Source organism: Panthera tigris, chromosome B1 (assembly GCF_018350195.1).
Source record: "Panthera tigris isolate Pti1 chromosome B1, P.tigris_Pti1_mat1.1, whole genome shotgun sequence".
Classification (NCBI taxonomy): Eukaryota; Metazoa; Chordata; class Mammalia; order Carnivora; family Felidae; genus Panthera; species Panthera tigris.
The window spans coordinates 49,620,905-50,596,079 of NC_056663.1; the positions used below are offsets into that span (position 1 = coordinate 49,620,905).

The window sequence follows — 975,175 nt, forward strand, 5'->3', positions numbered from 1 at the left end:
CAGCTGGAAGTCCCCTTTTGTGTTTCTTTTCTGAATTCCAACTGTTTATAAGGATTGATATTTATGACTTCATCCTTTCCTAGAGGTCTTCCAAAGAACAAAAGGAGAATTTGCATTTTTTAATATGTTTATTTATTTTTGAGAGAGAGACAGAGCATGAGCAGGGAGGGGCCGAGAGAGAGGGAAACACAGAATCCGAAGCAGGCTCCAGGTTCTGAGCTGTCAGCACAGAGCCCAACACCAGGCTAGAACTCACAAATGGTGAGATCACGACCCGAGCTGAAGTCGGATGCTTAACTGACTGAGCCATCCAGGCACCTCTTGAATGTTTTTTAATTACACAAAACTTATTTTAGCTTGAAATCACCATATGAACCGTTTTATCGAAGGGCAATGTGTCTAAGATGCAATGTGGGATCTTAATGATCTTATTTTTTCCTATATCTTCAAGCATGTTACTGTTCCATTACCTGGAATTATTGTTACTCATCATCCCTCATCACTACTCATCAACTGTCCCCAACTATACTAAAAAATGATAATAATTATAGCTTTTAGGTGGAAGAATGATGGAATTGTCTGGAAAGATGAACCAGTAGTGAAGAAATCACTATCTTTCGGTTTTCCTATCGCTAAAAGAAATATATCATCTCTCAAGGGGCATAACAGATAACAGAAGGCGGGACATGCCGTCTTTGTAGTCTGCATTCAGCCTTCATTGGAAACAAATGACAATTCAGAATTTTTCATTTTCTACTCTTAAAGGCAAAGAAAAGAAAATGAATGGGAGAAGATATCTCAAATTATTAGACAACCAGAAGATGACATGAAAAGAGACAGACAACAGCACACTAGACCCAATTAATACGGTAAAATGTATCCCATAAGTGAAATCTCAGACAGTGAGTCCTCAAATGACACTATTCTCGTGATTTTTCTCAAATTTAAGAATCAACATATGAATAATGTGCTTTTAAGGACAAAAAGGGAAGATGGCATTTTCTTCTAGTTAGTCAGTCAAAGGAAGAACTTCTTCATGCAATAGGTTGTGACAGAACCTGGCTTATCCCATTTTGCTAAAAAGACATGTGACACCATTGTTTCGTTTTTGACGGTGTTTGTGCCTCAAAACTTACTTGATACAAAGACGTTTGCCTTGTTTGGATTCTTATTAAAATTATAATCAAGTTGTTTTTCACTCTCCCTTTATTTTCACTTCTGTATTCACAAAATGACTTAAAATATAAAAGATCAATAAATAAACCATTGAGCCTTCCTGATGGTGACTATTTTTTTTTGTGTCCTGAGAGTTCAGGTCCAGCTGGAGCTCCACCTACCTTCTAGAACCTTCCCTCATGTTCCAGCCCACCCTGAATTTTCCTTCCAGAATTACCATCCCAAAACCCTTCTCCATACCAGGGGTTAAATGTGAGTTATATATTTGCTTCACTTCTTACCTTAACCAAATCATAAAGCTCTTTAGGGCAAGCTTATTTAGTCAGCAAACATTTGAGCACTGTGACTGGTGCTGTAGCAGCCCATACGGACATAACAGTAGGCAAATTAGACATCATCCTTGCCTTTATGGCACGTACTTCAGCTGCGGCAGTGCCCAAATGCAATCAAAGGAGAGTGCAGTGAAAAAAAGTCATAGCTTCAGTGTGAGACAGCCCTAGATTTGAATTCTGCTATCACTACTTCGTATTTGCAGGAACTTAGGAAAGTTTCTTTGCCTCTCGGAACCGTGTTCTCTTTGTCTGAAAGGTGGAGGTCCTATTGCCTTCCTTGAATGGGTGCGCATTGGCTTGTGCGGGCTACCATAACAAAATACCACAGACTGGATGCCTTAAAAAGAAAATTCCATTCTGGATGAAGAGGTACAAACTTCCAGTTACAAACTAAATGAGTCACAGAGATGAACGGTACAACGTAGCAAATATAGTCAATAACCCGGTAACAACGCTGCACGGTGACTTTGCTTATCTTGGTGAGCGCTGAGTGTTGCACAGAATTGTTGAATGAATATGTTGTACTCCTGAAACTAGTATTACACTGTATGTTAATTACACTTCAGTTAAAAAGAGGGTGGAGTATCTAATTATTATTAAAGTCTTTTGGCTCCCAGGTCAAATTTTTTTTTTTTTTACAAAATTCTTACAAGTTGAAATAACATAGCATGGTTGTTACAGCATCTATTCGTTAGACATTCTTATGACACTTTTTCACATTGGGTCCAGCTAACCTGCACTTATTTCTTTATATGAGTCCTTCTGTGTGTGTCTCTCCTCGCTCCCAAGCAAGAGTATAAAGTCCTGAACAATGGGAATCATACCTTCTGTTCATTTGCTACATTAATGAATTTAACACTGCATACAGTCAGTGCTTAATAAATGATATATCCTTGCACATGCCTAATGTAGCGGTGAAAACATAATAGGTACTTAGGACGTACTTGGTGATTGACTGTATAAGGACACCAGGTTGTTTTCACATACAAGGTTACAAGGAATGGGAGATACCCACATTTGGGGTCTGAAGAATGGATTCAAGCCTGGACTCTGCCACTTACTAGTATGTGACCTTAAGCATGTTACTTAACCTGACACTCCTTTCCATGTGTGTAAAATGAGAACAATAGTATCTAGTTTGCATGATTGTTTTTAGGTCTAAATGAGATGATGTCTGTGAAATCAGCTATCCTGGAATGTAGTGGAGGGATCAGTAAACATTAGCTGAATTTCTGAGAGTCTTTCTGAATGTGGATCTCTAGAGGTGAGGAGCCCAAATAAAACTGCTGTGTTCCCACCAGTATTTTCAAACAGGTGAAACTTGGTTCAAGTGAACATCAGAAGTAGATTTAAAGTGGAAAGATGTGATAGAGATGTCCCAAAAGGGTAACGTGAAAAAATCTTGGTTTAGTCACTGGTCCTAGTCTTGGTGTCTTGGAATATTAAAACTTCCAGATTTTTCCAGCACCCACAGGCATCCCCATTCCCACCAGACACACACACACACTAACACACTCACACACAGGTAGGAAGGTTTGTTCTGTGGGGCCCTTACCCCCTACCCTACCCCTCTCCATAGTCACTGGGGTCAAAGGTGAGGGGTAACAGATTCATGTTAAGCCATTTAGATTCTCTCTTTTTGTTGATTCCAGATATGGGGCAAGGAACTGCAAGATAATTCTGGAACATATTGTGCCAGAAAACACAGTGTTCAAAGATTAATAGCATCGGCTCAGGACACAAAAGCCAACTTGAAGCACTCTCACTGGCCAAATTTGGGAGCAATCTGAGTATCAAAAAAGAAAAATTACAGTAAGTGTTTCTAATACTTTGAGGTTGAGTTTTTTTTTAAGATATACATTCTATAGCTCCCCTAAAGATGAGGTTGGGGGCAGGGGCAGGGGATGGAGAAAACTCTTCTTTACAAAAATGCCACTTAAAAATAAAGAAGGAATGATAGAAAATTATTATTTTGCAAACTCCAAAATACTAATTGATTCAGGCAAAGTTCATTAAAAATATTAGATAAATTTATAGGGAAACAATCTCAAAGTTATCACCCACAGATTTCTTACTGATTAGAAAGTCAAAATGTATCATTACAATGGAAAGACTTTGTAGTTACTATATTAACTAAGTAATCAAACTTAATATCACTAGGAGTTATCCCCTGATGTGATGAAATGAGCAGTACACAACATCACCTAGATAATTGATTCACCAAAAAATATATTTCATCTTAACCTAATAATGAAGAAACACCAGTCAAATCCAGAAGGAAGGACATTCTATATGACAACTGGCCAGAATGTTTCAAAACAGTCAATATCAAGAGGGGTGCCTTGTTGGCTCAGTCAGTTGAGCATCTGATTCTTGATTTCAGCTCAGCACATGATCTCACAGTCATGAGATCAAGCCCTGCATCAGGCTCCACACTGGTGTGGAGCCTGCTTAAAGTCCTCTCCCTCCCTCCCTCTCTGCCCCTCCCCCACTGTGTATACTCACACTCTTTCAAAAAATTTAAAAAAAGAAAGAAAGAAACGCAAAAGAAAGGCAGGATGACTGTTACAGATTTTTAAATGACCAAAGATATGCAATATAAAAATTTTGATTGGATCCTTGATAAAAAAATTATAAAGGAAAATGTGGGACACTTGGGAAATTTTAAATATATACTGGACCTTAAAATTTTCTTAGGGGCACCTGGGTGGCTCAGCCAGTTAAGTGTCCGACTTCGGCTCAGGTCATGATCTGGGTTTGAGCCCAGTGTTGGGCTCTGTGCTGACAGCTCAGAACCTGGAGCCTGCTTTGGATTCTGTGTCTCCCCCTCTCTGCCTTTCCCCTGCTCATGCTCTGTCTCTCTCTCTCTCCCTCTCTCAATAATAAATAAATGTTAAAAACAATTTTTAAAAATTTCTTAATGTTTATTTATTTTTGAGAGAGAGAGAGATAAAGAGAGACAGAGCACAAGCGGGGGAGGTGCAGAGAAAGAGGGAGACACAGAATCTGAAGCAGGCTCCAGGCTCTGAGCTGTCAACACAGAGCTGGATGCAGGGTTCAAACTCCCGAACGGCGAGGTCATGATCTGATCCGAAATCAGATGCTTAACTGACTGAACCACCCAGGTGTCCACTATATACTGGACATTAGATGATATTGTTGAATTGTGGTTAATTTTCTTAGGTGCAATAAGGGTATAGTTGTTCAAAAGACATCTCTACCTTAGGAGATCATGCTGAAGGATTCAAGTATCATGACTTTCAAATAGTTGAGCAAAAAAACCAATGTGTGAGTGTGTATGGGGAGAGAGAAGGCACATGAACATGGAAAAAAAAAAAACATGTTAACAATTGATGAATTTCATGAAAGGTTTATTGTTCTGTTCTTTCAACTTTTCTACGGGTTTGAAATTTTTAATTCTAATAAAATCCAGCTTATCAATTCTTTCTTTCATGGACTGTTCTTTTGGTAGCATTTCTGAGATGTCATCTCCATACTCAAGGTCATCTAAGTTCTCTCCCATGTTATTTCTTGGAGTTTTATAGTTTTGTGTTTTACATTTGGGTCTACGATGGATTTTTGAGTTAATTTTTGTAAAGGGTGTAAGGTCTATGTCTACATGTATTTTTTTTACATGCGGATGTCAAGTTGTTCTAGCACCATTTGTTGAAAAGACTATCTTTGTTCCATTGTATTCCCTTTGCTTCTTTGTCAAAGATCAGTTGACTATATCTCTGTGGGTTTCCAGATTTTTTTATGCTTTCATTTTTATGCTTGGGGGGGGGGTATAGTCTATTTTTTTTGTTACAATGAGCACACATTGCTTACAGAGTCAGAAAAATAACTATTTTCATTTTGGGGGGAAAACACCATTTTCTATTCCATAAATTGTCTTTCCATCTCTGGAAATGGTGGAGACAATTATTTGTGTGATGAAATATTCATTTAGCAAATATTTCAGTATGAGAGAATACTGAGTTGCTTGCAAAGACTCCGGATATATCTTGAACATCTTCTCATCTAAACTTAAGTGTTTTCTCCCTATTTTACCGCATAAATATTACAGCAACACATGAAACAAAATTCTGAAAAGAAGGAAAAATCACCATGTCAATGATTTCTCTCTTTCCTGTTTCCCACCAATCTATATCCATATCATTTACCCAGCTGTAATCATGTAAAGCCTTCCTTTACTGCTTTCTTCTGAATCTTCTGTTCATTAATTTAAAATCCCCTGCAATCCATTCATGTTTGGCAGATATACTGCTCTGTGTTAATCCTAAATGCATTTTTCAAGCTTCAAGGGCTACGGTGTGCTGCAGCCGGGATCCTGTCTCATTGTCATCTGTGTGCCCAGCTCCTAGCACAGTGCCTGCCCACCGAGGAGGCCCTCGGTCTGTGTTTGCTGAATGAATTAACCGGAATATGTAGTTATGCTGGCGGGGAGGGGATGGTCGGTGTGCGTTTAGACTGTGCACACACACGAAGCCATGGAATGCAAATAAGAATGTTTCCACCCCACCCCTGAGCCCTGGCTCAGAGCCCTCTGGTGCCTTTTGTCTCCAAGCAGCAAGGAATCCAAGCAGAAAATTCACTATTAATGCTTCAATAAAACGTTCAGGTCCTGGATGCAGCCCCACGGAGGCGGCGTGGCAGCCTGGAACACAGATGTGCTACCTCGGGGGGGAGTCCCATTCTCATTTAGTCTTATCTGTCATTAGGATAGAAGCCTGAACTCCTGCGGCCTAGGACTAGATAACTCTTCCACATTGGTGGGCAACGGGACAAAAAAAAGGCAGAGCCAATGTTTGGCAAGCACCAGTTCGTTGCTGAAAAAGTTCCTCTCCTGGCGGTCTGCTCTCAGTTTTGTTATTATGTGACACAAGAGGTTAATCACCTAGCTTTCCCTCGGAGAAACAATTTCATTATCCTAACCAGCCAAGTGGCTTTGGATTTTTTTTTTCTTTTAGGCGCTGTGCTCTTATGATTCAACAAGACAAATTTTGCAAGTAACTCTAATGGCACCAGCTCATGTGGGTGCTGGTAAAAAGCTCTTTTATTGTAATGATCGTAGACAGAGCCGGAAGTACCAGCTGTATGTTTGTGTGTGGCCAGTAGAGACCCAGGGTGGGCAGAGGATATGCAGGAGGGAGAAGGTTACAACAAGGTTCTTAGGAAATATCTTTTAATTAAAGCAGAAAAAAATTGGACTTGGAGATCCGTTATTTTACTTTGCAAACGACTGAAACAATTTTCTTTCTCAAAAAAAAAAAATCTTTATTTTTATATTTTCCCCTTCCAGAACCATGAAATGGCTCTAGGAAGGTAGTCATCTTGCATGAACAACAACACAATTTTGTGAAATGTCATTCTACGATTTACGCCAGCCACTTTTTGAACAGAGGGAGGAAGAAGGGGTCCTTCTTTGCTAGGCACAGGTTCAGACTGTCCCTGGCTGTTAGGGCTCTGATCGTGATGGTGAAGAGAGGTGGGAGTTGGTCTAGAAACTGGAAATGTCAAGAGGTTAGGAGATTTTCATGTGACATTATTTGCTGAAAAAATAGGAAGCTTTCAGGGCAGTTGCTTGACTATTTGTCTATTTCTTGTGGGAGTTTGAGGCTTCAGTCATCCAAACAGAACCAGCCACAGAGACTGATGAACACCTACACAGGTAGATACTCTCCTGCTTTCTCCAATCAATAAGTACTTAGTGTCAGTCCTAGCTTCACACTCCCAAAAGACCTCCTTGAACATTTCACCCCTTGTGCAGAAATCTTCAGTCTCTTCTGATTGCCAACGTACCAATTACTGAGGCCACCATTCAAGACCTTCTATTTCTCATGCAGACCGAATGTCCAGCCCCTTCTACCACTCTCTTCTGCAAAGGCTCCTCTGTTTCAGTTCACCTGTCCTGTCCACTCTCTCCTACATCCTCCCATCTCTACTTATCCAGATACCACCCATCTTTCAAGTCCCAGCTCAAATCTTCCCTTTTGGCCAAGCCTTTCCTACCATCCCAGCCAGAGGGGAATTCATCACCCTTAAATCCCCACCCATCCTGTGCTAACAGTGTAACGGCCTTATGCAGTTCACCCTTGAATGATACAGATTTGAACTGTGCAGGCCCACTCATACATGGGTCCACTTACACATGGACTTTCTACAGTACAGTACCATAAACATATTTTTCTCTTCTTTATGATTTTCTTAAAAACATTTCCTTTTTCTATAGCTTACTTTACTGAAAAGAATACTGTATGTAATACATGTAACAAATAAAATACATGTTGTTTATACTATCAGTAAGCCTTCTGGTCAACAATAGGCTATTAGTTTTGAGGAAGTCAAAATTACACATGTATTTTCTTTTATTCTTTAAAAAAAAATTTTAATGTTTATTTATTTTTGAGAGAGAGACAGAGCACAAGCAGGAGAGGGGCAGAGAGAGAGGGAGACAGAATCTGAAGCAGGCTCTAGGCTCCGAGCAGTCCACACAGAGCCCAACGCAGGGCTTGAACTCATGAATCACGAGATCATGACCTGAGCCAAAGTCGAGTGGATGTTCAACCGCCTGAGCCACCCAGGCACCCCTCCATGTATTTTCCTTTCCATGGTTGGGGGGGGTGGGGGGGGAGGCGGAGGGGGTGGTTGGCACCCCAGCCACCACATTGTTCAAGGGTCAACTGTACATCCCTTTTTAGCTCTTGCAGTTTATCTTCCAAGCTAGACTGTGAGCTCTTTGAGTGCTGGGATTTTTATTATATTTCATTCACTCTCTTGCCTATTAATATGTTCCTTGTGCATATCAACAAATAGTTGTTGTTCAACACATGCATGTGGGATTGGTTGACTTTGGTGTGCTTGGCTCTGTGCTCACTGGAGAGAAATAGGAGAGAATACAAATTGCTTCCCTCTGGTGGTTTACAGTCTTCCTGGCCAGGCAAGATATCAACCCCCACGACCACCCCACAGAGAACAGCAGGGGCACACTATCCAATGCAAACTGCAAATCTGAATACAAAACACTGTCCAGAAAAGTGCTATGGAAGTTCAGGAAAGGAAAAGGCCAATTTTTAATTAGTTATAAGAGGTAGTGTTACTTGAGATGGTCTTAAGGGATAATCGGTGTGTTTTCTATCTGTGAGGTAGCTCAGAGTTTTCAAAGCCCCTTCATTTACATTAACTGTATAAATTTTACACCACCACTGTTAGGTATTACTATGTCCCTTTTTAAAGAATAAGAGTAGAAGGTCTGGGGCACCTGGGTGGCTCAGTCAGTTGAGTGTCCAACTTCGGCTCAGGTCATGATCTCACGGCTCATGAGTTCGAGCCCCGTGTCGGGCTCTGTGCTGACAGCTCAGAGCCTGGAGCCTGCTTCGGATTCTGTGTCTCCCTCTCACTGCTCCTCTCCCGCTTGCACTCTCTCTCTCTCTCAAAACTAAATAAATGTTAAAAAATTTTTTTAAAAATGTATAAGAGTACAAGGTCCTAAAAGCAGGTGTGACTTGGCCAAAGTCACATGGCAGGAAAAGGGCTGAGACTCCAACCTGGGTCTTTAGAGTTCAAGTCCAATGGGCTCTGTAGTGCACCTCCACTATCTTCCAACCCTATCACTCTTTGCCTTTAAATTGGAATTTTGGAGCAAGGGATTGAAGAAATCTGAAAATGCTGCTTAGAAAATATTCTGCAAGCTGCTGTATATAGGCGAGATTGAAGAAAGATGGAGAGCTGGAGCTCTAACAAATGGCAATAAAGATGAAATGATTACATTCGATAACACCCTGGGTACAGGGTGTGGAAAGAGCAAGAAGGAAGTCCGTTCAAGACAAATTTCCTGCCCAGATTTCTCAGTGTCAGTCCAGTACGGAAGTGTTGGACCCCATTCTAGGGGGTTGAGAGGGGTGATACCTGTAGGTGGCCAGCAGCTTCCTAATTCTGGGGTCAGAGCAAGGCTTGAATGATAGAAGGCTCCCAAGAAACCTGCGAAGAAAAGCACTTCTGAAATACTGAAGAGCATCATCCCATATTGTAGGCCCTTTTGAACAATAGGTGTTTGGTGGCCTTGGAACGTGATTTCTCGGACGATGTCTCGTCATCATTGGCATATGGTTAATAAATTGGTTGTTATTCCTACAGTTAATAGTAATACCGAGTTGTAGTGAAATCATATTGCTAATCCTGAAGTTATTAGAGGGCTGAAAGAGCTCCTGTGAGTGGTCATGGACTCAGGTTAACTACGTGATATGCATGGGTTTGGTGGGTCATTAAGTACTGTTGTGTAAGTATAGGCTCACTAACAAGGTGAAGATATAAGCTTGAATAAGGGCTACAGCAAATTCAAGGACTGTTAGTAAGACAAGAATGATGAAGGTGATCAGAGTGACAGAGGTGCTAATACTTATTAAGGCTAAAGTAGCCCCTCCAATTAGATGGGGCCTGCAGTGATGTTGGCTATTAGTCGTACGGCTGAGGCTATTGGTTGGATGGAGAGGCTAATAGTTTCAATAATTACAAGCATAGGAATTAAAGGAAGAGGCATTCCCTGGGGTAAGAAGTGAGCTAAGGATGCTTTTGTTTTATAACGGAATCCAGTAACTACAGTACCGGCTCATAGAGGGATGGCCATCCCTAGGTTTATTGATAATTGAGTGGTAGGGGTGAATGAATGTGGTAATAGGCCTAGCAGATGTGGGCAGGAGTTAGTTAAGGGGGCTATGACAATATCCTTGTGGGCATCAATGTGACATCTGGAGATCTTGAAGGTATTGGAAATATGGCATCCAAAGCTCAAGGGGAGATGTGGACAGGAGCGGGACCTAAGAGTCCCCACAAGGGGTGGAGCTGTGGAAGAAAATGAGCTTGCACACAAAACTCATGCCTAATCTGACAGAGAAACAAGCTGGAGAGGGGTTTGTGTCTACAATGTGGAACATGCACTTATTTATAGGGAGTAATGAAATATTAGGATATCGGAGCCACCCCCTGGCATTCAGATACTGACCCCACAGAGAAAAACCGCACCATCCTACAAACTTCTCAGGAACCATGATCTGAAGTGCCCAAAGTGGCTAGATGCCTTCTTACTCTGAGCATGGCATGTCTGAAGTTGCTCTGTTCTGCACATTCCAAGTTTCAGGATACACCTCCCAGTGGTGCTGAGACTCTTAAGACATAGCCATGAAAACTGCATGGATGGGGGCACCTGGGTGGCTCAGTCGGTTGAGCGTCTGACTTCAGCTCAGGTCATGATCTTGGGCTCTGTGAGTTCGAGCCCCGCGTCGAGCCAGACTCTGTGCTGACAGCTCAGAGCCTGAAGCCTGCTTCAGATTCTGTGTCTCCCTCTCTCTCTCTGCCCCTCCCCTGCTCATGCTCTGTCTCTCTCTGTCTCAAAAATGAATAAACATTACCAAAACAAAAAAAATTTTTTTTTAATTTTTCAACGTTTTTTATTTATTTTTGGGACAGAGAGAGACAGAGCATGAACGGGGGAGGGGCAGAGAGAGAGGGAGACACAGAATCGGAAACAGGCTCCAGGCTCCGAGCCATCAGCCCAGAGCCTGACGCGGGGCTCGAACTCACAGACCGCGAGATCGTGACCTGGCTGAAGTCGGACGCTTAACCGACTGCGCCACCCAGGCGCCCCCCCAAAAAAAATTTTTTTAAATGCATGGATGTTCCAGGAACACTGTGATATGTCAAAGCGGGATGTACATTATCAGCTTGGTGTCTGGGGATACCAGTGCCCGAGCCTGGGGGCCAGAGGGTAGAAAAAATCCACTGTGCACACTAGTCACCCACTAACACATAGTGATCTTTAGTTCCCTTTCTGGAACTATTATCTAATGGCACAGTATCATTTCCCTCCTGTTATAGGCTGAACTGGGTTCTCCCCACCAAGAAAAATTCATATGCTGAAGTCCTAACCCCCAACACTTCAGAATGTGACTGTATTTGGAGACAGGGCCTCTACAGAAACGATTATGGATAAATAAGGCCATTAGGTGAGCCCTAATCCAATATGGCTGGTGTTCTTATAAGAAGAGGAGATTATGGGGTGCCTGGGTGGCTCAGTTGGTTAAGCATCCAACTTCAGCTCAGATCATGATATCACAGTTTGTGAGTTCAAGCCCCACATCAGGCTCTGTGCTGACAGCTCAGAGCCTGGAGTCTGCTTCAGATTCTGTGTCTCCCTCTCCCTCTGCTCCTCCCCCGCTTGTGCTCTCTCTCTTTCTCCCTCTCAAAAATAAGCATTTAAATAAAAAATATAATAAAAAGAGGAGATTAGGACACAGACACACAGAGGGACGATCATGTGAGGACACAGGGAGAAAATGGCCTCTCCTGCAAGCCAAGGAGAGAGGCCTCAAGAGACACCAACCCTGCGACACCTTGATTTTAGATTTCCAGCCTCCAGAACTGTGAGAAAATAAGTGCCTGTTGCTGAAGACCCCCAGTCCGTGGTACTTTGCTATGGTGGCCGGAGCAGACTAATGTCCCCGCAGTCCTCATACTCACCCACATTGAAGCCCTGCTGTCACTTTTCTCCTACTCAGATCCTGCTGTCGATCATCTGCATCTCAACATTTCACTCAAAACAGAAGATAGACATCATGCCCTCTCTCCCTTCTCTCTTGAACTTCTCTTTAACCTCTAGTCTGATGTACAATTAGCACCTTACTGTGTGCTTTCTAATTCTTTTTTTTTTTTTTAATGTTCATTTATTTTTGAGAAAGAGACAGAGCATGAGCACGGGAGGGGCAGAGAGATTGAGAGACACAGAATCTGAAGCAGGTTCCAGGCTCTGAGCTGTCAGCACAGAGTCTGACGCAGGGCTCGAACTCACGAGCTGCGAGAGAGATCATGACCTAAGTCGAAGTCGGATACTAAACGATACTCAATTGACTGAGCCACCCAGGCGCCCCTTTCTAATTCTTAAGTTGTCTGAGACACTATAGTATACCCTGTCCGAGCCACCATTCATTATCATATGTCTTGTCCGCCAGGCCAGCTTCTTGAGGCAGACACCTGTGTCCAGGTCCTTCTTGTTCTCACATCGCCTAGCATAGCACTCGAATAGATACTCTGAGTAGTCAAACTTACACTTGTAAAGGTCAAACTGGTTGTTTGCCTTAAAATTATATTTGACTAGATCTTCATTTAAAACCCATCTCTGGGGCGCCTGGGTGGCTCAGTCGGTTGAGCATCCGACTTCAGCTCAAGTCACGATCTCGCGGTCCGTGAGTTCGAGCCCCGCGTCAGGCTCTGGGCTGATGGCTCAGAGCCTGGAGCCTGCTTCCGATTCTGTGTCTCCCTCTCTCTCTGCCCCTCCCCCATTCATGCTCTGTCTCTCTCTGTCTCAAAAATAAATAAACATTTAAAAAAAATTTAATAAATAAATAAATAAAACCCATCTCTTACTGATCACTAAAATTCAAGTTTCCCTCAATTGCTCAAAAATCCATTCATTGTTGGAAGCAAGGTTGTAGAGAAACATGGGTTTGTTTTAAAATTTTGTCCAAAGCAACATTTTTCTACATATGTCTCCTAAGGGGGGGAAAAAAACCAAGAGCAAAAATAAACTACTGGGAATACGCGCAATGGAGGAAATTATCAACAAATGAAAATATAACCTAATATATGAGAAAAGATACTTGCAAATGACACATCCAATAAGGGGGTAATATCCAAAGTATGTGAAGAACTTACACGACTCAACAACAACAAAAAAACAAATAATCCAAATAAAAATGGACAGAGAACCTGAATAGACACTTTTCTAAAGAAGACATCCAGACGGCCAACAGACACATGAAAAGATGGTCAGCATCACTAATAATCAGGGAGATGCCAATCAAAACCACAATGAGATGACACCTTACATTTACCAGATGGCTAGAATCAAAAAGATAAGAAATAGCAAATGCTGGTGAGGATGTGAAGAAAAAGAAACCCACATGCACTGTTGGTGAGAATGTGAATTGGTGCAACAACTGTGGAAAACAGTATGGAGTTTCCTCAAAAAGTAAAAATAGAACTACTCTATGATCCAGTAAATTCCACTACTGGGCATTTACCCAAAGAAAACAAAAACACTAATTCAAAAATATATATGCACCCTTATGTTTGTTGCAGCATTATTTACCATAACCAAGATTTGGAAGCAACGCAAGTGTTGGGTTAGATAGATGGATGGAGAAAGAAGAGGTGGGATTTATATATGCTGGAATATTACTCAGCCAAAAAAAAAAAAAAGAATGAGATCTTGCCATTTGCAACAGCATGGGTGGACCTAGAGGGTATTATGCCAAGTGAAATAAGCCAGAGAAAGACAAATACTATATGATTTTACTTATATGTGGAATCTAAAAAAACAAATGAAGGGGCACCCGGGTGGTTCAGTCAGTTGAGCTTCTGACTCTTAATTTCAGCTCAGGTTATGATCCCAAGTTTTGTGAGATCAAACCCCACATCAGGCTCCATGCTGAACATGAAGCCTGCTTAAGCTTCTCTCTCTCTCTTTCTCTCTCTTCCCCTCTCCCCCGCTTGCAGGTTCTCTCTCTCAAATAAAAAAGTAATAAAAAAATAAAAAACAAGTGAATAAACTAACAAACAAAAAGCAGAAACAGACCTATAAATACAGGGAACAAACTGGTGGTTGCCAGAGAGGAAGAGGGTACAGGGTTGGGCAAGATGGGTGAAGGGGAGTGGGAGATACAGGCTCCCAGTTATGGAATGAATAAGCCACAGGGATGAAAAGTACAGCAGAGGGAATATAATCAGTGGTATCATAATAGTATTATATGGTGACTGATGGTAGCTAAACCTGTGGTGAGCACAGCATAACGGACATGTTGAATCACTATGTTGTACACCTGAAACTAATGTAACATTGAGTGTCAACTGTACTTTAAAAAAAAAAAAAAAGGAAAAAGGAAAACAGACTTAATACTTTAAAGTTCTCTGTTGATAAGATAAAAACAGACAGGGAGGCAAACCATAAGAGACTCTTAAATACAGAGAACAAACTGAGGGTTGCTACATGTAGGGGAGGGGTAGGGGGTGGGGAGGTTAAATGGGCGATGGGCATTAAGAGGGCACTTGTTGGGATGAGCACTGGGTGTTGTACGTAAGTGATGAATCACTGGGCTCTATTCCTGAAACCAATATTGCACTGTATGTTTGCTAACTTGGATTTAAATAATATTTTAAAAATAAGTGAAGATAAAAATGAATAAAAATAAAGTTCTCTGTTGCAACAAGCAGGGATGTTTTTCTCTAAAAAATAAACAAATAAATAAATATAATAAAAGTCTGTTTGTGTTCCAATTGGAGGTGTTTTAAAATGTGAAGAGGGTTCGCCCTCTTTGGAAATAAGAAGCAGCTTTTCCAGCTGGGACCCTGCTAGTGTGGTTACTAAGGAGACCAATTGGCTGTAGGTGCTGTAATTAATCAGTAAACTCTGAGCAGCCAAAAACCTGATGGTGAGAGGCTCTTTACGTTGAGAGGGGAAAATTGCTGGGTGGGTGGAGGTTCCAGGAGTTCACTGTGGGAGCCTAGCTATGGCTGCCTTCTTCCCCTTATACTCTCTTTACTGAAATTTTCTGGTGGCGGTTTTAAAAGCTTCTAACGGCTGCCTCAAAACTTACCCATCTGAACAGAATGGAGTCTAATTCTTGCAGCCCCTTTGACTTGGGTGTCTCTATTGCAAGAGGACGGCAAGATGGTACAAGTAGAAGTGAACGGCCGTTGCCTCGTAATTGCTAGAGATAGGCTGTGTGACCTTTCCTCACCAATGATTTTAATAAATGTACACTGTCAGAAAAGCAGAGGACAGCGTATTCTTCAATGACCAGTTATCACACCTAAGGGAAGGCTATGGACCGGAAGGTGCCATGATTCAGGGGCAAAGTGCCCAGGAGAAAGTCTTTATGTGATTGTGAGTATACCCAATTTGCACCCTTTCTAATCTTCTCTGGCTTTTGGTTCTTATACCCCCCACAGAACAATGGTTGTAAAGTCCTGTCCTAGATTCATTCCTGCCCTTCCCCTCCGTGCATTATAGGAGACGACCCTATCAGAATATGTAGCTTCATTCAACCCAAAGAGAACTTCTGGGTCATTTGGCTCAACTCTTTCATTTGCTATGAGGCGAGAAGAGTTCAAAGAAGCTGTGACTTCTCACTGTTGTGCTTTCTTTCCCTCAACTGCATGGGAAGAAAAGCACTTGGCTACCAAACACCCTGGGAATGACCAGGTGCTCAAAGGCAGGTATATCATTCAAGATGATTTTCTTACTGTATGTGACAGAAAATCCAAATAAGTGGCTTAAACAAAACATGGTAGATTAGAGTTATCAATGGCTCCAGTGAATAGCCTCTGTAGAGCCACCCCCTTTGCCCTATGACTTTGTAGTTTCCACCCAACCTGGCTCTGGACTGGCCTTGAGTCACTGCCTTGAGCCAGTAAATGCAGCAAAAGCAGTGGAGTGCCAGCTCTGAGCTTAGGTCTCAAGTGATACTACGTGCATCTGCTGGTTTCCTTGCTTGATTATACTTGCTTGGGCTTGCACCTCAACCTTGCTATGAAACTATGCCAGACCAGCCTGTTGAAGGGATCCGAAAGACACATGAAGGATAAGACAAATGGAGGAGAACCAAGGTGCCCGCAGTTAACAGCAGCCAACTTCCTGAAGCCAACACACAACTGACTGCAGATTCATGAGGAAGCCAAACTGAGATCAAAAGAATCACCCTGCCGAAAATGGCCAGTTTGCAGTATCACGAGCCACATAAAGGATTTGTTTAAGCCTCTCACTTTGGTGTGGCTTGTTATGCAGCAATAGCTAACTGAACTCTGACTGATACTTAAAATAAAAATCTCAGGTTTTTCTCTTGAAAAAAAAAAAAAAAGTTGAGGTTGGAAATCCAGGATGGATATGGCATCTCCATAGTCATCAGGGACCCAGAATTCTTCTGTCTTTTATGCATCACCATCTTTAGTTCATGGCTTTCATCCTCAAAGTTGTCTCATGACCCAAGATAGCTACTAGAGTTCCAGCCATCACATTTGTGTTCCAGGCAGAAAGGAAGGAGAGCAAAGAAGACGCTTTGTCTAGTTGAATTGGCCCCCTTTAAAAGATTTCCTGGAAGCCCCACCCAATGACTAGCAACTTGATTCTCATTGGCTACCTTTAGCTTTGAAGAAGGCTGGGTAGCAGAGCACATTGCCACCTAGAATACAATCAAGGTTACTGTTTAGTAAGAAAGAACAGAGGAATGAGTATCAGGAAGGCAACCAGGAATATCTGCCCCATTATGTGCGAAATCAAACTCCATGCCTACATTCCAACATACATCAGGATGCAAAACTGACCACATATCATGCTAATTGTTCAGAGTTCAGAGTGGTGGCTTTGACCTGTAATAACAACAAAGTGTAAGTTTCAGGCACTAGAGATCTAAAATTAGGGTATGTTGGTCTCCTGGACCCTTTTGCTATGAATACAGATGGAAGGGAAGTTGTCTTCTTAGAACTTGTTGATCTTAACTTGGCGCAGGTGCTTCCTCGCTTGCTTTCTATTTTTTTTATTGAGATGTAATTTACATAACATGAAATTCACTGTTTTAAAGGACATAATTCCGTGGTTTTCAGTATATCCACAATGTTGTGCAACCATCAGCACTATCTAATTCCAGAACGTTTCAATCACCCACCCCCTAAAAAAAAACCATGCCATTAGCAGTCAAAGCAGATGCTTTCTTTCATCCTTCCCCACCGTTCTTAGGTCCATGAGAGAGCCAGATTTGCCACTCTCGAGGCAAATAGAGGGTGCTTGAACTTCTTGAATGACATAGCCTCATGTCTTGGGATTCTGGAATATTTTTGCATCTTCTCAGGAGAGCCAAGGAGGAAGTCATGGTGCAATTCGCCTAGGGCCAAAGAAAGGAGGGATCCCCAAGAATGCTGCAGATTTAAACATGGCCTGCCTGGGCTGACCATGATCTGCCTTCCCCGTGGGAAGGGAAGGAGGCTCCACACTGAGTGGCGGGGGCATCTCCAACAGCTTCTGAGACTCCAAGGCACTCGGGGGCAACGCCCTAAGGTACAGCAGCAGCTCTGAAAGTACTCTGTTGTGACACTAGCTGTTGACAGGGAATTGTCAGATTCAGTTGGTCTTATTTAACGTGAAGAGGACGAAGGGGGTGCAGCACTCATTTATTAAAGGTCTCCTATGTTCCAAATAGAAACAGAATCTCGTTTTTCTACTCACAGTCACCCTCGGCAGTAGCATACCCATTTTACAGAGGAAGGACCTGAGGTTCTCAAAGAGAAGTAACTTGCTCTGACAGAAGCCAGAATCTCAGACACTTCACTCTGAGTTGAAAGGCTCAGCATTTTACATTGTGCCAGGCTGCGGGCACCTGCAAAATGCCTCCTGACTTGACCCATCGCAGGTAGAACCACTCCCTGGAGTGGCCTTATAGTTGCCGCCCGTGGGGCATTTGCAGTAAAGGGGGCTTGGCTTAGCCCAGCTCTGGGCTTCCCTGTGCCGGTGGGAGCTTCGTGTGAGATTCCCCCTCCTTCTGCCCGCTTCCTACTCTTTACTCCTTGTGCAAAAGGGTTGTTCAAGGAGACTCCAGGATTGGGGTCTGCCTCGTCACTGTCACCAGGAGTCTTTTTTTCTGACTTGCCAGAGCTCCCCATCAGCCCTCGCCGTGCCTCTGGAAGCAAAGGGAAGGCAGCTGTGGGATCCTGGCTGAACAGAGTCCAGGTAAAGCAGGCTTGAGAATGGATGGATGGTGGGGGGGAGGCTGGGGTGTCACAGGTCTGAGCACAGAGCCAAGGGGGCGGGGAGCAGCCAGGGAGGATTGTAGGTTCTGCTATTCGCTTGATTAAGGGGGTCAGCGTGTGTATGTGTCATCGAGGTGGGCAGGGAAGGGGAGGGCTGAGCGGGTGGGGGGAGGATATATATATGCTGGTGTGGCTGATACGGCGGAACCGAGCCTCACATCCGAAGGAGCCAGGCTACTGACAGCTCTCAGGTAGGCAACTGCATGCGAACCCCAGCCCCAAGACAAACAGCTGGGAGCCCGGGGCTCTCTCCTCACCCTCTCTTTGTCCAGGGTGGATGCCGCTGGCCTCCTGGGGAATTATTTCTTCGTTCGTCTTAGTTTCAGTGCTCAGATGGGGGGTAGGAGGGGAGGGCTGAGGTTTTTATCCTGAAGAGACGCAGAAGAAGAAAGAGCTGAACTTGGAAATGAGAAAAGTTTTGATTCCCCAGATGCGGCCCCTACTGAGAAAAGGTGGATGCAGGAGTGGGATTAGGGGAGGAGCAGGCACTGGGGCAGGGGACTTGCCTTTCAGGGCATCCTTGTGAGTGATTTTTCTCTGTGGCTGACTTCCTTTCTTTCCTTTCCCTCGTAGTGTATTCAGGCTGGTTTTCAACATACCACTGAACTTGATTTGGGTTTGAGTTTTTCTGTCCTGAGGGAACCCTTCTCCCTTATGCACTGAATAGAAATTGCTAGTAATGATGTGGGGAAAAGTGGGACCCGGGGCGCCGTGCTCGACCAGTACAGTGCTGAACAGGGCCACTGTGTGTGAATCCCAAGTAGATTTCTGCAGGGATGACCTTGGACTCCCAGACCCTGAATTATGTGGCGGTTTCTTCTCTTTCTTTGCATGTTTCTCCTCCTGCCCACCTCTCCCACTAAAAGGTCTCTGAGGGTCCTGATGAATATAACATTCAGAAGTCATCCAAACTCTTGCTCTTTCTCAGCCTCCTTTCTGTCTCCTTTGTGCACCTCTCTCTCTCTCTCTCCCCCTGCCCCATGTGTGTCTCCTTCCCCTCCCTTCAGTACCCCTCCCCCCCATCTCACTCTGAACATGGGCAAGTTCTGGGGGAATTTCAAGTAAAGCAGGATGATTCGGGAAATTGACTATTTAAAGCAAGCTGCTTTGGACTTGAATACCCTGATCCTGGGCTTAAACATCTGTGTTTCGCTTCCTCGAGCAGCCCATAATTGCCCCAATTATAACCAATAACATTGTTCGGCAGACTAACAAAAGATGAGCTTTGCATGGCATTTGCCAGCAAGCCTAAACCAGAGTTTTCAACATAGAAGGGGGAAAGTAACTGCCTGGCTTCTTATCAAAACCTCCCAAAGAAATTGCTGCTTTCTCATTGCCTGTGGGTGGTTGCTCCTTTTTCGCATTTATAAAGTATGGCAGGGAAATATTCAATATACTTCCACTGATGCTGTGATACCTTTAACAGAAAAGATTAGTGTTCCTTTGGGCTTGCTGAGTCCTCTGCAGGCGAGGGTGCCTGCAAAGACTGTCTTCAACCACCGCCCTAGTAAAAGAAGCAGTTTCCACCGTTCTGCATGCTGCCGTTCGAGGGCACTGTGGCCCATCCTGGGGCTGTTTTGGGGGTGCAGCTCTGTTCTCCATGGGGCACGAGCCCCTGCTTTATCAGCTGAAGGCTGAGGGTACTCCAGGATTTAGAGGATGCAGGAGATTTTGCATTGTCAATGAAGGGAGTAATTGCAGGATTAGGCTCAAACCCGTGCTCTCTGGAGCCTATGACAGGAGCTGTCACAAAGCTATTCTGTATTCAATCAATCAGGTATTTATCATCTACACTCCACCAGGCAGGGAAGTGCATGGCGGGGGCCGGTGGATTCAACAGAGGCGACAATAACAGCCTTTTCCATGCGTACAATGATTTACATCTTCACGCTTTCACACCCATTATCCCCAGCAACAGCCCTGTGAGGTAGTGTCATTATCTCCTTGTTGCAGTTGAAGAAATTGAAGCTGAGAGGCTAAATAATGTGTTCAGGACTGAACTGGACTGAGCCCTGTGAGGACTGAGTCCAGCCCACCTGGCTTCTGCACGCCACCCCCTCAGGGCCCAGGGTGCTTACCAACTAATGGGGGGGGGGGCAGTGGGGGGGAAGGGGACAAACAATTAGAAGACAATGCAAGGCTGGCTGTAATTAAGTCCTAAATTGCACGGTCCAGACAGCAAGTGCTGGAGGGATTTGGAAGAAGGAACACATGCTCCAGAGATTCCAGGGGCAGGCAAAGAGGTAAAATTTGGATGGGTCAAGGGCTTTGGAGAGGGAGGTGGCAGCCAGGACAAAGGCACAGAAGGAGGGCAAAAGAATTCATTTTTATTGAAACCTACTATGTGCCAGGCAGTGAGCTAAACTTCTCTACGTGCTTATTCCTTGCTGATAAACCCCACGTTCCCTATACACAGTAGGGATGTGAGGTTTAGGGTGAGTGTGCTATGTTTTCGTCAGCATGGTTCAGTGCGCCCCACTCCATAGCCCCACTGCTCCCAAAGCCCATGATGGAAACTTGCAATCTACCCATCACCCCACATCTGGAGCTACATCCTTGGGAGGGGGTGGGCCCTTCTCAGAAAACGGAGTCATCATGACAGCATCTTGCAGTGGCTTGAATGGCTGAGAATTCATTAAGCACACTGGATTTTTCTAAACACTTTTATTTAAATGCCTATAGGTGCTCCCACTGTCTAACATGAAGGTTTCCCACTAACCACAAACCGTGAGATTTGGGGCGCATCAAATTTGGGGGCAAGCTGATTTTTTCTGGGCATTTCCCTAGATAGGCTACTATCACATTCAGTCTTGACTTTCTGTGATCCTGTGGTTTTGCAAATATTGGCTGCTGCCTCAGCATTGCAGAAACAAGTTTTGCCAGCTCTGAAGGGCCTGGCTTGGCAGGTGAAGTGCAAAGCTTGCTTCCAAGGAGTCCAAGTCCCAGTGAAAATATCAGTGAATCACCACACAGCGAAGGCTCAGAGCCAACCTCCCCTCTTTCCCCAACCCCGCACGCCCCATTCATCATTTCATTCATTCAGCCAAGAAACATGTGATGATCCTGACAGACGCTGAGTAGTGCTAAATGCGGGAGGAAGACTGTCAAACTGTCCTCTGCCTCCTTGGAACCCACATCCATGTAGCTGAATGCTAACGAGTGTAGGCTAATGGTCTGCAAAAGGAGCATGGATGCCCAGCAACCCACTGGGCTTTGGGATATTAAATCCTTATTTTTTATGCTATTGCTCTTACTTTGCACTGTACTGGGTTTTATAATGTATAGAACTTATAAGTAAGTTGGGAATGTGTGCTCAAAATGGATTGCTGGAGGTACAAAGTTAAAGAAGTTTGAAGATGATAGGTCTAGATTCATAGCTCTTTTGCTTATTTGTATTTTCGAATCTTTTTGAAAGACCATTAAGTGATTTTGTTATAAAAGTACATAAAAGCCTTTTAAAAATCCATTTACATTATTTTGACAGTGTATGTGGAACCGTGGGCAATTCAAAGTTACGGGAGATCAAATTTAAGAGCGATACCTTTCCAAGGGCATCTGGGTAGCTCAGTCGATTGAGCTGGACAACTCTTGATGTCTGCTCAGATCTTGATCTCAAGGTTGTGAGTTCGAGCCCTGCATTGGGCTTCAAGCAGGGTGTGGAGACTGCTTAAAAAAAAAAAAAAAAAAGGTGTTACCTTTCTAACTTTGTGGCAGCTTTGACAGGAAATGTGTCTGTTGCCCTGCCCCAGGTCCTCTCCTGAGCCCCAGCTGTGTCCACCTCTGTCCCGTGCTGCCCCGAAGCCACTGCCTCATGAAACCCTCATCTTTCCTCCCTGTTCCCTCCTTCCTTCTTGCTTCCTCTTACCAGGAGAGCACAAATATCTGGGTATTTATAAAATAAAAAATATTAACCTTCTAACCCAATTGCCTCTTTCTAGAGAAGGGGAAACTGAGGCCCACAGAAAGAAAAGGTCTTGCTCAAGATCCCACAGGTAACTACAAAGTAGAAGTTGGAGCCCAGGCCTCTTGCTTCAAGGCACAGGGCTCTCATTCATTGTTCACCAGCACCAGGCACACTTGGTCTCTGTAGGACGGGGGACTTGCTTTGCTCTCCACCTCCTCTATGCTCACTGCCTCCTTCCAGGTGGAAGCTTAGAGCAGAAGAAGGACCTTTTGGGATGTAAGTGCATTAGTCAGAGGAGGAAAAGACATTACAGACGCCTTCCTCAGCAATAGCTGGTAAACAAGCAAAATCTCAGTGTAAGAGTCCTGTCTGCAATGGGTCAAAGAAATGGGGGGTGTAGAAGATAAACCCTGTGCCTGTAGGCAATGAAAAATTCTTCTACGAAGGGGAGGCAACAATAAGGATGTCACAATCAGAGAGGGGAAGCCTAGGGTTCAGGTCCTTAGAAAGAATTCACTTACATGGAGACAGACAGCTGCAGAGATCAACGAATAGCCTAGTGAGAGCATGAGCTTGGAAATCAGAGGGGCTTGAGGCTCACCTCTGCTGCTCCAAGTTACTTCTCTTCTTCCAGTCTCAGTTTTCTCAGCTGTAAAATGGGGATAATAGCACTTATTCCATAGGATGGATGCTTACAAAGCAATTAGGACAGCACCTGGCACATCGTATTATGAATATAATAGTGATGGGATTACTGTTAAATACAAAGAGAGACTATTCCAGTGAGATTCCGCCAGAATCTGCCAACCTTTCTGAAGCAGAATCAGAATATAGAATTTATGGTTTCCCAGAACACACAATTTGATGTTCAAACACCTGAGGTTAAGCCCTGGCTCTGCTATTTATAAGCTGGATAATCTTTGGCAAGTTGCTTAACCCCTATGAACTTATGTGCCTCTCAAAAAGAGGTATATTATTTTCTTTAATTTTTTTCATGTTTATTTATTTTGAGAGAGAGTCAGAGCACGAGCAGGGGAGGGGCAGAGAGAGAGACACACACAGAATCCGAAGCAGGCTCCAGGCTCTGAGCTGTCAGCACAGAGCCCATCACGGGGCTCAAACTCACGAACTGCGAGATCATGCCCTGAGCCGAAGTCTGCTTAACCGATTGAGCCACCCAGGGGCCCCAAAAAGAAGTATACTATTAACCCTAGATGATAAGGTTTTATATGAATATGAAAAGCATTCGTTACCTGTAGAAGAGCAGTATCTTCACGCACAGTTGATGAGAACAACATCTACACATATGTGCCTCTATCAGGAGGCCCCTCCTCCCTTCTCCACTAAAAGCTCCAAAATTACAGGCTTTCTCATAGGTCACGAGATAAAACTCAATTAACTTTTCGCTTCATACGTAATCCTCCAAACAGATAAGCAACTAATTATATTGCCCTTGGAAGGAAGATTACATGCAAATAGATTAAGGCTAACACACAGTGGTATTTTGTCTTCATAAACCGTGAGGCACAATTAAATTTAGGAGGTGTCACTACTGAAATAAAAGGTAATTAAACATTTCTTTATTCAATAAGAGATGTCCAGATTATAGTATCACCACATGGACGTGTTAGCCTGAGCGTGGGTCGCCAAGTGAAATACAAGTAAATACAGGTAAAATTCCAACATATTCCGGGCAGTTTTATCTTACTGACTGTCAGTACTGTGCAATAAATGACAACCACCTGTCATGATCCCCACTGTGCAGGTGAGAAGACAAACACTCTCGGAGGTAAGATAATTTGCCCAGAGTTGCACAAAGAGTAAAGATGAAATATAAATATAACCCATGAATTAACTAATTCCTCACCCTCATTTTATTTTTTTTTATTTTTTTATTTTTTTATTTGAGAGAGAGAGAGAGAGCATGCACACGTGCGTGGGGGAGGGGCAGCGAGAGAGCATCCCAGGCAGGCTCCATGCTCACATGGTGCTTGATGTGGGGCTTGATCTCATCACCCTGGAATCATGACTTGAGCTGAAATCGAAAAGTCGGACGCTCAACCAACCGAGCCACTCGGGAGCCCCACTTGCCTTCGTTGTAATTGACATGAACTTGTACACAGAGCTACAAAAAAAAGCATGTAGATGTTGTTGAGATTTCTGACAAATGAAAAACTTCTACTGAGTTTTTAATACAGTTCAAAATCTAACTTAACCTAGAATGCAATTGTACTAGGTGTTGTGAGGAGTATGCCAAAGGGTACAAAATATGGTCCCCTTTGTAAGGATTAATTAGATTTACTTTGAGCTTTCACTTACATTGATGTCACTGAAATATCACAACCAGGATAGGCCTGAGATGGGCATATGTGGTCGGACCCATTTTAAGGATTCTTTGAATTGGAGGGAATAAATAGCTTTGTGTGTGGACGGTTTTTGCATAACAGGTGGAGTCACTTTTTCAAAATGAGGAGTGGGAAGGACACAGAGGGTAGGGTGGTTGGAGACTGGAAGAGTGACGTATCAGGGACCAGCCGGAGGGCCAAGCTAATGCCAAGTAAATTCGACAAGGTTTGCCAAGTGCCAAACCAAGGACAGCTCATATTTTACATGCAGGGAGGCTCTCAAACACATTTTACACGTTAAATGTCCCAGGAGCTCATCTTCTTTCTTCACCTCACCCTAAAAACCCATTTACCCGGAATTTGAGATAACAAACATCAATCAATCCACCAGGCATTTCCTGAATGTACAAGTAGCCGCAGTTAATGAGGTTCATGAAAAACCTCAGCTGGAGAGCATTTCATTAACATCTGTCACAACTTATCAGCTCAGCCTATGCAAACATTATGTATTGCAATTGTGTATTGGGAAGGAAACAGTCCCTTTTCTCCTAGCCTTCCCTTTCCTCTGTGACGTACAGGCACTGCCATCACGTGGCCATAGAGGGCACAGCCATGCCATTCTGGACAAGTTCTACACAAATGTCCCTTTAAGTAGAATGACTCAAGTGTAGTAGATTAAGAAATGTAAAGGCAAGTCTCAAGTTAAACAAAAGACATATGCAAGCAGTCCTCAAAAGAGTCTGTAAGTGTGATGAGCTTCTGTGGCTGGCGTACCAACACCTATTTAACCTGCAAATTTACCATACGACACTATTCCAACCATGCCCTCACAGCCATTTGTAACCAGTCTTCTGCCACAGCAGGCATGGGGTTCCAGATTAGGATGGCATCTTGCCTTGCTCTGGAACAACATGGTTCCCACCCCTCCCCGTCTTGAACTGAACAATTAGCTAATGGACATGTTGTCAGTTACACGGGTCCCGAAGTGGCTCCTGTGCCATTAGTGGGGCCGATGCTCCTAGACACTCCTCAACTCTATGGTAACTAAGAACAAAAAGTGTCCCTAAAAGTCTCCACTGTCACTTATCAGACTTTCTGAGCACCTCTTAGGTGCCTGTTCACCCTGTGCTGGGTGCTGGAAATACAGAGAACCATAGAACATGGTTTCCACCCTTTAGGAAGTCACAGTCCAGTGGGAGAAATAAATACCTAAGTCGAAGTTTACAGTATAATGTCATAAGTGCCATGTGAGAGACAATGATAGTGTTATAAAGTGAAGGCTATGTACTGGGGCTCTTTCTTTCTTTCTTTTCCTTCTTTTTTTTTTTTTTTTTAAGTAGGCTTCATGCCCAGCACGGAGCCCATCATGGGGCCTGAACTCATGACCATGAGATCAAGACCTGAGCTGAGATCAAGAGTCAGACACTTAACCAACTGAGCCACCCAGGTGCCCCTGGGTATAGTTCTGGTTATGTGCCAGGTGCTATTTTAACTGCTTACAAACATCAACACATTCATCATCATATGAGATAGGTACTATTATTGTCCAGTTTTTACAGATGAGGAACTGAGAGGTTGAGTTGCAGGTATGGAATCTGAACCCAGTCACTCTGCAATGATGAGCAGGTAAGAAAATCACAACTCTATCACACAGGTCTGTTGTGCCTGTTTGACAGGCCCCTGAGGCTCTGTGCCTTCCCACTGTGATATGTTTCACGATGCCATAGAAGCAGAGGAGATTCATCTAACTCAGACCAGGGGTTAGAGATGGCTTTCCAGAGGGGATAACTCTTGAGATGTGTCAGAAGTATGAGGTGGAGACAACTAGTCTGTGCAGAAAGAAGATCATTTGCCAAGATACAAATGCATTAAGGACAGGATAGAATTGGGAGCTATACATGATTCGCTAGGACCGGAAGAGACAGCAGGGTGAATGATAGGAGAGAACGCTACAAAAAGCAGGCAGGAGGAATACTAAGTCCCATTGGAGGTTACAGATTTATTTTAAGTATGAAGTGATGGCATCAGATGTGGACATGGCTTGGTGGGAGGCCAGATCATTAGGTGGACTAATTAGGGGTCATCACAATAACCAAGGCAATAAGTCTCAATTACAGCACTGGCCCTTGAGATAGAGAAGAAAAATGCGTATGATATGTTTATTTGTATAGGTGTTTGTCTTCATTGTTCATTAGCCCTGGACATCCCATCACCTGTAGGATAAAGCCCAAACCCTTTTGATGGCAAACAAGACCTGGTTCCATCTGGACCGAACCTCTCTTTTTAGCAGGGAGCTTCGCTCAGGGAGTGTGGGCAGGTGGCCCCAGTACATCGGCCTGTTTGCCTCACAGGCTGTGAGCCTGACTCTGCCTCTCCAAAGGCTATTTCTCGGGCCGCTCAGATGCCCTCTTCTTTGTCCTCTTGGAAAACTGTCATTCATTCAAAACCCATCTCAAATGTCACCTCTTTGACTTAACAAACACTAGGATGCCTGGGGGGCTCAGTTGGTTAAGTGTCCCACTGCGGCTTAGGTCATGATCTTATGGTTCATGAGTTCGAGCCCTGCATCAGGCTCTGTGCTGACAGCTCGAAGCCTGGATCCTGCTTCGGATTCTGTGTCTCCCTCTCTCCCTGCCCCTCCCTTGCTCACACTCTGTCTCTCTCTCTCTCAAAAATAAAGAAACATTAACAAAATAAAAAACAAAACACTGATTGAGCATCTTTTAGTGGACATCCTCTTGGTAGGAGATGCTTGGATGACACACAAGAAGGGCTGGGGGAGTCTCCCAATATGGCCATTGGGTGAATTCAACTGCAGGATCCCCTTCCTTCTCTTATTGACCCTCTCCATTCCACATCCATCTTCTCCCAGGGCTTCCCGGACTTTAGCATGTGTATGGATCCCCTGAAGATCTTGCTAAAAAGGCAGATCAAATTCAGTGGTTCTGGGTTCCTGCCTGAAATTCTGCATTTCTAGCAAGACCCCAGCTGATGTTGATGCTGGACTGCAGACTGCATTTGAGTAGCAAGGCTTATACATTTTCTTAGTTTTGTCTGATGAAAAAGCAATCAAGGCGATAATTTTTATTTCTCTACGCTGGACTCTGTTGAGGTAAAATTTACATATAGGGAAATGCACACAGGTTTTGGCAAATGTATACCCCCCCCCCCTGCGACCTATACCTCAATCAAGAACATTCACAACATTGCCAGAAAGTTCCTTTGTTCCCTTTCCATTTAATCTTCCAAATACAGATGTTTCTACAGGGACCCAAAATGATGCAGTCTAAGGAAATAGCTTTTTGATTCAGGAGGCTTGCTCACAGGATAAATTTAAAGAGGAACAGGAAAAACCGCACATCTTTCAGGCCATCCTACATAAAAATTATACACTACTGGTCCAACTAATAATAATTTGAGCTATTATCTTAGTGTCTTTGTTCATTTTTCAATAAATAACTCCACATACCTGGTCCTGTGTTTTGGATGGCCTCGCAGGGTGGACATACTGGCCCTGTGCTCAGGAAGCAAGCTCACCTCTCGCAGGGGAAACAGACAAGGAATCTGGGAGCTTCCTGGAAGAGCAAATTCTGGGATGTGGGGCTTTCCTGGCTGAGGCAGGGAAGGCTGGGGAGGAGGAGACAAAGGACACGAGTCATCCATGAACCTCACTGCACATGTCTCACTCATGCACGGCACTTTGCCAAACCTCCTTACAGATCTCATCTCTTCGCAATGGCCCTATGACGAGACAGGTAGCACTATCCCCCTTTTACAGACATGAAAACTGAAGCTTGGAGAGGTTGTCTTACAGCCACAAGTTAGTAAGTTGCAAAGTGAGGTCTGTATGCCCCTGGAAGTGCTTGTGCACGTCGAGGCCAGCTAGGTGGCAGGAATCACAGGGGTGCTCCGCCTAGGATCCCAGACACTCACCCCTGCATGAACGGTAGGCCTGGCTGGCAGGAGCAAGCCTCTTGTATCCTTGACAACCCGCTCCCTCCTGGGAGGCGAATCTTGGGCCTGGCGCCGTCCCCTCTGGTGGCATCCCCTGTGTGAGACCCCCCCAGAAAGGCTGTTCTAATTGCGGCGCACCCTCACTTTTTTAGTATTTTAGCCCCCTGCTTCCTGCTCCTGCACCATGAAAATCCTGCTTTGTGACCTCCTGCTGCTCAGCCTCTTCTCCAGCGTGTCCAGCAGCTGCCAGAAGGACTGTCTGACCTGCAGAGAGAAGCTCCGCCCAGCTCTTGACAGCTTCAACCTTGAGGTAGGCCATGGAACGCCCTCCGTCTTCTTCTCCCTCCTTCCTCCAACCCAGAGTGAGAAATTAAGGCCTTGCCCAGGGGGCATGTGACTCACCTGGTGCCACGTGGTGGATAGGAAACAGATGCTGACTTTAGCATCTTCTAAATGCAAACTCTGTCATCTTTCCCCTTTTCCACTTCAAATAAAGACCTGCCTGTGCTGCCATTTTGTTCCCATTATTAAATAATGCATACTCATTTTAGAGAATTTGGCAAATTCAGAGAAGTGTAACAGAAGAACGTTACTTTAATCCCACCTGTCAGAGAAAGAGTCCTGGTTTTTCACTTGCTACATTATACCAGGATACTTTCCTCATGTTATTAAACATGATTTTAAGTTCTTTCTTTCTAGGAATACAGTATAATTTGTTTAACTATTCCCCTCCTGTTTAACATGTACGTTGCCCTCCATTTTTGATATTATAGATAATTCTACAGTGAATACCCAAATGCTCTCTTATATTTTAAATTTTGTTTATATTTTAAATTTTGTTTTGGTTTTTGGTTTTCCTAGGTTTTTTTTTTAATGTTTTATTTATTTGTGAGAGAGAGAGAGAGAGAGAGAGAGAGAGAGAGACAGTGCAAGAGGGGGAGGGGCAGAGAGAGAGGGAGACATGGAATCCGAAGCAGGCTCCAGGCATTGAGTTGTCAGCACAGAGCCCGATGCGGGGTTCAAACTCACAAGCCATGAGATCATGACCGGAGCCGAAGTTGAACACTTAACCGACTGAGCCACCCAGGAGCCCCTATATTTTAAATTTTTAATTTGAGGTTCTAATCTGGCATTAAATTTCTTTTCCTTAAATAAACTTTCTCAACTGCTTTCATGTCAGCCTAAAGAGTTATTCCTCTATTAAATCCAATATAACTCAATCATTTTTTCTTTGTAGTCAAACTTCTTTCAAAAGATGTCATAATTCAAACTCCTCAACCGTTAAAAACAACCAAAAGTAACTACTGCTCCTTAAGGCGAGTGTACAAATATAGAACACATATTTACATTGGGCTAGCTCACTAATGATGAGCAGACACAGGCCCTACAGACCCAAACAGCAAGCTCTTCCCTCGCCTGCTCGGTGGGTTTCTACAGCATCATGAAGAGCATCCCCAGATGACCCATCCAAAGTTGGCCCGTCCTCATTCATCCATTTTGGTTTTCTGTATGCTGAGCACAGGGCCAGGCCAAAGGGTCCAGGAAGCAGATGGATGGAGTCTGCAACCAGTGGGAGAGAAGATCCCACAATCCCTTCAAGAGGGCTTAACTACTGGATGCTGGGGAAGCACAGACAGTGGATCCCAACCCAGACTAGAAGGACAGACGGGACTCTTGAAGGAACTGAAGTCTCTAAGGAAACCTAAAGAATGGGAGCGAAGAGGCAGAGAGAGGGTCCCAGGTGATAGAGAGAGTGGGGAATACACGTTCAAATGCCTGTGCCAGAGGGAAGTGGCATTTACGGAACTGAGAAAAGCTGAGTTTGGCTGGAACACAGAAGGCCCACAGGCTTTTTCCGTGCAGCCCAGAGAGGCTTAAAAGCTCATCTAAAAAAACACTCTGCCCTAGTCTTAGTAAGGAGAGCGGCCAACTTGGTTTACATGTAAACCAATGATGAGTTGATTAAGCAATAATCTGATCATCTCCACACTGCTAAATTCTCCATCTGCAGCCTAGACAAGACTGAAAATTATGCACAATGCTGGAATCTCTAGCTTTCATGGCAATGCTTTGTTTTCCCCCATCAAAGAAAGCATTAGGACTTGAAAAGATATCTGTACACCCAGAGAGTAATCTACACTTGCAGCCCTCACCCCTTTGGGCTGCATCACTTCTTATCTGCTCTCTCAGAGGTCTGGAGCCAATTTGCAGGTTTCCTCCTCCCTGTCCTCTCCCAGTCAACTCGGTGAATTCGCCTGGTTCTCTTCCCCATTCCGATTCATTTTTTATTACCTCCTGGTGGGTTCCTGTTCCCCTCCCCACCCTCTAAACCTAAGTGATCAAGATTCAGGAAATCTTTCCTCCCCATACTCTCTCCTTCTGAGATGCCATCCCTGGACCCCAGGCCTTCAGCTCTCCCCAGGCTGTAGGGGACTCCCAAAGGTACATGCCTCACCTCCTCTCTGCTGGGCTCAATCACTTTTCATAGTTCCTGGGAAATCCCACTTTCCCTTCCCGGCCTTGCTAAGGCTTCAGGAACTTGCCCCACCATCTCGCACATGCCTCTCCCTTCATCTTCATCCAATACCCCTACTTCAAAACTCAGATTAAATTTCACCTGTGAGAACACTGTGCTGATTCTCCACCTGCCCCCAAGAGAGCCAGCCCCTCACTCCTTTGTCTTCTGACAGTTATCCGTATCTGCTACTCTCTCACCATAATGTGTGAGCTTCCTCTTCTGATTGTCCTGGGTATCCCTAGCATGCAGCACTGAGTGTGGCACAGAGCAGTACTCAATAAACATGTCCCATGGAAACTGTAAAATTGCGAGACCCTTAGTCTCCTAATAGGTCCATCCACTGCAGACGCTGCCACGTTTTCACATTGGTGCCTTTCAAAGCCATTAAAGAATTTGTTTTCATTCCTCCATAGCATGTTAAATCTCTGGGGTCCTGAAAACGCTGTTAGATACTTCTTTGAAACAAGTTAAAATATGGCCAGTTACAGCCTCATGGTTGAGGGATAAATGCTTCAAAGTGCCTGCTGACCTTCAGAGGACCTGACGGCTGCCTGGCTGTTTTGCCTCTAGTTTGTATTCACTTTTAACCTATTTTCAGATGTTTGATGAAATGCCTAGAATGTTGGCAACCACACCTTATTTCCAAATCTTGCAACCTTTTTCCACTCTGTGAATTATGGGGGGTGGGGGGAACTTAGATATCTCAGCAAGGGTCACCTTCCCAATCCCTCCACTAAGTTATGTATTACTGAGCGATTCCTAGGACCCCCTAAGTTCTTGGTTTTATCAAGAAGTTCTGCATTTCTCATTCCAGGTCAATGGTCCAAGTATGGCTGGCTTTTTGTTAGACTATAATTTTGGTCAGTAAATGACTCATACACTCAAACCCACTGCAATATCTTGGGCTCCTTCCACCTAATTATGAATGGCACTTACCCCCTCAGCTAAAGTAGAAAAAACAAGATTCGCTGAGTTGTTTTAGAGACAAAGGAGAAAGTAACCCTCAAGGTCTGGGGAAATTTATCTAAAACTCCCTGGAACTTGATTAATAGCAAAAGAAACTAACTTCTCGTAGTGCTTTGTATCTTCATTACACAAAAACTCTTCCTAGTTAATTTGCAGTTAAGAGTTCCTAGCATGTTTTTCTTTTGCACTATTCATCTGCTTGCCAATTCGTGTTAGCCCTCAGATATTCTAGAACAACCTCCTAAAACAAATAGCTCCCAAATGTCTCTTGGTCAGAGGCGATTTGATTCTTTAGTGGCAAACGCTTAACAATATCAATGAGCTTCCTCGTTTCCTTCCAGTGGGCTCATGTGCCTATTTCCCTAATGTTTGATCTCAGATGTCCAAATGGCCCTTTGCTCAGTTTCCCCACAAACCCAGCTTTACAGATCAATTTGGCACCAGTCTGAAACTTTCCAGATGCTCATCCACACTCTGGCTTAATATAGAAATGTCATCAGTGTGGGCTGAGAAAATGTGTCCAGCTCACTTAAGAGGCCATTATCCAATCTCTGGAAAGAGGCTGGTGGGTCCCTTAGACCAGAGTGTTAGGCATTAAGCTCATATGCCCATCTGGCGCCACAAATGCTGTTGTGAATTTGGATCCTCCACATTTGCCCCAAACCTTCTCCTAAATCAAGAGTTGAGATGATTTTGTTAGTACCTAATGCATCTAACAGTATGTTGAGTCTCTGTACAACCTATGCATCTGGTTTGATCATAGAATTGCATTTTCTCTGATTGACACACAATCTAATTACCATCTGGGCTTAGCAACCCAGGGGCTCATAGAAGATCTAATAGCCTCTAGGTTTAACAACCTCCACCTGTTCTTGTAAACTGAAGGCACAGAACAGTTCAACAAGCATTTGGGGCTCCTATACTGTGAGGATTGGACCAAGTCCGCTCAAAGTCCTTGTTGGTGCCAAAATTTGACACTTCTGCAGGTTTTCCCAATACTATTCATGCTTTCCCTTTTATCCTGGAAGGTAGGATTCCTCAGAATCACCACTGTGGACATTTTAAGTTGGTTATTATTTGTCATGTGGGGCTGTCCTGTAGGATGTCTACTAGCATCCCTGACCTCTACTCATGGGATAGCAGTAGCATCTCCCCCACCCCCACCCACCTTATGACAACCAAAAATGTCTCCAGATATTGCCAAATAGCTCCTGGGAACAAAATTGTCCCCAGAGACACCCACTGCTATACAGTAATAACCCAATAGGATTTTGATCTGAAAGAACATCCTACAAATTGGTTCTACCTAGTTTTATTCAAAATATTTCAGGAGCAGGCTAAATACAGACCCCAGTAACCCTTTCTCTGAAGGAGACTCTGACCACTTCCATGATGACACCTTCCTCAGAACAAGTTCCAAAGCAGGATTTCTCACAGTCCAGCCTCCAAATCACCTGAGTGTTTGTTAAAAACGCAGATTCTTGGGCCCCACCCTTGGCTTACTAATCAGTGTCTCCAGGGGTGTAGTTTAAGAATTTACATTCTAGGGGCACCTGGATGGCTTAGTTGGTTAAGTGTCCGACTCCAGTTCAGGTCATGATGTTGTAGTTCATGAGTTGGGCTCAGGTCATGACTTTGTGGTTCACAAGTTCGAGCACCACATCGGACTCTGTGCTGACAGCTCAGATCCGGGAGCCTGCCTTGGATTCTGTGTCTCCTTCTCTCTCTCTGTCCCTCCCCTGGTCACACTCTGTCTCTCTCTCTCTTTCAAAAATAAATAAAAACATGAAAAAAAAAGATTTTGGATTCTAGCAAACCAGTAGCAATTCTTAAAGAACACTCAAGTTTGCAGGGACCATTGTTTTAAACTCTGCTATCCCCACCAATGGAAGTTGTCTATCATTCTTTCATACCCAGTGACATTGTGGGTGTGAAAAAGTTGGCACTGATGATATTCGTTCTGTCAGCATCTCTGAGGAAAATCTAAATGGCAAAGACATGCTCAGAAAGCCCACGACTTGTGTATCAACAGGGACCCCTGTCACCACCTATGGCTAGCAGGGGGCCGTGGGGGAGGGCTTGGCAAAGGATGCACCTTGGAAACTTTATCAGTGAAGAGGAGTGGCACTCCCACTGGATACTGTCTCTTTCCCCACTCTGACCCAACAGAAAGTGAGTAATTTTCCCATTAGAACGTTACCTTTGGTCTCACAAGATCCTTACTCTTGCATTAATTTCCACCAATTTGTATTGCAAGCACACAGAGCTCCTGGGTTGGAACTCAAGACATTTGGTTTCTTGTTCAGGTGATACGTTGTCTAACAGTATAGTTTTGGACACATTACCGAACCTCATCATAACATGCAAACATGGACTACGTCAGTGGTTTCCAAACCCAGGCAGATATCAGAATTACCTGAGCTTTGTAAAAGTTAAGTTTTTTTTTAATGTTTATTTATTTTTGATAGAGAGAGACACACAGAGTGTGAGTGGGGGAGGGGCAGAGAGAGAGGGAGACACAGAATCTGAAGCAGGCTCCAGGCTCTGAGCTGTCAGCACAGAGCCCGACGTGGGGCTCGAACTCACGGACCGTGAGATCATGACCTGAGCCAAAGTCGGACACTCAACCGACTGAGCCACCCAGGCACCCCTGTAAAAGTTAAGTTTTAAATGCCAGTGCTATTCCTCAGGAATTTAACTGGCTTTTGAATTCTGTCTTTTTTTAAAGTTGAGATGATTTGGGGGTGCCTAGGAGGCTGTCGGTTGGGCATCCAACTTCAGCTCAGGTCAGGATCTTGCAGTTCATGAGTTTGAGCCCTGCGTAGGGCTCTGTCCTGACAGAGCACAACTCAGAGCCTGGAGCCTGCTTCAGATTCTGTGTCTCCCTCTCTCTCTCCCTCCCCCTCCCCCCCTCTCAAAAATAAACATTTAAAAAATATTTTTAAAGTTGAGATGATTTCGATTCACACCCAGACCAAGCAGAAGGGCAGACTTAGGGTAGTGAAAGTCTATTGGATGATTAAAAGTAATACTGGATGATTAAATCCACCTGCTAGTAAGAGAGACCTAAAGTAACAGTGGCTCAAATAAGACAGAGATTTGATTCCCTATGCAGAAGTTGGCAGGTGGACAATACAGGGTTGGTATTGTGTAGCTCCTCCACATCACCCATGTCCCAGGCTCCTTCCCTTTCTGCTTTATCTGTATATGGCTGCCACCCTCACATGGCTTCCATACCCTGAGTCACCTCATGGCTTCAAGATGGCCAGTGGAGCACCAGCCAAAATGTCCACATTCTAAGCAGGAGGCTGGAAGAAGGGGAAGAAGAAGATTAAAAAAGGATGCTTTTCTCAGATAAGTCAGCCCCCTACTTTCCTCAGAAGCCTCACTTGGTCACTGTCGTTTATATGTCATTGGCCACCTCTGGCTACAAAGGAGACTGAGAAACATACATGTGGCCTTGGGGAGGACAAGTGTCCTGTTAGTAAAGGTATCCTATGTGCATTGGCAGTCTCTGCCCCAGAAGGGAAGGTAGGCTTCATTCTTTACAAATTGTGTTTTAAGTGCTAGTCAGACACTTTGGTGGAGATACCAGACAGGGATCAGAGAAGTGTCTGGAGTTCGATAGATATCAGATGCTGGACATATAAACCTGGGATGCCCTAGATGAAATGACCATGATCACAGAAATGAACAGTCACCAAGAGGTAGATTATAAAGAGAGATGAGAAGAAAGAATCTTAAAGATAGAACACAGGAGGAAGGTGCATAGTCTGAGAGGTGAGTGCAATGTCAGAGAATTTGGGGGAGGGTGTGGTGCACATTGCCAAATGCTGCAAAGTCAGAGAGAATGAGGGCTAATTGGATCTGGTGACCAGAATTCACTGGTGGTCCTGAAGAAGGCAGTTAGTGGAAGATGAGGGTGGGAAGCAGATTTCAAGGACATGAGAAAAAAATTGAAGATGCTGAGATAGAAGCATGAGTGCAGACCACACCTTGGAGAAGCCTGGTGAGGACAAAAGAGAGTCAGGGTCAGGGGTGGCAAGGGGTTGCGAGAGAAGTAGGATTGGAGGAGACATTTTCTAGGGTTTGGTGGAATGGCTGTAAGGTCTGTGATATAGCTGCATGCACATCTCACTCTTCGGTTAGGGGTCAGGTTGGAAACCTTGCTCGTATTGGCATCTGTGCCTCTCTGAACACCGGGGCGAGGGTTTTGCTCCCCAGATAGGGGGTACTGGGCACATACACCAGTCTTCTGATGTCCTGCAGCTGTCCAAAGAGAAGCTGCAGTGGGATTTTCACAGAGAAGCATTCGAGGTGAAGCCAAAACAGCAAACAATAAGAAAAATTGGAGGTAGACGCTTCCAGAAGACCCAATCAGAGACAGGAATGTGGGAGGCAAGGCCAAGGCCAGGATCAGTTAGGAGGAACGTGGAAACAGCATGGTCAAGCTGTTGGTCTAGAGTAGAAGTGGGAGATGCCTGGAGAGACAGAGCAGTGCCCGAAGTTCCCAGGGGCCTGGCAAGTCTAAAAGATTGCATCTGATGGCCCCTCTTCCCCACCTGGAACCCAACTGCCCAACCTACCTACATCCCAAAGGGTCTTGACCCTCATTCTCTAGAGCTGATGCACAGATAGTATAATTAGAGTATGTGGGCTAAAAAATGAACAACACCAGGGTTCGTCTTAACACAGTGTCCTTAAAATAGCCTTGCAGATTTCAGCACATGCTTTGACATCCCCAATTTCTTAAGCCAATCCGACCTCTCTCAAGCCAAAAAGAGAACAAAATAAAATTCTTCTTTGTGGGTGCCATGAGTTGTGTTTGGCTTCAAAAACTCAACGAGGGCTCTGTGTGTAGTTTGGGGCACTCATTCTGCATTAACTTTCTGTGTCACCTGGGACAAATTAATCTCACCTCTTTGAGTCCCAGGTTTCTTCCTTTGTGACATGATGGAGCTTGGCCAGATTGTTTTCTGTTTCTTTATAACTTGGAAATTCTCTGAACCAAAGTAACTACTGAATGGTGACTTAATAAAGAGATGCTTCTGAAGCATTTGTATTGGTATCGATGTAAATTTTGTATACAATAAAAGACTACTGGCACACCTGGGTGGCTCAGTCAGTTAAGCGTCCGACTTCGGCTCAGGTCATGATCTCACAGTTCATGAGTTTGAGTCCCACATCGGGCTTTGTGCTGACAGTGCAGAACCTGGAGCCTGCTTAGGATTTTCCCTCTCTCTCTCTCTCTCTCTCTCTCTCTCCTCTCTCTCTCTCTCTCTCTCTGCCTCCCACTCATGCTGTCTCTCAAAAATGAATAAACATTAAAAAAAAGAAAAAGACTATTTCTTTGGACTAATATAATAGGCATTCCTGGTCCTCCTCCCTTCTCCCACCTCTGTCTTTGCAGGTGTGCATCCTTGAGTGTGAAGGGAAGGTCTTCAGCAGCCCTCTCTGGACTCCATGCACCAAGGTCATGGCCAGGGGCTCCTGGCAGCTCAGCCCTGCTGACCCAGAGCACGTGGCAGCTGCCCTTTACCAGCCAAGCACCTCCTCCGAGATACAACTGAAGCGAATGCCTCGCATCAGGAGCCTAATCCAAGCCCAGAAAGGGACAGAGCCCGGCATGGATGAGACTGGAGAAATGGAGCAGAAGCAGCTGCAAAAGAGGTTTGGGGGCTTCACCGGGGCCCGGAAGTCGGCCCGGAAGTTGGCCAACCAGAAGCGGTTCAGTGAGTTCATGAGGCAGTACCTGGTCCTGAGCTTGCAGTCCAGCCAGCGCCGGCGCACTCTGCATCAGAATGGTAATGTGTAGCCGGAAGGGGAGCCCCTCCCAGCTGCACCATCCACTTCAACCCATGAGTGAGTTGGGCACGAATGAGCTGGGGGCCAAAGGAAACCTTATATACCCAACTGTCTTAGCCTTCCTCCTGGGCCTGGAAGCACATTAGCCCCCAGCCACATACACACACCCTACACCACCTCAAGGTGTTCAGCCTCTGGGAGGCAGGGGAAGTCAATTCACCTCCCTGCCTCCTACCCACCCTTTCTCTAGGGAGCAAAGATTTTCCTGGGATTACTCCTTAAGGCTGACCACTGCCATTTAGAGATTGGTTACCATGGGGATAATAGTAGCATGTTAAGATAACTAATTCCTCTATAGCTCTCCAGCAGCTCAGTTACTATGGGGACAGTTAAGTGGACCAATCCTCCTATCCGGTTGCCATAACAACCATTCAATTCACCTTTCCTCAGAGACTATCTCTAAGAACCAATAGCTAGACCTACCTTTAGCTATCTGCTGCCTGATTTCTGTGGCTGTGCTGTTGCTATTTCACCTTCAGAGACAGCTTAGCTATCTCCTCCTCTACCCCCTGTATCTCAAGGTGCCTGGATTCCACAGAAAGCACTACACTTTCCCACTCTCCCCCATCAAGGAGTTCTTGTTAGGACCAGGAGTTACACTTTCTGCTTTTCTTTCTTCCACTTGTCATCTGTCCATACTGCCACCTTGCCAGAGATGGACTGATTTGTTGATGTCAATGGCATCATTACTGAGCAAGCCTTTGAGGATTTGGCCCAACTGACCCAGTAGTTTTAGAACAGAGACTAAGAGATCATCATCTTTCCTCACTTTCTTCCCAGAGGCCATTTTTGTTTTATTTTGTTTGTTTGCCTGCTTTTATTCCTCTCTCCGTCCTGGCCATTACTCCCATGGGAATGCTTATACGGATACTAAAATACATATCAGATAATAAACATCAAAAACCCTAGTTTATTGCCCAGTCATTACAAACTCCACTTTCCTCAGCCCATCAACCTGTACATAACTTTGAATAGCATAGGAAACTAGCACAGTGGAATTTTCCAAAAATCTAAGAAAATCCCACCCATCAAGCATATGTGCCTTAATTCATATTTGGGATTCTGATTATCTTCAGAGCCTCATACCTCTTCTCTAACAGTCTAGAAACTTACCCTAATGGAAAGAATTAACCAGTTGGTCAAAAACATTCCCCAAACATTACCCAAGTGGGGGGGTCTTCCCTGACTCAGAAGCATAAAACAAAAAAAAATGTCTATATGTGCTGTTTTGTTTTGCTTCCCGTATGTCAAAGGTAGGCAGATCATTAATAATCTTGATTCAAATGGGGCGCCTGGGTGGCTCAGTCGGTTAAGCGTCCAACTTGAGTTCAGGTCGTGATCTCACGGTTTCTGAGTTAGAGCCCCATGTTGGGCTCTGTACTGACAGCTCAGAGCCTGGAGCCTGCTTCAGATTCTGTGTCTCCCTCTCTCTCTCCCCTTCTCCCATTCCTTCTCTGTCTCTCAAAAGTAAATAAATGTTAATAATCTTCATTCAAAGTATATTAATACAAATGTTAATCTTTGGCACACACACTTCAGCATGGAGGCAGCCCACATAGCTCCTTGCAGGTAATCTGGTTTGCAACAGGCCCATTGCCAAATACAGACATATGTATTAAGTTGTGAGGAGAAGCCTGCCCTGTATATTTTAGCAGAATGACTAATTTCCGAAGGCCCTGAATTAACCCACGCCATTTTTGAAGTCATACTCTTGGATCCTTAACCAACACCCTATTTCTTCCTAAGCCATATTTGCACATTACCTAACTCAGTATATCCTTCAGAAGTGGCATGGATTGAATTCTTTCAAATCTCAGACATTTATTCTTCTTTAAAGTGGCTCTTAAGGGACACTGAGGCTCTTGTCTAATTTTGAACCACAACCGTTTTCTTTACCTAAAGACAGTTTAAAATCAATTACATTAGCAGGAATCAATTTATTTAAAAACAGAACAAAAAGAAATGATTTCAGCCCCTATTCAGGCAACTGATTTTCCTAATTTTCTATTAAGCTTCCCACTGAGAGGCACTGAAACATAACTGGCAACTAGCCTCTGTCTGCTGCTTTGCTCAAGATACGAAGTTCTTGATGGAACCATTGGAAACGTTAACCAGTTCATGTTGGGTATTATTGATTGCTCTCCTTCCTCTTACTGTAATGATCTCTGAATTTCCTTTTTGCACACATTCATGGTAGCTGAGTTCCAATATGGATACGTACTTATGAGTCCACAACAGGCAGCTTAAACCTTGTCTTCACTCACCTACACGTAGCCCAGCCAACCCTACACATGCCTGAGATTTCTCCATCTTGGGAGATCCTGTTGCCAGGGCTGTTCTGGACTTCTGAGATATCCAATACTAATCTATACTTAGAAGGTTAGAGGAAGTAGGGCCACCTAACAGCGAAATGGGATAAAGAGCCCTATTTAGAATGCGTAATGATGTGTTAGGAAAGAGGGACATGGCGGTCCAGTCCTAGACAGAACTGTGAAAAGGGGTATCTACTTACCATCATTTTCCCTGTCCCCACACTATGTCTTATGCCCCCATCCCCTAACCGTTGTAGACAGTGGAAAGTGAGCAGATTCATTCATGGTGAGGAATTAGTGAAACTTGGTTTAAAGAGCCATAAATGAGAACACTATTTAGCCTCAAGAAATGAATTAATTACTACATATGGATTCCAAATACTAGGGATAAGAGAGCTGTTTCTGGGCATGGGGCCTATGTTATGCCTTTCAAGTCCCAGCCCACAGACCTCCTCTTTATTCCGTGAGTCCTACCGGTAGACTCAAGGTGTATAGAAGTTAGGGAACCCTACTTGCTGTTTTAGTGGCTATTTATTCCATTGACAAGCTTTTTATTGCCTCCCTTCTATTGCTCAGTCACCAGGACAAATAGGATTGAAAGGTCAGGAAAACTACTGAGTTTGCCATTTTAATCATTTCTGTCTCCCCAGGTGTCCGGGTGATCCCCAAAACAGCATGTCTCCAGCCCCAGACCTGCCGGCTGGGAATCGGGATTCCTTCTTCCCCAAGACACTGAGGCAAGCTTTGCCTCCAGGTCTCCACCCCAGGGTGGAGACTCTCCCAGTCTGTCTTTCCCTTCCCACTCCCCCACCCCACCCCCATGGCATGTTTCATGATAATCTTGTTGCTACATCAGAGTGTATTTTTGTAATTCCTCCAGCTAACATATTGACAGCCCCATCTTTCCTTCTCACTTCCCTCTTTCCTCTTCCAGGGGTGGGTCAAAGGAACAGGAAATCAAACCCGGGGTTTTGACTTGTCACTGCCATAACTTGTTTGTAAAAGAGCTGTTCTTTCTGGCTGATTGTTTTAAACAGATATTTCTCCATTAAACTTCTACTCAGCAAACAGTTAATAAGTTGGTTGGCTGTATGTCCATCTGAGGAGTCTGAGAAGCCCAGACTCCAAACACACCATCAGCGCTGCCTCTCTTGGGAAGGAGAAGCAAAAAGCACATGGCTCTGCTTTATATAAAGCACGACAGGCAAGAACACGGAGCATAAACACTCCGATTGCACTGCATCTCCAGCAAGTGCATGAATGGATGAGTGGGGAGGGGAGAGGCAGGGTGCTCAGAACCTCCGGGTGCCTGTCAACATCACCACTGGGGCGGGTTGCTGGTGGAGACACAGAATCCACCCCCAGTTTCTGACTCAGAAGGAATTTGCATTTTTAACAAGTTCCAAGTGATGCAGATCTTGCTGTTTTGAGACCACTGGATTAAGACATGAGGAAAAGGGCAGAGCCTAGATGAACTCGCTGATGTCATGTTTATCTCCAATTTAACACGAAACATGTCAAGGTGTAACTGTCAGGCGAAGAAACATATGGTGCACCCAGACAGGGCAATTGAGGAGACTCAAGTGTCTAGAGTGTATACTGGATGATGGGAAATCAGTCAGGAGGGTAAGGAGCTCTGCTGGGGAACTGGAGAGCCCTGCTGAGCTCTCAGTAGGGAACCTTAGCCATTCAGACACTGCAGGAAGGGCTAGGTGATGCAATCCCCCAATTTCTCTGTCCTCCAGCCCTTCAAACCCCAGTCTGTCACCTGTGGGTCAAACCCAACTAGAAGCTGGAAAGTTAGGGAGTCTGTGCATGCAGCCATAAAGGTGAGCCTGGGAAGTACAAATTGAGAATATGTAGCCCAGAGTCACAAGTGATGTAGAGGAGCTTGGGCAAACGGCAGTGAAGCAATGGATTCTACTGGGAATTTTCTTGGGAGGCAGGGGACAAGGGAAAACGGGGCAAAAGAAGCCCTGTGCTCTACCACGAGGTAAGGAAAATGGCCATCCCCATACCAGCTTTACATGCTGCTGGGCTTGAGTGATGTAATCCAGCCCCTGGGTCTAGGGGCACACCACTCTCACCATCAGGGCCTTTTAGGGGTCTCCAGATCCTGCTCCCAGAGACGCCTATGGTCCCGGAAGCTAAAATTGCTTAAAGCAGCCCCAGTGCACAAGGATGGGAGTTTGCTCTCTGCTTCCCACGTAGGCCAGCTTTTAACTAGCCATTTGGGCCATCACAGTACATGGAATCAAAGAACTTGGGGAGTGTCCCGTATTGTTCCCTGAAGTCAGAACCCATCCCATAAGCAGAAGAGGACTTATTTTTTCCTAAATCATTTGCCAACTCCTCAACCAACTCAGGGATATAGCCAAGAACACGCTCCCCACTGTCAATACAAGCAGTATATAAAATGGTTCCTACCTGGATTACAATCTTAGTGCCGTTATTTCACAGTTTATGACCTGGGGTAAGTTATTTGACTTCTGTGCTTCCCTCTTCTCATCTGTAAAATGGGAATAGTAGTAGTAACTCTCTCATTGGATTATTTAGGTCAGCACTTGGTTATTCATGTATGCACTTGGCCTGGTCCTTGGTCCCTATCGTTATTATAAGCTAATGAATGAATGAATGAATGAATGTGTACGCTTTGCCCACATGCCACCATTTGTTTAACACCAAGAACAACAGTAATCTTATCCTTTGTAGGGGGAAGGGGTAGAGGGACAGGCACACATTAAATCAGACAATGTACCATTTTATTCCTTATAAAATATATTTCATATTGTTGCTGTAAAAACATTACATTTCACATTTTTTTAAAAAAATTTTTAACAGTAAAAATAATACTTGGAAGACAGCTGGGGGAAAAGGCGCCAATAAGACAAATTCACAGATGGGATTTATCTCCCTCTTCTCTCTCTCCTTTTTTCCTTTGTTTTTTTTTTTCTTTTCTTTTTTTTTTTTTTTCTTTCTTTTTTTTTTTTTTTCTTTTTGGCCCCTGGTAAAGTCAGAACCTGGGAGGTCCAGAAAGTAACAGGACAGATTTCTTCAAACAAATCAGAGTTTCCACATCCAAATTAATAATGTCCTCCAAGGAGTCAAGCTATAGGCTTAGAATCACAATGTGGCTATCACTCAAAACGCTCTCTGAAATTACAAACCTGCTTTCACAGCCAGCTTAAGAACCACATAAATCCAAGCTATTTTCCTCACTGGTCCATCCATGAGCTTTGCGCCTGTGATCTTACTTGACCACAGACATCATTCACCAGACTCCGCACTGAATGAGCATAGGTACAGATTTAGTATCATTAAGGCTATTTCAAGCAGGCACCACAGACTCCAAAGGTAAATTCCAAGAAATACTTTGAATAGGGTCAACATCCCTGGAATAAATGGGTTTCCCAACATCACTTCTTTCAAAAATCAGTCCTGTTAGTTTCAAATGCACTCCTGTGGCACCTGACCTATCAGATTCTGCTGCCCAGGTGGGCTGGGAAGCAGGGAGAGACACAAAGATGTAGAGAACAGGCAAAATTGCTGATCAGTTCACAAGCCACCCCCACCCTCCGAGAACAAACGGGGCAACCCCAAGGACAGACCACATGTCAAGAACACAACAGCCACAAGATGGAGCGAGAGGGCAGAGGCTAGAGGAGGCCATCACCATGGAAAAGGAGAGAGGAGCACATACAGATAGGGGAAAGCTGCACCAAAATAAAACATTAAAAAAAAAAAAAAAAAGCCACCTCAGTTTTTAAACTGTTTCATCCATTTCTTGTTTCTCCTCTTCCTTTTCTGCCCTGTGTACCAAGGACATGAGAAGCCTACCTCACTTAGTGGAAGTCTTGCTGTCCAGTTATATCGACACGGTCCAAACTGAGGGGGAAAATGAAAACAGCTTTTCTGAAGACAAGACTCAACAAGAGCCTGATTAAGAGAGGGGAGGATGCTGCTGGGCAGAGTCCTTACGTCTCAGAAGCTCCCTCCCCTCACCAAGAAGATCTGAAGATGAACGAGGGAAGTGAGCAGTCAGGACAATCCACAACCTGCCATCAGCTTTTAATTCTCAGGGTGGCAGAAGAGACAGGAAGAAGGACACTGGGCCACCTCTTGCTGGCCTGGTTTCTAGCTTTAGGGACAGATTCCACATTTTTTTTTACTAAGTTATAAAAATATACCCCATTACCACCAAAGACACCTATGAATGAGTGTCTTTCCCTCCATCACCAAACCCGGGTCACTATCACCCTTCACAACACCATGCTTCTAAGGTTGGCGGGTTTTCTAATACTCTGTCACAGATTGACAAGCACCTGCACAAGTCCCACATGCAGTGGCCAAAGGATCCTCAGTAGGCCAGTATCTCCACCTGGGAGTAAGAGAGGATGGCCTGGTTACAGCCAGGGGACGGACGCTGCTGCCCAGCCCCAGGATAGGTGGTCTGGTGGGATTCTCGAGCCCCCGACTTCAGGGATATAAGTGCAGTACTGGGACCGCAGACAGTTGGGCACCGAGTGGCCATGCTCATGCCGGCCTGACAAACTCCCAAACAAGTCAGGCTTAAAAGAAAGGGGAGCCCCAAAACAAAACATGCCCTCCCTTGAGGTCTCAGCTTGTCTTTCATCCAAGAAATGGATGAAACAGTTTAATTAAGCACTGATCGGCAGGGCCCCAAGCTCCCCGTCCACATCTCCCTCATCAACAAGAATAGTTTTGCATATTTACTTCCCAAGCAATGCAATCCAGGCTGCTCTCAGTTCTTCAGGCCTCCAGAAACGAGGGCTAAAGCACTAGGAGCTGCTAACCCAACCCCTCCTCCAGAGAGTTCTTCAGAGTTAACTTTCCCCCTCCCACCTGCAGGCAAGAAATGGTGCTCAGCAGATACCTCCGAGAAGGTCACACCACATCAAATTGACCCTCCCATCTCAGGAACTGGACCAACACTGATAAAATTCCAGAGACCTCCTGCACTGATGGCAGAGTCCTGTCCTATCACATTCTCCCAGGCCCTCTGACCCAACCTAAAAATTGGGAACCTGCCAACTCACGCTCCAACATGGGGGCAAGCTGCCACTTACCTTTCTCTCTCCTTTTTTTATTTTTCTCTCCATCCCCTACGCCAGCCCCAACTGCAGCCTTCGGAGGGAATGGGAAAATCCCAAGTAAAGCCAGAGACAAAGAGGAACCTGCACAGGGGTGGGGGTGGGGTCTCTCACCCAAATGAAAGGGAACTTGAATCAGATAAAAGGCTTCTGAATACACTGGGAAAAGAAAACAAAGTGTTTTAAAGGTGTCACCTCCACAACTGGAGGGAGGAACATCAAGAGGGAGTTTATTCACTCAGGTAACAGCAGAGGGCTTTCACGAACACTAAAACCCTCCAATGTTTCCTCAAGGAACAGAGGAAAGAATGATCAAGGTAGTGTTTAACTGCCACATTTCAAAAAGTGAATTCGTATAGCCTTTTGGCTCAGCTATTTGGGGACAGTCTTTAAAAACCTATTAGTCTGGGCTTTAAGAAGAAGCCATACAATACTTGTTGGGATGCAACCCAACTTCAGAGAGAACCCAGATTCAAACAGTTGTCATCAAGAAAGGGTTTTCCTTTTACTTCCATAGAAGCTGCTCGGTGAGGACAGGCTCTCCCTTCTCCTGGATTCGGGTGGAGAAGAGGGGCTGGCTGCACCTTAAAAAGTGCACAGATACCCCCACTATCCCCCCACCAACCACAGCAGGTCCTGCTCTCGGAGTCATCAGCCAGAAACTTTTTTTTCTTTCTTTTTTTTTTTTTTTTTAAGAAAAGTAAATTCATCTTGCTCACAGTCCCTTCTGGAAGAGTTGAGAAAGCAAAGAATTCACCAACTCAGCAGGAAAACAGAATGAGCTGTTCCTTCTTTTGATACATGCAAACTAATCCCCTAGACAGAGACGTGGGAAAGAGAGGGTAATTAATTCTTTGGTCTCTGGTTCACTGCAGAATACCCTTGGTCAGTTTCGGCTCTCTCCTATTTTAGGGGTATGGGGGAATATTTTCCTTTCTTCTTTTAAAAACTCAAATGTTCCCAAAAGGGAGGGGGGAAATGTTTTACGTATTAAACCTTAGCCAATAGAACCCAAACTCCCAATGTCCACTCTTTATCGTTCAGGTTTCTGCAGAGGGCGTGGGACGCGTCTGTCTTTCGCGGTCTGGCTGCCGGTGGGGGCAGGGAGCAGGGAGGATGAGCCGGTGGCAGGGCGGGTTCAGTCCAGGAAGCGCTGGCAGGCCTTCTTCCAGCGGCAGGCCGTGCACCACTGGTCCCGGTGCTCGATGCCATACACTTTGCGGCACTTCTTAGCCTCCCCACGGGCTTTCCTGGCAAAAAAGAATAAGGAGGATACAGACACGCAGTGGCGGCTGCAGACCTGGACAGTGGCCAGGCAAGAGGCTGAGCAAACCAGCAGAGGCTGGAAGGGCAAGAGCCAAGGGGCCAGAGGAGCAAAGGCCTCCGCCCCTGCATCTACCCTCCCCTGCATCCACCCCCACCCCCTCACCCCCAGCCACCCTGGGGGAACTAACCCAGGAGACTAGGGTTGGTGGACTCAGAACCCACACTTGTAGTGGGGACAGTGAGGACAGAAACCAGAAGGGAGGCCACGGAGCAAACTGTCTCACCTGGCGCTGCTCTGGGCCCGGGGTGGAGAAGTAACAATCAGGTGGGATTTCATTGCAGGTGGAGGCTGCTGGGGCTCGCTGAAGCTTAGTGATCTGCTCCGGACCTGGCCATGGGGAGAGAGAGAGGCCATAAGCACAGGCCAAGGGCATGAGGGCAGAAGCAAAAGGTGAGACAACCATCCCACCAGAAAGTCAGCCACACCCGCCAAGCCCCTCTTTGTGGCAGGAGGGCAGGAGGCTTTCCCTGGTAAGATATTCCAGGCACAGGTGAGCAGGCGCCAGGTAGGGGGGAAAGGCTGCAGAGTGAGGGACAGGCCTTTAAACCACATTTTCGAAAGAGTGAGTGACCTGAACAGGGGAGGCTCTTGACCTGGCCTCCTGGTGGGCTGCTCCCTGCAGGTTTAGATGGAGTTACCACATGTGGAACAAGGGAGAGACTGCGCTGCCTGAAAGCCACCTTCAGGCACCCAGGTTTGACAATGTGTGATGCCTTCCTATAGGCGATATTTAAGACCACGACCACTATGGGTGGTTCAAAAGGACATCTGATTTATTTTAGCTCAGAGGCAAGCCACCTAAGGCCACGGTCCTCCCAGTGCCCCCACTAGCACCCATCTTCTTTCATGCTCTTCCCCTCATCCTCCCCACCTCCTCCATATTCTCTGCCCTCCTCTCTCTCCACACTGAAACCTTAACGAGCACCCACCCACACTCAGAGCTCAATAGGGCACTGAATGCAGACCTGCCTGGTGACTTCCTAGGCACTAAACTTGCTTTATCTGGCTTCTCCTCTGCAGACACACTCCTTGCACCTCCTAGGAGGGCTGTGACCCACTAGGGAGGGCAAGGCAAGGGGGAGAGTGTATGGAGGCCTTCAGGAAGTTTGGGCGCTGGAGGCAAGTGCGGGGAGATGGCCTCCAGCACTGGTAACATGCGGAGGCTTACCCCCAGGGGGGCCCACGGGGGCTCAGAAATAGGCACACTCACCGGAGAGAGGGAGGAGGCCGTGGAGGGGGCAGCAGCCCAGCTAATACTGGTGTAGATGTGTGGCGACACGGGAATCTGGAAAGATGGCAGAGCCTGCCAGAGATGAGAGCAGGTCAGCCTGGAGCCCAGTCAGGCAGCTAGCAAGTCCGCCCATGTTCCCTGCGACTTCACGGTCCGCCACAGAGCATGGGCCTCCAAGAGGAAAAGACGGGGGTGCACGCGAATACTCTGCTCCCGGCAGAGCGAGCCCAACTCTGATACCCTCCTTAGTCCCTGGCTCCAGTTGTTTGCTGGATCCCTTCTCTGAGAGCTGGTCTTCAGGCCAGCCCCATGACTGAATCATCACAGTGGATTAGCTTCTCAGCTGGCTCACCTACCAAGAACATGCTACAGGCAGTTCCCCGAAGCAGTCCAAAACCCTTCTGAGCACAGGTGGTGTTGCTGCACCAAGTATATGATGTCCCCAGGCAACCACTGGGAAGCAGCAACACTTTCCTGGAAGCCCGGATGCAGCCGCCCTCTATAGGTCCCAACTTGCAGGGTCAGCCAGCTTCCCGAAGGGCCTCCTGAAGTTGGCCAAACATAAACTAACCAGGCAGCCACTCGTTCTAATGAGAAGGAGAGCTGGCTCATTTTGTGACGGCTGTCTGAGAGCACTGCTTTTTAATCACTAACGTGTAAATCACCCTAGAGTCTGATAAAACCAAGCTGAAGGCATAAAAGGATTTTAAGAAAAAAAATGCCAGAAAGCAAACTGTGTGTTCAGAGTACCTATGTGGACCATCCTACATGTAACCCCCTCCATGACAACTTTCCCAGCTACATGGGCATAACAGCGTGATTCTTCCTGTGCCCACAGCAATTTCTCATGCCTCTCGTAAGGTACTTTGACCACTCATTATACTCAATCAAACTTACATATTCATTTCTCTCTCCAGCTAAACCATGCATTTCACAAGGTTGGTTGGGGACTATGTCTTATTCTATTTAAAAAGTTTTGGGGCGCCTGGGTGGCTCAGTCGGTTGGGCGGCCGACTTCGGCTCGGGTCATGATCTCGCGGTCTGTGAGTTCGAGCCCCGCGTCGGGCTCTGTGCTGACAGCTCAGAGCCTGGAGCCCGTTTCGGATTCTGTGTCTCCCTCGCTCTGACCCTCCCCCATTCATGCTCTGTCTCTCTCTGTCTCAAAAATAAATAAACATTAAAAAAAAATTTTTTTTTTAAAAAAAAGTTTAGCCCAATGTTTGACACACGGTAGGTATTCAAAACAAAGGGTGCTGGATTGTTAATGTAACACAATTTTAGAGAAGTTACAGATTTACTCTGGGCAACCCAACTGCACTATTCCATCCACTTTTGTAAGCAGTGATGTAACGATTCCCCAGTCCAAATCCATCCACCTGGTTACTCAGGGATTCAGCCAGATTCTAGTGACTACTCATGACAGCCACTGATGCAGAACTCTGGAATTCCCACATTTGTTGAGTGTGAAATCATTTTTCTTTCCCTCTTTATAGAAGCTAGAGATCAGCAATTTAGCCAAAGGGCTCAGCCTTCGGTCAGGGTGGTCAGTGGCCTGTGATCAGGCTGGCCAGTGACATGTCAGACACCAAATATCCTTTACGGCCACACGGCTGAGCTCCCAATGTGCCCTAGCCTCATACCTGGTATGCATGGTCGGCCTGAATGTGCCAGAAGGAGCCAGGAGCTGACTTGCTGAGAGCACCAGAGGGCAGATAAGACTCCAGGCCAGGGTGTTCTGGGCCTGAGGACTGAGTTTTGGGAGGAGGTGGTGGGAGGAGAGCAAGGGGCGGGCTGGTCATGCTGGGGGTTGGGGCTGGGTCAGCTGTGGGGGCACCAGCGGCAGCTTCCTCCTTCATCTGCACCTCTGTGTAGTAGAAATCCTCCTCCCGCTTGAACTGGTCGGAGTCCACAGTGTCTCTGTGAGGGAAGGAGATGCAGTGAGGGTCAGGAACAAGTTGCCTCAGGAAACGCATGGCAGAAGAGGGAAGAGCACTTGCCCAGGCCCACCCAGTAAGTCAGGGAAGGAGCCCGCGAGAACATCCAGAAGGCCCTGTCCTGGGACGCCAGAAGGCGTCATAGAGGATTACGTGCTTGAACACGGTTTTTCCTGGCACCTCAGGCTCCTCCTCTCACAGAACGTGTCTCTCTTCCTGCAACAGCCATCTGGCTCTGCCCCGGGTCCCCTCCAGGTCCCACCTACCTGTGGTCACACTCTCTCCTCAAGGGAGAGGGCTGAGGGGTCATCTTCCACCTCCCTGAGCAGCTCTGGCTCCAGGGAGTCAGAGCTAATGGAGCCCAGCTCCCTGAGGGGAAGCAGGTGCAGAAGCCGCAATGAGGTGTCGTCAAATTACCCAATTTCTACCCAGAATTCACACATCTTTCCCCCTACAGTGAGGCAGCAAGACACGTCCACAGGATGGGTGGCGCTCCTTCCCCATGAATGGCATCATCATTCATCATGAGAAGAGGGTCTTCCCTTCCAAGCACAGATCTCTTTCCAACAGGCTATTTTGCCAGGCACAGGGGTCGGGGATAGGCACCAGGTGGTATTCTCAGCAAATCGTTTTCTCAGAACCATTCTTGGCTGTGGGTGGCAGGCTGGAGGAACACCCGAGTGGGTCTCTAGGCAAAGATGCCCCGGGCTTGATACCTACCCCAGGTGGAGGGCTTTAACATGTCGTTTGATGCCCACAATTGAGCGCAGAACTTTGCCACAGTTTGGCCACAGGCACTTGTACATCACCTTCACAGAGTTCTAGGAGAAAGGAAGATGGGAGCATTGGGATGTGCCCCTCCCCTCCCCACTCCTCACCCTCATCCAGTGGAGACTTGAGCTGCCTTCAAATACAAGCCAACAAAAGGCTCTAGGGAAGGGATTTGGGACCAGAGAAACTGACAGGCAGGGGCAGAGAGCCTGGTCCCAGGATTCGGTCCCACTGCCAACACCAGTGCTTCGTGCTGTGGGTAAGACCCTGCCAGAGGCCCTTACACACAGGCCCTATGTGAGAGCAGCAAAGAGGGCAGGGATCAGGGCAGAGGTGAAAAGGAACAAGCATAAAAGAGGAGGAGTGGGCTCCTGGGGATATCATGACAGAACAGAGGAACAAAGGAAAACTGAAATGGGATGGAGCCTGAGAACACCCAGGACCTGGGGGGCCCCCCATGCCCTCCAAAGCCAGCCCCAAGCTGACGTCAGCCCCACACCACATCACATACCTTTCTTTTGCGTGGAGCTGGTTCATCCAACAGGAAAGCATCCGGGTCGGTCTCAAATCCATTATCAGTTTGGGGAGAACCAAAGGCATCCCCCAAATACTTGGGGCTGGCCTGGGGGTGGGGAGGCGAGGGCGTAGAAATGCCACTGCTCGCGCTCCAGTGCCCGCTGGTGGTGCTGCTGCCACTGTCCGACACATCACCGCTTTCCTTCCAAGGATCACAGGCCACGCGGGAAACTGACCAGAGAGAAGACAGAGGGCGCTCACACGCTATCCCCAGGCAGGGGACACCTCTGGCACACCTGTCTACACCAGATCCAGACCAACAGCCCCAGTCAGAGACCATGAAATTCTAGTTTGCAGTCTGGGTTCCTGAATCCAATTCCTGGCTCTGGCTCTGACTGGCTTTGCCGCTCCATGGGGGGGGGGGGGGGGGGGGACCCTAAAACCTTTCATTTCTAAGCTCCAGTAAAGGATCCCTACTCTGCACTACTGGCCATTTCCTACCACAGCCACGTGGGTAATCATTAACCGCCATACACACAATGCAACTTCATTTTATGTGTTGTTAATAGAAAGATAATCTAATTAAAATGTATTTCTCACTTTATATGTTAAAAAGAAAAGCAGGGGGGCGCCTGGGTGGCGCAGTCGGTTAAGCGTCCGACTTCAGCCAGGTCACGATCTCGCGGTCCGTGAGTTTGAGCCCCGCGTCGGGCTCTGGGCTGATGGCTCGGAGCCTGGAACCTGTTTCCGATTCTGTGTCTCCCTCTCTCTCTGTCCCTCCCCCGTTCATGCTCTGTCTCTCTCTGTCCCAAAAATAAATAAAAAACGTTGAAAAAAAAAAAAAAAGAAAAGCAGGGAGGAGAGTGGGGTGTGGGGAGGGAGAGCCCCTCCTCCTGCATCTAGGCCTGAAAGGGTTGATGAGAACTTGCACCACAAGCCTGCTGGATCTCATGTGGGATCCTTCCTCCAGCAGCAGAGTCAGATGGCAAGGCCAACTTAAGGGCTTCTGGGCCAGGCTTTCTTGAAAAATGCCTTTCAAGAATTTAAACACAGGGAAGGCCCTCAAAACCTGCACGTGAAAAAACAGTTGCACCGGCTCTTATGGCTACAAGAGGTGTGACATTTACTAGACTAGCTACAGCCTGGGTAACTCCTGCTTTTATCCACAAGCAACACATCTGGAGAAGGAAAGACGAACTTCTGAGAGTTCGTTATCTTTCTATTAATAATACATAAAACAAAGTTGCAGTGTGTGTCTGTCGGTTAATGATTACCCACGTGGCTGTGGTAAGAAATGGCCAGTAGTGCAGAGCAGGGATCCTTTTACCAGAGCTCAGAAATGAGAGGTTTTAGGGTTCCCCCGCCCCACCATGGAGTGGCAAAGCCAGTTCAAATAATCATGAGTTGACGGGGAGGCCCTTCCATCCAACACAGCCCCGAACCCACTGCCCTGCTCCCAGTGGTGCGTCTAGACAGGAAGAAGACCACAGGGAGACAGGTGCAATTTTCAGTTTATAACTGCCTGTCTTGGGCGCCTGAGTGGTTCAGTTGGTTAAGCACAAGACTTCGGCTCAGGTCATGATCTCATGATTTCTAAGTTCAAGCCCTGCATGGGGGTCGCTGCTGTCAGAGCAGAGCCCACTTGGGATCCTCTGTCCCCCTCTCTCTCTGCCCCAAAAATAAATAAACATTTAAAACAAACAAACAAACAACTGCCTGTTGCTGCTTTAGATCCAACCTAGACTCTCCATGACTAGGCCATAAATCCAGATTAATTTATAGTACAGGAGAATGTGAAATTTTGAGACACAGAAATAGCAAGAGAAGGGGGGGGGTGGGGAACTGTGACATGTGTCATATGATGGCCATGTCCCCTAAAGCCCCACCTGCTGGCATGGGTAGCCATTCCAAACAGCTGCCCTACCCTGGATTCTAAGGTCAACTACTACATCCCTTATGGTCAGGATAAAAACCCTAATGCTTTTCTCTCATCTTGCTCGATTCCCAAGCTCGATTAGCCTACTTCTAGGCTAATCTAGACATTTGAAATTCCCAGCATTCCGTGTTTCCAAGGCAGGCTCTCCTCCAAATGAAGAGAATGGGATGGAGGAACTCTTCCCTCCCTAAGTATCACTGTCAAGTCTCAAAGCTATGACTTCTTGAAAACCCAGTTTGAAGCGACCCATGTCTTGAAAACATGCACATGTAGGGCTTAAAACAGGATAACCCTTCAGGGAAGAACTCAGAAGCCACCAATGGGCCAACAGGTCCAAGGCCCACACATGTACATCAGGGAGAGACAGGCCAGGGAATAGAATGCTGCATCTAGTGTGACCAGGCCTCTGGAGAAAAAGGGCAGGTCAAATGGCAGGTTCACCCTATAGTACAGCAGCCTTCCACACAGGAACTGCCCAAATGGCTCAAACACTGGAACTGGCAAATTGACATACAATGGGAGAAAAACAGAAAACAAAAGAAAAATGTAGTATCATACATTAATCTCTATGTTATAAGATAAACATAAATGACTCTACCTTAGATCATAAGATCTTCTAGGGCAAGGGTAACAGATTTTCTATACCATGAAAACAAAGCGCTCCTCTGCAAATGCACAGCTATGAGAGTTTACAGTGAATTTCTCAGAAATGTGTAGAATTCCCTCTGTTCCACACACATACACACACACACACAGCCATCCCAACAGTACAGAGAACAAAGAGAATATGTGGTTTCTGTGCAAATAGTACCTATGATTATTACAGCAAGGCATAGACCACACCTGGCAAAATACTTCAATATAATTAGCTGCCAAGGAATCTTATTTTTCCACTGACTTCAACCATAAGATCAGAAATACACTGTAATGGAAAAAAAATCTTTAATAGACCATTAAAAATGTCTGTCAAACTGGGACTTAAGATATCAGGATCACGGCATATTATCAGTTAGATGTGTCTAATGTTGGTGCTGGGATGTGTGTGTGTGAACTTGTACTTATGTATGATACACACATAAGACGCACACGACCTAATGGGAATTGGAGTCAATGATTTTCTTTGCCTTTATGACACTTTCCTGATCTTCCTCCTGGATCTCCGAAACTTGTGGAATTTCCTAAAAAACTTAAAGTTGGCTCCTTTCCTCCCCATTTTGCCTGTGCAGCTCCCAGGCACTAACAGAGCAGGTGTGCAATGCTCAGCTTCACACATAGGTGCCGTCTGGCAGGCTCTGGGTGAAGGAAGTAAGCCTGCTTTACCACACCTTTCAATTTACCTTCTATCTAGGGAAATTCCTTATGAGGGATACTTGCAAAGGCCACCTTCCTCCTGACAAGTGTTCACAGCTAACTCATATTTTCCTGTAAGCTTTTAAGTAGCCTACAATTCAGTTAGATGTCACCAATGAAGAAAAGTTATTCCCTGGGAGTAAGTTAGGCCAGCCCTATAATGAAGTTCAAAAACAACTTCAGGTTCACTATCAGTCTGGTCAAACTACTAACATAAGGCAACCCTTCTTCCTCCCATATTACTGATCATATATATTTTAGGGGTCGCACCAGAAGGATTTTCTTTTAATTCAGGAATTTGCTGTGAAGTCATACTATTGCTCTGTGTTAAGCAATTGGATTTGTTAGACTTCAGCTCATTTATTCCAGGTCCTTGGCCTGTAGGCCCGCACGAATTTACAAGGCTGAATTAGGCACTTGGAATGGGGGCATGAATCTTCTGAGGCCACTAGGGGACCATTTAGTAAGTTTCTCTGTGAACTAAATATTCCTCTACTGGCCTTGTTCAGGCCCCCACCAAAGTGCCTCACTCACTTACTCCCATAGAAGAACTTACTCGAGTGGCCAGTGTGGCTCAGCCTCATGCTCAATCATCTTCACAATGCACCAGGAAACTCCTCCCCAGCTGAGGAAACTGAAGAAAAAGAATGGAAGCATCTAACTCAATGCCACTCAGCCAGTCTGAGATGCAAGTGAGAAGAGACTCCGGAAATCCTACTGCCAGGCAATTGGCTGGTCTAAGCAGAGGCAGTTAGTGGCGGGCCTGTGCCACACCCAGTACCCACCAGGGACCCCTTCCTCACCAGAGAAGTTGGCCTCAGCCCCAGGAGGGCTCTGCACGACTGGACTGCAGGACAGGGATGTCAGCACCATGGCCGCCATCATCTCATCCATTTCCACTGCATCCGACTTCCTAGATTGAAGTGGGTAAATGCCAAAGGTTACTTCCGACACAGCGGGTAGCATGATCGTCTTGCACTTCTGGACTGTCCCTTCTATACCCCCACTCCACTCAGCCAGTGTGCATGCTAACTAAAGCATGAAGGTCTCTCTCCTCATTCTTCATGAAAAATACCCATTCTGAATTGCATTTCTAGTATCAGTCAACTCCAATGCAAGCAGGTCGGTCCCCATGCCATTGCTGACACCTGGAGGCAGCGCCACTGTCCCCGAAATTCACTTTGTAACTCTAACTGTGGCTTCAAATTGAGAATTTTACTTGGGGGAAAGGAAGAAGAGCAAAAGCAATAAAATCAACCACAGGGATAAAAGACGCCTGCTGGAATTCAAAGGCACTAAAATTACCCTCCTTTCCTCATCTTCTATTGAAATTTAAGAAAGGTGCAATTACACTAACCAGTTCTTTTCCCTTCCCCTTAAGAAAAATGATGAGGTGTTCTGATAGCTCCTGAACATAGTACACAAGCCAATGAGCAAGTAAACCAGAAACACTAAATCTCCTGGTATAAATCTCAATGCTTAGAAACCAGAGGTCTATAAAATTTTACATGTAATTTTTTTAAATCCATATGTTAAAAAATCCATATGGACTTTTAAAAATCCATATAAACATCATGTGGAAGTAAACTTAGAGCTGTCTATAAGTTACGGCCAATGTATGAAAAGTTATTCTGAAGTAAATTTCTAGGTGGCTCATCTATTTCAAAGGACTATATTAATTCTTTCTTTACAGTTCAGATCCACTGAAATCTGGGACCATGTTTGAGGCAGCTAAACCAAGACTAGTAATATAGTAAACATATTAGCATCCCCTTTTTGTGTGTCATCTTTGAATTTTTATTTCCATAGAATAACAAAACAATTTCTTTGCCAGCGTTCTACTGAATTCACAAGCAAATACTATTGCTCTGGTCTGGTCTGAAGACACTGGATATGCTGTCAACAAGGGTAGTACCCACAGACAGACACAGAAATAATGGAATGGGGCTTGACTACTTGTACACCCTGAACATATGGCAATCCCCACTGGCCAATTTTCCTTCTTAGTCTTACAAGACCAATGGAATATATAATACAGAAATTAGGAGATGAGAATATATATATATATTCATTCACATAATTCATATATATATTCATATAATATATATATATATATTCATTCATTCTTGGGGGAAAATTGTATCATAAAATTCTAAAGCAAAATAGGCATTCTTCACTCATCAGCGGTTTTGAAGATCTAAGCCAGGGGTCAGCAATCTATGGGACAAACGTGCTCTGCTGCTTATTTTTATACAGCTCATAAGCTAAGAGTGGCACAATTGTTATATGGTTCTAAAAATAATTCTCTCTTGATATGTGACACAAGAAAATTAGATAAAATTTTAATCTGAGTGTCCATAGGTAACATTTTATTGGAGCACCGCCATGCCCTTTGTGTACTGTCTGTGGCTGTTTTCACACTGCCACAGCAGAGCTAAGTAGTTGGGACAAAGACTGGTTGGGCCACACACTACATGATTCACTATCTGGCCCACACAGAACAAGTTGGCCAACTCCTGATCTAAGCCATTTTTCCCGTCTTTCATCATGAAAAACTACTAATTTTAATTTAAGAATGAAGGGGCAAAAATAGCCCTTAGCCATGCCAAAGATATACCACTCATAATAGAGTTACAGGGAAGAAAAGACACCATTCTGGGTTTGTTTGTTTGTTTGTTTGTTTGTTTGAAAGGATGCCCCCTCTCTGTATCCCATTTGTCCAGTATCTTGACAACTAGACAGCTAGGACTTTCACATTCCTTTCCCATCACAAGACGTCCCACAACCCCGTACCTCACCACCCACATGACTTCCAGAGCCCAGAGCCCAAGCGCTCCCACACAAACCTCTTTGGGACATCAATGTTCCTGGAGACAGGCCTATAGGCTGGTGCCTGGGGAATGGGGCCCTGCAGCTCAGCCAGCCACACCTCCTCCGCTTTACAGCAGATTTGTAACTTCTGATCCAAAAGCCAGACAGTCACCTTGTCCTCTGCCCAACTATGTTGCTCCACTAGTCCTGTGCACTCTTGACCCCCATACCACACATAAACCTGAGGGGGGAAAAAAAGAGCAACCAGTGGTCAGTACTTGGTAGTTCTTATGCCATATGCCCCCAGTTGTGAGAGCCAGGATCCACCTGCCACAAACTAGTTCCATGACTCATTTTTTAAATTTTTTTAACTTTTTAAATTCATTTTTGAGACAGAGAGAGATGGAGCACAAGTAGTGGAGGGGCAGAAAGAGAGGGAGATACAGAATCTGAAGCAGGTTCTAGACTCTGAGCTGTCAGCACAGAGACGGACATGGGACTCAAACCCATGAACCATGATATCATGACCTGAGCTGAAGTTGGATGCTTAACCAACTGAGCCACCCAAGTGCCCCTATCTCTGACTCATTTTTAATTCAAGTAGATGTTCCCAGCTCAAGTACCTGCTCCCACCTGGGCACCCAAATTAGCCACAGCGGATCAGTTCTTCCCAAAACAGATCCGTATAAAGTCTCTAGATGGAGAGAGCAAACATGCCATTTTCTGGAATTATTTTCTGATCATGAAATCCATGTACAATTACAGTTAGCTTGTTATCATCTTGAAATAGACTGTGATAACCATAAGATGTTTTCTGTTAGCTTTCTGTTAGGAAAGAAAAAAACCTCTAGTAGATACGCAAAAGATAAGAGAAAGGAATCGAACTATATGACTACAAAAAAATCAACAATTCACAAAAAAAGACAGCAAGAGGAAGAAAGGAACTACAAAACAGTCAGAAAACAATTAACAAAATAGAAGTCCTTACCTATCAATAATTACTTTAAATGTAAATGGATTAAATTCTCTAACCAAATGAATTTGGAATCTGTATCCAACCTCCTGATGTCTTACTCCGTCTTGCCTTTGAAGTCCTTTATATCTGCTGCCTATATATATTTCCAACTATTACCTTGAATTGATCACACTCTGAATTTTTCCCTTCAGAGAATTCTAAGTCTACCTAAGGACTAGATAGAGGGGTGGAGAGGTAGGCTGACTTCTCTCAAGGGGTGCCTAGCAGTTGGCAAGTCAACTTATATCATGGGAAGAGAGGCCTGGACAACAGAAGCCTCAGCAAGGAGGTAGAAGGTAGAGTCTCTATTTATGGGCCCTTGAGAAGGCAATGCATTTGGACCTGGTGATAATATCAGGTACAGGTGATGACTGAGCCCTGCCACAAGGGGAGAGAACACTAGAAAAGGAAATCCAAATGTCATCCTGACTTAACAAACACCTTTGCCTCTTGAAAATGTCTAAAGGTGATTCAAAGATGAAATATTATCTGTCTCTCATGAGCCTGAGATTCTTGTTTTATCAAGCTGGAAACTGAGGCAGAGGCAGACGAGAAACTGAGCTCTTACCATGCTTTGAGCTGAGGTTTTGAGTAGGCCTAAGTCCAGAATAACAGACACCAGACAGCACTGTCATGGAGGAGCCCTGGGTCTGCTAACGATGGCTCGTTCTCTAGAGAAGCCTGCTGCCCAAGGGCTCACAGGGATACAAGTAAAAGGTCTGTGTACAAACTGGTGCCCAGAGAGTTTGTGGCCTGTCGCTCAGGGCACTGCTGGCCTGCCAGCCCCAAGCCTGGGGAGATCAGACACCTGGCCACACGTGAATCAACCTACCTTCTGCCCAGGTTGAAAGGCCACCTGCTGGAGGCCCGAGGGGCCAGGAGCCTTGAGGATCTCCTTGGGCTGCTCCCGGCAGGAAGTGTCCTTAGAGGCGAGGAAGTGCTGGGTAGCCGCCCCTTCCAGCAGCTCAGTCTGAGGCTCTGAGGATGGGGCTGCCCCAGGGGGCCCCAACACCCGGGCTCCCAGGAGGGACCGCTTACCAAGGCGCCGGGACAGCACGCTGGCCATGCTGCTGCCTTTCCTGGGGAGGCAAAGGGGACAGGGAGTCCTTTATCCACTATCTGGAGTAATCAGGAAGCTTTTTAGTACAACGCCCTACATGCAGCAGGAGTCCAGAAGTATCCATTAAAGTAGAAGAAACATTGTAAAGTAACTTCTACAATTTTTGTTTTTACAAAAGTAATAGCCAGTCTAGTAGGACATTTAGAAAATATTGATAAGCACAAAGAAAAACAAACCAGGCAAAATGCTGCCTCCCAGAGATGATACCCAATTTTCCTATGTAACATTCCATGCTTTCTTCTACATACATATTTACATACTTCTGTTTCTACAAATATGGGATCATGAATTCTCACTTAATAGTTTGTGTAGGTTTTACTGTATCATTAAATGCTATTCTATAAAAAATGCTTTTAGAAGCCACAAAGTATTTTCTTAGGCAGATGCATCATTGCTAACTTAACACATCCTTTATTATCGTACCTGAGGGCTGTATCCTGCATTGTGCTGTTTAATCTGCTCTGCCTGCAAGGAGCGTCCTCCAAGCTCAACCTCAGCACACACATACCAAGGACGCTTCCTTAGGTCAGGTCCTTATGTAGGACATCGCTAAGTCAAAGCATGAGGACATTTGTCAGAGACTCGTAGATTCTCAAGCTTAGTTGGCTTCAAAGTTGCAAAGAGCCACAGAAATGAGAAGCTAACTCTCCTTTCCTTACTTTACACTTGAGAAACTAACGCTGAGAGCTTGACTTCACAGCAGTAAAAGTGGTCGGCGTGTTTATCCCATGATAAACAGGAGCCACTGTGAAAAATGGGGAGTGTCCTTTCAGCATACTCTGAGGCATCCATGTACCCCCATTTATCATACTGCAGAAAGCAGGGAACTGGGTACCACATTCTAGAGAGGGAAAAGCTAGGGAGGAGACTGAAGCTAGAAACCTTGGTCTGATGTTTCACTAGTCAAAATCCTCCTGTGAGAGAGGAGGGGTTCTAACCACTGTGGCCCTCGGTGAACTCCAGGGCTGGGTGGGACCCTCAGGAGTTCTCTGGGCCCCTCCCTGACTTTCATGCACCTACACCATTCCAGAAAACAAGAACTTCATCTTCCAGATCCCTCAGTTATCTGAATCAGTCAACAAGCTTACCCTTGGGAAACCCCTCCCCTGCCCTGCAGCCTTCCTTCCCACTGAGATGCAGGGAAAACACAGATCTGCCCTCAGACCACATGGTCAGTGCCTATTCACAGCCTATTTCCTCATCTGTAAATCACAACACTAATACTCCCTTCACCAATATGTTGGGGGAGCAAATGAGAACATTCTGTAGAAGCTCTTCACAACCTGTGAAGTATGATAGAAATACAAAGTAGCACTGTCAGAAGCCTCCTTCTTGGTTCCCCCAGCCTACTTAGGTGCCCTTCTCACCAACTCCTGATAACTGACTTCCACTGGTCACCTAACAACAGGACAGGCCTTTGCAGTCCCTTCACCACCACAAACCTGAACCCTTTGCTCCTACACAGGGTTTCAGGGGCAGGTGCCTACCAGGGGGCCTACCTCTCAGTCCTGGGTCTCCTGGCAGAAGAAGAGTTAGACCCACCCCTTTTCAAACTCAGGCTGCCCTCCTTCTGCACAGCACTCATAGTTCTTTGGCTGTCCTGTGGTTCATTTCCTTTGGGTTCGCTAGCACATTCCTAATCTCTGCCGTTCCAGGTCCTCTGTACCCTCCTAGTCATTTATTCGTTAATAATTAGTTGAGGAATTGCTATGTGCAAAGCACATTCCCCAGTGCTGTAGGAGGTATAAAATACAAGGATGTTCATAGACCTCTATACCAATGATAATTCATTCCCCACCAGGCTAACTCTACTGCAGTCTCTTAAGTTTGGCATTTCAAGAGACTATTCCAGCCACATTTCTCCTCCCTTCCACTCCCCCTCCCCTGGCCACACTCACACCAGAAGAAAACCATCATCACAGCTATGAATTCAAACTTATTTTGAACAGTTCCATAAACTTTCCCTACTTTGTCCCAAAGTGTCTCGGGGCTTTGTTTGGGTCCCATGCTATCTCCACATCTCCTAATCCTGGCCTCTTTCCAACCATATTCCAGCAAATTATGCTAAGCAAACATCTCTACAGTAACACAAATGGGAAAAATAAGTTTAAAAGATAACGATAAAGTTGCAGACACCGAGAAAAAGTAACTGGCTCATTTTTACAAGTATTTTACTCCAAGCTTCAGATAGCATGGTATCGGAATCAGATGGAACCAGATAGCATGGAATCTCTACCATGATTTCCCTAGAAAGCAAAGAACAGATAAGAAAAGGTCAGAGTCACAGCATCCTATAGAGTTCCTGTTTAGCTGTCTGGTGACTTCACAGTGTTACTGAATAACACTATTGGGAAGCTTTACTAGAACACTAAAAAGGAAGAAAAATGTAAGGAGTAAATTATTTACCACTACAAAAAAAAAAAAAAGTATATCCAAGCTAAGTCAGTTCTAGGAACTCAGTCATCTACCCTCATCCTTGAAGCCTCCAGCCAGAAATAAGAACCTCTGACTTTTTAATTTCAATGTGGTCCTAAGAGCTAGAGGCAAAGCCGCAGTGCCACTTGGAGACATCAGATGGCAGCACCCATCCAGGAAAAAAAAAAAAAGAAAAGAAAAAAAAAAAAAAGGAAAAAAACCAACCTTTTCTTGACCAAAAAACACAGTGGCCACCCCCACTTTTCCACAGCAGGAAGTCTGAGGTTTCTAGCACTGAAAATGAAGAAAGGATAATATTTCCAAAATTCCTGGGCTTCCAGTCTTCAGATGGGGCCTGAAATATTTGGCTAACAGACTCTGACGATGTTTTTGTAAGCCTTTTTCTTTTTTAATTTAAAGGATACTTTTTACTTGGTTTGTGACTCCCAAGCCCTCCAAAGCCTGCTGGATTTGTGTCAAGTTGGTGAACCTGTCCACTTCCAGCCTGTCCCCACATGCATTTGCTTTCATTTTGTTGTGATGCTTGTTTCGTTGCTTTTGTTGTTACTTTTAATTTTTTTTTTAATTTTTCAGTTTTATTTAAATCGAAGTTAGTGTAATAATGATTTCAAGAGTAGAATTTAGTGATTCATCACTTACATACAACACCCAATGCTCATCCCAGCATTTGCTTTCATTCTCTCTGGCCTTTCTCCTTTAACTGGCCCAAATCCACTGAAATACATTTTATTATTTGATTTATTTATAGTATGCCCACATCTTAATTTTTAAAAGCAGAAGAGAAACAAGGAAGGGAAACTGCCTTTATTAAGTACCTAATTGGCACTAGCTTTCACAGATTGTACCTAATTAAATCCTCAAAAACAACTTGAGATCAACAGTCTTCTATTTCTGATGAGGAAACTGAGCCACAGAGAGGTCAGCTTGCTGAGGCTACACAAATAGGAGCCAGTGCTCCTGGGCAGGGGAAGGGAGGTTTCTAGTAGGTGTGGGGTCTTTCAAAATAAAACAGTCAATTAAGCCACTTTTCATCTACATGGTATTTTTTTCCTATGTCAATGAACCTTGATAGAAAAAAATAGCTCCCTGCAAGTCTCTCCATTTCTTTGTGCATTTTCTTTCCTTGAAAATCTCTTCTCCACTTGGCCTCCTACCTACAAAATAAAGGTCAGTGCTTTAGCATGACCTTGTCAAACAGTCCAAGTCACTGTTAATCATTCAGTGGTTCAGGAAGACCTTTACACACTTATTGATTGCCCTCTGAGAGGGCACAAAGAGATAATGGGACAATCCCAAAAGTTAAGGAAAATTTTCGCTAAGTTTATACTGGGAATTGATAGCTGGAAGTGAAGAATACAAATCAGACTAAATGTAGAGCAGGCAGCATCACCAGGGGCGATCAATGCCTCTCTTGTGCTCATTAGTAAACTCATTATTTTATGGACATGGCTTTATGGACAACATCATCAACAGAGTCCTTCAGGGATTCAGAAATGAACTGCAGTACCTACAGGGGTCTATGATGCAAGTGGGTAAAGGAGCCAGGTTAACTCTGGACCTAGAGTGACTTTCTAGGATCACCTACTACTTTGCACCTTGAGTGAGGATCCTACCGTCCCTCCTTAGCATGCTTCTCTCAGTCTAACTATAGCCTCCTTCAAACCCCTCTTCCCTCATATCTACTTCTAGTCATTCCCCATATGGATTTTCTCTTGGGAGCTATCGGTGGTCCACATAAAGAGCCATGCCTTAATTTACTATATGGGTCTAGTGCAACAAAAAGAGATCAAGAAACATCTATTTCAGGTTAACGCTAAAAGTGTTTCAACAAGTAGCCAAATCCCACTTTATGAAGTTATCTGTAGAATTCTTTGAAGCATAAACTCACTCTAAAAAACAGCCTACCCAGTTATGGACAGCTTTAAGAGGATCCTGAGTCACCTTGTGCTTCTCACCCTGCTGTTGTCACTAATGGGTGGGGTTGGCTGCCCTCATATATTGGTCAGTGTCCAAAAGGGGTTAACTCTTTTCCAGGCTCAGCAAACATATTCTGATGTGCTAATAGCCCTTAATGAGGACATCTGCCATCAGTTAAATAACTGGAACAGACAGAATAGGAAAACAAACCCTTTCTGTGGTTCTGAGTTGCAAATTGCTATTTGACATGTGACTGGTGCTGGACAACCACCTGTCTCAGCACACGTACGTGTGTGTGCATGTACTCATGCACGATGGCTGCTCTCTCCTACCACCCAAGGACACTGCAGCAAGCCAGGACATCACCTAATGGCACTTACAGGATGCAAGTCGTAAGGCAACGTGATTCAGTACACAACTAATGGGATTTCTTGGGAGTTTTTTGTTGTTGTTGTTGTTGTTGTTGTTGTTTTAAGGAGAGTGAAATTTGGAATAAGGCTCCCATTTGCTAAATCCTGGGTGCTTGCTTCCTCTCTAATGAATAGTTTATGGAGCATGGTGAGGGACATCAACCCTCTGCCAAGAGTTTCAGGTCCTCTACTAAACCTCAGCTTTCTGCCTATTTTATGATCTCCACTGGGTAACCACTACCCAGAATAACAGCTTGAGTTTTCAGTTCTTTGGCTAGTATTTTGCATATCAGTCTTAAATCTTTTATCAGAAAGCTATTTTTTTCTCTTAAAACTATAAAGTTTTAACTTAAAATTGTTTTCACTGTGATTTTTTTCTTCTAAAAAGTTTAAGTTTCTTTATTTAGAGAGAGAGAGAGAGTGCGCAAGCTGGGGAGGAGCAGAGAGAGACTCTCAAGCGGACTCTGCACTGTCAGCACAGAGCCCGATGTGGGGCTCGAACTCATGAACCGCGAGATGTGACCTGAGCTGAAATCCAGGCGGTCGCTTAACTGACTGAGCCATCCAGGCACTCCCCACAGTGATTTTCTAAGCTCATCCAAAGGTCAAAATATTGTAGCAAAGCATATCTATTATTTTACAACAGAACTCACTGGAGAACAGGATTCCCACACAATTCATTTTCCAGCAATTCTTAGCCAGGGATGATCTCTGTCAAGAGATGCCATGTGCATTTACAGCATATTTATGACAATATGCAAACACGTCTGTGGTCTTCATAGTTTTCAGATCACCATTTGAACCCTGGCAGAAACCAGCTGTCATACTCTGTTATTACCACTGGTGGTTCTAAAGCTTTGTGTTTTTTCCTGGAGTGCCTTCTCCAGAAAAAGTAAAAAACTAACAAACAAAATACTGCCTTCACTGGTCATACCTCAACCTTTCTTCCCAGAGGACTCTGCCCAGCCTGGCTTTTGAAAGAAACCCCTCCAAGAGTGGCCAAGGGCCTAAGCTAAAACTTTCAGACCTCTCAAGTTATTTATCAGGCCCTATTATAGCATTTCAAAATATGTGGTGTGCATTTTAGATTTTCACAATACAAGCTTTAAGATATACAGCACTGGGCACATTAGTGATTGATTCCGTACCAACATTTCTAAATCAGCTGTTTGAAAAATGACCATCTGGACTCTCAGGGCATTCTAATCATCTTCTTTTTCTGATGGTTTCAGAAAGCTAGATTACACCACATCGGTATATGATGGGTTAGACTACCAGTAAAATTAAAATTATAGACTATCAGGATTGACAGGCACCTTAAAGGCTGCCTATCCCCCATCCTCTCCACAGCATCCCCCTGTGAGTACCGAGCCTTCCCATTATTGTAATACATGTAATAGAATAATGGAAGGAAAAAATAAGGGTCCCAAATAGCACTGCTATTTTCATATTCCAGCAGATGGGCCATAGAAATAGGTCATCTGATCTAGTTACACTGAATTTTCTCCAGCAAATAATAAAGGACCCTCATCAACAAACACTTTTGTTAGTCTGACTGCACAGCGATCATTCAATCAAGTAAAAGGGACCATTCTGTTTGCACTGCCAGCAGGGAAGGAAAGCTGTTTTCACAGTTCTGCCCAGGAACAAGCACTTCCCCTTCCTTCACACCTAGCTCCCCGGGTCGCTTTCAAAACCGCTGCTGTGATGCCCTTTGTTCCGCTGCTCTGGCCTGCATACACTACTCTGTGTTACACGAGACACTTCTCAGGCCAGTGCTTGGCACATGGTCAGGCTCAGGGATCTATTTCTACCGCTGCCAGTAGGGCTGCAACTCCCTTAGACTGTAAGCCCTTTGAGGACACAGACCAAATCTCGTTTAGCCCATCAGATTTAGGATTTTTAAATGGATGATACTCCTGTGGGTGAGGAGAGTCCCAGGTTCAAAAGTAACGTCATAAGAAAGAATACCTGCGGCTTGCCCTAAAATGAAGGCAGGTTATCAAAAGCAAAGATAGAGTTTTAGTGTTCTATTGAAAACAGGCAGAGAATTTATATAAAGTAGCAGGCATTAAAGAAAAACATGCTTGCAAATGTGCTGTGTGAGGGAGACAGTTTATGCAGCACTGTTTTTGTACATGCATGGGGGGAAGGGAGAGCACATAAGGACATATGTACGTGTGTGTGCGTGCATGCACTGTGGTTAAACCTGATCTCAACTGGGCTAAAACTATGAGCGTTCCAGAAGGAGGCGGGGAGATGAGTGATTGCTGACTCGGCATTTTACCCAGAGCCCAGTGGGAGGGAGGGAACCAGGAGCTGACTATGTCCTGGAGAACGAGCCACAGAGAACTAACAGTTCTCTCTAGCAGTTTTTAGAGTAGGCATGTAAGAGATCTGCTCATTAACTCAAACCACCAAGGACTGTTCAAATGACACTTGGGTTTACACTCACTTTAATGCACACATTTGGGGTCTTCCTTTTCTTCCTGACCTCCCACCAACTCAAAAAAATATGGAAGGACAATATAATCTCCATTTTACAGCTCAGAAAACTGAGGCTCCTCAAGGTCATTTATTTGCCCAAGCTAGCAAGCTGTGGTGTTTGCAGCTTTCTTGGATCCTCTCTGATCTAGTTCTGTCTTCTGTACAAGTGGAGACCCAGCAGCAGGACAGGGGCTCAGGTTGGAGGGCTCTGGAGTTCCCAGCCCTGATGCCTTCCCCATGGCCTTATCTGATCTTCATAGGACTATGAGAAAGAAAGTGTGAGTTTCACTGGGAAGAGGGATCTATCAGAAGAAGGGATCTAATAGAAGGGACCTATTACTTTTCATAGTAATGCAAAGCTCAAGCTGGCAACAAAAGAACCACCCCCAAAGATATAAAACATGGAGGTGAGGGGCACCTGGTTGGCTCAGTCCATTAAGCATCTGACTTTGGCTCAGGTCATGATCTCACAGCTGGTGAGTTCAAGCACCACATCGGGTTCTGTGCTGACAGCTCAGAGCCTGGAGCCTGCTTCAGATTCTGGGTCTCCCTCTCTCTCTGCCCCTCCCCCACTCATGCACTGTCTCTCTCTCCCTCTCTCTCTCTCAAATACAAATAAACATTAAAAAGAATTTAGAAAAAAAGAATAAAACATGGAGGTGAGAATTTAAAAAGCCTACCAATCCAGAGCCCATTAGCATAAGGCCCTGAGTAGTGCACATGCCAAAAGGGAAGCCTGTGCAGTAATGACGCTCAAGGTGCCAATCCTGAGACAAAAAAAAAAAAAAAAAAAAAGGCAGAGAAATTCATTCTCTACTTTTTTTTTTTTCATGTAAGTGGTTAAAGTAGAAAAAACTATTTTGGATTCAACAGTCATTTGAATGAATCATCACATTCCCTAAAGACAACCTACAGAATGGGGGAAAAAATACTTGCAAACCATATATCTGATAAGGGATTAATATCCAAAACATATAAAGAACTCATCCAACTCAACAGCAAGAAACAAACAACAACAAAACCTACAAATAACCCAATTAAAAGTGAGCAAAAGACCTGAACAGACATTTCTCCAAAGAAGATATATAGAAGGCCAATGGGTGCATGAAAGGATGCTCAACATCACTCATCATCAGGGAAATGCAAAGTAAAACCACAATGAGATAACACCTCACACCTGTCAGAACAGCCATCATCAAAAAGACAAAAGACAACAAGTGCTGGTGAGGATGTGGAGAAAAGGGAGCGCTCGTGCATTGTCGGAGGGAATGCAAACTGGTGCAGCTGCTGTGGAAAACAGTGTGGAGGGTTCTCAAAAATTAAAACCAGCACTACCATACTAGTAATTCCACTTCTAGGAATTTACCCAAAGGTACAGAAAACCTTAAGTCAGATATCTCTGCACCCCTTCATTCACAGCAGCATTATTTACAATAGCTAAGAAATGGAAACAACCTAAGTGTCCATCAATGGATGAATAAAGAATATGTATACATACACTATGGAATGTTACTCAGCCATGAAAAACGAGTAAATCCTACCATTTACAACAACATCGCAAACAAGCAAACAGAAACTCATAGAAAAAGAAATCAGACTTGTAGTTACCAAAGGCAGGCAGATGGCGAAGGGGGGAATCAGAGGAAGGTGGCCAGAAGACACCAACTTCCAGTGATAAGTAAGTGATGTCCCAACATGATGACTAGAGCCAACACTGCTGTGTGATCTATAGACAAGATGTTAAGACAGTAAATCCTGAGGAACACTTTCCTCCCTTTCTTCTTTCCTTTTTATTGTATCTATATGAGATGACAGGTATTAGTTGAATCTGTTGCAATCATCATTTCACAAAATATGTAAATCAAACCATCATGCTGTATGCTTTCAACTCCTGCAGTGATACAGGTCAATTATTTCTCAATAAAACTGGAGAAAATAATAATCGCATTTGTCCACAATGCTAAGTAAACAGATAGTGGGGCTTGTAAGGAGGGTGTGAGCCACCCGCTGCCTTGCCTGGCTGGAATCAACAGGTAATAAAAAGGCAGCAGCCCTGTCCTGTGGCGAATGATCAGAGCACAAAGGGGCTTCGGGTGCCCAAGAAAGGTGCCACCTTGTCTGGGGGCGGGCCAGCAGAGTGAGCCCCAAAATTAAACATAAGAAACCATGCACATGCAGACAAGACAGGTCAACTCAGAGACACCTAACCAGGAAAGATAAACAGGTAAGGAAAGGGATCAAGGTGCCCCCAATATCTCTCAGGAATCCAAGATTCATCTGGGAGGCACCAGTCTAAAAGGCAAGCTAATGGGAAGCTATAATCTCGGAAACTATAAATCACAAGAAACGTGATGTTGGCCTGGCAGAATATTCTAGTGGGTGAAAGCATTTAAATCCTGAAATAGGAGCTGGACACCAGAATTTGTTCTAAGACCAAAATGGCTGACTAGCCAATGGCTACAGACCTGTCTGGGGAGAAGGGAGGTGGCAAGCTACTACAAATCAACTTTTAATCTAACTTTTCCCTTTATTCCCACTCCCCAATTAACTATGTGTGTTTTCTGTTTCCAGATGGGGGGCAGCTCCTCACCCTATCACTCTATCACCTTCCCCTGGGAGACTCTGCTATGCTCTGAGAGGGAAGCATTCCTCCAATACCAACGGGAATGCTTCCAATCCCCCAGGAATGCCATGGCTCAGAGAGGAAAAAAGGCTAGACACTGCTGAGGGGCTGAACCTGGCTCATCAAAATGAACACCCAGCCTGTGCAGGAGAAGCTGAGCCAAGGCACACTCCCTGCAGGGGGCACTTCTCTAGGGAAAGAACAGCTGGTAGATAGGGATGCGAACAGGTCTACCTCCACCTGTGTGACTTGTGACACTCAGTCACCATCTTGGAACCTCAATTTCCGGCCTCACCTGTGAAAACTGAGAAAAGTTCCCAGCACCAGGAAGGAACTCGACAGACGTGTTTCCTTCCCCGTCCCCTTACTCCAGACCAGTGCTAGATAGCTACGTACCACAACGGGCCACTCTGAATGCTCAGCAGCCACTGTCAAGCTGGCATCTGGGAACTGCGATTAGCAAAGGATATTCAACCAGAACCAGTAATACAACAACTGGCTCTAAGGGAAACCAAGAAGTAGACTGCAGGTAAGCCACTGATTAACTGAAATCACAACAAAACTGATTTCGGCAAGATAGGGGAGTCCAGCATATTCCATTTGGAGGCCTGCTGGCCACAATGAATCAACCCCAGGGACCAGGGTTTAGAGTTCAACACCAAGCCAGACAGCTTTGCCCCTGCAGTTGAAAGCCAGAGCCCCAGGCCACTGCCCGTCTCCCACATGACCTGGCCCCTACTCACTTCACTCTCTGCACACAGGTCCCAATCCTGCTCTCCTCCCCCAAGCCAAAATCTCACTCTTGGTGCCCTGCCCAGGGTGGTTCAAGGCCTGCTGCCAAAGCTCCCTGAGGCGTAACTTGACCGGCCTCTCTGAACAACCTCCAGGGCCTGCCTCCTGCAGACACTTCAGTCTGAGATTCCAGCTGTCCCAGATCCGGATCAGGCCCACACCGGTGCAGACCCATATGGGAAACAATTCAGCACCAACTCACCAGAAACCCAGGGAAAGAAGCACCCCAGAACAGCGTTTTTAAAAACCTGCTGATATTCAACACACGTGCCAGGCTCTTACCAATGAACTGAACAGAATAATTAAGAAGCCTAAGCTTCAGACCCTGCCTTTAAAGAACTATGAGCTCCCACCTGGATCACACATCCAGCACTTGTTTATAAAAGCACTTAATATGCTCCGGAGCTACATTCATATATTTGCGCTGTATAATTAGATGAATGAATCAGAATGGGCTTCTTTCAGGAAAAGGCAAAGAACACCCAGCACTCTGACACTGAAACCTGAGAAAAAGATGGTTCTTAGCATTAAGCTCCTAAAGTTAGATGAATGTGCATGTTAAAATTTTAAGTGTTTGACATAAGTTAATTAAACCGAAATAAAGTATGTTATAAATCTATTAAAAAAAAAATCTGCTGGGTGCTTGGAGAGTGAGGGAGACAGACACGTTTCCCCAGAAAATAGAAAGTCGGCCTAAGTGAAAAGACTACAGACATCATAAAGGAAGACTGTTTAAATACACAGTGAAAAATGAACACAGTGGACAAGGTGCTTACCCAAAGCATGACCACTAAGGAAGTACCTTTCTCTGAAGAAGGCTGTTTAAGGCGTCTTCATGCCCCCATAACTGTGGGGCTGACGATGAGTTCAAATACAAAACAGAGATGGAGACACTGGATGAATGAGTGGTCAGTCACCCCCGTCTTGGCTCAGGATATCAGGGTGTCCACTCTTGAATGTTTCTCCTAAAATGGATAGGCTAATGGCATTGGTCAGAGAGCGCTCACTGGAGAGGATGTTCTAAGCCAAAATGCCAAAACAAATGTGGATCAATCACAGAGACCAGATGGCTCACGCTCCTGAGTTTTGAGACAAGTGAAGGATGAAATCAGTGCTCAGTAGGCCAAGATACACAGGCCATGGTTACGCGGCACTGGTGAGCTCCTGCCTGCCCCAAGGACAGTCAAGGAGGCCACCGCCACATGGAATCTCAGCCCTGTATCAGGCTAGCAGGTAGACTATACTTAGTTCAGAGGACTAGGACCTTTTGAGGGAAAAGGCACTGCCATGTGCGCGCGCGCGCGCACACACACACACAAAATCACATCTAACCACTTTGCTAGAACTGTTAGAGAATAAACTGGCAAAAGAAAAATAGGGATCTTCTATGGAATAAACAGCCTTTCAAAGACTGATGTTCTTTCAGGAATGTTCCAATAGCTATTATCTGCCAAAGACTTATATGCCAGTCACTTGCTGAGCATTTCATATATGGTATCACATTTCATTCCTCACGATAATCTCATGAGACAAGTACCATCATCTTTTCCTTTTTACAGATGAGATGCTGAAACTCAGAGAGGTTAAGTAATATGCCCAAAGCCACACAGCTAGACAGTGACAGAACAGACATGTGATCAGATCAGATATGTCTGACTCCAAAAGCTATGCTCTGTCTACTATCTTATGCAAGAAAACTATGCATCAGGAAGAGTAAGAGGCTAGACTAAATAGCCTCTTAAAGGCTCCTTGTTAGTAAAAACTTTGAGTCACTGAGAGGTTAATGTGGTATTGGTGGTTTGGGCCTGGAAGAGGAAATGAAATGGGCATTATGATAGCCAAGTATCAAGTGTGGGGCTTACCCAGGATTAGGACTACAATTATTCTTATTTAACACTTTTATAAATACCCCAGAGAGAATGCACAGTGAGACTGGGTTGCAAATGAACTCTAACTTCCCAGTTATGTGACCTCAGGCAGATTACCTCACCTCTCTGCCTCAGTTTCCTCACCTGTAAAATGAGGAAAACATTGGCTCCTACTCAAAGGATAATTTGGAGCTTTGAGGAAGCAATGCAGCTTTTTTCCAAAGTGTCTTGGTTTTTAAGAGTCTCATGGGGCGCCTGGGTGGCGCAGTCGGTTAAGCGTCCGACTTCAGCCAGGTCACGATCTCGCGGTCCGTGAGTTCGAGCCCCGCGTCAGGCTCTGGGCTGATGGCTCGGAGCCTGGAGCCTGTTTCCGATTCTGTGTTTCCCTCTCTCTCTGCCCCTCCCCCATTCATGCTCTGTCTCTCTCTGTCCCAAAAATAAATTTAAAACGTTGAAAAAAAAAAAATTTTAAAGAATCTCCACACTCCTCTTCCTAGAGATTCTGATTCCCTCAGTCTGACAGAGAAGCCTAGGAAAAAAAAATGAAAAAATGCACTTCAAGTACTAAACGTTGTCCCTTCCTTGCAGATAAGTGATAGCCAAAATAAATAAATAAATAAAAATAATAATAATAATAATAATAATAATAATAATAACAGAAATAAGGCACCAAACTCCGGGTAGTGATGAGCCAAACTTATGGGAAGATCACAGGGGAAATTTTGAATAGGGCGGAAAGCAGCCAGTAAATTTTAACAATGATAAAGGCAATGTAGTACATTTAAGGAAAAAACAGTATAACCATGTAAAGCTCCGGGGCAACAGTCAGAACGCCATAAAAAGACCTGTATGTCACTACAGATCAGACTGTCATACTACTGTGATCACAAAAGTCAAAAGACGAACAAACCAACTGTTTGTCCAGCACCAGCACCACTACAAGAGTACTAAAAACAAAAAGAAACACACCACCCACCTACCCCCCACGCCATAAATTTAGAGATTCATACACACTGGGGACACTGGTTGCTGCCCAACAAGAAAGAGATACTGTAAAACATAGGCTGTGTGGTGTGATGGGGAGGGCATGCTAAGAAAGCCAGAAAGATCAAGGCCAGGAGGGCCTCGAGAGAATCTATCAAACGGGAGAGATAAGGTGGATGCCAACTTTGTCCCCAAATCCTAAATGACCGAGGAGGGAATGCCTGTTAACACTCCAGGGAGACGGGAGAAGGAGATGCCTCAATACCCCCCCAAAAGAAGGCAATATAAATGCAATATAAATGCATTACTGGGTTTGGACAATAGTTTTAATGCAACAGTGGGGTTCCCCTGGGGTCAGAACCAGAACTGTTTTCATTAGTATCTGCACAAGGGATCTGAAGGCAAATACATGTGAAATAATTCAGGCTGCAAAAGGGTTCCACCTCTCACCAGCAAATAGGTGACCAGCAGCACCAGCATGTGCCTTCAAGAGGGACACAGCCAAGTCCTCCTTTGCCACACTGGCTCCTAAAGGCAAGGACTTGGCTTGACATGATGAATTTTCATCATTTCTAGAGTTCTCAGAAATCCAGAGATGATGGCAAGAAGTGTGAATACAGAGAGACACACATCATCCTTCTCCAAATAAAATGAAACTGTTAATAAAAGTAACATGACAGTGTTCTAGATTTTTTTTTAATAACACTAAAATGCTTCCAAATGTGCCTCGCCCTTGGCTTGAGCATTTAAGCTACACTTTGTATTCTAAAGATGTCATGGAAAAGAATTACAGATGCATTGAAGGTCTCCCGTTAGGAAATTAACTGGATTTAAAATTTATCATCCAGAATCCTCAGTGTGCTGCTTATCCATCCTGTGATTCTTCTCCACATAACCACAACCAACATGCAGACCAAAGTCCTTGGGGAGACCAAACAGAACGAACCATGAGGCTCAAAGGGGTTCTTGCAACACCAACCCTTCTAGCCAAGCAGCCCTGACTCATGGGGGGCATACATCTAGCACAACCTAAATCCTGCCCTAGTCTTAGAAAACAATTGCCAGAGCAATCAGACATGAGAGGGGGAAAAAAGGCATCCAAATTGGTAAAGAAGAAGTTAAAAGGTCACTATCTGCAGATGATATAATACTATACATAGAAAACAGTTAAAGCCCCACCAAAAAACTATTAGAAGTTATAAATAAATTCAATATAGTTGCAGGACACAAAATTAATACGTACAAATCAGTTGTATTTCTATACACTAATAATGAAATAGCAGAGAGAAAAATTAGGGAAACAATTCCATTTACAACCACACCAAAAAGAATAAAATATCTATGTATACCACTGAAAACTATAAAACATCAATGAAAGAAATTGAAGATGACACATGCTCATGGATTGGAAGAATTAATATTATTAAAATGCCCATACTACCCAAAGCAATCTACAGATTTTATGCAAACCAAAAATATCAACAGAAATTTTCACAGAACTAAAACAAGTAATACTTAAATTTGTAAGGAACCACAAAAGACCCTGAATAGCCAAACCAACCTTGAGAAAGAAGAACAAAGTTGGACGTATCATAATACCAGACTTCAAGATATGCTACAAAGCTGTAGTAAACAAAAAAGTATGGTACTGGCCCAAAAACAGACACATGGATCAAAAGAACAGAATAGATCCAGAAATAAACCCATGCTTATATGGTCAACTAATCTATGACAAGGGAGGCAAGAATATACAATGGAGAAAAGACAGTGTCTTCAATAAATGGTGCTGGGAAAATGGAACAGCTACATGCAAAAGAATGACCACTTGTTTACACGATACCCAAAAAGAAACCGAAAATGGATCAAAGAGCTAAATGTGAGACCTGAAACCATGAAAATCCTACAAGAGAACATAGGCAGTAATTTCTTTGACATTGGAAACCTTAGCAACATTTTTCAAGGCTTGCCTCCCGAGGCAAGAGAAACAAAACAAAAATAAACTATTGGGGCTACATAAAAATAAATTTTTGCACAATAAAGGAAACCAGCAACAAAATAAAAGGGCAACTCTAGTGAATGGGAGAAGATATCTGCAAATAGTATATCCAATAAGGGGTTAGCATCCAAAATATAGGAAGAAACTATACAACTCAACACCAAAAAAAAAAAAAAAAAAAAAAATCCAATTAAAAATGGGCAGAGAAACTGAATAGACACTTTTCTAAGAAGACATACAGATGGCCAAGAGACACATGAAAAGATGCTGAACATCATTAATTATCAGGGAGATGCAAATCAAAAGCACAGTGCGATATCACCTTACACCTGTCAGAATGCCTAAAATCAAAAAGAAATTTTAAGAATTTTAATATTAAAAAAAAGAAATCACAAGTATTGGTGAGGATGTAATGAAAAAGGAACTCTCATATACTGCTGGTGGGAATGCAAATTGGTGCAGCCAGTGTGAAAACAGCATGGAGTTTCCCCAAAAAATTAAAAATAGAAATACTATATGATTCCACTACTGGGTATTTACCCAAAGAAAATAAAAATACTAATTTTGAAAAGATATATGCACCCTTATGTTTACTGAAGGATTATTTACAATAGCCAAGATATGGAAGCAACCCAGTGTCCATGGATGGATAAATAAGATGCAGGGTATATACACAATGGAATATTACTCAGCCATAAAAACAAGAAGTCTTGACATTTGCAGCAACATGGATGGACCTAGAGGGTATTATGCTATGTGAAATAAGTCAGAGAAAGACAAATGGCCATATGATTTCACTCATGTGAAATCTAAAAAACAAAGCAAATAAAAAAGCAGAATCAGGCTCATAAGTACAGAGAACTGATGGCTGCCAAAGGGGACAGGGGTGGGAGGACAGCCAAAATGGGTGAAGGGGAGTGAGAGGTACAGGCTTCCAGTCATGGAATGAGTTAAGTCATGGGGATGAAAGGCACAGCATAGGGAATACAGTCAGTGGTATCGTAATAAAGTTGCATGGTGACAGATGGTAGCTACACATGTGGTATAGAATTGTTGAATCACTGTGTTGTATACCTGAAACTAATATAACATTGTGTGTCAACAAGAAAGAGAGGGAGGGAGGGGAACGGGGGAAGGGAGGAAGGAAGGAAGGAAGGAAGGAAGGAAGGAAGGAAGGAAGGAAGGAAAGAAAGAAGGAAGGAAAGGGAGGGAGGGAGGGAAGACTTTACTTTGTATGTGAGCATGCTTCAAGTATGCCCAGGCCTACATTAAGTCTAAGCTAAGAACTAGCCTTATAATGTATCTTCCTTAAGATTTCAAATTGGAGTGCCCCATTACTCAGCAATTGCTCTTTCCCTACCCCAGAGAAATACTCACCTGTGTTGCAAAGAGGCATGTGCAGCTGAGTTTATTGTAACAGGTTTTGTAACAGTAGATTTAGAAATAATTTAAATGTCCATTGCTTAGGAAGGTTCTTAGGAAGGCCATGCAGGAGATGGACAAAATCAAGAAGTCCTAGATATACATACGTACAGGAAGCAATCACCAAGATGTTCTGTTGTGGAAGACAGGGAGCACAGCACAGTGCTCCTAGTGCCAGTTAAATACACTTAACTTGTTTTAAGTTCTATAGGTATAAACCCAAGTATGTAAAGCATCTGGACACCAACGAACTCCTAACAGTGGTTAACCTCTGGAGAAGGACTGGGATTAGGAGTGGCTGTCAAGGAAGATTTTGTTTCCTCTGGAAGGTTTGCATTGTTTTTTTTCCTACAGAGAATGTATTCATGTACTACTTTTGTAATGAAAGTTTCATTTAGCCATTTAAGTTTTTTAAAAAGAAAGAAACTGACCCGGTTCAATACATTTCATAATGTGTTGGGGGCAATTTCTATCTGAATCTGACACATGCTTTCCAGGAGGCTGAGCACTCAGCAGTGCAGAGAGTGGGTTTTGTAACACCAATCTTGTTACAATATTACAAGTCCAACGCTCTAACTCTGTGAATTCTTAAATTTATATGCTAGCTCAAGGAAGAGGCAAAAGATAGAAAGTATGTCAGGGGGCTTTCTGGGTAATCCAAGGGGATGTCCTAGGAGCAATTCCAGTTCTTCTGGCTGAGCGTTCTAGCTCTCCCAAACACAACCAACTAAACACCCTTGCCCAACCACACATATCCCACACTGGGCTGGCTGTGCCTCAGACTCTTCTACCTGGGAATCAGAATTTCTGACATTAATCTGGATGCCGTGGACTTATGAGAAAGAATCTGAATGCCCCAGCACACAAGTGCCAAAAATTATTTACTTACCAGGGCCACCTAGCCATATAGAATACTCCTCCACCTCTTCAAAGCACTACTAGAAACACATTTTAAAATTAAGAACCTACTAAGGCAAAACTAACCCAGGGTGACAGAAATCAGAGCTGAAATACTTCTGGTTACAGGGGAGGATAATCTGGTAATGGTCATAAGGAACATGTCTGGGGTGATGGAAATGTCTTATCTCAAAATGCATTTGTCAAAACTGATTGAACAGCACACTTAAGATCTAAGCATTCCACTGTATGCAAATTATACCTCAATTAAAAAAAAAAAAGCTACTCAAACACTGTTTCTCTGCTAGCTGCAGCAGAACTTTGAGCTGTCCTATCAGACATCTGAAATCTCTGTTGTGCTATGTAAAGAGCTCGAGTACCATGGCGACAGTCACCATAAAAATAGATAACAAGATTAAAATGGATAGAGGACACATGAATTTAAGAACGGCACACCAAGAGCAATTCATTTGCAGCAGAAGAAAAATAGAAAGAGGAGAGGGAGTTTTTCATTCCACCAGCACTTTGGGAAAAGAAAAAAAAAAAAACAGCCACTGAATGTGGTTGTTTTTACTAAAAGAGTTTTATGGCTTCCCAATACTCAGAGGACAAAAAAGGCTGTGAGCGGTTATCTCTTATCATACTTTGCTTTAAAAAAAAAAAAAAAAAAGCATATGATACTCTGAGTGGTTTCCATGCCTCCTGTATGTGGCCCAAGGAACCAGTTCACAGCAATTCAACAAGCACAGCTGATGTGCCGCACACTGTGAGCCCCAAATGATACTGAGATAGAGGACACCCGAGCACTTTAAGTACACAAGCATTTCCAACCACAGTTCTAAATGGCCAAGTTCTGCCTATGTTTCTTACACGCAGCTAAAGTTGTCGTTCCCTATTTTGTGTACCCCCTAATTCTTTTACTCTGTGCAAAAAGAGCACCTTCTTGCCAAATACTGATTTTTCAAGTGCCAAAATGTGAAGATGGACAATGGAGACAGAAACCATCTCATGATATTCTCCAAAGATGAGATAAACCTCCATTCTCTCTGCAGAGCCAAGAAACTTCTGCTATGGGATTTAGCCCTAACAGTGCCCCCAACAACAAAAGTAATCCAAAAGTAGCAGGAAGAAAATCTAAAAACTTTAAATAATCAGAGTGGATTCTAAACAAACCATATATTTAAGTAAAATTTAGACAAAATTAAATCAAATTTTCTACGTGTAAGCTATAAATAAAAATGAAAAAGTAAACATTTTTAACTGAAACCACAAACTTATTGTCTGATATAAACTAACTATGTACATTCCTGGAAAATCCCACTCCAAAGTTTCTTTAAATTTATCCATCCCTCATTCTCTTTGTCCCTAAACCTACAAAGCCATCACGAGGCTCAGTGTTATCCCTGATGTCAGGATGGTGTTTAACGTGCGATACCTGGTGATATGTGTGCAATGTGGGAAATGAACTAGGAAGGAGATGGTCAACGGCACTCCCTGGTCCTTCCAAAGCCAAGCAGAGAACCCAGTGTTCAATTAAGGGACCCCACCTTGATTCATTCATTATTACGGAATAAAACTGGCCAATACACACATTGGTCTTCTACATGTTAATCTCTTTTATTAGTACTTGCCACTTCCACCCCACCACCACCTTCTTGCTTTTCGTAAAGACCAAATTCAATTTTCAGTAGCCCTGGGGCCACAACCCTAACCAACCTGGAAACGGGTCTCCTCAACCTTTCTAAAATGACCCCAAAGGTGTCTCTCAAGTGTGGGGACCCACTTAAAAACATTTTTTTTAAGAAACATTTTTACAAGAGCTTACATGATGATGTTGACTCAAATACTATGCAACTAAAGGTATATCCCCTCCTCCACATTATCTTTCAGCTTTGACAAGTCACTTAATAACCTGACCCTAACAGCTAGAAAGGACTTTGGAGGTCAGCCTAATTCCTGTCCTTCTCTTCTACGGCATTTCTTATCAACAGCATTCAGCCCGAATTGAATACCTCTGACAACGGGAAACTTACTATTCCATGGGCAGACATTTCCATTGTTGGACAGTTCTGCCAGCTAAAAAGCCCTTTTTCGTATTGAACTGACATCTGTTCTCCCAGTATTTAGGGTTAAAAGGAAACTGAGAGCTCAACAACCTGGTGTAATCATTCTACAGATAAGGAATCCTATAATGTATAATCATTCTACAGATAAGAAATCTGAAGCTAGAAAGGATAAAGCAACTGTACTATCCACTGGTCATATTCCAACACCAAAAGCAACAATGAGTAAATCTACTCTTTCCTATACCCGCTAATACATGAAAATACTCAAAAGCACTATTGTACCCACCCCACGAGCGTCCTCACTCCCATCATTCCTGATCCTGCATCATCCTAGTGTCCTTCCTGGGGATAAAGTCATTCTTGTTCATGTTTCCTTAAATCATGCCTCCCAAACCCCCTCATGGCCCAAATGTCAAATGACCGGTAGAGGTCGCTAAAACTAGATCCTTTGCTTGGAACAATGAATTTCTGATCCAGTTATGAACTAACTAGATTCAATTTTTTAAAAGCCTCATCCCACTCAGGGCTCACATTAAACCATGAACAACAGAGCAATCTCAAAACTTTTTTCCCCACATGATTTGCCCTCTTCAGTGTGCCTACAGTACCACCCAGGCTACAGTGTGCTTGTCTATTCACAGGACGATCTCCCCCTTGCAATCAGATCATCAACGTCAGGTCAGGGACTGAGTCTTATTTTGTGACTCCAGTGCCTAATCCACTGCTCGACACATAGCAGGTAGGTACTCAAGATCAGTCACTGAATAAACCATCTACCCTTACCCTATCCTGTCCTTGAACAATAAAATGTTTTGTGTTTTTAAACATCAGTGTTCAAGGGAATGAAAAGACAAACCATAGACTGGGAAAACATATTTGCAAAAGACACATCTGATAAAGGACAATTATCCATAATATACAAAGAGCTCTTTAAACTCAACAGTAAGAAAACAACAACTCGATTTTAAAAAAGGGGCCAAAGGTCTTAACAGACACCTCACCCAAGGAGATACAGAGATGGCAAAAATCACATGAAGAGATGTCGTCTGCATGTCACTAGGAAAATGCAAATTAGAACAAGACACCACTACACACCTACCAGAATGGCCAAAATCCAGAGCAATGACCACACCGAATGCCGGTGAGGATGTGGAGTAGCAGGAACTCTCATTCACTGCTGGGGGGGGGGGGGGGGGGGGGAAGGGACGTAAAATGGTACAGCCACTTTGGAAAACAGTTTGGCAGTCCCTTACAAAATTAAGCATACTCTTATCATACGATCTAGCAATCACACCTCTTGGCATTTGTCCACAGGAGTTGAAAACTATGTCCACACAAAAACCTACACAGCTGCAGATGTTTACAGCAGCTTTATTCCTAAAAAGTGTTAAAACTTGGAAGCAACCAAGATGCCCTTCAGTAGAGGAATGGATAAACAAACGGTGGCACATCCAGACAATGGAATACTCTTCAGTGCTAAAAAGGAATGAGCTATCAAACTATCAAAAGATAGAGAGAAAGTTTAATTGCATATTACTGAGCCAAATAAGCCAATCTGAAAAGACTACATGCTGTATGATTCCAACTATACAGCATTCTGGAAAAAGCTAAACTGCCCACAGGAAAAAGTAAAAGTGGTTGCCAAGGGTTGGGGGGAGGGACGGGTAAATAGGCAAAGCACAGAGGATTTTAGGGCAGTAAAAGTACTCTCTCTGTATGATACTGTAATAATGGTGGATACATGGCATTATACATTTGTCCAAACTCCTAGAATGTACAAGAGTAAACCCTAATGTAAACTATGGTCTTTGGGTGATTAGATGGGTCAATGTAGGTTCATCAATTGCAACAGTTGTACAACTCTGGTGGGAAACTGATAGTCGGGGAGGCTATGCATGCGTCCCAGGCAAATGGGAAATCTCTGTACCTTCTCAGTTTTGCTGTAAGCCCAAAACTACTCTAGAAAATACATTTAAAAATATATAGCAGTGTTTTCTCCCCACTATGTTATAAATACATGTTATAGAGTATATAAATAATAAATGTAAAATGTAAAAATAAGTCCGTTAACTCCATCCATCCATCCAGTGTTAGTATTTTGGTATCAGAATTACTAATATATTTACTTCCAGCCATTTTCTTTTTTTTTTTTATGTTTATTTATTTTTGAGAGACAGAGAGAGAGAGTGAGGGAGGGAGGGGCAGCGAGAGAGGGAGACACGGAATCTGAAGCAGGAGCCAGGCTCCGAGCTGTCAGCACATAGCCTAACACGGGGCTCGAACTCACAAACCATGACATCATGACCTGAGCCAAAGTCAGACACTTAATGGACTGAGCCACCCAGGTGCCCCATTTCCAGCCATTTTCTATACACTTTGTTTCTTTAAGATTTGAAATCATATTATAGATGCACCTTAGCTTTTAGCAGAAACATTTGTGCATGTTATTTTACAGCTATTCCTAAACGTTATTTTTAATGGCTTCATAATATTCCATTATAAAGACATATCCATCAGAATCACTTATAGATGACTTCCAGCCCACTCATACCACTGAATATTTAGGCTGTTTCTAATTTTTCACTCCAGTTTAAAAAAAAAAAAAACCTCTGAATAATCTCTGTGCATAAAACATCATCTACATTTTGGATATGGTCTTAGCTGTACCTCTAGAAGTAGAACTAACTTACCAGAACGTATGAACATCTCGATAAATTACAATTCAAATTTTAAAAACGACATCAGACTTTACATTTACCCCTTACTGCATTTCTTTTTTAATTTGGGCCTTCATTCTGAATGATAGTGAACCTTGATTCATCTACTAAATAAGCAATCTGTCCCACCTCTGCGCCATCAACAAAGTTGACAAACGCACCTTCTTGTATTGCCATCTGCAACACTGGAAAAAATGTTAACAGCTCAAGGCCAAGAATAGAACCCTGTGACACTCATTTTCAGACCCCCTTCCAGGCTGACTCAGTGCCACTAATTAACAGATTTTGCATACAACTGTCAAATTAATAACACCAACCAGCACATTCTACGACTTATTTAATACAGACCATCATATCTCAAGAAACTGTTAAATACCTTACCAAAGTCACAGTGCACCACAGCTACTGCCTCATTCCTCTGTTCTAGTAACCAAACCACCACGTAAGACAGGAAATGGGTTCAGTTTGATACCATTAGGCTGACTTCTGGTTATCCTCATGTCCTAAAGCCATGTCCTTAATACACATTTTTCAGCAAAGAGCACTTCAGTTTTGACTTCTGTTAATGTTACAACAGCAAAATTTTAAGTCATCAGATTGTGCAACCTGTATAAAGCAGGGTGACTACTGTTTGGTCCCTCTCACCTGTAGCTTACCTGGGGAAATGTTCTGAATCACTGGTGGCTATGGACTTCCAGGGTAAACCAAACTGTCTCTAGACCACAGAGACCTGAATTTACTCACTTCAGCTCGTCCCAAAATAAGCCTAGTTTTCAGGAGTCGTTTTGCACAAACACCTGAGTTTGAGCCAATAATTCTGTGGTCATTTTGAATACTGGCTTATGAATCTCTGGATCCTAGAGGCCTACCCCCTGGGGTAATCCTAGGAGTAAGGAAATAAGAAGTGAAACAGCCCCTCTCTTTGCTGTTCCTTTATTACTGAATCACATGACCAAAGATCTAATCTAATGTCGTATGGCATTTGACAATCATGACTCACATCACACCAAATTATTACCCCAACAGCATTCTCAGAACATACATACCAGGAGCCACCATCTAATCATGCCAGCCAGAAGCAGACAATGGGAGTGTCTGAGAGATCTTGGGGTCACTAGAAACTGGCCTCACAATAAGAGAATACAGCCCAAAGCCTTCCCTAATTAGCACCATTCCAATCATCAGAAAAAGATTCCAAAGTCTTAGCCAGCAGCAACTCAGAAAGTACTGTTGACTTGCCTAAAACAAATCACTTGCACACAAATCTCTCAGATTCCATCATGTCAGACTCCCACCCAAATCCGCCAGTGGCCACCCGGAGCCTGCACAGCCATCCCAAATTCCCCCAGGTTGGCATTTAAGCCTCTTGAAAGATCAGGTCGCAAACCCAAAGTCCTGCAAGACTAAACAGGGAGTGTCAAGCGGCCACACGATGTGACAGGGAGTCTGGGGACAGTGACAACTGGGGACCACAGGGCCCATCTCCCGTGCACAGGAGGCAGCCACTGCTCACTGCCTGATCTGCTTCTTTATAGAGTCCCAAACCTGGAGGTTTTCTGGGTTGTTCCCAATTTTTTAAAACCTTTGTGTACTGAAAATTATAACACTTCTGTAGGCTGGCTTACAACCCCTAACTTTGATCGTAACCCACCTTTCTAGACTGGTTTCCCCCACTCTCTAACAAGAACCCTTTGATTCACTCTTACATATACTGTGCACATCCTAACTCCAAGCCTCTGTCTGTGTTACACACCCTCCTACCTATGCGGCACCATAAGACACCCCAAAGAGTTCATCCCAGACTCCCTTCACTATTCCCAAAAGTTTTCCCAAGCCACTCCAGCACAAGATGCTCGCCCCCTCCTATGAACCCTACAGGTACTTACTTTTCACTCTGGCATTTAATCATCTTGCCTTGCTTCTTAATCACAGGTATATCTTATCTCTCCAACTAGCCTGTAAATGTTCAATCTCTTCCTCATGCTTGCTTCCACTTACGGCACCAGTAAGGGGAGCCCTGCACCTGAGCAGCTTAATAAATACTTACTAGATTGGAAAACTCTCTTTAACCGGTTTTCAAACCATGGGTTACATCCACTACAGTGCAGTTAAGTCACCTTAGTGGGAGACAAAAAGCATTTTTAAATGAAAAATAAAAGAATAAAAGTACCAAAGGAGATTGCACCACGCAAAAGAAGGTAGTGCTTTGTGAACTTAAATTAAGATTCTTACATACATGATTTAGTGTACCTAGGTCATGACGTAATTTTCATTTCTTAATGTAGGTCACAGTCAAAACACCCTATTCTTAAAGAGTAAATTAGCTCAACCACTGCTCTGTGAAATTTTTTTGACCTATACCTATATATTACCTATAAAGAAAAAATATCCAATGGACTCCTCTGCCCACCCAAGTCAGCTTCCCCTGCTAGTTCACTGATCTTGCATTTCAGAGAAATACAGAGGCTAAGGAACTGCTATTCTATTCTCCACTCCATTCTGCAACTTTTTGCAATCATCCTTCAAACTCGCCAGCCCTCAGATGTTGCAAGTTGAGGCTTGGGGAATTTGTTCAGCAAATCACCCTAAGTCATCCTTGCAACAAGAAAGCAGAATTCAGAGCTCAGGAAAAAACCGGCACCAGCTAGCTTCCCACTGCACATTCCTCGGGAACTGGTAATGGCACAGGTTAGGACAGACCTGGCCCTGGGAAAGGCAGTATCCCTGGGCCCCAAATTTCCTCCTTGCTCCTTGTCACCTTGCTGCTCCCCCATCTTGTTGCTTCCCCACCCCAACCCCCACCCCCCCCCCACACACACACACCTATGAAGGGACACCAGGACTACTAGCCTAAGGGTCTCGGTGGAGAGCAAAATTTAACTTGTTTCAAAGCCCAGCAATTTATGTGTTTAGCAAATTCCATTCTTCGTCAAATCTCCAATCCCAACTTGCTTTGCCAACTTCAGGTTCAGTACCTGACAATGTCACAGGAATGGCAATACAGCTCAGTCTTCCAGTTCAGACTCTCAGTCCCACTCACTAGCATCCTCTACTGCTATGACCAAGCCGATGCCCCACTCTGAGGGTCTTCTTTCCCCCAGCTCGGGCAGCCTGGTTTCCCACCAGTCCCAGAGCTTCAGTGGCTTGCAGGACACCTATGTTTGGATGTCTTGGCAAATACAGGAAATCTCCGCAGCCTGAGTGTCAATTGCTTCTCTCCAAAATACACATTTCCGATTTCTCGAGTTACCAACGACAGCAGTTCCAAGGCCCTGGCGTGTAATCAATTTCCACAAAGAATTAATTTCCATTCATCTCCTTCCTTCACCCTGCCCCTGTCAACAGATTATTTCAACAGTAATGCTTCTAAAATCCACCCTCTTTTCCATTTTCAGTTATCCCAGTCCAAATTCTGAGCACTCCACAACTGTAACAGTCTACTGATTTGTCTCCTAACATTACTTTTAAAAAACCTTTCCAAATACCTTCCTGTTACGTCACTCTCTGGCTCAAAATCCTTTAATGTCTCCCCAGCACACACAGGGTAAAGTGCAATTCCCCAGCCTGGCTTTCTAGGACTTTCACAATCCTAACCATTGTTCCTCTCCATCTTTATCTCCTGCTCAGGAAACGTTCCCTGGTCTGGCCAAGCCCACCTCCTGTCTCTCAGGAAAGCCATGTTCAATCACACCTCATGACCCATCTCAAGGGTCTCATCCTCCAGGAATAAAGTCCTGGCGATTCCTGCCCATAACACTCTTCTCTGAGCTCCAGCAGCACCTCTCCTATACCTTGCATTTCGACAGTTAATTGTGCCTTATCTTGAGGTCTTATTTCACGTGCTTAAGTGTTTCTGTCTCCTCCCTGAGACTAAGTCCTGGACGGAATCATCTCCTGTATCTTTTGTATCCTCCCTCACTGAGATAACTGTTCAGACCTATTCTCCTCTGGCAGTACCTCTGCTACCTCTGGCACCTGTAGTTTCTCCCTCTCTTGCCTTTGGGCCTTGGCCAGCGAGTTATTCTCCAAGTGCTGACTTACTTCATGACTTAGTACCATAAATCCATCCCCCAACTGTAACCTTTCCTTCCATATTCCTCCTCCCACCCCCAGCATTTACAGTGCCTCAGGCAGCCATAGCACATTAATTTGAACTGGAGCTCTCAAATCACTTCCACCAATGGGATTTCTGAGGCCTTAGATTTCTTGTGTGCCTCTTATCATCGTTCCCTGAGAGCCTGGCATAGTGCTGAGAACACAGCAGCCCCTCAAAAGTGCCTGTAGAGTTTAACTTAATTCCCATGTTCCCCTGTGTTTCAAGTTCCTTGAGACCTAGAACCTCTGTTTACACAACACCTTAGGAGGGCGTCACAAAAGCCTGTGATACCTGTTGATCACTCACTTTCAGGCAAACTGCACCAGAGACACTTTTCCAGAAAGAGGAGTGTAAAGAAGATAGTGGTGGCCTATACGTAACCCTGCGCCTGGCGGCCTGACATCATGAAAACGCCTGCCTGGTGGAAATGTTCCAAAGCTCCCGAAAACTGCCTAGGACTGCCTGATATCAAGGAGGCGGTGGCACCCCCACTGCCTGGCAGGTGGGCTTCTTTAGATTTCTGAGTCATTCCTAAAGTGAAGGCGCTGAGCCCTGAACTCCAAGACAGGGAAGAAAAATCTGCCTTTGAAATTGTTTGCACATGACAAACTCCCAGCCCAGGCCCCCACCCGAGCACCCCACTTGCCCACAGTGCCAGTTCCAAGGAGGGCCAGGAGACACCGGTGAGGAGAGGCAGGATTAAACCGCATGTAAGGAAGTGGGGGTGGACAAAAGGGGCCAGAAAGGGAAGGGGGCAACCCCCGAGGTGGAGGGTGTGTCGCGCCGCGCGTCCCGCAGACCGGCACTCGCCCGCTCGCTCGCTCGCTCGGTGGAGTGGGCAGGAACGCGCGAGGCGCCGGGAGGGTTGGGCTGGCGGCCCAGCCGGAAAGGGTCAGGGAGGGGGCAGTTCAGTCTCCGTCGAAGAGGCGACTCCGGACAACCGCTCAAAGTTGGGGAGGGGGTTCCTCTGCGAGCGCCCGCGGCGGGCGAGATAAACAAGGCGGCGCACGGGAGAGCGGGCGGCCACCCCCCACCCGGCCAGCGCGGGCACTGGCACTGCCGCAGCGCCCCCGCGCCCCGACCGGCCGCTGCCCCGGCGGCGCCCGCCTCCCGGGCCCCCAGGCCGCCGGCCCGGCCCCCGCGGGCGCGCGGAGCGTGGGAAGTTCCCGGGCCGCCCCAGTCCCCGGGCTGCAGCGCCGCGAGGTCCCCGCGCAGCTCACCTCGCCCCGCCACGAGCAGCAGCGCGGGCCGGGCAGCTCCCGCTCGGACAGCTCGGCTTGGCTCGGGGCTGCAGCTGCCGCGGCCCCAGCCCGCCCACCCGGCGCGGCCCACCGCCCCGCTCCTCTCCGGCCGCCCGCCCGCCGAGGCTCCGTTCGCGCCCACCTGGCCGGCCTGCCCTCCCTCTCCGGGACACTGCGCTCACGTACGCGGCCGCGGCCACAACCCGGCCCGGATTCCCCGCCCGGGAAGGGAGCGGAGGAGCGCGCCAGCCAGCGAGCGAAAGAGCGAGCCTCGGGGACACACCCCCCCGCCCGCCCCCCTCCCCAGCCACAGGCGCCGCGCGCGCGCGCGCGCACGCGGCCCGCGCGCCCCCGCCGGCCACGCGCGCACGCGCCCTCCCCACACACCCACCGCGCGCCGGGGATACACACCCCCGGCGGGTTGTAGACAGTGGGCGCTCAATAAGTGCCCGAGCGACTCCACGCGCACATGCGCACTTGAACCTGACCGAGTTGTGACACCTCCCCCCACCCCCACCCCCACCCCAAAATCGGAACCGGCGGCTGCAGCCCCGAACCAAACTTGAGTGTTTGCCTTGTTTCACTGAACCGCAAACCGAGCCAAAGTTTCTTGCTGTTGTTTTTCCAGGCCTGGCTCCGGGACGGGCTTCTCCGCTAGAGGCCGAGCTCGCCCCAGGGCGGGAAAGGAAGCCAGAAAGCTCGAGGCGCCAAGGACGGGAGCTTGGCGGGGGCGATAGAGTCCGAGGCCGCGCAGCCGGCACCCGCCCGGAGCGCAAACGAAAGCGTGAGAGGGAGGGAGCGTCGGAGCCAACCTTTCCATTTTCCTTTTGGGTTAATGTTTTCTTCTCCATTTTATGACATTTTACTCGATTTTACCCGTTTGTAGTTGTAAAGTAAGGCGGTATTTACTCTTTCTGGAATTAAATGAGAGAAAGTTAACTATTAGCTCTCGAGCCCTTATGTAAACGACACCAGTTGCTTTTGGCACCGTTAGGCTCTGGCTTTTGTATAATTTGTAACAAGGAGAATTGAAGCTATTCCATTGTGTTGCTCTATGTTTTTCAGAGATAAGACCAGAGTTACAACGGTAGTGAGGGGCCCCTGTGTCGATAGGTATGGGCAATATACAGTTACATTCAAGTAAGTTTAAGGAATAGAAGCAATAATTTCCCTCCCCCAAAAAGTTTTAAATATTTTTGAACATACTTGTTGCACTTCTTCAACTTGAGGTATGCTGTTTTTCTTGCAGAGAGTCAGTGGGGTGTGTGCTGGAAAGGACTAAACTTTGCAGTCAGACAAGACTGGTTTGCAATCCTGACTTTCCTGCTTTATCTTTATGATCTTCAGCAGATTTTTATGTCTCTGAACCTCAGCTTCTCTACCTGTAAGATGAAATAGAAAACATAGGTGTAGTGCCTAGCTCCTATCAAATAGGCAATAAATATCGTTTCCCATCCCCTTTCTCCCACCATTTGTTACATTAGAAAAATATCTAAATAGAACAAAATTCCTATAGGACATGTGTTCTCAACTGGGGGTGATTTTGCCCTCAGGAGATGGTAGCAATGTCTGCACACAACTGAGGTGGGGGTGGGGGGCAGTAGGAGGAGGGGAGTGCTACCAGCATCTAATTTGTATAGGCCAATGATGCTGCTAAACATCCTGCAACACACAGGACAGCCCCACACAACAAAGAATTACCTGGTGTCAAATGTCAATAGTGCCACTGTTGAGAAATCCTGCTTCGGATAATACTGCTATCCAATAGTTCACCAAAGACTGATTGTACCTTTCGACTCTCATCCTCAAGGAAACATTCTTGTTTTGCATTAAAAAGAACCAGAATGAAGCCACTGTGAGGATCATAGCAATTCTATTAATGCACAAAACCTTTCTTTACCAGGAAAACGCAGATTCGAATTTCACATTTTATTATTACAAGAATATTTTCGTTAATTACAATAATGTTATGTTCCCTTATTAAGGTATCGTATATGTTATGTAGTACTACGGTTTACAAATAGGTTCATGTTTTTTCCCTTTTTTCTCAAACAGCGGGTGTTTATTGACTGTATATTCACCTTTGCTAAGCTCCTCGCCTATTCCTGAAGTTTGCAATATAGTCCCTGCCCCCAAGGAACAGACAGCCTTGTTGAAGTGGATTCATGCACATGCAACAATTAAGGAACAATACAAGATAGCATATAATTAAGCTTTAATTGCAGCACCCAGACTAAGGTGGCTCAGAGGAGAGGGAAATGAGTTCCGGCAGCAACAGCCCGGTGCTGCCTACGTGGCTGAGGTGTTCAGTAAATGTTTGTCGAACAAAATGAAATAGTGAAAGCTTTTTACACAAGGTAGGACTCCAACTAGTATATAAACTCCATTACAGTACGTAAACTGCCAGATTTTGTAAATGGATGTTGGTGCTGGGCTGTCAGTTTATTTTTCTTAAAACATCTAGTTCCTGCTTGTAACCAAACCTATAAATCCTCCCCCCCAAACGATTGAGCTTTAATAAAACAGGAACAATCATTCATTTGACAAATAAGTGAGTTCCCGCTGGGTGCAAAGTGAACCAAAAGGGTCTCTAAGTTTGAACAGAACCCGTAGTTTATGCTGTTTGAGACTGTCTTGTGAACACAGGCCAGAAAAAGGCCTGTGCTCTCTCACAGCATGTACTGCACGCATACCCCTTTCCACTGCAGGTATGTACTTGTACAGTTTGCATTCCAGAGTTTTGCACATTAACAGAGACTCAGAGAGAACTTCCCATCACAAACATCCAGTACCAAACACACACCCAGCACTCAGCCTCTTCACACAGAATCCAGGCCCTGTCCTAAAGACGCACCGAATAGCACACACATTACACAAAGCAAACTGTAGAAAGACTTTAACTTGTTGCTTTGCGATCTTGGCTCCCCCCACCGCCAGCCAGCGACTAGAGCTTGCCCTTCCTGGAGGCTCTCCCTCCACCTTGCTTCCTCCCATACCCTAGCCCCCCATTACAATGCAAGCATCTTGTATCTCTTTTCCATCACAGTAATTATCTTCTTGGAAAGCATCTCCCATTAGCTAAGGTTAAGCAAAGCAGCCCAGGCTCTGCCTCATATCATATGGGTATATTTATAGGTGATTTTTAGGGCAATATGAGTCTGAGATTGCCACTATCCCCAAACCCCTGATGTAACTGCTTCCAGCCTTGCCTCCCTCCAATTCACTCTTTACTATGGCCTCTTCCCTCTGCCTCGCAACTCCTCAAAGGCTTTCTTCCCATAGCTTTATAATAAAGTCCTGGCAAAGCTCATTTAGATCCTTCGTGGTGTGACTCCTAATTAATTCTCCAGCTACTACCTGCCCTTCTGTTTCAACCCCCTTCACACTGCACTCCAGACATGCTAAACGGAATTTTTGTCCTTTGCCTGAACAGACTTTCTTTACTTGATACATGCTCTTTTCTCTGCCTAGAACACTCTCCAGCCCTCTCTCTCACCTCTTTACCTAACTATCCCTACTCATTCTTCAGGAGTCTGCTGGCTTCCATAGCACATTCTCTAGCCTTCAAGACTGGATTACGTGCCTCTCCCTTGTGTCCAATACTACCCCATACTTACCCCACTGCACTGTCTTGAGAGCTTCTTTCTCTTGTCCTAATCCCCTATAAGACTAAACATTTTATGAGGACGAGGAACGTCTCTTATTCTCCACTGAATACCCAACATTTGGTACAGTGCCAGCAGGTAGTAGGCACTTGATAAACATTGATTAACAATGAATTGCTAGTTGGACTGGGGGACTGATAGAGCTATTTCATCCATGATCTGGGCAATCCCTGGTTCAAAATATGTCTCAGATGCTCAGTTAGATTCCAGGGCTGGTGAAGACTTTCTAACCATTTATTTAGAACAGGATGAGGCCTATGGAATGAACTGAGTCCTCAGGTTCCACTTCCACCAGAGCCTGATTTTATACCTACCCTGGCCCCCTGAGCTCCAGATTCTTGTCACCAATCAACTCCCTATTTGACATCTCCACTTGGGTGTCCAATCACATCTCAAATGTACCATGTCCAAAACCAGACTTCTGATTTCCCTCCAGAATTCTGCTTCTCTGCCTCTCAGTAAATGCCAATTCCATTTTTGTAGTTGCTCAGGAAACAGACAAACAAAAACTTGGAGTCATCCTTAACTCCTTACTTTTTCTCATAATCCATGTCCAATCCACCAGAAAATCTGTTGGTTCTATCTATGAAGTAGTGGGAAAGTAGTGGAAATGGGGGTGGGGGGGGTGATTTCCACTACTTTTCCATGACTTTCCTACCCAGACCACTGCCTCCCTGACCTGGACTTCCATAAGAGGTTCCTAACTGGTCTCCCTGCTTTTTCTGTTGCCTCCATATTCAACAACATAGCAGTCAGAATGATCCTTTTAAAACCTAAGTCAGTTCATATCACTATTCTGCTCAAAACCTTCAGTGGCTTCCCACCTCCCTCACCAGAAGGTCCTACCTAGTCTTGCCCCAGTCAACTCTCTGACTGCCCACCACACTTCCCTGGTTCACCCAGTGCCAGCCACTTTGGCTCCCTTGCTATTCTCAGACCCAGTTCCAAAGGCTGGGTTGGCCAACCCAACTCAGCCTTTCCAAGGCTGTTCCTTTAAGTTGGAATGCTCTTCCTCCAGATTCCCACATGACTTCTCCATCTCTTGATTCAGGTCTCTGCTCAAAGGCATCCTTTTGAGAAAGACATTCTCTTGCTAATCTATCTAAAATAGCACCACCTAACCATCCCTTGGCTCTGCTTTAGTTTTCTTCTTAGCACTTATCATCACCTGCCAGCCTGTCTCCATCCACTCAACTATAGGTTCAAGGATAACAGAAACTATTTTTTATTTCCTGCTGTATCCCCAGCTTCTAGAATAGTGTCCGGCATAGAATACGCATTCAAGAAATAATCACGAATCAAGGGTCTGGTTAGACCGCCAGAACATTACCCCTGTACTGGGTCCCTATCCACCGCTTTAGTCCCAAATAATCCCTCCAGAATTTAGCTCTCCTACACTAGGGCATCAAGGTCCCAGCTGCCCAATTGCTTGCCACCTGTCTCTCATCCACTTACACTCAGGACTTGAGTTATCAGAGATGCCACACAGTTCTAAACACAGCCTCAAACCAGGCTACGGTTTCAAGTGAAAAGGATAATACCACTAAGTCTGCATTTGCAACATACTTTTTGCTTTTTTTTTGGTTGAGAAAAAGCACAATATATCCTACTGGACAAAACAGGCCCAGCACTTATTTTAAGCTTTTGCATTCTAAAAGGCACAAGACTCCGAAACTCTCAAGAGAAAGGAGTATTCAAGTATGCCTAGGGCAAATGGTGTCTTCTCTCTGATCTGCTCAATCTGTAAGGCTTTCCTGGAGAAGGTGGGCTTTGCATTTCATTAAAGAGAAAGGATTGATAGGTTGCAAGTAGGTTGTTCAAAGCTTAAGGGTATCCTTGGAATAGATTGCTTGGCTCAGCACAGCCATGCTTTCAAGCAAACAAGTCCTCACATGTGTTAAGATACCCACAGATACACCCCACTGCATAAACACCCAGATCCGTGCCTGCTTCCTCCCAGCTCTAAAACTCTGTGAATATGGACAACAGTACATAATCGAAAGAGGAAAAAATGAGCTGGCTTTGGGAACATGGACCATAAAGCCCTATGACTCTGGGTATGAAAGAATGTGTAAGCCCAGGCAGGCTCTCTGCGCACATCTGGTTTTTCCTTTTATGCTTCTGTGATTTCTATGACACAGGAAATCCATTCTGGAACAACCCTGTCTGCTTTCTAGTGAGTGCATTAAAAATGGGGATTAAAAGTATGTTTATCTCGCTGGTCAGAGCAGAAAGATAAAATCCAGAACAGAACCATTTTGAGGGTGGACCAACTCCAGCTTCATCCTACACTGTGCCCCGGGGGAGGTGCTAGTAACTGAGACCAGAGGAGTGCAAGTCCGAGGAAATAATTTTTGCACAGGCTTAAGACTATCTAGACATGGATTTCACTCTGAAACATACCAGGTACAGGAAAATACCACGTGGTGAAAATACCAATTCAGCTCAACTCAACAAATACTATTAAATACTAAATACTAACAGAGTCCTTCTCTACAAGGTTTCCACATTATAACCTCTGTGATAATAATCTTCTCATAGAAAGTCCTTAAAATGGGCTGATGTAGCCAGCTTTTCCCACCCATTGGAGAGATAACACCGAGCTATTTAAGAGATAAGCAACATTAAATAAGGTGGGAAAGGACAAGAAACATTAGACTGTGAAATTAAAGAGGACTGGGTTATGCTTGGGGTTGCAGGGAGCCTGAAGTCACCTCGGCCCCTAGATTACAAATGTTACTCAAAAAATAGACTGGGGGCTATCAAAAGAGAGAGAGGAGAGATCAAGCAAAGGCAGGACAACCAGTCAGAAGCACAGAATTGCCAGAAAAGTATACACTGTGAATGCCCACCCAGGCCATCCTTTATTTTATTTTCTTGGGTTCCAATCAACAGTAATAATTAACTTTTCTGTCCCCTGTTTTGGTCATGTAACTCTGCCCTTAAAGCTTTCCTACTTTCCCTGTAATGGCAGAAGGGGCTGCTGGCCTAGTAAAGTTACCAGAGTTTCATTTTTGTCAAGCTGTTAAACTTCATCCCCTCAAATATATTCCATTTTGTTCACTAGCCTCACATAAGCATTCTGCCATTCTTCCTTATTCTTCTATAGGACCAAACTCCTGCCAAGGCAGGTATGCCTGCCACAACCCAGACCACCCAGATGTCAAGAATGGCCCAGTGGCACCTGGGTGACTCGGTTCAGCATCAGACTTCTCCTCAGGTCATTATCTCATGGCTCCCGAGTTCAAGCCCTGGGAGTCCTACCAGCCCCACATCAGGCTGTCCGCTGTCAGCACAGAGCCTGCTTCAGATCCTCTGTCCCCCTCTCCCTGTCCCTCTCCTGTTCACCCTCTTTCTCTCTCTCTCAAAAAATAAACATTAAAAAAAAAAAAGAATGTTTCAAACCCTGTTTAACTCCAAGTGTGCAAGAGTACCATACTTCTTGACAAGCTAAACACAATGGGCACAGGATGATTTGCACCCACTCTCTAAACCGTCGGATGGCAGCACCATCAACACCAGGAAATACTTAAAATCTCCACAGGGCCACACCAGTGTTGGGCCAGCTAACCACTGCCCAGGATTTGGGGCTGATCAACTGGATGACTTTTTGACAAACAAAATAAAAAGATTTTTCTAAAACTCCGTAAACCCATAAGCCAATCAGACAAAAGCGTGTTTCTAAAGGCATTTTAAACGCTGCCAATTATTTTATGACAATTTCTGGCTCTTATGAATCGAACATCAGGGACTGTTCCCTATTTGTACCAAACATTTCATTGTATTTGCAGTTAGCACAATTTCTTACATCTATCATAGGCTAGCCTCCATCACCATCCAGGGGGATATTCCACTGCACAAGACCAATTTGTAAGATGCTAGAAGCAAAAAGGGATTGACACACATCATCTAATTCCCTTTTGTGTTTCAGTACAAATAGCAATGTCTGAAACTTAGATTCTCCTTCAAATTTAATTTTTCCAAGTTCAAATCATTTAGTCACAAAAGCTTCTCTTTGCACAGACCAGCCTAAATTAATTTAGATGAAAAGAATGGGACTCCTGATCTTTAGTCTTCTGGAGAAAGTCAATCAAACACTTACCCATAATCTTACCTTGATAACATATCCAGTTCCACACAGATTTTCTTAACCTACAATTCAGCTAGCTTTAGGCCATATCCTGGGTCAATAATCCTTATAATACATTGGAGTACAAATCATGTGAATTAGTAAAATCCTGTTCAATTACCTTTTTATATTATCCACCTGGGAGCACTCTGATTTTCTCATCCCGGTTTCAGACATGACCAATCTCATAATCTTCTCATAAACTGTTGAATCACCAAATCTCAACCAGCTCCTTCTGACAGTATAATTGATTGCCTCTCAGGTTCCCCCAACAAGCTTGCAGTGATTCCTGAGGGCAAGAGAAATGGCTAGCAACTGGGTTTTCAGCCATTTAGCACCCAGCCATGGGAGTGAAGATCTGCCATATACGAAAACCAGATTTCTATCCACTCCCAGACCATTCTAGGTTGTTATTTCTTGGACATTTTTACTCTTCCCTCATGGTTTACCTCCTGATCTAAACTAATCAAGAGAATCTTTGAAATGCACTAGCCAATAATCTGCCAGGCTTCTTTGACATGAATACTAAGAGTCAAAATGGCTGGAAAATCATTACTATCATGTACTTCAGCTTCCACTGGCACCATTGCCAGTATGCTAACCCACCACTTGATAAATGGAAGTTATTATTGTCACTCTGGTTTCTTCCATGTGTTGGGAAAAGGTGCAGGAGGTGAGATGTGATAGCACCTTCAGTTAGCTGGAGGAGTTTCAAAATGCTGATGGCAGACCTGCGAGGTCTGGGTGACAGAGCCAGGAGAAAAGCAAATTCAATTCAAAAATGCCTTGAAAATAATGTGAGTTTTTGTTGAGATTCTCTTTAGGAGGAATCCAAGGAAGGATTTTATCTCACCACACCCAACAAAGCTCCCGGGAATCCTCTTTTCGAATTTCTGCCCCCCACCTCCCACCAACAGCTGTTTCTCTCCCCTCCTCCTCTCTTCCACTGTCTTCAACCTTGTTCTCTTTGCTTCCTTACTACCCCTTCTCCCTCTTTCCTCCCTCCTCAAGTGGAGAAATAAGCCTACTCCTGACTTCTGTCTCTTAATTTTGTCAAAGACCTAGCAGGTGAGTGAGCCAGCCAAGAATCCTTCCTCTGGAAGTCAAGGAATGGCAAGGGACTGGTATTGTATACATTTAAATTTTAATTTTTTTTCCTTCTCATGACAGCAGTATCAGACCAGATCCAGTCTCCCTGCTGAGTTCCCAAGGAACACACACAGGGCCTCTACAGTTTTATCCCCAGACCCTTAGAACAGCAGACAAAGGATGTGAAGGACCATTCTTCGCTGCTCTCCTTGGACCATTGACCACCTTTTGCTTGGTGACCTAGCTAGCTGTCCATCACCAGAATCATTCAGGAGGAAGAAGAATGATCTGTCAGGGACTCCTTCTGTGTCTGTGATTCCAAATGCCCCTGCTCCTTGCAGTTCAATGCCCTGTCCTCATTACTTCTTTAAAACTGACTGCTCACCTTTCTATCCTTTAGCCAATAGCATACAGTTGACCCTTGAACAACACAGTTTGAAACTGCGTGGGTCCACTGATGAGCAGATTTTTTAAAAAATAAAGACACATACAGTATCATAAATGTATTTTCTCTTCCTTGTGATTTTCTTTTTTTAAGTTTTTTAAAGTTTTCTTTTTTTAAAAGTTTCTTTTTTAAAATTTATTTATTTTTGAGAGAAATAGAGAGGCAGAGAGAGAGAGAGAGAGGGAGAGAGAGAGAATCCTAAGCAGGCTCTACACCGTCAGCACAGAGCCCGACAAGGGACTCGAACTCAAAAAACCAGGAGATCATGACCTGAGCAGAAATCAAGAGTCGGACTGCAGTTGACTCAGAACAACGTGAGGGTTAAGAGAGCCCCCCACCCCTTATGATATTCTTAATAACATTTTCCTTTCTCTAGCTTACTTTATTGTAAGAATCCACTACATAACACATATAACATACAAAATATGTGTTAATCAACTGTTTGTATTACCAGTAAGGCTTGCTAGGCATTAGTTTTCAGAAAGTCAAAAGTTCTGCATGGATTTTTGACTTCCAGAGGCATTGGGTGGGAGATGGGGGTGGGCACTCTTAACCCTCACGTTGTTCCAACTGCAGTTGTTATCAGTCCCTCTTTATTTACCATCGCACTGAAAACCTTCTAATAATCTCATCTCAAAAATCTCAGTCTTACCCTCTTCATGCTTCAGGCCGTCACAATACACCAAAGTTAAATGTTATCTGTCCAACTTCTAATTTGGGTTTGTTGAATTGTGTCCTGTTTATCATACAATAATATTGAGGAAGAATTCTATTTTCTTCTGCCTACCCACATCCATGGAACTCACACTTGGTATGACTCATGGGAACTAGAATACTTAAGAAGTGATAGTTGTGGCAAGCACCCAACTTCCATTATTTTCTGAGGGATAAATAAATAATACTGTGCCAAACTTATTAGACAGGCCTCTCTTTGGAGACAAGTGACAGGAACTCAATTCATGCTAGCTTAAGCAAAAAAATGAATTTGTTGGCTCACTTAACTGGGAAATCCAGGAGTTTGTACTGGCCACAGACACAGCTAGGCCCCAGGTTAAAACAAAGTTGTCAGGGTTTGTCCTCTAAACCTCTCATTTCTTTTTGCCCCTTATTAGTCCCAGTCTTTCCTACTTCAAAAGAGTTCCCCCACCCCCCAAAAAAAGAGCTTCTGTCATACACTTGGGAAGACTGTTGCTGGCAGTTACCAACTATGACACCCCAATTTAGCAATACCAGCAGAACACAAAATCCCTCTCTTGGTATTCATATACTAATTCCAGGGAAAGACTCTAATTGATTCTGCTTAGTTGAAATGCCCACCCTTTGGTCCACTGTTGCCAGAGGAATGGGATACTGTAGTTTTGAGCCTACACAAAACCACAGGAAAGGGAGAGGACTGATGTCCCAAAAGAATGAATGCTGGACAGAGAAAATGACATATGTCCACTACACGAATGGATGGAGGGTTAGGACACCGTTTGGGAGTGAAAGGATTTGTGTCCCTGTGCTCTTTGTGATTGGGATGTGTGATTGTTGACAAGCCACTTCGCCTTTTTGAGCCTCAACTCTTCACGTATGAAATGGTTATATGGAAGTTGCCAGTACAATATTAAATTATATGTTACAGTATCTCTGTGCTGGTACCAACTGAATTTTCAGATAATGAAAAACTGAGTTGAAGAAGGCAATGCAACAGCGCCGGCCCCCACTCCTCTATTTTTATGCAAGTACATTTATGGAGCACTTCACATTTTACGAAAAGCTCTTTCATCTACCACACAAATTGGAAAACGAAGCTGAAGGAGCTGGAATGCTTCGAATACAGACTAAAATTAACTTATTTGTGTAACTGTACCCACACGCAGACACGCAAAATATATGACGATACTGCAATTGAATCATTTCCTGGATTAAGAAAAGTGTCAGAGACTCACTCAGGGACAACACGCACGCAGGCACGCACATCATAAGGCAGGGATCCCTATGAGCACGTAGGCACAGCCCTCTCCTCTGGGGAGTCCACTCTAGGGTTATGGAATTTCAGGGCCAAGCACCGATCCCTAACGTGTGTGTGTGTGTGTGTGTGTGTGTGTGTGTGTGTGTGTGTATGTGAGAGAGAGAGAGAGAGAGAGAGAGAGAAGAGAAGAGTGGAGGCGGGAGAAGAAGGGAGCACAAGACAGACTAGGAAATTTTAAAAACACGCCAAAAAACAAAAACAAAAACTACAGAATGTCTGCTGCTGGACCCTTCCAGGAACGCAGCGGCCTTGGCACCTTCGCGGCAGTCCCCTCCTTCCGCCCACTCCTGCTCCAGACGCTCGAAAATCCGGCTCCGCGTTTTCCCTCTCTCTCTCCCGCCCTTCGGGTTAAAGCTCCCCCGCCAGGAGTAAACAAGCAGCCCAAACAGGCAGCCAGTAGGACTGGCCCCTTCTCCTCGTTTCCTGCGCCAGCCCCAGCAACAGGCCCCGCCCCTCACGACAGGCCCCGCCCCGCGCCTTCCAAGTCGCCCGCCTTCCCCTTGGCGGCGTCCGCCGGCTCTGGCCGTGTCCCGGCCCTGTGCCCAGTGTTCGGCCCCGTGCCCAGTCCCTGGTCCGCCCCCGGAGCTTCCTCCCTCGGGACCCCGCGGCCCGCCCGAGCGCCCCCGGCCCGCGCCGAGGGAGGGTGCGTGGCGCACACGTGACACGTGCTGTGGGCGGAGCCTGCGCCGGCAGAGACGCCGGCGGAGGGGGCCCGGGGGAGGGTGGGCGCGGGCCTCGCCTAGCTCTCGCCCCGGAGCTCGCGTAGGCCTCGGTCGGCCCGCCCGCCCCGCCCCTCCTCTGGCCCGGCCGGGGCCCTGCTCTGGCTCCTCGCCCGGCGAGCGCTGCGCTAGGCCTCCCGTTGACTTTGCCACTGTTACGGCGCCTCCTCATGCACCCTCCGCGCGCAGCGCGGCTTAGGGGCTCGCCCTCAACTCTTTCCCCCAAGTCCCTACCCGGCAAAGCCTCTTTCCTTAAGTTTCTTGCCTGGGTTCCACAGACCCTGTATAATCACACCCCCACCCCCAACCCCCGCTGCATAAACACACCGCCTTCCTGCCTCCACCCATAGAGACGTCTTTCTGCACACACAGACCTTATATTGTACGGTCTTCTTCCCACACTTCTCCATTACCAACTCCGTAACCGGATTGTTGAAGGGGCCGGGGAGCTCACCTGGTGCAACTCCCTTCCCTTTCTGTCACTTTTAAGTTGGGGGAAACTTGAGGTTCAGCAAGGTGGAAATATTTTCTAGATTGGAACTAAGACCGGAGCTCAGACCTCCTATTGCCAGGGCCTTCTTTGTAGCCTGATCCTTTCCTGCAATTCAGAGTCAGACTGACTACCCTGAAACCGGTAACTCCAGTCTTGATTACCCAGTTTGCACCTTCCAGATCCCACCACACACCAGGGAAAATGTATCTGCCTGTTACCTTCTGTCTGTCTCAGGGTAGCTCCAGGAAATAATCGTAGTTGACAGAAAAGAAAGCTTTTACCGGGTACTGCAGAAGAGGCGGTTTTATATCTAGAGGTTGGGACAGCGGACTGTGCAGCCAGGCAGCCTGAATTCCAGTTCTAGCTTCTCTACCTACTAGCTATCTGGGCAGTTATTTGACGTCTCTCGGCCTCGGGTTCCTCATTCATAAATCGAGAATAATGTTGTGAGGTTTAAAGGAGTTAATATAGGTATAGTGTTCAGGAAAGCATTTGGCATATAACAAACTCATCAAAGAAATAACTCTGGGCTGTCCACTATGCTGGTTTTCTTAGTGTTCTTCCTGATGCTCTATGTTCTTCCTCTTCCCTGAAGCCTCCCACTCTATATTGCAGCCAGATTTTAATCTATTAGGTCAGGCCCAGCTTTAGAGGACTGCCTTCAGGTTCCAGCAGACAGTTATGGAAGGGCAGAGGGCAGGGTAGCCACGTTGACTGGGGCATCCCCAAGTTGAGAGCTGCACAGCTGACTTGTAAGCTGAGGGGAACAGGATGTGTGGCATAGTGAGGACAGAAGTAGGGAGCTTCTGAGCTCTGCATTAGTGAGGTGAGCATGGGAGGGGCTGGCGCTGTCAGCCACGGAGCCCAACAGTGCAGAGAGGAGACAAAGGCAACCACCAGGCAGAATGTCAGACAGATAATCAACCAGTTCCTGACCTTTTCGCTTCTGACCCTCATTCAGTAAATTCTACAAGTGACTATGTGTATCTAGTCCTCCCTTGTGAGTTCCTTAAGAGCAAGCCCTGTATTGTGTTCCCCTTTATTTATCCTTTAGCCAGTGTTTTGGCAATCAGTGATCAACAAATGTTTGAGTGTTTTTCGAGTGAAATTATATATACATGTCATGGAGCTGGGCCCTGTGGAGAGGGCCCTGATTTTAGGAAAGGAATCTCAGAGTTTGCCTATCCAACCCCCTCACTTCTGAGTTAAAGGAAGCTGTTTGCCTGGGGTTATACAGCAAGTTGCCAACAGAAGCTAAGTCTCTGCTTCAGTCTGATGTTATTTCCATGACACTGCATTGAACTTACAGTGCAATTGGAAGGAAAAACAAACTCCCTAAAAGCTGTAGAACAAAGTAAGGCAGTGTGTGGTTAAGATATGAGGCATGGTACAAATGGGCAGAAAGGTAGGAGTTGACAGGACTAGCGTCCCCAAGGGCTGGGATCCGTCAGAAAATACTGCAAGAGACAGAACTGGTCCTGAAGGATTGGTGGGATTCAGGACAGTAGAAGAGAGAGAGAATTCCTGGTGGGGGAAGTGGCTTTCCACTGAGGCCACGGTGGATATTTAAAGGTTGAGGAAACCAGTTGGGTTAGAAGAGAGGTTTGGGTTGGATCATAGTGGGAGAAAATGGTAGGTTAAGGTGAGGCCAGATTTAGGAAAATTTCAGATACCAGCGTAAGGAGTTTTGACCTTAGTCTGTGGATAACGGGGAACCCCTGAAAGTAGGCCCTGAGCTAGGCACTGAACCAAGACACCAGGCAAGCATCTGCCAACTTGGTCTGATTTGCATCTTTTGTAGACAGTTGCTTGCCATATACGTGCATTTACTTAATTTACCCACACATGAAGGAAACTCTACCAACTAGCTTGTGTGTATTTATTTAGTCTCCAAATACACATATCTGTGTGGGAGCAGAGGAAGGAGTGGGAGATTAACAGAGTTTGTGTGCCTGCTGTAAGACCAGGCACTTTCATCAGTGATAGCTTATTTAATCCTCCCAGTCTGGTGGGGTGTGGGTCCTGCTGCTCCAGTAACACCCAGAGATGGTAAGTAACTTTCCCAGATCTCAGAACTAGGAAGCCATGGGGCCAGAATTCAAACTCAGCTTTGACACCAAAGCTCTCTCCAGTCCCCTGTCACAAATTTCCAGTGAGAGGATACAGGAATTATGTTCCTACTCTCAGGTTCCTTCTTGGGGACGGGGGTGGGTGTCAAGTGTGGAGATAACCCAGCTAGGCTTACATTTCTAGCAGTATTTTCACATCCCTGGTTTTCTATGCTTATCTTTAGGGAAAGAAAATTCCTATTTTGTGTCTTTAGAGGCAGATAAAGCTGGGTTTGAATTCCATTTCCACCACTTACCAGCTGGCGGCCAAGTGGACTTTCTGTGAAGCCAATGAACCTTAAGCTTCAGGAACCCCTTACATGAATAGGCCCCTGGCAAGCCCTCTACCCAAATTTGAAACTAATTGTGCATTGTGGTACTTAAAGAGGGCAAGTGCAAAGCTCCAACAATTGTATGGCTTCAGGCCCATAAAACCTGGCTCTGCCCTACTGGATGATCTGTGTCAATTTACTTTCTGAGACTCAGTTTCCTCATCTGAATAAAATCACCTAGACTCTGCCTCTACCAGCTGAACATCCAATTGACACACACTACTAAAAAAGCTGATCTCACCCAGCCTATGCCTAAGGGAAAGGTTCACGGAGACCCTAGGCCAAAGGAAACACCTAATGGGTCCATTTGTTAAGCAGTTAGATCCAAACAATTTAGTGGTTGTTTCCAAAAATAATACACATAAATGGAAAGAACCAGATGTTTATATTTTATTTTTAAATAACAATTTCTTTTTTAAGGCGATTTTATTAATTTTTTTAAATGTTTATTTTTTGAGCGAGAGAGACAGAGGGCTAGTGGGGGAGGAGCACAGAGAAAGGGAGACACAGAATCTGCAGCAGGCTCCAGGCGCCGGGCTGTCAGCACAGAGCATGACTAGGGGCTTGAACTCAGGAACCATGAGATCATGACCTGAGCCGAAGTCGGTCGCTTAACCGACTGAGCCACCCAGGCACCCTGACTATAACTACTTTGTAATGAAATTTGTGCACCTGTGAAGAACTGTACAACTCAAACCTTGGAATCAGATTGCATATAACCACCCTCAGTTCCTTTTCCCCATCAATTTTCTTTGGAACACAGCATCCACTCAAAACCCAACTCTATAAAGGTAGGATGTTGTCAAAAGAAATGTCATGCAATCTAATGTTGAAACTGTGGATTTCCTTTAAGTAACAGTTTATACAGTTTGCGACAGATGTCAGGTATCACCATCTTTCCTTCAAAAACGTAAAATATTCCGAGGCACCCCTGTGAATTTTCTCTGTCCCTAGGGGGTGCCTCTGCTCACAATTTGAGTATCATCCATTAAGGACCATTAAGGAATAGAGACTATTCCAGGAAGTAACCAGAAGGCATCAGAGTTCCCTCTGGCAGAATAGAAGAGGGGGAACCACCTTTACCCTCCACAATCTGCCACAGTGTTACTATTCAGTTCTCCACAGGAAATCTTCCTGAAGTCTCTCTTCCTAAGAGTTCTCTCCACTCTCTGTTGTGGCTATTTACAAAATATCAACAAAGCAAGGAAAGATATGGGTGGGGAGGCCTGGGCTCTAAGACAACATCTTAACCATAACCTCCTCTTTCCAAAGTCTCCCGAAGCTTTAACCATGTATGAATCTATGAATCCACCTTCAACTTTCTCCTAAGATGCCAAAGTTTTTAATTAACTTAATTTTAAGTTGGTCTCATAAGGGTGGGAAGGAAAGAAATGTTTCTTTTATTGTATACATTTGGCAGGTTAGGAAGATGGGAAATGTGCCACCTTTAAATCAAATGAAAATCTATTCTCACATGAGGCAAATTTCCGAAAGGAGAGAGCAAAGAACAACCAAAAGCTCTGTACTGGGGGGCTCTGGGATGATGGAAACTTTTTTTGATCTGAATGCAAATAACCGTGTTCAGTTTGGGAAAATTCATCACTTTTGATACCTGCATCTCTCTGTATATGTACAAAGAGGGAGGAAAGCAAATTGCAAAATTAAAATAATATATAAATTACATAAAAATACAACACAAAGAATAATATTTTAAAAATCTGACAATGAATTAGAAAGGTGTGAATGTGCTATATGTTTGCGGTAATGTTATAAAATAAATTTTAGGGGTGCCTGGATGTCTCATTCAGTTAAGCATCCTACTTTGGCTCAGGTCATGATCTCGTGGCTCATGAGTTCGAGCCCCGTATTGGGCTCTGTGCTGACAGCTCAGAGCCTGGAGCCTGCTTCGGATTCTGTGTGTGTCTCTCTCTGCCCCCACCCCCCTTGTTCTCACTCTCTTTCTCTCAAAAATAAGTAAACTTAAAAAAAAATTAAGATAAAATAAAAATAAAAAAATAAAATAAATTTTAAATCATTTGAAAAACAAAATAAAGCTCTCTATCCAGCTTTAAGGAAACTTTAAGTGTTGGGCCAGGAGGAGGGAGGATTTTTTCTTCTGCATGACCTAGCAGGATTTTTGAAAGGTTTTCCTTTATACCTGTTCTCCCTTTTACACTACTGAGGGTCAGATACTTAGCTGAGGCAGACCAATAAAAAAGACAGTTTATCAGGATGTCTTATGGAGTTAACACAGGAAAAATCCACATTGCTCACTAATTCAGGATTGGCTAAGCAATCATCCTAAGGAGCCAAGAGACAGAGGCCTCTGCTCTTTCTAAGGGCATTGGTGGGATACCTACTCTTATCTGTGAGGCTAGCTCCTGCAGCCAAGGAAACAGCCAGGGACCAGAGACTGAAGGAAAGAGCACTGGACGTCTGTAACCTGAGCACCTCTTCTGTAAAATGATAGCTAGGCAATGAATGGATAGTCTCTTCTAGATTGAAAATGCAATCATTTTGTGATCTAGCGATACTGAGAGAATAGTCTTAAGGAAACCTGAAAGGAGAAGTAAATAGCAAACCCACCCTGGAAAGAATAGTTGGTAAAGCAGTCTTCAAAATTATCACAAGGCCAGTGACCCAGATGGGAGATGCCAGGCAAACACATGAATATTACCGACTTCCAAGATAAGGGCAAAGGGGCGCCTGAGTGCCTCAGTCGGTTAAGCGTCTGACTCTCGATCTCAGCTCAGGTCATGATCTCATGGTTCGTGGGTTCAAGCTCCATGTCGTGCTCTGTGTTGACAGCTCAGAGCCTGGAGCCTGCTTCAGAATCTGTGTCTCTCTCTCCCTCTGCCCCTCCCCTGCTGCGCTCTCTCTCTCTCTCTCTCTCTCTCTCAAAAATAAATAAACATTATAAAAAAAGTTTCAAAGATAAGGGCAAAACAAGAGGCTCTGGGTGCAGCAGCAGGAGCAAGCTGAATTTATGGGGCTGGGGAAGCAGGCCAGCTCAACAGATAGAATATGGTAAAACCACATGATGAAAAATTTGCAGCCAAATAGAAGTAAACATGAAAAGTGGTTGCTGCTGCTATGTTTTGATCCCATCAGTGCTATGCTGTGATTGAGTAGGTATAGCACACAAGGGTGTAAAATACGTGAGAAGTGTATGTCCTATTCAGGTCACACTCTCTGCAGGTGCAAAGTGGGAGAAGAGAAAGAAAGCAACGTGCTATAAGTTACAGAGTATCAAGGAATCAGAAAGCCACTCTGAGCTGCAGTTTCCTCATCTATAAAATGAGGGTCATAATACTACCTTCCTCACGGGGTGGCTGTGACCTGTTATAACTCAGAGCAAGCTAGGGCTCAATAGAATAGCTATTATTATTCATTATTATAATGCAATGCCGAAGCTCCAGAAAGCTGCACAGTCCCTTCAGCCACTGATTCGGAGAATAAATCTTCCAGGACCATGACTTGCCAAAGTGTCCTGAGTGGGGAGAGTTTTCCAGAGGGTTCTTCCCCCTCCCCCCATGGCATTTTGCATTTACCTTTATTATAGCATTTGTCCATTTAAATTTTTAATTTTAATTTTTAATTTTAATTTTAATTTTTTGTGAGATAAGCCTGAGTGAGGTCATTTGTATGCAGAATGTTGCTTCTTTACCCTCCAATTTATTTTATTCTGGAAGGTCCAAGTTATATGGGACCTTTTTTGTATTGAAATATATATTGTGGAAGTTTAAAGTGTAAATGTTGATTTGATACATCTATAGATTACAATATGATTACTATTGTAGCATTAGCTAGCACCTCTATCGTGTCACCAAATGATCATTTGTTTTTTGTGGTAGGAATAATTAATATTTACTATCTTAGCAAGTTCGATGTCTCTAATACAGTATTATTGTCTATAATTACTATATTGAGCATTAGATCTCCAGGATTTATTTATCTACTAGTTTGTACTTTTGTTAAAAGTTTATTTATTTTGGGAAAGAGAGTATGAGCAGGGGAAGGGGCAAAGAGAGGGAGAGAGACAGAGAATCCCAAGCAGGCTCTGCATCATTAGCATGGAGCCCAAAGTGGGGTTCAAACTCATGAACTGTGAGATCATGACTTGAGCCAAAGTCAGACACTTAATTGACTGAGCCACCCAAGCACCCCAGTTTGTACTCTTAAACAACATTTCTTCTACTACCCTACTTCCCCAGCCCTTGGTAACTGCCATTTTACTCTCTCTTTTTATGAGTTTGGCTTTTTTTAGATTCCATATGTAAGTGGTACCATATGATATTTGTCTTTCTCTGTCTGACTTACCTTAACTTAGTTTAATGTCCTCAAGGTCCATCCAGTGTTGCAAATGGCAGGATTTCCTTCTTTCTCATGACTGAATAATATTCCATGGGGTGTGTGTGTGTGTGTGTGTGTGTGTGTGTGTGTGTGTGTGTTTGCAAACACACCACATCTTCTTTCTCCATTGATTGACACTTAGGTTGTTTCTCCAGGGGATTCTTTCTTTTTTTAATGTTTATTTATTTATTCTGACAGAGAGAGAGAGAGAGAGAATGCATGCACGAGTGGGGGATGGGCAGAGAGAGAGGGAGAGAGAGAGAGAAACCCCAGCAGGCTCTGTGCTGTGAGCACCGGGCTCAATCTCACAAACTGTGAGATCATGACCTGTGAACTCAAGAGTCAGACACCCAACTGACTGAGCCACCCAGGCTCCCATCCCGGGGATTCTTAGTAGGAATAATTATTTAATACCTAAGCTTTGACTTCTTGTTGACACCCCCCACCCCGGGAGCCACTGCATCTATAAGCAGGCTGAAGCTCCTGAGGAAAATATTGAAGGAGCCTCACCTGGAGGTAGGGAAGGCCAGGGTTCTAGAAGAGAGATTTCCGACTGATTCCTTTGCCATCTTTAAGATATTGATTGGGTGGTATTGTTTTTAAGCTTTAGGGGAATAGAAAATGATGGGGAGACTGAAAAGCAAGAACTGGCCAAAGTCCCCAATAGTTTGAATGTCTGAATCCAAAAGGCTCTGAATTTTTCTTTACATTTTTCATGAGAGGAGGAAGGTAGATTAGAGGCTTGGTGCCTAGGAGAGATGGGGATACCCATTCAAGGCCTGGTGTCTTTCTCTGATCGCTGTTCATAGGTATAGTAAGACTGGCCATTCACTCAGAGAGACTGGAAATATTAAGGCACACATTGTGGAGAACAATTGAATATGAAGAATCAAGAATTTTACAAATATGTTATCTTTTGGACCTTTAAAGAATGAAAATGGTTACATTTTGGAATAGCTATACAATGTTAGTATAGAACCATTAAAAATGACATGCGCAAGAAAATGAGAAATGTTTAAACACAAAAGTAAGATAATTTGCACAGAATTAGCAATTGTGTGTGTGCGTGTGTGTACCAACATGCGAAGGATTGTCCCAATATGTAAAGTGTTTGCTTGCGGGTAGTGGAATTGTGGGTGCTTTTCTTTGGTCTAATTGTTTACACTTTTCTGTATTTGCCACAGTTTATACAGTAAGCACATACTACTTTGATTACTTGGTGGCAGACGGAGGCTGAAACCGACCTCAAATCTCCTCAGTTTCCTTCCCAATTCTTTGAATCAGGTTTATTTCCTGGGAGGCCCCTCTGAAAAGTTTTGAAGGTTACGCGGGGCCCTCCGGGGACGGCGGTGTCTGGCTCGGGCGGGTTTCTGCGCGTCCCTTCCCCCACCGCGAGTGCAGATGGGGCTGTGCGGCCAGAGCGGTTCCGTGTCCTCAGTCCTCCGAGGAGCGGGGCACCGGACGCTCCGTTGCAGCGCGCGGCGAATCCTGGAGAGGCTGCGTGTGGGCTCGTCGGCCCTCCACCCCGCGCACCGCCGGGCCCGGCCCAGGAACGGAGGCCACACGCGCCCCCCGCCCCGTCTTCTCCCCGGGCCCAGCGCCTAACCCTGGCCGCGGCGGGCGGAAGCGCCCGAGCCCGGGAGGGAGAGCGAGGCCCCTCCCCGCCAGCTCAGCCTCAGGGCGCGCGAGGCCGGGAGGGCGGCGGCGCGGACGTGCCCGGGCCCACGGAGGCCTCCCGGCACCACCCCCGGGGCGCGCGGCTTGCTCCCTCCGGGCCCAGCCCCGCGGGGGCACGCAGGGAGGGACGCGGAGGAGGTCGGGACCCGGCCCGCAGGCCGGACGCTCGGCCTTCTGGCTCTTTGGGCCCCTTTGTCCCAGAGTCGTGCTCGGCTGGCGGATCGGAATCGCGTCCCTAGCGGTGCGCGCGCGTTAGCGTCGGTGTGGGCTAGCCCGGGAGGCTGAGGGCTGGCGTTGGCGCTTGGCGTCCTTCTTCGCCTGGGCTGTCTCTCGACCAGTTTCCTCCAGTTCTGCCGCAGTTCTTCCCAAGGTTAAGTCTGCCGCACCAAAGGCCTTGAACCTGTCTTTCTCTTCTGTAAATCTGCCTTACCTCACCAGCTTTGGTAAACTCGTTACCATCCACTACCCTCTGCCAACACACGTGCCCAAGGCGAAATGAAATTTTACCTCTACTTTGCCATTGGGACACAAGATAGTGCCCTCTCACTGCCATCAACAAACATTCCCAAAGAAAAAGAGAGTTTACACTTGCCCCCTCACCCCAGAATCAGCTACATAATTTGCAGGGTCTAGGGCCAAATGAAAACTCTGGACCTCTTGCCAAAATGTTGAGAACTTCAAGAGCACTAAACCAAGGCAGAAACTATACATTACATTACATTACATTACATTACATTACATTACATTACATTACATTACATTACATTACATAAAAATTAATGTTTATTTATTTTTGAGAGAGCAGGATTTGGGGAGGGGCAGACAGAGAGGGAGACACAGAATCAGAAGCAGGCTCCAGGCTCCCTCCGAGCTGTCAGCACAGAGCCCCATGCAGGCCTGGAACACCCCAATCTTGAGATTATGACCTGAGCTGAAGCCAAGAGTCCCAAGCCTAACTGACTGAGTCACACAGGTGCCCCAGCCAGGGACTGTTGTCAAGTACAGGACCCTGTGTGTCTCCACAGGTGGTATACCCATGAAGCTGGCCCTACCAGCACCTTTTCTATTCTCAAGCCTGTGCTCTAACCCGCACCCACAAACCTTTGTTGTTAAAAGAACAAACAATCTCTTCATTGTGGCTAGTTACTAGAACTGGGGATCTTTTCCCTTGGTCAGCTACCTCCTTAAACTTCTTCACAGCATTGACGTGGCTGACTACACTTTTCCTTATAAAACCCCCTTTTCCTTTGGTTTCTGTCACAGGGCACTATTGAATTTCCCTCCCTCTCTGATGCATTTCTCCAACTCCTCTGCTGGCTTCCCATTCTCCTGTTCTGCATCTGTGTGTGTTCCCAAAGGTTAGGTCCTCTGTTCCTCATTTTCTCTCTAATTCCCTTGGAGAGACTGTCCTCCCCATTTTAGTCCCCACCTGTGTGCATGTAAAGCTCCAGTCATTATCTCCAGCCCAGATTTCCCTCCCAAGTCCTCGTCTTGCTTTTCTCTTAGGTGTCCTGGCAACTCCAATGTAACAAGTCAGAAATTGAATGTATGCTTCTTCGGCCTTTCCTTCCTTCTTTCCTTCTTTCTTTGTGGGAACTGAGCAACAAATAAACCAAGCCTGGGTCCCTTCTAAGTGCAGGACCTTCTTTGTGCAATGCCACAAAGCCAAGCCTTGCCACCACCTTTCAAATTATCTCCTCACAAAATATTTTAGTAATCAAAAAGGGAGGTGGGGAGTAAGTTTGCCATAGAAAAAAACTGTCAGGTACCATCTTGCATCATGACAGTTACATCACAAGTACTAGATAAATCGGTACTGTGTGCCGTCTGAAGATGCAACGAGCACACAGCCATTTCTGTAGTATTCCAGCCAAAGGTGCATAACCTGGTCTAATCATGAGGAAACACTGGACAAACCCAAACCAAGGGACAGCCTGCAAAATGGCCTGTAATATTTAAAAAAAAAAAAAAAAAAAAAAAAAAAAAAAAAAAAAGCCAAGGCCATGAAAGTAAAGGAAAGTTGAGGAATTTTTCTCTAGGATGCAGATTTGAAAGACACCACAGTTGGGTGCAATGCATGATCCCGTGTTGGATCCTTTTGCTACAAAGAATGGTATTAAGATGACAGGTAAAAGCTGAATGAGTCTCTGAGCAAAGGGAATAGAAGACTTATTTTGTACTATTCCCTTAGTATAACTTTTCTCAAAGTTTGAAATTATTTTGAGGCACCTGGGTGGCTCAGTCAGAGAAGCGTGTGACTTTTGATCTCAGGGTCATGGGTTCAAGCCTCACGTCGGGGTGTAGAGATTACTTAAATAAATACATATATATTTTTTTAAGTTTGAAATTATTTCAAAAGAAAAAGAAAAAAGAAAATTTACCCCCCTCCAAATGAGCTTTTCCTCTAGGCCTCTCCCACTTTCCAAGTTTAAAAACTTTGGGATCATCTTTGATTTCTCCCTCTTCCTCCACCGCCCCTCACCCCAACTCCTTTCTCACCACTTGACTACTAAGTCCTGTCAATTATTTTTTTTAAATATCTCTCACATAGACACCTTTCAAATTAAACTTCCAGCTTGTTTTTTTTTTTTTTTAAATGATACTTCCTACCGCACATGATCGTTTTAAGGAGCTTTTGTGAAGAGAATTTGTATAACAAAGTACCATATAAACATAAAGTCCTATCTCTCCATCTCAAGCCTGGATTACTGCTGCTTACTGCTATAATTTTCTAACTGTTCTTCCTGTCTTTGGTCGCTCTCTTTAACAACCCATCCTGTATACAGTTACCAGAGTAATCTGCCTAAAAGCACACATTTATCCTTTAGGGCCCTTGCTTCCCACGGTGCACAGTGGGGCTTAATCCATATTCCCTAGGAAGACTGATGTTCTTTGAGTTGCACCAAGGTGGTCTGCCATCATATCAAATAACCATGACCTTTGTCCTATTCATAGAGAAAATAAAATTTAATGGATAGAATGTCCTCAACTTGTAAGTTTTTTTTCCTCTATGTATTTTTTCCCCATGTAGTAAGAATCCCAACTTTTATTCGCTATCATAAGCAGATGACAAACTGAATGAAAAAGCAGCAAATTAATAACACATATTTGGCAACAACAGATCATGTTTACTTCAACAGCTTGGTTTTCTCATGGGCACATGTTTGGTAGCTGAGATTTTTATGATGCATGTCAATTGTATAGTCATTGTCTTCCTTAAAATTTGCTTTTTTATGATAAAGTGAAATGTATTAAAATTTCATCATAGATAAGTTTGAGAAAAAACTGCACTCCCAAATAAATACCTTGACCTATTATTCAGGGTTTTTCCAACCTTATCGCTACTACTCCCCCTTCATGAATTCTTGACTTCAGACAAAGTTGTTTAATCTCTGTTCGCTTTTGCTTTTTTTTTTCCCCTTTTGCTTTGCACAAACCATTCCATCTCCCGGGAACTCTGTCCTGGCTCACGCCTGTCCAAACAAACCCCATACAGCCTTAAAGGACCAAATCAACTCTCCACTTGGTGAAACTTCTAAAATCATGATTATCTCTCCTTCTAACGCACTATGTTACATGGAAAACGCATGAGAAAGAACACAATGGTATGCAGCAGTTTCTCAAACATCAGAGGGCATAAGAAACACCTGGAAATCTTTCTAAAATGCAGAGTTTTGGGGGCATCTGGGTGGCTCAGTCAGTTAAGCATCCAACTCTTGATTTAGGCTCAGGGCATGATCTCATAGTTCTTGAGATCAAGCCCTGTGTGGGGCTCTGCTGTCAGCATGGAGACTGCTTGGGATTCCCTCTCTCCCTCTCTCTCTGCCCCTTCCTCTCTCTCTCTGTCTCTGTCTCTGTCTCTCTCTCATAATAAATGATCATTTAAGAAAATACAAAATAAAATGCAGAGTTTTTTGTTTTTGTGAGAACATTTTAAGTTATATTCTTACCAAATTTCAATTATACAATACAGTGTTATCAACTATAATCACAATATTTCTTGTTTTGAGAAAGAGAGAGGCATGAGTTGGGGAGAGGGGCAGAGGGACAGAAATAATCTCAAGCAGGCACCATGCCCAGCGCAGAGCCAGATATGGGACTCCATCTCATGACCGTGAGATATGACCTGAGCGGAAATCAAGAGTTGGACATTTAACAAAAGGAGCCACCCAGACACCCCTATAATCACAATGTTTTATATTAGATTCTCAGAACTTTTTCATCTCACAGCTAAAATTTGCACCTTTTCTTTCTTTCTTTTCTTTCTCTTTCTTTCCTTTCTTTCTTTCTTTCTTTCTTTCCTTCTTTCTTTCTCTTTCTTTCTTTCTTTCTTTCTTTCTTTCTTTCTTTCTTTCTTTCTTTCTTTCTTTCTCTCTTTCTTTCTATAAAGTGATACCATGCAGTGATACCATGCAGTGTTTGTCTATGTTTTCCTTATTTCACTTAGCATAATGCCTTCAAGTTCCATTCATGTGGTCACAAATGTCAGGATGTCCTTCTTTCTTATGGCTCAATAATATCTTCTTTATCCATTCACCTGTTGATGGGCACTTAGTTTGTATCCATGCCTTGGCTATCGTGAATAATGCTGCAATTATGGGAGTGCAGAGGCCCCTTTGATATCCTTTTTCATTTTCTTTGGATAAATACCAGATGTGTGATTCCTGGATCATAAGGTAATTCTATTTTAAATTTTCTGAGGAACCTCATATTGTTTTCCTTAGTGGCTGCACCAGTTTGCACTCCCACCAACAGTGCACGAGGGTCCCTTTTCCCACATATTGCCAATATTTGTTATTGCTTGTGTTTTTTATTTTAGCCATTCTAACAGGTGTGAGGTGATATCTCATTGTGGTTTTGATTTGCATTTGCCTGATGATTAGTGATGTTGACTACCTTTTCATGGACTTATTGGTCATTTGTATGTCTTCTTTGGAAAGGTGTTTCTTCATTTCTTCTGTCCATTTTAAAATCAGATTATTTGGATTTTTTTTTTTTTTTTTTGCTTTTGAGTTGTATGAATTCTTTATACATTTTGGATATTATTAACCCCTTATCAGATAAATGATATGCAAATCTTTTCTCCATTCTGTAGGTTACTTTTTCATTTTGTTCATAGTTTCCTTTGCCGAGCAGAACTTTTTAGTTTGATGTAGTCCACTTGTTTATTTTTGCTTTTGTTACCTTTGTTTTTGGTGTCAAATCTAAAACATCATTCCCGAGACCAATGTCCAAGGACCCCTATGTTTTCTTTTAGGGGTTTTATGGTTTCAGGTCTCACATTCAAGTCTCTAATTCATTTTAAGGTGATTTTTGTGTATGGTGTGAGATAAGGGTCCAGTTTCATTTTTTTGCATATTTGGCTGTCCAGTTTTCCCAACACCATTTATTGAAGAGACTGTCCTTTTTCCTTGGTATATTCTTGGCTCCTCTGTTGTAAATTAATTTACCACATATGTATGGGTTTATTTTGGGATTCTAGTCTGTATCATTCATCTCCGGGTTTGTTTTTATGCCAATACAATGCTGTTTTGATTGCTGTAGCTTTGTAATGTAGTTTGAAATCAGACTGCACTATGCCCCCATCTTTATTCTTTCTCAGGATTGCTTCAGGTATTTGGGGTCTTGAGTTATTCTATAGAGATTTTAGGATTGCTTGTCCTTTTTCTATGAAAAGTACTATTGGAATTTTGATAGGGATTGCATTGAATCTGCAGATTGCTTTGGGTCATATGGGCATTTTAACACTATTCTTCCTATCCATGAGCACAGAATATATTCCCATTTATTTGTATCTCCTTTAATTTCTTTCATCGTCTTACAGTTTTCAGTGTACAGATTTTTCACCTCCTTATTCTTAGTATTTTATTCTTTTTGATGTAATTTCTTAATTTCTCTTTTTGATAGTTTATGAGTATATAGAAACAACAGATTTTTTCTAATTTTTTAAAGGTATAGTCATTGTTTTTGAGAGATAGAAAGAAAGAGAGAGAGCGGGGAAGGGCAGAGAGAGAGAGGAAGACACAGAATCCGAAGCAGGCTCCAGGCTCTGAGTTGTCAGCAAAGAGCCTGACGCAGGGCTCGAACCCACGAAATGTGAGATCATGGCCTAAGCTAAAGTCAGATGCTTAACCAACTGACCCACCCAGGTGCCCCAAAACAACAGATTTTTGTACATTGATTTTTTATGTCTCAGCTTTACTGAATTCATTTATTATATCTAATCGTTTTTTGGACAATCTTTAGGGTTTTCTACACATAATATGTCATTTGCAAATAGAGACAGTTTTACTTTTTCCTTTCTGATCTTTTATTTCTTTTTCTTTTATTCATTTCTTTTTCTTGCCTCGTTGCTCTGGTTAGGACTTCCAATACTATGTTGAATAAAAGTGGCAAGAGTAGGGCATCCTCGTCTTTTTTCTGATCTCAGAGGAAAAGTTTTCAGCTTTTCACCATTGAGTGTGATGTTATCTGTGGGCTTGTCATATATGGTCTTTATTATGACAAGGTATTTCCCCTCTATACCTAGTTTTTATCATGAATGGATTGAATTCTGTTAAATGCTTTTTCTTCATCTACTGACATGATCATATGATTTTTCTCCTTCATTTTGTTAATGTGGTGTATCATGTTGATTGATTTGTGGATACTGAGAAAGTCCTATCATTTTAACCCATCGATTTATTTTCATCATTAGGGCCACTCTCCCTAATCCAGCCCTTCTTTATCTTATCCTGAATTTTGCTGCATCGTCAACGCATGGTTTTTGCTGCATGGTTTTACCCTCGTCTTTTACCTCTCAAATCTATCCTGTTTCTCACTAATCTTCTGGAAATGGTTTCACCATATTATTTCTCTCTTCAGCGGCCCACAATGCTCCTCACTACATCTTGTTCAGGTGTTGCCTGCCCTTGGCCCTGCCTTCTCCACCTGCCCTTCCTGCTCTGCCCTCACGGGACACAGGTCAAGCTTTGACTCCTCTCCCAGTAGCAAACCCTTTCCTACTCTTCTGGCTCCTACAGTTGCCTCCTCCTTTCTGCCTATCCAAGGCCCACCCTTCCTCCAGAGCTTGGGTCACCTTCACAACTGCTTTTCGATCACTCCTGCCCACACTGACTTTGTTCTTTGAACTACAACTATGCTTAACATCTTTAAAATGCAGAGGTTCTCCAGTACTTTCTTGTCTATCAGGCACACCTTCCTGTCACATTGTTAGTTTCCTGGATTGCAGGGATCCTATCTTACCTTTAGAATCTTTTAAGGGGTCTGGAAAAGAAACAGCTTTGTTATTGAGTACAAACGATGGTATCTTTGCTAAATACACTGATCACCAGGTGGATGGGGGCTCATGATGAATCAGCTATTCAGTGTTTCAACAATATTAACAAAGGATAAATATCTTGAGTTGGATATCACATTACCCACCCTGATATTTATGCATTCCCCCAGAATCATCACCACAGAGATCTACTAGTACTATTACTAATTACTAATAGGAGAGTCATCTCCTTTATGTGTGTTGGGGTTGAGATCACCAATCATGAGAATGCTGAAACTATTGGTGATATTTATTAAAATAAGCTTATTTCTGGGCACCTGGCAGGCTCAGTCAGTAAAGCATGTGACTATGGATCTCGGGGTCATAAGTTCGAGCCCCATGTTAGGCATGGAGCCTGCTTAAAAAAAAAAGAGAGATTATTTCATTCACACTGGGTTACAATTGGACCTTTCCTAGAGTGTTCTTTGATCTTTGAGCATGAATGAGTAAGACAGTTTGCTCGACAAATACGCCAGGTGCAGGAATTACATGCACTTCTTCTCAGGCAGGAACAGGCCACCCTGACAAACAACTCATCTACTCTTGCAGAAGCCTCTCTAGATTACCTTAGATCCCATTTGTGTGTAATGGTGCACTCATGAGGAGGCAGCAGTCACCACACTGGGGACAGACTTCTAAAAAGAAAAGAATACTCATCTAGATCAAATGCTACAGAGAGATCCAGTAGGATGAAGATGGGAGAAATGACCATTTGATTTGGCAATTAGAAGTATCCTGGGAACCTACATGCTATGGTATGAACGTTTGTGTCACTCCAAAATTCACGCTGAAATCCTAACCCCCAAGATGATGATTTTAGGAGGTGGAGGCCTTTGGGAGGTGATTAGGTCATGAGGGTGGAGCCCCCACAATTGGGATTAGTGCCCTTATAAAAGAGACCCCAGAGAGTTCCCTTACTCCTTCTACTATGTGAGGACACAGGGAGAATGCTGTGGTCTATAAACCAGGAAGCAGACACTAGACATGTCAGCAATTCGATCTTAGACTTCCCAGTCTCTAGAACTGTGAGGCATAAATTTCTGTTGTTTATAAGCCACCCAATCTATGTGGCTATATTTTGTTTGAGCCACCCAACAGATTAAGACACCATGAGAATGCAATTGCCATGAGGGTGAGGCTGAGACCAGATTTCCTGATTTAAGGGGAGTAGATCTTGAAGAACAGAAGAAAGAGACGCATGTCACCTGCAGGAGAGTGTTTAGTGAAAATGAAGGAGAGGAACAAGTCTGGGTCAAATCATGACATTTTGGAAGCAGGTTGTAAATGTGAGGTGAAGAATGTAAGACATCTGAAAAAGGTTTAACTGAGAAGGCATGGTCCTAGGCAGCGCAGAGGATGGAACCAGGAGCCTAGGTGGGTGGAAACATTAGTTTCCGCGGGTGCCATTTTGTCAGAAACCTGGGTCCTCTCCCTTACAGACATAGCAACGCACAACTCTTAGAGTCTCCACCGCCGTAAGAGATGAGGCTGTATCTGAAACTGGGCTCTTAAACACATCTCTCTCTCTTTCTTTCTCTTTGTTTATTTTTCCATCTTTAAGTGTAAGATTCAGTAGAATTCGGTAGGTTCACATTGCTGTGTAGCCATCAGTACCATCCATCTCCAGAACTTTTCCATCTTCCCAAACTGAAATTCTGTACCCATTAAACACTTGGTGCCTCTGACAACCCCCATTCTACTTTCTGTCTCTATGAATTTGTCTATTCTAGGTACCTCATGCGAGTGGAATCACACAGTATTTGTCCTTTTGTGTCTGGCTTATTTCACTTAGCATTAGGTCCTCAAGGTTTGCCCACATTGTACCATGTGTCAGAAGTTCCTTTGTTTTTAAGGCTGAATAATATCCCGTTGTATGGATAGACCACATTTGTTTATCCATTCATCCATCAATGAACACCTGGGTTACTTCCACCTTTGGCTATTACAAATAATGCTCCTATGAACACGGGTATAAAAGATACATCTCTTAAATACTGTCTCATAAATATGTTTTTTGATCCTGCCAAAATTAGGGCTTAACAAGGTGATTTATTTCTACTACAGAAATCTCAGGATAAGTAGGAAGAATTTGGGCTATTTCTCAACTGGGATCTTAAGAGTAATAAGGGTATGAGATGTAAGGAGGAAGGGCAGAAATGCAGTGAGAGGAGAGAATGAACCCTCCTAAACTGAAAAGCTACAGGAAGAAAACCCAAGGTCAGAGTGGGGCCGCTGGCAATAGTTGACCCCGGGGTGGATGCAGAGGATAGGGGAGGCCACATGGTATTTAGAACCAACGCCAGGAAAAGGAAGTACAGATCTGGTTCCTGCCTTGGCTCTATATTAACTGGAACACCCCGGCAGGGTCCATTAACATCTGTGAATCTTGTAATCCTCACCTGTATATTGGTGAAAGGAGTATCTTCCATGTTTGTCTCATGAGATTGTTTAAAGTTTCAAATGTGGGGGCTCCTGGGTGGCTCAGTCAGTTAAGCGGCCGACTTCAGCTCAGGTCACGATCTCGCGGTCCGTGATTTTGAGCCCCGCGTTGGGCTCTGGGCTGATGGCTCAGAGCCTGGAGCCTGCTTCCGATTCTGTGTCTCCCTCTCTCTCTGCCCCTCCCCTGTTCATGCTCTGTCTCTGTCTCAAAAATAAATAAAACGTTAAAAAAAAATTAAAAAAAAAATAAAGTTTCAAATGTGTTGATCGTGTAGGAGAAAGGGCATTGTAATCTAGCAAATACTATTTTTAAAAATCTGGATTCTGATAAAATCAGGGCAGGAGCTAGAGAACCTAAATTATGGAAATACACAAAATAAAGAAAAAAATAAGCTTGGGGAGAATGTAGAGTGTCAGAGAGACTACTGTAGCATAAAAACTATAATTTAGGGCATAAAGAAGAACCTAAGAACATATCTTGCTTTACCTACCTTTAAGACATACATCCTTTAAGATCCAGATCAGTGTTATCCCTGATTATAATTTTTCCTAGTCTCTCTCCCCACATAAAATAATCTGTTTTGCTGGGGTGCCTGGATGGCTCAGTCGGTTGAGCATCTGACTTCAGCTCAGGTCATGATCTTATAGTTCTTGGGTTCAAGCCCTAATCTGGCTCTGTGCCTCTCTCTCTGCCCCTCCTCCACTCACGCTCTCTCTCTCTCTCTCTCAAAAATAAATAAACATTTAAAAAATTTTAAATAAGCTGCTTCTCCATCATCAGTACTTGCCTCTATTTTAGTACTGGTAACTGTACATTTTGGGTGTTTCTCCCCTTTCTTCCTTTTTATTGTGATAAAATACCCATAACATAAAATTTACAATTTTAACCATTTGTTTTCAGTCTTAACCATTTTCAAGTGTACGATTCAGTGGCACTAAGTACATTCACATTGTTGTGTGACTGGCACCACCACCCATTTTCCAAAGCAGAAACTCTATACCAACTAAACACTAACTCCCCATTCTTCCCCCTTCCACAGACCCTGGAAACCTTTATTATACTTCCATCTCTTTGAATTTGCCTACTCTAGGTTCTTCATGTAAGTGGAATCATATAGTAATTCTTCTTGTGACTGGCTTCTTCTTCTTCTTTTTTTTTTTTAACGTTTATTTATTATTGAGAGACAGAGAATGAGCTTGGGAGGGGCAGAGAGAGGGGGAGACACAGAATCCAAAGCAGGCTCCAGGCTCTGAGCTGTCAGCACAGATCCCAACACGGGGTTCAAACTCACAAACCGTGAGATCATGACCCAAGCCAAAGTCAGATGCTTAACCTATTGAGCCACCCAGGCACCCCTCTTCTTTTTTTTTTTTAAGATTCTTTTTTTTTTTTTTTTTTAAGTAATCTTCACACTTAACATGGGGCTCAAAGCCACAAGCCTGAGATCAAGCCTGAGTTGCACACTCCAACAACTGAGCCAGCCAGGCTGGCTTCTCTCATTTAGCGTAATGTTCTCAAGGTTCATCCATGTTGTAGCCTGTGTCAGAATTTCCTTCCTTTCTAAGGCTGAATAATATTCCAGTGTATGTATAGATCACACTTAGTTTCTCCATTCATCTGTCAATGGACCCTTGTGCTGCGTCCACCTTCTGGCTATTATAAATTACACTGCTATGAACATGGGTATACTAGTATCTCTTTGAGTCCCTGTTCTCAATTGCTTTGGTTTATACCCAAATTGCTGAATCATAAGGTAATTCCATGTTTAATTTTTCCATAGCACTTGTCACTTTACAACCCTGCCAACAAATACACAAAGGTTCCAGTTTCTCCACATTCTTTGTCAACACTTGTTATTGATGTTTTCAACAATAGCCATCCTAATGGGTGTAAAGTGGTAGGTTACTTTTTAAAATATATATTTCTTCCTCAAAGTTCTGACTTGTTGGGTATTTGATTCAAATGAAATCAAAGACCTGAGCTGAATACATATTTCCCTAAGGGTGTCTGTATAAATATTCAAAATGGTCCCAAACCTCTCCCCAATAGGAGTAAAAATATGTCTTCACCCATGTCAGTCATGTCTGAATTTTCTTTCTTTTTTTTTTTTATGAAATTTATTGTCAAATTGGTTTCCACACAACACCCAGTGCTCATCCCAAAAAATGCCCTCTTCAATACCCATCACCCACCCTCCCCTCCCTCACACCCCCCATCAACCCTCAGTTTGTTCTCAGTTTTTAAGAGTCTTCTTTGCTTTGGCTCTCTCCCACTCTAACCTCTTTTTTTTTCCTTCCCCTCCCCCATGGGTTTCTGTTAAGTTTCTCAGGATCCACATAAGAGTGAAAACATATGGTGAATTTTCAAGAGACATAAATGGGCAGAAAAGGTGCTGCTCCCTGGACTGAGATAAGAGAGGAAGGAGCGCCCTCTTGTGCCCTTTCTCTGCCAGTGTCAGTGGATAAGGAAGCCCGCTGAGAAATGAACATTTCAGACCTTCTGATGACATTCCAATGACAAGTCAAACTCCAATCATGTGCCTACTGCATAAAAGAGAATGTGGAAATACAGAGCAAGTGAAACTGGGATCCTCTGAAGAATTCCCAATCTAGAAGGCAGGTGGGGGCGCGCCTGGGTGGCTCAGCTGGTTAAGCTTTTGACTTAGGCTCAGGTCATGATCTCACAGTTTGTGGGTTTGAGCCGTGGTCAGGCTCTGTGCTGACAGCTTAGAGCCTGGAGCCTGCTTCGGATTCTGGGTCTCCCTCTCCCTCTCTCTGCCCCTCCCCTGCTTGTGTTCTGTCTCTCTCTCAAAAATAAAATAAACGTTAACAAAAAATTTAGAAGGCAGGTGGTGGGTGGGGAGAGTAAAATATTGCAGAAATAACAATAGATGACTAGAAGCAAAATGGATAGATTGCTATGTGGATACAGAAAGATTAATACTTCGTAGGGGATAAGCCAAAATTTGTATCAAAATGTAAATCCAGCTGGCTAAGAAGGAGCTGTGGTTGGCACTGGAGATTCTCTTAAGGTTCCAGATGCAGGGTGTCCCTGAGCTGGGAGGGCAGCCTCCATGAAGGGGGCACAGGGGTCTAGCTGTTAGGTTTCCAGAGCTCTTTGCAAGGTTTAGACAAGCTCATCTATCTTTTGGAGGGAGGCCCTGGGAACTCATCCCGTGTTCCTTTCTTCCCTTTTGTGTCTTTCCCCTAGCTCCCTATCTCTTGAATATCATCTCCTGACACTTCCTCCTTCCCTAAACTGGCTGTTGACTGGGACACTGTCTCATAGCTTCCCTTGGCCCCGATGCTCACAAAAATAATTACATAGGTCCTCTGGCTTTAGGGTTTTTGCACATATAACAAGTATGGGGACCAGTTATAAAGGATTAAAAGGCTCTCTCGCAATCCTTGCTCCCAGAAGCAACCTCCAGCTGGCCTCTTAGAGTGGGTAGAGTCCTTCCCTTGGTCTTCATCCTTCTTCAATGCTGAATGAAAATGGAGCTAGGCATGGCAGTAGATGTGACAAAATATCCAATCAGATAGAAACTAATGTTCATTAGGGAAGCAGCATCGTGTAAAAAACAAAACAAAACAAAACAAAACAAAAAAAAAACCAAACAGTTCTTTATGGTCAAACACATCTGGGCTTAAAGCCCAGCTCTGCTGCCTGTAGCTGTGGCCACCTGCAGCACATCACCTTATCCCCAATCTGATGCTATGAAATGAGGGTAACAGCCTGCCTACCTCCAAGGATTCTTGTGAAAGTTAAATAAGCTAGAGTACATAAATCATTTAGGAAGTACTGCATGTAATAAACGCCCATCTTCTTCCCCCTCTGGCCCCCAGCCTCCTTCTGTTCCTGTAAGTCTAATGGCTATGGCTGAGACTTCTGGGTCAGTGGCGCAATAACAGAATTTTTAGGTCAGCAAGAGCTGTATGGGAAGCAGAAGAATAGTTGCTTTGTTGGTATTCTCATGTAGGGTGGTGTGGGGAAGGTATTTCCAAGCTATTTCCAGCTGCCCAAGCCAGAAATCTGGGAGTCATCCTTGAATTCTCCTTGTCTCTCACCCCCTTATCTACATTTCTAAGTTCTGTTACTTCTCCTCAAGATATTCTAAATCCTAGGGTTCTCTCCATCCCCCTGCATTATTTTAAGTCAAACTTGTCTTGACCCTGGAAATCCACAATGGCTTCCTCACTGACTTTCAGAATTGTCCCTTTAAAAAAATGTTTTGTTTTATATTGAGAGAGAGAAAGAAACAAGCACTCGTGTGCAAGCAGGGTAGGGGCAGAGGGGGGAAAGAGAGAATCCCAAGCAGGCTCCATGCTGTCAGCACAGAGCCCAACACAGGGCTCCATCCCATGAATCATGAGATCATGACGTGAGCCCAAATCAAGAGTCAGACATTTAACCAGCTGAGCCACCCAGGCACCCCCAGAATTGTCTCTCTTCCTAATTACCCAGAAGATAGAGCTCTTCCTCCATCCAAATCTGAGCCAGTCACTCTCCTATGGGAGATCGCTTATTGATTGCTCAACTTCTTTCAAAATGAAGTATTCATTCCTTAGCACGTCTTGGTTCCCGTTTGGACTCCTGCCTACTTTTTCAGCTTTCTCTCTCACCAATCCTGCCGCCACTGCACCCCCTCTGTGTGCCAGCTGTACTGAACCATTGACAGTGCCAAGGATCAGGAAGGCACAGTGACTGAGGTGTTCCTGGATGTGGGACTTCAGTACAAAGACCAGGCTCTACAGGGCTGTGCAAACCAGAATGGCGGTCACCCTAGTTTTGCCTTGGGTCTCTGCATGGCTCATTCCTTTCTCTCGAATGCCTCCCCTTGTTTGACCCACCTCCCATTTACTGCTCAACACTACTCATCCTCCGTTTCTGCTTGGACATCACTTGTGCAGCTCCACAAGGAGCGATTTATTTGTCCCTTCCCAGAGCTGTCGCAGCCTGCACAACTTGTAGCTACCACTCTCTTTTAATGGCTGTTTTGTCTCCCCCCCCCCCCAATTATAAACCCACTAAAGGTAGGAAGGTTTTTTTCTCCTACCTATATACCCAGAGCCTAGCAGAGTGCCTGGCACAAGGTAGGTGTTCAATAAAGTTCTCTTGAATTAATGAATATCAATATAAATTTATCTTTATCAATTGTCATCTAATTCATATCACTATGGGGGATGTCATGTACCGAATGCTTGTGTCCCCATGCAAATTCATATGTTGTAGTCTTAACCCCTATACTAACAGTATTTGGAGATCAGGCCAACAAAAAAGTGTTAGGGTTAAATTAGGCCATAAGAGTGGGGTCCTGATCTGAGAGGATTGTGTCCTTAGAAGAGACACCAGGGAAATCTCTCTCTCTTTCTCTCCACAAGTACCAAGGAAAGGCAATGTGAGCACACAAAGAAAAGGCAACCCAAAGAGAGAGGTCTCACCAGACACCAACCACGCCAACACCTTGATCTTGGACTTCCAGCCTCCAGAACTTTGAGAAAATAAATGTCTGCTATATAAGCCACTTAGTCTGTAGTATTTTGTTATGCTGCCCAAGCAGACTAATTCCATGGGTGTACCTAGTTCATATAACTGTGCTGTGACCAATGATAATTAAGGGGCACACAGGGAACCATTACCCTGAGGTAGACAGTCTATTCCAAAATGGTCACAATTCTCTTTCTCATCCCACATGTTCTTCCAGAACCTTGCAACTCTCCATACTCTATGCCCGCTCTGCTTGAAACTGGACAAACCTCTGTGGTCTCCAGGGAACAATGGAGTGACACCAAGATACTTCCAAGGCTAAGACAAAAGAGGTGATTCAGAGTCCACCTGTCTCTCTCTTGGGATGCTCATCCTTAGAACCCAACCCCCATGCTAGGTAATCCCAGCCCAAATGAAGAACAACAGTGGCTCCTGCCCTCAGCCCTGGCTGAGTACCCAGTGGAAGGCTAGCATGCACTTCCCAACCGTGCCCCTACACCATCTTGGAATTGGCTCTTCCATCCCTCTGTTGGGAATACCCAGAGGGTGTTGTGTGGATCAGAGACAAGTTCTTCCCCAGAACCCTCCCAAACTGCATATTTATGAGGGGAATAACAGGCTCTTGTTGTAAGTTTGGGTGTGGCTTGTTTTATAGGAATAGGTAACTCAAATACAGCTTAAGATAAAACCACTTGTACTAGACGAGCCCTTCTTTCTCTTGATAGGTCCTTGCCCCAGAGGATTCTGGTTTATTTCAGAAGATACTGGGGACATACTCTAGACTGGTTCATTCAAACATATGCCCACAATGTGACTGGATCCTGACATAACCCAGGGGGGCCAGTGGGGCAAAGCAGGGCAGAAGCTGTAGGCCATCCCAGCTACACAGCTGCACCTGACTCCTGGGGGCCGACCATGAGGGCTCAGCCTTCAGGAAGAAGAAATCTTAACTGATAGTCAGCTGCTTTGCCCCATGGGAAGAACACAAGGTCTCATCCTGGGTGTGTTTTCCTTCTTCTCTGCCTCAAAGTCCTGTATTAGTGTCACCTTGGGTGGTGCAAATTAATCAAATGTAAGCTGGTCATGTTTTGTCCTACACCAATCATTTGGGCATCCAAACCACTGTATCCTGGGCCATGCTTCCAGACCATGGAATTTGAATATTTTAAACATTCAAATATGTGTATATTAGTACATGTTATGGTATGCAATATAATAACATAACATGTTCAGGATTGCACGATTGACAAACATTTATTTTTCTATCATTCTGCTTTACTTAGGTAAATTAGTATCTTAGAATGGTAACTTCTGGGACCTTGAAATGGTACATGAGTAGGTGGTTTAGTTTAGAATGTATGACTAATACTTTTGCAGCTAACTAACATTTTCTATTTTCCAAATTACTCTTTCGAGCCCACTTACGTTGCTTGACTATCAGTTATAATTCCTTCTCGGGAAATGTAATTCCTTCTTGGGAAACACCCCTCAGACCCACTCCTGGCCACATTTCTCCCCAGGCTTCTTTGTTCTCTGACTTCCAGATAGGTTTGACCAAAGCCAAGCACTGTCAGTGTCGAGGGCCAGGGAGTGAGAGGGGTTGGGTCTTCTCCCTCTTCCTTCCCTACTAGGCCTTGGTTTCTGAAGTGGCTGTGTTCCTGCACCACACAGAATACATCCTGTTGGATGGCCCCTCTCCTGTGGCTACAGCTCTTCCTGGGTTCTAGAACAACAACAGGCCCTTTCCCTTTTGCCTCCTCAAAAGCAGGCCATCCCTGCTAACCTGTGTCCCTTTATCAACCCCATGGTATCTATCATCACATTTGTATCTAAGTGTGTAAATATGTCAGCACTTATGCCATGAATACCTTTCACTGAAATACTATAGAATTCGCTATCCCAGGAAGGTACTTAAGCAGAAAGTTTCTAATAGATGAGCCAAGTACTATCCAACTCTCCAATGTGTAGAGCACCTTGTCATTTCTATCGAAATCCTTTCACAGGTTTAAACTGACTCCGGATCTGGAGCCTGGATGGGTATTGCCTGAAGCCCAGAGTGCCTCTGGAGATGCTGTGTGAGGATTTTCGTTGCTGCTTCGGTGGCTGGGAGCCCTGCCCACCCATGAGGAGACCAGGCGAGATGAGCAGGAACTTGTAGAGCAGGGCTGGGTTCTGCACTCAGGGATATCTAGGGAGGAAAAACACATCGTTCAAGTGACAGCCACCAAAACATCACAGAGGAAGCCATATAATTAAACTTATTTTAATGACACAAAACAGCTTTATCAAATTGTAGGGCTGGATGGGATTTAATGAGACTTTTTAATATGACCACCCTTAACCCCCATGCAATCTTCACCTTGAGCTAATAATAAGTTTGTTAGTCTCCAAAGTGCTTTCACAACCATAATTTCATTTGAACCTCAAGAAAATTCTGCAAGGTAGGTAGGGAGGCATTAGCATCTCCGTTTTACAAATAAATGGAACCGAAGAACAGGCAGTTTACGTGCCAGCCCAAGTTCACAGACCAGAAAGGTATTAGGGCCTGGTTTCGAGACTTGGGACTCTCAGGTCAGGTGAGCATAGGTAGAGTTCCCATATTTTCACTCACTACTAATCTGTGCATGCACACATTCGTTCTAAAAAGGCAAAGGCAACATATTTGGTTGACATTCCAACCAAAACTCACAGTGAGAAAGGGTATCTCCTGGACATCTGGCCGTGAGCAAGAAAGGGAAGAGGGGAAGATGGGGAGAACAAGAGAAAAAAAGATACGAGCTGAGCTTGCAGGAGCATGAGCAATGGAGTCTTGTAAGTTCCCTCTTGCGTTGGCCCCTACTTGGCAGAGAGACACAAGGAGACGGGGCAGGTATGCAGATACTGTAGCCTTCCCTGAATAAAATCCTGATCCCACAAGATTCCATATTCAGCTGGCATGGCCCAGCCGTCAGATGGTTTGTTATATCCCTCTCATGCTCTGCTGGGTATGTTTGCAGCAGAGTTTCTGTTAATCTGGAAGTAATCCTACTTTAGGCTTTGACAAATCAAAAATTGCTTCAGCCTAGGCGCCTGGGTGGCTCAGTTGGTTGAGTGTCTGACTTTGGCTCAGGTCATGATCTTACGGTTTGTGGGCTCGAACCCCCAGTCGGGTTCTGTGCTGACAGCTGGGAGCCTGGAGCCTGCTCTTGATTCTGTGTCTCGCTCTCTCTCTGCCCTTCCCCCACTCATGCTCTGTCTCTGTCTCTCTCAAAAATAAACAAAAAAAGAAATTGATTTAGCCAATGACTGCTGTCTCCTGTTCTCTTCTCCAGGGAACCAGGTCCCTCATTATTCCACAAAGATGCCCCACACTGTCTGGTCTTGCCTCACACCCTACACTAGCCTCATGCACTCTATTTCTTCTCTACATCTAGCCTATCCTTCAATGTCTACCTTCTCCAAGAAGCTTGAGTGTCTTAACCCTCAGGGATTTCTGCCTCAGCTGGATTCCTGAAGCCATTATTATTGAGACCTCAGACTTTGCATTAAACATATGTTCTTGGACATTTGTATTCATTCCTGGATGTAATTATTTGTGCCCTGACAGGACTGCAAACTTCCTGAGAGCAAAGCTGGAATCTTACACTTCAGTGAATCTATGGGTTCCTGCCTATAGGAGATCCATACATTTTTGTTGATAATTTTTCTGGAAAAAAGTAGGTAAAACTGGAATTAAATGTAGTAAGTTGTTAGACTTGGAGAGGAAAAAGGGGAAGAAAAGGGAGTAGGTAATCTTCCCTCTTTTGCAGCTTTCAGTGTTGTTTTAAGAGCAATGGAGAATAAGCATTTTCAGTGTTCTAAGATCAACATAAAGAGAACAGAGGTGTTCCTTTCTGCTATTTTAGTGACAATGAAGGTAAAAATAATACTTGTTGAATGAAAAAAAAGGACTAGTTCTCTGGGATACAAGAATGGGCTAGTCACCTCACCTGTAACAGTTTCAAATTTAATCCTGTTACTCTGCAAAGCTTATTTATCACTGCATTTGAGGATCTTCTTTCTCCTAAGTCCCCGGGGGGAAAGTTCACATGCTGAGGCAGGCTCCTCTCAAACTCTCCTTTTTAGCCAAGGCAGGTCCCAGGGATTCACTTCCCCATACCCACCATCCCCCCCACCCTTGGTAATTGTCATTGCCTATCCAGACTGTTGGGTTCCTCTTTCCTCTAAGATTGGCTCTAGAAAGATGGTCTCCATACATTCACCCTTTCTTTCTGTCACTGAAAACAAGTTCGTAGACCCTCTTCATTTTAAGGCTTTAATTTCCATCATTGCAAGAGAAAAGATAAGATTTAAGGGAAAAACATGAGGAAGTTACATAAAGGGTATAAATCTGACAGTCTTGTACCTTGATCCACAGCATCTGATGATCTGGTTAAAATAACTGGCAATGTGTTTTATACCAACATTGGTTATAATAGAAAAATACACATTGGTCTCTGCTCCATGTTCCTGACATAGGGCTCCTCAAACCCTTATAATTTCCTGAGTGATAAGAGCACTGGAAGCATCTTTTGTTTTATTGAGGGGACTCTGGATGGGCTCCTGGATGGGGACTGGTCACCAGAAAGGCCAAGCCATGATTAGAAGCTTAGAATTTTCAGCCCCATTGACCATCCTCCAGAGAGGGGAGAGGAGCTAGAAATGGAGTTAATAATTGATTGTGCCTTGGTGCCGAAGCCTCCATGAGAATCCCAAATGGATGAAGTTGCTCTTACAAACAATGTTGTTATAAATTATCTTTACTTACGTGCAGGTCCATCTGCTGTAGCCTTTCCTCAGTCTATTCCCATGAAGAGGGAGGGAATCAGCTACCGATCTTTCTCAACTCACAATGGGGTTATGTCCCAATAAACACACCATGAATTGAAAATATTGTAAGTCAAAAATGCATTTAATACACCTAACTTACCGACCATGATAGATAGCTCAACCTAGCCTACCTTACACATGCTCAGAACTCTTACATTAGCCTACGGTTGGGCAAAATCATCAAACACACAGCCTATTTTATAATAAAGTGTGGAATAGCTTATATAATGTATTGAATTTTTTAAAAAAGTGAGAAACAGAATGGTTGTGTGGATACAGAATGGTTGTAACTATCAGCTGTTTACCCTCGTGATTGTGTGGCCGACTGGGAGCTGTGACTCCCCGGCCTGCATCACAAGAGAGTGTTGTACTACATATTGCCAGCCTGGGAAAAGATCAAAATCCCAAACTCAAAGTATGGTTTCTACTGAATATGAATCACCTTTCACCATTGTAAAGTTGATGGTTAATCCTAAATCAAACCATTCAAAGCCAGGGACCATCTATCATTTAAATACATTTTTCTTGCTGGTTGAACTTACTGTTCTCTTTTCTTTTCTCTACACCCTACATGCGATGCTGCTGGAACCTATGACTCCGAGGTCAAGAGCATGTGCTCTACCAACTAAGCCAGCTGGGAGCCCCTTACTGTTCTTTTTCTAGAGATATTTACTCAACAATATTTCTTTAAAAAAATTTTTTTTTAATTTTCTTTTTATGTTTATTCATTTTTGAAAGAGAGAGACGGAGCACAAGCAGGGGTGGGGCGGAGAGAGAGGGACACACAGAATCTGAAGCAGGCTCCAGGCTCTGAGCTGTCAGCACAGAGTCCGACACAGGGCTCAAACTCACAAACTGTGAGACCATGACCTGAGCTGAAGCTGGACGCTCAACCAACTGAGCCACCCAGGTGCCCCTACCCAATAATATTTCTATGTCTTGTCAGCATGTCTTTAAAAGGGAAGACATTTATATGTAAAGGCCATGCTTTACATAACAGAAGTCTCCAGGGTTCTGTTCTTGTCCCACTTCCTAGGCAATCAGTACCTACATCTTCAATTGCTGGTTTTATATCTCTTGCCCCACTGTCCCTCCTGAGCTCTTGGCTCATAAATTCAGCTCTCTTCTGAATATGTACACTGGTACTCCTACAGGTCTCTCGCACCTAGCATGTCCTGCTGCGTTTCCAGTCTCAGTGATGGGTGGTATGAGCATTAACACAACTGTCCAATCCAGATACCTAGGAGTTACCCCTTCCTTGATTGGAAGCTTTCCCCCTCCAGCCTGTAAGCCCCTGGAGGGCAGGGACTGTATCTTATTATGGTTGTATCCCTAATGCCCACCCTTGTACCTGTAAATATTTGTTGGATAAATGAATAAATATATGAATGATTTTTCCTCTTTCATTTCAGGGCAATGGCTAAAAGCACCTTGCAGGTGGACTTTGAAGTAGAGATAGAAAATTCTTATCTTCAAACTGGATGGTCATTTTATTGGGCACAGAAGAGTGAGAATGGGGAGAGGCTATGGAGGCTGAGTGACCCAAGAAAGGGTAGGACCTTATAGGAGGCTATGACCCAAGAAGGGCTATCAACCCAGGAACAAGCAGCTTGAATTGTGTATAGCAGCTTGAATATACTTCTGGGTATCACTCCCCACTTCAATTTTGTTTTCTGGTTCTCCATTCACATTATTTGCAGAAACTTGCAAATGATCATTGATACAAACAACACCACTGGATAAAACCAGGGATCATTTAAGAGAATAGACTAGGTAAGGAGTGTCTAGATATGGAAAACAGATAGATATAGTAACCATAATGACAGCCCCTGCTGTGTGTCAATCATCCTTCTAGAAATACCAGTAAAAACAATTGCACATATCTGACTGCCTTGTGCTGTGTCATACCTTTATTATTTCATTTAATCTTCCCAAGCCTGTGATATGGTAAAGAAAGGTAAGGAAGAAAGGTAAACAATCTTCACTCCGTAGGAGACCCTATCCACCTTCCCCTTTTACAAAAATCTACACTCAACACTTTCTTATGACACCCAGTTCAAGAGTAATGTGGTAATACTATGTATAAACATGGAATATTGTATTTGAAAATAATAAAGTCAGAAGTATTTTGTTTTAGTCATATAAACACAGCTTCAACTCACTCTTAGAAACTGTCTCAGCATAGGATATGGGTTGAGCAATAAGTAAGGGTCACTGGTGGGGACAAAGGTTCAGAGGACAGAGAAGGTGGCTGAGGAGTGCTCGCCTGAGAGGGGTTTCCTTCTGGGAAGAAAGTCTTAGAGTCCTGGATGCTTAATCTCCAGAATGGAGCTGCTTCCTGGATTTTTCAATCTGAGAATTCTGTGAGAAGGCTCCCTGCTGTCCTCCTGCCTACTTAGGATCCCAGATTGCTGCTCAGAGCCGTGTGGTCACCCTTCCAGGGGGCCCCTGCTTTGGTCAACACTATGGAGAGGGTGTTCCCTTTTTGTCCTTGCTCACTCTGCTGCCGTGAGAAACGGAGGGTGTTAGGGAAAAATCATCAACAGAGTTTTAAAGAAGTCACAGGCTTGTCTTTGCTCTTGGTTTATCTTTTAAGGAACCTTGGGGTAGAGCTGTGAGCTGTGGAGGAAGACTAAGCAACCCCTAGGCAGGGTTTTGAAATTTAAATCCAAGACTATGTGATGGCACCATTCAGTCTCCCAAGTGAAGTAAGGTAGGGGTGTGTTGCAAAATGTGCATAGGCCATAAAGTTCCAATGGTTGTTTGTTAGTAATGATTGTGAACTCGGATTTCAAAACAGCCATGTCTTAGAAAATTGGCTTCTAATGTAGTTTGTGGTGAAATGCTATATTACTAAATGTTATACAACACACAAATATATATACTACATACATATATGTGTGTATGTGTTCATTCACATATAAATGTGTGTATGTATGAATGTGTGTGTGTGTGTATATATATATATATACACACATACTTTTTTTTAATTTTTATTTATTTCTGAGGCAGAGAGACAGAGCATGAGCGGGGGAGGGGCAGAGAGAGACACACACAGAATCAGAAGCAGGCTCCAGGCTCTGTGCTGCGCTGGCAGCACAGAGCCCGACGCGGGGCTCGAACTCACAAACTGTGAGATCATGACCTGAGCCGAAGTTGGTCGCTCAACCGACTGAGCCACCCAGGCGCCCCTATACTTTTTTTTTTTTAAGTAAGATCTAGGCCCAAAGTGGGGCTTGAACTCACAATCCTGAGATCAAGAACCACATGCTCTACTGAGCGAGCCAGCCAGGCAGCCCACATACATATATATTTTAAACCCAGCAGTAACAGTGATTAAATACCCGTCATAACTAATATGTATATAACTAATAATATTACATAACTCACAAACATGGTTCTTTTCTTCTGATAGATCCCAAAGAGAAGCCAATTTGTGTCAAATATTTTGTGTGTAACTCTTAAAAACAAGTAGCCATTATGCTACAGTCTAAATACTTAGTGAGGGGCGCCTAGGTGGCTCAATCAGTTAAGTGTCTGACTTCGGCTCAGGTCATGATCTCGCAGTCCATGGGTTGGAGCCCCGCATGGGGCTCTGTGCTGACAGCTTAGAGCCTGGAGCCTATTTCAGATTCTGTGTCTCCCTCTCTGCCTCTCTCTGGCGCTCTGTCTCTGTCTCTCAAAAATAAATAAACATTAAAAAAAATTTTTTTAATAAAAAATAAATATTCAGTAAAAGAGAAGCAGGTAGAGTCACTCTTGTTGGAAATGCCAGGGTAATTTATTATGCAAAGCATCACAAAGAAGATAACAAGACAGAACAAGAAAACTATGCTCTTTTAGAGGCAAAGGATAAATGCAAAGACTCTAAGTAGTGGTCCTTCCTAAGAGTTAATTTTGCCCCCGGGATTCTTAGCAATTAGGCCCTTTCTTCTCATAGGCATCAAAAATTAACAACAACCAATACTGTAATTAGTAAGCAGAGGAGCACAGGTAGCACAGAATTCACAGTATTGAGTTCAACACACATGCACAGTTCAGTCTGAGTGTGGAATAAAAGACCCAATGTCGCTGAGGAGGGAATACATGTATGTATGTGCAGGGGCAGACTGTACAGAGACCATGCAGGAAAAAAAATAGGTAGCTCACATTTCAGCCACTATGGATGCAATCACTTTTCACATAGTGGAAACCATGGGGGAAAGAAAAGACAAAGGGAGCTAAAACTGAGGGCAAGTAAAAGTACAAGCGAGAAAGAGAAGCTTATTCCATAGCGGGGGAGCCTGCTGCCAATGTCCCTTGGCTGCTGCCTGACCTCTCTGCAGCTTTCACCATCAGTGCTCTCTCTCTCTCTCTCTCTCTCTCTCTCTCTCCTGCAGCCTCAGGCAGTGACCTGGTGGGATTTTGATACTGGTAATTGCTATTACCCACACCAGCTGCTACTTACTGAATACTTATTTGAGCTAGGCACTACTAAATGCCTTATACCCCCTCTGCTAACTCTGTGAGGTTAGTGTCATTACTAACTCCATTTTACAGATGAGGAAACAGAACCTCCCAGAGGTTGATAACTGACCCAAATCACTGAGCTAATAAAACTGGTGCCATGGGCCATCTGGCTGGCTCAGTTGGCAGAGCATGAGACTCTTGATCTCTCGGGGTCATGAGTTCAAGCCTATGTTGGGTCTGGAGCTTTTAAAAAATAAATAAATAAAATAGGGGCACCTGGGTGGCTCAGTCAGTTGAGTGGTTGAGCATCTGACTCCGGATTTCTGCTCCAGTAGGATCATGATCTCACAGTTCAAGGGTTTGGGCCTGCTTAGGATTCTCTGTCTCCCTCTCTGCCCCTCCCCCCACCAAAATAAATAAACATTTAAAAAACAAATAAAATTGTGGTATCAGGCATTGAACCTAAGCTGTTTGAGTCCCAAACCTATACTCTTGGTCAGCAAAGTGAAAGATAATATGGTATTTCTTTTTAAGTTTATTTAAGTAATACTCTACACCCAACATGGGGCTTGAACTCATGATCTGGATATCAAGAGTCTCATGTTCTTCCAACTGAGCCAGCCAGGTGCCCTGCAAGATAAGATGGTATTTAAGGAGAGAGAATACAAACAAGTGTTGAATACCTAAGATACACCTGGCATTTAGTCCGGACAACAATCCTGCAAGGGAGGAATCATTATTCCCATTTTACAGATGAAGAAATAGAGGCTCAGAAAGGTTTGGTCACTCACTTATCCAAAATTGTGCCATTTGGTAAAAGAACTCTGGTCTCTCTGACCACAAAGCCCATATTCTTTCTTACTCTGTATTCCAAATGGAACTCTCATGAGTTTCACTGATTGAGCTGAATAATTAAAGATCTCTCCTGTTGAGATTTCTAATTCTGCCCATCCAAACCAAATAAACAAACACCTGGGGAAGTCATCAGACTTTGAAAGAAGTCTATTAAAGACTGCCTGTAAGGAAACCACTGCATAGGTTTGTTTCGTAAATACTTCTGTTACAGTTAATTGTATTTTCTAAAGTTCAAAGAAAAGGATAGGAGACAGAAACCAGTTTCCATTGGTTTATAATCAGAACTCACCAGTGTAATTGATTCTTTCTGGTATTCTATGCAAAGTCACTTTAGTCACAGCTGTGTCCCTCTGGCATCAGAAGAAACCAGGGAATAAATGTGCAGGGGACTGTGGGGTTCTGCAGCTCCAGGCTTTAGTTAGACAGGAATGGACTTTAAAGATGGTGGGATCCAAACTCTCATTTTATAAATGGGAAAATGAAAACTCAAAGTTTGAGTGACTGCTAGTTAATTGTAGGGCAGAGGCCAGAAAACTGGCTTTCCTGATTCTTAAGCCATTGTTCTTTCACGACAAGAATCAGCTATCACTTTGGAGTATATTCTTTTTTCCTCCTCTTCTGATTCAGAGAGGGGATGAAAAAAAGGAGACAAAGCTTACAGAAGCATTTAAAAGATCAGGACTCTAAAAACCAAGTTAGCTTGGAAAGCGTTGGAAGGTAACTGCAGAAGCTTGAATTAGCAGAGTACAGAAAAAGATAAGGTCTTATCTAGAGCAATTAGAGTAAGCAGGCAATTAAAGGCTTTTGTTACTTGCATTTAGGTGAATGGTCTGAAACAGCAAGCTTTTTGAAATCCGTGGCCAGATCAGAACCTAGAAAGTGAGGACTTCTCTGATCGCCAAGAAAAAGCAGTGTGAGCTAAAAGGTACTTAATGTTTTTACACTTAACTTGGTAGGAAAAAGAAAAAGAAAAATGACATGAAACAAGATATCAGCTGGGGTCCTCTGAGTCTACCTCCAGGTCCCAGGACGTCCAAAGCCCACCCTTCAGTTTTTGTGAATTGTCCCAGGAGGTTTTGTTTTTCCTGTCTTCTAGACTTCCGAGATCTTGCTTCCATGTGTAAATTGAGAATTTACTGTAGAGATGGAAGGCGGGGTTTACATCTCAGTAACAGCAAATAAATTCGGATCTGAATGGGTCCTGGCCTCACTTCCCGACCTGTCTCAGCACCTGGCTGGCTCTTTCTCCACCACTTCTCTCCCTCCTCCCAAGCTGGAAGAGAAACAACAAACTTCCTCTAATCTCCGGCAGAGCAGGTTTCCCTTCCTCTGGAGACCAGGTGCCTGTAACATCCAAGCCCTCAAGGTGGCATCCCTCCCCACAAGCTCATCAAAGCTTTCCCCCAAGGAGACAGCTCCCTCTTTCCCCTTCCTGAACAGGTATTGTAGGTCTGGCTGTTAAGATTTGGAGAAAAAAAAAAAAAAAGAAATTCCCATGTCTTTATACAAGATGGAAAATTTTCTTAAGATAGTACTTGCTGGGGTCCCTGGGTGGCTCAGGCAGTTGGGTGACTCTTGATTTGGGCTCAGGTCATGATCTCATAGTTCTTGGGTTTGAGCCCCATGTTAAGCCCCATGTCTGGCTCTGTGCTGAAGGCTCTAAACCCATTTGGGATTCCCTCTCTCTGCCCTTCCCCTGCTTGCTCCCACGCACACGCGCACGCTCGCGCTCTCTCTCACTCTCAAAATAAATAAATAAACTTAAAAAAAAATTTTTTTTAAAAGATAGTACTTGCTGTACTGTGGCGTTTATATATTTAAATTGCTTTGTTCTTTATGAAATTTTAATAACTAAGAGCAACGGACATTTCTTTATATACTTTTAATAAACAATCTTCAAAATTATAAAGCATTAGTGATCAGACCTAGGCTTTATTCCCATCTTCTATCAATGATTCACACCAGAAGGGGTTAAATGAAACAGCTGTAAAGAGGCAGCTTTAGAATTGAAAGCCATACATGGAAATCAGTTACCCTTTAAATGGGCAGGTTTTGAAAACTCAAGTCTAGTAAATAATACAAAACATCACAAGTTCACCGTAATGCATGTGGATTTGAAACTGTTTCCCTAAGCAGATTTCTCTTTTTGGAGACATTTCTCATATTTGAAAACTATAAATCGTGACAGACAAAAAGTGAAGAAGACGGGTCTCAGTAGCCTCATGGCCACGGTCCTGGAGAGATGACTTAAGGAATATTCTCTGTATTCTCTTATACTCCCGAGCTTTGTTCTGTTTCAACCCTTCCATTCCACAAAGCTCTACCTTTTCCAAGTATCCAAGTATTTTCTGCTTACAGGGGCAAGAAAGACTCAGTGTTCAGGTGTCAGGCACCTGCTGGCAGAGCTTTGTGGGTCTGTCCTTCTCATCCTCACCTTAATAATATGTTCCCGAGTTCTGCCTGCTCCCGTTTCTCTAGTTCCTCCTGAAATCTTCCTACATACACCTATCTTAATGACGTGAGACCTTTCTATCAGATGAACACAGGGTTCCCTCTGCTGCAATTGCATGGGGCTTTGTCCACCACCCTCTCCATAGTGGCAATTCTCAGAGTTTTCCTTGCTTCTCTCCTTCTGTCCCCTAATTCAATTTCTTCAAAACCCATTTCCTCTTCTCTGTGGTCCCACATCCAGCATTTCCAAAATTTGCACAATTGCCTTGCATCACTTAGGAGGTTGCTTATTTCCTCTGAGCTACGTGGCCCACTGAGAGAGCAAACTGCCACTGCCTGGAGAGGGGGAAACCTTAGCCACATGCAGCCTCGTGGCCCAAACGGCCAGATCAGACTGAGAAAAAGATCCTAGCACACTTTTGGAGGGTTTAATTGTGCTTTCTGCTCCTTATCAAAAGTACGAAGCATAAATAGTGATTATAATTAGTACATTTACATAAACAACACAAGTAGATCACCACCATTGCACACTTCATTTTATTAATAGCTTCGTTGTTCTCCATCATTGTTTAATTTGCCCTGGTTTCCCTTCCAGCTTTAATTAGCACAACTTTTAAAGTTTATAAATATAATGAATTTTTTAACTTAAGCAAGCCCCTTTAGTGTGTGACAGATGGTTAATGTCAAAAGCCCATGGGGAAGGCTTCTGTTTAGCCTTTGATTTTGTTTTGTTTTTTAGGCCAGAGAAATGTTTGACTGTGCTGATAATTTGTAAGCATACATCAACCATCAACTTTTATGTGCTTTAAATTCCTGGCTCTCCCCTGGATTTCTCTTCTACTCCTGGCCCAGGAGGGGCCTGGAAACCAGGCAGAAGCATGCCTAAATGGCCTATGTGATAAGCCTCATAAAGTTATTTTTCTCAATTAATGGTTTTCACTGACAATTTTACTGCTCTGCTTTCAGCTTCCTCATTCCCTTGGGCATCTGTACATATGTCTGTGATAAGCCTCATCCAGTCCAACAAAATTGGCCCCTCAGAATACAGACTGCCCTATTTTTAAAAAAGCTCATTTTATAAAAGCTCTCTCTTTTTTTTGAAACATAACACTTGAAAATACATTTAAACAGAAAGTAATAGAGCTTTAAAAGAGAGCTATAAAAGTGATTTATTCACGAGTACATACTTATTCCTTTCCCAATTGACATCCACTTTACATTAATTTTCCTTGCGTGTGTATCCTCAGCTTTTTTTCCCTAAATCTTTACTGCTAAAATGAACTTTTTATTTCATCCTTATTCTCTTCTACTTTGCTCCAAAGACTCATACAGGCTGAGAGAGATCCACTGGGGGTACATAACCACAATTTGGGAAACTCTGCTCTGAAATAATAATGTTCCCTAATCACAATCACTGACTTTATTAGGTAGTCAATTAGCTATTTTTTAACTGGGGAAAGAAAAATTCCTAATTCCTTTTTTCTGAAGTTACTTCAAATGCACTTTTACAATCATGCCCCACTGGGAGCAGGAAAGCATACCTTTTTCTTAGGTCAGTGGAACCTTCACTCTATAAGGAAATAATCTATAGAGACCCCCCACCCCAACAGACTCACAGCAGAAGAAAGAACCAATGATAATTGTGCTCCCTTTATATTGTATACTTTCAAAGCAGATTCATCCATTTCACTTCATCCAGTCTGTTTTTTATTTTTTATTTTTTTAGCAGATAAGAAAATAGAGGTGTAGAGTCTCATGGTAATAAAAGCTACAGGGGTGCCTGGGTGGCTCAGTTGGTTAAGCGTCCAACTTTGGCTCAGGTCATGATTGTGGGTTCAAGCCCTGTGTTGGGCTGGTGCTGACAGCTCGGAGCCTGGAGCCTGCTCTTGATTCTATGTCTCTCTCTCTCTCTCTGCCCCTCCCCCACTCTGTTTCTCTCCCTCTCTCTCTCTCTCTCAAAAATAAACACTTAAAATATTAAAAATAAATAAATAAAAGGTACAGCACAGGGATTATAGGCACTGATATTATGATAGCGTTGTGTGGTGTCATCAGATGGTAGCTACAACTTGTGGTGAGCAAAGCTTAACATATAGAGATGTTAAGTCACTCCTTTATACACCTGAAATTAATGCAGCATTGTACGTCAACTATACTCAAAAAAATTTTTTTAAATAGAACCTAAGAGAAATTAAATAAAAGATGTCTTTAAGGTCACACAGCTTGTCAGAGACCAGAATTTAAACCACCACTTGATGATTCTGATTAAAAAAAACAAATTTAGTTTCACAAATAGGATTCAAGATCCAGCAATCTTCACAAATGTTATGGTGGGGAAGCTTTTGTAAGCAATACTTACCAGTGACTGTGCTTTCCTTAGTTTAGATCTATCCTGCAATTTATTTTTCTTATCATGTGACTGTCGGCTGAAATCTGGGTTCATTTCATGTCTTTTCCTCCTTCTGTAAATTAGAAATCATTGGAAAATTACAAACAATCATTTTAAATTTGCATGGCTATTTGTTTGATTTTGTTGTTCCTATGATTTAAATGATTGTTTTCACTCAAGTGGAAATGGGCCAAATGTAGATCATAAGAGAACTGGTTGAATAAACTCTGATGCATCCACACAATGGAGTACCATGAGCTATAAAAAGTAAGGCAGGGTAATTCTACATACAACTGTGGAGTGATCACCAGGATATATTGTTACATGAAAAAAGAAAGGTGGGGGTGCCTGGGTGGATCAGTTGGTTAAGCTTCTGACTTAGGTCAGGTCATGATCTTGCAGTTCATGGGTTTGAGCCCTATGTCAGGCTCTGTGCTGACAGCTCAGAGCCTGGAGTCTGCTTTGGATTCTGTGTGTGTCTCTCTCTGCCCCTCCCCTGCTCACACTCTGTCTCTCTCTCTCTCAAAAATAAATAAACATTAAAAATGTTAAAAAAAAAAAAAAAGAAAGAAAGGTGAATAAAGTGGTATGTTTATTTCAAAAATGCCTGTGTGTATTTGCTTAAATTTTTTTAAATGGAAGGACAACACCATAACATCTTGAAAAATGGTTACCTATAAGTAGGATCCCTATGTGATCCAATCAAGAACAAAGAACAGTATGGAGGGGTAGGAACAGAAGCTAGACTTCTCCAAATATACTTTGTTTTATATATTTGACTTTGGAACCATCTCAATTTTTCTCAAAATTATAAAATAAAACAAAGGAAGAAAATCCCTAAAATCTAAGAACAAATAAAAGAAACAACCTTGTCTATGGAGTTAGTGGCATTATTACACATGGAGGAATTAGTTAGTTCATGGGACTTTAACACAGTAATTTGTCCGCATATTCTTTGTAGTATTCTACTAAGAACTAAGGACAAAAATACAGGCAAAGAAATCTTAAACTGTTTTTTAGTAATCCTATTGTTTGTATTAATATTAGTATTGGTTTTCTAAAACTATCGTACATATTAGGATAAAGTAGGGATCAGCAAACTGCAGCCCAGAGGTGAACTCTGGCCCAATGCCTATTTTTGTAAATAAAGTTATATGGGGACATAGTCATGCTTATATTTTTTTGCATCTCGTCTTTGACTGTTTTCAGACTACAATGGCAAAGTCGAACAGTTGTGACAGAGATATATCCTGTAAAGCGTTTATTCTCTGGCACTTTCCAAAAAAGTCTGCCTGAAGTAATGGATCTAAGCAATGACCCTCAATAGCCACTAACATCACAAAAAAAGGACAACCGGAGATTTGCACCTCATGATGGAAGTACATGATCCTATCTCCTCAAGCCTCTAGCTCTGACCACCAGTATGGCCAAGTACAGGAGACAGAGGGACATGCCAAGCTGCACGTTGGGAGTACAATCAGCAAAATCAGAATGTGAGAAGCTCTACAGAATAAATAGCCTGATTTCTATAACAAACAAATTGCAAGGGGAGAAAAAAAGGACAGAGGATAAGCCTATAGATCCAAAAAAAGAAAAAAGAAAAAAAAAGATTTAAGTGACACATGGACTAAATACAACATGCAAACCTTATATGGAAGCTGATTAAACAAACCAACTGTTTAAAAATACCTTTTATCAGACAAAGATACCTCAAAACTGGTTTGATATTTGATTTATTACGAAATCATCCATGGATTTAGATGTGATATGAAATATCACAATTTCAATATATATTGAAATATATATGAATGAAATAATACAACCTTTAGATTTGTCTTCAAAGTAACCTGGGGAAAGGGAACAAGGGGTGAGGGATAAATGAAACCAGATTGGTCATGAGTTCAAAACTGTTAATGCTAGCTGATGGTTACAAGTGGTTGTATTTTGATATTTGAATATCCAGTATAAAAATTTTTATTTAAAAAGTCCAGCTTTGCTCAAATATTTCTTGTTGCTTAGTTTTCAAAAATGTCCCCCAACTTTTAATTAAGAACTTTTGAATATAAAGAACATTTGAAAGAATAGCACACTGATTACCCATATACTCTCCAACTAGATTCAACAATTACTAACATTTTGATATTTTTGCTTTATCCCTCTCTATATATAGATACATATATATAGATATACACATCACGTATATATGTATGTGTGTATATATATGTATGTATGCATTTTTCCCATACTGTAAGAAAATAAATTACAGACACTTCACCCCTAAATACTTCAATACTCATCTCCTCAGAGAGTATTTGCCTACCTAACCACATTAGTGTCATCATACTTTGGAAAATGAATGGTAATTCTTTAATATCATTTAATATTCAATTCATATTCAAATTTCTGCAATTGTTCCAAGAATGTCTTCTATAACCTTTTTTTTTTTTTTAATGTTTATTTATTTTTGAGAGAGAGAGACACGGAGTGAGCAGGGGAGGGGGAGAGAGAGGGAGACCCAGAATCTGAAGCAGGTTCCAGGCTCTGAGCTGTCAGCACAGAGCCTGATGCGGGGCTTGAACTCACAAACTGTGAGATCATGACCTGAACTGAAGTCGGATGCTTAACCGACTGAGCCACCCAGGCACCCCAGTCTTTTTTTTTCTTTTTTTTTTAAATCAGAATCCTATATAGATTCAAACTGCATTTGGTTGTTATGTTTCTTATGTCTAGAACATTTTTCCCACTTCTTTTTTTCCTCATGGCACTGACTTTTTGAAGAGTCCAAGCATCATATCTGTCTTGGTGAATGTAGCACATGCACTTAAAAAAGGGTGTTCGTGGAATTGTCTATTTATCTCTTTAGATCCATCAATTTTTCTCTTAAGTACTTTGAGCCTTGTAATTAAGTAGATATGCATTTGTAACAGTTATATCTTCCTCTTTAGTTAACCCCTGTATCATTATGAAATGTCCCTCTTTATCTTTGGTAATACTCTTTGTCCTGATGGCTCTTTTATTTGATATTAGTGGTCATCCTAGCCTTCTTATGCTTACTCTTTGCATGGTACATCTCTTTCCATCACTTCACTTTTAAACCTATCTGTGTCTTTGTATTTAAGGTGTGTCTCTTGGAAAAAGTATATGGTCAGTTCTTGCCTTTTTACCCATTCTATAATCTCTGTCTTTTAATTGGGTGTTCAGTGCATTAACACTTAATGTGATTATTGCCTTTCACAAATGGTATCTGAGTTTCACAGAAAACTCAGGACATTATCAGTTTATCTCATGTTAATGTACTATTCATATGCCTGGGTATCTAAGTTTGTCTCTCTCCTATTTACCACCATAGTCCAGTATAAGGGCCACACACAAACTCTTAAATACTATCTTCAGGAATACATTGATCAATACATAGTCAATACATTCACAATGATTCAAAATTCAAGAGTTCAAAAGGATGTACAGTGAAATTTTTCCATCTATTCTTGTCTCCAACTTACAGTTCTCCTTGAAGGCAAACAGTATAGTATCAGTTTCTTGTGTATATTCCAAAGATACTTTATGTATAGATATTTTATGGATATATGTGTGTATATATATATATATATATATATATTCTTTCTCCTCCACCTTTTTTTTTTTTTTTTTTTTTCGAGAGAGAGAGAATCCCATGAGGGGCAGAGGAAGAGGGAGAGACAGAGAGAGAAGCAGGGCTCAAGCTCACCTGATGTGGGACTGAAACTCATGAACTGTGAGATCATGACCTGAGCCAAAGTCAGAGGCTTAACAAATGAGCCACCCCAGGCACCCTCCCACCCATTTTAATATAAATGGTAGTATTTCTTTTAAACTCTGCTTTTTTTTTTTTTTTAAGTTTTATTTATTTACTTTTGAGTGAGAAAGAGAGGACATGCAAGAGGGGCAGAGAGAGAGAGGGAGACAGAGAATCCCAAGCAGGCTCCATACTGTCAGCGCAGCAAACCCATGAACACTGTGAGACCATGACCTGAGCTGAAACCAAGAGTTGGACGCTTAACCACCTGAGCCACCCAGGTGCCCCCAAAATTTGTTTTATTTTATTTTTTTGAGGGAGAGAGTGTGCGTGCATGCAAGTGGGGGAGGGGGGGTGGGAGAGGGAGGGAGACAACCTCAAGCAGGCTCCATGCCCAGTGTGGAGCCCAAAATGGGACTCAGTCTTGATCTCGCCACCATGAGATCATGACCTGAGCTGAAATTTTGAGTTGGATGCTCAACCAACTGAGCCACTCCTAAAACTCTGTTTTGTACCTTGATTTTTTTTTTTCACCCAGTACTTTCTAAGTTATTAGCAACTCAATTAGATTTTTTTCTGATGCAACTAAAATTTAAAGTTTATGAACAGAAAGGCTACACTTCTTGCAAAATCAGTTAATGAGTATTGCAAAGCTAGTCAGTGATGATATAAAAATGAGTAAGGCACATGGTCTGCACCCTCAAAGAGCTTGATTCTTGCCTAATTTGGGATACCACTCTCATCTCACCTCCAAAGGGACTCGAGTAGTCCTGAAAATACAAAATACACAAGTAATCTGAATGTCCCCAACTCAGCAGACTTTGTGGGATTACCCTTTCTTTTACTATAGCCACATAATATAATTTGAGTAAACCATCCTACAAAATAAGTGCTTACTTACTACGTGTTAGGCGCTTTCGTAGGCATGTTGCATATATGAGGATTACCTCACAGGGATCCTATGAGCTAGGTATTACTATTATTGCCAGTTTACAGGTGTGGAAACTAAGGCACAGAGAAGTTACGGAACTCCCCAGGATCACAAAGCTAGAAATGTGGGAGTCTGGATTTGAACCCAAGCAGTATGGCTCCAGAGCCTGTACACTTTCACTATCTTATGCTGCCTTGATGTTAATCTGTTTAAATATATTCTGAAAACATAGCAGACATATTAAAACATTACAAAACATTTCAAAATTTATTTCCTTTATTTCTTATTTATCCTGTAAACATGTATGTATGTGTATATTAACAAACAGATACATGTGTATATACAGACACAGATGTATATTTTCTTACTTTCTCTTCTTTCTGTACTATGGGTGGCATACTACAGCTACTCTCTTGAAATGTGCCTCTCTCCCTTAACATACCTTCTTACTGCCAATCAGTTCAGAGAGCTCTTCCTCATTTTCATATGTGCCTAGTACTCCATTGTGTGAATGGACCATACCCAGTTTATTCAACAGACATTCTCCATGTATGAAAATTTAAGTTATTCCCAATACTTTAAAATAGGAAACACCCCTGCAATAAATATCCTTATACAGATATACTTCTCATATTTTCTTTTTTTAAAGTTTATTTATTTTCAGAGACAAGAGAGAAAGTGTGAGCAGGGGAGAGGCAGAGAGAGAAAGGGAGAGAGAGAATCCCAAGGAGGCTCCACGCTGCAGAGCCCGATACAGGGCTCAAACTCACTAACCATGAGATCACGACCTGAGCCAAAATCAAGAGTCAGACACTTAACTGACTGAACCACCCAGGTGCCCCTACTTTTCTTATTTTCAAGGTTGATTCCTAGAAGTGGGATTTTGGGGTCAAAATGTAAAGACATATGTATTTTTGCTGGGTAATTGCCAAATATTCCTCTATAAGGTTTGTGCCAATTTATATTCCTACTAGCAATGTATGAGGTGCCTGTTTGCCCATAGCCTCACCAACAGAATGTATTGTCAACCTTTAAACTGTTTGCCAATCAGATAGTTGAAAATGGTAAAATAATTAGGTTTGTTAGTGGGAATGGGGTGGAAAAGATGACAGGATGGGAGAGGAATGGAAGAGATGGGGGTGTGGCACTTCTCTGAGTATACCTTTTGTGCACTTTCCGTATACATTTTAAAAAGAGTTTTTATTTATTTATTGGGGGGAGAAGGCAGAGAGGGAGAGAGGGAGAGAGAGAGAGAGAGAGAGAGAGAGAGAGAGAGAGAGAATGAATCCCAAGCAGGCTCCACACTGTCAGCACAGAGCCCGATTTAGGGTTTGATCTCACTAACTCTGGGATCATGACCTGAACCGAAATTAAGAGCCAGAGGCTTAACCTACTGAGCCACTTCTTGTGCGCCCACTTCTTGTTTGCTTTTATGTAGTTTGAACTTTAGAACTATGTAACAAACCACAGTGAAGGGAGATATTTAAAAAAAGAACCCACATAACTTTTGAACACAGTGTTATGAATATATGCCCTCAGACTAAAGTCAAAAAGAACCATAAACAGGGTTGCCTGGCTCAGTTGGTTAAGCGTCCAACTTCAGCTCAGGTCATGATCTCATGGTTTGTGGGTTTGAGTCCCATGTTGGGCTCTGTGCTGACAGGTTGGAGCCTAGAGCCTAGGGCCTGCCTTGGATTCTGTGTCTCCTTTTCTCTCTGCCCTTCCCTCGCTTGCACTCTCTCTTGCTCAAAAATAAACATTAAAAAAAAAAAAGAACCATAAGCAAATACTGTCTAGTTAGCAGATTTGTTTTTTTTTTTAATTTTTTTTTTTAACGTTTATTTATTTTTGAGACAGAGAGAGACAGAGCATGAACGGGGGAGGGTCACAGAGAGAGGGAGACACAGAATCTGAAACAGGCTCCAGGCTCTGAGCTGTCGGCACAGAGCCCGACGCGGGGCTCGAATTCACGGACCGCGAGATCGTGACCCGAGCTGAAGTCGGACGCTTAACCGACCAAGCCACCCAAGCGCCCCAGCAGATTTGTTTTAATAATGAAATAGGTTAGCAATTTTAAAATTACTTTCAGTATTTGTAAGTAAATACATACTGTTCATGTATATGTGTGTGTGTATAGTATGCAATTTTTATATAAATTATATATATAGTATATAATCAAAATTATATATGTACATATATAACTTGCATAAATAAATATGAGAGCCTGGTTTCTCACTGTCAGAGAAGGGAGATGTAAATATGGAAAAGGAAAAGACCAGAATGAATTCTATGGTGCTAGACTGAAACCTGAAGTATTAAAATATCAAAAGAAGGGGTGCCTGGGTGGTTCAGTCGGTTAAGTGTCCAGCTTTGGCTCAGGTCATGATCTCATGGTTCGTGAGTTTGAGCCCCGTGTTGGGCTCTGTGCTGACAGCTCGGAGCCTGGAGCCTGCTTCAAATTCCGTGTCTTCCAATCTCTCTGTCCTTCCTCTGCTTATGCTCTGTGTCTCTCTCTCTTTCAAAAATAAATAAACATTAAAAAAATATATATCAAAAGAAGCTGTAATGTGAAATTATAAGAGCTACAAAATGCAAACAAAACCTAATGAACAAGGCAAATTTACCAATAATGGTTTACTTCTCAATTACTTTTTGCTTCTATTCATTGAAGAGCATTTTTTTTCACAGTAAATTCTATTTTCATCTTTTCCTATACTGAAGTGCCAGCAAATTGTGTCTAATGGCAAATAAGTAGAAAAGAGCACGGAGCTTCTCACCCTTGCCAGATTTGCACAGTGGGATCACAGTTGTCCAGGTAATTGAAGCGAATGATATCAGTCGGATGTTTGTCAGAGGATCGCCAGGGTGGGAGTTCTTTCTCCCCGTGAGTCTTCTTTCTCAAAGAGGAAGAGGACCGGAAAGCGGATGCTGGAAACTGCTTTTCCTCTGGAGAACTGCTTGTAACTGGTTGAATGTCAGCAACCGCAAACCTGTCTTTTGGAGGTGTCTAGAAGAAGAAAATTATTTCTGTTCTTAAAACATCATAATAATTACAACGAAAAACAAAACACCACCATCACCACCATCATCATCGCCCCAACTGCAATGATAATGGTGACAATAATTATAGCAGCCACCAATCCAGGAGTACTTGTATGTGTCAGGTACTTTCTCAGGAAGTTTTCATGCATTATTTTATTTAACCTTCATATTAATTCTAAAAGGTAATAGTTACTACTCTCATTTACAGAAGCGGAAACTGAAGATAGGATAAACCAATGAGCTTGCCCACTATTACATAAGTAGTAAGACAGAGGGTCAGAATTTTTTTTCTTTAATGTTTATTCATTTTTGAGAGAGAGAGAGAGAGAGAGAGAGAGAGAGAGAGAGAAAGAGCAAGCAGGGGAAGGAGAGATCAGAGGGAGAGGGGGATAGAGGGTCAAAAGCGGACTCTATGCTGATGGCAGAGAGCCCTATGCGAGGCCCAAACTCATGAACTGTGAGATCGTGACTTGAACTGAAGTCAGATGCGTAATGGACTGAGCCACCCAGGGACCCCAAAGGGTCAGAATTTGAATCTAGGACTGTCGTGCTTTCAAGTCCTCGCTCTAAACCTCTCTATCCTGTACTGCGACCTCTTCTACCACATCATTGTATAATTTTTCCACAATTGCAGTTAACTTATTCCTAAAAATGTACACATTCCAAAAAAGGTACTCCAGGCTTAATTATCTATAACACACAGGGACAACTTCGAGTTATATGGGGGGTAAACTATAGATTTTATCGGTTTTCAAAACCTTAACTGCTCCCAAAGAATAGTTTTGCTTTAATTTCCCAAATTGAAAGTCTATTTTTGTGTGTGAAATTCATAAGGTTTTTTATGTGGTTGTAACCTAAGGGAAGTGGTAATGGTATGTTGAGAAGCCATTAAAGGCTTAATTTTTGTTTTTTAAGAGATTAGGGAAGCTTTGCGTGGTAAATTGGTTTGCTTGAATTGTTGGTGAAAATTAATAAATTCCCCAATCTCTTCAAGCAGAATCAGTTAGTTTCTTATCCTTGTGTTAACTGTTCATTGTATACATTTCTATTACAGAATAGCATGTATTACTCCGTGTTGTAATTATGTATTTGTTTATGTCCTAGGCCACTAGACTAGGCTCCTTGAAAGCAGGGTTAGGACCCTTATACTCAGCACCCAGCATATAACAGTACTTAATAAATATTTACTAATTTAATGAATGATTGTTAAGAAGACCTTTCATATTTATATAATTGATAGCTCATTATTGGTTTAGTATTCAATATTTTCTTCAGGTCTCATTTAGAATGGTCATTCATTTCATTTCTCTGAGCTTATATCAAACAGAATCTGTCTGTTTTTGCTGAAGACCTTATTTAATACTACTGGGAATAAATAATACACAACAATAAACAATTTCAGGCAGAAAAAACTCATGTGTGTTAGTAATTTTATACAAACATTATTCATTCTGAAAAGTAACAAAATGTTTGACACTTTAACAAAACAGAATAGAAACTGTGATACTTCTCTGTATTAAGTAAACAAAATGTTGTTCACCTAAAGCCTTTTTGAGAATTTTTAAAATCATGAGTGGATATTGAACTTCTGTTAAATGCTTTTGTTGCATAAACTGAAATGATCATACATCTTTTTTCTTTTATTCCGTGAATTACATTGGTTAATTTTTTAATATTATGCCAACCTTACTCTCCATGGATACATCCCACTTGGTCATCATGTATTATTCTTTCTTTATAAATAACTTGATTTAATTTGCTAATATTTTTAAAGGATTTTTATGTTTGTTTTCCTGAGGGACATTAGTCTGGGGTTTTGTTTTGTTTTCTTATAAAGGTTCTATCTGGTTTTGGTATAAAGGTAATGAGTTGGGAAGTGTTCCTGTCTTCCATTTTATAAAAGGATTTATGTAGAATTAATATTTGGGTGGCTCAGTTGGCTGAGCGTCCAACTTTTTTTTTTTTTTTAAAGATCTAATTTTTTTGTTGTTGTTTATTTTTTAGAGAGAGAGAGGCAGAGTGCAAGCAGGGGAGGAGTAGATAGATGGAGACACAGAATCAGAAGCAGGCTCCAGGCTCCAAGCTGTCAGCACAGAGCCTGACACAGGGCTCAAACCCCTGGACTGTGAGATCATGACGTGAGCTGAAGTTGGAGGCTCAACCGACTGAGCCACCCAGCCGCCCCTGAGCATCCAACTCTTAAAAATGTTTTTTTAATGTTTGTATTTATTTTTGAGACAGAGAGAGACAGAGCATGAGCAGGGGAGGGGCAGAGAGAGAGAGAGAGAGAGAGAGAGAGAGAGACAGAATCCGAAGCAGGTTCCAGGCTCTGAGCTGTCAGCACAGAGCCCGACACGGCTCAAACCCACAAACTGCGAGATCATGACCTGAGCCAAAGTCGGCTGCTCAACCAACTGAGCCACCTAGGTGCCCCAAGTGTCTGACTCTTGATTTAAGTTCAGGTCATGATCCCAGGGTCATGGGATCAAGCCCCGCATCAGGCTCTATGCTGAGTGTGGAGCCTGCTTGAGATTCTCTCTCTATCCCTCTGCCCCTCCCCTCCACTTGCTCATGCTCTCTCTCTCAAATTAAAAAAAAAAAAAAAAAAGAATTAGTATTCCTTCCTTAAATCTGTGATAGAATTCACCAATGAAGCTATCTGGGTCTAGAGTTTTATGGAAAATTATGAATTCAATTTCATAAATGATAAACATTTATTCATGTTTTCTATTTCCTATTGAGACTTTTTGTAATTTGTATTTTCAAGAATTGTATTTCATCTAAGTGGTCAAATTTAGTGATGTGAACTAATTCATAGTATTCTCTCATTATTCTTCTCATGTTTACAGGATCTGTACTGATGCCCCCTCTTTCATTTCTGTTACGAGTAATGAATGTTTTCTCTCTTTTTTTCCTTGATCAGCCTAGCTAGAAACTTATGAAATTTATTTATGTTTTCAAAGAAGCAGCTTTGGTTTTACTGATTTTTCTCTATTGTTTACTCTGATTTCATTGATATTAGCTCTTTATTATTTCTTCCTTCTATCTACTTTGGGTTCAGCTTACTCTTCCTTTTCTAGATTGAGTCTTTTTGAAATTATATTGTGTGGGGTGGATAACAGAGCCTTGCAGATAGTTACAAAGATCATTCTAGTCCAGTCTTCATGTTAAGCTTGAGGAAACTAATATTAACCACAACCATTTGCTCATAAAATGCTTTCAAAAGCTCTGCTGAAGCACATGCCAGGTACAAGGTACTGGGGGTTGGGGGGGAGGTGGAAGGGGGAGGTGCTTGAGTGAAGGTAAACTCCAGAGGCTGCCTACATTCACCATCACTGAAGTAACCTCACAGGAAACTACACAAATTACTCAAGTATGTATGGTGCTGACAGTTGACTTTTTAACCTTAGTCACATGACTTTATTAACCTTAATCACATGACTCTTCAGTGTTTCTGACTTAGGTCTATTTCTTTTTTTTTTTTTAATTTTTTTTTTTAATGTCTTTATTTATTTTTGAGACCTTGAGAGACAGAGCATGAGCAGGGGAGGGGAAGAGAGAAAGGGAGGCACAGAATCTGAAGCAGGCTCCAGGCTCTGAGCTGTCAGCACAGAGCCTGACGCGGGGCTCGAACTCACAGACTGTGAGATCAAGACCTGAGCTGAAGTCGAACACTCAACTGACTGAGCCACCCAGGTGCCCCAAGGTCTATTTCTTTAATCATTAAGTTTATTAGTAGATTTTATTAACCTTTGTTGTTCTGATTTAGGTCTATTTATCAAGCAGAAAAATTAAAGTTTAATATAACAAAGTGTTTGCTAAAGAAATATAATACTAAGCAAAGAGGTGGCAATTTTCTCGCATCAGAACTATTCATTATTTTTAAATACAGTTATACATATTTTATAGAAAAGAATTATTGCTAAAGACAAAGCTGTAAAGTCAGTTTTATAAGTAATACTCAAAACCTCTTTTCCTCTACAAACTGGTTAATCACTTTTCTCTTCTCTGCCCCAGAACTGCCCAAGCTTCAGCTATTGAATGACATTCCCTACCCCCAACTGAAAATGAGAGTCAAGAAAAGCCTTATCAGATCTGAAAAGAAGTCACAGTCATGGTAATTTTGAAAATAACTTCTTCCATCACTGCAACTTAAACTTTTCTTTTTTAAAAGAAATCCTCGGGGCGCCTGGGTGGCTCAGTCGGTTAAGCGTCAGACTTCGGCTCAGGTCACGATCTCGCGGTATGTGAGTTTGAGCCCCGCATCGGGCTCTGTGCTGACTGGTCAGAGCCTGGAGCCTGTTTCAGATTCTGTGTCTCCCTCTCTCTCTGACCCTCCCCCGTTCATGCTCTGTCTCTCTCTGTCTCAAAAATAAATAAATGTTAAAAAAAATAAAAAAAAAAATAAAAATAAAAAAAAAAAAGAAATCCTCATGGAGCACACCCATTACTGAAATCTGAAAGACTAGTTTTATGGTTGCAATTGTAACAATATTAATTATGCATAGTTTATTACTATATTAAATGTAGATGGATTCTACTTTAAAACAATAAAACTAAACCTAAATGAACAAGTTAGGAGCTGACTATTCATCTTTCAAAAGGATTCTTCAATTTTAAAAGGATTCACTGCAATTTTTTCACAGGATATGATACCCCTGTGGTTTTAAAAATCATTTAAAAAATTTAATTTACACATAATTTTCAGGAACTTATCTACTGTACAAAACGATGCACAACTCTGCATGTGTATAGATCACACCATAAAGAAAAGGCTCATAAAATTTTCCCATGAGTTATCTAATTAACTGTGACTATAAGAATGAACATAAACATTGGTTATAATGCAGACAAAACAACTAGAAAAATTATTCCTGCATTATTTACTTTTTATGATCATATGTAAATGCTTTACATTGCTTAGTTTCTAGATTAAAAAGAACTTTAGTATACTCATTACTCATTTCCATAATTACAGATTTATTGGAAAAATTTTCTTTGTAAATGATACACAAATAAACTTTAGCTCACCTGATAGAATCAGAAAATTTGAATTAATAAAGTAAAATTTGATGACCCTTTGATAGCAAATACTGCACATTCTCCACAAAGTCTCAGTGTCAGAATTGCTTGGTGTGTGAGTCAGAGACACAGAAATCCAGGAATCTGAACAGAATGAGGAGTTCCGCAGTCCTAGCCTCCTGGGTGGAACTGTGGTTTTGGGAGTGTCCCATGAGGACTCTCAACTAGCATGGATGTCTTGAACAAGGCTATCAAGTTCTCAGAAAAGGAAAATTTTGACCTAATAGTGTACTTCCTTTCAACCAAGTCCCCTCCCCAACTTCAAGTTTGATCATTTAGTCTTAGTTCTGGAATTCCCTTTTTTTTTTAAAGTTTTAATTTATTAAAAAAAGTTTTTTTAATGTTTATTTATTTTTGAAAGAGAGAGAGAAAGAGTGAGTGAGAACAGGGGAGGGTGGACTCAGAATTCGAAGCAGGCTCCAGGCTCTGAGCTGTCAGCACAGCGCCAGACTGTGCTCAAACTCACGGACCATGAGATCATGACCTGAGCCGAAGTCGGGCGCTCAACCGACTGAGCCACCCAGGTGCCCCTAAGTTTTAATTTAAATTCCACTTAGTTAACATACAGTGTAATATTCATTTCAGGTGTACAATATAGTGATTCAACACTTACATACAACACCAGGTGCTCATTACAAGTGCCCTCCTTAATCCTCATCACCTGTTTAACCCATTCCCCGCCCCCTCCCCATCCATCTCCCCTCTGGTATTCCTAAATAGCTGATATTTGTATATTTGTTGCTTTTCGTCCCAAATGTACCTTAGGCTTGGTAACATGAAGTTCTTTTACCATTTGAATGTAGTGCTTCTTCCATATACCCTGCTCAAAGGGAGTTGGAGAGAAATTGATGTACCAGTTAAATCGTAAACATTTGAGCATCCAGAGCTGATCCAGCTCAGTTAAGTTCTTCCAGTGCCAGCTCACCTGAAAAAAAGTAATTGGAAAGAAAAAAAAAAAACTTAACTCAGTTTACATGCCCATTTTTTCTAGGTCTTGAGCTGTCACCCTGGACCTGAGATAACTCTATTGTTCTTTTCCTCCAAATCACAACTTAAATAATTATCTACCTGAAATGCTCTCTACCTAGGCAGGAGGATTTTCTGTAAATGTTAAATCACACTTAGATTCAGAGTCAACTAATATTTATTAAGTACCTATTAACCATCCCCACAGCAACCTAAGGAGGTAGGTGTTATTACTACTCTCATGTTGCAAACAAGGCAACCGTGGCTTAAATAGACTTTGGAACTTCCTAGAAGTTCATATGAAAGTTATAGGAGGGTTATAGAAATTCAGGTCTGCATATTATTTACTCATTTTTGGTATGCTTCCATTTTCCCCCCGTTCTTATGATTTAACTAAATAGAAATTTTATAAACAGAACGCAATTACTGATATCTTATGGTGTGCCCGTTGTAGCCTTTAAGATTCCATAGAGCATACACTGTTTATTCTCTACATTCCATTCCCATGGCATTCTGGTCATTCTCACACATCCAGCAAATGTTGGAAATGACCCTACTATGGTGCAGCAGTATTTATAGTAACTTACTTCAGATTTTGAACAAGTCTTGCTGAAAGCTAGTTCATATATAAAGTTCAGCCCAGGGGTTCTGTGTCGTGTTGTAAGAGTCGCAAAGACAACATCTAACCTTCAAACCTAAATTTCAATCTTGGGAAATTAGTCGCTTTTTCAAGATTAAGTCATTAATAATTTTTGAGCACACACACAAAGGCAGAACACTATAATATTCATCCATCCATTTATCTAGCCCTCTCTTCCTCCTTCCATCTACCAAATACTGAGTTCCATTATGTTTAGCATTGTTTTCTGGGCTGAAGAGGAGACAAACAGGAGAGGGGAGGGCACAATTACAAGAAATAACAGGTTCAGGAGGTGGAAGAATGAAAAAGGGTAGAGAATCTGACAGAGCCCTGCAGGCAGGAACAGAAATCACATCTACTTTGTTCAATGCAGAAATGAAACAACAGCAACCTTAATCCCCATATGGTTCATTAACTCAGAATTCAGTGGAGAGGTGGGGTTTCGGAGGGATGGGATGAGGAGAAAAATATCTCAATTCTCACTCTTTCCCTTATTTTCCTTACATCTTGTTTTGACCTGGGTATTAAGTTTTTCCCTCCCTCCCCCACTCCCCGGGGGTAGATAAGGTTTTTGTATGTTTTGTTTTTGCTCTTTGGTTTTTTTTTTTTGCTTGTTTTTAAGGTAGACAGGAATGAGGCAAATTGAAGAGTAGGTAGGAGGGTAGGAGCTTTCGAAATTATCAGACCCTTCCTGCCTCCATCTTTTTAAACAACTCAAAGCTCATTTTACTGCAATGGCATTGTTTAAATCTAGCTGAAGAACAACTGCCTGTGTTTTCTTCACAGTCAGTACTGGGAAAAAAACATAATGCCAGGATCTTGTAAGATTGACATATGGTACACATATATGATAGGATTAGTGATTTCAAATAACATTTCCCTCAAATGGAAACAGTCTCAGTGTGCAAAATTTGAAAAATTCCAAGAAGTTTAAAGAAAAATAATACCCGGGGCACCTAGGTGGCTCAGTCAGTTAAGTGTCTCGATTTTGGCTCAGGTGGTGATCCCATGTGAGATTGAGTCCTAAGAAAGAGACTGCGCTGACATCCTGAAGCCTGCTTGGGATTCTCTCTCTGTCCTTCCCCCTGTGTGCTCGCTCTCTCTCTCTCTCTCAAAAAAAATAAAATAAAATAAATAAAATAAAATAAAATAAAATAAAATAAAATAAAATAAAATAATCATTTAAAAAGAAAAACAATACCCATAACCCCAAAATCAGAGATTACCTTTATTAACAACCTGACAGAGTTCTTTTCTTTTTTTCTAGGCATTGTGAAACAAAATTGGGAAACTCTATATACACAATTTTAAATTGTGTTTCTTCATTTTACATATTATAAGCATCTTTGTGTTTTGAAAACATGTTTTCTAATGTCCCCACAGTAATTCATCATATAGCTATATGATACTCTTTTTTTTTTAATTAATTTATTTATTTTGAGGGGGGTGGGGATAGAGAGAGACTCCCAAGAAAGCCTGTTAGTGGAGAGCCCAATGAGGGGCTCAAACTCATGAGACATCATGACCTGAGCCAAAATCAAGAGTCGGAGGCTTAAGTGACTGAGCCACTCAGGTGCCCCTAAATTGTGTATTTTCTTTAAAAGCTTCTGGTATTATAGAATACTCACAAAGCCCTCCTTCCTTATGTTTTCTTTGAGTATTTTATGATTTCCTTTGATTTCATACCAATCTTTTATCCTACTAGAATACTTTTTTCAGATAGCTGCCCAATTGTCCTAACACCATTTATTAATTCATCTTTCTTACTGCATCCATCTTCTTAACTTTAAAAACTAAAGTTAACATGTTACACATATGTGACTGCATGGTGACTAGTAACTTCTAGTGTTACAAACCTCTATGGAAACACTTAATAAAATGGCTACTAGTTTATCTCATAAGTGACTGAAGTATACTTTAATACATGGTGGATTTACTTATAAAAAAACAGAAGCCCCTTTTCCAAGGCCGCTGGAAGCATGTCTACTCACTCTGAACTCTTACTCTCATAGTCTTTGGTACATATCTCATTAGCACCTTATTTTGAGCTCTTCTGTTTATGAATGGGCTGTACCATACAATTTAGAATTTTATCCTAGTTGTATGCTATGCACTGTAAGACTATCCTGCTGATGAACCATTTCATATATGTGTATCTGTCTCCCCAACCAGCAGATACTATTCTGCGGATACTAATGATGTCTTACATTATTTTTATCTACTTTTGAGCACTAAATACAGAGTTAGGTACAAAGAAGATAGGGATTAATTCAAACTATATAGACTAAACATATTGACCATCTCATCTTATTTCTTGGTTTTGTGCATGTGTTTTTTTTTCCTTCTCATTTTAGAGTTTTCTAGGCTATAACTATAAAATGTTGGACACTAATTCTTTGCCTTTACCTGTGCACAACGACAAAGGCTTCGGGGGTCCAGGAAAGAAAAGATGTATAAAGATAACACCCTTGGAAGCTTGGTAGTAAAATCCAGAGCTTCTGCTGGAATTTTTTCCTGAAGCTTTCGACAGCAGAACTTTTGCTGTGCCAGGGAGCAACGTTCTAACAGGCCTGTCAAGATTCTTCTCCGTTGAGAGTCTGTCCATTTGTCAAACTGGAAAAAAGAAAGAAAAAACCCTCCAGGTTCAGTCTGATACCAGAGATTCATTAGAGGAAGAGAGAAGAATGGCAGAGAAAGTAAGTTTCATATTTTATTACTAATGAATAGCATGTACTTCTTCCCCTAATTAGTAAATTGATGTTTTGCCACTTACCTGTCTTCCTCACATTTATACATGCAAGCGTGTACAAGACCTGAGTGCATACACAGAAGTGCACTCGACCTCAGAACTTGCCGTTATATAAGATCAGTAAGTTGGGAGCTGGCCATATTTGTAAACTGAGAAAATATATACTTAAAGATACAATTTCAAGAGAAGGCACCTGGGCAGCCCCTTTCCCACCAGAGTTTCTATATTAGCTCATTAGTGCCAAACTCCAGGATCAGAAACAAAGCTTTGCACTCACAATTGGAGATAAGGTAAAATATGCAAATATCCCTGAGAAGGGGAGTATATTGGGTTAAAGCCCCAGTAATGTGTAAATGATTGATTGGAGAGAAAATGTCAATAAGAGGACCTGGAAAAAAGACTGCCAGAGACAGGAAGTAGATGCCAGAGTAATCTGGAGGCATGCCAAACAAAAGCTTTGGTTACTTCATAATTTTCCCCAGAGATAACCCTTAATCAGTTCCAAGATCAATGACTGATGAAAGGTAAGAATTTGAGGGCTGGCCAAAACCCAGAGAAAGGCTCTTATGGGAACATCTACCAATTGAATGAGTCAGTTTACCAGAGTCTAAATCTGTCTTTTTTTTCCTTAGCCCATTAGAGAAGAGAAATAGGAAAGTTTGGGGCTACCTGTATTCTGTATACTATTGCATATCATGTATAGGTATTTATTACAGTCATCATAAAGTAATGAGAATTTTATAAGGAACTTTAGTTGTAATCATAAAATACACTACCTAAAAAGGCATATAAAGCATGACAAATCAACTTCATTATAGTCATATGTATTTATATTTAATTGGCAAGAATACTTCTTTTTTTAAAGTTAAAAAATGCTTATTTATTTTGAGAGAGAGAATGCAAGCAGGTGAAGGGCAGAGAAAGAGGGAGAGAGAGAATCCCAAGCAGACTCCACACCAACAGCACAAAGCCCGATGTGGGGCTTGATCCCATGAACCATGCAATCACAACTTGGACTGAAATCAAGAGTTGAAAGCTTACCCAACTGAGCCACCCAGGCACCCTGGCAAGAATACTTCTTAATCAAAAACTATTCACTATTATAGATCTATTTAATGACCCAGGAATCTCAGTTTGCAGACTATAATTCAAGGATGGGAGGGTGAATGTAATAAGCAAGATAGAGTCACTCCTGTCAAACAGTGACATAAGCAGCGAAGGGTGTTGCAGCTAAGACCAGATTTCACCCAAACCGGCACAGACTGGAAGTGCTAAGAACCTGGAAGAACCAAGAGCTGATAATCACTAGAACCAGAAGAGGCCTGCAAAGGCCCAAGACTGATTAAACTTTCAAAAAAAAAGTTTTTTTAATGTTTATTTATTTTTGAGAGATATGCAAAGCACAAGGAGGGCAGGGGCAGAGACAGAGGGAGACACAGAATCTGAAGCAGCTGAGCTGTCAGCACAGAGCCTGACACGGGGCTCAAACTCACAAACTGTGAGATCATGACCTGAGCTGAAGTCGCACATTTAACCAACTGAGCCACCCACGCGCCCCAATTAAACTCCTTTCAAAAGGGGGGATTTCTACGGCAAACTGTCAGACTCTCCAGACACTAACCCTTCAACTTCTGACCATATTTGAAAGGCAAATGCTGCCAAAGGCCCCTACTGATTGATCTTGAACATAACAGAGATGCCCACTTTTTGAACATAATAAGCAGTGTGAGCTGAGAGATGACCTAGACCGGACCGCGGCCTTACCCTAACTGTGCACTTAGGGACTGACTGACTTCACATTTGGTTCATTAATTTCTTGCCCCCTGTTGTATCTTCTTTGTTGGGTGACTTTGTATTATGCTTTGTTTTGTGTCACGTGTATGAAGCCAAGTTAAATGGGTAGTGAATTGTCATCGAGTTTGGAATCCTGACATTGTCAAGACACAACTCCTGTAGAGGCCTCTATGGTGTGCTCATGGCAGGGAAGAAAAAGCCCAAAACCTCAACTTACAAATAAATGAATAAAAATCTATTCGTGTGTGAGTGTTCCCTGATTTCTCCTATCCCTATTTCTGCACAATCCATATTTCCAACTCTCACAATACAGGACTTCTTTCCTTTTGGGATGGATTATTACAATGAAGAGAGAGAAGCCAGACCAGAATGACTGGGGCCAGGGGAAGGACCATGCCTGAGAAACTGCATTGATCTATAAAATAAAGAACCAAAGGGGAAGTGTGAGGAGAAAGAAAAGCAGTAAGGTTTTGGCTTGTTGGGGGTTTGGGGGTTCAGACAGTCATTCATTGCCTTAGATAGCAATTAGAGAACGAGAGAGCTGAGGAATGAAGGAAGGTGTTAACTAGAAAACCACAGTACCAAAATGGAGTCACCTATGTTAAGGGCCCCACTTCAGCAAACCAAGATTTAATACCTAACCTAATTGCATATCATAAATTCCCCAGGAATATAACTTTAACCAGTCAACATGGAATTTCCCGGTTAGTACTAGGCAATTTACTGATGGATCCCTTCCATTCCACTTAGGAAGAAAACCTTGCCTAAAACAATGCATTCTTTGCTAGTAATTTTGTTTTTAGGCTCCCTCTCTACCTTTAAAAACCTTTCCTTTTCTACAGCTTGATGGAGCTCCTATTTGCTAGATAGGATGCTGCCTGATTCACAAATTGTTCAATAAAGCCAATTTGAACTTTTAAATTGTTAACTTTTAATACTCGGCTGAATTTCTGTTGTTTAACAAAAGGAGACCTGAGAAGTACTGCTATGAGTTTTAAACTGGTTCTGCTGTGATTTTCCTTTGAGACACAAAGTGAAAATTGGAATTCATTTTTAAAATGACTTATAGGCAGTGCTCTGTGGTTCTGTAGAAACTGAGCCACATGGGGACCCAGGATGATTATGGTTACAAAAAAATTTTTCATGAGATATTATTATCACTGCACAAAATCAGAAATAATCAAAAATGCCTAATAGAGGATGGCATTACAGATTGATGATGGGTTTGGTAATGAGACTATTGGAAGTCTTACTTCCAGTATTCTATTATTTCCAATACTCTTTGGAAATAAATCACTAAATTCCAGCTCCACCACTAACAACCTCTCAATTTCCTCATTTATACATTAGGAATAATTATATCTAAATGGTAGGGTTGTTGTGAGGATTAAATAATCTATGTATAAAATTCTTAATAGGATTTATGACTCATTATACATGGCAGCTTATTATAAAATATCAAAGTGATGTTAAAAATAATGAGTATGTGGGTTAAATCAGTGTAAAAAGAATATATATGCAAACAATTAAATTAAAAAGCATAAAATTATGTCTGTGCATTGGCAAGGATGGGAATTACATTTAGAATGACGGAGGTTAGCTCATCTACTTTCATTGCTGCCCACAAAAAGAGAATGAGCTCAGCTTGAATAACAGTGATTTAAAATGAATGTAAAAGAACACTAGGATTATAAAGTGCTGAAGAAATCTATAAAAGAAAACATTAAAACATTTTCCTCTAGAGATTAAAAAGATAATTACATTGGTTTCTCATTTATTTCCCTGATTATAATGGTCAAAGGTAATTTATATCTGGCATTGATAGGTGTTTTTTGCCTCGAAGGATTTTCCTTTCTAATTGTGTTTGTTTAGGCTAATACAAAATGAATTTGCATTCCTTGAACTCCTACCAATTGAAGGTGGGTTGATGACTCAGAAGAACGCTTCACAGTTGGGGGAAATCCCTTTGGAATTTAAAAGGTGCTAGGAATAATCCAAAAAGTAAATAGTCCATGGAAGAGTTAATTGTCCAGGAATTCGATAATCTCCTTTCAAGTAAAAATACCCATAACATTGTAGCCAGGGATCCAATATGTGAAATTTGGGGAGTAGCTAGGACCATTCTCCCATCCTGTATCACACAGATGGTACCTCCCTTCACAGTTAGTTCCTTTGTTTACATTATATTACATTAAATCAATTATGTTACGTTATGTTCTATCACAATTATATTTTATAATTATTTTAATGCCTTTTTACAGGGCTTTCTGGACTTAACAGAATTGTGAAAATCCTGTGTTTGGAGTAGTTGTTCCAAGGATTCTTAATGCAGTTGCAGGACATCAGGACAGTTGCTACAGCCATCAGTTTCCACTCACCTCACACAGACCGGCAAAGAAAAGTTTACTGTGAGTGGGGGGACAAAATGAAGAAGGCTTGTTATTTTTTGCTTATTGGTTATTTGTCCCAATCTGGTTGAGTTTCTGAGTCCTGTTACCAAAAACCGGCTTTCACAATTAAGGTATGGATACATTATTATTCAAGAGTTTCATGGGGTGCCTGGGTGGCTCAGTTGGTTAAGTATCCAACTCTTGATCTCAGCCTAGGTCATGATCTCACAGTTTATGAGATTAAGCCCCATGTTGGGCTCTGTGTGGACAGGGCAAAACCTGCTTGGGATTCTTTCTCTCCCTCTCTCTCTCTCTGCCTGTCCCCCACTTGTGCACCCACCCTCTCTCTCTCAAAATAAATAAATAAACTTTTAAAAAGTTTCAAACAGGTACATATACAATTAAACATGAAAATCCTCTGTAACTGCTCCTCCCCATCTAATCACATTCCATTCCCCAGAAATAACCACCATGCAATTCCACTTTAAGTTTATTTATATTTGAGAGAGAGAGAGCGCGCACACATAAGTGAGCATAGCAGGGGAGGGGCAGAGAGAGAGAGAGAGGGAGACACAGAATCCAAAGCAGTCTCCAGGTTCTGAGCTGTCAGTGCAGAGCTGATGTGGGGCTGGAACCCATGAATCATGAGATCATGACCTCAGCTGAAATCGGACACTTAACCAACTGAGCCACCCAGGTACCCACCGCTGTGCATTTCTATGCATTTGCATACACTTATAGCTATCAATAAGGAAACACTTAAGTAAATTAGAGTATACCTATCCTGTGGGATACTGCTAAGCAGTTTAAAAAACAAACAGGGGGCACCTGGATGGCTCAGTTGGTTGAGTATCCAACTCTTGATTTTGGCTCAGTTCATGATCCTGGGATTGTGGGATCAAGCCCCTCATTGGGCTCTGTGCTGAGCATGGAATCTGCTTGAGATGGTCTCTCTCTCTCTCTCTCTCTCTCTCTCTCTCTCTCTCCCTCATCCTCTGTCCCTCTCCCCTGTTCAGTCTTTCTCTCTCAAATAATATTTTTAAAAATAATAAAATAAAATAACAAACAAACAAGATATAGCTATAAATGACCTGATATGTAATGAACCTGGAGCATATTGTTTTCTCATTCATTCATAGTATTTTCATTTTCTCATTTATCCATTCATTATAGCTATACCATGATCTACATACTCAATTTACTACCAATATCATTTAGGTTGTTTCCAATATGAAAGAAAGAAAGAAGAAAAGAAAGAAAGAAAGAAAGACCAAAAAAAAACCCAAAAACAAACCAACTGCAATATTCCAAAACATGCCTTTTCATGCCCTGTGTGAATATTTCTCTAGTACAGAAACACAGAAGTGGAATTACAGGTTCAGAGGACATTTGCCTTTAAAACTTTAATTGATCCTGTCAAATTGTCTTTTAAAAGTCTTTACCATTTTACAGTTCCTCCAATTGTGTTTAAGCATATCCTCCTACTCTCCAATAAATCCTTACTTATATCGAATATTATCTATCTCCTTAATTTTTGTCACATAGGCAAAGGAAGGGACTGGGAATCTCATTGTTTTAATTTGTATTTCTCTAATTTCAGTTTTTTGGCCATTTGTATATTTTTGTATATTTCTCATTCTTCTATTAGCTCATTATCCCATAGGAATATCTGTATTTTTCTTATTGATTTGTAGAAATGCTTTACAATCCTAGATATTAATCTTTACCTATCATGCAATTTACAAAATTTTTTCTCCTGTTTCTCTTTTGAATTTCAGCTCTGATTACAGTTGTTGCCAGCAAATTAAAAGTGATGCCATCTACTTTTTTCAAATTCTTTCTAACACATTCTTTTTGTTTGTTTGTTTGTTTAGATTTTATTTTTAAGTAATCTTCACACCCAACATGGGGCTTGAATTTACAACCCTGAGATCAAGAGTCACATGCTCTACTGACTGAGCCAGCCAGGCTTCCCCCTATTCCTGTTAACAATGCAGAAGCCTAGAAAAAGTTTGAGATGCTTTCTTTTCAACCAAAATAGTTCTGTTTGTTTTGGAGAGTTGTTTTTCTTGGGAGGCAATTGCCTTTTCTAACAAGGATTGAAGGGCAGAGAAGATTTAAGACATAAAGGATGAAGTAGTAGCAGGGAGCAGTAAAGTAGAAGAGGTTTGCAGTTTCTCTTAATTATTTTGTTTGTTACTATACAAAATATCAGATAAGACTATGCACTTATGTATGAACAAAAATGACATTCTATGGCCAAATATATTTTGGACTATTATTGGATAGGTTTTATATTATGTCTTACTTCACAATGACCAGATTATTTTAAATTTTTCTAATGTTTATTTATTTATTTTTGACAAGGGGCGGGGGGGGGGGAGAGAAGGAGGAAGGGAGGGAAGAGAACGCGAGAGAGAACATGCAGAAGTGGGGGAGGGGCAGAGAGAAAGGGAGAACGCGAGAGAGAACATGCAGAAGTGGGGGAGGGGCAGAGAGAAAGGGAGACACAGAATCTGAAGCAGCCTCCAGGCTTCAAGCTGTCAGCAAAGAGCCTGATGCGTGGCTCAAATGCATGAACCATATGACCATGACTTGTGCTGGAGTTGGACGCTTAACCAACTGAGCCACCTAGGCACCCCAGTCCAGATTATTTTTAAAAATGACTTTACTTCTAATACTAGATTGCGCTTTAAAACCAATATTTGATCCCTATAATGAAAAGCCTAAGTAATGCTAAGTATTACTTAGTGTGGAATCCAACTCAGGGCTCAATCCCACAACCTTGGGATTATGACCTGAGCTGAAATCAAGAGTCAGACGCTCAACCGACTGAGCTGCCCAGGCACCCTGGCACTGCATTTCTTATGTTATCAGTCTCATGGTTTTCCTGAAACATAAACAAAAAAAATCTAAAATGGAGATAGAAAATTAATAGGGCAAATTGGAAATAATCTCCTCAAACTCAATTCATGTGGCTTTTGTGGAGGTATATAGACTACCACATGACATAGTAAATTCGGGGTATAAATTTGATGTTGGACAAAAGAGAAAAACCAGTAATTATCACTTATTCATTTAGAAAGTATTTATTAAATGTCTGGGTGTGTCAAGAAATGTACAAAGAGCAAGATACAGAACTATGCCTTCCCTATATAAACTAGTCTATTGGAGAAGAGAGATAATTAGTGATCTTTGCAAATATATTTCTATTAGCTATGGTAAAAGAAAAGAATAAACAAAATATTTTTAAAGGTTTAAAGACCTTGAATTTTATACAGGGTGATATTAAAAATACTTAACAACCAGCAATCCCACCAACCATTCAAAAGCTGGTCACACCAAATACTGGCTGAACTGGCCTTGGTTATATTAATTCAGGGATTTCCACTGGAATGATAGTGTAAAAACAGTTATTCTAAGTAAGCCTTTTTTTAAGTTGTTGGTGACAAGTATGAAGTTAGTTTTAAAATGTAAATAGGAGGGGCGCCTGGGTGGCTCAGTCGGTTGGGCGACTGGCTTCGGCTCAGGTCATGATCTCACAGTCCGTGGGTTTGAGCCCCGCATTGGGCTCTGTGCTGACAGCTTGGAGCCTGTTTCAGATTCTGTGTCTCCCTCTCTCTCTGACCCTCCCCCGTTCATGCTCTGTCTATGTCTCAAAAATAAATAAACATCAAATAAAAAAAAATTTAAAAAAAATAAAATGTTTAAAATGTAAATAGGATATGAGAAAAACTCTGCTAGGTTTAAAATTTTGGTGTTTTTAATTTCTTAATTTTTAGCATATTTATAAAATTTTATTATTTTGAATAGGTAATACATTCATATGATTAAAAATATCAAAAGGTACAAAAGGCTATTCAGCTAAAGGAGTCCCTTCCACCTTGTCCCAGACTCATCCTTCTCCCTAGGGGAAACCAATGTTGCCTCTTTTCTTGTGTATCCTTCCAGATATACTATGTATACAAGTTTTAAAGATGTACTTAGGCTAATAAATATCCTAGACAGGAGCTTGTAGACCAACACAAAAAAGAATTGGTGACCAACTAAAACAAATAAGAACATTAAGACATAGTATTTATGTTAGTCTTAGTGCAATGGACTGAATGTTTGTAGCTCTCCAAAATTCATAGGTTGAAACCTAACCTACAAGGTGATGGTACTAGGAGGTGGGGCCTATGGGAGGTGATTAGGTCATGAGGATAAAGCCTTCATGAATGAGTTAGTGTCCTTAAAAAGGAAATCCCAGAGAGTTCTCTCCCCACTCCTGCCATGTGACGCTACAGTGAAAAGAAGGCCATCTATGAATCAAAAAGTGGGATCTTCCCAGACTTGAATCTGCCCATGCCTTGATCTTGGACTTCCCAGCCTCTAGAACTATGAGAAATAAGCTTCTGCTGTTTATATGCTACCCAATCTATGTAATTTGTTATAGCAGCCCGAACTTTCCTAAGAACTTTAGGCTGTTATAGCAGGCTAAAACTTTCTATTTTCCTTAGGAAAATGAGTTTCAGTAACTCATAGGAAAGGGCATCCTGTCCAGTTACATTCCAGTCAGAGATGCTCTCTTACGGAAAAAGTGTTAGCGGTATGCTTAAAAATGGGGTATTTCAAGTATATTACATGTAACAAGAGTTAGAGAAATCTAAGGATAGTTTCTTTTTTTTTAACATTTATTTATTTTTGAGACAGAGACAGAGAAAGCATGAACAGGGGAGGGTCAGGGAGACACAGAATCTGAAACAGGCTCCAGGCTCTGAGCTGTCAGCACAGAGCCCGATGCGGGGCTCGAACCCACGAACCGTGAGATCATGACCTGAGCCAAAGTCGGACGCTTAACCTACTAAGCCACCCAGGTGCCCCGGATAGTTTTTTTTTTTAAGTAATCCTAATTTATTTTCTAAACTGAGATATAATTCACATGCCATAAAATTCGGCATTTTAAGTTTACAAGTCAGTGGCTTTTAGTGTATTCAGAAGGTTGTGTAGTCAACACTACTATCTATTTCCAGAACACTTTTTTTTTTTTTTTTTGAGCAGCAGGCAAAAGTTTAACAGAGTATAAGATTAGAAAAGAAGAATAGTAGAAAAGCTCTCCTTATAGAGAGGGGATATTTGAAAGTGAATGCCCCTCTTTTCTTCTTAATGTGTATTTATTAATTTTGAGAGAGAGAGAAAGAGTGAGCACATGCAGAGGAGGGGCAGAGAGAGAGGGAAAGAGAGGATCCTAAGCAGGCTCTGCTATCAGTGGCAGAGTCCCATGTGGGGCTCAATCTCACAAACCCATGAGATCACCACTTGAGTTGAAATCAAGAGTTGGATGCCCAACCAACTGAGCCACCCAGGCACCCCCAGAACATCTTCATTATCTCCCCAAAGAAAGCCTGTACCCATTAGAGTCATTCCCCCAGCTCTTGGAAACCACTAATCTATTTTGTGTCTCTATGGATTTGCCTATTCTGGACATTTCATATAAATGGGATCATACAGTATGCGGCCTCTATGTCTGTTTTTTTTTCACTTAGCATATTATTATTTTTAAAAAATTTTTTCAATGTTTATTTATTTTTGAGGGGGGAGGTGGGGCAGAGACAGAGAGGAAGACACAGAATCCAAAGCAGGCTCCAGGGTCTGAGCTGTCAGCACAGAGCCTGATATGGGGCTCGAACTCACAAACTATGGGATCATGACGTGAGCCACAGTTGGATGCTTAACCAACTGAGCCACCCAGGTGCCCCTTACTTAGCATATTATTTTTAAGGTTCATCCATGTTGTAGCATGTATCATTACTTTATTCCTTTCTCCTACCTTTCAAAAAATTTAAAAATTTTCTTACCTTTAAAAAATTTTAGCAAAATAAATGTAACATAAAATTTACCATTTTAACCACTTTTAAGTGTACTGTTCTGTGGCATTAAGTACATTTACACGTTGTAATGTACCATCACCACCATCCATCTGCAGAACTTTTTCATCTTCCCAAACTGAAACTCTGTACTTGTTAAATAATAAGTCCTCATCCCTTGGTAATCTCTATTCTACTTGCTGTCTCTATGAATTTGACTACTCTAGGTACCTTATATAAGTGGAATCAATACAATAGTTGTCCTTTTGTGTCTGGCTTCTTTCACTTAGCATATTGCCTTCAAAGTTCATCCATGTGGTAGCAGGTATCAGGATTTCCTTCCCTTTTAAGGCTGAATAATAGTCTACCATAGAATAGATCACATTTTGGGGCACCTGGGTGGCTCAGTCAGTTAAGCATATGACTTTGGCTCAGGTCATGATCTCACAGTTTGTGGGTTTGAGTCCCACATTGGACTCTGTGCTGACAGCTCAGAGCCTGGAGCCTACTTAGGATTCTATGTCTCCCTTTCTCCCTGCTCCTCTCCCCACTCATGCTCTGTCTCTCTCTCTCAAAAATAAACATTTTAAAAAAGTTAAAAAAAAAAAGAATAGACCACATTTTGTTTATCTATTCATCAGTTGATGGATATTTGGGTATTTACACTCTGACTATTAGGAATAATACTGCTATTAACATTCATGTACACATTTTGGCATGACTGTATGCTTTCAGTTCTCTTGGGTGGTAGAGACAGGTGGGGCTCAGAGAGGAATCTGATGAGTAGTAAACACTGCTTAGAGTTTGATCATGACCCAGGGAAGGACAATGACCACTGGGACTCTGTGTCTCCCTTGAGGAAAGGGTGAGAAAGTTTTCAGTTGTGTAACGAATAGTGGTACCTTGTTAAATAAAAGCATAAAGTTGTTACAGCTTTCCTTTGGAAATTTAAATAGAGGCAGAAGGGTGTAGATGGATGCTAAGCAGCTCAATGGATGAACCGTGCTGGTTACTAAGTGGTCGTCTCATATCCCAACTCACCTTTCTGAACGCTGTTTTGTGAGAGATGGAACCCTACTTCATGAGTGTAGAACCCTAACCGATTCACACAGATGGTACCAGTTAAATTTCTCAGGCAATAAGTGTTCAGTTATGTTTATGTTCAAACTGAATTCTTTGGGCTCTATGATAATGTGACATAACATAATATTGAAGTAACTATATTTTGAATGGTTACCCATTTTCCAAGCAGAGCTCTTCTTTCTTCAAATACCTGCAATAAATAAAAAAGAATGGAATGGTTTTATATTTCATGGTTCAAAATACCCATTGTAAGAAAGACATCATTAAAGTATCAATAAATAAAAATTGACAGTCTTTTGACTGTACCAACTGAGTATAAAAAGACAGATTTCATTCCTGAGAGGGTACTTTACTTATTTTTAACTTGGGGAAGGTATCATTTTTTTCAGTTTATCCATGGGGAATAATTCATTTTAAAGAAAAAGTAATCCTTTTTTTTAAAGGCAAGAAATAAGAAAAGAATGGAATTGTAAAGTGAAATCAATTTTAGAATTTGAAAAGAGATGAAAGACCTGATAAAGGAAAAACGGAAAATAGAGATCCTCCCCCAAATACCAACCATACGAGAACCTGTGAAATTTATGAATGAACAGCTCTGTTTTTATATCTTGGTATGTACACCCCTCAGTGGGTGTACCTGCACTGAAATGTCTGTGGGCTTAGAAATGTGTTTATGTACACCTCTGGACATACAAGTCAGTGTTTATCTGTATAGGTTTGTTATTATAGACTATTTAGGACAGAAACCACGTCTGATCCATTTTTTACATTTCCAGTATAGAGTGCAAAGCATATTACAGATACTCAGATACTTGTGTTTGCTGGATAATGAATATCCTTATGGATGTATCAGTGCAATGTGGATGGATTTATATGTTAGCGCAGAGGTGTTTTTCTGAGCATCAGTCATGTGTGTATTGTTTTTTTTAATTTAATCAATTTATTTAAATTCAAATGAGTTAACATACAGTGTAGTATTGGTTTCAGGAGTCATGTGTGCATTAGAATGAATGAGGGAAGGAGACTGATATGAGAATGTGTGGCAGAGGAGGGAGTTATGGAGACAGGAAGCAAGGGAGAGTCATGAGCAGACATGAATGTCTCTCTCACTCCTACACACACCCCCACTGGCAGCTTTCAAAATTGGGATTGATGTTTCTCCCTTCCTCTTAGCACTGCCTAGATTTTCCAGCCCTGTAAGAATGTTCCCCCTTGGAGAGAAGCTAAGGCCTATTTCCTCCCTTTTTGCGGAGGAGGGTGAGGAGCTGGTTTTATGTTCTAACAGATAATGCTTTCCTTCCTTTTTTAGACTCTCAAACTCTAGTTTCAAAGGGCATAGGAAAATAAGAATTGAAATAATTGGTCCAACAGAAACCTCATGGCCTGTGAAACATCGGTTTTGCTCCTGGCCAGAAGATCTCACACATCACAGGTAAACACTTTTCGCACATTAAAGAAGAAGAAAAAGAATGCCCTTCTCCCCTTCCCCCTGTTAACTGTCACCTGGGCTATTAGGACTCTCAAATAATGGCAACAGATAAACTCAGGATTTCTAGATGAAAACAGATGAGAACCTATAGAATACAGAAGATTTAAAAATCTGGATTCAAATATTTCCTGGACTCTCGCCCTCTATCTAACCAAAGCCTGTCAATCATCTCTCGCCCAATCCAAGTCACCAGCACCAGCACTTCTCTGATATCTAGGGATCTGGCTCCTCTCAACTCATATTCCACTTACAGCCCACACTCCACTTGGGGTTTATAGGGTTTGCTCTGGCTCTCTAGTTGCTTCCAGTCATTTTATGTTCCCATGTGGATTACAGATTTCTCTATAATCTGTATGGGTTGCATGGCAGGCCCTCAACGAGCATCTGCTGATTGAACAACAATAAAAAAGCTTCAACAGTCATAGAATTTTAGAGCTAAAAGGAATCCCTAAGAGCTTTTCATTTCCTTATGTTAGAGAGGACAAGCAGAGGCCTGAAGGATTACATTTATAATTTTTTAAGAATCACTGGTTCCAGTCTGTCTGCTCAGCTCAACTCTGTATTGGGTTCCTCACTAAACCTTGGTCTCCCCTGTCCTGACTCCCAGCCCTATTTTCACAATGAACTGCTGCCCATACTTGGGCCTTACAGTGGGAATAAGAAAAGGTTAGATTCCAAGACCACAACCTCCTTTCAAAAGGAGGATGAGATGACCATCATGGTGCCCAATGACAATACGGGGCATTTGGAAACAAAGGGGCACTGACTTGAAGGGGAGAGAAGAGTCAGCAAGAAGGTAGGAGGAAAGGAATGGGGTGGGAGGTGGGGAGTGTCACTCAGGCTAAAACAATAGTCCTTAGAGAGCCAATGACCAAGTCTAAGCGGGTCCAAGCAAATCCAGTTCTTACCAAAGGCATCTAGACCCAAGTAGAAACGGATGGGAATGAGTGGGGAGAGGAAAACCACTAGACAAGCTCAGATATGGTTCTTGTTCTACCCTTGCAAGAAATATAATTTGGGACATGCTATTTGTCAGGTCCTCAGTCAGACTCAGAATCTTATACTCTCTGGTTTGGAGCAAGTCTTCATTCCCAAGATTTGCAATCAGGTTCATCGTCTTAAAGAGCTGGAAAACAAAGTATTGACTCAAAATAGAAATATTAAAATGGATCTTCTTTCCTCGCAGAACACTGCAGTCTGTTTATATCACAGTTTACTCAGAGCCTGCTGTTAAGTCAAAATCCTACGGTTGTATTTTAGTCTGTTGACACTGAAGTTACATATTTCACCATGTGACATCATTACAGTGTAGGAGTAAGACATTTAGGGGCTCCTAAATTATGACTGATTGATGGCAACTAGGTGTTTTTCTCAGAACACCCTTTTAACATGTACTGTACTACATTTGTAAACCGTACTTGAAAAGAAATGTTGGTTACTTTCAATTAAAATGCTAGATGGTGGAGCGCCTGGGTAGCTCAGTCTGTTAAGCAACTGACTCTTGGTTTCAGCTTTGCCTCGTATTGGGCTCTGCACAGACAGTGCAGAACCTGTTTGGCATTCTCTCTCTCCTCTCTATCTCTGCCCCTCCCCTGGCTTGCTCTCTCTCTCTCAAAAATAAATTAAATGAACTTAAAAAAAAAAAAAAGAAAATTAAAAAAAACACTAGATGGCAAAGAAATGTGTATGTTTAAAACATTCTTCCTTTAAAAATCATAATGCCTAAATTAATTTGAAATCTGTTACATTTGCCTATGCTGATCATGCTATTTTTTAGACACCCAAATTTGAATTCAATCTCTCTGCTTAAAGTCTGCTGTGAAGTTAAAATCCCGTGACCCGGGGCGCCTGGGTGGCGCAGTCGGTTAAGCGTCCGACTTCAGCCAGGTCACGATCTCACGGTCCGTGAGTTCGAGCCCCGCGTCAGGCTCTGGGCTGATGGCTCGGAGCCTGGAGCCTGTTTCCGATTCTGTGTCTCCCTCTCTCTCTGCCCCTCCCCCGTTCATGCTATGTCTCTCTCTGTCCCAAAAATAAATTAAAAAAAAAAAAAAAAATCCCGTGACCCAATGAGCACCAAGTGTTGTATGGAAGTGTTGAATCACTATATTGTACCTCTGAAACTAATATTACACTGTATGTTAACTAACCGGAATTTAAATAAAAACTTAAAAAAAAGTCTATGATCCTGTTTCAGTCTGAAATAGTTATGTCTTTTACATATTACTACAGAATTGAAGAAAGACAAAATTAAAACAAAAACAGAAAACAGGACCTCAAAATTACAGTGGTCATTAATGACAAATGCCCTGTTTTAGAAGTGTAGAGGGGCACCTGGATGGCTCAGTGGATTAAGTGTCTGATTTTTGGTTTTGGCTCAGGTCATGAACTCACGGTTTGTGGGATCAAGCCCGGTGCTGGGCTCTGCACTGACAGTGTAGAGCCTGCTTGGGTTTCTCTCTCTCCCTTTCTCTCTCTGCCCCTCCCCTGCTCATGCTTTCTCCATCTCTCAAAATAAATAAACATTAAAAAAAAAAAAAGAAGAATTTCTTTCCTTGAAATTATTGTGTGGACACCTTCTGGCCAGCTGTATCCTTGGTATCTGTTTTTTAATACCTTTTGCACAGTTAGAATGTTAGATCTGGAAGCAACCTCCAAGGTAATCTGGTCGAACATACTCATTTTATTTTTTATTTTTTTTGAACATACTCATTTTATAAAGGATGATGGTAAAACCCAGAGAAAGTAAATGACTTATTCAAGTCATGCAGGAAATTATCGGTGATCTGAAACCAGAATTTCCAATTCCCAGAGTTACTGTTCTTTATTTTTATTTACATGATTTTAAAATTGTTTTAAGATTTGTAATTTTATTGCACTATGTAAAGCAAAAAATGAAAGCTTTCATTTTACAGGACCACCTCCCCCAGTGCCATCCACCTCTTTGGGGGAAACGACTGTTAATAGTTTGGTATACCCATATACAAATTTTATGTGTGTGTCTATGCACATTTATATAAATACATACATATGTGTATACATGCAAAGATTTAAAAAAATAATTTTACTCCAAACTAAAATCTAACTAAACCGAAAAGTAATTTGCGGTAAAAAATGAGAGCTCTAAAGAACAAAATAAATATTATCTCTAGAAATTATCATTTCTAGACAAAAGCTTTTCAACGACCATGATAAGACAATGTAATGCTTGCTGTGATGCACTGCCCTGGGTTTATTCCACCTGTTGGGGAGTGCTGCTGGCTGTTAACCATGAGGTTGAGAGCTCTGCTTTGTCCAAGGTCAGGCTCTTCCATGGGGCAGCTAGCATCTACTGAATGGTCGGTGTAGAAGTGTATGTATGTGATTTCTACACCCAGTGTGGGACTCCAACTCATGACCCTAAGATCAAGGGTAGGATGCTCCACTGACTGAGCCAGCTAGGCGCCCCAATATGGAAGTATAAAGGCTGGTGGCTACAGTGCCAGGCCTCAAACTTGCGACCTTCTCTCCCTTCTCCTCCCTTTCCCCCCTCACCTACCTCTACTCCTTTCCCTTCCTTAGTGCTGATCCAGAAAGCCTTCCACAGTGGATGCTCTATATGCTATACCAGAGTCTGCTTCTCTAGTTAACCAACCTGCAACAGGCAATCAGGCAACTAAGATACTTTTTTTCTCCATAGCTGCTAAATCGATCAAGACTTCCAATTTTTCAAAGAAAATTTCTGAAAATCAAGGCATCCAACAAATATGTATTTCAATTCAAGTCACTTTTTCACATATGTGTAAAATCTTCACAATTCTATGTGGAAACAGATTTCAAATCTAAACATTGAACTTTTGGGGGGGAAAGCAGAGAAGCTGTTATATAAACTGTTGGAAAGTTAAGAACATTTACAAACAGGTGCTCAATAAACAGTTGTTGAGCTGAATAAAAAATACTCCCAATAGACTTGTGTTCATGGCCAGATGAAGGCTGGATTTCTCTCTCTCATTCTCTGCCTTCCTTTTGTTTCTCCTGGTCCCTCCTTTTATTCTATGTCTCATTCTTCTTTCCTCACTTTTTTAAAAATCTTTTTCCTTTTCAGTTTCTCTCCCTTTTATTTCTCACTGTTCTGATTGCTGTGCTGGCTGCTTATCTGTCTCCCAAAGTCACTCAGGTTTCACACCAGAAGAGTAGAAACAGGAAAGTACTGAACAGGAGGGGTCAGGACTGAAGCTCTTGCTTTGCCAGAGTGATTAGCACATCAGTTAGGTTTAGAGGGCAAGGGTCAAATCCAGACTAAGAAAGGAGGGATTTAGGAACTAGAAGGCAAGAGAGTCAGTTGAAGGAGGTCCCAGGGAGGATGGCTGAATTCTGACTCCATCTTTTGTGCTTCAGGAATGTTATCAGGCACTGGAAATACAGAGAGAAAAGACAGAATCTCAACTCAACACATTGCAGTTGAGTGGGAAAGTTGGTAAACAGTGATGAGAGCAAAGAAAAGCAAGCAGGAGGAGGCTTTCCAGAGAAAATCGTATTGGAGTTAGTGCTTAGAGGGGGCAACAATGGCTCATCTGGAGGCCACTTAGTTAGCCTGGACATAGGATGGGAGGAAGCAGTGGCAGGGGTAGGAACCGAGAGGTTGGCTGAGGTCAACTTAAGAAAGATCCTCAATGCTATGTGTAGGGGTTTGGAATTTACTCTTTGGAGCAGGGTGTGTTATCAGTTTTACATAATAGGATTAGCTTGGTATTTTACTTTAAAATTTTATTTATGTTTATTTTAATTTTTTTAGTTTGGTATTTTAGAAAAATCATCCTGGGACCAGTGCAGAAGATGGACTGGTAGGACTAGAGGGAGTGAAGCCAGTTAGGGGTTACAGCACTGCATCAGGCAAAGGGTGATGAGAGTGTGAACTGACAAGGTGAAGCTGGAGGCATATAGATGAATAATGGAGAGAGCCCTGGATGAAAAGGAAGTCTCCTAGAACTTGAAAATGAATTGGATATGGAAATGAGGGGGTGCTGGAAGAAATACCTCCCTGGGCCTCCTTCTCATACTCCTAAATGTGTTGGAATACTGAGAGTCATTGCTCTTTCCTTGGGCCATTTCTCCAAGTTATGTTTGGAGCAAGGCAACTTTGAGTAATGAGGTACTGTCTCCTTTTGGGACCAAGAGCAGACTTGCTTACTGCTTACTACAAAAGCAATGGATTCCTTCCAAACTAGTACAGCCACTCTGGAAAACAGTATAGAGGTTCCTCAAAAAATTAAAAACAGGGGCGCCTGGGTGGCGCAGTCGGTTAAGCGTCCGACTTCAGCCAGGTCACGATCTCGCGGTCCGTGAGTTCGAGCCCCGCATCAGGCTCTGGGCTGATGGCTCGGAGCCTGGAGCCTGTTTCCGATTCTGTGTCTCCCTCTCTCTCTGCCCCTCCCCTGTTCATGCTCTGTCTCTCTCTGTCCCAAAAATAAATAAAAAACGTTGAAAAAAAATTTAAAAAAAAAAAATTAAAAACAGAACTACCCTCTGACCTAGCAACTGCACTACTAGGTATTTATCCAAAGGATACAAAAATGCTGATTAAAAGGGGCACATGACCCCAATGTTTATAGCAGTGCTATCGATGATAGCCAAAGTATGGAAAGAGCCCAAATGTCCATTGACTGATAAATGAATAAAGAAGATGTGGTATATACATATACAACAGAATATTACTTGGTGATCAAAAAGAATGAAATCTTGCCATTTGCAACAATATAGATGGAATGAGAGTGTATTATGCTAAGCGAGATAAGTCAGTCATAGAAAGACAAATATATGATTTCACTCATATAAGGAATGTAAGAAACAAAACAGATGAACATAAGGGAAGGGAAGCAAAAATAAGACAAAAACAGGGAGACAACCCATAAGAGACTCTTAAATACAGAGAACAAACTAAGGGTTGCTGGTGGGGTGTTGGGTGGGGGGATGGGCTAAATGGGTGATGGGCATTAAGGAGGGCACTTGGGATGAGCACTGAATGTTATATGTAAGTGATGAATCACTAAATTCTATTCCTGAAATCATTATTACACTATATGTTAACTAACTTGGATCAAAAAAAAAGAAAGAAAGAAAAGCAGTGGGTTTACTGTTCCTCAGTAAGGGTTTGTGCTACAAATCCATGGTGTGTAGTATTTTTCTGGGCCTTCTATAGCATTCTTGTGGGACAAGGTGGGCAAGAAACAATGCAAACATGATGCTACAGCTGCTTGCTGCACTGTGAGTAATGAAGCTCTTTGTCTCTCCAAGAATCTTGTGTTTTACTATGAAACAGTAATGTCTTCTATGCCATCAATAACAGGCTATGTTATGAGCTTGTAAATTGGGGAAAACCAACCCAGAGCTGGCAGGGAGAAGGATGATTTCTGGCTCGAGTGACTTGGTGTAAAGTGATGCCTTTTACCAGGAGGAGGAACTGGTGTGTAGGAGCAAGATAATAAAGTCAGTTTTATTGATGTTGATTGTATTTTACTGCCAACGAGGTGTGGTCCTTGGGATAGGTATTGATAATAGGAGCTCACAGGCCTGTTGGTAAATTCTGCCTCCAACTGAAGCAGGAATGGAAATCCCCAGAGGCTGGCCAATCTCACACCCCAGCATGATACTCAGCTTCCCATCTCTGCAATCCTTTGGTGTATTCTACTCGTGCTTCCCCAGAATGCAGGTAAGAAAGAAACTTTTTAGGAGAAGCCTAGTAATGTGAGTCATCAGTTGAGATTTACTCATTTTATTTATTTGGTTAAATGTCCACCATTATCCAGTAACTGCAACTATAGCAAGAAAATCTTTTTGGGGAACTCCTCACAGAGTACCCTCTTCTCTCTCATTCCTGGCTATTCTAGCAGAGAACCAGTGATGGGAGAAAAAAGGCACTTGGGATGAGAGAGAGAGAGGAGCAGCAACAGTAGAGGAAAGAGCAAATCTAAGACATTGTCATCATGGGCAAAGATTCTGTCTACAACCAGCTTTGCCCATATAGCAAGAGCTCAATAAAAGCTTTTGGAAAAAATCCTACATCTCTCTTTTATTTTAACCCATTACACAATCCTAAACAATTCCTGTTCATATTTTGATAACTAACGTTTTTATACTCCCCCCCCCCCCACCTTAAGGCATGGATTCATTGATAAAATAGCTCTGGTCACTTACCCGGTCATTCAAAAGCTGATGGTTTAGGGGTGTCCAGGTACTCATCTTTGTCTGCATTTTGGGGCCATCTATGCTTTTTGGAGGTGCAAATGCCATCATGAAATAACTGAATACTTTCCATAAGAAAAACCATACCTATCAGAAGAAATGAATTATATAATCTTCAGAATATGAAAAATACTAATACCATGTCATCTTTTAGTATGTTGAAAGAGGGAAATGGGGGGAAGAACATTTACTGGGATCATTTTACATGTCAGGCACTTTACATGCATGCTTAATTAAAGCTCACAACAATCTGGTGAGGTTGTAGATTTTAGCCCATTTTACACATGAAGAAAATGAGGCTCACCGAAGTTATACACCCTGCCAAAGTTTACAGAAGCAGGAACTGCTGGAACTAGAAATCAGATCAGGTCTGTTTAAAATCATTCCCAGGTAAAAATATACCCCATTTGCCAGAAAGAAGTATTTTAACTTATAAAATCATAGTGCAGTATAAAGCACTCCATCTTTGCCCCTGTGTCTTTCTTCCTCTCCTCCTTCTGATCTCTAAGTAACAAGGGTTCTAGCTTGACACCATATTTAAGAAGTAGAATGGTGTACGGGCACCTAGGTGGTGCAGTCAGTTAAGTGTCCGACTCTTGCTTTTGGCTCAGGTCATGATCCCAGGGTTGTGGGATCAAGCCCTGCGTCAGGTTCTGCGCTGAGTGTGGAGCCTGCTTGGGATTCTCTCTCATTCTCTCTCTCTGCCCTTCCCTGCTTATGTGCACTTTCTCTCTCTCTCTCTCTCAAAATAAATAAATTAAAAAAAAAAAAAAGTAGAATGGTGTAATGGACAAAGCCAAGCCTTTAGAGATGGACAGATTTGGGTTGGAAAATGTGCTATTTTTAGATGCCCAGTATATGTCTGCCTTCATTTGATTAAAACCCTTTAGGGGTGCCTGGGTGGCTCGGTTGGTTGAGTGTCCGGCTTCGGCTCAGGTCATGATCTCACGGTTTGTGAGTTTGAGCCCCATGTCGGGCTCTGTGCTGACAGCTCGGAGCATGGAGCCTGTCTTGGATTCTGTGTCTCCCTCTCTCTCTGCTCCTCCCCTGCTCGTGCTCTGTCTCTCTCAAAAATAAATAAACATTAAAAAAATTAAAAAAGAAAACAAACCCTTTAATTTCCATGAAGAATTACTTTCTTCTCATTGTTTAGAGTCTGCTGGGTTGGTTCATCAAGGTGGCTTCCCCTTTCCCAGGCAAGATGGGGTCATAAAACCAAGCTAGGCCAGCTGGACTGGTGCTAGTTCATCCTTACCTAACAACTGAAGGGTTGTTCACAATAGCACTGATGTTCTGTTAATTTGCTCCCACTGCCTCACCCCTCAGAAGCCCCCTGTCTTTTCTTGTCCATTTTGTGAGCCACCTGATATTCTTGCAATAAATTTCCTCTTTCACTTATTTGCTTCATTGAAAATATTACATTTGCTTACATTAAAAAATTACAAAACTTTTTACCTCATACAAGTTTGATCCTGGCTCTAAAACCTACTAGCTGTATAACTTTTTACAAGGTATTCGATCTATCTGAGCATTTTATAAAAAATGTTTATTTATTTATTTTGAGAGACAGAGAGAGAAGGGTAGGGGCAGAGAGAGGGAGAGAGAGGATCCCAAGCAGAGTCTGCACTGTCAGTGCAGAGCCCAACGTGGGGCGTGAACTCATGAACCATGAGATCACGACTTGAGCAGATATTAAGAGTTGGATGCTTAACTGCATGAGCCACACAGGGACCCCCAATCTATGTGAGCATTTAATCTATCTGCATCTACCATCAACCACTGTTTTGAAGATTAAACTGGTCCAGCAGAGTGTCTGACAGATGAGTGGTCTCAAGAAGTGGTAGCTTCCTTGCAACCTTTCTTAGAACTTCCTGTCATTTACAGAGTGTCTCGAAACCCATTAGAGAACCATAGCAAAATATTTTAAGGTGGAAACCATTTGAAGCAGACTGATGGTAGTTTCAATATATATCCTCAGTGTTTCTGTTTGCTTCTGCCTTCCTTGTTCTTTAAAGATGGGTTGCATATTAAAAAGCAGTAGTGACCGAGGAAGCTAGGGCTTGCGTGCCTGATTTATGGGCTCCAAAAATTACTCTACGGTAGCAAAGGCTGGACAATTTGGACAATTAAAAAAAAAAAACCATTACTTTTCGGCTGATATGGGGCTCCCCCAAATGCTAGATCTGAAATCTTTGAGGTTTTCACTCGACAGGTAATATTCTCTCTTAGGGTTGAGTTATAGCTGAAGAGAAAGCCAATATTTTAAAACCACAAGGTCATCATTACACAATTCCTTCTTGGCAGTAGCCTACTGCCACCATACCACTGATATAAAGAGGACCCAGATCAGCACTCACGTTCTTCCCTACCTCTAACAGCTAATTATCTGAGTCACACATGTTTAGCCAAATTGCAAAAGGTATAGGAAATTATTTCATTACAGTATTATTAATTGGCAGCTATAAAAGTATGTGAGTGGGCAAATTATAGACACAAAGCATGGTCTCGGAGCCTAGATCCGCCCAGTTAAAAATTACATATTTCTTTTTGTATTGTTCTTATTTATGTCTGACCTTTTTTCTCTTTAAACCAGTTGTTATTTTTAATCTTTTTTTTGAGGGCCATAAAGATATTTGAGAATATGATAACAGCTAGGAATCCTTTCTGTAGAAAAATGCACATGAATATAACATTTTGCTTACCCCAGGTGAAAAATTCCTGCTGTAAGCTGAGAACTTTCCAGTTTGTATAGGAAACAAGCTAGGTACAATTTCTGAATTAGGGCAAAGTAACTTCTCTTGGGCCTCCCTAAGGCCCTGCACTGGCTATTCTCTTTTTCCTGGTGCCTAACAGCTAGAAATTATTTAAATTAGCTTCTCTTCAATTAACTTGGCTTTAAGGAGATAGGTCTGGCCAGGAGAAACAGCCCTCTTGGTAATACAGTTCTGCTGAAGCATTCAAATGGGGTTGTCCTGCCCTTGCCTTCATCATTATCCTTTTGTGTTTTTTTCCTCCTCCCGCAGTATACATATCTGCATGCACACACATGTTCATGGTATAAACACTCAGTACTATTACAAGACAGACACTTGTATATAACATGCACAAGAAATAACTATCCCCACTCTTTCAGCAAGACAAAGCAAGTTGTCTTCCTCTCCTTCCACATATAAAGCTTGCTGTTTTGTGTGTGTGTGTGTGTGTGTGTGTGTGTGTGTGTGTGACCTCTTTCCATCTTAATTGCCATCCTGGAATGTTGACCTTTAAGTTTTCTTTGAATAAAAAGGAAGATAGAGGGTCTTTGGCCCTAACCCCCAATGTATGGTATGGTTCTAGTTCCATGCCCAACAGCAAGGATGGGTCCTCTGGTAAAGTTACAGTGGTCACAAATCTCCAATCCCATTTTCTGAGCCATTCTTCACACTGTCACCATTATTCAATTATACTAAGGACCTATTAGCCCTGAGTTAGGGGGTACAAAGATAAGAGTCTCTGCTTTAATATACCATGCAATCTACTGTCAGAAAGGGTTGCTTTTTTGTTTTATTTTTTATAAATAAAAATTGTATATAATTAAGATGTACAACTTAATGTTTTGGTGTATGTTTATATTGTGAAATGATTACAAAGTATTATTCATCCATCATCTCCCATAGCTACCATTTGTGTGTGTGTGTGTGTGTGTGTGTGTGTGTGTGTGTGTGGTGAGAACACTTGAGATCTACTCAGTAGGTTTCAAGTATAAAACATTATTATTAATTATAGTCACCATGCTGGACATTAGATCTCCAGAACTTACTCATCTTATAACTGAAAGTTTGTACCCTTTGATCAATGTTTCCCCATTTTCCCCATCTCCCAGCCTCTGGTAACCACCAATCTACTAATGGAAGTATTTTTTGAAGGACCAGTTGATTGTGTCACTTTTCAGCTCAAAAACCTCCAGAGGCTCTCTGAGGGCTACAGCATAACCAGACTCCTTAGCAAGGAAGTCTAGGTCCACTAAGAATTTACCTCAATTGACCTTTTCAGCCTCATCTCCCAGCCCCTCACACCGTGCACTATCCGCCCAGACACACTGAACTTTGGTACAAAACAACTAGTACAAAATTCTGAGGCTTCTTGGCTCATGTCATTTTCTTACATTGCTCACATGAATCTGAATCCCAGTACTACATAATTGGTACTCAAATATTGGTTAAATCAACTGAATGAATACAATAGTGGGGAAGCAGTTTAAAGACGAAAACTAATAGGAATGTAGGATAAAACTCAGAACATTATGAATTGAGCACTGGAATTATACTCAAGGTTATCGGATTTTTATTTGGAATACACAGAGAATAAGATTGAGTTTCTCTGCCAACACACAACTCATTGTGCACTGCAGTATCATCACAGAAGATCTCAGATAGTATCAGGAAATTATCAGGCAACAAGGTATAGTCAGATTTAAATACGAATTCATCTTTCATTCAGCTGGGTAGAGACAAAGCAAAAACTATACTGCAATACAAAGAGCGAGTGTTTGCTAGGTATAGAAATAATTGTTGTTGTTAATTTCGCAAGTACGAGGCATCTGGTACTTTAACTGCAGCTGAAACGGAGCGAAATGTAATCCCCAGGAACACTAACAAGGCTTGTGAGAGGCCCAGGAGGATCTTAGAATGGAGCTCTCAAAAAAGTCTCCATCTTTTTCATGCACTGCCCACTGCTCTCACCTCTTTAGCTCATCTCCTTCTTCAGGCCTCAAGCTCTGGTGTTGCCATGGCAGCTTTTCCTTTGACTCTGTCCAGCCCCCACCCTTCTTTCCAGTCAGTAGTCCAATCACCATCTATAAATCCTTTCGCTGGCATCCGGGGTCTCTTAGGCAACAATGTGTGGTCTCTTGATTGGCCAAGAGATTCAGAAGGGCTGGCTCCAAAATTGGGCACACGGATAAAATTAAAAAGCAAGAGCGCAAGAGGTTGGGAGGGGCTGCAATCTCCCAATATAATGCTGGGAGGAAAATGCATCTGATCCTGAAACAAACAGAATTGACAGGCACTCAAGACATATTTGTGTTCCAAATCAGGACAACCAACTGAGCATGCCCAATTATATTTCTCTGGTCATTCCGAGGCTCCGAAATGCAAACTCCACTTTTCCAGGTTTTAAGAGTGGCCAACAGGTAAAAGAGGGTAGGAGGAAAAAGAATTCGCGACTGGTTCAATTAAAGAAAAGCACCTGCAAAAGGAAGTGGGAGGACATGGGAAAATTGCCCAACACACAAATTCACAAATGCTTCATCCTGAATTTCAAGAGGAATTCAGGCTGACTGACAGATACACTGGAGAACCAGCAGATGGCATGGCTTAATAAGAATAACTCCAAATTCAGAAAATTTTACAATCCAGTCTAATTAAATTTATTGAGTACCCACCACGTAATAAAGGGCAGGGTGAGAACACAAGGATAAAAAAATGAGGAAGACTGGAAGATGCAATGTGTAAATACCTAATATAAGGCCCACACTGATAACTGTTGTGATAGAACTATTAACAAGTGCTAGAAAACAACCAAAAATTCAAAATTTCAGAAGGAGCTCCATGATAAATATAAAGCAGTTCCTATGGGCAGCAAGCAAAAACAACAACCAAAAAATCCCAAAAACAAACACAAAACAAAAAAACCCAAAACTTCACTACCTTACATTCCTAAAATAGATAAGAATATATTCTCCTCCAACTTAAATGTAAACCTATGTTTGTATTGTGTTTTGTAGTTTTGAAATCGGCAACATTTGCATACCTCCAGCTTAGGAGAGTGAAGCTCATAGAGATTGTTGCTTTCCTTGACTTAACAAAGGTCTGTGAGTGGCCAAACTGAAATTAGAACCCAGGTTGTTTGAATTCCAGCTTTGTGGTTTTTCCACATGATCAGGTTGTATATAAATGAGTAAACAAAGCCTTTGGTGGGGGGTGGAGACCTCGGGGGAGGTAGTAGATGCAATACTAAATTACCATGTGCAGCATTGCCAGTTAACATTTATGGTTTCAAAACGGGTTCATCAAGAGACCAGTTTTAACAACATTCCGTTTGAGTGCTGTGTCTCTCTGCGAAGTTCTCACTCATTAAAGACTTTCTATTGGTGGTTACAACATGGAATGAAAGAGAGATGGGATAAAAGAAACCATCTCATGTTATCCCTGTTTAATTTGAATAATCTTATACGTGAAAATAAGCTCCCTTTTGACTATCCTCTCAACCAGCACTCTCTAGGCTTCCTCTTGTCTGGCACCTTATCATCTAACTGAAGACACTCCTTACCTTCTGTTCTGAATGACAACATTCAGGCTATATTCACAGTGAGCACATCAGTTCAATGTCTGAAATACTTCAACATTACTTCAAATATAAAGAAAAATGTAGAGACTACATAGAAACACCCTTGTATCCCCACCAAAAATTTAAAAAATATTAACATTTTCGTTTCATGTGTGTGATTAACTGTTGAAGCCCCCTTTTGTACATTTTCCAGATCTTATTTCCCTCCCTGCTTGCCTAGAGGCAACCACCATCTATGAAATTGGTGTGTAGCCTCCTTTTCCAGTTTTTATGCTTTTTATAGATGCATGTTTGATCTCAAACAATATGGCTGTTTTTAAAGCGATACCATAATTTACATATCTTGTAGTTCACTTTTTTCAATATTATATTTCTGAGATTTAATCATGTTGACACACACAGTGATAATTTCTACATCACTCTCACTTCCCATGTGAGCTATGATATGTCCTATGCCTCAGTTTTCACAGGATGGTGTGTAAATTGCATAAAAGTACATCTAGCTGCACATCTTCAGAGGTTCTGCAGGGACAAGGGATGTGGAAGTACATACCGCATACAGATTTTCACATACACTATTTGCCTTCTCACTCCTCCTCAGTAGAGCCAGTGTTGGCTCAACAGGACACACTGTCTTGCTTAGAATCAGCCTGAGGATCAGTATTACTTTAAAAAACAAACAAAAAACCAAAACTGTTACTGCACAAGTATTTACTATGAAAATTGAAAATGTTGCTTCATATATTAATTTTTGCTTTTCCCCATAGCTCACCTTCTGATGTTAAACTATATTTATGGCTGCCTAAGCTCAATACTCATTGCTTATTTAACACTTATTCAGTGCCTTTTAAAAACTGTGATAAAATACACTTAACACAAATTTACCATTTTAGCCATTGTTTAAATGTACAGTTGAGTAGTGGCAAGTACATTCACATTGTTGTGCAACAGGATCAATATACTTTAAGTTCCATGGCTATCAACAGAACAAGATGATGCCTATTAAGTCTAGCTTGAAATGGGACGAAAAGGAAAACAGTATAGTAAAAAAGAACTGCCTGGCCTTGAATGAATCCAGACTTTTTCTTAAAAAGCTGTGTGACTTTGGATGTCATTTAACCCTTCTGAGTGCTATTTTCCTCGTCTGAAAAATGAGAGGTTGAGTTTAGATGATCTTTAAGAACTCTTTCAGCTCTGAAATGGCTTATGTAGAAAAAGATGGGAAATGCTACCAATAACCACAATCTCCACCCGTGCACTAAGGTGCTGGCAAAGGGGATATAAACTGCTCCTAGGCTAGAATCTTGTCTAGTCTGTTGTTTAAGCGTGAAGCTCTGCAACAGGTCAGATGCCTACTCCTATCTGCACCCAGTGCCACCCTCAACACCTGTATTCCTACTCTTGACCACCTTCAACCCCGGATCCCTAGGTCAGCACCCTCGTTCGTAGAACAGGTTTTGGTGGTCTTGCAATAACAGAATCCCCAGTTTGGATAAGAAGAGTCGCCACGCTTTTTCAGCGGGGGAGGGAGGGCTTTGCAAAGAGGGCTGAGCGCATTTCAGAGAAACGCTTCCAGAGCTCGAAACCACTCCGCCGGAGCGGGATAACTAGCGCAAGGCGTCACCCAAACACGAGGCAGAGACCGGCCGAGAGCTCCGAGCCGGCACCTCCAAGTGGGTCTCAAAATGGGAGCGTGCGGCCGAGTGTGCGCAGCGCGCCTGCGCCGTGCGTGCGCGCGCGCGCTCGCTCCCTGGGCCGCGCGCTCCGGCGCTCCCGAAAGCTCGCGGTTGCTCCGAAGCGGCGCGCGCGTCGGCGGTTCTCGCTGGCTCCGTTTACCTGAGGGACCCGTGGCCGCCCCCGGCCGGCGCTGAACCCCCCATTGGAGCCCGGCCCCGAGATGTGAGGTGAGCGACGAGGCGAGCGGTTCCCCAGTCCCGCTTAGCTGGAAAAGGGCGCGGGGAGTGTGGGGAATGAGGAGGTGCCGCCGCGGCTGCCCGCTCCTCTGCCTAACCCTGTGCTGAGGAGCCACCAGCAGCTTCGGCACCTCCTCCTCCTCAGGGATCGTTATTCTCGTCGCGGCCAAAACAAAAGCCTTCGGCGCCAGGCTGTGGCGGGGCGTCGGAGGGGCTCCTTGGGACCGACGGCGGGCCGAGGGGGTGCGGAGGAGCCGAGTTTGGGGTGAGGGCTGAGGTGGGCAGACGCCCGGGAGATTATTAACCCTCTGTGTCCTAAGCCCGCGCTGGGCAACCTGTGCGAGTGTGGACCGCGGCTCCCCTTCCGCCTCCCCCTTGCCCAAATCCTTGGTGGAGGAGGGCGTCCGCGATAGGCGCCCGCTCCCTGGGTCGGCGCCGCGGGGGCGTGTGGCGCTCCCCGCTCGCCGGAGCGTGGGTGGAGGACGCGGCGGCGGCCGGGGGGAGGACAATGCATCCAGGGCTCTGGCGCCCTGGGCGTCTGGGGCCGGCCGGAGATCCACGTTAGAATTGCTTCAGGTTTAGATGTTGTGTTGGCATTTGGCCGACCTCTTCTTTCCAGTGCCTAAAAGTTGTCCCCTCCATCCCATCAGTTTGCAAAGTCTGCGCTCCCTCCCCAACGCTTCCCCCAGCTGCCCTCTTTTATGCTAATGTGCATTTGCCGTGGGGGTACTGCTGGGTAATTAATAGACGGCCTCGCAAATAAAGGTGCTGTGAAAACGTTTCAAGACATTTTAACATCTTCCTAGAGGCTCGTTAAATCTCAGGAGACTTGGAGTTAGGCGGCTCCTCTCTAGGAGAAAGCTTTTCTTTTTCCTTTCTTTTCTTTCTTTCCTATTTTTTTTTTTTTTTTTTTTAAGAACAAAAGCGCATGCCATCAATTTAGGCACGGGATAGATTTGAAGTTGAAAGTTACCTACTCAATAAAAGAAATCCAATTTTTTCCCCTGTATTAAAATTAAATTTTTAATTTTGGTTCCCTAAATTTGGGCAGATGCAGCAGCAGAGCAGACTAACAGCTATAAAAAATAAAAGTATCTTAAAATCTTATTTCATAAAAGTAGCTTTGATAGACCTGTAATGTTTATTTATGGGAATTGGGTTACTTTGCAAAGCCAACACCACAAGAGCAAGGAAACAAAGACCTGACTGACATGAGGGATGTTACCTCCCTCTTCAGCCTCTTTTAGTCTTCAGTGGTGTGCTGACAGTCTAAGGAATAGACAAATCCTTAATTCTGTTATTAAGAAGAAAGATAATGCTTTCCATACATACTTTTAAGCAAATCAATACTGTCTTTTTCCTCCAGGGGAAAAAAAACAAGGCATTTACGTGAACTACTAAGCCACAAGCTGCCACAAAAAGGCAAAAAGATTCAGAATTAGGGAGTGTAGGAAAGAGGTGTGAAAGCTTAACTGGGCTGGCTTGGAAGGATGGAGCTCAAGATTTAATTAAGATGCAGCCCTTTTCTTACCCTGTTGCCGTTTATTTAGTGCAATAACATGTTCCTCCTCAGCCCCCCAAATGTTTTGAAACTATTAGGAGAGTAAGTAAATAATAAAACCTACCATCCTCCCTTTCCTTTCCTACTTTTTTTTTTTTTAATCTCATCCACTTACTAATATTCTCTACCTCTACACCTCTTCTAAATCTGTAAGAGTGTCCCATTAATAGAAGAAATGACTGTGAGCTCTATCATTCATTTCCCCATTTTAGCTGCTGTATTCCTTTGAGCTTTATTTTGTGCTTTGGGCATTTATTTAGGTGGGTTTTTCTTGGGAGTTCCATGATTGAAATATTTGAAATAGGGAATGTTGAGAGCAACTTAATAAAGTGCACATTCTTCCTTTGTATTGTACAGCGTGGAAGGCTTTGCCATCAGAGAAGGAGAAAGGAGTTTAACTCATAATAAGTCCTCTGTTTCCCATTTGGCTTCAGGAAAAACTCTACCCATCTTAAATTTCATATTAGTTTGTTAGTAAAACTATCAGATTGTATACTCAAAAGTAATTCTGAGCATATTAATTTGTTGATGTTAGGCTGCTGTTGATTTTATTTTCTTTAGGAGACGTGGTACATCTTTACTTTTCACAGAGGTGATGTTGTCTTCATGGTATTTTTAACCCCAAAAACTCTAGAACTATGGCTACTTAAAGCTGTAGCTGCCCACATAAAAGAGCAATAAATCAAATAAAAAGAATGATTTGGAAAGTACATGTTGAAGAAATTATTCAATATAGATTTGGAAAAAAAAGTAACAACTCTTTACTGGCCAGGAAAGAGGTTTTAACTGAAATCCTGGTCTTTAAATTTTATCTTACTGAAATAATTTTATAGCCAAAGCATACAAACCATACAACCTTGCTAAGGGAAAAATCGGGCTTATATTAGAGTTTTCTGATTAATAGATTTTTTTTAATTTATTTTTTTATTTTTAAAATGTTTTATTTATTTTTGAGACAGAGAGAGACAGAGCATGAACGGGGGAGGGTCAGAGAGAGGGAGACACAGAATTTGAAACAGGCTCCAGGCTCTGAGCTGTCAGCACAGAGCCCGACTCGGGGCTCGAACTCACGGACCGCGAGATCATGACCTGAGCCGAAGTCGGCCGCTTAACCGGCTGAGCCACCCAGGCGCCCCATGATTAATAGATTTTAATTGGAAGAGGAAACTGGGCTAGAATTTCAATATGATTTTTTTTTTTTTTTTTTAGTTCAGAATCTGGCCATCTTTTAACTTTTCCTTTTTTTAAAGATTTAATTAAAAAAAATTTTTTTAATTGTTTTATTTTTGAGAGACAGACAGAATGTGAGCAGGGGAGAGACAGAGAGGGAGACACAGAATTCGAAGCAGGCTCCAAGCTGTTGGCACAGAGCCTGACATGGGGCTCGAACTCATGAGACACGAGATCATGACCTGACCTGAAGTCGATACCTAATCTGAGCCACCCAGGTACCCCTGGATTTAAAAAAAAAAAAAAAAAAAAAAAAAAATCTATACCCAATGTGGGGCTTGAATTCACAACTCCAAGATTAAGAGTCACATGCTCTACCCACTGAACCAAGCAGGCACCTCTTTAACTTTCCATTTGGTTTTCAAGTTGGTTGTAAAAGCTTTTCCGCTTTCTTTAGACTGTATTTTGATGTCTGCCATTCATTTTGATTTTGAACCTAAATGTATTGGTTTTTCCTGTTTGGGTTTTTAAACCCTGTCATCACTGAGCACATTGCATGATTAGGTTATTTGTGGCACACATGGACTTTAAAAATTAGATGAAATAGACCTGAAAAGAAATCCTCATTCTGAGATTAATAGGAATTGAGCCCCTATGAGTTAAATATGAAGCTATATAAACTCAGCAACCAGGAAACAAAATTTTGAGACTGAATTTATTTTTTAGATAATAAGATGTGGAAAACAAATGGCCAAAGGACATATGGATTTTAGGGAAAGGAAAGTAACACTTAGAACAGTGAATATGCTTTGAGTGTATCTTTTCTCTAACAATACAGTAATTTTCCTTGGAGGCGGAACTTCATTATCAAGAAATAGTCATTGCTGGTCTTGCAGTGCATTCTTGGGAAACTGAAAGAAGACAAAGAATATCCCTCCTGTTCCCACTGTAGCCCCTGTGTGTGAGACAACCTTGGGATGGTATTTCTGAATTGGAAATGCAAAACGTTGTATATACATATAAGGTGTCAAGAAAATTAAATCTGAACTGAGAATGATGAAATGGATCACTTTATTTACAGACAATGTGAATTGAAATAGAATTACTGAACATAATCTTTTGCGGGACCCTCTTGACAGCCCTCAGGGCCTACTTTGTCAGTATTTCTGGATTCAGTCTGCTTTCCTCTTCAGTTGCCGCATCCTGCTTTTCCCACCTGTGTTTTTTCGGTCTGGCTTTGTAGCCAGCCTGAAAACAGCCTCCTAAAAGTTGCATCTCCTACCCCCCTCCCCTTTTTTTATTTTGAGAGGCAGAGGCAGAGGGGGGAGAGGGAGAGGGAGAGGGAGAGGGAGAGGGAGAGGGAGAGGGAGAGGGAGAGAGAGAGAGAGAGAGAGAGAGAGAGAGAGAGAATCTTAAGCAGGTTCTAAGCTCAGTGTGGAGCCAGACACAGGGCTTGATCCCACGACTCTGGGATCATGACCTGAGCCAAAATTAAGAGTCAGATGCTCAACCAGCTGAGCTATGTCAGGCACCCCTCCTGCCCCTTTATTGCTGTTTTTCAGGACAGATACTTAGCTTATTTTATTTTAAGGGCTTTTATTTTTTATTTATTTTTAAAAAATTTTAATGTTTATATTTGAGAGAGAGAGAGAGAGAGAGACAGAGCATGAGTGGGGGAGGGGCAGAGAGAGAGAGAGAGAGAGAGAGAGAGAGAGAGAGAGAGAGAATCGGAAGCAGGCTCCAGGCTGTCAGCACAGAGCCTGACACGGGGCTCAAACTCACGAACTGTGAGATCATGACCTGAGCTGAAGTTGGAGCTTAACCAACTGAGCCACCCAGGTGCCCCTATTTTAAGGGCTTTTAAAATTAATATTCAAAAGAAAGCTGTTAAGATCAGATTTCTGATGTTACACTTTCATAAAAATTAGATGTGTCAAGTCCTTTTGTTTTCTAATGGAACGATAATCAAGTAACTTAGTTTTCCAAGCATCTTTCATTGCTCTCTGCAAAGAAGTGAGTGTGTGTCTTTTCCTACAAGTAGGGCATGAACAGCTATTGCTATATCACTCACTTTCTGATGAGCCCTGGCTTCTGATGGTGTTTACTCCAGTTATGTTAACTTAGCAGGTTCCTTTATTTATTTGAGATATTGCAGATTCCTGTAGTAAACAGTGTAATATCAGTAAGAATGCCAAAATGACTGTTAATCTTTGCTTAAGAGTTGCTGTTACATTGGCAGGACCTCTTTGGGTCCATGATCTTCTCTATTTTCTATAGATCTGTAACTTCAACTTACAACTTTTTCCTAAGTTGTACTTTAGGAAAACCTTAGGAAAAATCACTTTTGTTACCCACGCAATCCTGTTTAGAAGCAGTATCTCATTGTTATTAAAGAGAGATTTGGAATATATATCAAAAGTTCTTTTATTTATTAAAATTTTTTTTTAAATATTTACTTTGAATATATAGAGAGAGACAGAGCAGGAACAGGGGTGGGGAGGCAGAGAGACAGGGAGACACAGAATCCGAAGCAGGCTCCAGGCTCCAGGCTCCAGGCTCCAGGCTCCAGGCTCCGAGCTGTCAGCGCACAGCCTGATGTGGGGCTTGAACTCACGAACTATGAGATTATGACCTGAGCTGAAGTTGGACACTTAACTGACCAAGCCACCAGGTGCCCCCTTTTATTTTGTTTTTTTTCTTAGTGTTTGTTTATTTATTTATTTTGAGAGAGAGAATCCCAAGCAGGCTCTGCACTGACAGTGCAGATGTGGGGCTTGATCCCATGAACCCTGAGATCATGACCTGAGCTGAAATCAAGCGTTGGACACTTTAAGCAACCGAGCCACCCAGGCACCCCTGAAGAGTTCTTTTAAAATGTGCATACCATTTGATTCAGCTGATAGGTCATCTGATTTTTTTAATATTGAAAATCAGGTGGCTGCCTGGGTGGCTTAGTTGGTTAAGCATCTGACTTTGGCTCAGGTCATGATCTCACGGTTTGTGGGTTCTGGCCCCACACAGGGCTCTGAGCTGTCAGCTCTGGATTCTGTGTGGATTTTGGATTCTGTGTTTCCCTCTCTCCCTGCCCCTCCCCCACTCACGCTCTGTCTCAAATGAATAAATGTTAAAAAATATATATTGAAAAACAGTTTTGGGGCCCCTGGTGACTCAGTTAAGTGTCCAACTCTTGATTTTAGTTCAGGTCATGATCTCATGCTTCATGAATTCGAGCCCTGCATAGGGCTCTGCACTGACAGCAGGGAGTCAGCTTGGGATTCTGTGTCTGTCTGTCTGTCTCTCTTTCTCTCTCTCAAAATAAATAAACTTAACAAAAATCAGTTTTTACTCAAACTAAATTGATCATTGCTCTTTTGCTTTTCTTTCTACCTGCAGTAAGGCATTAGAGTGTCCCCTGGCTTGTTGCTCAATTAGCAGCCAATAAATCAGTGATTCACCAATGTTTATTCTTGTTAGCCAGTCAGTACACATTTATAGATTTAGCAGAGCTAATTATTTCATACACAGAGTAATATACCATAGGTTCTTTTATAAAATCTCAGAGCATTTATTTTATTTTTTAAGTAATTGAAATAGTTTTATTCTGTGCATTTTTTCACAAAAATGGATATATATGCTGTTTAGGAAATTGTTTTAATTTTATTTTTTACCTATTGTTACTGTCTTACCATGTCAGTAGATACAGATCTTGCTCATTGTTTTTAGTGACTATGTAATATTTCACTACGTGGTTGTGCCATAGTGGGTTTTTTTGTTTTTTGAGAGAGAGAGAGAACACATACACAGAAGTGAGCTGGGAGAGTGGGGGAGAGAGAGAGAGAGGGAGGGAGGGAGAAAATCCTAAACAGGCTCTATGCTCAGCACAGAGACTTACACAGGGCTCAATCCCATGACCTGGGATCATAACCTGAGGCAAAATCAAGAGTCCGACACTCAACCAACTGATCCACCCAGGCACCCCTGTACCTTAGTGTTTTGTTTTGTTATTTAATTTTTTAAAATATCCATTTATTTTTGAGAGACAGAGAGCGCGCTAGCAGGGGAGGGGCAGAGAGACAGGGAGACAGAGAATCCAAAGCAGGCTCCAGGCCCAGAGCTGTCAGCACAGAACCCAATGTGGGGCTCGAACTCCTGAACCGTGAGATTATGACCTGAGGTAAAGTCAGACACCTAACCAACTGAGCCACCCAGTCGCCCCTGTACCATAGTTTTTTTGTTTGTTTGTTTGTTTGTTTTTAACAAGTCCCTTACTGGTAGGCTTTTAGGTTGTTTCAAGGTTTTGTTTTGTTTTTTTTCTTTTTTGAGAAAGAGCACTACACTGCAAGTGGGGGAGGGAACAGAGGCAGAGGGAGAGAGAGAATTCCAAGCAGGCTCCATGCTGTAGGCAGAGAGAGGGAGGGAGGGAGGGAGGGAGAGGGGGAGGGGGGGAGGGAGGGAGAGAGGGAGGGGGAGAGAGAGAGAGAGAGAGAGAGAGAGAGAGAGAGAGAGAGAGAGAAACCGACCCAAGCAGGCTCCATGCTGCCTGTGCAGAGCCCAGTGTAGGGTCAAACTCACAAACTGTGAAATCATAACCTGAGCAGAAATCAAGAGCGGGATTGCTTAACTGACTGAGCCACCCAGGCCCCCCAGCTAGTTTTTTATTTTATAAACAGTGTTACTCTAACATTTTGTTTATGCATCATATGTACTTGTGTGTTTACTTAGAATAGAGAATATATTTATTGCATCAAATTGTGCACGTTTTAAGGGCTTTTGATGTAAGTAGCCATTTTTTAAAATACCAACCAGTTTACAGTAGTATTTCAAGTTGTTAGAATGTTGAAAGTGTTCTTTTTTTCTGTACCCTCTCCCATCCTGTGTTCTCTTCGTTGTTATTTTTGCCTGAGTGGTGAAAATGTTCTCTCATATTTGCATTTTTTTATTAGTAAAGTTGAATATCTTTTCACATATTGGTTATTTGCAGTTTGGCTATAAGTTTATGTTCTTTTCCCATTTTTCTATTAAAGTGTTATTCTTTATTTGCTTTTACTTTTTAAATTTGTTTTATGTATTTTGCTAAGCATTTAATTATTTTTAAATATACCTATACTCTGTTACTCTTTTAGGATAGCATATCTCAAAACATGACTTATGGGCCACTTAACTTGTAATAGTATCTGAGATGATTGGTTAGAAAATGCAGTTCATTTTCCAGAGATTCAGATTTCTGAGACTTGTGAGGGGATTCATGAATCTGCTACACATTTAAATTAGAACCTCTGATTTGGAGGAAATATAAAGTAAGATTTTTACTCTTCTTTTTGTCTTTTTGAGTTCACTTTTTTCTTATTTCAATAATCATAAACTACAGTCTTAAAATATTAAGATTGTCATCCTACTTCAGCCTAACAATAGATTTTACAGGAGTGTTTTGATATATGGTAATTTGGATGTTGTGGTACACAAAGGAAACCATTTTAGAAGGCGGTGGGAAGCTTCACTTCTACATGAGGAAAAGAAGTAACCGAGAGGAAATCAGGTAAAATAAAGTGGGTAGAAGTATCAGGAGGTGTCTCATCTAGTTTTAAAAACTCAGTGAGGTATTTTTCATTCCTTCTTTTATATGGTAGTCGTCTTTGAACCACAAATTTGAAACAGTGAAATTTTAAAAACTCTTCAGTTTAAATGAACTTCAAAAAATTTTTGGTATTACTATATATGTATTCAGTAAGGAGCAGTGTTCTCTTTAGTAGTTTTTTTTTTTTTTTTTTTTTAAGTTCTAAGCAGATGAACATGCTGCATAAGCAGCAAACTACAAAGACTGAACTTACATGGATATTTTAATGTTGTAAACTGATAAAGCTTTCAGTAGTTTTTTTTTGACACACATTTAATGGTATGCATGATTGTTACTGTGTTGCATGTAATTAAGCTTAATTGTAAATGATTATGTTTACTACCAGTTTTATATAGCCAGACCCCACATTTCTGGGGCCAGTTTGAAGGAAGGAAAAATATGGCAGGCCAAGAAGCTGTCGCAAAGATCTCTGACTTAGAGATTTTGTATAGAGAGATTAGTCATTTGGAGCAAAGATTGGCTTATAACCTTAATATTCCAAATTCTAATTCTTAGACTCTCCTTTTCCCTTCCACCACTCAATACCATGTACTACAGGAAGAAACTAGAAAGATTCAACCACTGCTTTATTTTATCCAAATAGTTTTTTCTGCCTAATAACTAAAGCTTGGGATGCAGAGGTCCCAAGCATTGAGCGTGAACAAAGAACAGTTTCTTTCCCTGCTTCAGTGAAACCAGTCCAGGTCTCAAGATCTAAACTGTCATGGGCCCTAGTATTTAAGTTGTCTTATTAACCTGTGTCTCTGAGAATTTCTGAACCTGACCTTTCTCATGTTTTCCGAGCTCAGGCTTTCCACAACAAACTTAAAAATACTCAATGCATATAAAACAAAATGAAATTAAAGTAAATTCAACATTATTATTAAGCCAAATGAAAGTATAACAACTTAGTATATGCTTTCTTCCTACCAGACCTACCTTCTACCCCGTCCACCACCTCTCAGCCCCAAATAAGATATGTATTCTTGCCCCTGGAAAAGTAGGAGCAAGTGAAAATACTATAAAGCTTAGTGGAAACCATAACTGGGAATCCTATTCCTGCTGTGTTTTTTTTTTTTGTTGTTGTTGTTTTTAGGGATGATTTTTATTCTTTGCATCCTGGCTGTGCAGTGAAACATTTGTTAGTCAAATATTTCTACATCTATGGTACAAAGTTTTTGTACTATCTAAAAAGATGATGTAATGTTGGAAAAATTTCCTGATAGTACTTTAGAACCTTCTATTTGCCAGTTCACTATTGGTTGATGGAGGTAGCCTTTGTATAACTGTGATTCAGTAATAAAATTACCTAATCTTTGATGCTGCTTTACCATTTTATAAAGTATGTTTACATATATTATCTCAGTTCACTCATATGTCATCCTTGTAAAGGAGGTAGTATTTTCAGAAGAAAAATTCTGAGTTCAGAGAAGTTAAATAGTACGTTTACACTTACACAGCTAGTAAGGGACTTGAATTTATATCTTTCAGTTATTTATATTTCACCTTTTTCACAAATACATTCTGCCAAGCCAGTTAATGTAAAAAGGTACTATTAATGATTAAAACACATAAAGTACATTTTAAATTTAATAGTTTCAATTATGGCATATTTAAATTAGGACAATAGCATAAGCATTTTTTAAAATGGATCAGTTATATCTGTGACAAATGAAAAACTGCCATTCTAGATAAGAAATAAAACCATATGTTGGCAATTGAGGGAAGAAAATTTGCCTTTAAATTCTGGTTAAGGATTGTCTTAGTATATCTATAGCATAAATGATAAGTAGAAAAACTCTACTGTGTCTCTGAAATACTCATGTATTTTATCTATTAGGTCAGTATGACATCTTTCATGAAAGATTGTTTTATTTCTCTTTCTCTTAGTTCATTGTTGGTGTACGGAAACACAGATTTTTGTATATTGATTTTGTATCCTGCAACGTCACTGAACTCATCAAAGATTTTGAGAGGAAATTAATTTCTTTCATTAAAAAATACTTCTCAGATATTTCAATCAGAGGAAGAAATAGCTCTTCTCCTAAGATGGAATCTGTTGTTTGGGAATGTGGTTGATCAACTTGATATGTTGGCCAAATGTGCCCTATGTAATAAAATGAAAAGAAGAGACAAGATGATGTCATTTTCCCGTATTGTGAAACCAAAAACAAATGCCTTTTGTGAGATCAAGCTAACAAACCTCTGACGGTGCAAAGAGTATTTAACTGTTTGAAGAACTTAACAGTAAGATATAGAAGAAAAACTTTCAAGCTGAGACCTGCAGGTGTATAAAGATCTAAAATACATATTGAGTAGGCCTCATCATCCGAATCTCATTCAGATCCAGGAAGGATGGCTATGAGTTGGATTGTCTTCTACATTTGGCCCTTGACTATATTTGTGGGGCATATAGGTGGGCACAGTTTGTTTTCTTGCGAACCTATTACCTTGAGGATGTGCCAAGATTTGCCTTATAATACTACCTTCATGCCTAATCTTCTGAATCACTATGACCAACAGACAGCTGCTTTAGCAATGGAGGTAAGACTTGTTCTATTATTTGACATATCTTAGACAATGATTCTTACATTGTCTTGTTACTAATCTAATGAAAGTGTCTGATAACAGCAAAAGAATACATTATTTTTAACTCTGTCTTGTACATTAAAAAGTTAGAGATTTAAGTTCAAACTCTAATAGATTGAAGAATTTATGTTTGGGGAATGTTACTCTTGACCTATTTTTAGACATGCTTTTATATAAAGAAATATGAAACACTGGTACATGGGAGATAATAGTTATTCAGAAATTCAAAATTGTGCAAGTTATGATTACATTTTTTTCCTGTTTGGCTGATCATAAAACCTCAGATAAAGAGTAGACTATAATAATAATATTCACAATTCAGTCCTTAAGTACTGAAGGTAACATGATCTTGTGAAATAAATTCTATTGTTCAGCCTTTAGGCTGGTGGTTTGTCATATTTGAATTTTCTTGAAATTTAAAAACATTTTTCTCATTTTACTTTGTTCACATCAATTTAAGAAGGATCACTGCTGATGAATGAAGGTTTGGTTGTGTAAATTCTCTGTTGTTGACCTGTCACAATTTTATGAAAATTTGTTGCCTTTCTTGAATTTTTCTAGTGGTAACTCTTCAGGTAACTTTTTAATGATTTTACTTTAGAAACTATGACAAATTAATGAATATAGTTAACAGTAGGTTTAAATAAATATGCGTGCATTTCTGTAGAGGTTTTAGAATTGTGGACAAGGATAATATGTTTACCAGGTGAGAATTAGGGAGGCCGTGGATGGTGGCAGTAGGGAGCATAGGCTTATACAAACCTGGGTTTGAATTCTAGCTCTGTCACTTTCTAGCTTTATTACTTTGGGCAAATTATGTGAACTTTCTTACCGTAGTTTCTTTGCTATGTAAAGCTTCTTGTAAGTTTAAGGCATGTAAAGCTTCTTGTAAAATGGAGCTATTAATAATTATACATTGAATGTTTTGTACTTTAGCCTTTAATCTATTGTTACAGTGTTTTCAGCACATCGAGGCCTATGTGTTTTGGAATTTTTCATTTTATGGTAAAACCCAAAGATTCATTACTTCCAAGTAGACTAGCATAAGTGTGTCTAGGAAAATTGGTAGAAAGATTATTGTTCATAGATTTTTTAAATGTGAAGGGCATCTTATATATTCTAAATATTTGAAAATATTATAGAGGTTGAACAAAACATTTTCTGCTCTTCTGAATATACAAGGTATAACTAGCTTGGTACAGGCTAGCCAAGAGAGATTTGGTATAGACTATCAGATTAGGATATGAAAATGGGTATTGGTTTAGTACATTAATTTGGTTCTGGGCATAGCAGTCCTTGCTGTTTTTTGAAACTATCAATTCTCTCACAAAGAAATTGAAGTAGGAAAACCTTTGTTTTTAGTATCATAAATCAATGTAATTCCTTTGGGAAGTAGATAGGGTAGTAAGCAAGTCATCAAGATATTTGAATTGATGTGGGTTCAGCTATTGACTCTTCTTTGTAGTAGCTTTAAGACTGAATAAGTCCCTTAACAAGTCCCTTAGCCTTGGTTTCTTCATTTGTGAAACGGCAGTAATAACAAAAATACTTTTAAGGGCTGCTAGGATTAAACAAGAAATTTATAAAGTAGCTAGCACACTGTGTAGCATACAAAAGGTGATCTGCAAATGTTAATTCTATTCCAAATTCCATTTCTAAATGATCCCAAAGAGAAGGTACTAGAAAAGTTAATATATTTGTTCCAAATGAACTTGCATTCATTTGTAGGCTCTTGGGACATTCACGATGATGACATAGTAAACTGTCACTAACCTCTTCTTAAAGTTGCCTGTGTAGTCTGCGTATTTTATTGGCAATAAGGTTGCTTCTGTTTAAATTTCACACATTCTAGGGAGAGCACCTCAGTGGACAATATTTTCTAAGGGAAAGGCTCCAGTTCTTTGAAGTAAAGTTGCAGATAGTTTTTTATTGCATGGTTGTCAATATCAGGACAGTGATGCCACTGACAAAAAGAGATGTCAGACAGTTTGAGAGTGTAAAGTTTCTGTAATAGCAGAGGACATGGGAACTCAGCAGTCAACACACCCTTCCAAATGGAAGTAAGGATCTTGGGTCCTTACAAGGACTCGAATCTGCTGATGACACCCTCTATATCTGCTCTCAGAAAATGTATGTCAGCTTTTACCAGGAGCAAGTCATTGGAGCCAACAATTGGAGGATATTTTTGAGTGTTCATTGTGGGACTTGGTGAATTAAAGGATAATTTCCTAAGTGCAGCATCTTTTAGCAGGCCCATGTTTCAAGCCTGCCTAGGGTTCATTCCTGTACTGATGAGTGCCTGGAATATACTAGTATATGGCAGTGAGAGAGGGATACCACAGATGAGAGGAAATATAGAATCTGGGTTATCTCAAATTTGATTATTCATAGTCAACAGGTTGGGTGTTCTTTCATTGTAGATACGGGGTTCTTAGTACTTTCATTGAAATTGGAACATGTTTAAATAAATGGGTTAATGTATCAATTCATTAAGTTAGAAAAGATCTTTGCTTGTATGTTTCTCTGTTCCTCCCTTCCAAAACATACTCATCTATACACAGACACACACGCTAAATTTTTGTAAGTTCTTAACTTGGTATCTTTCTCTTTGAGCATCAGTGGCTTTTGATAGAAAACAACTTTTTTTTCCTCCTTCCTGAGTTTTCCAAACCATTTTGAGCTGTCTGGATTGCTAAGTTAATTTTTGGGAGCTGTCCAGCGTGGACAACAAATTGTCAACAAATTGTAACTATCTTTACCAACCACACGTTATCAGGTATTTATGACTCCATTGGTAATAAAAGAGATCTTAAGAGCCTCTCCCCCTATACTAAATAAATGCAGTTGAATAGGAAGGGGACAGTTTAGTGGAAAAAGCACTGAAATGGAGATAAGAAATTTGTATTTTGCCACTAACTAGTTTTGTCACTTCTTTGTGTTGGTTTCTTCTAGGAAGTGATTCTTTTTCCCTGTCCATTTTACAAGGTTGTTAAGATCAAATGATGTAAGTGATCTGTATATTTAAAAACTGTGAGGGGCACCTGGGTGGCTCAGTCGTTAGCATCTGAGTTCGGCTTCAGTTCATGATCTCATGGTTTGTGAGTTCGAGTCCCACATCCGGTGAGCTTGTGCCCCGCTTGGGTGAGCATGAGCCCTACTTCGGATGAGCCCTGCTTCTCTCTCCCTCTGTCTCTCTCCTTGTGAGATTCTCTCTCCCCCTCACTTGTGCCCTCTTTCTCTCAAAAGAATAAAAATAAAAACTTCGAAAAGTTAAAGTGCTGTGTGAATGCAAAATAGTAGTCCTTGTTGTCTGTCGCCCTGTCATCCTTTTAACTTCAGTTAGTATGTGGAACAAGCACTCTTACCTTTTTAGGAGGTTGATCACTTGTCTTTTTTTTTAAGGAAACTTGACCACTGTAGAATAATCAGAGGAAAAACTTTTGGGATGGTTTGTGTTTTGCCTCCATTTCCTGTTTTTTGTCATCAGCATTAAAGATTTTCTGTAGCATGGAGAGCTGGCTGACAGTGGGATAGATCCTACTGAGAGCAACAGAGCCTAAAAGCCTCAAATCCTTGATATTCTTTATGATTCATTAAGATCAAAACATGTTTGGGGGCACCTGGGTTGGTTCAGTTGGTTAAGTGTCTGACTTTGGCTCAGGTTTATGGGTTTGAGCCCCGTGTTGGGTTCTATGCTGATAGCTCAGAGCCTGGAGCCTGCTTTGGATTCTGTGTCTCCCCCCCCTCTTTGCTCCTCCCCCCGCTCATGCTCTGTCTCTCTCTGTCTCTCAAAAATAAACATTTAAAAAAATTTTTTTTTGTAAAGAACAGAACATGTTCAAACCAGTCTTGCTGTTATCCAAACTCAAATTGTACCTTAAAAAAAAAACTTTTGGGGCACCTGGGTGGCACAGTTTGGTTAAGCGTCCAGCCTCGGCTCAGGTCATGATCTCACAGTCTGTGAGTTCGAGCCCCGCATCAGGCTCTGTGCTGACAGCTCAGAGCCTGGAGCCTGCTTCAGATTCTGTGTCTCCCTCTCAATCTGCCCCTCCCCTGCTCACACTCTTGTCTCTCTCTCTGTCTCTCTCTCTCTCAAAAATAAATAAACATAAAAAAAAAAAACCTTTTTGGGGCACCTGGGTGGCTCAGTCGGTTAAGCATCCGATCTCGGCTCAGGTCATGATCTCGCGGTCCGTGAGTTCGAGCCCCGCGTCGGGCTCTGTGCTGACAGCTCAGAGCCTGGAGCCTGTTTCAGATTCTGTGTCTCCCTCTCTCTATGACCCTCCCCTGTTCATGCTCTGTCTCTCTCTGTCTCAAAAATAAATCGTTAAAAAAAATTAAAAAAAAAAAACACAACCTTTTTATTATAGTAAATCTCAATTATATAGAAACGTAGATAAGATAATATAGTGGACAACATATACCCATCATCCAGCTTCAAAAATTATCAACTGACAGCTAGTTTTGTTTCAATTGTGACTGCATGTCCAGCTGGGTTACTTTGAAGCAAATCTCTAACACCATAATTTCATCCATAAATATTTCTGTGTAAATCTCTAAAAAGTAAGGGCTCTTTCAAAATATATAAACACCATACTTTTATCTCTTTGTCAGTATCCTCAAATGTCCAGTTGATGTTCAAATTACTTTGATCATTTCACATTTTTTATAGTTGGCTTTTCAAATCAGGGTTCATCTATCCCATTCAATTGAGAGGTCTCTTAAGTTTCTTTTAACATATAATTTCTCCTTCCCTTTCCTCTCTCCTTTTTTTCATGTAATGCGTTTGCCATATGGAGTTTCCCATAGTCTTTATTTTGCCGATTGCATCCGTGTGGTTTGATTTACCATGTTCCTTTGTCTCCCTTTTTAATTTTTTTAAAGAATACTTCATAGGCCTATAATACTTGGTTGTCACTCTTTATAATTTTTAGCAGCCATTCTTGATCATTTCCTAGATCGGTAATTTCATTAAAGTTTTGTAAAAGGGTGATATTCTAATTCTGTCATTCTTTTCTCAGCTGGAATGCTTTATAAACAGAAATTTCCTGTCTTTACTGTTGGGCTACTGAGTTAGACTCTTGTACAGTTTATGTAAGAAAGACAGGATATATACTTGATCATTCTCCTGAATTTAGTAGTTTTTAAGATAATGAGTATCCTTCAGAGGTGACCAATGAAGTCTTTTTTTTTTTTTAAGGTATCATTATGAACTTGTGAATTTAACATATTTGATGTGTTTCAATCCTACTCCAGTTATTATTCCTATTGGAGCTCTAACTGCACTGTCTTTGGTAGTGGGAGCCTCTTCAAGATAGCTCCTGGGTTTTTGACACTACTCTAGCTTGCTTGCTTTCTGGTATGATCCAAGCTCCTTTCTTAAAATTCTGCCTCAAACTTTGAACCAGAGGTTTCCCTAGAGAGCACTGGTTCCTTTTAGTTGGAAATGATATTTAGAGACCATTATCTGGGTGCTAAGCCTGTTGATACTAGGTTAGCCATTTTTAGGCCTATTTGTAGACAAAACTAGGAAACACTTTTTAAATTTTTTTTAATTTTTATTATTGTTTTTTTTCACTTAGTATGATTTTAATTTGCATTTTTCTTATGGATAAGTTAAAATATCATTTTATATATTTAATAGTTGTAGTTCTTCTTATTTCTTTTTTATATATAATTTATTGACAAATTGGTTTCCATATAACACCCAGTGCTCATCCCAACAAGTGCCCTCCTCAATGCCCATCACCCACTTTCCCCTCTCCCCCACCCCCATCTACCCTCACTTTGTTCTCAGTATCCAAGAGTCTCTTATGGTTTGCCTCCCTCCCTCTCTGTAACTTTTCCCCCTTCCCTTCCCCCATGGTCTTCTGTTAAATTTCTCAAGATCCACATATGAGTGAAAACATATGGTATCTTTCTCTGACTGACATATTTCACTTAGCTTAATATCTTCCAGTTCCATCCACATTGCTGCAAATGGCCAGATTTCATTCTTTCTCATTGCCAAGTAGTATTCCATTGTAGGTGTAAACCACATCTTTATCCATTCGTCAGTTGATAGACATTTAGGCTCTTTCCATAATTTGGCTATTGTTGAAAGTGCTGCCATAACATTGGGATACATGTGCCCCTATGCATCAGCACTCCTGTATCTCTTGGGTAAATTCCTAGCAGTGCTATTGCTGGGTCATAGGGTAGTTCTATTTTTAATTTTTTGAGGAACCTCCACAGGGTTTAAAAAATTTTTTTTAATGTTTATTCTTGAGAGAGAGAGAGAGAGAGCATGAGCAGGGGAGGGGCAGAGAGAGATGTAGACCTAGAATCTGAAGCAGGCTCCAGGTTCTGAGCTGTCAGCACAGAGCTTGACACGGGGCTCAAACTCCCGAACTGTGAGATCATGACCTGAGCTGAAGTTGGATGCTTAACTGAGCCACCCAGGCTCCCCACTTTTTAAATTTTTTTTAAGTACATCATGAGTTTAGATTGATGTTTTAAATCAAACAATATCACAGTTTTTTTGGTTGTTGTTTTGTTTTGTTTTGTTTTTTTGAGGAGGGAGGGCAGAAAGGGAGAGAGAGAATACCGAGCAGGCTCCACTCTGTCAGCACAAAGCTCCATGGGGGGCTTGATCCCATGAACCATGAGATCATGACGTGAGCCAAAATCAAGATTCAGATAGAACTGGCTGAGCCATCTGGTGCCTCTATCACAGAGTTTTTATTTACCATTTTAATATCTTATTTTTGTTTCTCTATTCTCTTATATTAAAGCTTTACATTACACATACATTCTATCATTTCAGAATAATAACAGTGTTATTACTAACAATATGATTATTGAAAGCCGATTGATTGTTTTGTACTTATTTTTGTCTTTAGGGATGTGACTCACCATTGATATACAGTACAAATTACTCTAAAGTTTTAATTTAAAAATTTAAATGTTTAAAGTTTTATATTTAAAGTTAAATATTTCTCTGTGTGGTTAAACTCAAAACACATTTAGATTCCTATGTTTCATTTTTTGAGGAATAACTTAAATTTTTTTTGGTCTAAATTTAGTGGCTCATTCAGTTGAGTGACTCTTGATCTCATGGTTTGTGAGTTCAAGCACTGCACTGGGTTCAGTGCTGCTGGTGCAGAGCTAGCTTGGGATTCTCTTTCTCCCTTTCTCTCTCTGCCCCTCCCCTGCTCAAAATTAATAAACTTAAAATTTATTTTATAATTGTGTTTCACAATTTTATATATAGAACAAGATATATTCAGAGAAGTTTAGTTTCTGGCCCTTTCCCTTCTACCTTGTTCTTTCCTTCCTCCTAAATGTAGTCATTTTAAAAACTTTTTTTGCTTATTCTTCCATTAAAAAATCATAAATATATTTATGTGAAATGTTTATGTGATAAACATGTATTCTTTTACCTTTCTTTGATAGAGTATTTGTTTTCTCTATATTACTTTTTCTGTTTAACAATAATATCATGGATATTCCATAGTAATATTTACAGATATTCATTACAAATAGTTGTTTTAACTGGCAAAATACATATAAAGTTCACCATTCCAATCCTTTTAAGGATTGTGCACTATAGTTCAGTGCATTAAGTATATTCATCTTGTTATGTAGTCATAACCACTATCCGTAGCACTTTTTCATCTAACAAAACTGAAATTCTGTACATAGTAAACAATAACTCCCCATTCTCCCCTCCTCTGAGCCCCTGGCACCCTCCTTCCATTTTTCTTTCTCTCCGAGTTTGACTACTCTAAGTACCCAATAATAAGTGGAATCATACAATATTTCTCCTTTGTGACTGGCTTATTTCACTTAACATAATGTCTTCAAAGTTCATTCATGTAGGATATGCCAGAATTTCCTTTCTGTTTAAAACCAAATAATATTCCATGGTATATATACACACCACATTTTGTTTATCCACTCATCCATCAAACACTTGAGTTCCTTCGACCTCTTGTCTATGACAAATAATGCTGCTGTGAACATGTGTGTAAATACCTGTTTGAATCTCTGCTTTCAATTTTTGGGGATATATACCCAGAAGTGGAATTGCTGGGACATATGATAATTCTGTTTAATTTTTTGAGGAACCACCATACTGTTTTTCATAGCAGTTGCTCCATTTTATATTCCCATCAGCAGTGCCACAAAGGTTCCAGTTTCTCCACATTCTCGCTAACACTTGTTATTTTTTATTTTTGTTTTTTGTTTTTATAATAGTCATCCTAATGGGTGTTAAGTTCTCATTTTTTTCATTCAATTACTGTTAATGGACATTCGGGTTTTCTGCCTTTTGCTTTTGAAACCAGAGCTTGTCCTTATTCATCTTTGTATACCTAGTACCCAACATAATGCCTCACACATAGGAGGTGCTAAATAAGTGTTTGAATTAATTAATGAACTTTATAAACTGTAAGTTCCTTAAGAGATGATAGTAGTCAGACTTGGTCAGGGTTATGATGTTATATCTAAGCACTTGATCTCCTGCAGTTGTAAATAGGAGTGTGCTGGATGGGAATGGGGATGGTAATCCCAGTACCAAGAGTACTATGTAACTGTGAACACTAGTATTTTACTTTGCCTTTTCAGGGGTGAGGAACAACTGGTCAGAGTGACTCACAACTTTGAACATTTATGTGTTTGTACTTATAAGTGGTGTAATTGTGCAAAAGAACAGAGCAACCCACCTTTCCCATCTCTAGGCCCTTAATGTTCCTTCTGCCTTAAATAGTCTCTATCTTTTGTCAGAATTGTAATGGTTGGATTTGATACATTATTAAGTAGGAAAAAAAAAGTAGATAACATGTATGGTATCATCCTGTTTTTGTTTAAAAAAATATATATGTGTGTTTATGCAGAGTAAGTGATGTGGAAGGATTTTCACCAAGGCCAACAGTGGTTTTCCTGAATTAGTACAATTTATTTGTGTTTTCTATGTCTTATTTAATGTTTGTATTTTTTTATTTTTCTGTAAGAAACATATTGTGCCTTTAAGATAGTAATTTGGTACAGAAACTTTTTTTTTTTAATAATCCAAACTGTTCTTTTTTGTTTAGTTCTCAGTTGTAGTACCTAAGAGTTAGTATATTAAATATATTTTGATTGAATGACTGAAACAAAGGATCTTATGTGAAAGGGATCAGTTGTAGAAAGTATTTGAATGGGCCTTGAAAGACAGATTTTTTTTGTTGTTTTTTGTAAGAAAACAGTATAATATACCCCTGTATAGTAGTAGTAATTAATGTTTTGTAGGTAGGCTTTTTAGAAAACGAAATTTGATTATATTCTTGCAATTCATGGTTTATATCTTCAGAATACATGTATTATCAAATTTATTTCCCTTATTATCTTTTGTTTGGGTTAGTATTCATAGGTGGTTTTCCCTAAGCAAACAACAGTCTAGTGAAGTAGTTGGAAAGTCTGTTGTGTGACAGGGAAACCTGTCAGTAATTAAGAATCTTCTAAATCGAAAAATGTACATAGAAGTAGTAGAGAATTAATTGCATTTATTTATTTCTGACTCTGTGGAAAAACTTAAAAAATTTTTTCTTTGATTTTCTTGTATGACAAATCACTTTAAAGAAATACCTTTAAAATACTTATTTCCAATTAAATTATGAAGTGTGGTGGAATTTTGTAAAGTTTTATCTTTTGAGAGAAACCATAGTTCAGAACTGTTCATGATATTTGAAATATTAAAATTTGCTTCCTTAAAGTCAAATGTTACGGGTTGCTCTGGGAACTCTCCATTGACTTAAGAAGATAAACATGTTCCTCTCATAATGGCAAATTTCTGCAAACCGCTATCCCAAGACTTTTTTTTTTAATTAAGATTTGTAAAAGAAAAGCAAATTTATAGGTTAAAGGTGTTTTTCAAACCTAGAACTTTTTTTAATACAAAATTCCTAAAGTTTTAGATCCTTTCTCATTGAGAATTTATTTTTACAGAAAAGGAGTTTTTTAAAGGTCTTATTTTTAATCATTTAAAATTATTGTAAAAAGTTGTTTTTGAATAATTTCTTATTCTAATTTGGATCTGAAATAGAATGAATACCATTTTTTTGAATTTCCAAGGCCATTCCACATTTGGTTTCACATTTAGTGAATTTAGTCATAATATTCCCAAACCCAGTGGGATACAGTTTCTATGGTTACCAGACCCTTTGTAGAATGACAAAGATTGGAATTCTGATTCTCATGAGTCAAATTTTGGCCTTTGACTCTGTTCCCTTTTCATACCCCTTGCTAAGCTTGGGCTGTTGCTTGCTTGAAGGCTTGTCAGCTACCAGGTTCCTATGGTAACAGGAATGGAAATTTGAAAGAAGAAAGAGAATGGGAGCACAAAGGCTTGGTTGATTTGAATTTGAACAAAGAATAGAAGGTTCCATGTACTGCACCTTTGTTGTAGAAACCAGAAATTTAATTTTAGAATGTTACTTTTCAGTTTGTAAACTTCGTATACCTTGGTCTTGATTTAGTGAACAAAAGTATTACTATTTAAGGAGGTACTCAGTAGGAATCTTTAAAAAATTAATCAGCTAAATTGTTTTTCTATTTGATAGAACTTTAATAGTATTTCTTATATATTCTCGGCTTTACAGTATTCAGGCTACCTCATTTAATTTTGATTTTGCTGAGTTTAAAATTGTTAAAGTCAACGCAATTTGCTCATTTGAAAAATATTAATATTTTTGTTTTTGTATAACTGCTTTATTGAGGTACAGTATATATACACAACTTCACCTAAAGTGTTCAGTGTTCTGACAAATTATATACCCATAAAACCAATCAACACGATCAAGATATAGAACATTTCTATTACCTCAAAAGCTTTCTTGTGTGCCTTTGTAGTCTACCCCCATCGTTACACCCTGCTCCAAGCAACTAGTGATCTGTTTTCTGTCACTGTGGATTAGTTTTCATTTACTAGAGTTTTATATAATCATATGGTACCTATTTTTTTTTTTTTTGTCTGGTTTCCTTTACCCAGCATAATGACTTTGATATTCATCCATGTTTTGTTTTTCTTTTTAGTCACATCATTCCAGTTGACTTTTACTTGTTGAGAACAGGGAATTCAGGGTTCCTTACACCCACCTTAAAGGATTGCTATTGCTCTGTTAACTTGCAGTGCTTCCTTAATCCCTTTTTAAAGCTTTTGCTGGGTTCTGTATGCTAACTGTTGAATATACTATTATTTATATGTTATTAAGACCATTTTACAGAGGAGAAAATTGAAGTTTAGGGAGGTTATGTAGAACATTAAGTTCAAGGGCTCTAGACAGGAATGTCAGGGTCTTGAATCTTGGGTCTCTTTGTAGCTCTGTGATCTTGGCCAAGTTACTTGATTTCTGTGTCTCATTTTCTTCATATATATTATAAAATGTGATTACTAATAGTACCTACCTTATGGGATTATTGAGAGGATTAAATGAGATAATGTGTGTAAGACACTTAGAACACTGCCTGTCCCTTTAGTGTTAGTAATTAACTAGCTGAGATACTCAGCACAGGATACTTAATAGCTAATAAATGGCAAAAGCATGAACTTCTAGATTTAGGCTCATTGCAGGCAGCACAAAATAGCCACTCAAATCAATTTTATAATTCATATGTAATTCACAGATGGAGGTTTGACTAACATAGTAACACAGCGATATTGGATTGGTTGGTATTTTATATATTGCTAAGTACCAAGCAAGTTTTGAGACCTAAGACATACATTAAAAGGCATACATGTGCATATATGTACATATATCATTAGCATGTGGATATGTTTTTAATTTTTAATTTTATAGTAATTTACAAACAGTACAGAGAAATTCTTTGTACCTTACCTAGCCTGCTCCACCCCTACCCGCTGCCCCCCCATCTTAGTATCTTATATAACTATCATACAGCATCAAAACTAGGCAATTAACATTGGTACTATAGACATTATTTACAGGCCTTACCATATTTCATCAGTTTTTACATGTACTCAGTTTTGTGTGTGTATATGCACTTGTCCATCTATGTGTAGTCTTTGCAACTTTTTAAAATGTTTGTTTTTTTAATGTTTGTTTTTTTTTGAGAAAGAGAGGCAGAGCGTGAGCAAGGGAGGGGCAGAGAGAAAGGGAGACACAGAATCCCAAGCAAGCTCCAGGCTCCAAACTGTCAGTACAGAGCCTGACTCCGGGTCTGAACTCAACAAGCCTGAGATCATGACCTGAGCTGAAGTTGGACGCTTAAACGACTGAGCCACCCAGGTGCCCCTGCAATTTAAAAAAAAAAAAAAAAAAAAAAAAAAAAAAAAAAAAAAAAAGCTCTGTGCCTAACATGGGGCTTGAACTCAGGATCAAGAGTTGCATGCTTCACCAAATGAGCCAGCCAGGCACCCCTAGTCTTTGTAATTATATGTAGATATAGATACACAGATACAGATTTATTTCCCTTAAATATATATAAAATAGGGGCGCCTGGGTGGCTCAGTTGGTTGGGCGTCCGACTTCGGCTCGGGTCATGATCTCATGGTCAGTGAGTTCAAGCCCCGCATCGGGCTCCGTGCTGACAGCTCAGAGCCTGGAGCCTGCTTCAGATTCCGTGTCTCCCTCTCTCTCTGACCCTCCCCTGTTCATGCTCTGTCTCTCTCTGTCTCAAAAGTAAATAAACATTAAAAAAAAAATTTAAAAAAAATATATAAAATATATAAAAATTATATATAAAATATATACTGTTAAAGAACTGTTTTATCACCACCAAGGAACTCCCTCATGCTTATTTTCTCTCTCCTCCCTTTTTCCAATCCTAAGCAACCACTACTTTGTTCTCTATAATTTTGTCATTTCAAGAATGTTGTATAAATGGAGTCATATAGTATGTAATCTTTTGAGATTGGTTTTATTTCACTTAGCATAATACCGTTTGGGATCCATACTCGTTATTCCAGGTATCAGTAGTCATTATTTTTAATTTCAGAATACTTTGTTTTATAGATATACCACAATTTGTTTAATCAACCACCCATTGAAGGACATTTCAGTTTCCAGTTCTTTGCTATTACAAATAACGTTGCTATGAACATTGGTGTATAGGTTTTTGTGTAGACATACATTTTTATTTTGGGGGACAAATGCCCAGGAGTGTAATTGCTGGATCATGTGATAAGCATATATTTGGATTTTTAAGAAACTGCTGAACTGTTTTCCATAGTGGTTGTACCATTTTACATTCTCACCAACAGGGGCACCTGGGTGGCTCAGTCGGTTAAGCGTCTGACCTCGGCTCAGGTCATGATCTCATGATTCGTGGGTTCGAGACCTGCATTGGGCTCTGTGCTGACAGCTCAGAGCCTGAAGCCTCCTGATTCTGTGTCTCCCTCTCTCTCTGCCCCTCCCCTGCTCACGCTCTGTCTCTCTCTGTCTCTCTAAATAAATGTTAAAAAAATTTTTTTTTACATTCTCACCAGCAGTGTATGAGAGATTTACTTTGTCTGCATTCTTACTATCATTTGGTATTATCACAGTTTTTTATTTCAGTTTTTCTAATATATATATAGTATATATGTATATAGTGATACCTCATGTGATTTTAATTTACATTTCCCTTGTGGCTAGTGATAGTGAACATCTTTTCGTGTGCTTATTTGTCATTCATGTATCCTTTTTGGTTAAATATCTGTTTATGTCTTTTGTTCGTTTTGCAATGGTTTCTTTTGAGTTTTCAGAATGCTATACATACTCTGGATGCAAATCCATTATTGGATGTATGGTGTGCAAATAGTTTATCCTAGTCTGTAGCATGTCTTTATATCCTTTTAACAAGGTCCTGAAGAGAACAAAAGTTGTAAATGTTAAAATTAAGTCCAATTTACCAATTTTTTTTTCCTTTATGAATTGTCCTTTTGGTATAATTTCTAAGAACTTTTCACCTAACTCTTGGTCCAGAATTCTTTTTTCTTCTTCTTTCTTATTCGTTTTGTACATTTAAATCCATGATCACTTTTGAGTTAATCTGTATAAAGTATGGTTCATTTTCTTGTCTATTAATGTCCTCTGGTTCCAGCACCATTTATTGAAAAAACTATCCTTTCACCATTGAATTGCTCTTGCTCTTTTCTCAAAACTCAGTTGTCCATTCTTAGGTAGGTTTAATTCTGGGTTCTCTTTATGTTCTGTTGATCTTTTGTATCTGTCTCTCCACTGATTGTCCATATTGTCTCCACTGATTCTCCACATTGTCTTGATTACTGTTAACAATATAGTAAGTCTTAAAATTGGATAGCATGATTCTTTCCACTTTTTTTTTCAAAATATTTTTTTCCCCATATAATTTTAGAATAAGTTCCTTTTTATCTACTAACAGTCATGCTGAGTTTTGATAAAAATTTCGTTAAATCTGGAAATCTTTTGGGGGAGAATTGGCATCTTTAATGTTGAATCTTCAAACCATGAACAGTGTTGTTATGGGTTGAATTGAGTCCCCCTAAAACATATATAATGAAGTACTAACTCCAGTACCTCAGAATGTGACCTTTTTTGGAAGTAGGATCATTACAAGTGTAATTAGTTAAAATGAGGTCATACTGGAGTAGGAAGGGTCCCTAATTTAGTTATGACTGGTATCCTTAGAAAAGGGAAATTTGGACACAGACACACATGGAGGGATGATGATGTGAAGAGGCACAGGGGGAATGCAATGTGAAGATCAGATTTATGCTATCACAATCTGAGGATACCAAAAGCTAGGAGAGAGGCCTGGAGCAGATCCTTCTCTAGCATCTGCAGAGCAAACATGGTTCTGTTGACATCTTGATTCAGACTTCTAGCTTTTAGATATATGAGACAGTGAATTTCTGTTGTTTAAGTCATTCAGCTTATGGTACTTTGTTACAGTAGCCCTAGCAAACTAACACAAGTATATATCTGTCTTTTTTTTTATATTCTTTGATTTATTTTTATCAGCATTTTATGGTTTTTTGCATACAAGCCCTATATATGTTTTGTTGAATTTCTACACAGGTGTTTTTTCTTTCTTTCTTTTTCTTTTTCACTTTCTTTCTTTCTTTTGTGGTTATAAGTGTATTGTTTTAGTTTTTCATGTGCTCTTTATATATGGAGTGCAAATCTATATAGAAATAGTTGGGGTTTTTGTATGTTTTTCTTGTGTCCTGCAACCTTGCTGAACTCACTAGTTCAAAGAGGTGTTCTTTGTAAATGCCTTGGGATTTTCTACGTAGACAATAATGTCACCTGCAAATAGGAGCAGTTTTCTTTTTCTAGTCTCTCCTTTTCTTGCTTTATTGTATTGGCAGGATTTTCAGTCCCATGTTGAATAAGAGTGGTAAGAATAGGCATCCTTCCCTTATTTACAATCTTAGGAGTAAGAATCCATGTTTCACCATTAATTATGATAGCTGCAGGGTGTTTATAGATGTTCTTTATCAAGATGAGGAAATTATCCTCTATTTCTAGTTTGTTGAAAACTTAAAATCATGAGTGCTTTTTCTTTTTCTTTTTCTTTTTTTAACGTTTTATTTATTTTTGAGAGAGTGTAAGCAGGGGAGGGACAGTGAGAGGGAGACAGAGAATCCGAAGCAGGTTCTGTGCTGGCAGTAGTGAGCCCGATGTGGGGCTTGAATTCATGAAATGTGAGATCATGACCTGAGCTGAAGTTGGACACTCAACCGAGCCACCCAGGTGCCCCTCATGAGTGCTTTTTCTGCATCATTTGGTATGATAATGCGATTTTTCTCTTAGCCTGGTAATTGGGATTACATTAATTGGTTTTTGAATATTGAGCCAGCCTTGAATTTCTGGAGGAAACTCTACTAGGTTGTGGTATATAATGCTTTTAATATATTTTTGGATTTGCTTTGCTACTGTTTTTTAAGGATTTTTACATTTATGTTCATGAGAGATATTGGTCTGTAGTTTCTTCTTTTGTGCTATCTTTGTTTGGTTTTAATATTAAACACCCCTTGTTTCATAGAATTAGTTGAGATGTGTTCCCTTCTCTGCTGTTATCTTGAAGAGGTTATGTAGAGTTGGTGTTACTATTTCTTTAAATGTTAGATTTTAGCTATGAAACCATCTGGCCTGGACTTCTTTTCTGGAGGTTTTTAACCACAAATTCAAATTCTTTAGTACTTAACAGGACTATTCAGATTATCAGCTTCATCTTGAGTGAGTTTTGGTAGTCTGACTTTGAAGAATTGGTCTACTTCATGTAAGGCATCTAGTTTATGTGCACAGGGTTGTTTGTAATATTCCCTTATTGCCTTTTTATTTTTATTTATTTAAAAAAATTTTTTTCCTTACATTTATTTATTTTTGAGGGACAGAGTGAGACAGAACACAATTGGGGGAGGGGCAGAGAGAGAGAAGGAGACACAGAATCTGAAGCAGGCTCCAGGCTCCGAGCAAGTGTTCAGCACAGAGCCTGACGTGGGGCTCAAACCCACAACCATGAGATCATGACCTGAGCCGAAGTTGGTCACTTAACTGACTGAGCCACCCAGGCGCCCCCCCTTAACTGCCTTTTTAATGCTGGTGGAGCCTCAGTGACATCTTCTTTTTCAGTCTTAGTATTGGTAATTTGTGTTTTTCCTTTTTATTTAATAGCCTTGCTAGGGGCACCTGGGTGGTTCAGTTGGTTAAAAGCATCCAACTCTTGATTTCTGCTCAGGTCATGATCTCATGGTTTGTGAGAGTTCAAGCCCCGCGTTGGACTCCATGCTGTCAATTCAGAGCCTTCTCAGGATTCTCTCTCTCTGTCTCTCTCCCTCTCCCTCCCTTCCTCTCCCTCCCTCCCTCCCTCCCTCCCTCCCTCCCATACACACACACACACACACACACACACACACACACACACTGTCTCTCTCTCTCTCTCTCTCTCTCTCTCTCTCTCTCTCTCTCAAAATAAATAAACTTAAATAATCTTGCCAGAAGCTAATCAATTTTATTGGTAATTTCAAAGAACCATCTCTTATTTGAGTGATTTTTCTCTATTTTACTGTTTCCAGTTTTATTGATTTTTTTCTTTTTTTAAAATTTTTTAATTTTTTTAATGTTCGTTTTTGAGAGAGAGAGAGAGCATGCGTGCACACGCGTGAGCTGGGGAGGGGCAGAGAGAGAGGGAGACATAGAATCCGAAGCAGGCTTCAGGCTCTGAGCTGTCAGCACAGAGCCCGACGCAGGGCTTGAACTCCTGGACCATGCACGAAATGATGACCTGAGCTGAAGTCAGACGTGTAACTGACTGATCACCCAGGTGCCCCAATTTTTCTTCTTTATTCCTTCTCTTTGCTTGTTTTTGCTTTATTTTGCTCTCTAGGGCTATTACAAATAATGTTCTGTGAAAATTCATATACAAGTTTTCCCTTGAACGTCATTTTTTAATTCTTTTGGGTATATACCTAGGAGTAAAATTGCTGGGTCATATGGTAATCTATGTTTAACTTCTTAAGGAATCACCAAATTGTTTTCCGTAGTGGTTGCATCATTTTGCATTCCCACAGCAACACATGGGGGTTCTCCATGTGTTCTCCATGATTTCTCCATATCCTTGTCAGCATTTGTTATTTATTCATTTATTCATTCATTTATTTATTTGTTTATAGATTACAGCTATCTTGGTGTAATATAGTATCTCATTGTCATTTTGATTTACGTTTTCCTAATGACATTGAACATTTTTTCATATGTTTATTGGCCATTGCATTAACTTCTTTAAAGAAATGTCTCTTCAAGTTCTTTGCCCATTCAAAAAATTAGGTTGTCTTTTGGTTGAGTTGTGGGGTTCTTTATTCTGGATACTAGACTCTTATCAGATATATGTCTTATAAATATTTTTTTCCATTTTGTGAGCTGTCTGTGTACTCTACTGAAAATGTTCTGAAATATATGAAAGCATTCTGTTTAGATGAAGTCTGATATATCTGGTTTTTTTTTATTTTGTGCTTGTGCTTTTGTTGTCAGATCTAAGAAACCATTGCCAAATCCAAGGTCATGAAGGTTTACCTCTATTTTCTTTTACAAGTTTTGAGTTAATTTTTGTATGTGGTATAACACAGGGTCCCCAGCTTTATTCTTTTGCATGTTTAGACTTCTGCCAATACCAGAGTGTTTTGATTACTATAGCTTTATGTTAAGTTTTGAAATTGGAAAGTATGAGTACACCAACTTTGTTCTTTTTTTCAAGGTTGTTTTGATCTGTTCAGACTCTGTTGCAATTCCATAGGAATTTTAGGATCAACTTTTCCATTTTTGCAAAAAAAAAAAAAAACCTGCCATTTTAAGGGTTTAAATTGAATCTCTGGATCACTTTAAGGACTATTGCCATCTTAACAACATTGTCCTCTAATTCCTGAATATAGGATGTCTATTTGTTAGGTAGTCTTCAGTTTTTTTCAGTAACACGTCGTAGTTTTCTGTCTTGCACCACATTGGTTAACTTTATTCCTGAATATAGGATGCTGTACTTTCCTTTTGATGGTCTTAAACTGAAGTTGTTTTCTTAATTTCAATTGTTTTTTTTTTTTTTTAATTTCATTTTTAGTGTATTGCTGAAAGGTAGAAACATAGCTTTTATCTTTATTGACTTTATATCCAGTGTTCCTAGTAAATTCATTTATTCTAATGGTTTATAGATTATTTTGGATTTTCTTTGTGACAGGTTTTTATTAGTCTGGTTCTATTAGAAGACAGACACTCTTGGGGCATCTGGGTGGCTCAGTTGGTTAAGCGTTCAACTTCGGCTCAGATTATGATCTTGTATTTCATGAGTTCGAGCCCCACGTCGGGCTCTGTGCTGACAGCTCAGAGCCCAGAGCCTGGAGCCTGCTTCAAATTCTGTCTCCCTCTCTTCCCCTCTGGCACTCATCCTCTCCCCCCCCCCCCCCCCCCCCCCCCCCCCCCGCCTCTCTCTCTCTCAAAAATAAACATTAAAAAAAAAAGTTTAAAACAAAGGCAGACACACTCAATGATTTAAATAAGGGAAGTATAATAAAAATAATAAGCCATTATAGGAGAGTATTTATAAAATATAGAGAGAGCTCAGTAGGGCTCTCTAGGGCAGAGGGACAATCTTGGAAGGGACTTCCAAACACCAAGGCTCAGACCTTAATTGTAGATGATGTAGTTGCAACTCAGTGGATGGTAGAGACGTTCACTGGGTTGCCTGGGCCAGAGCTGGGTCCATGGTTGCTGGGCAAGCAAGAAGCAGTTCTTCAGGGCATACATAGGCAAGTGTTAGCTGGTGGTTGAGTAGATAAAGGGAGTCAAGGCACTGCCGCAGGTAGGAGGCCTCAAGCATGCAGTGTCCATATTGGAAGGGCTGCAGGAAGGGTGTCACTAGGCTATGTCGTGATTGTGAGGCTACTTACTAAGAGACATTTCTGGGCACATGGCTGGGACACAGCACCATAGATTTCTTTACATTTGCACTGCTGCCTGACTGCACAGCAGCCACAACCAACAAGGAAGCCCCCTTTGTCCTGCAGTGTTCCTCTAACACTCTTTATTGAGAAAGTTTAAACACATGCTTACTGTAAAGGAGAAGTGGTGACATAAATCCCATCTATTATCATAGAGCATTGATATTGAAGAGTGAATGTGGAACAGAGATAAAAGTTTGGTAACTAGAACACAAGTCCTCTCTGAATAATGATAGTTTCTTTCTGATCCATATACCTTTAATTTTTATATTTCTTGCCTTCTAATTCTTTTACCTTTTATTCCTATATTTTTACTGCCTTGGTGAGGACTTTCAATACAGTGTTAAATAAGATAGTGGTAACAGTTATTTTTGTCTCATCTTTGATCTCAGGAAGCCTTTAATAATTTACCAACAAGTATGAGGTTTTCTGTGGTTTGATGTATATACTTGCCATAAGATTTGAGGAAATTTCTTAGTCTCTTAAGAGTTCATAATAAATGGATGTTGAATTTCATCTAATACTTTTACTACAGCTTTTTAATGGATCATGTGATTACCCCCCCTTTTTCAATTAATGACATTAATTATATTAACTGGTTTTTCAGATGTTAATCCTTGGGGAAAAAATGCATTTAGTGTGGTATATTGACTTTTTATATATTATGGATTAATTTACTGATACTGGGATATGATTTTTACATCTATGGTCATGAAGAATAATTTTCCTTCTTAGGTAGTCCCGTTGGGTTTTGTTATAAAAATTACTCTGGTTTCATAAGATGAATTGGGAAAGGTTCCTTTTTTTCCTTTTTTAGAGAGAGTTTGTGTATGATTACTGCAACTTCTTGCTTTGATGTTTGATACATTTTTCTAGTGACATCATAACTTAGGGGTTTCTTTGAGGGGGGGCCATTGCTAATAATGGATTAAATTTCTTTGTAGATAGAAGACTGGATTTTCTTTGAGTTTTGGTAAATTTTAATTTTTTCCCAAGGCATTTGTTCATTTCATCTAACATATCAAATTTATTATTTATGATATCTACATTATTTTTCTAGTAATGTTCTCTCCTCCATTTCTGATATTGGTAATTTGAGATTTGGGGTTTTTTTTTTCCCCTCCCTTTTCTTTTCCTAATTATTGTCTGTCTTCTATATTCTCTAAGTTTGGCCACTCTTTTTCTAGCTTCTGGAGATGGTGCTAATATCATTGCTTGTTTTCAGGCTTTCTTAGTTTCTTATATGTGTATATCGGCTTGTAAATTTCTTCTCGGTACAGCTTTTGCTGTTATTTTATTGTTTTTATTTACTTCTCTATATAATCTATGTAATTATACAATTTAAATTTCAATTATGATTCCTTTTGTTGATTATGAGTTATTTACAAGCTTGTTGTCTGCTATTTCAAACAGTGGGTTTGGGCTTTTTCTGTAACTTTTTTCTACCTTAATTACATTTTAGTCATAGAACCTTCTATGAATGATTTTAGTTCTCTGTTTTGTTGTGGCATGATTTTTAGGATCTAGAATATGGTCAATTTTGATAGATTCCATGTGTCTGTTAAATAGGATCCAGTCATTGTTGGGCATCATGATTATAAATATGTAGATCAAATTTGTAGTTGGCTTGTTTAGATTTTCTGTATTCTTACAGAATTTTTGCCTCACTCTTCTGTCACTTACTGAAAGAAGTGTATCAGTCTTTCGCTCAGAGTGTGGGTTTGTACATTTTCCCTTTTATTTTGTATATTTCTGATTAAAATATTTTGAAGCTATGTTAAGTGGTGCATATATGTTTAGATTTGCTTTTTAGGATCAGTGAATTGATTCTTTGTCTTATGAAATGCTCTTTATCTCTGGGAACACTTGTCATAAAATCTACTCTTTCCTTTGGCTAATTCTTCCATTACCATTTACCTTTCTTTTACTTATTTAAAAAAATTTTTTTAAATTTATTTTTAAGAGGCAGAGAGAGACAGAGTGTGAGTGAGGGAGGGGCAGAGAGAGAGGGAGACACAGAATTGGAAGCAGGCTCCAGGCTTTCAGCTGACAGCACAGGGCTCGATACGGGGCCCAAAGTCACAAACTGTGAGATCATGACACCTGAGCTGAAGTTGGACACTCAACTGACTGAGCCACCCAGGTGCCCCTCTTTCTTTTATTTTTAACCCATTTGCTTATATTGAAAAATGTCTTTTGTAAACAGCATAGTTGGGTTTTTTTTTCCTGTTTTTGTTTTTACCTAGTCCAAAACTCTTAGTCTTTTACTTAGAGTTTTTAGTCCATGTATATTTAAAGTAATTACTGATATACTTGGGTTAATATTTACTGTCTTACTATTTGATTTCAGTATGTGCAGACTGTTTTGTGTTTCTTTCTCTCCAGTTTTGCCGCCTTTTGTGTTACTCTGTTTGCCTCTCTTTTACCATGTTGTGCATTTTTTTATTGCTTATCATAGAAATTGATATGTACCCATGACTTATAATATATAATATTCTAATAAAAATCATTGTTTAAACCACTACCCCATTAGTGTTCCTCTGGCCTCCCGTCTTTTCCATTTGATTATTATATATTAATATACCTGTGGGTTGTATGTATTTTAAGGCATTATTTTGTTATTGGTACAAGGAGTATTCATTTATATTTTCCCACATATTCACCCCTTTTGTTTCTTTTAAGTACTTCTGGAGTTTTTATCTTTGATCGTTTTCCTTCTGTCTAAAGAACTGTTGAGTATTCCTTGTAGTGCAGGTTTGCTGGTGACCTATTTTCTCCCATTTTTGTCTGTCTGAAAATGTCTTTACTTTGCCTTCATTTATGAAGGATATTTTTGCTGGCTATAGAATTATGGGTTTGCAGTTATATTTTCTTAGCTCTTGAAGCTCTATTGATTTATGGTTTTCCAAAGCAAGCTCTGAATGTTAACTGTTGCTCTGTTAAAAGTAAGTTGTCTTTTTTAACACTGGCTGCTTTTTAGATATTTTTCTTCTGTTTTCAACAATCGAGATAACATTTGCCTAGGTGTGATTTTCTTGTATTTATCCTTGGGGTTTGTAAAAGTTTTTGAATCTGTAGGTTGTTGTCTTCAATTAGTTTTAGAAAATTCTCAGTCATCATCTTTTTATACATTGCCTCTGCACATTCTCTCTCTCCCCTCCTTCTGAGGTTCCAGGTATGCATATCTTAGACTTTTCCATGTTTTACACGTCTATTATTTTATGTATTTTTTCAGTATTTTTTTGGTCTGTGTGCTTCTGTTTGAATATTTCCTATTGTCTTGTGTTCCGTTTTGCCAATTCTGTCTTCTGATCTGATGAGTTCTTCAGATTGTATATTTCAGTTATAGAATTTCCATTTGATTCCTTTTATAATAGATTTTAGTTTCTGATAAAATACATTTTTGTTTCCCTGAATATATTTGATGTAATTATATACAGTCTTGTGTATTAAGATCAATAGCTGGGTCACCAAATCGATGTAATTTTTTTTCTGGGTTTTAATCGTATGATCCTGGTTTTGTTTTGTTTTGTTTTTTAATGTTTATTTTTGAGAGAGAAAGAGCGCATGAGCTGGGAAGGGGCAGAGAGAGAGGGAGACAGAATCTGAAGCAGGCTCCAGGCTCCTAGCTGTCAGCACAGAGCCCGATGCAGGGCTCAAACTCACTAACCATAAGATCATGACCTGAGCCTAAGTCGGCTGTTCAACCGACTGAGCCACCCAAGTGCCCAATGTGGTCCTGTTTTTAGAAATGCCTAGTAATTTTTTATTGAGTGTTAGATATTACAAAATATTGGCGAGGTTCCAGATGATGTCATATAGCTCCAGAGGAGGTTCACCCTTTCTTCTGATAAGCAGATAAATGGGAGATCACCTTACTTCCATCAGGAAGTGAGCTGAGTTGAGGCTGGGTTACAGTTTTGGCAGGTCTCTGCCTCCCTCTGATTTGCTCCTGCAACTCGAGTATAGCCATTCAGAGGCTGAGTCTGGTATGTTCAGTTCCCCTGGCAGAACTTGAACTCTAACCCAGCATGTAAAACTGCCAAAATCTCCACTCTGCTTTTCAGAGGTTTTCTGCTTAGCTTCTTAGTGTCCTTCCTTATGCAGCTTCAGAATTTTCAAATTTCTTGAAGGGAAAATTGGCTGTGTGTCAGACTCTATCCTTGGCACTTGCCCTTCTCACCTGTGTGTTATTCCTTTTGTTTTGAATTTTGTTTGTAGCCTTGTAAGACCACCACAGTTCTGCTGGTTTCTCCGTTTTCTAGCACCAGCCCAGTCAAAGCCTGATTCATGGCCTCTTGCCTTATGCCCAATTTCAACAAATGCCTCCTTGGAAAAGTGGCTGCATTTATCAGGCCACTTCTCTATGTTTCCCTGCTCTTCTGTATTCTTGGTTCTTTTAGTTCTTTTACTTCAGCAGTTCTTCAGTAGCTTTAAATAGGTGTTTTTAAACTTTTTTTCTGTATTTTAAAATTGTTCTTGATGGAAACATTGGTATAACATAAACTATTCCTTCATGGAAGTGATGGCCATATACAGTTTGTTGTTATTTGTTGGTTACCACATCCATTATACAGTTAACTTCTTTGACATCAGTTTCCTTAAGTGACTCTTGGTTTTCTGACTGCATTGTGTATGGCGGACCTTTGGAAAATATTGTATATCAATGTAGAAATTGATTCTTACTCAGTAGAAAGGCTTAGTGGTGAAAATATGTGTTACCAGATCAAAATCAGCAATGACTCTGAAATTATTGTATAAATAAGTGGGAAATGTATTTGATAGTCAAAAACTCAGGTGCACATTTATTGGGATATTTGATCTATTCTTGTGGTTATAATTATTTTAACATGGTTTTATGTTTGCGCCGCTATTTTTTTCCTTTTGTTTCCTTAATATCAGCTTACAGTGTTATTTCTGCTTACATTATGCGATACCAGAGTTCAAAGAACTCTCTATAAAATTTTTAATGTAACGAGAACAAGAAAATATGGACAAATGTGAAAGATTCTTCCCTCTCCCTTACGCTCAAAATAACTACTGCTATGTATAACTACTTCTCTTCCTCCACCCCCTCTCCCTTTCCTCTTTTAACTTTTGTCTGCTCTCTGTTGATACTTGTTAGTTGAAGAAAATGTAGAAATTGAAATACATGAAAAGAAGAAAATCAAAATTTCTTAAAATCCTGTCACCAAGCAGTAATCACTTTTTGAGCTTTTGGCATATCTTTCATGAATTTTTATTTTCATATGTAAAATGGATCATAATGTGATTCTGAGCCCTGCCTCTTCATTAATATCACCTTTAAGAATTAAAATTTAGATTCTGAGATATAACTCAGTCTTAACCAATTCAGACTCTTCAGGGATATAGCTAAGAGGATTTTGTTTAGAAAAACAAAATCTTTTTTTCAGAAAAGTTTAATAACCTCCAGACATTTTTAAAATGGAAAAAAAAAGAATCTTGTAATATTTCATATAGTAAACTTTAACTTGTATACAACTCCTTCTCTAATTATTCAATTTTAACTTTTTCCTAGCCATTCCACCCAATGGTGAATCTGGATTGTTCTCGGGATTTTCGGCCATTTCTTTGTGCACTCTATGCTCCTATTTGTATGGAATATGGACGTGTCACACTTCCCTGTCGTAGGCTGTGTCAGCGGGCTTACAGTGAGTGTTCGGAGCTCATGGAGATGTTTGGTGTTCCTTGGCCTGAAGATATGGAATGCAGTAGGTGCGAAAATCAGATTTTCATAGATCATTACTTATGGTATGCTGCAGTATGTTAAAATTACTTGTCTTCTAGTTCATCAGTTTTTTAAAACTTTTGAAATGTAGTATATATTAGTTTTAATTTTGAACAGAGGTTTCATGACCTATGAACTGTTCATTTCCTTAGGGACTTGGAATCACTAAATGAAAAAGGTAGAAAAGAAAAAACGTTTCTGTGAAGAAATTTTTAAAAGAATGAAGAAAAACAAGAATTTTTTTCCTCAAAAAATTTCTGGTTATACAAGTATGAGTAATGCAGTTAGAAAATACAGAGAAGAAAATAATCATTCATTACCTCACCATTAAATGTCTTTAATGATGATTTAATGGAAGTTAAGTATCCATATGATTTAAATGTGTTAATGACTAAAGAAGTTCTGTCAACTCTGCTTTTCTGTCATGTATTAGCAAACCAGAATCAGAAAATGTCAGATACTTTTCAGATCACTTCCAAATATAGATTGTAAGCATTTTCTAAAGATTCAAAGATGTTTACTAGACAGTCTTACAGATTTATATGAGAGTAATAATGTGTACAGTAATACTGTATTTCTTATATGATAATGTACCTTTCTGTATTGTGAAGTATTTCAAGGATAAAGAATAGTAAGATAAATGGGTATGTACCTATTGTTGTCTAACTTTATCCAGTCTTAACATTTTGTGATACTTGCCTCAGTCACTTTTTTTTTTTTCCCCCTCAAATAAAACAATACAGATAGAGTTGAAAGTTCCTTTCTTGGTACCTATCTTGATTTCATTCCCTTCTTTCCTCCTCAGAGATGAGGTAATAATGATTGTGTTGTTAATCATTCCTATATTTGTTTTTATACTCTTGCTACATATATACATATCTATAAACAACATTAATTTTTTTATATGTATATATAGTTGTATGTGTAGATTTGGTTCATTCCTTTTAATTGCTACATAATGGTATTAATATTCTAGGGCAATTTGACCATTTCCTGTTGATGGTCACTTAAGTTATTTCTGGGTGTTTGCTGTTATCAATAATGCTGCAGTGAACATTCTTTTTTTCCTTCATGTTTAAAATTAATTTTGTTTACCACCTAACAATGGCCCTTGGAGGTAGGTTAATAGCAGGACTTGTTACTCTCATCTGGCATCTGAAAAACTTAAGAAATAAAACATATATTAGTTTCTCCTAGTCAGTTCACGGACATTTTGCTTTCTTGTATTTATTTATTCTGTTTCCCACATGTTTAACCTGTTTTCTTATCTAGCCCCATGTAGCCATTCATCCACCTTCTCCCCAAGAATATGGTAGTGTTTATAGTTCCTCTTTTAGAAGTCTGTTAATTTCTTGGTGTTTATAATAGCTATGAATTGCTTGGGCAAGAACCCTATTTTGTTTCTTGTAATTAACTCCCACTGTTTAGTAGTCTTTTATATTAACAGTTTGTATACAAGTATAGATATCTCATTATTATCTTTATTTCTTTGTTTTGTTGGGATTAAATCTATTTTATGTCCTTACTGTCGTCTGGGATTGAGTAACTCTGAAACCTTAAAGTCTGGCACGGTGGTCTTTCATAACAACCTTTCATTTTTTTATTTTTTATTTTTTATTTTTTATTTTTTTTTACTGTTTGCTAATTTTTGAGACAGAGGCAGAGCATGAGCGAGGGAGGGACAGAAAGAGAGGGAGACACAGAATCCAAAGCAGGCTCCAGGCTCTGAGCTGTCAGCACAGAGCCAGATGCGGGGCTCGAATTCCTCAACCACGAGATCATGACCTGAGCTGAAGTTGGACGCTCAACCGACTGAGCCACCCAGCGCCCCTAACAACCTTTCATTCTTCTGCATTGCTCAAATCCTTGTTCCTGCTGTTCTTGAACTTAATTGACACTCCCAGACTTTGGATTTGTATTTCCCCTTCCTCATATCCCTCTTCCTAATCTCATTTATTTCCTTACTTAGCTTAAGCTTTGTGGCCCATCACTTGTAATAACATTCTTGCTAGCAATTTCAATTCATTCCTTCTACTAAACTTGTTCAGATCCCCAGCTGGATCCATTGAATCAATTTCCAACAGATTAATTATGCTATATATTTAATGATGCCAACCATAGCCGTTCTATTTGCTGTTTGTCTTTGGTAAATTTCCAGTTTGATCAACAGAATAATTTGTTTATTACTCTCAGCATCTCTGCCAAATCTATATCTCTTGCTTCAAACCCATATTTTGCCTTTATTATATATTCCCCTCAACCTCAGTTTGCCCTCTTTTCATGAAGATCATTTAGGCCTTAATGTATGAACTATTGTGGTCGGCTACTTCTCAAACCAGTTATTCTCAATTTTTTTTTTTTTTTTTTTTTGATCCTGTTCCTCTTTCTACACCTTAAATGTTGGTGCTTCACAGAGTTCTGTACCTATTCGTTTTTATTCTATGTGCTTTCCCTGGATGATCTCATCTCACTCATTTTAACTCTTACTCATCTGCTAATGACTCCTACACCTAAATCTTAGACTTGACTCTTCTGCTGAGTTCCAAATCTGCGTATCTAGCATCCATTTTGGAAATTCTAACCTGCATTTGTCTTAAATTCCTCAGTTTCAACAGACCTAAAATTGATTTATTCCTTTGCTCGTTTTTTAATTCTCTATAAGTTATCTTCTGTTTCTCCTTCATTCACTTTAGCTTCTGCATCCAATCAGTTACAAACTGTTGCTTTTATCTAATCAGTTTCATGTCTGTCTCATTCCAACTGCCTTATTTGTCTTTGTTTTATGTTATTTTTTTAAGATTTTGTTATTTTTAAGTAATCTCTACACCCAGTGTGGGTCTTGAACTTTTAACCCTAAGATCAAGAGTTGTATGTTCTACTGACTGAGCCAGCCAGGTGCCCCTACCTTATCTGGTTTTCATTCTGGCTCAGCTAGTATCTCTGCTCCCATTTTTGCCCAAGTCTGTCTTCCACACTGCTGCTAGTCATATTTCTAATTACTTGGGTTAGGTCTATATGTATATATTTCTTCAACAGTCATTAACTCAGCAAATGTTAATTGGATGTGTCCCCTGTGCTAGGCACTAGTCTAGATCCTGAAGATGAGTAGTGAACAAAATATAGTCTTGGTTCTTACAGAACTAAAATTCTAGTAGTTACGGTAGTAGTGGGAGATAATAAATAGATAATGTCAGAAATAGTTTCTTTATACAGTGTTACTTATTGATGGCTATGTTAGACTATTGTAATAAAGAGTACTGTTTGGGGAACCTGGCTGGCTCAGTCAGAAGAGCATGGGACTCTTGATCTCAGGAGTCATGAGTCTGAGCCCCATGTTGGGTATAGCGGTTACTAAAAAGATAATAAACTTTAAAAAAGTACTGTTTTTGAAGCCAAAACAAAATTAAGTATAAAACCATATAGTTTAAAAAAATTTTTTTTAAGTTTTTATTTAGTTTTTTGAGAGAGAGAAACAGAGTGTGAGTGGGGGCTGGGGGAGAGGCAGAGAGAGAAGGAGACACAGAATCTGAAGCAGGCTTCAAGCTCCGAGCTGTCAACACGGAGCCTGACGTGGGGCTCAAACCCATGAACCATGAGATCATAACCTGAGCTGAAGTCGGACGCTCAACTGATTGAGCCACCTAGGCACCCCAAACCATATCCTTTTTTGATCAACAATGGAAAATCTAGTTGTATGACCCATAAACAAGATATCAACATTTACTTTATTCTTACTTAATGTGATTGTACTCTAAGGATATAAGAATCAATAAGGTCATGAGTACTAAATTTGGAAATCCAAATTGTTTGGTATCCATAGATTTCCCAGTAAGTGAAAATGGTTCTCATCTTGTTTTGTTTCGTTTTTTAGGTTCCCAGATTGTGATGAGCCATATCCTCGACTTGTGGATCTGAATTTAGCTGGTGATCCTACTGAAGGAGCTCCAGTGGCAGTGCAGAGGGACTATGGTTTTTGGTGTCCTCGAGAATTGAAAATTGATCCTGATCTTGGTTATTCTTTTTTACACGTGCGTGATTGTTCACCTCCTTGTCCAAATATGTACTTTAGGAGAGAAGAACTTTCATTTGCTCGATACTTCATAGGATTGATTTCAATCATTTGCCTCTCTGCCACGTTGTTTACTTTTTTAACTTTTTTGATTGATGTCACAAGATTCCGTTATCCTGAAAGACCTATTATATTTTATGCAGTCTGCTACATGATGGTGTCATTAATTTTCTTCATTGGGTTTTTGCTTGAGGACCGAGTAGCCTGCAATGCATCTAGCCCTTCACAGTATAAGGCTTCCACAGTGACACAAGGATCTCATAATAAAGCCTGTACCATGCTTTTTATGGTACTCTATTTTTTTACTATGGCTGGCAGTGTTTGGTGGGTAATTCTTACCATCACATGGTTCTTGGCAGCTGTGCCAAAGTGGGGTAGTGAAGCTATTGAGAAGAAAGCATTGCTATTTCATGCCAGTGCATGGGGCATCCCCGGAACTCTAACTATCATCCTTTTAGCGATGAATAAAATTGAAGGTGACAATATCAGTGGCGTGTGTTTTGTTGGCCTCTACGATGTTGATGCATTGAGATATTTTGTTCTTGCTCCCCTCTGCCTGTATGTGGTAGTTGGAGTTTCTCTCCTCTTAGCTGGCATTATATCCTTAAACAGAGTTCGAATTGAAATTCCATTAGAAAAGGAGAACCAAGATAAATTGGTGAAGTTTATGATCCGGATTGGTGTTTTCAGCATTCTCTATCTCGTACCACTCTTGGTTGTAATTGGATGCTACTTTTATGAGCAAGCTTACCGTGGCATCTGGGAAACAACATGGATACAAGAACGCTGCAGAGAATATCACATTCCATGTCCATATCAGGTAAGGGAAACCTTGTTCTAAATTTCAGAATGTGTAATAGTGGAAAGAAGGCATATTACTATGAAGATCTAATCTTAGCTAGTTTTTTTATTTTAAACAAAACTGTTTATGAATTTCAATCTGTACATTAAAATTTTAAAGTGAAGATAATGAACAAATACATTGTAGAAAGAAGGTAATGCACGTGTTTCCATAAACGTCTTCTTTTTAAAAGATGACTTTTACAAGTCTAAGCTATGGGCTTTTAAGCAGTTTACTTCTGTTCTCACAAAATAGTTTGCTTGTTGATTGTTTAGAAGTCTACAGGTTTGAGAGCAAGAAGCACTTTACCAACTGATAAAAAGGCACTGTCTTTTGTGAAAATTTTACTGATGGTCGGAAGAGGAATTGTTTTAACAGTTTCGAAAAAATAATAGAATGCACTTGTATGAACTAGTTCATCCCTTAATTGGTCTTAGTTTTTCTTTTTTGCATGGTGAATATTTTATGATTTACCTTTGAATTTAAACAGATCAGATAATCATAGTCATGAAATCATAGAATTTTAGGTCTAGAAAGAATTTGAGATAATTTATTCGTTTCCTTTATAATTTAGAGTTCTTAAACATCTGTCTCATTCGAGGCTTAGAAATGTTCGATGACTTTCTTCTTACATTCAAACTGAGATTTCATTGCTAAGGGAGGAATGAAGCAAGGAAAGTAGTCCAGAATAGTTGATGCTAAGTTACGTCTCTATCTTAAAACCTTCTCTAGAACCTGTGCCCCTAGCTATCATCCTCCCTTCAAGACAAGTTTTCTTGAAACAGCAGTCTCCATTGCTGTCTCCTTCATCGTGTTTCAGGTTTGCTGTTAAAAGTGCACCAGCCACCCTTTCATCTCCCCTGATCTTTGTGTTTTAATTACCTTTATTAAAGTACTTAGGTATTATAGATAATTTTTGTTTACTTGTCTCTTTCCCCTGCTAGACAGTGAACTCTTTGAAAGCAAGAACTTTTTTCATATTTTTATAATTATTTTTATTTTAGTGTTTGTTTATTTTTGATAGAGACAGAGTGTGAGCAGGGGAGGGGCAGAGAAAGAGGGAGACACAGAATCTGAAGCAGCTCCAGGCTCTGAGCTGTCAGCACAGAGCCCAATGCAGTGCTCAAACTCACGAACCACGAGATCATGGCCTGAGCTGAAGTTGGAAGCTTAACAGACTGAGCCACCCAGGCGCCCCTTTATTTTCATAATTTCTGAATTCATATTCTGTAGGTTAGTAGATGATAACATTGAGAATGTGGCTATAGATGGAGAAAAGACATTTTCAAGAACTGGTAACAGTGGTACTGGGAACAAAGTGTGATTAGCACTTAATCAATGCTTATAAATATTTAATGACTGAGAATGCCAATTCCCCTTCTTTTATTTTGCAGTGTAAACAGTCCTATACAAAATATTTTTATTATTGTATAAATATTAGCTCTGGGCTTTTAAAAAAAACCAACTCCTACTGAGAGACCAAAAAAAAAATAATAATAATAATTGAAATTGAATTTCTTGGCAGAATGACTTATTTAAAACTCTTAATATTAGTTTTCAGACCTGAAGCCAAGTAATGGAATTTTGCCTTTAATGAGAGAGAGAGATGGTAGAATTACATCATATATGCTTCTCTATATAACTTATTTAGGATTCTAAATATATGTTATCTTAGGACTATTAAAGAATAATATTTGACTATGAAATGATGATCTAAAAAATACCAAACCTGAAACATGTAAATTGATAAATTAGAGTAGTTGGGATGCCACTGTTTTCAAGACATTCCTAGAATTCTTTCAGTATCTTTTTAAATTTTTTTTATTTTTTAATATATATTTTTTTAACATTTATTCATTTTTTTTTTAATTTTTTTTTAACGTTTATTTATTTTTGAGACAGAGAGAGACACAGCATGAATGGGGGAGGGGCAGAGAGAGAGGGAGACACAGAATTGGAAGCAGGCTCCAGGCTCTGAGCCATCAGCCCAGAGCCCGACGCGGGGCTCGAACTCGCGGACCGCGAGATCGTGACCTGAGCTGAAGTCGGACGCTTAACCGACTGAGCCACCCAGGCGCCCCTAACATTTATTCATTTTTGAGAGACAGAATGCAAGCAGCGGTGGGGCAGAGAAAGAGATGGAAACACAGAATCCAAAGCAGGCTCCAGGCTCAGAGCTGTCACAAAGCCCGACTTGGGGCTTGAACTCACAAACGGTGAGTTCATGACCTGAGTCAAAGTTGGATACTTAACCAGCTGAGCCACACAGGCACCCCTATGAGCATCTTTTTTTTTTTTTTTTTTTTTAACGTTTATTTATTTTTGAGAGAGAGAGAGAGAGAGAGAGTGCAAGCGGGGGAGGGGTAGAGTGACGGGGAGACAATCTGAAGTGGGCTTCAGGTTCTGAGCTGTCAGTACAGGGCCTGACGTGGGGTCAAACCCACGAACCATGAGATCATGACCTGAACTGAAGTCAGACGCTTAACCAACTGAGCCACCCAGGCACCCCTGTCAACATCTTTTTTTAATGTTTATTTATTTTGAGAGAGAGCCAGCACGAGCGGGGGGAGGGGCAGAGAGAAAGGGAGAGAGAGAATCCCAAGCAGGCTTGCCATGCTTGTCAGTGCTGAGCCCAGCGTGGAGCTCAAACTCACAAACAACGAGATTACGACCTGAGCCAGAATCGAGTCAGACACTTAACGACTGAGCCACCCATGCACCCCTCAGCATCTTTATAATCAGTTTGAGCTACACAGAAATATGTGTGTGTGTATGCATCTTTTTATGGTCATGGGTTAAAAAGTGTTTTTCATTTCCAGCATATAGAAATAACATTGGAAATGAATACTGAAAAGAATAGAGAATGACTTAACAACAATAACGTAGTTATTAAGCTGTAAACCCTAGAACATGAATCCCAGCTTCATATCTTACTTTCATTATTTACTAGCTTTATAACCTTAGGCCAACTTGACCTCTCTCTGCTTTAGTTCCTCATCTGTAAAATGAATAATAGACTATAATAGCAGTAAAATAGTAATAGATAGATAATGTTAAGTAGAAATATAAGTAGAATCTATCCCCTGAGGTTGTTCTTAGGAGTAGAGAAGCACACACACTTAGAAGAGTGCCTGCTACATAAGTGCGTGGATGTTAGCTCTCATTTTCTTCACCTATTATTGTTCCTACTGTTGTTATTTACACGCATTTGTGTGTATATATACATATATGAATATGGGCTTCTTAAAACCATCCAGTACCAATCTTTACCAAATGATGTATTTGCTTCACGCTTTGTTTATTTAATATTTTTAAGCTCAACACCCAACGCGGGGCTTGAATCATGACCCCGAGATCAAGAGTCACACACTCTACTGACTGAGCCAGCCAGGTGCCCCTTGCTTCAGACTTTTGAAAGAAATCTTTACAGATTTGTCTGAAGCTCCCTATGTACCCTTCCCCAGGCCTCTTCACCTCTTATTCCCTACCCAGAGGTAACTGTCATCCTGAACTTGAGTATGCCATTCCATGAAAGTCTATACAACTGCCAATATGTATGAGCTATAGTAAAACTTTGTTTTACATAATATGTAATACAGTGATACTATACTACACATATTTCTGTAACTTGGTTTTTTAACTTTTAACATTTAGTTTTTGAGATGTATTTATAGTAATGCTATAGCTCTAGTTTATTTTTTAAAATGTGTTTCCTTTTAAGGAAGTTTATATTGTAAAATGTTTTAAATATATAGACATATAGTAAGTAATATAATGGATGCTCAAGCATCCATCTCTGATGAACTCTTTTTTTTGAATTCTAATCATGTAGATTCTTTTAAATATTCTTTGTAGAATTGTTGTCTGCAAATAAGGACAGACTTGTCTCTTGCTTGCTTTCTGGTTCTTACATTTTAAGATTTTTGCATCTATACTCATAAGTAAAATAGTTTATGATAATTTTTATTTTTCTTGTATTGTCCAGTTCTGAGTGTCAAGGTTATAACAGCTTCATAAAGAGAGGTGTTTTTTTTTCTTTAATTCTCTGAAATAATTTTTACAGCAAATAGGGGCTATCTGCTCTTTGAAAGAGTTGGTATAGCCTCCTGTTAAAAACTGTCCTAATAGCTTTAAAGTAAGAAGAGAGAAGTTGTGGAAGACACTAGGTTTTTAAATTACTATTTCAGTTTCTCAAATAGTAATAGTTGTATTTCTCCTTTTTAAATAAAATTATTTTTAATGTTTTTTTTTTTTATTTTTGAGAGAGAGAGAGAGAGAGAAACAGAGTGCAAGCAGGGGAGGGGCAGAGAGAGAGGGAGACACAGAATCTGAAACAGGCTCCAGGCTCTGAGCTGTCATCCCAGAGCCCAGTGTAGGGCTCAAACTCATGAACTGCAAGATCACCACCTGAGCCGAAGTCAGACACTTAACTGACTGATCTACCCAGGTGCCCCATAGCTTTATTTCTTCTTAGGGCATTTTGTTAATTTATATACTTTTTTGAATATTATTTTATCTAACTTTTTAAATACACTGGTATAAAGTTATTCATGTATGTTTTGTTTTGTGAATTGTTACCATTTTTTTGTTTGTAATGTATGTTCTCTTTATTCTACCTTGATCAGTCTTGTTAGAGGATTATCTTTTTAATTCAGTTATTTCTGTGCTAATTTTCTTACTAATGCTTTTCTTAGAATTACTTTGTTTTTCTATATTCTTAAAAGCTTAACTCATACATTTTCAATATTTTCCAATTGTTTAAGTGCATTTAATAGTCATTTTAGGCTCTTCTGGGTGGCTCAGTCAGTTAAGTATCCAACTCTGGTTTTGGCTCAGGTCATGATCTTGCGGTTTTGTGAGTTTGATCCCTGCATCAGGCTCTGCACTGGCAGCATGGAGCCTGTTTGAGATTCTCTCTTGCTCTCCCTCTCTGCCCCTCCCCCACTTGTACTCTGTTTCAAAATAAATAAACTTAAAAAAGTTACCATAGTCATTTTAAATTTAACCAAAAAACTATTATTAACCATGTTGGTCACTCATTTTGTTTCTCATACTTGGCTCCAAGCATATTTGTGATTTTTTTTTTTTTTTTTCTTTTTGACAACCTTTTATTAATTCAAGTTAGGGACTCTCTGGCCTCTTTTTCTTCATTGAAAATTTCCTAAATCTGATGGAAGGGCTGTATTTCACACTAACACCTCATGGATTAATAATTCTCAAATACATACATTGTTTTTTTAATTTCCTGCAGTATGTATTTTTCCCCCCAGAGTTAGTATTAACCTTTGTCTTCACATTTACAGTTGTACCAAAAACCATAAGATAGCTAGGAATAAACCTTACCAAAGAGGTAAAAGATTTGTTTACTGAAAACTATAGAAAGCTTATGAAAGAAATTGAAAGCACAAAGAAATGGAAAAACATTCCATGCTTATGGATTGTAAGAATAAATATTATTAAAATGTCTATACTATCCAGAGTAATCTACATATTCAGTGCAATCCCCATCAAAATAACATCAGCATTCTTTACAGAGCTAGAACAAACAATTCTAAAATTTGTGTGGAACCAGAAAAGATCCCAAATAGCCAAGGTAATGTTGAAAAAGAAAAAGCTGGAGGCATCACAATTCCAGACTTCAAACTATTACAAAGCTGTAATCATCAAGACAGTATGGTACTGGCACAAAAACAAGGTACTCAGATCAATGGAACAGAATAGAGACCCCAGAAATGGACCCATAAATGTATGGCCAAGTAATCTTCAACAAAGCAGGAAAGAATACCCAGTGGAAAAAAAGACTTTCTTCAGCAAATGGTGTTGGGAAAACTGGACAGTAAGATGCAGAAGAATGAACCTGATCCACTTTCTTACACCATACACAAATATAAATTTAAAATGGATCAAAGACCTAAATATAAGACAGGAAACCATTAAAATCATACAGGACAAAACCAGCAACAACCTCTTTGACCTTGGCAGTAGCAACTTCTTACTAGGCATGTCTCCAGATGTGAGGGAAACAAAAGCAAGAAAGAACTTTTGAGACCTCATTGGGATATTAAAATCTTCTGCACAGAGAAGGAAACAAACAATAAAACGAAAAGGCAACCAACTGAATGGGAAAAGGTATTTGCAAATGACGTATTGGATAATGAGCTAGTATCCAAAATCTATAAAGAACTTCTCAAACTCAACACCCAAAAAATAAATAATCCAGTGAAGAAATGGGTGGAAGAGATTTACAGATACTTTTCCAAAGAAGACCTCCACATGGCTAACAGACACATGAAAAGATGCTCAGCATCACTCATCATCAGGGAAATACAAATCAAAACCACGATGAGATACTACCTCACATCTATCAGAATGGCTAAAATTAACAACTCAGGAAACAAACTTTGGCAAGGATGCGGAGAAAGGGGAACCCTTTTGCACTGTTGGTGGGAATGCAAACTGGTGCAAACTGGAAAACAGTATGGAGGTTCCTCAAAAGGTTGAAAATAGAGGCACCTGGGTGGCTTATTTGGTTGAGCATCAGACTTCAGGTTACGATCTTGCAGTTCGTGGGTTCAAGCCCCACGTTGAGCTCTGCGCTGACAGCTCAGAGCCTATAGCCTGCTTTGGATTCTGTGTCTCCCTCTCTCTGCCCACTTGTGCTCACTCTCTCTCAAAAATAAATGGATAAGCTTGAAAAATTAAAAATAGAGCTACCCTATTACCCAACAATTGCACTACTAGGTATTTAGGATACCAAAGGATACAAAAATGCTGATTCGAAGGGACACATGCACCCCAGTGTTTATAGCAGCACTATCAACAATAGCCAAAGTATGTAAAGAGCCCAAATGTCCACTGACTGATGAATGGGTAAAGAAGATGTGGTATATATACACACACAGTGGAATATTACTCAGTGATCAGAATGAAATCTGGCCATGTGCTACAACATGGATGGGACTAGAATGTATTATATGAAGCATAATAAGTCAGAGAAAGTTATATGATTTCACTCGTGGAATTTGAGAAACAAAATGGATGAACATAAGGAAAAATAAGATAAAAACAGAGAGGGAGTCAAACCATAAGAGACTTTTAAATACAGAGAACAAACTGAGGGCTGCCTGAAGGAGGAGAGTGGGGGGGATGTATTAAATGTGTGATGGACATTAAGGAGGGCACTTGGAATGAGCACTGGGTGTTATATGTAAGTGATGAATCACTAAATTCTACTCTGAAACCATTATTACACTATATGTTAACTACCTTGCGTTAAAGATACATATATAACAAAAAATTAGATTATGGTGATGGTTGCACAACTCTGAGTATACTAAAAACTCTCAACTGTGCACTTTAAAAGGATGAATTTTATGTAAATATATATATATCAATAAAGCTGTAAAATATTAAATTTCAAAAAACAAAAAACATTTGTCTTTAGCATAATAGTTTAGAGGCTATTCTGGAACATAGTGCAGGAGTGATTAAAGCTTTATCTGTGTGTGAATCTCATTAATTCTCTTGTGACTCCTGCTTTTCAATCTTGTTTAAGTAATAGATGTTGAATTAAATCTTGCTTGTTCAAAAAAAAGTGCTGTAAATATGAAGTCTTACTAGTATAAACTTCGTTTTGGTTAAAATCTGTTATCTTGATATCCACAAGAACCATATGAAATAGATAGTATGGCTTCATTTCTGACACTCTAATTGGAGGAAGGTGAAGCAGTAAGAATAATATGACTTACTCAGAGTTACATTAATAAACTGTGTCAGGGGTCAGCAAACTATAGCCCATCCAAACTATAGCCCACTGACCAACAATAGCACCGGCCATCTGGGTTAGTTTTTTTTTTGTTGTTGTTGTTTTTTTTTGTGGTAAAATATCCCCAGTAAGTGATAACATAAGATTTACCATTTTAACCATTTTTAAGTGTACAGTTCTGTGGCATTAAGTACATTCACATTGTTGTGCAACCATCACCACTGTCTATCTCCAGAAACCTTTTCATCTTCTTAAATTAAAAACTCTCTACCCGTTAATCATTAACTCCCATTTTTCCCTGCCTCCCTACCTCTGGCAATGATCATCTACTTTATGTCTATATGAATTTGACTACTCTAGGTACCTCATATAAATGGGATCATACAGTATTTGTCCTACTTTATGATTTTTTTTAATATTCAAGTATTAGAATATGTATTAGTTTTTTTTTTCATTTTTTTTTTAACGTTTATTTATTTTTGAGAAGAGAGAGACAGAGCATGAACAGGGGAGGGGCAGAGAGAGAGAGGGAGACACACAATCTGAAACAGGCTCCAGGCTCTGAGCTGTCAGCACGGAGCCTGACTTGGGGTTGAACTCACCGACCGTGAGATCGTGACCTGAGCCGAAGTCGGACGCCTAACCGACTGAGCCACCCAGGCGCCCCAGAATTTGTATTAGTTTTTATTCAGAATTTTCCTTTAGAGGAATCATATAGACTTATGAATTGAGCACCGGAGATCACAAATTCCTATTTGAAGTCATATCACTGAGCATACCTGAAGGAATACTTAACAGCCTCTGATAATAATTCCTAATGGGAAGTTTTTTAAATGTATTAAACAGTGGGGCGCCTGGGTGGCGCCGTCGGTTAAGCGTCCGACTTCAGCCAGGTCACGATCTCGCGGTCCGTGAGTTCGAGCCCCGCGTCAGGCTCTGGGCTGATGGCTCGGAGCCTGGAGCCTGTTTCCGATTCTGTGTCTCCCTCTCTCTCTGCCCTTCCCCCGTTCATGCTCTGTCTCTCTCTGTCCCAAAAATAAATAAAAAACGTTGAAAAAAAAATTAAAAAAAAATGTATTAAACAGTGATGTTGTCCTTGGGGTAGCCTCTTCAGGTGACTTAACATAATATTTGAATAAGTTGGCTCTAAGATAAGTAAGGTTGTGGGGAGCCTGGGTGGTTCAGTCAGCTTAGGTCATGATCTCACAGTTCTGTTCATGGGTTCAAGCCCCACATCAGGCTTCCCACTGGCAGTGTGGAGCCTGCTTGGGATTCTCTCTCCCTCTCTCTCTGCCCCTCCCCTGCTTGCTCTGTCTCTCTCTCTCAAAATAAATAAACTTAAAAAAAAGTTAAAATAAGGTTGCTTAATAGTCATTTTGCATGTTACTGAAGTTTCAAATATTTAATAGGTTTGTGAAGTAGTTGATCATTGTCTCAGAACACTAATTGCATTTAATGCAAATTGCATGTATTAGTTTGAAGAAATAATTTGAAGGAAAATGGGCTGGTGTAAAGTCTTCTAAAATATTTAAAATACTTCTTGCCAACTATTTAGCAAGAATGATTTTTAAAAATGTATTAAATAATACTTAAGAGGGGCGCCTGGGTGGCTCAGTTGGTTAAGTGTCCGACTTTGGCTCAGGTCATGATCTCACAGTTTGTGGGTTTGAGCCCGGTGTTGGGCTCTGTGCTGACAGCTCAGAGCCTGGAGCCTGTTTCAGATTCTGTGTCTCCCTCTCTCTCTGCCCCTCCCCTGTTCACGCTCTGTCTCTGTCTCAAGAATAAACAAACATTAAAAAAAAATTTTTTTAAATAACACTTGAGAAAGTAGTATTTAATGCCTGAATCCAGAATTAATTATGAAATTTAGCCGGAGTTGTCAGAATGGTGCATATTTTATAGTTTAAGATCAGTAGAGTATATTCCTAGAATATGTTTCTATCTTATGTATTATTTAAAGAACACAATAATTTTCCAGGTACTTGGGGAGTTTTTTTCTTTAAAAATAATTCCCTCTACTTAGTGCCTTCAAAGAAGCTTAAAGCATTTTATAAAATAGTTAAAGTCTCAAAGATTGTTGATATTCTTAGAAAGCCATTTGAACATAATATATTGGTTAAAAAATGGGCTTTAAGTCATACTGGCTGGCTTTATGTTCTGCCCCTAACATTCTGAGCTCAATTCCTTATGTAAAACACAAACAATAGGTTAAATATAGTAATATTTACCTCATGGGTAGCTGTGAAGATTCAATGAACCAATAAATTTAAACCTTGTAGTAGAGTGCCTTGCACAAAGAAAAATTTCAGTAATGCTGTTATAAGTACATAATAATTGAGATTTGAAGAAAGATTATCCCTATCCTTCATTTTTTTTCTTTTAAGCATTCATTTTCAAAAGAACACGTGTCCTTTCCTAAACTGCCCCTTCATTTTTTTTAAAATCTCTTCCATCCATCCAATTCAGTGCTCTATGTCTCAAGGAATTTTGATACTAGAACCTGTGTTTTGGTAATAGAAATATGTTACCATGATACAAGCAGCTTAGCTAAAACTGTCACTTTCACATTAGAGCCATTTGTAGAATTCTGAAAAAAAAATCTTATAGCAAACAAAAAATTGTATTTGAATTCAGTCACACAAGGGAACCCATCTGTTATTTATCTAGTCTTGATCCAGAAAAATGCAAAAATAGCAGAATAACGTCAAATCTAACTTGTTATGATTTTAGCTTCATTTTCTGATAAGAGTGCTTCACTTTACCAGGCAATTCCCAAAGGTATCAGCAATGCCTATGAAAGGACCATAGGGGAAATGGGTAATATGGGACACTTCTCACATTAGCAACAGTGAGTAATTCTGTGTAGATATATATAGTACTACCAATCTTTTTTTTTTCTGCAATTTTTAAAGTGGTAAATGTTGCCTGTGACTTCCTAGCACCAAATTAATTTTTCCTCAAATTTGTTCAGTGTCTGTAGTGGAGGAAAAGAGAATTCCCTGAAAAAATATATTCCTTGTACAAAAATATATAAAATATTAAATATTAAATTTATAGAAAACTATTAATACTGTCATATATAGGTTGTAAAATGCTGTCACAATGGCACTTTTGAATAAATAGATTAAAACATACAAGTCCCTATTATTCTGGCTTCTGTTACACAGAATAGCTGAAGCCATGAGTTTAGTGTAAGTCTTATGTTCAGATATATCTGGTGTACAAATGGTTTTTTAAGAATAATTCAGTGTGCTTGCCACAGTCTACAGCAGGGCATAACAAACTTTCTGTAAAAGATCCGATAGTAAATATTTGAAGCTTTGCCAGCTGTATGTTTTTTGTCAAAACTACTCAACTCTGCTGGTGTAATACAAAAGCAGCCATAGACAGTACATGAACAAATGGAAGTTCCAATAAAGCTTTAGTTACAAAAACAGAATTGCAGCAAATTTGGTCTGCAGGCTGTAGTTTGCCAACCCCTGATCTACAGCAAACATTATTCTTTATTACTCTTTCATAACATGGTGAACTGTGGCATTTTTGTGTCCCATGTAAATTGTCACTGTTTCATTCTCATTACTGCTTCTGAGAATCATTATTTTACTCAATTACATAATGGTATTAAAAATGTTCAATACAGGAGCACTTAGCTGTCTCAGTAATCCCTTTTGGGTAACTATGGAAAAAATAAAAATAAGTGATGTCTTAAATCTACCACTAAATATAACACTATGCATACAAATATATGTTCTTATGTGAATATTATAGTACATTTTGCAAAGCTGATAGAGAATGGTGGCTCTAATTCTAAAGCCCAAATTCTTGACTAGCTGCTTACAGTGATGTTTTTTTCAAAGGGATGTGTGTGCGTCCATCTGTCTAATGGCTTTCCTCTTGCCCCTTTTTAACAAGAGAAAGGCCAAATGATCTGCTTTATAAATTTTTGTCCTAGGTCGACTTCTGGTCTTGGCCATATCTGACATTTACCACTTGTACCTTAATTGGAGAAAGTGAAGATCTGAAAATAATAACACTTATCCTAAGGCTTAAAGCTGAGTGTTTATAAACTACCCTTTATGCCTGTTTTCTCCCAGATCGCTGCCTACTTTTGATAGCCCTTACAATGGAAGGGACACATCAGCAAGGGAAAAAAGACAAAGAGGATTATTAGAGTTTTCACCCAATCCTTTTCAGTTATTTTCCTCCTCTTACAAAACGTTTATCTGTTGGTACACTGCCATATTTGTTCTCTCTGGGGATTCCATTTTGTTCTTGGTCTGTATCAGACACCTTTCTGAGTTGCTAGGTTGAAGGATATTTCCCAAGCCTTCTATAAAATAAACTGATAATCAGTGCATGTTGGATGCTTGGGCTGGAAGACTATTTTCTGGAATACCTACAGACTTCTCTTCCTTACCAGTAGGGTTACATGTTAATGGTGTCTATTCTAAATTATGTTTATTCTAAAACCTGTTTATGTCAAGTAGTATGTGTTACTTCAGTGCAGAATTGAATTAAATATTAGGTAAACCACTGAAGAATGGATTGGAAAAGAAAGCATTATTTTCATGAAACTTAAGTTGACTGCTTTGGAAAGACTTGATGAAGTCAAGTTGCTTTTTAAAAAGATTGAAGTTAATATAGGCAAGGTGAAGTGTTAAAGATTGGGTTGAGGAGACTGAAAAACATCAAGGATTTGCACATAGATTGCTTTATGAGTATTTGAGTTCTCTGTTCACCTTAAAGAAATAGAAACTGGAAATCATGGATGGTGAAAAGCTTGTAACATCTAAGAAATAACAAATATTAATTAGCAGATCAGCAATTAAAGAAAAAGCCTTGACCTTACATCAGATGATTAGCTGTTAATTCCAAATAAATATATTTTGTGTGTGTGATTTTTTTTTAATACTAACCAACTGCCCGATTATGTCAAATATGAAATCTTCCATTTTGTATCCTTTAGTGAATCACACCTGTTTTATCAGTGACCTTATATATTTTATCAGGTGACTGAGTTCACTGATATTTTCAGATTTTGCTAAAGAAAGAGCTAAGAAGTTTGTCTCTTAGTAGAGCACTAGCAAAATTAAAAATACACTCAACTTCCTAATGACAGTAAGACTCCTGACAATATGTCTGAATGGAAGCATCAACAATTAAAGCCTGAACCAATAAAATCTGGGAACAATATACTATTTGAGACATCACTGATCTTACATGATTTAGGAGAGATCACCAAATGGTCCCCCACTTCAAAAATATAAATTGGAACCAGCACAGTAAGAAGTAGGGCTGGTCAAACTGGGGCTCTCAGGCAAATGGAAGGGGAGGGGTTGTCTGAGGGGTTGGTGGTGGAAATTGAGACCTGAGCCAGCTGGGAAGTTAAGGTTAAGAAAGGGAGTCAAGTACTCCTTGTGAGCCTAGATCACCAGAGTCAGAGGTTTAAGTGTTTGCAAGTTAGTTCTATGTCCTGGCAATCAGCAGAAGCAAATTCTTTTCTGCAGGATCCCCACTGAGTAATTAACCAAATAGCTGGCAATATAACGCTCCCAAACACATTAGAAAACAAGCCCCTATGACTGAGTCATTCCATATAACAACATCAAACTTAGAACCACAGATACTGAAATTGTGAGATAATCAAAGTATGTAATATTTATAGAAATAATAGTATAGTCACAAAGATTACCAATCTACAAGAAACTACTTGGAATAAATAACAGTTTTTGTTTAAAAAAATCAGATGTCTAGAAACAATTTTTGAAATAGAAACTGAATTTTGAAATGCAAAACAGGTTAGACTGCTGTTTAAAGAGAAATTTAACTGGTGTATGTAGGTGAAAAAGTTATCCAGAATGCAGCAAGAGAGACAGGGAAAATATGAAAGTGATATTAAGAGAAATGGAGGACAGAATGAGAAGTTTAAAAAGAGGAAAATTAGAGTCCCAGGAAATGACTTGCTAGAGGAGAAAACTGAAATAATGCATAGGAGACAATATTTAAGGAGGTAATGGCTGTAAATTTTACAAAACTGCAAATATGTGAATCCATAGATCAAGGAGGTACTATATACCCCTAGCAGAATAAATAAGAATAACACTTTTGTGAAACTTTTGGTGAGCACCAGAGACAAAAATCTTGAAAACAGTCAACAAAGAAAGGACAGCTCATCAAAAAAACAAAACAAAACAAAAAAAAAAAACCCAACGCAAAACAACAAAAAAGACCAACAGAATAATAGCAGAGTCCACAACAACAATGAAAATAGAAGACAGTATAATATCTTTAAATATGGAGAAAAACTTCAACCAGAATTTTGCGCCTTGTGAAACTGCTGTGGTAAGCATGGAGATGCACTGCCAGATCGCCTTCAAAGAAAGACTCTCCATTGCAGGAAGTGTGGTTGGCAGACACCCTTTCAGCTTCAGAGAGCTGCCTTTTATCTGACTTCATCCCTTCCTGGGATGGCCTGCAACTACCAATTGTTAGGGTGGGATAGCCCTGGCGATTGGCCCAACGTGGGACATTTTAAAGGTCATTATTTGCTCCAAGACTCCCTACCAGTTAGTGGAGGCTTTTCTGAGAATTCATGGCAGGTCACTTTTCCTTTGCTCAGTCCTGCTTCCATGGAACCCTTTGCTTCACAGGTCTCTTCCTCATAAATGCCTTAATACTCCAAAATTCAATTCTGCATCTTCTGGAGAATTCAGCCTATTCTCAAGAACAAGGATGAAATGAAGCCATTTCCATATAAACAAAAACAGTTTATCACCAAGAGACTTGTACTAAAGGCATTTCTAAAGGTTGTATTTCAAGAAGAATGAAATGATCTCTGAGGGATAGGAGATGAAAGAATGACAAGGAAATAAAATTGGATATTAAGCAAAGCAAATACAGTTTCTGTAAAATACTAGTAGCTGCATAACTTGGGGTTTTAAAATACATACCTAAAATCCAGTAGAAAAAAAAGTACAAAAAATGTATATAGACCATCATTGGGTTAATGCTTCAATCAGTGAGTTGCATCAGAAATCAACTATTATTCCAGAATCCCTGATTAAATGCCCTTCTCTCTTTACCCTTTTTTGCTTTCTCTCCTGCCCCCTCTCCCATTGGCCACTTGTTCTTCAGAGGTTTGGGGTTTTTTTTCCTGATTGTTTTTTAACTTTTTGAATAGGTGCTGTGTTAGAATGATTAATAATAGTAAAAATGTATAGTTAAAAGCATTATTCCTACTTTTATTCCTCATATTCTCAATTTTCACCCCGTGTCCATAGCTTCTTGTATTTATATACAGAATTTTTTTTCCTCTGAGACTGTCTTGAGAAAGACCTAATATACTTAAAAGAGCTCAGCACACAGTAAGAAGTCACTAAATTTAATTCCCTTCATTCCTTAACCATTTTTGACCTTAAGATCCAGAAAGCATAATTAACCATGTATTTTGATGCTAGGTGTCATAACTTTTGCTTTATACCTGTAAACATAAATTAGAACCATAAAACCACATTTCATGCATGTCTTAATGAAAATTTCAAAGAGCTTTCCTAGCATTGGCCTAATTGAAAGGAAAACTATTTTTTAAAGTGAATGTGATTAATAGAAACTCATGCTTTCTGGAAAGTGATTCAGGTGTTTCAGAATATATTCATGAAATTGGAAAGTTTGTGCCTATTTATTCCAAATGGAAATTGTTTTTATCATTTTAAGTATTAAAATGTAAGATCAGGTTTTTTTAATTGAGGTATAATTGACATTAGGGTGTACAACATAATGATTCAATGTTTGTATGTACTGTGAAATGATCACCACAATAAGTCTAGTTTAAACATTTATTACCATACATAATTATAACAATTTTTTCTTAGGAAAATTTTTAAGATTTACTCTTAGTAGCTTCCAAATATGTGATACTGTAGCATTAACTTTAGTCACCATGCTATATATTACATCCCTATGACTTATTTTAAAACTGGAAGTTTGTATCTTTTGACCCCCTTCACTCATTTCTTAACTACCAATCTGTTTTACCAATTTGTATCTGTGAGCTTGGTTTTGTTTCTTGGATTCCACATATAAGTGAGATCATATGGCATTTGTCTTCCTCTGTTTGACTTATTTAGCATGATGCTGTAAAGATCCAATCATACTGCCACAAACGGCAAAAGTTCATCCTTTTGTATGGCTGGCTAAGATTGTGTGTGTGTGTGTGTGTGTGTGTGTGTGTGTGTGTGTGTGTGTGTGTGTACACCACATTTTCTTTATCACTTCATCTGTCAGTGGACACAGGTTGTTTGTGTATCTTGATATTGTAAATAATGCTGCAGTGAACACGGGGGTGCATAGATCTTTTCAAGTTAGTGTTTTCATGTTCTTTTGAGAAATACCCAGAAGTGGAATTGCTGGATCATATGGTAGTTCTATTTTTAAGTTTTTGAGGAACCTCTACACTGTTTTCCATAGTGCCTGCACCATAGGGAACAAGGGTTCCCTTTTCTCCACATCCTTGCTGACGCATTCTTGCCTTTTTGATAATAGTCCTATCAGGTGTGAGGTGATGTTGTGGTTTTGATTTGCATTTCCCTGATAATTAGCCATGTTGAACATCTTTTCATGTACATGTCTGCCGTGTCTTCAGAGAGCTGTCTATTCAGATCTTCTGCCCATTTTTAAATTGGATTGAATATTGTTTTGCTTTGAAGTTGTATGAGTTATTTATGTATTTTGGATATTGATCCCTTATCAACTATATGATTTGCAAATATTTTCTTCCATACAGTGGGTTGTATGGAAGCATCCTTTTGTTGATGCTTTCCTTTGCTCTGCAGAAACTTGTTAGTTGATGTAGTGCAACTTGTTTAGTTTTGCTTTTGTTACTTTTGCCTTTGTTGTCATATCCCAAAATTTATTGCCAAGACCAAGTCACGGAGCTTACTGCTTGTGTTTTCTTCTAGGAGTTTAATGGTGTCAGATCTTACATTCAAGTCTTTAATCTATTTTGAGTCCTTTTCTGTGTATGGATTAAAACTGTCTAGTTTTCCTGACACTGTTTATTAAAGAGACTATCCTTTCCCCATTGTATATTCTTAACTCCTTTGTTGTAAATTAACTGACCATATATGTATGCATGCGTTTACTTCTGGGCTCTCTGTTCTGTTGATCTGCGTGTCTGTTTTTATGCCAATACCATACTGGTTTGATTGCTATAGCTTTGTAATATAGTTTGAAATCAGGGAGTGTGATGTCTCCATCTTTGTTCTCCTTTCTTAAGGTTGCTTTGGCTATTTTGTGTTTTGTGGTTCCAAACAAATTTTAGGATTATTTGTTCTATTTCTGTGAAAATGCCATTGGAATTTTGGTAGGGATTGCATTTAATCTGTAGATTTTCTTAGGCAATAATGGACATTTCAACCATATTAATTTTTCTAATTCATGAGCACAAATTACCTTTCCATTTATTTGTCTTGCATTTCTTTCATTAATGTCTTGTTTTATTAATCTATAAATCATGAGATTGCAGAGCAATTTTGAGGAGTTTCAAATAACTCATTTCTGAACATGGTCTATCCCCTAAATAGTTTTTGCAAGGCTGAGGAAGTTGATCTGTTGTAGTAATAATGCTTGGCAAAATCTAAACCATGTTTCTGTTACATTATTTTATACTTAATGACATACTAATTTAGTTTCTTCAGTTAATATTTTGGAAGAGAGAATGGAACTTTTCAGAACGATTTACCCTTTATTTGTTGGGGGGAAAACTAGTTTATTTTTTTAATCTAAAAAAGAAAGATTATGCTTTTCACAAGATGAATGGTCATCATCATATTGTGAATGAACATGAGAATTCTTTATGTGCATCAAGATCAAGTGTAAATTCTACAATGTTTTTAGTTATTTGCTTCCCAGTTATTGCATACATATTGTAAAGTATATGTATATAGTATACTTTCCATTTTCTAGTTATTTCTAATTTGTAAGACTAAAGTGACATCACAGTGATTATTTTTTATCTCAGGTATAATTTGGATGAAAATTCAAGATGTTGTGCTTTATTAATCAAGTGTAACTTCTGAAGAAGAGATTTTCTTTTTCATAATGCCATCAAAGCAAAGGTAGACTGGAATGAGATAACTGAATTATTTTTGCTTTCATTTTAAGTTATTGGATAAATTTTGGCTTTAAGCCTTAACCTCATTTGTGGGTTTTTATGAAGTTAATTAAATAATAGGCACAATATATCAAGATGTCATGATAAATTTTTGAGGTAATAATACTCTGTGGTTACCTTTCTGAGCATTTACTAGTTAATTCCTTCCTAATCAGCTTACTGTATTTATTTTCACAGGGTTAGAAATAAGTCAATAGGCCAAAGATTGGAAAAGATAAACTTGGAAAGTAAAAGGAAGATGCATAGATACAGATCTAATGAAAGAAGTGAATTACTAATTAGCTCTCTACTTATCCTACATAGTACTGCTTTGGTGTGCCTAGGTGGCTCAGTCTGTTAAGCTTCCGACTCTTGATTTCAGCTCAGATCTTGATCTCACGGTTTGTGGGATTGAGCCCCATGTCCGGCTCTGTACTGACAGTGTGGAGCCTGCTTAGAATTCTCTCTCCTCTCTCTACCCCTCCCTTGCTTGTGTTCATTCTCTCTCTCGCAAAATAAATGAACATTTAAAAATAAATAAATAAATTTTAGAACTATTGCCACCCCGAGAGGAACAAAGTATTGTAATTACAGGATCCTTGACTTCCTTTTTGTCTTTTCTTTTTAAAAGTTGTTTTAAATGTTTCTGACATACAGAGATATATGAAGAGTAAACATGAGATACCAATAGATTTGTCAACCACTTAATAAATAAAACACTACCAAAACCTCAGATCTCCCTCCCTGATTGAAACTCTCTTCTAAACTGTCATTATTTAGAACTTGGTGTTTTTGTATGTTTACTTAGATATTTACTTACATGTATTTTTTCCTAAATTATATATAGTATTTATTTTATAACGTTATAGTGTCAAAACTATGCATTTTTTACAGCTTGCTTTTGTCATACATTGTGTTTGTGAGATGCGGTAATATATAAGGGTTTATTTGCTTTTTCTGCTGTTCAGTATTCTGTTGTATGACTATATCACGTTTGTTTATTTTACTCTGGATATTCAGGTTGTACCTTTTTTTCCTCTATTATAAATAATGCTGCTATGAATATTCTTGTGTATCCATTTGAGCTTCTCTAGAATATATACCTAAAAATGTAATTGTTGGGTCATAAAATCTGTGATTCTTCAGCTTTACTAGGATGTTGCCAAATTGCTTTCCAAAATGTTTTAACCAATTTAAAGGGTTTTTTTTTTTTTTAATGTTCATTTATTTTTGAGAGAGAGAGACAGAACAGAGCATGAGTTGGGGGTGGGGGGACAGAGAGAGAGAGACACAGAATCTGAAGCAGGCTACAGGCTTTGAGCTGTCAGCACACAGCCTGACGTGGGGCTCGAACCCACGAACTGTGAGATCATGACCTGAGCTGAAGTTGGGTGCTTAACTGACTGAGCTACCCAGGTGCCCCTGGTTTAACCAGTTTAGACACCCCCCCCATATGAAAGTACAGAAAGTTTTCATTATTTTACATCCTCATCATCATTTGGTGTCATCAGACCTTTTAATTTTGAGCAATCTTATTGTAGTCATTGCTATTTTAATTTGTATTTCCCTAATTTGAGAATTCCTCAAATTCTTTAATTTGTATTGCTAGTAAGATTGAACTTCTTATGTTCATTAACTGTTTAGGTTTTGTCTTCTGTGAATTGCTTTTTTTTATACACACACACACAAATATGCACACATATATTCTGGATTACAATTCTTTGTCAGTTTATACATTACAGATACCATCTAGCTTGGCTTTTTACTTTTTTAATGGTGTCCTTTGTTGAACTGAAGTTTAAAATTTTAATGTAGATATCCATTTTTTCTTTGTTTTTTTTTTTTAATGTATTTTAAGAAATCTCTACCTGAAGGTCATAAAAAATATTCATCTGGGGTCACCTGGGTGGCTCAGTCAGTTAAGTGTCCAACTTTGGCTCAGGTCATGATCTCACCATTCGTGAGTTCAAGCCCTGCGTTGGGCTCTATGCTGACAGCTCAGAGCCTAGAGCCTGCTTCAGATTTTGTGTCTCCCTCTCTCTCTCTGCCCCTTCCCTGCTCATGCTCTCTCTCTCTCACAAAAATAAATAAACATGAAAAAAAATTTTAAATGAAATATTCATTTGTGTTTTTGTCTAGCAGTTTTAAAGTTTTGCTTTCCAGATTTATGATTTTTAAACTATAGAATTTATTTTTATATCTGGTGTGCAGGGGAAATACTATTTTTTAAGTATATAGATATCCAATTAGTGCTATTTATTTAGTCCATCTTTTATCTACTGATCTGTAGTGCTGCCTCTGTCATATGTTAAGTTACATGTGTGAAACTTATTTCACTATTCCATGGTTTGTTTTCTGTCCTTTATTTTCTATCATTGTCTTAATTACCATAGCATTACCATAAGTCTTTATATCTGATGGGGCAAGTAGGTGACTTTTCAAAGCAGAATGAAAGGCAGATAGAGCAATGTAGTGTATAAGTGCACAAAATTTGGAATCAGAAGACCTGTATTCTAAAACTGTTGTCACTTATCAACATGATAGATTCTGCATGAGCCTGATCAATAGTTTATTTTTATGTGGGCTTTAGGGGACCACAGGCTTAATGTAAGTCAACATTTGTAATGGATCTTTTTAAAAATGAAAGCAAAACAGGCAGAAAATAACATAAAAGAAGGTTATATAAGATGACATTAAATAAATAAAATGAAAGCAAACCTAATGCAATATGTGTTTCCATTAGTATAGATTCCACTTGATAGGGAAAGTGGCCAAAGACTCTGCAACCTGATTCAAATCCAAAGTCTCAAAAACAATAATTGAATTTAGGTCACCACAACAGCCAAAAATACACCCTTGGTGGTTTTCTTTCTTTGTGAGGTTGTTTTCTCCCATAACATAATTTTTTCTATATAATTAAAAAGAACTTAAGTTCAGGGGTCTTTGGTGGATTATGGTTCTAATTTTGAAAAAAACAAAATATGGAAAAATATTTTTCATATTATGGTTGAATAATACCATATTGCAACTTTCTATTGGTTGAAATTAGAGTGGTGGTAGAGGAGATCAGTTATTCAGAAGAGAGTGAATGTAGGCTTTTCACAGCTAGCCAGGCTGTTGTAGAAAAATTATAGTAATCAAGATACAGGGCTTAGAGTAGATGCTGATTGTCTACCTTCTCTTCCTGGGATTCTCCTTTAGTTCCCAGTAAATAGACCAAAGAAATATGTCAGGTCAGTTTTTTGCATTATTAAGTTGATTTATTTTAGCATCAGTAGGAATATAGCATTTTATTATTTTTTTAACTTTTTAAAACTTACTCATTTTTTATATTTGGAGAGAGCATGTACATATGGGAGAGGGGCAGAGAGAGAGTGAATCCCAAGCAGGCTCCACACTCAGCATGGAGCCTGATGTGGGGCTTGATCCCATGATCCTGGGATCATGACCTGAGCCAAAATCAAGCCACCCAGTCGTCCCAGGAATATAGTGTTTTAAAAGGACAGTTATAAATGAGACAGTAAAGTTTCTTGTTTGTCCATTCTTATTATACCAGGAACTGAGGTATTTGGTGGGTTTTTTCCTTAAAAAAAAAAAAAAAAAATCTGTAAGCATTCAGCTCAATATAGGGCTGTTTTAAAATAAAAACTGAACATTGTATTCCTTTTCCTTTATTATTTTTTTTAATGTTTATTTTTGAGAGAGAGTGTGAGTGCGAGATGGGCAGAGTGAGAGGGAGACAGAATCCGAAGCAGGCTCCAGGCTCTGAGCTGTCAGCACAGAGCCCAAAGCAGGGTTCAAACTCATTAGCCTGGCTGTGAGATCATGACCTGAGCCAAAGTTGAAAGCTTAACCTACTGTGCCACCCAGGTGCCCCCCTTTTCCTTTATTTAAATATTTTTCTTTAGTGAGTTTTGCCTTTCTAGCTACTACAGATCCTGTTTTACATGCTAACTGCCTGAATTTTTTGTGTGTTTTACAGCTAGATAATAATGCATTTTCTTTTCTCTTTTTCCTTGTGTATAAGGGAAAATTCCTTTCCTTACAGCAATAGGTTGGCCATTCTTTTGCAGAGTCTTGGCCCTCTGGCTCCAGCACTCTTTGCATACGGCACGTTCACAAAGGTATTTCTTGAGTTGCTTTGTATTCTGAACATGGGCAGGTGCTGATTTGTCATCCCTGGAATTTTGGTTTTAACCAGAATCTTATAATACAAAATATTCCATGTTATATCCCTCTGTCCTTCAGTTCCTCACTGTATTGCCTTGCCTGATTGAAGATTTTGGTTGTTGCTGTTTTTACTGATTTGTTGTTGACTTCACTGCTTTTTGTTTTTAGCACTTCTTCCCTTTAATTCAAGCATTTCTGTTATGTGGACAGTATTTCTGATTCATAAAAGGCAGTACAATGCAGTTTAAAACACTAAAGAAGTTAGAAGACATGGTTTCTCACTTAGGATATCTTTTTTCCTCCCTCCCCTTACCTGGATTGTCTTGTCCAGTCCCATGTTTTAGACTATATAGCCCAACTTCATTTCTGAGTTCCAGACATAAACACACACACACACACACACACACACACACACACACACGACATTTCCTTTCAGAAATCTACAAGGCATTTGCAACTTAACATGTCTAAAACAGAACTCTTTGTTTTTCTCCTAGAACCTGCTTCCTGTGTCACATCCCCGGTTCTTCCCCCATTTAGTAAATTATGTTATGATTCATGAGTTGCTCTCACCCCAAATTAGGAGCCATTTCGAACCCTCTTTTTCTCACATACCTCATCACACCCAACCCATCAACTTCCAACCACCTTCACTTCTACCTTGGTCCAACGCTATTTGATATTTCAACAGTGGCCTTCCAGTTCATCTTCTTCTATTCTTGTTCCTTTACAATTTGTTTACAATAAGTGACCAGGGTGAACTTTTTAAAACATAAATGAGGGGTGCCTGGGTGACTCAGTCAGTTTAAGTGTCTGACTTCGGCTCAGGTCATGATCTCACAGCTTGTGAGTTTGAGCCCCGCATCGGGCTCTGTGCCTAGAACCTGCTTCCAATTGTGTGCCTCCCTCCTTCTCTGCCCCTCCCCCACTCACACTCTGTCTCTCTCTCCTTCAAAAATAAATAAACATTAAAAAAATAAAACATAAATGAGATCATATTGTGCCTTCAAACAAAACCCTCAAATGACTTCCTGTTACTCTTAAGAAAAAAGTCATCATTTTCTTTATTGCCTGCAGGGCCATTTATAATGTGGTTCCTGCCTTCTCTGACCTACTGCCTACCTTTCTGCTTGCTTGCTCTGCTCTAGACACGCTGGTCTCCTTGTTATTGATCTTGAGAAACAACAGATTTGTTCTCTCAGGATTATTGTCATTGCTATTCCTACTGCTTGAAATACTCTCACTGCAGAGTATATTCTGAATCCCTGTTTAAATACTGTATTCTCGGAGATGCCTTTTCTCACTATTTTGATCTAAAATATGTGGCCCATGCACTTGCACCACCTCCAAAACTTTATCCCCTGCTCTGCTTTAGTTCTGAGTTTTTATTACCACCTGATATCACAGGATTTCTTTATTTCCTTGTTAATTGACAGCACTCCACCCTCACCCTGCCCCCACCTCTCCCTAGAATGTAAGCTCAGTGGAGCAGAGAATTTTCTGACTCATTTACTGTTAAATCTCTTGTACCAGGATATAGTAGGCACTCAGTACTTGAGTGACTGAAATAATTAGCTATATGACCTTGAGCAAATCAGTCTACCTCCCTACTTTGATTCCACACATATAAAACGAAGGAATTTGACTGGATAAGATCTCTGAAGAAGAGTATTTTAGACTGCAGATGACCAGTCATCTGGAATTGAAGGCAACCTCAAAGTCATTAAGTTAAAGCCTGCAATTTTTTAAAAATGGTTTTATCAAGGTCACATTGCTCAGGCCAGTGCTGTTTTCACATTACATAATAGCTCTGCTTCTGTACTCAAATCTGATTAGATCTCCCTCCATACCTTAATTACAGTTTTGACTAGTTTTAATTTTTAGGTTCTTGGCCTTCTTCCTATTTATTATGTGAGCCCTGTCTTTACATTTACAAGTAATTGTTTTTCTTCAGTTATTCTTTTCTCACCATTCACTGAATATAAGCTGATATGATTTGAAGCATGCTTCTGAATGGTCTCATTCTTCCCCTTATCTTCCTCCACTTTTATAGGAACTTTCTCTTTTGTGAGTCAAAAGTATATAGTTATGGTTAAAATATATGTGTTAACTACTATGATAGATTTTTAAATCATGGAAAATAACTTTTGGAGCAAAATTAGACCTAATAAAAATTAGAGACTAGTCTCTAATTCCCCTAGAAAAATTTTCAAGAATAGTAGGATTACAGGGGTGCCTGGGTGTCTCAGTCAGTTAAGCATCCAACTCTTGATTTCGACTCAGGTCACGATCATACTAACCTTGAGATCAAGCCCCACCTTGGGCTGTGTGCTGACAATGCAAGCTTGCTTTGGATTCTCTCTCTCCTCTCTCTGGCGCTCCCCTGCTCACTCGCTTGCTCTCTCAAAATAAATTTAAAAAAACAACAACATTAAAAACAAAAAGATTAGGGGCGCCTGGGTGGCTCAATCAGTTAAACATCTCATTTGGGTTCAGGTCATGATCTCACAGTTTGTGAACTTGAGCCCCACATTAGGGGCTGCACTGTCAGTGCAGAGCCTGCTTGGGATTCTCTCTCTGCCTCCCTCTCTGCCTGTTCCCTGCTTGTGCTTGCTCTGTCTGTCTGTCTCTCTCTCAAAATAAATACAAAAGTTAAAAAAAAAAGATTAATAGGGCTACAGGTTATTAGGATAAACCTTAGAATTTACCTAGTCTAATCCCTCAATTTTCACATGGGGAAATTTAACTGTATATAATAGCATTGGAAACACTGGAATAAACAAAGATAAATGGTTGTTTACTTCAGGACTTCTCAGAGCCTTTAATATATGAATATGCATGTGAATCTCCAAGGAGGAATTATAATAATATCCAATTGTATTTTACCACAGAATATCTTACTATGGATTATCTTTTAGTATCTTCTGGGACAGTAGTACCCATGTACCACATGTTTGAGCATTTATTAGATGTCAAGTGCAGTTCTAAGTACTTTACATGTTTCAACTCATTTTACATACTGTCTGTATTCGTTTGTTCTTATTATTATGTGAAGATCTGTGTTCAAGAAATAATGTGCCATAGTAGAGAATATAAGGAAGTCACAAGATGTGTGTGTGTGTGTGTGTGCGCGCGCGTGTGTGTGTGTGTGTAAATGCTGAATATAAGTCCTGGGCATTGATTCATTTACAGCTCATCATCAAGTGTTCTATCATTGGTCTCTTTTTATAACTTACTTTAGATACTTATGCTATTCACTATACACTTTATTAAATACGAATATAACTTGGTATTTTCTTAGAGCAATTCATTTGTAGAACATTTACTGGTATCTACCATAATCTAGATTTACACTGTATCTCATGAGCTTTTAACATTCCATTAATACGAGAGAAATTCTCGTGGTTAATATGTTTTGTAAATGTTGATTATATACATATGGTTTTCTCCACTTAAAAAAATTCCAGAATATTAGGAAAATATTATTGTAAAACATGCTAGGAAGAAAAACACACCTCCCCATCAGTATAACCAGTATTTGCATTTTTCTTTATATTTTTCTAACATTTAAAAAAATAATGTTTATTTATTGAGAAAGAGAGAGAGCAGAGAGAAAGACGCAGAATTCAAAGCAGGCTCCAGGTTCTGAGCTGTCAGAGGCACCTGGGTGGCTCAGTCAGTTAAGCCTCTGACGCTACCATTTTTTTAAAGATTTTATTTTTAATCTCTACACCCAATGTGAGGCTTGAACTTACAACCCTGAGATCAAGAGTCACATGCTCTACTGACTGAGCCAAGCTGGCACCCCTTTCTAACATTTTGGTAGCTACTGTAGAAATATATACTCTGTTGCCTCCAGCCAGTGAATCACACTTTTCGCTCTTGTCTACGTAGTTCTTTTGCTTGAATCGGGCTGGCTTTGTGACTTGTTTTTGATTAGTGGAATGCAGCAAAAGTGATTCTGTGTGACCTTGAGGCTAAGTCATAAGAAGCCTTGCCATTTTTTCCAGGTTTTCTTGAAATGCTTCCTGTGAGAGGAACGAACCTCTAGTAAGAAGTCAGCCTGCTCTGAAACCACAAAATGTGTGGAACTCCAAACTAGTCATAAGCTTATATGGTGAGGCTGCATGAAGGGAGGAAGAGGAGAGCAGGGAAAGGTCCCAGCCAGCCTCCCACCTTTCCCAGCAATCCTAACTGATATTCTACATGTTTGAGTGAAGAAACCATCTTATATGTATATCCATCTCAGTATTACGTTCAGATAGATGATGCAGTTAAATGACAAATGGGGCTGGAATTAACTGCAACTATGCAAGAACCCAAGTGAGAGTCACCCAACTGAGCCCAGTCAACTCACAGAACTGTCAGAGATAATAAGTACCTGTTTCAAGGTGTTAAGTTTTGGTGTCTACACAAGAGTAGATAGCTAGAACAGTGCATAGTGATATGTAACAAAACACTAAAAAGTCATATTCGATATGTATGTAATATGTTACAGATATTATATGTAATTTTTAAATATAAATGGGAGGCCTGGGTAGCCCAGTGGTTGAGCGTCCAACTCTTGATTTCAGCTCATGTCCTGATCCCACAGGTTGTGAGTTTGAGTCCCATGTCGGGGCTGTTCACTGACAGCACAGAGCCTGCTTGGGATTCTCCCTCTCTCTCTGCCCCTCCTTCGCTTGCACGCTCTCTCTCAAAAAAATAAATAAATAAATAAATAAATATCATATTTGACACATTAGTCTACACCTGGTAGTGTACTAGAGGTTGCTCACACAGGCTCACAAGAGGCAGTTGTGTGCCTTTCTTCATGACTCCATAGTAAGTGAGTAGCTTGAAAGTGGCATGGTTGGTGTATTTACACTACAGACTTTGTAGATGCTACAAAACAGAGCTTACCTCCATCCAGAAAGCCAGTTGTTAAACATTTATAAGCATACCACTGTATCTTCCTTTTTTCACTTTACTTACGTTATCATTGTTGAATGGCTACTTATTTGGTTATTTTTTCTAGATACCTAACTAGAATGTATCTTTATTTAAACAATTTCCTATTATTGGTCTACTGTTCCTTTAGCGTGTATTTCTTGAAACAGAATTTGTCACTTAAAAGGTATACACATTACAATTTTTAGTAAGTACTGTGAGATTGTCTATCAGAAATATTATACTCATTTATATACTGCTCTTCCATGGAGATATTTCCTCATACCACACCCAACTCTTAGTTTTATATTTGGAATGCTCAGACTTAAAAAAATGAAGTTCTCTACTTTTATTCTTAAAAAATGTTTAATAGAGGGGCGCCTGGGTGGCTCAGTCGGTTAAGCGGCCGACTTCGGCTCAGGTCACGATCTCACGGTCCGTGAGTTCGAGCCCCACGTCGGGCTCTGTGCTGACAGCTCAGAGCCTGGAGCCTGTTTCAGATTCTGTGTCTCCCTCTCTCTCTGCCCCTCCCCTGTTCATGCTCTGTCTCTCTCTGTCTCAAAAATAAATAAACGTTAAAAAAAAAAATTAAAAAAAAATGTTTAATAGATATTCACACAGTTAAAAACCCAAAAGTTATATGAGTATATGGGAAAAAAAATCTCCCATTTATGCCTGTGTCTCCCAGCTACCCAGTGCCCTTCCCAAGGTAACTTGAATATTACAATGAATTTTTATATCCTTTCAGAGATGCTTATGCATGTACAAGCAGGTATATTCCTTTTTCTTTGTTCACTCAAATGGTAGGTACTATTCACATTTAACTATATATCTTGGAGACTAATACCTGAAGAGAAAAGGCTTCCTCAATATTTTTTATGACCTCATAATATGCCATTCACTGGATAAACACATTGTTTCTAATATTTTACTATTGCAAACAGTTTTTATATATCATTTCACATAAATGTGAATAAATCTGTACATAAATTTTTAAAAGAATTGCTTGATCAAGAGTATAATTTTTTAGATACAGTTGACATATGATATTATATTAGCTTCATAAAGTATATAATTTTGGTAAATATTACCAAATTGTCTTTTATAGAAGTGGTATGGATTTATATTCCTATCTCCAATATATGAGAGTATATTTCTCCACACATTTGCAAATGCAACATACTATCAGACTTGGATCTTAACCTATCTGATAGATTAAAAATGTAGAATTGTCATGTAATTTTAATTTTTTTAAACTGTGAGCCTAAGCTCGTATATTTGTATTTCATTTTTTATAAACTATCCATATCTTTTGCTAATTTTCCTTAAGTAGTAGACTTTTATCTATTTATAAAACTTATTTATTAATAAAATTAGTCCCCTTATCTGCCATACATTTGTAACAATTTTATACCAGCTTTTTTATTGTCTTTTGGCTTTATGGAAGTTAAACCATGCAGAAATGTTGGGGTTTTATGAAGTCAGATTTATCTGTCTTCACTTTTATGGCTTGTAGATTTTGTGTTATAACTAGAAAGTCATTCTCCATCCTGAGAATTTAAAAGCTTTCATCTTGAACTTTGTGGTTTCTTTTTGGTTGTTTACTTTTTTTTTACATTTGAATTTTGATCTACTAGGAATTTATCCTGGTATGAGATATGGTGTGGCTTCAGTGCTATTTTTTTCCAAATACCTAACTAGAATCCACTTACTGAATAATTCATCTTTTCCAGATGACTTGAAATATCACATGTAATAAATAGTAAAACTATGCTTCCAGTATACACAATTATATTATAGCTCAATTCTACTTATTTCTTATTTATTTATTTATTTTTAATGTTTATTTTTTGAGAGAGAGAATGCAAGTGGGGTAGGGGCAGAGAGAGGGAGACGCAGAATCTGAAGCAGGCACCAGGCTCTGAGCTGTCAGCACAGAGCCTGATGTGGGGCTTGAACCCACAAATTGCTAGATCATGACCTGAGCTAAAGTCAGATGCTTAACTAACTGAGCCACTCAGGGGCCCCTACATATTTCTTTTCTCTTTCAGTTTAGACTTGTGTGTTCTTCTATATGAACTTTAGAATCATCCTGTTTAATTCCCAGGTAACTCTGTTGGTATTTTTATTAGACTTGTGTTAAATTTAATGGCGAAATCAAGGAGAATTTGCATTTTTATAATAGTGATTGTTTCTAGCAAAGAACATGTTTTAAGAGGAGTATATTTTAAAGTTCTTCCAATATATCACTCATTTTTCTTATTAAATTTATTCCTTCCTAGTTGTTTAGCTTTTTTTTTTTTTTAAACTGTGTTTGTACTTGTTTGCTAAGGCTGCCATAACAGTATACTATAGACTAGGCAGTTTAAACAACAAAAGTTTATTTTCTCACAGTTCTGGAGGCTGGAAGTCCAAGATCAAGGTATCAGCAGGGTTGGTTTCCTCTGAGAACTCTCTCTTTGTTTTGTGGATGATCACCCTCTTACCATTTCCTCACATGGCCTTTTCTAGTAGTCTTTTTTTTTTTTTTTTTTTTTTTTTTTTAATATGGTCTTTTCTCACATGGTGCATCCTTGGTGTGTAGGTGTCCAAATTTCTTCTTGTAAGGACACCAGTCAGATTTGTTTAGGACCCACCCATATGACCTCATGTAACCTTAATTATCTCTTTAAAGGCTCTATCTCCAAATGAGTCATCTTATGAGGTACTGAGAGTTAAGACTTCAACATATGAATTTTAGGGCCTTTTTTTTGCCTACTAACTGATTGTTATGTATGTATATATGAAAGTGATTTCTGTATTTTACCTTGTACCTTGCCACCTTATGATTTGTAATAATTTTTACCTTTCTCTTAGTTTTTCCAGGTATAAAATTATTACTTATAAATAATAATTTTATCTCCTTTATAGTTTCTATACTCACAATTTGTTTCTTTGGTTGCAATCTGTTAGAACTGTTGAAACAAGGCTAAGAGTGGTGGTATAGTACATATTCTTCTTGTATTCCTGACGTTAATGAGAATATTTAGTGGCTTCTGGCATTCCCATTAAGCATGATACTTTTAGATTGAGATAGAGTTATTAAAAAAATTTTTTTAACGTTTACTTTATTTTTGAGAGACAAAGAGCAGGAGCAGGACAGGGTCAGAAAGAAAAGGAGACACAGAATCCGAAGCAGGCTCCAGGCTCTGAGCTGTCAGCACAGAGCCCTACGTGGGGCTCAAACTCACAAACTGTGAGATCATGACCTGAGCTGAAGTTGGGTGCTTAACCGACTGAGCCACCCAGGCGCCTCAAGATAGTTATTTTGTTACTTTAAGAACTTATTCATCATCTCCATATTTTATTATAACTTTTTAAAAAACAAAAATGGATGTTCAGTTTATCAAATGCCTTTGGCGTACACGAAAATGATTATGTATATTTTTCCTTTGATCCAGTGTGTTGAATTTATAAATTGGTTTCCTATTGAACCATCATTGTATTTTTGTACTTTGTATTTTGGTGATGGCATATTCTTTGAATTTGCTGTTGGATTCTGTTTGCATAAAAATTCATAAATGATACATATAGTTTTATTGTTTTATAGAGTCTGTTGAGTTAGGTACAACTTTATGCTTGCTTGTGGAATCAGTTAATATTTTACTATCATCTGTTTCAATTGATTTTCAAGTTTATTTGAATGGAATTGAGCAAAGTAATCTCTTAAAGCTATTTTAGTTTTGTTCTCTTTTTCTTAATGTTTATTTTGAGAGAGAGAGCATGTGCAAGCAGGGGAGAGGCAGAGAGGAAGAGAGAGAATTCCAAGAGAATCCCTCCCCCCAACACAGGTCTCAATCTCGCAAATTACACGAGCTCATGACCTGAGCCAAAAGCAAGAGGTTGATGCCTAACTGACTGAGCCACCCAGGTGCCCCATTTTTGTTCTTAATTGTAGCTGTGTGAATGCAGGCATGTGCATGTGTATTTGCTGTTTTCTTCCCTTTGTTTGTTTCTTCTATTTTTATTAGTTTCTGTTCCTTAGTTTGCTTTATTGATAGATAATATAGTTAACATTCCTAGTTAGTCATTGATCTATTAAGGTGAATACAGTTCTTGTTCTGCAGAAATTTTAAGTTTTTAGTAATCAAAACTGTCAGTCTTTTCCTCTTATGGCTTCTTTCATGTTACTTTTTAATTTTTTTTTTTTTTTTTAAATATTTATTTTGAGAGAGAGCATGTGAGCAGGGGGAAGGGCAGAGAGAGAGAGAAGAAAGAGTCTGAAGCAGGCATGGAGTCTGTCGTGGCTGCAATCTCACAAATTGTAAGATCATGGCCTGAGCCAAAATCAAGAGTAGGTTGCTTAACTGACTGAGCCACCAGGTGCCCCTTAGTGTTACTGTTTTTAAAATGGCCTTCTGCACCATCATTATAAAAATGTTCTTCATTCTTTTCATACTTTTATGATTTGTTGTAATCCGTCTAGAATTTCCTTTTCTTATATGAAGTGACATCTAAATTATTTTGTTTCCAGATGGATTTCCAACCATCCCAAAATTATTTATTAAACAATATATGATCTTTTCCCCCATTTATTTGAAATACTTTTATTATATACTAAACTTTCAACATTCTATGAAAAATCCTATTGCTCTTTTTGGATTGTACCAAGTTTATAGGATTAATTTGGGGGATAATTGAATTGATATCTTTAAAACATTGCGTGTTTGCATGTAGAAACGTGAACTCTTTTTCTCTGTGTCCTTTGATAGAGTTTTATCATTTTCTTTGTATTTCTTGCTAGGTTTATTTCTAGATATTTTTTTAGTTTTTGTTTGCATTATAAATGAAATTGTTTTCATTATGTTTCTTCTCTGGTTATTGATGGTATATAAGAAAACATTTGATTTTTGTATGATCTTGCCTAACTTAGTTACTGAACCCTTTGATTCTCTTGGATTTTCTGGATAGTCTTTTGTCTCCTTGTTCCCAATATTTACAGTGTTTTTTTGTGTGTGTGTTGCTTCTGGCACGGCATCTTATTGAACTGGCAAGAACTTCTGGAATGGTAGCCTTATTCTTTATAGCACCAAAGGACAAAACTAGGACAGGTGGCCAGAATAGCTGGAAGAGGGGGTGCCTGGGTGGCTCATTCGGTTAAGCGTCTGACTTCGACTCAGGGCATGATCTTGTGGTTTGTGAGTTCAAGCCCCACGTCGAGCTCTGTGCTGACAGCTCAGAGCCTAGAGCCTGTTTCCGATTCTGTGTCTCCCTCTCTCTGTGCCCCTCCCCTGTTCATGCTCTGTCAATAATAAATAAACGTTAAAAAGAATTAAGAAAAAAAAAGAATAGCTAGAAGAGGGAAGTGAGAAGAAGCAAGCTTGTATTTTATCATCAATACCACTGTCTAATTATATTCATACAATAACTAGGTTGAAAACAAATTAATTTGTTAGGTAAAGAATAAGACTAGATGACTTCTAAGTCTTAATGATAGTTGAGAGTATAAAGAGAGAATTGAGGAGTGACTTTAAGAACTCTTGTATAGACGGTAGTGGGGGAACAAAGGGTAGAAGAACAGGAGTAGGAAGTCAAGAAGAAAGTAATGAAAGTGAGAATGTAATGCCTTATTAGGAGAATAATCATGACTATACAGTGTTCTAGAAGCCAGGGGAGATAAAAGTTTTGTAAAATGTGAGATAGTCATCAATAACTGATGCTACATAGAAGTATTAAGAAAAAGTGAAACAGGGATGTCTGGCTGGCTCAGTTGGTAGACCATGCAACTGATCTTGATCTTGGGGTTGTGAGTCCAAGCGCCACATTGGGTATAGAGATTACTTAAAAATAAAATCTTAAACAACAACAAGCCGTTGTATTTTTTAATGAGGAGGTTATTTGTGATCTGCTTTAGCATCTCCATCTGCTTCTTAATTATAGTTCTTAACTATTCAGTAGTTTCTTTAATTTGTATTTTCATTTAGATTATCAGCTTGATGGAAACATTAATCAAACCTTACATCTGTTTTATAAGTCTCATGGGACTTTGAAAAGAATTATTCTTAGAGTGGTGGATGATCTATAAATATTTGCTGTTTGATTTTTTAGGTAAATCCTAAAGGAATCACACCTTAGTTCTAAGTTACAATTGTAATATAAGTTCTATGTTTTGAGCTTACCAGGCTACTATAATAAACATAAACATAAAATCTGAACATAAACATAAAATCACAGTTACAGATAAAACATAACAAAATTTCTAAATGAAATCAATATAAAAGACAAACTGATTTATATAATAGAAATGCAAACTGATGACCAGTGATTAAAAACATGGGCCTACTCGACTTCAGGTATGAAGAGGTGATTTGGTGTTCAGTTTCTGGGGAGTATTGAAAAGTATAAGTATCACATGGAAGTCAGAGGACCAGAACTAGGCTCACTGGTTAAAAATAAGAATTGGTGCACCAGTTGGTTAAGTGGACAGCTCTTCATTTCAGCTCAGGTCATGATCTCACGGTTCATGAGATCAAGCCCTATGTTGGGTTCTGCACTGACAATGCAGAGCCTACTTGGGACTCTCTCCCTTTCTCTCTCTGCCTCTTCCCTGCTCACACTGCCTCTCTCTCTTCCTCAAAATAAATAAATAAACATTAAAAAAAAAAAAAAAAAAAAGGAATTGGAAATGGGGCTTCCCTGCTCCTGAAATGAAGTTTGTATAGTGATACCACCTGTCCCCTGAAGCTGTAGTTAATATAAAAATATTATCTATAGATGTGGGAGAGCGCCAGCACAGCCTTAAGACATTCAATATTTAAGCCAAACTGTAATGACTCCATACCTGAATCTCCAGTAACCAATAATACACAACCTGGTTTTTGATGAGGTCCCTGTGGGCACTGGTGAAGACAAACCAAAAGCCATAAGACAGGGTGAGATGAGGGAGAGAAGAAGGGAGAGAGAGAGAAAATTCTTACTCAAGATCTGCAAACTAAAATCCCAAAGTACAATTTTAAAAAAAAGGCCAAACCTAGAAAGCATATAACAAAATCAACAATCAGAAGATGGATTTGCTACCAGATGAAATGAAAGTAGTAAGATAATTTTTTAAAGACTTAAGAATAAGAATGTTTAGGATTCTCCAAAAGATAAACAATATAAACCATTTAAAAGAATAAGAAATTATGATAAGTCAGCAGAAATGAAATAATAGACAAATAAGAACCAATTTTAAGACATCTTAGAATTGAATTTATGAAAATTAAATCAGTAGATAGAATGAACCCTAACATAAGACATGGTTGAAGAGGGAATTAGGGAAGAAGAAAGTTATTCTCAAGAGTTCACCCAGAATACAGAATATAGAGAGACATGCAATAGTAAAAAATTATGTAATGTAGTTAAGAACATGAAAAATAAGGATTGAGGAATTTCAGTATACATCTAATGGGAGTTCTAGAAGAAGAGGCCATAAGAATGGCTAAGAAGCAGTAACCAAAGACCTAATGTCTGAAAATTCTCCAGAAATGAAAACTTGGGTCCTTACATTAAAAGTACATTCTGCATACTAAGCAGAAGAAATAAAAATCACAATGAGAAACATTCAGTGCAACTACAAAGTGAAAAGGTTAAAGAAAAACTTAAAAGCTGCCAGAGAGAGGAAATAAATCTCTAAAACATTATCAGTTAACCTTCTCAACAGAAACAATAGAAACTAGAAGACAATGAACTAATGTTTTTAAAATGCTAAGAGAAACTTTACCCATCTATACCACCATTCAAGATTGAGGGCAAAATAAAGACATTTCAGGCAAAGACTAAAATAATTTATCGCTGGCATACCCTATCTGTAAGAATTTCTAAACGTCATCCTTTAGCAAGAAGAAAAGGGAATCAAAAGGTAGGCATAGGGTGTACTTTTTGACAAAAAAGACTATTGTCTTTAGTATAACTAAAGATAATAAAAATAATTATTTTTGTAAAGGTTGCTTTGAATTTCTGGAAAATAATCCATAGTTGGCTAAAGTGTGCTAGGAGTATTCAAAAAGATGAAGGTGCTGATCATTTTAGCTATAATTTTTTTTAATAAAATGAAGTATATTTTCTAAATGTATGTGTTTATTGAGTACCTACTATGTGCTGGCACTGGTCTAGATTCTGGGGATAAAACAGTGGAGAAAATAATCTCTTCATGGAGTGTATATTTTAGTGGAAGTAAACTGTATACTGCTTAAAAGAAACAGTATAACCCAAACAGACAGACTTGAATACATTGGTAGACAGGAAAGGATGCACCTGGAAAATCTATTGCTGTGATGAAGTGAAAAGCTGATGTGACAATATTAATCTCAGATAAGATACAGTTTAAGGTGAAGAGCATTAATAAGCAAAATGAGCAACTAGAGCATTATTGAATTTACATAACATCTAACAGAGGCTTGAAAGTGAAAACTGACAGGATTCGAAGAAAACTGATGAGTCCCTGGTTATGTGATCGATTTTGGCATACCTCTATTAAAACAGGTGAACAGAAAATTGAATGTATAGAAAATTTGAACGACAGAACTAATTGATATAGTACACAGAGGAGATTTTGTACCCAACAGAGAGTATGTGCTATTTTCGAGTACACAAGGAATACTTAGAAAAATCGTGTCCTAAATCACAAAGGAAGTCTCCAAAATTTAAGGTAACCAGAATAATATAGACCATGTTCTCTAACCACAATAATTAAAATTGAAACCAACAATAAAAAGAGATTTTTAAAAACTCATATCAATAGAAACTAGAAAATGTACTTACAGATAACTCATAGGTTAAAGAGGAAGCTTGAAAACAGCCAGCAGGTAGGTAGAAGGAAGGGCTATAAAAGATAAGCACAAAAACTAATAAAATGGAGGGGGGGGATTAATACTTCCCTAATTTTATATTGTAATGATCAATGATAGGACTAACAGAATTGGCCAAGAAGAATATAGGTATTATATTTGAGGCTCTATTCCTACTCATGGCTTATTTTCTACATTAATAATCTTTTTCTTTAGAAGATACCATTGTGAGCTAATAAGAAAAATATAGGACTCAAAATACAAAATAGAAACTTAGTTGAAGAGTGTGTATCTTTTACATATAACAAAATTAACTGTAGAACTATGTAAGTGAAAATATCAAATTGTAGAATTACTTTACTGTTGTTTATTTAAAGGATTTATAATGGCCTTTGATAGAAAGTTTTTTCTATATATTTAAGGTATTTTTCTTTCTCTTGTAGGTTACTCAAATGAGTCGTCCAGACCTGATTCTCTTTCTGATGAAATACCTGATGGCTCTCATAGTTGGTATTCCCTCCATTTTTTGGGTTGGAAGCAAAAAGACATGCTTTGAATGGGCCAGTTTTTTTCATGGTCGTAGGAAAAAAGAGTAAGTTGAAATTATCACAGTGTTCACAAACCTCATATTCACATAAAAGTTTTACGTTGCTTATGTTAAAACACTTTGAATTTGGAGGATGTGTTTCGACATGATTATAACCTCAGCTGCTACCACTTAGCACAGTAGCATGTCAAAAGCTAAAAGTTTATTCTGACAACGTAGCCAGGTAGAACCAGACTTGAGGTCTATGCCTTACTAATTCAGAATATTTGAGAGAAAGCCAATCTTATTTTCAAAAATTTAAATTTTAACTAAAATTAACAAATTAATGCTTTTATATATATTATTATTTGATCTTCTCAGTATTCTTGTGAGTGCTGGTATGTATTATTTCTGTGTTACAGATGAGAAAACTGACACAGAGAGGTTAAATGCTTTGGCCAAAATCACAGGTATCAGGTTAGACTTTCCTTTTCAGTTGCCCATTGTTCTTCCAAGTATACCAGAAATGATATAAAGAGATAACATGTTATTCCATTATGATAAAGTATATGTTAAAGCCAAAATAGATGATATTAAATGCATTATAAAATGATAATGAAATACATTAAAGAAATTATTTTAAATCATTGTTGGCCACACTGCATATTAGAATGTCATGGTAAAATATATTTACAGCATCTTTAATCATAAAGCAAAAGGAAAACAAGACTACAGTATTCACAAAGGAACAAATCATTTCAAACTTTTATTCAGTCTAAATCTTACATGTATACTATACCTGAATTATCACAAATTCTAAGTTGAGTCTGTATGGTTATGATTTTACCTAAACTAAGGTCCATGGAAAATGGGTTTTGGGAGAAGGTTTGTGAAGCTCTTAAGGTTATATTTAAAATGTTGTGCCTTGGGGTGCCTGTGTGGCTCAGTCGGTTGAGCATCGACTTTGGCTCAGGTCATGATCTCATAGCTCGTGTGTTCAAGCCCTGAGTTGGGCTCTGTGCTGACAGCTCAGAGCCTGGGGCCTGCTTTGGATTCTGTGTCTCCCTCTCTCTCTCTGCCCCTCCCCAACTCACACTGTCTCTCTCAAAATAAATAAACACTAAAAAAAATTTTTTTAATGTTGTGCCATACATGGGTTAATGTACTTTTCCCATACAACTTAAAATGCCTCATTAACAAAATCTGTATTTTCTTAAGTACAGTAATTAGGCGTTACTATTACACAGATTAGATTGAGATAAAAATGCACAGTTTTAAAATGTACATTTCTGGGGCGCCTGGGTGGCACGTCGGTTAAGCGTCCGACTTCAGCCAGGTCACGATCTCGCGGTCGGTGAGTCCGAGCCCCGCGTCAGGCTCTGGGCTGATGGCTCGGAGCCTGGAGCCTGTTTCCGCTTCTGTGTCTCCCTCTCTCTCTGCCCCTCCCCCGTTCATGCTCTGTCTCTCTCTGTCCCAAAAATAAATAAAAAACGTTGGGAAAAAAAAAATTTTAAATGTACATTTCTTATTACTATATCTGAGACTGCTACTAGTGATATCAGATAATGCATTTCTCCTTTAAGTAACAGTTTCACAGAGCAGAGAAGGAAAGAAGGGGAAAGAGTTATTCAACAATAACAACAAAAACCTATTTCCTGGGCATTCATTTTTTTAAGAAAGTCTTTATAGAATGCTTACTATGTGCCATGAACTATGTTGCAACACCAGGGATGCAGCAGCAAACAAATAGGCTGAGTCCCTGCTTTCATGGAATATCTGTCCCTATGGGATTTACTGTGACTTATGTGTATATTCTTTGAAATTTTTAAATATATTTTAATCACACTAAGAGATAATACTGAGGAAAGGTCTTGTATTAAACATTTCTGGTCACCTCTGGACCTTATACAAACAGTTCTGTAATAGGGTTATATTAGAAAGTCTAGGTAGAACTAAACCCAAGCTACTCTTATGGAGAATTATCTTAATTATTTGGGGGATCCTGGTTGGGCCAGAATCATTTTGAAACTGGTCAGAACTCCCAAGACCCTTCTATTTGGTTTTCTGTGACCATGGATCCCCACCTAACAAAGCCATTGTAATCCTCCAAGCCAGGACCGTGCCCTGGGCTAGAGGGCAGCTCCTTATGCTGGAGCTCAAGGGTATGAGCATCCCATAGCTATTTCTAACATGTGTCTTCTACTTTAGCCTTGAGAAATAACTGTAGAGTAATCGTAATAATGGTTACCAATTAATTGAGCACATTTAGTATTCTAAGCACTGTTCTAAACATTGTATATATTATTAAACCATTTAATCCTTCAAAAAGCCTTGTAAGAAAGATCATCATTTTACAAATAAGGAAACTGAGGCATGGATTCAGGGTTTCATAGTGAATGCTAGAATTGAGATTCAGAACCAAGCATTCTGACTCTTGGCTCTAGTCTTTGCTCTCAACCTCTTTGTTATGTACTGTGCTACAAAGAGACTAGTTTCTAAAATTGTGCTAATCAAATTAGTGTTTTCCCTCTAAGTGAAGCCACACTTAAGGTTGTGCTTATACTAGTAATGCTGACACTGATTGAAATATTTTTAGAAATCTTCTTTTGGAATTATCTGGATCATATCACCTAATTTCTCTGTAAAATGAGGGGACAAACCTTTACCATTTCAAGGTGGATTAAATTTTTGGCATAACCAGATGTCAGTTTGAACCAAGTTTTAAAAATAAGTTTAGAAAATAAAGTCAGCAATCAAGACTGACTTGGGATTTATGAATATATGAGTAGGGCCTCTGATGAAGGAGAAGCAAATACTGTTTGTTTTTTTCAGCTATCTTTGACTTGTTCTTTCTTCTGTCCAGTTTTTGACACTTTGTTTCCAGTGTGTGTGTGTCTGTCTCTCTCTCTCTCTCTCTCTCTCTCTCTCTCTCTCTCTCTCTCTCACACACACACACACACACACACACACACACACACACACACGTATGTTATGTTTTATCATTAAGTTTGATCCTCGACTGTTGGTTTTATTGCGTGACTTTTGGAAGTTCTCTAATCCTTTGGAACCTCAGATTTTTCATCTATAAAATAGAGATCACAGTATTTATTCTTAATAGATACCTATTCATAACAGATAACTCATACTCTCTTAGAGATACCCTCTTAGGACATTGATCTCCATAATAAAATAAAAACATTATTAAGAAGGATCAAAGGAGAGTGTATGTAAAATACCTGGCACAGTGTGGGTACTCAACAGATATTTGCCTTCCTTTAGCCCTTTTACCTCACTGCTAAAACAGTAACAGTAACAACAATCCTTTTGTAATCTGAAAACTTAGAATATATGTACTCTTTTAAAAAAAATTTTTATTCATTCATTTTATTCATTTTTTTAAATTTTATTCATTTTTATTTTGAGAGAGAGAGAGACCGAGCATGAGCAAGGGATGGGGGAGACATAGGGGGACACACAGAATCCGAATCAGGCCCCAGGCTCTGAGCTGTCAGCACAGAGCCCCACATGAACCCATGGCTCGAGCCCCACAGCTCAAACCCATGAACTACGAGATCATGACCTGAGTTGAAGTCATACGCTTAACTGACTGAGCCACCCAGGCGCCCCTAGAATATATGCACTTTGTTAATGTATGATCCAGTCTTTATATGTTAGAGTTTTGTTTTTTTCATGAAATTGTTTATCTAATTTTAATTTAAACGTCTGATTCTCATAGTTGCTTGTTTACATAAACTGACACTGATCTTTGCAACTATTTCACTGGCTCTTCTTATCAGTTTAATTACTACTTTGTTTATCATTATAAATAAATGTTTTTAACCTTTTCATAGCAGTTAAAAACTTTTGCTCTTGACAGTAATTCATCTCCTTAAATTTTTTTTCCTTGAGGCTTTAATATATCCGGTAGTTAATTTTATGTTCACTTAATTTTTCATATGTTTTGTTTTAATTATGACCAATCATGTTTAATCTAGCACTGAACAACTGCTTTACCATAAAACCAACTTGTAGCCTAAAAACAACTGTTGTAACTTACAAGTTCAAAAAATATTTGTGTTACAGTGAGGCCTCTGATACATCCATAAACCATGCAAGAACAAATTTCTCTACTTTATTATAAAATCTTTTATAATATTTCAGTGTGATTGAGAATCATAAATTTCTTTTTTTTTTTAGTTTACTTATTTATTTATTTTGAGAAAGAGAGAGAGAGAGAGAGAGAGAGAGAGAGAGAGAGAGAATGAATCCCAAGCAGGCTCTGTGCTCCTCTGCCTCACAAACTGTGAGATCATAACCTGAGCTGACATCAAGAGTTGGACACTTAACTGACTGAGCCACCCAGGCACTCCTAGAATTATAAACTTCTTTAATTGAAAGGAACCTTTTAGAAATGATAAAATTGTATAGCTTCATTTCATAGATGACGAAAATGAAAGAAAGGGAATAATGACTTGCTTAAGATCGTGTATTTATTGAACTAAAATCCTGATTTCCTTATTTTGATTCAGGCTTCTTTCCATCATACCACTTTAGAGTACAGATTGATAGGGATTTTTGTTGTATTCTTTCCTCTGTCAACGATGTTACCTTATATCTCTGCTAAAGACATTATTTGAAGAGCAATTAATTTCAAGAATAATGTCAGTATGTCACCAAAGTGTTGTTTATTGGTCTATGGGAATGGTAGTCTGTATCTTAAACTTAGTATTTTGTTTTCTAGGATAGTGAATGAGAGCCGACAGGTACTACAGGAACCTGATTTTGCTCAGTCTCTCCTGAGGGATCCAAATACTCCTATTATAAGAAAATCAAGGGGAACTTCCACTCAAGGAACATCCACACATGCTTCTTCAACCCAGCTTGCTATGGTGGATGATCAGAGAAGCAAAGCAGGGAGTGTCCACAGCAAAGTAAGCAGCTACCACGGCAGTCTCCACAGATCCCGTGATGGCAGGTGAGTTTTATTGGAAGCTTAGTTTATTTCATAAGTTGAATTAGTCACACAACTTAAGAATGAAGAGTAGCCAAATCTGAAATAGAAGTTGGACATCATTTGTATTTTTTTAAAAAAATTTTAATTGAAGTATAATTAACATATAGTGTTATGTTACTTTCAGGTGTGCAATATAATGATTCAACAGTTCTATACATTATTCAGTGCTCATCATAAAAACTATAGTCTTAGTCTGTTTCACCCATCTTAAAGAATTTAAGAATCTTTTTTTGTCTCTTTTTTCTTTGTTCATTTATTTTGCTTCTTAAATTCCAAATGTAATGTGAGTGAAATCATATGGTATTTGTCTTTTTCTGTCTGACTTATTTTACTTAGCATTATACCCTCTAGGTTTATCCATGTTGTCACCGATGGCAAGATCTTTTTTATGGCTGAGAGTAATGTTACCCCCTTTTATTTTTTAAAGTTTATTTATTTATTTTGAGAGAGAGAGAGGAAGGTTGAGCGGGAGGAGAGAGAGAGAGAGAGAGAAAATGAATCCCAAGCAGGCTCTACACTCTGCATGGAGACTGACATGGGGCTTGATCCCACAAATGAGATCATGACCTGAGCCAATATCAAGAGTTGGATGCTTAACCAACTGAGCCACCCAGGTGCCCGTATTCCCTTTTTTATATATACCACATCTTCTTTTTTATTTTTTTTTAATTTTTTTTTAAGTTTATTCATTTTTGAGAGAGAGAGAGAGATGGAGCATGAGCAGGGAAGGGACTGAGAGAAAGAGGGGGAGACAACAGAATCCGAAGCATGCTCCAGGCTTGGCGCTGTCAGCACAGAGTCCGACTTGGGCATTGAACCCATGAACCATGAGATCATGACCTGAACCAAAGTCAGACACTTAACCGACTGAGCCACCCAGGCGCCCCTATATACCACATCTTATTTATCCATTCATATATGGGTGGACATTTGGGTTGCTTCCGTATCTTAACTATTGTAAATAACGCTGCAGTAAACATAAGGGTGCATGTATCTTTTCAAACTCGTGTTTTCATTTTCTTTTGGTAAATACCCACTAGTGGGATTACTGGATCATATAGTAATTCTATTTTACATTTTGTGGGGAACCTCCATACCGTTTTCCACAGTAGCTGCACCAGTTTGCATTCCCACCAATAATGCACTAAGGTTCCTTTTTCTCTACATCTGCACCAACATTTGTTATCTTGTGCCTTTTTTATTTTAGTCATTCTGACAGGCATGTAGTGATATCTCATGGTTTTGATTTGTATTTCCCTGATGATTAGTGATGTTGAGCATCTTTTCATATGTCTGTTGGCCATCTATGTATCTTCTTTGGGAAAATGTCTAATCAGGTCCTCCGTTCATTTTTTAATTGGATTATTTGTTTTTCTGGTATTGACTTGTGTAAGTTCTTGATATATTTTAGATACTAACTCCTTATTGGATATATCATTTGCAAATATCTTCTCCCACTCAGTAGGTTGCCTTGTTGCTTATTGACAGTTTCCTTCACTGTGCAAAAGCTTTTTATTTTGGTGTAGTCCCAATAGTTTAATTTTGCTTTTGTTTCCCTTGCCTGAGGAGACAGATCTAGAAAAATGTTTCTCTGGCCTATGTTCAAAACATCCAAATTGGTACTGAAGAATAAAACTTAACACTATGTGCAGATGACATGATGGTATATAGAGAAAACCCTAAAGACTCCACCAGAAAACTGTAAGAACTGATACATGAATTCAGTAAAGTCACAGGATAGAAAATTAATATACAGAAATCTGTTGCATTTCTTTACATTAATAATGAAGTAGCAGAAAGAGAAATTCAAAAAACAATCGCATTTACAACTGCACCAAAAATAATTAAATACCTAAGAATAAATCAAAGAGGCAAAAGACCTATATTCTGAAAACTATATAACATTGATGAAATAAATTAAAGAGGACATAACAAATGGAAAAATATTCCATGATTAAGTTTTGGAAGAACCAATATTATTAAAATGTCCATACTACCCAAAACAATCTACAGATTTAATGCAATCTTTGTTAAAATACCAACAGTAGTTTTCACAGAACTAGATCAAATAATCCTAAAATTTGAGTGGAACCACAAAAGTTCTGAATAACCAAAGCAGTCTTGAGAAGGAAGAACAAAGTTGTAGGTAGCATAATCCCAGATTTCACAATATACTATAAAACTGTAGTAATCAAAACAAGACGATACTAGGACGAAAATAGACACATCGATAGTCCAAAAATAAACCCACACATATGTGGTCAATTAATCTATGACAAAGGAGGTAAGAATATACAATGGAGAACAGACAGTCTCTTCAACAAATGGTGTTGGGAAAACTGGACTTTTTGTAATAGGCAAAAGAATGAAACTGGACCACTTTCTTACACCATACACAAAAATAAATTCAAAATGGGTGAAAGACCTAATGTGAGACCTGAAACCATAAAATTCCTAGAAGTTGGACATTATTAAGCTTTTAAACTTTGCTAGGTATGGTTGCCCTGGATTGTGTCCATCAGACTTAAAGCCGCTCAGAGGAGTTTAGAATTTAGACCTGATGCAGTAAACAAATAATGGAGGCATTGAAGGGTTTTGAGCAGGGAGAAGGTCAGGGTGAAAGTGGATATTTTAGTAAGATATATTTAGCAAGCAATTACAGAATGCATACTATGTTAAACACTATGCTAGACTCTGGGAATAAGATGATTTAGGTATAATCTTTGTTCTTAATAAGCTCAAGAAAGATAGTGTAGTCAGTATTAGTGCTGTAGTTAAAAACATGAGGTCTGGAATGAAAATGCTCGGTTTCCTCATTTGTACAATGGAAATAGAAATATCTGCCCCTTTAGGAATGTTGTAAAGAGTAAATGAGATAATATGGGTAATTGCTTGGAACAGTGCTTATCTCAGTAGATACCTGATATCAACTTCTGTTACTGTAAATGAACAAGTAAAGTAAAATATAAGTATGATGGCAGAGTACAGAACTTGGCAAACTTTTTCTATAAAAAGCCACTTAGTACATATTTTAGGCTTTGTGGGTTGAGCACACGGTCTCTGTTGCAGCTATTCATTTCTGTTGTAGCATGAAAGTAGCCATAGAAAATGTGTACAGTCAAATGGAAACAGCTTTTCCTTTTTATTTATTTGTTTTTCAATTAAGCTTTATTTATAGAAATAGGAAGAGCCAGAGTTGGCCACTGAGCCAGTTTGCCAACCCATTTTGTAGGAGCAGTAGTGGCATGGAGGAGGGAGTGAATCTGGTCGGGGACAGGGTCAGATAGCTTCACAGAGAATCTTTGAGAGAAGGCTGGATGTGTTTTTTCAAATTAGATGATGGAGACACCAGAATTAGAAACTTCTTAGGACTTGGGGCCTGGGTGGCTCAGTTGGTTAAGCTCCGACTTGGACTCAGATCATGATCTCATGGTTTGTGAGTTTGAGCCCTGCATTGGGATCTCCGCTCTCAGCACATAACTGGCTTTGGATCTTCTGCTCCCTCTCTCTGTGCACCTGCCCCACTCATGCATGTGTTCGTTCTCTCTCTCTCTCTCTCTCTCTCTCTCTCTCTCTCAAAAATACATAAACATTTAAAACAACACAAATTAAAAAAAAAAGAAACTTCTTAGGAGCTTTGCAATAATTCGGTTGGGAGTTGATGAAGGCTTATATTAGGAGAGTAGTTGCAGTGGGAAGAGAGGAAGAGCTGATTTGAAAAATATGTAGAAAGAAGAAATGATAGTAGTTGATTACACATTAATAACAGCTGGATAGAAGAAATGTGCCAAAAGATCTTTTGTTTATTTGGTTTTGTTTTTTTTGTTTTTAAGATTTCTAGTTTAGGAAACTGAAAGAATGAAAATTCTAATGCCTGAAATGGAAAGCAGGCTATGCTCACTTTAAGACAGTTTAAGCCCCTGGGTGGCTCAGTTGGTTAATCATCTGACTCTTGATTTCAGCTCAGATGGTTCATTTTGTGGTTTGTGGTTCAAGCCCTGCATTGAGCTCTGTGCTGACAGCTCGGGGCCTGCTTGAAATTATCTTTCTCTGCCCCTCCCCTGCTTGTGTTCTAAATAAATAAACAAACTTTTAAAACTTTTTTACATTCAAAAAAAATTTTTTTTAATAAATAAATAAAATACCTGTTTATACAACTGTCTTATATCCTTCAATCTCATTCTAGCCTTTCTCCCAGTCTTCTCTGTCCTCTGAGCATAGGTCATGATTCTTATATGTACTCTTTTAAACCTCTGGTTTTTTCTTTCAACTTGCTTTCTTTTGCCTTTTAACTTGGTCTGCTACTCTGTGTTTAAAAAAAAATAGCAGTGTCTTTGTGATATTTTTTCTATCTTTTATCCATTTCTTTTTTCTTTTCCTGCCAAATTTTTTAAATGAATATTTTGAATATTTCATTTCATATATATCCAGTCTTTTTTTTTCTTCTTACCCACTTAAACTGTACTTTCTAACATCACCAATGACCTGTTTTAACCACATTCAAAGATCCTTTCACTTCTTTGCTTTTTTCCTTGCGTTCAACACTCGTATGAGAGAAGTGCTCTTCTAAGTGTTAAGGACATACAGATGGAAGACAGAAGAGTAAACAATCGGTTATAATACACTTTAATGGGTATAATAAAATCATATACAAAATGCTTTGAAATCTCAGAGAAGAAAAACATTTAACTTATTATAGAAAGTCAGAGAAAACCCCACAAACAAGATAGCATTTCTACTTGGAATAGGATGCAGAGGAGGCAGTTGAAATTAAAGACAGGAAAATAGCATATGTGGAGGCAAGGAGGTCAAGCAGGCAGTTAGGTACCAGAGTATGGCTAGAGCATAGTTTGTACACTTGGGCAGATGAAACATGCTGAGAAACTTGGATTTTTTTCCTGACAGCAATAAGAAACTATTCTTTAATAGTTGGATTTGGAGCCTGGGGATAATAAAATCAGATTTGTGTTTAAGAAAGATTACTTTGGCAACAGCATCGGAGAAGAGGAGATTGTAAGTAATTGCAGTTGAGAAGTTTCTGCAGTAATTTATGGGTCCTATCTTAAGATACTCATAAGGAGGGAGGGGATCTGAGAGTCTTTTAGAATATGTTTTGTCAACATTACCCTCTATGAACTATCAGTATTATTTGACATTGGACATTATTAGCCTCATCCTTTTCAATAAGGAATGAACAATTATTTATAACACACCTCCTATGCATGTGGCATTCTGTGTGTAAAGGGATATATAGAAGAAAGCTAATTTCTGCATTCTAGGAGCATAATCTTATAAAAAAGAGAAGACATATACCTAGGAGCCAATTACATAACAGTGTAAGCCAACATATAATTAAAACAGTGATTGTTAGAGACAATTGACATTATAGAACATTAGAGGAAATATGGAAGGTGAATGAATGGTAATAACAAATAAGTTGATACTGAGTAGAGAATTTCTGAAGGCAAATAAATATAGGGTATTCAGTCTTTCTAATCTGAATGGAACTGGAACTTAGGTAAGGACATTTATAATCATTAAGGTAGTTGACATTTTAACAATATTTGTTTTTCTAATCCATGAGAATAGAATGTTTTTCCATCTCTTTGTGTCGTCTTTGATTTCTTTCATAAGCTTTCTATAGTTTTCAGCGTACAGATCTTTTACCTCTGGTTAGCTTTATTCCTAGGTATCTTAGGGGTTTTGGTGCAATTGTAAATGGGATTGATTCCTTGATTTTTCTTTCTGTTGCTTAATTATTGGTGTATAGAAATGCAACTGATTTCTGTACATTGATTTTCTATCCTCTGACTTTGCTGAATTCACATATCAGTTCTAGCAGTTTTTTGGTGGAGTCTTGGATTTTCCACGTAGAGTGTGTCATGTTATATGTGAATAGGGAAAATTTGACTTCTTCTATGCCAATTTGTATCCTTTTTACTTCTTTTTGTCAAAAAATTAAAAATAGAAGTACCCTTCGACCCAGCAATTGTGCTACCAGATATTTATCCAAAGGATACAAAATTGCTAATTTGGGGCACCTGGGTGGCTCAGTCAGTTAAGCATCTGACTCTTGGTTTCGGCTCAGGTCACTCACAGTTTCATGAGTTTGAGCCCCACATCAGGCTCTGTGCTCACAGTGCAGAGCCTGCATGGAATTCTCTCTCTCCTCTCTCTGCCCCTCCCTCACTGGCACTGTCTCTGTCTCTCTCAAAATTAATAGGTAACTTTTAAAAAAAGTTTAAAAATAAAAAACAATTTGAAGTGCTGATTGGAAGGGACACATGCATACCAATGTTTATAGCAGCACTATCAACAATAGCCAAATTATGGAAAGAGCCCAAATGTCTATCAACTAATGAATGGATAAAGATGTGGTATGTATATACACTGGAATATTACGTGGCCATCAAAAAGAATGAAATCTTGCCATTTGCAACATCGTGAATGGAACCAGAATATATTATGCTAAGCGAAATAAGTCAGAGAAAGACAAATACCATATGATTTCACTCATATGTGGAATTTAAGAAAGAAAACAGATGAACACAGGGGAAGGGAAGCAAAAATAAGATAAAAACAGAGAGGGAGGCAAGCCATAGGAGACTCAACCACAGAGAACAAACTGAAGATTGCTGAAGGGGAGGTGAGTGGGGGAATGAATGGGCTAGATAGGTGATGGGCATTAAGGAAGACACTTGTTGGGATGAGCACTGGGTGTTATATGTAAATGATGAATCATTGGGTTCTACTCCTGAAGCCAATACTACACTGTATGTTAACTAACTTGAATTTAAATTAAAAAGAAAAAAAAGGGTAGTTGATAATTAAAATTGTGAGATAGAATTACTTGAAACATAACCAAAAAAAAAAAAGAACAGACCAAGAACAAGACCTTAATAAATACTTACAGTAATAATAATACAAGAAGAATAGCCAAGATGTGAATCAAAGAAAGAGCTTATTGGCATATGAAAGAATCTATAAAAGTATACTGTCATGAGAACCAGAGGATAGATTATGACTTCCTGTAATGGCCTTTCCTACCTCTGTGCTTAATCAAAATCATACCCATCCTTTAAGGCCTGCTTAATTCCCATGTCCATGGCAGTTAATTGCTTTTTAATCATTTTTATGGTATGACCTATTTTCCATACAGCAGTCTTTCCTCAGCTAAATGTGTAACTTCTAGAGAATGAGAACTAGATGACAGACATCTCTGTATTTCCCCACAGTACCTAGCACAGTTCTAGGCATATATTTCTATCTTCTATATCTATCTTCCTGTATCTGTCTATCTATCTATCTAGAGAGAGAGATAAATCTGTTGAATAGATGACTTTAGAAATAATGTAGGCGGGGCACCTGGGTGGCTCAGTCAGTTAAGCATCCGACTTCAGCTCAGGTCATAATCTCACTGTTTGTGAGTTTGAGCCCCATGACTAGCTCTGTGCTGACAGCTCAGTGCTTGGAGCCTGCTTCGGATTCTGTGTCTCCCTCTCTCTCTGCCCCTCCCCTGCTCTGTGTCTCTCTTTCTCAAAAATAAACAAACACTTAAAAATTTTTTTAAAAAACAGAAAGAAAGAAAGAAAGAAAGAAAGAAAGAAAGAAAGAAAGAAAGAAAGAAAGAAAAAGAGTGAATGAATGAATGAATGTGGGCATTTAGGGGCACCTGGCTGGCTTCGTCAGTGGAGCATGCTGAGCTCAGTATCATGAGTTTGAGCCCCGCGGTAAAGATTACTTTGAATGAATGAGTGAATGAGTGAATGAATGAATGAATGAGGGAGGGAGGGAAAGGAAGGGAAGCGAAGGGTCACATTTCCCAGGAATTCAGGGCCCAAAACTAAAACAACAGTCTACTAAGGGTGTTGTGTGTGGTACATGAATATTCATACTGCAAGGCCCTCTGCCATAGCCAGAACTTAATAGCAGATCTGGGGGAGCCTTTGTGGCTCAGTCGGTTAAGCGTCTGCCTTCAGCTCAGGTCATGATCTCACAGTTCGTGGGTTCGAGCCCCACGTCAGGCCCTCTGCTGTCCACCCAGAGCCTACTTCAGATCCTCTGACCCCCTCACTCTCTGCCTTTCCCCCACTTGTGCTCTCTCTCTCTCTCAAAAATAAATAAGTAAAAACTTTAAAATAGCAGATCTGAAAGAGTCCAAGGCCATCTTGAACCTAAAAGTCTAAATAGGGGTTTTCATAATTACAAAAATCATCTCGTAGAGATTTCTTTCTTAACTGTCAGTTTTTAAGTTTACATGTTAACACTATCTTTTGGCCATCACTTTCTCATCATCTCATGGTATCTTGACTATGAGATCACACACACACACACACCTACCTGCTTCTCCATATTCACTCTAGTGTAGACTCCTTGATGGATACTTATTGATCTCAGTGCTCCATGAAATAAAATAGCCTGAGGTAAATACACCTACACATGTATGTCAACTTCAAAGAATAAGTAATTGTTATTATGTGTATTATAAGTATTGTTGGCTTAGAGGATGGGTAGAAAAGGAAGTGGAGGAGTAAGTAGGTTGAGGTTTGGAAATGAATGATGTGGTGATAAGTAGGTGACATGAGAGGGTGACAAGGGAAAGCTAGAGAATGAATAATGAGATACTGGTTAAACCCAAATGAATTCAATTATTTATATAAATGGTAGCAACTAGTTTAGAGAACCAAAAAGAATAAATCATCTTTAAGTTTCTCTCATTTTGACTTTGGAAATATACCTTATTATCTTTTCAGCAAATTAACCAAATTATTTTGCCTAAGTTTATATTAAAATTAATGTACATTTTTATATTGTGTATTAGAGTAGATGGTTACAGTTTTTTAAATGACTGGCAAAAGATAAATAAACTTGGTAATTGCTATATATACAATTGAGATTAAACACTATAATTAAATTTATTTTTCTGTGTAGTTGATTCCTAATTATCCATGGGCAGGTTGTTCATATTCTAGAATTTCATGAATAGCCTTATATTTCACTTAAATAGACAAAAGAACTCAGTATGGTAATTTTTTCTATGAAAAATGTATTCTTTGAGTCTTATTTGGTAAACTCAAAGATTTAGTTTTATTTTAGAAAATACTCAATTCATATTTTTAAATAATGGTTGGTTTTCATTTTTTAACTACTTTGATATCATTTAGTAAGCACTGCATCATACTTTGCTTTTTTTTGTTTGCCAATTCATTTGAAATAGATGCTTATGAAATCATTTTGAGAGGTGAAAGATCTCCAGTTAGCTGGCAAATTACATTTGGAAATAATCTTTCACTTGATTTAGGACAATAATCATGATGTCAAATAATAATTATTAACTAGAATAACAAGCTCATTCTGAAATATTTTCATTTGTAAACAATGTAATTAGTTTACCCAAACATGCAAATCAAAGTTAAAACTGTTTGCCCTGAATGTGAAATATCTTTTAATAGATAAGAATTAAATGCTTTTTTACCTGTTAGCATAAGAAGCTTTTTAAATTTTTGAAATTCATCTTTTCATTCCTTTTCTTTTCCTTTTTCTTTTTCTTTTTCTTTTTCTTTTTTTTTCTTTTTGAGTGAGAGAGAGAGCAGGAGAGGGGCAGAGGGAGAAAGAGAGGATTTTAAGCCTGCTCCATACTGAGCACGGAGCCCAATACAGGGGCTGGATCCCATGACCCTGGGACCATGACCTGAGCTGAAATTAAGAGTGGGATGCTCAACCAACTAAGCCACTCAGTTGCCGCAATGCATCGTTTCATTTTCATATTTTCTTTTTTGCTTTATTCAAACTGGAAGCAAAAGACATGCTTTCTTTTTATCATTTTAAAAGGACTTCTGGAGTGCCTGCCTGGCTCAGTAGATGGAACATATGACTCTCCAGCTTGTGAGTTGGATATAGAGATTACTTAAAAATAAAATCTTTAAAAAATAAAAATAAATAAAACGACTTCTCAATTGTTAAACTCTGTGATCTGATGAAAACTTTATTTGATAAGCACTTCTATAAAACTAAATCACCTCACTAGTGTATGAATCAGTCTTTAAAATCTTTAAATTTTATAAATGATTCTTACTGAATTATGAAATTTGTAATTATTATGAAGGAATGATAAAGGAATGATTTTTGACAGCCAGTAGATCTTCAGCTGCTCAGGATTCGTTCTTTTGCTGACTATTTTAAGACGGAATGTCCTGCTGAATCCTTTTTAATTTTAGAGGTATTGAAGTAAAATTTAGTATCTATTAAAATTATAAATTATATGCAGTTACATTTTCTTTGGGCTTTGTTTTACTAAATTAAATACTTTAAGAGGTGTGCGTGTGTTTTCTTATCTTTGATGTTCCCACTGTTGCCTTTCAAGATAAGCACAGTGATGGAGAGAAGACTGCCTGCCTGCACTAAGCAGTGTAGCTCAGTTAGCATACATTATACATTGTACTACTCAAAAGCTGGGTCTTGGGCTAGGGGTAAGGGGAGAATTTGCTTCGTCTGGAATATAGCTACAAATGTTCAGAGGATGTTACTAGAATATTTAAGTAAATGTAGCTTCTATGAAATAGATGTTCACAGCCTCAAGCCCTAATGAAAAGTAATTAAGACATTTACAGGTAGCTCTTCAGCCGTTAGCTGGGCTATCTGGAAAGAAGCTGTCGGCACATAACCGTCATCATTGCTTGCCAATTCATTCACCTTTTTATTTTTAGGTTACACTAATTTGTCCTCTAATTTCATATGCTCCCTCTTCCAACCCTAGTCTTTCAATAAAATTTGTTTTGTTGTACTACTGATTATAACCACCCTCATAGGCTCCCTGGGACAAGGCCATGTTGCTTCTATCATTGTTCCTCCTCTCCCATTTGAATGAGCAAAGTATCCATGCTTAGCATAGCTCTGTATCAGCCAGCTCTGTTTAACCTTAATATCTGTCCCTGTGCAATGAGTAAGACCTTCATTCTGAATTTAATGAGATGGGTTTTTACCCTTTCAGGTTAGCCGTGTGAATGTCTACTTTTTGAAATTACTATAAATCATCAAAAATTGATGGTTACTTTTTCACTGGTTGGTTTCCTAATCATTTTGCTTAATGAGACGTTTTCATGAGATTTTTAGTTTTATTTTCTAGTGTGTTGTCTTACCTACTTCAAAATAAACTCTTCTGTGTTAGGTATACGCCCTGCAGTTACAGAGGAATGGAAGAGAGGCTCCCTCATGGCAGCACATCACGACTGACCGATCACTCCAGACACAGTAGTTCTCATCGGCTCAATGAACAGTCACGGCATAGCAGCATCAGAGATCTCAGTAGTAATCCTATGACTCACATCACACATGGTACCAGCATGAATCGGGTTATTGAAGAAGATGGAACCAGTGCTTAAATTGTCCTAAGACGGAGAACTTGTGCTGTTTAAAAAGCAGATTTTATTCTTTGCCTTTGCATGACTGATTGCTGTAACTCAACCGTTACCATGCTTTCAGTCAGGTGCAGATTGTGTCCATTGGGAAAGTAAATTTTTGCTTTTTATATTGCATCAACCTTAGAACATCAAGGCATCAAAAATGCTAATAATTATGTCATCACATAAATAATTCTTATTTCTAGGTTATGAAGAGATTATTTGTCTGGTAAGCATTTTTATAAACCTACTTATTTTATATTTAGAAAAATCCTAAATGTGTGGTGACTGCTTTGTAGCAAACTTTCATATGATATCAACTAGTTGTGAGATAACATTCTGGTAGTTGTATTAATAAAACAAAATTTCAGAATTAAGGAAATTTTCTATGCAAGGTTTATTTCTCAGATGAATAGTTGGACTTTGTAGTTTTCTTTCCACTAAGTGAAAAAGAACTGTGTTTTTAAACTGTAGGAGAATTTGATAAATCAACAAGGGTATTTTAGCTAATAAGATACAAGATCAACAGAAGAAACTGAATAGTCTATTGAAGGCTCTTTTAAAATTCTATCAAAATAATCTTCATCCAGAGACACACAGGATTAGGATTAGCAATGGAATAAAAACAGAGATGGATCTTTTTTCCCCTGTGATTGTGCTGTCTTTATTACTTTTGTAAATATTACTTTTACTGGCTGTGTTTTTATAACTTAACCATATGCATGGTGGAAAAAGTTTAATTTGTAGCCACCTTTTTCCATGTAGTAGTATTGATTCATAGAGAACTTCATGTTCAGATCTGTTCCGTGGAGGCATGTAATAAGATAAGCATCACACATTATAAGCTTTTTTTGTGGGAACCACAATTACAAAATGGCAAAATGTTTTCTCTACATTCATTGTTGTATTTTTCTACAGTGAGATGTGATCTTGCCAAAGCCACCAGGCCCCTCCTAACAGTGAGTTGATTGTGTGCATTTGCATTGCCCAGGAGCCACTAGACTACAGCTTTCTGCCCCCACATTCTTATTTTCAGATTCTGGATCATTCTTTCCTTACAGTTGAAATATATATAACTTAAGTCCAAAGTGGTGATTAATTTGAGGTATTTGGAAACCATTGTAACTAAATGAAGCATGATTAGTCTTGCTGTGAAGTATCTTTTAGTCTTACCAATATCAATTCAAAAATGTTTGACATTCTGTTGTGTAATGTTTAAATAATTTACAATAAAACCGTGAACTTTATTAGGCATGAAATTGATCAGAAGAGAAAGAAAAATTCTGGAAAATGGTGGATGTGTTTTATAGTAAAGTGTATTTAAACAAGTGGTCCTCAGCCTTGACTAGACAAGAATCACTTGGGGAACCTCTGATGCCCAACACCTTCCTCTCTTTCAGAGGAGAATTTGTAGGGTTTTTTTTTTTTTTTTAAGTTTTCTATGTTTTATTCTAATCTGCAGCCAGACTTCAGGTTGTTTTGAACTAACTTGCCCCCTGATAGTGATCTGATGGCATCATATGATATCACATGAATATCTAGGCGGACTCAATTTTGTGCTTTTATATATCATTACCTGATATGCAATTGTTCTCCACTTTATTTTCCATTATAAAATGTGGAATCTGGGGCCCCACTCCTAAAGTTTCTTATTCAGTAAGTCAAAGGTGGTAGGACTTTAAAACCTGAGTTCTAAAAATATCACACGTAATTCTTAATGCAGGTAATGCAAGAATCATACTTTGAAAAATGTTCTAGACTCTAGAGAGGCCTGGCTTTGCCATATGCCAGTTTTTTACCTTTAACAAGTAAACTGCTCTGAGCCTCAGTTCCCTTGTTTATAAATGAAGATAGAGGAGAAGTACCTACCTCACAAAGTTGTCGAATAGGGATCAAATGAAAAATCATACAAAAGCTCTTTGAAAACTGTAAAGCATTATGAAATATAAAGGATTAAGATTAAGGATTTAAGAGATTTGAGGGCTACTATTGTACATTCCTTGACATGTGTTTAATTTATGTGTACTTTTTTCTCTCTCCTTTAAAACAAAAATACCAAGAAATTAGGTGTTGAAAAAAAGGCTTCATCATGCAAAAAAAGTCAGTTTTCTGATAATAATTTGTATATCATATTTCTTTCAAAGTACATATATCTTATTGTTTATTATTGACTCTTTATAGGACATATTTGAACATTTAGCCCCAAAGTGTTTTTCTTTTGCCTCTGTCTTTATTGTCTTTCTCCTTGGAGCTGGAGTTCGTACTCAAAATACGCAGAATTTGAAATTCCCTCATAACTGACAATTAGTAAACCGTTTCTCTGAAGGCCAGACTTAGAACAACTCGTTTATACAATAAATCAATAATTCATAAGGCTTTTTTCTGAGAATCTCTCCTGAGAACAGCATGAGAAGACCAAAACAAACATTCAGAAACAAAAATAAGAAGTTAAAATAGAAGGTACCAGTTTGAGCTCAAAGATGTTGTCATCCATTGCCATCTGCATTATATTATCAATTGCCAAAATGTTAATTGATTTTCATGTGCAAGTAGGCCAAGTGTAGACAGTTAAGTGCACATCCCTATGAAAATCTTAATTTTTGTGCTTCCTGATTTTTATATATTCATTTCTCTTGTTTGTTAAACTCCCTGTTGGCATATATGTAAATGCTATATTGATCTTTCATTTACTTTCAGTATCTTAATTTTGCTCCATGAAATTTACTTAATATCATCAGTCCCTTGTTTTAAATAACAGTATTTAGTTTGGGTCAGGTTATTTATCAAACTGGTGCTTTAAATTAAGAAATATTTTTAAGAAACTGTTAAAGAACTATAGCAAACCAGCAATTTCAAAGTCTCAGTTCCCTTAAACCAACTTGAACAAGTCGAGACAGCTTTCTTACCATATGTTTAACTTTAATTTGTGTTTTGATTGGCATGTGATAATGTTTAGTATTTTATTTGTTCAGCTGACAACTGCGAAAATAATAGTTTCTCCAAGATGTTAATATATAATCAAGAGCTTTCAAAAAGTACTTTGATTTTAGCGATACTGTATTTAATTTATTCAATAATTAAAGCAAAAGATCATACTAAGCTCAAAACAATAATTGGTTTGAAAGAACAATTGATTAATAACAACTAGCACAGGGCTAAGTACAGAGTAGGTTTTTCAACAAATATTTACGAATGAACAACTCATGTTATGCAACTCACATTTACCCTTAGTAGTGAGAATCTCACCTCAAGGGAATTTGAAGTATCTAAATTTAAACTGAATGAAATGAAGTCTCTGCTTTACCAGAATAACATGTGGCAAGTAATAAATACATAACTTACACAAGAAATATTTACATAAGCTTGTACCAAAACTTGATATTAATTTTAAAAGGTGAACACCAATTCTTAGAAGTATTTAAGCTCTTGTTGCTTTATGTGAAATTAAATCTTTGTATACTAGTTGGGTAAACAAATATTCAAGTAAACCTTTGTTAGTAGTGATTTTCTTTTTCTGCTGCTTCTTAGAGCAAATGTATGAAAATTCTAAAAATCTTTTTAAATTAGAAAAATTTCCTACATTTTAGCCTACCTCATTAGTTTCTTTGTGATAAGAGCTGGATATAACAAATTATACCTATCTTAGTTGAGGCTATATCCCTGTGATGTAAAAGGAACTACTTAAAATGTTTTTAGAAAATGGTGGCCAGAGCTTAGAAAACAGTAACAGACCAAAATTTCATTATGATGATATTTGTACTGCTTTTGACATGCCAGAGGTATATTCCTGTATTATCACTTGGATGATTTTCATCATCTAGTGCAGTGAAAATCCCTTTAGGCTTGGAATTCAGAGACCCATAATTATGATGTGAACAGGACATGTCATTTAGTCTCAATTTCTTCAGTGTAAAATGAGGATAAGTTAATTGTTGAGCCCCAAACCTACCTCACTGGACTTTGGTTGTAAGGAACAAATGAGATAACATGAATTATCATGCTCTCTAACCTATAAATTGCTCTGATATTATTTGTTTTTGTTAGAATTTGGGGGTTGTAGAAAACAAGGATATGGTCTTCAGTAGTATTTAGCAACAACAACAAAATAGGCAATTAGACCAGTACAATCTTGATACAATTTGGTACAATCTTTAAATCAACAATCCAATTAACTTTTTGAAAATGAGGTTCTTTTTCAAGAGTAGGTATGTCCTGAAACTGTGCTAGCTCTTGAGTATATATATAGCCAGTGTGTGCTCTCAAATTGTATACAATTAAATTTGCAGGTCAATCTCAACAGCAAGTTTGAGATCTCCATTATATTATTCTTTTGATGGAATTATGTAAGTACATGAGCTTGACTTCACTGAAACTTGTAAGAAAAATACAAAGAAGAGTGTAGGCCCTTTAACTTTTCTTTGAGGACTTTCATGTGCCTATTTCTTTCTGATTAAGAACAAGTTTTAAAAAGGTAATAGCTGTAACTTGCTGATATTCATCATGGCAAAACTTGAAATTTTAAGTTATTTAAAATTATCTTAATTGTATGTTTGTATATATAATTTTTTTAAACCTACATAAAGTAAGGATTTCTCCATTCTTTTCCGCACATCAACACACAAAAGAGCATTTTTATGGAACCTAGATTTACCAAGGAACTCATGCTTCTTTTAATTTCTTTTATACCTTTTTACAACTGACTAAAATAAGAAAAAGTGTTTATATTCATTTATTTCCTAGTAGCCACATTTATACATTATTCTTGTATCATTTCTATTTTATATGAAAAGAATTATGTTGACATCTCTTCATAATTTAACTAATTCTCTTCTCTTTTTGTTCCAGTTGTATGGGTTTAGGGAAAGGAATAGGGAGACTAAGCATCCCGTACCCTTCATCTGACTGTAAACAGTCTCCTGGGATTTTTTTCTAATTTAATTTTAATCCTATACTTCTTTAATAGTCAAACTGAAATAGGATTGTAATTTTCTCCCAGGATCCAAAATCTTCTAGGATAGAAAATACTAAGGTCTACCTAAAACCAGCCATTTCTTAGACATTTCTATTGGATTCACAAAGATGTAATATACTAAGTTAATAAGCATATTTCCTATTCTGTGATCTCTAATTAGAAAGTAAAATTTTGTTGCCATAAAGATAAAAGAAAGTAAAGTTTCACTTATATTTTAGTCAAATCCCACAGCAGTACAACATTACATCCTATAAAAGAAAGTAGTTCCATCTATATAAATGCATTAAAGAATAGTTCCCTTCAGATTATTATTTTTTTAGTAATTATTTATCTCAGGAAATCTATTATGTCCTTTCTTGGACATTTTCATTGGTATGCTAGCATTGCTGTTAATTTATTTTCATTTTATTGGCTACTGTTACCAGTTTTTCCTGATAAATAAGTTTTTTACCTTGTAATAATTCATTTTTTAAAGATTCGGTGTTCCATTATTTTGATGATTACCATTTACTAGTAATATTAGTATTTATAAGACAGTGATATTTTTAAACTTATTATTTTATAATTCCTGAAGTAGGGTGAACTACTTTATTGTTGTTGTAGCCCTGGTGTTTTTGTTGTATGTCACCTTGTTTATATTGCTAACTTGCAAATATTTCTTTGTCTTGTGCTTATTGACTTAAAAAGCTTTAGAGCTTCATAATTTTCTCTTTTCAGAATTGGCAGATTTCTTTCCCTAATGCTTAGTAAAAATACATTATGTTATTTTTTAAATACCACAGAATTTTGAGTCAGGAGACCTGGTTTCTAGTATTGCCTCTGTTTTCAGTGAGCTTTGTAACTAGAATTTTACCTCTTGGGACCTCAGGTTTTATCATCTGTGAATAGATGTGAAGAAACAGGGGACTAGTTTAGGTAGTGTCTCAAATTCCACCTGCCTGTAATTTGGGTGTCGCTTGACCATTTTGTAATCATTATTCTGGCTTACTTTTATTCTTGTTATTCTTCCCATGAACTATATTTACTAGTTCAGCCTGTACTGTTAATGAAATCTATGCTTAAATTGCTAGGATTCAGGTATGTTATAAACTTTGTTTTCCACTTATAATTTTGAGTAATTTTAAGGAGGAAATTATATTACAGATAATAAAAATAAAAGAAAGGTTACAAATAATTGACACGACCTTTTTTTTTCTTCCATAGGAAAAATCTCCTAAAGCACTAACATAAGCACCTTAAAACTGATGTAAAGGAGAAAAATGACAAAATTCTGTGGTCTTTGTTCTCTTAAATATGAATATAGCTATTTAGCCTTAACTTTAAACAAAATGTATTCATGATAAAATTAGTGAGCAAAGCGGTGATAGCACTGGCCCATATAGCTAATTAAAAAGCTCTTGGCTTTTACCAACATTAATATAATTATCAAATGTAAAAGGAATTTCGAGAAGTGGATTGAAATTTTTCTGTTTAACAATTATTCTTAAAATGTTCTTAGATTCATTGAATAAGTGTAATTGCCAGATTGCCATGAGCATTGTCCTACTTTAAAATGTTAGAGATAAATGTAGTTTTTTTTTTTTCTGGCTATGCAGAAGATGTTTTCATAAAGCCTCCTTAACTGTCTAATAAAATAGAGATTGCATTAGTTCCATGTCTCAGCAGAGTTCTCTTACAGATTTAATTGTGCTCTCTGAGAACCAGGGAAGAGCCAAGGAAGTTACTTGTTACTTTTAGAGATCACTGCCTCTCTCTAATTGTCTGCATTAGCTCATATCAATCTGTTGAACACATTGGTCTATAGATTTATAATCCAGGTATTGGGTTTGGTGTTGGCTAGGTAGAGAAGAATAATGGAAGGTTGATGTTGGAAGATGGTGTGATATCTTAGGCTATACTTGATTCCTTGTCTTTGGTCAGTCCAGTGGATCAACTTTCCTGGCTTTCAGAAATTAAATGAGATGACTAGCTTCTCTCATTCAGACACAGCTATATTACAGTGTTATTTTGATTGCCTGTAAAGAAAAACAACAACAACAGCAACAAACACCAGACCTTTATTTTCAGTTCTCTGGCTCTGCATGTTTTGTTATTACACTTGTTAAACTTGAATCTGAGGTCCAAACATTTCATTGAAGATTTTCTGGGTTTTGATAATAGGATATTCTAGAAGATAAAGCAGATAATCCTAGTGTGATTTAATTTATATTTATCCATCCACCATTTTTCTACCTACTTCTCCCCTCCCCAGTTTTGAAAAGGACGTTTAGAGTTGTCTTCCTTCACTCCCTTAGTTAGCCCCTGCCTCACATAGTTTTTCCCTAACTACTCTTGTCAGCAGAAACATTTAATAGGAAATGATTCTATATTTCTGGAACAAGATCAACAAAAAAGTTCTTGGCATTGAACTGAGGTGAATATGTAGTTGAAAATACTGTATTTTTTTAATATGTGAACTTAAAATTATTTTTTAATTATAAAAAGGGGTCTCTGATTTGAAAATATTAGTCTGGAAGTTCTTTTGTCATCAGGTGCTATTTCTACCTTATCAGAGTAAATCTGAATTCTTTATCATTCATCTTTTTAAAAAACTAACTTCTCTAGAATTACTCCATTTCACATATCTTTTAAAAAAATTTTTTTTAACGTTTATTTATTTTTGAGACAGAGAGAGACAGAACAGAGCATGAATGGGGGAAGGTCAGAGAGAGGGAGACACAGAATCCGAAACAGGCTCCAGGCTCTGAGCTGTCAGCACAGAGCCCGACGCGGGGCTTGAACTCACGGACCGTGAGATCATGACCTGAGCTGAAGTCGGCCGCTTAACCGACTGAGCCACCCAGGGGCCCCGTCCATTTCACATATCTTTAACACCAACTTCAAACAACTTTTCTGCTTCTGTTTTCAAACGCCAAATTTTATTTTTGAGTTTTATTTCTTCATTGAAGTTTCAAAGTATTGCATATGTGAAGGAGTGACTGCAGTTTAGACATTTACTTTGGTATGATAAAGATAATACCACTACCACTGCTTTCTCCGAAACCCAGAAAGAAGAGTTCATTTGACACTCAAAAGCTATTAAATTGTCTTTTTTTTTATTTGGAAGAGCTATGGAAGCTGTTTCTTCTAATTTAAAATTGTTCAAGAAAATACTGACTTTACTGTATTTTAATCTGATAGTGAATTTAGGGGATTGTTTATATAAATATATGTGTCTACAACTAATAATAGTTCTGAGTTATTTTGTTTTCTATAATATTGTGATACCTGAAGCTTAAATTTATTTAATGTGAACTTTTTCTTTTAAATTTTTTTGGTAAGCCTTTATTTTGTCTTGTTTTGTTAGTGTTGTGTGTTAGGTTATTATGGTCCTCTCAGCAGAAAATCCTTTGTTAGATAGCCTGATTCTCAGAAAGAACAATTTAAAGAGATTTATACTATGTCATCATAGTTGGATAGTATTATCCTGAGTTTGCTGGTTTTGTGAAATTGCTGGTTTTGTTCATCAAGAGTGATCAAATGTTTGCAATTTCATAATATATATTCAAGAAACAATCAAACAAAAGGTGTTTTAGAATAAATATATTAACTTTCCATTCTAATTCCTCTTATTAACCTATCAGAGACCTTACGAAGGAGATTCAAACTATAGATAACCATAGGTCCATCAAGAAAAGTCTGCTTTGTTTTGTAGTTAAATTGCCTAGTTTTAAAGATATTTAGTCAAAATGATTTTAGTAATTGAAAGCAAATACCTTTTGGGAATATGTAAGTTATATAAAAACTTTCATAACCTGGGATATTATCACATATCAAAGAACTAGTATGTAAATATCATTAGAGGCAAAATAAGTGCCCCCCCCCCTTCCATATCTACTATGGACTCAAATTTTGCTAGCTATAGAATTTTATCTTCTTCGTAGGCATTCTGAAATGATACTACTATGTTATAGAGTCAACAGATTTGCCTTAAAATGCCATTTAAAGATTTTCTTTATACCTATGTTTCAAGTTATAAGAATCAAAGTATATGGGTATAAAAATGCATGTAAAAAATATGAATCTCCTACACAGGAAATCCAGAATTTTAGAAGAGCTATTATCTAAGAGGTTGTAAATTGGATTGTTCTAAACTCACACTACATCTCATATAAATAATATTATGAATAATAAGGGCAACACATTAGCCAACAAGAGCTGATCTGGTGCACTTCATATTAATCTAGTGTCTCAGTTTTGACTATACTTTTATGGTGGGGAAAATTGACTTAGATCTCTCAGTAATCACTTGGTATACTTCTTTCTAGGAGATACCCTGAGCCCTGCCCAGGTACACACACTCTCCATCTGGCCTATTCCTCTAATGCTACGTTCCTCAAGACCTTCCTACCTGCCTTCTATCCCCAGTCTTCCTTATCAATACTTCCGAAGTATAATCTATATTCAAGCATTAGGAAGAAGGAAATTTGCTTTAATTTGTATTCAAGTGTTAGTCACTATAGCCCTTTTAACCTGCTTAAAGATAAATCTGCATTAAAGACAAACACATTGCTATTAGCACAAATTACTATCAATTGGAATATTGAGCTTTAAAACAAAAGTGGAAATAGTGTTGGTTGGATTCTTTTGAGGCAAGAGATACCATTAAGTGACCTAACTTAAGCATCTCTTGCTCTTTCTCTGAATGCATGTGATGTCTGAAAGTGCCGTATATTTTCAGTGACTTTGAGGAGGGGAGCTAGTCATTTGTAATTCTGGGTCATTGAAGTCAGGGTCTTGCTGATCCTGTGTTTTTCAGTTCAAGAGCTGTGTCAGGAGCATCTTAGATGTCCGTCACCCACACTCTTAAGATTCTGTGCTCGAGCCTCAGTTTTCTCTACCTCCCAGCTAGTCCTGTCTATCTTCCAGCTCTGCTCATTGATACTATAGACAATAGCTTTCCTCATTTTACTTTTATTGACAGTGACACCACCTTCTCCTTTTTTCAAGAGATAAAAAGGTAGAAGCGATATTCCTTTTTCATTATTTAAAAAAAAACAATTATTTTTAAACAGCTGGCACTTAGCAATTTAGTTTTCACACCCTATTCTGAATTAAATTGATACGGTGATTCTAAAATTGATTCTAAAATCTTAATCTTGCTTTTATCATGTAAGCATCTAGTTAGTGTTTATGCTAAAGACTTGTATTTTGTGGCATTAGTTCTTCACATTTCTTTTTTATGTATTTAAAATTGTTCATTTCTGAGTGGGAAAGTTACTGTTATTGAGATATGTATAGGGCAGGTGCACTTGATTAGAGCATGAACTGTACTTTCACGTTAGCTGGATGTGCTTTGCACTCTGCTCTTGTAGATTTATTTTGTTTACAGTAGACTGATGTCCATTTTTGTAAATGTTTTTACTTAGCACTTTAACTGTGAGTGTACAAACTGATTTTAAATGTAGTGGTTGTATATTTTGGTTATAAATTGGAAATTTTTAATAAAATTAAATTGTTCTCTATTTTGTCATTAGTATCTGATTGCATATAATTTTCTGTATCACCTTCTAGACTACTTAATTAACATATTACACTGCTATTTTTCAATTGGGTTTCATATTTTATATTCTAATATTACTAATATTTTTCATTTATAACATAGAATTCACATTATTCTGGAATATAGAAATATGTAAACAAAAACTGTCCAGTATCATATCCTTTTCTCTCACACTTATTTTGTCAATATAGATAAGACTTATCTCTGTTTATATAACACTACTGGGCACATAATAGGGGTTCAATACATATCTGTTGATAAAATTGAAAAGTATCTGTATCAGTTTTCTAATTAGAAATCCTACTCACATTAACAAATCAGTTGATTTTTTTCATGCACAGGAAGGCAGACCAGGATTCAAACTATTATTAGAGTTTCTTGCCTGGATCATACAGCCTTTGGTTCCAAGGAACCTTTGGAATCATAAGGTCTAACTTCCAAGCCAGTACAAAAATTCTTCAAAACTATCTTTTATAAGCCTCTGCTGGAATGATTTCAGTAACAGGAAGCTCACTACTCTGTAAGGCCTTCCATTCCATTTTGAGGAAACTCTAATTGTTGTAAAAGGCCTTGCATATATAGGGTGGAAAATGTATTTCTTTGTTACCTTCATACACTGGTAGTACTCTACAGATACACCGTGATTCTTTCACAGGACTATTTGCTAGACATTGGAGAAAAGATATGTTGTTTCCTCCAGATCTTTTCTATAAGCAAAACATGTCCTATTTTCCAGTTTCTCCATGACTTCCTATCAGATCCTAGTTGTTCCCTTCCAAAAGACTACAGTTAGGAATATTCCTCTTAAAATTTCCATAGAACTGAACACGTATCTCCAGATTCTATAAAACTAGTGAAGAATCTAATGTACACTATATTCTGTACACTATTACTTGTATTAAGTTTATCACAGAAGAATGGAGCACTTTTTTTTAATGATCTCCCTCCAATTATTGAAGGATGAAGATATGCATATATACATGTCCATCAATTGTTCAAACTCTAATGTTTGCCAATTTCAGATATTTCTCTAAGGCACTGATTGGTCATTTACTGTGTGCCAGGCAATGAACTAAATAAAATTCTTAATCTCCTGACAGTTTATTTCTAAGGTGAACCAAATATTTAATAAAGATGGGAAAATACCCTAAATTGTTTTATGACTGCTAAATTAGGGAAGAATTTTTTTGAGTGTTTTGTTTTATGGTGATCATTAGCTAACTACACAAATTTTGATCATTAATAGTTTGAGTACTAATCATAGTGTATGTGCTGGGGCAAATACATAGACTAAACCATTGTTTTTTAGGTATGGGATCATTTCATCAAATAAAATAGTACATGTCTCAGTACGTAAAACAGATAAAAGCAGGATTTTTAAAAGAGAAAGTGCCTGAAATCTTAATTATTTGACCTAGTCCTTTTATCTCTTCACTACAGCATCCTTGAATCATCTAGACAGAACTCTTAAGAGCTCAAAGAACCAACTTTATAAATTACATTACAATTTGACTCTGGCTGTGGTCACATGAATCTACACATGTGATAAAATTACAGGGAACTATACACAGAAATGAGGGCTTGTAAAACTTGTGAAACCTATATAAAATAGATGAATTGTATCTATACCAATTTCTTGGTTTTGCTATTGCACTACAGTTACAAAAAAAAATGTTACCATTGGGGAACACTGGGTATGGGTATTATTTCTTAAAACTGCATGTAAATCTGTATCTCAAAAAGGTTAACAAATTTTTTAAATTAGTGAACTAAGTGATCTTAGGTCCCTTCTAAAATTCTGTAATTAATGCCCCATTCATTTTCTAGCTGTTTTTTTCCTTCTGTTAATTCTAAAGAACCTATTAGAATTATTTTTGAAGAGACTCTTGGTAAATGTCATTTACCCAGGAGTCCTTCAGTTCTTGTTTTGCCTTTCCTAATTTGATATTCTCACATGGAAACAAGACCCTGCTAATGTGCTCCATACATTTTGCCTGTTCCCATTCCCCTTCTTCTAAAGTTTCCAGGAATAACAATCAGAATCACCCCAGACTTTTGAGTGTGGTCAGCAGAATAATGGCCCCCAATTCCCAGAACTTGTGAATGTGTTATTTTCATGGAAAAAGGGACTTCGTAGATGAATTTAAGATTGCAGACCTTGAGATGGAGATTATCCCAGATTATTCATGTGGGCCCAGTCTAATCACATGAGTCCTTAGAAGCAGAGAACTCTTCCCAGCTGCGGGCAGGGAGGTGAAAAAGGATGAAGGTGTAAGAGAGATGCAACATGGGAAGGACTTAACCCACTGTTGCTGGCTTTAAAGGTGGAGGAGGGAGACCATGAGTGAGGGAATGTAGTGGCCTCTCAAAGCTAGGAATGGCTTTCAGCTGACAGCCAACAAGAAAACGTAAATCTCAGTCCTACAACAGCAAGGCACTAAATTCTGCCAACCAGAATGAACAAGGAAATTAATATTCCTCTGAAGTCTCCAGAAAGAAACTACTGACATCTTCATTTTAGCCCCCATGAGACCCATGTCAGACTTCTGACCTACAGAGATAATAAATTTGTGTTGCTTAAGCCCCTAAATTTAGGGTAATTTGTTATAGCAGGAATCAAAAACTAATAAACTGAGCCTCATACCCCCACATCTGCAGAGTGTAGGCAGTGAAAAAACAAGTAATGGAAAATGGCTCAAGGAGTCCATTAAGAATCAGAAGCACTTCAGAGAGCTGGTGAGTTGCCTGCAACAGACTGTTGAGGTTGGTGGAGACAGGTTGGAAGTATTAATAAGAGCAGTCACTCCCTGGTGACTTTCTTCCTATTCTCTCTTTTAGTCTTCATCTTTTCCACCATTATTTTTCATTTTCATTTATTCCCATTCCTCTTATCCTCTCTTCCATCCTTTCCTCCTCTTTAAAACTCTGCTGTTCATTTTTCCCTGTTAGTCAAGTATATGTTTTTATCTACTCCACATTCCCACCAGCATACCCACCCATTTGTCAGAAGAATAAGCCTTGGAAAAATATCAAGATTTTCAGGTGCAGCAAGGAGCCAAAAGGTTAAGAAACGTAGCTTTATCACATGGTCTGGGTACTCCATGCACCAAGATGGTTATATGCAAATTGATTTATTCAAAACAAAACAAAACGGGCTCCTGGGTGGCTTAGTCTGTTGAGCGTCTGACTCTTGATTTTGGCTCAGGTCATGATCCCAGGGTCATGGGATCGAGGCCCGCGTTGGGCTCCATACTAAGCGTGGAGACTGCTTGAGATTCTCTCCCCCCCACCCCCACCCCTCTCACCAACTCATGCTCTCTATTTCTCTCTTTAAACTAAGCTAAACAGGAACTCAAAAATTTTTGAAAAATAACAAAAGCTTTTTGCTAAGGTATTGATTAGTCACTATCTTCTATTCTGCAGCTGAAGAATTATGCTGAGCACTTTTCACTATCTCTGTAGACAGCTCAAAACTAAACACCCTAAGGGGCTAATAGTTCATCAACTTCAAATAATATTAGATGAGCTACTGTACGGTAATAAATACAATTGAAGCATTTAAACATGTCACATGAGGTGAATCAATGAAGTAGGTATATTTTTTATTTTAAGAATTTTTTGGCACCAGATTTGGTAGAAAGTGCTGAATATGGGGAATAAATTCACACACTAATACCAACATGCAGACTTCGGGTTTCCCAAATGTCCTGGTGGCTAAAAGGGCAGACGGGGTGTTCTCTGGCAACAGATCAGGCATGGTTGAGCCAGTTTAAAGGAACTGTTAATAGTCCTGAAGGCAGAGGTAATACAGGTGCCCTTGGCCATAAATTTAGTCGATTCCAAATGAGCCCTTAGCATAACAATGAGGAGATAAGTCCCTCACATTCTCAGAGTGAAAATAAGCATTCTGAAAATTCCAAAGATTGTCTAGGTCCTATGGCCGCCAGATACTGGCTTGTTTCTGGAGCCATTGCTACAGCACTTAAATTTGTTAGTAAATCCAGAGGAGAACAAACTAAATCATTTAAACTTAAAAATTCTTCCTTTCCTCTCTTTTTTTCTACTTACTGTTAATTTCCTTTGCAGAACCATGCCATATTTAACTATAAGACTTTTAGCGATCATAATTTTAGTTGTTTTTTTCAGAGCCAAGTTCATATTTGTAGTGTTTTTCTTGTCCGTTGATGAAAGCTACTTTAGTAAATGATGTTTCATGTTTCTGGGAGCATTCAATAGCATGTATTAATTCATTCTTTTATTCAGCAAATACTCATTTGTTGACCTACTCTTTACCAAGTAGTAAGACCCTAGGAACTCAAAGAAGAAAATGACATGGTGTATACTCTTGCAAAGTTCACACTCCAGTGAGGAGATGAGATTTCTAACACTGGTGTGCTCAAAGTGTTATGTAAGCACAAATGTGGAAGAACTTACTTCCGCCATGAAGACCGGGCATACAGAGAACTTTATGGAATGTGAAAGAATTAATTGATTATGTAGGGGACAAAACAGGCAGTTGTTCTGTGGCAGTCCTGTAATCAGAATGTTGAGTGCAAAAGGAGGAAACAGACAATAACTAAGTAAAAAATTAACATATTAAGATAATAAATGCTATAACTTTCCTATAGGCAGGGGGTTAAAGTCTTGGTAAAAAATTAATGGATTTTGTTCAAAACGCAAAAGGGTGGGAGTGCCTTTTGGCGCTCAGGCCTTTTGGGTGGCTCAGTCGGTTGAGCGTCCAACTTCTGTTAGGTCATGATCTATCTGTTTGTGAGTTAGAGCCCCACATCGGGCTCTCTGCTAACAGTGCAGAGCCTGTTGCAGATCCTCTGTTGCCCTCTCTCTCTGTCCCTCCCCCATTCACTCTCTCTCCCTCAAAAATAAAAAACATTTAAAAAATTCACAAAATGCGAAAGGGTGCATTGAAGCATTTTAATTAAGTGATTAACATAATTTTCTTTTAAAAAATTATTCAGAGTGTGGAGGTTCCTCAAAAAATTAAAGATAGATCTACCCTATGACCCAGCAATAGCACTGCTACCCTATAGCAATAGCAATAGGAATTTACCCAAGGGATACAGGAGTGCTGATGCACAGGGGCACTTGTACCACAATGTTTATAGCAGCACTTTCAACAATAGCCAAATTATGGAAAGAGCCTAAATGTCCATCAACTGATGAATGGATAAATTGCGGTTTATATACACAATGGAATACTACAATGGCAATTGTAGTGGCAATGAGAAAGAATGAAATATGGCCTTTTGTAGCAATGTGGATGGAACTGGAGAGTGTTATGCTAAGTGAAATAAGTCATACAGAGAAAGACAGATACCATGTTTTCACTCTTATGTGGATCCTGAAAAACTTAACAGAAGACCACGGGGGAGGGGAAGGAAAAAAAAAAAAAGGTTAGAGAGGGAGGGAGCCAAAACATAGTAGACTCTTAAAAACTGAGAACAAACTGAAGGTTGATGGGGGGTGGGAGGGAGGGGAGGGTGGGTGATGGGTATCAAGGAGGGCACCTGTTGGGATGAGCACTGGGTGTTGTATGGAAACCAATTTGACAATAAATTTCATATTGAAAAAAATAATAAATAAATGTGCCACTTTATATGCAATAAATAAATAAATAAGATAAAAAATTATTCTGGGGGTTCCTGGGTGGCTCGGTTGGTTGAGCATCCGACTTAGGCTCAGGTCATGATCTCTCGATTCATGGGTTCCAGCCCCGCATTCTCTCTCTCCCTCTCTTTCTTCCCCTCCCCCCCCCAAAATAAATAAACATTTTTTAAATAAAAATGAATAAAAAATAAAAAATTATTCTGGGGGCACCTGGGTGGCTCAGTCAGTTAAGTATCCAACTCCAGCTCAGGTCATGATCTCACAGTCTGTGAGTTCGAGCCCTCATGGACTCTCTGCTGTCAGTGCAGAGCCTGCTTCAGATCCTCTGTTCACCACCCCCTCTCTGCCCCTCTCCCACTCGCAGGCACAGGCACCCTCTCTCTCTCAAAAATAAATAAAAATTAAAAAAATTATTCTGGTAGCTTTATGAAAATGGATTATGAGGACTGAGAATTCACACAGGAAAACCAATAAAAAAGCAGTTGAGTTAATATGGGTTAGAGATAATAGTGACTTTCATGCAGATGGTTTTGCAGAGATGGACAAAAAAGGAAGATTAAGGATGTCTTTTGAAGTTAGAGTCAATAAGACCAATATACTGGATGTTATAGATAAGGAAAAGGGGGTGCATAAAAGATAATTCTTAGTTTTTTAGCCAGGGCAGCTAGGTAGGTTATGATGTCACCGAAGTGGAAAAGACTGGAAGAAGTATAGATGTTAGAGGGTTCTGTTTTGGACAGGTCAAGCTTAAGGTAACACTACTAGCTATCCAAGTGAAGATGCCATGTAAGCTGTTGGATAGGAGTCTGGAGCTCCAGTTGAGATTTTGACCTGTGATAGAAATTTGAGACTCATCAAGGTGTAGATGGGATCTAAAGCCATCAGGCTATATGAGATCACCTTGGAAAAAAGTGGATAGAGAAGAGAAGTTGTGTAGAGCACAAAAAGTCAGGAAAGGGGACTGAGAGGGGGAGGCCAGTTAGCTAAGAAGAAAATCAAGGGAATATGTTAGGGAAGCCGGGAGAGAAAAGTGTTCTAAGAGGAGGGAATAGTTCAACTGGTCAAATGATGGATAAAGATCAAATAAGATGATGACTAAGGAAGACGACATGATTTTACAATATGTAGGTTATTGAAAAGAAGTGGGAGAGAAGCCGTTGTGGAGTGGATTGGAAAGTAAATGGGGAACTCGCATTTTGAGCAGCTGGAAGACTACATACTTTCAATGACTCTCCCAATGAAAGCAGTCAAAATACTGGATTATATAAAAATCATACTGAAGGAAGTCCATTAGGCCAAAAGGAAATGACGCCAGATAGTAGCTCAAGTACACAGGAGGAAATGGATAAATGATAAATATGTGGGTTCATATGTTTTTTAAGTTTCCTAGATCCATTTTCGGGGTGGGGGGAGGCTATTTCCCATACACACCACCAAGTAATTCTCAGACACTAGCAGGGTGTCCAAGAATTCCACTCAATTCTGACACTGTCCACCCAGAGATAGCATCAGGTTCCACAGGATAAGGATTCAGTCCTATACAACCGCCCCCAACCACACTTCAGATGCCAGTGACAAGCCCTGGGCTATTACCTGTGCTTCTGACACACCAGCCACACAATGACCTCCACCTTAGGTTTGATTCATTTGCTAGGGCAGCTCATAGAACTCAGGGAAACACTTTCTTACTTTTCTAATTATTTTTAATTATTTTAATTATTTTATATATTTTTTTAATTTTTTTTTAACGTTTATTTATTTTTGAGACAGAGAGAGACAGAGCATGAACAGGGGAGGGGCAGAGAGAGAGGGAAACACAGAATCTGAAACAGGCTCCAGGCTCTGAGCTGTCAGCACAGAGCCCGACGCGGGGCTCAAACTCATGGACCGTGAGATCATGACCTGAGCCGAAGTTGGACGCTTAACCGACCAAGCCACCCAGGCGCCCCTATTTTAATTATTTTATAGTATTAGTATTGTTTTATATCCAACAAGTTTTAATTATGTTTTATATTATATATTTTATTATATAATTTTATATAGTATAAAAATATTTTATTTTATATATTATAAACATAAAAATATATTTTATTTTATATGTTTTATTACATAAAACAATAATTTTATTATATAAAACAATAATTAAAATTTGTTGGATTTAGGGTCGCCTGGGTGCTCACAGTTGGTGGGTTCAATCCCCATGTTGGGCTCTGTGCTGACAGCTCAGAGCCTGGAGCCTGCTTTGGATTCTGTGTCTCCCTCCCTCTCCACCCCTCCCCTACTCATGCTCTGTCTCTCTCTTAAAACTAATAAACATTTTTTGAAAAAGATTTAAAATTTGTTGGATTTATAATATTTATATTATATACTAATATATGATAATTTGACAACATATATGACAAACACAAAGGAGGGGGAAGGGAATGTAGCTACATTGGAACAGTCTATACTAGCAATAAATTAGTATTAATTTTAAGTAGTTCTGATAATGCATACTATAATCCCTCGTAAAAGAAAATCCATATGGCAAGAAAATAACTGTAAAAAAATACAGCAAAAAAATCAAAATAGGCATTAGCATGTTCTACTACATATTTTTTAAAAACCTTGTTTAATGTTTATTCATTTTTGAGAGACACAGAGACAGAGACAGAGCACAAGAGGGGGAGAGGCAGAGAGCAGAGATGGACAACACAGAGTCTGACATGGGGCTTGAATTCACAAACCTTGAGATCATGACCTGAGCTAAGTCAGACGCTTAACCAACTGAGCCACCCAGGGGCTCCTAAATAATTTTTTCTTTAACACAAAAGAAGGAAGTAAAGGGAGAATAGTGGAACAAGAAGGACAAGAGATATAACAAAGGAGTAACAAAGTAGCAAATGTAACTCTAACCATATCGATAATTATATTTATTAACATGAATATGATAAATCCTCCCTCAAAGGCTATCAGTCAACAACCTGCACAAAAAAGCAATTTAATCCTATCTGCTCTTTCCAACAGGTACACCTTAGATTCAAAGACACAAATGGGTTGAAAGTAAAAACACGAAAAAAGATATGCCATGCAAACAATAACCATAAGGGAGCTATAGTGGCTATGCTAACACCAGACATGTTAAAGAGAATCAATATTGTTATTATAATAATAGAATTATTATAATAATAAAAGTGTCAATACCTGAGGAAAATGTAACAATTATAAATGTATACATACCTAAAAGCAGAACCTCAAAATACATGGAATTAAACCTAACAGAAATGAAAGGGGAAATAGACAATTCAACAGTAATGGTTTGGGGTTTTTAGTAACTGGTAGAACAACTAGACATAAAAGCAGTGACAATATAGAAAACTATCAAACATCTCAGCCTAACTGACATATATAAAATATGTGATCTAAATATTGCAGGGGCACCGGAGGAACTCAGTCAGTAAAGCAAAGGACTCTTGATTTCCACTCATGATCTCATGATTCATGGGATTGAGCCTAGCATGGAGCTCTGTGTTGATGGAGCCTACTTGGGATTCTCTCTCTCCTTCTCTCTCTGCCCCTCCCCCATTTGCACATTCTCTTTCTCTCCCTCTCTCTCTCTCTCTGTTAAAATAAACACTTAAAAATAAATAGATAAATAAATAATTAAATATTACAGAATACATATTCTTTCCAAGGACACATGGAACATTCTAGTGAATAGACCATATGCTATGAGCAAAGATTGGCAAACATCTCCTATAAATGACCAGAAAATAATTTTTTTTTTTTTTTTTTTTTTTTTGCTTTGTGGACCACACAGTCTCTGCTGCAGCTGTGCCTGTTTATTCTTGTAGCACAAAACTAGTCAGAGATAATGCATAGACAGGCATGGCTGTGTTCCAATAAAATTTTGTTTACTAAACAGGTGGCAGGCCAGATTTGATTTGCGGGTCATAGTTTGCCAACCTCTGTGCTATGCCATAAAACAAGTCCCAATTAGTGTAAAAGGATTGAAAGAATGCACAGTATTTTCTTCAAACACAGCAGAGTTAAATAAGAAATCATTAACAGAAAGAAATCTTGAATAACTATTTTTTATATGAAACACACTACTACATAACTCACAAATTAAAAAGACGTCACAAGGGAAATCAGAAGATATTTTGTGATAAATGAAAATGAAAACAAAACAATGAGGAGCACCTGAGTGGCTCAGTTGGTTAAGCATCTGACTCTTGGTTTTGGCTCAGGTCATGATCTCACACATTGTGAGATTGAGCCCCACATCAGGCTCTGCACTAAGTGGAGCCTACTGAGGATTCTCTCTTTCCCTCTCTTTCTGCCACTCCCCTGCTCCCATGGTCTTTCTCTCTCAAAAATAAACAAATAAACTTAAAAAAACAACAACAATGAATTTAGAAAGATCAACCCCAAATTCATTCTATTATCCTAATATCAAAGACAAAGACATCAGGAAAATGAAACTATATACCAATATACCTCATGAACATAGATGAAAAAAATCTTTAATAAGATATTAGCAAACTGAATCCATCAATATTATAAAATATTGTATATATAATAATATTATATTATATATAAATATTTATATTTATATTTATTATATATAAATATATATTATATATAAAATATTTATATATAATAATTATATGCATCATGGCTAAGTGGGATTTATCCCAAGAATGCAATGTTGGTTTAACATCTGAAATATCAACAGATGCAATGTATTATGAACAAAAGGACGAAAGTCACATGAGCATCTCAATATGGAAAAAGCACTTGACAAAGTCCAACACCCCCTCATGGTAGAAACTCTTAGTAAATTACGAACAGAAGAGAATGTCCTCAATTTGATAAAGAGTATTTGTGAACAACTAACACTTTATTTAATCATAAAAAACTAAATGCTTTTCCCTTAAGATTGAAAATAAGGCAAATAGGGGCGCCTGGGTGGCGCAGTCGGTTAAGCGTCCGACTTCAGCCAGGTCACGATCTCGCGGTCCATGAGTTCGAGCCCCGCGTCAGGCTCTGGGCTGATGGCTCAGAGCCTGGAGCCTGCTTCGGATTCTGTGTCTCCCTCTCTCTCTGCCCCTCCCCCATTCATGCTCTGTCTCTCTCTGTCCCAAAAATAAATAAAAAACGTTGAAAAAAAAAATTTAATAAAAAAAAAAAAAAAGAAAAGAAGGCAAATATGTCTATTCTTTCCTCTTTCAACATTGTACAAGGTTGTGACTAGTACGAAAGCCTAGAAAATGATTGAACGATTTCAGATTGGAAAGAAAGAAAACTATCTTTATCTGCATATGACAACACTATATGGAGACAATCCCAAAAAATCTACACCCAAAAACCTACGAAGAACTAATAAATGAGTTTAGTAGTGTCACAGAATACAAGATCAATATTTTAAAAATCATTTATTTTCTTAATGTACTAGCAATAAGCAATTTCCAAATAAAATTTTAAAGTCCATTTACAACAGCATCATGAAGAATGAAATATGAATAAATTTACCAAAAGAATTGTGAAACCTGTACCCTGAAAACTACAAAACATTGCTAAAAGAAGCTAAAGAAGATCTCAAAACCGTGAAGAGCTAAATCCATCTTCATGGTTTGGGAGACTCAGTATTATTAAGACTGAAATTCTTTTCAGGGTGCCTTGGTGGCTCAGTCAGTTAAGCGTCTGTCTCCAGCTCAGGTCAGGGCCTGCTTTGGATTCTGTGTCTCCCTCTCTCTCTGCCCCTCGGCTGCTCGTACTCTTTCTCTCTCTCAAAAATAAATAAACATTTAAAAAAAGATTGAAATTCTTTTCAAACGGATCTATAAATTTAATGTAATCCCTGTCAAAATTCTAGCAGGACTTTTGTAAAACATGACAAGTTGAGTCTAAAATTTATGGAAATATAATATATCTAGAATAATCAGAACAATTTTGAAAAGAATGAAGGTGGAGGACTCACACTACTGAATTTCAAAACTTATAAAGCCACAATAAATAAGACCATGTGGTATTGGTATAAAGATAGGCAGACAGCAATTAAAATCTTTAATTTATGGTTGATCAATTCTCAACAATGGTTCTAAGAAAATTCAAGAGAGGAAAGGATAGGTTTTCTTTTTTAACAAATTATGTTGGGACAAGTAGATAACCACTTGCAAAAAAAAAATGAACTTAGACCCTAACCTCATACTATACACAAATGTTCAGCTAAATACAGTGTTCACCAATATGTAAGAACAAAACTAAAAAGCTTCTAGAAGAAAACATAGATATAAATCTTCAGATGTGACAACATACAAAAGTTGTCCAACAAAAGTTCAATCCATAAAATAAAAATTGGTAAATTGGCTTTGCCACAATTAAAAAGTTTTGTGTTCCAAAAGACACTACTAAGAAAATTAGAAAACAGGCCACAACGTGGGAAAAAAATATTTGAAAATCATATAAAGAGCTCTCACAATTCAGTAATGAGAAAACAACCCAATTAAAAAAATTTTTTCAACATTTATTTATTTTTGAGAGACAGAGAGAGACAGTGTGAGCTGGGGGGGGGGGGCAGAGAGAGAGGGAGACACAGAATCCGAAGCAGTCCCCAGGCTCTGAACCGCCAGCACAGAGCCTGATGCAGGACTGGAACTCATGAACCGCGAGATCATCACCTGAGCCGAAGTCAGCGCTTAACCAACTGAGCCATCCAGGCGCCCCAACCCAATTTTTAATTAAAAAATTTTTTAAGTTTATTTATTTATTTTTAGAGAGGATGGGGAACAGAGAGAGGAGAGAGAGAATCCCAAGCAGGCTCCTTGCTGGTAGGAGCTCGAACTCACAAACCATGAGATCATGACCTGAGCTGGCATCAAGAGTTGGATGTTTAATTTTTTTTTATGATTTATTTTATATTTGAGAGAGAGACAGAACACGAGTAGGGGAGGGGCAGAGAGATGGAGACAGAAGCTGAAGCAGTCTCCAGGCTCCAAGCTGTCAGCACAGAGTCTGATGTGGGGCTTGAACCCATGAGCAGTGAGATCATGACCTGAGCCAAAGTTTGGATGCTCAACTGACTAAGCAACCCAGGCACCCCAACAACCCAATTTTTTAAAGTTCAAAAGATTTCATGTTTATTTATTTTTGAAGGAGAGAGAGACAGAGCGTGAGCAGGGAAGGGACAGAGAGAGAGGGAGACACAGAATCTGAAGCAGGCTCCAGGTTCTGAGTTGCCTGCACAGAGCCCAATGCAGGGCTTGAACTCACAGCTGTGAGATCATGACCTGAGCCGAAGTCAGATGCTTCACTGACTGAGCCACCCAGGCACCCCTAAAGTTCAAAAGATTTAAAGAGACATTTCCCCAAAGAAGATGTATACTTGGCTAATAGACACATGCAAAGATGCCCAATCTCAGTTACTAGGCTAATTCCAGTTAACCTACAAGTTAAACCATACCCCAGCAAAATGGCTATGCTAAAAAAGACAGATAATAGCAAGTATTGATGAAGCTGTGGAGAAACTGGAAACCTCATATATTGCTGGTGAGAACATAAAATGGTATATACACTTCGGAAAACAATCGGGCACTTTCTTAAAAAGCTAAACATAAATTTAACATACAACCCAGGAATTCTACTATGAGGTGTTTGCACATGAGAAATTAAAACACATGTCCACACAGAGACTTACACGTGAATGTTCATAGCAGCATTATTCATAACAGTCCCCCAGATGGAAACAATCCACATCCTTGTTAACTGGTGAATGGGTCAACAAAATGTGGCATATCCATATAATGAGATTCTATCCATCAATAAAAAGGAAGGAATTACTACTATATACAGTGGAAATAAACCTCAAAGATATTATGTTAAATGAAAGAAGCAAAATGCAAGAGGTTACATTTTGTATGATTCCATTTTTATGGAATGGGCAGAAATGTCAAATCTATAGAGACAGATAGATTAGTGGAAATGGGCATGAGAGATTTTTTTTTTTTTTTGGCAATGATGAAAATGCTCTAAAATTGTACTGTGGCGATGGTTGCACAACTTCATATAACTTTCCTATAAATCTAAACAGGTGACTTTTTGAGGTAAATGACACCTCAAAAAAACTAAGGAAAAAAAAACCAGATTGACTTTAACTGTGGAGTCAATACCTACAAAGTCGTCACTAAAAACTTGAGTCATCATTCATTAAAAATAAATTTCTGGAAATTCTGGGGATGTAATGGACAGCATGGTGACTATAGTTAACAGTATTGTACATTTGAAAGTTGCTAATAGAGTAAATCTTAAAAGTTCTCATCAGAAGAAAAAAAATTATAATTACATGAGGTGATGAATGTTGACTAAATTTGTGGTAATCATTTTGCTATATATACATTCTTTTGTTCCTGATCACCAATTCTAGAGTGTATGTTGAGGGGGACCCCCCCCGCAACACACACACATACCACCAACCAGGCCCTGATGACACCATCCTGACACTGTCTACACAGAGATAGCGGGTAGAGGTTCACCTGGACAGTCTAACATTTAGAAGTTGAAAGTGTAAGAGGAAACCAGCAAGAGGGATCAAGAAGTGGCCAGAAAGGTAGGCAATGTGTTGTCCTGGAAAGCGAGGGAAGGAAGTTTTTCCAGGGGGGTTGCATAATCAACTCTCCTGTTGGAAAGTGCTGCTAAGTCTAATAAGATGAGGACTGAGAGATGGCCATTGATTTAGCAACTGCAAGTCAGTTTCAAACACATGCTTTTGGTAGAGGAATGAGGCAGAAAACCCATTTCCGGTGGGACTAAGAATGGAGATAAGTCTAGGCATATCGATGAGAGTAGATGACCAAGGGGGAGCATCAGAGATGGTTACTGGAGATGAGGTAACTGAGGGTTATTAATAGGTTAGAGGTAACAAGTAGATAACAAAGAGATGCAGTTAAAATGTCATTTTTCTAGGGCCGCCTGGGTGGCTTAGTCGGTTGAGCGTCCAACCTCAGCTCAGGTCATGATCTCACAGTCTGTGAGTTCGAGCCCCACATCAGGCTCTGTGCTGACAGCTCAGAGCCTGGAGCCTGCTTTGGATTCTGTGTCTCCCTCTCCCTCTGCCCCTCCCCTGCTCATGCTCTGTCTCTCTCTCTGCCAAAAATAAATAAACATTAAAAAAAAAAGTCCGTTTTCTACTTGAGCGTGAGCTTCTTTTATTCATTCATTAGCTCATCAACATGGATTCACTGGATTCATTTATAGATGAACATCTTTATTTTGGAATAGGTGAGATAAAGACAGGAAATTCTGTGAGGCAGAAGGAAATACAGTGGTTGAGCCTGCGGCTGGAAGGCCTGTGCTGGGAAAATGCTTTGAATGAGGACAGGTCAAAGGTTTTAGGCACCCAAACCAACTTCATCTATTTCACGGTTTAAAAAATTTTTTTAATGTTTATTTTTATTTTAGAGATAGAGAGACAGAGTGCGAGTGTGGGGAGGAGCAGAGAAAGAGGGAGATCCAGAATCCAAAGCGGGCTCCAGGCTTGGAGCTGTTAGCACAGAGCCCAACGCGGAGCTTGAACCCATGAACTGCGAGATCATGACCTGAGACAAAGTCGGATGCTTAACCAACTGAGCCCACCAGGCGCCCCTCATGGTTTTAGACTAGATGACCCCTTGCCAGTTTAAAACAACTGAACAAGCAAACTCGGCGAGGAACCTGCCTTCTCTGGAATTCCCTTAGTTCTGTCTCCAAAAGTTGTCTTCTTCCTCTTTCATCTCTGGCTTCCCTCACTTTCCCTGGTCATGCCTAAAGTAAAATAAATTATTAATACAGAAACAACGTAAATATGTCTGTGGAGGGGGCAGTTAACTTTCTTTTACAGAATGTCAGGGTCGGGGGGCATCTGGGTGGCTCAGTCGGTTAAGCATCCCACTCTTGATTTCAGCTCAGGTCATGATCTCACGGTTCGTGAATTCAAGCCCCGAATCAGGCTCTGCACTGATAGGGTAGAGCCTGCTTGGAATTCTCTCTCTTCCCTTCTCTCTGGGCCTCTCTCACTCTTGAGTGTGCTCTCTGTCTCTCTCAAAAATAAATAAATAAAACTTAAAAAAAAAAATGAAAGTATGTCAGGGTTGGAAAAGGCCCTAGACATCATCTAATTTAGGGACAGGCAGACTTTTTCTGTAAAGGGCCAGATGGTGAATATTTTAGGCTCTCAAATTTCAACAATCTGCATCACAATTACTCAACTCTGCTGTTGTAGCACAAAAGCAGCCAGAGACAACACATAAACAGGTGGGGTTGTTTTCCAATAAAACTTTATTTATAAAACCAGGCAGTGGGCTAGATTTGTTCCAAGGGCCATAGTTTGCTAACCCCTGATCCACCCCAAGAGGTGATAAAACTGAGATCCAATTAGCATGAAGGAAAGCCAGGACAAGAATCTACTTTCCCTGAGCCTCAGAGAAGAGCTCATCTTACTACAACAAAGATTCTCAAATTTTCCTTTGCATAAAAATCACCTGGGGGATAGAAGGGATAAAATTATGAAAAAACAGATTCTCAGGCCCACTCTTCATAGATTTAGATTCATTTGGTCTGAAGTAGGACCCAGAAAAAAGCACACATGATAAATATCCCTCCCCACATCATAGATTCTTGAATCCCCTAGGCAACGAGTAAATCCTCCGTATCACAGATGGACAAGTAAGCGGGGGATGAGGAATGGTTTTGAATACTTCTCCCGATTTTTTTCCCTTCCCCTTTGCTCCAGAATCCCTTGGTCTGTAGCAGCTTGCCTGTGCCATGGGGCGGGCCTGCAGGAAGTATGCCGACACCTGCCAGCTGGCCTAGTGGGCGAAGTTTAACTCTAGGGAGGTGACAGGGCAGTTTTGAGCCAGCTTTCCTAATGAGCATCACTTGTTGACGGACTAGGGGGGAGGCGCTTGTTATGCATTTTTGGCCTGAAGCCTTCTCTGGGATTGCAGATGAAAGGATGCCATAAGGCTTCCTTATTCACCTCAGTAGAAAAAAGTGGAAAAATCATCAAAGCAACAATTTGGTTCACACTTCTCATTGAAAAGGGTCAGATTGGCTGGAGGAAGCTTGTGGAGGTAGTTTGGCATGGAATTTTCACACTTGATCTATTTCTTTCTTCCTCAATCCATTACCCCTGCCCAGTGCACCTTGATCCCTTGAATGGGGATATTGTCTGCTCCAAGTCATCCAAAACAAAGCCTCTGTTCTTTTGAGTAATTTCTGCCCCCCAATCCCCCAGATGCTTAGGAAATATAACCCCTAAGAAAACAACGTGTGGTTAAGAATATTACGTCAGGAGTCCCTATTCCTGTAAAGGGACTGGCCTAATCCAGAAACTTCGTTTCTGACATTATCCCAATTTCAAACCCCCTACAGTACCTTTTCCTCATAGTTCTTCATCTCTTTGTAAGAACTCTAGAGCTAGGCGTATACATTGGAATTAAAAGTTAAGTTATAAGGGGTGCCTGGGTGGCTCAGTGGTTAAGCGTTTGACTCTTGAGTTGGGCTCAGGCCATGCTCTTGAGGCTCATGGGTTCGAGCCCTGTGTCATGTTCTGCATTGACAGCAGGGAGGCTGCTTGGGATTCTCTGTCTCCTCTCTTTCTGCCTTTCCCCCACTCGTTCTCGCTCTCTCTCTATCTCTCTCAAAAATAAACTTTAAAATAAATAAATAAATAAATAAATAAATAAATAAATAAATGTTAAATTATGAGATAAGATGGAGTTTATGGGGCTCAATTTCAAATTGCTTTCCAGGGCCATCTCCATCCAACTCTCCAAGGAAAGGGAAGAGGCCTAAGGCAATGGTCAGATTTAGATTCTTTATGGTTGATGCTTTCGACATAGATAGCCACCTTCTTTAACCATAAGACCACACTATACAGAAGTGCAAAAAGAGAGGTTCCTCCCTCTCCCCAAAAAAGGGAGTTTCCCTCCATTCCTGCCTTTGTTTCTGTAGCGCACAGGGCTGGAAGGCAGAGGAAGCCTTAGCTGGTCTTTCTGGCAGCCTTTGCTCCTGCTGTCCCTCCATGTCACCTAAGACTCCTACTGACCCAGCCCTGGACAACTTCTGAGCTGACGTCGCAGTGACTCACAAATGTGCGTTTTCATCTGTGTGAATCCCTTGAGAAACAGGGGCTCTGAGAGGAAAAAGACCGGCTGAGATAACGCTGCTCAGGAGTGAGGTCTCCTTTCTGAGGTTTCCCTAGAATAGCTCGTATCTGTAAATTCTAAGCCACAGTGCGCTCTTGTCATAAGGGGGGGTGTGTCTGGATGAGAGAGAAGAAGGGATGGGGAGATCAAACACGCCCTGAGGAAGGCCCAGCTTCAAAGTCAGGTCCAGCACTGATGTAGGTGTGAGAGAGGAGGTGGAAACCAGGGCCGGCCCTTTTCCTTGGGGCTCTTTCCACCCACCTCTCCATCTTCCTGCCTCTGCATCTTCCTCTGAAGAAGATGCTTCTCTGCTTCTCTGTATCCCCGTTTAGACCAGGAGTTTTCAACCTGTGGTTCGTGGGGCCCTGGAATATACAAACATATGTGCATTTTATGGGAAAAGGTCTCTCATTTCTTATATTCTCAAAGTGGACTATCACTAAAAACAGTTAAGAACCATTATTCTAGATTTTTCCTCCTTTGCCTCCTTTCTGAGCCTCCCTCTGCCTCGCTAGGATTCTGACAGTTACACTGTTTTCACCCTCTTCCCTCAGCCCACGCCTTCCTGTCTCTTCTCTCATGTCTTCTCTCTTTCTCCTTCTACCTTTGGCTTCCTGCCCCGTACCCTCTCTTTTTCCTTCTGAAATCTGCCCATAATACAAACATAAACACTAATAATTGTCACATGTTGAGGTGCTCAGTAGCTAAATGTTTAGGCTCCCTAATTATGTTCTTAATTTTATTTTTTTTTAATTTTTAAAAAATTTTTTAAAAATTAAAAAAAATTTTTTTAAATGTTTATTTTTGAGGGAGAGACAGAGACAGAGTGATAGCCAGGGAGGGGTAGAGAGAGAGGGAGACAGAATCCAGAGCAGGCTCCAGGCTCCGAGCTGTCAGCACAGAGCCTGATGTGGGGCTCGAACCCATAAACCATGAGATCATGACCTGAGCTGAAGTCGGACTCTTAACCTACTGAGCTACCCAGGCGCCCCTATGTTCCTAATTTTAACAGCCACTGAGTTGGACATTTTAGATTTTTCTAAAAAAAAAACCATATATATATATATATATATATATATATATATGTATATATATGTGTGTATGTGTGTGTGTATATATATATACATACATATATATATACATACATATATATACACACACACACATATATATATATATATATATATATATATGAGGGATAGTTGTTGGCTACTTCTTAGCTTATCTGTGAGAGTCGATTTTGCCCCCATGAGCCCACAGCTGTGCATGAGAACGGTTTCCTGACCTTGGTCTTTAGACACCCGGAGCACGCTTGCTCCCCCTACAGTCACAGTTTTAGGTTGCTTACTACATGGCGGAGGAGGATAAGCCAAAAGACAATAAACCTAACAGAATTTGAGTCCATGAGCAGGGACTGTTTTCCGCAGTTTGCTGGGCTATCAAGAAAGATGGCTGCAGACATACAGAGGGAAGAGGCAGAGGAAACAAGGAAGGGTCTGACATCTGAGCAATAGGAGACCCTCCTTGATTTACCTCAACAATTAGAGCAGATCTTTGACATTCAAGTGTACAATCTGTACAAAGTGCAATCTTGCTTTCCAGTGTTTTGATGTTTCGATATATTAATATTCCAGTATCTTTGTTTGCATGATGCTGCCATCATATTTTTTTAATGTTTATTTTATTAACTTTTGAAAGAGAGAGAGAGCAGAGGAGACACAGAGAGAGTGAGACAGAAAATCTAAAGCAGACTCTGTGCTATCAGCAACGTGGGGCTAGAACTCACCAACCGTGAGATCATGACCTGAGCCGAAATCAAGGGTTGGACACTTAACCTACTGAGCCACCCAGGTGCCACCCCACCATCATGGTATTTTTAAAATCAGAAACATTTACATCCTGAGATGTAGTCATAAAATTAGACACTCCATTAATTTTCAAATGGAGTAAATGTGTACTCATCCGGGAGGACTTTATGTCCCTATAATGTTCAAGAAAAGAAAGAAAAATAATTGATAATCTCTTACAGGGCACCTGGGTGGCTCAGTGGGTTAAGCATCTGACTCTTAATCTCAGCACAGGTCTTGATCTCAGGGTGGTGAGTTTAAGCCCAGAATTGAGGTCCATGCTGCTGGGCATGAAGCCTACTTAAAAAAAAAAAAAGGGTCTTTGTTTTCAAAGACTTTTGAACAAGCAAAGAATGAACATGACATCATTGAAATGGATACAGATAACTCTGTGTTAGAATCGCCAGCTACATGTGACAAAAACAAAAAAAGGTTAAAACAATGCAGACAAAAACTAGAACAATGAAATAAGTGCTATCTCTGGGGTGCGGAGGTGGGGAAGAAGCTGTCCTAAAAAGATTTTTTCAAAGTTACAAAGCATAACAAAAAATATATATATCATTTGAAGATGGACTCAGAGGAGAGTATTTGGAAATACCTTATAACTAGTATTTTCTCACTCTCCCCCTAACTAGGGTAGAGTTAAAAAATGCTTTCTCGGGGCGCCTGGGTGGCTCAGTCGGTTAAGCGGCCGACTTCAGCTCAGGTCATGATCTCGTGGTCTGTGAGTTCGAGCCCCGCTTCAGGCTCTGTGCTGACAGCTCAGAGCCTGGAGCCTGTTTCAGATTCTGTGTCTCCCTCTCTCTCTGACACTCCCCCGTTCATGCTCTGTCTCTCTCTGTCTCAAAAATAAATAAATGTTTAAAAAAAAAATGCTTTCTCAGCAATGGGGAAAATTTGTACACATATACTCAAAAATGAACAGTGATACTATTGGAGTATTTTGTTCTTTAGTTTTTCACTTTTTTTAAGAGCTGAAATTGAATTTCGTGTTAAAATTTTTCATGATCATTTTCATTTTTATTTTCTTTTATTATTATTTTAAAATGTTTATTTTGAAAGAGAGAGAACTCATGTGCATTCAGGAAGGGGCAAAGAGAGAGAGAATTCTAAGCAGGCTCCAACTGTTAGCACAGAGCCCAACTCGGGCCAGAACCCATGAACCAGAAGACCATGACCTGAGCCTAAATCAAGAGTCAGACCCCCAACCGACTGAACCACCCAGGAGCCCCTCATTTTTATCATTTCGGTATCATTAAATACCATTTATAAATATACATCTTCTATCTGATGGTTTTATGTGTTTACAATTGTTTAATTTGAAGTGCACTAAAGTTTTGTTCCGATATTTAATTTCATAAATTATAAACTAAAAAAAAAAACCCCAAATATGCAATATCTGCTAAGCACTGTTGTAAATTCTTTGTATTGACTCACTTCATCTTCATAATTCTATTATCATGTCCGTCTCACAGATGGGGAAAGTAGAGGAAGATGAAGTAAATTTCCCAAGGTTGCACACTAGTTCTGTTGGGGCTAGAATCTGAACTGTGCCATCTGGCTCCAAAACCTACGCTCTTAAACACTGTGTCATACCACCTCTCCAAAAACTGACGCATTAGGATTTCAGTATTACATGAAATAAATAGCCCTATTTTGCTTTGGCACCGGGGTTGTAATCAGCAATTCAAGAAAATATAATCCAAAAGCTTCACAAATTCCCAATTCGCAGATTCATTTGAGGTATTAGTTTAGAGATCATCAGCTCATTTAAGAGGTTTGCTTCCATGTTTACAGGCAAGTAAACAGAGGGCATACAGAGGAACAGCAATCTATGTCCTCCTCACAAGTTCGCTTTGAGGAAGGGATTATCACCCCTGTCAAAAATGAGCCCCAGGGGCAGCTCACAAGAGTCAGCGATGTTAACCCTGGCTGACGTCTACGCGGACCTGATCATCTCCCGCACAACAAACAGCTGTGTCTTGCACTATCACTGTGCTCAGCGGCTGTGGGCAGAGAAGGTGGAAGCTGTGCCCGTGCCCAGGGCATGGTCTCAAGTGAAGCATTTCCTAATGCTGAAGCATTACCTTTAGCAAGGTAGCAAAATGTTACCTTGACATTCAGCAATTGGGAGGTAGCCCAAGCCATCTGCCTCTCATTTAATTTTTTTTTAATGTTTATTTATTTTTGAGGGAGAGAGAGAGGGAGGGAGGGCGGGGTGGAGAGAGGGAGACACAGACTCTGAAGCAGGCTCCAGGCACAGGGCTTGAACCCATGAGCTGTGAGATCATGACCTGAGGTGAAGTCGGACATTTAGCCCACTGAGCTGCCCAGGTGCTTCATCTGCCTCTTTTATCTAAGGACAGCTTTTATGGCATAGATATAGGTTTTTTTCCAGTATTATCACGTTTCCCCTGCAATCCTCTGCCCCTAAACACTCTCGCCTTTCGTCCACCCTAAGTCACATGCATCCCTCCTTTTCTCTTAACCTCCATGTCTCCCCTGTCTCTCTCCTACACCCTCTCTCCCACATACTCTTCCCTCTCCTAAGTTTTCATACAGGCTCAGGTTCAGCCCCTCATTCCTTTTCCCAGGTAAGAGCCCCTATGACTACTGACTGCTCCTCTTTCCTTCTCTTCTCAGAGCCTTTCATGGGAGGGACCTTTTTCTTCTGCCATTCCCACACACCTTCTCTGACAGAGGTATGACACTGCTCCTGAGAACTGGGGATTTGGGATGTTCAGTCTCAAAATCCTGCCTAACCCTGCCCTTAAGATCCAAGAAAGATTGGTTTGAATACCCCAGGGAAGAGTCCAGAAGTTTGCCCCCATTTCTGTTATTTCCTGACTCTGAGCCCTGCCTCTACCATTAGTGTAGCTTACAGGTCTCATGCTCACCCCGTAAGAGCTGTCTGTGTTCTGCACTGTGTCCACCTGGAAATGAGATTCAGCCTTTCCCTCCGTTTCTGCCCCAAACCTACTTACAGGAGGTATTTGTGTGAGGAACAAACTTGACTGAGTGTTCAAGAGTAGGGGGTCACAAATGCTTCAAGGCAAACAGCTTCAAAAGGGACATCAGTAATTCCTGTGTTTTTTTCTGTGTGTGTGTGTTTTTTTAAATTTTACGTTTATTTATTTATTTTGAGAGAGAGAGAGAGAGAGAAGTATGAGCAGGGGAGGGGCAGAGAGAGAGAGGGAGAGAGAGAATCTGAAGCAGGATCCTTGAGATCATGACCTGAGCCAAATTCAAGGGTTGAATGCTTAAGTGACTGAGCCACCCAGATACCCAAATATCTGTTTTTGAGAGAGATTGGTCATTGCCAGGGGCTGGGGAAAAAGGAAGAAGATGGGTGAAGGTAGTCAAAAGGTACAAGCTTCCAGTGTTAAGATGAACAATGTACAACGCAGGGACCACAGTTAACAGTAGTGTATCGGGTATTTGACAGTTGCCGAGAGTAGGTCTTAAAAGTTCTCACCACAAACACACACAGAAGGTAAACATGTGAGGTAAAGGGCGTGTGAATGAACCTTATTGTGGTAGTCGCTTCACAACATATACATATATCAAACCATCACATAGTACACCTTAATTATATCAACAAGTCTGGAAAGGGAAAAGTATTATTTTTTTAAGTGTATTTATTTATTTTGAGAGAGTGTGAGTGTGGGAGGGGCAGAGAGAGAGAGAGAGAGAGAGAGAGAGAGAATCCCAAGCAGGCTCTGTGCCATGAGCACAGAGCCTGATGGGGGGCTCGAACTCACAAACTGTGAGAGTCATGACCTGAGAGTGGGATGGACGCTCAACCAACTGATCCACCTGGGTGCCCCAAGAAATTTCTATTTTTAAAAGTCCATCAGCCAGGGTGCTGGCTCTTGGTCATCTTACCTGCCTTATTGCTCTGTCTTCACTACATCTTACAGCTCTTCCTTTGCCTCTCTTCCTCACATGCTTTTTCCCAGTTATCCTAGTACACACTTATTTTTCTCTATTTAACAGGATAATTCAGCATCCTAGCCCACCATTTTTCAATCTGTGTCATAATCCCTTAGTGGGTGGTAGAGCCAATTTAGAGGGTCACAAAGATTTTCTTTTAAATAAAATAGAAAATACAAGTGTGTGCATAGTAACTATTGTTTTGTGAAATGCATTTTGATCATACCGTATAAATAATAAGGGCTATGGTTAAAAAAAATAGTCTATAAGACACTTTCTGGCTTTAATGGGAGACCTTAGCTCCAGGCCCCCCTTTGCTTAGCCATAACCATCAAAGAGCTCAGCAGAATAAAAGAACCTGCCTCTCTGAGCATGACCTATTTTTCTTGAAGGCAGCTTGTAAGATGACTTTAAAACATACCCTAACAGGACTCCCATTTTCTGAAGCTGTCAACTCTGCCAGCTTCTGAACATGATTGTAATAAAGCAGAGCTCTTTGGTCACTACCTCCTTTTGCAACTGATTTGAGGTTGCTGTTTGACTTAGGGATTTGGTGATGTAATGTGGCAGTGTCCAAATGTAAAATGGCTTCCTCGTCTGTTTGTTTTCTTTTTTTTTTTTTTAAATGTTTTTATTTATTTTTGAAGGAGAGAGAGACAGAGCATGAGCCAGGGAGGAGCAGAGAGAGAGGGAGACATAGAATTTGAGGCAGGCTCCAGGCTCTGAGCTGCCAGCACAGAGCCCGATGTGGGGCTCGAACTCACAAACCGTGAGATCATGACCTGAGCCGAAGTCAGACGCTCAACCGACTGAGCCACCCAGGCGCCCCTTGTCTGTTTGTTTTCTTACCATGTGCAAGGCTGACATCCATCTGGGGATGGGAAATGGAAGTCATCGATGGGAGTCTCAGGGAAGGAGGGAGGATATCTGTTTCTCACATTATTGGTGATATTGCTTAAGGAAAAAAAACACTGATGGCCTTTTAGGCCATATTAAGATGCTCCTACATCAAAGCAGCTGCACCAAACTGCCACAAGCCTGTGTTGGCCCTGCCAGCCAAGTAGCGTGGAGGAAATAAACTTACCAACTCATCTTTTTTAAGGAACATGGGATGGATGTGGAAGGGACATGGGAAGGAACCAGCATTTACTGAGCACTACTGTGTGCCTGGCACTGTAACTCATACAGCCCCGGGAGGTAGGTATTATTATTCCTAGTTTTGAAAGTTATTATTCTAGTTTTGAAAATTTAGGAACATGTTCCTGCTGTGGACATTCTGTTTCTAATTTTAAACCCTTTTATTTATTTTTGAGAGAGAGTATGAGCAGGGGAGGAGCAGTGGGAGGAGGGGCGGGGCAGAGGATCTGAAATGGGCTCTCTGCATGGCCCAATGTGGGCCTTGAACTTGTGAACTGTGAGAACTGAAGTCAGATGCTTAACTGACTGAGCCACCCAGGCACCCCCCTACTGTGGACATTCTGAAGGGTCCCACAATAGCTACTGCGGAGCTGAATCAAAGGTGGGGCCAACTGTAGTTGCCTAGCATCATCCTCTAAAGAGTGCTGACACCTGCTGAAATCTAGCGAGGTGGAGAATGTTTTATTTCCAGTACTTCTCTTGGGGGAAAGGAGTAAACAGCTGTAAAAGACAGTCGGTGGGCCCCTGGCGGTGGGGTAAAATCAACCCCTGGCTGCTAAACGGCCTCCTGGAGTATGCGGGAGGGTGAGCGACGCAGGTTCTGGTTTGCTGGGTTGCTATGCTGCGTTAGAGCGGAATTCTTCAAGACAGCGGAGGAAGGGCTGAGCAGCTGCCGCCAGAGGGCGCCCTTTCCCCCTCCCCCCTGCTTCCGGACACCTCCGCACTTAGCAGCCCTTCGCCCTCCTTCCCAGTACTAAACAGTGGTTAAAGACTGCGGATTTGAAGGCCAGGTAAATCGTTAGCCTCCTGAGGCTACCGCAGTCCAGCCCTGGTTCCATCTGCCTCTCACCTGCCTGGTCTCCAGGCACATCCCTTTGACCTCTGCAGTCTAGCCCTCCCCCAGGGGAGCTCCCTCCTCCCCGCCCCTACTCCTCTCCCTGTGGGTCATAAAGTAGAAATGAAACAAATCTCCCATAACTGCTTTTCTACCACTAGGCATTTTGTAAGTTATTGTGTATATAAATCGAGGTCATTTAGAAATTTTATGTGACTTTCACTTTGAGTAAATCTTTTCAGTACTTAATAACAGTGTTGCTGGAAATTGTTTTCCTAAGGAGAGAACAGCAAGCCCACCGTACCACAATTTCATTAGGTTTCATTTTTCTAACTTTACAGTGACAGCCGTGCAGTTTAAAAATCAAACATCCATGTCATGATGTAGATGAGTCTCAATGAACAGGAAAGGTGTTATTTATAAACCCAAATCTGGCTTTTCCCAAATTCCTTTTTAAAATTAAACAATTCAGAATGCTGTAGAAAATCATTAGATCTTTGTTCCACACTGTGGAGAAAAGACATGGATGAGCAGATTGGGAGGAGAGAGGGACTCACAGAGGGGTGGGGATAGAAAAAGAAGTAGGAAGACAAAGAGGGAATGTAGTGGGGGGAGGGCTGGGAGAAGGATGTGAGGAAGAGGATGAAACAGGTGATGCAGGGAAAAGAGAAGAGAGACATGCTGGGCACTGCGCCTCGTGCCTGCCGTGGTGGGTTAAATGGATGGAAAGGAGAACATGGGTGTTGGTGCTTTAAGAGAGAGTTTTCCTTGACCATGAGGTAGAGTGTGAGGGTGAAATCAGAGGAAAGGCAAGGGGGAAAATAATCACAGAGAGACTGCTTATTCCACTGTCTTTCTCAGGGCATATGCTCATCTTCCAGAGCCACAGCTGAAGAAATTGCAAAAGGAAGGTCCAGAACTACTCCTCTCACAAGGTGAGTATGCTTCCATCTGCCACGCTGTCTGCTTGCTTTGCACATTCTCCCCACGTCATATGCTAACAGCACCCATCGTGTGCCATCCTGGCACAAACACAAAAGGAGGAAGCGAAATTAGAATGTGGGGGAGAGGGATAGAGCACAGCTTGTTTTTTGTTTGGGAATTTGTGGTAATACATGGGTTACTTTCTTTTTTTTTATCTCAATGTATTTTCTTTTTAACTGATGCATAACTTCTATAAAGTATACTAATCATGACAACTTTTAATATGTGTATTAGGACCATGTAACCACCCACAAACCAGATTAAGGTAAATTGTGTTTCTGGACTCCAATAGCATCCCTTATGCTCTCTCCCAGTCTGGATCTCCCCAGAGGTAACCACTTTGCCAGTCTCTATCCCTATAAATGAGCTCTGCCTGTTTGATTTATATATATGGGGGGGGGGGCGGGTAGCAGGAGACATTTGTGTGTTTTGGCTCTTTTTTCTCATCATTCTCTTTGAGATTCATCCATGGATGGTGTTGTGTATAGCAATAATTCATTCTTTTTCTTTGGTGTGTATCATTCCATTGTGTAAATGTATCATACTTTATCCATTTTGTTGTTGATGGACATTTTGTTGTTTCTAGCTTTGGGTTATTATGAATAAAGCTGCTGTGAACATTCTTGTACATGTGCTGGGTGTGCATAGACACTCAGTTCTTTACTATATGTACCCTAGAGTGGAATTACTGAGTCAGAGGATATATACAGGTTTAGATTTAGTAGGTGATGGAACCCTTGGTTACTTTAATCCAAAGTGCCTTAGAGTGACAAGAATTCTCCATAGAGACTCTTATCGGTAGTTTTGTAGAAGACTCAGTAAACTGTCAGAGGATGGGGAATAGGGAGGGACATGAGGAGTACTCTGACGGGAGATTATAAAAGAAAAGAAACAGAGCAGGAAGGAAAACAGAAATGGGAGACAGGGCTCCAGCACATGGAGTTAAGATTTGGTTATGGGATGTTGAGGTCAAGGCAAATGAAGACCGTAGAGAGGACACTGTGGCTGGTTATGGATGGTTCTTCAGTAGTGAATATTCTCTTGCTGATCACAAAAGAGAAAAAAATGGAGAAGACAAAGTTGTATAAGAAGACAAAACCAATTGGAACCAAGCCAGTTGCCTATAAAAATGAGTAAATTCATTTCCCTGAAGACAAAAACAAAAATCATTACCCTCTGAAATCCTGTTCTGTGGCCATCCTGTGGTAGTGATGGTGAAGACTTGGTTATCGTAGATCAAAACTTAATGTCTCCAGCATGAATTTTCCAGCCTTATTTACCTAAAATTAAAACAGTTTAATTATTTTAGAGATTGCAGTCGAGAACAACTTTGTAAGTAATATATCCGATCTTACCAGTTAATGTTCAGCCTTCGGGATAGCTGGACATCACATGCCTTGGAAGCCTGTTAGGGGAAGTCTGTTCATCTCGTCCGGGTTAATTGAGCAAATCATAGCAAGGCGTTGATTTGCCTTTTCATCCTCCCAGTGCTGAGAGGAAAGAAGGTCTGTGCATATAAGTAAATGCTGGTGGAAGTTCAAGATCCCTGCCCCTGTCTGCTGTTCTCAGTCCTAAATCAGTGTTTAGCCACCACCTGAGTAGGAGTAACACTACCCTCTCTTATTCCTTTCTTCATTTTACTAACACTTATTGAGCACCTCCTCTGTGTAAATAACTGTGATAGTTGCTAGGGGGAGATAAAGGAACTTGTAATCTTCTAGGGTAACCCTAGGTATATAAATGTAATTATAATATAAAGTAAATAAAATAAGTAATATAATGGATTTATATACAAAAGGGTAATGAAATTTGGGAAAGTATTGGCTTATTGAAGAGTTTCTCAGAAGCTGTAGCATTATAGTTGTGCCTTAAAAATGAAGATGTAGGGGGGCGCCTGGGTGGCTCAGTCGGTTAAGCATCCAACTTCAGCTCAGGTCACACAGGTCATGATCTCGGGGTTTATGAGTTCGAACCCCATATTGGGCTCTCCACTGTCAGCACAGAGCCTGCTTTGGATCTCTCTACCCCTCCCCTGCCGGTTCTCTCTCTTTCAAAATAAATAAACTTGTTTAAAAAAATGAAGTAGCAGGATTTCAGTGAGTCCAGATTGGAGGTGGGGTGGGAAAGAGCCTGAGTACTGGCAAAATAGGAAAAGTTCACATTTGCTTTAGGTAACTAATCTTTCTTAACAACTGCTCTGCCCTGGCTTGAGAGCACCACTCCCATTCAGAATTGTCTCATTTAAGAGAGACCATAGCATTTATATAGCAGGGAGCATTCGAAACACAATTTAACTGTCTTTAAATGGATATTTGAGCCAGTCTCATTGCAGAAACACATAGAGAACTATATTTTCAGAGGTCTCCTGGTAGAGATGCCTTTGGATGTCCAGCCAGTTGAGATCCTTTAGAAGAAGATTCGTCCCTTGCCCATGCTCTTCTCACTCATGTACTGCTGCCTGGTTGACCTGGTGAGTTTCTGAATCTTGGCAACTTTCTGTGAGGCAGGATTTAGTTAGAATGAACACTCCCCTGAGACAATGCTCTTTAGTTCACTTTTGGTGGTTTGGAGTTCATTCCTTATTCTATTCAATCAACAAGTATTTGTTGAGTGCCTCCCATGTGCAAGAACAGTTTCTGGACACTAAGGTACAATAAATAAGGTAGATTGCTGTCTCGTAGAGCTTCCCTTCCAGTAGGGTGAGACAGACAGTAACTAGAGAAATAAGAAAATGATCGACAAGTGAGAAGAACTACATAGAGAATTAAAATAAGGTGATGTGATAGTGAGTGAATGGGTGGTTTCTTCTATGAGTTGTCTGAGATGGTGACATCAAGCTGAGTTCTGAAGGAGCCTTCCATGCAGAGATGTGAGGGAAGTGCATTCCAGGCAGAGGCCCAGCTAGTATAGAGGCCCTAAGGCAGGACCCAGATTGGCATATTTGAGGCACAGAAACAAGGCGAATTTGTCTAGAGCACAGTGAGCACACAGACAGTGGGTATGAGATCTTAGAAAGACAGCCTGGGGCCAGGTCATTGAGGACTTTGTGACTCAGGGGAAGGAATTTGGATTTTTTTCTTGCAGCAAATGTACACATAAATACAGATGAAGAGAAGTTCACTGGGGAGACTTCTAAAATACCAGATAATATCCATTTTAATGGCCTTTGCGCTATTTCTCAGATGGAAAAATGAAACTATAGGTGGATCTAGGTTTTCCTGCACAGCTTATCGGTGGGAGAGGCAGAAGCTGAAACCAGCTGAGTGTGTCCCATGGCAGGTAGCAGAAGCACAGACCCATTGTAGCCCACCCGTGACCTCGCCCCTCTCCAACATGACCTGATACCTGCATTACACTACCTATTGCTGTCAGTTGGACCAGAGGAAAGAGGAAGGAACTGGGATTCCAGAGCCCAGGCACTGAGTACTGGCTCTGACACTGGAAACCAAAGGAAAGGAAAATAGTTATTGAGTACTTTACGTAGTGCGTAAGCAGGGGAGGGGCAGAGAGGTAGACATAGGATCCAAAGCAGGCTCCGCACTGATGACAGGGAGCCCGATGCAGGGCTCAAGAGTCACAACCTGAGGTGAAGAAGGGCACTCAACGGGCTGAGCCACATAGGCACCCCTGCAGGTTTTCTATCTTAGTTTCCACACCAATCATGCAAAATGGTTCTTCTTATCCCCTTTTCACAGATGAAGTAGCAGGGACTCCGACAGATGAAGTATGATTTCTGCAAGTTTGGGAATCCAGCCCAGGTCTGCTTGGTTGCATTATCCTCTGTTGTCTTTCCTTGTCGTGTGTCCTGCGGCCAGTCTTTTATAACCTCTCTGGGCTGGGGTCTTCTCATTCATTAAAGGGGACATGAAAAAAATCAATGTTTATGGCCTCAACTAGCTCTAATATTTGGGATTCTAAATGCCTTTGAATGAGTTTAATTCTTTTTCTGAGTGAGAGTTCTGAACCATACTGTGACAAATGCTTTAACCAGAGCATGATTCCCACCCCTTTAAGGCCAGAGAGGATAATGACCTCAAATCTGGAGCATCCGGCACAGGGGTTTGTTCTTCTGACACCAGGAAGTGAAGGCCACTTAGAAATACAAAGGATACTGTCTTAGCTTCTTTGTCCCCCTTGTTTACAGCTCTTGATTTCTTCTTTTCTTCCTCTATGTCTGGAAAATCCTTCTCATCTTCTAAATCCTTGTGCTTTGAAGACCAAGTTGGCCAGAGGAATGTCAAAGGAGACACGGGGTTAAATCAGAAGTGAGTCTGTTCACTTCTAGCAGCAGAAGCCTGCCATTGTCACCCCAGACCTCGTCCTCTTGACTCCATTGTGAGAGCAGAGGCTCCACATTCCAGGGTCATCATTTCCTTTAGACTTTGCCACCAGCAAAGGGCAAGTGGCTCCTCCTTAACTGATGTTTGCCTGCTTGGGGCAAAAAGAGCACCACGAACCCTGATACTGTGACCTGAGCTGAAATCAAGAGTCGGTCGCTTAACCAAGCCATCCAGGTGCCCCTGGTCAAAACCTATCTTCAGTGCAAAAGTTATCTTGGGGGTTGAATAAGTGGGAGTGGTTGTCCATTTATAACATGTTTTAAAACTCTAGGAAGCCAAGTCTTTTCTCTCTTAGTATTCTTTATTTAGGTGAAATGTATCTGTCTTATTAATTTTTTAAAGTTTATTTATTTAAGAAATCTCTACACCCAACATGGAGCTCAAACTCATGACCCCAAGATCAGAAGCCACATGTTCCATGGACTGAGCTGGCCCTTATCTTACTTTTTTTTTTTTAATGTTTATTTATTTTTGAGAGAGAGAGAGAGAGAGAGAGAGAGAGAGAGAGAGAGAGAGAGAATGAGTAGGATAGGGGCACTATCCCCTATAGTGTCCCTATAGGGACACAGAATCTGAAGCAGGCTTCAGGCTCCAAGCTGTCAGCACAGAGCCTGACATGGGGCTCCAACTCATGAGTCGTGAGATCATTACCTGAGCCGAGGGTGGACGCTTAACTGACTGAGTCACCCAGGTTCCCCTTATCTTATTTTTTATGAAAGATCCAACATGAACAATTTTTATCATGATTGGATGTTAGATTTTGTCAAGTACTTTTTCTGCATCTATTGATATGGTCAAATGATTTTTCTTTAGTCTGTTTATATGCTGGATTACATGAACTGATTTTTGGGTGTTGAACTAGCCTTGTACACCCAGGATAAATCCCACTTGGTTGTAGTGTATAATTCTTTTCACACACTTTTGGAATCCATTTGCTAATAATTTGTTGAAGGATTTTTGCAACTATGTTCAGGAGAGATACTGGTTTGTAGTTTTCCTTCTTGCAATGGCTTTGTCTGTTTCGGTATTAGGATAATGCTGTCGTCAGAATGAATTAGGAAATATTCCCTTTGCCTCTGTTTTCTGGAAGAGGTGATAGATAATCAATGTGATTTCTTCCTTAAATGTTTGTTGGCATCATCAGTAAAACCATCTGAGCCTGGTGCTTTCAGGTTTGAAAAGTTACTAATTATTGATTCCATTTCTTTCATAGATAAAGTCCTATTCAGATTATATATTTCTCCTTGTATAAATTTTGCTAGAAATGAACTTGGTAGAAGACTTGTGTCTTTCAGGGAATTGACCTGTTTCATCTAAGTTATCAAATTTGTGAGCATAGAATTATTTATAATATTCCTTAATTATCCTTTTAATGTCCATGGGATCAGTATTTATGGTTTTTAACTATATATCTACATAATGTATTAATGGATTTTGAATGTACATGGAATCTTTGATTTTTGGTGTTGATAATTTGTATCTTCTCTCCTTTTTGCTTGGCTTGTCTGTCCAGAGGTTTATCCATCTTATTGATCTATTCAAAGAATCCACTTTAGTTTTGTTGATTTTTAAAATTGATTTTCTGTTTTCAGCTTCATTGATTTCTACTCTATTTTTTGTTATTTATTTTCTTGTGCTTACTTTGGATTTAATTTGCTCTTCTCTTTAAGTTCCTAGGGTGGTAGCTCATATGGCTGGTTTTAGGTCTTTCTTCTTTTCTAATATGTGCATTCAGTGCTATAAGTGTCCTGTTATGCACTCCTTGCACTGGATCCTACAAATTTTGGTAAGTTGTATTTTCATTTTCACTTAGTTCAAAACATTTTAAAATTTCTCTTGAGACTTCTTTGACCCATATGTTACTTAGAAGTGTGTTTTTTACTCTCTAAATATTTTAGAATATCTTAATGTTGGGGCACCTGGGTGGCTTAGTTGATTAAGTGTCTGACCTTATACTCAGGTCATGATCTTACGGTTTGTGAGTTCGAGCCCCACGTCAGGTTCTCTGCTGTCAGCTCAGAACCTGGATCCTGCTTCAGATTCTGTGTCTCTCTCTCTGCCTCTTCCCTGCTCGTTCTCTGTCTCTCTCTGTCTCAAAAATAAATAAGCATTAGAATATCTTAATGTGATTGATTTCTAGTTTAATTCTGTATGCTTTGAGAGCATACCTTGTATAGTTTCTATTTTTTAAATTTGTTGATATGTGTTTATGGCCCAGAATGTGGTCGGTCTTGGTGACTATTCCATGTGACCTTGAGAGAAATGTGTTTTCTGTTGTTGTTCAGTGAAGTAATTGGTAGATGTCAATTATGTCCAGTTGATTGGTGAAGTTGAGTTCAACTATGTCCTTACTGATTTTTTTAACTTTATTTATTTATTTTTGAGAGAGAGAGAGAGAGAGAGAGAGAGAGAGAGAGAATGAGTGAGGGAGGGCAGAGGTGGGGTGGGGAGGACAGAGGATCTGAAGCGGGCTCCATGCTGGCAGCAGAGAGCCCAATGTGGGGCTCAAATTCACGAACTGTGGTATCATGTCCTGAGCCAAAGTCGGACACCCCTGTGAGCCACACAGGCACCCCTGTCCTTACTGATTTTCTGCCTGCTGGACCTATCCATTTCTGGCAGAGGGCCGTTGAAGTGTCCAACTATAATCGTGGATTCATCTATTTCTCCTTGTAGTTCTATCCATTTTTGCCTCACATATTTTAACAATGTTGTTAGGCACATATACAATAAGGATTATTATGTCTTCTTGAAGAATTGACTCTTTTATCATTATGTAATGCCCCTCTTTATCCCTGATAATTTTCCTTGCTCTGAAGTCTGCTTTATCTGAAAGTAATATAACTAGTAGCTACTCTAGCATTCCTTTGATTAGTGTTATCAGGGTGTACCTTTTTCCATCTCTTGAATTTTTTATTTAAAAAAAATTTTTTTAACGTTTATTTATTTTTGAGACAGAGAGAGACAGAGCATGAACGGGGGAGGGGCAGAGAGAGAGGGAGACACAGAATCGGAAGCAGGCTCCAGGCTCTGAGCCATCAGCCCAGAGCCCGACGCAGGGCTCGAACTCACGGACTGTGAGATCGTGACCTGAGCCGAAGTCAGACGCCTAACTGACTGAGCCACCCAGGCGCCCCTATCTCTTGAATTTTTAAAAAATACTACATGAAATCTATCACTGATGAAAGTATTACTTTGGAAAATGTAACTACTCTTGCAAAAGACAGTGTGTAAGCTATTTTCAGTCATTCATACTTTAGTATGAATTAAAGGGGCAAAAGGTTTATGTGATCTGAAGAGAAACCAGAGTATACTTTAGTATGAATTAATATAGACGATCCTGTTAAAGGTAAAGATAATTTTTCGTGGAAAGAAATGGGGAAGTGGTAAGAGATTAAGAGTCTGTAACTGAGACAGGAAGATTCAAGCTCCACAGAAAGAAAGGAGAGAGACAGATGTAAAAGGAAAATCTTGTGTTCTTTGAGATTTATGCACAAGGCTGATGTTGCCTGAATGCTTTAGGCTTTCCTTTCTAAGTGAGTCCATTAGCAGTTGTGCACCGAGGGTAGACTTGGATATGGAGAGGGAGCTACGAATACACAAGGGCTCTAAGGAATGGCCCAGTGCCACAATACCTAGTGGCTCCCTGTAGGTCTTAGAACTTTCTGTGGTTTCTCTCACTAGGCTTAGGAAATTGAGGGAAAGGCAAAATTGATTCCCAGGCTTATTCCCCAAGGTTCCTTTTTGCTTCCTTCTTTTAGCTACATCCTCTTGTATCACCTTGAACACTTTTTACTCAGACTGCATCAAGATGGCACCAGTATGTCTGGTTATGCTCAACCCTAAGAAGCAGGACATTCTTTCAAAGCCGGCTTCCTGTCAGAGTGTCTCAGGCTTGAGAGGATCTGTCCAGGCAGGACTGGCCTTTCAGCCAAGCTGAATATGTGGTGTGTCTTGATGGTGTGATTTAAGGAGTGCCAGAAAGGTTGCTACATCCAAAAAATTTTATTTTCCACTCATGCCTAAAATTCCGCCCTTAATGATTCATACCTGTTAACAGCTGGTGCCTGGAAGGAAAAGACACAGAAAGAAGATACTGGCTGTTTACTTCCAATTTTGCTTCATGATGACCCATGACTAGGGTTACAAAAGGGATTTCTGGGGCACCTGGGTGGCTCATTTGGTTGAGCGTCTGACTCTTGGTTTTGGCTCAGGTCATGACCTTACAGTTCGTGGGTTCGTGCCCCACATTAGGCTCTGTGCTGACAGTGCAGAGCCTGATGGGATTCTCTCTCTCTCTCTCCCTTTCTCTCAAAATAAGTAAAATAAACTTAAAAAAATAAAAGGACTTCTGAGTGTACAATTTGGAATGTCTTACAACTTTGCAGTAAGTGCTGACAATATTCAATACAAGGTCTCAAGGCCTTGGGGCAGGGGAGAGCAAAAGGCTCTCAGTGACTATTTCTTAGGGGGCAGATTAATAGCAATGAATTGGGTTTGACCAATTCAGTCTAGATCATGACACTTAATATATGGTCAATTAAATATCCTTGTTTGTCTTCAGTATGCTCTATTACTTATTTTCATGTAAAAACAAACGAAATGAAGTTGCATGCTGGCATCCCGCCACCTGCTTTGTCCTTGTGGGGACATATTTGTTGTTGTTATAGTATGATTTAGTAGCTTGACTAAAGTTCTGTTAAGTATTCACATGACCATTTATTCTCATGTCTCTCTTTCTCATCTGCCTCCCATTCTTTTCTACTCTTCTCCTGTTAACTTAGTCATACATGCACACCCTACAGTGACCTACACATATTGTTACTTTATGAAAATGGCTGCCTGGAGACATTTATGAGTATCAAATGCAGACCCACTTTTGCCACCCTTGGCCCACCCTTGCATTTTGATAGCCCATCCAGGAAAGACTGTCATTCAGTGGGGCAAAGTGGAAACATCTTTGGTCATAGTCAGGAGGTTTGGGTTCGGGCTCCATTTTCTACATATAAAGGATTCTGTACCATAAATAGGAGTTCACCAGGTCTACAAGAGAAATAAGATCTTATCATGAGGAGGGAAAAATGCGTGAAGTATATGCCAACGTTCAAGAGCAGCATTTTTCACAATAGCCCAGAGGTGGAAACAATCCAAGTGTCTATCAGCAGATGAATGTGTAAACAAAATGTAGTATGTCTATACAATGGAATATTATCCAGCCATGGAAAAGGAAAGAAGTTCTGACACATGCTACAACATGAATGAACCTTGAGAATATTATGATAAATGGAAGAAGCCAGACACAAAAGGACAACTATTGTATGATTCCATTTATATTAAATATCTAGAATAGGCAAATTCATAGAGACAGAAAGTAGATTTGATGTTAGCAGAGGTTGGATGAGTGGGGTGTGGGTTATTATTGTTTAATAGGTACAGAGTTCCTGTTTAGGGTGATGAGAAATTATGGGAATAGTGGTGATGGTTGCACAATATTGTGAATGTAATTAATGCCACTAAATTTTTTGGTGAAAAATGGTAAGTTTTATGTCCTATATATTTTCCCACAATAAAAAGATAGTAAAATTTAAAAAACAGGAATTTAATAATAAAACTATAGATGTGACTCAAGATCCTGGCATGGGAATAGACTCATAGAGCTAGGAAAAGAGTAAAAACTTAGAGGAAACACAAAAAGAAGGCCTAGAATCAAGAAAACAGAGCTTGTTTGGGAATGGCAACCTAGATAGAGTGAAGTTACCAGGAGCAGAGCAGCAGATAAAGCTAGAGGGATGAATAGACATCAGATCGGGAAAAGCCTGTGTGCCGAATGACAGTGAACTGGCCCCAGGAAAGGGTTCTTAAGTAGGAGGAACATATATATGATCAGGTTTGCCTGTGAGACAGATCGCTCTGGCAGGTATGGGGGATGTGTTGTACAAGAACAGTATTGAAAGCAGTGCTGAGTACGAACACTGCCAGGTGTGGCTAGGCAAGAGTTACTAAGCTGTGGCCCAGGCTCACCACTGATCTCCACCATATATACGACACCCCTGAGATACAGTGTAAGTGACAGGAGACCCACCAAGTTGTCTTGGTTTTCTTACCTGCCTTCACACAAGCTTTACCCTGTTGTAACAGGAGCCCACATGTGTCCTTTGCTGGGCTCAGCCTGACACCAAATCTCTACACGGGGAGGAAGTCCATGTGGGATTTAGCTCAGTTGACAAGGATCATCTGTGTGAGCCCTGGAAGCTCTAACCTAAATGTGTCGCTTCCTGGTAAGGTCCTCCCGGGAAAATGCCCTCATAAAGGAAATAAAAGAGGGGTGTTTCTCTCCAGTCTGAGAAAATTCTGATCGCCTCTCCTGCCCTAAAGCTACCTGTCCTAATTCTCCTACCAGACCGGGTGAGCCTCTCTCAGCTCTGAAAGAATGCACTTCCTCCTTTTTGCCTGCTATGTTTGACCTTCCTGCCCATCGGCCATCCTCACTGCCCTGGAGGCTATGTGTGGACCCTGCTTCTCACTGAGTCATCCCACTGCCCATGGCTCCCCACTAGTACGGCTGCCAGCCGGGGGCTCTTCTCCTAACCCACAAGGGGTGCCCGTTCTCTCCACCTCTCACTGGGGTGCTCCAGATATGGCTCCCTGCTCCCCAGCTTTGAGACTCTGTTAAGCCAGTTATGGGGGCTTGGTGGTGTGCTGGAGCTTCAACTCTGTGTTCAGTGAGCTCATGTTGGCAGCTTGAAATCAGCCATGGTGGGAGTGTTTACACCACAGAAATCTGTAAACCCCACAAATGAGAGCTTTTCTTTCTGGAGAGCCAGTTGTCCTTTTTATCAGTATACCACTGACTGGGCTTCTGGTTCTTTAAACAAATGAACGAACAAGCAAACTGATCCAGAAATCTTAAGGACTTCATTTCTCTCAGAGATCTTCTGGGTCCTCATTACCTCAGAAGGTAGGAGGCAGGGCTCAGTGAAGATTTAGAGCTTCTCTTCCCACCCACGTGGTAACGTTAATTGGGAGAGGCTGGCTCTGTTTGGGGAGACCAGATTCCTCCCCAGTAGGGCATCCCCCCCAAGCTGCAAGGGCTCTCATCAGCCTCTTGCACTAAAGATAAATTCTTCAGCAGGAGGGTATTTGTGGGCGCCCTCCAGTGATGGGGATCCTGCTTCCTGTAATTCTCAACCCATGTTCTCTCTGCCCATGTTCCTGAGGTTCAAACGCAAGAGAAGCCACCCTCCTCCCAGGCATTTGGACACATCTTCAAGGCCTTGCTGCAGGAGACTGGACACATCAGATATATTATCTTTAAAGCCTCTAGGCTTTGTTAGCTCATTAACATCCCCAGTTTCAACTAAAAAGGCCTGGATGGTGTTAAAGGACAGAAAGAAGAAAGTTGTAATCAACTGGGTTTTACTGTGTTTAAGTTGTTAGGGTTTTGATATGTTTTGAGATTGCGTACGTTATACTATTATTTTTGTCATTCGCCAGGTACAATTTTCGTAAGATTACACTTGGAATCCTGTGATGGGTTGAATTGTGTCCTCTTTCCACCCCTCTCCCTCACCCTCCAATTACTAAAGTCCTAATCATTAGTACCTCAGATCATGAACCTATTTGGAAATATGGTTGTGGATGTAGTTAGAAAAAAGGAAGTCATACTAAAGTGGGCCCTTAATCCAATATGACTGGTGTCCTTATGAAAGGGGAAAATTTGGACACAGGCATGGATGTAGGGAGAACACCATGTGAATGTGAAGATGGCCGTCTACAAACCAACAGAGTGGCACGGAACAGATTTTTTTTCCCTCAACAGCCCTCAGAGAGAACCTTGATTACAGACTTCCGGCTTCCAGAACTGCGAGACAATACATATCTGTTTAAGCCCCCCAGTCTGTGGTACTTCCTTAGGCGGTCCTGGCAGATTAATACACCTCCCCACCCCACTCCCAATAAATTTATTTCCTTTTGTGTCCCACCAGCATTTGTAGACAAGTAAAATTATCATGGTTCACTACAGCCTCAGAATTTTTTCTTTTTAGATAACTTTGTTTATTGCTTACAGCCAGGGGAAACTGAAATCTTGCATATGCTATCCAAAATTAGAACTAGCCCCAACAATTTAGAAATGTTTAAAAAATTATTTAATAAAAATAAAAGAATCTTAAGACACATTAAACTGTATTCACATTACTCCAAAGTTTCTTTTTATATTTGTGAACACATACATTTTCACATGGTTGGAATCATTGGCTTTGTGCTTTCTTGTGTTCTGTGTTTTTCATTTAACATTATTTGATAGAAATCATTCTACAGGGTGATACTCTTCATATTCTTATTTAAATAGGTACGCATTATTTTTGTGCCTTTCATGTATTATCGGTCATTTGTTATTTTCTAATTTTTCACTATGAATATTTTTATATAGTTTACTCTTTAAAAACATACTTCTTTTGAACTATTTCCTTGAGGTACACATGCCCAGAAGAGAAAGTCCTGGATTCCAGTTTCCTAGTTTCTGTTACATTTTTTCCCCATATTCTCTAGACAGGTTGAGCCCATCTGTGGTTTTACCAGAAATAAAAATTAAGTGCAGATTTTTCCATAACGTTGACGTCATTTAGTCTTACAATTTAAAAAATGAATTTCCCTATTTAAAAAGCTTTCCTGGGGCGCCTGGGTGGCTCAGGCGGTTAAGCGTCCGACTCGGCTCAGGTCACGATCTCACTGTCCGTGGGTTCGAGCCCCGCGTCGGGCTCTGTGCTGACTGCTCAGAGCCTGGAGCCTGTTTCAGATTCTGTGTCTCCCTCTCTCTCTGCCCCTCCCTCGTTCATGCTCTGTCTCTCTCTGTCTCAAAAATAAATAAATGTTAAAAAAAAAAATTAAAAAAAAAAAGCTTTCCTTAGTTTCCTTAGTTTTTACTTATATCACTACTAGGCAGGGGGCCCCAGGCACTTTGAAAGCATCTGGGTTTATAGTGCTATTTTACCGACATAGGAGCGATGTGCAATAGACACTAGTTCGCTGGGGTGGCCTTGGGTGGTCGGCCTTCCCTCTCTCTTAGCTTGCAGCTCCCGCCGCTCCTGCGAGTGCCCCCACCGTGAGCCGCCGGCTCCCTTTGGAACTGCACCCACCAGGGGTCAGCGTCCGCCTAGCTTTGGGCTCTGGCTTCCCACAATGCACCGGGACCTGTAGTCCGCGAGCCGGGAGGGGACCAAGCGGCGGCGGCTGAGCCCGGAGGGTTTGGGGCGCGCGGGCCAGGCGTCCGGGGGGCGGGGCGTCCAGGGGGGCGGGGCTGAGGCGGGGGCGGGGCCAGGCGCCGCAGCCGCTGTGGCCCACAGCTGTGTGGCTCCTGCGGGCAGCCGCCGGGATTTACGTCGCACCCTTCCCAGCCTCGGGGAGCTGTCCACCTGGCGCTGTAGTAAGGTAGGGGGGCTTCTCAGGACCGTCCCTGTGGCGGGGTGTGTGTGGAGTCTTTTCTTGTTCAAACTGGAGAAGACTTAAGCTGCCAAAATTTAGACATGGAGCAACCGGGTTGGCTCCAAGGGATCTGTTTTAAAACTCTTTTGTCTGCGACCCCTTCTCGGCTCCCTCTAGACTCTGTTGGGCTTTGGGAAGCCTGATTTGGGGAGTTTGTGCCTGGGTAATTTCAAGCTCTTGGTTCATCCGTTCTGCCTTGTGTGTGCAGACTTCGGGGTGGGGTTAGAATGTGTGAGAACTTGTGTGGGTGTGGGCTGGGTTTCTTCGGATGTGTGCATGTGTGAGAACTCAGGAAAATTTAGATGTCGGTCGGGGTCTGTTTCACAGTGTGCGTGAGGATCCTGAGCCCCTGCTGTTTCAGGTAGTGAGTGGCGTCTGTCGCGTGCGCCGCCTGCGACACCCTATCCGGAGGTGGCTATCCTGTGATCGAAAGCCAGTGGGTGTCCTCAAGTTATAATAGACCCAAACACACCGCACCCCAGGACTCCTTCCCAGGACCTGCTTCCCGGCAGTCCCTGCTGCCACAGCCAGAGCCCCCTTAACAGCACAGCTGAGCCTAGTTTGGAGATCGCACAGTTTGAGCTTTCCAAAAAATAAAGTTTGCCAAATTGAATGCACTGAATGGAGGAGTGGGCACCTGCGATAGCTTAAGCTTGTTGGCGTCTGTCCTCCTCAGCCTGTTTCTGGGTCACACTGCATGGCTCCATTCATTCAGTCTCCCTTCCTGGTAATAATGCCAACCCAAAATAATCCCATCCTGAAAACTCCAGGCTTTGGTTCTAAAATGATGTCCCTTTTGCCCACTTCTAAAGGTTCAGAAAAGCCCATTAGTCCTCTGATCCCTATCCCCAGCGTAAAATAAATTATATTTTTAAAGGTATATAGATTTTAAAAACCCTTACCCTATATTATATCCATTCTAATCATTATCAATTGATTGATTTTACTTATGATATACATGCAGTTTCATTTATTGTTTAATAATAAAGATTATAACTAGGAAAGCTAAAAGATATATTCTTCAGTTGAACGTGATCCTAATTAGCAAACTAGCTCATCATAAAAGGCAGAAGATGGGAAATCAGACAAGCTTGATTCTAAAACATTTCTGCCTAGAGGTGCCTGGGTGGCTCAGTCAGCTGAGCGTCTGACTTTGGCTCAGGTCATGATCTCACGGTTGGTGAGTTTGAGCCCCGCTTCTGGCTCTGTTTTGACAGCTCAGAGCCTGGAGCCTGCTTCAGATTCTGTGTCTCCCTCCTTCTCTGCCCCTTCCCAACTTGTGCTCTGTTTCTCTTTCTCTCAAAAAAATAAAATAAAACATTTTTGCCTCCAAGAAGAGAACTGTTGGATGATTAAATTTTCTTTATTGTTCCTTTCAAATATAAAATGCCATGAATCAACACAGATTTTTTTTTTTTTTGCTAGACACAGCTCTTGATTGGAGATACCAATAAAAACTAAGAAAATTCTTTCGAACTGTTACCACCTTACCTATGCCCAAGGAAAGAGGGTAGGTCTAGAAATTGTTAGGATTCTAAATTTTTGTTAAGCAGGGATTCTTAATGGTCCTTAATGCTGTCTCTGGGTACTTTGCTCCAGAAACGTCAGTTTTCTATCAAAATGTGAAATTATGAATTACTCGTTATGTAAAATATTTTCTATTTGGAAAAGATTTGTATTCTCCACATTTAACATTACTGTTATTTTATAGCATTATGTATTTATGAGTAAAAAGATACAAACCTTTAAAAAACTAAATACAAGAAAAAAATTGTGTTGGTATACATCAGTGGTTCCCATCATGAGGTCTTCGGTTATTGGCAATAAACACAAAAGATAAAACCAAAATCCAGTATGTCGTTAATAGTCACCAACACCCATAAGAACGAGAGGGGACTCTTTGAAGCTTAAAAGGAGCAGTTTAAGAACATGTTAGAGATAACTTTGCATAGTACATTGTAAGCATCAGTGAGCCCATAGCCTCAAGAGAGTCATGTGGAAAGACACCGACACCCACATAAGGAAACTTAAATACAAATTCGTGGGCTCACAAAAAATAAGCAGATCAAATGTTTCCTATATCAGCTGTAAATATATGCATTTTAGTTAGCTTAAACAACCCATTGCTTTTACAGTCTTCCAATGCCCTTATTCAAAAATGGCACAGCTGGCACAGTTCTTGCTTCTGAAGGAGATCAACTTAAAAACTGACCTCTAGCCACAAGCTGGTTTACAGGAGTTAGCACAAACAAGCAACTCATAATTTACTCCTTTCTTGAGCAGATCTTTATCAGGCACCTACTAAGTGTAAGAGTGGACTCACTGCTTTAGTCTACTCCTTGTGAAAAATAGCTGTAGGGAAGATCTCTTATTGGGGGCTGTGTCATCAGGACCATACAGTTAAGGGCCTGGATAGTTCTTGCCTGCTAAGGAAGCAAAAGCATCTTTCAAAAGAACCGTGAAGGGGCGCCTGGGTGGCTTAGTCGGTTAAGCATCAAGACTCTTCTGGCTCAGACCATGATCTCATGGTTGGTGAGGTCGGGCTTCACCCTGACAGCATGGAGCCTGCTTAGGATTCTCTCTCTTCCTCTCTGCGCCCCCTTCCTTGAATGCATGCGCACACGCGCTCTCTCTGTCTCAAAATAAATACTTTTTTTTTTTTTTAAAGAAGAAGCACCGTGAAGACCAGAGGACCTCAATTTAAAGACACACCAATTATTTTGGAAGGAGAAGGGGATAGAGAAAATACCTTTAAATATTTCCCCTCTGGCTTCTATCCCTTATGGTGCCAATTAACAACAACAACAAAAAGACACCAAATTAACAAAAAAATCATTATATAGTGATACTAAAATTATTCTAATGATGGAGTCATGTAATATGAGATTATAGAAGCATTAACTCAAGAGTTAATCATATGTGAACTATCCCAACTTTACAATAAAATCACCCTATTTGTTCATATTCATATATTTATTCAATAAACATCCTACCACTGTGCTAACACTGGAAATGCAAATAATCTAACCCCTGACTTTAAGAAGCTGATTTAGTTGGGGAAATCAACCTACAGATAATTCCAAGAAAGTGTGTGCTTGGTATGATGATGTCTGCTCATGCTGCTATGGGCTCCTATTATGGTTTGGTGGAGTTGGGAAAGGCCTTCTGGAAAAGGCAGTGCCTGAAATTCATATGAAAGAATGACTTTTAGCGAGGAAAGGGGAGGAAGAGTTCTCCAGGTAGAGGGGACAGGTATTAACAAAATCATGGGGGTGAAGTGGCAATATAGGAGGCCTACAAAGATTAGAAATAAGACTGAAGAGAGAGGTAGGGGTCAGCGCAGAAAAGGCCTGGGCAAGGGGGAGGGGAGCCACTGAAATCTTTAGCGGGAGAACAACAGGGTTGTATGTGCTTTAGACAGTTACTCTCAAGCCTGAGTGAAGGCTAGACCTGGGAGGCCAGGAGGTAGGTGGCGATAGCAGTGATTGGAAAAGCAATGATGAGGGCTTAGCATTTGTAGAATGCATTACTATTTCTGGCTTTCTCATATTTTCATTTGGTTTTTAGAACCACCCTTTGCAATCAGGGTAGGGTAAGATTCATGTCTTCATTTTCTAAGTGCTTACCTGAGTGCTTTGTGTGCATCATCCTTGACCCTCATAATAACTCTGCAAATTAAGTATTATGAGGTTACTCTACAGATGTTGATACTGAGGCAGAGTCAGAAGTGGCTCCAGATCCAGTGTCTAGTGCAGGATTCATTCTGAACAGCAAGTGGGTCCTGCCCCTCTTGAGAATGAGGCAAGACAACCCTTCTAGGCAAATCTATACCCTGGAAACACCTCTCAGGAGTCAGCCTGGCAAAAAGACTGAAATACCAGTTTTTTAAATTTTATTTATCTTGAGAGACAGAGACAGCATGAGTGGGGGAGGGGCAGAGAGGAGGGAGACAGAGAATCTCAAGCAGGCTCTGTGCTGCCAGTACAGAGCCCAATGTGAGGCTCAAACCCACGAAACCGTGAGATCATGACCTGAGCCAAAACCAAGAGTCTGATGCTTAACCAACTGAGCCACCCAGGCACCCCTGCAACCCTAGCTTCCTAAGTAGTTCTGTCTTTGCATTTAAACGTCCCATTGAACAAAACAGTGTGACAGTTCCTCAAAATAGTAAACATAGAATTACCATGTGATCCAGCAATTCCAGTTCTCGGTGTATTACCCAAAAAAGTGAAAGCAAGTCCTCAAACAGATGTTTGTATGCCTGTGTTTATAGCAACATTATTCACAGGAGTCAAAAGGGGGATCAACTCAAGTGTCCATCAGTGGACAAATGGATAAACAAAACGTGGTCTATCCATACAATGAAGTATTATTTACTCAGCCTTAAAAAGGAAGGACATTCTGACATGTGCTTCAAGACAGATGAACCTTGAGGACATCATGCTAAGTAGAGAGCCAGTCACAAGAGAACAAATAGTGTAGGATTTTACATATGGTAGAGATGGAAAGTAGGCTGGTGGTTGCCAGGCACAGGGGAAGAGGAGAGTGGGAAACTGCTGTTTAATGGGTAGAGTTTCAGTTTAGATGAGATGAAAAGATTTCTGTGGATTAGCAGAAGTGATGGTGGCACAACAGTGTGAGCGTGCTTAATGACTCTGAATGGTACACTTAAAAATGGCTAAAGTGATCGATTTTATTTTACCACCACCGCCACCACAAAAAAAAAAAAAAAAAAAAAAAGCCTATTGAGCCTATTGAGCACTTTGGTCAGATGACCAAAGTCCAGAAACTTTAAATAAATTTGTGATAAGAAGACTAGGCAATGTAAGTCAAAAATTAAAGCAGACATCTCAAAAGGCCCAGCCCAAGCAAAGAATGCTGGCTGGATTCCCGGAGGACAGATTACGGAAGTGTAAAGTTGGAAGGTCCCAGAGGTACCGTTTAGTTCAACCTCCACCTTTTACAGATGAGCACAGTGAGACCCAGAGTCGTCAAGTGACTTGCCCAGGGTCACTGAGCAAGTTCAGGCAAAGGGAGAATTTAAAGCAAAAACCTGGCCTCTGCCAGACAGTTGTGCCTGGTACTGGCAAGGCACCTCTTTGAGCTGACAGAGGTGTGCTTTGGCTTTCTTTCTAAGGAGAAAGAAACCAGGATTTCCATCTTTATTAGCCTTGCTGCAGTCAATGCAGACGATTACAATTACTGCAGAGATTTGCATGCTTGGCACTGGTGTTTGGTTGCTGGCTTTGTCTAGGTATCAAGGTGAGGTGGGAAAGTGGGGAGAAGTTAGAGTTTGTTCATTCATTCATTCATTCATTATCAAATATTTGAGGGCCTCTGTTGTGCCACATATCCTTTCCAGTTTCCAATTTTTCCATCAAGTAACAGCTGTCTGCTAGCTTTATTCTAGATGCTGCTCTGCCAATCACCCTTGGACATAAACTCTAAGTTGCATTAACCTTCCTGACTTACAGAAAGGTCAAGAGGGGAACAGATACAATTGGAGGGGAAGTGACGTGAGGGTGACAGATACCAAAGAGAGTTGTGCTTCCCGAGAGGAAGCCACATGGAGCTAAAGGATTCTCATTAGGACGTGTGTCTAGTGGCTGCAGACCCATCAGGATGGGAGTCCTACTCATGTAACTCTCCCCGGCACAGACAAGTGTGGGGATTGCCTGAAGTTCTTAATGACTGCATGGAGGGTCAGTGATACCCACAGTGGGAACCCCAAAAGATAAACAAAAAGAGTGATACACAAGAGACAAGCAGAGGTAGAAAGAGAGAGATGTGGAAGACAGGGCAATCTGGAAAAGCCCTGACATTCATGGAATGACACCCCTATTGTGAGGCCTGTAAGGATAAAGCCAGGTTGGCCCTTCACAACTATGTGCATAAAGGTGAACGGAGGCTTTTTTTCTTTCCAGTGTATGGACTTACCTGCTTTCAGGAGATCTTAAGTATAGGACATAAGGTAAAACAGAACTTAAAAAATAAGGCACTAGGGTAGTTCAGTAAAACAAGCACCAGATTTGAAACCACTTAAGAAGGAAGGGCACATGAGAAAGTCACAGTGCCTGGCGTAGAGGAGACACACATTATATTCGAGCTAGATTTAAAATTGTAACATGTAAAAGTGGTCATAGCAATGAAGCAGAAATAGATTCTACTAGGCACCTGGGATGAGACGCTTTGGCATGGAATTTGGCTTTATGTTTCTTGGAAGCCACAATATAAGAGGAAACAGGTTGGGTTACATCATATTCTTATTCCGGCAAGATAAAATATACAGATTCAACTATAGAGAAGACCTTTTTTTTCCTCTGGAACTAAATTCAAAGAAGGATTTATCACATAGGCTCCCTTGAATATAATTTTGAAGCTGTGGACAATATCTTCAATACTATTTTATAATCCACTCTGAAAACATCATGCAGATAGGAATGGTTTTTATGCAACTAACACTTTTAGCTTTGGTGGAAACTATCTGGAGTTATCACTGGAAGTGTAAAGTACTTTTCTGTTAGAATGCTGTTGTGGTAGGATCCCAGGGGAGTCATTTTCAGGAAGTTACCTAAGGATGAGTCATCAGAAGAACTTGGGGAAGCGGACAGAATTGGACACCTGAGCAGGAAAAGGCTTAACTGTTCATTGAGTTTAGTCATCTTTACTGTCATAAAGAAGAGTATCCCTTGGCAGGAAACAAGAACTGAGTGGCCCAACAGGCATTTAAGCTTTGAAGCAAGAATAGAATAAGCCCTGTGCTACTCTCGACACAAGATGGCAGGCTCCAGGAACAATAGTACCTGCTGCTCACGGATCGGCCAGCAAGTAACAAGCAGGCAGTGAATTTACTTCATGTTAACTAAACAGGAGGTTGTGAGGTAATGGAAAGGCCACAGGCTTTGAAGTCAGATAAATCAGGTTCAATTCCTAGCTCTGCTACTTATTAGCTATGTGATTTCACAAATTACTTCCTTTTTCTCATCCTCCATAGGATGGTAATATTTTCCTTTTATGAGTCATTTTACTGATCAGGGATAAGATGTATAAACAAAAATAGTAATGGTAGCTAACAATTATTGATGCTTACTTTGGATGAAGCATTATGTGAAGTGCTTTACATGCATTATTTTGTTTATTCTTCAGAGCAGTTCTCTGTGGTACATACTACCTGGCACCTAGGTTCTCAACAGTTGGTGTGTATTAGTATTATTGGTATCAGTTATAATAATAAACTGAGTAGATAAAAATGAAGGAGGCCATCTTTGCCCTGGGAACTCGTGCTTGGAATAGGGGTCAGCAAACTTTCATCCACAGGCAATCAAGCTCATATCTGTTTTTGTATAGACAGTGAGGTAAGAGTGTTTTTTACATATTTACATGGTTGAAAAAGTCAGAAGAATACTATTTCATGACAAATGAAAATGATGTAAAATTCTGCCCATGCTGTAAGAGATGATCACTCCCACCTTTTTGCCCGTGTACCTCCTATCACAGCACCTGTCCCTTTATATTTACTTAGTCTATGAATCCTTCAAAGTTAGGGAAGATGTCCTAATCGCTTACTTCTGGGACGTGGTAACCTCCACGTGTGAAGGCCGAGAAGGAGAATCACAGTATTCTAAAGGAGGAATGAATCTCCAGCTCAAGAACCTGGAAAGATAGGTAAGAAATGGGGCAGATAAACGAAAATCCAGGCATGGAGGACCCAGGGTAGCAAAGTTCCTGGCTGGGTTTTTGTTTTTGTTTTTGTTTTCTGAAGAACATTGAGTAATTCCATTTAGGAGTACCCTCAACCCTAAAAGACAACACTCTTCAGAGTATTGGCATCATAGCTTCCTGAAGATAGACATCACAAGACTCCATTGTAATTTAGAGAAGATGTTTCAGGAAGGGCTGAGCTAATATGGTCCCCAAACCACATGATGGTAATGGAACAGGGTATATGGATAAACTTGAACACATAGATAGCTAACTGGACGGAGGAAGGCCATCTCTTCATGCAGATGCCTCACATGAGTTCTTGTCACTCTCGTCTGAAACTTCAGAGTCTTGACACTGCAAAGGGGCCTTATCTAGTAGCCTCTTGATATTTGATATTCTGTCAGCCCAAGGGGTTGTATCTGCTCTTACAGAGAGCAGAGAGCTGTTGCCCATAACTTCGATCTCTTCATTGGGCTGTCACTAAGATCTCAAAACCTTTAGTTTGCCAGCATGGTTTGAATTTTGATTTGCTTTGAAAACCCAGACTCCTTATCATCTCCTAGCCTGCTGCATCTTATCAGCCACTTTGGGCTTGGTCACGCCATTTTGTGAGGTCTTCCTGTGGTTTATCTCCATCAAGTTGGCAGTTCACTGTGCAGAAAAGCTGAATGTCATAGAAGCATACTTACCAGTTCCTCCTTTAGGTTAGTAATGACGAATATTCCAGTACTAACATTTTCTTTTATTTATAAAAGAGACTCTCTTATAATGGTCTCGTTTGTAAATCAGTTGTCTCATTATCATTAGAAATTTACTTTCAGGTTTCGTTCTTTCTTCGACTTACCAGATTTGGGTAAAACCAGGGAATGGTTACTGTCATAAAGTGGGCCCTCAGAGTTTCTAGTCAATTCTTTTTTATTTTCCTAGCCTCTCTCCTGTTCCCCAGAGCAAGTTTTCAAACAGCCTCTCTTCTCCTTAAACCTCCCACCAACCAGGTTCTCCTTGCTCTCCACAAAGGACCATGCCCACTACTTTACGGGGAAGATAGAGGCGGTCAAACAGTAATGCCTTGAGTTCCTACTGCCATGTGAAAATGTCTGGTTAATTTTGCATGTATCCTCTGCTCTTTCTGTACAGTCCCAACTCAAGAGGTATCCTTCCCTTGAGTTAGGGCCAGCCTTTAAATCTGTGCCTTGGCCTGTGCTCTGGACCTTCTCCACTCTCCTTCTCAGGGACCCCTCCCAATGATTGCTGAGTTCTTGGCACTAGCCTTTATACATGCCTCCATCTCACCCATCTGAAAATCACTCTCTCGGACAGCCCTTGTCTTCACGACATGACTTATTTAAAAAAAATTTTTTTAAATGTTCGTTTATTTGAGAGAGAGAGAGAGAATGAATAGGGGAGGGTCAGAGACACAGGGAGACAGAGGATCTGAAGTGGGCTCTGCACTGAAAGCAGAGAGGCCGAGAGCAGGCTCTGCACTGAAAGCAGAGAGCCTGATGTGGGGCTTGAACTCACAAACCATGAGATCATGACCTGAGCTGAAGTCAGACACTTAACCAACTGAGCCACCCAGGTGCTTCCACAACTCAGCTTCTTGATTTAGAATTGTTTCTATTCTACTTCCTCATCTCAACTCTTCAGCTTTCTTTACTCTGGCTTGTACTCTTATCACTCCACTGAAATTGTCCTCACAAAGGCCACTGACTACTGCCGTGTTGTTGACCCCAGTGCATTTGTCTTATCTCTCAAAAGCATTTGACTTTACTGACTACATGCTTCTCTTTGAAGAGTTCTCTTCTTTTGGCACTATACTTTCCTGGGTTCCTTTTTCCTCTTGCTTTCTTCTTGGGCTCACTTTCCTGTGTCACCTCTTCAGTGGTAGTTCTACCCTGGGCTCTGCCCCCACTCTTCCCAGCGTTCTTTTGGTTCCAAGTAATAGGACCCCAATTCAAATTGAACTGAACAACCTACCAACCAAACCACCACTACCACCATCACCACCACCAAAAACCACAACAAAGGAAATGCATTGATTCATGTGCCTGCTGGGATAGCCGGTCCAGAGACATAAAATAAGGACGTCACAAACAGCCTCACTCTATCTCTTAGCTTTGTTCTTCCTGTGTTGACTCCATTCTCAGGCAGCCTCTTTCCAAATGATGGCAAAATGCCTGCCAGCAACTCTAGGCTTATATCCAATCCTCTTAACAAACAATGGAAAAATTTCTACCCAATTTCTCAATCTGGAGTTCTAGGAATCAGTTTTTGAGTCCTCTTCCCCCACTGCTTAATCACTAAGTCCCATCCCAGCTTCTAAATATCTATCCCCTCTCTGCTGCCAGTATTTTAGTTCAGGTCACCACTTTTTGTCTATATTCCTGCAACAGCCTCCCAGTGATTTTCTCAATTTTTTCTTCACATTCCAACCAGGGTCATCTTTTGAAAATGTTCATCTGATCCTATCACAAGCCTTTGATGACCCCACATTGGTGGGAAGCTAAAGGCAAGTTAAGTTCTGTAAACACTCGTGTGATTCAGCTCTTGCTTGTTTCACTTTTGACTTCATCTCTTGTTCTAGGCAGTTCAGCCATAGATGCCAGATTAGCCGCCTGTCTCCCGGCTGTGCACCTTTTCACGTAGCGCTCCCTGCACCTGGACCATTTCCCTCTTGAGCCCCCTTCCTCATGAACCTCTACTTCTCTTTTCAGTTCCCACATTAGATACAACTGTATTGAGAAAAGCCTTCCATATTGCATTGTGCACATATTTTTTCCTGTAAGAGCGTTCTACTTTCCCATCTTAGCAATTATCACACTCTGTTGTAATTGTTAAATCATCTATACCCCGCAGCAGACCATATAGTCTGCGAAAGCAGACATTTCCCATGTTTTATGAAATATCCTCAGCATCAGAGTAAGACACTCAATAAATATTTATTGCAATTGTGACATAAAATGAGACATTATTGTCCTAAAGGATTTTCCAGTTTTCTTCTAGATTTTAGAATCTGGGTTGTTTCAATAGGCTATTGGAATATCTAGAATACAATGTCTACTGCCTTTTTGAAACTATGCTTATTGGTCCTCCTTAAAGAATAGTAGTTTTCTTTCTTTCATTCTTTCTTTCAGGCACAAGTGGGGGGGGGGAACAGAGAGAGTGAGAGAGATAGGGGGAGGGAGAGAGAGAGAGAGAAGTGGGACTCACCCGGGGCTTGTGTTTTTTCCTTAAAGAATAGTAGTTTTCTTTCTTTCATTCTTTCTTTCAGGCACAAGTGTGGGGGGGGAACAGAGAGAGTGAGAGAGATAGGGGGAGGGAGAGAGAGAGAGAGAAGTGGGACTCACCCGGGGCTTGTGTTTTTTCACCCAAAGCAAGGCTCATGCTCACCTGAAGTAGGGCTCAAACCGTGTGATCATGCTCTGAGCTGAAGTCAGATGCTTAATGACCGAGCCACCCAGGCACCCAAGAATAGTAGAGTTTTAGAACCGAAGAGGATCCTAGCACTCATCTATCTCCCTTCATTTGGCCGATGAGAAAGACAGCCCAGAGGGACTGTAACATGTACAAGCCACAGAGCTAATTGGACTAGAACTCAGAGCTCATGACTTGCAGAATGGCTTCTTCTTCTATGGCATCATGATATCAGCACTTCTAACAGACTAGTGTAGTATGATTATTATATTAATTCAAAGGAATCTTATTGCCTCTAACCTCACGTTTTACTTTTTAAAATATACTTCATGATCCTGTACATCTCAATAGATTCTAACACTTTCTCAGGATGAAAACCACTGCTTGGTCTGTGGATACCCAAGTGTCATCTGGAGTTCTCTCCTCCCAGGTAGGGTTGATGGTGGATGCCCTTGGCTCTCTAACAAAGAACTAGAAGTTATGCGTTGGATTCATTGCTTCACTGTTTTGCCTCAGAAGGGTAATTACTGAGTAGATGCCATCTGGATTTGATCTGAGGAACACTCATGTTGTGTAAAGGAAGCAACACACTTCTGTTTAACTCGTGTGAACTTCTGTTCTCCATTGCCTCTCTGATGTCCAATATGCAACAGGAGCTTGAAAAGAGAATTGCTTCTACACTTGATTTTAGCCAAAAGGCCAAGAAGCGATGAGAATTGCTTTTATAAAAGCCAAGTCGAGATGTGGAAAAAGACTGGGTGAGAGTAACTTACTAAGGATAATTATAATAGAATTGAGTATGGGTGAGGGCGCCTGGGTGGCTCAGTCCGTTAGGCATCCGACTTCAGCGCAGGTCATGAGCTCACAGTTCATGAGTTCGAGCCCCGTGTTGGGCTCTGTGCTGACAGCTCAGAGCTTAGATCCTGCTTCAGATTCTGTGTCTCCCCTGTCTCTCTCTGCCCCTCCCCTGCTCACGCTCTCTCTCAAAAATAAATAAACATTAAAAAAAAAAAAAGAATTGGGTATGGGTGAGGAAACAAATATTAGGGAAAGTTTTTAGTTAATTAAAAATTTTTTAATTTAAAATTTTAATTTAGTAAAATTTTTATTTTACTTTATTTTTGTGAGAACTAAAATTATATGACATTTTAATTTTAGGCTGCGAAAACAAAAACAAGCAAACAAACAGTAACAACAAAAAAACCTGAAATAGGCTTGTCAAATGATGTAAATTCATCCTTTCCAGGGAAGCAGAAGGTAGACCAGTGCAAGTTATCCTCAAGGCCACTTAATTTGTTAAAAATTTAAAAAAGAATTGTAAGGAAACCAAAAATGGAACCACTTAACCAAAGCATTATGAAACTCCAGTTAATGGACCTATTCCAAAAGAAAATGCCTTGACGGTTCATTCAGAGATTGTGTATAAATAAATGTTCTTCAAGCATTAATTTAAAATATAATGTTCAATATATTTTTTCATCATGATGCCCTGCTTTTCAAGGGCTCGGACTAGCCCTACATATTTCCTTTCTTCTAAATCTTCGTAGGGTGCCTAATGCAATGTTGTGCATATGCCTTTGATGATGGAATTTTGTTTCCCAACCTATTTTGGGGGCCAGCTATTCTTCCTTTGTTTTTTGTTTTATTTTGATGGGCCATGAACTTTTATTATCCCTATTTGAGAAGCCACAGTATTACCAACTAGTCTTTCTCACTCTGGGTCAACATTGTTTTGTTTCATCCTTACCCCCTTCTTTTTAACTTGCAGATACTATTTCTTCCAAAGAGGAGAGAGAGAAATAGAATATATAAAGAGATGCTCAATCAACCAGTCTCTGTTGGAGGCTTGGCATGTTATTTGTCGTAGTTCTTGATACTAAAAAGGAAACTAAAAATGAAGTGAAAGACAAGTTAAAGTATATTTAAAACAGATGTCTGTGCTTAACTTAAAAAATTCCAAATGTAACCCTTTGACCCAGCAAGCCTACTTCTCGAAATCGATCCTATGGAAATAATTAAACACATGCAAAAAGATTTATCTCTACCATGTTCATCTCAGCCTTGTTTATAATGGGGAAGAATCAGAAACAACTTGAATTTTTAGCCACTGGGACTTAACATATAAATACAGTGGAATTCCTCAGTTAAAAAAGATGCACTTATGGACATATAAAGATAGTTACCTTTATTAATTGGAAAACGTAAGTTATAAAGTGTATACAGATTCAGGGCACTTGGGTGGCCCCGTTGGTTGAACATCCGCCTCTTGATTTCGGCTCAGGTCATGATCCCAGGGTTGTGGGATTCAGCCCTGCATGGGGCTGGTGCTGGGCATGGGCCTGCTTAAATGTCTCTCTCACCCTCTGCCTCTCTCCCGTGGGCATGCATGCTCTCTCTCTCTCTCAATATATGTATTTATATATAAATAAATAAAGTGTGCAGTTTCACCCCACTTTTGTAGAAGAAAAATAGGCAGAAATGACTAGGAGGAGATACAAAGATTATATGGTGGTAATGAAATCAATTTTTTAATCTGTAATTTTTTAAACTTTTATACAATAAATTTCTATAAGGTTATATTTAAATTAGAAACTGCTCCAAACAAAACAGTTTTCATTAATGTCATTATTTTCTATGATCTTTTTCTTGAGAAGTAATTGATTATAAATAAATGTGGAGATATTTGAGGTCTTATGAAAAGGAAAGTGTTTCTTTTACTTTCTTGCCTTCATACTGTTTTTTCTAGATGCAGTGGATTCCAAATCAATAGCTATGTTAGTTGGAGTGTTGTGAGAAGAAAGCACACTAGTTTACTTCAATTCTCTTTAGAACTTGGGACGTTTAGTGCTGCCTGGATGGCTCAGTCGGTTGAGTGTCTGACTTCAGTTCAGGTCAGGATCTCACAGTCTGTGAGTTCGAGCCCCGCATCAGGCTCTGTGCTGACTGCTCGGAGCCTGGAGCCTGCTTCAGATTCTGTGTCTCCCTCTCTCTCTGCCCCTCCCCTGCTCATGCTCTGTCTCTCTCTGTCTCAAAAATAAATAAAAACATTAAAAAAATTTAAAAAATAAAAGAACTTAGGACATTTAATTTTTAGCTTTTTGTCTAGTAACTCTCTGTGAAATGTGAAGAACTTCCTCATTACTATCCCAGCAGAGACACTGGATAGTGGGCTCTACTCCTGGACTAGAACATGGCCAATCTTTGCCAAGAAGCCATAGGTACACATAATAAATACTAAATTAAGGGGAATCAATTTACTATAAAATTCGTAATAATTCACCTGGCCACCTAGGGTAACTCATCACTCTTACCCAAACTACTGTGAACATTTACTAAATTGTCAAAATAATTCTGAGCTATTAATTCAACAAATATCTGAAAATTGACAACCTGGAATCAAATCCTGGCTCTTCCCTTTAACTCTGTGAGCTTGGAGAAGTAAGTTAATTTCTTGGGGCCTCGGTTTCCTCATGTATAAAATGAATAGTATAATACATTGTTGTTGTAAGGATTAAATGAGAAACAAAATGTATAATGCCTAGCACATAGTAAGCTCTCAGTAAATAGCAACTATTAAGTACCTAATATGTGCCAAATACTGAGATTCACACTCATTCATTCAGCAAACATTTATTGAGTGTTTAGTGTGGGCCAGAGTTCTAGGTACTTGGGTTTTACCAGTGAACAAAAAAGACGAAACAGACTTTCCTGTTATCATGGAGTTTACATTCTAGCAAATGCAAAGATTAAATACAATGTAGTCCAACCCATGGTTACTGATAATACAAATTTCTGTTATTACTATGAATATGTTATGTGCCAGGCACTGTGTGAGTGATTTTCATATATAATCTTAGTTTCTCATTAACCTTGTGAGGTAGGGATTATTGTTGTTACTTGATGTTGTGGAAACTGAGCATCAGAGAGGTAATGTACATTAAGTTAGCAAATAAGTGGAGGAGTTCATATTCAAAGCCACTTCACCACCACACCTTGCCGCCTACACTTGGTAAGTCATTGGTGATTGTTATTTTCTTCACTTTCTTGCCAATGCTTTTTTCTCTGCAGTGGGAGCTTCAAGGGAATGAAATTTGAGTGTTCCTTATTTCGTATTAAAATACTTAATTATCTTTGCAGGAAATACTCAGAGAGGGAATAAATGACTCTCCTCCATGTGTAGAAAAGGGGTCACCATTAGAGGGAGAAGTCACGGTGCAGTCTTGAGAGCGGCACGCACGTAGATGGGGTCTGGGGGGAGACTCCCAGGGGAGTTCCCTTGATGCTGATCATCCTACCAGGAAGGAAACAAAGAAGTTGATGCCTCCGGTTTGTATCTGATGATGTTGCATCATTTATGTTTCCTGGCTCGGAGTCTTTAGGAAAGAAAGATGCAGCTTCTCCAGCTTCTAAATATCTCTCATCTTCTGTAGTTGCCCAACTGTCTGGAATGTTCATGTCCTCAAAGCCATGCTGGCTAACTACTGCTAGAATTTCAAAAATTGCTCTTATGAAATATTTCAAGGGTCTAGAAAAGTGTGAAGAACATCATGTACTCACAACTTAGTTTTGTCAAATCTTAAGATTTTGCCTTTTTGTTCCAGTTCCTTTTTTTTTTTTTTTAAGAAAATGTATGCATGTAGCTGAATCCTCGGTGAAGCCCTCTCCCCAATTTCACTCTCCTCCCTCCCTCCCTTCCAGAGGCCACGACTGTTCTGAAGTATTGTTACAGGGCATGATTTCATTCTGTCACTTGCTACATATACATATGTGGATAAACACACTTAACGCATGATGCTCTGAGGCATATTCTTGTAGCCGGGTCCTTGTACACTTGGGTGGGAGTTTCTCTAGGGTGTTTGTCTATAGCTGCAATTGTTGAGTCATAGTGAATGTACCCTGCTTTCGCCAAATTTCTCTCCATGGTGGTTGTACCAGTTGATGGTTTGTGTGACAGCTTCTGCTTCTGCACTGCCTTACTTATAATAGTCATGCCTACTGTTGTCTGACTTTTACAATTTTTTGCCAATCTGATCCATGTGAAATGGTTTCTCATAATGGTTTGTATTTTCCTGATTACTAATGAGGTTGAACATTTTTTCATGTGGTTATTGGCCATTTGAGTCTCCTCTTTGTTGAATTATTTGTTCATATTCTTTGCTTTTTTGTCTCCTGTGTTGTTCTTTTTCTTATGGGTTGAAGTAGTTCATTGTATGTTCTGGTTACTTACCCTTTACTAGTCATGCACTGTGCAGGGATCTCCAAGTCTCTTGCTTGTCTTTTGCTTTGTTTATGGGGTATTTCAATATACAGACAAATTTAATTGTAAACTTAGTGACCTCACAATCTTTATTATTTGTGTTTTCAAGTCTTATTTATTTTTAAATATTTATTTATTTTAAGAGAGAGAGCACAAGTGAGAGGAGGGGCAGAGAGAGAGAGAGGAAAGGGAGAATTCTAAGCATGCTCCAAACTGTCAGCACAGAGCCAGATGTAGGGCTCAACCCCACGAACTGTGAGATCTCAACTTGAGCCAAAATCAAGAGTTGGACGCTTAACAGACTGAGCCACCCAGGTGCTCCTTCAGGTCTTATTAAATTTTTTTTTCTCCCACTCCAAAAGCATATGCATATTTTCTTTCTAAATTTTTTTTCAGGTTTGATATTCACATTAATCATGTAACACATCTAGAATTTATTCTGTGATTGGTATCCATTTCTCTTATTCTTTCATACAGATAATCAATGAGTCCAGCACGTTTATTGTATAAATAAATCAGTTTCTTTCTCCACTGATCTGTTATGTCTGTCTGAAACCAAGTTTCCATACAGTTGGGTTTGTTTTGGGGACTTGTTTGGTTGATTGATCTAGTTATCTATTCCTGGGCTAATATAACACTATCTAAATACTATAACTTTTTATATATCTTCATACCTCATACAGACAGGAGGTCTACCTTGTTTTTATTTTTTTCAAAATTGTTTTCTGTTATTCCTAGTTCTTTATTCTTCCATTGGATTTTAGGATCAGCTTACCTAGTACCAGAGAGGTACAATCAGTGAACCTATATTGATGCCTCATTATCTTTTTTTAAGTTTATTTACTTATTTTGAAAGAGAGAGTGTGTGTGAGTGGAGCAGAGGCAGAGAGAGGGAGAGAGAGAATCCCAAGGAGGCTCCATGCTGTCAGCACAGAGCCCAACATGGGGCTTGATCCCACAAACCTTGAGATCATGATCTGAACCAAAATCAAGAAGTCAGCTGCTTAACTGACTGTACCACCCAGGCACCCCATCATTATCACCCAAGGTTTATAGTTTACATTGGAGGTCATGAGTTTTAAAAATATATAATGACATATATTCACCATTATAGTAGCAGACAGAATAATTTCGCTGTCCTGAAATCCTCTGTGTCTCACCTGTTTATCTGTATCTCCCTTCTACCACTCCCTTTGCCCATTTTTAAACTGGGTTGTTTGTTTTTGTATTGTTGAGTGTTAGGAGTTATTTATGTATTCTGGATATTAAACTTGTATTGGATATATGAGTTGCAAATATTTTCTCCCATTTTGTGGGTTGTCTTTTCGTTCTCTTTATAGTGTCTTTTGATACACAGAAGTTTTCAATTTTCATGAAGTCCAGTTTATCTATTTTTTCTTGTGTTGTCTATGCTTTTGGTATCATATTTAAGAAACCATTAACAAATCCAAGGTCATGCAAGTTCAATCCAAAATTTCCCCTATGTTTTCTCTAAGTATATAGTATTAGCTCTTAAATTTAGGTCTTTGATTCATTTTGACTTAATTTTTGTACATGGTATAAAGTAAGGCTCAACTTCATTCTTTTTCATGTGGACATCTGGTTTTTCTGGCATCAGTTTTGAAGAGATTGTTCTTTCTCCTTTGAGAGCTTTTGGCACCCTTGTTGATATCAGTTGGCCATAGATTTGGTTTATTGCTAAGTTCTAAATTTTATTCCATTAGTCTATATGTCTGTTTGTATGCCAGCAACACAGTTTTGACTACTATATACTTTTGTAATAAGTTTTAAAATCAAGTGGTGTGAATCTTCCAACTTTGTTCTTCCTTTTCAAGGTTATTTTGGCTATTCTGGGTCCCTTGAAATTCTGTGCAAATTTTTAGGTTGGGTTTTTCCATTTCAAAAAAAAAGACCTTTGAGATTTTGATAGAGACCACATTGAATCTATGTGTTGCTTTGTACCCAAAAGTATCATCTCAAGAATATTAAATCTTCTAATCCATGAACATGGGATGTCTTCCTATTTATTTAGATCTTTACTTTCTTTCAGCAGTGTTTTACATTTTTTTCACTGATGGCTTATGTTGTTTGTTTGCTGATACTTGCTGGGAAGATAGTAGCACTCTCTATAATACAACGTAAGAGATTTTCCCTGAGATGTAAAGTCCTATAAATGTTACCTAAAATGGGAGAAAGCAACATAGTATTTACTTTTAGTACCAGAATTGGTTTCCCTAGTCATAATCTTGTAGGATTGTTTAATAAGGAAAAAGAGATAGAAATTCTCTGGCTTAAAGATTCTTAGGAGATTTTGTTGACCTCATTGTCCTCAGAAGGTCAGAAGAGATTAGTTTATTCTATGTTGAATTTGACTAAAAAATTTTTTCAGGAAGATTTTTTTTAATGTTTATTTACTTATTTTGAGAGTTAGAAAGAGAGAGAGAAAGAGAGAAAGAGAGAGAAAGAAAGAGAGAGAGAACAAGCTGGGAGGGGCAGAGAGAGAGGGAGAGAGAGAGAATCCCAAGCAGGCAGGCTCTGCACTGTCAGTGTAGAGCCAGACATGGGGCTTGATCTCATGAACTGTGAGATCACGACCTGAGCTGAAGTCAAGAGTTGGATGCTTGACCAACTGAGCCACGTAGGTGCCTCAGAACATCTTCTTATTGAATCCATCTTCAACATTGCAAAATCTTCTCTAATTATATCTTCTATCGTTATATTCCATTGCAATTTATATCATATAATAATATAGGACAGAATGCTCCAGGTGTTTGATCCAAAGCCCTGTATTCTTTCTCCTACCCCAAATTAGTCATAATTCTTCAAACATTTAAATTTACTGGCACATGCTACACACTCCTCCTAACCCCATCATTAACAGTTCAGCAGTATGGTGTGAAAATTACTTAAGTTACTCAAATTTTACTAAAGCATTCAGGGAATTAGCATTCTCAAACTTTTCTGTCTCCTTAAATACAGTCCCAAGAAAGACTCCAAGCCTTTTTCTTACAGATAACTGTTCTGCATCAAAGCAGTGCTTAACAAAGAAACTAAGATCTACTATTTAGGCATACCTTCCAGGCTTAGGAGGAAAAAATGGTGGCTCTTTGTGAGCCAAAGCAGGATGGGAGGAAGGGAGCAGATTTAGTCTACTGGCTTAAACATTTACCTTGTATTTGCTTATTGACCTTCGTAAGGTTAGCATAAGTCCTCTAATATCAGAAGCAAATATTAGATATTCCCTTAATATTCTGGGCATTTTAAATTCTGTCACCTGTTTTTACAGAAGGTCTTCAAGACAAATATTATTATGCCAGTTTTATAAGAAAATCAGCCTCAGAGAAATCTAATAACTTGCAATGGTCACACAGAGAGTAAGTAACAGGGCTGTGTTCAAACCAGAGCTATCTGGTTTCAACATCCATGCTCTTGTCATTTCCTAGGCTTGGCTTCATTAATCTTAAACTTTGGGACTAAAAATAATTTATTTCTCAATAGGTATTTTGCAAATAAGAGCCTAGGCATCCTATTTCTCTTTCTAGTATTTATAGAATGATTCAGCCTGGTTATAATGTCCTGAACCAGGATGGTGGTACATCAAGGGGAGGGGACTAGATGGAGGGTTGCTATTGACATAGAAATAATAGGATTTAGTTGGTAACTGAGTGGGTGGTAAAGAGCAGGTGGTGTCAAGATGAGTCAGGATGTAGGCTCATTGAGAATCATTCTGCCTTTTTATATAATCTATTCATTTTAGAGAAGCACCTTCCATTAAAAATGCTTTTCTCTGAGGCATTATAGACCCTTGTTATTTATAATTTACCATCTGTGAGCAATCGGAATCCATGACATAACAGTTTGGATTGAGCTAAGGTGGAATAATCTTGAATTGTGTGTGCTGTGAGGCTGGTGTGTGGGAGGGAAGCTCCTTGCTTCTGAGAGCACCTAGGCAAAGGCCCAGTCTCTATCTCGCTGTAGCTTTGCTGCATAAAAAATAAAAAAGGACTCCCATAAAAGTTGAAATGTCACTTACATTTTTCAGTTTTACAATATTCTTTTATACTGGAGTGTAGTAGCCCTCTGTCTTTTTGTTTATTTATTTTGGTCTGTCTGGCACCTTCTGTATACTGAGATCAGCTTTTCCTTTACTTCAGCCATGTGATTCTAGAAGGAACTGCCATGTTCTTAGAGCTCATTGGTCCAGGGTGGACACCTGACCTTTGCTGACCAATTAAAGACTCTTCTCAGGATATTTGAACTTAAGACCAGAAAAAATTTGAGCAACTCCTTGCCAATGGTAATACTAGATGGACCTCTCAATGGCCACGTTTCCTATCGTGTGGAGTAGGAAATGAAAATGGCTTGCCTGGAGAAGTATAAATGAGAGATGGACAGAGTCTGGACAGTGTATGTGTCCCTGGGTCCTATTTTTTTTGGTAGCCTACTGCACCCCTATCTTTTCTTAGATTTGGTTGTTCAGCCATTCCTTGAATTCTGTCCTGTGATATACTACTTTTTTTGTCATTCGAGTGCCTATCATTTACAATCAAAAGACTAATAAAGGGGAAAGTTTTATGTGATAATGCTGTTGTCACATTTGGGATTCAGGAGGGTTTTAGGATGGATCCATTGCAAACATCAAGGGCCACTCTATAATTTTTCTTTAAAAATTTTTTTTTATTAAGTTTATTTATTTTGAGAGAGAGAGAGAGAGAGAGAGAGAGGAGAGAGAGAGTGCGAGCAGGGGGAGGGGCAGGGAGAGAGGGAGACCCAAAATCTAAAGCAGGCTCCAGGCTCTGAGCTGTCACCGCAGAGCCTGATGTGGGGCTTGAACCCACAAGCCATGAGATCATGTCCTGAGCTGAAGTCAGATGCTTAACTGAGCCACCCAGGTGCCCCAACTCTATATTTTTTCAAGCACTGAAGGGCTCGATTTTGCATCTAACTCTACTGACTTTCCTTTAGGTAAAACTGTTTTTTAAATGGTGAGAAACCTTGTTAGCCTCAACTATGTCCAAGCCTAATCCAGTAATTTGAATATTAACTTACTTTTCCCACAATTACTAAGGAGCTGAAAGGAAAAACTGGCCAACTTTCAAAAAGTATTTGTTAAGGTTCTGAGATGAATAGGACTATCATCATCATTTGAGTTTTTTTTAAATTATTTATTTAAGATCAGTTGAACAGAATAGAGAACCCAGAAATGGACCCACAAATGTATGGACAACTAATCTTTGAGAAAGCAGGAAAGAATATCCAATGGAAAAATGACAGTCTCTTCAGCAAATGGTGTTGGAAAAACTGGAAAGCAACATGCAGAGGAATGAACTTGGACCACTTTCTTACACCATACACAAATATAAACTCAAAATGGATGAAAAACCTAAATGTAAGACAGGAAGCTATCAAAATCCTAGAGGAGAAAACAGGCAGCAACCTCTCTGACCTCGGCCGCAGCAACTTCTTACTCGACATGTCTCCAGAGGCAAGGGAAAGAAAAGCAAAAGTGAACTACTGGGACCTCATCAAGATAAAAATCTTCTGCACAGCAAAGGAAACAATCAGCAAAACTAAAAGGCAACTGATGGAATGGGAGAAGATATTTGCAAATCGCATATCAGATAAAGGTTTAGTATCCAAAATCTACAAAGAACTTAGGAAAGTCAATACCCAAAAAACAATCCAGTGAAGAAATGGGCAAAAGCCATGAATAGACATTTTTCCAAAGAAGACATCCAGATGGCTAGCAGACACATGAAAAGATGCTCAACATCACTCATCATCAGGGAAATACAAATCAAAACCACAATGAGATACCACCTCACGTCTGTCAGAATGGCTAACATTAACAACTCAGACAACAACAGATGTTGGCGAAGATGTAGAGAAAGGGGAACACTTTTGCACTGCTGGTGGGAATTCAAACTGGTGCAGCCACTCTGGAAAACAATATGGAGGTTTCTGAAAAAATCAGAATAGAACTACCCTATGACCCAGCAATTACATTACTAGGTATTTATCCAAAGGATACAAAAACGCTGATTCAAAGGGGCACATGCACCCAACGTTTATAGCAGCACTATCTACAATAGCCAAATTATGGAAAGACCTTAAATGCCCATCAACTGACCAATGGATAAAGAAGATGGGGTAAATATATACATACAATGGAATATTACTCAGCAATAAAAAAAGAATGAAATCTTGCCATTTGCAACTATGTGGATGGAACTAGAATGTATTATGCTAAGCGAAATTAGACAAAGACAAATATAATATGATTTCACTCATATGTGGAATTTAAGAAACAAAACAGATGGACATAGGGGAAGGGAAGCAAAAATAAGATAAGAACAGAGAGTGAGGCAAACCATAAGAGACTCCTAAATAAAGAGAACAAACAGGGTTGCTGGAGGGGTGTTGGGTGGGGGGATGGGCTAAATGAATGATGGGCATTGAGGAAGGCACTTGTTGGGATGAACACTGGGTGTTATATGTAAGTGATGGATATTCTACTAAATTCTGCTCCTGAAATCATTACACGATTTGTTAACTAACTTGGATTTAAATTTTAAGAAAAAAAGAAAGATAAAATAATGATAAAGTTTATTTATTTATTTTGAGAGAGAGAGAGAGAGCACAAGCAGGAGAGGGGCAGAGAGAGAGTGAGAATCCCAAGCAGGCTCCGCACTGTCAGCATGGAGTCCGACCTGGGACTTGAATTCACGAACCATGAGATCATGACCTGAGCTGAAATCAAGAGTCAGATGCCCAAACGACTGAGCCACCTGGGCGCCCCACCATTTGGGTTTGAAGTGCTGGATACGGAGTTTCAAACTCAATGAAAGAAAGATTGGGCAGGCCCTGGCTGTGACCTGGAAAGCTAGGACTAATACAGGCATCTCTTAAATGTCTGCCCTTTCCTCCCCTGGAACCATGGACAGTTCCACTCTGCCTAGCCTGACGAGGCAGGTCACACTGACATACAGTTAGGTGACATCTTCAGCATTATAGGAAAATTAAAAGAAAAATTACAGTATTCTTATTTTTATTGTTTACAGCTGTAAAATTTTTTTGAAATTGTATTTTGTTATTATTATTATTTTTTAAGTAGGCTCTATGCCCAACATGGGGCTTGAACTCATGACCCCAGGATCAAGAATCACATGCTCTATCAGCTGAGCCAGCCAGGTGCCCCTATGCCTGTGAAATTCTTATGCTGCCCATTTGAGCTGCCTTTCTTTATCATTCAAAGTTTCTGGGCTATGTAAGAATCATGGTTTGGTTTTTAATATATACATCTTTCACATTGTATGCAATATTGTTTTCTTTTTCTTTCTTTCTTTTTTTTTTTTTTGCAATATTGTTTTCTAAGAGTAATCTATACTGATTTAAAACAAAATTGGACGGGGCGCCTGGGTGGCTCAGTCGGTTGAGCGTCCCACTTCGGCCCAGGTCACGATCTCACAGTCAGTGAGTTCGAGCCCCGCGTCGGGCTCTGTGCCGACGGCTCAGAGCCTGGAGCCTGCTTCAGATTCCGTGTCTCCCTCTCTCTCTGCTCCTCCCCTGCTCATGCTCTCTCTCTGTCTCAAAAATAAATAAAAACATTTAAATAAATAAATAAATAAATAAAATAAAATAAAATAAAATAAAAAATTGGAAAGCACATCAAAGCATAAAGACCAGGGGAAAAAAAACACCCATGATTACACAATTTGAAGCCATCAGCATTCACATTTGGGCAGATTTCTCTGGTATCTTTGGGGAGTATTTGCTAAGCTTGATTTGGCAGGCAGCCAGGCATCTGTCCCAGACTCTTTGACCTCCTGCGCGTTACTCTTCCCTTAATAGAAATTTACTTAATCAACCCTGCCCTCCCCCTTCTACCTCCACCCCCACCCCACCCTGCCATAGTAAAAATTAAAGCCAGCTGCTTGAGGATTCTGGTAACTGGTGAGGATGGCTGGGCATGAACCTCCTGGCAACAGGGGAGGCAGGAATGGAATCTGGGCTCTCATGAACGAGAGGTACTGGGCAGGGAAGCATTTCAGCTGGGCAGTGGCTCAGAAGCCTTCAGTGCTGCAGTGCAGAAACTATGTGTTCTCGCTCCCTTTCATTTTCCCTACTGTTCACAGAGCTGGCCGAAGCGTAGGTCCATGCCTGACATAGGGCAAGGAGGAGTCCCATGGAAACCAGTTTCATCCTCATTATGCTGGGCCTCCTTGGGGGGTGTTTTTACATTACTGTCTTCTTAATTGTTTTGAATGGGAGGACATTCACATGGTTCAAAATAGATCAGTGTGTTTTATACAGCAAAAGTCTCCCTCCTCCCTTCCACGGCACCCACTTTTCCCCCTCCAACTCACTGCTGGTCTCAGCTTTTAGTTTTTTGTGTGTATTCATCGAGAGTTTACTTATGAATATCAAAGCAAATACAAATATATTCTACATTCTTGTTTTTCCCTCCTTGTAAACAAAAGGATGCATTGTACATACATTTTCTGCAACCTGCTGGGGTTCCTCTCCCCCACCCTCCACACCTCTTAGTAGATCTTGGAGACTTTTAAAAATACCTGTGCACTGAAATCTTCCTCATGCATTTTTATACCTTCAAATATTCTGTTGTATATACATAGCATAATTTATTTAACCAGTTCCCTATTCAAGGATATTTGAGTCCTTTCCAATCTTATGTTATTTTGAGTCATGCTGCAATGAGTAACTTTGTATATATGTTATTTCTTAAGTATGGCGGAAACACAAATTCCCAGAAGTTAAATTACTAGGTCAAAGGAGATACTTGGTTGTAATTTTTATCTTTGTCCACAGGAATTCTGTCGGATCTCTGTCCACAAATTTCTTTCACAGGGATTGTACCAATTTATACATCCACTGGGAAAGTATGAGAATTGTTTCTCTTGGGGGATTATTACATGCTTCTTTCACGTTGCTTTGAATTGTTCTTCAGTTGTCTTAACTTGGATGCTGTCCTCCTGATTAGGTGACAGGTTTATTGAGAGCAAAGATGAAGCATTTACTGCTTTTGAATCCTCTGCATTTATAAAATGATATCATATGGCACCCTAGGAGCACAATAAATTTATTTGCAGTGTCATTTGGGAAAAGAAGCCAGTTAAACCTTACTGATCAAAGATTTCTGTACTTGGTAAGAGTTCAAGTGAACTGACTTCTCCCCTCCAAAGTAAAGTAATTATGAGGCCTTGTTGCAGGTAGTCATGGAATGAGTCCTGACATGAGGTGTTGTGACCTGGGCTTGCAGTGGAAGGGCATGTGTGTGGGCTTCTGTCCTGGAACCCAGGGTCATTTTCCCAGATTCGATCTGGTGACGCCTTGGCATCAGCAGGTCAAACTGCGTGCCTGTGCTGTCATCTCTTTTCCTTCACATGTGCCAGTGCCTGCCCCACAGTAAGCAGGAGAACAAAGAGCTGCTTTTAAACTTTTTATGTCTACTGCAAATGTAAACATTATGTCATTGTAATCTAGCTTTCCTATATCTTCGTAGCAAAAATATACTGATGGTTTCTTTGTTCTCTGTTTCTGCTATGTTGGCTTCACCCATATATATTATCCTGTATCAGCATCCAGGGATTTTCAAACTTTTTGGCTTGCACATCCTCCAGAGGATTTTGTAAAATTACATGCCCCCCTCACCCATTTACAGTCTCTATCTAAAATTTTATTTTGTTTAATTAGTTGTGAAGGATATATTTTAGAGCTCATTGTCAATATTGACTTTAAAAAATAATTGCTGAAGGGTGCCTGGGTGGCTCAATTGGTTAAGTGTCCGACTCTCGATTTCAGCTCAGGTCATGATCTCACTGTTCATGAGTTTGAGCCCTGCACTGGGCTCAGGGCCAAGCATGGAGCCTGCTTAGTATTCTCTCTCCTCCTCTCTCTCTGCCCCTCACTTACTTGCACCTTTCTCAAAATAAATAAATAAATAAACATTAAAAAAATTGAATATACATGCACTTACATATGTATGTGTATATATGTGTGTGTGTGTATGTGTGTGTGTTAAGCCATTATACACATACACAAGATATTTATCAATCATACCAGGGAAACATCCCTCTGTTTCTACTTTTTTTCCTTTTTTTCCTATTCCTATAGGAACAGGAGAGAATTTCCTCTCTTTGTTTTATTTATTTATTTTATAGGAATTTCCTATTCCTATAGGAATAGGAATATATTTATTTTATTTATTTATTTATTTTATAGGAATTTCCTATTCCTATAGGAATGGGGAGAATTTTCCTCTCTTTGTTTTATTTACATACAATAAAATGTCAATTTTAAGTGTACAATTTGAAGAATTTTGGTAATTGTATGTAATTACATAATTTCACAAGTATATTCATGTTGAGGCATGTGTATGTATATGTATAATACATGTATGCATTTATATACAGTGTAAAGCCTTAGCACAAATATAAATGTGCAAATATGTATGTGTGCATGTATATGTGTATGTGCATTTATTAAAATATACACACCAAAATATAAAGTCTTAACATGAATATATACAGATCTATCTATATATTTATTAGGCATATGTAAACACACATATATATTTAGTTTATATGATATAGCACATATATAGGAATGTATACACACACACACACACACACACACACACACATATATCCCTACTGAAGCTGTATATTATATAAGAATATATTTATATTTTATATAATTTATAAATAAAATCTAAATATATTCATATAAACCATAGATTCTAAACTACAGAGCATTAACACAGATATATTTATATATACCATTTTATATATATATATATATATATATATATCCATTCAGATGTCCCTATATATGTATGTATGTGACACACCCAGAAAACTGTAACTTTATTCTTTTAAATGTCTACAGAGGAATCTAATAGTGTCTGATACCCACCATCATCCATTAAAAGAATACAGGAACAGGGGCGCCTGGGTGGCTCAGTCGGTTGAGCGTCTGACTTCGGCTCAGGTCACGATCTTGCGGTCCGTGAGTTTGAGCCCCGCATCAGGCTCTGGGCTGATTGCCCAGAGCCTGGAGCCTGCTTCCGATTCTGTGTCTCCCTCTCTCTCTGCCCCTCCCCCGTTCATGCTCTGTCTCTCTCTGTCTCAAAAATAAATAAACGTTAAAAAATTAAAAAAAAAAAATAGGTGAGGAAGACTTTATTCAAGACTAATGCATTAGGGGTCAAGACTGTTGCAGTAGGGGTGAGAGATGGAACTCAACTCTGGATACAACAGAAGTAGCTGGGGTGTTGTAGCCAACAGGCAGGATGAGAGGCATCAGTGGATGGGAAATTACTAAGAGGAACTTGGTTGGATACCCAGGGTTGGGGGATCCTTGCTAAAGGATTGGCAGGATTGTGCTGAACTGGCCTTAAGCAGGCTGAGGGTGGTAGCTTTAGGACACAGTCTAGTCAAGAAGAGAGCTCAGAAGAGCTGGACCAAAGTTTGGTCAAAAAAGGGATCCTTGTCAGCCCCTTCCTCATTCTATGTACATGTGAATATTTCCGTTCAGTACTGGGATTCTTGGCCTCCTGACCAAGTGGCTATCATCCTAATTGAAATAATAGTCTAGACTTAATGTGATATCTCATTCTTATTTATTTGTTTGTTTTGTTTGTTTATTTATTTATATTTGATTCATGATATTTCCTTAAAGATTAGTTATTTCTAGCACTTTAGAAAGCAGAAATGAATTGCAGTTCAGAGAACATGCTTTGGAATGGGAAGCACTTGGGGTCAGATCTTTGCTACTTATTAGCTGTATGGCTTCGGGCAGGTCACTTAAAAATACCTTCTTCTGTGAGTTAGCTATTAATGTAATTATCACTGCTAATTAAATGGAAGCTACCATTGATATTAATATTATTTTTGACCCAGACTCACATTATCTGGATCTCCTGAAGCTAACCTCAACAGTATTCCCTATACCAGGACTGATACACAAATTTCCCTGAACCTGGCAGACTGGTGAATATCTACTAGATACCAGTAACCTACAGAGTAGCCCCGTTTGCTCTGGTAGAAGCAGAATCACTGAGGCCCTCAATGGTAGCTTTCTTACTCTGAATAGTATTCTCGGGTTCCTTCATCTTACACTGTGCTACCTATAAGGAAAATGTCCTAACTTTATTCCAATAGGCACATCAAAACCACTGGAACATTCTTTTTTTATGGCATAATTACTAAAGTGGTTACCTATATTAGTACTTAGAGTGGAGTGTTAATGTTATACAGCTTATCTGCTCTCTCATGCCAATCAGATGCTTCTCTTTAAGTTACTATCTCCTGCAAAATGCTGTTACTCTTTTTAATTAATTGATATGTCCTCTATGGCTTTTTTACTTTCAAAAAGTACAGCTAAAAGTTTTCAGAAGTTTCACAAGGAGTGTGTGTGTGTGTGTGTGTGTGTGTGTGTGTGTGTGTGTGAAATGGAGCAGGATCCCTGCAAATTATGGAGACCACAAACATTGTTTCTGCTTTTGATATCATTTCTAACTTCTCTACTCTCAGATAATAATAAAGAAAAATCAACACTGCCTAGGTTATAACAATGGCTATCTTTTTTTTTTTTTAACGTTTATTCATTTTTGGGACAGAGAGAGACAGAGCATGAACGGGGAAGGGGCAGAGAGAGAGGGAGACACAGAACCGGAAGCAGGCTCCAGGCTCTGAGCCATCAGCCCAGAGTCTGATGCGGGGCTCGAACTCACGGACCGCGAGATCGTGACCTGAGCCGAAGTGGGACGCTCAACCGACTGAGCCACCCAGGCGCCCCAATATAACAATGGCTATCTTAAATGAGCACATGTTCCCCTTTCAGCAGGTTTCAACCTGGACTTTACTTTACCAGGGCTGAGAGCACAACAGGGCTGAAATCACCAGTGAGTCACTGAATCAGAATCACCTCTACTGAAATGTCTAGTTACAGACATCCTTTAAAGGGACTTTGGTAGAGGTTGCTAGGAATGGTGCTGATTTTTAATTAAGTAGAAATTAAAGCAGAAAACAGGTGATTTAGAAAGAAATTTGTGTCCAGTGCTGTATTAGGATTCTTCAGAGAAACAGTATCAATGGGATGTGAGTCCGTGTATGTGTGTGTAATCTCTTTTTATATAGATAAAGAGATTTATTATAGGGCATTGGCTCGGGCAGTTATGGAGGCGAGAAGTCTCAAGATCTTCAGGCAGCAAGCCAGAGACCCAGGAGAGCTAATGGTGTAAGTTCTGGTCCAAAAGCCTTCAGGCTCGAGACCCCAAAAGAGCCAACATTTCAGTTCGAGTCTGAAGGTGGAAGAAAGATCCACATCCCAGCTCAAGGTAGTCAGGAAGGAAGAATTCCCTCTTACTCAGCCTTTTTGTTCTGTTCAGGCCTTCAGCTGAGGCTCACCCACATAGGTGAGGGCAGTCTGTTTTACTTAGTCTACTGATTCAGACATTAACTTCATCCAAAAAAGACCCTCACAGACATGCCCAGAATCCTGTTCAAATTTCTGGGCCCCATCCCCTCCTGGCCCAGTCAAGTTGACACATAAAATTAACCATCACAAGTGCCTCCCCGTCTATATTATTTTGATAATAATATAGAGGATAATCCCTTCAACTTTGGGAAACATAAAGAAGGACAGAACAGTGTGACAGCAAATCCTTAATTCTTTTCCTGAGAGCATCAGGGTGCCTGCTTGAAATGTTAATTGGACTCTTAAACTCACCTGATGTTAACACATCAGTCACTAAGCCAGGATAAATAGTAGTTACTAAAATTCTTCTTTCCACTGACACCACTCTGTGAGAAGGAAACCTCAGGAGAATGGGAAATCATGGGAATGATTTCTTTATTGTAGGTATTTTCTGCCTTTGCTGCAGTTGTTTTTCACAGGAGAAGAGCACTGCAAGCGTTTGGAACCCATGTTCCTCTTGCTTTCCCAAAACTTAGCTTTTATATAACAGCTGACATTCTCCTCTCATAAGTAGCATGGAATAGGCAGAGGCTGTTAAAATGTATAATTGTAATGATTATTTGCTTTTCTTATGATATGGTTTTCTTGAGCCACGCAGGGTTAGTCTCTCTTGGTGGTAAAGATTGGCAGGTATAGGAATTCTACCCTTGACTTTGCTGCTTCTCAAAGCAGCAATATCAGCAATATCAGTATCACCTGGGAATTTTTTAGAACTAGGAAATCTTTGGTCCCACCTCAACCTACTGAATCAGAAACTCTAGGGTTGAGACTCAGAAGTTCGCATGACATCAAGCCTTCCGGATAATTCTGATGCTTGCTCAAATTTGAGAATTGCTAATCTGGTATCTTTGCAATTAATGCTTGGGAGTGATACACATATCTTGAAGTTGAGGAACCATAGCCATTAGCAGGGTATGTAAACCATAATTCTAAAGAACTCCAAAACTATACAGAAAACATTCTTCCTCAGAGCAGATATTCTCATTACTGTGTGGTGAATATAAGCCTTGCTTGATTTAGTTATGTCCTTTTATATGTTTTGATTGATCATCAGTTTGAAGGGGGGATCACCCACAAATGGAATTTGTCATACCTTGATGTCCTTTAGTAATGACACACAAGTTAGGGGCGCCTGGGTGGCTCAGTTGGTTAAGCGTCTGACTTCAGCTCAGGTCACGATCTCACGGTTCGTGGGTTTGGGCCCTGCGTTGGGCTCTGTGCTGACAGCTCAGAGGCTGGAGCCTGCTTCAGATTCTGTGTCTCCCTCTCTCTCTGGCCCTCCCCCACTTGTGCTCTGTCTCTTTCTCTCTTTCAAAAATTAAATAAACATTAAAAAGTTACAAGAAATAATGACACAAGGGTGATACTTCTTGTGGCCCAAATGGTGTGAAACGGATGAGGGAGAAGAGATGTATGCAGGTGAACTTGCCATCGTGATTGTGCCCTTTTAGCATTGGCTTTCTCTATCAGCTGACAGAACTTCTGAAGATTAGGTTAAAGAAGCTCATGGAATGGGGACAGAGATGGAGCACACAGATTATGACCGTCAGCAACCTAAGGTCTTACTGTTTTCTCAGCCCTATTTGAAAGAAAATCTGTTGAGGGGCTCCTGTTTACCTGCATGGCAGCTGCCATGAAGAAAATCATGTGGAGAGTTATTTTCATGTTTTTCCTCCTCAGAATTAAGTAGAGGGAAAGACATTTGCCCAAGGACAAGCATGCCTGTTATTGGCAATAATATCAATGATTAGACATTGTGATATCCTTTAAAAATACAAATGGTCATTTTTCCTTGCAGATCCAAAGACTGAATATATTCCCAAAGACACAGTAAGATTACCCCCACACTGATTTAGGTGTCACTCCATGTACCACCCTAAGCTTATCCCTCATGTCAAATTGAGTATACTGTTAAAATTATTGGCCTACTTGTTAGCTTAGAGGGCAGAGAGTTTTTGTCTTGCTCATTGTATCCACAATGCTCCTTGCATGATGTATGTTCAGTAAATTTTTGTTGGGTGCACCAATTAACATAAGGAAAAAAAATTTTCTAAACGTCCTCAGTGTCAGGGCCTGTGCTTGGTGCTGGCTATACAAAGGCAAATAAGGCAGGCTTCCGGCATGAAGGTGATCTAGCCTTATTGCGGAGAGAAACATTGGTAAGTACTCTATAGTGTAAGGAAGACTTCCCAGAGGATTTGACATCATCTGAGTGAGGTTTTAGAGGATGAATAGAAGTTTGCCAGGACCACCAGCTGAGGTAGGAAGGCATGCAGAAGGAAGGACATATCAGAATCAGGCACTAGTAGGTGCCAAGACACAAAGTTGCAAAGTGGCATGGACCATTCCCAGAATGGGAGGTAATTTGATACTACTGAAATATTTGTTTATGGAGGGGAGGATGGATGGGAAATACATTGGAGCCCAGGTTAAGGGGCTTAGGAGTTATGTAAACAATGGGGATTCATTAAAGGGCCTTAAGCAGGGAGGTGATGGGGTGGCAGCATGAAGGAGGACTGATTAGGGAAGAGGAGCATTGACAGGGTGCACACTGGGGAAGTGGTGGAGGTGGAACTGTTCACGCTTGGAGACTGGCTCGGAGTGGGTGAGGGGTCCGAGGTGACTATGTGGGTGGTAGTGCTACCCTGCAGCCCAGTTAAAAGAGATATGGAGTGGGTATAGGAGGAGATACTGGGTTTGTTTTAGATCTACCGAGTTTAGAAAATTGTGCAACATTTTGTCAGAAAGGTCCACAAAGCAACTGGCCGTTCTCAAGGCTCGGAGACGAGGCCAGGGAAGGAGTGATTCTTAAACTGATGCATACCTGTGTTCAAACAAACAACTAAATCAGTCTTTGGGTGGCTAAGATCACTTAGAGAAAGGAGATAGCTAGGAAAAGAAGAGGCCAGGACAGAGCCTTGGGGAATCAAACATTAAAGGGACATAGGAAGGCATTCCAAAATGGCGAGGAAGCAGAAACATGGAGCAGAGGCAGTGCTTCTCAAACTCAGGTTGCCTCAGAATCACTTGGAGAGAATATTAAAATGGAAGATCTTGGACTCCCACCCACGGAAATCCTAATTCCGTGGCTCTGGGGTGGGCCTGAGGATTGCATTTCAGATGCACTTCACGTGCTGTTGATCCTGCTGGCCACAAGCCACACTTTGGGAGGCACTGGAATACTCAACAAGGAGGCAAGAGAGTGGTCATTGGAGGGTAGTTCGAGGCTCCAGGGGATGTAAGAACCTTGCGCATGTTTACAGGTTGACGTGAAGGAGACAGGGAGAAGTTGGACATCCTGGAGAGGAAGGCAGTGATTCATAGATGAGATCCGAGGAACGATCCCAAAAGAAGATGGAGGTTCCAGATATGGTCCCAGTAAAAATATCAGAGGGCTGTGACTGTCCACTTTAAATACCAAAGCCCCTTTAAGTAAGATGACTTTCTTATAGCTTCTCCTTCCTCTGTTTTGTGTTTTTATCTCCTGCCTCCTCGGGCTGCTGTTCACTTTTACCTCTCTGGCTCTCTCACTGTGCCTAGGAGCCTTTGTCTCTCTGTGAAAACCCTCCCAGTGTGGTCACTTCTGGGTACAGACACATAAAGACACGACTGGCTACAGATGAATGATCGGTAATGAATAGGCTTTCAGCAACACAAGGCATTTCAAGGATAAAGGAACATTTCAAAAAAGGTTTGATCATTATTGCTAAAATTGTGTTTCTACCACCTTCTTGCTAGAATTGCTGTCAAGCTGCTTGGCAGATCCCCTGGGATATCGCTCCCTGGTATTGCCATCACAGTGAAGCACAAAGACACAGCTCTCTCTCTCTTACTAATGAAAGCCTGCTTCCTTGTAGCCCCAGAGCCCTCGGACAAACTAGAAAAGCTTCAAAAATCACTTTGTATGATTAAAAAATACAACCACCACCACAAGGATAGCTGTGAGCAATCACATGCCTGTGTATGCATCACATTGTCTGAGTTCAAGACAACAAAAGTTTACTGAGGGCTTGTCATAGAACAAGCCACCACCGAGATCCAAAGGTTAGTAAAATAATGTTGGGATTCTGAGGGGGCCTTTCATGCCCCTTTCTTTTCCAAGTCCTGAACCAGAATGACATAGAGGAAACAGACTGGGATTGAAATATCATCTTTCTTGCTGCTAAAGCTGGTCTGGAGAATGTTGCTTAGACCCGAGCCCAAAACTGGCTTCTCATTTCTTCCTCCGGGAACTGAACTTTCTCCCTGGACATAGGCAGGGTGGCTGGAAACTGCTTAACCTGCCACTGCATGAGGAGAGAACACATATGGCCCGTGGGGCAGACATCTCTGAAAGACAAACTTGCAAGGAGCTTGGGTAGTGAGTGTGTAATGACCCTGTAGGTAGGCTTATCAATAATCTAAGTGATGTTTTTCTTCCTTGAGGAGTATATAAAGGAAGTGGGAAGAGAAGGATAGAAGCTATCTTCTCAGTACTATGGAAAAGATTATTTCCTATATTCTTGATCAAAGCAAGCATGGGGAGATGGGAGGAGCATGGTTTCACCTACACTCTCCCATGGTCTGATCTTCTAACCCATGAGTTTTATTTATTTATTTTTATTTTATTAAAAATTTTTTTTATGTTTGTTTATTCATTTTGAGAGAGAGAGAGAGAGAGAGAGAGAGAGAGAGAGAGAGAATCCCACATAGACTCCACACTGTCAGCACAGAGCCCAATGTGGGGGTCAAACTCACAAACCGTGAGATCATGACCTGAGCCAAAATTAAGAGTCAGACACTTAACCAACTGAGCCACCCAGGCACCCTTAACCCAAGGGTTTTATAATTAGCCCTGTGGCCAACTGAGGATGGGACTGCCCTCCTGTTACACATGTGTTGGAAGTGATAAGACAGATACATCTGGGGTTGTAATTCATCTCTACCTTCAGGGGCCCTCTCCCTCATACATATAGCACCCTTGTGTATCTGCATGGGACCTTGTGTATCTGCAAGGGCTTTCCAGCTTTGCCAGCAGAAGTCTCCATAAAAGACAGAATGGTACATTGTAAATCAACTCCAGTACTTTCCTATGCTACAAACTAAGTTTTGTTTTCCATTCTAGTTCTCATCTCAGCAATGTCCAGCCATGTTTTGCAATGAGCCCAAATTGTAGCATCATTGTACTCTAGTAGTAATACAATGCCAGCAGCATAAAGTTATCCTGAAGGAGAATACTTCTCCCATTATTAAATTCCAAAGGCAACTTAAGTTCCTGCCCCAAGAGGCTCTCAATCTAGCAGAATAAGACAAATACTTAAATAAATAATTACAACCCAATCTGAGCATTTTAAAGTAAAAATCAAAACATTTAGGGGCACAGGGGTGGCTCAGTTGTTTAAGCATCTGACTTTTGGTTTTGGCTCAGGTCATGATCTCATGGTTCATGGGTTTGAGCTCCTCACTGGGCTCAGTGCTGTTGGTGTAGAGACTGCTTGGGATTCTCTCTCTTCCTCTCTCTGCCCCTCCCCTGCTTGAACTCTCTCTTTGTCTCTCAAAATAAATAAATAAACTTAAAAAAAAACCCATAGCTTAGAGGAGGCAGCATTAATTCTAACTGGGAGACTGGGAAAATATTTTACTTGAGTTACAGCTTTAAAAAAAAAAACTTATTTTGAAAAAAAATCAAACTTATAGAAAAGGTGCAAGAATGGTAAACATTAACTCAGATTCACCAATTGTTAACATTTTGCTCTATTCTTTCTCTAGATACACACAGACACATTTTAACTGTTATTTTGAATTTTGCTGAAACATATTTTAGTTGTAGACATTACCATCATCCTAATACCAGCATCCTAAATACCTCAGGATGTATCTCTTAAGAACAAGGACATTCTCTTCCATAACTACAGTGCAATTTTTAAATTCAGGAAATTTAATATTACTGTAATGCTATTATATAATAGAGAGTCCATTTTCAAATTTACCTACTTGTTTCTATAACGTATTTTATAGCATTTTTTTTTTCCAAACTAACATCCAATCCAGGAATACACATTGCATTTAGTTGTCATGTTTCTTTAGTCTCCTTTGATCTTGAATATTTCCTCAGCCCACCGCCTACCTCCCTCCTTCCCTCTGAACTTCCTCTCTTTTTTTCATGACATTGACATTTTAAGAATCTAGGCCAGTTATTTGGTGAAATGTTCCTCAACTTGGGTTTGTTTGATTGTTACTGCATGGTTAGATTGCCCCATGCTTTCTTCTTTTTTTCCTTTGAAACAGTTTCAAACTTACATAAAAGCCAGAATTATATAGAGTTTTGCAACTTTTTTTATAAGTTCCAAATAATTCTTACCCAGATTCACCAATTTTTAGCATTGTGTCGTATCCACATTTACCATTCTTTCTTCCTCTCCTTCTCCTTTTATGTTTGGTGTGTGTGTGTGTATGTGTGTGTGTGCTGTGTGTGTATAGAATTTTTTTCTTTTAAAGTAAGCTCTACGCCCAAAGTAGGGCTTAAACTCATGACCCCAAGAATGAGCCAGCCAGGTGCCCCTAGACTAGTTTCTTTTTTAAATTCTGAACCAGTAAAGAATAGCTGTCACCCTTTTAATGACAGCTTATACTTTTTAAAATTTTATTTTATTTTATTATTTTTTTTGAAAAAATATTTTTTTAAAAAGCTTATACTTATTTAATGTAAGCAAGATAGGTTTATTTTTATTTTTTTATTTTTATTTTTTTTCAATATATGAAATTTATTGTCAAATTGGTTTCCATACAACACCCAGTGCTCATCCCAAAAGGTGCCCTCCTCAATACCTATCACCCACCCTCCCTTCCCTCCCACCCCCCATCAACCCTCAGTTTGTTCTCAGTTTTTAAGAGTCTCTTATGCTTTGGCTCTCTCCCACTCTAACCTCTTTTTTTTTTTTTTTTTCCTTCCCCTCCCCCATGGGTTTCTGTTAAGTTTCTCAGGATCCACATAAAAGTGAAAACGTATGGTATCTGTCCTTCTCTGTATGGCTTATTTCACTTAGCATAACACTCTCCAGTTCCATCCACGTTGCTACAAAGGGCCATATTTCGTTCTTTCTCATTGCCCTGTAGTACTCCATTGTGTATATAAACCACAATTTCTTTATCCATTCATCAGTTGATGGACATTTAGGCTCTTTCTATAATTTGGCTATTGTTGAGAGTGCTGCTATAAACATTGGGGTACAAGTGCCCCTATCCATCAGTACTTCTGTATCCCTTGGGTAAATTCCTAGCAGTGCTATTGCTGGGTCATAGGGTAGGTCTATTTTTAATTTTCTGAGGAACCTCCACACTGTTTTCCAGAGTGGCTGCACCAATTTGCATTCCCACCAACAGTGCAAGAGGGTTCCCGTTCCTCCACATCCTTGCCAGCATCTATAGTCTCCTGATTTGTTCATTTTGGCCACTCTGACTGGCGTGAGGTGATATCTGAGTGTGGTTTTGATTTGTATTTCCCTGATGAGGAGCAATGTTGAGCATCTTTTCATGTGCCTGTTGGCCATCCGGATGTCTTCTTTAGAGAAGTGTCTATTCATGTTTTCTGCCCATTTCTTCACTGGGTTATTTGTTTTTCGGGTGTGGAGTTTGGTGAGCTCTTTATAGATTTTGTATACTAGCCCTTTGTCCGATATGTCATTTGCAAATATCTTTTCCCATTCCGTTGGTTGCCTTTTAGTTTTGTTGGTTGTTTCCTTTGCTGTGCAGAAGCTTTTTATCTTCATAAGGTCCCAGTAGTTCATTTTTGCTTTGAAAAAATATTTTTAACATTTATTCATTTTTGAGAGAGCATGAGCCGGGGAGGGGCAGAGAGAGAGGGAGACACCGAATCTGAAGCAGACTCCAGGCTCCGAGCTGTCAGAGCAGAGCCCAATGCAGGGCTCGAACTCACGAACTGCGAAATCATGACCCGAGCCAAAGTTGGACGCTTAAGCTACTGAACCACCCAGGCGCCCCTTAAACTTTTTAAAATTTTAAATAAAAAATTTATATATTTAAAGCATACAACATGATTTTGTATGTATATCCATAGTGGAATGATGACTGCAATCAAGCTAATTAACAAATCCACTTCCTCACCCAAAAGTAGTTACCATGTTTTTCTTCTTTGTGGTGAGAGTACCTGAAATTTAACCTCTTAGCAAATTGCCAATGTTCAATACAATATTATTAACTATAGTCATCATGATGTACATTAGATCTATAAACTTATTCATCCCATTTAATTGCAGCTTTGTACCCTCTGATCAACATTTCCCCCATTTCCCCCACCCCCAGGCCCCTAGAAACCACCATTCTATTCTCTGCTTCTATGTATTGGACTTGTTTAGATTCTACATATAAGTCACATCATGCAGTCTTTTTCTTTCTGCATCTGGCTTATTTCACTCAGCTTAATGTCCTTCAGGCTCATCCAAGTTGTCACAAATGGTAGGATTTCTTTCTTTTTTAAGGCTGAATAACATTCTATTGTTTGTGTGTGTGTGTGTAGGTGCATGTGCACACATACACATATGTAATACAGTTATGGCATAAGTGTATATCAAATTTTTTTATGCATTTGTCCATTGATGGACAATTAAGTTTTCACCATGTCTCAGTTATTGTGAAGAATGCTGCAGTGAACATGGGAGTGCAGGTATCTCTTCAAGGTAATGACTTTACTTCTTTTGGATATATACCCAGACTAGGGATTGCCAGGTCATATGGTAGTTCTTTTTTGGGGGGTGGGACCTCCATACTGTTTTCCAAAGTGGCTGTACCAAAATTAGATCCCCATCAACAGTGCACAGGGGTTCCCTTTTCTCCACATCCTTGCCAACACTTGTTATCTTGTATCTTTTTTTTAAATCTTTTTTTCATTTTTGATAGAAAGAGAGCGAGCAGGAGACGGGTTGAGAGACAGGAGGACAGAGGACCCAAAGTAGGCTTTGCGCTGACAGCACAGAGTCCAAAGCAGGACTCGAACCATGGACTCATGAACCAGGACTCATGAACCGTGAGATCATAACCTGAACTGAAGTTGGACGCTCAACCAATGGAGCCACCCAGGGGTCCCTGTTATCTCTTACTTTTTTGATGATAGTCATCCTAACAAGTATGAGGTGATATCTTATTATGGTTTTGATATGCATTTCCCTGATGATTAGTGATGCTGAGCACCTTTTTTGTACTTGTTAACCATTTGTATGGTTATCTTTGGAAAACTGTCTATTCAGGACTTTTACCATTTAAAAAAAAATTTTTTTTTTTGCCACTGAATTGTAGGAGTTCTTTCTGTATTTTGGATATTAACTCTTATCAGATATTTGGTTTGCAAATGTTTTCTTCTAATCTGTAGTTTACCTTTTCATTTTATTGTCTTCTTGCTGTGCAGAAGCTTTTAAACTTGTTTACTTTTTGGTGGCTGAGCTTTTGTTGCCATATAAGTGACAGCTTTTGAGGTAAGTCTTAAGGGGGATGAATAAACTTGCCAGTTGGACAAAAGAACTTGGGCACAGGAAGGGAATTATAGCCAGAGGGATTCACATGTGCAGAGATGTAAGCTAGTATGTACAGAAATAGCTGGTGAGCAGCCAATATTTTAGAGTAACTGGTCTGGGAGAGAAGGAACCAGAAAGCCAGTTGGAACTTACCATGTTAAGGAATTTGGACTTTGCTCCATAGGAAAAAAGAAAATGTTGAAGATTTGTAAGCAAAGAGATAATAGTATCACATTTATTTATTTATTTATTTATTTATTTATTTATTTATTTATTTATAAGAAAGACTAGGGCAATTTGGAGGAGAAAAGGGCAAGAGAGACCAAATAGGTAGATATTGTATTTCAGCAGGTGGTGAAGAAGACCCGAAGGAAGAGGTGTAGGGGAGTGTTTGCTGAAGTCCTACTGTGTGCTGGCCATTTTGCATGTGATATCCCATTTCATCACCACAAAAACCTGAGGTCAGAGAGGTTAAGTAATTTGGCCGAGAACCATCATAGTTAGTATTTGGACCCAGGCCCATGTGACTCTAAAGCCCACTTGGAACTACAGTGAGGTCAAGGATGGAAACAGGAAGAATCACAGCTGGTGTTAATCAGGAAAATGACTACGAGGGGAGGGAAAGAATTGGGGAAGTCAGAATGATGATTGTGCTAACAGTACCTATAAACATGGTTTGGGTGACTGGCTGGGTTTGTGAAACACCTAGGGCAAGATACCTAGTGGGCAGTTTGGCTCAGGAGCTTAGAAGAAGGGTCTCGGTTCAGGGTAGTGATCTGGCTGCTAAAGTCATGAATACGTGCTCAATGAGAATGGAAGATGATGGCACACCAACATTTAAAGGGTGGTGGGGAAAGAAGATTCAGTGAGAGAAAAGAGAGAGGGTAATGAGAGAGCGATGTGTTGAGAAGCCAGGATTGAACCATTTCAAGAAGCTAAGTGTAGAGGATTAAGAAGAATTCCAAAAGGAGGCCTGAGAAGTTTCACTGGCATTACTGAACGAGGAAGTCTCTGGTTACCATAATGAGAGCAATTTCAGTAGTTTGACAGGAGCCAGCTTTCTGGATATGAAAGAGTGAATGGTGGTAGAGAAGTGGACATAGAGTAGAGATTACTCTTTTGAGAATTCTGGTGAATGATGATGATGATAGCAGTGAAGTAAGAGGGCTATTTGCCAGGCACTGGACTGACAATTTATACTCATTATCTAGGTTAATCCTTACTGTATTCCTGTGAGGTGTGTACTATTATTATCCCCATTTTCTGATGAGGAAATTATAGTGAGGAGAGCATATAGAGGTTAAGTAATATGCCCACGGTTACCCGACTAATAATAAATCAAGGTTTCAAAATCTAAATCTTTGGGAATTCAAATCTGGTGTTGTAAGATGGTGGTAGTTTGGGCCTGGGCCTGAGCCTGTGTATAAGCAGTGGGGGTATAAGCAGTGAGATTTCCTCTGTAATGAGGAGAATATTGACTATATGTATTAGAATAATTGACAGAGCAAGGTCAGAGGAAGGAAGGATATCAGATCACATTAAAAAAGAGAGTGCTAGTCTTGGACATCCCTTTGTCAAAGGCCAGAACAGATGAGAGAATAATCCATGAATATGGACCCAGATGTCAGTTAAGATAGATTTTTTTTTTTTGAGATTTAAGTAAAATTGACTTAAGTTCCCATTCCACATTGGGATTTCATGTGGAAGTTCAATGCCTATTCCAAGATTTCTGTTAATTCCTGGGAGCTCATCTAATAGTTTCTTTAGCTTTTGAGTTTTGCTTCTATTAAATTCATCTCACTTGTAATTCAATTCCCATGTTCTTATTCCTTATTTCCCTCTGACCTGGCTGTAGAACTCAGACCAGTCCCCTCTACATCTTTTTCCCTTGATCTCCCCCCAAATCACTCACATAAGGCACTTGTGCATATGTCAGATATTACTGAAGACTTCAGGGATTTTATATCCTTAGCAACACAAACAATGTGAAGTCCAATAATAGATATTTCTATTTTAAACATGCTTTCAGCTCCCCCATCACTGGAACTCACTCCCCAACCTTCAGCCTCCCACACCATTATTTAAGCCTCATCTCTTCTTACTCTCCTCCCATTTCCTGTCCTCTTTGCCCTGTTCCAGTCTTCATATTCTTCTTTTTCTCTTCCTCCTCCTCCTCCTCCTCCTCCTCCTTCATCTTCTTCTTCTTTTTTATCCAGATCTGTTTAGCTATCTCTGTTTTACAGTTTTGTTACAAGCCAAGCTTTCTTCCTCCATACTCCAGGTGTCATATCAAGATAGTTTCCTCAATAAGGTATTTTCTATTCCTAAGAGGAGCTCTGGCATCAGCTGCTAAAATAATTTTTTTTTCACCTCAGAGTTTAAAGATGGTGTAAATGTGGGAGGAGAGAATTGAAAGGGATTGCTTCTATTTTCTCAATGCACATGAGAGATCTTCTTCTGTTGAGGTAGGGATGGATCTAGGAAAGATTTGACAGCTAAGGTGAGGGATTCTGTCAATAGAAATTTACCAGATTTCTAAACTTTGATAAAATACCACATTTACATAGAATGATTCCTTTAACTAAGCCTATGAAAACTTATAGAATTGATTCCTTTGCTAGAGATGGATTATTCAGTTTACCAAGTGCTCTGGTCAATATGAGAAAAGTAGAAAAAGCAATGGAGAAGGGAAGAGTCAGTGTATGTAAACTAAAGTCAGGATAATTGAGATCACAGTCCTTGCTAATCCTTTCTCCCCCCCCACACAGGCATGAACACAAACATGCTCAGCAGTTTTGGCATATTCATCTTGTAGCTGAAAAGGGATACAGGAGTCGCGTTAGTTATTTGTTGTTCCATAACAAATTATCTCAAATGTAATAATTTAAAACACAACTACTTATTATTTCTTATTTTCTATATGTCAGGAATTCAGGGGGCACTTAGCTGGTTGGTTCTGGCTTGGGGTCTTTCAGAGGAAGCAGCATCATCTGAAGGCTAGACTGGGGCTGGAGGATCTGCTCCCCAATCCCACTCACATGGCTGTTGGCAGGAAGCCTCACTTCCTCACCACAGGGGCCTCTCTACACTGTTTCTCATGACATGGCATCTAGCTCCTTTCAGAGTGAGTGATTGAAAAAAAAAAAAAAAGAACAACCACAGTGAAAGCTGAAATGCCTTCTATAAATTAATCTCAGGAGTGACACACCATCACTTCTGCAGCGTTCTGTTGGTCACATAGATCATCTGTGGTACAGTGTGGAAATACTATATGAGAGTGGAAATACTAGGGACAGAGATCATTAGGGACATTTTGGAGGCTGGTTACCATAGAAGTCTTTCCAAAAACATTTTGGGTGTTTGTGTGTCTGTGTGGGCTCATATTTTAAAATGAAGGGGTGTAGTTAGATAGTTAGCTGACTTCTGGATTTAATGGACTAGTAAAATAACAAGTAATTGGTGGTCCGGGGGTGGGGTGGGAGCAGGGAACCAAACTAAATATGTCTCAATATTCTGTCATGTAAGGAAGATTTTTAAAAAGCTGCCATCACTATCATTTCATAAAAACAAATTTTAACACAAGAAAGGGGAAAGGACATAATCTCAAAATAAAGGACAATCTTTAAATTGAATAAAATTGAAACCTCAATAACTTGCCTTTGCTTTTCTCATTTAACTGTGGACTGACAAAAATTTCATCCTATATTGGTCTACAAACTATCATTCAGGAACTACTGAGAACAGATATGGAATGTTCTAGTACCTGTAAAGATGACTATGAGAATGATGTAGAAACACATAATAATCCATTCAAAGTAAGTGAAAAAGGAAGAAATTGAAATGGTTGATACATAAAGATAGCAATTTTATAAAATTATGCTTGTGAGCTTGAAGGAAGCCACAGAGCTGGCAAATATTTATCAGTTTATGTGTTTTTTATTATTTGTGTTCCTACGAATATTTAAGTGTTTATTATTTAAGCTAATTAAAGATGAAATACAAAAAATTGAACATTGGGGTGTCTGGGTGGCTCAATTGATTGTCTGACTTCGGCTCAGGTCATGATCTCATGGTTCCTGAGTTTGAGCCTCACATCAGGCTTGCTGCTGTCAGCCTGTCAGCACAGAGCCCGCTTCGGATCCTCTGTACCCTTCTCTCTCTGCCCCTCCCCTACTTGTACACGCTGTCTCTCAAAAAAACAAATAAAACTTAAAAAAAAAATTGAACAGGGGTGCCTGGCTGGCTCAGTCGGTTAAGCTTCCAACTTTGGCTCAGGTCATGATCTCATAGTTTGTGGGTTCGAGCCCTGCGTCAGGCTCTGTGCTGACAGCTCAGAGCCTGGAGCCTGCTTCGGATTCTGTGTCTCCCTCTCTCTCTGCCCCTCCCCTACTCATGTTCTGTCTCTCTGTCTCTCAGAAATGAATAAATGTTGAAAAATTAAAAAAAAAATTGAACATCATTGCAGCATAGTTAAATGTACATAAAAGTAATACAAATGCGTGGTGGTATTTGAACTTTTAAAGTATTTTCATATTTAGTTAATATATAGTTAATATATTTTTGGATTATTTGCTTCATTTATTTCAATCATCTTTTTTCTAAACAATCACCTCTTTGGGCACCTGGGTGGCTCAGCTGGTTGAGGGCCTAACTCTTGATTCTGGGTCAGGTCATGATCTCACAGTTGTATGAGTTTGAGCCCCGTGTCTGGTTCTGTGCTGACAGTGCAGAGCCTGCTTGAGATTCTCCCTGCTCACACTCTCTCTGCCTCTCTCAAAATAAATAAATAAACTTCAATAATCCCTTCTTCATTTTAGAGATATGCATTTCCTTATAACCCACACAATGTTATCATGTGTGTCCCTTTTTACAGAAGATGAAACATCTGGAGTGCCTGGCTGGCTCAGTCAGTGGAGCATGCGACTCTTGATCTCAGGGTTGTGAGTTCAAGCTCCTTGTTGGGTGTAGAGATTACTTAATAATAAAATCTTTTTTAAAAAAGTGAGGATGAAATATCTGAAACTGTCCATTAGCAGTGAGCTTTGGGTTGTTAATTTTAGCCCACTGAATTGATGGATTTGGAGAAATGTCACATTTTCATTTGGTTTCATTTTTGACCTGTGGCATAGTATTTGCAAGGCTGAAGGCATGGATTGAGGAAGGGATCAGTGATTAGTTTGTTCTGGCATTGACTGGGTCCCACTAGATTCATGCTCTTATCATTTAGGTTGAGAATTAATCTCAAGCAATATTTAGAAAAATAGTGAAAAACCTTCTCTTCAATAAAATCTTACTGTAAACATTCATGAGTTGGTTTAAAACCTACACATTTTTTTCTTGATAATGGTTGGTAGAAACTACCGTTTGTTTGTTTTTTAAATATACATGAACTCCATGTTATTACCAACTTATATATATTTTTAAAGTTTTAAAAAGTTTTTAGTATTATTATTTTCAGAAATTTTGCTTTCAATTTTGATTTTATAGCTAAATGGGTTAACTAAGAAGTTAATTGATGTTCTGTAAGTACTTCTATGACATTCTGCCCATTTTCAATTGGAGTGCCTTGTTTATGTGAGGCATTTTTAAGTAGTGAGTAGTTGATTTTTTGAATGTATGGGTAGCTTTTTTGGTGTAAGGACAATCCTGAAGTGATAGAGCTACAATGTGACATTGGAACTTTATCAATGCTCTGCCTGATTTTTCTTCTTCTCCTCCTTCTCCTTCTTCTTCTTCCTGGTTACAACTCTCATTATGCTACATTCCGCAAACACTCAGACATGCCATGTTGTGGCATGTTGTTGTAAAACTGAGCACAGTTTTACTCCTCACTGGCATAATTTAGGGTAAATGTTAGGTGCCTGTATTTTTGCCTTGGGGGGACATTTGTATCATTACTTGGAACCACCAGGAGCAAGCTTTTGGTGGCATTTGATATCTACCGATGGTCAAACCTGACTGCCTCTGCAAGCTGTGCCGACATGGTGGGGAGGGAATAAAAACTAACAGGGGAAACAGTGCTTGAAGGAAGAAGGGACTTTAGAGACAGATAGGTTATATTTTAGGGACGACAGCTAATTTTTAGAATGTTAATTGGTCATTACAGTTTATAAGTCTTATGTAAGTGACAGGTTTGAGCCATGCTAAGCTTCCTAATGAATGTGAAACTAGTACAAAATTTATTTTTCACAGCCACATGCAAGATAGTGAGTACTAGGACATGAGGCAAGGGGTTAACAAACCGTCTTCTGACAATAATGTGTTTTGTTTTGGACCTGATATTAACTCAGTGTTCTTACTACAAAGTATTTTACAAAACATCCGAACTGTTGCACCTTTTGCCAGATAAAAAACAGCCACTTTTAAAAGATAACATCAAAGCCAGGACTTTCAGAGTGAGCCACTTAGCAGGCTAGTGAGTGCTATCCATGGAGCCTCAGAAGATGACCTTTTGTCTTTTTGGCACTGATGGACCAAAGGGAAAGAGTAACCTTGGAACTCCAATCTGGAAATTGTCATGCATTGTTCTAATTATAAGCCACAAAAATTGCTCAATCATTTATATATAGAAAAGATCTTGAATAGTGGTTGTCAGCACTTTCCTTTAAAATCAAAGCATTACTGATAGAACAAGTTCTTACCTGACTTAAACTCACTGATAATTCCTGAATCATACCTTTTGAAGGTTGCTGGGGGTCACCAGTGGCTTGCCTGTGATTGATCTAGCAGCCTTGCTGAGTGGATTGTGGGTCTGGCAGCTACCTTCATGGAAAGTGACCACCGGTGCCTCTCTCCTTAAGACTTGAAGTTAACTTTTATCAATTTCTCCTTCCATGAGACTAAACTCCCCTTCTTCTGGATATTAACATTTTGGGAGAAACAGGTAACCAGCAGGGATCTTCTAGGAGAGCATTTTGCTGAAATCTATAAGATAAATTTCCTGGCATAATAACACAGTCTCATTAGTATAATCTGTCACACTGCATGCGTTTTATATTTCTCTAACATCTACAACTCAAAGTATAATTCCCTTGTGAAAGAAATAAATGCTTACCAACTTCTTAGGCAGCCAGTCTTTTAATCTTTTGTACCATTTCTACATTTGAACTCATTTAACGGAATCAGATGCCTTAGTTAAATCCATTAATGCAACATAGAAATCACATTGCCGTTTTCTGCATTTCTGTTGCACTGCAGTGTAGGATAGTTTTCAGATTTCAGGCTCTGGAGTCAGACTCCTTGGGTCCAAATCCTGGCACCACCACTTACCAGGTGTGTGATTTACACAAGTTACATATAACCTCCCTGGGCTTCAGTTTTCTCAACTGTGAAGTGGGACTCATAATGGAACTGAACCATATAGGGTTGTTAAAAGGACTGAATGAGACTATACATTCCACACACAGAAACATATTCACCCTAGCTTAAATAAGTAAGGTCTTCTTTTCTTTCTTTTTTTCAGTAGTAAGGCAACATGAGCAATCTCATGGATACCCAGTGACAGCTGGGATATATGAGACTTGAGCTGGAGAGTGAGCAGCCTCTGAAGCTTTCCCCTCCATTTCTCACAGGTTTGTTTGCTTCCTTTTGTGTGTTGGCTCTGTTTTCTGCAGACCAGCGTTCTTGGCTTATTGCTGTGCATATGTCCAGGAATTATTTTTTTCCCAGTTCCATACAGTTTATTAGATGAAGCACTCTTATCACCTGACTCAGCTTCACGTGTTCTGCTCCCAAGTTTCCAGATGAGCAGGAAGTCCAGTCAGCTGGGGCTGAAGGGGATGAGGCCATGTGATAAGAATGGTGGCGATATGCAAAGGCTGATAGTGGCTTATGGTCTCTAAGAAGGTGGTGTAATGGTGCAGGTATGTGCAGTAATTGGCAACTCTAGGATATCTATAGTGACAATGTTCAAGGGTGCTTAAAGGCTCATTTTGCCCATGAATTACTTTTTTTAAGTTTATTCATTTATCTTGAGGTGGGGGAGGGCAGAGAGAGAGGAGAGAGAGAATCCCAAGCAAACTCCATGCTGTCAGCGCAGAGCCCGACACGAGGTTTAAACTCACAACTGTGAGATCATGACCTGAGCTGAAATTAAGAGTCAGATGCTTAACCAACTGAGCCACCCAGGTGCGCCCATGAATTACTTATTTGAAAAATCTTTTTATTAAGGGATAATACACATATAGCGAAGGATACTAACATAAGTGTACAACTTGATGAATTTTCACAAACTGATAACCTGTGTAAGCAGCATGCAGCTCACAAAATAGCGCATGACCAGTACCCATGCAGCTCCTTTTGTTCTCCTCTGGTCACTGCTACTTTTTTTTTTTTTTTAAAGTTTATGTATTTATTTTGAGAGAGAGAAAGGGATAGAGAGAATCCCAAGTAGGCTCTGCGCTGTTAGTACAGAGCCCAACACAGAGCTCGATCTCATGAACTGTGAGATCATGACTTGAGCCGAAATTGAGAGTCGTCTGACACTTAATCGACTGAGCCACCCAGGCACTCCTGCTCTTGTCATTGCTCTTGACAGGTATATTACTTTTGCCTGGTTTTATACTTTTTGTAAATGGAATCATATCCTATGTACCTTTTTGTGTCTGGCTTCTTTTGCTTAGCATTGTTTGTGAGATTCATCAGTATTGTTGTATGTATTTGTAGAGCATTCTCATTGCTGTAAAGTAGTCATTTGGGTGAATACACTATACTTTGTTGATCTAGTCTATTACTGATGGACTTTAGGTAGTTTTCTGTTTCTGTCTATTCCTCACGGTGCTGTTGTGAGCTTGTTTTGTAGAATATGCACACGTTACTACTGATTACTTTTTTTTAATGTTTATTTATTTTTGAGAGAGAGAGACAGAGATAGAGAGAGAGCACGCGCATGAGTGGGGGAAGGGCAGAGAGAGAGGGAGACACAGAATCCGAAGCAGGATCCAGGCTCTGAGCTGTCCCCACAGAGCCCGACGCGGGGCTTGAACTCGTAAACCATGAGATTGTGACTGGAGTCGAAGTCGGATGTTCAACCAACTGAGCCACCCGGGGGGCCCCACTGCTGAGTACTTTCACCACCACAGGCTCATACAGGGTGTGCTGAATTATTTTCCATCACACGCAATTGAATTGGTAGTCTCTTATGGGTGAATATTGTTATGCATTTTATCTGGTGATTTCTTATCTTTTTATGTTGTGTATTTCATGGTATGAGGGTAGGGTTAGGTTGTTAACATTTTGCATATATGAAAAAACCCGGAATATATTTTGAGAGGGTGCTCAAGTATTTGTTGATGGAATGAATGAACAAATGAACAATGGTGTATGCCGTTTCCTTTTCTCGGAACAAGCCCTATTTATATGAGAGGCTCTAATTGCTGTATTTAGACAAGGCTGACCTGCTGCTTAGCCAAAGCTGATTGATCGAGGGGTTGACACAGGAGACAAGCCAGGACAATCATGTCTCTTTTCTGGGAATTTAAAATTTGGAACAGAAAGAGAGAGACTGGGTACTGCAGAGTCCCTATGACTGTGCTCTAGAGAGAAGACCCATAGGCTCCTGGAGCAGATAAAGATCTGCATATATGATTGTTAAAGAACAATGCAAAACTATTTTGATTAAGTTCCAAAATACAAAGTAGAGACAATAAATGTAGGTGAAGGCTTCGAGTCTTAGAAATTGATTTAGTGTGAGGGTAAAGAGAGAAGTCAAGATGGTGCCAGGTTTGAGTTTCTGAGTTAGGAAAAATAATGGTAACACCATTATCAATATTATCAAAAGGACATTTGAGGGGAGCAAAGGGGGAAGCAGTAAAGATGAGTTCAGTGTGGGATATACTAAGTTTAAAGTCCTGGTGAGGTGTGACTGGGTGGCTCAGTCAGTTAAGTGTCTGATTCTTGATTCTGGCTCTAGAATTGATTCATGATCTCACAGTTTGTGACAGCATGGAGCCTGCTTGGGATTCATTCTCTTTCTCTCTCTCTCTCTGCCTCTCCCCTGCTCTCTCTCTCTCACTCTCTCTCTCGCTTTCTGTCTCTCACACACACACAATAAATAAAATCCTACTTGGGATTCTCTCTCTGCCCCTCCCCTGCTCACTCGCTCATGCGTGCTCTCTCTCTCTCTCAATAATAAATAAATAAATAAGTAAATAAATAAATAAATAAATAAATAGACATTAAAAAAATAATAAAGTCCTGGTGAGACAATCTGATTGTTCTGGTGAAGAATACTGGCTTTGGAGTTCAGAGGACTTGGAGTTCCATTTGTACTTCACACCTCACTCTGTGATCTTGGGCACTTTATTTAGCCTCTTAATGTCTCAGTTCTCCGTCTATACACTGATATCTCCCTGTAAGGATTAAAATGAGACAATGCCTATAAAGGGTTTAGCTTATTGCTTGGCAATTAAGTATTTATAAAACATGTATTAAGAGTATGACGATGATGTGATGGTGTCTGGAGTACAGCTGGAAGACAGGGACTGGAGCGCCATAGGGAGGGATCTGCTTAAAGGTGCAGATGATGCAAGGGAGCTGACTGAAATTGGCAACAGAGTGTGGAGAAGAAGAAGAAGAAAGTAGCCCGTCATATCTTTTCAGAGAACACCTCTTAGGAGTCAGGAGAAGGAACAGGAACCAGAGGAAGAGACTGAGCTAGAACTGTTTGAGAGAAGGAGATACGAGAGAGGACAGGCTCAAAAGAGCCAAAGGAAGAGGATGGTCGGCATTAGGGGCTCCAGTAAAGTCAACGATACATATTTTGGTTGGATATCCCTTTTTCGTCTTAAAGCCTGCCCATCCTAAGAATAGGCACCACCAGGTGGTGAAACAATGTGTTAATTCACTCAAAAGTGTAAGAAGTTATTTAGGCTGAGTCCTCAGGTAGCAGCTATTTGCAGGTCCTCTCTTGTCAGCGTGGAGATGAACCAATACCTGGTAATTCTTACCATAGCTTCTGGGCCTGTGTCTCCTCCCACACTGCCAGACTTCTGCCTGCTGCCACACACCTCTGGAGGAGAGCCAGGAAGATGAACTGTTTAAAAAAAGAGAAAGAGAAAAGAAAAAAGCCAACTTCAGATTTTTCAGGATATTCGGGCAACAGTTTTCCTCATTTTCACTTCCTGGAATGGTTCTCATTTTTAAAAATTTGATTCCCCCTCTATGACTTTCCTGAACACATTGATAAAAGAAAATTTTTTTTGTACATATGTAATGGTGGTGAGGCTCTGGATATTTGTTCATAGTGAAATTATTACAATAAAGTAATAAAGGTAAGGAAAACAGTGAGGTATGAGAAGAAAGGGAAATAGGGGTGAGTAAGGAGGTGTCAAGAAAGAAGAAAAAGGAGGATCAGAAAGAGGAGGGGCTGATGGGTGTGGAGAGATGAAGAGTATGTTCTGGAAAACAGTTTGCTAGGTTTTTTTTAAAGTTTTGTTTTGCAGATGGAATCCTGAGCTCAAACTGTCCCCTGTGGGAAACTAATCAATCTTCAATGGTTTCTCAGCCTCCTAGCTAGAGCGTGGGCCTGGGCTCCAGCAGGAAGGGTGTTTGGATGGGTTATATGGCAGCTGTGGACCTGTCTCAGGGGGTTCAGTTCCTCTGAACTACCAGACCACCCACGCACAGGGATGGGAGCCGGCCCCTGGCCCTCCTCAGCTTCTCCAGGTTCTGGTGTGTTTTTGGTTTCCTGTTTAGGAAACCCTGGAATAGAAGCCCTGCCTTTTGGGGATTAAAAACATGCTAAAAAAAAAAATGTTGAAGCAAATTTAATCTCAGATTTTACTGCACTTATAGATTTTAGATGGTTTAAACTCATTCTTGAGTTAACAGTAATGATCAGGTGTGTCTTTTAAGATTGGTAGAGTTCCTTCGCCCACCCCCATTGTTCCAGTTACCCTAAAAATCTTGTCCTGACTTTGCAGGTGTTGGAGTGTCTCTTAGGATTGTAGAATATGTGCATTTTCAGATTCACAGGGATTGGCTCTTAAGTGTTTCAAACGGTATTTCTTTTCCCTCCTAGTTTTGGTTGATCTTGCCACACGACTGGATTAAGCTATTGTTTTTGCAAAGCCCCGGGCTTTTTGTTTTTGTTTTTTCCCCGAAGCATGCATGCCGCCTGGCCTTTTCTTTGTTGTTAAATATTAAAAGTGTTTCAAAACTCCAGTCCATCGTTGGAGCCGGTCAGCTCATTTAGGAAGGCCTTTTCTACGGGTCTGGGTTTATTTTTGGATTGAATTTCACTGGGCCCGCTCGAAGCAGCTGAGGCTGTCGTAGTCGCAACCTGTTCCAGAACTGTCGGGGGCATTCTCTCCGCACTCCATAGGTAGGTTTCTCTAAAGGACGAGGAACATTTGTAGGGCGCTGGTTTGAAGGCTCAGGGGACCTGCCGCGTCTTTTCTTCCCGCTCGCCCGGCTGGCCGCCCTCGCACTCGCTTTCCCACAATCCCCGGCTCTGTCGCCGCCGCCACAGTTCCTGGACCCTGGCGAACCCGGCGGCTGAGCCCGAGGCCTCGGCGGCCCTTCGGGCGCTGCCCGGAAAGTCGCCCCCGCCCCTCGCCCCTCGGCTCGTGAGAGCCCGGGTTCGGCCATTTCCGGCCCGGCGCACTTCGGCAAGTTCCGCAGACGCTTGTCGGAAATGGCTGCCCACCGGCAGGGGGAGCGGAGGATCCGGCGCGGCCTGGAAGGCGGGCGGGAGGCGGCGAGAGCGGCTCTTGGGCACCCGAGTTTCGCACAGGCGGCGGAGGCTCGTCCCTGAGCTGGAAGCCGGTCGGACTCCTGGCGACGGCGGCGGCTGGGGCCCCGAGCAGGGAAGCGGCGACCAGGAAGCGGCTCGTGGTAGGGATCCTGGGGCTGGCCCTGAGCGCTGGGCACCGGGCAGGCGGGAGGGACCGGGTCCGGCAGTGCTGGGGCCGCGGGAGCCCTGGGGAGACTGCTGCTCTGCGCGGCGGGGGCGTGCAGCTTCGGAGTAGGCCTTCCCAGACGTCTCGAGGAACTGGGGAGAGGACCTCCAGGGCCTTAGCCACCAGCAAGGAGGGGTTAGCCGGGTTCCGGGGGTTCTAACACGCCCCTCCCTCTCCCCGGCGCCCCTTGTAGCCTCAGTTTGGGGCTGCGCTCCCACCTCCACCTCTTCTTCTGGAAGCTCGGCTTCAGCTGTGCAGCGTCTTCTGTTCCCTAAGCCCTCCATCCTCCTGCCCCCTGTGTTTGTCCAGCTGCTTGTGTAAGAGCATCTTCTGTCGACGAAGGGGCAGCCCATGTCTGCCTCCCTCCCATGTTCCCGGTGCACACACTCCCACATCTGCTTTGCGCTGCGTTCAGACACAGTCGCCCGCAGCTGTTTCTCCTTTGGCTCTTTTCACGGGGTTCACCTCCTTTGATCATAAGCCCTCAGTCAGAATAGCCACTTCCTGTCCGAGGGTTCAGGTGCCGCTGTTCTCTGCATTTGGGGCTCTTGTGCCCAGGCCCAGCTGTGTAGCGATGGGCCTAGCGCTGCTTGGGCAAAAGGGCTGCAGGGTGCCTGTCTGCACTACTGAAATCTTAGCCCAGTGACCCGACCCGTGCGCTGCAGGGGACAGTACGAATCGCGAACCTTTTGAAGATCAGGCAGGGCTGCCAGATAGAATGTTTATCTCTTCTCCACATTGAGCCAGTGGTTCAGTTCCTTTTTAGGTATCTGTAGTTCTCAAAAGACTTGAATTTGGTAGATGTGAACTTCTTTTCTTTCCTTTTAAAAAATTCCAAGGGCTTCATCAAATCCTCTTGGTTCAACTCCCATGGAGGAGCAGGGGGAGGAGGCAATGCAGAACAACGTGTGTCCTCCCCCCGCCCCATATGTGATTTACTTAAGAGGTGTCTTTGGCAGTTCTTCCCCTCACTTTGTCCAATTTTTCCTCTAATTTAGGTAGCTTCACTTTTTAAGGCTGGGCTCTCCATATTTTCTTTTGTTTTAAAAAGATCTTTGTGTGTTGTCATGGAGACTATCTGAATTTTTCCCTGTTTTGCTTAGTGGTTAGTCTTGCACTCTGTCCAGTTATTATACGATATATCCAGAGTGCCTGGGATAGTAACCTGTGGGGTCTTGATAGTCTTGAGTGAATCTAAGCATTCTCCACAACTTATTTAGCAAGGAGGCTTTTCAGTATTTCCTGATGAAAGAAAGGCTGTCTTCTAAAACTCTTATTTGGTGAGTTAAAAATACCTTATCCTGTGGGAATTTCCTGATCTTCTGGGGGAGCCTGAGGAGTCCTAAGTACTCATAAGTATGTGGGATGCTAGCTTAAATACTTTCTAGAAGAGAATTAGAATTGTGAATCTTCGGAATACTCGAAATTTTTATTCAATACCCGAAGAGAATGGTCAGTGCTCTCAGTGGGCGTAGCTACTAACCAAATATTGAAAAGAATGTGTCTTCATTTCTTCATATTTCTCTCCATTTTCTAGGGAAAAAACTGGCATTAAATGTTTGGTGGGTAGTTGGAATCTCTTAATGATGAGGCCTCAGAGTTGTAACCTATGAGTAAAAAGACAAGTTAGAAATGGGTCAGGGGTTGGGCCTGAGAAGTGGATTTGTATGACACTGTGGAAGGTTCAAAGGATGGTTGAATGCTATCAGAAGAATGTGGTGGTAAGATAAGGACGTGCCCTTTCCCTCACGACACTAGGCTTGCTGTTGTGTGGAAAGTCATTGACGGGTGGTGTGGAGTGAGGTGGTGGCAGGGGTGTGTGTGTGTGTGTGTGTGTGTGTGTGTGTGTGTGTGGTCCCTACCTGAGGTGAGACTGGTAAGTAGCCCTGGGAGGAGGATTGGAAATATTGCTGAAGTAGAAATAGAGTCAGGTATTAGAAAAATGAAGATCCCTCTAGATCTACTGTTGGTAGAGATTTGAGTGTCTTTGCATGTAGTAACTTAAGAGTGAGTCAAGGAATATGAATCTTTCGTAAAGTCCTAACACCGTGCACTTATTTCTGCTGGATATTAAGTTTATATCAGAAAACTTATTTTAGCATATTTCCATTTTATTTTTATTGCCTCATAGTTTTTGGTAACTCTTTTGAAGACGTATGATAGGATAAGAGGAAAGAAAAGATTTTTCATGTATTTGTATGTTCCATGAAAATAGTGGGGCTCAGACACATGGGAGTCTGAGAACTTAAGAGGGACAGAGGTAGATACACCTAGAAGCACCATTTTTTCCTGCCTGAACCAGTCCCACCTCCTGTACACTGGGAATTTTTCACCTCTCTTTGCTGATGTTACTAGGTGGAAGAGAGGCAGGATTAAAAATTTTGTAATCTTGAGTATGTAAGAGGAATATGGAGTCTCCATTTAGCAGCATATTTGCCTCCCCTACACCTAGGCCATAATGTTTAGTGTAGGATTTTGCACCAGAATGACCCAGTAACATTCCAGGGATGGAACCATAGGAAGATGAACTATGTCTCAGTATTCAGCCACCTGTGTGGTTTGTAACCTGAGAGTACCTTTACAGAAAAGTAGGTAAACTTTTTCAGGGATAGAACCATAGGAAGATGAACTATGTCTCAGTATTCAGTCACCTGTGTGGTTTGTAACCTGAGAGTACCTTTACAGAAAAGTAGGTAAACTTTTTCTGTAAAGGGCCAAATAATAACTATTTTAGGCTTTGAAGCATTTCAGCTATGCTGCTGTAGGGTGAAAGCAGCATATATGTGACACATATTACAATAAATAAATACAGTAGTATATACATACAATCCATAATTGAATGAGCAAGGCTGTGTTCCACTGTAACTTTATTTACAAAACAGGCAGCTGGCTGTAGTTTACCAGTGCCTGCCTTAGTGGATCAGCCCCTCACACACATGTCATTACCTTTTGTATATTCCTCTGCTTGTGCACAATACCTTTTAGACTGGTCGGTGATATTAATGATTAACATCCTGGATGTTTGCTTTGGTGACAGTTTACTCTGTTATCCTATCTTCTTATATTGTTGTCAGTTTAACCTTGTTTTCCACCTTCCTTTGAAACATTTTTTGCAGCAAATGTTTGATCTGTGGGAGGAATAAAAAATGAATTAGGTTGGGAATATACGCCTAGCTTGTATAATAAAAGAAATACATAAATACCTTATGATGGTAGGTTGTAATAATGTCTTAAATGACTGTAGTTCTTTGGCATCATATAGTACTCTTTTTTTTTTTTCTTTTTTTTTTGGTCACATGGGTTTTGATCTTTACAGTAACTTTGAGAGATAGGAGACTAAATGTTAACAATATTCCTTCTTTTGAGGGGGAAGGAAGGTCAGAAAGAAAAGTGAGATGTGGGGAGGTTTAGTTATTTGACCAAGTTTAGTGGTAGTAAGTGCAGAATTCTTGAACTGGCCAGTAATACTTACAGAGCTGTCTCCATTTGAATATTTACAATGACATGAACCTCCCTGGGCAGCTCATTTGAATTTGTAGATGAGTTTTCTTTTTCCTAATTGAGCTGCGGTTGGCCTCTGTAATTGTCACCTTTCAGGGCAGTATGAAACAAATCTATGCCTCTTCTCTGTGACAGTTCTTCAGATGTTGGAAGGTAGTCATCATGTTTCCCCAGGACACGAGTTGCAAACTGGTGTGCAGGGGTCAAATAAGGCCTGCACACATAATCATTTGGCTGCCCAGTTTATGCAAAAACTTAAATTGGGAGCCGACTTTTAGAAATGGGGATATTTCACATAAAAATTTCTATCTGGCATTTCTTGAGAAAAAAACTTAGAGGATTCAGTGATACAGAGCTCACAATTTCTGATGGTAGTAATCTCCCTTAGATGCTAAATATACTCTCCATTTTGCTAAAGTGTCTACCTGCTGGCTTCACTAGTTTACTTCACTTTGAGGGCTTTTGTAGTCCTTGAGATTGCTGTCCTTTTCTTAAGGTTTTCTGTTCCACAGTCTAAATAAACATTCCCGTTTCCTTCAAATGTTTCTTATTTGACAGTTTCAGATCTCCTCATCAGCTTCTTAGTCCTCTGCCTTTCATTTACTTTTTACTGTCCCTCTTAAAGTGTACTCAGCACAGCTTATGGTATTCAACATTCACTGTCGCCTTACAGGGTGGAGAGTAACCTTTACTCCTTCCTATTTCAACACTAGGTTAAGAAAAAAAAAGAAAGAGAACAGCAGAAAAACAAAGTTTAAACTTTGGGTTTTTTGCCCTAAGGGTTTTTTTGTGTGTGTATGTGAGTGTGCATGGTGCAGTTAAATCAGATCATTTCCATGTAGTTTCGGCATCTAAGTGCTGAACTTCCCTTTATCTCTATTAAATTTTATCTGCTTTGATAGTCCAGATTGATAAAATCTTTTTGTATCCTGAATTTTTTTCCAGCCTTGACTTACTCTTCCCAGCATGACTTGTTTATTGTTGAAGTAGAGCTGTAAAATATAAAAGCACTGTGGCTTAGGAAATAGTTGATGAGGACCCTGTTACAAATGGAAAATTAAGGGGGGGCCTCAAAGAAAGCATTGTGTTGAAAATCTTGGAGGTGAAACAAAAGGTCTTGGGAAGAGCCTAGCTGTCCTAAGTTGACGTGTTGGTACTATTCTACCCCCACAATAAAATATATATGTATGTGCTTTCAGTGTGCAAGGTGGTTGTAAGTCAGTGGGGATCCAAGAATCTAAAAGGATCTTTGAGGTCATCTACTTCAGTCCTTTAATTTACGAATTTAAAAAGGATAAGGAGCATATGAGTCCAGAAGGACAAGAAATTGTGAAGTTAGAGGACCTGATGAATCAGATGGTAATGAGAGAGGGACAGCAAAACTGGAGTCTCAGGTTGAATTCACCCATGAAGGTTGCAGTCAGATGCCTGAGTCATAAAGCTGATTTATGTGTGACTTAGCACACTTTTACTTCAGTTTTCTGTGCCATTCATAGCGTAAAATAAAAATCATGTTTTCCTGAGTCACGGAAACCTTAGAGAAATTAGTTTGCACTCTAGGTACTTGTACATCAAGTTGACTGTTCCAGGAAGATACTTTAGCAAAATCCATCTGAAGACCTTATTTTTAAAAATGTGTTTTTCCACTTCCTTCCCTCCTGTATAGTGGAATCTCTATTTTTCCACTGAATATTTTCCAATTTTATTTAAAATGATTGAAAAGCTTATTGACAGCTTGATAGTCATTTTAGTGACATGGATTTTATCATACTTTATACTTAACCATGCTTCTAATTTTGGAAATTTAATTAAAATTTTTGTTTTTATTTTTGCTATTAAAAAGAATGCTGTGGTTATTATTACATCCTTATAAAACAAATCTTCGTTCACATGGAATACATTCCTAGAAAGTGAAATTGCTGGACATTTTAAAGACTTTTGTTACAAATGGCAAATTACCTTTCCATTAACCTTCCTACTAACTTAAGCAAGAGTACCTGCCTCACAGCGTAGCTGCCATGTGGTGCACAGCCGCACAGTACCTTATTAGTGGTATACTTTGTAATGTTTTAGTGTGAACATTCTTGAGGTTAAATCTTTTTTCTCATCCTGAATCTTACCTAATAATAATTTCTGGAAGTGGAATTGTAGGGTCAGAGTGTAGGCACAGTTTCAGGGCTCTTATTACTTACTGCTGAATTGTGCTCCAGAGGTGTGCCAGTTTTCACTTCCAGCGGCAGAATGTGGGGATGTTACCCTTAATCCAGGCTAGCACCGTATGTTAAAATTTTACAATTCTTTGCTGATACACATGTGGAAAATGTCCCTGTATCTTGATTATATGTCAATTTCTATGATTGTCAGGGTAATCAATCATCTAAAACTGTTTATCATTTGGGCCCTTCTTATATACTGGCATACCTCAGACACATGGCAGACCACTGCAGTAAAGTAAGTAACACAATAAAGCATGCCAAATGATTTTTTTTCCCTCTGTGCATATAAAAGTTATGTTTATGCTGCAGTGTAGTCAATTAAGTGCACAGTAACATTATGTCTAAAAAATGTACATACCTTAATTAAAAAATATTGCCAAAATATGCTATCATCTGAGTTTTTGGCAAGTCACGATCTTTCTTCTGGTGGAGGGTGTTGCCTCAATGCTAATGGCTGCTGATCGATCTGGGTGGTGGTGTTGGAGGTTGGGGTGGCTGTGGCTGTTTCTTCGAAGAAGACAACAGTGAAGTCTGCCCCATCAATTGACCCTCGAACAATTTCTCTGTAGTGTATGAAGCTGTTTGATAGCATTTTATACACAGTAGAACTTCTTTCGAAACTGGAGTCAGTTCCCTCAAACCCTGCCACTGCGTTGTTGTTCTAACCCCTTTGTTGTCATTTCTACAGCTTTCCCAGCATCTTCACTGGGAGTAGATTCCATCTCAAGAAACCACTTTCTTTGCTCATCTGTAAGAAGCAATTCCTCATCTGTTCGTTATCATGAGATTGCAGCAAGTCAGTTGTAACTTCAGTTGTTAGGCTCCACTTCTTTTTTTTTTTTTTTTTTTTTTTGAGAGACAGAGAGGGAGGGATAGAGAATCTCAAGCCAGCTCCACACCTGGCACAGAGCCTGACATGGGACTCCATCCCACAGACCCTGGGATCATGACCTGAGCTGAAATCAAGAGTCAGATGCTCAACTGACTGAGCCACTCAGACGCCCCAAGAATCACCTTTTAAATCTGTAGATTCCAGGGCTTATGCCAGACCCTGTGAACCAGAATCGTGGGGCCAGAGCCCAGCCTCTTTCAGGTTCCACTCCTTGTCCTTGTTCTCTTGCTGTTTCCACCACATGTGCAGTTACTTCCTCTGCTGAAGTCCTGAACCCCTCAAAGTCATCCATGAAAGTTACAATCAGATTTCTCCAAAATTCTGTTCATGTTGGTATTTTGACCTCTTCCCATGAATCACAAATATTCTTAATGGTATCTGGAATGGTGATTCCTTTTCAGAAGGTTTTTAATTTACTTTGCCTAGATCCATCAGAAGAATCCCTGTCTGTGGGAGCTGTAAGCCTTACAACATATATTTCTTTTTTCTTTTATTTTTTTTAGTTTTCTTACTTAGCACACACAAGTGGGGGAAAGGCAGAGAGAAGGGGAGACAGAATCCCAAGCAGGCTCTGTGCCATCAGTGCAGAGCCTGATGCGAGGCTCGAACCCACAAACCATGAGATCATGACCTGAGCCGAGATCAAGAGTCAGACACTTAACTGACTGTCACAGGTGCCCCACAACATGTATTTTTTAAATAATATGACGTGGAAGTTGAAGTGCTTCCTTGATCTATGAGCTACTGAATGGATGTTGTGTTAGCGGGCATGAAAACAACATAAATCTTATTGTTCATCTCTATCAAACTGTTGGTCATGAGTGACCAGGTGCGCTGTAAGTGAGCAGTAATATTTTGAAAGGAATCTTTTTTTTTCTGAGCAGTAGGTCTCAACACAGGCTTAGAATATTCAGTAAACCGTGTTGTAAACAGATGTGCTGTCATCCAGGGTTTGTTCCATTTATAGAGCACAGGCAGAGTAAATTTACCATAATTAAGGACCCTAGAATTTTCACAGTGATAAAATGAGCATTGGCTTCAACTTAGCTGCATTAGCCCCTAACAGGAGAGTCTATCCTTTAAAAAGCTTGGAAGCCAGGCATTGTCTTCTCCTCTCTAGCTATGGAAGTCCTTGATGGCATCTTCTTTCAATAGAAAGCTGTTTCATCTATATTAAAAATTAGTTTAGCTTAGCCACCTTCATTAATTATCTTAGATCATCTGGATAACTTGCTGCAGCTTCTACAGCAGCACTTGCTGCTTTACCTTGCACTTTGATGTTACAGAGATGGCTTATTTCCTGAAACCTCTTGAACCAACCTCTGCTAGTTTCAGGCTTTTCTTCTGCAGCTTCCTTATCTCTCAGCCTTCACAGAATTGAAAACCTTTAGGGCCTTGCCCTGGATTAGGCTTTGGTTTAACAGAATGTTATGCTGGTTTGATCTTTTGTCCACACCACTTGCTTCATATTAGCAACAAGGCTATTTTGCTTTCTTACCGTTTGTGTGAACATTTTTAATTTCCTTCAAGAATTTTTCCTTTGCATTCACAACTTGGCTGTTTGGCATGAGAGCCCTAGGTTTTGGCCTTGTGGCTTTCAACATGCCTTCCTTACTAAGCTTAATCATTCCCAGCTTTTGATTTAAAGTGAGAGACATGTGACTCTTCCTATAACTTGAACACTTACAGGCCATTGTCTGGTTACTAATTGGCCTCATTTCCATATTGTTGTGTGTCAGGGAATAGGGACACCTGAGGAGAGGGAGAGATACAGGGGAATAGCATAGGTGGAGCAGTCAGAACACACACACACAACAGTTATCTATTAAGTTTGCTATCTTAGATGGGCACGGTTGGTGGGGCCCCGAAGTAATTACAATAGTAACATCAAAGATCACTGATTACAGATCACCCTAACAAATAAAATAATGATGAAAAAGATTGAAATATTGTGAGAATTACCAAAATATGACATAGAGACACGAAGTAAGCAACTGTTGGAAAAATGGCAGATAAACTTGCTTGACTCAGGTTGCCACAGGCTTTGAACTTATAAAGAACACAGTATTGTGAAGTGCAATTAAATGAAGCAAAATAAAATGAGGTATGCATGTAATTTCCTGTTTATTTCCCTTGACCACTCAAGTTGTATTGCCTTTACTTCTATTAATGTCATATTGCAAATATTTTCCCCAGTCTTTTCATTGAATTTCAACTTTTAAAAAAGTAAATATATAGAATCTTTTGAGACTTATGTAGTCAAATCTGTTGAACTTTTACAGATAATGTTCTTCTTTGAATTCCTGTAGTAGTGGCTGTACTCACCTTGAGATGATATTACGTGTATTCCTTTTGTTCTTTTTATGGTTTCATTTATTACAATTACCTCTTGAATCCATCTGGGACTTATTTTTAGATTTGGTTTGTCATACAGGAATTTGAATTTATTTTTTTCCAGAAAAGTGAATTGTCACATTATTTTTTGAAAAATCTAGCGTGGTGTACTTTAAAGTGAGGGCAGCAAGGTAATATTTTTCTTTATAAAACTAATACATGCTTTTTGTAAAAATGAATGATGACAAAAATGAGTGTTAAGTAAGCAAATAGTAGACATGTGAGTAGCATGGTATAGAACAGATAGACCTGGATTTGTATCTGGGCTCCTCCACTTATTTGCTGTATGGCCTTGAACAAGATACCTAACATCAGTGATTCATACTCCTTTATCAGTAAAGAAGAAATAATACCTACCCACAGATGGTGGACATGAGGATGGAATGAGATAATATGTGTAAAGTGTGTTATCTAGAGTACATTGTAAATATAAATAAATAACAGTTACAACAAGTGAAAAGCCTCCTCTACCTTCCATGTCTTCCAAAGGTGTAGTCTGTAGAATTCTTACTTGAATAAGGTGTATTGTTGTTGGCCTTCCTTAGTTGTGTCTAATTACATTGATTCAGATGTCATCAATCTGAATGGGAGTTGTCATTAATTCTTTGTTAGTCCAGTGGTTTTGAGTTAGAGTTGTGTGTCCTGTGTTAAAATCACCTGGGAGTTTTGTCAAACCACAGGATCCTTGGCCCACACTTTGGAGTTCTTCTGATTCAGTTAATGTAGGCAGGGTCGCAGTTTATCATTTGAAAAAATTCTTGAGTGAGTTGTGAATCTGATTTGTAACCTTAGTTAAAAAATGACTGGTGAGGCAATATGCTTTTGGTTTGTGGGACGTTATGAAACTGGTGGGAAGGGAAACGTATAGGAAATGGCATAATTTTCAAATTGAAGACTTATGTTAGGAGTTGAGAGTTCTGGTTTCAGGTTTATTGCTGACTAAACAGGTGACCTGGGTTAATCAATAATTTTTGTTTACTTGTTAATACCTTGATTTGTTTGCGAGTGATATTTGTGGAACATCTTTGGCCTTAGAAATCTGCTCTTGAGCCCAAAGAATACTTGTTCTCTTTCTAACAGCCCTATAATAAAGGTGGCTTCACTGTGGTTAAGTTTGTGATTGTATTGTAATCTTGAGTCTCAACTCAGTATGTTAATTTTTCTTACTTTGGCTTTTAATTGGTGACAACTTTCTATTTCCCTTGTTTTATACCCAGGTTGAGTTTATCCAATAAATAAGCTACTGTGGTTGTTGTATTGTGAAAAACACATGGCTCAAAAAACTGCTAGAACTGATACATGAATTCAGTAAAGTTGCAGGCTACAAAATCAATATACAGAAATCTGTTGCATTTCTATATACCAATAACGAAGCAGCAGAAAGAGAAACTAAGAAAACAAAACAGTTGCACCAAAAACAATAAGATACCTAGGAATAAACCTAACCAAAGAGGTAAAAGACCTGTACTCTGAAAAACTATAAAACCCTGATGAAAGAAATTCAAGATGACACAAAGAAATGGAAAGACATTCCATGCTCGTGGATTGGAAGAACAAATGTTAAAATATGCATACTACCCAAAGCAATCTACACATTTAATGCAATCCCTATGAGAATACCAACAGCATTTTTCACAGCTAGAACAAACCTAAAATTTGTATGGAACCAGAAAAGACACCACATAGGCAAAGTAACTTTGAAAAAGCAAAGCTGGAGACATCACAGTTCCAGACCTCAAGTTATATTACAAATCTGTAGTGATCAAAACAGTATGGTATTGGCACAAAAATAGACACAGAGATCAGTGAAACAATAGAAAACCCAGCAATGAACCCACAACTATATGGTCAACTAATCGACAAAGCAGGAAAGAATATCTGTGGGAAAAAGACAGTCTCTTCAACAAATGGTGTTGGGAAAACACCAAACACATTTGGTTAGCTACATGCAAAAAGTGAAACTGGACCACTTCCTTATACCAAACACAAAAACAAATTCAAAATGGGTTAATGACTTAAATGTGAGATCTGAAACAGTAAAAATCCTAGAGAAGAACACAGGCCTTTGTTGGCTATAGCGGCATTTTCCTAGATATGTCTCCTGAGGCAAGGGAAATAAAAGCAAAAATGAACTATTGGGACTACATCAAAATAAAAAGCTTCTGCACAGCAAAAGAAACCACAGCAATAAAATTAAAGGCAACCTTCAGAATGAAGAAGATATTTGCAAATGACATCCGATAAAGGGTCGGTATCCAAAATCTATAAAGAACTTATCAAACTCAACACTCAAAAAACAATCCAGTTAAGAAATGGGCAGAAGACATGAATAGACATTTTTTCCAAAGAAGGCATACAGATAGCTAACACATGAAAAGATACTCAACATCACTCATCATCAGGAAAAGCAGATCAAAACTACAATGAGATGTCATCTCACACCTGTCAGAATGGCTAAAATTAACAATACAGGAAACAGCTGATGTTGGCGAGGAGAAAGGGGAACCCACATGCACTGTTGGTGGGAATGCAAACTGGTGCAGCCCCTGAGGAAAACAGTGTGGAGGTTCCTCAGAAAAATAGAATCACCCTACAATTTAGCAGTTGCACTAAGTATTTACCCAAAGAATACGAAAATACAATTCAAAAGGCTGCATGCTCCCCAGTGTTTTATAAATAGCATTGTCTACAATAGCCAAATTATAGAAATAGCCCAAGTGTCTATCGACTGATTAATGGATAAAGAAGAGGTGATATATACGTATACAGTGGAATATTACTCAGTCATCAAAAGAACAAAACCTTGCCATTTGCAGCAACATGGATGGAGCTAGAGAGTATTATGTTAAGTGAAATAAGTCAGAGAAAGACAAATACTATGCATACGATTTCACTCATACTGGAATTTAAGAAAGCAAACAAGCAAAGGCGAAAAAAAGGCACACTGGGAAACAGACTCTTAACTGTAGAGTACAAACTGATGTTTACCAGAAGGGACGTGGGTGGGGGGAGGGGTTAAATAGGTGACGGGGATTAAAGAGTGCACCTGTGATGGGTACTGGGTGTTGCATGGAAGTGTTGAATCAGTATGTTGTACACCTGAAACTAGTATTACACTGAATGTTAACTAACTGGAATTTAAATAAAAGCTTAAAAAAAATCATAGTGGGGAAAAAAAAACACCCATGGCCTCTATCTCCTTTATCTTGTGAAGTGCCTATGTGCAGTTCTTACCAATTATGCTTTATTTACAGTTAGCTTCTCTGGAAAGTGCCTTATGTTGTTTTGAACAACAGACGAGAGTAGTCAGAATCTTAACAGTAGTACTAGTATCGGGGAATTGTTTTAGTGCTTTTTAAAATATTTCCTGATTTTTGAACGAGGCACTACCTTGCCATAACAGGCTGTTAGTCATGCCTGTGTTTAGTAGGAAATCAGGAAATGATGTTCTTTTGGGCTGCTGGTATTTAAAAACAAAACAAAACCTCTGAAATATTGCTTTCAACAACCTTACTGAAATGATTTCCTGTACAGAACTGTGTTTACCTAATTTGAAGGGCTAGTGGCAATAACAGCAGCAATGTACAAACAGTTCTGTAGAACCTGCACCTGGGTTGAAATGAGATGCTGCCTCCTTGATGGGCCAATTTTGACTTTAAAAAAAAAAAAAAGAGGTAGCACTGCATCCACAGATACACAGGTAAGTCATAGGTTACATCAGCAAAGGTATTTTGCTGAACATATTATTGTCTTACTTTGTTTAGCAGATAAATACTTCAAATATGAATAGAGTGTTAGCTTTTGGTTCTGAAGTAGTATTACTGTGTTTTAATTATAATTATCCATGGTTACAGTGGAGCAATAGTAATATGGATAATTTTAAAATAATTTATGCATGGTATGCATGTGCACTATGTTCCTTGAGTTAATGTCACAGGCAATTCACCATTAATGGTTAAGGGATTAATAGTGTGAGCAACTCTAAAATGAACCCTCAAATCAAAGCAACTCTAAGAGTTTGATTTGAAGCTAAGCTTTATTTAGTATGGATGGTCTTAGGCAAATTACCTAACCTCTGTTCTTTGGTTTCCTCATGTGAGAATTAGAGTAGTACCTGTTTCATAGGATTGTTGTGTAGATTAAGTATGTTTAGAAGTATAATCAGTTTAACCAGGAACAGTAAACATTCAATAACTGTTAGCTATTATAATTACTGACAATATTAAAGTCAGTTGAAAGTTTCATTTGGGAACGTCTTATAGTGTTGAGCTTCTTCCTGTTTCTTGCCCCATTCACTCTTCATACCTTTCAGATGTGATACGTGATGGCAGCCCAAATGGAACCAGCCATTCCCTTCTTTCTTCCCTTCTAATTTTTTTCTCTTCCCCTGTGTGTTTTACTTTAGTTCAGGTTATTTTTGTTTTTGATATGAAGAAAATTATATAAGTTTATTAAAAGGCATAAGAGAAGACCTGAATAAACAGATATCCCACATCCATGATAAAGAGTTTAAATATCAAAGTATTTTAGTGGTTTTTAAAAAAATTTTTTTTGAGAGAGGGCATGTGAACACACAAGTGAAGGAGGGGAAGAGGGAAAGGGACTCTTAAGCAGGCTCCATGGTCAGCACGGAGCCTGTTACAGGGCTTGATCTCCCAACTGTGAGACCATGACCTGAGTGGAAACCAAGAGTTGGGTGTTTAAACGACTTAGCCATCCAGGCAACCCCCAAATATTTTATTTTTAAAAAATTTTTATTTATTTTGAGAGAGAGAGAGCACACGAGCTGGAGAGGGTTGGAGAGAGAAGGAGGGAGAAAGAGAGAAATTCCAAGCAGGCCCTACCCTGTCAGTGCAGAGCCTGATGAGAGGCTCAAATCCACAAACCATGAGATCATGACCTGAGCCTAAATCAAGAGTTGGATGCTTAACTGACCAAGCCACTCAGGAGCCCCCAGAGTATTTTAGTTTTAAAAGAAGAAAAGTCCATTCAGTAGGATGGTTGTTGTATCATCAGACCCTTGAAAGCCAACTCCTGATCACAGGTAACATTCCTGCTGATAATAAGAGTTTGCCAGTTGTGAAAAGGAATGTCACAAGAGAAGACTGCTGCAAAGAAAAGGTGATAACAGAGAGCATTGATATGAGGAAGATGAGGGGGGAATACAAGTGCATGCAAAATTCTGAATTGGAACTGTAAACCTCTTGGACTTTTGAATTGAGTTTTTCATATTTCTACTTAACAGGAACGGAACTTGTTTCAAGCCCTCAAGCGAGTGGCTAGTGGATGAAGAATTCTACTTTGTATTTTAATCAGCAAAATGTTTTGATTAGAGGAAGATTAGAAAGTTAGGCATCAGCCAGCCATGATCTGAATGGTAAATCACCGTGTACAAGTATTTAGAATTTTTTCTTTTTCTTTGCTACAAGAAGAAACTTAACTACTGTAACTTCCTTATAATCATAGATGTACTCTTATTACCATTGGAACATTAAGGTGTGCATGTCTGTGTTGCTGACCGTGGAAAGGGAGATATCAGGAGGAGGTCAAGGTTAGGTAAATTTAGAGTCATCTGGTTGAGGGGGCTAATTGAAGCTAATTGGTGAGCTCTTGTAAGTGAATACTAAAAGAGGACAAAGGACGAACTGGTGAAGAACTATTGTCTTTAAAAGTGGTGAAAGGAGTCAGAGAAAGAGCTGTTGGCATGGAGAACCAAGACAGCAGATGACTAAAAAAGTATAAAATACAAATTAACTTAGTATGAGATAAGAGGTGTGTGTGAGAAAAATGACAAAACATTTGGATGGAAGAAATAAAAGAAGATGTGAATAAATGGATGGATTTTCATGCTTCTGGATAAGATTATATGAAAATAATACTTCCATACTTAAATGCAACATAATTCTTTTGTATATATTACTGAATTCTGTTCACTAATGTTAAGTTTTTTCGTCCCTGTATTCATGAGAGATTATTTGTAGCTTTCTTTTTTGGTGGTTTTTGTCTGGTTTTGGTATCAGGGTAATGCTAGCTTTATGAAATAAACTGAGAAGTATTCCCTGTGGTAGAGATTGTGTCATGAGGGCTGGAGATTCCTCTGTGGGGAGGGGTTAAAATTACAAAGTTGACTTATTTATAGAATTAATTATTTCAAATGTTATTTCATTTCATCTAAGCTGTCAAATTTACATGTGTAGATGCACTGCGTTAGCTGAGTCCCACAAATATTTTTTGTGTATGATATGTTATTTCAGTCTTCCCTTACTATCTTTTTGATGCCTGCAGGGACTGTAGTGATCCTGTTTCATTCTTGACGTTGGAATTTGCAACTTTTCTTTTTTTGTCAGTCTTGCAGGTTTTTCAAAACTCTTGACAAACTTGGTTTTTAAATTGATATTTTGTTTTTGTTTTTCTGTTTTTTTTATTGGTCTGCTCTTTCCTTCCTGTTTACTTTGTGTTTATTTTCTTCTTTTTCTAGGTTTTTTTTTTCCCCTAAGTTTATTTATTTATTTTGAGAGAGACAGAGACAGCACAAGTCGGCGAGGGGCAGACAGAGGGAGAGAGAACCCCAAGCAGGCTCTGTACTGTCAGCATGGAGCCCGATGTGGGGCTCGAACTCAAGAAACTGTGAGATCATGACCTGAGCTGAAACCAAGAGTTAGATGCTTTACCTGACTGAGACACCCAGGAGCCCATTTTTCTAGGTTTTTGAAGTAGGAGCCTAGGTTATTGACTTAAGACTTTACCTCTTTTCTGAAATGTGTAAGACTTTACCTCTTTTCTAATGTGGGCACTCCGTGAATACATTTTCTTTTGAGCACTGCTTTAGCTGAGCCCCATGAATATTTTTTGTGTATAATATGTTATTGAACCCTGGAAGTAGGTAGGATTTTCTTTTCTTTCTTTTTTTTTAATGTTTATTTTTGAGAGAGAGAGAGAGAGAGAGAGAGAGAGAGAGACAGAGCACGAGCATGGGAGGGGCAGAGAGAGAGGGAGACACAGAATCTGAAGCAGGCTCCAGGCTCTGAGCTGTCAGCACAGAGCTTGACATGGAGCTCGAACTCATGAATCATGTGATCATGACCTAAGCCAAAGTCAGATGCTTAACTGGCTAAGTCACCCAGGCGCCCTGGGGATTTTCAACATCACTTTAAGGAGGAAATTATATAACATTCCTAAATTATCAAAGCTTTGTGGAGTCCTGAGACAGATGGTATGGCTGCAAGTCAAGGTGGCCTTCAAGCTTCCTCCTAGCTGTGAAGTTCTCTTTTTATTTTACAATGTTTTATTTTCCTTGAATCAAGACTACCTAGTCTCTAAATCTTAAACTTGATGTAGAATGAAAATGTAAATTAAGACTTTCAACTGGCATCATTATTCATTGAGCAATGATTAGATACCCAGAACTTTGTAGTGTTCTGTGGGGGGATTTCAAAAGTGGTGAGAAAAGTAGTTTCTTTCTAGAAGGAGTTTTAATCTAGCTGGCAAGAAATAAATTACTTAAATAAAACTAATGAACAGTTGATTAAGTTCTGAATCCTCTGAAAGTGGGTGTTTAGAGACTTGAGAAATCAAGTGTAGTTGGAGAAAGATTTATGAAAGAAGTCAGTCTTTAAAATGGCCCCACTCTGTGCTGACAATGTGGAGCCTGCTACGGGTTCTCTCTCTCTTGCTCTCTCACTTGCTCACTCTTTCTCTCTCTCTCTGTCCTCTACCCCTCTCTCACTGGCTTTTTCTCACTTTCTCTCAAAATAAATAAACATTAAAAAAAATGTCCCCAAAGAATAAATGGGTAAGTGGAAAAGAGAAAGAATGCCAATCCAAGTGTCTGTTAGTGTGTCTGTTGGGGAGGAGAGATGGAGAAGATTGGAGAAAGAGCCACAACTTGAGCTGACTCATTCTTTGCATTACGGGAGCGCTCGAAAGAGTCATGATTTGAATGTATGTGGAATAGTTTAAATAAGGTGGATAGGTAGAGCAAACCTTGTTATAGAGGTTTCCGCTATTAATGATCATGTAGTAAAATGTCTAATGATGTGGGACATTAGACTGTTCTTGATGTCAGGGAAAAAATCAAATTACAAAAAGAATATACATGTTTAATATGTTTTTGTATGCATATTTATTCATGCATAGAGAAAAGACTGGAAGAGGTCTCTGGTTTTGACAAAATAGCAGACCAGATAAATATAACGCCCCTGCTGCCACAAAATGCATATTGTACTCTCCAGAAAAAAAGGTAACAATCCTTATTAAAATAAAAAAGTGTGGTAGGAGCAGGCAAGGATGGGGATCGAAAAAGCATGTGGTGTGCAATTTGATGTTATATTCCCTTAGAGTGTTTGCTAGTCTTAGTAACTTGCATTTTAGTTTCCATAGAGACCAGAGAAAAACCCTTAGGCCTGTGCGTGTTAGAATTGAGACAGCAGATAAGAGTATATTCAAAGGGCTGAACATTCACTTAAGGAGTAGATAGACTAGAAAAAATGTGCCTGTGAGCATACACAGATGTCTCTGTTAGTCTGGATCCTGGATTTGTTGGGGAGGGGAGTGCTGAGAACTCAAGACCATGACTTTCCCCTTCATGTCGGTATTATGTTTGAATTTACAGTACATGTGGGGTCTGGGAGAATCTCCAGATTGAGAATTGACATTAAAAAAATGGTTTAAGGCTGATGATATGACAGAGGTATTTGGAAAACAGAAACTGTTCTAGAGGGGCATATCCTCAACCCAGAACACATGTAATTCCCAGAAATAAAACACTACCAAAAATGAACTTAATATAGAATTATAAAGCACATGAAGAAACAGTCCATTATTCCTCTAAAAGCAAGAATTAGCAGATAGAACAAATTAAACACATGAAGGGAAGGAATAGAAAATATGACAAAGAATAGGTGCTATCATAAACATAAGGCCACTTAAAAAAGAAACTAGTAGAATTTCTGAAAATGTAAAATTTAAACCCAGTGGGTAGGATAAACAGCAGCTTAGAAACAGAAGAGAGAATTAATGAGCTAGATCAGAATTTGGCAAACCGTGGCTTATTGGGTGAATCTGAGTTGTGGCTTGTTTTTGTATAGCCTGCATGGCAAGAATTTTTTTTTAATATTATTTTTGAGAGAGAGAAGAGTGAACACAAACAGGGGAGGGCCAGAGACAGACAGACAGACACACACACACACACGCAAACAAACAATCTGGAGCAGGCTCCAGGCTCTGAGCTCAGAGCCCAGTGTGAGGCTTGAACCCACAAACTGAGATCATGACCTGAGCTGGTCAAATGCTTAACTGACTGAGCTACGTAGGTGCCCTGGTAAAAATAGTTTTTTATGCTTTTAAAGGATTGTTTAAAAAAAAAAAAAGACTAAAGAAAACATTCTATTTATGTAGACTGTATGTGGCTCCCAAACCCTAATATATTTATTTTCTGGCTCTTTACTGAAAAAATTTCCTGTCCCTAAACTGGATAGATCTGAGGAAATTTCCAGAAGGTAGCACAAAGGACAAAGAAAATATAAAAGAGAGGTTTAAAGACATGGAGAATGGAATGAGGAATTCTGACATGTATCTAGTCATCTAATAGGAGTTCAAGAAGGAGAGAATGAGGGATAGGCAATATTCAAAGAGATGATGGCTAAGAATTTTTTAGATTAATGAAAGACATGAATCTTAAGAATCAATGTTTAATGAATGCTGAGTGCCCCTTCCCCCACTACCCCAATTGTACATGTAGACACCTGCAGAACCCCACAAGTGAAAAGATATTTTATTACAAAATTTTTTTAATGTTTATTTATTTTTGAGAGAGAAAGAGACAGAGTGTCAGTAGGAGAAGGGCAGAAAGAGAGGGAGACGCAGAATCCCAAGTAGGCTCCAGGCTGTGAGCTGTCAGCACAGAGCCCAATGTGGGGCTTGAACTCGTGAACTGTGAGATCATTACCTGAGCTGAAGTCAGATGCTTAACCGACTGAGCTACCCAGGCACTGCTGAAAAGATCTTAATGACCAGGATGAAAAGTCTTATTATCCATAAAGTACAACCGTTAGACTGACATTTCACTTCTCAGCAGCAGCAGTGATGGAATCCAGAGGATTCTTCACTCTTGGTGGAAAAGAATTGTGAACCTAGAATTGTCTATCTAGCTAGATCATCATTTTGATTTAGGGTAAAATAAAGTATTTCCACATAAAAATAGTTTATCACCAGTAGTCTCTCACTGAGGGAACTACTTAAGGAAAAAGAAAACCATAGGGTGGGAATGAAATGCAAAAAGGAATGGAATTCTGAGTAAGGAAATTGGTAACTATGTGGGTGAATCGAAACAAGCATGAATCCTATTAGTAATGATAAGGGCTAATATTGAGCATAAAAACAAGGTGGAGCTAAAATATCAGTCAATAATGACATGAAAGTCAAGAGGTAGGTCAGTATAGGTGAAGATCTTTTATTTATTTTTTAAATTCTGTAATGTTTTATTTTTGAGAGAGAGAGAGAGACAGAGAGAAAATGAGTGAGGCAGGGGCAGAGAGAGAAAACAGGCTCTAGGTTCTGAGATGTCAGCACAGAGCCTGACATGGGGCTCAAACTCATCAACTGCGAGATCATGACCTGAGCCAAAGTTGGATGCTTAACCGACCGAGCCACCCAGGTGCCCCAAAGATCTTTTGTTAATTGAGAAGAGGGAGGAAATATTAGAGATACTGTTAAACTTTTGACTTAGGAATGCATGATATGGGGAGTCTGGCTAGCTAAGTCAGTAGAATATGTGACTCTTGATCTCAGGGTTGTAAGTTTGAGCCCCGCATTGGGTGCAGAGATAACTTACAAAATAATAAAATCTTAAGAAAAAAGAATGTATGTTACATTTTAAGAGTTAACCTCTTAAAGATAAGTTGAGTATTAACTTATAGACTGGTAGAGGGGTTAAAAAAGAACAAAAACCTTGATAACAGAAGATAAGAAAGGGGTGAGGAGCATAGAAAAACATAAATAACACAGATTAAGAGTGTTATAAGTAAATCTTAATGTATCACAGTGTAAGTGGATCAAACACTAGTTTAAAGACAAAGATTGTTATATTGGAGTTTTATTTAAAAAATGAAGTCTTGTTCTCAAATGTTTGTAAGAGGTACCTGAAACACACGAATATGGAAAGTTTGCTAGAAGAAGAATGGAGAAAGTTCAGCTAAGCAAATATTAACTAAGACCTCAGTTTCTGGAAAGGTGGAAACAGCCTAAGTGACTATCAACAGATGAATGGATAAACAAAATGGTGGTATAGGCATACAATGGAATATTGTTCAGCCATAAAAAGGAATGAAGTTCTGAGACATGCTACAACATAGACAAACCTTGAAACATAATTATGCTAAGTGAAATAAGCCAGGCACATAAGGACAAACATTGTATGATTATACTTATATGAATATCTAGAATAGACAAACTAATAGAGACAAAGTTAATTAGAGGTTACTAGTGACTTAGAGGAGAAACAGAGTTACTGCTTAATGGTTACAAGAATTTCTGTTTGGGGTCATGAAAAAGTTTTGGAGATAGATAGTGATGATGGTTGCACAACATTGTGAATGTAATTATTACTGTTGAGTGGTACACTTAAAAGTGATTGAGATGGCACATGTTATGTCTTTCATACTTTTTTACCACACAGTAGAGGAAAAAGGGCCTAATGGACATTCTAGAACTGAAAAATACCTAAAATTAAGAATTTATTGGATGAAATTAATGATAGACTAGATATGGTTTGGTGAACTCAAAGACAAGTCAATTGAAATTATTCAAACTGAAGCACTATTAGATGAAATAAATACTGACTTAGAGTAAAACAGGATAAATTGATGGAGAATGTGAGATTAGGCATTATGGTTTGTCACGGTCCAGTACTAGAGTGAAGGCAGAATAAAAGGGATAAATGCAAACATTATTGTAAATTATTATTATTGCTGTTATAAATATTATTACTGTGATTATTATAAGAAAGAATGAGTATAGTTTGGCAGGAGGTCAGATGTGGACATAAGCAGTTGGAGGAATTAAAAAATAACTCTAAGACTTGTGGTTAATAAATAGCCTACAATATGCTAGATATCATGCAAGGTTTTTTTATTTGCTATTTCTAATTCTCATAACAGTCCTAAGCATGACTGTTATCTTTTTGCTGATGAAAAAACTGTGCCTCAGAATGGTTAAGTGACCATCTAATAGCTTGTAAAGCTGGGATTTGATCCCAGTCTTGCGAGCCCTGAAGTCTGTTCGCTTTCCTGTATATCACATTGTTTTTAGTTGGAAAGACTGGAAGGATGTAGTATCATGGGCAGCACTGAAAGTTATTGGAAAGATGAGGTATTTGGAATCATGATGGTGATATATATCCTAGGAGAGGTATCCTTCAGGGAGTTGGAAATATTGGTCAAGTAGTGCAGAGCAGAAAGGCTAAGGTTGGAGTATTAGCTCTGGGGGTTGAAGCCATTTAAGTGGCTGGATTCATTACTAGGTTAAGTTGAAAACCATGGCGGGCAGCATTTTCCATATGAAATAGGTAGAATACTGGTTTGTTTTGCCAACAAAGCAAAAAGGGCGAGTAAATTGGGGAATTCGGTAGAACACCAGGAAGTATGGTTTCATGAGAAATTAAGTAGAATGTAGAATGAGAAAGTGATCAGTGATATAATTCATTTATTTAACTGATGTTTATAGAGGACTTATAAATACACTGTGCTAGGTACTGGTGATATAGCAGTGATCCAAGCAAATGAGATTCCTGTCCTCAAGGTTTTGGTGGGGAAGATAAATAGTAAGTAAATAAATGAAAAGATACGAAGGAAATAAATAGATCAGTGCCGTAAAGTGTCAGGAGGTAAGAATGACTACCTTCAATGGGAACAGCAAGGAAGTTAAGAACTGAAGGATGAGAGTCAGCCAGAGAAACCCTGGGGAAGAGCATTTGAGACTAAACAGATGGCAGATATAAGAGTTCTGAGGCAGTAAAGAGCTTGGTGTAGTTAGGGAATTGAAAGGAGCCTAGTTTAGCTAAAGTTGAGGGAGCAGGTGGAACAATGATGGCAAATGAGATTAGATAGGTGGTCAGGATGTAGTTACAAAGGGCCTGGCAGTAGAGTGGGAAGCCACTGAAAATTTTTAAGGACGGGAAAGACATGGTTTAATTCCTGTTTGTTTTTTTAACTAATATGTAATAGACATAAAATATTCTGTTAGTTTTAGGGGTACATCATAGTGACTTGATATTTTATCCCCATGGTAAATCTGGTTACTGTCACCATACAAAGTTACTACAATATTATTGATTATATTCCTTATGCTGTACATTATATCCCCATGACTTATTTTATAACTAGAAATTTGTACCTCTTAATCCCCTTCACCTATTTTGCCCACCCCCAACACCCTTTCAGTTCCCCTCTGGTAATTAACAGTTTGTGTCCTGTATCTATGAGTCTGTTTCTCTTTTGTTTTGATTGTTTTGTTTTTTAGATATATGTGAAATCATACAGTATTTGTCTTTCTATGTGTGCCTTATTTCACTTAGCATTATACCCTCTACGTCCATACATGTTGTCTTTGATGGCAACATTTCATTCTTTATGGTTAAGTGATATTCTACTGTGTGTGTGTGTGTGTGTGTGTGTGTGTGTGTGTGTGTGTATACACACACCACATCTTTATCCATTCATCTATTGATGGACACTTAGGTTGCTTTCGTAATCTTGGCTATTGTGAAAATGCTACAGTGAATGTGGGGGTGCATATATCTCTTCAAATTGCTGTTTTTGTTTTTGTTTTTTAATTTCAATTAATTTATTTTTTAAGTTACATCCCAGTTAGTTAGCATATAGTGCAATAATGATTTCAGGAGTAGATTGCAGTGATTCATCCCCTATGTATAACACCTAGTGCTCATCCCAACAAGTGTCTTCCTTAATGCACCTTACCCATTTAGCCCCTCCCCCCTCCCACAACCCCTCCAGCAACCCTCAGTTTGTTCTCTGTATTTAAGAGTCTCTTATATTTTGTCCCCCTCTTTGTTTTTATATTATTTTTACTTCCCTTCCCTTATGTTCATCTGTTTTGTATCTTAGAGTCCTCATATGAGTGAAATCATATGATCTTTGTCTTTCTCTGACTTATTTCGCTTAGCATAATACCCTCTAGTTCCATCTACATAGTTGCAAATGGCAAGATTTCATTCTTTTTGATTGCTGAGTAATACTTCATTGCATATATATACACCACATCTTCTTTATCCATTCATCTGTCGATGGACATTTGGGCTCTTTCCATACATTGGCTATTGTTGATAGTGCTGCTATAAACATTGGGGTACATGTACCCCTTGGAAAGAGGATATCTGTATCCTTTGGATAAATGCCTAGTAGTGCAATTCGTGGGTCATAGGGTAATTCTATTTTTAACTTTTTGAGGAACCTCCATACTGTTTTCCAGAGTGGCTGCAGCAGTTTGCATTCCCACCAGCAGTGCAAAAGAGATCCTCTTTCTCCGCATCCTCACCAACATCTGTTGTTGCCTAAGTTGTTAATTTTAGCCCTTCTGACAGGTGTGAGGTGGTATCTCGGTGTGGTTTTGATTTGTATTTCCCTGATGATGAGGGATGTTGAGCATTTTTTCATGTGTCTGTTAGCCATCTGTTTGTCTTCTTTGGAGAAGTGTCTATTCATGTCTTTTGCCCATTTCTTCACTGGATTACTTGTTTTTGGGTGTTGAGTTTGATAAGTTCTTTATAGATTTTGGATACTGACCCTTTATCTGGTGTGTCATTTGCAAATATCTTCTCTCATTCTGTTGGTTGCCTTTTAATTTTGCTGATTGTTTCCTTTGCTGTGCAGAAGCTTTTTATCTTGATTAGGTCCCAGTAGTTCATTTTTGTGTTTTTGTTTTCTTTGGATAAATACACAGAAGTGCAATTTGGATGGTCTCGTAGTTCTGTTTTTGAATTTTTTTGAGGAACTTCCGTACTGTTGTCCATTTTGACTGCACCAATTTACATTCTCACCACATTTTCTTTTCTCTACATCCTCACCAACACTTGTAATTTTTCGTCTTTTTTGATAATACCAGTTTAATAGGTGTGAGGTGATATCTCATTGTGGTTTTGATTTCCATTTCCCTGATGATTAATGATGTTGAGCATCTTTTCATGTGCTTTTTGTGTGTGTGTGTATCTTCTTTGGAAAAATGTTTATTCAAGTCCTTTGCCCAGTTTTTAATCAGTTTGGTTTTTTGATGTTAAATTGTGTAAGTTCTTTATATAATTTGGTATTAATCTCTTATCAGATGTATGATTTGCAGATATCTTCTCCCATTCTGTAGTTGCCTTTTCATTTTGTTGATGGTTTCCTGAATTGCTCTGCAAAAGCTTTTTGGTTGGATATAATCTCAATTGTTTTAGTTTTTGTTGTCCTTGTCTGAGGAGACTGATCCAAAAAATATTGCTAAGACTGATGTCAAATAGATTACTGCCTATATTTCCTTCTAGGAGTTTTTTTAGATCTTACATTCAAGTCTCATCCATTTTGAATTTATTTTTGTGTATGATATTTTTGTGTAAGATAAAAGTCCAGTTTCATTCTTTTGTACATAGCTGTCCAGTTTTTCCAACACCATTTGTTGAAGATAGTATCCTTTCCCCATTGTATATTCTTGGCGCTTCTCGTGTAAATTGACCACATATGTGTGGGTTTCTTTCTGGGCTTTCTATTGCATTGATCTATGTGTGTGTTTTTATGCCAGTATCATACTGTTTTGATTACCACATCTTTGTGGTATAGTTTGAAATCAGGTAACATAATACCTCCAGCTTTGTTCTTTCTCAATATTGCTTTAGCTATTTGAGGTCTTTTGTGGTTTTATACAAATTTTAGGATTGTTTGTTCTATTACTGTGAAGAGTGCCGCTGGTATTTTGATGGGGATTGCATCAAATCTATGGATTGCTTTGAGTAGTATGGACATTTTAACAGTATTAATTCTTCCGGGGCACCTGAGTGGTTCAGTCAGTTAAGCGTCTGACTTCAGCTCTGTTCGTGATCTTGCAGTTCGTGGGTTTGAGCCGCGTGTTGTTGGGCTCTGTGCTGACAGCTCAGAGCCTGGAGCATGCTTCCAATTCTGTGTCTCCTTTTGTCTTTGCCCCAACCCCTGCTTGCATTCTGTCTCTCTGTCTCTGTCTCTGTCTCTCTCAAAAATTAACATTAACAGTATTAATTCTTCCAATTCATGAGCACAGAATATCTTTCTATTTATGTTGCCTTTAGTTTCTTGTATCAATGTCCTATAGTTTTCAGAGTACAGGTCTTTTACCTCCTTGGTGAAATTTATTCCTATATATTTTATTCCTTCTTTTTTTCCAAGAAGCTTATTGAAATATTTATTCATAGTCCCACTATTTTAAATGTGTATTTATGGACTGTCCAAAAGCAATAGTTTCAGTACCCCCTCAGACTCCTGGAAATGTTAAATGATCCAAGAAACTTTTGTGAAGGTCAAGTTTTCTTTTTTCTTTTTTTTTTTTTTTACTGAGGACATCCTTAGGTCACCTTTGTGCTCCTAGAAAAGATTCAGTTAGCAGCAGTCTCTGTTTCAAGCATCCATCTTTCATCCGCAAAGTTAATGATATTCATTTGATTTTTGCAGAGTTTTACAACTTGAAACAGTTATCAAGATCTAAACCTTAAATGGCACCTTAAATGGTGACGTGATTTCACACTGTGATAGGGCAGGCATACATGACAGTTATACAGTGAGGTCTCTCTCTTTTGCATGAGAGAAATCTCTGCCTGGCATACAGCTGATGACGAGTAAACTAAAATGTACTCAAACCAACCTCCCCATATCCTGGCATGGGAACACAGACTGGGAGCCTCTTGGGGACCTCTTGAGGTCTCCTGGACAATGTGGTCTGGGCCAGGCTGCTGCCCTCCACACATTCAGGTCATGGGACCCTCAGACTCACCCCTGGCCTGGTTGCCCAAGAGGCTGTGTATCCTGAACTACTTACCATTCCAGAACCCCCAGTGCAGCACATCAGCAGAGAGCAGAGGCAAGATTAAAAATGGCATTTTATGTTTTCTTATGCAATTGTAAATGGGATTATTTTCTTAATGTCTCTTTACAATCGCTTGTTATTAGTGTATAGAAATGCTACTGATTTTTGTATGCTAATTTTGTATCCTGCTGCTTAACTGAATTCATTTAGTGGTTTGCTGGTTGAGGCTTTAGGGTTATGTGTGTGTGTGTGTGTGTGTGTGTGTGTGTGTGTGTGTGTGTGTATGTATGTATATATATATATATATATATATATATGGTATCTTATCATATGCAAATAGTGTTTTACTTCTTTTTCCATTTGAATGCCTTTTATTTCTTTTCCTTGCCTAATTGCTGTGGCTAGGACTTCCAATGCTATGTTGAATGAGTGGCAAGAATGGGCATCCTTGTCTTATTATTGATCTTAGAGGAAAAACTCTCAGCTTTTCACCACTGAGTGTGATGCTAGCTATGGGTTTGTTAAATGTGGCCTTTATTACATTGAGGTACATTCCTTCTATGCCCATTTTGTTGAGAGTTTTTTTTTTTTATCATAAATGGATGTAGCATTTGTCAAATGCTTTTTCTGCATCTATTGAAATGACCATCTGCATTTTATCCTTTGCTTATTTAATGTGGTGTATTGTGTTGATTAATTTGTGAATGTTGAACCATCTTTGCATTCCTGGAATAAACCCCATGTGATTATGGTATGTGAACCTTTTTAACGTGTTGTTGAATTCAGTTTGCTAATATTTTGTTGAAAGTTTGTGCATCTGGATTTATCAAGGATATCATCCTGTTATTTACTTCCTTTTTATGGTGTATTTTTCTGGGTTTTGGTATCAGGGTAATGCTGGCATCATAAAATGAGTTTGGAAGCATTCCTTATTTCTTTAAGTTTTTTGGAATAATTTGAGAAGGATCAGTACTAGATATTTTTTATGTGGTAGAATTCATGTGTAAAGCCATCCAGTTCTGGAGTTTTGTTGTTGGGGGAGTTTTAAAATTACTGACCCAATTTCATTACTTATAATTGGTCTATTCAGATTTTGTTTCTTTGTTATTCAGTGTTGGAAGGTTATGTTTCTAGGAATTTATTTATTTTTCTATACTTTCCAATTTGTTGGTGTATAATTGTAAGTCTTTTATGATCCTTTTGTATTTCTGTGGTGTGAGTTGTAACTTCTCTTTCATTTCTGATTTTATTCATTTGGGTGCTTTTTTTCTTGAATCTGGCTAGAGGTTTATTGATTTTGTTTATCTTTTCAAAGAACCAGCTTTTAATTGATCTTTTTTTATTGATCTTTTCTGTTCTTTATCTTTGTTTCATTTATTTCTGCTCTGATCTTTATTATTTCTTTCCTTTTTACTGACTTTGGGCATTGTTTTTCTTTTTTTAATTCTTTTAGATTATTTATAATTTGGGATTTTGTCTGTTTGTGTTTTGAGAGAGGCCTGCATTGCTGTGAACTTCCTTTTAGAACTGATTTTGCTTGTCCCATAGATTTTGGAAAGTTGGGTTTCTATTTTAATTTGTGTTAAGGTATTTTTAAAATGTTCTCTTTGATTTCTTCATAGATCCATTGGTTTTATTTTTTAGTAGCATATTAGTGTCCACATGTTTGTGTTTTGGAATTTCTAGTTTTATTGTAACTAAATTCTAGTTTCATACTGTTAGTAGTTGGAAAAAAATGCTTGATACATTTTCAGTCTTCTTGAATTTATTGAGACTCGTTTTGTGGCCTAACGTGATCTATCTGGGAGAATGTTCCATGTGTACCTGAAAAAAAAGTGTATCCTGCAGTTTGTGATAAAATGTTTTGTATATGTATCTATTGAGTCTTTCTGTACAATGTGTTGTTTAAGGCCAATGTTTGTTTACTTGTTGATTTTCTGTCTAGGGGATCTATGCATTAATGTAATTGGGAGTTTGATGTTCCCTATTATTATTGTATTATTTTCACTTTCTCCCTTTATGTCCGTTAATACTTGTTTTTAATATTTAGGTGCCCCTATGTTAGATGTATAAATACTTACGCATGTTATGTCCTCATTTTGTATTGACCCTTTTATCATTATGTAGTGTCCTTCTTTGTGTTTTTTTACAATGTTTGTTTTAAAATCTGTTTGTCTGATACAAATATTGCTACTCCAGCTTTCTTTTCATTTTCGTTTGCATGGCATGGAATGCCTTTTTCTGTCTTTTTACTCTGAGCTTTTGTGTGTCTTTAGATCTGAAGTGAGTCTCTTACAGGCAGCATATTGGGGCTTTTTTTTTCCCTTTCACACTTTATCTTTTGATTGGAGTGTTAAGTCTCTTTACATTTAAAGTAATTATTGATATATACGTACTTATTGCCATTTTGTTAATTGTTTTATGGTTGTTTTTGTAGCCCTCTTCTGTTCCTTTCTTCTTTTCTTAGTGTCTTTTCTTGTGGTTTGATGGTTTTCTTTAATGTTATGTTTGGGTTCCTTTGTCTTTATTTTTTGTGTATCTTTTGTAGGTTTTGGTTTGTGGTTACCGTGAGGTTCATATATATTGACCTATATACATAGTTGTTAGTCACTTAAGTTCAAATGCATTCTAAAAGCACTACATTTGTACTCTCCCACCCCCACCATTTTATGTTTTTGACTTCATGTTTTACATCCATTTTTTTTTGTATCCCTTAACTATTTATTGTAGTTATGATTGATTTTCCTATTTCTAGTAATGGCCTTTTCTTTTCCAGTTAAAGACTCCTTAACATTTCTTATAAGGCCAGTTGGAGTGAGCATGGGCCAAAGGATGCATGCAGCGTGTTACACAGGAGCTGCGTTGGTGGAACGGCTGGAGCTAGTGTGGGTTGGGAGTCTGGGATGTGCTGGGGAGGCCCTAGCAGGTCAGCTAGAGCACCTGGACCTTGCTCTTGTTCAAACTATCAAGGTGGAAGGACTCACTGGTGCCTCTGACTCCACAGAGCTCGAGCAGTTTCCCTCCTGTATGGTGTATGCTCAGGAGTTAGTAAATGAATTTCCCTCACTTGTTGTGTAGTTGCCCTTTAAATCACTGTTTTCTCACTGTGACCTGGGGTACATGAGTCAGTGCACAGGCCCCTCAGTAACATTCCTCCCTACTGCAGCTTGATGTTTTGTGGGTGGGGTTCCTGTCATTACAGTGTCTCTGTTTCCTACCCCTTTCTGTGTGTGTTCCCTCCATTGTTTGTTGTGTAGAAGCTGTTCAGTCAGCCCTCGATTCTTCTTCAGGACGAATTGCTTTATATGTAGGAATAGATTCAGTGTGTCCTTGGTAGGAGGTGAATTCATGGTCTTCCTACACTGCCCTCTTGAACCACCAATATTCTAATTCATGTTTTGGAGTACCTGGCTGGTTCAGTCAGTTAAACGTCCAACTTCACTTCAGGTCATGATCTCACAGTTCATGGGATCGGGCTCTGTGCTGACAGCTTGGAGCCTAGGTGGAGCCTGCTTCGGATTCTATGTCTTCCTCTTTCTCTGCCCCTTCCCTGCTTGCACTCTGTCTCTCTCTCAAAAATAAATGAACATTAAAAAAAATTCTAATTCATGTTTTTAAAATGATGATTCTGGTTGCTGTGTGTAGAATGCATTGTAAAAGCAGGCTAAGGGGTGCCTGTGTGGCTCAGTTGGTTAAGTGTCCAACTTCTGCTCAGATCATGATCTCACGGTTGATGAGTTCGAGCCCTGTGTCAGGCTCTGTGCTGACAGCTCAGACCTGGGAACCTGCTTCGGATTCTGTGTCTCCCTCTCTCTGTTCCTCTCCCACTTATGGTTTCTCTCTCTCTCGCTCTCTCGCTCTCTCTCGCTCTCTCTCAAAAAAAAAAAAGATTTAAGAAAATTTTAAAGCAGGCTGACAAGTTAGGCATTCACTGCTGGGGCAGATGGTAAAGAATAAGGCAGGTTATATTGTAGTTGGATTAAAAAAAAAACAACTCTGGAGATTGCTTCTTATCAGTGTTTCATTGACATTTATTTCTAGATCCTAATAACTTCATTGCCATTTTCCAGAGAATGACAGAGGAGACTCTGGGGGTTTTCTTTTTCTTTTGTGCTTGCAATAATTTAATTAGCTGTTTAGGAAAGAACGTTTTATGCTCCTGGACATTGATGACAGTTTTGCTTTATTCCAATAAAAGAGATGGAACTTAATTGGAAGAAATTCTTTTGAATCATTATTGAATTATTGGTTCCCATTAGAACTTTTGTTTTTTTTTCCTACCTGTGTTCATATAAGTTGGTAGCACTAGCAGTATTAGATTAAGTGTAGCCAGTCTCCAGATGACATTTAAAAAAACGTTTTGTTTAGACTCTGTGTAATATATTTGAGAGTTCTAAATGTAAAAAAATTACAAACATGTAAATGCAGACTATAGTGTAATAAATCCCCATGTATCCCCATCATTCAGTGTCAACAGCAGTTAGCTCACGGCTAATCTTGTTTCATCTATACTTCTAAACACTCTTCACCACCCTCATTCATCCTGTTTACTTTTAAGCAAATTCCAGATAAATTGTTTTCTCTGTAAAAATCTCAGTATATACTTCTAAAAGGTAGGAACTTTTTTTTTTTTTTTTAACATTTCATTGTTTTGGTTTATTCCCTCTTCTTAGAGCACACAAATAGGTAACTATATATCTGGATGATTTGTCTTCAAGAGTGTTAATTTATGCCTCTTGTTCCAGTGTAATTATTGATAGCATCCCTTTTCACTTAAAAGGGTGTCTCTGTTTGAATGTTAAATTCTATGGTGATTGATATTGAGCATCTATCTTTTCATGTGTCTGTTGGCCATCTGTATGTCTTCTTTGGAAAACTGTCTGTTCATTTATTCTCATTTTTTAATTGGATTGTCTGTTACCTTTTAGTTTTGTTGATTGCTTCATTTACTATGCATAAGATTTTTATTTTGATGTAGTCCCAATAGTTTATTTTTGCTTTTATTTCCCTTGCCTCAGGAGACGTATCTAGAAAAATGTTGCAACAGCCAATGACAGAGACCTTATTGCCTGTGCTCTCTTCTAGGATTTTTATTGTTTCAGGTCTCACATTTAGGTCATTCATTAATCCATTTTGAGTTTATTTTTGTGTTTGGTATAAGGAAGTGATCCAGTTTCATTAAAAAAAATTTTTTTTTTAATCTTTATTTTTGAGAGACAGACAGAGTCTGAATGGGCAGGGAAGGAGACACAGAATCTGAAGCAGGCTCCAGGTTCTGAGGTGTCAGCACAGAGACTGATGCGGGACTTAAACTCACGAACCGTGAGATCATGACCTGAGCCAAAGTCAGATGCTTAACTGACTGAGCCACACAGACACCCCTCCAGTTTCATATTTTGCATATAGCTATCCAGTTTTCCCAACACCATTTGTTGAAGAGACTTTTTCCCATTAGATATTCTTTCCTGTTTTGTTGAAGGTTAGTTGACCATGTAGTTGTGGGTTCATTTCTGGGTTTTCTATTCTGTTCCATTGATCTAGGTGTCTGTTTTTGTGTGAGTACCATACTGTTTTGATTACTACAGCTTTGTAATGTAACTTGAAGTCTGGAATTGTGATACCTCCAGCTTTGTTTTTCTTTTTCAAAGTTGCTTTGGCAATTCTGGGTCTTTTGTGTTTCCATATAAATTTTAGGATTGTTTGTTCTAGCTTTGTGAAAAATGGTGTTGGTATTTTGATAGAAATTACATTAAATGTGTGGATTGCTTTGGGTAGTATAGACATTTTAATAATATTCTTCTCTATGAGCAGGGAATATCTTTCCATTTCTTTATGTCATTTTCAGTTTCTTTCACCAGTGTTTTATAGTTTTCAGAGTACAAGTCTTTCACTTCTTTGGTTAGGTTTATTCCTAGGTATTTTACTAATTTTGGTGCAGTTGGAAATGGGATTGTTTTCTTAATTTCTCTTTCTGTTGCTTTATTATTGGTGTATAGAAATGCAACAGATTTCTGTACCTTGATTTTGTATCTTGTGACTTTACTGAATTCATTTATTGGTTCTTGTAGAATTTTTAGGGTTTTCTGTATCGTGTCATCTGAAAATAGTGAGTTTTACTTCTTCCTTACCAATTTGGATGTCTTTTATTTCTTTATGTTGTCTGATTGCTCTGGCTAGGATTTCCAGTACTCTGTTGAATAAAAATGGTGAGAGTGCACATCCTTGTGTTGTTCTTGACCTTAGGGGAAAAGCTCTCAGTTTTTCCCCATTGAATATGATATTCACTGTAGTTTTTTCATATATGGCCTTTATTATGGTGAGGTATGTTCCCTCTAAACCTATTTTGTTGAACTTTTATCATTAATAGATATTGTACTTTGTCAAATATTTTTTCTGTGTCTATTGAGATGATCATATGGTTTTTATCTTTTTTCTTATTTATGTGATGTATAACATTGATTTGCAGAGACTAAGCCACCCTTGTATACTGGAATAAATCCCACTTGATCATGGTGAATGTTTTTTTTAATGTATTGTTGGATTCTATTTACTAGTATTTTATTGGGGATTTTTGCATCAATATTCATCATCAAAGATACTGGCCTGTAGTTCTCTTTTTTTTTTGTGGTGTCTTTATCTGGTTTTGGTATCAGGGTAATGTTGGCCTCATACAATTAATTTGGAAGTTTTCCTTCCTCTTCTACTTTTTGGAATAGTTTGAGAATAATGGGTATTAACTCTTCTTTAAATGTTTGGTAGAATTTGCCTATGAAGCTGTCTGATCGTGGACTTTTCATTCTTTGAGGTTTTTTTTTTTTTTTAGATTACTGATTCAGTCTCCTTGCTGCTAATAGGTCTATTCAAATTTTCTATTCCTATCTCAGTTTTGGTAGGTTATTTGTCTCTAGGATTTTATCCCTTTCTTCTAGGTTGTCTAATTTGTTGGCATTAGGTTTTCATAATATTCTCTTGAAATTATTTGTATTTCTGTGGTGTTGGTTGTTATGTCTCCTCTTTCCATTTATAATTTTATTTGAGTCCTCTCTTTGTTTTTTGATGAGTCTGGCTAGAGGTTTATGAATTTTGTTGATCTTTTCAAAGAACCAGCTGCTGGTTTATTTATCTCTTCTACTGTTTTTTTGTTTCTCTATCATTTATTTCTGCTCTAATCTGTATTGTCTCCTGTTGTTTGGGGGTTTTGTTTGTTCTTTTTCTAGCTCCTTTAGATCTAAGGTTGGGTTGTTACCTGTATTGCTGTAAACTTCTCTCTCAGAACTACTTTTGCTGCATCCCAAAGGTTTGGGACCCTTGTGTTTTCATTTTCATTTGTTTCCATGTACTTTTTGATTTCTTCTTTGCACTCTTGGTTGACCCATTCATTGCTTAGTAGCATGTTATTTACCCTGCATGTATTTGTGTTCTTTCCAGATTTTTTTTTTTTTTTATGTGTGTGTGTTTGATTTCTAGTTTCATACTGTTGTGGTCAGAAAATATGCATGGTATGACTTTGATCTTTTCGAATTTGTTGAGATCTATTTTGTGGCCTAATATGTGGTCTGTTTTGGAGAATGTTCCATGTGCACTTTGAAAGAATATGTATTCTACTGTTTTAGGATGGAATGTTCTAATATAGCTATTAAGTCCACCTGATCCAATGTGTCATTCAAAGCCATTTTTTCCTTGTTGATTTTCTGATTGGATGATCTGTCAACTGGTATAAGTGTCGGGTTAAGTCCCCTATTATTATTGGGGCACCTGGCTGTCTCAGTTGGTAAAGCATGTGACCCTTGGTCTCAGGGTTGTGAGTTCAAGCCCCACATTGGGCACAGAGCTTGCTTTAAAAATAAATAAATAGAGGGGCACCTGGGTGGCTCAGCTGGTTAAGTGTCCAACATCACCCAGGTCATGATCTCATGGTTCATGAGTTCAAGCCCTGTGTGGGCTTTGTGCTGATGGCTCAGAACCTGGAGTCTGCTTAAGATTCTGTGTCTCCCTCTCTCTCTGCCCCTCCCCTACTCACGTTCTGTCTCTCTCTCAAAAAATGAATAAACGTTAAAAAAATAAATAAAAAAAGATAACTAGATAGATAAATAAATAAAGTCCCCTACTATTATTGTATTACTGTTGACTAGTTCCTTCATGTTTGTTATAAAATGTTTTATGTATTTGGGTGCTTTCATGTTGGGTGCATAAATATTTATAATGTTATATCATCCTGTTGGATTGTCTCCTTTATTATTATGTAGTGACCTTCTTTGTCTCTTGTTAACAGTCTTTGTTTTAAAATCTGTTTTGTCTGATATGAATACTACTCTGGCTTTCTTTTGACATCCATTTGCATGATAAATATTTTTCCATTCCTTCACTTTCAGTCTGCACGTGTCTAGGTCTAAAATGCATCTCATGTAAGCAGCATATAGGTGGGTCTTGTTTTTTAATTCATTCTGTCACCTATGTCTTGTGACTGGAACATTTAGTCCATTTACATTCAAGGTAATTATTGATAGATAGGTATTTATTGCCATTTTATTCCTTGTTCTGCAGTTATTTTTGAAGTTTTTCTCTGATTTGTTCTTCTCTTTCCCTCTCATGGTTTACTAGTTTTCTTTAGTGATATATTTGGATTCCTTTTTCTTTATTATTTGCATATCTATTAGTAGTTTTTAGTTGTGGTTACCATTAGATTTATATATAACATCTGCATATAACAGTGTATATTAAGTTGATGGTTGTTTAAGTTTGAATTCATTCTTTACTCCTCCTCCATACATTTTAGGTATATGGTGTTATATATCCTTTTACTTTGTGAGTTCCTTAACTGTTTTTTTACAGAAATATTCATTTTTTTTCTCTTTTGTTTCCTACTTTCATACTATCACTTTTGATATTTCCTTTCTACTCAGAGTCCTCTTTAATATTTCTTGCAGGGCTGGTTTAATGGTCACAGACTCCTTTATTTTTTTGTTTGTCTGGGAAACTTTATCTTTCCTCTATTTTGAGTGATAGCTTTGCTGGATAGCATATTCTTGTCTGTAGATTTCTCCCATTTGGCACTCTGAATATATCATGCCACTCCCTTTTGGCTTTCAGAGTTTCTGCTGAAAACCCACTGATAGGCTTATGTGGTTTCCTTTGTATGTAACTGCCTTCTTTTGTTTCTTTAAACGTGTTTTCTTTATCACTACCTTTTGCCATTCTAATTACAATATCTCTTGGTGTGGATTGCCTTCTGTTGATTTTGTTGGGGGTTCTCTGTACTTACTGGATCTGGATATCTGTTTCCTCCCCCATATTAGGGAAGTTTTAAGCTGTTATTTCTTCAAATAAATTTTTTGCCCCCTTTCTCTCTCTTCTTCTTTTGGGACTACTGTAATACCAATGGTATTATGTTTGATGGAGTCACTGAATTCCTTAAGTCTGTTCTTGTTTTGTGTAGTTTTCTTTTCTCTCTTTTGTTCATCTTGATTACTTTCTATTACTCTGTCTTCTATGTCATTAATTTGTTCCTCTGGTTCTTCCAACCTGCTGTTCATTCCATCAAGTGTGTTTTTAATTTCATTTATTGAGCCCTTTATCTCTGCTATGTTATTCCTTATCTCTGTGTTAATGGTCTCAGTGATGCTTTCCACTCTTTTCTCAAGTCCAGCTAGTATCTTTAGGATCATTACTTTAGATTCTCTGTCAGGCATGTTACTTATATCTGTTTCACTTATGTCTCTGGCTGTGGCTTTCTCCTCTTCTTTCATTTGGGACAAATACCTCTGTCTTCTTATTTTTTCTAATTCTCTGGTCCTGTTTCTCTATGTTAGGAAAGTCAGGTATGTCTCCTGTTCTTGAGGGTAATGGCCTTATGAAGAAGAGATCTAGTAGTGCCCTGCAGTGTAGTGTCCCGTGTTCCCCAGGGCCTAGCACTTCAGAGAGTGTCTTCAGTGTGTGCTGCATGTGCTCTGCTATTGTGTTCTGGTCGCTTTATCCTTTAGGCCAGTTGTCTGCAGAGTCTTTCTTTGTCTGTAGTGAACAGTGTTTCATCTCTGGCCTGAATGTGGTGAGTTCTAACTAGATGTGCTCTGGTCTGCTTATGAAATGAGACCTGTTACCACTATTGCCTGAACCAAGGCCCTGCAAAACTCCCAGGTTGGAAGATGTGGTGTGGGCAGGGGGTTATGCCAGTCTCCTGGGGTAGGGGTCCTGCTGAGCTGGGATTGAGGGCAGTTCCACCTGAGCTTGAGGGGTTGGGGGCTTGGTGTAAGCAAGTTAGGTAGGGAGTGTCAGCGGTGTGCTGGTTCCTGCAGGTGACTCTGTGCTTATGCTGAGGTGCAGGGGAGAGAAGTGGTGCAGGTCAGTTCCATTGTTCCCAGAGAGGTCTCTCTGCAAATACTACCCAGGCTCTAGGATGAGCAGGTAACCTCCCCACTGTGTGCTCCAGGTGCTCTTCAGATTGATGTTTCTACTGAAAGTCCACTGACTGTGCCCTGCCTTCTCTCTAGGAATAGTCCCAATGCCCTTTGGCCTCTCCCTTAGTCTGTACCCTCCCACCACCCCCCAGCCCCCCCCCCCCCCCCACACCTACTGTTAAAACTCCAGGCTTTAAGCCCCACCAATTGCAAGAATTCATGACATTCGGCCCCTCTCGCTTTCCGAGCCAATTGCTATGGGAATTTGTGTTCCCTGTGTCCTGGTCTCTCTTGCCCTTCTGTGGCTCCCCACCCACCACAGTGGCCAGGATCCATTTCTCTCACAAACCATGTGTCCACTCTTCCTGCCTTCTCTACCTTTAGTTGTAGAGTTTGTTCTTCCAGCCTTTAGGTTTATTTCTGGGGTATTAAGGATGATTTGGTAGTTATCTAGTTGTGTTCATGGGACGAGGCGAGCCTGGGGTCCTCGTACTCCCCCAGCATCTTCCCCTTCAGTAAATACATTCTTTAATAATGCCTTTAGTATTGAGTATTTTTCTAATAGCATGTCACTTTTCTATTTTCTATCAGGAGAGCAAGCCCTGGACCTGGAGCTCACTATTTTAAGAAATTATATACTGAAGTAAAATGCTGCATGAGTTAGAGAAAGGAAGGATCCAGAAACATATGGTAAGGAGGGAATGAATCAACTGAATTTCCTTGATTATGCATTCCTTTTTTTCTTCCACTTAATTCTTTCTTTGTTATAATTTGTTTGTAAGGTGTAGAGAATATTCTTTTGAAAACAGGAAGAGAAATTTTTAACATTTGATTTAAAAGGATAATGCTTTAGAAATATTGACTTACATTTTCTGGGATATTTGGTTAGCTGTTAATTATCCAACTTTTGATCCTCCAAGTTTAAGCTTTTTTGTGATCAATAGTTTTTGTTTTTTGTTGTCATTATTCTCTTATTCTGCTTACTCAAGCCTTTTATTAACATTGGCAACTTTTTTTATTTAAAGGAGAGGTGATTCTATCCCAGCTCTAATAATTTTACACCTCTAACAAGCATAGAAGCTAGAGAGAAGATTGAGCACCTGTGATGTGCTACTTATACTACCCTGTAGTAGTGTCCTTGCTGTTTGTTTATATTTTATCTCTTAGGTTAAAGGAGGTTCCACAAGGTTGAAGGTTATTTTGCATTCTCGCTTCTCCTGTAGTTATACTGAGCATGTTTTAGACATGTTAAGAGTATGGTAAATACTTTCTGGAGGAAATAAATGAAAGGAATTGGGAATATTCTTTGGCGTAGAATATTATGAATTCAGTTCTAGATATGTTGAGTTCAAGATGAAAGCAAGTGAAGAGCTTTTGTAGCCTGCGATAGTAAAGTTGGTAAATGAACAGGAGTGAGAATGTTGTTTCAAGATTTATTAGCTGAAAGTACTCTCACATTCTCTGTCCTTTCTTGTCATAGCAACACAATATATTGTTTCTGTCTCAGTATACTTATCTCCATTTGGGGAGATTAGGAAACTGAGGTATAAGGTTTGAAAGCAAATCTGTCTCCAAAGGAGAAGAAATAATGCCCCACATTTCTAAGTATAGTAGTCTTTCTGAAAGACCAAGTTACTATTTATATTTTAAAGAGGAACACTTGATGTCTGCTAGCATAAGATAAATGAGAAGCAAACTAGGAAATACATTTTGTCTCTGGATTAATGCACCTACTACTGGGTAAAGATCAAAAGAGTTCTCTTCCATTAATTTCAACTCTGACTGTAAAGCCTTGAGCTTTTCAGAGTCTTTTTTTTTTTAAGTGGTTCAAAAGGAGGCTCATGTTAGGAATAAACATGACTAAGGAATGAACATGACTATCAAAGCTGGACAGGATGGTGTTTCTTTCCATTTAGAATAACAAATTGTCGCATACATCTTTGCCCTCTGTTAAATGTTGTTGATCTTCATTTTATAGAGCTCTAATTCTGCCCTGTATCTTGTTAAATTGGAGGACAGGGTGTGTCTATGTGTATATAAAAACTGAAGTTGTTTTTGGACGCTTACCCATTTCTTATTAGCCATACTGTAAAATATCCATACTAAGACAACCTGAACCAAACTTAAAATGTTCTGTGAGACACACATCAGTGTTCCAACTATTATTTTACCTTTTCAGATTTAAGCATTTTCTAGAAACTGGGGAAGGGTGGGGTTGTCGCACATAATCTTTTCAAGACTTACATGGTTCTCTTTTTTTTGCAGGCCTCATTGTTGGCAAGGACATCGATAAGAGGGTGACATTCATTTCTGTTCTAACCAGCTACTTTATAACTGTGAATAGTAACTATGCATATTTGTTGCTCAGCAAAACCAAGGAACAAGAGCTATGGCAGTTGAAAAAGTCTGTCTGATTCCAGGGTATTTTTCCTGGGTTTCATCATCAGGGACCTTCTCCTTTTCATCTCATCAACAATGTGGTACCTTTTACCATTCAGTAAAGATTAAGGACATGTTCTTTGGTCAGCAACCAGAACTTAAAATCTGCTGGAATAAGGTCAGAGACCATTTCAATTACAGCTGAGGAAAATGAAATTTCCATTTTATTTGGTGCCTTGTACAGGGAGCACACTAACTCTTAACAGAAAGGTCTGAGTGAAAAGAGATTGAGTTTGTCTAATAGAAACTCATGGTTATGGCGAGTGACCCAACGTGATTAGAGGGGGCAAGAGCCACACAGGAACTCATGACGGGCTATACCATGTTGCGGAATGGGGGAGTGGGGAATGGAGGTCAAACCTGTATGTTACGGTGGTCCAACCGGATCCGACTCACGTGGCTCAGTTTCACGCTCTTCATCATTCTGGTTTTCTTCCCCCTTATTGCTCACTATTATCTCACCACTCTGGATGAGGCTGATGAGGCAGGCAAGCGGATTTTTGGCCCAAGGGCTGGTAATGAACTATGCGAGGTAAAGCATGTGCTGGATCTTTGCCGGATTCGTGAGTCTGTAAGCGAAGAGCTTTTGCAGCTGGAAGCCAAGCGGCAAGAGCTGAACAGTGAAATTGCCAAGCTGAATCTGAAGATTGAAGCCTGTAAGAAGAGCATTGAGAATGCCAAGCAGGACTTGCTTCAGCTCAAGAATGTCATTAGCCAGACTGAGCATTCTTACAAAGAGCTGATGGCTCAAAATCAGCCCAAACTTTCTTTGCCTATCCGATTGCTTCCAGAGAAGGATGATGCCGGTCTTCCTCCCCCAAAGGTCATACGGGGATGCCGGCTGCACAATTGTTTCGATTATTCTCGCTGTCCTCTCACCTCTGGTTTTCCAGTCTATGTGTATGACAGTGACCAGTTTGCCTTTGGCAGCTACCTGGATCCTTTGGTCAAGCAGGCTTTTCAGGCTACAGCACGAGCCAGCGTTTATGTTACAGAAAATGCGGACATTGCCTGCCTTTATGTGATATTAGTGGGAGAAATACAGGAGCCAGTAGTACTTCGGCCTGCTGAACTTGAGAAGCAGCTCTATTCTCTACCACATTGGCGGACAGATGGACACAACCATGTCATCATCAATCTGTCGCGGAAGTCAGATACACAGAATTTACTATATAATGTCAGTACAGGCCGGGCCATGGTGGCCCAGTCTACTTTCTATGCTGCCCAGTACAGACCTGGATTTGACTTGGTAGTGTCACCACTAGTCCATGCCATGTCAGAGCCCAACTTCATGGAAATCCCACCACAGGTGCCAGTTAAGCGGAAATATCTTTTCACCTTCCAGGGTGAGAAGATTGAATCACTGAGATCCAGCCTTCAGGAGGCCCGCTCCTTTGAAGAAGAAATGGAGGGTGACCCTCCAGCCGACTATGATGATCGTATCATTGCCACCTTAAAGGCTGTACAGGACAGCAAGCTAGATCAGGTCCTGGTAGAATTTACCTGCAAAAACCAGCCTAAACCCAGTCTGCCTACTGAGTGGGCACTGTGTGGGGAGCGTGAGGACCGCTTAGAATTACTGAAGCTTTCCACCTTTGCCCTCATTATCACTCCTGGGGACCCTCACTTGGTTATTTCATCTGGGTGTGCAACACGGCTCTTTGAAGCCCTGGAAGTTGGTGCTGTCCCAGTTGTGCTGGGGGAGCAAGTCCAGCTTCCCTACCAGGACATGCTGCAGTGGAATGAGGCAGCCCTGGTGGTGCCCAAGCCACGTGTTACCGAGGTTCATTTTCTGTTACGAAGCCTCTCAGATAGTGATCTGCTGGCGATGAGGCGGCAAGGCCGCTTTCTCTGGGAGACGTACTTCTCAACCGCTGACAGTATTTTTAATACCGTGCTGGCTATGATTAGGACTCGCATACAGATCCCAGCTGCTCCCATCCGGGAAGAGGCGGCAGCTGAGATCCCCCATCGTTCAGGCAAGGCGGCTGGAACGGACCCTAACATGGCCGACAATGGGGATCTGGACCTGGGGCCAGTGGAAACGGAGCCGCCTTATGCCTCACCCAAATACCTCCGCAACTTTACTTTGACTGTCACTGATTTTTACCGCAGCTGGAACTCTGCTCCAGGGCCTTTCCATCTGTTCCCCCACACACCCTTTGACCCTGTATTGCCCTCAGAGGCCAAATTCTTGGGCTCAGGGACTGGATTTCGGCCTATTGGTGGTGGAGCTGGGGGTTCTGGCAAGGAGTTTCAGGCGGCACTTGGAGGCAACGTTCCACGAGAGCAGTTCACGGTGGTGATGTTGACTTATGAGAGGGAGGAAGTGCTTATGAACTCTTTAGAGAGACTGAATGGCCTCCCTTACCTGAACAAGGTCGTGGTGGTATGGAATTCTCCCAAGCTACCGTCAGAGGACCTTCTGTGGCCCGACATTGGCGTCCCTATTATGGTAATAGAAAAAAGCAGTTTGTTTTACTGCATGAGATAGCATTTTACTCCTTAATCCTTTTTCCAAATATATATAAAGTGTATCTTTATAGATACACTTTTTCCCCCCCATACAGATTTCCTTTCCCCATGGAATTTCTGCTTGCTTCTTTTTTAGTCCTTTCAGGCCTTGCCAGTTCCATTTCTGCTACTCACTTCCTCTAAATCTCCTAAGACTCTCCAAAACTGAAATCCATACTGGCCTCATGAAGGTTTACAAAAGCCCTTCAGTTACCCCATTGATGTTTTCTGTGTCATAACAAACATGTTGATGAGAATGATGATGACAGAGCTATTAGTAAGCACCTGTGATTTCAGGGTTTATAGAATTTAGGATTTATAGAACTTACATTATTATGGTCTCTTCACTTTATATCTATGGAAACTAAGGCTTCGAGAGATTAACTGTTCTGCCCAAGGTCATGATTAATAAAGGACAAGCTGAGCTTTAGTGTCTGATTCCAGAAGCTGCATTTTTAATCACCTCCCTGTTTTAGCAGGAAGACCCATTTCTTTATCAGGATATTACAGAAGTCTTTTGAAGGATTAGAGTTGGGGGTTTGAAATATTTGGGAGTTGGAGATCCTGCACCTTTTCTATGGTCTCTTACAGGTTCTTTCTCAGATTCTTTACTTTATCTGTTGACTTGGATGCTGTATTTTACAGGAAAAATAATCTGTTATGTAGAATAGGGCTTTAGTTCTGAGTACTTTGTTTATCCACCTTCTGACATAAATTTGGCCTTAGCAGATTACCCATTTATCTTAAATGTGAGGCCTTAGAGCAAGTCATAAGCAAACAAAGTTCCAACCACTTACCCCGTGGCATAGACTTTCCAGAAAAAGGTAGCAAAGATAGGCAAAAGTTCTGGTGGGCCATCCATTGCCAAAAGCTTGCTTAAGAAAATTAGTGTAATTTTTAGGAAGAACTTGTCTGAAGGGGAATGTTTGGACTAGACCAGTGTTTTGAAAATTTATATCAAGAAACTAATTCATGTGAAGTATTTTCTAAGCAGCAGCATGGTATAATGTTAGGGCAGTATGAGTTTTGGATTAATATAGACCTGGGATTAAGTAGTCCTTTTGGATCTTTGATGAGTTAATTAACTTCTTTGACTTATGGGTTAAACAGAAAAATAAAATAATACAAGTAAGGAATCTAGAAAGGTGCCTAATAATTTTTTGATTCCTACTTACCCTTTCATGTCCAAGAAGATGGGAGGCAGTATGGATATCTGTCTATGTTGTGGACAGGGTTAACTCACTTCACTGATAAAGGCTTCTTGTATCCTCTGCATAACAGCTCTTATTACTTGCTTTCTCCTGTACAAATCTTTAAAATTGTCTTTCTTATTACTGCTGCTATGTGCTTACCACCACTGCTCATCTTTTCTTTTCTTTTATTTAGTTGAATTTATACTCTGAGGCTCTTCAGAGACTGTGTAGTGTTCTAAAAACTTTTGATCCCAGAATTTATCTTGTATATTAAGAAAAGTGTTATAAATAGGGAGATTTCTTTATAAGATTTCTTTCCAAATAAATTTCACTTTTTTCTTTCTCAGTTACAGCTTCTTAAATGTCATTGAAATTAAAAAGAAAAAAGCGTTTGTTCTGTGAAAGGTGGATGCTGCTCAAATAGAATAATAAAGCAGCCTTGGTTTTCCTTTTTTCCTGAGTTTTCTTTGAATTTGATAGGGATGTAGAGAAGCTGGTGCCACCCTGTTAACAATGACTGAAATTAGTTAGAGAACTTACCAGAACTAATCCTCTCTTTTAGCTCTGGTGGGAAATAAGTACTCCTCTTTGATTACTGGGCAGCTCATTGCAATAATACAATGCCTAGTTGGAAAGTGCCAGAAACTTTCCAAATGGGGGGCCATTCTGAATAGCTTGCCCATACTCATGATACCAGTTTTTTTCCTAGTTCTTCTGAAAAAGAGGAAACATTTTTAAGCTGGAGAATTCACTGTATTCTCTAAATATTTTGCCTGTTCTTTCTGTTTAAGAGAGGCAGGTTTTTTGGGGGGCAGTGGTTGAATTGCTGACCTCTTGGGCACAGAGCCAACACTACCAGGTATCAATACTAGGAGGGACTCTCAGCTCTCTCTCTCCCCTGTGGAGAAATGGCACCGTTATGAGACGTTGAGAGTAGTTTTCCTACCCAGGATGCAGATGTACCCAATTCATTATGTTATAATTAACGGGTCTTTATAAAATTAGCAGTAGGGTGGTTCCCAGGCAATCTGTCAGATTCCAATCCTTAAGGGAAAATGATTTCAAATCAGCATATTTGAATTAATCTAGGAACCCACACATATCATTTCAGAAATTGAGGGGCAATTTGTGCTTCCCTTGTGCTCAGGTTCTCACCTAAGCATTAGGCATAAATGGTAAATATTTGTGGGCTATGAAATGTATTGAGCACTAGGTTTTTGAGTAGAGAGGGATTGTCTTAGGGGTGCCTTCTGGGATTTGTCAAATTCCTCATACTTGTCTATTATTTAGATGACAAAGGGGAAACTACATTGGATCCGGCTTAAAGCAAATGTGATGTTTACCACCATCCTTTGACACTCTTGCCCCAAAAGATTTAATTCTCTTCAGTTCAAATGGGAAAGGGCCTGGGCAAGGTGACTAGACTCCACCCAGAGAGATGGGGCAAGTGCCACTAGTTGAAGTAGCTGATTCGTCAGAATGGGGCGGGGCTGCTGAACAGAGGTGGTGGTGGTGGGTGACTGCTCTGTCTCTTGCCTGTTTTGTAAACAGTTGAATCAGGTTCATTAGCTCTGGGAGCTTAATAACTAAGAATGTCTAATGGAAGTGGAGAGTAGTATTAATTTTTTTTTAAAATTTTAGAGAGAGAGAGGGAGTGCAAGTGGGAGAGAATGGCAGAGGGAGAGAGAGAGAATCTCAAGCAGGCTCCACACTGAGTGCAGAGCCCGATGTAGGGCTCAGTCTCAGGAACTGTGAGAACATGACCTGAGCCAAAATCAAGTCTGACACTCAATGGACCCAGACATCCAGGTGCCCTGTGTGGGGAATAAGTATTATGTCAAAGGATTTGAAAGCTAGTCCTTTGAGAAAAACTCCCTACTGGGTTGGGGACCACCACTTTCATGCGTCTTAAAGATGTTCCACTGTTTTCAGGTCTCCCTTGTTTCTGATGGTATGTCAGTGGTCTTCAAATTTTTGTTTTCCTATATGGAACATGTTCTTTTCCTCTGGCTGCTTTCAAGACTTTATATTTAGTTTTCAGTGCTTTGAGTATGATATGCCTTGGCATGGTTTTCTTCTATTTGTGTTCTGACTGGGGTTCACTAAGCTTCTTAAATCTGTCAATTTATTTTTTCTTCATATATTGGAAAATTTTTATGTCATTATCTATTTAGGTATATTTCTCTGCCCCATTCTTTTCCTCCTCTCCTTTGGGGGCTTCATTATATGTATATTAGACATTTAAAAATATTTATTTATTTTGAGAGAGTGAGAGAGCATGCATACGCATGCTGGGGAGAGGCAGAGGGAGGGAGGGAGGGAGGGAGAGAGGGGAAGGAGGGAGGGAGGGAGGGAGGGAGAGAGAGAGAGAGAGAGAGAGAGAGAGAGAGAGAATGAGAATGAGAATGAGAATGAGAATGAGAATGAGAATGAGAATGAGAATGAGAATGAGAATGAATGAATCCCAAGCAGGCTTTGCACTGTCGGTGCAGAGTCTGATGTGGGGCTTGATCTCATGAATTATGAGATGATAACCTGAACTGAAATCAAGAGTCAGATGTTCAATCGACTGAGCCACCCAGATGCCCTGTGAATATTAGACATTTTGATTCCATCCCACAGTTCTTAGTGTCTCTATTCATTTTTTTTAATCTTTTTTTCTGTTCTGCAATTTTGATAATTTCTCTTGATTTATCATCATGTTCACAAACTTTTGTGTCATCTCTACACTTAAGCTCATCCAGTCAATTTTAAATTGCAAATATTATATTTTCCAGTTCCAGAATATCCATGTTTTTAAAGTAATAGTTTCCGTTTCCCTGATGAGATTTCCTCCCTTTTTTTTTTTTTCCATTCTGAGTACATTTTATTGAGCATAGTTATAATAGCTACTTTAACACCTTTGCTGATTCCAACATTTGGGGTTTTGCTTTCATTGATTTTTCTTTTTTCTTGAAGGTCATGTTTTTCTGGTTCTTGGTACATCGCACAGTTTTGTATTAAACTCTGTACATTGTGAATATTACATTGTGAAGACTGGATTTTGTTTTATTTCTCTGTGAAGTATTGATACTTTAGTTTTCACAAGCAGTTTATTTGGTTGGACTCAAATGGCAAGTTCCGTCTCTTGAGTGAGTGGCAACTCAAATGTTAGTTCAATCTTTTTATCTTTTATTAGTCTGCTTACAGATAGTACCAAGCATGCATGCATGCTTGGCCATGGTAAGGATTCTAGATTTTATTAGAAGTATGTTAGGATGCCATTGGAGGGTTTTGAGGAAAGGGTAATATGTGTTGGACTATGGGGAAAAGAGCAGAAGAAACAGTTCAGAGGCTATTATTGCAGGAGCCTAGGTGAGGGGTGTTGTAAACTTGGACCAGAGCAGCAGTGGTAGAGAGGGTCAGCTAAGCATATCACATCTCCCTACTAGAATCCAAGGTCTCTGTGGAAGTGTTAAGACCAGAATGTGCCCATTTTTCCAAATGAAAACTATATAGAGAGATACGAGATTGTTTTTCACTGCCATTTTCCCTCCCTCCCAGCCCTTAATAGTAAAACTGTAAAAGGAGAACCCCATTTTGGAAACCTAATGTCATGCCAGAGTAGTTATTGTCATGTCAGTCATCATGGTCAACTAAGGGAACAAGAAGGAAGACTAGAAGAGAACTCAGTGTCATTAATAATCAGGCTTGGACTTCTGCCAGTCAGGCTCTTAAAGGCTTTACTTCTGGCTAGACCTCAGGCAACAGTAGAGATAATAATAAAGGCTATTCCTTATAAAGTTGATACACATTGTTTTTTTATCTGTGTCCACTCTCCTTTAAGAAATATTACTTGAGGGGTGCCTCAGTGGCTCAGTTGGTTGATTTTAGCTCAGGTCTTGATCTTAGGGTTGTAAGGTCAAGCCCTGAGTTGGGCTCTGCAAGTAATATATATGTTACATGAATAGATCAGATGATATTTTCCTAAAATGTGATTTCTAAGCAAAACTAACAGGAAAAATCTTGTCCAGTTTTTCTAGGTCTAAGATTGTACAAAGTCTGGTAGACTTCACTAGGTTTAGCATCTCTGGTTTTTTTCTTTGACATTATTTACTAACTTGGTGATTATAGCTATGGCTCTCGTTTTTCTGTTTGAGAAGAGGCTACGTGGCTGTGAAGGAGAATTCTATAAAACAGAGCTACCAGAAATCAGAAATTATAGCAAAAATTATAAATGTGTAATATAAAGGAATTGCTGAAAAATCATGTTGCATAAATGATTTCTTAATTGCTACAAATCAATTCTTTAGGGAATGTCTCCTCCTCTTAGTCTATTTGTACTCTTTACTAATTCAAAGTAAGGAATCTGAGACTGAGAGAATTTTGTTTTGGGTCACTCAACCAATTAATACCCAAATTAGAACTTAGGTCTTAGGACTTCTGACCATGGTCAGTGCATGTTTTTCTTTTTTACCAAATCTAAATTTCTTGAAAAGGCACAGCTTACATGCATAAATAAAATGTTTACAAAGTAAAATAGGAGGAGATTGTATTAATCTTATGTGATAATAATTGCTAACAAGTTTTGAGCATTTTCTATGTGCTCGGTCAGCACTGTGTTGTCCTCTTGATATGCATTCTCTTGTTTAAAAACTATTTATGTATTTTGAGAGAAAGCAAGAGAGCGTGGGCACATGAGCGGTGGAGGGGCAGAGAGCCAGGGAGAGAGAGAATTGCAAGCAGGCTTTGCACTGTCAGCGTGGAGCCCGACTCAGGGCTCCATACCAAGAACCCGTGAAATTACGACCTGAGCCAAAATCAAGAGTTGGACACTTAGCTGACTGAGCCACCCAGACACCCCTGCATTCTCTCATTTGATGGTGAACCTCTAACCTATGCTATTTGACCTACAGTTTTATAGGGATCATGTACAACTTCTTTTATGAGTTAAAACAGACTTATCTCATAACCTAAAATATAACCTAAAATCAAAACCTAAATTGTTTTTTAATACTGCATCAGACCCAAATTTAAAGTAAGTTATAAATAGAAAAGTAGTTCACTGTGTTCACCTTCTTATTCCTTTCCCTTTCTTTTCATTACCTAACTTTCCCTACTGCTTAATGTTTATTGAATGAATGAGTCCCTTGAAAAATCAAGATATTTTAATGCTGCTTGGTCTCTCTCTGTTGATTATCTCTCCACCCTAGTCACCTCAAGCTGTTTCACATGGGTCCTTGTCTCAAAAGCAGGTATACAGGACTATGAGCTTCCTTTTATACCTCATTTTCTTAATTCCTGAGCTCTGTGATGGGTTACTTCTTTTTAAAACTTTTTAAATTTTTAAAATATATTTTTAATGTCTATTTTTGAGAGAGTAGAGCGGGGTCGGGGCAGAGAGAGAGGGAGACACAGAATCTGAAGCAGGTTCCGGGCTCTGAGCCATCAGCACAGAGCCCGGCACGGGGTTTGAACCCGTGAAGTGTGAGATCATGACCTGAGCTGCAGTCGGAAACTCAACTGACTGAGCCCCCCAGGCGTCCTGGGTTACTTTTTTAAGTTAGAGGAAAGGGGAGGATGGAGGACAAAAGCTAATTGCTGTTTACCTTATTGTCTGTATGGTGACTTGACATAAGGCTCATTTTCAGAAATGGATTCATTACAGAAGTGTATCACACATGTGTATGTGTTGTTTGAGACTGGAGACTGTTGACTTTGGCTAGGCAAAATTTTAAGGAGAGAAAGGAGAACATTTTAAATGTATTTAAATTGCTGAATTTAATAGGTGGCATTATGTGTTTGTATGGTGCTTTATATTTTCCACATATATTTTCTAATTTTATTACTTGTCAAGTATGTTTTACCTTTTTGTGTTCCCTGTTCTTGGTCTACTTTATGACTTGGGTTCATACACTTAATTTCTTCATGCCCTGTTTTTCTTGCTTCCCAACTTCAAAGACCTGCCTATGGCTAGTTGTGAGCTGCTTTTATAAAAGATTCCATATTTAGGTAGTTCTTCCATTTGAATCCAAATTCCTCTGCTGCACTTCAGCAACTGTCACTTACCAAATTGTAGAAATGTTCGATTGTTGCTTGTTAATAGCAATAACTACTTACATTTCCATCCCTTACATATTAAGAGATATTGGCTATCTATTAATTGGGGATCTAATTTATGATAGCTAATTAAATATTTATGATGTAAATTGATACTTTCCTAATTAATGTGAATTTGCTGATTTCTGCCAGGATTTAGAAGCCAAATACCTTATTAGCATACTAGGAGAAAGGATCTTTGTAGAGTAGTAGCTCTTTATCATTCATAAATTCCAGAATTCCTCAAGAACCAACTTAAATGTTATGTGAGGTTACTAATTATTTTTTGATCATGCATGTACTTGCATACATTTGCATACAGTAGGACTCCAGGCCATGACTGCTGTATTGTTCCATTGTGATGGGAAGAAACGTGCAGTGAGTGGAAGTCTAGGCTTTTATGAATGATGGTAGAACTAGTCAGCAGGAGAACTCATGTAGCTTCCCCAGGAAGCATTGTTCATGAAACAAACAAAAAATGAATGTTGGCGTGCATGGCTCCTGACTTGGCAGTTGTAGGTTGATGGATTGTTTTGCTCTGGAATACTAGATTAAATGCTAGGAGGTTTTAGTATGTAGAATGTTATAGTTTTGATACATAAAGTTATCAAGTCTTCATTCCATATTCTGAAAATAGAATGGACAGGGCTAAAGTAGGGTTTATTTCCTAGTCGTTTGGTTATTTGCTCATTTATAAGATGTGTTGAACACCTACTGTATGCCAGGCACATTGCTCGGTACATTCTGGTCAGTGTCATAACCAGTAATTGACTTAGTAACTTGAGGGTCAGTTTTCATGTCCACGAGTTACCAAGGTATAATCATTAGGCATGAGAAAATAGCCAGTGTTGAAGAAGCAGGAGCTGTTTTTTAGTTTTAAAAACAAAACAAAACAATGTCAACAAAAATGAGCAACATGACTTACTACTCTGGTTGACTCATTTCTATCCTTTTCGATCTGCCGTTTCTCAAAAATCTTAGATGCCAATGCTGATCTGATGGATGTCTGCATTACAGATATTTAAGTTTTTTAGTCCTTATGTTTTTGGTTCCAGAATTGATAACAGTAGGTTTGCTGAGCAAAATTTTGTCTAGCTATTAAGCAGTATAACTTTGAAGCAAAACTGTTAGAAGAAAGCTTTTACTCTTTCCTCCTAGTTAATTTTAGTTTATATTTGCAATGTCTGTAAGTGCAGAAATCTCCTTTTGGTTGTAAGGAAAAGGTAAATTGTTCTTAAATAATGAACTGTATGTGCTGTACTGTCTTCTGAATGTTGACTCTAAATCAGAGTATCTCCTCAGTGGCACTAATGACATGTAGGGCTGGATAATTCTTTGCTCTGGGTGGTTGTCCCGTGCTTTGGAGTATTTAGCAGCATCCCTGGCCTCTGCTGACTAGATATGAGTAGCTCACCCCGTTCCACTACCAGTTAATGACAACCAAGACTGTCCAGTGTCATTGTTTTATATGTTTCTTGGGCAGAATTGCTCATAGTTAAGAATCACTGCTGTAAATTCTTAAAGCAGACTTTTTGACCACAATTGTTTGTGAGCCAACCAGAAATAAGCTGCTGCAGTTCATGATGCTGTGTTTCTGTGAATCCTCAAATCTTTCCTTTCATTCTGATGGCTGTTGCGTCAGTTCCCTAATCCTGAAAATCTTGCTGCCATCCAGCCCAGAGGGGTTGTGCCAGGATGAGCAAAGGTAGTATGTATACTATATTTCTGGAATCCACAGTAGTTGTTTGTAATGGACTTGCCTCTTACTGGACTTTAATAAACTTGCTAAAAAATACAGATGTGAAATCTAGGCTAAAACACATTTGGTATTAGATCTTCAGTTCTAAGTCTTCCAGAAGACAAGCAGGTCCTCTTGATTTGGTTTATTTTGTAAATTGGACAAAAATTTTGGATGTGCTCTAGGCATCAAATCGTGACTATTTTAGTTTGTGTTGTTTTTAGAGTGAATGAGGTTGTTTATAAGATGGTCACGTTTGGCTGATGAATAAGTTCCATTTTTGCACACAGTATGGGGCTGTATTTAGGAGAGAGGTTCCTCACTTACCTTTGCACAAGTAAGTGGTGGAGTGGGAATGTGAACTCAGGCTTTTCTTTTAAAAAAAAAAATTGTCTCTATTTTCTTTTCTTTCTTTCCCCCCTCCCCCTTTTTAGAAGGAGAGTGTGTGAGCTGATGAGAGGGTCAGAGGGGGAGAGAGAGAGAGAGAGAGAGAATATGAATATGAATATGAATCTTGGTCTGGAGCCTGACACAGGCCTTGATCCCATGACCCTAGGGTCATAACTGAGAGTCGGACACTCAACCAAATGAGCCATCTAGGCGCCCCCAGGCTTTTTTGATGGACTCCAAAACCATGCTTTTCCTCTACCAACCCTCTCAAAATTTAATGTGCATAGGAATCACCTGGGGATTTTGCAGGTTTCTGACTTGGTAGGCTTGGGGTAGGCCTGTGTTTCAAGAGAGCCCTAGGGGAGGCCCGTGTTGGTGGTGTTTGGCTTACACTTTACTAAAGTTCTGTGCTGTGTTCTTGGATTGCTAATTTTGCTGTAGATAATCTTCCTAGTGTCTAACCTGTAAAACTGATAATCTACAGTTGAATATTCAAGAATTGAGTATGTTTTCTTCATTTTAAGCTGTGTGTATTTGCTGCTAGAATTGAGGGGGAGCTTTGTCCACCTGAGCTGCCAGAATTGCAGTTCTGTATTAAGTGGATGCTAGGTGTGTTAGGAAAGTAAAATGAATGACCAAGAGTGGTTTGTTGGGGGTGGTTGAGCAAACAGCTGCCATAGTGCATTGATTCTAAGGTGGACGTTATTTTATATTTTAACATCTCTGAAATTGGGTGTGTCTTAAGATAGATGGCATTTTGTGTTTGCTGAGGTTGGCATTTGGCTCCTGCTACTTCTGACCATTTCCCTGCTCCCTGGGGATGGAGCCCAGCAGCTACTGTGGTGAGTAGTTGGTCATCTCCCCCTCCCTGCTCATCTTTACTGCAACCCAGACCTCAGTGCTTTGTTCTGCAACTGCTGACTCTGAGCTTGGGAGACCTGGGCTTGCTTCCAGGGACTTTTTATATGGCCAAACGTGCTGCAGGGCAAGGGGGATTTCTGTGTCTATTCCTTGGCTCTGACATCTGTTTTCTGTAGTAGCAAATCTGATTATAGATTATAGATCCTTTCTTGTCTTGACTTGGGAGGAACACCTCTGGGGCTGAGGCAAAGTCTTTTAAGACTTTTTAAAGCTCTTTAGTAAAGTAAACATTCTAAGTGATGTTTGGTTTGATGAGATTGATAAATTTAATGTAAGTTTAGCAGAAAAAGACTGATTTGGAGTTAGAAGGCACCAATTAGTGTCTAGCTCTGCCACTTGCCATTTGTCCATGTACACGGTGAGAGTTGGCCATATGATCTGTAAGGCCTTTTGATCTCTGAACTAATTGGATTCTAAGTATGTTAGAATGCATTAGTTGAAGTATGAGGACTCTGCTCTAAGAACATAGAAGTGATTGGGGCGCCTGGATGGCTCAGTCGGTTAAGCATCCGACTTCAGCTCAGGTCACGATCTCGCGGTCCGTGAGTTCGAGCCCCGCGTCAGGCTCTGGGCTGATGGCTCAGAGCCTGGAGCCTGCTTCCGATTCTGTGTCTCCCTCTCTCTCTGCCCCTCCCCTGTTCATGCTCTGTCTCTCTCTGTCTCAAAAATAAATAAAACCTTAAAAAATTAAAAAAAAAAAAGAACATAGAAGTGATTAATTTTGACAAGGGTGTAAGTTGACAGGAGGCATGTGAGCTGGGTCTCCAGGGAGAGAATGATTTTGGTAGAAGAAGAGGAGAAAGAGTATTTTAAGCTATGGAGACAGTATTTGTGAGATCACAGGAGTACCTTTGAAAGCATTCATGAAGTTTTAGACCATGGATATAATTCCATTCATCAAGCTAGGTAGAGCTTATTCTCAGTACAAGTAAAAGTTTCTGTTGAAAGTAAGATGACCCTCTCTGTCTTTCTAAAAAGATGATTCCTCAGAAAGTTCCCTTTGTTTCTGGTTTTTGAGAATAAATTGATAGTTTCCCATTAGGTGGATTAATTAGATATAGGTACAATAAAAATAAAATGAGCTATTAAAGTACTGAGTATGGTCATCTTCATATTGGGCAAGGTGAATAACAAAGCTACCACCTACATTGTTAGTAAACTGTGCTTATCTAAGATGTCTAAGTAAAACATTTTCTTTGTAATGTAATTCTGTTTGGGCACTAATCTTTGTTTTATGAAGAAAATACTGCTTTGCATATATGGGTCACTTTGGATAGAGAATCTTTGAATTGGGATTTGCTGTAAGTTAACACAGCTGTTAATTTTGCTGAGTTAGGTACCCCTTGAAAGAAAAAGCATCTGTATGTGTAGTCAGTGGGAATTGCAAAGGTGAGGTAATTAACCTCAACTGGATGGGCTCTCCTTTTTTAGGCATCAGAAATGACACAAACTCAAGGGATTTCTGAGTTGGGCTTTAAAATTTATGAGTAAGCCTGGGGATTTCAGAGCTGGGAATTATAATCTCAGTTCTACTCTGCCACCTTGTGTTCTCTTGGGAGAGTTATTTTTAATTTCTGTAGACTGTTTATCGTTTATGTAAAATAATCCTCAGCTTTAACTTGTTTCACAAGAAAATTAGTTAGCAAATGAATAAAGCTTAAAATGTGAAATCCTTATACATTTGCTGAATTATAAGATCAGTTTCTGTTCCTGAAAGACATGTACTGGGTTTTATGAGTGGTAGGCAACCTGGCAAGATTATTTAGTAAATTTAGCCACAGTCTCCTTTGACCAGAGGCAGTTTTGGTTTTGCATTCTATAATGCAGCATTGATCATTAGTGTTTTTCCTTCCTCCTTACAGGTGGTCCGGACTGAGAAGAACAGTTTGAACAACCGATTCTTGCCCTGGAATGAAATTGAGACAGAGGCTATCCTGTCTATTGATGATGATGCTCACCTCCGCCATGATGAAATCATGTTTGGGTTTCGGTGAGCAGCTACTTTTTAATCAAGAAACACTTTTGTTTGCAAGTGACAGAAAACCAACTCAAAGGTGGATTAGGCAGCAAAATGAATTTCTTGGCTGATAATAAGTACTCAGAGGTAGTAAGGGCTGACAAGACATAGCTGGATTTTGGGTCTTAGGTGATGTTGGAGAACTCCATTTCTCTTCATCTCTAGGTTTTGCTTTCCTCTTTGTTGCCTGTGATCTCCCATAGGCTCTCCCTTTGAGGGAGGGCAGGGAGATGGATTCTGTGATTGGCTAGATCAGGGTTATCTGCCTGGCCCTGGAGCTGAAACTATATCATCCTCCAGCCACAAACATGGACTGAGTGGAGGCAAGAGATAGTTCCCTAATGGAAATGTGAGGTTTTTGTGTTTGCAGGAATAGCTCCCAGTCAGGCAGAAGCAACATGTTGCTATGTATTAGGGTAATGGAATAGTGCCAGAATCCTGGGGCTTGAAAGATTTGGGGAAAGATGGGGTTAGGAGCAAAGATCCAAGAGGAAAAAGAGAGGGAGGAGGAGGTGGTTCTTATGATCAAAATGCGTGACATTTTTGAATCCATACTGTGTTCCAGAGACTAGCTGAGCACTTTGTGTGATTTTATCTCATTAATAACTTGACGATGTAAGTTGTACTCCTCTCCATATCACATAGGAGTAAACTGAGATCAAGGAGAGCAAAATCATGATGTTAGAAAGTAAATGGCAGAACTGGAATTCAAATGCAAGTTTGTCTGACTCCAGAATTTCCAGTCGATCACTAAACTATGTAGTTTTCTTGAATCTTAGTAGTTCTTACCGGGGTTTATATATCCCAGTTGAAGGATCATTACAGATAAGAGAATGGAGTACATCAGGGTTATTCAAAGTGTGTCATGGACTAGTATGCAGGCCCATGGGCAGTTTATTATGTGTCCACAGTGAAGTAAGTACAAAAATTGAGGGTAGGCCTTAGCAACTTTAAAGCAATTTGACATTTATTGTGACATCCAAGCTTGTGATCATTTTCTTGCAATTCATTTTTGGGTAATGTTTATTGAGTACAATTCATAAGTCATACAATTCACTCATTTAAGTGTAATCATTCAACAGTTTTTAGTATATTTACAGAGTTATGGAACCATCACTGTGATCTTTTTAGAAATCTTTTATTACCACTGAAAGAAACCCTGTACCCATTAGTGATCACTTCCCATTTTCCTCCACCTTCTCTAAGCCCTAGGCAATTATTAATCTATCTGTGCCTCTATAAATTTGCTTATTGTGGATATCGAAAATAAATGGTTCCATATAACATGTGCCATTTTGTAACCGGCTTCTTTCACTTAATAGATTTTAAAAGGTTCACCCATCTGGGGGCGCCTGGGTGGCTCAGTCGACTGGTTAAGCATCCGACTTCAGCTCAGGTCATGATCTTGTGGTTCATGGGTTTGAGCCCCGTATCGGGCTTTGTGCTGACAGCCTGGAGTCTGCTTCAGATTTTGTGTCCCTCTCTCTCTGTCCCTCCCCCACTTATGTTCTGTCTGTGTGTCTCTCTCTCTCAAAAATAAACAAACATTAAAAAAAAAAAGGTTCACCCATCTGAGCATGTGAGTGTATTGCCTTTTGTATATATGCATTTGGTTGGTCCATTTCTCTGTTGGTGGACATTTGGGTCATTTCTGCTTCTCGGTTATTGTGAATAATGCTCCTGTGAAAATTTATTTTATTTTATTTTATTTTTTATTTTTTTTTCCTGTGAAAATTTATGTACAAGTGTTTGTATGAACATTTCCTTTCTCTTAGATATATACATTGGACTGGAACAGCTAAATCGTGTGGTAACTCCAACATTTTGAGGAACTGCTATATTTTTTTCCACAGAGGGTGCACCATTTTATATTGCCACCAGCAGTATATAAGTGTTCTAATTTCTCCATGTCTTTGATAATACTTGTTTTTCATTTTTTATTTATAGCCATTCTATTGTTTGTGATGAAGTAGTATTTCAGTATAATTTTGACTTGCATTTCCCTAATGACTAATGATGTTCAGTATCTTTTTATGTGCCTAATAACCGATTGTAGTGTGTTGGTAATTAGAACATTAGCACATTTAAAGAATAATTCATTAAGGGTAAGGCATACCAAAGCATGACCTATTATAATATGGCGCATGAGTTAAACATATTTAGTGCAGCGCAGGTTGAGTATAAGGTTAAGGAACTGATTATGTCCTTTGTTTTTATATGTAAATCAGTAGCATTATTTATAGTCAATATTTTAAAATGCCTTTCAAATATTCACTGAGGCCATACCGTCTAAAACTACTGATGCATTGCCCCAAGAATTTATTTAAGCCTTTATCTGAATTTATCTCATACCAGTGCTTCTGTATTGAGTTTTCCCCTTATTATTTAATAGCTAATTAACCATATTTTTATGATATATAATTAGCCTTATTTATTATTATTTAATATATAATTGACCATATCATGGTTGGCAGCCCTTAAAACAAATTAGATATGGTACCTTTTGATATCATGTATGTAGCAAATGAGATTCTGTCTTATTAAGGACTAATTGCATTATATTGACTTAAATTAGCCAAATCAGATGATTAAAATACTCAGTTTCTGGGGCGCCTGGGTGGTTCAGTCGGTTGAGCGTCCGACTTCGGCTCAGGTCATGATCTCGCAGTTCGTGAGTTCGAGCCCTGCGTCGGGCTCTGTGCTGACAGCTCAGAGCCTGGAGCCTGCTTCGGATTCTGTGTATCCGTTTCTCTGCCCCTTTCCCGCTCATGCTCTGTCTCTCTCTGTCTCTCAGAAAATGAATAAATGTTAAAAAAAAATTAAAAAAAAATTCAGTTTCCTATTCTTTCTGCTGCTATTTCAGGACTAGTAGAAGTAATAGGCATTTGAAGAGATCAATATTTTTAGGAGTATTGGTAGAACATTTGGATATCCTGGTGGTATTTATTAGTAATTCTTACATTCTGTAAATGTCAAAGTATATAATAAAAACTTCTTGTAGCTTTTTGGGCTAGTAATTTGGAGTCCTTCTTAGGAGATAAGAAGGTAGGACAGAGGTAAGACTTGGGTAGGAGATGCCAGAATGCCACCTAGGAGGCTGTTACATTGTGATAGAAGTTGTGGTTTCTGGTGTATTGGACTAGATTAATTGCTTTCAAACTTAATAGGAGAGGAAGTCTTTTGGAATGAAATCTTTTTTGTGTTTTAGGAATTGAAACTCCATGTAAGTGATGAGAGAGTTTCTCAGGCAGTTTAAATCTCTGTTTGGGGGTGAGATGGAGTGGGGATATGGTGGTTTATTGCTTATGAAACCAGAAGCACTTCTACAGCTTGTAGGGTTCTGTAGACGATAAGTACTTTCAGCTCTATGATTTTAGCCTGTGAAATTGGGGAACCAATTTTATTGTCCTACCTTACCTATAAATTTAGGGATTATATAAAAGTTTAGCCTGGAAACATACTGAATTCTGAATTTATTATTTCATGCATTTACGAATCTTTCATTTGTATAGTCCTATAGACCACTTCTTTTGATGGTACAGGTTTCGGCCTCAGCTGTGCTCAATTCAGGAATTAAGACTGTTGCACCTACTCCAAGCAATAGTCTCCTGTGGTTAAACCAGTGGGCTCCAAGTTTTTTTTTAATGGTGTACCCCCTCAGTAAAAGAACAGTTATGTATGCAATATACGTAAATTATATACAAGTCCTACTGTACTAACATATTATGCTCATGTAAAACAAAATTTTTGAGAAAAAATAAAAATAGAAAATAGAACAGAAAAAAATAGAAAATAGCACATAAAAATATAACAACTTTTTTTGGAAATTAAGATTAAAAATAAATAGAAGTAGAAATTGATATTTCTTCCTACTTATTAGCAGATTGCTGTTCATACCCCATTTTGGAGACTCTTGACTTCTAGTTAACTCCTTTCCATGTTATTCCAGCTTGTTCTTTCTGTAAAGGCTTAGAGAGGTGCTGGCTGCCAGAAGTTAGAAGAGCAGTAAGCAAGTGCTTATTAAGGAAACTACATGTGGCACTCTTTGCTTGTTTTTATCCTGTTTGGCCTGTGATTGATCTTGTTATTTAAAGAAAAACCTTTTAAAGGAAAAAAGAAGTAACAGCCCAAGGACCAGAGCCTGCAAGATAGAGACGGTAATTTTAAATTTTCTGGTTATCTTAGAGCTTCATACTCAGGTGTGTGGATATACTTGTGTTTTTCAAGGGTGTGGAGAGAAGCACGGGACCGCATTGTGGGTTTCCCTGGCCGTTACCATGCGTGGGACATCCCTCATCAGTCCTGGCTCTACAACTCCAACTACTCCTGTGAGCTGTCCATGGTGCTGACAGGTGCTGCCTTCTTTCACAAGGTAAGAAAAAGCTTGATAAGATTGGCATGAACTTGGTTAAGAGTTGAGCCTTTGGGTGGTAGTGAAATGCTGCCCTAAAGTTAGCCATCCTAATGTTTCTTATATGTTCATTTTTTTTCTTTTAATTTTTTAAAATGTTTATTCATTTTTGAGGGACAGAGTATGAGTGGGGGAGGGGCAGAGAGAGAGGGAGACACAGAATGCAAAGCAAGCTCCAGGCTCTGAGCTGTCAGCACAGAGTCCGATGTGGGGCTCGAATCCACAAAGTGTGAGATCATGACCTGAGCCGAAGACCGACACTTAACTGATTGAGCCACCCAGGTGCCCCTCTTATATGTTCCTTTTATGCTAGAAGTAAGTTATTTCTATTTTTAAAGATTGTTTTCAAGATGCTCAAAGCAACTCTGGAATAAAAAGTCAAGGTAGTAAGGCTGCCTGCACGATTGCATGTAGGCCATTAGGGAAATTAGTTTACCTTTCTGGGCATTGGCTCTCATCCTTAAAACTGAGAGCTTTGGGCTAAATACTGTTGTTTTACCATTGCCATCCTAGACATGGCCTGGCTGATTCTCTTCTGATTCAGGCTAACCCACACTATCAAACCCCACTATGAGCCTCTGTAGTGGTTGTGCAAGTTTTGTTTATTCCTTAGAGCTTTCACCATGGCATGCATCCCAGTTTTTAATGAATATCCAAAATGCATACCCCTGCAGTCATTACTTTTCTCCTGTATTGTTATTGCTAAATATTTTTGCTCCTGACTCATCTTTCATCTGTATCTTGTCTATACTATGAAGTAGCCACTGGCCACACGTGGCTATTGAGTACTTGAAATGTGACTGGTCATTATTGAGATGAGCTGTAAGTATAAAGTGCACACCAGATTTTGAAAATTTGGCATGAAAGAAAGAATGTAAACTATCTCAATAATTTTTATATTGATTGTATGTTAAAATGCAATTATTTTGGATACACTGGGTTAAATAAAATATGTTCTAATTAATTTTACTGTTTTTTTAATTTAATTTTTTAAAAATTTACATCCAAGTTAGCATATAGTGCAACAAAGATTTCAGGAGTAGATTCCTAAGTTACCCTTACCCATTTAGCCCATCCCCCCTCCCACACCTACTCCAGTAACCCTCTGTTTGTTCTCCATATTTATGAGTCTCTTATGTTTTGTCCCCCTCCCTGTTTTTGTGTTATTTTTGTTTCCCTTCCCTTATGTTCATCTGTTTTGTCTCTTAAAGTCCTCATATGAGTGAAGTCATATGATTTTTGTCTTTCTCTGACTAATTTCACTTAGCATAATACCCTCTAGTTCCATCCATGTAGTTGCCAATGGCAAGATTTCATTCTTTTTGATTGCCGAGTAATACTCCATTGTATATATATACTACGTTTTCTTTATCCATTCATCCATGGTTGGACCTTTGGTCTCTTTCCATACTTTGGCTATTGTCGATAGTGCTGCTATAAACATTGGGGTGCATGTGTCCCTTCGAAACAGCACACCTGTATCCCTTGGATAAATATCTAGTAGTGCAGTTGCTGGTTTGTAGGGTAGTTGTATTTTTAGTTTTTGAAGAAACCTCCATACTGTTTTCCAGAGTGGCAGTACCAGCTTGCATTCCCATACTGTTTCTTTTACTTTTTAAAAATGTGGCTACTAGAGATGTGACTCACATAATATATCTTAGATAGTGTTGCTCTATACCTTTCCTTCCAAGTACTTCCTCTGGGCTCTGAAGAATCCCTTTTCTTAGATAGCCAATTCCCTGCACCCCTCACTTCACAGAATACCTCTTCTGTCTCCTTGACCTGATTAATACCTGACTTTTCTCTGAGGATAGTGCTTCCCCTTTACCCTGTTCCTATATTTCTTCCTGGGACAGTGATTTAGTCTGCTCATTTCCCCAGATATGTACTTTGGAGCAGGGAAGGTACAGAGAATCATTTTTATTGCTTACCAATGACACTTCCAGACAATTCTCAGCTCTCATATAAAATCTCATTTGAGTCTCATTTGAGCATCTGTCTTGTTGCTTCCATCTAGGAACCTCCTAGTTATTTCTTCCTGGTCATCAAAGACATTGCCACGTGGCCCATCATCCTGATCTCCACTCCATGCCCTCTCTCATCCTGGGCAACTTGCACACTGTTTTCCCCATAAATGTTGAAGTGTCTTAGAGTTCTGGCTTCTGTATCTAGTGCTCTTCTCACTTTGTGTTTTCCCTAGACATTCTCTCATATCTCAAGGTCTTGTGGATTAACATCTACAGGCTGGTGATTTCTGTGTCTATATTCCAGCCTTGGCTGTTGCCTGAATTCTGTACTCCTATACCTAATGATGTTTTCAGGACATCCCCTATATGTCCCTCTTCAAACTTCAAACTGACATCCCAAGTTTCTCCCAATCTTTTGTCCCTCATGTATTTCATATTTCCTGTGGTGGCATCTTGTGACCCACCTCAAACAGAACCTTGAAAGCCATCTTACTAGGGACATTTTGAACTAGACTAAGAAATCATTAAACTTTCAGATTTTTTTTTTCTTTTTAAAACTTAATGTGTGAAGCTGATCTGCTTGTTCCATCTTGAATCTAACCCTTGTGCTTTTTTTTTTTTTTAATGTTTATTTATTTTTGAGACAGAGCGAGACAGAGCATGAAGGGGGGAGGGGCAGAGAGAGAAGGAGACACAGAATCGGAAGCAGGCTTCAGGCTCTGAGCCATCAGCCCAGAGCCCGACGCGGGGCTCGAACTCACGGACCGCGAGATCGTGACCTGAGCTGAAGTCGGGACGCTTAACCGACTGCGCCACCCAGGCGCCCCATGCTTATTTTCCAAACATGGGTGGGCTTTGGTTGGATAGGAGTTGCAAGTAGGATTAGAAACTATCGGCTGAGAAACATACTTAACTGGAGTCATTTATTTTCCTACTGGTCATCTGAGAAAGAGCCACCAATTTTAGCATTGCTACTCATACCTTAAGAATTTACTTGCATTCTGAAAAGTCTGCCTGTTCTCAAATTCTGATTGCTCTTTAAAAGTTACAATAGCCATATCCCTTCACTTTTAAGTAATAAATAATTTACTTAATAAACCTTAGGGTTTTGTTTATTTTTTTTTCTATTTGAAAATCTAGAGCAAAGGTTATAGAGTAGCAGCCCTCAAGCCTTCTGTGGCTAACAGAAATGTTTATTTAGTCCCCTGATGCCATCCCATGCACTGCCAGGTTTTAAACACCAGAGAAGTTTACACAAACATCTGGACTTCGGTGAACATGAAGATCAGGTCATACTTGGGTGTTCTTCCTGCCTGGCACCAATTGCCTGAAGCTGTGTAGTCACTGTCCCCTGCTGATGGGCTTGTATGCACTTATTTGCCCCACGTCTCTTTATTTTTCTTACACCAGTTTCTTTAAAGTGTCACTTATTTATTTACCTTACTTGTTTGGTCCTTGAAAGCAATGAAGTTGGTCATCCCTGATTTGAGAAATCAAGTTTTCTGTTTATAAGTACCAATCAATAAAAATTTTTAAACCTGTACCTCATATATGTGTGTATTTATTTATATGCACTACTGTACTTATAGAAATTTTTATAATGTTGAGATAAAGATGAAATAAAGTTTCAAAATGATATTCTTACTGAATTTTTATATTTTAGTGAAAGCAAATGATTGAATATTCTTATTCCTCCCTCCTTTCCTTTCCTTTCCTTTCCTTTCCTTTCCTTTCCTTTCCTTTCCTTTCCTTTCCTTTTTTGTTTTAATTCCAGTTAACATACAGTGTTATATTAGTTTCAGGTGTATTATTTTAAAACCTTAATTTGACACTGTCTTATGGCAAGTCAGAGATCTATTTCTTTTTTTTTTTTAATGTTTATTTTTGAGGGAGAGATACTGAGCGTGAGCTGGAGAGGGGCAGGGAGACAGACAGACACACACACACAGAACTAGAAGCAGGCTCCAGGCTCTGAGCTGTCAGCACAGAGCCTGATGCGGGGCTTGAACCCACGATCTGTGAGATCATGACCTGAGCTGAAGTTGGCTGCTTAACCAACTGAGCCACTTGGGTACTCAGAGAGATCTATTTCTAAAGTAAGCATATTTTTGATAATTGGTTTTAGTCACTGTCCATGTAAGAAATGCCACATTGCTGGACTTATTAAGTCATGATATTCATCCACTAATTTGGTAGCATTTTGTTAAAATCCGCTTAGAATTTTCATCTTCTGAAATGCCTTTTTTTTTTTAAGGAAACTAATGAGAAAGTGTTACTTTTTCTTAGAGTAGGTTCTAAATGCATTGAAACTGTTCATTTAAAATATTTTTAAACAGGCTACAAAGTTTTTATTTTTTTAAAATGTACAACATGAAAGCATTTATTTATGGCATCAATCGTAATCACATAATGGTGGAAATACTTCTAAACATTTGTGTTCATAATGTCTTCTCCATATTTTTATGTTTTTATTTTTTCAATATATGAAGTTTATTGTCAAATTGGTTTCCATACAACACCCAGTGCTCATCCTAAAAGGTGCCCTCCTCAATACCCATCACCCACCCTCCCCTCCCTCCTACCCCTCCTCAACCCTCAGTTTGTTCTCAGTTTTTAAAAGAGTCTCTTATGCTTTGGCTCTCTTCCATTCTAACCTCTTTTTTTTTTTTTTTTTTTTTTTCTCCTTCCCCTGCCCCGTGGATTTCTGTTAAGTTTCTCAGGATCCACATAAGAGTGAAACCATATGGTATCTGTCTTTCTCTGTATGGCTTATTTCACTTAGCATCACACTCTCCAGTTCCATCCATGTTGCTACAAAGGGCCATATTTCATTCTTTCTCATTGCCACGTAGTACTCCATTGTGTATATAAACCACAATTTTTTTATCCATTCATCAGTTGATGGACATTTAGGCTCTTTCTATAATTTGGCTATTGTTGAGAGTGCTGCTATAAACATTGGGGTACAAGTGCCCCTATCCATCAGTACTCCTGTATCCCTTGGGTAAATTCCTAGCAGTGCTATTGCTGGGTCATAGGGTAGGTCTATTTTTAATTTTTTGAGGAACTTCCACACTGTTTTCCAGAGTGGCTGCACCAATTTGCATTCCCACCAACAGTGCGAGAGGGTTCCCGTTTCTCCACATCCTCGCCAGCATCTATAGTCTCCTGATTTGTTCATTTTGGCCACTCTGACTGGCGTGAGGTGATACCTGAGTGTGGTTTTGATTTGTATTTCCCTGATGAGGAGCGACGTTGAGCATCTTTTCATGTGCCTGTTGGCCATCTGGATGTCTTCTTTAGAGAAGTGTCTATTCATGTTTTCTGCCCATTTCTTCACTGGGTTATTTGTTTTTTGGGTGTGGAGTTTGGTGAGCTCTTTATAGATTTTGGATCCTAGCCCTTTGTCCGATATGTCATTTGCAAATATCTTTTCCCATTCCGTTGGTTGCCTTTTAGTTTTGTTGGTTGTTTCCTTTGCTGTGCAGAAGCTTTTTATCTTCATAAGGTCCCAGTAGTTCATTTTTGCTTTTAATTCCCTTGCCTTTGGGGATGTGTCAAGTAAGAAATTGCTATGGTTGAGGTCAGAGAGGTCTTTTCCTGCTTTCTCCTCTAGGGTTTTGATGGTTTCCTGTCTCACATTCAGGTCCTTTATCTATTTTGAGTTTATTTTTGTGAATGGTGTGAGAAAGTGGTCTAGTTTCAATCTTCTGCATGTTGCTGTCCAGTTCTCCCAGCACCATTTGTTAAAGAGACTGTCTTTTTTCCATTGGATATTCTTTCCTGCTTTGTCAAAGATGAGTTGGCCATACATTTGTGGGTCTAGTTCTGGGGTTTCTATTCTATTCCATTGGTCTATGTGTCTGTTTTTGTGCCAATACCATGCTGTCTTGATGATGACAGCTTTGTAGTAGAGGCTAAAGTCTGGGATTGTGATGCCTCCTGCTTTGGTCTTCTTCAAAATTACTTTGGCTATTCTCTTCTCCATATTTTTAAAAGAAGGCAGTTCTTTCTTCTTGTTTTCATGTCACCTTCCCTTGTTGAGGATATGGATTATGTTCTTTACCTATGTTCTCATTTGCACACTAATGGCAGCCACTGTCCATTTAAAGGGTCGACAGGCACTTGGGTGGCTCAGTCAGTTAAGCATCCCACTCTTGATTTTGGCTCAGGTCAGGATCTTTTATTTTGTGAGATCAAGCCCTACTTCGGGCTTGGCATTAACATCAAAGAGCCTGCTTGGGATTCTCTCTCTCCCTGTCACTGTGCACCTCGCTTGCTCTCTCTTTCTCTCTCTCTCTCTCAAAATAAATAACACTTAAAAAAAAATAAAGAGTTGGCAAGTTTTAATCCTCTTTCTGTAAGAGAAAAATGTATAATTCATCTTTTAAGTTCACTTAAGTACTTTGCCGTAAGATAACCAGCAAACCACTATGTGGTACAAAAATTTTATTATCATTATTTCACTACATAGATTCTAACTATTTAAGGTAATAAAATATATAAATCCGTTTTATTGGGCACCTTACCTATTCATTCATCATTAGCACATTGCAACACATCATAATTAATAATTGCCTTGTTTTATAGCATTTGTCCTTTTCTGTGGTATAAGTATTCTTGCTGCGACTGATTTCAAGCTATGGACATGAGTCACTGAACTTGAAGTTAGGAAGGGATGGGCAGTTCTGCACCATTATATAGTATTTTCACCATCCAGATATGGTAGATATAAACAACCTCAAGATAACAGTAAAATGTAATAAATAATAGTAAGCTAATTAAGTGATGTGCTTTAGGTATTTATTGGTTTTAATATAACTTATTTAATTTTAAGTTTATGTGATTATATTTTTAATAATGGCTATTTTTCATAACACGCTCACAGAATTCCTAAACAGTCTCAAAATTCTTGGTTAGCAATTGACATTCATTAGCAGGTGTGAGCCAGCTTTCGCACACCATTTTGTGGGCCTTTCAGGACAATTTTCAGAATGTAGACTTCGGGGCGCCTGGGTAGTTCATTCGGTTAAGCATCTGACTTCAGCTCGGGTCATGATCTTGTGGTTCGTGGGTTTGAGCCCCGTGTCAGGCTCTGTGCTGACAGCTCGGAGCCTGGAGCCTGCTTCAGATTCTGTGTCTCCCTCTCTCTCTGCCCTTCCCCTGCTCTCACTCTGTCACTCTCTCTCAAAAATAAAATAAAACATTAAAAAAGAAAGAAAGAAAGTAGGTTTTTACTCTGAGTGAAATGAAAAGCTGTTGAAGGGTTTTGGACTGGCATGTTAAGTTGGACTTGTGTTTGAACATGATCACCCTGCTGTGCATAGAACGGACTGTAGGGAAGAAAATATGACAGCAGGGAAACTGTTTAGGGGACAGTATGAATAATCCAGGCAAGAGATGATGGTGGCTTGGAGCAGGGAGTAGCCTATGGCAATGGTTGAGAAATAATCAGATTCTAGAATCCACATGTAGAGGAACTGAGGGATTGGATGTTTTATGGCTCAATAACCAGGCTTTCCCCCTCACTTATCCCTTATTGTCATTGTCACAGAATGTTCAACTGAGCCACTGTCTGACCTAATTTGAAAAAATCTTTATATTGTTGTAAAATGAACTTTTGATCCTCAAAGGGGGGTGATAATGGCGATTTGGACGGGAAAATTATTTATTATTGCAGAAGATCTGCCTTGTAGGATGTTTAGCATCCTTGGCCACAACCCCCTAAATAAATGCCAGTAGCGATTCCACTAATGATTGTCACACCCAGCCCTCCCACCCCCACTACACTTCCTAACAGCTCCTAGATCCATGTATGTTTTTGCTGAAAGCCAAAGAACTGTGGCCTCTAACAGAGTATGTGATTCTTTTTCTACCCCTGACAGTATTATGCCTACCTGTATTCTTACGTGATGCCCCAGGCCATCCGAGATATGGTGGATGAATACATCAACTGTGAGGACATTGCCATGAACTTCCTTGTCTCCCACATCACTCGGAAACCCCCCATCAAGGTGAGGGTGCCAGTACTTCTGGAACTGGGGGTGCATGTGTACTTCAGTCACTTATTTTGCGGTAGTGCAATAGGTAATGAACCGTACCTCAGAGTCCTCATCTGCAGTTGTTGCAGAGTTAAGTGAGTTGTTCATACAGGGGCTCTCTGCCGCTAAGGCGTAAATGGACAGAACTCGGAGGGTTTGGAACTTGGATGGGGAAAATGTTACATCTTTAATTTTCACTAATCTCTAACTGGAGTTAGCATTTCCATCAGTTATCAAACATGCTACAGTTCCTAAGAGTATTTACAGTAACTGATTTGTCACCAATAGAACTGACAGATATTTTCATATCACATTACATTTGTTGCTGCATCTTGAAGTATTATTTATGTTCACCATTGCTTTGAAATTATGGTAGTTACTAACTTTTCCATAGATCCATGGCATAAAAAATGTAAGGTTTCTGTGTTAACATACGTAAAGCTCTAAGAATAGTTCCTGGCACATAAGTAGTGCTATGAAAGGCATTTACTCAAAAACAAATCATCAGGGGCGCCTGGGTGGCGCAGTCGGTTAAGCGTCCGACTTCAGCTCAGGTCACGATCTCGCGGTCCGTGAGTTCGAGCCCCGCGTCAGGCTCTGGGCTGATGGCTCGGAGCCTGGAGCCTGTTTCCAATTCTGTGTCTCCCTCTCTCTCTGCCCCTCCCCCGTTCATGCTCTGTCTCTCTCTGTCCCAAAAATAAATAAAAAACGTTGAAAAAAAAAAATTAAAAAAAAAAAAACAACAACAAATCATCAGTACCTTCTGGATTCTAGAAATTTGAATTCTGTTTTTGTCTTTGAGTTAGTGAATAGATTTGACCAGAATATAATAACTTAATACTCTGTGCACAGAGAGACTGGTTACATAACCTTTTATGTCATCATCGCAGGTTCAGACAAGTGAAAGCTCTTCTGGTAGGGATGAGGGTCGGCCTCGTAAGGACCTTGCAGCAGTTAATATTTGAGAACCTGTTTGTCAGTTCAAACTAATAGTATTTATAACTATTCTGTCAGTATTTGTGTTATGGATTCACACCTGCTGTCCTTGAGGTTAAAAATTAAAAAGCTGATTAAGATCCTGTTGTCTTTATTGTTAAAAAGGCATATTATTTAATTTTATAAAATAAGTTTACCTTCATGTATTAATTAATAATAATTGGGCGGATATTTCATTCCTCTTATATTTTGAAGGTAAGTTGTAGACGAAGTAACCACCAGCATATGCTAATGATACTCCAGTCATATCTGTAGTGGTAGCAGAGTGGTAAACAGAGGACCTTGGGTCCATGCAACAAAGCATAAAAGGAAAGAAAGAAAAGCAATCGGAGGCCTTATGCATTCATTTATGCCTAATCAAACCTTTTCCCAAGTATGGCTCAGCATTATAACTTAACTCCGGATTACTCCATAGTTTTTTTCTATTCCTGGGCCTTCTGCTAAAGCCTCACAAGAAAATAATTAGCAAAACAATGCACCAAAAATTTTTTTTAAACTGTGAATAATAGTCATTACAATTACTTATATAAAAGTATAGTATGTTTCCCAGGTGCAGTGATAGATACTAATTAAATATTAAATGAAAATCTTTGTTTTCATTTTATGTGATGTTAAACAGATAAAAAGCACACTTCCTTATAAACGTTAAGCTAAAGAGACAGGGTTCTCAGAAATTAATAATTGGTGCAATTTTCTTTTCTTTCTTCATCCTTTCTTATGTGACCAGGGACTAAACTTCATCCAAGATGTATGCTTCTATTTATACTTCCCTAGTAGATCAGAAGACATTATCCATGAAAATTTAAAGTATCTGAGTGATTAGGTACCTAATAATATCATCAGTCACCTGAAGCACTCACAGACATGATGAATTTTTCATCCTTATTAAAGCGTGTTTGTCTACCATATTGGGCCAGTGTTTCATGAGCCAAACCATCTCTTCAGTGTAGAGAGTTAGACACAAATAATTTGCACTTGGTATACATGATCCTTACCAAGTAAAAACTTGAAAAATAAGTATTCTCTGTGAATTTTCTCAGTTCTGTGAGAATATAAGAAGAGTTCAAGATTAGGATGACTTTTTAAGTCAAAAGTCAATAAATTAAGAATGTCTTCAAATTCTTAAATTAATTCCTTCAAATTCTGAGTCCAGTGATTTACTTAATAGTATAGAACCAGTTTGAGGTAAATATTTCAATTAATTTACCTAATTTTTTTTTAATTTTTTTTAATGTTTATTTATTTTTGAAACAGAGAGAGACAGAGCATGAAGAGGGGAGGGTCAGAGAGAGGGAGACACAGAATCTGAAACAGGCTCCAGGCTCTGAGCTGTCAGCACAGAGCCCGATGTGGGGCTCGAACTCACGGACCTCGAGATCATGCCCTGAGCCTAAGTCGGCTGCTTAACCGACTAAGCCACCCAGGCGCCCCTAATTTACCTAATTTTAATAGTATTAGGTATATGTGCTATTTTATGTTCTAAAATAGTAATTCTTTTTTTCCCTTTACTTCAAATTTTCACTATCCAACTATATTCTCTCCCTTGTTATGATTAAGCAGGTATGACTGTTTTATACGATTAGCAGTGTTCTTTGAAAAATGTTAATATTGTAGGTGCTCCTGGGTGGCTCAGTCATTTGAGCATCCGACTCTTGATTTTGACTCAGGTCATGAACTCAGGGTCATGGGATCCAGCTTCTCCTCAGGCTCTGTGCTGACTGTGACACCTGCTTGAGATTCTCATTCTCCCTCTCCCTCTCCCTCTCTCCCTCTCCCTCTCCCTCTCCCTCTCCCTCTCCCTCTCCCTCTCCCTCTCCCTCTCCCTCTCCCTCTCCCTCTCCCTCTCCCTCTCCCTCTCCCTCTCCCTCTCCCTCTCCCTCTCCCTCTCCCTCTCCCTCTCCCTCTCCCTCTCCCTCTCCCTCTCCCTCTCCCTCTCCCTCTCCCTCTCCCTCTCCCTCTCCCTCTCCCTCTCCCTCTCCCTCTCCCTCTCCCTCTCCCTCTCCCTCTCCCTCTCCCTCTCCCTCTCCCTCTCCCTCTCCCTCTCCCTCTCCCTCTCCCTCTCCCTCTCCCTCTCCCTCTCCCTCTCCCTCTCCCTCTCCCTCTCCCTCTCCCTCTCCCTCTCCCTCTCCCTCTCCCTCTCCCTCTCCCTCTCCCTCTCCCTCTCCCTCTCCCTCTCCCTCTCCCTCTCCCTCTCCCTCTCCCTCTCCCTCTCCCTCTCCCTCTCCCTCTCCCTCTCCCTCTCCCTCTCCCTCTCCCTCTCCCTCTCCCTCTCCCTCTCCCTCTCCCTCTCCCTCTCCCTCTCCCTCTCCCTCTCCCTCTCCCTCTCCCTCTCCCTCTCCCTCTCCCTCTCCCTCTCCCTCTCCCTCTCCCTCTCCCTCTCCCTCTCCCTCTCCCTCTCCCTCTCCCTCTCCCTCTCCCTCTCCCTCTCCCTCTCCCTCTCCCTCTCCCTCTCCCTCTCCCTCTCCCTCTCCCTCTCCCTCTCCCTCTCCCTCTCCCTCTCCCTCTCCCTCTCCCTCTCCCTCTCCCTCTCCCTCTCCCTCTCCCTCTCCCTCTCCCTCTCCCTCTCCCTCTCCCTCTCCCTCTCCCTCTCCCTCTCTCCCCCTCTCCTCCCCTTCCCTCCGCCCCTCTTCCCTGCTTGTGCTCTCTCCCCCACCCCCACAAAAAGTATAATAAATAATAATAAAATGTTAATATTTTAACAATATTGACTAAATAAAGAAAAAGGAATTAGTTTCATATTATTGCTTTGAAAAATGTACTGTTTTCATTCAAGGAGGAGAAGATCTAGAATGTAAATAAGCTTCATTCAGAATAAAGGGCTTAAGGGGCACCTGGGTGGTTCAGTTGGTTAAGCATCTGACTTCAGCTCAGGTCACGATCTCACAGTTCATGAGTTCAAGCCCCATGTGGGTCTCTGCACTGACAGCAGGAACCTACTTGGGATTCTCTGTCTCCCTCTCTCTCTGCTCCACTTACACACACACGCACTCTCTCTCAAAAATAAATAAATAAACATTAAAAAAAAATAAAGGATTTAAAAGCCCAGCAGGAATTAAAAAGGAAGTAGAGAGTGATAAGGAAGTAGAGGTAGAAAGCATAAGTACGTATCTTAATTCTCTGGTAATAAGAGAGTCTCACCATCTGTTGAAGGGCTTTCCTTTCTGTTACTATGCCTGACACTAATACTTCTCTTGGACTGAATGTTCCCACATAAAATATAATCTATAGTATTGGTTAAGTGTTAAAAGTTCAAACTTCATTTTATACTACAGCTGTTGCTTCATGTTTCTAAATTCCTTTGTTTTGTTACATAATACAGTGTTTTATAATATATAAATACATATCCCAAAATGTATAGAAATGTATTTTATAAATGTACTGGGGTTGCTGTCTCAAATTTATTTTTACTGGTGGGGCACATAATTAGAAACCACTGCTTTAGTGAGAACAGCATAAAATATCTTTTTGTGTCAAATGGGATCATTTGCAGGGTTAGGGGCTTCTCTGTGGTTAGATGGTGTCTGGGATGAGGAGGAAGATTTTCAGGTATAGGGAGAACAGACTAGAATACTGGATATAGATGCTGTTTGATAATATCCTTCTCTTGACGAATCCTTTTTTTTTTTTTTTAATGTTTATTTTTGAGAGACAGAGAGAGAGAGACAGAGAGAGAGAGGGAGGGAGGGAGGGAGAATGAGTGGGGGAGGGGCAGAGAGAGAGGGAGACAGAATCCGAAGCAGGCTCCAGGCTCTGAGATACCAGCACAGAGGCTAACAAGGGGCTTGATCTCATGAACCACGAGATCATGGCCTGAACTGAAGTCAGACACTTAAGCAACCCAGGCGCCCCTTTTGATGAATTCTTGATGCCCATCTCCTGTTTCAGTGAGGGTGGTGGAAAAAGTGGTAACTCACTACTTCCTGTACACAACAAGGATCCTGTGAGAACTGGGAAGTGGGGGGGCCTGGTGGGCTCCTTCACAGGGACCAAGGGACCACCTCTGTAGAAGTCCTGACCCCCTCAGACTTTTGGCTGTGTGGTGAGCAGCACCTCGGAGCACTGACCACTGCTCACCTGGTTCAACTATGGAGACTTGTGCGCTGACAGCTATGATTGGCTATATGTGATGTTTACTTGTTAGCTAAAAATTATGGGATGGGTCATTTAAGCTTAATTTCTTCCCTCAATTTATATTAGTAATAATAATTTTTAAATTATTTGTTAAAATATCTGTTCATAAATAAAAATTACTCAAGCCTTTTGGCATTTTTTTTTTTTTTTTTGGTTCTCTGTGGTGGTAGCCTTTTTATTTTTATTTTTTTTAAATATGTACTTTTTTGTAGTCTGCTTTTTAAAAAGTTCACAGTAAATTTTCTGGTTCTGGCAGTATTGTGGACTAGGTAACCTAAAAATAACATGTTTTTAGTGTTTATGTAACAGACTTTTCTTTCACTGTATAGTTGGGCTTATTATAAGACAGGAAGGGGGAACTAAAAATGAGAGTGGCAAGCATGTAAGGTGTCACTGGAACTCCCTTGGCTGGGATGCTGTTAATTTCATCCTTCCAGAGGCTTGTGTTTTATCACTCACGTGAAAAGGAGTGAAGAACCGTTGGGCCTGTCAAAGGCAGAGAATCAGATACATCTGTACATATATGAATAAAGTGCTTATTTTATATATATACACACACACACACACACACACACACACACACACACATATATATATGGAACGCTTGCTATTTACTACTGGTTTACAATATGTGAATGAAATGTTTTTAAAAAGGGAAGAATATAACAAACATCCGTACCCAGCAGTTTTGCCAAATATTGACATTTTGCCCTATTTGTTTCAGATTATATATTTTTCTTCCTTTTTTAAAAAAGAAACAAATGGAGTAGATCCGTGTATCACCCTGTTCATTCCTCTTCTGCTGGGTCATGGCTACATGTACCTTCGCTTATACTTGATTATGCCAAACTATCTTCAAAACAGATGTACCAGTGGATATTCTCACCCACACTGTATAATAGTTGCAGTTCCTACACATCTTTATTAACATTTGGCACTGTTAAACTTTCATTTTTGCCTACTTGATAGGTATAAAGTGTATCCCATTGTCTTAATTTACACTTGCCTGATTATTAGAGAGGTTGAGCATTTTTCTCCTTGTTCCTTAGTCATTCTCCCATACCACCCGCCCTGGAGGGAGGGCAGGGCGAAGAGAGGCCCGGCTCCCACAGGCAGGGGTGGGCGGGAGCAGCTCTTAGCAGGCCTGAGAGTTCAGCCAGGGAATGGTAGTGAGTCAGGGTCTTTTTTTTCTGTTGCAGGATCAGCTTTGCCTTTTTTGAACTTTATATAAATGGAGTCATACAATATCTCCTCTCCATGTCTCTCAGTCTTGCTTTCGTATTTTTTTAAAGCTTTTAGTTGATATTTTCTATTTATAATAATTTTATTATACTTTTCATCACTGACCTCTTCACACCCATCCATTGATTGAATTCAGTATGCTTTTCATTCCTATTCTGTTTGGTTCTTTTTCATAGTCTCTAGGACTGTTTTGATAATCCCTTTTTTCTTTATCAAACCTTAAGTAATCTTGCAAAATTTCCTTGCACGAATACACATTTATTGTCCTAGTAACCATCTGATAATCCTGCATTTTTGCAGGGTTTTGGGTTTTGTGATTTTACAGGGTTTTGGAGTCTAATTCTGTTGTTTGTTTCTGCAGATTTTCCCTCATGTGGCTCATTCCCTTTTCTTGTGTGTGACTTTTGATTGTGAAATCATATTCTTTGAGATTTTACTTACGGCATTTGTAGGAAGGAGGGGTGCATTTATACCAGAGAGGATTTGCTTCTTCCATGCACCTGGGGTCAATACCTTGAGACCTGTTGAGGCTAAATTAGCATCTTGGGGCTTTTCAGGACACACAGGTAACATAACTCAGGTGTGTGAGGGCTAGCATGTGGTTGGTTATACATTCTCACAGGTGATGTTTCCTCTTCCACTTAAAGCTAAGACTGGGAAGAAAACAGCTTTCTGTGGAGCTGCCTCCAACCCATGCAGCCTTCCACTGGGTCCTGGTGTGTAAAAAAGTCTACAGTAAGGTTTTGTAGCTCTTGCCTCCCCAGCCCGTTAAAATCCAAAGCTCCTGGCTATCTCATTGGATTCAGACTTTTTCATTATTTTGGCCTCTGAGGATTTCACTTCTTTCCTGACATTTCATCTCCTTTCTTTCATTATGAGCTTGGCCATACATTTAAAGAGATGGTGTATATAGTTCATACTGAATTTTCAGGTACTCTGTGCTGAGGGTGTTCTTATGTCATTTGGTCTGCCACATTGCTGATCTTGAAGCTGTTAAATTATTTATTATGCTTTTCTAATTTCTTGAAATTTCCCGGGCATCATCGTAACTACTGCTGTATAACCACTTTTCCATGCCTTTATAATTTTCCTAAACCTCTTTTTTTGTAAACATTTTTTTAATGTTTATTTTTGAGAGAGATAAAGTGGGAGCGGGCGAGGGGCAGAGAGAGAGGGAGACACAGAATCTGAAGCAGACTCCAGGCTCTGAGCTGTCAGCACAGAGCCTGTTGCCGGGCTCGAACTCATGTGTGCTGGGAGATCATGACCTGAGCCGAAGTCTGACTTAACTGACTGAGCCACCCAGGTGTCCCCCTAAGCCTCTTTTTAATGGATGTGTAGTATTTTATAATTATCTAAATAGTCCCCTTTTGATGGGTACTTTTCTATTATCTTGCTATTGCAAAACATTGATGAAATGAACCATCTCATACCTACGTCTTGCTGTGCAACCAAGATAAATACTAGAGGTGGAGTTACTGAGACAAGTAATACTAAACATATTATAAGGCTTTTGGTATCTACAGTTCAGGTTATTTGGAAAGAGCACCCTTTTCAATGATATAGATACATATGTGACAGAAAGAAAGCCTGGGCTGTGGCTCCTGACGTGCTCTGTGGGTGAATGTGGCCACCCAGGGTCACTGTCTTCCCTGGGAAATTGGAAGCATCGGATTGGTTAAGCTGCAGGATTTCTGTTGTACTAGCACCTGCGATTCTCACTCTGTTTGCTCTTTCTTCCCTATTCCCAGGTGACCTCTCGGTGGACTTTCCGATGCCCAGGATGCCCTCAGGCCCTGTCACACGATGATTCCCACTTTCATGAGCGGCACAAATGTATCAACTTTTTTGTCAAGGTGTATGGCTATATGCCCCTGCTGTACACTCAATTCAGGGTGGACTCTGTGCTCTTCAAAACCCGCCTGCCCCACGACAAGACCAAGTGCTTCAAGTTCATCTAGGGGCATTGCAAGTTTTAGGGAGAGGATGAGCAGAGAGGGGGAGATGGCTCCTAAGGTTCCTAGACATTGAAGGACCTCAGGGACATCCGCTGGGTGGGTGGCCCACGCCCTCTGCTGGGAGAGGTGGCAGGAAGAATGGAAAGGAAATAGCCTTCTTTCTCTTAAAGTCGGCCACACTGGGCCTGGAACCCTGGTCCAAGGACACCGGGGTTCCCTATACAGGGCACTGACTGATAGCTTACACTGAGGACCATGGGGACTCCGGAGAGTCACTCACGCAGTTCATAAGCCCAGGACAGCTGGTTTGTGATTTTTAAATTCAGTAACAGCTATTATTATTATTTAAAAGGAAAAAGTTTCAGATTTGCCATTCAAGGCTTATTTATATATATGTGTGTGTATATATACATATATATGTGTGTATATATGTATATAGATGCACACACACACTCTCACATACATACATATACATATATATATATATATTTGGGGGGGGGGAGTTTGAAATTTCTGCCTGTTTCACAAAGTGAGGGACCCATCAGGTCTTCTGATGTTCTGTATGTTGGTGGAGACGGATCCTGGCCTCATGGTATCTAGCTCATCCTTAAGGATCATCTCCACACTCCCCAGGGCATCATTGTGCAGAAACAAAAAGGCCAGGCTTGGCCCTCCTGTGGGGCCTGGACGAGATAAGCCGTGTCGGTTTGTTCCTTCCCCCATCTGTTGCCACCCGGCGATCTGGAACTCGCGTCTTCCTGTCGCTTGAGTCCGTGGGGAGGACCTGCACCTCTGGGAACAGCGGAGCTTCCCTGTGCTGGATTCAGTGGTTTCAAGGATTCATCATTAGGCCGTGCTGTCCCAGAACTTGTCCCTGCGCCCCCATTCTCTCCCCTGTTGGAAAGAAGAATGAGGAAGGAGTGAGACCTGAAGACAGCTCTCCCAGATGGCTCTTTTTGTTCAGCCCTCCTTTTAAAACACATGTTGTGCTTTGGCTTCAGGCTTTCCTGAAAGTTATCTCTTGTGTAAGAGAACAGAGAACTGGCAGGCACTTCCAGGTGTGATCTGCAGTGGTTTGCGGGTTGGCCTCCTCTCTCTGGCGTAGAATGAGTGAGCATCCTTTGCGGATCCCCACCCGGCTGGCCGGGAAGTCTTACAGCAAGGCGCCTGCCTTGGGATAAATACCTTGGTGAAATTCACCTTCCCCTCCGCCTTTGTCTGGACCTGTGCCCTATGTTACCTGTAGTTTTTAGATCCCCAATGCCAGGTTGGTTCCAGGACCCCTTGAGGTTTGGTATGTGCCAGAACGATAGGAAGATCTAATTTGTTAAGTTAGGCTCCAGTCCAGCCTGAGATTTCACAGGCATTTGTACCTACATTACCACTTTCACTCCAGGTTTACATTTCTATTCCTTGGGCTGAAATGGAAATAAGCTATTGGGTTTTTTTTTGTTTGTTTTTTGTTTTTTTTTTTTTTGGTGGTAGTGGCAGTAGGGGAATGGAAGAGGGTATTAGAGGCATTTGGCAGGGATTTAGCCCATGGCTTGTACCATTTTTCTGGACCCCACTTTCTTTCAGTGAAGTTGAATATAGGTGGTTTCCTACAGCTGGACAAAAGCTCAGGTCTGTCCTGGTCATGCACATGCCTTAAGCCAGTTCCGTCTTCCCCAGACCTTGACACCCTGTGCTTCTATTTCTTGGGGGCACGTTCTCCTCTGACATGTCTGTATCAGTGGGTCTCTTCAAATATCATTTCGAAGCCAGACTCTGTCCCGTATAGATCCCATCCAGCTGGAGGGCTAGCTGGACCTAAGGGACCTCTCCTTCTTGGCAGACAAGACCAGGGCTGCGCCTGGGACTTGTGTCGTCCAGAGGTTCCCACTGGCATCCCACTGGCTCTTCCATAGAGGCAGCTACCCAGGAAATTCAATTCAGCTTCTCAGCAACCCAGCAAAGGGGTCCAACTCCCTGCATCCTAGCTTTCTAACTACCCTTTTCTTGATTCCTGACTTTATCCTTTTTAGCGGTAGCCTTCTTCCCTCCGGGGAGCCAAAGAGTGTGGTGTTTTGAGCTATATATGTGGCTGCTATTTTTATCTTGTTTATTTTAATGTGAGGAACTCATAAACTGACTTTTAGTGGGACCTGGTGAGAAAAGAGCAGTCTGTGTTAGGACCCCCATATATTGGAGCCAGGTTTTTTGGTCCCTGAATGCTCTTGGTGGATCCAGGAGTAGCTGAGTGGTCTGAGATTATGGATGACATCAAAGCATACTGCAGAAGGGCTAGCCCCTGACAAGGCGAGCACTATTTTGACTTGAATGGAACACTAACCTGAAGGACTCCGAACAGCAGGCCCTGGTGGACACTGGCCATGTTCTTAAGGGACTCTCCTCAGTAGCAAGAGGTGGGGCAGTCAGACCTTTTATGTTGCTTGGTTAGGTGCTACTGGAGAGTGAGTGGCTGCTGCTTTTTGTAAGCTGGGTTAGGGGGAGGCCCAGCTCCATGCTTCAAATGCCTTTGATGCTGATCGGTCACCTTGGGAAACACAGATGTCATCTCTACCATGTAACTGTGACTCATTTGGAAGATGAAAACCGCTCACATGGGTTTCCCCAGCTGTCTGTAGGTAACACCTTGTTGCCTAGTCTTTGCACCCAGGGCCCCGGACATCCTTGTCCCCAGGTAGCCAGTTGCTTTTCACCATGAGGGACATTCACCTAAGTGAGAGCCTCCCCAAGGTGCTCATCAGTCTGTCTTGAGCCTTTGCACTCCTGGCAGTGGTTGTCTGTCTGGTGCAGACTGCTCCTCAGGCCGGGCCGGCTCGTGGTCACCGGGGTCCTGTGTTGGCAGGTGGAGTGGTCTGTGCAGGAGCTGCCTGTGTGTGTGCTCAGGGAGCTCCCGCTTTGAAATGATGATATGTTGAAGGGGGAAGCTCTTTGATGTCCAGGCCGTGTCCATCCGCCCCACCCTTTTTCCAGTCATGAGCACAATGGTCTTATGTTGGATTTTTGTAAAAAAAGAAAAAAATAAATGGAGACTTTAACTCAAGCAGCCTGGAGGTCCTTTGTGATTTTCCTCTGCAGGAACGGAAGAGTGACCCAAGAGAAGGTGCCTACCTGATTCCAGGGAGCCACAGCTGGGGCCCCTGCCAGCAGAAGGCCATGGGCTGTGTGGTTTGGTCTTGGTGCAGCCTTCGCACTTGAACCTGGGTGATGCTGTAAACACACGTGGATGTGGGCAGCCTCGCCTGGGTCCATTTCTGGGATTAGCCATTTGATTACATTGAAAGGAATTTGGGTGTCCTTTAACTGAATTGACTGGGATAGAGGATGGCATTTGCCACATTCTACCTCCTTCCTTTTTTCATGGTAATTAAGTGTGTTGTGATGCTGGGGGCTAGTGCGTTTAAATCTCAAAGATCTGCTGAGAGTTAATAAATGCAAGGAGTCTGCTGTTTGGCATGCAGCACAGATGAATGATTACTGGGGTAACGCGCTGAGAATTTCTCAGCAGCTCTTTCTGCATTCCATTTGTCTTAATGCCAACTCATTGTTCAAGGCAGTTGAAGCACTGGCTTCAGGAAGTCTTCCCTTCCTCGACACCACTGCTTGCCCCTGCCCCATCTCCTGTTTCAGCAGCTTGACCTGCCCGTCACCGCACCGCACACCTGATGGCTTCCAGCTCTGCAACCCATGCCACATTGGAAGTCTCTTGAGAACTGAGCACATCCTGAGTGCTGAATAGCTTTTTGATAATAATGATTTGACAAATCCAAAGAGGGTCACCTAGGAATCCTAGCTGGCAACAAGCTGAATAGTAACCAGTATCCTAGCGTTTTTGGACTAGAGCTAATGTGGTATTATCAGATAGTGAAAGGAAGCCTGGCCCGTAATGGTTGACAAGTTTTTATTCTTTAATCTTCATTGACAAAGGAAGACGAGAGAGCATGCCAAGAAGAGTTAAAAGACACAGAACGGGTTCCAGAAGAGACCATTAAAGTAAGGTGGGCAAGCCTGGTTTGTTACTTAATTTCACCTGTTTCTTGACTGACTGATGTATGTATGTATGTATGCTTGTTTTCAAGTTTTTCAAGTTTTTATTTAAAGTCTAGTTAGTTAACTCTTAATTCAGCCAGTTGTTTTCTCTTTCTCAATTTGTCTTCGTATTTTGTGAAATTACAATCCTTATATTGCAGGGTTGTCCTGTTAGGATTTATTTAAACTATTGGTCTCAATATTTCATTATGAAAAATTAAGTATAATTTTTATGGTATAAACTTGTATACCTAACAATTATTTTACTATACTTGCTTTATAGCTATCTATTTATTGCTCCATCCAGCTATTCGTCCCTCTATTCATCCTTTATTTCTATTATTTTGATGTTTATTCATTTTTGAGAGAGATAGAGTATGAGCAAGGGAGGGGCAGAGAGAGGGAGAGACACAGAATTTGAAGCAGGTTCCAGGCTCTTAGCTATCAGCACAGAGCCTGATGTGGGGCTCAAACCCATGAACGGTGAGATCATGACCTGGAGCTGAAGCTGGACACTCAACCAACTGAGCCACCCAGGTGCCCCTATTCATCTTTTTATTCATCCTATTTCTGGTACATTTCTAAGTGAATTACATTAGTACACTTCCTTCCAAATATATAAGCACACATGTCATTAACTGGAGGTCAGTGTTAGTTTCTGTGTGTTCCATGTAAAATTTAAATACTAAATTTACACACTGAAGCACTCAGATCTTAGTGTACATTCTCTTGAGTTTTGACAAATGCATCCACCTGTGTAACCCTACCCCCCAATCAAGATACAGAACATTACTGTCAAGCCCAGAAAGTTCCCTTATGTTTCTTCCTTGTCAATCTCTGCTTCCACCCCCCCAGAGAAATCCAGTGATTTTGATTTTGTGTTTTCCACATTGGATTAGTTTTCCCTGTTCTAGAATTTCATATAATGGTGTCATATAATTTTACTTCTTTGTGGAAGGCTTCTAGAAACTCCGCATAATATTGTTGAGATTCACCCCATGCTGCATTTATTAATTGGTTCCTTTTATTGCTAAGTAGAATATACTTGTATGGCAACATTTGTCCATTCTATTGCTGGGAATTGGGCTGTTTATGGTTTTTAGCTATCAGGAATAAAACTGCCATGAATATTCATGTGCAAGTTTTTTTTTTTTTGCCTTTTTTAAAATGCTTCAAATTTTTATTTCTAGTTAGTTAACATGTAGTGTAATATTAGTTTCAGGAGTAGAATTTAGTGATTATCATTTACATGTAACACCCAGTGCTCATCCCAACAAGTGCCCTCCTTAAAACCTGTCACCCATCTAGCTCATCCCCCGCTCACCTCCCCTTCAGCAACCCTCAGTTTGTTTTCTGTAGTTAAGACTCTCTTTTATGGTTCACTTCCCTCTTTTTATTCTTTCCCCCTATGTTCACCTGTTTCATTTCTTAAATTCCATATATGAGTGAAATCATATGGTACTTGTCTTTCTCTGACTTATTTCACTATTTCGCTTAACATTATACTGTCTAGGTCCATCCATATAGTTGCAAATTAAGGTTTCATTCTTTTTTATGGCTAATAAATATTCCATTGTGTGTGTGTGTGTCTTTATCCATCAGTTGGGACGAGCGGACATTTGGGCTCTTTCCATAATTTGGCTATTGTCGATAGCACTGCTATAAACATTGGGGTACATGTGTCCTTCTGAATCAGCATTTTTGTATCCTTTGGATAAATACCTAGTAGTGCAATTGCTGGATTGTAGGGTTTTAACTTTTTGAGGAATATCTATACTGTTTTCCATAGTGGCTGCTCCAGTTTGCATTCCCACAAACAGTGTTAAGAGGGTTCCCCATTCTCCTTCCACATCCTTGCCAACATCTGTTGTTTCTTGTGTTAATTATGGCTATTCTGACAGGTGTGAGGTGGTATCTTATTGTAGTTTTTTTTGTTTGTTTTGTTTTTTTAGAGCATGAGTGGGGGAGAAGGGAAGAGGTAGGGAGAAAATCTTAAGCAGGTTCCATGCTTAGTGCGGATCGGTGCCTGACATGGGGCTCAATCCCACAACACTGGGGTCATGCCCTGAGCTGAAATTAAGAGTGGGACGCTCAACCAACTGAGCCACCCAGGCATCCCTCTCATTGTAGTTTTGATTTGCATTTCTCTCATGATGAGTGATACTAAGCATCTTTTCATGTGTTTTGTTAACCATCTGGATGTCTTCTTTGGGAAAATGTTTATGTCTTCTGCCCATTTTTTAACTGGATCATTTTTTGGTTGTTGAGTTTGATAAGTTCTTTATAGATTTTGGATACTAACCTTTCAATGTGTCATTTGCAAATATCGTCTTCCATTCTGAAGGTTGCTTTTTAGTTTTGTTGATTATTTCCTTTGCTGTGCAGAAGCTTTTTATCTTGATGAGGTCCCAATAGTTCATTTTTGCTTTTGTTTCCCTTGCCTCTGGAGATGTGTCTAGTAAGTTCATGTGCAAGTCTTTTTGTGGATTTATGGTTTTCTCCCAGATAAATACCTAGGAGTGGAATTGTGTGATAAGGTAGGTATATATATATTTAGTTTTATAAAAAAAAAAAATGCTGGACCTTTTCCCAAGGTGATTGTACCCATTTCATACCCCTACCAATAATGTTGAGGGTTCCAATTACTCACCTCCTCATCAGTCTATGCTGTTGTTAATCTTTTTAGCCATGCTGGTGGGTAATGGTATCTTGTAGTTTCAGTGTGCATTTCCCTGAAGACTAATGACATTAAGCATGTTTTTTTACATGCTTACACCATTTATATATATATTCCCTTTGTGAAGTATCTGGACAAATCTTTTTGCCCACATGGGGTTTGTCTCTCTCTCTCTTTTTTTTTTTTTGTATTGTTTAAAAAAACATTTTTAACAGATTTGATTTTTTTGAGCAGTTTTAGGTTCACAGAAAACTTGAGTGGAAAAGGAGAGCTCCCTCCTCTCTCACCCTTACCATCTTGCATTAGTGTGGTAAATTTGTTACAACTGATAAGCCAGTATTGACATATTAACTCAAGTCCCAGCTTACATCAGGGTTCATTCTTTGTGCAGTATATTCTGTGACTTTGACAAAAGTACAGTGACCTGCCCCAGACCTGATTATGACAGTATTCCATGGAAGTTTCACTGTCCTCCAAATTCTCTCTGCTCCCACTATTTGGTGCCTCCTTGTCTCTAACTCCTGGCAGCCATTGATCCTTTAACTGTCTCTTTCATTTTGCCTTTTCCAGAATGTTACATAGTTGGAATTGTATAAATGCAGCCTTCACAGAATGGCTTCTTCCACTTAGCAATATGAATGTCAGGTTCTTCATTGTTTTTGTGGTTTGATAGCCCATTTCTTATTATTGCTGGATAATATTCCATTGTAATGTCTTTTTATTGTTGATACTAGTCCACTGTCAGACATCTGTTTTATACATATTTCCCCCAACTTGTGGCTTGCCTATCCTTTTTCTTTATATCTTCTGATCAGCAGAAGCTTTTAATTTTAATGAGGTCCAATTTATAACATTTTCTCTTTGTTATTGCTTTCTATGACTCAAGAAACCCATGCCATGAGTTCTAAAGACATTCTCTTATGTTTTCCATTGAAAGCTTTATGGTGTTAGCATTTACACTTAGGTCTAGGATCTATCTCAAATTAATTTGGGGGCATGGAGTATAGTAGTCAAGGTTCTAATTCTTTCTTATTTTCTATTATGAATGTCTGATAATTCTTTTTTTTTTTTTTTACATTTATTTTTTGAGAGACATAGAGCACAAGTTGGGGAGGGGCAGAGAGAGAAGGAGACACAGAATCTGAAACAGGCTCCAGACTCTGAGCCGTCAGCACAGAGCCTGACGCGGGGCTTGAACTCACAAACCATGAGATCATGACCTAAGCCAAAGTTGCACGCTCAACCGACTGACCCACCCAGGTGCCCCTGAATGTCCGATCATTCTAACACCATTTGTTAAAGACTTTAATTGAGTTGCTTTGGGGCCTTTGTTGAAAATGTAGTGACTGTGTAGGTGGGGGTATTTCCCATCTCTCTCTATTGTCCGAGCTGATTTGTCAGTGCTGGTTGCTAGCACTGTCCTGGCTGGGTTACTGGAGCTCACAAGGTAGTCTTGCAGGAAGTAGACGTCCTCCAACGTGGTCACTGTTCTCAAGATTGCTTCGGGTACGATGGTGGTTACTTTGTAGTTCTCTAAATTTTAGGGTTAATTTGTCAATTTCTTTTAAAAACCTAAAATTAAAATATTTTTATTCTGGTAAAATTTACATAACGTACAAATGACCTTTTAGTCTGTTTTTATTTTTATTTATTTTTTTAACGTTTATTTATTTTTGAGACAGAGAGCATGAACGGGGGAGGGTCAGAGAGAGGGAGACACAGAATCTGAAACAGGCTCCAGGCTCCGAGCTGTCAGCGCAGAGCCCGATGCGGGGCTCGAACTCACGGACCGTGAGATCATGACCTGAGCCGAAGTCGGACGCCAACCGACTGAGCCACCCAGGCGCCCCTTAGTCTGTTTTTAAATGGACAATTCAGTGTCATGAAGTACACTCACAGTGTGTAACCACTACCACTAGCAATTTCTGGAGCTTTCTCGTCTTCCCAACAGAAAAAGTCTGTTCCTCACTCCTTTCAGTCCCTGAGAACCTCTGTTTTGTTGCTATGAATCTGTCTATTCTGGACATTCATATAAATGGAATCACATAATATGGAGTTTTATGTGTCTGATTTAATTTACTTAGCATGTTTTCAAAGTTCATCATGTAGCATGTGTCAGAATTTCCTTTTTATGGTTGGATAATATGTCATTTTGCACACACACACGTGGTCTTGGAAATTTGTTCTTCTGTACTTAGGAGAAATTTAGGAGAAACTTAAGTTTTATCTGTTATTCTTGTGAACTAAAGTCAAAAGAGCACAATGCATAGATTATATAATAGGTGCCTAATAAATGCTCATTGATGACTGGAAGGGCCTATAGATGACTGGAAAAGACTATATAACATCAAAGTTCACTATTTTCAAAATACTCTGAACATTGTAACTAGTTACTACATTAAAAAGTTATATTAGATAATGTAAAAAAAAATGTTATCACAGGATTGTAGCAAGTCAGTCCCATCTCCTGGCTCTACTTCTACTTCCCTCGCTATTTACACATCTGCGGTTACTTCCTCCACTGAAGTCCTGAAACTTCAACATGTAAAAAATGCAGTATCTGCAAATCACAAAATGCCTGCACAGTATTTGTCTTTCTCTGACTTATTTCACATAGCATAATGCCTGTAAGGGCTAGCTGTGTGGCTGTAAAAGGTAGAATTTACTTTTTTTATGGCTGAATAATCTCCCACTGTGTGTGTGCACGTGCGCGTGTGTATATCCCACATTTTCCTTATCCATTCATCCATTTATGGACACTCAGGCTGCTTCCATGTTTTGGCTGTTTTGAATACTGCTGTAGTGAACACAGGGGCTGCAGATACCTCTGAGATAATGATTTTATTTCCTTGGAATATATGCCTAGAAGTGGAATACTGGATCACATGGTAGTTGTAGTTTCAATTTTTTTTTGTAGGTTCAATTTTTTTTGTTTTTCACAGTGACTGCACCAATTTGCATTCCCACCAGTAGTGCACAAGGTTCCCTTTTCTCCACATCCTTGCCAACACTTATTTCTTATCTCTTTGATAATAGCTTTTCTAACAGGTGTGAAGTGATATCAATATTTACATTTTCCTGATAGTGATGTTGAGCACCTTTCCATGTACCTGTTGGCCACTTGTAGGTCTTCTTTGGAAAAATGTCTATTCAAATCCTTTGCCCATTTTAAAAAGTTTTTTTTTTTGTTGTTGTTGAGTTGTAGGAGTTCTTTATATATTTTGTATATTAACTCCTTGTCAGATAGATGGTTTGCAAGTATTTTCTCCCATTTGGTAGGCTTCCTTTTATTCTGATAGTTTCCTTTGCTGTGCAGAACTCTTTAGTTTGATGTACTTCTACTTGTTGAGTTTCACTTTTGCTGCTTGCGCTTGGCGTCCTATCTAAAATATTATTGCCGAGGCCAGTGTCAAGGTGCTTTCTCCCTATATTTTCTTCCAGCAATTTTGGGTCTTAAATTTAAGGCTTTAATCCTTTTCAAATTAATTTTTGAGTGGTATAAGATAGCAGTCCAATTACTTTATAATATAATTTATGGGGCGCCTGGGTGGCTCAGTCGGTTAAGCGGCCGACTTCGGCTCAGGTCATGATCTCGCAGTCTGTGTGTTCGAGCCCCACATCGGGCTCTGTGCTGACAGCTCAGAGCCTGGAGCCTGCTTGGGATTCTGTGTCTCCCTCTCTCTCTCACCCTTCCCTGTTCATGCTCTCTCTCTGTCTCAAAAAGAAAATAAAAACGTTTAAAAAAAATTAAAAAAAATATAATTTATCAAATTGGTTCCAACACCCAGTGCTCATCCCAAGTGCCCTCAATGCCCATCACCCACTTTCCCCTCTCCCCTACCCCCCATCAACCCTCAGTTTTTTCTCAGTATCCAAGAGTCTCTTATGGTTTGCCTCCCTCCCTCTCTGTAACTTTCCCCCGCCCTTCCCTCCCCCTTGGTCTTCTGTTAAGTTTCTCAGGATCTACATGAGTGAAAACATATGGTATCTGTCTTTCTCTGACTGATTTCACTTAGCATAATACCCTCCAGTTCCATCCACGTTGGATAGCAATCTAATTACATTGTTCTGCATGTGGTTATACAGTTCCCATTTACTGAAAAGACTATCCTCTTCCCATTGAGTATTCTTGCCCCCCCCCCCCCCCCCCCCCCGTTAGTTGACTGTTTAAGTGTGGGTTTGTTTCCGGGCTCTTGAGTCTGTACCACTGGCTTATGTGTCTATTTTTATGCCAGTACTATACTGTCTTGATTACTATAGCTTTGTAGTAAAACTTGCATCAGGAATTGTGATGCCTCCAGCTTTGTTCTTTCTCAAGATTACTTTGGCTATTCAGGGTCTTTTGTGGTTCCACACAAATTTTAGGGTTGTTTTTTCTATTTCTGTGAAAATGTCATTGTAAATTTGCTAAGTATTGTTGTATTGAATCTATGGATGGTAAAATGTTTTTATGATATGACTAAAACCTATTAATAGGCTACTAAAAAGCAGTAGAGACTATGGTGTTTAGTCTTTAGTAAACAAACTCATGATTGATGTTGGCTTTATCCTCTGGCAAGATTAGACATCTTTGGCTGTTGTTCTACACTGCCTGTCTCAAGGTTTTGCAACTTCCTTTAGAATTGTAGCTGGTTATTTCTAACCTCATTCTGGGTTCAGAGAGTAACATTATTTACCCCTAGTTCCACTATGGTGGTTTTGAGAACATCAGATGTTTCCTACCTTACCCACAGTGTAGCAATAAAACACTGAGACAATATTCAGCTTCCTTTATGGCTGTAGGGAAGACAACTCAGGGCCAGAGAAAAACAGTATCTCCCTTTCCTATCCACCAGTTTGCTTGGCTCTTATGAAAGTATCATCATACAGCTTAGGAGATGTCTTCATTCTTATTTCTGCTGGTATTTCACTATGGTCTGGAAAAGCCAACTCCTGCCTCTCTAGGACAACTGTAAAGTCCAAAAAGCTTCAAGCTCCCAAAGGGATCAAGGAGAGGCGTAGCTGTTGCCTTTCTTGAAAAGCAGTGGACGAACAGGTATGTCCCCTTCCCCAGCTCGCTCCCGATCCCTGATACTCACATAGGACATTATGGTAAGGCAGATACCATGTACTGACTATATGTTTTGGGAAAAGTTACTTAAACTTTGTACCTCAGTTTCCTCATCCAAAATCTTAACATGGAGAGACCACCCTGAGGCAGGAGCACCCAGCCAAGCCAGGTCAGATTCCTGACCCAGAGAAATGAGATAATGTTGCTTTAAGCCACCGAGTTTTGGGAGTAATTTGTTGCACAATAGAATACCGCTTCTTAGATGAAAAGAAATAACAAAACCAGGTTCTCCTTCACTATTAATGGTTTTTCAGTTACTAATTATTAGGATTTTGTTGGGCTTGAGTAGACACTGGTCTAAATGTCATACCCTTCACCAGGTCAGCATCAGTGGGCTGCATGTCTATACCACTGACACACCATCAGTGGTATAACTGTAGCATGGGAAGGCAGGTCCTGCCATTTCTTCTGGGTCTTCTACCAACCAACCTAGTTTGCTATCCAAATACCTGAACTCTAGGTAGTTATTCATAACTGCTCTCTCCTAATACTTGCAAAGGCCAGTTCTAGATTTTCTCTCTGTTCTAACAAATGACTCTTTGCTTCTTCCTGCCTCTCTGGCTTCTGCCACTAAGTAGGTGATGGTGACTTGATTACAGCCTTTATAATTTCTCAATTATTTCTTGCCTGTCATTGCTTCTCAGCCTTTTGGCTAAGATCATGTGTATTCCTTGCCTGACAGTGTACTAATTTGCATTTATATACGGTTTGTTGAGTAATCACCTCTCAAAGGATCAGTGCCTGGGGCTCTCTGAGCAAGCCCTTTAACAAAAATCAAACTTGGACAAATCAAAGTAAAGTAACCATTTTGATTTTCTTGAGCTCTATTTTATACTACTTTTATATTTTTAAAGATGCTTGAAATTTAACTTGATTTCTCTCAAAAGTTTTCGTAGAAAGTATTCCTACATGTGATGCATATTTATCATTTCCTCCTAAAAAGTAAACTTTCACGGTGATGGCTTGTCAATCTCTTGTAATGTCCATCCCCTCCCATGGCTGTAGCCCCGCCCCCCCAACCCCCCAGGTCATTCTGTAGACACATCCTAGGCCCCCTGATTGGGGTGATGACCTGTACCCTGGAAAACAGAGGCCTGCTGAAGCCGAGCACTCCTGTGTCCGAGTCTGGCCAAGTCAGAGAAGGCATCGTCCTCTAATGAAGAATTCCTTCCCATTGGTAGGGCCATTCCAGAGAATGGACAATCCAGTCTCCATAAAGCCTGAGTAAGTAGTTCTATAGGATTTTACATCATTCATTCTTGACTCAGTAAATCCCTTTGTGATGCTTAGCTGGTGGCTAAGTTGGAGGATGGGGACTACTGACTGAATTTCAACCAGTCTGCAAAGATTGTAGGGACAGGCTGACCTGGGCCTACTTCCCTAGCTGACCAATTCCAAGACTTGTACTCTTACCCCCCAGCCTCCCCAGTACTTGCATAACTGGCGTGTGTGTGTGACAACTGATGCTTAGATAGATGTCATCTGACATATCTGTTTTGAACAATTAAGCAGTATTATTTCCAATGCAGTAGCTTACTATTATGAGGATCTATGGGCAGTGGAGTTTAATGCTCTGCTTAATGCAGACAATCCTGATAATCTGCAAGGAAGGCAGTGATGGGCAGGGATTAACTAGCAGAGCCTGAACTGTTTTGTTCTGGACCTTCCTCCAGAAGGTTAGGCTGAAGGTTGATACCGATCTGTGTTGGTGTTTTTTTGTTTTTTTTTTTTTAGTTTATTTGAGAGCGAGCAGGGGAAGGGGCAGAGAGACGGGCAGTGAGAGAATCCCAAGCAGGCTCCGTGTTGTCAGCACAGAGCCAGATGCAGGGCTTGAACTCATGATCTATGAAATCATGACCTGAGCTGACATTAAGAGTCAGACGCTTAACTGAATAAGCCACAGGCACCCCTGTGTCAGTGTTTTTTATACAGATACAGCTCAGATAAAGTTAAGCACCTTTTCATACAGTTTAAGAAAAATATATGAATGCACACATCAAATTAAAATTTGCCATGGTATTTTCTAAGTTTATGCTGTTCTGTATATTTTCATAGGTTTTCAGACACTAAATAAATATATAAATTCTAGGTTAAACAGGGCACAGATACTTCTATAAAAATAAGTTTTATTAACAAAATGGGCTCACAATATAAAATAAAGATGGTTCATTTTACCAATTTGGGGGATCATCTTTCTTACCGGGCATGGCACTGTAGACAAGTAAATAAAACACAATCGAAGACTAGTTTTCCTGCCCAAGGCCTGTGAAACCATAAAAATAAACACGGACCACTTAAGTCAGTCATCTTTTTACCTATCCCTTCCACCATTAACCTCTTGGGAAGCTGCTTCTGTTACTTTTATGCTACTCCTCAGCTCGCTGCCTTACCGTTCCCGGCTACCCAGAATTGGGAAGAAAATGAATGTAAGTTTAAAGCAGAAGTTCTCCAGGAGATTCTGGCCATAACTCCCGATAATCACGTCCCTCAAGGGTCACTTATTCCTTAAGCCACTGACCACAAAGACATGGCCAACTGTGCCCTTCCTTGGTTTGTGCTGGGCAGCCACAGTGAAGAACTGAAGGGTTTCAGTGAAATACAAATGGTTTAGATGTTCCATTTAGAACTTCTGTAGGAATTTGAGAACGAGGTCCCGCAGTCGTACCCTGAGCATCTCATCATTGTCACAAATGATATGGGTCGAATCTTCCTCAATCTGGATGAGTGTCTCAGCTTCCTGGAGCAGGACAATATGGCCCTTTGCTGTGTCTTCTACCTTAACGTCGCTGAAGCCATGCTGTTCCAAAGAAAAGAGAGAGGAAGATGATGGATACTCTGAAAGCAAGGGGCTGCCTGAAAGGCTGGAGGATATTGCAACTGACAGTTCCAAGAAATGACACTCCCTACGGGACAAGACAAGGATGTCCCCTTTCACCACGTTATTCAACACAGTATCACAAATAAAAGGTATCCAAATCAGCCAGGGAGAGCTCAAACTTTCACTCTTCGCAGATGATGTGATACTCTATATGGAAAACCCAAAAGATTCCACCAAAAAACTGCTAGAACTGATCCATGAATTCAGCAAAGTCACAGGATATAAAATCAATGCACGGAAATCAGCTGCATTCCTATACACCAACAATGAAGCAACAGAAAGAGAACTCAAGGAATCGGTTCCATTTACAGTTGCACCAAAAACCGTAAGATACCTAGGAATAAATCAACCACAGAGGTGAAAAATCTATACACTGAAAACTATAGAAAGCTTATGAAAGAAACTGAAGAAGACACAAGAAAATGGAAAAAGATTCCATGCTCCCGGATAGGAAGAACAAATATTGTTAAAATGTCGATACTACCCAAAGCAATCTACATGTTCAATGCAATACCTATCAAAATAACACCAGCATTCTTCACAGAGCTAGAACAATCCTAAAATTTATATGGAACCAGAAAAGACCTGCATAGACAAAGCAATCTTGAAAAAGAAAACCAAAGCTGGAGGCATCACAATCCCGGGCTTCAAGCTGTATTACAAAGCTGTAATCATCAAGACAATATGGTACTGGCACAAAAACAGACACTCAGATCAGTGGAAGAGAATACAGAACCCAGAAATGGACTCACAAACATATGGCCAACTCATCTTTGACAAAGCAGGAAAGAATATCCAATGGAATAAAGACAATCTCTTCAGCAAATGGTGCTGGGAAACTGGACAGCGACATGCAGAAGAATGAACCTGGACCACTTTCTTACACCATACACAAAAATAAACTCATAGTGGATGAAAGACCTCAATGTAACACAGGAAGCCATCAAAATCCTCGAGGAGAAAGCAGGCAAAAACCTCTTTGATCTTGTCTGCAGCAACTTCTTACTCAACACGTCTCTGGAGGCAAGGGAAACAAAAGCAAAAATGAACTATTGGGACCTCATCAAAATAAAGCTTCTGCACAGTGAAGGAAACAATCAGCAAAACTAAAAGGCAACTGATGGAATGGGAGAAGATATTTGCAAACGATGTATCAGATAAAGGGTTAGTATCCAAAATCTATAAAGAACTTATCAAACTCAACACCCAAAAAACAAATAGTCCAGTGAAGGAATGGGCAAAAGACATGAATAGATACTTCTCCAAAGATGACATCCAGATGGTCAGCAGACATATGAAAAAAATGCTCAACATCACTCATCATCAGGGAAATACAAATCAAAACCACAATGAGATACCACCTCACACCTGTCAGAATGGCTAACATGAACAACTCAGGCAACAACAGATGTTGGCGAGGATGTGGAGAAAGAGGATCTCTTTTGCACTGCTGGTAGGAATGCAAACTGGTGCAGCCACTCTGGAAAACAGTATGGAAGTTCCTCAAAAAATTAAAAACAGAACTACCCTACAACCCAGCAACTGCACTACTATTTATCCAAGGGATACAGGTATGCTCTTTCCAAGGGGCACATGCACCCCAATGTTTACAGAAGCACTATCAACAATAGCCAAAGTATGGAAAGAGCCCAAAAGAAGATGTGGTGTGTATATGTGTGTGTGTGCATTGTGTGTGTGTGTGTATGCACACACACACAGGAGTATTACTCGGCAATCAAAAAGAATGAAATCTTGCCATTTGCAACTATGTGGCTGGAACTAGACGGTAGTAAGCGAAATTAGAGAAAGACAAATATCATATGACTTCCCTCATATGAGGACTTTAAGAGACAAAACAGATGAACATAAGGGAAGGGAAACAAAAATAATATAAAAACAGGGAGGGGGAAAAAAACAGAAGAGACTCTTAACTATAGAGAACAGAGGGTTGCTGGAGGGGTAATGGGAGGGGGGATGGGCTAAATGGGTAAGGGGTATTAAGGAATCTACTCCTGAAATCATTATTGCACTATATGCTAACCAACTTGGATTTAAATTAAAAAAAACAATTATTAAAAAAAAGAAATGACACTTCCTAGACTTGGCTAAACTGAACATTCTAGAAACTGCCATTTTTGATGCTCCTCCATACAATTCTTCACACTTGTCACATGACCTTCTATAGCAATAGAATTCAAACATAGCTTCATATACTTTAAAAGAAGCCTCCAAACATGCAAGATTATACAAACCACAACAAAATTTCTATAACCTGCTTAAACTTTTGTTAAGTTATCTGGGGAACACATCTAAGCTTGGGTTCAGGAGTCCAGGACACTGGGCCGTCCATCACCAGCCTCCATATGCCAATGGTCTCTGATAAAAAAAGCTCCATCCTATCTCAGGAAAATGCATTCCTCAAAGCAAGACACCAGTGACCTTGTGATTTGGCGAATCCCTTTCAAGGAAGGACACAAGGCAGCACAAGAAATACTTCTCTAGCTACCCTGAGTTATAGAATTTTCTTTCACATCATACATAAAGTTGAGAAAGCAGAAAAGTAGTAGAAATAAGGCTGATATGCCTGAAAGGGACACAGGATAGGCAAAGAAAATGGGCTAGGAAAAGTCTCTACCCTTAGTTCTAGAAAGCTTGTATAGGTTAGGGCAGGTACTGATGTTCCTCTTGCAGGAGAGGAGGCAGAAATGGTGAAAAGGAAGAGTCCAGGTCAGATCCTAAGGGTCAATTCCTTGATGACCCAGGCGAACTAAGTGAAGGTCTTTCTGGGAGAGCGAGTTGTTCCAAGTTTATAAAAAACAAGTCAAGCTCAAGTCCTACCAACAGGGGTTGGAGCACTGCACAAGGTCACAAGGAAGCAGTGATTGACATGTTCACCTGCATCACAGGGGACACTCCCATGTTAATTACTAGTGACCCTACTCTCAGGGGCTAGGAGGGCTGCACAATGTGGCTGCAGTCTTTTTCAGGGAAAATTAAAATTCTAATGGATGGCTGCTGATTTGGGAAAGGACCAGTGTCTTCCAGGTGACTGCTTATTTCTTCCCTTTCCTCCCACCCCGTCTGGGGATTGCTGGCCCTGCTTCTAGAATTCCCAGGGATCCAGGGATCCAGCAACACTGGCGCCTCTGCCCTCAGTGCCCCCCAGGCCCAAGCCTCTCTTCTCTTGTGACAAGCCATGTTGGTGCTCTGGCAGCAAGGGGTCTGCTTGAGAAGTGAGGCTCTAAGGGGCAGACTTCCTGGCCGCTCCCACCTTGCCCATCCATCGCATCTAGGTTTTTGAGGAAGGGACTTCCTTGGTTTAGTTCCCACAAGACACAGATGTCATGAGGCGGTCTTCTAGCGGCCTGGTGCCTGATGGGGAGGAAGAGGCTGGCAGAGAAGCAAGTGGGGGACCTACAGTGAAGGAGGGCATGGTCTTCTCTCAACTCTGTGACCCTCCCCTGGTTCTGTTTCCTGCCACGGCCCTGGATCAAGCAGATGCTTCAGAGACAGGAGCCCAGACTGTGGAGACTATGAGAAAGGCAGCAGCACACATTTCTTGAAGCAGGTGAACAGCAGGAAGGGAGGCTCCTGTGCAGCTTTTGCAGGTGCAAACCGAATGCGCTCACCTTCTCCAGGGCCTGCACAAACTGTTCTACCGGGATGGAGCCGCTCAGCAGTGGCTTCAGCACTTTGCAGTCTGGAATGTCATCGCTCGCCCGCTTTCTCTTCTTACCGCCTGTGGGCTGGGTGGGCCTGGGTGGGGGCTAGAGAGGGAACAAAAACACCATCTCAGCAAGAGGTCAGTGCAGGCCACAGCCAGAACCTGTCTGTCCATCCTACTAACACAACCTTTTTCCTGGTGGAGGCCCTGGCGCCCAGCCCGGCGTCACCCCGTGTGAGGTCAGCCAGCTCTTGAGTTCAGAGTCACTGTTAGCTGGGGGCTCCATCTGGAGTTCTTCCTAACATAAGCTAATGCCAAAGCATCCACACAGCATCAATATTTTTGGCAAAGAGATCTCCCTTTTATCAAGACTCGTCTCTGATTCAATTCAGTATCTTCTGAATAAAATTTTTAAGATTTTATTTTTTTAAAGTTTATTTATTTAGAGAGAGAGTGTGAGTGGGGGAGAGGGGCAGGGAGGGGGAGAAAGAGAGAATCCCAAGGAGGCTCCAAGCTGCCACCACAGAGTCCAACATGGGGCTCCCTCTCATTGAACCCTGAGATCATGACCTGAGCTGAAATCAAGAGTCGGATGCTCAACTGCCACCCAGGTGTCCCTTCTGAGTAAATTCTTAATAATAACCTGTGCTGGCCACTGCAGGTGTAGCAACAGCAGGTTGGTCACAGCCACTAGCGGTGGGGTCAGACTCATGGGCCGACATGAAGGTCAGAGAAATTGTCTAAAAAGCGGTGATGGTGGAGCTTCGGGAGGGTGAAGTAAAGGCGAAGTGGGAAATACAGCAGGTGAGGGCACAGCATGCGCCTCATGTATTTGAAGTGGCAGCTCCGTGCAGCTCATTCAGGGTGTCAGAGCAGCACAGCCAAGTCCGGAAGGAGTTTTTCTAAGGGGGATGAGGAGTGCCTGAAGAGCTGCACCGTGAGGCAGTGAACATGTGTGAACGTAGGGCATGGGGGGGGGGGGCGCAGAGGGGACAACCATGGGTGGCTCCCAGGCCCCACCCACTTCCGCAGGTGTGGGGCTGGCGCCCACCCAGCTCTCCGCACTGCCCGCTGCCTAACAAATGCGCCCGCAGGAGCTGAGTGGGGCCGGCAGTTTGGGAGCCGGGAAGGGCACTCAGGCTGATGTGTGGCCTCCACTCTACAAGTAATAGCTGCTCTTCCCTTTTATCTCTCTGAGGCGTGTGGCCAGAGAAGTAAGTAGTGAAGAATCTATATGCAGGGCCCTCTTTGTTTCAGATCGAATCCATTACGTAGTGTGCTAACTTCTGCAGTGGGACACTGGGACCACGATCATGGGCGCTTCCTCGTGGACTCAGGCGCAGCCCACACTCCCCCATACCTGAAGGACGTGCTTGTTATCTTTCGTGTGCAGCACTGCCGAGACCGTTGCCAAGGAAATGCCAGGCTTAATCTCCATGGGCACCAGTGAATCTGCAAGCTGGAAGCACACAGGGGTTTCAGTCGGGCTCGCCTCAATTTGGGGACGAGGTGCAGCAGCTGTGCTGTCCAGTCAGGATCTGGAGGCCACATCGGGCTGGGGCTTAAGTGCCCCCGCCAGCCTGGTGGGAAAGACACGGCATCAAACGCCATAGCGCTGAGCCTTTCATGATCACCTTTATTCATTTCCTTTTCTTTTGAACTTCTGTCTACATCACTGCAGTCTAACATGGCCATAATTTTAAGGAAGAAGGTAAAAACATTTTAAAAATAACGTTAATCAAAAATGTATCGCACACACAAATGTGTACCTCGGTTGTAATAAAGAAAGGAGGTAAGAGAAGCCGGAGAGGCAAAGGGGATAGTGGTGGTGGGTAAACTGGGCTGCAAAGACTTAGAGAACTCGTCCGACCGCAACTTCTTAGACAGTGTTCTGGGTGCCCTTCCCGGCGACAGCCCAACACTCTCCAGCCGTCACCCAGTTGCAAGCCTGTGTCACTGCGTGCTGGGACCCCAGCATGCTGACCCTTCTGCTTCTCCCTTTTGTTAGCTCCACCCCCACCCCAAATGATGAGATGCCCACACTGTGCTAAGGGCCCATCACCTGAACTGCCACAACCTCACATCCATCTTTCAGGTGGCTTCCAGGCGGCTCCGAACACTTTCACAGTATTCTCCAAAACCTCAGAGGGCTTCTCTTTATGCAGAAATACCTACTGAGTGCTGACTTTTCATGCTAGCCTCCGCCTCTGTCCTCATGACCACTAGGTGACTAGTGTCAGGCAGGAAGGACAGGGCAGTAGCATTTGGACTGAGTGAGCTAATTCCTGGAAACGTGACTTCTCCCAAAGGCGGAACATCCAACCTTTACCTGGGGGCCATCTCTTTCCCTACCACCCGAATCTGAGGTGTACCCCATCTCCTGGGCAGCTTTAGAGCTCCCTGACCCCGCCACTGGCAGTGATGTGTGATCTTCTAAGAGGCCGTAGCGCTCAGCTTTAGTTGGCTATTGCTCTTGCTGTTTTATTAGGATTCTGTGACTATAAGAGTTACTTTCCAGTAACAGTATGCATACTCTTTCTGGAAAATTTGGAAAACAGAATACACGTAGACCCCGGTCTGTCCCAGTCTCCTAGATTTAAGAACAAAAGTAAACAAATATGCAAGATGCCACTTAGGTAAATATGAAGATCTATATCACATGGGCAGAGGAAGCAGCTCAGGGTATTTAGAAGAACTGGAAAGCGGAATGTGAAAATTGTTTCACAAAATAAGAAAACATATGTGGCACAAGTGTGAAACGTTCCCCCCGGGGGAGACATGTCTGCTCCGGTCTCCAGACAACACCCGTCCGTGAGCATCCTTTTCCTTCCTACACTGCAGTTACGCCCATCCCAGGGGAGCCTGCCTAGCAGAACTTTAAAGCCAAAGAACTGACCTGGGAGGTTTGGGGACGGCACTGTGGGAACACAGCAGGTGAGATACTCTCCCTGGGCGGCCCTGTGAGGGAGATCTAAGACTCATCTAGGCTTGAGGGAGGTCTCCACTCAGATACCTCCGTGAGGGAGGGAGCACCCCTCGCAGCCCTCGAATAGACAGTCTTCCGAGAACCCGTCCATGAGGGTTGTCGCATCCGATCTCCCATCTTGCACTCAGAGGGACAAAGGGGGAGGATTTATGGGAAGCTGCAGAGGACACACTCTCGTTTGGGGGAGGAATAAGCATCCTTTAGTAGCAGCAAAACCTAAAGAGCAGCGCCAGATTTTAACCTCCTCATCTCGCACATGCGTCTCCCAGGCAAAACTCTACATTACGTCCACGGACAAAAATTTATGTAAAAGAATGTTTCTGAAAGCATTACTTATAACATAGAAAAAGCAGAAATAATAAAGCTCACCAATGAAGGAATAGTTATGATAAACTTATGATAGACCATTACACCCCCACTAAGATGTTTACTTGTCGTGACCTACTACTGTTCCATGACCAAGGCAGCATGCCGGGTAGGATTCAACTACACACAACACACACACAACACACACACACACACACACACACACACACACACACACACACACAGAACAGACAAGGCAAATACACAAAATTCTGAGCAGTAGTTATCTCTGGTACAGGGACCACGACTGATTATTTTGTCTTTATCCTTTTTTTTATTCTATTTTCCGAATTTTCCAGAAAGAGTATGCATACTTTTATTGGAAAGTAACTCTAATAGTAACAGAATCCTAATAAAACAGCAAGAGAAGGCAGAAGGGCCTTAAAAAGATGGCTGTGCAGAGCACTGCTCTCAGGAAAGTGTGGGACCTGAGCCTCTTTCAGGGGCATCGTGGTCAATGTGACTGTCCTAATAATGTGACAGTTTTAGCCTTTTCACTCTTGCTATCACGAGTGTTCACTGGGATTTTCTCAAGGTTACATGACATAGATTATCCACAACAAAGTGAAAGCAAAAGGAGATAGGACAGTCCACAAGCAGACATTAAAGAGATTTGCAAATGGAAAATAGTGCCCCTGTTCTCATTACCTTTTTTCAGAAACATTTTCTCATAAAAGATATTTTAGTTGTGTTAGCATCGAATGGGTTTATGTCATTATTTTTATAGCTTTTTAAAAATTTTATTTTAGAGAGAACAAGATCACAAGAGGGAGAGGGGCAGAGGAAAAAGGAGAATCAAGTAGGCTCCACGCTCAGCATAGATCCCGACGTGGGGCTCAATCTCAAGACTGTGAGATCATGACCTGAGCCAAAATCGAGAGTTGGATGCTCAACCGAGCCACCCAGGCACCCCCTAAATCATTATTTTTAAAATGAATAAATATTTTTAAAATGTCTTCGTTTTAACATCTAATATAGCAAATATCAATAGATGTAACCCACATAAACAAAAGCTCTCTGAGGTTCTAATTTTTTTAAGTAGGCTCCATGCTGGGCATGAGAGCACGACCTGAGCTGAGATTAAGAGTCAGATGCTTAACTGACTGAGCCACCCAGGCGCCCCTTGGGTTCTAATTTTTAAGAAGTTTTGAGACCAGGAATTTTGAGGACATGTTCAAGCTATCTCAAGAGGCAAAAGGAAGCCAAAAGCAGCTTCCTACAGAGCCTTCCACACTAACATTGCAGGAGCTAGGCCATGTGACTTGGGCTGCCTTGCCCTCAGTTGGTCACTCATGCACAGTATACCTCAACTGTCTCACGTGTACAATATGCACACAAATAATCACATTTATAATCCTTATATGTTGATTACTCTTATTTCCTCCATCTATCTCTGAATTTGATGAAACTTGACTCACACTCAAATGAGGTCCAGAAAGGATGAGAAAAATCCACCGTGGTCAGGGACGGAGCTGACATCAGTGCCTCTGTTCTGAGAGGCCCTGGCTTCCTGGCTTAAACATGTTAAATGTGAACACAAGCAGCGGTCCTGATGTTAACAGCTGTTACTTCATTGCCCGAAAAATAAGGCGGTTCTGAAGATCCCGCCTCTCTTGCCAATTCCTTGCCTAAGGGGCTGTGTTCTTTGGTTCATCAGCATTTGACACAAAGCCAAGAAAGCCACCTCTGAGATCATCTTTTTTCAGATACTCAAGTGGAAAACCTGGGTCTGACCATGAGAAAGAGAACAGCTCACCTCTGGCATGATTTCGATCTTCTCGTACCGACGCTTGAAAGGCAAGGCGAGGACCTCGGCCCGCCGATAGGACATTGCGGGCGGCTGGCAGTCGATCATCAGGTCCATGCGGTGGGACTGCGCTGGGGGTGGCTGCGTGTACTGCTCAGGGCAGACCACGTGCAGTGGCTGAGAACCAACAGGACAGGGGCAAGTAAGGGAGGAGGCCCACCTCAGTGTGCCCGCACTCCTGCTCCGCCTCACCACCTCCTGACCCCCCTCCCCTCAAACCCAAACACTGGGAAGCAGGAGAGGGGAGTACAGTGCGGGGGAAAAAAATAAACATTTCAGAGAAAAGCCCTCAACTGCCAGTCACGTGGACTAGTGGGGGATCCACTGCCTCCGTTTGCATTTGTTTTTATGTTTTCACTGTTTTTAAGTCATTTTGATGGTAACTTCCATAGGTCTATGCCCAACTGGTGCCCAAGCCCCTTGAGGGCAGTCTTCTTGTCACACCTACCATCACTGACCGGTACAGCTGTTGGCCGATTGGCAAGAACTGCTGACTTTGGTGCTAGTCTGGTGTTTTGGGGTGGGGGCTTCTCTGGTATCTGCAGGTGCACTGGTGTTAGACAGTGGGCAGTGCACAGCTCACATACTCCACTGTGTGGGACACACTGAATCAGATCTTTTTGCAAAATATCTCTTTGTTATTCTGAGAGACAAAAATAGTAAACCAGCATTTACTTGGGACAAATACCACCCAAGTGAAAACGGATCCCGGTAGCCCACTGAGTTGTACTGACACTGCTTTTACTTAAGAGCCTGGAGCTCACCTCCAGCTCCTGGAAGGCCTTCCAACAGGAAGCACTGGAACAGCCGACCGGATGCACTAAAAACAGCACTTGTTCCGTTGGGCTGATCCTTTTCTTCCTCCTGACGGAAGGTTAGGTTAGGATCTCCTAACTCTTCTCAAAGCCATCCGAGTGCACAGTCGCAGCCTGAGGACCCGTCCCCGCTTCCCTCTCCTACAGTGGGGACCAGGTGGCCTCTGGCTCCCACAGTCATATACCGCCAGGGGCTCCATGAGCACATCGCTGCCGTGTGGACCACAGGGGGAACTTAGTCATGAAAACAACAGGCTCTTAACTGCTTCTGCCAGCGTGCTGATGAGTACACGGTGGGTATCGAATTGCCAAATCAGCCCAAACTTATCCACTACTCTCAATCATGTCTAGAGAAAGCCCATATTCTTTCCTTGTAGGGCCAGCAAGCTAGTGATGGCCATAATCCATTATTTCTGCATTCCTGAGGTTCTTCAGCTTTCCATTTCTTGTTACCCTTCCTTAGAGCTCTGGGTAAGTGCCTCCCATCCTGAGGTCATAGGTTCTGTGAGGAGGAAAGCAAACTTCTGACCTAGGCCAAGAAAAATGAAGGGAGCTAATCGTACCTTGCTAAATTACTAGGTGAAACGACAGAAGATGTGCCAGGGCGCCCTGGTGCTCCTTTAAGCCCCTGAGGCAATGGGGAATGAGAAGTTTTCCTCCTGCCTCTCTCCCTCGCCAACTGCAAGCAGCCTCCCCCAACCCCACTATCAAACTTCTGCCAAGAGGTTGCTGACCCGGTGCAGTGATTTTTACTCCCCGCCCCCGCCCCCCCTACATTCTCCTGTGTAGATGGTCTTCCTTAACCCACTGCTTTACCCAACTACTTCTTCCCTTGCCCTACGGCAGAAGATGCAAAAGGAAAAAACAAACAGAAGCCACAAAAAATAAACCAAAACAAACCCCTAACAAAAAGCAAAATAACAGGGGCGCCTGGGTGGCTCGGTCGGTTAAGCGGCCGACTTCAGCTCGGGTCATGATCTCGCGGTCCGTGAGTTCAAGCCCCGCGTCGGGCACTGTGCCGACAGCTCAGAGCCTGGAGCCTGTTTCAGATTCTGTGTCTCCCTCTCTCTGACCCTCCCCCATTCATGCTCTGTCTCTCTCTGTCTCAAAAATAAATAAATGTTAAAAAAAAAAAAAAAAAATTAAAAAAAAAAAAAAAAAGCAAAATAACAGTGTCCATGGTACTAACCCACATCTGCAACGAGGAACCAGTACAGGTTTCAGTGAAACTGCCTTTCGGCTTGAGGAGTCTGTTTCTAGAGCTATTTTGGTGGGGAGACGGGGCGATTTGCTTTTGACTGGACACAGACGGTCCTCATCAAAAATAACAGGCTAATGCTTTCCTTCCCTTCCACCTTTGATTTCTTTAGAACAGAAACTGCTTCCAGGTCTTAAAGCCCCCTACCTGGGGCGGGGCGGGGGGTGGGGGGAGGGGGGCGGGGGGAGGGGGGCGGTGACCGGCACACGTGCCAGCATGCTGCGGACTCAGGACTCCGGAGACTCGAGGAAGGGAAGAAGCGCAGCCAGACAGCCCGCCCTGCTGCAAACTCCCTGCTGTATTGGGGCCGTGGGGAGACACCAGCACTTCCCTTCCTTACCTGTACTTCTTTGAGCAGCTTTGACACTTGGATGAAGTTCAGTCGTGTATCGATGGGGCAGTAAATGCATTTCATGGCCAAGGGCTGGTAGGGAGCCAGTGCTTCCAGGTAGGAGAAATCAGGTTCTAATGGGAGCACAAAAAGGAAAATTTAAAATGCAAGCAACAGAGTTGCTACCAAGTGAGGAGACGGCTGGTGTGTTCAAGGCCAGGCAGGATCTGTACCGAAGTGCAGAGGCTGGCGGGAGCTGGATTCCTGATCACTGCAGAGGGTCACTTACTCACAGGTAAGGACGGGGAGAGGCCAGAATGAACCTCTCCCCGGGTGGGTGTGGGCTCAAGATTTTCAACACAGAGAGACGGAGGAGATAAATGAGGGGATACATAAGTAAATGGGGGAGAAGGGAAAACTCTTTGTTGCAACAGAATGCCAAATAAATGTAAACAATGAAAGTAAAAAATAATTTATCATTTGGCAAGCATCACAGGAATAATTTCTTCGGACCAGGATCATCAATAGATGCAAAAAAAATTAGATAAAAATTTGAGGAAGACAAGGATACATAGTCTCAAAGTGTCCCCCCACCCAAGATACTGATTAAATGTAAAAACTGACTTCACAGTGGGGAAACCTGGCACAGGCCTCTCGAATCAAGTGCTCGAAGTTAACAAGCAGGTATGAGACAAATGACATACCACTGACTTGACAGGGCAGACATGAGAAAAGGACCCTGGCCTCATGTCAACAGATGCTTTTGCTGCAACTGTCATGCTCCTCTCGGCAAAGCATGGCGTGCGCAGTGACTGGGAACCACGCTTGCCATGACGGCCCATTTGTTAAACCCAGAACTACTCACTGTGGCCTGTGTGGCAGAGATTACATTTCTGGTGTGAAATATAATACTTAGACTCACAACAGCCTGTGCCCCCATGAGGACATCACTTCTTACAGCCCTCTGGCTTACATTTACCCATCCCATTAAGTGCATTAAGGATGACTGATGGAACTTCCAGATTTTTATTAAAAAAAAAAAAAAATTTTTTTTTAATGTTTATTCGAGAAAGCGAGCAAGCGAGTATGAGCAGGGGAGGAGCAGAGAGTGGGGGGGAGACACAGAATCTGAAGCAGGCTCCAGGCTCTGAGCTGTTAGCACAGAGCCTGATGTGGGGCTTAAACTCACGAACTGCAAGATCATGAACTGAGCAGAAGTCAGACACTTAACTGAATGAACCACCCAGGCACCCTGGAACTTCCCGATTTTTCAATTACTTCCCCTTGGTGGCTCCTGTTTCTCTAAGAAGAACCCCCCAAATATGAGGCAAGGACAGCTACCTAGGAGAAAACTGACTCCCTTTTTACGTGTACTATGTGAGCTACAACTTTCCCATAGCTGTAATACAATCCAAAAAAGTGGTCCAAAACTCATCTCTGACGTGACCAGACATCATACATGACATAGCTGCTCTGAAAGTCCCTCAAAATGGGTTTAGATTTAAATTCATTACCAGGGTTGTTATGGACAATCAAACAATCCTTGATTTCTTCTTAGCTGGCTAAAGGAAAAATTATACTACAGCAAACACTTCTTACTGTGCCTATAAAAATACTGTACCCACTGTCATATCAGAGTCAGTAACCCCTCAAAAAGAATGAAAGACCACCTTTAGTCCTACTACAATGTTCTCCAGAATACCTCTTGCTTAGCAAAAGTTGGCCATGGTGAGGTTCTGGGTATTGTGGGTCAATGTCTTGTGACCTGACTTCCTCTTCCTTTGGCCAAAAGGGGGCCTAGGAAAAAGAGAAGAAGCCCCTGAAGCTGCTTTCTGAGCTCTCCTGGCACCTTCTACCAGGTCTTGGAGTTATAGCTGGAGCCGGCCTGTCAGTCATGGCCAGGCCATGTTGTTCTCCTATTGGACATCAACAATTTCACAGAACCCTAACACCAGACATAGCCATTTGGTGACCACAATGGATCAAGACAAAAACAAGAACCCCTCCATAATCATGCCTGAACACACAACCACAACACTGTTCTCGAACCACAAAAGGAGCAAACATTACCCTATCCTGGCTCCATTCTTCTTGCCTTCTAGATAAGAACTATTAAGATATTCAATCATTTAACCACTCCTGCTTCCTAACAGCGGCCAATCCAGAGCAATGTCCCACATCTGTGAACCTACCTCAAAATCACCCAACACAAGTCCAAATCCATAAGTTCTTTCCAACATGTTCTGAGATGCCTCCCACTTCCCCATGTGTTCTTCTCAGCTGCAATGAATCAATAAAGCCAACTTTGTTTGACCGGTGGTGTGATGGAGGCCTCTGGCACTCCTCACAAACAGGCTGAGCATAGGAAAGGGCCCCAGTGTCCCTGATCTTGAAGATTTGGGCACAGTTAGACTCTATTCCATCATTCAAGTCTTAAAAGCAATGAGAAAGAAATCAACTGATAACTTTCTCAACAACTTTTATGTGCCAGGCACTGCATGAAGTGCCTTCTGATAACATTACAGTAAACACACATAGTCGCCCAAGGAAGGAGCCATCAACAATCCCATTTTACGATGAAGAAAGTGAGGCTCAGGGAGGTGAGGTAACTTGGCTTAGATTATAGTACACTGGACCAGATTCAGATCAAGGTTTTTCACTCAATTGCCCGTAAGATTTCCAAATCCCGAGGCTGTCTGAAGACCTAAAGTTGCTAAAATAATATAGTGATTAAGTAAAACCCCTGCTTGGCTTCATTAAAGGATTTGTTTTACTCTGAGGGGTTTGTCTCCAGAAAAAATAGTGTAAGCCAGAGCAAACTATAACCAAAGGAGAAAAACCCAACTCAAGAAATAATTCCTAAAGGGTAACACAAGAGTGGTTACTAGGATTACTGCCGTTCTTGAAACAGCTTACAAAATCCTATCAAAAGCAGTTCAGTAGAAATCTGCCTCACGGAAAAATCTCCGAAAAATGGGTATGAAAGCTTTGTCCAGTACAGTTTCCTAACAGTCCATCTTGCTTTACTCTTTCCCTTGTGGTTTACGTCAGATGAGTGTTCATATTTATGCCTTACTGCAAATTTTGTCCTGGTCGGTGCACTGGGTGAAAGTCCCAGTGGAAAGGGCAGGGTTTTATTTGTTTGTTTACTTACCTGTGAATATGACGGTGTTGAGACTAGATTTCCCCCAGAGCTCCATGAAATGGACCACGTCCCCAAATCGGAGGGAGGGGTGCCCAGTGAACACCACACATGGTTGCCGGAAATCACTGCTGAAGTCTCCGTGGAGGCTCGGGTAGTGCTTCAGCTTGTTGGTCTGAATGAGCTACAATATGTACAGGGAAGCACACAAAGAGATGTTAGCCTGTCCAGGTGGAGGGAAGGACTGCACAGCATGGGAGCATGAGCAGAAGGAAGAATACAAATGAATCTGATTAGAATTTGTGGGAGATTGTGTTTTTTGTTGTTGTTGTTGTTATGTACAATGTGACTTTCTGAACAGATACAACCTTCTGGTACGTATTAACATATTATTCAGGCTGTTAAAGGCCTGATGCAGTCTAACCCTTCCTTTAGAGCTTCCTGACACTCGGGAGTCCCGGCCCTAGAAGTTCCCAGGATCAGTTATTATTTGAAGTACAAGTAATTTTCCCCAAACATGTGACTCATCAAGTTCTGTCAACAATAAACACTTCACACAAGAAAAACTGTTTACCTGCACAGGACCATCTCTTGAGATGTAAGTTACTGCAGCAACTTACCAAAGACAAAGGCCAAATTGGCTTTCAGAAATTTGGGAGTGTGATGTCCTCCCAGAGATGTCCTACGCAGAGAGCTGTAGTAAGAAGTGGGCCATGTACAGCCTCAGACTCGCCTCAAAAGTGTACGTTTTGAATCAAATGATCTCCCTTCCAGAGCAATACCTGGCAATTCTCTCCCAACGTCATAACCGACTCAAGGCAACACCATATAGTTACAGCCACAGATGGCATCTTGTGACATGGCTCAGCAGCTCTTCCTGCTGCCCTGGCCCTGCCTCCACCTCCCTACTCTAGCACCAAAAGGTAAGATGACAAACACCCAGACTTCAGAGACCTTAAATGCCAGCTAGATCAAAGGGAATACTGCCCTGAGATATTGTCTAATAGATAAAGAAATAGTCTGTGACATAAGTTAATCCTGAACCAACCAATAATGCATAAGAGGGGAGCCCAAATCCAACAGAAGTCACCCAAATAGTGAAGTGTGGCCGGAATGGGACAACCCCCAAATGGAAGCTAAACTCTCTTCACTATAAAGATTTAATTTTTAATTCAGAGAGATTGCTTTTACTGGTAACACTGCAACACTACTCTAGAGATCTTAGCCAGGCATCCCTGGTTTGGATGGGATATGTTGTAGTAAAGATGGGACAAATGCTGAATTCCCACCTCCCTTCCAAGTTATATACAAACAAAAGGGACATTCTTTTTATAACTGATCTGCCCCCAAATCATTACTTGTCCCATTGAAATGGGTGAGCGCTGTCTAAAAGACTAAGCCTACTGTATCCATTGCCATCAAGGAGACGAATGGGATTCTAAGAATAGCAGTGGGTCTTTGCACACAACTTAAATCACTTTTTAGGCATTACCTACAGTTCCTGAAGTTCTACTGATCAATGCATAGCAACTAAGATAAATTCATCTCTTTTCTTTTGCCCACTGGAGCTACCTTTCTAGCTGACTTACTACATTTGACCATTCATTACCTCTGTATTTATTTAAGGTCCAACTGTATAGGCAATGAAGCTGTAGGGTAGGAATTCTGTAAAAAAAATTTTTTTTTTTTTTTTTTTAATTATCAGTACTAAGGCTAGAATATTTTCTCTTTGGCACTGGTCACAATACTGAGTCAACTCCATCATATCCTAAAGTAGGCAAGTGCATTTCAGGAACCCTGATCATGCAACTATGGTCTTTTCATATTCCTAACTAAATGGGACAAAAGTAATCTGTGACAATATGTGGGTAAAAACGTAGAGTAACACTCTTAGAAAACAAAAAAAGGCTAATTTTTGTTGGGGGGAGAAAAAACCAGCCTTCAGTGGTAAAGTCCACCATAAAGTATGCTTTGCCACGCTTAATTTTCAGACATCACTGCATTTCTGGCCTGAAGTTCACTGTGGTAATGACAAAGCTTGGAAAAACTTTGGCTGCTGTAACGGAATGTGTGGACTGAAACATGACTTTGTCAGAACCTTCCGCATGAAATTCTGGCTCATAAAGGTCCTTTGGAGTAGCAATAAGCAGGGGTGGCAGGAGTTGTCAAATTTAAAATAGCGGGACATTTGTTGCTATTTACGCTGAATCAAACAGTTAACTGTAAAACAAATAAACCAACTAAATCCTATACAAGCACATCCACACAGACATCTGTGGATGGATGAAGTCTGTAGAAACTGAAAAGTCCATGTTCCCAACTGCACACTAAGGAGCAGTGTGACCAGCTTCTTAGAGGTTCCCCTTTGTCCTTTTCCACTTACTACTGCCTCCAACCCAACCCTCCAGGATAACTGCAATCCTGGCTTCCGATACCACAGAATTGTTTTGTGTGTTCTTGAACTTTCATATAAAGAAAATCACACTGTCTACTTATATCTCACTTATTTCACTCGCATGATGTTTGTGAGATTTGTTTACATAACTTCGTATAATTGGAATTCATTCATTCTCACTGATGTAAGTAAGGTATTCCATTGTACAGAATATACCACAAAATCCGCTTGACTATTAACGGCATTTAGGTATACTTCAGCACTATTACCAAGAATGCTCTGAAGATTTTTGTCTGTGTCTTTTGGTGACATACCCATGTATTTCTGTTTGGTATATAATTCAGGAACAAATTGCTGTAGCATTTCAGCTTTAGCAGATATTGCCAGTTTCCTAAAGTGGCTTATACCAATTTAAACATCCTTTTTAAAAATGTAACAAAAAATTGGGAGTGACTCTTTTGTTGGATAGTAAGAGAATGGTTAAGTACATTATAATATGTTCATATGATATGCTATGGAATACTAGGCAGCAATAATAATAATAGGAGGCACACAGAAAAATATCCATGATACACTGTTTGGTGAAAAATGTAATGAAAACAAAACTGGCTATGTTATGTTGTTACGTTATATATATTGTATTTGTTTCAAGTGTCCAATAATATATATATTGTGGAAAAAAAATCACCACAGTAAGCCTAGTTACCATCCATCATCACAGATAGTTACAAAAGATTTTTTTTTGAGAACTCTTAATATCTGCTCTCTTAGCAACTTTTAAACATGCAATACAGTATGGTTAACTACAGTCACTATGATGTACTTACATCCCATGAATTATTTTAGAAGAAGTTTGTACCTTTGACCCTCTATTTTTTAAAAACTTAAATGTTATTATTTTCATCATTAAAACTTCACATCTATGATCAACATGACTAACTGGAAAGAAGACTTTGACTATAAATGAATCTGTTGTTATGCAAAGAAATTAGTAGTAGGGGTCAGATAACACTCAGTGAACAGAACAGAGGTAGGTTATGAACTGCAGACACGTACTGGCAATAGAATGTGTTAATGAGAAGAGAAAGTAACATATTTTGAGTTAGAGTACTTCGCGGTCATCTCACATGGGAAACAAGGGACTATATGAGTTTACCTAAGGATTTCTATAATCTAGTGACATGTTATCATCCATTTATCTACAGTTTTTTCTTGCTTTGACCCAATAATGCCATTTCTTACCTCTGCATGAGGAAAAGGTGGTTCTGGGAGATACACCTTAGTCTGTTTGTTGTGACAAAGCCTTTTAAAGAGGAAAAACGGATGAGCCTGTTAGGGTAGGGCATACAGGATCATTTGTTGCCACCTAGTGGTAGCAGCAAAAACACTAGTAAAGCGTATTCAAAATTTTCCTGTTAACCAATCTCACTGTGATTGAAAGCCAGGATCTACGTACGGAGTATTCAGAACAAGACCCTTGTGAGCATTTTTTAACCATTAAAATTCCTGAGTACATTTTTTCCTTGAAAAATAAGCTTGTTATTTTGGAATAATTTTAGATTTATAGAAAAGTTGCAGAGACAGTACTGACTTGGCCCTTTACCCAGGGCCCCCTTAATGTTAACATCTTACATAACCATGATACATTTGTTGAACTGTGAAATTAACATTAGTGCATTACAACTAACTAAATTCCAGACTTTATTTGGATTTCACCAGTTTTTCCACTAATGTCTTTTTTTTTTTTTTTTTGCTCCAGGATCCAATTTGAAATATCATATTGCATTAGTAGTGATCACTTTTGAGGAGAAAGTGACAGGCTTTCTTCAGAGACCCAACTTTCTGTTTTGCACATGCACTAAGCAACACTGGTCACTGAAACTGGAGAGTAACGTGGTATCTCAACTGGGAGACTCTATAAATGTTTTAGGTAGTCTATATTTCTTTCCTAGACAGAGCGGACATTTAAAAATGGAGATGTCTGAATAAAGCAATTGTGGCCAAAGTTAACAACTGATAACTCAAAAGACAGGTGTTCTGTAGGTTTGGCGTTATGTAGTAATAACGCATGTTTGTTCACGACTACTTGTAAGAATTCTACTAAAACAGTATTAAAGTATTTCAACAGTTCTACCAGATACTATTTTTTGGGGAGTAGTTCAGGACTCCAGGGTTTGGGTTTTATATGAACTTCATGAATACAACTTATTAATTTTTCCTACACTTAAAATTTCCTTTAATCTTGATTTAAAAAACATTACTTTATATCCTTTTTGGAGGAAGATGTAAATAGGGAAGGAAGATATTTTTGGAGGGTTACCTTATAATATCTAAATTACATATATTTATATACATAGAATTATACATAATATCTAATCAGGAAGACAAAACTTTTTAAAGTCAGGAAGAGAGACAAATAGAAGATCTTCATTTAAGGTTTCTTAGATTGTTGCAAAGGATACTATGTTGCATTAGTTAGTATCAATATATAAAAAAACTAAAGTATTTCTGACAAAAAAAAAAACAAGACAAAACAAAACAAAACAATAACTTAAATGCATTGTGGTATCCTTGACTGGATCCTGGAATAGAAAACTGACATTAGTGGGAAAACTGGTACAATCTGAAAAAGATTGTAGTTCAGCTAATAATGTGTGCTAATGTTCATTTCTTGGTTTTGATACATGTGTATGGCCGTGTAAGATGTGGCCATTAGGGAAAACTAAGTAGAAGGTATATAGTTCTTTCTGTACTACCTCTACAACTTTTCTGTAAATTCAAAATTATTCCAAAGTAACGACTTTATTATTTAAAAAACAAATCAAAGTTAAAATCCAAAGTGCCAAGAAGGGGAAAAAAATATCTGCAGATATATAACAAAGAGTAGAGTTCAAATAAATTGGTAAGAAAAGTATAACATCTCTAATCAGTAAAAAAGGGATAATTTACAGAAGACAATGGGCAAGAGGAACAATTTACAGAAGACAAAAATCTTTCTGGAAAGCAACTGAGATTTGTATAATCAACATTAAAACATATTTATACTCTTTGTTCCTGTAATTCCACGGTTAGTAATTTACCTAAAGCAAAAGATGCAGTCGTATATACATACAACGATACTAATTGAAGATTTATTACTAAAAGGAAAAAACTGGGCAAAGCCTGTTCGTCCAACAATAAGACAACAGTTAAATAAATAATACAGTATACAAACGATGTAATAATGTATTCATGTAAAAACTATGTCCTCAAAGTTTTATTTTAATCCTCTAATCTCACATTAAAAATGTGAGATTAGCAGGGGGCACCTGAGTGGCTCAGTTGGTTGGGTGTCTGACTTCAGCTCAGGTCATGATCTCGGGCGGTCCGTGAGTTCGAGCCGCGTGTCGGGCTCTGTGCTGACAGCTCAGAGCCTGGAGCCTGCTTCAGATTCTGTGTCTCCCTCTCTCTCTGCCCCTCCTCCACTTGCACTCTGTCTCTCTTTCAAAAATAAACATTAAAAAAAGAAAATTAAAATATTTAAAAGCAGGATCCAAAATTAAATAATTGGTATGATCCCCATATAGAAAGAAGAAATCCATCCAAATGCCAACAGTGATATTACTTCTGGATAGTGGGTTTACAGGTTCAGTTTTTCCTGTTTTCTGTAACTTGTATTGTTTTCTATAGTAAGTGTGTATTACACATATATTAGAAACGAACAAATATAAACACCCAGAAACAAAAACAACCTACTCTAATTAGAGTGGTCCTGACTTCTAGCCCGTAAGATATTATTTTGACAAGAACAGCACACAGTGGGGACGGAGTGGCTTTGAGGAGCACACCATCCCCCAGGCCTCGCAGGGCTGGCTGGAGTTTTTTATTAAGGATCTGGATGAAGAAATTCAGAACATGCTAATTGTGCAAGTGATCCTTAGGCTGGACTACTAGTTATTCAAGATTAACTTCCTATGCTGGGGGAGAAATGACCCAATGCAAAGGATAAAATTCAACAGGTACCAATAAAGTGACGGCCCTACGGACAAACATGACTAACATGCACACAGGATGGAGAAGTTTGTTTGAATGGAGATAGAGAAAAAAAGTCCTTGACTACAACTTTTAAAAGGGGAGGAAAAAATGCCCTTTAAGAAGGTGGAGTGGGGAGACAGCATATAGAACATGTTAGGACAGAATGATATACAAATCCCTTCTTAATTAGAAACTTGGTAGAACACTGTGTCCATTACACTACCATACAATCAAAATGGATTACACACCCTATGCAAGTGTCATGCCCCCGTCTAAAAACAGCACTCTAAGGCACTTGAAGGTCGACTGTAAAAGTTCTGTATTTCCCTCATCCCTCCTTTTGGGCCAGGTGAGTTAGATTCAAACATGCATCTAAATAATCCTCAAAAGGTTCACTAACTTCATACTGTTCAATAATTTACCCATCTCAGCTGGATCAAACAATTTCCTACTGTAATAAAACTTAGTTTTATCAAATATCATGCTATTGAAATGAAAAAGAACCTAGCTTTTCTTATCATCAGATTTGGTATTAGAAATTCCAGACAACATGAACTTGGGCTTTTTTTGAGCCTCTAGAATGTCACTTCACTTTGTAACAGGCAGAGGGTAGCATGGGAGAAGATAAATGTATAATATTTTGTCACTGAATTTGAAAGTGCTAAGTTAACCCTTTGCCTTTCATCCTTCCTTCCTTGACAACTATTCCTCCAAACTCTAGCAAAGTAACAGACTTGGCTTTCATTAATACAATTTTCACATCACAGACATGGAAAGACAACAAAATCAAAGTCTCATAGTAATGTGAGAAAAAAAAAACCCTTTATATTTTTATTTTTGACAGAGAGAGAGAGTGCGTATGTGTGGAATGAGAGTGTGTGGACATGCACGTGAGTGAGCAGGGTGTGGGGCGGGGTGGAGAGAGAGAGAGAGAGAGAGAGAGAGAGAGAGAGAGAGAGAGAGACAGACAGTCTTAAGCGCAGAGCCAATGCGGGGCTCAACCGTGAGATCACGACCTGAGCCGAAATCAAGAGTTGGACGCTTAACCAACTGAGCCACCCAGCCGCCCCTATACTTTTTTCATTAAAAAAACTTTTTCCATTTTATTCTTACTGCTTGAATGTACTGAATCGTGGAGAAGAATGCAGACATACCACTCAGCAAAAATCTGGGAAAACTCAAGTGAACTGTTGGCCACGGGGGAGATGAAGTAGAAAGGGATGTTGGAGAGGCCGGCGGAGTCAATGTACTGATACAGGCATTCCAGGAGGTCATAGATCACTCCAGAAGGGTAACAGGGCACCAACACGTTTCCTCCATTCCGGACTGTCAGTGCTAGAAAAGTTGAAGTCAGAGAGAAAACAGTGGTGTCAGAAGAACAGTTTTATAAAGGTAGAAAGAAACTTTAAAAATAATATTTGGATTTCTTTCATTTCCTACTTCTGTTCATACAATTCATTTCTCAGGTACAATGATCTGCTTCTTTTGAAGAATAGCACAAGAGTGGGAGAATCCAGAGCCTAACAATCAGTTGGGTTTTTAATGGACGTCTCAGTCCCTGGGAACAAGGTGTGCAGTTAAGGGTTTGGGCTTTAAAGGTTATCAATGGCAGCCGAACTTCAGGACAGACCCTCCAAGCTCCTTCTCTTTTTAGCTCCTGCTCAAAACTTTGCTGGATTTGTCTCTGTTCAGTCTCTGACCACTGCTGTATGACATATAAGGAAATAGGCCAAGTTTTTCCATTTGACTCATTTTAGTGGCATTTTCTTTCATTAATGTGTTATTTGTAAGAAAATCCTCTACACTTTAAATACTTAAAAACAAGTTATCAAAAAGGACTTGCAACTTAATGAATATAATTATATTAGAAGTTATAACTGGCTACAAAAGAAAAAAAATATCAAAGCCCTCTTAAGTTTCTCTTTTGTTTAGTTTCCAAAACAAACTGAAACGCAGAGCTTTCGGGTGTAGATCTTGAAGCCTCTGGTGTCTTGTATCCTCCTCTGTTCCCAACCCTGACATATGGGTTCTCCCAGACGCTGTACTTGGAGTACTGGTTGACTTGCTATTACTAGAGTATGGTACCGAGGGGAGAGACAGTGGTCAGGGCTCAAGAGGCCTGGATCTACTCCTGCATTCATCACATGCTATAGGACCCCATGTAAGCCACTGAAACCTGGCTGGGCCTGTTTCCTGATTGGCTATGAGAAGAGTGGACTAGATTAGTGGTCTTCAAGCTTTCGTAAGTGTGAAAATTGCCAGGGAACATGTTGAAAATGCAACTTTGCTGCTGGGTCTCTCCTGTCCCCAGAGAATCTGACTTACTAGGTCTGTGGATGGGCCCTCAAATTTTCATCTTTAAGAAGTGGCCTCACTGATCATGAGGCAAGTGGTTAGTGGACTTAAGAAACAGTAGATTAGATGCAAGGTTCCTTTCAGATCTAAAGTGTTTTGAGTCTGTGATTCTAGACAATAAGCAAACAAAACATACAAATCAGGGGTGCTATTTGAGACTAGTCCAATAATTTTTTTCAAGGAAGAATAAACTGTGTGAAAGGGGTGAAAGGTCTGAGCTCATTAACTCCTCTTTGGCAACTGTTATGGACTGAACATCTGTATCCCCCTAAAGTTCATATATTGAAGCCGTAACTCCCAATGTGATGGTACTGGGTCAGGGGTGCTTTGGGAGGTAACTGGGTTTAGATGAGGCCATGAGGGTACAGCCTCCATGATGGGATTTTTGCCCTCATAAGAAGAAGACGGCACGAGAGCTGCTTCTTTCGGCCAAGGGAGGACACACTTGCGGGTGTCTGCAAGCCAGGAAGAGAGCCCTCTTCCACTGGTCAGACCCTGACCACACTGACAATCTGATCTCAGACTTCCCTGCCTCCAGAACTGTGAGAAATGTTTGTTCTTTAAGCCACTCAGTCTGTGGCATTTTGTTACAGCAGCCCATGTTAAGACAGTAAGCAACCTATACTTTTCTAAAAGAAAGGCAGGATTTCTAGATTTTACTGACAATTATATCCAAAGAAACATACGTTTCTTCCGGGTAGCAAGTCTCTTCTCCAAATTTAGTCTTCTCTCAAAGAAAAAAACAACACTGACCAAATATTGGTGGAAAAATGTATCTGCTAAGTATATTGCTACTGTGAATGCAAAGTATTAAGTCTTTTCTGTGCTATTACTTACAAGCAAAGATGTGATTGTTCCCTTTTTTGACAACTGCTATCCTGTATGCACCCCCGTCTTGCCCCCAAATCCCACCACAGAGCAAACAAATAAGAATTTTCAACATAAATCAAGTGGGAGAATGTTGAGTATCTGTTGCATAAACGTGCTAAACATTTGAATTTACCCTTACAACCATTCTTACATTCTTCAGATTTATGTTGCTTAAGAATTGCTTTTGCTGACAACAGCAAGCTTTGAAGGATGGGCAGGAAGGGTAGAGTAGGCGGGGCAGGGGAAACCTTGAACCGGGGTATCAGAGGGGGTGAACGTGAAGAGAAGGAACACAAAATGCTACAGAAGCAAGAACTGAAAAGTAAATTTAGCACATTTCATCCTGTTCATGGCCTGAGCTGGACACATACCCAGGTTGCTGCAGAACTCTCCCACCATGCCATCCGGGTTGGCGGTGGGGATCTGGGTGAGGCCTGTCAGAACGAGAACGTCGCTGTTTTTGAGAGAAGCTTGGTCCATGGGCTGAAAAACCAGAGAGAACTATGCTCAGTACTTCAAAAGGAAATGGGAAGTGCAAGTAGTGAAGGAAAAAGAGAATAGTCATTGCTCTTTCTGTGTTTGGCTCATCACTGTCCTGTTCCCTTACTTCCTCTAATGAAGTCTGTCAGTGAACAGTTAAGTAGCTGCCCATTGGGGATAGGGACAGATGAGAGGAGGCGTGAGGGAACTTTACAGCCATGATAAAAGAGTTCTATGCCGGGGCACCTGGCTGGCTCAGTCACTTAAGAGTCCGACTTCAGCCCAGGTCATAATCTCATGCTTCGTGGGTTCAAGCCCCACGTCGGGCTCTGTGCTGAGAGCTCTGAGCCTGGAGCCTGCTTCAAATTCTGTATCTCTCTCTCTGTCTCTTCCTTGCTTGCACTCTGTCTCTCTGTCTCCCAAGAATAAAGAAATATTTAAAAAAATTAAAAAAAAAAAAGTTCTATGCCTCGGCTGGTGTGGTAATCACGTGATGTGAAAATTCATAGAGCTGTATGCTTAAGATCTCTGGGTTTCACTATACATAAAATTGTACCTAAATGAAAAAAAAAAGAGCTTATGATCTCAAATTTGTAGAGCGCTTTGCTCTTTTGAAAATGTCATGTCACACATGTCGCTGGTGGGTTTCCAACATGAGTGTGTATTAGAATCACCTGGACGGTTTACTCAACTGTGGGTTGCTGGGCACTGAACCCAGAGTTTCTGATTCAGGTCTGAGGTGGGCCTAAGAATTTGCATTTCTAATGAGCTACCAAGAGATGCTCCTGGTGCCGGTCTGGGTCACGCCTCGAGAACCATTGTGCTGTATAATCTGATTCTCAAGACAGCTCTGCAAAATGAAAACAAGTGTAAAGACTTGAAATAAATACATGAAGTTTATATTATGAAAACATGCAACCTGGGACTCAACTAGTCAAGGCAATTTTCCCTAAGTCTCAGTGGCAGAGAAGCCAGGAAGAATACTGAATTAGGATCCAGAAACAACGAGCTTCCTTCCCATTCTCTTACTGGTCACGGACCTCAGGTAAGGCTCTGAGCTGGGTTTCTCATAACATGGGCATATTTGTGACCCATAAGCCTTCATTGATTTCTGAGAGTCTTATGAGCTAATATACATGATCTTCTTGTAAACTATGAAGTCTCAACAGTGCACTATTATGTGATCCTCAGGATGTTGAATTTTTATTTTACCTTGCACAGTCTGAATTTAATTTTGATGGTTTTCAGAGCATCTAAATAAGTAAGTAAGTAAGTAAGTAAGTAACTGCCTTTTCCAAAGAAACCGGGATTCAAACTGAAAACAAAAATGAGGGCCCAGGGATTGAGATGCTAGGTCTCATTTCGTAGCATGTCTTTTCCTTAGTGTCGTTCCACATACTCAATGGAACACACGAAGATAAAAGTCAGAAACCCAGTTTAGTAAGAAGCTTCATCCCTCCTTTCTCTGTTCAACCCGTATTTTCCAACAAAGAAAATTCCAAACAGTAGCAAGCAAAGACCCACCACCTGCAATGTTATCTCTGAGTATATGTACCTTTTGATGTATATTCCTTTAGCATTTTATATAAACATGAATATAAGGCTTCATTATTTTTTTTAAATAACATGACTGCAGTTATATAAGCTGCTTTCTAACCCGAGAAACATTTCTTTAACACAGATAAGTATAGTCGTGACAGCTATATCTAATAGATTCTGATTCCTATTTGCACTTCTCTAATAAAATACATATGCATTGTTTCCAGAGAAGAAGAAATACAATGGTTTATAGTAGCAGATGTGCAATGAGCCTAGAAATGTTCACTGTGTGCATGCATCAAACAGAAGGACCCGGAATGCGGACAAAAGGGATCAAACTTTGTTAGACAGCATATTTAGCTTAAAATGACAATTTTATAAGAACCTTATTAGAACAAACCAATAATGATTCACAGGGCTGATGGGGGAATTCAGATGGTCTAGGAACCCTCGAAATAGCATACACAATTCTGTGTGCGCACCTATGTACATTTTCCCAGAGGTGACTGGGCTGTCATATGGGGCCATAACCCCCAAAAGGTTAAGAACTACCAATCTGAATGAAAGCATCTAATGGAGATCAAACTGTGGCCCTGAAAACATTATCTCTGTACCTCAGTCATCGATGCTGCCGTCCTTTGAAAATTAAATGTCCACAAAAAAAAAAAAAAACACAACAAAACAAAGGCAGTACTGTAATACAAATACCACCAAGTTGGAAGTTATGAGATACTTCATGATCAGATCAGACAAGATGTTTGTGATTTTAGGAGACATACTTGGGAGACATTTCTTGTAGATTACTAGGGCTACTGTAAAGAGTTAGCCCTTAACACCTTGTAGTGACATCCTCTGAACCAAGCTGACACTGCCAACATCTCCATTTCATCACCAAAGAGCAAATGTACATATTACAGGTGTCTATGGCAACTCACTGAGTGCTTCAAGTGGGAACATTTTATTCAAACACACACTTTGTATGTTCCAAAACGACTACAATAAATACAAATTAGTGTTCTAATCAGAAATATAAGGAAATAAAAATATTTTAAAAGAAAACAAAAATTCCACTATGAGATTCCCAACAAGATAGAGAATGAACACAGGCCGCTGGCTCCCTTCTAGAATCTAAGCTGAGAGAAAGCATAGAAATAAGGGCACCTGACAGTTTTGAGGAACTAAACAACCACGATGAATTCCTGGGAAACCATGGGTGTTGGAATAGGGACAAGATGGCAAGCAAGAGCCAAAGAGGGCTTGCACTGCAGGAAGAATAGAGGGTGGCAAGGAACTCCTTGTCCTTTTCTCTCTCTTCCATACTGCCTATGGCCTGCTCCACCATACTGTGAAGCAGAACATAGCAGAATAGTGGGATGAATGTTCATAAAAGGTACAGGCAGACCTATCAGCCGTTCCTTGTTTCCTCACACTACCAGGCTAAGTGGTAACACATCAGGAAGACAAATCCTGGGAAAAAAGCAGTGTCTAGAGCAGAGGTACAAGAGGATGTCCCTGAAAGCCAAGTAGTAAGAGCTCACAGGGAAATAAAACAAGACCACTGAGGAAAACAACATCTACTAAATACAATAAGCTAAAAACCTACGCCACGTGGAGAATTAATAAACCAAATTGAACAGCAGAATATGCATTAAAAAAGTCCACACACAAAATAAGCAAAAGAAAAACAAGTATAAAGAGAAACATTTCAAAATATTATGTATAAAAATACAGTGACTGAAATAAAGAATCCAACACAAAGGCTGAAGGGCAGTATGGATAGAGCTAAAGAATGAATTCTTGAGCTGGAAGATCAAGTTGAGGAGTTTTTTTTTCAGGAGGCATCAAGCAGGAGAAGGGGGTAAAAAAAAAAAAAGGAAGAAAGAGATATACAAAACATAGAAGTGTCAATACCTGTGTATGAGAAATTCCATAAGGAGAAATAAAAAAATCAACCAGAAGGAATAATTTTAAAAACAATTAAGAATCTTTTTGTGTTAAAGTTGGAAGATTTCTCAAAGTATTATACAGAAAAAATACACATTTAAGATATGTCACAGTAAAACTTAAGAATACTGAAGATACAGTGAAAATTCTAAAAGCAAATCCCAGAAAGGAACACAAATCTAAAGAGTTTTGCAGTTCTTAAGTACAACAAGGGTACAAATGGAAAATGAATAAAGATTTTCAAAGCTTTATAGTTTCCAAATTCTTTTCCTTGAATGTTATATCTATCCAAGCTATCATTTAAATGTGAGAAAAAATTAAAACTATTCTTAGTACTTCAAAGCCTCATAAGGTTTACCATTTTAAGACGCTCTTGGTGTACATTCCTCAAGCACTCCTGGAAGAAGGAAAGTCAATCTAGAGGATTATGAGATATATGGGAAGGTAGGTTGGAAAAAAAAACCCAACAACAACTCAGTAAAGCTCACTGTCTAAATAAGTGATATATTCAACACTTGATGTATAGCCTAGATAACCCAGAACTAAAATTCCAGACAGTATGAACATGGTGGGTCAGGGGAGAAGGAAGAGGAGAAAGACAGGAAAGACAAGAGGAAGGTGTGGCTCTGGAGGGAAAGACAAAGATATTGATAAACTTAGGACACTCAAAGGAAAAATAAATGAAGCAACAACCCAGAAGAATAAAAATAAAATGTGTGTTCAAACTTACAGAAAGAAATTATGTCATCTAAAAGAAGGGAAGAAAGGATGGGGAAAAGAATGAACTAAAAAAACCATGAAATAAAATTACAAAAATAAACCCTTGGTACAATAGTAATTACAGTAAATATAAATAGTTTCACCATTCCAGAGACTCTTGACTAAAAAAGAAAAAAACCTTACTATGTCTACAAGGGACTCACTAGAAAAGGATACAGAAGGAATGAAAAGAAACAGATGGAAAATAGTATCAGGCAAATATGGAGGGGGAAAATGTCTCTTAGCTTTTAATGCAGGTTTGATAGAGAAAAAAATCAGCATCCTGATAAAAGGAGTAATTGTTCAATAAAACATAATGATCACATATACATCTGATCACATTGCTTAAAACTATAAAAAGCAATAACTGGTGAAAGTATAGGTAGAAGTAGATAAATCAACAAATAACTTTCTTTCCAGAAACTGGGAACTAAGCAAAGATATGATAGAACAGAATAACACAATAATTAGAAAAGTTTTCATTCAACGGTAAACACAGTCTTTTACAACATACACAAAACATTTACAAAAATGGACTGTGTTTCAAAGCAACACTTCAGTGAAGGAGTATATTCTTATCATAATGCCAATTAGAAAAAAAAAAAGGAAAAATCCAGAAACATTTAAGCATGATTGGAAAAAGTCTCTTGTCTAACCCTAGGTCTAATCATATTGGATGGACCAGAAACAAACACAAGCACTATAAAACAACCTTTGGCTACTTAAATTATGAACATTATGAAGGAAATTACGATATACTGAGAGATGAATGACAGACCCCTACATATTAACAATTTAACAGAGTTAAATGATACTGAGAGAAATATAGCTTTAAGTACACTTATTGGAAAGCACAAAAGGATGGAAATGAATGGGGTAAAGTATTAAAGTAAAAGCAACAGAGACAACCCAAAGATGAAAGGAAGGAAATAATAAAGGGCAGAATAGAAAATGAAAATACAACAAAAACAATTAAAAACAAAAACTTATTTTTTGTTTTTAATTTAATTTTTTATTTTTAAAAATTTACATCCAAATTAGTTAGCATATAGTGAAACAATGATTTCAGGAGTAGATTCCTTAATGCCCCTTACCCATTTAGCCCATCCTCCCTCCCACAACCCCTCCAGCAACCCTCAGTTTGTTTTCCATATTTATAAGTCTGTTCTGTTTTGTCTCCCTCCTTGTTTCTATATTACTTTTGTTTCCCTTCCCTTACGTTCATCTAAAAAACTTATTCTTTAAAGAAAATCAGTAATGCAGATAAACCTCTGGCAAATCTGATCAAGAAAAAAGAGGTGTTAAAATGTAGAATGAAAATAGAATTACACAAAAAAGTTTAAACAAATAAAAAGGGTAATAAACAACTTCCATGGATATGATTTTGGAAACCTAGGTAAAATGGACAAATCTCTGCTATATTCGCACAGCTCTGACCCAGAGAATATAGTTCAAAGGTCATGAGAAAGTTAAAATGATAATCTCAGGCCTGGATAATTTTATGGGGAACTGACTTTCAAAAAAAGAGAACAGCTATCTTGTGTATAGCTATAGAGTGAAAATGGGGCTCCTGGGTGGCTCAGTTGGTTGAGCACCTGACTTCGGTTCAGGTCATGATCTCTTAGTTTGTGAGTTCCAGCCCTGTGTTGGGCTCTGTGCTGACAGCTCAGAGACTGGAGCCTGCTTCAGTCTGTGTCTCCCTCTCTCTCTGCCCCTCCCATCTTGTGCTCTCTCTCTCTCTCACAAATAAGCAATAAAAAAATTTAAAAAAAAATTAAAAAAAGAAAAAGAGTGGAAGGTACTCAAATCATCTCATGAGACTAAATGTATACTGATGCCAAACAAATGAAGACAGAACGAGAAAATAAGGTATGGGTCTATTTTTCACTTATGAATACAGATTATAGGCATAACTTGGAGATAACACAGGTTGAGGCCCAGACCAATAAACTGAATATGGCAATAAAAAGAGTCAAACGAATTTCTGGTTTCCCAGTGCATATAAAAGTTACATTTATACATACTATTCTGTTAAGTATGAAATAGCATTATGTCTTAAAAAAAAAAAAAAACCCTACATACTTTAATTAAAAAAATATCTGATTGCTAAAAAATGCTAACCATCATCTGAGCTTTTAGCAAGTTAAAATCACTGATCACAGGTCACCATAACAAATGTAATAACAATGAAAAAATTTGAAATGTTGTGGGAATTACCAAAATGTGACCCAGAGACACAAAGTGACCAAATGGTGTTGGAAAAAAGTGCTGATGGCCTTGCTCAATGCAAGGTTGCCACAAGCCTTCAATCTGTAAATAAGGCAGTATGTAAGAAATGCAATAAAGCAAAGCACAATGAAATGAGATATACCTGTATAAATTTCAAAAAAATACTGACCAACTTATATTCCAGGAGTATATTTTAAAAAGAAAAAACTGATCAAATAAGATTTATCACAAGACTAAAGGATGGTTAAATGTGAGAAAAGCTGGGGGTCTGGGCGGCTCAGTTAAGTGTCTGACTCTTGATTTTGGCTCTGGTTGTGATCTCATGGTTCATGGGTTTGAGCCCCACTTTGGGCTCTGTGCTGACAGTGCAGAGCCTGCTTGGGATATTCTCTCTCTCTCTCTCTCTCTCTCTCTCTCGCTCTCTCTGCCCCACTCATGCTCTCTCTCTCAAAATAACTTAAAAAAAAATGTGAGAAAAGCTAATACTACAATTCATTACATTACTGGTTTAAAGGAAATATCACATGATCATCTCACAGACTGGAAGAAGCACTTGATAAGGTATAATGTCTACATCTGACTTTTAAAAATAAGAAAATTAGGAACAGAGGAGAAACTCCCTAACCTGATAGACAAAAACCAGTAGGAAGCCATCCTATTTAATGAAGAAGCTACAAAAGCATTCCCTTTAAAATCTGATATAAGAAAAGGCTGCCACTGTCATCACTTCTGTTTACATGGGACTAGAATATGTGATTGTAAGACAGGAAAACGAAATAAAAGATAAAAAGATTGAAAGAAAAGTGACAAAATTGTTACTTCTTTGCAGATAATATTATCATTAGTAGATAAATACTAGAATATAAGAATTCAGTATGTTGTTGAACACCAGATCAATAGGAAAATTAGTACTGAGGCTTTCCAGTCAGTAAAAGCTAGTTCTCTTCTCCCTTTGGGATGAGATGCTGTACTTTTGTGGGCCTCAGTTCTCCTCTAACTCTCCATTCTTATTCAAGATTATTTTTCTTCCTTCCACCTTCTATTGGTAAATGTCCCTCACAGCTCATCAGTCTTTCCCCTTAGGCTCTTTATTTACATACTTTAAAAAATCTGATGCTCTAATTTGTCTCAGGCTTGCTGTCAAATCCAAGTTCCAGTTCTAGATTTTCATGTCCCCGGTGTTCACTCAAATTGCTATGCATCATACTCACTACTCCTTTCTAAAACCAGAACCCCCTTTGTCAACTCCTTCTTGTCAAGTGGGTAAGTGTCATCATTACCATTCTCAATATCATCTTGGCATGAAATCTCTGGCCTGTATTTTTCCTACCCTGGAGACAGCAAGCATTCAATAAGTATTTGTTGAAATAAAGACCTGCCAATGTTTTCTTTGTCATTCCATTCTTACCATTTCAGGCTTAATCCAAAGCCTCACTCTGCTATGCTTATTAGATCACTAAAGCAGCCTATTTTTTCTACCTAGGGAGGTTCCACTCAAGTAGACCAGTGGTTGGCCTTTTCTGTAAAGTCTAAAGCAGAACTTTGCTGGTACGGTGTGCAAGCAGCCATAAACCATCCATAACCAAATGGATGTGGCTGTACTGCAAGAAGACATCATTTATGAAAACAGGTAGCAAGCCAAATTTGGTCCATGGACAATAGCTTGCTGACCTAGGAAGCTGACTGTTAAGTTTTTCAAACTTAAACTTTTCTTATCCTTGCTAATTCAATGCAGAATCCAATTATCATTGCGGCGCCCAGGTGGCTCAGTCGGTTGAGTATCCAACTCTTGGTTTTGGCTCAGGTCATGATCCCAGGGTCATGGGAGCGAGCCCCTGCTTAGGATTCTCTCTCTCTGCCCCTGTTCTCTGCTTATGCTCTCTCTCTCTCTCAAAAAAAAAAAAAAAAAAAAAAAAAAAAAAAAAAAATCCAATTATCTGGGTGAAAGGAAATCGAATTCATTATCTTTTTTATATACAACACTGGTTGCCAGCTTGAAATTAAAATTAATTACTTAGGTATGTTGCTCATTACTTTCAAGACCTTATTTTCCCTTTAAATTTACGAACCTTGGAAGAATAATTTACTGGAAATTACATCAGTAGTACTGTAAAGCCTTTGATCTAAGCAGGACAAATCGGAAGAGTTGGCAGCCAAATAATTTTTCTGTCTTTTATGAAAGAATATATCAAGAATGATAGAAGCTGCCAATAAAGTATTTTGATTCAATGAAGCAGATTAAGATGACACTGATGGGCTTTTGATTTCAATAAGCGGGAAAGGCCCAGAATTCTGCTAGCTATAGGAAAAAAAAAAGCAACTTGTCCCCTCCTCTAGACCTGGAGATGAAATTTGATTATAAAAGAAGGTATGAAAAAAACCAATACATGGTGACAGATCATAAGCATCCTATTGTTCTAGACCTACAGCAGGCATTTTTCCTCTTCGTATTAAAATAAGATATGGGCTTCCCCAAGTTATCCATCTACATATCCATCCATCAGCTAACTATCTGATTTCTGCCCCTCCTTTACAAACATGGAAAGAATCAGGATTTATGAAATGGACAATAAATTCATTACAAATACCTAAAAAGGAACAAACAATACATTTGTAACAATGGGTACGTATGTACTTAGCTTCTTGTCAAATATGACTTAACAAATGACCAAGCTAAAATCTTCTAATAGCTTCCCTCAACACGTTTAAATAAAATAAATTAAGGAGCACCTGGGTGGCTCAGTCGTTAAGTGTCCAACTTCGACTCAGGTTATGATCTCACGATTTGTCAGTTCAAGCCCCACATAGGGCTCTGTGCTGACAGCTCAGAGCCTGGAGCCTGCTTCAGATTCTGTCTTCCTCTCCCTCTGCTGCTTCCCTCTCTCCCTCTCCCTCTCTCAAATAAACAAACATTGAAAAATAAATAAAATACATTAAAATAAAATCCAAATTTCTCATCATGGTCAACAAAGTTCCACCTCACCTGGCTGTGCTCATTTCATGGACACCCCTGCTGACCATACTCAGCATGCTGCAATCACAATGGCCCCTCCTTGCTCTTCTGAACGTAGATTCATGAGCTAGGACTTTGCCTGTGGGTCACCATGGACCTTCTAATACCTAATGAGTGCTTGACACATACATAGTAGACCCTTAGTAAAGAAATAATTAACATCTGCTGAGTAAATGGGTGACCATTTCTGTTGTATATTAGGCTATGGTTATTGAAAGTGGTGGGAAATCTCAAAATCCTAGAGATGGACCCAAAGGCAGCAGGATCTTACAGAGGACCTTGCAATCCTAAACACTGGGACATGGGAAATCTACCTTTCAGGAAGAGTGTCTTAACATAAGGTCTCAGTTAAGCAAGATAAGCTCTAGAGATCTGCTATACAACACTGTACTGTAGTCAACAATAATGTATAGATAAAAATTATTAAAACGGTAGATTTCATGTTAAGCATTCTTACCAAAATAACAATAAAATTTTTTTTTTTTTTTTTAAATAGGATACATGTAGAAAGCAAAATTAGGAAGATTTAAAAACAACTGATGAGGTTCTGGATACATTATCAATTTGGGTTCAGTAACCAAAACACTGAACTGTTAAAAGAGAATCAGAACTACCTGGGGATGTGTGGTAAGTAAGGAGGATCCGGAGACATAGGATACTTTCTCATAATGGGACTGGATAATCCAGTTGGAGCTTCCAAGGGCATAGCCTGAGCTTAGTGGAGTCACCTGAACTGCACCAAAAAGCTCCTAGAAAAGAACCACAGTAAGAGAATGTGTGATGAGCTTTCAGCAGTACAGTCATACCAGATAAGTCTTTGCAGGAAAAAAAAAAAAAAAAAAAAGAAACAAACCAAAAAACCCCAGAAATATCCTTCTCTACTTAGATATAGAAATTTAAAGTATAACAGAAAGTATAAAGCAAAAAAAAAAAAATCAATGGAGACCAGATGGTAGACCCAGAAAGCAATCCTTACCCCGAGTTTCAGAATATCTACATGTACCAGGCACTCAGGCCTCACTCATGAAAAGACTGAGGCAATAGATTTTTTACTTTTTTAAATAAAGAGGCAATAGATTACCAGCAACACCAAAGAGACAAATACTTGGGTTTTCTTTTTCTTTTTTTAGGTTAGGCATTAATTGCCTGGTTGTTCTACACTGAGTGGCTCTGGGCCTAAGTTAACAAAAATGGGGACACTTACTATCAGGTCAGAGCTCAAAAGTTATACCTGCCAACAAATCGCTTCTTGATTTGTTTTATGCTCTTGTATTATTTCACTTGTCCAAAATCTATAAAGCTGCGCCCACTGTTCTCAAGTGAATAGGATGAGATGTCTTTCTCCTGACTCATTACATGCTGGTCAGTAGAATGCTGGCTAACGATGGGGAATGTAAGGGTTAGGAAAGAACACAACTATCAGCCTGGAGAGTGGAAGACAGAGGATAATGACAATTGCTCTGTTTTTTCACCTTGTACAAGATTCTCAGTAACTGAATGGCTGAAGAAAGGGAACGAGAAGATCCTCCCAAAGGGTAACAGGATGAATCAAAAGCATTCATGCATCACTTAAAACCATATTAACACTCACAATTTTCTGAGAATATCCCACCAGCTGGATTTTGCTAAGGGCAGAGTTCACCTCTTGCATTGTATAACATCTTCTCCAGGTTGATACTTCGACTGCGTCCTTGAGTGGAGAAGGCAGCAGCCTGTAAATGCATCACAGTGCCAACTCTGTGTTATCACGAAATCCTTTCAAGTAATTTGTCCACTTTATCTGAGTTATTACAACTTACTGGCATATAACTGCCTCCAGGATTCTTTTTTTTTATTTTAATTTTTTAAAGTTTATTCATTTTTTTGAGAGAGAGACACAGAGAGTGAGTTGGGGGAGATGCTGACAGAGAGGGAGAGAGAGAATCCCAAGCAGGCTCTGCACCATCAGCATAGAGCCTCATGTGGGGCTTGAACTAAAGAACTGTGAGATCATGACCTGAGCTGAAACCAAGAGTCGGAGGCTTAACCAACTGAGCCACCCAGGCACCCTGACAGGATTCTTTTATAATCATTTTTATTTCTGTAAGGGTGGTAGTACTGCCCCCCTTTCACTTCTGAGTCCTCTCTCTTTTTTCTTGGTCTAGCTAAAAGTTTTTCAGTTTTGTTGATCCTTTTTTAAAAAACCCTAACTTTTCTCTATTTTCCTATTCTCCATTCTGTTTACCGAGCACAAAGCTGGATATGTTTTTTTTAATTTAGTCTGACCATCTCTGACATTCGGACTGCTTAATACATTCACATTTATTATTGATATAGTTGGATTATGTTTCCCAACTTAACTTTTGTTTTCTGTGTGCCTCACACAGGTCTTTTTTTTCCCTCTGTTCCTCCTTTATTACTTTACTACTGATGCAGCCTTTTAATTTCCTTCACGATTAGGACATTTCAACTGCTCCTCCCTGTTCACGAGTGATATATGAAATACACTTTACTCATAGGCCTGCAAAGCTATAGAAAGGAATTGAGTTAAACACAGCTGAAGCTTGGCATTAGGGAGGAAAATAAAACACAATTTGTGACCTTTCAGATTAGCATCAGGAGTATCCCTTAAAACAAGCAAACAAAAATTTGTCATTAGAAAAACACTGTATCGTTTGCTGTAACAGACTCAGGAACAGACCTGAGAGAGGGACTTCCCTGAGATTCTCTGTACAAATAGGTCAAGGATTTTCTGGTGAACTGAAAGTGTGCGTTAGTTCTGTTCTCTCTCCTTAAATACCACTGAATATAGTTAAGGGCTACACACACACACACACACACACACACACACACACACACACACACACACACACACGCCTTTAAGACAAAGAGAATGAGAGAAGAGACATAGCAACAGCATTTTAGAAAGTGGAAAGTAGGAAGACAAAAAACTGATTTAGCAGACACAGGAAAGTTTAATTCAAGCAATTTATACTGCAGAACCCATAAAAAGCTCAGCAATCTGAAACAATAGGTATATCTGGAAGTGAGACTGAAGGTGAGCCTAAAAACAAGGGGATTTGTTGAAAAAAACTGATGAGAAATAGAACCTTCCAATTCTCCTCATCTATTCCACATAGCTCAGCACTGCCTCTTCTCCTCCCAGGCATGTTGCTAGAGGTTACTCTCTGGAGAGAATAAAAATGAGGGTCTGGACTAGGGGAAACCAACAACTAGAAGCAGCTCTGTTATTTTTCTTTTAAAATTTTTTTAATGTTTATTTTTGAGAGAGAGAGAGAGTGCAAGCAGGGAAGGGGTGCATGCACGCGCGCGCGCGCACACACACACACACACACACACACACACACACAGAATCCGAAGCAGGCTCCAAACTGTCAGCACAGAGGCCAATGTAGGGCTCGAACTCATGAACCATGAGATCATGACCTGAGCCGAAGTCAGATGCTCAACCGACTGAGCCACTCAGGTGCCCCTAGAAGAAGCTTTATTAAGCAAAGTTTATATACCAAGAGTAACAATTTTCTTCTCCTCATATGGCTCCCAGAACACTATCAGTCAGGCTTATATCCTCCAGGGGGGTAGGAGACCAGAAGAAACTTCTCTGAAAAATTTGATCAGTACCAAAGAAAACAATCAACTAAAAGACACCGCCACTGGGGGTTTCATGATAAAAAGGCCCAACCAGATTACAGTATGGTGAAGTCTATAATTCAGCAAGACCTAACTCATGGTACACAGATTTTCTAATCAGTTTTTTTACTGTCCGACTCTTTTTAAAAAAATCTTTTTTTTACTGTCCCAACTCTTCAACATGAGCCAAGAACCAAGGATTACCATACATGTGAGGAAAGTCTCTAAAATGATAAAGGCCAAAACAAATGAAGGGAGGAGGACAGGAAATAAATTAGGCTGGTAGAATAAAACTTAAAAAAATACTATCATTATGATCCTTAGATAAACAAGATAGTATATCTAAGAAAAGAGAAGAGACTTTTTAAAAAAGAGGGATAATGAGAAAAAGTTTAGACATAAAAATATAACAGCAGAGACAATGAAATCATGCCAACATATCAAAATTTCAAAATAAGTTAAAAACATAAAAAAAATTATACAAGACACAAAAGAACCACATAAAACAAAAATCAGGCAAGGAAGATGCAACATACAGAGCACAGGAGTCCCTAACAGAAATCCAAGCCAAATACTAAAACCTCTAATTGCTAAAATAAAAAGAGGCTTGAAACTACACACTGAAAGAACTGAACGCATACCTGAAATACTGACCCAGAAGAACACAAGATATATTCTGGGAAAATATTTACACTATAAATAAAACAAACTTTGGGGGCAACTAGGCAAAAAGAGCGAGTGACTTACAAAGGAAAAAATATGATACCAGAGTTTCAACAGCAATGCTGTTTTACTCAAAGAAAACAGAGTAAAATATTTAAGACATTCAAAGCAAGAAAATGCAAGCCAAAGATTATACAACTAGCAAAACTGACTTTCAAGGTCACTGAGCACAGATAAACAATTATTAACCTGCGAGAACTCAGGGAATATTGTTCTCATGATCCCATCCTGAGACAGCTTCTGAAGAATGAGTTTCCGATAACCAAATTGACTACAGAAACATCAATGTATCAGCTGAACGTTTATGTGCAGTTTTCCAGAAGTAAGGCCAAATGAAGGTTCAGAGGGAGAGAGGATAGAATATGAGGGCTGTATGTTCTGATAATATAAATATAATAAAAGCATGAAAAAAAGGGAAGGAAAAATACATATGCTCCTTCCTTTGAATGACAACCTAGAAACAACAACCAATCAGAAGTAAGGAGTATTGTTAGCAACCAGAACGGGAGCTTAAAATTCCATTTCCAACTAAAAGAATACAGAGTTTTTTAGAGAAATGGGGGCTTCCAGATTTAGGACAGGGAATAAACAAGAGGAGTGTTAAACTAGATTAGCAAGGAAACAATGGGTACATACAAAGGTCATAATAAAAGGACACAGTGGACACCATGAAAAGGCTCACTGTCCAAAGATGGGAAAATCTGAGCTGCAAAAAGACAATATTGGAATGGGTCAAAATCCATGACATATGTGTCAGAGTGGATTATAATTAGATTGGGGCACGGAGAGGAGCTTCTGAGTTACTGGAAATCTTCTATTTTAGACCTGAGTAGCAGTTATAAGGATGGTTGCTTTATAGGAATTTATTAACTATATATTATCTATTTTTTATTTGTATATTACAATAGAAGTTCATTTAAAAAAAACTATGCCCAAATAAGAAATTATAATAGCAGAAATGAAAAACTCATGGATAGGTTGGGAGGTAAAGAGAATTTCTCAGACAAAAGAGCAAACAAAAACAAAGGGATGGAAAAAGAAGACAGAAAAAAAAAAAACAAACCTGAGTTCCTGTCCAAGAGGTTCAACATCTAAGTGTTAAGAATTCCAGAAAGAAAGAACATAAAACACAAGGGAGAACATTTTAAAAACAAAAAAATTTTTTTGCCAAAATTGAAGTTCTTAACTTTTCAGACTTAAAGTTTTTATAAAGCAAACATGCTTTCTAAAAAAAAAAAAAACAATATTTTAAGCTCTGTAGACCACATTCTGTCGCATCATTCAACCTAGCTATGTAATGCCACAGAAAATATGTAAATGCATGAATGTGGCTGTATGCCAACAGAACTTTATTTATAAAAACTGGCAGGACACATTTGGCCCACAAAACAGGGGCTTGGCCACAGTTGCAACCTCTGTTCTAGATAAGGACCCACTAAGTACTCAGCCCATGAATGAAAACTGTCCCTTAGTAAAACCACATCATCATGATTTTCTTTCTTTCTTTTTTTAATATCATCATGAGTTTAAGGAACAAAGAGGATATTCTAAGTTTTCACAGAGGAGTAAGAGGGATACATACCACAGATTTAGACTCAGAATAGTACTGGACTTTTCTTTTTTTTAAAAAAATTTTTTTTTTCAACGTTTTTTTATTTATTTTTGGGACAGAGAGAGACAGAGCATGAACGGGGGAGGGGCAGAGAGAGAGGGAGACACAGAATCGGAAACAGGCTCCAGGCTCCGAGCCATCAGCCCAGAGCCTGACGCGGGGCTCGAACTCACGGACCGCGAGATCGTGACCTGGCTGAAGTCGGACGCTTAACCGACTGCGCCACCCAGGCGCCCCAGTACTGGACTTTTCAACAGCACTTCTGGAAGCTAGAGAAAATTTATCAAATCCGGATTTCTACCCATTGGAGGGTGAGGGCACAACAAAGGCATTTTAGATGTGCAGTGTCTCAGAAAGTTTGCCTCCCATGCACTCTTCCTCAGGAAGTTAGTAGGGAATGTGCCTGGCAAAATGAAGGCATGAACAAGAAAAAGACCCAGAAAACAGAGGTTGCAACAGAGGAAAGAGGTGAGGATCTCTTCAGGATAATGGTGAAGAAAATCCTACATGGAGAGCCATGCTGCAGGCCCAAGAGCAGCTGAGATCAGACGGGGGAAAGAGAAGGTTCTGGGAGAGAATTTCCAAGAAGATAAAACTGTTACAACACACTGAGTTTGAACATACTGAGGAGAGACTTGTACAAAGAGACAGGTTGGAGATAAATTAGTAAGAAGTGTATAGGAAACTAAGCAGACAAGATCATTACTAACTCAAGGGAAAACAAAAAGTTGTACAAGAAAAGTAATCCTAACAATGTTATAAGGCCAGGGAGTTGCATTTATACAGTCAGAATAATATAAACACTGAATAGAGGTTTAGCTAACCTAGCACATGGATCACGCTGTCCCAATTCTCCTTATCTTTGTTTCTCCAGCAACAAAATATTAATAATCCTTCTCTTTACCTTCTGCATAAACACACTCATGAAGATTTTATTTCACTTATCTGTCCTACATACACTGGATTGCTTTAGGTTTTACAATATTTATTCAATAAATATTTAGCCCTGACTATGGCCATAGCACTGAAGTCCTATAAGGGCTAGAACAGGTACAACATAAAGGCTTCTGCTCATAAGGAGTTTAAGTCTAAAACATTTTTACAACAGTACAAGGCAATAAAAAGATGTCAAAAGCCATGAGTCATCCCTGCCTGCAGACTTGCCTTCTCTCACTGAAGGGTCTAAAAGATATATTGAAAATGCAAATACACACACACACACACACACACACGCCCACCCACCCACCCACCCTCCCTCCCTCCCTCCCCTTTTTCACTTTAATGCTTTCCATTACATTCAGAATAAAATCCAAGGCTCTTAGCATGACTTTATAAGGCCCTTCTTTATCTGGGTCCTGCCTCAGCCTTTGTTCTGTATACTGAGCTATAAACAGCTCTCTTGGTGCCAGGTTTCCTCCAGCCTGTAACCTATCATGTTGTCTCCTCTTCATATTTTGTATGGACAACACTTACTCCTTTAAAATCTAGACAGCTTCTTTTTCTCAGGTCTTGTGACAGTGGTCAAGGCCAGGTACACATCCTATGTGCTCTTTGGGAGAATGGCCTAACTGTGTATCAGAGACGGAAGTGGTACAGGAGAGCCCTTTGGATGCAGCTACTGGTAGGGGCTGCTGCTACTGCTTCTCTTCTCCTTTCACACCCCTGTTGACTCTCTGCCAACTACTTGGAGGAAGGAGAGGTTTCTCTCAGAGGCACCTGATGGAAGAAACAGGATTTACAGTCTTGTCTGGATATAAATCCCAGCATTACTTCTTCACCTCTGAGCCTCAGTTTCCTCATTTGTGAAACTGGGAGAGCAGCACCTCTAGAAGAATTTAGAGTTGTTCTGTGAGGGGTAAATAGTATAATGTACATGAATGTCTGGCAGAGAACAGATGCTGAATAAAGATGGTCTCTAACCACTCCCTCCCCCAACTCCTCCCCTCCCAAAACACAGCCAACACAGCTCCAGGAACATATGCATTTTCCAACAGTATCAGAGTAAACTTCAGCCCAGGGTGATTTACTTCAATGAGCAGCAATGACTCTGAACTTGAGTGGCCCACGCACTGCTCTATAGGGTCTCAAGAAAGAACCCAAGCTACTCCCCTGCTTTAGCTCCTTTAAATTCCTCAGGATCAGGGAGCTTCATGGTTTGGGCACCCTAGTGCTGACCTTCATAAAAATAAAGACTTCTTTCTTTGGGCTGGGTAGGAGAAGAAGGGTTTGTTTCTAAGCTTTAAGCCAGAGCTGGAAGGCTATTATGGGAGTGGCTTGAGAGGGTGGGGCGGATGAAAAATAACACTTGCAGCCTAATCACATCTTTCAACTTAGGTGAATTTGTCTTACACTGCCCTCAGCTTTGCCAAGGCGCTGCAACAGAGTCATCTCTGTTAGAGGTGGAGCAAAAAGTCATACTCAAGGCTAGATTCAACCCGCTTTCCTCACAGTGAACCTTCTTCCCATCCCTTGACAACCAGTACGGCCACTACCCGAAACAACTTTCTGGGCTTTACTTTCTTCCCTTGAGGACCCTTCCCAGCATACTCTCCCCTTGCCATCTGGGACAATGTCCTCTACAAATTAAGCAGATTAAAATATGAAACAGTCTTTCTCAAGACGAGGCATTTAGCTAATGTTTCCTTCACTCTCTGTTGGAGAGTAAACAATCATATATTCAACCTCTAGAATAAGCCACCAAATGCTGAGCCCTTGATAAGAGAAAAAGGGAAGACCAAAGATGTGAAATATCTATTACTTTTGTCTTCAACAGTCCAGAACCTACTTCTGGAGAAATTACTAGAGTGTAGAGAATAACAATTTCCTTAAGCAAAACAAAAGACTTGTGAAAAATTCAGGTATATTTCAACTTGGATCTTCTCTCATCTTCCCGTTAGGGCAAATGGCATAGAAATAATAAATTTATGTTCCAGAGAAACTGAGGAAAGCATCTGTTTATAAAGAAACATTCATGATGATTTTTAATAACTAGTTTAGGAGAGCACTGTTGGGAAGGAGATAATAGCCTTATTAAATACAACAATAAAAACAATAACATATGTTTTTATTCCATTATATTGTATTACTCACACCATAGTATCTTTTTGCATTTTTGTATCCTGACTGAGCAGTGCCCAACACAAAAGACACTCACAAAATAAAAATGTCTGTTCACTTGTTGCCCCAGGAAAGGCAGGAACCAGTGAGTCAATTATTGACAAGTTCTGTCCAAAGTGCACCAATAAGTTTGGCTAGAGAGCCCTATGACAGTGTGTGAGGAGGTGAGAACTTCAGGGAAGAACCAACCAGTGAGCCAGAAGAGGAAGGCTATGCAGGTCCCAAGGACTCTGGTCTGGAGTCTGATCTGCTCAGTGTAGGGTTTTATGGCAGGCAGCTTCTAACATGGTCCTAAGGATCCCTGGCCTTCTGTATTCACTCCCTTGTGTGGTTCCCCTCCCCAGAGGGTGGGCTGGACCTAGTGGTTTGCTTCAAGTGAAGAGAATATGACAAAACTGAAGGGATGTCACTTCTTCTAAGATTAGTTTACTAATGACTGTGACTTCCATCTTGCCCATATTCTCTCTTCTGTCCTCTTGCTCACTATGATGAAACCGCTGTGAGACGCTCTGTGGACAGGTCCACACACAAGGGCCTGAAGGAGGCTTCAGTCCATCACCTGTGAGGAACAGAACTGTGCCATCACCCACATGAGTGATTCCTTCCCAGTGGAGCCAGAGAGAGGTGAAGCTCTTGTAGGCGACTCAGAACAGACAACCCAGTGTTATTCATAAATTATAGTTTTCTGGATCACATGTAAGCACGGAACCCATGTTTAAATACCTTAACTAAGTCTGGGCTTTCCTGAGGTCTCCTCAATGACATTTTTACAAGCACTAATTATACAGAACTTCTGTAGAAGGGTATTCTTCATATCCAATTTAACTTCAATTTTTGCTTATTTTGGTTGAAACATTGAGCGATTTACTTAACCTTTTCTTTCCACCATATTTCTAAACTGAGGGTAAAATACTTCCTTCAAAGATTGTTGTGAGGACTACAGCAAACGTGTGTGTATATGTATATATACATATATATATATATATATATATATATATATATATATATATAAAATCATATATAGGATAATCAGTGCTTTATGAAATTCAGCTTTTTAATGAAATTCAATCACTTTAGCTCCCCCCTTATACTTAAATTCTTTGGGTATCTTATTCTGGTACCTTTTATTGAGTACACTATTTTTCAGATTTAAAACTAATTATTTGTCATTTTTCTATTGGGAAATATCCAGAGGTTTCCTTTTTCATACAGGTTTGGTGACAAAATTTCCACAATTTTGGTGAATTTCCTATCAGCTGCAGAAGAGATTTAAACTAGGAATTAGTCAAATATACTGGTGGCTTTTTCAAATGACCAAAGTTTCAATAATCCTTTCTACAATGTTAATTTCCAATTCTTTTCTCTCTTTCCTGGTATGCACTGGCTGGTTTGAACCAATCCAGTCACTTCTCAATCATGCCATGTTGCCCTGTTTTTGCCTCTACCCTTCCTTTATCTTAGAATCGCCTCTTCCCTCTTTGAAACTCTACTTAAATCTGCCAAGTCCAGTATAAGTCTGGCCACTTAGTATATAATCTTTGCTTGACAAGCTCCTTGGGTACAGGGATTATGTCTTAAACTTTTGGGGGCATTTTCCTCCAAACTTATCATGATGTCAGGCACTTGGCAGTTAGTCAATAAGTTGTCTGAATTCCATATTTATATTCACAAATTCCTTTCATTGACACCCTTTTCTTACTCCTTTGCGATATTTAGTCACTTGGTCACTACTTCCTTATATTTCCTAACATCTAACCTAACTTTCCCTAAAATTCTGCTTGTGCTTACCTGAGGCTGTAATTATAGAGAGGGATTTATAGAGCCATTCGAAGCTATTAAGACGATTGGCTGATTCAGGAAAAGTTGGATAAAGAAACCCAGTGGGAACTAGTTCTATTTTTTCTGGCTTTCTAATTTATCAAAGTCAAGTTCTCAGAGTCTAAATGTTTAATAAGTACTTTCTAAAAGATTTCATTGTTTTGTTTTTTCTTATCACACTTGAGTACTTAAGAAACTTTACCCCAGTGTTCTGACATCATGCCAGAGCTCTGCTGTCTCTTCTTCCATCCTACCAGCATCCAACAAGCAGCAAAGACCATGTGTTTGTGTTAAAGAGTAAGACTTTTAAGTCCATAGGGACCACTTAAAAGCTTAGAGATAAAACCCTGGTTGGGTTTTTTCTAAGTGTGTGATGAATGAAGGAATCTGCAAAATGAATGTAAGAGCAGAATACAAAGAATATAAGCAACAGCAACGTCTTTTTCCTCTCATTACAGGAAAGTGTGCTTAATATACATGTGAATGGGGTGGGGTGGAGATGTTTTAGCAGAGTGATGATCTATGTGGAGTTTACTAAAGTGGAGCTTGATAATCAAGCATTTCTCAATATTTCTTTTTAAGTTTATATGAGAGAGAAAAAGCACGTGAGCAGCGGAGGGGGTGGGGGTGGGGGCGAAGGAGTAAGACAGAGAAGAGGGAGACGGACAATCCAAGTAGTCCTGCGCTGTCAGTGCAGAGCCCGAGGTGGGGCTTGAACTCCTGAACTGTGAGACCATGACCTGAGCCAAGATCAAGAAGAGTCTGACACTTAACCAACTGAGCTACCCAGGCGCCCTGGGCATTTAATATTAACCTAAAACTATAATTTCTGATTTTTGTTTTAGACCCATTTATCTCTAAAAAGGACAAAGGCAATTGCTTAGGCTACTAAAGCACAACAGAAACAATTCTCCAGAGTACCTAAACTACCTTTGCTTTGATTCGATTCTTATCAAAAAAACCTCTTATCTATAACTTGATCTCTTAAGTGGACTTGCTGACCAGACCAGAGTGTCCTAGATAGATGAACCATTTTAGTTCTGGAGCCAGGCAGATGTCTCAGTATAAAGTAATTAAATGGGATTTTTGTTTGTCAGTCAATATCCTGGGAGTTTAGTTAGCCGGAATCAGTCCCTCAGAGGCTAATCAACTCTGAGTGAAATGAAATGATTAAGTTTCTGGAACTGCAAAGCTCAAGGACAAGCAGTGATGACTTCATCAAAGTACTGCCACTCCATGAACACTGGCTTAAGGAGCCTCTCCCTTGGACATCTTTAAAAGCTGTAACCTAAGTGAACTTAGAGATAATTTAATTCAATTCTCTTGTTTTACAGAAAAGGAGACTGAGTGCCAGCGTCTGGATGACAGTGCTAACTAATAGGAGACAACTGTGGAATCAGAAAAATGGTTTTCCTTCTTTTATACTACCTTACTTTCATCAGGAAAGGTAGCACCTAAAGATAAATTAGGTTGTGGAAGGCACATGTGTGCTGATTACGGAAAAGAGGTTATGTGAGCCAAGGGTATCATTAAAGGGGAAAAGGATGCTGGTGTTTACAGAGCACCTACAATGTGCCTTGCACTGTTTGAAGGACTCTCATGCTACTTATTTAGTCCTCAACACAACCCTGCAAGGCTGCTAATGTTATTCTTGTTTTATAAATGAAGAAACAGAGCCTAGAAGAAATAAATTGCTACAGCTACTGAGAAGCAGATATGAAATTTAAACACCTGTCTATTTGATCTCCAAGCCCATAGCTTTAATTTTTTCCCGACCATATAGTTAGCCCTGATAAATTCCTCTATAAATACCCATGGAGCATCAGAGCTGAGGAACTTCAACCATGTCTTCTTTTATGTTTTTTATAAGGGATGAACCCACATATTTGAGCTCTGACTACTGAAAACTGCCACAACATTTCTGCCAGGAATATATCGGTGCATAATTCCTTAATGCTTGCAAGAAGGTTATGACAATATCCTGTAATGATTTATCCTTAATTATAACCATAGACTTCTAGGCTAATACAGGAAAATCCTACCTGCTGGTTTAGTTTCTTAAGTGGAATATTCTGTTCTAAATTTTCCTGTTAAAAACCCTAAACCTTGAAGTGGGTATGGGAAAGTCAGAGACTCAAAAATTATCTTGCAGAGGGAGTCTCCTTTTCCTACCCTTCAAAATCTCTTTTTCAAGAAGAATAAACTGCGGCCATCAAAATGAGGAAGAAAGATGTCTAACTTCTAAATAAATCTCAAGGAGCGGTGTCAACTGAGGCAGGGGAGTCAGACAGCTGCCAAAAAGCAAGAGTAATAGCTTCTTTTGGTATACATCCTAATACTAAATCAAACGCTAACTCAAACTAACTTCAAATGATTTAAGAGAATTTGTCAGATTCCTTTGACCAATGAGTCTGAAAGGTTTTAATTTATTTATTTTTTTAGTTCATGGTCTTATTAAATAACTTAAGCTACCAAAATGCATCAATTCTAGGCACTTAACCAAGAGACCGCCTGTGTGAAGTTTAAGTCAAAAACTGGGGGCCTGAGTCTCAAATCCAACTCAGAGGTGTTTTACTTGGATCATACAGGATTTTATCTTCATGTGTGAGCCAACATTTTAAAAAGATGAAAAAAAAAATCACATTTAAAACATCCAGAGTTTGGGTTTCCCTTAAAAAAAGAAAAAAAGAAAAAAAGAAAAAGAAAAGGAAGATTTGGCAGCAATAGACTCACGTTTCCATATGGCCATAATCTGCTGAAGCTGTGCCCCTTTAGAGGGATGTGATCCCTAGTCCACAGTTACAGGTGGCCCACCTTACTCTTGTATTGACGTTTCCCATCCCTGGAGTCATCTGAGTTTGTAAGCCCTACTTAAGACCCCTCTCAACAAGGTGAGTACAGGAATTAAAGGAGGAAGAAAAGGGGGGAATGAAAAAATAGAAGACACAGCCCATATCACTTGGGAAAAATGTCAATGTAGCAGACAGCAAAAAACAGTGTTTCTCACTCAATTTAGTGTGCCACAGTACTTTGGGACACTAGATATGAACTGGCTCGTGACAGAAATTTTAAAGTGATGTAAAGCCTTCAGCATAAATGTTATTCAAATGAAGCACTTTTAGTATTCTGGCCCAAGGTTAAATTCTAGGTGAGTATTTCACAAGAACTCTTTTGTCTGATGTCAATTACAAAACAGCTCTTCAAATTCCTCTACCGCTTGTAATATTTATGCGGAGTTTATCCAGGAGAAAAAGAGGACATGGCTTGCTCGGTTTGTTTCTCTAACACTCAGCATATTCTTTCCAATAAGAGTCTTCTCTTTATCAATAACTATGGCTCATCTTGTGCTCAGATGCCAAAACACAATACTTGATCAGGATCAAAAATATGGTTTCAATATATGAAATAATGAAATGAGGTCTTCTCCACTAGCCCAAGTTATTTGGCTTGCTCCTTTACCAAGTTAGCTTTCAACAGTTTCAGATTTTTGCCCACTAGGTGGCGAGATAGCGAATTCAAGGTTTTAATTCAAGGAGCACCCTTCTTTAAAAGGGAGATTTCCTAAGCATCTTAGGAAATAACTTCCAGTCTACCCCTGCAACCTTGCCCTCCCCATCCTCTGCTCCTTCAAGGTCATTTCACCCTTCTCCCTCATAAACGATGGCACTTCTTTTGTAAGTCAGTTATCTCGTTGTATTTTACAAAGAATGGGAGGCAAAGGAAAATTGCCAAGGACTCTGCCCAAGGTCACAGAGGAAAAGGCAAAATAAGGACATGGGACTTCCTAAGACTTGGCCCAGGGTTTGGGAGCCAGAAAACAGTGACCTTTGAACATCACTTCTGGTGTGCCAAAATTATTTGTGGAAGAATACTGTAAGGGGTATAAATTTAAAAGGAGGAAATAAGAGCCAATGTGTACATGTTCCATGGGGAAAGAGAACAAAGTCCTAAAATTTCTAAGGCGGGAAATGCACACAGCTAGGTCTGATGTGCTCCAGTGGGCACACAGGAGAGAGAAAGAAAAGGGGAAGGAGGGATAGCAATGGGCAGGAGGAGAGGCAGCTGAGAACAAGAATACAAAATGAGAAGGGAAAGGGACCTTGTTTTAGGCAGGTGGGTGTACACACAGAAGAGTCAGACACACGTGTGAGTCTTTCCTACCATGAAGCCATACAGACACCATATCCCTAAATCACAGAAATCGAGACCCAAACAATATCAATAAAACAGAGGAGAAAAATGAGCACAGTTACACATACTTCCTCCTCTCCTCACCTGAGGGGGCTCACATGCACTCAAAAAGTGACATGTGTGCCCTCAAGGCAGCCTGGCATAATGGTTAAAAGCACAAACTCTGGAACCAGGCTAGCCCTACTGCCTGGGTTCTAATTGAAATCCTACCAGTCACTAGTTGGCTGACCTTGAGCAAGTTACTTAACCTATCTGTGCCTGTTTTCTCTTCTGCAAAATGATCATGTTACAAAACTAAATAAATTAAGTAAAATGCTGAGACTTTAAGTGAATTAAGAAAAACAAGTGTCTGGCACACAGTGTAAGTTAAATAAAACAACACATACACAGAGGAAACTCATATGCTCAAACTCTGAAACAGTTACAGTATAAAAACAAAGCATATTCTCTTAGCTACACATACATATTTTTGTAGAAGGAATAGTCTACGAATTAAGTCTAAGAATTAAGACATTCTAAAGCTTAGATAACTAGAGAGCTCACAAATCACTGACCTAGAGGGAAAGAGAACACAGTGGCAAGGTGGCTGGAAAAGAGTGGACTTGGGCAGGCACACATGGGACACCCACTACTTAAAAAGCCAATGACGAGTTTTTACTCCAGACTCTGGATGCTAGGCCTGGAAGGCTGGGACTACCGTGATGGAGGGTAGGCTCACAGAAACCGTAGTATGTTCAGACTGGCTAGGGTCCTCCGCTACTACTGAAACATGAGCATGGAAGTAGAATCAAGCTGCCTCCTTGCCTCTACTATTATATTTCTACTATGTCACCTCTTACGATCTGGTTTTTGATCCTAGCACTCTAGTGAAACTAACCTCCCTGGGACTTCCATTAACCAAGGGTCTTACCTCCATCTTACATGATGATATTTCTGCAGCATCTGAACCAAATGACAAGGCCAGGTGTGGGGAAATTCCCTTTTACCCTGGGCTGCCGCTCAGCTCTCCTCTGATCTTCCTAAGGATGACTTCACAGCCTCTTTCACAATTCATATCAATTCTTCTCCATTCTGTCTTAGAAATTTCTTCATGCTCCCTGCTACTGCCTCCGTTCAGGCTTTTGTTCTCTCCCCTGGGTTTCTGAAAGAGTCCTACACCTGGTCTTTTGCCTCCATCTCTGCAGCCAACCCATCTTTCGTGCTGCTTCTAGAGTCACTTTCCCCCAAATGTGTGATCACAACATTCTTCTCCTTACAAACCTCCACAGAGGGACTTCCCACTCTCCATAACACAAAACTCAAACTTCACACATCAGATTCTTCATTATCTTGCTCCAATGTACCTCTATAGTTTCATTTCTCACCTCTCTGCTTTCCCACTCTCATCCACCCTGTACTTCTCACTGTTCCCTGAATATACTATATCCTGTCATGCTGTGCTGGGACGCACTTCCTGACCTTTTCTATCAGGAAAGTCCTTTTCTTCCTTCAAGACCCACCTTAACTGCCACCTCCTAAGGATGTCCTCATCAGCTTCCCTACACAAAGAGTTCTTCATTCTCTGAGTGCCTATAGCACTGTGACGAGCACCTCTTACAATACATGCCATCCAAAGCTGTAATTTATCTGTCAATGGTCTGACTTCCCATCAACCCCTGAGCACCTCAAAGACAGCGCCAATTGTTTTACTAATTTTAAAAACCTTTTGGACCCTGTACAGTACCTTGGACATGGTCTCTCACAATATATTGGTTGTATCAAACATAGCCCTTCCATAAGATAGGGAGTTCTAACAGTAAAAGCGTAAAGCATAACACAAGGAACAAATGGTACTGTTTCACAAAGCCTGTGGGTCTACTGTCAAGGGGAACAGACAGGTCTACTGCTCACCGCTGAATATCCTTGTTCTTCCACAAGGAGGCAGACTGAGCCTTGGGCACTCTTTCAATGAAATTCACCAGCTCTTCCATGAGAAGCCTGAGTTTAAAGAAAAAAGTGATGAGCACTCATAGAAAAATGAGAAAAACACCACATTCGTAACATGGTAGCCAAGACGAGTGGGCTTGTCTGCCTTCCCCCTCCCTAATCATTTTTCTCTCTGTTGCATATAAATGTGGACACCCATTCACATAAACCTGAACAGAAACCCAACCATCTTTTGAATTTCCATGTTAGACATTTCGAACATAAATGATTTAATTCACCTTTAAAACAAGCCTGGCATGTATCTTATCTTTGGACACTGAAATATACAAGCCCATGGTTTAGCTCTCATTCTTAAGATCTCTGCCTTCATGGAACTAAAAATATGAAAGGAGGAAAAGCCAAATGACTGTGAAGTACCTGATTTTGGTGGCAGCAGGGGTGGGGTAGGATTGTTTTTTTTAAATGTTTTTATTTATTTTTGAGAGAGACAGAGACAGCATGAGCAGGGGAGGGACAGAGAGAGAGGGAGACACAGAATCCGAGGCAGGCTCCAGGCTCTGAGCTGTCAGCACAGAGCCCGACGCGGGGCTCGAACTCACAGACTGCGAGATCATGACCTGAGAAGTCGGACACCCAACCGACTGAGCCACCCAGGCGCCCCAGGATTGTTTTTTTAATGACAATATTAAGTGGAAATTTTACACTGGAAAAGCACGTTTTCTTGACATGCGTTTTGGGAATTTACAAAATTCCACATGGAAGAATACTCTTAAGAATTAATCCTAAAAGCCTAACTCAAGACTTGCAAAAGGACAGGTTCTGTGTGCAGATCATGAGATAGATTACCACAAAATCACAACAGAGGGGAACCTAAGAAATGCTTTACTCGAGTGGATCGATGATGCAATGTGCTCTGAGAAGTGCATGGCAGAGACCTGTGAGAATCCTGGATGACTAGAGGATGACCAAAAAGCAAGAAAAAGATTTTCAACATCTTGACTCCCCTTTCAGAACGCAGTAGAGAGGACCCATATTGACTCAAATCCTCTCCCAATCAACATAGAGACACGGTAGGCTGTAGTTAGCACTTGAACGTTGAACAACTTCATTTCATTTCCATCGATTTATTTATTCCCCATCCCATCTCCTTTCATCTTGAAGGACCAGCACTAGTTCTAGCACATTCAAAGATCTGGGACCCAGGCACATTATCGTTCTGGCTGGAGTTCCTGGAGAACAGTCTGGCGTGTCCTTCCTCATGCTTTAACCTTTTCAGAGTAGAGTCTGATGTTTTCAGCTTATCCTCTCATTATCAGTGATCCACCACCATGTGTTTGCCTTTCCTATAATGTCCCTTCCTCAGATCTCCAGGCTTCTCCTGTACACATGAAATGTTCTTTAACGTGAACGGACACAAAAAACAAGGACACATTTGGTTTCTTTCTGGTAATTCCATCTTGTACTTTTGCAAGACACTGGAACCCGAAGCTAAGAGTCTGTATCAACACCTCGATCCTGTATTTTGAGTCTTGCTAGTTTCACTTTATACCATACTTGTTAGTCTGCTTCAACATAATTCTTTTTTCTGGGGTAGGTAATTTTCTTCACGTGATTTTTCTCTCACTGAATGATGCTATAGGTACTGGCAGCAACCACTTGCATCGTGAAGGCTTGGGAGGGGGCAGAGGAAGAGACAGCAGAGCATTCTCAGAGACAAAGGCAGGCTCCTTTTACTCCTTAGAGCTCTGAGTTTCACCCTGTCACAAGTACAGTCAACTTAACCATCTAATTACTTATCCTGTTTTCTACAAGCTGTCTCCATTTACAGTCTGTGCTAAATCATACAGGGAGGAAATTCTGAAAGCAAAGTAATACGATCTCTTCTTTTCAATAGGCTATGCTCCTTTCTCCTGAAGCTCTTTGCATTACATCTTTGTGACATCTTACTCAACGTTACCTCCTCTAATTAGGGTCATCTGCACAGAGGACCGGTCTCTGTGAACACCTTCTTCCACTCTTTGTTTCAAAAAACCAAACAAAAGACTGAGACTACTTGCTGCATTAATCTTGAGGCAATTCCAATGAATGCTTGTTTTATTTGTGGAGAGTAGTCTACTCACACCAATTCTACTTCTGGGTTAGCTGCTCAGAAGGAAACACCAATCACTCTTGGCACAACATTCTGTTAAATGGTCACCAAGGAAGGAAGGAGTTCTTCAGCCACTTTCTGCTGCTGGGAGAATAAATACTCTCACCTGCCGATCTGGACGGTGGGCTCTGTGGCATACACTGTGCCTGTGAAACCAGTGTGCTCAGTGATGTAGGGCAGTGCCATCATGCAGTGGTAGTTAGAGATGAGGATCACATCTACCGTAGACAGATCTATTAGCTCGGTCTGAAAAGAAAGGGGAGGGAATGATACATATCTGTTCAGGGCACATAGATCAACATGATGTGACTGAAAAATGATGCTGTCAGAATGCAGAGGAGTTGTTCTTGTACTACAGAATAATGATGCCTTTCACGCAACGCTTCTATTCTCTCATTTTAGGATGTTTCCTAATGTTGGCATTAAGTAGCAGGACAGGATGGCTAACAGCGAGAATGCAGCCAGTCAGTGCACCAGCAGCACTCAGATTTTACCGAAATAGAGTTCTGAGTTAGGCAGATGAGGGGAAATGACAACAGGACGTCTCAGCAGCTGCTGCCTAGCACGTGCAACCAGGTACCGTGAAGCAGAAAGAGCACGACAGAAGCCGTGAGGGGAATGCGAATCTAATGCACCACTGCCATGGATTACTGGTGACAGAGGGAGCAGCTTAGGCACAAACTAGCCCTTCACAAGGCAAATGCAGGAGGAAACTTCTTTTTCTTCTAGAGGGAAATTTTGACCACTAGTGCTGGATATAGATCCAAAACAAATCTAGTGTCAGAATCACAAAAGGAAATTATACTGTCATATTCTGCCCTAGCCTTAACCTTAAATTTACCTTTTACTCCACTATTAAGGTCACATGAAAAGGGAAAGACAGGTTGGCAGGTGAGGGAAAAATGCCACTCGTGTTTAGTAAACTTTATGAAAACTCTTTCAGCAGAAAGGAATATTTCCCCATATATTTAAGTCCTACTTGTCCTTTAAAGCTTAATTCACTTCCTCTGTTAAACCTTCCTGATTTGCCCAGATGAAAAAAACACAATTCTTTCTCAGAATTACCAAGGCATTTTCTGGAAGCCCTCTTTTTTTTTTTTTTTTTTAAGTTTATTTATTATGGGTTGGGGGGGGGAGAGAGAGAGAGAGAGAGAGTGTGTGTGTGAGTGAGAGAGAGTGAGTGAGTGAGTGAGTTTGGGAGGGCAGAGAGACAAAGGGAGAGAATCCCAAGCAGGTTCTGCACTATCCGCCTGATGTGGGGCTTGAACTCACAAACTGTGAGATGATGACCTGAGCCAAAGCTGGATGCTCAACCAACTGAGCCACCCAGGTGTCTCTATGTAGATGCCCCTCTTATGACTGTTGCCATTCTGTAAAACAGCTCCTCAAAGCACCACTTTGTCCCTCCAATATTAAATGTCTCTGAGGATAAGAATCCTGTGTGACTCATCTCTGTCCCTTCCCAGTTGTGGTAGGCAAGTGCAAAACAGGCCTAGGCGCACTGCTGTTGGAGGAATGCATCATTAGAACTGGCACTTTCTGTGGGAAAAGTGAATTGCGATTATTCAGAGACATTGTCTCAATCACTAAAGTTACCTCTGAGAAATTGTATGGTGTACTAAGGACAGCATAGGGTAAGTCAAGGAAGTGTTTCAGATGGGAGAATGGGTTGTTGAACTAATATGTCTCCCACAGAGAAGAAGTAAGAACAAAGAGCTCTGTGCCATCTTGCAAATAATAGAGACAGTTTGCCATTTTGGCTGTGGGTATTTTCTGGTTGAATGGCTTTACATACAAAGTAAGTTAATTTAATAAAGCCGGCAAGAGATAATCAGCTCCTGAGGACAGCATGTAGATTAGAGGTCAGAAGTTACTCACTGCTAGGGCAATGGCAATCTGTGTGAATAAAATGCCTAATGACAGTAACAGCTAATTTACACCACCCTTAACTCCATGTGTGCATTGCACTTCCAGGACAATATCCTCATAAGGAAGGGTCATGTAACATTCCAATAGTTCTATTCCCTACTACCTCTCTAGAACCATTCTTAAACAAATAAGAAAATTAAGACATAATCGCAGAGTGACAGATCCAGAAGAAAACAAGGGAATGCCTGGGTGGCTCAATCAGTTAAGTGTCTGACTCTTGATTTCGGTTCAGGTCATGATCTCACAGTTTGTGGGATTGAGCCCTGTGTCAGGCTCTGTGCTGGCACTGTGGAGCCTGCTTAGGATTCTTTCTCTCCCTTTCTCTCTGCCCTTCCCCCCGCCCCCCCAAATAAATAAATAAACTTAAAAAAAAAAAAACTTTAGAAAACAAGAAAACAACGGTTGAAACAACAAGAAAGCTCAAAAGCATCTCCTTTCCCTCTTGCACAGAGAAACTGGGTGAGTTTGAAATTTCTCTTTAATATGTAAGAGTCAGCCCACAGAGTCTAGAATGATTAGAAATTTGGTAAGGACAGCTAGAAGAAAAAAACATATGTATACATATATATTCTGTCTGTATATATATCAAGGGTGCCTACATAAGCATTTTTCCTGAGAAATAAATTTAACATCCAAACCATGTTTATATACTCGCATTTATGTTTTTATTTACATTCTCTCACTCAAAATCCAATAAAGATTATTTTAATTTTAAACTTGTTGTATATAGACATTTGGGTTCTATAGACCATGAATTGGGTCAAACACTCATAATTTATTGGTTTCTTACTATATTGCCCTAGACTTTATACTCAGTCTACAGTGTGGACTTAGGCAGATACAAAAATATTTAAGGTAGTTGCACTAGATTTTAAATTCCAGGAAGACTGGGATTAGCTCACCTATAAGTCTCTGAAGACTGCACTGGAATAAGTATATCTGTCCTGATTCTGTGACTCTCCTATTTTCTCCCAATCATACAATGCCCTGCCTCTACCTTAAAATAGTGACTATTACTAACTTGACACAAACTACAAGACAATACAAGCTGAAAAAACTTACATAGCTCTAGAAGCCTAAATATATCAATAATCCTTTAGCCAAGGAAAGGTGAACTGTGAAATAGTAATTTTTAAAAAATGTTTATTTAAAACATTTAAATGAGAGACACAGAGCATGAGCAGGGGAGGGGCAGAGAGAGAGGGAGACACAGAATCCAAAGCAGGTCCAGCCTCTGAGCTATCAGCACAGAGCCTGACACAGTGCTCAAACTCATGGACCGTGAGATCATGACTTGAGCCGAAGTCAGACACCTAACTGACTGAGCCAACCAGGTGCCCAAAATACGAATTATTTAATTCCAATTTCTAATTGATTAGTACTCAATGGAGCAGGTCCGAAAGTCATCAGAACACCAATTCATAAATTCTACACTGTGGTCCATAAACTGAAGGTTGCTGCAGTCAGTGCCATATGTAGCAAGCTGAAAATAAATGCAGCACCTGGGATTAGGAATCTTTGAACAGATGGGGACCTGCCCCACCAATTCCTAAATGACAAATGAAGGTGACAAAAGATTTGAATAGCAGTTAGGAAGAGCTCAGGATTCTTGGCAACTCTTTACCTTCACTGTTTCTCTTACTACTTTATCTCAAACTTGTTCCCTTGTCTGCCACCTTCAGTTACCAATCTTGCTCCACAACTCCAAAAGGACACATACACATAATTCAACGAGAGAAAACAAGTTTATCTACAGAATATCAAAGAAGGTGTTAAAATGGAAAGAGACGGAGAAAGAGTACAAAAATAAGGGAAATAGTACTTCAGATTTTCTTCTGGCACTGAATTGTGACAGTATTTTCTAGAGGCACCATAATCCACTGGGTACATGGAAACACCAGGATGGTAGCTTCTCGCTGATTTCCTTAGGAACCTGGGACTAGCTACTGGCCTCCCTATACTTTGTTGAGAATGCCATCTAGACCGCTCTAGAGATCAGGACTCTGTCAACTGAGATTACTTAGCTGCATTTAAAGTGAATGGGGCAGGGGCACGCCTGGGTGGCTCAGTTGGTTAAGTGTCCGACTTCGGCTCAGGTCATGATCTCATGGTTCCTGAGTTTGAGTCACGTGTTGGGCTCTGTGCTGACAGCTTGGAGCCTGGAGCCTCCTTCGGGTTCTCTGTCCCTCTCTCTCTAACCCTCTCCCACTCACCTCTCTGTCTCTCTCTCAAAAATAAATAAAAACAGGGGCGCCTGGGTGGCTCAGTCGGTTGAGCGGCCGACTTCGGCTCAGGTCATGATCTCGCGGTCCGTGAGTTCAAGCCCCGCGTCGGGCTCTGTGCTGACAGCTCAGAGCCTGGAGCCTGTTTCAGATTCTGTGTCTCCCTCTCTCTGACCCTCCCCCGTTCATGTTCTGTCTCTCTCTGTCTCAAAAATAAATAAAACATTAAAAATAAATTAAAAAAAATAAAAACAAGGAAACAAAAAATTAAAATGAATGGAAACTGACCTTTGTTTTCTTTAAAATGATAAAACTGACCCCAAACTCTTAAAACAAGTGTCACTGTGATAATAATATGTAAGTGAATAGGTATCCGTGGCTCAATTCAGAATCTGTGAATTTCAAGCAATATTTGATATTACAGTTTACTGTATTGGTTGAATAACAGCAATTCCCAATTACCCACTGTAAGCAAGACTACAAACAGTATGGCTAATCTAAGACACAGGGATATAATTACAAAACTGAAAGGCTTGAGTTATTTCTGTATCATGCTCAGAACTATGCCCTGGTACAAGTGTCAGTGGGGATTATAGAAAGAGCTAGGAATACAAAAAGGAGAGTTAAATTTCTTACAGATAATATAAAAGGCTCCTAAATGATTATATTTTAGTTGCATGATAATGTGCCTGGAATAATAGATTCATTTCATTTTGAAAACAGAAAGCTAAGCCCCGTAAGATTATTTCTTGACTTCCATTTTGAGAGATGACAAGATATGCTTTGTTTCTACAATAAGAATCACTTTCATCTTACCTCTGGCAAGCAGAATTCAGGCACAGAATCCACAAATACATGACCTGAGCACTCTTTTAATTCCTAAAAGAAACCAAAAGGAAAAAATTCTAGGAAGAGATATCCAACAGATATAGCACCAAAGAAACTTCATCCCCAAACCAAACTTTCCATGAAGAATCACAGACTGCTAGAGAGTTGGAGGGAAGTCGGAAGGTTATTCAGGCCAACTGCTTTCGTGTTTAGGCTCAGGGAGATTAAGTGTCTTATGCAGGATAAAAAACGCTGGTTGGTGGCTGACTTGGGGCTTCAACGCGCATTTCTCGATGTCTCTTCAAGCATGTGTGGATATACGCTGCTTTCTAAATCACAATGCAGTGCTTCCCAAGTAATAGTTACATAGCCTATACCAGCAATATCAGAATCATCTGGGAACGCTGATGGAAGTAAAGATTCCTAGGCCCCATCAAGGGATTAGAAATCTGGATATGAGGCCTTGAAACCTGTATTTATAATAAGCACCTCTAATGATTTTGTTATGCAATCAGGTTAGGAGTCCTGGCCAAGGACAAACGACTTAGAGGCTTTTTCTCCTCCTACCAAGGATCGAGGGGTGAGGGACAAGGGGCAAGCAAGAAGGGAGATGAAGCGCAGAGGGTAGGGATTAAACCACCACCACTACTATCACCTCTGTGAACGTAACCTTTGTCCTCACGGAGCGCACAATTCATTTGGGATTATAAACCACATGTATTTATTCAAGAGAAAAAAGTACACTTATATAGAAAGAGAATATAGTACAATTCCCTACTCTGCTTGTGCCCTACCATATTTAATATGTCTTAGTTTGAATTCCCTCATAAACAGACCTTGAGAAAATGGTGAGTGCAAGCTAACACGGAAGTGCTGAAAAAAGGGCAGGAGGATGAGAGCCCTGATGGGCGATCAGGGGAAAGGAAGGGGGCTGATCATGGGTATGTTACTAAGCTGTACCCCACTGTGGGTAGCTGGGACTTCTTCCCATGGGGAACTCTGAGAAATGGTGTGAAACACACACCTTGGAGTTACCCTCCTCAGAGGCAACGGATCTAGGATATTTATTTACACGGTAACTCCTGCATTTGTGCAGCTTCAGGGGAAAACTCTCCGGCAGACTCATACAGGTATGGGCAGCTGAAATTATGACAGAGCAGCACACTGAAGAGGCACGAGGGGGCCACCTATGGGGTCTGCTACAAATGCCTCCAGAAAGCCACTCGAGTGGCTATCTTCCCACATTATACTTGAAACTGAAATCTGTGGAGGATTTTTTGCTTCATCAAGGTCAAAGTTTTCTGTGACTTTATAAGGAAACCAGTAAAAGTGAGAATTTGCTCGACAGTTTGCTCTTTCCAGAAAAAGAAAAATACTGTTAGAATTTTGTTCCATCATGTTTTCATTAGTCATTGAACATGTATTTCTATATATTCATATACAAGTGTCTTTACACATGGGAGCTTGAATGGTTTTATTCTCAATCTTTATCTGAAATTAGGGTATTAACTGTGTAATTCTCCTTTTGAATTTTACAGGTCTTATATCAGAACCTTGACAGAAGGTTTCCTCCCCTTACCTTCCACAGTAAACTCTGGTTCCGGTTCCTCTCTTTATATGACTACCTTTTAAACAGTGAAACACTAAGCCAAAAACGGACTGAAAATAGTTCTTAATTACAATGTACCTGCTAGCTAAAAACAAATGAACAATTACGTTTAATGGGAGAAGACTCCCAACTCCCTTAGGATGAGGTTAAATATGATTAGAGACAAATCATGGGAAATTTCAAAGCCCTGACTGCTCTTAAACTGGCTATGTAATCTTCTTCTCCATAATGCTACACATCAGGGCATGTCTAGCTCACATGACAGAGCCTCTTCTGACGCTTTCTGGCCTGGAGAAGCATATTTGCATTCCACGCACTTACAGTGCCCCTGTATTTTATTCACCACTCCCTTCTAATGAAATGCTCCCACATACACATGCAAGTCATTTTCGCTCACAATGCACTGGTAATGGGATGCTTCTGAGCCTTTCTCAGGGAATAATGATTTACAGCCAGCAGGAGAGTTAGGCTGAAATCAGGTGCACAGGTTTCTGAATGTCACATAATTTTATAGTTGGCTATGAGGGAAACCTGGTTTCAAATTATGCATTTGCCTTGCACTGGAGGTTGGGATGCAGTTACAGAAATTAATTCTGTAAAAAGATCCCCTCTTTATTTAACAGTACCTATTACAAGAAGGAAATGCCTTATGCGGATGAGTCATTTTGAGGATCTTTAAATTTCTTTAGTCTTTCAATTGTGAAACTTGGGAGAGGAAGAATGATTTAGAGGACTGAGAATGGCATGGATGAGCTTCACAGTTTTTGACCTTCCTTTGCCTGTGATTTTTTTTTAGGAGAAAATGTGACTAGATTATAGTTTTAACATTTTTTGTACCTTTGGTCTCTCATTTATAAATTAACTGCCTAAAAACTGGTCGGAGGAAGGAATTATTGTGATGATAATCCAATGTCAAAAATTTAATAGCCTTGAAGAAAAAAGTTATTTAAGACATTTACTGTAGGGCTAGTCCATGATTAAAGTCAGAGTAGGGCCCCAAATCCTAGATTCCTAGTTGTGTGCTCTCTTTTCATACCTATAAGGTTATCCATTCCAGGCTACCAGGAAAGGCTGGAGTGAGATCTTAGTTCATAGTTTGGAAGGCCCTCAATTTGAATTCACCCAAGATCATGTTACTCTCCCACTCCCCCAAGAACATTGCCTGGGAAGTTAAACACTGGCTTCATAGTCTGTTCCCCACAAGGCAGCAAGAGATCTGATCAGATGATGACACTGCCCTCCTGCAATCTTCCATGGCCTCTCCTCACCCAAAGAGTAAGAACCAAAATTTTTCAAAGCCCCACCTTCCCTAAGCATGGATAGAAGCAGTTTAAAACTCACATACTTGAGGATTTTAAAGTCTTTTTTTTTTTTTTTTTTTTAAAGTTTTACTCTTTCCAGTCATGGTGTCAGTCTAGCCTGAAAATAGAATGAATTGGATGGAACTCTCTATCAGTATTACCTTTGAAACTCTCATCGCAATTCTAAAAATAATAGTTTTCTTTCTGTGGTGATAAAATGTATTTGCAGCAGAAGTTTTTAGATTTTTACATACGAGCAAATTGGACCTGAATTTGAACACTGAGATTCCCGAAAAGGCTCTTAAAGACAATAATCACCAAGTACTGAAGACCCTACATGGATCTTGGGTTTTTTCTGAGAGAATATATTGAGAAAAAAATGAACCCATCAGTCACAGTACTATACGGTGGCTCTGGTGTGACAAGATGGCTTTCCACTGGGTATAGATATGCTTCAGTTATCATTACCTTGTCCAAGAAAGCATTTCCATCCTTTAGGGACCAGCCAGGAAGATTAGACAGCCTGGGACTGCAAAACAAAAGATTAAATTATCCTAAATCGATTACAGTCCTCAGTGATTTCATGGTGACTGTTATCATCTCCATAAAGTTAAAAACAGTTTGAAATTACTGGCAACAATGTCCACCCAAAACACTAATCAAAAAGATGAAAGAAAAATAACCACACTGCAGCAAGCTTAAGAATTATGTGGGGATGGAACATTAACAAGCCAAAGAGTTTAGCACTCAACTGGGAAAATTAAAAGAATCCTATGCAAAATAATAAAGAGAAAAAAGAAAGATGAGACACTAGAGCATTTTATAGTTTTCCAATTACTGCCCCTGACTTCACCCTGCTTGTGCCTGACAACAAGCCTGCGGGGAAGGCTAAACAGGATCATCATACTGTGGATGAGAAAACAGACTCAGAGGGGTCAGGTGTTCTGACAAGAACACTTAGCTGCCTATCAGTCTGAATTCACTGCAAATAAAAATACAGTACCTGAATTCTGGTCAAGTCCACATTCCACATCCACTGCTTATAAGTGGATTAGTCACTTTGCACCTGTGGCTTGGGTTTCCAAATCTGGAAAACGAACCTAGTTTTCCTGAGTGTTACAAAATGACAGCATAGGTGAATAATTTCTAGGAGGTGAGGCTCGTTTCACATGTAGGATACACTAAGAAAGTCTAGATTCAGAAATCATGCACTTCTGGCAATCTCAGGTTTTAACTGTGTGCTATCAGTTGACTAGCAGAATTATGCTGAAGGCTGAAAATGCAAATACCTTAGGGAGAAATATGCTGGTTAAAAGAAGAACTTAATGATCAATGTGTTAGGTGAAGAAAAGCACGTTGGGAGTACAAGTTGGGTGGCAACAGGATTTTAGCGCCTCCTCACAAAATTAGTCTGTAAAGTAAAAATTAAGGGCAAGGTAACAGTGTGGGACTAAAAGACTATAATCAGAAACCAAATTAATATACAGTCCCTTAGCCTCTTGCCAAATAGGTTTATCAAATTCTGACTTTGTAATTAGGTGAAAGAGAATGAAAATAAGAAACATAAATATTGTGAATATTTTCCAATCTTCTAGGAAAGGCTAAAAGCCTGAATAAAAATACACATGCATCTAATTTCAGAAAACAATAGGAATTTGGGGGATATCTATTAATTTTGAAGTAATTCAAAACTTACAGAGAAGGTGTGAGAATGTAAAGACTAGGAAGTCCCACATACGCTTTGCCTACATTCTGTTTACATTTTGCTTTGATTTACCAAAAAGTGAGAATTTTGATTTCACACTTGGGAATGAAAATTACTACTAGCAGAGTAAGTTTGGGTCATATAAGTTATACCTGATAAACTTGTTTTTTAAACTCTGGGAGTTTTCTGCACTAACCTCACAGAAAAATATTCTATCATTAGCTCTTTAATTCCCATCTCGTTTCAAAGTCACGTGTGTCTTCACTTATAGACTTATTTCTTGAAAAATACATTGACTGCCAGGTCAGATTAAAAAAACCAAGCATTCAGATAAAAATGTAATGACAAAACAGTGTGAATACTGTTCTCATTCTGTGCATGCTAGCTCTCTAAAGGAAGGTTGTAAATATTCACTTCCCTTTAAAAGTGAACTGAATCATAGGACATGCATTCTGTTTCCCATCAGACACACAGAAATCAGCCTTCAAATTACAGATTAACTGATTCAGTTAGTTGTCTTCAACAAATGATCAGAATGGTACACTGCTTATCAGAGAAATTTGTTTGTTTATTTAGAGAGCGAGAGAGGGAGCAAGAGAGCAAGCAAGAGAGTACAAAAGCCAGAAAGGGGTGGAGGGAGGAAGGGAGGGGGAGGGGGAGTGAGAGTGTGAGACAGAGAGACAGAGAGACAGAGAGACAGAGAGACAGAGAGAGAGAGAGAGAGAGAGAGAGAGAGAACCTTAAGCAGGCTCCACACTTACAATGGAGCCTGACACAAGGCTCAATCCCATGAACCTGGGATCATGACCTGAGTTGAAATCAAGAACTAGACACTCAACCAACTGAGCCACCCAGGAGCCCAAAAATAACTTTTTTAAAACGTAAAATTTTCAGATACTGTACTTTTTTTTTTTTTAATGTTTATTATTTTGAGAGGGAGCAAGAGAGAAAAAACACAAGTCGGGGAGAGATACAGCGAGAGGAGAGAGGGAATACCAAGCAGGCTCCATGCTGTCAGCGCAGAGTTTGACATGGGGTGTGATCTCACGAACAGTCAGATCATGACCTGAGCTGAAATCAAGAGTCAGACCCATAACTGACTGAGACACCCAGGTACCCCCCCCCAACCTTTTTTTTTTTAAGATTTTATTTTTAAGTAATCTCTACCAACATGGGGCTTGAACTTACAGCCAGCCCCAAGGTCAAGAGTCACATACTCTACCAACTGAGCCAGCCAGGTGCTCCTAAGATCCTATAGTTTTAACTCTTGCTAAATACTTTTTTTAAACATCAAAGCCTTCTATAAAACACGTGTGGTTGTTCTGGATTTGAGAAATTGCCAGTAAATGGGAATGACTGCTCAAAGAGCCTGGCCATGTTATAACAATAGTGCCAAAAATGAGGGCCACAGACGTGTCACCAAACGGCAAAGGGATGCTGACTACAGAGATGAAAATATTTACTTACTGAGTTCCACTCAGTTAATGACTAAATCATAAAGAGTCAGTACACTTTAAGCTACCAAAAGGGAAGGGACTTAGGACTTTGCTCTTAATGATTACAGAATTTGTATTAGTTAGTTAGTTAGTTATGTGCACAAGTGGGGGAGGGACTAGTGGAGAGGGAGAGAGAAAATCTTAAGCAGGCTTCACACACAGCGGGGAGCCTGACACAGGGCTCCATCCCACCACCCTGGGATCACGACCTAAGCTGAAATTGAGAGCTGGGCATTCAGCTGATTGAGCCACCTAGGGGCCCCTAAGTTTTTAAAAAAAAATTTTTTTTTTACATTTATTTATTTTTGAGAAACAGTGAGACAAAGCGTGAGCGGAGGAGGGGCAGAGAGAGAAGGAGACACAGAAACTGAAGCAGGCTCCAGGCTCTAAGCAAGCGGTCAGCACAGAGCCTGATGTGGGGCTCGAACCCACAAACTGTGAGATCATGACCTGAGCTGAAGTCGGATGCTCAACCGACTGAGCCACCCAGGCACCCCATAAGTTTTTTAAAGCAAGGAAGAAGAAGTGTCTCCATAGAAATATACCTTATTAAAATATGAGAGGTGAAGATATTAAATTATGATTATAGATTAACACATCTTTGCATCCCCTATTTAATAATTTCTTAGAAAAGAATGCCATTAAAAATATAGTCGAGAAAAAACATGTATACAAGATCTTTTTCAGTATTTTATATTATTGAAGTATAGTTGACTGACAGCATTAAATTAGATTTAGGTGTACAATATATTGATCTGACAATTCTACATATTACTAAATGCTCACCATGAGAACTGCAGTCACCAGATTACCATACATTACAATATTAATGACTGTCCTTTTCATCTCTGTGACTTATTTACTTAATAACTGGAAGTCTGTGCCTCTTAATCCCCTTCCCCTGTTTATTTTTTTTTCTTAAATAAGTAAAATATTATCGGGGTGTCTGGGTGGCTCAGTCGGTTAAGCATCTGACTCTTGATTTTGGCTCATGTCATGATCGTGGGATTGGGTCTCATGTTGGGCCCTGTGCTGGCAGCACAGAGCCTGCTTGGGATTCTCCTTTTCTCTCTACCCTCCCCCGCTCATTCTCTCTCTCAAAATAAATAAATATTTTTTTAAGTATAAAAATTAGGTAAAATATTCCCATAAGTAAATAAATAACCCAAGGCATTTAAAAGTAATCTGTTACCTAACAAAATAGCAAAAGTTAGAATGAACACGGTATGCAATTCATTTTCCCCTTATACTTTTCATTTTTCCAAATGCCTATTTTGAAATGTATTACTTTTATAATCAGAAAATAATCTAAGAGGCATGACTACATTCATTCATTCAAATAATATTTAATAAAAGCTTACTCTGAGCCAAGTATACAAAGTGCACATAACAATGTACTGTAATGTAATGACAGTTCAAAATAAACCTTGAGTTTTAGGAGTTTGCACTTTAGTAAAGCGAGATGGTAAACAGCAATTAAACAGAATAAAATAAAAGCATGATGGGGTAAGCAGAAGTGTTACAGCTTCACATAGGAAGGGCACCTTTGACAGCGTGTGGTGTTGTGGGAGAGCTGGGAATAGGAGTTAGGAGGTGAGGGTGGAGGAAGTGTTTCCATAAAAAGGGAACATGGAGGGAAGAACTTCAACATTTGGTGTAGTACTGTAGGAGTATTGTTCATCTTCACTCATTCATTAATGAATATTTATGTGTCAGGCATGCTGGTGATATGACGGTGAACAAAACATACCTGTCCCCAAGTTAGCAGGGAAGACAGACATTACAAGTAATCACACAAATAGAGAAGAAGATACTAAAAATGATGATGCAGGATGGTACAAAATTCCCTAAAGAGGGACTGGTCTAGGGGCGCCTGGGTGGCTCAGTTGGTTAAGCGGCCGACTTCGGCTTGGGTCATGATCTCACGGTCCGTGAGTTCGAGTCCTGCGTCGGGCTCTGTGCTGACAGCTCAGAGCCTGGAGCCTGTTTCAAATTCTGTGTCTCCCTCTCTCTGACCCTCCCCCATTCATGCTCTGTCTCTCTCTGTATCAAAAATAAACATTAAAAAAAAAAATTAAAAAAAAAAATAAAAATTAAAAAAAAAAAAAAAAAACAGAGGGACTGGTCTAGGCAGCATCAAAAGACTTCTCTGGGTCTGATGACTGAGCTGAGATCTGGACAGTCCTAGATTCAAGGGGAAACTGGGCCAAAGGACAGGGTTGGAGGGAACAGAGAAAGACAAGACCCATATTTTCCTCCAGTAATTCTCACCAGCCTTTGGCATGGACATCTTACATAGAAGGTTATTCAAATGAAACTTCAAGAAGAGGCCCACACACTCTGTCCCCCTCACCCGACCAGAATACCATCTTTATGTCCTTCTTATATAGAAACTGAAGTCATAAATGACCTGAAACACGAGCTCCTGTGAAGTAGGCTCAGGGAAAGCAGGATGGGGCTGGGGGAGAAGAGCCTTTACAACTGACGGAAAAAATGAGTGTGACTGCTCCCAGGCAAGAAATAGGATTTCTTTGAAACTAAAAGGAAATAAAAAGTAAGATACTAGAGGGGTAGGCATAAACCGTAATATACCAAGATGAACTTGGTATTTATCCTAAGAGCGATGAAAACCAGTGAAACATTTTAAACAGGTGAGAGACAAGACTAGATGTATATTTCTACAAGACAATGTTGAAGAAAATTGATATCATGTGCATTCTGATAACAGATACCACCATTTATTTGTGTGGTATTTCTATCAAAATAATCCTAACCTAATCATGCAGAGGTATCAGACAATTCCAAACTGAAAGACATTACATAAAATAATTAGCCCGTACTCCTAAAAATGGCAAGGTCATAAAGATAGACTGCAAAACTCTTCCAGATTAATGGAGACTGAAGACAAAACAACTAAATGAAATGTGTGATCTGCACTGGATCCTGGAACACTACTGTTATTCTTCTTCTTTGCTATAAAAGGCATTATACTGAAATATGAATTGGTGTAACTTGGGAAATACGAAGAAGGTAGACAGCTTAGATACTAGCATAGTGCCAGTGTGAGTTTCCTGATTTTGATTATTGTATTGTGGTTATGTAAAATAATTTCCTTTTTCCTAGAAAATAGGCCTCAAGTATTTAGGTGGTAAAGGAGCATCCTGTCTGTATCTTTCAACTGGGTCAGAAAAAGTTGTATGCATATGTATAAACAGAAAATTATAAAAGTACATATGATAAAATGTTAACAAGAGTAACTGGGAGATGTTTGTACTATTCTTGCAACTTTTCTGTAAATCTGAAGTGATTTCAAAATGAAAAAGTTACACAAAAATGGCTCTGGATTCAGAAAAGGGCAAGATCAGAACTGAAGACACTGATGAGGAGGCCTTGGCAGTAATGCCTGTAAAATACGATAACACCTGCAGCAGAACTTAAAGAGAAGTTACTGGATTCGAAACTGTTTGAGAAGGTAAAACTAACAAGGCTTCATGAAAGACTGGATACGGGGAATGAGAAATAGTGGCATATCTAAGTTAACTCCCAGTTTTCTGGCTTTCAGAACAGCATGCCAGTCATTAAGATAGGGTACTGTGGGGGATAACCAGGTCTGGGAGGGTCTTCTCTTCTGAACCATCAATTCATGGGCTGAGCTTGGGGCATGCTGAGTTTTGAAGTACCTCCAAAGCCACATCCAAGGAGAGAAACTCAGTAGGCATTTTGGGTTTATGAATCTGGAACTCAGAAGAGGATTACTAACTAAAGATACACATTTGTAGGTTATTGTTTAGATGGTAATCAAAGCCCTGAGCATTTAGGAAATTTCCTTGGTGGATACTCTGATGGCCAAGTACTGGATATCAAAGAATTCTGATATATGATTGTCAGTCAAAAAAAGATGAATCTCCAAGGTAGATAGAAGAGGAAGAGTTAGAGAAGAGGAGAACCAGGAATGCATTATGATGGAGGAGAACAATGCTGAATGGCCAAGTGGGGATGAGAACTGACAAACGTGCATCTAATGACACGAAGTCATTTGTGATTCTAGTGAGAGGTGTTCTGGTAGGTGGTGTGGGCACATAGACTGGAGAAGAGTTAGTAATGCTGAAACGGAAAGTGGAGTCGAGAGAAGGTTAAAAAAGGTTTTTTTAAATATTAAGTTAGAAGTAATTGAGCATAATTAAATGGGAAGAACTGAATCAAGATGGGAAGGTTCAAGATAAAGAAAAGATTATAATGAATAATGAAATCACACTTCAAGAGGGCAGGAATCCAGAGAAGATTCACTCATAGGACAAATCTTATACTGAGTAGCTACTACGTGCCAAGAAGTATTTTAGGCAAGGGGGATTCAGTGGTGAACAAAAAGATCCCAGCCCTTATAAAACTTTTAGTGGAGAAGACAGACAACATATAAACTAAATATGTATATATAATGTAAGGACAAGTGCTATGAAGAAAAATAAAGCAGGATGAAGGGCTAGGGAGGGACTGGGGATACTATTTTGGCCAACTGTATCTCTAAGGTTTCTGGCCTGAGCAACAGAAAACACTTTTTTTTTAAGGAACTACATATGGGTTGCCAATCATCCCTCTAGTATAACTTCCCTCTGAGAGAAGAACAATGACAAAGGGGAAGAGAGAGTAGAAGTGGATTCCAATGCTGAGCCAGGGCTGTGAGAACACAGAATTAGGTAAAGACAAAAGTGAACAGGAAAGGGAAAATATGTAGCTAAAATTGCCCAATTCAGGACTGGAGCACCTAGGTAATTCATGACCTCGCAGTGCATAGAGGCCGCCTCTTGGAAACTCTCATAGTACTTATATTTTGTTTTTTTTTTAGTAATTATCACAAGTGTATAGTTGTTCTCTTAACACAAGTATAATGAAATTTTCAACTGTGGAATACTTTCTCTCCAACACAATGTAAGCTCCACGAGAAAAAGAAAGTGGTCTTGTTTAGATCTGTATCCCCTGCTCCAGTCCAGTGCAGATTCTTAATAAACAACAAACAAATGGACACTGTAATGTTTGGGGGATAAACAGACAATAATATCAGGCTATTTTAGTATGAAATAACTTGTCAGTCACTTTTGTACAGAAATATGTGATACCTACAATTTCTGAAACAGTTGTAAATATATATATAGATAGATAGTATCTGTGGATAATAAATGTATTTCGAAGTTTTAGGTGTGATTATAACTGAATTTTATCAGCTTTACACAAAACGTAATCTGGAATTATCTCTGTCCCCTTTACCTTATTGGTATTCCTTGTCTCAAAAAAACAAAAAAACAAAAACAAAACCCAAAGACGGATTTTTAATTATACTTTTTCTAGATGATTCAGGAGATTATCATTATGAATAATCATTGCATACGGTGATATCTTCAGGAATGAGGTATATTAGATGGTTTACCTAGGCTGCTATGCTTTTAAGCTCTTAAATCTGTTTTAGATAGCTTTTCTGTCTCTCCTATGTGATACCACTTTTTGTTACTGGGAGCATATTTGCTTATATAAGTTACCCACTTCTCTTATAAATTGCTGCTTCCAAATAACAGCAAACTGGGAAGCCGATTTCCATGACAAAGTATTTGTAAGAGTAAACAGTGGTGACTATAGTCTTGAGATATCTGCTTTAAGACAAGGACTTTGGCTTCATATATGATTCTATGATATCTATAGCTGACAATTATGAATATAATCCATAGATACCTATCAAAAAGAAATGTCAGGCTCTATGATGTCAAGTCGCTGCAAAGGCAGTTAAATGGTTCTAAAATTCAATTCTTGGGCTCATCAGCTGACTATTTATCAGCTCTTATATGAATTAGCAAGAAAGATGAAATATACATGACCTCACTTGCATAGAGCAGTTGCAGGAACATTTTACAGAAGCTCAGAAGTTATAATAAAGAAGTCAATCAATAAATCAATACAACACTTTCCATCAACCCAGCCAAAGGAAATGATTCTGATAAAGAACATTTTTAGGGAACAAAGTAAACTAAGGACAACACACAAGGTACTAGTAATCTCTATGCTAATCGGTACCATTTTTCAAAAAACGAAATCTCATTTTGTCTCAGATGCAGCAGCACATACCTTTGAACAAGTGGCAAAGGAAGGAAATTGAGAGTGGAAGTCATGTCCAGTCCACAGTCCAACATAATAGTAGTTGATTTGAATTTGAGCACATTGCATGGTAAGGTTGGGTGCCCTGACAGGCAATACTGAAAGAAATAAAATCACTTTTATCAATAATCAGTTACAGAAAAAAATCTAAGAAGTGATATAGTGAATTAAGTAGAACTGATCATTTTCTCTCATAAGAATAGCATGTAGATTCAGCTAACTTTCTATGCAGCTTCCTCCCTTTTACAGCTCTGGGTACCACTTCCCTCAGCAGCTCAAAAATCTCAGGTCATCATTTTTCACAAAGTACCAAGTTCCATCTCAGGCAAACACAGTTTTGAAGAGACCAAAGTTATTCCAAGTAGAAGGTTTACAGGCTATAGTTATCTGTCCCACTCCCACACGACACTTCCAAATCTCTACTATCCCACTGCACCTAAGTACTGCCTAACGCTGTGGAGGTCCATTAAATTCTAATCTGGATTCTCAAACTGTACTATAGGTTAGGTTTTCTCCCGTAAATAAGTGATTTTCCTCAAAGAGGAAATGATTGGGAAGGGTTAACAAGCAAGTATCAGTAAGGAGTTATGGCCCTTCCTTGTCAGAAGACAAGACTCAAAAGGACAAGTGACTGTCCTGATGTGCAGATTCTAAAGCAGGAGTGAGGGGCACCTACTCCCAACCAATCAACAGTCTCTTGCCTGTGGAAGCAGACCTCAAAAGTGAAAAGGGCACAAGCCACAGTGGCATATTGCAAGGAGAGTGATGAGGCAAGACAATACACTGACCTCAAACATTTCTCATGTCTTCCTCGATGTAGTGGGGATGACAGATATGCCACAATGAAAATTATTTATATAGGGTGTACCCTGTCACCTTTCATAATTCTACTACTGCTGTGAAGAAAAGAAATGGAAGAAGGAAAACACCTTTCCCCCCACCTTTAAAGTCATTCCGGAGAAGCCTGCCTTGAACAGCAAAGCCCAGAAATGGAAGGATCGACGTTCTTAATCCCTCAACAAGTAACATTCTCTCTTTCTGATTTCAGTACAAGCTCAACACAAGTCAGGGTAATGTGGCATCAATGCCTGGCCCTGCACAGACACAGTAGGTCAGGCTGCCTTTCTAGGTATTTGCTGCTCTGTTGGTTCTGTCACTGGATAAATTTCCCCCTTTTCTCCAGAGGATGTTACAGGGACTGATGATTTTTTAAAACTGCATGTTCTAAAAATGATAAGGACAAGAGCCAAGAAATTGTGGTTATTCTGCAAGCTTTTTTTTTTATTCCAAGTTTATGTCTGGTGATTATATTTTCCAGACCAAACTTCACAACTCATGGTCTGAAATGGTACAAGATAACCTGCAATGAAAATATCACAAGTTATTTAAAATTGTAATTGTCCTAAAAAAGTCCAGGAAGTATGATTCGGGTAATTATACTTTACATAAGTACATTCTTTGACAGGTATCAGAATTACAGAAAAAATTGTCCTACTAATTAAGACAGAGCTATCCTTACCCCATCCTCCATCTGGTTCCCTATTGCTAATTTGGTCTTTATCTCTGTATAAGAATTACTTGTTAAAGGTAAACTACCTTGGGACACTTGGGTGGTTCAGTCAGTTAAGTGTATGACTTCGGCTCAGGTCACGATCTTGTTGTTTGTGGGTTCGCGCCCTGCATTGGGCTCTGTGCTGACAGCTCAGACCATGGAGCCTGCTTCAGATTCTGTGTCTCCTTCTCTCTCTGCCCCTCCCCTACTTGTGCTGTCTCCCTCTCAAAAATGAATATTAAAATACAAAAAGGTACACTACCTCAAAGCAAACAGAAAACGTCATAATAAACTTGCCCCAAACATACAAACGATCTAATGAGAGCTTTCCTATAGTTCTACTTAAAAAAAAAAAAAAAAAGTCATATTTAGAAAAAATTAAGAAGAAATAAAATGAAACATATAATGGTTATTTCTTGGTGGGAAGATTATCGCATAGCTTTCTTCTTCCAGGTTTCCACATTTTTCACATGTTCAACAATGGCCACTTACTTTTTTTTATAATCAGATGATAAAAGGATTACAACAAAACTGAAAAGTTTGCTGGCCATACTGAATGACAAAATCTTTTCTTCCTTCATCCTTAACTCTAAATTACAGGTAACAAGTTACTCTAGAAGACAGTCGTGTAAAAGCTGCTGCTCAAAAGATTTCAGACAAAAGAAGTTAGCTGAAAGACTTTATATTTGCTCTTGTCATGCAAAGAGAAAGGTGAGGAACACTTTATAAGGGCCATAACTGAATGGAAGGAACATTTTCAGAGCATCTACTAAAGGAGTGCCAGACCTTGATCTCACTAGCTCCATTTTTATGGATGAGGAAATTGAGCTTTACAAAGTTTGAGCTACTTGTCTAAGAGCCAAAGACACACACAGTAAGGTCCCCTGACTCCAAAGATTCTAGTCATGCTTTGCAAACTGCACTGCTCACTTCATGGGTCAAATGAGTCAGGTGAGACAGAGTGACTGGCCGAGGTTCATGCAACCAGTAAATGAAGCACCTGCAAGGTTCTTGAAGTCTGCCTGTGTCCAGTGATGCTCTCTGCATGTTTTTTAACATGCAGCCTGCAACCACACAGCTTATAATCAAGCAGTTGTTATAATCTAGTGAGGGCTAGGAGACGAATACACAAAACACTAGGTAATCATGTGATTTAAATCTTAAGGTTAGGAATAAATTTATATTACAAAAAGCTTGAAAAACAGCAGAAAGAAAAAATATTACACACAGTTTTCTATTCCATCTTTTTTTCATATTTGTAAAGAATGTAATTTTTGTAAACATACTGCTGTGTGCTACTTTGAAAACTCAAGATGCCTGTTTTCTTTGTGCTGCATCACACTTCATTTTTATTGGCTGCCTAAGTAAATATACCATGGTGTGTTTAATCATTCCTCTACTGATGAACATTCAGGGTTGCTTCCAGTTGCTCTATTACAAACATGGCTGTGGTGATCACTGTAGTGCTTATGGCTTTTTCCATATTAGACTATTTCTTTAGAGGATTCCCAGAAATGGCATTAACTAGGTCAAAAAATGTGAGCATTTTATGGCTCTTGAAATATGCTGCCAAAATGCTTTCCAAAAAAGGCTGTACCTATTTACAATGACATCGGTTATATATCAGAAGATCTGTTTCACTGCTTATTCCCATCAGCATTATGATCAAAACCATCTAGAAGCTATACTAAAATGAAGCTGAATGTTAACAGTAGCCATCTTAAAGCAATTATATGGCCCTCAAAAGGAAAGTCAACTACTTGATACAAGGTTTTAATTCTGAGAGGGAGTTTGGAGAAATGATTTAAAGCAGGGGGTCTGAAATAAGACTGCCTGGGCTCAGATCCTGGTTGAGCTCATTATTAACATGTGATTTGGGGAAAATCACTTCATTTTGCAAAGACTGAATCCTCCTATCTGTAAGATGCAGACAGACACTACCCTCCTTAAGTTGTGAGGTCTAAATGAATGGAAACAGTGCCTGACCCACAGAGTGTGTTTACTGCTAGTTATAGAACCATTAAGGGACTGAAAAGGCCACCTAAATTTGGGGGGCCACCTAAATCGACAGTGTTTTAGAGAAGAAATTCTATTCTATAGTAGCATTCACTAATGTCTTAGATACTTGTTATCCCAGAAGAGTAGGGACAGTGAGTGAACAATTTTATAAATACCGTCTATTGCTAGTTTTCCCTCTAGTTAGATACAGTCACTACCAAGTACATAAGTGAATATTCTAGCCAACATAAGGTTTCACACTTTTTTTTCTAGCTTAATAAACACACACCAATGCTTTCATGTTAATTTTATTTCTAACTAATACCAAAGCTGCAGGTTTTTCTGTGTAATGATTTATTATCAATACTTCATTGTCTGCCTGTTGATCCCTTTTTTCCACTGAATAAATAGAATGTGGTTATAGAACATATATGTTTAACATATATAAACATTGTTCATATTTTTGGATAAAAATTTTATCAGTTATACACACTATATATCTTTCCCATTTTTTTTTACTTTCATTGAAAAAATTATTATGGAAAATCCCAAATATACAAGTAAGCAAAACTAGTATAATAAACTCCTATTACTCAACTTGGATAGGTTTAACAACTATCCTTATTCTGCCTTTGCTGCTTTCCTTCTGATATTGACACATTTCAGAAGAATAGCTATTATGGTGACAAACCTAACTGATCTCTGAAAATAGATTTTTGTAAATAGTCCTAAATTGATCTCTTATCCACAACAGGGACAAAAACCTAAGTCCATTTTCCTCAGGGTCCTAGCAAAATTCATTAAAGGTGATTCCTTTCACTTTTAAGTTATTCTTGGTTTGTAAGTTACACCTCCAAGTTCTGTAATATTTTATATTTTTGAAGCCTCTGTTTTATTCCCTGGTCTTGTTTTTCATTTTTAATACCAATGCTGTAACATTTATATTTTGTAATATTTTCAAGTAAATTAGAATGACTAGACTTTTAAACACTCATGTTCCCCAAAGATGTCAATGGAGGCTACTTCATTCAATCTATATGTGAATTTACAGAATGCTGCCATTTTTATTATACAATAACATTTCTCAAGCCAGGAGCAATGCAGTGTTTTTTTCTTCTATTAATTTTATTTTTTCTTCCTTTACAATTTAAAATATTTTCCCTTAGGGGCGCCTGGGTGGCTCAGTCGGTTAGGCCTTTGACTTCGGCTCAGGTCATGATCTCATGGTTTTTGAGTTTGAGCCCCGCGTTGGGCTCTGTGCTGACAGCTCAGAACCTGGAGCCTGCTTCGGATTCTATGTTTCATTCTCTCTCTGTCCCTCCCCCACTTGTGCTCTCTGTCTCTCAAAAATAAATAAATGTAAAAAAAATTTTTTTTTAATATTTTTCTTTAGTACATAAGCAACTATTCAATTATCAATAATGTTAAGTATATTTTGCTTTTCAATTTTTTTTTAACTTTTTAAAAAATTATTTATTTTTGAGAGACAGAGAGAGAGCATGAGCGGGGGAGGGACAGAGAGAGAGGGAAACACAGAAACACAGAATCTGAAGCAGGCTCCAGGCTCCAAGCTGTTAGCACAGAGCCTGACACAGGGCTCAAACCTACGAAACCAAGAGATCATGACTTGAGCCAAAGTCGGATGATCAATTGACTGAGCCACCCAGCCTCCCCTGCTTTTCAATTTGTATTTAACTTATGTTCTCAGTTTTATTGTTCTGTTACATTTTAGAAATTTCTGCTGTTAAATGTACAGCTGATTACAATATGCACTCAGGCGAGGACGCCTATGTGGCTCAGTCCATTAAATGGTTAACATTATATAAATCAGACTTTCAACACTCTCAAAGCAATTGGCTCAAGCTCCTTGCAGAGACCATCTTCCTTATTGACTTCTTGAGCAAGTGAATGATACTTTTCTAGCTCTCCTTTCACTTAGGCACATACCCTTTGGAGGTTTCAGATTACTGACCGTGAAATATGTGTTTCTGAATATTACATCTATTACTAACAAGACTCACATCACAACCTCAGGTTTCAGCAGTTCTAATACTTTCAAAAGCTGCTATGAAGACAAAATGACAACTGGCCAAATTAACCTCACAGAAATCTTCAAAAGCAGTACGAATTACTGTAAACTTCATAAAACAAAACCAGAAAATTTAACAAATTAGTACATTTGGTACACTTGGCAATTTGGTCATAGCAAACTGAATTTTAGAGAATTGGCTGTCTTCTGCAGAAAGAATCATGGACCAAAATATCATGTATGTTCTTCTACTTCCTAGTGTTGTTTAAAATAACAATATACACAGTTATTTTGATATGGTGTTTTTTGCAGTGTAAGGCACTCTGTAAAAACTTTATATTTAACTTCTTTAATCCTCTCAAGAAAGTTATGAGGTAGGAAGTGTATTCCTATCTTACAAATGAAGAAAATGAGACACAGAGATTATGAAATTTGCACATGTTCCCAAAGTTGTAAGAGCTGTATCAGGACTCGAATGCAGGACAGTGAGATCCAGAAAGAGTACACTTAACCACCATGGCATTTCATGTAACACAGAGAAAAAAGAATCATCAGAGATTTAAAAAAACAAGTTTTTTTTTTTTTTTTTTGCAGAGATAATGTGCTCTAAAAGGCCACAATGTGAATTGATAAGAACATAGACTGAATTTATAATCTAGTTGAGAACAAAGAAAATTAGTTAGCTGGCTAATGTAAGATAAAGCAAAGATCCCAACTAAATCACAATATTAAATTAGTCTATAATCCATCATAACAGAAATTTTCTTTTGTTGGGTGTTCTCTTCCGTTAAAAAAAAAAAAAAGTATTAGGATTCTCTCACTGTAAAGTAGTTTTGCTCTGAAATTACTTTTCATTATCTTTAATGTAAACTATAACTTTAGGTTGAGTTAATGCCAAAAGCTCTTTAATATTGTTTGGGACAATTGCACAGCACTATAACTGAACTGCTTTTTATAGGCAATTGTGTTAATGAAATAAGTTATAAATGATATCACCATTTATTTCCTTTTTCTCCTTTGTCTATTTAACTAAGTCATATATTCACTATGTATATCTATGAGCAAAGAGAAAACAGGTTTAGTTTGCTTTTCTCCCTGGCAGTGAAATAAAGAAGTGACTTTGGTTGCTTCTCATTCAAATACAATATTAAAAAAAATACTTTTAGCCAATTGATTTTTGTGTAATAGTTTTGCTTCCTGGTACAACATTAGAAAACCTATTAATATAATTCAGACATAAACGAGTATAGGAAAAAACAAATCTCAATAGATTCAGAAAATATATTTGAAAACCACAACATTGATTCTAGGCAGAAACTCCTAGCAAACTATAAATGGAAGGGTATTTCTTTAATTTGATAAAAGGTTCATAACCAAATCCTTTATCATAGTTAATGATGAAGTACACAAAACTTATAGTCAAGAACAAAACAAGGAGGGGCACCTGGGTGGCTTGGTCGGTTAAGTGTCTGACTTCGGCTCAGGTCATGATCTCACAGTCCATGAGTTCGAGCCCCGCGTCGGGCTCTGTGCTGACAGCTCAGAGCCTGGAGCCTGTTTCAGATTCTGTGTCTCCCTCTCTCTCTGCCCCTCCCCTGTTCATGCTCTGTCTCTCACTGTCTCAAAAATAAATAAACGTTAAAAAAAAATTAAAAAAACAAAACAAAACAAGGATACTCACTATGACTGCTTAAATTCAACACTATACCTGGAAATGCTATATAATGCAATAAGACAAGAAAACTAAAAAAGATGATTAGAAATAGAGAAACAAAAAGTCACTGTTCCCAGTTGATATGATTAAAAGACACTCTGAAAACAAACTATTACAGCTAATAAGAGAGTTCATCAAGGTTGCTGGATACAAAAATCAAAGTACCAAAATTAATTGAGTTATTTTATTTATTTTTTATTTAAAAAAATTTTTTTAATGTTTATTTATTTTTGAGAGAGACAGAGTGTGGAGCAGGGCAGAGGCAGACAGAGAGACACACAGAATCTGAAGCAGGCTCCAGGCTCTGAGCTGTCAGCACAGAGCCCAACTTGGGGCTCAAATTCACAAACCATGAGATCATGACCTGAGCTGATGTCAGACGCCCAACCAACTGAGCCACCCAGGCGCCCCTTAATTAAGCTATTACATGCCAGCAATAAACAATTAGTAAAAAGTAATAAGAGTTAAAAATTAGAATACCATTTATATGGCAAAAATTTAAATGCACCATAAAAGTAAAAAAGTGTAAAATCTTTACCAAAAAATTTTATAAAACTCTTGTCAGAGATAATATTAATTGGAAAGGAAAATAAACTTCTGCAAAAATAGCAATTCTCACTAATCTACTTTTTTATAGAGTTTAAGAATCATATCAAAGAGTCAAGGGCTAAGATTACCTAGGAAAAAACTAAAGACCAATGATTAGTGAAGACTTAAATTTTCTGATATTACAACTTAACTATAATGTAATTAACAGTAGGATGTTGAACTGTGATAGTTAATGGACAAATGAAATAGAAATAAACAGTCCAGCAAACAGACACACATATCCAGGGGCTTGCCATATGATAAATGTGGCATTTCTAATATATAATGCTGGGGAAGTTTGCAACCCATCTGAAAAAATTTACTTCATACCATACATAAAAATCAATTCCAGAGGACTTAAATACTTAAGGTACAAAGGCAAAAAATTTAAAACTTTTAGTGAAAAATAAAAAGAGGGTAAGTTCTTTACTACCCTAGGGTAGTGGAGACTTTCTTTAGAGACAAAAAAGTACAAATAAGACAAAGATTAAGAAACCTGACTACAGTACTTTAAAATGAAATCTTCAGGGCGCCTGGGTGGCTCAGAAGGTTAAGTGTCCAACTTTGGCTCAGGTCATGATCTCGTGGTCTGTGAGTTTGAGTCCTGCATCAGAATCTGTGCTGACAGCCCAGAGCCTGGAGCCTGCTTCAGATTCTGTTTCCATCGCTCTCTGCCCCTCCCCCGCTCTCGCTTGCTCTCTTTCTCTCTCAAAAATAAACATTAAAAAATTAATAAAGTAAAATGAAAATCTTCAAAAGACACCAGTAACAGAGTGAAAACACAAGCCAGAGATTGGGAGAGGATATTTCCCATACGTGTTAATAAAAAAGCACTAATAAAGTTATTAGTAACTAATAACTAATAAGTTATTGCTAATAACTTCACTAGTGCTTTTTATTTGTAACCTATTCAGTATAAAAAATTCATATAAATCAACAAAAAAAGATTTAAAAACCCAATAGAAATGAGGAAACAAGAGTGGGCAATAAATGTAGATATAAAAAGCTCAAAATCACTAGAATCAGGGAAATGCAAAATAAGATGATAACGAGCAAATGGACTAATGATGCTAAGTACTGAAGAGAATATAGTAAAAATGGAGTATAAATTGGTGTAACTCTCAAGAATTTGGCAATACTAATAATATTGAATACATACTTTAAATATACTAAGCTAATAAAGGCATGTATAGGTATGATGCACATCAACTTGAGGAAAGTAGTAAGGGAGGAAAAGCAAAGGTTGGTGATTTTAACCTTAGATATAACTATGTCTTTAAAAAGGGGGTAAGGGGAGCAAGGAGATCTGGTTTTTTAAAAAAGGCAAACTATTTACAACTATTTAATATTAGTAACAAGTGCTAAGGTGTCTTTTCTGTATTGTTACCAGAAACTTCCGCAGACATCAGAATTATTTAATTATACCTTTCCTACCATTGTCAAAATCTGTAGTGCTGTTTTCCTTATGACAAAAGTCTCATGGTACAAGATATGGCCTTGGGCAGGGGGAAAGGAAAGAAATAAAGATAACTCCCAGATTTTTAGCCTAAAATTTTGAGATTATGTTAGTACCTTCAGTGAACTCCTTGATGCTTCCTAGTCTTATGAAGTTTAGTAAAACACTTCCCTAACAAGATTTGGCAAGGCTTTATAATTTTACAAGAAGTTTTTCAAGTGATGTTGAGCGTTATTTAATTACCAGAAATGTTATATTAATATGATGGCTATATTTATAAGATATACATATTCATAAAAATACACAGTAATGCTGACACTTGAAAAGGAATTCTAAAAATAAAATTAGACCACAGCTCAGAAAGGAGTAGCAACTGGAAACTTCATTGTATGAATTACCTTCACAAACAATAAGAATTACTGACAAATATTTTCTATCCAGTATTTAATTAGTCCTTTCCCAACAACTGAATAAATGTTATTGATACTAACTTAACTGTCAAGGCCCAAGATCACACAATTAATAACAGACTGAATTTGCACTCAAACCAGCACAAGTTCTAACTGCTTTCTCTTAAATCTTTCCACTAATATACTAGTAGGAAACCTATGATAGTGTACTATATTAAGAGCAACATATTTAATATGGATAGGAAAAAAACTTAAGAATCTTAGAAACAAAAGTGACTATAATTTGTTCTAGTCATCTTTTCCCTCAATATTGCTTTCCTGTTGTACCACTAACCCCTGCTAGCTTACTTCTAAGGCAGACAGCTTGGGATTAAGACTACTGACTTACTGACTACTAATTAAGACTACTGACACTGTCATTTCTATATCCCTGAGAAGTTGTACCCTAGTGCATTTTAACATTAAAAAATATATTTCCTAATGATAAAATCTACAGATTTAAAAAAAAAATTTAATTCTTTTTCCCAGCCTTGCTTATGTTCATTGGACTCTTAGCTTCCATAAAAATCATAAAATATTGAGGTTAAAGGGGCCTTTAAACTTGGAATGGATCATAGAACTAAATGTAAGAGCTAAAACAATAAAAACTTCTGGGAAGTACATGCAATATAAATACAATACATGCTACATACATAATTTTTAATTTTCTAGTAGGTAAATTAAGAAAGTAAAAGGAACAGGTGAAATTAATTTTAGTACTATATTTCATTTAACCCAATATATCTAAATTTTCAACATAGAATTGATATAAAATATTAATGAGACATTTTTACATTACTTTACGGTACCAAGTCTCCAAAATCTAGTGTTAACATTATACTTGCAGCATATTTCAATTCAGATGATAAATTTTCATCTGAAATACTTAGTATGTATTGAGATTTCATAAAACTTACAGTTGAAAAAGTAGATCCACATACTCAAGTTCTTTCAAACATACTTAAAATTTTCTCAATAATTGAATTATCAGGTTTTATTAAAAAATTTTTTTTAACATTTATTCGTTTTTGAGAGAGAGAGAGAGAGAGACACAGACAGACAGAGTGTGTGCAGGGGAGGGGTAGAGAGAGAGGGAGACACAGAATCTGAAGCAGGCTCCAGGCTCTGAGCTGTCAGCACAAAGCCTGATGTGGGGATTGAACCCACGAACCGGGATATTATGACCTGAGCCGAAGTCATCCAACTGAGCCGGAGCTCAACTGATTGAGCTACCTATGTGCCCCGAGTATCAGCCTTTAAAGTTGAATTAAAATACATTTTAAATTTCAGTTCCTTAGTCATAATAGCAACTTTGTGTTTAATAGCCATATACCGCTGGTGGATACTCTACTGGACAGGGCAACTCTAGTAAAACAGAGGAAAATCTTTGTGCTTTACGTTAGCCAAAAATTTTAGATTAGACACAGAACAAGAACCATAACAGAAAATCTATAAATTGAACTTAATTGAAACTTGAAACTTTAGTTCTTCAAAAGACACTCTTCAGAAAATGTAAGATAACTCAGACTGGGAGAATATACTTGCAAAACACGTATCTCATAAAGAACTTGAAAGCAGAAAATAAAATAAAATAAAATCCTTACAACTTCAAATCTTTTCAAATGAAAAGATGCTCAATATTAGTCCTTAGAGAAATACAAATTAAAACCACAATAGGATACCACTACACTTTTACTACAAGGGTCAAAATGAAAGACTGACCAGAGCTGGCAAGGAGGCTGAGCAACTCGAAATTTCATATACTACAAGCATAATGTTTTTGAGATTCATCCTTCTTGTTGCTCTCAGCAGGTCATTCCCTTTTATTGCTAAAAAGTATTCCAATGTATGGATGTACCAGAATTGGCTTATGCATTCACAAGATGATGGACATTTGGGTTGCTGTTCCAGTTTTTGCCAAGTATTAATAAAGCAGTTATAAGACATTTACATTATAGGTTTTTGTAGGGGCATATAATTTCATTTCTCTTGGGTAAATACTTAATAGTGACATTTCTGGGTTAAATGTTTAACTTTATAAGAAACTACCAAACTGTTTTCCAAAGTAGAAATTTATTTTTAGCTTAAAAAAAAAATCAGTCAGATTTTATTGCTGGGCTGTGATTAGTTCTAGGCATAAAGTATTAGTTTTTAACTTTGCTTCTAATTTGTTATTAGTCCAAATCCCTAAATTCTCTGGGCCTCAAATTTCTTTACCTGATGAATGAGACTTAATTAGATTATTTCTAACCTCTCTCTTAACACAAAAATGTTCCTTTTCATCATTCCATCATTTCCCTGGGTGGACTGCACCCTCACTCTTTTATATAACCTGTCATCAAGATGTGTTTATACCACTGTGTTGTTTACAATTGACTTTCTGAAAACATAATACACAATTTATAAGATCATCTAGTCCAAATACCTCTTTGAAAAATGAGGAACCTAGCTCTTAACAGGGCTTGTGAACTTTCTTTGAACCAACACCCCTGAGTGTACATACACTTGTTGCCATGGATAGTTACAGCTCACTAGGAGATACTCTATGCCCCAATAGAGATGTATAAGATTCTTAGTGCCGCAGGGAAAGAGAGCACACTCTATTGAGAATCTCCACCTTGTACCACACCATCCTGAGTTAAAAATGGTTACCGCTGAGCCAAATTTGCCTAATTTGGAACTATTACCCCTGCTAAGGATTTTCGGCAAGGCTCTCCAACACTCAGAGATTTCTATAAATACATCTCAATTTTATTTGGTAATCTTGCACTTTCTTTCGCTTTCCATCTTGATTCTATCTTGCAGGAGAGCTGTTAAATGTGCCAATCATACTCACTGTTAAGCTGACTACACAGCTGGATAGAGGGATAATTTTCCATTTGAGCAGAGAATCTGCAGCATGCATGGTGAACACAGTGAAGCCACTTTCTGGTTGGAGAGTGGCTAGATAACACACACAGCTGGGGAATTGACACTTATGGCTGCTCCTTCATGCTTATCCTCTTCTCTGACTTGACTCTTCAGTAAATGCGTAAAGCAGCGGAGAGTGGTCATAGAAAGAAAACAGCCCAACTTAAGTTCAGGAAGGGTGGGAATGTTGGCAGTCAATATTAAAGAGAGAGGGAAAATAGGCAGGAGTTGGCTTGGGAGCAAACATCATTGGCTGTCTGGTACCAGAACTTTAAAAATGTTACAAAGTAATTAGAGTTGATGGTAAAGAAATTCACAGAGCTACGCATATGACCTCATTTATGTAAATATATAGATGTAATTAAAAAAGACTGAGCGCATATACCAAACTGGTAAAAGTGGTTACTGCAGGGGAGAGGGTGGTTGACAATACTACAACTTTCACTTTCTACTTTAGCTACTTATACACTCTTGAGTTCTTTTTAAATTTTTATTTTTGGTGTTTATTTTTGAGAGAGAGAGAGAGAGAGACACAGAGTGCGAGTGGGGGAGGGGCAGAGAGAGAGGGAGACACAGAACCTGAGACAGGCTCCAGGCTGTGAGCTGTCAGCAGAGCCTGACACAGGGCTCAAACCCATAAACTGTGACATCATGACCAGAGCCGAAGTTGGCCACCCAGGTGCCCCTTGAATTCTTTTTAAAACCAGATTTCAACCAGATTTTTGGGGGGATGGGGGGAAGAACCAAGACATTTTTTTTTTCTCTTTGGGAATACAGAGCAATTACCACAGAAGTTTCTATTAGAGACAACATTTTAAAAGGTTGACAGCAAACAGGTAACAGCATTTAGAGGAAAGGAAATAAGGAATATGGGATATAAAGATAAGGTTAGAAATAGTTAATGATAATAATAAATTAAAAAAATAAGTACTACTCTAACCTAATCTCTCACACTATGGATATATCTACACTTCAAAGCAAAAGCTGTGGTCCACAACCACCAAAAAGAAACTGCGTTAAAGATCATACACGACAGGCCTACATGATGCTTCTGTTCCATAATGTTTGTTTTATTTGAGATTGCTTCTCAGGTGTTTAATGAACATTATTAACCCAGTATGTCCTATAAGAACAAAAGTAGCAAGGGTGATAAAAGTGCTAGTAAAAAGCAACATATGAATATGATGGATAAAAGTAAAGATACCATTAAAAAGGGAGAGAGAGAGATGGAAACTACAAGTATTATTTATGGGATGAATAATTTAGAAGCAGAGGCAAGTTAAGGACAATAGAATTTATACGAGTTGCTGAAAATCCACAGCAATGACAATGGGTGAGAAAAAAGGAAAAAGGTTAATAAAATGGTACACCAGTAAGTGGCTAAGAAGATCAGCATCAACAAGGAGAATCATTATTCGTTTAACATTAATTCAAGAGTAATGCATTATTAGTTCAAACTTCAGTGTCCAGACAAATGTGGACATCAAAGTCAACTGTGAAGGAGAGGGCACAGATACCATGGTCACTAGGGAGTTCCCTGTGGCACGTGGGTAGGTAACTGGCAAGAGGTGTTACCTAACTGAACAGACTTTCAATGCTGACAAAACTGTGCTGTTTAGTGGGAAGGTGTCAGGTATAATTAGGGGACAAGCCCCTTTTAGTCCTTTAGATTTTCAAAGAAATGGATTTAAAAACTGCTTTTGATTAAGTGAAGAAGTTTATAAAAACAGCTACCATTTATTGAACACTTTATGCTGGGTCCCTCACATGCATTTATGTCTGGACAAAAATCAGGCAATCAGCAATGTTTTGGGGTCTGGAAAAGGCTTTTCAACCAAAAAATTTCCTACTAATCACACCAGTTAACATGTCAGGGATCAGAGTAAAGGAAAGGGTTTTGGGGACACCTGGGTAGCTCAGTCAGTTAAGCCTCTGACTCTTGATTTCGGGTTAGGTCCTGATCTCATAGTTCATGAATTTGAGCCCTGTGTCAGGCTCCGTGCTGGCAGTGCAGAGCTTGCTTGAGATTCTCTGTCTCCCCATCTCTCTGCCCCTCCCCTGCTCCTTCTCTCTCTCAAAAGAAATAGACATTAAAAAAAAAAGTTTTCATTTGCCTGTACCATCTGGGTCCTTGGGAGAGAATAGAAGAGGCAGCTTCTTTTACTAATTAATACTGAGCCTGCAAAAATGGCAACAGGGAGACCCACGCTTACTGGGGAAAGCAGTTTGATTTTGATTTTCAGTTTGTTGTAGTTGATAAAGTATTTCTTTAAAAATCTTTGTATGGAATACTAGAGAGAGATTCTAAAACTTTAGGGAAATATTTGATATAATCTTGGGGTGGAAAAGGACTTTTAAGTGTCATCCTAAAGCCATGATCCTGAAGAAAATAATAAAAGATGTGTTTATTTATGTGAGAAACAAAACAAGGCAAAAAAAGAAAGAAAGATATACTGGCAAAAACTATAAAACCAGGAATTGATATCCTTAATATATAAAGAACTCTAATAACTGAGAAGAAGACAAAGATTCCAAGACAAAAATGAGCCAAAATCAGAAACAGGCAATTTGCAAACGAAGGCCAACAAAATACTGAAATCACAAAACACCAAAAACAAATGCAAAGCTGATTAACCTACAAGTAATGGAAGTGTAGATTAAAACTACAGAGAGGAAATGGTTTGTCCAAACACTCACATAAAGAAACTAATCATGAGGACGTGGGGAAATGGAAACTCAATTATTCCTGGTAGGTGAAAATGAAAGGACTTCTGAAAAGCAGAAATGAATCAAAATTTAAAATGTGCATGTGTAGTCCTTGACCTTGCAATTTTACTTAAGGAATTTACTTACAATAAGACAAAAACCAGGTGGGTGCAAAAAAAAAAAAAAAAAAAAAAAAAGCAAATAAAAATATGTTCTCTTCAGCATTGTGCAGGATAATAGGGGATGGAAACCAAAATATTCAACAGCAGACTAAATTCACATAATGCAATACTATAAAATGTTCCAAATGAGCGATATACATATTTAAAATGGAAATGCTTGTGACACTATTGTCCCATTATCTGTATCTCCTTCTTTTTTTTTTTTTTTTTTTTTTTTTAACGTTTATTTATTTTTGAGACAGAGAGAGACAGAGCATGAACGGGGGAGGGTCAGAGAGAGGGAAACACAGAATCCGAAACAGGCTCTAGGCTCTGAGCTGTCAGCACAGAGCCCGACGCGGGGCTCGAACTCACAGACCGCGAGATCATGACCCGAGCCGAAGTCAGACACTCAACCGACTGAGCCACCCAGGCACCCCATCTCCTTCTGTCCTTTTAAAGGAGAAACCCAAATCTCAGCTGGAATTATGGCCACCTGGAATAAAGGCTATTTCCTAGCTAGTCTCTCTTGCAACTAGATTAGCAATGTAAATCCTGGTCAAAAAGATAGATCAAAGTGGAATATGCAACTCTGAGAAACTAACAAAGGGAAGGTGCATGTCTTTCTTTGCCTCTTCCTCCTTCCGTGAAATAAGGACTTGATGGCCTTAGATGAAAAAGTCACACTGGATCACAAAGAGTAAGCCACATATTGAAGATGGTGGCAATAAGGTGTCTAAGGATGATGGACCTGTTATATCAGCTCTGGACTATTTACCCTCAGACTTCATTATGTAAGAGAGAAACAAACATCAACCCTATTTAAGCCATGATTATTTCAGGCTTCCTATCATTCAGAGTGGAATCTAATCCTAAGAGATTTATAACTTTAGAGTTACTGATATAGAAGGATATCAGTGCACACATCCACCACAGATTACCTGCCAAAATGTTAAACGGTGATTACTCTAAGCAGTGAGATTACAGGTGATTTTTGTTTCCTCCTTTGTATCTTTCAATCATATTATGAAAAAAAAAATTTATGTATTGATTCTACAATAGTTATTTTTATTTTCAGAAAAGCATTCTAAAAATTCGAGTGAATTAAAAACCAAGTTTTATTTAGTCCCTCTGCAGAACTCTGATAATTCAGATTTTCTTTTTAAAAGAAACCATGTTGTGTTTGCCCGACAGTCTCCCACTGAATTGCAGTGGCTTGCCAAGCCCAGAAATAGGTTTTACCAGGCTGAATTTCTCAGGGTTCCTTCAAGAACCCTACAAAGAGATGGTAATCTCACAGGCAGCTTGCCAGTCCTCTACAAATTGCTCTTTATCATGGGGGGAGGCGGGGTGGGCATAGGTTAGCCAACAAGTCAACAATTTCATCCTCCAAAACTTTCAGGTCAACAATGTGTTGAGTTAAAGAGGCCAGACATAAATGAGAACACACATGAATGCATAACTAGATAAAAATTCATCAAACTATAAGCACACTTGAAATTTATGCTAGTTTAAATGTACGAAAATTATATTTAAAAAAATCCAAGGACAGCATCACACTTTCTAGTGATTTATCTATATTCAAGCTGTCGATGTAACCAAGAATATTCTATGCATTTATCAATTCTGTAGGAATGGGACCCTTGCCCAGCTTTTTCTCAATAGAGTTGAATGTCAAGGAATTCACTGTTTCTGTTCTCTCCTTTTTTTCCTATCTGGGTATTGTTCTTCTATGGTGCCCATCAATTTGTCCCACTTATTCTCCAAATCCCTTTCACCTTCTGATGTATTTATGAATTCTGTTATTGCTTATGAGGTCCTCGTAAAGTACTTAGAAAAATCTTGTCCTAAGTAGGGTAATTCTGACTTTGTGCTTACTTTGATGCATTTGCTATCTTTCCTAATGCTTCTTAATTATATTTCACTTTTCAAAATATTTTCTGTAACTGCAATGAACCATACTTCTCTGATTTCACATTCCGAAGTTTTTCTTAAGTGTGTAAAATATAGTTCTTCCAATTCCTTTGACCTAGATTTCCAAAGGGATAAATTAAAAATTCTAGGTGTTTAAACATTCTTACTTTAAAGCTCCAAAACTTCATTGAAATATATATATATATATATATATATATATATATATATACATACATACACACACACACACACACACACATATATATGTATATATATATGTATATATATATATATGTAAATATCCTTACTCTGTGACTGTCCAAACCACTAAGTCTCGTATTCAAAGCCACCACTGTGGCTTCAATCTACCTTTCTAACTTTTGTTTCTCAGAAAGTTCACCCCTGACTCCAATGGCAGTGACACAAAACTCTTCTGACATATTTGCCAGCCAGCATACCTTTCAAGGCCAACTCAGATTTTACTCTTCTAGACAACTTTGATTTTCTGGTTGCAATACATCCTTCATAATCCTAAACTTACAAACCCTACTACTGCCTTTTATCAAAGTCTGTTACTAAAACTACATACACTCTCACATACGTACACAGTATACATATACATAGTATACTGTATAAATATACTGTATCCATGGTTTGTTAAATAGTGAGTTATTGATAGTAGGATCTATCTCTTACTCATCTTTAGTATGTCCCATGACATCAAGGAGGTTTTGTATGTGATAGGCATTTAGTAGCATTTGTTGGACTGTACAGCCAAACAAAGGATTTTTGTTACTGCTTCTCTTTTCTGTTAATTTTAACTATCACATAGCCATTCATCAACAGTTTCTTCCTACTGGATCTACAGAGCTTGAATCAAACACAGCTTAAAATAAATAAGCCCCTGCCTAGGGCTCTGAACCCTTTTGTTTCTACAGAGATTTTTTTTGTTGTTGGTGGTGGGGTAATTATGTTTATTTTAACAGACCAATTTGTTTACATTTCTTGCCTTTATCAGGCCTGTCTCTTAAGTACAGAGAGAGAAACTATTTCTGGCTGTTCTGTTTTCTAAGGAAACCCTGCAATTTTCTCTTAAGGTCACAGAAGTCTTTTACTTCTGTGAATCTGCTATACACCACCCAAGACTTTAAGTTCTAAAAACCATTGTTTTCTCAAAAGTCTGGAAATGGCTTGCAAGATATAATTAGCTGACTAGAACAAACAATACCCTACAACACAAATAGATCTTCCCCTTAAAAAATAACTTATTGTTGGTCTATGTGAAAGAATCTCACTTTCTTAGTGACTAGAAAATTCTAGAGCAAGAAAGTAGCTAGTTACAGCATGTAAATTAAAATATACAAAAATTTCAAGCCAAAAGTTGATCTAATAGTGACATGTTGAATTAAAGCAGCATATCCATTGGTGTCAGAAATAGAACAGAGAGGCCTACCACTACCACTCCTGTTCCAAACTATCCTGCAAGTATAAGCCAATGTCATTACACCACAGGAAAACAATGAGTTTTAAAAGATTCTCTGCTATGGGGCGCCTGGGCAGCTCAGTCGGTTAAGCATCCGACTTCGGCTCAGGTCATGATTTCACGAGTCCCGTGTCGGGCTCTGTGCTGACAGCTCAGAGCCTGGAGCCTGCTTTGGATTCTGTGTCTCCCTCTTTCTCTGACCCTCCCCATTCATGCTCTGTCTCTGTCTCAAAAAGAAATAAACATTAAAAAAAAAAAATAAAAAGAAAAAAGATTCTCTGCAAAGTTATACACCTGGAAGACCCGTAAGAATTAGTTGGAAAAACTACTAAAAATTAAAACAATTCAACAAGGGGCTGTAGAGAGAATACAAGAAAGAAATACCCATCTTATATGTAAACTATGTAGGAAAAGATTCCAATTACAGTAACAACAAAAAAAGATGTTTAAGATTTAAAGGAAAGCACATTTGTTCTTAGACTCAATTATATGTTGAAAGAAATAAGTCACTTCTCTCCTTACATTTTATAAATTTAACCCGATTCCAATAAAAATAGAAATATTTTAGTGGAAACTAATAATTTTAAATTTTATATGACATCTAAAATTCTAAATTTTATACAAAAAATAAATGTTTGACAGCAGTCTGGAAAATTCTAAAGTGAAGAGCAATGAGTGGGAACAAGTACTATAAGATATTAAAATACATTCTAAAACTACAAAAGATGAAATAGTTTAAGTACTGTAAAATTAATAGATCAAGTGGGATAAAAGAGTTGAGAAGGAAATAGAAACATAGATGCTTTTGTAAACACATAGAAGTATGTTCTACATCTTACACCTAGGAGGAAAAAAATTTTTAAAGTCTAATGACACACTATTTTTTCACTTTTCAGTGAGAAAAATATAAGACAGTGTGATGGTTACATTGCAGTGGTACACCGGGCTATGCTGCTGGAGAGTGTAATCTGATAGGTCTCTATGGGGGCATTTTGGCAATAAAATGAAATAAAAAATGCACATACCCTTTGAAACACCCATTTCACCCAGAAATGTATCCTACATACATCTAGAGATGCTCACAAAGGAGATCATCCTGCAACATGATTTCTAATTGCAAAAGATTGGAAACAATGAAATGCTCATCACTGAAGGTTTGGCCAGATAAATTATGGTATATCTAAACAATAAAAGACTACCAACTGATTTTTTTTCTAGCAATAGTATGATATATTTTTGAGATATGTTGACACTAATTACATGTTATGTCTTATATTAGCAACAAAACCATGCCCTAAACAATGAATGATTTCAAAATCATTGTGAGGGATGTAGGTGCAGGGAGTAGAACTGTATCTTCCAGCCCAACATCCATAATTCTAAACTCAGCCTTTAGACAATGAAAATACAAAATGTCTGTTAGAAATATTTTTAAAGTATCTGAAAGGAGCACTGAAAATATTTTATTGCCTAGCATGAAAGTACTGTGAAAACAGATGACCCAAGATCTTATCGAATGCAGACTCTGACTCATTAGGTATGATTATATAGTGTTTTATAAAATGAAGCCGTGGTAGATATTGATATGAAATGATAGGTAAGATGCATTTCTAACTTAAAAAAGAAAAAGGAATTCACAAAACCAGTGTGGGTGGGATCTCACCGTGTATGTAAAAAAAAATTTTAAAAAAGGATGGAAATTTTATATATGTAAGTCCACAGAATATCTCTGAAGGGTACACAAGAAACTGATCACTGAGACTGCTAGTGGGGAGGAAGACACAGATAGGAGATCTCTTCATTTTTTTTTGTCCCTTAAACTTGTTGTACAGTTTACCCTTTTTAAAAGTTAAACAATGTACGTGTATTACCTATCTAAAAAAATACAAAAAGATGCTCAACATCACCAAACATTACGGAAATGTAAATCAAAGTCACAGCGAGAAACTAGTTCACACCCAATAGGATGGGTATCATCAAAACAACTGAAAATGACAAGTGTTGGCAAGTGGTGAAGATGTGGAGAAATTAGAACACCTGTGTCTTGCTGCTCAGAATGTAAAATGGCGCAGGTGCATATGCTGTGAAAAACAAGTGTGTTCATTCCTCAAAAAGTTAAACTGAGAATTATCGTGTGATCTAGCAATTTTATTTCTGGGAATATATCCCAAAGAATTCAAACAGAGATCTGAAGAGGTATTTGTACATCCATGTTCAAAACAGTTTTATTTGCAATAGCCAAAAGGTAGAAATGACCTAAGCGTACACAGATGAATGGATAAACAAAATGCGTTATACACGGTTGATGGAGTATTATTCAGCCTTGAAAAGGAAGAAAATTCTGACACATGCCACAACATGGACAAACCTTGAAGATATTATGCTAAGTGATGTCTGGAGATCAACGGTGATGGTCACACAACAATGTGAATGTACTTAATGCAGCTGAACTGTATGCTTAAAAATGGTTAAAACAGTTAATCTTATGTTGTGTATATTTGACTATAATTTCTAAAAACCGTAACACACAAAGAGAAAATCTGGAGACCTATATAGCAAGTAAAGAAAGTGAATCAATTAAAAATCTGTCCATAAAGAAAAGCCCAAATGACTTCATTGATGAATTCTATCAAACATTTAAATAAATGGTATCAATTCTTTGAGCATTCTTCTAGAATACAGAGAAGGGAACATTTCCTAACTCACTCTATGAGAACAATATTACTCTGATACCAAAACCAAAGATCTCATAAGAAAACTACCGAACAGGGGCACCTGGGTGGCTCAGTCAGTTGAGCACCTAACTTCAGCTCAGGTCATGATCTCACTGTGAGTTTGCGTCCCACATTGGGCTCACTGCTGTCAGCACAGAGCCCGCTTTGGATCCTCTGTCCCTTCCCTGCTCATTCTCTCAAAAATAAACATTTATTAAAAGCAAAAAAGAAAAGAAAAGAAAGAAAACTACAGAATATCTTTTGTGAATATACATGCAAAAATCCTCAAGAAAATACTAGCAAACCAATTCCATTAATATGTTTAAAGGATTATACATCACGACCAAATGGGAATTATACCTAGAATGAAAGACTGACTTAATATTCAACATTCAATCAAGGTAACACACCATAATAATAAAGGACAAAAACCATACAATCCTCTTGACATGTAAAGAAAAAGCATTTGGTAAAATCCAAGACCCATTCATGATAAAAATGCTCCATAAACTAAGGATAGAAGGGAACACCCTCAACCTGATCTACAAAAAAACCAAAGCTCATATCTAATCCAGTAAAGACTAAATCCCTTCCCCTTCAGACGGGGAACTGGGAAAAGATTGGCAGGGATGTCTGCTCACACTGCTTCTATTCAATATTTACTGGAGGTTCTAGCCAGTGCAATCATGCAAGAAAAAGAAATGAAAATATGGAGATATTAGAAATGAAAACTCTCCACACATAATAGCCCCAAAGTGAAAACAATCCAAATGTCTATCAAATGGTTCATGGATAAACAAAATGTGGCATACTCATATAGTGGAATATTATTGAGCAACATATGCCACAACATGGGTGAACCTCAAAAACATTATGCTAAGTGAAAGAAGTCAGACACAAAAGACTGCATACTGTAGGAGTCAATTTATATGAAATGACAAGAAAGGGCAAATCTACAAGACAGAAAGTAGATAAGTGATTGTCTGAGCCTGGAGATAGTAATGGGGATTGACTGCTAATGGGCACAAGGGATCTTTTTGGAGTGACAGAAATATTCTAAAAGTGGATTTTGGCGACTATTGCATATTTCTGTAAGTTTACTAAAAGTTACTACATAGTACCCTTTAAATGCATGAATTCTGTGGTATGTAAATTATACCTCAATAAAATTGCTTTAAAAATGTTAAAAAAAAAAAAGGGTAGGGGTTATAATATCTACATTACTAAAAAAATTTGTAAATGTTTATTCATTTTTTGAGAGAAAGAAAGAGAGAGCACAAGTTGGGGAGTGGCAGAGAGGGAGGGAGACACAGAATCTGAAGCAGGCTCCAGGCTCTTAGCTGTCAGCACAGAGCCTGATGCGGGGCTCAAACCCACAAAGTGAGAGATCATGACCAGAGCTGAAGTCAGCTGCTTAACTGACTGAGCCACCCAGGTGCCCCTCCTCTACCTTATTAACACTACTGCTTGTTTACTCCTATTTCCACATGTTGGAAAAACATATGGGAAGGAAGACTTATTAAATTAGAACATCTAATTATGCCTTCCTCTATTTCACTGAAATTTAAAAAAATGCAAAAATATTGTATTTCGGAAAAGAGAATCTCTGCTTGGGCCATAAATCTGAGGAATGGATTATGCAAGACCTTTTATTATTCACCTCCTCCCACTCTTTCATAAACATGAATGATGAAAAATAAACTGTACCTTAAGGGCAAAAAGGGTGTTCGTTTTGCAACTTCTATTAAAAAAAACACTTTCTTGAATATCATCTATCTGATTATATATCCTTGAGAGAGCTAAAGTTCATTCAGTTGTGCATTCAATAAATTTAAATGTTTTAGACCTTACAGGCATTTCCTTCAGATATATGGTCAATCAGGGACAATTGAAACTTCCTGTTTTTCTCACAGTAAAGTTCCCACCACATAGTTCTTAGACTTGATCACTGAGTGTCTTGGGGTTTTCAAACTGACTCTTTTCTTCTTACAGTGTTTCTTATTTCCCTTCATCCTTTTGGTTTGCAGCGTTGCCTTTTTTCTTAATCTCTGAAAATTCTGGCCCTTTTTCTTAGCCCTTCCTGATACATCAAGTTCTAGCTTCATCTCACAGGTTATTCCTTTTCTGGGGATGATGGGGGATCTCATCTGTCATTTACACACACCTGGTCTGGTTGCCTTTCCAGCCCATTTGATCCCAAAATACTGCCATCTTAATTACTACACCCATGCGCATCAGCATTTTCAAAGCAACACCAAAAATTCTTTAAAAAATTCCTTTTAAAGACTTTCATGACACCACTGTTTTATCTGAAGAAACGTGTTCCCCTTTCCAGTACATTTTCCCACATCCATACATCATTACTGTAAGGACGTTTTACTAAATATGGCTGAAGTCTAAGAGACAAGAGGGCGTGTGGATTGATGAAAGGAAGTTGCATTAGGAAGACACATAGTAAGAGTAAAGAAACAGATGGCATTGTTGGCAAGGGGGAGTTAATGCATTCTCATACGCTACTGGTACAATGGTAAACTAGCAGGCAAGTTGGCCATAATTGTTAAAATTTTAAGAAGGAATGTTCTTGGGTACAATTAAATGCATTGTTTGGCCATTACATTAAAAAAATGCTTGAGCCAGTGCCCAATGACATCTCCACACCAGGAAGTTCACCGTAATATTGTTTGAATTGCACCAGTAAGCCCACTAGACATTACCTTTCATAAAGGCAGGGAGTAAATCTGTTTTGTTCACTGCAATATACCCCGTACCTTGAGCAATGCCTAGCACAGAGGAGGAAGGTGTTCAGGAATATTTGTTGAATGAATAAATGAATCATAATGGAGATCTGAGGGGTAGTTTGTGCCTGGACCTCAGTTGGTATTTAGCACGCCAGGAGCAAATTTTCCATTTGGAATACTGTATTTTACTGATTTTCAGGCCATGCTACACTCCTGGCCTTTGTCTGCCAAGTATACTCTACTGATCATCAGAGACAATGATAGCAGGATTTGAGTGCTCAAAGCAAACCAGTCACAAAACAGATGTACTACTGCAGTTATATGCAACACTAATGATGTCATGCTTACATTGAGAGCCAATATAACTATTTCAATTCAACCATTATTTTCAACTATCATTACTGAAAAAAATCTATGATTGGTACACTTTTTTTTTTGCATTAAGTATAAAAGATTTATTCACAGTAATAATTATGACTTTGAAATGTCCGAAAGTAAAATATCTGTTTTTATCTCACAGCACTGCTGAACAAAGTATGTGACTTGGCCTTATGTTACACATTGCTTTTCAGTTTGAGGAAAGAAAGGAAAACCACCTATCATACCAAATACCAAGGTGGTGATAAAACATGACCTTTCTGAAGCTCAAAATGATATTACATCAAAAAGACACACGAGGGCACTCTAATCAACCAGCAAAAAGAAATAGAAAAGAGTGAAATCAGGTTGACATTTTAACAATCAATCTGAAACAGGTGAATTAATAAGCACTGGTAAAATTGTGAATGTTGGTAATTTATAGCAAGAGATTTTCTATTCTTCACCCAAGTTCTAAGAAGCCTAAAGGATTCTGCAATTCTGTAAACTGGAGAAATAAAATATCACTCTCAGATCCAAGTAAGGATTAACCACACCCATCCTAATAATTTGTTACATTGACTTTGTGGTAGAATTTGCCCCTTTCAAGTAAAGATCTTGTAGATCATCTACAATTCCAGTTGGTATTTTATCTGTCCTCCACAGGGAACAGTCCATGAATCCATTTCTCTGCTCCATCTGTTTTCCTAGGAGAAATGGTGAGTGAAAAGTTTGAGCCTTCCCCCAAATGAAATAGCACTTTGTATAAAGGAGACTAGATCACTGAAGAACATCTCCTGGCCTTCTTGAATTTTTTAATTTGTAAATACAACTATAGCATACAATTTCCTCCATCAAATTAAAAAAGTATAGCATAACAAGCATTTAAATAACCTTCCTTTCAGGGGCGCCTGGTGGCTCAGTTGGTTGAGCTTCTGACTTCGGCCCAGGTCATGATCTCACGGTCTGTGAGTTCGAGCCCCGCATCGGGCTCTGTGCTGACAGCTCAGAGCCTGAAGCCTACTTCAGATTCTGTGTCTCCCTCTCTCTCTGACCCTCCCCCGTTCATGCTCTGTCTCTGTCTCAAAAATAAGCAAACATTAAAAAATTTTAAAAAATAAATAAGTAACCTTCCTTTCAGAACTTGAACAAGACAGCAACAATAACTACAGAAAGCCACGGACTCTGAGGTAATCAGGCTCATTCATTCACTAAGGATTATCACTAATCTTAAAGTCACATTCAAATTTGTGCCTCAGCAAAATCCCAATAATTCCCTGTCATCAATCTTTGGGGTCAAACGTAAAAATTAAAATGGAAAGTATTAAAACTTTGAATGCCAGTATACTGTGGTTGCATAATAAATCTTTGTTGACTTAATCAACTAGAAGATTCTCTCCATATCTGGAACTATCTATAGAAAGTATGACAGGGGCGCCTGGGTGGCTCAGTCGGTTAAGCGGCCGACTTCGGCTCGGGTTATAATCCCACGGTCTGTGAGTTCGAGCCCTACTTCGGGCTCTGTGCTGACAGCTCAGAGCCTGGAGCCTGTTTCAGATTCTGTGTCTCCCTCTTTCTGACCCTCCCCCGTTCATGCTCTGTCTCTCCCTGTCTCAAAAATAAATAAACGTTAAAAAAAAAAAAAAAAGTATGACACATGCTGCATTCTTGCACACTGCTTCTTTTATTCATTCACTTTAATCTTCACCTATTTGAATGACTAAATTCCTGGATATGATGTTCCAAACTCAATTTGTCAACGTATTCAGTATTTTTTTGTTCCACAAGGTTCTTGTTAAGGACCATAATGAATTCCAGTTTCTATCCTTTGCTGAATTGGCCATCGGGGCATAGCTAATTATGCTCAGTTAATACTAATAACAGAACATGCTGTAAAATATCCTGATTTAGAGGATACACTTCCAATTTTCCAGTTCTTTAAAAATGATTCTGGTTAACTGAAGGTGCCAATAAAATTTTTTCAGTTAAATAAAGCCACCTGAATACTGCATGATATTGTAGACAGTCATTAAGATCCTTTTGAGTTAGTATCTCTCTAGGGAGGAGATATCCAAGGATTACTTTATAATGATATCCATGGTCTTCCCTTGGGTGTGTGAAAAGCCACCAAGAGAGTGATGTGTAAAGTTAAGAGAACTATAAATGGTATTACAGAGGCTAAACTGAGCAGTATAAAAACTAACCTGAGCACGCAACCTCATCGGTATGATCTGATATGGAGCCCTTTATATTATCAAGGAAGTTTCCTAACTTTGATTTCTTTACCTGTAATCTTTTTCAAAGATCTTAACTTAATCACATTTAAAGCTAATTTTAAAAACAGCCTTCAGGGGCACCTGGGTGGCTCAGTACGTTAAGCATCAGACTCTTGATTTTGGCTCAGGTCATGATCTCACAGCTGTTAAGATCGAGCCCCACGTCAGGCTCTGTGCTGTTAGTGCAGGGATTCTCTCTCTTCCTATCACTTGCTCGCGTGCTCTCTCAAAATAAATAAGCTTAAAATGCACTCTGGCTTCCTTTTATCAAGAGATCACCTAACATATGCCACGCATTGTGAAAGGTGCTGGAATCCCTGCTTTCATTAGACAACAGACTCTTGAGGAAGGAATCTTGGTTCTACCACTTTTTCATCTGTGTAACTTTGAGCCACTTCACTTCCCTGAGGCTCAGACTTTTTATCTGTAAAATGGGAATACTATCACCTAGATCAAAGGAGTAAGTGGGACACCAAACAGCAAGTGCCCAGCACACAGCAAATTGCTGCTTAAACACTCCTTAATCTTTTCTTATCAACAGTCACAGATCTTGACAATCTTTCAGAAATTATTCAACTATTCAGTGGCATCATACTATGTGTCAGGCCATGGGAATATATGAGGGAGGACAGACATAAAACCAACAACTGCCACAAAAAGAACATGTGCCATGGAAGGATATAACAGGGGTGCCCAATTCAAGGAATCCTTGAAGAAGTGCTCAACCAAGACCTGACCTATATGAAGAAAGTGGGCAAGCAAAAAAGTGTTGTAGGTGATGCAATACATTTAAAGTCCCAGAGACAATGGTGAGCTGAAGGACCCGGAAGATGTGCAATACAATTGAAACCGGACAGCAAGGGAGATGAGGGCTAGACAGAAGCCTGAAAAGGTAGGCAGGGTCATATTTTGCAGGACCAAGTAAGCCAAATTAAGAATTATAAGACCTTATCCTAAGGGCAAAGGAAGCTACTGAGGGGTTTTATGGAACTCTGCAATTTAAAAAAACAAAAAAAAAAAATTTTTTTTTAACGTTTATTTATTTTTGAGACAGAGAGACACAGAGCACGAATGGGGGAGGGGCAGAGAGAGAGGGAGACACAGAATCGGAAGCAGGCTCCAGGCTCTGAGCCATCAGCCCAGAGCCTGACGCGGGGCTCGAACTCATGGACCGTGAGATCGTGACCTGAGCTGAAGTCGGACACCCAACCGACTGAGCCACCCAAGCTCCCCATGGAACTCTGCAATTTAAAATAACTTCTGGGATGCAGAGTAAAGAACAGACTGGATGGAGTTAAGATTGAATGCAGGGACTGGGCACGTGGGTGGCTCAATTGGTTGTGTCCAACTCTTGATTTCAGCTCAGGTCATGATCTCAGGGTTTGTGGGTTCGAGTGTCAGCCACTGCGCTGACAGTGTGGAGCCTGCTTGGGATTCTCTGTCTCTGTCTCTCTCTTTCTCAAAAATAAACATTTGAAGAAGATAAAAGAAAAATAAAGATTGAATGCAGGGAGATCAGTTAGAAGGTATTGTTGAATTCCAAGTGTCAAGTGAAAAGAGCCACTACAAAAGCAGTATTAGTGGGACTGGAGAGAAACAGACTTGTTCAAGAACAGACGGAGAATCAACAAGATATGGTCAGATTGTGCAAGGGGAGGGTATTTTGGGAAGTCATAATCTCAAAAACATGAATGTGCTCAATAAAATATATTTCTGTGTTTCATGATATAAATGTAAAACATGACTTATTATCACATTATTCCTGAAGCAGTGCACAAAGTTAAAAATTTTAGGCCATCAGATGATTTATTTCAACTTTATGGGAGGCATGACCCACAAAAGAAGTCTTAGTGAGTGTCAATGGTTTAGAAACCACTTTGCTATGTTGACAGTAATTCCACATTAAAGATCTTCTAACCACCAAATGAGTTTTAATATGTAACACATGGATTGAAAGTAAAGCGGGAGGGACTATAGATAGAACACTTTCTCTTCCTTTGAGGCACATTTTGGTTCTTAACAAAAAAAATTTTTTTAGGGGCGCCTGGGTGGCTTAGTGGGTTGGGCATCTGACTTCGGTTCGGGTCATGATCTAGCGGTTCGCGAGTTAGAGCCCCGAGTCCGGCTGTGTGCTGACAGCTCAGAGCCTGGAGCCCGGAGCCTGCTTGGGATTCTGTGTCTCCCTCTTCCTCTGGCCCTTCCCTGCTCGCACTCTGTCTCTCTCAAAGATTAAAAAATTACATTAAAAAACATTAAAAAAATTTTTAATCTTTATTTATTTTTGCCCCAGGCATATTTTGGTTCTTAAAGGAAAAAATAAGTTACTTTTTTCCCAGGTTTTCACATTTGTAAATAAATTAAGCAGGAGGATATTATGAGCAAACCAAAGTTTATGTAAACTTGGCTCTCCGATACTCAAATGAGTTTTTATGGAAAAAATTGTTTCACATTTGCATGCCTTCTCAGTAAGCACACCAAATGTGATTTATCCTTTATTGAGGACACATGGTCTGTGTTCCAACCACTTAAGTGCAATTTCTTTGCACCTGTAACCCGAGCCCTCTTCATGGAAGGCCTACTCATTTTTCTTATCAGTTTGAGTCTTGTCTAACTCCCTCCTCTCTCCCACCCCATTATCCTTTCAATTCCCCAAACCCTGAACACGCTCTTCTTTTACCATGATCATAATGCATTATAATTTTGCCTCTTTTCTGTCTTCTTCATTAAATTACATATTTCTTTAGGGCAAGGCAGTGACCTTCAATTCCGCATTCTTACATGTTTTACACGCTGACCCAGGAACAAATTAACAGTCAAGATTTACTGATCTGTACCCTTCTCCCTACATAAACAGCTTGAAATGGAAGCAGTTTTGAAGTTAAATCTACTTTAATACTTTCTGTGACTTCTTTTCAGAAAACAACTGACACTTCACAGAGTATATGTCTATAGTATGTGTGCGTGGGTGCGCGCATACGGGCACACATGCTTTGGAAAGTATGTTCAAATAGGAAAACAAACATTTTGTTTTTGTATAAAAATCACAGAAAGTAAAGCTTGACAATACTTGGCTGCAGGAACAGGAATTTTAGAAGGTTGACAAACAGTATCTCACACCGAATTATGCTATTAATTCCATACAGGTATGGAATAAACTAGGTAGATTACACAATACGAGTAAAATGGCCCAAAATAAAGGTCTTGGAAGCTTTTCTGTATGCCAAGTATTTGGGTTTTGTGATACAAAGACTTCTCCAGATATACCGGCATGTTCCGTCTAACCTTGGCTCATGCAGTCCCTAGGTTGGAATGCCTTAATACTTCCTCTCAGAACACTGTGACAGGATTTAAGACTTAAATCTTCCAAGATCACACCCTGACTTTGTCCCTCTCTGAATTCCTAGGGCAGTTAAAAGTCTATAACACAAAATTTAATAAGTGACTACCCTCTGCTCAGTATTTTCTACTCTACTCATATCTAACCAAAGCCACGTGAACGGTGGGAAAAACGCTAATCAAGTGTAAGCAGCATGAAAGAAGTTAACCTATTACAACACTCACGTGGCAGCTGAGACACAAAACCACCCTGGCTCGTAAAGCCCAACTTTAGTTTGTAGGAGAAGAAATGCGACAGAGTGAACGTCTTTAACCAAAGGGACCCGCCAATGGATGGATAAGATCTCCGGGTAGCTGGGGGTGAAGAGTGGGGGGAGTAAGATTCAAACCTCCTCAACACAGCAGTTTTCCTTGGTCCACCCCACTGCCTACTTCCCTTCCCAAAGTGGAAACGACGAAGTCCAAAAGGATATGGCATCACCTTTGCCCTCTGACCTAGGAGCGGAGACTCACCAGTTTCATATTGGACTTTTGGTTGCTCAGTACCAGACACTCCACTTCTCAAACGCAGAAAGCGTCTTCCGGTTCAATCTCTGCCACTAGCCCGCCGAGAGCATCGCGGGACATGCAGTTCTTTTTCTCTACGCCCCCTTCCCGGGGCATGATGGGAAATGTAGTCCTCTCTCCGTGCATCATGGGAACTGTGGTCATCTTTCTTTTTCGTCCCATTCCTCTCCAACACCTCCCTTGGTCAGCTCAAATTCATCCCCGCCGCCAATTCATCCTCCCTCTGCACCCCAGCATGATATCATGCGCCCTAGCCCGGCCTGGGACCCATGGTATTCTGGGATGTGTAGTCCCCATGGCTCTGGCCGCCCCTTTCCCCTCCTCCCTGTGGGAAGGCAGATGGGCGCGGGACTTGCCGGGATCTGTAGTTCCCTGGGGCCTCTGGATGCCAAGTTCCGAGCTTTTACTCAAGGGAGGCAGGAACTACAACTCCCAGGGCCGCCTGGCTGCAGCAGGTGGGAGCGGGGCTGTTGATATCAATATGGCGGTTGTCAGCCAGACAAAGACAGTCAGTCTGATGTGATTGAGACAAGGGAGGTTTTCAGGGGGAGACTGGGAGATAGGGGCCTCCCCTCCCCCTTCTCCTCTTCCTGTGCCGGCCTCAACCCCTCCCCAGTCCCCTCCCGACTGGCGCCCCACGCGGAAGACACCCCTCCCCCTCCCGCTTTCCCCTCCTCCCTGCCTCAGCCTTTCGTACTGGGACGTTGGGGAGGGGGCTGTGCCGGGCGGAGAGAACTCAGCAAGGATTCTGAGGTGAGTCGAGCGGTTTTGAAGCCGGACTACCTCAAGTCTCTTTCCTCACTTCTTTCTCTTCACTTTTTTTGTTTTTTTGAGGGGTTTTGGGGAGAAAGTGAGTGGGCTGGGGATGGGTCCCTTAAGCGGCCCGATTGGGAAGAGGGAGGAAACGGGGCTTCCGAGTGGGTAACCCGAACGCAGGGTGTGGGGTGGGGCAGTTTGTGGGGGGCGATAATTGAAAGGCGTCGGCTGCTCCCCAACTCTTTTCTCCTGGTTTCCTCCACTGTGGGCGGAAGGTTTGAATCCTGGAGGTGGGGTCTCCTGTTTGGAGTTTGGGAAACTGCGAGGTGAATTTGAGGTGTGTGGATTTGTTTGGGGTTTATAAGTGTGTTTTAAACTGTGTGACGTGTACTTGTGTGATGTGTTAGTAACGAATAAATGTCTGTAGATACGAAGTTAGATAGCTGGAGTCATAGCTTTTAACTGGGCCTGGGCAGAGAAGCGTGCGTGAGGTCCCGAGTTCTGGACCTCTGGGCTGGCGACGTGGTGCGGGGTAGCTGGGGTTAGCAACTCGTTTGTGTCCCATTGCCGGCTCACACTTCTCCCCGCCTCCGCCCCCTCCCCTGGACAAATCTCCACCCCAAACTCCGGGCTGAAGAATTTTAGAAATGAGGTGGTTTGGAGATGGATTTTTGCATCCTTAAGTCCATAGATAGGTGGGAAAGGAAAAGTGTTCTTAATATTTTATTCCGGAACCGTGTTTTGGTTACACTATTGGGGCTACTTTGAAAGGAGTCCTCCACCCACCCTCACCCCGAAACAGTAGGTAGATGTATCTTGTCGTCTTCACGTTAAATGAAATAAACATTACTTAAGGTTCGGGGGCGTGCTGTGGGGGTCTGGAGTGCTGACATGTGTATGCGTCTCTGTGTGTCTACTAAGGACATAGAATGACTGTTGTGTATCTTAAGATAGGGAGACTTATTTTCGTAGTAGGAAAAACTGTTGGAAATTATTTGGGGGCGGGGGGAGTAGCAGAAAAGCGCTGCTTGTATTTTTCTTCTACCCCACCCTGTTCTGTTTCGGATTTGTCTGAAAGCTCGTATGGAAGAGTGAGGAAGCATTGGGTGAGTGAAGGATGGAAGGCAGTTGACATGAAATATACTATACTGTGTAAAGTTGAATGGTGTAAAGTGATTGCTGCTTTTTACCCTGAAGCTTTAAGAAACCCTTATGTATCTAATAGGATAGAATGATGTGACTAGTTCATTTCTCTCGGATCCTTCAGGTATAGAAACCTCTGTCTTCCTTCCCTTCTTCCTTCCCTTCTTCGTTGTTTCAGTCCTTCCTTTCTTTCTTGGCATGCTACATTTCTTTTCCTGGATGGACATGATGCCTCTTGTGCCTGTTTATTTAGTTTGTGCTAATATGATTGTGCTTTTTGTGGTTTTGCTATAAAATGCATCATTAGATGAAGAGGACTTGCATTTGTTTTTATTTTGCATTTATGCCACAGGTAATTGTCACATCAGGATTGAAGTGCTTTGCATTAAACTGATTTTAAAATTGCACAACTAAGTTGTTAGAGCTAGGTGAATTGGAATATTTGAATTCTGATTTTTTTTTCTCAAGTTTAAAGTAGAGTTATAAAGGCAAGAGGATTGCAACATCTTTTTTTCTCACAGTCTTTAATATTTAATAACATTACACCAGGAGAATTTAAGACCGTATATTTTGTAGTTTTTTCAGTCCAAAATTGAAATTTTCACTAACCCTTCTGTGACAGGTGTGTATGTGTGTGTGTGTGTGTGTGTGTGTGTGTGTGTGTGTAATGGACCTTTACATGACTAAAGGAATTGGCATAATTGCTCTTTTAACTGTTGAGACTTCAAAGCATTTACATATTTGGCTCCAAATTGATCAATTCTTGAACCTAAGAGTAAAGGACCTCAGATCCCATAAAAACTGAAAAGTCACATAGTTATAGTATGTGGTTTTATGGTATGTCTTATAACCTTAGATTTGAAATTTCTGCAGTTGATCATTCACACAGATAAGCTGACTATAAATATGAGGTAGTATGTATATTTAGATTGACCTGAATAGAAAAAAAACTTGTGTTTTTTAAATCTCAAATTTAGGCTATGTTGATACAAGGCTGAACCTTTGATTTGTTACAGACTAGGATTTCCACAATTTTTTGTTTTAATCTTCTATCTTAACCTGAAATATTACTTTGCCAAAACTGGAGGAAAATCCTGTATAATTATATAATAGAGTATACATTTGCTGAAAGATATCCTTTTAGATGTAGTTTTTAGATGTTAAGTACTTATTTTAGAAATAAAAAACTCAAATGTTTAAGAGTTGGTAAAATATTATCTTCCACCTTCCCTACCTCAGATTTTCTTTTTGTTTTCTTCCGTGGAAATGTAAAGTTACTTACTGGAAAAGCTTTCATTAAACTTTTTCTGACTAGTAGTCTGGTTGAAATCACTAAAGGTAAACCAAACCTATTCCTTGCATTTAGTGGAGGTGATTCTGTTGCATTTTAAGCACTGATCATTAAAATGATGTAAAGCCTTTACTGCAGGTTAAAACATAAAACATTGTCAGCGTGTGGAAGTCATATGGTTTATGAAAAAAGTAGAAAATCAGGGCATTGGTGCCTGTCCAGCTTAAAATTTCATCCCGTAACTGTGAAAGACACATTTATTTGAATATGATTGCTTCTAAAAATGTTGCCTGTATTATGGGAAGTTGAGAATCCAAACTGTTTTTAACCAATCTGTTGCTAGTTTAGTGTATTGCATATCATGAATACTGTGGTTGCAAATGTGCATCAGGGAGCCTTTAGGGGTCAGCTTTATGTTGAATGTCTTTGGTGGGGCTTCATTTTCACTGGTGTATGAACAGATTTCACTCTTCTTAGCACAAATCCATAGTTGAAGCATCACTAATAGTATTGGTAAATTATAAAATATATTGCAACAAATCTCGTAAGTTAATCATTTTTAAAAAATAGAGGTAACCAGTTTATGGGTGTTTTTGTGCTACGTGTTGAAATGGCATTGCTTGTTTCAGTAGATGTTGAACACATTGGGGATACTTATACTAAGTTTGTTCATTTGGGGTCTTTTGTATGTTATTTTCAGTCCATCCACTTTTAAATGTTGCAGACAGCTTCCGTGTTTCTTGTAAAACCGTGTTTGCTTTTTTGGTTCATTTCTTTGCAGCTCTTGCATCTATTATTTTTGTCTGCAGATCTTTAAACTTGAAGTATTTCTCTTGGAAATTAGAAATTTACCCTAGGGTGTCATTTTTCATAAATGAAAGTTGGTGTACCACTCAGCCTTTTAAAAATGTGAACATTTATAGGTAAACTAGAAAGTGCTCAGTGAAAATGTGTTGAATTTGTTTGTTTTGAAAACCTGCTTTATTTAGTTTTTTTTGGCTTCCAGAGTTAATTTTGTAGCTCCCTTTGCTTTTTGGCTGGATTTTTCTCTTTAACTGCTGGGTTTTGCTTCTCAATTTAGTAGAACTTTAATTTATAAAAAAAATTGTTATGAGTGGAAATCACAGCTTGTCTAGAGTGTCATATAGCTATATTTACATATGCACTCACATAAAGCACCATTATGTTTGTTTATATATGAAATTGGTGTATATTTGTGAGACATACAGCCTGTAAAAAAGGAATCTGAACCATAGATAACAGGAGGCTAAACAGTGGCTCACACTAGAAACTGGAGTAACTACCACCATATGCTGTCCACATGATAGAAACTATGGAGATTTTCAGCATCATTATAAAGCATTATTTTAACAGATTCTGCCAAAATCTGTTTCTCTCAAAATGGAAGCTATTGGTATTGAAATTTTTCTCAAAATAATATTAATTAGTAGGTGACTTAGATTCCTACGTGCAGCTGTCTCCCCACCTGACCCTTACAGGTCTTAGGGCCCAACATAACTAAAGATTTTTCTGATTATTTGAGGTATAACTTCTAGTTAGAGACTGTTTAAACTTAATCCAGTGCTTTAGATAACTTGCTTTTCCTGATCTTAGATGAAACAAGTTGGAAATTTACTATAACATGTCTTGGACACTTTCCAAGAGCATTTAGTTACTGGAAGTCTTTGGCTCTAGCATAGTTTTACCCTTACAATGGTAATAAGGTTGAAGTTACAGTAAGTTTTTCCAGTAGTTATTATAATTCTGATGCAGTACTTTACAGATCCTTGACTTGGGGTATAAGTAAGGATAGCAGTTTTTATTTTTGTTTTTTCATTTTTCAAAGGAGAAAAAACTATATTTAGCTTCGAAGTTATGAGTTATTTTACTTTTTTTGAATCTTAAAATAGGTGTCTATAGACCCTTCCTTATAAATGATCAGATGAATCTAATTTATTCAGAGGGCATTTAGGTTTTTTTACAACTTAGAATGCCAATTAGATAAGAATGTTTACTAAATTGCACATATTCTCAGTAGCTTCTCTGTATTTTATGTTCAGTGATAGTCTGCGTGTGGTTTATCAAAAACATTTAATAGCTCTCTTTACTGCATACATATTAAACAATTAGTGTGGCGTTGCCAAGGGGCAGTCATTTTAATGTATATAGTTACAGTTTTCAGAAAGGGGAAAGTCAAATGCTGTGGCTGTTGCTGAAATGAAGATGACCTGAGACTAAATTTATCTGCTTTAAGATTTTGATAGAGTAGTGGTGTGATTAAAATGTGAAGCTGTAGGGTGGGGCCTAGTCAGTCAAGACTTGAGTTATTCTGATTCTCCACATCCAATCATAGAATCAAGTTGATTTTATATCCTTTGTATCTATCAGTTCACTTTTCATTATATGCTATTCCCTCAATTCAGGCCTTTATCATTTCTGTCTTGCCACATCAGTCTCTTAACTAATCTTACTACTTTCACTATTTTTTCTTAGTCATTTTTCACTCCTACTGAGTGATCTTGCTAAAACAAAATGTGAATTTGATTGTTAGCCGTAACTTTGCCTGTAATCCTTCAGTGGCTCCCCAGCCTTTCAAATAAATCTAAACTGTCATTCCACCTGTGTCCGAGTCCTGGCTTTGCTAATTACTGGCTATGTGACTTTGGGTAAGTCATTTAATCTGTCTGTTCCTCATTTTCCTCATCTGTAGAATGGGGATAAACAGTCCGCACTTTATAGGATTATTATGAGCCCTTAGAATGCTGTTAAGTCCCTAGAATACTTCAGGCATATCATAAATGTTAACTATTATTATTATCATGTTATTCCATGTATTTTGTGTTCTGGTTCCTGCCTTGTATTTTATCATTATCAACTCCAGACCCTATGCCTTTGCCATGCCAAACTACTGGTAGGCCAAACAGGCACTCTTTAGCATAGATAAGGAGGGTGGGGTACATTATTAGTCTGTAAGGGTTGCAGTTGTTAGTAATGTCTTCAAAAGTAAGGAATTAATTGTGAACTTTAAAACCTATTGCTGTATAAAGAATGATAGTATATTCTGTTGCTTTGGCTTCTGTTTTTTCTTCTCTAAATAAAAGGCAGTATTAGATTATTGCCTAATTCAGACAATTTAAAGTTTATTTATTTTGCCTTGTTAATACATTTTTATGTTTCTAACATAGTTTCCCCCTTGCTAATCCAACCTATTCATCTTCTTACCTAACTTCATGAAAGCCCTTTAAATCTGTATAGTTTCTTTCACTTTTTTCCCCACACATCCAAATTCTTACTCTATTTCAGTTTTGTTTTGTTTTGTTTAACATGGCTATAGTGACAATTGAGTAGTTGCATTATGGGATTTGGAAGCTTCTTTGACAAACATCTGTTTTATTTACGTACTAATATTTATACTTGAGGTTGGGTGGCTAGTTTATTTCTACTGCTTCAGTTGATTTTCCAAAGTGGTAGATGATACACATATGGCAATTTATATTTGTGTCTCATTCCTCTCAAGGAGGAGAAAGAATGTTCTGTTTTTACCAAATTGAGACAAGGATAAATGTTACCCAAAACTATGGTATAGAGGCAGCAAGATGATAGCTAAGGTACCAATCCAGATAAAATGTAATTTTTGTAGGAGGCTAAATTATGACTGTAGTTTGCAGTCAGTCATTTAGCTGGGCATATACATTCATGGAACATAATTGTTCATCGTGGAGAACTTGAAAGTAGCTGTTCTGAATATTATCTTTATTTGGTTGAAAATCCATTTTCTGGAGTCAAAGATAGCCTATGTTTAGTTTTACATAGTAGCTGTTTAGAACCATTCAGGACAAGAATATTTGCTGTACACTCTGTTGTCTGAGGAAGACCTCTCTGAAAAGATGGCATGATGTTATTTATTTGAAATTCTGTATCCTCTTTTCCAATAAACTTTCATTTTCCTCCAAAGGTGGTAGGTCTAAAGGTTAAATAAAAATATTTTTTAGTTTTTTGCCTTCAAAAAAGTACTTTTCTTTTAGTAAAGTATAATAATTTAAAAATAAATCTATTACTTTTATTTCAATGCAACACAGCCATCATCCAACCTTGTCTTCCCTAAAATAAGGAATTACTTACAAGAGTACAAGTTATTGGTTACTTCCCATTTTAAGTTCCATTTTCTGAAATAGAATGTCTTAATTGACAGCATGTCAATTAAGTGAGTTCACTATGTTATTGACAATGTAAGTTTGTATGTATAAAAGATTAGGTCTCTACTTTCTGGTCAGCTAAATAGGCTATTTAGGTTAATTAAAAAAAATATATATGGTATTTTTGTTATTAATTAAAATAATAAGTTGTTTGCTTATTCATTTATTTTGAATTATTATTCATTTTGAAATGTAGATTCACAGGACGTTGCAAAAATAGTAGAAAGGGCCCTATACCTTTCACCCAGTTTCCCCTAATGGTTACATCTTATGTAACTTTAGTGCAGTATTAAAATTGGGAAATTGATATTGGTACAGTGTATGTTTATAGTTCTATGCCATTTTATTATGTGTGGATTCTATAACCACCACCACAATCAGATACTATTCAAGAACTATTCTGTTGTTACAAAGATTAAGTCCCCTCTTAGTCATAAATTTTGTTTTGTCAAATATAACTAAGGAGAAGGACACCAATTAACCAATTATTGAATCAGTAATTTCACTCTTTTGCCTTTTGTAGTAGTTCAGAAATTCTTTTGGCACATCTTGACATTTCTTATGGAAAATTCCAATGAGACTTGTGAGAATTTAAAAATTGGCAAGCTTAATTGAGGATTTATAATATTAATACCCATTAAACTTGTTAGTAAAAGTTAGTAACCTTGACATTTTTGGTAAAGTGAAAGTTTTAAATGAATTCAAGGCTTAAGTGATATATTTCTTGCCAGACTGGAAGTATGCTAGAATCTGTATAAGATAACCAAATTATAATTATTCTGATGTTAGTTTGGTCTTTAACAGTGTTAAAACAAACTTGCCAGATTAATTGATTGTGAGCTCATGTGGTAGTTTTATTTTGGATTTGTTCTAAGGGAACGCTCTTCAGAGAAAGTCAGTTCAAAGATTGTTTCCAGAGAAAGGATCTGTAGAGGAAAAAAAGGGTTCCAGATACTATTGTTAGTCTAGGTACAAGAAAGGACTATCAGGTTAAAGGCTGGTTACAGGACTGACCTTTGCCTTCTCTTTATCAGTTGTGTAAATTAAGAAACCTGTCTTTAAAGATGAGGCTATTAATTTAATATACTACTAATTATCATAGACATCAGATAACAAAGATCTGCTTTAAACAGGCTAACAAAAGATTCTCAAACATGTTACCAGAAAAGATATATATCATTGTGGGATTTTTCTCCTCTGAGTTTGAGACAGTTTTTTGTGCACAATGATAATTTCCTTTGAAAACATCAATTAAATTCTAATTTGTTTCATTGACAAGAATATGGCAAGTGTTGGTGGTACTTTCTCATAAGTCAGGTTCGTATTTAGAAAACTTTTTGGCTAACCTGAAGTTACACTTCCTGGTGCAATTTTTTTTTCTCTTTGGATTTATCTGTTGCCAGCTTTTTATTTATCTCGGTGTATAATCTAAAAAAAAAAATAGTATTTTAATCAGGGATTCTTTTGGCTTTAGAGGGAGGTTGTTATAGGGATCCAGCTGTTTGGGGTTATGCAAAAGGGAGATCTGTCAGGAATCTGAGAAGCTAGTCTATCTGCCTCTCATTCTGTGGATGTATGGTTTCTTGTCTTGCCTTCTCTTTTTATGTCTGCTTCATCAACCTTTTGTTACTTCTCCTTTCCACTTCTATTTGCCTTGCTGTATTTTTTCCACAGTTTATTTCTCCATGACTTTGACTTACAGGTGGATTTGGTTTGCCAGTGGTGCTGACTTGAACTGTTCTTTTCTTTTGACTAAAGCTTACATCTTAGTGGTGACTGTGCTTCTTTTATTTAGTTCAAGTGGCTAGAGAGAAATCTGAATGTATTGCATGACCATGAGTTAGATGTCAATTTGTATTTCATGACCTTGGGGATAGGACACAAGGGGAAGTCACCTTTTTATACAAGACTAATGCTTTTGGTGCTCTGCATGAGGAGGATTCTCTTGTAGAGGTTGAACAGGGCACTCAGTTAAACATGTCAAGTATAGCAGCGCATGTTTAGGTACTCTGTGGGATATAAAGATTAGTTGGATTTAATCCTTTTCTTCAAAGATCAAATAATTTGCAGGAAATGGCAAAAGTCTCAGTGTAATTTAGTGTTAGCTTTTTATGTTCTTCACCTCAGGCAAACCAGAAAGATGACAAAGTAGAACTATGGAACTAGACAGGATTAAGGACAGAACCAGAGGTAACACTAGACATGGCTGTTCCATCTTAACAGTTTGAATCACAGATCTGCTAAAGTTTGAAAGTACATGAAGCTATTCTTTCAGGATCCTAGTTGCTGCTGTCAAGGTGGGTCCCCTGTTGACTAAAGAGGCTCTTTTTCCAGTTCTGCCTCTTATCAAGTAAACAGCCTGTTGGCTGTCATTTGCCCCATCATTGAGGTCAAGAGACATCTTAAAAGAACTCACTTTTTCAGAAACAGGAACACTGCTGTAGATATGGTCTATATGGTGACAGCCATTTTCATTTCATGAAAGATGAAAACGTCTTTCATTCCTGACAAGCTTTTGTGCTGAATTAATACCCATTAAACTTTCTAGCAAAAGTTAGTAACAAAGATGGAACATTTGGGTCCCCTTACTCTAAAGGCAATAAATAGGCATTCTATGGTGAGTCTGTAGTAGTGAGCATTTTATTTTCTTCACTACAGATCTGACAACGTAAGAATTGACATACTGGGTCAATCCAGTGTCTAGTCAACAACATATGCTATATTTAACAGAGGATCCATGATGTCAGGGAAAGGAACTAGAGCTTTCTTCTCTCTGTGTCAGTATTGGAGTTGGTATGGATTTAAGAGCTAAAAACTCCAAAGCTAAAGTCTTGATTGTGTTAACCAAACCAAGACTGGGATTTTAGAATAAGTCAAGCATAGGCAATGAAAGAATTTAGAAGATCTGTGTCAGATTACATAAGCCATCGAAGATAAACGGTTGGCGAGTCCTAGAGTTCTAATACTTAGACAACACAGGAAGGCAGTACATCTCAACTCTTTGAAAAATAATTGCCTGGAAAATATATTAAGATTTTTGTCTTCTGAGCTCCACCCCAGATTTAAAAAATTTTAGTTGGGCCCAGGAATGTGTCCTTCGTAAATGCCAGGTAATTCTAATAAGATGGCCTTTGGAACTTTTGGAAAATGCACAGACATAATACCTACTGAGAACTTACTATGTGCTTGGTTTTATGGTAGAATACTTAGTAATGTTAAATGTCTATACAACTTGAAATGTTTTCTCCCTGACATGTGCCTGCCTTATTTTAAATATCCATATCCATCCTCTATAACTGCTTATGCCACTAAATTGTGCCATGGGATGTGTTTTGGTTAATCGTGGCTGTTTTTCTAGATGTTATACTTAATGGTTAGTATTATACCCCAAATCATCTAGTCTTTTATGGTTATATCATCCATTCATTTTCTTTAACTTTTATATATTTAAAAAAATTTTTTTTAATGTCTACCTTTGAGAGAGAGACAGAGAGATGGTGTGAGTGGGTAAAGGGCAGAGAGAGAGACAAAGACCCAGAATCTGAACCAGGCCCCAGGCTCTGAGCTGTCAGCACAGAGCCTGACGTGGGGCTCAAACCCATATGACCTGAGCTGAAGTCGGATGCTCAACTGACTGAGCCACCCAGGCACCCCTTAAACTTTTATATTTTTATATACCAACTCTTAAGGCAATCCTTCCCCTGGTCCCTACTCCCACCCCCCTTTGGTCGATAAGTTCTCCCTTACCCTTGTTTTCTAAATCTATTAAGCAAGGTTTTTTTTTCAATATATCTGCTTTGATATATCAACCATCTCATGAACCTTTACCCTCACAAAGTAATTTCTCACCTTTTTTTCTTTCTTTTTTTTTTTTAATGTCATCATTCTTCTCAGAGTCTTTTAATTAATCCTAGAATATTGAGCTGATTGAGAACATGGACTTGAGACTACCTAGGTGTAAATCTGACTTCCACACAACTTACTGTGTAACTTTGCATGAACCTTGCTGTATGTATCCATTTTTCTTTCTATAAATTGGAGATAAATAATTGTACCCATATCACAGGATTGTTGTGGGCATTTGAGGCAATATTTGTAAAGTGCTTAGGAGACTGGTTCCACAGATGAAGGCACACCTGATCATTTTACTATTAGTTGGCCTCTGCTTCTGTTTCTAAGGTATTTACTCTCCTGAATCATTAGAATTCTCATATGTTGCAAGTAATGTTTTTCTAGCTATTTTTGTTCGTTGATTTGTTTTTCTTCTCAGTTAACCTTTTGTAGGCTTTAATTGCATTTGATGCAAAATGCCTATTTCCTTTTAGTTAAAATTCTTTCTATCCAGATCTTCTCTCTTCCATCATCCTTTTACTTTCTTTTTAAAATTTATCTCTGGTCTTGAAGTTCCTGGACTTAAAACCTTTAAAACACCCCTTTAGTACTTTCCTTTTCATGCTTCTCTCCCTCCTCCCCCATCTAATTCATCAGCAATGTTCCACTGATTCTTTCACCATCACATCTCTTAGATCTTTTTACATCTATAGTTGCCATCCTCATCGCTTCTTGCTGAGATGATTACAACAGTAAAACTGGCCTCTCTGCCTCTTCCCTACTTTATTCCATGGTGCACAGTACTGTTAGAATAATTTTCATCAAACACTTTTCATCAAGTCATTCAAGAAGTTGCTGTACCTTAGTTTGAATTGTGTTATATTCCAATTTTAATCCCCATGCTTTTTTTTTTAAGGTTCTTTAACATTTTCTTTCCTCCCTTACTGATATTGTGTTTTCTTATTCCTAAAGATTTTTTCTCAATTACGTTCAAGTAAATTACCTTTCTTCCTGCTATATGTTTTCAGCCTTCATTTCTTGGTATTTTCTACTTTCTCCCACTTAATATCTTGTATATCCTTATCTTGCCAGTTAAAACCTTCTTAATAAAGCCCACTTAAAGCCTTTTCTCTCTGAGGAGGTACTTTCCGATGAACTCTGTCACACTTGGCCCAGTCATTTACTCCATATATAAGCTGTACATGTGCACTCAGCTAATAGTATATATAATTTGAATTTACTTACAATGTGTATCACATTTTAAATATTCTAGTTTTCATTTTGTGTATGAATTAGATTCTAGCTGAAGTGTAAGTTCCTTCAATCTCTTATTGACTTATCCCTCTCTGCATTCTTTTTCCTTCCCCTTTAATTTTCAAAGTCCATTTATTCTTATTCATCTAATATTGATTACATATGATATATAAGACATAGGCCTAAACTCTAGGAAGCTCACAATTTGGATTTGATAAGATCAGAAAGAAGACTGAACCCAGAGGTACAGATTTCAATACTGCACCTGAGTTATTCTTGGTTCAGTAATTTCTCTGATCTACCCTCAAAAATAGTGATTAACACCAGGTAGATTGCCGAGTTTAGCTTCCTGACAAATACTTTTGGCTGTAGAATGCTGGTACCAATGATAGTGATTAAGAATGGTCAGTGTAGATGATATGTAAGAGTTTTAAGTTCCCTCTTTCCTGAGGATAAGCTCAGTTTTCCCCTCTTTTTGCCAGAACAGCAGGAGATATACGGACTTAGAATTGCAATTATAATGTTATTACATAGAAAAGAATCCAAACAATGAAGAAGTATTTGTAAAATAATAAGTGTAGCTACCCTCTCCTCTTCCTAACATATTCTACCCCAGTGTTCTATTACTCATAACAAACCTCTTCAAAACAGTAGCTTAAAACAACAAAATGATTTTATTATTCTCTTACAGGGTTCTGGGGGTTTAGTTAAGTGATTCTTACTTGGGATTTCTTACCTGGAGTCATCTGAACTAGCTCACTCATGTGTCTGATGCCCAGGTTGGGAGAACCTTCAAAACAACTGAAGGCTGGTGGTTCTCCAGTATGGTGGCTTCAGGATAGTTGGACTTCCTACATGGTACCTCAGGGCTCCAAACTCAAGTGTTGCAGAGAGAAAGAAAGCTAGGCATATCACTTTTTATGACTTAGCCTTGGAAACCACACAATGTTACTTCCTCTGTATTCTGTTTATTGAGGCAGTCCTGCTGGCCTGCCTGGGTTCAAGAGCAGGGAATACAGAATCTTGATAGGAAGAGTGGCAAGGTTCTAGAAGAGCATGTATGAAGGAAGTATTGTTATGCCAGTTATGGAAAATGCAAGAGGGATTGCATGGGATAAATGCTATTAGTAATTTGGTTTACTGTCAGATCTTTTTCTTTGCACGTACAAATTGTATTTCCAAATACCAACTTAAATAATTGTATCATATCCAACTTACATCTATTTAACAATATGTGATGGTGTCAGTACATAAAGACTCACCTTAAATTTTTGTACATCAAAATGAGTGAATCATACATAATTTGCTATTACAATGGTAGACATTTAAGCTTTCTGAAATTTATGCATAAGGAACCTCTCTTGACTGGTGTTGGATGGTCCTGCAGTAAATGTTGCAGTGAATAGAACCGTGTAGTCAAAGATAATAAGCTTTCTCCTTATGCTGCTCTTCCAACCATCTGGAAGTTGTTTTTTAAATTTCTTTTGTTTCTTTTGCTGCTTCTGCCATCTTTTCCTGCCCTGACCTATTCAGTAATTCTTTGCTTCTGTTTTGATCTCAGAAAGGTTGTGCTAGAAATGGGAATATCATCATATATAAATTAAAGCTATCTTATTCACTTACTATCTTATCCACGTTGTGAAGTTAAGGGTAGTTTTTTTTTTCTTCCTGCTATGTATAGAAAAGCCATCTTATATGACTTAATTTGAATTAGTAGTTGATCATTTATTCAAAAAAGTTGGTTATAGTAAAAATCATTAAAAACTAATTACTTTAATGAAAATATATACATATACATGTATTCATCAATTGTTTGATACAGGGCAGTAGTTCTCAGTTGGGATAATTTTACCCCCTAGAGATATTTGGCAATGTTTGGAGACATTTTTGATTGTCATAGCTGGGTGAGGGTGCTGTTGCCGTTGTGGGTAGTAAAGAGGCTAGGGATATGCTGCTAAACATCTTTGAATTCAGAGGGCAGTATTGCACCACAATCTCCAAAGAATTTTCCAGTCCAAAATGTCCATAGTGCCAGGATCAAGAAACCTTGATCTAAGGTTAAGGGCTTTCTTTTCTTGGTATATGAATCCACAGATTGGCACTCTGCATTAGATTTTCATGCATATACTATACCCAAATGTATTATTTACGATTTCAAGTTTTGATTTCTTTAAAATGGAGAGAGACCTTGAAGACACTTACTTTATAATCTGTGAATCAAATCTTAATATTTTATTATTTTCCCCAAGTTTTTTATGGTAGTCTCACCCACACCCAACTCAATAGCATTTTCTTTTTTAGAATTTTCTTTAATGTTTATTTTACTTATTTTTGAGAGAGATTATGTGTGCAAGCAGGGGAGGGGCAGAGACGGAGAGGGAGACACAGAATCTGAAGCAGGCTCCAGGCTCTAAGCTGTCAGCACAGAGCCTGGTGTGGGGCTCAAACTCATGAACTGTGAGATCATGACCTGAGCTGAAATTGGACCCCTAACTGACTGAGCCACCCAGGTTCCCCAGTATTTTCTTTTTTAAAGTAAATCATCTATTATACCAAAATATTCCATCTGTTTTTTTCTACTTAGTTTTCATAGAAACAATTCTTCATACTCCTATTTTGTTGGTTTTAGATGATAGATAATTAAATCCCACAATTGCAAGAATACTTGATGTATTCCTGTGAGGGATACAAACCAACCTACTCTTGGTTGGCACAAAGAAGAGTGTATGAGGTAGGTGCCATTAGCATCCCGTATCTGGTTTAAAAGGGGAATTTGGATTTCATTGATTGGTTGTGATGGTTGGTTAAGTGGAGGTTGGCTAAGAGCTTCTACATGAACAGTAAGGAACTGAGGAATTTTTCTTGTTAAAAAGAATTGTTCTCAAAGTAAGTTCATTGAAAACCATTTCTTAAATAAATGAACAAGTCCAAAACAAACCATACACACGTGGAAAGCAAACACAAACAAAAAAAGTACAAGCATAAGACAGTGTTATATTACAATTGAGTTTTGTCTTACTCCAAACTGGTAGAATTTGTGAGGATATCATGGAGGATAAAGGACAGAGGCAATACCAGTGGTGACCTTCAAAAGAGAATAATGATCTTCACTCTTGATGTACGTGCTTTGGAACTTAGCAATTTTAGGTATTTGTGATTATCAGGAAGCCATTTCTATCTAAAAATTAATAAATTGTTTGCTGGGTTCCAATCCCTTTCATGAAGCATATTTTTGTGTGTGCTTCAAAGACTATTATCAGCTGGCTATATCCTATTTACCAACTCTGTTTTAAGCAGGTTAACTTCCATGATTGTCTTGTACTTCTGGATTACCTTTATCTGGACCTTTGCATAATAAACCCCATCAGCCAGTTTACTGCTTTTTACCAAAACATTTTTTATACTTCTTTAAAATACTTAAAGTCAGAATCTCAATTTTCACTAAATAATTGGTTCTAACACATTTTCAATCGTTGTATTACTAGCACATTTTTTAGTTTTGATTATATGAATTTTCATAATATATGCATACTTTTGGCTACGTGAATTTGTGCAAGCTGATTTATTGCCTAATAAAGTGGTGTTACTTAGAATTTCATCAGAGATTAATCAGAGAAATCCAGAAACTGGCATTTTAGATACCCAGTGAATTATCTAATAACTAGTATCCAGTGGGAAATAGAACCTGAATTAAATGGTTGCTCCTTTCAGAGCTAGAAGATTAAGCTCAATTAGAATAGAATTGTTAAAGTTGTTAATTACTATTTGTGTAGTTATTGGGGGAACATATTACCTCTTTTTCCCTGCACTTTCTCTTAATGGTGTTTTTTGTTTGTTTTGTTTTTGTTTTTGTTTTAAATCTAGAGAAACAGTGAGAGAAGGATAAGAGATTACTTAGAGTATCATGGCTGGGTTAACTCTTAATGAGATTTTTAAAAATAATCATTTCTCTTAAGCTTTTATGAAAACAAAATTTATTGCATAGAAAACTTTTATTTGTGTATTTATGTAGTTGTCTTACATGACATTTATAAAATATATTACATTTATGAAATACTCATGTGAACATTTTTTTTACTTTGTATTTCCATTTCCACTCCCCTTTTGTTTTTTTAAAAAGTTTATTTATTTATTTTGAGAGAGACAGAGTGTGAGTGGGAGAGGGGCAGAGAGAAGAGAGGGAGAGAGAGAATCTCAAGCAGGCTCCGTGCATGGTCAGCGTGCAGAGCCTGATGTGGGGCTCAAACCCATGAAATCATGAGATCATGACCCAAGCTGAGATCAAGAGTTGGTCGCTTAACTGACTGAGCCACCCAGGCGTACCCCTCTGCCTTTTCAAGCCTAATAGTGTAAGTAGAGATTCTTAGGGAAAACTTTTTTTTTTTTTTTTTTTTAATTTTTTTTTTCAACGTTTTTTTTTTTATTTATTTTTGGGACAGAGAGAGACAGAGCATGAATGGGGGAGGGGCAGAGAGAGAGGGAGACACAGAATCAGAAACAGGCTCCAGGCTCCGAGCCATCAGCCCAGAGCCTGACGCGGGGCTCGAACTCACGGACCGCGAGATTGTGACCTGGCTGAAGTCGGATGCTTAACCGACTGCGCCACCCAGGCGCCCCTAGGGAAAACTTTTTGAAAAGGATGTTTTGAACAGATTATCAAACTAATAATTCCTGATGTATCAAGATAATAAATTTTAAGTCAAACATATTTTAAATGTTATCAGAATTATGTGGAAAATAATTAAATGGGAATTTTGAGACAGAAAAATTAATTTCTTTTAAATGAAAGATTATTTTCCAAATGAACCATCTATGCAGGATTCAGTTTAGAAGAGGCACAGTAAATATTTTAAGGCAGTTTATTGAATATGTGTCATGATGATTTTTCCATTGTTGGTACTTCTATCAACAAGCTTTAATGCAGAATCCTTGAAAGGAAAGCACCAAAAATAATCTGGTTTATCAGTTGTGTCCAATAAGGAAATGAAGGGAGAAAAATGTTCTTGTCTTAAGTCTTATTGCCAGGGTAGAACCCAGGTCACCTATCTTCTCATTTGACATTCTCTCTATTGTACTACATGTTAGAAAAGGCAACTGAAACTTTCTAATTCATTGTGCTCAAATTCTGTAAATTTGTGATAGACATTTAGGGAATTTGAATAACTTCCTTTTTATAGATTTTTAACAGTGATTCATTCAGTTTATGTCTCTTTTGTTTACATTATTTATTATATAGTAAACATCATCTAAACAATCCTATACAAGTAGTATAAAAATGATTTATACAGTTAGTGATTTCTTATATGCCTGTGCACCTGACTGTATGTCATAGGAGGCCTATAGGCTACTCAGCATCTTTGAGGGATCTTAGCTTCTCTTCTACTTTTGTTTTGAGTTGTCTAACCATTTGTTGACCTTCACATTATACCCCTCTCCTAGAGATCTCCTAAGTAACGTATGTATGCTTGGTCTTTGTATTACCTGATTTAATTTATTGATACAGTTTGGAACATCATGTGTATAATGTCTAGTTAATGGTTTATGCTGATTGAAATATAATTTTTTGCATTAATTTCCAAATGAATATAGGAACTGTGGTTTGGTTTGGTTTGTACTTTTATTTTAAAATGAAAATATAATCAGCTTGCCTTGTTTTGATTTATAGGATCTTTCTTAGGACAATAATCTATCTGATTTTAAAGACTAAATTTTTCCTTCAAATTCAGACCTACTTTTTTATTGAGGAAAAGGGAAGAAAATTGACATTAATTATATATCGTTTGAATTTTTATCTTTTAATTATAAACTTGAAAATATATTTATAAAAGCAAAAATAGATGAACATTTATTAAAATCTGGATTATGCAGAAGGCCCTGAAATTTGGCATTGATAGATAATACTACCAGAGTAGTTGGAGCATTTGAAAACTTTTGTTTTTTAATGCCTCTGAGAGAGGCAGAGAGAGAGAGTGGGACAGAGGATCCCAAGCGGTTCTGTGCTTACAGCGGAGAGTCCAAATAATGGGGCTCAAACTCACAAACTGTGAGATCATGACCTGAGCTGAAGTCAGATGCTTAACAACTGCGCCTTCCAAGGGCCTGCAACACATTGTTTTTTAATTTTCCAATCACTGACTGACTGATTCTTCTGTAAAATATAATAAAAATGAATGACTAGAAAAATGAAATGGAAAAAAATAGCCAAAGAAATATAAGATACAAGTCCAAATATTTTATCAGATTCAACAGATACAGTAATACTACTTTGTCAAATTGTTATTAAAATTTATTTTTTTATTTTTTGTTTTTAGAGAGAGTGCATATGTGTAGTGAGGGGAACAAGGGGCAGAGAGAGAGGGAGAATCTTTTTTTTTTTTTTTAATGTTTGTTTGCTTGTTTATTTATTTATTTTGAGAGAGAAAACATGAACTGAGGAGGGGCAGAGAGGGAGAGAAAGAATCCCAAGCAGGCTCCGCCCTCTCAGTGTGCAGAGCCTGATGTGGGGCTCGAACTCAAAAACTGTGAAATCATGACCTGGGCTGAAGTTGGATGCTTAACAATTGAGCCACCCAGGCACTCCAGTGGGAGAGAGAATCTTAAGCAGGCTCCATACTCAGCAAGGAGCCCTATGTGGGGCTCAGTCTCTCGACCCTGAGATCATGACCTGAACTGAAATCAATAGTTGGATGTTTAACCGGTTGAGCCACCCGGACACCCCACATTGTTATTAAAATTTATAAACATGTGTTCTCAACTTCTGTAATTACCTAGTCATGGACCAATTTCATACAGTAACAGTGCACATAGATAGGCATTGGTCTGCAGACTACACTTTGAGGAGCACTGTTCTAGAACACACAAATGTTACAAATAACTAGGCTACAAAGCTCTCTTTTTACAGCAAATACTACCTACAAGTAATATGCAGGTGCTTGACCTACTGAAGTGCTAAATTTGCCTCTGTGACCAAAAAGTGAGACTTGGGAACATAGAAAAAGGAAAAAACACAATTTTATTGAGATGTAATTTAGATAACATAAAATTCAATTGTATTAAGTGTACAGTTCAATGTTTTAGTAAATTTGCTGACTTTTTGCAAAATATCACCTGAGGTATAAACCCAAAAGAACTGAAATGAGGTATTCAAACAAAAATTTATACATTAATGTTCATGACAGCATTATTATTCATAATAGACAAAAGTAGAAACAACTCGAATGTGTATCAGTTGAATGGATGAATAAAAATATAGAACATTTTCATCACCTTGGTAATATCTTTGATGCTCTTCTATACTTAATTCCTATTCCTATCCCTAGCCTCAGGTAAGCCCAAATCTTTTTGTGACAATAGATTTGCCTTTTCTGGACATTTTATGTAAATGAGATCATACAGTATATGGTCTTTTGTGTCTGGTCTTCTTTGCTTAGTGTAATATTTTTGAATCTTATCCATGTTGTGGCATATATTGGTATTTCATTCTTTTTTATTGCTGAATAATATTCCATTGTATGGAAATAATACATTTTGTTCATTCACCAGCTAATGAATATTTGGATTGTTTCCAAATTTGAGGATATTATGAATAATGTTATGTGAACATTTGCATGCAACTTTTGTGTGAACATGTTTTCATGTCTCTTGGATAGATAAGGGGCGGTATTGTTGGCTTGGATGGTAAACTTATATTTAGTTTTTTAAGAAACTGCAAAATTGTTTTACATTCCCACCAGCAATGTATTAGGGTTGAAGTTTATTCATGTCCTTGTGGACACTTGTTATTTTCCTTTTGATTATGGTCATTCTTGTGGAAGTAAAGTTAATATTTCATTACTTTTTAGTGGTACTAATTTGCATTTCACTAATGACATTGTCTTTTCATGTGTTTATTGGTCATTCATATATCTTTTTTGGTGAAATATTCATTCAGGTATTTTGCCCATCTTATAATTGGGTTGATTGTCTTACTAAGTTGTAAGAATTCTTTATCTTCTCAGATATTTGCTTTCCTGATGTTTTTAACTACTGTTTGGTTTTTTGCTCTTCTTTCTTTTACTGATGTGTTTTGAAGTGATAATTTTCCAAATGGTTCCTTATTTTAAAGAACCACAGGAACTAATGAAAAGACCAGTTTTCTGTTTTCAGCCCTATTTCAGAAAGGATTTACATGATCCTAGAGTTTGTTTGCTGAGTGATGCTTAATAACTGAGTCAGTATTTGAAACCAGATATCCTGGTATGTATGTTGGGGGAGCTGTTTTCCCACAGTATCATTGACATAAAGATCAGCTTTTGTTGTAATTCCTCAAGCAGTCAGGTTTCTTAGTTGGAGCAACAAAAACTGACTATGACTAAGCTAAAAGTAAATTCGTTAAGTGGATGTTAGGAAGCTCTCAGCATTTCTAGGAAGACCAGAGAACCAGGCTTGTACAATGGGAAGAACTGTTGGGAGCTGTCCCCTGGCAGGAACCACAGCCAGGACCGGTTGGCACTTGACTTTTGCTGCTCCCCTGAAACTTAATCTTGCTGCAATGGACCTTTTTATTTAAGGAGGTTCTTTCTGGTTGTTTGTGACAAAAATTCCCCATTCAAAGTCTTAGGTACATCTGCTTATGCGCTGTTTCTAAAGGAAATTGGGAAATGAGTATTTGGCATTTTCAAACTTGTTAATGAGAGACAAATCCTACCTCTTGTTTAAAAATGCTCCAGTATTGGGGTTAAGTGTCCGACTTTGGCTCAGGTCATGACCTCGCTGTGTGTGAGTTTGAGCCCCGTGTCCAGCTCTATGCTGACAGCTCAGAGCCTGGAGCCTGCTTTGGATTCTATGTCTCCCTTGCTCTCTGCCCCTCCCCTGCTCCTCATGGTTGGTCTTTCTCTCAAAAATAAACATTTTGAAAAATGTTTAAGTATTTTCCAACTTAAAGAGACAAAACAAAAGCTCTCTCAACCTCATTTTCCCATGCAGATTCTGCCATATATCTCTTCTCTCCTCTACAGATGATATTGACTACCCTCACCTCCATTTCCTGACCTTTCATAGACTCCTCAATTCACTATTCTCACTAGTCTCCAAAACTGTTTTCTACAATATAGCTAAAATCCATGGACAATTTCAGTCTTCTAGTTTGATATCTCCACAGTTTTTGTCAATGATTATGCCTCTTTTCTGAAACACTTCCTTACTTCTTTGATACCTCCATCTTTTGGCTTTTTTTCTTAGTCTCTCAGAGGCTTCTTCTTGTCCTCCAAATTCTTCATATTCCTCAAGGGTCTGCTCCGGGCCCTGTTATCATTACGTATTGCACAGGCAAGCTCATTTATTCCCATAACCTGTTACCACTTGTCCAGATTTGTCTGTTGAATTTCAAAAAGAACTTTATATCCAACTAGCCATTTCTTCTTCTGTCTCAAAGCCATCCCCAAATTACTATTTTTAGAAACCACACTCAGGTTTTCCCTTCTTCTAGTATTGTTATTGCTTGAAATGACACCACCAATCAACATCTGTTTAAGCTAGAAACCTGGAGATTGTCCCTGATTTTTCTGTCTCCTTCACACCACATCTTCTAGAATTACATTTACTGAATAACTGCCAGTTTACCAATTCTTTCCTTTCCTCCTGCAGTTACTCTGGTCCAAGCCACAGTCAATGATGGCCTAGAATGGTTACTGTAGAACCTTCTAATAACACTCACTCCCTGGTGCTGGTCTTGTCCTCTTTCCCATAGGCTAGCCAGATGGATGTAACTCCTTAAATCTTTTAATGGTACTCCCTTGCCCTTAGAGAGTCCAAACTATTTAAAGTGCCTGTTAAGGCTCTCTAGGATACTTGTACCCACTTATCTGTAGAATTCTTTATTTTTGCTTTTCTTGTACTTGCTATTCTAGCTATACTGAACTTCTTTCACTTTCTCAGTTGGGCAGTCTTCTTCCTGCCTCTGTTATCTCACCTGCTATTTAAGTAGGACACTTTTTCCTCCTACTTCTACTCTGCCTAAATTATAAAACTAAGTTGTCAAAGTGGATATTAGAAAATGATTGGAACTTATGTCATAAAATCTGTGTTTAGGAACTTAAGAATGAAACTGTAATTCTGAGATCAAATACATAAACCTATCTATAGAATGGTCAGTGGGAAATTTAACTTCTTAATTAAAAGTTTACAAAATTTAACTCCCATCAAATATATAACCTATCAAAGATGGTCAATGGGAAATTTAACTTGTTAATTAAAAGTTTACAAAATTTAGCTCCCATCAAAATGATCTTTTTAACTTTTAAGTCATTGTTTTGCAGAAGAGGCAAATATCTGAAATATGCCTTCATTCTTCTCCTTTATTCTGATAAATATCTGTATCAAATTCAGCCTAGCATCCTTTGAACCATAGCACTAGACTAGAAACAGCCATGACAGATGATGTGGCAATGATATTTGATATCCCTAGCCTAAGTAGGGGCTCAATAATGTTTGAATTCATAAATGAATATGCAGTTTTCATTTCAGTGAGAATTTCTTTTTTTCTATTATTTCATTGAGAACCTACTTATTTGCTTAGAATTTATTCCACTTTATTTGAAAACAGTGTTAACTTCTAATATCTAGAATGGAAATGAAGTACTTTATGAAAGTGCTTTATTAAAAAATGATAACATATAAATGGAATGCAACATTTAATGTAACATTAATGTAACATAATAAGCATATATAAATGGAATGAAAGAATTACAAAAAAAATTTCTACAGAACACCAAAATATTCAGCATGTAATCAGCATAAAAATTATTAATGAGATGTTTTACATTCTTTTTATTTTTCATGCTTTGTCTTCAAAATCATGATGTATTCTACACTTCTAACACATCCCAGTTGGGACTAGCCACATTTCAAGGGCTCAGTAACCACATATGACTAGTGGCTACTTTAGTAGACAATTTTAAAGTTTCTGCTTTTTCTGAATGCTGCTTCTCCCCATTTCCTCAAGTTGGCCATCTGCAGTCAGTGAAACCATCCAGGCCTAGAGGGTTTTTTTGGGGGGGGGTTTAAAACTATGATCTCAACTTCTTTTATAGCTGTTGGACTATTTAGATTTTTCTTTTGGTAATGTGTGTATTTCAAGGAGTTGGTCTATTTTATCTTAGTTGCTCAGTTTATGGACATATACTTATTTTTATTTTATTGTTTTAATTTCTGTAGGGTCTCTAGTGATGTCCTCTCTTTCATTATCAAAAAACTGTAACTGATTAAATGTTTGAACTTCATTTGAGTGTATAAACATAATTTTATGACCAATGTACCAAATTTGAATGCTTTCAACCTTTCACTTAGCCTAAGTGTCTAAAAGTGGTAGAATTGAGGTCATTCAAATACACAGTCCTTTTCCCTTAACTATAGAGAACAAACTGATGGTTACCAGTAGGCAGGTGGGTGGGGGGATGGGTGAAATAGGTGATGGAAATTAAGAAGTATACTTGTTGTGATTAGCACTGGATGTTGTATGGAAGTGTTGAATCTCTATATTATATACCTGAAACTAATATTACACTGTATGTTGACTAATTGCAATTTGAATGAAAACTTTAAAAAAGAACAAATGTAGTCATTTTCTGGGACATGAGTGAACAAATAATTTAAAAAGGGCTGCTGATGGTGTTTATGATATGTTATCAAAGTATTTTAAGCACGTGAATTTAGTGAGGACCACTAAAGTCATAATCCAGTTTTAAATAGCCAGAGCCTCTTCTGAAGACGTTATCCAAACATTGTAGTCATTTTTACAGCATTTTTTATACTGTCAATTCTAAATTGAAAATTTTGGGAACTAAAAAACATGGAAGTTTTTTTCCTGGCCAAAGTACCAAGAGGAGAGTGACAGACAGAATAGAATATTGGTTTCTCAGTGTTCCCATCATAGCCAACTTTCCTTTTACAGTGAAGGATTAACTCTCTTAGCAGATAAGTGCAAAAGAAAGATGTAGAGGGGCGCCTGGGTGGCTCAGTCAGTCGAGCATCTGACTCTTGATTTCAGCTTAGGACATGATCTCACGGTTCATGGGTTCAAGCCCCACTTCGGACTCTGTGCTGACAGAGTGGAACCTACTTGGAATTTCTCTCCCTCTCTCTGCTCCTCCCCACACTCACACTCTCTCTCTTAAAATTAAAAAAAGAAAGAAAGATGTAGGATATTCACAACTTGATTCTGGATGTGAAAGTAATAAACCTATTTAACTTTCTTTCAGCAAAAAATATCCTTGAGAGGTAGTAAATAATTTGAATTGTCATGTACCAAATTTTGTTGCAAATGCCGTAAGGCAGAACAGATAAAGCTAAAAAAAAATTCCTGTTTAAAAATTTTTTGGAAAATCAGTACTCATAGATCTTTGTTAGAAAAATTTAGTCTTTGTTTATCCTTTTTAAAGTTCACAGGTAACTGTAGATATGGATTTTCTTTACGTGAGTTAACATTACTTTAATTTAAAAATGAAAGCCTTAGTCAAAAAGATCTTTCAGATGTTGAATATTATGAAGAACAAGCAGAAATTTTTAAAGCTAGTCTCAGAGATGTATTGCATACAAAATTGGCTTATGAATAAACAGTTATGTTTATTGTGACAAATACAGCACTTTAAAAATATTTCTTCTAGGATTTAATATTAGCCAGGTAAACTTGATAACAGCTCGAGTTTCAAATCTGTGTGTTAACCTTTTATATATATTATTTATTCAGTTTACCAAATTTTTATAAAGTTCCTACTATGGACGAGGCACTGGAGTAAGGCTAGAATACAGTTGTGAATAAGACAGACTTGGTTACACCAGACCAATAAACTCTTTACTATGTTTGTAAGTTAAAACCCTAGACAATATTTGTTTAAAGCATGAATATATTTTCAGTTATGTCATTATGAGAATTTTATGTGTTAAGTTCAAATTCAACATTAACTTGTGATATCCTTACATGTTTATTTCTACTCATATTTATGCAAGACCGTACATATATACTACATACGTGTAATGGCATGTTTGGAACATAATTAGAGCATAGTGGTTGACAGCATAGACTCTGGAGTTACGTTATCTGAATTTGAATTCTAGATATGCTGTTTACAAGCTGTGTGATCTTAAGGTAATACTATCACCTGTCTCAGGATTGGATTTAATGAGTTGCCTGGTATAAAGCACATAGATTTGGTGCCTGTTATATAGTTAGGGCTCTGTTTAATGTTATCAATTACTATGTCAACTAATACCTGTGTTTTGCCAGAAAATAAGTGATTTTATTAATTTGCAAAAATTAGAATAAAGCCTGTGAAGTCTCTGTTAGCTGCAAATGAGCTTTTTCTTTTGTTAACTGCCCCGGTTATGTTTGTTTGGAGTTTTTTCTCCAATTTCGACTTAGCTGACTCTTTCTACTTTAATCTCATAGATCAGAACTATATTATGTGGACATCTCTACTCTCAAAAGTGTCTGGTGACTCCCATTGCCACTACAAACAAAATCAGAATTTTGTTAGTAAGGAATAAAAAGAGATTTTTAACAAGCAATTAGCAATGCCTGCCATAATTATTTTCTGTAGAATAATTTTTCTTTCTCTTGTTTTTGTAGCTCATATCAGGAATTTCCTTTCTAAGCAAAACAATAAAAGACTGATACAAAATAGAAGTGTTGGGGACACCTGGGTGGCTCAGTCGGTTAAGCGTCCAACTCTTGATTTTGGCTCAGAGCATGATCTCACGGTTCGGTTTGTGGAATTGAGCCCCATGTATTGCTCCGTGCTGACAGCCTGGAGCCTGCTTGGGATTCTCTTTCTCTGCCCCTACCCTACCCTGCCCATGTTCATTCGTTCTCTCTCGCTCTCCTTCTCTGTCTCTCAAAATAAAAATAAATAAATAAACTTAAAAAAATAAAATGTTGGAAATAAATTTAATATTTTTATAAATGTAATGTGTGCCATACACCATCTATGTACTCTTTAAATGATACGGTGATGTTATAAATAAAGATTGATAGCTACTTGGTTCTAGATATTAGGTGATTTTGACTCCAGTGAAATTTTAACTTAGGCTCTCTTTTATGGAGAGGGAGGATAGTTTAAGTACATCCTATTCTTTGTACTTGAAATATGTGTAAAGGGCTAAGTTATTCTGGCACTGCTTGAAATTTATCCCATGACTATTTTGTGCTGACATAATAGAAAAGACAGAGCTGTTAGGATATTGTGTGGTTGGATTATATTAGGAGCTTTATCTTATTTAATGATTCTGTATAAGCATGTATCCCTCATACCCAAACACTTTCTCAAAGAAGTTAATGAACAAACATTTATTGAGCACGTAGTATATCAGAGACTATGCTTAGGTTTTAGAAAAAAATAATATGAATGAAACACAGTACCCTAACCTTATAAGGTTTACTGTATGATGAAGGAGATAAGAATATAAATGAAGTGAGTACTGTGATTATTGCCATAGTGGAAATATGCCCAAGATGGTTTAGAAGGAAAGAGAAGGAAAATGCTTAATTATGGTTTGGTTTTTGAGAGGTGAGTCTCAGAAAGGGCTTCATCTATCTTTCAAGAGACTAGAAGTTCTATAAAATAATGAGGGATGCAATAATAATAATAGTGGAGAACCTAGGATAAATGAAATTGCTAACTTAAGTGGAGATTTATTTCCTATTTAAAAAAATTTTTTTTAATGTTTATTTATTTTTGAGACAGAGACAGAGCATGAATGGGGAAGGGTCAGAGAGAGAGGGAGACACAGAATCTGAAGCAGGCTCCAGGCTCTGAGCTGTCAGCACAGAGCCCGACGTGGGGCTTGAACTCACGGACCGTGAGATCATGACCTGAGCCGAAGTCGGATGCTCAACTGACCGAGCCACCCAGGCGCCCCTTTATTTCCTATTTTGAGTTAAAGAATGACTTAGGTAAACTAGACTAACCATAGAAGAAAACTCTTTATGGATTCTAGTGTAATTTATGAATACTTCTAACATTGTGATGACCACCCCCCGCAAAAAAAACCCTTTTAAAACGAGCATTTTATAAACATTTAGATCACATTTAGGCCAAACATATTTTAATAGTTCCTTTGTCATCATTTGATGTCAAAATGATGGCTAATGACCTTACATTCTTAGTTTGCCACGCAGTGAGTAGTGTGGTATAAAGGAAGTCTGTAAAGGTTCTGGAAAGATTTTAATTTATTTCTCTCCGTGTAGATAAAGTAAGCATTTATGGACAATACTAATAGTGCAGTGAAGCATTGGTATATGTGGTTGACCAAATGAGACAACATGGTTAGGAGTGACTTTAATGATGACTTTGATAACTGTGTTTTCATTTTATTGTTAAAACTGCAAAATTATCCCAAAATATGTATGTCATTTGAAATATAGAACATGAACCTTAATAAATAAAACATGCTTATAACTAGTTTTAAAAGACATGTGGAACATATAAAAGTAATTCACAAAGGTAATACTTAGAAGAGGAAAAAAGAAAAATAATAAATAATAATAAAAGAAATAATTATGAACTATTCAGGAAAAGCTTCAGGGAAGAGGCTGGACCTAAGCTTAACTTTGAAATAATAAAGCATTACTTTGGTAGGCTTTTATTTCTGAGTTCTACTTTTTTTAAGCACTTTATCTTTGCAAGACATGTCTTTTCTTTGAGAAATCAAACAAATCGTTCTTTTGTTTAATGGAATCTTTGTGGCGTATCAGTAGTTGTCAACCTGGGTACCATTGAAATCTAAAAATCATAAATTGTGTACTCATAGTGATAGACATACAGATACACATACACACACATACACAAAATTTCATATAATTTCAAGCAGTTCTCAGACTTCTGGTTAAGAACTCACCAAACATAGGGGCACCTGCTGGCTTAGCTGGCTAAGTGCCTGACTCTTGATTTCGTCTCAGGTCATGATCTCATGGTTTGTGAGTTTGAGCACTGCATCAGGCTCTGCGCTGTCAGCTAAGAATCTGCTTGGGATTCATTCATTCGTTCTCTCTCTCTCTCTCTCCCCCTCCCCCTCCCCCTCCCCCCTTTTTCTCTCTTCCCCTCCCCCCCTTTTTCTCTCTTCCCCTCCCCCCCTTTTTCTCTCTTCCCCTCCCTCCCTCTGCCTTGCCCCTCCCCTGCTTGCTGGTGTGTGCAGTGTGTTCTCTCTCTCTCTCAAATAAACCTAAAAAAAAAAACAAAACAAAACTCATTAAGCATTAATTTTATAGTTGTTTTCTTAAGTTGTTCTTATTCTATAATGGAGACTTTGAACCCATAAAGTTGTGTTTGAAGAGGAGTGACAATGTATAACTTCTAATATATTCATTCTGTCAGCAACTTGAATATATACTACTATATACTATAAAATATATTCCATATTCTGTGAATTCTCATTTATACAGAGTGTGTTTTGGTAGCAATCATACTTTTCTGGAATAATAATAGTTTATAAAGTGATGCTATGTACCCAGTCTTATTTTACACATGTAGATAGGCAAGCATTTTCCCCTTCTTGTTCTTTTTCTTATAAGATTTTTTTTACTGTGGTAAATGCACATAACACAAAATTTTAACCATTTTAATGCATGCAATTCAGTGACATGAAGTACATTCACAGTGTTGTGCAGTCATCACCCCTATTTAATTCCAGGACTTTTTATCACTACGGAAGGAAGCCCTATATGAAGCAGTGACTGCCAATTCTCCCTCCCCCTATCCCCAGGCAAGGAAGGACTTACATACTTTCAGTCTCTATGGATTTGCCTATTCTGGACATTTCCTATAAATAGAATTATACACTATATATAGGCTTTGTGTCCTGCTTATTTTACTCAAGATGTTTTTAGGGTTCACCCATGTTATAACATGAATCAGTACTTCATTCCTTTTTATAGCTTAATAATCTGTTATATGGGTATGCCACGTTTTGTTTATCCATTCATCAGTTGATGGACATTTGGATTGTTTCTACTTTTGTCTATTATCAATAATGCTGCTATGAAAATTTGCAAATTTTTGTTTGAACACTTGTTTTCAGTTCTTTCGGGTTTATATCTAAGAAGGGGAATTACTGGAATTATCATATGGTAATTCTATGTTTAATTTCTTGACGAACTACCAAACTGTTACCACAGTGACTATGCCATTTTACATTCCCATCAGCAATGTACAAGGGTTCCAGTTTGTCCTCATCTTCATTCACATTTGCTGTTTAACATTTAAAAAAATTCTAGCCACTGTTATAAAGTGGTGTCTTGTAATTTTGATTTGCATTTCCGTGATGACTAATGTTGAGCATCCTTTCATGTGCTTGTTGGTCATTTGTATATCTTCTTTGGAAAAATGTCTACTCAAGTCTTTTGCCCATTTTTGTATTCAGTTGTTTTTTGTTTTGTTTTGTTTTGTCATTGAGTTTAGGACTTCTTTGTATATTTTGAGTATTGATTTGCAAATATATTTTCCAATTCTCTGGCTTGTTTTTCCATTCTTGTGTTAGTGTCCCTTGATACACAAAAGTTTTTTTTATTTTGATGAAGTTCAGTTTACCTGCTCTTTAATTTTGTTGCTCTTGCTTTTAGTGTCATAGCCAAGAAATCCCTTGCCAAATCCAATATTATAAAAATATTTCCCCTATGGTTTCCTCTAAGAGTATTATAGTTTTAGTACTTTTAGTTTGGGTATTTGATCCATTTTGAAGTAATTTTTGTATGTATATATATTTTTTATTGTTGAAGAAAGTGAAGTTTACTGAAATCATGGATCACATATCTATAAGAGCCAGAACACATCATCTGGCATATTAGTGATTTTTCTTCTAGACCATGGGTTGATAAACTACCAGAGTCCATTCTGGTTGATCACCTGTTTTTGTACAGCCCATGAGCAAAGAATGATTTAAAATTTTTAATTTTTAAATTTAAAATTTTTAATATTTGAAAAAAAATCAACAAAATAATATTTTGTAACAAAAGTATAATTGTCCACAATATAGTTTCAGTGGAACACAGCCACGCTTGTTTGTGGTGGCTGTAGAGTATATCAGGTGTTTTTCATCAATGATTAGGAGCTGAGCCCCTGAGGAAAACCTTAAGAGAGAGTAAGCCAAGATTTACGTCTGGTCACACTGGTTTGCAGAAACTTATTTCCCCAGGGTGTTCTTCTTAATCCTAGTTTTGTTCTTTTTAAACTAGAGCCATATAGTTACTGTTTAATCTTTTCTTTTGTTTCTTTATTGGCTAACAGTATATTTCTTATTGCTTCCTTTCAGCTACTTAGTGAGGATGGGAAAAATCTTTTGAAAGCATGTTGAGTTCTATAAGTGAAAATTAAATGTGTTTCTAAGTAAAACACTGCAGGTAAAGTATTTTGACCCAGTCAGAAATATTGACTTAGTCTTGAGGGTTTAACTCAAAGCACCTATAAACCTGAAAATCATTTGTGAAAATATCTCATTATTTTATAGGCATCCATCGACGCTGTTTCTTCCTCATGTTGTTTCTTTCTTTTTTTCTTTTCTTTCTTTTCTTTCTTTTCTTTCTTTTTTTTTTTTTTGGTCTTTTTACGAGAGGCATCTTTTATTTCAAAGAAATGTTTTTATTTAATCCTTATGAAGTCAAATTTGTGTATATTTTTAAAACATATGATTCTAAAAATAAACTACATGTGACTTACAGCTGTTCTCTCAACTGTTGTCTTTGGTGACCTTGAATCTACTTTTAAATATTTGTGATAGGTGAAAGGTTGGACGCAGCTAAAGTCTAGTGTGCAAATGGCAAAAATGATGTTTATTACTCCAGTGAAGCACAAACATTTCATAAGCTTTAGTTTTTTGATATTGATTTATTTGGTTATTAAAAATAAATCTGAATTTGTTGCTGGCTTTCTACAAAATTTGGTAAAATACTTAAATAATTTCTATTTAAATATGAAAGAATTTTGTGACTTCATTGATGATTATACACACATACACATCCCTACATATGTACACATTCATTTAGAAGATTGATGTATTAAATATATTAAATTTCTAATGTTTGAATTTTTACCTTTGATTTTGAGAAAATACTTCTCTCATAAAATTACAGTGCTTCTAGCAACCTCATGACTTATACCAGATCTAGTTTAAGAGACATTCAATTTAATTCTTAATTTACTAGGATAGAACATTCTAAGATAAGGCTTTATTACTATGAATTCAGCAATTTGTTTTAATTTTGTCAATAACAATTTTTACAAGGCAGACAGTCTTTAATCAGATCATCCATACAAAAAATAGGAAATTGACACTGAAACGACTGCTATAACCAACTACTATATACTATATACTATATATATACTATATACTGTATACTGTATACTATACTATATACTATATATACTATACTATATACTGTATACTGTATACTATACTATATATATACTATATACTACTATAAACGACTACTATAGTTGCATGGTGCTATGCCTGCCAGTTGGACCTAGTTTAGGAAGTCAGTAAAGACTTTTCTTCAGCTGCAATCTGAGGGATGAGTAGAAGTTAACCAATCTGGAAGGAGAAAAAATGATTTGAAGCAGAAACCCTGTGGTAATGTGGAGTTTGACAAAAATAAGGATCAGCCAGTATGATTAGAGATGAAAGATCTGACAGGTGTGATACAATAAGGCAAGGAGAATAGGATGGTGTCAGATTACCCATGGCCTTTTATAACATGTCTTAAGGAAATTAGTCTTTATCTTTTTTTTTTTTAAACTTTTTTTTTTTTAACGTTTATTTATTTTTGAGACAGAGAGAGACAGAGCATGAACGGGGGAGGGGCAGAGAGAGAGGGAGACACAGAATCGGAAGCAGGCTCCAGGCTCTGAGCCATCAGCCCAGAGCCCGACGCGGGGCTCGAACTCACGGACCGCGAGATCGTGACCTGAGCTGAAGTCGGACGCTTAACCGACTGAGCCACCCAGGCACCCCGAAATTAGTCTTTATCTTAAGAGTGTTTTAATGTTTTGAAAAATGTTACTTTGGTTGCTCTGTAAAGAATGATTATGGGAAGGGAAATAAGGAAGCAAGATGAATATGGACTAATCAAGAAGAGGTGATGGTAGCTTGTACTTGGATTGTAGTGGTGGTGATGATGACAGCAGTTGAGGGAGGTAAGTGACAGATTCTAGAAATATTTGGTAGATTAAACTGACAGACTTTGGGCAAGTGAAAGAGAGTAGAACATCAAGGATAACTCCAAGTTCTGGCTTTTACAGTCTTCATGGAAGGTATTATTTACTGAAATAAGACAGTGGTTTTTATTGGGTTATCTGTTTAGGATATAGAGATTGGAGAGTGGGAAACATTCATGCATTCCCTTTGGACCTGTTTGAGTTTCAGGAGTTGGATATTTATGTCTGGAGCTCAGAGGAGAGATCTGAGATGGAGAAATAAATTTGTGAGGTCCCCTCTGACTACCCTTTTTACAGTGAAACACTGCTGTCCTCTGCTCCACACACCCTTGGTTCTTCTGTGCTTTTCTCTCCCCCATAGCACTTATTTTCTAACATACCATGTCATTTATCATGTCATATGATACAAACATACGTCACATATTGCTTATGTTTATTGTATATCATTCATACCCTCCCCGAAGTCCCAAAAGGTAAGGTCCAGGAGGACATGAAATTTTGTCTTCACTGTGTCTCCCACCTGGAGATCAGTGCCTGGCATTTAGTAGGCCTTCAGTAAATATTTATTGGATGTTGAAAGAATGAATGAAGGGAATGAGATAGTATAAGGTTAGCTTGAGGTAAGAAAAGGAACATTTCACTGTTAAGAGTTTAGGAAGAGAGTAGAATGCAGTTGTAGGTATGTTTTTTGCATTTCATATTGGTAAGATGTTGGGGTTCTTGCCTAGTGGTTAGTTTCTCAAAAGTTGGAGGAAAGGTCATCTTTCATAACAAAAGAGAGAAGTGTCAGTCAGAGGATCAAAAAAGTTGGAGAAGATTTGCAGTAGCCATGGGGGCATGTGGAAGAATGCATTAACCAAAGAAATGTAGGATTGTTCCCTTGCATGGAGGTCTCCTTTGAGATCAGTAATGATGAGTTAATAATGGTACGAACTTGTCCTTTGGAGAACTCTCCCTAGTAATTGCTTGACTGCTCAGGTGCAGTCATGCATGGAGAAAATGGATAATAATAAGATATCTAAGTTATTAATGTTGGTGAAAGAGCAATTTGAGTGATGATCAGGGTCCAAAATTTTACCTTGGCAATGGATGATTATGATGGCGTGAAGGAGAGTATTACTGGACATAACCTGAAAGCATACTGTTGGGAAAGTATTTCTTTTGGATCTCAAATGATGACAGGGCTTAGAGGAAGGAGGCTGTAAGCTGGATGCCAAAGACATACACAAATGAGGAGAGGATGCCTGGAAAGTTAAAAAATGATAGCAGTGAGGAGGAGAGAGATGGTAATATAGTTGAGAGGGCCTGAACATCAAAGAAATAAGTTGTTTTGTTTGTTTTTTAATGTGATGATAGAAGAGTAATTTTTGGAGGTTAGGGTAGGACCAGGGAAACCCCTTTTTTCCTCCAAGCCCTGAGGTGACTACCATGTGAAGGGAAAAAAATAACACACACACACACACACACACACACACACACCCACCACTGGATGGGCTGCAAGTTAGTATTATATTTAGAGGAGAGCCAGCTTTATTTTAAAGTAAGGAGATACAATCAGAAAAAAGTTTGAAGATAAAATGTCTGGGTTATTGCTAAAGAAAATGCCAGAGGCGCACTGGATCAGTTTAGAAGGTAGAGAAGCATAGGTAGAGTGAATTGGCAGGAAAGCACAGGGTGTTCTGGGCGTAGACTTTGAGCAATATGATGAAAGGTATTATGGTCTTATTTCGACTGCCTTTTTTTTTCCATTGAAATGAAATTTACATAATGTACATTATTATTATTATTATCATCTTTAGAGAGAGTGTGAATGGGGGAGAAGGGCGGAAGGAGAGAGAAAGAGAATCTTAAGTAGACTCCACACTCAATTGTGGGGCCTGATGTGGGGCTGCATCTCACAACCCTGGGATCATGACCTGAGCTGAAATCAAGAGTCAGATGCTCAACCAACTGAACCACCCAGGAACCCCTAAATTAACCATCTTAAAGTGTACAGTTCAATGGCTTTAATGTGTTTATAGTGTTGTACAGCCATCACCCCTATCTAGTTCCAAAGCATCTTCAAAAGAGACCTCATACCCATTAAGCAGTCACTCTCTATTCCTTCCTCCCATATCAGCTATCATTTTAAGGATGTTAGGCCCTGAGCTTAATGGCAGAGAAACACGTCTCACTTGGCTACTTGATGGTGTATATAGAATCACTCATTAGATAGATGCTCTAGAAACTGGATGTGCCATTATTGCTTCAAACCTATTTCTGAAATCAGACTCTTACAGCTCCTCTCTATCTGGACTTCATATCATACTCTTGTAACTGAGTCTAAGCCCTGGCAGACTTTTTACCTTCACCCCCAGTTATCATCATACTCTGATAAATTTCGTCCTTTCTGTTTTCACTGTTATCACTTTAACCTGCATCCTTATTAACTTTAGACTGCATCTTTCATAACCAGTCTCCTTGCCTCCAGTTTCTTCTTTATCCTCTAATGGATGGAGTAGTCTCTCTTAGATGCTGCTGCTAGATATTTAATACCTGATATTCAGGGGACTCTGCCATCCACCCTTTCTCATATGGTTGTTTTGGTGATCAAATGAGGTAATATAAGTGAGATATTGTACAAATATCAAGTATTACTTTAGTTATTAGACTTCTTCTTTTTCTCTCACTGTTACCTTTACCAGTCTCTTGTTTCAGTCAAACTAGTGTAGTCAGTATCCTTAAGCATACTTAGTGTTTTTTTTTTTCTTCTGTTGGCATCTTTGTTACAGCAATTCACTTTCCTGGACTAGTCTTCTTTTCTTTCTACTTATCTAATTCCCACATCTTACATGAAATCTTAATTTATTTGCATTTTGTGATCATTCGTTTGAATCAGTTGGAACATATATTGTTTGTACCACTTGTTTAGTGTTAGGCCTTTCTGCCTTAAATTGTTGTTTGTTTGTAACTATATTTTAATTATCTTGACAATAGGTTGTAAAAGTTATGAGGTAGGGAAAATGTCACTCATTACCTAGCTGGGTATTCTGAATAAAATTATAGGCAAATGATTTATGATTATGATATACTATGGTATTGAGAGAGTGACCAGAAATTCTTTTAGGAACTCTTTTTTTGCTTTTTATTAGCACATTAATTTTCAGTATATTTTAACTAAAAGTGATTGTTTTCCATTGAACTTGAGATTTATTTATAATCTCAAGAGAGGAGATTTAAAACTAGTTAGATTAGTTTTCAATACCTAATATATTCCAAATGATTAAAAATTAACAAATGTAGGAAGTTGTATATTGACAATTGGAAAGACTGTATTTGTTCCTTACCCACCAAGTTCCTGCCTGCAGTCTTTCTTATGTAATACTGTTCTTATTTTATTTTTAAAAATATTTTTAAACATTTATTCATTTTTTTAATGTTTATTTTTGAGAGAGAGAGAGAGAGAGAGAGAGAGAGGAGGAGTGGAGAGAGAGAGAGGGAGACACAGAATACAAAGCAGGCTCCAGGCTCTGAGCTATCAGCCCCCGATGTGGGGCTCGGACCCACAAACCATGAGATCGTGACCGGAGCCGTGTCGGAGGCTCAACTGACTGAGCCACCCAGGTGCCTCAACATTTATTCATTTTTGAGAGACAGAGACTTGAGAGACAGAGCGTGAGTCGGGGAGGGACAGAGAGAAAGGGAGACACAGAATCCAAGACAGGCTCCAGGCTCTAGGCTCTGAGCTGTCAGAGCCTGATGTGGGGCTCCAACCCATGGACCGTGAGATCATGACCTGAGCTGAAGTCAGATGCCTAACTGACTGAGCCCCCCCCCCCCCCCCCCCCCCCCCCCCGGCACCCATGTAACTCTGTTTTTAGATTGTATGCTCTTCAAGTATTTCTTTATGCAAATAACATACTCTTATTTTCACTTCCTTTTTCAACTAAGGTAGCATATTTTTGTGTTTTTCATCTTATATGACAGTTGTATAATGGCAGGTTTTTTTTGTATCGATGCATAGAGAACTTCCTCATTCTTTCTTACATTTGCAAAGTATTGCATTGGGTGGATGTATTAAATACCACCATTGGGTGGATGTATTAAGTAGCTCCATATTGCTCATTTCATTAAGATTTGGCTAGAATGAAGGTTAGCACCACATTCCTATGTAATTGTGCTTTTAATTACTTACAAGAGTCATAATCCAGGTGATACCAAGAGAGGAAGAAAAACAATGACCATCAAATTTGTGTTTTTTATTCACTTGACATAGCAAATTTAAGTGAAATTCAAGAAAAATCATGTGTTGAGTGCTTGCCAAATACTGTTGAATTGTTTATTCTTAGGAGTTACAATAACATTTTAGAATTGAAAATCTTTGCTCTGACATGTGTCTAAAATATCAGTTTCTCAGAGCACCTGGGCGCTCAATCAAGCATCTAACTCTTGATTTTGGCCCAGGTCATGGGAATGAGCCCCATGTCAGGTTCTACACTGACAGCATGGAGCCTGCTTGAGATTTTCTCTGACCCTCCCCTGTTCATTCATTCTCATTCTCTCTCTCTCTCTTTCTCTCAAAATAAAGAAAAAATAAAATATGAATTTCTTTTTTTCCCTAGTGAAAAGTAACATACAAGGTTTATTGATCATATTAATTGCAGAGTATTTCATGAATTGCATCAGGAAATTGTTTTGAGTTCAGTTGTAAGAAACTCTAATGTAAAAAGTATAGTTACTTACCACCTGGGTCCCAAGTTAATTAAAAGCTCCCAATAATGTATGTAAACCAATTTGATAATAAATTACATTAAAAAAAAAAAAGCTCCCAATAAACAGTATTGTTTTGAATGGTAGGGTTATAGTAGACAAGACATGGAGAAGAGCAGAAGTTTTTAGTTGTATGTTAGGCACTCCAACTGAGGAGATAGAGAACTTAAAGTAGTTTTCTGTTATTGGTGTACAAACCAAGTTCCTGCAAAATGCAAAAAAGAGGAAAATCAGTCGCAGAAAAGGAAGGAAGTATGCAACAGAGAGGGAGAATTAAAATCGTAAGTGCTGAGGTGACAAAAAGAAATTTTGTTGGGTGAGCATAAAGCAGCAAACTGAGAGGAAAATTCAGATAAACCAGAAATTGTTGGGAAAGTGAAAGAAAACGGAGACAAAGATTTTCAAAGAATATTCAGAAGTTGTACAAATTTTGCCTATTTTAGAAAATAACAACAGCAAGTACCTAAACATTCAAAACATCTAGATTATAATACACATACCTCGTTTCATTGCACTTTGCAGATAATTGCATTTTTTTTTTTAATTGAGGGTTTGTGATAATCCTATGGGGAGCAAGAATATCAGTACCATTGTTCCAACAGCATTTGCTCACTTTGTGCATTCATGTCACATTTTGGTAATTCTTACACTATTTCAAACTTTTATTTTTTATTTTTTTATGTTTATTTATATTTTTGAGGGAGAGAGAGAGACAAAGCGTGAGTGGGGGAGGGGCAGAAAGAGAGGGATACACAGGATCCAAGCAGGCTCCAGGCTCTGAGCTGTCAGCACAGAGCCCGATGTGGGGCTCGAACTCGTGAACCTCGAGGTCACGACCTGAGCTGAAGTCAGATGCTCAACCGACTGAGTCACCCAGGCGCCCCATCAAACTTTTCATTATTAGTATATTATGATGATTTGTCAGTGATCCTTGGTGTTACTATTGTAATTCCTTTGGAACACTGAGAAGAGCGCCCATCTCAGATGGTGAATTTAATCAAATGTGTGTTTTCTGACTGCTTCACCAGCCTGCCATTTCCCTGTCTCTCCCTCTTCTTGGGCCTCCGTATTCCCTGAAACAACAACAACACAAATTCGTCCAATTAATAATCCCACAATAGCCTCTCAGTATTCAAGTGAAAGGAAGAGTCGTATATCTTGCACTTTAGATCAGAAGTTAGAAATGATTAAACTTAGAAAGGAAGGCACATGGAAAGCTGAGATAGGCTGAAAGCTGGGCCTCATGTGCTAAATAGCCAAGTTGTGAATGCAGAGGAAAAGTTCTTGAAGGGAATTAATACTATTACTTCAGTGGACATACAAATGATAAGAAAGTCAAGTAGCTTTTTTGCTGATATGGAGAAAGTTTGAGTGGTCTGCATAGATCAAACCAGCCACAACATTCCCTTAAGCCAAACCCTACTCCATAGCAAGGCCCTAACTCTCTTCAGTTCTGTGTAGCCTGGGAGAGGTGAGGAAGTTGCAGAAGAAAAGTTTGAAGCTAACAGTGGTTCATGAGGTTTAAAGAAAGAAGGCATCTACATAACATCAAAGGGAAAGGTATAGCAGCAAGTGCTGCTTTAAAAATAGAAGATCTAGCTAAGATAATTAGTGAAGGTAACTATGCTAAGCAATAGATTTTCAGTGTAGATGAAACTGTCTTCTGTTTGAAAAAAATGCAATTTAGGACTTTCATAGCTAGAGAGGAGAAGTCAGTGCCTGGCTTCAGAACTTCAAAGAACAGGCTCTCATTAGGAGCTAATGCAATTTTAAGTTAAAGTCAATGCTTATTTACTATTCCGAAAATCCTAGGGCCCTTAAGAATTATGCTAACTCTACTCTGCCTGTGTTCTAAAAATAGAACAACAAAGCCTGGATGGCGGCACATCTGTTTACAGATATTCTAAGTCCACTGTTGATAACTGCTCAGAAGAAAAGATTCCTTTCAAAATATTACCGCTCACTGACAATGCGCCTGGTCACCCAAGAGTTCTGAGATGAGTGTTGTTTTCATGCCGCTAAGCCAACATCCATTCTTCAGCTCATAGATCAAGGGGTTATTTCAATATCCAAGTGTTATTATTTAAGAACTACATTTCCTAAGGTTATAGCTGTCATAGTTAGGGATTCTTCTGATGGATCTAGGTAAAGTAAATTGTAAACCTTTTGGAAAGTTTTCACCATTCTAGATGCCATTAACAATATTTGTGATTCATGGGAGGAGGTCAAAATATCAACATTAACAGGACTTTGGAAGAAGTGGATTCCAGCCCTTCTGGATAACTTTGAGAGGTTTGAGACTTGTTTGGAGAAAGTGACCGCAGATGTGGTGGAAATAGGAAGAAAACTAGAAGTAGAGCCTGAAAATGGGACTGAACTGCTGTAATCTTGTGATAAACCTTTAATGGATGAAGAATTGCTTCTTACTGATGAGCAAAGAAAGTAGTTTCTTGAGATAGGAACTATTCCTGCTGAAGATTCTGTGAAGATTGTAGAAATGACAACAAAGGGGTTAGAATATTACAGAAACTTAGGTAATAAAGCAGTGGCAGGGTTTGAGAGGATTGAGTCCAATTTTGGAAGAAGTTCTACTGTGGGTAAAATGCTATCAAACAGCGTCGTATGTGACAGAGAAATTGTTTGTGAAAGGAAGAATAAATCGATATGGCAGACTTTATTGCTGTCTTATTTTAAGAAATTGCCACAACCATCCCATTCTTCAGCAGCTACCACCCCTATCCATCAGCAGCCATCAACTTTGAGGCAAGACCCTGCACTAGCAAAAGGATTATGATTTGCTGAAAGCTCAGATAATGATTAGCATTTTTTAGCCGTAGAGTATTTTTTAATTAAGGTATATATGCTGATTTTTCAGATATGCTGTTGCACACTTAGTAGATAGTTTAACATAACTATTATATGCACTGGGAAATCAGGAAATTCATTTGACTTGCTTTATTGCGATATTTGCTTTATTTTGATAGTCTGGCCCCAAACCTGCAATATCTCCAGGGTATGCCTGTATTCTTACTAAATTAAACAGTACAGTGGACTCTTGAAAGACAACATGGGTTCACTTATACACTGTAAATATATTTTATGATTTTCTTAACGTTTTCTTTTCTCTAGCTTTATAAGAATATAGCATATAGTGCATATAACACACAAAATATGTGCTAATGTACTGTTTATATTACTGGAAGAACCAACAATAGACTATTAATAAGTTTTGGGGGAGTCAGAAGTTATATGCAGATTTTCAGCTGCATGGCAGGGTGCCTCCAACTCTGCATTGTTCAAGGGTCTACTGTGTATCAATATACTTTAGAGGGATTCTCAGTAATCAACTACTATGGAATATTGTTGCTTTAAAATGAATTCTCACATAACCAGAGTATGTAGAAAGGACTCATTCCTGATCATTTCAGTTAAATGTAAGTTATTGTAAATAATTGTAGATGAGATCTCAGGAAAGGCTTGAAATGATAATTTTAAATTGAGTTTTACTGAGAGTGGAATTCTGTGTCATTGTGCTTGGCATAGCTATTCATAGTCTCTCTTTTTACTTTTTTCACTTCAGTAATTTTATATATTTGCATATAAGTGATTATCCCATTTTTGTGTCCAGAGTAGTAAATTTCATTTGTTGAATGCCTGTGAACCTGGATTTCTTTCTGCATCCAGCTACTAAAAGCTATGTAATTATGTGAAGTTGTATGTATACATTTATTTGGCCATTAAGTAATATTCAATTTCACTATGTGATTAGTACTATAAAAGATAAAGAAAAGAAATACAGCTGCTATGCTGCCTGTGACTTAGAGGATAGAGCTCATAAGTCCAGGTTGTCACATTCTAGACAACCCTCAAATAGTCTCAAAAATTACTTGAAGTTACTGCATGAAATTCCCCACACCTGGAAATTTCTTCATATACAGTACATAGTGTTATAAAAGCTACTCAGTAAAATTTTCCAAATACAGCATTTTTAATACCAGAGTTGTTCAATTTCTGCCTCTCTACATTGTTGTCACACTCAGTATATCCTTATGAGGATGGGACATCTCTCATTACAGAGTCCTTCTGCCTCTCTTTCTAAAATACAAAGTTTTTCATGGTGTTTTCTGTGGGCACAGGTGAAAATACTTTTGGAGTTAACAAAATCACCTAAGCTCCCTAACCTAGGAAATGAAGTGGATTCTCTTCTTTCCCAGTAGTATTGGAGAGCTCCCACAGAATTAATCCTAATTCCTGATGCTATCTTTCCTAGGAGAAAGTGCCTTTTGATTATGCCATTTACCTCTTAATTAATAAATTTAATCACATGAATTTCCTGGAGACCTGTGGTTTGATCTATTCCTAGGAGCTTTCTTCTAAGATGACCTTAAAAATTTGAAATGGTTGCTTTGGTTTTGAGACCCAGTGATAGGTAGTTTAGACACACCCACTATCTGTCTTTAAATATATGCAAATAAAATATCCAATAAGGAGTTAATACCCAAAATATATGAAGAATTTAAACAACTCCAAAAAAACACAAACAAAACAAAACAAGAAATAATTCAATTAAAAAATGGTCAGAGGACCTGAATAGACATTTTTCTAAACAAGATACAATGATAGCCAACAGACACATGAAAAGCTGCTCAGCATCACTAATCATCAGGGAGATGCAAATTAAAACCAAGAGATATCATTTTACATATATCAGAATGACTAAAAAAAACAAATGCAACAAGTGTTAGTGAAGATGTGGAGAAAAAAGAACCCTAGTGCACTGTTGGTGGGAACGCAAACTGGTGCAGCTGCTGTGGAAGACAGTATGAAGGTTCCTGAAAAAAAAAAAAAATAGAATTACCATATGATCTAGTAATTCCACTACTGGTTATTTACCCAAAGAAAATGAAAATAGACATCTTGGTGGCTCAGTTGGTTGAGCATCCAACTTCAACTCAGGTCATGATCTCACAGTTCGTGAGTTCGAGCCTCACATCAGGCTCGCCGCTGTCAGCGCAGAGCCCGCTTCAAATCCTGTGTCCCCCTCTCTCTTTGCCCCTCCCCCACTTGCATGCTTGCTCGCAATCAATAAACATTCTTTAACCTCCATGCTTTTGGAGGTTTTCCAGACTTTTTCCTGTGGTTGATTTCAAGCTTCATGGCATTGTGGTCTGAAAGTATGCATGGTATAATTTCAATTCTTGTATACTTATGAAGGGCTGTTTTGTGACCCAGTGTGTGATCTATCTTGGAGACTGTTCCATGTGCACTCGAGAAGAAAGTATATTCTGTTGCTTTGGGATGCAGAGTTCTAAATATATCTGTCAAGTCCATCTGATCCAATGTGTCATTCAGGGCCCTTGTTTCTTTATTGACCGTGTGTCTAGATGATCTATCCATTTCTGTAAGTGGAGTGTTAAAGTCCCCTGCAATTACCACATTCTTATCAATAAGGTTGCTTATGTTTGTGAGTAATTGTTTTATATATTTGGGGGCTCCGGTATTCGGCGCATAGATATTTATAATTGTTAGCTCTTCCTGATGGATAGACCCTGTAATTATTATATAATGCCCTTCTTCATCTCTTGTTACAGCCTTTAATTTAAAGTCTAGTTTGTCTGATATAAGTATGGCTACTCCAGCTTTCTTTTGGCTTCCAGTAGCATGATAAATAGTTCTCCATCCCCTCACTCTCAATCTAAAGGTGTCCTCAGATCTAAAATGAGTCTCTTGTAGACAGCAAATAGATGGGGCTTGGTTTTTTATCCATTCTGATACCCTATGTCTTTTGGTTGGCGCATTTAATCCGTTTACATTCAGTGTTATTATAGAAAGATACGGGTTTAGAGTCATTGTGATGTCTGTATGTTTTATGCTTGTAGCGATGTCTCTGGTACTTTGTCTCACAGGATCCCCCTTAGGATCTCTTGTAGGGCTGGTTTAGTGGTGACAAATTCCTTCAGTTTTTGTTTGTTTGGGAAGACCTTTATCTCTCCTGCAATCAATAAACATTACAAAAATAAATAAAAACAGTAATTCAAAAAGATACGAACACTCCTGTGTTCATTGCAGCATTATTTACAGTAGCCAAGATGTGGAAGCAACCCAAGTGTCTATCAATAGATGAATGGGTAAAGGAGTGGTATGTATGTATTATTATTCAGCCATAAAAAAGAATGAAATCTCGGGGTGCCTGGGTGGCTCAGTCAGTTAAGTGTCTGACTTTGGATTAGGTCATGATCTTGTGGTTTGTGGGTTTGAGCCCCGTGTCGGGCTCTGTGCTTAACAGCTCAGAGCCTGGAACCTGCTTGGGATTCTGTGTCTCCCTCTCTCTCTGCCCCTCCCTGGCTTGTGCTGTGTCTCTATCTCAAAAATAAATAAACATTTAAAAAAAAGAGTGAAATCTTGCCATTTTGCAACAACATGGTTGGACCTAGGAGGTATAATACTAAGTAGAATAAGTCAGTCTAAGACTAGTATCATTGATTTCACTCATGTGGAATTTAATAAATGAAAAAAGAAAAAGACAAAAACTAGGTGTGTTGAAACAGACTTTCAGAATTTAATGATTTTTTAATTTTTTATTTTTTCAAAATGTTTATTTTGAGAGAGAGTGTGTGAGTAGGGGAGGAGGAGAGAGAGAGGGTGAGAGAGAATCCCAAGCAGGCTGTCCATGCTGTTGGTGCAGAGGCTGTCGCAGGGCTTTATATCCTACGAAATGTGAGATTATGACCTGAGCCGAAACGAAAAGTTGGTTGCTTAACTGACAGAGCCACCCAGGTGCCCCTAATGATTTTTTAAAATAAACTTAGCAGTGTCATGTTCATGTGAAATGAGTTTACACATTTTTACAGACTTTTCAAAATTACAAAATGTATGTCCATGGCACAGATTAGTTTAAGAACAATGTGTACTTTTCTAGAAGTCATGCAACATCATAGCAGCAGTTTATAAATGTAACAAAATTAACTTTTTTACTTTGAAAATTTAGTACCTAGAAGAACTTTTTATTGTTCAATAATCTCAAAGCACTTGAGATTCATAGTGCCAATCAGAGTTGAAAGACAGCCCTGAAATATAGGAACTATCAGTCTAGAACCAAACCAAAAAGTCACAATAGCCCTCTGACTCTTCTGTATCCTGATGTTTATTAATTGACAAACAGTGACAGTGTGTTCTTCATCTGACCTTGATCTGCAGATGCCTCTTCTATGTCAAGACAAGTTAGTACTTTAAAATACTGAAATGTTTGAGACTCTTTTACTTGATGTGGCATATTCTGTTGCTTAGTTCAAATGGTCTAGGATGAAATGTACTATGTACAGTTTGTGTAAGCCCCTTTTCATTTAAAATTAAATCGTGAGTATTTTCTGTGTCATTAGGTATTGATATCCAGAATTTTTCCGTAAGAGTATATATTAATGAATTCTGTAACCATGTTGTTATATGTAACAATCATCTATTGTTGGACATGTGAGTTTCCAATATTTCATTATTCTGAGTATCCTTGCAGCTTAGCATTTGTACACATCTATGTAGATGTAGATATATACCAAATTTGAAGTTCTCTTATTTGTATAGTCTTATTTTAATATTCAATCTACTTGTGTCTTCACACATATTAAGTAAACCTGCTTTGGTATTTCCTTCACTATAGATTTCCATAAAAAATTATAATCTATCAGAAGAATAATTTAAAATGCCAGATAATTATATAAGTCATACATGTAATGTCACAGAAGGCTTGAGTGCTCAAGAAAGACTTATTGAAATATCAGTATTTGTGATTGGACCTTTTTGTACTTTTGGTTGCCTAGTCAGTGCATCGCTCTTTTTCCCCTCCTTGTAGAGCTCTGATTGTTATTGTGTACGTTGGTGTACCTATACATGGCCCTATCTATAGCTTAAATCTCTTAAGCTCTTTTTTTCTCATTTGGGATGGCCGAGCAGGTAAAAGGGAAAAGGTTCTTTGATAAAGATCTTTGGTTTTCTCAGTTAACTTATTCTGAAGCTGCCTTATCTTCCTGAGTTCTTATTATATGAAATAGTAAACACTCTTGTAAGTTTAAGCCATTTTGAATGGTGCTATTTATTACTTGCTCCAGAAAGCATATGGTTAAACGTTGAGAGATGGAATTGGTTTTGTAGAGATGAAAAATCCTGCATATAAACATTTCTGGTGGGAGAAATCACATAAGCAAAGATGAGACATGTTCCAGGATTCATCAGACTGATGGACATACATAAGTTTCTCATGCCTTCTACCAAAGAAGGGAGAGTTGCCCTGTCAGACTAACTGTTTTTAACAAAAGTGTTATCTCAGTCCTAAAGTGTTGTTTAGGACTCTTAGGGGTTTCTGAGGGTATCTTACCTCATTTTCTCCAGCAGGCTTGAAGCTTGGCTTTGGGGCTTGAATTGTGTTTTGAGTTCTCCTGTGAAGAAAGTTACAGTCAAAATTCTGTCAGTAGGAGCTAATTAGAAAGCACTAGTGTCATATGCTCACACAGAACCCTGGTTTGTAGCATAAAGTGTGGGAGTTGTGCTAGCACAGACCCTTTTTAGTTAAGGGTGACAGCTTATTAAATAATTGAATGCTTTTCTTAAACCTTTCAAAATACTTAGTTCTTTATTATTAGGGAGCTTGATCGTTCTCAACTTTTCCCTCATGGGAGTGGGGTGAGAGTCCCAAACTAATATCTTATCTTTACATAATTCATTTATTAAGAAAACAAGTATTTAAGCACTTCCTGTGTGCCAGACACTATGGTCTTGGGAATACAGTTTATTATTCTAAGCAGGGTCACAATGGTGAACTAGCCTGAAACAATTTTACCTTTTTTTTTTTTTTTTTTTTTTCCGAGAGAGAGAAAGAGCACGAGTGAGCCAGGGGCAGGGAGAGAGAGAATCCCAAAGTGGGGCTGGAGCTCACGAACTGTGTGAGACCATGACCTGAGCCGAAGTCAGATACTTAACCAGCCCAGGCACCCCAACAATTTTTACTTTGATAGAGCTGGGAGGACAGATACACAAATAAATAAGTAAATAATTTTAGTAAGTACTAGAAGAATGGAAGTCAAAGTTATGATAGTAGGTAGTATTTTAATTGGGTGGTCAAGAAAGGTCTCTCTGAGGTAACATTTGAATTAACATCAGAATAAGAAACCAGCTGTGAAAAGAATATTTTAGGTAGAGTGCAGTTGAAGAATCTAAAATAGGAGTGAGCGTGGGGTATTCAAGGATGAAAAGTAAGGCAACTTGTGCCTAGACTGGGGGAATGAAGGGCAGAGGCCATATCTTGTAAGACAGTGTAGATCATGATAGAAGATTTTAAGTTTTATTCTCTGTGCACTGGGGAGGCACTGTAGGGTTTTAAGTAGGGACATGACATGATTTTGAGTTACAGCTTTAAAGATCACTCTGGCTACCATTGAGAATGGGTGGTAGGCTCTGTTTACCAAAGAGAGCAGAGATTAGCAGGCATTGATAGTGTAAAGCAAATATATAAATTATGGGAAGCCCTTATTTAAGTTTTTCTACTTCATACTCCTTCTTTTATCTTTTTTTCTTTTTTGCTTTTGTGGCTTTTAATGAGTATGTTTAGCAATATCTCAATTGGTTTAAATCTTATCTTTATGTTTTTCCCTTAACAACTCCATAAAGAGAAAAATCTTTTATCTATTTTCTATCAGTACTCAGTAGTTTCAGTTAACTACAGATTAACCAGCCACTTTACAACTTAGGAGTGAACAACAAAGATTTATTATTTGTCATAGTTTTGAGAACTGATTGGGCTGCTCCTCTGTTGGATTAGCCTGGGCTTACTCATGGTGCTCCATTTAGGTGGAGGTTTGGAAAGGCTGAAAGTCCAAGACAGCATTACCTACATGTCTGTCTGCTGGCATGCCTTGGTTCTCTTCTGTGTGGCCATCTTCTTTACAAGGTAATCTCAGGGCAGTAAAGTAGGCCATCTTCTTTACAGGGTAATCTCAGGGCAGCTCTCCAAAAAAGTGAAAAGCAGAATTTACCAGAGGCTCAAGGTTTGGTTTAGGAAGTTGTATAATCTCAGATTCCAGTTCTCTCTCTCAATGGACAGAGGAGCAAAGTCACACACCAAAGGAGAAATTATTACAACCATCTATGAAAATAATTACCACAGTCCACTCTCAGGCCACTACGTTTTATATTTCTCCCACATGGAAAATTACTTATTCTCTTCCCAAATTCCACAAAGTCTTATCTGATTATAGTCATGCTCTCCAAGTCCAAGATCTCTTGATCTGCATCATGTTCAGATGTGAATAGGCTCCTTAAGTTCAGTTCCTTTGGTGCAGGAACTCTTTTGATTTGGACTCTTGTAAACTAAATAGAATACCAAATAAGTTAACTAAGTTTCTAGCTCAAAAAACTAGGTAGAGATGAGCAAATATCTTTCCCAGAATAAGTCAAGGGAAAGAAATAATCAAGAATGGTAATCAGTGAAATAGAAAATAAGCATGAAAATCAGTGAAACCAATAGCTAGCTGGTTCTTTGAAAAGATCCATAAAATTGACAGACCTGTCAAGAGATCAAGAAAAAAAGAGAAGACACAACAAATATCTGGAACAACAACAACAACAACAAAAAAGGATATCACTATAGATCCTGAAACATTAAAACTTAGATAAAAAAAAAAAACAACTTATGATCAAATTCCTTCTTGGATACAAACTATGAAAGCCCACTCAAGAAGAAATAGATCAACCTGAACGTCCCTATGTCTATTACTTAGATTAGATTTGTAGTTAAAAATTTTCCCACAAAGAAAACTCCAGGGCTTTATAGCAAATTCTCCCAAACATTTAAAGAAGAAATAATGCCAATTCCACATAAACTCAGAAAAGAGAAGAGAAAAGGAACACTCCTCAACTTGTTTTAGGATGGCTGTATTACTCTGATACCAAGACAAAGACATGACAGAGAAAGAAATCTAAACCAATATTCTCAGGAACATATGCAGAAATTCTTATTGAAATATTAGGAAAGGATAAACAAAATAACAAATTGTAAAAAGTTAATACCTCATGACTAATGTAATGTCAAAATAAGGTTGGTTAGTTTAACATTCTGAAATCAGTGTGATTCATCATATTAATAGACTGAAGTGGAAAAACTATTGTAATTTCATTGCAGAAGATGCAGGAATTGCAGAAAGTTGTACGGAAGATGCAGAAAAATGCCACTTGTGATTTAAAAACAAAAAACTAAAACTAGGCAAATTAGGAATAAAAAAGAACTTCCTTAAACTGATAAAGGATATCTACTAAAAACCTAAAACTAATGTCATATTTAATGGTGAAAGACTGCACGCTTTTCTTTTATGATCGGGAATAATGCAAGAATTTCTGACCTTACCATTTCTATTCAACAGTGTACTGAAATTCCTAGCCAGTGCAGTAAGGTAAGAAAATAAATAAAAGACACATAGACTAGAAAAAAATAAAACTGTCTTTATTCATAGACAACCTGCTTGTGTTTCTAGAAAATCCTAAGGATTTTTTAAGAAGCCCTTAGAACTATTAAATCAGCCTAGTGAAATCACAGTATATGTAATCAGTATACAGACACCATTTTTAGTTTTGTATACGCTTATCAGATAATAGCAGTGAACAATTGGAAAGTGGAAGTTCACTAACAGTACCATTTATAATAACATAAAAAATGAAATACTGAAAAATAAATAATAAATGTGTACAAGACCACAAAATACTGTGATATAAAGAAGACCTAAGTAAATGGAGATGTGTACTATTTTCATGGATCAGAAGACTCAAAAATTTTAAAATTTCAGTTCTCTCAAAATTGATCTATAGATTCAACAGAATCTCAATCAAAACCCTAGGAGGCTTTTTAGTAGGACTTGATAAGCTGAGTCTATAATTTATATGGAAATTCAGAAGATCTAAAATAACACATTTTTTTTAATAGAACAAAATTTGAGGAATTAACACTATTTGATTTTAAGATTTGCCACGATAAAGTTGTAGTATTCAGGACAGTTGTGTTGTTAGCATAAGGACAGATCAGTTGAACAGAGCAGAGTCTAGAAAGATGTACACATTTATAGTCAATTGATTTTTGACAAAGGTGCCAAGGCAATTGAACATATGGTGCTGGAGGAATGGTATATCCTTCAGGTTTATGGTATGTGCTGAGACCCTTATGTCATACTGTATCCAGAAATTAACTTGAATGAATTATAGTTGTAAACCTAAGAGCTGAAACTTATTATAAAACTTATAGAAGAGAATGTGACTTTGCTAAGGCAATGTTTCTTAGAGAAAACCCAAAAAGCATGAATGATACGAGAATGAATATTGATAAATTTCACTTCTTGAAAATTAAAGACTGACTTTCTTTGAGAGACATGATTAAAGAGCAAGCAACAGGGTGACATTACCAAAAAAAAGTATCCTGAGATGAGTGTAATTTGTATGTAGCCTTATTATGCAATCCATTACTCCAGTATAGTGTAGTAGAAAAAGTGCTGGGGTTTAGACTCAGGAACTTCTCATACATAATCCTAACTTTAGTACTTGTCAAAGGTCCAGTTTATGAAATTTAGTGTTTTTTCACATTCTCTGAGCCTTGAAGGTTCATTCTTTTTTGTGAAATTGTAATATTCATACCTATCTAATAGGCTTGTAATGATGTTCAAACAAAATAGGTATAAAAATATTAGAATGCTATTGCTATTTTTTTATTAAATTTTTTTAAAATATTTTTTTATTCTTGAGAGAGAGAGAGAGAGAGAGAGAGACAGAGCATGAGTGGAAGAGGGGGCAGAGAGAGAGGGAGACACAGAATCTGAAGCAGGCTCCTGGCTCTGAGCTGTCAGCACAGAGCCTGATGCGAGGCTTGAACTCACAAACCGTGAGGTCATGACCAGAGTTGAAGTCAGACGCTTAACCAACTGAGCGACCCAGGCACTCCATAGAATGCTATTACTATTCTTAATGTATCATTGTCATCATTATTGTTATCATACATAATTGGGCCTTAGTTACTCCCCTTAAATAATGGTTAGTATGAAAAGACCTCTCCTTTTCACATAACTATAATTATGTCTTTTTAAATTTTTTTTAGTGTTTATTTTTGAGAGAGAGAGAGCACACACGAGCACAAGTGAGGGAGGGTCAGAGAGAGAGGGAGACACAGAATCTGAAGCAGGCTCCTGGCTCTGAGCTGTCAGCACAGAGCCTGACGTGGGGCTCGAACTCACGGACCACAAGATCATGGCCTGAGCCTAAGTCTGACGCTCAACCAGCTGAGCCATCCAGGTGCCCCTAACTATAATTATATCTAAGGAGAGTCTAAAGTTTTTAAATTTTTTTTAATTAAAAAATTTTTAATCTCTACACCCAATGTGGGGCTTGAACCCACAACCCTGATATCAAGAGTCGCATGTTCCATGAACTGGCACTGACTGAGCCAGGCAGCATTCCCTGAAAATTTTTAAAAATATTTTACTAGCTGTATGAACATCCGTAAACTCCAGTTTATCCTTCTGATCCTTGTTGACCATGGAAATCAAAAGTGGATGTAGTCTTTTTTTTTTTTTTTTTCTCTTAAGGGACAGTCTGCTCACACTACTTTTGTGTGTGCTCTGTAGTTTTATACCAAGCCAGTTCTTTTTAACAGCAGTACTTTTATGTGCTATTGAAGAAACATTCTCTAGAGAGGTAGAGATAATAAGTAATAATTGTGTCATTTTCCTATAAATAAATATATACTATGTGTTATATATTTAAACTATAATAACTAGGATTAATTGGTCATTAGTTTACTTTTTTAGTGTAGTGAAATTCAGCTGTGCTCTAAAACATGTAATGATCTACTGTAAGGAATGAAAGTTAAGTGGTTACAAAGAACATATTAGGTACTTTGAGCTAAAAAGAGAATGATTTCATGTCAAATGAGATAAACTGTATTGCTTCACAAATCTACTTGTCTTTGGCACAGGGAAATTGAGTTTTTTAATATCTGAAAGTTAGATTACAGAGACTCACCCATGACTCATCCATTATAAATTTAAACTTTCTATATTACAAAGGTTAACAACCTTTTGTTTATCAACGACAACTGAACAAAAAAGAATGGCAACCAAGGTCACTTTCAAGAAAACCAAATTAAGGGATTTGGGAGCAAGAAAATTAGAAAACATTATCGTCATTGTACTTGTAAAGTACATGTACATATGTACATATTACATAGAACAAAGAACATATTAGGTACTTTGAGCTAAAAAGAGAATGATTTCATGTCAAATGAGATAAACTCTATTGCTTCACAAATCTACTTGTCTTTGGCACAGGGAAGATGGGTTTTTTAATGTCTGAAAGTTAGATTATAGAGACTCACCCATGACTCATCCATTATACATTTAAACTTTCTATATTACAAGAGTTAAGAACCTTTTGTTTATCAAGGACCACTGAGCAAAAAAGAATGGCAACCAAGGTCACTTTCAAGAAAACCAAATTAAGGGATTTGGGAGCAAGAAAATTAGAAAACATTATCATCACTGTACTTGTAAAGTACAGTATTATTCTTCATTTTATATTAAGGTAGATAGGATATGAGACAGTAGAATTGGAAAAAATTGAAAGAAAAAAACTATCTTCCTTGTGTCTTCCTTTTTTCAGTTGTTCACTACCTGTTTAGTCACCCAGTTCATTGGGACAGGATGAGAAAGACGGACAAGAGGAATGATACAGGATTGGTAGTGAGGATGGTATAGCTGAGGGAGACAAAGAGATTTATAAATTGGTTCTGTAGGATTTAAAGTGGGTATTAGTATTTCCATACAGAGACCCAAAGTTCTTTGGATTGTGGTAATAAGTTATTACTGTTATTCATACTCCTTGAAGTTCTCTAAGTTTCTTACTAGCAGTTAACTGTTATTCCACCTCTGTTCTTTCCAACTTTATGCTACCTTTTTACTAAAGAAAATTATTCTTATATGTACAACATAATCACTTTATGGAGTACTTGTTATAGGCCAGATTCATAAGCCAGAGGCACCTAGTTCCTTGGATCAGTCTCTATGTGATTTGGATCTTCTTATTCATGGCTTTTAAAATTTGTTTTTCTATAGAAAAAAAAAATGTTCTTTCTGTTTGTGGGAATAAAGTGCAACAGATTTTGTTGAATACAGAATAGTGATTGGACCTGCTGATGTTGCCAAAATAAATAAACCTTTGAGACTGGTGACTTTGTTTTTGTCTCTTCCATAATATTTTATGCAAAGTAGAGACTTAATATTTATTAATAAAAGTAAGATTGTTATTTGCATCATTTAGAATCCTCATGTGTTAGAAAAGGTAAAGAGCAATAAGTATGTTTGATGGCTAAGAATAGCATTGAATTTCAAAGTGTGATCATCAAGAGATTTCTTGAAGGCAACTTCTGGGAGAAAACTGAAAAATCACTTCAAAACATTACCAAGTGCTGTTTGTGTTTCCGCTTATCTGTTCACTTTTGCCCTTCAGTATATTATGCTACTTTGTTTTGCCCTACCTCGTTAGTCCTTTACCCACAATTGCTTTTTTTTATACCTCAGTTATTAGGGCTTATAAGGGTGCCTCATTTGAATCTCTGTCTTTCTGTTATTTCCTGTTTCTCACTGTCTAAGAAGACCACATACCTATTATTACTTTCATTTAATTAAAAACAAATAACTGGCTGTTGCCTTAAATTACTATAGTAGAGCTCTTATGTATCTTAGAATCCCAGGCCTGGTCAGTTCTCCATATTTCAGATAACAAACTTTGATATCTGTTCCAAATCCTGATGATCAGAAATCTATAACGTTAAAAGGAAAGAGCAGTGTTGAAATGTGACCTTGCACAAGTCAGCCTCATTTAGCTGGCTTTCTTTATCTGCAAATTTGATAGAGTTAATATTTGTCCTTGAACCTAATAGAATCTGTTGTGGGTTTAAAATTAAACAAAGCCTTGTAAGCTGCACAAAACCTCTGCAATTCTAAGATACTATAGGGATAATATTTCTAAAGTACCACTTAGAAAAGGCTACATTAAAATAAAACATTCACACTTCTATGAAGCAGCAAGGTGTCTTTTCAGTCTCTTCATTTCTTTATCTGTAGTAGCCTCTCAATCCTTGATGGAAATTCAGTCCACCTCTAAAAGCCTAGGGCAAATGTCACCACCTTCATAATTTATCTCTTTATGCCCTGAATTAAAAGTAGTATCACCCCTTAGAATGCAGATAATTCAGATTCAGTAATATCACCCCTTAGACTTCAGATAAAACCTTTAATGGACACAGCAGTTGCCTTTTATTTTCAGTCTTTTCAATCCACCCATTACTCTTGAGTGAAACATCTAAATATTATAAAATAAATTGGAGTAGAGCAGTAGTCACTCAAACCTTAAATGTGTCTAAGATCACATGGGGAATTTTGATCTCTCCCCTTATAAGTTGGGAGTTAGAAGTTGGGAGTCAGGCCTTCTGCTTCCGACACACTGTGCTTGTGTTTAACATGGTTGCTTGTGTTTTACATGACTTCTCCAGCAGGTCTTTTGCACATGATATTGCCTTAGTCTAGAATCAGTGTTTCCTTTCTCTCTTTGTGTGGTGCCTATCCATAAGATCTGAGGTTTATCATTAATTCCTAAGGGAATCTTTTCCTAGCCTACTAACCGATTCCTAGTAAATCCTTAACTAGGTCAACTCCCCCACATTATATATTCTCAGAGCACTGAGTATTCCATCACAAGTGAAGCTTTGCCATGTATTTGTAAAATTATTTGAATGACTTTCACTAACCTGGAAGCTCATGAGGGTGGAAATTATATATGTTCTTGTTCTGTGTTATATTGCCATGCCTGCATATATGCCTATTGTCTATAGTTCCTGGAACACTGTCTTAGCTTAGTAAATAGTGTGCATAGATGAATAATAGTCCACAGACATCATTTAGACAAGTATTGGACCAGAAGTTCTGGACCCTTACATTCTATCCCTGGCTTACAACTGACTTGTAAGTTCTCTCTTAACCTTTCTGTTTGGGGATCTAAAACAGAGTGAAACCTGTCCTGCCTACAGGGCAGATGTTCACGGGGTATTGAGGACATTATCGAGGACATTAGGTGAGAAATGTGCAGGCACTTTGAAAAGTCTAAAGTGCTATTTAAATATAAAGTTACATTAAATAGTGATATGAGTGGAAGACACTCATGGATACAGAGTGTAATACATGAGCCATGTTATTGTTATTTATTGTTTAAGCCATAGGAATTGCATTTCAAGATGGAATTTAATCTCTACTTCTTGTACATTTGACTTCTTGTTTATTTCACAAATTATAGCTCTCACTATCCATTCTTTATGGTAATGAATATCATTTATTTCTACTTGTGAAAAACATATGAACCAAAATTGCCCAAGACTAGCCTTCAGATTTCTTTTTATGGTTCAGCAAGCCCTGTGGTATTAATATGTACCTCATCTTTCACAAATGGCTTATCTATGTGTTTGTAATTACTTAATACTATGTGCTGTTAGGCATAAAGGGATTGTATATGTTGACTGGGTAAAATGGAATACGAAAACATCAGTTAAACAGATTGAATGGATACTTTGGTATATTTTTGGAACAGGGCAAGATACCCTCGACTTTTAAAACAGACTCTATATGTGGTCATTCCATAATTTTCTTCCGCTAGCCTATTAAAATATATTTATGTTGCCCCCCCCTCTGTGTTTTATGTTTCCAGTTCTTTCTACCTTCATCCTTTTTCATTCCTCTAATTTTTCCTCTTTTTAACTTCAACAATTTGGGTTGCAGGGGAAAAAACCTGGCACTTAATCAAGAACATGATCTCATTGCTTTCAATGGCTTAGAAAAGAAACATTTTAAAGCAGTTGAAAGATTTCACTTTGGAAAGTAGGTACTGCATAACTAAGTGTGTTGGTTCCCAGCAGAGCCTTGAGTAACCTCTTTCCAGCCATCCTCATGTTTTTTCTCTTCTACTTCCTGTTCAGTGAGCAATAGCCTAGGTTTAAAAAAAAAAAAAAAAGGCCAGTAAGACTTTACTTCTGGCTCTCTTGCCAGGGTATTGTTTTCTGTTCTTTCACTCTTCTGCATAATACTTGTATATTTTTGTAGCATAATGTTTCTAGGCTTCATCACCTATATAGACATAGAATATAATTGTTAGTTCCCTCCTGCTCACACAAGCCCCCCAGCCCTTTTCAGAGTTCCCTTAGGTATTTTGGGGAGTCTGAGTGGAATGTAACATGTGTTCAGGAACATGAAGTGAATATTCTTTTCTTACAGCTTACTTGGGAAGTCCATCCCCCTCAAGCCACCCCAATGTGGTACCTTTTCACTGCCACTGCTGCTGGGTCTTCTGTGAGGGGTAGTAGCTAGATTCTGTTTGGTGCTTTCAGAGCTGCCAGCCTTCAGAGTACCCAGGAGTGCATGGCTGAATTAGAGAGTTCTCCCTACTTCCCATCTCTGTACGCTTTGTCCCCAAATCCCAAAGCAGCAGAGTTTGTGCTCAAAGTTTCAGTCTCTCTTGAAAAGATTTCTTATCTTTTCCATCTATCCTTTTATTTCTGGGCTCAAAACCAGTTCAGAGAGCCAGATGGAAAAAGATATCATGCCATTTCTCCCATTGGCCTTTATTTCATCTCACTCTCCTTTGCTCACCCTCTCGCCCTTCTCTAAATTCCTGCTGAAATTTGCATCATCCATGATAGTTGCTGAATTCTTAATCATACTTGGAATCAGCTCAGTCAACCTGTTACTTCTTTAAAAACTGGTTTCACTTGCTACAGAATTCAAAAGATACAAAAATATGTCCAGTGAAAAGTCTCTTAGTACTTTCATCCCACAGGTGTCAAGTTCCCCACCTTGGGGGAATCAGTATTACCAGTTTCTTCTGTTTCCTTCTAGAAATTCTTTATGTGTGTATAAATAAATCGGTATAGTTAATGTATATATTCTTCCCCACTCTCCCCCTTCTCCTTCACAAATGACATGTTTGCTCTGCTTGTCCTTGTTCTATTCACTAGAAGACTGTTTTGCATTAGCAATCAAGACTTTGCTTATTTTTTAATGGCTGCATTGCATGGTTATATAATAACTTATTTATCTTGTCCCCTAATGTTGGATATTTAGGTTGCTTCTAATCTTTCTCTATTACAAGTAATGCTGCAGAGAATAACATTTAACATAAGTTATTTTACCCATCTATATCTGTGGGGGGTAAATCCCCAGAACTGGAATTGCTAGGTTAAAGGTTATGTAATTTAGAACCTGCTGCATTTTCAGTTACTAAATTCTTAGGAGTTTGTTTTTGATTTCTAGCTTATATTCTAGACTCCTCCTTTAATGAGCTGTGTCACTACCTCATTTTATTTGGTGATTGCTCAGGTAGTACCCAGGAATCATAAAGAAGTGGACCAGGTAAGGAGAAAAAAAAATTGTTTTTGTTTTCATACTTTTCATAGAGATAAAAGTACAAAGAATTATTTCTCTATCCTGGAACAAACCTTAGTATAAGCTTGGTGATGAATGGCAGCTGATATTTAGTGTCTAAGTAGGGACTGTGCTGAACTGGAGGGTGCATGCCTTATATGAAGGGGGACAGTGCAATTCAACTCCAGCCAATTGTTGGCACACTAGGTATTACAAACTTAGTGGTGACTCAGTGGTGACAGATGCTGCAGTTTTTTTTCTTTAATTCAGAAGGCTTCATATTTATATTCTGTCTCCTAACGTCAAAATTCCATGTAGACCAAACAAAATCCATGGGATTGATCCAACTTGCTAAGCCTCCAGTTTATGCCCTCCACTGTTGCACATACAGAGGTAGCTTATTTGGTCTATTTCTCCAGCTCTGACTCCCACCTTTTCTGGTTCTTCATCATCTGCTATCAACTAGATACTGCCTCTGGGTGTTCTGTTGATTCTTAAGTATTCAGTTCTGGATATCATCGTTTTCTATTTTCTTAAATCTTTATTTGAAACTTCCTTCACCCTTGAGGACAACATACAGAATCATGAGATTTAATATCTCATTTCTATTCATTTAGTTGCCATATCCCATGACTCCAGCAAGCATTTTCTATTTTAGAGGTGTAAAACTTTAGCAGGCAGGATCAGAAAACACTGATACTCATTTTCTTTCCATGATCTCTACCAGAATTCTTTCTAGATTTTGGTCATTATTTGAAGGGACTGGGAGGATATGATCATAGATGTTAATAAGTATTCAAATAAAACTTAGCCAGGCTGTAGTCGTTCATGGCAGCATTTTGAATGTGTTTTGTTCAGTGAGGTATTGGAAGAGGAATTAATACCTTGAGCCAAAGTCCCCAGACACTGATGATTCCCATTGGATCAAAAACTGTTACCTACGTAGTTCATATTTTTGTATTCCATGTTCCAGAATTTCCTACTAGAGAGTGTTATACAATTGTTAATATTACCTCTTCCCTCCCTTTTGTCATAGACTTCCATTGCCCCCATCCCAGTCAGATGGTTAGAAACTACTGCTCTTGATGTTTTTTCTCAAATAGTTTATCACTTATTCATACTTAGAGGAATTGAAAGGTTATTTGGAGGCACTATAAAAAAAAAAAACAACAACTAGATTTGGGAGGAAAACTCTTGGGACACTGAGTCCTGACAGTTACTGGGGAGAAGCAAGCGTTGTCCAAGCAGTTCTTGGCTGAGAGCTGTCTGTCTAGCTCTCCATTTCTGCATGCTCACAAAACTACTTTCTCATGGTATAGCTTTCCAAATAAACTCCCCTACTAGAAAGCAAGTGTTCTCAATACCAGCCATTACATTGTCTTTCTGATAGTCTCCTTAAATTAGTTTTCTCTTAGGTTACACTAACCTTTTTGAAAGATTGATGGTTCATACTGACAAAGGAACAAGGGAGCTAACCTTTCCAAGTGCCTACTTTAGGTTTTTTCTGTATTTTATTTTAGTCCTCATAGTGACCCCTTGAGGCAGATATCACTGTTTACAGTTAGCGGAGGAGGAAACCAGGGGTTAGCAAGGTTAAGACATTTGTACAAGACCAAACTGTTACCAAGTTGTAGAACCTTAGCTTTCAAACACATAACCATCTTGCTCCAAGTCTCTTATTCTTTGTATTATTCCATTTTATTCCCAGTTTTGAATTTTAGAAAGATTGTTTTGTTAACTATGTATCACAAGAATGGAGATAGGCAGGACAGTTGGAAACCATGGTATTAATGCAGCAGAAAAAAGGTTTCAAGTACGAGAGAGAAAGAAGGTCACAGATAAAAGAGCCTGGTAAGAGAGTAATTGAAATGTTGGTTTAGCATATACTTGTGTGTTCTTTTAGTTTACCATATAAAGAGTGGATTTTTCAAGCTATAAATTCCAGTTTAAAATGACAACCTATCAATTATATGTTGAAACTATTAACACTTAGTATTTGGGGATATGGCATAAAGTATAAATCAGAATCTTAAGACTGAATCATTCTCTGTCCTTTGTAGAGATTTTCTTTCTTTATTTTTTTTTTTTTTAATTTTTTTTATTTTTTAATATATGAAATTTACTGTCAAATTGGTTTCCATACAACACCCAGTGCTCATCCCAAAAGGTGCCCTCCTCAATACCCATCACCCACCCTGCCCTCCCTCCCACCCTGCCCTCCCTCCCACCCCCCATCAACCCTCAGTTTGTTCTCAGTTTTTAACAGTCTCTAATGCTTTGGCTCTCTCCCACTCTAACCTCTTTTTTTTTTTTTTTCCTTCCCCTCCCCCATGGGTTTCTGTTATGTTTCTCAGGATCCACATAAGAGTGAAACCATATGGTATCTGTCTTTCTCTGTATGGCTTATTTCACTTAGCATCACACTCTCCAGTTCCATCCATGTTGCTACAAAAGGCCATATTTCATTTTTTCTCATTGCCACGTAGTATTCCATTGTGTATATAAACCACAATTTCTTTATCCATTCATCAGTTGATGGACATTTAGGCTCTTTCCACAATTTGGCTATTGTTGAGAGTGCCGCTATAAACATTGGGGTACAGGTGCCCCTATGCATCAGTACTCCTGTATCCCTTGGATAAATTCCCAGCAGTGCTATTGCTGGGTCATAGGGTAGGTCTATTTTTAATTTTCTGAGGAACCTCCATACTGTTTTCCAGAGCGGCTGCACCAATTTGCATTCCCACCAACAGTGCAAGAGGGTTCCTGTTTCTCCACATCCTCTCCAGCATCTATAGTCTCCTGATTTCTTCATTTTGGCCACTCTGACTGGCGTGAGGTGGTATCTGAGTGTGGTTTTGATTTGTATTTCCCTGATAAGGAGCGACGTTGAACATCTTTTCATGTGCCTGTTGGCCATCCGGATGTCTTCTTTAGAGAAGTGTCTATTCATGTTTTCTGCCCATTTCTTCACTGGGTTATTTGTTTTTCTGGTGTGGAGTTTGATGAGCTCTTTATAGATTTTGGATACTAGCCCTTTGTCCGATGTGTCATTTGCAAATATCTTTTCCCATTCCGTTGGTTGCCTTTTAGTTTTGTTGGTTGTTTCCTTTGCTGTGCAGAAGCTTTTTATCTTCATAAGGTCCCAGTAATTCACTTTTGCTTTTAATTCCCTTGCCTTTGGGGATGTGCCGAGTAAGAGATTGCTACGGCTGAGGTCAGAGAGGTCTTTTCCTGCTTTCTCCTCTAAGGTTTTGATGGTTTCCTGTCTCACATTCAGGTCCTTTATCCATTTTGAGTTTATTTTTGTGAATGGTGTGAGAAAGTGGTCTAGTTTCAGCCTTCTGCATGTTGCTGTCCAGTTCTCCCAGCACCATTTGTTAAAGAGACTGTCTTTTTTCCATTGGATGTTCTTTCCTGCTTTGTCAAAGATGAGTTGGCCATACGTTTGTGGGTCTAGTTCTGGGGTTTCTATTCTATTCCATTGGTCTATGTGTCTGTTTTTATGCCAATACCATGCTGTCTTGATGATGACAGCTTTGTAGTAGAGGCTAAAGTCTGGGATTGTGATGCCTCCTGCTTTGGTCTTCTTCTTCAAAATTACTTTGGCTATTCGGGGCCTTTTGTGGTTCCATATGAATTTTAGGATTGCTTGTTCTAGTTTCGAGAAGAATGCTGGTGCAATTTTGATTGGGATTGCATTGAATGTGTAGATAGCTTTGGGTAGTATTGACATTTTGACAGTATTTATTCTTCCAATCCATGAGCAGGGAATGTCTTTCCATTTCTTTATATCTTCTTCAATTACCTGCATAAGCTTTCTATAGTTTTCAGCATACAGATCTTTTACATCTTTGGTTAGATTTATTCCTAGGTATTTTATGCTTCTTGGTGCAATTGTGAATGGGATCAGTTTCTTCATTTGTCTTTCTGTTGCTTCATTGTTAGTGTATAAGAATGCAACTGATTTCTGCACGTTGATTTTGTATCCTGCAACTTTGCTGAATTCATGTATCAGTTCTAGCAGACTTTTGGTGGAGTCTATCGGATTTTCCATGTATAATATCATGTCATCTGCAAAAAGTGAAAGCTTGACTTCATCTTTGCCAATTTTGATGCCTTTGATTTCCTTTTGTTGTCTGATTGCTGATGCTAGAACTTCCAGCACTATATTAAACAGCAGCGGTGACAGTGGGCATCCCTGTCGTGTTCCTGATCTCAGGGAAAAAGCTCTCAGTTTTTCCCCGTTGAGGATGATGTTAGCTGTGGGCTTTTCATAAATGGCCTTTATGATCTTTAAGTATGTTCCTTCTATCCCGACTTTCTCAAGGGTTTTTATTAAGAAAGGGTGCTGGATTTTGTCAAAGGCCTTTTCTGCATCGATTGACAGGATCATATGGTTCTTCTCTTTTTTTTTGTTAATGTGATGTATCACGTTGATCGATTTGCGAATGTTGAACCAGCCCTGCATCCCAGGAATGAATCCCACTTGATCATGGTGAATAATTCTTTTTATATGCTGTTGAATTCGATTTGCTAGTATCTTATTAAGAATTTTTGCATCCATATTCATCAGGGATATTGGCCTGTAGTTCTCTTTTTTTACTGGGTCTCTGTCTGGTTTAGGAATCAAAGTAATACTGGCTTCATAGAATGAGTCTGGAAGTTTTCCTTCCCTTTCTATTTCTTGGAATAGCTTGAGAAGGATAGGTATTATCTCTGCTTTAAATGTCTGGTAGAACTCCCCTGGGAAGCCATCTGGTCCTGGACTCTTATTTGTTGGGAGATTTTTGATAACCGATTCAATTTCTTCGCTGGTTATGGGTCTGTTCAAGCTTTCTATTTCCTCCTGATTGAGTTTTGGAAGAGTGTGGGTGTTTAGAAATTTGTCCATTTCTTCCAGGTTGTCCAATTTGCTGGCATATAATTTTTCATAGTATTCCCTGATAATTGTTTGTATCTCTGAGGGATTGGTTGTAATCATTCCATTTTCATTCATGATTTTATCTATTTGGGTCATCTCCCTTTTCTTTTTGAGAAGCCTGGCTAGAGGTTTGTCAATTTTGTTTATTTTTTCAAAAAACCAACTCTTGGTTTCGTTGATCTGCTCTACAGTTTTTTTAGATTCTATATTGTTTATTTCTGCTCTGATCTTTATTATTTCTCTTCTTCTGCTGGGTTTAGGCTGCCTTTGCTGTTCTGCTTCTATTTCCTTTAGGTGTGCTGTTAGATTTTGTATTTGGGATTTTTCTTGTTTCTTGAGATAGGCCTGGATTGCAATGTATTTTCCTCTCAGGACTGCCTTCGCTGCATCCCAAAGCGTTTGGATTGTTGTATTTTCATTTTCGTTTGTTTCCATATATGTTTTAATTTCTTCTCTAATTGCCTGGTTGACCCACTCATTCGTTAGTAGGGTGTTCTTTAACCTCCATGCTTTTGGAGGTTTTCCAGACTTTTTCCTGTGGTTGATTTCAAGCTTCATAGCATTGTGGTCTGAAAGTATGCATGGTATAATTTCAATTCTTGTAAACTTATGAAGGGCTGTTTTGTGACCCAGTATATGATCTATCTTGGAGAATGTTCCATGTGCACTCGAGAAGAAAGTATATTCTGTTGCTTTGGGATGCAGAGTTCTAAATATATCTGTCAAGTCCATCTGATCCAATGTAGCATTCAGGGCCCTTGTTTCTTTATTGACTGTGTGTCTAGATGATCTATCCATTTCTGTAAGTGGGGTGTTAAAGTCCCCTGCAATGACCACATTCTTATCAATAAGGTTGCTTATGTTTATGAGTAATTGTTTTATATATCTGGGGGCTCGGGTATTTGGCGCATAGACATTTATAATAGTTAGCTCTTCCTGGTGGATAGACCCTGTGATTATTATATAATGCCCTTCTTCATCTCTTGTTACAGCCTTTAATTTAAAGTCTAGTTTGTCTGATATAAGTATGGCTACTCCAGCTTTCTTTTGGCTTCCAGGAGCATGATAAATAGTTCTCCATCCCCTCACTCTCAATCTAAAGGTGTCCTCAGATCTCAAATGAGTCTCTTGTAGACAGCAAATAGATGGGTCTTGTTTTTTTATCCATTCTGATACCCTATGTCTTTTAGTTGGCGCATTTAATCCATTTACATTCAGTGTTATTATAGAAAGATACGGGTTTAGAGTCATTGTGATGTCTGTATGTTTTATGCTTGTAGTGATGTCTCTGGTGCTTTGTCTCACAGGATCCCCCTTAGGATCTCTTGTAGGGCTGGTTTCGTGGTGACAAATTCCTTCAGTTTTTGTTTGTTTGGGAAGACCTTTATCTCTCCTTCTATTCTAAATGACAGACTTGCTGGATAAAGGATTCTCGGCTGCATATTTTTTCTGTTTAGCACACTGTAGATATCGTGCCAAGCCTTTCTGGCCTGCCAAGTTTCAAAGGAGAGATCAGTCACGAGTCTTATAGGTCTCCCTTTATATGTGAGGGCACGTTTATCCCTTGCTGCTTTCAGAATTTTCTCTTTATCCTTGTATTTTGCCAGTTTCACTATGATATGTCGTGCAGAAGATCGATTCAAGTTACGTCTGAAGGGAGTTCTCTGTGCCTCTTGGATTTCAATGCCTTTTTCCTTCCCCAGTTCAGGGAAGTTCTCAGCTATAATTTGTTCAAGTACCCCTTCAGCACCCTTCCCTCTCTGTAGAGATTTTCTTTAATATGAATGTGCTTGATAGGTATTTTTAAATCTCTACTTTTATTTATATATTAATTCATATAAAAGAAGTAGTAAAGAGCACAGGATTTAGCATATTTTTTTATGCTGGTTAGACATAATATAAAAGAATGTAAAACTCATTTGAATCTGGAAATTATTCCAAAGATTGAACAAGTTTTGCCACTTATAATTAGATATGAATCCATTGTACAGAGAGTGCTTTTTGAGAGCTAGTTGTATTTGGTAGCGTATAATAAATAATTTAAAATATTAATACTGTATATTTGTATCGTGCATTATACTTTGTTACTGAGGTTTGAGAACTCATGAGTTTGTCAGTAGATATCTGAGGAAAATAATTCAGAATAACAGATCTGAAATATAAAGAGATTATAGCAAATAAAATTTAGATAATCCATTATGATTCTGGAGTAGAGTACATGATCTTGTTGGGAATGGCCAGGTCATGGGAAACATAAAAGAGCAAAAGAAGTAGGGAAAATGAGATGGTATCTGCAGCCCCCCAGGTTTTTAAAGATGAGCATGAGAAAGCTCTATGCTCCCTAACTCAGGTGGAGAGCCTTTTCTAATGACTTGAGGTGCTATTCAGATCTGTTCAGTCAGGCAACACAAAATGCAAGGCTCTGAAATAACTATAGACTGGGAATGCAGGAAGTAAAAGAAACTGCAGCTGTCCTTTAGTGTTGTAAGTATTGGGATGAAACATAACTTGGCTCCTTGGAATTTGACTTCAAGTTCAGTTGTAAAACATAACCTGATTGGCTACCTCCTTATTTTGAATTATATATTAGCATATCCTCCTGAGATGTGGAAGGTAAAAACACTTCTCCGCTTCTCTTGCAATGAAGAGCATATGAATTCCCTCATCCTCTGCCTTTATATCCTCCTTTTAGCACTCACCTCCTAATAAATTGACAAGAGGATGCTTCAAAGCTAGTCATAAGAGTAGTTGATGATGCTCTCTAAAGTCAATTTAATGGATGCTGGGAATGCCCCAAAATAACATTTCTATTAACCTGTTGTTGATATTATCAGAAATTTCTACCATTACTGATTCATGCTAAGTTTCCTATTAAATTGAGTCATCCCTAGTGAAGCTACTGATTTAATTTCTATCTAGCCAAGATAATATTTAGTATTTTTAATAGAAATTTTCAACTACAGGTTCCTCTTTGATCTGGGCCTCCTGGTAGCTCCCACTTCTCTGATTTCATGTTCTATTGTTCATGCAACTCTAGCCACGCTGTCTTCGGTGCTGTTCTTTGAACATGATAGACAGTTTCTGCCTCAGGGTCTTGATCTTAAATGCTTTCTCCCCTTTATCTACATGGCTTGCTTCCTAACTTCATTCAGGTCTTTACTCTGATTTAACTTTCTTGCTGAGGCTTTCTCTGAGCACCCTATTTAAAATTGTAACCCCACCACCCACAATCCCTAAATGCTTTCCCAGCTTTATTTTTCTCTGTTGTACCTACCATGATTTAAATACTGTATGTTTGACTTTTTTTTAAATTTGCCTGCCTTTCACCACAAGAATGTAAGCTTTATGTGAATAGGGATTTTGTTCATTGCTGTATTTCCCAGTGTAATTTCTCACATGTAGTAGATGCTCAGTAAATATTTGTTGAAAGCATAAATGAATACAAGGTACTGCAGGATTGAGCATAAAAAGAAGTGCCTATAGGGAAAGTGAATACCAAACAATTATCTCGTTGTGTAGTTTTTCTTATGTTGTTTCACAAAATATAATGAATTTTATTAATCCCTTTCCAAGAAATACTTGCCCAGGACCAACTATGGACAGCTTCTGTTGGCATGTTTATAACAATTCTGAACTCAACAAAACCTTTAAATGACACGCATTTATATAGACCCTAAGTTTCTAGAGCACTATGTTGGATTTTTTGCACTAACCTGGGAGTCAGGGTTTCTGGCTCCTATTATCTGATTTTTGTTTTCATCTGTAAATAGAGGTGATTGGAAAACACTAACATCTGATCTAGCTTAATCTAAGATTTTATGATTTACTTCATTGTAGCTTAATGAAATCCTTTATGCCAATTCTATAATGATTTCATTTATTAAACTTTGGAAAACTGCTGGGATAGGGGAAATGCAAAAATGGGAAGAAAATATTGAATCTTTCAGAAATGCAGAACCACAAGGGTTTGCTCTGGAGGTTGTTTATCAGTATGTTATATCCTTTGCCTGCAAAAGAAAATAGAGGCTTCAAAGCCATATGAATGTTTGAGCCGTGGATCAAGGCATGTGAATTGGTTCTGTGAGTAAATCATTATATTTTAATATCAAAATACTCTGGATGTGTGTCAATAGGGATTTTTTTATGTATTTGTTTTAGTCCAGGGGGTAGTTCCATTTTTGAATGATACTACACAAACTTTAAAAATTATTTATAATGAGGGCACCTGTGTGGCTCAGTTGGTTAAGCCTCCAACTCTTGATCTCAGCTCAGGTCTTGGTCTCAGGGTCGTGAATTCAAGCCCCGTGTTTGGTTCCACACTGGATATGGAGCCTACTTAAAAATATATATATGATGATGATAGACTTTGCCTTCAAAATAAGTCTTCCTGTTGTAGTGAAGTAGAATTCTACCAAATTTACTTTCAATTATGAATAAGATTAAGTACTCAGCTTAGAGTATTGATTGGTATGGGAAATAATAGGAAATATTTTGGATGACATTATTCTCAAAATTGTCTTTATGCCTAGATGTTATATTTTATACACCAGGTATGGCATTGCCATATTAATTCTTTCTTGTTCTCTGGCACTGTGGTATTAGAGTTCTTGCTTGTTCTCTAACCTAGTAGTTTCCAAGCAGCATTACCTCCAGGAGCTGTTTAAAAGTATTCTTGGACCCCTACCCTCAATTATTTGGAATCAGTAGGTACAGAATTGGCTAGGGATTCTGTGCTTTTAATTCTGATGCATGGCACAGTTTGGGAACACCTGTCCTAAACTGACGTGGTACAATATATTTGTACTGCAATTCAGTAAGAATGAAGTAGGATCATGTGTAACTTAACATTAACAACCCCATGAGATTCAAACACCCTGAGACTTTCATAGTAAGGAATGCAAAATAGTATAATATAAACAGTATGATAATAAATGAAAACAGCTTCATGTGTTTTGAACTCAAGTAAATAAAATCTGGAACTACAACTCTTTCAGATATAAATCCACAAGAAAGTGTTATCTAAACCGACTGTAATATAAAGGTGCTTCTGGTTGGAGTCCAGTACATTTGAGGCCACATATAAAGGCAGAGAGGTTGGCTCAGCCTCTGACTTAAGCATATCCTAACATTTCACAGCATAGTTAAATAGAGTTTACTAGTGACCTTCTATTAACAATGTATATTTTTATTTTCAGGTTATATAATTATTTTAGAATGGAGAAATGCAAGTAATATTTTGAAGGTAACATCAAAAACCACCATATATCTTAAAGTAATCAAAACCTTTAACTCCTATATTAGATGACCATAGTAAATTCTAGAGGGCATGTGGCAGTCATGTGGCTTTTCTGATTAATTGTGTTTATTGATAATGCTTCAACATCTAACAGTGAAGTATAGTAGCCTAGAGACTCCTTCCAAGAAGCTATAAAAAATATGAATGTTCTACCCTCTTCTGTCTATTCATGAGTTAGTTCAACAAATAACTGTAGTGCCTGTTGTGTTCCAGATACTGCTTTAGGAGCTGGTACAGATAATAGGCAATCGTGACACAGATAATAGACACATACGATAAATATATAACATGCTGATTAATATTGGTCATATATATTAATCATATATATTAAAGATTAATATTTGCTTAGAAGAAGAAGCAAAAGTGAAACTATTTTGCTTTTTTGTTAAAAAAAAAACCTGAGTTTAGGAAAGGGAAGTTTGGCGTAAAAAAGAAGCCTGATTCAGTTAACATCATAGATATTTAATCACTGCTTCATGAATGAATGTGTGGAAACTTTTTTTTCTGCAAATTTAGTACACACAAAATTGACTTGGTAATGGAAAAAAGTAATATTGTTTTAGGTCTAGTACCGGAAAACCTGTATCCTGCTCTGATTAGGCTCTTTGCAAAAGTGTTGTGTCAAATTTGGGGAGCCACTTTTTAAGGGAAGTCAGGATAATGACAAATGAGGAAACCATGTCAAACTGGAATCAGGACTGGGAATACTTAGCATGGAGACTCTTTGCAAGATTCTGCAGATAATTTAAAAGGCTGCCTTGTGGGAGAGAAAAGGTAAAACTTAGTCTGTATTGATTCAGCCAGATGAGTGGATTGAAGTTCTAAGAAACAGTTTAGAATTTTATAAAAGGAAGATCTTTATCAGCAAAACTCTCCATTAAACTTCCCTGTCACTGGAAATGTAAGAAAAGCCACAAGAGTATATATAGGTCTTTAAAAATTTGACAAGTAGCATATGTAATAATTATTTTGGAATAAAAATGTCCATGGTATACAATATCCTTTAATCCTGAATCATAATGAGTAAAACTTGATGTAAATACTAGATTTTTTTTTAGTGGTGTGTCTGTTGTTGAACTTGTTGCATGGTACCTATCACAATGAAACATTGCCCCAGAAAAATGATAAAAAATTGTATCCCTAAACTTATACTTGCAGAAAGATGGAGCCCAACACAAGTACTTATAGTACAGTTCTAATAAGAAAAGGGAAGTCCCATTAGTTTATTGACGTTGGGCAAGTACTGTCTTGTCTTAATTCCCTACCTCAGGGAATTGTGAGATTAAATGAGTTTGTATTTGTAAAATACTTAACCAGTAAGTATTTGGCCCAGGGAAGTAAACATTAAATAGTGGTAGTGGTTGTTATTTACAGTTTTAAACTACCTAGAGGCATTATTTGAGAGATTAGTATTCTAATCTAGATGAGTTAATTTGCAATATCTGTGGTTCTGTTTTCCTGTAGTCACCAAGCATTCTTCACTGCAGAACTCTGCAAGTTGCCTCTCAAATCACAGCTAAATGTAGTAAATCCTCATTTACCCAACATTGTTCAGGGGGAAATTGTTTAGCATCAGTGAAACACCTTCTAATTAACTTCCTAAAATGTAAACTTTTAACCATTTTCAACTTTTGAAACAAGTGTATCACATACTTTCCTGCCTTTTTAAAACAAAGACCCTAAACATGACTTTAATTTTTTGATGAGTTAGTGTTATGTGTATCTATAATTAAATAGTTGTTTTCATTTATTTTATTTTGTTCTTCTCAGGCAGCTGTCATTTTTTTTCTGTGGTAAAGCCTTTTTAAACACTCCCAACCACTTTCTAATTTTCTGTGTCTAATCTGTTCTGGATTTGGAAACCAGATATTCAGGCTTGCTAAGAATTGTATGTTAAAATGATTAAGATGTCTGGAATTCACTTGAAAATAATTAACAACTCCCCTCCCTTCTTAATTATTCAAGCTGGGTGATGGGCACTTGAGCATTTATTACTCTGTTCTAACTGCCCTTGTACATGTTTGCAAATTGTCATAATAAAAGTATTTTAAAACGACCATTAAAAAAGGAATTGTATGGTAGCTATATGCAGGTCTAAGTATATTTATTTCTTAATTTTTATCTTTATAAGGATTTACAGGAAACTTAACAGTATTTATCTTTGGACAGAAGGACTGAGAGCTAAGGGAAAGGGATGTTCACTTTAGAAGAGTTTAAGACCTTTTTTAGCTTCGTGTGTGTGTGTGTGTGTGTGTGTGTGTGTGTGTGTTTACTGTATATCTAGTCAGGAAGGAGGTTCACTTTAGTAAATTCTTTGAATTCACAATCTGTAAATTGAAAATACTAACAGCATCTAACTTGCAGAAACATGAGACTTGTGTACCTCTGTATTTTAACATATTTTTTGCTTTATTTTAAATAGTTTAAATGGTAGCACTGGGTTCTGTGTGAGATGCTGAAAGAGCAGTAAAAAGAGCTCTGTAATGGCTGTTTTAAACTTTTGAGAATTCATGTTTGGTATCCAAATCTGGGCTTAAAGGGTCACTAATTGATGTTTGCAATGTCCCCTGTCATCTCTCCTCTTGATTGCTTGCTTACTGCCTGTGGTACAGCTAAGCTAACTCTTCACTCTTTCTTATGCTTTGCTTTCTTCCTAAAGCCTTACATTCCTTGTTTCTTTCTTTCTTCCTTGATTTAAATATTCTGTCCTTTCTGTGTTTACTATTATTGAGTGGAACATACAAGCTGAACCGCAAAGTATAAATTCGATTGTAAATTGCCACTGGATGTACTGGATTCACAATTAAGCTTTACCTGAAGGTGGGGAGTATAAATTGTTGCCTTTTTGGGAGGCAATTTGACAAAACCTAGCATCACTTAAAATGTACATATTCTTTGTTATAACAATTTTTCTGCTGGGAAATTATCATAAAGTTATAGTCACTCTTGTACTAAGATGTATGAAGAAACTGAATGGTGTCTGAGTGGAAGAGAAAAAGGAGTTTGGAGTAAGAGGCAGACTTACCGTTTATAGTATAGGTCTTCTGAAATTCACCTTTTCCTTTACCTTCTACAGTTACTACTTTTTATGTTAAAGAGAAAATGTAGGGTAAAAAAAAAAACAAAAACCTTTTACCACCTGTGGATTACACAGCATCTACAGGTTCTTATTCCTAATGGATTTTCTGGATTTTATTTTTCTTCAAGGGTCAACAATGCTGATAGTAGGCTTCTTCATTGCTCAACTTGACTTTGTGTAGTATTTTGATAACCCTAAATTAATCATTTGATAATTGAGTCCATTTCTGATATTAGGAATTTTTATAATTTTATTACATAAATATGGGTGTATGTGTATCTATTGCATAGATGCATTTATCCTTCCTGATCATATTCCAAATACACATACCTGTTCTTAATCCCAACTCCATTATCTGTTGACTACCTGTTTTTCTATGTTCAGGTACTTAGGTATGTGTCTATGTATGTATATAGGTATACACACTGACATAAGACATACACATACAAAGTGATTTTTTGGTTGTGGTTTCTTTTTTTTTTTAATTTTTTTTAATGTTTATTTTTCATAGAGAAAGAGAGAGAGAGAGAAAATGAGTGAGGGAGGGACAGAGAGAGAGGGAGACATAGAATCTGAAACAGGCTCCAGGCTCTGAGCTATCAGCACAGAGCCTGATGTGGGGCTCCATCTCACAAACAGTGAGATCATGCTCTGAGCTGAAGTCAGTCGCTTAACTGACTGAGCCACCCAGGTGCCTCTGTAGTTTCTTTTTCTTTAAGCCTGATCATATTATACTCATTTGATTGCATTTTGCTTTTTTTTCAGTCAACAACTGCATTGTGCAGATCCCCACCAAGTCACTTAGTAAAACTGATTTATTCTTTTTAATGATTGCATTGTGTTAATTGATCAGAGTATATTGTAATTTATTCAGCCATTCCTGTATTGATTGAAACAACTCTGCTTAGGGCGCCTGACTGACTCAGTCAGTAGAGCATGTGACTCTTGATCTCAGAATTGTGAGTTCAAGCCCCACATTGGTCATAGAGCCTACCTTGAGAAAGAAAGAAAGAAAGAAAGAAAGAAAGAAAGAAAGAAAGAAAGAAAGAAAGAAAGAAAGAAAGAAAGAAAGAAAAGAAAGAAAGAATACTGTTTATACAGACAAGAAATTGGAAAATAAGTGACAGTAAACATCTTTGTATGTATTACATATGATTACTTTTATTTCTGTATGATAGATTCCCAGAAATTGGACTGGTAGGTTACAGGGAGAAGGAAGTACTTTACCTTTTATACATGATACCAGATTTCTTTCCAAAAATGGGGCACCTGGGTGGCTCAGTTAAGTGTCTGACTCTTGATTTCTGCTCAGGTCATGATCTAACTGTCGTGGGATTGAGCCCTGCCTCATCAGGCCTTGCACTGAGCTGCCGAGCCTGCTTAGGATTCTCTCTCCCTGTCTCTTTGCCCCTCCCCTGTGTGCTCTTGCTCTCAAAATAAATAAACTTTAAATAATACACAAAAGGATGTCCTAATTCATTTAGATGATAAAATATGACAGTACTTTCTTGATGAGATATTATCAGTCTTCTACATTTTTGCTAAAGTGCTGTCTCATTAGAACCACTTAATTGTTATTTCACTTTTAGTAAGTTTGAGTATTTTTTATAAACTTGATAATTTGAATCTGCTCTGTCTCTACATGTCAAATATTTTTTCCAGTTTAATTGCTTAGTTTGTTGATGCTTTTTTCACTTTTTATGTCTAAGAAATTTTGAACTTTTATGTCTGCCTGTCTCTTCAAATTTTTGCTCTTTGTTAAGATTGTTTAAAAGACGTATCATCTTATAAATTTTACTGTAGAATGTGTTGCTGTGATTTATTTTTTTCACTTGTTCTTCTTTATCCTACCTGGAGCTCTTTTTTTTTTTTTTTTTTTTTTTTAATAAATAATGTAAGATAAAGATCTATTTTTTTTTTGCTTGATAACCAGTTTTGTAATGATCATTTGAGAAAATAATTTATCCTTTACTGCAGAAGTAGAATTTAACTTCTGACTTGTACATTTTTTCATATGTGCTGGAATCTATATTTAAGGCTTTTATTCTGTTCCACTCATCTGTGTGTCTATTCTTAAACCAGTGCCATATTGATTTGATTATTGTCTTTTGAATGTATTTTGATACATATCATTGAAGTCTATTTTTAGTTTTCTCCTTTTGCTCAGGTTTTTTGGTGATTCTTGGACTTTTTGCTTTATAACTTTAAGTTCCTGTTTTTAAATTAAAAAAAAAAAACAAATCTTTTGGCATTATTTCTCAATACGGTCATGTATAAATATTGGGAAAAAGTACTGTGAATGAAATATTTTTCCCATTATTTTTGTATGTGTTAGTTTCTAAACTAGAGAATTTTTTTTATTTTTTTATTTTTTATTTTTGAGAACTTTTTAAAATTTTAACTGTATTGTATCATACCTCTTATTGATAATTTACTTTTATTTCAATTTTCTTTTACTATAATTGCTTGTATTTTCTAAGTATTCCATCAGGTCATTAACAAAAAGGTATTTTGTCTTTCATTCTGATATTATGCCAGTTAATTCATTTTCGTGTCTTAATTAGTTCCTATAGTCTTTAAGTCATTGTTGAATTTTTTTTTTTAATTTTTTTAACGTTTATTTATTTTTGAGACAGAGAGAGACAGAGCATGAACGGGGGAGGGGCAGAGAGAGAGGGAGACACAGAATCGGAAGCAGGCTCCAGGCTCTGAGCCATCAGCCCAGAGCCCGACGCGGGGCTCGAACTCGCGGACCGTGAGATCGTGACCTGAGCTGAAGTCGGATGCTTAACCGACTGAGCCACCCAAGCGCCCAAGTCTTCGTTGAATTTTAAAGGGGTTAGTGGGCTTCCTGTTCTAATCCCTAATTTAATTAATTTTATTTATTGATTTATTGAATGAGTAATGATTCAATGATTCATATGATTAAAATAATAAAAATTAACTGTGAATAATCTCCTTCCCATCTTTTCCCTAATCGTTTCACTTCCCACCCTGTACTGAAAGTAACCACAGATCATCAGATTTCCATATAGAAGCAAGTTCTTGATCTATACATAAACACACATACCTCTGTACAATGTATGTACAAATTTATTGTATGTTCATATAACCTTAATTTTATTTGAAATGGTTATCATGTTTTGCTATATATGATACTACTGTTCTTTTTTTCAGAAATGCTTAATTTTTTTGTTTTATTTTTTTCCATAGAGCTTTATTAAAAAGCTGAGGGGCACCTGGGTTGCTCAGTCAGTTAAGTATCCTCTTGGTTTCTGTTCAGGTTATGATCTCACAGTCGTGGGATCAAGCCTCACATTGGGCTCTGTGCTGAGCATGGAGCCTACTTGGGATTCTCTCTCCTCTCTCTCTGCCCCTCTCCCCTGCCAGTACTCTTTCTCTCTCTCAAAATAAATAAATAAACATTTAAAAAATGGTTGCTGAATTGTATCAAATGCTTTTCAGCATCTAATGATACGATGATATGATTTTTTTCTCCTTAATTTGTTGATGTATTAGATTATGTTGATTAAAAAAGAACCACTTGTATTTCTGCAATAAATTATAGTAGTATATTATTTTTGACATGTGCCTGGACTCTATTGTCTAATTTTATTTTTTTAAATTTATAATTACATTTAATTTTTTTTAATGTTTATTTATTTTTGAGAGAGAGAACACATGTGTGCAGACACAAGTAGACTGCACTGTCAGCACAGAGCTCAACGTGGGACTTGATTTCATGAACCCTGGGAGATCATGACCTGAGCTGAAACCAAGAGTGGGATGCTTAACTGACTGAGTCTCCCCGGCGCCCCTAGAATCATATTTAACTTTAAAGTGAAATCAGTTTATGGGTATATTTTATGTACTAGTACCTTTATTAGATTTTTGCATTGAGTTATTTTTACTTGATAAAATGACTTGAAGCATTTTTTGTATTTTTCTGTGGTTTACTATTATTAGAATTATGTTTTTTTAAAGATTAAGAATCTACTGAGAACCCAGCCCAGTGTTGATGTTTTTCTATAGTAGATTTTTAATTACCTTTAATTTATGGTGTTTTGTTCTACTCAATTCATTTCTCCTGGGTCAATTTTGATATTTTCTATTTTACTGGGAAATCATCTTCTCTTTCAGGTTTTGAAATGAATTGCCATGAAATTGCATTTGTCTTTTTAAAATTTGTCTTGTTTTCTTAATTATCTCCTATATTGTGGTTGTATTTCTCTTTCATTCTGAATCTTGTGAGTTTTCACTCCTCTTGTTCCCTTTTTTTTTCCACCCACTCATCAGACTCTGATTATTTAATCATCTTTCAAAGAGCTACCTTTTCGATTTATTTATGTTCTCTATAAAGTCTTTACTTCTTATGAATTTTAAGTAATATCTCTTAATTTCTTCTTCCTAATTTATTTTGATAAATTTTGTTTCTTTTCTCATTTCTTTTTTAAGTGTTTTTCTCTCTTGCCTTTTAAAAATATTAAAATTCTTTAAGGCCATAAATTTACTTCTGCATATAAATTTTACTGGATCACATGGGTTTTAATTATGATTTTATTTATATATTGTCATAGCTTACCACATAGAGCATAATTTCCCTTTTGATTTCCTAATTGATCCAAAGATTATCTAGTGTCATAGGTTTTAAGGAAAGATATCGTAATTTTTTTTTGAAAATTTTAAGGTATATATCTCTGAAGTTAATTAAAACTTTCATTATGACCATGTTTATGATAAGTCATGGTAGTGAACATAGGAAAATCTGTTTTTGGTTAGAGGGTTACAAGGTAGCTTTTAAAAATCATGTTAATTGATACTATAATTAAATTTATATTCTTTCCAACTGTATTTGTCTATTCTAAAAAGTATACTGAAATTACTGTATATTTCTATTTTTAAAAATAAATTTATTAAAGTTCTAGCAAATTTTGCTTTCTTACCTGCTATGTTATTTTGTGTATACAAGTTTGTAACTCTTATATTTTAATCATAAACTGTATATTTTATAATTATATACTCTTTCTCTTTATACTGATAAGTACTTTTGACATTAAAATTATACCTTGACTGATACATGTTTCTCTGCAGTTACCTGAAAACAAAATACTCTTTTCCCCCAAAAGATGCTCATTGCTTTCCTTGCCGGCTCCTTGACCTTGAAGAGATGAGACTTTTAAGGGTACTTTTATTTTCTGCCCCTCTTCTTTTTTTCCCTTGAGCCTCTTCTTCCTTGTGAGATCTTGGAAGTATTTTTACTTCTGTTTACCTTACCTTCATCTCACCTGTCTACAACTCTTTTACTTTGTATAGTTTAGAAATTTATTAAAATTTCTTTTATGATATAGTGTTTTTGTTTCAGGAGTCTTTATCATACAAGTTATACATTCCTAGACATTTGGTTATTATTTAAATGTGTATTATAGAAACTGGAAGTTTCATTGCTTACAGTATTATCCTTTCTCTTCATCTTCCCTATTACCACATCTCTTATTCTGGTTTGTTTTTTCTTAGAACCTTTTCTTAATTATTTTTCTTAGTTGGGATGCCTGAAAAAATACATTCTCTGAAGTTTTACATATTTACAAATTTTTTTCACATACCAAATGTAAGCTTTGTTGGTACAGAATTATTTTATCTTTGTCATCTGAGAATGTTCTTCAACACACACTCTCTCTTTCTCTCTTTTTAAAGTACAAAAGATGAAGAGTCCAATGAGGAGCTGAATCTTTAACTTTTATAAGTTACTTGCTTTTAATTTTATTTTTATTTTTTTAGAAAGAGACAGAGCATACACAGGAGACAGGGACAGGGGAAAAAAGAGAATCTTAAGCAGGTTCCATGCTCAACCTGACGTGGGGCTCAATCCCACCACCCTGGGATCATGACCTGAGCCAAAATCACCAGCTGTGTGCTCAACTGACTGAGCCACCCAGTGGCCCCCTAGGTTACTTGCTTTTTAGAGCTGAATGTGATCCAGTATCCATGAATTTTTATCCTTAAAACCTTCTTAAGCTCAGATTTCTTATGCTTTAAGTTTTTTGAGTATAGTTGATACACATGTTACATTAATTTCAGGTATACAACATAGTGATTCAGCATCTCTTAATGTTATGCTATGCTCACCACAAGTGTAGCTACCACCTGTCACCAAACAGTGCTTTTGCAATATCATTAACTATAATCCATATGCTGTACCTTTTATTCCCATGACTTATTCATCACAGAATAGGAAGCTTGTATCCCACTTTCCTCCCATTTTGCTTATTTATCCCTTCACCTCCCTTCCCTCTGGCAACCATCAGTTTGTTTTCTGTTATTTATAGGTCTGATTCTGATTATTCTTTGTTCACTTATTTTTTAGATTCCATACGTGAGTGAAATCATATGGCGTGTGTCTTTTTCAATCTGACTCATATCTGACTCTCTGGGTCAATCCATGTTTTCTCAGATGGCAAGATTCCATTCTTTTTTATGGCTGAGTAATATTGCATTGTATGTATATGCCACATTTTCTTTATCCATTCATTTATCAGTGGACACTTAGGTTGCTTCCATATTTTGTCTATTCTAAATGATGCTGTAATAAACATAGGGGTGCATATATATTTTTGATTTATTGTTTTTTATTTTATTTGGGCAAATACTCAGTAGTGGAAGTACTAAATCATAAGGTATTTCTATTTTTAGTTTTTTAAGAAACCTCCATGCAGTTTTCCATAGTGGCTGCACGATTTTTACATTCTCACCAGCAACGTAAGAAGGTTTCATTTTCTCCACATCTTTGTCAGTACTTATTTTCTGTTGTTTTTTTTTTTTTTTTGATAGTGCCCTTTCTAATGGCTATGATCTTAATATACATCTTTATTTAATTATTAAACTCATTTTTAAAACAAGGTGTAAAAAAATCTGTCTTCTATGTAGAGGGGGCTTTGTGACAATGAGCCTGAAAGTAGAGAACTCATAGCACCGTACTTGCTTTTTTAGAATGTTTTAGTTCTATTTTATTTTATTTTATTTTATTTTATTTTATTTTATTTTATTTTATTTTATTTTATTTTATTTTATTTTATTTTATTTTTTTCTTTTTAACTTAGAGAACACACAAGCAGAGGAGGGGCAGACAGAAAGGGTGAGAGAGAGAGAATTCCAAGCAGGCTCTGTACTGTCGGTGTGGAGCCTGATGCAGGGCTTGAACTCATGAACCGTGAGATCATGACCTGAGAGATGTTTAACCGACTGAGCCACCCAGGTGCCCCTAGAATATTTTAGTTCTACTGAATATTTTAAACCCATTTATATCTATAATATGAATGACATAAACGCAGTGATTTGCAGTTACACAAGTCTGTATCAGTAACTTTATATCAGTTTCCTCACTTGTGAAATGACAATCTTTGGTGATTTACTTCTGAGATTGTCTGATTCAGTTGTACCGTGGTCCTCATACTTGCATAATAAAGGTCAGTCAGGATTGTTGTGAGGCATTTGCCAGCCCTCTGAAGATTGTGGAAGGATTCCCTTTCTAGTCTATATATTCCTCACGTATACATGTAAAAGGCCGTCAATAAAGGTCTATTTAATCCCTAAACATACCTCATAGTCTCCTTTAACTGTTCCTTCTCCCCAAAATCTTTCCTCCACGGATTCTCACACTTCTCTTCACACTTTGGTTTGGTGGAAGTCTTATTCTAATCTTCAGCTAACAGCTGAGATCTCACTCTAAGAAGTCTTCCCAGTTCTCTGTAGCCTAAAATAATCTCTAAATTGTTACTCTCAGAAAACTTGTATTTTTAGTCTTATCACATTATGCATGTTATTATAGAGGTAGGGGTGTGTGTGTGTGTATAATTTTTATTTGACCTTCTCCTATAGTTTAATATGCTCCTGCATTACTGGGGTCTTATCTTACTGTTATGATTTTGTGCCTATCTCAGGGCAAGTAGGTATTTAGTGTATTTTTTTAATGTCTATTTATTTGAGAGAGAGAGAGAACGAGCAGGGGAGGGGCAGAGAGAGAGGGAGACACAGAATCTGAAGCAGGCCCCAGGCTCTGAGCTGTCAGCACAGAGCCCGACGTGGGGCTTGAACTCAGAAACTGTGAGATCATGACCTGAGCCAAAGTCAGACACTTGACCGAGTAACCCAGGGGCCTCAGAATTTAACATATTTTAACTAGATTTGAGCAAGAATGAAAAGTGTATATTGACCATTAATCAGTTTTGTGGCTTAGTTTTGATATTTTTACAATCAGCAGCATTTTCAGTAGGTTTTCTTTGTACTTCTATTTTTTTTTAGGACAGGTATTTTTTAAGTCAGCAAGAAAATTAACCACAACAGGAACTTCATTAAAGCTACAATTCAGGATATGCAAATATGAAAGGTTTCTAACTTTACCCTGTACATTTCGCATATATCATTAGTCACTGTTAGACACTTTGGTCTTGCTTAATATAATTCAGTGCTGAGTGTGTATTTTAGTGTGAGAGTTTTGACATCAACATTTTTAACTTTCGTGTAATTTATAATCTTAACTTTGAGTTAATGGAAATTGTTGCCTCTTTAGATTGTGGTTTGAAACTGCTAATAAGTCCAATCAGTAATACATGATCTTTAGCTTCTAAACCATGAATAGTAGATTTCATTTTTTGTTAAAATCTATGTCTAAATTGAAAGGGGTCGAAGGGTCTGAATGGTGAATAAAAGCAGTAGAATGCTAATCAGAAGATAGAAGTACTAAACTCACTCTATTAATTTACATTGTGTTCAGTAATCTAAAGCAACATGCATATTAGTCTCCTTTTTAAATTGGTAATAGCCCCTGCGACTTGAGAGTTTGTGAAGTGCTTCATGACCACCATTTAAAAAAATGTGTTAACTTCTATAGCTCTTCAAGGTAGTTATCAATCATCCCTGTTTTATAGATGCAGACATTGAGACTTAGAGAAATTAAGTCACTCAAGATTTGGCTAGTAGTTAAATAAGTACTAAAATACATGGAAGTATACCCCAGAATTTATTCCACAGTTAAAACCTTTAGCTGCAATCATGGGTTTTTTGCTTTAGAGGATTCTACATAAATGCACTGATACTGTTATCAAAAAGTTGTCTTGAGGGGTGCCTGGTGGCTTAGTCAGTTAAGCATCCAACTTCAGTTCAGGTCATTATGTCAGGGTTCGTGGGTTCGAGGGTTCGAGCCCCACGTCAGACTCTTCACTGACAGCTCAGAGCCTGGAGCCTGCTTCAAATTCTGTGTCTATCTGCCCCTCCCTGCTGTGCACACACTCTCTCTCTCTCTCTCAAAAATAAACATTTTTTTTTTCAAAGGCTTGAATGTCACAATAATATATATGTTCCGTCACAAGTTTAAATGTTTCCCTGGGTGATGTCTGATAACAGATTAAATTTCAGGGGTATGATTTTCATTACTTTTTCCAAGGTAATAATTTTGAAAGCTATCAATAATATTTTTTTATTTTTAAAATTTTGCTTCAAACCAAGGTTTCACTTAAAATTACAAAATAATTTTTAAAACGTGGCTACCTGATGTTGACTGTTAATATCTTTACGATATGTAATTAAAATTTTTATTCAACATTTAATTACCAAGTATTTCTGAATTTTCTGTCTTTATTCTACAGAATGATAAATAACACTGATCATCTCTAGAAAGGATATTGATTCACCTCATGTAAAGTATGCTCAGTTCCTTTCCAGTGGTGTAAGTATCTAGTCCTTTTCTTAATTTTATCTCTTAATTGTTTTAATAAAGTGAAGAAATCATTATGATTATGATCCAGAAATGACAGCAGTCATTTGTAGAGTTGAAAGAATTTTTTCATAATCATGTGGAAAGGAATGAATTTTCAAATTACCTTTCTCTTCTGTTTTCAACTTTGAAGTCTGACATTAATTTTCAACTTGAAACTACTCTACTAATTATTTCAAACTGTTTAATAGCCTAGAAACTTCCAAAATAGATGGCTAGCTACTATTCGATTCCTTGTGACAAGCAGAATATTGGAAGCATGTTACTTTAACACTGCCTTTGTATGCAGACTCCTAAGCACCTTAGCCATTTTCCTTTACCTACTGGAGATAATGTAGTTAAGTCTATTAGCTAATGTCATTGGTAGCCTTTCTTTGGAGTCAGGCAAAAAATACAAATTGAGATGGTGGTATTATGTTGAGAGTTTTTTTTTTTTTTTTGTGCTAGGATATGAACTGTAACCACTAGTTCATATTAAATAGGCCTCTGAATAAAAGTATTCCGGGAATTTCAGATATTAGAGAAGATAAAGTATCTATTAGCTCATTAAGTGGATCTTTGAAGTCTAATGCAGAGTGCCTTTAGCATAAGTATTTTCTAAAATTTGGTGTAGTCTATGTTTCGATTAAATTCCTTCCATTTTGTTTGACAGTTCTCTAATCCAGTAAGTAGACATTAACATAGATTTTCTTTATTATTTAGGTTTTTCATTAAAGTTTTTTCCTGTCTCATTGACTCTATCACATATCAAAAAGTCTCTGGAATAGGCCCAAGTGATGTAAACTGTAGCCTGAATTTTTGGTAAATAGCTATGTCTTTGGGAAATGGCAAGGCACTGCATTGCTTTGGGACTTAATTTCCTTTTTTTTTTAATGATATAATTGCTGATAGCTATTTTTAATAGCCATTAGAATGTAAGCATCATGAGGTGAGGAGTTTTTGCCTGATTAGTTCCTTGTTGCATCCTTTCTTCCTTGTATAAGGTCTGACACATAGGGCATATTCAGTAAATGTTAGTTGAATGAATGATTTTTCTCTAAATAGTGTCCAGATTTCTGATTCCATACCTAGTTTATATTTCCTTCTATAAACTTGCATGTTTTTACTTGAATTTGTTTCCCCAAACATGTATGAGGTGGCTACAATAAAAAATGTCATCTTAATGATAATTTAAAAGTAATTATTGTAAAGTGTGATTGGCACAGTGAAATATAATTTTGTTTCTCTCAAAGTCTTTTTATATATGAAAGAACTTTTTTATACTGTTGTCTTTTTTATACTGCTTTTTTATACTTTTTTTATTGTTTTGCTTTAGTCAGTTCTCCTATTGGTTTGAATTATAGAATCATCTTAACATACTCAATCCCCAGTAAATCTTCATTTCTCACTTATTCTCACTTCCTGTCATTTTTAAACTTTAAGACTTCCACTCCTTTGATGGTAATAATTATGAAAGAAGTTAATGTGCCATAAATACTAAGAAGGGCCCGAGTACATCTTTAGTTGATGAATATTATGATTAGAATGTGTTAGATCATCATGTGGTAAATACCATGTATGCAAAACAAAAGTAACTTATGACTAGATCATATTTTGCTTACTCATTCTAGATGAAAAGATAGCAGAATCAAACTGAAGAAAATGCTGTTATTTAATAAAATCTTATTAACTGTTAATGCTTTACAAGCAAGGTAGTAATGTCATTTTTGCACAGGTGATTTCAAGATTAATCATTTGTGGATGGTTTAACCTTCTTTGCTTTGTATGTTTGTAGAATTTAGGTTTTTTTTAAAAATATTTTTTTTTAACGTTTATTTATTTTTGAGACAGAGAGAGACAGAGCATGAACGGGGGAGGGTCAGAGAGAGAGGGAGACACAGAATCCGAAACAGGCTCCAGGCTCTGAGCTGTCAGCACAGAGCCTGACGCAGAGCTCAAACTCACGGACCGTGAGATCGTGACCTGAGCCAAAGTCGGACATTTAACCAACTGAGCCACTCAGGCGCCCCTGTAGAATTTAGTTTAAGAAAGTGTTCTGGACCTCATGGTTATCTAAGAAGGGTTTAGGTGCATATCCAAGTAGGGATAAAATTTATTATAAAATAGGTTTACTATTATGGTCTGATACAGTATCGTCTTTTAGAGTATCCGTTTATGAACTGAGCCATAATTCCTGAATTTAATTGTTCTTTTCTGCTTTAAACATTGTGTTACTGCAGTGTCAAAATTCTTCTCACATCATTTTCAATTATTGTTGGCCTGAGTCTGCATTCAGATTAGTAATTTAAAGTGAAAGATACTCCTTATCCTGTGAATAGTATTTGTGCTACAGAAGAAAATTAATTCAGTTTTTACACATTATCTTTTTTTCTGCTTATAAAAGAATTGCTGGTATTGTGGACATAGATGAACTTTGTAGGTCATTTACTGCCATAATTTCAGGATTACGTGCTTTAGGTAAATTATAAGAAACAAAGTGTAGAAATGACAGAATGTACCTTTGTTAATGCACATTAAAATACTATTCTTGATATCTAAGAAAACTTCTAATCTTGGCATTTTCTCAGTGAAACATAGTACCTTCAGTGTTATATGTAGGATTTGATCCTGCTCATCATGCCATTGTTATTCTACTCTATAGTGATCATACCTTCCATTCTAGCAATTGTAGATCTTTTTACATTAGGTATATCTTTGTACTAGGGACCTCTTTTGGTGCAAGGCACAAACATCTAATTTAAACAAACTTTGGGAGGAAATTTAAGCTCTTACATCACATACAGTAAGAGCAGAGATATAGCAGTGTCTCAGGAATTGCTAGAACAAAGAATATGAACACTGCAGAGCTTTCCCTTTTGCTCTGCATTTCCTGCTATGTCTGCTTTATTCTGCTACAAAGTGGCTTCTTCCACAAGGTGAAGAATGTACCAAACTAATGTCTTCCTGCAACTGAGCACAGTTAGAGTGACTGTCCATCTTCCTGCTGGTCTAACCTAAATATTTTGATGAAAGCAAGACTTGACTTCCTTGTGTACCTACCCCTGTGATTGGAAACAGTGAGGCATTCTAGGCAGACAAAATAATACACATTATCTCCTTTTCTGGCTGTTATCTCCTTTTATGGCTTTTGGGATAAAAGTGTTTCCCATAGTCAGTTAATCTGAAATTACCTAAAATACTAAATTGTTTTAGATTCTGTGTGAATTGTTAGTTTTGATATTTCCAATACAAGCTTTAGGATGGATTCTTTTCAGTAATTGGTTAAATTCACATAAAATTTGTTTTAGTTTTATGCTAACATACAGACTGCTGCTCCATACAGAGAAAGGTTTGAAGAATTATATACAGATACTATTGTATTGATTGAATTTTTTTTTTTTTTTTTTGGTCCATATAATAAAACAGTTCTTGAAGTCTCATTTAAGTAAGGTCAGTTTTGGGGGGCACCTGGGTGGCTTAGTCGGTTGGGTGTCTGACTTCGGCTCAGGTCATGATCTCACAGTTTGTGAGTTTGAGTCCCACCTCAGGCTCCATGCTGACAGCTTGGAGCCTGGAACCTGCTTCAGATTGGGTGTCTCCTCTCTCTCTGCCCTTCCCCTGCTTGCACTCTGTCTCTGTCTCTGTCTCTGTCTCTGTCTCTCAATTAAAAAATAAAAAAATTTAAATTAAGGTCAGTTTTGGGGTACCTGGGTGGTTCAGTCAGTTAAGTGTCCAACTTCAGCTCAGGTCATGATCTCGCAGTTCACGAGTTCGTGCCCTGTCAGGCTCTGTGCTGACAGCTCAGAGCCTAGAGCCTTCTTCGGATTCTGTGTCTCCCTCTGTCTCTCTGCCCCGCCCTCACTCATAATCTCTCTCTCTCTCTCTCTCTCTCTCTCTCTCTCTCTCTCTCTCTCTCTCTCTCTGAAAGATAAATAAAATATTTTAAAAAATTTTAAGTAAGGTCAGTTTATGAAGTATTTTGAAAGCATTAAGACTGATGTTAGCAAAGGACAGGCCTACTTTATTTACAAGAGAAAAGAATGGTGTATGGAAACCTCAGCCTATCAAATCAGTAAATTAAGGGGTCAGTTTTTTGGATTACTAAAGGGATTGGGCAGTCAATCTTTTATTTTTTAATTTAATTTTTAATTTTATTTCCAGTATAGTTAACATGCAGTGTTATATTAGTTGCAGATGTACAATATAGTGATACAATTATATACTCAGTGCTCATCATGATAATTGATGACAGGATTACTCTTAATCCTCTTCGCCTATTTCACCCATCCCTCACCAGCCTTCCCCTTGGTAACCATCAGTTTGTTCTCTATAGTTAAGAGTTTGTTTTTTGCTTTGTCCCTTTTTTCTCTGCTCGCTTGTTTTCTTCCTTAAATTCCACATGAGTGAAATCACATGTATTTGTCTTTCTCTGACTGACTTATTTCACTTAGCATTGTACTCTCTAGTTCTATCCATATTGTTGCAAATGGCAAGATTTCATTATTTTTATGACTGAATAATATTCCATTGTATATCTATACCACATCTTTTTTATCCATTCATCTGTCAGTGGATACTTGGGCCACTTCCGTAAGTTGACTCTTGTAAATAATGCTGCAGTAAACATAGGGGCTCATCTATCTTTTTGAAATAGTTTTTTGTTTTCTTTGGGTAAATACCCAGTAGTAAAATTACTGCATCATAGGGTAGTTCTATTTTTAAATTTTTGAGGAACCTCCATACTGTTTTCCACATTGGCTGCGCCAGTTTGCATTCCCACCAGTAGTGCATGAGGGTTCCTTTTTCTCCACATCCTCATCAACACTTCTTGTTTCTTGTGGTTTTGATTTTAGTCATTCTGACAGGTGTGAGGTGAGATCTTGTAGTTGTTTCTTTTTGTTTTTTTTTTTAAGTTTTTTGAGAGACAGAGTGTCAGCGGGGGGTGGGGGTGGGTGGGGGGGAGGGAGGGACAGAGAGACACAGAATCTGAAGCAGGCTCCAGGCTCCAAGCTGTCAGCACAGAGCCCAACGGGTGGCTCGAACACGTGAACCGTGAGATCATGACCTGAGCCTAATGCAGATGCTTAACTGATTGAGCCACACAGGTGCCCCTAGGGATCTTGTAGTTTTGATTGGCATTTCCCTGATGATAGTGATGTTGACCATCTTTGCGTGTGTCTGTTGACCATCTGTATGTCTTTTTTTCTTTTTTTTTAACATTTATTTATTTTTGAGACAGAGAGAGACAGAGCATGAACGGGGGAGGGTCAGAGAGAGGGAGACACAGAATCTGAAACAGGCTCCAGGCTCTGAGCCGTCAGCACAGAGCCCGACACTGGGCTCGAACTCATGGACTGCGAGATCATGACCTGAGCCAAAGTTGGCCGCTTAACCGACTGAGCCACCCAGGCGCCCCAAGTATGTCTTTAGAAAAATGTCTGTTCGAAAAAAAAATGGAAAAATATTCCATGCTCCTAGATAGTTAGAACAAATATTGTTAAAATGTTAATACTACCCAAAGCAATCTACATATTCAATGCAATACCTATCAAAATAACACCAGCATTCTTCACAGAGCCAGAACAAACAATCCTAAAATTTGTATGGAACCAGAAAAGACCCTGAATAGCCAAAGCAATCTTGAAAAAGAAAACCAAAGCAGGAGGCATCACCATCCCAGTCTTTAAGCTGTATTACAAAGCTGTAATCATCAAGAAAGTATGGTACTGGCACAAAAACAGACACTCAGATCAATGGAACAGAATAGAGAACCCAGAAATGGACCCACAAACGTTTGCCCAACTAATCTTTGACAAAGCAGGAAAGAATATCCAATGGAAAAAAGACAGTCTTTTCAGCAAGTGGTGCTGGGAAAACCAGACAGCAACATGCAGAAAAATGAACCTGGACCACTTTCTCACACCATACATAAAAATAAACTCAAAACGGATGAAAGACCTAACTGTAAGACAGAAAGCCATCAAAAGCCTAGAGGAGAAAGCAGGCAAAAACCTCTTCAACCTTGGCTACAACAACTTCTTACTCAAAAAGTCTCCACCTCCGGAGGCAAGGGAAACAAAAGCAAAAATGAACTATCGGGACCTCATCAAGATAAAAAGCTTCTGCACAGCAAAGGAAACAATCAGCAAAACTAAAAGGCAACCGATGTAATGGGAGACGGTATTTGCAAACAACTTATCAGATAAAGGGTTAGTATCCAAAATCTATGAAGAACTTATCAAACTCAACATCCAAAAAACAAACAATCCAGTGAAAAAATGGGCAAAAGACACAAATAGACACTTTTCCAAAGAAGACATCCAGATGGCCAACCGACACATGAAAAAATGCTCAACATCACTCATCATCAGGGAAATACAACTCAAAACCACAATGACATATCACCTCACACACCTGTCACAATGGCTAACATTAACAACTCAGGCAACAACAGATGTTGGTGAGGATGCAGAGAAAGAGGATCTCTTTTTCACTGCTGGTGGGAATGCAAACTGGTGCAGTCACTCTGGAAAGCAGTGTGGAGGTTCCTCAAAAAACTAAAAATAGAACTACCCCATGACTCAGCAATTGCACTACTAGGTATTTATCCAAGAGATACAGGTATGCTGTTTCAAAGGGGCACATGTGCAGCACTATCAACAATAGCCAAAGTATAGAAAGAGCCCAAATGTCCATCAATGGATGAATGGATAAAGAAGATGTGGTATGTATATGTATATACACACACATACCACGCATACATACATACATACATACATACATACATACAATAGTGTATTACTCGGGAATCAAAAAGAATGAAATCTTGCCATTTGCAACTATGTGAATGGAGCTAGAGGGTATTATGCTAAGCAAAATTAGTCAGATAATCATAGGACTTCCTCATGTGAGGACTTTAAGATACAGAACAGATGAACATAAGGGAAGGGAAGCAAAAATAATATAAAAACAGGGTGGGGGACAAAACATAAGAGACTCTTAACTATAGAGAACAAACAGAGGGTTGCTGGAGGGATTGTGGGATGGGGATGATCCAAATGGGTAAGGGGCACTAAGGAATCTATTCCTGAAATCATTGTTGCACTATATGCTAGCTAACTTGGATGTAAATTAAAAAAATAAATTTAAAAATATAAAAACAAAGTCACTGTTATAGAAAATACTTACAACAGAGAAAAAATGATAGTTAAAAACAGTTGAATGTTAATATATATAAAATAACACATATTACCTTTATGACATATAATAAATCTTTTACATAATGTAAAAAAAAGAAAAATGTTCTTGTCTTCTCATTTGTTAATTGGATTATTTGTTTTTTTGGTGTTGTATAAATTCTTTATATATATATATATATATATATATATATATATATATATATATATATATATAGTTAATATAATTTATCGTCAAATTGGCTAACATACAGTGTGTAAAGCGTGCTCTTGGTTTTTGGGGTAGATTCCCATGGTTAACCGTTTGCATACAACACCCACCCAGTGCTCATCCCAACAAGTACCCTCCTCCATGCCCATCACCCATTTTCCCCTTTCTCCCACCCCTCCATCAACCCTCAGTTTGTTCTCTGTATTTAAGAGTTTCTTATGGCTTGTCTCCTTCCCTCTCTGTTTGTAACTATATTTTTTTCCCTTTCCCTTCTCCCATGGTCTTCTGTTAAGTTTCTCAAGGTCCACATATGAGTGAAAACATATAATATCTGTCCTTCTCTGACTGACTTATTTCATTCACCATAATACCTTCCAGTTCTATCTGTGTTGCTGCAAATGGCATCATTTCATTCTTTCTCATTGCCAGTAGTATTCCGTTGTATATATAAACCATATCTTCTTTATCCATTCATCAGTTGACGGACAATTAGGCTCTCTCCATAATTTGACTATTGTTGAAAGTGCTGCTATAAACATTGGGGTACATGTGCCCCTATGAATCAGCACTCCTGTATCCTATGGGTAAATTCCTAGTAGTGCTATTGCTGGTTGGAACAGTAGCTCTATTTTTAATTTTTTGAGGAACCTCCATACTGTTTTCCAGAGCAGCTGCACCAGTTTGCATTCCCATCAACAGTGCAAGAGGGTTCCGTTTCTCCACATCCTTGCCAGCATCTGTTGTTTCCTGAGTTGTTCGTTTTAGCCATTCTGACTGGCATGAGGTGGTATCTCAGTGTGGTTTTGATTTGTATTTCCCTGATGATGAGTGATGTTGAACATCTTTTCATGTGTCTGTTGCCCATCTGGATGTCGTCTTTAGCAAGTGTCTGTTCATTTCTTCTCATGTCTTAAGTGGATTATTTGTTTTTTGGGTGTGGAGTTTGGTAAGTTCTTTATAGGTTTTGGATACTAACGCTTTATCTGATATGTCATTTGCAAATATCTTCTTCCATTCCATTGGTTCCCTTTTAGTTTTGCTGATTGTTTCCTTTGCTGTGCAGAAGCTTTTTATCTTGATGAGAGCCCAATAGATCATTTTTGCTTTTAATTCCCTTGTCTTTGGAGATGTGTCGAGCAAGAAATTGCTGTGGCTGAGGTCAAAGAGGTTGTTGCCTGCTTTCTCCCCTAGGGTTTTGATGGTTTCCTGTCTCACATGTAGGTCTTTCCTCCATTTTGAGTTTATTTTTGTGTGTGGTGTAAGAAAGTGGTCCAGGTTCATTTTTCTGCATGTTGCTATCCAGTTTTCCCAGCACCATTTGCTGAAGAGACTGTCTTTATTCCATTGGATATTCTTTCCTGCTTTGTCAAAGATTAGTTGGCCATACATTTGTGGATCCGATTCTGGGTTCTCTATTCTATTCCACTGATCTGAGTGTCTGTGCCAATACCATACTGTCTTGATGATTACAACTTTGTAGTAGAGGCTGAAGTCTGGGATTGTGATGCCTGCCACTTTGGTTTTCTTTTTCAATATTACTTTGGCTATTCAGGGTCTTTTCTGGTTCCATATAAATTTTAGGATTGTTTTTTCTAGCTTTGAGGAGAATGCCGGTGCAATTTTGACTGGGATTGCATTGAATGTGCAGACTGCTTTGGGTACTATAGACATGTGATGATATTTATTCTTCTAATTCATGAGCAGGGAATGTTTTTCCATTTCTTTGTGTCTTCTTCAGTTTCCTTCATAAGCTTTCTGTAGTTTTCAGCAAACAGATCTTTTACATCTTTGGTTAGGTTTATTCGTAGGTATTTTATGGTTCTTGGTGTAGTTGTAAATGGGATCAGTTTCTTGATTTCTCTTTCTGTTGCTTCATTATTGGTGTAAAGAAATGTGATCAATTTCTGTACATTGATTTTGTACCTGCAGCTTTGCTGAATTCACGTATCAGTCCTAACAGCTTTTTGGTGGAGTCATTCAGGTTTTCCAGGTAGAGTATCATGTCGTCTGTGAAAAGTGAAAGTTCGACTTCTTCTTTGCCAATTTTGATGCCTTTTATTTCATTTTGTTGTCTGATTGCTGATACTAGGACTTCCAGCACTATGTTAAACAATAGTGATGAGAGTGGACATCCCTGTCATGTTCTTGACCTCAGGGAGAGTTCTCAATTTTTCCGCATTGAGGATGATATTAGCTGTGGGCTTTTCATATATGGCTTTTATGATGTTTAGGTATGTTCCTTCTATCCCAACTTTATTGTGGGTGTTTATTAAGAAAGGATGCTGTATTTTGTCAGATGCTTTTTCTGCATCTATTGGCAGGATCATATGGTTCTTATCCTCTCTTTTATTAATGTGATATATCACATTGATTTGTGAATATTGGACCAGCCCTGCAGCCCAGGAATGAATCCCACTTGATCATGGTGAATAATTCTTTTTATATGCTGTTGAATTCATTTTGCTAGTATCTTATTGAGAATTTTTGCATCCATGTTCATCAGGGATATTGGCCTGTAAGTCTCCTTTTTGGTGAGTCTCTGTCTGGTTTGGGTATCAAGGTAATGCTGGCTTCATAGAATGAGTCCAGAAGTTTTCCTTCGTTTCTATTTTTTGGAACAGCTTGAGATGGATAGGTATTAACTCTGCTTTAAATATCTAGTAGAATTCCCCCGGGAAGCCATCTGGCCCAGAACTCTTGTTTGTTGGGAGATTTTTGATAACTGATTCAATTTCTTCACTAGTTATGGGTCTGTTCAAATTTTCTATACTTCCCATTTGAGTTTTGGTAGTGTGTGGGTGTCTAGGAATTTGTCCATTTCTTCCAGGTTGTCCAGTTTGTTGGCATATAATTTTTCATAGTGTTCTCTGATAACTGTATTTCTGAGGGATTGGTTTTGATAAATCCATTTTCATTCATGATTTTATGTATTTGGATCCTCCCTCTTTTTCTGAGAAGTCTGGCTAGCAGTTTATCAATTTTGTTTATTTTTTCAAAAAGTCAGCTCTTAGTTACATTGATCTGTTTTTCTTGGATTCTATATTGTTTATTTCTGCTCGGCTGCTGGCCTTGGAGTTTCTTTGTTGTTCTGCTTTGAGTTCCTCTAGGTTTTCTGTTAGATTTTGTATTTGGGATTTTTCTTGTTTCTTGAGATAGGCCTGGATTACAGTGTATTTTCCTCTTATGACTGCCTTTGCTTTGCTGCATCCCAAAAGGTTTAGACTGTTGTGTTTTCATTTTCATTTGTTTCCATATATTTTTAAATTTCTTCTCTAAGTGCCTGGTTGACCCATTCATTCTTTAGTAAGGTGTTCTTTAACCTCCATGCATTTGGAGGTTTTCCCAGACTTTTTCCTGTGGTTGATTTCAAGTTTCATAGCATTGTGATCTGAAAATGTGCGTAGTATGATCTGAATTCTTCAATATTTATTGAGGGCTCTTTTGTGACCCAGCATGTGATCTATCTTGGAGAATGTTCCATGTGCACTCAAGAAGAATGTGTGTTCTGCTGCTTTAGGATGAAAAGTTCTGAATATATCTGTGAAGTCCATCTGGTCCAGTATATCATTCAGAGCCATGGTTTCTTTATTGATTTTCTGTTAGATGATCTGTCCATCATTGTAAGTGGAGTATTAAAGTCTCCTGCAATTACCACATTCCTACCAATAAGATTTCTTATGTTTGTGATTAATTGTTTTATATATTTGGGTACTCCCGAATTGGATGCATAAACATTTATAATTGTTAGCTCTTCTTGATGGAGAGACCCCATAATTATGATATAATGCCCTTCTTCACATTTTGATACAGCCTTTAGTTTAAAATCTAGTTTGTCTGATATAAGTATGGCTAATCCAGCTTTCTTTTGACTACCAGTAGCATAATAGATGGTTCTCCATCCCCTCACTTTCAATTAGAAGGTGTCTTCAGGTTGAAAATGGGTCTCTTGTAGACAGCAAATACATGGGTCAATTCTTTATGTATTTTGGATACTAACCTTTTATCAGAGATGTCATTTGTAAGTATCTTCTGCCATTTATTAGGTTGTCTTTTAGTTTTGCTGTTTCCTTTGCTGTGCAGAAAGAAGCCTTTTATTTTGATGTAGTCTCAATAGTTTTTCTTTTTGTTTCCCTTGTCCCAGGGGTCTATCTAGAAAGATGTTGTCAGAGAAATTATTGTGCTCTGTTCTGTCTAGGTCTTATGGTTTCAGGTCTCACAGGTCCTTAATTCATCTTGAGTTTATTTTTGTGTATGGTATAAGAAAGTGGTCTAATTTTATTCTTTTGCATGTAGCTGTCCAGTTTTCCCAATATCATTTGTTAAAAAGAATGTTTTTTCCCCATTGCTTAGTCTTGGTATTTTGCCAAAGATTAGTTGACCATATAATCGTGAGTTTATTTCAGGGCTCTCCATTCTGTTCTATTGATCTACGTGTCTGTTTTTGTGCCAGTACCATACTGTTTTGATTACTACTACTTTGTAGTAATGGTACTTTGTAGTATATCTTGAAATCTTGTAGCAAGGTACTTTGTAGTATATCTTGAAATCTGGGATTGTGATACCTCCAGTTTTGTTCTTCTTTTTTAAGATTGTTTTGGCTATTTGGGTCTTTTGTGGTTGCATACAAATTTTATGATGATTTACTCTAGTTCTGTGAAAAATGCTATTGGTAATCTGATAGGGGTTGCATTAAATCTGTAGATTGCTTTGCATAGTGTGGACATTTTAACAATATTGGCTTTTATAATTCATGAGCATGGAATATTTTTCCATTTGTTTATGTCATTTGCAGCTAATTTTAAAGAGAAGTTCCTAGGATTAGGGGTTAATATATTACTAAGCACTGGATGGAGCAGACAAAAGGTTAAGGGTTATAACAGAAAGTGGAGTGTTAGTGTACTTATAAGCCACTCAGAAAATGTTCACATAGATATTCAACAAACTTTATTTAAGCATAATATACCTACTGAAAAATACACCTATCAATAGTCACAACTTGATGGATATTCACAGTGAATATAACAGTGTAATGTTAACTAGCATAGAGCATAGAACATTAGCAACACTGCATAGCATTTTAATAATATATCATTTATGTTAAGCAGGGTGTATTGTTCTTTTGAAATTGGTCAGGAAAAAAAGTAAATGAGTTACTCTGGTTGTGAAATTTTCTCTTCTCTGTCAACCAGCTTATGATATATGTGGCAGGGGGGCATTTATTAAGCTAACAAGTAGTAAAGTACAATTGTAATAGCCACAGTATTTAGGTAGCTAACGATTGGGAACAGTCCATGTGTCTAAAATAGAATGGATAAACATGTAGTATATTCCCATAATGAAGTACTACTCAACAATAAAAAGGAACAAACTACTGATACAACGTTGTAGATCAGCCTCAAAAACTTTATGCTGAGTGAAAAAAGTACATAGAAATTACACAAAAGAGTACATAGAACTTCCATTTATATCAAGTTCTAGAACAGGGAAAACTAATCTGGGGTGGGAAAAATTTGAGCAGTGGTTCCCTATGAGAGAAGCAGTCCCGGATTAACTGGGAAGGGGCCAAGGATTAACTGGAAATGGGCACTTCTTGGAGTGGTAGTAAAATTCTTTATCTTCATACACATTTTCACTGATTGTGTGTGTGTGTGTGTGTGTGTGTGTGTGTGTGTGAGAGAGAGAGAGAGAGAGAGAGAGAGAGAGAGAGAGAGAGAGAGAGAAGGAGAGAGCACGCAGATGTTTTCACAAGTCAGGGAGGGGCAGAGGGAGAGGAGGAGAGAGAATTCCAAGTAGGTTTCATTCCCAGTGTGGAGCCTGATGCAGGGCTCGATCTCATGACTGTGAGATTATGATCTGAGCCAAAACTAAGAGTCAGATGCTTAACTGACTGAGCCACCCAAGTGTCCCTTTTTAAATTATTTTTATTTTATTTTTTATGTATTTCATTTTTACAGTATGTACTTCTCAAAACTCTTAGAATGGTAAACATAAGATTTATGCATTTTCTTTTATGTAAATTTTACCTCAAAAGAAAAACATGAACAAATAACTGAACTCAAGTTAATGAAATGCATGTGGAAGTGTCTAGGAGGAAGTGTACAGATGTCTGTAACTGAATTTGAAATGCATAAAAAAAGATGAATGTAGGTATGAATGTAGGTATGAATGCATAGGGAATGCATAGGGAATGGATAGTTAATGGATATAATGGATAGTTATAAAGTAAGTAAAATGCTAATGAGAAAATTCAGATGGTTAGTATGTGGGTGTTCACTGTAAATTTATTTTAATTTTTCTGTATGTTTATTATTTTTCATTATAAAATGTTGGAGGAAAAAACTTAGGCAATACAGTAATCATGAAAATAGGACTTTTATCATGGATAGCTTGTCACAGTGAGTATTGGAAGAAGACGGAAGATAATGTTTAGGTGTAAGACATTGTAGCCTGTGACCACAAATGGCTTGCAACATGTTATTTTTGGTTCACAAAATGTTTGTTTTTATTTTTAATTAGCCTGTCTCTAAAACTAGAGTGATTTCACATAAAAGGTCTAGATTTCTGTCTGCTTATTTTTAGAATTTGAAAGACAAAACAATCAATGGAATAAAATAGAGAATCCAAAGATAGATACAGGTTTGTATGGATATTTTGCATATGAGAAAGGTGGTATTTCAGGTTAGAGGAAAAGAAACATATTACTCAGTGAAGCATTTGGGAAAAAATAAAGCTGAAATCCTTTCACACTTACTAAGTAAATACAAATTCCAGATGGACCAAAGATTAAAAAAAAAAAAAAAAAACTATTCCTAGAACCCCTAGTCCATCAGTAGAGTGATTTTATCTAAGTGGTTTTAACTGGAGACTTAAAAGAGTATAGCCTATATCCCAGATCATAGGATTCCAGTAAGTTCTGCAATATACTGGAAAACGGAATCATACATGCTTTTGGAGTCAATAAGATCTAGGTTTAAATCTTTTTTCTGCTCTTAATCAGACTTTTTGCAAGGTACAGAACCAATCTGAGCCTTAGTTTCCCCAATAATCAGTCAATATAAAATCTTAAAATTCTGCCACAGAGGGTTGTTTTGAAGATTAGATGAAATTTCATTATATGAAACTGTTGCCCAATTCCTGCCGAGAAGTGAATGTTCAATAAATTTGCAGTAGAGAGGGATGAATAAACAGACTTTGAACAGCTATGGAGAACTGGCCCAGAACAGATATTTACCTGTAAAGGTTGAGAAAATTCCTTGACGTTTATTTCCATTAGCAAACACTTATCTAGAGCCTACTGTATGCCATGAATCCTATTTGGCACTAGAACTATAATAGTAAAAATAGAAGAAATTACCACTTAAAAAAAATCTTAAATTAGGATAGTCAGGTTTTTTAAGAAAAAAATTCAAGTAGTGAGAATATTTAAGTTTGATAGTTTCCTTAAACTTAATATTGTTATGACTCTGGCATTTTGTGGTGTGCTACGGTTTCTTGTGTTAGTTAAAGGAACCATGTGGAAGCAATTTTCTAAGAAAAATGAATAGTTTGGCTACAACCATGAAAGATCAATTTCTTGGGATAACTGTTAAGAGAGAATGCATTACAGAGATGAGATACTAAACGAAATTGCTAAGTGGTGGGTGAAATGCTTAATGAGATTTTTAATGTACTTCTCTTTTCCATTTAAATATTTTTGCTAGTTACTGGTATTTGCCTAGGCTTACCTTACCAAATCATTTGTTTACACTAAATGAAGATAATAGAGTTCCTAGGTCAGTTTTGCTGATATTTAGTAAATCGAGACAATACAAACTATTTTCTCAATAACTTTTCATTAATAGTACTCTAATGTAGAGTACTGAATTTGAGATGGTAAAAATACCTGCAAGTAATCAGATAAGCTAGGATTAAAAGTATATGTATCTAATCTGCTATTTTGGTATTAATGCCATATCTGAAATTGTGCTTCAAATATTTACCAAATTGCAGAAAATGTAAATTGTATGCCAAATTGGGTTTTACATTATAGCTAATGTCCATCTGCTAATAAACTCCGTAACTATACCAATCCATTTGCCATGACAATAATGTTTTGGCATGGAGAGATTATTATAATATATAATGTAATTTTTTATAATAGTAATGTCTTAATCACTTTCATTAAGGTGTAGAAATATTTTGCATCTTCTGAGCATTCTCTATAATGATACGTTTTTTGGTAGTATTGTAAATAAACTTTTTTTTTTTTTTAGTTTGCTGGAAACCATGTCTCACTATACAGATGAACCCAGATTTACCATAGAGCAGATAGATCTGCTTCAGCGCCTTCGGCGTACTGGAATGACTAAACATGAAATTCTCCATGCCTTGGAAACGTTGGACCGTCTTGATCAAGAGCATAGTGACAAGTTTGGAAGAAGGTCCAGCTATGGAGGAAGTTCTTATGGGAATAGTACCAACAATGTTCCAGCATCTTCCTCTACAGCTACAGCTTCCACACAGACCCAGCATTCTGGAATGTCCCCATCACCTAGCAACAGTTATGATACCTCCCCACAGCCTTGCACTACCAATCAAAATGGGAGAGAGAATAACGAGCGATTATCTACATCCAATGGAAAGATGTCACCCACTCGCTACCATGCAAACAGCATGGGTCAGAGGTCATACAGTTTTGAAGCCTCAGAAGAGGACCTAGATGTAGATGATAAAGTGGAGGAGTTAATGAGGTTAGTTATTCTGCTTACTCAAGAGTCCCCAGAATGTCTGTGTTCTTAGATTGGTTTTGAGTAATATACTGTATTTCAGCTACTTACCTGTTAAGAATTGTGATTTCCCCCTCCTCCTCTTGGAGATGAAAGAAAAAAAATTTCTAATTTTATGATTATAATTCAGATTTTGTCTTCTCTACCTTAGCCCTTTCTCTTTGCTGCTTGATAAACCTTTTACATTCTGTTTACCAAAGCAGAAGTTAGCCTTCTCTTTGTAGTTCTAATTGCTAACATCTGTATTTTCTGGATTTTTAACAGACACATTCTGATCCTTAGAATTTTTTTTTGATCCTTAGAATTTTTGAGAGAGATGATTTTATGATACAAAATGTATACACTCTTAATTTTTCACTCTAACATACCACAACAAAAGAATTTTGAGGACCTGGTATTTAAAAAGTGTACTTACAAAGAATAGACATGGTTTCTACCCCTAAGCAGCTAAAGTTCTAATTTAAGAGATGCATATATTTATATATTTTTTGTTATCCGTTACAAGGGAAGTATAAGCCTTTGTTGTTTTAAACACTGAAAAAGAGAAAAGTCCACTTTCAACAGAGGTGATTAGGAAAGACTTCACACTGGACCTGGAACACTTTGAGGACAGAACCATGTGTTTTCAAATGTTGTGTTTCCAGAATCTAGAATTGTCCTTGACACAGAGTAACGGTTTAATATGTTATGTGAATGGATGAATTTGAGCTAAATCTGAAAGAATAGCCTTTGTTTTGAAATATAGGAATTTTATTTAAAGTTAAGGGAATAGTAAATAATAGGTAGAAAAGGCAAGACATGTTTAGGCTTCTAAAGATTGTATGGGCTAGACTATGGTAATAAGAATATTACGACTCAGTACGGGTTTTGGAAGATTTGAGTTCCACGCAAGTAGTTTATGTTTAATTTGACTGGAATTAAGGCTTTTTTACAGTTCTGTGGGAATAGACATGATAAAAGCATTGTTTTCAATAGATTACCACTACTGTAGTAGGGAGGAGAGCCTGCAGGTAGTTACAATAGATAATGAAAGAATTTACAGTACAAATTTTGTCAGAAATAAAATTAAAACCTATGAGTTATAGTTCTTCCTAAAGATTTTAAGACTTGAAGATAGTATAATGGTGACTTAATATTGCCATATGGAAGATCTATTCTATAGTACTGCCATGGTAAAATACCTTTTAAACAAACAGTCCCAAATTTGTTTTTAGGGTTACACTGCCTTATATGGAATCATGAGTTGAAGGGCTATTGCATCTAGATGCCAATGTAATTCCTGTGATGAATAGGTTCATAGAGCAGCCATTGGACCCTGTTATTTAAATGTTTAAAACTTAAAAATATAAGAGATCAATTTGGCTTTGAATTCATTGTCATTTATTAAAGCAGCTAGCCACAGTTTAGGTGTTCTTTTGATTTTAATATGTATATCATTGTCATGATTGAGCGAGAAAACCATTTGGGCAAATAGAAGTTACTTAAGTCACTGAAATATAACAAGGTTAGCTTTTAATTATTCTGAGTAGAGAGGGTATCACTAATAAAATTTATATGCTACTTGTTTTTTGTTGTTGCTGTCATTAATCAGTTTTAATAAACTTTTAACATATAATAGTTAATTCCCAAATGTGTATTAGACTGCCATGAAATTTAGGGAAACTTTCATGTTAACAAAGGGCTCTGGGAGATTGACCAAGATCTAAAGCTTGACTACAATGGTCTAAAAACTTGACTATTAACTCTTACATTGGCATATTGTTGTAATGCAACTATGTTTTCAAAATAAACAGAAAACCTATTTAGCAATGAATAGGATTTGTAATTAAATCCCACCATAAATGCACCTTCACGTTTCATCATTAAATGTATACATGTTTAGGCACTGTTACCAGCATTTAATTTACAAACTGCCACTTGTTGTATAGTTAGGATACTTTGTCCTATTCTCTGCTTCTTTGAACTTCTACTTTGGTTCTCTAATCATCTAGGGGGTCTCACTGAACTTTCTGTCTCTGTGGTCCTCTGCCATTTTGTTCTCACCCACACTGGCACTCCTCCTTTGTACTGACTTCTAATTTTTCTCAAGTTTGCACATAGTAACCTTAGATCAGAGGGAGAAGTTTATTGCATGACTATTCTCAACCTTTTAATCATCATAACAGTGCTGTGTGTGAAGTGGAGCAGAAAAATTGAGATTCACAAAATTTAAATAACTAGCCCAAGAAAACCTAGATATTAAGTGGCAGAGCCTGAATTCTGACCCACGTCTTTATTACCATGTCTCTGGTATCTGTTGCCTCTGTAAATAAATTTTTCACATCTGCAGATTTCAGTAAGATTTTAAGAACAGTGGTAGATACAACACAAGACAAAGTTGTGAATGCCTTAATGGGCTGTTCCTCCCTCCCTCACCCCCCACATGCATTTGCCACTTTAGATCATTTACTAACCAGATGAATTTTTATTTGGTAGAGTGTTAGAGAAATTTTTGAGCGGTGGATCTTTCAGTATCCTGTGCCCACATAGGGCTATCCTGCCCTCACTAATCACTCAACACTATGGTGACATTATAGTGAATTAGATTTGGTGGGCTGTAAGTAGGGAGAATGAGTACCTGCATGCCTTCCTGTCTCCTTTTCTAGATACATGTAATTCACATCTTGCATGCTCACATTTCCCTGCGTCTACAGCACTCAACCATAAGATAAATATTTTTCAAATTACATAAGCCGTTGAGTTCAGACTTAATACCTAATAATTTCAGGGCACACAAGGAAATTCTTTATAGAAATTAGGTTATAATTGTATATTTGATCAACTTTTTAGGAAAGAATCAGAAAGAAAGTAGCTTTTCTCATTTTTAATTGATCATGGTGAAACAAGAAAGAAACTAGAATGTGAGCTCTCAACACATTATTGAATATATAACATTTTAGGAAGAACTTTAAATAAAACCAAGAGCTAGAATGAAAACCCATTTCACATATTAATATTTTTAAAATGCATCTATTAACACACATATTTATATACTGTTGTATATATACATCCGTTTATATTACAGTGTACATCTATTAAAGTGCGTCTGCTCTTTCACGTATGTATTATAAAATAACAAGTAAAATGAGGCTTATGAAGAAGTCATAAACAATGCCATATATTATAGGTGTTATGCTTAACTACCCATGTACTTAAATGTTAGTATTTTATACAAACTGCGTTAGTATTTTATACAAGATCTAAGACTTTATTCTGAGTGGTTATCTATATGCCTAACAATAAGTGATTTAGGATATTTATTTTCTAAATTCAGTTATCATGTTGTTTATACATATAGAGTAGCTTTTCTTTGAAAATTATCTTTAAAATTTTTAAATTATGCTTTGTCTCCATGAGTAGAAATTAAAGGAGCAGGTTTTTATTTAAAAGCTAAAGAATTTATATGTAATTATATTTTCTCACCTGTGAAATAGTCTTTGTAGGGACTGGTCCATCTCTGGAAGTCTTTGAGATAGATGGCTACCTTTAAGGGGTCCTAAAGAATGTGTAGTGTATATCAACTGAGAAAATACAGAAGATGTTAAAGCATACAACTTTTAAACACGTAGTCTTTAATAGCCTTCATTCTGGAAATGGAAGGATTGCCATTTTGAACTAGCATAAATAACTCTTTTTCCATTCTGATTTAGGAAGCTTAAACATACCTGAGATTAAGAATTTAGAGCTGTTTTATAAATTATCTAGATCAGGTTTGCCATACTACAACCTTTTATCTTCAACTACAAATTTGTTCATTCACTGAACAAATTAAGCTCTATTATATGCAAACCCCATGATGAATAAGACGCAATCTTTGTGCCAAAAGACTTCACAGGCTAGTAGGAGTGATAAGACCAGGTCTGGGGAACTGCTATAATACAGAATACCATGTAATAGGTTAGCATGTGAGTAGTATAATTGAAATGATAAAGTTAGTTGTTGTAAGAAAGAGATCTTTCTTAGCTATATCAGGGAGAACGTCTCTGAATAGATGACTGTTAAATTGTGTCTTAAAGAAAGGGTGATTCTACAAAGAGGCATTCCTGATTAATTCATTTGGATATTAAGAAAGGTCTGTGGGTAACAATGGAAAGTTTAGCAAGTTATAAAAATAATGACAATGGAGGGTGGAAAGGAAGAATTTTATCCTCATGTGGAAATCACCCAGATAGATGAATTCAGCATGGCTGTGATTTGGAAAAGGTAGTAGGAGGAGATGACATCGATTTTAAGTGGTTCGATGCAAATAGAGTGGTAGATTATCTTGGAAGTAAGCCATGGAATCAAAGAAGATCAACTTGTGTTTTACTTTAATTTCGTAAGACTTGAGGAGTACAAATCATGAGGAATGTGAGATTTTTAAGAGAAGTGAATCATGATAAGCACTTGGTGATTAAAATAAAAACTTGAAAAAATTGGTTTTCCTAAAAAAAAAAAAAGTGAAGAAAAAGGGATCCATTCTTTTTAAAGAGGATGAAAAATTTCAAATGAAGACAGAAGGTAAGCAGTAGGAGAATATAAGGAAGTTAGATTTGGAGTAAACAAAAGAGTTTTCGCATCAGGAAACTGGTGATTTCAGAGTTTTGATGTGGACAGTAGGAGAGCCTTGTTGTTAAAGAAGACTGAATGAGGGGGAATATGTGAAAGTTTAAAGAACATAGTTAACCCTGTAGAATGGAGGTCTTTGAAATACACAAGAGAACTGGACACAGTGAAAGTTGAATGCTATTACTATTTTGAAAATACAGGTCTCCCCTCACCCCCCGCCCACCATCTGAAAGCTTGAATTATACCACTTCACTTTTAGGAAAGACCTACATTCGTACCTGTTTTCACTAACCGAAATCCGAAGGAGATTTTGGCTTTTACCAAACTAATGTAGCTCTTTTATAAAAGCAGAGTGGCATACTGCGAACCTTCAGAAAGCAGGGGATACCTATACCTGATGAAACCAACTAAACACATCACTACTTGTGTCTAAATCTTTCCATGGTGCCTTAAAGCACCTGATATAGATGTTTACTTCAGATGTAGGTAATTATAGCAGATCCTTTGTTTCTTCTTCTGGGATTCTTTCTAGAGTTTTATAAAATAATAGTCATTGTTTAATGGTTTTACAGTTTCAAAAAAATTTTCATTGAAGAATTTTTTTTATATTATGCACATATACACACATATACATACATTTAATACTAAATTTTATTTAAATTTAATTTCCATGCTTGGAGAAAAATTTTAAAAGCCTTGTGATGGTGGTATTAATGTTCTCATTTTACCAGATGATGAAACCAGGGTCCAGCTTTATTAAATGACTTGCCCAAGCATATCCTTATCTTTTAAGTCTTAAGTTTTTCTTCAGTTTGAAAAAGCTTCTCTCTGGTAAAGCAGTTGACTAAAGAGGTTTTGTTACTATTATTTTTTTAACTTATTTTAACTTGGTACTTAGGAACTTGCCAAGTATCTAAAAATATAGTCTATGGGAGGGTAAATGAATTGCTGCTGTTTTGCAGACTTTTTGAAGTTCTTTTTGTCTTTCTGCAGCCCTTGATAATGTCATACTGCAAGGCTGTGAATAATTCACAAATTGGATATTTCCTATTGGAATAATTGAATGTTATCTCCTCTTTATGATTTAGTGTCTACTCTAGGTGAATTTGATTTAAAATAAATTGATTTAAATTCCAATTTAAATCCGTAGTCAAGAAAATACCATTTAATCATTTTTCCCAGAAAGCACGTTTTTTATTTAACCTTAATAAATATTCTGTTAAACTCACTTTTCATTTTCCTAGAAGGATAGTCTATACATTGCAATGCAGTGCTTTATTTAAATTTTTTCAGATTAATTTTGAAGCTGTATCAGAGACCAAATGATTTGGTTGTTTTATTTACGTAAGGCAAATTCATACTGCTGAAATTATCCCTTGCGCAGGTATTTATTGGTGGATTTTGAGAGCCATTTGGTCTATACTACCTGTATTATACAGAGCAGTTTATTTTATTTGACTTTAAAATGTATTTAAATGTATTGTGCCTTTTTATTTCAGATACACAGTTTTAAATCAAATGAGAGTGCATGTTTTTCAAAGAAATAACTTCCAATATGAACAAGCATTTTGGAGGGAATCTAGCCAGTATCTAGATCAGAATCTAGAGGAGTATGAGAAATTTTAAGTATTGGATTAGGCAGCTGTTTTCTTTCTTTAGGAATTTTTTTGACTAGCATTTCTAACCAGTAGGTCAGGAATATACAGTAGAGCTTCAGATTGAAAGCTTGTCACTACTATTACTTCTCTGCTCTTTTCCAGAAAGAATTCCTGAAAGGGAACATTGGTATCCACTCACACAATGTATAGCCCCTCCTCACGAAAGGGCTAACATACCTGTTCTAAGTTAAATCACAACTGATTATTTTTGGGTAGGATCTTTTCTTTTGTTACTCCAAATAATCTTTAGAAAGACTTGGGCTCCTATAAGTAGTTTGGAAGTTTGTGGTTCATTTACAAAATGATTTGTAAAGATTTCATGATCCTTTTTTCTCAGATCAGGGGTCGGAAAGAGTAGATGGTAAACATCTTACACTTTGTGGCCAAGAGGCAAAATAGAGGATATAATACACATACTTAATACTTAACATCTAAGAGGGAAAAAAAAGTCACAGATTTTTATTGACAAAATACAATATTGAATATAGTTTTTAAAACATAGGCCTACCAATAGAAGGATGGAATTTTTGGTGAGGAGATAATACTTTGCTTAATTCATGTTTAGAGTTAGTGTTCTCTGTCATCACATAATGACTGCAAGTGTGAAAAACATTCTTACTTAGCTCTTACAGGTTGTATAAAAACAGTTGGGAGGCCAGATTTAGCCATAGTTTGCTGACCCTGTATGAGATTATAAATTACCACTATTCTGTGTTTTTTTTGAGCTTGATCAAAAATCAATACTTTATTTATGTAATCCTTTTGAACATAAAGTATTCAAAGAGAAATTGGTTGGTTTTAAGGGTATAAGTTTTACTTAAAGTGTATTTGTTGTGGTGGAGAAATAGAAGTCTTGCCTTTCATTGTTCTAGTAAATGTCTCGTCTTGTGAGAATTTGTTGTTGTCTTAGTGGAGGAAAAATTAGATCTATAATATGTATGTAATCTCAAGGACACAATATAGTTTTAAGTACTCTATATTACATATAATAGGAAATTAATGTTGCCTTTTTATATTAAAATTCTATATTCATTTCATCCCACTTAATTTTTTTTTTTTGGTTTATACAGGAAAAAGAAGGCAAATTAAAATTTTCAAATGGCTAATGTTTTTAGCAGTTGTAAGAATGATGATGATTTCTGTTCCTTTAACAAAGGTTTTAAAATGAACATTATTTATGCAGTTTCATAGTTAACATGCGAGCCCACAGTCTACTCACAACTGATTTTTGTTGTTGTTATTGCTTTTTATTTTTCTAGGATTTCTGTCTGTGTAAGGTATATTCATTCCTCAGTAATGAAACTTAGTATATACCATATGGCAGCCTTGTTCCTAATGTGAATTATACACAGCATGCGATTAACCATCGTCTGGTATGAGACTTATATCTACTGTGGCATTCACTAAAGCGTCTGTCTGATGGTGTGATGTTTTAGGACTTGAATATTTGGTGTTTCTTGGTTTGTTTTAATTTCATATTTTCACACAAGCTTGGTCTGTTTACCTTTATTTTTGTGTTCTTTCTTTCTATGTGCTCCCCACCTCTCTGCTTCACCTTTCTTAGCAAAGATGAGGATTTCTACCTTCAACATACATTGTTGGTCTTGTCTTCTGTTTTTGTTAGGAGGGACAGCAGTGTGATAAAAGAGGAAATCAAAGCCTTTCTTGCCAATCGGAGGATTTCCCAAGCAGTTGTTGCACAGGTAACAGGTAAGAGCTAAAGAGCCCTTTATTCTGGAATCATGTCTAGTCTCTGCCTTCTGGTGCAGATGTTGGAATATTGCTTGCATTTCTGCATTGCAGCGCAGACCTGTCAACTTAGGCATAATAATGTATGCCTATGATTTAAAACCCATTGTCTCTGATATCATGAAACTTCTCCAGTGATTTTTTTTTAAACTGGTGCTAGTAAATTTTATAGCATTTGTGATAACCACAAAATTCCCCATTTTATGACTAAAAAAGGGTCTCTGGTTTTCTTGTAACTGACAGAGCTTATGACACATGCACATCCAACTGCTATCTACATTTCATGTTTTTAAAAGCTTGCAGTCCTCCTGATTCTCAATTTTACCAATTAAAAAATTATCCATGAGAGTAAAGGAAGTTTTTTTTTAAGCCCTTTTCATATGTGAAGCTCTCTTCGAACTGTTACTGAGAAGATAAGAGTTATCATTGTCTTCTCTTTGTTCTTTATATACCATCCCATTACCCACCCCACCGCAGCCCCATCTCAAGTATGTGGTGTATATGTGTCATTCTCTATTCAGATTGCGTTTTTTATGGAGTTCTTAAATATGGGGGTAGCATGTCGTGTTTGTTGGTATGTATTCTTTCTTTCTTGGATATCAGTGATTTATTTATAAGACCTAATATAAACTCAGCTATATCTTAGTCGTTAGAAGAACTGGAAACTCTTTTAACTGCATTTTGTATTTGGTACGTTGTTGTATGTTGTACATTAATGGATTTAAAAATTAGTTTTTTCCTCCTCCCCTCCTTGTTTGACATGCCGTTAGCACCTACGTGACTTTGGGCTTTTTAGCCTCTGCATCTCAGATTCTTACCTATATGATGAAATAGTTGGATCTAATCACATAGTACCTTCCAATTTTAAGATATCATTTCTGTTCTCTAGACATCGGTATTTATTGAAGCTAATTTATGTAAAAAAGTTGTTATTGACCATCAGTATGGTAAAAAATGAAACTTGAGATTTCAGAAGTCTTAAATTTCATCCCAAGAATCAACCAATTCTAATACATATGTGTGTGTGATATATAACACTACTAACATACTTTTACAAATGATGCCTATATTCATGGTAAAAGATTCTAATTAAAGGCATATCCTTCCATGTAGAAATCTTTCTTAATAGAAGGATGTGTACACATTTAATTTTTATACCTTTCAATAGAATATGTAAAATACATTTTTACCTTTATCTTCAAGGATTAAGGAATATGCTAAGGGCATTGTAAGGGCAAGTTAAGTGGGTTTTACCAAAACCCACTGATGTGCACTGTGAAACGACAGAGTATTGTCTTTTCAGGGCTTTTACTTTATCTCTAAGATTAGAAACAATAGTATCTTCTAGTTTGTCAGCTACAAAAAAGAATAAAACTGTAGTGTTATAGAACGGTATTATAGAGTTGGTTATTTTTCCAGGTGGAAGTGTTTTTGAGGATCTTGAATCCCCCGAATCTTGAGTCATCTTAGACTTTTAAAATAGTAGCTTTTGGGGTGCCTGGGTGGCTCAGTCAGTAAACTGTCCAACTTTGGCTCAGGTCATGATTTCACAGTTTGTGAGTTCAATACCCACATCTGGCTCTATGCTGACAATGCAGAGCCTGCTTAGGATTCCCTCTCTGCCACTCCCCCACTTATGCTCTCTCTCTCTCTCAAAATAAAGAAATAAACTTAAAAAAATGAAAGTAAATAAAATAGTAGCTTTTGAAACCCATGTGACATTGATTCACATTATAAGAAAATACCTTTAAAAGGAATTTCTTAGGAATATCTAAAGGGAATAGCTACAGCATAGTGGATTAAACACAGTAGTATTGCCTTTTTGGAAAGGGAAGCTGAAAGATGTTTTAGCGTCTTGCTACTCAAAGTGTAGTCCGTGGAACAGCATGATTTGGAGCTTGTTAGAAATGTAAAGATACGGAGTACCACCCTAAACCTGCTGAATCAGAATTTTCATTTTAACCAGATCCCCAGATAATTTGGGTTTGAGAAGTACAATTCTAGGAGATTGGTAAGCTTTTCTGACATTAAATTTCAGTGGACTGGCATATTTTTAACATTGTGCCACTCAGTAAGAGTCCTCATAATGCCATCTTGTGGTTCTGAAAATATTTTTACACATTACTTGTTATATCACGTGACCTTTATTTTGCTTCTATAATCATAGGATTTGGTACTGTTAAAAACTTCTTCCCCCATTTCAACCTCAATCCAACTTATTCTTCCTCCTCTTCATTCCTATTCCAAAAGGTTGGGCACATTTTCCCTTGATCACATATCTTTAATGGTTCTCCATTGTCTGAAAAATGAAACTCCTTATAGTCTGACTCCAGCCTTCTTTTTATTGCCATCTTCTCTTCAGTATTCTCCCTAACTAAATTTAGATACTCACCATTTTCAGAATTCTCATTTCGATGCTTACAAATCATTGTTTGTGCCTAGTATGCTTTTCCCCTTCACACTTCAGCCTTATAAAGTTCTGTTTATCAAGATTACCTTGAGGTGCCTGGGTGGCTCAGTTGGTTAAGCATCTGGCTCTTGATTTCAGCTCAAGTCATGATCTCACAGTTGGTGAGTTCAAGCTCCACATCAGGTTCTGTGCTGATGGTGCAGAGCCTGCTTGGGAATCTCTCTTTCTCCCTCTCGCTCTGTCCACTCTCTCTCTCTCAAAATAAATAAAATTAAAAAAAAATTTTTTACCTCAATTATTATCCTCATTCTGGCTTCTTTGATCACTTTAGCACACGTAGATCTCTCTTTTTTTTTTTTTTTTTTTAAATGTTTACTTATTTTGAGGTGGGGTGGGGCAAAGGAAAAGAATCCTAAGCAGGCTCCTCACTCTCAGCTCGGAGCCTTATGTGGGGCTCAATCCAATGAACTGAGATCATGACCTGAGTTGAAATCAAGAGTCAGATGCTCAATCAACTGAGCCACCCAGGTGCTCTTAGAATTCTCTCTTTATGAAATCAGTTACACTAAGTTCACCACTCTTAGGTACTATGCCTCATTTCAGTTATGCATTTTAGAGTAAAGTTCTTTAAAAGCAGTGATCTTTCAGGGCACCTGGGTGGCTCAGTCAGTTGAACATCTGACTTCGGCTTAGGTCACGATCTCATGGTTCATGGGTTCAAGCTCTGCATGGGGCTTGCTGCTGTCAGTGCAGAGTCCGCTTCGGATCCTCTGTCTCCCTTTCTCTCTGCCCCTCTCCTGCTCATGCTTGCTCCCTCTCTGCCAAAAATAAATAAACATTTTTTTTTTAAAAAGCAAAAAAACAAAAACCAGTGATCTTTCTTGCACATTCCCAGAGAGTCTAGCATTATACATACTTTCTGAAGATTTCATGTTTACCTAGCTGCCTTGTAGTGCTGTCTTGTAGAGTAAAAGGAGTTTTAGTGAAGCTGACACAAGCTGAACATATGAAAGTTTATCCAATATTAACTTTGTCCAGTGACGTTCCCTCTCCAAAAATAATTATTTGTTCACCAAATGCTGTGTGAATTTCTGCCCTTAAGGAATTTGCATCTTTCTTTTATCTGCTTTAATTCAGTTATTTACATAAGGCAGGGGAGTGAGGGTGATTTATAACAAGATTGTTTCATTGTCCCATTGGTCAACTTAGTGAATTCATTTATTTCTCATGTATTACTGTGTTGCATTTTCACCTGGCCCATCAAACTAGCCTCAGGGGCAGGGCTTTTCATTCTAGAAAAGAGATCCAACTAGAAAATAGTGAGTTAGTGAGAATCCATAGAAAGCTTGTCCATCATAATTGGCATACCTGGCATAGAGAAGCCTACATAAGCTTCCAGACATCTAGGACTCACTCACTAGGGGTACCTGATCTCAGCGTATAGCCACTTTTTGTCTTTAAACAAATTAGTGAAGTGTATCTTACAAGAATATCTCTACCTGATGAAATCTTCCCAAAATAAAGTTTAAGGTGTGGAGCCCCAGAATCTATGTCCTGTTATGGAGTCTTTAAAAAGTTAAGTTCAACTCTAATATGTGAAATAATGAAATAAATCAACCTTGAGATAAAAATGAGAATGAGTAGGGCCTAACAAAAGAGATTGCTAAATAAAAAAAGTGTAGTGAGGTGCAAAATTATAACACATGTGCTTGTTCCAGAAACTAATACAGAGGCTTCTTTTTATAGATTTGGAGGATTTCTATAATAAGATAAACAAGAAGTTCATGGGTGGGGTCTGTATAAATAATATCCTACTGATAGGAAAAATGACAGTATAAACAGGATATAATAACAGTGCCTGCTGAATTTCCCAGCATGTTATTTGTAGCTTCTTTCACAGAGTCACAGCTGCTCCCACTAAGGGTGGATTTTTACCTCTGTAAGACGTCGAGCAAGATTCTAAATTCCGACTATCAGTGGTGGGATGGGGAGCGTAGCCCTTGCTTGAATAATAACCCACACGTGGGTTTTATATTCACTTTCGTGGTGAAACATTGTCTTTGGCTTTTAGCATTCTTAAAACATGATTTTCTTTTTATATGACCTCTGGGAAAAATCAAGCAGGCAGAATAAATGAGTAAGTGGGCAGCTCGAGTGAGTGCTTATCAGCCAAAGAAATACACTAATTAGATTCTTATCCTCTTAAAGTGGAAAAAGAAAAAAAAGTTACATCTGTGTCTTTTAAGAAATCATAATTTTGTTTTCTTTAATGGTAGTAGTATAATGAAAAGACAAACTTGAAACTTTAGAATACCAAAGTTCTAGTCCTTCTATCTTAAATAGTCCTGGGGAGAATCATATAGCTTCTCTGAGCCTCTGTTTTACTTATTTTAAGATGAGGGGCTTTGACCCAATATTTCCAAGTATGTTTTCTAGTTAGCTGATTCTAGGCTGTTTTTAAACTAAGTACATTTAACAAGTGTGGATCTTACTCATATATTAGTGACTCTGATTCCCAACATGTAAGAATTTGTGTAAAGAGAATCTCTGAACTGGTTTTAGAAATGTTCCAACTGTACTGAGATCATTTCTCTTTTTCAAATGTATCTTTAAAATGAAGTATGAGAACATTGCATATTCAATTTATATAATAGTTTCTTTACAAAGTGGGTATATATTGATCCTCTCCCTAATCAGAGAACTTCATACCAGCTACTAAAAACCAACTAAAGTGTACATACACCTTTTTAAAAAATAGACTTCATTTTTTAGAGCAGTTTTAGGTTCACTGCAAAAGTGAGTAGAAAGTAGAATTTCCTTTTGCTCCACGCCCCCTACACATGCACAGCCTCCCTACATCTGGCACGTCCTCAGCATCTGGCACTGAAGTGCTACATGTGTTATAATGTGTGAACCTACATTGACATCATCATTGTCAAAGTCCATACTTCACATTACATATAAATGGTTTTGTACATTCTGTGGGGTTTTGAAAAATGTGTCATGACAAGTATCCACGGTTGTTGTATCATAATATGATACTACGATTTCACTGCCTAAAAATCCTGTGTTCCGCCTATTCATCCCTTCCTTCTTCCTCACTGACCCTTGGCAACCACTGACTTCTCCATGGTTTTGCTTTTACCATATAGTTTGTAGCCTTTTCACATTGGCATCTTCCTCTTAGCAATATGCTTTTAAGATTACTTAAGGTCTTTTCATGGCTTACTAGCTCATTTCTTTCTGGTGCTAAATAATATCCCATTGTCTCAAAATAACAGTTTATTTTTCCATTCACCTACTGAAGGACATCTTGGTTGCCTCCCAAGTTCTGGCAGTTATGAGTAAAGTTACTATAAACAAGTAGAATTTATGTCTACATTAGAAAAGCAATGTTGATAGGGCATTTATCACAGACTAAAGAATTGTCCTCTTGTCATATAACCAAATATAATTAATTGTCTGCTTATTTAACAAGATTTTATCAATTCCTATCTAATGAGTTTCACTAGTTTTAGGTAGATCTCCAATTTGAAGGCAATTATCTGTCTACAAAAAGGGCAGATTTCTGTATTTGAGATGTAACTTCTGTCTCCAAATTGAAGAAGATTAGAGGTTCTGTTTATTAGGAGAAAAACGTATTTTCAGATCTTTGAATGGATTTCAGTTACCAACAATATAAATATTTTTGTAGAGTGAATTTAAAATTTTCTCTGGTTTTGTAGACTCTAGAGAATAAGAACAGATGTTGTCCTGTGGTTCAAAAAATTCTTAAGTTTTTATCTCATTTTCTTCTATCTTCTGCAATTTGTTGGCTATTTTATTACAAACACAACACATTTTTTTCCATGAAAAAAAAAATCCAGCTTCTATATCTGAATACTCACATTTTCCCACTTTGGTGATAGCTAAATGAAAAGTTGGGATGAAATAATTTCAGAGGATACTTTTGTTGTTCGAACATCAGTTTTCTACAGTTCTTGAAATTTGTTGTCCTACCAGGGCTTTCATCATCTCAAATGCAGGGTATAGGACTGTACATTTTTAGTGTCAAAGTTATGAAGGTTGGTTTGCAAGTAAGAAGATTTTTCTTCCACCTGTATTTAAAGTGGAAATTATATTTAAAAATTTTTTATTCTACCATAAGCTTTGACAAAAGTGACTAAAAGGTTAGACACAAATGGCTTTTCCCCCCAATCAGTAATTTTCATTTTTGTTTCTCCCTAATTCTTGTTTCCTAAGATTGTGGAGGAAAGTGTGTACTTGAGGTATAAATATTACTTAGGCAGTTTTATAAATTATTTCTTACTTAACCCAAGTTAATTTTCCTTGTATTTAAAAAAAAAAAAAAAAGCGACAGGGATAAATGACAAGAAAACCTTAGTAAGAAAGTCAGAAGAAAGTCAAAGAATACCCTAGTAAGAAAGTGTCTGATGAAGTAACAAAGTCTAAATTTCAGCTGAAGTCCATGTGAATCATCAGGCAATATTATAAATAACTTCCTGCAGGAGAAAGCTCTGAGGGATAAATAACATTTTTTGTAAACATAGATATGGTCTTTTGTGCATTAAGGAATTATCCTGTTAACTCTTGAAGTTTACTTAGCGATAGATGTTAAAGGATTTGACATCAATTGCTACAAATAATTTGTTGTCAGAAAGATATACTAGATTTAGTAGTGTGTAGTTACTAACTTTAGTTAGGTAAGGAACTGAAGCTTGAACTAACCAAACTAACCAGTTTGGGGGCAGTGACAGCTGAGACATCTGTGAGGCCAAATTCTTTTGGCCTTTAAGAAAGCCTTTAATATCAACATGGGTCAACTTCAGCTAAATTTAACTATGTCATGTGATCCTCACAAAATAAACTTGAGGTATGCAGGGGAAATGTGGGTTTTTTCTTTATTTTTAATCACTTTATAGTCAGATAAAATTTGTGTAAGAGTAGAGTTCTCTGAATTGTACCAGATTTATACAGTGGTATAACTAAAAGCAAGAGATAAAACATTGTCAGTATTTCATTAAGTTCTCTCTTGCCTCTTTGCAGTCACATACCTCACCCCACTGCAAGTCCCTGCCAGTCACAGATCTATGTTCTGTCAGGATAGTTTTGTATTTTCTAGAATATCATGTGACTAGAATCTTACAATATATACCTTTTTTTAATGTCTGACTTCTTTCTTTTTGTGACTTCTTTCACTTAACATGATACTTTTGAGATTCATTAAAGTTGTTACATGTATCCGTAGTTTGTAAGTTTTAAATGATGAATATTAGTCAATTGAATGGATATAACAAAATTCACTTATCCAGATTAATTGATGGGCATTTGAGCTATGTTTAGGTTTGGGCTATTATGAATTAAGCTGCTGTGAACATTCATTTGCAAGGTTTTACATGGACATTTGTTTTCTCATACCTAGGAGTGGGATGGTGGGATTAGTGGCAAGTATATGTTTAACTTTTTAAGAAACTGTCAAACTGTTTTCCAAAATTATTAGACCATTTTGCACTCCTACTAGCAGCATATGAGACTTCCAGTTGCTTTGCATTCTCTTCAGCTCTTGGTATTTGGTATTTGTGTTTCTCTTTAAGTTTAGCCATTCTAGTGCATATGTAATAGCATCTCACTCTAGTTTTATTTTGCATTTTTCTAATGACTAATTATGTTGAGCATCTTTTCAGATGCTCATTTGCTATTCATGTATCATCTTAGGTGAAATGTCTGTCACATCTTTCACTCATTGTTTTTTAATCAGGTTGTTTCACTTATTATTGATTAGAAGAGTTCTATGTATATTCTGGGTTCAAGTCCTTGAATATGTGGATACACAGATATCCTAGTCTGAGGCTTGTATTTTCATTTTCTTAATGTTCTCTTTCAAAGATGAAATGTTTAAAAAAAAAACAAAGATGAAATGTTTTTAATTTTGCTGAAGTTGTGTTTTTTTTTTCCTTTATGGTTCATATTTTTTGTGTCCTAAGAAAATATGCCTAAATTAAGTCTCAAAGATTTTCTTATGTTTTCTTCTGAAAGTTTGATAGTTTCAGCTTGTACATTTAGGTCTGTGAACATTTCAAGTTAATTTTTTGTGTATGTGTAAGGTAAGGGTTAAGACCTATTTTTTTTCCGTATGGATGTCCAATTGTTGGAGCACCATTTGTTGAAAATGGTCAGCAGTGGTCATGAGACTAGTCTGTCTCTAATTCAGTTACATTGGCACCTTTGTTAAAAATCAATTGAATTTGTATGTGTGGGTCTATTTTTGTGCTGTCTGTTGTGTCCCATTGGTCTTTATGTTTATTCTTATACCAATACAAAATTGTAAATTATTGTAGTAGTCTTGAAGGCAGAAAGCATAATTCCTCCCAACTTTGTTTTTCTTTTTCTTATTTAAAAAAATTTTTTTTAACGTTTATTTATTTTTGAAACAGAGAGAGACACAGCATGAACAGGGGAGGGGCAGAGAGAGAGGGAAACACAGAATCGGAAGCAGGATCCAGGCTCTGAGCCATCAGCCCAGAGCCCGACTCGGGGCTCGAACTCGCGGACCGCGAGATCGTGACCTGAGCTGAAGTCGGACGCTTAACCGAGTCACCCAGGCGCCCCTGTTTTTCTTTTTCAAGATCACTGTTGTTATTCTAGCTCTTTTGAATTTCCATGTATGTTTTAAAATCAACTTGTTAATTTCTTTTATTTTTTTTAATGTTTAATTTTGAAAGAGAGAGAGACAGAATACGAGTGGGGGAGGGGCAGAGAGAGAGAGGGAGACACAGAATCCAGAGCAGATTCCAGGCTCTGAGCTGTCAGCATAGAGCCTGATGCGGGGCTCAAACTCATGAACCATGAGATCATGACCTGAGCCAAAGGCAGAAACTCAACCAAGCTATCCAGGTGCCCCAATCAACTTGTTAATTTTGACAAAAAAAATATTTGTAGTGAGATTGGGATTGGTATTGTGTTGAATGTATAGGTCAGTCTAGCATTTGGAATTGACATCTTAATGATACTGAGTGTTTTTGTCCATGAACATGGTATATCTCGATTTGTTTAGGTCTTCTTTATTTTCTCTCAAGAATGTTAGTTTTCAGTGTATAGGTCCAGAACATTTTTTCTTGAATTCGTCTCTAAATATTTTACATTTTTGATACTATTGATATTATCCTTAATGTCGATTTCCAGTTGTTTATTTCTTATGTCATAGAATAATTGATTTGGTTATATTGATCTTCTATTTTGTAACTTGGCTAAATTCGTTTATTTGTTCTAGTAACTTTAAAAAAATTTCTTGGGATTTTCTACATGGACAATCATATTATTTGTGAATAAGGATAATTCTACTTCTTCCTTTTCAATGTGTATGCCTTTTATTTCCTTTTCTTACCTTAATCACACTGACTAGGACCACCATTTAAATGTTGAACATGGTAATGAGAGCAGACATCTTTGCGTTTTCTCCAAACTTAGGGAGCAGGCATTCACTTTTTCACCATTAAATGTGATCTTAGCTCTAAGTTTTTCATAGATGTCCTTTATCAAGATGCTCTTCAAGCGAAGTTTCCTTCTATTTCTGGTTTCTGAGAATTTTTATCATGAATGGATGTTTGTACTTTATCAAATGCTTTTCTGCATCTATTGAGATTACCATATGATTTTTCTTATTTTAGTCTTGTTAATATGGTGAATTACACTGATAGATTTTCAGATGTTAAACCAGCCTTGCACTCTGGGAAAAATTCCATTGAATCATCATGTATTACCTTTTGTGTATGGTTTAGTTCAATTTGCTGATACTCTAGTATTGTAAAATTGTAGTATCTGTGTTCATTAGGAATATTATTCAGGGTTTGTTTTGCTTGTTCCATGTAATGTCCTTGTCTAGTTTTGTTAAGGTAATGTGGCCTCATAAGACATGTTGGAAAGTGTTTCAGTCCCTTGTGTTTCTAGAAGAATTGGTATAGAATTGGTAGTACTTCCTCCTTAAATACTGTTCTTGATGATGATGATGATGATGATGATGATTGTCTTACACTTGGCTATTATTTAACTAAAGGATCTTAGTTAAGGGCTTGTGCCCTGTACTGAAGGCAGCAGATAGAATATAGAAATAGTGGAGATTATTAGGTCCTTAATACCTCAAAGGTTGCCAGCACTCTTCTACATGATTCTGTCCTTGGCAGAAATACTTTTCTCTTGCCAGTTGCCTAAAATTGCCAGGTTACAAACCACAAACCAAATTGAATTTGCTTTAGATAGAGCCATAACCCTGTGCCCTCCTATGCCTGAGTATAGAACATAGTTTTCACTCACTTAAGCTATGAGATTTTGCTTCCTGTAGTAGTTTTAAAAATACTAAGTGACTTATCTCTAAATCTCTTCTCAAGCAGATCTGTGGACTTCTTGGTTTTGAACACATTGATTTAATGTATGAATCCAATATACATTGCCCCAGGCTTATTGTCATTGTTCTTGATGAGAAACATAGGAAAGAGTTTTTAGAAACATTCTTAGTATGATGTTTATTTAAGACCTAGAATATGCTGTTTTCATAAAAGTACATTTTTTGGGGCACCTGAGTGGCTCAGTCGGTTAAGCGTTTGACTTTGGCTCAGGTCATGATCTCACTGTTTCTGAGTTCGAGCCCCTCATCGGGCTCTGTGCTGACAGCTCACCTGGAGCCTACTTCAGATTCTGTGTCTCCCTTTCTGTCTCTGCCCCTCCCCCCACTTGTTCTCTGTCTCTCTCTCAAAAATAAGTAAACATTAAAAAAAATTTTTTTAAGTGCATTTTTTTTTTCCTTTGTTAAAAAGATTGAGCATTGCACACAGGCCCTTTCATTGCTAAATATTTTTTGGAAGACATATTATCAGTTGTCTTGATTTTTCTAGGACATAAAGAATGTCTTTGAAATGTTTGAGTGCTAAGTGTTAAAATAATTATCACATATAATAGTATGTAGTAAGAAACAGTATCTCTTAAACCATTATTGCCCATGCTTTTTTTGTCTTTAACTCAGCTTTATCATTGTGCTAAGTAACCTACCAGGAGAGCATATAGCCCTCTTGAGTGGTTTGTAGATGACCCTTGGCTCTGCATTTTACTTCTGTGCACCTGGTTAGCTAAACCTCTGTTTTTGGAGGGTTTTTATTTTTAGCTGTAATTTATTTTAACACTTACCAAGGTGCTAGATGCTGTGCTAACTGTTTTATGTATTTGAGAGGCAAGTGTTAACTTCTTCAGTTACAGACGAGAGAACTGAGCATAAAGGGGAGTCAATCATTTGCCTATAGTCACACAGCTAATTACTGTTTGTCTTGCTGCAAAGCCAGTGTTCATGACATAGCATTTCAGTATATAGATGCAGTATAGTGCAGTGGTCTACAGCATGACTTTGAAGGTTCAAAATATGACTTCTGTCACTCACTAGTTATATAACTTTGGGCAGGTTACTGAACATCTTAATCTTCAGTTTCCTCTTTTGGAAAATGAGAATAATAGTAATACCCACCTAACAGCGTTTTTGAAATTAAGTGAATTGGTTTATGTAAAGTTTCTGGCACACAGTGATGCCACAGAAGTGTTTTTTTATTATTATAATTATTAACCATTATAGTCCTTCATCCCTCTACAAATTGACTTTTCTGAAACTAAGCTTCCTAAGACTAAATATGTTAACCATAATGTTTCTAACCTCTGACCACTTAATAATGAATTTTTAAAAATATATAGCACCCCCCTGTTCATTGCAGCATATTTATAAGCCAAGACATGAAAATAACCTACCCAGGGGAATATTATTTACCCATAAAAAAGAAGGAGATCCTGCCATTTGCAACAATATGGATAGACATTGAGGATGTTATGTTAAATAAGACAGAGAAAGATATTGTATGATATCATTTATATGTAGAATCTTTAAAAAACAAAGTCATAGATACAGAGAACAGATTGGTGTTTGCTAGAGGTGATGAGTAGGGGGCTGGACAAAATGGGTGAAGGTGGTCAAAAGGTACAAACTTCCCAGTTATAAGATAAATAAGTTCTAGGGATATAATGGGCATAATAGTTAACAATGCTTTATTGGACACTATAGTTAGCTATAGTTAACAATGCTTCATTACACATTTGAAAGATATTGAGAGTAAATCTTAAAAGTTCTTATACACACAGAAGAATTTTAACTATTGTGATGGATTTTAACTAAACTTATTGTGGTAATCATTTCATAATAAATATATCATTATATTGTACACCTAAAACTAACAAAATTTTGAAAAGTTCATGATAGTTTGGTGGATTTCAATGTAAGAGTGTGAAAGGGGCGCCTGGGTGGCTCAGTCGGTTGAGCGACTGATTTCAGCTCAGGTCATGATCTCATGGTTTTTGAGTTCGAACCCCGCATCAGGCTCAGTGCTGACAGCTCAGAGCCTGGAGCCTACTTCAGATACTGTGTCTCCCTCTCTCTCTCTCTCTCCCCCCCCCCCCCCAACTCATGCTCTGTCTCTCTCTGTCTCAGAAATAAACATTAAAAAAAATTTTTTTTAAAGTGTGAAAAAGCTTAGTGATTTCAGATTCAACATCGCAGCTAACCTTTAAAAATACATCACTTGTCAAGTTTTAGTGTAATATCAGAAAATACCAAAAGTCATTGCAAAAAGGTATTAAAATACTCTTTCGTTTTCCATCTAAAAAAATACTGTGTAAATTTCATTTTGATATTAGCATGGGAAACTTTCTTCACCCTTACTAGTCTTACACAAAATTACACAAAATTCCCTTAAAAATGTTAGGTGGGAAGGAAAATATCCAGCTCCCTTTGTAGGAGATCTTCCTTTTCTCTGCTCCATAATTTTTCTACTTGCAGATGTTGCCAGGATTCTGTCTGATATCTCATTTTATTATTCAAAAGGAGGGAAAATCAATTGTGGTGATGGTTGCACAACTCTGTACTAAAAACCATTGAATTGTACACTTTAAATGGGTGAATTGTATGGTATGTGAATTATATTGTAATAAGTCAGTTTTAAAAGATAGAAGGGAAAATAAAAAGCTTCAAAAATATCCTTTGAAAAGAGTTCCCCAAAGTAGAATTTTAAAATTTTGTATGTATTCTTATTACTGAATAAAAGCCTAATAAACTAAAAATAAAATAATTAAATTATAAAATATAAATTTACTTTTTGTATTAAAAAATATATTCATGTGGTTCAAACTTCAGATTACATAAGGGTGCTAAATCTGTCTTCTATCTCTGTCTCTCAGCCTTAATCCCCTTCCCAGAGGATATACGGACATTACCAGTTTCTGGAGGGATACTTTATGCATTTAAAAACAAATAGTATGTCTATAGTCCTTTCTCGTTTTTTGCCAGACAGGTAATATGCTATTTACACTATTCTGCACTGAACTTTTCTAACTTGGAAATTATCCTGTATCAATACATAAAGAGTATTATCACTGGGTTTGGTTGTTTTGTTTTTGTTTTTGTTTTGGCAGTTTTGTTCTTTTATTAGTACATACAATAATGATCATCTTATAATCGGTGTTGTCATAGATTTGATGAAATGTGGTAAAATATTGATGAACATCCTGCTTGGCTTGACCTCCAAATCAGTTGTAGCTATCTATACTTTAACCATTGCTGTCCATTTTTGCCAACAATTTGTACGTTGTTTTGCTAACACAATAAGTTTGAAATGGTATTTCACTGCAGTTTTATCTTTTTATTTTTTAAGGTATAATTGACAAATAACATATTAGTCTTATGTGTGCAATATAATGATTCAAAATTTATATACATTGTGAAATAATCACAATAAGTCTATTAACATCCATCACCATGCATAGTTACAAAATTTGTTTTTTGTCTTGTGATGAGGACTTTTAAGATTTACTCTCTTAGCAGATTTCAGTACTGCAGTTTTAAATGATTTTCCTGATTAATATGTAGATAAAGCATCACTTCATATATATTGACCATTTACACTCTATGAATTGACTGTTTAAATCTGTCACCAATTTTTATAGGGTTGTCTTTTTCTGTTTTGTTTTGTTTTAATTTAAAATTTTTTTTACAAATAAAATTATATATATTTAAGATGTAAAATGTGATTTTTGGTATATCACTGTTGAAAAAATGCATAGTATCCCATCTTGTAACTACTGCAATTTTCAGTCAACTGTTAACATTTAGCAATTTAGTAGCTGCTTAAACTACCCTTTTGCCTTTATCCCACATGCAGATACTAACTAAATACTTGTTTAATAAATAAATAAAATTTAGATAAATATTTAAATAAGGTTAATCTTGATCATAATGATCATCTTTTAAATACACATATTCTTTGGGGTGCTTGGGTGGTTCAGTCATTTAAGCATTGGACTATTGATATTGGCTCAGGTCATGATGTCGCAATTTGTGGGATTGAACCCTGTGTCAGGCTCAGTGCTGGCAGCTGGAGTCTGCTTGGGATTCTCTCTTTCCCTCCCTCTCTGCCCCTCCCCTGTTTTCTTTCTCTCTGTTTCAAAATAAACATTAAAAAAATTTTTAACTACACATATTCTTTTGTATGTGTAACTTTTTTTAATATTTATGTACACTCCCTTTGACCATGTAATTTATCTTCTAGCAGTTTATCCAATAGAAATAGTTGCATATGTCTAGAATGATGAATATGCAGGAATATTTATTGCAGCATATTATATTTTAGCAAAAGGTTGCAAATAACATTATCTAAGTGTCCAGGACTAGGAGAATAGTTAGGCAAGTTATGGTGTATCATAATATGGAGCACTGTTTGTTTATAAAAGAATAAGGCAGCACTATATGTCTACAGTAGGATGAGGAAGGGAATGTGTTGTAAGGTGTGGGAGGGAAGTGACTGTTTATTGTTAAGCATCAATTTTTAAAACATATACCATGTTACAGGCTCAATAATAATGTGCACTGGCTAGATTCACCTCATGTATTGCCAGCTTGTTCTATGTGCTTTTTGATACCAGAGTATCAATAGAATTTTGTTTTTGATATAATTCTAAAATTCATCACTAAGGAAAAATGCATAAGCATAGCTAAAACATTCTTTAAGAAAAACAGAGGAGAGTTTGAACAAATTTGCCCTATTAGATATTAAAGTATACTGTATGGTTAGAGTAAATAAATAAGATCATATTGTCAGATGGTACAGAACAGAATTCATTAATAGATCTTGTATATGAGGAAATTTAGCTTAAAAGAAGTATTTCAAATCTGTAAGGAATGGTGTTTTTTCCATTGGTTGTTTTTTTGAAAGTGAAAAAAATCAAAATAGGTGCTGACATCACACCAGAAACAAACATCAGTTTCCATATGGAATAGAGAACTAGATATATATACTTTTTAATACTGGATGAAAGTTACTGTTATATTACTATTAGAAGAAAATATTGAATATTTTTTTAATTTTAAGGTAAGAAAGCTTTTCCTACATAATAAATAAAATCCAAAAGAAAGTTAGGTGGATTTAACTACGTAAAATTTTTAAGATATGTCCAATAAAAGACACTGTAACAAGATTCACACTGAAAGATATTTGCAATATAGAGAGCAAAGGATTTATATCAATGATATATCAAAAGAACAATTAATGTTATGAAAGCAATAAATAATTCAATATAAAAATTTACAAAGGCTATCAGTATGTAATTTACAAAAGATTTAATATAAATGGCCAGTAAAGATAAAAAAGATTTGCAGCCTCTTGGAAAATTAAATAAGAACAATCAACTGCAAGTTAACAGTGTTTTTTTTGTCCCTCCTCCCCCCCCCCCCCCCATTAGACCAGCAAACATTAGAAGATTAAGGGAAAGTGCTGGTTTAAAGTAGCAGTATAAGGTGCACCTGGGTGGCTCATTCAGTTAAATGTCTGAATTCAGCTTAGGTCATGATCTCATGGTTGTAAGATCTAGCTCCACACTGGGTGTGCAGCCTGCTTGAGAGTCTCTCTCTCCTTCTTCCTCTGCCCCTCCTCTCCTTGCACACACAGGCACATGCTCGCTCGCTCTCTCTCTGTCTCTCTCTCTCTGGAAAAAAAAAAAAAAGGAATACATTTTTTCTTCACTTCTGTTTATCATAACCAAGCAGAAACAATAAAAATAAACAGAAAAGAAAAATTCTGTCTTCGATGGACTTTAAAACACAGACTGAATCAAATAAAAATTCTGAATCAAACAAGAGAAAATGATGGGAACTGACAGGCCTCCATCCTGGAGAAGGAAATAAGTTTGCCTGAAGGTATCTTAGTTATGAATGATTGATCCATTATTTTTGGTTTACGAATAACAGTTCCAGGGGCGCCTGGGTGGCGCAGTCGGTTAAGCGTCCGACTTCAGCCAGGTCACGATCTCGCGGTCCGTGAGTTCGAGCCCCGCGTCAGGCTCTGGGCTGATGGCTCGGAGCCTGGAGCCTGTTTCCGATTCTGTGTCTCCCTCTCTCTCTGCCCCTCCCCCGTTCATGCTCTGTCTCTCTCTGTCCCAAAAATAAATAAAAAACGTTGAAAAAAAAATTAAAAAAAAAAAAAAAAAAGAATAACAGTTCCAGAGGGATGTTGCAACAAGAATAATGGAAATATTCCTTTATAGATAAAGTTCAACATAGAAACTCCATACCTATAAGCATTCATTCCCCAGTTCTTCATTCCCTCAGATCCTGGCAATCACTAACTTATTTTCTGTCTATAGATTTACCTCTAAAGACAAATTTCTGGCTGTTTCATAAAATAGGCTCATTTACTCTGTGAATTTTCATGTCTACCTTCCCTTTACTTAGCATAATGTTTTCAAGGTTTACCTATGTTGTGGCACGTATCAGTACTTCTTTGAATAGATAAATGATTTTCCACTGCATAAATATACTACACTTTATTTACTCATCAGTTGATGGACATTTGGATTGTTTCCACTTTGGGGCTATTGTGCACAGTGCTTTGAACTGTGAAGTTTTTGTGTAGACAGATTCTCTTGGAATATACCTAGGACTGGAATTGTGGGTTATATGATAATTCAGCGTTTAACATTTTGAAGAATTGTCAAACTGTTTTGCATTTTGCAAACCCACAAATGTATGAGGGATCCAATTGCTTCACATTATCACCAACACTTGTTATTATTCATCTGTTTAACTATAACCATCCTAGTGGTTGTAAAGTGGTATCTCATAGTTTTGATTTATATCTCCTTAATGACCAATGATGTTGACCATATTTTCATGTGCTTTTTGACCATTTGTATATATTTTTGGAGGAACATCTAGTGAAATTGTTCATCTATTTTTTTAAATGAGTTTTATTTTTTAGTATTGAATTGTAAGAGTTCTTTATGTATTCTAGATAAAAGTGCCTTGTCAGATATAGAGTTTCCATATATTTTCACATTCTTGGTGGTAACCTTTGAAGCACACAGTATTTTAAATTTAATGACATCATTTTTGTTGTTGTTGCTTTTGGTGTCATAGCTAAGAAACCATTGTCCAATTCAAAGTCACACAGATTTATATCTCTTTTCTTCTGAGAGTTTCATAATTTCAGCTCTTACATTTAGGTCCCTGATCCATTTTGAGGTAATTTTTGTATATGATATAAGATAGGAGTCCAATATCATTTTTTTGCAGGTGGATATCTAGTTCCAGCACCATTTGCTGAAAAGACTATTCTTTGCTTATTGAATTTTCTTGTCAACTTTCTCAAAAATCAGTTGACTGTAAATGAATGACTGGACTTATTTCTTGACTCTTGGTTCTATTCCATTGATCTATATGTCTATCTAAATGCCAGTACCACATAATCTTGATACAATTTGACAGTAAATTTTGAAATTGGGAAGTGTGAATCCTCCAACTTTGTTCTTCTTCTTCTTTTTTTTTTAAAGATTGTTTTGTCTGTTCTGGGTCCCTTACATTTCTATAGGAATTTGAGGATCACTTTATTAACTTCTGCAAAAAAAAAAAAAAAAAAAGCAGCTGGAATTTTAATAAGAATTACTTTGAATCTGTAGATCAGTTTGTTGAGTGTTGTCATTTTAATGATATTAAATCCTCCAATCCATGAATATGAGATGTCTTTCCATTTACTTAGGTATTCTTAAATTTTTTTCAACAGTATTTTGTAGTTTTTGTTGTACAGGTTTTGCATTATTTTTGTTAGATTTATTCCTAAATATTTTATTCATTTTGATGCTATTGTATGCAGAAATAGTTGTTGAAAATTTTTTTTTTTTTTTTTTTTTTTTTTGCGTCATTGCTAGTGGATGGAAATAAAATTTAATTCTGTATGTTGATTTTGGTGTTCTGCAACCTTGGTGAACACAATTCTAATAGTTTTGTGTTTGTGCATGTGCTCATGTGGATTCGTTCAGATTCTTTAATACTCAACATCATGTCATCTGCAAACATGTTATTTTCCTTTTTCCTTCCCAGTCTGAATGCCTTTTATTTCTTTAACTTGCTTTATGGTTGTCCTGGCTGGAACCAGAGCAAACTTTCTTGTGTTGTTGCTGATCTTAGTGGCAAAGCTCTCAGTCTTTAACTACTAAGTATGATGTCAGCTGTGGATTTTTCATAGATGTTCTCTATCAAGGTAAGAGAGTTTGCTTCTGTTCTTGGTTTATTCAGTGTTCTATATCACAAAAGGGTGTTGGATTTTGTCAAATTCTTTTTCCTGTCTATTAAAGTAATCCCATGGATTTTGTCATTTACTACTAAGGTATATTACATTGATTTTCACATATTCAGTGAACCTAGCTTTCCTGAGATAAATCCCACTTGGTCATGGTATAAAATCCTTTTTATATGTTGTTGAAATCAGTTTGCTAGTATTTTGTTGAGGATATTTACATCCATACTCACAAGGGATGTTGATCTGTAGTTTTCTTGCAGTGTCTTTGTCTGGTTTTGGCCTTACAGAATGAATTGGGAAGTGTTTCCTTCTTTTTCTAATTGAGTGTGTGAAGGATTAGAGTGAGTGTGTGTATGTGTGTGTTAATTAGTTTTGAAACACTTGGTAGAATTTACCAGTGCAGTCATCTGACTTTGTGGGAAGATTTTGACTACTAATTCAGTACCTTTACTTGCTATAGACCTGTTCAGATTTTCTGTTTCTTCTTGAATCAGATTTGGTAGGTTGTTCTAGGAATTTGTCATTTCATGTAGGTTTTATAATTAGTTGGCATATTGTTGTTCCCTTTTTATTTCTGTTAGGTCAGTAGTAATGCCCTCTCTTTCATTCCTGATTTTAGTTTTGAGTCTTCCCTCATTTTGCTTGTCAGTCTACCTGAAAGTTTCTCAATCCTATTGGCCTGTTTCAAAGAACAAATGTATTATTTTGTTGGTTTTCTCTATTATGTTTCTATTTTGTGCTTCATTTATTTCTCCTCTATATTATTTCATTTTCTTTCTTCTGCCTGCCTTGGAGTAAGTTTGCTCTTTTTCTAGAGTTTTTAAGGTACAAGGCTAGAGTATTGATTCGTCTTTTTTTTTTTTTTTCTTTTTTCAGTAGAGACACAGCAATAAATTTCTCTCTGAGCACTCTGAGCACTTCTTTATCTTCATCTCATATGTTTTGGTATGTTTTGTGTGTTTGTGTGTGTGTTTGTGAGTGTCTGTATGTGTTTTAATCATCTCAAGGTATTTTCTAATATCCGTCATTTCTTCTCTGACTCATTGGTTAGGACTTCTTAATTTCCATATGTTTGTGAATTTTCCAGTATTTTCTGTTCTAATTCATTCTAATTCATTCATTTCTAATTCATTCTGCTGTGTTTGGAGAGCCTACTTTGTATGATTTAAAAATTATTGAGACTTGTTTTGTGGCCTAACATATGTCTGTCCCAGAAAATGTTCCACATACACTTGAAAAGAATGCGTGTTCTACTGTTGTTGAGTGGAACATTCTTAAGCCGTTTATTAGGTTTAGTTGGTTTATGATGTTCACGTCTTTTTTCTTATTAGTCTTCTGTCTGGTTGTTTTATCTACTGTTAAAAGTGAGTATTGACGTCTCCAGCTATAACTGTTGAATTGTCTATTTCTCCTTTCAATTCTGTCAGTTTTTGTGTCATGTATTTTGGCATTCTGTTGTTTGGTGTGTATGTGTTTTTGTTTTGTTTTGTTTTTTTCCTCATGTGTTATCCCTTTTGTCATTGTAAAATGTCCTTCTTTTGTCCCTCCTTACAAATTTTGTTTAAGTCTATTTTGTCTGATATTAGTATTGCCACTCAGGTTTTCATTTGCCTATGCTTACATAGTATATCTTTTACCATTCTTTTACTTTCAACCTCTTCATGTCTTTGAATCTAAAATGTATTTCTTATAGACAGTATACAGTTGGATCTTGTTTTTATTTCATCCATTCTGCCAGTCTCTGCTTTTTTTATTGGGGTGCTTAATCCATTTAAATTTAATATAATTATGATGAGGTAGGATTTACATCTGCCATTTTGTTATTTGTTTGTCATGACTTGTGTCTGTTTTGTTCCCCTTATTGCTTGGTTACTTCCTTCTTTTGTGTTAAATAGATATTTTCTAGTATATCAGTTTAAATCTCTTGTCATTTCTTTTACTATGTTTTTTTTCAGTTATTGTCTTAGTGGTTGCCCTGAGGATTACCATTAACTTATAATTATGTAATTATAATTATTTAATTTATAATAGCTTAGTACAGATTAATAGCCACTTAATTTCAATAATATAGAAAAACCTGCCTCCCTAATAGCTTCATTCCTTCTCCTTTGTGCTATTATTGTCACACAAATTATACGCTACACATTGTGTGCCTATCAACTTTGATTTGTAATTATTGCATTATCTAATTTGAAATCAAATAGGGATAAAAGTAGTTCCAAACAAAAAAATACTTTTAGACTGTGTTTTGTCATTACTTCATCATTGCAGTTACTGGCACTGTTTATTTCTTTTTGTGTATTTGTATTACTATTTTGTGTCCTTTCATTTCATCTAAAATAATTCTCTTAGCTTTTCTTGTAGGTCAGGTCAGCTGACAGCAGATTCTATCCAGTTTGACAATGTCTTTCTTTTTTTTTTTTTTTAATTTTTTTAATGTTTATTTATTTTTGAGAGAGAGAAACAGAGCACAAGTGGGGGAGGAGCAGAGAGAGAGGGAGATAGAATCAGAAGCAGGCTTCAGGCTCCAAGCTGTCACCAGAGAGCTGTCAGCCCCCAGCATGGGGCTTGAACCCACAAACTGTGAGATCATGACCTGAGCCGAAGTCAGATGCTTAACTGAGTGAGCCACCCAGGCACCCCAGAGTTTGATAGTGTCTTAATGTCTCTTTCATTTTGGAAGGATAGTTTTGCTGGATATAGAGTTTTTGATTGACATTCTTTTTTTCTCCCCAGCACTTTGAATATATCATCTTACTGCCTCTACTGACTGTTTCTAATGAGAAATCAGCCATTAATCTTACTGAGTATTCCTTGTACATAATGAGTCACTTTTTTCTCTTGCTGCTTTCAAATTTTCTTAGTCTTTGATTTTCAACAGTTTATGTTTCTACGTGTGGATCTCTCAAAATTTACATTACATAAAGACTTCTGAGCTTCTTGGATGTGTAGATTAATGTTTTCTTATAAAATTTGGAAACTCGCCATTATTTTTTCAAATATTCTTTCTTTACTTTTCTGTTTCTCATAATAAATCATCTCAATTGACCTGTCTTTAGTTTTCTCCTGCCAGTTCTGATGTTGAGCCTCTTTAGTAAATTCTTCCTCTCACTTTTTGTACTTTTCAACTCCAAAATTTCTATTTGATTTTTTCTTATAATTCCTGTCTCTTTATTGATGTTTTGTTTGATAAGGCATTTTTCTCAGTCTTTCCTTTAGTTCTTTAGACATGTTTTGTCTGCTTCTTTGAATATCTTTAAAATAGCTATTTTAAATTTGTGTCTGGTAAGTCCACAAATTTCTTCAAAGACATTTATTGATGGCTTTTTTTACTATGCATATGTCATACTTCTTATTTCTTTGCATGGTTTATAAATTTTATTTTTCAAATTGGGCACTTCTTAAATAATGTAGAAATCTGGAAATCAGATTCCTCCTTACCCTTGGATTTGTTGTTATTAGTGTTTGATATTGTTGGTCTTTCTTTGTTTAGTGACTTTCTTGAACTAATCCTATATACAGTGTGTGGCTACTGAAGTTTCTTGTTAGCTTAGTTGTCAGCTAATTATTGGACAGAGATTTCCTTAAATGTCTGGAACAATAAGTTTCCCAGCTTTGTAGAGGGGCTCTGAATGTGTATTATGGTATGCTTTTAATGCTCAGGTAGGCATTTCATAATTCTGCCTTTGCCTTCACTTTCTCTTTACACCATGCCTCAAGGTCAGCCAGAAGTGAGAGCTTAGGAGTTTCACATGTACGTTACTCTGATCATGCACATGGACCTAGGCATATACACAGCCCTACACATGCACCTGGCCTAAAAGGCTAAAAATATGTCAAAGCATTTTTTTTTTTTTAAGTAGGCCCATGCCCAGTATGGGGCTCAAAGTCATAACCCTGAGGTCAAGAGTTGCATGCTTTACAAGTGCCCCTGTCAAAGCTTTTCAGAGATACTGATAGACATCTCATTCCTCAGCTTTTTAAATATTTTGATCAATTGCTTGTTTGCCCCAACTGTTGTCATTACCTCAGTTAATATTAATGGTGTTGTTAAATGACTGCCTCTGATTGTTTTCAACAAACCACCACCCTTTTTCTCCCCTCCCAGGGAAAAGGCTATTCACCCTGAATGAGGTCTGAATCAATAAGGACAAGACTTGCACATGGGAGTTGGCAGAGAATTGACAGGTCAAATAATTACAGTTCTCTTTGAATGGTGTTTTAGAGAACTCCAAACCTGTTTTACCCCCTCCAGTGGCTACTAGGCTACACCTGGTTTCCACTCTGATTGCAGGAATATTGGTTTTCAAGTCTCCTGTGCTGCTGGGATGATGGGAATGGGTGTAGGTCTGGTTAAAATGTCAAACATCTCTTATTAAAATTTAGCATTTTTTCTTGAATAAGTACTCCTCGGATTGTTGCAAGCCTTTTGTTAATTTCCAGAGTTCTGAAAACGTTGATTCTAATAATTTTTGTCAGTATTTTTATGGTAGAGCTGCTTTTGCTCTTGTTGCATTTATGAAGGACTGGCTTTTCAGAGGCCCTTACTCTGCCATTCCCATTGACATCACTCCAGCCAAACAGATTTCAAAGGAAACCCTAATCCCCCCAATAGAGTTGTCCTCAAAAAATAAACATGGAAGACAAACATAAGCATACAAGGACTGGGAAGAATAGCATCGATAAACCTGCAGTAATAAAAACTTCTTGATGAAGAAATACTGCCAAAAATTAAATTGAAAATGTAGAATTTGGGATTAACTGGAAAGGCACAAGAAGGGTCTTTTAGGGAGCATGAAAATAATCTATTATACTAATTTGAGCAATGGTCCTATGTGTGTATACACAGTCAAAAGTCATTGAAATATATATTTAAGAGTAGTGTACTTTACTGTAGGTAAAATATGTTTTAATTAAAAACAAAAAATGTATGGAGTGGAAAACCTGGGGAACTGTATGGTAAATCTTGAATCCATTCAAATTTAGAACTTTGAGTAAACAACTATGGGAATTATGAATCCAGAACAGATTACAAATGTTAACTATGCAAAAATATATTCCAAATATCAGGAGTGGGGTATAAAGGCCAGGGAGAGAGATGAGGAAAGTATAGTATATGTATGCATATGAGTTATCTATTGCTGCATAAGAAATAACATAAGATCTAGGGGTGCCTGGGTGGCTCAGTTGGTTAAGCATCCAACTCTTGATTTAGGCTTGAGGTCATGATCTCATGGTTCAGGAGACTGAGCCCCGCACTGGGCTCTGTGCAGACAGTGCAGGGCCTGCTTGGGATTCTCTCTCTCTTCCTCTGTCTCTCTGCCCCTCCCCTGCTCACACTCTTTCTCTTAAAATAAATAAACATTAAAAAAAAAAAAGAATATCAGATCTTAACAACTTGAAACCTAAATATTTATTGTCTCAGTTTCTCTGGGTCAAGAGTCCAAGAGCAGCTTAGATCTTTCTGGTTCAGGGTGTTCTCAGGAGGTAGCAGTCATTGGGAGTCTTAAGTAAGACCAGAGGACTCCCTTCCAGGGTGATTCACTTGCATAGCTGTTAGTAGAATGACTCCGTTTTTTGCCATATAAGTTTATCCATAGGTCTGGTTGAGTGGTCTCACAGCATGGCAACTAGCTTCCCTCAGAACCAACTTTCAGAGCAAGGCAGAAACTATAATGTCATTTGTGACCTAGCACAGAAGTCACAGACTGTCATTTCTGCCATAGTCTGTTAGTTGCATAAACCAACCCTCAAGCAGTGTTGGAGGGGATTACACAAAAGGAGGAAGACAAAGAGGATTATTAGGGGTCATCTTAGAGCCTGGCCACCACAGCCTGCTAATTCCTCAGCTTTTTAGCCAGGAGCCATTACATTCTGGCCAGAAGTCAGAAAGTAATGCTTCCAGCCTCCCAGTGCTTTTGTATAATCCTTTTTCTTGTTTTAATGCATTTTTTAGGTACCTTATTTGAATTTGCTAAATTCACAGAAGCATTTACTAAAGTTGAATTGATCTTTATTTACACTCTAGTTTATTAAAAATTTTTTTCTTACATCTAAATCAGACTGAATTTTATATTTTTATTTTTTAAAATTCTGTCTGTAGTATGTCATTTTAGTAATTCTGCCTGTCCTATGTCTACATATGCTTGGAATGATCTTGTTATGAGTATAGTTATATTTTAGTGGTGAGAATTTGGATGCGTGTGGGGGTGGGGGGTTTTGGGGGTTTTGGTTTTGTTTTAGATGTGTATGTTTTTTATTATTTATTTATTTATTTATTTTGAGAGAGAGAGTGCACTGCATGAGCAGGGGAGGGGCAGAGAGAGAGAGAGAGAGAGGGAAAGAAAAAATCCCAAATAGGCTCTGCACTGTCTGCACAGAGCCCAACATGGGGCTTGATCTCACGAACCATGAGATTATTACCTGAGCCAAAATCAAGAGTTGGACAAGTTGGACACTTAACTGACTGAGCCACCCAGGTGCTCCTGTGTTTTGTTTTGTTTTGTTTTAATTAGTTTTCCTCTTATTTTTTTTCCTTTTGAATTGCTTATAATTTTTTTTTTATAATGAGCATGTATTTCAAAATGAAAGACTTTCAAAAATAAGTTTTATAGTATTCAATAATCATGAGAATGTAAGGAGACATTCTCATCACTTGGTTAGAGTATAAAATGTGGTACAATCCTCTTCGGTATTGTCACAAACTTAAATGCTCATATACTATGAATCAAAAATTCCATTCTTGTGACTCTCTCCTAAAATATCCATTCATATGCACAGAGATATGCATAGAGTGCTTATTTCATCATCATGTGTAATTAAACCATAATTATCCTGTATCGTGTGTGTGTATATGTGTGTGTGTGCATATATATATATATATATATATATATATATTTATATCATGTATGTCATGTATATATCATGTATAATTAAACCATTAGCAACAACTGAAATGTTCAATAACAGGTAGATATGTAGGTGGATTGTGGTGTAGAATATTACATAGCCATTAGAATGATGAAAATTCCAAGGCATTATGTGCAAAACATTACTTATTACGTATAGAATAACTACAAATATGTGTTTTTTTTTAAAAAACTATATATATATACAGATACATGTTTATGTCTTAAAAGACATAAGTGCATAGGAAAGAGTATGGAAGGTTTCATGCCAAATAAGGATATTTCTAGGATAGGGAATAAGAGAAAAGTTGAGATGGAGGATGGACTTTTTTCTGCATGTTAATGAATTATTTTTATGGAGAATGCGTTTTTTATTTCATTTTTTTTAACGTTTATTTACTATTGAGAGACAGACACAGAGCATGAGCAGGGAAGGGGCAGAGAGAGGGGGCGACACAGAATCTGAAGCAGGTTCCAGGCTCTGAGCTGTCAGCACAGAGCCCGACGTGGGGCTTGAACTCACAAACTGTGAGATCATGACCTGAGCTGAAGTCAGATGCTTAATTGACTCAGCCACCCAGGCACCCCTATGGAGAATGTGTTTTAACTTAAAACTTTTGAGATACGACTCTGGTTACACTGTGGAAGCTAAATTATAGAGATGACTGCAGTTCTCAGGTAGAAAATTACTTGAAGAATCACATTTTACTTTTTCAACTGTGCAATGATCTTGTAATAAAAAAGATCTGATCATGAGGATTTTGTACTTTGTGGATCTTAGATGGCTTGTTCTTGTATCAAAGTTATTTCAATTCTCCAGGCAAAAGGGGGTGAGATTCCAAACTGCAGACATGAGAATTAGAGAGAACATAAAGAGAATTTTAAGAAGTGATTGGATATAGTAAGCATGTGAGATTTGGAGGAAAGAATAGAATGGTAGGTAAAATTGAGATGGGGGGGGGACACAGAAGAAGAGCAGATTTAAAGGAGGAGGATAATGAATTAAATTAATGATATTGAATACCTGTTGCAAAATTTCATGAAACTATCTAGCAGATGGTTGAAATAACAGTCTGGTGCTCTGGAAGTCATCGACACTTAGAATTTTAACGTCACGATTATTGACAGTTGAGATGACCAGAGGAAGAGTGTGTAGAGTAAGAGAAGATTCTTAGAGATGGAACCCTTGGGACACTAGCATTTAAGGAGCTAGCAAAGCAGTCCCTGAAGCTGACTGAAAACTCGCACTGGGCAGTTGTATCTGGCATTTCAAAGATGAAGATGATGGGAGTGGTCAGTAGTTGTGGCTTTCCACAGGACGCGGAAGGAAGAGAGAACATTTAAATTGTAGCATTAGGGATTTTGACCAGATTGGGTTGTGGTAGAGAGCCCTCTAGTGGAAGGGAGCGTGGCATTTGAGGAACTGGAAGGAGCATGACAAAGCTGAAGCTCAGAAAAGAATGTGCATGAGACTGGCATTTTTTTGTCCTTTGTGATCCATCACTTTCTTATTGGAAAGAAATTAATGGGGGTTAGTTGTAGTCTCTGAGTGTATGAAAGTTATATGTAAATTTTTCTTTTCTTCTGCCCTGTGAAAGGTGGAGAAGGGGTTATGAGGAGCTAAAACATGTGGAGAATGACTTTTTATTTTTTTCAGCAGTGGGAGGGGAGTTAGGGAGTTTTTCTCCCAAGAAGGAGTACCAAAGCAGACAAAAGCAGCAGGGCTTTCTGACACCTACCTCAGTTGAAGCATGGACCAACTCAACTGAACCATGGACCAAAGGCATGGACCAGCCACGGAAGGATGCATGTTAAAGGAACCTCACCTATCAGCAAGCTGCTAACCAAGAAAAATGACTGTGAAATGTGTTATTGTACATACTCAGCTTTTGTAGTACCTCTTCTGGAAAAAACTACTTGCTTTATTACTTTGCTTTCTGTATTTAGTATATGAAAATGAATTAAATTTACAGGGAAGAAGTTCTTTGTTTATTATCTGCACACATAAAAGACTAGACAGGAGGATATTCTTTATTATCTTCTTTTGTTTTATAAATTAATAATTACATATGGAGAAAATTGTGGAACAACATAAATTAACAGTTAACATTACTTACCTCAGTGGAATTGGTGAGGGAAGGCTGAAATTAACTTCTTTTTGCAGATCTCTGTTGTTTAGCATCATTACAGTGTTTTTAAAGCAACCAACAAAGTATGTAGTGTTTATAAGGAAAGGCTAAATATAAAATAAACTAATACATATTTGTAGAAAGATTAAGAAAATAATGTAGAGGTATACAATGTATGAAAAATATGCCATTCTGAATTCCTATTGTGTATCTTTCTATATATAAGGTTTTGTTACTTCACAAAACAATGTAGATTATGTAAAAATATATTCATAAAACTATATGATTAATGACTTCTTATAAAGTGAATATACACATATAAAGCTTAATGATTTCTATAAAGTGAGTATACACATATAACTGTCATCCAGATCAAGATCAGTAATGATGCCAGTCACTACATAACCCTTCTTTATACTTCCTCTCCTAACTGTAGGTAACCACTATTCTGATTGCCACCCATATAGATAAATTGTGTCTGTTTTTTAGCTGTATATGCATTGAGTCATATAGTTGTGTGTGACTTTTTTATGTGCATCTAACTTTTTTTTGGCCTATATTATTTTTGTGAGATTTATTCATTTGGTTGCATATAGCAGTGGTTTGTTTATCCTTTTGCTATTTGGTATGGTAGTCTCTAGTTGAATGTATAAATCATTATTTTTATGTATTCTCCTGTTGATAGACATTTGAGTTGTTTCAGATTGGGGATCATTATGAATAAATGCTCCTGTGGGTCTGTACATGTACAAGATGTACATGCCTTTTGCACACACTTCTATTGAGTATGTACAAATTGCTGTATATCAAGGAAAGAAATTACTAGGTCATACGGTATGCATTTATTCACCTTTAGTAGATACTGCCCAGTTGTTTTCCAAAGTGGCCCTGACTTCTTACCCTTCCATCAGCAGTATGAGAGTTCCATATATTGTACGTTGTTGCCAGCCATTTGGTATTGATGCCTTTTTGTTTGTTTGGTTTGTTATTATTTGTTTTTGATGGCTGTTTTTGAATATTTTTAAAAGTCTGCCCAGGGGCGCCTGGGTGACTCAGTCAGTTAAGCACCAACTTCAGCTCAGGTCATGATCTTGCAGTTCGGGAGTTTGAGCCCCATGTCGGGCTCTGTGCTCACAGCTCCGAGCCTGGAGACTGCTTTGGATTCTGTGTCTCAGGCTCTCTCTGCCCCTTCCTGACTCATGCTCTGTCTCTCTCTTTTTTTCTCTCTCAAAAATAAATAAATATTAAAAAAAAAAGTCTGCCCAATATTTTATTATGTGACTAGATCATAATTTAATCTCCTTTGATGGGCTTTTTCCCTCTTCCTCCACTACAGCACCACCAGAACCTGGACAGTTCCAATATCTACTGGCTCTGTGATCTGTGTGCAGATTTAATACTGAAAGTTTCAGAATCTCTGTATATTCTTTTTTTTATTTTCTCAACAGATTTTTCTCAAATTACCTCTGGTTTCGAGTAGTATGGTGCCAATATGAAGAATCCATATTAAATATTTTCGTTTTATGACCTGAAAACCAATTTTGATTTCATAGTGGGAAATGGTTGTTTTTTTCACTCTTGTTTAAAAGTAGTGTAAAAGGTAGTATAATATCTGAAACTAGAATTTTGGTGAAAGCATTGCTAAACACAGCCAATTTAATTATCCAGAATAATTTGCATTCTCTTAGAACAAGCATACAGTGCTAGCTGCCAACACCTGCATCACATACATCTTCAGTCTACTGGAAAACTGTGAATTACTTGATAATGTAATCACTTAGGTTTTAGAACCTATTTGACTTTCACCCTTGAAAGTGAAGGGTATTTCCAATCAGAGAAATTTTCTTCGAACCCCAGCCTTTCTTTTAACAAATTTCCTTTCCCTGGTTTCCTGAAATATTCTATTAACATTGGTTTTTAAAGTATGAAACTCCAGGGGCTTGCTTTTAATGAGTTAAATGTGATCACCAGACCCCCAGCTTCTTCTCATGTTAGGAGGTGTGATTACTTCCATGACAGCACCCTTCCTATTGTGCATTGTGGTTTTAAACAGGTGTTGGCACAGGTGGCATTCGGTACTATCCAGTTACCATAAGTAATTCCTTGGGAGAATTTAGATACTGTTAACCCTCTGTGAGAACTGAAGGGTCTTTTGGAAGTTGCCTTATGAGTGTATAAGAGAGTTTTATCTTTCCTATTATTCTTTGCTTTTGCCAGTTGTATATTGAATTATTCATTTTGGAATAGCTACAATGACCAGAAGAAGCGTGATTCTCATACTAGTAAGTTTTAGACATGTGTTTTTACTTTCAGATGTGGAGGTTTTTCACATTTTTAATTAATTGCTGTCAGGAACTTTTTAGAGGTAGTTGAAAACTGCTTTATATTCTATTCAGTTTTTTTTGCTGTTATAAGTCTGTGTCTTAGAAGAATGTCTTTACCTCTTGAGATTTCTTAAGAGGTCATCCTGCAGCTTAATTCTAAAATTCTTTCAGTAGAAATTCTTTCTACTGTACTAATAGTAACACGTCTGAAAACACCTACGTAAATTAACAAATAAGCCAGAAACCTTATTGAAAAGGTTTTCATGACCTCTCCTTTTTCAGTCCCTAAATCTTTTTCATCAGTATTGATAATGAATAGCAAAACTTGCTGGCTTCATTTTTTTTTTTTCTTCTCAGTATCAGGTAAAAGTTCTAATATTCTCAACCAGGATTGGGGTATAGGTGGTGATAGAAGGAGCACAAATCTAATAGACTTCTGACATATAACTATTAATTAGGAATCTCTTCATTTATCTCACATGAACCTAGCTTATAGATTAATTTTAGAGACCACTTTCAAGTCTCAGTTAATAAAATGCTTTCACCTCTAGTAGATCATTGCTGAGTATATTCTAGCCAGGGCGGGCGGTCAGCCTTTACAAAGAAGTCTTATCATGAGAGAGTTTGCTCGAGTTGCTTCCTTATAGAGTAACACAGAGAATAAAGCACCCACTAACCTAGGACCAACATAGCCCTCAGCTTCCCTCTAATTTCAGTACCCGCAACAGCTGTTTCTCTTTCTACACAGGGATCAGTCAGAGCCGGATCTCTCATTGGCTGTTGCAGCAGGGATCAGACCTGAGCGAACAGAAGAAAAGAGCATTTTACCGATGGTATCAACTTGAGAAGACAAACCCTGGTAAATATCATTTCCTTATTTTATTGCATCTGAAACAAGACTATAATTAATTACTTTTTTAAATTTGTATGCTGACTTGTCTTCACTAAGGTAGTTTCATACTTTCCTGTTGTTCCTTTTTCCTTCTAAACTGTAAAACCTAAGCCCTGATTATATCAGTTTTTAGTTTAGGGTCTAATACTAGTCCTTTTCACTCCTTCCTCCAAGGCACCTCTTTGTTTCCAGATTATATGCTTTTTCTAACCATAGTTTGAAAGCAGCAGTGGCTGATTTCTTTTTTCAACTATAGGTTCACACATAAGATTCCATATCTATTTTTTTCTAAATGTTACTTTAGTTAATAATGTTAATTTCATACTTTTATTTAGTTTATTCTATACTGTATCCAGTGATCTCTGCTAATGATCTTCTATTTCTAATTACCTGGATGATGAGCATGTCTTTGGACTTCAGACTGAAACTGCCCTGATGACTTTGGCAGCAGCAATAGGTTGGAAAGTAGAATAAAATCTGAAGGAAAAAAGATCGCGAGAACCCTTATGTCTGAAGTTGCCAGGAGTAGGCAAGATCTGTTGTAGGATACCCTTAACAAGTGGTATATAGAGTCTGATGTTGTATGACAGCCTGTATCAATCTACACACTACACAGACTGGTGGCAGCGAGCCTGATCTCAAGGTTAGCCTTGTGATTGAGCTGTATTCTGTAATAGCACAGCATTAAAGCCATTGCTTATTATAGGTTAAATCATCAGTTGGAATATTGCATATTGAAGACTTAGCTAATAATAGTATTGACTCTGAGATAGAAATAATGTTGCAAAACATATTTATGTGTATGTGAGTGGTAAGTTTTTTGTTTTTGTTTTTTTAAAGATCACATTCCTGATCTGAAAGGCCCAGGCAGGACAAAATAGACAGACCATATCAACATCTCTGCAATGGATTTTTTTTTAATCTACCCTCCCCCAGTTTCTATTTTGAAATGTTTCAGATGTACAGAAAAGTTGAAAGACCAACACAGTGAACACCTGTTTACCCTCTTTTTAGATACAATAATTGTTAACATTTTGCTGTATTTGCTTTATCCCTGTAAAATAAATGAATAAATTTAAAAATCTATTTATGTATATGCATGTATACACCTGTCTTTCTCTTCAGCATTCCTCTCCTGAATAAAAGAATAATCGCCTGAATAACCACAGCCCCTATGGTTGTATACTAGATACAAACATCTAGTTTATATTCCTATTTCTCTAGTTGCAAGAATGTCTTTTTTTTTAATCAAATAGTATCTGATTTAGGTTGACAAATTGGAATTTGTCATATCTCTTTAGACTCTTAAGTCTGGTCACTCAAACTTTTTTTTTTTTCATAACATAAACTTTTTAAACTCTCTAACCTTACAGAATGTCCCATATTCTGCATTTTTCTCTTTCCTCTTAGGGTCAATTAAATTATTCCTCTCTAGTGCCTGTATTTCCTGTAAACTACAAGTTAGGATTAGAGGCTTGATTAGATTCAAATTAAACATTTTTGGCAGGAATACTTCATAGATTATTTAGAGAGGGCATGTAGTAATGTCTACAATATACTTTGAAATGCATCAAAATAAAGTGGATAAGGAGGTAGATAATGTGATAAAGTAAATGGGTACAATGTTATATGATATGAATATAGATTTTCATCATAAAATTTCTTCTTTGTTTCTGTATGTTTGAAAATGTTCACAAACATTGGGGCAAAATGCTTTGTGAGTAACGTTTACCTCATGTATCAAGGTTTATGTAATGTCAGGTTGTAGCACTGTTCATATGCTAAGTTCAATCATTTGTTAAAGTAAGAACCACTGGATCTTGTCTTTGCAATTTGTAAATAATCTGTAGGGTGTCATTTTGTCACTGGATGAACAGGAAACTTTTGTTAATGGTTTTAGCATCCATTGATGATGCTTACTTAATGAGTTATTCTGTTGGGGATTGCAAAATGGTGTTGATCTTATTTATTTAGTATTCCTTCGACATTTATTAGCTGGCAGTTTTTCTGCAAAGAACCTTCATTTTTAGGTATTCTTATGATAGGTAGATAGGCAAGCAGATCTCTCAAACTAATGACTCTATTGTTGCTGCCATTAGCTAAATGTTCTAAAGGGGCACAATTCAATAGAAATACAATGCAAATGACATGTAATTTAAAATTATCTAGTAGCCACATTTTAAAAAGTAAGAAATAGCTAAAGTTAATTTTAATAATCTATTTTATTTAGCAAAGATATATTGACACTTCAAGTTTAATTCGATACTTTTCAAAATTATTGAGACTTCTTTCTCTTTTTCTTTCTCTTTGTACTGATTCTTTGAAATTCAAGTGTATTTTACACTTCAAGCACACACCATTTTCAACCAGCCACTTTTAGGTGCTCAATAGCCACATGTGGCTAGTGGCTACCCTATTAGACAGTCTTAAGATAAAATCATACTTGAAGCAACACTTAAAACTCAACTCTAAGCAGTCTTCCCAAAGACATCACTTCATCCATGACTCACATACAACAAAGCAAATCAGATGGTGAATGACAAAAACTTGGCACTTGGTCTGCTTAATAGAGCAGTTTAGGCTGATAACAAAGGTTCAGGTAGGTAAATAAGGAGCTATACCTAGGGGGTTCATAAACCTGGCACATCTCAGCAATTGTCTGCCAGGAGGGAACACCCGAGAGATTGTCAAGATATTCCAAAATGTATAGGGCAGAACAGTGAAGAATTTGAAGGACAAATACCAGTCAACTGTGTCAGGCATTCATCCTCTATAAGAAAAGGGATTTTTGTCTCTTGCATTGGCACTTAGAACAGTGCCTTGATATATCATCACAGTTGGTGAGGCTACATTCCTATCTCACACTGGGATTTCAAGGCTGAGCTCTAATTCCAGGAGGAGACTAGGATGCCAGGAAAATAAATTCACCAGAAAGAGGAAGGGGACTAAGGTACAGCTCTCAGGCCACCGCAGCCTTGTTGTTGTAGCTGATCTGATAGCACTGCTGACTGCGGAATACTACTATTGGAGTCCAGTTTTTAGCACTGGGGTGATATAGTGTTCTTCTGAAGCTGTTTTATTAAAAATTGTTGAGTGCTTGGCTGAGGAGCCAATGGGACAAAACTGCCATCTGTGGGATTATGATTAAATGTCTCTATGTCAGAATCCCGCCCAGATGGAGCAATACAGCCTGGGGTCAGGACCGGTGGGGTACAGAGAGCCCCTAGGTCAGGAAACGGGCCGGCTGGAGAGGGGACCACCCCTCACCCCTCACGCAGTGCACTTTGGTGGGGAACCTGGTGCTAAACCATTCGTAGGTGACCTGCTTCTGGGTCCAGGTTTCCTGCATAGCAAAGCAGCTCCCTAGCTGCGTTCTATTGAAAGCGCTCTACACAAGGGTTTGTAAAAGTAAATTTTCTTAACTTAAAAAAAAAGAGGGACACCTGGGTGGCTCAGTCAGTTAAGCATCTGACTTCAGCTCAGGTCATGGGTTCAAGCCCCACGTTGGGCTCTGTACTGACAGCTCAGAGCCTGGAGCCTGCTTTGGATTCTCTGGCTCCCTCTCTGTCTCTACCCCTCCCTTGCTCATGCTTTGTTTCTCTCTCTCTCTCTCAAAAATAAATAATCACTAAAAACAAAAAGAAAAAATGTTTTGTTTTTTATCTTATTTTTTATTTCAGTTTGTCTTGGGATCAGAGTTCCACTAAACTATTATCAGGAAATTGGAGGAAGGTGGAACTAGGGCATTAAAACAGGAAAATGGGAAAACACTAATAGCATTCATCCAGCTGTTGATAAGGAATTGGTTTCTTTAAGGAACTAGTACCTCCATTTAAAAATAAGTTCCCCTAGGGGCACCTGGCTGACTCATTTGGTAGAGCATGTGACTCTTGATCTTGGGGTTGTAAGTTTGAGCCCCATGTTGGATGTACAGTTTACTTAAAAGTAAATAATAAATAACTAAATTCCTCTAATTATGTACATTTGGTTTTCAATGAAGTTGTATTGCTGATTGTCCCCTTTTTAAAGGACTTCCTATTTTTATTTGAAAACCAAATCCATATAGGTTCCAAGTTCTTTCTAGTCTGGTTTTCTGTAGGACAAAATTTAAAGTTAGCTGAAGAGAGGAGGATAAGTTTATAATTGTCAACTGGTAGTTTTCATAGCATTAACAGTAATTGGATGTTAGTGATTGAAAGTTAATTTTTAGAAGTTTTTCATTGCATTTTCACCTTTAATATAAGAGCTAATATGGTATACAATTCTTTCTAGGTATAAATGCATCTTTGTTGACTTTAAAATAACCTTTGATTGTAGCTGAAGAACTAGTATTTTTTCTTCATGGACCTTTGAAACTACTATTCTGTTTAGATAAGATGAACTAAAATTATGTTAACACCTAAAAATAGCTTATGCACTGTCCAGTCATTAGTTGCTTGTAGTACATGAGAATTTTCTTTGCAGGTCATTGCAGGGGTGATTGGAATCTACCTAAATGCCTCTCAATCAAGAACCAGTTAAATGAATTATAGTATATCTATAAAATGGAATAGTATGGAGACTAAATAGCTAGGTTTTAAAGAGGGCTTTATATGAGTTAAACTTAATATGTAGAAATATCAAATTCTTAAGTGAATAAAGTAAGGTGAAAACATTAGAGTATACTGCCATTTATATAGAGGGAATACATACACACATGTATATGCTTATGTAAACATAGAACATCTCTATCAGGCTGTATTCGGACCTAAGAAAAGTTCTGTGGAGGCTCTGAGAGACTGGGAGTACAAGGTAGCAGGAATACTATTAACTGTATAACCTTTTGTATCTTTATCAATTTTGTACTTGTACTATAATATTCAAAAAGTACATACAAAGTTTCATGGAAAAGAGAGAAGGAGGAAGAAAGGGAGGGAAGGAGAGAGAGAGGCAAAAAAAAGAAATTAACCTGCCTTGTTAACAGCTTTCAAGATATAAAAACTACAGAACCTAGGTTCACATAGTCAAGACCTGTTTATTGATAAGTTCTTTTATATCATAATTTTTTACTTGCTCATCAGAATAAATGGAAATGGTACCATCCCATTGCATATATTCTGGGAGGAAAATGCAAAATTAAGAAAAATCATTAAGATGAAAAGTGCTTTTTTTGTAAATATAAATATTTAGAAAATAAATTTAAAAAAAAGTTTGTACATTCTATCCCTCTATTCTTGGGCTCAGATCATTTCTCTCTATATTACCTTGACTGAAGTTCTTTTTTTTTTCCAACCTTTTCATTCTGGATCCATTTGGATACAGGATTTTGTTTGTTTGTTTGTTTTTTAGTCTCTTTTTAAGTAGACTCAGCAAGAAAAAGAATAAAGTAGATATTTAGGTTGTTTTTACTGATAATCCAGTTGATATAGATATAGTGTAGTTCTCTGATAACAGACACATCATTAGAATTTCCCAGCATATCCCAAAGCCTGCCAAGGAGTATGAATAAAATGGACTGATGGAAACTGATCAAATACATTTTATCTTGTTTCTTATGAAAACATTTACAAGAAAATACCTATTTTTTTTAAAGAAGTGTGTACTAAATTCACCATGGTTGACATCAAACCCCCCTTTATTTAATCAAATTAAGCTCAGCAGTCTTTTCCCTTGTCTAATTTAAACATTGCTATAGCAGACAGGGTTTGCTGAGTTCCTCTTGGCTCGTGGTACTGCTCTGCCTCTTTCTAAATTAAACAAATAAAATTTGCCAGGAGGCTCATGCAGGGAGCACATGAAGTAAAATATGGAGAGCAGAAATAATGCCTTCTGTCTTCACTACTGCAGTGTCAAGAGCGTCAGGGAAATCACGTGTGTGACATAGGGGACAATGAGAAATTGCTTTTGAAGAAGCTAGTTTCTCTGAATGGGATAGTATGTTGTAGTCATACTTTTGTTAGTTGATTGGCAAAAGCTCACCCAAAAGTAAACCTGATAAGCAAGAAAATTATCATATATACAAAGAAAACATTTATCAAAATCTAATGATCTTAGCAAATTAGGAAAAGGTTTTTTTCCTTTTCCTCTTGGGTTTAGATTTGCTAGATAAATGTGCAAAATTTTGTTCTTAATGAGAGCCCAGATACAAGATAGAAAAAAATGTTTCTATAAAGAAAATAGGTACACATTTCCCGTAGGGAAAAAAAGTGGGTTCTTTAGCTAATCTAGAACTCCTATATTCAGAGGGGTTTAGAGTCTTACATACATTATTCCTGCATTCTTAGTATCTTTGTATTTTTCTGTCAGAGTCCAGAATTTTGAAACCATTCTTGGATTATTCATTGCTCTCCATCCATGTTGACTAAAGCAAGATTAACTAAGGTTTCTAGAATAAATCTGTGTTTATTGGAGTATTTCCAGAATGCTGCTTGTGCTATTTTTAAATACTGCTATATTGAAGAAGAAAAAGGAACAAGAAAAAAATACCTCAAAAGTAATGTGATAATACTATGTTTCAAATTCAGTATATTTACAAGTTTGAAATTACAGAGTTTCCAGAGTTTCCACCTTGTGCATAAATTATAAATTGCCTTGATTTATTTTAAAGTAACCAGGTCACTACTTAATTTCATCTCTTCTTTTTTTCCCTCCTTCATTCTCTCTCCCTTTCTTTTTCCTTTGTGACCAATTTTATTTCACCTAAGTTTCCTTTTTATAGAAAAACTGGACAATACAGAATATTATAAAGAAGCATAGTTACATGACCAATAAGCCCCAATACCAAGAAAGAGCCATTATTATCAGTTAGTTTCTTTTCTTCAACCTCATCTTTGTATTCTTTGTTTTATTTATACCCATTTATCACTCAACTAAGAAAGCATGCCATAGTTTTAATGTGGACTGCTAATTATAATTTATTGACCTATTCCTCATCCTTCATCCACTGAAGCCCTGAAACTTTATCCTTTACCAGAAGCCAGGCTTTGGATGAAAGGACCTACTACTGCCTTAGCCAGTCTGTTTTTACCTCATCTTGATCAGCCTTGATAGCTGCTTGGCTCTGTTTTGAACCTTCTATCATGGCTGTTGAACAAAATTTATATAATGTAACTTAGGTAGATTCTAGAGCCCTTGTTATTCTGTAATCCCTGCTTGCATTTAGAAAATGCAAAGACTCTGAAACACTCCAACCCCATTTTTTTCCTTTGCCTAAACTTTGTTAACTTTGATGCAAATGTAATGTAAATGTAAAACTTTGATGTAAATTTAACATGTAAATGAATGAGTATGGCTGTGTTCCAGTAAAACTTTATTTAAACTATGGCAGCAAGCCATAGTTTGCCTACATTTAAGCCATGAATCTCTAAAGCATTGTGTGATGATACATTTGTCCATTTGAGGAAGAAGGTAAATATTTACTTCACACACAATAGGAAATCATATCTATTGAGGGTTCAAACAATAAGTCTGTAAAAATATTCTGAATGATAACAAAACATGTTGGCCATAAAAGAAGAGGTTGACAAATTTGACTTCATTAAATTTAAGATCAGAAAGCACACCATAAATAAAGATAAAAGGTGAATAACAAACTGGAAAAAAAGTTGCAATCTGTGTAACTAGCAATTGGTATTGTTTTAACACACCAGTAAGGTGAATAACTCTTTTGAGTTATTGAAAAGGCAAAAGACAAGGAAAGTTCACAAGGAAAATTCACAAGGAAAGTTATGTGAATTTTGGTAAACAAGAAAATATACTCATTAATAGTAAAATCTCAGTATTAAAGGAAATTTTTTTTGCCTGCCAAATTTGTAAATGTGAATAGTTAGTAATACTCATAATCTTCAGTACACTGGGGAATATGGGGAAATAAACAACTGGAGATCGTTGCAATGTCTTACATTTATTTTGTATTATTGTGCAACAGATTACCCTACAACTTAGCAGCCAAAAACAGCAAACATTTATTATCTCACAATTTCTCTGGGTCAGAAATCCAGGAGTGGCTTAGCTAAGGTGGTTCTGCTCAGAGTTCTCATGAGGTTGTAGTTGAGCCATCAACTGACTGGACAGTCTACCTCTAAGGCCACTCTTGTGAGGGTTGGCAGGCCCCAGTTCCTTCCTCCTTATTGCCCAGGGATTTCCAAGTCCTCGCCACATGGGCATCGCCTCTGGCTCCCCGAGTGTCCTTACAACCTGGCAACTATTTTTCCCCCAAGCAAGTCATTCATCTAAGAGGTAGAGCACCTAAGACAGACACCATGGTATATATATTCTATAACCTGATATCAGAAGCGATGTATCATCACTTCTACCACATGTTATTGGTCACACAGAATAATCCTGGTATAATATGAGAAGGAACTACACAACAGGGTGAATACCAGGAGGCAGGGATCCTTTGGAACCATCTTGGAGGCTGACTGCCACATAGCTATATTGGTACTGTATGCCTAAGGTCTTATTCCTCTCTGTCTGCTGGGTTATACTGTTCTCTACATGGTATCTGATGTAGCTAGAATGTCCAGAATGGCTTTTTTCCCTCAATTGTGGCACCTGGGAGCTGGCCAGGCATCTTTTTTGTTTGTTTTATTTTTTTTTTCTCATGTGTATTTATTCTTGAGAGAGAGAGAGCCAGTTTTGGTGGGGGGCGGGCAGAGAGACAGGGAGACAAAGAATTGGAAGCAGGCTCCAGGCTCTGAGCTGTCAGCACAGAGCCCAACGTGGGGCTAGAACTCATGAGCCGTGAGATAACGACCTGAGCTGAAGTCGGACACTTAACCAAATGAGCCACCCAAGCACCCCTGACCAGGCATCTTTCACTCCATGTAGCTAACTTGGGCTTCCTTACAGTATCATAGGGTCAGGTTAGTCATACTTCTTATATAGCAACTGGCTTTTCCCAGAACCAGCATTGCGGGAGATCTAGTAAGAAGCTGCAAGGCTTCTTATTACCTAGCCTTGAACTCTTTCCGTTTTCTGTTGTCAAAACATGTCACAGGACAAACTTACATTCAAGAGCATGATTACCAAGAGGTGTGACTTACTTTGAAGGGCCATCTTTGGAACTATCCCAGGAAGTTAGGCTTTGGAGAGATGATGCTGGCTTGTTCTAAAGCTAGTGGAGGTAATACAAATTGATCTGAGCCTGGATATACTTTGAAGATAAAATTGACAGGGTTTGCTATGGACTGGATATGTGGTATGTCAGAGAAATAGAGAAGTCAAAGATGAATCTGGAATTTTGCACTGAGTAATTTGAAGAATAGGGATGCTATTTACTCAGATGGGAAGGACTGTAAGACAGCAGGTTTGGAGAGGAAAATCAAGATTGGTTAAAATATTGAGCCTCTGTATAAGAGAATGCATATAAATATATAGCTATTAAGGTGAATCTACATAGAGATCTATATGTAGTGAAGTAGAAACACTTCCCAAGGTATTAATTACAAGGTACAATATACAAAGTATGGGTGCACCTGGGTGACTTAGTTGTGCGTCCAACTCTTGATTTCAGCTCAGGTCAGGTTATGGGATCAATCCCTGCATCCGGCTCAGTGCTGAACATGGAGCCTGCTTAAGATATTCTCTCTCTCTCTCTCTCTCTCTCTCTCTCTCTCTCTCTCTCTCCCCCTCCCTCCCTCTCTCTCTCTCTCTCTCTCTCTCTCTCTCTCTCTCTCTCTCTCTCCCTCTGCCCCTCCCCAGCGTATGTGCACATGCATGGTGTCTCTTTGTCTCTCTCTCAAAAAAAAAATAAGTAAATAAATAAAATAAAAATAAAGTATTCTTTTTATGAAGAAATAAATATATATTTATTAATATGTGCATTATTCCACATAATTCTAATAATTTATAACCTTTCTAGGGCTAGATTAAGAGTTTGTATTTTATTCCATAGGCAGAGGGAACTTTTTGAAGGCTTTTGGTCACTGGAATGCTGTGATCATAATTATGCTTTGGGAAGATGAATTTAACAGTATAAAGAATGAAGGAACAATGGGAGATCCAGGGACTGAGCTCTGTGAATGCATACCAAGTTATATTTAAATTCTTTGAAATAAGTCTACAGAGTTCAGAGACAGTATTGCTCTTTTGTTTTGTTTTGTTTTATTCATAGCTTCTATAGCAAGCTTAAGTCTATAGCAAGCCAAAAGAAGGGGGGGTGGGGAGGTTGGCGAATGGTGAATACACGCATTATCAGAAGTTCATTATTTGAGAAAAGGCTAGTCTAAATTAATAAAATATCCCAGTTACATTTTTCCCCATTGGTTTTATTACATTCAAAAGGTAACAGAAAATAATATAGCTTTAAGAGGTGGTAGACCTTTGGAGATCTAATTTAGTTACCTAATAGACTAACATCATGTCAAAAACTACCTTACTGCCTTTGTGCTATATATATTTAACTTTTTTTCTTTAAAAGTTTACAATAATTAGGATTATTTTAAATTCATCTTCTACCTGCATACATTCTTTAAGGGCTCCATTTTCTCAATAACAAAAGTCCTTTGAGTGGTAATGAAAAGTTTTGAAATGTATTGTATATTGTTCAAAAAGATTAAAATGGGTGCCTGGGTGGCTCAGTTGGTTGAGCGTCCAACTCTTGATACCAGCTCAGGTAATGATCTCTAGGTTCGTGGGTTTGAGCCCTACGTGGGGCTCTGCACTGGTAGTGTAGAGCCTGCTTGTGATTGTCTTCTCTCTCCCTCTCTCTCTGCCCCTCCCCAACTCACACTCACAGTCTTTCTCTCAAAATAAATAAATAAACTTTAAATAAATAAATAAGCATTTGTTTTAAGAAAAATTAAGTTCTCACTAGTTCAAAGACCAACACTTTCCTATTCCCCTAAAAAGAGAGATTTTGGGCTTTGTTTCAAAAAATGACATAAATGACAAGCGACCAAAAAAATTTGACATTTTAAAATGATTAATGATGAATTTTTTAAGGAGAGTTTTTTTCCCTTTGGATTTTTGTTGGGGCAAAATTTTTTTTATTTCTCCATGCTTCAGTGCCGGTAGCCTGTGGCACAGAAGCCAGGCAATGTTTCAAGGCAACAGTTTGCACTGGCATGGGGCACTGTGAGAGACCCTGGGGATTTTTTTTTTTTTTAATGTAAATAGCAAATGTATTTGGCTCACAAGTTTCAATAGAAGGACAACAATTTATTGTTGATTTCATGATTATATTTGTCATTGGTTTTAATAAATTGCAAGGTATTTTGCTAAAAAGTCTTGTTTGTTTCAGGGGCTACACTAAGTATGAGACCAGCCCCCATTCCAATAGAGGACCCAGAATGGAGACAAACACCTCCTCCAGTCTCTGCCACATCTGGCACCTTCCGACTACGACGAGGGAGTCGATTTACCTGGAGAAAGGAGTGCCTCGCTGTCATGGAAAGGTACGTGTCTCCTTTCCCATGAGCAATGTCCCAAACTTAGGAAAGAGAGAAACTTCAAGATAGATTTGGACAGTTTCCATTTCAGACGAGTAATTTGGGATGTAGGTTCTATCTCAAAATATATTTTGGGGTATTATAAACGTTATATTATTGAAATAAGATCTTACCATTTATAATTCATAAACTGGAGTTAACATGTATGAATATAACTAAACAGTGTTCTCAGTAACTTAAGAAACTTTAGAAGACTTTTTCTGAGTTTAGATCTTTATATTTTATTTTGGAAATGCTCTTTGAAGTCTTATTTTCATCAGAAATATTGAATAATTATATAGAAGGCCACTGAGATTTTACTTCCTTCAATCAGGAGTATGGCCTAAATGAGCTCAGTCCCAAAAGTTAAAAATACTGTTTTTTACTTTGATTTGTTAATTTATCTTCTGACTCTAGCACCAGTACCTTATCCATAGTCAGTATATTCAGTATGTTTTAGATTGGAATTTGATCTTAGCTTTTGTTTTTCTACCCAAAATGGTATAGATTAATTAAATATGATTATTAAATGTTCAGTATATTTAGGGTAGATCCTGTAGTAGAATTGCCCTTTTAGTCTCCTACCTAAAAGTAATGTTTATGGAATTCTGTTTTGATGGAGAGTTTTATATTCAATAAGGTAATAATTTTCCACTTAAAAACTATTTATTCCCAAGAATAAATATAGAGAAAAAAGAATATATTAGGCAAAGGTAAAAACAATTGAATTTTCATATTGAGATTTCTCAATAATTTCAATAATGGAAAAGAATGGAATTGAACGTTTAAAACTGGGTTTAACTTCTAAGTTAAACATAGAATATGTTTACATAGAATACAATGTTGACATAGAATACATATTGACATTGAGCCAGCTTCACCTTTTTTCCCCCATTGTCTAATCTGATCAGTCGAACAGCAAACTGGAAAGAGCATTTGACTGCGAGTCAAAGACCTGAAACCTGGATTTGGCTTTGGCATTAACCAACTGTGCAACTTTTGCAGCTCACAAACTCTAAGCAGTAACTTTTTTATCTATAAAATGAAGGTTTTTAATATGTCATCTGGACTTCTGTCATCTCTCTTCCTGCCTATTTCCTGATTATCTCCCAGCTCATTAGACATTACTACCTGAAGTAGAAGGATATTTAAAATGCCAAAGTTGAGGCCATGTTTTTTGTTCTTGTGATTAGGTTGAAATTAAAAGGTTTGCTTAATGAGGATGTTGGATCCAGTAGTCAAAATGAAACTATAGATTATTCATTGATGTTATCATCTATAACTTTTCTCACTCTTTCTATTGTAGATTAGCGTAGAAGCCATTCATTGAATAACAAATCCTTATATGCTTGAGCAGTTAAAATAGAAGAGTGAGACATTTTCATCCCAGAGACCTGATGTTTATAATCTGCTTTATTTTTTTCATCTAAAAATTTTTATTCTATTAAAAAATTTCCCCAGAACTTACACATAACACACATAAATTTAAATAATACCAAACTTAAAAATTATTTGTGGTACTATACCTTTTCCTCTTGGTAACAAAGTAGGCTTTGGTATTAGTTTCTAGTTGGTGTAAGTTCTAATTTTGCTACTGATTCAGCCATTTAATTTACTCATAAAGATACCAATATACATTTATCACATAATGTTTGTGTGATGAGAGATTAATTTTAAAATTGATAATATTAGGGATGGGAAAAATAATAAAATTGATAATATTAATAATGATAGGCGATATTCCTAATGCATTTTCAGAATTGAACCTCATAAGCTTTGCGATTCTTTTTATTTTTTCCCAAAGCAACAAAATCTACCCATGGAATCACACTAATTAAATTTCAGTTAAAAAGACATTGAGCACTTACCCCATGTAAGACTCCCATTTAATCTTAATTTTCATTTTTTAACCTTAATTTTAATAAGTGTATCCAGGAATTGGTTATCTTAGGTTTAATTTTATCTTACTTGGCACAACCAGTAAGAAAGTATGTGGTTTATTCCAGTAGTTGTAGAAACGCAAAAAGCCTTTCAAAGTATTTAATAGCATTAGTACAGAAGATCATGGAATGATTTCATTTTGTGAAAGTGGAACTTTTTATTTTCTAACATGGAATATAAAGTTCCCTAGCCTCAGAGCAATGTGTGATGTTTTTTCCTACACTGAATAGGTGGATAAATATTTATGCACAGACTGTAAATCCAGCAAAGTACTAGGGTTACTCAAATATATTAGTAGAAGTCAAAGTCACTCCATTCTTCATACCATACACAAGACAAATTTCAGATGAATCAAAAAAGGTAGTCCATATAAATAATGGAAGAAAGTATGGGTATCCTGGAAATGGTGAAGTTTTTCCTAACTAGGACTCAAAATCCAAAATATGAGAAAGGATTGATAAATTTGATTACATAAAGTAAAAGATAAACTTTGAGGGGGCTCCCGGGTGGCTCAGCCGATTAAGTGTCCAGCTCTTGGTTTCAGCCCAGGTCACAATCTCATGGTTTCATGGGCTCAAGCTCTGCATCGGGCTCTGCACTAGCAGTGGGGAGCCTGCTTGGGATTCTTTCTCCCCCTCTCTCTCTGCCCCTCCCCAACTTCTGCTATCTCTCTCTCTCTCAAAATAAATAAGTAAACTTTTTTGAAAAAGAAAAAAACTTTGGGGATAAAAAACAAAAACAAAAGAAAAATTGGAAAAAAATATTGGCCACATATTATTATCCCTGATGTATAAACAGCTTTTATAAGAGAGAGACCAACAGCTCTGTAGAAAACTAAAGATATCAGCAGAAAAGCAAATGCAAATGGCTCTTGAACATATAAAAAGATGTTCAGTTTAACTCACACTAAGAGAAATTCATATTAAAATTACACTGAGATACTATTCTTATTCTATCACACTGGCAAAAATCCAAAAGTTCCATAACATGTTCATATTGATTGAGCTGTAGGGAAATGGGCACTCTCACATACTGCCTGTGGGGAATGCAAAATGGAACAACTTCTGTGGACAGGAATTTGACATTATTAGGGACAGTTACTCACAGATTTGCCCTTTGACTCAGCATTCCCATTTCTAGAAAATTATCCCAGGGGTAAACTGACAAAAATATAAATACAGCATCCCTGTTTGCAATAATGTCAAAATATTGAATACAACCGGTGTGTCTATGGGTGGTGGACTTGGGTAATTAAACTATAGTGCACCCACACATTGGATGTGCAGGCTCAAATAATACAGTGCTATGCCACAACAAAAGGAATGAATTTTCCTTCCTAGAGAATGAAAATCATACTGTGTCCTTCTGTACTATCACTGTTAAATATTTCGTAAGGCTTTTTTACATTTTTGTAACTACTGGAATGAATACTTTTCTATATACGGTGATCTCCAGAATATAATGTTTAAAAAAAACATTTTTTTGTCTGTTGTATATAGTTGGCTATCATTTATGTATTTATATATTTGCTTATAATTTGTTTTAAAATGAAGGAATACACCATAAAATAAACGGCTACCAATAGAAGAAGAGAAAGAAAAAACAGAAGGAACAAGAATAGAAGCTCAACTTCTCTAAATATACCGTTTTGACATTGTAACCATGTAAATATTTTATGTATTTATAAAACAAAATTAAGTTGAAATGGGGGGGAAGGTGACCCCTAAAATATAATGAAACAAACCTCACTGACTTAAACATTCATAACCTATATCAAATAACTTTATAACACAGTATTTTGACTATGCTTCTTGGTGGGATACAGCTTAGGATAAGAAGAACTACAAAAAAAAATCTTACCTTGTTTTTACTAATTTGATAATATTAATATTGTTACCCAGTTGCTATTTTTATTTGTATAGATACAGATATAAATAAGACAATCATAATTAATGTTCCTAGGAATCAAAGTTTTTGGTGTAAAACAGATATAAAATCAAAATAATTAAGTAAAACACTATAATGTGTATGTGTGTGCATATAGAAATTTATCTCGAATTTATTCTTTTAACAGCAGTCTTATTGAGATACAGTTCACCTAAGTAAAGTATACCATTCAGTGCTTTTTAGTGTATTTACAGTCATGCAACCATCACCATAATCAGTTTTAGAATATTCGCTTCACCCCCTAAAAAGCCCTTGTATCCAGTAACAGTCACTCCTTTTCCACTCATTCTCCCCCAACCCTACATAACCATTAATCTGCGTTCTCTGAATGTAGATTTTCCCTATTCTGGACATTTTATATGAATGGAATAATACAAATGTGGCCATGTGTGACTCACTTCTTTCACTTAGCATATCTTCAAGGTCCATCCATGTTGTAGGTTTGACATACTGCATTCCTTTTTGTTGCCAAATAATATTCCATTGTATAGATATGCCATAGTTTATTTATTCATTCATCTGTTGATAGACATTTGGAGTTGTTTCCTTTTTCCAGCTATCATCGCTAATGCTGCCGTCAACAAAATTTGTGTACTAGTGGAATTACTGGGTCATATAGTAATTGTGTTCAGCCTTTTGAAAAACTGCCAGACTGTTTTCCAAAGCAGATGTACCATTTTACATTCCACCCAGCACTGTATGATGGTTCCAGTTTCTCACCAATACTTATTATCTGTCTTACTGTTACTACCCTCCTAGTGTGTGCAAAGTAGATTCTCACTGTGGTTTTGATTTGCATTTCCCTGGCCAATAATGTTGGGCATCTTTTCATTGGCTATTTGTATTTCATCTTTAGAGAAATGTCTATCCAGATCCTTTGTCCATTTTTTAAATTGGGTTATTTGTCTTTGTATATTGAATTGTAAGTTTTCTTTATGTATTCTACATACAAGTCACTTATACATGGTTTCCAAATATTTTCTCCCATTCTGTGGGTAGTCTTTTCACATTTTTGATGATGATCTTGGAGTACACAAGTTTTTGACTTTCATAAACTCCAGTTTATTTTCTCGTCTGTTGTTTGCACCTTTATTGGCTTGTCTAAGAAAGCTGTGCCTACATCAAAGTCACAAGATTTATTTCTATGTTTCTTCTAAGCGTTTTGTACTTTTAACTCTTAAATTTAGGTCTTTGATCCATTAGAGTTAATTTTTACATCTGATGTGAGTGAGGTTAGGGACTGAACATTATTCTTTTGCATGCGACATCCAGTTGTCCCAACACTGTTGAAAGAACTATTCTTTTCCCATTGACTAGTCTTGGTACCCTTGTCAAAAATCAGTTGACTAAAAATGTGAAGGATCTCTTCTTTTCTATTCTGTTCCACTGATCTGTATAATACCCTGTCATGATTACTGTTTTATTGTAGTAAATTTTGAAATCTGGAAATACAAATTTTCCACTTCCTTCTTTTTTAAGATTGTTTCAGCTATTCTGGATTCCTTGTATTTCCACATGAATTTTAGGATCAGCTTGCCAATATCTGCTAAGAAGCCAGCTATACTTTGGTGGGAAATCCCAAAATCTTGAATATGAATTATAAATAAGAATGTGAATTTGTTATAGTTTCTCTTGGACAAAAGGAGGCGGTGTACTTTCCATCTCTGCTTAACTCAAACAACCCATGAACAGTGATCAACTTAGTAGACATTAGCAGTCCTAGGGCACAGAGTGTGGTCATAAGTGCCATTAGCACTCCTTGGAGAAATGTCTGATTCTAGACTTGGCACAGGAAATATACATGATAAGACTAGAGATCCTGTTAAAGCAAGAAGGCCATTACAGATAAGTGACTAATACCAAAGGGACTCAGGAGCTAACTTGAAGAGGCTCCCCCTCCCAAAGATGGGGGTAATTTGAACATCGAATTATATTACCATTATTATTATTACCATTGGTAATAGATTGAAGCACAACAAACTTATTAAAAATCCATATATAATAATGTTACTAAAAAAATTATTGGTCACACCAAGAGAATGTTAGAGAACCAACTAAATATTTAAAAGTGGTAAAAGGAAAGAACTGACTATTTAACTTGTCTTTCGCATATGAACTTTATCCCTGATTAACCAAAAGGCTTTCTTTAATGAAGGATCTCAACTAATAAATGAAAAAGGAATAATATAATTAAAATATCTTCATTTTGTAAACTCCTAATGAAATAATAGATCTGACAATGATCATGAATAGGTGCTAACAAAAAGACAGACAACCAGGCATTATATACCTCTTGGAGGATGTAAACACCACCACCCACATAGAGTATTCTGCTAACAAAATTGAACCTGAATCAAATCAAGCGTGTAGGTCTAGCTCTAGGTTGGTAGGAAATATTAAACAAAGTTCTGTCAAACAATACTATGAGGAATTCAGGTCAACAAAATCCATGATGTGAGAGATACTAAGAATATAATAACTCAGTTATTTCAAGTGCTTTTTAAAAAATGTATTAGCCAATTAAAGAAATTTGATACACTGGATAAATGATGATTCTAATTTCAGTTATGATAATGGTAGCTTGTATGTAAGTGGTGCTACATTTATAAAAGAGTTTTTGTCTTTTAGAAATATGTACTAAAATATAGAATATGATGAAATGATATGATATCTGGGATTTACTTCAAAATGACAAAGTGGAAAGGCAGAGGCAAGGGTGTGGGTAAAACAAGAGTAGTATTTGTAAGTTGATGGTTTCTATAGCTTCTGTAGTACTTACTTGGGGGTTCATAGTACAGTTTTCTCTACTTTTGTACATATATTGTATGTGTGTTAAAGATCTAAATTTTGGATCAATTCATGTAGAATTATGAGAAATGAATGTCTTCATTACCAAAAACCTCAACTACACAATGTTATCTAATAACATTTACTTAACAAATAAACAAATGTCACTATACAATGCAATGGTGTGAGCATAAATAGTTCCTTCAGTCTTGGAGTTTACAATCAGCTTGGAGAGACAGACATTAAACATAATTAGACAAATCGAGGTAAAATTGCAATGGTAATACATGTATGAAAGGAAAGGTTCATGGTGCTGTGAGATATTATAATAAAGGATAAGAGTAATGAAGTAAATAGAGGATAAGAGTTAATGAAGTAAAAGGAAAAGGGCAAACATTGCAGGTGGAGAGGAGAGCTGTAGTCATCTAGAACTGCACTGTCTGATACGGTGGTGACATGTGACTGTTTAAATTTAAATTACTTAAGATGAAATAAAATTTAAAATTCAATTCTTCAGTCACACTAGCCACAATTTAAGTACCTACTAGTTGTGTATGGCTACTGACTGTAGTTTTAGACAGTATTTCTATCACAGAAAATTTTATATGGAATATTTGTATCGCTGCAGAAAATTTTATTAGATGGCTGTGATACAGAACAACTGTAACTCATCCCCAATAAAGAAAATAATGGGTATATTTGCCCCATAATAATTTGTTTTTGTTTTTCTTTTTACTCAAAATCATAAGGCAAATACAAATACAAATTAAAAAGCAAACATTAAGTCTACTGAAATATTTTAGAAGATTTTCTATATGACAGTGACAGAAACAGATTTTACTCATTCCCATATCAAAATTATTTTGCTTCTGTATCCACATATAACCCTGCTTTCCACACCCAGCCCTGTTTTTCAGAGTATAAGATTTAAGAATTTATTATTTATGATGATTGGTCTTTTTTCTCCTTTAGTATGCATGCATGCATGCATTCATTCATTCATTCGCCTGTTTATCAAAAGTATTTATACATGCTACATCTGGTAGATATGTCTCTTGAGTCTTTTAATTTGCATTCACTCATTCACTTGTTTATCAGAAGTATTTATACATGCTGCATTTGATAGATATGTCTCTTGAGTCTTTTAATTTGTAACAGTTCCTTACACGCGTGCATGCGCACACACACGCACACACACATGCACACACACGCACACGCACACACACACACACTTTGTTCATGTTGTTCATTTGTTGAAGATACTAAGGCATTTGTTGTATTGAATTTCCCACATTTTAGGTTTGGTCAATTACATCCTCTTATGTGTCTCTTAACATCACCTCATATTTTCTGTAGAGTGGTAGTTAGATCTAGAGTCCTCATTTGATTTTGGTTTAGTTCTTTTGGCTACTTTGTCCTTACTAGTACATCATATAAGGAGGCACATTATGTCTGGTTGTCCCATTTTTAGTAACTATAGGATTAACCATGGGATTCAGTTCTGTCATCTTGATCCACTTATTAGAAAGTTCCCCATCTAGTGAATAGTTTTAGGGCAGTGATTCCTAATTTTGACTTCATATTAGGAGCACCTGGGAGGTTTTAAAAATATCAGTGAGACACTACCCCTGACCACAGGGACATAGAGGTATATTTGAAAAGTTCCCAAGTGATTTTAAAGTACAGCTAGGATTGAGAATCACTGTTGTGTCATCCACTAATGACTTTTTCCTAGTCACTTTTTTAATAAGGGGTTACAAAATAGTTACATTCCTAGGGTGCCTGAGTGATTCAGTTGGTTAAGCATCCAACTTTGGCTCAGGTCGTGATCTCACAGTCCATGGGTTCAAGCCGTGCGTCGGGCTGTGTGCTGACAGCTTGGAGCCTGCTTCAGATTCTGTGTCTCCCTCTCTCTCTCACTTCCCTGCTTGTGCGCTCTTTCTCTTTCTCTCAAAAATAAATAAACATTAAAAATTTTTTAAATGGTTATCTTCCAATTTTTTCATTTCTTCTGCATTAATCAGCTGAATTCTTCTATAAAGAAGAACTTTCCCTCATCAACTCTTTAGTTACCCTGAAATATATTCCTTTACATTATAGTAAGCATATAGTGGAGCATTATAGTATAATGCTTACATTATAATTATAGTGAGCATATAGTGGAGCATTACAGTATAAGCAATTACAGAACTGAGGAATAAATGCTATTATGAAGATGGGTACTTGAGTTTATGGGACCATGAGATGCAATCAGAGGAAAGAGACTTTAACAAAATGATGACATTTTGGTTGCATTTTGATGGATGACAGATTCTAGTTCACCAATTAGAGAAGGAGAAAAAGAGTATTATAATACTAGATTATCACTAAGTTCTTTGTGGCAGAACGTGGAGTTTTTCGTTAGGAGCATCTCTACCTTGATTATACAGGACTTAATCATACTGTGCATGCTATAATTAAATAAGTCCCATGCTTAATTTATTACCACAGCTTGGTGTTCAGGCTTTTTCAGAAAGGAGATTGTACCTGATTAGAATCGTCTGTTAGATAATATTAGTAAGAGTATGGAAGATAGGCAAGAAATCAGCCAATCAAGTATGTATTTGAACACATACCAGATGCCTAGAGCCAAGGGTAAATAAAATTTAAATAAATGTTAAGTTGTAGTACCTGCCCTCATATCTTAAGGCATCTTATATTTGAATAAGATTTTACAGTTTGTATACAATTATTGATCTTACTGATAATTCTGTATGACAGTTGACCTTATTTAATCTTCAAAATTTTGTACTGTATATATTTTATTATTTACAGATTTTATGTAAGAGCATTAGAGGAAGGAAGTATGACTAGCCTACATGTAAATGGATTGGAAGTGGGAAAAATGAAGGCCAGCTAGGAAACTGTTAGAGTAGTCTATGCGTGAACGACGAGGGCCCAAAGGATAATATCAAAGCAAACAAAATAGATAGAAGGTAATAGGTATAAGAAAAAAATGTGAAGAAAAGAACAACCTAACCTAGTTACAGACTGAACATAGAAATGACAAAGCAGGAGGTGTAAAAGAGAACTTAACAGATTCTGGGAAACAGAATCTGTACCTTTAGAAAATAGTTTGATTTTGGGCAAATCATTCAACATCTCTTAATATTTGAAATATTTAGAAAAAGAAGAGTTAAGTATTACGATACAGTAAAAAGCGGATGGGCTTCAGAGTCATACAGATTTACGGTTTAGTCCCAGCTTCATTTTATGTTAATCCTTCAGAATTTCAGTTTTCTATAAAATGGGAGATGCTATTATGAGAAGAGTTGCATGAGATCATGTATGTAAAGCACATAGTAGAATGCCTTCCTCATAACTGGTGTTGAGCCAGTGTTCTTTTTCCATTTAAGTTCTTTCCACTTAGAACTTTGCGAACTCATTTCAAGATGTTAAGAGATCTCAGTGTCTCTAGAAAAGGAGATTTAGGAGGCATCATTATATCAGGTACAGTTAAAGCCACTGTATATCAGTGAACCCTGGTCAAATCCATGTCTTGCATTTTGCTTATACTGTTTCTGCATTTTTGTAGCTAAATATGGCTAGAGAAAACTTTAAACCCTGCAGACTGATCTCATTTTAAATTCATGACCATGAACCTCAAGTGGGCCTCTAATTCTGCCAGACATTCATACTATACCCACCTGGTTCAGTCTTTCCCAGTATCCTAAACAATTATTTCACACTTTGCTCTCTCTGCCAACTCGCGTTCTCCTCATGGTGACATGCTTCCTGTTTAAATGAGGCGAATGAAACACTCAGAAACACAAACATGTATAGATTTGAAATTTTCCATAATTAAAAAAAAGATTATTGTTACAAATTTAAAGAGGACCTGGCTAGATTTGAATGGATAAAATAGAATAGATAATTGACTAATACTTATTCATTTATTTTTATAGCATCTGCTATGTGCTAGCACTGAGGTAAGCTTACCTCCAGTAGTTTGCATACTCACAAGAGGAGAAAATATCATATATATCATAAGTCAGAAATAGCTGCTTGTGCAAATAATGTAATGTCAGACTCAAATGTGGTTTTTCTTCAGCAAACCTAACCATCCTTTTGCTAATTCAAGAAAGGACTTACTAGGTATGAGGCAAGGTGCTAGGGATGGATACCTTCTAGGTGAAAGGAGTAGAGGGATGATGAACCTAGTTGGCTTGAGTCTTTAGAGTTTATGGTCAGAAGTGTTGGAGGCTTTATGGCCCAGGAACAAGGTGTCTAATGTACTCCTTCCTTTTTTCCTTTCTTTTCCCCTTTCAGCAATTTGGGCAGGGTATGTGGAAACAGGTGTGGCTCTGGAGTGTTAGGATATGACTGGGACACAAAAGAATGAAACCTGGCTGTGCACCTGTTCTGGCCTTAAGGGAGAAAGAGAAAAGAACACTTCAAATCTCCGTATGTAGGGTTTTCAGCCCAATTAAGCGAGATAGAAAGAGAAGCAACCACTTGGAGAGGACTTTAACTAGATACAGGAATAAATGTAAGAGTACCTGGCTGTGACAGGTAGAAGAAATAGCACATAATGGTTAAGAGTACTAGCTTTGGAGCCAGATTTGTGTACATAGGGTACTTCTTGCTGTTAATTTTCATCACAGTAGCTGAATGATCAGTCTGTATCTGAATGTGTCCAGGAGAACGGAGGCAAAATGAATATTTTGTAATTCTTCGTGTATTTGTAATTAAAACTATTGCATGTTTTTATTTTTTTTATGGAGCCAGTATACCTGTATACTATTTTTTTTTGTTCCTTCTCTTTCCATGTTTATCTTCAGTGAGCAATATAAAACAAAATCATTACTAAAGCCCAGAACCCTCTGAAATTATAAAGAAAACATTTTTTGTTGCTGTTTAACTTTTGTCAGTCTCCAAAACAACTTTTAAAAATAAACCCAAAATATTCTTCCCAACGGCAAAGAATCAGTATTAAAAATTTTAGCTTGAGAGCGTCTCTCCTCCCTGCTCCCCCAATTTAAGCATCTAAAAATAGCTTCTTAGGATAAAAGTGCCTCTTCATGAGCAAAAATAGCGTCACAACCACAATACTATAACAAACCAAAATTAAATCATAGCTCTAAATTTGGTGTCACTGCTGTTAAACTGACATGTTATACAGTCTGAATATATAATCTGAATTAGAGACATGGGTCTAACTACACAAATACATTTTGTATAAGTGTGTTCTACATCCTGGTAGAATCTGCATAGAAGAGACAAATAAGTTTGTAAAGTGTGTTTCTAGAACGTTGCTTGAGGCTTCTGTAATTTAATTCTCTTGTATTTACTGCATCTTGGAATTCTTCCCAGGACAGTTTATTAGTACTTGGATTTTGGTTTCAGTCTCTTTCCTTTCTCCTTTTTACTTTTAATTTTTTCAGTGAATACTTGGACTGTGAAGGTTAAGAAGACCAATAGTTCCAGAAACTAAATTCTATATTTAACTGCAGACTGGGTGTGGCTCAGACAACTGCAGTGCAAGCTTGCTCGTGTTTTGCCAGTCATCAAAACCCTGACCTACAGGGAACATTCCTTTTCCTAGTCTTCTGACTTTGAAATATGCTGAATTATGATGGTATGATGATATATAGTACACACATTGTATGTATATACATAAAATAAAGACCAAAGAGTCGCATAGGTTCAAACTTAAGTGGCCCTGGAAGATGTTTTTTTCTTCTGTGATCTTTTATAGTAATCTCCCAGTGATATTAACCCACTCTGTTTTCATCGTGCTGCTTCCCATCATTCTTTTATTACTTTTAATTACCACTGTGTGATTTAAAAAATTTTTACACAGGACATCTTCTCCACTTCAGCTCCCATTTCATGAAGCCACATTTTCTTTTAATGTTATTTTCTTCATGTTTTGCATTATATAGGACAGTTATTAGTGTAGTATAGTTTGAGACTTTATTTACCATAAAAAAATGGAGAAATAACTGCTTGTTCTCCTAATAACATCCCTCCCCGCCTTTTTTTTTTAAAAAAGCACTCTATCTCTTGGACAGAATCCTGTTACTTTGTAAAATGAAAAAATAACCACCCAGTATCCTTCTGTATTATTTTGTAGTGTCCCAATATTATTTGATGGTATTCATACCAAATAGGAATCCAAGGAGTAAGAGACCCTGCTCATTTCAGTAAGATATTACCTAGCCAGAAACAAAAAATGTTTTCCTAATGTTGCTCTTCTTAGAGCTTGAGACCTATCCAGATGTTTCTTTGAATGACAACTTGTGTCATATGAACAATAAAGGGACTAATTGGTGTCCGTTGTACAAAAATATATAAATTGCCTCTTCTGACCACTGATTTAGTTTAGCCTCATTTGAGCTAAGAACATTCCTTTGATTTTATTTACCTATATTTGGTCACTATTTCTGCAGAGAATAAGGAAGAGACCCTAAAGATCATATGGTTCAAATAGTTTATTTTTTTAAACCAAGAACCTATAGTTAATAGGTTAATCAACTTGGCTAAACTCACAGAAGAAATGAGATTAAGTTGCTTATTCTGAATCCATTCCCATATGAACCATAGGATATGATTTTTAAAAAAGCATATTCGCTGAACTTCTCAGCCCTTGTTTTAAAAGTTTATTTATTTACTTAATTAAGTAATCTCTACACCCAACGTGGGGCTCAGACTCAAGAACCTGAGATCAAGAGCTGCATGCTCTTCTGACTGAGCCAGCCAGGTATCCCTCAGCCCTTTCTTTCTATCCTCTTTAATTTTTATGTGATAAACATTTGTGTAGTGTCTACTGTGTGCTAACCTGTATGCCAAGAATTGGGATGCAAAGATGAGTAAGACAAAAGTCCACTTACCACATTTCACTGAATTTCTTCTTGTCTGTGCTTCTTTATTCATCTCTTACTTCTCTCATGCCCTCTGAGTCTTCCCTTTTCCCTCCCTCACATTTTTTTCCTTTAAGTACACCTTCTACCATCACACTTCTGTTCTTAGTTGATCATAATGTGAACTGCGATGTATACTTTAGTACTTCCTATACTTATTGAATAAAGTATTATGCTCCTTTATCATTTAAAAACAAATTGGCCATTATATCTTTCAAAGAATTAGTAAATGTTATAGAATTTCTGAAGATCTTTCAAGTTTTCAAATTATATTGCTCTATGATTCTAAATAATTTGTTTCGTGTGGACCCTTTGTTCTTAGACTCCATGGCTTTTGATAGGAAAACACTTCCAATCCTAGAATTAAATCTTTAGAAAATAATTGGTGCTTAGCATAACAACATGAATAGATTAATAACTTCAAAGAACAGAATCCCCTCCATGATAACTAAGTTCTATCAGAAGACTAGTTATCTAGGACTGTATTTATGTATATTCATATAATCTGTCTCAGCACCTTGTCAGTCAGCTTGTGTTCTGATCTCTCAATTTCTGTGTTCTTATATTATAGTAATGAAATACCTTAAGGGTATTACAACCTGAAAATGCATAGAAATCATTGTTCACCTACATTTTATGAGCTTAGGTAGTAAGGATTAGTTCCTTCTTTCTTATGAGAAAACAAAAAAATATCCTCACTCATTAGAAGAAATTTGCTTACTCCTATTTTTCATTTTAACTCTTAAGAGTAAAACTTCCTTCATTACTTTACAATTGCAAAGAAACTTACATCTCATTTTCTTCTGTGTTATGTTGCTGCTAAATTGAGTGGACTAACTGAAGAGAATAACTTCTTTACATCTAGGACCAAAGAGGTCATGTATCTGACTAAGATAGTAATTTTGTTTGGATAGGAAATTCAGAGACTTTTTTTCTTTCAACTTCTTTACATGTAACCATGATAGCTTTTTAGGAAGTGCCTGAGTCAGTGATGATCAGTCTATTGAATGGAATGTCATGATAGAATGACAGATGTGACCATGTAAATCTGAACAAAAATGTGAATGAAATAATGTTAAGCAATAAAAGAAAACTTACATTATTAAAATAATGTAAAAAAGATATAAAGATACATTCAACATACAAGTGCAGTGGGACCGAGGAGAGTGGTATGAGGAAAGGCAATACTGAGGCAACATTCAAGCAGGGTCCTATAAAGCATTGTGGTTTTGATGCATTGGGAAGAGGAAGAAAAGCATTCTTGGCAAAGGCACAGAGGCATGAAAAATTAGGTACCTGGAGTGTCTGGTCAGTCAGGCAGGAAATGGGGCTGGAAGTAAGTTGCATCCAGATTGTGGAAAACCCTTGTAGCGCCACAAGTGTAACATTTGTCTTTCTCAAAGGAGGTGTATTTGCATCCATGCCCAAGTATGGTTGTTCTCCTGATTGGAAGAAGAAAAAAATCTCTTAATCCATTTTCTAGGTTGTTCCTGCCATTTTCCTCCCACATATAAAGCATCAGTAGGAACTCTTTTCTGACAGGGAGTCAAATTATTTTGAGGATAGTGGCAGATTTTGTTCTAATATTTGCGAAACATCCTGTGAATTAAAAAATTGAAACTATTTTGAAATATCTTTTCAGCCTTCCTTTTTTTAAAGACAAGAGCCTAAATCATATTCTCTTTTCTATGTGTTCAAGGAAATATGTTAAAATTCCAACTGTTTCCATTTTTTAAAGAAATCTTTTGACCCATTTTTTCCCCTGCTCACTTGCATTACAGAAGTGGATTATCATAAAATAAAATCCAACTCTTCTACTGACTTCTGTTATAGAAGAAAATTTGAACCATATCTTTACCAGAATGAGTTATTTCACTATCCATGAAGTAAATTTTACCTGGCACTTCAGTGGTGAGGTTTATATGCTCCCACAGGCTAGGGTGTGGTTATGTTTAGCTGGCTCCTAGGCTAGCACAGTGCTGTGCATGAAATCTGACATCAGTAAGTGTTGCTTAAAACTTAAATATTTAGGAAGGCTCTACAACTTCAATTAGAAAATGTTATCCCCATGTATCCCCTATGAGACATATTAGGCTCAGAATAGGGGATTTTTTTTGTTAAAGTTGTAAGTCCTTCAATTCGGTTCAATTCTATGATGAATAATAATTTGATGATTTAAAATGATCCAATCAAAATGATTCAAAAACAACAGAAAAATGACTTTCAAGTGCCTTGATGTCATTTTTTCTTGGCCTGACCATCATGCCACCATTTCCCCCCACACACAAACCACTCTGTGGGAATAGAGTTGAGTCCTGTAAAATCAAATGTTTGTTCTGGTCTAAAATGAATGAGAACCTAAAATATATGTACTCTGCCCTCCCTTAGGTTGTCTTGCCATCACTGCAACCCCTGGCAAGCTGGTTTTCCTTTCCCTCACTTCTGATGTCATTGCTGTTCTAAGATGGAAAATGCTGCAAGAATTTCCTATAAATTTTGGAATTAATGGATGCTGGAAGTTGAATTTTAAAAAGAGTTCAACCTCTTTCATACTTCTTATGGAATGACTCGTGTAGAACATAATGAACTACACCTCCTGTATCTCTGCAAATAGAAGGAAGTTCTTAACATTTATATAAGACAGCAGGAGCCTGGACATGACCTCATTTCAATCCATTAGACTATTTGAGGAAAAAAACAACAAAACTTTCCCACTTATTGACAGGTAAAGTTATCCCAATCCATTTCTCATAGCCAGTAAGAAGATGAACTGACCTTAAATGCATTTTAAAATTGGCAAATTACACTTCCTGGTTCCTTTTTGGTCAAACAGAAATAGCCAAAAGAAATTATCACAGTGTTTTTGAGGCAGATTAAAAATTCTCACTATCCTCATATAGATTTGCCAGCAGTTTCATTTTGTAAAAAAAAAAAAGACCCCTCATTTCTCTAGTCCCTTGACCAATTAAACACGACAAAGACCCCATGTTCCTCATACTGTTCTTTGGACACAGTTTACAAAGAAATAAAGTATATATAGTTTGGGAAATATTGGTGTTGTAGGTGATGAGTCACCAATGAAGATATGATTCATCCCAGAAGCAGAATTATAAGCATATTATAAACATTAATACAGACAGAGATCAGTTTATAGACTAACAGAAAAATCTTCACAGAAAATGAATGAGCATTTTCTTTTTTAAACTCAACAAGTATTTATTGAACTTCTACTTAGTACCCACTCATTGTAATAGTGCATTAGGAAGTCATTATTGGTAGACTAAACATTCACAGCCTGTACCAAGGTTTGCTTATGTGTTTTATGTTTGAAGATCTTGGGATAGTAGAATATGGACTTGGTGGGTAAATATTCTATTTCTGTTTTAGTTGCCTTTTGGTTGAGGAAGTCTAAATGGACTATGTAATTTCAGCAATAGGAAGTAGTATCTGAAAATGGTCTTTATACTTTGAAAACCTGCATATCCTAGAAATCCCAATCATAATAGTGCCTCATCATTCTGTCTCATTGGTTCCTCCTTTGAAATGTTATTCACTAAAAGGTTCTAACCATTTTGAGACTACCCTATAATTATCATCTTTCTAAGGAATAGAAACTATACTTTGTTATCAAAACATCTTCCTTGGAACATAACTATACCCCAGATTTGCTTGGTAGTATTACTATGAAGGAATTTAACTTGTATACAGTTGGTATAACCTTGCAGCTCTGACAATATTGATGTAAGTAGTATGTTTTTTGTCAAGTGTTATCAGAATTAATCTGGCTTTTTAAAAGGCAATTAGAGTCATTTATCCTGGGTGGTTTGATTGACTCCCAATAAAAACAGCAGTGAACCTATGACACAGGAAGTAAAAAGTTAAGTTTTAGAGGAAGTAGTAAGTACCCCTAAGTACAAAGTAGTGTGTTTCTCCCTCTTCAGGGAGGTATGAGGATAATCCCCAACTAGTGTACTCCTGATTCTCTATAAAGAATCTGTGCTGTTGTCTGTGGTTGGTTTACTATTTGTTGAGACCTCTCCCTGGGAGAACAAGTTCTCATTTAAAATTTTTTTTTTTAATGTTTTTTATTTATTTTTGAGACAGAGAGAGACAGAGCATGAACGGGGGAGGGGCATGAGAGAGAGGGAGACACAGAATCGGAAGCAGGCTCCAGGCTCTGAGCCATCAGCCCAGAGCCCGACGCGGGGCTTGAACTCACGGACCGCGAGATCGTGACCTGAGCCGAAGTCGAACTCTTAACCGACTGAGCCACCCAGGCGCCCCGAACAAGTTCTCATTTTAGATACAGACTGTTCCTTTTAGCAAGAAGTAGTTACTTTGCAGAATAGTATTGATCGTAAGAAAAACCATGCAGGAGACAATGGATTGATTTGATCAATCCTCTTCTGTTGGTATTCACTTTATAGTAAATTTTTGGTTGGTAGTGTCAGGTTGGTAAGTGACCAGTTTATACTCAGTGCTTTATATTTAAAAATAGGCTCCCTGCCTTAGGATATCTTGTACACCAGGTGTAAGATACTTAATCACATCACCTTACAAGTCTCTTTTGTAAACTTACTTCCTATCAGCAAAGGCTGACAAAACAGGGAAAGGAAGATATAGCTGCAACCCAGCCAGGAGTGAAGCAAATAGAGCCAGGGGCACACCAGCTTCAATGCCTTGACTTCCAAGCCTTCAGTGCTTCTGAGTATGCCCTCTGGTAGAAACAGGTCACTCTCCAAGGTACCACAGTTCCCACCGGTATGGTAGATGAAAATTTTATATTTGGGCACATTTCATACATGGTATCCATAACTCTCTCATATATGGATTTTTCTTTTTCTTTTTTTTTTTTTAACGTTTATTTATTTTTGAGACAGAGAGAGACAGAGCATGAACGGGGGAGGGGCAGAGAGAGAGAGGGAGACAGAGAATCAGAAGCAGGCTTCAGGCTCTGAGCCATCAGCCCAGGGCCCGACGCGGGGCTCGAACTCACGGACCGTGAGATCGTGACCTGAGCTGAAGTCGGACGCTTAACCAACTGAGCCACCCAGGCGCCCTGGATTTTTCTTTTTTAAGCAAGTGAAGAAAAGCATCTTACCATCTTGATATGGACTTGGAAAGCGTGTGTGTGTGTGTGTGTGTGTGTGTGTGTGTGTGCGCGCGCGTGCACACTAGTGTCTGAAGAGGTACTGCTAACTCTTCTGTTAGGTTAACTACTCTATATACATAGAATTTAAATGTGTATTACTACTATGTTTTAAGGAACAAGTCCCACAGTTTATTTAGTTCTCCACTGCTTAGGGGGAAAATAAGTAGGTCAGTGTTGTGGTTGTCTCCAAAGCAGTTTTAGATTTCCTAATTGCTAAGAGCCTTTAGGTGAAGATATAGCTGTGGTCCTGGGGCTGTCCTGGGTTTCTTACTGATGCTGTCACATCTTTGCTTCCAGGAGCGCTTGTGAAATTTACAACAGTTTGGTTTAGATGATTCATTGCTACAGAAATTTGCATCTTAAAGGAAGTCTGAAACAATACCAAGTCTTAACGGAATAATGACCATTCCTGTGAGGCCTTCGAGCCAATGAACTGAGTCAGGAAACCTGAGATCTAGGTCATGTGACCTTGAACAAGTCAAGTCTCATCTGTATAAAGTTCATGTCCTCATCTGCAAAATAAAGAGGGTGACTTGGTAATACTTCCAGCTTAAAGTACTTTGATTCTTTGTCAGGATCTACTCTGTGATATATCTAAATCCATGTGTAATGAGTTATGTTTATGGCATTCCATTGCATTTATGAATTAGGATTCCAAAATTCAGCTTCTCATATCTGAATTCTTTAATTTGTTCATAGGGTAATACTGATTTTTCCACTTTACAGGCTTTTCTATTCTGAAACTTTAACAAGCTGCAAAGCCATGAAAACTTACAGCTTCTTCTGTAATAGAACTCATTTATATTTTAGCTTTTCTTTATAATCATGTGAACCTTCCAGAAGGCTGATTTGGAGAAAGCCGATATAAATCTGTAGAATTCAAAATGAACTCTTATTTATAAAAAATACATTAGTATAGAAATCTTTTGTTTGTTGTATTATAGTGAGTTTGCAAAACAAACATTAAAAGTGTAAATTTGTTGCTGAAAGGCATTAAGAAAAAGCAAGAAAATCATTTAAAAATAATTTATGCAATGTTATTTTGCTCATGCTTTGAGACTGCAAACTTTATTTTCAGATAATGCTTTTTAAAATTACAAAATTAGCACATGCATATTATACAAAATAAAGAGAAATGTAAGGAAATATAAAGAAGAAAACTAAAATACCCTTTAACACCATTATTTAGAGATCATCATAAATATTTTGTTGATGAATTTTTCAGTCATTTTTGTGTTATGTATGTAGCTTTTCAAAGAAGCTTATACCAGATACATAGTTTTAGATTTAGGATCATTCATATGCTCTTTGAAAACATGATTTTTAATGACTAAATCCATTTTAAGAGTATATATAATTTATTACCCAGTCCCTCGTAGCTGGACATTTAGGTTGGCAACTGTATCTAGTTTGGGTCCTGACTTCATAACTGGCTAGATTGCCAGTTTGTAGACAGATACAGGGATGGTGAAAGAAGAGAGTGGCATTTTGAAAAGCAGTTTTAAAATTAATCAGAAGTATTTTTTTTTGTAATATTACATAACTCTGTTTTGGGTAACATTTTATTAGAAAGTTGATAGTTACACATTGTAAACTTTTAAAAAACATAAGGTGTAAAAAATAAAATATTTCCATTCATAAATAACTGAAAATATTTGGGTACATTTAGTGTTTCTATCTATGTATCTCTCTATATATAATTTTTAACATAATTAGAATAACACATACATGATTTTGTAACCTGCTTTTTTTCCAACGTTTTTTCATGTCATTAAGAACTCTTTGAAAATGTGATTTTTTTTAAATGACTTTCTTCTTCAGATAATTTATTTAACTATTATTACTTTATTAAACATTTAAATCTTCCCAATTTTGCCCTCCTAAATAGTACCAACAATGACCATGTTTGTACTTGCTTTTTGTCTTAAGAATAATGATACGTTTGGGGGCATTGGGTGGCTCTGTCGGTTAAGCATCCGACTTCGGCCCAGATCATGATCTCACAGTTCATGGGTTCAAGCCCCACATTGGGCTCTGTGCTGATGGCTCAGAGCCTGGAGCCTGCTTCGGATTCTGTGTCTCCCTCTCTCTCTGCCCTCCCCGCTCACACTCTGTCTCTCTCTCCTTCAAAAATAAACGTTAAAAAAAAAAAAAAAGAATAATGATACGTCTGGCCATATTACCACCACTTCCCTCCAGAAAGCTGAATTGATCCACATCACTAACAGTGGCCTTGAGCATATACTGCCCCTGTCGCCAGAGCCTGCCTTCCATGCCCACTGTAATCATCTTTTTGTGGAGGGAAAAATCAGCTTTGTTTTGCCTGTTCAGTAGGTGTGAAAGCAGGGTTTTATTTTTGTCTACTAAACTTCTCTGATTGCTAGCGAAGCTAAACATTGTACATGTTTATTATTCATGTTTGGTGTTTATTTTTTCCTTTAGCCATTTTTCTGTTGTGTATTACTTGTATATTAACTCTTTTTAGAATGAGATCATTAACCCTTTCTGCTATATATTTGCACTTGTTTGTAATTTATTTTTCATTTACATATAGGTAAATCTGTTGCTCTATTCTTGTGCAGCTGCCTCCATCATTTGTTTCCTTGTTCAGATGCTTTCTTCTAGTATGTATGCATGTATGTATGTATGTATGTATGTATGTATGTATGTATTTTATTTATTTTATTTATTTTATTTTATTTTATTTTTTAAATGATTTCACTTTTATATTTAACCCTAATATTATTGGGTCTGTAAATTGAGGATCTAGTTTGGCCTTATTTTCTAGATAGCTGATTTTCTCTTCTTCAATTTAAGATTCTTTCTTTCTTTCTTTCTTGGGGCGACTTGGGTGATTCTGTCAGTTAAGTGTTCGACTCTTGATTTTGGCTCAGGTTATGATCTCAGTTTCCTGAGTTCAAGCCCTACATCGGTCTCTGTGCTGACAGTGCTGAGTCTGCTTGGGATTCTCCCTGTCTCTCTGCCCTCCACTATTTGTGCTCTCTCTGTCTTTCAAAATAAATAAATGAACTTAAAAAAAAAAAAAGATCCTTTCTTGCATATAAAGTTATTATATTTGTTGGTTCTGTTGATCTCGGTAATCCTTGAATCACAGTTTTGATTATTATAACTTTATAATTTCACAGTATTTGACAAGATAGGGCCCATTCATTACTATTTATTTTCAAAACATTCTTAGCCATTTACGTCTGTTTTTCCAGGTGAACATTGAAATCATATTGTTGACTCCTACCACTCCCACCGAGCAAAAGGAGAGAAGAAAATAATGTGTGTTTTAATTTGATTAAAGTGCATTAAACTTTTAATTCATTTTGGAAGAAATGACATTGCCATATTATTCATTTTTTTTAATGTTTATTTATTTTTGATAGAACACAATTGGGGGAAGGAGAAGAGAGAGAAGAGACACAAAATCTGAAGGATGCTCCAGGCTCTGAGCTGTCAGCACAGAGCCCAACATGGGGCTCAAACCCACAGACCATGAGATCATGACCTGAGCTGAAGTCGGTCGCCCAACCGACTGAGCCACCCAGGCACCCCTCATATTATTCATTCTTATCTATCAATGTGTTATATGCCTCTTCATTTCTTATATCTTTTTTATACCTCAACAAAGTGAGTAAAATATTTTTAGTTTTTTATGTGGTTTCTATATTTTTCTCATCAGCTATTTTTATGTTTCTCATTTCTCTTGGTCTCTTAAATAGATGCTTTCTTCTGTTAGATTGTATCAAACTGATTATTACTGATACATTGGGAAGTTTTGATATTTTTGTCTATTTAGTGCCCAACCATCTAATTATTTCTGAGGCATTTTTAATTTATCCCTTGGCTTTCTTGGTATAGTATAATATGCCAATGATAATTTTGTGGCCCTTCTTCCCAATTTGTTTCTTAATTTTGTTTCATGTCTTATTCTACAAACTAGGACTTTCAGAAAAACATTAAATTGTAGCCAGAGAAAAAATTGGGCTCTCTTACATTGTTTCTGATTTAGTAGGGATGCTGCTAGCATTTTATCATTTTATTATTAATGTTTTCCTAATATTTTATTATGAAAAATTTTAAACATACAGTAGAATTGAAAAGTTACCACCTAGATTCTACCAATAACATTTCACTATACTTGTTTTATTACGTATCTCTTAGCAGATTTTTTAATTATCAGTAATCTTGGTTGTATTACAGAAGTAGTTATCAGTACTTCGTGTCCCAAGATTTTTCAAAATCAGCACTGCACTAATTGTTGCAGATAAAAGTGAATATGGCAGTCTCATAGCCCTATTTATCAAGAAGTAGCCAATCTAAAAACTTTTAATAAAGCTTTGAAATGGGAGCTTATGAAAACTGTTCCATTGAAGGACAGTGTTAAGCATCAGAAGAAGGGTTGTAGTCTAACTTGGATTACAGAAAGAAACGGAATTGAAGCTTGAATGTTTCAGTATTTGACCAAACTTTGTAGAGAAGAGAAAGCTTTTGTTTAGCTGATAGACTACTTACTTACAAAAACAGCTGCTTATTCTAGTCTACAGTGAACTAAAGTCCATCAAACTGTGATAGTTGAATCACATTAGCCTTTAAGGCCATTCTTATACTGACTCTATTTCCCTGATGTATTAGTCTCCCAGGCAGACCTAACAAATTTCTGTAAACCGGATGGCTTAAAACAACAGATGTGTACTCTCGCACAGTTCTAGAGGCCAGAATCTGAACTCAGGGTGCCAGCAGAGTTGGTTTCTCCTGGAGGCTCTGAGGGGGAAACACTTCCACACTTCTCTTTACCTCCTAGCAGTTGCCCACGGTCCTTGACTTGCACATTCATCCTCCCAGTGTCTGCTTCCCATTTCCACACTTGTCTTCCCTGTGTCTGTGTTCTCATTCTCTTCCAAGGACACTCTTGGTGGTTTTAGGGCCTAGTGTGAGCTCATCTCGAGCCTTACTATAATTACATCTGCAAAGACCCTATTAACAAATAAGATCACTTTCTTAAGTTCTAGGCCAACATGAATTTTTAGGTGACACTATTCAGCTCACTACACCCAGCAGTGTTCTTAGCAAGCAGTAGTAGAAAGAACATGAGCTCAGGAGAACAAAAGCTTGGCTCTGATCCTTGCCAGTTCTATAATTTTTGGGAGAGCTTGTCATCTATAAGCTTGTCATTGTCTCCATTTCTCAAATGAGTATGTTGATCAGTGCATAATCTTTCAAGGTCCCTAATTGTCCTGAAGTCTACATTAACTAGTGAAGAATCATATGCATAGCTAATTTCTAGCTCTACTCTTGTGTTTCTCTGGTCCCTGATTGTTTCTCAGGGGTACTTTAAGGTCTGATTAGTATCAGAGGGACTTTGACATCTTTGGATAAAATATAGAATATCACTATCCTGGTTTGCACGTGAATGTGAACCAAGGGGGTTCCTTAGGCCTTTATGGATCAACAAAAGATAGCTGCTACGCTTGGAGGTTTTCCCATTTCATCTCGGTCTTCAGTCTGTTGTTTAAAAACAAACGAAAATAAAATGTAGAATTTTTTTGTTGCCAAAGATCATGTAACACATAGATGACTCAAGTAGGAGATGGGACAGTTGGGTTCCAAAGTGCTTTAGTTTCATGTTATTCTCTTTCCTGTCTACTGCTCAGTAATTTTACTTAGTAGTGAAGAAATGCACACCGGGTTATAGATAGTGGGCAGTGTTTGAAGGTCCTGAAACCTTATTTTGAATTACTAAAATAGCGAGGTTTAAATATCTCTCCAGGAGACATAGTTCACATAAAGGCATAGGGGGAGAAAAAAGTTCATTTACATGCCATTATCCCTTAAAGAGTCCTTCCCCATCTTTTCTATATGTTCACCAAGACACAAAAGGAGGAATTTTCTGGCTGCAATTTTTATAGACTTCAGTGTTATTGAAATGAAAGTGCTTCAAGGACATTTCCATTTGTTACTAGCTTATGGTTTCTCATTTCATGTAAATTATTTTGCCACTTTTCATTTTAATTCTTTGCTGTCATTGTCTGGCAAAACGATCATTTGATTTCTCTCTGTGAAGATATTCACTGATTACTCAGCTGACGATGTCCTTTGTCTATAAAAGTGTAGTGCCTTAGGATTTATTTTATTACTTTTTTATTACTACCTGTAGATTTCTGTTTACATTTCTTTCCCTTTTTTGTCTTGGAAAATGTCTAGGACTATAAAATATTCTTACTTGGGACAGAAGTATGTTTTGAACTCCAGAGTTCCAGTGTAGAAACAGATCTCTTTCAGAGTCTTAGAGACTTTAATATGACAAATTCTCCTATAATTTGTCCACTCGGTAACAGTAGAAATATCTATTTCTTTGACATAATCTAAAGGTTAAAATGCTTGAAGGTAAATGATAAATAGCGTGGACTATTCCTAAGGCTATCTTTTTTGTGTATGGGGATAGAGGTTCCTAAATGCAGGAGGTCTTGAGTTATTCCCATGTTGAAATGTCTCTTGAATCTCACCTTTCTTCTCTCTTTCCATGCCTGAGCCTACTGCAGACCCTCTCCTCAGCTATTGCCACACTAACTGGCTTCTGTGTCGAGTATAACCAGAGATACTGCCCTACAAAATAAATCTGACCATATAATACCCCTGTAAAAACCTTCATTCCCAGTTGCCTAAAAAGTTTACTGCAAACTCTGTCATATTAAAATCTGGACCCAGTGTTTTTTTTCAGTTTGATCCCCAACTACCCCACCTTAGGTACAATATATTCCAGCCATGTTCCTCCACATTCTCAGAACATTCTAAGCTCTTTCATAACTCCCTTTCTTTGTATATGTTGTTACCTCTGCCTTGTATAAATTCACTTTACCCACCCTCCCTGCTCTTTTTTTAAGACCCTGCACAAATGCTCATTCCTCTTTGTTCCTATATACTATATTTATACCACCAATATAGTACATTCTTTTTTTTTTTTTAAGTTTACTTATTTATTTTGAAAGAGACCATGTATAAGCTAGAGAGGGAAAAAGAGAATCCCAAGCAGTTTCCACGTGTCAGCATGGAGCCCAATGCAGGGCTCAAACTTATGAACTGTGAGATCATGACCTGAGCCGAAATAAAGAGCCACCCAGGCACCCCAATGTAGTCCATTCTGTAATATTTTATATGTTTTATTACATACACACATCCCTGGTCTGATTATCTTTGCCACCATTTAGCCAATTGCCTGGGGTAAACGAGGACTTAACATTTTGGGGGGGGGGGGTGCCTAAATGATTATTTCCAAAATTAAAGTCATTAGGCCTATTTCCCAACCTCGCTGATAATCTATTCGTTATATATATGTCAGAAATAAACATTATACTAATATAACTTTATTCAACTATATCTTAGTCTAAATATATAATATGGTGAGATCTCAGTTGGCTTTCTCCTGAAAGATATTCTTGGTTTCATTAAAAGCCTTAACTGAAGGGGCGCCTGGGTTAAGCATTGGACTCTAGGTTTCTGCTCAGGTTGTGATCTCACGATTTATGAGTTTGAGGCCTCTGTTGGGCTTCCCACTGACTGAACGGAGCCTGCATGGGATTCTCTCTCTCTCTCCCTCTCTCTCTGCCCCTTCTCTGAGCACTCACATACTCTCTTTCAAAATAAATAAACTTTAAAAAACTGAAAAAAAAAAAAGCCTTAACTGAAACCACTATTCTCTGTTTTTATCTTTGTTCTTTCTTTCATTCATGTATTCCCTCATGTATTTATTTATTCAACCATCTATTAATCAAACAGTTGCTTACTGAATTTCTGTTATGTGCCATGCAGATTCTTTGGGCTTAGATAGCTCCTCTTTTGAGTAACTGGATAGAAACTATAGTTAACCATCTTCTTTGATGCTTCCTTTTTTTCTGAGCAATTAACATGCCCTCTTTCAGAGAGCACATATGAAAAATATTAGGGCATTTTGACACTAAATTCAGATAAGTCAATAATGTGATGTGGTTGCAGGGTGACCACGTGTTGTCTAAAGTGGGATACTTTGGGCAAGTGAGTTTGTTAATCATTCAAGGTAACAGCCCTATCTCAGGCAAACCAAGATCTCCCTGTAAATAACCCCTATAGTCTAATCAGATTGCATTACCAGTTGTCTTGTTTTCCAAGCACATTTCAGGGTTTTATGCCTTTATATCTTTGTCTGTACTGTTAACTTTGACCTTTCCTCACCAATGCCTGGAGTCTGTGCCTTCGTCAAAAGCTTGCCCAATTCAGTGAGCTTTCCCAGATCAGGGTTGGGAAATCTATTCTGAATTTATTTAGCACATCATTTATATTCTTAGCGGCTAGGTGTATTCTGGTTTGTCTGTTACTGTTTTGACTGTTGTTTTGACTCCTTCTACTATTTAACTTTTTTTATATATTCCTCCTCAGCTGAACCACATGTTCTAAAGATGAGGGCTTATATTTGAACTTACGTTCACTCCTCAAGTACAGGGCCTTACTCACAGTCATGTAATACATTTTTGTTGGATATTTTATTTCCTGGCCTACCTTTGTCTTTCCTAAAACCGCTTCCACTTTATGTTGGTATTGTGTATCTGTTCCCACTGCAAAAAAAAAAATTTAAGAGCTTTGTAATGAATATTTTTAATTAGTACATCTTAAACTTATATAATTACGATGGGGTATCTTAAACTATATTTTATCAGTTTAGATTATACTGTCTGTCTTGAATTCATATTTTTTAAACATTGAAATACTATAGAAAGGCAAAAGATGAAAGTGGTATTCCATAGTCTGACATACACACTTCCAGCTGTAGTAGTACATTTTACTGAAAACTTATATTTTCAGTAGTCCTACATTTCTTTTTTTTTTTTTTTTTTAATTTTTTTTTCAACGTTTTTTATTTATTTTTGGGACAGAGAGAGACAGAGCATGAACGGGGGAGGGGCAGAGAGAGAGGGAGACACAGAATCAGAAACAGGCTCCAGGCTCCGAGCCATCAGCCCAGAGCCTGACGCGGGGCTCGAACTCACGGACCGCGAGATCGTGACCTGGCTGAAGTCGGACGCTTAACCGACTGCGCCACCCAGGCGCCCCAGTAGTCCTACATTTCTAATTATAAAAATAATAGGACCTTAACAGAGAAGAAATGACTAATTGTCAGGCTTAAAGATTTAAAACTATAGTGAGTTCTTACATTCTTTGATTTGGAAGAAGTTACTGACTTATTTTTACTCTGATCATCTTACTTTTATATAATTAGATCCTAAAAATACACAGTAAAAATGATTTTTAAGACTTTTTAACTCATTAAATCACATATGCCATGAATAACTGCAAATTCTAACTTAGCTTCCAAACATACTGTGGCTTTGTTCTACTAATCATTAGAATAGTAGTCACAATCCTAATATTTCCTGGCTGATCTAAATACACTTTCCAAACATAAATTGTTTATGGAGTATTAATCATTAAACTAGTGTTTAATTGTTTCAGTGTTTTCCCAAAGTTCTTTTATTAAAAATTTATAAAAATAGCATATGTTCATTTCAGAAATTCAGCTGAGAAGTATATAAAACAATGTGAAAACCAATCTTAATTACCACTAGTATTTCCCTGTCTTCCATTCATCCCAGTATTCTTGCTCTCAAGAGATAATCATCTCTTTAATATGTATCTTTGAGACCCTCTTACAATACTTCTATAACTCTTGATTTTCACCAGTTCACTTACAGTGGTATTTATTTCTTTTGGAAACTCCTACACTGGGTTGAGGGTGACTTTACTTTGTTCATCATTATTGACTTGTCAGTGCTGTCATCAGTGAGGAGGGCATATAAGGATGAATCAGCCTTGTACCTCAAGTGGCTTTCAACGTAGTCGGGGAGAGATGTATACAGTGATAACTATAATACGAGATGAAAAAATGTAAGAGAGGGACAGATGGAGTGCTTTGGGATTCATGGAGTGATATTTACCTTTGACTGGCCAAGAGCTAATACCTGACCTATATCCTGAAAGACAAGATTTGGGCTGGGGGGGAGGCAAAAAGCAAATACACTGGCAGGAGAAGGGCACAGAGATACTAGGAGTTTACAAGGTTATTCCATTTTCCTAGACTGTAGCGTGCATATATAGTAGTAGCAGCAGATAAAGAAGCTAAGGTAGTTTGGGGTAGAGCTCTGAACACCTCTATAATAAATCTGTAAAAAGTTTTAACAGAATAGTGCCATGACTAGAGATGTGCACTAGGAATCTTAAGTAGACATTATAGGGGTATAGAGTCAATCACTGGCTTTGCAGTAATTTGGAAGAAGAGTTGCCATAATGAGGTATAGTGGCCCTAGAGCTGCTACTGAAATAGAACCTGTAGGTCTGAACCATATTCCATCAAATCTGAGAAGGCGTTGATTGTAAGACACACCTTTATTTTGTGTACAGTGAGGGGAGACAAAAAAAAAACCACTGACAGTTATTTTTAGACACCACTAATTATAAGATATAACCTGACTTTAGAGATTATAATAATAAACATACATCATAAAATCAGCAAAATAGAGTAATTGCATATATATAGGGAAAAAGGTTGGGCGTGCAAGAAAGACAGGAGAAAGCTGAGCAAATGAAAGAAAGGAGGAAGAGATCAAAGATACAAGTGGAAAAGGAGACCTTGAAGAAGAGAACACATCTTCCTCTACCATGAGATAAAGAAATGAATGAGCAGTACTCCGAGAAGTTTAGAAGTTGAAAAGCTAAAAACATTAAGCAAACTTCATTAAATAACCTCTATCTTGGTAAAAGAGGAGGCAAGGTCATCTGTAAAAAGAATGACAGTGGTGGGTTTGAGGGCTTGGGACTTAAGAGTGAAAAGGTTTCAGGTAAGTGGGGCCTGAAAGATGGAATATTAAAAACAGCAAGGACTGAATGAGTTCCCATCAGAAATGAGGGGCCCAGTTAAGGTTGAAAAGCACAGATTTATAAAGAAACCAACTGGCCCTATTTTATGACTTTGTCCAGGAACACTTGGTACCGTGAGAGAAGGATGGACGAAAACTTGTGGAAGGTGCTTTCTGCAGGGTAGGAGATTGGCTGGACAGGTATGGTGGAAGGACAGAAAAGCTAAATAATCTAAGTTTCTCCCAAGGGATATTATTGATTTGGCTCACCATGAAGTTCAGGCTAAGAAATGAAAGGTGAGGCCAGAAAAAGAATAGATAAACAGATTTTTTTAAGTTGGGTGGGGGGAGCATTTTTAAAGGGATTCAAGGGACACCTGGGTGGCTCAGTCAGTTGAACATCCAACTCTTGGTTTGTCCGACTCTCACAGTTTGTGACATCACTCCACCCACACCCCTGTATTAGGCTCCTCGATGGGCATGGAGCCTCTCTCCAATTCTCTCTCTCTCTCAAAGTAAATAGATAAAAACTTTATTAAAAAAAGGATTTGAGGGACGCCTGGGTGGCTCAGTTGGTTAAGCATCTGACTTCAGCTCTGGTCATGATCTCACAGTCTGTGAGTTCGAGCCCTGTGTCGGGTCTGTGCTTACAGTTCAGAGCCTGGAGCCTGCTTCAGATCCTGTGTCTCCCTCTCTCTCTGCCCCTCTCCTTCTCATACTCTGTCTCTCTCTCTCTCTCTCTCTCAAAAATAAAATAAACATTTTTTAAAAAGGATTTGAGAGTATTAAGAAGGTGAAAAAATTATTTTGAAGAGGAGGAGTAGGTAAGTAGAAAGTTGATTGGAGAATTTCAGAATTAAGATGATGGAGGTTGAATTCAGAAGATTGAATCTGGAAGATGTGTAATCTTTCTAAAACACAGATCGGAGTATGTCTCTATGTGACTTGGAAACCTGTATTTCAAAGTGATGTCTGTACTACTGACAAGAACAAATAAGGCTCATCACAAGCTGACCCCATCCTACTTTTCCAGGCTAATATCTCCTCATTTCTTCCTGTGAACCCCATAGTCCAACCACTCTGAATTCTCTGTGGTCACAATCCTCAACGCTTTTATCTACCTTTTGCTTGTACACATGCTGTTCCCCTTGCATTAAATACCCTTCCTCCTCTTCTTTGCCTTGCAAACTCCTGCCCATCTTCAAGACCTAACTCAAGACCACACTTCCTCTGCCACATCCTTCTGGGTGCCCATACACCACACTGAGCACACTTTCATCTGTGCGCCAGGAGTACTCCCTTCAGACAGCCTATGGAATTTGGCCACAAGTATATTGATTTCCATGTCTTCCTCCAGTAGATTGTAAACTCCTTGAAGTCATAAACTATCTAATTCTTTTTACCCACAGTGCAAACATACAGTGTTAGGTACTTAATAACTGCTTTTGTTGTCTTCGTTGAATTTTAAATGAAGAAGCTAATCCAGTGCTTCTCAAACACTAATGTGCATTCGAATCACCTGGAGATCTTGTTAAAATTCAGATTCTGATTCAGTCTGAGGTGGGGTCTGGGATTCTACCTTTCTAACAAGCTCCCAGTTGATGCCGGTGCTGCCGGCTCCTGAAACTAATTCAGAGTGTTTTCGCACAAGTGGAGTAAAGGTAAAGGTCCAGTGAGAGTGTGGGAGTGGGGTAGTTACGGTGACAGTCACTTGGTATGAGCACTAGAAAATCATGTAGGATGAGATGCTTAAATCACAGAATCAAGCAGACCGCTGTGGAAGATGGTTGACAGGACTGGTATGATCTAGTTCTAGGACTTATTGTTTTCAAAAAGGAAAGGCTTTCCAGTCCTGGCAGCTGTGTCGGGACCACAGCAAAGGATGCACTCCATGGAGATGGCGGGGATGGGAGGTGGGGTCAGAAGTCGGGTTTGGGGGCTCACAAGAAGGGTCTGCGGCCTCCTGTGTTTATTCCTGGTGAATGGCACATCTACCAGAGGGGGACGGAATGGAAAAGCTGCATTGTAAGAGAAGGGAGGCCCCTGAAGAGAGGGGAGGTTTAGCACCTCGACAAGGGATTATTTCCTGATCATAAGTTGATGGATTCAAAGTATGAAGATCTTCTTTCTTAAAATCATAGATGACAACAGAAGTAGCATTTAGTAAGCATTCTCTTCCCACATAGAGTCTCACAGGTCTGATAATGCTAAAGAGAAGTTCAGTAAACCTAATTTCTTTTAAGTACTATCGTACAGAAGTAATATGTGCTTTTGTAACATATGAAAAAAGACAAAAATATTTAAATCTCCACCACCAGTCCCCTTCCCCCACAATGAAGTAATTGATTTTTACAGCTTGATGTGTACTCTTCTAAGCATTTATCCATGCAAATTTATGTACACGTAGACAGGATTTTTTCAAATTCCATAATAGCATTTTCCATGCATACTATTCTGCAGATTGTTTTTCTCACTTAGGAATGTTGTAAACATCCCTCCAGGTCAGTGGATAGAGCTCTTATTTTTTCCTAGTCATTTTTAAATAGCTGTGTATAAATATAGATGTCCTGTAATTTGTTCTGCACAATTTGGTAATCTAAAATTTTTGCCACTACAACCAATATGACACACACAAAAAGATCCTACTGTTACCAGCACCTCCGTAACACAACTCTATGATTTCAGCCAACTGTATGTATACAGGCAACTTTTATATCAAGGACATCTTTCAATGAGGCAAAGCAGTAGCTAGGCCTGCACTAATATAGTAGCCACTAGTCACATTTAGCAATTTAAATTTAAATTTGCTAAAATTAAATCAAATTAAAAATTCTCTTCCTCAGTCACATCAGCCTCCTTTCAGCTGCTCAGCGGCCACATGTGAGTAGTGGCTACCCTATTGGATAGTAAAGAACAGACCATTTCCATCCTCACAGAAAGCTCCATTGGACAGCCTGGACTAGATGCTGTAATGCCACATCATAAAGAAGAACGTGATTTTTCAGTGGGTTAGCATTTTAATGAGAGCACATTTCTTAAAGTACAAACTTTGTGTCTTAATTGGTTGCCCCTGCAGTTACTTCAATGAGAATCAATACCCAGATGAAGCCAAGAGAGAAGAAATTGCAAATGCTTGCAATGCAGTTATACAGAAGCCAGGTAAGGCGGCAGCTGCCACTTAACTCAGCGGTGGAGCTCTCGGCCTCACGTCATCATCTGGGACAAGAATCTTCTTTTACTCATTGCAACTGAGTGCCCTAGGTTCCATTCCCACCACCCTCCTGTGCAGTCACTGCCCTGTCCTGTTCGGGTGGTACTTCTCGGGGATGTAGTTCTGGTGGTCCAGATCAGGTGTTCACATGGAAGGTTGCAAGAGAGTATCCCTGCTTAAGATAGGAGGCCTAGAAATGATAAAGACTAGATAGATGTCTTTAAAAATAGAGCATAACTGTATCAATCCAAAATAATTTTAAAGTTTGGAATATTTAAGCAAGTCTTGTAAATGAAAAGATGTATGTATGTATGTATGTATTTTGCCAGTGTTATATAATTCTGTATTCCTGTTTGAAGAATGAATTCTTATTAAAATTGGCTTGTTAATCTTTCCTGCATTGGGATGAGTTCTGCATCGTTAGGAAAAACTTAGGGTAGTTCCATTCTAAAGTCCTGTTGTTCCCGTGCAAGTCAATGGAGCCACTTAAAGATACAAGACTTTTTTTCCATGTGTTAAAATGTTATTCCACATTTTATGGTTTTTGTTACCAGAAACTGTTCTCAGTTAAGATGATCAATTGATCTTCATTTGGCCAGTTAATTTGAATGGCCTAAAGGCTATAGATACAAAAGTGTCAATATTTTATCATAATTAAACTGTAATTTATTCTCCCTTACCCGGAAGCCTGACTTCTAGCAATCTAGACCCTACAGACACATCTCCAGTGACACCTATACCCTAACCTCACACCAGCCACAGTCCCACCCCAGAAGCTGTGCAGGAACTCAGAGCCTTCCTGGAAAACACTTCACCCTGTGTCATCAACACCTTAACCTTTTTTCTGGCTTCTCCACCCACTGTGGATTAAAAGCTTAGTAGACAGAAAAGGACAGGGGAGGAGGAAAAGGTACAGGTGGACCCTTGTTTGCAGGCATGGTGTTAATCTGTAAGAATTCACATTTGACAGCAAAGAAGGTAATAAATTTAAAATGCAACCTGAATTGTGCTATGTGTTCTACTATAGTTATAATAATGGATGGTCAGAGTCAAGAAAACATGGACAATAATTATTCTTCTGTCTTAAGACAGCAGGAAACTAGTTTATATAAGGCTTTAAAGATTTAAGTAAACTTCAACTACCTGGAAACTTGATGAAGAGTAACACACTCATCTAGAATGATGCTAATTGAATGAAGCCTCCATGTGCTATCATCTGACCTTTGAACCCTAGAGTTGAATTTGTGGAATTTATTAATTTTGTATTTAGTATTGAAATTTCTTTAGTATTGTGTGGTTTTCTGAAATATTTTGTTATTAGTTGCTATTTCTGTATTTAGTGTTTATTCATTCAGTAATAATTTAAGTGCATACATACTACTAAAAAAAAAATCCCCCTGTATCTGTTGTTCTGGCAATAAATGCAATCAAAAGAACTTTTCAAAAAGTATTATTCCTTAAAACTAGTCTCAGATGCAGACTATCTGAATTTTATTGCATGCATTCACAGGCAAAAAACTGTCAGATCTGGAACGAGTTACCTCCCTGAAAGTATATAATTGGTTTGCTAACAGACGGAAGGAGATCAAGAGGAGAGCCAATATTGGTAATGTATCAGAGAGGCTGCTTTCTTTTTTGAAGCAGTCCTAGACATCAGTTTTTGGTTTTTGGTTTTTGGTTTTTTTTGAAAGTACCTGCAGTTTAGAACTGCAGGTCTTAACAATCCTTACTTTTAAGCCTAACAAGAATTGTCCTTATGTTTTTCTTTGTGTTTTTAAGAATTAGTATTTCTTGCAGTATTTGTATTATACTAATAATGGCATTGTTCTTAATGTTCTAGAATCTAGAATTAGACCTGGCCCCTGACCAATTACTCCTGTGCCTCATAGTAAAGATGCTTGTTAAGGTCTTGAGAGAGTGAGTGAGACCCTGAGCTTCTTTGTTGTTACTGGGCTGTGACTTAGGTATTAAGAAATGTACGATTAATAGAACTGGAATGAAAGAGTCTTAATAGGGAACATAGCAAAACACAGATTTTTTATTTTGTTTGTTTATTTATTTATTTATTTATTTACTTATTTATTTATTTTCAATATATGAAGTTTATTGTCAAATTGGTTTCCATACAACACCCAGTGCTCATCCCAAAAGGTGCCCTCCTCAATACCCATCACCCACCCTCCTCTCCCTCCTACCCCCATCAACCCTCAGCTTGTTCTCAGTTTTTAAGAGTCTCTTATGCTTTGGCTCTCTCCCACTCTAACCTCTTTTTTTTTTTTTTTTTCCTTCCCCTCCCCCATGGGTTTCTGTTAAGCAAAACACAGATTTTTAAGAAGAACATTTCAGAAACATGAATTAATGAGATTGGGGTGGGGGTTGGTTTTCAGCTTCTAAAATTGTGTTTCAATTCTAAACTTACTCCCCATCAATACAATTCTCAAACACTTTACAGAACCCCAAGACAGGAGGGCTGTTTAATTAGTTGGTAAGTATTTATGAAGCACGTATGTAACAGTCAACCACTCAGATGTGGCATGTGAGGCAGCAGGGGCTCCAGAACGACCACTGTGTTCCTCTCCTGGCCTATGTGCAGCTGAATTCTACCTGTCTGCAATTTAAAAGAATCAAAATGTAGAGGAATCTAGGTTCTTGTTTAATTACATTCTGATTTCCTCAGCACAAAGATAAATTCAGTGTTTTGGCTATTACAATAATGTAACAGATAATTTAGGGATCTATTTGCTTTTTTCGAAGAAGCAGCAATCCTGGAGAGTCATGGGATAGATGTACAGAGTCCAGGAGGCCATTCCAACAGTGATGACGTTGACGGAAATGACTACTCAGAGCAGGTGAGCAGCTGAGCAGAGGTTCTTGGTTACAGAGTGGGTGGGATAGTATGACAACTCAATTCTGTGGGTGTGTTTTGTACGGGGTGGGAGAGAGGAGACAATCTAATGTCCCTCCACTCTGCTCATGTGTGTAGTTAGATTTTCATGTAATTTGAAAGGAATGTGGTATAAGATTCAGTTGTCCTGTAAAATTTGTAAGAAACTGTTATTCACCCACATGGATTTATTGTCATACAACAGGATACTTGGCAAGTACGCAATGGGGAGGAGGAGGAGGGAAGAAGTTCAGAGGGAGGCAGAGAAGCAGAGAAGGTAGAAGAAGAGAGGAGGATCTGATCCAAACAAGCAAGTTACACCATCCACCACACACACACTCAATGTTTGAGAATACTAAGGGCTACTGGGTAGCTATACTCCATGCCTAAACCTGTACCAATGCAGCACACAGTGGAAGGTCCCGCCCACCACGGCCCCATTGCAGTGAGAACCCTCATGCCCGGATGAGTGGTTCTTTCAGAGTCTCTGGCACATTGACACACACATCCTCTCATAAATGCATGTCTTCTCACCTCACCCTGACTTAGTTTTCATTGCTTGGGGGAAAAATATATATTTAATTGTAGCCACTGGATGGAATAATTCAGTAACTAAGAATGTGGGAATTTTCCCCCCACATACCTGTTGACAGATTTCATTAAAATTTTCATAGGATTTAAAATTCGTTTCTGTTTAGAATATGAAAAAAATGTATGATGTCTTCTGGACCACAGCAGGAGAATGTTTGCTGTTTCCTGTAGTATATATATATATCTCTTCCTCGCCCCTCAGTCAGTTCTGAAATAATAGCCCACTTACGTTCTTCCTTCTGCCATCCATTTTGCAGCCTCTGTTTACCAGCTTGAGCGCAGACACTGCAGGAATGCACGAACTTTACACGAGCCCCTTTTAAACTCTACAGACCACTTTGTGGAAATGAGAATGAAACAGTGAGGCCCATAATTCCCAGGGGTTACCTTTTTTCTTTGTACACTCCCAAATCATAGCTCCACATTTTACTGAAGAAAATATCTGTCTTTCTAATCAGAAACATTCCTGTTATTTTTCAGTCTACTAATGTAGATGGATCACTCCCCGTTTTTTTTTTCCAGATGCCCTAAGGGCAGCACATCCCATGATTCCCTCCCTCCCCACCCCACCCCCCCAACCCACCAGGATCTTACCCTTTCCCAAGCTTTTTGATGCGAGAGTTCCCCTGAAGGCATGACAGGTGAGAAACTTATCCCTTATTTGTAACACCATCTTCTGGTGCCTGACAAACATCCTGCGGTGCCAGTTTCCTTCACAGCTTTCACACTGAGTTGTGCACGGAGGGAGAGCTTCCCGCTCCCCCTAAATATGACACCTGCCGCTTCCCTGGTGTCTTCCTGCAGGAGAGCACCACACGTTTTCACCCATAGCCATTGCTGGCAGTTATACTTTTGTCCTGTTGTAATCGAGAGTTTTTTGGGTCTTTTGTTCTTTTGTGAAAATGCATTTTTATCCATAAGATGTTGGTGTCTGTAGTTTAGTCTAGTTTTCTCAGCTCAGTAGAAAGATACCATGAGCTCTGATAAACTGTACGAGTACTAGTCCAGAATTCAATAGCTCACTAGTATGGCCTTCAGTGACTAGTGCTATGTTTGTTGCAAACCTAGAATGATCAGGTTTGATTATCATCACCAGCAATCTTTCTGATAGAAGGAAAAAATTCTCAGCAAGAAAAAAACATTTTGGTGCTTTTTATTTGTTGAATCCTGGAAATGTCAACTGGAAGTCTGGACCTATTTCCATTCAGTGTCTACTTAAATACATTTCACCTCTACTCTGTCACGAGCCCCTCACCCACTGTGTCCTCCCACGAATGTTCTGCCTCCCCTTGCCCTCAGCATGCCTTTCTGTGAGTTGGAGAATTTTACCAATCCACTAATAACATTTGTTTCTTATTTCTGCATGTCTAGGATGACAGCACTAGCCATAGTGACCACCAAGACCCCATCTCATTAGCTGTGGAAATGGCAGCAGTCAACCACACTATCTTGGCCTTGGCCCGACAAGGAGCCAACGAAATCAAGACAGAGGCCCTGGATGACGACTGATCAGGGAGGGTTGAACATGAGAAGTTAACTTAGTTTAGACGTAGCACCTTAGCAGACTTTCCTCGGTCCTTAACATGTGTTCTTACAGTATAACTTGCAGTTTCTTGTATGTCAGTTAGCCCTTAGGGTCTTGTTCTGTGAAGATGGCATGGTGCCCTCAGCCTTTGCATATACTCTCTCAGTATTAATTCCCAGTAAATAATAACCAACCAACCAACCAACCAAACTTCCCTCTCCCAGCCCCCGAGGCTAGAAAATCTTGCTGCTCTGTCTTAGCATTCCAAGAAAGTGCTTCCAGGTATTTAGATAGCCCTCAGTTCTCAAATAATAGGCTACGTGTAAAACCTTGGGTACCTTTAGATTCCTGTAACACTAGTCTGTACCCTTTTCCTTCCCCAAGACTGATAGGATGCAAGCTGAGGTAGTGTGGCCCAGGATTGACAGACACCATTTGGGGAGTATCTGCAGAGTAAAAGGAACACTAGAATTCCCACTCAGCGTGGGAATAATTGATTTCCAGCTGCAATAAGCCGTGCCTCATAATAGTCACACTGTGGCTAGATTATACTTCTTTGGGTGCTGTGGAAAAATGTGGAATGTCCATGGAAAAACTTGATCTCAGATTTTGGTTGATGTTAACATGCCTGACACAGACATCCTTTCCTCTCACAAGCTGTGTGACTTAGTAGATAAAATACTGCCTTCTGCCTTTGGGACCATGATTCAAACACACAAAAAAACAAAAGTCATTTAAAAAAACAAAACAAAACAAAACAAACCCAGCTTGAGAGCATTGGAAAAAAAACAAAACAAAACAAAACAAAAAACATGAGCTGAATGTCTAATGGATGTTAAGTCCAGTTCTCAGAACCACTGTACGTTACGCGGCACAGGTATGTGCCTGCCTGCAAAAGTGCTGGAGGTCATCATGGACGCTGCTTTGCCTCCTGTTTGTGTCCCCTTTCCCTGCTACCAAAAAAAAGTCTTTCAAGGATGGAGCTAAGGTCACAAATGAGTGAATGAACTTCCAGTCTTTGTATCCATTAACTGAAGCCCCCTCAATATGAGAGGTTGATAGAGGACTTTATGGTGGGATTATGCTGACTGACTATCACAATTGCAAATACTTTCCTAAAAAGGAGCAGAAAAAAGCAGGGGACAATTGCCACTTGCGTGGTGTGTCTTCAAGATACAACGTGATGTGACTGCTTTGGTGTTCTCTTTACTCTGTCCTTGTAGAGGTGTGAAAAGCTATATTGCTACAGGCAATTTATTTAATAATTGGAAGCCATATTGATAATGGATGTGGTAATATTTGTAAAGTTTAATCTACTTTAAGCGGCAGTAACTAATGGAATTTTTTTCCTTGATCACATATGTAGCACTTTTGTTACTTTTTAAAGATATTTATATTTGATAAATCTTTTTTTCATTTTGAGAACTCAAAATACCAAACAGTGAACTTGCGTTATAAAGTCACCCTGTGATCACCTTGTCATCTAGTAGCAAAATGATGAACTATTCATGCATCAAAGAAAATTACATCTGCTGGCCTTGTATGAAAATGATCTCTTGGCATCCCGATTAAATGACACACTGTCACTGTGGGGAAGAGGAAACAGCCTTCAATGTAGCGGCGTAGGGTGCGTCTGAGGGAGGCATGACTGCTGTGTATTTTCTGCCTCGTTCCATCTCCTTTCTACGCACAGTGGAGCCTTGTTTAAAGGGGGATTTGGGGCTGGCTGTTAACTGTCTTTTCGTCCATTATCTAAGAACAATTTCTAAGATGGAAGGAAGGCGCCATTTCCTTACCTCTTCACCTCCATGCCCCCACCAGATGTATTCAACCTAAAACCATTGAGAAGAGAGTGAGACTGACCTTCTTTGTTTTTCCCTTTCTCATTAGTAGATATTAAATACCCACCAGTTTTTAGCTGGTCTGACTCCATTTAAGGCGTATGCTGACAAGGTCTTCTCCCTGTCTGTTCATCCTGCCTACGCCAGTGTGCGGAAGCCTTTAGAGGGCATGAAAATGCCACCTTATATGGGTCTGTGACTTTAAAGAGCTAAGGGCAGGGACTGGGCCTGCTCTTGTCTGTGGATTTCAGGCAGAAAATGTATATACTTTTTCCAGCTTCCAAGAATTGGAGTAAAATGGGGTAGTCTTTTCTGTTTTACTGTATTACTTGAACCAACAGATTCAAGAGTAGCATTTGTTATTCTCAGGAATGATCCCCCTGCTCATTTTCTTTCTTGGTGTGTTTGAGTTTTTATTTCAATTAGGAGATTATGTTATCTTTCTTTCCTTTTATATTACTTAGAAAAAAAAATGTAATGTATTGTATCTTCCCATTCCGGTGAAATTTTGTCTGCTTATTCTCAGTTGAATCAGAAAGAAAAGAGAGGAAAATATACTGTCTGACAAGCCACATCCATGATTTATTGTAAGGAGATTATTATAATTGATAGCTTCTTTATGATGGGATTGCTAGTATCATTTGTTCTTGCTGGTCTTTTTAAAGAAACAGACTCAAACTGTTAAGACAGCTGCAGTTTCTAAAGAAATACAGTGATTGCCAGAGAAGAGCTAAAAGGTTTCATTGTTTTAAGGCCTTAAGGAAGGAGAAAAGCTTCAGAGAAAAAAGGGGAGTCAGTATCCATGAAAGCAGTAGCAGGCCCTATCTGGCAACCTGGAAAAAGTAAGAGCACATGTCTACCAATGCAGGATAGCCTCATACTGGGTTCAGGAAGAAGGAATCTTTCATCCAGAATTCTTCTTTTAATTGAAGAAGACTGCTGGCCTGCTCTTAAGACCCGCTGCCTTACATATAACTTTTGCTTTTTCACCGAGAGCAAAAATACAGTTCTTTGGGGCCTAGATTTAAATCTGCCATTGTTTTTTTGTTTTTGTTTTTGTTTTGTTTTTGTCCCTGGGTTCAATTCTGCTGTCTTGTCCAGTCTACCTTAGTTCTCATAATGGCACACAGAGTTGTCACTGTCTTAATTTGTAGTATCTTTGGATGGTGAATTTTTTTCTTAAAAAACCCTAAATTCCTGTCTTACTGAAGGGAAAAGAGCCAGACTCAAAAAAAAAAAAGAAAAAGAAAAAAAAATCCCATTATGTACTTTTGGGTTGATCTACCCCTCTTTTCTTACTCCATCCTGTACATCCCTCAGGCCCCAGAGGACTGTTTCAGGACTGCTCTTCCCTAGTGAAGAAGACTAAATAAAAGGGTGGGGTGGAAACCTTGTCAGCAGTTCTTATAGGAACTTGTCTGTTATTTTTTGAAAGACACTTTCATTGAATTACTATAGTCACATGGGTAAACTTCCTACTCTTCTTACAACACAGCCTTACAAAGGGACCTTTTAAAGATGGACCATCTGAATGAGATTTCTGATTTGCTGTTGATAACCCTAATGTGGGGTGAAGGCCAGGGAGGGCAATACAGTACACTCTTAGCTGAGACCTTCTGGTGTCAGTCAGTACCAAATAGACACTTTGGTTTATTTCAGCAAAGCTTGTAATTGTTGAGTACCCCTTAGGGCATTTCTTCACAGTCTCAGTCCTTTAAGTGGTTGAAAAGTGCGGTTACCTTCCACCTACCTATGGGATCTATACAGTTCCCACACACTGTCTTTGGGTGGACGCCCCCCCCCCCGCCACATTCTCCTGTTCCTTCCCAGGAAGAAAGTTCCTGGAACAGGAAGACCCCTTTAAGGTACCTTTCACTGTAGCTCAGTAGAGGTGACCACCTAAAAAGATACGGGTGAGGAAGTAGCTGCTCATCAACAGTGAAGTATGCAAATCCAGTACTGTGGTTCCTGGTAGATTTTCGATGGCACGCAGTCCAGTAACCGACAGTACCGCTGTTGGGGCCAGATATCCACATATATTTTTACCTCAAAGGGGACAACTCATGAAGAGCTCACTCAAACACTCATTTCAGTTCTTTACAAACTTCCCTCCTGGACTCTAGCCATCAAGCACCAAGTGTAAATAGACTTATTTCATCAGGAATCTCCAGTCACATTCTCTCCCTCTGTGAACAGCTCCCCTTCCATTTGCCTCTGGGCTCCAATACTAAGGGCCTCATCTTGAGCAGACATCTTTGCTGGGATTTTTATCTTCCACAGAAGGCAGAGCATGTGGGTGTGGTCCATCTCTTCACACAAACACTCCTTTCTGTCTTGCAGGCCATCTTTGTGACCAGCTACGTATTCCACTGACCAGCTACATTATCTCTGCCCATAACAGTGCAAATAATCCCTTTTTCACACACAGTCCTCCTACCCATCCTAAAAATGTGAACTTCAAGTCCTTACTCTCTTGGTCCTAAGAAGGGTTTGGGTAGAAGCAGTCTTCCCATGTAACTTGTAGCTCTGCCTTTTAAAATTGCTTTTTGTCTTTTTTTGTTCAGAGAACAACCAGAGTATTTTTCCCCAATAAGTCTCAACAGATTCTTAGGCAATAATTTTTCTTGTTATTGATGATCTTGTGCTCAGTAGCACTCTACACTGAATAGTCCCGACCCTTCACGTTGTGCGTTGGTTTTCTGTGTTAATCTCTGTCCGTGATTTAAATCTTAGGTCAGAGTGGTGATAGATTTTGTCATTTTGTTGTTGTGATTATTAGTAATGTTTTACTACTGTATTCACTGGGGCTGCATTGAGACCAGCCAAATCCATTTATAGCTTTACTGAGCCGGTTTTGTTTGTCAAGATTTCCCAAGTGAAAGTTGGGCGCACTGACCAGCTGCTGGCTGACAGCGTCTTTCTGGAGCATAGGGATGGGGTGGGGGATGCACTGGGGAAGGGGTGGGAATTACACATTTAAAACATTCCTTTTTGTGTGCTCTCTAAATAGCAAGGATGTTTACTCAGGATTCGGGTATCAGTTGTCAGCCATGTTGAATTTGGCTAACTGAGCTGCCTGCCCGAAAACCTTCTTCCTGTTTCTTAATTTCCAGACTAATTTACATTACTTCAGTAATACCTAAGTTTTCCAGTTTGAAGGTATTGTACCATAATGAGAACACAAGGTTTTCCCAGGGAGGCAACTATGAATGGCCACGTTATCTTGTAAGGATTTCCCTAGTGGTAGCGTATTGTCACAGTAGAGGCCCTTTCTTTTTCAGTACCGCGCTCTCCTTCATCACATGCTCTTCTCTTCAAAAGATGACTATCACCTAAGAGGAAAGCTTTCTTTACGCCTCTAAGGAGAACTACCATACTGAGATGGTGGGAAAGACTTTTTCAATACATCGACCCCACAAGTTCCTTTTCCAGTCACAAAAACTCCTCTTATAAACAGGTTATGTTCAGAAAGGCTGTTCTTCAGTCTCTTTACTTACAAGCTAAAAGTGATAAGCGACTGCTTTTGTCATCTTAAAGGACCAACGGTTGACTCACTTACCTCTGAAGTGCAACTCTGTTCCTATCTATGGACATTCGAAAGCTGGAAGTCTTGGTGGAGATGAAAAGTAGCAGCAAAGAGAAAGCTAACGATGTGAGAAATCCAGTTTCCTATAACATTAGTTTTCTTTAGTAATTAAAAGGGGAGTACGTAGGGTGGAGAAGGGAGGGGAAATCTGCTTGCACCAAAAGATCTTGCACCCCGTGCTTATCGTCACCCAGGGACCTTGAGGGTGTAGTAGATGCTGTGGGTAACCATTGTGCAGAACCCTGGACTTCTGTTTTATCACGCTTCATAGGATGCTTGGGGCCAAGCATTGCGCAGAACTAAATCTAACTGATTCAAGTCAAGTCTAACTTCTGGCCGTCAGCCACCCATGTTTCACGCCCGTTATCTTGTTAGCCCGTGCAGCGCCCTGACAGCAAACAGGGATGCATCTGCAGGAGGCTCTGCCTTTCAGTCCTGACACCTTTTTTGCTTGACATGTTTGGGAATTGATTTGCCCATCTGGATAGCATGACCGTGCCTTCCATGGGTGTCTGAGCCCCAAAGTGCAGTGGTGTGGGGGCAGCTGTCGAGTGTGCCCTGTCACTATGACTGCCACACGCTGACCTGAGCAGGGCGTGTGTGCCCGGCTCAGACATCTTGGGATGCCGCTCCCTTAACTCCATTTTCATTTTCTCTTTTAATAAAAGTGGCTCTATACAGCCATAATTAACTCTCAAATTCACATTGGTGTGCTGTGATCAAATGAAGGTTTGCCTGAATCCTTTCAAATTGTAACCATGGTAATTGAGGGGGGTGGCACAGAATGAATATATAAAAATATAACGACAATTGTTCTGAATGACTGAGTGTCCTCCTGACATGTAATTAGCTGTTTTAGCAAGATGTAGATTGGCATGGTCATAATTAAAAGGATTTCTGTCCTTTATGCAATTGGAAATGGCAGATCTCCCATTCCCTGTTCCCTTTTAGCACTGATGCTCCCAAGAACATTTGGAACAGCAGCTCAGTAAACTAAAATAATGACATGGTGTTCGTGTCCTCTCCCTTTAGTGAAAGAGAAGGATTTGGAGTTATTTCAACTTCAAAATGGAAGCCTTCGCTGTTGCTCCCCACTTGACTTCTATATCATTTGAAACCTCTGTCTCACATCGAGTTTTGACTAGCTCCACCTTTGGCAGAAACTTTAGTCAGAACCCCAAACTGAGTCAGTCCCTGACAAGCCCTTCATGACTGCCCCACTTGCTGGCCAGCTAAGCACATCATGTGGCCTCACTTGAGGACATTTACTGTCTAACAAGCTTCCTGGGATTTTGATTTTCTCCTTGGTTACTTGATATTTCCATTGTCACCATTAGAAAGTATCAAATGGGAGTGTACACGTGAGTTAAATAGCGTTTTCCTCACTGAATCATAGGATCTTTGACAGACATGATACAAACAGATGTAAACACATGAGCTTTTAACAACTATGTGGCATAAATGGAGTCCTGATACTTACAGTGTCCTGTAGTTAATGTATATGCATGAGTGTCACCCAGATTTCCCCACATTGCTCTTACAGGGCAAAACCAGGTTCCTTATGTCAGCAGCCTTTTGTTATCCTAGTTTTCCCCATTGCTCTGCTGAGTCAGTGGGATTGTCTCCCCAGCCCACCCAGGTGCATGTTTTCTCTCCCTTTCACTTTGCTTGCTTTCTCTTCATCACTTTGTCCCCCTGAGCATCGTGTGGCCTTGACACCTTACACCGCCTGCCCAGGATGTCTGCTGTTCTCCCGCCGAGGCCTCCCACTGGAGGGGAGCTGCTGTGTCGCCAGCTAGCTTTTCTCTAGAATATGCTTTGGTTTTTTCCATCACTTGCAGAAGTCTTCATTCAGTTCTATGATCAAGTGAGCCTCTGCACGAATACCAGCACCCAGCATAGTGCCAAGCAGCCTCTCACAAGCTGCTTCGTTTCTGTGGGGCTCCTAGCTGTGCCCGTGAGCCTGGGCCACGAGCGCCTTCTTCCTTCAAGCCTGGACACTCCGGGATTGCTTAGTAACCACTGAGAAAATGCCACTCTTGCTTTTGTTCGTATTTTGCTGCTTACCCTCATACAAACCTTTTCCCCCGTCTCCACATATCAGAAGGGATCCTAACCAAGTGCTAGTTAGACTTCATTTTGATGAAAATGCTGAGGCAGGCTGCTTCTCTATAACTGTTCTCTCCCCGTCCACAAACAGAATTTGGGAAAAGGTTCTGCCTTGAGGTCTTTTATTCTTGTTCTCCTCAAAAATACCTCCAAAATGTGTAGTCATTGGGCCAGATCAGGAAAAATGCCATTAAAAGTTCTTACACGGTGCTTCTCTTCCTATAGGATCTAAAAGTGACTTTCAGCCCCACCCCCATGCGCCTACTTTCAAGATACATGTGCTAGTGTGGAGACTTCCCTGTGGGGTCCTATCAGTCTTCTGACAGTTGGAATGATTGTGGATTTATGGCCCCAAAGAGCAGAGTACCCCATCCGTTATTTTCCCAGCTGCTGAAAGATCACCATCTCCATTACAGTTGAGAAGCTGTTTTAAGATTAGAAATTCTGAGAACTCACTGGAGTATGACTCCGATTGCTGAGACAGGCATTCAAACAGCCAGCACAACGTTCTGATTATCTGCTTATATTCAAACAAAATAGAATTATCACTGCAGTTAAAACCTAACACAATCTGCTCTTTTAGGGATCAAAGTATTCGATGTGCCGCTTAAGGAATGGTGCTACTAAAAAAGAACTGGAGTTGGCAAGACATTTCCCTCCCCAGTTGTTTCCACGGGCCATTTTGGTGATTCCAAAAACCCTACACCTTATAATGCCATTACCACCAGCAGCCCCCACTAAAAAGAAAAAAGCAAAAAAGAAAGCCAACTCACCCAAATCCCTGAAAGCATGGGTAGTACTTACCCATGAAATAGTATTTTTTTTTTGGAAGAAAACACCAGAAGTTACTCTTACAAGAGACCAGAGTAAAGAAAGATGTCATTCTAAATCATAATGCAACAAGAGACAAACATTCAGACCTCCTGAGCATTCAGAGCTCATGATCATAGCAGCTGACATTTATTGAGCATGTACTATGCGCCAGGCACTGTGCTGAGTGTTCTTACTGTCTTGTTTATTCTTGAAGATTCGCAGACCCTACACTGAGCAGCATCACCTTAATGGAGTCGAGGAAAATCTCCAGTTGCTTCTTTCACGTTAGTAGATGTTATTTGGAGAACAGGTTGCAGGGTCTGCCTGGCATTGCTCTGAGTGAAATCAATGCACTTAACCTATTTTGTTCTCTCACAAGACAATGCTGGATAATCCCCACTAGCACACTGTCACATTGCTATCCTCTGTCTGTGCACTTCATTCCCCCTGACACTGAACTAGTGTTACTTTGATGATCTAGACATTAGAGCATCCCTTCCCCTTGGCCTTTCTCCGTGGTTAGTGATAGTGACAGAAACGCAGTGAACTCAGTGAGGCTCAGCAACAGTGATGTGAAACCTGTTTCAAACATCCTGTCTCTAGAAGGCAAATGTGAGGTCCTGCCTTTTGGGGGCAGGAGGAGAAACAGAATGGCTGTCTCATCATCTGCGTTTTGAGGAGAAGTAGAATTTACTAGCACTCCTTGGGTGTAGTTGCAGTTAGTTGAGGCAGAGAGTGCACTTCCTGTTTTCCCTCTGTTTAGCTCTTCAAGCATTTTCTTAGTGCCTGTTACTGTTAGGCATCCTGCTTCTGCACAGAAGTGTTTAGCTAAGCCGTTCCAGCTCGTTCTGCTGTCCCATCATAGACACGAGAGACAGTGGGGCTGAGCCATTACTTTTGGAGATTCGGGGATTCTGGTATTAGTGTCTGCCCCACATGGAGACAGGTCCAGATTTGGGATCAGCATAGAACTGTCTAATGAACCACAGTCCAGCAAAGGGGCCAGCTGCCTAGGGATTCAGGTGGCAGCTCAGTGACCATTGTCAGGGGCCCGGGCTCCAAGCTGACCGGAGGACTGAACTAAAATTCCATGTTTCTCTCCCCCTCGCTTCTCCAGTTCTTTTCCTCTTGAAAGTAAGTTCCCAGGGGTTGTCACTCTCTTCTCATCCACTCCATCACGTCCTAGGCATCCTTGGAGCCCAAGAGAGTGGAAACCACCCCAGGAGGAAGGCCCCAGTTGGAGTGGCCCTGTGAGCAGATCTATCAGGTTGACTATTTGAGTTTGGTGGCTCTGTAATAGGTACCTTGTTTCATTAGCTGGCTAATGGGATTTTTGATTATCCCCCCCGCCCCACACCAAAAAAAAACCCAGCCTAATGTGAAGGGAACAAGGTATGTGTGCCTTCTGTTTAGCTGTTGGTCCAGATTTGGCATCTCTGGTGGCAGTTGGGTGCCACTGAAATTTTGGAATGGAGACATTAACTCCATGCTTGGAAAGAGCACGTGACTCTTACCAACCAGTATGGGTGGCAGAGATGAGTCACAAGATTTGTGTTGCCTTTATAACTTTTCCAGCTTCCCATCACTTCCAGGTCAAGTTGAAGTCTCCGTCTTGTTTTCTGGCTTCCTTTAAGCCCAGAAACCGCTCCCCTTTTGTTGCTTTACTGGAACTAAGAGCCCAGCGTAAACTTATGAGGGTCATTTTTCCACTTCATCATTCACTGAAGCTATTAAACTGGAAACAAAACGACATTAGTGCTATATTAATGTAAACAGCAGCCACTCTAGTGATATTACATTGAACTCTTTTGTTTTTATGCCAGATTCATGGGCGGGGGCAGGCAGCGCATACATTAGTAGAGTAGATTGAACAGAGGTGAGGGCTCAGCTGTGGGCTCCTTTCAAGAGCATTATTGTTAGTGATTTGCCTTGAAAACCACATTTCAATATGTTAAAGTCAGTGAGCCCCTTAATCCTGCATCTCTGAAAATGGGCACCACAAAACCAAAGTTCTTTGGGGGCAGGGGGAGTTCTCCCTTCAAGCGTCGGCATCTCTGGCAAGGCTTTTCTTCGTTGCTCACGGTTTCGCCGGAACACTTCTCTCGAAAGGGCCTCTTCTAGTAGTCTTTCTCACACGGGAAATAGCAAGCCTGTGCAGTCCTGTAGCCGTGAGTCTGGAGCAGACCGTCTACACACCCACTCTGCCCCGATCCGTTTGCTCTGGTCTGCAGAAACAGGGAAGAGCAGAGCTGCTGCTGGGCTCAGCCCCGGTGTTTCCATCTTCACCCAGGCTGCAAGGTGGGACATTGCCCCTGCCAGATGAGACCAAGAACATCATAGTTGCCTCCCCTGGAAGAGCCCACAGCCTTCTCTGATTCCCCATGGGCTCCCCTCCCTCCCTTCCACGGCCATAGTCACCAGTAGGTATGCAGTACCTTCCAAGGATACATTTCTAGTTCTGTTTTTTAAGTGCCTAAGCAAGTTACAGACCTCTGGAACCCGCCGGAGAGTCGGCCTGTGCCCTGCCCCCTCCTCTTCCCCTCCCTACACTTAGCCCTCAGGGGCGGGTGCAGATAGCTGCCCCTCTGCAGGGCCCCCAGCATTCTGCTGGCAGAACTACAAGGGCAAGCTCGTGGGCAGGGCGGCATTGGCACTGGCCCGTCAGGCTGGCTCCGTCACTCTGTCCTGCGCTGCTTTTTTAGGGTGTCTCTGTCAATGGGGTTACGGTCTTGGTTCGTAGAAAATGTTAAGGAGCCTGCTTAGCAAAATCTACAGCTGTCGAGTGGGGAGATCGGGGAGAGCAAGACCGCCTCAGCGCAGAATTCGGTCTGTCTTTGTCCGCAGCTGGAAAGTGCATCCAGACCCATGAGGGCAAAGAGTCAGATAATCATGGTTTAAAACACAATGATTCATTTGCCATCATTAATCACTGGAACCCTGGCTGCCTCTTCTTGTCCTCTCCCTAGATTTGAGGGATCAGGGTGTCTGCTCACAAGGGCTCAGAAAGGCCATCGTCGCTGGGGGTGAAGCAAGATCACAAGTGTGTCTTTGAAAATGAGTGTGAGATTATCTGTTTGCTTCTTTTTTAAAGTAATTTAAGTCTGACCTAAATTTGGGGCCTTTATTATGTGGTGGGTGTACGACGGATTATTTTGTGACTGCACTCTGTTCACATCACGGCACTAAGCAGCGCTCAGATGATTTGTTGGTGCATTAGAACGTTTTGCAAAACGGACAAATCCATACCAGGCACTTTATTTTCATTAATAATCCAGCGTTTTTGTTCAGACAATGTCATAACCCAAATGGTGGGCATTCACATTTAACAGGTATGGGCAAATTTGCCAGAGGAATTCTTTGGATTGGGAGAGAGAAGGGAGGCAGGTTGATGAAAGTGGTCAGACGGGAGAATCTTGAATCCGTGGTGGAAATGGAAGGGAGGCTTCTCTGGAGCGCGTCACCCCAACCCGGATCCGGGCAGTGCGCTGTTGCTCTGTTCTCCAGTTGCTCGTGTTTACGGGTTCTACGAGTGCTTGTCCGTTGTCCCAGTGAGCGTGCGCGGGAGCACTGCAGAGCAGGGGACAGCAGTGCAGCGAGCGGCACCACAGCCCCCCTTTCTTCTCAGTTACCTGGACCCGAACACCCCGGCGCACAGAGTGCGGGGGACTGTTTTCTGTTGCGGAACCGTGTGCAGCTGTGTCTCCCTGTTCGCTGCGGGGGGTGGGAACTAGCTGGCGCAGGTTGGAAAGTGGAAAGTGAGGTTGACAGTCGTAATCCGATCAGATACCATGGACCAGATGCCTTGGGACTGCCTGAAAGTCTTTAGCGTCCACCAAATACTCGAGTATCTGCGACGGGCTGTGTGGGGTCCCTGCCAGATGGCTTTGGGGCAGAGTGCCCTTCCCTGCCTTGGCCGTCGTGTGTCTTAGTCTTTGTGTTTCCCTCTGGCGTCTCCTGGTCTCTGTCCCCCATCCTGTGCACCATGTGTCCCTGAGGGGAGTCGCACCTGTGTCTGAGTCTGCTGTAAGGTGTTCAGTCTACCTCAAGGGGTCATCATGGTCAACTCTGTCCCATAGCAATCCTTCTGACATCGCCACACACACTGGAATGTATATCTGCCCCTGGCCCTGGCCCTGCCTTCCCTGTCAGTAACCTCCTGACCCCATCTTTCCTATAATCACCACAAACTCCTAGTGCAAATTGGATGCTGCTTTAAATGTGAAAACAATTGTTCAAAAGCTATAAAACCTGAATGAAAGCTAAAGCTGAATTTATAAGCCTTGTTGCATATGAGCCAAAAGTGCAAAAAGCTCTATATAATGAACTAACCTGCCACTCGTATAAATATAAATATATATAAATATATTAAAATCAGACTGTTCTACAAAATTGTGTATTTGTATTTTTGTGTACGTACAATTTTCTGCTAAGCAGAAGGAGGATGTAGTATAGGATGCTGTGAGAAGAGATTTGGTTTAATCCTATTTCTTTGTTACTTATTTTTGTTAACATCAGATGCCTGTCTTTGTCTTCTCTGTGTATGACACTGTTTGGAAAGCTGCAGTATCTCTCTTCCTTAGGTCCAGAGTCCGTTAGAGAATGAAATCTGGGGTTTAGAGAGTTGTCCAGGTCACCAAACACGGACAAGCAGAGACACAGCTTGGCCGTCTACTGCCCAGGAGCTGTTCGTGGTTCTGAGGCAGCAGCGAGGCAGGGCACAGCCTCTGGGAAGCAGAATCCCACTTCTAGAAGGCAAGTTCCAAAACACAAGATTGTAACAGGTCTCTCTCAACAGAAGACTCTCCACCGGGTCCATCAGGAGGGGATGCAGGGCCTCTCTGAATGGAGGAACGGGACCTCTTATTTCTGGGCCAGAAGTTTGCCCAGAAGGTAGCAGGGGGCTCTGCCTGGCCGTAGTGCCCAGCTCACTAGCCGTCCCTGGGCTCTGTGTCCCTCTTCTGAGTAGTCGCTGCCTTTTCTCAGATCAGGTTACCAAAATGCCTCCCCTCTGCTGAGCTGCTGGCGCTTCATCACCCAGACCTCCAGCCCCAGTTCCCTGGAGCATCTCAGAACCCACTTTCCCGGTGCTAACACACAAGAGGGGGGTAAAGTGGCTGCCAGTAATGGCCAGAAACCAACTATCTGGGAGGCCAGGCTGGAAGACAAGCTCCGTGCACCCAGGGCAGTCGGCCCATCCGCTGGGAAGGCGCCCGGCAGCCCTGGGCCCGGGCCCCGCCCCCCACCCACCTCTCAGCCCCACACAGTCCCTCGTGGCCTGAACCTTCTCTAGGGAGAGCGATACTGCACCTTCACCTGTGGGACTCATATTTATAACAATGTGTAATGACTGTAGCAAAAAGCCCTTGTTTCTAGATGTAAATGGTCAAAGAAACAAGTGCTCTATTGTATTGATTAAAATAGTTCAAATGAGTCCTGTATCATTGTATCTCCTATTCTGGATTAGTGCCTTTTGGACAGTAGACTGTTCTGTAATTAAAATGTAGTATACTGCTTTTTTGTACAGTTTTGTTTTAATAAAACTTTTTTTTAATTTGTGTTTATTTTAGTATTGTACCTATTAGAGAATAAAATGTATAACTGAACAAAGCCTGGCCGGGATTTCTTTGGGGGGGAATAACGATCGTTTGGGAAGCTCCCCAACACTAACGGGTGGCAGCCTTCCGTTTTGGACATCAGTCCCTTCGTGCTTTAAAAAGCAGTTGGCACGCCCAGAGGCCGAGGACACCTGGAAAGGGTTGAGGTGACAGACACTACGCGTTGGGGCAGGAATGCCTTCTGCTCTGGAAAGCCCCTGAACCTGCCCACCTCCTCCATGGGGCTCTCCTACCCCAGGAGAGGCCGCACCTTCCCCTCGCTCCCTTGCCCTGGCTTGGGGGGGGCACTCTCACATCGACCCCAGCCTCCTCCCTCCCTTCCCTGTCTTCCCACATCTCAGCGCCCCTGGGGTCCTAGCAGCTTGTCCACGCTGACAAGCTCCACACACTTTCCCTCTCGGGCTCCAGGCCACGTCCCAAGCACCTGATTTTCTCAAAGAGCCGTCTTTCCGTTTGCAGTGAAAAATGAAAAGAAACGAAGCTGAAGCTTCATTGTTTTTCTTTAAAGACACCTATGGTTGGGGAAGATTCTTACCCGGGACTCAAGGACAGAGTGCCCAAGCCCCCTTGTCCCCCCACTCATCCCACAGCCTAGGATTGACTTGTTTTACCCCTCCTCAGAGAAAACCTAAGAAATAAATGGTTTCCTCTTAGGAAGGGCTATGCAAAATTTTAAGTTGCCCCAAACCCTAAGTCCCCAGGTGGAGGTGAGCAGGGGATGGGGGAGGGGATGCTGAGGACATTGTCTCCTCACGCTCCTCCTCTGGGCCAAAGCCTGCAAAGGAATACTGCAAACGCACCAGCCTAGAAGGAACGTCCTCAACCCCTAAAATCCTCCAGGGCCCCTCCCGCGAGCACCGTGCGCTCCGACCGTGGGGACTGGTCGGGATTGCCCACCCGCGCTGTTTGCTACACAAGGCCTGGTGCGGAAGAAGCACACAAATGTTCACCGAGTGACTCAGCGAGAGGACTAAACGTGACACAACCACTAGAGCTCGTTTTGGGGTCTGAGCAACCGTAACAACCCCACAGCCTCATGCTGTGGGAGTTCTCATGAGCTGCAGGAAAGTAGCAGCTTGGAAAATTGAGATTCATCCTAGGAGCTAGATCAATTCTACATTCAGACTTGCCTCAGAACAGGGCAGCTCCTGGCTGCCAAATTTCTGTCATAATTTGGCAGTACTTATCTCAGAGAACAACCCAGAGAACTTAGGAATATAAACCAGCCCTGCAAAGATGTGCCCTGACTGGTTGGTGGCCACCTCCAGTCGGCCTTCCACCTGCAAGGACATGATCCATCAGAGGAGAGCCAAGTGATCTACTGATGCAGGGCCACCGGGGAGCCCATTTGCCCGTGAAAACAGCACACCCAGCAGCCTTGCCCCTGCCTGGTGCTGGGCTCCCTGCAGGCAATCTCAGGAGACCTGGTCACCTCCCCAGGGAAGAGGGGCTGGGCCCAGCACCCCTAGTGCCCTTGCGAACCGTGCTGGGCCCCGGCCAGGAGGACGTCCTGAGGATGCTGGCCTCATGGGTACGAGCAGGAACCAACAAATAACACTGGGTTCCAAGCCTGCAGGGTGTGACCCAGCCCTGCCAGTGTCCACAAGCATCATCTCCTCCCCCAAATGCCTGTTGCAGAACCTTCAAGGGTCAAGCTGCTTGTGCAGCAGCGCAAGGAAATCCTCAGCTCGCAGGTGTGGGGCTGATCACGTAGATCAAGGCAGACAGTGGAGCCGTTGCCTGAGAACTGGGACATCCTGCTCCAGAGAAGGGGACTGTCCCCCCACCACCACCAACCTCCTCCAGACCAGCTGTCTCCCAGTTAGCCCAGAAGCTCCAGTTACCCTAGTTCTAAGGCCATCAGAAAGTTTCTATTGGCTCTTGGCTCCTGTAAGAGGGTCTCGGTCAAGGGGAGTAAGACTTGGCCACGGAACCTGTGGGGCCTGCCCGGTTCTTTAGTCCAAAACACAAGGGGTACAGGGTTCTGGAGACGTGCACTCAGGGACCTGCGGCTTCCCTGAACCCCCCCGTCCTAGTCTCAGTCTTGAAGAGTCTTGGACCCGGGCCACCCCTTGCCCCATGGGACAGCCTGGAATGAGCTCAAACACCCCTGCCTCAGGGGTGGGGGGAGGGGAAAGCAACGAGACCAGCCTCGGACGTAGGCATGAAATCATCTGGTTTTATTTAGAGGCTGCTGGTCATACGACGGAAAGGCATATATGGTACAAAAGTACAGACCTTTAGTTCATTATATAATACAAATCATTAAGTCTTTACAATTCATTACAGAGTCTTTGGATTTTTTAAACTCCCACTTGATGTGCAGCAAATCAATATAGTCGCCCAATCAAAATCATTTCTTTATATGTGAACCTGTTGTATTTACAGAACTCCACACGTGGAGAAGACCCTCCAAGACCCCCCACAAAATTAGTGTCAGCAGCCTGGCTGAAGGCACAATGGACTTCTCTGAGAGAAAGACACGTGTGGGGACGGTTGAGCCAGTGTTTTAGGCTGCAAGACAGGCTGCACCCACCATCCCCAGGGTAAAAAGGCACAACAGACAGGTGGCTGCCTTCTCAGGCACTCCCTGTCCCAGACGCAGGCCTACAAGGCCAACCTCAAGCAAGTGGAGCTAATCTCAGCCAGGAAAATAACTACCCTTGAACTTCTTGTGGGTTTCACATACAGGGAACGTTAAGTCAAGATGAGAAAATGTAAGGAAGTAATGAGGGATTTAAACACCGTTTAAGCCTTTCAAACTCTTCAAGGGTCCCATTCACAGCTCAATGGAAGCTCAAATCTCTCACTAAACGCACAAGGCCCTTCGTGGCTGACCCCAGCCACATGCACTGGCCGTGCTCTCTCACTCTCCTGTGCCCTCTGGTCAGGCTGGGATTTTGGACAGCTGTCCCCTGCCGCCACCCCCCCACCCCCCCACCGCCACTGCAGTGCCCTGGGGGTGACGGCCAGTGGAGATTGTACATGTGCAGAAAGGGAGGCAGAAGCCCAGGAGGATCCCCGCCTGGCCTCTGACACATCCTGGTGCTGCCTGGGGCCGTTGGGGGTGGCCCCAGCATCCAGGTGGCCCATCCCCTCCTGCTGTCACACCCAATCCCAGAGCCTGGGACCTGCTGGAACCATATCTCAAATCTTAGTGCCGACACTTCATTTAAAACCAGGCCTATTAGTAAGGTGAGAACAGAAGGTGGGTGCGATGGAGCCCCTCCCTCCACCTCCCACGGCCATGCCCCCGGCAAGACCGCACCTTTGGCCCAATAAACGCTGGGCCATAGGGACTGCCTGGGCTATGGCTTTAGTGAGCACGTCTTCCGCACGCCACTGCTTTTCTAGTAACAGGTTAACATGAGTTTGCACCGAGGAGCGAGAGTGAAGGCCGCAGACCAGAGCAGGGAGGCCTCTCTCAGACTCGCATTGCTTATCCCCTGGAGGAGGAGAGCTGCCCGGAGCTGCCCAGGAAGACAGCAGACTGCAACGGAGTGACGCCTGCACCCTGCTTAACCCAGCAACACCCGGACCTTGAAGGGACGCGCCGGTTGTGAAGCAAGAAGATAGGGAGGGTCGGGACTGCAAACCCTGTCCCTAGGACAAGCCACACAGGCCTCGTGGCTCTCAAGGTGCCTGTGGGGCCAGAGCTGAGTCAGGACAGCCAGACCAGCCTCTCCCGGTCCGGGGGCAGGCCCACTGTTGACTCTCCAGCCACAGTGGCAGCTCGCCAAAGACACCAACGGGACAGAGGTCTCCTCTCTCACACCCTGCAGGGCGGGGCCCAAAAAACGTGCTCCAAAGCAGGCGAGAGCTGCATACCAGACAGCAGCCACAGTAATGCCTTCCTCCCAAGACCAATGACGGCCCTCCCACCCCGTTGGCAGCCAGGCTGTTCCGGCAGGCCCTCTGCTCAGCTGCTCACACTGTCAGCTGCTTCTGCACAAGACCCAGGGGAAGCCACGGCTGGGGCAACGCTGCTCCCCTGGGAGGCAGGCCTGCAAGGAACGGGGATGGGTGGTGGGGAATCTCAGGCAGAGGAAACTGGGGATGTTGGAAAAGCAGGCCCAGGGGACGGAGGGAGGCCATGCTGGCTGCAGAGGGGACCTTGGGAGAAAGAGAAGGTGGTCCCGAAACCTCCTTACACCCCAGGCTGGTCTCTTCCACGGCTCCTGCAAGCTCCAGCTGATATGACCCCGCTCAGGTCCATAATTCCACTGCAGTCCACTCCATGTCAACCAAACCAAGTGACAGAGACAGAGCATGACACCCATCTCCTGACTGGCCTTCCCGAGACAGTTCTACGGAAGGCTGCTGAAAGCACGCGCAGGGCTGGGCTCCGGCAAGTACTTTGCCAGGTAAATAAGGATCATAAACGGCCAAATGACCTTCCATTTGTTTTCCCCAGTGAGCCAGGCGTGCGACGTCTGCCCACAGGCAGGTCGTCGGGAGGCTGTGAGAGCATCGCTGCTCCCCTCAGAGGAAGGGGTGGTGCCAGTTCGCACATCAACGGACCACACTGATGCTGGTGTCCGCAGAGAAAAGACCTACCTGAACACAGATTTGTGGAGGACTTTTGTGCTGAGAAGGTTAGGCAGAAACTGAACATTTGCTGAGATAAAGCTACACGAGGGGTGTGCCCTTCAGCTCCGGGCCCGTCCTCCTGTGGCAGCTCGAGTCACGGGGGCCCAGCCCAGTGAGGAGTGAGGACTGAGGCACACAGGGTGGGCAGGAGCGGCAGCTCTCACCTGGCACACAGCTGGCTGTTAGGAAGCTGGGCCCCAAAGCGGTTGGCTGGCGGGCGGCGCCACGTGTAATTAATGGAAGCTAATTAATCCCGGGCTCCTCCCCAAGGGGGATTCGGGCCTGCGGCAGCTGCAAACCCTCAGGTACCCGTGGGCCCCACACAGCCCCACTCTGGGGCAGGGAACCTGACATGACTTCTCCGTAGGGGCTTCAAATCCCTACGGAACAGAGATTTTTCAAAAAGGGCTTCCTGGGCATCGTTTCTAAGAGTCTAAATGTGAGAACTAAAAACAGGCCTCCCAGTGCCGTGCACAAATCCTGACCCGGGGTTTGTCCCCGGGCTGTCCCCAGGGTGTCCCCTAGGGTCCTGCTCCCTTGTGAGGACATACATGGAAGGTAGCTGAATGCTGGGCACTAGGTCCCTGGGCTACTCCCGTGGAAAGTTCCAGGAGCACTAGCTCTCCCATGGAGGTTCCATCCCACCTGGCACTCCCCACCGGAGCCACACGCCACCCCCTGGTCCCAGAGGCACCAGCCCTCTTCTCACTTCTGCAGACTCCGTTCCAACTCCCAACCAGCCTGGCGGGGAAGGGTTCCAGGAAGTGTCCTGCGAGAGCTGGGCAATGCTCGTGGAGGGTCTCCTGCTGTCCAGGTCTGGACTGGTAGGGACAGTGGGGAGCTCTCCTTGCACAGGCCCACCTGCTAGGCCACAGCCCCCCAGCCTTAGGGAGTCATCAGGGTATAGAACTGCCAAGAAGTTAAACTGGTCTCAGGCCCTTCCAAGAAACCAAAATTGCACCAAATAGGGTCGTGACACCTCTGCTGACTTTGACATTGCAGATGCACCATAACATAATCCTCCAAGTTTTTGCTCTCTTGGAGTAAGGCCACTTGTGCATCTGTGTCAATGATAACCTAAGGAGGGGCATCACCCTCTGTCCCCCTGGGAACCCCTGCCGGAGGCAGGAGGCTGGCAGCTGCTGAGCAGCCTCAGAGGCTGGTGATGTGCAAGGCAGGCCCGGGGCACTCATGCCTGGGCAGATGATTGTGGCTCGCGAAAGATTTCGGATTTTGAAAAAATAAATATAAATAAATATATTCCAAGCACTCTGTTAAGGGAACAAATGGCAAAGAGAAAACGCTTTCCAGGTATAATGACACTAACATGCCCACAAAGAAACCGCTAAGAAACCCTGTGGAAAGGAGGAGGGAAAGGTGGGAGGGTCAGGCCCAGTGCCCGTTGCTGTGGCGCCCAGGACCTTGTGCCAAAAGTCCCACCAGAGGCACTTGTGGGAGTCTGTTACTTGGTGTTGGGTCTCTGGGGGGCCAGAGGATGCAGTGAGCCTGGGGAGCAAGCCAGAACCACAGCGGGTCGGCTGGGGCGCTGGCCCTGGAGGCAGAGGGAGGATGCCCTGCCTCTGTGGGAAACAAAGGCACTGGTTACGAGGTTAGTGGGGTCATCAGAACAGAAAAGAGGAACAACAGCCCCAGGTGGGGAAATCTCCAGGCAGGGGCCTGGCTCCCACCAGGGAGTTGACAGGGGCCTGGCTCCCACCATCCAGGGAGCCTCCTGGGCTCCTAGAACCTTCAACCCCACCGCCTTGTGGAGATGCCTCTTCTCTGAGCAGAGGAAGAAATGAAGCTTCCAGAGTCCCGGGAGGAGCAGGGAAAGGTCACGAGCCCTGTGTTGTGCAAAAAGAGTTCACTGCCCTGCTCCCCAGGGAAGGGAGTCTGAGGTGTCACTGCCCACCCCAGGGCCGTCACCGGCAAGGCTCGGGAGCCACGCCCTCCGGCAGCACTGGCCAGGGAAGCAGGCCAGCAGCCCAGGAGGACTGTGAGGGAGGAGGGCCGGGGCGCCGGCTTAGCTGGCCCAGGACTTTCGGTTCTCCGGGTTCTTATGGCTCTTGTTGGCCCTCAGCGCTGTGGCGCCCTCTGCCTTGGCCAGAGCCGCCGTCAGGGAGGCCAGGTTGGTGGCGGAGCCGGAGAGGGTGCTGCTCCTTCGGGGCTCAGGGGCGCCCTGCAGCCTGGGCCCCGCGCTGCGCCGCTGCCCTGTGCCCGTTGCTCTGCGCACCCGGCTTGGCCTCACCAGCAGCCCGTGGCCGGGGTTGCACTTGAAGTACTGCTTCCCTCCGATGGAGCCGTCATTCTTACCTGAGGGGAAAAGAGAAGAAGACACAGAGGTGGCTTCCCAGGGCCTCTAGCTCCCTGTCAAACAGATGAGGCCGAGGGCACAGGCTCCCAGGCAGCATGTGCTGGCTGCCGGTGACAGGCACCCCCAGGCAGCCCAGGTGAGGTCGATGCGCCCGTCCTGCCATTTCCCATGGCCAGGTGCAGGCAAGTCAGCAAAGCAGAAGTGGCACCAACCCCACCCTCCTCCAGGGAAGAGACCATTTTCAACCTGGATGGAGGTGGTTGGTGGAATGATTATTTTTCCTGAATCCATTAGATGGAAACTGGCAAATTACCAAATTGTAGCTAGTCAGATGTCATGCTTAATGTGTCAAAATGGAGGAAAGAAGTTTCCTTTGTAAAAACAGAAAATGCATTAAGGTGAAGAATGAACCCAGTGCTCAAGTGGGTAGAGAGAAGAGGATACCTGAGCAAAGGGACCACCCTGACCCCTAAATGTCAGTATCTCATGGTGACAGGTTGGTGGGGAACATGATCTTTGAAGCAAAAACAATCATGAATTGTCTTCACTCACTGCACATCCTAACCTACCCTTCTCTCTTCCCCCGACTCCAAACAGGCCCACCCTCACCACCTCCTCTCTGTCAGCAAGGACCCCTCAGGAGCACCTCTCAGCGCATCTAACAGACCATGTCCCTCACTGCGTGGCCACCGCTAATCCCTCGGCTCCCAGGGCACACCCCCCACCCCTGCCCACCAGCTCCCCACTTCCAGTCTCCCCACTGTCCTCTGCCCACTCACCCCATTTCATTTTCTTCACAGCACTTACTACTATCAAGTGTTAATTATTTCTTCGTTTGTTTACTTGTTTATTTTCTCCCTCCCAAAATGAAAGTCCAGTGAGACCAGGGACTTTGTTTTGCTCCCCAAGGTATCCTTGGAAACCAAGACAGTGATTGCCACATGGTGGGCGCATAATTGTTGAATGAATTCATCTATTTGCTAATTCCCCTTCAATTCTTGAGTCCAACTGCAGATATAAACTTCTCTCCCAATTTCCCTGCACATAATAGCAGACACTTCTTTAAAAAATGTCTGGCCTGTGCTGCATTACTCTTCTAGAACCACTTCCAACTTACAGCATTTTCACAGCAGCCAAAAAGTGGAAACCAACTGATGAATGGATGAACAAAAGGTGGAACTTCCACAGGCTGGAATACTATTTGCCCAGAAAAAGGGATGGAGTGCTGACACAAGTTGTAACCAGATAAACCTTGGAAAATTATGCAGAATGAAAGAAGCCAGTCACAAAAGCCCAGCATATTGTAGGATCCCCTTTATGTGAAAGTCCAGATTAGGACATTGCATATAAATTTAGAGAGATGAAAAACTGATTATTGGTTGGTTAGCTAGGACTTAGGGAGGGAGAGGGCCTTCAAAACAGACATGTGGCTTCTTTCTAGGTTGATGAACCTGTTCTAAGATTAGACTATGGTAGTGATTGCACAACTCTGTAAATCTACTCAGAACCATTAAATTAATTGTACACTTTTAACAGGTAGACTTTACAATATGTGAATTGGTATCAGAGTAAAGCTGTTTTAATAAAAGGAAACATCTAAAGGACAAAGTATTTCCTTAAGTTGTGGCCCTGGTTTTTCAGAAAATGGTGATCTATTTGCTTTTAAGGTGTGCCATTCTGTAATGAGACATAAGAGATCACCTCTTCTGTTCTCAAGCCAAGGCATCCAGCATGCATTCAGGCATCAGTGTTTGCAACCTGAGCAGAAACAGCAGACACAGCTACTGTTACACTGTTACAGTTCAAAAGCAGATGCCTCTGTGACTTAAAAAAAAAAAAAAAAAAAAAAAAAAAAGGCATTTAAATTCATAACCAAATTGATAGTAGCTTTCAATCAATGTCTTAGGTTTCTGAAAAATGTCTGGAGGTTTAACAAAGAGAACACTTAGGTAACTTTCATTCCTGATTTTGAAAAGTGACCTGGAGGCTCAGGGAGGTCAAATGATGTGCCCAAGGGCACATAGCAAGTTCCCCGCAGTGCTGGGACAGGGCCAGTACTCTCCCCCCAGACCACAGTTGGCGAAATCCCCTTAGGAGCCCCGGGAACCATCCCAAACAAGTAGCACTCACCTGAAGGTGAATGTAACTCTACTCCGATCCACGTCCCCTCTTGAAAGTCAGTTGGCCCGATGTACCTCACAATGCCTATCTTGTTGGTGCCCACGGTGACACATTCTCCCTCTTTGAGCCACTCTGGGACTTCGCTGGCTTCTTCAGAATCTGAGGAAACCTCCAGCTTTCCCAGGGCCTGTGTCCCAGCACTGCTGTCGCTCGGCCCCCCGGAGGCCGGCAGGTCCTCCTCAGCACCAGAGGGGCAGCTGGAGTCCCCACCCAGCATGCGCGAGAACGACTTCAGCTCGGAGGTTCGCACCTTCTGGATTCTGAATGGAGACGCCAGAGCAGGCGATTGAGACAGGAGGTCTGGAGGCTGTGGTTTGGAGACATCCAGCTCTAAGCTGGCGGCAGGCTTCACATGGTCCGTGGCTCTTCCGAGCTGCTTGGTGGCTGAGGAAACTTTGCCGCCGCTTTGCTGGCTGGGTGATTCCTTCTGGGGGGCAGGCATGGGGAGATGAGTCAGTGAAGCCCTTGCTTCTTCATTCTGCTTCTCCGAGGAAACTGCTCCCCTGGCCTCGGACGCACCGTTGCTGTTGCCCCAAGCATTTTGCGTTGCCAGGAGTGGCAGGGACAGAAGGCTGCGCTGACCCTCCAACTGGGCAGGAAGATCACTGTCTGCAGTGGGAGCAGCAGATGTAAATGGGAGCTCCGTGTCCGGGGTGGCCAGGCAGAGGGCAGGAGGGGGCGAGCCAGGCGTCTGGCCCCCCACTGCAGCCGCGGCATCAAGGCTAGGGACCAATGCATCGGACAGTGTCGCGGTGGAGACGCTGTGGGAAAAGTACCCACTGGAGGCCTCACTCAGGGGGCTGGGCGGCCCTTCCTGAACTTCGGGGGCCTGGGTGTTGGCAGTGACGGACTGCTGGGGAGGTGCTTTCGTGGGTCTGTCAAACATCTTCACGGGGGCCATCTGCACAGTCACATCAGGAGCCGCACTAATCCCCATGCTCTCTCGGTAAGCCTGAAGCAGGGAAGGGCCAAGAATAAAGGTTAAAATTCAAAGTCAGCTGCTCATTTCCAAAAGAATTCAGACAGATCTTGTGGTCAGTTGAAACATTACAGCTTTGACAGTGAAAAGAGCGCTGCCGTGCACCTGGGCAGACCGGGTGCCAGTTCTGTTCCACCACTTCCGTCCGGGTGACCCCAGTTTTTTCCGCAGCAAACACTGAGGAGCCCGCACTCTGCACTATGCTGAGCACCAAGCAAACAGTCACCCACCTGCTCGCTGCCTGAGATAGAGTGACTTATAATAAGAAATACATATTTGGCCTTCATCCTGTTTCTGCCACAGAGCTCTGGAACCCTTGGAGTTTCCTAAGTGGTAAGAGTGATAAAGGCGTTTTGATATTCCTAACAAGCCCCTTCCAACAACATCTGAGTTCATGTTAATGAGGTGACTCTGGGCCTGCACCTAAGGATGGGGGCTGGTTGCCAGGGCAACCCACCTTGTGATTTGAGCTTCAGCCCCACAGCCAACCTCCAGGGAGGGAAGAGGGGCTGAAGGTGAGCTAATCACTAATTGCCAATGATTTAATCAATCATTCCTATGTAATAAAGCCTCCACAAAAACCAAGAGGGACAGGCTCCTGGGAGCTGCTGGTTTGGTGAACACATGGAGGTATGGGGAGAGTGTTGCACACAGGGAGGGCATTAAAAGTCCACGCCTTCTCCCCACACCTGGCCCTATGCACCTCTTCCACGTGGCTGTTCCCCAGTGGTATCCCTTGTAATAAACTGGTGATCTAGTAAGTAAAATGTTTCTCTTGAGTTGTGTGAACCATTCTGACAAATTAATCAAACCCAAGTAGAGGTTCATTGGAACCCCTTATCTACAGCTGGTTGATCAGAAGCACAGGTGACCGACCACCTGGACTTGGGACTGATACTCAAAGCAGGGACATTCTTGTGGGCCTGAGCCCTTAACCCATGGGCTTTGATGCCATCTCCAGGGAAGACGGTGTCAGAATTAAGTTGAACACTCAGCTGCTGTGGGACAAGGGCTTGGTGGTGGGAAAGAAGACTACTCGACGGCCATGTAGTAGGGTCAGTGAGGCATGGCAAGGTCCTTACCACAGGGTGCAGCACACAATAGGTGCACATTAAATCTCGATTCCCTCCCTACCCACCAGCATCCCCAGCCTCCCGGCATTCAGGCTAAGCACCCTGCTCTGATGGAAACAGATCCTCCTGCCCACCACCAACTTCACGAGGGACTGAGAGAATCACTAGAAGCCAGAAGAATACTTTCTCCTGCAAAGTTGAAATGAGGATCTCCGTGAAGGGTGTGGATGTGCCTCAACACAGCTTCGCCAGTGCTGCCAGGAATGACCCTTGGGCCTGGTGGCTAGCTTGTGGCTCCTGGCCGGGAGTCAGGTGAAAGAAGAGGAGACAGGCTGCCTGCAGGCTGGTCCCATGTCATGGTTCGGGGGCCCTCTGGTCCAGGGAGATGCAGGCCAGGCAGTAACCTCCCCTGCAGTGAAGGGGGGCTGAGCGTGGAAGGAGCCGCAGAGGCTGGCTTCCCCATCTCGTATGACTTGTCTGCCTCACTCTGACAGAGACACACAAAGCCCCATCCCCTGGGGAATGACGACAGCCACTGCTCGTCCACATTCTACTGGTTCTGAGGTGCTCCTAGGGTGCTCTTTCAGTGATAACTGAAGCCATTTGAAGAAGTTAGCAGATTATCTCTCTATTCCTGATTCACAATGACAGGGGTAAGAGAGAAGGCAGGAACAGGGAATGGGGTTGGTGCTCTGGAGAAGGATGCCGTTCAGAAAAAGAAATATGTTTTCCAATATTTACGGAAAGATTATTTATATTACAGGAATGGCCATTTTCCATTTGAAATACAGGATTTATTTGAACTGGGAAACAGCTGAGATCTATAAGTCTCTTACAGTTACTTGGCTTAACTCAGCAGTCTGATAAATCATGCATTTTCACGTGAATTGTCATTTATATTCCTGTCTCCAGAGGCCCTCCTTTCCCCACAAGGCACACTTTCAGGGTACGAAATTAACGGCACCTCTTGAGATTAACAGCCCATTTTTGTGATGGATCTCCAGGCTGCAAAATTTACTAAATCCAATAGATCAATAACTGTCACCAACATAAATACTCTAAAAGATTAGGCAATCCTTCAATCATTTTTCTTTTGCAACTTGTACATGTTTTATTTATCCTTTTCTATTTTATTTTTAATATCACTGACCAGGCAGGGAAGAATATACAAACAAAACTACCAGAGTCTAGAATCTGCACAGGAACTGTGGTTCTGAAATAGTACATGTTCCCTATTCTCCGATGGTAACACTGCATCATTGCCACACGGACAGCTGTCTGCAAATGGCCAGCTCAGTCCTGTCCTGAGGAGGTGACAGTCCAGTGACAGTGGCTTGGATTTCCCTGGTCATTATCCCATTTGCCTCCACATGAATCCTTCGATGTAGGCCGGCAAGTACTACCATATGCATTTTACAACATGGCCCAGAGAGGTTAAAGGATTTATCTAAAGTCTCCAGTAAGTGACAACCAGGGATCAGAGGTCAGATCCACAGTGACAAAAGGGACCAAAGGTGGCAGAAGGCAAGCGCTGATTGCTCGGTTCTTTCCTGCTGAGCCTGAGCACAGCCTCAGATTCCTTCCGTTACAGCACTGCAGGAAGCCGCTCCCACTTGACTGGAGTTGATATGTGAGTGGAAACCGTCTCCCCCCATCTGTGGGTTATTCCCTTACCGCTGACACTTCCAGAGCTGCCCTGAGCCACAGAGGCTGTCACAGGTCTGGTGCCCTCACCCGTGAAAGACGTGGTCTCCCTCTGTCCCACTGGCCTTGGGATCCCAATCCTGCCTCAGCAAAATAACAAACACAACTCACAGGGGACAGGGTTGGCGGGGGGGGGGGGGGGGGGGGGGGGGGGGGGGGGGGGTGGTTGGTGCACATGAACATCAAATATGTTCTGGATTGAAAAGGGCCTTTTTAGAAAGGAGTGAATCCGTGGAGGTCTGAGTTCTCTTTCAAATCATTTGCCCTTTTTGGCCGTTGTTTTAATAAATAAAATTTTCCGATAAAGATACAGCCCTTCCTAAGAGAATGAACGCACAGTGGGAGAAAATAGATTTGCTATTCATAAGATGAGAAGTGCTGTTCATCTGTGGGAGATCATAAGAGACTATTTTCTCCCCAGTTTAGCATTAGTCTTTTCACGCTGATATCATGAATCAGAATGAAATGTAAAACTGAGAATTAAGCAAACACTCAGGATAAGGAGATTGTTCTGTTTATAGAAATCGCCTTTGCCTAGCAGTGGGCTATTAAAGCAGCAGACTACATTAGCAGTCAAGCACCTAAAAGTTTAGCAATCATATGATTAACAAGTTGAAAATAGAAAAGTAGAACAAGGAAAATATAGAGGGAGAAGACAGTGACCTATATTATAGCTAATTATCAAAACGGGAACACTAAAATGAAAAACCCATGGGTGTGGACTCAAAAATTAGAGCCTTGGGGCCACCCACCACATGTGGGACAGCCACCAGCAAAGGTGCCACCTCCGCCCGACTAACTCACCTCCACCATTCTGGGCGTCCCCACGTCCGGGAAGGCAGACTGCACCATGATTCGGGGCACGGGCTGAGAAAACAAGTGAACAGGCAGGCGTAAGGGACCAAGAGAAGCAGAGAGATCACCACAGAAGGTTTTAATTGAACAGACGGGACAGCCCATCAGGAGGACGCACTCAACGTGAACTTTTACACCTTCAGGAATTCTAACAAGTCCCTGCCAGTTAGGCATGCCAAGGCTAGTGGCGCCACACTCCACAGGGAAGTGTAGGAAATACGGAGCACAGCGAGCATGTATACCCCAGTTGGCAACACAGGACACATGCTAAAAACCACACCATAGATGGCACACCTACACACTCACAGGCTCCCTCTCCACTCACATATGGAGCCTGTTTGTCAAGGGCTGTTCTGCACATACTAGTGTTGCAGGACTCTAGAGAGAAATGGTTGGGACAGGAAAGGCTTCAGGCAGGAAGTGGGACACGAAGCAAGCCTTGATGGCCAGGGAGAAGTGGTGCCCAAGCATCGTCACAGGAAGTGAGGAGTAAGGAAGCTGGTCGGGCTAGCACACAAGTCTGGGGCATAAAACACAGCAGGACAGACATGTGGATAGAGGCTTTGGTGTCTGCAGCTACCCTCATCAGGTAATGACAAAAACCACCACAGGTGCCTGAGTGGAGAAAGCAGAAGCTTGAGGAGATGGATCTGGTGGTAGAAGGCAAACTGATTGGAGAAATATTTAAAGGCTAAGGTAGACAAATTACGATGAGACTCCAGCAACAGAGCAGATATGAGGGGTAAGAGCCTGAATTAATGGGTGTCAGCAACAGCACAAGGAAGGACTCATTACTTATGGACATGTGGTTCAAGGAACATTAAAAAAAAACCCAAAACAGTGAAAAAATAATTAGCACCAGGATAAGGAAAACGTATGTCAAAAGAAGGAGCTGGTAACTGCAGAGGGGAAGAAATCAGATATTCCTTTAGTAGCTGCTGGGTTTACAGACGTGATTCTCTCAAAGAAACCAAGAATCCACCACTTCTGCCTTTATTCCAACAATCAACCTCTGGCCCCTTCCCAGGTCTCCCTGTTCCAATGCAAGAGTCTGGACCTTGCCTCAGAATGCTCAGCCCCAAGAGGGCTCCATCCTGGCACCACAAACAAACCCCCAGGAGGAGCCAAAATTGGGCATCACAGTTTGTTTCCGTACAGTATGAGTGTCCTTTCTCTTCTTGGATCCAAAAGGAGAAGCAGCAAACCACGGATCTACTACCTGACCTAAACTGCCTAGACATGTAGACTTCATATCTCCCCAATTTCCTTCTGACCCCCTTCGGACCCCAGGTCCTCCCAGTTCCCAAGATGTATCTGGGTGCCTGAGGCTTCTCTGCCATAAAGATGCTCTCTGGACAGGGGTGCTAGGTGCTCATCGATTAAGTGTCTGACTTCGGCTCAGGTCACGATCTCATGGTTTGTGGGTTCAAGCCCCACGTTGGCCTCTGTGCTGACAGCTCAGAGCCTGGAGCCTGCTTTGGATTCTGTGTCTCCCTCTCTCTCTGCTCCTCTCCCACTTCTTCTCTCTCAAAAATAAATAAATGTTAAAAAAAAATTTTTTTTAAAGATGCTCTGGACAGTGTACAGGCACTAAGACTGGATGGCCAAAGTCCTGCTTCCTACTAAGCAGCCCAAACTCTTACCTGAAGGGAGAGGGGCCCACTTGGAACAAGATGGCTCACTTAGGAGGTGAACCTGAGTTCACAGCATCAAATAACAGCATTTTAGCAAAGAGTACCACGTTTTAGCAAAGGGTACTGCTGTAACCATGCTTTGCGACTGCCTTTGGGAGAAAAGAGCTAGAAGGGATTAATTCTGCTGAAGGTAAGGGGGATGGTGGTGGGATCTCAGAAAAGGCAGAGAGGACAGGCACTTAAGAAACGGTGGGAGGTAAGTCTAAACACATGGAAGAACCTAGGGATAAACTAAAGGAAAGTACACTTTACCCTGCAACACTGGGGAGCCACCAGGGGCTAATGGCCAGGGAGAGCTAGCATCAGAGGTACGTTTAAGACAATGTGAGGGGCACCTCAGTGGCTCAGTCAGTTGAGCATCCAATGTCCAACTCTTGATTTTGGCTGAGGTCATGATTTCATGGTTCATGGGATCAAGCCCTGCGTTGGGGTCTGTGCTGACAGCATGAAGCCTGCTTGGGACTCTCTCTCTCCCTCTCTTTATGCCCCTTCTCCACTCATGTTCTCTCTCTCTCTAAAAATAAATAAACTTAAAAAAAAAGAAAGAAAGAAAGAAAGAAAGAAAGAAAGAAAGAAAGAAAGAAAGAAAGACAGACAGACAATGTGAGTGGAAGAGAATGAAGGAGAATATCCTGGTGGGGGAAAGGCAGCTGCACGTGATGAGGGCCTCAACCACAAGACCTTCCAGCCTTTCCTTGGATTCCTGGACCAGGAAAGCCTCTCCCCTCAACTCACACAACACATCACTCCCCCATCCCTCACAGCACCTAGCCAGTTCTCTCTCACAGGAATCTCCATTTCTCCACTCTACTGTCAACTCAGTAGACAGTGATACTCGAGTTATTTCCAAGCAAGTATCCTCCACCCTGCTTTACAGTCTTTGAATATAGGGGCTACTGTCTGTATTTTTATATTTACTTTCTCCCATAGTATCTAAAGTTACCCCTGGTACCCAGGGCCCAATGTCATGGCTATAGGCCACTAAGCTGAGACCTCACATCTTCCTCTCACAAGCTTCCTGTCATAGTCAGTCACCCCCATTGGCCATTTCATCAAGAAACACATCTGCTTCATAAACAGGCCCACCCCGACTCCACCAGTCAGATGACGGGGGTGCAGAGCAGGACACTGGACACACAAAAAATAGTGTCAAAAATAAGATGGGATCAGGTCTGAGCAGGGTCCTCAGTGTAATGTCAAGTACTTTGCACACACCTACTTTTCTGGTTCACATGCTACCCACTCATGATGCCCGCTCTGTGGGAAGCCAGGCAGTGGTGGCTGCCAGAAAACCGACTCTGGCCGAGTAAGCGTCAGGTAGATATTTCTCCACCAGAGGACTCTGAGAGGTACGTGCAAATGACGGTAGGGTATGGGCATACAAGCTTGGCCATGTATTCATTTTTTTGATATTTTTTTTCTTTTTGTTTTAAAGTTTATTTATTTTGAGAGAGAGAGTAGGGGAGGGGCAGAGACAGAAGAGGGGAGAGGGTGGGAGGAGCGGCAGAGAGAGACAGAGAGAGAGAGAGAGAGAGAGAGAGAGAGAGAGAGAGAGAGAATCCCAAGCAGGCTCCACACTGCCAGAGTGAATCCCAATGTGGGGCACAAACCCATGAACCGTGATATCATGACCTGAGCCAAAACCAAGAGTCAGACACTTAACCGACTGAGGCACCTATAACTGTTACTGAAACTAGATGATGAGCACACAGGGGTTCACTGTGGTATCCTCTCTACTTTTAGGTATTTCAAATGTTTCCATAAAGCTGTCCTACATGAAGGAGATAACTGGGACTCTGATTCAATGTCCAAATTCAGTTCAACAAAGACTCAGGTATTGGCACAAAAACAGACACATAGACCAATGGAATAGAATAGAGAACCCAGAATGGGACCCACAAATGTATGGCCAACTAATCTTTGACAAAGCAGAAAAGAGTATCCAATGGAAAACAGTCTCTTTAACAAATGGTACTGGGAGAACTGGACAGCAACATGCAGAAGAATGAAACTAGACCACTTTCTTACACCATACACAAAAATAAACTCAAAATGGATGAAGGACCTGAATGTGAGACAGGAAACCATCAAAACCCTAGAGGAGAAAGCAGGAAAAAACCTCTTTGACCTTAGCCACAGCAATTTCTTACTCAACACATCTCCAAAGGCAAGGGAATTAAAAGCAAAAATGAACTATTGGGACCTCACCAAGATAAAAAGCTTCTGCACTGCAAAGGAAACAACCAACAAAACTAAAAGGCAACCGACAGAATGGGAAAAAAGATTTGCAAATGACATATCGGATAAAGAGCTAGTATCCAAAATCTATAAAGAACTCACCAAACTCCACACCCGAAAAACAAATAATCCAGTGAAGAAATGGGCAGACGACATGAATAGACACTTTTCCAAAGAAGACATCCAGATGGTCAACAGACACGTGAAAAGTTGCTCAATGTCACTCCTCACCAGGGAAATACAAATCAAAACCATACTGAGATACCACCTCACACCGGTCAGAGTGGCTAAAATGAACAAATCAGGAAACTATAGATGCTGGAGAGGATGTGGAGAAACGGGAACCCTCCTGCACTGTTGATGGGAATGCAAACTGGTGCAGCCACTCTGGAAAACAGCATGGAGATTCCTCAAAAAATTAAAAATAGACCTACCCTATGACCCAGTAATAGCACTGCTAGGGATTTACCCAAGGGCTACAGGAGTGCTGATGCATAGGGGCACTTGTACCCCAATGTTTATAGCAGCACTTTCAACAATAGCCAAATTATGGAAAGAGCCTAAATGTCCATCAACTGACGAATGGATAAAGAAGATGTGGTTTATATATACAATGGAATACTACTTGGCAATGAGAAAGAATGAAATCTGGCCATTTGCAGTAACATGGATAGAACTGGAGGGTATTATGCTAAGTGAAATAAGTCAGTCAAAGAAAGATACCCTATGTTTTCACTCATATGTGGATCTTGAGAAACTTAAGACCATGGGGGAGGAGAAGGGGAAAAAAAAGTTACAGAGAGGGAGGGAGGCAAACCATAAGAGACTCTTAAATACAGAGAACAAACTGAAGGTTGATGGGGGGTAGGGGAGAAGGGAAAGTGGGTGATGGGCACTGAGCACTGAGGAGGGCACCTGTTGGGATGAGCACTGGGTGTTGTATGGAAACCAATTTGACAATAAACTATATTAAAAAAAAAAAAAGACCTGAGCTGAGATCAAGAGTCTGTTGCTTAACCAACTGAGCCATCCAGGTGCCCGTCTATTATTTTTAATTAGCTTGAGGTTAAAAATAAGAAATTAAGTGGCTTGCATAAAAAAAAAAGTTTATTTGAGAGTGGGGGAGGGGCAGAGACAGAAGGGAGGGAGGGAGGGAGGAAGGAGGGGCAGAGAGAGAGAGAGAGAGAGAGAGAGAGAGAGAGAGAGAGAGAATCCCAAGCAGGCTCCACACTGTCCGAGTGAAACCTGATGTGGGGCTCAAATCCATAAATCGTGAGATCATGACCTGAGCCAAAACCAAGAGTCAGACACTTAACCGACTGAGCCACCCAGGCACCCATAATTGTTACTGAGACAAGGTGACGAGCACACAGGGACTCACTGTAGTATCCTCTCTACTTTTATGTATTTCAAATGTTTCCATAAAGCTGTCCTACATGAAGGAGATAACTGGGACTCTGATTCAATGTCCAAATTCAGTTCAACAAACACTCAGGTCTGGTTGTGCAGGTTGCTGCGACAAGCGCTGTGAGGAACACAAAGGTCACAAAGTCACAGGCTTTGCTCTCAACAGACTGGCAAGGACATGTATGCAAATAACTGAAACATCAAGGAAAATGATAGATATTAGAATCAAAGTTTCAAACGCAGAGAAAATTCAGAGTAGAAGGAATGATAAATGAAACAGGTCTAGAATACCCTCATGAGGGCGATTTTACTTTGAGACAGGCCTTGAAGACTGAGTGGCTTTCCTGGGGCAGGAGGACACTTTCAACATGAAGAATGACATGGCAAAGGAGCTGCTCTCTGAGTCTGATCTGTTCCCTCTACTGCCACCTCTGCCCCAAGAAAAGCTACTCAATCTTCCAGGAGGTCTTGGGGAAGAGAGAATGATCTAGAGTGACCCACATCGGGCAGAGGGAAGCAGGTTAGGGTGGTGTTCAGGAGGCCTTGTGAGCTCATGGCTGATTTTCACCCACAGGAATGAGCTATTAAAGGTACCGAATGAGCAGTGATAAGAGCTACATGTAGACAAGATTAATCCTGAACCAGGGGAGATACGAAGCTTGAAGAGATCAATCAAGAAGTTGCTTCAGTGGTTTGGTGGAGAGTCAATAAGTCAATAACTTGGATGGTAAGAGAAAAAGGAAATGGAAATTTGGAGATATGAGGGAGACTACTGAACACTTGGAAACAACCGTCGGGGGAGGCTGGGGAAACAGAGTCAAAGGATGATGCCCAGAAAGGATGGATATCAGGGAGGAGGGTAAACAGTGGTATTAGCAGAATCAGTGTCTGTTTGTGTACACGTGTGCACACCTGTGCATGTGCCTATGTGTGGGGGGCAGGGGGCACCCAGCTTTCTGTATTTGGTGATGGCCTGTGATGAATACAAGAACTTCATTAAGGATACCAAAAATACCTACAAAGTGTACTGAAATCTTAAGTGTGCCATTTGTCCTTCACACATAAGAGCTCAAATTTTCAAATGTGTATTGTTTGCATTTTAATGCTCTTTTACATATCCCTTGTGCAGGCAGTTGCCTCCTATTTCAGGAGCTCAAAACATTTCAGATCATAAGTTCATTAATCCTTACGACACATCTGGCAACTATTAATAAAAATGACTGCAAAGTATTTTGCAGCTATAAATATTAAGGAGAAGTCCCATGAGGCAAGTGAATAGAAGTGTAATTATCTACATCTCACACTACAGAAACCAAGGCTCAGAGACATTCACCTAATGGTTAAATGCATCCAGGCTACCCCATGAGTCAGTGACAGAGATGGAAAAGGACTGACTTCTCAAGCACCAGCTGAACCTGCAATCGTGCTGTCTGCTGAGCATCACTGAAACTTAACAGATGAGTAGGTTACAAGCAAGAGAACCGCTTAGAAGTATTTCACGGAAAAGATGAGGGTCACTTGCCATATCATAGCCCATCATTTTTTAACTCTGGTTTTCACATGCCACGTGAACGAAGAAAATAGGGAAGATCAACTCAGAATTTCAACTAGGCATAAGACTTACTGGGAGGCCCCCTTGCCTAAAAGAATATAAAGGTTTAACATCTTGGCAACACGTACAGACCCTCACTTCTCCATGAGGCTGCACCTTCTCCTCACTTGTTAGGCTAACTCCACTCTGTACTGACTCCACTGCTCTGTCAGAGCCTTCCCTGCACTCTTCTTTCTCCCTAGGCAAAGATTTCTTCCTGGTGCGCAGCCAGTCATGTTTGTCTCAGCTAGAGCACACCTTCACCATGTCAGTCAGCCTCAGACATACACAGACTACAGCATCTACAACATCATCCTATTTGGCTTTCTGAAGGGTAGGCATTATGGCTCAATCATCTCTGTATTCCCATACAGAGGAGAATAACTCCATGTTTGCTGAATGAATACATACATAAATGAACAAATTAATTACCTAAGTGACATGAAGAAGGCCAAACTATACAGTTACAGACAATCTGGAAAAGATTAGACATGCTGAAATTTGGGCACAAGGGTAGGTAGGGGGGAGAAAAAATATTTAAAAAAATTTTTTTAATGTTTGTTTATTTTTGAGAGAGAGAGAGAGAGAGAGCATGAGTGAGGAGGGGCAGAGAGAGAGGGAGACACAGAATCCGAAGCAGGCTCCAGGCTCTGAGCTGTCAGCACAGAGCCCAATGCAGGGCTCAAACTCACAAATTGTGAGATCATGACCTAGGCTGAAGTCAGATGCTTAACCAACTGAGCCACCCAGGTGCTCCAGAAGAAATATTTTAAAGCAAAAAATACACAATTTGTTCCAAAACACTGAATTTTCTGATGCAATTTTTTTCTTGTTTGAAAATGAACCTTTCCTAATAATCACCCCTTCACCCTGAACGCGGTAAATTCTTAAATGTCATTTTCCAATGGATCCTACGCAAATATGATCTTCCATGTCTTTTAAGATTTTATTTTTATTTATTGTTTTGAGAAGAGGAGAGGGACAGAGAGAGAATCTCAAGCAGGTCCTCACCCAGCACGAGGATTTATCTCATGAACCATGAGGTCATGGCCTGAGCTGAAATCAAGAGTTGGATGCTTAACCGACTGAGCCACCCAGGTGCCTCAAGATTTTATTTCTTAAAGTAATCTCTACACCCACCATGTGGCTCACACTCACAACCCCAAGATCAAGAGTCACATGCTCTGGTGATTGAGCCAGCCAGGAGCCCCTCCCCCGCCCCCCCCCCCCCCCCCCCCCCCGCTCCTTTTTAAAACTCTAACCAATCATTTAAATCCAAGCATAAGAATACATAACAAGAGATGTAGGATTTACCTTTGCTACAAATAATCAATAGACAACCTTTGATTTTCATGCTGCTAAAGTGAGAAAAATATAATAAACGAGACCAACCAAGCAGGGCGAGTGCATATAAATAAAATATTTCCTAATCTTTGAATATGTTCTGATAAGCGTAATAAACAATGGATAAAAACAGTCATGTACAATTACCTAAAGATCAAGACTCAGCAATAAATAACCTAATCAATATAAACATACTTTTTAAAGGTTATGTTAATCAGAGGCAGAGTGGTTAGGGTGGAAGAAGGGGAACTGGAAAGTCACAGGAGGAAGGCTGGTAGGAAGCACCCTGCACTAGTCCAGAGACTGACACTTCAGCTGCCTGCAGGAACTGGTTCACATAGCCAGCTCCCCACTCACAGAGCTGGCTCATGATTTACACGCTGCCTCTCCAGGGTGATCAGGGTTAAGAGTATGTTAGCTATGATGACTCCAGCACTTCTGTCCATCTGGCAATTAGATTTCTTATTTTAAATGAGTGACTCAGCATTCTACCTGACCCATCAGTCATTTGTTTGTGTGTAAGCCTGATCATCTCTGGTGTTGCACATCCAGAAGGTGGTAATCCAGTCCACATGCATTCTCTGAGCAATGCCACACAGAGTGGAAGACAGGTGGCCACCAGCTGGTCCCCTTCCAGACACACTTTTATTCTACCTGCCTCATGCCCCTTTCAATCAGTGACATCAAGTATCAATGTGGCAGGCATGGGAAGGTGACTTCATTTTTCTGCCCAAAATTACAATGCCTCATGAGGTTTTTAGATACACTCAAATAGATTCTTTCAGTTTTATCCTCTTCTAATCTACCCTCCAAATTGCAGTCAGAAGAACTTTCTGAAATACAAATTTGACCATGTCACTCTCCTGCCAGAAAGCAGTTAATGATTCTCCACTGCCCACAGATAATTTTTTTAGAAAGGAATGGGCAAGAAAATACAAATAGGTCCTACTCAGTGTATTTCCATGGTTTGACCAGTCCCTAATTCAAATATTTTACTTATTTTGCTTTTTTAATGCTTAGTTTTGAGAGAGAGAGAGACAGACAGACAGAGCATGACCAGGGCAGGGGCTGAGAGAGGGCGACACAGAATCTGAAGCAGGCTCCAGGCTCTGAACTGTCAGCACAAAGCCCAATGCAGGGCTCAAACTCGTGAGCCATGAGATCATAACCTGAGCTGAAGTCGGACATTTAACCGGCTGAGTCACCCAGGTGCTCCCCACTCCTTCAAATACTTTAGATTCATTCATTCTATAAATATAATCGCTTGTAATATTTTAGTCAGATCCAGTGAAATCTCTTAAGGTCACAATTGTGCATGCAATTTTGTTCCTTGAATATAAATCTCAGTATGCCACTCACTAGGCTCTGTAACCTTAGATGAGGTGTTTAACCTACCAAAGTCTCATTTTCCTCAATATCTCAGTATCTAATATCACCCTTTAACCCTGTGCTCTCCAACATGGTGGCCACCAGCCCATGTAGCTACTGAGCACTTGAAATGAAGCTAATGTGACTGAGGAAGTGAATTTTTAATTTTACTTAATTTTAATTATTAATATATAAATTTAAAAATTAAAGTGCCTTTGAATACGTTTAGAACAGATTGGGCACGGGGATCTATTTTGTCTACTTCATGAACTCTAAATGCAGATCAAGTATTTCCGACAAAAATTTAGTATCCACATTGAGATGTGCTAGAAATGTAAAATACACACTTGATTTCAAGAACTTTACAGAAAAAAAGAAGGAAATATCTCAGTAAATCTTTTATACTGATTACAGGTTAAAGTGACAGTATTATGACTATACTAGGTTAAGTAAATTATATTACTAGAATTAATTTGACCTGTTTCTTTTTACTTTTTTAAATGTGCCTGCCAGAAAATTTAAAATGTCACGTGGGGCTCACATTCTTCTATTGGACAGCGCTGATCTAACTTAGCACCACTATTGAGCTAATGCATATAAAATCTCTAGCACGCAGTAAACACTCAGCACATTTGGGAAATACCATGGTTTTCCTAATCACTGGAATTTTGTGGTGTCTTCAAAGATACTTCTAGCTTAGGTTGCTACAAGCCCAGTTTTAAATAATCAACAATTATATCTGATGTAAAATATAAATCCAAAGATTCTACTTCGTTTATCAGTCCCAAAGCCATTCAGGATACAATTTTTTTTTAATATGAAATTTATTGTCAAACTGGTTTCCAGACAACACCCAGTGCTCATCCCAAAAGGTGCCCACCTCAGTACCTATCACCCACCCTCCCCTCCCTCCCACCCCCCATCAACCCTCAGTTTGTTCTCAGTTTTTGTTTTTTTTTTTTAATGTTTATTTATTTTTGAGACAGAGAGAGAGCATGAACGGGGGAGGGTCAGAGAGAGAGGGAGACACAGAATCTGAAGCAGGCTCCAGGCTCTGAGCTGTCAGCACAGAGCCCGACGCGGGGCTCGAACTCACAGACTGTGAGATCGTGACCTGAGCCGAAGTCGGACGCTCAACCGACTGAGCCACCCAGGCGCCCCTGTTCTCAGTTTTTAAGAGTCTCTTATGCTTTGGCTCTCTCCCTCTCTAACCTCTTTTTTTTTTTTTTTCTTCTTCCCCTCCCCCGTGGACTTTAATTCCATTTTCTTTCAAATAAAGAACCTTAGATATCATCAATTTACTCATTCACAAACACATGTCAGGTGTCTGCTATATTCCAATGACTGTGCCAGAAGCTGGGGATATAGGGGGGGCAAAACCACACACAGAGTCCCTTGCTCCTCAGAAACAGGCACGCGGGGACTAACTTATACTCCCATTTAACTTTAACTATATAAAACAACTAAAAGGCCCATTTCTTCCATCAACAAGTGAACTATTTTATCAGAGGGTAAAAGTGAGTGAGACCATCAAAACAGACTTTTTATTTTACTATATTATTTATATATGTGTTAGTTCAACTTATTTGAGGTACTATGTATAGGAAATTTTAAATGCTAGTATTTCTGGAGTTGTGATAAAAGATAGTTTCTTATTTTTACTTTTTAAACTTCCACATGATAGCTATTAATGCTTACTTAAATATTCATGTGAAAAAAACTTACATTTTTTTAAAGGATGTAATATTCACTTCATTAAAAATAATGGTTGTTGGTTTTTCAAGTGTCTATGAAGGACAAAAGGTGTTTACTTAAAAGAGAATATTTGTTAATCTTAAAATTTTAAAAACTGGGTCTAAATGTAGACTATCACCTGTTTGGTATAACCTGTAAGCTAAGAATGATTTTTACACTTTCAAATTATTGAAATAAAAGAATACTTTGTAACATGAAAAAATTATATGAAATTCAAATTTGGGGGTTATAAATAAAATTTTCTCAGAACACTCATTTATTAGAGTAGACTCATTTATTAGAAGTATTATCTATGGCTAGTTTTGACAGGCCTACAAAACCTAAAATAATACTTTCTGGCCCTTAAAAAAAGTTTCCCAATCCCTGATCTAGAGAATCATACAAAAGTATACAATGACAATTTCTGAAAAATGACTGGCAGACTGAGGTCTCTTCAATCAACTTCAGTAATGACTCAGAAACTCATATTTTCACTATTTTTCAAATCAGCTATTATACCTGACTGTGAAGACAACACTGTCAACTCAGTATCTTTCAATACAGTGTCCATATATTTCTGGGGCAAAGATAGGCAGCAAAACAATATGAAAATTTTGGAAAACTGACAGTACTAAAAGTGACTAAGAATTCATCCCTAAAGCAACTGAATGGAAATCATTTGCCTTAAATTAAAAAAAAAGTGGGGAGGGCGCTGGGTGGCTCAGTCAGTTAAGCACCCAACTTCAGCTCAGGTCATGATCTCACAGTTCGTGAGTTCAAACCCCACATCAGACTCCACACTGTCAGTGTGGAGCCTGCTTGGGATTCTCTCTCCCTCTCTCTCTATGCCCCTCCCCAACTCGCACTCTGTCTCAAAATAAATAAACTTAAAAAAAAAGTCTGTACTCCAAAGGCAAACTTGCCTTTATGAACTCAAGAACAACTGAATGTATGATAACATATTCAAATGTATTTATTACATGTGGCACTTACTAAATTACAGGCAGGAAATGCAAATATACATTATTTTCTTTTAAGTTTATTTATTTATTTATTTTGAAAGAGAAAGAGAGCGTGCATGCAAACAGGGCAGTAGCAGAAAGAAAGGGAAAGACAGAGAATCCCAAACAGGCTCCATGCAGAGCTGGGCTCTGGGCATGATCTCATGAACCATGAGATCATGACCTGAGCCAAAATGAAGAGTCAGATGCTTAACCTACTGAGCTACCCAGGCACCCCTATGTTATTTTTTAAAGAATCTGAACAATTAACGAACACTGAAGGCTGGAAAACAAGATATAAAGCCTTTTTCTTATTTTAGTTAGTTATGGTGATGACACATGGGGCAGCATCGATAAGGTTTGTTTCATCAAGGAGTCCACGTATGAGTAACCCTAAAAACAGCATCTGTGTGCACAAGGGAAGAACTAGTAGTTGGTTTGTTTTTTCCCATTTTATTTATTTATCTTTTCAGGTTTGCTTATTTATTTTGAGAGAAAGAGAAAGAGCACAAGCCGGGGAGGGGCAGAGAGAAGAGAGAGAATACCAAGCAGGCTCCGCACTGTCAGCACAGAGCTCAACTGGGAGCTCAAACTCACAAACCTGACCTGAGCCGAGCTCAAGAGTCAGAAACTTAACTGACTGCACCACCCAGGTGCCCCTTCCCCGCCATTTTATGTGCAGAAGGATTGCTGACACAAAGGATGGAATAACTAACTACACAAGCATCTTTTCAATTAGTACTGGAGATGTGCAGTGCTGCTCTCTCACCTCAAGGCTTTGTCCATCCTCCATGCTGGAAACAGTGTTGAAAGAGAGAAAAATATCCCTGTGGTTGACAAGATAGCCCCAAGCAAAGTGCAGGACACAGAAAAGGGACAGACTGTAAAACATAGATAGGCTGAAAATGGGACTGTGCTTTTGATGGTGAAAATTAAACCTGAATATTAACTCTTTAATTCTCCAGATGAACCAGAGGCATCATTTAGAGTCCCAAAGTTTGAAGCACATAAATAGCTTCATCTGAACACAAACTTCTTGATACATGAAAAAAGCTATTATGCCAAATTAATTCAATCTAACTAATTAGAGAGCAGGAAGTTCTTTCAATTATTTTATGTGCTGTCTGAGACACACACTTGAATATGAGTACAGATTTCATTAATTGCAGTTCATTATTTTCCAGATTAGTTACTAAACTTGCATCAGAAGGTCAAAGACAGCAATTTTGTCAGCTGCCACCTCTTTCAGTGCAATATCTTTGCATTTCTGGAACTCAGAAATTGATTACAAACAAAAACAAATCTCCATAAAAATGAGAAACATAAGTCTTTATGAACATGTTCAAACCAAAACATTTTGTACAATGTAAGAATCTTTGTTTTTAAATCTTCAGAGTAAACTATTAACTTCTACCGTAAAGAAAAGATCCATGAATCTTTTCAAATACTGAAATATAATGCCAAAAAATAATAGCATCTTGATGTGAAAACCTGCTGACTCCAAAGAACAAGTTAATAAACATTAATCTTTTCGTTAGAGTTTCACCATAGTTGTATGTTTGTATCTTTCCATGAGGGAGAGTACTGAACACTCTTGTTTGAAAATGTCAAGGACACTCTGATTAAAAGTACTTTTCTGAGAATAATCCTGCCTTCATTACACAACTTCTGTCTCTCTTCCACCTAACAGTGAAATTATAGGAATGACGGGTAGAAACAAGACCTATCCCATTCCTCAGTTATTACCTGGGCTATTTTTATATTTTCAAAATCTTATTTTTTAAAAAACAGAAGTGACAGCAATTCCATGGTGCTTTTTTGAAGAGAGCACCCTGCTATCTCTAAATCATTCTACTTATTCACAGCTGTTACCAGTCTCTCTGTTAATTTCACCTCTGTCATTCTGCGCCTTCCACCCCCTGCTGTAGCAGAGCCATCCTACACAGCTCTCACCGCCTCGGTGCTGCTGTCCCTTGACTGCTTATACAGTCAGCTCTCTTAGTCATTGTTTGGTCAAGCTATAAATAACTCCTTTAATCCTTCCTCATAAATCATTTCTGACGTTATCCCCTGAAATAATTCCAATTGGTCAATGGATTTCCCATAGTGACACATCCAGGACCAACTGCAGTAATCTAAGCGTGGTCTAATAATGCCAAGGGTGGTGTTCAGATGAGTCCATGTGAGTTTCTTCATTATTGTGACTATTTCAGAGAAGAACTTTAAGTCTTCAAACTAAACTGGGACAGAAATATAAAAAAGGAAGAAGTTTTAGTATCTTTCATCATAGTTCAGTGGGAAACAGCTTTAAAAATGATAAAAAGAGAAAGTTGGGGGGAATAGAAATAAAATAATATCCTATCATATATGGTCTATCTGGTTACCACATATTGTTGATACTCAAACCATTGGGGTTTTGGGGGTTTTTTGTGCTGTTGCACATTATATAGCTTCAGCAAGGTTACTATATATTATCTCTACATCTTATGTAGTATTAATAATTTATCCTTTCCCATACTGTAGAATTGATCCAGATTCCTTTTAGGATATGCACTGATTTCTATTTTTCTGGGTTCTATCTTTGATGTTATTCTATAACACACTAAGTTTTTTAGTCTTAGGTATTGATTATTTAATGACTATTTATACAGGCTACTGAAATGAGTGTACTAACAAAGCACTAGCAGCAAATAAAACACAGAATCAAAAGGAGAGCAAGGTTCATGGCATTTGTGTATTTCTTTGCACTACTGGTAAATGTTACCACTAGATAATTCACACAGAGCTATGGCAAAGCCAGGCAGTGAACAGAGTAGTTTAGGAATGTTTGCCAGCATGAATGTGTTTTAGGCTTGTTACAAGACTGGTGATACAGAGAAAGACCACGGACATGGTGTCCCTTTATTTCCATAATGTATCTAACAAAGTCTCCCATGATCTCTTTGGTAGAGAGAGGAAGAAATGTGGACTGCAGATGGTAGTTGCTGAACACGTAAAGCTGAAATATGCTGATCTGTCACCCTGTGACTTGAGGAGTGATCTTTAGTTGCCTATGACAGGGCTCTCTCTTAGGCCCTCTAACGTTCAATTATTTTACTTATGACTCAAGTGAAGACAGACTATGCCCTTAAAAAGTTTGCAGAGATAGCTGGATCAAATGTATTTTCTAAATAACTACTTAAGAAATACCTTGATAGGTACCTGGGTGGCTCAGTGGGTTGAGCGTCCAACTTCGGCCCAGGTCATGATCTCGCAGTTCGTGAGTTCGAGCCCCATGTCCAGCTCTGTGCTGACAGCTCAGAGCCTGGAGCCTGCTTCGGATTCTGTGTCTCCTTCTCTCTCTGCCCCTTACCCCCACTCATGCTCTCTCTCTCTCTCTCAAAAATAAACATTAAAAAATTAAAAAAAAAAAAAGTACCTTAATATTCTAGGAGCATTAAAACAAAACTAAGATGAAAAATTTTAGAAATGAATCTAAAGTTCCTTAAGTATTTTTATACATCAGCTAGACAACACAGTAATAAAAAAGAACTGCACTGACAAGAGTGTAAACAAACAAACAAAAAAGGGAATGTTAACTGACCAGAGGCACAACAAGCTAATACTGGCTTTAAAAAAAAAAAAAAAAAAAAAAAAAAGTACAGTCATATGTTGCTTTGGTAGAAGTACATTATTTAGAAGAGGAAGATGATGATTCCACTATTTTCAAGTGTGCGTTTCAAAATACTTCCAGGCTCCCCACTTGAAGCAAGACTCTGACAAGGCAACTGAAGAATGATGGAGCATTTATTATGAGATATAGTGGACTAACCTATAGCTATTAATTAAGTCTAGAGAGAACCGTCTCCTCCCCTCCCTTTAACTCCTAGGTAACACCAGAGGAAACTCTGAGGCAAAAACTGGTTGGAAGGAAGCGGATTTTTTTCCTGGAGGACTAAGAGTTCCCACAAGGAGAGGCAGGACAGATCATCAACAACAGTAAGACCCTCAACTTTAGGTATCAAAGCTCATTTCCAAGTGAATGGGATGCCATTATAGTAAAGACTACTATTTAAAAAAAATTGAGGAGCACTAAAGAAGTCTAACCAATACAACATTCTTCTTACTGCTGTTACTTTGAAATTCCATTTGCATTACAGTGCTCCATTTCCAAGGATGAAACACCATTCAGGTGGCAACAATTTAAAACATATTTAAACAAAAGAAAACTCCATATTGGCAATGTCATTTAAAATTATGCTTTACTTCTCTGAGAGCTTTATCCCAGACAGTCAATAAAAATGATGTGAGCACAAGCATCTTTGATCAACTAAGTCCTGATGATACGCTTAAGTTTTCCCCTCCTTTAGGAATAGTTCTTCAGTGGAACTTGTATCAATCTAGGCAAGAAAGTTCATAATTATGTCTTGATATCGCAAATCCCCACTCAGATGTGATTCCCTCACCTCTAAGCTGCAAACATAGTACTTTATACCACTGGATGACACTTGACACATACAAACTATCTAATATTATAATCTGCATATGTCAATGGTCAACCAATTCTAGAGAAGAGCTAATAAACATATAAACATAACAATAACATCCAATGAAGATTAAATATGGTAATAGTATACTAATGTGGTGAAAGCTATTGTTTTAGTTTAGCTGGTCAAGGCCTCTCTAAATGCAAGTGTACTTCCTTAGACTGGTCTATCTTGACCACTCTAAATAGTAGACCACTCTATTAGAGACCTAGTAGCCATGCAAAAACTTTGGGAAAGAGTATTCCAAGTATAAGGAAAGGCAAATGCAAAAAATTCTTGAGACCAAAATGAACTTCATGTGTTCATGAGATTAGGAAGCAAGGGAGGGAGGGAAGGTAGGAGGGAGGGAGGGAAGGTAGGAGGGAGGGAGGGAAGGGAGGGAGGGAGGGAGGGAGGGAGGAAGGAAGGAAGTTAGGAAGGAAGGAAGAAGGGGAAAAGGCCAACATGACTTAGTATGGTGAACAAAGAAGAAATAAAGGGCATAAAGATTAGAAGTCAGGGGAACAGATCATATAGGATGCTGTAAGGCACAGTAAGGAATTTTGATTTTATTCAGTTTTAGTGAGAAGCAGTGGAAGACTTCAAGCCATGAATTTAAGTAAGATTTTGGAAGGTCACTTTGGCTACTTCATGAATAATAGACTTTATGAGGCAAAAAGTGTCAGACAGACCTGTATGTAGGCTGCTGGAATAATCTAGGCAAGAGATGATGGTGGCATGAATGACTGATGAAGATGGAGATGGTCAGAAGTCACTGGATTGGAAGCAGTACCTATAAAATTTTACTGATGCACTCTGAGATATGAGCAACTAGGTGGACATTTGTGCTACATACTGAGATGGATTTGTAGTTTTAAGTAGTTTGTGTGTTGGGAGTAAATAGACTTGTGAGCTGAAACCAACGGTAATGTTTTGGACTTATAAAATGTGAATGCCTAATTGATTTATGAGTGAAAAAGCTTAATGGGTAGTTGGCTCCATGAAGCCCAAGATCAGGGGCAAAGTTTGGGCTGGCGATAGAAATTTGAGCGTTGAAAATGCATAAACAGAGCCATGGAAGTAAATGGGGTGACCCATGGAAAGAAGGCCCAGAATGGAGCTCTGGGGCACCTGAATATTTGCAGCTTGATGGAATAGATGGTCCCAGAAAAGTCAACTGAGAAAGACTGAGCAGTCAGAGGAAGGGATGCCAGGAAATGTCACAGCACTGAAGCCTAGAGATGCAAGTGTTTCAGGTATGATGTCAAGTCAGATGAGGACTGGAATGGTGCAGGCAAGATTCAGCTCCCTGGTGACCTTCAGGAAAGGTCCTGCAGTGGGGTCGAGCTTTCACAAACCAAACCCCAACTGGACTGTTTAACTCCACCACTAGGCATCTTCATTCAGGCAAGTTTTGTATTTACATTATCATTTATTTATGAAATGTGAAATATCTGGGCTACTCTCTCCAATGCCATTGCTCATATATGCTCAAAAAAAGTAAACCAAATGGACAAATATTGCGTAAGGTATCTTTGAAATATCTCAAGATTACCTTCTTAAACTGGACATTACAAAATGCAGTTATTTGCCAATCACTACATTTCTTTCTAACACATTATTGTTCCTCTCATATCCAGAAGAATCAATCATTTACTGGCAAAACAGTAAAAATAATTTATTGTAGCAGGTGATTTGACTTGCAACATCAAAAACTCAAAGTAGCACTGAAAAACTATGACTACAGAGTATGATTCAATAACTTCTAATGCCATGTCAATTTCCTTTAACTTCTATAACTGTCTTCACCAAATAGCAATTGGAAAATGGTGGTTATCAAACTTTATATTTTGATAAAATCACCTGGGTGCTTATAAATACAGATTATAAAGGCACTCCCAGATGGGGCATGGATTATGAGGTCAGGCTGTTATTGCTTTTTTTAAAGTTACATTCTTAAAAATCTACCATGGAAATTCTGACACAGAGAGTCCATGCATCATACACTACAAACCAATGATGCAGTAACAGAATAATATATACAAATCCTTGGAAAAATCATTTTTGCCTAAACCCCAACCAAGAATTAGACTTGCTATTTCTTTTAGCTCTCATGGTCATAGATTCCTTCAATAACTGTCAAGCACTCCTTATGTGCTTAAATTTAGTTTAAGCATCCAAAATCATGATTTTTTTCCATCCAATATGTGTAAATGTATGCTTAAGTAATGTTTATATAATGCTAAGTTGAAAAAATTATATGTCTATATTGCAGCCTTACAAAACTAATACTACCCCCCCGAATATGCATTCATAAACTCAGAAAATTCTTTTAAATAGTTAAAGGTCTCAAACAAGGACTCACCTGCATTTCTGCAACTTGAATGTTTTAAGTGAATGTGGATAAGCTGATGTCAAAAGACCTATTTCAACAACTGAACTTGCACTGTATGTGTTTTTGAAGGAGTATAAATAAATCCTCATTTATCATTTTCTGCTGAATTCACACCTACATAAGGCTGGAAATTACATTTCCAACAGGCTTCCCATTCACCATCGCATAAGAGCAGATTCCTGATTATGTTGAAAACCCTCTAAGATTTTCTTTAAAACTTATTTGAAGGCTGGGTGGAGAGTTTTAAGAAAAAGGGGAAATAAGACAAGTGATCACTTGTAACATTTTAAATGAAGGAACACGTAGACCACAGCAGAGGAAAAAGAGGTGGAGAGGGAAGGACAGTGATGACATAAAATTGTTTGAAATAAGAAATGAAATCAAGAATTAAAAATAGAATTACATTTTCTGTTTGGCAATACACAAACAACACTAAGTGCACTTCATAAATTTTACTATTGTTGCTCTAAGTAATATTACCATAAATCACATTAGCAGTGTACTCGGCACTTTTTAAAAGCAGAAAGGATTGAGACTGTCAGTAAGTTTCAACAGCTCTGTTACCTCTGAAGAGAGTGAAGGAGAAATTATCACAAGCTTTTACTAGGCCTAAAAAGGCTGGTTCTAAGGCCCCACCACCACTGCTATCCCTCCCCTTCAGCATCAATGCGACGACACAGAGCATCATTCCACCAGGAATTAGGAAATGTTCACCGTTGCTTTCCTGATGCTTTTACCTGATGTACAAGGGGAGACGGCTGCTTGCCCCTTTTCTCATCACGGACAGGGAAGAGCGACTTCAAGAGCTTTGGCATCTGCGGCACAAAGGATTTTACTGGATTCAAGTAGGAGGCTGCTAGGCTACTAAATCCTGTCAACAGTATTGAAAGGAAAAGAGATAAAATGTAAACAACTACATAGACGTTTTCTTTCTTGCAAGTTTGCCAAATTTCATTTGTAGCAAATATAACAATATAAATTATTCAAAAGTATCCTTTAAAAATATTAGAAAAACATAGTATTATTATGGCTCTCCTCAAACAAAATGTTATTTCCTTTTCCAATTAAAATTAACAGCAATTAGGGTAGTCCAAAAACGTTCTAATATCCAGTGTTCCTGTTAGTATCCAAAGGGTAATCCAACCCCAGTCCTGTCACAAATTGGTTCAAGTACTACCTTCTGCCCTAGAATAAGACGGGGGTTTTCATTTTTACATCACACAGCTGGTGACACACATGTACAGCTCTCTATCTAGACTTTAAACTCTTTGAAGTCAGGGACTGTCTTCTCCAGCTTTAGCTTTTCATACCTACTTACTGAATGAAGATGATGAAATGGAGCTTTTAGGAAGAAGGTGGTGTTTGTTTTTACAGGAGAGGGATCAATGCCCTGACCAACCACGTTCTTACTTGCTCTAAATTATCAAAGGCTGGGATCAGACATGCAGACAATATCTATGATATAAAAAGATTTCTCTCCCCTTAGTGAATAAAACTGAAGTTTTAGGAAAATGTAACCTAAGTCACAAACTGTAAAACACTGTATCCACATAATACTTTAAAAACAACAAGCAAGTCAACCTGAGGAACTGTGTGTGATGCTGCCCCAATGGAAGCACACAGCCACCAGCATACCTCTACTCTACACTGGCCCCTGAAATGACTTTAAGTTCATTGGCAATACAGTTGCGACATGGACCCATACAGTTCCAAGGTTTGTAAATTTTACATAAAGTAGTATAATAACTCTAAGTAGACTGTGAAAGGTAAGGATATTTTATAATCATGAGAGCAATCACTAAAACAATAAAGCAAAGAGATAGCTATAAATTCCAAGAGATGTGTTAAAGCGGATTTCAAAAAAGTCAAATAATTTACAAGAAGGCAAAATTAGGAAAGAGTAGAACAAAACAAAGGAAACCAATAGAAAATAAGTTTGAGATGAATAAAGAGCCAGAAGGACATAATCATCTAAACGCTGAGACCAAACAACAGGGACAATCTAGACTTCTCCCTACAGTTAAATTAACATTCTACACTGAGGAAGACCCTTAATTAAATGAAGATCTGGCCAAAAATCTTTCAAAGGCTGCATATATCACAAAGTGAGACAATCAGACACAAGGTGTCTGTTGAGGTAAGTACACAAAACTACCCTTCCATTTATCCTACCTTCCACCCCTCCCTCAAAATGGCCTGAATCTGTTCAAGCCTGTAGAGCTAACTACCAATTCACAGGAAATACGGTTGATAGAGAACCCTGTTTAAACAACCTCAGGGGGATGGTAACATAGTCTACTGCGCAAAAGACATGGTCTCTTCGGCAAATACAATGGATGGGTGAAAAAGACAAAGAACATATAGATTAAACTTTAACTCAAGACACATATCAACTCATCACAATAAATGAACCTTACTTAGATTTTCATTCAAAATAACTAAAAGGTATTTTTGAGCCAATTGGAGAAATCTAAATACTGACTAGATATTTGATGATATAAAGGACTTATTTTTAATTTTTCTTAGGAGTGAAATGTTATCAGCTCTAGAGAAATGTTACTGCTCTAGAGACACATGTACAGATATTTACAGATGAAATGGTATCCGGGATTTGCTTCAAATTATCCAGGAGAGGGCTGGGAGATGTAGCAGGAGTAGGGGTACATCAGACTAGTGATGAACTGATCATTCTGAAGTTGGGAGGGCTACCTGAGAGCATATGGTGTTATTCTTTCTACTCTTGTATGTTTGATATTTTCCATAGTAAAAGGATTCTTCAAAGTGAAGACAAAATAAAAACTTAAAAATTTTTTTTTAATGTTTATTTATTTTTGAGAGAGAGACAGAGCATGAGCAGGGGAGGAGCAGAGTGAGAGGAAGACAAAGAATCTGAAGCAGGCTCCAGGATCTGAGCTGTCAGCACGGAGTCCAACGCGGGGCTCGAATCCACGAGCTGTGAGATCATGACCTGCGCTGAAGTCGGATGCTTAACCAACGGAGCCACCCAGGAGCCCCAAAATAAAAATTTCTAAAGGGTTTGTCACTAACTGATGACTGCTAAATGCACTGATGATACATGTAATTCACAAAAAAGAAACTAAACTCAGAAAGACAGAGTGGGATGCAAGAAGCAATGATGAGCAAAGCAAAGTGGAAAATAATGTAAATCAAGTAAGCATGGATTACAAGCTTTAAAACAACAACAACAAATTTACAGAACTTTAAAACAAGGTATTTCACTCCTAGGTATTAACTCAAGAGAAGTGTTCACAAAAACACTTACACAAGAACAAACTTTATTCACAGTAACCAAAAAGTGGAAATAAGCCACATGTCCATAAATAGAAGAACTAATTAAAAATCGTGACAAATTCAACTGTGATAGTGAATGTTTCTCAACAACAAAAAATAAATTACTGAAGGATGCAACCGTGTGGATAACATGAACAGAAATGTTGAATAAAAGAAGCATAACACAAAAAGAGCATATACTGCATGATGCCATTTGTGTGAAATTGTAGAACAGGCAAAACTAATCTGAAGGAATAGAAATCAGAACACTGGCTGATTGTGGAAAGTAGCTGGAGTCCTGTACATCTTGTAAACTTGACTGGTGGGTAGGTTACACAGGTAAATGCATTTGTCAAAACTCATTAATATGACCCATAGTCAAGAAAAAAGCAGTCAATGTAAATAGACCATGAGACGGCCCAGATGCTGGATTTAGCATATAAATATGTTGAAGTAGTTTTAGACACAGGCCCAAGGAAGTAAAGAAGAATCTGATCTTAACAAATGTATAGGTATAAAATATCCACAGAGAAATTAAAACTTTAAATAAAGAAACAAGTGAAATTCTAGAACTGAAAAGAATAATAACTGAGATAAAATATTCTCTGGATGTACTTAACAGAAGGTTGGAAATGGAAGGAGAAATTATGCAACCAGAAGATATAAGAATAAGACAAAAGGATGAAAAATAAAAATTAAAAAAAAATTGAGCTCCTGTGACCTGTAGGGTAATATTAAACAATCTAATACGTGTAATTTGAATCTCAGAAAGAGTAGAGAAAAATTGTTGGGGGTAAAATGTAATAATAGCTGAACATTTCCCAAATTTGTTGAAAACCACAACTTACAGATCCAAGAATATCAATGAAACACAAGTAAGATAAGTACTAAGAAAACCATACCTAAGTATACCTTAGTCCAAGTGCTAAAAACAAAAATTGAGAGAACTATGAAAGCAAACAAGAGAGTAAACACAGACATATTACATGTAGGAAAAAGAGACAGAAATGATGGCTGATTCTCAGCAGAAAAGGAATCTAAAAGACAATGTAAGATGTTTGAAGTGTTGAAAGAAGCTATCTACCCAGAATTCTCTAGCTAGTGAAAAAATTCTTCAAATAAAGTGAAGTGAAGATAATCTCAAAAAGGGGAGACAGCATTCTTTTCTCTCCAAGAGAACTTCACAATAAGAAATACTATAGGATATTCTTTGGACTATAGAGAAATGATATTGGATAAATATAAGACTTCACGAAGGACTGGATAGTGCCAGAAATAATAAATATGAAGAAAAATATAAAAGATTTTCTATAGTCTTTTAATCTGGCTGTTTTAAAGCAGAAAGAGTAACATCGTAAATGGGTTCATAATGTCTATAAAAGATATAACAACAATAATACAAAATAAGAGGGCTCCAGGAACAGGCAAATGGAATTATACACTTACAAGGTTCTTATATTTGTGCAGTGGGAAGTGATGTATTATTAATTCTAAGTAGACTATGATAAGTTAAGAATCTATACTAGAATCCTTGAGCAAAGACTTTAATAAATAAACAAAGAAATATCAAACAGCCAGAAATAGAAATAAAATTAAATACTAAAAAATATTTTTCCAATTATCCCAAAAGAAGGCAGAAAAGAAGTTACAGTGGAAAAATAAAATAAAATACAAACGGCCAAAGAGAAACCAACAGCAATGTAGCAGACATAATAATAATATTAGATGTAGAAGAATTAAATATGCCAAGAAAAAGGCAAAACTTGTCAAGCTAGATTAGAAAATAAGTTAGAGCTAACTATATGCTGACAAGATAGCAAATATTTGTTCATTTAAAGAGCGAATATAGCTAAAATTTTAAAGACTGAGAAAAGGAAACACCATTCAAACAGTAAGCAAAAGAAGGTTGATGAGGCTACGTTAATATCAAGTGAGACAGATTTCAAAGTAAGAGAATTCCAAAGATATAAAGGGACATTTAATAATGATAGAAATATCACTTCATTGGGAAAAAATAATGTATATACCTAACAACAAAGTTCCTACAAGAATGATGTAAAAACAGATAAATGAAAAAGTAGGTAATTTTTCATAATCATATTTGGAGATTTAATGCCCTCTCTCAGTGATGGATAGGACAAATAGAAAAAAAATCAGTAGAAGGACAGACTATTTGAAGAACCGATCTGACTGAATAAGCTTATCAACCACACTGACCTGATATATACAGAATGCTATGCCCTCAAACAGAACAGACCTTCTTTCCAAGCATACATGGAATGTTTACCAAGGTAGAACATAGTCTCAAAAACATTCCAAAAGACTGAAATATTAAAGAGTCTCTCTGATCATAAGGAAATCAAATAAGCAATCCATTAATAAAAAGATTCTCACCAGACATATGAAAATGAATTAACATGCTACCCAATAACTTATGAGTCAAAGAATAAATCAGAGGGAAATTAGAAAATATTTTGAATAGAATGAAAATGAAAGCACCATATTCCAAAATTTGTGAAATGCAGAAAGAAATAGAAATCAATGAAACAATCAAAAATAAAAACAAAATCAATGAAACAAAGTAAACAATGAAGAAAGTAAGACCAACTTTCGTTCTGAGAGAAGACTGAGAAAAATAAGACATGCCTCAAATGTACTCAAGAAAAACAGAAAGAAAACAAAAATTATCAAAAATAAAAAGGAGGGGTGCCTAGATGGCTCAGTTGGTTAAACATCTGGCTCTTGATTTCAGCTCAGGTCATAATATCACAGCTTGTGAGATTGAGCCCCACATCCTGCTCTGTGCTGACAATGTGGAACCTGCCTGGGATTCTCTCACTCTCTCTCTCTCTCAAAATAAATAAATAAACATTAAAAAATTTTCTTAAATAAATAAATAAAAAGAAGGAATATCACAATAGATCCTATAAACATTAAAAGGGCAATAAAGGAACACCATAACATTTACTGAAATAAGAGTAATAATTTAGATGAAACAGAAAATTACCTGAAAAACATAACTTATGAAAACTGACTCACAAAGAAATACAAAAAGTTAAATAGCACTTTATTAAAGAAAATGAAGTCATAATTTAAAAGTTTCCCAAAGAGAAAATTCCAGGCCCAGATAGTGTCACTGGTGAATCCTGTCAAACATTTAAGGAAGAAGTAATACCAAGCTTATATAAAATCTTTCAGAAAAAAAGATGGTAAGGAAATATTTCCCAAGTCATTTTATGAGGCCAACATATTCACATCAAAACCTAACTAAGGCATTATTATGAGAAAAGAGAAGTATTCATCATAGAACATAAACACAAAAATCCTTTACAGAAAGTTAGCAAGTAGAATAAAGAAAATATAAATGATAACACATCAAGTGGTATTTAGCACAGTAATGCAGGATAAATTCAACATTCAAAAATCAATGTAACAACATGTTATAAACCAAAAAAGGGAAAAAATCAGATGAGCATTCACTAGTAGGATAGTAGTTACAGGGTAGGAAATTCTGTTTTAAAATTTGTCTGTTTGTTTATGTATGTTGTATGTATGTATGTATTTTGAGAGAGACAGAGAATGGGAGCAGAAGAGGGGCAGAGAGAGAGAAGGTGAGAGAGAATCCCAAGCAGGCTCCATGCTGTCAGCACAGAGCCTGATGCAGGGCTGGATCTCACGTACTGTGAGATCATGACCTGAACCAAAACCAAGAGTTGGACGCTTAACCAACTGAGCCACCCAGGTGCCCCAGGAAATCCTGTTTTAAACTACTTCTGAAAGATGCTCAAATTCCATGACAGTGGTTGACAAATGAAAATGTAACCTACCTGGGTCGGGAGAATGGTTATTATGGGGACGGTCTGGGAGAGATGGGGCAACAGGAGCTATCCCTCTGGAAACTCTGGAAACTGCAGTTTGGGATACATCCTGTTGACTTTCCCACCGGCCCTGTTAAAAACAAAAACAGCAATTTTTATTCAAATCAAATAGTTGACAGAAAAACCTGAAGATATTTAAGAAAAACCTGTTATCATTTCTAAAGCTTTATTCCCTTTAAAGACATGACCGATTTGATTATGTACCTTTCCTCTTGTACTTTCATCTTTATAGTGCAAATTTCCCAAATACTAACAATACCTCAAATTTGGATCTCCTCTCCAGTTCACAATTCAGTCTCCTCAGCTCTGTCCTAACCTTCTGTCTGTAAATCATGCTGCTTCCCAGGAAATACAGATACATGAAGACATTCCTTTTGAAAACCTCCCTTACGTTCTGCCTCAGAGAGGCTGTTTCTTTCTGCTCATCTGCTTCAAGATCCTTTCACTTCAGATTCTCAGCTGAGACTGAGGAAAAACTCTTAATGGTGTAGGCTGTGTCTTCTCCCTTCTCCAGGGTGTATCTTCCCATCCATTCACACACCGTTCATGAAAGTAAAAATTCTAGAACAGTATATTACCAAGGCTCTTATTTTCAACACGCATTAAAGTTCCAGTTGAGCACAAATCAAGTAATCACCAGTTCCCAATAATGGAAGTCTCTGGATTAACAAATTTTATTGTACCCTGAACTTATTTTGTAAATCCCCATTAAAAAGATTTCATTGCATAATACAAGAACACCACCAGTTGGGTGATGGATTAATGGTGATATCATCAAAGCACTTTTAACTTCAGTCCCATCTCATAAAGAAATAAACCCCAACCAAATGCTAGAAGTACAACACCCAGTAATGGGGATGAGATGCAAATCTTATAAAAGCTTTAAGTTCCCTTTTGATCCTTTGATAATCACTCTGACTTTTTTTGTATCCAAGTTAAATAAGAGTATTTTACATTAGTTTAAGCTGGTATCCCACAGATGAGTGATGCTAACGACTTTTGAGTTCTCCTTAATAATCGCCTGCAGAGTGAGTTCTTCACTGCTCCCAAAGATGGATGGAGGTGGAAAGACCTCTAAGGTTTCAGATACGTATTGGAAACCTATCCACTTTTAGCAGCAACCTAAGTACTGATCATAAAATCAATAAGCCCTAAGTGATCTGGATCCTGTTTACCTCTGAGAATGCCACTTTTCCCTAGGAACTCTCTCAGCCCTTGATAGTTTTAAAAAAATGGTATGATGTTTTAGCATTAGGAAGCCAGGAAACAAAACAGACATGAAAAGATGATTAGGGAAACCATGAACTCTGAAATACTTCACTGTAGGAGCATTTGTGTTACTATGAACCACACACTCATTTACATACTTTAATGTTTCGTTAATGTCTTTTGCATTTAAATTTAATTGTCTGTCTGGGAAGCTGCAGCTTTGTGTATTCTGGGACATCACAATCAGGTAGCTGAACACTAAGGTCAATATTCTTTGGAGCTTCTCAGAGGAAGAAAAGCCTCATTCTTTGTTTACAGTGTTAAGCTCATGCAAGGTTGTTTTGAAGACAACTTACTTAATTTGAGAATAAATGTATTTTTGTGTTTCAGATTTCTCTTTCTTGTTTGGCAGCTGACATAGTGGCACTCTGTCCCTTAGGAAAACTAAGTAGCTGATTTGGAGTCAGCACTTCAGCCATTTGGTGTATAATGGTCCAATGACAAATAATGTTGGTGTCCTCTCTTCCCCCAAGGCACACTCGGGGCTCCGCTAGCTTCCCAGGTAATATTTTCCAGCTGGCACCCCCACACATAATGTTACTAACAAATCGGAATGGAAGCAATAACTTTTACTGCATCATATATTCAAATATCTCAAGTGAGAACATTTGAAAGGACGCACACAGTATATACATACTGCCTTAGCCATACCACTAGCCCTGTCGGATAATGAAAAATGGAAATACATTTCACTTCATCCATCTACCTTAACCGTCATCTTAACCTTGAGGAATTCCACATGCTAACTATTCCCAGGTCTCACCAATCAAAGGCAGGGACACAGAGATCTGGGGTAGAACAGACGCTGCTTTAGAGGGAACAACAAATTTGGATGATAAACTGGGTACAACACTCCTCCCTCCTCTTTCTGACACCCACAGATCTCTGGGGAAACATTCTACTGAAATCATTCACTTATTCTTTTCCTCCTATAATGCATGTCCATTCTCTTGCCAGAAATGAAACCTGTGGTTCAGTGTGTAACTACACACACTGCCCCCCAGGGACAAGGCAATTACTGTCTTTCCAATAAATTTTACATCCCTGGCTGTTCCACAGTTATTCTCCCTTTACTAAAATGTTGGGGGAGGGGGAGAGGTAGCATCCCAGTTACAGATACTTCAGAGGGAGATGAACTCAGGACAGTGAATAAACAGGACTTGGCCAAACACTAGATCATTCTGATCTCTTAGGAGCTCAGCTCTCAAAATGAAGAAAGTATGTATGTATGTATGTATGTATACATATATATACATACATACCTGGAATCTAAAAAGATGAATCTGTGATTTTTTTCTAACATTCTACATGTCTATCAAACTTCAGAAATCAGCCAAGATGAGGATATACAAGGGAGAAAACTCCAGCTTTGTTTAAGATTTTTAAACTAGCTTCATACTTATTAGGGATTATTTGTGCTGACAGGCTGAATTCAAAGAAATAAAACCCTATTTGAGACAGCAGTTATGCGTGGCTACCATCATGCTTAAAGACAAAATCAAACAGGGAAAACACAGAGAGGCTCTCAGCTGATTTGAGAACATGCTTAGGTCCTCCTGGTGCACCTAAAATTTCCGTTACTGCTCTTTCCAGACACAAATTCTTTAGGTTTTTCAGAAAGAGGTCTGTTTTTAATCAGGAAAGAGATAAAGAGGTAAAGAATGAGAAATGCCAGTGACATTACAGGTCCAAAGGTGGCTTCCAATGCAACCAAAGAAGAAATGACTCATATTTGGCATCGGCCTTTACCTGTGCCACACTAAATCACTGCAGTTTTCAGGAAGGTGAGGCAGCCAAAACACACAAAAATCAGTTTTGTTAACTGAATATTCATTTAGGCATTTGGCTACTGCATCAAAAACTCCAATCAGAGGACAATAAACACAATATCTTACTAACTTAAAAAATATAAAAATCATAAAAAGTATAATTCCATCTAAAATGGCTTTAGAAATATCAATATTTTTAAGTTGACAGTGTTCCTTGCATCACAAAAGGTCTCAGTGCACAGCCAATTTTAGATAGAAAAACAAACAATCTGCTGAAATTAATTCTGCAAGCGAAGTCCATCTTGGTAGACTGGTCATAAAAAGCTTGCTAAGTTTTCATTATATCTATTAAAAAACTGGCTTACAATAATGACAGTAACAGTAAATAGCAGTAAATAGCAACATCACTGCAATTTTATATAGATAGATAGATAGATAGATAGATAGATAGATAGATAGATTTTTTCTATTTCTCAGTGCTCATCAAGATAAGTGTACTCTTAATTCCCTTTATCTATTTTACCCATCCTCACACCCACCTTCCTTCTGGCAACAGCCAGTTTGTTCTCTGTATTTAAGGGTCTGGTTTTTAAGGGTCTTTTTTTTTGTTATTGTTCGTTTACTGGAGGGGAGATGGGTGGGAGATGGGCTGAATGGGTGATGGGTATTAAACAGGGCACTTCTGATGAGCACTGGGTGTTTTATTTAAGTGATGAATTACGAAATTCTACACCTGAAATTAGTATTACACTGTATGTTAACTAACTGGAATTTCAATAAAAACTTGAGAAAAAAAAAAATGAATGATTGCTTTTAAGCCCTAAGGTGAACTTAAAAGTTGGGAGTGGTTCATCAAATTCCATTTATCTTTTTAAGATTAATTAGTCCATCAATTCAATCTTGGTGGAGCTCAGTACAGCAATTCCAATTCTAACATGGAGTGAGCATCAATAATAAGGGCATGTAAAATATGGCGAATTGCAAGTATCATAGGCCAAACTAGAGACTGTTTTAAAAGTAGCTCACCATCTCCTCTCACCTCCCCAAGAGCCCTAATCCTACGAACTCTCTGCCTTTGCTTCCCTCCCACACCGTTTAGTGTCACTTTGTCTGAAATGACTAATCTTTGCCATATCAACTGAAAATTAGGAGGAAAAGGGAGATGTGAACCTCTTCTGTGGCCTCTCCCCGCTTCTGAACATCATTTCATCTAACCTGAATGCTCCCATATTACACAGGGGAAGACAGCACATCAAAGTCTGTGGTCTATAATTCTGATTTCATAATCAAGATCAGAGGGCTAGACACAGAAATGAATGGGACACAGAACCCAGAAATAGGCCCACACAAGTTTGCAAGGTAAATGTAACTAATATTCAAGTATTTCAAAACTCATTTTCTAGCATCTTAAGCAAGCATCATCAACTTCAGATTAAAATTATGTTTCTGACTCAACTCTCTTGTGCATTAAATACTTTCATTGCAAAGAAACCAAGATGGTCCTGCTAAGGAAAGTTCTGTGGTGTCAAAGGAATGCCCCAAGCACTTCTGCCATTTTTTTTTTTTACTCCTCTTTCCCTGTCCCATGCTCGAGAAAAGGACATCTTACAAGTTCTCAAATATTTATTTATATTATTTGCTTAATATGAATTATTCCAACTTCTCACATTCCACAGCCTTCTAAATTCAGTAAGATGTCTTAATTCCTGGGCTCTTTTCACAGATACTTTCACAGTCTTAGAATAAGAAACATTTGAAAGGAATCCTACATACTGACTAGCAAAGTTATTTTTACAATAAAGAGCCAAAAAAATGATTACAGTGTCAAATTTAGTCATCTTATAAAAGCTACATTTAAAAATTCATTTTTTATAATTTTTAAAAATGTTTATTTATTTTTGAGAATGGGCGAGCATGAGCAGGGAAGGGCACAGAGAAAGAGACACAGAATCTGAAGCAGGCTCCATGTTGTCAGCACAGAGCCCGACGTGGGGTTCAAACTCAGGAACTGTGAGATCATGACTTGAGCCAAAGTCGGATGCCTGACAGAGCCACCCAGGTACCCCTAAAAATTCATTCTTATTCTCAAGGTAAAAACAAACATGATACAAGTTTTAGGTAGTAGGATAGAATTTATATCCCACTCATTAGGAAAACCTAATGGATTAATTACCTCTCCCTGGATATCTGAAAACTGAAGAATGCAGGAAGTTCCCCAAAGAAAAGAAAAGGAAAAAAAAATGAGTCTGAGATTTTTCAAAACAGTTTCTTTTAGGATTTTGTGTATAAATTGTTATAAATAAAGCAATTGGAGACCTCCTCAAACACTATACACAAGAGAACTCTTCCTACTTAAAAGAGTAGGAAGTAAAATTCTTCACTTCTGTTTTTTAAAGGGTGTTGAATTTTGACAAATGTTTTTCTCTGCTCCTATTGAGATTTTCATACATACATGTTTTATATGTTATATATGCTTTTTAATTCTAATTTATTTTTTAAATAGCTAATATGTTCACATGATCCAAAAATCAAACAATAGAAAAAGGCATCATGACAAACCTCCTACCTTTACCCCTACCTGCTCTTCCCCACACACTTCCACCCTCTCTCCAGGCAGGTAAATAATGGTATTAGCTTCTTATATATCCTTGTAGGGTTTCGTAGGCATATGCAAGCAAATCTATACACAGTCACACACGCTTCTCTCCTGTCCCTTTTGTAATACAAATGGCAGCAAACTATTCTGCACTTAATTTTTTAATTTTAATTTTATTTTGATTTTCGTGAACATACAGTGTAATATTGGTTTCAGGAGGAGAATTCAGTGATTCATCACTTACATACAACACCCAGTGTTCATCACAAGTGCCCTCCTTAATATCCATCATCCATCTAGACATCTCTCATCCACCTCCCTCTATCCGCTCTGTTTGTTTTCTATCATTGTGCGCCTCTTATGGTTTGTTTCCTTCTCTCTTCCCTCCCTTCCTATATGTTTATATGTTTTGTTTCTTAAATTCCACATGAGTGAAATCATATTGCATTTGTCCTTCTCTGACTTATTTCACTTAGCATAATACACTCTAGCTCCGTACACATTATTGTAAATGGCAAGATTTCATCCTTTTTGATGGCTGAGTAATATTCCATTGTATATACACCACATCTTCTTTACCCATTCATCAGTTGATGGACATTAGGGCTCTCTCCGTGGTCTGGCTATTGTGTGTGGTTTTTTTTTAAGTTTTTTCTTTTAAGTTTATTTATTTTGAGAGAGAAAATATGTACACGTGTGAGTGCGAGAGAGTCGGGGAGGGTCAGTAAGAGAGGGAGAGAGAGAGAATCCCAAGCAAGCTCTGCAATTCACAAACCATGAGATCATGACCTGAGCTGAAGTCAAGAGTCAGATGTTTAACTGACTGAGCCCCCCAGGTCCCTCTCAGTTGGCTACTGTTGATAATGCTGCTATTAAACCTGGGGTGCATGTACCCTCTCAAATCCGTATTTTTGTATCCTTTAGGTAAATACCTAATAGTGCAATTGCTGGATCATAAGGTAGCTTTCTTTTTAGTTTTTTGAGGAACCTCGATACTGTTCCCCAGAGTGGCTGCACCAGTTTGCATTCCCACCAGCAGTCTGCACTTCATTTTTAATCATTAGGTATATCCTGGTTATTTTTCTATATTAGTACCTGGAAGGGCTCCTAATCATTCTTGCAGCTGCATAGTATCCCATTTATTTATATGTGTGTGTGTGTGTGTGTGTGTGTGTGTGTGTTTCGCACGTGCATGCACATGTGCAGCATGTGCCCAGATAAAGTGTATTTAACCAGACCAAACCAATGGACATTTGCATCCAATCTGCTGCCATTATAAACAAAGTTTCGTAGACACTCTTGTCCATATCTCACTTCACATGTAGGTAAGCACTGCTACTGTGTAAAGGGATTCTGGTATTTTGTATGTCAATTAGTTAAAGCACCACCCAATCTTGAGGAATTCTATTATAGGTAGTGTTAAAAACAGGTTTTGAATACAAGGCCAATGCTGCATTTGAAAATGTTTCCCATTGTTTCCTTTAAAGGCCAGAGGGAGAGCCTCTGTTCCTTGCTGCTATTAGCAGGGAAAGGGTTTTGTTTTTGTTTTTGTTTTCTCGCTAGCAAGAAAATATAACTTTAAGAATATTTATTTTTCCTAAAAATCTTTTAAGAAGCTCTGCTTTAGATGATACAACTACTGAGGAACCCCTCCTCTGAAAATGGGGCAGTTACTCTGTACTCCCTTCTGAAGTGAGCCTAGAATCGAATCCTCTTTGCTCTATATTCTTTTCACTTAGTTTTCTAGCATCACGGATATAAGCCTCTATCAGCTGAATATCCTTACCCATTCAACAGGTCCATCCCATAAAAATCAGTCTTAGAAACAGTTTTCTCCTCCCTTTCTCCTAAAGGTCTCTAATTATGATGTATGGACATTTCATGCAACCTAGCGAGAAGTCCCAGGATGCCCACAGCAATGAGATGGTGACTAAAGCCCAGCTACACCTACTAACCTCAGGGCCCAGGGATGCCAAGAGTCAAAAAGGAGGTAAAATAATAGCTTCACAGCTGAACTGGGAGCAAAGTTAGTAATGGCAAGCTGGCACCTTCCGTTTTCCCTGACAATACTTCCAGAGGGTGGGGAACGCTATGGTTGGGGAGAAGCAACTGAAGCCAAATTTTGAGGAAGATTGCCAACTGCTGCCATGGGAAAAAAGAGGCATTTAACTTGTTTGAAGTGTATGACAACTACTAACATACACTGAAATAGAGTGGAGGGATCCAAATCCTTGTTGCTGTGATGGCACCATGACACCAGTAAAACCTGAGAGGGTGAAAATCAGACTTTCCTCATCTTCACTAAGTTACTCAGGGACTCCAAGAGATCAAGATGACTAAAAAAGGAAGGTCCTCAGTAGAGTAACAAAAATGTGTAATGTTACAGTTATTCACTTAATATGATAGGTCCTGCTAACTTCTCCCCAACCCTCCACAGAAATTGCCATGGAAAAGGCTCCAAAAATCTCTTCACTGTCACATCTGAAACAGTCTTTTCAGTCCTCATCTTGCGGTCCCTGAGGAAACTGGAAGGAGTCCTTCTTCAAACTTAAAAAGTCCTTTCTGCCCAGTTTTCAAGCCACTCTCTGTGGGGTCTTCTTTCCTCTTTGGGGACTCCTTCTCCATCAGCCAGGCCAGCTTCTCCTCGGGCACATGCTCGTGAGTATTATCAAGCCCTTGAGCTCAGCCTTTATTTAGATCTAAGTCCTCACTCGGTTGTTCAACTATGCCCCTCAACTCCCTAATCTGTCTTCTGCCCAGGCTTCCAGACCCTTCAACTGGCACAGACACCTTATGTCAAAAACTGAACTAAATCATTTTCTGCCCCAAACTTGTCCTTCCTACAGTTCATCTCTCCATTCTGTCACCTTTGTCTCCTCCCTTGGCCAACCTCATTCTTCAGGTCCTCAGAGTTCTAGACATTCTCTCTTTAATATACCTGAACCACTCTCCCTCTCCCTCCCACTGCTGAATCTACTCCCCTGATCTCCTCCATCCTCCAATTAAATTTTTTTCACACTTTTACATTGATAACTGTATGTATTTGTACTACATCCATTATTCTAATGTAATTTTATAGGCCACAGCCAGGAACCCAAGTGGGGTTTAGGTGGACTGTTAAAAAATACTTTCCACTTCAACTTTAACCATGTTACTGCCATTACTCCTTCAGCAGCTACCTGCCTCCCCATTACTCCTTGGCACAAAATGTTAGAACTTCTATAATCAGGCCCCTTTCCTCTGGGTTCTACCCCCCAGTACTCCCCCCGCCCCCGCCTTCTTTCAGTCACAATGCATGCACTGTCATGAACTTAGCAAGCTTTTTCATCCCTCCATGTTTTTGTTCACACTGCTGCTTTGACTCCTTCCCTGCCTTGAGTGGACTTCATTATCCTTCAGCTTACAGGGATTATCACCTCTCTGCAGCCTCTCCTGATCTGTGAATACTGCCTATAAAAGTGTCCACTCCCTCCTTTGGTCTCCTACTCTATCATACTTCTAGTATAGCATCCATGTTCCCTTACTCCATTTATTTGTGATTTAGATGAAGCACAATAATTTTCTTTCGAGTGATGATATTATTTAAACATAAGGAAATCGGGGTAGATAGAAAATTTTGGCCATTTCTTTCAAGGAATTTATAATATAATGGAGAATTTGGGTTAGAAGTAATGTAAAAAATGCAAAAGTCATGTTTTCTTCTTTATATTTTCCTTAAAGTATTTAATTTATTTACATTAAAAAATAATGACATAATCAATTTCCCAAAATCTCAGCTTTGTTCTGGTAATCACAACTTATGCTGTGTTTATCAAGAACAAATCAGGGGTGCCTGGGTGGCTCAACTGATTAAGCTCAATTGATTACGGGGTATCTGACTTCGGCTCAGGTCACGATCTCACATTTGCGTTGACAGCTCAGAGCCTGGAGGCTGCTTCGGATTCTGTGTCTCCCTCTCTCTGCCTCTCCCCGACTCATGCTCTGTCTCTCTCTCTCTCTCTCAAAAATAGATAAATGTTAAAAAAAAAAAAAAAAAAAAAAGAACTAATCAAACCCATCACTGGATCAGTATAAAGGAGTAGTACTTAGTACACTTTGAGAGACATGGTAGGTGATTAGTAAATTAATAAGCTGGAGAGAAACTTATATGTCTATAAACATATATATATAGCTCATTTTTCAGATCTAGGTTACTAGAAGTTTGCCTGAAATAATAGTGTGTGTATATACATATACATATATATTTTTTATGTATTTTTATGTATTTTTGTGTATTATTTTATGTATTTTATGTATTTTTATGTATTATTTCAGGTAAACTCCTAGTAACCTAGATCTTAAGAATGAGTCTAATTATTCATCAAGTTAATTGTTCTTTTTCTTAAGTTTTCATGAGGAAAATTTCAAATGCACAAAAACTGTGTAGAATAACAAAAATAGAAAGGATAGTATAATGAATCCCATGCAGCTATAACAATTATCAGTAAATAGTCCATCTTTTTTTAATCTATACCCCTGTCCTCTCCCTCAGATTATTTTCAAACAAATGCCTGGCATCAGGCTATTTTATAAGACACTTTTTATAAGTCACTTTTAACCTCCTCAAGGGTTAAGATACCAATACAGGGCTTGTTGCCCACAGTTGGTTGAATGTCACAATATCTAACCAGGTCCCTCAAAAAACATCAGACACAAAAAATACTGTGATATAGGACATCCAGTTATAACAATTTCAAGTGTGATCCCTTTAAGTAAATGATAAAGAATTATCTATGCTTAAAAGTCTCTTAAATTGGGGAACACTACATTAACAATGAATAAATTCCAGCTAACAAAAGTTCTGTTCCCTTATTTTTCTTTCTTCTAGCAAATTAACTCTCAGATAAAATCTTCTTATTCTTCACAAATGTGTAATCATTCCATCGACATTTTACTATTAAAAATCTGATTCGAAGTTCTTTTATTGACACACACAGGAAGATTATTTTAAGTAGAAACATGAACCTAAGTAATAATATTGGGGTTTAACCCTTAAAGAGTAGAGTAATAAGGCATAGTAAACCTTAATTTAACTGGCAAATAAAAAGAAATGAACTCTAAACACTTTCAAATAAATTTCACACAGTATAGAAGAGAAGGAGAAATTCTGACACGCAAAACTAGCGTGTGGTATTTGAGCAGGGGAAGCTGAATGGGCAACTAACTGTTCTAAGACTGACAGAAAACAAGTTATAAACACTTACCTTGTTGCTGCCTAGACTGTAGAATGGAATAAGGTCTTGTCGGCTGCCAGACAACTGAAGAAGAAATACAGAGGGTGTTAGTCCTTTATGTGAGAAAGTATATAAATCTACAGTCCTGGAAATACAAGAATTTGAAAACCAAATCAACAGGACGTTAAAGTCTGATAGCAGAGACGTTGTGGAGACCAAAGCTGTAAACCAGGCTAGCGTAAACTTTGGGATGTTATTAGGCACAATTTTTTTTTCTTTTTAACTGAATGGAACTTTAAGGCAGAAGGCTTGTGTAAGATCAGATACCCCATTTACACTGAGGCAACAACTGGCTGGGCCTGAGTAAGGGTACTTCATCTGTGTTTCCCCTTCTATTGAAAGAATACCAGGTTACTCGTTATCTTACCATGTCCTGATCTTACGACTTCCTTCTCTGGGTATTCGTAGCAGATGTATAGACACAAGCTATTTAATTTTAAACCATAGGATTCTAAATGCCAAACCTCTGCAAGTATCTCTGCATTTTGATGTGTCATTTTCTAAAGAAATGAGAAGATTTTAAGTTGAAATAAAATATTTCTTACTGTCTGAGAATGTTCCCAATCTTTCAGTCTGAGATCATTAGTGATGTCATTCGGTCACTCGGAGGCCCCATGTGCCCTCCCATCTGATACTCTCCCTACCTGTCACTATGGTCTCTCAAACACTAAGGTTAAGGGTCAGCTGCTCTTTACAATGTTTGTACTGTGGTTTTCCTTAGTGCAAAATTCAGACAAAGGTAGTATTTTTCATACCCACATCTTTGTCAGAAGTAAGGAAAGGAAAGATAAATCACAGGGCCACAATCATATTTCTTTGTGAAGAATTATTTGTATGCTTAATATGCACATAAATTATATCTATGCTTCAAAAAACAACAATAAACTTAAGACACTGTTATGAAACAAACCTAACTTATTTTACTCATTTATGCTACCCTGGATGGCCTTTCAGCAACTGAGTTTGTAAACTGAGTCCAGACTTCTCAATTTAAAAGTAATGAAGTTAGGCCCAGAAAATTCAAATGACTTACGCAAGGCACTTGGCTAGTTTTGCTTTAGTTCAACACACACTCACTGAACACCCAGTCACTGTGCTAGGCACTGCTCATACAAAAATAAAGGAGAGACATTAGAAACATACTTTAATGGATACTTTCCTTACCACACTGGCTAGCACAGTAGCAAAGTCGCTACATCAGTTCAGAGAAGGAAATGATACCCGAGATGAGAGTTACAAGGATGGAGAAGAGTTATCCAAGCAAAGAAGAAAAGGGAAGGAGAGCCCAGGCAGAGCACCAAATGGGGAGTCCATGTACTCACTCTGTTCACATTTGGAGAGCTAATACTCCTCCTACTCAGTTTCCCCTTTCCTGTCAACTGTTCCTTCACTGTAACTTCCTGTCAGAAAATGTACACAGGAAAAACACGTATCTGAGACAGACCTCCAAAGCAATGGCATGTAAAGCAGTCTTTGAGCTACTATCTCTACACACACGTTCCTCGTTCTTTAAATAATGGCTGTTACTTCACATGATGGAATGACCCAATTCCAATCACTGTGGAATATTCAAAGTTAATTATATAGCTGTTGGTTACTTAGATCACTCTTTTATCTCTTGATGGCCCCCTTGAAGCTGGCCAGAAGTTAGTTCCAGGAGAAAGATCATGAAAATTAGATCATTCACTTTTATTTTTCATTAGGATCTTTGGTTAGAAATAATAAAAGTCTCGATATTGCTATGTAAAATGAGGTTTAAGGTTCCACTAAGGATTAGGTTTACTGCTGGCATCTCTATTATCCCTTCTAGAGAACCACTCTAAGGCTGTGGCTGGCATATCCAGCTAAGCAAAGAAGGGTCCATTCTGCCTCATACCTACGTATTTCTTCCACAACATTCTTGTCCATTACCAAAGAGTTTTTAAAATAATTCTTCAGCCAGAGAGAGTTAAATATTTTCTCCCATTAACTCAGGGCAACTAGACACCATTTAGTGTACCGGAAAAAGTAACTTCCCAGTGTAGCTTTTGTATGTTCCAAGACTTAACTGATAAGTTGAGTCTAAATTAATATGCCCCACTTAAACAGATGCTTCAAAGGTTTGGATGTAACAATCCTGTGAATTGTAGAGAGGCAAAGAGAATCAGGCTGGGTCAGCACCACTGCTACCAGCTCTGTTGGCTAACCTGGCGAAGACGATCCAAAGTGAGAAGGTTCTCCACAGCCAGCACACTTCTGAGGTATTTTTCAATATAAGCCTCTGAGTCAGCAGAAGCGGTGTTTTCAACATTAGCTGCCATTCTTGCTAATGTTTCTCGTTCCTCTACTCCCTGGGCATCCTGGAGAACAGAAAGTTGTGTATTAAAATTAAGTACTTGATAGAAGAAAACATAAAAGCTTCTTGATCTATACAAGTACACACACACACAGAGTACTGAACTAAATGGGACATATTCCAAAACTCCATTTTACTGCCAGCTTTCAGAATTCAAAATGCATTTCCCCACAGAAATTACGGTATGAATTGGTGGTTAGGTTAACTTGAAAGGTTAACACAGTGCCACTGAAACACAGCACATTCTCAATAAAATTGTCCTCTGCTATGTTTCTGTTGCAAACAGAAATGTTACTGGTTACAAAGGATTTGGTGGAAATAGCTTGAAATATACCACCACCACAATACTTCAGAAATACATCATGAGGGGCAAGAGAGAGGAACAAGAAGCTGGGGTGACAGCAAGACAGGGGTCGGGTCCAAATAACTCCAGTAGGAGGCAGACACAGGTATGGAGAAGAAGAATGCAAAGGAAGGTTGGCTTTCCACCCATTCCCTAAGCAGCAGACCACGGACTACATGTCCAAGAAGTAGCAGCTTTTAAAACTGGTCTCAGTCCTCAACTCTGGAGTGAGACAGGCCAAAGGCAGCATTGCACCCACCAAGAAGAAAAGTATCCTGGGAAATTCTCACTTGCTGTGCTCTTGCCAAGAGCCCATCCCTGCTCCTCTGACATGGGCGGCCCGTGCAGATAAACAAGATGTTCACAACTCAGGGAGGGACGTTGTTAATGTATTTAATCATGTCAAGCAAGCTTGGCTCCTAACAAATTACTCTATTCAGAGAAAATCTGATACTTTATTTACTTGCGAATTTGTCAGAATAATGTCAAAAACCACAAAATATATATCCATATGCCACTGCATCTTTACATGCCATCAACTTTAAGGAAAAGAAAAACATTTTATATACCACTAAGGAGAAAAGAAAAAATTCTGCCAATTAATTTTAAGATATCAATTATTAGACACATTCTAACGTCAAAAATATTTCTTAAAATTTAAATAAGCTTTAAGAACAGATAAAATGTGGAAGAATCTGGAAGGTGGCTTAACTTCACAAAACTTCTGTCTCCTACCACTATAGGATTCATTTGAGCCTTTTAATAACTCTGAAAAGAAGCAATCATCCTCATTTCATGGATGAGGAAAGATGAAGGCCATGTAATTGGCAAGAGAGTCAAGATTAGAACTTAGGTCCCCTGATACTCCTGACAAAGTAGTCCTTTTACCTCTCAACACACAATACTTTTTGGTGTCTGAAGGGAACAGGCATTATCCTGATTTTATAAGAAAAGGGAAACTTGAGTTTTATAGAAACAGATACACTCATGTTACCCATGTCCCTATCAAGATACAAAACATTTCCATTACTTCAGAAAGTTCACTTACGGCCTACCCTCCCCCCAAGGCAAGGTAATTTCTTTCACCACAGATTAGTTTCACTGGTTTTAGAATTTCACATAAATGGAATCATCCTTTCTTGTGTCTGGCTTCTTACATTCAGCATAATGATTCTGGATTCATTGAAGAAGTTCATTTCTTTGTGTAGCTAAGTGATAGTCCACACTATGGATATACCACAATTTGCTTATCCATTCATCCACTAATGGATGTTTGGATTGTTTCCAGTTTTGGGTTCCTCTGGATTCAGCTGCTATGAGCATTCCTGTACACATCTCTATGACACACATGGTCACTTCTCTTGAGTAAGCACCTAGAGGTGGAATTACTGGGTCCTGGGGTAGACAGTTGAAACCATTTCCTATTCTCTGGCCTACCATCAGTTCTTTTGCCACTAAGCTCTCATAGCTGCTATAACAGGGAACACAGAGAACTTTTCAAGGATTTTTCATGATGAAACCTAGATTCCTTGAGGAATCTTTTTGTTTCTAAATAAAAAATAAACTAAGCGTAGTCCTTTTCCTGTTAAGTTTTAAGTCTCGCTGTTCCTTTTTCTTTATCATCAAGATTTGATAATGTGAAAATAACACTTGCCAACTTAGATGTTTAGATAATTATTAACAAGCAGCCCAACCACATGAGGCCATATGTTTCTCTCTCAATGGATCCCCCTGCATTTCCTCCCTTTGAAAACTGTATCACTCAGGGAATAAAAGCACCTTTAAAGAGGATAAGGAACCTACAGTTGGGAGGGGATGAGACAGGAGGGGAAGGAAAATGAGAGAAATGGAAAAATGGAAGAGAGTTCACTACAGCAGTCATTGTTTCTCAACTGCATTCAAACCATGTATAGAGTTAAAGTATGAAACAACCAGAAAGACATAAAGCATTCAGACACAGAGAATAAACACTGCATCTCTTGCTGAGCATGTAAGTATACAAAGAGTAATCGACTACAGACCCAAGATTTTGCAGCTAGTCTAACTCTGAAAACAGACTTATTTTTAAAATGTGCAGCAGGCTCCAAATTAAACAGTTAAACAGCTAATACTTACTATGTAAGTCTAACACTTTGGAGATCCAGTACAAGACTTCCTGTAGTATAAAGAAATCTAAAGCAGAGCCTAATAAGCACTATATAATCTTTTCACCCTTCCAAAAACTCACTGCTTAGAATACATTTTGTCCACCTACTGTTCACTCAACAGAATCAACAACTTCCAGCACTCAAAAATGAAGCGTAGGGTGCTGATGTGGACCGTGTGCTTAGTAGGGAGTGTCCACTCCCAGCACACTCTCCCATTCTTCACTCCCTAGGAAAGTATAATCTGCACCTCCTCACTCCTCGATTCTGGATGGTGAGCGTGACAGACAGGACCGCTCTGATTTCCCTTTTGCAGAGTCCTTTTCTAAGAACCCTCATATCTTCCTACCCCTGTAAGGAAGGCCTCCGTTGCCAGCTGTGTCGAAGACCAGGTGAATAAATCTGGGATTAAATATTAGGAAGCAAATGAAAACTACATCGTCCAGCAAGCTTCTGTCCGGGGGTATTTGAAACTCCATTTGTTTGATTCCTATGGCTCTCTCAGTTCAGAAAGGGAAATAAGGAGAGGAAAATAATAATAGGATCTATAATAATGGCAATTACAATTTACTGCTGTGTGTGTGTACAACATCCTTAAAAAACAACCCTGTACAGAGGTATCACTAACCCAATTTGATAAATGAAAAAATTGAGGCTCAAAGTAACTCACTAAGTGCACCTCACTGAGAGGTGATGAAAGTAAGATTTCTGTGTGATTCCAAAATGAATCTCCAAAGCTTGAATCTCTATTTTGCGCTATGTTGCTTCCCTTTGAGGGTTACAATATTGTTACCTTATGTCTACTAGAAATGAAAAGGAGTGCTGTCTTCTAGGAGTATTGATTTGCTTTTCAAAAGAAAGTTCTTCTTCAACAAAATACTAAAACCAGAACCTTTGAAGCCACAAGTACATTTTACTATGAATCACATTAAGATTAGAAAATTCCTCTACAAACCTACAGCATTTGCCTAAACACACATTTTCATGGACTATGTATTTCTTGGGTAGGTGACTTTTCAGGGACGTAGCTCTTTTTACATGTTTATTTTTAGTAAACTCAAATTTTGTACAATCCTTCACCTCTGGAATATTGGAGACAATCTCAAAAGTCACTCCACAGCCAGGAATAGAACTTCGATGTGACATCTTTTTTAGGAGACTCTGAGCAAAACCCTAGAGAAAAACAAAACAGAAAGATATGGTTTCCTACCTCAAAAACTGAGTGTTCATTAACAAAGCATAAGGGATACTGCATTCATTCTAACAAAAAGAAACAGAGTATATTTCCAACATAAGCAAGCTGAAATCCAAATCACTAAATAGAGACTCCTCAACTTCATTTTAGTGCACAAAACCAATTTATTAGATCCTTGCCGCGTGACAGGTGCTAGACCCATAATATGAAGAGTATAAACCCAAAACTCAAAACAGACACTGGGCATCTGGTTCAGCTCTGCTTAAAGGCTACAGAAAAAAAAGACTGTTGACTTCGACACAATAAAGTGACCTTCTGAGATGTAAGCAAGGACTGGTACTGTTACACTTTTTTTTTTTTCCAGTACAATGGACATCTTGCAGCATGAATATTGACAAGTTCAGGCATTAAATTCTTGACCAAAGCAGGATCGTTATGAAGAATGATTTAAGAGTGCATGGTCATTGTTTATGCTGACTGTGCTCTTTGCACAGTTAAGAATTGAACTGTTGAATTAATGCATAGATGACTCATTTGAAGATGCTGCTAAGACTGAACATCCTGTAGAGGTTGAAGAGAGCAGGGATGAGGGCAGAATACAATTGGTGAATCAAGATAAGAAGAAGAGAGAATATTAAACTGATGCCCAACTTTTTCCCTCATTCAAAAGGGAAGCAGGAAATATGTGAGAACCTCTGAAAGAAAATAGAAAAATCCAGCTATTTGGTCCTAGAAGTACATATTTTCACAAACCTCCTTAATAATAATTTCTCTCCTCTTCAGTGATCTATAGTTAACTTTTTAAAAGACTGTAACTTTTATGGGGCACCTGGGTGGCTCAGTTAAGCCTCTCTTGATTTCGGCTCAGGTCATGATCTCCCAGTCTGTGGGTTCGATCCCTAAAGCAGGCTCTGTGCTGACACCATGGAGCCTGCTTCGGATTCTCTCTCTCCCTCTCTCTCTCTCTGCCTCTCCCCTGTTTGCTCTCTCTCTCTGTCTCTCACAAAATAAATAAATAAGCATGAAGAAAAAAATAAGAATAAAAATTAAAAAATAAAAATTAAAAACTAAAATAAAAAATGTAGTTTTAGAATGCAAACAGACCACTGATTTCAGCCCTTCATTCTACCCACTTCAGCCTTGCAATGCTGAGCCACTGCCAATTACACTGGTCAGAGCTCAGCTGTAGGTTTGTTTTCTTTTTAACGGGTGGGGAAGGGAGGTGTGGGTGCTGTTGTTACCTACTTTTTGCTTTCCTTCTGTATGGAACTACTGAAGCTGATTTGCACACATTAGCGTCATAAGGAAGTCCCTGTTCTTGTATAAAGAAGCAAATTTTGGGAATGAAGTATCTGAAATCAGGAGGGAAACTGGCATGCCCTAAAACACTATTACATCATTCAGCATCAATTTGATAATGTCAAGTCATTTCAACCAGGGAAAAAATGTGGCAACTTCTTGTCGCTATAATAAAAAATAAAAAATAAAAACAAACTAGAGAAACACACACACACACACACACACACACACACACACCAGAAGGAGTTCAGTGATGCCATGATGCACCCTTTCTGTTAAGGATTCTGTGGGGCTGGTGGTTGTCCCAGGGCAGTCTCAGTGCCTGGCAACCAGAATCTCTAGCTCAGGCATGGCAAATCGCTCTTCAAAATGCTCAAGAGCAACACGTCTTTTTCAATCCCTTAAAGACTTCCGAGAAAAGAGAGATGGAGAAGAGCGAACGGGAGCCACACCATATACGTCTAGCTAACCCGATGACCTGGATTTTATTGATGCTGGATTGCCAAGCTAAAGAGCTGCAATTTTAACAGCATTACCGCCAGTCTTCATTTCAAAGATTGATATCAGTGTGACATTTAGAACTAAAGATTAATTTTTAGGGGTGGAGATTACATCTAGGACTCTGTCAACCATGACTGTGCTCTTTTAAATGAAAAGATTTCTTTTCATATGTCCTGGTTTTAGTCAGTGTACTGAGAAGGCCTCAAAAAAAAAAAAAAAAAAAATGAGCACAGACAGTTAAAAGAATCTCCAGAATGAGCCTCCCAAGTCCTATATTTGCAAAGCCAATGAAAGAAACAGTTTATACCCTTACCTAGAAGTTTTCTACTAACCCCAGTCACATGGCACAAGGTCCTTCCTGATCCAGCTGCAACTGCGTGGCTGGCCACGGACCTGGCCCCCGCCCCCCAGCACACCTGTCAACACTCTGCTTCTCGTGGTCTGAGCCCTCCATGCTGTCCCTCCTCACTACTCCTGCACACGTGTTTTCTCCTCTCCACAAAAGAGTCAATTCCTCCTCTGCCTGCCAAACTCCCTTGTCTGTAAGGGAGTGGCTCGCATGCTACCCCCCTCTCTGATACCTGCTCTGACTCCCTTGGTGTGAATTCTCCATCCCTCGGCCTGCAGCCTTCCAGCACTCAGGGAGCCCCGGCATTACAGCACTAACCCAACAGAGACAGATCACCTGTTAATATATGTCTATGCACACCAACGGACACTAGCTATTTCAAGATGCAGACTACTTCTAACTTATCCTGTTACCCAAAGCTTGACAGAGTACACTCTCTAAATATGTGAATCAGTGAATTAGCAGAGATGACTGAAAGGGAAGAAAGAGATGCAAAGCGGAGGGTAAGATGTCCAAACAACAGCAAACCTACAGAGAACCTTCACATCTTGCGTGACCCAAACGAAAAGTCAAAAAACAAAACAGTGAACTTCACTTTGACTGGGCTCTGTGGCAACGAAAAGAGTGGCATTAATTTGTGACTATGTAATAAGAAAGACTGATTGTAACAACTTAATGTTGTCTTGGAGAAGTCGGGATGGAATGTGCCAGAACGAAGCAGGCACAGTTACAAGACAGTAACAGGCACGCTGAAGAGAAAATGCTTCATAGAGTCTGCTTAGATGAGAGGCCAGAACAATCATTCCCTGGCCCTGCCCTCAACGTCAGACCTGTGATTAAAGTCATTTCTTCAACGAGGATTAATGACTCACCTGCCGGCCATGAACATTGACACAAATTCGTTTCCGTAACACTAACTGCATGTCAGCTGGATGGCTGAGCTGGACTGTCACCCGCACAATCAGATACACTCGCTCATCCGCAGGGGTGCCTTTACTGAGCTGAGGACAGCTGTGCACTGCAGAGTCCCAAGAGGCTTCTGCTCTCACCTGCAGAGACAGAAAGAACATACTTTTCCCTCTCCTCCTGGAAAAACAAAACAAAACAAAACAAACAAACAAACAAAAACAAAAAACAACCTCACGAGGAAACATCTTGACTTGGCTACAGTCCTACAGGCTGGTCATGAGTGCAGATGTACTAGAACCTCCCTGAAAAGCTATGGGATAGGAAGATATGGTCTCCACCACCCTAGTCTGGGAAGAACAGAGCATGATATTCCTGGCTGGCTGGCTTTTAAAATGTTTTTATTTTGAAAAATGCTCAAACATAAAGTGCAAATTCAGGACAATGAACTCCTGTATATCTTCCATCTAGAATCATCAGCTGTTCAGGACAATGAACTCCTGTGTATCTTCCATCTACAATCATCAGCTGTTAATATTTTGCCACTTTTCCTTTCTCTTTCTCACAACACATACACACGCAGTATTATTTTTTTGCTGCACTACTTTAGAGTAAGTTACAGACTTGTAACTCTACATGCCTACATACATTAACAAGTATCTTCTAACAGCAGGTACATCCTCTGACTTAACCATAGGACAATTATATTCAGGAAATTTAACATCAATAAAATACTATTATATTATACATAGTCTACATTCAAATCTTTCAGTTGTTCCAATCCAGGATCACTAACTGCATTTAGAGGTCATGTCCCTTTAGTCCATGTCAATCTGGAATGGTTCCCAACCCTTTCTTTGTTGCTCATGATACTGACTTATTAAATAAGAATGTACAGAATGTACAGAATTGCACAGAATGTATCACAGTTGGGTTTGTTGTCTTTTTCCCTGCTATTAAAGTTTTGCATCTTAGGAATACCACTAAGTGATAATGTGCCCTAAGCATCACATCAGCTTTCCTTGTTTAAACTATTTTATTGTTTTTCCGATATACTCAAAATTAGAAAATAAGCTCCCACTATATACCCATCACCCGGATTCAAACATTATCTAGATTTTGCCACACTGACTTCATCTTTTTTCTCCTCTTTAAAAAGCCTTTACCACAGGGCCACCTGGGTGGCTCAGTCGGTTAAGCGACTGACTCTTGATCTTGGCTCAGGTTATGATCTCACAATTGGTGAGGTTATGATCTCACAGTTGGTGGGTTCGAGCCCTGCATCAGGCTCTGCACTGACAGCACAGAGCTTGAGATTGTCTCTCTCCCTCTCTTTCTGCCCCTCCCTTTTCATGCTTTCACTCTCTCTCTCTCTCTCAAAATAAATAAACTTTAAAAAAAAAAGTCTTTAGTAAAGAATTTCAAAGCAAATCCCAAACATCATGTCGGTTTATGATGGACCAAAGCTGACCTGAACTATGAATACTAACAGAGAGAGATCCTTTACCAGGAGGGGAAATAAATGGCAAATGGATGTAATTTGACCATCTACTCCTTCTGGAAGCGGTTCCAATCTTTCTGGAAGTCGTAATGAAAGGTTTTCATTTATGCATCTTGACAAATGTAAGCATTAAAGTGATTACATTGCTGATTGTTTAAAAAGACTCAAGGAAAGGTTAAAGAAACTACTTTTCATCTGATTTTCCCTAGTTATGCTTTGTTTACCTCTCCATCATGCTGTTTTACAATCTGCAGTTCAAAGAACTCATCCTCTTCTTCTCCAGTGAGGGTAGCATCCCATCCACCAGCTTCTGGGTCATCAAGATTATCCTGGGAGCTGAAATCATCAGCTAAAAGCAAAGAAGTTCCATTAAATACAGAGATCATTTTAAGGGATAACCCTTACCAGCTAAATTTCAATGTGCTTGGTATTAAAATTCTACTGCCTCAAATTTCATTTGCTTTTGGCTCTAAAATCTTACATGACATGGAAGAGGACCATTAAACAGTTCTTAGAGATGGATAGACTCTCAAGAAATTATCTTATCCAATCTCTTACCTTTATGCTTTATTTTACATGGAAGGAAAATGAAGCCAAGATACCCAAGAGGTTATTCAAGGTCAGCCCATAAATGTTAATGATAGGATTATAACCGAAATTCCCTATTTTTTAGTGCATTGAAAAATGAGAAGCGAGAGTGATTCCAATTATCTGACAGTTGAGTTCAACAAAAGAATCAATTGGCTACATGAGCCGGAAACTTGGAGGGTTGCCCCCTGACCCTTTAGTTATTTAGTTCTAAGCCTGGACCTTCCAACACCCTATCCATCTTAAGCTTGTGAGTAGGCACCAAAAGTATCTTTTCTAGTATGTGGGCTTGTGTGGATCAAGAATGGGCAAAAGGCTGAACAAGCTCTTGACCATGTCTTGGAATATCCATACAACAGGTCTTCTATAAGCTTATTCTTTTCCACTCTTACCCTCCTCCACATGCACACACAAGCACACACAAGAGCACCTCACCTATCTAGAAACCTAACATAAGAATAGGCTGGAGTAACCCTCAGCATGCAAGGCTCAAGAGAACAAGATAGGATAGAGTGCTGTGGCAAAACATTGAAACCCCATCAGGTAGACAGACAGTAGAAATGGCTAAATATTATTTACTAACTCTGTGTGCATATAATAATTTTCCATATATCTAAATAAGTTAAGTAGTACAAAATGCTAAATACCTCAGATATTATAACTCACTTTCAGCTAGGTGGAAGAAACACACTGAGGACATCTAAGCTTGTCTATTTAGGATAGTTAATTTTAACACATGGTTTTCCTGCAGATATTTAGGAATGTAACTGCTGACTTTTAACTTATATTTAGCTCTTTAATCTGCCTTTTCATTTTTATTTTCCTTCCCTGGGCAGAGTATAGGTAAAATGTAGCCACATCCAAAACATTTTACATGAAGGAGAAAAAAAGAAAGGAAAAATTGACAGGTTCTCATAACTAAGCAATGCAGGAATGAAGGGCATAAGAACTCACAGAAAAAGTAAGAAATTTATTAGATAGTTCTAAGAAAACACCAGATAAAAGAAGCATGCTACATGAGGATCTCTTTCCAGACAGAAGTCTTTTCCTAGGAATTAAAGAAGAAATTATTTTAAGTGCAGGAAAATACTACCACTACACCTAACCTGATGATGAGAACAAAGCATACACACAACTGTATGGATTATAGATTGAAATGTGAGAACGCACTATGATGAAACATACCTATCACTGCTACAAAAAATATTATTCTTACAGAAAAGTCATTCTTTGTCAAGTATCAGTGTCCCTCAGCATACATAATATAGACCCTAACCTTAGGCTCACAGAACTGCCTAACTGCAAACTTCGTTAGAATCCAGGTGCTACTTGGACACTAATTTGTCAGAGGTAAGCCTTCAGAAAGCACCTCCTAACTTACCATTTAAGTCAAGGAATATAACAGGAATGTGTGTTTCCATCCCAGGAACTGGGGTCCTAAAACATAATGAACAAAGAGCATCTCAAATAAAGCAGACTTTCTGAGCAGCATGTACCTTGAGTCACAGCATTAATCCACACTGAGAATAGTACAGATGAAGCCAATAATAACTGTGGGTATTGTGTTTTTGTTATAATTTCACATCAGAGATGCCCCTAAACTGACCTGTAACTGCTGTTGCTTTTCACTGGTGCTCTCATGTATAATTATCATATGCTCTGATACTAGAATTCAGTCTTCTAAGATACCTCTATCTGTTTATAATACAGCTCACTTGTTTAAAGTTACTTTTTTATAAAATTACATACCGAAGGGCCTCATATGGCTTAATTTACTATTTTTAATTTCGATAAAGTGGCACAGAACATTTGCTGACAGTACAGTTTAAGCCAGCCCCAAAACCCAAAACTCCTGGAGATGCAATTTTATTATGACCGAATGGTCTTTTAAGGGAATGACCCAAGTAATTAACATATTAACTTTTTTTTAATGCTAAGTGCACTGGTATTAAATATTGATTTAGATTCTCAGAAATCTTAATTACTTGGGCCAATAACAATATTATTTAATAAAACACGGTTTAAGGCCATAGTTATTCCAATTCATGAAAATAATTTAACACTTCCTCTAATTCTTTTCCCCTGTGCTAGGATGAGTCTTCCATTAATTGAAACACAGGCAAAATTCATACAGAAAGCAGGCAGCTCAGGGAACATCTGGAACATCAGAACACATGTGACAGCATTCATACCATTCTGCTGGGGCCCCTGGAATGCCACTGCCAGCAGAGGGGACCATTACCGCATTCCGCTCCTCAGTCAAGGTCAGTCTCATCTCTAGAAGTTGAGCTTCACGGTCGGCATCATCCTCTGTTTTATCTAGAACGTCAGGAATAAGGATGAAATACAGATTTCTCACACAGATTTCTCTCTTGATATTTACACTTCTGTCCAGCGTATCCACAGGATTTGCCTGCATTTCAGTCACTGGTTGATGAGGGTTCACCAAAAACTTATTACTTCCCTAATGAGTGATTAAAAAAACAATCATGATAAAAAGTGAACTGTAAGAGCATGGCTGTACTCTTATAGAAAGGCCATCTTTGGAAAGCCAACATGGACCACCAGCACATGAATAATTTCTTCCAGAGTTGAAGGATTCAAGTACTTTTGGATAAGAAATCAAAAATGTTAGCACCCTCCTTAATTTATTTTTGAAGGACAATGTTTACATACTATATTTTCTCTCTTTGTTGCGGGTAAGGGGAAACCTATAGAAAGATATTATTACAGTTAAATAAATGTTATTCTGAAAGGACAGGACATAAATAAGAAACATTCCTATGCTCTTGCCATCCCCATTATTGATGTGTTCATCTACTTCTAATTTATGTGGCTGCAAATAGAGATTAATTATGCACAGACTGGGGGGGGTAAATATTCAATTTGCTTTTCCTACCATGTTTACTGACAAGCTTTTGCAGTTGTTGATCTAAGTACTCCTGACGTTTTGTTAATGCATTTAGCCATTTTCTACGCAGTCTCTCTAAATCCCGATCCTGGAAGAAAACGAGGGAAATTATGGCAAATATAACGGCAAGACAAAATACTTGAAACCAATGCTCCATCTACCTTACTCTAAGTCTTCAAACTGTAAAGTATCACACATCAATATCTTTGTCCTCACTACTAGTTGACACTAATCATTATTTGGAACAGAAAGTTCCAGAAATCAAAGAATTGTTGTTCTAGAACAAGACAGCTTCTGAAAAGACATTCTCTGATACCTAGAACCAGTTTTATTTCTATTGGTTCAAGGGGCAAGCCTTACAACTAAGATCTACAATGTCCCTTTGCTGGATAAAAATCACAAATACTGGGGCGCCTGGCTGGCTCATGTGACTCTTGATCTCGGGGCTGTAAGTTCAAGCCCCAAACTGAATATAGATCCTACTAAAAAAAAATAAGTAAATTAAAAAAAAATCACAAATATTACTCAACAATCTTAAGATTTATATCCCTGGGAACCATCATAAGAATTCCTCAAATCTCTTAACTTGTTTCAGCCTTCAACTTGTTTCACTAGTCTCTACAAACAACATGTAATGTTTCTCTCCCTTGTTTCTTGTGTGTAGGGGGCAGTTTGGAGGGGGAGAGGGCGTTATCAACAGACGAAGAACTCTACCATTCAACACCTGACTGTATACCAATCTTGCCTCATTTCCTTTTGTAATAAAGTTAACAAGGCTGGGTAGATCAGTGGAATGCTGAAGATACAGTGTGTATCTGGATTTCACTAAGGCACTTAACCAAATAGCTCATGACATTCTTGTGGACAAGATGGAGAAATGTGCAATGAATCTACTTGAATGAAATCATAAATGACTGAAATATCACATCCAAAGAACAGTGATTAATGGAATAATGTCAGCTTAAAAGAAGTCTCTATTGTTGTGCCATAGGACTCTGTATTTAACCCTATCTGATACAATATTTTTATCAGTCACTTATAGGAAGGCAGACATTTTTATCAAATTAGAATGATGCAAAACCAGGAGAGTGACTACACTGGATGACATAATCAGGATCCAAAGAGCTCTGACAGTCCTAAACAATGACTAGCAAGACTAACATGATAGAACTGGACAGACATAAACAAAATCTTGCAGGAGATTAGGAAGGGTGGAGGGGGCAAAACCAAACCCGTGTGACTCTTATAAGTGGGGAAGGCAGACCTGGTTTAAAAGATGGAAAATACCTAAGCAGTGTGGCTTGACTGAAGCTCAGTATGAGATAGCTCTTACAGGGAAAAGGAGGGGTGACTCCACTCAAGGAGAGAGGGAGTGCAAGGAAAAGGATCTGGAGAAATGGATCTGTAGGAAACTTGGATGGGGAGCTCTAAGTTTGGAAAATGATGAAAGTCACAAATGATTTCTTATACATAAGACTACAAAACTCTGTTTTAATTTGAGAAAAGCAATATTTGAATCAAAATTAATTGTGTAATTATTAAATAACAGTATAGCAAGACTCAGGAATGTGCACTTCAGTACTTTAATCAAGCTCATTTGATGAAGCTAACAGGTGCTTCCTTACCTGGTAGCTGTCCATGTCCTCCTCTTCCTCCTAAAAGAAAAAATATATTACACATAACTAAAACAATTATTTTTTCAAGAATCAGGCTATGCTCAACAGCCAGAATCTTTTGCCAGACTTTATATTTTCTAGTTTAATGAAAATACTGTTTCATCTCCCACCTATGTTCACCCTCACTCTTTGCTTTATAGTTTTCAGGAAGTTGGGAGTAAAACCTTAAGCTTCTCATAGGAAAGTGAAGAATGCTCATTTGACCTTTTCAGGAACCAGTACAATACTCTCCCTGCTGAGTTTATAGTCCCACTCCCCAGGAGAAATCAAACACCTGCTGGCAAAGAGTCTTTACAAGCCAGTAGGGGGTTTCTGTAGAAGGGTGGGTGATGGGGGAAGTTAATCACTAGTAGGCAACTGAGGAATTTCTGGAGGCTGAGATGTCTTAACCCTCAGTTTGCCATGTACCAGGGCAAAACCACAGTCGGGTTCAGGTGCACTGATTTCATGCAAAAGTAATACAGTAACAAACAAACAAAAAAAGACATCAAATTAAAAACTGAAAGAAGTGTTCATGGAAGGCAGTTTTCTGGCAAGTTCCAAAACACTCTCTTATCTCATTGGGTCTTTCACCAAGAATATAACTGGCACAGAGACAGAAACTTACATGAAAGGTCTCAAGAGTCTTGGGGGATCTGCATGTTCTAACTTTTACACATCCAATGCCAACAGACAATATACATTCTTCCATCAGTGGTAAAGTCCCAGATTCCTGCACAGACTTCACTTCCACTTGAACTCGCCGAGACTGTCCCTGTATCAGAGACAAATTTAAATTTATTAAAATCAGTTTAATTTCCAAATATTTGGTTTAGAGAGACCCCTACAGGCTGATGTTGAGAAAGCATTTAACTTTGGAGACCTATCTCACATCTTTAAGTAGTAAACTACAAATTGAAAAACTAATCAGGAATAATAATTTACCTTTTCAGCAAGTAGAAAGACATGGAATATATGGACTGCATATTTTTTCAATAAAAAGAAACATTATGAGAAAAAATTCTAACAAAGGAACTGCAAAAAGGAAGGGACAAGCAAAACTGTTCAACTCACTTACCATCAAATAAATACAGATTAAAATAAGCACAAAACACTTATTTTCACTTACTAAACTAGCAATTACCTTTTAAAAAGGCAATTTTCAATATTGCCCAAAGGTTATGAATCAGGCAATTACATACATTGTTAGTGGGAATATAAATTGGTACAGCATTGTGCAAGGCAATTTGCCTTAAAAATTTAAGTATCCCCTGGCTCAGCAATTCAACTTTCTAGGAAGCTGTTCTCAGTAAATAATCATAATATGTGTATAAAGATCTTAAAACAATGTTAAGAATAACAAGAAACTAGATACAAATAAATGCATAATATTGACAACTGCTTAAGCTACAGTATATAAATATAAAATATACAGTCATTAAAATATTGTTGTAGAAAAACATACATAATATATTAAGCTAAAAAGTATGATAAACAATGTTAACCAGACTTAGAAAAAAAAAAGAGGGATTACCAAACCCAATAGATATAGTAGGATCTACTTTTAAAAATCAGCAGAGTAAGAAATAAGAATGGTGACCACTATCCTGGAATCACTGCTCTAATCCCAAATAATTTAAAACCATGTTGCAAAATGAAGAATTGAACAGAAAGCTGTTCCTTCTTAAGCATATTTTCATAATAAATACTATGTGATCCTGTATGTTTACAATGAAACAGTATTTTAAAATTCCCAATATTCCCAAATTACTGACTTCAGAGTTGGCTTATAAATTTTAGGGATGTAAAACAGAATCTGAACAATGAAATTTGAATATACAATTTCAAATCTCCTCCCCCCTTCCATCAGATTTTTTAATTCCCAAGAGCTTTGCATTATCAGGGAAATCAATTTAGGCAAATGATTAATCTGAAGGCCAGATTTGAAGAGATGAGTTACAGATGTCTTTTGATTTAATATTTTCCAATAACTATGCATCGCTTATTTTGTGGAAAGAGTACCCCCAGAAAACATTTTGATTGTCTAAAACAGTTTACTCATTTCAATTAGCTACGTTTTATTTGTTTACTTCCCCTAAGACAGAAAGTAACCCACTTTCCATGGGTGCCCACATGCAAAAGGTGAAGTACAGGCACTGTGTCGGGGGAGCATTCAAGGTAGGCAGAAGGAAGAAAAAGGACACAGAAGATCTGAAACTGCTTACTGTTCCACAGAAAAGCTTTGAACAGTATACCTAAACTAATAGATTGAACTTCGTGTAACTGCTGATATTTGAGCATTTTTTAACTACAAAACTGGCAATTTTTTATGGCGAACCTAATCAGCTCTCCTCTGCCACTTTCCTGTTCGAGAACAGTACGTTCTGGTTTTCAAATACATTAAATTCAAATGAGACTACTATCCAAGGCCCTCTATGAACTAGCTGCCACATGTTTCTATAACCTCCTCTGTTGCTGTTTTCCAGATCTTCCTACATATTACTTTCTACCCAAACTTACCTAATTCCAACTACTGTATCTTTATTCTTGCTGTTTAGGTATGAAAAATGTTTCCAGCCTTTGCACGATTGTTTTGGCATCCACATCAAGACTCACACCCTTCAGAAAAAGCCTTTCCTGGGGTGCCTGGGTGGCTCAGTCGGTTAAGCATCCCAACTTTGGCTCAGGTCATGATCTCACAGTTTGTGAGTTTGAGCCCCACGTCGGGCTCTGTGCTGACAGCTCAGAGTCTGGAGCCTGCTTCGGATTCTGTGTCTCCTTCTTTCTCTGCCCCTCCCCAACTTGTGCTCTGTCTATGTCTCTCAAAAAATAAATAAATGTAAAAAAAAAAAAAAATTTAAGAAAAAGCCTTCCTTGATTAACTCAACTCATTGAATACTTTTAGTAAATGTTGTCAGATATATGACAAATACTTATATATTCTATTTATACTAAACCACAGAAAATTATCTGGTCTTGCCTTCCAGGCGATGAATTTCTAAGGCATCCAAAGAAGATTTTATATATAGATATATATATATATATATATATATAGATATATATATATATATCTTCTTTAACAGATGTTCAGAAAAAGATGTTCTTCACACCCATGAGAATCCTATTTTATATATACATCTGATGTTATAATTTAAACTAATTTCCTTTTGCTTTTAGATCTTTGCCCATATATGAATGAATTTGCTAAAATTCGTTTGCTAGGGTCAGAGAACAAGTACTTACCACCTTCCTCCTTCTAAAACATTCAGAAACTTAAATATTTAAGCAAACTTTCTTTTTCCTTTAACCGTTTCTCGTGTTTTGCTTTGAATGATTTTGATATTCATTTTTCAAAAGCTATTCTAATATTTTACTATTGTTCTAAAGTCTGGAAACTATCAGGGCACCTGCATGGGTCAGCCAGTTAAGCATCTGACTCTGGATTTCGGCTCAGGTCATGATCTCACAGTTGATGAGATCAAGCCCCAGGTTGGGATCCTGCTTGGGATTCTCTCTCTGCCCCTCCCACAGGTGCATGCTCGCTCATTCGCTCTCTCTCTCTCTCTCTCTCTCTCTCTCTCTCTCTCAAATAAATAAATAAAGTATGGAAACTATCATAGGATACAATATTCTACTAAATACTGAATTAATGTAAAGTATAGCAAAAAAAAGAGTATTTCCAAATCTTTTATGTAAATTCTATTAAGATATTCTCTCCTATGGCAGTGTAGACACTTTATAGGTTACAATCTGCCTGCAGTTAAGTGAAATTTCCCACATATTTCTCTGCTGTATTGATTTCTAGCAAATATTCATGCAACTCAGCTGCATTTATGTAACATCTCCTATAGTATCATACAAAGATACTTTGTCTTTGTCCTCAGATCCTGGCAGAGAGCTCCTAAAACTCACAGAACTTCCTGAGTGATAATGATTATAGGTGCATCTTTTAATGATGCAACTTAAAAAAATTTTTTTTAATGTTTATTTATTTTTGAGAGGCAGAGAGAGAGCGTGAGTAGGAGAGGGGCAGAGAGAGGGAGACACAGAATCTAAAGCAGGCTCCAGACTCTGAGCTGCCAGCACAGGGCCCAATGCGGGGCTTGAACTCACAAATCATGAGATCATGACCTGAGCCGAAGTCAGTTGCTCAACCGCCCCTGCCACCCAGGGGCCCCTTAATGATGCAACTTTAAACCTTATAATCCTCGGCAAGCCCCTAGATAGCTTCAGGAGAGGGGCCAATAGTCCAAAAAAAACAAGCCTTGATCAGAAGTCTGGAACTGTCAGGTTCACCCTAAAACCTCAGGAGAGAGCAGAGAAAGGATGGAGACTGAGTTAATCACTCATCAGTTATGCCTACATAATGATGATCCATAAAAACCTACAAACAATGAGGTTCAGTGAGCCTCCAGGCTGGTGAACAAAACAAGGTGGTGGGAGGGCGGCATACAAAGGGAGGATGCAGAAGCTCCTTATCCCTCCTCCTGTACTTTGTCCCATCATCTCTTCCTTCTGGCTATTCCTGAGCTGTATCCTTTATTATGGGAACTAATAGTAAGTAAAGGGGAGGAGAGTTGGGTGAACCTCCGATTTTGTAGCCAAGCTAGACAGAATTGAGGACCAGATACTTGGAACTGGCATCTGAAATGAGGACAATCTTGTGCTGAGTCTAAGCCCTTAAACCTGTGCAGTCTGACACTAACTATGAGTGAACTGAGGTTTCAATTCAAACCGAACTGAACTGTAGGACACCCAGTTGGTATCTACAGATAATCAGAGAATTGGGTCTAGACAGAAAAAAAACCCTTTCATTTCCCAAGTACCAAGCACTGGGCTTCATACACAGTATCTCTATACCTCACACCTGTCCTACAAAGTTGGTGTTATCATCACACTTCCACTGTATACCTAAGGAAAGGTTCTGAGAAGTGACTGAACTTGCTCACAGGTTTACAGCTAGGCTGTAGGAGACCAGAACTGAACCCTGGCATGTTAGACTGTGAAGTGCCTGTTCTTTCTGCCACATCACAATGCTTCTCCTTGTCCTTATAAATATTCTAATGCTGCTCAATGTTTCTATTATTGCCCATAATTCAATTCTAAGTTGTTCTTTAAGCTTATCTTTTTTCTTACTAAACCTATCGGGTGCTGATTTTAAAGTATTATAAATAGCAATATTTTTTTTCTTAACATTTATTTATTTTTGAGAGAGAGACAGAGTGTGAGTGGGGGAGGGGCAGAGACACAGAATCCAGAGCAGGCTCCACACTCTGAGTGGTCAGCACAGAATCTGATGCAGGGCTCGAACCCACGAACTGTGAGATCATGACTTCAGCCAAAGTCAGACACTTAACTGACTGAGTCACCCAGGTGCCCCACACAGCAATATTTTTTTAAATGAAAGAAAATAGACATGAAGTAGGAGACAATTTTAATACAAAAAATGGACTTGGCCAGTCTAGATTTCATTATCAATGACATTTCCGCTAATAGGAATCCAATATTAAGCTTTATGGTGCCAAAGAATTTAATGTTAACATTCAGAATGATAACATTCACAATTTTGTTACCTGCCGGAGTTGAAAGATTCCTCCTGTTGGCACATCCTTTGCAGAAATTACTTCTACAGGGCAGTATTCACCATTCTCATTCTGTTCCAAGATTTGGACCCAGAATTCCACTTTTCTGGTGACTTCACTCCATCTAGGAAATACGTGAAGTTCTTGGAAAATCATACATTTCTATTTCAGCACAGACAGCTTAGGATCCTTCACATGACAACTAGCAATGATAATGACCTCCAAACAAACTAATTCAGTAGAATGATCTGATTCAGTGAGTAATACACAAATACATACTAGCACATATAATTAAAAGCAAAATTAAACAAATTTAACATCAGAACTAGAAATAGTTCTTTTAATTCATTCTAAAAGGTATGATAATGGGGTGCCTGGGTGGCTCAGTCAGTTAAGCCTCCGACTTCAGCTCAGGTCATGATCTCATGGTTCGTGAGTTCAAGCCCTGCATCGGGCTCTGTGCTGACAGCTCAGAGCTTGGAGCCTACTTCGGGTTCTGTGTCTCCCTCTCTCTCTGTCCCGCCCCCGCTTACACTCTCTCTCTCAAAAATAAAAAAACGTTAAAAAAAAAAAAAAAAGGTATGATGATTATAAATATATTCCAAAGTGGTTATTCAAAAATCCAAACATGGTAATCAGATGCACAGAAACAAGTACAGTGATTATCTTTTCATAGATAAAGGTAGTGCTATATATGCTTCGGTAACTTGACAAGTATCTTTGCTCAGGTTAGTAAAAGAATCAAGAAAAAAGTCTCAATGTCTAAGTTTAGGAGTTGCTAAAACTTTCTACATGCAAAAAAAGAAAATCTGGTTCTCTTCTATAATAAAATGAAAAGCACAAATATATGCTTTCAGTCATTCCCCTTCAACTTTTTTTTTTTTTAATTTTTTTTTTTTAACGTTTATTTATTTTTGAGACAGAGAGAGACAGAGCATGAATGGGGGAGGGTCAGAGAGAGGGAGACACAGAATCTGAAACAGGCTCCAGGCTCTGAGCTGTCAGCACAGAGCCCGACGCGGGGCTCGAACTCACGGACCGCGAGATCATGACCTGAGCCGAAGTCAGATGCTTAACTGACTGAGCCACCCAGGTGCCCCCAACTTTTCTTTTTAAAATTCTGGTCAACAAATAAACCTGCTTCCTTCCATGACTGATGGCATTTCACACTTGATCTTAGCCAAAAGACTGAGAAGAGATGACTGATAGAATTTCAAAAGAACTTTGAGCTAAAGACAAAATAAGTAAAACCTGAATTCTCAGGTATATCATGATCCATTCTCCCTCTAGTTGATTAACTAGAAGTAATTCAGAATGGGGTGCCTGGGTAGCTCAGTCTGTTAAGCATCTGACTCTTGGTTTCAGCTCAGGTCACGATCTCAACAGTTTGATGGGTTCAAGTCCTGCATTGGACTCTGCACTGGCAGCATGGAGCTTGCTTGGGATTCTCTCTTTCTCCCCACCCCTCTCTCTGCCCTTCCCCTGCTTGCACTGTCTCTGTCTCTCTCAAAATAAACTTAAAAAAAAAAAAAAAAGTAATGCTAAGCAACTATTCTCTAAAAATTCATTCACTCTTTATTCTTAACTATCTATACATTTAACTTCTCTTCCTTCACTCTTTCAAGTTCACTCCTCCAAGGAAGTTTAACTGTGCTTTAAATACCCTGGAAATAATACCATCTATCCCTGGAACACTAGTAATGCTCAGGAAAGGGTTACCTTTATAAATAGCAGTATTAATCTCTAGCAACTCTTTAAAATTATAAATGGAATCAGATGGTATCTAAAATTCACCTGTCCCGAAGACTACGTGTTTTTGCTTGGATAATCCCTAAATCCCACAGGGCTGGGTTTTTCCGAGGATCATTCATCTTATGGCCATATACTTCAATTGCCAATGCCCCTTCTGAAAGATGCTCAATGAAGTCTTCAGTAATGTTAACAGAAAACTCCTAAAAGAAAATAATGACAAAAGAGGAAATACCTTCTGATAACCTTATGATTATTCATACCCACCATCACATATCTACTCCATTATGGAGAAGAGAAATGGAAAAAAAAATGTTTTAGTTCTAAAACAGAATCTTTGAACATGCATGATGAGTGCTCAGAAGGTCTAAGGTTCTTGACTTTAAATATAATTGTAACTCTGATTTAAAAAAAAAAAACTTTTCACCTTGAAAATCTGTTGTGAAAGACCAGCACTGTATTCTATTTTGTTAGCAATATTTGGGAAGCTATTTTAAAAGTATAAATAGTTATATTAAGAATTCCAACAATGAGAGGTGCATGGCTGGCTCAGCTGGTAGAGTATGTGACTCTTGATCTTGGGGTTGTGAGTTCAAACCCCACACTGGGCATGGACCCTACTTAAAAAAAAAAAAAAAAGATTTCCAACAATGATCTACAATGTCTTCATATAAAAGTTATTACATGCAATAAGGTAACAGTGTTAGAACAACAATTTTTCTAGCTTTAGGACACAATTATCTCCAATAACAGGAGAGCAGGAATAAATAATGATTATCAGTGCAAAAAAAAAAATCACCCAATTTTTAAAAATTCTCCCAACCTATCCATCTTTACAAGATATATATGACAGCATTTTGCAATAATTATTAAGTTCCAAAATAGTTTATTTTAAAAAGTCATAAAATCCACACTCTCTCTCTTGGTCTTTAACACACAAAGGTATTTCTATGTTTAAAATAGATGAAAAAGAGACCTCTGTCTTGAAAGAAATGAGATGGATCAACTGTGGTTCACTAGAAAAACAGAATCGACAGTCTGACCATCCTGACTCTTCTAATCACTCGCCACAGGTAAACTGACTTCTCTGAACTGACTGCTGCTGCTAAAACAATAAAAGCACTATTATCAAATACAACAGTGGTAAAGATCAGATGAAGAATAATATAAACTGCTTAGCAGGGCATCAGGTGTTCACTGAAGTTCATCATTGTCTCTTTTCTATCTTCATTTTCTCAAAAACACTAGTTTCTTACAATTTTTAGATGACAATCTCTCCAGTACTCTAACTCAACACATGTATTCCATTGAGAAGAGTATATATGGCTGACCCGTGAACAACGCAACGGTTACCAAAACCCCGTGCAGTCAAAACTCCACACAGAACTTTGGACTCCCCCCCAAACTGAACTACTAATAACCTGCCATTGACCAGAAAGCCTTACCACTAACATAAAGGTTTTTAAAAATTTTTTAATGTTTATTTATTTTTGAGAGAGAGTGAGATAGAGTGTGAGCAGGAGAGGGGCAGAGACAGAGAGAGACACAGAATCTGAAGCAGGCTCTAGCCTCTCAGCTGTCAGCACAGAGCCCAACGCGGGGCTTGAACTCACGAGCCATGAGATCATGACCTGAGCCAAAGTTGGACACTTAACTGAATGAGACACCCAGGCACCCCTAAACAGTTGATAAACACAGATTTTGTATGTTATGTATATCCTATACTGTATTCTTACAATAAAGTAAGCTATGGAAAAGAAAATGTTATTAAGAAAACTGTAAGGAAGAAGCACCTGGGTGGCTCAGTCAGTTAAGCATCCGACTTTTGATTTCAGCTCAGGACATGATCTCATGGTTGTGAGATTAAGCCTTGAGTAGGGCTCCCTGCTGAGTATGGAGCCTGCTTAGGACTCTCTCCCTCTCCCTCTGCCCTTTCCCTGCTTGCAAGTGCTCTCTCTCTCAAAATATAAAAAATTTTTTTAAAAAGATATATATTGATACCAAATTATTCAACAAAATATTGCTCACTTTACAGTTTTGTTTTTACCTAAGTATTTAAATGCTGACGGAGTCTGGAAAACAAACTTACATTGCAGTGATCAAAGACAACCATGCATTGAGGCTCCTTGCTGACAGGAGAGGAAGAGGAGGTATCAACTTCAGGTGCAACAATTACTGGCTCCTGTTGGTCCCAGAAGTTGTATTTGCAGAACACAAAGTGGGACAGATGCTGTGGCAAGCCAGTGGCTTGAAGTATTTTAACCTGAAGGAAAAGGAAGGCTCTATTTGTTTTCAACTCAGAAAAGGTGCAACAAGTACTCTGAGTTAGAGATGGACCCCAGTCTTGACTCTGTCACCAACTATTGGTTTTTGTTGACCAAATCCCATTCACTCGGGGGCTGTATTTCTGCATCTGTGAAAAGGTGACGACAACTATTATATTTAGTGAGAGGTTGACAAGAGAGTAACACGACCTTGACTTGGATGTTTTCAAGTATCTACAGAGCAATTCTAGCTTCTTATAACTACATCATCATCACCATCAATCTCATCATCATCATCATATTATTATTAATTATAATTAACTGAGAAAAAGAAGGTTCTCAACATCAACACCATTCAATGATATGAATTTGGCTAACTATGGATGTGTCATAAGAACATAAGAGTGTTAAGAATGATTTATGAAGAAAGAAATCAGCATCCATGACAATAAGGAATATTCAGTAAAGGGCGAAAAACATTTATTTGATATTTTAAAGAATAAGAAAGAATAAGGTTCTTGAGTAGAATATTATATGCTACTAGAGGATTTTCTGGAAAATTTAAAACGCCTTGGGAATGTATACTTTGAAGATCTGAAGGGATAAATGGAGATTAAAGATGGTGAATGCTGACCATCTCTGTACCAACTCTTACTGAATGCCTCCTCCACACAGATTCAGGGAAGAGATGAATCAAAGGAAATGCACCCTGGACTGTAGGAGTGCAGGGCTTTGTGATAACAACATGCAATTAGAAATATATGTCTAATCAGGGATGCCTGAGTGGCTTGGCCGGTTAAATGTCCAACTCTTGATCTCAGCTCAGGTCTTGGTCTCAGAGTCATGAGTTCAATCCCTGTGTTGGGCTCTGCACTGTGTATAAAGCCTACTATAAAAGAAAGAAAAGAGAAGAGAAGAAAAAAGAGAAAAGGAAAGAAAAGAGAAAAAAATGTATGTCTAATTAGACCCAAATGTGCCAAGAATAAATGCCCATAATGGATTTTAAAGCAGTCAAATATTCTAAATATTTCTTTTGGCAGGCAGTGCCAAGTTGATTTTTAAGTTGGAATTTTTGTGATAAGTTGTGACATTCTAAAACTCCTCCAGCTATGACAGAAATTAAATTCTAAAATTAACTGAGCAAAACTAAATTCTGATTTTATAATTGATTAGGGGCTGACTTTCATGACTGAGCATTGATTATTTATTATGTTTTTCACTTAGTCACTTCCTGCATGTTGTATGATGTACTGTGTCTCCAGTAGATAAATTTAATAAAAATAAACTTGAATATGTGGCTGAAGTTGGTATAGTTCAGCAACCACAAATGTAATCATCTTAACATTTCAGGAAGCAATAATAAGACAGAATATCATGCAAAGTAGAGGACTATTTTCTCCTATACCCGGTACATAAGGGGTAAGCAATGGTGGAGAACTCCATTATTATTCATTATTCCCTACAATGGCAACAAGATTTTGAGACATTCAGATAGCAATTCCCCTGATAGGCTACAAAAAAGACAGATTGACTAATGCATTTTATTCGTCTAAACCCAATAGAGCAATTGGTGTTTGGCAATTAATTTTTTGTTAAATTTAAAAAACCATCCCTTTTTCACTAAGTGTTTAAAATTTTTTTATTATATTCTTTAAGGTGAGACAATATGGTGTTTGAGAAGATTACAAGATTTCTGTAGAATAAATCTAAATAAAAATCTCTGTCACATGTTAGCTTCTGCTTTTGAACAGATTAAATTCTTGGTTTTCTCAGGCTGAGACTTCTCCTATGTGAAACAGGACAGCTACCTAATGATACTGGCCTGAGTACTGACCATACCAATGGAATGAAATGAAAACACATCAAAGCATTGAGTGGACAGATGTTTGATACTATTCTTTGTGATTAAATTCCATCGGAAAGCCAATTTTTTCCCCTTAGAAATCAATCTCAATTTTAAGGTTGAAATAAATTAAAAAGATTTCATATGCTGAACTATATCCTACAGGCAACTTATCAGGAATAAGACTGCCAGGAACGAAGAATACCAGGAATGAGGAATATCTTGCATCCAGAACACAGTTTTTGGGTCTTTTTGCTTTTTAAGTTTCTACATACAGAAATCAAAATCACCACAAGGTGTCAGAATGCCACAGATTTCGACTTGCCACTGTTCATTATAAAGCCCAGGAATGTTAGAAAACATGTTGTTTGGGGTTTTAAAATACACTAATTTAATTTAATGTAATTGAAAACATCAATATGTGAATATGTGCACACTTATCTTTCATCATAGAAAAATAAATCTAGACTGCTGTTATAAGCTGGTGATACCTATTACTAAGTGTCCCAGAATGATTTGTTTTTCCCACCAATATTTTATTGTCATATAGTCTGTCTTCCTCATTTTACACAAAAGACCATTATATGCTTAGAATATGGTCTCTAAAAAACACTTTCCACTGAAAGGAACTAGGTTCCTTGGAGACATAGCTGATTCTAGTTCTGGGAGAGGAAAAGTCCAGAATGAAACTAGAATATTCATCATACCAGGAAGCAAGAGAGCTTGTAGCATAGTCTATGAGGGTTACGTTTGTGTCAAAAGGACTCAAGAGACAACTGAAGAGGAGCCCACAGGCCAAAGATGGGATAATTTGAGCTTCAATATAGGTAATAAATACAATGGATCAAAACACATCAAATATTTTTAAATCAAAGAGTTCACAATGACATTTGGGCAAAAAACAAAAAACAAACAAACAAAAAAAAAGCAACAAACACCTCACTGGCCACTTTTGTATGTTAGTAGGAAAACCAATTAATTATTTTTGAAAATTAGTTTAAAAATTTTTTTTCAATGTTTATTTCTGAGACAGAGAGAGACAGAGCATGAGTGGGGGAGGGGCAGAGAGAGACAGAGGGAGGCACAGAATCGGAAGCAGGCTCCAGGCTCTGAGCCGTCAGCACAGAGCCTGACGCGGGGCTTGAACTCACAAACCGTGAGATCAGGACGTGTGCCAAAGTCGGCCACTCAACCGAATGAGCCACCCAGGCGCCCTGAAAATTCGTTTTTAAAAAAAAGGAGAAAAGAATGCAACATTTACCCTGCCTTTCCTATACAAATTGTATCCCTGAAGAACAAAATAGCTGATATAATAGGAAGATTCTCTCTAGAATCTAGAGAAGAGTTCTATTTTTTTAATATAATTTATTGTCAAATTAACTAACATACAGTGTGTACAGTGTGCTCTTGGTTTTGGGGGTAGACTCCCGTCTTCACTTATATACAACACCCAGTGCTCATCCCATCAAGTGCTCTCCTCTATGCCCATCACACATTTTCCCCTCTCCCCCAATGCCCCCATCAACCCTCAGTTTGTTCCCTGTATTTAAGCGTCTCTTATGGTTTGCTTCCCTCCCAAGAATCTAGAGAAGAATTCTAGCTAACAAATGGTGATATAATTATAGTATCATTCTTTTCTAACTCCTAATGAAATATCTAGGTAATGATCATCAGTAATTGCTAACATCTCCAGAAGAAAACCAGACATAATATGACTGCGGATTGAAGAACACACCAACACCTATAAAATGCCCTTGCTACTCCCCTTCCCCATATTATCACCTTCATATCTAACTACCAGTTTAACACATTCAATAATACCAATCAGCAAAATCTAGATTATGAGATAATACAAGACCAGTAAGTCAGTTTCTACAATAAAGAAACTATAGGGTAAGAGAGAGAGAGAACAAGAGAGGAAGCAAGCCAGCACAAGGCCAGTGACACTTTAGATTCAGATCTAAATCTAAAGATTAAGATTTAAGTGACACATCACACAAGCCAATCAAGGAAACTGGGTAAATCATGACATTAAGAAAGTATTAATTTTAGATTATGGTATAATAGTTATTTTTTTAAGTACTCTTCTTTTGGAGATATATACTAAACTACTACAGATGAAATATGATGTCTGGAATAGTTTCAAAATAATCCAGGGGAAACAGCACAGAGCAGCTTGGGTGTATGAGTCAGACATGATTGACCATGAGTTGATAATGTGGAGGGAGGGTAAATAGGGATCAATAACATTTTTCTCACTACTTTTTTATATGTTTGATATCTTCCATTAAAAAAAATCTGAAAATATTTTAAATTCTTTTTTTTTTAAAGCTTATGTTACCCATTATATACTACTTCTTTTTTTCAGTTCTGACTTTCTCAAATGAAACTGTATCTGTGTATGGTACCTTACTAATGGTAAACTTTTACATAGTTGCATTTACTAGTCCATCACTTTTAAAAGGAGCCATTATGGAGTCATCAAGTCTATGTCTCCATCTTTGATAATCATACAACCTCAGAGAAAATGTTCTAGAATCAAGAATAATACAGTAAGGATTAACCTTTTAGTGAATTAAGAATTTTCCCTCACATTCTGAAGCACCTGACTTAAACATCCGAGGCCTTCTTAATATATACAAAGACCCATAGAAAGGAGCACATCTTTAACAGCTGTAGTAGTTTCCCCATAGCTCGCAGCAAATGCCTCACTTACTCTTTTCAGTATTAACTCCAATTTTAGTATTTAGTATTTCAGTGTTTAGTATTCCAATTTAGTATTTCAGTATTAACTCCAATATTTACTGAGACATGGAACTGGACTAAGGATGGATTATGAAATACACGTTAAGTTTAGGCTTCCTTCATTTCACCTTTTAATGGCCTTCTTCTCACTCATACACTGGTCCTATGATCCTCGTGGATTTCTCTTCCTCAAAAACCCTTTTAACTGGGTCCTACAGAGATTCTCAACCAATGGCACACTGGATCAACACACTATTTGGAAATGTGTAAGAGATTTTTCATTGTCCTAATGAGTGACAGAGGTGGCACTAACTACACCAATTGGGTAGGAGTTCAGGAATGTAATGACCTACTTAAGGTCTACCTAGCTATTACCCATGAAAATACGACAGTACCCTATGGAGAAAGAGGTTTATATCACGTGCTCCCCCCCCTTCAAGTTCACTCTGAGTCTCACCTCCAGAAATTTTCCTCAGACTTTACTCTCTGAATTAATTACCTCTCCTCTATGTCCCAGAGCAACTCTTTCAACCTCTCTCAGAGCACTTGGGTCACAAGATATTGGATTCTTGTGTGTCCCCCTCCACATAAACAGAAACTACACAGGTTGCTCCTTGACAGCAGAAATCCTGTCTTATTCATCTTTATGTTCTCAGCACAATGTATCACTCAAAAATACTCTTGAATTGTATGCATGGAAAGACCAGAAAGAGCAGGGTTTGGGATGAGCACATGCTGGAGTAGCATACACAAAGGCACATGGGTAAGGGGAACCAAAAACACATGGAAAAACACGTGAAGAGTGACTTCTATATAATAGGAGCTTAGGAGCAGAACCAAGACTGGAGTAAATCTCTAGCATCAGCACAAGTCAAGAGGTCCAATAGGAGGAAGAAATTCATGTGAAAAAAACTTTGTTTCTCTACAGAGAAGTTCACATAAACATAAATCCATAAAACTTTGGAACAGAATGTCCCGGAAAAAGAGGTGACTTATCTGAAACTTCAAAGAGGAAGGTAGTAGAAGTACCTAACTGGTAAATCAGTATATATGATGAAATATGGTCTCCAGAATACCAATACTAAAGATTTCTTTAGAGACAGGTATTTCAAAATTCGAAAGAGAACACAGTATTTATTGTCTAACTACCCACAATCCTCAAAATCCACCACACTTCCATTACTTCTAAATGAAACTGGGACTTACCATGCACACAAGTCTATTCTCCTGGGTTTCCTTATCACAGGAGAGATCTGTGGTGTCATCACCTCCAGCAATCCTTTCCCCAATGTCACCACTGATTCGCATCACCTCCACATGCAGCCGACCTGCCACCTATAACAAGAGAAGAAAAATGGGATTTTGTTATTTCTCCCATTTTAGAGTCAGGTGGTTGGGTTAATGGTAAATGAGAATTTAGAAGTGTAGGTTCTAACAGTTACTTTTCCTCAAAGTACTTGGAATAATCACCACCAAGCAGATGGAAACACAGGTAATAATAATACACATAAATAACACTTATTATTGATGAAAAAGAGTCACAACAATGTACTACCACCACCGTAATGTTTCCTAAACTTTTCTCTGCAGGGTATAAGGCATAAAGAGAAAACTAACCTCTCCTTTCTGGTTGACAATTGGAACAGCATACTGTAACTTCACATCATAGAAGAGGGACTCGAGGAAGACATTCGCCACCCCAATGAGACTGTGATTTTCCTGTTCGTCATAGAATGGATCAGCACGCTTGAAGTAGGATCGTATGACCTTTAAAGAGATTTGGAACATCGCAACTTCAGAAATCACTTAAAACAAATTAATTCAGGGAGGCTGGGTGGCTCAGTCAGTTGAGCGTCTGACTTTGGCTCAGGTCATGATCTCATAGCTCGTGAGTTCGAGCCCTGCGTCGGGCTCTGTGCTGAGAACTTGGAGCCTGGAGCCTGCTTCGGATTCTGTGCCTCCCTCTCTCTCTGTTCCTCCTCCGCTCATGCTCTCTCTCTCTCTCTCTCTCTCTCTCTCAAAACTAAATAAACATTCAAAAAAAATTTAAAACAAATTAATTCAACCTACTACCACCTTTTCATGGCCAGTAAGAAAGTGATCAAACTCAGCTTAAGTACAACACTGGGTCACACCCACTCCCTCTTCCTCATCCCCATCAGAATGGGGATCAGCATCCTTCACCCATGACAGAGCCATCTCAGTATATCATTACTTTATTTCTTCTCCTTTATGTGGAAATCTTGCCATGAAAATAGAAAACACATATTGGCTAGAAAAAGAAGTCGAGTGTACAAAAGTGCTCTTCAGTTGTCATTCATATCTATTCCACTTGTTCCTGCCAAACCATAAGATAATGGTGCTGCTTAACGAGAGCTGACCCCATATGCAAGAGTGGTTTGCTTTTTTGTAATTTGTTAATGTTGTTTTCTTTCTAGGCTGACATACAAGAGAAATACAGAAGAAAAGAAAAAAAATTTAAGAAAAAATGTCATCTAACTATAAAGTCATTTTTTATGACAATCTGGAAAAATAACATTTATTTTTAAAAACAAGATGCTAAGGAAGTAAACAACTCTGAGGAAACAAGACCAACAGTGTTGACAGTTGTATAAATATACATAACATGTATTTCTGTTTTAAATATGCACAAGTACATGGCCAACCTAAATGGGAAAACCTGCAACTTGAGGAGAAAGTTCCAGAGTACAGCTCTACATCACCCACTTTAGGATCAAAACACCTTCAAAATCTGCTCTTAATGGTATAAATATTAAGGTACCACTGATGTTGTACTCAAAAAAGTGATACTACAGGATACTATTTGCAAGGTTAAATGTGTGGAGAAGTGGGAAGAGAGATAATAAGGCCTGGTCTCTGTCCTAAGTAAATTCACAGTCCTGCACAGGACCAGACACACATGACAACTACAGATGTCAGAATGGAATGTAGAAGATTCTACAAGTAATCCAGAGAACATACAATGAGGAGAGGAAAGAAGATTCTTGATTAGCAAAACAATTTAGAAGGTTAAAATAAGTATTATTCTAAAAACAGGATTACTATTTTAGAAAAATGAACAATTCTTCCCTAAAATGGTTAGGCTCCTTCCTGCTTGATTCTTTCTATGACTACTGGTTAAGTCCTTTTTCTCAGATAACTTACTGGAGTATCTTCTTCACACTCCTTCCACTCCTGATAAAGGTCTCTCATATCCAGCAATCTGTTGTCCAGTTTTTCTAAAGACCAAATCTGTTTTCCTTTTCCTTTTCTTCTCACCTGGATTGCAGGCTCACTAAGAAGAGAGCCTCGCTGTAAAACAGTAAGAGTGACCATGTGAAACACAAAGATATCCATCACGGAAGTCAACCCTGACCATTCTCTACCCACCAGTCAAATGTCATCAACCCAAACTAAAGCTGCTATCATCCTCTATTCAGTTCACTGCAAAACTTCCCAGAAACCTTACAAGCTTAATATGATGCCATTATATTCAATGGCGATCAAAATCTAAATTTAAGTATATAAATTACATGTAATTTACAAAGTAAATTTACATAGTATATTATTCATATAGTATATGGGATATAAATTTAAATCTAAAACCTAACAGACTAAATCATGTTTAATGGGATATTAAAAATGTTTTATTCAGACCATCATATGATCAGAGAGTCCCAGTGGGTAGAAAAAAAGTCATAAGCATTGAATGGGAAGGGAAAGTTTGCTGGGATGGAGAGCTAAGAAATGATCTTTTACTTTCAAGTTTGAATTTAAAAATCTTTTTGAATGGGTAGTATGTTAATGTGGTACAAAACACAAAATGTTTAAAAGAGCAAACCATGAAAAGAATCCCATTTACCCATTTGGAGGCAACAAATGACACCAACGTAAAAATACACATAGCTTGAATTTAAAATTTAAAATTTAAAAGAACAGTATAGAACTAGACAGAGATGCTGGTCACACAACACTGTGAATGCACTAAAGGCCACTGAACTGTTTGCTTTAAAACGGTTAATTTTATGTTATATGAATCTCACCAGAAAAAAACCTAGAATTTAATGAAGTTTTTCCAGCTTAAAAAAGCAATGTGTTTTTAATATAGAAAAAGTTTTTAAAACCACAAAGTAGAAAATAAAAATACCCCTGTGAATCTCCCCCAGAGAGACGTATCTATCAGTTACTCATCAATTTAGAGTCACCAGATAATTTATCAACTGTTTGGATATGTCTACTCGGAACTTTAGGGGACTGTGAATACACCCATGTTACTTTAACATCCCACGTATAATCATTTTCAAAGAAACAGAATTCACATGATGAAACAAAGATTTTAGAATTCTGAAGCTCAAAAATTACCATTCTCTCATACTATAAAGACTCCCCTACCTAGTACTCAGCCAACCAGGGAATCAATACAAAAAGCTCATCAGTGATCTGCAGAGAGTGGTACTACAGGCAGAGAATGCTAGAACCAGGAGGAAATGGCAACCTGCAATATGCTGAAGCATCAAGACTTGGCCCTCCTGCAATTACAATAAGAATTGGAAAAAAGAAAAAAAAAAAAAAAAAAAAAGAAATTTCTGCCTCTCACCAAAATCACCAGAAAGAGGCAAGTACAAGGTCAGGAGTAAGACCAGAACAAATAACGGCGTGCACAGCATGGACACGACATTAAGTGAAATGAAGAGTTTTCAAGTACCAAAACCAAAAGATTTTGTTGGATAAAAGAGTTAAGGCCCAGCCTGAGTTAAGGAGACTCTCTACTTAAGAAATACTTTCTTGTCAAGCTCGTCTCTCCAGGTGAAATCTGAAAATACTAATCTAGTAAATCTATGATAGCAGTGTAGATTAGTAGCCGTCTGTTAACGATGGCTGCTTCAACACCAGCAATGTGCATCATCTCTACCGGCCATCACATACCCCATGAACATACTCCCAGGTGTCTGGGAGAGAGGGATGCCCAAAATGACCTGTGTCACTTCTAGGTGTTGACCTGGCTGCCTGGAGACAGGGTTGATCTTTCCAACAAGGTCCGAGCCAGGATACACAGAAAAAGCTACAGAGAGTCATGCTTAATGGGGGAAAAATGTTTGTTTCTGTTTTTCCAACTCAAACACTACAGAATGGAAAAAGACCTTGCTCTGCTCAGTCTTCTAGAAGAATATAAGCCCTATACCTTCTGCCCAAGATTAGCTTTCCTCTACTGCTTTTTGTCTGAGTCCCACTGCACCCATGGTTTGCCCTACAGATGCCAACAAGCAAAATAAAGTTCTAAGTTCGCAGAATATATACCAAAAGACAAGTCTCAGGGCACCTGGGTGGCTCAGTCGGTTAAGTGTCCAACTCTTGATTTCAGCTCAGGTCATGATCTCACGGTTTGTGAGTTAGAGCCCCATGTCGGGCTCTGTGCTGACAGCATGCAGCCTGTTTGGGATTCTCTCTCCCTCTCTCTCTCTCTCTCTGCCCCTCCCCTGTATGTGCGTGTGCATGCTCTCTCTCAAATAAATAAATTTTTTTAAAAAATGCAAGTCTCCATAAAGCAATGAATGCATCACATCCACAATACCTATATTACTAAAAACATTAAGTATCATATTTGCCAAATATCTGTTCTGTGGAATCATTGACCTTGATGTTGTGATGCCACAAGAAAAAGATAGATGTGGTCCTTGCTATCAAATTAGAACACCCAAGAAGGATTCATTAAACCTCTGCTGTGTCAAATACTGTAGGGGAAACAAAGCACACAGACCCTCAAAATATTTTTCTGAATATAACATTCTATCATAAAAATTACATATGAACATGATTGAGAGCTAGAAAAGAACCTAAATAACAAAGAAAACACCTGAATGGCAAGGATAGAAAACTCTGATGGGAACTTCCCTCTATATTTTATTAAGCTTATTACATAATACCACAAAAATTTGTGACCATGAATGCACACATGAAACAACTAATAAACAGTTTTGCAGAGCAATCTGTTAGCAAGTGGAAATAACATAGTTTATGTAAAATAAACAGGTACCTTAAGGGAGGAGGGTTGTACAGTGGTAACAAAATGAAGGGGAAACACCACTTTCAGAAGATTCATCAGGAAAGACTTTTCAGAAATCATTTAAACAAACTGGAAGAAAGGGAGTTGAGGGAAATAAATTGGTAGAGTGTGGTGGGTGGAGGTGGAGAGGATATTCTTGTGGACAAAGGACATATATGCACAGAGGCAGAGAATTAAAAGCAAATAAACTCTACTGGAGAGCGGAGAGCAAGTACAAAAGGATACAGACTGCAGAAAGTATAGGTGGGGAGAAGGGCAAATCCACTGGTATTTAATAACACTGGTGAAATAGACAATGTCCCCAATGACATCTTTGCCTCTTCCATGAATGGCAACCTCACCTTCCTGTTGGCATCCAGGCTGGAGGCTGGAATCTGCAGGGTTACTTTATACTCTGTTCTTTTATCCAGTTCCTCTGCAATGTAACTAGCTTCTCTCACCAACAGATTGGCTTTAACAATTTGTTCCCTCAGCCTCATCAGGCTGTTATTCAGTGTTGCTTCTCTTTAAAAAAAAAGGGGGGGGGGGAGGGGGATAACCGTCAAGCAGCACATCAGAATATTATGTACTACATAATACACAAATGCCAATCTGCGAACCAAGCTTTACAACTGCCTTTTGCACACAGGGAATACATTACTGACACCGACCCATGCATGCGCTTGTATCCGGGCTAAGTTATACGTACAGGCACACGCTCGTGTAACAAGCTGGCCGTTGATTACGACAGTGCTCACTTGACTGTGTATACAAGTCACCTGGGGGTCTTGATAAACTGAAGATTTTGACTCATGAGTGCTGGGGTGGGACCTGATATGCTACACTTCTATCAATCACCTCAGAGAGATGCTGCCTATCTGCAGACCAAACTTGGAATGGCAAGAGGTTAGTTAAGTACAATCTGTAACCGTAGATGAGACATTTTAGTGCAATGCTAATTAGCCCATATAGAGATCAAACTTGCAATCTGCATCTCATTAGCACCATGCTTTACCTACCTGAACTAATCAGTCCAGATAACCACCTTTCTTTTTTTTTCTTTTTTTTTAAAAAGCATCTACCCAAGCTTCAGAACCTAAAGTATAATACAATGATAAAGTATAACTTCTAAGTACAAATATTTGTTTATTCAATCCAAAAGCCATACAGACTAAAATGTGGCAGTACCTAACAAGGGCAACTTTAAAGAAATCAATATAAATTGGTAATTCCTGTTTTTTTCAAAAATGAAAAAAATAAGATAATGCCAAATGATTCTTAAGCTGTAACACTCTCTTTTTAATCTAACTTTTTTTCAAGTAATTTCTAGATCTCTTCACCCTGCATCTGACCTGGGCAGGTTACAGTAACAAGCACTGGCTGTGCATGTGTAATAAAGGCCCTATGCACCTACCTCTCTTCAGCCCACTGTCTCAGTCGCTGTTGAGCACTGGGTGAGTGGAAAGAAAACCTGTCCCCGCTACGGCAGTTTTGCTTCTCAGGAGACAGCCTTCTTCGTAGCTGCTCCAATTCATGTTCATACATAAGCCTCTGGCGCTCTAATGCAGATCGTTTCTCTTCTTCATGCTGTTGTTCTAGGCTGTTCAATATGGACTGCATTGGATCTAAACAAGGGTTTTTTAAAAAGGTAAATAATGAACGAAAGGTGACTGTACAACACAATATATTTCAAATGCTGTTCTATATATTGCTATGCTGTTTGTCACCCTAATTAGTAAAAGAAGACTCTTGAAGACAGTTTGGAATAAACTCAGTTTTCCTTACTCACAATTACTCATCATATCATCTATTCTTATTAGATATATGCCGAACTGTTTTCCATCCAGAAAAAGCAGGTCTTATTGTGTGTTCTACACATAACCTAAGAGTGGCAGTCAAGTGTCAAATCTGAGAAATTCTACCACTAAGAATAAAGTTGGCAGTGATTTGTAATCAAGGCTGAAAGAATGAAAAGTTTATATAAATAAATTAAAACCAAAGACACAAAAGAATAGAGTGCAGGGAATAACATAAAGATTTCCTTTTTTGGTTAACATTTAAAAGGTCTCAGTCACAAACATGTTTAACTCTCCACCAACTTTAAAAGATTCTAAAACTCACAACAGATCTGCTCACCATTATTACCCAGAGCCTTCATGGTAACCTCCATCTGTGCATACTCATAATTGAAGTTGATTTCACTGGACACCTCACTGGAGGAGTCTCCGTCTACATCCAGTTGCTCAGAACTGGTATCATTCTTCATGGAGCTGTCTTGTTCCTCATCCTCTCTATCTGCTTTCTTCTTCTTTTTAGGCAAATTCAGTCTTGGGAGGAAAAAAAAAGAGTATTATTTTTAAAATAAAGATAGGCACATATTCATTCCATTCATTAAATACTGGTATTTGTTAGATGCCAAGGGGGCACCATGTAAGTGTAAGGCAATTACTATACCCAGGAAGTTTATTCCCTGCTAGGAGAAATACATACACATACGTGTGAATAGTTACAACAGACAGCATGACTTGGCCACATGACTGTAACAAGCGAGGTGCTGAAGAAAAGCTGAGGAACACTGTGATAACAACAGAAAGGATGACAGAGTAGGAAGTCATCTGAGGCAAGCCTTAAACAATAAGGAGAAAGCAGGGCATTAGGGCAGTGGGAACAGCATTAGAAGAGATGTAGAAATGGAAACTCTCATAGTCTGGAGAAATTATGAATAAAACAACACAGGGGCACACAAAATGTGTATAGCAGGAATTGTGGGAGATAATGCTGGAAAAATCAATTTATCCCAAACTATGAAGGTTTTGAAAACCAAGCCAAGCAATTTCTACTTGATTTAGTTTGAGAAGGAAAAAAATGAAAAATATTTTCCACATGCTTTGTACCCCTCTACCCTTTCCTCAGTAATCAAAATATCGACTGGCCTACAAGCAAAGGATCTCCATTAGCTATAAGAAAAGTCAGCTGATATCCCAAGCAGGGTGACCAGTGACAGGAAGAGGAACACAGCAGGATTCTAATTCTGTACAATCTCTAGTCCGCCCTTCGTTAGCAATACAACACCAGTTTTCTATGGGAAATAATATGTACAGTCCCGGGACACACACTTTCTCAGCCTCTCTTACAGGTGACAGGCAAATTCTAGCAAATGAGACAAAAGTAGAAGGTTGCTGGGGACTCTGGAAGATTTCTGCTTTTTCTGATCAAGAAGACAGGGCTAGTATCACCACCCATCTCTCTCAGTTTCTTCATATGTGCCCAGATGCTGCTTTGAAGCCTGGAGTGCTGTAGCCATCTTTAGACCACAGACCACAGGGAAATGCCAAGACAGTGAAACAGTGACAAGACTTCTACCATGACAGTTTTGAAAGGCTTAGCCAATGCTACCAACCATCCACCTTTGGATTTCTTATTCTGTCAGTGAACAAACTGTTTAAGTCATTTTAATAGTTCAGTTTGCTATTACTTGCAGCCGAAAACATTCCTAAATGAAATACAAATTTTATTTCATGAAGAAGGAAACTAAAAGTACTACTCTTCCAATAAAAAATAAACAGATAAAAAAATAAGCATGTCAGAAAAAAAATTAATGAATTCTTATACCAGATGGCAAAACAATCATCTTCCAATGGGAAATGAAAAGGGAAAAATAAGTAAGTAAACTCCTTATTGTCCCTGAGTATAGGGTTCATACGCCTCTAGGCTCAAACCATATAGTGAACAAACCATATACAGTCAATAAATATATATGTACACAAAATAATGTCTAATTTTTATGGAGCTAAGTTTACCTAATATATATTCTTCTATTTCAGAGTACAATCTTCAACAATCTCTAAGAGCCATGAATAATGTCATACCTGAAGAAGTGGTTGTTTCCCCATAATATCCTGTCCCCATGGTGTAGCTGTATAGGACTAGATACAGAAGAGCCATTTACAAATGTTCTGTGGGGAGAAGAGGTCAAACATGCAAACAATGATTATCAACGTTTTCTCCTTTACTATACCATAGAGATGTAGTTACCAGGAAAAATAAAATAATCAATTCCCCAAATTGATTCCCAGTAAATTTCATTATTTGTATTTACTTCTTTGCTGATTTACCTAAAAAGCTTATGGTACTAAGTATAATATATTATTATCCTCTACTTTTCAAAGTTTCAAATTTGTTATATAGTATATTAGGGAGTATGGAACTATTATAGCCAATAATAAAAAGCTGGTAGCATATACATTACAACTCAAATTGAATATGTCCAATCTACATGGATAAGAGCCAATCAACCAACCAGAATCTAGAAATATCTACAGATATCAGTAATAATAAATGAGACCTATGCTAGAATCTTCTGTAACTTCCTAGAGCACAGAAAAAACATTCATATCCTATCAATATATAAAAGACTTGTCAGGTCCACTTGACTGCTTATCTTGACAATGGAGTTCAACAGATGGATGAACAGAAGGATATGAAGGGAAGAATTTGCAGAGGCAGGAAATAAACAGAAAAATTATGCATACCACTATAAGACTGATATTCCTGGAATACCAATTTCATCAAGCCTCCTTCCTGCTGAAGGACTCATTTGCTTAGATACAGGATAAAGGTCAAGTTCTTTAACTTGATACTCAAGGCCCCATAAAAGGAAGCCTTCTTTATCTCCTTTCCCCTTTCCAGTGAATTCTCAACTCCAGCCAAAAAAACAAAAGGTTTATGTTCTGTCCACTGAACATGGCTGACTTACTCTTCTTTCAAAGCCAGGCTTATACCAGCCAGTCCTGCAAACTACAACAGAGTTCCTGTCCCTCTCCATTCCCCCCAAGTCCTCAGCTCTCACAGCTCAGCTGGTTTCAGCTTCCTCTATAAAGTCTGCTCATCACCCCAGCCTATAGTATTTTAGCTTCTTTGCCATCTTAAGCACTACCTGGCTTTATATTGCTAATTACTTTTTATGTATATGCATACACACAAAATCTTACTCTCTGTATCTAGATTTCACTTGCCATGTGGGTTTTTAAACACTAGAAGTAATTGGTCCTCCTACAGTCTGATTATGTAAATCTCGAGGCTCAAAAAATATAACAAGAGGGAACCTACTAAAATTAGCAGATTTTAGCTTTTATGACACAAATTCCTTAAATACAATGAGGAGTTTAATTAAAGGCAAACTTATATAGAGGCTTATTTTTAAAGGCTACAGCAGTTAAGCTATAATTAGTAAATAAAAGCATGAACACAATAACAGTTTCCAAAGTGTGGTCTCTGGGGGGGGGTCCCCAAGATTAAAGCTATTTTTATAATAATGCTAACCTGCCCTTTTTCACTGTGTCATTTATACCAGCAAATGAGTAAAACTGCTGGTGTTTTAGCACAAACCAAGGCAGTGGCACCAAACATTTCTAGTAGTCACTGGACTACTCACTGCCATGCACTCACAATTTTTTTTTTTTTAACGTTTATTTATTTTTTTTTTTTGAGACAGAGAGAGACAGAGCATGAACGGGGGAGGGTCAGAGAGAGAGAGAGACACAGAATCTGAAACAGGCTCCAGGCTCTGAGCTGTCCGCACAGAGCCCGACGCGGGGCTCGAACTCACAGGCTGAGAGATCATGACCTGAACCGAAGTCGGACGCTTAACTGACTGAGCCACCCAGGCGCCCCATTTAAAAAATGTTTCCTTTGAGAATGTCTTTGATGATGAAGTAAAAATTACTATGTTTTTTTTTTTTTACTCTTGACTCTGAGTACCCAACTTTTTAAACATTTCAGGTGACAAAATGGGAAGTACATAAAAAGCACTGTGTCCATTCATACCAAAGAATGAAGGCTGTCCTGAGCAAAGGACATACACACAAAGTGTTATTTTGGGCATTTTCTTGCAAATAAACAAAGCAAGGAAACGAATGGCAGTATTTGTTGCCAACTGTAAACTTCAAATGAGAACTGGAGTTTGGAAGACTTGTGTCTGTGTCCTCCACCCAAAGACCATGAGGAGCACTCCTGTGGTGAACATGCACAGGGAGAAGACACAGCCCCAGGAAGCACAGGGTATCTCAGTGAGACTGTGCTGGGAAGGACTGTGGCAGGATCTGGGCTTTAGCTGGATGACTTGGGAAGGGCTCTGACAGCATGGGGTGCTGTATGTGCTGGATGCTGTATGATCGGGCATTTCAAAAAATCTTATCTATGGAGGGGAGACTCCGATGAAGATGTGACGAGTGAAGAAATAATCGCTCACCTCAACCAAGAGAAGGTGTTTGGTATTTGGTGTGTGGCAGAGTGACCTTGATTTTTGTCTGTGCTGAAACAAAATGATGATATGGCCTGCTTTGTCTTATTTATCACGGCCTCAGAGTAACATTGCCTGAGGTTGATTTTTTAATAGGAGAATGGCATGCCCTAACTGGGAGTGCCAGGTCCAGTGTCTTCTCTTTTTTTTCCCCTTTCTTATTTGCATCCTTCACCATGAGCTTGATTGCTTACCAGTATTTAAAGACTTTGTGGATAAAATCAGTAATGATATTAATGATTATTCAGTATCACAGGATGAAATGGTCCAACATTTGGAAATTCAATATAAATCAGTTAACAGTTATGGATCATTATATAACACACAGCCCAAGGAAACAAACTGACAAACATTTAATTTATATATAATGGTACACCTCTTCATTCATCCATTACTTACTGAGCACTTATATACTAGTCTTCTATTACATACTAAAGACAGAGAACCAAAAATAGAAGGGCCCTTGTCCTCAGTGAGTTCATAGTCCATTGGGGTAATAAAGGCTAAGAGACCACAAAAATACAAATACAAAGTGTTGACAGGAAGCATAAGGTGTATGGGAATATGTACTAGGGGCCCTTCACTTAGACCAAACAGGAAATTCCCCCAAAGTAGATAATGACAGAGCTTAACCTTAAATGTCAAACAGGAATTAGCTGCCCAAAGGAATGGCAGACATAGAGGAATAGGAAACAGACAGGAGGGATGTAAGGGATTTTGTATCAAAAATAGTAGAAAGCCATTCGGCTATCTGGTGAGTGACCCAGGAGAAAAGGTTCCAATCAAGATATGATGAGGGCCTTGTTTTTTTATTTTTATTTTTTTTTTATGAGGGCCTTATTTAAATAAGGCCACGAGAGTAAGTAGAGAGAGGTAACATGGCTTAAGAACTACTAAAAAGTTAAATGTAAAGGCCTTGGTAACGACGTGAATATCTTCATTAAGTGAACTTAAAAAGCAAAGGCCAAGCATCCACAAGTAGTGTCCTTTCTTCCTCTTAAAGACTGTGACATTAACACTAATTAAAGTACATTACCTGGTGTTCTTCTGAGGAGTCAGCATAACCTGGCCTTCTGATGTGATGTCTATAATACAATGTTCAGGAAGAATTCCCATTCCACATAGCTGGATATCTTGGGAATTTGCTGACCCTATCAATGTATGTTCCTACAAAAGAATCAAATTCACTGATTAACATTGTATTCTTACATGTATAGAAACTGAAATCATCTCCCCTGAGCCCTCTTATATTGATACATTACCTTAGCTAAAAGATTTTCTTAAGCAAATGGAATGGGGTAGGGGGAATTTCTGGCTTTCTCTGAAATACATTCTACAAATTGTATTTCCTTATAAGGAATAATGCAGAGTTGAGTTATACCTTTTAAACCTAAAGCTATAGTTTTATATTAATGTCTATACTATATTCATTATTTTCCATTGCAATCTTGATTCCAAATACTTTATACTACTCTCAGAGCATGAGCCATATGTCAATGATATACCAAAAATATTGGTCTGAAGACCACAGTTACTTAAGCTGCACATCATTTATCTGGTCTCAATCAAGATGAGTCAACCACAAAGATAAAAAGCTATTCAAATCTAAGCATTTTGAAAAGATTACAATTATTTTATGAATCCCATGGTCTCTCTAATCCTCACAGAAGATATGATGGATGTGTTCTTCTTACTGTAGAGTCGCAATTATGCAATTCTTGAAGCCCCAATCACCAGCATTGCTTTCTGGCTGGCAACTGAGAAAGTGGATGTAAAAGTTAAGTTCCCTCTTCTGCACTTCAACATCTGACTGCCCATACATAATTAAACGCGGATAAGACCTGGATGTGTCCCTAGGCCACCTCCTCCTTGCATACACCTGGATCAGGGGTCAGATACAAAATATGTAAGGCTTTGCAAGTTTTATAAAACCACTCTGCCTCATAGTGTGAAAGCAGTCAGATAACACACATATGAACAAGTGTGGCTACTTTCCAACAAAACTTTATTTATGAACACTGAAATTTGGACTTCACATAATTTTCACATGTCTGAAATATTATAGCTTTTCTATTTTTTTTTCCAACTATTTAAACAATGTAAAAACCATTCTTAGCTCCCAGGCCGTATAGAAGCAGGCAGGGAGCTAGATTTGGCCAGTGGAAACAGTTGCTGACCCTTGATCACAATGACTTCATCCAGCCCCATGGGTTTTAAATGCTGTTGAGACAGGAAAACTAAAGGGACCCTATGAAAAACTGCTTGTTTTGCTCCTTTTCCTGCTTCTGTTCTTGCTAGGACCCACATCCCCCTACACATACACATCTTATAGAACAGATAATGTGTCCTCCCGGTAAAGGCAAAGGAGTTAATGATTTCTTTGGAGTCTTCCAGCACAATAGACACCATCTAAGGAGTGACCAAGACCACTGATCCACCAAGAACTGTGGCCCTAGGGCACAAGTGGCTTATGGAGGACACCTAAACACTTGTCTATGTTCCTGGATGCCTGAGAAGACACAACCCTCAATAAAAACCCCAGGCTTCAAACAAAGATGAGACTTACTTTCCTTTCAGAGTCTCCCAGTTGCTCTGTATCTGCTTTCTCTACATATCTTCAATAAACTGCTCTCATTTCCTCTTGGCTTACATTTGGTTTCCATCCTGAATGAAGTCAAGGACCTTCTTGGCTGGTTCTGGAGAACCCCACCTGGGTCCTCAGACCTCGCCTGCCTGCGACACTGTTTCTATATAAATTAAATCACTAACCAGGAACCATAAGCTTTAGTTCATTATTTTCCTGCCTCCACTACCACTATTCTAGTCTCAATAACCATTATTTGTTGCCTACTTGGATGTCTAAAGACATTTCAAGGTGTCTAAATGTCTTTAATGTTCATTTATTTATGAGAGAAAAAGAATGCAAGCAGGGGAGGGGCAGAGATAGAGGGAGACACAGAATCCCAAGCAGGCTCCAGGCTCTGAGCTTTCAGCACAGAGCCCGACACAGGGCTCAAATCCACAAACCACAAGATCATGACTTGAGCCCAAGTCGGAGGCTTAACCAACTGACCCACCCTCTAAATGTCATTCTTAATGACATTTGAGTATCTAAAGACATTTCAAAGTGAAAGGGCCAAAGCAGAACTTTTGCTCCCCCAACCTCCACCCAATGAGTCTATTCTCTTCTCCATTAATAGTGGTACTGCCACCACCCAGGTAGTCAACTAAAAAGGTTAGGTGCTACTGAGCCCTATCTTCCCCTTACCAGCCTACTCCTGGATCCATGTTGATCAGAACATCCCTACAGACTGTCCCTCCAAAACATATCAAGAATTGGCTCATTTTCCCTCCACCTCTACGATCGCGCTTTACACTCTACTGCTCGGGTGAATACAGGTGCCTCCTACTATCTCTCCACTCCTAATCCCTCACCCCCATCCACTCCCAGCACAACAGCTGATCGTGCAGCGCCCCCTATTTAAAACCCTCAAGTGGCTTCCCTTTGAACTTCTAATGAAGTCCAAATTCTTACTCAGGCTTACAAAAAACGCTCAGTGATATGGCCCTGCCTGCCTCTCCTATCCTAGCTCTTACTACTCCCCCTTCTCCTGGAACATGATAAGGCCATACTGGCCTTTTATCTGTTCTTTGAGCACACTGGCTGGTTCCTCCACCTAATCTTGATATTGGTAGTTTCTTATCATTTCTATCTCACCTTTTAGGGGAACATTCTCAGGGAGGTGTACTCGGAACTGACAATCAGATATAAGCACCCCACCACTCTCCTATTTCAATTCCTTACCTAGCACTGACTATGGGTTGGTTTACTATATGTCTCCACAGCTAACATGGAAACACCACAAGAGCAGAGAACAGCCTGACCTGCTCCCCACTGTAATCCAAGCACTTAACACATGCCTGGCACAATTAGTCATTAAAAAAATATAAAGGAAAAATAAATGATCATTTGTCTTCAGACTCAAAGGAAGATGATTCTCTCCTCCTCTTTGCTGGTAACCCTTCTAATTATGTTGTGGGTCCCAGTGATTCCTATCTCTTCTGGGACCTCAATCTCATAAAAAGGGCCCTTCCCCACTAGTATATTCATTTCACCTTTCCTGGGGGTTTCTTCTCTCAGCTGTACTGCAGTGGTGATTCTAAGGAAACAAAGAGCTGGGATCCAGAGCTGCCCCATGGTATCCTATTCGGTCCCCAAGGAGTATATAAAATACAGAGGACATTCCACATAAAGCTTTACTCTTCACTATTAGCTGAGGCTTTCTGGCCAATCCTATACTTTCCTAATCTGGAGAACAGGGTTTGACTCCATGAAACTACAAGTAATGCTTTGTGATGCTCAGTAGCAGGCCTAAAGAATCTATTCCATGCCTATCTGCATTCCCCACTTTGGCTCCCCCCCGCCCCCCCCCCCCCCCACCGTACAACACCAACCCCACAGTGAAGTTCCAAAAGGGGGGAGAAAAGAGTCTAAAGAGAAAAAGGGCCCAAGACCACCTAAAAAAGAAGGAAAAATTGTCAAAGCACTTGCCTTGAACTATATAACCCAGGTTGGGGTTTGAGTCTAGAACCAACTCCCACTACCATAGTCTGACTGCACACAGATTCAGGTCCATGTCTGTGCCTTTGCTCTTGTTCTCTTTGCTTGAAAGACTCCCTCTTCCCTTCATCTAAATACAAGGGTCTTCTAATTGAGGGTCATTTTCTACTTGAGAAAGTTTCACCAGTAGGCAACACTGACTTCTCCCTTCTCTGAATCCCCTTAGAGGGGATACAATATTTCACTATCAATTGCACAAATGTTGCTTTTTTCCTTTATTTAGACAGCAGTCTTCACAGAACTCCTGCATCTTCTACAACAATGAGCACAGTACATGACACATGGTGTATGCTAAGTATCTATTGATAGACTGAATTAAAAATTATTGGAGATAAGATATTAACACAAACATGCAAAGGCCTAATCCAAATTCTGGAAGGAAAACTTCATTTTTTTAACAAATGTATACTAAGTACCTATTATGAGTTGGGCACTGAGTCACAAGAGACAAAGTCCCAATTATGGTGCTTACAATGTCAGTGACAACTTAAATCTCTCAGTTGAGGTTATAATCTATTCTGATTTGGATGATGATTCACTGTAATCTCAAACACTGCACTCTAACAGCTCAATCTGCCAAAGCATTACTGTTTGATGTTTAGACAACTTAAACAATAAGCTTTTTGATAAGTTCTTCCTATTGTGCTCTAAGCACTGCAATAAAAACACTGACAAGGAAAAAAAAATAAACTTATCATAGGTTGGCACAGTTTATCTAATGAGTATCTAAGTGCTATGAAAGTACAAGGTAATCAAAACAAGATAAATTAATCAGGGGTGGCTTGTCAGTCTCTTTGTGATATGTGGATACAATGATTCTTAAACCAGACTACTTTTGGGGCGCCTGGGTGGTTCAGTCGGTTAAGCGCCCAACTTCAGCTCAGGTCATGATCTCGCAGTTCGTAAGTTCGAGCCCCACATCAGGCTCTGTGCTGACAGGTCAGAGCCTGGAACCTGCCTGGATTCTGTGTCTCCCTCTCTGTCTGCCCTTCCCTTGCTTGTGCTCTGTGTCTCTCTCTCTCTCTTTCAAAAATAAATAAACATTAAAAACAAATTTAAAAAAATAAAGTAGGGGTGCCTGGGTGGCCCTAGTCGGTTGAGCGTCCGACTTTGGCTCAAGTCATGATCTCACGGTCTGTGAGTTCGAGCCCCGCGTCGGGCTCTGTGCTGACAGCTCAGAGCCTGGAGTCTGCTTCGGATTCTGTGTCTTCCTCTCCCTCTGACCCTCCCCTGTTCATGCTCTGTCTCTCTCTTGTCTCAAAAATAAATAAACGTTTAAAAAAAATAAATAAATAAAGTAGACTGGTTTTAGGGAAAACTTTAGCAAATATAAAATACCATATGTAAAAATCTCAGAAATAATCAGAGGCTAGAAATGGTTTTTAACCTTTTTTCATCCGTTTAAGTTTAATTTCACTGGAGAAGATTAGTTAACTATTCTATGAATTTACTGTACCTTGCTTCCTTTATAAATCAACTATTTATGTGGCTCTTTTGAGAATCTCCCTTTGACCAGCTAAGTCCTAAAAGAAAGAGTAAGACAGAGACAGAGGGGAAAAGAGGGAGGGGAAAAAGGAAGATGAAGAGAGACAGGACTTGTCCACTAGTGACATATTTCACAGGGTAGCTTTTCCCAGCCTGCAAGAAGAAAAAGTAGCATATGGATAAAGCCCATGAGGTCCCTCAGTCTTACCAGCATTCCCAGATAATTTCTGAAGGAAAAGGTAAGTAAGTACCAACGGCACTAAGCAGAAAAGTACCTGTTACTCTTCACATATCTAAGTAATCAAAATTCTTTAATAAAGAAGTCATGCTAGCTTAACAGAACCTAGACTCTGAAGACAGCTTTTCTGGAATGGAGGTGAAAAGGGCAGGAATGCTATCTTCCCATCTTTTACAAATTCAAACACTACACCACACAGACCAAACCGCTGCCAACCCAAGAACTCCTACTGTGCCATGACTGTGTCTTCTTCATCTTGGGGTCCTTGGGGCCCAACCCACAGCTCCACAAACACTGAATGGCTGATGCCTCTGCCATTCTCATCACTTCAGTCGGTGACTGTGAATACTGGCAAAGAGGACAACAGGCAGTTTACTTTCAATGGGAGCTATACTATAAAAGACATGTGTTTTAAAACTGCTGCCGAGGGGTGCCTGGATTGCTCAGTCAGTTGAGTGTCATGATCTCACAAGCCCGTGTCGGCTCTGTGCTGACACCTCAGAGCCTGGAGCCTGCTTAGGATTCTGTGTCTCCCTCTCTCTCTGCCGCAACCCACTCACATTCTGTCTCTGTCTCTCTCAAAAACAAACAAACATTAAAAAAAAGTTTTAAAGGGGCACCTGGGTGGCTCAGTCGGTTAAGCATCCGACTTCGGCTCAGGTCATGATCTCGCCGTTTATGAGTTCAAGCCCCATATCAGGCTCTGTGCTGGAAGCTCAGAGCCTGGAGCCTGCTTCAGATTCTGTGTCTCCCTCTCTCTCTGCCCCTCCCCCGCTCACACTCTCTCTCTCTCTCTCTCTCTCTCTCTCAAAAAAAAAAAAAAAAAACATTAAAAAAAAATTTTTTTTAATAAATAAATAAAACTGCTGCCTGGGGCACCTGGGTGACTCAGTTGGTTAAGCGACCAGCTTCAGCTCAGTCATGATTTTCACGGTTTCAGTTTAAGCCCCACGTCCCACTCTCTGCTGTCAGCACAGAGCCCACTTTATTATTTTTTTAATTTTATTTTTTTAATTTACATACAAATTAGTTAGCATATAGTGCAACAATGATTTCAGGAGTAGATTCCCTAATGCCCCCTACCCATTTAGCCCATTCCCCCCCCCACAACCCCTCCAGTAACCCTCTGTTTGTTCTCCATATTTAAGAGTCTCTTATGTTTTGTCTCCCTCCCTGTTTTTGTATCATTTTTGCTTCCCTTCCCTTACATTCATCTGTTCTGTCTCTTAAAGTCCTCATATGAGTGAAGTCATATGATTTTTGTCTTTCTCTGACTAATTTTACTTAGCATAATACCCTCTAGTTCCATCCACATAGTTGCAAATGGCAAGATTTCATTCTTTCTGATTGCCGAGTAATACTCCATTGTATATATGTACCACATCTTCTTTATCCATTCATCCATCGATGGACGCTTGGGCCACAAAGCCCACTTTAGATCCTCCGTCTCCCCTTCTCTTGGCCCCTACTCCCTACCCCACTAGCACGTGCTCTCTCCCTGTCTCAAAAATAAATAAAAACATTTAAAGTTGTTGCTGAATCGCTGGTATGAATCCTTATCAAGTGTGTACATGTATAATTTGCTCCAAATCCTTCAGAATCAGCCTTGTTTCCAGGGCCATTAATAGCTGACTTGTGCAAAGAGCAGATCCAGAACCGCATAAGCAAAATAGCCCTCCTGAGAGATCTGGAGGATAATTGAAAAGCATGATGAGAATCAATTATACTGTGATCCCATTTCTGTAATTTAAAAATATGTATCAGTATAAGCCTATAGATATACATATAGGAATAGACCCAGCAGATACAGATAAAACTATTAAGTGTTAACTGTGGTCATCTCTGCATGTTGGAATTTGGGCACAAATCCCCCCTCTTTTTCTAGTATGTGTTTATAAAACTCTTCAGAAAACAAAGTGTATTACTAGCATAATGTTTTTAAGGTGGGGGAAGCAGCTCTTCCCTCTAGAAGCTTGGCTGGCACTGGTATAAATGTCCAAGACTGTCTTAGAATCACAGGCAGTCCTTGATTTGCATGAGAGCAAAGGATTGTAAAAATAACATTGCAAGGAGATCTTAATAATCAATGGGGAAACTGCAATTATTCTGTGACTTTTTAAAATGTCTGTAAAACCATTAAGATTTTTCTTACTGTTACAACATATAGGATAATGAAAAAATAGTAAAACCAATATTTATTTAGTATACTGTAATTTAGACTATTAGAAACACTGAGGGGCGCCTGGGTGGCTCAGTCGGTTAAGCGGCCGACTTCGGCTCAGGTCATGATCTCGCCGTCCGTGAGTTCGAGCCCCGCATCGGGCTGGGTGCTGACAGCTCAGAGCCTGAAGCCTGTTTCAGATTCTGTGTCTCCCTCTCTCTGACCCTCCCCCGTTCATGCTTTGTCTCTGTCTCAAAAATAAATAAATGTTAAAAAAAAATTTTTTTTTTTTTTTAAAAGAAACACTGAAATTTAAAGCATTTTATTTCTGGGGTGCCTGGGTGGCTCAGTTGGCTAAGCATTGGACTCTTGATCGCAGCTCAGGTCTTTTTTTTTTTTTTTTTTTTTTTTAAGATTATTTATTTTGAGAGAGAGAGAAAGGGAGCAGCATGAGCAGGGGAGAGGTAGAGAGAGAGAGGTAAAGAGACAGTGAATCCCAGGCAGACTCTGTGTTGTCATCGCAAAGTCCGACGCAGGGCTCCAATCTTACAACCATGAGATCATGACCCAAGCCAAAATCAAGGGTCAGATGCTTAAACGACTGAGTCATCCAAGTGCCCCATCTCAGCTCAGGTCTTGATCTCAGGGTCGTGAGTTCAAGCCCCACTTTGGGCTCCATGCTGGGCATGCAGCCTATTTAAAAACAAAAAGTATCTTATTTTCGTTAAAAGCTTATCAGGAGTAGTATAAACAGTACCTGCCTTCTTCTCAATACGTAACTTACAATATGGAGGGAGCATATTTCCTGTGCCTTGACAAACTGTGATACTCCTTTCTAAGCTTCTACCGTTTTAACCTCTGTGCTCTAGATGCTGTGAAATATCTCCAAGAGCTCCTTTAGTGTGAAGTGTTCTCCAGTGTCCCTTTGAGCCATCTTCATCCTTCTCATCACACTTTCATTATTTATATCGGTAAGTTCATCTTCACATTTCCCTGGCTGCATGTGTAGAATCTCACAAACGGCAGTGGCGTCAGCATCATCTACTAGATTGTGGTAACTGGAATTTGTGTATGTTGGAACCATGACATGTAAGGACTGCCCACACATGCAAATTAGATGCAAAATGATCTTGTGAGTTATGTTCCACCTATGGTTTGGCCACCATACCTTGCCTCTACCAGTTCCAGACAAAACAAATATATAGAGGATTCTGTTCTGGAAGAGAATCATACCACTTGGAACTAAAAAGAACGTTAGAGAGAATTTAATCCAGGGTCCTCTTTTATAGATGGGGTGCTGAAAATCACCCAGAGATATGAAGTCATCTGTCCAGCATCTAAATTGATTTCAGAATTTGAAGGCAAGAAATAAAAAATGCTCAGCCTCCAGATTCTTCCAACCCACATCATGGTATCACTTTACTGAAGCAAAAACTGTTCTTGGATTGAGATCATCCTTTTGAATGTGCTTGGTCATGAATATACTTTTGTCACGAGGTTAGCCTGGGCAGTGAAGAAATCAACACTGCCTTAGACTCTGCCAAAACAGGCTTGACCACACAGTCTGAAACAGAATCCCAACACCTCCACACAAGATGACCAGAAATATTTTGACTACTCTCCAAAAGTCTTTAAATAGTTTCTTTGTTTAATTTTTTAGTTAAGGAACAGATAGAATCAGGTTTTTTTTCTTGTTGGCGTATGTGTGTGTTCCAATTTGAACTTCATCACATCAGAAAGAAAAAGAATTCATAGTTCTGAGAAATAAAAAGGGCAGAATATTTGTGTCTTATTCTGTCTTGTACCTCTCCTAAAGCATATGAATACCTATAGCTGAAACCCTAACAGAAAATGCTGCCCACATCATTAAGAAACACAGTAAGTGATATGATCACTTATCATTTTTTTGCAATAGACAAGGGTAATATACATAAGGTACCACGCTGAGTATCAAGTAAGAAGATGGTATGTGGAATATTTTATATTTTACAGTGCCTCTGTTTACAAAGTACTTTGTAAATATCAAGTCTTATTTAATCCTCATAGGGCTCCTGTGAGGGAGTCAGACAGGGAAAGCACCCTTCTATAGAGGATGGATCTGTAGACTGGAGCGGGCAAAGGACTTGAGATCACACATCCGTTCAGCAGCATACCAAACTAAAAACGTGGGTCATCTCCCTGCCACTCCCATGTTGCTCCCACTTGAACACAACAGCTGAGAGTGCACATATACTATATGTATCAAAAACACAATTTAATTCACAGCATAATACAACATGGTATCAGATACTCATTAATAAAGGGGCTTTATTTATCAAAATAACACAAACCAATTACCCCAGGATATCTTTAATAAAACCTGGGAAACTAGCCAATGCATCGTGAATTCTTTAGTCTCTTTAGAAATGAAACCACACAATTTTCTAATTTTAAAGCAGTTTCCAACTTTACCAGCTCATTATCTTTAATTTCTTAGTCACTTCAGTTAAACCTACATATATAGTATCCATATTGTAAGGGTGGAAAAGATTTCCTCCCAGTATATATTAACCACAAGTCAAAATCATATAGTCCATTACCTAATTCATTTACGCCCTGGGACAAGGTGATTTTGGTGAGCTCCTCCTCGTAATTTATGTAGTGTCTCAGGATTCCTGCTTATTCTAAAGTTGTCTCTTGTCTTCCTGATAAGTGCCACAATTTACAGATTTCAACATACATCGCTATTTGGGTTTCTGACCCTCTCATTCTCTAAGTCATCTATTCTTTTTTTGTAAGTCAATAATCCAAATTTTTGAATTTTCCTAAATTACTGGAAACAAATTTCATAGTAAGTGGTCCTACACCATAACTTTCTTTAAACATTTCCTCTTGTAATCTGATAACCACTCAGAAAAGGGTGTGCTTCACATAAATGACAAAAACTTTAGTCTACTAATAAATTGTTTAGTTCGAAAAGTCATTCTTTAAGCTTTAAAGTTATCTACTTAGCTCCCTGGCATAAATCACAGTCAATCATAGTAGCTAAGATACTTAATGTCTTGAAAATAACATCAGAATATTAGTTTTTATATTACTAGGTTGAATTACATCACTTGAAGACTAAAAAGGGTAACTAATCTCAGAAACTCAAGATTTTTCTACCTTCTAGTTTATTCGAATAGAAACAATTGTGTTAATTCATTATTTTTGAATAAGCATGTTTCTTCAAGTTAAAAAAAATACTATGAAATATTGTTCTATATCATGGCAGGAAATAGCAGCAAAGCCTGTTACTTCACCTTTAAATAGTAAACCAGAAGTTCATTCAGAGCAGGATCAGCATTCAGATTAACAAGGAAGCATTTATCATCCCCAACTTTAATCCCAGAAGATTGAAGAGATATTCCAAGACTCTCAAGTTGCTTCTGTCGCTCCTATAAATGTATTAGAGAAGGATTAATTCCATAGCTATTGACACAGCAAGATATAAAAGGTCTCACGTTGGAATAATCATTAAATAATTTTATAATTTAAGTATGTTATCTTAGGACATGGTATTATAGATTATTGCATTTTTTCTTTCCAAACTATATAATGTTTTTCATTTTGTTAATTAAAACTTTGTTTTGAAAAATAAGCCATTACCAATAGCAACAAAGTATACTATTGAATTCCCAATGTTCCTTCTTAAAAATATCTAACATCTTGAATTTGTGTTTCTCACTTAGTTCTATACATATGAGCAAAGGTGTTTTACCAACTGTGATCTTTCTAAAAGGCCAAATTTTCAATACACTCCCTTGCTTGATACCCTCAGTGATTCCCCAGCAGGATAAGGGCCAAACTCCCTCAACAAAGTCCACAAGGCCCTTCAATCTGGCCCGTTTCCTCTCCACCTTCATGTCTTATCATTCCTACTCTCAAAGCCTGTGCTATAGTTAAATGGAACTCTTCCAGGTCCCTCAAAGTGTCAAGAATGCTCTCTTAAGAGATTTTACACCTGTTTCTTCTATCTGAAGTATACTTGTTCTCATACTTGGTAACTCAGACTTGTTTACTTGACCATTTCTCTATGAGGGCATGGATCCTATCTATCCACTGTGAATTCCTGGCACCTAGCAAGCACAGTGCATAACCAGTGAGCACTCAAAACATCAGGTTTGTAAATTTACCAAAATAAAACTTGTAGGGGCACCTGGGTGGCTCAGTCAGTTAAGCATTTGACTTGTGATTTTGGCTCGGGTCATGATCTCACAATGGTAAGATCGACCCTGCTGCACGTTGGGCTCTGCACTGGGCGTGGAGCCTGCTTGCAATTCATATTCATTCTTATTCTCATTCTCTCTCTCTCTCTCTTTCTCTCTACCTCCCTGCTGCCCCTCCTCTGCTTGAGCATGTGCTAAATAAATAAATGAATAAAACTTGCATATGCATCAAGTACTACTTTCATAATAAGAGTATGAACCTTTCTTTTTTATGACTGTCTCTGAGACCACACAATATATGAATGTCTGCATATAGGGGGAGACGCATGACTCCTGCAACCAATGCTCTACAATTAAAGTATATGAATTAGGGCAAAGTAGGGTGTCTTTGACTATATATAAATAACAAATAGTAATGAGTCACAGCCACCAAAAGCCTTTGATTCTGAGGAAAGACAAGACAGGCTAAGTCATTCAATTAGGGCCACACAGTAAGTTTGCAGCACAATTAAATTACAGCCTGAAGAATTTGCTATTTTTAGGGATACCATCCCAAAGTTATTTGACCATGGACCATTTTTCTTCCCAGAAGACTTATTAACAATTTGTGGCTATACTGCCAGAAATACAATTTGGGATATGCTTGTCTCTTTTGGAAAAAGGTCAATGACTAACAGACCAGGTCTTTTCCCATGAAAGAGGAGTTAGCAAGCTCAGCAGCACTGAAGCCTGGGGGCTTGCAAAGATAAGGTGCTAAATGAGGTGTGAGATAAAATCAGGCAGGGTTCTCAAAAGGGACGTGTGAAAGAGGCAGAGAACAGTTAGGTAAGGAAAAAAGATGCTAACGATAAGATTCACCAGTATTCACCAGTATTCGCACTGCAATTTTACTTAAGACCGACCCTGTCTTGTAGCAGCAAAGCAACTCAAATACAGTAGCACTTCAGGGTCAATGTTTACTTTTGAAGTAGCTCAAAAAGGCTCACACAAATTAGTTCTAAACTGGATAATTATTAGAATGACTTATAATTTATGAAAAACAAGTGAAATATGTAACGAGAAATGGAGTTCATACACTGGAATATTCTCTTCTCTGTAATTTGAAGGATATGTATTAAAATAACCCAGGATAGGGATACAGTTAAAACAAGATGGATTACATGGTGATCTTTAATGAAACTGGGTGATGGTACATGTAGATTCATCATACTCTTCTCTTATTTTGATCTATTTTGAAAATGAATATAATAAAAAATATTTAAAGTCTGTCTGCACTAATATAAATATAACATCCACTTTATGCTACATAACATAGGATGTTGTAGTACCATCCTACAACATCTGATGTATAGATTGATTCTGGGCAGCACATTTAAAGATGGAACCTGCTGGGTGACAAAAGAAATACCAAGTTATATATATTTACTAAACAAGAAACCGTTGAAAACACTAGAGATTTTTAACTTTAGAAAAGGAGGGGAATAGGCAGAGGTTACCTTACCATGAAAAGACTGCTCAGTGGGGTAATGAACTCCACATTCTATTTTTAAGAGCAGAGGCTGAACATCCATCTAACAGGAAAGCCATGGAGCAAGTCTTTTACTAAGTAAACAACTAGACATTTAAGATTCTTTCCAAACGCTAATGTTCCTACCTTAAACTTTCACAACTCCACCTGTATTAAGTGTGAGAGACAGTCACCTCAGATTTAGGTATTTCATATTACTTTTACTGAGTTGTCATAATGAAGCCAGAGGCTTATAGCCTAATATCTACCACTAAGCATTTTATAGTTTGGGTAAGTTCCTTAGGTCTTACTTAACTAGGTATTCAGAGTCAGAGGCTACAAAGTAGTTATTTCATTTAAAAAACTTCTATGACCCTAAACAAGTATTTCTTACACAATGAACAATTAATTGTAATTTGTCTTCTTTATCTTTGTAAGGCAGAGACTCTTGAATCTAGGTTCTTATTAGTGGTGCTAGATTTGCCATCTCCAAAGCTAAAAAATCAAAACAGGAACCCAAAATGACATCTGAGTTGCACTGCACAAACTGCCAAGAGGTTTCTGTGTCTTTAATCAGAAAGCACAAACCTGTGCAATCTCCTCGGTTTTCCTTAATTTCTCCTCCCAGGTCACAGTCATTTCCTGGATTAGCTTCTCTGATTCTTCTAGCCGGTCTTTTAGCTCTGGAGATTTCATTGCCTATAAGCAAAATGTTTATTTCATGAAATGTCTGTACCATGCTCTGAAGAAAGCATTAACTAAATCCAGAAGGATAAAAATAACAGGCTGCCTCCTCTCAGCTCTACAAGTCACCAAGGTCTCTGATCTACTTAAGACATAACAATGAATGCCACAGACACACAGCATCCAGACTGTATGCACCCCACAAGCTCATTCAGTCATCCAAGGTGGGCTTGAAAGGAAGACCTAACTGCTTCCTTTTCCTCCAACCAATTGTCACTGTGAAGATGTAGCTTCACAGAAAGTTCAAGTTCTCAAGGGCTTATTTTTAAATCCCAATAGGTCATATATCTAGACTTATACACAGGATTCATTCTAGTCTCTACTGATGACTTCAGGTATTGATTCAAGTATATACAGACGTACATGTTACAAACTGAATGGTGTTATTAATACCAGGAAGACAGAAACAAAATTTCAAAGAATCTTAATAAACCATAAAATTATTCCTATAAAAACAGGATAAGTTTCAACAGGCAAAAATATAACCAAAATGACGTTTTGACCATGTATTTTACCAATCTACTACCAGAAAACAGGTTATAAGAAAAGAAAGGGCTAATGTCCCAACACCAGGAAAGAGTCCCATAGTCCTGGGAAATTGTGGGAACAGAAATGCTAATAAAGTAGAGATCCTGAATCTGGTATTTTATTTCACTTTTCAAAAGAAAAACATTTGGTTGCAGGTTAGAATTGTGTAGGTTTCAAATTCAGTAATGGAACATAAATAGCATACATTATAGAATGTACATAGGGTAGTAGAAATAGAGTACCTCTAAATAGGTGGGTATTTCTGCTATAAAATACTTTTTCTATAAACATAATTAAGCCACATGAAAAAACTAGGTTATCAAGAAGTGGAAGATGTCCTTAAGATTTTCATTCTGACTTCAGCCAGTGAACAAATGATACAGCAAATATCTGCTTGAGTTCTCTTCCAGTTAGTCTATGCCCACTCTTCACCATTTTCTGCGCTAAAATTATATACATTTTGTTTCAAGCGTCTCTCTCCCTCTCTCCCTTATTCAATTATACCTCTTCTTTTTTGTCTGCTGCCTATACTGTGGAAAGGAACATTTTCTCAATTCCCTATATTCTCTCTTTCTGTTCAATCCTTTCACACCTGTAAAAAAAAAAAAACTCTCTAAATTTCAACTATGAAAATCTATCTGCCTTTATTTATTATTCATCTCAAATTTCTCTTACTATAGGAAACTCAAAAATTTTAAGTGGAGTACTTAGCACTTACAGCTAAGGGGAAGAAAATTCAAGTTCTAGCTTTTCCTAGACCCATAAAGTGTGGCTTGGCTGTGCCTTATACCTCTGCTTTAGTTAGCTGTTCTCGGAGTTTTTCTACTTCTTCCCGGAGATCCCGGATAATTCGTGCATTAGGATCCTCATTCACCACAGCATGGTTCACGATGTGCTTGGCGCGGTCTGCATACCGCAGAGTTGAAAGGGTTTCATCATAGTTATCGGCGGCTGGACTAACAGTGGCCACCATGGCTGTCTTGCTGTTACCCCCAAGACTGTCCTAGATGAAGAATGAAATTGAGTAGGATTTTTAAGTTGGAAGAAAACATCATATGAGAAAGATGAAGTCAGAAAGGGTGAGAGAACACATATTTAAGGACAAAACTAGAACTGAAATACTGATATGCTGAACCCCAGTCCCATGCTCTTTCTTCTCTGCCAAGCTATGTTTCTGCAGAAGGGAGATCTGGTTATTAAGAAAGGACGGGGAAATACAAAAAAGGCTCCATTTATTTCAGTTTAATAACAATTGGTTCTAAGTTAATTTGTCCTCTTCTAACAGGCAATATGATGTCGTAAGTCAGCGCACTACTCAAAACAAAAAACAATGATTTCTTAAATGACTAAAAATCTTCCTCAGAGAAACTGAACAATCATAATGTTATTTGTTATCTGATCAAAGAGTGATTACCTACAATCTAGAGCATGATGCCATGTACTTGGAATCTATGTGAAGCCTAAATAATGGCTCAGAAAGTGTTGCTGTTACAGACTATCAGTCATCTTGTAATTTTTTTCAAGAATTTTTCAAGAATTCTAGGTAGAATTATAGTCTTTAAAACAAAAGATATGTTGGAGGCACCTGATTTTATTCCCTCTGACAGCACTTCAAAAACTACTCAAAAGGCTTTACTTTCTACACGACCACTTCTACAGTTCAGACAAGGGTGCTGAAGAAAAGATACTCTCTTCATTATACTAAAACTGATCAGTATGGTGAAATGGGCTTTAGAACAGGCTCCAACAAATTCAAAAAATTTTCACTTGACAACACTAAAAAACAACTACATATAACTCAGAATTACAAAACTAGAAATCAAGTCCACCCGGACTCCGCTTCACCATCCAAAGGCTGTATGTCACCCACCTGTGGCAGGCGGCCTCTAAGACAGCCCCCCAGGATCCTCATCTCCAGGTATTCATACCTCAGTACCATCCCCCTCTCTTGAGTGTGGGCAGGACTTCTGATTTACCTCTAAGGAACAGAATACAGCAGAAGTGATGGCATGTCACTTTTGAGGTTAGATTATAAAAAGACTATGGCTTCTGTTGTGGGTATTTTCTCTCACTCTTGGGAAACCACTGTCATGAAGTGAGGTGGCCCTATGAAGAGACCTCAAAAGTGAATATGGAAAGAGATCTTCTGGAGCCTGCCAACAACCACTGAGGTGAACAGATCCAACCCTAGGTCAAACCTTGCAAGGACGGCCCCAGATGACACTTTGATTGCAGCCACATGGGAGACCCCAGCCAGAACCACTTGGTTAGGCCACACCCAGAATCCTGACCCACAGAAACTATGAGATAATAAATGGTTGTTGTTTTTAGCTATTAAGTTTTAGGGGTAATCTGTTACATAGCAATAGACATCTAATAATACACTAATATACTATCCCAAGATGAAAAGAACAACCCAAAAAAAGAGATCTGATACCCTCTTTCAGCAATAGGATATCACTGAATTATGGATTCTCAAGCAGGCCAATATGGGGAATCAAAGATCATAAAAAAGCCAACTTTTTACCTTTGAAGATAGAAGGTTTTTCCAATTATCAATATATCTAAAATTTGTTTGTGCAATCTGTGATTTATACCATCCTTGTACAAATTTTACTTAGTCCTCAGCCTTTTGTGAATTACTTTACAGATAAAAAACAAAACAAAAACCAGAGGTTTGTTCTGACAAAGCAGGTCAAATACTCTGCCTAAAGATCCAGAACTAGTAAACTGAACAATATTCTAATCCAGTTGTATTCTGCCTTCAAGTCCAATATGATTTCACTCCCCCACAGTTACCCACAATAATATAGCAACAAAGTGCCACTTGGCAACAGAGCGAGAGCTCAGATCTGAGGAGCAAGTAAGGTGACTGGATAGCTTTCCAAGTTATTTTGTCTTAGTGCCAGAGTCAAAATAATTCCCTAGGTACTGCTAACAGTTCAATACAATCCCAGACTATGTATCTGTTTATTCATCCACTACTGAAAACTAGGTTTTCCACAGAAAATAAAACTTAATGAGGTCTTTGAAGGAAATACACTCCAGCACATGAAAAGGAAGGAAACATAAGTAATCTGGACTCTAGAAAGCAGAAGCAACTTCTGCCAAGTCTGTGTGATCACTTGCTTTCCTCTTCGCTTCTAGACACTGATATCACACTGTTGTGCCCAGCTTTGGCAACGTCCAGAAGAATACCAAGATGCACATTAATGAAATTCCAATGTTATATATAAAGATCACATGAATTACATGTCAGATTATAATTCAGTTCACCAACAGCACCATGGTAGAGTGTTGCCCTTCAAGAACTACGGCATTCTGTTAGCCCACATGAACAGCAAATGCTATTGGGTAAAAGGGGATTTGTAACAATAACTACCAAAGGGAAAAAGCATGCATATTGTGCTTTAATTTGTGCTGAGAAAAGGAAACCTGGCAAATGACAAATACTTGATATTTTAAAAGCCCTTGTGCATGAGTAACAATATGCTTATATTCAAAAATGGCCTCATGCCATTAGCAAAAAGGAAACAGCAACAAAAGAACTGGCACTCATTCAAGGAGAAAGTATAAAGCTTCTTGTTACTCTTTAATTGTTTAATTAGGCAAATCAGGCAAGCTTTGTTTCAAATGTGGCAATTGCAAATTAAATGGACATAGGAAAGAAATTGAATTTTGGAAGGCAGAATTTTTTGAAGCTGAAAGAACTCTTTGAAGTCATCTAATGAAATTACTTCATTTTACAGATGAGAAATTGAGACCCAGGAAGATTGACAGACTTACCAAAGGTCATAATGCTGGTTCAGAGCAGAGCTGAAGGTACTCATTCACTCAGCTCTTTACAGCGTTTACATCTAGAGGGTGGTGCTCTACATACAACACGGTAAGAACTAGAGTAGGGATAAACACAACATGGTCACAGAAAACAGAGAATGAGCAGAAAGCCCAGTCTTGAAACGGTAGGGAAGACTTTCAGAGAAAGTGACATTTGAGACCTAAGATGAATAAGCATTGTCCAGATAAAGATTTATGGGGAGGGCAGTGGGAGGGGAGATTGCAGAGAGGAAGAAGAATGTTCCAAACACGGTAAGAATAATGTCCTAGAAGTAAGAGAACTCAACACTTAGCTAGGACTGATCATATTAAGAGCAAGGAGAACAATAAGAGGTAGTGAGGGGTCAGATTACTGAAGGCCTATTAAGTCACAAGTCATTAAAGAATTTGGACTTTATCATAAGGGCCTCTAACAGAATTATTGACGAGACTGAAGTTTAAGAAGAGTATTAATTTTAAGACAGTACAACCTTACTATAAAGAAGGAATGGATTAATAAAAAAACTCAAGGGAGATGTTTCAATCATCCAGGCAAGGGATGAAAGTTGCCTTCATTAGGTAAGTGGCAGTAAGAACGAAGAAGGTGGATGAAGTCAAAAGATACGTATTATTTGAGTGTTTATTACCAGAAATTATTTGATGTTAAGAGGCTCACATTTAGAAGGTTACACAGAGAAGCAAAAAAATCTCTTGATAAGAAATGGTTCTCCACTGACCACTTACCAAATGAGTAACCACTCAACCCACCCGGAGAGAAGAGTGACAGAAGAGCACTCATATGTATGTCCCACCAAATCACCTAGGGTACTCATTTTCTCTGACGCTCAGATGTGGTAAATATCAAGAGCATAACACAATTATAATGCAAATACAATGCAAAAACACTTTTAAAAGAAACTGCAAATCTGATAAAGGCTGAGCAATTTTATGAGTTCAATGATAGCTATGTTGGAGAATACTAGAATCATACGAAGTCGAACAAGGGTCAGGGAGAGTTAGACTAATTTAGAATTAAAGAAGGACAGAGCAAAAAGGACATAAAAGCTACTTCAAAGGAGACTGATTTATGTATCAATGGATTCTGAGAGGCCTTTGGGAAAACTGTTTAAACATCGGGATAAGTTTTGCAAAAATGCCCCACTTGTGATCTTGCTGCAAAAGTTACACATGACAAAGAAGGTCACATAGTTTTCAAGTAAAAAACATGACAAGAAAACTTCATTTTTTTAGCCTAAGAACTGACACACGGATGTTATAATTACAACCTAATTTTATTGAACAGAAGATAAAGTGAGTTTTCGAAAATATTTAGTTTTGCTCTTCAAGTATTTTCATGAATTTCTATCAACATGTGGTAAAAGTAAAGTGTTGCTCCTTCTAACAAAAAGTAACCTTTGACAGGATGTACACTACATAGCCTAGGCAAGAGAAGATGGGCAGCGAAGTCAGCCCTAATCTTATTTCTGCGACCACTGTCCCACTGTAACATGGGAACATTACCATTTGCTTTCAGAGAAGTAAATGAGATCATGTGTATGAAGCACTTTGCAAAGTAATTGATTCTTCTGGCCTCCAACCTATGGAATGGACACTCAATAATTACACTGGCTATTTTAATTCTGTGAATTAATTTAATAAAAGATATTTCCTAGTGTTTGTTTAAATGGACTGAGGTAGTAACACTGAAACAGGACAATGAATATTATGTCTTTTAAATCAGGCACATCCAGGGAATAATCATGAATTATCAGGAAACGTTTCTGTGGGAAAGTCTGAGGAATAAATGAGTATCTTATCAAAATGTCTCCTGGAAATTAAACACATGAGATTTCAAGGTTAATTACTGATGACCAGCATGATTAATGTTTTGTAATACCCCTTAAATTCAAGACCTATCTACAAGTGTTTTTTAATTATCAAATTTTGTTTGTTTATTCTTTTGTTTTAAATTTCTATTTTTTTTTTTTTTTTTTTTTTTTTGCATTTTGGCCAATGGAAGTAATCTACCTGATTTTTTACACTGTGGCCAGTTTCACTTAATGAAGCATGCTCAAATGGTGTGCAGAGTTCTAGAAAGTAAAGATGAATATCACTAACCTTTTGAGAGAGTAGAAAATAGAAGAAAACCCAGCTTCCTTTATAAACATATTATAGACTAAGTCAAAAGTTGTGTCACCTTGGAATAACAAATATTGTTAAAATGTCCATACTACCCAAAGCAGTCTACACATTTAATGCAGTCCCTATCAAAATACTAATAGCGTTTTTCACAGAACTGTAAGAAAAAATCCTAAAATTTGTATGGAACCACAAAAGACCCTGAATAGTCACAGCAATTTTGGAAAACAATTCCAAATTTCAAGTTATATTACAAGGCTGGAGAAATCAAAATGTAATGGTACTGGCACAAAAACAGACATATAGATCAATGAGGCGGAACAGAAAACCCAAAAATAAACCCACAATTACATGGTCAATTTATCTTCGACAAAGCAGGAAAGAATATCCAATGGGAAAAAGAAAGTCTCTTCAAAAAAGGGTGTCAGCTACATTTGAATGAATGTACTGAGTGGTCCAGAATGAAACTGGACCACTTATCTTACACCACCCACAAAAATAAATTCAAAATGGATTAAAAACACCTTTAATTGAGGAGAAACCATAAAAAATCCTAGAAGAGGGGCACCTGGGTGGCTCAGTCGGTTAAGAGTCTGACTTCAGCTCAGGTCATGATATCATGGTTTGTGGGTTTGAACCCCAAATTGGGCTCTGTGCTGACAGCTTGGAGCCTGGAGCCTGCTTCAGATTCTATGTATCCCTCTGTCTCTCTGCCCCTCCCCCGCTCTCTCTCTCTCTCAAAAATAAATAAACGTTAAAAAAATTTAAAACAAAATCCTAGAAGAGAGCACAGAAATGTCTGTGACATTGGCTATAGCAACATTTGTCTAGATATATCTCCGGAGGCAAGGGAAATAAAAGCAAAAATAAACTATTAGGACTACTTCAAAATAAAAAGCTTCTGCACAGTGAAGGAAACAGTAAATGAAACTGAAAGGCAACCTACTGAATGAAAGAAGATTATTTGCAAATGACTTACGTGATAAAGAGTTAGTATCCAAAATATACAAAGAATTTACACAAATCAACACCAAAAAAATAATGAATAATCCAATTAGAAAATGGGCAGAAGACATGAACAGACATTTCTCCAAAGAAGACATCCAGATGGCCAACAGACACATGAAAAGTGCTCAACATCACTCATCATCAGGGAAATGCAAATTAAAATTACTTCATACCTCTCAGAATGGCTAAAATAAAAAACACACAAAAATAATAAGTGCTGGAGAGGATGTGGAAAAAAAGGAACCCTCTTGCACTGTTCGTGGAAACTAAAATGGTGCAGAAACTCTGGAAAAAGTATGGAGGTTCCTCAAAAAGTTAAAAATAGAAGTACCCTAAAATCTAGTAATCCCACTGCTGGGTATGTACCCAAACAATACAAAAACACTAATGTAAAAGGATACATGCACCCCAGTGTTTATAGCAGTACTTTTTACAATAGCCAAATTACAAAAGCAGCCCAAGTGTCCATCAACTGATGAATCGATAAAGAAGTGGTATATACACACAATGGAATATTATTCAGCCATGAAAAGGAATGAAATCTTGCCATTTGCAATGACATGGATAGAGCTACAGAGAATAATACTAAGCAAAAATAAGTCAGTCAGGGAAAGACAAATACTGCATGATCTCACTCATATGTGGAATTTAAGAAACAAAACAAACAAGCAAAGGGAACAACAAAAGAGAGAGAGGGAGACAAACCAAGAAGCTGACTCATAACTATAAAGAACAAACTGATGGTTACAGGGGTGGGGAGGTGAATTATGGTATGGGGATTAGGAGGTGCACTTGTCGTGATGAGCACTGGGTGATGTATGGAATTGTTGAATCACTATATTGTACACCTGAAACTAATGTAACATTGTACGTTAACTACACTGGAATTAAAATAAAAAATAAAATAAAATTTTAAAACAGCCAAAAAAAGGAGTTGTGTCCTATACTAAGTGTTATATTCTCAACCCCTAGCACAGTGAGCAACAGGTGTTCAATAAAGTCTTGATCAGTGACAGAATAACCTATCACAAAACTAAACAGAGCTCATAAAATTATTTCTTTATTTTAAAAAAATAGAAAAAAAAGTATTAGGTAAAATATTTTGTTCTAGGTTGGTAACTCTATACAGAGTTAAACTGTCACTGGATTTTCAATCCTCTAGCTTCCAGTCCCATAGCTAATTCACCACGACACCTCCAAGAGGACTACAGGGAGGAGCGCCTGCCTAGGTGGCTCAGTCGGTTAAGTGTCTCACTCTTGATTTTGGCTCAAATCATGATCTCATGGTTCCTGAGATTGAGCTCCGTGTCAGGCTCTGCGCTGGAAGCATAAAGCCTACTTGGGGTTCTCTCTCTCCATCTCTATGTGCCCCTCCCCTGCTTATTCTCTCTCTCTCTCTCTCAAAATAAATAAACTTAAAAAAAAAAAAAAAGAGACTACAGGGAAACTTGAAGACGAGAAGAGACCTGGAAATAGCCTCTCTCTTCACCAAACACCTATTACATGTCCTTACTATCTCTCTTATGGAATCACTGACTCTTTTATAATATTTTGTGTACACATCTTATCTCCCTTACTAGAGCCTGAGCTATTATAGAGGGAGGAGGGTCTTACATTTCTTTACATTCTCCTCATAGCACTCCATAGTCTTTTTTCTTTCTCATTTCCATCTATCTTACACATACTAAGTCAATTAACAAATTAATGACTGTGTGCTCTACTCTGTATCCTTAAACAACACCTAAGATGAAAGTAAATTAAAATGATCATGAGTAGTCTTGATGTTAAACAGAAAAACAAGGTCCAAAATGTCAGTCAAACAAAAGGAGTCTGTGAGAAAGACAGAGTAGTCCAGCTGAGTCCATAAGACAGTGGAAATCCTTTCCTATGACTCACTCAGCTATCAGATTAGCAGGAGGTCCTTCTGCTACACCCCAAAATCTCAGAGGCAACTGTGTGATTCAGTGTGCCCTAAATACCATTGCTTCCAGATTCTGATGAATCAGGTGCTTAATCTACTGAAACTATGATTATCATGTAAGAGTTTAAACTTGAACATTATTAGAAGAAATGGTAATTGGGAGGAATTAACAATCTACTCTTCTCTTCCTTTCTACCAACCACTAAGAGTACGCCAGAAAGGATGGGGGTGGGGTGGTGGGGAGCTTACTTTGAGCAGCCAAGTGAGAACTGAGTCACGATATGGAACAAATTTATTCTTGTTTTTGCCAGCACTCTGATCTGCTAGGGCGGAGATAACGAGACCGAGGGTCGTGAGGGACCTGCATGGTGCAACAAACCGGAATAACCATAAAAAACTGAGTATATTAAGTATCATATTTTAGCACAAAACTGAACATCAAGATGCCTTGTACCTGCATTAGAACAGCACTGCCATCAGCATTTTGCTGCTCAGTTTAAAAACCCATGAACTCTAAAAGCTAATATCCTTCTAATACTACTGCAAGCAATTAAATTGCTTAGCTCTATTATTTTTTTTCATTTTTGTAAATAGCAGCATGAGCTGTAAACCTTTAGGTTAAGATAAGATACAAACACCACATATCTTTAAGAAAGGAAGCCACAAACACAATACAATTAATTAAAACTTAGTATAAGGCAAAAACATTTATATATGTGTGTCAGTATATCTATCTATATGTCATATATATCTATAAATATATCACACACAATATCATTCATATATATCACCATTCAATAATATAATAACAACATAGCATCTGGATGATGGTCTTTTATGATCTCCAGTAAGTGACTCTCACTGTGTTTCCTTCTGGATTCCTGCCCACAGGAGCTAATAATTTAGCTTGAGGTAGAAAATATAACCATTTAAAGGAATTGGTACACAAAATATTACTTTATAAAACCCTGGCTTCTTGGTATAAATAAGCACCACAACAGTCATAAAAGGAAAAGCTCAACGTGGCTAGTACACAGGTTGATGTTTGCTCAGACCGTGACACCCAGGCTGAGATGTCTCAACAGCTTTTCCATAGCTTAGACCAGTGGTTCTCCCGTGGAGGGCTACTGTGCCCCAAACAGGGAGCAGCTGGCAATGTCCACAGATATGTTTGGGTTGTTACAACTGGGGGTGGGAGAAGAGAGGTGGCAGGTACTACTGCCATCTAGTGAGTAAGGCCAGGGATGCTGCTAAACATCGTACAACACAAAAGAACAGTCCCTGGGACAAAGAATCACTCCAAATCTCAGTAGGGCTGCTCTTGAGAAACCTCTGACTTGACTGTGCTCTTCAGCCCCATCAGACATCTCAACAAAACATAAAATATGCTTGGGCCCATAAATATCTATGTCTATATAAATATAGATATATATTTGAAAAAAGTATATATATATGAAAAAATTCTCAATTATTTATTCAATATAGCCTCAATAATTCCAGAACCTTATTCTTCTAATAACCACAGAAGTTCCCCATTTGGCTCTTAAGTCAGTAAAGTAATAAAAGTAAGCTTCTGGAAAACTTACTTGTTGATGTTGCTCCCCTCCTTCAACCTGTCCCCTGCGGCTCCAGTTTTCGTTGCTCGCTCACTGCCAGCTAAGTCAACCAAGCTCAGTTTGCCCACTTTCTCTCCAGATGTCTACAAAGTAAATCAACAAACACTTATAAACAGTTAAAGAATACAGAAAATGCTACATCTCTACCGAATGATTTTATTATCTAAATCCTTTATTAAAACATTCACTGTTATTTCAAAATTATCTTGTGCTCACATAAAACAGTAAGAGAACTGTCCAGTCTAGTAGTAGATAGATACACACAAAATATTCACGGCTTTACTAATTCAGACAAGAGTGAAAGCTGCCTCAGAAAAATAGTGCCCCCAAAATGGGATATTTGAAGGGAGCCCAATAAAATTTTCATATAACAGCACTTGTAAAATATAAATTTTAATGATATAAAGTTGTTTAAAATTTCACAAATATTTACCAATAACGCTGAAGGAAAATATTTGCAATTCTTACTGATGTAAAAAAAAAAAAAAATTAAAATTTTATATAATGGGGTCTCTCAAAAACCCAACACTTGCTTAAGTTTTTCATATTATTTATATATAATAATTCCCTTACTTCATAGTTTCAAGTATAAACTTACATATTTTTCTAGTTATTATATATATACACATATATTGATATGTCCTTTATCAAAAATGTTCTGTAATGTAATCACACACATAACACATATTTTATACTTCAGCAGAAATACAAGAAATGTGGGAAAGCAATGCCCAAATCTACAAACTGGATCTTTTTTTTTTTTTAATGTTTATTTATTTTTGAGAGGGAGAGAGTCAGAGCAAGAGAAGGGCAGAGAGAGAGGGAGACACAGAATTGGAAGCAGGCTCCAGGCTCTGAGCTGTCAGCACAGAGCCTGATGTGGGGCTCAAACTCACAAACCGTGAGATCATGACCTGAGACGAAGTCAGATGCTTAACTGACTGAGCCACCCAGGCACCCCCCAGACTGAATTATTTTTTTAAACTTTTCTTTAATATACACATTTATATTTATTTCCATAAATAAACTATGTTGCTAACAAAAGGATATTTGGCTTCCCAAATCAAAAGTACTTTTGGTTTAAAAAAAAAGTCATCAGTATGTTTTTTGTTTTATGCTGAAAAGGAAACAGAAAACAAAGAACTCTTTGTTGTTACACTAATCTTGCTGTGATGGCAAAAAAAAAAGAAAAATATGCTTTCAGCAAATGAAAATCTTACCAAAATCTAGCATTTTGCCAGCATGATTATTTTAGCTTCTGGCATTTGAAACTGATTTGCTGGGGTGGGGGGTAAGGCATCATAATAAAATATGCAAATATTCACATAAAAAGTAAGTAGTAAACCAAGAAGTTTCAGTATGGTGGAAGCATATACATTTCTGGCTCTGTTTACTCTTCATAAGCTTCAAAACCAAGTATTCAAAACATTACTCTACAAATCTGATACTTTTATAGTACAATTTCCCCAGTATAGTTTATTCCTTCTAATACTTAGCTGTTTAGCAGAAGAGAACATTTCAAAAGAATCTCTACTAAATTAGCTAGAGTTAACATTAGCTTCTGCAGTCAGCCACCAAAGTTTAAAGCTCAAAAAATTCTGTGGCAGAGACCGTGAACCATCAGCATGTTTAACTTCTGTTCCACGTTCCTTTAGTTGGACAGGATGGGGCTAAAAACTACATTTTTCAGATTCCCTTACAGCCAGGGTTCATGATGTGACTTAGGTTCTGTCAAGCAGATACATGTGCTTCAGATTTGGAAAGGAGAAGTAAAGTAGAGGTCATCCCCCGGACTGTTTTGGCTGTTTTCTGCTGGCAAGCAGGATCACGGAAATATGAGGTTTTCTACAAGTGTCTCAGCTTACATTCTCCAGCTTCCAGGTCACTAAGAGGCAGCTTCATTAATTCCTATGGCCTAGATCACAGCTACTGAGCATGCCTGGATCTCACAGCCCTGGTGGTAGCCTCAGAGGTAGTCTCATCCTTGATGGGGGAGATCTGTGTGATTATTCCTAGAGATTTACTCTAGAGCCCACTCCCCCTCAGGTGTTCTAACAACGCTGTAATCACCCAATTCCCTCTGTTAAATCCCTTTCTGTTAATCTACAGTGGCTTCTGTTTCTTGCTGACTCCTAATTCATACCATGTCTAGCTAGGATTCTAAGTTATATGACACTTGAAGGAATAGAGTAAGATAAATCGTGATCCACTTTTAAAATATTAAACAAACAAAGAAAAAGGTCAGGCATCTGAATACCTACCCCAGACTTCACATCATATAAAGTATGGGTAAGGGTGATTTTGAAGACTGCATGGGATCGACTGCTCTCCTCATTCATGTTCGTGGCAGCAACTGTTCGAGACTTGTTACCCTCAGACATCAAAGACTCAATATCCTAAGTGGAAACAAGTCATAGATACACATTGCATTGTCAAATAAAACTCTGCTATCCTATGAAATGCATTACAAGTATCACTACTCAGACAACCACATTTGGAGTTTACACATCTACACTTTGTTTTTCAGTGAACATTAAGCCCAACAGAGTAAAATAGCCAATGCTGTCTCTGAAAACTAAAAAAAAAAAAAAAAAAAACACATTTATTTTCTGTAGATGCCAAATAAAGTAGCAGCTTTGAGAATTAGGAAAGTTTAGAAGCCACGGGTGGAGACCCACAAGATGGACAAACATACGATGCCACCCCTCATCTACTCTAAACAAAAAATTTAGTTTCTTTAATGACAGAAGCAACAGAAGACAACTGTTAAATTAGATCATATGAATAAGCAACAAACAAAAATGATTCTAAACCCTTCACACAGGCATAGCAGTGCTGCATCACCCATGTTAGTGTGTATTATACCAGACCTGTTTCTGAAAACTGAGACATCAAGAAATGAATGTCTGCACAGATTTACTACTTCATTGCCATTACTGCTAAAAGGAGACAGCAAGATGCACTTGAAAGATCATGGGATGGGATCTTCATTTTTTTAAATGTTACAAGCTCTAAAAATAGTTACTTAACCAAACTGAATTCTAGTTTCATAAATAACAGTACAGAGCTATAATATGATTTACCTTACAAGAATTTTAATGAGGAACAAGAAAGATGGTATGTATGAAAGAGTTGACTAGTTGTCTCCTCTTACCCCATCTCCTTTTCTTTCTAGTAAAGGAACCCAAATTTTAGCTAAGCACCTTGCCGTGGAACTAAGAGACTATATTTCCCAGATGCCCTTGCAGCTCAGTCTGGCCACAGGACTAAGTTTTAGTGAATGAGATGTAAAGTCATCTGGGAATTCTCCTTAAAGGGAGTAGGCATGCTGTCACATCTTGGTTCTAAGAGCTAAGATTTTGAACTATGAGAATAAGGGTATTACTACAGAGCTGGCTCCATGTGGAGAGCTGGAAGGAATCTAGGTCCCTAACAGTATCTTGGAGCCACTATATCAGCCCTCTCACCATTCATTCTTTCATTTATTCATTTAAATATATATTGAAGTCACCTATTAGATGCTAGTGCATTTTGAATACTGAAAATAATGAACAAAATAGATAACAATTCACATTCTAAAGAACTTAAATCCTATTGTATTTTCCTGTTACTTGCAGCCAACACAATCCTAACTGACACACATATATAAAAAACTTTGAAAATCATAATTTTCTATTTTGCCATAGCAATGAAAAAGAATAATGTTTAAGGAAAAATTGTATCTGACAAATAAAAAGCCTCAAAGTAGAAACATTAACTATAAAGAAAAGTTTAAGTAAGCACCAAAATGGAAAATTCAACACAAAAAGAAAAATTCAAAATGTTTTAGATCTATTAAATCTGACCATCCTGAGACTTAATGTAAAAGCTTCACCCTATTTAACCTACACTTATTCATTGGCCTCTAATTTGTTGTCTCATGCATAAACTCTGTATTGAGTCCTTTTTTTTCTACAGAGAGAGAGCACGTGCACACAAGCGGGGGAAGGCCAGAAAGAGAAGGGGATAGAGGATCTTAAGTGGGCTCTCCACTGACAGGCTGACAGTAGCGAGCCTGATGTGAGGCTCAAACTCATGAACCATGAGATCATGACCTGAGCCAAAGTCAGAAGTTCAACTGGCTGAGCCACCCAGGTGCCCTGAGCCTTTAAATTTTTTAAACAAGCAAAATGTCTCTTGTCACTTTCCAATCTCCTCTAAGCATTCAAAAACATCTTGATCTCTCTCTAGTGTTGTATAATAAGTCCTCAAATAATCATTATTAAAATAACAATACTTACTAACATTAATGCCCTAGGTTTCTCAAAGACTTTTCACATGCATTATCTCATTTGATCTCCTCCAGGAAGTCTTCCTAGACTCCACCCTCCCCAGACACCTACATATTCATTTAAGTTAGGTATCCCCCTCCTCCAAACTACTAATCCTAGACAAGAATTTCTCGTTGCTCTTAGTCATGTTGTTTCAGAATACTTTTATAATAACATCTACAAGTATCTTGAGGGGATGGACCATCTCATTCATTTTTTATATCCTCAGCACCTAGTACAATGTCTGGCACATGATAGATGTTCAATAGATGTTAACCAAATGAAGTAACTAACACCTACTAAATGAAGTATCACTGACCAAATGACAGAACTGATTAAAGAACAAAAAAAACCAAATGGGCCTACCTCATAATATACTCAAGACAATACAACTAATTTCCATTTTATAACTTGGGACAAAGAGGCTTTTAGTTAGGTAGATGAATCCAAAGTCATACAAGAGTCACGCAATAGGATTAAGTATCACCAGATCAATATTCTGTGACTCTTAATCCGAGGTACATGACATCACAGCATCTCACTCCACCCCCATTTCCCCAACGCGCAAAGCCTGATGGATCCACACAAAGCAGAAGTGTGAAGTTGGAAAATGAAGAGAATAAAAGACCAATGCGTGATCCTCTCAAATTAGAAACAGACTTTGAATTCCAACTACCCAATTCATATATTTTATTTCACTAAATCAATGAAATCATAAGCAACTTCATTATTTTATGTACTGCTAGGGAAGAAAAATGCTGCCATTTATAATTTTAAGATGTAACCATAAAGAATATCACAATTTTAGAGTTCATAAAATATGAAAAAATATGTATCTCACAACAGATGACCAGGTATGCTTGGCAAATGTGTATAACCTTCTCTCAAAATTAAACTGTCCTAATAGCTATAAATAGCTTTTCAAGACAGATTTTTGTAAAAAGTAGCTTTTAAGTAATACTACTGTAATTTTTTTTAATTTCAAGAAAAATCATCATCACAATTTAAACAAGAAGTAATTTGCTACAGTGACTGTAAGCAGTTTACATAAAGGATGTTATTACCTTGTAGCTTGTGACAGCCAGTTTAGAAAGTCCATCGACATAGGGTCCCAACACACTGTGCTCTCTGACTTTTAATGTTTGACGACTTCTGCTCATTAAAAAGAAAGAATTTTAAAACAATAACATGTTTTTAAAAGGACTCAATCGTCCTCCATAAAAATATACACTGAATTCAATAAAGATCCCAAGTAAAAAGAACCAACTAACTTGATTCAGGAAGAATCTAAACCAAAATTTAAAATCTTGACTGGTAAGAAAAACTTCATAATGTGGTAAAATATCACATCACTCAAAAGGGTACACTGTGGGATGTCTATTTCCTACCACAAAGAATGCAGAGTCAAATAAATACAAACAATCTACTTGTCATTTCACAGAAAGTGGTACAAAGAACAGAACTCAATAAATGTTAACTGTGCAAGAAAGCTCAGACCAATCTCAGTCATGAATAAAAACAAACAAGCCAATACACTGAATTTAATCATGATTTAAAAATGTAACATTAGGCTGATCCCAGGGCTGCTAGGTTTGTTTTAACACTGATTCATGCCCATTATCACACTAGACTGATAGACTAAATGGGGAACAAAACACAATCATTTCAATAAATGTAGTGAAAAGGATTCAGTATAATTAAATACTTATTCATGATTAAAAAATAAATAAATACCACTTAAAGAACTAATAAACCCTGTAAGGGGAATCTGCCAAAACCTAGAACATACAGCATTCTTAATACATCAACCAAAAAACATTAAAAATATTTGTTGATGATTGTATAGAACATGAATTCTCTCTCAAAAAAGCTCCTTAAAAAATATAAACAATACAATGGGGCACCTGAGTGGCTCAGGAAGTTAAGCTTCTGACTTCGGCTCAGGTCATGATCTCACAGTTCATGGGTTCCAGCTCTTCATCAGGCTCTGTGCTCACAGCACACAGCCTGGAGCCTGCTTTGAATTCTGTGTCCCCGCCCCCCTCTGCCCCTCCCCCACCTCTCAAAAATAAACATTAAAAATTTTTTTAAATATAAACATTACAATGAAAAAAAGAATATTTGTTGCTGGTGAGATTACAAGTGATTCTTATTTTATGTACTGATTTTCTAATGATTTGGAATCCTCTAGCACCCTAGGATCAACCACCAAAAATTTCACTTACCACTATAGAACTGTACATGAAGTAAATATAGAACAAATATTTGACTTAATTCTGATCTCAAGATATACTATAACTTTTTCCTTTAATTTTTCTTTTCTTTTAAAGATAATGTGTACTGTATTACCTCCTGAGTATAAAACAACATAATTATATCATTACACACAGTAGATACTGAATTCATAAAATCAGTACTTGATTTAAAAAACTAAGTTCTCTCAGACAGTCTTTGACTGAAAAGGGATCACTTTTAGAGTTTTTAATTCTATTCACTTTAACTCTTCAGAAACATTACAAAAATCCTCAAGAAACTTTCATGGAGGAGACAACAGCAGCTAACTGAGCACTTACTATGTAACTGTTCTAAGACCTCAGGTGTATCATCCCAGCCAATCTTCACAACAGCCCTCTGCAATATTATGTAATATTATCATCCCCTCTGTACAAATGAGGCCTAGAAAGCATATTAAATTTGCTTAATAGGTAACAATTAGAGGGACCCAGATGCAGAGCTATGTGAACCCCAAGCCCGTGCTGTTAAATACTAACTATATACAAGACAAAGATAAGAAATTATTAAAGACTCCAGGCAAACTGTGGATAAAAGTTGGAACTATTGCACACAAGCAATGTGGAATACAAAGTCAGCTAAGAATTCCTGGCAAGAAGAACTTTGGGATCTCAAAGAAAGTGATGCTCTTCACTGAGGTGAAGATGCAGAAAAAGTACAAGGACACAGTATTCAGCAAGATGTGGGTACTTAAGCTAGAAACTTCCTACCTCTGGCCTCCTTTGGTTCCCTGTTTAGACTTTCATGCTCAGTGCCCTCCAGCCATGCTCAGGGTCCTCCAGCCACCCTGGACAGTGGGGTCACTCTCCAAGCAAGTGATGTCTCATACCTCCATTCTTTTAGCATAGGCTGTCCCCTATGCCTGAATGGTTCTCACCTAACTTCTCAGTGGACAAACTGCTACTCAGCACAAAAATCATCCAGTTCTCTTCGTGGACTCTTCCCTTCTCCTCATTCCCTCTTTCCCCTCACCTATTTTATATAAGCCTCCTTCATAATTTAAAAGCATCACTGCACTGTATTACAATTACTTGTTTCCAAAACTCTCATTCTGTCCACACTGTGAGATCTTCCTTTACAATTTGCCTAGTGCTCGGCATGTAATAATGATCATTCAATAAATGTTAAGGTTTTTTTTTCTTTAATGTTTATTTATTTTTGAGAGAGAGAGAGAGAGAGAGAGAGAGAGAGAGAGAATGACTGGGGGAGGGGCAGAGAGAGAGGGAGACACAGAATCCAAAGCAGGCTCTAGGCTCTGAGCTGTCAGCACAGAGCCCGACACGGGGCTCGAACTCATGAACTGTGAGATCATGACCTGAGCCGATGTCACACACTTAACCAACTGAGCCACTCAGGCGTGCCTAAATGTTAAGTTTTACAGAGAAACACTAAGTGCCAATTGAATGTCATTGTAAAAGGACTGAAGATCATTACCTTTGACAAAGAAAACAGACACCAGTGAGGGATTGACACGTTTTCTTACGACTGAGCATCACTATGATTCACTGCTTCTAAGACCACCTTTTTTTGATCATCTTCTTCATCCAAGGATAATTATGCATCCCCTTTTAACTCCACATTCTAAGCCTCAGTTCATGTGGCTCTTTGACCTTATAAACACTGTTCTTACATCTATAAACCACAGGCTGTGGTTATTATCTGTTTATTTTTCACCATTGTTGCACTTCCTTAAAATCTGACTCAGAAAACTGTGCAATGGACAGATCTCCTCATATACTTATCTTCCTCATTAGGTTCAGTTATGACTGCAGAGTGAGAACAGCATTTTCTAAGGCTTTCTAATACTTTCAAACCACTTCTCTTTCAAAGTCTATGCCATAAAATGGAACATTCTTTTTCTCTGGGGATCTTTAAAATTAACTATCCTAAAGTCCAGGGTTCAAATCTCTGATTATGCCCTTCTCAGCAAGCAAAGAAAAAATGGCTAATAACCTGAAATTTCTTGGCCTTTTATAAAAGAAAGAAAAGAAAGAAAGAAACTCCACTTGATTAAGGATACCAGTCCCTCATGATACTAAGCAACTTAATTTTCATTGCGTATTTTTTGTTTGTGGCTTTGGATGTATGTGAAAAAAGGCAGTATGAGGCAAGTACATGTGGCTCAACAATACTTCCCTCCCCAACTCAGCCCTAAACTCAAAAGCCAGAATTGACTGCAGGAAGCTGCTCAATGTGACTGAAAACACAGTCACAAGGACAATAACTAGATAAACAGATAAAAGCACAAAGAACTCTACCAGAGTTCAATATAAAAAAATTCACTTAAGTCAATTTAGAAGTCTGTTTTAGTCCTTAATGCTATAACATTAAAGTTTCAAAGTCCTTTACCCTTTGGGATCAAGAAGGTCTCTAACTTTTTCATTATAAATTTCCATATAGGACACTTCTACTTTAAAACTCTGCTCTTCATTTTCCTCTTTCTGAGTTCGTTCAAAGAGTCCACTGCAAAGTCTTGGAATTAATCCAGGTTGGTCGGCTGTGCCCATCATGGTATAAGATTTTCCAGATCCTATAAAGTGGAAATCATAGTTATTACTGTCTCTGAGAAGTTTAAATACATAACTCCCATTCCATTGCTCATAATAAATTATAGCACTTAGTAAAATGCCCAAAATAAAATAAGAAATATACCAAGTATAATGATGAGACTAACCAAATATGGAAGCTTTCCTATTACACATGTAAAATCTAAAGTAAACACTTTTGGGGAGCCTGGGTGGCTCAGCTGGTTGAGCATCCAACTCTTGATTTCGGTTCAGGTAGTGATCTCACAGCTCGTGGGACTGAGCCCTGCCTCAGGCTTCAAGCTGACAGCATGGAGCCTGCTTAGGATTCTCTCTCTCCCTCTCTCTCTGCCCCCACTGCCCTACGCACGCACGCTTTCTCTCTTTCAAAATAAATAAAATAAGCACCTTTTAGGAAGAAAATAAAAACATAATTTAACCATCTTCATACTTTAAAAAAATTACCTAAAACAACTGAAAAAAAGTGAGGTCTAACTAGTTTTCTAAAATTAACTGGGAAGATCCATATGATGAATACTACTGTGACTGTTCCCAACCACTAATCATAGCACAAAAAATACACATTATCCCTATAGGCCCCAGAGCAAATTAACTTACTACCCTTTGGCAACAGTGTAAAAACCAGAGTAATCTTCTTTCTCTACTATAAAATTATTTTCTCCATTGTACCAAAAATACATATTCATTAAAGAAAATTTAGAAAACACAGGAAAATAGAAAGGAAAACATTAAATCATGTATAGTCCTAACTTAAGTATAACTCTTTTTCCTTCTTTAGTAGCAATGCTTTTATAAACATATTTTTAATTCTACAAATTGCTGCTTTTATCACTTGACATTTATCATTGTCATAATATCTCAAACCAATACACCACTTCTTAAGTACCAGGCTTTTTCTGTAAGTTTTTGATGTTAACTAATTGTGACAACCCTATAAGGAAGGCTTACACTTACCAACATTTTACAGATAAGAAAACTGAGGTGAAGTTTCATAAGAGCTGGGCTGGAGCTGGGCTACCCTGGCTCAGAATCTGTGCTCTTTTAACCACATCATATACTGGCTCTTAAAAATATCACAACCATTCTAATTTTTTTAATGTTTATTTATTTATTTTGAGAGAGAGAGAAAGTGGGGGAGGGGCAGAGAGAGAGGGAGAGAAAGAATCCCAAGCCAGTTCCATGCTGTTAGTGTAGAGCCCAACATGGAGCTTGATCTCACATAAGATCATGACCTGAGCCGAAATCAAGAGTCGGGCGCTCAAATGACTGAGCCACCCAGGCGCTCCCAGAACCATTCTTCCACAAAGACTAGTTTTCAATTGGACAACCTATGCAACATACCCTTATAAGAGTGACTCCTTCACTTTATATAGATTTTCTTTCCTGTTAACCACAGAAGTACAGAATTCAAAATGTTCCTTATCAATTGTAACTGATAAGATGCTAACAATATGTATTCTCTTTGTTACTTTCTCTGTTACGGTCTTTAAAGCTTAAAAAAGTATATATTATTTAACATTACCAGTCTGTCCATAGGCAAAGATACATGCATTGTAACCATCAAACGCATTCTGAAGAATATTCTCCCCAAGGCACTTGAAAACATCATCTTGACCTGAAAGAGAGAAAAAGAATAAGAAAAGATATTTTAACTACATATGAACAACTTTTTAAAAACTAAAAACAACTCCCTCAAAAATGCACTTTTTCAAGTTGTAGATCTCCAAACAAGATTTTAGGACTTGATGAAGGTGTCCAAAGGCTTATGTCTTTCAAGTATTTCTAGTTAGCCCAGGATAGGAAATGAGTAAAAAGTTCCTGGATAATATGAACTTGAATAAATAAACACTGGCCAAAAATCCTCTGCAATGCAAAAAGCTAATGAACTGCTAATTTTGTAAACGATGATTAAAAATATCCAAAGTTTATATTTGGAACCTCAGTAAACCTGAATTAAACAATTATATATATCAATCTCCTCTCCTTTTCTTCAATGATAATTTTTAATTATAGGACCTACAATACATACCAGCTAGAAGAGAGAAGATCTTGAAAATTTCTTCTAGCTTTCAATCATGGACAAAAATAATAGGTTCAAATTCTCTTCCACAGGCTAAATTAAGTATGTCAATAATCAAACAAAATCATTCAGCCTCTCTTTGAGTCTTGAATATAATATGAAATATGAAAGACCTGGATGCTGTTATGCATCCAGTTTGTTATATACTTATATATATACTTACATAGAAAGTATGTTTGTTAGAATGCTAAAAATAGCATTCCAATATGCCCCACTTCCTAGTTAATTTCCCAGATTAGCATATCATCCTCTTATTTCCAATACAGAAGCAATCTGTAAGTAATCTGTCAGGCCAGCTATACTAACCTTAAGTTTTTGAACCAGCTGTAATACTACTCTGTCTCATGACAAAAGCCAATACAATATGACAATATTTAAAAGATACTGCTTAGAAACAGGTGTCATAAAAGCAGTTGGGAATAAAAGAAATTAGAAGGCTGTCGCTGTAGTCCTAAACTTGTAGACAAGTTCTAAACTTAAGACAGTCATCGTTGAGTAGAGTAAGAAAATAACAGAATTCCAAGCAAATTTAGAGAATCCATTAAAGAGAGAAATGAAACAATGAAACATAAGTGACTTACTAGTCACAGAGGCAGGTAGGAGCAGAGCCTGGACTAAACTAAGGGTTTCCTTTTCTCCTTGGCTCATCTTTCCTTATATCAAGCTGCCTCACTAGACTCATCACGGACATCGAAGAGAATCTAAATGGTTAGTGTACTCCAGGTCCCATGTAAGGCCTGGGAATGCGTGTGATAACTTCAACCATGTACCCTATTAATCTACCTTCATTGTCTTATACCAAGAACAGCACCTTGTTAATCTATTTCCTGATTAATATAAAAACAGCAAAGACGGGAGGAAGTTCTCTATATAGTTTTTAAAGTTATACAAAAAATAATGCTGTCATACTTTATGGAAAAAACATAAAAACACCTTTTCTATATTGTAAGTAGTTAATAGGATGCTGTACTTACCTGCATATTTTTCTCTGACTGATTCATCCATGGACCAGAAACAATGATCATATGCAAACACCTGTTGAAAAATAAAAACAGTATAGTATGTACTAAGAATAAACCCTTAATATACTTATAATGCTATAACAATGTTGTAACATTGATAACATTGTTCACAGTAGTGAAATAAAAATAACTTACCGTCTTCACAATGGAGGTTAGTTAAATTATTTATGGTACAGTTTTACAACAAATACTCTATAAATGATATAGACCTTTATTTCACATGGAAAACACTTCACAATGTTAAGTGAAAAGGGGGAGGTTACAAAACAATATTTATGGTGGTTATTATATACACATATACATGTACACACACCTAGTTACACATATAAAATTTATTTCTGCATAAGATTAGTGATCTCTGTCCTCTTTATGCTTTTATACATTCTCTACAGTTTTAGTTTTCTCAGAGAAAATACAGGTATTTTAAAAGAATTAAGATGTAAAGATGGTTACTACAGCATGCTGAAAATGTTACAAGACAGCAGAATCGAAAAATTATAACACACCCACGTACAATACTGCATAGCTTTTAGTTGCAGAACACTGATAAGAAAATGTTCATGTATTAATGTGAAAGTTATAAAGTCTGGACCACAGTCCCATGTTTGTTCCAAAATCTATACAGATGAAAAGCTTAGTAAGAATACACACTGGAAAATGGTTAGTGGTTAATGCCACCTGGTGAGATATCACAGACCAGCTCTGTTTGGATCTTTTACATTTACGACTTTCCAAAATATGCTTGCTTGCTTGCTTATTTATTTATTTATTTAGCAATCTTTAACTTTTTTTCATTGGTTTTTCTTTTTTTGATTTCATGTTTTATAATTAAGTCTCTAAGGATTTTAAGTGTAATTGTTTTTAAAATCATTTCAGCCTGTAGTTCAAACTCTCCAATTTTGGGAGTTGGCTGCCTCACTTCCTGATAACAGTTTTCCTCTTGGGCCTTTATATGTCAGTTTGCAAGTGCATCTGAATAGGGAGTTTGTGTTTTATGGTTTACGTGGTTGCTTGTTTTTTTCCTCTCCCTCTGGCCACCTTTACATGACTAGTCACACGGCCACTCCCAGATACTGAAGCCCAGATTTTGGTCTTTCCAAAGTCCAATGTCTCCACGCCCTCTAATTTCCACAGACAGCTCAATGTTGGTGGCCAAAATCTTTTTCTTAAGACTTCATTCATGTTGGAGCCTCACTCAAATCAGTTTTCATATGATGAGTTCTCCAGTCCTCATCCACCCATACATCAGGGCCCCCTCTAATCTAATCTAATAAGAGGTGAACCTCTAATCACTTCTGAGAACCTGTGTCTGATCCCAAGGTCCAGTAAACACTGCATTAGCCCCAGCTTGCTGCTAGTCCCTAAAGTTACATTATGTTGTTTTTGAAGCAATTTTTTTTTTTGAGAGAGAGCAGAAGCGGGGACGGGGAAGGGGAGAGGGGAAAGGGAGGGAGGGAGAGGGAGAGAGGGATGGGGGGGGAGAGAGAGAGAGAGAGACACTCTTAAGCAGTCTCCAAGATCAGTGCAGAGCCCAATGAGGGGCTCAGTCCCACAACCCTGGGATCACAACCTGAGCTGAAATGAAGAGTCAGATGTCAAACCGACTGAGCCACCCAGGCGCCCCACATTATGTTGTTTTTGAGTATGATGACATGATTTCAGTATTTTAAAATATTTTATCTGTCCCTCCAGGAGAGTGCATCTGTGTAAACTCACAAGACTACCTGGATCGAAGTTCCAAAAGTTAAAAAAAAATTTTTTAAAGAAAGGAAATTAGATTAAAACCGTAAATTAAGTATGCATGCCTATATCCCCCTCCCACTTGAAATTAACTCAAAATGATGGAGCGAAAGAAGGGAAAGGGCCAAAAGGGGAAAGAAGAGGGGAAAGGAGAGCAAGTTTTTGAAAGCTAGACTGCTTGCTTCTGTCTGGATAGAAATGGAGATTCTCTGAAAAATAGCTATAATGAGACTGATGGGGGACAGGGTAGGGCAGAACGGGGCCAAAACACTGCAGAAGAAGATGGTTGCAAAGGTAAGAGCAGTTCTGGGAGAGCACCAAGAGAACAAGTAAATGGGCATGAGAGCACCCTGGGGGCAGCCGCCAGGATGACTGGTTAAAAAGACCTTTAAAGCAGAGAATGATCAGAACACCCCTATCTTTCTGCAAAACAGCAGACAGGGAGGTGTTTGTTCCCTGGGAGGGAGCAGTGATGGGAATGCTAGGCCAAGAAGGCAAGGAGAAGCCCAATGACTAGCAAGACCCAGGAAGAGGTAGGCGCCCTGGAGCCCAGAAGCCATTCACCGGCTGAAGCACTATGTTGTACATTACTGACCCTCAACATTTTTCCAAAGCTAGACCTGTATCTGTCAAGAGTGGTGGCTCGCTGTGTTAGCAATACTCCAACAGAGAGAGCAAGAAAAGAAAAAGGAATATGGAAGGTGGTCCCAAAGGACTGGGGTTGGGGCAAACTGCATTTTGGGTCCTTTTCAAACTGCATTTGTCAGCCATAGTGACAATCATTACAGCATGGTGAGGATGAATAAAATGTGAAATTCAAATTAGGTTTCTTCTGTTCTAGCTTTCAACTCTCATCTCTTATTTTATTTAATTCTGTTCTTAATCAGGATAAGTAGAAACTATCCTGCTTCTTGTTCTGTAAGCTTAGCTCTCACTTCAAAGGTGCCATCCCCATATGCATGCACTTACCAGAGAGCAGGCTCAGAATGGCACTCCTCTCTCAGTCATTATGGGTTTGGGTTTTTTTTTCCTTTTCTTTCTTTTTTTAACGTTTATTTATTTTTCAGACAGAGAGAGACACAGCATGAACGGGGGAGGGGCAGAGAGAGAGGGAAACACAGAATCAGAAGCAGGCTCCAGGCTCCGAGCCATCAGCCCAGAGCCCGACGCGGGGCACGAACCCACGGACCGCGAGATCGTGACCTGAGCCGAAGTCGGACGCTCAACCGACTGAGCCACCCAGGCGCCCCTTTTCTTTCTTTTTTTAATTTAGGGATTTCTTTAACAATTGCATTTCTAATTCTCAATTGCAGTAGAAATGCTACCATTACAGAAACCACTAGTCAATACAGGTGCTAGGCCCTGTTCACAGGACACTGAGGTATAAAGAAATTAAGAATCTGGTAGCTGGCAGGTGAGGGAGCTGGGATTGGAAACCAGCCTTTCAGCTGGGGTCTGCTTATCACTAGGCTCTCCATCATTAGGTTGGATTAGCTGTATTCCTCAAATTATGTGAAAGTGCCACAGCCTGGTACAAAGTTGGGAACTAATGAACACTTAGTTTTTATTTACTCACAATGCTGAATGGTCTCTAAGTTTAAGCAATTTTGTTATATAGGAATCTTCCAATTATTATAAGAATCTTCAGCCAAGGATGTCCTAAAGGACAAGCCCTTTTCTTTCTAAATATTGTTCCCTTAAAATAAAATAAAACTTTATTTTCAAATAACAGTAAAGAAGCACACATTCACTACACAAAGTCAAATAACACAGAAACATAAAGTAAAAATTAAAGGTCTCCCATTCACCAAGCATGCCTCTCCCTAGAAGTAACCACTATGTTAGTAATGTGATGTTGGTCCTTCTATACTTTTTATGTCAACAAAATGTTGTCTCTAAACATGAAGACAAAACTGAATTAAATAAAACATGAATAGTTTTTAAATGGTCATGTAATGCTTCCTCACATCTTTACTGCAATCTCCAGTCTCTGGCTCCATCAAAAAAAATAAGAAAACAAAAAATAATCCAATACCTGTACACAGAAGAGATCAAACTAGTAAAGTGAATTTTATAAATATAAAGAAATCCAGTGCCACATTATACTATTAAAAAATTATTCAGTCCCAAAGAGCCATTCCTATACATATTTTAGCAACAATAATAGAGATTGGAATTACAATTCAACCACAGACTCTTAAAACAAAAACAAAATTCTAAGAACTTAGATAAAAATCTGAATTTCCTGACAAGTTCCAAGTAATGGCAGAGTATGGTCAATTCAAAAATATAGTCCTTGTGCCCACTTTGGCACACCTATGAATTCCTTAGGAGATACTGATGCGCTCCACAGAAGTTTCTTTAGAATCTGGGCTCAAATCTAAGATGAAAGCACATTTGCCTGACAAAGCTGTGGGCCAGGACTGCTTTCTGTTGGCCTGAGAATGTGTCCCCAGCTGTCTCAGGAGCAACATGGATGAGTCTGCCGAGCACAGTTCTGACCACAGTCTGGAACGACCAGTTTCGAGCCAATCCATGGTGAACAGTAGAGCACAAAAGGAATCTGTGTTATAGCTGCCAGGAAACTGGCCAGAATTGGTCAAAGTACAAATACAGCTTTTCCATAAACCTCCAGTTCCTCCTATGCCAATAAATGATTTTGGATTTATGAACAGGCTGACAGCTTGCATTACTTTTACAAAAGTGACAGAAAAAATTTTTGAGAAGAAAATTACCAGTACTTATAAATACACACATAAGATCTTCACAAGCATTTATAATAAATCAAGTATCTTACCTTTGGCTGGCTTCTGAGTTTCCAAAAGGGATGTCATTGTGGACATGAAAGAAGAGGAAGAAAGTTAAAAAAATTTTTTTTTCTTGGTTAGAAGACAATTTTTGAAGGGTAAAATGATAATAAATATCATGTAAATTTTTATTACTACTACTAAATATTAACTTTGAAATCAAACAGCAATTTAAAATAAAGGCTAAATTAATATCTATTAACTAGTAGGGTAGAGTCCTTAATTTTTTTTAATGTTTATTTATTTTTGAGAGAGAGCACGAGCAGGGGAAGGGCAGAGAGAGAGGGAGACAGAGACCCCAAGAGGGCTCCCCACTGACACCAGCAAGCCTGATGCAGGGCTCAAACCCACTAACCGCAAGACCATGACCTGAGCCGAAGTTGGACACTCAACCAGCTGAGCCACCCAGGCACCCCTAAGAGTCCTTATTTATAGAAAACTAATTTGTACCTCTCAGGAAGAAGAAGCATCATCTGAGCACTGGATAGTTTTTAAAGTCCTAATATTTCTGCTTTATCCATTCTGCTTATCCTTGTATGGGTCTTGTAAAAAATATAATTTAAACCTTCATTACTTTTTACCATCTGATTTCACTCCCAAGTAGTTTTCTCTGCTTTGATACAGCAGTAGCTCACTCTTTATATAGGTCCTTCTATTAAAAAACTGAATTCTGGGGCGCCTGGGTGGCTCAGTCGGTTAAGCATCTGACTTCGGCCCAGGTCACGATCTCATGGTTCTTAAGTTTGAGCCCCACGTTGGGCTCTGTGCTGATGGCTCAGAGCCTAGAACCTGCTTTGGATTCTGTGTCTCCCTCTCTCTCTGCCCCTCCCCTGCTCTTGTTCTGTCTCTCTCTCTCTCTCCCTCTCAAAAATAAACATTAAAATTTTTTTTTAAAAAACCTGAATTCTGTTCTGGCTAAGGAAAAAAGGTTTAATTTAAGGAACAACTAATTTTTTTCCCAGTAAATTACTACTTACTGAATTACTCACTTATTCTATGCTTACCCAGGTGCTTCTAGCTCCCCTCACCCCAAAACTGCCACACACTGACACCTCCTCAGGGTACAGGCATACAACTCAACCCAATATAATTTTGAGATTGTTTTTAAAAATTTTTTTTAAGTTTATTTATTTGAGGGAGGGAGACAGAGACAGAGACAGAGACAGAGACAGAGAGAGAGAGAGCAAGCAGGGGAGGGGCAGAGAGAGAGAGACAGAATCCCAAGCAGGCTCTGTGCTGCCAGCACAGAGCCAATGTGGGGCTCAATCTCACAAACCATGAGGTCATGACCTGAGCTGAAATCAAGAGTCAGATGTTTAACTGACCGAGTCACCCAGATCCTCCAAGATAGTTTTAAACTTAGAGAAAAGTTGCAAGAAAAGCACAAGGAACTCCCTTCCCCCAAAACAACTTCACCAGTTAACACTGCCACAGCTACTCTATCATTCCCCCCCACCGCCCATCTCTTAATCATCCAAGAGTAAGCTGCAGACATGCCCATTAGTGCTAAACATTTCAGTGTGTAATTCTTAAAAACAATGATATTCACTTTCACCACCACAGTACAATGTCAAAATCAGAAAGTTTAAGAATAAAGGAAAGGACTTTTGAAACTGGAGTGAGACAAAAACAGTAACTGGCATTTTAGGAATAACTGGTTTCTCTCCAAGGATCAAAATGACAACTCAAGCCTAAGACTATAAAGGAAACTGAACACAGAAATGCTTCCTTCTAATTGTCTATACAACTTCTTATCCCTTTGTCTCATAAAAAAAATTTCTTCTAAAAAAATTTTAATACTTACTTACATCAAATGATTTCAGATAAGAACATTAAAATACCAAGGAAAGGGGCGCCTGGGTGGCTCATTTGGTTGGGTGTCCGACTTCGGCTCAGGTCATGATCTCACAGTCTGTGAGTTCGAGCCCCGCGTAGGGCTCTGTGCTGACAGCTCAGAGCCTGGAGCCTGCTTCACATTCTGTGTCTCCCTCTCTCTCTGCCCCTCCCCTGCTCATGCTCTGTCTCTCTCTGTCTCAAAAATAAATAAAAACATTAAAATAATTTAAAAAAAAAAAAGAAAGAAAATACCAAGGAAAGTCTACCAAAGAGTGACACTTGTCTAATGGATCCTGGGGTGACAGCCAATTATGGCTGACATACAAAAGAAAGTAATTTCTCTGGAATAAGAGATATGGAAAAACTTCCCAACAAAAAGACCCTATGAAATACTGGTAGAGATCACTGACACATGCTGTCATCTTTGCGGTTTTACTGTTTTTCGGGGTTTTGTTACTATTGTTGTTTTTTAGTATAGTTGACAAACAATGTTATATTTGTTTCCGGCATACAACATAATGATTCCACAAGTTTATACATTATGCTGTACTCACCCCAAGCAGGGCCACCATCTGTCACTATACAACCTTATTACAATACCATTGATTACACTCCCTATGCTGTACCTTTCATCCCCATGACCTATTCATTCCGTAGCAAGAAGCCTATACCTCTTACTCCCCTTCACCCATTTTGTCCATCCATCCACTGCATGCCTTCTGGCAACCATCACTTTGTTCTCTATATTTACAGCTCTGATTCTGCTTTTTGTTTGTTTATTAATTTATTTTTTTAGATTCCACATGAGTGAAGTCATATGGTATTTTGTCTTTTTCAGTCTGACTTATCTAGGTCCATCCATGTGGTGAAATATGGCACGATCTCATCCTTTTTTATGACTATGTAATGTTCCATTGCATATATGCATCTCTGCATAGGTCTTTAAAAGCAAAGCAGATTCTCATCCATTGCAGATGGGTTACTTATAAAGCTAGCTGGAAGTAAGAACAGAGCCGGCATATATGAAACACCCACATCAGGCCAGGGACATTGCATGCTACTTCATGTAATTCTCACAATAATTTTGCAAGATACTATAATTTTTCCAGTTTTACAGATGAGAAACTCAAGGCTCAGAAAAGTAAAATGACCTGACTTAGACAATAAAGAGCAGTGATGGGTCTGGGATGTAAAACTAGGTCTTCTGACTCCCCAGTCCAGGCTCTTCCCCTCTTCCACACTGATCAAAACAGCCTCATCAAGTTTCTTCTAGACTTAAAAATCTATGAGTCATACATTAACAACAGTTCTTGCTAACAGAAACATTTCCCAATGTATTAATTTCCTCCATTCTAATTATTACCCAATAAAAGATTACCACCTGGTGCTTATGCCAGTGTCAGTTTACTTATTCATTATACTTATAAAACTCCAGACAGTCTTTTCTGAGGTAAAAATATGATATTTAGCATGATATTTCAAGTTTAAATATTTTATACAAAACTCAGCTCTTCCTAAGAGACAATCGACAAATATAAAATTCAGTAATATATGACCCATCACATAAGAATCCATGAGACTAACCTGAATTCAGAACCTAATAATAAAAACAGAAACAAACCAGCAAATTAATTACAGAGCTAAGTTTCCAGCTAGGGATTCTGGTGACTACAGCAGCAAAGCTCAAATAACCTACAGAGCCATTGGAAACCCAAAGATGTAATTACAGCTCTGTACAAAGATAAATAAGTAAATTAATGAATTAAACAAAACCTTTCAAAAAGTATAGTCGCAATCCAATATAGTAATGGCTAACTTCTCCCCAAATCCCTCATTTAGAAACCTCACAGTGTCCAGTGTCCAGCTCACAGTGGGCATTTAGGAAGCAAAGAAAATCAGTCCCTGACCAATCAAGAGAGATGTCACAAAATAAAAACCTGAAAGTCAGTTCTCTCAGCTGAGCTGAATTACTTTTTGTTGTTATTGCTTAACTTCACTTTAAATACCTTCAGAATCACAAAACATTCCAAAAATAGTACAAAGAATTCCTGTGTATGCTTCACCCAACTTCCCCAAATGTTGACATCTTACATAACCATAGTCATAATGATCGAACCAGGAAATTAACCATCAACACAAAACATATTAAGTAGTCTACAGCCAACCTTATATAAACATTTTGCCAATTGTGTCCCACTGATGTCCTTTCTCTGGTCCAGGATCACACCTGAGATGCAATTGTCTGTCTCCTCCCATCTGGGAGAGTCTGTCTCTCATGACCTTGACACTTGAAGAGGACCAGCCAGTTATTTTGTAGAACATCCTTCAATCTGGGTTTCTCTAATGCTTCCTCAGAACTAAATTCAGGTTAAGCATTTTGGCAAGCACAACACACAAAAAAATCTTGTGCCCTTCTCAGTGCCTCATACCAGAAGGCACATGATGATGTCCATCCACATCTTATAACTGATGACAGTAACTCTGTGATCACTTGCTTATGGTTGTATCTACTAGGTTTCTCCACTAACATTACTAGTAATGTTACTAGTTTTCCCTTCGAACATTTTTCTTTTAAGGGGAGACTTTGAGACTATGTAAATACCATTTCTCATCATACTTTCACCCATGAATTTGAGGATCCATTGATGAATCTTGCCTGCAACAATTACTGTTTCCCAAATGGTGACTGTCTAGTTACTGGAGATGTTAACAGCTCAGGTGGATGAACATGGATGGATGTGCTTTTCAGGAAGAAGTCAACTTGGGAAACAAATGATTTAGTTGCATAGTTTGGACAGAACAGTTATCTGTGGATAAGCTACTCATCTCCTTCTTTTTACTGACCTGGTTTAGGGGTGCAGCTTATGTCTCATTTAAATAATAAATCCATACCATAAAATTATGTCTAATTACACTCCTAATTTTTAGAATGCCCCAATATGAAGAAGAAATTTAATGACGATTTTATATGTTAGTGATCTTTGGAAATTTTTATTGATATTTTTTACCATAACAAAAAAAATCAATTTGGGACTAAAATAACCCACATAGTACCCTCTATGTGTAAAATACAAAGCAATATCAGTAGAATTACAAGTTACAGGGGCAGCTGGGTGGCTCAGTTGGCTAAGCGTCTGATTTCAGCTCAGGTCATGATCTCATGGGTTGTGAGTTCGAGCCCCACGTTGGGATCTGTGCTGACAGCTCAGAACCTGGAGCCTGCTTCAGATTCTGTTATCTGTCCCTCCCCTGCTTGCACTCTCTCTCTCTCAAAAATAAACATTAGAAGACTTTATTTTTAAAAAAATGACAAGTTACAAATCAATTACTGCTGTCCACCTACCAAAATTAAACATTATATCCAAATATCAACACCTCTTTTAAAGATTTAAGTTTCTGAAACCTTCACAATTAGAAATATTTGAAATCTCAATTTTAACGGGATCTCTCTCCAACTTACTCCATAACGGATGTATACATCACAAAGAGCTTATTCTAACACAGCCATGCTACGTAATGATATTGTTGCTTTTCTGGACTTAGCTGGCAGTACCAGCAACCAAACAACAATCTGTGTGATGATCATTATTTTTTCTTGGTCACCCCTCCCCCAATGTGCTTTCCACTTAAGGAATAAAGCTGATCTGACTAAAAATCTTGACACTGACCAGACTCATGAGTCAATCTTTGCTTCTCTAGCCAACTTTAATAAGTATAAACATCACTAAAAGCCCTATTTATTGTTTTATTGACATTTGGAGTACTCCACTTTTGAAGAAAAATTTTAAAAGCATCATTGATAAACTAGAATATTTTGGAGAACAGCACTCAGGATGTAGAAGGGTTTGAAAATGCTACCACTGAAAGAATAGATCAAAGGACTGGAAATATGTAGCCTGGCACAGGGCAGGGAAGATTAAAGGAAGACATGACACCACCTTCTGATTTGAGAGGGTTCACATACTTGTCCCCAAGAGGAGAAACAGACTTGTTCTAGGTCAGTTTAGAGGCTGAATTTGGTGATCCACTGGAGAAAGCAAAAAGAAGAGGGATCTCTAATACAAGAATAATAAGCACTGTGTTGGGGCACCTGGGTGGCTCAGTCAGTAAAGCATCCAACTCTTGATCTCAACTCAGGTCTTGATCTCAGGGTCATGAGTTCGAGCCCCATGCTGGGCTTTGCACTGGGCATGAAGTCTACTTTAAAAAGGCAGGAGTAGGGGAGGTCCTGAGTGGCTCAGTCAGTTAAGCATCCAACATCTTGATTTCAGCTCAGGTCATGATCTTACAGTCATGAGATCGAGCCCTGTGTTGAGTCCCATGTTGAGCTCCACGTTGGGCTCTGTGCTAGGCATAGAGTCTGCTTAAGATTCTCTCTCTCCCTCTGCCCCTCTTCCCTGCTCATGTTCTCTCTCTCAAAGAAAGAAAAAGAAAAGGAAAGGAAAGGAAAGAAGAGGCGAGGCGAGGAGAGAAGAGAAAAGAAAAAAGAAAAGAAAGAAGGATAATTAGCACTGTGTTACAGAGCCAGTTCCCCATTAATGGAACTATCTAACGAGAGAAGAGAGAAGCAGCTGGTAACGATGTTGCAGAAGAAATGAGAAGTTATAAACCAGATCACTTGTATAGCTCTTTTTACTTATAATAAGAACATGAACATCAAGCATTCAACAAGTTCTATTTCTGGTTACTTCTAGCACTGATATTTGCAGATGCCTGGTATGTAGAGGTAACCCAAGTTACTAGTCGAGCATCATCTCCCACATCACAGCTCTATAAGATTCCTCCACTCCAGCAAGCTAGCATACTTCCTGTATTCCACACACTTACACTCAGACAATGCCACTCCCTCTAACAACTATGTTTATTCAAGCCCTACCCCGTGAGTAAAGCTCAAACTCTAGCTCCCTTAAGAATCCTTCCATAGGGGCGCCTGGGTGGCTCAGTCAGTTAAGCGTCCAACTCTTGATTTGGGCTCAGAGGTCAGGATCTCATGTTTCATGAGTTTGAGCACTGCATCGAGCACTGCATTGGTCTCCATGCTGACAATGCAGAGGCTGCTTTGGATTCTCTCTCTCCGTCTCTCTCTCTGTCCCTCCCCTGCTCTTGTTCTCTCTCAAAATAAATAAATAAACTTAAAAAAAAAAGAATCCTTCCACAAGAACCCCAAAAGTGAGTTTTCCTCCCATAATTCCTACAAGTCAAAACTATCTCTACGTTTACTTACTACCTATCATTTGGTCATATTACCTATCATTTGGCTGCATGATATAAACTTTTTAATACCTGGGTAATCTCTTCAGCTAGACCATAGGCTTCTACAGGACAGAGTATATCTCTCTGAATTTATCAGTATCCAACACAAGGCTCTTTGTTATTCGGCAAACACTGTTTTAAGCTCTCTAGGTGGCCTGGCACCTGCCTCTGTCTCACCTGCAATCCAGCATCACAATCCGGCACACAATCCGGCACCGTCTGCCTTTGGCCCACGCTGGCCATCTCTAATTGGCCAGGGGTGCCCAGTTTTCTAGCCTCAGGGCTTTCATTTGTGACTTTCTTTCTGTCCTGAAATCTTGAGGCTAATTCCTATCCATACATCATTTCTCAGCTTAATTATTTCTCTACATTTATCTTTCTTAAACATCCAATGGTCACTTATGTTATTCCCAGTCGCATTTACCCCGGATAGAATAAAGACATTTCCTCCAGCATTTCTGCTAACATCATCCCCCAAACAATAAAGCAAACAAAGAACAAATACAAATTCTGCCTTCAATGAGAAACTAGGAGATAATTATAAATGACACACATTACATGAAGAGAGAAAATGCATCCATGGACTGCCAGAAAAGATCAGAAATGGGCAATGCTGAATATCCCAAAAAATGAGGCAGGGAGGGGTCTTCAGAAATGGAAGAACATTTGGGTCACTACCTCTGACAGTCCTTGGAGAAACAATCCTCTTCTATTAGAATCTTCCACCCACACAAACTACAACTGGTTGAGAACAGGGGAACATCCAAAAAATATGGCTGGTGAACCACAACTGGCATATTTCACAATCACAAAACTTTAGAAATATGAAAACCCTTATTTATAAATTCATACAATTTCAATGATCAATATTGGGATAGTGCAATTCAAAGAATACATTCACTATTAACTCAGTCACTTGAAAATCACCTGCTTCTTCCCCTCTGTGTTTATCTTTCTCCTGAGACACGAGCACAGTAAATTTTAATCTATTGTCTACCTGAGCTCGAAAGTTTAAATCTGGCCAGAGAATTACAACAATATTGGTGCACTTTTGTGTGTGGAGGCGGCGGGGGGGGGGGGGGGGGGGATTGTGAAATATATTTCACATCTATGTTAACAGAATCATACATATTCATTTTAGTAATTATATGTTAAAGTAACTTCCAGGTATACAAGAGATTAGTATAGATTACCGAAAGACTCTTAGGCTCCAAGCAAAGCAGCTCTTATAATTACTTCTCTCAGTGTTTGTAGTTATCCTTGGGTTTCTAATTTTATGAACCCATATTTCTCCAGTTTTATTGTGATTAGACTTCTCTTTGATTGGACTGGATTTAGCAGGAAAAAGTTTTTACTGAGTATGAAATTAACTCTCCTGTTCCCTTACTCTTTTTAGCTAGATCCAGACTTCAGTCTCCAAACCAGAAGTCACATACTCAAGGTCCACAGGCCCAATACAGCTCACAGCTGTCTTTTGTTTAGTCCTCACAGTATAGAACAAAGTCGAAAATTGGAAGATTCCTCATCAGAATTCTCTTAAAAATTCAGAGGATCTGGAAACACAAGGCCTAAATTCCCACACATCAACATTGGCTACATCTGAACTACTGCTGTCTTCCACATGGATCTACCAGGTGGCAGCTGAGTTTTAAACTCCTATTAAGAAAGAAAAGTAGAACTGGATTTTATTCGTACTCAAAGAAAATGGAGGCTTACAAATTCACAAACATAAGAAGGTTTCCATATCCAATCTCAAGAACCCAAAGTAGAGTGCCATCATAATCCTATCAGGACTATACTACAGATTCTGCCCACCCAATTAAATAATACAATCCTCTTTAATATCTCCACACATAATCCTGGCTGTCAAATCCTAAATAAGGAGTCCCAAACTCAAATGTCACATGCAGCAGTAATGACATTAGAATCAGTAGCCAGGAAACAGAATGAGAGCTAAAGTCCTTATCTTCACTATAAGCAGTAACAAGCCTAGAATTCAGACTAAAAGTGGAAAGGCTGAGGGCTTCAAGGAAAAAAAGAGCATATATATAATGCCCAGTGCACATACATTCATGCACGCTCAATTTTGATTCATGAAACAACGTTAACTTGGGGGTTAAGTCAGTTAGCAGGTTGAGAAAAACTGTAATTTCTAGTTCATTACTATAATTACTCTCCAAATCCATTACTTAGCAAAGATTTCCTTAGCTTCCTTAAGTGGAAATTCAATGTCCAAGAATTCCCCAACTACATACTTCACTACTTAGAAGGGTAAGAACTGCTTAGTTAACCTACTAAAGATTGCTATGTTTATCCTTCTCCTGAGACATGATTTTCATCTTTTTTTAAATTTTTTTTTTTAACGTTTATTTATTTTTGAGACAGAGAGAGACAGAGCATGAACGGGGGAGAGGCAGAGAGAGAGGGAGACACAGAATCGGAAGCAGGCTCCAGGCTCTGAGCCATTGGCCCAGAGCCCGACACGGGGCTCGAACTCACGGACTGTGAGATCGTGACCTGAGCTGAAGTCGGACGCTTAACCGACTGAGCCACCCAGGCGCCCCATGATTTTCATCTTTGACACGTCTCTCAAACCCATCCCCTCGTCCCTTCTCACATTCACCCTTTCCCTCAGCAGTCTTTACTGAGTATCTAGGAAAAGCCAGGTGCTAATCTCAGTACTGGCAAAATTGCACTGAATAAATCAGACAAAAATCCTAGCCCGGTTAGAGCTTAAATCCTATTACAGTTGAATGAATGAATGAATGAATATGTAATACAGTAAGTGCTATGGGAAAAAAAATAAGGCAGGGAAGGGGAGTACGAAGTGAAGCTGGGGTTGACATTTTAAACAGGGTGGTTAGAAGCTTCGTGGAATGGCATTTGCATGGAGGCCTATGGGAAGTAAGAAGGCATATGCATTGGCAGCAATGCCCTATTTCTTCATCTCCCTCTAGATTTACCCACCATGTAGCTTCCTAACTGTGCTCACGCGCCTCCTATCTGTTCTCTACAATTCCTCTCTCATCCACTATGTATTTAAGCCACATGTCTCAGCAGGTCGTAATTCTGCCCTACAACCCTTCACTGGCTCCCTATCCCCTAGAAGGTAAAATCCACTCTTTGAGCAGGACAGGCTCTGATGCATATACATTCGTGCACGCTCCATAAATGTTAGATATCATCATTATCGTGATTTGAGTCCTGATACAGTGGTAACTTGGGGTTGAACCTCTTCCCACCTCTCCAGTCTCAGTCTCCTACTGCTCCTCCCTGCTAATGCCTTGTGCTTTACACACGTTTGGATGTGTCATGTCCTTCAGGCTTGGTTACTTTTGTACTTTCGGCGACCTGCGTACTTCTCCCACTTTTCAGCCTAGTAATGACCTTCTTGTGCAAAACTACAAAAAGGTACCTTCTCTATCTGTTTTTAGAAACTTTTAGGTCCCCTAGGTCTTCTTTCCTAAGAAAGTGTTGTGGCTGTATTTCCTCCTCCTTGATAATGAGTTCCTCGAGAGCACAGGGCATGTTTCATTCTTCTTCGTTTTCTCAGTGCCTGACATATGGCAGGCGCACAACAATGCTTATTGGAATTACCAGATGATGAGCTTGTCCAAACTGTTCAGTTCTTAAATGGACTCCTGATTTACAATATCCCCAGGGTCTCTATAATTCTTTGAGTGTCCTAATGTTCATCCAAAAAACATTTGCTGTTAGGTACATACAATAAGATACCTTTTTAACCAGAGATTAGAATATCATTTACCAACTATTCAGAATATGTTTAAATCAAAAGCAAACAATGCTTCCAGAAACAAACAAACAAACAAAAAAAACCAGACACCATGCTTATCTTCATGATATCAGACCTATCAGACCAGGACCTAAAGACTTAATATCATAACTGTAATGTAAAGCTGTAGACCAGAGGAGTTCGGCTCATCTGTTTCCCTCTAACGATCTTGACAGTTTAAGGAGAATCTGAGGTGACATCTTACTAGAAGCCATCAGTTGTTGCTCGAAGGGATGAAAAGAAATGTCAACAAGAAAAGCACAATATCTTAGGGCCGATTTGCTGTACAAACCCTGAGCAAGTACTCGTTTTAAAATTTACTGACAGATTGCAGAATAAATAAGGAACCACTCCTTGCCCTCAAGGAGCTCTTCATGTTCCTCATGAAAAAGATTCTAAGCCATTATCTTCCATCGATTTTTTTTCCCTGTCAGGGAAATAAGATGTATTTTAGAAAGCTTTATATAAAAAAACTATTGAAATGATAAAAAGTTCAATCTTTTTTGTGGCTGAATGAGCTTATTTCTCAGTATCCAGGAATGTTGACTCATCTAGCATGTCACCTCCCATGATACTGCATAAAAATTGTGCTGTTTAAACACATTTGTACATATACTTGTTCACAATGACTCCTAAGGTATAGGGAAGACTAGTCAAAACTTCATACAAACAAAATATTGTATCATAGTAACAAAATGAGTAAATATGCATGAAAATAGGTGAGATCTTTGGTCCATGGATGGGCTTCAGTGGGTCAGTAAATTCCTGATTTTTTTTTCTGGGTAGAAGAGCTATAGTTTTCAGATTCTCTAAATAGAGTCTATAACCCAAAAAAAGGTTAAGAAAGAGTGCTGCAGAGACATTTTCCGAAGAGCAATGGAGTTTCATGTCCTAATCCACGTTTGGCTTAAAAGACTGAATATACAAATGGACAATGTCCAGACCATATATGACAACTAGAACCCACAACTTCTGCAGCAATTGACCCAGAACAGTCAGGAATTGGTCAGTGACTTCCCTATTTTCTGCCCCTGTTTACAACTCAGAACCAACCAGAAAAAGCCAAATATGCTCCCAAACCAACCACAAATGACACCTGCTTCTAGTTAACCAGCCTCCAGCTTTCTCATGCCAACAACCTCCATCAGAAACACACCTGAAGTGCTCTTTTTTTCTTTTCATTTTTTTTTTTTTTACTATAAAGCTTTTGTGCTCCTCTGCCTGCCTTTGAGTCTCTGACAAACACAAGTGACTGTGGCAGACTCCCTTGCTATAGTAAACACTGAACAAATAGCCTCTATTTGTTCCCATCTTAGTTTAATTTCCATAGATTGATTAGCTAACATTTTAGATAAGAAATAAGAAAGACACTGAGGACCAAATATAAATGAAAGGCATCGGCATAATATGAAAATAACACTACCTTGCAAATTTTTATTTCGATAATAAGGTACTTTCAAAAGAAACCGAAAAGGAATGACCAAAGGAGGAAAACCAGGTAAGAGTGGCATCGCAGGGAAAAAGAGAATTTCAAGAAGGAAGAAGCATAACCAGTATCAAACAGTATTGAGAAAACAAGCAAATTAAGGAGGGTAGAAGGCTCCATTTGGTCTACCTCCTAATTTTGGTGGGGACTTTTGGTGGTGAAATAATGTACACATAAAAAAATTTTAGATGTCAGTTATATCTCAAAAAAAAAAAAAAAGACAGTAATAGGCTCAAGGGGATGGTATCTAAAACTAAAGTTCATGGGGCGCCTGGGTGGCTCAGTCAGTTGGGTGTCTGACTTTGGCTCAGGTCATGATCTTGCAGTTCATGGGTTTGGGCCCCGCGTTGGGCTCTGTGCTGGCAGCCTGGAGCTTGGAGCCTGCTTCAGGTTGTGTGTCTCCCTCTCTACCTTTCTCCTGCTTGTGTTTTGCCTCTCTCTCTCAAAAAAAATAAATAAATAAATAAAACATTTATAATTAAAGTTCACAGGGGCACCTGGGTGATTCAGTTGGTTGAGTGTTTGACTTCGGCTCAGGTTATGATCTCGTGGTTTGTGAATTTGAGACCCGCATCAGGCTCTGTGCTAACAGCTCAGAGCCTGGAGCCTGCTTCAAATTCTGTGTATTCATGGCTCTCTGCCCCTCCACCACTCACACTCTGTCTCTCTCTCCCTCTCAAAAATAAACATTAAAAAAATTTTTTAAATAAAAGTTCACAGAATTATTATTCATTATACTTTTGTTTTGATTGCAAAAAAATAAATTAAAAAAAAAAACAAAAAAACTTGAATTCCAGGTTTCTTTCCAGAGCACAAAGCCAGTCTTGTAGAGCCATCCCCCACACAGTGGACTGTGTGGTTAAATGTTTCTTGCAGGGAACACCAGCACAGGACTTTTTTTCTGATCCCTTCCAGGCGAGGTCATACCCACACACACCCAATACCATTTCCAGCCTCACTCCCCAAAATAATGCCCCAAGAAAATGCCATGTTCCCCCCCAAATTTATAGGACTCCATTTTGATTAGTTTGACAGAAACAAAATGTGTGGGGCAGATAACATTTGTTTCAAGTGAACTAATGAGAACCCAAAGGAAATATTTGGTCTTCAGATATCTACTAAAATGAGTTCCTGACACATTTTCCTACTATGTAATTCAAAATAATGTCAAGGACCTTTTTCCCTGTCCTTAGCCTTTAACTTCTTGCCAAATTTATTTGACCCCTCTTTTGAATGGAGAATGTAGAAAAAGAAATTTTCAGCAAGTTTTCCTCATAAGAGGTACAATTGGAGTACAAATGTTCCAGAATAACAGTATTAATTTTCATTTGCTCCAGCAATTGACATACTATGTGGGGCTGGAAGAAGAGCTGTACCACGTTAAGCCAGACCACTGGCCATGACACACAGTTGCATGTCTGTGTACTGCACAAAGGAACACCTGGCCCAGAGGTGCAGTGCGAGCTAAAACACAGCCCCTGCTACAATGACCAAGCACTAAATGGGCCATGGCAAAGGAAGGGGCTCAAAGACAAAGGCACCATTTGCTTTTCACAAGACTGGGACAGCTCAGAAGGAATGCCTATTTCTAACTGGTCTGGCTAGAGGGGCCACGTTTTCTTTATTTGCACAAAAGCACCATTTGCTACAAAAGCCCTGTAGAGTACTCGGACTCACAGTAGCTGTTTGCCCTCAGAGCTGCAGGAAATGTTTCTCCTCAGTATTCAACAAGGAAGTTAAGTCTCCAACTCTAGCCAAGACAGAATAACTGGTTCTAGCTCTCCTACCATAAACAAGAACACTGCCCAAAAGATATGAAGCAAATGTTTTCATAAAATGGCAGTGCGGGATTATGATCTTGGGGAGAAGGCAAACAAGTAAGATGGGCCCTACAGCTACCTGAGCTTTCTACCTAGAGACGCTCTGTACGGGAAGAGGGAACCAAGCCAGAACAGGTTGGCCTGGGCTGAGATGGTAAGATTGGACATCTGAGATCTGACGCAGCTGGAATTTGTTGGCCAGAGAGACGTAAACAGTCCAGAAGAAAAACTCCAGGAATGTGCATGGGGCCCCCACTGTCTCCGACTGAATACTAAATTGCACATGCAGAAGGTGAGACGCCAACCGGCCATAAAAACTATCTGGGAAAGAGCTACTGCTGGAGAAGTAGGTGTACTTTGCAGAGCTCACACAGGGTTCGGAGACAGGAGTTACAAGCAGCCACAGTGGACAGATCTCCTTGGACACTACAGAGCAGCTAGTGGATGAGCCCCAAAAGGCCTCAATTTAGGTGTACAGCTAAACTTGCCCTAGAATAAAGGCTCCTCTGGCCCCAACCTAACAAAGCTTATAAACAGGCCAAGATCCAGCTGATCCATAAGTAAATTACCCATGAGGACTTTCCAGTGTCTCACTCACACCAACAAAGGATGGAGCAACAACTCACTCAATCTGGACTCTTCTAACTTGGAATCCTGTAGATACAGGCTTAACACAGAACTGATTTTATGGAATGGTAACCAAGCACCAAGCACTATATTAAGTACTTCACAATCATCATATCTAACATGGTAAACCCTATGAGATAGTATCCTCATTTTACACCTGAGTCAATTAGTACTCAGCAATTAATATAGCAAGTGGAGGTGAATTAAGATTCAAACTGGCATCTGCCTGATCCAAAGCCTACGTTTAAAAGGCTGGGTGCGGGGCGCCTGGGTGGCTCAGTCGGTTAAGTGGCCGACTTCAGCTCAGGTCATGATCTCGCGGTCCTTGAGTTCGAGCCCTGTGTCGGGCTCTGTGCTGACAGCTCAGAGCCTGGACCCTGTTTCAGATTCTGTGTCTCCCTCTCTCTGACCCTCCCTGTTCATGCTCTGTCTCTCTCTGTCTCAAAAATAAATAAAAACGTTAAAAAAAAATTGTTTTTTTAATAAATAAATAAATAAATAAATAAAAGAAAGGCTGGGTGCTACAAAAATGGAGCAAATACAAGGCAGTCAGCCATTTCCCCATTTCAAGCTCATGGTGAAGGTCGCTAATGAATCATGACACTCTTGTTCTTCATTAAAAGAAATTTCATAATCTGAGATGCTTTCGGAGGGAATGTGCTAAAAGCAAAATCATAAAACGTTAAAAAGTAATGCTAAAATGTGCCAGAGAACAAAGTAGGAATACGATATTTGGAAATTACTTAGCTTTACAAAGATAAATGTGACAAGGTAAACAGAATATTTTCACAAAAAACCTCCAAATCAAAATTGCATTTGTATTTTTGATCAATTTTAATTATACTATTGATATTAATTTCTTCTGCCAAAAACTAACTTGGATTTATCTGCTAGAATCTCTGCTACATATCACAGAGCGAAATATTCTACCATTGTTTTAGTAAAAGCCTGAAATGTGAAGGAAAAAAGACACCTATTTCTCATTGTATAGTTACAACAGTCTTTTTTTTTCCTTTTTGTAAGCAGGAATTGTGTTCATTCACCTTATAACATTTCCCAAAGGAAATAAGTTTTACATCATCCAAAAAACACCCTGCTTCCATTAATTTCATCTCTGTAAATATTGATTTTAATAAGCAAAGAAATAACAGAGAAAGCAAAATAAATCAATAAAAGCCTTGGTCATTTGTGGAATGAGAAAAGAGTCAAGCTATAGAAAGAAGAAAAAGGATTAAGGATTAAATTGAGGCCACTAGCAAAAAATGGCAACATTTTACAATGTAGGAACAAAGCTATGGCGATAGTTATTTTGAGGAACCAAAAATGCCTGGACCAGCAAGAGCCAAAATGAATGCCAACTGGAAGAACTCCTTCTTTAGACCAAATGGATTCTTTAAACTATATGCATCTGGGGTGCTCAGGTGGCTAAGTCAGTTAAGAGTCCAACTCTTGATCTCAGCTCAGGTCTTGATCTCAGGGCCGCAAGTTCAAGCCCTGCTTTGGGGTCTGCACTGGGTGTGAAGCCTACTTACAAAACAAAACAAAACCCAAAAGACTACATGCATCTGCACAGTCACCCCATGTTCCTTCACATTTTGTGTGAATTAGCCAATATCAGCTGCTAAAAGAAGATCAGGAAGAAGTGTGAAATATTAAGTCACAGAGGAGTGAAAGCTCAGGTAAATCTTTGGCATTTCCTTAAGAGTTGCCAATTCTGGCATCTTAAAAAAAAAAAAGCAAGTTTCAAAGATATAAAAAAACCTAACAAATTCTAAATATGTGTGTACATAGTTCCTTAACAGACTTATTGAGATATAATTTATATGCCATAAAATCACCCATTCTAAGTGAACAGTTCAATGACAATCTGTTTTGAGACCATTTCCATCATTGCTCCAAAATGTTCCCTCGTGCCTGACTGCAGTCAATCCCAGGACCTACTCCCAGCCCCAGGCAACTACTTATCTGTTTTCTTTCCTCCTTATTTTCTGGACATTTCATATAAATGGAATCATACAATATGTGGTCTTTTGCATCTGGTGTCTTTCACTTAGCATGTTTTTGAAGTTTATCCACGTTGTAGCATGTTATTGGTTCTCGGTTCCTTTTTATTGCTGCTGAATAGCATTTTTGTTTCTCCGTTCATCAGTTGATAGGCATTTGGATTGTTTCTGGTTTGGGGATCTTATGAATAGTGTGGCTGTGACCATTCAAGAACAAGTCTTTGTGCAGACGATTCTTTTTATTTCTCTTGAAGAGATACCCAAGAGAAGGAATGTTGGGTCACATAGTGTATATCTACCTTTTCAAGAGACAAACTGTTTTCTGAAGTATATTTACTGCTTTATATTGCCACAAGCAACAGGTGAGAGTTACAACCGCTCCATATCTGTACCACCACTTAATACCACCTGTCTCATATTACAGCCATTCAAGTGGGTATGGAGTGGCATCTCACTGAGATGCTAATTTACATTTCCATAAGGACCAAAGTGGTTGAGTTTTTTAAGAAGTGTTTATGTTTCACTGTAGAGAACAGGAAAATTCCCATATCCTTACTTTTAGACTACTATAAGGACTGGCAAACTCCTGGTCAAATCCACACTTTTCCTTTATTCTCATTCATACTCATTTCCCTGTGCCATTTCTATTATTTCGTCCACTTTTTCTACCTCTTTAACCAGTTCCGAGCTACTTCACAATCTTTGTGTAGACATTCATGTTTATTTCCCTTGGATAGCTAAGAGTAAAACTGCTAGGTCATATGTTCAGCATACATTTAACTTCACATTTAATACTTTTTAATGGTCCATATGTGCAAAACTGCCTATTGAAATTTAGACCAATCTTTTTTGGACCAAGCTCAACATGTGTAAATTAATTACAGTAAATTGTATTTAATTACTCATGTCCACACTGGATGACTCAACAAATACACCTGAATCATTATGCTAAAGTAGTCTTTATTGCTTTGTCTCCAGTTTCTAACTATGTAAGCATCTATAATCAGACGGTACCATGCACTTAGCTGAAGTCCTCAAGAACCTTGCAATACAGTGGATAAAACAACACATCATTAGATATCAAAGACACTGCCTTCATGGCATGCTGCTAGAGCAAAAGGCATCTACACCAGCAGTTAAAGAGAAACCTTCGTTTAGTTAGGTTCTTCCTTTCACTAGCTCATGATCCTAATGGTCAGTTAACCTCATCAAACCTCTCTGCTACTTCAGTAATCTGGTGGGGCTACTACTACATACATAACCTACATGACACTAATGTACAATGTCATGTGTATGGTGGAAGTAAGCCAACTTGGGTTTCAATCTGGATCCAATAAAGGTTTGTGATCTTCCTGAGTCCAAGCATTATTTTAAGTGCATCCCGTGTATCATTTTCTTTAATCCTCACTACAACCTTAAAGGTAGGTCCTATTATTATCCTCATTTTATAAGTGAGGGAACCAAAGCTCAGAAAGATTAAATAACTTGCTCAAAGTCAACAATTAAATGTTAGACGGGGATTCAAACGAAGACAGAAGCAATACTCAGCTGGAGGGACAAAATCGAAACCATACAGTTCTTGTGAGATCATCAACACTGAATTTTCTTTTCAGGACCAAGTTGCTAAAGCAAATTGTGTGGTGGCTCTTCCTTCTGTGACTTAGTCTTTCATGGTTTTGTTTTGGTCCTCCTTCCCTCCCTCCTTTCCTGAATAGGAAAACAGACCTGAGGAAATGTGTTCCAGTCCCCAAGTAGACTAAGTGGTGTGTAGGGAACAGGGAAGGGGGGTTACAGGTACAAAAGATTTATCAAGCCTACCTAACAAACAAAAACATTAATTTTTGTGCAACACAGCAGTGGGAGCTAGGGGTTGGGGGGTAAAGATGAGGGACAACAAGGGAAATGTGCTAGAAAAGAAAAAAAGCACCTACATCCTTTGTTTATTTAATATCCCAAGATATAACCAACAAACTCTTAAAGAAACAGTTATGCCATCAGAATTTATGATATTCTGCAACTAAGCTAAAATGTTTTACAGAAAGCAGCAGCAATCTTTGAATGCATTAGCTTGAAGGACAAAGAAAAAAAGCACTGGAAGCTTTTGAATGCAAATTTCGACTCTCAGAAATAAAAGGAAAAAAAAAGATAAGGATATGAATTCTTAAATTTAAAACCTGATTTGCATACAACATATAGATAACCAGTACCACATATTGGAGGCTTAGTTGCAAATTAGTTTTGTGCACTCACCTTCATACATGAGTGTGCCTACAGATAACCAGACAAAATACCCAAATATTCATCAGTATTCCTGTTTCCCAGCAGTGTTGAAAGGAGACTTGCCTAAAAAACCTGTTCATATAAAATTATTTTTTAGGCTGAAATTATTTTTTAAGCATTCAACAAGCTTAAGTCTGTATTTTTCATATCTTTATTAACATTAGAAGCTACTTTTTGTTACTGTCAAATACCTGGCATACTTTATCTCTAATCCTCACACCAACCCTACATCATAGGTCTTACACTCTCTATTTTATAGATTAATAAGGAAAGAACAGCACAGAGATATTAAATGATTTATTCAGTGGCAAAATTGGGATTCAAACCTAAGTTTCTTGTTCTAAAAATTATGCTCTTTCTACTTTCGGATTTTGCCTCTCTCTTTTTAGGGCAAATGATGTGGGGGAACAAGCAAAAAACAACTTTGCTTGTTTCAGGAAACTTGAGGAAGGATGTTTAAAACGACCTAATTTGGAGTTTTATAGTTTTTTGTTGTTTGCCTTCAAATGAAACGGATGGCATAACAAAGTGAGCTATAAATTGCAGAAAGCTATATGGATAAGTATATACAGTGGCAGAAAACTGAAGTTATGTAAGCTTCAGGTGCTTAGTTTAAATCTTGCCTGTTGGGGAAAGGCTGCCCTTTCTGTAAGCTCCTGCATACCTATGCTAAGTATCCAAAAGACTCGGCCTTTAATGAATCAGGAGTGCTAAGGTGAAGATATTTAATTCCTCATTCCTCGTGTTTCCATGTGGAAAAATTCGAAGTAACACTCCTGATGTCTCTAAGTCCCTTCACTCCATCCTCCTGAGGAAAGGAAGGGTGAATTATCCAGTCAGTGATGTTCAAGAGAAGGGACAGGGCAGTACATGGGATCTATTCCTCCACAACCACAAAGGAGGCATACAAGTTGTCCAGTTTGCCTGTGCCTGGGAAAGTCTGTAATTCAGGGGTGAGGAATCGGGAAACCCACTTGTTTCAGTCCTAAAGCCATTTTCCCCATCTGTTCTATCAGTAACTGAGGTGAAATGAGATGCATAAAAATAGTGGTAAAGAGATCAGGCTCTGGAATCAAATTGCCTGATTTTGAATCCCGGCTCTACCACTTACTATGTTACATTGGACAACTAACCTAAACTTTCCATGCTCTGGTTTCCCTTACCTATAGATGATAAGAGAACCTATTTCACAGGATTGCTATGAAGATTAGAACAGTGCCTGGAGCATATTATACACCACGTGTAGTGTTTTTATTTTTGGTTTGTATATTTCCTCTATCTTACTAACCCACATGACTACCTCAGTTCACAGTTGGGGTGGACAAAAATCCCAAAGACAAAATGAATCTCTTTCAAAAATGGGGATGAATGCCTTTTGGCTACGATGACAAGATGATGCAAATGTCTTATTTTACTCTCTGGTAAACTAGTTTGGAGGAAACACCAGAATAAGAGCTAGTCCAGAGGAGACAAGGAACTCAAGTGCCTAGTTCAAAATTTCCCCAGTCATATTCTACCAAGTGGAAACTCATTTGCAAAAATAAGTTTTTTCCAGGCCCAAGGGCTGTCAGGGCACACCCCTCAAGATGGTTCTTTATACTTTGCTGTATTAATCAGATCACTCACTAATAATATATGCTAAAGTAAGGCAGCTTTTCCTAATACCACCTCCCCTCCCCTTTCCTTTCTTTTATGGTATCAATTGATTCCCCCTTGAACCTCTTTAGACTTGTTTCTTATCTGAAACACCCGTTGCGTCTTAGGACATTATAAACATAGCTACATCATGCTTCCTGGATAAGATAAAAGAATCACAGTAGTGAAGGATTAAAATACTATAAAGTTTCCAGAATTCCTTAAATATGTTTTCTTATAACATGTTTTACATTATATCAACTGCCTACAGGTGCTTCTGCAGCCTGCTGCTTCCACACCAGCTCCTTCATCTTGATATCTCAGCCTCTAAATTTAGCTCAGTCCCTGCCAAATTGTAGGCATCAATGACTGTTTATTGAAATGAGAGACTAAGAGTTAGGTTAACCATGACTACGCCCTGTCTAAAAAAAATCTTTCCTTATAAGCCTCTCCTCAAATCTCCAGTAGCCACTTTTCCTATGTATACTTTGTCAACATCTTGTCCTTCCTCAATTGTTACACACTAGACTCCAAAGTACTAATTTCCTTAAGAATTGATCTAAAAATTAAAATGAAACTGAAAATGTTAATTATTCTTCACTGAATTCCAGATAAGGAATTGCACAGGAGCAGGCTGAAAGAGCAACCACAAGACAGAAGGCTCTGAGGTAGAGATCTCTGGAAGAATTTAGTAGAATGGTACAGCTAAGAATTTGGAAGGAAAATTTTAAGAATATGAGAAAGATAATCAAATATTTTTTAAAACTGCAGGAAAAATAAAAAGCTATTCAGTAAGCCATTGTCCAAATACAACGCAAACAAAAATGCAGTAAAATCTAATACAAGTGACGGAATTTAAGAAAAGAGAATTTATTTGCACTTTATGCTAGAACACTCTCCATCAAACAGCCTGTGGGTTGTGATACTGAACCCAGAGAAAGACCAGCAATCCCAACATACTATTTGGTCTAGCATTGAGAGATAGATAGACAAATGGATGGGTGAATGCGTAGATGGATGGATGGACAGACAGACAAGCAAGATGGCAGGTGGGTAGATAGATGGATACATACATATATCATATAAAATAATGTCAACTTAAAAATAAAGTAGATTATGAAAAGAGTTAGACAGGAGGAGGACAGGGTCCTTAGTTTGTTAAAGAAATAGTGAAGAGATAATATTTAAGGTTAATTTAATAAGAAATACAAGTTTCAATATGTTATGTAAAAACATCACAGAAATGACCAACAGAAGAAATAAAAATAATACAAAAATCAAACAGTGGTAAAAGAGGTATAAACCTTATACTATATACTTTATATAAGTAAATCTTCAGTGAATCATTGAATATATGTCTAAGATTAATAAATCAAAGTACATGCCCATTACTTACAATAATCCTCAAGCTTTTTCACTCATGGACCCCCAAATTATCTTATAACTTCTAATATATTTTTAAGTTGACATATAAAATTTTTCAAAATTGAATTTAAATAGTTACAAAAGATAAAAATTTCTGAAATACCATATTTTAAAATAAAATTCCCTTGGGGCGCCTGGGTGGCTCAGTCGGTTGAGCATCCAACTTCGACTCAGGTCATGATCTCACGGTTTGTGGGTTCAAGCCCCACATCAGGCTCTGTGCTGAACACTCACTCAGAGCCTGGAGCCTGCTTCAGATTCTGTGTCTCCTTCTCTCTCTGCCCCTCCCCTGCTCACGCTCTGTCTCACTCTGTCTCTCAAAAATACATAAATGTAAAAAAAATTTTTTAATAAAATTCCCTTAATTATATCCTTCAGAAACCAAGTACCATACATTTTTGCAAATTTGGGTATTTTATGATTTTTATTATTGATATTATCAACTATTTTTTTTAATAAAAAAACTCTTCTTTAATAGTCAGTAATTTTATACCTTTACTTTTTTCCCCATGAACTCATGTTTCCATTCCATTCCACTTTCCACAAAGTATCTTATCCTAATATAAAATCTTTTGTTAACCACTCTACCATTCTTTTCAGCAAAAAATCTATATAAATTAAATTTTTAATTTCTCTACTTTTCTTCTAAAAGAAGAACATATTCTTCTGTATGTAATATGTAATAAAACATATTACAAATTGTGATAGACATAAAAAGTAAAACTGTACTGGAAAAGTATCTCTTTTGTTGTTGCTTTGTTTTTTTTTGGGGGGGGGAGGTTAAAGTTTATTTTGTGAGAGAGAGAGAGAGAGAGCAAGAGCGAGGACTAGTGGAGAAGGGGTAGAGACACAGGGAGAGAGAATCCCAAGCAACCTCTGCGCTGTCAGCACAAAGCCCAATGCAGGGTGTGATCCCACAAACCATGAGATCCGAGATTATGACCTGAGCCAAAATTAGGAGTCAGATGCTTAACCAACAGAGCCACCCAGGCACCCCTGGAAAAACATCTTTTAATGAAATGAATCCATGGATTGACTATAGCTTACTACTAAAATGAGACGTCACCAAACATTAATTCTTTTTTTTAAGTTTTTACCTAAATTTCAGTTAACATACAGTGTAATATTAGCTTCAAGTGTGTAATTCAAAATGTCCATACAACACCTGGTGCTTGGGGCGCCTGGGTGGCTCAGTCAGTTAAACAACACCTGGTGCTCATCATAGGTGCTCATCACAAGTGCCTTTAACCCATCATCTATTTAACCCATTCCCCCAACTGGTAACTACCAGTTTGTTCTCTATAGTTAAGAGTCTACTTTGTTCCCTTTGCCCATTTGTTTTGTTTTTCAAATTCCACGAGTGAAATCATATGGTATTTGCCTTTGTCTGACTTACCTCACTTAACATAATACTCTAACTCTATCCATGTCGTTGCAAATGGCAAGACTTCATTCTGTTTTATGGCTAATATTCCATTGTATGTATGTATATACATATATACATATACATATACATATACATATACATATACATATACATATACATATACATATACATATACATATACATATACACACACACCACCTCTTCTTCATCCATTTGTCAGTCAATGGAAAGTTGGGCTGTTTCCATAATTTGGCTATTGTAGATAATGCTGCTATAAACACCAGGGTGCATGTATCCCTTTGAATTAGTATTTTTGTATTCTTTGGGTAAATACCCAGTAGTGCAATTGTTGGATCATAGGGTAGCTCTATTTTTAACTTTTTGAGGAACCTCCATACTGTTTTCCACAGTGGCTGCACCAATTTGCATTCCCATCAACACTGTAAGAGGGTTCCCCTTTCTCCACATCCTTGCCAACACCTGTTGTTTCTTGTGTTGTTGATCTGAGCCATCCTGACAGGTATGAGGTGATATCTCAATGTAGTTTTGATCTGTATTTCCCTAATTATGAGTGATGTCAAGCATCTTTTCATGTGTCTGTTGGCCATCTGGATATCTCCTTCGGTGAAATGTCTGTTCATGTTTTCTGCTCATTTTTTAGGATTATTCACTTTTTCAGTGTTGAGTTTTATAAGTGCTTTATGTACTTTGGACACTAACCCATTATTAGATATGTCATCTGCAAGTATCTTCTCCCATTCTGTTGGTGGCCTTTTAGTTTTGTTGACTATTTCTTTCGCTGTGCAGAAGCTTTTCATTTTGATGAAGTCCCAAACTTTATTTTTGCTTTTGGTTCTCTTGTTTCAAAAGACCTATTTAGAAAGAAGTTGCTAAAGCTGTTGTCAAAGAAGTTACTGCCTGTGTTCTCTAGGATTTTTATGGTTTCAGATCTTACACTTAGGTCTTTAATCCATTTTGTATTTTTTGTATGTTTGGTACGAGAAAATTGGCCAGTTTCATTCTTTTACATGTTGCTGTCCAGTTTTCCCAACACCATTTGTTGATATTCTTTCCTGCTTTGTCCAAGATTGACCATATACTTATGGGTTCATTTGTGGGTTTTCTATTCAGTTCTACTGACATGTGTGACAGTTTTTATGCCAGTACTATACTGTTTTGACCACTACAGCTTTGTAACATAACTTGAAGCCAGGAATTATGATGCTTCCAGCTTTAGCTTTGCTTTTCTTTTTCAAGGCTGCTTTGGTTATTTGGGGTCTTTTGTGGTTCCATACAGATTCTTATTTTGTTCTAGCTCTGTGAAAAATGCTGTTGGTACTGTGGTAGGGATTGCATTAAGTGTGTAGATGGCTTTGGGTACTATAGACATCTTAAAAATATTTATTCTTCCAATCCATGATAATTTATGGAATATCTTTCCATTTCTTCGTGTCATCTTCAATTTTTCATCAGTGTTTTGTAGTTTTCAGAATATAGGCCTTTCACCTCTTTGGTTAAGTTTATTCCTGAAAATAGGATCAATTCCTTAACTTCTCTTTCCGTTGCTTTATTATTGATGTGTAGAAATGTGACAGATTTCTGAACATTTTGCATCCTGAAACTTTACTGAATTCATGTATCAGTTCTAGCAATTTTTTGGTGGAGTCTTTAAGGTTTTCTACATAGAGTATCATGTCATCTGCAAATAGTAAAAGTTTGACTTCTTTCTTGCCAAGTTGGATGCCCTTTATTTCTTTTTGTTGTCTGATTGCTATGGCTGGGATTTGTTGTACCCTGTTAAATAACAGTGATGAGAGTGGACATCCCTGTCTTGTTCCTGACTATAGAGGAAAAGTTCTATTTTTCCCCATTGAGGATGATATTATTGTGGGTTTTTCATATATGGCCTTTATAATGTTGAGGTATGTTCCCTCTAAGCCTATTTTGTTGAGGATTTTTATCATGAATGGATGTTGTGCTTTGTCAAATGCTTTTTCTGAATCTATTGAAATGATCATACAGTTCTTATCCTTTCTTTTTTTTTTTTTTTAATTTTTTTTTCAACGTTTTTTATTTATTTTTGGGACAGAGAGAGACAGAGCATGAACGGGGGAGGGGCAGAGAGAGAGGGAGACACAGAATCGGAAACAGGCTCCAGGCTCCAAGCCATCAGCCCAGAGCCTGACGCGGGGCTCGAACTCACGGACCGCGAGATCGTGACCTGGCTGAAGTCGGACGCTTAACCGACTGCGCCACCCAGGCGCCCCTCTTATCCTTTCTTTTATTAATGTGGCTTATCACGTTGATTGACTTGCAAATATTTAAACACACTTGCAAACCAGGAATACATCCCACTTGATTGTCGTGAATGATTTTTTTAATGCATTGTTGTAACTGGCTTGCTTGTATTTTATTGAGAATTTTTGCATCCATGTTCAAAATCATTGTACATATCATGTACAAGATATTGGCCTGTAGTTCTTTTTTAATGGAGTCTTTATCTGGTTTTGGTATCAGGGTAATGCTGGCCTCACAGAATGGGTTTGGAAGGTTTCTTTCCTTTTATATTTTTTGAAATAGTTTGAGAAGAAGAGGTATTAACTCTCCTTGAAATGTTTGGCAGAATTCACCTGTGAAGCCATCTGGCGCTGGACTTTTGTTTGTTGGGAGTTTTTTGATAACTGGTTCAATTTATTTGCTCATTCAGCATTAATTCTATTCCTGTTTTCTTTTGTACTAAAGCAAAACACTGAAAACCTTGCTCAAATATATAAGGTATGAGACTGGAAGGAGTTTGTTATAGCAACATCACACAAATCCTTGCACTTCTGCCATGGTACATGCCAAAAAAAAAAAAAATCACATAGTGATCTAACATCAACTATTATTTTTAATGATCTATAAGCTAATGAATCAATTAGGCTCCTGAAAGCAAAGAACTGGAAACTGCCTGACTTGTCAGAGGAGTTGCACTCACATCACAGAGTATATTCATGGATATATGCCAAAGACTTCATCATAACAAATTAATCACACTTGCTACAGTTTTACTTACTGGAACTTTGCTTAGCCTCTGAAACTCATAAAGAAAAAAAAAAATCAAACCTTAACTCATTACACCTTTCAGAAAATACTACTACTTAACAAAATTATATCCTCTTATGACATGCTTTAAATATATTTTCCTCAAAAAATTGAAGCAGCCTTTTTAGCTGATTCAATTTATGGGAAAGTTTATCCCGTATAATATGACTGGAATGTGGCTTTAGTATCAAATCCTTATCTTACATATCTTATCAAATCTTGGTTATCTTATTATCAAACTAACCAGGTAAATAAACATGATTTCTGTACAAAATAGCCTGACCTCTTTTTAAAATTTAAATAAAAGTTTTAACATTCATTTCAAGGAGAACTGTATTATAGAATACATTTTGTAAGATAAATCACTAAAAATAATCAGGTAAGGATTTAAATTATATACATCTAGTAATTTAAAATGGATAAAAGATATATCAGTATGTTGTTTCTCATTAATTGATTTATAATAATAAAATTTAATGTATAACTAAAACTAGAAGCTATTCACAGAACACGGGGTATGATAAAGACATAGTATTCATTCAGTTAACACATATATCAAACTCTAGTATACTGAGTTCTTGAAAATAATTAAATAGGAATGAGAAAGAAGTCCATTAACTTTTTCTTTAATATTTATTTTGAGAGAGAGAGTACACACGTGAGCGGGGGAGGGGCAGAGAGGAACAGAGAGAGAGAATCCCAAGGAAGCCCTGCACTGTCAGCACAGAGCTGCCCACATGGCTCAATCTCATAAACCGTGAAATCATGACCTGAGCCAAAACCAAGAGTCAGACACTTAACCGACTGAGCCACCCAGGCACCCCAGTCAGTTAACTTTTTTAAACATCAAATTAGACTTTTTCTACATATTTAATGGAAGATTGTAAACTACTCTAGCAGTTGGCATAAAATGCTGTTAACAGGTGGCAGAAATATTAAATATTTTATCACCTGAAATGAGGATCGACTGTAACTGAAATAAATACTTCATGATGTGATTTAATAAAAGTACATGTTAACTACCTTATTGAATCCCTATTAAATAAGGTACATCGAAAACCTGAAACAAATGGTATAAAAATTTTACCTGTACATTTTGCTGATGCATCCTAAGGAAATAATTCCAGTTTTCCTGCTTTGACTGAAAGTACCTTGCCTTCCAATTAACAGCTTGTCCCAGGGATGAATATTAAGAATAGAAAAGAATTGCTTGCACCTTCCAGCCTGGAAACCTACACTTTGGTAACTGTAATTAACAACTAGATCTAAACAGAGGCAATTTATCAAGAAACCACAGTTTAAATCAGACCACTAGTCTGTCAGCATCGAAGTGAAAAATAAAAACATGGAAGTAAAAATGGGAATATAGAAGAGAACATATTTGAAGGACTATGAGGGTGAAATTTTTAACATTTAGTCTTGACTGACCTGAAAATCCTCATTGCTTTATGGTGGATTAAAAACAGGGTCACCTGGGTGGCTCAGCTGGTGAAGCGTCCAACTCTTGATTTCAGTTCAGGTCATGATCACATGGTCATGGGATGGAGTCCACGTCAGGCTCTGTGCCAGGCGTGAAGCCTGCTTGGGATTCTCTCTCTCCCTCTTTCACTCTCTCTCTCTCTCTCTCTCTCTCTCTCTCTCAAAATAAAGAAATTTAAAAAAAAAACAAAACACCATACTTCTGAGCAGAGATATCAGGCAGTCTGAGGTCAAAGGAAGAGCTGTGTGGGTAAGCATGCTGGGAAAGGACATCACAGGACTTCCTGCCCACCTGCCACAGGCCCCTAAGAAACGTCCATCCAATCTATGAGGCCTGGAGGTGAACCTGGACACAGCCAGTAGAAAGCTTTGTGACCAGGAATGAATTTACTTCATCCCTATAAATGCAAAATGTGGATTAGGAGTGTTCTATGAACTCCCAGTTAGCGCCAATCATCTATAATACAGAGAACTATGGGCCCTGGTTATTTATCTGCCAGGCACTACAAGTTCACATTTTTGAGCCCTCTTGAATCTGTCAAAGAACTCACTACACTGCCAGGAACTTGTCTTAGACCTAGGAAATCAGGACTCACTGAGGTGTCTGCTGCATTTTACATTCAAGTATGAATCAATCCTGCTCCAGGTCCGAAGCGCACTGTTAGTCTCCCCTTGGCCTAAAACTTTCCCTCGTACTTCTCTGGAATTTTCTCAAAGTGATTGCTAACAGTGAGCCAGAATTGAATGTTCCCTGTGCTGTGACAAGGCCTAGGTATGTGTATCTTATAACTGTGAGCTTAGTCACCATGTAACACTTGGGAAGCTTTCTGCTGGTGTTTCTATCTAGACAAGTGGCTAAGTGGATGCTTACTGTAAACATTAACTGGTGCTTACAATAAAAGCCTGCCCACAATGATCATTCTACAGGCAGTAAGAGATACTTATAGGAATTGATCCAGCCAAGTACATATTTTAAATGGGCTGGTAAAAATCTCTATGTAGAACCCTGGACTTTCATTTCCAATTTTGAAGATGTTGCCTAACTTGAAAATACAAACATGTAGACTTCCAAGCTGGAAAATGCTTGTCACCTATTCTCACTGCTCAGTGTTCAGGCCACAATAACCATCTGTACCAGTATCACCTTAACAAGTCTCTGACCTGATTTTCCTATCTCCAGTCGTGCCCTGCCTACCCTCTCCTCCACACCATCATCAGTGTGATCTTGTATTGAGTTGTCCTCAGTCCAGCGGAGCCAGACAGGCCTAGTTGTTGTCTCTGGGCAAGATACTTAATCCCTCCATGCCTGTTTCTTCATCCATAAAATGCAAATAATAATAAGGCTGCTGCGAGGATTAGATAACTTAACATGTTTAAAGTACTTATAACTGTGCCTGGATAATTGGGTCACTCACATGTGAAAGAAACTTCTGTGCCCTCCCTTTCTTCACGTGTGGCTCCATCCTGCCTTTCCAGCTTCCGCCCCCACCATCATACTAGTCTCTATATCTGAAATATCTTTATTTCTGAACCAGACAGAACAAAGCCTGCTAATCATATATTTTTCTGATGTCTTTTTCAACCTCAAAGAAAGAATTACAGTAATTATAACCTTCATTCCTTCTCCTCACTTTTTTCCAACACCCACAGCACACACCACTGTATTCATGTTTACCTAGCTCCTCTTATCATATAGCCTCTATTTTAGACAAGATCCTCTTTATGGCTCTCTCCTATGGAACTCCTCACACCGTCTGTATTCATTATTTGTACAATGCCATCATCCCTACTAAATTATACCCCCCAAAAGGAAAACAGTGATAAATGCAAGTGTTTGTTTTAATCCACATATAGGGATAATTAGTTAACATTTGATATCCTAATCATGAATATACACTCCAGGGTTGATTAGGTAGCATATGAAAGAGTCTCGGTTGAGCATCTGGCTCTTGATTTTGGCACAGGTCATGATCCCAGGGTCATGGAATCTAGCCCCATGTTGGGCTTAAGATTCTCTCTCTCTCCCTCTGCCCCTCTCCCCAACTCGCTCTCGCTCTCTCTCTCTCTAAACTAAAAAAAAATTTTAAAAAATGCACACCTTAGAGTAGGGAAGATTAAACTGGATAGAAAGAATGAATGCCTGAGAAGACAGGGAAAAAGTTATACTTTGATTTTTCGTGAACTTATCACTGACGTTTAGCAAGTACTCTCAATTATTAATGTAGGTAATACATTACAGTATTAGCAGTGACACTGTTACCAATAAAAATCACACCTATTTTCAGATCACATTTCAATTGCTGCAAATACCTTACATTTACATTTGTCACAATTTTGAAATTAAAGCAGCAATGGTTCCCAACACTAGATCTTGTTAGTTAATACCATAATAAATAAGCACATATTACTGCCTCGCATAAATAAAATATTTCTAATAACTACATTTCATCATTTTCGGTGTCCTGTAAGCCTTTGTATTTTATGCTTTTAAAAGATTATTCTGAGGGGCGCCTGGTGGCTCAGTTGGTTAAGCATCCGACTTTGGCTCAGGTTTCATCTCACTATTCGTGAGTTTGAGCCCTGCATGGGGCTCTGTGCTGACAGCTCAGAGCCTGGAGCCTGCTTCCAATTCTGTGTGTCCTTTATCTCTGCCCCTCCCCTGCTCACAGTCTGTCTTTCTTGTGCACGCAAAAATAAACGTTAAAAAAAAATTTTTTTTTTTTTTAAAAAAGAAAGATTATTCTGAGGAGGGCCCACAGACTTTATCAGGCTGACAAAGGGTTCATGGCAAAAATGGGTTATGAATTTCTGCTCTAGCAGTAGGTTTTATACACCATCCACTATCTTTTTTCTTTATTTATTTTTTTAATCTTTTTTCTGATCAACAGTGGAAGGTTTGTTAATCAACACAAGGAATGTTAGAAATAAATTTTCACTGATAAAAAGTGTTGTGTTAAAACCATGTAGACTGGTTAGAAATATTATAATAGGTACTTCCATTCTTAGGAGAACAAAGTCCAGGACTCTCACAAACCTAGCATCCTGTGCCAGTGAGAACAGTATTATTGGCCTAGGGCTCCAGCTTGACCTGAATTAAGATTCTGTCACATAATTCCAACCAAGGGGTACCAAATTCTGCTACATTTGTCTCAAGGGAAACTTTCTAGCAAGATTCTTATTTAAAAGCTGTGACCTCCCTGAGCTCATACAAACGGGTTTGTCTGACTAATGTTGTGCTTACCTGCTAATGAACATGTAGCAGAATTCAGTCAGAATTTCCTGGTACTGTAGTTACGGGGATGAAAATACCTATAAGTGACTACCTAGCTCTAATCCTAGGTGATTATATCTAATCTATATCTAATCTGATTATAAATAACCAAGATAGCAGTTCATAATACCCGTGCTAGACTAAAAAGCTCCATAAAGCCTGGAACCTAAATTTTCTTCTGTTCATCATTGCTTTCTTAGGGTCAATACCATCCTGACATACACAGAGGTCACTCAACAAATAGTTGGTGAATGAATTAATGAATGTGATATTCTTAACAGTGTATGGGTTTCCCTAACTCCAAGATGTAAGTTCCTATAAACAAACAAAAAAAAAAGAGCATTCAGAGAAAGACAAATACCACATGATTTTGCTTATATATGTTATTTAAAGTGCTCGCTTCAGCAGCATATATACTATATGTTATTTAAAAAACAAATAAACAAAAAAGCAGGAACAGACCCATAAATGCAGAGAACAAACTGATAGCTGCCACACAGGAAGGGGGAGGGGAGATTAGCAAAATAGACGAGGGCGAGTGGGAGATACAGGCTCCCAGTTATGGAATGAATAAGTCACAGGGATAAAAAGTACAGCCTTGGGAACACAGTCAATGAATGGTATTGTAACAGTGTTGTATGGTGACAGGTGGTGGGTACACTTGTGGTGAGCACAACATAATACATAAAGTTGTGGAATCACTATGTTGCACATCTGAAACTAATGTAACTTTGTATGTCCACTATATTTCAGTGAAAACTAATAATAAAATGGTGAAAAAATAAAAATAAAAGTGCTGCTTAAATTCCAAAGGAATAGGGTGGCACCTGGGTGGCTCAGTCGGTTAAACATCCGACTTCGGCTCAGGTCATGATCTTGTCGTGTGTGACTTAGAGCCCCACATCAGGCTCTGTGCTGACAGCTCGGAGCCTGGAGCCTGTTTCAGATTCTGTGTCTCCCTCTCTCTCTCTGACCCTCCCCAGCTCATGCTCTCACTCTCTCTCTCAAAAATAAGCATTTTAAAAAATAAAAATAAATTACAGAGGAATAATTAAATAAAATAAAAGACCTTTTCGGTCTGAAAAGGAAAAACTAAAGACAGATGTAGAGTAAAACATTTTTTTAAACAAATCTCAGGTTACTTAAGTTTTGAAATTAAAAGTTCTAGTTATATCTTGGATAAGCCTTCCTTTTGTACCTTGTTATTCCAGCCTTAGCTCCCAAATGAATTCATTCCTCAAAAATGTAAATTTCGTAAGACCAGGTACTTTGTTTTATTCACTACTATATCCCTAGCACCTAGAACAATGCTTGGCACATAGTAGGCATTCAATAAATATTTGCTGAATTAATGATAAAAAATAAACAGTAAAGGAAACTGGGTGACAGGTAAACAGAAGAATTCTCTATAATAGCTTGGCAATTTTTCTGTAGGTCTAAAACTATTCCAAAATTAAAAGTATTTTTTTAAAAATCATTTTTAAAAGGGCAGTTCAGGAGTGCCTGGGTGGCTCAGTGGGATGAGTATGTGATTCTAGACCTCAGGGTCTACATGGATGTAGAGGTTACTAAAAATAAACTTTAAAAAATAAAATAAATAAAAGAGCATGTCATATTTATCTTTCCCTTATCAGGCACCTTGCCAGGGTTACATAATAATAAATATCAATCGATAACTGCTGAATGCCTATTTGCTCTAATATGAAATAACCAATTATAATTTTTTCAAATGTTTATAAATCAAGAAGAAACTCTTCTGTAAAATCTCAGAAGGAAACAGAAACAATGAGTTCATCTGACTTTGAGAAAATGAGCTCAGGAAAACCTGAGTTCCAATTCTAGCTCTGCCACTTACTAATTGTGTGATATCAGAAAGCCCTACTGCCTCATTCACCTCCAGAAAATTATGAGAAAGCATGGTGCCTGTACCTTTGTTGTAGGTACTTTTGTTATACCTATAGATTAAAAAACTCTTGCAAAGTATCTGACACACTGTAAGCAATAATACAACCTATAAATAAGTGCTATTTATCAACAATCAGAAGATCCAAAAACTAAATTCTATTCACTCCTTGTATTTCTAAGAACTCTGAACTAGCTGTCTCTGCATTTCCTACACCTTCAAGTATTCGAAAACCTTGACCACTGAGTTCCTTTTACTATATATAATAGTTCTTTGCCCAGAACAAGGAAACCAACTCTGAGAAACAGTACGCAAATCAATGCACTTCAGAGGAAACCCACAATCCCTGAAATAAACATCTTGCAGTTGCTATCTAGAGGGTTAAGAAACTAGAAACCACAGCTTAAACCACCTCAGATTCTTGCCAATTAAAAGCAAAAGGGCATTATTTGTTATTAGGAACATGGTATGATAGTTTACCACATGTCTAACCCAGCCAATAAATATTTACTGAGTATCTAGCATATGTCAGTGTTGTTTGAAAAAAAAAATTATTGGGGCACCTGAGTGGCTCAGTCAGTTGGGCATCTATCTGACTCGATTTCAGCTCAGGTCATGATCCCAGGGTTGTGGGATTGAGCCCTGCATCAGGCTCCGCACTGAGCATGGAGCTTAAGTCTCTCTCTCCCTTTGCCCCTCTCTCCTGCTCATGCTCTCTCTCTCCAAAATAAAATTTTAAAAACTTTTAAAAAGAAAAAAAATTACTTAAAATATGACATTTCAATAAATAAAAGTTTTATATAGTTGATCAAGATAAATAAATCAAAGACTAATAACAGCAGCTACCATCTACTAACCCACCATGTGCCAAGCATCTGATATAAATAACTCATTTATGCCCATGGTATTATCACCTCCATTTTACAGAAAATGAAACTGAGGCTCAGGGAGGTGAAGGAAACTTCCAAAGTCACACAGCTGGTAAACGGCAGACCAGAATTCAAAGTGTAGTCTGAGTCCTACTTCTTGAATGCCCTTCAACCAGCTCTTGCCTTTTCCTATCCTTATAAACAATGATGATGGTTAACTCTACTGGCAGCACCTCAATCCTTACCATTTCTAATTCTTCCAAGGTTGATAAATTTAAAAATCAATTCACTCTATGATCAACAAGCCTATCCTCTTCCTAACTATTAAGTCCAAGTCTTTATTATTAGTACCAGGTTAGGCCAAAATACATCAGATCAACTGATAGCTTAATGCACAATCAAGGGAACCCATTACCATATAGAGTGAGGGCATACAAAAAGGATGTCCATTCTCAGCATGGATTCCTCAGAAAGCAAAACCTAAGGCTTATCATAGAACACAGTCCCAGGGAAAAAGGGGAAGAGGAGGGAGCCATGAGGTGTCAGATTATGTCCACATGAAGTTGGTCAGCATCCAGTTTGAGTTGGCAACAGCTAGGGCTACAACATGATCAAAGGCTCTAGGGAGAATAAGGCCAGGAAGATCTAAAGTGACACATAAAAAGTATGTGATACAGGAGACGAAGGTGAAAGAGTCAGAAAACCTATGAAGCTTACAGAAATGACAAGGCCTTAGTTCAGTGCCAAGGTATGACTTAATCTTGAGCCAGCCTCTGTCCCAGTATGCTGCTTTTAAGCATCCTTCCTGATGCAAGTGGATAAAGGCCAGCATATGGGTTCAATTCTAATAAATCAAGCTTTCAGGAAAAGAATTTTCACACAATAGGGTTTTCCTATACTAACTTATATAACTTAATTATAATGACTAATGTGAAATAGTACCAAATGTGTATATGGTGCCCACTTGCTTCCATTATATTGCAGTTTCCAATCCCCCCAAAGAGTATATAGCAGACTGCAAGGGTAGCCATGACTGGCCCAGAGACTAAGTGAGAGTAATAACTGAACAGGCTAAGTTTTACTTATACACGGGGTTTTTGTTTTTTGTGAATAAAGTTGAACAAGGAAGTTTATTTGTTACATATGACCAAAACATCAAGTCACCCAATTTTCTACACTGAAGGATATGTAAGTCAAGTAAAATTATAAAGTATAATTATAAGAACAGTAGCTACTCTTCAGGTTCTTATGATGGTTTTCATTTTGTTGGGTAAAATTTATTTTCTTACAACACTTGATAATTTTTTTAAGTTTATAACATCTAAGAAATAAAAAGGAAAAGGTTTTACCTTAATAAAGATTTAGATATATATGTATTCTTGCATAAAATTGCTATAAAAGTCCCAGGCTGCAAAACAAAGAACTCTAATCAAAAGTGCTTATGCATCACAAATTCAACTTCCCAGAAATCTGTAAGGCTCCAGCTACATAAAAACTAACAGATATCCTGAAACTTAAATTACTATATTTCCAACTGAAAATAAAAATAAGATTAGTCTTGGCCATCCTTTTCTCCCTCACAGTACCTACATTCCGTTGACATCTGAAATCTTTAGTTACCGATCTTTCTATTTAGGGATATTTTTTTTTAATTATTTTTTTAATGTTTATTTATTTTTGATAGAACACAACAGGGAGAGGAGAAGTGAGAAAGGGAGACACAGAATTCAAAGCAGGCTCCAGGCTCTGAGCTGTCAGCACAGAGCCCGATGCAGAGCCTGAACCCACAGACCATGAGATCATGACCTGTGCCCAGCTGATTGAGCCACCCAGGCGCCCCATCTATTCAGAGATATTTTTCAATTTTTTTGTTAAATTATTATAAATTTTCCAACATACAAATTTACAATCAAATAAATCCATCCTGTTGACAGTAAGCAGGATTTTGATTTGTCAAAGGTTTCTTGCTTTCTTCACTTCACTTTTAATATAAACTCATTTCTTGCCCTTTCTGTCCTCTTTAATACCCTGGTAGACACAGAACTTCACATAACCCACTATGAAGAACAGACCTGTCCCGGGAATCTCACACCTGGAGGAGCTCCTTCTTGAAAGCTACAACACAGACCAAGAAAGCCATCAGAACTAGCCCTCCTCAGGACCAGGGATGGCAGGCCAAAGTACCTCCAATGACCAGCACTACAGTTAAAATACACCTAAATTTGTCTTCTCCATATATACTCTTGTAAGACTTGTAGAGCCTGTTCCAATCCACATCATAAAGGAAATTGTATGAGATTAGGTTGAGGACTTTCCACTTTCCTCTTAGGGCAACAGGACAATATACGTGATTTTTTTCAATCTAAAAGTATTGCTTGAGCATCTGCGTGTCCAGCCCTATGCTAGATATTAGCACATAGATACTCTATACCTATTAATCCTTTGAACATGAAGGATAACTGGATAAGACTCAATCCCTAACCCAAAGGGATCTAAAATATAGTTGGAGAAACAAGATAGGTGTTGGCAACTAGAGAATTTAAAAAAACCAAGCATGTGTCAGGAGTACACGTGCTATCCTTCTACTTGGACAGCTGCCCAACTGAACTGGCCTGGGAATTCCCCTATCCGCAAACAGCTGCTGGGAACGTCTCTCCATACTGTCTATCTCCCTGTCTATCTCACCACAGCAAAAGCAAAGAAATTCCTCTTCTCCACCCATATCTTGCTTTACTTAACTCTTCTATTACTCCAGTAATATAAGGTGAAGACTCTGTAATGATAGAACAAAGTACACCAAAGTGGAGAGAGGAAGAAAGATTCCCTCCTTGATCCTCTGCTGGGGACAAGTAATGGGTGACTGATAGATGGAAAGAAGAGGGAGAAGAAACTTCAGGAAGTCCTGGCAGGGCATGTTCTCTCCTAATTTGTCCACTCCTCAAAGGGAAGGAGGTAGGATTATTTCAAACCCCCAAAGTCTTTAAGAAACCTGTTTTCTTCTCCACAACTCCTTCTCTCACCCCCTAGCATCTGAATCTCACAGGAGAGCCCCCCAAAAAATCCCAAATCACAAAAAATTACGTCTCAGTTCTTCAAATCCTCTTCCCACCGTTTACCCGACAAACTCTATCAAGAGCAAGAGAATCAGAAAGGCTTAGAACCAGGTAATCCCTGACTCCCCACTATAAAAGAGAGGGTTAGATTTCTTGGCCTTGCTAACCTGGAACTCTGAATCAAAGAATTGTTTGCTTAAAATGTCTTAGCTAAATAGTGCTATAAACTTCAGAAATACCATGGGCTAAATAGGCTTTTGCAGGGACCTAGAGATGATTTGCTCAGAAGGGGAAAAATAATTATGTTCTAAAATTTTGGTGTGTGCCTCAGACAATTTTAATTATCCTTTAGGATCAGAAATTCTTAAACCTTTTGGTATCAGGACTCCTTTACACTCTTAAATATTACTGAGGACCCTAAAGAGCTTTTTTTTTTATAAATTAAGGTCCATGTTTGAGTGAGAATTTAAAACTGAGAAATTTTTAAAACATTTTATTAATTAATTTAAAAAATAGCAAGATTATAGGTTAACATAGTATTTTAAGAAAAATAACACAGTTCTGAAAACTATATATGTAAATATAACTATACATTTAGTGAAGATAGTATTGTTTTATATTTTTACAAATGTATACAATGTATTAAGTTGAACACTTAATAATTCATAAATAAAGTCATGTCAACAATTATGGAATTTGCATTTCTTAATAAAGAAGAACTGATAACATATTTAGAATGCAAACACTGATGGTCTCAAAGAGTAATGTGAGCCCCAAACCCCTAAGCTGAGGTCGGGAAAGAATGTGTTTTGTGACTGAACCAGTAAGAATCTACACCAAAGGTTATAAATGGAAAGGTCCACAGGGGCCAGGTAAACAACATAAATAAGGGAGTTCACCAGCTGGGGACCTGAAGAGCTCATGGCCTTGTCAAAGGAGGCAATAAGCCCAGTGTTGCCAGATTTTGGGGCTGTTTAAGAAAAACTACAAATCTGAATTTTTATATGAAACTTCCTGATTTTTAAATACTGAAACTGCAAACCAAAACAAAACACATCTATGGGTAAATGTACTCCGTGGCACCCCAGTTGGCAAAATGTATTTTCTATATTACAGAGTTATTTAATCTTCAGGAAATTCTTCCCAAAGGAAATTTATCCTACAGTATGATCCTAATATTAGATCACTAGGAAATGGTAAACTTAAATATAATGAAACAGCATTGAAACAAAAGGTTGTTGTCCAAACGACAAAAATAAAACAAAAGCCGTGGTGCTATGGGAGTAAACAAGCTACTGTATCTAGTGGGCAAGGATACTAGAAAACTGCCCTCCATATGGTAAAGTGGATGGAGAAGGCTCATCAGGCTCTACCACTGTCTTGAAAAATACTCTTCATAAAATCTAACTCCCTGATTTATAAATCACCCTTCCAATTACTAATTGGGGGTAATACCAGAACGAGGGAGCTTCTGAAAACAAGCACTAATACAATAGCTATAATCAAGAAACACTCACTGAACACCTCATTGGAAAGCACTGCAAGTGACACAAAGAATAGAAGTGGTCTCAGCTTTCAAGTAGCCAGTCTAAAAGGGGAGGGGCCTCAAAACACACGAGATAAAGCTAAACAATATAAGCATTTGAAAATAGGACAGGACAAACATAAAAGATGTCACCTAGACAGTGACATTTCTTAGTTACTAGAAATAATAAATGCTCTAAATTCAAAAGATTCTAGAACACAGGAAGTAGTGGCAGTCTTGAAGGTAGATCAGTCTGGTATTAGTGGGTTTCAGAAATCAGTTAAAAGCTATGTTGTAATCTAAACATAAGGCAATTACGGTCCTTAACTAGGGTAATGTCAGAGAGAGGAAAGGAATTTTGGGATAAAAATACTCACCAGAAAAATCAGGAAGATTTGACATCTAACTAAGGATAACACATCCTCTGTAATAAATTCACCTCTTTATCTACAGAACAAGCAACCCAGTTTCTTCAACAACTGAAGGAGCAATAAATCAAAAAACATAATCCAATCACAATGTAGAGACCATATTTATATGCTATTCAAAACAAACTATAGGGAAAAAACTTTATCAGATAATTAGACAAGTGAACACTGAAAACTTGATGATAATATAGGAAAGAAGAAAGAATTGAAGATCTGATTAGGACCTTATTAGCCACGAGCTAATGATTTTGAAGGCTGAGTAATAGGCACATGGGGGTTTATTATACTATCCTATCTACTTTGGTGTATCTTTTAAATTCTCTGTAACAAAAAGTTTTTAAAAATTAAGTGACAAATACAACTTTTACCTACTTAGTGATCTTTATGCAAATTCCATTTCAGTTTTCCTAAAAGTAGAACAAAGGGATTACCGACTTATTTCATATAAGGGCCAAAACAGGAAGATAAAGACTCAGTATTGCTCTTAATTATTACCCATTTTATACAAGTTTTTATTTAATTATAAATATATATAAATGAGGTTTGATGAAAATGAAGCAAAAGTAAAATTCACCATCAAACAAGACACTTCTTTAACAAACTTAGGAAGAAGTAAACAGGGCTCCAGAACCGTAAACTACTAATGTTCAAAATAAATCATTTTTCATTTTAGCTAAATATCACTCTCATAAAAAAATGCACAATGCTCAAAATTAAACAATAGAATCATTTCAAATCTGAGTCTGCAAAAATCTAACCTTACAAAGTCCACAAGAGAGTAATTCAACTTCTCAACTCTTCAGTCTTCTGTTTCGCTTTGTGTTTTGTTTTACTAGCGTTTACAGACATTCTAAGCTAAAAATAATTTAACCACGATGTAATGGAACTAAGGATTAATAAAGATTATCCTAACTCTTAGCTTGATACTTGGCAAAGAGCTGATGTTGAACTGTTGAACAGATCATAAAGATTGCTAAGGTACTGTGATACAGCAACTTTTTGGGTTAGAGTGGTTTCTCATGTGACACTTCCTCAAGGAGTAGCGCTACCTCTATCTTTAAAGAAAAGTTTGGATTCTTATACAATATCTAGTTTACGTTAGCAACAACTCCTACACTAGAGACTGAGACAAAGAACCCTTAAAAAAATGTATTGCTAAAGAACAAAGACAATTTAAAAACCTCAATAGTGAGACTTGATAGTTTTACCTAAATTTTATTTGTAATTAGATATCTAATATATATTATCTGATAATTTTCTGTGCCGAATCTCGAATTCTGGATAAATTCAAAACATTTAATTCCTATTAACCTTAACCTAGTAACTAACACATATAACGCTAAGTTCTCATTATAGCAAATGTTAGTAAACAAGTAGACTTAGTGATAGACACTCTCTATTCTCGTATTTTAAAAAACGGTTATTTCTGGGTGCCTGGGTGGCTCAGTCAGTTAGGTGTCCGACTCTTGATTTCAGCTCAGGTTATGGTCTCACAGTTTGTGGGTTTGAACCCCGCATCAGACTCGGTGCTAACAGTATGGACTCCACTTGGGATTCTCTCTCTCCCTCTCTCTGCCCCTCTCCTGCTCACACACGCATGCTCTCTTTCTCTCTCTCAAAATAAATAGACATTTAAAAAATAAAGTTAAAAGTTTATTTCTTGTTATACCAATAAAAGGATGAGATAATTAATATTTATATACCCAATGGCAATGTTAAAATATCACCAATTCTACTATAAAAGTCTAATTTTTGTTCAGGCAGGTTTACTAACAAACTATCTCACATTTCATTTTGGCCATCTACTAGCCTTTTCTGGCAAAACTTCAAAAAAATCTATATTTAAAGCTATTTAATTATTTGCTATATTAACTGTATAAAGATATGAATACAGTTATACATATTTTATTATCTTTTCAGCTTTAACAATCTGATTCATTTTTATAACTATATTCAAAAGTAGTACATGACTTCTATACTCAATGGTCATAGTACTTTTTTAAAATAGAGGGAAAAATCATCTTAACTTTCTGAGTATACTGAACAATGCTCTCCTCACTTTACTCTGACATAATCAGGGTGGACAGGCTCCCCAAGGAAGAGGCTCTTTATAAAATTAAAACATACCACATACTGTTCTCCAGAGGAGTAAATTCTATTTGGGCAGAATTATTAGCCTCACTCAAGTCATTTCACAGCAGAAAGAACAAACAGGTCTATTGTACATACCATAATTACATTTTGCATGACTTCCTTCAATTAAAATCTTTACTTAAATTAGTATCCATATAGCAGTAGAAAATTTTAAAAGTCATCATCTAATATGACCTAATGATGCCTTCCACTAACAAGGAATTGCTCCGAAAATGACTTCTGATATTTCAAAGCAATTATTGGCATTAGGCCCTCTCCTAGGCAGCATTGCTCAATCCATTTGCAAGAGAAATGTATATGCATGGGTCAGCCTCACTAAAGTTTGTATATATTTGAATGTATATGCACATATTCATTCTTCTACCAGGATCAGAGTACTATGAACCTCCAAAGAAAGACGGAGTATGTTTTGCTCATATTAAGTAATAATGACGTGACTAAACTGATGTCTAGTATAAAATCAAAAGGAATAAAAAAAATTTTTTTAAGTTTATTTATTTATTTTTGAGAGAGCAAGAGAGTGCAAATGGGGTAGGGGCAGAGAGAGAAGGAGACAGTGAATCCCAAGCAGGCTCTGTGCTATGAGCACAGAGCCTGACTCAAGGCTCAATCCCACGACAGTGAGATCACGATCTGAGCCGAAATCAAGAGCTGGATGGACACTCAACCTACTGAACCATCCAGGTTCCCCAAGAATAAAAAGATTTTTAATGACCTTACTAACCAGTACTGGTTGAGACCAACATCTCAGGTATTTTTCTCACTAGACTGGCAGTTATCCTCATACATATCAATTAGTCTTTAGGTTAAACATGACCAAATGGGAAAAAAGAAGGAAGCACCATAGTTTTACTATAGAACAGAAAAACACGGCATACCTGTGCCATTTATGGCTAATGACATCCATGTTGAAGAAACTCTTCTAAAGAACAGACCATTTCACAAAATACAGACCATGTACTAAAGAACAAACCATTTCACAAAATACCACGAAAAAATCAGTGTTCACATTCATTAAGGTCTTAAAGTCTAACTCTCAAATGTTTTCTATTTCAGAAAATTCTTACCTTCAAAGCTTACATTTGGTGGGACAGGGTGAAAAAGAATTGTAAGAAAGACTCCCAAGTTAATGTATTAACTCTTACGGTGTTACATAACACACACACACACACACACACACACACACACACACACACACGATAGAAAACACAGAGCTAAAGAGGAAAGTAGACTAGTGGACCAAGGGACTGAACAATGCAATTTTTAGTGAGAATTTCCTTCTCTTATTAGGTTTCAGCTGTGGTGTTTCAAGCAGCACCTCTGAACAGGCACAGCTCACTGATCCACAGTCTCCTCAAAGGGTTGGAGGCACACTAATACAATGTCACTGCCATTCTTGTCTGGAAGTCACTGCGAACAATAGAGGAGGAGGGAAAAGCTTTGGTTTAGGTCTGGGTTTTTTCAGAGGAAAAAAGGAGGAATATGGTATGTGATTAAATATCAACTTTTAGCTTCCCTCCTAAGATAAACTTATATTTCTTTTGGCTCCTATTAACACTTTTTTTTTTTTTTTTGCTTTTAAAAATCAGGCATTAGGCAGCTCTTCCTGCCCACGCGTCCTGTCCCCAGGCTATAAATCAGTCAATCAATCAGGCATTATACTGTATAAATAGTCAAACTTTGAGTCACTTATCTATCTGATCTTTTACTAGAAACAGTCATTCACATACACGTAATATATGCAAACAATTTACAAGTACACAAACTAAAAACATAAAGAAACACAAGGGAAAGATAAAAAAAAAAAAAACTTCAGGAAAGTGGTTAACTGTAGTAGAGAGGAAAGGGATTAAAATTGGAAGGAGGTTCACACAAGACTTAAATTGTTTGTATTGGTAATGGTTTGTTAACGTGATCAATTAACATAAAAGTGTTTTATTCTTTAAACCTTTTTGCATTGTTACTTTTTAAAATTTGCTCAATTTTTAAAAAGCTGTCAAGTCAGACTCAGTAGGAAAGTATCCTGGAACCTGGGGTTCCAAATCAGCAGCCAAGGGCTGAATCTGGCCAAGACCTGTTTTGTTTGGACAGCACAATGTTTTGTTTTGCTTTTTAACTGTAATTTGAATGCCTTCAGGCAGGGTATGCGCTCTCCAATTAGCCAGAGTCACCACCATTTTCCTTTCAGTAAATAAGCCTTCTTTCAAAGCTTGAGAAATGAGAATCCTCATACAATGCTGGTTAGGAATGTAAAATGGTGCAGCCGCTTTGGGATAGTCTGGCAGCTCCTCAAAGTATTAAGCATGGAGTTACCACATGACCCAGCCATTCCACTCCTAGATATCTACCTAAGAGAAATGAAAACATATGTCTACACAAAGACTCGTACATAAATGTTCACAGTAGCATTATTCATAATAGCCAAAAAGTGGAACAACCCAAATATCCATCAACTGATGAACGGATAAACAAAACAGAATACAATGAAATATTATTCCACCATGAAAAGAATGAGGTACTGATAAATGCTACATGGATAAACCTCAAACACATTATGCTACATAAAAGAAGTCAATCACAGAAGACCATGTATTGTATTATTTCATTTATATGTCCAAAATTGTCAAATCTCAAATCTACAGAGATAGAAAGTAGAGTGACAGAATGATTAAAACGTCATAAAATTGGATCGTGATGCTGGTTGCACAACTCAGTAAATATAATAAAAACTACTAAACTGTTTAAACAATGAATTACAGTGAATTACATGATATATTTATTACATTTCAATAAAGTAGTTTAAAAGTAAATAACCAAAGACATCCATCCAGTTCTTACAGGCTATGAATGAATGCCTAAATTTGGTTCTTAAATGGTCATGTAATGGGGTGCCTGTGTGGCTCAGTTGGTTAAGCCTCCGACTTCAACTCAGGTCATGATCTCACAGTTTGTGAGTTCGAGCCCCACATCAGGCTTTCTGCTGACAGTGCAGAACCTTCAGATCCTCTGTCCCAGTCTCTCTCTGCCCCTCCCCTATCTCTTCTCTCTCTCTCTCAAAAATGAATAAACATTTTAAAAAATGTTAATTGTTGTGTAAGGACTCCTAGTGGTCTTGAGGTAAGAACTATGTTCATAATAATACCGTTATTTGCCTTTTTCATTGTTTCAAAAACAATAGTGGGTTTAACTGCTGGGACTTTCTGCATGGTGACACTAAAGGATTCTGGTTATTGATAGTCTTGCATTATTCACTGCCACACACCCAGAGCCAAAATATATATATATATATATATATATATATATATATATATATACACATTTTGTCTCACTTCAGAATGTCCTCAATAAGGAGGAAAAATTATTAATTTTATTCAATCTCAACTCTTGAATACAATCTTTTTAAAATTATGTGTGACAAAATGAAGCACTTCTGCTGCATACCAAAATGTAAAAATATGTGATTGATTCCATGAGTTGTGGGCCAAACTAGTCACTTTTTTAATAGAATAGCATTTTTACGAGGAACAACTGTCAGTTCCCATGGGAAAATGCATTCCCATTTCCAAATTCACCTATACATAATTTTATAACATAACTGTTTCATAAAGTAGATGCTGCCACTCTCCATGGGAAATCACACCTTACTCCCTTTTAAAACAATATTAGTATTTCAATGGACTTTAGCCAGGGTTAGTAGGAAAGGCCTGTTTGGTGGGTAGATGAGGGAAGGAATAAGGCAAAAGGCAGAAGATCAACCTCAGCCTAAGAAACTATTTTGCCCTATCATGGTGACAGGCTAACTAGCATTAACATTTATTACAGGATAAAATTTTAGTAAGTTTTAAGAGTTTAAGTTTTAAGTTTTGGGTTGTTTTTTTTTTAAGTTTATTTATTTTGAGAGAGAGAGACACACACAGAGAAAGAATACCAAGCAGGCTCTGCGCTGTCAGCACAGAGCCCAATGCGGAACTCGAACCTACAAACCATGAGATTGTGACCTGAGTTGAAATTAAAATTTTCTTTTGATTTAGACCAAATAAGGCTTAAAGGTTTATTCAGTTATTTAAAAGGAGACTGTTCTTGGGAATGCAAGCTGGTGCAGCCACTCTGGAAAACAGTATGGAGGTTCCTCAAAAAATTAAAAAAAGACCTACCCTGTGACCCAGCAATTGCACTACTAAGTATTTATCCAAGGGATATAGGTGTGCTATTTCGAAGGGACACATGCACCCCCATGTTTATAGCAGCACTATCGACAATAGCCAAAGCATGGAAAGACCCCAAACGTCCATCAATAGATGAATGGATAAAGAAAATGTGGTGTGTGTGTGTGTGTGTGTGTGTATATATATATATATATATATATATATAGGAGTATTACTCGGCAATCAAAAAGAATGAAATCTTGCCATTTGCAACTACATGGATGGAACTGGAGGGTATTATGCTAAGTGAAATTAGTCAGTCAGAGAAAGACAAATATCATATGACTTCACTCATATGAGGACTTTAAGAGACAAAACAGATGAACATAAGGGAAGGGAAACAAAAAATAATATAAAAACAGGGAGGGGGACAAAGCATAAGAGACTCAAATATGGAGAACAAACAGAGGGTTACTGGAGGGGGTGAGGGAGGGGGGATGGGCTAAACATGTAAGGGGCATTAAGGAATCTACTCCTAAAATCTCTGTTGCACTATATGCTAACTAATTTGCATGTAAATTTAAAAAAATAAAAGTATGATGTTGAATAAACAAACAAACAAATAAATAAATACATACATACATACATAAAAGGAGGCTGTTCTATACCATGGTATTATTTGTAACTTAAAGTGCTCCTAAATGCTAAGAATCAAACATTGAGAATTATAATTGTAAAAACGTACCAAAAATAGATAATGAATTGGTCATTAGCTCTAAAAGATGATCTGTGAACATGGTGCTTATGAAGATTTGAAAAACCCCCAGGACGAATCTAGAAAACTAAACTGATTCAGGGCAAGAAAGTAATTCCAAAAAAACAGTTAATTGTACTAGTAGTCCAAGCCGTGTGGCACCGCATGAGAAAATACATAGAGTAAATCTGTGAGTGTGTACCCAGTCCTCCATACACAAGAAAAAGATCGGTCTGGTGGATGCAAATGTATCAGTCTCTAGTGGGTTTTTTTGTTTTTGTTTTTTAATATTTATTTATTTTTGAGAGAGAGACACAGAGCATGAACAGGGGAGGGGCAGAGAGAGAGGGAGACACAGAATCTGAAGCAGGCTCCAGGCTCTGAGCTGTCAGCACAGAGCCTGACATGGGGTTCAAACCCACGAACCACAAGATCATGACCTGAGCCAAAGTCAGACGCTTAACTGACTAAGCCACCCAGACGCCCCATAGTCTCTAGTGTTTTGAGTATTGTAGAAATAGAAATACTTCGTCCGTAATCTTTTCCATATTTGATAAAATGTCCTTTTGTTCTTACCCTATGCTCATAAGCAATGTTTTGATCTGGTTTCCCAAATTAGTTGATACTAAGGAGAAGCTTGATGGCAGGGACTATTTTATTCACTGTAAACATAAAATGAAGGGTCATAGCTTTCTAACAGATGGCATGTTAGTCCCTAAGTGCTCCATCAACTTTGGGCAAACTAGATCAAATTAAGTTTCTGACCTTGCACAGCTGAAATTTTTATAGAACTAGGTAATTTCTTGATAAGCATATATACTCTATTATTGAACTGAATATATTTTGTTTTAAAATTTTTTACTTCCTTTATGAAGTTATATTATATCTCACTGAATATACCATAAATACAGCCCATAATAATAACAGTAATATTTAAACTAATAGCTAACAGGGGCGCCTGGGTGGCCCAGTCAGTTAAGCGTCTGACTTCGGCCCAGGTCATGATCTTGCTGTTCGTGAGTTCGAGCCCCACATAGGGCTCTGTGCTGACAGCTCAGAGCCTAGAGCCCGCTTCGGATTCAGTGTATCCCTCTCTGCTCCTCCCCCACTTGCACTCTGTCTCTGTCTCTCTCTCAAAAATAAACATTAAAAAAATTTTAATAAAGTAATAGCTAATATTTATATATGGTTTATTATATACCAGGCACTGCCATTTTACATATTTTAACTTGTTTAAATTGCCATAACAACCTACAAGCAGGTACTGATGTAATCTCTACTTTATAGGTGAATAAACAGAGGCAGAGGACAATTAAGTAACCTGCTCCACAACACACATGGTAAATGGTGAGGCTGAGATTTAATCCACTATTTCTGGCTCCAAAGTTGGCATTCTTAATCTCTTCTCTAGCCTTGTGTTATCAATTTTCTGAATTTTAAGCATCTTACTTTATAGAACAGTTTTGAAATTCCATATCTAGCACAGCAAAAAATATTTCCCAAATTCCCATGATGAAGCTGTTATGTTGGAAATAGTTTACCCATTCAACTATAGCTTCTATTAGTTTTAATAAGCACAAACATCAAATCATACAACTGCCAGAAGTTAACACAAAACTAATCAGAAAAATATACAAATCATTACTTTAAAATGTATATATGTTCACTTTCAAAGTATACCAACTTGAGTTGTTAAGTATACATATAAAATCAGTCATGATTTTACATTAATAAAATTGGATACTATTCTAAAAGCAAGGATTTTATAGCTTTTAAAGAAAAAATATTAATTTGAGTCTTTCTGACTACTAAACTTAAGTCCTAAACTGACTAGAGCCTTAAACAGACTCAAATCACTTACATGTTAACTTCAAATTTCTGGCTCTCTAGTTATAAATATGCTAGCATAACTTGTTGTTTTATGGATTAGCCATTCTACAAGCTAGATTGTAATTAACCACACATCACATAAAATAGCTTTTTTTTTTTTTTAATTTTTTTTTCAACGTTTTTTATTTATTTTTGGGACAGAGAGAGACAGAGCATGAATGGGGGAGGGGCAGAGAGAGAGGGAGACACAGAATCGGAAACAGGCTCCAGGCTCTGAGCCATCAGCCCAGAGCCTGACGCGGGGCTTGAACTCACGGACCGCGAGATCGTGACCTGGCTGAAGTCGGACGCTTAACCGACTGCGCCACCCAGGCGCCCCTAAAATAGCTTTTTATTTACGCTTTCCTTCCAATTATTCCTCAGATTTAATAAAGTCAACACATGTCACTAGACTGCTATATTCCAAAATTTCTATTTTCTCTTTTTACCTTGATATTATATTAAAAGAAAAAGCATTTCTCCAGAAGCAATCTTTTTTGTTTTTTTTAAGTTTATTTCTTTATTCTGAGAGAGAGAGAGAAAGAGAGACAGCAGGGAAGGGGCAGAGAGAGAAGAGGGAGAGTCCCAACCAGTCCCCACGTTGTCGGTGCAGAGCCGGATGCAGGGCTCAATCTCGTGAACCGAGAGATCATGACCGGAGCCAAGATCAAGAGTCAAATGCTCAACCAGGCACCCAGAGACAATCTTTTGTTTTACTAGCAATGTTCTTGGTTGTTTTTTTTTTTCTTTAAGTTTATTTATTTTCTTTTAGTTACCTCTACACCCAACATGTGAGCTTGAACTCACAACCCTGAGCTCAAGAGTCACATGTTCTTCAAACTGAACCAGCCGGCATCCCAGCAATGTTCTTGTTTTTTCTCTGGATGCCAATTACAGCAGTGTATTCAACTTATGAAAATTATGAAGCCATGTATACTTCGCTATATGTATATTACATATGTCAATAAAAAGCTGTTTTTTAATGGGTGTCTGACTGGCTCAGTAGGAAGAGCATGTATGCTTGATCTTGGAGTAGTGGGTTCGAGCCCTACGTTAGGTGTAGAGATTACTTAAATAAATAAGCTTTTGTTAAAAAGCTGTTTCTTAAGTCTGTGCTTAGCTTTCCTTCATCAAAAACCATTACATATCAACCTTACTGGCAGCTGTCATTTTAAAAAAAAAAACAAACTTTTTTTACAATGTTCTATAGCACTGAGTGATATTCGACTTGTATTTTCAGCACATGGAAAAAAAGAGCCATCCAAGATGTTCTGCGAAACCAAGAAAAGCTATTTGATTCTTTCAGAAACCCCTAAGATTTAAAGATCTCAAAAGGAAAGAAAACATTTTTCAGCTTTTATATTGTCATGTTTTTCTCACAACAACTTTATCAGGTAGATACTATTACACACTTGTGGGAGACTGTTTTCCAAAGACAGCCACAACAATACATATCCCATCCCAAAGGCTTTTCTCATGTGACACTGATGTTCCTCCATTAAAAGATTAGTCTATGTTCTCTCTCTCTCTCTCTCTCTCTCAAAAATAAATAAACATTAAAAAAAAAAATTTAAAGGGCGCCTAGGTGACTCAGTTGGTTGAGAGTCCAACTTCAGCTCAGGTTATGACCTTGCAGTCTGTGAGTTTGAGTCTCACGTCGTCGGGCCCTGTGCTGACAGCTCAGAGCCTGGAGCCTGCTGAGGATTCTGTGTCTTCCTCTTTCTCTGCCCCTTCCCCACTCGCATTCTGTCTCTCTCTCTCTCTCTCAAACATAAATAAACATTAAAAAAAAAAAAGATGAGTTTATGCCTCCTCTTCTGGAAACTGTTTAGATCTTTATACCAACCTGAGTAAATAAATGGGACAGAAGATACCGTGTGACTCCCAAGGTTAGGACATAAAAGCCAGTACTATTTCCACCTGGCTTTCTCACTCTCTCAGGACACTTGCCACCAGATTGTGAGTAGGTATTCTGCCTACCACCCCAGCTACACTCAAGCCAATAGGCAGCATTAACCACCAGACCTGGGTGACTGGGCCTTTTCCAGATGATTCCCATACCCAGCATTCAAGTCTTCCAGCTACACCCCAGACAGCATGGGGCAGAGACAAGCCCTCCCTGCTTTGTCCTGTCTGAATTCCTGACCCACAGGAAACCATAAGATAATAAATGATTATTGTTTCTTAAGCCACTAAGCTATTAAAAGTAACTGGTTATGCAGCAATAAGAACTAAAACACTTTATAAATAAGGATCACAGGTGGGTAACCATCTACCAAATGGCAAAGCCAGAATTCGAATCCATGTCAGCCTATAGGTAAAGCCTATACCCTTCCTACCATAGGATATTGCCTCCATGTTTGTTCCGAGATACCCACATTTTCAAATAAAGCAACAATCTCCAGATTGAGAATTCTAAGAGCAATAAACAGCCTCCAGTATTAATGACTTCAATTAATACTTAGGACAATAGGTCATTCAGTTAGCAAGCTCAAAATTCTAGCATTATTTTTGACACATCTATACCCTTCACACCCTAATAACATCCTATCTAACAGTACCCATATCCTAGTGATGCTTACAAAATCTATGTTGGGGTGCCTGGGTGGCTCAGTCCGTTAAGCATCCCACTCTTGATTTCAGCTCAGGTTATAATCTCACGGTTTGTGAGTTCAAACCCTGTATCCAGTTCTGCGCTGACAGTGTAGAGCCTGCTTGGGATTCTCTGTCTCCCTCTCTCTCTGCCCCTCCCCTGCTTGCACTCTCTCCCTCTCCCTCTCCCTCTCAAAACAAATAAATAAACTTAAAAAATTTTTTTTCTACATCAATGACAATAAACCTGGACAATTACAGAACAATCACTAATTTGATCTTCAGAAAACACTTCTATTAGATAGGTAAGGCATACGCCATACAGATGAGGCTCAAAAAAAGTCAAAAATAACTAGCTACTAATTTAGTAGCTACTTAATAGTTAAAAACATCAAGGTTAAGTAGGGATTCAATTTAAGATTTTCTGACACTAAGTTCAGTGCTCTTTCAACTCAAAGAATCTGAAAAAAACATTTATGGATCACTTCTCGGCCTTTTGGCTAAGATCAAGTGTGAAAGAACATTTATGCAATGCCTTCTGTGTATATTTCCACATACAACATTTTCTCTACAAATTTAAGTTATCTACTTCATGCTAAGCACCATGGAAGGCACTGTTTAATTTATGTTCTTCACTCTGACTAAAGCTGATCTCTATGAAAAGCCAGTCTTTCCCCACTTGGAACCATTCTCTATATGGCCAATTAACAACTTTTCCTAATCTACCTGCTTAACCACAGTGTTTAAAAACTGTCAAAGATGACATCTTACCCATAAAAATAAAGGTCAAATTTCCTTATCTTCTTTCAAGATCTTCTGTAATCTGATCATACCTTATTTTATTAAATTGACTTCCCTGCACTTGCTCAGAAAAACCAAATAAATCTCTTGCTTCTTCCCCAAATTCGCTTTCTTAACACTTTCTTGCTCTTTTTTTGTTTATACTGTCATCCAAATCTGTAAGTGATTCATCTTCAACCCTTGACAGACAGTCCCTTCCCTCCAACACCTTACAATCCACCATTGAGCTACAAGTAACAATCTAAAATAATGTATAATAATTCAGTTGGGTAGTATACATTATAGTTTACAGGGATTTAGAGGGGAGGAATCACTGAGGGATGCAGCAATGCCTTCAGGAAGAAGTAACACTTGAAATGGGCTCTAACTGACAGACAGGATTCAAAGTGGCAGAAGTAAAAGCAGCCCAAGCTGAAGAACAACCTAAAGGCCTTCTCTTCTACTCTACTTCTTCCCATTTACATCTCACTAATCCTTTAGCCAATATCATCTCCTTCAAGGCTTCCTCAGTTACTCCACCATCTTACCTAAAGTTCTCTTCTCTGAGCTTCTGGTACAACTGCTATCTACAACACTCGCTCTAACACGTAATCATTCCATATTATAGACCTTCCTCTTTGACTTGACAGCTACATGTCTCTACATAGTCATTAGGCATTTGTTATCTGCTAAGCTGAACTCAACTCAGCAGCCATTGTTGCTTTCAGTCATTTAAAAATCCACTGAACAAGCCTGTTTCCGATTCTGTGTCTCCCTCTCTCTCTGCCCCTCCCCCGTTCATGCTCTGTCTCTCTCTGTCCCAAAAATAAATAAAAAACGTTGAAAAAAAAAAAAAATTAAAAAAAAAAAAAAAAAAGGGGCGCCTGGGTGGCGCAGTCGGTTAAGCGTCCGACTTCAGCCAGGTCACGATCTCGCGGTCCGTGAGTTCAAGCCCCGCGTCAGGCTCTGGGCTGATGGCTCGGAGCCTGGAGCCTGTTTCCGATTCTGTGTCTCCCTCTCTCTCTGCCCCTCCCCCGTTCATGCTCTGTCTCTCTCTGTCCCAAAAATAAATAAAAAACGTTGAAAAAAAAAAAATTAAAAATAAAAATCCACTGAACAGGGGCACCGGGGGGGGGGGGGGGGGGGGTTCAGTTGGTTAAGTGTCTGACTTCAGCTCAGGTCATGATCTCGCCATTCATGGGTTTAAGCCCCATGTCAGGCTCTGTGCTGATGGCTCAAAGCCTGGAGATTGCTTCAAATTCTATGTCTCCCTCTCTCTCTAACCCTCCCCAACTCACGCTCTGTGTCTCTCTCTCTCTGTCAAGAATAAACACTAAAAAATTGTTTTAAATAAATAAATAAATAAATAAATAAATAATAAAAATCCATTGAACATAACACTGTTTCTTAACTTACCGGGCATCTCCTTTGGAAAGATTAGTATTTACAGGACTAAGAATAACCTTGTTTGCATCTACATCCACCACACATTTGGTATGCAAGTCAATTTCTGCAGATGAAAAAAGAAAAAAAAAACAGAGAAAATAGTCATTTTTAAAGTAGTTTATTTCAGAAAAAATCATTTGACAAAAATCCAACACTCTTTACACTCAACAAACTAGAAATAGAAGGGAACCTCTCAACCTGATAAAGGACATCTACAAAAGCCTGCAGTTAATACCGTATTTGATGGTGAAAGACTAACATCAGGAATAAGAAAAGGATATTCTATGACTGCAACTTCTGTTCAACATTGTTCTAGAAGTTCTGGTCAGGGCAGTTAGGCAAGATAAACAAAAAGGATCCAGATTGGAAAGAAAGAAGTGAAACTATCTCTACTTGCGATGATATGGTCCTTATAGACAGAAAATCTTATGGAATCAGGGGTGCCTGGGTACCTCAGTCAGTTGAGAAGAGGACTCTTGATTTTGGCTCAGGTCATGATCCCAGGGTCATGGGATGGAGCCCTGTGTTGGGCTCTTTGCTGAGCATGGAGCATGCTTAAGATTCTCCCTCCCCCTCTCTCTCTCCCTTTACCCCCTCTTCCCACACGCACTCTCTCTCTCTCTAAATAAATAAATTAAATTAAAAAAAGAAAATCCTAAGGAACCCATTTTAAAACTATTAGAATAAACAAGTTTTGCAAAGTTGTAGGATACAACATCAATACCGTATACAAAAAGCAGTTGTGTTTCTATACACCAGCAATTAAAAAAAAAAAAAAAAAACCGAAACAAGAAAACAATTTCATTTATAATGACATCAAAAAGATTTAAATACTTTTGAAAAGTATTAAAAGAATATAAAATAGAATATAAAAGAATAAATTTAAAAGAAGTGCAAGACAGGGACACCTGGGAGGCTCAGTTGGTTGAGAGTCCAACTCTTGGTTTCAGCTTAGGTTATGATCCCAGAGACATGGGATTGAGCCCCACATAGGGCTCTGTGCTGAGCATGGAGCCTGCTTAGGATTCTCTCTCTCCCTCCGCCCCTCTCCCACACCTGCACTCTCTCTTCCTAAAAGAAAAAAAAAAAAAAGTGTAAGACTTGTACAATGAAAATTCCAAAACACTGCTGAAATTCAAGACTTAAATACATAGAAAATTATTTTACATTCATTAACTGAAAGACTTAATATTATTAAGATGACAATATATCCCAAATTGGTCTACAAAATTCAAGATAATCCCTATCAAAATCCCAGTTAGCTTGTTAGCTTTTTTTTTTTTTAAAACAAAAATTACCAAGGTAATCCTAAATCTATATAGAAATGCATACAACCAGGAATAGCCAAATAATCTTGAAAAAAACAAAATAGAAAGACTACATTCACCAATGTCAAACTTAACTAGAAAGCTATAGTAATCAAGACAGTGCAGTGCTACTATAAGGACAGAAGGACAGACATATAGATTAATGGAATAGACAGTCCTGAAATAGACTTGTCACATTTATGGCCAACTGATTTTGACAAGACAATCCAGTGGGGAAACTACAGTCTTTCCAGCAAATGGTGGTGGGACAACTGGATATCCACACACACAAAAATGAACACCATACACAAAAACTAATTCCAACAGATCATAGAAATAAATACGTAAGAGCTAAAACTATAAAACTCATAAGAAAAAAAAAAAAAACATGAGTAAATGCACATGATGTTGGGTTAGGTAATAGTTTCTTAGACACCAAAAGCACAAACACAAAAGAAGAAAACAGATAAACTGGAAAGCATCAATATGAAAAACCTTTGTACTTCAATGGACGCCATCAAAAGAGTAAAAAGACAACCCACAGAATTGAACAAATATCTAATAAGGGGCTTACCTCAGAAAATATAAAGAACTCTTACAACTCAATAATAAAAAGACCAATAATCCAACTTTTAAATGGGCAATGATCTGAACAGATATCTCTCAAAAAAAGATACAAAAATGGCCAATAAGCAGAAAAGATGCTCAACAGATTACACATTAGGAAATGTAAATCAGAAGTACAATGAGATACCACTTCACACCCACTAGCATAACGATAGTCAAAAAGATAATAACAAGTGTTAATGAGGATGTGGAGAAAATGGAATCCTCATACATCACTGATGGGAATATAAAATGGTGCAGTTACTTTGGAAAACAGTCTGGCAGCTCCTCAAAAGGTTAAACAGAGAGCTGGTATATGACCCAGTAATTCCACTCCTACATATATATTCAAGAGAAATGACAATCTAGGTCCACACAAAAGCTTGTGCATAAATGTTCATAACCCTAGTATTTGGCTATTCATAACAGCCAAAAAGTGGAACAAGCCAAATGTCCATTAACTAATAAATGGATAAATTTATTATATCCATAAAATGGAACATTATTTGGCAATTAAAAGGAATAAGGTACTGATACATACTACACGACATGAACAAAGCTTGTGTGAACTGAAAAAAGTCAGTTACAAAATACCACATGTTATATGATTCTACTCATTTGAAATGTCCAGAATAGGCAAACAAGACACAGAAAATAGACTAGTTATTCCTATGGCTGTGGAGTGACTGCTAATGGGTATGACAGGGTTTTTTTAAATTGAGGTATAATTGACATATAACATTGTATTAGTTCCAGGTATAAAACATGTAAAATGATTCCATATTTATGTATATTGCAAAATGTTCACCACATAAGTCTAATTAACATCTGTCACCATATGCAATTACAAAAAAACTTTTTTCATTATGAGAATTCTTAAGATCTACTCTCTTAGCAACTTTCAAATATGCAATACACTATCACTAACTATAGTAACCATGCTGTTACATGGGTATAGTTTTCTTCTGGGGGTATGAAGATATATTACAATTGATTATGCTGATAACTGCACATAATAAAAACCACTGAATTGGTTGAATTGTATGATATGTGAATTATATCTCAATAAAGCTATTTTTTTGTAAGTATAGGCCACAGCATGTTTATGTTCTCATATTTTTATATTCTAATATTTTTCTGACCCAAAGTATGAAACCATTTGTTTGCCTTATTGCCATTACCAAAAGATAAACCCTAAGGAAAGGAGCTGCACTGCCCTGGAGCTATTTTGTATTTCCCAAAGAACCTTGGCCAAATGTCAATGTCACCTCATTATAACTTAGAAGTATTTCCACTCCCAGGAAAGGTCATTTATTTTTTACATTTTAACTTACATAACTGAGACAAATTTAAAAAAAAAAAGCAAAACAAAAAATTCCCTCCCTGTACCTGACACAATTTTACTTATATTGGTTATTCTACATTTGTTCTCAAAGATGTATTCTAGAAGTATAAAAAATTTAGCAGTCTTTCTTTTAGCCAACACATTTTTTTAGGCAAAGAAAACTGAAAGGAAAACTACAGAGTTAGGTGTGGAAGACTAATCCCAAAGCAGCAAATGTTCCACTGTGGTCAACTGACACTAAAGTCTATAGCCCCAGAGCTCAAGAAAGTTTATAATCATACTTTGTTAACACCACTTCTTAATGGTGTCTGACCACATTGTATTGGCTGGCCCCTCACAGTCAAATCTATATTATACACAAATGCATTATCAACCCTCCGGAAACTGTGCTGTGACTCAGAATCTACTGTCTCACCACCCACCACAAAATTAGTTATTAGTGTCTTGCAAGAGTGTTTGGTCTGAGCAAAGGAGCTGTGTGTATAGTTCTGCATGCAAAAGTACACATTAGAATGCATGCCTGAAAAACTGTAAATCCAATATTTTCTCACTAAATGCTCTGCCATCATTTTAAATGATCTTGAATTGAAAAGGGATCCAAACATTTTCCTTCAACATTTGTATACTTTTTCCTTATTCTCTTCATAGCTCCTCCCTTCTCTGCCTCTTCTTCATGACTTCAATAGATACAACTAATAATTTGGGAGCATTAATGACATCATGAAGGAACCAACGCCTGGAAAATCCTATATAATACACAGAATCACCTAATAACTAATATCCAACCTAAATTCATTCTGTCCTGAAGACTGCAACACTTAGAAATGTCCCTACATCGAACACTCATGAAAGGTGGCCTTTAAAATATTCACAACTATCTTTATTTCATTACTTCAGTTTTTTTTTTAATGTTTATTTATTTTTGAGAGAGACAGACAGAATGCAAACAGGGGAAGGGCAGAGAGAGAGAGACACAGAATCTGAAGCAGGCGCCAGGCTCCAAGCTATCAACACAGAGCCCAATGTGGGGCTCAAACTCACAAACCACGAGATCATGACCTGAGCCAAAGTTGGAAGCTCAACCAACTGAGCCACCCAGACACCCCTCATTAGCTCAGTTTTTAATCAAACAAAATTCCCACTCCAATTCTGTTGATTGATGAATAGATATTAAGACAAGGCTTTTCACAAGACTGTTTAGAATATGGGTGGAACATCTAGGACACACACGCAAGCAAATAAAATCTGTGAGATCTGAAGAGAGTTTAAGGATCAGATATATGAAAAACATTTAATATAAAATGCTATAGCTAGAGTACCATCAAATGCTACTAGTTGGTTGAATTCAATTATATTGCAACAAGATTCTAAATATGATATGTTCTCCATTTAAGACTTCTTGATCTATACTGCTTAGAAAGTAAGTAGTAGTTAAATAACAGTAACAAATTTAGGCCCTAACTTTAATGTGAATTTTAAAAATTAAAAAAAAAATTTAAAACACCTACCAAAAATTCAAAAGATAAGCAGCTTCCTCTTAGTTTGGAGCAATACTTAGATTAAAAAGATAAGGACCTGGGGCACCTGGTGGCTCAGTCAGTTAAGGGTCCGACTTTGGCTCAGGTCATGATCTCACGGTTTGTGAGTTTGAGCCCCGCGTCAGTCTCTGTGCTCCAGCTCGGAGCCTGGAGCCTGCCTGGATTCTGTGCCTCCCTCTCTCTCTGCCCCTCCCCCACTTGTGCTCTGTCTCTCTCTATCAAAAATAAATAAAATGTAAAAAAAAAAAAATTTTTTTTTAAAGATAAGGACCTAACTTCTATGAGCTGCCTTTGCAAAAACTGCATTAAAGTATACCCATGTGCACAGCAGTAGTCACAATACCCAAAAGGTAGAAACAATCTAAGTGTCCATCAATGAATGAATGGAAAAACAAAATGTGGTATAATTCAATGTAATATTATTCAACCTTAAAAAGTAATGAAATTCTGCTAAAACATGGATGAACCTTGAAGACATTATGCCAAATGAGATATACTGGTTGTAACAGGTCAAATACTATATGATTCCACTTATAAGAGGTACCTAGAGTAATCAAATTCATAGAGATAGGAAGTAAGATGGTAGATGCCAGGGGCTGGGCTTAAGAGTCAACAGAGGAGTTTCATGGATACAGAGTTTCAGTTTTACAAGATAAAAAACGTTCTAGGGGTGGATAGTGGTGATGGTTGCACAACAACTTAATGCCGCTAAACTTCACCCTTAAAAATGGTTTAAGATGGTAAATTTTGTTATATATACTTAACACAATAAAAAAAAAGGCACTAAACACTCACGACTATTATAATAAGTAACACATGGACAACAGTTTATACCTAGCGAAGTCTATAATAATGAGATTGGGATTTAATTAGTACTATGTCTGAAAACCAATAAAAAACCAGAATGATCTTAAAGTTAAGTAATACTATAAGTTTATGTCATGACTAATTGAGTTTTATCATACTTAGAGCCATGAATGCTTTGACGTATCCATGAGTCCTTAAAAAAAGGAAATTTACTCCACTAACATTAAAGATCCCATATTATTTCCCAAACAGGATCCTCTTCTAGGTCAAGTTCCTCAAGATGAATATTAAAATGTTAACAGCTGACAATTCAGCTTACTCAGCCAGCAAATTAGTCACCCTGTACAAGTGAACAATCATTTGAAACAAGTCTTTCTTCAATGCATAAATCAACTATGGCTCGTTCCTCAATGACATCACAGTGAAAGACAGGCAGGGTCTGGGACACTCCCTTTACATAACTCATGTTGCATCTGAGGAAATGTATCATTCTCAGTGTGAATAAAATAATTCTGACTTGCTCATTTACTAATCTGTTCTCTAATTCTCCAGAAAATTATTAATAATTTTCAAACCACATATACTACTCAGAAGTGTAAATGTACTTCCCTTTACCTACCAGTCACATTCCTAAAGAGCTTATTGTATCTTACTCTTAAATTCAATAGTCAATTGATTTTCAACAAGGGTGCCAAGAAAATCCAGTGGGGAAAGAACAGTCTTTTCAATAAGTGGTGCTGGGACAACTGGATATCCATATGCAGAAGAATAAAATGGAACCTTTACTTCACGTCACATTCAAAAATTAACTCCAAACAGACCAAAGACCTAAATACATAAAACTATAAAACTCTTAAAACATATAGACATAAATCCATGTGACCTTGAGTAAGGTAATGATTCCTTACATATGATATCAAAAGCACAAGCAACTAAAGAAAAAAAAAAAAAACGGATACATTGGACCATATCAAAATGAAAAACTTTTATGCTTCAGGGGTGCATGGCTGACTCACTTGGTGGAGCATACTATAAGTCTTAATCTCGGGGTTGTGAGTTCAAGCCCCACATTGGGTGTAGAGATGACTTAAAAATAAAATCTTAAAAAAAAAATGTGTGCTTCAAAAGACACCATTAATAAAATGAAAAGGCAACCCACAAAAATCAAGAAAATGTTTGCAAATCATTTATCTGATAAGGGACTGGTATCCAGAATATATAAAGAACTCCAACAGCTCAATAATAAAAAGACAATCCAATTTTTAAAACAATGATGATTTGAATAGAAATCTCTCCAAAGATATACAAATGACCAATAAACACATGAAAAGATGTTCAACATCATTAGATACTGGAGAAATGCAAATCAAAACCACAATGAGGTACTACTTCACACACACTAGGATAGCAATAATCAAAAAGATAAAACAAGTACTGGCAAGGAAGGACATGGAGAAAAACTTTCATACATGGTTGGTGGGAATGTAAAATGGTGCAGTCACTTTGGAAAACAATTTAGGAGTTCCTCAAAAGTCAGAATTACTATATGACCCAGCAATTCCACTTCTATGTGCGTGTGTGTAGTATATATGTGTGTATGTGTATGTACGAACGTGTATGTATATATGTACATATATATATATCATATATATACACACACACATACCCAAAAGAAGTAAAAATATACATCCACACAAAAAGTTATATACATAAATGTTCATAGCAGTATTCAAAATAGCTAAAAAAGTAGAAACAAGCCAAATGCCCATCAACTAATGAATAGGTAAACACATGCAGCATATCCATATCGTATAATACTATTCTACTTTAAAAAAGAATGAGTACTGACTCATGCTACAACAATGGATAAACCCTGAATACATTATGCCAAGTGAAAAAAGTCAGATACAGAAGTCCACATACTGCATGATTCCATTTACATGAAACGTTCAGAATAGGCAAATCCATAGAGACAAGAAGTAGAACAGTGGATGCCCGGGACAGGGGAGAGGGGTAGGTGTGTGCTGGAGGACAGAGGGTGTCAGGAGGGTGGACAGTGACTGCTAGTGGGGTCAGAGTCTCTTTGGGATGATGAATATGTTCTGCCATTGGATAATGGTGATGGGTACACAACTCTGCAAAAACACTAGAACCACTGAATTGTACGCTTTTGATGAGTCAATTATATCTCAAAAAAATTAGCAAGAATGACCCCACTGCCCTCAACAGATATAAAATATGGTTAGAGCCCTTTAATTAAATTTCTGAACATTGCTCTGAAGATCCCAGTCAAGCCAATCCTTCTTACTCTCAAATAACAACGTCACAATCCACCTCATCAAGAAAATTAAGGACTCCAGGGCTTTCCCATTATATAATTATCCTCTTCTTCCCATATTTCAAAAATTTCCCTCTCTTGGCTTTTTCTGTCTACCACAAGGCTCAAACATCTCTCAGACTCAAAGGGGAAAAAGGTCTGTTCCTAGGACACCTCCGGATGCCACTCTATCCTTCCCTTCTAAATGGAGTTTTTTGAGGGGTGCTTGAGTGGCTCAGTCAGTTGAGCATATGACTCTTTTTTTTTTTTTTTTTTTTTTTTTTTTTTTTAACGTTTTTATTTTTGAGACAGAGAGAGACAAAGCATGAACGGGGGAGGGTCAGAGAGAGAGGGAGACACAGAATCCGAAACAGGCTCCAGGCTCTGAGCTGTCAGCACAGAGCCCGACGCGGGGCTTGAACTCACAGACTGTGAGATCATGACCTGAGCCGAAGTCGGCCGCTCAACCGACTGAGCCACCCAGGCGCCCCGAGCATATGACTCTTGATCTCAGCTCAGGTCTTGATCTCAGGGCCATGAGTTCAAGCCCCACATCGGGCATGAAGCCTACTTAAAAAAAAAAAAAAAAAAAGAATTTCATAAATGGAGTTTCTTGAAAGAATATTCATGTATACTCACTTCCACCATATTGGCAACCCACTTACATCTCAGCCCACTACCAACACACCAACACTAATTTATTCATTCAGTCAAAATTATTCTTCTGAAAATTACCACTGACCACCATATTGCCTAGTCCACTGAACACAATTCACACATGCCATTATCATACATGCCATTCCTGTGATCTCCTACTGACCATTCATCCTTTGACACATTTTCTCTCTGGGTTCCATATTACTTTTACCTGCTTCTACTTATGTCTCTCCTCTTGGCCTCTATGACCTCCTCCTTTGCACACACCTTAATTTGGTATTCTATCTTATACCTACAGTAATGACCCCCAAATCTACACACATCTCCAGTTCCTTAGGTTCAGACTCCTATGCAATAACCTTCTGGATCCACCCACTGCACTGCAGACACCTAAGAGTTTCTTCCACCTATGTACAATATCTTATTCATAGTCGTAGGTGCAGTAGGCACCACTGACTAAATATTGTTGAATGCCCAAGAACAGAACTCATCATTTCCTACACCTCCACCCTAAAACCGGCTTCTCCTATACTTCTAATGTCAGTTAATGACCCCAACATTTGTTCACTTAGTCATATAAATCATCTAAACCAGAAGCTTTACAGTCTTCCTGTATTTCCTAACTTTCAGTTGCTCTAATGCCATCTTGACATGCTCCTGCTGGTGGTATGAGCTAAGCCATAAATGCTCTTTACCCAGCACCTCTGTCAAGAATCGGTCTGCAGTCAGCAACTTTGAGAGACAAGTTTGTCCTTCGGGACAGAGAGCAGGCTTGCTTACCACTTAAAACAATGGATTCCTCAAGTCCTGTGTTCCTCAGATGCAGCGCAAACCAATTGTTTGCACGGCATCCATTTGGACACTCCACATCACCCCTGTGGGATTGGCCAGTGAGGGGAGCAACTCACAATGGCTGCTCTGCCATGAAGTCTTCTGACCCAGAAGTCCTATGTCTTCTCCTAGCATCCATGAAACAGTAACTAGCTAACTTATTAGCTTATGAGCAAGGTAAAAATACATAAATTCCAACAACTTGTGTTATGTACCCCACCTACCATGCATGCCTCCCTGCCCACTGTCTTCAACTCAACCCTTACCATTCTCAAGTCCCACCCCCATTTCTTTCATTTGTAATGCACTAGCATCACTGTGTACATATGTTCTTGTAATTGACTCACCTGTGCATGCATCTCTTATTACAAACAAGACAGGGAGTCCCTTTGGTCAAAGATCATGACTTATGCTTCTCGTATATCCTGCACATCTTTGAAAATTACATAAACTCAAAAAAATGCAAGGTCCCTTTAAAGATCATCACATCCAATATAGCAGTAAAAGCACAGGCTTCAATGGGAAAGTAGGTAAAACTCAGGCTCCAAAATACTGGTCTTGTAATTCTGGGGAAATTTACTTATCCCTGTCTGAGATTTTGTTAAATGGTAATTCTATAAAGTACCTTTCAAAGTTTTGTTTAAAGAATAACATATACAAAGTACTGAACTCTGTAGCTAACAAACAGCTCTTAAAAAGGAGTAGCTATTATTCTTTTCTTCAATCAACGCATACTGAATGGGCTAATACCATCTTTCAAAGATATCTACAGCAGGGGCACCTGGGTGGCTCAGTCAGTTGAGTGTCTGACTTTGGCTCAGGTCATGATCTCATGGTTCATGAGTTCAAGCCCCACATCTGGCTCACTACTGTCAGCATGGAACCTGCTTCAGATCCTCTGTCCCTCCCCACCTTGTGCTCTCAATCAAAAATAAATTTAAAAAAATAATAAAGGTATCTCTAGCACCCAAAAGCTCAAGCCCAGTACCAATTAAGTCATGGGTTTGTGTCCTAGAGATCAATTAGTTTCACATACTTCCCCATAAATTACACTGCTCATCTCTGCCAAGTTTTTTTTTTTTATATGTTATGTTGAACACAAGGGAAACCTGATCAGCAAGCCAAGAGATCAATAATAATCCATTTCCACTCAATAAACATCTCCATTCATCTGCTTAATGAATAGTTTTGTCAGTAGTATCCTCCATCTTCAGACCTTAAGGACTGGAAAAGTTGGACATTAGTCATTGTTTTATGGAGGTGAGGGGGTAAAAGTAAATGCCAACTCAAACAAGTTTTTATTTTATTTTATCATGTAAACTTGTACTTTCTTCTCCAAAAGCCTGTGGCCCTGTATGTATAAATCCCAATTTCAGTCACTGAGTAGACAGCAGAAACAAAACAATGTTGTAAGAGTTGTGTGTCTCATTCTCCATTAGCATATCAAGCAGATGCTAGAAAACAAGGATCTTCTGTTTTAGAAAGTATGTCAGAAATTTCCATCCACAGCCGTCCTCAACTCCAGTATCAGTCATCTCCCTGAGCCCACCAATGTCCTGAGGGTCAAAACCACCTTCCTGTATCAGAATCTCCTTGCTACCCTGCCCCTTCATTTCCTAAGGATCACGTGTGTCTTCCCAGACTGTCAGCATGTTCTCTAAGCTTCCTACTTCCTCAGTTTCACCTTGTAGTTTCACCTTGTCTTCTGAGTCATGACTGCTTACCTAAGTTTTGACCAGCCTCCTTACTCTTCCTATTCACGTGGCTTCATTTTCACAACCCGCTCTTAAATGTTGCCCAGCTGTGCCCTGAATCAGGCATCTACCCAGGCTTTTGATCCTGCTCTGAGACCTGGCAGTCTTCCTTCTCCATGCTGTGTCCGAGATCCACGCGAAGTTCTACAGAGCTAAAGAGAGCACATGGACCAGCCACCCTAACCTGGACTTCTGGGCCGAGCCAGCATTAAGGGCTCCCTGCAATTCCACCCTACCTTTCTAATCTCATCCTTCTGGCAGGCTTATCTGTCTCTGCCGCCTAAACTTGCCTGGTTCATTCCTGTTTCTGTGCCTTTGCTCTCAGGCCACACTTCCTCCTCAAAGACCCAACGCTCTCTCCTCCCCTCCTACCATGCACCCATTCCGATCATAAGCTTCCTCCCTCTAAGTCTAACCAAGGTTCTCCCTCCCCAGAGAAGCCTTCCCTGATCACCAGGCTTCCAGGGAGCTTTCACTCCTCTGAATTCCAGTATTGCCAGATCACTCACCTGGCAATCTGTGATAGGTGCTTGTTTACCTTTTAATCTTATCTTTTCACAGGACGGCCATTTCCTCATGAGCGTGACCCATGAAGCACATTTTAAAAAACTGAATATTACAATACTAGTCAACACTAAGAGTTTTTAGGATGTTAAGATTCTCCCAACAAGAATAAGCAATCTCATTTTTTCATGTTTCTTTCTAGCCCTTGCCCATCCCTGTTTACATTTTTATACAGTAATAAAATTAACAGCAAATTCAACCTTACAGTTACACATTCTGTTTTACATTCTGGTTTTTCTGCTAACATAGAAAAGTCTTCCTTGTTAAATGATGTCCATTGTCATCATTCTTAATAGATACATAACAATTTTTCCACTGAGATACTAGACTATGATTTCCTTAAGCACTGACTTCTATCAGTACATTCTTCTTTGTGTCTTTGAGCCTTTCACTGAATTAAGTACTATAAAGTGCAAAGTAAACCCTTGAGAAATACCTGTTGAAATAAATTTATTATCCATGTTTCCTAACAACTGAAATAACCCATTTCACTACTCTTCTCTCTAGCTAAACATCTAATGTAATTTTTGGTTTCACTACCTTAGACCAGATAGATAGCAAAGGTATTTTCCAAACACTTTTGGTGTAAATTTATTTACTTTGGTAATTGATTTTACGCATATTTAAATATGGGAAACCTCTTGCAAAAAGGCAGTAAGATCCCATACTATCTAATATAAGCTAGACATCTGGCAGGCATTCAGTAAATACTAAATATTTTTTAAACCATCTGAAGTCATAAAACATCAAATTCCTGAATAGGAGAGTGTCACTGATCTACCTAGTGCCATCAATTATGCTTGTAAACCTTTCGGTTCATTTAATAATTATACTGGTTAATAATGTATGAATGGGTGTTCCTTACAGTGGAAGAACACAACCAGAGTTACGTGGTGAGTTGTCCATGTCTGAAAAAGAATATGAAAAACCAAACAGTATCTGCAAATAGAACTTCAAGAGAGCATGACAAAACAGGTTTACAGCTTTTCTTCAGCTCATTTGAGTTCATATTTCAGATGAAGAAAAGCAAAACAGAAGTTGTAATGTTAAAACTAGGTAAAATTACATATAATTTTTTATATTGGGTATATTTACATATACCCAAACCCACGTATAATTTAGCAAAAAAAAGACTGAAACACTCTTACTTCCATGATAAATGTTAAATAATAAGCCAGCTAACTACCTTAACACCTTAGCAGATACTGAACCACATAAAGATCTTAATGGTACATTAGAAGCTTCCTGCAAATTTCAATTTTCCTCAAAAAGTAGCCAATGAGTCCAAACATCAGAAACTACACAGTAAAACATCCTTGTAACCCATTCTCATCTCAATCTTATTTGTGAGGAGTGATATCTGAGGTTGCTTCCTGAACTAATATGCTATGAGAGAAACAGCTATGACTAAAAGTTTACTATTTGTCACAATCATATACTACTCCTTCATACACTAATTTTCACAGAAGTAATGATTAGACAAAGTAATATGATTCTTCTCAAAATTCCTGGAAAGGAATATAGTTCCATTGTAGTCTTTTTAAACAAATTCTAGATAGCAGTTTAAAAATCACTGGCTTTAGGGGTGCCTGGCTGCCTCAGTTGGTGGAGCATGCAGCTCTTGATGTTGGGGTTGTGAGTTTGAGCCCCAAGCTGGGAGTGGGATTACTTAAAAATGAAATCTTAAAAAAAAAAAAAAAAATCACTGGCTTCACAATAATAATACACTGAATTCCACAACTTCTAGATTTATGTAAATGACTACTTCATGACAAAACAGAAATAGAACCAATCTTAATTATCTGTGGTAATTACAGAAAAAAGAAGTCCATATGCATTCAGGAAATAACAAGGCTAGGTAAGAGATGTCACTAAATGAAGGGGGAAGCAGTTACCAAAATAATGCACTTCTATTTACAGAGTAATGAATCTATGTATAAACCTAATTTTAAATCTTTTTTTGGGGGGGGGGCAGGTTTGTTTGTTTTTAGCGATAGCACAAGCAGGGGTAGAGGGAGTGAGAAAGAATCCCAAGCAGGCTCCACACCCAGCGTGGAGCCCCATATGGGGCTCAATCCCATGACCACAAGATCATAACCTAAGCTGAAATCAAGAATCAGACACTCAACCCACTGAGACACCCAGGCACCCCAAACCTTAATTTTAAAATGAGTTCAACCAAAGGAACAGCTAATATCCATTCCACAGTGAAAATTAGTATTCTATGTGTCCCTGGGCACTCTGATACAACAATTATTATAATCTAATTAATGACAATTTATATAGTACCTTCCCTCAAAAACTGAGATTCATGGGGCGCCTGGGTGGCTCAGTCAGTTAAGCATCTGACTTGATTTAGGCTCAGGTAATGATCTCACAGTTCTCTGAGATCAAGCTCCATGTCAGGCTCTGCACTCGCAGCGTGAAGCCTGCTTGGGATTCTCTCTCTGCCTCTCCCCTGCTCTCCCTCCTTCTCTCTCACTTAAAATAAATACACTTAAAAAAAAAAAAAAAAACTGCTGTTTCAAATTCTGTTTCCCTCTTGTTCCCTGCCCCTCCCCCACTCATGTTCTGTCTCTCTCTCTCAAAAATAAATTTAAAAAAACATTTAAAAAATGTTTAAAAATTGAAATTCATGTGGGGAGGGGAAGAGGGTAGGATTCTAATGATCTGAGATGGGTCTTTTGTGATGGTTAGCTACATCTTTTTAGCACTGACATTTCCAAGTTTTTTGTGAAAAGGAAATTTTAAGAATGTGCTGAAATCATCCTTTCAGAATCAAGTTCCAGATAAAGTTGTGTTTTATATGGCCTGCTTTTTCATTTTTTTTAAATCATTGTAATGGTAATAAACTTGAATAAAGATGCCTGAGCACTTAAGAACAAAAGCTTCTGAAAACTTTCAGAGTTCATCTAAGACCCTTTGATTTTGTCAAAGGAAAGACTGAAGACCCAAAATGTGCACTAGTTTAAGTTCTTAGGGGAAGGAGAAAAAAACAAAACTCTCCTAGGTCACATGACAGCCTTACACTGACCTAGCAACGCCAAAAGAAATGATCTTTTGGGAAGATCTGACTCCTAGGGAAGACATAAACCAACTTGGAAAAGAAGGACAAACCAACAAAACATACCGTCAACTGGCTGATCTGTATATCTCAATATATACAAAAGACAGCAGAGAAAAGGAAAATTGGAAAACTCGTGATTTCTACATAGACTTAACACTTGAATATGAACACAGAAGCTGCAAAAAGAGTCTTATCAATTGAAAAGTCATCTCCTGGGATTATAACAGTGATCTCAATAACATAGCCTTGTACAGAAAGTGTTTTCAAATATATTATCTCATTTAAAGTTCCTTGCTCAGTCACGCTGCTGCTTAAGCATTAAAGCCAAAACCCAGCCCACCTCACCGCGGTACTCTTCACTCCATTCGACAGTCTAAAGAGGATTTAAAATGTACTCGGTTTATCTGCTTTCTCTACCCTCCCTGCAGAATTGAGAGAATGTCTGAAAGATACAATTTCACAAGAATCTTGGCACTTAAACTATTTATTGTTGAGAGATGACGAATATGACTTCAAGCAAAAACAAAACTATCTCAACAGTCAAAAAAGCGGGGGATGGAAGGGCATCTCTTCTCACTTCAAAGTTTTTACAATTCTTTATGACCGCCCAGTTAAACGTATAGAATGAAAAATCAAGACGAGGAATTTTTGCACTTGAGCGCTTTCTCAAGAGTAAACCAAATTCCCTGCCATTTTTTCCTGCCGCGGACCACAAAAGTGCAGGGTTGAGGTGACTGGGCCGGAGACGTGGGGCCTCGGGGTGCCTGGCCGTCCCGGCCAGGGTGGAGGGGTGAAGACCGAGGGGCGGGGGCCACTCTGACAGCTGGCAAGGAAAAAGCAGGGGACGCGTCGGTGCACGGGCGAGGAGTAGGGGCGGGGGAAGGAGGAAACGAGCCCGGGGCGAAGGACCAGAGCGCCCTCCCGCAAGGGCAGGAGAGGCGTGAGGGCGAAAGGGCGCCGGGGCGGGGCGGGCGCGCCGGCGGAAGGGGCAGCGGACCGGGACGTGGGGCCCGCCGCGTCCCGGACGCGGTGCGGGCGAGGGGAGGGGCGTCCCCGCGCAGGACGGGCGGGCGCGGGGAGACAAGGATTCGGGGTGCGCCGGCCGCCCTCTCGCTTGGTCGCGGACTGCAGGGGCGGGGCCGGCCGGACCCCACACGGCGGCCGCGGGTGAGGGAAGGGCGCGCCAGGCACCTGCCGCCTCCACCGTGGCGGCCCCGGGCGGGCTCGGCTCTCACCTCTCCGGTTCATGGGCCGGATCCGCACAGCCACTTTCACTTTGGAATCCCCCATCCTGCTGCTGCCGAGACTCTCCCTCGGCTTCCGTCTGCCTCGGCCACCGGGCAACTCTTCGGGGCTGGCCGGGCGGGAGGGGGCTGCGGGAGGGAGGGGCGGGGAGGGGGCGGAGCCGGGGCGGGGCGAGGCAGGTCGCCGAGCTCTCGGCGCTCCCTGGTTGCATGACGGGACTTGTAGTCCCTGAAGGCAGTCGTGGGCAGTGGGCAGGACAGCGGCGGAGGGGCTCGGGTGGGGCAGGAGACATTAGGCGCATTTCGCTCCCTGGAACGTGTAAATGCTCCTCTGTTTCTACATCA

The 975,175-nt window shown here is 39.1% G+C and overlaps 8 protein-coding genes and 5 long non-coding RNA genes across 32 annotated transcripts; 6 read left to right on the plus strand and 7 right to left on the minus strand.

The window, feature by feature from the left end:
* Window positions 1–28,735: 28,735 nt before the first annotated feature.
* On the plus strand, window positions 28,736–37,861 carry PNOC (prepronociceptin). Its single transcript, XM_007097112.3, has 2 exons — window positions 28,736–28,872; window positions 37,457–37,861. The coding sequence occupies exons 1-2, from the start codon at window positions 28,747–28,749 to the stop codon at window positions 37,859–37,861; spliced, it is 531 nt and encodes a 176-aa protein (XP_007097174.2). The 5' UTR covers window positions 28,736–28,746.
* Window positions 37,862–42,968: 5,107 nt separating this feature from the next.
* Window positions 42,969–87,497, minus strand: ZNF395 (zinc finger protein 395). Of its 2 annotated transcripts, none has more exons than XM_042983533.1 (10): window positions 87,440–87,497; window positions 59,058–59,304; window positions 57,246–57,451; window positions 55,203–55,312; window positions 51,109–51,344; window positions 50,547–50,647; window positions 49,533–49,809; window positions 47,872–47,964; window positions 46,885–46,988; window positions 42,969–46,584 (listed from the first exon to the last, which is right to left on the minus strand). In XM_042983533.1, exons 2-10 carry the CDS (start codon window positions 59,289–59,291, stop codon window positions 46,473–46,475), a joined length of 1,473 nt encoding a protein of 490 aa, XP_042839467.1. In that variant the 5' UTR covers window positions 59,292–59,304; window positions 87,440–87,497; the 3' UTR covers window positions 42,969–46,472. The 2 variants fall into 2 exon arrangements, with proteins under 2 accessions (XP_042839467.1, XP_042839466.1); XM_042983532.1 differs by lacking the exon at window positions 87,440–87,497 and adding an exon at window positions 87,277–87,378.
* LOC122237910 lies at window positions 86,484–88,236 on the plus strand. The gene is made up of 2 exons (XR_006216662.1): window positions 86,484–86,558; window positions 87,926–88,236. It is a non-coding gene; the product is annotated as an uncharacterized LOC122237910 (long non-coding RNA).
* LOC122237909 lies at window positions 88,113–95,367 on the minus strand. Of its 2 annotated transcripts, XR_006216661.1 has the most exons (4): window positions 95,213–95,367; window positions 88,999–89,115; window positions 88,504–88,679; window positions 88,113–88,211 (listed from the first exon to the last, which is right to left on the minus strand). It is a non-coding gene; the product is annotated as an uncharacterized LOC122237909 (long non-coding RNA). The 2 variants fall into 2 exon arrangements; XR_006216660.1 differs by lacking the exon at window positions 95,213–95,367 and having other exon boundaries at window positions 88,115–88,211; window positions 88,999–89,116.
* A 30,160-nt stretch (window positions 95,368–125,527) lies between these two features.
* On the minus strand, window positions 125,528–180,388 carry FBXO16 (F-box protein 16). Of its 2 annotated transcripts, none has more exons than XM_042982664.1 (8): window positions 180,282–180,388; window positions 175,513–175,647; window positions 167,008–167,043; window positions 155,398–155,604; window positions 152,176–152,310; window positions 146,039–146,268; window positions 138,529–138,631; window positions 125,528–125,754 (listed from the first exon to the last, which is right to left on the minus strand). In XM_042982664.1, the coding sequence occupies exons 2-8, from the start codon at window positions 175,609–175,611 to the stop codon at window positions 125,572–125,574; spliced, it is 993 nt and encodes a 330-aa protein (XP_042838598.1). In that variant the 5' UTR covers window positions 175,612–175,647; window positions 180,282–180,388; the 3' UTR covers window positions 125,528–125,571. The 2 variants fall into 2 exon arrangements, with proteins under 2 accessions (XP_042838598.1, XP_007097176.1); XM_007097114.3 differs by having other exon boundaries at window positions 152,146–152,310.
* Window positions 180,389–183,685: 3,297 nt separating this feature from the next.
* Window positions 183,686–279,560, plus strand: FZD3 (frizzled class receptor 3). 4 transcript variants are annotated; one of them, XR_006216663.1, is made up of 8 exons: window positions 183,686–183,791; window positions 194,036–194,689; window positions 219,706–219,902; window positions 223,787–224,804; window positions 261,090–261,238; window positions 265,914–266,147; window positions 277,354–277,814; window positions 278,504–279,560. XR_006216663.1 is itself a non-coding variant. In XM_042983534.1 (7 exons), exons 2-7 carry the CDS (start codon window positions 194,501–194,503, stop codon window positions 277,565–277,567), a joined length of 2,001 nt encoding a protein of 666 aa, XP_042839468.1. In that variant the 5' UTR covers window positions 183,686–183,791; window positions 194,036–194,500; the 3' UTR covers window positions 277,568–278,226. The 4 variants fall into 4 exon arrangements, 3 of the variants coding, with proteins under 3 accessions (XP_042839468.1, XP_042839470.1, XP_042839469.1); XM_042983534.1 differs by lacking the exon at window positions 278,504–279,560 and having other exon boundaries at window positions 277,354–278,226; XM_042983536.1 differs by lacking the exons at window positions 183,686–183,791; window positions 194,036–194,689; window positions 278,504–279,560 and adding an exon at window positions 204,999–205,140 and having other exon boundaries at window positions 277,354–278,226.
* A 26,031-nt stretch (window positions 279,561–305,591) lies between these two features.
* LOC122237911 lies at window positions 305,592–318,933 on the minus strand. 3 transcript variants are annotated; one of them, XR_006216664.1, is made up of 4 exons: window positions 318,657–318,933; window positions 315,980–316,114; window positions 315,798–315,904; window positions 305,592–306,253 (listed from the first exon to the last, which is right to left on the minus strand). It is a non-coding gene; the product is annotated as an uncharacterized LOC122237911 (long non-coding RNA). The 3 variants fall into 3 exon arrangements; XR_006216666.1 differs by lacking the exon at window positions 305,592–306,253 and adding an exon at window positions 314,065–314,662; XR_006216665.1 differs by lacking the exon at window positions 315,980–316,114.
* On the plus strand, window positions 313,302–318,480 carry LOC122237912. Its single transcript, XR_006216667.1, has 3 exons — window positions 313,302–313,596; window positions 314,502–314,575; window positions 318,320–318,480. It is a non-coding gene; the product is annotated as an uncharacterized LOC122237912 (long non-coding RNA).
* A 59,114-nt stretch (window positions 318,934–378,047) lies between the features above and the next one.
* Window positions 378,048–380,182, minus strand: LOC122237633. The gene is made up of 3 exons (XR_006216220.1): window positions 379,723–380,182; window positions 378,775–378,860; window positions 378,048–378,177 (listed from the first exon to the last, which is right to left on the minus strand). It is a non-coding gene; the product is annotated as an uncharacterized LOC122237633 (long non-coding RNA).
* A 122-nt stretch (window positions 380,183–380,304) lies between these two features.
* On the plus strand, window positions 380,305–455,563 carry EXTL3 (exostosin like glycosyltransferase 3). The gene is made up of 7 exons (XM_042983537.1): window positions 380,305–380,662; window positions 417,756–417,854; window positions 419,430–422,058; window positions 434,300–434,427; window positions 438,682–438,826; window positions 446,718–446,846; window positions 454,994–455,563. Exons 3-7 carry the CDS (start codon window positions 419,911–419,913, stop codon window positions 455,201–455,203), a joined length of 2,760 nt encoding a protein of 919 aa, XP_042839471.1. The 5' UTR covers window positions 380,305–380,662; window positions 417,756–417,854; window positions 419,430–419,910; the 3' UTR covers window positions 455,204–455,563.
* A 13,568-nt stretch (window positions 455,564–469,131) lies between these two features.
* On the minus strand, window positions 469,132–571,431 carry INTS9 (integrator complex subunit 9). 3 transcript variants are annotated; one of them, XM_042983538.1, is made up of 18 exons: window positions 571,159–571,431; window positions 552,887–553,068; window positions 540,235–540,362; window positions 531,391–531,451; window positions 528,001–528,063; window positions 523,140–523,279; window positions 520,849–520,935; window positions 505,459–505,579; window positions 504,482–504,616; window positions 494,275–494,386; window positions 491,833–492,013; window positions 487,907–487,967; window positions 484,282–484,453; window positions 481,137–481,261; window positions 478,673–478,840; window positions 474,925–475,023; window positions 473,530–473,667; window positions 469,132–469,819 (listed from the first exon to the last, which is right to left on the minus strand). In XM_042983538.1, the coding sequence occupies exons 2-18, from the start codon at window positions 552,953–552,955 to the stop codon at window positions 469,643–469,645; spliced, it is 2,037 nt and encodes a 678-aa protein (XP_042839472.1). In that variant the 5' UTR covers window positions 552,956–553,068; window positions 571,159–571,431; the 3' UTR covers window positions 469,132–469,642. The 3 variants fall into 3 exon arrangements, with proteins under 3 accessions (XP_042839472.1, XP_007097181.1, XP_042839473.1); XM_007097119.3 differs by lacking the exon at window positions 552,887–553,068; XM_042983539.1 differs by lacking the exons at window positions 552,887–553,068; window positions 571,159–571,431 and adding an exon at window positions 571,035–571,094.
* A 241-nt stretch (window positions 571,432–571,672) lies between these two features.
* HMBOX1 (homeobox containing 1) lies at window positions 571,673–769,813 on the plus strand. 8 transcript variants are annotated; one of them, XM_042983540.1, is made up of 11 exons: window positions 571,673–571,965; window positions 651,037–651,116; window positions 666,803–667,279; window positions 675,185–675,270; window positions 706,478–706,588; window positions 717,846–717,999; window positions 750,727–750,809; window positions 752,372–752,467; window positions 753,616–753,710; window positions 753,951–754,022; window positions 755,708–769,813. In XM_042983540.1, the coding sequence occupies exons 2-11, from the start codon at window positions 651,094–651,096 to the stop codon at window positions 755,843–755,845; spliced, it is 1,335 nt and encodes a 444-aa protein (XP_042839474.1). In that variant the 5' UTR covers window positions 571,673–571,965; window positions 651,037–651,093; the 3' UTR covers window positions 755,846–769,813. The 8 variants fall into 8 exon arrangements, with proteins under 8 accessions (XP_042839474.1, XP_042839477.1, XP_042839478.1 ...); XM_042983543.1 differs by having other exon boundaries at window positions 753,619–753,710; XM_042983544.1 differs by having other exon boundaries at window positions 753,622–753,710.
* A 5,858-nt stretch (window positions 769,814–775,671) lies between these two features.
* Window positions 775,672–974,941, minus strand: KIF13B (kinesin family member 13B). 3 transcript variants are annotated; one of them, XM_042983548.1, is made up of 40 exons: window positions 974,822–974,941; window positions 958,764–958,857; window positions 905,887–905,896; window positions 901,302–901,362; window positions 899,770–899,862; window positions 898,051–898,231; window positions 894,474–894,561; window positions 891,361–891,495; window positions 889,070–889,182; window positions 887,733–887,844; window positions 879,390–879,602; window positions 877,916–878,026; window positions 874,915–875,049; window positions 864,165–864,295; window positions 860,697–860,783; window positions 858,964–859,154; window positions 858,242–858,452; window positions 857,190–857,352; window positions 853,950–854,096; window positions 852,402–852,551; window positions 851,991–852,119; window positions 846,022–846,195; window positions 843,978–844,135; window positions 842,175–842,307; window positions 837,230–837,376; window positions 836,572–836,601; window positions 834,935–835,034; window positions 834,228–834,354; window positions 833,417–833,472; window positions 831,672–831,796; window positions 829,913–830,089; window positions 826,777–826,869; window positions 823,061–823,213; window positions 822,197–822,274; window positions 820,845–820,898; window positions 809,917–810,037; window positions 803,536–803,669; window positions 783,471–783,533; window positions 778,860–779,862; window positions 775,672–776,728 (listed from the first exon to the last, which is right to left on the minus strand). In XM_042983548.1, the coding sequence occupies exons 1-40, from the start codon at window positions 974,874–974,876 to the stop codon at window positions 776,439–776,441; spliced, it is 5,826 nt and encodes a 1,941-aa protein (XP_042839482.1). In that variant the 5' UTR covers window positions 974,877–974,941; the 3' UTR covers window positions 775,672–776,438. The 3 variants fall into 3 exon arrangements, with proteins under 3 accessions (XP_042839482.1, XP_042839481.1, XP_042839483.1); XM_042983547.1 differs by having other exon boundaries at window positions 905,887–905,899; XM_042983549.1 differs by lacking the exon at window positions 822,197–822,274 and having other exon boundaries at window positions 905,887–905,899.
* Between the last annotated feature and the right edge of the window lie 234 nt (window positions 974,942–975,175).

What these genes read in the sequence shown, in the direction of transcription:
- PNOC (XM_007097112.3), top strand. Translation starts at nt 28,747, where the DNA reads ATGAAAATCCTGCTTTGTGACCTCCTGCTGCTCAGCCTCTTCTCCAGC. An exon ending in TTGACAGCTTCAACCTTGAG is followed by an intron (nt 28,873 to 37,456) that starts GTAGGCCATGGA and finishes CTGTCTTTGCAG; the next exon opens with GTGTGCATCCTTGAGTGTGA.
- EXTL3 (XM_042983537.1), top strand. Translation starts at nt 419,911, where the DNA reads ATGACGGGCTATACCATGTTGCGGAATGGGGGAGTGGGGAATGGAGGT. An exon ending in ACATTGGCGTCCCTATTATG is followed by an intron (nt 422,059 to 434,299) that starts GTAATAGAAAAA and finishes TCCTCCTTACAG; the next exon opens with GTGGTCCGGACTGAGAAGAA. An exon ending in GTGCTGCCTTCTTTCACAAG is followed by an intron (nt 438,827 to 446,717) that starts GTAAGAAAAAGC and finishes TACCCCTGACAG; the next exon opens with TATTATGCCTACCTGTATTC.
- FBXO16 (XM_007097114.3), bottom strand. Translation starts at nt 175,611, where the DNA reads ATGATGGCATTTGCACCTCCAAAAAGCATAGATGGCCCCAAAATGCAG. An exon ending in GAGCTCTGCTTGGAAAATGG is followed by an intron (nt 155,605 to 167,007) that starts GTAACCATTCAA and finishes TCTTTTTTCCAG; the next exon opens with TTTGACAAATGGACAGACTC. An exon ending in TTCATGTTACCAAGCCTAAG is followed by an intron (nt 146,269 to 152,145) that starts GTACATTTGGGA and finishes TTCTTCTTCTAG; the next exon opens with ACACCTCCAAAAGACAGGTT.
- HMBOX1 (XM_042983540.1), top strand. Translation starts at nt 651,094, where the DNA reads ATGCTCAGTTCCTTTCCAGTGGT. An exon ending in ACTTGAGAAGACAAACCCTG is followed by an intron (nt 706,589 to 717,845) that starts GTAAATATCATT and finishes TGTTTGTTTCAG; the next exon opens with GGGCTACACTAAGTATGAGA. An exon ending in GAGGCAGAGAAGCAGAGAAG is followed by an intron (nt 754,023 to 755,707) that starts GTAGAAGAAGAG and finishes CTGCATGTCTAG; the next exon opens with GATGACAGCACTAGCCATAG.
- FZD3 (XM_042983534.1), top strand. Translation starts at nt 194,501, where the DNA reads ATGGCTATGAGTTGGATTGTCTTCTACATTTGGCCCTTGACTATATTT. An exon ending in GAAGATATGGAATGCAGTAG is followed by an intron (nt 219,903 to 223,786) that starts GTGCGAAAATCA and finishes TTCGTTTTTTAG; the next exon opens with GTTCCCAGATTGTGATGAGC. An exon ending in CACAGATCCCGTGATGGCAG is followed by an intron (nt 266,148 to 277,353) that starts GTGAGTTTTATT and finishes CTTCTGTGTTAG; the next exon opens with GTATACGCCCTGCAGTTACA.
- KIF13B (XM_042983547.1), bottom strand. Translation starts at nt 974,876, where the DNA reads ATGGGGGATTCCAAAGTGAAAGTGGCTGTGCGGATCCGGCCCATGAAC. An exon ending in TTGTCTTTGATCACTGCAAT is followed by an intron (nt 844,136 to 846,021) that starts GTAAGTTTGTTT and finishes ATTTTCTTTTAG; the next exon opens with GAGTTTTCTGTTAACATTAC. An exon ending in TTGTCTCCAATATTCCAGAG is followed by an intron (nt 823,214 to 826,776) that starts GTGAAGGATTGT and finishes TCTGTTCTCCAG; the next exon opens with GATGCCCAGGGAGTAGAGGA.
- ZNF395 (XM_042983533.1), bottom strand. Translation starts at nt 59,291, where the DNA reads ATGGCCAGCGTGCTGTCCCGGCGCCTTGGTAAGCGGTCCCTCCTGGGA. An exon ending in AACATTGATGTCCCAAAGAG is followed by an intron (nt 55,313 to 57,245) that starts GTTTGTGTGGGA and finishes ACTTCAATCTAG; the next exon opens with GAAGTCGGATGCAGTGGAAA. An exon ending in CGGCCTCCTCCCTCTCTCCG is followed by an intron (nt 46,989 to 47,871) that starts GTGAGTGTGCCT and finishes CCCCATGGCCAG; the next exon opens with GTCCGGAGCAGATCACTAAG.
- INTS9 (XM_042983538.1), bottom strand. Translation starts at nt 552,955, where the DNA reads ATGCATGCTGCAGATTCTCTGCTCAAATGGAAAATTATCCCTCTATCC. An exon ending in AGCTGCTCAAAGAAGTACAG is followed by an intron (nt 478,841 to 481,136) that starts GTAAGGAAGGGA and finishes GTTGGTTCTCAG; the next exon opens with CCACTGCACGTGGTCTGCCC. An exon ending in TTGTGCAGGCCCTGGAGAAG is followed by an intron (nt 469,820 to 473,529) that starts GTGAGCGCATTC and finishes TCTTTGGAACAG; the next exon opens with CATGGCTTCAGCGACGTTAA.